Source organism: Anas platyrhynchos, chromosome 1 (assembly GCF_047663525.1).
Source record: "Anas platyrhynchos isolate ZD024472 breed Pekin duck chromosome 1, IASCAAS_PekinDuck_T2T, whole genome shotgun sequence".
Classification (NCBI taxonomy): Eukaryota; Metazoa; Chordata; class Aves; order Anseriformes; family Anatidae; genus Anas; species Anas platyrhynchos.
The window spans coordinates 154,185,041-155,146,300 of record NC_092587.1 but is presented as its reverse complement, the minus strand read 5'-3'; the positions used below and the strand labels follow the sequence as shown (position 1 = coordinate 155,146,300).

The following is a 961,260-nucleotide window of genomic DNA, read 5'->3' as shown; positions in this document are numbered from 1 at the left end:
AAACCAGAGAATTACTATCCTCTTCTTGTCATTCAGTCTGAATCCTGGGAAGCTGCAACTAGAAAAATGAGGAATATTAAAAAGGACTTTGCATCCCTGGGAAGGTTGTTGAAAGGATCAGGGGCACGGGTAGTGTTCTCCTCTGTCCTCCCTCTGGGTGACCAAGACCCAGAAAGAAGAAGGAGAATGGTACAGGTGAACGACTGGCTGAGGGGGTGGTGTCTGGACCAAGGATTTGGGTATTTCAATCTTGGGCAGCCCTTTGAGAAGCTGGGTATGTGGGCTGCTGACCGACTTCAACTCGGCAAGTGGGTAACAAGTGTGTTGGGGAGAAAGCTCTCTAGGCGAATTACCAGGGCTTTAAACTAGGTTTGACAAGGGAGGTGAGCTAAAAGTGACAGAGGAGGGCTAGTTGAAATTGTCACTGTTGAAGATAGTAGGGAAAAACCTCTGAGTTGTCCCATAGGATCATCCGAGGGCTTCTCAGAGAATGTAATGATCCCAATACCCTGTCCAGATTTTTTTTCTTCTTGCATCCCTCCAGGGGTAACTGCGCCTGCTGCTTTCCAGAAAGTGCCTGTGCGGAGCATGGGAAATAAACAGGATGAGCTCGAGATCTGTGTTCGGTCACAGGGCCACAATCTCATTGCAATCACAGAGATGTGGTGGGACAGCTCGCGTGACTGGAACGCTGTCATGGAGGGCTATGTCCTCTTTAGGAAAGACAGGCTGGGGAAGCGAGGGATTGGGGTTGCCCTTTATGTGAGGGAGCAATTAGAGTGTACCCAGCTCCACCTGGGGGAGGGTGAAGGACAAGTGGAGAGCTTGTGGGTAAGAATCAAGGGGTGACGTGATATGGGGGACACTGTTGTGGGGGTCTAGTACAGGTCACCAGATCAGGAGGAGGAGGCCGATGAGGCCTTCTACAAGCAGCTGCTAGTAGCCTCACAATCACGGGTGCTGGTTCTCATGGGAGACTTCAGTTTTCCTGACATCTGTTGGGTAAGCAACTCAGCCAGGCACACACAGTCCAAACGGTTCCTACAATGCATTGAAGACAATTTTCTGACGCAGGTGGTGGAGGAGCTGACGAGGAGGGGCGTGCTCCTGGACCTTGTTCTTACCAACAGGGATGGGCTTTTAAGGGATGTGAAGGTTGGGGGCAGCTTGGGATGCAGCGACCATGAGGCGGTAGAGTTCAAGATGGAACTTGGTGGAAGAAGTAAAGCTAAAAGCAGGATTGCAACCCTGGACTTTCAGAGAGCCAACTTTGACCTCTTCTGGGACCTGCTTGGGAGTATCTCATGGGCTAGGTTGCTAGAAGGCAAGGGTGCATGTGAGAGCTGGGCTACATTTAAACAGCACTTCTTCCAAGCTCAGGATCGGTGCATCCCTAAGAGTAGGAAATCAGGGAAGGGGGGCAGGAAACCTGCGTGGGTGAGCAAGGAGCTCATCAGTAAGATCAAAAGGAAGAGGAAGGTTTATGAAATGCTGTCCCTTGCTGAATGAGGTGGGTGTCCTGGTAACGGGAGAAGCTGAGAAGGTGGAGATACTGAATGCTTTCTTTGCTTCAGTCTGTGCTTCAAGGATTCCCCCCCCAGGACTCCTTGACACTGGAGGGAGGAGAAGGAGTCTGGGAAGTGGAGATATTCCCCCTTGTTGACAAGGGAGTGGTTTGGGAGCGTCTGAGTGGGTTCAACACACACAAATCCATGGGTCTCGATGGGATGCATCCATGTGTGCTAAGGGAGTTGGCAGAGGTGATTGCTGAACCGCTCTCTATTGTCTTTGAAAGGTCCTGGAGAACAGGAGAGGTGCCTGAAGATGTGAGGATAGCCAATGTCACTCCGGTCTTCAAGAAGGGCAAGAAGGAGGATCCGGGAAACTACAGGCCAGTCAGTCTCACCTCTGTCCCTGGAAAGGTGTTGGAACAGCTTGTTCTGGATGCCATCTCCAAGCAATTGGAAGAGAAGGTTATGAGGAGTAGTCAGCATGGATTCACCAAGGGGAAGTCGTGCTTGAACAACCTTGTTGCCTTCTATGATGGCATCGCCAACTGGGTAGATGATGGGAGAGCAGTGGATGTTGGTGCTGGGTCCAGTCTTGTTCAACATCTTCATCGATGACCTTGATGAGGAAATGGTGTCTGCCCTCAGCAAGTATGCTGATGACACAAAGCTGAGAGGAGTGGCTGACATGCCAGAAGGTTGTGCTGCCATTCAGTGAGACCTGGACAGGCTGGAAAGATGGGTAGGAAGAAATCAAATGAGGTTTAATAAGAACAAGTGTAGAGTCCTGCACCTGGGAAGGAACAACTGCATGTATCAGTACAGGCTGGGGAACGACCTGCTGGAGAGGAGCTCTGAGGATGAGGACCCGGGGGTCCTGGTGTATGACAGTTTGACCATGAGCCAGCAGTGTGCCCTCATGGCCAAGAGGGCCAATGGAATCCTGGCGTGCATTAAAAGGAGTGTGGCCAGCGGGTCAAGAGAGATGATCCTCCCCCTCTACTCTGTCCTGGTCAGGCCTCACCTGGAGTACTGTGTCCAGTTCTGGGCTCCCTGGTACAAAAAAAAGACAGGGATCTCCTGTAAAGTGTCCAGCGGAGGGCCACAAAGATGATACAGGGCCTGGAGCATCTTCCCTGTGAGGAAAGGCTGAGAGACCTGGGTCTGTTCAGCCTGGAGAAAAGAAGACTGAGAGGGGATCTCATCAATGTTTATAAATACCTGAGATGTGGAAGACAGAGGGATTTGGCCAACCTCTTTTCAGTGGTTTGCGTAGACAGGACAAGGTGAATGGTCACAAGATAGAGCACAGGAAGTTCCGCACCAACATGCGAAAGAACTTCGCAGTGAGGGTGACAGAGTACTGGGACAGGCTGCCCAGGGAGGTTGTGGAGTCTCCTTCTCTGGAGATATGTAAGGCCCATCTGGATGCCTGCCTGGGCAGCCTGCTGTAAGGAACCTGCTTTGGCAGGGGGGTTGGACCCGATGATCTTTCAAGGTCCCTTCCAACCCCTTCAACTATGTGATTCTGTGAAATTTCATCTCCCATTGAAAATATTGAAATGATGGAGAAGTGATAAGAAATTGTGCCAGATGAAAGGGCAACATGACTAAATCAAAAGAAGCAAGTCAAGGTGAGGTGAGAAAATGGGAAGGGAAGGGAAGGGAAGGGAAGGGAAGGGAAGGGAAGGGAAGGGAAGGGAAGGGAAGGGAAGGGAAGGGAAGGGAAGGGAAGGGAAGGGAAGGGAAGGGAAGGGAAGGGAAGGGAAGGACTTAAAAGTGTATTTTCTGGGTGAGAACATATATTGCTTTCTAACTCTACTTTGGTCAAATTCTGCACATATCAAGGTATATGTAATGAAGTCATTTCATGTACTCTGAGAATATACAAGACACTCTGACCTCATTAGAGAGAGAAAAATCATGAATTAGACATTTGTATGGTGATTTACATAGCTGAAGAGAGCAGTGGCAGATGCTATACAGCAAAACATGAATGGAACATTATTTTAGCAATTTAATTAAGACTGCAGATATTACAAAATGAGAAATGAGAAGATAGATATGGCAGCTACAACTGAAAATGGACAGAAGGAAGCTGAACCTGAAGAATTTATTTGTACGTGTATTTCTGAAGTTATCTATACACTGAGGCATTGTGACTATATATTCTGAATACTGTGCTATAAATTGTTGCATATCCTGCTAAGTAATGTAGAGATAGTTACCAATTATTACCATATCTATTACCATAGATATGTGTGCTTTTTTGTTTGTTTGTTCATTGTTGTTATTGTTTGGTTGATTGGTTATTTTTAGTAATGACAGAAGTATTAGAATATAGAAATTCGTGAAAATATAGGTTATTATGTGGAAGATACATAAACACTAATATATATATGACAAAGAAATTTACAACATGGAAAGAAAATACAAGGTATGTGTATCTCAGGAATATAAGGCAGAATAAAACATGCAAGATAGGAAGTGAACTGAGGTTAATGGTTAATGGTAAATAATATACCTAATATCCCTACTGCTATTTTACATCAAAACTTCTTCGCAACTTCTTTTCATTGAAAAATTGTATGCACAGTTTCAAGGGAATCTGAAAGAAGAGTTTCAATCTTTCTTCTGAAAAGAGCTTCAAGATGGAATTACAGTAGGCTAGATACTTAATTAGTAGGAAATAGTAAAAATTCCTGAAAAACAAAACAGTACTTGAGGATCTGATCTGGTCTACAGTACTGATGAGGATCTCCTGTGGTGCTTTTATTTTTATTATTATTCTAATTTTGTGTGCATGTGTGTGTTTTTTTATTTTTTTTTTTCTCCAAATGTTTCTCAGCAATGCAGAAGAAAAGGAAATGTTTTTTTGTTTGTTTGTTTGTTTTTTAATCGATAAGGAAATAATTTACAAAGAAAAGAGCCAAAACTGTCATTTCTGTGTAACCCTGCTGCAGAAGTTTGGCCTGATACAAGCTTCTGGGTAATCTGAGATTGAACGGTAACTTCAGAAATACAGAATCATAGGATACTTGAAGCCATAGTGTTAATCCTGCTAACAATCTCATCTATATTTGTATATTGAAAAGCTTAAATGGGGTTGAAGGAATGGTGTTCTGAGAGATGTGGTTTAGGGGAGTTGATTCAAAAGCATCTGAGCTTGCTATAATTTGCTTCAAAATATTTTTTTCATTTTTCTGAAAGCAGTTGGATTCAATGGATGTACCATTCCTGTGCCTTTCAAAGCATTACAATAACTAGTGCTTACAGACAGAAAAAAATGTGGCTGCAGGTAGAAAAGAAGGCAGGATCACTTCTCTCAGTGGGGGCACTGCACTGGTTCAGCATAAGGTAATCATGAAAAAAACACTTTAGGATAAGTAGGGAGAAGTATCTTCTGAAAATGCCTAAGTTGGTCTATTGACTATGGAAGATGTTTAAATGTGTAGGTCAAAATGATCTATTTCAGATTCTACACGATTACTAAAGCAAAACTTTGAGGTTTTCAACTTCAAAATAAAAGTTTAAAAACGTGGTTCAAAATAAAATTACATTTTCTCCTGTCCAGTTTGTCTCCTTCTCCACTGCATATTAGTGATCTGTTAGATCTGTTCAAACAGCACTCACAGCCTTTAAAAGAGAAATTTTTAAGACATATTCTTCTCATCAGCATTTCCTATTAATTAGTTTGGGCTGTTAATTAGTTTGGGCTGTATATTTAGCACTGGCTGCTGTAAATTTCAATGCAGGTTAGTGACAAAAATGCTCTTCATACAAAAGCTATTTCTTTCTGTTTATAATAGGCTAAGGTGATGAAAAAATAGCGCAGCCCATTTTATGTCCCTAAGTATGGTCATATTTGAGAAGTGAATGTTAGTGAGTGAGCCATTGTGATTTTGATCATCTAACATAACTACCCAGGTTCCTCGTAGAATCAGTGTACAGGAAAAATAGCTTTGCTGGTTGATTATTTTGGGAGCCCAAGCACCTAAATTGTATTGCTTAAATGGAATGACCTGGGTAAACACCTATAAGAAACTAAAACTCAGAAATCATGAAGTCTATTAAAATCACAAACTGAAATAATGTGTTTTGGTGAAAACTGTTTGCTCACTTCTTCATAGGTGGAAAATAGAACCTTTCATACTACTTAGTAGTTAAGGCATTAGAGAGCGACATGGTATTCCTTCATCTAAGGATTGCATCTTGCTCTCTTCCAGACTCTGCAAGTTTTATCTCTTGGGATATAAAGTTATGCTGCTTCAATGGGTGTCACATAAGGTACTATATCAATTTGGTTGCTCTACAGACTGCTAGTCATGTCATCACCTGAGAAAACCTGCATTACAGTTAACTTGAGCACTTTCAAAAACACATTGCAATAACAAGAGAATTTTGAGGCAGATCAGGCTATATGTGAAGAAGATGTGGTCTGTGTTGGTACCTAGGCCTGAACCTTTTATATTTGACATAAGTATAGTCAGAATTAAGTTGCCTGGATCTAGCCTAATGAATTGTTTCTAGCCTAAGCAATTGGTAATTTTGATTTTTTTTTTTGCTAATCTGTGGTTGATCTGGATTATCTGTAAAATCTTAATCAATTTACAGGGAATCTCAAGTATTATCTATCTTTTGAGAACTTGGAAGAAAAGGAGAAAGAGTAACCAATAACTCTTTGTGGCCTAACATTCCTACACCTTCTTTTCCTTACTTATCCAGAGCAATAGGAAAGGCACTCAAATGAAAACTTCCTATGTCTTTGAAGGATTGTCCTCAAACTGAGGATAGAATCACAGATTCATAGAGGTCAGAAAGGGCCTCCAGAGGTCATCTAGTCCAACCAGCATACTAGTTCAGAGAATGTTCAGCAGGTTGCTCAAGGGCATGTCCAGTAAATTTTTAAATATCTCTGAAAATGTAGGTTCCACAACCTCCCTGGACAGCCTATTACACTATATGACCACCTTTATGGAATTCTTTATTTTTATTTATTTATTTTTTCTCATGTATGACAATTTTATTTCATTTCATTATCCTGTGCTCAACTTGTGTCCATTATCTCTCATTTTCCACTCTACAACTCTGAGACGTTTGGCTCCATCTTCTTTTCACCCTCCCATTAGATGTTTGTATGTAGAAATAAGATCCACCTTGCACTCTCTTCTCCAGAACAAACTAGCCCCGTTCTTTCAACATTTCCTCACAGGGCATGCGGATCACTTCTCTCCTACCACAACAAACTTGTACCCCTCCTGATCTTTCTCCAGTCTTTCCTTGTGCCAGCTCTATTAACAGAACCTGTTGTGTACCATTGTCCTATTCTATGCATGCATCTGCAGTTCTCTTTTATTATTTTGAGTAGAAAGAAAATAGTTACTCTTTTAGAGTAACTCACCACTCCCTCTAACAGAACATAGTTCACACATGCTTGATTATAATACAATGAACAAATGTCACGGAAAACTGTTGGAACAATCACTTTTATGGTTGGAACAATCATAATACTTTGGTGTTATGAACAAATTGGGATTAATAAGGAACTTCTCTTGATACTGTCTACTTTTAAATCTTCAGTTGCTAGCTATATAGAGCAGAATACATTATTCCATATTTACATCTGTGGACAATTTGCGTTTTCCTTTAATTCCAGTGTAAATAAGCTCAGGTTCCTTGGAGCCAGGGTCTAATGAAGGGCTATAGCTTAGGTTGCTTTGTTCATTAATTCTAAATTTAGTTCTGGTATTAAACTAAACACTGGAACAATGTGGTTTTTTGTTTGCTTGTTTGTTTTGTTTTGTTTTTTAATGACATCCTAACTCTTATGAAACAAATTATTTTGTAAGTCTATTCAGAATACAAAACGGAGAACAACTAAAAAAACTCATTTTTACAAGTCAGAATGCATTTTAATGACTACATTTCATTAAATCAAAAGTGTACTTCCATTTTGTGAGATTTCTCTATTGTGAATGCTTGGCATATTTCTTGAGTCATGAGGTTTCATAAACATGTATGTCATTTTGCAAAAGAACAACCAGGCATTATTCAAAGGAAGAAAGCTTGTAGGAAAAGAAATTCAATAATAATAATAATAAAAAATAGAGTTAAAAAGCTAATAGATTGATTTGTGGGACTACGATTTCAAATACCAAAATAGTGAATATGCCAAAAATGCTCTTATATTTTAAATGGTGGATTGTTAATGGGAAGAGAAAGATTGTATCAAGCACAGGAGACTGTGCTTAAATTTATTGTATTTTGATATGTTTACATGAATAATAAACTGATTTACTAGGAACTGAGAGGATATTGTTATTATTAATATTAATATTTCTTACAAGGCCATAAGTTTCATAAACCTACCACTAGGTATTCGTGAGATTTTTTTTTTTTTTTTTTTTTTAAGAAGAAGAAGAAGAGGAGTATGGTAAACTCATGTTAAAATGCAATGTTTATTTTTATTATTGATAATATAGTTTGCACAGATTTTTTATTTCTTCTCTGGTGGTCATTCTGGATTGGATTGAATTGCTTAACATAGGCACTTAAAGTCTGAGATGCTACAGGTACCGACGTTATATGAGCAGGGTTGGCAACCAGATTCCAACATTTCCTAGTGATCCATGCCTTGCTGGCTGTGCAGCTGGGGACCAAAAGGTGCCTCACAGGCTCTAAAATGACAGGAGATATCCAGATAACTGAAACCCATCTCCAGCTTTGTTCTCTACTTGCCCTCTCTTGAATATTTTATATTGTCTTTAAATATATAAAATAAATTAAATCTATTAGCATAATATGTGGCAGTTACTCTGTAAATTGTATTAATAGTTACTCAGACATCTAACACATGCCACAATGTTACAGGCTTCTAATTTAATCCCTTCAGTTAAAGATGTTCAAGTAAATATGTCTGACAAGAGTCTCTTTGACAAATATATACACTGCATATTCACTGCTCTTTGTAGGCATCTGTTGCCCCATGGCAATTGAAGTGAACCATACACTCACACATCCCTGAACAGTCTTGTCATACTGTCCTCCTGTAGATTTAACACAGTCTTCCATTGAATTGCCTTAGTTTTCCATGACTCACGTGAAAATGCAGACGGAAATTATAGTTTCTATAAAACATACTTATTGCTGTTTTATAAAACATAGATAAAATTGCACTCTCATATATATAATACTTTATTTTACTTCTACTATACCATTTCTGTAAATGTTTTTATCTATTTGTTGTCATCAGTATGTTACTGCTTTAAAGTGATGCTTATAATTTGGTCTGAATTTCAAGTTTGAAAGTTTACATCTTTTTGTTAACAGACTGTACTTTTGCAATTGTTATGTTCATGAAAGTTAGTAAAAAGAAACATCTTCTTAAAAACATTTAGCTTCCTTTCAACATACACTGCATCATGAACAATTATGCTGTATCAGACAATGGAGTAGTATCATCACCCCATGAAACTTTCATTGCACTTCTGTATCCCAGACAATACTCCAACCTATTTGATTGCTGGCTATAATGCAAACTTTAAGTAGTGAGAATAAATTGAACATTTTATTGATAACACTATCGTCTATTATAACAGGATAATATCTTTGAAGAGCTCAGACAACCATTGCAAATCTGAAAGACTGATTTAGATCTTAATATGAGTTAGGGATGAGTATAGGGTTTTATTGGAAGTCAAAAGTTTATCAGAAAAATGAAATATTATGAAAAAAAGATGGAAATATTTACGGCCTGTGAAAAAAAAAATGTACCTTCCTATTTGGTAAAGCTTTGAATAATCTATAATGGGCAGAAATTCAAAGTATATATAGCAAATAACATTAAGTAATAACTTGATCATTATGCACAAATGAAATATCAATCCAGGTAAACAGCAAGGTACTCCTTTTTTAATTGGTGATGGTTCTGCTCGTGAAGGCAGCACAAATCTGATGCTCTGGTAAATGTTAATTCTTCGGTGTCTCACCCGTGCTCTGAGTGAATTGGAGCCCAGAACACTAACCCAAATCACTGCAGTTTGTAGAAAAAATGTCCAAAAGAACTTGAGAGAGTTCAGTTTCTATGAAAGGAATTTGGAAAGAGAGTACAAAAAGCCAAATCAAATATAATGGAAGTTTAGGGACCTGGCACAAGAGCTTGATAATCTTCGATAACAGTGAACCTCAACTAAACTTTCCTTAAAAATAATTAAATAAATAAATAGATAAATATCAAGAGTGTAAAATTGTAAAATAAGTAATTCACATAAAGAACTGGTAATTCACAAGACTAAGAAATGAAAGAAGACATGCTAATAAATAAAGGAATCATTTGGATTCACAATGGTTTCACAACAGTAATTCTGACATTCTGAAATTCCCTTGAATGAAGCAAATGTTTCATTCTTTTTTCTGCCTGCTTCTTCATCTCAGTTTTATAAAAGAAAGATCACCAAGAAGAGATTATATTGCAGCTACTCACACTAGCAAATTATTAAAATGAGTTGCACAGTACAAAAGCCCAGTATTTAATATTTGAAGATCTATGTTAATTGATGTCAATGAGGAACATTATTGATTAATATGGCTAAATATTATGCTATTGTTATATATTATGGTTAAGGACAGATACTGAAATAAATAAATACCGTGCATTATAGATTACAATTATTAAAACTGATTATAAGTGTTGTTATAAATGGCTTAAATAATTAATATTCACATGAAATGATAAAATTTATATCTAATTACTGACTAAAAATGGCAAAAATATATGAATGTATCAAATTGGTTTTGTCTATGATATTGTCAAATTATTATTGTTTGTGCCATTGTAGATGTAGTCCTACTTCACAGATTTAATGGGATTTATTTTTATATTTATGGACAAAAAGTATTTTGAGAGATATAGAAAATAAGATGAATGGTATTCTATGGAATATTAATTTGATTTCAATATAATTGTGTATTTTATTCTATTAATCAAAAATTGTCACATCATTTTTGTTGTTGTCGTCATATTTTTAATATTATAGTACACTATAACTACAGTATAAGTAAAGAGTAGATAGCATTAAGAAGGAAATTTGCAAAAAGTGATTAGACAAAGTACCTTGTTGTAATCACTGTTTTCTTCCATTTTTGTATCATATCTCTCTATGGTACCTGCTTGCTCTTATTTTGCTCACTCTCACAGTGAAGTAATCATATAGGTGCGGTGGTTTTACCTTGCTAGGTAGCTGAACTGCACCACAAACACTCTCTCACCTTTCTCAGAAGTACAGGGCAAGAAGAAAAAGAAAAAAAAAGGAAAAAAAAAAAAAAAAGCTCACCGGTTAAGATAAAGATAATTTAATTAAAGGAAAAATAATTATTAAGGGAGAATTATTATTAATTAATTAACTAAAGGGAAAAGGGGAAAATGAAAAGACAAAAAAAAAATCAAAGGCCATGTGGAAATGCAGAGGAAAGAAATTACTCTCAAATTCCCACAAACGAGCAATACTTGACATGTTCTTGAAGCAGAACCTCAACACATGTAGCCATTGTTTGGGAGGACAGATATTTTCACAACAGGAGCCCACTCCTCCCCTCTTCTTCCTTTTTTCACCTTTTATTGCTGAGTGTGACAGCATATGCTATAGAATATCCCTTTGGCTGGTTTAGGTCAGCTGCTTGTCCACTCCCAGCCTGCTGGCTCTGAGGGGGCTGGACAGAGTCCTGATGCTGTGCCAGTATTGCTCAGCAGTAGACACTGCACTGGTGTGATACCAATGTTCTTCCAGCTACAAATGCAGAGCACAGTACTGTTTGGGCTACTGCAGGGAAAGTTAACTCCGTTTCAGTCAGACCCGGTACAATAGGAAATTCTATACATAAGCTGGCTATCATGAGACATGCTGTAGGCAAAATTACACTATTAAAATAAGCTTTGTGGCAAAAACAAGAAGATTTCCTTAAGTAAATATAACATCTTATTTTCAAGATCTCTGTGAGGCTTCCTAAGTAAAATTCTCTACTTGAATTGTTAAAGATTACAAAATATATGCCTCTGTTATAAAGAATTGTCAACTGAAAGATCATATGTTCATATTAAATTAATTCAAATAACACTGAGGCTTATCTATGTAAATAGGTATTAGTCTGAACATTTCATTTGAACTGTTTTTTTAAAAATTGCAGCCTTACCAGCTAATTTTTGACAAGACAGAGTAACTGAGACTTTTTTTCCTCAAATGGACACACATAATTCAAATAATATTTCTTCATTTTGACCATTATAAAATCCATATTCCTCTCAGTTGTATGAAAATGAGCTGCTGAGAAAGTGTTGTGTACATGCTAAGACTGATTGCATATGACTACAGTATATGACAAAATATGAATAAATATATGTAGCAACAATTTGTTACTTATATTACATATACACTTACATATTTAATTCAATGGTTTTCATCTATAAAATCTTCTAAGCTACTGTTGTTCTGGGAAATGTATATGAAGCTAGAGAAGATAGCTAGAAGGTAGAAAAGAGACAAGAGGTAAATACAGATTTTTTGTTTGTTTGTTTTTAAAAAGAATATATACACTATGCTTTCCTGATGCATTTTCCCACCTACTATACTGTAAATATACAAGACAACACATCATTATTCAATACAATAATTTATTTATTTTATTTTTTATATCTTGTTGTAATTTTCAGGCTCCTCAATTAATAGCAGTGCTATTATAAAGTTTTTGTTTGTTTGTTTGAGTGATCTAAACTTTTAAACTTAATTCCTGTTAAAATTCTTACCAAACACTGTTATTAAATCTGTAGCAAGAGAATTCTAGCTTCACTATAAGAATTATTTAAGAAATCAATGTATTTCTTAAAAGATAAAAACTTAAGAAATCTAAAGCATTCAATAGTAGTAGTAATCAGATTTATTTTAAATAGAATGTCACATTTTTACATTGTTATGATTTCTGTATAGGATCAACCAGATGAATAGCAGAAAATGAGACAAATTGTGAAAAATAACTTCGATAACTGGCTGAAATAACAAGGAAACTAAAAACAAAAGAAAACAATAGCAAAAAAAAAAAAAAAGAGTAACTTAAAAGCAGTTTTAAAAGTAGAATGCATTTTAAATTGCCCCCTAATCTGCAATTCCCATTTCTAAAAATATTTACATGAATTTGCATTTAGAATAAATATCTTTATTCTAAAGATATTTACATTTCTAAAGATTTTTACATATATACATATACGTATACCCTGGATATACGTTTAGACCGGGCAGTGAGGTGCTGGAGAGCAGCCCTGCAGAGGGGGATCTGGGGCTTGTGGTTGACAGCAAGTTGAATATGAGCCAGCAGTGTGCCCAGGCAGCGAGGAGGGCCAACCATATCCTGGGATGTATCAAGCACAGCATCGCTAGTCAGTCAAGGGAAGTGATTGTCCTGCTCTACTTTGCGCTGGTGAGGCCTCACCTCGAGTACTATGTGCAGTTCTGGGCAACACAGTACAAGAAAGACATTAAACTGTTGGAGAGTGTCCAGAGGAGGGCAATGAAGATGGTGAAAGGCCTAGAGGGGAACACATATGAGGAGCAGCTGAGGGCACTGGGCCTGTTCACCCTGAAGAACAGGAGGCAGAGGGGGGACCTCATCGCAGTCTACAACTTCCTTGCGAGGGGGAGTGGAGAGGCAGGTGACCTGCTCCCCGTAAAAAAAAAAAAAAAAAAAAGAATCCCTTTCCTCATATTTCAAGATTAAACACATCTTTGAATGAGAATTAAATTATAAATGAACGTATTTCTTAACAACAAATATCAGTAAATTCTTGATTTCAACATCAAACCCTGTGGTCTGTAGGTTTCAAAACAGCAGGCGTTCCTGACACTTTTTATTTTTTGACCTTAAGAGCTACTGCAAAAGCATAACCAATGTTTCAGAAAGTTCCACTTTGTTCTGTGAATGAGTTGATAACCTAGGAACAAGTGAACAGAACAGCACAATTAAATTTTGTCCCTTGTATGTTATGGTTAATTATAAATAAATACATACAAAATGTGTACATATATATATACACATATATAATGGACTTTTGGAATAAAAGTATCAGTAACAATCTGGACATCTGCAGATGCTTCTTATGATGAACACATAGCTCATTTCAAGGACCTACTCAGCTTCAGAATGATGCAATCTAAGAGAAATCTGTTCTACATTTCCAAATTTTAAGAAGCTCTATTAAACTGTAATATCAACTGTGTTAAACTTATATGATGATTTATTATAGTTTAAATAGAATCTGTACAATGTATTAAAGTAAGCTGCATGCTTGCAAATCATATATAACTTGGCAATTTATTCATTTATAGACCTAATTTTTAAGAAAGTGTCCTTGCATATATACTCTATGTCTTTTAGTTTCATTCTTGATTTTAAAGCATTTATATGTCTAAGGGCCAAGATAAAGAATTTTTTGCTTCTCATACTTCCCTTCCAGAGAGAAGGCTAGGGGTGCACAAAAAGTGGTGAGAGGACACGGCTAGGGCAGCTGATGCAAACTGGCAAAAGAGATATTCCACACCATATGACAGCTGAACAGTAAAAATGGGGAGATATGGTCTGGCAGGCCACCGTTGCTAGCAGAGTGACTGGGCTGGTGGTGAGCACCTGTATTGTGCATCACTTTTTGTTTTCTTTTCCTCTTTCTTATTAAATTGTCCTTATCTCAGTCCATGAGTTCTTGAATGTCTCTTATAAATTTTATTTTCTGCATCACTGTGGGGCAGGTGGTGGGGAAGAAAGAAGCATATAGTTGTGTGATGTTTGGCTGTATGGCAGATTAAACTACAAGGTATATGTAGCTGCAAATATTCATCAATTCCTATTCTGGAGCTTGTGGTATTTTTTTTGTTGTTGCTGTTGTTTTTTTTTTGTTTGTTTGTTTGTTTCTTATAAGTTTTCTTATATACTTTATTTTCCTTTGAATTACATTTCTAAGGAAATGCAAGTATATCATAGTCACAAATTATCAGTAAGTTTACAGCATTCTTAGTGAGCAGAAATTAGCTACATTTATTGATGTCTGATTGAGAAAGAGAGTAAAATGAATGTTGGAGCTGACTGAAAAAGAGATCATCTGAAATGTATTGTGTTTTTTTTTTTTTTCTTTCTTTACTCTCTTCTTGATTTTATTTTATTTTATTTTATTTTATTTTATTTTATTTTATTTTATTTGCTACAGACCAAATTGATATTGCTTAGTTTCTTTTTTCTTTCACAATATATTATTTCATTTATGAGTTACACATGGAGGAGAAAAAAAATAAACTTGGAAAATGAAGATGATAAGGAAAAGAAAAGAAAAAAAAGAAAAAAAGAAAAGAAAAGGAAGGAAGGAAGGAAGGAAGGAAGGAAGGAAGGAAGGAAGGAAGGAAGGAAGGAAGGAAGGAAGGAAGGAAGGGAGGGAGGGAGGGAGGGAGGGAGGGAGGGAGGGAGGGAGGGAGGGGAGCAGACCTTTGAGTAATTCCTTTTACCATATCCCAAGTATAGGTGAAAGCTGAGAGGAAAGAGAAAGAAACATAATAAGAGCAAGGCTCTTAACAGTTTTGTATGACAAAAAAAAAATAAAATCATGTAATTATGTGGAATGAGATTTCTAGTGTCAAGCACTTCTAAGATTGAATCCAGAAATTTCAGTTCTAAAACTCCACTTTCAATATCACTTTACTGACTCAGTCTGCAGCCAAATTTTGTAAAAGTCACAATGAAGCAAATAAATGCAATATTCAATACATAAATACCACAGTAAGAAGTGAACTAAAAAAGCAGGGAGGAGGAACAGTGCCAGTTCAGGGGACTGTGATTAATAAAGGCTGATTACTGTTTTCTCCACCTGACACAACATATAGGACAGACTCACTGAAAATTTTCTGTGAGATTTCAAATTGTTTCATCCCCAAATTTGAAGAATGAACAACACTGATATATATAGCTATATAGTTATAGATATATAGTTATATAGTTAGATATGTATGTTATATATATAATATGTAACATATAATGTAGCTATATAATATAGCTATATAATATAGTTATATAGATTTATAGTTATATATAAATCATGTCTGCCTTGTCTGCTTCATTACAAATAAATAAACATTGAAATAACTCTATACGTGGAGGTTAATGTAAAAAGAGTCTCATCAGATATATAAGTTTTTTATATTTTTCCTACAACATACCAGAAAGGTAAAGTACTAAAAAAGTACACCCGAGATCAGAATCTAAAACAAAGAATCATCTAAAATTTGACCATTACACACTAAAAGGCTATTATGGATAACCCCAATAAACATTGAAATAAATCATTGTGCCTTGATATGAAAGTCACTGTGTTTCTGAAATATTTATATTCTTAAATCAAAGGCTGTCTATTTAAATTCCACCTCCTTGTATTACCAAACTACATTGTTTATATGTGAAACTCCCATCTCAGCAAACACTAAAGAAGAAAATGGGAATTGTGTTCAATCTCAACATAAATTCATTTTTCATTTGCATTTTCACTTCTAATTCTTCACCTTTTTGCCCTTTACAGGAAAAGAAATGCTTCTCTGTTTCCAAATTTTCTAATATTTTCTTTTTGACAAAATTGCTCCACTTATTTAAACTAAAAATCTCTCTCTAAATGGTCGGCTCTGAGAGAGTTCTCCCATTTAAAAGCAACAAAGTGCTGGAATAATCTCAGTTTTGTTTTTGACATTGTCTGTAACTTTTAAATTTCTGATAAAACATTTTTTAGTTTGAAAAATTAATTTGTTGTTGAACACGCACACACCACTACCAACAACAAAGAAACAAAACAAAAAAAAATGAAAATCAACAACAGCAATAACAACAAAAGTGAATTGCAATATCCTAATGATATAAAATAATACTGCAGTCACTTTTTGGACTGGAGGTTTATCAACAATTTGAAATTTTGACTTTCATGTGGACTCCAAGAATTTTGTGGTTACAGCCACGGCTGGGTAAGAGCAGCAGACTGAGTTCATCTGGAGGATTTGACACTGAAAATGTGATTCATTCACCTAACCATATGTATCTATTTGGTTCCAGCAGATCTGGTGTGTTTTGTACATCCCCATATGACATACTTCTACAGACAGCTCACACAGTCAGTATCAGCCTATAAAAACTGAAGCATACAGTGATGTGAACAGAGTTCTCATTATCTTAGGCATTTTGTAAAAGGATATCTGCTGAAGGACCTGAAATCAAAGTTACTGGAAGTGAAGAGATTCCTCATCTACCTGCAAGAATACAGCAGGATAGGCATTGCACAGTCAATAGATGCAGCTGCTGAAGCTCTCTGTCCACAGGTCCAGCCACTTGTGAGGCTAAGCTAAGTTTTCAACAGGCATGCATGTACAGACACACACACAAAATTCACACACACGCAATCAGTCACCACATGCTATCATGGGTGGAGAACAGCACCTAAGTAAACTCAAACAAACATGAACAACATGATCCTATGCTTTTCCAGCTGATTGGGACTGAAGTCCAGAAGTGAACTATGTAGACACACATACACTTACACATACACCTGTATTTATATAAACATATATATTTGCAGAACAAAACACACATAAGTCCAGAAGCTGGCCTTAGACACTCAGTCTATCCAATGGCTGGCCCCTGAATTTCCTGCTCTTCCCAAATGTTAGCATTTAAGCCTATGAGACCCCAGGTTTTATGTCCCAGTCCTGACCTTTTACATGCATGTACTTGGCTAATCCATCTTAAGTTGGCTAGTATTTGCATATATGCAGTCAAACGTGTGACATAGAACATAGTTGCAAATACATGTATGATTTAATGAGAACACAGCTAGACTGCAATGCTGAATTGTATGGTTCAGATGAGTGCACTGACTGGTAACCAGTTTATGCTTTTATTTATTTATTTATTTATTTTTCCTTTTTCCTCTGTTTTTCCAGACTTTTTCCTCCACAGCCTACCTTCATCTATTCCTTGTCTTGCCTTTGGTCCTTTCCATAAACATCCTATAATGTGTCTTGCACATTAGAGTACCTTAAAAATATTCCACAGCAAGCTTTACACAGTCCTAAAATGTTCTTCCCCCTGTAACTCATACTGTGTGCTACACCCTGTTTCAGTAATGCCATATTTGAGGAGGAAGTTTCTTCCCTTGACTTATTGTGGGGGCTTAACACTGGGCAGTGGGATCATTGTTATCCTTAGGCAGCCCTGGGAAAAGCAGAGTCAGGGTGCTGTTGGTACTCGCATGGTTATTGGGCTCCTTCACCTGTTGTCCTTCTTCTGTTCCTCAACAGGCTTTAGTGGCAGTGGCGGTTTAATAACTTAACACATTCTGAATATGATTCAAAATACTAAAACCTGAAAGATTATTCAGTTAAATGAGAATCACATGGCCTTCAGATTGTGAGTAGCACGGATGAGAGGCATTGGAGCTAGAATGATGGCACAGGCCAGTGCTTTAACTGAAATGTAGGAACCACTCCAGTGAAGAAATGGCTAGTTGATTTTAAAGAGGGCCTAAGAAGAAAAGAGTTGAAGCAAGATACTTTGAACCAAATGGCTCAGGGAATGGGGGTGGCGCCCTCGGGCACATCATGAAAACAGCGTAGATTGTCACAGCCATTGTCTGGTATGACTACCTGGAAGGAGCCATCTGCCTTTCCTTGTTCTGAAAAATTGGAACAATAATGTAGCCCTATCTTACAGACTGGAAAAGTGCATAACATTGTACAGACACTTAGAAATCATGTTGTTGTAAAAGCTGAAAACATTTCTAAAGTTGAACAGTTTTGTTAATCAGGTTGTAAAGGCCTCTTAGGTCTTGTGCATTAGAAGTCCTGTGTCTCCTTCTCTGTCTGGATGTTTGGTTGCCATCTCAAGAACAGTATGGGGCAATGCATTACCTCCATTGCTATTTCAATATAGAGTAGGTCCTGATATATATAGATTTCTATATATTTCAATATAGAGTAGGACCAACCATATGACTACTGACAATGTCAAAAGATTTGGAAGTGGAAAACAATCTTCACTCTGAAAAATTAGAATATATTCTTCAGGAACTTAAAAATCTCTTTTATATGTCCTAAGTAATCATATGGCTCAGCTTTAGCTTCAGTATATTTTGGTTTGAGGGAAAGTTACAACAGAGGTGAGGTTGGGCTCCACTATTTTCTTTTATTTTCTCTTAGTAAAGGAGAAGTGATAGGAGGGAATATAAATTTATTTAAATCACAGGCCTTGAGACACAGAGTTTCATAAGAATGCTGACAATAATTTTGATGTGGACTTAAAATATGTAGATTTGTTTAAATGACTCAACTTTCTGGCATGCTGAAAAAATATATTTCCTGTTAGAAAGATCAAAAAACTTGTTAAAGAACTACAGAGGACAAATACAACAAATTGCCTGTGAAGTATCAAGAAGTTCTTCAGCCCACACTGGTTTGAAAAGCACAGCAGGAAGCCAGGAAATAAGCACCTGGTTTTAGGACAAAGCCTAATATTCAGCCTGAACCTCCCCTGAAAAAAGCTTTATACCATTCCCTCAGGTCTTATCACTGGTCATTGGAAAGAACAGATCAGCACCTACCCCTTCCTTGTAAGCAAGCTGTAGACTACAATAAGGTCTCCTCAGTCTCCTCTTCTCTGGGCTGAACAGACCAAGTGACCTCAGCTGCTCCTCATACATCTTGCCTTCGAGACCTTTCACCATCTTCGTAGCCTTCCTTTGGACACTCTCTGATAGTTTTACGTCCTTCTTATACTGTGGCGCCCAAAATTGCACACAATGCTCAAGGTGAGGCTGCACCAGTGCACAGCAGAGTGGGACTACCATTTCCCTGAACTGGATAGCAATGCACCCCAGGACCCTTTTGGCTGCCAAGTTACACTGTTGACTTATAGTCAACTTGACATTGACCAGAAACCCCAGATCCCTTACTGCAGGGCTGCTGTCCAGCCTCTCATCCTCCAGTCTATACATATACCCAGGGTTGCCCCATTCCAGAGGGAATTTGATGTTGTTGACATTTGTTGAGTTTGCGATTACCCAGCCAAGTTCTCTCTGCAAGATCTCTCTACTCTCCAGGGAGTCAACGGCTTAAGTTGGTCAAGTATGACTTCCCCTTGGTGAATCCATGCTGATTAGTCCTGGTGATTTTCTTGTCATTCACATGCCTGGAAATTATTTCCCAGGTTATTTCATCCTTCATCTTTGTGGGGATCAAGGTAAAGCTGACTGGCTTTGTACTTTCATGGGTCTTCCTTCTTGCTCTTTTTGAAGATAGAATTGATATTCGCTTTCCTGCAGTCTTCAGACACTTTTCCCAGTTTCCATGATTGATCAAGGATAGTTGAGAATATCCTGACATCTGCTAGCAACCTCAGTACTCATGGGGACATACCATGGACTTTTATGTATGTCCTATTCACTCAAGCATTCCCTGACTAGGTCCTCTTCCACCGAGGGTACATCCTACTTGCTCCATCCTTTCCCTCTGATCTCTGGGACCTGGGATTCCTGAAGGACATATTTGTTAGCAATGACCAAGGCAAAGGCAACTTTCAGTACCTCAACCTTTTCCATGACCTTTGTAATCAGGTCTCTCATCTTATTCAGCAGTAGACACACATTTTTCCTTGTCTTGCTTTTGTCACCAATGCACTTAGAGAAGTCCTTCACGTTGTTTTTGATATCCCTGGTCAAATTCTATTTCATTTTGTCTTTAGCTTTCCTAACTTCATCTCTGCTCAGACAATATCTCTGTATTCCTTCCAGGTAACTTGACTTTGGTGCTACTCTTTGTAGGCTTTCTTTTTTGTATTTGAGTTTGGCCAAGAACAGCTGGTTCATTCATATAAGCCTTCTGGCATTTTTCCATGACTTCCTTTTTGTTGGGATGCATTGCTTGGAGAAGGTGATCCTTGAAAATTAGCCAGCTTTCTTGGGCCTGTCTTTTTTTTGGTGAGTATAATGTCCAGCACGGCACCTCTGTTAGCTCCTCTATCGCTTAGAGGAGTTATCACCAATGCATTTCAGGAATCTCCTGGATCACTTAGGTTTAGCTGCATTGTCCCTCCAGCTGATATCAGGGTGGTTGATGTCCCCCATGAGGACTAGGCTCTGTGAATGTGAATGTGAGGTGATTCCTACATGTCTGTACAGGACATCATATTCTTGCTCTTCCTAGTTGGGTGGCCTGTATCAGGCACCTACTATGGCACCCTTACCTGTTTTCTCTTTAATCCTAACCCATAAACTCTGCCAGCACCTCATCCATCCCCAAGCAGACCTTTATGCATTCCAGCTGCTCTCTCATGTAAAGGACAACTCCCACTCTTTCTCTTCCCAGCCTGTCTTCCCTCAAGAGCTTGTATCTCTTCATTGCAAGACTCCAGTCATGGGAGCCATCCAGCCACATCCAGCCACATCTCCATGGTCCCAACAAGGTCGGAAACCTGCAACTGCACACAGACTTCTAACTCATTATATTATCTCCATACTGCATGCATTAGTCGACAGGCACTTAAGAGAGGCACCCCAGAATATTGAATTGAGAAACCCTTGAGAAAGGGCTTGGGAGACTTATCTATAATAGTCCTTGTAAGCACTTCCTTGCTTACATGTAAGTGTTGGAGGTGACCCTGCTTAAGCCCCGTTTTGTTGATTTTGTCTTCCATTCCTTTCACGTCACCTTTTGCTCATCAACTCTCTATCACTCCCTCCCATGGCTGCTCACATTCTTAGCTTAAAACCCTCCTTATGAAGTCAGTTAGAAAAAAGATCCTTCTTTGCATCTCATAGAAGTACTGTATATTTCTATATTTGAAAGAAATGTCATAAATGGAAATAGTCTCAAAATTTCACATGGGATATTTCAATTTAAAAAGTCATGATTTATGAAAACAATCCCTTTGTAAGACAGTTTCACTGAATTTCTGGGTAAAAAATGTATTTTTAGCTGTCAAAGTTTTTATGGCCTTTTAAAATCTATTTTCTGTTCTTCAGAAGAAAAAGACTTTTAATATTAAAATATAAATACATCTATAAAATGAAAAATAAAAGCCAAAACTGAGATGAAATGTTTTAGAAATTACTGCTGCAGAACGTTTTGATTAATCTTTACAGATGTTTTTATTTCTCACATTTTCATTAAGATGTATTTCTCATGTATTCCATGTTTCTTTCCAATTCAGAAAGAAGTAATTTTGTTGCTTAAAAATGGGCAAGTAATACCTCTATAGATACTTTAATGTTTGTTCATAGAGTTGCACAGATCTGTAAGGTCTAAAAAAGGACCATAGTAGACAAGGGGTGGATGATGGAAACTTCAAGGTCCTACATGTCTATGTTTAGGTAACTGAATGCTGTATTTTATGACCTTGGAAGCTTAAATGATTTAGTGATCACATGTATACATATCTTCACATTCCACTATGCTTTTTTTTTTTTTTTTAGCTTTTGTTTGCCCAAGAGAAAATTCCCTTCTTATGTCGAATACAGAATAAACGTGGGAATTTGCAAAAAGGTGACCTACTTCTGCTCATATTATACCAGTTACAAGAACATTTCAGCTGCTTGTTTGTTTGTTTGTTTGTTTGCTTTTAATAGGTTCAAGTCCCAGATTTTGTTGGGTAGAACATTCAAAGTTAAAATTTAAATGTCTCACAGTAATGTCATTTATAAAGTAACAGGAATAGAAATTGAGAAGAAAAACAGTGCAGTATATATATTTAAGTATTAGCCAACAAGAAAGATGGAGAAAAGCTAAACCCCTCTGAACAGTGTTGCCCTAAGTTTACATGTACATTATTTGATATTATTGAATGTAAAATTTGAATGCACAAGGAAATGAGAGAAGCAGAGAAGCAGAGAATGCAGGACTTTGCACTTGGCCTTGTTGAAATTCACAAGGTTTGCACAGGCCTACCTCTCAATCCTGTCCAGGTCCCTCTGGATGGCATCACTTCCCTCCAGCATGTCAACTGTACCATGCAGCTTGGTGTCATCCACAGACTTGCTGAGGGTGCATTCAATTCTACTGTCTTTGTCGCTGATAAAGATGTTAAACTGTGCTGGTCCCAATACTGACCCCTGAGGAATACCACTAATCACTGATCTCCACTTGGATATGGAGCCGTTGACCACAACAGTTTGAGTGTGACTATCCAGACAATTCCTTGCCCACTGAGTGGCCCATCCATCAAATCCATCAAATCACATCCAAATGTGTTCATATGATGGAATCTCTCCAAATAACTTCCTTTTTCATCCATCCCACCATCCATTTGGAAGGTTGTGTAGGAAGGAGGACTGGAAAGGCAAGCATACAGAAGAGCTTCCTGTTGAAAACTCTAGTGACCATCCACCAGCCATATGTGGCCCCATTTACCACAATCCTTTGAGCCCTGCCCATCAGCCAATTGCTCACCCATTGTATGATGTTTTTGTTAAGTTGTCTTCTGGACCTTTAGTCCAGTAGGATCCTATGGGAAACCGTGTCAAAAGCATTGCTGAAGTCCAAAAAAATCACATCAGCTGCTTTCCCTTCATCAACTAGTGATCTTATCATAAAAGGAAATCAAATTTGTTAGGCAGGACCTCATGAACCCATGTTGGCTGGGACCAATGACTGCATTGTCCCCCAGGTACACTTCAATAACTTCAAGGATCATCTCCATAATTTTACCAAGCACTAACGTGAAACTGGCAGGCCTGTAATTGCTAGGGTCTTCTTTCTTTCCCCTCTTGAAAATTGGCACAACATTTGCCAGCTTCCAGTCTACTGGGACCTCTCCAGATTCCCAAGATCATTTAAAAATAATTGAGAGAGGTCCTGCGATGATGTCTGCCATCTCTTTAATCACCCTTTAAGCTAGTTTAAATTAACTCTTTAAGCTAGCAACTAGTATAGACCTATATCCCTGAAGGGAAAAATACTCTGGGACTGTTGTTAAATAACAATACAGATTCTATAAGTTTTAAACCTGTGCCCTGTGTGTCTGAGTCCAACAGAAAGAAAAAAAGAAAAAAAAAAAAAGATTGTCATAATCTTTGTTATCATCATGCAATTCATTTTATTCTCCCCTTAGCTCAGCAATCATGATTATCAATTCTACAAAGTAATTTCAGTCAATATTCTGCAAGACATTAATTCACAAGGACATACAAGGAAGGGGAAGGGAATGTAATATATCACATTAAAAACTCCAGATATATTTTTCTTGGTATTGTTTTGCTCACTTTCTTGTCTACTAAGTCAAGATATGTATTCTGCTTTAATGTATTTTTCTCTTTGTGAGACAACATGGAAGGGAAACTATTTTACAGCGTACAACATTCTTTCACCTGTTGTTTTCAGGTTATGAAAAAAAATACATTTTACACATTTGGTATTTATTTCACTTGCTCATTTGTTAGATATATACTTTCTTTGATAATTAATTAGGATAGGTACATGAATCTGGCAGAGAAACTGTCTAGGAAATGCTATCACTGGCAGCAATTATGATACAAATCTGAACCTCCTCATAAACTAAATATGTAAAAATGGTGCAGAAATATGTTATTTTTCCTATAAAAGCTATTCCTTGTGGAATTTTAAACATACCTTGTGAAATTCAAAATATAAAAAATATCAGGATATACTTCTATTAACAGAAACATGTTAGGAGATAAAAAGATGACACTACAGAAACACTACACTATACTTCCTAGACCAGAGCCTCGCAGCCACATTTTTTTTTAACCACAAAGCAATCTACTTTTTAAAAATACAAAGATTACCTTGTGCAATGATGCCAGAAGGGTTTTCATCTGCAGTTTATTAAACAAACAAACAAACAAATAAACAAAAGCAACTAAGGTCAGTTACTATTTTTTATTTTCACATTTTGATGGTTTATTTGCTTGTTGTATGTGAACAGGCATGATTTCATGAACCCTTTGCTGATATCTTACAGATTACTTATAATCCAGAGATCATGGCTTGAGAAACAGCCTCAGATTTGTCTGCTTCAAGAGCTTTTTTGGTTAGTCCCTTTTACTCAAATAAAGTGTTAAGAGTAGACTAGCTGCTCTGAATCTTTAGCAGTTAATCTGCATTTGGCTAGAAAATGTCTGGTAAAGTAAGAGACCAAAATCAGCATTCTGTTATATCATTAATGTACACTATCTGTTTTCACACATAAAAAATACACATGGACACATACACGTATTTTATAATGTTTTCTCTTGATAGAAGTTGGTTACCTAACAAGATGTTCTCTGTGCCTTGATTCTAAGACATTAATGGTCTCTTTTGAAAGCTAAGAACTTTGAAGTTCTAAAAGGAATTCATATCACATGGCACCTGATCCTGTGGTAAACCCTGTTATAGAAGTCTATTTCTGCACTTATGAAATCTATGAAATCTGTAATTTTACTGTTTAACTCCTTTGGAAACTGGATTGTACCTTTATATTGAAATAAACAGGGCTACCAGAAAGACTGACATTCAGGTGACTTGATAGATGACTAAAAACTAATAACTATTTCATCCTGTACTCTTAATATATTATGAGATGGGGTTTTACACTATTTTAACTAGCATGCAAGGAATGACATGAGACAAGGGAAATATTCACTGTTAAAATCCCCAAGGAACTCATTTTAAAGATGACTTCATTACAATATTGAAAAAAAAGAGTGAAAAGTTAGACCAAAAAGAAAAGTGAATATCACATGGGTTTGGACTTATATATATATAAATGTATATATATATATAAATTGTTTCATTGCATTTTGACATTTTAGTTTAGTTCCTGGGTGATCACTGAAAATTTATTTATGATGCTAGAGAAAATTTGGAAAGAAGCAGACATTCTGTGAGAATTGTAATATAACTCAGAGAGTTAAATTAATATTTCATGGGGAAAAAAAATGGATTTTTGTATTATTCCTCAGCAAAATTCTGGTTTGTTAATTCTACAAAATATGGTCCTGATAAAAATGTCCAAAATGTCAAAAAGTAAGGAAAAAATTAGAAAAAATCTTGGAAAAAAGGTGCTACGAGATTTTCCAAACACAACAAATCAAAACAAAACAAATAAAATCTCTCAGGTAATGAATGAAGTATTTGTAAGCTTTGTTGATTAGTTCATTTGTTTGTTTGTTTACAATTGTAACTTTGATTATCAAGTCTTTGGCAACCACCTCTAGGTGACTCTGCTTGATCAGTGGAGTTGGACCAGATGACGTCTAGAGGTTCCTTCAAACCAAGAAAACTTTCTAGCTGTGTTTGGTATGTCAGTGAGCTACAGAGTAATACAATATATGCATATACATATATAATTTCTCTTTAATTTAATTGTCAGAAAAAAAAAAAAAGAAAGAAAGAAAAAAAAATGTGGGAAATCAGACTTGTCTCATTCATTTTGTTTCTTCAAGAAAAGAAAATACCTAGACAACGTAGTTGGGCTTATTTTGGTAATAAGTATCATGCTATCATGCCATATGTTGCATCACTCTCTAGATTCTCATGCCTACCAACAGTTGATAAGACAGTATTGAATGGCACTATCTGAAATATCAATGTTATTCCATTCAGCCCATACTACTCCAGAAGGACATGGGACTTTCAGACTTATTTTTTCATTACTTCAGACTTATCTTGTGTAATATTTGTCACCATGTGACATCTAAAGAGACACCAATGCCTTTAAGTGGGCACCTGAATCAAGTCTAAAACCTCCCACAAATACAGTGGCATTTTAGACACCAATTTACAAGTGGAATACTAAATGTAAAAGTCTAAATCTGTATTGCAACTTGACCTCTCTGGCAATGGTCTTGCTTTCACTATAAAAAAGTCATACAAAATTGACATTTTTAATTTGAAGGTACTACATGTAATTTCCCTACTGTGACTGGTGTTTGTTTTACTTCTGTGCAGTCATTGGGTGCCAAGACAATGTGACTTGAAAAAGGAGCATCAGGTGACATCCCTTGAAGTTCATAACAAAACAAAAAATTACAGCAGTAATAAAAATAAAAGAAAAAGTGCAAATAGAAGTATTTCTTTGACAGAAAAGTGTGTTTGTTTGTTTTTTAATGTGAAAACCACCTAAATTGAGGTACAGTTGACCACAGATCTGAGATCACAATTGTTAAACATAGAAACCTTCTCAATTACTTTGCATTCAACTTCTTAATTACAATGCCATGAAGTCCCTATTTGTAGCTCGACATTTTTTGCTTAAGAAAATCTTGTATCTAATGGATTTAAAGGAAATTTTCATTTTTTATTTTAAAAAATATATTTAATATAAAATGAATAAATTCACATTTCAAATTTATTGTGCAATTGGGAGTAGGTAAGAATTTATATTCTTTTATTCGTTATGTTAGATTGTCACCACTTTATTTGCACCACAAAAGCTTATATATAGCAAGTACCTGCAGCTGTTTTCTAGCAGATGGCCATAGTCAGCAGCTGAATTTTTACTGCTATCAAGTGCACAGCACTCAATTCAACAACACAATTTAAAAAATAAAAATAGTCCACTAATAATCATGTTAAAATCTATAATTTGTCTTATCTCTCTCTTTGCTCCATAATTGCCATATAGTTTCATGATAGTATTTCCCCAGATTGGTTAAGATTTGGGGGGGTGATATTTTTCTGTATTGACTCCTGTTTGACAGTTTTTGAATTAGCACTATGTGTGCCCACCACAGACATTGTACTCCTTGGAGGAAACTTATGTTGATATTTTTAAGACTTCTTTTCACAGCTTTTAAAAACTTGCAGATATTTCAATCATGCTTGGAGAAGGGCTAGGAATCAAGATAGAAATAATTGAGTGAAATTTGTCGAAGTACACAGTAAATATAAAAATAATCCTTTTGGACTGGAACACTGACAATGAGACAAACTATTCCAAGCTACCTTAGGCAACTTGTAGCCCATTCCTCTTGGGAGGCAGGAGGGACTCTGAGACTATGAGGGGTTGTTCTTTAGGTTCTTAAACTGAGGTCTGTGTGCAAGTCATTTAGAAATTTTAACTGAAAAATAAACTACCTATTAGACTATTCATTTGTACTTCCATAATTACCTTGATATTTTTATGATAAAGCCATAAAGAAGTATTTTTTTCACTATAGTACCTTTAATATTCTTTACACTGGCTTGGTGGGCTCTTTGTGGAGAAAACTGTTCAGGTCTGACACGTTGAATTTCAAAAGCTTTTCAGAAGGTTGGTGATTTCTGCCCTACAGTGAAGAAGGAACCACTGGAAGCATTACATTCAGAAGTCATGTGATATACAAGAAAAGAATCACTTCTGAGAAGCTATATTCTGCCTTTGCAAATTTTAGGACCTACACAAGAGCAAAGTCACTATATTCCAGAGGAACATATTGTGAAGTCCTCATAGATCTCTGATTGACGTATAGTTTCTGTTAATTAGAGTTCAATTAACCAGATGTCCACTTGATTCTATAATGATTAATTCTAGGAAAAATTGAGAGTTATCTAAGAAGTCTCTTAAAAATCACTTATACTTTGCAGGTTGATTGATGGATATATTAGGCACCCTTAAGCTTGTTCTTTCCACCCTTGCAAACAGTATTTTCCCTCTCCCATTTACATTTCACTTTGACTTCTAATGCTGGTATGAGGGTCATGAGAAAGGATGATAAAAGGAACAAATCTAAATTAAAATTATGCAGCTGTTTCATTCTAATTTGTGGCATACAGAAGTGCAGGGTTAGATAAACAGAGAATTAAAAGTGGAAGAAATTTTTAAAAGAGAGAAAATTGTAAGATCTATAAAATGTGTTAAGTAAAACATCAGGTGAGGTGCTTGCTTCAGCACCTGTTCTCCCATGCAGACTATTAAATAGAATAATATCTTGGTAGCTGGGACCCAAGATATCTTAATGCTAACTCTCTAGTTTCAACAACATATTTTATAGACATTTTAAAGTTGGTTGGAGAATTGAATTGTTTTTATTTCTCCTCCTCATCAGCAGGTAAACTAGCCTAATGTATGGAGAAATCAATATCAGGACTACATTATGGAAGCTGCTGTATCTTCAGTTGGGAAGAGACACTATAAAAGTTGTCATACTTCCCACTTGGGAAAATGTGGTCCTGCTTTGAGTGTGATTTTGGATGAGATTATCTCCAAGGGTTCCTTCCAAGTAAAATATTATTATGAATTCTAAAGTCTGTTTTATTTCCTTCAGTGATTCTGTGGCTTAATTGAAGACAGATCACAACAGCCCATCCTGGAAAGAAAGAATCATAGCAAAACAAGACAAACTACCAGACTACTATAACATGCAATGACCACACAAACTGAAAGAACTGTTTAAAAGGAAAGTGAACCATAGGACTAATTTGTCCCACTGGATAATTATTGCAATAACTGTGTCCCCTATTTAATTCAGGCACAGCTGAAAGAAGGACAGACTTCAGTGCAACATCTTGTGACAGGACTGCTGAGAGTTCTCAGGTTTGTTACTTCACTGATAAATCCACCCAACCACAAAACTATAGCTTCCAAACACATAAGTAGCCTGGTAGACATCACTTGTGAAATGTGTTCATATGATTCATGTCAATATGGAACAATGCTAGGGCTGCATGATATGATGAAATGTGACCTTCTGTCTTACATACCCTTGTACGCATGCACCAGTGGGAGAGTTCAGATTCCAGGTACTAATTATAATAACCTTGTATTTTCTAGAAGTAGTAATGAATATGTATGAGCCTAGGAGCATAAAAAGCAGCCACCTGATGTAACTTGTGTGCATCTTGGTGGAACAGAGACTCCCGGCACATCCAGCGCTGTTTGCTTGCCTCTATTCATTGAATAAATTGTAAACTTTAATTGCAATACTATTTGGGACTCAGTCATTTATTACAACTGGGGGCTCGTCTGGGATGGCTTTGGTTCCTGAATTCTGATTTGATCAAGGAGAAGCACCCCACCATTTGGTGGCTTCTGTTCGAGTCGGGTTGGGACTAATGCCATCTTGAACCTGAATAAAGACAAACAAAGATTTTAATTTTTTTATGAGATCCCTTGACAGCTGCAGCACTATATTTTGCCTGTAATTCTGTGCACGAAAATCTGAACGAAGATGATGGAGTCGTATTTAAGGCGTATACCATTAGGTTGGGTGGGATTCGGTTGCCTGTGTGTGTAAGAATGTGACTGAGACGGAACTTAGTTCCAAAATGAGTGTGGAGATCTTCCAACCGCGGTTCCAATCTCCCACAAGGGACTTGGCTGGTGAAGGACCAAAGTGATTCCTATAGGATTCGTGGGTGGGTGATAGGTCCTAAACCCCCTGCAAGACACTCTTACTAAGGTAACCAAGGGCTGTGGGAATTGCGATAATAAAATTCAGACAAAATCAAAGACCAGGGACCAGAAGAAAGGGAGCAAATTACCAGACATACCACCAGAAAGTCCATTAGGAATAATGATTAGAAATTGGAATGATAGGGGCCCCAGAAAAGGAAAGAGTAAATTAAAAATGGTCCAGTACTGTATGATAGAATGACTAAAAGAACCCTTAAGACCCCATGTATTTTGGCCGATATTTGGGTACACAGAGGACTGGGTCTGTCAGGTTCTGAACATTCATGTTAATAGTAGAACACCCATGGATCCAGAAGAGAGCAAGTACGCTGCAGCATATTTGGGAATCAGTCACTTATTACAACTGAAGAGGCTGTCCTTGACTTTAGTATAGTCTTTACAGTTACGGGAGTTAGAAACAGAACATAGCAAAGGGTTGTTTTATTTTCTTTACATACCTTTCTTTTGTTTTCTTTAATCAAAGGTAGACTTTTGAAAAATCCTTCAGACACAGACAGTAATGCCTAAGCTTAAGTTTTAGCCTGTCCTGGGAATTCCAAAATACAATGAATATAATAGAATTATTAATTATTATTATCATTATCATTATCATTATCATTATCATTATCATTATTATCATTATTATCATTATTATTATTATTATTTTATGTCTTAAACATACTTATTATAGTTATGCTGTTGTAATGTAGAATATATGGATTATTATCTTGCACAACAGAACTAAGCTGCATTTATCTGCTTGCTTTGTATCACACCTAGTTAAGAGCACACTGAATAATTTCATTCTTTAGGAAGACTGTTATTTGAGCACGCTTCTCTGAAATTGTTATGGGTGCTTGACTGATAACTGATTGGATGACCTACCTACACTAATAATGAGCAGAATATAGAAAGTAATACAGCATATTAAATAGAGGAAATAAATCTTCTATTACTACTATCTTCTGCAACACTAATGGTTCAGCTTTTTATGACAGCTTAATATATGAACTGGAAAAATGATGAAGCAGGCAGGATTATCTGAATGCCCATGAGGTATCACTGTTGATAGTTGGCCTCCTATCTGCTGGTCTTCTGCATTCATCTACAGAACATCATTCACCTTCCATTCAAATTAAGTTGCATATTTGTGGCAGATTGAGTTTAGTTCTTTATTATTTTTATTTATTTATCTATTTTAATTTGTTCAATAGGATTAATTTTCCCCGAAGTGCGGGGAAAAATTTTGTGTTGATTTTTTGAAACACAAAATTTCTGTTGGGATCCTTGCCCACTCTGTAACTAGGATGAATCAGCAGTTTAAGATAAAAATACTTGTTGCTAAAAGAAAAAAGTTATCCTGGCGTTTTGTCCAGTACAAAAGCGTGTCTCAATCATATCTTTTAACTTTAAATGTCTAAACTGTCTTCTAAACAAATAGAAAAAGAAAGACAGTTTTTTTGTTGACATAATGAACTTTTTTGAGGTGTATTGAATTTGGGTTTAACACCAGCTGTCAAGATGATAGTTAATTACTATTCAGTAACTTTAATTGCAAGCTACTGTTCATATATTTCAGGACAAGGTAAAGCAAATAACACTTGTCACTAATAATTACAGCCACTTTTCACTACCCTGCCTTGAAGGCACTGAGCTGCTGATTTCTTAGGAGGTCACAAAAGATAAATGAGTGAAAGGAAAATCACACTTCTAAAACTTCTGAATAATGCATCATTTTCAGAATTCTTTTCTTTATCTTGAAATATTGTTTGTTGCTCACTTTGATATTGTTTAGACTGAAAAAAAAATCATGTAATTTGTTGATTGCTATGTAATACTCACAAGGTTTGAGGTGAGGAATGAGTTTGTGGTTGTTTTGTTGCTTTGTTGGCTTTTTTTTGTTGTTATTGTCTCTCTTTTTTTTTTTTTTTTTTTCTTTTTAACAAACTCCCAGAAAGACCTAGTAGGCAAAGTACATGCTTGTAAGCAAAATGTGCAAGAGAAAAATAAACAGAAAGCTATACAAAAATGAAATGGTCAAAGAGAGACTGTGATTGCTTCCAAAATTCACTGGTAACTTTTTTCTCCTTTGCATCATGTGTGGAAAACATAAATAAGTAAATTAAAAAATAAAATTTACATCAAGCTGTTTCTTAATTGAGCTCTAATGGATCCCCTTTGAGACCCATCATAACAGAGAAATTCATATGTAGTCTGATTTGCATCTGTACATAGAGCTGACTCATGTGTCTTTACTTTTGCTATCTAGCAATAACAGCCAATTTTGAGGGCTGGCACGTGATCTAAATGCTTTTCTCATCTCTTCTAAGCAATGTAGTCCAGAACCCAAAAAGTAAGTGTGCTGCAACTCTGTGAAACTGCATCTCCCTTTCCCTTCTGCATCTAAGTACTATTTTTAACCTTTCCTCAAAAGCCTTCTACAATGGCCAAGTTAGTTGGATAGTTAAGAGCAGAAGACAGTAAGCATAAAAATGAAAAATGTCTCTGATAGACAATCCGTACCATCAATACCAACTTTATGTGCTTTCTAGTGATTATAAATTCACTGACAGAAATGAGGTGAATGTGTGGTTTCAAGACAGTGTCTCGTGATTTAGAGATTTACAAAGTTACCATTTTTAATGTATTTGTAATTTGTATGCATATGTGGATGTGCATGTATGTACACAAACAATAATATAACTAGCTCCCTTAAAAGGATTGGTCTGAAAAATGCTTGTACTGTTTAGAAATGAGATACTGCAAAGAGGTGAGTAAAGCTTGTTTTCAGTGAAACTGCTCTATACCTAAAAATAATTCTGTTTTGAATGCTGAGCTTCATTCCCATATTAACCACAAACTATGTGAACTGCCTTGAAGCATCATCACCTTCCTATGAGTTTCTTCATGGACCTTCTTTCAGTCAGTTAAAATATCCCTGTAAAAGTCTTTTTGACAAGTACATTGAATGCTCATCTATTTTTTAGATTTAGGACTAGATTTAAAATAATTTGAGTTGTGTGTGTTGATAAATAGATATATGTATGCATGTATGTAAGTATATAATCTTATAATTTATCTTGTATGTATATTCTTCTGGTTTCATCTATGTTGCACTAAGAAAAAGAAAAATCATGGAGGACTGTCCAGGGACAACTGACCAGGGGATACATAGTCATGAAAGTGAGAGGTGGGGAGAAAGAAAATATCTTTGTCTCTTAATAGGCATTTTGATAGTGTCATTTTGGGAAAGTACCGATGGTCAGATGCTTACAGGTTCAGTGTGAAGTATTGAAGTGAAGCAATTTATTAAAACAATTGCCTTCAAATAGATTGTCACAGAAAAATAATAATGTGGTTTATTTTCAGTGGATGATTGGCAGTCAATGTTTTCAGATACATCTGAAGAACAGAGATATTGAAACCTATGAATAATTTTATTTACAAACAAACAAACAATAACAATAATAATAATTTAAAAAATGAAATTGAAATACAAACCAGAGATGCAGGAAGTAAATAAGGTATCTGCAAGATTATGGGGGGGGGGGGGGGGGGAGGGAAGAGAGCATATTTCAGTAAATGAAGGTGCTGAAGAGGTGCTAACCCAAAATATCCTGTCAGTAATCAAAGTGGAATATCTTTTAGATACTGATGAGGTTGTATTAGAGTGGTTCTGCCTGTTCACTGTTTAGATAAGGGCTATCAAATTATTTTCTCAGTAAATAAATAAATGATATGAATTATAGGAAAAATAATTTCACCTTCGATCATCCATTTTAATGATTATCATGAACATGTTTAAGAGACACTCTTTTCCATTTTCCTGACTTTTTATACAGAGACAATCGTGTAAATTGCCAAGAGATGTAAAAATATCAGATTAACAGAACAAAGAAAACATTGAAAAATAGCGGGATTTAAGACAGCAATGTAGTCCAGGACCTACACCCTTTGTAACAATTTTTATACCCTGTAAGTTTGTGTATATCATCTTATCCATGTGAGTCTCCTCAGCACCCACAGCAGCATAAGAACTCAGGGGATGGGGACACATACATACCAAATTACATCAAATGTGATCAGTCAAGGACATCACCAAATGTGAGCTGATGTCTTCACGACTGGTTCTGTTATCTCGAACAGTTTCCCAGTAGAGCCCCTAGAGTATGCAATACAATGATGCCATGCAAAGTATGGCATCTGAAAATGCTTTTCTGCCATCATACTCTCACAAACCTTCTGAATGATATAAACTAAGTTGACAAAGGCTCTTCTCTGTCAGCACAAATATCCCTGCATAAATGATTTTTCTGACATAACAGTGTTAATAAGGGTTGTGGGTTTTTTGTGTGTGTGTTTTTTTTTTTTTTTTCCACACCTTCAGCTATGAAAGCTCTACTGATTTAGAAACAAACAAACAAACAAACAAACAAAAACAACACCTAAGACTGCAAGACTTAGAAATCAAAATTAAAACTCTGAGAACTCTCTTTCCTTTATGTCTATGTTGAGGAAAAGCTGAGATGGCAAGAGCAGGATTTGTGAGTCACAGAAGAATAGTGTCAGGATGAGTTTGATGTGGAGTTATAAAATTAAGTGTTCATGTCACCCTCATTCAAAGATGATGCCAAGAAGTTTGGGGAGAACTAAGTAGTCTTTGGGGACTGTAATGATGTTAATCTGTGATATGGTTATCAAGACACCACTTTCTCTATAGTGACATATTGTAAAGAAGTTTCTAGGAAATAGAGGTTATGTTCCTTTGTTTTCTATAGGATGCTACTGGGCCTTCTGCCATTGATGTTAATCTAGTGTAAGTGACACTGTTATGTAATATATTGACTGAATTTACTACGCATAATGTCAGAATGTAAAGAATTCTAGTGTATTTATACATTTCCTTTCTCAGTTACCAAAAATGTGCTACATACATAGATATTATAAATATCTATGTACCTATATGCCTATATACATATAGGTACATACATATATAGATATAGTATATACCACTACAGTATATATAGTGTGTATATATATACATGTATGTGTGTGTGTGTATGTATATACACACACATTTATGCATATCATATAATCCAAGCCTTGAGATGCAAAGTTTTAGCTGATTGTTTAGACCTATTTAGTGAAGCATAAAATGCATTTCTGTTGCAAAATACTATCTGATGTTCCACTCTCTCCAAAGACAAGTCCCAAGGTAGCAATATTCTAACATCAGGTCTACAAAATTTGTGCATGCCAATTAGTGATGTGTTTTTTTTTTATCATTACTAGATACACAGATGAACAGATTTATCCCATTATCTTCAAGACAGTGCTCTCTCCTTTTAAAGTCAAGGTCTAAGTCCAGGGAAGCTTTTTCTCATTTAAATGTTACATTTAATTTTAAACCTGTAAGGGAAACAATGAAATAATCTAGAAAAGTTCAAGCATTTTGCCCTCAATATTTGCAATTGTTGTTCATAGTTAACAGTATTATTATAATGTGTTACTTTATAGCATTCATTCAAAATTTCAATTCTCTCCAGTGTTTACTTTTGACTTCAGGTGTCTCCATTATTTATTTATTTTGACATGGCTGTTTTATCTGCAATTCATATACATTTTGTTACTGCAACTAGGTGATTGATCTTAGGTAACTGAACTTACAATTAACTTGTACTTCTCATGTGGGCATTAAGTCACTGATTTTCTGGCTTGAATGCTGGTTGCTTTGAAGGTTTCCTTCTAAACTGCATATTTATTGCCTGAGTATTTGTTATCTTAGAATCATTGAGTCATTCAGGTTGGAACAGGCCTCTAAGAGCATCTAGTCCAACCTTTATCCTAGTACTAAAGTCCACCACTATACCATGACACTGATCTTCATTGCTCTTCTCTTAGGAGTCTTTTGACAGCTGATAAAGATTCAGTCACAATTAGATCCATCTTCTGATTCCTGTTCAATAAGCACTGCATACTTTAAACAATGACTGGTTGTATAGAAATTTTGAAAGCCAAAGCCAGAAGTAATTTTTACTAGCTCTGGATAAATACCCTGTAGTCAGACTTTATAAACAAGTCTTGTCTTCTTGCTGTTCCTCTGTCTCAATGTCTCCTCTATTTCTGGCTACAGAGGTAAATACCTGTTTTCAGATGTGGAAAAGGGAAATTCTTTCCCAAAATATTATAATAGTTAGGATACTGCCTCAGGAGATGAAAGGTTTTCAGGCTGAAGTGACTCAACCTCCTCTAAGGAAAGCTGTTATTCAAAAGGTGGAAGCTTTAAATCTTTGTGAAAGTCATTTCAGACAGTTACTATTATGGGAAGGCCTAATTTTCTAGGGCTTGAATGCTTTCATAGACATCTCTAGCCTGGGATGCTGAATCTGGGACAACACTGAAACAAACGTGTGCTCTACCAGTCCTATGAAAGGTCCTTCTTCAGCTCAGGGAGCTCCAGCATCACCTGGGGTGGTCTTCCTGGTGTCTCACTCCAGATGAGACACCAAGAGATGGGAGTATAAATATCAAACCTCTGAGGTCTTAATCATCAACAAGTGACAGGCTCCTAATGCCCAAATATCAGAGGAGTCTTATTAGATGACTGAGTCTCAACTTTGGTTTATAGAATGTATTATATAGCATGATATAATGACATGATACAATGAGACTAAACTGCAGGATTAATTCAGTTAAGTTAATTTATTGTTATCAGGTAACTATTGTCTTTGAAGAAAAAAATACAGTATTGAAGTACAATATTAAGAAGTCCTGGGTAAAATTTTTATTTCGCTATAGTATCCATTCAATCTACAACTTTCTTTACAGGTTTTTTTTTTTTTTTTTTTTTTTTTTTTTTTTTTAGTTCCCATACATAATTAACTACTATAGTAATTTATATATTTATATGATATATTTCATTTTAAATATTTAATTATTTTAATGAAATACTAGTCAAAACTAATTATAATAACACACTCAACACTTGCATAGCTCAGATCTTCAGTGACACATAGATGCTTTCTTTTAGTTAAGTTTATCAATTATTTTAATGTCAATACAGTCTCAAGTGTACTAAGGCAAACATTAACTTGCTGTGGCCTGTATTCTAGGTTCCATTTTTGAGTTATAGACAAAGAAAAGAAGGGTTGAGCCAGTCTTTTCAGAACCTAGGGATGGAAAAAATAGAGAAGGGCCCTGCTTAGATCAGGGGCTCCTGGTCACTGGACACTGCTGTTACAGCTTTTAAGCACACAGTGTATAGTATATACTGCTCATATATTGTAGCTGAACAGAAGGATCCAACTGAAGAACCCCACAAATGTGGGAATTTGTAAGTATATTTGGACAGTGTAGCATAGTACAATGCTAAGCAGAGTCTGAGTCCCAGCTAATCCTGAAACTGCAGGCAGCAGAGGCACATCATCATCACACTGTGCCTGTACCTGCTGGGGGTTACCTTAGCATGCTTATGTTGCTTCCAAGGTCTAATGGAGCATAAATCTACATCTGTAGTACTGTACTGCACTGTATACTTCACACTGCATCATTTAGAGCTAGCTGAGGTGTGTCTAACAGACTGATATATTACTTTTTGTAAGCATGTCCTTAAAGCCCTAAGAGCTTGGACTGGAATCAATTCATCCAAGATACTTGACACCTCTATCAGATACAATAGCAATGTTATGCTATACTGGCCATAGTATTGCTGAATGCAATTTCTTTCTGGAAAGGAGAAATGGCAGTTTTTAGGATGGACATTTCTCTTTGGTTCCCAAAGGAACTGGTGCCACATAAGGATGAATCTTCAAAATTAAGGACTGTCAATGTAGGAGTAGTTTCCATACAATGCAACAAAGATCTGAAAAGCAAAACTCATCTAATAGCTTCCATATGACTAGGATCGGGCAAATTTTTCAGTCCATTTCTGTAATTTCTCAAGAATATGTACATTGTCTCCTCTTTTTATATGCCTGCAGCTCTGAGAAGTCCATTCTATTGATATATTTTCTATTTGTTAAAGTTTATAGCTTTATTAGACCTGCTTATCTGTCTGTTCTGGCCAGTTACAATCTTAGTATTCAATGAATATTTTGATATGTTTCTTCTAATTACAGTTTTCTAGATGGTATCTGTGTTCCCATCTGTACTGGATTTACTTGACAAGGTTTTGGTAGTGGGGTGCTGAGGGAGGGGGTGCGTCTGTGAGAAGAATCCGGAAGCAGACCCATGTCAGACATAAGAGCCAGTTAGCCAGTTTCAGCCAGCTCCAATGGGACAGACGTCTTTGGCTGCACAGAGCCAAGCCAATAAACAATGTTGTCTGGGCCTCTGTGAGAGCAGATTTAAGAAAGGGAAAAAAATAATCTGCTGCTGGGAGAGTGAGGAGCAAGAACCAGCCCTGTATACACCAAGATCACTGTAGAAGGAGGACAGGAGGTGCTCCAGGTGCTGGAGCAGGCTGTCCCCCTGCAGCCCATGGATACCACATGGAACAGATCTCCATGCTGCAACCCGCGGAGTAGCCCGTGGTGGAGCAGGTGGATGTGGCCTGCAGGAGGCTGCGGCCCATGGAGAGCCCCCACAGGAGCAGGCCACAGGCCAGAGCTGCAGCCCGTGGAGAGGAGCCCACGCAGGGGGTCTGGAGGGAGCTGCTGCCTGTGGGGTATATGTGCTGGTGCAGTTTGCTCCTGGGGGATGGATGGACCCTGTGGTACGGAGCCATGTGGGAGCAGTTCTTGAAGAGCTGCTGCCTGTGGGCAGCCCCTGTAGGCTCAGTTTGGGAAGGAGGGCATCCCGTGGGAGGGAGCCAACGTGGAGCAGGGACAGAGAGTGACCGTGAGGGAGTGGAGGAGATGAAGAGTCAAGGACTGACCACAGCCCACATTCCCCATTTCACTGTGCCACTAAGAGGAAGGACGTAGAAGAGGGTAGATAGAGGACGTAGAAGAGGGTGGATGGCTTTTAATTTAGTTTGGTTTTGTTGTTGTTGTATGTGTGTTTCTCACTGCTCTAGCTTGTTAGTAATAGGTAATCAATTTTATTAATCTCCCTATGCTGAGTCTGTTTTGCCCATGACAATAATTGCTGAGTGATCTCCCTGTTCTTATCTCAACCCTTGAGCTCTTTTCATAGTATTTTTTCCCTCTTTGTCTTTGAAGAGTGGGAGCAAGAGAGCAATTGTGGTGGAGCTCAGCTGCCCAGCTGGGCAAAATTACCATACCATCTCTTTATTGTCAGCAAGTACTGTCTTGAACTGCACCAATAAAATTTGAAATAGTTCACTTTCAATGCTCTCTCTCAGTTGTCATTTATTACAACAAATAAACAAATTAAACAAATTTCAAGTTCACTTTGAGAGTTATATATTTATTATTATTACTTTTATTGTTATTGTTATTATTGTTATTACTATTATTTATTTTTCACCCCAATGGTACTTTGTTCTTATTCCACTACTATTGGAAACTTCCTTCATACCTTTTAGCTCCAGCAGATGAAATATCTGCATATATCTAAGAATGTGATCCCGATGATCATGTAATAGGTTTCTGTGTGCGTAGTTTCAGACAATAAAAAACTTAGCAGCTACAAAAACCTTTATAAAAGATTCCTAATTGTTTCTTACAATGCTGTGTAGTACCTCTTTTAAATTAATATTTTTCAGGAACTGAATCTTTTTCATCATGTCTAAACAAGCACTATCATTTTAGACTGTGAAACCTTTGCACAGGGTTGGTAAAACAGAAGTTTTGTCTGTAGAGGATGTATGGGAGACCTTTGTCTATCTGGATTGGCAACAACAGGCCAGTCAACGTGCTTCAGGATTTAAAAAATGGCTGCAGACCACTATCTTTAACACGTGAATTGACCTCTAGTTGAAGTTCTTTCATGTCTAAGATATTTGAATAACTGTAGTTTCAAAACAAGTTTTAAAAGTTTAAATCTCTTGTAATCTTATCTATTCAAAAGCATTACTGGAAGAAAATTTACAGGCTTTCTAATGTATTTAAAACCCATTTTCCTACAGGTTTATTTAGTCAGATTTCTACCAAGGTCTTATATGAGTATGTGTGTTAGCTACTTTATAGAAAAATATGCACAGACTATTTCTGCAGGAAAAAAAATGCACATCTAAAGGGACACAGAAGTGAGGCCCCTTTGAAAATTAAAGATAAAAATAATAGGTCAAATTGAGTAATCATTTAGGTCTTTGTAACTGCATTTGTAGAAGGGCAACAAAATAAAGTATTTAGTGTGAATATTAGTCAGAAGATGATGAGATTCGTTTTGGACTTAATAATTATAATTACATTTTTCCATCAGTTGTGAAGAAGACTACAGAACAACAACAAAATAAACTAGGATTTATTTTTTTTTTTTCTCTTGCCCTTGTTAACATAAAAATAAAGCTCTTAGCTCCAAAAAGAAATTCCTTGCCACAATAAATTAAGCATTTGATCTTGCTGTCAAAATGCTGCACTGAATTACACTTATGGGTCACATAGCACTTATGAAATGAGCAGTATTTATACCTGCAAAAATGATCTGTAATTAAACTATTCAATGTTCTCCATTATGCACCTTACAGAACGGTTCAGGAGAGTAATTAACGCTCTTCACTACAGCAAAAACAGTTATTAACCAAAAGTAAAAAAAAATTAAATTAAACAGTAAGCACATGGAAATAATTGTAAATTAGTAGGTTTGAAATGTGAAGATCAGTGAAGATGAACAGCCATTTAAGAATTTACTGTAAATACACAGCAGTCTTTTTACGTTCCTAACAGCAAATGTGAGCTTTGTTTGTCTTGTGTTACGTAGATACATTTATAAAATTCAGTACACCATAGGTTTGAATTTGCCACCTGATTTGAAAGCATTATCTCAGCTGTTTTATTCACTAATATGTAGGAAAAGTTTTGAATGGTTCTTCCACCTCTCAATAGTCACGTTGGATTTATAATGATTTTGAAGCAACCATTAAATAGAGCTGTAGGCATCATAAAGGTATCAGAGAATTCAGCTTCTGACTTGAGATGTCTAATCTCTATTTTAAAAGTCGCATTTTCAAGATTTTTTTTGGTTTTGACCAAATCATAGCATTTTTAACTAAAGAACTAAAGTTTTTTTTTTTTTTTTTTTCTTTCTTTCTTTCTGGTTTTCATAGAGATTTCATAGAATAAGGGTGTGAAGATACTTTGCTAAATACCCTTCCTATACCTCAGTGCTATTTTGACTCTACTGTCCCCTGCAGAAATATTCTCCATTGTTTCATTACCAATATTACTGAAGGAAGGCCAAAGTCAGTGTCATGGGGCTGAATTTGTCCAAGGGCCTTGCAGCTTCCCTTATTCTGGGAGGTTGCAACAGACAGCTTGCAACAGACAGCTGGGAAAATCGTTTGGGTGGCAGAAGGCCTTCCCACAGGCCTTGCTGGAGGTGTCTGTCCCCTGCTGAGAAGATGCCTTCCACAGCCTCTGGCCCTTGCCTGAGCTATGCTGTAGGTGTGACCATGCCTAGCTGGATACAGACCTGCTGACTCCTTGGCTCCACCTCAGACCTGACTTTCTGAAACAGGTTTGCCTAGTGATTACTGGGCTCTTTACTGACCATGATAACCATCACTAGTCCTGCTCTGCTCCTTTTTCTCACAAATGACATGACAGCACCCTTTCTTTCAGAGGCCAATGGCCTCATCCACCTTGTCACCTCCAGCACCATGTGGTGGGAATGGAAATGGTGACATTCAGAGGGAGCCATGCTTGCTGCTGAGCTTCTTTGAACTGTATGACACAGGCTGGATCAGGACTATTTTCCCAGAAGAAAAGGACTCCTCAGCTGAGGGCTGGGTACATGCACAGCTGCAGTATTGCATGGGCAAAGAACTAGAGCAAGGACTTAAATTCAGGTCCTGAGCAAAGAAATGGGGAGTTCCTGACGGGTTATCTGACAGGTATTTTTTTCTGTCCAAAAATGAAATCTGTATTCTCTCATCCCACCAATTTTCCAGAGAAAGCAGGATATGTATGTACTACAATATAGGCATATATTTTACAACACATGATTTCATATTTTCCTAAATGTGTTTTTATGAGCAGTTAAATTTTAACTTGATCATAAAGAATTAGGAAAATGGATAGAGCGTATCATCCACAGCATCTTGTAGAAACTTATCTCTCATTCTAGAAATATCTGACAAAACAAAAGCAACAGCAAATTTTCTCACTCACACTATTTTTACCAGTGACAGTAATACAGAAACCTGGACTGCTTTGAGAGATCTGGGATCAAATGTTGAAGGCACACAGGGAACTCAGAGGTCCACATTGTTCAGGGACTGAACCAAGCAGAGAACAGAGGGGCTTCCTATTATGATCAGCTGATCAGATTTTTCTGCAAAGATATTATGGCCTGTAGATGAATATCCTCCCATTTTCTCACCTCTGTCAAAAATAGGTCAAAGCTATATTTGCCTGTCTACCATTGAATATCAGAAATCAGTGTCATATAGTAAGTCCCAAAGGACCTATAATTGATGTTCACTGAAAGATGCATGAATTAAAAAAGAAAGGAAAAAAATACTAAATTTAATTCTAAAAAGAATAAATCACTATCTATTTGTGCATAACATAATCATCCAAAAATCTGCCATAATTTAAAACAAAGTATTAAGATCATATTTAGGAAAGCTCTGCAGGAGGATCTGGATAGGCTGCACCGATGGGCTGAGGTCAACTGCATGAAGTTCAACAAGGCCAAGTGCCGGGTCCTGCACCTGGGGCGCAATAACCCCAAGCAGAGCTACGGGCTGGGAGATGAGTGGTTGGAGAGCTGCCAGGCAGAGAAGGACCTGGGAGTGATGGTGGATAGTCGGCTGAATATGAGCCAGCAGTGTGCTCAGGTGGCCAAGAAGGCCAACGGCGTCCTGGCTTGTATCAGAAACAGTGTGACCAGCAGGGCTAGGGAGGTGATCGTCCCCCTGTACTCGGCTCTGGTGAGGCCGCACCTCGAGTACTGTGTTCAGTTTTGGGCCCCTCGCTACAAGAAGGACATCGAGGTGCTTGAGCGGGTCCAGAGAAGGGCGATGAAGCTGGTGAGGGGCCTGGAGAACAAGTCCTACGAGGAGCGGCTGAAGGAGCTGGGCTTGTTCAGCCTGGAGAAGAGGAGGCTCAGGGGCGACCTTATCGCTCTCTACAGATACCTTAAAGGAGGCTGTAGCGAGGTGGGGGTTGGCCTGTTCTCCCACGTGCCTGGTGACAGGACGAGGGGGAATGGGCTTAAGTTGCGCCAGGGGAGTTTTAGGTTAGATGTTAGGAAGAACTTCTTTACTGAAAGGGTTGTTAGGCACTGGAACAGGCTGCCCAGGGAGGTGGTGGAGTCACCATCCCTGGAAGTCTTCAAAAGACGTTTAGATGTAGAGCTTAGGGATATGGTTTAGTGGGGACTGTTAGTGTTAGGTTAGAGGTTGGACTCGATGATCTTGAGGTCTCTTCCAACCTAGAAATTCTGTGATTCTATGATCACTGTGTTCTCTCCAAGTTATTTTCTTATTGCAACCTCTTCCAGGTAATACCAGAATTTATCACACTGTTCCAGTTTGTTGCATTGTTTCCTGACTGAAGATTTTTAATTTTTTTTATTTTTAAATGAGAAACAGAAGTCTCCTAGCTGGCTACATATGTGTATATATATATATGTATAAATAATATATATATATATTATTTTATTATTATTATTATTTTCCTGAGGTGCAAGATTTATTCCAGCAAAAACTGGCATCTGTTGATTTTGATCTTTTGTTATCTTTTTTTTTTTTTTTCTTCTTTTTTCCAGTTATCCAAAATAACTGAGGATCAGGGTTACTCAGAGTTACTTATGAGATACTATTCTTTGTTTTTCTTTACAAGGCAATTTTTCATTTTATTACAATAGGACTTTATTCTGTATCTTACACTGTTTTTGTTTTGGTTTGTGTACATTACCTAAAACCAATGTAATACTTTTATGGAAATGCAATTGAGAAAGGATCTAAATATTTATCTCATATGATTAGTGCAGTCCTTGAACTTTTTTTCTTAATATAATTAAAATATAAGTGCAAATCTGACTTAAATAGAAAGCAGAAAGTTTCTGGCCCCATAACTTTTAGGAATATAATGATATAAATATATAATGCTGTATGAGCAATATTCATATTTTTTTGAACACTTATGTTTATTTTTATTATAAGAGACATTGTTTTGTTGTATATATATATAAGCTCAAGGATAATTTCACCTCTTTTTATTTTGAAATCTTCAATGCATTATTTTATTTACTTTCTATCAAATCAGTTGAAAAAGTAGATACAAATTAAAATAATTAATGTAAAAAAATACATGCAGAGTTTCACCATATCTGGGAAGTATGTACCTGAATAGCTAATCAAGACAAAATTTTTGTAAATTATTCTAATTGCAGTTTGGATACAATTAAATAAGAAGCAGCTGTCCCACTTCTACAGGTTAACAATGAAGATATATCTTTCCAAAATCTGCAAATCAAAATTCAGGTATAAGCTTTGTGTAATTCCAACATCTTTCCACTTTGCCCTAAAATTCGTTTTTATTATATAAAAGGGATGGGTTGAAATAAGTATCAGCATAATTTGAAGGACATTGTTGCAAAGAGTGATCATTTGGATGACTGTATTCATACTCTATTTCCTTCCATACTACTTAACACAGCTGAGAACATGCTTCCACAGTTTTGGAGGGTTTGAGTTTTGGCTTTTTTTCTACCCACCCCTTTCCCCTCCCCCCTTTCCACCCTTTTCAGGAGTTTCTGTAGGTTCATGTAAGGGTTGTTTTCATATCTGGGATTTCAAAGGTCTCATAACAGAAATGATCAAGTGCTTCTCACATCAGACAATCAGATCATTGTCGTTTTCCTTCACATGTAGACATGCTCACATTTCTGTAAGCTGTTGCCCACATGTTGTATCCCATCCTTCTGAAACAAAATGGAAGAGGACAGTATATTGGTTTTGGCAGTGCTGTGCTAATACAGTTAGACTGCTTCTGGTGTCTGAGGTGTCCAAGATATATTTGTCTTAATTCATGGATATTTACAAAAATAAAACTGCTTTTGGTTTTGTTCTAATTTCTCTTGCAGTAGTCTAACTCAGACAACTCAAGAACATTTATACCAGCACTTAAGGCTTTTCTTAAATGTTTTCTTTGTTCACTTTTTCTTAAGTGTTTTCTTTCTTCCTTTCTGCGGCTTTAATCCTGATAATGTTACAGTTGATTTTTCTATCAGTAAAGCCCACGCCATCTTTTCACTTTTTTTTTTTTTTTTTTTTTTTTTTTTTTTTTTTTTTCTCCAGAATTCTGATCATTCTTGTGAATGTGAAGGAGTCTTGGGACTTCTGTGAATCAATACTGTTAGCTTCTCAACACTGTCAATAATTCCCTAAATTTTTCAAAATCTGACCACTTCAAACTGGGATTATATATATTTTTTAACAGAACACATTTTCATTTAATTAATTTTAATTGAATGATTTAAGGTTATTTTTTATTGAATCCTTACAAGGAAAACCAGATCAATACAAACTTAACACCATTTCTTGTTGATTCATAATGACATAGCAATCTGCCAGCTGTCCCAAATCTGAATAGCCAAAGCTATTCAGTACTAATACAATTGTTAGTCACATTTGTTCTCCAACATTGCATTTAAGAAGTTAAATACTTCTGTAATGATACTTTTCCCCATTCATCATCTGTTGAATGATGATTGGTCTTTATACAACACTTACAGAAAGATTAATATTGACATCTTCTATGGTGACTAAAATATTGCTATTACTTGAAACATCATTCATATGGTTTTATAAATGTTTCTTTGGAAAGATAGGAGTGTGGGAAAACAGCCTAATACCTTTAGGAAGACTGAAAACAGAGTACAGCATAAAACGTAACTTGTAAAAGGCTATTCAAAACAAAACAAAACAAAACAAAACAAAACAAAACAAAACTTACAACTGAGTAGGATTATTTTACCTTTATTTTTGCTCTCTCCAAAAGTCCAGTCATAGAGAAGTAGGAGTCAAATTCATGTAACAGGACATTGAAGACTTTTACTTAAATGTGTTGACAGATAAATTCCAGCCTCATTTAAGTCCACAAAAGTTTTGCCACCCTATTGAAATATTTGTGCTGAAAAAAACATGGAGTTTCTTCCATTTTCCAGGGGTTTGATATGTTTCACCTGCACTGCAGCTTTATGGGAAGCAAGAAAGTGCTGTTCCCCTGTCTTCCACCCTTTGCAGGCAGTCTTATACTGGGGGACCCTGTCCTATACTTGTGGCCCATATTGCTGTTGCAGCATACCTCAAACACATTGTATGCCAGGAGACCAGGAGCCTGGGATGAATCTTCACGCTTTTGAGTGATGTCTTTTCTGTGACACATGCAAATTTCTAATAAAAGAAAAATAATTATTTAATAGAAACATTATTTGGAATGGGTGATAATTTTTCCATATTTTCCAGAGCTAAATCTTTCATGATCAGAAATTCCTGAAGCAAGTTAATTTATCTTTACAAGATGCATAAAACATAAGTCTATACTTATTTCAGGACTCAACCTCTCTGCCAGACATAGCTTTTCTAACCTGCTGTGATAAAGTAATTACCTCAAGTTTTGAAGTCAGCTACAAGAGAAACTATTTAAGTATTCCATAGTCTGGTGGAGACATCTGGCTGGAAGACAGAAATCAGTGCAATTTTTCTGCATTAAACTAAGGTACATTCTAGATAATGGTCTCAACAGGACAAGTAACAATTTCAAGGTTGTAAAAAAAAAAAAAAATATATATATATATAAAATATTTAAAAGCAGAATGACTGTAAATACAGTGAATATTTAAGACCTAAAAATGAATGAAACTACCTGCTTTTTTTGAATTGTCTAAAGCACCTTAGGTTAGGCAACAAAGCCACTGGGACAAGCTATTTAGTAGAATGTAAATACTATTTTTTATTTTTTTCATTTCAATTAGCTTTCACCTATGGTGAATTGCCTTGTCATTCATATTTATTAATACCAGACCAAATTATATACATAAGAGGTGAAAATCTCTGTAAAGCATTCAATGATTTTCGGAACCTATAGGTGAGATACATCATTCTGGATGACTTCATTCCTTGTATCATGTATGAAGGTAAGCTGGTTAACTTAAAATAAATGCATCACTTTCAGAGAGCTGAACTTGAGAAAGATAGATTGCAGCTGTACTGATGAATTTAGTATCTCTAAATTTTATCAGCTTTCCATTAACATTTTTCAAGATGCTTAAAAATATATATATATATATATTGATTTCTTTTTTAAAGAAAGAGTAGAGAGATGTCTTCTGTAAAAGGTAATTTTATATTAAAACTGCAACTCCTTATTAAAAATAAATTTTGAACTGCACTTAAAACATAATTATTATCTCCAGAACAGTACATTTATACCCATTTTCTCAATCTGCAAAAGCACTCAGATGAGAATCTGAAAGGTTTTCCTATCATCATGGACGGAGAAATAAAACATTTTACCTGAGGAAATTTGGGAAAAATGAGATTAGCAAATACTGGCTGTTATATTTCTTCTTTAACTTTAGATTTCAAATCTTCAGTCTTTGGCATAATCCTAAAATTATACCTTTTTAAGATTCACTTTCCATGTATTTTTAACTTAATCATTATTTTTTTTTTCTCATCACAAATGGATGGTAAAATAAATCTTGCTATTTTTTCCACTAAAATATCTATTCCCTTCTAAAGCTTCTGCTGACACTCAGTGATTGTGATAGGACTGTACTAAAGCTTTCAAGAGATTATTTCCTTTAGGTGATCACCTCTCCAGCAGTAAAATACCTATTTTTTTAAAATTTATTTTATTATTATTTTTTTAATTTAGTGATTAACCTTAGGTTTTTAGATAGCAATTAATTCAAAGTCCTGGAGTTTCTTCTATTTCTAATGCACAATGAATTATTTAATTATGCAGTTCTTACAACTTGGATACAAATTATTTTTTGTTAAAGCAAAAAATATATTAATTTAAACATAATAATATATATAAGGTGCTTGTTTAAGAATTATATTCCATATCATATACTAGCTCAGGTGAAATCAATATTTTGTAAGTGTGCTCCTTTCTATCTGATAGCAAATTATGTAGTCAACTTTTCCACTGGGATTTTAGGTCATCTATTTTTCCTTTGAACACCATTTACATAGTCTCTGCTGGCAGAGAGAGCAGTTGATGCAAAATTAGCTGTTCACTTAGGGCATACTTGAACTTACCACCTTGCTATCTTAACAAGACTTCAACGATGGAATTTTTTTTCATGCTGTTCATAACACTGTTCATATAACGACAACTGAGAAAGAATTCCAGTTTTTAGAAGTGACTGCATTGACATTGTATCATAATGAATAAGCTTGATCTCTAAAGAGTGTTACAAACATTTAAAATAAACATATCTTTTAAAATATATTTTAAAATAAATATATGCCTTATTCTGATGAGCCTTCCTCAAAAGTAAAACTTTTAGTTCTCCATTCCTTTAATTTTTAAACTGTATTTGTACACTGTAACTCTTACTACTTTAGGTGATTCAGGTGATGCTGTTAGTCAGCAAAATACAAGTAATTTAATATAATTTGACCTTTTAAAAGCAGCATTCAATGATAGATTAAGACGAGTTATCTATCTTCATCTATATGAAAAATAGAGGTAACATGCTTTAAAATTCTGACTTTTTGTAACAAAACTGTATTCCTCCATGTATGGGGAAGCCCACATATGAAGAAGAACAGAGAGGTAGTAATTTAAGGGGCTATCAAATCAACAACAAATTTAGACTAAAACTATAGTTGTTGACTCCCCAGTAATTTCTTAAGAGAAATTATTAACTGTTATCTAAACAGTCTCTATTGCCAGTGTGGCTTAGTATTTACATTTTCATTTTACCTGGCATCTACGTTCAGTGTAGTAGAACTACTAAAAAGACAAAAGTCTTCCATTACTTAATGTTATGGTATGGACCAAAAAAAAAAAAAAAAAATAGATTAGGAAGATGGACAAAGAGCTGAAACTAAGATGTTTTTATAACATAATCTTGCTTACATGATTAGCTGATCCTATTGTATGAAAATCCTTTTACCAACCTGAGACAGAAGGGTTCATGAGAGCTAAGATGTCTGACTGAAATTTCCCAGTACACGCTTTGTTTTCCCTGACATGTTTTATTTTTTCCATTTGATTTCCGTAATTTAAATGATGCTCTCTTTAAATGATGAAGAGTAGGCACCTATTCGTACTTAAAGGATCAATACCTCTAGTGAATATACAAGTGACTTTTTTTCCTATCTACACAGAGGTAATATCTCATAGAAAAAGAGGTATGGTGTAATGCACAAAAAAGCTTGAAGTACACACAAAGTCTGGCATCAAGGGTTTTGTAGAAGCCTTTTAAGTATTTTAGACTGTTCACTTTTGTTAAAAGGCAAGTCTTTAGGGAATATCTCAATAGCACTAACAAAGTCTGGTTTCTTGTAAAATTGATTGAGAAAACGGAAGGATCCTGCTTTGAATCATCCTCTGGAAGAACCTAACTTTACAGACTAAATTAGCAGCTAAGAAGCCTTTGTCTCTCTTCATTGACTATTAAAGCAGCAAACAAAGATCAGGCTCTCTAAGCACAAATTAATCCTTAAGAATTCACTTAACTGAATCATGCCTCTAGATGATGTCACATCACAGAATGTTTTTTTAATAATTTCTTAATACAGGCAGCCCTGTGAAATAGTTGGTTTTAGGGACAGAACTGCAAAGGTGTACTGACTTCATCTTGGATAGAGTTCACCTCCTTCAAAGTAGCTTCTATGGTGCTATGTTTTGGTTTTGTGACAAAAACATTGATAGCACACCAATGTTTTAGCTCTTGCAGAGCAGTTCTTGCTCAGAAGTCAAGGACTTCTCTGCTTCTCATGCTCCCCTGACAGAGATTAGGCTGGGGGTGCACAGGAAATTGTGCTCAGTGATAAAAACTGGGATTAAAAAAAAAAAAAAAAAAGGAAAAAGAAGAGGTGGCCCAAGTAACCCCTACATGTGATGAGCCTTACTCATCTATAAATAGCTGAACACCTGCCTGTCAATTGGAAATAGTGAATAAATTCCTTGTTTTCCTTTGTTTCACATGCAGTTTTTGCTTTATATAGAAAACTGTTTATCTCAACCCATTAATTCTCTCACTTTCACCTTTCCAACTCTCTTCCCCATCCCACTGAGTGGGAGGGAGCAAGCAGCTATGTGGGGCTTAGCTACATACTGAAGTTAACCCACAACAAAAGGCATGGGGTAAAAGGAACTATATCATAGAAAGAAATTAAAATCAACAACAACAACAAAACCAGGATATTTCAGATTTTGGAAAACAATAGTATTCTTTGGAACACAGGATTCATTTAGAAATACAGGAATTCTTGTTCCATATTGTCAAATTTTTCTGTAATTTTATTTTCAATGTATAAGGAGAAACATGTGAGTATATTTTTTTTTCTAAATAATCAGTATTGCACTGAAAAAAATGCTCAATTTCTATTTCCAGTGCATACAATCAAATACAAAGTAATTGCAGGCCTATGGTCAACATTTTCAAGATGGTTGATAATTTTAAATTTTTCTTCAATAAGATATTATGAACCTGGAGCAATATGGGGGTGATTTTGTTTTCCTACCTGTTTGGGAAGCTCTGTTTTGGAGGATGTTTCATTCTGAGACATCTGGAATCAGAAGCACTTGTGATCAGTGATACATATACTTGGAAATTAAATGAACATGCAATGCATTGCTCAGAGATTAAAGCTGCTGGAAGCAACTGGAAGCAATTTTTCACCAGTGGCAGTCCATTCTGTATTCAAATGAAAATACAGGGTGAAAGTTTGATGTCCATAACCAATCTTCTTAAATATGTGTCTCTGAGATACAAAACTTTTTATACATATTTTTCTCTGTAAATATATCTTGTCAAAATGCTCACTGATGACTTTCAGAAAATTAGCATTTCACTAATAGCAAGGTCACATGCATACAATTTTCCATATTTAGTTAATCTGTGTTACTGTGGGTAAACTTTAGAGTAAAACAAATTCACCAGATCACTGTGTCTCCAGTTCCCCAACCAAAATGTCCCACAGAACTGTAACATACCTGAATTGTCTGAAAATTTTCACTTGCCAAACGCATTCCCCAAACAGTCAGATCTCCCACAGGCTCAGGCTCCTAGTATCTTTCTTTCTTTTTCTTTCTTTTTTCTTTCTTTCTTTCTTTCTTTCTTTCGTTCTTTCGTTCTTTCTCTCTTTCTCTCTTTCTCTCTTTCTCTCTTTCTCTCTTTCTCTCTTTCTCTCTTTCTTTCTCTCTCTCTCTCTCTCTCTTTCTCTTTCTCTTTCTCTCTCTCTCTTTCTCTCCCTTCCTCCCTTCCTTTTCTTCCTTTCTTTCATTTTTTTTTTCCTCAGCTCTATTAACAGGGTAATTTTGTGACAAGAGAATAAACTCTTGTAATGTAAATTGCATTCATAGCTATTTAGGAGATTTAAACTCCTTTAAACCAATTTAAACTCTTAATTGTACAGGAGATATATACACAACAGAAGGATGATTTATATACTTATGATGTTATTTATCTAACAAAAGACTGAGTAAATCACACTTTAGTCTTGAATTGTTAATGGATATAACTAATAGTGCTAAAGCTTAATTGTAATGATTTCAGTGGTGTGGGTATTGTTATAGCATACAGCTCTTTATGTTCTTCAGTACATTCCTGATTTCTGTATAGTAGGATGTTTGCGTTGTCATCAGTAGGAAAGGCACTGGAGCAAACTAGGAAATTCTGATTTTAAGGCCATTGTAACTGAAATTCAAAGCCAGACATCCTTCTGTTTTAAAACTGTTCTTTTAATGGGCTGTAGATTTTGGGGGGTTATTTTTACCTTTATGTTGTGTCTGGGATATATTTTGTTATGTTTTTATTCTAGCTTTTTTTATTTAGTTGTACAGTAAACATACTCCTACAACAAATGTCAAATGAAAATTTATTAGCAATGCTTATTTGCCATTATTATGAACATTCATTATTTATTTTTTTATATTTAATTTATTATTATTATAAAAACTCTTTCTGCATAATCTTCTTTTCATAATAATCATAGCCAACTTTTTAAGAAGTCAGGAGAGTAGAAAAATAAAGATAAAAGCTGATCATTGCTCAGTAGAGATGAATAAAAGTTAAGCTACTGTAGCAAACATTAAGTTAAATTTTGTCTGGAGTTGATCAGCTAATCCAAAAGTGTAATCATGGGTAAAACTGGAAAGTCCTGCACATCAATGAATAGTCCTCCACTTAGGAGATAATGCTTGTGATTAACTGAGATCAATTCATTGAAATTTAGCACAATCACATTTTCTGAGTTTATTTATGGACATTGCTCTGTTTATCTACTTCAAACATCTAATGACCACTCAGTCTTTAAGTAATTTTAAAAGTATTTCAATAAAGGAAGTATTTTTTAGACTATGAAGACAGTCTAGTATTTAATATCTAATCACAGAATCATCTAGGTTGGAAGAGACCTCCAAGATCACCTGGTTCAACCTCTTACCTAACACTAACCAGTCCTCCGCTAAACCACATCACTAAGCTCTACATCTAAACATCTTTTAAAGACCTCCAGTGATGGTGACTCCACCACTTCCCTGAGCAGCCTATTCCAACGCCTAACAACCCTTTCGGTAAAGAAGTTCTTCTTAAGATCTTCTTAAGTTCTTCCTAATTTCCAACCTAAACCTCTTCTGGTGCAACTTTATCCCATTCCCCCTCATCCTATTGCCGGGCACGTGGGAGGATAGACCAATCCCCACCTTGCTACAGCCTTCTTTAAGGTATCTGTGGAGAGTGATAAGGTCACCCCTGAGCCTCCTCTTCTCCAGGCTAAACAATCCCAGCTCCCTCAGCCGCTCCTCGTAAGACTTGTTCTCCAGACCACTCACCAGCTTCTTTGGCCTTCGTTGCCCTTCTTTGCTGTTCTTTGCCACCTTTATTGCCTTCTCTGGACATGCTCAAGAACCTTGATGTCCTTCTTGTAGTGAAGGACCCAAAACTGAACATAGTACTCGAGGTGCGGTCTCACCAGAGCTGAGTAAAGGGGGACAATCACATCCCTAGTCCTGGTTGCCACACTGTTTCTTATGGATGTTTCCATATGAAACACTGTTTCTAGGATGCTGTTGGCCTTCTTGGCCACCTGAGCACACTGCTGGCTCATATTCAACTGACTAATGTGTAAGTCTAGATAAATATGTGTAAGTGTAGCTGGAATAAAGGTTAAATGATAAGGTTAGAAATAACATGTAGAAAGAAGGAATATAATGTTATATTTTACTCTTTGTCATTCCATCACATATACACATAAGACAAAACAAGATTTGTGACAATGACTAGATTGTGTTGTTGTTTCCCCATTTGCAAATTCATGATGTAAGAAACATTACACTAATTTAAGTACAGATTCAAGTGGTCATAGGCTAGAAACACTTGGAAATCCACAATAAACATACTTCAACCATATTTCAGTTTCTTTTGAACTAGCCTTGATAATGGCAGAAATACTCATTTAGGTATTACTGTACAGTGCCAACTCTTATATAGATGTAGTCAAAATAATCTGGAGTATTGCTGATGTAATGATAAACCTTTTGTAAACAGCCATTTGCCTGAACATCAGGCAACAGTTTTCTTATAAGGGAAGACAATAATGACATGAATGTCTCTGTTCATATACTGCCTTCAAGCCATGATTTAACTCATCGTTATACAAACATCAGAAGCAGAAGTAAATTCATTCTAAAAGAGTTGAGCATGGACTTAGACATCCAAAATTGGGAAATTTTCTCATCCCTTGTGATTCTGAAACAAGTACTGCTCTTTTTGCTGAATATCTATCAACATGAAAGCTTTCCTCAGCAGTTAAATGTGTTGTCTGCATGGGTAGGATACATCTCACTTAACTTTAGAACACTACAATTGAACTAGTTTGCAGTGCTCCCCTTAGAGTTAATAAACAGTCATCTTAAATTAGACTTGTCTATGAAAATAGTCTGGAAAACTAATCAAATGTAGGCATACTAGCTCATATATATGAATTCAAAATACACTGTTAATTCTAGAGTAGTTTTCAGTGACAAGCAAACACCTCTGTCTCTCTCTTCCTCCAACCCCCATTCCTTTTTCTCCCTTCACAATTCTTATTCCTCAGTATACTAGGAAGGTACCTTGCAGTCTTATTAAGAGTGATTAAATACTAGTTTAAGTAGATAATCAATGTCTGCTAAGACAAATCGCCTTATTAAAGAGAAATTTAATTTTAGCCATCTACAAAAACTGGGACATACCATATAATAAAAACTTAAGGAAGTTCATCAAGGTCAGGTTCAGAAAGAAAAGTGTCAGATCAAGCAAAAGCAAAAATAACTACATACAAACAGCCAAAGTAAAAATAAAAATCACAAATGTAGGGGTAATTTCTCTGTCAACATAGGCAAAGCAGGATTATGTTTTATGAACTTCCTGCTTAACCTTAAATGACCTTCTGACTCTGTACTTCAATTATCCAGACAGAAGAACATTTACTTCATTATAAAAGATGAGGGGGGCTAACTATAAGGCCTGTACTGAGAAATAGTAACTTCAGTTGTCTGCTTCACTTCCAAGCATTTTCTTCTTCTCTTGTTAATGGAGGCTTTACTCTTCTTCTTTTTTATGATTTCATATATATATCATCAGATATACTTCTTTCATGATGCAAAATCATTGCCACTTCCAATGTACACATAACTCCAGAAGAAAACTTTCTACTGAACCCTAATCTGAATTTAGAAAGCACACGGCAAATTATAGGTAGGAATTGGTGAACTATGAAATTGGACAAAACAAGAAATCTTTGCTTCTCATCCATGAGGGCATTAATAACATCTCACATTTTCTAGGAAAAATGATAAGATTTATGTAGAGAACTGAACATGCAAGTGAAGGTTGATGAAAAAAATACAGTACTTTCTGTGTATTCTTTTAATGTCTATGGTGTTGGGGAACATCTACATTTATGTTAACTTACAGCAAGTCTCCTGATGAATATGTCCTTGTGACCTTGCTTGCTGCATGTTTAGAGCACTTAAATGTACTTAAGTGTGCAGATATTCCTTTCTTTTTTTTTGGTTAAGTAAGGTCAGAATTTGTGCATTTCAGTGTTACATAGCTAGAAGTACTGGTGGCAGGAATACAAGGTACAGAAACATGAAATGGAGAAGATCAGTGTTGAGGTCCACCAGAACTATCTGGTGGCACATGGTTTTGCTACTGTTTCATAGGACTTGAAATTTTCAAAAGACCAGAGAGGAGATTTATTTTGACTTTTTCAGTGAGACAAAGCATTATATACATCTACAATAGGCATTTTTTTACTGGTTATATTTTTGGAATTCAATCATTATTCTTCATTCAGTACCACCAAATTTCATTTTACTAAATTCTCATTTTTCGTGTACCTTTGCAAACCTTTGCAAAGAGAGTGTTCAGGAGTAGAAGAAGAGAACACAGTTCACATGGCAGGATGCCAGAACTTCTAAACAGTTGACAACCATAGGCTATCTTCTGACCAATACTGTATAAAATTTAAAAATAAGATGGATGTTTTTCTAAAGACATACATGACCAAAACAGTAGTCCATTCCTTCCACACATATTTTGACATAGTTCTATGTCATAGCCTATGATCAGTGTTCTCCTAGAACATGGATAGAAACTCTCTTACAGGATAAGGGATGGAAAAGAAGCTTTTCTGTTTGTTTGTTTATTTATTTTATTCTTTGTGTGTGTGTGTTTGTTTATTTGTTTTGCACCTTGCTGCTCTTCCTACCACTTATTTCTATAAATAGACATATCTTTCCTGTGTTTCTAGCTTCAGGACTTCCACCTTTACACAGATTTCCATGATGAAAAGCAGTCTTATCTGGTGGAATTTTTTCCCTTCAGTTTCAGGTACAGCTGGGACAAAAAGATTTATTTTATTTTATTTTATTTTATTTTATTTTATTTTATTTTATTTTATTTTATTTTATTTTATTTTATTTTATTTTATTTATTATTTTTATTTAAGTTTAATGTTTGGAATGACAATATATTCTTTTAATGATATCAGCATAACAGAATAATGTAGCCATGTGTGTATTAGAATACCAACATCTCCTCCTCCCCACGCCCCCAACTTGTCCCTAATTTTTTCATTTATTTCGTTATACTTTAGGTAAGTTCATACCAAGCAGCTCTCTAGTTTTATAAAGGAAGTGTGCATTCAATAGGTTAGGAATGGGAGTGGTAGAAAAGACTCAATTTCTACGACTATAAGGCACACAGAATGATTTTTCATGAAGTTACAAAAAGTAAATATTTGATTGCATTTTAGTTTTATTTATGAGCTAAAAAAGCACGTTTAGCAATAGGTGACTATGGCCCAACAAGTGAATAAAACAGATGAAGAGGGCAACGTATTAACTCTTAACATGTTTGCTTCAAGGCATCTTGAGCTCTGGTGAGTGCCAGCTGCACTCACCAGAACTACCTAATATTAACTTCCTTCTCCTCATTGCCACATGCCACCTAGTGACTTAACACTGAATCACAGCTTAAAAACTGTTAGGAATGGCTGGAAATTACAGCATATCACGAGGAGAGTCTCATTTTTTAATGTTTAAGGATGTAAATGAAAACAGCTAGTAGCACAGCATGAAACACAGGTTTACCTCTATGTGGAGGTCTTGCAGACCTCCAATGACACAGAAGCAAACCAAATCAAAACAAACAAAAAATAGATGCATCTGATTGATCCAAATTTTACTTCAATTATTTGTGCTTATGAAACTGAAATAGTAAAGAAAATTAAGTCATTAAGATGCTAAAATTAAAAAAAAAAAAAAGACAACATTTTTTTTTAGAGATCAAGCAACAAATTCTGCAAATATATATATAAAAAAAAATCTTCCAAAATAGTCTTTTTTAACATGTTATTTAACCTTCTTATTTACCGTTGAATATTTTCAAGTTAATAACAAACATATTTTTATAGTTATTATTTCCACATTTTTATATTTTGATTTTCTAAGAGAACATAGAAAATGGGAGAGAACACTTTTCCAAAGGGGCCTATGGCTTTGTTAAAGTGACATTCAGATTTTTGAACACAGTATCATATTTCTTACATAGAATAGCCTTATAGCCTATTATAATTATTGGATTGGAAATTAGAGATCTGTAAAATATAATTTTGATTACTTTATCAGAATCGGGAGCCCTAGAAACTCACTAAATGATGTAATCATAATTGATTTAAAATAAAAAAACTTCCATGCTTGAGTAGGCACTTCTAAGATGTAGAGATGCAGTGACCTCTGAGGATTCTTCCTGCTTAGGGAAAACAAAAACAAAAACAAAAACAAAAACAAAGCATAACTATGGGGTAGTCATGATGCTTATCAAAATATTGTGTCTGCTTTCTCTCAAGTACATTTTGATTGAACAATGTCTGAGAGGTTCTTCATTCAGACAGTCCAAACATTAGAGATTCAGCATGACTTTATGTAATGCAGATGAGAAAGCATTTGATGACAATTTAATATTTGAAATGTAATGAATAATTCACTATGTGTATCCAGAACATCATCCTCTAACTTGCCACATTAATAAAATTAAACTGTAAAGAAGTATCATCTCAAAACAAAACTGAATACCAGACAAAATCAAAATGGCATTTATCATACAAGACTGTTAAAAGATCTTATAAATGAATACTGTAATATATTCTCCTTTGAGGAAGGACTACTCTGTGACTGGTAATATAATGCCATGCTTGCCTATATTTTTTTGTTTGTTTGTTTGCTTGCTTTTGTTGTTTTTGTTGTTGGTTTGTTTGTTTTTTACTTGATAATTCTTGTCCTGTTTTCCCAAAAGAAATATTTTCTAATATGCCCCTGGGAAACTGAAGTCAAAATAAACAAATAATCTCTTAAAGAATTACCTGTTTCCTTATTCAGCTGCAACTGTGTAATATTCAAGATATACTGTCTTTCAACAAGATTCAGAAATTCAGATGTGAAATATATTTTCTTGCTTTGTGGATTTTTTTAAAAGTTCATGCATAGTGTGACTCTACAGTTTTAATATTTTGCAATGTATTCCCTTGCCCAACACTTGAATGCTTACAGAGTTTTCCTGCCGCTTTTGGTGAGGATCGGTATGTATAATATGATCTTGTGTAAAGATCAAGCACAACTGCATTTGAGAATTTGATGACTTGGTCTGTTTGCATTGGATAGAAACAACCAGATTTTCTCTCCTGATAATATTTATGCTCCTGTCTTCCTAACTTATGAAGTCTAACATTTACAGAAAAAAAAATCAGACATTTAATTCTGAGATTAACTGAAAGTCTCAAACGTCTAAACAAAGAGCATGTTTGTAATACCAGTATTATATGAAAACAAACCTGAGTGGGTGCTACAGAAATGGGATGGTGCTTCATCAGTATTCGACATAAGGCAGAGTATGGGAAAAAGAGTTTGGGGTAAGCTTATGGATTGATAGAAACCATTTAAAATGCTCTTTTAATTCAGAGGCTAACTATTCTTCTGTGACTGTTGATTCTACTTCAGCTTGTCATGGATATCAGCCTTGATAAATGCGAGGATGGGAATGATTCATCCTTCCTAATGCTGTGTACTACAGCTGACCTTAGTCTCTCTTGAGAGTTTGCAGAGTGTGTTGAATTTATTGGTATAACTTATGTCTCATAACAAACATTGTGAAATAAATTGTTTACTGCAATTTAAATATATAGCATAGATGTATCTCAGTGAAATGATCTCAGAGAGGGCAATGGAGGCAGAACACAGGATGTTGCAGAGGGAATCTGCACTTGAAAGACTATATGTTCATTTGGTGTTTAAAAAGCAACTGTATTGCAGAGGGGAAATAAAGCACACTGTGTAATCTACCATAGGCTGTCGGTGATGTATTTACCAGGCAGGGACAATGCCAGTCAAATTTTAGTGATAACCTATTCTGGTTGAAGTTAGACAGAGCAACTTCCTGCAGTTTCTTTGCAGGAGAGCAGCAGTTTGGACAAAATCTCTCAGGGTCTGATAAAGTAGCTGAGTTGTTTACAACGTTTTCCAGAAACCTCACAGAGACAAAGAGAGAAAGAGAGAGAATGAAGAAGAGGAGAGGGAAGAGAGAGACTTTGTGATTTAGTGATCGACTCTGACAGGAGAGTAGGATCCTGAACGTCTTGAAGGATATTTGCCTGATAGCAGGAGAGATTTTCCAAATGGTAAAGAAACTGTGACAGCTGTTGTTTGGGATATTTTTGTTTGTTTGCTTGTTTGTTTGTTTGTTTGTTTTTTTGTTCTTGTTGTTCATGACAGTAGCACTTTGCTGCACTGAGTCCATTGAACGTTCCTTGTGCATCATGTCTCATGTGTATCCTCAGAGGTTATAATCCCTGTGGTAGCATGAAACCACATGCTAAAAAATGTTTGCAGACCTCACTACAAATGGGTACTAGGTTAACAGCATAACTCAGGTCACCTATACTTTACTGGGTCCTAAAGGGGGGTGGCCTGTTGAGTCTATATTGCAGAGCAAAAGAGGCGAGGAAACATACTTAAGCCCTGCCCCCGATTAACACAATCACATAACTGTAGCTCCTCAACTAGCTTACTACTGAGCTATCCCCAGCAGCTTTTCCAAGATTAAACATGAGGATGAGGTACCAAAAAAGGTACATGTGACTCTGTCAGCCAATGTATAAACAGAGTCAGAGAAGGATGTTGAAAGCATGTCCCGAGTTAAGGAATAATTCACTCTATGCTACTGACCTGATACATTCAACTTATACATGGAATGTTAGCAGGCCATGTGCTAAAGGAAGAGTACCTTGAAAATGTAGGTTGTGTACAATCTATAGCATATTAAATTAAGTTATTCTAACCTGATTCATTATTGATAATTAATGTTATATCACTACTAAGTATCATTCTACATGTATATTGGTAATCTAATACTAAGCAAAATCAATAATACAAATCAGTTAAGAAGTTTAAGTGAAATTAACATAGCTGGATTGTGTTTTTTGTCCACTCCCCCCTTCGCTCACCCCCCCCCCATTTTATTTTTTTTTATTTTTTTGAGGCTGTTGATTAATTCAGCTTAGCTTGAGGAAATTGGCCAGTAAAAAGTGGAGAAATAGTCTACAAACAATGCATTTATAACCTAAAATTCTCACTATAATAAAATATAGTAGATTTCAAAGAGCAGCCAAAGGTTGATACAAATGAAGAAGTCATTGTAGTGCAGCAATTTAACAAACCTCAGCTGATGTGTGGTAGTTCCTTGTATACATACTCCTGGCTTCTGGTCATATAATTTGATCTAGCTTAGCCTTCCTTCATTAACTCCTCACCCTGTGAGAATGTTTTCATGTATTTAAAGTCTTAGACTAACACCTAACTTTCAAACCAATGTACAACATTGAAATATCACAGCCAGACCGGTACAAAAGCTTATCTTGACTTGAAAATGTACATGCCATTTTATCTTGCACTGGTGGAAAAATGACTTCATGGGATCACAGGGTTTTCTTTACATCTGAAGACCATAATCAAGCCCTATTACAAAGTGAAAGATGCATGTGTTTGAGAGAGAAAGAGATCCAGTTGCATATACTAAACTTTAAACATATTCTACCAAACCAAAGGTTAGCTTAGTAAGAACAGTGTTTTCTAGCTGTCTTAAAACTCCTGCATTTTATGAAGCTGTCTTCAAGGACATGTCAGCTCTTAATCATTATGTGACTGACTGATATATTGAAACCCCTTTCCTTCTGATCCCTTTATAACCTTTTGTCAAAAATGACTGAAAAGAATAATAAATTTAAAAAATATATATATAATAATAATTATTAACCAAAGTCATTACTTTAACCTTAGGAGAAGAAAACAAACAAACAAACTTTTTCCAAATGAAACCGAGACCCCCAGGTTTGTTTGTTTAATTAAATATTTTATAACCATTTCTATTTTTGGTTCTTTGCAGAAAATAAAAGTTATTTTGTTCTGAGTTTATCTAATTTTCAGAGATGACATATTTTTACAAGTTCTACTCCTTTTATCTTGCTCATGAAAGAACAAGAAATTTTATCTTTGGAATCCCTTTGAACTTTGAAGTTTTTTATTCACAGTTCTGCTCCTCTGTGTTTCATGGTGCAAACACCTTTGGAAGGTTTGAAGGCAGAAAGGTACTTAGTGAGGGGAAATATCCCACTTTAAAGAATGAGACTGGTGGGTATTCAGGTCTTCATTTTATGAGCATGGTTGGAAGATATGGACAGAGGTGTATTATTCTCTATATAAGCACCGAAAATGTTATTTAAGTCTGTCATAAATGACTTTTAGTGACGGCAGAGAGAAACAGAGATCCAAACCATAATTTATCTTAGCCTAAAACAGACACTTGAAAAAGGCCAGATTAATCAGAAAGTGCCTGTTTTCTTCTACCATCACCAACATTTTAGGATGACTACTTCTGACTTACATACCTAATTTTTAGGAATCTAACCTGTGAATCAGGCAAATTTTGCTGTTAGAATTATTCAGCCTTACTGAACTGATACTTTCATGTTTCTGAGGGCAATATGTACAAGTATGAATCAGTTTCATTTGCAAGTATTCTGTATATATATTCCCAAACCCACAACTCTCCCCATTATTTTCGTGATTTACGTAAGTGGTTCACTTAGATGTCTTTTAGAATGATTCCTCTAGCTTCCCTTTCTTGCCCCAAAAAGACAGACTTTTTTTTTTTTTTTTCTCACTACCAGACTATGACAACTGAAATAGTTTTTGATTAGCATCTATCAATTACCCAGAGGATTATGTATTTTTCTCATCACGGCTAAAATATTAAAAGATGTGAATTAAAAATAAGTTATTTATATTTTAAATATGTATTAACTACTTCTTATGATATCAAGAACTATCTTTCAAAGATAATACTACTTAGTGTTACATGCAGATGTTTCTGAAGCTATTCCTTTAAGCAAAATGGACACCAACCAAATTAAAATATTTATGTGTAAGCAAGATCTCACAAAAATATATTATATATGACTAGGAAAGGAAAAATGAGCAGGGCTTGGGAGAATAACAGCAAGAGATATCACTATCAGAAACAAAATTAAATGTAGACAGGAACATCAAACAAGAATGTTGTATTATAAATAACCATGTCTCTAACTGAAACTATAAATCAGACTTATCTTTAATCTCTCTCTTGAGTGCTGTAGATGTATCTTCAGTTGCCTAACTACAGCCCTGACTGGCATTTGATCCCTGGGACAGTCCAGATGCCTTGAAGCAATGCATTCAGCCTTCATCTATGCCCTGTAACAGATTTAAGCTTCACTGCTATCCTAAGACTTATCTCTTCCCAAGCTGCTTTTAAATGACTTTTCTGGTTCACTTCAAGGAAAATTTTGAGAATATACATTCTGCATGATTCCCTGATGACTGTCATACAGCTAGCATAAATGTGCCCTAGCATGGGCTCCTTAAGACTTCAGTCCTGCCTCTAAGGTACATCCCTGCCTACATTTCATCTTCTTCATCCATTCTTTCGTCTACTTCATCCCAACTATCTTTGCCAGTTGAGCTTTGAAGGTCACCTCATTAATAAAAAGATCAAAAGAAAATATTTTAAGACATGTAAAAATCATGAAGTCTAAATGTACCAAAAGCAGCAGAAGAAGGCAATACAATTGCACTACCATAAATAACTGACACAACTTTTGCAGGAGAATTAGATATAATGTAAGTTACAGTTAATAAACATATGACTTGCAGATTTTTTATGCATTATATTTCTAAGTTATGGCCTTTCTTTCCTGCCCACACAAGAAAACAAGTAAAGAACTTGATTTTTTTTTTCATCTCTCACATCAATGATTTTTCCCCCTTGAAAATTGCAATATTAGCCAAAAATATTCATTTTAAATGCTCTTGCAGAGATCATTTTCTTTGTGCGCTGCTTGATTGTGTTACCTGTCTTTCTGAATCCCTTACCCAACTGCCCATTCTTAGCTTTTAAGACCCAAGTTACTTGCCTTAAACGGCTTTTATAGGTATATTCAATGACACATTTTGGTTTCTTGAATCAATACATACTGACAACTGAACCTGAAAAAATTTTAAGACAATTTTTGAAATACAATCAAAATAAGAAATCACTTTCAAAAAAAAAAAAAAAAAAAAAAAAAACAGACAATATTGACATGCCAATTTTATATAAAAAAAAAAAAAAGCAAGCTACAGAAACTTTGGTATAAAATTGATTGTACTAATTGCAGAACAGCTTCAATAGTAACAATATTCATAAATAACTAGACTGAAATTATACAAAGAGAAATTAAGTATGAAAATATAATTCTGATTTATAAAGTTTCTAAATAGTAAACTGTTATAAAGTCACATAGTAGAAATGTGGATAAGGCTAATAAATAAATAAGAACTAAGTATGTTAATAAGGAAGTTTATCAGGAAATCAAGATGAAAAAAGATTTAGACCTTAATTTTTAATTTAAATTGAAAAACGCAATACATATGGACTTAATAATTTTCCCCGTAAAAATAATAAATTAAAAAAAAAATGAGTAAATGTGATTAACTGTGTGGAAAACGTACAAATTTCTGTCCTTTTTCACTATCTGCTCTCAACTGTCCCTGCTGATCTACAACATTGCTGTGATGAATGATTCAACAGGGCATAATTCAAATGTAAGGATGGATGGTATATAGCTGAGGCGTTTGTTTTTGAGGAGTATTGTAATCAGAAGTCATTTGAAGAGTATGATATGTTAGAGAAAGAATTTGATAAAGAATGTAAAGAAAAGTGTCAGTACTCACAATCTTCAAGGCTTATAATGTTGGAGGGTTGAAGAAAACAATATGTATTACAATACTTGAAATCTCTTAATTTTGTCAAGCCAAGTGTAAATGAGAAAAATTCAAACTGTGATAGAAGCATATTTCAGTTTATGTTTCAAGACAGAAATCTAGCAGCAGAATTACCTTGTGATTTAGCACATCCTATGTCCTGTGGGGATTCTATTTAATTTAATTTCATTCCAAAGTCATGTTAGCCGTTTGCTTTCCACAATAAACTTGTACCTGCATTTTGCCTATCTTCCATACAATAGAAAACAAAGATGCGTTTTCCAATTGTATTTGATTATTATTAACAATGATTTATTCAGAGATCAGTTTTCTGTAGTTTTTACTAAATCGAAAAAGGCTGCCAACAATTAAGGTAGTGTCATTAGGGTTAGCATTAAGGTAAGCATTATTAAAGCATTACTAACAGGTTTGAAAATAATAAATAGAGCAATAATACTTCCAGAATCAAAGTTGTTGCAATTGAATAGTTCAGAATAGATGTCATCCAGAAGTGCACTGGAAGAATTACTCCAGGAAAGTTAGTGTCCATTAAAAGGACTTTCACAATATACATGTGGACACTTGTTAAATATATAATTAAAATAAATCTTCACTTGCCACATTTTGTGTGGGGCAGATGAATTTGTGTTGAAAGACTGAAGATTATCAATCTAAATAACTTGATCTGCCAGCTTCCTACCACAACCATTCTGTGATTCTGTGACCCTGTCTGACCACAACCTGCTAGTTCAGAAAGGCGTGAGTTATAAAGGCAGTGTGTCATACAGACCGTGTGTCATTATATATTATATACCCCTATAAGTACCTATCGTACTCCTGGAAAAAAAAGATTATCTGGAACCTCAGATCTTATGAAATAGCCTATGTTCATATATATATATATATATTTTTAATATGGTGTTCTTGGATTATTTCTAACCTTTCTTCAATCCATTTAATTTGAAGACGTCATATTTGAAACTAATAGATTATTGTGCTGATGTATGATCATTGTCAGTGTTAGATAATTTTTTCAATAAATGCTTAGTTGTGAGATAAGTGACATTTTGGAGTGATCAACAAAATTTGAAAATTTAGTGAATAATTTAAACAAAATAGATATATATATGTAGAGAGAGAGAGAGAATGAGTTGCTTAGTCTTCAGAATAAAATATCTTTTTTGCAATTTTTAAATTAAAATTTTGATATGTATTTTTTTATTTTGAATGTGTACCTACATTAAAATGAGAAAGTGCTCAATAACTCAAAATGAAACCAGTAGTTTTATATAACAAAAATAAAACGTTAGACATTAATTAGATTGGCTGAGTTTATTCACATTTTAAGAAGAAAAGGGAGGAAGACTGTTAATTTGACCCATGAGTTTATTTCCCCCAGCTATTTACAGAAAATATTTTATTGTTTAACTGAAAATATATTTTTTTCTGTCTTATTCATGTTAGATATTCTACTGCCTTTGTCAAGTTATAGTGTTGAAAGCAGAATATTTCCTTTCATATTTTTAAAATGCTGGGAGCTGTAAAATTACTCTTTTAATAATTACTTATATGCTTATGTTAAAAACACAGTGTCAGAAAGCTCAAATAATATTTTAAACAATAAAGTTTAGTTCTAAGATCCAACCTTTAGCCAGACATAACTGAGATAATCCTTCATATCTATTTTTTCATCCAATTTTTCATATAAATTATCTCAACTACCCTAGTAAATATTTCACCACTGCAATTCTAGGATAAATGTCATTGCTAATCAAATAAATATATAAGCAACTGTACTGGAATAAATTGAAAAATCCTGTGTGCAAACACTTGCACCTTTTCTAGCAAGCCTTATTTAATTATAAGCTGACTATTTAACTGCAGACAGTGATAAACAACAACCAATTCACCACAGCAGTACTTAATTACTCCTCGTTAGTTCCTTTCATTCAGTTTCTTCTGATTTGAGAATTTACCTGCCTGAACACCCAATCAACTCTCTCTTCTTTCACTATTGCTGTTAGAGCAGCAAGTGTTCTTTCACTTGACAAACGGCAATACTGTTTTTCCCCCTCTTAAGTGCAGTGATACTAGTGACCCAGTTGTGTAGGCTACTTCACACTTGTAAGACCCAGGAGTCCTTCGATCTATCTGCACAAACCAGCATCTTCCAATTGGTCAAGAATTAGTCCTGGTCCCTGTGACTTGCCACTGGAAAGCATTTTTTTGCAAACGCAGCTGCAAAAAGGAGATTTCACTGTACTCTAATGGTTCTTTTGGAGAGTAGACCAGGACAGCAAACAGAACTGGGGATCTAAACTACCGAACAGCTCAAAGATGATGTCAGACTTTGGAGGTGGTCAGTGCATACATTTATATATTTTAGTTTCATAATTTCTAGAAAATGTTTTGAAATTCTACTCAAGCTTTCTACATTTAACACATTTTGGGTGTTTGTAAGATGACTGTAATGTTTCTGCCTGGTGATACTGAAGAGAGGAAAGCTATAGGAACACCAGTGGTACTATGGCTATTATCTAGAGCAGAAAAAAAATACCATCATTTATTTACAAGAGCAGATGTTTACTAATATTTTAGATCCTTCTATAAAGGCTTGAGCTGTAGCCTTCACCACAGCTACATGGTCTGAGACTTGACCTGGAACAGTACTGTATTATAGTAATTTATGGTGATTCCCAAGAGAAGTGGTGAGTGAGCTTGGAACTACAGTGTATCAGTGTGTGACAATAATTTATTCAGCTAGTGTCTTCACTGAACTGATATCCTGTTCTTTTTTGAGTACTGCTGATACTGAGTGCTTTGGGTGTTGTCAAGAAAAAAACATAAGAACATTTATAAAGTTAACCAGTTATGGAAATAAACATTGTGAAACCATGAAATTCATGACCAAATTCCTGTATTTCACTTCCCTGATTTGAAACAGCACACTCTTTTGAAGCTACTATGAGCTATGTAAGAATTTGTAGCTATCAACAACAGATCTTATTCCCATATAAAAGACAGAACTATCTCCCATTATGTTTTCCTCCTGGAAATACTCCCTGCAGGAAGATAAACATATGGTAAATGTGAAAAAGTTAATTGGCTATATACTGGCTGTAAAAGTTAATTAGCTACATGGTGTTCCATATATTGGTATTTTAACAGTATACCTTTGGAAGTCAAAACAGGTCTTTTCATCTTCTTGGGTCTGTCACCTCAAAATTAGCTTTCAACAAAGTTCAATCCAATAAACGGATCTTTCTGTCCAGAGACTGTGTGTATCTTACAAAAATGTGTTACACTGATGTTAGTCATCACAGTGAAAAGAAATGCATCCTTGGGATTCTTGCCATCTGAATTTATGAGTGGCCAGTCAAAAGCTAACCTGGCAAAAGATGTAAGTTTTAAGTCAAAACAGCTCTCTGAATTGATTCTTTGTCTTGTCTCACAAGCTCAAAGGCTCAAGAAAGAGAGTAGGAAAATAGTATCAGACATGAATGGGAGTGGGTGGGATGGGGGGGGGGGGGATGTTAACCTGCCAAGAAACCATGGTTTAATTCTTGCCATTCTTCTGTGACTGGTCCACTTGTTAGCCTCATGTGCTTAAGCTTAATTGTGTCATATTTAGGCTTTGAGCACATTTCAAAACATAATGTGTTGAGGAGATAGGGGATCTGGAGCTCAGAAGACACCTTAATACAGTACTTAACACCCCTTAGTGCATCAAGGACCTAACAGAGATGCATAGACACCTAGTAATGGTCAATTATATTTTTACACTTCTCATGCTGCCTACATTTGCAAGATGTGGCTAATATCAGGCAGCCAAATTGGCTAGGTTTTTTCATCACAATAAAAATAAATGAATAAACAATAAAACCGCCGCCACCACCACCATCACCAAAACAGAATTTGGAATTACCATGCAGCTGAATGTAAAATGTTCATATTATCACATCCTGTCATGGTTCCGATTTTACGTTCCTATGAAGAGGTACATGTGTAGAAAGATGTGGATTCAGTGAAGACGTCAGCCACTCAAAAGCTGGGTGTCAAAATAGCTCACATTTGGTCTTCTGTTGGGTTTCAGCCTTATTCTGGATTTTGCTACAAGGTCAGCATTTTGAAGTTTGGTTTCATGCTGAATGTCCCACTGGTCTGAACCCTGGGAACTATTAACACCATCAAGACAATTCAGAAGCTGAACCCCTGACCATCCATAATACTTTCATTACTTTTCTTACTTGTCACAAAAGTAAGAAAAACTATTGATTGTCAATAAATGACTACCAATGACCACCCAGCTCTTCTCACCACTGTTTCTAGTCTTAGTTGGCTAGTAATTCCATGATGAATGATTTTTGTGATTTTAATTCATTCTTTCTATGCATATTATTCCCAAAGAAACAGTAGAATTTTCTAAAGCATGCTAACTCTGTTTATTTCTACACATTTTAATTTTATACATTGGATTTTATATATAATTCCAATAAATTTTTAATCAGAGTTTACATAGCCCCAAAAATCTGCCTTCTTATTGCTCCACTGACAAAACTTGGGTAGTGTAAAATGATCTTGTGTTGGTCCAAAAAAATGTTGTCCTGCTTGTTTAATATGTATTCCTTTTTGATATAAAAAAATAACTGAGGTGTTATACTAGAAGTGTTTGAGTTGAAACACGTATCTGAACCAGCTTCAAGAAAGTTTTATGCTTCTTAAAACAGTATAAAGTTAAATTTTAAATGATCTAGTGCAAAACTAACACTTAACAATTTATTAAAAACATTTACAGCTGGTCACTTTATTGTCTACATCAGGTCTGCTTTGGAGCAGAAGCACATTTGATCCCTGCAAAGCATATGTGCTTTGAACGCATCTAATACCCAGGTCTTTCTAATTAATAATAATAATTTCTATTATTATTATTATTAGCATCATTATATAACATAATCATATAATTATATAATAAATACAATTAAATATCATTAACATAATATATAATATAATTAATATAATGAAAATAATAACATTTTATAATTAAATAAAATAATATGACCATAAAAATAATTAATTAATTGCATGTGCAATATTATTTTATGTGTATATCATATATATTTAATACAATTAATAATATGATATGATATGATTGATATAATATAATATTAATTTATATTATTTGAATTATTAAATATAATTATATTATGATAGTATAAATAATAATAATAATGAAGATAACTAGTATTGTTGTTGTTATTATTATTATTATTACTATATACATCATTTTTAAAATGCTGAGGAAGAATATGCTCACTCTCCTAGGAAATAGAAGTAGGTGATCTAGATTCCTATCTCTTCTCAGTCTAGGAAGCCATAAATTCACATCTTAAAGCTACTATGAGACTATCAAAGCAGAAGCTATATTCTCTTCTATGCAATGAGGCTGTTTCAGTGTGCTGAAGAATGTAAAATTCCAGTGGCCAGAAAACAAGTAATTCTATGTATTCACTTGGAAATGCAGCTCTGTTATATTTCTAGATGAGCAGGGAATATAATCTAGGCTTTTATTTTGTCATTGAATGGTTTTCTAATTTTGTAAACAAGTCTTAAAAAGTAGGAAATGTGTGTCAATGCCATGTTCTCCTGATTCTTCATCATCTTACTAGCATTTTTCAGTGCACAGGCATATATGTAATTTCTAGGATCTGGATGCTAAGTGGTGAAGACACCTGTGTTTTCTCTTAATTTCATTTTCCTAAGAAACTGGCAATTCTAAAAGTACTGGGATTTCAGGCATGGGTAGCTGTTAGCTAACTTTGGGCCTGCTGCTGCTTTAAATGCGTTTTTTTTTTTTTTTTTTTTTTTTAATATAATTATTATTTTTAATTATTTTTTTTTATCAGTTTCAGTATTATGGGTTCTTTTAAGACAGAGAGGAGAGCAGCCAATCAGTGGTAGTGTGGTGCCTGAAAATATGATTAATACTCTTTTTGAATGAACGGGAACTACCCTTTAGCCTGTCTCTGTAACTAATACACTCGTTAACATCAGGTCATCATGTGCATACCTGTCCTAGTCTGAGAGATTTGGAAGCTCATCCTAGTCCTTCCCAGCTGTACTCTGAACATATCTCAGAGGTGCATGTGATCTGCCTTCTCCACATCCTTTGTTTTATGGGAACAAATTGCACAGCATTAAGTTAAGTCCTCTGACACAGGAAAATAAAATAAAAATTGTAATGTCTTCGGGGAGGACATCTGCCTTATTCTCTGGACGCAGTGACAAAGTGGAGCCTGGTTGGTTAGGACCTTCACAAAACGCTCATGAGAGTGTATAAAATGCAGTATATAAATATACTTATATACTTATATATTTATATAAGTATATAAATAATGCAGTATATAAACACAATTCCTAAACTTGAGTACAAACTGCTTACCCTACAAAACAGCTAAGAGATTCTGTACATCACAAAATTTACTGTGAATCACTCCCAACACACCTACTTGGAATGTCTGAAATGCTAAAAGCTGCACAAAGTGTTTAGCTATCCTATTTTTGTATGTTCTCCCAAAGAACAGGGAGCTGGTTCTTTCCTTTTGCTGAGTAATGTGAAAGGTCCTGCAGGTTTGGCAAGTCAATCTGTCGTGTCCAAAGGAAAGCTCTACATTTTTAGCCTGGATGAAGTTCCCAGATTGTTGCAGGAAGCACGGCCGAAAGCACGACAGACACACAGTAGGGTCAGATCATACTCCATTTTATTGCCCGAATAGCCTAACTTTTATAGAGAACTTAACAGGGGTGGACAGTGTTTCACACAAGATTATTGGTCAGAAGCACTCAGACAAACAACTGCAAGAAAACAACCCCACCTGCAAGAAAACAACCCCTTTGTGATTAGCAGTCACATAGGCCTTGTCCTTGAAGCCAGCTACTGGTAACAATATTTTTCTGAGTTCCTCAATTGGGCGATGTGGGAACACTGTCATGGGAACTTCTCATAGTTGCCCTGGTAGCTTGGTTTGCTCAGCTACAGCAAGCCATGGGATTTTTGCTGTTTCAAGAAATCCCTCAACAATTCCCCCTTCTTCTTTTGAGCAAACCAAGCCCGACACAGCAGTTTTACAAGTGACTCTTTAGCTATACTTACAACACACAACGATGATTACCACCACCATAAACCAAATCCTTAATCCCCTTGTGACTAAACCCAGCAACCATCTACACCTTGTTTCAAACAAGTCAGTGAACCATTGATTGAAAGGATTGATACCATACTGAATCTTTCTCATATGCTCTTTCAGGAAAGTAATGGATTTGTGAATTGACTCATTATGATCAGAAAGGTTTAAACAGTACATTCCCTTAAAGTCCTCACACCCATTCCTTTGAGCCAAAAGCAAGATGTCAATAGCAGCTTGATCCTGTAAAAGCAGATGTCGCAGACTATTTTGATCTGGTAACATCTCCTCAAGTATCTCTGTCGTGGCATAGGCTTGCCTCTCGGCCCAGCATTCCAATTTTTCTAAGTTGTTATGTGCGGCCGCAGATGCCACTCCAGGCACTGAAATTGCTAATGCCGCTCTAGCTGCAACCCCACACAATTCAACATTATCATTGCAATCCGATGCAAGCAATGCCCATTTATGTCTGGTGATCTCACGCAACTGTAACAAGCTAGGAGCAAATACAATGAGTTTATCTAAGTAACATGGACATCTGATAGCATTTGCAGGGATACCTTGCCAGGCCCCATCCCCACAAATCAGAAGCACATCAGGAGGTAAGGCCAAAGCTGCACAATTGTTCCAAACACTGTAGTTGTTACCCCTTGTCTCCATGCTACAAACCCCTAAACCCTGCTTAGCAGCGTCATTGTAATCACAGGTGTTATTTGTGTTTTTGTACCAGTATGGCCCTTTCCCGGTTCCTGTAGCAGGATTCACCTGATAGCCACGGCTACGTTCACATTTGTAGCCACCTTTCAGGTTGATACAGATTTGACTACAGATACCAGGGTTTTGACATTCATCAATATCTCCACAGTTTCTCTTGTCTACAAACTCAAACCCAGCTGGACAGTCACATTCATGTATGTTGCATTCCTTCAGGGGCTCATCACCCCAGTCCTTGCAGTCTCTCTGCTGGTTACACACTTTATTGATATCTATGCATTCTCCACTTCTGCACTTGAATTTGCCAGGTCCTGAGCACTGAATAACATCGTTACAGTTTGCTTCATCAGTGCCATCCAGACAGTCTCTCACACCACTGCACTGCCTTCTTCCGTGGACACAGTTCCCATCTTCACATCTGAACTGGTCTGGCCTGCAGGTCTGAGAAGGGCAGTTAATTTCATCACTTCCATCCTTGCAATCAGGATCTCTGTTACAGTCTTTTTCACCATCACATTTCCAGGACACCAGGATACACTGGGTTGACTGAGGACCACAGCTGATTTCATTTACCTGGCATGTTCTCATATAACACAGATCAGCAATCTCATCAGACCCATTTTCACAGTCCGGATCCCCATCACACTGCCATCTGTTTGGCACACACTGACCACTGTTGCACACAAAGTCAGATTCAACACACATCTTCTTCACACAAGCACTCTCATCACTGCCGTCTGAGCAGTCTTCACATTTTGCTCTAGCACTGTCGGCAGCAGTGCACAGGCAGGTGAGGGCGAGCAGCAGGCAGAATGCCCCACAGCGCGGCAGTGCCTGCCGCCGCCCTGCACCTATGTCACTCATACTACTCCTATTACCCGTGCTAGTAGTGTCAGTGGCATCCTCCTGGTACCGTTTCTGTCTTTGCCGCCCCTTACTCTCCCCCTTTTCTTTTTGCCACTGACCATTCACCACAAATGGATGAGACACATGATTACTAGTTAGGAAAGAGAGTGTAACGTCTGCTATATGGCTGCAGGCAGTGCCAGCTGCAATCCTAGAAGCTGTTTGTGAACGAGCCTGCCGGTGGTCATTTGGCAGTGTAATCTGCGTCTCTGCACTCCTGCCCTGCAATAGAGCTAAATCGTCATTAATAGTCCGTAGACTGAGGCAACCCCACAGAATGTTATCCAGAAACATAGTTATAACACCGATCTGGGGACTAATAGTCTTTTTTGCATTGCAAGATAAACCTCTTATAAAAAGAATGCCAAAGAGAAGCAGCACAGCCGCTGCTGCTGCCTCCATGGTTACGTCAGACAGGCTGCAGGGTCCTGATGTCCGCCCCTCTGCTCTGTGCCGACTCGCCACACGGTGAGAGTCGGCTGCCGTTGTCCACTGATGCCTCTGGTCTCCTGTAGCAACTCGATCTCGGATGTCCCGCATCACACCGTGATCACGTCAATTTCCCGCGGCCCTCCGCAATTCCACGTCCCGCCGCAACTCCGTTTCCCGCGGCCCTCCGCAATTCCACGTCCCGCCGCAACTCTTTTTCCCGCGGCCCTCCGCAATTCCACGTCTCGCCGCAACTCTTTTTCCCGCGGCCCTCCGCAATTCCACGTCCCGCCGCAACTCCGTTTCCCGCGGCCCTCCGCAATTCCACGTCTCGCCGCAACTCTTTTTCCCGCGGCCCTCCGCAATTCCACGTCCCGCCGCAACTCTTTTTCCCGCGGCCCTCCGCAATTCCACGTCCCGCCGCAACTCTTTTTCCCGCGGCCCTCCGCAATTCCACGTCTCGCCGCAACTCTTTTTCCCGCGGCCCTCCGCAATTCCACGTCCCGCCGCAACTCTATTACCCGCGGCCCTCCGCAATTCCACGTCCCGCCGCAACTCCGTTTACCCGCGGCCCTCCGCAATTCCACGTCCCGCCGCAACTCCGTTTCCCGCGGCCCTCCGCAATTCCACGTCCCGCCGCAAAAACCCCGTTTCCCACCGTTTTCACGCGTCTCTCAGCGGGAGTACCGCGTCTCACCGTCAGGCCTGTGTACCGTGTGTCCGGGCCGGTGTCCGGTCTGCTCAAGCGCCGGTCGGATGGGCGCTCCGAAGTCCCGACTGCGCGGCGAGATCGCGGCGCCGCTGGTCCCGGCGCCGCCGGTCCCGGCGCCGCTGGTCTCCTGGTCTACCTGCGTTCGGATGTGCCGGCGCCGCTGGTGTCCCGCTGCGCTGCGATGTTTGCCCCGGCGCCGCTGCGATGTCCGTGCTCGGCTGCGATGTCTGCTCCGGTGCTGCGATGTCCTGCTCCTGTGCGATGTCTGTTCAGGTCCTGTTCAGGTCTCCCGCTGCGATGTCTGTTCAGGCCCTGTTCAGGTCTCAGCCTGTTCGGGCGCCATATGTTGCAGGAAGCACGGCCGAAAGCACGACAGACACACAGTAGGGTCAGATCATACTCCATTTTATTGCCCGAATAGCCTAACTTTTATAGAGAACTTAACAGGGGTGGACAGTGTTTCACACAAGATTATTGGTCAGAAGCACTCAGACAAACAACTGCAAGAAAACAACCCCACCTGCAAGAAAACAACCCCTTTGTGATTAGCAGTCACATAGGCCTTGTCCTTGAAGCCAGCTACTGGTAACAATATTTTTCTGAGTTCCTCAATTGGGCGATGTGGGAACACTGTCATGGGAACTTCTCATAGTTGCCCTGGTAGCTTGGTTTGCTCAGCTACAGCAAGCCATGGGATTTTTGCTGTTTCAAGAAATCCCTCAACACCAGATAAACTTATATAGATTCATAACTGATGCCAGGGACTTAATAGAAGCTTTTTGAAACCTCATTGATAGTTTTTTTCAGTTTTCTCTGTGTCTTGTATATGTTTATGGAGGGCAACTGAGCCTTATTACCATATCAGGCAGGCAGGGTAGTAACCTCAAGTCCAGCTAACAAGCCCACTATGAAAAATGATAAAGGACAGTAGGCTGGCTAGTAAGAGACAGACGTGAAGATCAGTAATGCTGCCTGAAGAGGTCAGAAGCTGTGTTAGGAGAAAGATATTAATAGCTATTTGTATGTTGTTTGCTTTCTTGGAACATAACCAAAGTTAGTGACGTTGGGTGCAGTTGGACTACTCGAAGACTTTGATGTTGTGAGATTCAGAAAGCTGCCAGTAGACTTTAGGTTTGCTATTTCTTTCCTTGTCTGGAAGTCTGAGTATAATGTAGCTATTGATAACTGCTGTTTTGCTTATTATGGATAAATACAATTTATAAAGTGCAATTTATAAACACAATTTATAGAACATAAATTTTAAAGTGCAATATGTTTGGCATAGCCATCTTTACAAATGGAAGCTGATCTGCTTAATATCCCTTAATTGTTTATATTTTTACATGCTATGTGAGGTGGACAATACAGTCACATAGTACTTGAGTTATGGAAAAGTAATCAGATCATTACAGTCTGTCTGGTTGTAACTCAGAAAATATTGTATTTTTGCAGAGAAACACTTGCATATTCTCACTTCTGACAACTTTAATTACTGGAGTATTTTCCACATTTTTTATTCTATTTTGTTGCTTTTTTACTAGCCAGTAGCAGCACTGAGACTCTGTTCATAACACATTCCTTAAGCATTTCAAGAAACATATGTAGATCCAATACTCTTCTTCACTTTTTACCTATCATCTCCTTCAAAGTAGCCACATTTTTCAAAGACAAATGTAAATGTAATGGCACTTACATTGATTTTCCACTTTTTTTTTTTTTTTTTTTAAATTTTTTTTTTCCTTTTAAACTTGCCGACCTCAGAATTATTACAGCACACTACTTGTTTTAATGCAGTTTTTATACATTTTTTTATGCAGTATTTAAATTATTTTTTGAATAAACTTTTTTCACAAGAGAGTGTCATCCCATTAAACCAGGATTGTATTTAGAAAAATTAGTTTGTTGGACATGGGGTAGAGAAACCTCATTGCTGGTATACTGGTTCATCCTTCTGTCTCTGTATAGCTAAGTGAAAAACTTTAAGCTAAGTGCTCGTACAAACATTAAAACAAAAGCCCTACAGCAGATGTGTGAAACCATATGTCTGAAGTGAAAGAGATCAAGCTGTGTCTTGTACTTTTCCTATTTTCCATTGTTTAAGAATTTTGGCAGTTCTCAAAGCTGGAATCCAAAAGCACAAAAATGATCCTGAACTGAATTTTTCAGGTTGTCATAATACACTGCTGATACAAGTTTGGGTGGCTCATTGATTGCTGTTTATATTACACATTTTAAATTTTAAAAGGGCTAAAATAATAGATTTGAAGGAGTAGGGTAATAAGTTTCATTGAGACCATGAATGACCATGGTCTGATGGTCATTTCAAGTTTCAATAATTGGATTTTGAGGTTTTGATCTAAGTCTTAAAAGGAACGATACTTTCAAAATACAGATTTTTTGCTTTCTGAAGGGCAATATGCTTTTAAACCATTATAGATTCAGCAAAGAAAATCATTACCCTGTATAAAATATAACATATATGCATAACAATTCATATCTAAGTAAGGTATTATGTCTTAGTTTTTTCTGCATTTCCAAATAAAGGCAAGACATGACTAAACAAGCCTGATAAAGTTCTGATGTTCCCTAATAGTATGCTTGTTCTGTTATGCTAGGGAATTAATTCAATATAAGAATGTTTTTTCCCCACATATTTTCTTCAGGAAGGAGGATGTTGCTACATGTTGAACTCAAACTTCTGATGAGTTCTAGCTGCTGTAAAGTTGTCTTATTTTGTTTAAACTGTTTAATCCTTCAGAAATTTGTCAAAGAACTTGTATTGATTCAAGATCAATCCCAAAAGGGAGAAAAATGAGGACTTAATGTTAATACTTATTTTCTGTATGTAGTACTCTAGTATGTTAAAAAAGAAAAATGAAACTTTTCTCACTTTTATATAGAAAGACAATGCTTTTAATAAGGTTTTCTGCTTTCTAGAAATAGACTCAGAATAATCACTTAACTGAACTTTAATTCATAATCTGGTTACATCTACTTTGTATATTTGGATACAATTTTCATAAATGATGCAGTTACTATTGCAATCTTTTCCCAAAAGATTGTAAAAAATACTAATTAATCTAATTAACATGTACATAAAGTTAGTTACCAGAGCTTATTTTCTATTTTGTCTTATTTTACCACAGTAAAATGTTATTGTTTTAAGATTCACAGAGTGCTTTTATGGCACTGCATCCTTATAAATATTGTTGTTTGAAGTTTTTGATGATAGGGTTCAATTCACTCAAAATTGAATATTTTGTGATTATATTCTCTTGTTAACTGATACCATGCAACAATTCATCTGAAAAGTAAATCCTGAACTTTCTTAACACTATAAATATCTTCTTCTTTAGTCTTATATTCTCATATACATGATCATAAACAAAGAATTGTTGGAATAGGCTAACCCCACTGCTGTGTTTGTCTTTGAACACTGAATTTCTCCCCTACTAGTTTTGTGCTTCTGGATTTCTCTATAAGCATCATTTCTTTTTCAAAAGGGAGATACAAGGTTATTTTAAAATTTGTGTGAGTGAAAAGCACTTGCTTAGTTGAGTGGCCTATCAGGGTTCGATAGCTTTAAATACCTAGATGATTGGCAGGTTCATTCTTCACACTCAGCATCAGTGTAGTCAGTGAGCTAAAGGGTTTTACAGAGAGTAAAAACAAAGATCATATCCAAAGGATTGCTTCAGCCAGTGCCAGCAGTAATAACCCTGATTTTAACCCTTAGGCAACACACAAAATATAAATAAAGATTATTTTTTTTTTGAGATAGTGTGATGTGTCAATAAAATAATACAAAGGGGAAAGGTAGCATACTTTGTTGTACTGTCTTATTGGGTCTTATATACTGTCTTATTACTGTACATGTATATGCAAACAAAAAGGGGGGTGGCAAGGACAGAATTTCCAAGGATTGGCTATGTGTAGTTACTTGAGTTATGAAGTTAAGCATAAATTAATTTATGCTTATAAAATATATTAATTACTTATAAATATCTTTATAAGTAATAAGTTACTTATATATAATTTTATATATTAATGATACAGTAATATATTTATACATAATTTATTGTATTTATATAAATACAAAAATATGTTAATAATTAAAATATCTTACATGCATATCTCAAGGAAGAATTTATCAATGTCTATAAATGCCCCAATGGGGAATGTAATGAAGACAGAGCCAGTCTCTTTTCAGTGGTGTCCAGTGTCAGAACAAGAGGCACTGGGTCAAAATAGGAATATGGGAGATTCTGCCTAAATACCAGGATGCAATTCTTTACCATGCAGGTGATGGCACACTGGTACTTGTTGCCCAAAGAGGATATTCTGTCTTCCTCTTTGGAGATATTCAAAAGACACTTGGACTTGGTCCTGGGCAACCTGCTCTGGGTGGCAGGCAGGTTGGACCAGATGACCTCCAGAGGTCCCTTCCAACCTCAACCATTCTATGATTCTGTAATTCGTCTGTTATCCATTGTATAACATTTTTTTTTTCCATGTGGTACACAGATCTCATTGTCTTGTGGACTTACAGGATTTCTCATTCCTTCCCTGGTATAACTGAATTATACCAGGATTTATTTATTATAGCTGGATAAGAAAATTCCCCTGAGTTTTGCTGTTTGTCATAGGTATTTATCATGGTGCTGACTACAGTGGTGTAGAAGTGGAAGAGTTGCACAAGACTGGTGAAACCTTCATTATTTGTGGTGCCACCAACTACAAAGCTGTTGGTGTAACTTTCCTGCTTTTGTCTACCAGGAAAAAAAAATCCCTTAATTCCCTTAATTACAGGACATATACTTTATGTCATCTCTTGTAGTGTATCCTTGTGGTTGCCCTGATGTTCTAAATCTGCACCCAAGATTCAGCAAGGATGCTGGAGCTAATTGATGAGGCAAGTTTCCTACTGCATATAGGAAGAATGTTTCCTAAAGACATGAATCAAGGATTAAGCTTAAAATGCCAAACTGCATGGTTATCTTTTCTTTCCTTAAAGGTGAATTTATTTCTTTAGACAAAGTACGTTTACCACAACTAGTTTGTGCAGCTTTCTGGGAACTTAAGAGTGAATATCTTAGGTCATTACATTTTTCTTTAAAACACCAAGTGTGTTTTGTTGTATGGATTTCCTCAAGTTGCAGCTTACACTTCCTGCCATTTTCTTTAATTTTCTATGGATGCTTTTCAGTACAGTGTACAGAGCTCTGGTAGTTTAGCCTCAGTTGGTGCTGCAGAGATGTTGCATTTTCCATCTATTCCATTCTCTTTTCACCTTCACTTGATCCTCCCTCCACGCCCTCCACCCTTCCCAATCTTTCCCACACTCCTTTTGCTGGTATTTTCTCAGAAGGAATATAGCTTTCAGCAGGATCAGGTCCCTGAACAATCAGGCTTGCTGCATTATTTCAGAGGGACTGATGCACAAAGAGGTAGGTGGTAATGGAAGAACTATCAAGTTTTGGCAATTATGTTGAAAAAAATAATAGTTTTCTAGTATTTTTATTTTATCTTTTTTATTTTATTTTTTTCCACATGGCATTGTGGATTTTATGTGGCTCTGTGTTTACTCTCATATCTTCACAGTAAAAATTGTTAATGATTTTTCGTTTAATGCTGAATGAAAACAGCTAAAGTTACTTTGTTTAACTATAAATTTTGTTTATTAGAAGTAAACTAAAACAAGAATTTCAAGATGTTTTTGATTGAATTTATAAAAAATACATCTTCATGCAGCTGATATATTTTAACATTTATGTGTAGTACAATGACATGTATCAAAAACATTATATCAGCTTTCTTATTGATCTGCCACTTTTGTGTCTTGTTTTAAAGTCCTTCTATGAAGTTTCAGCCTACACTAAATGAAAAAAAAAAAGCTACATTTGAAGTCAAAACTTACAATAACTATGAAGATGGAAAAATATTGTCAAATACCAACAGGACAGAAGATTCAGCTTCAGTACCATACAATTTCTCTTGTTTTGAACAACAATTTTAGTCATGATTTAAAGGATTAGAAGTTTTAATTTAATGTCTTTGTATAAACTTAAAAAATAACCCCCCAGAAAGAAATCTACATTTATCCATTTATCAGAATTATTAAATAAAATAATTTAGTTATTTAAACAAACAAACAAATACAGTTCCACAATTCTTTGAAGGAAATATGAACGTATGAATGTTGCGGTCACAAGTGTGACACATTTTTTTTTTTTTTCTAATGCTGAATTATAATGCTTTCAAGCAATAGTCTTTTAGTTTCTCTTCAGATAAAATTTTTTCTTGCTTTGAGTCTTATGGTAGCTGCAAGTATGATTTTCAAAAATCTAAAATCCCCAGGCATGAAATTGGAAAAATGTGATATAAAAGACAATGGAAATGCTCATGGCCCTTGAAAGAATGAAAAATAATAAATCCATAATGATAATGTTAATTCCATACTTCATAATACCTTAAGTTTTCATTTTACATAAAAAAAAAAAAAAAGTGAGAGAAGATCTGAAAAACTGGAATTCAAATGAATTGTGTAAAACTTGAAGGCTTCTTAGACTATGAGAAATAAGACATACATGAGCTTTTCAAATGTATATATTAAGAATTCTTTTAAGAGAGAAAAAGAAATATTGATTATTTTATGAATATCTTTTGTAATCTTTAAACTACAAGGTTTAAACAAGGCACTACATGTTAGTGCCTTATTTACTAACTTCAATATGATAATTACTTGCATACAATGTACATTTACGTTTGCATGTCAACCATGTTGTCAAATATTTTGGACAAGTCATGTCTGGCAATTTAGAATATGTGGTTTTAAGTTTTGCTCCAAATCTCAATCCTTGAGATTTGGAGCAAAATCATTGGTGTGTTTGACTTATGAAGTTTGAGAAGATTTACTTGGTCTAATGAGATGATTTAGTAATAATTTAATAATGTATGTTTGCATTAATAAGCATTAAAAACATAACTGTTATATTCCTAGATTTTCTACCTGTCCCACAGAAAAATCAAGTCCTTGGTATTACTCACTGCAAAATTTGCATTACGCAAGTAGGTCACTGATAACCTCAAAGTTTGTGTGCAGTTATAATGATGCTATGGGAATGCAAAATGGAGTTGCATTTGAAGATACACAATTTTGCTGAAGGGGTTTGGAGAAAATTATGAAATTATGCTAAGCTACATTGGGGTACTGTATCCTGTTTTTATACTCTCTGTCCATTAGTGAAATAAGCAAATGATCAGTACAGTAATAACTTTATCAGCTAATATTAAAGTTGTGTTAATTAAACTGACTTTCAAATTCACCTACCTATTTTCATCGTCACTTTTTTTTTTCTCCCAGTGTTTTTTGATTAATATTTCACCTTTTCATTTACAAAATCAACTCTGAACTGTTAGTAAAAGGAAGTATTTCAAAGCATTCTGATTATATCTTTTAAATCCTCCAAGTCTTTTCAACTGAAGAAACAATACATTTCATGTCAACAAGTGCAATCTTTACAACCTCACAATATAGTCAAGGATAAAAAATTGCACGGATGTAAAGTAAATTGATTCAAAATATCATTCTGTTATAGCAAGAATGAGTTAGTGGTATTTCTTTCAAGAGTTTTCTTCTGTGTGTTGTAGTATGCTACTGATATATTTTTACATTACATACTGCCCAGTGAGCTGTTTTGTTTTCTGTTATCTTTTTATTACTGAATGAAACACAGCAAGAACTGAGTTAATTTTTTATCATGCCAGACTGGATCAGAAGAGTGAATAGTCTCTTCATTGTTTTTGTTGCACTGATCAAACGTTTCAACCCAAAATTTTAAGAAACAGCAATCTCAGTCTCCAAGAATATACCTTGAAAAAGTGTGGTCTCAGAAAGCAGTCTGAGGCTGACCTGATGATTCAAATCTGTCGTTGCACAGGAAGGAAAAATAAGAAAGGAAGGAAGGAAGGAAGGAAGGAAGGAAGGAAGGAAGGAAGGAAGGAAGGAAGGAAGGAAGGAAGGAAGGAAGGAAGGAAGGAAGGAAGGAAGGAAGGAAGGAAAGGAGGGAGGAAGGAAGCAAAGGAGGGAGGGAAAGAGGAAGGAAGGGAGGGAGGGAGGGAGGGAGGATCAGAAAAATATCTAGCTCACTGTTTTGGGACATATCTCTATACCAGTGTGTGACTGGTAACTCCTGCTCCTGACTCCTGGCATTATGGTTCGTGTAACCAACGGTAAGGCAAATATCCATAATATGTAAGTGAGCTATTAATGTAAACTCTTGTCCCTTTCTTCCCCCCATCCCAGGCCATCACCCCATTTTCAGCATGGTAAAGAACATTATTATCAAGACCTAAATACTGAGTCACCAAGGAGGTATGAGGAACACCCACTGCCAGGTCAGCTTAACCCGTCAGTGTTATTAATACACAGGTGCTAGGTTGCCAGGAGTTGGTGACATCTGTCCTGGAACAGGGAAGTGCAACAGCACAGGGAGCACTGTCTGTAAAATTAGGCATCAGCAAGACCCAGGTCAGACATACCAGAACTGCTGTTGGATAGCAAAATCCATGATCTTCCCTTTGGCCAAGGATGCACCCACTGTCATTTTCTTCCTCTGAGTACTGAGTGACTCATGTTCTTTACACAAAGCCTGAGTCTAGTTCATGGTTCTATCACACACTTATTGATAAGAATTTGATCTGACCTGCAGAAGGTCTGTCAAAGTGACTGAAAAGCCTGTATGACTGAGAATGTTAAAAATTCTGTACAACTACAAACTAAGTGCTAGAAATTGTAGATAACAAGCAAAATTAATTAATGAATTAATTAATTTTTAATATGATGGTATATCTCTAATTATAACCAAAACCCTGTGGCCAGTCCTCAATCCATCAAAGATCCCTAAAGAACTTGCCTGTCCTCTGTAGTATGGGGTGACACGATGTCTTCAATATTCTAACCTTGATTTCTGGAAGCAGCAAGGGAACAAGGCTGTTATTTTACATGTCATTGATGATAAGGTAAGAAAAGGAAATTTCTTCTTAAGTGCAAGGACTGAATAGAAAACCATTTTCTCTATTGATCTGAAAGGATTCTGTCCTGAATGGATACACAAACAACTTATTAAATACTCAGTCTTGTTTTTCATAATTTCCTGCTGAATACATATGTTTCTGGGCTGGCCTTTCAACAGGTAGTTTGAGCTAGCTGTTGATAACAGCTGAAACTAATGGAACTTATATTCAATGATGGAATAAATAAAAGCAGATGTTCTAATTGAGCAATATGACAACTTAAGGTCAAAAGCTCCAAAATTAGAATTAGAATAGTTCAACTGGAAGGGACTTTGAATCAAACTGCATGACCTTTTCAGGGTAAACCAAAAGTTAAAGAATATTATTAAGGGCATTTTCCAAATGTCTGTTGAACACTGACAGGCATGGAGCATCAACCACCTCATCAGGAAGTCTGTTCTGGTTTTGGACCACCCTCACAGTAAAACATCTCCACTGCACCAGCTAAAATTTAGTAAGACATTGCATAGGATATGTTTTTAAATGACTGGATCAAGCATTGTAGTAAATTACCCAACAAGGTTAGAAACACAAGAGCTGACACCAATGTTTAAAAACTGATGTCTTGCAACTTTATTAAGTCCATTCATTTTATTAGGGACCTGAAAACTTGTGTTAACATACATTGAGTATAATTCCATTTCCCTTATACATAATGTCTTAGGGTTTGTGGGTTTTTTCCACCTAATAAAATAAGTAGATACAGGACAGCATACATAGCGTAATGTGTGTTTGTTTGTTTAAATGAAGATCAGGAGAAGACTTACAAGTCCTTTGAATAATGGAAAAAGCAGGAAAATTATATCATTTAAAATTTACATGCTGTATCACAGATATGGTATATAATCTTTGAAATTTATTCCTGTATTGGAATTCTAAATGCTTTGGAAGCTGGAATTCAATGCATTAAACATTCTCAGGTAAGTGATAAAATCGATATGATTAAATATTATGCACTCCTGTTGGCTTCTTTAAATAGGTAAATACTTATCAGTAAAACTCTCTCCTTTTCCAGCATCTGGAGAATTATGCTGTGACTCAAATGACATTATTCTACCACCCACAGAATACTTTTGCTCAGACTTCACAGAGAGATTGAGATGATAAAAGCATACTCTATCATTGAATGTGTTAAAGGAACATTTTTATTGCAAGGATGCTAGAAGTTGAATCAAGAGAATATTTACTCTACGTATTTTTTTTTTTTTTTAAGATAAGATCATTTCCTTCCTTGTTTTCTGTAAAGTCCTGGTAAATAAAATTATTTATTCATTTATTAGTAGTATTGTTGTGGAATAAACATATTTTTTCACCATTTTCCTCCTATTATCCAAGGTTTTGATCACTTGCTGTGAATATTCATTCTACTTTTTGTAATGTTAAAAAGAATATTGTTATTACTCTGTCAACATTTCATTCCATCAGTGTACTCTCTAGTGAGAAATGGTGTCTTGGGTGAATTCAAACCAGTCCGTTTTGTCATTTTTTTTCCTTCCTAGCTAGCTTCATTTTCTTTAGTTAATGTGGGTTAAGTTTGCATAGTTGTGCTCTGTACCTCACACTTTGTGGCATTCACAAAATAATGCAGGTAAGAAAATCAGAAAGGAGAAAACACTAATATGATGAAGGATAGCCCACAGGAGGGCTATCAATTCCATATATATTGTGTGCCGTCTATACCTTCCCAAATTATCAGTCAGGATAACAGATAATTGAGGGTTTCACAGGTTCAAACAGTTTTCAGCTTTATATTCTGTGGGAACTCTTAGCTAAAAATGTCTGGCTTCACTCAGCAGTTACAGTCATGAACATTCATACCCTTTTAGATTTCAAGATGTCTTTAGTAGCTAAAAAGATAAGGTAAAGTGGAAATATATGAGGTCATTGAATACGTCACTAATGTTTTGTTAACAGTAATGTAAGCTGAGGTCACTGTCTTTCTATTTAGAGACTTTTTAAACTTCATCCTTCCTGCTAAGCTCAAATATTCCATTTCCCTTTGGAAAGTGACTATGTTGTAAAATTCTCAGGAGCTAATACTTTGCACAAGATTTGCTAGTTTCAGAATATCTCACCTGTTGCTAAACTAATATCTCCCTAATATCTCCATAATAAATATGTCCCTGGTTTAGGTCTAATGGCCTAAATAGAATATATTTACAGTGGTCACTGTCAGGAGAGTGTCTCATTAACACTGGTCACCTTTACTTGGCTTATCTTTAATTGGGGACTCTGCAATACATACAGAAGTTTTGTCATAACTTTATAAAAATATAAACCATAAATCCTATGGAAAAATTTAAATACATTGAAGAAATATGGATGGAAATTAAAAGTTTATTTATAAAATACAGTGTTTATTTCCCATCAAGACTTCAGAGAGTTATCTCTATCACCTGTGAAACAGTCTAGTGGAACTGAGGGGCCAATTAATAATGAATATTTCCAAAAACAAACAAACAACAGAAAAACAACAACAACTAAATATGTCCCTTTTGTGTATTTTTAAAACTTATTTTTATTTATTTGGTGTATTCTTATATTTTTTTTTCTATAAGTATTTTTTCTGTAGTTTACTGTGATTATTTTGCAGACATATCATTTATTCACACTTATTTGAAGTTTGCATCATTTCTCATTATTATTTTTTTTTGTAAATTAACCTTTCAGGTTACCAAATAAATTATTTCTAAAAAAGATCAAATATTTTCATTTAACTAAAGTATCAAATCTTTGTTTTGCTTTCCAGCTAATAGGTTGTTATTCTTGAATGTTACAGTATGTAACTTTTTTTATAAACTCAAAATCTAATTTCCTTGTGGTAAGTATAGTTGTTAGGCCTAAATTTTCTCTATTACTCCCCCCCCCCTTTTTTTTTTTCTTAAAAAAAAAAATAAAATAAAAGCCAAACAGGTATTAATGATGACGAATGACATTTTCAGTTATGACTCTTTTGTTTCTTTTTGCAGTAGTTGTACATAATTTTCCAGTATTTTCAGGGAAGATAAATGGTATTTGTCCTAAATTCACCTTCTGTATTAGCCATAGATTTGGTAATAGATCTCTCTGTAAGAAATGCCTAAACTCAGGTCATAATACAATATACATATGTGTTGTACATAGAATATATGTTTGCAAACTCTATACCTGCAACATTATTTTAAATAAATAAGCTTATCATTCAATTCTTCTTTCAAAGCAAGGTATGGTATCATTGCTATTGATGGTCAGGGGAAAGATCCTATATTTTCTTCTTAATTTTTTGATCAAATAGTTTATGATAAATATGACTACTCCCCCGTAAATTCATGATAAACAGTCATTCTTTTCAAAAAACAATTTATCACTTGAGCATAAATATCTTGGATGAGTATAACTTCTCTAAAAACACCTACATGCTTATTTGCAGTTCAATACTGTATTAATTACCTTTAAAAATAAACATACTATTTTAATGTTCAGAAACTATCCTGCAAGTGGGAATCAGATTTCTTTTTCATCTTGTTAATGCTCTTTTTCACATATACTTTGGAAGATATTATATAAATTGCAGTTTTTAAATTCAAAACATCTGCCACTTTTATGTGAGCATTTAAACTTATCCCTAGAAGCTCTGCAAAGGTATTACAGGGCTGAATTCAAGATGGCAATGAAGATAGTGAATGAAATCTTTCTTTTGCACCACAGCAAATGTGTACCGCACAATATTTGTATTGTTCTCTTTCACTCCAGTGATCACACTATGTCAAAATGCCAGTATAACTTCATTACAAACTGACAAAAATAAGAGGATCATGTAAAGGAAGGATTGCATATGGGGTATGGAAATGTGCTCTTCAGATAACTATTTGCATGTGCCTTACATGTCCCCTGCGTTAAGACTTAAATTATTGAGTCTCTTCTGCTTTGCATCTTCCTGCTTAATCCTTGCATTTTTTCCAAGATGTGTGTGGTTTAGTATTCAAGCAGTGTTCAGACTTGCAGATTACAGATATGAGGCAGCAAAGTTCTGCCACAAACTTTTCTGATAAGATTGCATGAAATTTTTAGCTTGCATTCAGATAAAATCCTTGAGCAAATATACAGAAAAGAATCACTACAATATGGACAAACAGAGCTTGAAGCTCTTGGTCTGATTCTATAATGACATTATTCAGTATTTGGGGTACTTTTTCCTATCAAAAAAAAGGTTACCTTTTGGACTAATCACAGAATCACAGAACTGTAGGAGTTGGAAGGGACCTCGAAAGATCATTGGGTCCAACCCCTCTGCCAAAGCAGATTCCTTAGGGCAGGCTGCCCAGGTAGGCATCCAGACAGGCCTTGAATATCTCCAACATTAATGTTTGCAACATTAATCTTAAATAATCTTAGAAAGATGAATATGACAATTCTAGCAATAACAGGATTTTTTATTATTATTATTTATATTTTTCCCCCTTCACTTACTTCTTCACACATTTTATTTTATTTTACTGTCTGGCTAGATATCTAGGTAAGTCCATCCTATATCTGTTTGTTTGTTTATTTATTTATTTATTCTTGTTACTCTCTATTGCATAACAGTATGTTTTTGCATGTTATCAATTATTTCAGTTCATTGTCTGGGACAAGTTTTCTGGAATTCTTCAACAGCTGGAGACAGGAGACTCCAGTTAATCTAACCTGAAGTCCAAATAAAAGGACCTTGCACATGGGTAGACTGTGTGTTTAAATACAATTTACTGCACATGACTAGACTGACAATACATTTAGTGTATCCATTTAAAAATATATAATCTGCATAAGGTACAAGCAGAGATAGCATTTGTGATTTGTATCAATTGCAATAATTCTATCCAGATTAGAGTAATGTAGTACTTCTTTTATTTTCATGGCTTAGCTTTGTTTTTTAAGCTTTGCATCTGAAAACAAGCACAAGATGTAGGAAAACCATTAAAAGACTCTTTCTGTAGCTCTTGCCTGGGAGAAAGGGAAAACAGATTTACAACAGGATCTGTACACTCTATGTGCCAGGATACCAAGCTCATTTAAATTGTTATTAAGATAACTGTGATTTCTAAGGTTTCCAAAAGCATTGGAAATTGTGAGTTTTATCAGATGTAGATTTTGTAATTATTTATTGTGATAGGATTTATATATATTTTAGTTAGGAAACAAGCACCAGGAAGCCATTTTAGCTATACATAAGAAAGTACTAATTAAAGAAACAGAAAGGGGATGTACTGATGATGAGCTGTGATGAGTCCACTTGTCCAGGAAGAAAAGAATGCAGGAGGCTGCATTTTAGGAATAGGCATCACAGAGTTGCAGCTCTGCTCCATCTCAAAGAAACACTTCCAAGTTTCTGTCCTCTCAAGCCATCTTTGTTGTTCCATTTTGCAAAGCAAATTCCAAAGGATTGAGAGAGAGATGGAACTCTTCTCCAAGTTTTTTTTCGAGGATTATATTTTATTTTCTTTGCATAGATTTATTTTTCACCCAAAAAATAGCATATCATGTTGAGGTCACAGAGTCATAGAAAAAATTATGCAGGAGGGAACTCAGACAGTCGTCTGGTCTCATCACTACTGAAAGCAGCTATACTGATGTGTAAGAATTACAAGCGGATTTATTTATTTATTTATTTATTTTTTCTTGAAAAATGACCTTATACATATTAAGCAATCTTTGTATATAAAACTCCCACTGGAACCACAGATAACACAGAAAAAATGTTTTATATTTCTTCTGTTTACTCTAAAGGAATTGATATCTGTCTTGATATTCTGACTCCACAGAGAAACTTATTTTCAAAGATCTGAGGATGAAAGTGACTCTTTTTTACCTCATTGCCTTTTCTCTTCTAGGGAAGGCAGGGCATTGGCTTGCTGTCTTCATAAAGAAGTAATTTGAAGACTTTATCAAGCATCAGAAGTGTTTTAGCCAATTATCTTCACCTTACCAGGTTAGGCAAAAGGTCTTCCAAAGGCAGCTGGCCTCCTGCCATGTATTGTTACATGCCTGTGGGGCCATATATTACTGATATTATTGTTACATGCCTGTGGAGCATGATATCACAAGGGAACAAGCCATGCATAAGGATCAGGTATACTACTGGATCCTATATAAATACATACACCTTTATCTTCTGGGTTCCCACAGTTTCTCTACTGTGTTTTAAACTGCTTTGGAATTCACAATTTTGTAGTTGCTGCAGAGGAAACTGCAAAGAACTACTTGCAGTGAAAAAAGTGGACCATATTTTCTTCTTCCTTTCTATGAATGAACTGTCATTCCCACTTCTATTACTTTTTGAAATCCTAATATTAAGTCCCAGCTCTTGGAGAAAAAAAATAAATAAATACTGGAATATCTTGATGAAGAGTTCATATGAGAATGGAAATAGTATCTGAGAGAAAGATGCCTCCATTTAAAATCTGTGATCCTAGAAACAAGGTAGAGTGCATCTGAAATATTTAAAAAAATATTTGTTTTATATCTAAAGCCAGCTACTCTTTGAAGACCAAGGGAGGCTGAATACAAACCTAACTATCACAAAAGAGTTAAAGGTAATGCATTATTTTGGGAAGCCTAACTGTCAGTGAAGACTGAGGCAAAGAAGTTATTGAGTACCTCAGCCTTCTCCATATCTGTTGTTACCGGTTCTCCCTTCTCATCCATCTGAACAGTGTCCCTGTTCTCTGTGCAGGCCACGTTTCCCTGCTTCCTGTACATTTCCTTCTTGTACCTCAGTTTGACCAACAAACTTGGCACAGCCATCTATTTCCTGGATTCTTTGTTTGCTTTCTTTCACAGGGAGATTGTGAGTTCTTATGTTCTAAGAAAGTGTCCTTAAGGAGGTGCCATCTCTGATCAGTTCCTCTGTTCCTAAGGGCAGTACACCAGGAGATCTTATCCACTAGGTCTTTAAACAGCTAGAAGTTCACTATTCTAAAACCCAGGGTCCTGACTTTTCTCTTCACCAGGCCCATATTCCTCAAGATCATGAACTCAACCAGGGCATGCTCACTGCAGTCCAGACTGCCTCTGATCTTGACCTCTTTATTGAATTCATCCACATTAGTCAGCACCAGGTCCAGAAACACTTCTTTGGTTAGTTTGTCTAATACTTAGGCACGGAAATTATCCTCAATATACTCTAGGAGTCTGCTGGATTGCTTACATCCTGCTGTGTAGCTTTTCCAGCAGACGCATGGGTAGCTGAAATCCTCCATCATGATGAGACTGTGAGTGTGAGGCTTCTTGTAGCTGAAGCAAGAAGGCCTTTTAGGCCACAAAGGAATTGAATAGGGACAGGTCAGTGGCCACATTTGATTTTTCTGTATCAAAAATGCAATTCAACATAATTACCTGAACACAAGTATTGTTAAATGAATTGAGCCCTTTCATTTTTAATAGCTGCAAAAACTTTACAAATGGAAATGGGGTAAACTCATGGAGAAACTTTTTTTTTTTCCATAAACTTGGAATTATTACTTACTGCATATGAACATAAGGCAGACGGGCATCAATCTGAACAGTAGGAAGGTGAATATAGAAGAGAGATTCTCTGAGCTTTCATCTCCTTAGGAGGAGTGATCCTTTTATTTGATTCAATGCGTAAAACTTAGTAACCTGAGGCTAAACAGCTACAGAATTTTACACCACTGTTAATAAAATATTAGCAGTTTTGCCATCTGATGTACATAAAGTTCAAACGAACATGAGCTACATTGAATTAAACTAGAAGCTACTTCGGGGACTAGAAAAAAAAAATCCCTTCCTATGTAATGTCACTCAGTAGTAAGTCTGATGGACATAATGGAAGAGAAGGAAGCAAGGGAAGGATTTTGTTTTCCTTTGAAGGAGAACATATTTTCTGAAGGAAGATACTGTATTTGTCTGGCCAGTGATCTTGTAGAATATGATAATTTTGTGAACAGTCCTGGCAAAAGAGTCAGATTTTGTCAATCTCTATAATGCTTGAAGAGCATCTGGTTGATGAACTGGAGGTTTATGAGGGATTTACAAAGCATGCAAGTTTATGGGGGGGAGGGGTCTACAAACCTCTATCCCCCCATGATGGAGGTTTGAATTCACTGGATGTACTTTAGAAACTGTTATGTTTTTCCAGACCCAGAGAGAGAAGATTTTTCTCTACATTTACTTTATCATGAAATCACAGAATCACAGAACTGTTGAGATTGGAAGGAACCTCTGGAGATCATCTAGACCAACCGCCCTGGTGAGCAGGATCACCTAGAGCACATATCACAGGATGACATCCAGATGACTTTTGAATATCTTTACAAAAGGAGACTCCACAACTTCTCTGGGCAACCTTTTACAGTGTTCTGTCACCCCAACAACAAAGAAGCAAAGAAAGAATGTAACATACAAATAGCCAGACTGGGTTTAAGCAAAGGATAGACCGAGCTGGCTTTCTTCTCTGACTGTGGTCCAAAGCAGGAGCCAATGAAAATAACAGAAAAGGACACATTTATTAAGATAACCTGTCATCCTTCTGTAACTGGTTTCTCAAATCATTCCTAATCCAGAAGTTGACTCTAGCTGTTAAGTTATTCTCAGTTACTTCCTTTTCCGTTAACTCGTCTAATCTCTCTGCAAACCCACTGAAATCTGTATACAACATCCATGGGGGGAAAAAAAAAAAAGACTATTTTTTTTACATTCTATACAATTATAAATTTATTATACATGTACACACCATGCATACCCCATGACAAGGAGTTGGTAACATCTTTCTGTTAAAAGTGCAAAACAAAATGAAATGATACAACTCTACCTGAGACGCATTTTTCTTTAATCCTTATGAGTGTCCTCTTGTCTATTTTTACTTAAGAACTTGACCTTTCTTTTCCAGAACACTTGTGTGTGTACAAGAATGAATGCACCATAGCAGCCTCCTCCTGCACACTTCATTCACTGATATTGCTAAAAGATGTTTTCCTTCTGTAAAGAAAACTAAAATAGCCAAGAAAAGCTGATAAGGTGAGAGTGACAAGAAATGAAAGGAAATCTAGTCTCCAATAAAATCTCAAGTATTATCATAATGCATATGCCAATTGAAGTCTAACATGTCCTGTATTTTTGCTGAATGTATAAGGTTGTGTGATTCGTTAGACTCCCATTCATTATGAAAATAGACCAGCAAATTACATCTTTTGCAAATGGAATCATTATAGCTGTAATTTACAAAATATATTAAGCCCTTTGATCTTTTTTTCAGAGAACATATCACATACTTTTAAACACATTGCTCAGAAATTGTAATTTAAAAACTATAAACCTTGCATTCACAGCTTTAATGCACATATCAGACTGCAGTTTTCTACCAGAAATAATGTCCATGTTCTGTCCGTTGCATAACATTGCCTCAATTTTCAGCTGAACAGAAAAACAAATATGACAATACAAAATTGACAAGATATGAATGCAAATTGTCATAAATGGAAACCTTTTGGCTTTTGCATTACTCTGGACTATTATCTAAATTAGTTAGACTTTCTAGTGGTAATCTATAGCATGCTGAATGTTTACAGCTCTGTAATATTGATATGATATTCAGTATAGAATATTCATTTCTGATTTCTGCATCTGTTTAAAATTAAATAATATTAGTAAAAAAATATTAATCTATAGTCTAAATGCTGTTTGGAAATTATTAGTTTTCTTTGTGTTTCAAGTGCTTTTGTTTTGTTTTATTTCAATAGTTACTTTCTAATGACAATAGGATGGTGCAGGAAAACAAGGATAAAAAGGTGCTTAGCAATTTTTAGGAATCTTTAATGTAATCTTCTTGCACAGTTAAGAATCCAAACAGATGTTGCATCTTATCCATGGATTAACTAGAGAAGAGCATATTCATAAAAGTATCCATTTGAAAATAAACGTTAATTTGTATATATTTTTATTCATGAAAAAATGTCTTTTACTATTAAAAATCTGGTCAAAATTGGCCTGAGGTAGAGAACTGTCACTTAGAAGAAAAGCATCATAAAAGCAAAAAAGAAGCAATACATAATATTTAAAATGTTAGTGGTTGGTCAGTTTAAGATCTACTAATACTTGGATTTTGGATTTTTTCCAATGTTTATTCAAGCTTTAAAAATGTTTTGGACTTCAGTGAAATTGAGTGTAAGAACCGAATTTCTTTCTATATGTGCACTGATGGTTTTGTTATTTTATTTTAAAGAAAAGTTATGGTCTTAAAAATCACTCAACTTTTTCCCTTTTTTGGAAGTGGACTTTTCTAAAGAAAAACTAAATGTAGGCATTTTGTTTAAGACAGAACACCATATGGTCCATTATTTATATTAAATATAGGCAGATTACATGACACTACCTAAAAAAAAAATAAAATAAAATAAAAAATTATGAACAGCCCTGAATGATTTGCTGTACTCATCAGCTAAAAGGAGCAATGGTTCTGTCAACCCTTTGAGTACTCTTACTTCAAAGCCCAGGCATTTCCACCTACCCATTCAGTCGCTATGATATTTATAATACAGAGTCATAAACTTCTAGAATTTGTTCACAAAAGGTTTCATAAAATGAACAGCTAAAATAAAATGCTGCTATTTGCCCAAAATAGCATAGCCTGCAGATTTCAAGAACAACCACTACTGCTTATAATTAATATGATATCACTGATTACCACTTATAAACCTTTTTTATGGGAGCCTAAGCCTCCTATATTATGTGTAACTGAGCATATGGAATCTTAGATCATTTTTTTACCTTCTGTCTCTGAAAATTTCAGAGGAAAGAAAGCTAGCTGTATTTCATTATTTTGTATATTTAGCAGGTCTCTTTTCTTGGCCATGAGTCTGAAAACCTTTTCTGAAAGGACTTATCTAACAGCTGTGTTGACATTTCTATTTTTTGTGTACAACTTCAAGAGCAAGATGAATTCTTCACACCTGTGCTTCTAGAGCTTATTTTTTGGAAAGAATTGGATTTTGTATTAATTTTGCAGAAAACACTTGTGGTGGTTTTACCATGCTAGGCAGCTAAACACCACAACAATTTTCTCACTCTCTCTCCTTAGATGAGGAGGGGAAGAAGTAAAGTAAAGAAAAACACATGGGTTGAGGTAAGGATAATTTAATTAAAGGGGAAAAAAATATTATTATTAAAGAAATATTATTATTAACTAAACAATTTAACCAAAGGAAAAAAATGGAAAGGGGAAAAGAGAAGATGAAAGGGAAAACAAACAAACAAACTAAACAAAGTCTATGTGGAAGTGCAGAGGAAAGAAATTACTTTCTATTTCCCACAAATGAGCGATGCTTGACCACATCCTTGAAGCAGGGCCTCAACACACATGGCTGGTATTCGGGAGGAGGACCGATGTTTTCACGAGAGCCCACCGCTCCCCTCTTCTTCCCGTTTCCACCTTTTATTGCTGAGTATGGAATGGAATATCCCTTTGGTTGGTTTAGGTCAGCTGCCCTGGTGATGTTTCTTTTCTTACTTTTTTGCCCACCCTCTAGGAGGGTTAGAGAGAGTCCTGATGCTGTGCCAGCACTGCTTAGCAGCAGACACAACACTGGTGTGATAACACTGCTGTTCCAGCTACAAGTGCAGAGCACAGCACTGTATGGGCTGCTGCAGGAAAAGTTAACATTCCAGCCAAACCCAGTACAACACTATACAGTGTAAAGGGAAAAAAAAAAAAAATCTCCTTCTAACACAGAATGATAGGTAAAATCAGTTTGTGAGGTGTGGAGGAAGACTATCAATGAAGGCTCTGGACGCAACATGGAAAAAAAAAAAGTACAAAGGACCTTTTCACACTGTCATGTATGCCTTCATAGAATCGGTCTTTGATTTTGAAAAGTTTTATTGGGATAAATTCATAGCTTAATTTCATTCACAGTGTTATGTCATCACCATAAAGTTACAGATTTCTGGGCTTTTAAATAACCATGTCCACCTGGGGTAGACACCGTAGACCTAGAATATTTTCTTCATGTTATTTCTTTGTATTTGTACACACAGTTTTAGCAAAAAAGGAACATGTTCATATTTCTCTTTTGAGGCATATGTAGGTACCACCTGGAGTGTACGTGACTTGGTCCTCAATATCCAGGAGGTGCTCTGTACTCTAAAAAAATACACACTGGATATTTGTACGGGACTGGATTTCCCCCTAAGATGATGAAAAGGTCCTGCCACTCCCACATGCAGGGCTACAGTTCTGAAGTTCTACAAGGCCTTCTATCCACAGACTGAGGCTAATTCCACAAGTCTTCCTCATTTAGAAATTAACTAAGACACCAGTCACTTCAACAGCAATAATTCTATTGAACATCTAAGAATCCCACTGATTATTGCCTCATTCCACAAAACCTTCTTGCTAGAAGGCTATTATGTGAAAGCTGCAAGTCTAAGGAGCACATAGATTTAACAGTGAGTCCAGAAGTCAGCTTTTTTTTTTTTTTTTTTTGTTTTTTTTTGTAAAGTTGAGTTATAGAACTTTTTGACATTTGCCAAAGCTTTTTTGTCAAGTCAGATAAAAGATGCTTTTGTCTATACAGTCCCCTTAATACCTATGACATCAACAAGATTTTTTTGATAACACCTGAAAATAAATCTATGCATCTTTCAAAGTAACATCATTTATCATGTTTGCAAACTGAAATAACTCAAAAATATGAACAAATGAGTACAACTTCCTTTTACAATCTCAATTTCATTCCTATGTACTACACATTACAATTTTTAAAATTCATAATCATATTTTTCCACCATGTCCTTGAATTGTTCGGAGCTCAGGATGATGTCTGCTTGGCAAATGATGCAGCAATTCAATATTTATTTTCGTCCTGATTGTTTGGAGATTTCATAGCTCCATTCCTGCACTATAAAACTGTCTCAGCCATGTGGGGCAGAGTGTTCCAATGGTTGGAGGAATTAATGCTGGCTGTTGCTCCACTTTGCATTGACATTTTTATTATGATGTAGTGTGAATGATTACTTTTAATTCATTTGTTATAAAAGTATTTGGAAACAAAGGTTAAAAATCATTCATCTTCCACATTTTTGGCACAACTGTGGGAAAGAGTTCACAAAAAATCAATCAGTAGAACTTGATATGAATGAACACTTTGTACTTGGAATAACTTGGGAAAAAAACACCACCAACAACAAGGCCCATAGTCATGGTAAACTTAAAAACTAGATGCATTGCAAAATCTTCATTCAAGGAGTAATCTATGTTGCTACATTGAACAAGTTTGGTGGAGGGGGATCTCCACATCAGTAAATGATTGATTTTCAGTCTGGTTGCAAAGAAAGCAAAATATTAAAAAAAAATAAAAATATGTATTTATTATCTAATGTTATGTTATGTTATGTTATGTTATGTTATGTTATGTTATGTTATGTTATGTTATGTTATGTTTGTTATGTTATTTTATTTTATTTTTTTTCACAGAAATAGAAAATAAGCAAAAGCAACCCCCTGGTGATTAAAATGTTCCATTAACTAAAACTAAATGTTTCCTGTTGGTGCTTATGCAAAATTAACTGAATTTGTTGCTTCCCAAAATTGATGTAGGAAAAGCTAGGCATTTGCCAGACAATTTAGAGGCCTGAGCATTCACCAATATGCAGCAACTCAGAATCAAGTCCATCTCAGCTGGAGAACACTTTAACCAGGAAGGTATTAATCACCATGTCAAGGAGGAGGAAGTAGGTTTTATTTAACATTTTATATACATTAAATTGTTTCTAAATCTGCAACCAGTGGTCACTTGTTCCTCCTTCTAAAATAACAAATTAAAGAGGTGTTTTCACCTCTTTTGCAACATGCTAGTTATGTGTTTTTGTAAGCTCAGACAGCTGAAAAAGGGTAGATATAGTGAGACCACATGAAATATCCTAATAGTCTAGGTACTGAAATATGAGAGATTTTATCTTGTGCCTATCATACCTGATAGGAGGTGTTATGTTTCTAAGGGATTGCTAAAGCCACTGGCTTGGAGAGCATTCTGACCTGGGCTTTCTTTGGAGATCTTCCACTTTGTATAAAATTAATTACATATGTACTGAGAATGCAAAATGATTCTCCCATGTGATGAGTAGGAGATTTGTGGAAGTGGTAAAAATATCTGTGTTTAAACGTGAGATTCAATTAGAGCTCTTGGGAGAACAAGTGATCATTTAACATGTAGGACTGCGATGCAGCCAGATGTCTTGACCATTTATGTCAGAGGCTGGACTCAAGGATGGAAATGAGTCTGAGTTTCCCACAGCAGTTTTCCATATAATATACATGTTCATTCATACTATTGTTGCCTTATATAAATTACTGCCATACTATCAAAGCTATGAATTCAACTGGTATTTGAAAAAAAAAATAAAAAATAGAGGTGAGTAAGCTCTCCTTTCTAGCAAATTTACAATTTTATTGGAAAAGAAATATTGATTAACTAGATCAACTCCTGAGTTAATCATGTCTTTTTTTTTTTTTTTCTACAATGATTTGTGCATTTTGAACCAGTTTGCTCTGATTTTACTCATGTGCATCTTTGAATTTGTGTCAAATAATTTTTCTGTGGGTTGAAGTGCTGAAAAAGATTGGATTGTGGGGGCGTCTGTCATATGTGGTAAGCTAACTCTCTGTTTTGACCACAGCGCAGAGGAAAGTTTGAGCATTCCAAAAGAAATGAAGTACACATAACATTCCAAACACCCTCTTGATCCTATCTTGGGGTGACATGGATGTATTTTAAGATCTGCTGAAGCTTCTCCAAATAGCAGTAAATTTATGGACCTTGCCTAACATTTCATTTATCTGGTGTCACTACGACACAGAAGCAGCTTATTATTTGTAGCAGGCAGGTAACAGAGGACTTCCATCCTGTCTTACACTAGATAAACCTGGATGTTACCACTGGCTGGCTTACAGGACTCTGTTCTAATGAAATTCATTGCTCATACATGCTTTCCTGGGCCCCTTGGCTCTGCACATCCAAGAACTTTGCTAGGAAGAGGAAGGACAAAGCAAGCACATGTGAATTCTGCTTCTCTGCAGGTACAAAAGTAGTGTCAGAGCACCATCATTCTGTTGGTAGAGAAAAGGAGAGGGAAGAGTAAGAAATGACAATGTGGGAGAGTGTAAATGGTAAGGGAGGCTAGGGAAGTATATGACTGGTGAGACCATCCTGTATACACTGGCCCAGACCCAAGACTAATATTGCAGTTACTGTGACACTACAGTAGTATTGGTACCTAATCATTTTGGTCTAATTTGAATCCATCTTGAATTATGATACTGACATGGCATTGCTGTGTGGCTTGTCACTGATAAGTGTGCCTGAAAGCTTGTGGTCTTTTATCTCTTCTGTTGGCCTGCTTCACTTCATCCTGGGCCTGACATCTCTGTCTGTATACTTTTGACAAAATATCACACTTCTCTACAGCACTTGTAAAAAGCACTGCAATAAATCCTTTCAAACTCTAACTTTGGATTTTACTATCAAACACTTAAGAACAGAATATTTTTCTTTCTCCTTAAGCAGAGACTGAATTCACCTTGCAGGAATTTTCTTCACTTCCCCCATTCAGTTCTTTGCAGGTGCTCATTTGCAGGAGAGAATTTATGGCTTTGTCCCCTGTTCTCCTCTCCTAGGGTGGTGCAAATTACCTGGGTCAAGGACTGCTTTTTCTTTTTCTTTTTTTTTTTTTCTTTTTTTTTTTTTTTTTTCTTAGTCTCTCCCTCATTCTGCTCTGTCTCTTGCACAGAAACAGCTTTCCTTCCCTCTCCCTTAAATGATGGGCTCTTCCTCATTATAGCTCTTCATCTTAGGCATTTACATGTGCAACAAATAATAATTAAGGAAAATAAAAGTATTTATGAGGCCCACTCCAAATCTGACATTACAGAGAGCAAAACTGTCGATGAGTACCTTTTTTGACTTCTCACTAGCAGGCAGTTTGTAATTTTAGGGCCAGGAGCGCCTGGATTTGTGGTGAGGAGGAAGTTTTCAGAGATGTGGGTGCTTTTCCTTCCTTCCGCCAGCAAACAGCGATCCACGCCAGGATTTGCTTTCTGCTCCTGTATTTCAGATATGCAATGTGTAGCACGTTTCTGTATGTGTGTGTGTGCGTGTGTGTGTGTGTGTGTGTGCGTGTGTGTGTGTGTGTGTGTCTCTCCCTCGCTGTATCTGCCTCCAGGATTTCGCCCTGCCTGGTTCAGGAGGCTGCTCCAGCGCTGCGCGGAGCAGAGGTTTCCCCGGATCCCGTAAATACAGGCACAGGCACCCAGTGCACCACACGCATGCACATGTACACACACACACACACAGACACACGCACGCACAGAGCCGCTGTCCAGTCCATCCCCACGCCGGCTGCTTTCTCCACCACCTCCAGCCTCGCAGAGGCGGCAGGCGCAGCTCCGCGGCAGATCGCGCCGCCGCTGACCCGGGACTCCGCTCGCAGCAACGCGCCCGCGGTGTCAATCTCCACCACCTATAGCCAGGGTCCCCGCCACCACATATTTTTTATTATTATTATATTTTATTTTATTTTTTGGCGGGGGGCGAGACCCTTTTGCATTTGGACCAGCAGCCGGAGGGACGAAGCTGCCTCTTTCCCTGCGCACCGTGCGCGCATGAGTGTGTGTGCGCGACCACCTTCCCCCCGCCTCCCAAAAGTTTGCCTCGGCGGCCGGGGGGCTCACGGGCCGCCGCCCCCTCAACCGGGGGGCGCGGCGGCGGCGCGGTGGCTGCGCGGCGACGGCGCGGGACTTGCGCGCTGCGCGGGACTTGCGCGCCGCGCCATGCCGGCGGCGCGGTGGGCTGCGCGCTGCGCCCTGGCGGGGCTGCTCCTGCTCCTGCTGCTGCTGCCGCCCGCGGCCGCGGGGACCGACAGCAAAGCGCGGAGCTGCGGCGAGGTGCGGCAGGCGTACAGCGCCAAGGGCTTCAGCCTGGCCAGCGTGCCCTACCAGGAGATCGCAGGTAAGGGGCTGGGGTCGCGGAGGGGTGATGGTGGTGGTGGTGGTGGTAGAAGGAGGGGTGTCACCGGCAGCCGGCTGCGCGCATTCGCCGCGGATGCGGGGCTGGGCTGCGTGCGCGGAGTGGAGCGGCTCTGCCGGCTCCCGGGGGCACCCGGTGCTCGCCGGCGGGGCGCGCGCGTGTAAAGAAATGAATGGGTTTATGAAACATTAAAAAAAAGGCTATGGGGGCGGGGGTAAGAAAAAGGAAAGAAAAGGGAAAAAAAAATGAGGACGCGGGTGAGCCTCAGCAGCGATTTTGTTCGCCTGCAGAAACTTCTTGAGAGTTGCAGCCGGGTTGCTGGAGGCAGAAAGCTGTTCCGCAGTGGCTCCTGCTGCCGTTGTGTGCAGGGGGCAATAACTTTGCCCTCTGCCAGCGGGGACGGGGCGTGAGGGAGGAGGAGGGGGGAGAGGCAGCCCTGCCTGGGGCCGCCGAGGCTGGCAGGCTGTGTCCTGTGTCCCCGGCTGCTCCGTGCCCCCGCCGCCGCCGCTGCCCTTTCTGACGGGGCGAGACCAGCCTCTTGGAGGCGCAGCCCAAAAAGATCAGAAGCATTAGCTGCTGGAGAGAAATCCCCCTCTCCGCACCACCTCCCCCCCTTTCCCTCCCCCCCCCACCCCCCGCTCCGCAGCCGGAGACGCCGGGCAGCCTGTCAGTTAGCTCTTCCTTATGCTGAAACATGCCTACAACAGGTTATACCTCAGTCTACATACGAAACGTGTTTTATTATTATTACAATTGTAATTTTTATTTGCCAGCTTTTCCCTTATCCATATTGCATCTTTGGAACTGATTGAATGAAAATATGTCCGAGGCAGATAATCCTTTAGCAATTGGAGAGCATGACAAAAAGAGAGAAATAATATGAGAAGGCATGAGCTTCAGCTGCTCAAATTGGACTGCTTGAGCCCTCAAGAAAGGTTTCTGCTTAGCCACTTAACACTTAGCTGCTAGATTTTGCTGTTAGTACAGTGAATTAGATGCTCCTCAGTTAGCTTGCTTCCTTTTTAAAGTTGGAAGCAGTACATTTTTCCTGAGGTGAAATAAAGCCACAGTTACTTACTGTGCACAATTTAGCACTTTTCAAGAGGAATGATAAATGTGGAATATCTTAGGACAGTGAGGATGTATTTCATAAAAATGTTAGGAAGCTTGTTCCATGTTGCCAATGCATAACAGACCCTGTCTCTGCATAGCCCTGGTGGTTCCTTTGGACAAGTAGGTCTGACCTACTAACATGTGTTGGAACAAGGCGGGAGAGAGTGGGGCCTGTCCATATTACTGTTCCACAGGCACCTTCATCCTTTGGGCTCACCAATTGTCTGGTCTTTCTGTGTTCTTATTTAAAAACTTCTGCTTAAGTTGCTTGTTGTTATATGCAGTTTTATGAAATCTCTCTTGTGAGCCACAGACCCTGTGGTCATACTTTCTTTCCCTTTGCTTAATGTTACTCCATCTGCCTGGAGACAGGGTGGTAGAATATTCCCTGTCATAATTAAAGGAGAATGAATTCCAGTGAATTTCAGTGTTTTAGTAAGTTTGTTTAAACACTTGTTGCTTTCAGCTCACAGACCAGTTTTATCGTCTTACTTATTTTTTGAATGTTCAAAGCAAAGATGCCATTCACTTTTAAGGCATTCTCCTGGTTACTCAGTTTGCAAGTTTTTGTTAACATGTACCAATACAGAAAGACTCATGGTAGCTAAATATTTAATAATAGTTAAATCTAAAATCACTTTTCAGTTTCCTCTTAAGGTTTACAAGGAACACATACTTTATGTTTTATGCAGGTGTGAATTATTGTTTTCTGCACTTCTTATTACAAGTTGTTTATTTTCTTTGTGGCTTACCTGACTTTTGGTTAGTTAGTGTATAGGTGTATGAAATTTAAAGCAGTTTGTGTGTAGCTACTTAGTTGTTGGAAGATTGAGATTGTTGAAGGTGTGTATCGGAGAACACTTTTCCTGTGGTGCTGAGAGGTTTTATAATAACTGCTTGTGAAGCATGAGATCTTGTTAATGTGAAAGCTACCTATTTGCAACCAGGCACAATGTTGGAAGTGCTTAATTAAAGCAATTAACATACAGATTTCAGAGTAATTGTTTTCTTTCTGTCCTTTTCCACCATGCTGATTTGGTTAAAAAAGCAATTTGTTACTGTTATGAAACAAGTGTAGTCTGTCAAAGGCCCCATGTTTTAAAGAGTTCAGAGTACTTTAATTATGTTCATATTTCTGAACAAGTGTGTTTTTAAGAGACTTTTCATTGATGACTTGGTTATATGATGGAAAATAGTAATACACAGTATGGTTGATGTCTTTTGATTTAGCAGTAGTCATATGTTTCCATTTGTCATTTGTTAAAAAGCTACTTTCTGGCAAGGACTGTTGAAACTGGATAAACTGAAGTGGTAGCACAGATGTACTCATGCAAAGAGCTCAACAGTCTATTTAAATAAAAGAGGCTATGGACACACAGAGGCTAGGTACCCCTCTGCTGAAAGGAGCAACAAAACCAAACTTGTTTATAAATTTTTGTAAAATTATTTATACCAGCATTCACTATAAAATTCTGAATGGAGAAGGTGGAAGTATAGGATTTTAAAAGCTACCTGTTTGTGCACTGTAAGGCAAGATTTTCCTACTGTATTTTATTACAAATGAAATGTGTTGAAGTTGGCAGTGATATAATTATGGTCATCTGCTATGCCTTTATAACAATGCTAAATTGTTCAATGGAATTGTATAGCAGTTATTTGTAACCAGCTTGCTTGCATCTAACGTCTTGTCTGATCACCAAATTCTGGTGCTGTGATGTACACTGAGTATGGCATATAAAGATGGTTTACAACACAGGTCATCAAAGGAAGTCCTCAATAAAGGAACTTTGCCTGTGAATGATGAGGGGTAGATAGAGGAAAGTTTGTTGTGTATGTATTATGCTGCTGTGGGCCTGATTCTGTGTAAAACCAGCATCAGTCACAGGGTGGGTGTCAGTAGTTTGTGTCGTACACTGGGATATCCTTGTAAAATTTGTCCTATTGTAAAACTGAGCATCCTGCATTTGAAAAAGAATTGAACTGTCAGGTTCATGCTACTGTAATCCAATATTCAGGAGTTCTGAGCAGAGCTCTTCATGACTTTATAGAAATGTTTCAGTCTAGGAAAATCTGTCACCTAAAAGTTAATTCAAAAGTGAAGTCACATCACATATCTGTTAACAATACTTGTTTTTAATCCAGCCCTGATTTTAGTAACTTTAAGTAAGCATTGTATGGGAAACCAGGAGTATGAGACATCAAAGTTAAAGGTGGAGCATGTCCTTACCTCAAACTGTTCTGTTGTCGGATTTGTTTTGTTTTGCTGCTTTTTTTTTTTTTTTTAATAGATGTTGAATAATAATGTATTTAATAGTGTATTTAAAGAAACACTAGAAGTGTTTCTTCTATAAAGATGTTGAATTCTAAATAGTTCTTAAGAAGTTAGAGGGCTTTGTTCTGTGCAGATGATGAATGAGGTGAGATTCTGGCAACACATAGACACTATAGTGAAAGTAACTGAAATGAAAGCAGAAGCAAACCCTTCATTTTGAAGGTCAGGAGTCACTTGAAATTGTACTTTGATGAATGGGTTTCATACTGGCATAATTTAGAGGTGTTGGCTGAAGAAAACTAGCAAACATAACACAGTTGCTTGTAGCTCTAAAGTGGTAACAATAATAATAAAAATAAACTCAGTAGTCACTCATGCAATTGAGCTATTAGTCCATGCCAAACATTCCGATATACGAATGTTTTTCTTTGCTTTAAGTAGTTCTAATATGTAATGACAGATTTACAGAAGAACAGTGGAAAATTCTCCTGACCATGTCCATGTCAAAGCGCTTCTTAATTAATGTTTTCTTTTACTGTTTCTTTACTGATGTCACTGAGAATTCTGTGAACAAATGGGGATTCAAAGAAACCATGTGTAGTTGTCTCATGAGTATAAAATAGGAATAGCCTTATCGAAATCAATAATATAATCGATGCAAACTTGTGAAATCTGAATTGGGCCACTGGAGGTTAATTCATTCCTGAATTTAGTGGCGAAAATGAAGATGGATGTGGAATTTGATGTAATCTACTGTGCTTGTCTTGTTTTAACCCTGTTGTAAAAGTATCCTCTACCTTGTGTATGACTGCTTCTCACCTCCGTGATTTCAGTAACTGCAACAGCAAGAGACTCTCTGGTCACACTCCCTTATGATGTGCCCTATTTTCCCATTGTGAGTGCATGTGTGCATTTAGCAAGGAGGGAGTATAGTTTTTCTAAGACCTGGCTTTGCTATCACTGTTGTGCATATTTATTGGTTTGTATGTGACCAGTTCTATTAAAGTGAATACAACTTATGTATGCACATCTAAACCTGAAAGTACTCTTTGTAAGATCAGGGCCTTGGAGGAGAAATAGCATGTTTTTAATGTTTATAAATAATTGATTTTGACTGAGAATTTTAAATTTTAGCATCTGGAGTTTTCTGATCTGATTTTATGGTAGTGTATTTTGGAAAAGATGATTTAAAGTAGAAGCAGCAATGCTTTAATAATTAGTGTAATGATGAATTTCAGTGTATTGTACTCTAATTATCTTTTTTTTTTTTTTTCTATAAACTGTTTGATTTATAATCCAAAAGCATACCTAAAGCTATAATATTTTCCACACTTCTAAGTGCTATTGTGTTAAACTGTTGTAATGCTGTATTAGTACTGGTTTCATCATATGCTATTGTGAAATACTCCTGAGATTAGGTGGTGTTCAGACACCAGAGAGGTCAAGCACTATGTTAAAAGCTCAGGCCATTCTTTTTATATTACTGCAATAAAGAATATATTCATTTCATTTATATTACCACTTGGCTCTCATAAAAGGTCAGTTTCAGCTGAATGTACAATTACTTGCAAATGGCAAATCTTATAACAAGTGATCAACAATAAAAGCTTTCCTGGGTAATCTGTCTTTAAAATTACCACCTGCCACTTCTTTGAATGACTTGAGGATCTTGCAATATCACTCAGAGATCTCTGTCTTATTCCCCACGATATGTGTAAGAAAACTATGCATACTAATCTTCCTTTCTGCTTAGCAAAGTGAAAATGCATAATTACATTAAAGTTTCTAGTTGAAATAACAAGCTTGGTGCTTAAAACTCCATTACAGTATCAAAGTATCAGCACTCCCATTACTAGCAAAATGAAATTACATTTTCAATGAACTATGACTTTATGCTACCCTTCATACCTGGTTAATGGGTGCTATCTCCCCGGGATGGGAGCCTTCATTCTGTGGTTTAGACTGTTCATACTGCCAGGCATAATTTTTTTAGCAGCTTAAATATGTGTCAAAGAATTAATACTTCTCCACAAATTCCTAGGAACAGCATTTAAAGGTTGGAGTTTAAAAGCAGAGTACTTATTATGCTAAACAGAGAGAATATATTACAAGATGCAAAAGGAATTTAAAATGTGTTGCAGATGGCAGGAAAACATGTGCCTGGTGACATTCATAGCACTTTATTCTTCTGTATGTAAAAACAGCCTAAAACCTTCTGAAAAGAAGGTTTGCTTTCTTCCCCGTTTATTGCTACAGAGCTGCTGCACACGCTCCAAACCCAGCCTTTCCCTCACAGCGTTTTTCAGCCCGTGTCCTAGGAGGCTGCCACAAAGACCGCCAGCACCCTCATATGAACTTCCTTCACTTAACGCGACCTCTTTCTTCGAGTTAAGCGCAGCGTCGGTACCTTCCCACGCAGCCTCTCGAGCTCCGAACCCGAAAGGGGTGAGCGGTATCGCGGGCTGCGGGAGCTACCCGCCGGCGAGCCGGCCTGCCCTAGGCGTGAGGGCCGGCGCCGGGGTGGGAGGGCTTTCTCCGCATTTCCCGTGCAGCCGCCTCTCCGCGCTGCACAGGCGGGACGCGCCCAGGAGGCGGCTCTGCCGCCCCTCGCCAGCCCGGCCGGGAGCCCCCCGGCGGGGGATTGATTTCCACCTCTTCCGACAGGAGCTGCTTTCGGTCCACGGAGAGGGAGCGGCGAGGGCCGGTGCTCCTAACGCAAACAGCAAATTGCTCTCTGGCTCTCGCAGCCTGCGAGGTCTGTTACCTTAAGCTTCTAATGGCCTTTTAACAGCGTTTCCAGCTGAGCAGCAGATGTAAAGGATACGGAGCGTTGAGAGCTATTTTTTTTTTTCCTCTCCTGAAAGGAACATTTCTACAGACACTCTGATAACAATGGAGCCTCGGACCTGCTCAGTGACCTGTTGGGTTTAAAATAGCAGAGAAAATTTCCCAGAATAAGTGGAAGTCTCAACTATTTTTAACAGGTGCCTTACAAGGGCTATTCAGTTCAGTATGCTTTACAGGATAATGTATTGTGCATGCATACATGGAGGTGAAAGCACGACTTTTATCTGGAATGGCCTCAAAGCCACATTTAGGCACTGAAAAAACAGGCAAGCTACACACTTACCAGGACAGGTATTTGTGATCCAGCTGAAACTTTATCTTACAGGACCACTCTGAAAAAAACATGCCCAAGCACACACAAATACAAACATAAGCAAAATGAAAAACTACGCAGAGTTCAGTTCATTTATGTCAGAAAGATCAAAGGCCAAGGCACCAGTGCCAATCCTTTGGATTGGGTAATCTAATTAGTTCAAAGCTCATGCTTGACTAAGAAGTAAGCAATACAACCTGTCTTCTAAGAAAAAACAAATCCTTTCTGTTGCCAGAAACAGATTCTTCCTGAACATCCATAGTAGTAGCTTTTGCCATATCTGTGGTGGCAGCCTCTGGTATTTTTGGCTATGTCCAACTGACTTATGGGTTGGGTGCTTAACATACTAAACACTGCAGAGACACCCGTCTGAATTTATCTTGGAGGGGAGTCAACGCGTGGGGTGAGGCTGTTGCACAGCTGGGTATCAGACACCAATATGGTATAGCGTGAGTAGGTATATGGATTCTGCCATGGTTGTGAGAACTGTTACTGTATATAGAAGTACCCTGAATCTGGAAAAATGTAGTCTCTGAGTGTCTCACTGCAGTTGTCACATATGATGTTTGCGGTTGGCTATTGGGGTCCCTTTTGACCTTGGATTTTTCCTTTTACAGCCCATAAAAAGTAATTAATATAGGAAACTAGAGTGGCTTTCTTAAACTGAATTATGTTTTAAGAAGTGAAGCATAATATTAGGGAAAGGATCTTTATGTGCAGTTATCCAAAGTGTGATTGTGCTGATTGATGGTTATTGCCAGGGAGGCTCCCACCAGACTCCTGTGTACGTTTGCTGTAGGTTCTTATCAGTCCAGGATACAGTTTCCTATCTTCTGTAAATGTTTCTCTTTCAATTGCTCTTTTCTAAGTTTCATTTTTCTGACATTTTCAATCATGTAATGGGTAACTTTTTAGATAAAGTGTTGGTATTTATGGTTGCAACATTTGAATCTAGAACAACCCTTTCTCTTGCCTTCTAAATGCCACATTGATCTGTGTTATAGTTTTGGATTTCTGTGAGTGTTGCCATCTGTGGCTTTGGAGTCCTAAAATACAGCTCTAGATAGAGGAAATGAGGTTAGTAAAAAGCTGACTTACAGAACAGGGGAGAAAATATAAGGTAGAATGAACTGTTGGAGAGCGGACTGTTTCTGGAAAATGAATGAAACATGAATGGGGATACTTCGTTCTCTCATTGCTCAAGTCACTTTGCAATCATTGGGTTAGGTATTAAGGTCCTTCTCATAGTTAAAACCCTATGGAGGAGAAGGCAACCAGGCTGAAAAAAGTACATTCATTCTAGTCAAAGTTTTGGATGAATAGGATACAAAGAAGAAGGGAGGGAGCAGAGATGGTCCATTTTTTTTTTTTTTTTTTTTTTTTTGAGCCCTACTTGGTCTGTATAGTCAGATTTCTCCTTTTTGTTATCATCTAGGTGGTTAAATATCCAGTATAAAGCGGATTGTGGTGGCCTGATCAGTCCAAATCTCCAAAATGGAAAAAGTTCTATTCAAGATGTTTTGGCATTTCCAATGTTAAATGTTTCCTTCTGAGCTTTTTTCTTTGCTTCGTATGCTTTGTGAAAGCAAAACTATTGATAAATCAAGCTCAATATGTGATATGTAATTGCCTTGTTTCAGAGAGAACAATGCAGATTTTGCACAGTTCTGTATGTCATAACTTTATTTAACTGTGCTCCATAACCTCAGAGAGCAGGCTCTGAGTTTCTAGGTTATACTTCCTTTCTACCAGAAGAAGAAAAAAAAAAAAAAAGTTGCAAAATACTTGGATTCTGACTGTCAACGTATGTTTTCATTTACTCCTAACCCCACTGGATGGGAGTTTTCTGTCAGAAAGGTTAAATGTGTTCTTTTGATGGTGGCTTTCTGGTAGGTACCTTAAGATTATCATGAACCTGAAAGTGAAATATTTTATTTATTTATTTATTTATTTATTTATTTATTTATTTATTTATTTATTTATTTTCACATGGCAGCACAATGCAATGTGCCAGTAGTATAGTACTTTTATGGTATAATTGAGAAGAAATTACCAACAGCTGAGCATTCCTGCATTTTATCCTCACTTTTGCACTTGACTTTATTACTGCATCACCAAAATTGACAAGCTGTACTAGTAAAGTCATCTGTTCTCCAAAACTGAATGAGCTGAACATCTGCCTGGTCTGAGTGATCATAGTAAGAATGCTTAGGGAACTGCCTGCTTCTTATCATATTCATGTGGTCAGTTTACTAGGTGTCTGCTGATTTTATTGCATATTGAAATTTGTGGTTTATGAGGCAAATGGATTGGATCATTAGTCCACAGGTTTATATACTGCCATTTATTGTTATTTTCATGTTTGAAATCTTTTCTACACCTGAGGGTACCCATTCACAACTATATGCAGCTTCCACACGTAAAATAAAATTAAGCTTATGGTAGAGGTACTGTTGAAATATAAATTGTTTAAAACAGAAGCAGAACAGTTCTTTGCATGTAATAAGTACCCTTGCATGTAATAAGTGATCAGTCAGCCAACTCCAGAAACTGTTGCAGAATGTTTAAATGCTTTTTAATTTATCAATGCCCTTGTTTTTAAATGTGTTCTAGTTCCCAGGAAATTCAAACAATGAATCCATCAAAGTAAATGATGGATCAAATTTTGATCCATCAAAGTAAAGGGATGATGATCACCCAGTGTCCAGTGGCCAAACAAAGCATTTTCCAAAGCTCTTAAACTGACACAATGTTTGACAAAGAAAGAAGCTGAGAGTTCAAGCAGTGACTACATTTTATTTAGTTTCAAAAAGTTGACTCACAGTATAAGCAGAAAATAAATATTTATTTCTCCTATATTAGCTTTTGGCTTTAAAACTTTAGCAATATAGGATTTTGTCCATCATCAGTATCTGTGTTTTTGAGAGATATGGAAAATACCTCTTGAACAGTTTCTGACTCAGACCATATTCTCTTTAAACAGTTAGAGTCCTTGCAATTTACAATATTCTTATCTAGTCTAAACTTTGCATAACATGTACATATTTAACGCGGTTTCAAAATGTAAAAGAAATTGGCAAAGTTGGCCTGCAAAAGAAACCACCTTAATAAAATCTTTACTGTTTATTTTGTGAAGCAGTCTATACTCTGCTAGCAGTACAGTTGTAAAAAAGCAGGGTGGGTGGAAAGATCATGCTAATCAAAGTTGCAAAATAGGTTGTGATAGCTCAGCAGAGATATAGTTGTTTCTGAGCAGAAAATCAAAATCTAATTTAAAAATGAAGGTATTTAAAAGAACAGCACAGGGGAGCTTTATTTATCGAACTGGTGAAAAGCCAGGAGCAATATTCCTTGACTGCTTCTGTTCCAAGATGGTCCATCATGCTTGCTATTGGCTAGCAATGAGCATTGTTAATTGAATACCTGGAACATAACTGAAATGCATTGATTAAATACAAACACCTGTCTTTGCAATGTAGCCTGGCTGATGAAGGAACAGCTACCTGAAATTGAACACTGAAAAAGCAATTTGTTTGTTCTTAAAGTTGATCTTCAGAAATCCTGTACCATTCTTCAAATGAGAACTCCAAAGCCTCTTTTTTCTTTAATTACTAAGACATAGTACTGAAAGCCATGTATAAATTGACTAGAATCAGATTGGTTGTGCCACACATGCACACTTGTTACAAGGATTTTTTAGTCAAATTCTGCCAAAACTGTTTTTTGCCCACCTCCATTAAATGCAGTGAGTGGCAGAATTTAATTGAGATTAACTTCCTTTTTATTATTATTATTATTATTTTGCAAAATTAAGTAAAGCAATAGATTATCAGAATTTAAAATTATAATTTAATTGTGTGAACCACTGAGCAAATACAGTGCGCAGTCCTTTCTACAAAAAAAAAGTACATTTTATATTTATGACGTTAACTCATGAGACTTACATGTCACTTGATCATAAAATAGCAATGTACATATTGTTTCAATATTTTTCTATTACTTAAATCACAAATATAGTGGAAGTAAATATACTGCTTAGTTTTTCAGTTGTCCTTTTAAAGGTCACCAGCTTCATATCCCATTGAGATTACTGGAGTAATTGATGGATCCTTTATGGAAGCATCTTTGTACCTTGTTAATTAGTAATTTAGTGTCTGAGTTTTCTTTTCTTTTTTTTTTAAAAAACAAAAACAAAAACAAAAACAAAACAGCTCCAGCTGGACACTGTAAATCACTGTCCAGAGCACAATCAGTACAGAAACTGGGCAAACCACATACTCTTGCTTGCATCTTGTGTACTAAACGTAGTTTCTGATGGAAAAACAGAAATACAGATTGTTGACCAAATGGAATTTTTGCATATCTCATGAATGGATTTAAATTGTTCATCTATCCCAATTGCTACCCAAGAGATTAATGCTTTCTCTTCTCCTGAGAAGAACACTTGGAAATATTACAGTCTGTGCATCATGAGTAAACACAGTGTATGGATAGTTGTATATACTCATACACCTGAACAGCCCCTATCACTCAAAAACTATGCTGAAATTCTGTCACATACAAGACAGTTTTTTTCACTGTGGATACATTTTGGATCATAAGTGAGGTCCAATTTTCTTTTTAACATTTATATAGTTTTAATTGTTAGTTTTGTTTCTTCTAGAACAATTTTTATTCTTCTGGTGGTAGAATGGTCAATGCCATCCCTCGTGCTTAATGGACCCCTCAAGCTAAATCTGCTTTTGAAGAAGAAACCCTGTATAATTTCCTTTTTTTTTTTTTTTTTTCCTGAAACATGAACAAAATCAAATGAAAGATGAATAAAATTATAAAGAGCAGATTCATGCAGTTTTTTAGTCTGTGTTGCTGAATGAATGAGATACAGGTCCATAAACTGCACTTGGGCTAAAGAATCCTGCATGTAACTTTGCCATTGATTTATATAGTTTTAGGTTAGTTTTTATAGTCATTTCAACATCATTATTACAGTTATTGTACAGCACAGACAATAAACCTTTCTAGAAAGACTAATGGAGTTGGCAAATTAGGCTCATCATTTTAATGGCTGATACATAAATGCTAATCTTTTGTTCCATTCTGTGATGTTAGCAGCTGATCAAACTGTTGAATGCAATGACTGTTCAGATAAGTCATGCTGAAAGAACTGATAGAATAAAACCAAAGACAGTACTGTTTCTATACCTTTGCATGTAATCTTAATTAGTTTCAATTCACAAATATGAGCTTTTTGTTTGTTTGTTTGCTTTTCAAGAGCCAGTTGAAAATGGGTAGGGTAAGCATTTTTCAAGATGATAGTAAGTTAGCAGTCACATTTTATGATTAGTACACATTTGTGGTCTTGATACTTTTATATCAATATGAAAAACATGTTTTTAAATATTAATAGTATTTGTTCCATAAACATTTTTCTTATTTATATATTTTTTTTTCCTCTGAGATCTGCAAATGCTAATCATTTAGAGCTCTTTGGAGCAAAGATATTTACCAAGTTATTCTACATGTAGCAACAAATTAATATTCAAACAAATTGTTATTGAAAAAAAAAATGTTGATCTAGTTCTACAGGAGAGCTGTATGCATGTCTTTTAAGAGTGAGGAGTTAATTTGCAAAGATGATCTAAAGAATATATTCTGATTACTTTTTCAACTGCTTGTTGAAGACTCCTTTCTAAATTATTCCTTTTCTATTCTGCTCAGAATATTTTGTGTTTTTTTCTACATAGACAAATAAATACCACCATATTTCAAAAGAAGAAAAAAAATGTTTACCATTTAGTATATTTTAACCATTTTCACTATTTTTACATTTATATATATATATATATATATATATATATATATATATATTTTATTTTACCATTTCTTGTGTTTCTGGAATCTTTAATGCTCCTAAAAAGAGTTAGGACAACTCTGTGTGTATTGAAAACCTCTTATTTTTAGGTATATTCCTGCCTTGCAGGATGGAGTTTTCATATAGGTATCTGAGGCTATGTGATATAGTGCATAAAGAGATATAACGCATAACAACAATTGTGGTGAGTAATCAGGCAGTGAATCTAACCTAAGACTGAACTCCTGAGAATGAGGGTGATGAGTAGGAGATTTGAATTGTCACTTCTCAGCTTTTGAGAAAATATCTTCAAGGTTGTTCTGGAGGTATGCATGTGATATGTTCTTTTGAAGCAATTCCATACTGCATGAATAATTGTGTATTCGCTAAGCCAGAGGCAATGTTTGTTTCTGTACATGTTTGTATGCACATAGCAGGACACTGTTTCGGAAGAGTTGAAACAGTCTTTTAGGCTCTAGCCCAATAGAAGTATAATTCTTTTGGGTATAATGTGTTTAGGTGTAAAGCTCACTGAAACAACTGGTGTGGATCTGGAACCCTTTTTTGAGGTGAGGGCACTCTTCATTCTGTTTCTGCCTAATAAATTGTTACTGCATCCAAAGCAAAAGAATTTCAATAAAATGATTGAGATCAGGTTGTAAAAATTATTTTTTCTTCACAAGGAGAAATCTGTCTATAGTAAATCTATTTAAAAATGAGGTAGATTTAAAGTAGGCTAACATTGCTATTATCTTGAAAACATTGCATATCTAGAAAATTTCTTAATAAAGAATCTCAAACAACTTGAAAATAGCTGAGGATAGAAGGTTTGTTTCCTTTATTTTCTCCTTGTGGAATATTTTAACAATTCCTATTTTCTTTCTGTGCTGGTAATGTTATTTAAATTATTAGTAATCAAATGCTAGATTGCAATCAGTCACCAATAATGTTAAAGCAGTTTGAGAAATGCTTTGGTTTATGGAATAATCTTCCAAGGGTTTTTATGGGAAATTCATTGCATTGCATATCCTAAATTGGACAAAACAGAGTGAATTAGATGTTACTATTACCTTGTTAGGATTTGTCAGGAGTGATAACAGGCCTTGTTTCTTCAAGTACTCTAAACGAACAAACCACATTAAAAAGAAGCATCTGTATTTTGAACAGCGAGGTTCTTTAGGGCCCACTTTGGTTTAACACAACTTTTGGTGTAAGTCACCCTTCAACTTGTAGATTCTCGGATGACTGAATCCCTTCTGATATATCAGTTTTGTTCCAAGGAATCACACAGCCTGAGAGGGTAAGTCTTGCCTACTCCCACTGAGCAGAATCCTCAAAAATTGTGGGTGTAGGAGCCTATACGGAAATATTTTCTATTCTCCACTGGAGTGAGTCTTTATGAAAAAGCAGTGGGTGTAACTATTGGAAGTGCACAGAAATAAAGAGTAGAAATATATCAATAATAATATTAAAGGTGAGATTTCAATAGTCAGTATCTCCAAGAATGGGTTAATTCTTCCTCAAATTTGTATATGAAACAGAGAAGGCGTTACTTGGAAGGTGTTTTTGTTCCTGTTAGTGGGAATGGGTGGTGGGCAGAGGAGTTCCTAGTTCATAGACCCCTGCCAAAAGAATGTTTTTCATTCTAAATTATTTATTTACTTTTTTGTTATTATTATTATTAATAACACTGTAAAGAAAATATTCCATGGAGATTTAGCAGCAGAAATCTTAGTGTTCTTTGCTTGAGAGGAAACTATTCTTTTCAGGTGTTCCATTAAGGTTAAAGTAGAAGAGAGGCCTTGAACATCTCATGGGTTCTGCCTGTTTTCACTATAAGTTTTATTTGCTTTCTGAGCCTAAATACAATCTCGACAGTGGGAATAACAGCAGCTTTAATATTTTCTCCTGGGGAAATCACTTGACTTCAGAAGCACCTTAGAAGGTTACAAAGGTACCACTGGCCAACAGGCACAAGATAATTTGATGTAAAATTGAGCTCTAAGTTGCTGTTTGAAACCACCAGGATAATGAGTCAGTTTAAGAAGGAATAGCTTCATTATTTTTTAATTGGACCACTTTTCAAAAAATCCAGAGGCTGTTCATCTAAATGCAAGAGATGTTCCAAATATCACAAAGTTTAAGGAAATTAAGTTCTGATGAATCGATATACCTGATGTGATGAATCTATTGATTGTAGTTTGCTGACCTTCACTAATGATCTTTCCTACTCCTTCTAATAATGTTCTCATGTGGAAAACAGCACAAACATCAATTTAAACAGTATATAAATGTGAACTGAAGGTAAATACTTAAAATGAAATTAACAAGATGGAAAACATTTTGGCAAGGTTATTTCAGGCAATAGTAAAATAAATGAGAACAGCTTTCCTTTGTGATTAACATCATTATATTCTCATTCATTCAGGACATTATATTCATTCAGGACTTATGCAGAAAATTTCAGAGGAGCTTTGTAATGAGAAAATGAGAAAAATAGTAGAATACATACAACTAATAATATATTTTATTTTTAGAGAAAGTAGGATGCAGAGTGGGCAGGGAGGACTGAGGTAGTTTTATGTTCGTTTTGCTACTGAATTGTAACATAGGAAAATGCTGAAGAAGCATTTCTCATGCAGTTACATAGATATAACCATGACTAAGGATGTGTATATATGGTGGAATGATGATGGGTGAACATAAAAGGCTGAGATTATTTGACTGAATTCCTTCCTTACTGCTATCCATCCAAAAATAAAACTGGAATCATGCCTCTCTTATTAAGAATTTTATAGTCATTTTATAGAAACTTGGTTAATGCGAACTTGGAAATTAACATGATGCATTTATCACGTATCTTTGACTATGTTTTCCTGAGTGACTAAGGATTTCATCAGTCCTGTGTGATGCCTTTTAGAAAGTCCCTCCACTTAGTCCCTTCTGATTTCCTCTCTGTGGTTCTTCCTGAAACATGCTGTGCATTTTCAACATCTCCACAGCCCCTACAGTACACCTCAAAGCTTTGACATGGTCTCGGAATGCTCTTCTTTCTGTACCCATCCTTTGATGAGTCCTTTACCTCTGTGGACAATAAACCTGTTTTGTACACAGAGCATTCAAGAAAAAGATTTTCCTTTTTTTTTTTTTTTTTTTTTTTTTTTTTTTTTTTTCCATAATAGATACAAAAGTCTTAACAACCAATCATTCTCCTTGAGTTGTCAGAAGAGTTGCCAATTCAATGTCCTCTATCTGTCTAGGTTACTAGAGTTCATCCATTGTCCTCTGATCATTGCCAGGTCTTTGTATTTAATTTGTATTGCTTTTATTACAAAGATAAACTGATCATAAATATTCAGTAGCTTCACTCCATGCCTCTTTTCTAGTTACTCAGTCTTTTACTAATGCTTTATTATTATTATTTTCAAATTATCTTAATATTCTGCTTCTGACACTCCAAAAAGTAGCTTTATCTGCCAGTTACACCAAAAGTGTTACTGAGTGTGGTCTTCTTACATTCATGATTTAGTCTCCTTTCAGTGCATTTTCTGTCAACATGTCTTAGAATTACAATTTTAGCTTGTGAGACACAAGTTTGGCTTTATCTATGTTTCAGAAATCATCTCTTCATGGTCTATCATTGAAGTTTTTCCCAGCTACCGATTTTGCCAAAGTATACGGCAAAACTTTTGGATTTTAGAAGGGCTAGGACTTGTTTCTTTACTGAGTTTTTCCTGGACTATGTGTTCTGGAAAATTTTAATTATTTGCTCAATGGTTAAACCAATATGTAAGAAACTTTTTATCCTTGTGGATACAGAAGGGAGCTCCTTCGATCTTTGTTCCTCTACTTTCACATATCTCTGAAGAGCAAACTTGTGTGCTTTGTGCTCCTAAATGCTTTGTTCCTTCACAAAGTTCAAGTCCAGCAATATTTGCAAGAAGACACAATAACTGAAATAATCTTTTATAATTTCAAGTTATGTGTTGCGCAAATTTTGACAATAGTGGAATCTTGTTTACAAAGTAATTTTCTGACCCCAATATAATGAGTGCCTTTATTTAATTTATAGACTGAAACACTTAAAAACAGTAAGTTCCTATCCTTTGTCAAAAGGGATCTGAAAGCCACCGATGGTCCCTTCATGTTCCCATCACAGCAGAGGTCCTTGGATCTGCATGCTAAAATCGTTATGTGCCCAAAAGATGCAGAGGCAGCTACATGAGCCAGCAGAAAGGACAGCTCTATGAGGGGTCACTGGTGGGTGATTAAAACAATATATTATCCCCTGGCTCTGCTGTCAAATAAGTCTGAGTCAAATCAGCTTTTCTGTATCTTCAAGTCTTGATTGTTGTATTAAAAGCACTGGTGATGTCCCACTCAGTTGTGAGTAGTATGGTGGGGCCCAGGTAAGGATGTTTCACCAGACCTGTAGTGTGGGATCCTCAGGCTGGCCAACCTGGCATACACACATATGTAAGTGTGTTTCTGAACTTCACACAAGGTCAGATATTTCAACCCCAATCCTTAAAAACATCCTTAACCACTCCCGTGTAAAATAACTTTACTTATGTTGAATAACACCGCTCTCTATAGTTTTATACCACGTAGAGAGTAATGCTGTTTGGAGTAGATGATGGTACTAAATCTGTCTGAGAATGGATAGGAAATCAAATGAAGAAATTAGGAATGAGAAATTTGTTACCTTTTTTTTTTCCCCCTCATGCTTGGAGGAGGGATAAGTAATAATGGCTGTACATGTACAAATGTATTTTTACTTATCAATTATCAGCACTTTGGGATCAACACAAAGGACAAAACAAAAAAAAAAGCAGTAGTAAGACAGAAGTGGAAGTAACATGTTGAAATGTACTATTTTGTCATTCTGCTGTAATCAGAAAAGTCAAAATCCTCTTCAAAACATGGAGAGAAAAAAAAAAAAAAAAAAAAAAAAAAGACGTTATCCTAGATTGCAGCCTGACAAAATTGCCGTGAAAATGAGCTAGCTCCAAGCAAAACACTACTCATATACCATTTACTGAGATGTTGACTCTTAAGATGAAAAGAAGGATACTGTATTTTGGGACTGGAAAATTCAATTTTTCATTATCATGGTAATTTTTAATGCCATTATTTCATAATTACTCCACCAAGTTTGGAGCAGAGACACCTAGTGCTGCCAATAGCTTTTTCATCCTGTTGAACAGTGCTGAAAAAGAATCAACTTAATCAAACACATATATAAAATGAATATTCAATCCCCACAGTTATTTTTAAGGTATACATGAGCTTTGAAAAAAGTTACAACAAAAAGTATAATTTCTCTATTATATTAGAAAAAAAAAAGCAAAGAATACAATTTCTGACCCAAAGAAGATAGTTTCAGATTATGAGAAATAACTCTTACTACCTAAAAGTGATGAATATCAAAGGCAGATGTAACTTCAGTCTAAATCAGTCTATGCATGGCATAACAGACCTAACAGATCTACTTACGGCTACCTTAATCTCCTATCCTGGCTTGCAAATTGCCTATAGGCATTAACTGTATTTGTTGATGTTTTTGGTGTGTCTTAACTGTTGGCTTGGTGACAGGCAAATATATCAAAATTTTCTGAGAAAAACACCAATACAGTAAAAAAAAAAAAGCTATAATAATAATAATAATAATAATAATAATAATAATAATAATAATAATAATAATATATGGTAGTGTATTATGAATCCATGGAAAGTGAAAATTAGTGCATCAGCAAAATCATTCTTACACGTTGTTCTGTTAACATTAAATTGTTGCAGTACTCCCCCCACCTTGTTTAACTATGATTTATTTGACTTTAAAATCATGTTAAAAAAATACACAGTCAAGGTACAAATATTTTACTGACTCCTTGTAAGCAAAACAGCCTACCCTGAGTGCTGATTCTTGGCTTCTTACTATATATATCTGTACAACAAGGAAACAGTTTATTAAAACAAACAAACAAACAACTTACTAATTCCTTCCAAAAAGTTCATAGTTCTTACTGAATCAGATTTTGGACACAAAAAATACATATACAAATGCTGAACCAGTAACTGTGATCACTATATAAAATTATTATGTACTTTTTAATGCATCAGAAGGTTTTAGGGGAAAAAAAAAGATTTCAATCTGAATAGAAATGGAGGTTAAAAAAAAAAGAGGAAAATATGAGGACTGGACTGAGATGATGGTTGAATTTGTATTTCTTTATGATTCTAGGGAGAAGTAGAAGAGGTGAATTGAAAGAGAAAAATACTTGGAAGCCCACTGGCAATAGGATCAAACAGGAAGCAAATGGGAAATAAAAAGTGCAGGAAGGATAAGAGGCACTCCACAAGCAGCATATAATAGCACACAGAGGGAAACAGAGGTGAAGGAAGTGGCAAGCTGTAACCTTTCTTCGGATGTGAGGCTTTAATTTGTTTTTGCTTGTTTTGCATATAAACTCTGTAGAATTGTATTTGCTTTCAAAATCTCATCAGGCACAAGTGCTTGTTGGAGTATTTCTGACAGTACTCCTAGTCTCTAAACTTCATAGTTGTGATTAGTTCCTTCAACACATCTTTTATCCTGTTGCTTTTATTCTCATAATTAATCACTCGCTCAATCAAGTACATTTTTTCAAAGACTTAAATTGTTAAATATAAATTGTTCATGATCTCATAAAGAAAAGGTGATTTTAAAGGTTTTGATTCTCAGCATATGTTTCTGCCATGAACACAACATAACTACCTGAAAAAGAACAAAGAGAAATGTTCCAAAATGCTATTAATCGAAGATAATGGTGTTTTTTTTTTTTTTTTGTTTGTTTGTTTGTTTGTTTGTTTGTTTGTTTTTAATGCAAGCTGAACTTTGTATCCTATTAGTGATGTGCATACACACATATATTAGGTATGTACAGCTCTATATAGGTAGTTGAAGCAAAGCTTTTCATTTGCTGACAGTTGTGAAATAACTTTTTTTTTTTTTAATATTAATGTGAGAAAGGATAGTCTCAACATACAAAATTATATGTTGTACTAGTAAACATGAAAGCAAGCAAAAATGAAGATGCTGTTTTACCTAGAGACAAAAGTTGGAATGTAGGAGGAATTACAAATCTGTTATTAAATGGAAATCGTATAGTCCACTGAACAGGAACATATGCAGACCTAATTTGGAATTAAAAGGACTTTATGTGGAATTTAGATATGAAAATCTCAGCAAGCAGTTCAGGCAGCTTCTTCTCAAGAACCTCATTGCCTCCATAACCAGTCCCATCCTGCCATGAATTGCACTGAGTTTTGGGGCAGAAAGTTCTTCAGCTTCCTAGCCATTAAGCTACTGAGTTAGAGGAGAGCTATTCTCCTGCCTATATCTTTCATTCTAAAAGATGTGGTTGACACTTTGAATCCCAACTGGATTTAGGCATCTGCTTAACCTGCTTTACCTGACCTGCCTTTTTTTTTTTTTTTTTTGTGCTCCTGAGCTTATTGTGTTTGCATATGGCTACCTTGTGGTTTCTCTTGGAATTATATAGGGTCCTTTTTTTTTTTTTTTTCCCCGGTACATGAGAACATAAATATGAAGACATATAAAATATATATATTTTTCCTGTATAATTCTTTGTAGTCAGTTGAGGATAGCAGACTTCTAATTAGGATGTTCTGCATTGTTCCCTGGAAGCATTCAAAGAACATACCTTAGTATCTTAGTACAAATTACTTTTGATGACAATCTCCCCATTTTCTCTACTTGCTGTGCTTGGATTTGCATCACAATATAGTCTTTGAGAACAAAAGCTAGACTTCTTTTGGTTAACCAGTACTTCAATTATTACCAGATACTCAAATCCACAGTCCCAGATCAGAATAGATCTCAAACCTTTAGTATGTGTAGTGTGGATGTCAGGTTCTCTGTTTTTTTTTTTTTTTTTGCAGTGCTCTATTTGCTAATGTTTATGCAACCACAGATTTCTTCTTGCTTTTTCTTTTTTAGCTACAGGGTGAGTCTAGACCATCAGCATAGTCCATCTGAATCACTCTTGCAGTAAGGTGCCTAAATCTGAGGCACTGAAACATTCACGTTATCTGTCTCAAGTAGGTGATATAAATACAGTTCATATTGTTCATATAAAATATTGTAAGGCAATGCAGACAGCAGCTGCACATCACTTCTTATTTCAATCCCCTTCAGCAAGTTATTCTGTTAGCGCTCAGATGGAACCCACTGAAACAAAGCTAATGACATGGAGTGGCATGCTGGATCAGAATCTCACTGCATCTTTACTGTTCCGGTTGTTGACAGTTGCTATGTTTCAGAGGGACATCGATAATATTACATTGATAATATTACAAAAAAAATGTATATATTAAAACATAGCAAACGGGAAAAAAAACAAAACATATCCTGTTTCTTTTGAGACACCCTTGCCCACACTTGCATTCAGTTGTCTGTAATCACTTGGCTAAAGCTAAACAAATTGTTTGATCTTGTACTAGGGCTATTAAGTAAAACATCTAAATCATTACTAGTGTTAACTCCTTTTTCCTGCTTGTTCTTTCAAAAGCTATTCTGTAAATCTTGTTTCACTGTCAGTTTAAATATTGTTCCTCCCTCCCAGAAAACACAGAGCTCTCAATTCATTCCAAAAATAGTTTACCAGTACATATTTCATGTCAAGACCATAATAGATGAAATACAGAATAGTACAGTCTTTAGTGATGCACTTTTCCCTAGTTTACTGATTTTCATAAGTATCTGTAGCATATATTTTTCCTTAAAACACTTCAAAATACTACATTAGCTCTCAAGCAGGGCCAAAAATCCTAGTGTATTACTAGAAACTTAGAATTGTATCATTGCTTATGAAAAATATAGATAATTGCAGGAACTTTAGTTTAGCTCCCTTGTATGTATGAGTAAAGATAGTTCTAGCTGTATAATCATTCACAAATACTTGTACATGTTCTTTTATCAATGGTGCTAATACAATTACTTTATTTTTCTTATTTACTGGATTTAATTTGATGTTTTTTTTTTTTTTTCTAAGACAAGACTATAAAATATTATCATAGCCTTTTCTTGCATATCTACCATATCAGGAAATTTAGTAAGACCCCATTATTTTCACGATGCTTTCTGAGATCTTCTGTCACAGATGAGCAAGAAATATGGTTTTTAAATTTTCAGATGCTCAGTTTGTGTTGAAAGAGTACTTAACCCTTGATATTTTCAGAACAGTACTAATACTTTCAACTACAGTCTCCAAGTATTACATCTGCATATCAGGCTCCATCATAATTGATTTTGGACGCTAGAAAATTATTAATGTACATGGAAAACCATTTGTGAAAGTTTGGCTGAGATGCAGGAAACTGTAGCAAAAATAGTGGTATAATGTTGTGCTCCAGAGAAATGCTCTTGACGTCATAAGATTATCCTTTCTCTAGCCTCAAGTCCTGTCTCCATTGACAAAACACTTTCCACTGGAAAAAAAATAATAAAAGTGTCCTACAGACTGAAAAATACCTAATCTTAACCATTCTAAAACCAGTTTAGACCTGTACTATTCACTATTTTGATACATATGCACAAGATACAGAATAAATGGTTTTATTCTTTAAATAGTAAATTTCTTAACTTTCATAATGATCTTTAAGCAGGATTCTATATAAAAGTTATAGTGAAAGTGTCTTGAATTTAGACTTTCTTCTTGTTATGCATTCTTTCTGTATGAAATACACATTCTTTCTGTGTAAAATACACATTCGTCTCCCTGTGATCTCTGCTCTGCTCAATCATGTCTTAGTTCATTAAAAGAAAAGTCCTTTCCAGAAACTTTGCATTATGATAATTTTCCCTGGTATTCGTAAAGTATTAACTTAGTGAGAATTGTGTTAAAATGGACAGGGACTGTGTTAAAATGGACAATCTGATGAAAAATGTTAGATCAGCTGCACAATTATGTATTCCATAACTTTGACCAGTTGATAGAATCAGGAGATTTGCTTCAAATTATACACAAAACAGCACCACAATACTACTTTTCACTTAGGAAAGCTAAAAGGAAAGTTAGAAGGGCATTTAGGAAAGAAAAAAGTAATAGAGATGATATACAATTTGATTCTTCTAAGCATCTGAGTGAGACGCAGGTTCATACATGCATGAACAGGGTTGTTGGGCATTTAACTCACAGATCCTATTCTTTATGAAGTTTATTCTACTCCAAGACTATTGGTCACCAGGAGACCAAGAGATAACTAATGAGAAAACATGTTTTGCAAGTGGCATGGACCTGTCACTTGCAAAGGCTGGGAAAAAATAGAGTTTAAGGGCTAATGCTTGGTATATGCATAAACTCTTCCAGAGAGGTAAAAAAAACCAGTTTATTCATCAAGCGGCAGCTGCTAAAATACTGCTGTAAGTATATTAAAGTGCCAGGTTCATACAGAAATAGAATGCAGACTTATTTTGAACACACCACAAAAAATGAGTTGAAAGCTAAAGCATTTATTTATTTCAAATGTTGCTCTTAGAATGATTTACTTTTAGCAGACTAGAATCTTCATTTAATCTTGAGTAGTTTATTATTGTTTCTGTCTCCTTTTGAGAGTTTCTGTGGTTATCATACTACAAAGTTCAAGACCTCCTTCGAAAGTCCAAAGCTAGCTTATCTTCTCATCCTCGCTTATTAGTGAGGTTAGAGTTAAGACTGAATTACACAATTTGAAGAAGTTGCCAGGTTTAGGAGACATACCATCATGTGGTATCCCTTACTTTTCAGTTGGCACAAGCCACTTCTACATTATCAGATTACCACTTTAACCATTTTGTGTGTACACGGAGAAACTTGTTTCCAATTATTATTATTTCTGTCACAAGAAGAAGGGTTTTGTTTTCATAATCTTGGGAACATTTTTCATTATGTTGAAGTTTGCAACATGTAATGCAGCTTCTATCTGCATCTCCATAACCTTGTACCAGCCAGCAGTACGGTATCAGTAAGACTTGTCACTCATTGGCAACATAAATGCTCCTCCTTCTCCATAATTCTACCTGTCTCCACAGCAACTGACAACTGAAATGGTTTTCCCAGAAGCAGATCTTTCATGTTGAAGGCTTAATTTCAAGGCGTAATTTTAAATTCTAATTCTGAAATGTGTTCATTGCCCACGTCTAATTTCATTTGTGCCTTCCTTGCATTCTAAAGAAATTGTATTATCTTCTCTCATCCTCCTCCCCTGTCTTCTGACATAATTACTATAGCTGGTGCCCTAGTAGACTTCAAGGAGCATACTAGAAAAAGAAAACCACACACACAAAAAAAGATAATATGGTTTTCTCCTACTTAACTCCCATCCCCCAAACCTATGATCGCATATAAATGATATAGGCAGAGTCTGCATCATCATCTTGAAAAGGCAGAAATAAAATGAGACATAACTAGCTGGGCAAGCATACAGCAGACATTATTCATAAAATAAAATCTAAATGTATCTGGTTTTCAAATTAAAATTTCCTAATTTATTTAATCTATTCAAAGATTAAGTACAGAAGCTTTTTCTTATGTTTATTCATTGTGGTCTTTCTTCTTGATACATTTTCTGAGTATTCCATCCTGTTGAAGTTGTCATGCTGGTGTTGTTCATTATAAGTTGTGGTTTTACTTGGGTGGGCAGCCAAGCTCCACCACAGCCACTCTCTCACTCCCCCTCCTTGAAAGGGAAGGGGGAAAAAATGCGATGCAAAGGGATCAAGGATTGAGATAAGGACAAGGAGATCGCTCAACAATTATCGAGATGGGGAAAACAGGCTCAGAGGAGGGAGACAGTAAAATTTATTGCCTATTACTAACAAGCTAGAGAAGTGAGAAACAAAGGAGAGAAGCCCAAAACACCTTCCCCCCATCCACCTTCTTCCACCTCCTCTCCCCGAGCAGTATAGGGGAATTGGGGAATGGGGTCTGCAGTCAGTCTATATCATTTTGTCTCTTCTGCTCCTTCTCAGTCACTCTCTTCCCCTACTCCAACATGGGGTCCCTCCCACAAGATACAGTCCTTCCTGAACTGATCCTGAGTGTGTGGGATTATTCTGGGTTGTGCCTGCGTGCTTGAAGGGAGGGGTCTGGGGTGCCTGCGAGCACAGTGGGAGGGGTCCTGGGTTCCTGGGTGGGACACTTTGACACTATATAAGATAATGTCACGCAGCAATAAATTGAGTTACGGCACAGAACGCTGGTCGTTGTGTCCGTTTTTCCCAGGGTTTTTGGTCAGGTTATCCGACAGAGTGGACTTCCCACTGGCAGCAGCTCTTCAAGAACTGCTCCAGATACGGATCCATACCACTGAGTCAATCCATCAGGAGGAGCACACTGCTCCAACCTGGGTCCTCCACAGGCAGCAGCTCCTGACAGGTCACCTGCTCTTGCATAGGCTCCTCTCCACAGGCTACAGATTTGGCTCGTATTCTGCTCTGGCGGGGGTCCTCCACAGCCTTCTTCAGTGCAGGTCCACCTGCTCCCCCATGGTCTCCTCCACAGGCTGCAGTGTAGAACCCTGCTGCACTGTGGTACACCATGGGCTGCAGAGGAACAGCCTGTTTCACCATGGTCCTTGCCACAGGCCACAGGGGAACTTCTGCTCCAGCACCTGGAGTACCTCTCCCCCTCCTTCTTCACTGACCTTGCTGTCTTCCGGGCTGCTTCTCACTCCTCTCTCTCCCCTAGCTGCTGTGTCACAGCAGTTTTTTTCTCTTTCTTAAATATGCTCACACAGAGGCGCAAACAACATCACTTATTGGCTTGGCTCTGGCCAGCAGTGGGACCCTAATATGAATGAATCCACTTCTGGATTCTTCTCACAGAAGTGAACTCTATAATACCCTGCTACCAAGACTTTGCCACTTAAACCCGCCAAGTTTGTACAGTAAAAAAATAATATATATATATATATTATTTCCTGTAATTAATAATAATAATTGTTCTTAACTGTTACTATGCATGAAGAACAATAATCAAAGGGTTTGAATTGATTGTCAATACTTATAAAATTTATAAGAGCCTGGGGTTATGTATCCATATGTTAGGACTGTTCCTTCTTGCCTTTCATATGCAGTACTTTTCAAATAGCAACTGAGAATTTCACCTTTTTTTTCTCTTTTATTTATTTATTTATTTGTTTATTTTTCCAAGTTGACTCAGTATTGTGAGATCCTTGCACATCTCTTTGCAGTCATTTTTGATTCTTTCTATTCTGGGTAATTCCATGTCATCAGACTCTCGTCATTCTTCATCCTATTTTCTCAAACTCAGAAATGAGTTCAGTGGCACAAGAACAGGAGAGACATTCTTGGTGACTCTTCCTTCCTCTATTGCAAATATTGACCATTTATTTCTAACATATATTTCCTGTTTGCTGACCATCTATTGAAACAGAGAGACTTTTCCCTTTTCTCCCATGGTTGCTTAAAGATCCTTTCATGGATGCTATCAGACAGCTTTTGGAAATCCATCTACTCTTTGTTAGTCAGTTGCAATTTTTCCTTTTTTTTTTTTTTTTTTTTTTTTCTTCTTTCAAAGTATTAGTAATTTGTGAGACATTAGTTTCTTATTAGGATATACTTTAAAATTTTCTACTCATTTGTTTCATAGACAAGCTTCTACTGAATTTCTGTTTTGGTGTTTTTTAAATCCTGTTGAAGTTGAAGGGAAAAATATGTATATGTGTGTTCTAGTTGTAGCCTTTCTCCAGCACAGGGTTTGATTTAGCTGCTAAAACTTTGTGTGCTATATGCTTTCCTGTTCTAGAGTAGTTTGGAGTACAGTGCATATTATAGGAAAGAGGGAGATATCTGAATAATATCTCATACTGAATTTTTTGTTGTTGTTGTTGTTTGTTTGTTTTTCATTCAGAGATCTCTGATCAAAGAAAAACTGATTCATCCTAAGCAGGACTCCTAGAAGTTGCATAAGTAATGCAAATCTTTATAGAAAACCTAGAACCACGCACTAAATGTCACACTAAATAAAAGGAAACATAATTTTTAGGTGACCAGTAATAAGTAATTATAATTAGATGAGTTAGCACAAAAACAGTAAATGATTTTGCTATACTATATTATCAGCATATTCAAAGAAAAGCATCTTTCCTAGAAATGCCAATATTAAGCTATTTCTTAGGGTTACCTATTTTTATTTCAGACCAAAAATGTTAAGACCTTAGAATATTATTCTTACAGACCTATGAAGATCAGAGAGACAGAGTGAGCTTTACAGACATATCACTGTCAGGAGTTTAGATTTAGATTTAGAATATCCTGAGTTGGAAGGGACCCTTAAGGATCATCAAGTCCAACTCTTGACACCGCACAGGTCTACCCAAAAGTTCAGACCATGTGACTAAGTTGTATTTGACTACAGAATTATAAGCACGACTTTCAAGCAAACATCACTTTTGAAACTGGAAACATTTACCGATAAAAGATAGGATTGCACTATTCAGACAAGTACTTCTTATAACTCACATAACATTCATTTTCAAAATAAATCTGAATGGCATTCTTCCTTTCAGGTAAGCATCAGAGCTTTTATAATAGTACTATCAATCTGAGGGAGGGAAATCATGACATATATTTTGAGATCTATAGGAATGAATGGCTATTGGTACATAAATTTATTATTTCTGCTTTGGTCATATAAAGTAGAGGAAAAAATATATATATAATATATAAAGTTAGTTTTGAATTTCCATATTTACAATATGATCTGTATTTCCAAGCAACATAGATTTTTCAAGATCATAAATGTAAAAAAATTGTACAGTAATAGATTTATGGACCTTAGTGTGATAAAAGGTAGGAAAGTGTAACTTTACTTACCTTGGGGTTTCCTTTCTTCATCAATAAAAGCTCTCTGCTCAGAATAGTCTAGAGATGCTATGTAGAAATATGGAGATTTATGTCATTGTGGTGAATTCTGGTGCTATGCAGTACGAGAAATCATTTTGCCTTTTTCCTCAGTGCATGTATTTGAAACAGTCTATTACTTAGGAATGCAACATTGAATTAACTTGTTTCTGAAAGGTTACTGATAATAGATTGAAACTTCAGGGAATTAGATGGGGTATCACTTTTTTGATTTTGGCTTGCTGTTACAGGGACGAATACGTGCCACTCTTAACAGAAAAGAGGAAATTTCAACAGTGTACTCTGACTTAAAGTCATGAGAGTGGGGACTTTTAATTTGGGTCTTTTAATTTCCTTTACTGTAAAAACAAAATCAAAACCAAACAAACTCAGCTATATTCAAGGACCATTAAATAGCCCCAGAATATTCTGATTTTTTTGAGTGCTTGAAACACTGGCAGTAGAAGACTTACAAAACTGTCAAATATACTTAGATCTGCTTTCTCTCCTCTCATTTCCCCTAACCCCAGACTGGCAACTCAAATGAGGAATTTTATTACAATATCTAATTTTGATGTGTTTTTGTTGCTGAAGTTTTTATGATTTGGTTTACATATACTCTTTTACATACTCTGATGAACTTTCACCTTCTATCTTTACTTCATAATGAAATATGTTAAGCTGTTAACATTCTTACCAAATGTTAATGGTAGCCTGCTTTCAGTGTGTTTTTGTGGCCACATTTGAAGTGCCAATAAAAAGTTATGATTCCCACAAGATGAGGACATAAAAGATGCAAAATTCAATCCTCTACCTCATAGTCTTTTAACCACAACATTATTTGAGTCAAGGACACTATCATTATGTGCCATAAAACCCAGTATTTTTCAAAAGTGTTTTCCCATGTAATTCTGACAGATGAGACAGACAAAATCTTTCCACCTGGTCATCATCTAATAGAAATTTTTAAAGTCCTGTATATGTTGCAAGAAAATATTGAAAATGGGACTTACCACTTCAGATAATAGAACAAAGAGCAAGGTCATCTGGGCTCTAGATGAGCCTTCCTCAGGAGTATTTCAGCACACACAGGTTGAAAAGCTATCATGCTTATAATACTGAAAAACAATAGCTATGCCTTGTCTATATGCTGTCAGGAATTGGTCTCAGGATAACCCAGTTAGACTTATCTTGAAGAAGGCTAGTTAAAACAGTTTAAAATACTCAGGGAACTGGATTCTAATTAAACACTGGGGATTGTTGTAGAATCAGTGCTCGAGTTTGTTAAGTAGCCCTCTTTTTTTTTTCCTTTTTTTTTTTTTTTTTCCTTTGGTATATAAATATTAAACCCCAAATATTTAGAGAACACTACAAGATGATTTGGTGGTTATCTCATCCTTTCCCAAAGTAAAAACACTGAAAAATATTGTAGTAATGCTCCTACTTTCTCCACCTGTGACAGTCGGATGATTGGCTACCCAGAGAGGAAATAAGTCTCCAGCTTTGTTTTCTGTGGGCATCAGCATTAGCTTTTCCCTTGCAGTTCCTTATTTCTCACTATATTTTCTTCCCCCAGTAAATATAACCTGGATCAGAATCCAAACAGCTTATTTCCAAAGAGATTCCCCTCAGCTTAGTCTTCATCAACTGAGTTTTTAATGCTTTAACATCAGCTTCGAATGACAGCTCAGTATGTCTTATTATAACCAGTGGGTACTGCAGGTACTGTGGAAAATTTCTCCTCATTTCTCCTATATTGTTGAGATAAAAGGGATCTTGTGGTGGGACCATCTATACTGGGCAGAAACTTCCCTCACACACAGTTCCCTCAAACTTATTGGGCCTTGGGACCACAAGATTAGTCTTGTATAACAACTTGTCCTGAACTAAAATAACCTAACCCTAGCGAGTAAGACCTCATCAATCAGGTTAAGATTGCTTAGGTTAAGATGCTACCAGGCATTTAGCATGTAAACAGATAGATGACAGATTGATAGATATAGCTATACATCTGTACATCTAAGTATGCACATACACTACAGTTACATACTTCATTAGAGGATAACATTTACACCTTGGGTGCCTCTGGCCTAAAATGAAATATTAGGAAGATAATTCTCATCAATCTGAGAAAATAAATGACTGTGAAACCCCTTTTTTAAGGCAGGAAAAAGTTCCAGACATTCTTCATTCTTTGCAGAACCCTCTTTTTCCTTATTGAACTTACAAATAGAATTACCCTGTCCCTTTGATAAAGGTCCCCTGAATCTCCTTTAGCAGGCATTCACAGCTCCTTGCTGATTCTTGAATCCTGCAAATGGTTTGTGGGAGGAACAAAGCTGACTCTTTCCCAAACGTCTCTGAGTGACCCATATGCACTGTTGCACTGAACATTTCTAAAAGCAGGTTAGCTAGAAGACGGTGTATCTTCGGTGGCGAAATTACTGATTTTTAAATATAGAAGTGCTTTGAGAAAAATGGTTTTAGTGCAGTGTTGTTCTTTGTGAGCAACATAGTGCATACATAACCCTATGATAGGAACTGTTCAGGGAGAATGAATATAGCTGTTGTGTTGTATTCTCAGTATAGCCGTATTTCATATAGTATTTCATATAGTGGAGCAGCATTGATGCTACAGCTTGTAACCACAGAGAACTGAGACATTTAAAATCAAGTAGAGTGAAATGTTTGAGGTCTAGTAATGGGACTGAGGTCAGAAAAGTGAAGTTTAGTTAGGCTAGCTATTAATAAGTTGCTTGCCGAAAGGTTGGGCAGGATTTAAAATTCCTGAGTGAAAAAAAACAAAAAAAAACAAAAAAAAACAAAAAAAAACCCTCACTTCTCAGAATTTTATTTGTTTTGTTTTAATCTTTCCATCATAAACTAGCTCAGTTTACAAGTATGCTCTGTTATGCATTGTGCCAGAGAGTTTTTCCTAATTATTTCCAGGAAAACATTTGAAAATCCATCTTCCTTTCCTCATGTTTGATGTGCTGATCCTTAAAATATCCTGTTCCATATAAATACACTTCTTAATCTCTGAATGCTCTAGAAATAGTCGGGGGGAGGGGGGGGCGGAGAGAGGGGGGTTAATGTTTCAGTACCTTTGTTTAAAGATTTACTCTGTCCTTTCATCAGGGATGTCTTCTTGTCTGTCAAATCATTCAGGCTATGTTCCCAATTTAAGAACTAAATAGCGTGCCATTAAATATACATTTGCAATAATGGGACCTAAGCACAGAAAAATACAACAGGATTAATGCTGTACTTAATAACAGCAGTCTTCCTTCACTGCTCCAGCCTCTCTGAAAGGTTTAATCTCTCTTGCTTTTCTCTCAGGACAGACTCTCCCTCTATTAATTGAAGCTTAACTCCAGACCCCTACGTCCCTTTTAGTTTGCTTATCCTAAAGAAAATGTTTCCAAATAAAATCTAGTACTTTCCTCTGCCATCCCTGAGCTAGAATGATCTGGTCTATTTACTTGCCATGTAAGAAAAGATTTTTTTTGCTGTTGTTTTGTTCGTTTGCTTGTTCGTTAGTTTTTTTTTTGTTTGTTTTTTTTTTTTTTTTTTTTTTTTTTTTTTCCCTGAGTACTCCTCATGATGACTACCTCTGGCACCGAGGAAGAAGTGAAGGGATTTCTTTACTTCCTCCCTAAGGTTCCTCGAGTGATGCTTTAGTGACTGCTTACTTCAAAGTGATGAACAGAGCAATGCCTGATGGAGATGTGTGTGCTTAATTTGTATAAAAAACATTCCTAAGAAGACTTAAAAGGATATGTCTAGGATCAACAGACTTTAAGATATGCCTCTCATTCACTGAAAAGTGAATTTTTGCCTTTTGTACTATCAATATTATGACTCAACAGGTGTCTCAAGCTTTGGGCATAACATGTGAACTCAGAATATGTAGCTTTATATGTTATTGTATCTTAGCAAAATGCTAAAGCAAGTACAGAATTTTAGACTAGAAAAATAATGTAACATTAAAAATGTCTGAAGTACAAAATGTGGAAAGATTTTTGTTATGTACATAAATACCGAAACAATTTTTAATTTTGATACTGTTGTTTTCTATATCTTATTTTTGCATTTTGATAAATCATTGTAGCAGTTGGGAACTCTCACCTTAAATCACTATTTTGTTTTTATGTATTGCTTGGGAGATATTCGGTAAAGGAGGTCATAAAAGTTAATCTATTTTTATCTCTGGCACATATAAGAGTCTTTTCAGAAACAGTTAAGTCCACAATCATAACAAGTCTTTTTTCTGTGTATGTGAGAGAGTCCTTGATCATTGATACTACTATTTAAATTAATTTCATAATAAACAATTTAGGAAGCCACCTTGTATCTCCTGCATATTTATTTAAGCTAAGCAGATGCTTGTACAGTTTAGGTTTATCACACAGGATTCAGAAGAATTGCATAACTTTTGTAAGAGTTTTGATTGCAGCCAGTGGGTCTGTAAATGGGAATGTTACCAGGCAAACAGTATTTAAGGCAAAACAAAACAAAACAAAACAAAACTTCCTTCCCCACCAACAAAAAACACCCAGGAACACATATTTATCACAAGATAGGAATGATGACATAATGGTAGTTTTTAAAACAAGTGAGGGGATAGAAATACCCTAGAGGTATGTTTAGGTCCCTTTCAGAACCGCTAAGAGAATAAGTGTACTATCAGTAGTGTTTTCTGCTATTGCTTGCTGCGAATAGACTGCACTACTACATCTAAATGGGAACAAACTCTACCTTTTCATATACATTTGTGGTTCCCAAAGAAAGAGATGGCTCTATATAAAGTGGTTTCTTGAAAAAGGTTTTCAGCCCCTAAGAGGCTTAGAAAGAAATGGTTGATGTACCATCACTGGTGACCTAATATCTTTACTTTCAGGATGGAGTTTTTAAAAGCTTTTATTGAGGTTCTATATAAAACTCGTGTGAACAACCAAAGATAATTCTGTGCTCTTCTGAAAATTTGCCCTAAACATGTGATCCCTGCCTCCCCCTCCATTCTCCCAAGGTTCTATATGAGAATGTGAATTGGGCTGTGATGTCCCCAAGAAAAGACCCTTAAACACTGGAGATAATGCCCTTAAACCATTGTGGGATTGTTTCTGCATTCTGCAAGATGTACAAAAATGGGAGTTGCTATAGCATCCAAGGACTGCAATAAAATTTAAAACCAGCAATTGAAGTCACATGGAATCATCTCCATTTTCCTTTGTTCAGTTCAGTTGTCTACTTCTGTCTAACAATAAAATGTGTTATTCCTTCATAAGAATATATTTCCACTGTAATTTCTTTAATTAAATGATAGTGTATAGGTACCAACATAGGATAAGAACATTGCTAAATTGGATATCGGGGGGAATGAAGACATTACAAACTGCTCTGAGGAAGCCCAGAGAAACCCTGAGACATATGTATGAGATATTTCCATATTTCCTCCTCATCCCTCTCCCTTCACACCTCCATCCCCCCCCCCCCCCCCCCCCCCCCCCCCCCCCTTTTTATTTTATTTTATTTTATTTTATTGGTTAACTTCTTGGTATCCTTTTTCAAATATGAAGTGTGGTTATTGCTGTAGAGATGGTGGAGTATGTACTGGAATGGTCGCTTGTGGTTGCATTTAATAATAACTGGGAGGACAACATGAGGTCCGTTTATAAATTACAACAGCTTGAAACTTGTTGTATATAATAGCTTGGGAAATACAGTAATACAGCAGATGTATTGCCCAAGTTCAAGAGCAATTGATTAAAATACTATCAAGAGAGGCATACTTATGAGACTGCAGTAACTCTGAGTCAGTACTTAAATTCTGTTTTCCTGGCTGTTGGATCCAACTGTTTCAAACACATAAATGCTACATAAAAGTTACTGTGTTCCCACCCTGATGAAGCATTGTGTCCTGATAAGTGACTCTAGATTTTTCTTTTAATTCCTTCTCCTATGTGGAGTCTTTTATGTCTTGAATTATGTATTGGGGTTAAAATAGTATATTAATAAGTATTTAAATATTTTATAGAAATATGAACTTGACATTTAATATTGTCCCTGCTATTTCTGCTAGTGCTTTTTTTTTTTTTTTTTTTTTAGGTCTGGGGACAGTCTTACTCTTAGAATTAGACACATTGGGTCTAATGCTCAAATGGGGTCCACAAAATGCAGAGGAGATTCCCCAGGGCTCCCAGGGCTTTGTAAACCTGTTGCTTAATTGCAGAGGAAATGTACTGGCTATGGACTTCTCATCAACACCCATCTCTCACATCTCCTTCCTTTCTAAGAAAGGACATATTGACTATGCAGTAAGTTAAGTACAGTATCTTACAGACCTCAGTGTCTGTAAAAATCCTATCTGAAGATTCCTATTTCACATGACATTGTCAATGTCACTGCTTTTATATCCTTACCACCTCTGCATGCATATATTTCATTCCAAGCCTTCTATACTTTTCATGACTGCTAATTTTCCCTCTTTTATAACTAAGTCATCTTCTCCTTTGGATGGCCTTTTTGAGGAAGTTGGGAATAAAGTTGATTTTGCAGTATGAGAAGACTTAAAAAAATAAAAACCAACCAAACAAAAAAATAATAAAAATAAGATTTAGCTACTGAATGCTGAGTATAACCACTGACTTTAAATGCCAAGACTGGAAATTACATTAGGAATCAGCATTTTATCTAGTGCATGAGAACAATGTAAGCTACAAGGGTGAGAACTGTGTGTGAGGCAGCATAACTGCTACTGAGAAAACAGGGAGTCTAGGGTTTCTGAATATGTGTTCAAAGTGGTCTAGATCCATATGTTAACTGATGCCAAATAAATTTCATAAACAGTGTTCACAGAAGGAACTGAAGCTTTAGTTCTCTCTCACTTGGGTGATTTGCCTTCAAAACTACAGAATCACACTCTGCTTTTTGCTTCTTCTGTTGACCAAAAAAGCTGGAGGGTGCTTTCTCCCAGACAGAATGATATGGAATTCACTTTGAAGGCTGTTTCTGGGGAATTTGGATGTTCAGCTTTCCCACCTCAAACAAGATCTGAATCCACTAGACAAGTGCACATAAGGGAACAGATGGATTTTATTGGTGTTGGATGAAATAGGAAAGTGATCCCAAACATATTTTTGAAAGAAGAGTCTGCTTAGGAAATATTTTTGCCCTGTGCATCTGTGCAGGGATCTAGAAAGAGAGAGATCTTAAGGTATATATGGATCCACTGTGCTAATTGCCAGCTACTTCCAGGCTAGTTCCACACTGTTCTTTGAGTTTATTTGAATCTTTCATCAGCCTGGACTGAGTATCTCTTCAATGATAATATTGTACAAGGTGACATGGGCTTGAATTGCAGTAGATGAAGAAAGGAGCTGAACCATCATCTCTTGAAAACATCCCGAGTATATTCTTGACCCACTGAGTCAAGAGTTTGATTTTTTTTTCTTTCCCCTATAGTATTTTATCTTAGGTATGTATTCATAACAAATTTGTCTACTGTTTGTATATGTGCTGTTTTTGTTATTTTTATGGATTACCCTGAGATAGTTCATCGTCTAACATTTGCAGGTGACAAACTGAAAATAGGTTAAGCTACACTGAGCTGATGAAAAACGGTGAATACTGGCACATTGTGTTGGATTTTAAAAAGGCTAGTTAACATTGTACTTTAGAGGTCCTTCATCCTGATGCAGTGTGTCATAAGAACATGTCATGAACTCAGTTCATCATGGAAGTCAAGCAGAAGATTAGCAACTTAATTTGTATGTTTAGAATTAGCTATATAGTAACGTCTCAGTATTCCCAAATCTGGTGAAAATGTATGTATGTGCCAAAGGAAATTCTTAGGCACCTAGGAGGATCCTTTTGAGCAGCAAGAGCAGCATAAAAAATGTTCCTTGAGTTAGCTTTCACCTGAGTTCAGGTCTTCAGGTTAACATTCCTGAATTTAGGCATCTTTGTTCTCCCTAAGTGTACTTCAAATACCTGATCTTCCTTCCTTCCTTCCTTCCTCCTTCCTTCCTTCCTTCCTTCCTTCCTTCCTTCCTTCCTTCCTTCCTTCCTTCCTTCCTTCCTTCCTTCCTTCCACTACAAGAAAGGAAGGAAGGAAGGAAGGAAGACAGTCTCATTCTGAAGGTAAGGAATATTTTTCAAGAAGTCTTTTAAACACAGAATGTGTTTTGCTTTCAGAACAGTGCTTCAAACATGTTGATCTTTGTTGCAACATCTGTAGCATGTGACATGCATGTCACATGCCTAAATATGTCTTAACATGCATGTTAAGACATATTTAGGCAATGGCATAGTGTCTATGACAAGAAAGGATTTTTTTTTTCCTTTTTTGCAGCATTTTGCAGCATTTTGCAAGACCAAGATTATGGCAAGATGGATGTAGGATGCTTCTTCCCCTCTGGTCTGCTCAAAGATATTTTGATTAGCTTATTGAGTTCTAGAAATCTTTTTTTTTTTTTTTTTTTTTTTTTTTCTCTCTATTATTATTTAATCAAGCTTAGTACTAGCAAATATATTTAACAGCAGTTTTAGTGAGGATCAGGCTCTGATTACTGATTCCCGCATAATGTATCCAAGATATGATGTTATGACAACCACCATTTTTATTTCATTGATTGAGGACACTGATGAGGTCAAAATCACACATTTAAAACTGGTACATTTAAGCATCTAATGAGCTATGTGATATTTTTTCATGTCTTATATTATAGACACATACTGTGCAGTAGGAAAAATATGGAAAAGCAAAACATCTGGAAGAAATTCATAATTTCTAAGGCTACAGAAATCGTGGTAGAAGATCAGAGTAGTATGTTTAGAAATTGTTAATAATTCTAATAAAATAAATTAAACTTATGGTTGATTGAGGAGTTTCAATATGATAACTTGATGTTGCAATGTTGCGTTGGCTTGCAGCCTGAATTGTTTGCCATCATCACATGAGGACAGATTTCCACTGAAACATATTTTCTGAAGTTTGTTACTGTTCAAATATTGCACTGGGTATGGTCAGATATCCACTGTGAGAACAGTTGTGGAAATGGGGATCAGAAGTGCAAAACAAGTAAGTTGCAGGCTAATTTAAGATGAGATTGGAGAAGTAGGATATACTCCTAGAAGGACAACTGAGAGAAGGTGGGTTCCAGTACCTGGCGAACATAGCTATGCAAACTAGACATGTGAAAAAAACCTTAAATGCATGGTTTTGTTTGGTTAGACATCAGTATTCTTCTGCAGTTTTTAATCGTTTCCAATGCTTATTGTAAAATTGTAGACACTGACTTTTGTGTATCTATTTATCAAATCATATACGTATCAAATCCATATGTATGAAAACTTTTCAGTTATCAGTTGTCTTTCACAAGATGTCGTTCTCTTCATTTATAGTTTCTAATGGGTTTACATTGCAGTTATTACTGTAATATATACACCTTAGAGAGCAGTAGCTGTCAGTAGAACCACAGATGTGTGTTACTGTCTTAAGAGCTGATCTTAAAACAACAGTTCTTGTGGTGTCTTGCTTCAAACTACTGAATCTATGGGGTGGAAAATAATCTATAAAACTAATCACAGATAGAAAAAGTTGCAATTCAGTTTTATTGTGTAGGTTAAAAACAAAATATTTCTTAAAGACAAATATATATATACATATATATCCTTTTCATTCTGTATTTATTCATGCAATATAATGGTTGCACAAGAATTATTGTCTATTAGTCCCAACCAGTCATGCTTTCATTCACATTTTCAAACCTGTTGTGGTTTATCCCTTGCAGGTAGCTGAGTACCATACAGCCACTTGATCACTCTCCCTAGGTGAGACTGTTAGACTGTAACACTGTTAGTATCACATCCAGCCCACCTTTGTCTAGCTTGTCTAATTTGAAAATATTTTATTCTTTATTACCCTCTTTACCTCTTATTATTTCTCTCCCTGTCTTCCAGGGAGGTCACAATTTCTTTATCCATTATTTTTTCCATCATGTTGACCTGTTTTGTTTTTTTTTTTTTTATTTTATTTTTTTTTTTTTTGTAGCATATCTATATACTTTTGTTGGAATTTCTTCCAGGTAGTTGCTGGATACTGTTTTTCTTTCAAATGCCAGTGGTAGTATGGAGATCAAATTAAACAAACAAACACAAATTACTTTATGTTGATAAATGAAGGTTAACCTATACACTTCAGATAATATACTATAATGCAGAATTTGTTAACTGTTCCAGAATTATGTTTCAAAATAGTTACATTAAGTTCTCATCCTGAAACCTGATTTTTACATTTAAAAATATTCCCATTAAATTAGTACCACATTCACTGGATTTATCTCGTAAAAGATCCCTCCTGGAAGACTACTTTCCTCTGCAAAGTTACACCCTGCCATTGCTGTTTATGTAATACTGCCTTTTACTGATTTTCATGGGAGCACCAGTAATAAGGAATCACATCACCAGAAGATTTCTGTATTGGAGAGCATACCTTGAGAGTGTACCATGAGATCATCACTCTGTTTATTGCAGCTTTCTTTAGTGCTTTCCACTCTGATTCAGAATTACCGGCCTGACCTGCCATTGAGGCCAAACAGCAGTCATTCTCTCAGGAGATTCTAGATACAGGCCAAAGCAGCAGTTAGTACCTTTGCTACAAAAAACCACAAGACCAGAAAAAGTCTTGCAGTTTTGATGTTGGTTTTCTTTTTTCCCTTCCCTTTCCTGCCCTGCCCTTTTTTTTTCTTTTTCTTTTTTTTTTTCCAATATTTGACAATATTTTAAATTCATTCTGCTCTCTATTCTTGGTTCTCCGTGCCTGAAATAGGAGAGAGAAAATAAGGACCATTTTGAGCCACCTTCCCTCCACTCTTGAGAAGAGAGGCCCAGTATGTGAATGGATTAAGATGGATGTGCTGAAGGAGCAAAGTTACTCGGAAGCTGTTCATGAGCTACCTGCTTTCTTCACTTACCTACTTGATGCAAAGCTCTCCTTCCCCCTCAGTGTGTTTAGTATTCACCCTCATCTTCCACTGCTCTTACCCACTCCTCTTCCCATCTGTTCCTTAGGTGTGGTTTCCAAACAATCCTTGGCCCCGTCCACTTTCTCCACTTTATCTGGTCAGTGACAGCTTTCCTATAGACTTTCCATCTCACCATACATTGCATTCCAAGCTGAAAGCAGCTCAGCCTCAAGACGGATGCCTCAGTCCTCACAGTTTCTGGTGCTGCTCACATTTTCAGCACACTGAGCAGTGAGAAGATACACTCTAGGGGATGCCCTGCTTAACCACAGTAGCCTTGAACCAGGGCACACTGGGGCACTGTGGATTTTTTGGAGCTTTTAGTTGCCAAATTAATTTTCATAGAGTATGTTAGGAGAGAAGTCTTCCAGGATATTGTTTTGTTCAGATCCAGTATGTTTTTCAAGACAGCTTTGTTTATGCATTTCACTCTGTTGCTCCAGAGAGCAAACTGAAAAGCTATCCAAAGAAACTGAAGAAAGAACGTTTAAAGCTTTGGCAAAGCAAATCTTTTCCTCTCTTTTCCAGTCTAATTGTAGCCTGGAATGGAATGTCACCATACTTAACATCAAACAAACAAACCAGCCAACCTACCAACCAACCAAAACCCTCAAACAGATAGATTCTAGGTAATAGATTTAATAGATTATTTATTTATTTATTTATTTTACCAGCAAAATTGTATATTCCTGAAAGTATGGAATGTCATGGAAAGTTTTGTGTAATATAAGTGCTGAAACTTCCTGTCTCCTGTAAATAAATTAGAGGTTACGTTTTTATCAGTTTTTCTAGAATTAATGAGACGTAGCACAGAATTTTAATGATAGTGCCATTATAATAATGCTGGTTATAGTTGGATATACATCATAAAAACTTCACGCTATGTTTGGCAGTTCAGATTAGGATTATTGTAGGGTTAGAGCTTTTGAATATTTCAAAAGTTTATCAGGCTAGTTAGCTGTTTTCTATGACTTTTTTTTTTTTTTTTTTTTTTTTTGCTTTATTAAGACCTAACAGGGAGAAGTGGAATAAATAAATAAGTAAATACTTTATGAAGACAGTTGCTGTTTGATATTCTGTTTATGTACTGAGATTATTAGAATGGGAAAAAAATCTTTTATATCTTACATTTTAAAGACATTTGTAAAATTACTTCATGCTACATTCCTCTAATAAAACTATGCAGAAAGCATAGCATAATAAGGCTATTGTTTATGAATAGTCCACCTTTCAGCTCCTTTGAACTTGCTTTTTTGACATGTAGATATTAATATAATTTGGTACCAGAAGTATCTTTCCTATTTTCTAACAAAAACAGACAGTTAAGTGGACAGACAGTTCATTGCACAAATATTGCACAGGTCAAGTCTGATAGTCATATAATCCTCCAGCTTGGATCTGGGATATAATTTTTAATGTATTAAGCATAATATACAGTAAATGGTGTTTAATAGGCATAGAAATGCTTTTTGTGTCTTTTTCCTTAGATGTTTTCTTACATAATTTTAATGTAGTTATTCATAATACCATGAGTTATTTAGAATCCCTCCTCTCCCCTTCCCTCTCCCCTCTCCTCTCCTCTCGTTTATTCTTGTCTCTGCAAGCCTAGGAGCCTGCTGATAACCATTTAAAAGACCAAATAATCTCAAACATTATATATAAAACAGCTTTCTCTGTTCCTGATAATGGCATAATAAAATGTTGTTATAAAAACTAGAATATTTTTGTTATTTTGGTGAAAAGAACATTTTTGTCTTAATATTCAAAACATTCATTAGATATAGCAAGCCTTTTTTAATTTTGTTTTGAATATTTTCCAACCATAAACATTCTACCTAATATTTAAAGTGTGAAGACTTTTCACATACTTTACAAGACACAACAAAGGGATAACAAAGGGCAAAGCTGAAGTATGTGCCTACAGTTGTGTTGTGGGATGTATTTTTACAAAGAAAAGTGGAAAGTACTGACAGGTTTGAATATAGAATATTGTTCTTTTCTTATAGGTGATGTGATTTGAAGATTTTCTAAGGGTTGTACACATACTAAGGCTTACTTACAAGCCTTACTTACAAGGCTTACATGGGTAAGATATTTTAATGATATGCAAAAAAAAAATCAGTAAAAAAAAAAAAAGACAAAGTTCTGATAATGTAACTTAAAAATACAATAATTCTAATATTTAAACATTTTTCTTGTCATTTGTTATGTTGCCACTTACAAGGGTCATGTTTTCCTCTTGCATAGCAACCAAAAAAGTCCTTGTCATCTTGCATAACAAGAGATACTTATGTGCTGATATTTCCCTTTAATCTGAGGAATATTCTATTTCCCAGATTAAAACCCTTTCTTATATACTATTCTGAATTTCCACAGGTTTTGATATACTTGGAGACAAACACACAGTTTAAAGAAACCATAACTATGATTCTTAAATCTTTTATACTTGAACAATTGCAGGAGATCAAGACACCAAAACTTCATGGCTATTCCTTGTCAAATGAGCTATGGGCACTGATGATGAATGTGTAACCTTTGCCAGCTACACTTGAGAAATAAAATATACAAGCTTAAAACAGAGGCACTCACCCTAACAGTGTGGGCAATGCTTATGATAGGTCTGTAGTGCCTTCAGACAAGGAGCACCTATTAAGTGAATAACATTGGTGGAAACTGTGGAGAAGGCTGAAGTGCCTGGAGACATTCTGAAGGCCATGAAACATGCTGAATTTACTGATAAGTTTGCCTAAATTTCCTTGGAGAAGATGCTGTGAACTTTAGGTTTTAAGTTTGATACCTGAGTAAATAATTTCTTCTGACTTTCTAACTGCTTCCAGGTATCAGCTTATACTATCAGACAGTTTTACATAGCGTCATTGGTGTTCACACAGCAAAATAAACAGTGAAAAGAGTGATGGGGATGTTAATCTTACTATCACTGGTAAAATATTATGGCATGAGTTTCACAGTAGGCTGTGTGAAGCTGGTGCGATCTGGACTTGCTTGCCAAGGCTGATCTCAGAGCTACCCTTTCTCACTGCTGTTGCCACAGGGTCACCAGAATTAAAGCTAATGTGAACACTCCTTTCTTGATTTTAAGTACTAAACCATGTACAAATACTTTGTTCCTGGTCATGGGTCATCAGCATGTCTTTCACAGTACTGCGGTGGGGAGAATCGTATTAGCCCATGGTTAGTTGGTACTCATAGGATATGATCATAAACTGCTCTTCAGATTTTGCATCAGAAATGCTTTATTTAACTTTTATGAAAGTTTCCTTTTTTTTTTTTTTCCCCTGTTGTAACTGACCTTTGCCATGTGCAAGTTAAAAAAAAAAAAAACTTTGCCTGTACAAGTTTGTTGTTTATTTTTTTAATTATTATTTTTTTATTTTCAAAGTTCTAATTCCTTATATTAGAAAAAAATGTGGTATATTTTATGTACTAGTAATCTTTTGTTGTTGTTGTTGTTGTTGTTATTTTCATTTTAGACCATGTCATTAGCATATTTTATTCAATATTGCTGTTTCATGGAAATGTGAGAGCAGTCTTACCTCAAGTAATAAAGTGCTCAGTCATCATATTACAAACAGTAAAATAAGTTTATTCATTTGACTTTTTTTTTTTTTGGAGGGGAGGGGGAAAGGGAGGGCCTTAGATAAAACCTTGTTAGAAATATTTTTTCTCTTGTTTTAGAAAGAAGAATATTTAAGTTCAGTTTAATTTTATTTATTTATTTGTGTATTTTAAAGAAGAAAGTGTAAATATAACCATTCAAACAGAACTATGAATTTGCTTTCCTGAAAATCTAAAGTGTTGGGTAATCAGATAAAGTATCTTACCAGTAGACAGAAAGTATTTCCAGACCTGACTGAGACAGTTTAAAAATTAGCAAAGATAAAGATGAATACTGTATTGATACTGAAAAATATGGAAGCAAACCTATCAATTAAATTTCTGGACATTGACTTTGGAGTAAATGCATATAGTACTGGCTTGTGCTTTTCTACCTGTGGGCAAGCAGGCAAATTACTGGAAATTGTAATCTGGATCTGAGGAACAGAAGGATAATACCACTGTATTGTAGGGGTTATAGTAGGGATTGTTCTTTTGTGGAGGGAAATAGTGTCTCTGCTAAAGTCTTCTGAAAGAAGTAAAGGAAAATATGGACAAAGGCTGAATAGTTAATATAGTCATCCTGGATTTGCAAAAGTCTCTCAGCAAATTTTGTTATCAAGTTTTTAATAAGAAATTAAGCTTCCATGGAATAAGAGCGAACATCTTCCCATAGTCCTATGCTTAAGGATATGAAGGAAAGAATAATTATGAAATTAAAGAATAAAAATAATCAATATTCACAATAGTAGAATAGTGGAATTTCACAGCTATTTATCCCTATATATGCAGAATGGTATAGTAGGTGCCATTTTCTAGTGATACTAAATTATTCAGGGTAGTATACTCTGGGTATACAGGGTATAGTATACAGTAAAGTATACTAAGTAAATCTAAGTAAACTTAGATTTTAAGACACTCAGTAAGAAGGTGGTAACACTGCAGAGGAAGTTCAGTCATGATAAATATAAAGACAGGCATGTTGGAGAAAACCAGTTTTATCTATTCATATATGTAGGGATTGTCTCTAAACTGGCTGTTCAAACTAAAAATGCATTTATGAGCTAGATAGTTCTATAAAATACTGGAGTGCAATGATAGGTTTAATTGTAGATATGGGGTGGTGTCTAGGCAAGGAGATCTGAGTAAGGCTTCAGTAAGATACAAGAAGTAACTAAAGGTGGATAAGATAAAAGCCTATAAAATCATGCCGGGGATGAGTAGAAAAATGATTATTCACTTTTTCTTGAAAGTATCATGGATCATTAAATCAAATTATCAGCTAGAAGGTACAAAATTGAGGAAAAGAAAATATTTTCTCATACAGTGTGTAATGTAATCATGGAGTTCATTTCCATAGGCAGCTCTGGAGTCCAAAAATACATACATAGCTGTTCAATGATGGAATAAATTCATAGAAGAGGATTCCCAATGGAGTGTCAAACACTCAAATGCAAATCTAGTTTACAAAGTCCTGAAAACACACACTGCTGGGAACTAGGAGCAGATGGTGTAGAATCATATTGTAGAACAATATGATTGTTCTGCATTAAGGAGATCTGTAATGGTGGTTATATTCATTATATAATCAATGGGCTACCTTCTGTAGGTGGCCCTGCTTGAGCAGATGACCTGTAGAGGTCCTTCCCAACCTCAACCATTCTGTGATTACACAGAATCACAGAATGTTAGGAATCAGAAGGGACCTTGAAAGTTCAATCCCCCTGCCGGAGCAGGAATACCTAAATCATGTCACACAGTAACACGTACAGGCAGATTCTGAATGTCTCCGGAGAAGGAGACTCCACAACCCCACTGAGCAGCCTGTTCCAATGTTCTGTCACCCTCACTATAAAAAAGTTTTTTCTCAATTACCTTGTGTCAGACAAATGATGCATTGAAGGATCTTTGTTCTGTCCCATATAAAGTTACTACCTAATCTAAATTTAACTCCTTGTTTTAAAAACTTGTGTTAACCCTTGGTTAGCAAATCAGACCCCCTGTCCAAAAGCCTGAGTTTCTTCTGTCAAATAAGACCCAGTAGGGAATGCTTAGAACAGCATGTAAGATCTGCATCAACACACAGTTATACGTTGACTGTGATTGTCTGTGATCTGTGGCTTGGAGATATTCTAAACTGGAGTTTGTTTTTTTTTTTGTTTGTTTGTTTGTTTGTTTTCCCCTTAAGTAGCTTCTGTTAGATTTTCATATAAATGCATCTAGTTGTTTGGCACTTGTAAATTCCTGTTGAAAAGAATTTCAGCATTGCCCAGATGCTATATGAATCTTCTTTTTCTTGTTGCGTGTGAATGACCCAATAATTTCATTTGATAGCCCTCTGATAGTTGTACTATGGTGCATGGTTCTTTAGGCATGTGGTTTCCTATTCACTATCTCTATAACATTATTGATTTTACATTTTTATTTTACAGTTAAGTGTTGTTATTTATTTAATCTCCTCTCAGACAGAAGTTGATCCATACCTTTGTTTATCTTTGTCATCTCCATCTTGGCTGAAAATTTCTAGTTCTCCTGTACGTGCAGAGGGACAGAGTTCAGATATATCTTAAGATGAGTTCATATTATACTAATTTTTGCAATGTTGATAATAAATAAAGAGAAGCCTCACAGTCTGTTTTGTATCACTCACAGACAGGCCTGTAGCCTTCACTAGAAGCTTCTCCAGAACAAAGTAACTAAGTGAAGATAATAGGCGATGTAAAAAGGCAGATATGTCTTTCCCCATGCTGGGCTGAGATACAGAGATGTATACAGTACTGTCATCATACTGAGCTTTGCATCAACAATAACAGGAATGCAAGAGTAGAATACTAATAGCATGTCTTCATGAAAACAAATGTTTAGAAATGATTTTTGTTTCAATTTTTATGGTTACTTTTGGTAATATAATTATCATTATTTGAAAAGTGAAATGTATATACAGGTCACTGGAGATAAGGGTCCAAGGTCTGCTTTGTAGTGGTTTCAGATTTCAATGGATTGATAGTATGGCTTTTTGTTTGTTTGTTTGTTTGTTTTTTGTTTTGTTCCCATAGGCAAAATTCAATAGTTTCCAGTGTATCTGAAGAAGACATTGATAAAGTAGCCCACATACATTTTCCACGCTTCTTGTACTTGCATAGAGGCGGCATGGGAAAGATTACTCAGAGCCCTACTTCTCCAGTGCAAGACAGAGAAAATCCTGCTTGTTTAAGCACATCCTGGCAAACCTGAGACCATAAACTTGGCATTTCTCAGTCTTATGTTATGTTCTATGTTAGGTTTTACATCATATCTGAGCTGGCATTAATCTTGGACAATCTGAAGGATAATGATGTTCTTATGGTTCCAGTTCCCATTTATATTGTTAGCAGTGTTTACTTTTATGCAATGGTATTATTATATCCTCATGTTTTTGTGCCTTCAGAACAGTATCTATCAGGAAACAACAACAACAACAAGAAAAAAAATATCTTATTTTACACTATGCAGCATCCTTTGCACTTTCAATTATCTTCTTCAAATCCATTACAAGATTTGTAAAATCCTTTGCAGCATTAATCCATTTATGGTTTCTTTTTCTCTGATATATTTTTCCTTAGATTTTTGTGTTTTACTAGATCTTAGGTTTCGAAATCTAATAATATATTTAAAAGTTACAAATCTCTTAATGAAATAGGATGAAAACAAATTTAATGTTTGTAGTGGGCTTTTTTATACATGCTTATAATTTTTTTGTATTTTTTCCTTATAATAAATGTGGTTCTTGTTTCAGATGAAAGTTGGAAGTCTTGAATAATTATATTTAAATGGATATCTAAGGAAAATACTAAATAATGTATGACTTGTGATGACATTGTGAAAGCTTAAGCCACTGATGATATTTCATGATTTGTTTGAAGTACTTCTTTCATTTGTGCTTTGTAAATTTACAGTATTTATGTAGCAATAAAAATAACAGATATGAGTAGAAGTTCAAGGGACCCTTAATCAATATATTTTCAATTTGTATATTCATACTGATTGCGATAATGTAAAGATATTCAGTCACCTGAACAACAACAACAACAACAAAAGGAAAAGGAAAAGTTAGCTTCCTCAGTCCTCTAGACTGTTGGCTCCAGAGCTGTTTTCCTCATTGACTTACAAGGTTGCTCATATGTTTTGGCCCTCAAATTGTGGAATGCTTTCATTTTTATCCTTTGAGGAGAAAATATGTTTATAATATACAAGGGACAGTGGAAAAAGTATGTATTTTGATCTGTTAAGACATGGGTTAAAGACGTTTTCACTAAAAGTCAGTGTTTGTTAAAAGGCCCCTTTTTCCATACGTACACATTTACCATTATATATATATATATATGTATTCATAAGATAAATGGAAGAAGCCAAGATAAGATTTTGTATCTTTTTTTTTTCTTTTTTTTTTTTTTTTTTTTTTTGTGGCATACCATCACCCATTTATTTTCAGAAAATTACTATAAGTATATTCATATAGACATAGCATACTTGCTAAAAATGTACTGTAATTATATGCTAGCCTAAATTGGTTATAGTTTTTGCATAAATAATGCTACTTATACAAAATGTATGAATATATTACTGCATTTTTTTTTTTACTTTAAAGTTTAATTTACTGCATTTTCTCAAACTGACTAGGTACTTTAAGCATGTAATTAAACAGTACATTTTAAATGCATATCATTTAAGCAAAAAGCTGGAGTGATTCCCAATGCATGTATTCTCTCTAGTAAATATGGACAAATGTTATTTTTTAAAGCATAACCCTGGTAAATGAGGATAGTTCTTCATTTTTCAAAACATTTTAAACCTGATATTGTATAGGATTTAGTGCTTTAAATAATGGTAACCGCAACAGGTAAAAACTAAAATGCAGAAAATGTAGTGTCAAGACTTTCCTATATTTATACCTTTTTGATATTTTTCTATTTCATTGTGTGAAAGTGAACATTTTTTCTCAGAAACTTTACTAGTTTCAGGAATTTAGTCTACATTCTTTAAAAGACTATTACTATGAATGTATCAACCCATTGCACTGGTTCATCCTTTGCTGACCCTCTACTTATTTTTACCTCAGTTTAACTCAATCTGACAGGAGCAACACAAAACACTTTTTATAACACAATTAAGAAGAAATTACACTGGGGCTAATGGTGATTATGCTACCTGGAGTGCTACTAAAGCAAAGAAACAAACTTCTCATATGTTTTCCTTGTTATTCTCTCATTAGCTTTTTCTGCTTCCTGGTTTGTGTGCTTCCTGATTGATTCTGAAGCTCACTAGAGGACTCAAAAATTGCTTAAAGGAACTGAGTTTTTTTGTTCTTCCTACTCATTTATGCAGGATCTGACAGGAGACCTGCAAAGGACCTTCTAACATCTGGAGTGCGTATAGTATATGAGTATACAGCTCGCAAATTATTTTAAGGATTACGGATTCCCAATATTTTAGTGCACGTGCCAAGACAGCATCTGTAGTACTGTGGTGTGAGTGGTGCACACCATGAGAAATACGTTCTGCACATCCACATGCATATGTGTATTTTCATGTACTGGGGGAAGTTCATTTTTCTACTCTGCTTCCCATAAGATGACTGAAAAATAAATGAGAATTAGATTCAACTTCAAAATAAACACCTAAATACAGGTATACACTCCTAAATGTGAACAAGGGGTCCAGTCTTTCTGTAGAGACATTGCAGTTGTAGGCAAAGTAGTCAATGTGGCCAGGAGTGCTATTCAGCTCACATTAAAGTTAACACAATGAATATGATTTGTTTGGCCATAATGATCCCACTAGAGATACCCATCTGTCTTACAGATGCTGCTTCAGAAAGATACAGGTGTCCTACCCTCTAGGCCAACTGGCGTGGTTTGGATGTGGTGAAAAACCTCAGATGGCACAAGGCAGCTAAAATCAATCACATTTTTTCAGCTGAGTAATTATCAACACAATTCTTTGCTCTGAGGGTGACAGAGCACTGGAACAGGTTGCTCAGAGAGGTTGTGGTGTCTCTTTCTCTGGAGATATTAAAAACCTGCCTAGATGCCATCCTGCTCAGTGTGCTCAAGGTGCCATTCTTTCCAATGTGCCCAGCAGGGGGGGTTGGACTAGATGATCTTCAGAGGCCCTGTCCAGAGGCCCCACCCATTTTGTGATTCTACAATTCTGTGTTTCTGTGATTCCGTGATTCTGTGATTACATTGAATAAGTTTCATCTGAAAGCAGGTTACAAATTTCTAGACTGTTATGATTAGCAGAATATCTGTCTCAGTAGTCATACAATTTTTAACTAGAGTAAAAGTGATTAAAAAAAATACTTCCTATTGCTTTCCACAGAGAATAAATGATATGTATGCTTAATTTGTAAGTATGTGTAATATAATTCACACTTTGATTATTTTCAAAGCACAAATTGCCTGGCAAGAGGACTGGAACTCCTTATTCTTCATATGCTATGCCATCTTCCCCACAGGATCAGGATGAAGATTAGCATTTATTTGGAGAAGGCTTCCTATTTTATTTATGATGGCTATCCATAATGCAAGCACCATGGGCTCATAAGGACTGACAGGGTCCTAGCCATATTACATTGTATATCAGTATAATTTGACTCTCTTGACAAAAAGTACTTCTCTTTTAACTAGGATAGCCTATATATATTTTGAATAACATTTCAAAAACAGTATTAGCAGAAAAGGTCAATGTCATCAATAATCTACTGTTTCTGAGATTAGATATGAATGCTTAATAAAGCAGTAAAAAAAAAAAAAAAAAGAAAAACATTTAAACTTTCATTTGTATATCATCTTAAAGGAGTTGGACTCGATGATCCTTATGGGTCCCTTCCAATTCGGGATATTCTATGATTCTATTATCTCATTCAGAAAGGTACTACAATATGAATATTAAAGTGAGGCAAAATGAGCCATCATTAGTTTATTCTGACTGACATTAATTATATTATTTTCCTTTTTAAAACATTTTTTACAAGTGATGATTGTGTACTTAGGAGGAAACAGGCATATCTTTTATATGTTCTCAACAATTTCCACTTGAGGGAGAAAAAGATTTTCAGGCACTGAAAAACATTTGCAAGTGCATAGCTCAAACTAGAATAGAGTATTCCTCTGTCCTTTATTACACAGCAGGCCAGATTAGAGAAACATGCAGGTCTTTATGGTTTTATAATCTGTGATTAACATATTAGTTTTTAACTGTATGCTTTGGTCCAGTTCTTTGCAACAATGAATATAACGTCGTTGCTTGCAGCAGGTGGATCTGACGCAAGGTATTAAAATTAGACAAATGCTGAAGTGTTTTGCAAACTGAAGTTTGAGTCCTGATATCTGATATCACAAGCTCTTTGTGTTTTTCAGAATGTTTAGTGTAATGTAATGTCTTTTTTTTTTTTTATATATATATGGTGGTTGTCATACCTTCCACTTCATAAAAACAAACAAACAAACAAAAAAGTAGAATGAAAAAGTTATATATTCTTTTCTTTGCCTAAATAAACAATTTTATTAATCAAGAACTTTATTAAAATAAATTTTATTTAGATGGAATAATCTGTTTTTCCCTAAATTTCTCTTTCACAAAATTACATTTTCAGACAAAATATATCTCATGTAGAAATGTATTAAAATTTCAATTTGACTTGTAAAAATATACTTTAATATATTTTATAAGTTAACATAAATGATGAAAAATTAACATTATCAACTTGAATTATGTTACTTTAGTGTCTAAATTAAATCTATGATCAGTTATAACAACTAAATAATATATCTTACGTTTCTAATAACCTTCTAATAACTTTCAAAAAGTAATAAACCTGAGGGTATTAGTTTGATTTACATCATTTTTACTTAATTAGTTAAACATCAGTAGTAACACTGAACTTAAGTGTTCTGACCCTGAAGAATATATCTCCAACAGTAGTAACATGAAGGAAGTAACTGGTTTACAAAGTGTGACAAATTCTCCAAATATGTCTTGGGGTCATTACTTCCACTGCAAATTGCCTGTGCCAGCTAAAATCAATAAATTCATAGCAGTGTGATATAGATTGAAAAGTATTGAGCAGAGAAATAATAAATACATATGCCTATAATAAAAGGACCTACATCTTTCTGTATGAAAGATTCATCTTTCCATCTCTCATCCTTGCTCCCTCTGGTACTGTAGTTTGTTTCTCCAAATATTTCTATTACAAGTAGAGTTGCAAATGTAATTCAAGACAATAATATGAACAACAAATTTCTTTCCATTTGGAAAGTTTCTTTCAAGTTTTCTTTTATTGATTTGTTCATTCACCCTGTACTTCCAATAATGTTTTCACATGCTGTTGTCATCAGTCTTAAAAATCTAAGATGTATTGGGTTTATTGGTTTCAGCTGCCATTTTCAGGGCTGCCAAATTTTCAGTTACCTAGATGCTATGAGTTCTGGTAGTTTAGCTGCATCTATTTTGTTCTGCTTGTGAAATATGCCCTTTCTGTAAGACTTTGTCATTTCTGCCATCGTATTCATTCCAATATTTTTTTCTTCACAGCTCTTTCTTTATTCTGCATTGGTCTTCCTTGTGTCAGTGTTTTCCTGCCATGCCTTTTCTTTTTCCTTTATTCATACCACTTCTTCTCTTCTGTCTCTATTTCCACTTCCCACATTCTCTTTGGAAATTCATTTTCCTCCTTCCTTGTTGTATAGCTTCTCTTCCATGTACCAGTTTGCTCTTTGCATAATTATCAAGGTATAAAGTGTTTTGTCAATGTTGACTAAAAAAAATAATAAATTTATTTTTTTTTAACGGTGACAAAACAACCACAAAAATAGATGACTGAAAGGAGAATCACTAGAATTATATAAGAGTGATGATGATTCCAGATTGCTAGCTGATCTGAAAAATCATGCTGTGAGAGTCTTAAGGCGCTATGGTAATGAATAGTTTCTGAGGTCCTGTTTCCCCTTATATGAACAAGTGAACAAGGTTGTTTTTTTTTTTTTTTTTTTTTTTTTTTTTTTTTTTTTTTTTTTTTTAAGCAGGTGAGCCATGTAGTTGTCAGCTGAGATGTTATTTCGGATTATGCACCATAGCTGTCAGCTGAGATGTTATTTAGGATTATGCACCATCGGAAATGAGAAAACTGGAATAGCAGCAAGAGAGTTTGTCCTGGTCTCTGTATGTCTCTATCTTTTGGTGAAGTTGCGCTGTCCAGAAGTCTACACCAGAGTTAGGGTCACCAAGTGCACACCGGAGTTAGGGTCACCAAGGGCACTTTCATCTCTTGAGTTTAATAATTCTAAATTCTCCTGCAATATAGTAGTACATTATAGAACACCAGAAAAATGATGAATTAAAGCAACACTAACTTCAAATTATGAAAAATGGATGCAGGTATGCCACAACATATTCTAACACTGCCCTCCTGCATCAGGCAGTAGCTACTGGGAACAGCAGTGCCATAATTGTTGTGTAATAGTGTAATAGTACACTTAAGTAACAATGAAATTAGTTGTCTTATATATAGAATGTTTGGGCTTATAGCATATGCCTTGTTGTAAGGAATTAATCGAAGGAGGTTGTCAGTGTTGTTGTTAAAGGCGTATTAAGACCCTAAAATCTTTGAAGTCTGAGGTTCAGATTCAGTACCAGTTGCCATCTAAATGTCTGCAAATTAACTTTGTCAGTAAGGGTAGGGGCTTTGGATTCAGTTACCTGAATGAAGGTGTTTAATGCTATATGATATGCCCTGGCATACTTGAGGCACGCATTTAGGGCTGGTGAATATGGGCCCAGCCCAGATGGAGATTGGAACGGTGGAGCCAGATTCAACTCTGCCTTCCAGAACACTGGGGGCAGAAGTCATTTTCTTAAATGGCCTAGTGTTATTTGAGATGGCTTAGTGCATCCCAAAGATGAGGAATTAATAAATACTAACAAAGATGGCAGATATTCTGTACAGACTATGTTCTGAGTATAACTCTCAATTTACAGTGGGAAATTGTTCATATTTAGACACAAATATATCTCAGTCAAGAACTGATCACATCTTACTTTCAGTACTAAGATTCTGCATTACTGAGAAAAACAGAATAGCAGTTTGTCTTCATGATGGATAACAAAATGGTAATATGGATGGTGTGAATCAAAGTAGTAATAGCACATAAATAAAGGCAGTTTAGATTAAAAACAAAAACAAAAACAAATGACTTCTAAAAGGGAGATGTGATAAAATTTGCAAGGGCAGGCTGTTTGATGAGCTTGCCCTTGCAGGCTGTTTCTCCCCAGGTGCAAAGTCCTGCACCTGGGAAGGAACAACCTCAGGTACCTCATATATGCTACAGGCCACCCAGCTGGAAAGCAGCTCTGCAGAATATGACCTTTGGCTCCTGGCGAACACCAAGTTGAACATGAGCTAGCAATGTGCCCTTGCTGCAAGGGTGTTTGGGGCTGGATGAGGAATTGCCTGCAGATGGAGGGATGTGATCCTCCCCCTCTACTCAGCGCTGCTGAGGTCACGCCTGGAGCAAGGTGTCAAGTTCTGGGTTCCACAGTACAAGATAAAAATTGTGCTTCAAAACTCAACTACTCTGTGATTCTATGAAATATCCTACATTACCATGGAATCTAAGGTTTTCCAATAGTTGCTTTATGTCTTCAACAATTTTGCATTATTTACAAATGTTTTCTGTGCTGATTTTATAACTAGAAAACACTTGCTCTTATCCAGGAACTACTGGGATGATTCATGATATTGTACTTCCATTCAACTGAAAGGCTTGAGACAAACTACCAGTTTCAAAATTTCTTAACATACATATATACTATAAGTATATATAAAACCAAATTGCAGCTAACTATCCCTTTACAACATATGAACTTTGAAATAGACAATAACATGATAGTCATAATCAGAAAGATGTACAAGTTGAAACATTATTAAGCTTATGTTTACAATAAAAGTGTGTGATTATGATACAACAAGAGAAAGTCTATAGGATAAATAATGATCATCCACTGGTATCCTCAAGTCCTTCTCCTCAGAGCTGCTCTCTATCCACTTGTCATGCAAGCTGTGTATTCATGTTTGGGATTACTCTAGCCCAGATAGGGGACCTTGCATTTGGCCTCGTTGAACATCATGAGGTTCACACAGGCCCACCTCTTGAGACTGTCACGGTCATGGCATCTCTTCCCTCCAGTGGGCTGATTGCACCACTCAGCTTGGTGTTATCTGCAAACTTGCTGATGGTGCGCTCAATCCCACTGTACATGTCACTGATAAAGATATTGAATAGTATCGGTCCCAATACAGTCCCTCAAGGGGCACCACTCATCACCAGTCTCCACTGGGACATCAAGCCACTGAACGCAGCTCTTTGAGGGTGACAACTCAGCCAATTCATTATCCACTGAATGGTTAAGCCATCCAATCCATGTCTCTCCAATTTGGAGACAAGGATGTTGTGTGGTACAGTGTCAAATGCTTTACATAAAGTCCAGGTAGCCCCGGACTTAAGGCAACATTCTATTGGTTTTATTATGTTCTGTGTGTTGTTTGGAGAAATATTGGTATAGAATATATAAAATACAAAACTATTGTGGAATGGCTTTCAGGTAATATTCAGACCTCTTTTTTACGTGTTTATTTATCTATGTTTTTATGTATTGCATAAGAATTCATTTACAATCAAGAGCATAGTGTATCATTATGCAATCCAGATATTTCTGTAAAATGAATTACATGATAATAACTAAAGGCTTAAAAACATTGCTTTTATGGTGGCTATAAATTCTGAATAAGATAAAGATTTAGGAAGTGGAAATTATATAAAAACTGTACGTTTACCGCATTGATTAAGTTGAAAATCAAACAATTATTTTAGATTATGAAAAATATAGTTTTTATCAACATTGTTTACCTAGAAATCATTGTGGAATATTTCACTAAAATAATAATTTAATAATTCACAGAAAATTCACTAAGTCTTTAGTAAAAACAAAATCATTCAGGCACCAAACTTCCTTAGAACTGAAATTAAAGGCTGGTGCTCAGATGAAGGAGAAATTTATAGGTTAATATATCTATGTTTACTTTTAATTTCTTTTCTTGATTAAGTCATTAATGAAGAGAATACAAATTTTCTTTCATTTTCTTTATGCAGACCGAGACAACGAAAGGAAAATATATCCATGTAGGGATCATGCTAACCCCTTTCTCCAAACCCAGTAAAAGACTTTGCATGTTTTATAGAGTTAGTGTGATTTTCAGTCAGATATACTGGTTAGTAATTGTTTGCATGTTTCTAGGCATTGTTTCATTTTCTTTGTTTGAAGTTGGTATGAGGTTAGTATGGATCTTGCTCATAAACTGCCTAACAATAAATTGGTTTAAGGAAGTTAAGGGGCATCGCATTTCATTGGTAAAAGCTCATTGGTTTTATTAATAGCTGAATACTTCAGCTGTTTCAGATGAATGCTGCGTTAATTCTCAGACCATTTCAGTTAAATAAGTTTTCCCCCTGAAACATAGTGACAAATATGTTAGAAGGCAGACCTTAGTTTTGCCTGATCTGATGAAAATATGTTTTTTTTTTGTTGTTTGTTTTTTTCTTTTAAATATATATTTGTTACTCTAATTCTCCAAATGTTTTGTGAAATAGTAATAAACCATATATCTTTTAACAGATTTTGCTAGTGTGTATATATGCTTTGCATGTGTATTTGTGTAATTAGCTGCTGGCAGTGGGCAGTAAAATGGTTATTATTTACTCTCCTTTCCATATGAGAATGAATTTAAAAATAAAACCTAACTTATTGCAGAAGAAATGCTCTCATCCACTAGCAGAAGAGTGTCATCTGTACCAATTATTTCCTGTTTCTCTAGAGAGACTTTGGAGTGGCAGTGCTGGCACCAGTGCTCATCAGGTGCTAGTGTGATGGCCAGCATTAACACCTGGGAAGTGCAGAAATGCTGGCAGGAGGAAAAGTGTAGTTCAGAAAACACAGAAGCAGCATTTATTCTCTTCAAAACAGCCTATATGTGAACTTAGTGTGTGGGGGTTTTGTTATTTTTTTTTTTTTTCATATTACACGTGAGAAGAAGTGTTAAAACATACTTGACCTTAAGAAGAAAGGAGAAGAGAATCCTTTTAGTTGACCTCAATCTAGAAAGTATCTTGAAAATGGACTTCAAAAACTGGAAGAAGAATCTACTGGTGTATCTGCATCCAGACACTAATATTAAAATCACTCATTTAGTGGCACTTGTGAAACATCATTATTGAGTTAACCTATATTGTATAAGTCTTGGGCTTCAAAAGGTTTTATGTCTTTTTCTGAAGCTATGTCACTCTGTGTGTTTTTTGTTTGTTTGTTTGTTTTTGTTTTGTTTTCAAAAACAGTGCCCCTAATTTCAAAAACAGTGCCCCTAATTTTAATATCTTAAGCAGATATTCATATAACAAATCTTAAGTTTCTCAGACTGCTGAAATCATTAAATCATGGAAATGTAAAGCTGGAATTAAACTGAAGAGATTATCTGATTCAGCACCTATACTAAGCAGGATCAAGTATGTCTGTATGTGACAGATATTTGTGTATATGCCATTCTTAAATCAAGAATGCTTTTCCTGAGATCAGACATAAAACTTCTTTGCTTCAAATGAAGATGATCTCTTCTTATCCACCATGGCCACAAGAAAAATTGTTCTCATGCTTTCTATGCCAGCTTCTACCTACTCTAGTCAAATTCATCCTCTCTTGGTTCTTTCTGCTGCCACTTCCTCTTGGCTGCACCTCATGGGCTCCTCTCAACATTTCCTTATTAATGTTATATGTTTTGTTATTTTTGCATCTTGTTTTCATTTGGGCTTTCCAATTTTTCTAGATAAAATTTCTCTAAAATACTGACAATTCTCTAGATGAGGTCTGCTAGTACTAAGTAGAAGAAAGTAAATACTTTCAGTGTCACATATAAAATATTCATGTTAACACATGCAAAGCGATAGCACTCTTCCTGCAGAAGTGTCATATATGGTTAGTGATGACTCCTATATACATGTATCAATCCTGGGATCAATCCTATAGCCCCAAACCCTTTCTAAGATACTACAGATCTGATGATGTTGTCATTTTTTGTGTTATATTTGACTCCTCTTTTTAACTTCTGTCACAGTCTCTTCTGCATCATGTAGCAAATATTGAAAAAAAAAATGGGTCAGGGACAAACTTCTGTAGAATTGCTTATTGTTCCACAGGTTGTTAAAGAAAAATCAACAGCTTTTCATCTGTTTTTTGTACTGTCTGTGTCTCAACTCACATGCCCTATATTGACATTAGATCTTTTTGAGACATCCTGTGCTTTCTGTCTGTTCCCCAGCTGCTGGGTCTCAGGACCTATTAGGATTAGATGCTCCCAAAGGGTCTGTATCACATCTCTGAACCTTGTGTCAGGAGACTTACTTCACCTGGATACCTGTGTCTGTTATTCCTCATGTCTTCTCAGATGTTATTGTACATACTTCATTTTGTCTCTGACCCTGTTTCAAAAAACAGATCTCACATATTACCAGAATTTTTACTTATCACAGCACGAAAATATACATGAAAATGTAAAAAATTCCTGTAGGCTCTTCTTACTGGATTTTTTTTAAGACCTATGTGACTTCTTTCTTTTTTTTTTTGAGGGATTTTGCAAATGAGTATGTTTTCTGGTGTCCCCAAAAGTGGGTAGAAAATGAAAAGTCTGTTCTATGTTTCTTTTATTGCTTTTGTTAAGATCCACCAGTAAAGATTGTCCAAATACATTATTTCATTATTTTTTTCAGTCATGTTAATCCAAAATGAAAAGGAGTTGGTTTAGAAAATAGAAATATACTTTTTTATTTTGATCTACTCAACTGTGAAGTGAAATCAGCGTGTCCACAACATGACAGTAACCTAACAGTAACCTAACTGAAATATTGCTAGACTTAAGTGTCAACATGTACACAGATATCATATAAAAATAAAAGATTGGAATTGCCAATATTATATAAAAATCTATTTGTCAGATTTTAATTTTTATTTACCATTATAAAGGATCAAGTTCTTTCAGAAGAAATCCTTTCAAACTACTTATAAGTCCTGTGTAAAGACAGTCAGCAAAGTTGATAGGGATAATTTTAGAAATGAAGCTGAATGGCTCAGTTTTTTCATACGAAAGAAATGTGTAACTTCAATAAAATGAGAACATTTATATTTGGCTTGTGGGAAGAATCATTTGATTTGGTTGAGACAGCTGTTGCTGATCTTACAGTTTCATTTTTTAATATAAATTGAAACATTTCCAGTAATGACATTTATGTTGATATTAAACCTTTCACTGAAGATAGTAATCATATTGATATAAATACGTTGCACAAGCATAGTAACACTTGGAAGTAGTATATTTTGTGTTAATCCAAAATGTATAGAGAGAAATAAGCTGAAAATCTTTAATGAGTATCATTTTACAACATTATTTTAAATAATGGGGATTGTTTGAACCATTTTTATCAGTATAGTTCTACAATGTATGTATTCATTTCAGTTCCCTTTGAAGATGATTGCCACAGGAAATTAATCTTTATTATTGCATTGGGCTTATGAAGCAAAATAAAGCTTAAAAAACAAAGCTAAAAAAAAAAAGGGGGGGGGGGGCGCGGAAAAAGTACTTTACTTACTGCTAATTCTTTATTATTATTATTATTAATTAATTAATTATTTTTTACTGACAACTATTGGTTAACTTCTGATTAAATTACTTCCCTCTTGCAATTACTTCCCCACTTGGCAATGTCTATAAATTATGTCTGGGATTAAATGAATGAACTATAGATTGGATAGACACTGCTGAGGCTTAGAAGTTAGATATGTATTCTTTTAAACATTGAAATTAACTCCTATTATTTAACCTGAGAAATGTTTGCATACACTAAGATTTTTCATCCACTTAAAGAAATTTTTACCTTTCCAAATAACTTTCTTTTGTCCTCCAAAGATTAAATTCTGTGTTAACTAAGAAAAAACAAAACAAACCAAAAACAATCAAAAAAAAAAAAAAAAAAAAAAAAAAACAGAACAAAACAATAGCAACAACAAAAAGAAAAACGTCTGAAGGATATTGCATGTTTGTTCCTTAGTATGTTTTAAATAATAACTTAAAATTTGGGGGGTGAGGGTATACATATATTTTCTGGCAAAAAGTAAATCTTTACAGATGTTTAAAGCTGTATAACAGACACAAACCAGCACATTTTTATTGCTGTGAATTAACAAATTCTGAGGCCCTCTGGGCCAGGGAAGGCTTTATGAGAAAAAAAAAAAAAAGAAAAAAGGGAGATCCTGATTTGAACACTTTAAGTTGCAGTTATAAGGTATGATTTATGACTGATGAAAATGGACTAACATTGCTGAACTTAGAAGGTTCCAACAATGATTTTGTCTTTGGGTCTTTGGAGATACTGGACTGCACAGTCAGACAGCTGCTGTAGGCTGCTAGAATGTGTGTTGTTCTGACAGTTAAACAGCCTCACAATCTGTTTTCAACCTTTTTTCACCCATAAGTCATCCTCATCCTGTGTCATTTATTTTGATTTGTGTTATTTCTGGTAGATGGCAAAATCCTTGCAAAATATTCATTCATATCCAAATTGTATATGAATGAGGAAGAGTAAATTCACATGATGCTTCCTTAAAAAAAACAAGCAAGCAAGTAAGCAAACAAACAAAAACCACTAATTCATGGATTTATAGACCCTTTTTTTATGGTTCTTGTGCCAAAGTGAATGATCCATTTTGCAAAGAAAATATAGAATATTTTTGTAAACAAAAATAACTATGTGTGTTAAGTATGGATGCCTCTGCCACACAATATTCATGTAAGAATATGCCACAGAGATTATGGTTTTAACAAAGATTTTTCAGTTGCAAAATCTTCTTTCTTGTACTTTACCACTGGTTTAGGTTTCAAATGAAAGTTTTTTTTTAAAAAAAAAAAAAAAAAGTCTCATTGCTATAGAAGGAACATTTTGTGATGAATCTTTTATCATATTAGCCTCTGGCAGGTAATACAGCAGCCTAGAGGAAATTCTAAAAGCATTCCAAAGTGCATCATTATCTGCAGATGGTTTGCAGTATCCCAATTTCCCTTTTAAGCCTGATTCAGAAATGTACAATGTTCAGTCATTATGCACAAGAATATATATAAGTTTACCTCTAAAGCAAATAAGGTTATGTAGAACGAGTTAAGCAAAAAATTCAAATGGACAAGTAGGAACTTTGTTGAAGTGTTTAAAATAGGGAAAACAAGAATAAAGTGAGTGATTTTTTCATAATATAAACAAATTTGACTAGTCTGAAACACAGTTCCATACAGTGAGTTGTGAAATTAATAAATAAATAAATTCACTAGGTTTGCAATTTTAATACTCTTACTTCTACATTGAAAATTGCAAGTTGATGAATGGAACATTGCTGCCTGTGGGGATGAGGATGTTTTGTGAACAAGTATTGGAATTATCCAAAGTGTAAATCTTCAGCTAATGGAAAACTCCAGCCATGTGCTAGAGGTGCAACACAGCAAGATGTGGAAATGCCTGCAACAAAACAAGGCAGGCAACATGGTGATGTAGGACAGAGAAAAACTTATGTATTCGGTTCCTTCCTTGTGCTGGGCCTCTGCTGGTAAGGCTTATCTCAAGTCTACCAGCTCACCAGTTATTACCTGGAAAAGATGATATCCACTGTAGTCAGTATCAATTTAAGGACTATTCAGGCAAGCTGGATAGGCACAAAATTCATGAAGGGCAGCTGGCTGATGTTATTATCAGGCCACTGTACTTTTGAAAGGTTATAACAATTTGATCCAATGATGAAGAAAAGGCAAATGTTGCATCCATTTTCAAAAATAAAGCAGGAAGGAGTATCCAGGGACCTATATGCCAATTGATTTCACCTCATTCACTGGAAAAAAAAAATAATTATGGAGCAAATCATCATGGAAACCATTTGCAGATGCATAAAATAAAAGGTGATTGGGAGGAGCTGACAGATATGCCAAGGGAAAATCATTGGGCCAGCTTGATTGCTTTGCATGATGAAATGTCTATCTCTGCATACAGAGAACAAGAGAACAGAGAACAAGAAGAGAACAACATCAAGGCTGTCTACAGTGTCCTGTTAACCAAAGCAGGGCAGCGTGGACTGGAGGGGTGTAGTGGGTTTACGTGGCAAGGTTATGGTAGCAGGGGGCCATAGGGGTGGTTTCTGTGAGAAAGATCTAGAAGCTGCCCCATGTTTGGGAAGGGCCCCATTGTTTTCCAGAGCTGAGCCAATAAACGATGTTGTTTTGTGCCTCTGTGAATGCATATTTAAGACAGGGAAAAAAATACTGTTACACAAAGCAGCTGGGAGAGTGAGAGCAGTGAGAAACGGCCTTGCAGGCGCCAAGGTCAGTGTAGAAGGAGGGGGAGAGGTGCTCCAGGTGCCGGAGCAGAAGTCCCCTGCGGCCTGTGGTGAGGACCATGGTGAAGCAGGATGTCCCCCTGCAGCCCACGGAGTACCACGGTGGAGCAGGGTTCCATGCTGCAGCCTGTGGAGGAGACCATGGTGGAGCAGGTGGCCCTGCACCGACGGAGGCTGCGGCCTGTGGAAGACCCCTGCCAGAGCAGATTCCTGGCTGGACCTGTAGCCTGTGGAGAGGAGACCACACAGGAGCAGGTGACCTGGCAGGAGCTGCTGCCTGTGGGGGAGCCAGGTTGGAGTAGTTTTCTCCTGAGGGATGGACCCCATGGTACGGACCCATATCTGGAGCAGTTCTGGAAGAGCTGCTGCTTGTGGGAAGCCCACACCGGATCAGTTCATCAAGGACTGCATCCCGTGGGTGGGACCCCACAGCACAGGGGACGAGAGTGACTGAGAAGGAGCGGCAGAAAAGAAGCGCTGTAGACTGACCATAACCCCCATTCCCCTGTTCCCCTGCGCCGCTCGGGGGAAGGAGGTGGAAGAGGGCGGATGGGGGGGGAAGGTGCTTTTGTTTTCTTTCCTTTGTTTCTCACTTCTCTAGCTTGTTAGTAATGAGAAATAAATCTTACTGTCTTCTTATGCTGAGTCTGTTTTGCCCGTTACAATAATTATTGTGTGATTTTTTTAATCCTTATCTCAACCCTTGAGCCCTTTTCACATATTTTCTCCCCGTTCTTCTTTGAGGAGGGGGAGTGAGAGAGCGTCTGTGGTGGAGCTTGGCTGCCCACTCGAGCGGAACCATGACAAGGGGTAGGTAGGATGGAGGGAAAAATCAGGATTGAAGGGGAAATGCCAGGATCATTATGCTGCAAAGGTTATGATTAGTAGTATCAAGTCCTACTGTCAGATCTCTGAGGGGTGTTTCTTGGGGTTGAGACTGAGACTGAGACCGTTTAACATCCTTATTCACAGCTGGATGATGGGATGACGTCTGTGGCTGACACTGGAGTGGATTAAAGGCAGATGAGAGCCTGGAGGGCAGGGCTGCCATTCAGAAGGGTCACAGCAGGCTACAGGAATAGGTCCATAGCAATATCATGCAGCTAAAAACAAAATCTTGGACTGGAGTAACCCCATACAGTAGTACACAAAGGACAAACCCCTGCATTGCAGCTCTGCAGAAGAACCTGATTTTGGGGCTGATAAAAACCTGATCATGAATCCATGGTACACCTTTGCAATGTTGTAGGCTAGCTGCCTACTGAGCTGCAGCAGTTAAGTGCATAGCCTGCTGGTGAAAGGGACTTCTCATTACTTCTGCTGGTGAAACTACATCTGGAAAACCATGTTCGGTTTTGTGCCCCATAATAACAAATACTTGCAAACCAGATTGTGTTCAGTGGATGACCATTAAGATTGTAACGTGTTTGGAGAATTACGTAAAGGAGAAGCAGAAATAAATGTATTGTTTATCCTAGAGAAAAGAAATCTGAAAGCAATCTAACTGCAGTTTCCCACTACCTGTAGGACATTCTAGAGAAAATGAAGTTAGATTCTTCTCAGAAGTAGATAATGGAAGGACAACAGGTAACCGTCACAAATTTCAACAAAAAATATTTCAACAGAGTTTAAGGAGAGAAAAGACTTCCGTGGGATGTGGTAGAATACCCTTCAACCTCTTTCTTTGGGATTTTTCAGAAAACCATGGATCTTGTGAGGAATGTTTTAACAATTCCAATAATTCCAATTCGTGTCCATAAATTCGTGTCCATAAAGAATAATTCTGTTTGAATCCTGTCTGCCTCTGGGCCCTGCACTGGCAGTTTAATTCTTGAACCACAGATGCAGTGTGTCCCAGTCTCCCCCTCATTCCAGTCAATTTATCACGTCTTCAGAAAACACTCCTTAAATTTATGAACCTGTTTGCTTTTGTTATTCCTGACTTCTAGTTCTAACAGTTACAGCCTTTTTTCCTGTCTTCTTCGAGATTAACTTAACACTGCTATAGATGTGTCTGTGAATGGCTGGGGAAGAATGTTTTAATTACTCGTGAAGCGTCAAATAAGAAAGCTGTTTGTGTTTGATGTCTGGGAGTTTCAGAACAACTGATAACAACTAGTGACTGTTATGAGATACTATGTGGATCCTTGGTATCTGGCCGGGGGGGGGGCAAGAGATTAAGAGGAAGGAAAAAGAAGCTGAAGGACGGTTGGGAGACAAGACCTGCGGAGAGTGTACAGAGAGTGTTCCATAAACTCGGAATAGTGCCAAGTAAGTACAAAGGGTGAGAGGAAGACTACGAGCCTTCAGCATGAAAGACCCCTAGAGACTCCCAGAGGAGACTGATGCGCATGCTCCAGTAGGAGGAACTGGACCCCGGAAGCTAATTTTAATAATCTCTTTTTTTAGAAGTAGTAATGAATATGTATTAGTCTAGGTGCATAAAAATCAGCTGCTTGATGTAACTGGTGTGCGTCCTGGTGGAGCGGAGACTCCCGGTGCACCCAGCGCTGTTTGCTTACCTCTATTCCTTTATATTCTTTTAATAAATCCTATTTTTTTTTATTTAATCCTAATTTGAATCCTGAGCCATTTATAACAATCTGAAACACTGAGTAGTCTGATCCAGCTTTGAAATTATCCTGGCCTTGTGCAGAAGACTTCAGTTATCACTTCCAAAGGCCCTTCCTGGTGTCAGTAGCTCTGTGGTTCGATGAAGGCAGATTCATAGCAGCGGGAAGCCCCTAGAAACACACAGTGGAAAGTACAAACAGGGTTTACTCTCACCTTCTTTAACCTGCTTAGTGAGGACATAAGATGATTTATTATATCAAGGAAAAGAAAGTGCAGATTGTAGTAAAACAAATACATTATAAGAAAGAAAACTAGTGGGACTGTTGACTAAGATCTCATTGCAAATAAATCTAAGGGAATCTAAATCTGAGGGAAAAACATCTACAAGCACTGGCATTTCCTCCTAGAAAATACGTTTAAAGGAGAAGCACAAACCATCCTGATTCTTGTGAAGCCTAGGAATTAGCTCCCTTAACTAAGTCTTGACATCTTCAGTGGACTAAGAGCAGGAAAAAATCCCTCAGAAAGTGAAAACTAGAGCAAGGTACTAAATTGGTGTGCATAAAGTAGCACCAAATTGAAGGCTGAGAAAACTGGAAAAGCCAACAGACATAACTGCATTGTTTAAATTAAAAAAAAAAAAAAAGACAAAAGGAAACTGAAAGTCATTTCATAAACATGTTAATAAGAGCAAGAAAATCGTTGATATGTTACCAAACAGGGAAGGAAAGAAACTGAAAAATTATACTAAACATGCAAAAATGTTTAATATCTTTTTACTTAATTAGGTCTATTATCCTCAGATACTTACTATGCCTAAGAAAGGGATAAGATGTTAGACTGGAATTATATAAGAGCTTTTGAAAGAGCACATGGATAAATTAGATATTTTTAAATGAGTTTGGTTTAATGAAGTTTATTTTATAGTATTTAAGTCTCAAGATCCATTAGCAGTTCTCTGTTGTTTTAGAGGAAGAGGAAGTTTTAGAACTCAAAAAAAGCTGACTCTGCATGACTTTATAAAGGAGAGGAAGGAACGACTGGGAAATTATGGACCATCAGCATAATTTAAATTTTGTAGAAAAAAATACTGGAACAAATAACCAAATCAAATGAACTGTAAGCACCTGCAGAATAGCAGGGAGATGAGTAATAGCCAGAATGATTTTTTCAAGGAGAAATTGTGTAATATCAGTCTAATATAGTTTTGTGACTGGATAACAGTTCTTGAGAACATGAATGAGGACATGTAATGTGTCTTGAAAAATAAAACTTCCGACATTAACTCACATAACATTTTCATATGGAAGCTTAAATAAATAATAATAATAATAATAACTCGCTATTATGTGAATGTGTAATTAGTTGGAAAACTACACAGAGTGTATTGTTCCTTGTAAAGCTGCTGTGTGTTCTGTAGGAATGTGTCCTTGAACTTGTAGTATTGGATATTTTTGGTAATGACATGAGCAATGCTATAATGGTTTATCTAATTAAATTTTCTCCAAAAGTGGTTGGGAGGGGAAGATGAGAAGAATCAACAAGCAAGATGAGAACCCAGAAATTAATAAGTTAAAAAATAATAAAACTCAATTCTGTGATGATACTAGCAAGTTCTAATTTTAGGTGAAAAAAAAAAATTATACAAATATAAAGAGAAAAACAATTTGAATTGAGACATAGATAACCTGTTTTTGTCCTCTACTGTTATTTATGTTATTTCCATGATTGTAATAATTTTGGTCGCATTTTCAGAAGAGAGATGCTGAGAAGGGAGGGTGGGGGTATTGCCCTCAGTATTAGGGAACAGATGGATTTTGAAGAGCTTCCTCTGAGAAACAGCCACGGATGGGTTGATAGCTTGTGGGCAAATGTTGACCACACCAATAAAAGACACTTTGTGGTTGAGATTTACTACAGGCCTCCTGATCAAGGGGAGACTGTTGACAAGGTCTTCTTTCTTCAACTACAAGAAGCATCGCGCGCACATTATATCATCCTGATGGGGGACTTCAACCACCTAAATGTCTCCTGAAAAAGCTACAAATCAGGCTGTGAGCAATCCAGGAGATTCCCAGAGTGCATTGAGGATAAATTCCTGGCCAAGGAATTTAGACAAACCAACCAGAGGCGAAATGTTACTTCACCTGGTGCTCACTAATGCAGATGAACTCATTAAAGAGGTTACGACTGGAGGCAATCTGGGCTGCAGTGACCATGCTCTGGTTGAGTTCCTCATCTTGAGGAATATGGGCCTGGTGAAGAGCAAAGTCAGGACCCTGAACTTCCAAAGAGTGAATTTCTACCTATGTAAAGACCTAGTCATCACTTTCTGTGATGCATCAGCAGCCCACTGTGCACCATTTGAGGAGCTTCACTGTCTAGTTATCATAACTTCATCCAGGGGATGAGATCCCCTGGAATGCTGTCCTTAGGGACAAAGATGCTGGACAGATATGGCAATGATGTTTTGCTTAGAGCAAAAGAGCTTTACATCCTACTGAGTATAAAAGCAGGCAGACAACTGAGATGGCTGAGTGAGGACCTGTTGGTCAAACTGAGGCACAAGAAGGAACTGAACAGGCAGTGGAAACACGGACACATTGCCTGGGAAAAGTACAGGAAAGCGGTTTGGATGTACAGGAATGGGATAAGGAAAACCAAGGCACAGATGGAGCTGAGCTTGACAAGGGATGCAAAAAATAAAAGGAAGGGATTCTATAGGTACATTGCTCAGAAAAGAAAGGCCAAGGAGAGTGTACCCTCTCTGATGGATGAAGAGAGTGAACTGGTAACAACAGACATGGAGAAGGATGAGGTACTCAATAACTTCTTTACCTCAGTCTTCACTGCCAGTCAGGCTTCCCACATCTCTTATTTCCCTGCATCCTTAGGACTGGGGGATCAAAGTCCCTCCCACTGTAAGCAAAGGGCAAGTTTGAAACCACCTAATACAACTGAACAGAAACAAGTCTATGGGGCCTGATGACATTCATCCCAGGGACGTGAGGGAACTGACTGATGCAGTTGCCAAGACTCTCTACCATATTTGAAAAGTCATGGAAGTCAGAAGTCTCTGGTGACAGAAAAAAGAGAGACAACAGTCCCATTTTTAAAAAAGGTAAAAAGGAATACTTGGAGAACTACAGACCAATGAGCCTCACCTCTGTGCCAGGAAATATCATTAAACAGATCCTCCTGGAAGCAATGTCAAGGCACATGCAAGACAAAGGGGTCATCCAAGACAGCCAGCTTGGCTTCACCAAGGGAAAATTGTGCCTGACCAATCTGGTGGCCTATGATGAGTGACTTCCTCAGCTGACAAGGGAAGACCAACCAATGTCATCTACTGGGACTTCTGCAAGGCCTTTGAAGAGACATACCAAATTGGAGAGAAATGGATTTGAAGGGTGGACCACTCAGTGGATAAGGAATTGGTTTGAAGGCTGTACCCAGACAGTCCTGTCAATGGTTGTAAGTCCAGGTGGAGGATGGTGAAAAGTGTCCCTCAGGGGACACCATCTTGGGACTGATACTGTTTAATATCTTTATCAGTGACATAGTGAGTTCAAGTGCACCCTCAGAAAGTTTGCAGATCATAGAATCACTAAGGTTGTAAAAGACCTTCAAGATCATCTGGTCCAACCATCACCCTACTACCAATATCACCCACTAAACCATGTCCCTAAGAACCAGGTCCAACCTTTCGTTGAACACCCCCAGGGATGGTGACTTGACTACTTCCCTGGGCAACCCATTCCAATGCCTGACTACTCTTTTGGAGAAAAAATGTCTCCTAATTTCCAACCTAAACCTTCTCTGGTGCAACTTGAGGACATTCTCTCTAGTCATATCACTAGTTATCTGTGAGAAGAGGCTGACCCCCAGCACTCCAGAACTTCCTATAGTAGGTACCTATAGAGAGCAATAAGGTCTCCCCTGAGCCTTCTCTTCTCCAGACTAAATAACCCCATTTCCCTCAGCCACTCCTCATAGGACTTGTGTTCCAGGCCCTTCATCAGCTTTGTAGCCTTTCTCTGGACATGCAATGAGGGGCCCAAAACTGAACCCAGTACTCAAGGTGTGGCCTCACTAGAGCTGAGTACAGGGGGACAATCACCTCCCTGGTCCTGCTAGCTATACTATTCCTGATACAAGCCAAGATGCTGTTGGTCTTCTTGGCTACCTGAGCACACTGCTGGCTTGTGTTAAGGCAAGCATCGATCATCACCCTCAGATCCTTTTCCTCTGCCCAGCATTTGAGCCACTCTTCCCCAAGCCTGTAGCACTGCGTGGGGTTGTTGATGACAATAAGCTGTGTGGTACAGTTAATAGAAGGAATGGATGCCATCCAAAGGGACTTGGAAAAGTGAGAAACGTTGGACTGTGTAAGTGTAATGAGGTTCAAAAAGTTGAAGTGCAAGGTGCTACACTTGGGTTGGGGCAATCCCATGTATGAGTACAGAGTGGATGGAGAACTCATTGAGAGCAGCTCTGAGGACAAGAACTTGGGGATACTGGTGGATGAAAAGCTTGACATGAACCAGCAGTGAGTGCTTTCAGCTCAGAAGACCAACTGCATCCTGGGCTGCATCAAAAGAGGAGTGGCCAGCAGGTCGAGGGAGGTGATTATCCCCTTCTGCTCTGTCCTTCTGAGACCCCACTTGGAGTACTGCATGCAGGTCTGGGGGCCCTAGCAGAAGAATGTTGTGGACCTGTTAGAGTGGGTCCAAAGGAGGGCCACGAAACTGATCAGAGGGGTAGAGCACCTCTCCTATGAAAAAAGGCTGAGAGAGATGAGGATGTTCAACCTGAAGAAGAGAAGTCTCGGAGGTGATTTCATTGCAGCTTTTCACTACTTAAGAGGGCCTATAAAAAGATGGAGAGCAACTTTTTGCTTGGTCGGATAACAATAGTACAAGGAGGAATGATTTTAAACTAAAAGAGGGGAGATTTAGATTAGAGGTTAGGAGGAAATTCTTCATTCAGAGAAGGCACTACAAGGCACTGGAACAGGTTGCCCAGAGAGGCTGTGGATGCCCCATCCCTACAGGTGTTCAAGACCAGGTTGGATCCTGGGTAACCTGGTCTGAATGGAGGTGTCCCTGCCCAGGGCTGGGGTGTTGGAACTGGTTGTGATCTTTAAGATCCCTTCCAACCCAAACCATTCTATGATTCTATGGTTCTATGAAAAGAGGTTGTCATTAAGGTAGTTAGATTCAAATAAGTATGTTCTGTATTGTATTATATTATATGGGGATGGAATTTAGGTCTGAGGATGGCTCTGCATCCTTATTGTGCAAACTGAAAACTGGATGTAGTATCGTTTGGTGTTAGCTCTGGGACATTTTTGAAGTTTCTGAATCAAGTAATCCATTAAAATTAGTGAGAACCTATGCATAAAATAAATAAATAAATACATAAATTTATCTTGAAACTAAACTGTATAGCTTCAAAATAAATTTTTAACCGTCACAACTGTGTGCTTTGTTCAGGACCAACTTCTTTCATACTGAGCACTTCTCAGTGGGCAGTAGGTTCAAATAATCTCAAGTCAAATGGAACAATGATGATAGTCACTGGAAGTGGTTATATTTTGATTACAGGTTGTTTTTCTATCTGCCTCCTTGTTTTTATTCTCTCATTCTCATAACATTCTGAAACTACCATCTTTTGGACTGCCCAAATTTATTTCTGATTGAAAATATGTTTTCAATTTCTGTTTTGGAAAAATCTTCAGTGAAGTTTGAGGTCTGCCTGTAAAATTACACCTTTTAACCTTTGAGGTTAGCATTCATCTTCTTCTGTCATTTACAAGCTCTAATGAATTGAGAAGTGTACACTTTTGTCTGAATTCCATCCATTTCTATAAGAATACCTGAAGGTAGGTCTGCACTATGCAGCAGAATACTGAACAAAGATTGCTAACATAAGGTTGACTTGTATTTACTGTGTGTCACAGTGCAGTACTCTACAAAGTACTTCTACAAAGTTGTGTCCCAAATGTCATATTAATTGAAATAGTTAAAATAACTACCTTTCCATTACAGGTATTCAAAGAGAAATGTGTTTACTAGAACTGGCATTGAAAAGGAAAAAGAAACAGATTCCTCCCCCAATTTCATATCTGGCAAGTGATTAAGGGGATTGCTGGACGGTGCTAGAGAGGCAAAAACTGTTACAAATCATGTTAATCAGAAGCTAGAAAGGTTAGGTATTCTCTCTCTCCATTCTGGCTCTCCATTGTCTGAAAAGAGGTCTACAATTCTGTTATTGTGAGCAAGCGTATGTATAGGGTTTTTTGTTGTTATTTTGTTTGTTTTTTGTTTTTGGCTGAAATTGTGCTTTTGTAAATGAAGATGTCAGAAAGCAGACAAAGCCCATCAAGTATTATTGTCATTTTATTTTTAAAATCTCTTAGTTTTAATCATCTTTTGTGACTGACATTTGAGAAGAAACTTGAGCAAAATAATAAGAAGCTGAAAAATATGCTCAAGTATTTCTTGTCAAAGTCCACAGGCAGAGCAGACTGAGCAGTCCATTTTGTCGAAGAATGAAAATACATAAATCTAGTGCAGGGTGACTAACTCAAGTTTAGATGTCTTAGACATAAGTCAGGGCAGATGCAGTATCAAAAAAGAATCTTCTGATATTTCACTCACTAGAGAATAAAATATTACTTAGGGAAGCATAGAGCATTATTTATAGTTTTTCAGACTCCCTACTTAACTCATTTTGCTAAACTCTTCTACTGTTACATAGAGCAGTAAATATTTCTGGGTAGACTTTATGAAGAAATGAAGCGGTAAATTACATTATGTTTTGTATTATCTCTGTCTACCACTAAAAAATGCAACATCAAACTGAGCTAATATGTACAACAGCTTTTACTATTAATAAATAAATAAATAAATAAATATGATAAACTAATTCTGTAAATAGCAAATGTTCTTCCTTGTACAATCTCAAGTTACAGGGTAGAGGATGAAGTTTCTTCCCTTCCCTTCCCTTCCCTTCCCTTCCCTTCCCTTCCCTTCCCTTCCCTTCCCTTCCCTTCCCTTCCCTTCCCTTCCCTTCCCTTCCCTTCCCTTCCCTTCCCTTCCCTTCCCTTCCCTTCCCTTCCCTTCCCTTCCCTTCCCTTCCCTTCCCTTCCCTTCCCTTCCCTTCCCTTCCCTTCCCTTCCCTTCCCTTCCCTTCCCTTCCCTTCCCTTCCCTTCCCTTCCCTTCCCTTCCCTTCCCTTCCCTTCCCTTCCCTTCCCTTCCCTTCCCTTCCCTTCCCATTTTTTTAGTTATTTATCTATCCTTCTTTGAGTGCGTAGCACAGGATGGTGAGGCCAGGTTCACTAATTTTTGAAATCTTCCAAGATATTTCACTCAGCTCTGGGTATCACACATGGTCAAAACAGGTAATGGTGCTAACCACCGCAGTACTGCAGCCTTGTGTCAGAAAAGGGGCTATAACCCATGATTCTCAGCCACTGCTAATAAGATATATGGATTTAAAAGTCAAATCAGATGAACTGAGAGTAAGAATATAAAATGCATTATTTGGTGAATATTAAATCATTATCTGTATATTTAGGTAAAATAAGTGGTCTTCTTTCACAAGAAGCTGCTCTACATCTGTTTGGTCCCATACACAAAACATGTATTTCATATATGTATGTATTACAGATACAATTTATCAATTGTCCTTTGGTCAGTTGGCTCCATGTCCTATCTAGGAAGAACTTATTTGTTGTGGGAAAAAAAAAAAATTATATCAAACTACTAAATAATGTTTGTAAACCCTGCAGAAGACAGTAACCATGAAACATTTACTTGGAGTTACTCCTTATCTGTCTCTGAACAGGTCAGTCACTTCTGGAGTTAAACTACAGTGGTCATAATAATGGCAGTAAAGCTTGAGAAAGTTCAGTAATTACTTTTAAGAAATAAATAAATAAAAGTCAATGGGATTAAATTCCTGACTGTGATACATTTTTTAAAATACCCTCTATACGTGGCATGGCGCAAATTAGAGCTGATCAATTCCAGTCATCACAGAGTTTGTTCTTCTTCATTAACATCCATTTGAAGATTAATACAATGTAAGCTAAAAGCTCTTTTGAAAACAGAGAGGGTTGAGTGAAACTTAAAATTGTAAGCACCCAGACATTCCCCTGCTGTGAGTGCCACATTTTAGTGGCCCTCGTGGCACTTTTTCTTCCATTAAATGAATCACTTTTCACAATTTGCTACATCTTTCACCTCTAAAAATGAAGATGCAGTGGTCTGTAACTCTCAGCCCACATAAAAGTATCTTGAAAGCTTTTTCTTGCCAAAATCCCCTTCAGCCTGTGGGAGAGGAAGAGTATGAGATGAACATGAATGATCTGTGGCATTGGTCTTCTAAGAATTTGAAGGAAACTTTAATTTTCAGCTGCATCTTTGCTTTGCATGTCATTTCTACAACTTCTTTAAGCATCTTAGAAACTTTAACTGCTTTAACTGTGAAGGCTTTCAAGTTGATCTGCTTCTTTTATTGTTTACAAATAGTTCAAATATTCTAAGTAAAGAAGCCTATCAGAGCAAAGAGATTGGCCAGTAATTATACAGATACTATTAAAAATGCTATACAGGAATTTAGAAATAAAAATATTTTGCAAAATTGTAATTGTGCTTGGGAATCTGCAGTTCCTGTGTTAAAATAAATAAATAAATAAATAGCCTTTACTGATGTGAAATAGTTTTACTATAAAACATCTGTGTGCACTGATGGCTCAAGAAATTCCCATTTTAGTGTAATGCCTTATATTGTTAAAAAACTCCAATAGAGGTGATGAAAAAACAGAACAATAAACGTTTTTATTATAAAATATGATTAACTTTTCACATGATTAGGCCATATGAAAGAGATGAAAGAGGAAAAGGCAATTTAAAAAATAATTAAAATTGATATTTGCAAAAGGTTTATTACCTTGATTTTTATTAAAGCTTTCTGCTAGCTGCTCTACTCCCTGCTGCTTCAGATCTTTCTTCTAGAAATCAATCATAGATTTTAACAGTAATTCACCTGTCACCAGGAATTTTAATCATCAGTGTGTTCCTTTATTAAAAACAGGGGTTGATCTGCTTGCTGCTATGCAGCATGTATTTCTGTAGATTCAAATTAAAACAATTGTGCAAGCATGTGTTATACAATAGAAATAGCACCACAGGAAGAAAAGCTGATGTGTATAGCCAATTCTCTAATGTTAATAATGCTGAAGGTGTATTTTTAAAGAAGACACAGCTGATCAGTGATTGATACTGTGGGCTGTGGTATACACTAACTTGGCAGAATTTTGGTATCTTTAGGGATATTTGAAAGGTCTTTACCAAAGGAATCTGGGGTTTCTGCAGTAAGAAAATTGGACTTTTAGAGAAATTGCCATTTATCTTAGCTGTGTCCCAGGCAGAAATGGAGCAGAAGCTGTGTAGGGAGAGCTGCTCCCCTGGAGACAGTTTGGAGATGAAAATGAAAACACATGATCCTAACAGGTAACATGGTTAAAACATGGTTAAATTTACATAGATCCTGGGCAATATAAAGTTTACTAGTAGTTTAACTTTTGGGCATGGTAAGTGACCTAAAATAGCAAAAAAAAAAAAAAAAAATAAAATAAAAATGTGGAAATAAGTTATTTTTGCAGTGAGGAAGAGAAAGGATACCCAGAATGAATGGCAAATCAAAATGCTTAATGAGAGACATGAACTCTTAATAGTTGGCAACACAGGCCAGATTCATCCTCAAATTTACTTTAGGCAACTGCTTGAGTCACTGGAGCTGGAGGGTGTATTGGGTTTGGCTGGAATGTTAACTTTCCCTGCAGCAGCCCATACAGTGCTGTACTCTGCACTTGTAGCTGGAACAGCAGTGTTATCACACCAGTGTTGTGTCTACTGCTGAGCAGTGCTGGCACAGCATCGGGTTTCTCTCTAACCCTCCTAGGGGGTGGGCAAAAAGTGAGAAGAGAAACATCACTAGGTCAGCTGACCTAAACCAACCAAAGGGATATTCCATACCATATGATGTCACACTCAGCAATAAAAGGTGGAAACAGTAAGAAGAGCCTTCCACATAGCCTTTATTTTATTTGTTTGTTCTCCTCCCTTTTATTTTCCCTTTCCCCCTCCCTTTTCCCCTTTCCCTTTTATTTCCCTTTAGTTAAATTGTTTAGTTCATAATAATCTTTTTTAATTATTATTATTATTGTTTCCCTTTAATTAAATTATCCTTATCTCAACCTGTGAGTTGTTCTTTGCTTTACTTCTCCCCCTCCTCATCTAAAGAGGGAAAGTGAGAGAGTGGTTGTGGTGTTTAGCTGCCCAGCACAGTAAAACCACCTCAGAGGGGTAGATGGCTAAGAATACTGTACTATTAAAGGAGAATATTAGGACCTGAATTGTTCTGAGGAAGTGTGTGTATCATCTTACTTTGGCCCTAAAAGGTTACAAGAATATACGATAAATAAAAATCTTATTTACTGATCACAAGACCAAACTTATTTATACACAGTGATGACTTAACGAAAATTTTGTAAGTAGTCCTGAATGCTAAGTGTCATCTTGCTCCCTGGGGAATGAAGAACCCAACATATATATCCAGTAACATAAAGACTGAGATTGTCTATGAACCTTTTTAGTCTGGAGCCCTCTTTCACATTCTCCTTACAACAGTTTTACACAGGTCTGATTCTGTTAAAATCAAATGGAATTTTACTGAAGTGAAATGGCATCATCACAGTTATAACGTCAGTTATAAAGTCAGATCTTCTAGGTGTGGAAGAGGGCAGAGCTGCAGCCACAGCATCAGCTAAGACACTTAACATCTGAGGTCTTTCAACAGACTGATTACAAAGGTGTTCCATAGGAACTTCATTTAGAGGTTTGCTTTTATCAGAGATCTCCTGCCTCTAGCAGAGAAGATTATCTTGACAGTATAATTTAACTGCCGTATGAAATAGAATAGATCTTGTTCCTATGTCCTGCATTTACCAGGTTTTGGCTAGCAGAATATTTAAACTAGGGAGTTTAAAACATCCCTCCAACAGAGATTTATGTCAGAATAGCAACACTGATACCCATATAAAAAGTACTACTGTGCAGTATGATGCCTGGAGTCTTCAGAATGCAAAATGAGTTCAAAGAGCTGAGATGGTGATTTTCTCTACTCTTCTGGCCATTAAATAGGTTTACATTTCCCTCTCTGTTGGTGGATTTTTTTTTCTGTTGTTCTTTTTCATTCCTTATGCCTCATTAGGGGTGTCTTGCAATATTTGCTGAAGCCAGGTTCCAACTCATTGGACAGATGCCAAGAATTCAGAATTTCACTTAGCACAAAAAAATTTATATAGTTTTCATTAGAAAGAACTAATGAAAGTTCTTCTTAGGAAGAAGTATTTATGAAACTGATAGGTAAACTCTAAAAGGTAGTGTTTAAAAAATCATATCCTTTTTAGAGACTGGCTTTAAAGTAAAAACAAAGGATTATGTAATCTATTTTATTATTTGCATGGAATATTGCTTCAGTTAAAATTAAAAGGAAATGCTATTAAACTAAGGAGTAGTCTAAGTCATTTTTATATGACTCCCTTTAATATGATCCCCTAATAAAAGCATAGCTGTTTGTGTAACTCAGTATAATACTAGATAGTAATAAAATGTCTTACTCATTACAATCAATACCTATGAATAGCAAAGACCTGCAGTGTGCCATGGTCTTTCTCAACAGGCAGTCTCACTTGGTGGTAAGGAAAATTGCTATCATCTTGTATGAAACCAGTTTAGCATCACCCTGAGCTTAATAGAGCAGTCTTTCGTTGCCTGTTAACAAGCTGAGCTATTGCCAACAAGTGTTTAAATGACAAATGTTGTCAACACTCTTTCCTTGTAAAGATTTTTCTTTTTGGTTTATTTAGTGTGTTAACATCAGTTTGAATTCTGTCAAAATATATATTTGTTATTTTAGTTGTCTAACCAATCAGTTTATTAGTTTAGGATACAGACAGTTTCTAAATAACAAAGAACTGAATATCAGCATACCTGTGGTAAGTTTTAGACAGTATGCTTGCAGGTAATTTCATCATGATTTTGAGTGTGTTAAAATGTGGAGCATATATAGATGTTACAGGATGTTACTGTGTATCCCACCCTTTTTCCCAGAAGTCAGTCGTTACTTCTATACAATGTACAACACTTTGCTGTTACAGTGACAACTCACATGCATCAGATATAATGAAATAACAGTTGTCTCATAAAGGCAAGATGTGCTGACATTCTACAAGCATTTACAGTCTTGTGTGTGATTGCAGCTGTATATGATTCAAATTGATATTAACATACATCAAATATAATGAAAGCATATTAGGTTTAGAAGTTTTGTGCAAGGTGAATGGTCATATGAAGAAATTAAAAAAAAAAATAAAAATCACTCTATTGGTCTATATTCTGGGAAGGAAAAGATGAAACCTAAAACATACAATCTGTCCAAATTTGCTAACAGGATAAAAATAAAACATGAAGGCTTTGGGGGAACACACATCCATTTTATGATTTCAGCAGTTGGGAGTGTAATAAAAATTCATTAGTTGTACTGCAATGACTTTCAAATTACACAAATGGTCAAGATTATTTTGACCATCTGCCTCTCATTTTTATAAAGCTTTCATCGGAGGTTAGAGACAGGCAAAAGGGGACTTGCTGAAGGAGATAGGCTGGTATGTGCTGCAGTTGAAAAATTCTTCCCTGATTCCTATTATTGCAACCCTGATTCCATAATTTGCCACAGTGTAACTGCCTTTGTCCCTAATAGCACAAAACTTCATGGTAGTGTCATACCTATCCATCTGCTTACTTTGCTGAATGCTCCTGGGGTAGACCTGATGGATGATATGTATTGTTTTTTTTTGGTTTGTTTGTTTGTTTTTAGTGTCATAGAACTACTGGTAACTGTTCTTGTAAGTCTTATTGTTAATATTTTACTTTTCAGTAAGCCTGATGTAAGGAGGTTATAATTTTCCTTCTATGCAGTAAATGTGCTCATTTTATTCTCTGTGCTTGCCCAATAGCCTGTAGCTTCACTGGGTTTCCTAGAGAAGTTAGAAGTGGAGTGGATATGAAATGGGGAAGGAAGACATAGTTGTTAGTCTGGACCCTCTAATTTCAATTGGTTTCTGTGAAATAAATATCAAATTAATTATATCTGTCGATTTGAGCTGGAACTAACAAAGATTAGGCTCTTTAGATAAAATCTGTTTTCATGCAGGCTGGAATTGAATAACAACAACAAACAGCCTTGAAGTATAATAATTCTCTGTCATTGAAAGCAACTTTTTAGTTCCCCTTTCTAATATAAAGAAAATAGCCTTTCTGTGACATGTAGTTAATATGTAGGAAAAAAAGTAATTATTTAAATATAATGGTATTTCTTTATGGTCTAAGGGATGAATGGAGTACTGTAGTGAGTAAAAAAGAGGAAGAACTAGTTAAATATCATTCTTACGCCAGCTGTGTGTTCAAATCCATGTAATTTCTGCTACTTTTCTCAAGATATGCAGACCTAAAAGAAGACTTCAGAGCAAGAAGAAAGCTAAAACATAAAGAGATATAAAATCTCACAAAGAAGGGTATTATCTTCCTCCCATATTTGAAAAATCACATGGAGTCAAAAGGAGGACAGAGAACTGCCCTGTCCCCTGAGAAACAGTCCTCCTCTATATCCCAAAGGAGGAAGATTGTGCATCAAAATCAGGCTCATAGTACAGCAAGCCTCAATACAAGCACTGTAATAGTTGAGACAAAGAGAAAAAGAGAGGAGGAAGCAATCAAATAGGAAAGATAAGGAAACTCTCACTTCATTTCAAACGTTTCCAAAGGGATAAGCTCCTGAAATGTATAGAGACAACTCTGAAATTTAATGTATTAGGAACACAGACATCAAATATATCTTATTTTGTTTTTCATTAATCTGATCTCAATTTTCCCCTTTCTATGTCTGTGAAATGCCAGTAAAGCAATGTAGTGGTGACAGTAGCAGTGCAGGCAACACAATCACTTCCAAGGAGATTGGATATAGAAGGCTGTGGAAGAATGATGGCTACACAGTAATTCTGTTGTTAAAGAGTATCTAGGACGAGTACATGCCTGAAAATGGATGGGAGATTATGGCATGGATGAATGTACAGCCTAGTAGTTCAGGGACCAAGATCAATTGAGTGTTGTTGCTGCATAATAACTATCCTGTTCTTCATAAAATGCCTGTTATACTGGGGGCCTATTTCCCTGAGCTGTGGGATTTAGAATAGATGTGTCAGTGCTGAGAATTGCATGCAAACACCAATAATTTGCAGTAGCTGTGCTTCTGATATCATAAAAAATACTAGAAGTTTTAACTTACTGTAGTACTTTGTGCACTTTGTGAGAGAAATTACAGCACACATAATTTAATTTCTAGTTCTTCCTAAGCAATATTTGAAAGACACTTCCTAAAATGTGAAACTGATACGGTTTTGGAAGTGAAATACATTTATTTTCATTTATTTATAAGCTTTTACCTGAGATATCTCACTTTGAGTGTGTAAATGTAGTGGCCTAAACTCAAAAATCAGAAACAGTAAGAGAACTACATCAGTTAGATATATATGATACATTAATATACCATAATCAGTTTGCATACCACTGAGGATAACATTACTATTTTTGTCATCTGGTCCGCATGACCATTACAATGACCAATATAAATAAAAAATAAATAAAAAAATAGACACAATATACCATAAAATAGAGTTTGGAAGCAGAAATTGTTTTATTCATAATCACATAATTGTACTTCTGTTCCAAAATGTTTATTCAGACCCAAACATTTGGAATTCTACTTCACTATAAATTTTGAATTGGACTTACAAACATTTACACTTACTTTGAGTTGATTTTAATTTTTGGAGAAGATTCTCACTGCTAATCAGAAGCATTTTCATTGAAGATTACATCTGTTGTTGTAAAGAAACAGCAAAAGAGTGTCAAAATAAGTGAAGATACTTGCATGTTGGTATTTATCTAATTTTGGTGAAGTTCACATGAAGCCACTGGAACACTTTTTACCTTATCCTACTACACCAATACCTTGAAGATGTTTTTGTTTTTGTTTTTGTTTTTGTTTTTGTTTTCTAGAGGCAGCAGGGATGCTTTCTTAGAATATGTACTGTGTTCATAAAATTATAATTTGATTCCTTTTGTTGAAGTAGATCTCATAGCATCTTTCTGAAAAGCAAAAGTAGAACTAAATAGCTTGCTGGCTGCAAAAGTAAAGGAATTCCTGGAAATCTGAGGGTGGCCATAGCAAAAGAGTAATGCTAGGGAGTCCAAATCCAGACCAAATCTCAAAAGTGTGGGGATAGGGATAAACATAGGAGCTCCACTTGCTGAGAATCGGAATGAATTTTCTTACTATAGACTGCCATGTCAATTGTTTGAAGAAATAGATAGCTGTCTGCATGCAGATGAGACTTAAAGTGTGTGAGGAAGGAAGAGGATTTATTTTGATGAATGTTTATAAAAAAGTGTCTTAATTAATATCTCAGCACTGTGACTGGAATTTTGTTTCCTATCTTGCCCTAAAGTTTCACAGAAACCATATGTGTGAGAGATGAATCTTTTTTTTTAAAAAATAATGTTAATTCTGGGGTTTTAAATCTGAAGGAAACTTCTACTGTGGAGAATAGAATTAGTGCCTGTAAACACTGTAGTCTGTGATGAAATGCTGAAAAAGTGCAATGTCTTTTATGTCTTTTTTTTTTTGTCTTTTCAATGACTATTTGAGCCTTTATATATGCAGCTTCTTCCCTTCCCTTCCCTTCCCTTCCCTTCCCTTCCCTTCCCTTCCCTTCCCTTCCCTTCCCTTCCCTTCCCTTCCCTTCCCTTCCCTTCCCTTCCCTTCCCTTCCCTTCCCTTCCCTTCCCTTCCCTTCCCTTCCCTTCCCTTCCCTTCCCTTCCCTTCCCTTCCCTTCCCTTCCCTTCCCTTCCCTTCCCTTCCCTTCCCTTCCCTTCCCTTCCCTTCCCTTCCCTTCCCTTCCCTTCCCTTCCCTTCCCTTCCCTTCCCTTCCCTTCCCTTCCCTTCCCTTCCCTTCCCTTCCCTTCCCTTCCCTTCCCTTCCCTTCCCTTCCCTTCCCTTCCCTTCCCTTCCCTTCCCTTCCCTTCCCTTCCCTTCCCTTCCCTTCCCTTCCCTTCCCCGCCCTCTCCTCTCCTCTCCTCTCCTCTCCTCTCCTCTCCTCTCCTCTCCTCTCCTCTCCTCTCCTCTCCTCTCCTCTCCTCTCCTCTCCTCTCCTCTCCTCTCCTCTCCTCTCCTCTCCTCTCCTCTCCTCTCCTCTCCTCTCCTCTCCTCTCCTCTCCTCTCCTCTCCTCTCCTCTCCTCTCCTCTCCTCTCCTCTCCTCTCCTCTCTTAATTGCTATCTGAATTCTTGCTACCTGTTGCAAACTTTGCCTAGAAAAAAAAAATCTTACACTCACTCTCCATGTGGAAATAGTCAACAGAAACAAGCCAATGCTCATGTTACCCACAGATAAATATACAAACTTTTGAATATATAGAGGCTGGAGTTTAGAGGCCAGCCTTGCACTGACAGTTTAGTGCAGTTAAACTCATGCTATCTTTTATTTTATTTTATTTTATTTTATTTTATTTTATTTTATTTTATTTTATTTTATTTTATTTTATTTTAAACAGGTAGTTCACTAGAAAGCAACAAAACTTCTGCTACCTTTCTGGTAATTTTTATGTAAGGAATCTGCTTCATCGTTATCTCAAAATCAGTAGTAGCTGATTCAGAAACATTTTTTTGTCCTTTGTATAAGCTGCAATCTTATTATAATAGGTGAAGTATAACTTATTTAAAAGAATATGATTTTGAGTAATGATCATACAGGAATTTCTTAGTGGAACTGTGTGATTACTGGTCTTCTAAATTCACTGTTTAAAAATGGCCAGAAATTCACATTCATTTGTCTTGAAGAGTTTGAAGCATTTATAGCATTTAGTATTTGATGACATGTTTCAGTAGTATGATATAAATGATCATTAAGTTATTGACAATCCCGAGTGTTATTGGCATGCTTTTGTTGTTTCTGCTAGAAATCTTTCATGACTGCGGACTTCTTAAAGCACAGGTAAACAGTTCTACATCAAAATTCAGCTGTCACATGGGGAGATGCCTACGAATACATTAACTATGGCATAAATTGTGTTTCCTTAATGTGAGAAGGCAGTATTTTGTGTTGTTAAATTGGTCCATATTTCTAAGGTTTTGTGAAAATGAATTCACAATGCAAGTTTGCTAAACATACCAACAGACATTTAATCTTAACTCAAACACAAAAAATAATAGTCCTTTGTCTTGGAGCATTGCTTAGTCCAAAGCCAGTAACACTCAATAGTTGTTCTTTTATTGACTTTTTTTTTTTTTTTTCCCTGCATATGACTTTTGTTGCATATCTCTTCAGCTTTCCTCCCCAAATCATCTGTTTTCCAGGCACTCCATACCTACCATAAATCCACTGCTTTAGTCTATATGATCATATTTCATGATTATGAGCAGATGCATGCACTACATAATATAATAAAATACTCTCCATGCCTCTTCTGACTATCATCCACACTGTTTTACTCACGTGATCTCCCTAAATTTCTGGTATTTCTTAGGCAGGTCACATTTGTTCTGACAGATGTGCTACATCTGTGCTCTAAGTTAGTGTGTTGAATTCCTGCGTGATTCACTATGTTTCTTAAATGGAGATGGTGTCAAGAGAATTAACCAGTCAGAACTACTAGATGTATTCATTAAACCCATGATCTTAGAAATGCATTAAGCAGATCTTTATCCATCTGTCAAGAAAGAGATCTAAAACAAGCTCCTTGGGAATGCTTCAGATTCCCCAGTGCAAAGCTGTGTTTTGTAGTCACTGAAAAACACATCCTCAATTCTGGACCCTGGACCTGCAAGCTCTGAAGCGGATCCAGGTATTTTCCAAGGAAGGAATGTTTTGTTGCACTTAAGTTGTTCTGAAAATTATTCTGAGGACATAGAGCACTTGTTAGCATGTTGCAATACCACTTATAAATCTGCTAAGCAGTACTGGATGAAAAATCTTGGCTCAAATCTGTTTAAAACAAAAATTCCAATAAAAAGTAAAATAAAAAAGGGGGGGGAAATGTTTTTTACTGTGCTGCCTATTTTGCAATTTTATAAAACCTAATCCCTAAGTTAGAGGGGAAAAAAAAAAAAAGAAACGAAAAAGAAAAAAGCTTTATTTTCTGACATCAAGATAAAACTGAAAGGTATCTCTATGGCCATATGCATTACATAGAAGATTATACTTTTTACATGTAGTTCTAGTTCACCTTAAGAAAGAGAAATGCTTCTTGGGATTGTTAACTTCGTGACTAGTCTCTTTTCATGAATTCCATTAGGATAGATTTACTTGTTCTCCTTCAGTTCTTTCTGCCTTATTGACTTATACTTTTGTTAGGACTTCCTTTTACCATTCCTCCAACTGAAACAACCATTTCCTTAAGGAAACAAATATAACTTTCATGGGCCAGGTATCAATTACTGTGTTTGAATGTCAACTCTGAGTGAATTAAGTGTGGTGTTACATGGCTCTCCTGTCTGGTGACTTGGTGAAAAGTATCTCCATCCAACAAATACCCACGTACAATTTACATTGGTTCATATACTGTTTTATATCGGTCCATTCATAGATGTTGCAGCCAGGAGCAGTCTGAGGAGTATCAAGAGCTGCTCCTTGATTATAGATTATAGATATATATAGATTATATTATAGATATATATAGATTATATATATATAGATATATATAGATATATATTATAGATTATAATCTATAATAGATTATAGAGCTGCCCCTTGGAGCAGCAATAAAGGAATCAGGAGCACAGGTAGTTTCTTCATTAGTCCTGTTGGTCAAAGGAAAGGGATTGAAAGGGCCAGTCAAATCTGGCAAATCAATAGATGGTTACCAGACTGGTGCTACAGACAGGGATTCAGCTACTTAGACCATGGAACTCGCTTTGAGAAATCTGGTCTGCTGGGGGCTGATGGGGTCCACCTATCATAGAAGGGAAAAGTATATTTGGTCATAGGCTTGCAAAGCTGGTAAAAAGGGCTTTAAACTAGAGTTTCTGGGGAAAGGGAAACCTCAGTCCATCCCACTGCTCCCAGTTAGGTGCCAGTGTCAGCAACAGATGCTCAGAGCCTGGAGAAGGATCACAGGTCAGTGGAAGAGCACCTGAGGAGCAGCACAAAGGAATTGTAGGCACTTCAGCAAATAAGTCAGCTTCATAATGGGCCTAATTTAAATATCTATACTAACGCACACAGCATGGGGAAAAAACAAGAGAAATTAGAGTTGTACACATGCCTGCAGAGCTATGACCTCATTAACATTAGACAGACATGGTGGGATAGCTCCCATGACTGGAGTGTTAGGATGGAAGAATACAGGCTCTTGAGGAAGTACAGGCAGGGGAGGCAAAGAGGGGGCATCCCCTTTTACATCATTGAGCAGCTGGAATACATGGAGCTCAGCCCGGGCATGGATAAGGAGCTGACAGAGAGCTTGTGGGTCAGGATTAAAGGGAGGGCAGATACAGGTGACATTGTAGTGGGGGTCTGCTACAGGCAATCTGATGAGGAAGTCCAAGAAGATGAGGGCCTCTATAGACAGATAGAAGCATCCTGATGTTCACAAGCCCTGGTCCTCATGGGGGACTTCAACCACTTCAATATCATTGGAGGGACAGCAGAGCAGGGCATAGGCAATTCAGGAGGTTCCTGGAATATATTACTGTTAATTTCCTTCTCCAAGTGATAGAGGAGCCAATGAAGAGAGGACCTATGTTGGACCTCATTCCCACCAACAAAGAGGGATTGGTGAGAGATGTGAAAATCAAGGTCAGCCTTGGCTGCAGTGACTATGAAATAGTGGATTTTAGGATCCCAAAGGCAGTGAGGAGGGAGCATGGTATGCTTGCTATCCTGGACTTTGGGATAGCAGACTTTGGCCTCTTCAGGTATCTACTTGGTAGAGTACCATGGGATAAAGCCCTGGAGGGAAGAGGGGCCCAAGAAAGCTGGTTAATATTCAAGGATCTCCTCCTCCAAGCTCAGGAGTTATACATCCCAACAAAGAGGAAGTCAGAAAAAAACACCAGGAGGCCTGCATTGATAAATAATAAGCTCCTGACCAAACTCAAGCAGACAAAGGAGGTGTACAGAGGGTGGAAGGGTAGATAGCTTGATAGGAATACAGAGAACACATTTGAAAAACCAGGGATCAGGTTATGAAAGCTAAAGTCCTACAAGAATTGAATTTGGCCAGGTACATCAAGGGCAACAAGAAAGACTTCTACAGGTATGTAATAAAAGTGATAAAAGGAAAAGTAGGAAAAATGTAGGGACCTTTCTGGAAGGAAACAGGGAACCTGGTTACCCAGGTTACAGAGAAGGTTAGGTATTCAGTGACATTTTGCCTCAGCCTTCACTTGCAAGTGCTCTAGACATATAGCTCAACTCCCAGAAGGCAAAGGCAAGGACTGGGAGAATGAAGAACAACCCACTGTAGGAGAAGGTCAGGTTCAAGTCCATTTAAGGAACATAAAGGTGTCCAAATCCATGAGACCTGATGAGACCCGAGGACATATGCATCCATATGTCCCGAGGGAACTGTCAGATGAAGTTGCTAAGCTACTATCCATTATATTTGAGAAGTCATGGTAGTCCAGTGAAGTTCCTGTTGACAGGAAGAGGGGAAACGTGACCTCCATCTTTAAAAAGAGAAAAAAGAAAGAGCTGGGGAACTACAGGCCAGTCAATCTCACCTGTGTGCCTGGCAAAATCATGGAACAGATCCTCCTGGAAAATATGCTAAGGCACATGGAAGATAAGGAGGTGCTTAGTGACAGCCAACATGGCTTTAATAAGGTCACATCGTGCCTTACAAAACTGGTGGCTTTCTAAGGTGGGATTACAACATTGGTGGATAGGGGTAGAGCAACTGATGTCATCTACCTGGACTTGTGCAAAGCATTTGACACTGTCCCCTGGTTGTTTCTAAATTGGAGAGACATAGATTTGACAAATGGATCACTCGGTGGTCAAGGAATTGGATGGTCATACTCAAGGTGTTGTGTTCAATGGCTCAGTGTCAAAGTGGAGATCAGTGATGAGTGGTGTTCCTCAGGGATCAGTACTGGGACCAGCACTGTTTAACATGCCCATGTCAGCAACATGGACCTTGGAATTAAATGCACTCTCAGCAAGTTTGTGGATGATACCTAGGTGTGAGGTTCAGTTGACATGCTGGAGGGAAGAGATGCCATCCAGAAGGACCTGGACAGGCTTGAGAGTTTGGTCTGTGCAATCCTTATGAGATTCAAAAAGGCCAAGTGAAAGGTTCTACATCTGGGCTGGGACAATCCCAAGCACAGAAACAGTCTGGGTAGAGAATGGATTGAGAGCAGACCTTAGGAGAAGGACTTGGGAGTTTTGGTTGATGAAAAGCTGAACATGAGCTGGCAATGTCTGCTTGCCACCCAGAAAGTCAACCATATCCTGGGCTGCATCAAAAGAAGCATGACCAGTAGGTCAAGGGAGGTGATTTTCCCTCTCTATGCTGCTCTTGTGAGACTCCACATGGAATATTGCATTCAGCTCTGGGGGCCCCAATATAAAAGGACATGGAAATATTAGAATGAGTCTAGAGGAGGGCCACAAGGATGATCAGACCACTGGAACACCTCTCTTATGAAGACAGACTGAGGAAACTGGTTGTTCAGCCTGGAGAAACAAAGGCTCCAGGAAGACCTTATAGTGCTCTTTCAGCACCTAAAGAGGGCCTACAGAAAAACTGGAGAGGGGCTATTTGTCAGGGAGTATAGTGATAGGATGAGGAATAATGTCTTTAAACTGAAGGATGGTAGATTTAGATTAGATAAGGAATAAATTCTTTACTTAGAGGGTCGTGAGACACTGGAACAGGCTGCCCAGAAAAGCTGTGGCTGTCCCGTCTCTGGAGGTGTTCAAGGCCAGCTTGGATGGGGCTTTGAGCAACCTGACCTAGCAGAAGATTTCCCTTGCCATGGTTGGGGTGTTGGAACTATATGATCTTTAAGGTCCCTTCCAACCTAAACATTATGCTTCTATGATTCTACGTTACACTAAAAATAGGGAATTAATGTATGTAAGTTCATTGCCAAGTTATAACTATTCCTTGACATAGTGGTAAACAACTACTTTGAGAGGACACTGATAGATTTTGTATTCATCCCCACCATATTTTTTTTTCTAAATAGACCACTTCTGAGTACTATGTGCTGATTATGAACCTAAAACTTATCAGAAAGCTATAAGGTTCATAACACTGAGATGTAGTTCAGCTCTACATATTGTGCTTTCCATACTGCTAATGTGAATAGCCATAATTCAACTGGAAAACAAACAAACAAACAAAAAACAAGAAAACAGATGAAATAGAATAATGATAAGTGACAGCACAAAGTATAGTAAGTTCCAGATGGAGGAATAAGCAACAACTTTTGTTACTAATGTCACTTCTTTTCCTTTTTTGACGTTTTCTCTGATAGCTGGGTAAAATGAGAGCATCTTTGTCACTGTGTAGCCATGTATTTCCCACCCAGCACCACACACAGTCTTGTATCTGGGAAAATTCTGCTTTAAACTGATTTGCATTGTTCCTCTATGTGATGAATCTGTACTTTTCAATCTTGTGATGAAAAGCGTTTATAAAGTCATTTCTTAACTGTGTCAATGGAATTAATTATTCTATAATTATTATAAAAGTGTTAGAAGCAGCATTATTTCTTAGTTCTTTTATTTGGGGAGATTTATTTATTTATTTGACCAAAGATGCTTTTATTCTGTAGTTTGCTCTTTGCATAGCAGTTATCATGTGGTCCTCTTTCCTGTGTATTCTGACATTTGCCTGCCCATTGCCACCTCTAATTTCATTAAAAAATTTCCTGAAAACAAGCAAAACAACCCTGGATTTTGTGGTTCCAAATTTATCTCTCAATAGTTTGCCTATTAAATATTGAGATATTTAAAATACTACAAAACAAACCTGAAAGCACCGCAAAGGATAATCTCTTTTGTGATATTGCGTAATATGTCCAGGACCCAGAACTTTAATGGTATATTCTTGATCATAAATCATTAGTTATGTTAACTGGAACTTGGGTTAGAGTTTTGTCTATAAAAATGAGTCAGTATCATTTTCAAAATGCCATAGAAACATAACTGTATTGCTCAAGACTCAAGAGGCCAAAAAATGACGAAGAGTGAAGTTCCAGTGACATTGAAAAAGGAATAGTTTGTCAGCAATGTGACTCAAGAAAGATGAGTCTTCTCCAGTTACCTGGAGGGATGGAAAATATTACAGAAGTACAGGAACTAGACATGTGTATGGATTTTTTGAAAACTTATCTATCCTTTTTGAAAAGTTGGGTTATAAATGAAACTGCATTTTTTTCAAATAATGCTATCATGTATCAGTTCCCAAGTCACAGATGTTAAATTAATTTAGACCTGTTGGGGACACTATGGTTATTATCCGTTGGATCTGCAGTCAAAGATCATATCTGACTACAAGATTTGGAAGATACTCTTTGTCCTTTGCTATGCCCTTATAACCCAGAAAGCTCAAAAATGATTGAGCTATCCCAGAGCTACTTGGAAATGTGATTGGTTCAAATTTATACATGAACAGAGGAAGGAAAGAATAACACTTCTGGTGAGCTGAGGGGGGAAAAGTTCACTAAATTCTTAAAGTTAGTTTGAATTCTCATGAAAGCCATCAGTTGCTCAAGTTCTTAAATTGCATGTTTTAGGAAGTCAGTCAATCACATTCCAGCAGTGCTTTCAATGTGTGCTTTTCACTTTATATTCTAAGAAGTAAGGAAATGAAGTTGTACTTAAAGGAACACTATAAACATTCTGATTGCCTGTAAAGGGTGTGAACGATTTTATGTTATGTATCTTTTTAGAGAGTTTTCTCAGGGACCCTTCTCCTCCACAGTATTTTATGAATTGATTACTAAAGCTAAAAAAATCTGTTTCAGGACTGCTTTTGCTGCATCTTGCTTTTCTGTCAAATTGATGTATGGTATTTTAGTTGAAGGAACTTCTGATGTGTATGAAAAAAGACTGTTTAAACACTTTCTTCTCTTGTGAAAAGTGCATACACTTATTGTAATACCTCTTTGCTTGTCATATAAAGGAACGGTCATCGAAATTGTCACAAGTTATTGTGCATAATTCTGGAAAAAAAAAAAAAAAAAGACTCTGAAAGTGAAATGCTTGTATACAGCTTTCAAATATTTTAAGGGAAGATCAGAACTGGAAACCTATGAGCAAGAACATTTTCCAAAAGCCTTAGATCCTACATATTCTGGTGAATCAAAAATTCACTTGCTTCCTCACTGCATAAGGAACAATTACAGGTTTATTTTGTTTCCATAATATTTAGATCCCAAATCATGGAATAATAAAACACAATTAAAAAAATAATGGATGTCCCCACTTCTCCAAATTAGAACTAAATGCGTGACAAGAAATAGCAGATGCATGTAAACAGAAAAGAAATTCAAAAGAAGCAGGAGAAGTATTTAGAAAGAAAGGAAGAAACATTTTCCTTGTTTTTTACAAACATCATACATAATAATGGAGAATTTGAAGGTTCTGAAGGAGTGAGAGTACATCTGACTGTTTGTGTGGAGCTCCTCAAAAATATCTGGAACAACTTCATAAAATAAGAAGGGTTGAACATTTTAATCTGTGGACAGTACTTAGCATCACGATATTAAAGAACCATGACTGAAAGACGATAGGCATAGTGAGAATTTCATGTCAGGTGTGAACATGAAGACAAGTGTTAATATTGGCTGTAACAACAATGGTGAGGTCACAGAATGACTGTGAATAAAATAACATGGAAATATTTTCAGTACAGAGTTGTGAATGAACAGGTAAAAGGACAGATTAAAAGATGGTACACCAATGAAGACACAGAATCAGATTCTGAACCTGAAGAATGCATTGGCATATTTCAATAATGTATATTTCAAGATGAAAAGCTATGTCGCTTAAGAAACTGTGCCAAAAGATTTTGCACATATCCCTGATTATTAGGAACTATAGTTACCATGAAAAAAAAGTCCCAAGTTTTGTATATTTGGAGGAGAATGTAGTTATTCACTGACATATAAAAGAGAGAGTAAAAAGGTCTCAGACAGGGCCAAATTAAGAATTCTTTTATAGCCATTATGATCTTAAGCTGATAGTTAAGAACTTTCTGAGACACATAAAAATTTAGAGTACTTTCATTGAGAATGTCAGGAATTTCTCATCTACAAAATTAAAGAAGTAGGAAGAAAAACAGGAATGATCTCAGAAGATGAAAGATGGCTATTTCAAGAAAAATCTCATGTCAGAAATATTTGAAAAATTGAAGAGTGAAAAATATTTTTTTCTTCTGCTTTTGGCTAGGAAAAAACATAGGGAGTACTGAGAAACTTGTGTTCATGGAATGAATATATAGGACAGAAGTCAACCAAAAGCAGAGGAGCTCCAGACAAAACATATAATTAGGAAAAGTATTTACTCAGAAGTGTGAGAGAATATTTAAGATAGTGATGCCAGTTAATGTAGGTGGTTTGTTCTGACTTTTTCCTGTTGCATTTTTAACAAAATAGAAGTGACTGAAGATATATCTTTGTCTCCCTTACATTATAGCTCTATGAGGATGTCTAAAAAAAACAGCTCATACAAGTTTTAGCTTTCTTTATATTAATCACGTAGTTCCACAGTCCAGAGCTTAAATACACCAAGATTCAAACAAATAAAGAAACAAACAAACAAACAAAAATAGATGTTTTTATCTACAATAAGAACATAGTGACAGATCAAATTGAAGAGTTGTATAATATAATATGGTGCAACGAGGATCACCACTATCAGATGCTATAGAAAGAGTGTGAGATCAAGAGAGCATACACTGATGCTTTGGACTACCTGCCTATACTCCAGCAATTTCTATGACAAAGTGATGCTTCTATGACAAACTGATGTGCTTAGTGGATGAGGGAAAGGCTGTGGATGTGGTCTATCTCAATTTCAGCAAGGCCTTTGACACCATTCCCCACAACATTCTTCTCAAGAAACTGGCTGCTCACGGCTTGGACTGGGGTATGCTTTTTTGGGTTAAAAACTGCCTGTATAGCTGGGCCCAAAGAATTGTGGTGAATGGAGTCAAATCCAGCTGAAGGCCGGTCACTAGTGGTGTTCCTCAGGACTCTGTACTGGGGCCGGTCCTCTTTAATATCTTTATTGATGATCTGGATGAGGAGATTGACTGCACCCTCAGTAAATTTGCAGATGACACCAAGCTAGGTGTGTGTGTCGATCTGCTCGAGGGTAGGAAGGCTCTGCAGGAGGATCTGGATAGGCTGCACCGATGGGCTGAGGCCAACTGTATGAAGTTCAACAAGGCCAAGTGCTGGGTCCTGCACCTGGGGTGCAATAACCCCAAGCAGAGCTACAGGCTGGGAGATGAGTGGTTGGAAAGCTGCTTTTTGGAGAAGGACCTTGGAGTGATGGTTGATAGTCGGCTGAATATGAGCCAGCAGTGTGCTCAGGTGGCCAAGAAGGCCAACAGCATCCTGGCTTGTATAAGAAGCAGTGTGGCCCGCAGGTCTAGGGAAGTGATTGTCTCCCTGTACTCGGCTCTGGTGAGGCCATACCTTGAGTACTGTGTTCAGTTTTGGGCCCCTCCCTACACGAAGGACATGGAGGTGCTCAAGTGAGTCCAGAGAAGGACAACAAAGCTGGTAAGAGAGTCTGGAGAACAAGTCTTATGAGGAACGGCTGAGGGAGCTGGGATTGTTCAGCCTGGAAAAAAAGAGGCTCAGGGGCGACCTTATCGCTCTCTATGGGTACCTTAAAGGAGGCTGTAGCGAGGTGGGAATTGGTGTATTCTCCCACGTGCCTGGTGACAGGATGAGGAGGAATGGGCTAAAGATGTGCCAGGGGAGTTTTAGGTTGGATATTAGGAAAAACTTCTTTACCGAAAGCATTGTTAGGCACTGGAATGAGCTGCCAAGGGAAGTGGCAGTCACCATCCCTGGAGGTCTTTCAAAGATGTTTAGGTGTAGAGCTTAGTGATATGGTTTAGTGGAGGACTGGTTAGTGTTAGGTCAGAGGTTGGACTAGGTGGTCTTGGAGGTCTCTTCCAACCTAGATGATTCTGTGATTCTGTGAATTTGTACCTCCTGTCTTTTTATTTAATAGTACTAATTTAATTTCTTCCATGATTCAAGCAACATTGCTCTTCACATTACAGTACTTTTGATGATGAAGCATAGCCTGACATGATCCTTTAAATCATTTTTGTATGGAAAAAGATAGCTGTAGGTAGAAGCTGACAGCTGCCTTGGTTATGATCCTACTGTAGCAACAATTAAGCTTCTCTTACAGATCCTTAACTCAGTTTATTTCTCTTTGCATTTTTTGTTTGAATAAGTACTGTTATTTTTCACTTACTATGATTTAGCAGAAACAGAAAAGGCAGGAAGGCAAGATTTTGAAGCATGATAAGAGATTTGGATATATAAATGCAAAAAGTGAGATAGTAAGGGATAGTTCTTTATGGAAAAATATCTCTAATCATATATATGTATATATATTTGTAGCTTTATAAATTCAAACTTTAATAACTGTGTGGTTACACAACTAAATACCTCTCAGATTTCAAGGATTTGGTCTGAGTATTTTAGTGTTCTGTATTGGTCTGTATTTTAGTGTTGGACATAAAAAAATTGTTCTTCAAATCCCAGGTCTTAGAATGAAACTCCTAAACAATTGTATGACACAAAGCAAATCATCTTGTTCCTGGCTGTAAATGCAGTGACTTTATTTTATTTTATTTTATTTTATTTTATTTTATTTTATTTTATTTTATTTTATTTTATTTTATTTTATTTCTATAAAAGAGATTTTGAATGTGCCATTGTATCATTATTTTAGCAAGTAATTTTATTTTGTAAAAAAAAATAAATAGCAAAAACCTTAAATCTTAACCACTTCTGTTAAATCTACAGCCTTCTAATTTTGGAGGAGAGATTTTCTAGCTGTTTATTTGAAAAGCAAAACCGTTTTACTTTAACCAAGAGTTCTTTCCAAGAATTGGTGTTCTCCTATTAAGATATATCTAATTTGACCTCTGAGCAGATGGCATGCAACTATCAAGTAACAGCAAATTCAATATAGTTCACTGAAAATATGTGAAAAACACTAGGAGGGGTTAAGTGTAATGTCTGCTTTTGGAAGTCCTCCATATCATCATTCTATAATCTTAAATATTATATTTTATATATTTATATTATATATATATATACACACACACACATATATATATATACATATATATATATACACACATATATATATGTATATTTATATATACAAATATATATGTATATACACACACACACATATATATGTGTGTGTGTATATATATATCAGCTGCTCCCAAAGCCAGGATTTACTGACAGAAACTTAATACCTTAAGCATTACTTAGAATCTTCTGCAGTTTGTCAGGTTGTAGTGGGCTAAAGGTTGAAGGTTGTAGCAGACTAAATTTAGACAAACAAACAAACAAAAAAATAAAAACATGTAAGTCCACTCAGTCCTTTCTGAGCAAAGCATGACAGAAGCAATACTATGTCATTGACAGCAGACATGCCTGTATTTGAGTGAAGTTCAGATATTCATTTTGATATTAATAAACATATTCACACTGATTTTTAAGTCTTTGAAGTCATGTTTGCAATTTCAACTTTGTTTCTACTGTGTCAAAGAAGCAATATGGCTTCTTCAAAACAATTGAAGATGACTGCTTTGTTGTGTTTGTTTTTAATTCACTGAAATATGAATTCAGTCATGGAATAAGAGGGCTGACTTCATGATTTTGCCCAAATTAGCTGATGCAGAGAAATTCCACATTGCATAATAAATCTGTTTTAAAAATATGCTTCTCAACACATCAAGGCCCAATATGCCATCTGTATTGTGGAGCAGGGTACCTGAATGAAAGGCACAAACTTTACTGAGGCAGAAAGTCTTAAAATGCTCTGGGATTCATTCTTTTGTAAAAGAACACACACACACACACACACACACACACACACAAACTCTCTTTATACGTAACTTAAGATTAGGTCTATATCTGATACAAATAATACTTAACAATAGAACTAAGGAAAAAAACAAATATAGTGGGCATGGAAATACCTCAAGGTGTAGAGATTATTATATGACTTATATGACCTTCTCTAAATGAGCATAAATGAGTATGAATATAATATAACTCCCAAATTTTGCACTCACTGGAATACAAAATACAACTACATACAGCTATATAGCTGGAAAAATACATTACCAATAACAGTAGTAAAAATCAGTGCAGCAAGCTAATATAGCAGTCATTGAAAAATAATTCCTGAAGCTGTCACAAACAAAAGAATGGTAATTTCTAACGTGTGCATAAGTTATTTGAAATAACTCTAGTAAGTGTTTGTACTTACAAGAAAAATAAGAGTTCAGCCCATTTATTTGCACATATCTTAAGGTTATTTACAGGTGATATTAAATTATTTTGCATTTTCACTATATTCAGTCAGTTTTAGGGTACTTTTATGCAAATTGTCAGATAATGCCTTAAATTACTTCTGCAAGTTGATAGCATTTGGTTGTATTTTATTTTCAGAATATATTTGATTTATAGATAACTTCTTTGTGAACAACATGGTAGATATAGCTTGTATTTGTATTTTTTTTTTTTTCACTTTGAGAAATATAAAACACTTCAATTATTTTACTCTACTATCCAGAGAATTTGTAAAAATACTAACCTACAATTCAATGAAATCCTGAAATCATTAGGAAACTCCTTATAGGCATCAGAGAGCCTGTCAAAGCCAGTGAAGAATCGTACTACGCACGGAAGTTGTTTCTCAAAGTGGGTAGCTTTCCAGTTTGGTGAAAATTATCTGAAATTCTAATCATGCCTTTGTGATTGCTGATGGCCCTTTTGTGATATTTTATATCATGTGGAAACCATAATGGCGAACTTAGGCCCCCAGCTCATGTTTGCGGATATTTTGCAGAAATAGTTACACCTTTCCAAGACAACATGGTTAGAAAAAAATGGTTATTTGCTCCTTTGCTGCTGTACTTAACAGAGTGCTTTATTAATGTAGACTGCTAATTTCAGTTTACAAAGTGCACAGGGTTCTAAACAGCAGTGGCTTGGGAAGAGGCAGGTGTCCTTTTCAGTTGCTTCTCATGTAACTTCCAGGAAGGAGAGAGGCGTACAGTGGAGGCGGTCATCACTTGAGCTGTTTCAGCAAGTCCTACTTGCAGGCATTCAGCATGCAACTGTGAATCATGGCTTTTAAACCAAAAAACTGTTGTGGTTTTGCAGCATGCTGAATTCTCAGGAGCTTGCTACTATAGCATATGTAAATTGAGTATCATTTTGCAGCACTAAGGCCAAAGTAGGGGAAGAATCCCTGGATCCCTACAAGTCCATGGGTCCAGATGGGATTCATCCCCGGGTGCTGAAAGAGCTGGCGGATGTCATCGCGGAACCTCTTTCAATTATTTTTCAACGATCCTGGGAATCTGGAGAGGTCCCGGTAGACTGGAAGTTGGCAAATGTTGTGCCGATTTTCAAGAAGGGTCAGAAAGAAGACCCTAGCAATTACAGGCCTGTCAGTCTCACGTCAGTGCCTGGTAAAATCATGGAGAAGATGGTTCTCGAACTTATTGAGGCGCACCTGGGGGACAAAGCAGTCATTGGTCCCAGCCAGCATGGGTTTGTGAAGGGTAGGTTCTGCCTAACTAACCTGATTTCCTTTTATGATAAGATCACCCGTATGGTGGACCAAGGGAAACCAGCTGATGTGATTTTTTTGGACTTCAGCAAGGCTTTTGACATGGTTTCCCATAGGATCCTACTGGACCAAATGTCCACCATACAGCTAAATAAAAACATCATACGATGGGTGAGCAATTGGCTAACGGGCAGGGCCCAAAGGGTTATGGTAAATGGGGCTGCGTCAGGCTGGCGGGCAGCCACCAGTGGGGTCCCTCAAGGCTCCATTTTAGGGCCGGTACTTTTCAATATTTTTATAAACGATCTGGATGTAGGAATAGAAGGCATTTTGAGCAAGTTTGCTGATGACACCAAACTTGGAGGAGTTGTGGACTCAAATGAGGGTGGAAAGGCCTTGCAGAGGGATCTGGATAGGTTGGAGAGCTGGGCGATCGCCAACCGCATGAAGTTCAATAAGAGCAAGTGCCGGGTCCTGCACCTGGGACGGGGAAACCCTGGCTGCACATACAGACTGGGCGATGAGACGCTGGAGAGCAGCCTAGAAGAGAGGGATCTGGGGGTTGTGGTAGACAGCAAGTTTACTATGAGCCAGCAGTGTGCCCTGGCAGCCAGGAGGGCCAACTGTGTCCTGGGGTGCATCAAGCACGGCATTGCTAGTAGGTCAAGGGAGGTGATTGTCCCACTCTACTCTGCGCTGGTGCGGCCCCACCTCGAGTACTGTGTGCAGTTCTGGGCACCACAGTATAAAAAGGACATGAAACTGTTGGAGAGTGTCCAGAGGAGGGCTACGAAGATGGTGAAAGGCCTGGAGGGGAAGACGTACGAGGAACGGCTGAGGGCACTGGGCCTGTTCAGCCTGGAGAAGAGGAGGCTGAGGGGAGACCTCATCGCAGTCTACAACTTCCTCATAAGGGGGTGTCGAGAGGCAGGAGACCTTTTCTCCATTAACACCAGTGACAGGACCCGCGGGAACGGGGTTAAGCTGAGGCAGGGGAAATTTAGGCTTGACATAAGGAGGGGGTTCTTCACAGAGAGGGTGGTTGCACACTGGAACAGGCTCCCCAGGGAAGTGGTCACTGCACCGAGCCTGTCTGAATTTAAGAAGAGATTGGACTGTGCACTTACTCACATGGTCTGAACTTTTGGGTAGACCTGTGCAGTGTCAAGAGTTGGACTTGATGATCCTTAAGGGTCCCTTCCAACTCAGGATATTCTATGATTCTATGATTCTATGATTCTATGAAGAACACATTCACAGCATCACAGCCCAGATCCACAGTACCAGGGACATGCTCAGAAGAATGATAGCTGGTACAAGGGAAAACTGTAGCAGCAACCATCCTAACCCTTTCACAGTACAAATTATAAAGTATTTGATAATTTCAGAAGCTAAGTATAAGCTGTTTTCTAATAATTATTACCAATAATTTCTAAAATGTAGCTTTGATTTAAATATTACTTGCATATACTAGTATAGTACATTGTGCTCCCCATCACCTACAGCATATATCAGAGTAAAGTATGAGGTGCTGAGAAATAGCTTTTTTGGTAGACCTATAAGGGTGAAATATTGCTGACCATCATGCTCTCTCATCAGTAAAGATTATTCTATTTCTTTAATTTTCCTTTAAAAGCCACAGGGAAAATGTGTTTGTTTAAAAAGATATATACAGGAACTATTTAAGGTTAAAAAGCAAAAAGCAAGCAAATAAACTAAAAATACACCCAAAACACTTTAATGCAGGTATGCCTAATAATAGGATCTTTCCTTAGTTATTTCAGTTTCCTGGCAGATTGATTAAATAACTTTACATTCTTGTATGTAGTCCCAAGCCTGACAGAGTTCTTAAGGAGGCATTTTATGTGCTTCAGGTGCTGAAAATTCTCCTTGAGCTGCTCAGAAGGGATGCTGTAGTCAAGAGGTCTGTCTCTATTCCTAAATAAGAACATTTTATTCCTTCCTTCTTTCCTCTTGTCTTGATTTCTTAGGAGGGACAGGGGACAACACTGGTGACTATATATATATACATATATATATTTATATTTTTTTTTCTAATTTTAATGTTTCATGATAAACATTTTAAAATATATGTATATATATATTACACAAATAAATATGTGACTTTTATATGTTTATACAAATACATGTGTATATAAAATACACACTACATGTAAACATACATATAAAGCAATATATGTGTAATATGGTAAACATATATAGTAAAAAAGTCATGGCTGCAGGTTTCTTTTCCCAGTAATTTATCTTCTCACATCAAATCAACACTTTATATACTGTATTATGAAGAATATTCAACATTGGAGTTAGTTCCATTGTCTTGCTCTGCTATGTTTGGTCTACACAAGTCCCTGAGCACATGGGAATGAGTAGTCAGGGGTATAATAAGAACGGATCCTCACCCACCTATATTTACTTTTAGTTTATGATCTCTTTCTGGGGACTCTCCAGGAATGAGAACAATCAGTCAGATTGAGTGAAGACTGTGCTGATCATAAGCTGAAAAATAATGTGGAATCTTCTTTTTTAGTATATGTTCAGAACAGTGTCCCTCACCTGGCTTCGCCTCCCCTCCCCTGCCCTTCTCTCCTCTCTTCTCCACTCCTCTCAAGGTGCAAGAGTTCTAATATCCTCTAAGAAAACTGAGTTATTATTACAATTCTGCATTTTCTGGAGTTGGTAAATAGGTCAACATATTTTTTCATGGTGCCATGGAAAAATATCCATAATTTGTGTTTTCTACATATCCTTTCATATTATTTTTACAAGTAGTTTTGTTTCTCTGAATTGGTATTTTAGTTGAATATATCAGATTTTAGAATGAGAAATAAAACAGTTTTGCATTGTATTGTATGGTTTAATAGCAAGAATAGAAAAAATAATAAATTATTTTATTCAAATCTATCTGTGTTGAGTCACATGCCCAGTATTACACGATTTGTATATATCTGCATGTATTCAGATTTTCTGAATATTAAAAGAAAAAATAGAGCTATATATAAAACATAGACAAAAAAATCTGAATAGTAAAAGAAAAAGAAATAGTATTTCTTGTAATTTCTATAAAATTTAATTATGTGGTAGGAGAAGTGTTTTTTGAAATTCAGAGTAATGCTGTAAAAACATTTACGTCAGAAACAAGGATAAGCAAGGCTCTAACATGGCCTCAAAACTTTATGGTACAATTTATTTTTGTGTTTGTGGTACTGATTACTTTAGAGTCATTGTTAGACATGTGCTTAAATTTTATTTCTTGTAATGCTGCTCTCTGATCTAATATGTACAATACAATATTTAAACTGCTATGAAGATGTATGTCTGCATTAGAGTACTTTTAATACTATTATGTATACACTCTGAAGAGATGGTATTTTAAGTAAGTTATTCATGAAGTATATGCTCTGCATCACCACTTGAAATAATTAAGTATTATGTTTACTAGTTATATCCTAATAATATCTTTTTTCACTCTTTTGTTCTTGGTATAAGCATCCAATACTATAAAATTAATCCATTTAACCATATGTGTTATGCAGCACAGAGATCATAATATGTTTATCTTTTTTAAATTTGTTCAAAGTAACTTTTATGATTTTTTTTTTCTGTGTATAACTAATGATTCAATGAGCATATGGTGGCCAAAGTCCCACAGCTTTTCATTTTGAATAGTTTTAAAGTTAATGTCATCTGTTTGATCATCAAAATCCAGGGGATTTGAAGAGGTGTTTGAAAATATTCCCTAGTAGTGTTCCCAAAAAATACTATAAATTGGCTTCACATCTTCTAAACATTTTGTTCAAGTGATTAACATGATAAAGTGAGCTTTATTGCTAACCTTAATATGTGATTTTCAGCACAAAGAACAACGTTCTGTCTAATGTGGACAGCTAAAATACTAAAGTCTATGGTTTGAGAAATTATCACTGTCTAGGAGGTTTAACAAAATACAAGCTTATTTCTGTACTCCAAAGAAAATCTTAGAAAACTTAGTTTAGTACCTTAACTATGTTGTCCTTTGGCTGTTGAGTCCATTCTATTCACTCCCATTGCATGACTGAACCCAGAACCCAGTGCTGTTTGCTTACAAAAGCTATGCTTGTGCCAGGACCCATTACCTACAGCAATAGCCTATCATTATCATTATAATTTCCAAGCAAAAAATAATATGCTCCTTCCAGCTGTTTTATTTGGAATGACACGTTTGAAGCCCAGTGCCATCCTCTGTAATCAGGAGGCCTTGAAGATCTTAGCCTGGAGGTTGTTCAAGCAAAAGGTATTCTCCAACAGAAACATATTTTATCTCTGGTACAAATGTGCTTTAGCGGTCTAACTGCAGTTAGTTATTATAGAGACATACACATATGGCTTTGGGCAAACACCACAAGCAGCATTTGTATTCAAGACAATAGACACTCATCAGTGTAAATTCCTGTCTACTATGCAAGGTGCATCTTTTGATCTTTTAGAAAGAGCTGGAAAATTGGATGGTATTTGCAAAAGTCTCTCAGCTGAGAAATGTCAATAAAGTAATCGTGTTGGGACCAGTATATGGAATTGACTTGTTGGAGGGGCCACGGGGATGGTTACAGGTGCAGGATTGAATTGTGTATCTGTTGATTACATAGAATGAAGTTCACAGATGAGAAATTGTGCACAATCTCAGCATCTTGAGGCTGTACCACACTGTCTCATTTAATGTGGCGAATCAGAGCGGAAATACAGGGATGCAGTCTTTCACACTTTTCATGCATTGTGTATGGAAATGCTTTGTAAATTTTTGCCTTCAGCACACTACTAAATACATAAAGGCAACAATGGAGTGTGATTGCACTGTTACAGTTAATGCATGTTAACAAATGGGAGAAAATGCATAACATAATTTCTTACTGAAGTACTCTTTCACAGTCTGTCTCCCCACACGCATGTTTCTTTTACAGAGTTTTGCAGATCTGCAGTACTTAATATGCCTGCACTTCACTGCTCCCCAACCATAGTATTTCTATAAATAAATAAAAATTGTCAGTGGTTTGAAATTATTATTATTATTATTCATCTATCTCATGTGTTTGTTGTTAACCCACTGACCTAAAAACATTAGTGTTGTTTTATTTATTTATTTTTCCAAATAAATCTGGATGAAGTACTCTTATGAGTGCATGTAAGCCTTTTCTTCTCCTTCTTAGACATTGCTACTTTTGATACAATATTCTTCAAAGTTTATTTTAATAATCCTGTAAAATTGTCAGGATGTTTATGTAATACAAAGCAAGTGCTGAGCTCAGTGCAACACTGCAAAATTGCCAGGTTAAACTGATGTTTCATTAAAAGGCTGTTTTTAATATAGGAAAGAAATAATCGAGTAGTGGAAATGTGAAAATAATCCAAATGGAAATACAAGAAAAATAAAATAAAATAAAATAAAATAAAATAAAATAAAATAAAATAAAATAAAATAAAATAAAATAAAATAAAATAAAATAAAATAAAATAAAATAAAATAAAATAAAATAAAAAGAACATTTAATATCATTTAATATCAGTGCTTCCTTGCTAAGAAGGTGAGTCTATCATATATGGGAAGAAGAAAATGATGGATTGGTGTGTGTACTGCAGCAAATACAAAATTTACATCAGATTTCCCTGATGTTGAAATAAATATAATATTTTGCTAAGTGTTTTTGTTTGTTTGTTTGTTTGTTTTTTCCTGCTTCTGGAGCAGCAAGGTGTGTAGGAATTTAATTATATTTACTAGTTCATGTTGAGGAGAACTTTTGTTGTTGGTACATTAGTATGTTCTTATAACTTTCAGTAAAGCATTTCACAGGAAAGATTCCTTATTCAATGGCTGTCTTACATATATTGAATTTAGTAATTGATGTGGTGTGATTTTAATAATGACACTTCCACATGTGATGATACTGACAGGGGCTTTACTAGTTAATTCAAACTTTATTTTTTGAAACTTTTGTCCAAGGTTTTATGAAACTGCATATGGAAGTTAATGAGACTATATGATGAGACTATAAAGGGTGAAAAAAATGGCATTGTTTTCCTTTATTTATGATTTTATTTAATTTTATTTTGTTTTGTTTTGTTTTGTTTTGTTTTACTTATTTTAAAGTAGAATTAGATCATATTTCTTGGCGCATGTCCCATAGGACATGCCATTTATCAACTTTATGCTGAATCTTCTTAAGCAAGTATTAGATAACTCTCAGCTTGTCATTTTGAGCTGAATTTTAACTGCATTGTTGACAATTATTTTTATATATAATCTTACAGTTTTATGGATGTTGGGGAAACCCAAACTATGGGAAGATGAGAAACAGTTGTTCTGCAGTTCCCATCTCACTGTGATTTCTTGCCATAATACATCCTCCTTTGGTGGGTGGTGGAAGAAATATCAATAGCACCCTCACCCAGCTTTTTGTAGAGCTTGGACAGATCTACATCTTCTCTGAATTGTGTTTCTTTGATACCAAGTAATTGTTGCTCAGACAGAGTTCTTGTTAAATAGTAAAGTAACAAACAAACAAAACACACCCCCAACAGTTTGGACCTTTGCATACAGTAATGCTTGTCTAGGGAATTAAATCACTCAAACAGGATAGCTGATCAGTGTCTGGATGGAAAAAGGAGTCTTAGCAGCAAAGGTCTTTACAGTAGCATATTTATATCAGACAAGACTTCCCAAACCTGTCTTCTGGTTGCCTGTGCTGCTACTTGACCACTGCAGTGCATTCATGGTCCACATTTAGAAACTGTCTTAAATGATATAGAAAATATTTCCTAGCTTTCTTAAGTAGATGTAGCAGACATTACTATTTTTGCATCAGTGGATAGTTTTTTCTGGATATTTTCAAGTGGCTTACCGAGTTTTGATCAATTTTGATCAATTGCATAGGACAACTGCCTGGGACACTCCACACAGGATTTTAATCAACACACAAATTGAGTGAGCTGCAACAGAAGCTGCCTGGGGGAATCTCTACAACTCTGAAATTCCCACCTGGAGAGCTCCTGTAACTGTAGCTCGACAGTCACTTAGCTTTAACTCAGTCCCTTGACTCCAGCCAGCTTACTTTCTTTCTCTCACAAAATCTTTTTCCTACTACAGACAATTACTCATTATCTGTAACCAAACAGCCCTTTCACCCAAATATTTTCCCTTCTTCCACTGACTAGAGTGACAGTGTTTCTACTCTTAGTAGCTCTAGAAAGTCATGATATCCCAACAAATTTGCGCTTTAGGGCCCTGTGGCATAATTAAAAATTCTGGATGCCTTTTAATACTTACACTGATGTTATTGGAGGTCTGTCAATTAATCCCCTTCAGGCTTAGGCATTAATTAGATGATGGTCTATGGTTGTTTTTGTTAAATTATGTGAATTTTGTCATTTATGATGCATGGGCCTGCATCTAGTGGGTGTAGAAAACTAAGTGAAAAGCAGTGAGGTCTTTTAATGGCGTTGTATCATACCTGTGGGTTTATCTTTAAAATACAACTTGGATTAAAATACCACACAATAGCATTCAGAAAAAAAAAAAGCACAGTATATCTCTGTTACTGTTGCGAGCTAACACTAACACAGTTCTTCGGTCAAGCACCAGTCTGTCTTGGCCTGTTTTCATGAGTTTAAAATCTCCCAACAGAGCCCTGTAACAACTAAATCTACTCTTCTATGTCCTCTTGTGTTAGTGATGACACTTCAAACATCAAATGAATCTTCATTTTAGACAGCTTGATATTCAAAGTGAAATGTTGGCCTATCATAATAAATATTTTAAATATATATATTTTAGTTTGCTAATGTCATGACTTTAAATACAGGATCAGCACTCTTTCACAGAGCTCTTTTAGTTTTTTTTACAACCCACATACTGTGACACTTAGATTTTCATTATTATACTTAAGTAATAACAGTCGATATTTCTTTTCCACATACAACATTCTTGTAGATAACAGCCAACAAATCGACCGTATTGTAATAAATCTGATTTTATTGAAATATTGCACATTATATTGTTTGCAAGTCTTTCAGTAATGTACAAAATGTCAATGTAGCAAATTTCTTGAGAAGGTGGTGCTCTTTGAAATATATTATTACAGAGAATTGGCATTCTCTGAAATTTGAGCTCCTTTTTATTTGTGATTTTATTAAAATCTCAGAATTTCCATTTCATCAAGGAGATGCTACTTCAAGTGACTATGCTTTAACTGGTAGATTTATGACAAAATGATACGTATAAAATATTTACTATCTCAAAAATTATTCTGCAGACCTTCTACCCCTCTGGGAATGTTGTTTTGTATTTATTACACTGAGCTTCAGAAACAGGTAGTAGTAACATGCCCCAGTTAAATTATCCTCAAACATTAACAGTGGTTATCTCCATGCCTTTCTGTCAACAATTTTAGTTGACACAGTAACTTTTTTATTATCTGTCTATAATAAGTCTATATAAGTCTATAACTATCCATAATATTTATTATTATTATATATTCTATTCTATTCTATTATATATAATTTAAATTTAGCATAAACTGGAAAGTTGACTCTTTCCTACGTGGCAGATATGATTTGGAAATGCAGTAGTTAGTATGCCAGAAAAGGAACATAATGACTGCAAATGAAGATGAATATAAATATAAGTTGAAATGAACTACCACACATAACATTAAGAGTATGTCTGTGATATATTTAAGCAATTAATTAATTAACTTAATTAATTGTCTTTCAGTTTCTCTTCCAAAAAAACTTTATACATGTTGTTGTTGTTGTTATTGTTTTCCATTGTGCCATTGTGTTGTTTTGTCTGACCGGTCTTTCTTTTTTTTTCCTTTGTGTGTGTGTGTGTGTATGTGTTACATAGAAGATTGTAGTCTTGTTCCTATGTCACTAACTGCTTTTGTTGCTGAAGTAGCATAATCAGAAAGTAAAATATTATATACTTGAAACAAGGACATCTCATATATTTCACTTGTGCTGGGGATAAACTTTTTTTTTTTTTTTTTTTTTTTTTAAGGTACTACTCCATACTCTAATTGCCAGAATCTTTTGAATTAGTGTAAAATATTTTCACTGGTATTTAGAGTTTTTTCCATTATAAATTTTTGCATATGTACTATATGTACTTTTAATAGTTTGTGGTCTAGAGATACCAAACCTTGGTGATTCTGTTATACAATCACAAATATTTTATATAAAATATTTCTATATTTCATTACTTTGCTAATTAACTTTTCATAAATATGTCAAGCTCACCACATACACCCAGGACTCTTTATTCTTTTGCTCCCCTAGTTCTTGTCTACTCTCCCATTATCAGAACCTCATATTGCCATCCTTCTAATTCCACGTTTTCTCCTGTGCAGCATCTCCTCACCTCCCATCTCTTACTTTCTGCACTGGTGTTATTTGTTTTTTTCACCAAGGCTGGCAGCTCCAAATACACATCCATTTGCACAGTGTTATTTGCACTCTCTTCACTTGTTTTTCTACCCTTCCCATCTCTTTTCAGGGATCTTACTTGCTTCTGTATTAGGATTTTCATAAAACTCAAATGTGCCTCCTAATTTCAGCTTTCCCTGACGCAAATTCCTGAATCTCCCTCATCCAGGATATCTGGAAATCTCTTATTTCCAAAATCCTTAATTATGGTGGCCATGTAGGCTAAGCGAGAGGAGATTTATGATATAATTTCTCAAGATATCCTATCATACTGTTCATCTTGGTATGCAAAAATGAAACATCATTTATTGCCTTTAAAAAATACCTAATTATCTGTCCCTGATTTTTTCCCAAAATAATGTCTATCTAAAGTTTCCTTTTTCTTCAGTTATATCAACATAAAAACCTCTCTTTGCTCAGCCTTGATATATTTTGGGCTCCACACAAAAGCCCAGATACTTTGTTAGATTTGCACAGGTTTGGTGAGAAAAACAGAAAATAGGTTTTGGTAGGAAGGTATAGGTCTGGAACTATTAGAGCATTTCCTGACCTGCCTTCTGTGATAACTCATCCATATACAAGTTCTTAATGTTAAATATGACCCACAAATTCAGAGAATGAAACTCTGTACATTTTATGAAAGGAGTCTCAAAAAAAAAAAAAAAAAGCATCACCAATTTCAGTTCAAGATATAATTGATTAATTTGTACAGTAAATTCTTAAAAGTCATGGAAATATCAGAAATGTGAGCAAAGCTGGGGTCTTTACTTCTTGTTTATGTATGTTATAGTTAATCTGTTTTCACTGATTAGTATGATATGAGTAATAAGTTTGAAATGAAATTGCAGTTTTTCTCATAAAGTGGTAGAAATTCTTATCTGTATTGAACAGTCAGAAGAGACAGGGTAAATTAAAACTGTAAGAAGCAGAAATCCATATAAGTTGATAGAACTTGATCAAATACTTGTTGCCAGAAATAAAGCATGAAAATGCCTCCCACAAACACAGATATACTTGCAAATATACCATAGCAAATATGTCAGCATATATCACAGAATACACTTTTTTTTTTTTTTTTTAATTGGTGAAAAGGCAGTTACTCAGAATACAGATGATCTGAAAGTGCAATAAAGACATTTAAAAGGCATTTTTCCAAGGCTAATATAATCTTGCACTGACAGCACTGTACGACTATACTACATAATGGTAGCAATGCAAAAACACTGAAGCTGGCAATATCTCACACCATCTCTAAAATCATGTGATAAAACCTACAATTAAATAATTTAAAAGCAATGTAACTGTATTCGTATGCAGCCATATCCAAGCTGTATTCCTACTGAGAAATGTTCTGTGTTAGGTGTAGTGTTGCATTTTTTTTCAGTGTATCATGCTGAGCAACTTCATCCAGACACATGAGCATGGTCAACATCAGCTTCAGGATCTCTGTGAGCTTCAGGGTGATGGAGAGATATACTCTTACACATAAAAACATTTTCTCTGTCTTTAAGAGGTGTGTTCACTGAGTATGCCACTGAGAAGTCTGTGTAATAATGACTTTCATGTTTATCATGAACTATAAGTTATAAATATTCTCAACAGTTAAATACTGTTAAAAATGCCTGAGTCATCTAAATCTGCATAGAAACTTATTTTCTGTTCTTTAGCAGAACATTTATCTTTGGTCAGCTACATTTGGGCAAGACCTCTTGAAGCTGAAAATTGCAGTATTTTCCTCTTACAACATGATGTCCCACTGGGAGACATCAGCAATGTAAATATTGTACTGGGGAACAATTAAAAGGTAATTGTGGTTCCTCATGTTGATAATAGGTTTTGTTTTTGTCTTCTCCCTTATAAATCTCTAATTGAAATTTCTGTGCCTGTCATCACATGTACAATATACAGAATCTTTTAAAATGGAAAACTACTGTGTGAATCAAGTTGAGTGAGCAGAGAGATGGGCTATTGCGCTAGAAGAGGTGTTCCTGAAGGGCACACCAATTTCTGCACTGTGCTTGCACATAATTCTGCCTTGACTAGACAGATGGGTGGCTATAAATGAAAAATCTTCCTATTCCTCTGAGATGTATGCAGTAGTGTCCTTCTTTAGATGTTCCGTCATGGCATTGCACACAATTAGCTACAGAATATTAGTTACTCTGCTGGATGCAAATCAACATCTTTCTCTAAGTGTAGTAAACGCACAAGCTTATCAAATAGTATCAAGATACCCAATTTTCTCATATACCCAGTTTGTATTTGTGATTTGGTTGCATACCAGCTGAGTCAGGGGAGAGAGTATAACAAATGGGCAGTCTTATGTTTATTTGTAATGAAACACAATTTAATGTTTTCATCTCCTGGTCCATTTAAATGTAAAAGAACACATTTCACTTTCTAATAAACCACATACACTGATGTACAACTTCATTGAAGCACCAATTTCTTCCAAAGCTTCTCATTCAGATGTAATAGCTTCACAGTGAAGACTGTTTGACATTGTGGTTAAACACCAGTAAGGATCTAAGTCAGAAGTAGAGTATTACAGAATCACAGAATCACAGAATTTCTAGGTTGGAAGAGACCTCAAGATCATCAAGTCCAACCTCTAACCTAACACTAACAGTCCCCACTAAACCATATCACTAAGCTCTACATCTAAACGTCTTTTGAAGACTTCCAGGGATGGTGACTCCACCACCTCCCTGGGCAGCCTGTTCCAGTGCCTAATAACCCTTTCGGTAAAGAAGTTCTTCCTAACATCTAACCTAAAACTCCCCTGGCGCAACTTAAGCCCATTCCCCCTCGTCCTGTCACCAGGCACGTGGGAGAACAGGCCAACCCCCACCTCACTACAGCCTCCTTTAAGGTATCTGTAGAGAGCGATAAGGTCGCCCCTGAGCCTCCTCTTCTCCAGGCTGAACAAGCCCAGCTCCTTCAGCCGCTCCTCGTAGGACTTGTTCTCCAGGCCCCTCACCAGCTTCGTCGCCCTTCTCTGGACCCGCTCAAGCACCTCGATGTCCTTCTTGTAGCGAGGGGCCCAAAACTGAACACAGTACTCAAGGTGCGGCCTCACCAGAGCCGAGTACAGGGGGATGATCACCTCCCTAGCCCTGCTGGTCACACTGTTTCTGATACAAGCCAGGATGCTGTTGGCCTTCTTGGCCACCTGAGCACACTGCTGGCTCATATTCAGCTGACTGTCCACCATCACTCCCAGGTCCTTCTCTGCCTGGCAGCTCTCCAACCACTCATCTCCCAGCCTGTAGCTCTGCTTGGGGTTATTGCACCCCAGGTGCAGGACCCGGCACTTGGCCTTGTTGAACTTCATGCAGTTGGCCTCAGCCCATCAGTGCAGCCTATCCAGATCCTCCTGCAGAGCCTTCCTACCCTCGAGCAGATCGACACACGCACCTAACTTGGTGTCATCTGCAAACTTACTGAGGGTGCACTCAATGCCCTCGTCCAGATCATTGATGAAGATATTAAAGAGGACCTTTAATATCTTTTACATAGAAAAGAGAAATGTAACCTGCTGTTAATTTTAATACTTCCAGCACATCAGGTGTTTCAACTTGGAGGATTTCCCTGAAATCCTTTGTGACCTTAGCTACAGCCATAAGTATTGGGCTATCTGTTATGATCTTGCTGGTCAGGTTGCCTTAATTAAATTAGATGGATTTCATTAAAGACCTTAATTCTGATATGTGCACATACAAAGAAAGACTTGACCTCTAACAAGTATCATCAATACTCTGAGGATCTGTTGTTTTGTTCTTAGATGTGAAGTCTCTCTAACTCATTTATCTTTCAAAGTTATGCTTTCAAAATGACAGCTGGTAAGCACTGAATGCCCACTGGGTGCCTTACACCCATGAGAATCAGACTCTAAACTGGGACCTGAAACCCCAGGCAGTGACATAATTTTGGAATTGTAGGAAACTTTTGAAAGGCTCTGTAAATGCGTACCTTTCTCAGTCACTGTGCAAAGGCAGCAATTCTATTCATACTTATTTTATTGTGAGCCGTGTTGTAGAAAGATCTATATCATTCTTTTTGGATAAGTTCTGTCTTGGGCAGTTAGTCACCTCACATTTCTCAGACAGAATAAAATTATCAACCCTCTAGAGGAGCCAATTTCTCTCTATTGATTATAAGGTAGCATAGGGATGACTGGCTAGACATAGGTGTCTGCAAGCTTGTTGTGTGAATTAGTGCTTGATAACCTTACTCTTGAGTACAGCAAAACCTTTTACGAGTTACATTTTATTGTTTTTGTTTTCATAATCAACTGTCTGTTAGTATTTCACTCAACAGATAAATATATTTGTGTTAAAAATTGGGTATGGAGACATACCCAATTTGGGAAGGACAAAGTTACCAGCAGATTTAAGGTCATAACACAAATTCAAAAATGTCTTTTTCTCATAAACTTTTTTCACTGCACCCATACACATAAACAGATCTTCCTTTCACTTACTCATAGATATGCTTCTATATTCTGAGATCTGATTTATTTTAACTTATTTCTTGGCATGCGATGAAGCACCACTAATTTGCATCCAAATCTACAGTTTATCTCACGTTAAGACCTTAGAGAAGGGAAACACTATTATGATGCTAACAATCTGCTTTTGTCCTCTCACTTTTCCATGAGAAGTTGCTGATGAGTCTTGATAGTACTGTAAAAGTAGGAGAAATAAAATATATCTGTAATCTTTAAAACAGAAAGGACTTGCAGAAAAGGAGTCTTCATCATGACATGCCAGAAATGATCTTGAGTGTTGGCCCAATATTTCTGGAAAGTCAGAAAATTGATCTTCTTATCAAAATTGGATAGAGACCTTTTACAGAAATACAAGCCAGTTTAAGAGTCGTCAGTGTGTCTCAGAATGAAAGCAGTAGATATCCCTATTATATGCACATCACTGTTGGAAAAATTTGTTTTACTCATGACTTGTGTAGGTTTCACAGTGGCTGTTTTCCACATGATTTTTTCAATTTTGTACTCCCAAGCCTATTACAGTTGTGGTTTGTGTGTGTTTTGTTTTGTTTTGTTTTGTTTCTTTACTCCCTACATATTTTACAGAAACTTGTATTTGTTTTGAAAGAATTCATTGTTCTGTGATGAAAAGAAGTAGTCTTGGCGTCTGGAGTGTAAGTGTTCCTTTCAGTGATTAATTATTTCTTTTCTGCTAAGCACAGTATTTATGGTTGTACCATTGAGTAGCTATTGAAGGCTTAAGGTTTACCATTACCCCCTCTTGATTTCAGGTCTATTATATTGTTGCAACATTGCAAAAATTCTACCCATCCAATCTCATATCTCTTAATTTGAGTTTCATTTTATTATGAATAGATTTCTTATATGCACAAAATTTGTATAAATGTTCTGGCAAGCTTAATTTCATAGCTAGATGACTGATTTATACCTGATTTATGAAACATGATTTCTGAGTTTTTCAGTTCAAGTTATACATGTAGATCAATTCCATTAGTAAATTCAGAATCAAAGCTTGATTAGCATTGTTTACATTGTGGAAAAGTTCTTTTAGATTACAACAGACAGGCTGCTGGTCATCTCCTCAGTTCATCTGATGCTTTTATACTGAAGCCTTTGATAACTACTAATCCAGCAAAGTATCATTTAGTATCAAGTCAGATTCTTGTTTTCTCAGAAAGCACCAGATGCTGCTTTGATCCCCTTTTGCACCTCTTCTCTTTTAGTGTTATTTGAAATTTCTCTGTCCATTTTGGAGTTTGTAAACATGCTTACATTTGCTGTTATGTGATTCATCAGAAAAACCTGCTCACAATTTTACCTTAAAAACAAATTCCATATATGCTACCAGCGTTTCCCCTTCTTGATGTGAAAAGTTAGCTGGTAATTAGAGTCCCGAGGATCTCTTGTGCTGGAGGAGAAAATGACAATGAATCCTTCTTTGTATGTTCTTTGTGAAATGAATAGGCTCGTGTCACAGTACTGTTCCTGAAGCACAGTATGGTAATGAAATGTGCTTTTATTCACAGATTCAGTTCTTCCACCTGGCTGCTTTGTTGCCTGCTGTGTCTGCTCTCTTGGCTTTTTTTTTTAATCACCTAGCCTCAGACATAGGCAGGCCTTTGTACAACACAAGCAGGTGAAACACCCTGCACATATCTGTCTGGCACCTGCCTTTGAGCTGGGAAATGCTCTGTGTTTATTCTGTCCCCAAACTCCTCTTTCAGAAGTCTGGAGGTGTTCATTGGCTATCATACGCATCTTAGAAACAGACCATGGGCAACAGCCCCAAATTTTCAAGATATTTAACCAAAGCATAATCTATTAATACTTGCAAGTTGATAAGTTAAATGGAAGTGGCTTTACATATTTAGTAACAATGGCTTAACATCAACTTCTGCTTCATCTTAGGCAGTATCTGTTTTGAAGGAGTAGGCATGGTAGGGCAGAATACAGTAAAGCCCTGTATTCAGAGCTGCATTCAGCTCTTCAGTAGCATTCTGCTACTTTACTTTGTCATTTGGTCTTGCTAGCTAACATCCATGAACAAAAAGACCATTTCATAAGCCCTATTGTATGTGAAATCAATGCTTTGTGGTGCACCACTTGTTGAAACAGAAGGACTAAGATGAAGAGGACATCTGAGAAATTGTGTACAAATATTTGGGGTCAGACCAGAAGACCTCCAGAGGTGCCCTCCAACCTCAACCATTATGTGATTTTCTGATTCTGTGATTCTGTGGTTGTGAACAATATGTACATAGAAATTAACATATGGGAAACATAGTGGTCCTCAGCTGTCTACATAAAATGTGGAAGTAGATACACATCCCCAGAAAATGGTCCATCAAAAATCTAATTGCATTCTGCAAAACACTTCCTCCTTGTTGACAATAGCGGAACTGTTAGCTCTTTGCTAACACTTCATTTAGGTTGTATGACCCTCTCTTGAGCCCCAGGTATAGATATCGATATTGGAGTAGAATGGAGTGCAGGAATTTGAAGGGATATCTTATTTTAAAAGAGATGAATGCCTGAAGGATTCCAATTGTATTGTATCTGGAATTAAGGATCTAAAAGCTATCTGTACTTATTCATCTTATTTTGATCTGTTAACTAAATAAATGTATCTCCATAAGTGAACTTTTAAGTGAACCTTCATTAAGTGAACTTTTATCATATCTGCTAGAGCATGGGTTTTCGCTTTTTGGTATTCTACACATTTTTGATATTAAGAAAATTAACGTCAAAATTAATCATCAAATTAATCAGTTTGAGGACTGAAACAAAATAAAAAGCTATTGCTAAAGTATAATGAAGATATGTTCCATCTTTAACAGAAAATTTAGAGAATAAACTTGTGTGGAGTAAGGATAAATATTCATAGCATAAATTTCTGCTTCTTAATACCCCTGTTTGGATAATTTGGGAATAGAAAGGAAATTGTAAGACATATAAATCCTTATCTGCAGACAATATTTTGAAATTTGAAAGCAGAGCAGAATATGAAACATTTTTTCTGCTCTTTAGATACCTCTGGTATTTCAGTCCTTTTCCGAGTACTGTACTGGAATAAAAACAATATCTTTGGGAATGAAAGCAAGCAGATAAAGATGAAGTTATGTCTGAATCAGGGAGAACAGTAGTGTGAACCTGTCTCTGAAAAAACGCATGAGCTGTGTGAGCAGCTACCTGTTGGATGTGGAAAGGTGGGGACTGTGTACATGTGGTCCCTTTCAACAATGACGACCTGAGGTTCCATCTTTGCTAAAAGCAACTCCACTTTTGTGTGGGAAGCATCTGTTCTGCAAACTAAATGAGAAACAATTTTTTTGAAAGCTCCAACCACCTACATCTTCAGTATTTCCTTTGAAATACCAACCTGATTTATCACGTAAAAATGGATATCCGTGCTTTAACTTTTGCTTTTTTTAATAAACTTTCAGGTATTTGTTTCACATGTTATTACCAGGAAAGAAACGTACAACAAAAGCTTCCTTTTCAAATTCTGCACTCATTTTTTTTATTAGATTTTTTAGTTAGCTGTTCTGTTTCCATGGAGCTATACAAATTAGTAGACATCTGGATAAACAGAAAAAAGGCACAAAAGTAGAGTTCATATCTTATCTGACATTTTCTGAAGGAGAAAAAACAAATTGCTCCCTATCTCCCCCCCAAAAAACAAACAAACAACAGAAAACAAAACAAAACAAAACAAAACAAAGAAACAAAACACAACTCTATTTTCTTTCACTATCAGGAATATAAAAATGTGCGTATTTGGAGTGTTTTGAAAGTTTCAGTTACTCTTCAAACAGAAGTATCATTAGTAGAGCACTTAAGTAGAGCTCTTTTCTCCTTACTGAATTGTAAGTGTTCAGCAGATTATGGCAGCTGTGACAGGATTTAGAAATCATCCCTTTTTTTGATGATAACAAAATAATTATTTTTTTCAGTGAAAATAGCATTAACAATGCTTCTGTAAATTTATGGGACTTATATTATATTATTGTGGTTGAGATAACTGTTTTAACACAAGATTTTCCTTGTTGTACTGGTATACTGTGCCATGATCACAGTGTACTTGTGAAAAGACTCATCAATCAATCAATCACGCTCTGTACGCCTATACAATAAGTCGTCAGTTAATCAGTGTGCTAATTTAATTGCTACTTGCCCCTTGCCAGATTGGTAAAGATGTCATTGTGGTCCCCATAAATTAAAAATAGTATTGTGCTAATGTAATACCTGTGGCAGTTAATTATTCATAAATTCTTATTTATGTGATTATTCTTTTGACTGTGATGTAAATGATATTTAAACACTATACTCTATTTTTAGAAAGCTTAATGGCAAAGAAAGAATTGCCGTTTAATCTGAGGTGAATTAAATTTCTAAAGAATAAAGGGAGAAAATAAAATGAACTGTGATCCACATCCTATTATTTTCTTCATGTCCATGGGTCATTATATATTGAAAAGGTTAACAATTTGCCTCTAGCATAACAAGCTTCAGATTGTTCTGCTTTAAAAATGCATTTATTATCTTCTTGAGTGCTGGAAACTGCCTAGATAACTTTTATATCCTTAAAATCCTCAAATAACACTGAGAAATACACAGTTCTACAAGCAAAAGGTAGGAGTTGTATCCATAAAAGATAATTCAGGGCAGAAATAGATAAATAGAGGTGACAAATTAAGATTTTCTGCCTATGGACATCTGTAATTTGTAGCGTTTTCTGCTGATTCTAGTAGCAGTACCTCTGGTAGCAGAGTAAGGGAGAGGGCTCTCCCTGCTACCTCCAAACTTTCACCCACAGAGGATGTGAAGAGAATGTGGGTTAATTCATTATTACTACATATATAAGGGAGCAACGAACTATCTCTGTGTAATACTGGGTATTGGGGTAGTACCATGTGTCACTTTAAGAGTTATCAGAGTTATTCAGTGTGAAAAATGATTAGGGTCCTTCATGAATGTGCCTTGCAGGTTAGCCTCATTAGATGGTTAAGCACCACACAGCCGCTCACTCATTGTCCCTCTCCACACACCTGTTTCCCACTCCCATAGTGGATTAGAGGAAAGGAATAAAACCAAGAAAAACTGTGGGTCAAGATAAAAAATATTTAATAAGTTAAAGAGAAGTAGAAGAAGAGAGGAGGATGGCAAAAAGAAACAAGTGATGCAAAGCTGATCACTCAATGCTTCCCAATGCATCAATTCCTGATGACTAAACTCCCTTCCCTTCCCTTCCCTTCCCTTCCCTTCCCTTCCCTTCCCTTCCCTTCCCTTCCCTTCCCTTCCCTTCCCTTCCCTTCCCTTCCCTTCCCTTCCCTTCCCTTCCCTTCCCTTCCCTTCCCTTCCCTTCCCTTCCCTTCCCTTCCCTTCCCTTCCCTTCCCTTCCCTTCCCTTCCCTTCCCTTCCCTTCCCTTCCCTTCCCTTCCCTTCCCTTCCCTTCCCTTCCCTTCCCTTCCCTTCCCTTCCCTTCCCTTCCCTTCCCTTCCCTTCCCTTCCCTTCCCTTCCCTTCCCTTCCCTTCCCTTCCCTTCCCTTCCCTTCCCTTCCCTTCCCTTCCCTTCCCTTCCCTTCCCTTCCCTTCCCTTCCCTTCCCTTCCCTTCCCTTCCCTTCCCTTCCCTTCCCTTCCCTTCCCTTCCCTTCCCTTCCCTTCCCTTCCCTTCCCTTCCCTTCCCTTCCCTTCCCTTCCCTTCCCTTCCCTTCCCTTCCCTTCCCTTCCCTTCCCTTCCCTTCCCTTCCCTTCCCTTCCCTTCTCTTCTCTTCTCTTCTCTTCTCTCTCTTCTCTTCTCTTCTCTTCTCTTCTCTTCTCTTCTCTTCTCTTCTCTTCTCTTCTCTTCTCTTCTCTTCTCTTCTCTTCATGATTCTCTATGTTATTGTTATGGAATATCTGTTTGTTTACTTTGAGTCATCTGCCTGGCTGTGTCTCCTCATAAACTCTTTTGCACTCACCCCTATGGGGGAGCAGAGTAAGAAACAGATGCAATATTCTGCTGTAGCTGAAAAATCATTGTGTTACCAACATTGTTTTGGTCACCAACATAAAACAAAGCATGATACAAACTGCTATGAAGAAAATTAACTCCACCCCAGCCAGACCGAGTACAGTGGAAAAGTATGGATAATTCGACTAGCATTGAGCTGCAGGGCATGTCCCTTGACCCTGAATCCCATGTTTTATTATAGGGCTCCCTTCCATTTCTTTTCTTCTTTTTTTATGCCATTCCTTTAGGAAAAATGGAAGAATATTTACCTAAAAATGTTGTGTCAGCTGTTTAAAGTGTTGCACTGTAATTGTACTTACCTCTTTGGTCTCACTAGTTTCTGCAGAATTGTGTAAGAAATCCAGGTTTGAACAAGGTGCTTTAGCAGAACTGTTGACATGATGCAAATAATACTAGACACTACAGCCCAAAAAAAAAAAAAAAAAGAAAAAGCTGAACAATTAGGGATTACAGAAGATTGAAGATTTCCAAGATTTCCAGCTGCTACTAAAATATAGTTCTGCCAGCTCTATTAAGGTGATTCTATCCACAGCACTCTCACTACATTAAAAAGTGAAGACAGCATAGTCAGAACCCTAGAGCTGGATAATATATCTAGCCAACATAATAACACAAAATTTCTTCCGGGGGAATCACCAGACCTAAAATAGGTAAATGATTTTTGTGAAGAATCTGCTAAATCCTATTTATTTCTGCTGCTTTGGGATGCTATGATGAATACCTGTGAATTTGGAAGAAAATGAGTAATATAACTGCATTTTAGAAAAATATTTTTTCTCTTTTTGATTAAAAAAAATATTTCATTTGTCCTTCAGTACCCCAAGGTGTAATTGTAGGCATTTCACATAGTGTTTTTTGGATTAGAAGCATTTGCATCCCTTCACATCACCAACATCAGTACAGGTGAGTCTGGGTTTTTCTACTTATAACTCTTAAAAAAAAAAAAAAAGATAAACTCTTTCCCCTGGCTGCAATTTAAGTGGAAAAAATTAAGCATATAATGTAATTTAATGTAATTATCAGCATTGGAATGTCACCAGGATTTTGGAAATTATTTCCCTGAGTTCCTAAAAAAAAAAAAAAAAAAAAAAAAGGCATGAGAAACCTCTAAATCTCTGTATAATTATAAGCAAACAGGGGCATAGTTCCATGTCTGATTTGAAAGACTCTGCCTCCAGTAACATAGATCATCAGCCTGAGACATTTGTTCAGCAATGAGTCAAAAATGCCATGTGATGACTCACAGTCTCATTTTCTGATGTTTTAATTTTTATTATTTTATTTTTGTTGTGTTTTTTGTTTAATTCTGCTTTATTATTTTTTTTTCTGTTTACCATGCTATCCTGATAACCAACATTTGTACATTTTTACTCTACAGTCAATAAAACAAATCAGCCAATACATACAATCCAATCTGTACTCCTTAATATCTAATTAAGGAGTCTAATAAGAAAAGTGTGTGGAAAACATAAGGCAATATCTTTATCTTTGTTCACATGATTTCGTGTGATAAAATGTAAGATGACAAAAGTATTTTAATTGCAAGTGTTTTTTTACAAACATTCATATATGATAAAAAGTTACAAACTCAGTAGAAAAGAAAGATAATTTAGAAAGAAATGTCCCATCATACAGTTTTGTCTCTAAAATGTGTCACATACTCTGTTTTACAGTTCATATATACAGATATATCTATAAATAAGTATATCTAGATACCAGTGTTTATTAATGTGTACCAATGAAAAAAAAAAAAGTGGAATTTGAATTTCTTCATAACTTTTAAAAGCTAAGCCCTGTTTATCTTCTGAAAAAAAAAAATGATTCACTCATATTTTCAAAGAAGAGGATGATTAACTTATTATTAAAAAAGGAAGTGAAAAAAGAAAATTGAAAGGGCTTCCTCTCACAGAATTATTTTTACAACATGCACAAAACAGTTAATGAAGATAGAATAAATAGAATGTGGTTCATATGCCAGTTCAATGAAATAAGTTTGTAAAATCCTTTACTTGAGGTGCCAAGGTAGAATGGAATGTATATGTGGGAAAGACTTCCCACTGCAATCTATGATTGGCTCTAGTTTTCACTTTCAGAAAGGAGAAATGGTAGTAGAATATTGACTGTAGTAAACATATAAAATGTCTTTACTCACATACTACCTAATTAGAAAAAAAAATAGAACATACATTTTGTAATTTATCTCATTCCCATTCATGTGCAGAGGGTGTGGTAAAATCAATGATTTGCATGGGTAAATGAAATCAACACCAAGTCATTGACTTTATCAATGTGAAATCAAAATCAACATCAGTATTCCACAGTGAAATCATTTTGAAAATTATTTTGATTGCTCAGGTTGCTTTCAGTTTTAGAAATTATGAGGTTGCTTTCAATTTTAGAAATTATGATACTTTCAGTTTCCTTTTCAAAAACTATCAAGTTTTTAACTTTATGAAAGCAAAAAGTCCTAGCTAGTGGATACCTGGAGAGAAGAAAGTGGGCATCTAAATTATTTTGCACAGTATTTTTGTGTGCTTGCTGTCTAAATGACGTGTTTTTTTGAGGTATCTGCAGAGATTTTAAGCCTCTGTTTTTTTCTTCCTCACTTACCACTGCATTTATCTTAATACTAGCTTATATTTGGTTTACAGTAAGTCGGCTCCTGTGCACTGTAAGGCAGTAACAACATAAGGTTGTATAATAACCTTTTCATATAAGAGTTACACCACTTTTGAAAAACTTAAGTCAGCACATGTAAGAATATGACTATGTCCAGTGAGACTAGAGGCTGTGTGATTGCCTTGAATAACTCTAGCTTTTTTGTTGTCTGGGGGGAGGGGAGGAGCAGGGAGAGAGGAGGACTCTGGTTTTCTGTGCACTGACAGTCCTTAAAAAGTGACGATGAAGAGCAGTAGATATTTGTACCCTTAAAAACTGGTCATATTGTTTTTGACTTAAGAATTTTGGAGGATCATGCCCCTAACATTATTGCATAGAAAGTCCTTTAAAGAAGCTTGCATATGTAGAAATAGGACTAATAAGAAATAAACTATTTTTAAACTACCGAAAGTAATAGTTTATGTAGGAATTCACTTGCAGCAATGTAATTATCCAGGCAAATTCTCATTTAAAATAATTTAGATTATTTTCCTCTTCATAAGGATGTCAAACTGAAAGCAGGTCAGATTCAGAACAGGTGTATTCACAGATGTAATTTTCAAATTTTCAGGATATATGTAGGTGGCATCCTATGAGGTAGACCTGACTTTAACCAGCTAAATGCAATTACATGTTATGCAAAAATGTTAATAATCTGAAATAAAACAAACAATCAGAAAAACAAAACCTGTGACCATATTCTTACAGAGATAATGATACCAAATGTCTTGGTATTCTTATTTGAAATAAGGGTAGATGTTTTTGTTGTTATTACTGTTGTTCCATTGTTAACTTTTAAACAAACAGTAACCCAGTTCTAGATGACACAGTTTTGTTCCCGAGAATGATTTAAGTATAACAAAGATTTATTAGTTTCTTAATTGCTAGTGATTTAGTTGTAGTTTTGAGATATTACTTTGTTGGACAAGCAAAAGAAAAAGGCAAGTAATGAAGGTCATTCTTTTACTGAGGACCCACCTCCTCATTTAGTCAGTCAAGGGTTTGTTATCCTTTTATTACCCTGCAATTTGAGGGCAAATTCACTGAATAACTGTGGAGGCTATTAGGAGCTGCCATGGAGAATTTATTTGGCTTTGAATGGAAGTACAGAAGAGACTGTGCTCCTTCTAAGTGGATAAATCTACTTTTGCAAGCTTTTTTAATACTATATTTACAGTTTCCTAGTATGTCTCCCTTGACTGTTCTTTGTTGCCTTTGCCACTCTTGTCAAAAATAAAATTTATAGAAGTGTGGCCCAGGAGAACCAATCTTATTTTGTGTAGTGACTACACTAACAGCCTACAGTGAGTATTACTGGAAACTTTGCAGAAAACATAGTAAAATCCACACCTCTTCAGAAGTTCAAATTCTGGTGGCATTTTTTTCTTCCTTTCCATAAAATGCTGGTATTAGCGGTAAAGTAGACTCTTACTTTAACATAGCTTCAGATATAATCTCATCAAAGTTTGTAAAAGCTAATGTGATAAAAGTAAATTAAATTGTTATATCACAGTTTAACAGTATATGCATCTGATTTCCTATTAAAGTAGTTTTTATTTTTGTGTAATAGACATCTTGAACATGAGAAGAATCTGGTCCTTGCTTTAGATAATGTATTACATGAATTTAAAAGAACTTAGAATATACATTCATTTAGAGAATAGAAATAGACTGACAGCAATAAATTCATCCAGATACAAATTCAGGGGACATTTATCCTGGAAGAACTTCACATACTCAAGAAGTTGAACCAATATTTTTTTCCCAGATGTGTTTTGAGGGTAGAGATGGAAGCAAGGGAGATCCTTCTTTAATTGACACCATATTAGACAATGAAAGGTGTATGTAAGTAATAATACAGTTTCCAAACAGTACAGTTACCAGTACTTTATATAATTCACACACCTTGTAGATGTGTTATGTTACTAGCCAGACCATTTATCCTTGGGGTACTCAGCCTCCTGACCTAGAAGTCTGGGACAGAAGAACCCTCCTACAGTTCAGGTGGAAACAGTCAAAAGACCTGCTGCACCACCTGAGGGTGCTGAAGAAGTTGGTAGATGTGATTGCTGGGCTGCTTTCCATCATCTATCAGTGGTCATCGTCATCCGGAGAGGTCCCAGATGGCTGGAGACTTGCTGATTTGACACCTATCTATAAGAAAGCTTGTAAGGAGGATCTGGGGAACTACAGGCCTGTCAGCTTGACCTCAGTGCCAGGGAAGGTGATGGAACAGGTCATCTTGAATGCAATCACGCAATGTATGTGAGACCACTGGGGGATCAGGCCCAGTTAGTATGGGTTCATGAAAGGCAACTCCTGCCTTAACAACCTCGTTGCTTTCTATGACAAAGTGACCTGTCTGGTGGATGAGGGAAAGCTTGTTGATGTAGTCTAGCTAGACTTCACCAAAGCCTTTGACGCAGTCTCCCATAGTATTCTCCTGGAGAAGCTGGCAGCCCATGGCTGTACACACATTGCTGGGTTAAAAACTGACTGGATGGCCAGGCCCAGAGAGTGGTGGCTAATGGAGTGAAATCCAGCTGGCAACCAGTCACCAGTGGTGTTCCCGAGGGATCAGTGTTGGGGCCCATCCTCTTTAATATCTTTGTTGATGACTTGGATGAGGGATCTGAGTGCACCCTCATAAATTTGCAGATGACACCAAGTTGAGGGGAAGTGTCGATCTGCCGAAGGGTAAGAAGGCCCTGCAGAGGGACCTGGACAGGATGGGCAGAGGCCAATGAGATGAGTTTCAACATGGTTAAGTGTCAGGTCTTGTACGTTAGCCACAATAACCCCATGCAGTGCTACAGGGAGAGTGGCTCGAAAGCTGCACAGAGGAAAAGCATCTGGGCTACTGATTGATGCTCGCCTGAACATGAGCCGGCAGTGTGCCCAGGTGGCCAAGAAGGCCAATGGCATCCTGGCTTGTGTCAGGAATAGTGTAGCCAGCCGGACCAGGGAGGTGGTCATCTCCCTGTACTCAGCTCTGGTGAAGCCACATCTCAAATACTGTGTCCAGTTTTGATTTAAGTTAGAAATTAGGAGACATTTCTTCTCAGAAAGAGTAGTCAGGCATTGGAATGGGTTGCCCAGGGAAGTGGGGGCATCACTGTCTCTGGGAATGTTTAAGGAAAGGTTGGAGCTGGTGCTTAGGAACATGGTTTATTGGGTGACATTGGTAGTAGGGTAATGGTTGGACCAGATGATCTTAGAGGTTTTTTCCAACATTAATGATTCTATGATTCTATGAACAGAAGTATTTGGAAAATTTACTTTATTTATTTTAAATGAAACTAATCTTTAGGTTTCAGGTTTTAAGCCATTTTAAAGGACTCAGAGTAAGAAACATTAAAAAAAAAAAAAGTATCTGAAAATATGTTTTTCATATGCAAGGTCAGCCAATGAGTTCAAAGTCATTAAGTTCACAGTCATCTAGGGCTAAATTTTAGTCCTGTGTGTTTCTCTTCCTCAGTCAATGTTGCTGTGGTTACAGCTCTGTGTTCAAAACCTACGGGTCTCATTGTGGTATTGATACCATGTATTCAAGTACATATAAATTGACAATTGCAGTTCATCTGTGCTGATTTATACCGAGTAATTTATCTGTTCTTCCTAATATATTATAAAAATGGGAATTTTTAAATGGATGTCTGTGCAGTCACTATACTTTCTGAATTTAAACACTCTTTTTTGTTTCTTTGTTTTTTTGTTTGTTTGTTTTTCCTGAAAAATACAGTGCTCTTGATTTCAGTGCTACTGAATGAATCTAAATTCTCTAAAAGCTGTACCTAAACAAAATCATTGCTCTCATTCATCTGAAATAAAGTTAAAGTAAAATAAAATAAAATAAAATAAAATAAAATAAAATAAAATAAAATAAAATAAGATAAAATAAAATAAAATAAAATAAAATAAAATAAAATAAAATAAAATAAAATAAAATAAAATAAAATAAAATAAAAGCATGCAGATATGCAAAATAACTACTGTTCATGGAAATATTTCCTGCACATTAATGCTCCATAATTGCGCCATAAACTTTTAATAATGTTTATATATCAAATCTTCTAGTCCATACAGAAGAACACAGTTCCAAGTATATTATTAAACGATCAGCTGCATCCAATCAATTACAAAGATTTTGGCACTAATTATTTTTTTTCCTCATCATTGCCTTATTAAGAAGAAATAATGAATATGAACTTTCAACTGGATATTTTCATGAGGAAAGCATGACTGCTTCCTTTTATAAAAACCTAGGCATTATTTAAAGTATTTAAATAACTGCCTTTTAAGGCATATATTTTCATTCTATTTTTCTTCTGCTTTTCCTTCCTTCTTTAAGATGCAGGGTTTTAAAGAATTTCTAGAGGCAGTAACAAAAGTTTCTAATGATGTTATTAGTATCCTAAAGGACAGTTTATAGAAGAACAGTGTTAGCTACAGACTACAATAAGAAGGAAAGAAGGAAAGAAGGAAAGAAGGAAAGAAGGAAAGAAGGAAAGAAGGAAAGAAGGAAAGAAAGAAAGAAAGAAAGAAAGAAAGAAAGAAAGAAAGAAAGAAAGAAAGAAAGAAAGGTAAAGATTTTAAATATTTCAAAATCGAAATTTTATGATCTTCCAAAGGAGAAACAATTGTCATTTGATAACCACCAGTTGTTGGTAAAAAGGTATTTTTAATTCTACTGCACACACTCTGTAGCAAAGAGTTGCAAAACAAAAGTAACAATATAGATGTTACCCTGTGTTTAGTTCTGGTGAAAGCAATTCCTCAGTGAGCACCAGGCACGTGGGAGAATAGACCAATCCCCACCTCGCTACAGCCTCCTTTAAGGTACCCATAGAGAGCGATAAGGTCGCCCCTGAGCCTCCTTTTCTCCAGGCTGAACAATCCCAGCTCCCTCAGCCGTTCCTCATAAGACTTGTTCTCCAGACTCTCTTACCAGCTTTGTTGTCCTTCTCTGGACTCACTTGAGCACCTCCATGTCCTTCGTGTAGGGAGGGGCCCAAAACTGAACACAGTACTCGAGGTGCGGCCTCAACAGAGCCAAATACAGGGGGACGATCACTTCCCTAGACCTGCGGGCCACACTGCTTCTTATACAAGCCAGGAAGCCGTTGGCCTTCTTGGCCACCTGAGCACACTGCTGGCTCATATTCAGCCTACTATCAACCATCACTCCCGGGTCCTTCTCTGCCAGGCAGCTTTCCTACCACTCATCTCCCAGCCTGTAGCTCTGCTTGGGGATATTGCACCCCAGGTGCAGGACCCGGCACTTGGCCTTGTTGAACTTCATGCAGTTGGCCTCAGCCCATCGGTGCAGCCTATCCAGATCCTCCTGCAGAGCCTTCCTACCCTCGAGCAGAACGACACACACACCTAACTTTGTGTCATCTGCAAACTTACTGAGGGTGCAGTAAATCTCCTCATCCAGATCATCAATAAAGATATTAAAGAGGACCGGCCCCAGTACCGAACCCTGGGGGACACCACTAGTGACTGGCCTCCAGCTGGATTTGACTCCATTCACCACAATTCTTTGGGCCCAGCTATACAGGCAGTTTTTAACCCAAAGAAGCATACCCCAGTCCAAGCTGTGAGCAGTCAGTTTCCTGAGGAGAATGTTGTGGGGAATGGTGTCAAAGGCCTTTCTGAAATTGAGATAGACCACATCCACAGCCTTTCCCTCATCCACCCAGTGTGTCTCTTTGTCATAGAAGGAGATCAGGTTTGTCAAGCAGGACTTGCCTTTCATAAACCCATACTGACTGGGCCTGATCACCTGGCTGCCCTGTAAGTGCCATGTGATGACACTGAAGATAATCTGCTCCATGACTTTCCCTGGCACTGAGGACAAACTAACAGGCCTATAGTTCCCTGGCTCTATCCTCTGGCCCTTGTAGATGGGCATCACGTTTGCTAGCCGCCAGTCAACTGGGACCTCCCCTTATAGCCAGGATTGCTGATAAATGATGGTAAGTGGCTTGGCCAGCTCCTCCACCAGTTCTCTCAGTACCCTCAGTTGGATCCCATCCAGCCCTGTCAACTTGCATACATCGAAGTGCTGTAGCAGGTCACCAACCATTTTCTGGTGGGTTATGAGGGCCACGTTCTGTTCTCCATCCCCTTCCACCAGCTCAGGGTGCTGGGTATCCAGAGAACAACTGCTCTTGCCACTAAAGTCTGAGGCAAAGAAGGCATTGAGCGCCTCAGTGTTTTCATCATCTCTTGTAACTAAGTTTCCCCCCACATCCAGTAAAGGCTGGAGATTCTCCTTAGTCCTCCATTTTGTGTTGATGTATTTATAAATACATTTTTTGTTGTCTTTAGTGGCAGTAGAGAGATTGAGCTCCAGATGAGCTTTGGCCTTTCTAATTTTGTCCCTGCACTGCCTCGCAACATCCTTATAGTCCTCCCAAGTGGCCTGCCCTCTTTTCCAAAGATTGTAAACCCTCTTTTTTTCTCCTAAGCTCAAGCCACAATTCTCTGTTCAGCCAGGCTGGTCTTCTTCCCCACCGGCTTGTCTTTGGGCACATGGGGACAGACTGCTCCTGCGCCATTAAGATTTCCTTCTTGAAGACTGCCCAGCCTTCCTGGACTCCTTTGCCCTTCAGAACCGCCTCCCAAGGGACTCTACCAACCAGTGTCCCAAATAATTCAAAGTCAGCCCTATGAACAAGCAATATCTGACACTCCAAAGTCATCATGAGTCTGCGTTTACCTTCTGCATATTCATTTGTTCAGCCATTTTTGCAGGCTGAATCTACAAGGCTAAATGTATCAGTTCCTGAACCATTCACTCAGTCAAGTGATGTAGAGTGGTCTGGCTATGCTCGTCATGGCCAGCATCCACTGAAGGGGAGTGACTGTGTCAGGTAACGCAGCACTTGGCTCTCCTTAGAGTGCCATGTAGTGTCAGCACAATCCTGAAATATTACTCGTGTGTATAAGTGTGCGTGCATGTGGGTGTTGGGAAGACTCAGATCTCCTCAGTTCAAAGTATTTGAAATTCCATTATGGTTATTTTTTCATTCCAATATTTTTATAGCGTAAGATAAAAGGTAGGTCATGGTAAAAACCTGCCAGTCCTCTGACTCCCCATGTTGAGAATGGAATATAGTTGTTCATGTGTTACTGCTCATGTGACAGCTGTGAGTATGCTATAACCGTGCTAGAGGTACAGAGTTGTTTTCATGATCTTTATGTTTTTCGAAAAACAATATTGGACTTTAAGTACCTGTATTATTCTTATACTTCCCAGTTAGGCTGCCACCCTGAGGGAAGCAATACTTTACATATATTCATAGAATCATAGAAAGTCTTGGGTTGAAACGGACCTTAACTTTCTACCCCCTACTGTGAGAAAAATCTCAAATAATTTTCTTCAGACAGGATCTTCTGTGAAGCTATTTTATTCGTGATTCCAATGGTGATTCAATTAGGAGTGCATTATAGTAAACAAATCACAACCTTTTATTCTCTATTACCCGACACCTGATCATCTCCCCTGTGTCCTGATTGGCTGAGTGCTACAGGTTTGCCAGCTACTTGACGCTCCTCTATATGTAAATTTTTTCTTTTTTTTTTCAACCCTTTAATTTCTCCTTTCTTATGTTTTGAGAATGTGTGATCTTTGTTTTACTGTTCTCACACTGCTCATCCTGTTCTTCTCAAGCTTCTACCTTATTTTGGAACAGTGAGGCCTTCTACTGTTCACTTATCTACTTAGTATTTCTCCTTATTATGACTACACAACTACCTTGGAATACAGAAAATTAGTTCTCTACTGCAAAAACGCAACTTAGTTTCTCATGCTAGTTCACCTAGTTCCAACCCCCCTGCCATGGGCAGGGATGCCACCCACTAGATCAGATTGCCCAGGATTGCATCCAACCTGGCCTTGAACACTTCCAGTGATGGGACATCCACTACTTCTCTGGGTAACCTGTTCCAGTGCTGCACCACCTTCTAAGTGAAGAATTTCCACCTAAATCTTCTCTCTTAGTTTAAAACAGTCTCCTTTATCGTACCTATGTATAAAGTTGCTCTCCAATATCCACTCATATTTGGCATGTTTAGGAATAAGAGGAGATTGCACTTCCTCTGTAACAATGTGAGCAATGTTAGAGGTGCTGCCAGGTGAAGCTCATTTCCATCATGAGCAGCTACTATAATCTTAAATGTCATGGTATGATCATTCTTCTGCCACTGGCCTGGTCCTTAGCAGAGCAACCCTCTCCTCCTACCTTCAAGTTTTACAGAACTGCTGGCACACTAGACATATACTTATGCAACTGGGTCTCAATATCAGTGAGAAAGGACTATTGGGTTGCATCGGCACTGTCAAATAAATCAGTTGCTTCTTTATGAAGTGATAGATATGTTAGCTAATTCCCAGGCTCTCCTGTAAAGCAAACAAAAGTGTTTCCTTCCTCCAAGCTGAACTCAGATGCAGTTCAGGAGATGTTTGAATCTGAGGAAAAATTGTCCTCAGCCAGAAGCATGCCAGGTTTTTTTCTTCTGCCCTACACAGTCCTCTATGTCATCCCAATGGGCCATGTACTTTCAAAGATACCATATGTTCTGATTTCATATCATTCACTCCCTGAGCAGCATGCTGTGTACATACCACTACACTCTGACTTATTGCAAAACAGCCTGTTATTTCAGGTATTCAAACTGAAACAGCTTAAAAATCAAACAATTTTTTTTAATGACCACAAAGACACAACGTGAGGGAGTGGGACTGCTCTGCAGGCTACTTTACTGCCTGTCCAACTGGAGGAAGGGAATTCATTACATGGCCTGGGACTCAGGGATGATTAGCAGTATAGGCATAGTTTTGTCCTTAACTGGCAGAAGCAATTAATCTGTCTGCTGCAGGATATTTACTTGCACAGTGTAGCTATGTTAGCAGAATGATTAGAATAAAATAAAATAAAATAAAATAAAATAAAATAAAATAAAATAAAATAAAATAAAATAAAATATATTGTGTCAGAGATGGGATAATAGCCTTATCATGACGTCTTTTTTTCAATTGTCCATATAATAGTATAGTTGGCCAATATCAGGAAGGTCTTCTTAGATCCTCACCTCCCTTATACCAGCGTGAAGAAGCAGGACTTAAATCAGTCTCTGAAATAATAGCTACTTAGAAGTCACACTCACACATTATGCCTTTTAATTGCTTGATTTTCATTGAATGGTTTGCTCATGTCCACAGGGCATACCAGTGTCACTTTATAGTGCATCATAGCTTCACAGTGCACTCAGAGGGAAAACCAGTCGTTAAAACAATGAACAGTGCCTGCTTTTCAGTGCCTATTACTATCAAGACATGTCTGAAATATGCAATGCACATTCTTAATGGGTACTGACAAAGTACTTTTATGCACATTGATGTTTTAAATGTATATTTAGACTAATGAACAAGATGTAGCTGAAGATTAACCTTTTGAGTCTATCAAATTCTTGGGAGAGCCTCCACCACTCTTGAAATCCACTATTTTCTTTCCTAATCTTTTATCCACACAGTGATATATTGAGGAGATAGTGAGTTTACAGCTCTCCTTGAAGCATGCCAAATCATAGAAAGAAACTGATAATTCACCAGGATAAAAAAGAACCTGCATAGTAATGACATAAAGGACAGCACACTAAAGAGTATTGAAAGTATGATTTTGGTCTGGGAGGTGACTTTGCAAAAATGATGCTGTAGAGCCCCATATTTAATGTGTGACATTCTTATGCAATCTTTTTTACAATATATAGGAACATTAGGGTCTTAAGTAGCATTACATACACTGGATGTTCATAAGTTATATTTTGCAATATTGGTGTTTATTTCCAAAAAAAAAAAAAAAAAAAAAAAAAAGACACTCTCACATCCAATGTCTTAATGAACAGCTTTCCTTTATGTAAATTGAGAATATTTATGCCTGCTGGTAATCTCTGTGTTTGTGAACTTTCTAGATTTTAGTTGAATATTTTGCATGTGACAGCTTGATCTGATAAGTAAATGGGCCATTCTACCCAGATTATTTCAAATACTATTTATTATTTTAAACTATCTAATTTTTCTTGTACTGATTTTTCTGCTTATTTACCTGTTGCTCTTCAAAACACAGGTAGTTCCTTGAACACATGGGACCCAGAAGACTAGAAATAGTAGTGAAGATCTGCCATGTTGTTAATGCACCCTTGATAGCTTCCATATGATTGTCATGTGTCCTTCTGTGCAGTTAAACACAGTATAAATATTTAATAAAACCTTCTTAACAAGACCTCATAGAAAGAGATGATCTTCCTAGCAAAGTACAGAAGATCCAATTCTGACTCCATTTGCTCTGTGTTACACTGTTCAGATAAATAAGAATCAAAGCAAGCTGCAGATAGAAGGTCTTCAGTGAACATGCAGATTTCATTGTAATATGTCAGCGAAAAACTAGCTAATTATTTAAAATTTGGAAAGTAAATCAATATGAAATGTGTATCTTTCAGATTCTTCTATATTTCATTATTGAAAAATTGTCAGAATCAAATGAAGAGAGTTTTGTATAACAAAAAATTACACAGTCACAGAATATGCTGAGTTGGAAGGGACCCACAAGGATCATGCAGTCCAACTTTTGGCTCCACACAGGACTACTGTGTTGGGTCTGTCTGAGTTGGAGTCACCTTTTCCCTGCAGCAGCCCGCACAGTGCTGTACTCTGCACTCGTAGCTGGAACAGCACTGATATCACTCTAGTGTTGTGTCTATTGCTGCGTAGTGCTGGCACAGCATCAGGACTCCTTCCAAGCCCCCAAGAGCCAGCAGGCTGGGGGTGGGCAAGTGATGGGGAGAGGACATTGCCAGGGCAGCTGACCTATCCAACCAAAGGGATATTCCATAACACCTGATGTCGCACTCAGCAATAAAAGGGGGGGCTCTCGTGGGGGAGGGGGCTGTTCCTCCTGAACAACCACTACGCATTTGAGGCCCAGGACGTGGCCAAACACCGCTCGCTGATGGGAAGTAGAGAATAATTTTTTCTCTCTCTGTGCTTCCGCACGGACTGATTGTTTCTTTTGTTTCTGTTTTTCCTCCCCATTCCCTTTCCCTTTAATTAAACCTTTCTCATCTCAAACCTCGAGTTCTCTCAGTTGTGTTGCATTTTCTCCCCCTTCCTTTTTGAGGAGAGGGGGAGTGAGGGAGCGGTTGTGGTGGAGCTCGGCTGCCCACCTGAGTAAAACCACCACAACTACCTAAAAATCAAACCACACACTTGAGAGCTTTGTCCAAATACTTCTTGAATTCCAACAGTGTCAGTGCCATGACTGAGCCTGGCAATGAAACTGGTACTCCTGGGAGAGCCTGACTTCTCTTAGTGAAGAACTTTTTCTTCACCAAATTATTTTGGTGAAAATTATTATTATTCCAAATTATTTTGGAAAAAAATATTTTCCTAGTTATTTTCCTAATATCCAACCTGAACCTCCCCTTATGCTACTCCACGTCATTCTCTTGGGTACTACTGCTGATCACCAGAGGAAAGAAATCAATGCCTGCCTCCCTGCTCCCCCTTTTGAGAAAGCTGTAGGCCACCATGAGGTCTCCCCTCAGTCTCCTCTAGGGTAAACAAACTGTATTCAACTGTTCCTCATGTCTTTCTCTCTAGACCCATCACCATCTTTGTTGCCTTCCTTTTGACACACACTAGTAATTTTATATCCTTCTCATATCCTACTTATGAATTACTACTTTTTAATTGCAAAAGTTACCCCATTTATTTTTAACTCATATGTATTGTACACTGATAAGCATTATTTAAAGTCTAGATAAATGCCCTATTTCAAACTAGAAGACTTATGCATTTTTCCTCATGCAAATCATGATTTATTTTAAAAGAAATTGATGTTTCTTATTCAGTCTCCTAACTTGTGGAAATCTTTGTGTAGTTATTTAAAATCTTCCATGCTATTAGCTGAAATTACAACCTTCAGGTTTCAACTGTTTAGTCAATTTACTCTTCCAGTATACTAGTTAGTAGATCTACTCAGTATATTGATGTTAACTGTCTCTCTTTCTGAAGAGCAGTCTTTTATATTGTAGCATTAGTTACCCTATCATATGAGTTTTATTTATTTACTTATTTAAGAAATGAGCTTCTCACATTGTGATTTTTTATATTCTTTTTTATTTTATTTTATTTTTTTAATGAGGCCTTATTTTCTTTACATTCTTTTCTAAAAATAATCAGACATTCTACTATTGTCTATGTAGTCTGTAGTACTGCATATCCTGCCTGCTACCAAAAAAGAATTTGATTTTTTAATAGGATAGAGAAAGGACCATTGACTCATTATATTTACACAAGTCAATGAATGCTGTTTTTGTTTTTGTTTTGTTTTGTTTTCATCTTTAAGTGGAAGGAATAGTCTAATTTGGTCCTGTATCCTGTACTGGAAACTATGGACAATTGGGCTATATACTGATGTTGCTCTTACATTCCTTCTACATTTTGTGGGATCATAGCATATCTGAATCTATACTGAATAACCCTTTTCCAGAGCTGCCTATCTATCTCACTTACGCTCTGTGATTTCCTGCACTTAGCATTCACTTTATAGATTCCAATTTCTAAGGATCTGTACCTGAAAATATGTCTTTAGGACAGCACCTCCATTCTCCCTGTTTTAGGAGTGGTAGGAAAAAAAAAAAATAATAAATTAGTCCATGTGCTTATTAAGCATCTTCTCTTTAATTAGTATGTTTCCCTTTGAATTGAATTTATCCAATTTTATGCAGACTTAAAAATGTCTTTTTTTTTTTCTTTTTTAATCATTTATCTTATTAAATACAGTAATGTGCAATGTCCATTTTCTATTTACTGTATTGCTCTTGTTGAAGCTCTGTGTCTGTATTCTTTTACTTTCCACTTTCCACTCCAGGGCTCATTAAGAATTTCAGTCTGTGCAGTAATTAGAAGGTGAAGAAGATAGGAAGATGAGCCAGTTGTGTCATTGGCTGGTTGTGTCAGCATTCAGTAGCAATCTCCTCATTAAGACAAGAGCAATGTAAGGCAAAACCAAGTGTAGTAGTTGCTATTGTCATTCTTCCATCTGTTTTTAAGGCATTGTTTTGTTTACAAAATAATTTCCTCACCCTGGAATTCTATATTCTCTTACAATGGAAGAAATACTAAATGTGTAAACGTGATTATTAACCCCCTAAATAATCACTCAGACATCATCAGAAATCTTCAGGTGGAAATTACAGATCTATTGCTCATATTTGTGAAACAGGTTTATATGATGTACTTTATTTTACTCACTCCTCCACTTTTTAAATTTTATTTTTCATTTAATGTGTCTCCTGCACACTGGTATGCTGCACACTGGTATGCTAAGGTGGATGAAGGAGAGGAACTCTATGAAAAAATTGGACAGTTTTATGTCTTAAGCAGTTATTTCTTTCTGTACCTCACCCCAGTAAATTGCTGAGACATGCCATTTGCACTTATCACATTGATGGAAATACTGTAGGTTCTCAGTCCTACCAGGGGAACAACCTTAAAACCTTCTTGGGATTACACAGGAAGCTCACATATGCATGTAAAGACAAGTTACTAGGTCAAACCTTTTCTACCAAGTCTCATTCAGTCCCTTTTTGGGCTTGAACTAGTCACTAATGCATTTTGTGTGCCAGTGCCTTACGTTCTTTTATAAGAACTTTTGTCAGAGTTCATGCTGTTAGGGGCCTTTGTTCTGCTGTCACAGAGATTGAAATGTGCCCATAAACGTGACAAATGTCACACAGGCATAATTCCCCTGGCTTCAATACAGTTACACAAGGGATGATTTTGGACATTTTCAGCAGTACTTTGTGATTTTAGTACCTCTATGCATACAGTTTGGAGCACGTATCTAATCTGCACAAGCAATTTGATAGCTGTCCCAGAAAGATAAGTCACCTTTTGTCAGAATTATTGCTCTGTGTATTCCACAGTTAAAAGACTATTAAATCATTTACTTTAAAAGCTTAATATTTTCCAACTTAGAGAGTTTGTTTTCTTCCAGGAACTGTAATGTCTAGTCCAGCATAATGTAAATATTTTTTTCTTGTTGTTTTTTAATAAATCCTTACAGAACTAAATAATTGATAATGCTGCTTAGGTTTAGGACCTAAGGCAAATACATCTTATTAGGCCAAAAATAAGAAATGTGAAAGCTTTTTTTCTTTCAGAATGCTGCACTGCCTTTTTTTTTTTTTTTTTCCTCTGTTTGTATATGCATCTGTGGACAGATATCTACCAGTCACATGACTAAAACCAATTGCTGTATTGAGTCTCCTGTATCTGACCAGAGTGAGGAATGAACTAACAATTAAACAACTAAGTGGGTGATGAGACATCCCATGCCTGAGATTTCTCTTTGCCCTCTTTATTTTCCTATATGGATATACTCAATTATTAAATCACAGAAGCTTTTAAGCTAATTGTATCTAGGTTCAGTGTGCATTTTTTTAGGTCTAGGAGGCCAAATCTCAGGTTCAAAAATCCTTTCAGAGGCCCTTTCTAACTATCATTGAATATCACTGCTTTTGCTCTAAACATTAATGTCTTGGTACTTTTGGGAGATACAAACAGTCTTTTGGCACTTTGGAAATCTGAACTGACCCATTTAAAGATGATAAGCTGTAGAAGTTTAGTAGAGGCCTACTCAGCAGGCCTCTTTGAAACTTTTGACATTTACAGATCTGTCAAAATAGCCTATATTCTTTTGCCAGTCCTTTGGTGAGTCTGGTGTTTGGAGTGTAGGGTAGAGGAGACTCATTTTAGCCCCTGCAAGTCTGCTGGGCAGCCTGCTGTGTTTGGCTTTCATCTAGCAGAAACTTGCCATTAGGGAAGATCTCCCTCTTTATGACCAGCAGCTTTTAATTTAGTAATGCTCCAAGAAATTCATAATCATCTCATTCCACTATGCAGCCACCTGTATGGCAGATGCTATTTTTGTCCATTAACGTTTTAGCAGAGGAAGGATAATAAGTTTTGAGCTATTCCATAGCCTTTCCATAAGAAACTAACAACATTTCCAGTGTAGAGAAGGTGCTTGAAGTATTCTCAGGTTTGCCCAGATATGTCTAGACACAGTACCCCAACATTTTAAACTCAGAACCAAAAGAGACTGTAACTTGATTGAGAAGTTCCATTCTCTAGGAACTGTTTTTCTCTGTATCAGTGTTTGAGCCTCTGTGAGCTGGTTAAAATGTAAATGTGCTTCAGCTAGAAACAATTGTAACAAGTGACAAAAAAATTAGTTTTTATTTTGATTTTAGTTATTTTTTCCCCCTTTGGAAGCAATGAAGGATTGTTTCTCCCAGAAACATGAGAAAGCACTTAATATACCAGATGCTTAAAAGAAGTTAAAGCTGCCTGAGCAGCAATAGTGGTTTCTTTACACAATAAGAATCAGCAATGCTATCTATGCATTAGGATTCTCCTGCACACTGGTATGCTGTGTGAGAACAGTTTATTTTGTATTCTGGGTTTAATTACCACATTAGACCTTAGACCTCTCAGTGAACGAAAACTTCCTGCCATTCTGGCAGCTTATTTGATAGCAACGACTGTTAACCTTGAAGCCACCTCAAATGACACTTGAATAGTGTTATGGATTTATACTGCACATCATTCTGTTTTGCTCACTCTCCATTTAACCAAACAAGACACCTCCAGAAAGCTTTATTGATTCCTGACCACAGATCCTGGCTCTGCGGAATACCACTCTATTCCTCAGAAAGGTTTTACTTTCTCAGAAGTCTTTTTTTTTTTTTGCAGAAAGTATGTATTGCATTGCAGCCAAGAGCTGTGTAGGTGACTGTGTAACCTAGTATTAATAAAGGTTGCTGTTCTATTCCTACTGCATCAATAGTGCAACACCTTTTGCAATACATACATGCACACAATTTTTCAAAATCAGATTTATTAGTGTAACTGGTAGCACACATATTAAACTTGTAGTTTTGTGTGTGCTGCCATGAATTCTACCTGGACTTTAGAAATAGAAATGTCTCATTTGCTGTCAACATTTTTCTTTCATTGGCCTTTACCTCTGGGAGAAGCCACTACTCTCTTCATTTTTGACTCATCGTACAAAAGAGATGAACCCTAAGTGTATCTTTGTATCTTCTTTCATACTTTTGGGATACTTTTGGAAGACTTTTCCGCTTTAATTGCTACCTATGCATTGAGCTTCTTTTAACTTTTTTTTTTTTTTTTTTCCCCCCACAGGAAGTCCAGGTTAAAATAAGTGGTTTATAGGTTTATAGAAAGTTTTACCATACAACAACAAATACATGAATGTAGAACAAAAGAAGAAAGGACAACCCTGCAATGAGAAATATCTTTCTGGGTGTTTTATTTCTCTGTATTTGGACTACAAATTTTTCAGCCTTTTAGCCTCAGCCTTTGTTTTCTGTAAGAGGTATTGCATCACTCACTCAATTTCTAATGTGTCATATTCATTGTAAATTTAACCCCTCATTTCCACAAAAAAATATGTGATTTTGAATCCAATGTATTTACTTTGTAAATTGTCCAGAGACTTCTGATAGACTTTCTGCCTTCTTGTATTCATGTAATAATATTTCAAGAGACAGGTTTATTTCTAGGCTATACCTGGCAGTCAAGGAAATGATCTCATGGCTTATACAGTTTAGATTCTGCTACAGGTATCTAGATAATGCACTTGGTACATGATTTTATAATCCCATTGCTATACACCAGCATAAATGAGACATTCTGTCAAAACCAAAGGAATGTGGTTTTCAAAAGAACATACCCTGTCCTTGAATCATTTGTCCTGATTGACAATTCAAGTTGGTGGTTCCAATTCATTTGTACATACACTCTTGAATCTGATTCACAATTTCTGGAGGACTGGAATTAGTAATTGTTATAGGTACATGATATTCTGATAATCTCCAAAGATTGATGAGAAATTGACTGACTTTTGAGTCTGTAAGGAATAAAAAGGGGCATTGACTTTGCACTGCTGCTTAAAGTAAGAGTCAGATTAGTAGCAGCACCCAGGACATTAAAGACTAAACTTCAAAATGACTGCTAGCTCTTGACTTCTCTAGGTGTTTTTCACCAGGCATTATTGATATTTTTATTTATGATGTTATAATACCAAGCTTATGATTTGTGAAATGTTGTATTTTCTTTACCAATGTACCTACAATTTTTCAGCATCAGTGACATACAGGCTGGTCTGTGATTTTTACTTTTTTTTTCATGAAAAAAAAAAAAAAAGTGGGTGATCTTTTACTAAAACTGTGTGTGGAAAAAGTTACTCTGTGGATGGTGAGGCTTTAATGCAACATTTTGGAGACTCAAAAGGCATATGCATTTGCAGTTCTCTTCCTGTGATAAATGATGACTTCTGGGACTTTTTAGTTGTGTTCATGAAGCTAAGTCCTGAAGTTTTGGTGTAAAGATATGAATGAAGACAATGAACAGAATTGTGTGGGAACTGAAACATGGAGGAAAAAAAATAAATAAAATTTGTTTGACTAAGGCAAAAGCAAAACCGAAATCAAACAAACAAAAAAGGAAAATATTCTCTAGAACATATTCAGATTAGTCTTCCTGTTTTTATTTTATAAAGAACAGAAAAACTCAAAAGAATAAGGTGCTTCAATGCTTCAACTCAGAATACACAAGTTCATGAGACCTGGTGGGACACAAAGGAAGAAACTAGAAATCTTCTAAGGCTATTTCTTCTTTAAAAAGACTTTCCAAAACAAAAACTCTTTTTTTTTTTTTTTTTTTTTGGGGGGGGGGGGGGGGTTGAGGGACAAACACTACAATCTTTATCTTTGCATCTTCTTTCTATTTAAATTTATGTTCATTTGATTTGATGTTAATGCCATCATTTCCCTATTTATAATAATCTAATGTGATGAGTCTAGTGAATCATGAACTTTATTTCCTCAAGCTCTGGACTCATTTGTATATAAACTGAAGGAGTTGCTGATGCAAACAGAATAATCAAAACTACTAATCTAAACATCAGACCTGAATTAAGGTCATTAAGTAAAACAATGACATTAGAGGGATGAACTATAATTTACTTCAAATTAAATTAAGTTAAATGGAGAATGTTAGCATTATTATACAGTGAGAAATTAAATACTTCTACCTTCTAGACATGCATAAATAGAGGTGAATATTCCTAATTGTTTTTATTGTTATTACTTCACAAAAAATGCAGTGCAACATCTATTGTTTTTTTTGGCTCAGTGAATATAAAAGTTTCACAAAGCAAACATTGTAAGTGACATTCTACCAAATGAGTAACCATACAGTAAAAAGTTGTAAGAAGTAGGGAATAGCAATATAATAAAAATTGTTTAAATAAAACATTCTTAGAAAAAAACCTCTAATTGACTATTATTGCATAGTGCTACTAATTACCATAAAACATTAGAAATTTCACATTAAAAACAGAACAAAAAGAAAAAAAAAAAAAAGTTCTACATTATTTGGAAATTTTGAAACTACTTGTGGAAGAAAATTGAAAGGTAAAAAGAATAAATTGGTCAGTCTCCTTTGTTTTGGTAAATTAAAACCTTGTCTTTCAGTTTTAAAACTTTTATACTTTTAAAATATAAAATATGAAATAAAATGATTATATAACTATGCAATATAAGAACATGTTCATCTTTCCTCTAACAGTTCTCCATTTTTCCAACCAAGAACGACACGTACTTTTTCAAACAAATTCCTCTGCATTTTTAAAGAATTTTCTTTAATTTTTTCAAATTTATTAATTCTTTAAAAAAAAAAAAATTAAGGTAAAACATCTAATTTTAAGTTTACTTACTGATTATTTAGAGAAAATAATATCTCCATGCAGAATTTGGGGCCAACGCTTTTAATAATCCTTTCCAGATTCTCATTGATGATGGTGTCATTGCTGTGCTAAGAAAAATCAGTATAACCACTGTGTCAAGAGGATTGTCCTTCTGTCTCAGAATTTGTCCATGTTGCAGACAAATTGTTTATGTAGGCTGGGGACAAAACCTGTGTAGACTGTGTTAAGACAAAAGGACTGTTTCCCTGCTATCACAGTCTGCTTCTGCCCTCCCACTGATTTTCCTGTTGACATATTTATTCATTTGAAGTATCAAGTAGTTTATAAAATTCCTCTGGTCTCTTCTTAATTTTTCTTCAAGACTCCTCTACAAACTGAAGATTCCTGAGAATTAAAACTTCTATTCATCCCAAAATATTAAAAAAAAAAAAAAAAAAAAAAAAAAGTTCTTTTCATGGAATCCATGATAGAAGATGGTAGCACATAGGAGGAGGACTTGTGCATTGTTTGTTGAATGTCGTTATATTTAAGACATACGTACTTATTTTATTCTGTTGATATCTCTACTATAGTTTATATATGAGCCTACTTCAATGTTGCAGAAACTACTAACATCATTGTATTAAAAAAAAAAAAGTAGTACTTATCTGGAAACACTATATATGTATCATAAAAGCTGTGATTATGTTCTGAAAGGGGATAAAGGCAAATTTGTTGAGCTGAGGCAGTAGTTCATTGTTAATAAATACTTTCTTGAGTTGAATCAAATTAAGCATATTTGATCCTTTGTGTGAGGAAGGTTGTTATAAAAAGTAAAGGCAGTATTGACATGATATTTAAGCTAGCATGTATTGGATATAAGAAATAACAGATGTAATAAGTAAAAAGTTATACATCATAAGGAATAAGAATTATGGAATGGAATAGGTGATGATGGTAATTAATTGAAGTATGCTCTTCTAATATTTACTTGTCCTGGTATTGGTTAATACAGTATATTATTTTCAGAACATTTCTCAGAAGAAAATGAATTGTTCTGGCCAGTTGGAAATCAATCTTCTGCTCGGGAAAAGCAAACAAACAAACAAACAACAAAAATACCTCAGCTGAAAGAATTTTTAACTTATTTATTTACTCATTGGGATGCTTCCTTCTAAAGGAGAAAAAGGCAGGGGACAGCTCCATTCTTGGTGCTGTCTGAATGCTTGCTCCTATAGCAGGCCTGATGGTGCTCCATGCATGCCCTTTGGTGCATGTGTTGGGCAGCAGGTGGTTCTATCTTGTCATTAGACCGTCATCAGTCTGGTTGCCCACGCAGAAGTGTTAGGCACAACATGAGACATGTTGCAGCTGGAGACACCTGTGCAGGGCCGGCAGATAGGACTGGGCATTTAGGAAAGTTGCTACCAACATTTGGGAAATTCAGCTCTTCTGGGATTAGCAGCCGCAGGCCTTGATGGGTTCCCTGGGAAATCTCAGATGGCACCAGATACATTCTGTGTGGTCAACTGAACAATTGATTAATACTGAGGAAAAAGAAAGGTCTTGAGGACTGGGATACTGTCAGCCTTGTAGGTAACAGTGCTTTGGGCAAGAGTTTGGATTGGAGACCTATTCCAACCTGCATTATCCTATGATATCCTATGAGCTTAGTGATATGGTTTAGTGGAGGGCTGGTTAGTGTTAGGTTAGAGGTTGGACTAGGTGATCTTGGAGGTCTCTTCCAACTTAGATGATTCTGTGATTCTGTGGTTCTGTGATTCTATGATCTTATGAAAATAAGTTAAATTTTGCTTTTACATTGTTTTCTGATTACAAAATATTTCAAAGGTGGAAATGCTCCTAAGAGCATGTGTATTAGTGCTGAGTTCAAATTCCTAGAGGAGGCTGTCCTTCAGCCTGTCTTATTTTAGTACTCATGTTTATGCATAAATGAAATTAGTTACTCTGTGATTATGCACAAATTCTATATCCCTCATATCCCCTCTGCTGGGAAACTGAAATGAAGGGTTTTATGCTTTTCCACTGAGATCAGAATCACGTTACAGTCCTTCACACTCCTATCACTATTGTAAAGGCCAAACAATACCAGGCACAAAGGAAAATGAAAGCAAGACCTGCTTGTCAGCCATTATGTATTTCCTTCCACTGCTTCAGAAATTTGTCTCTGATCACAAAAGCATAGAATCATAAAATCATGGAATTGCTTGTGTCGGAAGGGATCTTAAAAATCACCAAGTTCTAAGCCCCCTGCCACTACAACAAGTTACTTAAAGCCTCATCTCTGGGCTACAGTGCTACAGTGCCTCACCACCCTCTGAGAGGTGAGAGCTTTCTAATAAGAGCAATATAAATCTACCCTCTTTTAGATTAAAGACATTACTCCATGTCCTATCATTACATTCCCTGATAAAGAGTCTCTCCCTATCTTTTCTGTATCCCCCTTTAGGTACTGGTAAGCCGCTATAGTGTATCCCTAGAGTCTCCTCTTCTCTAGGAAAAACAATCCCAATTCCCTCAGCCTGTCTTCACAGGAGACGTGCTCCAGACATGTGATCACCCTCATGGCCCTCCTCTGGACTTTTCTGATAGGTCCATGTCCTTCTTGTGCTGGGGCCCCTGACCTGAACACAGTACTCCAGGTACCAGAACAGAGAACAGAGTAGAGGGGAAAAATGACCTTCTTTGATCTGCTGGCCACACTTCTTTTGAGGCAGACCAGCATCCAGTTGGCTTTCTGGGTTTCAAATTCACATTGCCAGCTCCTGTTGAGCTTCTCATCACCCAACACCACCTGGTCTTTCTCCTCTGGGCTGCTCTCAATCCAATAGCAAGCTGATAAGCAGCTTGCTAATTCAATTTCTTTTAAGTGTCTAGAGGAAGTTTGCAGTATACACTGAAAAATTACTTTGAACAAAACCACCATAAACTGAATTGAACTGTATTCCTATAGTGAAAAACCAGCCAATATGAACAGTTAAAGGAACAGTTAGCTGGATAATTAGTCTTCACTTGATGAATATCATCCTTCTGTTCATTTCTTTTCAGCTGAGAAATAATTTGGTCAATAAAAGATTGATATTTTCTAAAACACACACCTGAATTTTATAAAGTCTGTAATTGACTTGTGCCTAAAGTGTAACTTCTTTCTGTAAAGAAATTTACTTCACATAACTACAAATAATTGAGCCAATAAAAGCAACAAGAATGAAGCAACTATAAAAACTGTTACATGGAGCAGTACATTTTTCAAATGTAAAAAGGCAGCAGAAACAAAGACAGCATACTGTAGAATTTACAAAGAGATATTTCACACTACTCATGATTTCTGAAGTTAGTGGTTATGCCCAGATATTCAAGGAAAGACTGTATAGGAATATCTATGCAAAGGTCTCAGGGGGCTTAAAATGTTAGCTTAGGTCACTTAATTACATGACTACTGTCTTTAGAAATTCATTCTTGCCTTCACAGAGTAATGGATTGCTATCAACATAAAAATAAATAAATAAATATATACATACATAAAATTGTTATGGAAAGCTGTTAATTGTTTCTATATGGAGATATGAAGAAAAGGTAGAACTATTAACCACCTGATTTTTATAAATATTTGAGATTATTGAGACTTTGATGATAACATTTTTAGAACTTGAAATTATAATTTTAAATAGTTAATTGATTAAATATATATGATTTAAATTGTCCATCTTGGAGTCATTGAGAACATTTTTTTTAATTGAAAATAAAAAATAAAGGAAGTTAATTAGAAAAAAAAAAAAAAAAAAAAAAGGTCCTTGTGACGACAGAATACATTCCAGAAACATACTGCTTTAACACTGTGTGGTAGAATAAGTCTTGAGCCTTGTATAATTTTGCTTTATTTACTATTCCAGGAAATTTCATGCAGTGCTGTATGAGGGATACATTTAGTGAAGACATTCCTGCCTGAACACTGTTTAAAAATTTCAGATAGTAGAATGCGCATTCTATTGTATTTGACCATTCTTATTGATACATTACTGTTTATCAGACAATCAGACACTTATATTGAGTTTATTTTTTTATTTTATTCTAACAAGTAAGCTTTTTATATTACTGATAAGGTTATGTCTTTTTTTGTTTGTTTACTTGTTTGCTTTTCTTTTTAATTAATCATTAGTGTTAGCCTGTTCTTATGTCATTCTGGGTTTTGTTATATAATAAAATATGTATTGAAATACAAATATATAAACTTAAATAGATATACTTTCTGAAGCTAAGCCAAACTTTTTTGGACAGTTAAATAATTTTTTTTTTTTTTTTGACAACATGAAATTTTGAGCTAAATGAAAAACTTTGGGCTAAAACATGTAAACAGCTTTGCCCAAGACAGAAACAAAACCAAATAAACCAACAAAAATATAGGCATTTTCTAAAGACACTTCTGAGTTTCTATTTCAAAACATTTTGAGCCTCTAACTAACCAGTTTATTTCATTACAAATCTTTTATAGAAAAACTTTTTAGGGAAATCAATTATAGAAGATACTGATTGGTGAAATATTTGAGGAAGAATTTTAGCCATGAAACTGAAGGTAAAGTTGCAGTGAAAGTTAAATAATGCTTGCTTATTTTTTCATAGTTTTAGAATCACTATAGATAACAACATTGAGGTTTTACACTGAATGCTCAATTATCAGATCTCAAAACACTTAGATAGGATTTAATTGCAATTCTATTTATTCCACTCAAGATGTTTGGAAATAATCAAACATTTTTAACAGTTTTAGAAACTTGTGAAGGAAGGCTTATGTTATCGTGAAGTCTTACTTGTTTCTGTTTGGAACCCACTGGCTAATTTCCCCATGAGGTGAAACACTAGTAGAAATCTCACAGACAGATGACAAATTCACAAACCTGGTGGAAAAATAGTACTATAAAATAGAAGAGAAAAAAAAATGCATTTTCTTGTTGCAGTATGCAAGAGAATTCTGCTGGTACTGTCTGGCAGTATAATTTTGCAATCACCACATCATCGATCTTCCTTGCCGGTGAACATGCAGGAGATGAAGTTTACTGTGTTGAGGGCGAAAAAGAAAGGACAAATATTATTATTATTATTTTTTTTTTCAGTTGCATCTCAGAGATGGTCTAATGTGCAGTGTGGAGTAAATCCATTGGATTCTTAACTATATAGTAAGCATAGAGCAGACATGACTGAAGAATGCATTTAACAGAAGTTTATTAATTCAGGATCAGGCAATTCAAAAAGATCAATAGGTTTCTGACTGTGTCATCAATCATAGTAGCAATTAAACACTATGCTCAAATACTATTTTTGTTGTCATCTGCCAATTTTAACAGCATCTCTGGGCAGTTGATTGAAGGCCTCCTTAAAACTGATATATATGGGTTACAATCTGCAAGTCTTCCACAACTGAAATCAATAGTAAGGAAAGAAATACCTCTCTCTTCCCCCTTCCCCCTTCCTCCCACTCCTAAAAAAAAAAAAAAAAAAAAAAAAAAGCAAGAAAACAAATGTTTTAGTGTTTTTGTTTCACAATGGTATTTTATATGCAATACAAACTGTTGAGTGGTTTGAAATGAAAGAACTGTCATACACAAATGTATCCATTATTGTTCTGGTAGCTAGTTCATGTTATTTGATATGCTGGAGAGGTAAGAAAACAATGAAAAAGTGCCTGTGCCTCTGTTGATTAGTGGTGATATGCCTACTGTTCTATTCATAAAGCAAGCATTATTGGTGAAAGAAGTATTATGTATTATGGAGCTCATAGCCTGAAGACCTGGTATGTAACTGTCATTAAAATGAATACTAAATGAGGTTCATTCAGCTTAGTTCATATGTGATGCCGATGATTGATTTTCACAGTCAGGCTAATAGAACAGTTTTATTCACTGCTGCAATGACATTACTGTTACAGTATTCTTAGTTTTGTTCTCTGGTAGTATGATTTTAATAGAATTCTTAAGTCTCTTTTGTTGTTCATAAACTTATATTTAATTGGATCTTGAAATCTCAATATGGAAATTTTCACCTTTTCTTCTGTGGAAGAAAAACTACTTTTTTTGTATTCCCACCCCCTCAACTGGCTGACCTCAAAAAGGCAATCAATGCCTTCTTGGTGGCAGATATTTCAAAAAGAAAATTCCTTTGTGGCTTATGCTCAGTCATTTAATTCATCAATAGAAATGTAAAATAGAATAATATCTCTCATTTCAAGTGAGGTTAGAAGTCCTTATGTTTATATCACGATCTATAATGAAAACATACATTGTCATGTTATTTAAATGAACCATAAACATTGAACAATTAGAGTTTAAAAGTTTTCTGGAAAAAAAAAAAAAAAAAAAAAAAAAGAAAAAAAACTTTTAAATAGTTAGGTGAAACTTGTCCTAAGTCCAAACAAACAGAAATAATCTCAATCTGATGAAAATTTAGGAAAGTTGTATGTGAAGTGAAGTGGTTAGCTCTAAAAAATTACACATATCCAAATGAATTTAAAAAAAAAAAGAAAAAAGAAAAAAGAAAAGAAAACAAGGATGAATCATCAATCTTGTTGTATCATACAATGTGTTGGACATGTAGCTTCATATTTGGATACTGGAAAGTTGACACTACTATTTCATAAATAATTGTATTCCTAGTAAAAGTCAGTCAATGCTAACAGCTTTTAATACAAAGCATTAAATGTAAGAGTTCTCAAAATAGGCATAACATTCACTGAAACAGTATCTTGATTTTTTTTGTACTTCTTTCTGAGGAATACTTTTTAACAAAATTGGAGGTGTGTGGGTTAATGCATAGGCATCATGAAGGAAAGTCAGATCTAAATGCAAAACCTACTGTAATGTCATCAAGATTGAAAACGTGACTGGTATACCCTGCTTGGTGAAAGAACAGTGTATCTTTGGAGTTACTTGATCTATGTGGTTTATAATCCATGAAAGTTAAGAAAATGTTGAATGAGAGGGGAATATGAGTATGAAATGAAGACAAATTCTTCAAAGTGAATATAGATTATGGACTTGTTTATGCAAAATTACAAATGATAATAGGAGAAAAGATTTTCACTTACTAATGCAAAAATCATTTGTGCTTTCATTTATGCTTATGGACACAGACACAATTAAATAGAAGGTAAACAACAACAACCAAGGACATATGTTTTTACGTAGTTATTTTTACAGTAGATGAAAAAGGTCATATTTTCTTTTTGGATGGCTGGACAGAAATGAATCCCAGGCTGACTGTAAGAACATGTTGCTTAGATATACTGGGAGATAGTTTGTATCATGTAAGTTATGTGCTTAGTGCAGAAGACAATCAGCAATACATTTGCTAGAAATGCAACTTTTTCAAAAGGTTTTTGGGTCTGTTCCCTATCTGCCAAATCTCACAAGACCCTCTTCATTTTCATTACACGTTATATTTGAAGATGTCTAAGACTGAAATAAGATCATTAATTTGATAGATAATGCAAACAGTTTTATCTTCATGACACAATTTCAGAAGGCTGAAGGTGAATAAAAATATTAACAACAACAAAAGCAAACAAACAAACAAAATTTTTAGCAATATCATATAAATCAAACCTACAAATTTGTGGGGTTTCTCATCCAAAAATATCTGTAAAATGATGATAGATAACACAGGAGTTCAATGTGGCAGGTAAAAGGGAAAACCCTTGTTAGCCCATTTGTTTGTTTGTTTGTTTTGTGAGTTCACTGATAGCTTATCTCTACATTTCTAGTCATGTCTACCCCAGGAAGTGATCTCCAGCCAAGGGTTACGGACAGTCCTTCTGTGGGCCCTGAGACTGACCAACCCATTTAGAGGTGGATGTGTTAGGCATGACTGTTGCATGGATTTCTCAAAGTGCCTGAAATGAAGCAAAAAACAAATTGCAGTCCAGAAAAATATTATTTTTGTAGCAGGATTAATAGTTTCCTTGCATATCTTGGGAAGTGACTGGAGAAGGACAGCAGTCTGTTGATAGAATGTCAAAGTCCAGTGTACAGAGAAAAGGCGCCAAATCTGTACTTCCAATAGGAAGCTCTCTGTCTAAGTATACCAGAAATATTGGGTTTTGGTCTTGGAGGGAGTTATTTCATTCACTGTAGAAGACATAATATATTTTGACTGCTAGTTACCACAATTAGAATCCAAAGTGAATTGAAGAGTGTAGTTATTTGACCCATTAGATCTTTACAGTGTTTATGACAGTGAGATCACCATTTATTACTGTCATATTTTTAACAGATGGTTTGTAGTGAAAGGCTGTAGCACCTGAACATCTCTTTCTTTCTCTTTCTGTCTCTCTGATCTGGAAAATTTCCCTGCACGACAGAAGTGAATTTGAATTTGTTTTTTTGTAATGTTTTGTTTTCACAAAGTGATAAGTACTTTGATCCAGCAAAAGAATATTTTTAACATTAAATATCTGTTATATAATTACTGATTATGATAATCCCTATAATAAATTCAGAGTAAACTGTAAACCATTAGTGCAAGATATTATTGTCAAATTCAGGCTATTGATTTGTTATAAACTAAGCCTATTTCTTTTAAAATTATTATTTGAGGGGTCACTGATGGAGATGGAGTGGGTGTATCTGAAACATATGACCAGTAAATTTGAAACAACAAAATGGAAATGTATTTCATAGTGAAAACTCAGGCTTTTACATTTCAAGACTATGTAAAATTAGAAACTAATCTGTTAGAAATTAGAATGTGTTTTAAGGGCTTTGAAATATGTATAGTCAGCAATGGCATCTGAAATTATTCAAATGTCTGAAAGATTATTTGAAATTTAATTTGATGCATAAGAATGAAGTTCCACATAAAACTGATTGAACACTGACAATATGCACCCCTAATGTTGTCATTACATTCAGTTGTTAGACCCAGTGATGCTAAGACGCCGTCCCTTGAAAATGTACAGGTCAGATTTACTTGAGCAAAGTCCTCTTATATATGTCCTCTGCTTTGCAGCTGAAACAGGACAGATGAGCTTGACATGCTGATCCTAGTCAATAGCTTGAGGAATAAAGAGTAGCTATCTGCTTCACTCTCTTCTCAGCCATCTCTCTCTTCAGGCATAATGCCTGCCTAGATTTTTATTTTTATTTTTTTATGAGAATCACTGTCACTGCTCCTTCTGTTCCTACCACAAAAAATAGGTGACAGGTGATGAAATGCTTGCAGTGATGAGAAATGCTGCTGTGCTGTAGCACCACTGTTTTTTCAGAGCACACTGTGGGGTCCAGCTCTGCTTTGATGCTGCTGAAAAGCAAGAATAACTTTATTTTTAGCTTATGTAATTGCATTAACTTAGAATGAGGACAAGAACAACAGGCAGGCTTTTGAATCTTCTCTCATCCTTTTCTTAGCAGATCTGCTGGACCTGGCCTTTTGTTGTAGTACCATCTGAATATTCTAAAATGAGAGTTTACTTTTATATGAATGAAAACAATATCACTATAACAGTTATAAGAGTTTTTAAGAGATCGTGCATTTACTTATTTATTTATAGTATGTGCAAGATTTGGTGTCAAATACTTTAATATTCCTATGCCTACACCTCTATAATAACATTCTCACTCTTTTGATAAATATTTAATGCAGTGACAAAACAACATTTGAACAAGTGAATGAATTTTTGAAAATTCAGTTAGTAAAATGATTATGTCTCTTATGTGTATACAGTCTTTCAACTACATGAAGTAACATCCTCCTGTCTTCAATAAGAATGACCTCATAAACAGCTCAGTAAGAGATTTTAGGCTATTCTTCAAGAAAACTTTTTTTTTTTTTTTTAATATCATTAAGTACACTCTGCATTCTGCAGAAGAACCTTGCCACTGTGCTGAAATTATGTAAGCAATTGTAAGAAGCAAAACCAAACATGAAGTCAGACCAAAGCCACAATAAATACATAAATAATAATAATAATAATAATAATAATAATAATAATAATAATAATAATAATAAATCACATCTCAATTAAAATTTATCTAAACACACATTAAGAGTTTGTGGTTTTTTTTTTTTTTCAATGGGAGCTCACTCAGAGTTAGTCCTCAGCATAAGAGTTATTTCCCCTTAACTAGAATGAACAACTTTTATCATTTTGCACTTGACAATACTTTTTCTCTTCAGAGTTCTTAGAAGTCTAGTAATTATGAGAGTTAACTTTTGAGTTCGGATTTTATTTTGTTACTGAATCTTCCCATAAATTAGTCTCTTTCTTAGGCTGTAAAATGGAGCTGAGATTTACCAAACAAGGACGATAGAAATCAACTGACCTTTTAAAGCCCAGTAAAAATAAAATGTTTTAGTGTTTTCAACTTTCTCTAGATGTACAGTAACATACTCAGCTTTCTCTCAATATAATTTGAATGTCCTATGGGCAATTTTAGGCAATCTGGAACCTTTAAATACTGATTACATCTAAACTGTTTTGCATAAATAATTGTGCGTTGATAAATGCAGATTGTACCAGAGGGTATGTGGTCCTTAGCGAGTTCATAAGGAAGAAAGGAAGAAAGACTAAATGTCTGTGTTTACTCCTTCATCAGTGAGCCCAGTCTTGTTTCCTTGATAGGCAACAAGCCACAGCTGTATTTCATGACAAGACCTAAGTATTCAAGTATTCATTGCCACATAATCTACCCTGATTTTCTTCAGAAAAATTTTTCAGTTTTTTCTGTGTAGGCAGAGAGGGACCCAGGATGTGAGGCAAAAAATCAGTGGGTCACTGAGGAGCCAATTGCTTCTGCTCCCCCATAGGACACAGTGAACTGATGAAAATACGGAACAGGGTTTTGTGATACATGTATGGTAGTGATATAGTGTGTACCTGCCATCCATCCAGTCTATCTGTAGACAAGGTATTTATCCTAGTTAATCTGATATAAATTCTTCATGAAGTCAAAACGGGCCTATAAATTTCATGTCAGCTGGCTAATGAAGCCCTTGGCTTCTGTTGCTGTGTTGCTGTGTCAGAAGTTTCTGGCAGAGATTACCATGCTCTTCTTGAAATGTTATCTTCCCTTAGTAGGGGAGCTTAAGTCCAGGTCTTGGGAGGACTCACTGGGAATAACAACAATAACAAGAAACAATATATATACACAAAGGGGGTGGGGTTTTGTGCAGTGTATTTTAACCTGTAAAATTGCTTGCCATAGAATACTGTGGATACTAATATTTTACAGGAGTTGGAGCAATCTAAAAAGTCAGCAAATGCAGAGCTGTCATCTCTGAATCAAGAAAGCTGTATGCTGCAGGTACACAAAGACTACCTGAATGTCACAGAGAAGTTTATCCCTACACAATTACCTTACCATATATATATATTACCTTATCCATATTACCTTATCCATATCCGTATTTTAGCCATTGCTGAAAAGGGGTTACAGGGTTAAATATTCTGGTTTATGTTAGAATTGTCCACAGTAGAGCCAAGTTTTCTTTACGTGTCTGCTGGTTCTCCTAGTACCCTTGGAACTTTGTTTAATTTCTGAAAAGCCATAATGTCTCTGGGTCAGCAGCTCTCTGTTGAGAAGCTTATGTCTACTAAAGGTACATTTAAGATACATCTTACATTTACTTATTTATTTATTTTAATGTACTTTGAGACTATGCTCCGATCATCAAGAATGTTGATATGAATGTGGCCAGCAGTTGAAAGGAGATCCTTCCCTTGAAAGGCTCCTTCCCTTTGTTCTGGATGAGCATTCCCATCATCTCCGAAAGGCTGGCTCTAGAATAAGCCATGTCGCCAAACCCTCCTTGATCCTTCTGAGATGGTGGTTGGAGACCAGGTAGCAGCTCTCCAGCTCTTGTGTGATCCAGCAGCTCTATGACAGCAAACAGGGAGGCATGTAGACAAGCAGGCAGAACAGGGCAGGAACTACATGTATAACTAACAAATTCTTGCATCGAGTAGGTTGTCAAGCTGCAGGCAGCATGGTTCGTGATGGTAAGTGCAGGAAAAACAGAAGTGTTTTCTCTACCCAGCTTCTGGCAGAGGTAATGTATAAATCTGAGTTCCCTGTCCTGTTGCAGAGGCCAGTGTTACCTGTGTTTATATTTTGTTGGCTTTAAGAAGAAACTACTAATCCTCATTATAATTTTGAAGTGGATACAATAGTTAGTTAGGAATAGGGCCAAGCCTGATGCTTTCACTAAAAATGGTGCAGCATACCAAAGCTTTATTTTTCATTTTTTGTTGGGAATGGAGAAATGTTAAATTAGTCAAACCATGACTCTTTTGGCAGTTAAGTGAAGAGCAGAAAGGGTGAAAGTAACAATTGGTTAATAACAACTCTATTGCCTTTGGGTCAACATTAGTGAAAATACACTTTACTGTGAGGTAGAAAGAAAGTGTTAATGAGAAGAGACTTACATGGACAGGAATTTTACAGAACGTGAAACAAACAGGATTTTTTTCTCACTGTTGAATTTCAAAAAAACTTGTCTGCATGTTTTGTTTTAAATCAAGTGTTTCAATTAGTATGGAAAAAATACCGGACATCTTTTAACTCATATAACAAATACAGGATATAATTTAATTTATTATTAACATGTACTTTTTATATACATGTACACTTTATATACCTTCATTGTGGTAGTAGTTGTAGATTAAACTTTGCATAATCAATATTAATTAAAATAAAAAAATGAAATAAGTTCACAATAAAGGCAACTTTGGAAAATTTGTAAATAATTTTTGAAGAATTACAAAAGGCAAGTCAAGAAAAATAAATAAAATAAAAAAGTAAATTACCTTATATTCATGAATTCTCAAATATCCTGTGTAATAATTATTTCCGGAATACTGTGAGAATATTATGAGTGCACACCACACCTGAAAATCAGGTGTTTTATGCAGAAGAAATAATTATTATTTTTTGTTTGTTTGTTTGTTTGTTTTCAACAGGGACACATATAGGTGGTGTTTTTTGTTTGTCTGTTTTTGTTTGTTTGCGCTTTTTGTTGTTGTTTTGGTTTTGCTTTTAACAAGTCATTTTTAATGACAGAACTCACTTCAGTATTACTAACAAAATAATTTTGTTCAAAGTTTTCAGTACTAGTTAAACATCTACATATATTTTTATGGCCCCAGTTGGCTATTACAGCTCCAATAAAATAATCATAATAGCTTTCCGTGTAAAGTACTTGAGAGTTTAAGAAATCACAACATAATTGTTAAGTAATCCATATGGTTATGGTACTAACCTTTTCAACAGATTTTGATAACAGTTGATATTTCATGCATCCACAAAGAATATATTGTTTTGCTTTTAGAAGGCCTGTTTTTCAAGCATGGTAGTCATGATAGTCATGAAAAAAATAAGGAAAAGGAGAAGAAACTTTATCATTCAAAGAGCATGTTTCATTCAAGGAAGATTTTTGAGAAAGTTGCTTCACTAGAAGCTAGGATATGATGGCAACAGACAACAAGATACATAGATAAAATTAACCACAATTAACCCACATATTACTGGGAGACAGTAATATGAATGTAGATGTGCAATTCCAGAGCATAACAGTAAACACTGAATAGACTGCCATATTCTCTTAAAAATATGAACTAAGAAGGACTGAAACTAACTTTTAATGTATTTCCTCACAAAATGAGCTGCTTCTTTGCTTTAACAATAAGAAGATAGTTATAGCTCACTTTAGGTAATGTAGATATTCAGATAAGATAATGTAATTATATTGAAGCCTTGCCAAAATGATCAATTATAGTGCTTTTAAATTAGTCATTTATTTGTGCATTTAGCAGAAGACATAGATGTATAAAGGGCAACAGAATATTGTGTAATTTAAAGCAAATAGCATGTATTTTTTTAGGAAAAAAAAAAAAAAAAAAGGCTTCAGAGAATACAGTTATAAGTGTGTATCAGGAAACCTCTTTGCAAGCAGCTCAGCCAATACTTCCAATCCAGTTTCAGCCTTCAATTCTTTTCTAGGATAAGCTGTATATATATATATATATATATTTTTTTTTCAATATTGTTTCTCTGTAAATATCTAAGATGCACAGAAAATTAAGAGGAAGAGCGTGCAAAAAAGAAACTTTGAATTAGTGGGACAGAAAAACAAAACTGGATTTATACTCATTCTTTTGTCATGAAGTTTAACTGGGTGTTGAAGCAATTCATCTGCTTTCATATTTCCATTTTATTTTATTTTATTTTGAATAATATAATTTGAAGTCTATCCAGATATTTTTTCCCTGACATTGGAAAGGCTAGGTAATGACTTCATATACCAAGGGCTGATATCATAAATTGCTAGCATTAGTAAGGTCAAATAAAAACCCTCATATTCAGACTATGGGTCTGTATCTTCTTTCCAGTACTGAAATACAGATGATTTTGGAAAGTATCTGCCTAAAAATGACACAGAAGAAAATTACACATTTATGGACCTTTCACTTCTTGTATTGCTTTGCTTGTTTCCTGTTTTATTTATTTATTATTAATGGTTACTGATGTTATTGGCCATTTTATTCTCATAGCACTATAAACTTCATACCTGATATTAAGGTCCATATTTGCTCTCTTACCCCTGGGATGTTCATGGTCTGCTTTATAAAGACTCTGAAGGAAGAGGATCTCTGTTAGAATGCAAAAGATTTCACAATGCGTTAAGATTTCACAGTGTGTTAAAATGTAAGCTTTACCTTTTCCCTTCCATATACGCTTACGAACAATTATCTCTGTCCTTAAGTTTGGATATGCTGGGTGAAATTACTACTTATTTAGTCTTTTAATTCAGCAAGAGTTTATTCAAGAGTTCATTCAGAATTGTGTTTTTGTTTCTTTGTTTGTTTTATTGATTGATTTTTGCAAGTGTGGCATAATGCGAAAAAATGGACAGCACTTAATGCTTCAATATTTGGCTATTAGAAATTTTGCTAAATTGACAGAGACATAAGACAGTCCACATTTCTTAATCTGAGAAAACATTTGATAAGACCTATATTAATTTTGACATTTTGAAGTATTATGTTTGAAATGCCTACCTAGATTGTCTAAACCAGAGGTCTATAAATGCTGGCTAACAGAGTTTGAATCTTTGCGTTGTAAATCAATGAGTAACAATATTTATTCCTTTTTGGAAAATTAATAGCTTTCCAAGGTGATTATATAATCAGGAGGGATTAGTTCCAGCAAAGGACTCTGAATATGCTGGTTCAGCATTTTGAGCTTCAACTTAAGCGGAAAGCATGAAAACAAACAAGACATGTGAAAGTTTGCAATTTGGAGCTTCACTTTTTGATTCAATAACACATGAACATTTGTGATATATAGAAAAAAAGAAGCATAATTGTTTTCTTGAAATTGTTATTCACAGAATTCGAAGATTTTTTCCTGTTTCTGAAAACCTATTGTGAAGCTTGACCTCATTCTCCAAGACTATTTAACATATAATTTATTATCTGCACTTTCATAGTGTTTATTAGCATGAACTGAGCATCATGATCCAATTTTAATTGTTGCTGTACAAACACAGATGGAAAAAGAAGGTCCCCAAAATATGTAGAAGATAAGAACTACCAGATGGACAAATTGTATTTGAGGAATACAAGGAATGATTATCCAATATAAGTTCATATTGCTGGCAGTGGTTTCAGTGCACTCTTGGATTAGACAATGATTTCAGATGAAAGCTCTTTTTTAACCTGGAAATGCAGTTGATTAGGTTATGGTGAGTCTGTGGGGTTAGAGCAGTGAATCTGCTTGCAATTTTACTATTGAAATAATGTGTATGTGCTTTAAAACACATTTCTGTTTCCTAAGTTTCTGTGGTCTTTCTAATTGCTTAAATGTTTCCCCTACTAATGTTCTATATTCAGTTTACCAGGTGGCAGGAATTAGTAGTAAACAGGAGAAAGGTGCAGCTTGCTTGAGTATTTTGAAGGCAAAATGAAGTATAAAATTAAAGATATTTATCTCCTTTATTCTCTTTTAAACTTGTTATTAACAAATCCAAAATACAAAGAAAATGGTAATTGGTTAAAATGGTTATTCAGACCAATATATATTTTAATGAGAGGAAAAGTAGCCTGTTTCTTGCATACTGTGATTCCTTCTTTTCTGGAATAAATGAGTTTGCAACTGTTCTGTGGACACATCCTTGCTTATTCTGAACAGTTGTTGCCAATAGAAATGTCAGCAATAACCAAGCAGATCAGCAGTGACAAGGAAGTATGAACTGCCTGCTCAAACTATTAATAGATTAATAATGACTTTTTAATATTCAACTAGCCCACATGTTGTTATAATTTTTAATATTAATAAATGTTAGATAATTTTTTTTTTTAAATTTTGAGATACCTTGAAAATTACATTTTTGAATTACATTGCTAATACACTATGTAGTGCATGATACACCTTCAGCTGCCATTCTGTGCTGCTTACTTCATAAGCTGCCCTTGGTGAAGAACTTTTTTTCTTTAGTTGCCAGTTGTCTTTTCTTTGCCTCAGAACAGTATGAAAACTTATCGACCAATTCTATGAAATCTGTAACTTAGTCTTATTTGCTGGATAAGTTTACAGACACATACTACACTGCCAGAATAATATATTGTCCCCATACATTGATGCCCATGGTGTCCTAGAAGTATCATTGTAGCCCTGGTTATACCTCCAGGCACACACAAGCCAGATGGATCTCCAGCACACAAATCCAATCCCCAAATCTCCTTTCTTTCCCATGCTCATTCCTCTTATTAAGAGCATCAGGTTGTAATAGGTGTTGGATTTTTTGGATTTCCAGAAAGCCCCAGGAAAAACATTTTCCCTAAAGCATCATAGTCATGCAGATTAGAAAAGCTTTGAGTTCTTGGAGGTCGGTCAGGTAGCAACTCAACTAATTTCTTTCTTCCTAGGGTGAAGGCTACTCCAATAGAGACATGGACCACTAATGTAAATAGCTGGAAAATAATGCCATGTTAAATAAATAAATAAATAAAGACAGAAAGGGAGAAAGAATCAGTAATATCAGTGCTTAAAATGTCCCTATTGTCAGCTCAGCTGTATACATTTTTTGGTCAAAACAGCTACAGAAATAACCCTTACCAGCTCAGATTTTAGCTATTAGTTTACTGAATATTGTGTTTTAAACATGCTATGTTAATGTAATTTGTAATACTGTATACTTAAAAATACTACAAACAAATTGTTGGTCATCCAGGACCATTGGACTATCAGATAATCCTAATGGATTAACATGTTTACCATAAGTGTAATGAAGAGTATTTTACCTGAAAAGGTTTTAATTAGAAAAGCATCCGAGATCTGTATAACAGTAAACCATTAATCTGAAAATGGAATTATTGCAAAGCCAGATGAACACACCTCATCAACTAAAACCAAATTTGCTATAATTAGAGAAAATGACATAGTCTGTTTAATACATAAATTGCTAGATAATGAAATTAGAAGCCATCTACTTGAATGATAGTGATTGTTTTTGAAAAAAAGCACACTACCATACATAATGGAGTGAAATAAAAGTTATAATAAAAACTCTTCAGACAGAGTCTGCTAATAAGCTAAAAAGACAAGTGTGATCTTGAAGAATATACAAAAATAAACATTAAATCATAATAGTTGTATAATATACTGTTGCTCTTAGAATATATTTAGGAACTGTTGGTGGTTATAAAATACGAAAGTATTAAAAAAGGTCTCAAATTTCATATTCAATGAATTATTTTGTAACATTTTCTATCTATCTTCAATCGCTTAATGTACAATATAATTTATTTTTTTTTAAAAAAGTAAAATAAAATAAAATACTTAACAGGAGGAGTGACTCAGTATCTCTATAAGTAACTGATTTTAAAAAAAGGAAGGCTAAATTTATAAACGATAACAATTAAAAGCATCTGTTCTATAATTTCATTATTGTTTACTTGTTTAATGAAAACCATGTATGTGAATATTCCAAGTAGATTGCAAAAGACTAGCTATTATGTATAGCTAAGAGAGTTCAAAAGACCTGCAGTGATTTGTAACTCCGTATTATCAGGGCTTAATTGTTCATTAAATTCCTTTTGTAGTTTCCATAGGTCTTGTAGTGGAAAACTTAGTTTTGGTTGGTTGGTTGGTTTTCCCTGCTACATAGGTGTTTAAAAGGTAGTGACACATTTGATCTTTTACTTCTGCCATGGTAAGACATCCTAGATAAGACAAAGGATCCTGTTGGTAACGTCATCCAAGGTTTTGGGTCATCTAGTTATAGATTTTCAGCAATTCTGATGCAGACCCACATTCTGAACCACGATTTCCATTTTACATTATTCTAACGGCCATTACACAAATCTAGATGTTCAATACCTCCAAATGTATCCAGCTAACATAAACAGGCTCGTATTTTATTTCAGAACACAAAAATAGAATAAAGCATCAACCTCTATGGAGAAAGTAAAGTTGTCAATGTAACTCAAAAGCTTAACAAAATATAAAGATTCTTTAAAGGTTCTGACCTAGTTTCCCTGCAAGGTAGATCTTTAAAAGCTAGTGACACATCCAGTCTTTGACTTCTGCCAGGGTAAGAAATCCTAGGTAAAACAAAACAAAACAAAAAAAAGTGATATCAAAATTCAGCATTTGTTCATATTTTTGATATTTTAAATATATAATAATTATGTATATTTGCACATACAGACATGATTATATAAATTAACAAGTAAGACACTAAATGGAACATGTTTTATGATCACAGATGAGTGGCCAGATGAAATGTAAGCACGAAGTCTAGACATTAGTAGTGTTCTAACCTAGACTGTCTAGTTTCATAGATATCACAGAATTGTAGGGATTGGAAGGGACCTCGGAAGATCATCGGGTCCAACCCCCCTGCCAAAGCAGGTTGCTTAGAGCAGGCTGCCCTGGTAGATGTCCATATGGGCCTTGAATATCTCCAGAGAAGGAGACTCTACATCCTCCCTGGGCAGCCTGTTCCAGTGCTCCATCACCATCATGGTGAAGAAGTTATTTTGCATGCTGGTGCGGAACTTCTTGTGATCCATTTTGTGGCCATTGCCCCTTGTCCTGACCCCACAAACCACTGAAAAGAGGTTGGCCATACCCCTTTGTCTCCCACACTTCAGGTATTTATAAACATTGATAAGATCACCTCTCAGTCTTCTTTTCTTAAGGCTGAATGTCACAACTGTGCAAATATAATTATATTAAAATGCCTTGATGCAAACAAATATAATTATATTAAAATGCCTTGATGCAAAAATGTCACCTCAGCCTATTTACAAACAATTCCTTGCATTATAGTATTGTTACCAAAATGCCAGTGCAATATGAGCTCTTATAAATACATTCTTTCTATATTTTATATGCCTCAATGACTCATATGTCAAAAGAAATGAAATATGTACGCTGCAACAGTGTCAAATAAATATATTGTTTATAGAACTTTTTATGACAATAATAAAAAATAATATTTCTTTTTAATTGGTTAATTTTTTACTTTCCTCAGTCTATTCAAACTAACAACTCAAGTTTATTTAACTTACATAAAATACCTAATAGAAAGAAAATAAATTTAAAATATGCACATACGTATATAGTTGTGTTTATATAAAATAGTTTGAACACTGTGGTAAATATTTCACAATATGCCAAAGTTAGAAATATTAGTGTTTGTTTGTTTGTTTGTTTGTTTGTTTTTGTTTTGTTTTGTTTTGTTTCAGAATGGAAAATCTTTTCACATTAAAATCTGACAGATGTTTCTTGTTACGGTTTTTATTAGAGCCAAAATATTATCCCAGAGTTCTGTTAGATAAAGTAGAGACTAGACTTCTAGTTCTGGACTGAAAACAAGCAGTAATCAAGAACTAAGTACTTTTTTTTTTTTGTGACAGACAGGAAATACAAACTTGCCTGCTCATAAAAGTGCTGTCTCTCTCTCTCTTTTCTTTTTCTTTTTTTTTTTCTTTTTTTTTTTTTTTTTTGATTTGCTGAAATATTTAGAATGGAATCTATGTGCTATGATTAATTATTAAAGACAACTCAAAATTGGTTCCTAATTTCATCTGACTGTAGAAATAAAAGGAATGTCATATGGTTTTAATAGTGACATAAGTGCTGTGAAATAAGTATGTATCAGCAAGATACATACTTCCCTTATTATCGTAGTCTTTTTCAGGGTAACTGTGTTAGGAATGTTCATCACATAAAGCTTAAGTTACTATTAATAGTAACGGATATCAATGATAAAGATTAGTATGAAATGTCATGTACTCCTGATTGCTTTAGTCTTACTGTAGATGTGTTTCCAAGTCACATCTAATTAGATGAAACCAATGTACGGTTCAAACTAATGTCATATATCTGCTACTATAATTAGCCATGGTATTGATATATCTATGATATATACCACAAACATATCCAAACTTTAGTACACATATATGATTACCCATGTACATTTTGACAGAATATTTTTATTTATGCCTACTGCATAGACAAAATGTGTACCAGTGAGTAGCATAGAGTATTTATACCAAAACTGAAAAAAATATAAACCACAGAAATTATTCTATTTTTTTCTTCAAGTGCTTTATTTTCCTGTGTTAGAAATCGGATTCAGATAGAGATTGTAGCTACCTGTGTAGAGTTGTCTACTTCAGGGTAAGCTGAATAGCTCTCCAGACCACATTGAGTGTATTGATCAGTGATTCAGATAAGCAGACAGTAGTCCATTGCCATTTCAAGTCCCAAGGCACGCATCTGCCTTCCAGATGTGTGCCCAGAAGGTCCTGGTGCTCACATTGTACTCTGACGTATCTGGCTGGCTCAGGTAATCCTGGGTGTCTTAAATGGCACTACACAGCTATATTTAGGTAGATGACTGAAGCACTAAGGTTTGTACGTTAGAGCTGAATTGCACCAAAGAAGACATTAATTTGATGCACATAGCATTAGTCTTTACCAGAAGCAGATTTATCTTTATATATATATATTTTTTTTTTAATTAGTCAGGCATAGAATTTCATACTTTTTTAATATATATATGTAAAAAGTGCAAGAACAGTATTACTGTTTTCCAACAGTAATATGCATAGTGTAATAACTTAGGCAGACAGAGAAAAGATCGTATAGTTATGATCTTCATAAATTCTTAAAATTCTTCATAAAATTCTTCATAAAATTAATTTAAAAAAATTCAGGCGGCTAATCTACAGAAATTTTGATGCAACTGCTATGAAAGTTACTGGGCTTTCTTGTTAGGGGACATAGAAAATAGTTGGATTCATTCAGGTTGCCTATTTTTGTGTCTAAAAAGATTTTAGAAGGTTTTTGATGGTTTCATTCCAACACTTCAGTTTTAAATATGAACAATAGTATTTAGAGATTACTGACTGCTATAGATAAGAGAGAGAGCCTCAACATCATGGTTTTAGAGGAATTTTGATTCCTGTATTCATTAATGGAAATATCAAGGAAATATGCAAAGGACACTGAAAACAGACCCAGTATATCCAGTTGTAGCTGGTGACTTTTGTGTGTGTGTGTATTTAGGGAAGTCTGGCACCTTTACACAATGATTCATTTCTTCTGAGCATCAAGAAAGGGACCAACTAAGGTCACATGGGAAAAAATGCCAAGGAAAAGAGATAGTAGAAATACATGTTATGTGAATTATTATGTGACTGTGAAGTATTAAATTTTCTAAAAAACATTTTTCTTCCATAAAATGAATTTCATAAATATTATAACAACTCCTAAAATTCAAGAGCAGTTTCAGAACTTATTATGTTTGTGTTTGTTCATAATACCTTCTGGCCACAGTTTTAATCAAATGAACTAATGTTTCTTACTTTTTTTTTTTTTCCATCTTTTTTTTTTTCCCAACTCATTTATATAAAGAGATGTGTACTGCTTATTTATGTAGTTTAACACTTCTAGGCTAGTGACATATTAGAACTACTACAGAAGTGTAATAAAACTTAAGGATCCATAGCAGTTCTGTATTCTGCATACTATTATATGAATTTATTTTATTAATTTGTTTGTTTGTTTTCAGATTAGCCAGAGGATGTTTATTTCATTATCTTTCCTTGAAAGTTACATAAGCAGAGAGATTCCAGTCTTAGTTCCCTAGAATGATCTTTCCTGTTCTTTAACACATTTATTTTTTATTTTTTTTTATCTATCCTGTTAGATAGATGGTAATTTACCATCTCTCATCTCTAGAGAAAAACTTTATTTTCTATACCTTTATATTTCCAATGTTAAAATATTTGTTAGAAGTAGGATTTTAGAAAACCATACACACTCTTCTAAAATTGTTGTATCATCTTAGTTTTGTCCATCCCAATGAAGTGCTTAGCATGGGCTGTAAAACTCGACTAAGAAGCGGGTAGACGCTTCATAACGATCTCTGCTTAATCCTGTGTTATCATGGCTAGGTCTGAACACAAATGTGACCTACATCTGTGACTGTAAACCTGAAGAATGTATTTCTCTACTGCTCCATTTGATTCCATTTTCAACCTTTATTAACTGTGTGCAAATCACAGAATCACAGAATTTCTAGGTTGGAAGAGACCTCAAGATCATCGAGTCCAACCTCTAACCTAACACTAACAGTCCCCACTAAACCATATCCCTAAGCTCTACATCTAAACGTCTTTTAAAGACCTCCAGGGATGGTGACTCAACCACTTCCCTGGGCAGCCCGTTCCAATGTCTAACAACCCTTTCGGTAAAGAAGTTCTTCCTAACATACAACCTCAAACTCCCCTGGTGCAACTTTAGCCCATTCCCCCTTGTCCTGTCACCAGGCACGTGGGACAACAGACCAAATCCCACCTCGCTACAGCCTCCTTTAAGGTACCTATAGAGAGCAATAAGGTCTCCCCTGAGCCTCCTTTTCTCCAGGCTGAACAAGCCCAGCTCCCTCAGCCTCTCCTCGTAGGACTTGTTCTCCAGGCCCCTCACCAGCTTTGTCGCCCTTCTCTGGACTCGCTCAAGCACCTTGATGTCCTTCTTGTAGCGAGGGACCCAAAACTGAACACAGTACTCGAGGTGCGGCCTCACCAGAGCTGAGGACAATCACCTCCCTAGCCCTGCTGGCCACACTGCTTCTTATACAAACCAGGATGCCGTTGGCCTTCTTGGCCACCTGAGCACACTGCTGGCTCCTTTCTTAATGAGTTAAAATTTGACAGAAAGCGTTAACTTTCTTATGAGAATTTTTTTCTCTTTTATGAGCTGTTCCTCCATTAGCCTTCTGTGTATCAGTCTCCTCCAGTTTGCTTGGTTGGTTGGTTGGTTTTTGTACATAAATGTCAGCCACCAATATGGTAGCTGACAAAAATACTGTGCATGTCAGCTACATACATGTATGCATGTGCAGCCTTTCATGTCTATCAGATCTGAGATAATTCAAACCTTCAAATTCATAAGACTAAGTGTTTCATAGGCAATGATATCTGCTCATACCCTTCCTACCATGCAGCTAGGTTGTCTTCACAACAGTAATTGAAAATATACCCCAGAAACAACAGTAAATGAGAGAAATGCATTACACAAACTCTATGTTTGGGATCTTCAAATTTAAACCATTTATGAAGTTACATACAGACAACATAAAAGCAAAAGTTATAAAACACAGAGCTGGATAGTAATTAATATCAAGCACAGGAAGGCTGAATATGAGAGGATCTTTGTTTACTGTGAGGGTGACAGAGCACTGGAACAGGTTGTTCAGAGGTGTTATGGAGTCTCCTTATTTTGAGGATATTCAAATCTTGCCTGGATGCCATCCTGCGGAGTGTGCTCTAGATGACAGGGGGGTTGGACTAGACGATCTTCAGAGGTCACTTCCAACCTCGGCCATTCTGTTATTCTGCAATGTAACTGTTTACAGATAGATAGACAGAAAGATGTATGGTGTAGTGGGTTTACGTGGCAAGGTTTTGGTAGCAGGGGGCCATAGGGGTGGTTTCTGTGAGAAAGATCTAGAAGCCGCCCCATGTTTGGGAAGGGCCCCGTTGTTTTCCAGATCTGAGCCAATAAGCTATGTTGTTTTGCGCCTCTGTGAGAGCATATTTAAGACAGGGAAAAAAACGCTGCGCCACACAGCAGCCGGGAGAGTCAAGGGAGTGAGAAACAGCCTTGCAGGTGCCAAGGTCAGTGTAGAAGGAGGGGGAGAGGTGCTCCAGGCGCCGGAGCAGAAGTCCCCTGCGGCCTGTGGTGAGGACCATGGTGAAGCAGGATGTCCCCCTGCAGCCCATGGAGTACCACGGTGGAGCAGGGTTTCACGCTGCAACCCGTGGAGGAGACCATGGTGGAGCAGGTGGCCCTGCACCGACAGAGGCTGCCGCCTGTGGAAGACCCCTGCCGGAGCAGATTCCAGGCCGGACCTGTAGCCCATGGAGAGGAGACCACGCAGGAGCAGGTGATCTGGCAGGAGCTGCTGCCCGTAGGGGAGCCAGGTTGGAGCATTTTTCTCCTGAGGGATGGACCCCGTGGTACGGACCCATATCTGGAGCAGTTCTGGAAGAGCTGCTGCCTGTGGGAAGCCCACGCCGGATCAGTTCATCAAGGACTGCATCCCGTGGGTGGGACCCCACAGCACAGGGGACGAGAGTGACTGAGAAGGAGCGGCAGAGAAGAAGTGCTGTAGACTGATCATAACCCCCATTCCCCCGTTCCCCTGCGCCGCTCGGGGGGAGGAGGTGGAAGAGGGTGGATGGGGGGGGAGGTGCTTTTGGTTTCTTTCCTTTGTTTCTCACTTCTCTAGCTTGTTAGTAATGAGCAATAAATCTTACTATCTGTCTTCTTATGCTGAGTCTGGTTTGCCCGTTACACTAATTATTGCATGATTTTCTCGTCCTTATCTCAATCCTTGAGCTCCTTTCACATATTTTCTCCCCATTCCTCTTTGAGGAGGGGGAGTGAGAGAGCGGCTGTGGTGGAGCTCGGCTGCCCACTCGAGCGGAACCATGACATATGGTCCATTTGAGGTCATTCTAAAACATATCATAATTACAGAGTAGATGTCAATCAGGGAAAACAGATGAAACAGCCTAATTCTTGAAGCATTCTAGAGTTACACAGTATACATCAAAACAGGATACTCATCATCATTTAAATTGTTGTATTCGTAGATGTGGTTAAAGAAAAATAAAAGGTTCTAAAAAGAATTATTTCTTCTTATTTCAGTGAGTAAAAAATAAATAATAAATAACTCCGGTAATAATTCGAACTTTAAATCTGTATTTACGTGAAGTCTTTACATAACCATGAAGTCTCAAATCTTTCATATGTATGTAATACAGGTTGCTTTTATACTAAATACTAATAGACACTAAGCTGTGTCTATTAGAGGAACATACTGTGAGGAAAAAAATCACAGAATGATTCTGTAAAATAAAATTATTCAGAATGACAGGTTGAGGCTGCAAGGTATGAAAACTGCATGTAGTCTAGTAGGCAAAAAATGTAAGCATCCATAAATTTGCCCTTTTTTTTTTTTTTTTAATCTGATGATTTTCATTGAAGAACAGTTCTAAGATGACTGAAGTGTTGTCAAATGTACCTCACAAGATTTGAGAGAATGACTGCATACGGTATATTTCACTTTTTTCTTGAAGTATCAGAAAATGCTATGGATGCCTGCAGACAGCTGTTATTTAACTATCCTGAGAGAGTATTATAGCCATAGCCGCTAACAATGCACGCAGTTATAATGTTTTCTTTATAACTGCACGCAGTTATAATGTTTTCTTTTGCTGGCAAATTAAAATGTAAGGGCAATAGGAGCTGCTGGATTCAAAAACTTGGCAGTCTCCTGGATGTCAGCAGTTAAAGTATCTTTTGTGATGTCTCAGGCCTTTAGACTGTCCTGAATGAATATTTGGATAATTGGGAAGATACTTCTACATCTCAACTTGGAGAGGCATTTTTAATGTCTTTCACTAGCATCATACTGAGGTAATTTGTCTACTTTCTTGAGCCTGGCAAAGTTCTTGAACTGATCACTCATGAGACTTTACTCTAAAGGCATAATTAGATAGCTTCTAGAAATGACAGATACAAATAGTGTCATAAATAACCACTGTCTATCAAGACATCCTCATATTGCCAGAGGAGTAGAATGTTACAACTGGACAAATACAGCCACTTTCTTGATTTTAGTTGAGGTGACTTATCGGGAATAGGTAAATATTTTGTGTCTGGAGGGCATGTAAATATGGCCTAGTAATAATAAAACAGCAAATCTCATTCACTGTACCTCAGATATATACTTTTTCTTTATAAAAATTCATGACAAGATATCAAGTGGTAAACCGCCTGTAGCATGCTTAAGGATAGTACGCTATTTTCTGTTTTTCAGTTTGCTGGATATTCCGGTAGAGACTTCCAAATTTATAGATTTTCTGTGTCAAAATTAGAGTTAGAGATTTATGAAGACAAAATTAGAGATTATATAGCCTATAAACTCTGATAAGTATTTATTCATTAATATTTTTCTTTTTTTCTTCTCAAAGTTGTCACTTGTGACACTGTATCTTTTCTTTGCCAAAATAAAGATGAGCTGGAGTTCACATTTGTAAAGGCCAACATAAAATTCTCTCTGACTTCAATATATCCAGTATTTACAACAAGTCACTGAGTCTTCCTTTCTTTCAGGAGAAATACAGATTCTAAATGAATTAATAGATCACTGCCACACTAATAGATATTATGAAGTGTTATTTACTGTTGGTAGCAAAACTAAAACCCTGTTGAACACATCAGAGGAGGAAAAAACAGTCAAACGCTACATTTCTTCAGCTTTATCACCCAAGGAAATTTGAAGCATAGAGTTTCTTTTATTTCTTTTTATCTTAGAGTTTTGTTTTCTTGTTGATGTTTTATCTGAATGTATTCAGCATATTTTCAAGGTTTCATGCACATTCAAGATTTTTCATTTAGGTTAAAGATCATGATTATTTTGTCTATTGCACTCAGCATTTAAAAGAAGGAGATTTTAATGTAATTCAAATGGAATGGCAATGAAAGCAAATCAATCATTCTGAAATAATATTCCTAGAAAATCTGTGATTTACCAGAAATACAGACATTACACTCATTGTAGAAGATGTTATGAAAAGAAACAGGACATATTATTTCATAGATAGGTTTAAGAAAATGCTTTATGACAAAAGATGAGTAAATATAAGAACCAAATCAGTCTTCAACAGTACAAAAGTAAAAACATCACTAAATCTATTAAAAAATATATATCTATTTTAAACATTTTTGCAGTTGATATTGTGCTTCAGTGGTTTGTTTTAAAAACTCAGTTGGGTTTCCTGTACAAAAATGCCTGAGAACATGAACAGCAGAATTGCAGCATTGTTAGGATTTCTGTGGCCTTTTTCGCCTTCATAATAAAAGAAGCCTAGGAACCTGACCACTGCACTCCCAGGACATACAGTATTTTCTACATTTTTCTTTCTTTCTTTCTTTTATAATACTTCTGAACTTGAAAGATTAATATATAGTACTGCTTTGAACTGATATGTACAGAACTACATCTGCTCTACCATTAGTACTGTTCTGAGCTGCTCTGAGCAAAGACTGACTATGGGAGTGGTAGTTTGTGGTGTGTGAAACTTAAAACAATCAGAACACCATCAAGTAAATTTTTATTTTTTATTTTTTCCCCTCAAGTTTAAACTTCTTATCCAGAAGCACAAATCTGACGTTCTCACTCTGTGGGTCTCATTTATAGCTTCAGGTGACCATTTTGTATTAGATTCCACTTCCTAATGCCTGCATCCTTCTATGGAAGTTGGGAAGCTTTATAGTATTTTTTCACTCGGCCACAGAAGTAAGTCACTGAACTGGCTTCCAGTACTGAAGACTATCATGTACACCCAGAAGGAGATCAAAGAAGAGCTGTGCATGCATGCTATGTGTACATATGTCCTCACATGACAGCATGAAAGTTACAGATATCAAAAAATTCCTTGAGTTATAATTTAACTGGGAAATAAATAAATGGGGAAAAAAATGCAATCACTGTAAATGCCATACAATTGCATGCAGTTGAAGAGATCTCAAATGAGATAAGCTGTTCAATAAACACAAGAGGAAAAATGTTTAAGGTACTATCAGCTCACAAAAATGAGCTAGCTTTGGCATTTGCACTCTGAAATCAAGTGGAAAGTTTTTAGGCAGTAGCTTCTGAATCATCTCTTGAACCATCAGTGCAGTATGAGAGGCTGAAAAATCCTTCACTCAGCGTAAGCACTGCTCAGCAACAATACAATCGTGTTTGTTATCAGCATCACCCTTAAAACACAGCATCTCCAAAACAGCAGTAAAACAGCTACCAGGAAGAAAATTAACTCTATCCCAGCTGAAACCAGGATATTTATTACCTAATAAAGAAAAGCTTTATAACAAATGATTTATGCTCTGTCTTATTAAAGAATGCAGAGTCCTATAAACTATTCAAAGGAAAAAAAAAAATATATATATATATATATTTAGGCCTTTCTTTTATGTCGTGTCTATCCTCTTCATATCATTTTAATAGTTCTTTCAGTTTTTATGGAATGAAGGCTTTACTGATTAGTCAGCCTGAAATACAGTCGTAAATATTATATATGAGCTAAATAAGATGATGATTGTTTTGTGAAATAGTTGTCTGAAAAATATGAAACTCCCCATCATGATCATCTATAGAGAAAGCACATTTAGTCTCTAAATGAACTGGAGCAATGTTTCCTTTTCCTTGTGTGTGTGTGTATATTTATTTATTTATTTTTTTTTTTTGGTTGGGGGGGCACAGTATTTACTGCCACAAAATAATTGAAGTATAAAAAATTTACATCGGGGGAAACAAAATAAAAAAAAATATTCCAGGAAAAAATATTTGGAATTTTGATTGGAAATAATAGTTCATTTCTCCCAAACTGTAAACAGAATTTTTAGATCTGCCTTTCTGCACTGGCTTCCTAAGCATAATTGTAATACAGATTGTGTTGCAGAAGAGATTGCATTCTCTCTTAGAACATATCCCCATGGTACAGCAAGAATTAATATCAACAGTTTGCCTGCTGTTTTTCTTCTCCAAAAACACCCATTAAACAGGCTTGTTACTTGCAAATGCTAGGAAAGTAAAAGTCAGCCTCCAGATGTCCAACATGATAAGCTTCAGCATGAACCCCTGAACTACCATTATTTCCAGGGTTGTAACAGCTATAGTTGCCCTTAGAACAGAAAGTGAGGAACAGGTTTTTCAACTAAGACAGTACTCGTGTTAGAAAACTAAAGGCTACTGTAAATATAACTATTTGCAAATGCAAGTTAAATGCTCCTTATGTTCAAGATAATTTTGAAAAATTTTGAAGTCTTTGAAGGTCTCACAACAAGAGTTTATAGTTACAACATAGGTGAAACTTGGCTTCTGTCTCTAGAACCAGAAGAACACCTGGCAACTGGTAAATTCTTTAAAAAAGTTGGACCATTAAAAGAACAGTTTTCTTTTTAAACATTTAAAATTCACATTATTGAGTTTTAGATACAGTCAACTAGACTGATTTGATTTGATTTGATTATTTTAAAGAAAGCTATAGTGATAAAGTAATATCTGACTACAGGTATTAGTGGGTGGATCTAAGGAAGACATTAATTAGTATAAAATTCCTAATAAACAATAATAATAATAAATAATAAATAAGCAGTGGTATCAGTACAGATGAGAAAGTGAGACCTTAGTGTTGCAAATGAGAATCATTATTCAAAATGTTTTCCTAAGCCAAAACATGGTGTATTCTGCAGAAAAATGACAATTAAGCTTTTGAAGCTATTTCAGATTATTTCTTCTTTCATTTTGGGGCAATAGTACATTTTGGAATGAGTTGTGAAATGTGCATGGATGGAGATGTTTAATACTTTTCAGGAGAAATGTTCATATCTTGCATCTTTTAAGGGGGTGAGAGATAGGTCAAGTTGAAGAATGACTGCATGTAATGTCTTCACAGTAAGAACATCTACATTAACACTTTATTTAGGTTGAGCAGTATGTTTTTAAAGGAGATATTATCATAATGCCACCTTTCAATATTTTCATTACTATCATGGAAACAGTGCTGGAGTGCAGAAAGTGAAGAACTTTGGGATGAAACTAAAGCGGATGTGTTTCTGTAAATCCCTTGTGCACCACGAAAATGAACTAGAAGGAATCTGTAGAGAAAAAAAAAAATAATCCATCAAACTAAGCAGAAAGTTCTTTGTTCCACAGATCCCTGCAACTGTGGTGCACTGCCTGATGATGTAAAGATAACCCATGATGTAAACATAGATATAAGCCCAGGAACAGATTTACTTTGTTGCTCACAAACAGATGGATTATTTTGAGTTGGAAAGTCCCATTTTTTTAGGAGAGAAGGTAACATTGTGATGAATCATTTGTAGTAACAACTTCTTTGTAGCTGAATCCATGCAAGGATTTTAGATGAAACTTGCAAGTTAGAGTTCAACCAACACAGGAGCTAATTTCACATCATCTGGGCAGATGTTTGATTTTCTTCAGTGGTGCTTTATATACGGGATATGTATGTATACATGAGATATACATGGGATATGATTTGTTTCCTTTTTCACACTTTGAAATTGCTGAACTAATGATCTGAGCAAACTTGTCATAAAAAGTTTGTGAGTATATGTATACATAAACACAGAAACGTATGCACACACCCACCAAGAGGATAGAAGTGTTCACAAAGTCCCGTTATCTAACAATTTTCCTTCAAGTGCCTTCTCATGGAAACATTCTTGAAGGAACTTTTTCTGGTATACATGTGAAAGAAAGCAATGTCCTCAAACAGCTGTTTCTAGGTAAAATACATTAATGCAGTTAATTAATGTTGACCTTTTAGAATATTCATTATGTTATTGCTTTTTTATCCTGAAAGTTCACTTTAAAGGAGGTGTAGCTGGTCCTGCAGGGAGAGGCTGAAAGAAATCTCAGTTGGGTTTTATTTTTATGTTAATGTTAGAAAACAGTTAGTGGTTTCTGCTGGGTAGCCTTACTTTGCAAATTCATTACACATACCATATTTATTTCATGTGACTGTAAAATTTCTTAGATTATATTATTCATCAGATGATTACTTGGGAGGAACACAAAAGTTATTTGTAATGTAATTGCTTAATAGTTATACTTTAGCATATCTTCTTGCAGATAAGTGTTTTTATCCAAAACAGCAAAGTAATAATGATCCTTAAAGTAACATCAAAATCCACTGTGGGTTAATAATCAGGAGAAATATTAAAGATATTTTAATACAGCATATGATTAATTTCTTATTCATAAATCTTCAATCAGTTTGTGTAAGGATACATGACATTACTGTAGTTGTTTGCTTGAGTTTCCATGTTTTCTGTTAATACGTTTCTGGAGATCAACTGTGCAGACTTCATATGCTGTTTTAGGAAAAAGCTTAAAGTTTGCAAAAAAAGAGACGGTGCAAATCATAGTTACAGTTGACCATTTTTGTACTTGCTCATTTGGTTTTCCCACATGAAGAAAAAGAGAGGGAAAGAGTGAGAGAAATAGAAATCTTGAAATGTAGTTTTTCTATCTTCAATAGCCAAGTTACAAACAGGTTAAAAAACAAGCTTCATTCATATGCTGTATTAAATACATCATATCATATATTAATCATTCATATACTGTATTAAAATATCCTTAATATTTCTACTGATTACTAATCTTCAGTGGATTTTGATGTTACTTGAAGATTATTACTTTACTATTTTGGATAAGGAATAAAACCACCACACCAATAAATAAATAAATAAATAAATAAATAAATAAATAAAAATAAAAACCACTTAAAATCTACATGGCCTCTTATCAATATCTTCTTTAATTTCCAAGTGCTAAAATAAGCTTCCCATTGCATTTGAGGCTTGCACCTTGCAAAATTGCTGTCTCTATTTCTGCAGTTCATCATTTCTTTCAAATTCCTGCAGCTATCTTGGAGTTATTCTGGTGCTTCTTGCCTAACTAGATGGTGGCATTACTAGACTTTCCAGTTTACAAGTTACTGCAGTAGCTACCAAAGGCAAGTATAGGGGACAGTCACTCCAAAACATCTCAGCTGGGTTTATGAAAGTGTTTTATGTTTGTCTATGAGGTCATATAATGAGCTAAATACATTAATACAATTTTCATATTAATACCAAGTATATGTGATAATCTCCAGGTTACAATAAAAATGTATCTATTTTTATAAATGTAAATAGAATCACTGAAATTTCCACTCTGAAATTTTTATACAGACTCAAAAAGGAATTATTTATAAACCAGAGAGATTGTAGTTGGTCATTCAAGTACAGGAGAAAACACTGTTCTGCCACACCAGTGCTTGTATCTCTACAGCAGCAGCAGGACAAATTTTCTTTGAGTAGGAAGGCTGTCTAAATCATCTCCTGACTAAGTCAAAGAGGTAATTAAATTTGGGAATTTGGAAGAATTGAATGTGTGTATAAATGCCAAATGCAGCCGGATAAGTAGTCTATAATCCTAGTATGTTTTGTCAGTAACACATTTGCATTAAAGATATGCAACATGAATGCAGGACAGCAGCATTCCTCAGGCTGTCTTGAGGAGCTACATATACAGAGAAATATTTTAGATTTCATGTTCACACATCTAGTTTAAGTATAGTTTACTATAAACATTAGCAAATGTTCTCTGTTTTGCATTTGCCTTTCAGGGCTTTTTATCTTAGCCTGTCTGAGTTAGGGGAAATGTTTAGGTACATCAAAAAATCCTCACTCAGTTAGGGGAGAAAGAGGGATTGAATATAGAAGCTGCACAGCTGGAGATACTTTTACAGTTGCCTAGCTTTACAACAAGCTATTTTCAGTCTTGATACATGAATGTAACTTGGCCCAATCTGCAGGCTAATGCCACAGAAGCCAAGAAAGGGACTTTCGTACTCATACACAAGTGACATTTAGGAAAGGTCTTTAGTGTGAAAGTATTAGCAAGCTCACTAGAAGACTCCAAGTCAGAATGGTGCTTGCAGTTGGACATACTTTAATATGGAAAGAAGAATATACTTTAATATGGAAAGAAGACAGACCTTTACTAAGTGTAAACTTAGAAAACGTACCACAGTGGAGTCTGGCTTTGTGGAATTTCTGTGCTGCTATTCTGCAACATAAACCCATTTCTTCTGGATCACTCAATAGTGGAAGTGGGCAGTTTGGGAAGAGATTGGCAGGTAAATAACAAGCTGTATTGAGGTACCTGTATCCCTTAACCTCAACATGAAATAGTCTGTTCTTAGGTGTCTGGTTTAGATTCCAGGAATAAGCATTATATAAATACTAATTAAAACTCCTAATCTGATTTTGCCATTATGGTTGTTCCTGCTGTCCTGCCATTCATACTGTTAAAAGACATTTACTCTCATTAACAAAAGAAAAATACTGTTTAGGGGAATGCAAATTCAAGAAATCTTACACAGCACTTGGCCTGTACTAAAGGTAAGTACTCTTTGACTGTCTGTTAAAACTTTACACTTCCCATGGGCAGTGAAACAGTGAATTTTTAACCTGTGTCATGCTTTTTTCTATACTTGATGATTAATGTGCTGGTAAAAACTTTATACACACTTAATCACTCATAACCAAACATTCTATGCTGCTGAAAGCTCCAGCATTTATAATTAAATGACATCAGCAGAAAGAAACCAGCTAAATCTGGAGCTAGACAGTTTGAAAGCTTAATGATGATGTTTAAATCTTCTTCCATATTGTACTGTGGCATTTCTGGTTTTCTTTATCATGAGGGAGGAAAGGGATAGTAACAACTCCTTTACAGTGTTTTCATTGGTAGGAAGAAACAAAAAATAAAATATATATATATATATATAGAGAGAGAGAGAGAGGTCAATGCAATATCAGCATAAATATTTTAACCAGAATGTATATTACAAAGTATGTGTGAAGCCATGGACATGAATTTTCAACAGGAGATTTTGAAGAAAATTCTCAGGAAGACAACTGTTGGTTGTGAAGATTGTTAAAAATGGAGGTGGAGGAGGTGCCAGTTTTGAGATTCTACTGTCTTATTGAGAGGATTGTCTTTTATACTAAATTAAAGCATTCATCAGAAATAAATGAATGCCAAAAAAAATAGCAGACACTCCCATCTGCTATTCCTTAACCTGCCTCCCCTTACAAAAACAGGAATGCCTGCTCTCAAGTCACACATGAATGCAAGCTCAATTTAGAAATAACACAGGTCATGAATTTTGGCTAAATGTAGATTGAACTGTCATTTCTTATATTAATTCATGAATATATTACCTTATAATTTTTCATATTTTTTCATATAATTCTTTGTGATTTATCCTAACTCCAAAAATTAACATATCTGATATTAAAAACAAGTATTTCCTAAAAGAACATACATGAATATTTAAGAAAAAATACCTTTGGAAGAGGTATAGATGTTTTCTATGAATATTTGGAAATAAATGTTTGTATTTTCATATATTCTAATAAATTAATAAATAAATAGATCCACTTTAAAATTAATTTTTTAATGGACTCCCCTCCTCTCCCCTCCCCTCCCCTCCCCTCCCCTCCCCTCCCCTCCCCTCCCCTCCTCTCCTCTCCCCTTCCCTTCCCTTCCCTTCCCTTCCCTTCCCTTCCCTTCCCTTCCCTTCCCTTCCCTTCCCTTCCCTTCCCTTCCCTTCCCTTCCCTTCCCTTCCCTTCCCTTCCCTTCCCTTCCCTTCCCTTCCCTTCCCTTCCCTTCCCTTCCCTTCCCTTCCCTTCCCTTCCCTTCCCTTCCCTTCCCTTCCCTTCCCTTCCCTTCTCTTCTCTTCTTTTTCTTTTCTTTCTGTAGTTGAGAACATGTTAAGCAATAGTAGAGGAGAATAAATTGCAAGAATAACTATTTCCAGCATTGTGTTTTTTTTTTTTTTTTTTTTTTTGTGGTACCCTGAAGCAGGTATAATAGATGGATCAGTGGTCTAATTTATTAATTCCCTGAAGCTTGAAAGAGATATCTTGGGGCTAAAGAATGTGAAAGCTATCTGAAGCAATGCAGTATTCAATTATTTATTTGCCTCTCTCCTTAAAGACTGCTTCAAGTTCTTCCCATTTCTCCTATATAATTAATGGGAAATATAAAACAACTCAGAGAAACTTGGCTGGATTTGAAAGCATGTGCGTGTCTTTTCTTTCATTTGTCATAGCAAATACATATGCATATGCATACCATCTTCCGCTTATTTTTTCAGCAAACATGTCCTATGCCATGCATTTCATTATGTCCTGAAAGTGAAGACACCTCATTTTCCAGACAACAAGTTTAGTTGTGAGTATAGTTTGCAGGAAGATATGTCTATGTCTGTATAGAATGGATTTATAAATTTGTAAGTAGAATCATTTATAATTTGGGAGGGGGTGGAGGGAAGGAGAGGAAGATGGTGGTGGTGGTGCTTAACTATTATTTTCACTTAGTAATACTGAGATGGACCTCAGGAACCTACATATTCTTGTTTGTTCACTCACCACAGACAATCTTTTCTAAATTACACAAGACATGAGGGCATTTGCTTGGAAAGGAAAAGTTTTAGGTATAGACTGAGGGGAATATTAAATGCAGATCTTTCACTTAAAGTGACAGCCACCACTGCATTCTGCAACTGTTTCTTTTCTTCTCTTTCTTGGGGTGTGTGTGGGGAGGGAGGGGGGAAATGTAGAAATCAACTCATTGCCTCTAATGTAAAGTGTAAAATAATTGTTGTGCCATTGAGGAAATTCCAAGTTGTTCATCCCAGTGCCCAAATAGATTCCAGATGCCATCCATCTTCTGCTTTTTTGTTTGTTTGTTTGTCTGTTAGGTTGGCAGAGTCAAGTAGTCAACAAACGCCTTACTACTAGACACTCTTTTCTGCTCCAAGGGCAGAATAGGTGGGAATAAATAGCTACAGGTGGGTATAAATGGCTACAAGCTCCATGCTCCCAACCAGACTGACATCAAGCTTGTGAAAGTAAAACTTTCAAAAAATGAGGGGCTAGACTTTTAAAAGTATAATTGTGCTAAAAAGTATTGTAAACATCTGAGCACAGCTCAGGAGATGAAGTTCTCTTTTGTTTCTTGCCCATGGAACTTTGGCTCCTAAATGTACAGCGCATATTGAAACACAGTGACTTGTGCATCCATTCATTACAGTAAATTGTAGATAGTTGTTAGATTATAATAAAAATAGCCCTGGATACCAAGGAAGATTTTCAAAATACAGCAAACACTCTGTTTTGTTGTCATTGTTGTTATTGTTTAACAGATAAATGTAATGAGGAATATTTGGAACATTATAATCAGATTCCTTACTCCTGTCTATTGCACAGGAAAAGTGTGTGTGTGTTTGAAATCCACTAACTGATTTGTAGACTCAGAATTCTGCAAGAAATATCAAGAACTAAATGGTGTATTTGAACACAGGATATTCTTTGTATTTGGATTCCATGTGTAATACCTAGAGAAGTAGAATCCAGTAAACATAGCATTTCACTAGCGGTGAAGTCTTCAGTTTCTAGAAATCATCTATTTCCAGTAAATAAAGACTGACCAGTCTTGTCTGAGGCACTTCTATGTATTGTTTTCCACAACAAATATTTTTTAAATGTAGCCCATAATGTTTGCTCTTATCTGATACATAAAACTAAGTATAAATGCATTCCCTTTCAGTACTGTCCTCTTCCAGGTTTGTTAGATAGTTCTGCGTAACTCACAAGATTATTTGTGGAGAGACACACATTGCATTGTAGTTTTAAGCAAGCATGCCATTTTCTTAATGGTATGTCTTTCATATTCTGTATTACTTTCTGGTGCACTAAACTGAGCCTTTCAAAGGAGAAAACATACAAAAATCATAATATCAAGTGTAGGAAATACTTTATGTATTTGCAATACTTAAATGGCTGATTGATAGAATTCAGCTATTGCACGTATTCTATACAGAAGTTAACAGAATTATTTGTTTTTCTGTGTCTGGAGCTGATTTAGCACTAGAAACCCCATAGTAAATACAATTTGCTCTTGAACAGTAGTATAGTTTAAGAATGTAAGGCAATTTACTTAGAAGGCTACATGACCTGTGTGGATAACAGGTTTCTTAATGTGCATACATTAAGTAGAACTTTCATGTTGTTTTTAATGTTTAATTTACAGTCATTCAGGTCATGATGTGTGATGCTGGATGCAGGGTGAATGAGCACAACCTTCCCCTTGTGTTTGTGAGGAAGGAAAGAGTGGGGAGGAGGAGAAGTGTCTTAACAGCTGTTATTCGCTAAGATTATTTAAAAGCTGTAAAAGCATTCATTTGCCTTCAGGAGTTGTGACATATGGTCAGAAGTGGTTTGAAGATTTATTGTCATCTTTGTTGGATGAGATTCAAAGTGTTCTTTAACAAGGATCTTGTCCCTCATCATCCTTGGAAAAATCCTTCAGAAATTGTAAATCATAGAGAAAGCAGACAGAGAATAACGAGCCTGTTTTTTTTTTTTTGTTTTTTGGTTTGTTTTTTTTTTAAAGAAAGGCAGTGAGTGGGGTTGCCAGATGAAATAAAATAAATGTTTCTAGTAAAAGCACACCTTCTATTTTTACTTGCAATCCAGTTTGTTACTCGATACTATTTCACCACGTAGCTCAATGACAGATTGTTCCTTACCCAGTTAATTCAGAGTTCAGATGCAAGCTGTGCACACTTCTCACAGTGTGATTCAGGAGTAATTTGGAGGCATGGAATTCCTCAGTAAAATTACAGTTACCCATTTGGTCTGGATCTCCTTCCCCCACTAGTTATCAGACGTGGATTTAACAATTTGAAGGCATGATGGGACTTTGCCACCAATAAAAGACCATTAAGTATTAAGCCAAGAAAGCAACAGGAAGGTGCCAAATGACAGGCTGCATAATCAACCAAGGTAAAGGTTAGTGGTAAAGGGTCTTAAGACTATTGCCTGACCATAGAACCAAAAATGACCCCAACTGTGCATCCTAAAATGGTAATGGAAAAATCTTCTCCAAGTCTTTTTTTTCCAAGCTGAATCTCCATGGTGCAGTACTGTTCCTATTTTCCACTGACTGCTGCACCAGGGAATTTAGAATAAAGCCCATCACAATGAATATTGGAAAGCACATTGATCTCAAGGTATACAAAGTATCAGTGAGATATGGCAAAGGGCACCTTTTTTATCCCTCTAAATTTTGCATAAGTCAGACTGATTTAAACTTTAGCTGAATAAAAATCCTCCAGTTTTAGCAGACTTGACAAGAATTTATTGTGTTCCAGCAAGAAAATAACACAGAAACATAATACCCAATCATATTTTTAAAGGTAGCTTCACAGTATAAAGTTATGGCACTTGAACAGTAGAATTATAGTTACTTTCAGATTCAGTGTCCTTGGTTGTTTCCTGAATAACAGTAATATATCACATAAACAAGAAATCAATCATCTACATATGTAAAGCTTCTCTGAGTCTCCTAGCTGGGGTGAGAGCAGAGCCGTCACAAGCAGTAAGGGTACCAGGGATGGCCACTATATTAGCTCTCCATTGGATCACAGTGGGAAGGAAACAAAAAGCATGATGCCAACCTTGCACTTTCAGGATAACCAAATGAAGGTTTTTACGAAGAGCATACAGCAGTAGTGATGGACAAAGAAGCCATGTAAATGTGTTTTTACCTTGGCCTTCTCAGGGCATAGGGAATCAAGTGGAAAACAGTAAAGCTGAAGACAAACTTGGCCACAGTTTGATTGCTCCCTTCAGTTTGCTGCTGTATTCACTGAAATCTGGAGGAATAGTATCCAAACACTGTTTGAGTTGTTTTCTGTGTTTCCAGGATGGATGAAAGCTCAACTGATATTACATAAAAGTAAAGCCACTTCTAGCATTTGTTCACTATGCAAGACAAAACAAAATTTTATGGTTGAACAGAAACTTCTTCATCAAATATTCAGGAAGATTTTGGCTAAATGGGTGTTAGCAAATTAATCCTGTCCTGAGACATTCTTGTGTGGTGGGTCCATCAGGCCTTTCTGTGCTATTCAGATCTCTTTGCCTCCAGATACTGCTGGGTGGAACATACTTATGGGCATGGTGGCTACTACATAATAATTTTAACACCATTTTGGCAAAACTGCCACTGCAGGGAGGAAAAATTCTCCTTAATTCTCCTTTAGGTTTCATTTTCTGAAGTTTTTGCCTGCCTGCCTCAAATGCCCTAAGTTTTCTACAGAGCTTCATTCTTCTTGGCAGGAACTTTGTTTTCCTGACAGCAAGACCTTCCTAACCCTCAGACTGTATTTTTAAGTTTGGACTTGCATAAATTTGCATAAATCCACCAATACCGGGCCTGCCATCTGCTTGTACTGTTATCATTGTATGGCAGGAACAACACAAATGTTCAAAACATAACTGCCAAGCCTGTCTGAGAAACTTTTCTCTCTCACACAGAGGCCACTGAAATGCAGCAACTTGAAAACAGAATTCCAGGCATGAACACCACCTACCACAGTGAGAAATGTCCCCTTTCACTCTATTGAAAGGTTCAGACTAGGCAACATCATTCTTAGAGGGATGTAGTGGTTGGGAGTGCTACCAGTAAGGAGAAGCAAAGTGGTATAGGTCCTCATGGACTGCCTCTTGTACTCCTGGTTGTGCTATCATAAAATCCCCTGCCTGTTGGCTGAATAACGGACAAGGTAACCACCTGTGCCCCTGAAGAGAACTGTTTTCCTTACACTCAGCTTCAAGCTGGGACTGAGGTATAGAATTAAGGAAGGGAAATGTACATAGGTTTCCACTTCAGAATGGAAGGGAACACAAGGAGGAAAGATGAGTTATTCAAGACTATAGTGAAGCAGATTTGGACTTTTTGTGAAAAATGTATCGATACAAGACCATGTATGTTGCCTCAGAAATTGCTCTAATATTTCACAGAATTATTCACATTTTCTGAGATGCAGAACTAAGCCCTAACAGTTTTCTGAATAACTTAAGATCTGCTCGTAATTAATGCTGATTTAAATCCCTGAGGGATTTGGTAACAAAACTTTCACAGGTAGAGAGTGTCTCTTTTTATTTTTATTATTATTATTTTCTTATTTTTTTAAAGCAAATCTTAGTCACTCTTTTTTAATTTTTATGTGATTCACTGAGGTACTACTGTCCATGACTTATATTAAACTTATTGATAAAATAATTAGAATTTCAGGTACTCCAGTGACCCTTAGACCCTTAATAACTTTCTTTTTTTTTTTTTTTCTTTCTCTTTTTTCTTTTTTTCCTAACTGTCTGTATTTTGAATACAAAGCCAAGGCATATAGATGACACACAACAGCACAAACATCTTATTAGGGATATCAAATATCCTGTGTCATGTATAGTTATTGTCTCATTAAATGACTTATAAAAACTAGTTTGAAGTAGACACAGTATATAATGAATTTATAGTTTATCCTAATGAAATGCTGTTCTTCGGATATAATTTCTTAATTGAGCCCTGGGCTAAGGACAGCTCAGTAGGGGGCTAATTGTAGTGGTACTACTAGGATGAAAAATGGTTACTTTCCTTTATGGGAAAGTTTGTGTAGCCTAATAGGTCAAGATGGTAGAGCACTGTTTGGTAGTCTGCAAACAGCAGCTTTTTTCTTAGAAGTCGATGTAGATGATTTTGATTAAATTTTTGAAATATCTTTCACATATCTTTCACATTGCTTCCAGAGGGTAATTCCAGTGGGTAGGACAAATGGCCTACTCAACTTATTTTAAGATATTGCATTGCAAATGTCAAAATGCATGAGACTAATATACAATGTGGGTGAAGGAACTGTTGCTTCTAAAAGGAAATCAATATATAATAACCACTAGCATCAAACTTTTATTCAGCATAATGGAGGATAACATTTTCAAGGTGCCTACAACACACCTGCAAAATGCATTCACATGGCATGCCTAGAATAGGTGCTATAGCTAATCTTGCCATTCAAGTTACATAGTACTAGTTTGACCATTTTGGGGTTTACACAGTGAGCTTACAATGTGAAAGTAGATCAAACTGAAACTTTATTTGTAGTTATACAAAAGCAGTTACTTTCACGCATACTTTCTAAGGAGGTACCATTTCTATTTCCCAATGAGCAGAATAGCATAGAATCTCTGGATCTAGTGTAACAAGCAGGTTGTAGAAACCTGAATCACGTGGATTAGAGAATATTAGGACAGTTTTTTGGTTTAATTCTTAACTGCTATGCAGCTATTAGAGCATTGCACAGCAAGGTCAAGGAAGAGTTTTTTATTGCTTCTTTTTCTATATTGAAGATGTATATTTATGTGGTCTCAAAAGAGCAAAGGTTAAGCAGACCTGTGTTTGAATTCTTAGCTATTCATTAAAGTCTTTGATGTTGGGTTTTGAAATTATTTTGCGTGATTTTGTTGCCACTACATCTAATCTGTTTTATTGTTAATTTAGGGAATGGTTAAAATGCCACTCTCGATAAAGCATTAATTTCCCATTAAATGTTGACAGAAGTTGTAGTATATAGTGTAATGGTAATGAAAAAATACTTATATGTGTCTTTCTAACATTACCTGTAGTTCATTGTTATTCTACAACTATGATGTCTACATGGTGGAAGAATTAATGTTTAGAATGGGATTAGGTCACATGGATCTTTTTGGCAGCTTTTGTGCAAAAGCACTATCTTTATCTCTAAGAAATTTTAAAAGACAGTAACGAAGTGTGAGAAAAAATAAAATAAAATAAAATAAAATAAAATAAAATAAATAAAATAAAATAAAATAAAATAAAATAAAATTAAAAAATAAAATAAAATAAAATAAAATAAAATAACAGCTTCCCAATATGCAAACCGTCTCACAGAATATTCCTTCTTTTTATTGGTTTGGTTCTGATAGAATTATTTATTTATTTATTTACTCAGAACTATTTATAGTTATATCTTGTTGGAGAAATTTTGACTTTCTTTTGTGTAAAAAAATGTTGCTAAATTAGGTCTTTGAGATATATGTGTACATTTATCTTTTATTTCTTACTAGAGGGCTTAAAAAGAGAAAAAGTCTGATAAAATATAAGACCAATCACAGGTTGGAATGAAGAGGTAATTTTCAGAACACAATAAAGAATCTGAAGTTAATATCAAAATGTAAATAAATAAATAGAAACACCAAAAATGAGAAATCACAGAAATGCAGTGCACAGTATTATATCATAATCCTAGAATTCCAGTTTTACCTCAGAGATACAATTAACTGTCTTTTTTGTCTCTGTTTTATAAACAATAAAACACATAATTCTTACTAAGGACAGACAAAAGTCTTAGAAAAAAACTAAATTGCCTCAGTATACATACATAAATACATATTTTATATTGATGGAAGCATGAATAATGAAGTAGCTTAAGTTGGAGATAAAAAATAATTGAAAAAAAATTAAAAAAAGGCAAATTAAAAACAGGTTGGTCTTTGTTTTATTGTTGCCAGCCTTCTTCTGACTTCACCAAAAAGCTCTGAGGGTTCATTATGTAAATTTTAGATCATATCTAATTTTGAGGAATTGGTATGGCTCCCTAGTCACTTGATTTAGATGTTAGTAAAGCCCATGGTGACTCAGTGTTTGACCATCCAGTTTAAAGAAATTTGAAGGTAACAAATGTATGAAAAACCTCCTTGGTGCCAAGGCCTAACTGTGATGAGCTTTGGAGATACTGGTTTTGAAGCAAAACCATTACTTTTCAAAAGCATGAAAAACAAACTGATATGCAGGTCTCTACAATATATCCTAGGTATAAGTAACCCTGTCAGATTTACTCTTTCAGCTTTCAGCCGACTACTTAAGGAAAGGGATATTAATTCATTTTTAATGTTAGGAAAATACAGTCATTAAAAAGCAGATAACATAAAATGCCAGAAATGCTTTTAACATTACACGAAGTGCTCTACTTGCCTAAATAGCTTGCTACTTTCAGAGATCTAGATATGCTGAGGTATTAAATATTAAAATAGAGGTTGCTTTCTGAAATGCAGTGTTTCTTATCAGAAAAACAGTTTGAACAAGCAGTGCTGTTGTATAATGCATGGTGTTGCTAATAAGAGAGTGTAGCAAAACCATTTTTCATGCTGTAAGAGTGACTAGTGTTTTGAATAAGAAATATTCTCTGTTCTTGTTTTCTTAACATATATATAACAGTGCTGTCAAGTTGCATGTGATTATGAGTTTAGAACACGTTCTAAGTCACATGAGGTCTATTCTAGGCTTTTATCCTCTTTTTGAATATTTACTGGTTATCAGCTCTGTTAGCGGGCTATACATAACCTTGATTGTATAGTCAGTGTATAACCTTGATTGGAAAGTCATTCTCAAAGAATAGTTATCAGTGTTTCACTGTCAGTTTAGATGAATGTATTGGAAGGATTCTGCAGGGTCTGTTCTATGCCTAGTGTTACTTAATATTCACAATATTGATTTGGATGAGAAAATAGGAACAATGCTTATTCAATTTTCAAATGACACAAACCTGTTTGTAGTTGAATATGCAACATTAAATAAAAAGATAAGAATTCTAATTATTCTGATATGAGAATACATTAGGAATAAAATAGTGTTTGATTCAGTAAGTGTAAATAGAAAAAAGAATTTAGGAGAAATCATATTTTAAGTACAGGCTATACAGAACTCTATAACATTTCAAATAGTAAGGTTTCTATGGTTAGAAGTTGAAAAGTAATCAGAAGTAAATAATAATAATAATAATAATAACTATTATTAATAATATAATAATATGTATATAACATGTTATTAATATAATAACATGTATAGTAATTATAACTATTATTATTATTATTATTATTATTATTATTATACATGATATTGCCCCAAATCTGAAAGTTATATAAAAATACTTAGTCCTGTGATGCAGGGATATTTTGTCCAGGTTTGTGCACAACAACTAAGGAGAAATTGTGGGTAGTCTATTCAGGATAATAAGAATTATGAGAAGATACAACCTCTAAAGAAAGGTGGAGGAAAATGAAATTTTAAGTTAAGAAAAAACCTTGAAACTTGAAAAAAAAAAAAAAAAAAGTAACCATGTGGGGAAAAAAAAAAAAAAGAAAGAAAATATATGTTGTTCGGATTTATGAGAAAATAAATGGGTATTAGAAGCAATATATTTTCTAACATTAAGGTTATTGAAGAAACAGAATGGATTGTCTACAGGGAATTCAAAAGCAGATTACAGAAAGTCCTCCTACAGAGGAGTAGGAGATGGACAAGAGCTGAATATTCTGTTCTGAGAGGTTTCATTGGAACAAAGAATCTCATGCCAGATGCCAGTCTTCATCCTGAAGAAGACAGTAAACCAAGTTCTCCCTTCAGGATGGACTTGGGTTTGATGAGAGCTGCCAACCATATGATCTCATAAAATAGTAGTATTAAAAATTTGCAATTGTTTTTATTGTTGTCTGTTGTTTGTTTTTCATGATATAAATTATGTCAGTAAAAACTATGTTGTGTATCTTTGGTAGCTTTTGACATATGATTTTAAATTTTGAATTCAGATGGACAGAGTAACACACTTTGAATCTATGCAAACATTTCTTTTAAGCAAATTCCCAAGATAATGGAAAATTTTCAGGTGAAATCACAGATTAATTAAGGTTGGAAAAGACCTCCAAGATCATTGCATCCAACTGTTCCCATACCACCAATATTACCCAGTAAACCATTTCATATCACATGAAATAGATGGGAATAACATTTGTGATTGTTTTTTCTAACCATCATATCTGAAAGTCTGTTTCTTGATTGTTCTGTTTTGTCTTCATGATTACATGTAATGATATGGCTGAAGAGCAAGGCCAATAACACTTTCTATCAACATTAAATATTAAATGGTTGCTATTATGGGAAAGTGGGAGGCTTAAAAAAAGGCCATATAATAACGTGGAGCTAAATGACTTGAACTGATGGGACATCAGACTGGAAGGACCTGGGTTCAGTTTTTGCCCTTGACATGCCATTGACTTTGAGCAGATCACTTTGTTACATCCTTCCTTCCCCTTTGGCCCTACTTGCCTCATGTAAAGTAACTCCTTAGAGAAGCGTGCAATGAGCATTGTGCACTGTGTGTTTAACAACATGGCCATCCCTGTTCCGGCAGAAACTTCAGGCGTGATTACTATTTAATAATAACAGCAATGTTAAGACAGAAAAGGAGAGGTTGTGAGTAAGGTTCATATACACAACACGCATCTAGCCTTGTTAAATGTATTAGGTATTTCAGTGAGAGATAGTAACAGTTAGCCAGAATCTGCTTTGCTGCTTAGTCCCTTTAAAATACATGTATTAGTTAGTATTCATCCCTTACTATGTAATTCACAGCAACAACAATAAAAGGAACCAAGTAAAACATTTTCATAATCACTCTAGTAGTTTGTATATATTCTTTGCATGATTCCAATCCTGTTGTCTTTCTTGTCTTCTAGTATAATAAAACTCTTCTTCAATAAGTATTTATATTGAGATATGCCTAATGCTATAAGTATTAACATTAACATATAGCATTAACATGCTAATGCTATAAGTATTAAAAATTAATATTGTACATAATGCTTGATATGTTGAAGAAGATAGACATATTACCCCAGGACCATTTTATACATATAGGTTTATATTAATTTTACATCTTGTGTGAGTTTTGTTCCAAATGTGAAGTGTTGATGTGGTTAATTTTATAACCTGTTGATATTTAGGTCTACAATTCATAATAAATGTAAACCTTCCAGTAATCTGTTACTTACAAGTACTGTGAGTGAAAATTTTGGCCACCCATAAAAGGGATTAGGTCCCTTGAGGCAACTTCTGGAGTGTCCAGTAGAATAGCTTTTTGGAATTATTTGAGCAGACAATTGGCTCCAGCTTAATCTGTTCTCCTGATTTAAGTGTTCCACTTTGGAAATTATTGTAAGTCACAGTCAGGATTCACCACCATGTATGTTTTCCTAGAAATCAAAAATATTCCGTATTCTGGTGCATTCTTGATCAGTACCTGAACAGCAAAGCATCAGAATGAAGTATTCAGGAAGAAAATTATGTGTACCTGAACCTTTTAAGAAAAAGTTTCATGTCTAATTGGATCTGAACTAGTAAATAATTATACATCTCTTAGCTTTTAGACTAAGTTTTGAGTTCAATTAAAAAAAAAATAACAATTGAGAAAAGCCAGATTTGGCCACACTTGCGATACCAAGCATATTCTCTAAATAGGCCCATTGACATTGAATTCAATCAGTCAGTTTCAAGCTGTTGATGAATCAACATGGCTTGAAGATCCTAATCAGTCTAGAATAGGAAATATTCGATTTTCTAAGGAGTAAGGATATTTCTATAATATTTAATACTGTTTTTAAGCTTTGGATGGCACTGATATGATGTTTTTGTAGAACAGTCTCAATGTCTTAGTCATTGCTAATTTAAATAATTCTAAAACATTTTAATACATTTTTCAGAAAGATTTCTCAGTCACATTTCTCAGGATTACTTTCTACTCTTTGTGGTATCCATGCAACCACAGAATGTCAACATACTGCTTTTACATTTACATCAAATCTTAGTTGTTTGAACAGTCTTTTGTGTATTGTTGTAACCATGGATAGTTTTACCCATAATATCAGTAACTGAAACTTCAGTGTCTGAGCTTGAACTCCTAGGTTCACTTTACAGTCAAGAAGAGACATATATAATGATAGACAGTTTATCTCATCCTGAAATACATATCTACATAGATCAAACAAATTCCCTTACAGTGAAGTCTATTTTACTCTGCCGTTGTAGGCATCCAAACAATGAAATTTAGACCTTTAAGTTTTAGATGTCTGCAATTACAGGGGAGATAAATCTTATCTCATTAGATAATCAGTACTACAAATATGAAAAAATTGCTTTAACAGCAAAGTATTTCCCAGAATTTCAGATAAATTTCTTGATAAATTCTTGATAAGTTCTTGATAAATTTCATAATTTATTGCTTGATTTCTGAATGAGATATGCTTGCATTTTTTTTTTTATATATCTTGTACTGAGAACATTCTGCAATATTCAACAGCTGAGAAATGTTTTGAATTCCCGCTTTAAAAACTCTGAAGTCACTTATTCCCACAATGACACTGTATGCCTGTGTTGGTGAAAATTATACAGATATTTTTCACAGCCAATTTCCAAAGGTGAGAAATTCATTTTTTTTTTTTCTTATAAACAAATGAAATAGGATTTGATTTTTTACTGTCTTTCAATTGGTAATAATTTACACATATGCCAAAATCAAAACTTTAGCAAGTCAAAATAGTTGGCTCCACGTAGTGCAGATCTGTTAAATCCAAGCACTGAACATGAGATTCCCTTCTTTTGATTCATGTTTCATACTTCTTTATTGATGTACCTATATATTTGCTATACTGTTCCACGTTTTATCTACTTCTTGAAACCCTAAGCAGGAAGTGCTGCACTGACAGGTCTGAGATAAGTAAAATACCAACAGTGCTGTAACAGTACCAGGACATTTTCTGAGGCCTTGACTTGCTCAGAAAGATCTCATTAGAAGGTTTTTTTTTTTTTCCTTTCTGCAACCCTGCAGTCATGTAACTGTCATAGTAACAGCTGTAATATTTTCTATAATATTTGTTTCTCAACTAGGCCACTCCTGGAGTACAGTGTCAAGTTCTAGGGCCCCCAGTACAAGACAGACATGGAGCTACAGCAGGGAGTCCAATGAAGGGCCACAAAAATGGTGAAGGAAAACCTCTTCAATGAGGAAAGGCTGAAAGATCTGGTACTATTTAGCCTGGAGAAGAGAAGGCTCAGGGGAGATCTCATCATTGCTTACAAATACCGGACAGGAAGGTACAAAGAGAACAGAGACAGCCTCTTTGCAGGGATGCCCAGTGCCCAGACAAGAGGTAATGGGCACAAACTGAAACATGGAAAGTTCCTTCTGAACTTCACAGAATTTCATTCTGAAATGCTTCTTTACTGTGCAGGTAACTGAGCACTGGCACAGGTTCCTGAAACAGGTTGTAGAATCTCCCTACTTTGAAACATTCAAAACCTGTCCGTATTTGGTCATGGACAACTGTCTCTAGGTATCCCTGTTTGAGCAGGGATGTTGGACCAGATTATGTCCAAAGGTATCTTCTGACCTCAACTGCTTTGTGATTCTCTGGTTTGATAATTTCTCTTTCTCCAGAGATGCAAATGGTAGCTGAAGTTGTAAGATTCTTTTGACTCAGATCCAATCAGGTTTCACAGCAATACAGATATAAAACAAATCTGAAACAAAATTATTTGATTCACCAGGAAACAGTATAACTAGTATATTTTATCATATGTAAATGAAAGTATGCAGCTAAAAAGGTGATGTGAGGTATGACAACAGGAAAAAAAATAATTTGAGGTAGGAAAGAGAAATGATTACCCTTTAATTCAAAGTGAAATTACTGCATAATCACCAAGAACCCAAAAACAAAACTGTAAGAAAGAAAAATCAGTGAAGACACTACCTAACCCTTTCAGGGAGTGAAAGCAACCAACAGGAAGCATTTATTTTCTGCTATGCATTCAGCTCAGAAAAAGAAATAAATGAAACATTCAAATAATAGAAGAATCTGCATATTCATCACTTTCACGGAAATGAAATTTGCTATGCGGACATGATAAGAATTGCATTTCAGTAGCATTGATAAGTGAATGTCAAAGCATACATTTCTAGGAGACAATCTGGTTACTTTGGCAACTCAAGCATTATTAGTCACTTCTGATAACTAATCCTTTCATTACCACCTGTGGCCTTTGTCACTCTGTTTCCTAGTAACGCCAAATTGTTTTGATAAAAAGTAATTAACATATTCAGTAGTAACAAGACTATACATAAATTTGATCACTCTTTATTGTTTGTTTTCAAGGTAGCATGACAGAATTTACAAGAAGCTTTGTTTCCTTTTCTTTATTCCCAACCAAACTTGAGAATTATACTAAATTACTGAATCACCTATATATCCAAACCAATTAAAATAATACAATTGGGTTTAAAAATGCCAGTTGTGATTGCTACTTTAGACCAGAGGACATTTGATTAACAACTGAAAAAAATAGCCTTGAGTTACAATAAAATCGAAAATGATTTTTGTAAGAGGTTTGTGAAAATTGCAACAATTCAGAGATACAGAGATCATTTAAACTCCCTTCAAAGTATAATTTTTAATTATTTCTATAGTGAATTAAATTGATGTATTTAAACACATTTTAAGGTCCTGATGGACCTAAGTCAGGAAAATCACTTTAAAAAACTTTTTAAAAGCAATGTGAAAAATGATATATATTTTTTTTTCATTTTGTACAAATTAATTTATTTTTGTACAAGGATTTTTGTTTCTTTGTTTGTTTGTTTTTTCCCAATGACTACTCATGTTAACCATTCAGAAAATACATGTTTATATGGATGTGTGTATATGTTAGGGACTGTATTTTTCAACATGTAAGATGCTTTTCTTGCTGCTTCACCTAACTTGGCAAAGTCAATTCGGCGCTGCTAGTGGCAGCACTTCATTGGACTTGATTGCCCTTCATTCAGCCCTTCACTGGATTCCCTGCTGTAGCTTCATGTCTGCCTGGGAGCCCTAGAACTTGACACTGTACTCCAGGAGTGGTCTAGAATATATCTTAGATATTATAGATGCTATTATGACAGTTACATTCTGCTAGTGGCAGAATAGTTGGTCCCAGGACCTCACTGCTGGTGGTCCCTGAATTAATTACAGACCACCTTAACATACTACGGAATTGCAAATTAGTTGAGGTTGGAAGGAGTCTCTAAAGACCATCTAATCCAACATGCCTGCTCAAAGCAAAATCAACTAGAGTAGGTTGTCCAGGACGGAGTTCAATCAGGTTTTAAATAACAGCAAGATTGGAGTCTCCACAGCCTCTGCAACCTGTGCTGATGCCTGAACGCTCCCACAGTAAAAAATAAGTCCTTGTTTGCAAAGCATCTTCACAGCCTGTCAGCTCTCAGCCTGTATTGGTGCCATGTAGTTCCATATGCAGGAGTTTTAATTTCCCTTTTCAGAACTTTATGATGGTCCTGTTAGTCCATTTCAGAAACCTGTTGAGATCCCTCTGGATGGCAGAGGGATCTGGTGTATCAACTCTCTGGTGTATCAACCACTCCTCTCTGTCTTGTAAAATCTGCAAATCTGTTACAGGTGCACACTGTCCCATCATCCAGATCATCTACTTACTGAAGTGAAAATAAAATACATACATTGCTTTCCCCTCATCCTCCAAGCTAGTAATTTCATTGGAGAGGGTTATTAGCTTGCTCAAGCATGACTTCCCCTTCGTAAATCCATGCTGACTACACTCAATCACATTCTTGTTGTTAATATGTTTGGAAAAAGCTCCCAAGGTTATTTGTTCCATCACCTTTTACAGGTATCAAGATAAGGCTGGCCAGTTTGCAGTTTTCTGTTTTTTTTTCCATCTTTCCATTCTTGAAAACAGAAATGACATTTCCTGTCTTTCAGGACTCAGGAACCTCCCTGGCTTGCCTTGAGCATGAATTTCTGTTACTTTGCATTTTTTTTTTTTTTCTGATTAATTTAACAAACAAATCTTTCTATATTCTTTGGAAGTAATGTAGGCAAACAGATCATTTTATGTTACAGTGTAGGAATGAGATTGTTGTTTGCCATTATCAAGTTTATTTCATATAAGAAATAACTATTAATGATGATAGTTGATGATAAGTAGGAATGTATTACAAAGACATTTAAATTATTTATTTTGTTTCTTAATAATCATAATAATAATCCTATAATTAGATATTTCTTATATTGAAATATTTCTACAACCTAACTGAAAAGAAACAATATAAATTGTGTACAAGTGTTATGTGTAGTTCTTGTGCTGCTCAGACTAGAATTTTCTGTTTGATTCACTAAAGATATTGGGGAAAATTCAGAGAATAGTCTTGAAGCTTCAATCAACATGGGAATGTTTCACACAACAATTGAATCCAAAATTATGGCATCGCTTTATGTAGTAAAAATCTATGGTTCAAATATGAGTGAGATCAATAGAGGTCTTTACTGCTCATTGCAGTATTGAATTTGTGTCCTGAGTTGTTGGGAATGATTCAATCATACAGCAACGTATTCAAAAAGACATTTTTGTTCAGCTTTAGCTAGAAGTGAGCACTACAGTTTATTTCATTTAACTTCTAAGTCTTCTAAATTAGTCATTTTGCCCAAGTTGTCATCTAGGATACATTTGTAGGTGAGATAGTCAAGAACTTCTAGAAGAGAGTTAAATTATCTCCATTAACTGCAGAGGAATAGCACTGATGAATGTACATACATGTAAATTTGGTACAAGAGAATGAGAGGTGATTACATGTGAATTGGAAGGCTGGTATTTCTTTCACTAATGTGAATTTCTTTCACATTTCAGTAACGTTTCACAGATTACTTTTACTTGGCGTAGACTTCTCTACATCAGGTGTATCCCACCCAATGTCACTTATTATCTCCTGTGATTGTCAAAGTAACATAGCTTAGGTGTTAATGTGGCTAACCCAAATATAGGCACCCACCTTGAAGGGGGATACATGGCTGGAATAAGTAAATCCTACCCCTTTTCTTTCTGAAGTTAAGCTATAATTATAAGAAAGGGCAGTGATTATGTTATTGTAAAGTAAGTAAGAATTCTGAGTTCCCTAAGAAGATACTTAATGGAAAATCTATGTGACTGTCTACTGCTGTTTTTTTTTGTTGTTGTTGTTGTTTTTGTTTTTTTTCAGTCTCTGACTTTTAAAAAAGATATCTGTGATTATATTCTAGGGAAGTACTTGTCATTTTGGAGACCAGTCAAAAACTGAATATATTTTAGCTTAACTATTGATCCTTTTGCAATTTTTTTTTCAGTTTTGAACAAAATAGAAAATGAATATACTCACTATCTGCTAAAATACTAATACTATAACCTATATGGCATGCATTGAAATTAAAAGGCTGTAAACATAGTGCAATTTGGGGGTTATAATTATGGATCTGGACTTATAATTGGAAGCAAAAATAAAACAATCTTGTCAGGCTTAAGCCAACCATTCTCAATATTCAAAAGATGTTTCACAATAATTTCTTTTCCTTTAGACTGAGATCTGTTTGAAAAACATTTCTCCAGCAACTAAAATTTTGTCACAATAAATTCAGGTACGCTATTAATCAGGAAAATGTTACTTGGATAAGGCAGTAACATGCTTAAGGTAGTCCACGCTTTTCAAAGGGGCAGAGGGATGGGGACAGATTTAATGTTTATGCGTATGAAGGAGATTGATAACACTACTTTATACATAAGTATTGTTCTCAGCAACCTGAAACTTGATTTCAGAATTTGTCAATATTAGTAATTCTTATGTTTGAAAACCATTTGAAAAATGGTTATTTCTACAGATGTTTCTAAGACAGCTGATTAACTTACCTTGTATGTCTGTCTGTCTTCTTTAATAGGAGTTCATTCAAATGGCACAGTGGAAAAGTGATTTAAATTCAACATCTAATAATTGTACCTGCTATTCAATATTAAAAACATGCCATCAGAAAGAATATTTATCCTTTGTTTTCACTATAACTAGAGTATTTATTTTCTGTTAATAAGTTTATCCACATCAGTTTTGAGTATTTTTCATTTTTGTTTGAAGCATGATTAACTAAGTGAAAGTATTTCAGAGACTATATTTTTATGAACCAGACGAAGACCGTTGTGATATCAGCATCACAAGAGAATAGCAGTATAGTTAATGCAGCAATATTACCTTGAGATTGCAAAACTGTTTTCAGGTGTCAGCAGGATATTAGGAAACCTGAGCTATGACTATACACAGTTGTTTAGAATGAAAACTACACTAGGAAAAGAGATATTCAGCTTTATCCTCCTGTGTACCTTGGAGTTGATGTAGTGGAACAGAGTACTCTACAGGGATAACGGAGAGATGGCATGGCCATCATCAGTAAGATGAGATGCAGCTGACTTAAAAGGCCCAGTAGAGAAAGGAAACTAGAAGGAAAAGGTGAATAAGCATATGTTGATCACAGTGTATCTTTAGGTTTTATTACTTTCTATTTTGGTTCTGCTTTGGAGTGTTCCTGTGTTCCTTTGAAAAACTCTACAAAGGGATACACAACCCTGTGTTAGAACTTTGCAATTAAGTGGTAAGGTATTTAAGAAAAACAAAACAAACACTAACAAACACTAACAAACACAGCAATATAGAATGCAGATAAAATAGAGAATAGGCCAAAGACCAGCCCAAGGCTAAATGACTTTTGTTTACTATTCTTACTGGTTTCATACTGGGGATGGTGTTGGAAGGAACTGCCACAAAAATTTAAAATGTCAGTAACTTTTTACTGATAGAAATGAATAGTAGCTGTAGTTGCTGTTGCTTATTTTTCCTCAGTTTCAGAGTAATGGGAAATGGCAACTGCAAAACAACTGTTTAAAAGGTGACCTGAAAAGATCAAGGGGAATATACACCTGTTAGTTTGACTTCTCAAATGGAAAGTAAGCCATAAACATATCTATACGTAAAACAGATGAGAGAATGATTTATCTGAGTTTTACAGAATATCATAGAAAAGGTAATTATGAAGGTTTTAAGTATTCTATATTTGATTTGGAGTCTGTGATCCTTGTGGGTCCTTTCCAACTCCTTTCCAAAAAAAAAAAAAAAACGAAACACTTTGCTCAAGTCCACTTTGCTCAAGTCCTTGGGTTTTCTTGGGTAATAATAGTTTAAAAGATAGGAGACTAAAGTTACTAAAGTTAGGTATAAATGATTGGTTTCTCTAAAGGAACAAGGTTCCCCTTAAGCATAAGACAAAGCTTGTGCTCTGTAACCTCTTTATGAATGAGATAAAGAAAAAGGGAAGCAGAAAGAGATCAGACTAAATTGATGAAGTTGTTGATCATATAAAATTAGTAGGGTTGATGAAATTTAAATAAGCCTAACTAATCTATATTATCATTGCAGCTAAATATCTAATAATAAGAATGAGGGTGCACAATGATGACCTATACATTAGGTATCACTTTACAGGAGAGAGTTCTAGGAGTCATGGAGACACTTGTTAAATTTCACTCAACGATTGTGAAAATGACAAATAAAACTTATGGAATTTTTAAGAATGGACAGTTATTATAGTTTTGGCTGGAACAGAGTTAATTTTCTTCATTTCTTTCATTTCTCACAATGCTGTGTTTTGGATTTCTTGTGATAACACATTGATGGTTTTAGTTGCTGTGGAGCTGTGCTTACAAAGAGCCAAGGAGTTTTCTACCTCTCATGCTGCCCCGCTGGCAAGGTGGCTGGGGATGTCCAAAATGTTGGAAGGGGACACACCCAGGACAGGTGACCCAGCCTGACCAAAGTCATATTCCATATCATATGGCATCATGCTCAGCAATAAAAGCTGGGGTAAAGAAGAAGGAAAAGGGTAATGTTCAGAGCAATGGAATTTGTCTTTCCAAGAAACCGTTACACATGATGAGCCCTACTTTCCTGGAAGAGGCTGAACACCTGCCTGCCAATGGGAAGCAGAGGATAAATTTGTTTTACTTTGCTTGTGCATGTAGCTTTTGTTTTACTTACTAAATTGTCTTTATCTCAACTCACATTTTTTTTCACTTTTACCTTTCTGATTCTCTTCCCCCGTCCCACCTGGGAAGAGTGAGCTGTGTGGTACTTAGCCGCCCACTGGATCTAAGCCACAACACCTATGAAAAAAACCAAACATCATTATGCTAACATCTGAATAAATGTTTGTGGTGGTTTTACCTTGCTAGGCAGCTGAACTCCACCATAACTGTTATTTCAGAAGAGGAGGGGAAGAAGAAAAGGAAAGAAACAACTCACAAGTTGAGATAAAGATAACTTAACTAAAGAAAAAAATAATTAAGGAAAAATTATTATCAATTAAATAATTTAACTAAAGGGAAAAAGGAAAGGGGGAAAGGAAAAACAAAAACAAACAACAACAACAAACAAAAAAAAAATCAAACAAAGGCTGTGTGGAAGTGCAGAGGGAAGAAATTACTCTCTACTGCCAACAAACTAGCAATGCTTGACCACATCCTTGAAGCAGGGCCTCAACGCACATAGCCATTTTTCAGGAGGACAGACATTTTCACAATTAGAGCCCTCTTCTTCCTTCTTCGACCTTTTATTGCTGCGTGTGGCATATGGTATGTGTGGTAGTTTTACTGTGCTGGGCAGCTAAACTCCACAACTGCTCTCTCACTCCCCCTCCTTTAGATGAAGAGGGGGAGAAGTAAAGCAAAGAACAACTCACGGGTTGAGATAAGGATAATTTAATTAAAGGGAAATAATTGTAATAATTAAATAAAGACTACCATGAACTAAACAATTTAACTAAGGGGAAATAAAAAGGGAAAGGGGAAAAGGGAGGGGAAAAGGGAAAATAAAAAGAAGGGAGGAAAACAAACAAACAAAATAAATGAAGGCTATATGGAAGTGCAGAGGAAAGAAATTACTCTCTACTTCCCACAAATGAGCGATGATTGACCACGTCCTTGAAGCAAGGCCTCAACACATGCAGCCAGCGTTCAAGAGGAGGACCGACGTTTTCTCAACGATAGCCCACCGATCCCCTCTTCTTCCTGTTTCCATCTTTTATTGCTGAGTGTGACACCACATGGTATGGAATATCCCTTTGATTGGTTTAGGTCAGCTGCCCTAGTGATGTTTCTCTCCTCACTTTTTGCCCATCCCCTAGGAGGGTTAGAGAAAGGCCCAATACTGTGCCACTGCTGCTCAGCAGTAGACACAACACTGGTGTGATAACACTGCTGTTCCAGCTACAAGTACAGAGTACGGCACTGTATGGGCTGCTGCCGGGAAAGTTAACATTCCAGCCAGACCCAGTACAGTATGGAATGGAATATCCCTTTGGTTGGTTTAGATCAGCTGCCCTGGTGATGTTCCTTCCTCACTTCTTGCCCATCCCCAGCCTGCTGGCTCTGGGGTGATTAGAGGAAGTCCTGATGCTGTGCCAGTATTGCTCAGCAGCAGACACAACGCTGGTGTGATACCAGTGCTGTTCTAGCTCTAGCTGCAAGTGCAGAGCATGGTACTGAATGGGTTGCTGCAGGGATAGTTAACTCCATCCCAGCCAGACCCAGTACACTGAGGTTAAAAGGTACTGATGATTAACCTCATCTTTAACATTGAATTCTGTTTTGCTCACCTCTAATCTAAGTTATTAGAATAGTTCAAAAATGTGCAGAGCTAATCAGAAAATGATGATCAGAAATACAAACTTCCATACAACCATAATAAGGATTATTAAATACACTAAGAATACTCAACTTTGAAGAGATGGTTGTTTGAGGTCAAAGATGATGCTGGAGATCTCCATAACATATGGAGGAAATGGTAATGATTAGTCATCATGTAAAAGGAAAGCTGATTGGTGTTCAATTAAATTGAGAAGCAGTAAGTTTAAGAGAAATCTAAGTAAGCACTTCTCTCTCATGATTCACAACTGTGTAACAATGGTGGAACTCACAGGATTCTATTGTTGCTGAGTTGTAAATCATTAAAAAAAAAAAAAAAAAGCCAAAAAAGCCTGAGTTATCAGCATGAAGTCTGTTAAACTGTGGCCACCACACCTTGTTTTTAAACATTCTTCCTATAATGTTTTTACAATTCATCCTAAAGGAATCAGCATTTTTAGAAGTCTTGTTTTCTCTTTCTCAGTGGTAGGTTTAACATTTGTTAATGCACAGTCATATGAGACCTTGTATAAGACATTTTCTTTCTTGCTGGAAGAGTTGGAGCATCATAAAAACCTAGATATAGAATTGCAAAGTATTTTTCCACTGGGGGAAAAAAAAAAAAAAAGTCTAGCTTTCCCCTTTAAAGCCACTCTTCTGCTCTTTTCTCTTTGTTGCACTCTGCACTGGTGTGGCCTTGTCTCGAGTATCATGTACAGTTTTGGGCATCGTGATATAAGAAGGTTATAAAGATATTAGAGTGTCCAAAGAAGGGCTACAAAGACACTGAAGGTTTTAAAAGGCAAGATGTATAAGGATCAGCTGAGGTCAGTTAGTTTATTCAGCCTGGAGAAGAGGAGGCCTCATGGCAGCCTGCAGTTTCCTCCTGTGGGGAGCAGAGGGGCAGACATTGATCTCTGCTTTCTGATGACAGCAACAGGACCCAAGGGAATGTCATGGATTTGGGATAGGGGAGGGGCAGGCTGGGTAATAGGGAAAGTATTTTCACCAAGAGAGTGGTCAGGCACTGGAGCAGGCTCCCCAGGGAAGTGGTCATGTCACCGAGCCTGCTGGAGTTCAATAAATATTTGGACAATGCTTTCAGAAACATGGTCTGGCTTTTGTGGGATCCTGTGTGGAACCAGCAATAGGACTCGATGATCTTAGAATCATTAAGGCTGGAAAAGACCTCCAAGATCATCTAGTCCAACCATCCCCCTACCATCATGATCACCCACTAAACCATGTCTCTAAGCATCACATCCAACATTTCCTTGAATCCCCACAAGGACAGTGACTCCACCACTTCCCTGGGCAACCCATTTCAATGCCTGACTACTTTTTCTGAGAAGAAATGTGTCCTAATTTCCAAACTAAACCTCCCCTGGCACAACTTGAGGCCATTCCCTCTAGTCCTATCACTAGTTACCTGTGAGAAGAGGCTTACCCACAGCTCCCCACAGCTTCTTTTCAGGTAGTTGTAGAGAGCAATAACATCTCCACTGAGCTTCCTCTTTTCCAGACTAAACAACCCTGTTTCCCTTAGCTGCTCCTCATAGGACTTGTGTTCCAGGCCCTTCACCAGCTTTGTAGCCTTTCTCTGGACACATTCCAGGGCCTCTCTGCCCTTCTTGTAGTGAGGAGCCCAAACCTGAACCCAATACTCAAGGTGTGGCCATACCAGTGCTAAATACAGCGGAATGATCACCTGGTCCTGCTGGCTACGCTATTTCTGATACAAGCCAGGATGCTGTTGGTCTTCTTGGCCACCTGAGCACACTGCTGGCTCATGTTCAGGTGACCATCAATCAACACACCGAGATCCTCTTCCTCTGCCCAGCTTTTGATCCACTCTCCCCCAAGCCTGTAGCGCTGCATGAGGTTATTGTGGCCAAAGTGCAGGACCTGGCACTTACCCATGATGAACCTCATCTCACTGGCCTCTGCCCATAGATCCATCCTGTCCAGGACCCTCTGCAGGGCCTTTCTACCCTCCCGCAGATCGACATTTCCCCTCAATTTGGTGTCATCTGCATATTTACTGAGGCTGCACTCAACTCCCTCATACAAACCATCAATAAAGATATTAAAGAGGATGGGCCCCAACACTGACCCCTGGGGAACACCACTTAACCCAGTAAAGACTGTACCTGTCCGAGCCATGGGCTGACAGCTTCCTGTCACATTAAAGGGGTATAGCCAGTTAACTGTTACAGGTCTGGTTGGATTCAGGGTACTGATTATCATGGTCACAGATTCAACATTAACGTATTAACCGATGTGGACCTGGCCGGATTCAGGATCCTGAACTATCACAAGCACAGATTCTCCAACAGCTTAACACGCCCTTACTCTAGTCATGCTAAGTAAGATCTATCACAGGTAGGATCAATGCAATTAAGTGCAATTTATTACAGCAACAGGTACACCAGTTCTTTGGATTGCCAGCGATAATTTACTGACTGCAAAGGCAAGCTAGCATGCATGAGATGCTCAGGTGTATAGCCTTGCTATTAACATGTTACAGACACTGAGACTCTAGAGATTATTCAAGCATTTAAATCTCATCCAAAGACGTCCCACTGACGGGGGGTTGGTTGGGGTGGGGGGGAGGGGGGGGCGGAAAGGAGGGGAAGAGAGGCTCAGCCCATCAACTGACCCAGAAGTCAGGATGGTATCTTCGTGATTGTATCTTCATGATGGTATCTTTCCTGATGGTGGTATCTTCCCTGAAATCTCCTCTTCCTTCAGCCAATTTATATTATTTTCTATCCTTAAGGTGGGGCTTGAGTAATTCTAGTCAAGCATATCTTAATTGTGATTAGTGAAAAGTCTTCTTGCCTTTGTTTAAAGGTATAGGTTCCAAGAAATTCAGAGCTCATGCTCAGTGAGGGGGTCACACCCCAGAGGCCGGTAGCTTTTGGGATGGAGGTGTGTTTTGGTATTGTAGTGATTTTATAATGAGCAAAATTTCACTAGAGTACAGCATTTTGTCAAAAACAGGACAGGTTATCGGCTCAGGGTGGCAAATGTGCACTTTATCAGTTTCAGTGTTCACAAGAGCAATTGAGTCGCCCTCTTGTCAAAGCCTAGCCACAGTGTCTCCACGCTGTTCTACACTCTGTATTGTTTCTTAGAGTTAGCACACCAGGTTCCCCTGGTGGGGTAACATCCAAAGTTAGAAACCTAGGGAACACTTGGGTCATGCAGCTGCACCCTGCCCTGAAAACCTCTTCAGTGTAGTACTTTTCTTTTTAGAATATGAAAAGTAGTTTGATTTTCCAAGTTACTTTAGGCAATCACATCACACTTCCCCAGGAGGATACTATTGGAGACTGTGTCAAAGGCCTTGCTGAAGTCTAGGTAGACTACATCAACAGCCTTTCTCTCATCCACCCAGTCGTAGAAGGAGATGAAGTTGATCAGGCAGAACTTACCTTTCATGAACCCATGCTGACTGGGCCTGGTCCCCCAGTTGTCTCTTATATGAAACGTGATTGCATTCAAGATGACCTGCTCTATCACCTTTCCTGGTACCGAGACCAGGCTAACAGGTCTGAAGTTCCCTAGGCCCTCCTTACAATCCTTCTTATAGATGGACATCACATTAGCAAGTTTCCAGTCATCTGGGACCTCTCCGGATGACCATGACTGCTGATAGATGATGGAAAGCGGCCCAGCACTCATATCTGCCAACTCCCTCAGCACCTTCAGGTGGATCCCATCTGGCCCCATGGACTTGTGACAGTCCAGGTGGAGCAGCAGGTCTCTAACTCTTTCCACCTGAACTGTGGGGGGTTTCTTTTGCTCCCTGTCCCAGACTTCTAAGTCAGGAGGCTGAATACCCCAAGGATAAATGGTCTGGCTAGTAAAGACACATGTAAAGAAGGCATTAACAACCTCAGCCTTTTCTTTATCCTCAGTAGTCATATTCCCCTGAGTCCAGTAAAGAATGGAGATTCTCTTTGGCCCTCCTCTTGCCATTAATATATTTATAAAAACATTTTCTGTTATCCTTAACTCAGTGACCAGGTTGAGGTTGTCCCTTCCAGCTTGAGGTGTTCCATGATTCTAGGATTCTATACATCCACATACAGCATTGTAATAGGTTGTGGTTGTAGTTATACAGCGAGACATAATCACTGCAGATTGTGAGTATATCTATCACAGAAATTGCAGATGCAACTGCCCTCACATGGCAGAGAATCACAGGGAAGAAGAGAGGTCACTATATTGCAAATGTGTGATCTGTGGGGAAGTTTGTGATATCTCTCTCAGGCTCAACACAGGCATATTAATATGATCCTGATTCACTTTTCTGAAATAGCTATATTACTTGTTATCCTGTATATAACATGGATGTAATAGCAAATACAATGTTTCATGTGCACATATACCAGCAATAACATTTTCTCCTTCATTAAATCTGTGTGAGTTTATCACCGAATTCAGCAATTTTTTTTACAAATTCACCTCACATTTCAATATTAACATTTTCATTTTCTGGAATTATTGATCAAAAAATATTAAAAGATTATGATAAATGGAAAATAAGTGGCAGAATTGCATTGACTGCCCTTCCTGTATCTCTTTATGTACCTTCACTCATGAAGAAAGGCAGAAAAATTATCAAAATATTTCCTTGTGACTAAAAGAGTGTTATCTTGCTTTCCTTTCAGACAAATACTAGTTTATAACATTTACATTCAAACAGTGTTCAGATCAGTGAAGTGGAGGTAAAAGCAACAGGGCTATTGAGTTCTTTTATAATTGTGTGAAAGAAGCAATCACGTCACTTTATGAACAGCAAGTTCTTATGTCAGGGAGCATTCAGAGAAAAGCCATAAAATAAAGAATAATATAGTGGGGATATCAGTAAAATAGTGGAATCAGCACTTCTTAGTCTATTTAACTGGAAAAGGATGAGGCCTGCCTTGGGACTAATGCTTCTTAACAGTGTTTGGGCAGAAAGCCAAAAGGAAAATACATTTCAGGAAGAGAAAGCAGGACTTGTAGTTGGTAGGATAGGTAATCACATCAAGCCACCCTAAAGCAGCTAAATCCAGGATTTTAAATCGAGCATGAATAAGACTTTCAAGTCCGAGCAGATGGAAGTAGAAATGAGCAGTACATTTATCAGATTTCTAGAGAAATAAAAGCTTGAAGTTTATACATTCTCTTACAGTCCAATCCAGAATTGAATTTGTGTAAGTGTCCTGAACTAGTTTTATAGAAATCTTTCCATAAAAATACTGGGGTTTGTTTTCAGTTATGTCTACATGGGCTTTGCAAGACTAAACTGAAAGACACATTACTTCCATCCTTCAGTAGTCCATGTAGAGTTCACAAAAATTATTCAGTTTTTGACTGCTTCAATTTATTGTGTATTTTGTTAATTTGAATTTTATTATAAATGGCAAACAATTCTAAAAGTCAGATTACTACCCCTTCATCTGTTTTCTTCTTAATGTTTTTTTCCAACTTTACCTTGAGATTATAAGTACTGTCAACAATTAGTTTGGCATGTACTAGGAATTTCTAGGGATTATTATTTATTTTTTAAGTAACCATATTTCAAGTTCAACACATATGTTGTAACAGAAATCTGTTTTCATGCTGATGAAAATCTTACCACTGTAGTAGTGAGTGCTCTTATAAAATAGCAAAGGTAATATCTGAAAACTGCTGATATTAGAAAGAGTGATAATTAACCCACAGACAGATACAGGTAGTATTACAATACCTATTTTCTTTTAAGAAATACTTGATATTGCTTTTAATTTGATTCTTAAATGGTGTTGATCACTAAGTTTAACATCAAGATTGATTTTGGATCCGCTTGTTAGTATTTTTTAATAGAATGTATTTTATTTCTTTATAGTTCATAAGTCTATATTAGCAGCATAAAGAAAAAAAGAAATCTAAGAGTCTCAAGTCTAAATCCATCCTCAAACTCATACATGCACCAAATTAGGTGCATGTGTCAATCTGCTTGAGGGTAGGAAGGCTCTGCAGGAGGATCTGGATAGGCTGCACCGATGGGCTGAGGTCAACTGCATGAAGTTCAACAGGGCCGAGTGCTGGGTCCTACACCTGGGGCACAACAACCCCAAGCAGAGCTACAGGCTGGGAGATGAGTGGTTGGAAAACTGCCAGGCAGAGAAGGACCTGGGAGTATTGGTGGATAGTCGGCTGAATATGAGCCAGCAGTGTGCTCAGGTGGCCAAGAAGGCCAACATCATCCTGGCTTGTATAAGAAGCAGTGTGGCCAGCAGGGCTAGGTATGTGATTGTCCCCCTGTACTCGGCTCTGGTGAGGCTGCACCTCAAGGGCTATGTTCAGTTTTGGCCTCTCGCTACAAGAGAGCATGGAGGAGCTCGAGCGAGTCCAGAGAGGGGAACAAAGCTGTTGAGGGGTCTGGAGAACAAGTCTTACGAGGAGCAGTTGAGGGAGCCGGGTTTGTTCAGCCTGGAGAAGAGGAGGCTCAGGGGTGACTTCATCAATCTCTATAGGTACCTTAGAGGAGGCTGTAGCGAGGTGGGGTTTGGTCTTATTCTCCCACGTGCCCAGTGATAGTATGAGCGGGAATGTGCTAAAGTTGTGCCACGTGTTTTAGGTTGGATATTAGGAAGAAATTCTTTACAGAAAGAGTTGTTAGTCATTGGAATAGGCTGCCCAGGGCAGTGGTTGAGTCACCATCCCTGGAGGTCTTTAAAAGATGTTTAGATGTAGAGCTTAGTGATATGGTTTAGTGGAGGACTTAGTGTTAGGTCAGAGGTTGGACTAGGTGATCTTGGAGGTCTCTTCCAACCTAGATGATTCTGTGATTTTTATTTTTTAAGATCAGATTATTATTTTATTTTACTTTAATTTATTAGAGATTTAAAATTTGTACTCATTTGTTTTAAAAACATATAGATATATATAATTTTCTTCAGTAGCAGAGTCATAACAGTCCTTCAGTCTGCTACCAATAGTTCTTTTATTAGGAGATATAACAACTACAGACTTCAGTATCTTGAATGTTGCATATCCGCACCTTCCTACCTCCTTAAGAGTAAAAACTTCATTGTGTATTATGACTTAATATGTTCCCAGACTATGATGGAATTTATTATTTTGATGAGAGGAAAGACGCACTAGCTAGAACTGAAAATTTCACAGAATTTGTAATTCTTATTCTGCATGAAAGTGTAGTTTTCCATGTAATAGAAGGTGATCTTGTAACTATAGGCATATCTGTCATCACTTGTTCTTTCAACTTGAAAGATTCATAATACAATGATGTGAATTGCTAGTGATGTTTTTAAATATAATAATAATTGAGGTTTGATTTCATAACTTTTTTTTTTTCCTTCTAAATTGACTTCAATAGATACAGCAAAAACATAAGTAAGAAGTTTTTTTTATTTTTGATTATGTTCTCGAGGGTTTGCTTTTTTTCTTCTACGACAATCATTTTCATAGTAAAACATATAATCAATATAAAACTTCCTGCAGTGCAGTGTCCATATTATTCAGGTGTAAACATTGTTCCTTGGTCCTTGTTAAAATCTGCATAAGCAAAGAAGGAATTTAACACACATCTGTGTCAAATGTAGTAAATAATGGGGATCTTTGCATTTACATGTATTTATGTTCTCCCTTATGAATGTCAGAGTCATTGCACTCTTCTGTTTCTCCACAAGTTTCAAAACAGGAACAACGATTAAATAATTGAAAATTTTCAAGTCAGTCACTGACTCTTCTATAAAGATCTGATGTGAAAATAAGGTATATCCATATTCTGAAAGATTTAAATAATTTTTAAGCAAGTTTACTTTTATTTGTCTCACATCTTATAAAGATTAACACAATATGAACTATGCTTTGTCTTAGGGAAAGTATCAAGAAAGCTGTAAATCCAGATCTTAAGTAAATGTCTTAAGGGATAAATACATTTATCTCTCCTTACTTATATCTGTAGTGGGTTTACTTTGCAAAGTTTTGGTAGCAGGGGGCCATAGGGGTGGTTTCTGTGAGAACAATCCAGAAGCTGCCCCATGTTTGGTAAGGGCCCCACTGCTGACCAGAGCCGAGCCAATAAGCAATGTTGTTTTGCGCCTCTGTGAGAGCATATTTAAGACACGGAAAAAAATGCTGCGACAGACAGCAGCTGGGAGAGTGAGAGGAGTGAGGAACAGCCTTGCAGGCACCAAAGTCAGTGAAGAAGGAGGGGGAGAGGTGCTCCAGGCGCTGAGGCAGAAGTTCCCTGCGGTCTGTGGTGAGGACTACGGTGAAGCAGGAAGTCATGTAGTGACAGAGTTAGGTAATAGTACTGCATGGACTTCGAGGAGCCTAATTTTCAATTCAGGCATCTGAAAATGTCAAATGAATGCTTATGTCCCTTTTGGGGACTTAGTGTGAATGAAATCTAATCTAATCTAGCTCTTTCCTAAGTCATGTGGAAATACAAAGTCTTTGTTTTGAATATTATTTCTGATATATGTGTGTGGGGAAAACTTGTCATACCTTGTTTTCTTCCCAAATGAAGCACATCCAGAGACTACAATTATATATAAGTGTATGCTTAAATAATAATAATAATAATAATAATAATAATAATAATAATAATAATAATAATAAACAAATAACGTCTCTTTGCTTTGTCACTAAAGTCAACAATTGTGTTTTATTCAACTATATTGTGTTAATATACTTCATATATTGTATAATTCCGTGCACTTTATTCAGTTACCTTTATGGTGTGAGATATATGTACAGGTATATGGTACAAGAAACCTAGAAACCTAATTTGGAATGGCGCATTTGTATTAAAAATCTGAAAATTGGAACACATCAGCTTAACACTTACTGTGTTATTCTGAAATATCTGTTATCCTTTAGTCATCAGTGATGTTTTTGGAGAAGGGAAGTTGGAAACAGTCATTTAACTGAGATTTTCTATCCTTTAATTTACAGAATTTCATAACAGCCGCATTAATGATCCACATCTTTTCTTTCTGTTGTTTCACACTGAGTATTCGGAAAGCTAGCAATTTCCCAGCCAATTCTAATCTTTGACAGATCTCTCTCTCTTCCCCCCCCCCTTTCTGTGTCTCTCTCTCTTTTGGCCTCCATCGCCTTGCCTCTTGTGTCTATTTCCTTTGGCTACATTTTCCTTAGTTCCAGACTCTAGTAGCCAATAACAATAATAAAAGTATGTATGGGAGGGTTGATCATAAAAGACAAAATAGCATACAGAAAACTAATATCTAGTGGAGCAGTTCAGATGTCAATATTTGATGCCATTATCTTCTCTCTCAGATCATTAAACAGCTGATGATATTGAAATGAAGCAGAGAACAGCTTTGGCAGTATTTTGTGTGTAACTATTATGCTTTCCTTCCTAGACTAAATATTTCTAGAAACATTGGCTGGAGTTCTTACTTGCCCCAAGGAAAACTTCCTTTACAATTCCATAAATGGCTGTTGAATTAAATGCCTAATCTTTTTCAAACAAAAATGAGCTGAGCTGTTTTCCTCAAAACATTACAAGTCTACAGACATTTGAATAAAATATAACTAGCCCCCTGCTTTTAATATCTTTTCTTTTAAAGGAGAGAATAAATGTGAAACAGCAAATAAATACTTGATATTTCATGTGTATTATATTAGACTGGGAAATGTGAAACAACACTAAAGTTGTTTGTTTTATTAAAGTAAAATGGAAGGGTAACACTATTCCTAATAAATGTAATGCACTATAACAAATAGTAACTTAAATTGTGAAACTGTAATCTTACAAATAGAGAAGAAAATATTTTTAATAATGTGGGTTTTCAAAAGAGATATGAAATATATAACATAAAGAAGTTTAGCCAAACAGTTCCAGAAGGAGGAAGTGGCTAAAAAGCAAAACTATTGCAAGAATTTAAATAAAAAGCCAATGCATTTTGTGGTTGGATTTAAAACTTCCACAAGGATTGATTTTAAGTAAGCAAAGTTTTAGAATACAAGCATTTGAGGTGAAAGGGTGATAGGATTCATGCAACATTGTTGTCATATAAATTTCTCAAATCATCAGTGGGACTACAGTTATTTGTATTCTCATGAGTCCTTCACATTTTCAGTGAATGTGATCAACTCCATAAATTTTATTTTATTTTATTTTATTTTTTTTCTGTTGCAAATGACACACTACAGAAAATACCAGCTACTTTTTTTCTAAGAGGCCTTTCATCTTATTGCAAGCCACAGGTGATGAACAGGATATCCTAAGACGATACTTATGATACTTAAAGCCTTCTGACTGATACAATGCCAAACTGATACAATGATAATAAACAAAACTACAAGATAAAATTTAGAACAAAAAAAAAGCCTTTTCAAAAAATCAAAATTAGCAACTAACATTATAAAGTGCGGGTCTTTTTTTTTTTTCTTCTTCTTTTTTTTTTTTTTTTTTCCCACAGCCATTGGGCTGAGGAGATAAAGATCAAAAGAATTGGGGGGAAAAACAAAAAGATTCCTAGAAAAAACTTCAAAGGTTCAAGTTCCCCATTTTGATTCAAGACAGAATCCTATACCTACAACATTGTAAATCTAACCTTTTACTAAAAATATTTGTTTAAAAATTTAAAAACAAAACAAAATAATAAAATAAAATATCTTAATTAGCTTAATTAGCTTAATTAGCTTAATTAGAGAATGTTCATATTTCTTAACTAAATCCTCCTTGCTGGAATTCAATGCCATTTTCTCCTTCTCCAGGCATGGAGAATAGCTTATTTTCTTTCTCTTTACAGATGCTTCCTAATATTTGAGACGTCAGTCATTTTGCTTCTATGAACAATAAATCTGGCTGTTTCTATAGACTATGCTTATTAGACATCTGGTTACTGTCCCCTGTAGAATCTAATTGACAATTTTTGTTTGAAATGTAAGGCCCCAAACTAGGCTCACTAGACAGTGGAAGCCTTGCCAACCTCAAAGAATTATTTTAAGTAGTTTGCAAAACATATTTCTCTATATACATTTAGTATAATTGCCTTTTTTTTTTTTTTTTTCAGTTATGTAGCACTGACAGCTTACATTATGCCTTATATTTTTCCCTTTACAGATGCCACCTTGCCAGTTGTTTCCCATCTAGTATTTTTGCATTTGATTATTCTACCCAAACGTTGTTGGTTGTATTATTTCTATTTTTTGTTTGTTTGTTTGTTATCCATAATGAATTCTATCCTATTTCCTTCAAGCTACTTTGTCAATTTGTTCATCCTATTTTCTAAACCATTCCTTATTTTGTTGTCTGTAAATTCCATATATATATATATATTATCTAGTCGGTCACCCTGGTTTTCAAAACAGTATGAAGAGCATTGATATATTACTGGATCTACATTTGTTAATCATCATATATCCTTCCAGTCTCTACCATAAACTGTTGATAACTACTTCCTGGGTACAGTTCTTAAACTAGCATTAAACATATTCTCAGATAGTTTTGTCTGTAATGTTGCTTGCTCATAAAAATGCCTTATGAGGCAATGTCAAAAGTATTTCTTAAGTTAATATATCTTTGGCTCCTCTGTTTTTCATAAGGTTTTGTTCTTAGAAGGAAATTAAATTAGATATGTTCTTGACAAATGTGTACTTGATTTTATTCATATTTTTACTATCTTTCAAGTTTCAAAATTTTTTACTTTCTTCCAGTATTGTTTCAGGAACTGAACATAAACTGTGTAGTTTATAATTCCTTGTATTTTCCTTTTCCCACTTGCTAGAGACGAAGGCAGTATTTGACCTTTTTAAATCTTCTGAAATGTCAGCATCCTCTCCAAACTCTGAAAGATAGCCACTAATGCTTCTGACATCATTGCAGTCAGTGTTTCAAATACTGTAAGGCAAATTTCTGGAGACTCAGTTGTTTTGAGACCATCTAATTCATCCAGATTTTTCCCTTCCCTTCTCTATTCTTACTTTATTTTATGCCTCTCTGTCAAAAACATTAGCTGCCCAATAGCTACCTGGTATATGCAGTATCACCCTCTGATTTATCTAGTTATAGTTACACAAACTTGTAAGAATCTCTCCTCACCTCACCTCGCCTTGCCTCGCCTTTTCTTTTTTCTTGCCTTTCCTTTTTCTTGCCTTCATATGGCAGTTCTGTTCAGATGTCAGGTACCATTTCAAATATCCTACAGTATCGTGTGTGGTCTTCAGCTGAAAATTCATAATTATGATCACTCAAACAGATATCCCAGATAAGCCAGAGTGTTTTAGGAACTTGACAGCTATGTTTAGGCAAGTGATTCCCTCTCACTGTCATACAGATTCTTCCCTACCATTAAACACACAGACATATATATCCTGTAGTGTGGGTGTCTCATTAATATCCCACCCCAGATTTCAGAATAATAAAGTTATTGCTGGTTTGAAATAATCCATCTTCTCACCAATAAATAAATAAATAAAATTAAAAATAAAAAGCATGCCCTTTTTTTCAGAAACAGATCCATGATCATATATATTTGATTGTTTCTTTTTTTTTTTTTTTTTTTAATTTAATATCAGGGAGAATAAATAAGAGCACCCCTCCCCCATGTTGCAATCTAACAGTTAACCTTCTTACACTTTTGTGTATAATAAAGTCATAATCCTAGATTCATGACACCAAAACTGGTTGCTGTGGAAATAATTGCAATGTTACTAAACCTGATTAAAAGTTCAGGTAGAGACACAGCTGGAGAAACAATTTCATAGAAATAAAAAATCTATTTTAATGTTAATTTCATTGGTAATGAACATGATATTAAAGCAGAATTGTTTCTAAATATATATATATATTTAAGATCTTCAAAATGTATGACTATTTCATTCAGCTAGCATAATATTTTTCCATATTTCTATGTAAACAACTTTAATAAGTGAAAAATGGAGAAACAAAATAGAGAATATACATAATACAGTCAATTAAAATGTTTCTGTTACGTATTCTGAAGTAGCAGAAAAATATGTGTGAACTACAGTTGTTGCAGCATGCATTATTCTGACTTTTCTTGCTGCAGATTATTACATCCAGAAGTAATCCAGAAGTGGAATAGTTCATTTATTTATTTATTTATTTATTTATTTATTTATTTATTTGTGAAACCACACTATCTTTACTCATTTATAATAAACATAAAATTTAATCTGAAAAAGATCTGAAACAAAGTTAAAGTAGTTCACTTGTATAGTAAACTTCAATAGATAAGATTTCTTTAATAACATCCCAAAAGAACTGTTTACTTTAGGACAAAGAGAGTAAAGTTGCCTATTTATCATCATGTGTAAATAAAATTGGCAAGTCTGTATCCTGTAGGCTGAGAACACCATTGAACATTCAGTCACAGAGGTTTACACTAAAACACTTTGACAGCTTGCAGACATTTTAACCTATAGACAAGTATCTTTGTGTGACCACTAATGATTCTGATGTATGAAAAACAATAAATGAGACAATAAGAGACAAAACTACTAAATTAAATGCAACTATTAAATTCTTAAAAGCATTGCTGATAGGTTCTGTAGTAGGTGTATGTCATAACTGTGAAGCCTGAGATACACTTCACAAGTACAAATTTCATTTGTACTTGAAAAGTAAATCATGTTGATGTTCTGTGTATTACTTGGACTAAATGGGTAAGTTAAGAAGAGGTAAAGTCTGGGGTTTTGTTATATTGGCTGTGCTTAGCAAGCAAATGTTAGAGAATTAAAGCTGACAGTAACAGTCTCCAAAACTTAGTTGAACTGGATGATCAAGTGTAATTCATGTCTTGTGTCATAGGTGGAATACAGCTTAAAATATGCTGTAACCTCTCACTTTAAAATGGTTCTGTATTTGTTATTTGAGAGAGAACCATATTCAGCTTTCCATGAAACAGTGAAAAGAGTCTGTTCCACACATGGTAGAATTTACGTTAAAGACAGGTTAACATGTTCCCTTTTCTTTGTTCATTGTAGTTGTCAGAATCTTTGCTCCCCTGTACCACTGTTATTCTCTCCCATTTCTATGTCAGTAGCATTCCAGATGCAGGAGATGTTTTGCAGACATGCACGAAGTACATGGATGGGATCCAAGAACAAAGAACAAGGAAACTGTGAAGGCAGGGAAAACAGACAGAAAATAAATAGTGTGGGGAAAAAAATAAAATAAAAATAATTTAATTAAAAAAAAAAAAAAGCTGTTATGGACCGTATCTGCTTCATCTGTGAAAATTCATATTCTGGACAAGACACTAAATACAACTTCCTGAAATAGTAGGGACTCTTAAGCCATGATAACTACTGCTTACACTGAAAGCAATAGGCTCTATTTCTAGAACCTACCTGCAACAAAGTTTTTGTAGTAACACCTAATTACTATAGCTGCTCACCTTTACACTCAAATTGGCAAAATATCTCTCCATTTCAAGTATAAATTGCAAGTCTTGTGGATTTATGGAAAAGGAATGAACCTCAGGATTCCTATCAATGCATATGAGGAAAGCAAAAATTCTAATACTGATGAAGCAATAGTGGCCATCTCCCTTCAAACTTTCTAACAGAACTATAAAAACCTGTCTAATGGTAGCATACAAAAACTTAACTTGTAACAGATTTCTTTCATGGGAACTATGTGAGTAAGGAAGTTAAAATGCAGAACAAATTTCAGCGTATTCAGTGCATTTTCAGTCAGTGAATATAATGATGTCATGCATACAAATTGTCACACTTTTATTAGGAGCATAGACCGTGGAACACTTACAGGGAAGTAATAAAATGAACTTTTTTTTTTTTTTTTTTTTTTTTTTTTTAAGTATAAAAGCCTGAGTCCAGAGTAGATCTCTGATTTTTCACTTTCTCATACAACAACATGAAGTTAGGTCAAACCTTAACACATTAAATGACACTGTAAATTAAGCTTGTACAGATGAAATAAAACCTTTTCTTTTTAAAAAATCCATTCAAAACTGTATTTGAAGCTTAAGAAATGCTTACTTTTTCAGGCACCCTTTAATTATTCTTTTCGTATCTTGTAAGGACACCTTTAATTTGCAATTGCTGACCCAGACAGTCAACAGTACCTTTTAAATTTGTGGCTTCTAGCATTGGCAAGAGAACATTTATCATTAACTTCCCTATCAGTACTTTTGTTCTGAGCTTTCTGTAGCTTCTCTGTTCTTTTTTTTTTTTTTTAGTTAATTTTGTCACAGTAAATTTGAAACAAATTATCTCATCAGTGTTAGTTGGTGAGGAAATAAGGGTTATGACTATGTTAGTGGGTAGTGCAGTCCAGTAAGTGTAGATGTGTTGAGTGAAATAGTTGATTCTGAGGACCTGATGTCTATGCATTTCAGGGTGTTTATTTCATTTTAACTTTAATCACTCTGTGGAATGCATTTCTCTTAGATGCTGGAATATATTAGATAACGTATTGTAGTGCATCTTTTTACTTGCTGCAGTTTAATTGGAAAGCAAAGCAGCTTGTGCCTGCTGTTCAAGACATGACATAAAGCAAAGCACTGTAGATGTAGGCACTGGCAGAATCACTTTAAAATCTCATTCCTGATCCAAACCAAAATGCCAAAGCAGCAAACCCAAGGATTAAATGCATATAGAACCAATAGGAGGCAAAGGTAGCTGGGGAGATATGTGGTGTTTTTTTTTTTGTTTGTTTGTTTGATTGATTGATTTTATTTTTTAGAAGAGAATATATCCTATGATTCTTGATCAAACAGCAGTAACTCCAAAATAGCCAGCCTATGTTCAAGATGCTTTCCAGTCACGTGTAAAGGCCCATAGCATTACTGAGAAACTTGCTGAACTCCCTGTTGGTTGATGGTGTTTTTTTCTGCCTTGAGAATCCTAGTGGATATTTGCTAGACGTCACCAGAAAAACATCCCCAAAGATACAGTTATTAAGCAAACCAAGCAACTAGGGAACTCTGAATCTCAAAGATCTATTGAATCTGAATTTAGGGTACTCAGCTTGAAATAGAAAATGACTTCATGTTGTACTTGACAAAAAAAAAAAAAAAAAAGATATGATAATGTGACAAGCATGGAATGACCTGTTTGCCAGTTTGATTTTTCTAACAATCTGCAGTCTGGGTACTGAGTAGGAAATTTCATCTGTCAATATTTTTCATAGGCATCTTATTTGTCCAGTCTCCAGAAACCCACTTATAACTTTACCACCCAAAGGGAATATGTGGCAATGAATCAAATACAGTGTAGCCTCTTTTTAAATCACTATCTGACTTGATACCTTCTATTTTTGGCAACACAGGATATGCCTACCTTAGCAAATAATAAAGTGCTGTAGAAGTTTATTTGTAGAATAGAATAGTTTGATGACCTTATACCCTACAATTTACTCCTACAATTGGAGTAAAGGTAAGGGAAGAGGGAAAGGCAGAGCAGGAAAGTCTGATCTAAATTCCTTCCAAATTTAGAAGATAAGCCAGTATTCCTTTGCAAATAAATATCAGTTAGACCAGCAAAACAGTATTCTTCTTGAACAAATGATTCCATTAGGTTTTGCCTATGTTCATGTTCTACTTTAGCTAAAGTTCTGATCAAAGCCCCCAAGAAGTCATCCACACTTACTACAGGGTGAGAGCTGGGTTGCAGAGTTTTTTGCATTTCCAGAGGACACCAAGAATACCTCCAAAAATAAAAATAAAAATAAAAATAAAAATAAAAATAAAAATAAAAATAAAAATAAAAATAAAAATAAAATAAAAATAAAAAATCTCCACTGTAGGTGAAAGCCAGATATACTTTAACTTTTTGGCAGAGGTAAGGGTCCTAACTAATGACTTGTTCTTTGGATCAATCAGTCCCACATGCCTGATGGGGACACAGTCCAAGGGACTAGATTAAATCTTGTCTGAAGTACAACTCCCTTAACACATATATCATTGAAGAGGGGCCTCAGCATCATCTGCTTTGATCTGCTGATCCTCTTCTATTGATCCAAATAACTTGCTAACATAGCCTTAGAAACTAGCTTGAATATCCAGTGCATCTAACATTTAGCACTGGGCTCATTATGGTTTCACAAAGCATTTGTGACATTTACTTTGCTTTGTTTTTATACAAAAGAAAAAAAGAAAAGAAAAGAAAAAAAAAAAAAAGCAACTTTTAAAACAGCAATAGGTAAACAGAGTCTAGAAAGACTGGAAAGCCACACACTCAAATGTTAGGAAATGTCAGCATTAAGGTTGCAGAGGTGCCCAGCACTTACAACTGCAAGTCAAGTCAATTAGAGCAGAGCTTTGGACATCTGACAGGAATTAAGTGTTTAATGCTATTAGAACTCAGTCTCTGTGGGGCTTAAAAAGAGAAAGAAAGAGAAAGAAAGAGAAAGAAAGAAAGAAAGAAAGAAAGAAAGAAAGAAAGAAAGAAAGAAAGAAAGAAAGAAAGAAAGAAAGAAAGAAAGAAAGAAAGAAAGAAAGAAAGAAAGAAAGAAAGAAAGAAAGAAAGAAAGAAAGAAAGAAAGAAAGAAAGAAAGAAAGAAAGAAGAAAAGAAAAAAGGAATGATGGAAAGAAAGAAAGAAAGAAAGAAAGAGAGAGAGAGAGGAAGGAAGGAAGGAAGGAAGGAAGGAAGGAAGGAAGGAAGGAAGGAAGGAAGGAAGGAAGGAAGGAAGGAAGGAAGGAAGGAAGGAAGGAAGGAAGGAAGGAAGGAAGGAAGGAAGGAAGGAAGGAAGGAAGGAAGGAAGGAAGGAAGGAAGGAAGGAAGGAAAGAGAAAGGAAGGTATATAATTTTGGACAGGTTTCCCTTCTTTTTAACAAAATGCTCATTACTGTTATTTAGTTTACTAGTACTTTCAGAAGAACACTGCTGTCATGGATTTTTGTCTATATATTGCAAAATAGGCATGCATGTATAGCTCTGTGAGCTTTATCATCTTAGTCACTGTTAAATTGCAATCAGAGCACCTGACTTACAGCCAGACTATTTCTGGAATGACAATAGTTCTAAGTAAAAAAATGAGCTGAACTGTCTCTCTTGCTGCATTTGGAGGGCAGAAACCCAAGTGGAGTGGTGCACTAACACTGGAAATATGTTTCTTCTGCATCGCCATTTTGCTGTTCTTCTACAACCCTGGACACAGACCTTCAATGGCACTTCCTTTGCCAATCCTGTAGCTTCTGTTTCACTAAAAATACACATTTTAGAGGGGCTTCTGAACTTTGTCTATTTCTTCCTTGCTCAAAAATATGACCTTACTTCCATATAAATTTGTCTAATTTCATATTCTAGCTGGAACAGAAGGGAGACAAGATAAACAGACAAGGATCTGATATCCTCAGATTATTCTTTTATGTTCTGATATTTTCTTCTACCACTTATAATATCTGAACCGACAGTATAATCTTGTCAGTTTTTCAATATGTGTTTTCAGGTGTGAAAATAGCAATGTAGAATTCTTAATGTTGCCTAACAGTAAGATGGCTAAGTGAGTCAATATATTGGCTTGCAGTTGTTCTGATGTTTATAATTTTCTGCTTGCACTTATGTTTCTGTAGTTGACGGTGATATAGTGGACACAAATTGAAAATATACACATCCATAATTAACTAAGTATTTATTTGGCTCTAATGCTTTTTGGATAGTACAATGCAATGCAAATTGGGCTATGAAAGGTCTTTTAATGTGAAATTTAAAATATTACAAAAAGGTAATCTACTTTTTCAGATGCATGTGCACTTCTAAAAAGATGCTTTTATGAACAGAGCTAGTTAAAAATCATACCAATCTTCACAATAAATACCCTTTTCCATTTTATGTATTTCCAGAACAGAAATATAAGTCAAATGATTCTGAATACCTTTGAAAGACATGTAAAAGACATCCAAATACTTTGTGTGTGTGTGTGTGTGGAGAAGATGTTTTCAAACATTTACGGAATGTATTCCATGCCACTTTAATTTGTCTTAGTAGACAAATTAGACTCCTTTTTTATTTGTTTCCGTTTTGCATAAAACTTCTGTTTAAACAGTTTTATTTTAAGGAGGTTTTGCAGATGGTGTACACACAAATGATATTTTTTAATGACATAAATCTGCACTGTTATTGTGAATGTTCAGATATAATCATTAGAAACAAACAAAATACTTATTTTGATTTTGGAGTTTCTTTGCATTTTAATACAGTATGTGAACAACTTCAGCAATCCATTTGAAAAGAAATCAAACTCATAGAAAAATGTTACTTGCATTGGTATAAAAATTTGTAATCCAGGAGATAAATGGCAATGTAACAAGGTACTGTAAAAAAAATAGGAAATACTTGGTAAATCAGGACTTCCACAAGTATTATTGAAAACTGTTTCTTTTTTGTTTGAAATATTTCTTGTTGTTGTTGTTCCAAATAAATATGAATACAGTTACTAATTACAAATATTTGACAGCTATTAATCTATAATCTATTATCTATTCTATAATCTACAATCCATAATCCATAATCCATAATCCAATCCATAATCCGTAATCCGTAATCTGTAATCTCTGATAATAGATATGTATAATCTATAATATGTATAATCTATTGTAAATGTATAATTATCTATTTTAGAATCTGTTATATAGCATTAAATAGTCACTTAAATCTGCTTTGTTAATGTACATGCTTTTCTTTACATGCCTCTGTTTTTCACATTCTCCTGCTAGTTTGTCTTTCATATAAATCCCAAACCATATAAATCCCAAGCCAATCCCAAGCTTCATCAGTGATGCCAGTCCTAAAACCCAGCTGCTCTTCTGTCACTTTTGTCATCTTTTTGCATGCCTTTGCAATGCCTTGAATATGTTCCCAATGAAACACATCAAGTACAGCCATCTGCCTGTGCTAACACAACAGGAAAACCTCTTGTCTTCTTGTCACTTGAAGCAAATCTCCTTCATTGTTTGCTGCTTTCTTGTTTGTGCAGAAAATGAACTGAAAAGGAACAAAATATCCCTAGGTTATCTACTCTGAATGTTTTTGAAGGTGGTCCATTCTTGATCCAAAGAATTCTCAATGAGGATTGTCCTTCTGTCACAAGGGTCTGCTTCTCCATTTGAATAGTTGTTTATCATTGCCTCAAGTGATTCTGTACAACACACAATTCTAAAATATCTTAGTTATCTTAACATTTGTATATGAAAAAAGATTACAAGGGTATAGAGTAACTTACCATCGGGGTAAGAAAACCATCTATCTGTGCACAGACCCCTTTATTAACCGGCACATGTTCACTCTCCAAAAGTAACAGGACGATCAGTGTTTGAAACTGCAGTGCATAAATGTCCAAGTTTTAAATCAGTGTTCCAAGGGGGATGCTGAGCAACAGCTACCTTTGATCCTTACTCTTGTAACAAAAAAAAATAAAAAGTAAAAAAATCTGCTTTTAATAGTCTGTTATCTTACATTGATAGCTGGAGTATTTTGGGTATGGCAAATAAGAAATGGGTTGATGAGAGTATGGCCTGACTTCACCTGATCCAGAGAACAAAGGTCCATACAGTTATGAAGAAATTATCTCACTGTATGAAAAATAAAACTAAATAAGAGAAAAAGGTAAATAAAAATTCAGTAGTGCTTCAGCATGAGTCTTATTTAAGTCTTAGAGTAACCATTGAAACTATTAATCTTCAACAAGCACTGTAGTATCAAATGGGTATTAAATCCTTTTAAATTATTTTTAAAATTATTTAATTCACTTTTCAGCATTCTTCCATTTTTTTCTTTTTATCAGTTTCTTTTATTTTATATCATTACATCTAGATATACATTGACTGCAAAAAATCAGAGGAGTAGACCTTTTAATTACAAAGTAATTATAAAGTTATTGTGTTGTACAATTGCGTATTCATCTTCATGAAAACTAGCACTTCGTTTATGCATAAACAAAATTTCTTTGGAAATTCAGAATTCTGATAATTTCAAAATGTCAATAAAATTAATATAAATCATATGTGTAGATGTAGAGCTTATTGACATGATTTAATGGTGGACTTGGCAGTGTTAGGTTAAAGGTTAGACAAGATGATCTTAGATGTCTTTTACAACCTAAATGATTCTATGATTAAAATACAGTTTTTGTTGCCTTAGAAGTGCAAGATATTTATAAAATGTGTAAGTAAAACTAAGTGGATAAGTTTCATTCTGATTTCCTACAGCTTCTTTAAGAAAAAAGACCTTTGACACCTCTTCATTTTTTTTCTTTTAAAACTTTTACTTCATCATAATTATTTTAAAAGTCCCTTTTAATAAGATGAAGCAAAACTTGAAGCATTGCGAGTACTCAACATCATGAAATAGTTTGCTGTTATTATATGATTTATGTAAAACAAGCAAGCAAGCAAACAATTTCTTCCTGAAAACAACCTCAACTGCAGGACAAAGCAGAGTTGATATCTCGTAGTTTACTTGGGTTTTGTAAGTGTAGTGTTGCAATGCAGTTCTTGGAGTAATTGCAGCTAGTGATGCTTCAGAGCAGCTCCAAAGAGCAGCTCCAAATCAGCAGATGTACTTGTTGACTTCATCGGCAGGCAGGCCTCAAATCCCTGCAGTCACATCCTTGTGTTTTTTTCCTTCCAACTACTATCTTACATACCATGCTAACAGTTGACAAGAATGTACTGCAACTGATTAGTGTTGATGAATGTTTCTTATGCCAAATACTTTGCTGCACAGCCTTATTACATCTCCATTGTGTTGATTCAAGCAATATTTTTAATTAAAGATGGGGAAGGAAATTATGATTTGTAGTAAAATCTCAGTTTCATAATACATATGAGATTTGAAACATAGAGTTGTAGCTTTGTTCTAAATGTGGGAGCAGCAGGAAGTGGAAAATTTGATGATAATCAGTGTTTCAAAAATTTAAGATCTAAGAAATAACTAAAAAGGATTTTTTAAGAGGCAATCCAAATGGCAAACAAATAGCTGTAATTATTAATATTTTTAGTTGTGGCTGTAATTTACCTCTGATTACAAGATATATATATTTTTTTGTCTTTCTTTATTGATGGCAGTTCTCAGAAGGGTGACAGTCAAATACTGCTTTAAAGCAGTACCCCTGTACAAACCTCAAGGAATACTGTCTTTCCTTGATTCTTTCAGAGGGGTTTAACTTGCTTGACTTATTGTACAGAGAGATAAATCACAGAATCTCAAAATCACGGAATTGTTATGGTTGGAAGGGACATCTGGAGGTCATCTGTTCCAACCCCCATGTTCAATGTAGAGCAGGTTACCCAGGACTATGTCCAGGCAGCTTTTGAAGATCTTCAAGGAGGGAGACTCCACAACCTCTGTGGACAGTGTGTGTCAGTGCTCTGTCACTTGCACAGTGAAGTGGTTCCTCATGTTCAGAGGGAACCTCCCGTGTTCCATTTTGTGCATGCTGCCTCTTGTTCTGGCACTGGACACAATTGAAAAGAGACTGGTTCTCTTTCCTTTCTCCAGGTTTTCATTATTAACATCCCCCCTGTGGGCATCCTCTTCTCCAGGCTGAACAGTCCTAACTCTCATCCTCTCATTATAGGAGAGGTGTTACAGTCCTTTGATCATCTTGATCATCTGATTGAACTCCAGTCTGTCTGTGTCTTCCAGTATGTCTGTGTTTCTCTTGTACTGGGGGGCCCAGAACTGGACACAGTACTCCAGGTGGGGTCTTACCAGTAGAGCAGAAGGATCACCTCTCTTTACCTGCCTAACACAGCCAAGAATACTGTTAGGTTTCTTAGAGGCAAGGACATGTTGCTGATTCATATTCAGCTTGGTGTTCACCAAGACTCCCAGGTCCTTTCCTGTAAAGCTGCTTTCCAGTTGGGTGGCCTCCAGTTTGCACTTCTCCTGTTAAGCTTCATGAGGTCAGCCCACCCCTCCAACCTGTTCAGGTCCTTCTGGATGACAGCATGGCCCTCTTTTGAGTCAGCCACTTCCTCCATTTTTGTGTCATCCATTAATTTACTGAGGGTGCACTCTACCCCATCATCCAGATTATTAATGAAGATGTTAAACAGGACTGGACCCAATACTGAGCCCCTGAGATATACCACTAATTACTGGCCTCCAACTAGACTTTGCACAATTGACCCCTACCCTCTGGGTCCCACCATTCAACCAGTTTTCCATGTTACTGACTACTCATCTAGCCCATAATTCAACAGCTTGCCTATCAGGATCATATGGGGGATAGTGTCAAATTCCTTACTGAAGTCCAGGAAGACAATATCCAATTCTCCCCCCTCATTCATCAAGATGGTGACTTCATAATAGAATTGCATCAGGTTGATCAGTCATGAGTTCCCCATGGTGAATCCGTGCTGACTACTCCTCATGATTTTCTTCTCCTTTGTGTACCTGAAAATGGTTTCCAGGATCAGCTATTCCATCAGGAACTGAGGTGAGGCTGACCAGTTTGTAGTTCCCTCGGTTCTTCTTCTTGCCCTTCTTGAAGATTGGAGTGACATTAGCTTTCCTCCACTCTTCAGGCACCCCTCCCAGTTGCCATGATCTGAAACACAGATCATCAAGACTGGTCTTGCAATCACATCTGTCTGCTGCCTCAGCACGTGGGTGTGCATCCCATTGGTATCTATGGACATCAGGACAAATGTCCAGTTTGTTCAAATATTCCCTGACTTGATCCTCTTTCACCAAAGATACATCTTCCTTGCTCCAGCTATTCAGTCTGACTTCTGGGACGTGGGATTCCTGCTTAGGCTGGATAAAGATTTATCTAACACCTCACTGTTTTCTTTTTTCTTTTATTTCCTTTTATTTCCTTTTCTTTTCTTTTCTTTTCTTTTCTTTTCTTTTCTTTTCTTTTCTTTTCTTTTCTTTTCTTTTCTTTTCTTTTCTTTTCTTTTCTTTTCTTTTCTTTTCTTTTCTCTTTTCTTTTCTTTTCTTTTCTTTTCTTTTCTTTTCTTTTCTTTTCTTTTCTTTTCTTTTCTTTTCTTTTCTTTTCTTTTCTTTTCTTTTCTTTTCTTTTCTTTTCTTTTCTTTTCTTTTCTTTTCTTTTCTTTTCTTTTCTTTTCTCTTTGCTCTGCTCTCCTCTCCTTTCAATCCAAATAAGTATTTTCCTTGAGTAAATCCACACAATATCACTAGATGTGTCATTGTTCAGTTGTTACTGGTGCTCAAAATCTGTTGGCAACACATTCATGTTGCCCTTCATGCAAATTAATAATGAGAAACAACACTCTCTATTACAAGGTACTTTTGGCTAACATGGACAGTATTTTAATTCATAGAAGGCAGGAGAGAAAGAAGTTTTTAGAAGTAAATTGATAGCTATACTGAAATAGTGTAATCATTCATACAATTTTAAGACAGAGCTTAAAACAAATACTAAATATTTGTGGATGCCTGTTCTTTGTAGAACACTTTGAGAATACATTTATAAGTTAATCTTGTTTATATACAACTTTATATATTTTTAACTTTATATAACTTTATATAGATATATATGTATATATAAAGGATGAATTTGTTAAACTTTTGAATAAAAATAAAATAATGGAAAATAAACAACAACAACAACAACAAAAACAGGTAGTGAGAAACCACAAAATGTAAATAACTTCATTCACAAAATTGCTTTAAGTCAGAATATAAGTCTTATTTTTGCTGCAGGATTCAGTGTCAAAATACCATTGTCATAAGCAATATCAATAAGAGATTTGCCTTTGGAGTCATGTTGTACCACGCAAAACTTTTCCTGTAAAAGAAATCGAAGCAAACATAGAGGCTCCTCTAGACCATCACAATTGGAACTTTTCCTTCTGCTTTCTAATAAGGCATAAAAAAGCTACAGATACAGATAAACTATAGAATAAATGGAAGTAGTACTCTTTAATATCGATCTTAACTATCTTGCTTAACTAACTTGACTAGGTTAATACACTAAAGGAAACCACTGAAAATTATTTACAGTGATACTTCTATGATAAATGGAGGGAAAAAAATCTAATTTTCTATCTATCTAAATATAACTTCAGATAAATCTCAAGCAATTATTTAAATTTCCATTGGATTAGAGTACAGTAACTGCCATCAGCCTTAAAATTATTTCTTTAGGAGGAATGATTTTTTGTAATTTTTCCCATGTGTCTTAATTTCCTTTCAGAATTTTCATTTATACAATTTATGCTATATTGTCAAAACAGTGAGTACATCCTTCAGGACCAAAATATAAACATGTCAATACAGTGCTATTTATTGCCATAAATACATTTGCTTTATGGTGTTGTCTCTTTTTTTTTTTTTTTTCTTTTTTTTTTTCCATCATCTACTGTATAGGTGAATGAATAGATCTTTGGCCTTCATCATTTCTATCTATACTCTTAGATTACAAGCTAGTTATGAATCACTGTGCCTAGGAAATGTCAGTGGTTTATCAGTGATAAAACTTTATTTTCTTCTGAGAATATTGAGGTTTGCATGTAAATACTTATGAATTGGAAGAAGACTATATGTAAATTTCTACCGGCTGTCAATTCTTCACATTTGTATTGCAAATTTACTCACATTAAATTTTGACACTTGAAATGCTGTATTCTAACTATATCAATATAAATAAATACATGACTAATTACATGATTTTATAAAAGAGCTTGTGGTGGTTTTACTCAATGTGGGAGGCCGAGCTCCACCACAACCATGCTCTCACTCCTCCTCCTCAAAGAGGAAAGGGAAGAAAATATGATGAAAAGGGCTCCAGGGTTGAGATAAGGATGGGGAGATCACTCAACAATTATCATTACGGGCAAAACAGACTCAGCATAGGGAGATAGTAAGATTTATTGCCTATTACTAACAAGCTAAAGTGAGAAACAAAGGAAAGAAACCAAAAGCGCCTTCCCCCCATCTACCCTCTTCCACCTCCTCCCCCTGAGCAGCACAGGGGAACTGGGGAGTGAGGGTTGCAGTCAGTCTATAGCGCTTCTTCTTTGTTGCTCCTTCTTGATCACTATTGTCCCCTGTGCTGTGGGGTCCCTCCCACGGGATGCAGTCCTTGGTGAACTGATCCAGCATGGGCTTCCCACAGGCAGCAGCTCTTCAAGAAGTGCTCCACATATGGGTCTGTACCACAGGGTCCATCCATCAGAAGCAAACTGTTCCAGCCTGGGTCCCCTATAGGCAGCAGCTCCTGCCAGGTCACCTGCTCCTGCGTGGTCTCCTCTCCACAGGCTGCAGCTCCAGCCTGGAATGTGCTCAGGCAGGGGTCCTCCACAGGCCACAGCCTCCGTCAGTGCAGGTCCACCTGCTCCACTGTGGTCTCCTCCACGGGCTGCAGCATGGACCCCTGCTCCACCATGGTAATGGTATTCTATGGGCTGCAGGGGGCAGCCTGCTTCACCATAGTCCTCACCACAGGCCACAGGGGACTTCTGCTCTGGTGCCTGGAGCACCTCTCCCCCTCCTTCTTCAGTGACCTTGACACCTGCAAGGCTGTTTCTCACGCCTCTCATTCTCCCAGCTGCTGTGAAGCAGCAATTTTTATTTATTTATTTATTTTCCTTTCTTAAATATGCTCTCACAGAGGCGCAAACAACATTTATTGGCTCAGCTCTGGTCAGCAATGGGGCCCTTACCTAACATGGGGCAGCTTCTAGATTCTTCTCACAGAAACCACCCCTATGGTCTACTGCTACCAAAACCTTGCCACACAAACCCACTACAGAGCTGTATCTCAGGAAATATATATATACATATTATATCTATCTATCTATCTGCATATATCTATGTATATAGATAGATATGTATATGGAATTCTAATTCCAAGTCTCTACTTTTCTGATAAGTTTTATATCAGGATTAACATACTTAATGTACATGGAGAAACAAGTGGAAAGGAATCTGTTGGCTTACTTTGAGATTTGTTATGAAACTCTTTGTCAAAATGACAGCACAAACATGTCTTCTGTCTGTAGTCACCAGGACAAAATTTAGAAGTTGGTAACTAGTGAGCTAACAGGATTTTCAAACTAGGAAGGTTTGGGAACATCACAGAATGTTTGTGAACTTCCTAAACTGTAGAAAGTTCCCAAAGCTTTTGTTTGTTTGTTTGTTTGTTTTTCCATTTGAATTTAGAGATATGTTCTTGCTTGACTTGTAACTAGCAACTTCTGTGTGAATGGCCTTCGAGAAAAAATGTAATTGAAACCATCCCAGCTTGCACAGACTCCCAAACCATAATGAAATGAATTCATATTCACCTAAAGTGGTGTACATTGAAGCTGAAATGTCAAGATATGTTTCAAGATGTATTTCAAGCAGGTAATCTATATATGTTTGTTTCAAAAATATTTTAACATAGAATGAGTAGTCCCCCGCTATTTCTTTCCTCTTCTAGCAATGTTTCTTCTTTCCTTTTTGATAGCAGGTTTTGCGTTTTTGATGTTGAAATTTGAAAATATTTAGAGGCATGTTTTTTCCCACAATTCCTTCCTTCCTGCTTGTTTACCTAACTTCTCCAGCCAGCCAATATTTTTAAGAATCAGGAAAAAAATGCAGTAAATAAACTTTATTTTAAAGTTAAGTGCCTGAAGGAAATATTTCTAATAATAATAATAATATTTTTTAATTAAAAATATTTTTTTTTCCCTCAAGGACAGTACAATAACAAAAAAAAAAAAAAAAAAAAAAAAAACAGCATTGAAAACAAATTTCTGAATATTTATAGGAGAAGTAATATCAGGAGGTGAATGAGGTAGACTGTCACTTTAATGGACGGCTCATTTTAGTCAGATGTAAAAAAGCTGAAAAAGAAGTGAAAGTGGTCAGGTCTTCTTATTATTTTAACATATTACTTAATGAATTAAAGACTGATCTCAAGATATTATACAAACTGCTATCTGGCTTGGTTGGAAACAAAAAAAAACCAAACAAACAACAACAACAACAAACACTAGGAGTCAGAGGAGCAGCTTTTCTGAAATATGTCATAAGAAGCAAAATGCATATTGAAAATACTTACGCAGAAGAGGTTTCACAAAGGTATAGGTATTGGAAACTTCTAAGAAAAAATAGTGATATTTTCAGTGTGGTAAATCATACCAATCATCATATCTGCAGTCTGATCTACAGAATTTAATTCAATTGAAGTTGCAGCCCAGTTTTTTCTGTTTGAATTAAACATTAATTAACTAAATAAGTAGCATACTAAGAAGAAAAATATCTTTTATTTCCTTTCATCACATGACAAAACTGAAAAATATCTTAATTTATTTTCTGAGTGAAGCATCCTAGGTAAATTTGTCCCTTGAAGGCATTTACAACATAATACAGTCAGCATACAAACCTTTGCATCTTGATAAGACTGTGTCCTTACCCTCATTTAACAATAAAAACTCTTGTTTTCATTTCAATTTCTTAGAGCTACAAAATTATGATAATGGAACAACATTTTTACCTTGCAGCAGTATTTAAGTGTATTATTTTAAAATACTGTATTTTGAACTCTAGTGTTTTTACCCACAGCTTTTGTGATGTCCTATATACAGGACCACATAAATAAGGAAGAGTGTATATATTAAGACCATATTTGTGTCATATGTCTGAAGATGTATGAAGATTTGGTTTTGTTACTGTTGTAGAAATAACAACATTGTTATAAATGCAATTTTGAATCAGAAAATTCAGTCAGTGACATAAAAAGATCTGAATGAGACTGTTTAAACAAATTCCAGTCTTGGATTTTGCTACAAATTTCATGTGGGAAAAAAAAAAGTAGCACCACATTGACTTTTCAGTGTTTTAAAAAAAAGGCTAAATTTTTCATGAAGAGTTATCTGCTATCTCCTCTTCAATGCTTTCACTCCTCGTTTTCACACTCCATATGTTTGATTTGCTACCCATAAGCAGCTATACAGTCTACTTGCTGCTATCCTCTTTTGGATAGGTTTTGGCATGAACAAATATGCTAATCAACATAACCTTCTTAAAGTTACTGTAGAAACAAGTGTTATGTGAAAAAAAAAAAATAATAAAAATCAAGGTATTGCATTCAAAGCATACAATACTACTCAAAATTTTGAAATTAGAACAGAATTATTAGCTTCAGTGTATCTGTTGCAGAGTGGACCTTTAGGAAGGCCAACCACTGCTTTTTGGAGATCTGCAATTTTAAAGCTTTCTCTGGGTCTAGAGCATTCAGCCTGACCTTGGATCTTGGTTTATCAAGAGCCATGAATTAAGAAGGTATGAAAGACTTGGAAGGTTTTCTGTTTACAAGTCTGGCTTAGGCAGAAAACTGCTAAAAAAAAGGGGGGGGGGACTAATTTGTAGCCGCAAAGCATGTGGTATAATCAGGCTCATACCCATATTGCTCTATGTCATCTTGAGCAGAAGCTGTCTACCTAATGTTTGTGGCTTAACTCAGCCGGCAGCTAAGGACCACACAGCCATTTGCTGACCCTCCCCCCTCACTCTCTGGAATGGGGGAGAGAATCAAGAAAAAATGAAAGCCTGTGGGTTGAGATAGACAGTTTAGTAGGAGAGAAAATAAAGGAAAATAATAATAATGATTAGTACTACTGCTAATAGTGTGTACAAAACAAGTGATGCACAATACAACTGCTCACCACCTGCTGACCGATACCCAGCCTATCCCCAGCTGGTCCCCCCACTCTGGCCAGCCCCCCCATATTAATTATTCAGCATGTCAGATGGTATGGAATACCCCTTTGGATGGTTTGGGTCAGCTGTCCTGGGTCTGTCCCCTCCCAGCTCCTGCTGCACCCCCAGCCTGCTGGCTGGCAAGACAATGTGAAAAGCTGAAAAGTCCTTGGCTTAGTGTAAGCACTGCTCTGCAACGATTAAAACATCAGTGTGTTATCAACATTATTCTCATCCTAAATCCCAAACACAGCATCATACCAGCTACTAGGAGGAAAATTTACTCTATCCTAGTTGAAACTACGATAATCATATCAGTATCTAAAATCAAACTTAAACTATTTAAAGGTTGTGATCTGTTAAAAAAAAAAAAAAAAAAAAAAAAAGGCTGGGTCACAGTTGAACCTCTCATTTGAACCTCTCATCCTATGATCCTGTAAATATATCTTCTGGCCCAATTTCTAAAATACTCTGAAAAGAGAGTATGAGACCTACCAGTGACCAGCATTATAGTGAAAAACAAAACAAAACTAAAAACAATAACAAAATCAAACGCACACAAAGAAAAAACATAAAAATAGTCATTAGGTTGGTTGTTGCCTTGTAACCGAATGTAAAGCCAGGAGAAGCCATTACTCTGAATATATTCATCACATAGAAATTCTGGTACCTGAACTAAAGAGCTAGAGAAACTGCATACCTCCAATACTGTGTTCACTGTTGGGCCTACTACAGGAAGGACATCGAGGTGCTCTGGAGAGTCCAGAGAAGGGCAACGAAGCTGGTAAGGGGTCTGGAGAAAAAGTCTTATGAGAAGCAGCTGAGGAAGCTGAGGTTGTTTAGCCTGGAGAAGAGGAGGCTCAGGGGCAACCCTATCGCTCTCTATAGGTACCTTAGAGGCTGTAGTGAGGTGGGGGTTGGTCTATTCTCCCACATGCCCAGTGATAGGACAAGGGGGAATGGGCTGAAGTTGCACCAGGGGAGTTTTAGCTTGGATATTAGGAAAAACTTCTTTACTAAAAGGGTTGTTAGGCATTGGAACAGGCTGCCCAGGGAAGTGGTTGAGTCACCATTCCTGGAGGTATTTAAAAGATGTTTAGATGTTTAGAAGCTTAGGGATATGGTTTAGTGGAGGATTTGTTAGGTCAGAGGTTGGACTAGGTTATCTTGGAGGTCTCTTTGAACCTAAATGATTCTGTGATTCTGTGATTCTATAAAGTGTTGCTGGCAGGTTAAGGAAGTCTCCTGACCACTCGTGAGGCCACACCCAGAGTACTGTGCCCAGGTCTGGACAAGAGTCTAATAAAAGGCTATGAAGGACTGGAAAGACTGGAGCATCTCTCCTGTGAGGAGAGGCTTTTGAGTTGGAACTCTTCATCTTGGAGAAGAGGAGGCTCAGAGGGGACATTACCAATGCGTATAAATGTCTGAAGGCAGGGTGCAAAGAGAACAGAGCTATGCTCTTTTCAGTGGTGCCCATTGCCAGGACACAAACTGGAACACAGGAGGCTCCCTCTGAACATTAGGCAGCGCTTCTGTACTGTGCAGGTGGTGGAGCACTGGCACAGGTTGCCGAGAGGTTGTAGGGTCTCCTCCTTGCAGCTCTTCAAAAGCTACCTGGGTATGATCCTGGATAAACAGCTGTAAGTGGCCCTGCTTGAGCAGGGGATTGACATACAGGAGAGCATTCCAACCGCAACCATTCTGTGATTCTGTGACTGCCAATTTAAAAAACAATAAAATAACACACACACAAAAAAAAACCCTTTAAATATAATTTTGTTAATGGTAATAGTAAACATGGTTTCAGACTAATAAGACTTACAGGAATTCAAGATTTTTGTTGCTCAGTATTTCTAGTTTCTTGCAACAGAAGTACCTTTTGTATCACAGGAAAAAAGAGATAAGTGCAGGTGCTTAATTTGATGCTCTTTTAGATATCTTAGATTTCAGTACAGAGGTTGTTTTTTGAATTTATAGCCAGATTATGTATAAGTAGTCATTTTAAGTGTGACCACATATTTATATGATATAATAAGGAAAGGTAAAAAGAAGGACTTTTGATAATGTGATACATGAATCATTCTAGTTAATTGTATCCCAAATCAAACTTTATCCCAAATCCAGTAACGTTCATTTTATATCCTGCTTGGCCAAAGATAGGAGAACTGGGATTCTGTGATTCTTTCATAGAGCAGATGATCATCCCTGGGGCTTCCTATATTTTAGATAAATTATCAGCAAAGGAAAATCAATAATTCAATACTCAATCAACAGTTAATAATAATTCAGTTATGAATGAGATAAATGAAACAGAGATAAATGAAAGTTATGTACTTTTGCTGCTGAATTTTACTTTTAATGGTGTTAATGGATGAGTAACTTTAGGTATGTAAATAATCCTGTACAGTTTAGTGGAACTTCCAGTTGTTAAAATTACTCCATTATTACTACTATTATTCTTAATAATATTTTTATTATTTATTATTGCAGAAGTTTACTTTGAAGTTTGTGGATAGCTTTTCATATTTTGGGAAGCAACTTTAACCTAGGATAGATAAAATATCAGTTTCATTACTTAATTGTAATAGTTTTTACATAAGTTTTGTAATTTTGTCATGAGAATACGCAGTATTCATTTTGGATGATAACTCCATTATGACACAATTTTAGCTTTAGATATTTATTTATAACCATATTGAAAGAAGGTTAAGCCTACTCAACCCTTCTATTTTGTTCTTAAAAAGCATGCTCCCCAACTGGAAGGAGATTGGGAGTAGTCCTAAAGTGATGTTAAAAGAATGCAAGTAGTAATCTGATTCTCCCTTTAGGACATTAATCTTTTAACAGTAGTATCAGCTAAAATTGGCTTTGATAATACAATCATTCAGGAAGTGAATTTGCATTTGGAAGAAAATTATTGGTAACATTTGCACAGTGCTGAAAACTGCCGCTGTACAAAATGGACATAGAAAATAGGCAAAAAAAAAAAAAAAAAAAAAAAAAAGAGAATATTCATTAAACACATACTTATTAACTCCACCAAATTAATTACACTGCTTTGAAGTCACCTCAGAACACTCTTTTTTTTTTTCTTCGAAAACAGTAGACAAGGGAAAGTGTTAAGAAAATGCTTTTGCATTTTCTATTTAATGGAAGTTGTATAAGATTTCCTTTTTTTTTTTTTTTTTAATGAATAGCTTTTAGTGAAGTTAATAGCACCTGGACTATAATTTTCATCATTATAAAACTATAAATCTCTTTCAAAATCATAAAATACTGTGAGAGCTATTAAGTAGTAATATATTGAATTTATTGGGGTTATGAATCCCTAATTTCTAATTTAGAAAAGCACCAACTGACAGAAGAGGTTATTTACTTGCAGTTGTGCATATATTTATACCTGTCTTTTTATAAACCATTCTGAATTTGTTTTTTGTAACCTGAGTCTTTTACAGAATGTGATTTGTTCCCTAATCTCATAAATATATTATAAGCAGACTTATCTCGATATTTTTCATTACAAAAGTGGCCAAACTTGACTACAAATTTTCAGAAAATGTTTTCAACTGTTTCACAGGAATAAAGTGCAGTTTTTCATGGTGTGCATTTAATTACATACGTAATTCAGTGCAAGTGTTCATCATTTATACATATTATTGGTTTTAGCAACAACTTTCTGGCCTGGTTGTTTAAATCACTATACCAGAGCCGAGTTCAATCTCCTGTGTCTCCTCATTGACCCTAAATCAAACCAGAGGAGGCACACATTAGAGAAATGGGACACAATAGTGCAGTAACTTAAAGTCATATAGAAATAGAAGGTCTGCTCCTGTGACAGTCTATGTAGCTATCAGTAAAGAGCCTCCTATAGGTGCTTTACACAGTTTATCAGATAAATTAAAACACTTTTGTTCTTGTTGTTAATTACAGATATTACCTTTACTTGCCAAGAGGACAGATAGCTTAGAAAAAATGGAAAAAAAAAATTAATATTGTTCACATATATGGTTTACTAGGTGTACACTTTAACTGAATATTGTCAGTCATTTCTTATAACTAAATTGGTGTTATACAAGAAAATAAAATACATGTGACTTCTTTAGATAGCGAATAATGGTAGTAATCAGGAAAAGAATATTGTGAGTTTTATTATGACATTTTCTGTTATTGTTATTATTTCTTAATGACAGAGGAAGCAAATAGTATTGACAATTGACTAGTATTGACATCTGTCAATAGTATTGTCTTTCACTGTCATTAAACAAAAGTAATAAAAGGAGTTTTAAAATTGTTTTTACAGTTTTAGGTGTATGCTGGGCAAAGCTAGCAGAGGTTTTTTACAGACATGCCCTAAGTTGGCTTGAAATTTCCATCTGTTATTAGTGTGATACATCTTCTTGTGGTTCCATCTATAAAGCAGTGGCCAGGGAATGCCTTGTTCTGTGCAGTTTCTGAAAGAAGGAAGCAAGTAAAAAAAAATGTATTCTAAGTGCTCTGATGTAGACAGAAGCCTAAGAGTCTTATACTAAAGAGAAGTATATTATACTTCTCTTTATATACTATATATATACACTTATATATATAGATATCTATATTTCTATATCTATCTATAGATGAGTATAGTAGTATATCTATCTATCTATCTATCTACAGATAGATAGTATATCTATCTATCTAGATAGATATACTACTATACTATATAGATAGTATATCTATCTATCTAGATATATATATATATAATATATATATAGATATATATATATATTTATCTAGATAGATAGATAGATAGATAGATAGATAGATAATATATCTATCTAGATAGATAGATATAGTAGTGTGTATATATATATATATATACTCTTATACTAAGCCTTATACTAAAGAGAAATAACCACAAACAGCCATGATGTTGAAAATAGTCTTTACCTCCTTTCTTCCTGGCTCTATCTTCTACAGATCTGCAGAGAAAAAGAATTCTCTTGGAATGATATCTGTCCATATTATGTCAGCTGAAGTGTGCAAGTAAACAGGTTATAGTGCCTTGTCATCTTTATGGGAAATAACATTTATTAACCATAATGAAGAAGAATTACTGATTCATCAAGGAAAATGCAGTGCCTATAAGGCCATGTTACAATAATTTAAAAATAAAATAAAGTAAAACAAAACAAATAAAATAAAATAAAATAAAATAAAATAAAATAAAATAAAATAAAATAAAATAAAATAAAATAAATATTTTTTTTTTCTGGATTTAAGTGCTTTTATGAAGTCTGTAAAAGTACTCAGAAGTCTTTTTTTTTTTTCCTTTTCAGTCAAAGATGTCATTTCAAGAATATGATTACATAACAGAAGACTAGATATAGATGGGGATTTCCTTTCAAGCTGATCTGTAATGATAAAGGTCAAACCTTTAACATTAGAACACTGGAAGGGCAAGAAACTCTTTATCATTGATTTTGGAGACCCTGCACCTCACCATGTATCTCAGGCTAGAGTGTACTGACAAAAGGCAGTAATAGAAAGAGCTAAAAACTTGTTCAGTCTTTAATTGTGGCAAAATTTAATAGAAAAAAAAAAATAAAACAAGGAGCAACAACACATGTGTTGGACTAATGATAAAATCAGATCTCAGACACTATTTGAAACAGCTGAAATGTGCAATTGTTGCAGGCTAAGGTACTGTCTGCTAAAAGCTTTCATTTTCCTCTTGGTAGAAATTATTACGCTAGCTGGTAACAGCATAGTTTCTGTCAATTATAATGAACTAAAAGTTCTCAGAGCCATTCTATGTTCAAAAATATTGATTTAAATAATATTGTAAGTTTTTTGTTTGTTTGTTTGTTTATTTTTCCTGCAGGACTACTTGTTCTTACAAGTTTGCAGCATCTGCAATGCAAGGTACGCCTGCTTTGTGTCCTCCTCAGGACTTCTTAAAATCAAAGACAATGTCACTCCTTTTTGCCAGGCTTCCTGAATGTATAGTCCTTCATCCTCTGAGGGACCCTCCACTACTCAAGGTTCAGATCTTTGAAAAAGGACTGAGGACTCGTTCAACTACTTTGGTTCCAGAGTCATTGTATACAGAGAGTATTAACCTTAAGAAACATGGGTGCAAGCCCCCAGGCACACATACCAAATGCCTGGTGCCTCAGTTTCTTCACCAAGTTTCTTCAAGGTTCAATTTGCTTGAAAGATGGGAGGACCTGGACACCTCAGCCTGTAGCCAGGCTCTTGGAGATCTGTCAGCTGGTTATTGAAACTAACAGCCTGACAGCATCAGTGAACAAAGGATTTCAAGAATGTTGGTCTGTGTTGCTGAATCTTGAGATTCCTAAGGAAGTAAAATTTATTGAAAATATTTCAGACTTTCCTGCTTTTTCATCAAAAGTTTGTCTACCCATGCTTTAATAATAGAGCAAGTGGTCTCATCCTATAGTTGTCAATATCTGTAAAGAATCTTTAAATTCACATTGATAATTAAAAACCTTGTAATTCATTTTTTATTCATATTTTACTGCACATCTTTTTCAGTACAGTGAACTTATGTTTGTCATATAAGAGAACCAAAACAGCCTAAAAATAGTCAAAGAAAGTCAGTAGGAAAAATTTAGATAAAAGAACTTTCCAACATCACATTTTCAGTGAACATCTCTACCCATATTTCTTCCTCCTGTGTCAGCTGGTATCCCCTGTAACTGAAGAAGTGTTGTTTTTGGTAGGAGTGGGAAGAAAAAGGCCTGAGTTCCTAAATTGCATAAGTTTTACTGTGGGAAATCACAGACCATTCTGTTGTACACCTTTAGGAAAGAAGTAAATACTTATTTCTGTAGTTTTGTGTCCTGAAGGAGATGCCACTGGCAATAAGCAGCTTGAAGAAGAAAGGCACCCCTCTCCTGAGGTTATCTTCTTCCACCTGGCCCATTAGTTAGAGTGGCTGGGAACATTTTTTCCCCTGACTCTTGGGAGTCAGCTCTCTCTGAGTCACTTCTAGTAAATTTTGATGTGTACCAAGAGACTCTGCAAGCAAGATACACACAACATAAGAGCACAAGTTAATCATTTTTTGGTTATTATACATGATGGATAACTAGGAGTAATGCAAAGCAGTAGTATGATCAATGATGAGACACCCAATAACTTTCTGGTGGCTATGCAGTCATCAGTCAGGCTGGGAATGGGCTGATCTTCCTTGTTGCTGAATATCTACCTTCCAGTTTGCCACTTTTTTTTTTTTTTTCCATGGGGTTTTATACCTTCCCATATTAGGTAGACTTCCTTTGAAATCCTCCAACTCTCAAAATCCTGCCACTGGTTTTGTTTCCAGTACCTTTCATGTCTTTAGCATTGACTTTCTCATACTGTAACAGTAATTAGATCTATAAAACTGAGCTGAGTTCATGCAACCAAGCTGCACCAATCAGCTCTCAGACACTGGGATCTTTGCGTGGAGGGTAACAGGATATTACTTGTTGCATGTTTTTGGACTCTCTTGCATTCAGGGATTTATTTATTAGTTTACTTCTGGCCATATTTCTAGCAGGCTTCTTTGGGCAGAAAAATGAAAGTATTTTTTATTGTTTTGTTTTCACTTCTAATATTTTTTTCTCCTATTTTATTTATTTATTTATTTATTTGTACTGTGTCTGTCTGAGAAGTTAAATTTCCCTACAACAGCCCATATAGTGCTCTTGTATCTAGATGATCATTGGTATCACAGCAATGTTCTTGCTATTGCTGAGTAGTGCTGACACAGCATAAAATCTGTCTCCCAAGGCCAGTAGGCTGGGGATGGACAAGAGGGGACATCACCAGGACATATGACCTAAACTGACCAAAGAGCACAAGATACCATTACATAACATATGGCATTACACCCAGCAATAAAAGCTGAGAAAGAGGAAGGGGGGACTCTCACTGGTCTTCCCAAAAGAACTGCTACCTGTATTGAGGCTCTGCTTCCCAAGACATGGCTGAACATCACTTGCTGATGGGTTACAGAGAATAATTTTCTCATTTTGCTTCTGAGCAGCCTTTGCATTTTATTTTACTTTAAGCTCTTCCTTGTCTCAATCCATGTCCATTTTTTTCATCATATTTCTCACCCCGTTCTTTTGAGGAGGGGGAATGAGAGAGCAGTATGTTGGACCTTACCTGTCTGTCAGTGTGAAACCATCTATAAAGTCAAAAACACATAAACACGGAAATTACTTGTTTTTTTGCTTTGCACCGTTCGTCATTGTTAGGTTAATACTTAGGATCTGGAAGGGACAGTTTGTTCTTTACAGTTGTTGATTACAAATAGAAGTAAAAAGAAAAATGACAGAGTTTCTGGCCCTGTAATTTGATGGGTAGACCTTGAGCAACTACAATAAAAGGACTCTAAGGTCTTTATAAGTTTTAGTGTCCTCCTTAATACCTTCTTTTCCTCAAGCAATTAAGAAAAGGGAAAGTTAAAAGGCTGAACTGAGTTCTGTGATTAGGCTGATGAGTATCTCAGTTTATGGCAGAAACACCAAAGTCTTATCACCAAAATGCCTAATACAGCCTTCATATTAAGATCAGCATGACATATATTGTAATTGTCTTTGTGAACTGTTTCTACAATTGACTTTGCAGGAAAGTGTGTCATTACAAACCAAAAAATGGGAAGGTAAGTTTATCTGTTTAATGTTAGCATTAAAAAGTTTCTTTGGGCTGACTGAAGCTATGCGAATGAGAGAAGAGCACTGTGGTTAAGGACTCTTAAACTGATGAATTATTTTAGATGAATAACTGATGAAGTATTTTAGAAACATGGATTTTATATATGACAATACAGTGATCAGCAAGGGATCTGCATGTCTTTAAAGTATTCTTGACAGCGTAATCAAATGTCATGACTGTAGTTCATGCAACTTTAACTTTTGTTGCATGTATATTACTAATGGGGTAACCATTAAGGATTTGTTTTGGACTTGTCCTTAAGGATTCATTTTGGCAGTATAGCATACCCAGTTAAGCTCAGGCAATGGACTCCACTCTGTCCTGCTATCGTATTCCTATGCGTACTTGAACTAAGCAGTGTAAACCTGTCTGGATTCATCACATCCTGCAATCACATCTTTGGATTTCAGTGTTATATGACACATGTTGATCAAAATGTTTATAATTATATGATTGTGGACAGTGTTATTATAGAATCACAGTATGGTTTGGGTTGGAAGGGACCTTAAAGATCATCTAATTCCAACCCCTCTGACATGGGCAAGGACACCTCCCACTAGACCAGGTTGCCCAAAGCCCCACCCAGCTTGGCCTTGAACACTTCCAGGGATGGGGCATCCACAACTTCTCTGGACAACCTATACCTGGGCATCCTGCTAATGACTAACTTGTCCTGAGAGCAGCTGAAATACAAAATATGCTTTCACTATGTTTTGTGATCATAGTAAAGTAATGCATTGTAATGCGTTGCTAGTATTCTCTTTCTTGCTATAATGCTGTATAAGATATATATTTCTGATATTATGGTAGGGAACATAATAAATAGCAAAAGTTGGTTGATGGGGAGGGGAAGTTGGCCACTGTTCCCAGGTGGAAACAAGCTTTGAAGTCAGAAAATTGCAGCCATCTAGCCAGTGAGATGATGAAACTATACGGTACTGAATCACAGCCTTATGGTTTTCTTTCCACAACGCACTGAGCAAAATGCCAGTAATACACCCCCCAGGAGGTAACTAAAGATTCTTCTCACAAACTGTGCTAGCAAAAACCAATTGTCTGGCTGTGTATGCTTGGAAAATAAAATGAACCTGAGTGTTAGAGTAGTGATACTGCTTCTAGTAGTTTAGTTAGGAAGGCTCTAGGGATTTCAGCTCTTTCTTTAGCATCTGTGTAGTCCTAGTCTGAACAGGTTTGCCTTGGCCTCTGCTTCTGTAACTTATTACTGAGTACTTCCCAAGGACTACAGGGTCAGGGCTTCTTGTAAATGAATGTTCCCTGTGGGACCCATAATGAAGAGACTGTTAACTAATTATCGGTCTGTTTGGAAGGCATTCATTTTTTAATTGACCTGAAAGCACTCAAGGAACAAAAGGAATCTGAGGAAAGATTATTTGGGTACAGGGCAAACAAATGAGTCATTCTCCTTCATAGAGTAGTTGCACTGGTTTATTGGAATCCACTGGATGTGCAAGTTTTTCAAGTTCAACGTTCCAATGATTAAAATTAGGGGAGTGATGTCTGATGACTCGATCTGTATGTTACAGACAGTTTTCCCTGCCTTCCTTCAGCTGTCATTATCTCTGTAAAAATTGCTCCAATCATCACTTGTCAGACCAACATTACAAAGGAATTAATTTAAATCATAATCTGTTTCCTTTTAGTTTAAGTAGGAAAGTTCAATTCTGTGCCTTGAATGTCAGGTGGAATTTTACAGAGGCTGCTTTCAGGCTGTTATACCCCACAGAGAAGATAATTACAAATTCAGAAGAAGCCTGAGGTCTTTTGGTTAGAGATCAGATTTTGTTCAACAAAATGATATTTTCATTTTCAAAATTTGAGTAGTGGCTGAGATGATGAAATTCATGTTTCTAATTTAGTTTTAACTGCTAAATAATTTAATGCAGAAAATATGATACTGCTGTTTAGTATTCTTTTAGCTAAAGATGATTGTGAGTCAAATTGTTCTACAGCAGCATTTTCTGTTCACGTGTTTGAGTGGCAGATTGATGAAAGTGTTAGGGAAAAATAGTTTTCCATAATAGAAACTTAATCATGCAATCATAAAAAGTTCTCCAATGTTCCAGATTTCACCAGTAATGCACTTAAGAAATTGAAAACTTTGAAAAGCAGGTATTCAGAAACATATTTGCCAATGCAGAAAAAGATGTAAATCTCAAAAGTATGGGCAAGAGTTAAAGCTGAATGAGAGTTTGGTTTTGTTTTTATTCTATTAACTATTTAAAAAAAAAAAATGTAGAAAATATAGTGGAAAATATTAATCTAGAAGCAAACGAGTTCCAGAGAGCTGAGAGATAAGAAGCTCTGAAGTGTATAATAAATTACACTACCTTGTCCACGAAAGACTGAATATGAGCAGGTCTGAAGCAGATCTGTAAAGACAGATATTTATAATTTTAAAGAACATGGTTAATGAGGAAGCCCAATCACATTAATCTAAATAGCAGTATGAAGGATGAAAACCTTCAATTCAAAAAGACTTCTTCAATTCCTTTAGGCTCTATTGATGCCTACAGTATCCAAGTTTGGACACTGAATTCACACTGAATTCACACCTTGAATTCACACTTGTTTTATTAGAATTTATTCATTATTGAATTCATGAAGCAGTGTGGTCACTGTAAGTTTCGGTTTTCACCAGTCATAGTGTTCATCCAACCCTTATGTAGAAACAAGAAAATCTGAAATATATATATATACATATATATATATATGTGAAATTACGATTCGCATAGAAACTATAAAATATTGACTACCTCAGAAAGAAGTGTTACTGAAATTGTTAAACATGCAATGTGACCTCCTCCTTCCCCTCCCCCCCCCCAATAAATAAATAAATAAATAAATAAATATCTGGCACTGTAAACATTTTATACAGTTATGCTTCCACAGTGATTGCATCAGGTATTTAGGAAATCTGGTGGTGAAATTGTTAAGGGTAGTGTTATATTCCACAGGGTTTACTGTTCTTTCAAATTCCATCTTCTCCAAATAGCCAACACATTTAAATCAGTTCTGGCATTTTTATACATATCAGTAACAGTTATTCAGCTTGAGACATGTAAATTGCAATTTTTAAAAACTCTTGTATAGCATATTTTGGGGACACCAAACTGAAATATCTGAATGTCGTGGTTTAACCCGGCCGGCAGCTAAACACCACGCAGCCGTTCGCTCACCCTCCCCCCTCCCTCTCTGGGATGGGGGAGAGAAATGGAAAGTGAAGCCCGTGAGTTGAGATAAAGACAGTTTAATAAGACAGGAAAATAATAATAACAAAATAATGATAACAATAATAACAATAATAACAATAATAATAATATGGTGATAATAGGGAAATAATAATAATATGTACAAACAAGTGATGCACAATGCAATTGCTCACCACTCGCTGACCGATGCCCAGCTTAACCCCGAGCAGTCCGGCCCTCTTCCCCCGGTTAGCCACCCCTATATATTGTTTGGCATGACGTCAGATGGTATGGAATACCCCTTTGGCTAGTTTGGGTCAGCTGTCCTGGGTCTGTCCCCTCCCAGCTCTTACTGCACCCCCAGCCTGTCCGTTGGCAGGACAGAGCAAAAGGCTGAGATGTCCTTGGCTTAGTATAAGCACTGCTCTGCAACAATTAAAGCATCGGGGTGTTATCAGCACTCTTCTCATCCTAAGCCAAAACACAGCATTCCACCAGCTACTAGGAAGAAAATTAATTCTGTGCTAACTGAAACCAGGACACTGAATAATAAGAAGAATAAGAATAAGTTCTATAAACTGTTTTTATTACACTTTAAAGCAACATGCTATCCAAATTATCAAATTCAACTGCAAAATTGACCAATTTGGATCATATGAAGGTGGATGTTAGATTACAGTTGTAATAAAAATGAAATACTAGTAGCTGATAACATAGGCTACAAAAGGAGGTATGTAGGTCAGTATCTTCAGATGATAATGGTGGTTAGAAGAGTTAGTGTAGCTTGCTGGGAACTGCTGAGTTTTTTGTAACAAAAATCTTTACTAAAATTAGCACATGCACGTAGACCATTTGGAGTTTCCCAGGGCAAGAACTTGTACATGAGCTGTGATCATATTTTTAGCCTGCAAAATACATAAGGTGTATAAAAACACAAAACAGTGATTAAACTCCTTTCAAAGTGATAGAACACAAATGTTATAAAACACAAATGCTAAATGGTCCCATTCAAGGAAATTGAGAAAGCCCAACCAAATAAAGCCTGCAGATTTATTTCCAATTCAAGCAGTCTGCTCTATCAGAGATTTGCACAAAATAAGGGAAAAATCCAAAATAAAGTGCATACCCCTTAAAACAAACAAACGAACAAACCAAAAATTACTTTTCTTTGGATAAAAGCATGACCTTTTTATTTTTCTAATGACTGAATGAATGATTTGTCCATTCTAACACGAATTGGAGGTTTAATAAGAACAAACACAAAACGGTAATCACTACTGTTAAAAAGCAAATATTAACACATATTAACATATTAACACATATCAACACCTAAGTAATATTAACACATACAGAAAAGATTGTTTGTCAGAGAGTTTCCACTCACCATTCCCAGGAATCATCCCAAGGTTTGGACCAAATTGTGAGTCTTTGGAGCATGCAGCCACTCATGCTCAGTACTAACATGATAGAGCTTATGAGCCTCAATTTTCAAAGCCTTCATCTTTGCTAAGTGCACCTGAACCTCTCAAGCTGATCGGCCAACACTCCACTGCCACAGGGCAAAGGAAAATGTTTTTGCTGTATCTGTAACCTGACCTGAGCCTCCAATGTAGGAAATGAGAGGAAGAAAAAGATGATCTTGAAACAAAATATGAAGAGCAGCATGACATTTTTCATTATTGGTTCTTTTCATGAAAATAGAGGGTGAAGAACTAAAAATGTGTTATGTTTTGTTTTTTTGTTTGTTTTAAAAAAGCTGTTTATAAATTAGCAATCTGTAATGAAGATATTCGTAAACATGATTTAGGAAAACACATTGTTAGGAGAGCAAAGCAATGATGTGATAGAGAAGTTGTGAACGTTTATTTAATTAGGAGTTTCACATTTCATCAGCTAACAGACCCATGAATGAATGAATATCTGTTGAATTAAAATTAAAAAAAAAAAAAAAAAGAAAATATATGTACAGGTATAAGAAATAAGTACAGTAGAAATCTGAATGAATTTGTAGCAGCAAAGCAGGATTTTAAAGTAAATTGGAAAGTAGTTTTTGCAGTAAAGAGAAAATAAGACCATAAATAAATAAACAAGAGGAATATTAATATTGCTACAAAATTGACTGTTATACTGTGTTCAATATACTTTAATGTGTCATAATATTCAGCATGACATAACATCTTAAAAACCTAGACCCACAGCTATTACTCAGTAAACACAGTGCCTTGATGAATAACATTAGTTTACTTGACAGTCCAGCAGTTCTGAAAAACAAAGAAAACCATATTGAAGAAAGAAAAAAAAAAGTGAAACAGAGGAAATAAATTTTAATTTTATTAAAATTCATGACATCAACAGCACTAAAGGATATTGTCATTACAGAAAGTGTAAACAACCAATGTGACTGAAAGTGGGAGAGTAGGTCTCCCTGGTGCTTTCCAATAAGGAAAAGCACCTGGGCTTGTGTAGGAAGGTGTTTTCAGATGTAATGATAAGATATATATTTTTGTATTTAATCAAGCACACAGGGAGGGGTACAGAGAGGACACAGAAAGCCCACCTGATAAACACGTGGCTCAGAGGCTGGTGCCAACACAGAAATTTTGTTTTTTTTGACCATGGAGCACTTTACTCGGCACCCAGCCTGATGGCCACAGACGGGTCCCTATCTCTAAGGGGAAAAAGGATCCTAGCCCAGGAGCTTGCAGGGCTCATTCAGAGGGCTTTAAACTAGGTGAGAAGGGGACGGGGCTGAAGCAAGGCTTGTTGGAGCTGTGCCAGGGGTAACAATGGCAAGGCTGGGAGAGAAGGCAATGGCCCAACTGAAGTGCATCCACACTAATGCACGCAGCATGGGTAACATGAGGAGGAGCTGGAAGCTCCATAACAGGAGGAGCTGGAAGCCATCGTGTGGCAGGCAGGCCACTTGCTTGCCATCATGGAAACGTGGTGGGACCAGTCTCATGACTGGAGTGCTGCAATGTCTGGCTATAGGCTCTTCAGAAGGGACAGGCAGCATGGAAGGGGTGGTGGTGTGGCTCTCTATATCAGAAAGAGTTTTGATGTCGTGGAACTTGAGGCTGGGAATGGTAAGGTTGAGTCCCTATGAGTTAGGATCAGCAGGAAGGCCAACAAGGCAAGCATCTTGGTGGGGATCTGTGATAGACCGCCAAACCAGGATGAGGAGACTGATGAGGAGTTCTACAGGCAGCTGACAGAAGTTGTGAAATCGTCAGCGCTTGTTCTTGGGGGGGACTTCAACTTCCCAGATATATCCTGGAAGCACAACACAGCCCAGAGAAAGCAGTCTAGGAGGTTTCTGGAGACCATGGAAGATAGCTTCCTGACGCAGCTGGTTACTGAGCCTACCTGGGGAGGTGCCCCGCCAGACCTTCTCTTCACAAACAGAGAAGGACTGGTGGGAGATGTGGTGGTTGGAAACTGTCTTGGGCAGAGTGACCATGAAATGGTAGAGTTCTCCATTCTTGGAGAAGCCAGGAAGGGGACCAGTAAAACTGTTGTATTGGACTTCCAGAGAGCCAACTTAGAACTCTTCAGGACACTGGTTTGTAGAGTCCCTTGGGAGGCGGTTCTGAAGGGCAGAGGTGTCTAGGAAGGCTGGGCATTATTCAAGAAGGAAATCTTAATGGTGCAGGAGTGGTCTGTCCCCACGTGCCCAAAGACAAGCCAGCAGGGAAGAAGACTGGCCTGGCTGAACAGAGAACTGTGGCTTGAGCTTAGCAGGAAAAAGAGGGTTTACAATCTTTCAATCTTTGGAAAAGAGGGCAGGCCACTTGGGAGGCCTGCCACATAAGGATGTTGAGAGGCAGTGCAGAGACAAAACCAGAAAGGCCAAAGGTCATCTGGAGCTCAGTCTGGCTATTGCTGTTAAAGACAACAAGAAATGTTTTTACAAATACATCAACGCAAAACAGAGGACTAAGGGAATCTTCAGCCTTTACTGGATGTGGGGGGAGACAGTTACAAAAGATGAGGAAAAGGTGGAGGTGCTTATTGCCTTCTTTTCCTCAGTCTTTAGCTGCAAAGCCAGTTGCTCTCTGGGTTCCCAGTACCCTGAACTGGTGGAAGGGGATGGGGAGCAGAATGTGGCCCTCACTATCCATGAGGAAATGGTTGGCGACCTGCTACAGCACTTGGATGTATGCAAGTCAATGGGGCCGGATGGGATCAACCAGAGGGTACTGAGAAAACTGGTGGAGGAGCTGGCCAAGCCGCTTACCATCATTTATCAGCAGTCCTGGCTATAAGGGGAGGTCCCAGTCGACTGGCGGCTAGCAAACGTGACGCCCATCTACAAGAAGGGCCAGAGGGCAGACCTGGGAAACTATAGGCCTGTTGGTTTGACCACAGTGCCAGGGAAACTCATGGAGCAGATTATCTTGAGAGTCATCACATGGCACTTACAGGGCAACCAGTTGATCAGGCCCAGTCAGCATGGGTTTATGAAAGGCAGGTCCTGCTTGACAAATCTGATCTCCTTCTATGACAAAGTGACGCTCTTGGTGGATGAGGGAAAGGCTGTGGATGTGGTCTACCTTGACTTCAGCAAGGCTTTTGACACCGTCTCCCACAGCATTCTCTTCAAGAAACCAGCTGCTCATGGCTTGGACTGGCATACGCTTCGTTGGGTTAGAAACTGGCTGGATAGCTGGGCCCAAAGAGTTGTGGTAAATGGAGTCAAATCCAGTTGGAGGCCAGTCACTAGTGGTGTTCCCCAGGGCTCTGTACTGGGGCCGGTCCTCTTTAATATCTTTATCGATGTTCTGGATGAGGAGATCGAGTGCACTCTCATTAAGTTTGCAGATGACACAAAGTTAGGTGTGAGTGTCGATCTGCTCGAGGGTAGGAAGGCTTTGCAGGAAGATCTGGATAGGCTGCACCAATGGGCTGAGGTCAACTGCATGAAGTTCAACAAGGCCAAGTGCCGGGTCCTGCACCTGGGGTGCAACAACCCCAAGCAGAGCTACAGGCTGGGAGATGAGTGGTTGGAGAGCTGCCAGGCAGAGGAGGACCTGGGAGTATTGGTGGATAGTCGGCTGAATATGAGCCAGCAGTGTGCTCAGGTGGCCAAGAAGGCCAACGGCTTCCTGGCTTGCATAAGAAGCAGTGTGGCCAGCAGGGCTAGGGAAATGATTGTCCCCCTGTACTTGGCTCTGGTGAGGCCACACCTCGAGTACTGTGCTTAGTTTTGGGCCCCTCACTACAAGAAGGACATGGAGGAGCTTGAGAGAGTCCAGAGAAGAGCAAGGAAGCTGGTGAGGGGTCTGGAGAACAAATCTTATGAGGAGTGGCTGAGGGAGCTGGGATTGTTCAGCCTGGAGAAAAGGAGGCTCAGGGGTGACTTCATCAATCTCTATAGGTACATTAAGGGAGGCTGTAGAGAGATGGGGGTTGGTCTATTCTCCCACGTGTGTGGTGACAGGACAAGGGGGAACGGGCTAAAGTTGCGCCAGGGGTGTTTTAGGTTGGATATTAGGAAGAACTTCTTTACTGAGATGGTTGTGAGGCATTGGAATGGGCTGCCCAGGGAAGTGGTGGAGTCACCATCTCTTGAGGTCTTTAAAAGACGTTTAGATGTTGAACTTAGTGATATGGTTTAGAGGAGGATTTGTTAGTGTTAGGTCAGAGGTTGGACTCGATGATCTTGAGGTCTCTTCCAACCTACACAATTCTGTGATATTGTCATTCTGTGATATGGTACCTGTTCAGCTGCATGTTATGTGTTGAATAGTTTCTGATTAATGTGACAGCAATACAGTGTGTAAAGTGAGCATTTTTTGCTACTGTCATTTATGTTTGACAGCATCTGGCTCACTGGTCTTTTCATGTGTTGTTTCTGGCTTAGATGTGTGATCCTAAGAAGGGAAAGGAATTATCCTACTGCACTGTACCGCATAGCATTCATAGGAAAGAATTCTTATAATATTTTGATGGTCATGGAATATCTCTTCTCCCATGTTTTTTACATTGTTTTATTTAATGGTGTTTTTGTAAATGATTGGTACTTACAGGTGGTACTGCAGAAGAGTAACTTATAATAACTAAATGATCCTTTCTGAAGACGTATAGATACGAGATTTTAAAAAATCTTGAGACTGCTAAAAGAAACGTCATAGCATTGTAGTTCACATATTACAAGTTATTGCAGATTAAAAATAAGTGAGGGTAGATGGGTTGAGGAATGAATAAACCTCAAATCAAAAGACTTCATTCAAAATCTGAAATAAATTTTAAAAACAAACAAACAAACAAACAAACAAAAAAAAAAAACGAATAAAGTGAGGGCATACTCAAGACAATGTTTATTCTAAGCATGTACAAACCTCTTTTTGATGCTGTTTTCAAAATGATGCAGCAGCTAAATGTATTACACCCCTGGGAAGTATAAGCCTCAGGGCCTGATTCTCCCCACTACATAATAAGAATGGTGAAAAGTAGTCTTAAAGTAGGTATAAATTACACTTAAATCTTCTTTATGGCTCAGCAGTGGTACAAAGGGACCTTGATATAAATGAGAATCAGGTCCCCCATATTTATTTAACCCTTGGGCTCTGTATATCATTTTATTTGCTCCTTTAAGAGATTTGCAGAGGGATTTTTAATCAGGATTCAGTGTACAGAAAACTAAATGTTTTCATTGCTTTACAAGTAACTTTAATCATAGAGGCAGATCATTCTTTTTATTTCTCAAGAGGGAATGGCAGAATTTCTTACCTTCACACAAACTGAACTAAATGTTTCTGACACCCTACTACAGTGTCAATTGAAAATTCACATTTCATGTAATAACAGACCATTTTAATTTCATCAGCTAAAGAATTGGTTTCACCTTGCAAATTGTACCAAAGAAAGCAATATTGTCAGGAGAACTGGCACAGTGCTTCAAGAGATAAATCTATTGAATTAAATAAGAGGCTTTCATTACCTTTTACATTGCATTTCCGTATAACATAAGCATTAATTAAACTCTTCATTGCCTTCTCCCATTCAGTGGAGCATTTGCTGGATCTTACAAGAAATGCTGTCCAAGAAAATTTGTGGCACCCAAACACAATCATTATAATACATTTAAGAAGAAGGGGAGAATGTTTTGGTGTATTTGGGCATGTAGGACCTGTCTGTGGAAAAACATAATTTCTGTTTTTCAAAAAACAGTAAGATTTGATGGCTTTTAGTGGGTCATATTGATAAGTATTACTCAAGACATTTTGAATGCAAACAGAAAGCAAGCATCTTAGAATTTTTAAGTATACATCTGTTTATGCAGAAAGCTTCAGTTCAAGAACCACTTTCATCTTGAGATGGTTCCACCTTCTGAAGTATCAAAACATCTCTACAAAGTGTGTCTCTCCACCTCAGTGAGGAATGCCAAAATATGCAAAATTGTTGATGCTGATTCAAATTGTTCTCAATGAAGTGGTCAAGACTTAAAGAGATCCTTATGTAGACTGCGTTCCTTAAGTGAAGGGATATCATGCATATTTAGATATGATGTATTTCTGTCTTTATTCAGACATTTTTAATGCCTTTTTCCTTGTGATTTCAGGGGAACATTTGAGAATCTGCCCTCAGGAATATACATGCTGCACATCAGAAATGGAGGACAAGTTAAGCCAGCAGAGCAAACTGGAGTTTGAAAACTTGGTGGAGGAGACAAGTCACTTTGTACGCACCACTTTTGTGTCCCGGCACAAGAAGTTTGATGGTAGGCTGGATATAATTTACTTATTTTCAAGGTTAAATGATTTAAAAGACAGTGATCCAGAATTAATTCCTATGTTCTCTTTACAATTAGATATCACATTTGCAGTTGTCAGTTTGGTTAAGATAAGGGTTAAGTTACAGCTGGTGTGCTTATCAGCCTTGTGAGTATTGCCTTTAATTACAATACCATCAAGAATTAGACTGTTAAGTGCCTGCAGGCTTGGCTAATGTTGAAAAAGGAGATTAGATATGCATAGAGAGGTTTATAATTTTTGTCTCTTAATTTCAAATGCAAAATTTAGATTTGCAATTATGTTCGCTGTTGCAAGATGAACTGTGGATCTCCATGTTTGGTTGGTTTTTTTTTGTTTGTTTTTAATCACAAGGCAGTTTTTTTTTTTTTTTTTTTTTTTTTCTGTTGTCTGCTTTTTTAGTTTAGTTTAGTTTAGTTTTAATTTTAAGGCTGTAGTAGTGTTTTTCATACCAACCATTCCAGATGTATTAATACTTTTTTTTTTTTTTTTTAACTCAGAGTTGATTAAGATAGTTTGGGGGTTTTGTTTATTTCTAATACATTTTTATGATACCTTGACCTTTTTTTATAAATTCAAGGTTTGATTGTCACTATTTACTAAATATTTTTGTCTTTAAATACAAACATCAAACATTTTTTTAATGTTTGTACACATATTTGCAAGCCACTATTTTTTCTCATAAACTTCAGACTAGTAAAGTGTAAAAGAGCTTCAGAATATTCGCGCATGCCTTTCTCTACACAAGTAATCTGTGTGTTGAATGCACCTCTCTGCAAATTTCTGTAAATTTCTGTATATGTGTAAGTAGAAAAGACTGGCACTGAGATGTGTAAACCAGCATTGTGAAAAGGAGGCAGAGTTGCTTCTTTGCGTGGAGGTAGAAATCCTGCAAACGGGTCCAGTAAGTCTGAATAACCACCAGTTTATATAATGGGTCATATATGCACACGTAGGAGAACGGTTGAAAGGTTATCCCTGAAGTCAGATTACTTTGAAGTCTTGAGGTTGCATTCAAAAAAACTGAAGATATCTCTAACACCTTAAAGTAATTCTGGATCATTCTTTTTAACCAATTAAAAGATGATTTTTTTCCTAATCTTTTTGATTCTCAATATTATATGGAAAGTAAGATGAGTTATAAAAGGAGGGAATGGGAAAAAATATAAGGACATGTTAGAGTAGCAGACCAGATGCTATTTTTTAAATTTTGCTATTTGCTATTTTCTAACTATTGCTAGTTTAGAAAATGTCCTTGGAAGGACTGTGGTGTGGATGGTTGTGCACTGTGATGTCTTCCACTGTTATTTTGAATTTTAAATTATTTTTCTTATAGACTTTCAAAATTATAGTTGTCTTGAAGGATTAAAAAAAAAAAAAACAACAAACACAAACATCTAGAAGTTGTGTGCAAGATGAGTCTGCAAGGAAAACAAATGTTTGAAACCACCAACAGCATGTGCAGGGCTTTCCTTGTTTTCTAGAAGGAAACCAAGATGATTACTGGTGTTCATTGGCAGTTTAATGAAAATTCTGAGCTTGTTTACCAATGAATTCTGATAGTCCTTTATTACTTAAGCAACTTGAGGCGTTTTTATATTGTGATGAACTTAAGCACGTGATGGCTTTTTGAGTAATCTGAAATTCTGTAAAACCATTGTATATCTTTATTAATGGTAAAATATAAGCTTAAAGTTACTGCCCAGTTATCAATATTGTGTTTTGGGATTCTTATGGATCTACTCTTCAGAAACTGGATTGAAAGGCTATGTAGCTTATCATTGATTTTAAAAGGTAACTTGCAAGGTGAGGTCTCAATATTATCAAAGAGCATTTGAATTTTATGTAGAGTTTCAGTATTTTAATGACACTATAAAACTATTCAAAAGTAGTTCTCTTATATGGAAAAACTGTTTAGTCTTTCTAGGAGGCAAACACATTTATAGAAAAATGCATTCATCTAACAGGCTGTCATTCAATATAAAACCAGTTACTTTTTTTTTTTTTTTTTTTCAGTTTAAAATGTCACGACACTTTCTTGTGTAAAGCAAATATTGGATTGTTAGATAAATTCTGTGTTCTAATTCTTCATGATCATCTCTTTTTATTTTGCTTTGTTTTGTTTTAATTTAGTACTTTGATTGCACAAGGAAGTTTTGATACATGACTGCAATTTGATGCTAGTGTAACACAAATAATAAAACAAATACAGCCAGTTCTGATCATTCTATGCAAGTTGTGCACAGGACTTGTGTTCTAGTAGAACATCACATTTAAGCAGTACCAAATTACATGAACATATAAGTAATGTTGAGATAGTATATTATGATTGGTTCCTTGAGGAGTTATTCTGAACAAGTGTTGCTGCCAGCTTTAATGTTTGTGCAGACATGTATATAATTTTGCAAACTCTTAAAAGTGACACGGAAGTTTTGTTGATTTTTGCAATTTCTTTCCTCTGTACTAGGCATGTCTTAGGTACTAGGTACACTAACCTCCTCAACATAAGATTTTCTAGGAGTGTATGACTCTGTTGAATTATATTCTGATTCATATGCCTTGCCTCTCTTATCTTGTAGTATTTTGGATTCTCTATCATCTATCTGTTCCACATTCATGCATTTAAGCACAGATGAGATGATTTTTTGATTTCATTTTTTGAGAAATAATTTGAGGTCTATTTTATCTTTTAGAGTTATGCCCCAGATTATTATTAATGAACTAATTTTCATCAAGGAAATTCATTCTTCTGTGACTTAAAGATTGCCTTTTTAGCCTCAGGTCAGTCACAGAATCTTACACAGAATCACAAAATCAGAACATGGCTGAGATGTGAAGGCATCTCTGAAGACAGACAGAGATGTGCACCAGTGTGTGTAGTGTCAACTACAGCAGGTTGCCCAGGAGCATGTCCAGATGCATTTTGAGTATCCCCACAGATGGATACTCCACAACCTTTGCAAGTGCTTGGTCACCATTACAGTAAAAAAACAAAACAAAACAAAACAAAACAAAACAAACAAAAAAAAAACCTTTTGTTCAAATGGATTTTTCTTTTTTATTTATTTTTTAATTTGTGACCATTTTTTCTTGTCCTGTCACTAGGCTCTACTGAGTGCCATCTTTTTTACAAACACTTCTTTATAAATGCTAACTTATTCAGTGTTTTATACACATTAATAAGATCATCCTGAGCTTTTTCTTCACAAGTCTGAACAGTCCAGCTGTCAGCCTGTGGTGGTTATGCTCGGGTGGGCAGTCGAGCTCCACCACAATTGTTCTCTCACTCCCCCTCTCCTCAAAGAGGAAGGGGGAGAAAATACAACACAAAGAGCTTGAGGTTTGAGATGAGAATGGTTTAATTAAAGAGAAAGGGAAAGGAGAGAAAAAGAAACAAAAGAAACAATAAGGCCGTGCAGAAGCACAGAGAGAAGGAAAAAAAATTTCTCTACTTCCCATCAACAAGCGATGTTTAGCCATGTCCTGAGAAGCAGGGCTTCAAAAAGCATAGCAGTTGTTCAGGAGGACAGCTCCCTCTCCCATGAGAGCTCCCCTTTTTATTGCTGAGTGTGACATCAGGTGTTATGGAACATCCCTTCGGTTGGTTTAGGTCAGCTGCCCTGCTGATGTCCCTTCCCTCCCCCCATGACTTGCCCACCCCCATCCTGCTGGCTCTTGGGGGCTTGGAAGGAGTCCTGATGCTGTGCCAGCACTATGTAGCAATAGACACAACATTGGAATGATACCAGTGCTGTTCCAGCTACGAGTGCAGAGCACAGCACTGTGTGGGCTGCTTCAGGGAAAGGTGACTCCATCCCTGACAGACCCAACACACAGCCTCTCCTCATATGTGGGATGGTCCGGGCCCTTAATCATCTTACGGGTCCTTTGCTAGAATGGTACCCATATGTCCATATCTCTCTTGTGCTGGGAGCCCAGAACTATATACAGCACTCCAAGTGTGACTTTACTCATGATGAGTAGAAGGGAAGGTTCACCTCTCTCAGCCTTCTGACAATGTTCCTACATCATTTCCAGGTCAATTTTATCTTTCATTTTACCTGAAGTGCAGTACTTTCGAAATCTATCTAAAAACTAACATATGTAATAACTATATGTATGGAAGAGAAGCTAAAATAAAATTCTTAACAGAGAATTTTAGAAAATATTAAGTGTTTGGGACTGGTTACATGGCTTTCCTTTTATCTGGCAATCAGTTCTTGCATCCTAAATCTCTGTATGATCTTATTCACTTCTTACTCATTTGTCATCAACATTTCAAATATGGTGGTGGTACCGTGGTGGGATTTTCTCCATTCTTCTAGATCCACTTTTTTTTTTTTTTAGTATTATGTGTGGTTTGGAGATCTCTGAGAGACAAGTATCTGATAATAGTATTTCTAATTTGCTTTGTATATCTTAGATGATTGGTGTAAATTAGCATAAATCACTACACTAAATTGCCCCCTCCTTTTTTTTTTTTGCTAAGCCATATTTACAGATGTGTACATATATATTGCCCACATCTGTAAACTGAACATTGCATTACCATACTGTATGGTAATTTCCAAACATTCAGTATCTGGAATTACACTATTGGGTGCATGAGGATGCAGTGAATCTTCTCTTGAGAATCTTCCCTAAGAAAGCCTTGAAATGAGAAAAAAAAATCCTTTAAAACAGTAGGATCAACTTTACTAAAAAAGATTGCAGTATCTGTTTCAGCAATGAAATACACAAACCCTTCCAAAATCTAGGAAAAAGAACAAAAAGCCCTTCTAGCAGACTGGTAATACACAGGAAGTGAGGAGTTTCAGGAGATATTTCCTTTCTTCTGCCTCAAGACTAGCTAGGACTAAGCCAAATAAGCAGACATGAAATGATCAGCTCTTTTCTGTTTCTAGCAATAAACAATCATGCTGTAATTCCTGGACCTCCACTGTATGCCTCAAAGCAGCTTAAAATATATTATGCTCCCATTGTAGTTATAATAGCGTCATGTTATTATCACTAACTCCCTTGCATAGTGGCATTACTGAGCAGCTGTTTCACAGACAGGCCAATTTCTTTTAAATATTGTTCCATCAACAGCCCAAACCATCCCTACCGGAAGGTGTTGTCATGAATGTTAATGGGGAGACAAATATCTGTTTGGTGACATTTTCTCACTAATTCTTTAAATAGCTGTAGAAAAAATATGGAAAATAAAATTATTTAAGGTAGATTGATCTGAGCCTCATAAAAGAGACGCAGTCTCTTCATTCTTATTTAAAAAGGATGAGAATCTTGGCAATGGTGTTAAAAATGAAAGAATGTGTAAGAATAACTATCATGAGCTTGAATAGTTGTGGATAGCCTTCAGCAGAATGTGTGAAGCATGAAGTCACTGAAGGAAAACAAACTGAATGGTATAAGGATCAATCTGTATGTGTATCTGTCTTACATTAGTGCTACTTATATTTCCTATTTGTTACAGCAGTAGCAGTGTAAATTACAAAGCAGGAAAGAAAGTTTCAGACATAATTTCCCAAAACAATACTTGCAAGAATATCTGACATCCCAGAAACAATGTGTTCCTCTTTCTCTTCTTGCACAGCTTATGGAAAAACTGGGAGAAAAAAAAAAAAAAAAAAATCTTTCCTTGATATTGGAGGTGACAAAAATGTGTTTTGTGAAGTGTCTTTGCAACAAAATAAGAACTCTACAGTGAGACGAACTCTTATAGTAAGGTAGTACTATCCCCAATTAATATCAACCAGGAAAAGAAAAGGGGGAAAAAAAAAAGAGTAAGATAAGGGAGATGTTTGATGTCATGATACACTGAGGTTCAACTGCATGGCCAATGTAAGTCTTCGGTCCTCTGCTTCCCCTTACATCTATGTTTGCTGCCCTGCCTGTCAGTCCAGCTTGGGCCCCATCTCATGTCTGGATCTACACTACAGAATGTCTGGATCTACAGAAGTCCATGGACTTCTGCAGAAGAGAGTGAGTGCAACAGAATGGGACTCCACTTACACACCATTGATATCATGGTCAGCAGGTGAAGCATAGATTTTCAGCAGGACTTTTTTTTTTTTTTTTTTTTTTTTTTTTCCATGTTTAGCTTGCACTGGATGTGAAAATGAATTATTTTCACAGTAAGACTGTTGTTGTGATTTTTTTCTTGTGTTTTGGAAGCAGGGTATCAGAAACACCTGCCTTTTCTACATAGCTGTTTGAAGTCAGGAGGCTTCTAAGGAGTGTGGTAAAGTTTAATAAGTGCAGCATATACTGTGAACTTTATGCACCTACCCACACTATTCTGGTGCTATAGTGTTGCAGTGTCTGCAATAGAACATGAACTCCATGATGTGAATGTTGTAATATCAGATTTTTAGTTTAGTTTAATTTAGTTTAATGTAGTTTAGTTTCCTGATAAATGATATCCTACATTGTATTTGACAGGAAATATTAATTTGAAAACAAAATATTTTAGACCTGATCCAATCCTATCAGAGCTGATAACAGAGTAATAGGAATCTGTATTGCCTCTGAATGATTTTAGGGTCTAATCCTATGGGATTTACACTGACAAAGTGATGGTGTTTGGTTTTATTTTCTTCCTTTATGTTGCATGATTTCCAGTGTCACTTTGCAATGTATTTCACATTAAATGTAAAACCCATTGAAAGACAGGTGGATTTTTAAAACTCTACAATTGTTAGGCTGTTACAGTGTTAGCAGGCCACAATTTCCTTATAATTCATCCTGTGTTTTTAACAGACTACATAACTTCTGCACCTAAAAATATGGGCAAAATAGAGCAGTTGAAAATGCCCCAAAACTGTAACATCGGGAAATATTCAGGAAATATTCATTTAAAAACAAAACGTTTTAGACCTCATCCAATCCTATCAGAGTGGATAATAGACTAATAGGAATCTGTATTGCCTACGAATGATTTAAGGGTCTAATCCTATGGGATTTACACTGAGATTGCTGCTTATCATCATTTCACACATTATGGCAAAATTTGTCTGTAAATTACATTAGATCAAAATAAATTATTTTGAAGATCAACCAGAATATGAGAGGCCACAAGCCTAGGAATCTCAGAAAGGAATAATTATCCCAGTAGTAAGATCTGTTTCCTGACAGTGGTGCAAGCTCCTATAACCTGGTCAGGTTCTGTGCCAGAAGACATTACAATAGGAGCCGGTGTCTCCTGCACACTTCCTGCAGCCAGATCTGTACTTCATGCATTTGTATGGCTTGCTCTCCCTGTTCTTCTGCAGTTTCATTTGATAGGTGCAGCTGGTCAGTGGAACATGTGATCTTCCAACCAGCTGCAGTTTAGGAAGCTACAAAGTGAAGGACAAGCTGCTTCACTGTGCTGGAACAGGTGGGCTTGGTCTAGTCTCAAAAAGATCTCCTTAGAAAACATGCTGTCCGGGTATAGCCAAATCTGAGTAGGCTTTGACTGCTTTTGATACAATGTTTTTCCTATTAAACATACAGCAGAATCTGATCTGTTGAATATTAGATGCCCACAGTATAGGCTACTCCTGTAGTCAATAGGGAATTGTAGATTCAAGCCATGCTGATCTGAAGTTTACACATCAAATCAGAAAAATCTCTCCATTAAGTGCTTATTTCTCTGTATTAATTAAAGAGGGTGCTTAGTTCATACACTGATGCCTATACTGTGGAGGTAAACATTTGTTCAGATAAATTCCATTCTGATGAATGTAATATAGGACTGAAAAATCTATAATACTTTTGAGGCTCTCTGTGACTTATTTACCTTTTTTGCTTTAGTAACTCTCTATATTTTCTGCAGTGCTTTGTGGGGGAAAAAAAATAAATTGAGGTGAGTAAGCACTGTGGTGATGAGTTATTAATTATTTTATGCTGGTGGAAAAAAAAAATCTTTCCTGCTAAATTCAAATGACATTTAATCTTCCCTTAAGATCTGAAGGGATCGTGCTTTTAACATTTTATGATGGAAATTGTTTTCTTGACTTAGTGTCCAAGACTTAAAAATGTTAACCCATGATTAAAATCACTGATTTACAAATACCAACAATTAAAACAAAATAAAATAAAAATGCAATTAAAGATGCTTCATAGAATAGAATTAATAAAGGACTCTGCCTCAAATCCATATCACTAATGATAAACTTCAGTATTCAGACAATCAGCTATCAGAGTCTCTGTAACCCATTCCCAGAGTAGGTGCTCACCTGACACACATCAAGGATAAAACTATTCTGTAAGAAATTAAAAATTGGGACTGTAACTAACAACCAAGCTGCAAAACATAGTATCAGCACCCAGGGTAATAGGAATTGTAGCCTTATCTTTTCTTATTTATTGTTGTCAACCCTCATTAAATCCAGAAATACTATTTTTGAAATGAATCTCTTGACAGGTATTGTTGTTCATTCGCTACCCTTCTTAATTTTTTTAACTGAGTGTCCAAAAAAATACTACATTAAAAGAAAAAAATAAAATAATAGATCATGAAATGGATTCTGGAATACATGAAAAATGATTAAGCGAATCTGTCTCTATGTCTTGTCTTATCTAAAATATATAATTTATTTTTGGATTTTATTTGAAATTAAACTTTTTTTCCCCTTTTACTTCTGCTCTGTGGTTTACCAGGAAAAGGAAGAAAATAAAAAAAAATAAAAGAATAAAAGAAAGAGTAGAAATGGCTCTTCTTCTGAGAGGAGTGTCATGGAAATGTCACTTTTAGTGTTAAGACAACCAGTGTAGGGAGAGAAGGGAACAACATGCCAATGTTCCATAAAAATACTTCTGGAGATAATTTAAAAACAGACATGTTAACGTCCATTTGTGGACCTTATTTGGTGATAACTATGATCACGTCATATATAAATAAGAGCTACGAGACCTTTAGATGTGCCTAATTTGAAAATATGTATTTTCAACTTTCCCAGTTTTTCAAGCTATACTATATTCTTGCTTCATGTGCTTAATGTATTTTTTATGTATTAATCACATGCTTGGTTTACTCTGGTGCATATGTAGATTTATTTACAAGCTTTAGCAGATATAAACTCTTTTATTTTCTGCTAGTTGTGGCCTGTGTGCTGTATGCATTCAGAATGATATAACACAGTTGTATGTTGCAGCAATGTGCAGGTCAGTTACCTGTCATTAACAGTGGTGGTATATGATAGGCCAGAAGGAGATTAGCTGAAAAAGGGGTTGAGAAGGAGAGGTAGAGCCATATGCTGCGAACTATCTGCTGTTACATAAAGTACAGTATACATCTTACTGGGACAATCTTAAATAGGTAAATTGTTGCAGCTCTTGTCTTTTTAGTGGAGAGACAGATGGTGAACACCATTGCTACTTGAAGTGTGCTCTGAAGCTATACCAAGAATTTTAACGTGAAAAAGAAGCCTGAAATATGTCTTATTGTACGGTGGGTTATTAATTTAACACTCTTAGGTGAAACTTATTTACTGTGAGTTGATATTTTTCTGTGGTATCAGGGAAGCATCAAAAAGCCATTCACTATATTTCAGTTAGGAAACATCAACACACAGCTAAAAGGCTCTCCTTGTTCTTGAAAAGCTACTCTTGTAGTGAAAAAAATAGGCATACGTGAAGCAGGAAGGAGGTGAAAACAACTCATTTCAGTAATGTAAACCATTTTCAGTCAATGAAATCTCGGCAAGATCATGGCCAAAAAAAGCAGCAGGAGATAGTTATTGAGTAACTTCAGTGAGTGGGTGCAGCTTATATGATTTCATTTTTACTCAGATAAGAACAACTTGAATATACAGGTACTGTAACCATGTTAAGGAAATTCTGTTGTTCGGTCCATTAAAATATTCTCACATTAAAATATTTTAAGTTTATAAGACAGTTTGATAGTCCATTTATAAATACTTGTAAAAAAGCTGAATCAAGGTTTGGTAGGACCACAGAGTAGCTACGGGAAGACAAGGTGATCTCTGCTCACTGTGAACTACTTTCTGAAGCATGTTTCTAGAAGGTAAAAAAAACGTGACATGCTTTCAGTGTATAAGAAGTAGATATATGTGAATGAATACAGACTAGGAAATCTAATATATTCTCAGAGCAATTAACTATTACAACTTGGGCAAATAATGATTATTTGAGTTTCTTAATTTTAAAAAATTGGAAACAATTGTTTGAAGAAAACACTTTGTTTCAATAACCATATAAGGCAAGAAGGACGTATAGCTGAAAATGTTTTCCACATCAACAAAATGCTCTGCAGATTCAGTTTTGATTTTCAGTAAGTTCAAGTGTTTCGAAGGATTTTGAAAGAATGTTAAAAGTTATTTTCAAGTTAAAAAAAAAAAAAAGCATTTAAAAGAGGAAACATCATAAACTATTTTCAGAATTTAATTTTTTATAGCACAATGAAATGCTATGAATTCATAAAATGTTTTGGCACGAGTAGACCTTCATTTGTAATTTTTATAAGTTATTAATGTTAACTTTATTTATTTATTTATTTATTTCAGTTTTACCACCAAACCTTAAACACTCTCAGGAAATTAGTGTTTTTTGGTGTCTGCCGTTGAATTTTTATCTCTGTAAATTTTCTGATATTCCAACAATTCCATATACGAATTTAAGATCTCAATACATACTCAGCAGAGACATCTTACGTAGTCTGGTGCCTTAGGAAGTTTCAGCACTTCAGCCTCTGTGAGTCTGTAAGCAAGATAGTACTAAACTTCTTAAAATTATGACTTATTTATTTATATACTAGATTTTAATTCTAACCAGGCTCTAAAAATGTCACAGTCATTCTAATCAATGTAAATCACAGGAGGAGGTCATTTTTGATTTTATTGTTTGGAAATTTGAACCGGTGAAAATTCCATTTTTAGTGAGGTTACCACATCCTACTTGGTCCAGTTTTGCCATGTTAACACAAAATCCAACCATTCTTGGAGTTTACTTCTTTAAACTCTCCTATCAATGTAATCAATGGGTATGGTGATATTTCAAGCAGCACAAGATGCTACTAAATTAAGCAACCTTCTTAACTGCTCTCTAGCTGTACAGTGCACCTTGTACCACACACGGCATTTTCCTGTGTCAGTGTGGAGCTTAAATGCCTTCTCTGAAAAATCACAGTGGTGTGAGAACAGTTTGGATATAGAGGAGGAGAAATGAAGAGCTGTGTGATGATAACAACAGCTGTCCAAATAGACTAATGAAGAAAACCCAACATCATACATTCCTGTCTCTATTATGCTTTTGGAGATTTGTTCTTGAAATGTCATTAATAAATGGGAGTCCCCTACATATTCCTCTTTAACTTCTCTTTCAATATTTGGCATATCCATCATTTTATCAATATTGATTATTAACCCATTTTAAATATTCAGTTCATTCTGTAGATTGCATTGACTTAAAGAATTTATTTAACAGATACATAGTTGTAGTATTTAAATATCAATCAATCCATGTTTATGTCAGACTCCTTCAACTGTGTATAGATATATCTCCAAATTCCAATAAGTGGGACCAAAAAATAAATTAATATTCTCTGGAATATATTAGTGCTCTGTGGAAGGTTATGTGTAAGCCAAAGGTATTTTAGTGTGGTATATTCTTTCAGCAGTCCCACTGCCAGAGAATAGCTTTTCCAGCAAGCTGTAAGGTCTAACATGATCTGGATTTCTGCTTACACATCAGTAAGTTGCTTACTGAAAGTTTATTGCTGTTGTACTAGTGTGCCTAGAAGGAAGTGGTTTTATTAATCAATTTCTATAGAAGAGCATGGAAGAAGAGTGAAGGGAAAATTAGAGCCGAGAGGATAGATAAGAACTGGCTATGCTTTTATAGCACCCTTAGTCCCTGTGAAAAGATGAAGGAATGTTGAAACTTCACCAAGTTTCTGGCCCAAAGATGGCCAGCTCAGCAACTGTGTCTCACGGGTACTCTGCAGGTCATTATTGCCATTGTAATAAATGGATTTATTTCTCAAAGGTTGCAAAACCTGGTAGAGCATCTGAAGGTATGAGCAGTGGAAGGCTTAAACCTGGAGATTGTTTACCAGAAGGAAGTTTCTGTTGATGTAGTGTGTAAATCTTTCGTCCTCCTGGCACCTGCTTTTCTCTAACTTGAAGAATACTTCAAAGTGCAAGACATACCTGTAGTTAAGCTTTCAAATGCACAACTTAAAAGGAAAAAATCCCAACAGAGTATAAAAATAATATCAATGTTTCCTGGATTGGCTAAAATTTCTAAATATTTTAATCTCTTTAATTGATATATCTAATGCTGTTATTTATATATTTATTTATTACAAATTGCCTTAAATAGGAAATGTGTTATGTATACTGGCAATGTCCTTATCAATACCATATATTTATGTGTTTATTTATTTTTACAGAATCACAGAATCGTCTAGGTTGGAAGAGACCTCCAAGATCACCTAGTCCAACCTCTGACCTAACGCTAACAGTCCCCACTAAACCATATCCCTAAGCTCTACATCTAAACATCTTTGAAAGACCTCCAGGGATGGTGACTCCACCACTTCCCTGGGCAGCCCATTCCAATGCCTAACAACCCTTTCGGTAAAGAAGTTTTTCCTAATATCCAAACTAAACCTCCCGTGGCACAACTTTAGCCCATTCCCCCTTGTTCTGTCACCAGGCACGTGGGAGAATAGACCAATCCCGACCTCACTGCAGCCTCCTTTAAGGTACCTACAGAGAGCAATAAGGTCACCCCTGAGCCTCCTCTTTTCCAGGCTGAACAATCCCAGCTCCCTCAGCCACTCCTCATAAGATTTGTTCTCCAGACCCCTCACCAGCTTCCTTGCTCTTCTCTGGACTCTCTCAAGCTCCTCCATGTCCTTCTTGTAGTGAGGGGCCCAAAACTAAGCACAGTACTCGAGGTGTGGCCTCACCAGAGCCAAGTACAGGGGGACAATCATTTCCCTAGCCCTGCTGGCCACACTGCTTCTTATGCAAGCCAGGATGCTGTTGGCCTTCTTGGCCACCTGAGCACACTGCTGGCTCATATTCAGCAGACTATCAACCATCACTCCCAGGTCCTCCTCTGCCTGGCAGCTCTCCAACCACTCATCTCCCAGCCTGTAGCTCTGCTTGGGGTTGTTGTGCCCCAGGTGCACCTGGTCTTGTTGAACTTTATACAGTTGGCCTCAGCCCATTGGTGCAGCCTATCCAGATCCTCCCGCAGAGCCTTCCTACCCTCTAGCAGATTGACACACACACATAACTTGGTGTCATCTGCAAACTTTTAGTACTTTTAGTACTTTAAGAATGTTCAACAAAGTTATAATCCATATTTAAGTTAGGATAAGCAGCGATATGAGGGGCTTTTTACATTATCTTTGTAGTATAAAAAAATACAGCATGATGGGTGAAAAGAACAGGCTCACTGAGCATTTGTGGGGAAGATCTGTTTGCAGAAGAAGATATACTTGAATTTCCTATTAGTAGTTCTCAAACTGAGAATCAGTCACATTCCATGTGAGTTGGTGCAGTGCTGGCCATGACGATGTGAAATTAAAAAGTTAATATTGTGACCATGTGTTTTTTATGGTTTGTTGCTTATTTTATATATCTTATAGAAAGTATATTTCTATTTTATTTTTTTTTACATAAGGAGACAAATATCAATCTTGCATGTTAAGTGGTGTACCAATATGTACTGAGCATATTGATAGCAACATATTTTTTCTCCTGGTTATAGAGTGCCCGCATGAAAGGACAAAACAAGACCTCTTGTTTATCGGTACATTTTTAAAGAACAGAATATTAGAGGTCATTTAAAAGATTACATTGCCAATTTAATATATATATATAAATGTAAGTGACTTCTGCATGCAAAGATTTTAAAATACCGACTGAAGTTACTCTTATTTGAATGTGTGACATTTGTTTTCCTTGTATGCAACTTGTAAATAAGACATCAGTGTTCTTAGCTGTCTGTAGCTTCTGTCCTCCTCTCCTCAGAAAACTCCATTTGTTATTACAGCCTTACGTATTCTTCTCTCTTGACATTTATTTCTTTAATGTGATTGCTGTTTAACATGTTTTTGATGGTTATGGTTAAACTTGTAATATTCAAGATTTTTATTTGTTGAAGGTTAGGATCAAAGTCACTTTACTGTAGGTCATTCATACCACCAGCCAACATTAAACTAGCCATACTTCTTTAGCTTATTAAATCAGTAAAAAGTTCTGTAGTTTCATTTGATAAAAGAGGAGGGAGGGAGAGCAAGAAAAAGGTAAAATTCAAGAGTCTGTCCATGTATGTAGCAAGTAGCTCTTGGAGATGGGAAAAAAATACTGTCAAAAGAGTTGCAAAATTAGGAGATCTGAAGTTTTGAAAAGAAAGAACTTGATAACCCAGTGTATGTATGTCAGCTTATGTTCAGCAGCAATATAAAAACATGAAAGTACCAATGCAGATTTCAAACTCTTAGAAAAGAGAGCCCCTGTTTCTACCAATGCCTTGCCACTTAGCCTGTTAAAAGACTATCAGGCTACCCAGCAATACTGCACACTATCAAATTCAGTAATGGACTATCTATGAACAAGTGCAGCAAGTTTTGCAACAGCTAAAAGGTTTCTTCTCGGCTTTTGTTTGCAAAACATGTATGAGTTAATGGAGTATCGCTTTTATATAGTGCTGGGGCATTGACCTGAAATCTCTTCAGGAAATAGATCTAGGTTTCACCTAGATGTACTGTGTTTTACAATGGAAACAGCCTATAAGATGATAATGTTATTTGTTCATTAAATAATGGAGATGGACGACAGATTTTCTATCCCTGAATCTTTACCATCTATACATAACTTCTTGGAGAGAAGTTATCTTTCAAATAAAAGTCTAATTTATCTTTGCAAATTTAAATTTTGAGTAAACAAGGGCAGCTCAACGTTTACAATAGTGAACCCGATTTGTACAAGTAGGGGAAAAAATAGTCTGTTTTTGCTTCCAAAGTGTTCAATGCCATTAGGGAGGGAATTCGGACAATGATTCAGAAAAAAGCTTAAGTTCTTATGGAATCCTATAGAGTAGGGTACTTATGAGGCCACAGTCATTGTGAAAACGTGATTCTGAGATTAGTAACAGGGATAATCAATATGGAGAACTTTTTTCTGATGGTATCAATCACATGGTACATGATACAACGGTATCAATCTATCATAATTAACTGCTTAACATAGAACATGTTTAAGGAATATCAGGCTCTTCTGTTAATGTTGGCAATCTCGTTAGGCAAAATATGAAGAAAGGCTGAAAAATGGGTTTGAATTCAGTAGATAAATGAGCATGGCCAGTAGAAATATTTCTCCCTGCCCCATGCATTACGAAAAAATATATCTATTTCTAGCCACAAAGTGGGACTTCACACATAATATTCACAGGACAATAAATATGCTAAAGGTTGTTGTCCCAGGATCACAGAAATGGAAATCATAGATGTTAAATGAGAATGCAAATCACATAGCCCTAAACCTTTGAAATAGAGGTGTGCTAATTCACTCTTTCAAGTACTTTGACCTATCCAAATCTGGAAAATTTTTCTCTGTGTGAAATTCTCAGACACTTCTTTTCTTGTGGGTTTTCACTCCATGTATCTTCATTTTACTATTAATATTTTCCCTTAATCATTTGTAATAACTTGTATCAAAATCAGTTAATTAAAGTTTTGCAGTTTAGTGAAATAAGTAGATATCCTTATAATATTCTCGTACGTATACATTTTATGAAGAAACTCAGGCAATTTTAATTTAATGAGGGCAACAAATTTTGGTAGCAACAGAACTGCAGATGGAACAAAGGTTGTTTTCTATCTGCATTGACTTAGTTATACCCTCATCTTTCTTGATGTTAATACCATAAAGTTTTTAGAGAAAAACTTTTTTTTTTCCTTGGGTTCCATTGATCCAAGCTTTTTCTGTGAGCAACAACTTTTAATTTTCTCCCATAATTTTAATTTTCTCTTACAGTCACTTAGTCACTTCTTGTTACTTTTTGTTTGTTTTTTAATTAATTAATCAATTCATTCATTAATTAATGTGCAAGTGTTCAGACCTGTACCCAACATTCACAGATTTCCATGTTGCTGTAGAAGGGGCTTCTGTTTTACAATGTCACAGTCTTTTGTCTTATGGAATGAAATCAATTTTTTCCTTGCTACAACACTCTGTTGTACATTCAAATTACTTTTATTACCCTTAAGTCATTTTCCCTAGGTATTTCTGTTGAATATTTTTCCTATTCATCCTGTGTATTTAAATGCTTTTTTTTTTTTTTTTTAAATAGAACTTATTTCACTACTTACTACCCATTTTTATCTTGAATCACTACAGGCTTTTTGTCTTACCTCTGTATTAGTGGTTGCAACACCTCCCATTTCAGTATTATCTACAAATTTAATTAATTGACTGTTTATTCCTTCTTCCAGGTGATTAATAGATGATTCATGTGAAGAGAATACCCATTCTTTATCTGACAAAAACTCTTTTGGATATACTACTAACATAACTAATTAGACCGCTGAAATTCTGCCATAACCTCCTCTCATCATTGATCTTCCAAAAAAACAGTGCTCTCATTGTATCAAATTTCTACTGTGCAACTTCATGCCAATTTTTCCCAGCTAAAGTAGATCACTGAACCCTGGTTATTTATCAAAAAAAAGCCTGCCTTTTTCTTCAGATCTGTCATCAAATTGTACTAGACATGTGGCCTTCTTTGATTCAGTGTTCATAAGATCATTTAAAGTTGGATGGTGCTGAAGTTGTTTCTGTGACTATTGTTATAGAAATGACTGTTCTGTTTTGTCTGTTTCATTGGATACACTGCCTGGTGTATACAGAAAACAATAGATAACCACTCATCCTTGAGTTCTTCAATTTTTCTCCAAAATGAACTGCAAATAAATACATTTGTTAGTTCACTAGGCCTGGCTGGGTTTTGGTTTTAGCTAGTAAATTCTCTCCAAGGCACCATTCTGTAGTGATCTAAGTATAAATCATTAATATTAAACCTTAGCATATTTTGCAGCACTTCTTAACTGGTAAATAGAACTTCCTGGCAATAGACTGTGTAGGTAAGAACTTCAAACATAATTTCTCTAATAGAAATTTTCAATTACCAAGTAGTTTGTATTTACCATATTCCAATGCAGAACTAAAACACAAACAAACAAATAAATATAGTTTCATGGCATACCTTGCAGTATGTAAATCAAACAAACAAAAACCACAATGCAATATATACAATTAAAATACAATAGAAAATATTACAGTAACCGTTACATGCCTCAGGACAAAAAGTGACACCAGAAGTCAAAATATGGTCCCCATGGTTAGAATATATTTAGGAAGAAAAACATATAAGCAACAGAAAGATGGAAAAAGAGATGTATTCTGTATTTTCGGCTGATGACAAGATGATAGGAAATTTGTTTGCAAATACTACAAATACATTTTAATGTCCATTCCTTCAACTCAGAGCACGTGATCTGTGTAATTAGTTTGATGGCTGGCCTAGTACCTGCCTGTACAGCACTGAACTCTGAGCTATCCAGCACCTTAAAGCTCTGTTCTCAGAGAACTGGTAGGAATCAGGATGTCATCTTCTCATCTTCAAGTTTTTCTCTTGAAATAACTTTGCAGAGAATATCAAGTTAAATGTTCTTATATATACAGCTATTGCGTGACGTTAGCTTGTTAGTGAAATGATTGATTTATGCTTTGACCTTTGCTGTTCAGCAAGTGATCTGTTTGTCTTTGCCTTTGGAAGAAAAAAAAAATGTACATCTAATAAAACAGATCTGCCACAATCTCAAAACATGCTATTTTAAATGGAAAGAATAAAACCTTGTATTTTAAAAATGCAGCATGTATAATATAGTATTAGCGATGATGGTACTGACAAAAATACTAACAGTTATTACTGTTAATATAACCTTTGTGTGACGTGGAAATGAGTGTCTACAATATATTTATATTGTGTATACCTGTATACCCCTGTAAACATGAATAGATGTCATTTCTTCACAGAAAATTGCAGTAAAAAGTGCTTTTAATCAGATGTCTAATAACTAATGTTTAGAACACCTGAATAATTTTGAAAACACCTTTTCTGTTTAATACTCAGTATTTTCAAGTTAATTTGTATTCATGTGAATGTTTGACATTGGAAATAAAAGCCATCCCCAAGGAAAGAGTTGTAGAGGTACTTAGGAATTTAGTATTTCTATTATTGCTTAACCTGCAAGTACAATATTGCAGCATCTATTGCTGCATCCCTAGAAAAATTACTCTGAAAAAATGAATATGAATCTATGATGTCCTGAAGTGCAGCAGGTGCTGGCTGTGTCATTTCAACATCAGTTCGGGGTTCAACAGCTTTGTGGGACTGAGATTGTCAGTTTGCAGGTGTTAAAATTAAAAGACTGTGAGGCCAGCTGCATTCAGGCACTGTGAGTGTTCACGGCAGGCATTCAAGGGCAAATCATGCTTGAACAACCTGATTGCCTTTCCAACAAAATGACTGGCTATGTGGATGAGAGGAAAGATGTGGAAGTAATATACCTTGACTTTGGTAAGGTTTTTGACAGTCTCCAACAGTGTTCTCATCTGGTAGCCGAGGAGACCCAGGCTACCTAATCTGACTGTTATGTGGGTAGAAAATTGTCTGGGCTATCAAGCTCAAAGAGCAGCGATAAGTAGCTCGATGCTGCCTGGCCCAGCAGGAAACTGCTTAAGAGACGATACCCAGCGCACTAAGGGTCAGTGCTGGGACCCATATTGTCCAGCATCATCAACCATGACCTCCATGGTGACACAGAACAAACCTTTCACAGGCTCAAAAGTTAGGGAAAACTTCTGGTTTAAGGAACAGCTGAACTCCAGTCCAGAGGCTTATCAAGACAAACCTAGATAAGCTTGAGGACTGAGTCAACAGGAATCTCATGAGGAGAAAACAAATGCTTTGCACCTAGGGTTGATAGGCAATACACAGGCTGGAAAGCAATTATCTGAGAAATAGCTTTACTGAAGAGACATAGAGGTCATGATGGATGCCAGGCTGAATAAGAACAGTGGGCTTTTGGCCTTATTGTGAGAAACCCATGTCCTGAGACATATGAGGGGGAGCATAGCCAGTGGAAAGAAACTCTCCCCTCCCCTCCCCTTGCTTCCCCTCGCCTTCCCTCCCTTCCCCTCCCCTCCCTTAATGTTATTGAGGCCACATATAGAACACTTTAAAAAAATTTAGACTCCCACTTCAACAGGGATGTGAAGAGAGTCCAGTAGAGGCATCTGTAGTACATGTTATGTGAAGAAAACATGAAAGAATTTAATTTGTTTAGTCTGACAGTGAGGAACTCCATAAGGACTCTGTAAAGGGGCAGACTAGAAAAGGGGAAGCTCCAGTAGCTGCTTATAATTCCATAAAGAACATCTAGTTCCAGAGATAATACAATCAAACTCTTTTCTGTAGTGCCAGACAATATAAAGGACAATAGTCACAAACTGCAGCTTGAATGGTTCAGAAATAGAGCAAAGATACTCTCTAGGAGTTAGTGCAGCTTTAGTGCAGGTTGCCCAGAGATGCTGTGGGATCCGTGCAGTTTTCCAAATCTGGCCAGACAAGGCCCCAGCTGGCCATGCTTTCATGCTTTCAGTTGGGTTAAAAGTCCTCTAGACGTCTCTTCCAACCAATATTTCTGGTTTGTCTGCTGTCAATGTCTGAGTAGTCAGAACACAAAAACTTCAGATATTTTAAAGATTTAAAAAACCTAAATAGTAGGCACAAGCAAATGGTGGACATATTACAAAGGAAGCAGGATATTTTTATCCATATATGTTGTACAGACTCAGAAGAGATAGCCTTATAGCTGGGTGCTGGCTGGAAGTTTCTCATTTTATTTTGTTCTAATTTCAGTGCTCCATAGACTGCTCTGTTCTTGCTGTCCTCAGGCTTGCTAATATAGTTTTTTAGGGTGTTTCATCCCTGTCTTTGGCAGGTAAATCTCTTCATCATGTTCACTTCTGAGCTATGTTCCAGTGTCAGTGCGTCGATACTTTTTCCAATAGCATTTTAAACACTGACCTCTCTTTCTATAAATTAATAAATTTATATTAGTTGCTGTTGTTCCTAGTCCCTGATGATTCACCTTGCTGTTTACGTAGAACTTAAATATTAAATGTTAGTCACCATCCTAATATTAGGCCTTTTCCATTTAGTTTATTTGCTTGAGTTTCTGCATCTGTGGTACCTCTCACTCTCCCCTTCTTCTCTACCTGTCTGCCTGTTTTTCCCTCTTACATCTGAACGGAAATTTCAACCAGAGTGTGGATGACTTCAGCTGAGCAAATCATCTCAGCTCCATGGATAGTCAATTGAAAGAAATAAGGATGCTCAGGGGTACAAAGTACCCCTATTTATAAGAGGTTGGGTAACTATAACATATGTGTTGTGTTGTTTTGTTTTATCTTTTTTTTTTTTTTTCTTTATCTGTCTTGGAATGAACACTAACCCTCTCAGATGTATGTCACAGGTATCTATAGTTGGGTAAGACAATATCACCATAAATAAGAATGATCAAAGACAGAAAGAACTATGTTACCACTGTCACATGATAATAGGAACTATTCCTTCTTCATGCTGTAAGGACTTATCTTTTTTTATCCACGTTTGGTTTCCTCTACTTAAATTTCTTTATTGGCTTTTCTGTTCCCCTATATTTTTAAGATATTATTAACAGATAAAATGTGGAGACATTGCTGTCCTTTTTGTGCAGCATATTGCATGTACATATCAAAAATTTTCAGGCACTGAAACTGCTCTTCACACATTTAAACAATTGAAGTACTCAGCATCTCACTGTTAGATGTGTAAAAGCAGATTTCAGGCAACAGATCAGAGTAAATACTTTCGTTATTGTTGTTTATTTCCTTTCCATTTATTACATTCAGGTTAACTTATTGACCTCTGTTATGTTGAATGCCATTAATGTTCCCCAGTTTTATTAATATTATACTGTTTCTGGCTGGAACAAAACGCTTCTGCTGTGTTTTAAGTATAGCAATATACAGCCAATGAGATTTTAATGGTTCTTTATCACAGCTGGACTATAGTGATAAACGCATCGAGACCTCAAACACTTGCATTCGCCTTATATGTGACTGAGGACATTGAGGAATCCAAATACATGAGAAATATAATTAGAATATTTTGATTTACAAGTAGCCAATACTGCAGCAATATTTGCAGTCTCCCTGAATTTAAACTTGCCTCACTTAATATTTTAATGCACAAGAAAATCAATATTAAGTTAATTTTATAGATACAGCAGAACACATCTATACATGGTTTCTGTACATTCCTGGAATCTCTGGTGACTCTTACAAGATGAACTTTCCCAATCACATATGATAATGAAGCCATCTGTTTTACAGATGTAAGATCATCAGGTATCAGACTTCCTGCTCTTCCAGATTTCATTAAAACTGTAACTTAAAAGAGGAAAGGTGGACCTAAAATGCAGGTTTTTCTAATTAATTCTGTGACCATTTTTTTTTTTTCTCCTGTCTTATTAGAGGTATGTTTTTGTCCTTTGGTAATCATCATTGTACCATGAAGTACAGCCCAAGTAATTTTCATGAATATAAACATATGTATATTTTTAAGTATTATCGTACAGATACAGACACACTTGTCTTTCATTTCTGTAGTATATAAACACTAAAATTGGATCAATTCTTGGCCTGCAAGGAGTTGCATTGTTTTATACCACTGAAATCACAGTCACTTTCAGTGACAGTGTAAATGAAGTTAAATAAGAACAACGTTTAGCACTTTTTCTAGTCCATTTTACAAAACAGTCTAGTAAAAGCATTTTTTTTTCTATCTTATATGAATTTTCATTGAGTGACACAATCAGGGACAATTGCAAGTCAGACGAAATATAAAACTATCTCCTAGAATGGAAAATTCATCATCTTTTTTAGTAAATGGTAAAATAAAACCATTTATTTTAGTAAAATAACTTTACATCTGACTCAACACCTTTCTCAATGTCCCATCTCACTGAGACCTAAAGGGTCTGATGTTGGTCCTCATACTGCCACAAACCTCCTTATTGTGCGTTTAGTTACTTGATCAAAAAATTTGGCTATTTGAGTGTGACAGTAGAAGGAATATAATGTTGTAATTCTGCTTTAGTATAATTCTGCATGAGCCATACTGGAAATATTTGATTTGTTTCTTTCTCAGGAAAAAAGATGAAGTCATTTAGTTTAATTAGTTTAATCCTTTTTTTTTTTTTTTTTTTTTTTTTGAATGTTCAATAAATATCTACATTTTTACCATTGTTGATTTTCCCTATGTGGAAAAATCTTTCTTCCCTGGGACAAATGATCTCATATTTATGGCCAAAACCACTTGCTCAAATGCACTTCAGTAGTTGAGGATAGTTGAGTTGTTCCATAGCACCCAACAGGCCATTTCACTTATTGGCTTCCTTAGCACAGCTTTGCCTGCCACACGCAAGATGTGTTTGCTCATAATCACTGTGGATGAAAAGTAGTTTGGTCTCTTCAAAAATATGTACTTACATGTCAAATGTATGCTTTTACATGGATGGATTAGACTTTTTTTCTGAACATATACCAACATCTCACGATGGTCAGACTTAGACTGCTGTACATGGCTTATTATGGCATGTGATTGTTCTCCTTCAAGAACGATATGCTGATGAAGAATGAATTAAATTTAGAAGAAAGCAAAATTTACTTAAGGGCAAAGAGAATAGGTGTACCTGTGATTATAACCACCATTTATTCTTTTGTAATTAGAGGGTTAGAGGAGTTTCTTGATTACTTTTATTCCCTTCCCAATAGCTAACCTAACGTTTATGCCATACTAAATTTGAACACAACAGTATGTTATTTTAACTCAATTGAGCTTCAGAATCCTTCCTTTATATCTAAAAGTTATTATGAATTCATAGGAAATTTAAGTTATTAGACCTTAAACCAAAAATTTTATTTAGTATGAAAATATGGATTTAGGAACCATATGTTGTATTTACAATGTTTTGTTATCTGCTGGGTTTGGTTATTTTCAATGATTATGAATATTAATCAAATATAATGAGAGCATTTTTTGAGAAGATATAGTTTGCTTTTATTCTTTCAGACTCTCAGGGTGTTATTTTACCTTTAGATTGTACATAGCAAATTACAAGGGTGAGATTTAATCACCTAAACTTAGACATGTTTGCCATTTGAGATACTTCAGTGTACCCAAGACACATGCAGTGGACCAACAGACATACAATATCTGTATCATATCACCTGGAGGTGAAGCTGGAAGAAAGAATGACCCTTCTTCAAGTGCTCAAAATAACACAAAGCCCTTTTATTTTCAGTAAGAGATTCACATGCTGAATGTCTGCTTAAAAGCAACATTTTCTACCAAATATACCTAGTACCCTATGAAATATCTCAGTTGTCCTGCCAGGGTCTCTGTTGCCCCTCAAAAAGTGTGCAGAGGTCCTATGCCAGCCTTGTGAGCTCTGTGAGGACATCTCGTGTACCCTAAATATGTACTTCAAATGGCACCAAACCCTGACATGGACTACTGAAGTGAATCATCAACTTTTTCAAATGTAGAATAAGTCCAAGGCAAGGCAATATGGACTGGCAGTCTAGGAAAGCTGGTTTTGGAGAAAGCAGTATTTCTGTGATTAAATGTCAAAGGAAAAGACACACAAGCTTAAAAAACAGTAGAAAGAGTTTATGAGTTGCCTGTGCAGCAGTCAGGTTTGTTGGGTCACTTTACAAATGCATGGCAGACAGTGATGCAGAAGTGGATTGACATTTATGTTTTGACATTGTGAGTGTGAAAGTTGTTGTAGTTTAAGATGATGTCTGTGGAATAATTATGTGAACACAAGGAACCACACAGTGAAGACATTACACTGAAAGTTGTCTAGGGTACAGTCAAGAGCTAGAGCAGCCAGGGAGATTGTGTCTCCTGCTATATTATGGAGGATGGTAAGGAGAAAGTTACATACCACTTTTAAACACAGAGAGAGTAAACTATGATCAAGTCACAAGCCTTAGAGGTCAGGAAGATATATTGCTTAGAGCAATAGGCAATAATAATAAGGCAGAAGGAAAGCAATAAGGAGAAAATAATTTGGATGTTTTGAGGCTTTTTTGCTTGTCAATAAAAAAATAGTGAAAAAAATAAATCCTCTTAGAAAAATGGTGTTGTTCATCAGTAGGAAGGTAATTCATGCTTGATTAGGGCTGATGTTTTTTCTTCCTGAGAGTTTTCTTGAAGTAATGTTTATTTTCCTACTCTTACTTCAAAGAATGCATTTTCACTGAGGTAAGAGCCAGAATCTGCATATAAATGGAAAACCTTCAACACCATCATAAGACAATTTCATTTTTTTGAGCAAGGATAATATTATTATATACACTTCTTAATACTGAATGAAATGTAAAACAGAATATTTTATTTAAATGTAAATTTTGAAAAATGAATGTAATGGTATCTGTAAGTTCACTCAGCATCACAATGCTGGTATTGGGTAAAACGAATAAACACCTAAACGAACTATAATTCAGGTTCTGTCTGTATATTTTTTAATATAAAATTTTAATAACTCTAAAAGTAATGCCATTCAGGACACCTTTATAGATGGATAGTAATTTGTGGTTGATAGGATGTACCTCTGCTACTAAGGTTTGCTTCTGGTTTGTGTTTGAGAAAGAAAAGCAAGAACTTTCAGTGTTCTTACATAAGATATTTATCAAGGATATGAGTATTAGCATGGCTGCCAGTATGGTGCCAGAACTCTTAATCCCAAGTTCCCTCCAGCTGATAATTACTAAATGCTTTGTCTGTTCTAGTCATCTACTATTGCATACATGCTATTGGAGACAATATATTGAGCTAGCCAAACTTTTTTTTTTTTCTTTAATGAGAAAAGAATTCATCAAAGACTAATAAAATGGTAGTGCCCTGTTCCTCTTTCCTTTTGCCATGAAAAACAAAACAAAAAACAAACAGACAAGCAAAAAAACTGGTTCAATAACAGTTTCTGGCTTAATGAAATTAAAATAAGGTACTGTTTTTAGAATGCTCTCTTCTTAGTTTTGCTACACATTCACTGTGACTTTCACAGTCACATTTGGCAGTTTCCGTTTGCCATTTTAAAAGTGATTAGTATTTGTTAACTTTACTAAGCTCCTACAGGGTTGGTTAAAAGAGAGTACTAAGTATTGCTGATACCTTCTTGCTGGTTTTAGAAATTCAAAAAACACAGGATTTGGTCACTACTGAGAACAAAGTTGCTAAAATCTGATGTGTTTCATCTGTAAACAGCAATTAAACATCTGTGAATAATTGCAGATGAACAGACTAGTAATGAAATTTAAAAAAAAAAAAAAAGGAAAGGTGTCTATAAAAGACAGTAGGAATACAAAATCATAAAAAATCAACACTGTTGTAAAATAACAGTAACAAAAAGCAGCTGCTTTCAGAGGGATTAGTGTTGATGCCATTACAGCTTTCTCACTTTGTCTATTTTGCAGTGACCTGTGATGGTTCCGTCTCTTTAACTCTTCGTTTATCTGCAGTACTGTAATCCATCATATATCCAATATGAAAAATGCAAATCCTTTTAATATAAAATCAATACATCACCACATTAACCACCTATCCCTGCAAGCACAGACATCTTTAATTTAGGAAACAGAACATTAAAACATTCAAATGATAGTTTTGAGAGCTTTAGAGTCTGTGAGCATCCACAGGTTCTTCCTTACTCTTTGAGGGTAGGAGAATCAGCATCTGGCTTTCTTAGTCTGGGAGTGTGGCCATGGAGGTTGACAAGCCTCATGGTTGGTGATAACGTCAGACTCCTAACGATGAGACCATCAGGAATATAAAGAGTTTAGAGGGAACAAAGAAGGGTAGTTCAGGAGATGCCTTGTTGTCTGGGGTTGCTTGTTTTTCACCCGTTAAGGTGTGGAAGTTGCAGGGTGTTTGCTATTGTCAGTACAAGTTGTTGACCAATGAATAGTTAGTGGAAAAGTATTGCTGTGGGGCAAATGGTATAAGAAGGGAACATGTTCTTGATAAGGGATAATAATGAAGTTATGTCCTCGATATGAGAGATAAGTTAGGCCCTCAGTAAGAGAGAACTGAAGTTGCGTGATCAATAAAGAGTAGTAGTTACTGATCTTAAAAGAATCCTGGTGTCCACGTGGTCATCATGCCACATGTTAGGCATCTGAGAAGGCTCATTCTCTAGAGTCCCTGTGCAAGAAAGGAAAAAAAATAATAATAAAAAAAAAATCTCATTGGACTATAGAGGGAGAGTTTACAAAATAAAACAAAACAAAAAGTTAAACACAGTGATTGACGTGATGATGAATATTGTATAAAAATTTCCTTATTTTTCTAGCAAACTTTTGGAGAAGTGCAGTAATATGTTTTGTTTGTTTTTCCCTTTCTTTTGAAAATCTAAACCAGTATTTGGACCAAATAACAAATGAATATCTGTACTTGCCTGAATACAATTTTCAAGAATTGGGTAGCCTTGCATATTATATATTATCTTATTATAGCACAGGGACTGAGTAGAAGTTACCATAAATAAATAAATAATGCAGTGAAAATCATATTAATTTGCATTAATGAATTTCTTTGGGTTTAAGTAATCTTTTTTGTTGAGAACTCCAGTCTAATAATTTTACAGTCAAGAAGAATCCCTCCTCGGACTGCAGTGAGCTTTGATTTATGTCTTGAAAGGCAGGTATGAATACACAATATTAAGGAGACATGCTTAGAAAAGGTACTTTCAAATGTACAGGTTTTGCTTTCAAGATATTAGGATAACACAGCTTAACCGTTTACCTAATTGTAAAGTGCTAACAGAATCCATGATATAAAAACTTCTTGAAAAACTTCAAGCTTTGCAAACTCTACAAAGTGAGCTCCCGTCCTACTGTTATAACTTACCAATGCCAGTATTACTGCAAATAAAATCCCTGGTGATTACAGATTACAATCACAAATCCAAAAGGTACAACACAATATACTTTTCTTAGCTAAATTACTTATTTCAGTTCTGGGCACTCAATAGTAAGAATCGAACCACCAGCTGGCTAATATGTATAGTCAAAACATTTAGCAGCAGGTTTTTACATTAGTAACAGCAAGAATCCATTCCACAGAAAACAACTGAAAATAAATGATTCTCATTTTAAGAGTCCTTAAGGCTAAAGTGCTTTATCCTTCTTAAGTGTTCTGACTAACTAGCTCCACATGATGTCATCAGATTAATTTTATGCAGGTAGTTTCTACTGCAGAGATACAGTAGAAATGTCTACAAGGCTATGGGAAGTTGGGGAGACAAAGCAGAAATATTCATGTAAAAAAAAACTGCCCAATTTCATAAACAAGCTTTACAAGTCTTGCTTTAGAATGCTTTAAGGGGAAATCTCCTATTTCTGATTGCTAATACTGCAATTGGAAGCTCAAAGATGGAATACAGAAAACTCCTCCTTGTTCTCAGAATTTTTCTTTTTTCCATCTCTCAATGGTAGGATAAATTTTTTTAGAGATTGATTTGCAAAGAAGTGGTGCCAACATTCTTCTGGAAAGCATGCAAAAAACCAGCATATCTTGGAATGTAAAACATTAGGTTGGTATTCAACAAGGCCAGCAAAGATATACAGTAGAGTCTTTTTTCTTGTTGTTGTGTGTGCTTTTTTCCCTAGAAAACGCCTTTTATCATGTTGTTTAAGTAAACTATGTTAGTTGTTACAAAACATCTTATTCAACAATATCACAGTAGTGTGTTAGCTGTCTGAACTTCCATTAAAACCAAAGGAAGCACAAATCAGTTCGGTGTGTAGTTAGGGTCTGGCGGCCGGAAGATGTCGTGCTGTACGGAAAGATGGAGCCCCTCCCTTGATGGGCAGTAGCGCGTGGTCTGTGATGTAAGCAAGTGGAAGTGACGTTGTGGGCCTTGGCTATATAACACCATGTGACTCGACAATAAACACCATTTGCCATCCACCACATTGGTGTCTGTGAGCCGATGGACTGAGCGGCCTGGGGTTGGTCGCCGTGCCGTTCCTGAACCAGGTCGCCACTGCCCCCTGAAGGCAACACAGTTATGTAAGCATCAGTGCCTACTGTCATTTGAGAAAACCTAGAATGCATGAACTGTGTCTACCAGAGTAGCTTATATGAACCAAGATCTGCTACAGACATTGACGAATCAGCTTAGTTTTATGTTGGTCTTATTCATAATGCTGATCCAAGCTTGCTGCAAACACTGGAATATGTGCACCAATTGCAATGCAAAGATATGGCATAGAATATTTTGGAGACCTACATTATTCTGGTGTGACATTCTGAGGCCACAGATTAGAGTAATGCATTTAAAATGTCAGAAGATGCCTGTGTTTAAGTAATCGAACCGAGTGTTTTGCAGTCTAATGAAAATCATCAGTGGGAGCTGGCATTTCTTCAGCTATCTAGTAGGATAAAATGGGTAGCTCTCCGATTTCACTGAGCTCGTTCATTTCTTGATCATAGTCATCTAAACATACAGAGATTAGATAATTATGTGGTACCCTGTGTCAAATTCTGTGTGAGATTTCCAGTATGATACAAGACTCATCCTAGGTTATTTCAATGGCATTAATTTTTAGCAAATGGTATTAAGCAATTAAGTTGAAACCCATCAGCTTCTCAGCCAATATAACAGAAGGCTTTTCCATTCCTAGAATATGACTCAGATAGGTTGGAATGTTTAGAATTATAGAATCATAGACTGGTTTGGGTTGGGCAGGGACATTAAAGATTGTCTAGTTTCAACAATCCTGTCATGGACAAGGACACTTTTCACTAGACCAAGTTGCTTGAACTCCCATCTAACAGTCTTGAGCTCTTCCAGGGATGGGCCATCCACAGCTTCTCTGGGCAACCTGTCCTAGTGTCTCGCCATCCTCACTATAAAAAATTTCTCCCTTATAACCAATCTAAATCTACCTTTTTCATTTTTATTATTATTATTTTTTTTTTATTCTACACGTATTTATAAAAACTAATCAAACAAGACAAAAAGAAAGGAAGATCATACTATAAACAGAACCAGTGTGACCATCCAGCCAATTCCTTACCCACTGAGTTGTCCAACCGCCAAATGCATGTCTCTCCAATTTAGAGACAAGGATGTCATGTGGGACAGTGTCAAATACTTTGCACAAGTCCAGGAAGATGACATCAGTTGTTCTTCCTTTATTCACCAACTTCGTAACCCCATCATAGAAGGTCACCAGATTTATCAGGTATAATTTGCCCTTAGTGAAGCCTTGCTTGCTGTCAACAATCACCTTTCTGTTTTCTATGTGCCTTGGCATAGTTTCATCAACAAGGAGCACCATGGCTCTCTGATCTTGCCAGGCACAGAGGAGAGACTGACTGATTTGCTCTCTGTGCTTTCCTTTTTCTCTCTTTTTAAAAATGGGGGTTATGTTTCCCCTTTTCCAGTCAGTGGGAACTTCACCAGACTGACATGACTTCTAAAATATGATGAACAGTGACTTAGCAACTTCATCTGCCAGTTCCCTCAGGACGCTTGGATGCATCTCACCACGTCCCATGATCCTGTGCACTTTCAGGTTCCGTAGATGGTTTCAAACCTTATCTTCTCCTACAGTGGGTTGTTCTTCATTCTCCCAGTCCCTGCCTTTGCCTTCTGCAACTTAAGTGGTATAGCTAGATCTTGTGAAGACTGAGGCAAAAAAATATCTGAGTATATCAACCTTCTTCATATCTCAGGTAAACAGGTCTCCCATTTCCTTCTCTAGTCTTCCTTTTATCAACAGCTTTCCTATAGAAGTTTTTCTTGTTGCCCTTGATGTCCTTGGCCAGATTCAATTCTACCTGGGCTTAACTTTTCTAACTCAATCCCTGGCTGTTTGGACAATTTGTCTGTTCCTTCCAGGTTACCCATCTTTTCTTCCAGTCTCAGTAGACTTCATTTTTATGATTAAACTTGGCCAGGAGCTCTCTGTTCATCCATGCAGGCCTACATGCAGGTGTTTTTGCCTAATTTATTTGCTGGGATGCATTATTCTTGAACTTGAAGGTGGTGACCCTGAAATACTAACCAGCTTTCTTGGGTCCCTCTTCCATTCAGGACTTTATCCCATGGTACTCCACCAAGCAGATCCCTGAGGAGGGCAAAATCTGCTCTCCTCAAGTTAAAGGTAGTAGGTTTGCTGTGCATCCTCCTTTCTGAACTCCATCATTTCATGTTCATTGCAGCCAAGGCTTCCCCCTTGGGTTTCACATTCCCCACCACCTTGTTGGTGAGAATGAGATCCAGCATAACTACTCTCTTTGTTGTTTTCTTTATCAATTGGAGGAAGGAAATTATCATAAATGCATTCCAGGAAGCTCCTGGATTATCTGTGTCCTGCTGTGTTATCCCTCTAACAGGTGTCAGGGTTGTTGAAGTTCCCCATGAGAACCAGGGCTTGTGAGGCTACTCCTATCTGCCTCATCCACTTAGTCTTCCTGGTCAGGTAGCCTGGAGAAGACCTCCCCGATAATGCCACCTGTCCCTGCTCTTTCTTTAATTTGAATCCATAAACACTCTGTCATCTCCTCATCCATTCACAGGTGGAGCTCCATGCACTCCAGCTGATCAGTGACACAGAGGGTGGCACCCCCTCTTCATCTCTCCTGCTTGTTCTTCCTAAAGAGCCTATATCCTTCTGTTCCAACACTCCAGCCATAGAAGCCATCCTACCACTTCTCCAGATATCAAAAAAAATGTTTTGAATTAGGCATGGTTTTAGCCCCTTGCTGTAGAGGCATTTCCATTTATTTATTTTTTTTTTAAGCCTGAAGTTAATTCTTGATGTGGACTATAAGAAATGCACTCAGTGACCAAACCTGGGAACTTACAGGACTTGATGTTCCCTGAAACTCAACATAGTCAGTGAAGAAAGTAGGATCTTCCAAAAGGAAATTTTGAATAGAAGAATTAAATAGGTATTATCTTCCTCTATGTTATACAGATAAACTAAAGCTAAAATAGGCAGAATTTAGTTGTCCATTTGAACCATTTGATATTCCCTAGATTACTTGCTGGCAGATAAACCGCAGATATACTGGAGACCCACAGGCTTCTGGCTTAGCAGATAGAAGCCAGGCATAATATTTTGAGGCACCTCAGGCTGCTCTAGATGCTGTCAAGCACTTTTCTTATATCATCAAGCACTTTTTCTTATATCATCAAATTTTATTATGCACAAGACTCAGCACAATTTAAGAGTGCAAAACAATTATTGCATGGTTAATACACTCAACAGATATCTGAGAGTAATCAGTTACTAGTCTAAGCATTTATATGATCCTGCAATGAGATATCCAGAAAGTCTCTGCTGACTACCACTCAACAGATGGGGAATGGGCTGATAATCAATATTGATTGGTTTCCATATCTGCTTTTTTTCATTGGCTTTTCATACCTTACTGTGTCAGTATTGTATTTCTTGAATCCTTGATCTGCTAAACAATTTTAAGCAATTGCTCATCTGTGTCAGTTTTATTTTCCTTAAAAAGCATAATGCAGCTAATGGGTTTTCTCACACCTTTGCAAAAATTTTTTCTGTAAGACTGAGCCAATGTCACGCATCCTGTACTCTGTACAAAATTGGGCTTGGCTCACAGACAGCAGTCTGCCTGGACTGAGGGTTGCAGAACTGATGATGAGATGTCCAGCCTTCCGTTCTCCAATTTTGTCCTTCATAACCCAAACTGTAAATTTGTAAAATTGCATGTAGAAATATTAATTTTACAACACATTGATAAATTAATAGTTCCATAGTGTTTAGTGAAAATGGTTACAAGAATAAATAAATAAAATACTTATTTTTCCTGAAAACCAAGCCATATCACAGTGAGAAACAATGACAAAGAAGAAAATGGAGATATTTCTGAGGCACACAAATGCACCACAGATATCTGGAAAAGTATCTTAGAAACACTGCCTTCAATATTGTCAACATATAATTTATGTGTCATGTAACCCACATCTCTCTAACTAGCCATTAAATATCTGCACTGACACTTTTTTTTCACACAGGAGATGACTCTGGTTTGTCTACTGAAGTCAGGGAAGGTTCCACCAAATGTAGGAATACATTCCTGCCAGGAATAGCAGCAGATAATGTATTATCTGTTCATTTTTTACAAATTTGTCTGTATATTGCCTGCCTATAAATATATTCAGATATTAAAAAATTAAAAGTTTTCCCAATAGTAATGCACTGGCTATGAAATTATCATCAATATGTATGTTAAACAAGTTTCTTACAGAAAATTAGAATACTATTTTAGAATCTGATGGAAGAAATTGATTAAGATATTTTTCTAGACTACTTCTTCTGGCCTATTTCTCATTTGCAGATAAATGAGACAATAGAAACCCTATCTGGAAAGAAAGACAAAATAGTGAAGTATAATTCTGAGAGAAAAAAGGTACTGCCAAATTTATTTAACTACCTTTATGGAGATTAATATTAATTAATTAATTAATTAATTAATATTAAAATTATTGAAATAACATAGTACAAATTCTTCTTTTGAATATAACATTAAGAATAATTTTAATCATAAAAATAACAGGAGTTAATCACTTCTTTCAATTAAGATAATTGTTAGGGATTTGTTTTCAGTTGATTTTGGTAGGGCAACAACATACTAGTGGTCTGAAAGAAATATACGGAATTGTTATTTCCACCCAGACCCCATGTGAACCACATTGTTCTCTAAAACTGGCCTTAAAGCCTTTCATAGAATGGCAATTCAGAGCGGTTATTACCTTTGGACATATGCAATGTTTCATGCAAAAATTTTTGGGGGTCAAAAAAGTAACACACTTTTTATACAGTCAAGAAAGTATTGTATCCCTAGTACAACTCTTACAAGTCTAACACAATAACAATTATTAATCCAGACCTAATTACAGAAAAGAACACAACTGCAGAAAAATTACCTAATAATAATATAATTAAAATTGTTGTACTCATACTAACAGTATGTATAGATATGTAACTGTACCTCTTTTACCCTTCCAGTGCTTCTCTGGCTCCTACAGCCATCAGCACTCATCATCCTCAAGAGGAAGGTGGTAGAAGGGGTGCTGCAGTGAGGTCTCAACATCCCAGCTCTTTGCTAGCAGAAGGTCATCACTGATGCTTCTTCACTGCTTCTGAGTCTGTGTAGGGTTATTTTTGTAAATTTGCTGTCAAGTCATCTTGCTTGTTCTTCCTTCATCAGCACCTAAACATCATGCAGCACTCATTTACTGTGCAGATGACAGAGCACTGTCACAGAGAGGCTATAGATTCTCCCACTTTGGCTATCTCCAAAAGCCACATGGAAATGGTTTGCCCGCTTGAGCATGGGGACCATATGACCACCAGATGTCCCTTTCAACCTCAACCTTTCTGTGATTCTAATCTAATCTCCACTTTCCAATAATCAATAATCAGCAGACTGTTGTCCAGTTTTGTCTCTGAGGATAAACCTCTCCCATTTTTGTATTTTAGGAGTCATTACAGATATAGGAAGAAATTTAAAGAAAAAAATGCCACTAGCAAATATCAAATTAGCAGATAGTAATGCAAAAAAATCTTTCAGAGATATGGAGAGAGCTGTTTTCAGAGCTGTTCTTTTTCAGAGCTTATCAAGGTGGTGAAGTGAAAGCATGAAGTCAGATTATTTTAAGGAAGATTTGAAAGAGTATGACATTTTCGCCCACAACTCATCCTACAGAAATATTTAAGATTTTTAGTACGGTTTCTCCCTCCTTCATGTGATTGGACAAAAGTCTGTTACAAGGTCTTCTTTTGTTGTCATATGACACTATATGAAGTGATAGCATTATGCTCTCGTGGTTTCATACAGAAAGTAAAAGAGAAAACTGAGTACATTTTGAGGAAAGGAGAACAAAATATAAAGAAGTACAGATGGACTCTTAAAAATGTCACACAGGCTTGTAGAGAAAAGTTTTGTTTTGTTTTGTTTTCTAAAAATGAATTATGCTTAAGACAAAATATTAAAGGTAAAGATCTGTGCCATTTCAGATATTAGATTTTGTTTATTTTTCCATTATATATCTCAAGTTTTTCATTATTTAGGCTCACTTTTAAACAGTCTCACTTTTGGATAACAGTAAGAGTAAGGCATGGATTTAATACTGAAGAAAGAAATTTTCCAAATATGCCAAGTTTACAAAGTACAAATCCCTTAATCTCTTTCAAAGGGTCATAGTACCTTAATCTCCCAGAAGTTTAAGTTTTCAAATGTTTTTGACCTTTTGGTTGTACTTCCTCAGAGCTTTATCCCAGTGTAGTTTGTTTTAAGAACAACAAAGAAAAACATAAGCCTCATGAAGTTCAACAAACGGAAGTACAAATTCCCACTCCTGGGGAATACTAACCAATACTAACCTTATGCTCCATTATATTCTGGGGGCTAACTTAGAATCATAGAATCATAGAATATCCCGAGTTGGAAAGGACCCAGAAAGATCATCAAGTCCAACTCCTGGCACTGCACAGGTCTACCCAAAAGTTTAGATCATGTGACTAAGTGCACAGTCCAATTACTTTTTATATTCAGACAGGCTTGGTGCACTAGGGAGCCTGTTCTAGTGTGCAACCTACTCTCTGGAAAGCAGCTGAAGGGTGTGCCTCAGATGGGAGGATGCAAAGATGATGGAGCCAGGCTCTTTCCAGTGGTGCTCAGAGACAGACCAAGAGGCAATGGGCACAAACAGTAACACAGGAGTGTCTGTCTAAACATCAGGCAGCACTTCTGTACTGTGCAGGTAACATTGCCTGGGCATGGTCCTGCTTGAGCAGGGTTTAGACCAGATGACTCCAGAGGACCCTATCCTTGTGATTCTGTGAATAAATCATTAGGCTCAAGGAAGTGTTTTAATGTTGGTGATTTGACGAATGTGTAAGAATCAAAGATCAATTTTGTGTCTTTGGTAAGTCAGTAGTTACTATCAATCAAGGCTTTACAACAATCAGCAAAACTTCTGTTGATTTTAATTAGTGCTATCTCTGCTATTGTTTCTTGGTTAGAGTTTGTAGGTTCATTTCAAGTACTTTGTGAAGTTCTTCTGAGAATATTATTGTAAATAATGTAAATTAATTAAATGTGTGATTTATTTTCTAATGGAACAATAAATCTACCTGGAAAGCTTTTGTCTGACAGAGCTGAAGAAGCCTGTATGTCATTTGAGAAAAAGCAGTAAAATTTCCAAAGAGTTTTCAGAAGGCTTTGTAGAAGTCTTTTCCAACTATTAGACACCTGATTTAGAATAAAAATCCCATACCCCAACAAGAAACAAATATTTCATAAGATAACTTTGAATGTAAAATACCATTACCTTCAAAAATTTGGGGATTCCTTTTTGCAATACAAAAATGTTCTCTGATTATGGAAGTAAGAAAAAAGTTGCTGTAAGTTGCTGTAAAAGTTGCTGATCTTACATCTTAAATTGCATACTGTGAAAAATATACATCTATACAGACAGGAGTGTGTAGTCATCTAATGATCTTTCAATACTTAAAAGGCCAAGTTTGAATTTCATCATCATTTTCAAATTAGTCAAGCATCTTATGGAAAATTGGTTGGATGGTTAGTGATAAAAACATCTCAAAATTATTTTGTAATCCAATCGCCATTTTGTAGTGGTTTTTTTTTGTTTGTTTGTTTGTTTGCTTGTGTGTTTGTTTAATATAGCTATGATTTTTGTCCCTTTAGTTTGAGTGAAATAGCTTTTACTGGGTAAACTAGCTTTTACAAGCACAATTATAAACTGAACCAGGTCCCTTCCATCACACTGAAAAATGTAACTGTGAAAGTATTCTCTTTCATCTTGTAATTTAAATTCTTGTGAGAAAAGTTCCATGGAAGTAAGAAATAGATATACTTCTACAGAAGTACAAAATGGTTACATTTAACTTTGAATGGCATGCCGCAAAAATTCTTTTCAGTGTCTTTCAATTCATGCCAATTTGTGTTAGAAAAGTGTCTAAGTAGTTAACATATTTAAATAAGAGCTTTGAAGAGAGTCTTTATATTCTGAATAAAAGATAGGTATTCAGCAGTATTTACTGAATTTTTTTAAGCTTTGAGTGTTAAAGCGTATCTTTCAGGAAGAAAATCTATTTCTTCATATGCATACATGAAAGTTTTTTATGTAGACAGTCTCTGTGCTATCTCAAAAATGTTTGAGCTGATAATTTGAAGAGATAATCAAACACTAGAAAGTTGTTTCATTTTTGAATTTTTTTGAAGACCTTTGTAATTAAGCTTGTCAACCACAAGTTCAGTAATGTTTTGGGGTTATATTTGTAGCTCTGTTTATTCATGGAAATATTACTGAGAAAACCCAAATTCTGTAGATTTTAGAATTAAATTATTATTAAATTGAAAATCTGAGATGTCAGCTTGTGTTTCAGAGTAGACAAGCCTCACCAGTCTACAACAAATTTGTTAAAGCGTCCACTTCAAATCTAAATACTATTTTGAAGAAAAACTTGGACACTGTGAACTGATGATATACATGTTTGATTGTATCCTGTTGACCCCATTTTGATGGGACATCAAGTTCCATTAGGCAGTTCACTTGTATTTCACCTGATATATCAGCCACAGCCTACACTAAAGACTCAAGGCTTCACAGAGTGTTCAGATAATATAGCCAAGATTTTCTGGGAGATCGAGACCAAGTATTTGCTCTGAAGCACACAGCAGAATGGTTTTAGTGTAAATAAAGTTGTGCAAGGAAGCATGAAATTGAGAGAGTTCTTGAAGCCTCTGGGAATGGAGGGAGCTAGTGCTTCTGCTACATTTGACACTCGGTTGGGTGATTTGTCTTCAAAATGGGGTAAAATTGGATAAGAAATCAAAAAGCGTCCATTAGGCAGACCCTTTAACTTTAAAGGTTATAATGTTGGAAACCAGAAAAATGCATGGGCAAGGTAGAAACTTATTCTATCAGGGAAAGTTATGTTGATGTGAAATGAGTGTATCAAAAAACATTTATTGCAATTTGGTTTTGACTGGTGATCATTCCCCTCTGTCCCCCCCCCCCTCCCCCTAATAAATAAATAAATAAATAAATCTACTGGCATTATTAGCAAAAATCTTCACTATTAGTGCTGTGTTGTTTTAATTCTTCAAGGCAGATCAAAAGAATTTCTTGTGAACTGTTTCACAGAACTTTGAATTGATTTCTTACACATTGAGTATATCACTGCAGCTAAAACAGATTATGCAAATAATAATAACAATAATAATAATAATAATTAACCCAAATTTTTCTGAAAGAAGCAATAATAGAGTATCTGAAAACAAAAAAACAAACAAACAAACAAACAAAAAAAAGTCTGTGAAGTGCTATAAGGTAGAAGATAGGTGGGATTATAAATGGAGAAGGTTCTGTAGATTTAATCTCAATATCTATTTGCAGTTAAGTCCTAACATTCTATCCAGAATAGATAACCACTGATTGTAGATTAATAACTTGATAACAAATGGAGTTTCTTGCATTTTAGTAAGCTGATTGTGCATTCCTAAAGTAGTTTTGTTTGAAAGTGCAAGACAATAAAGACACTCATTTATTTATTAGTCTTCTGTATGGACTTTCTCTCTTTGGTTTGGATCTTTGGCTTTTCAGAATTTAGCCATTAATGATTCAGGGTGTTTTTCTAAACTAAAATGTTTATGATCATGCTGAAAAAGAAATTGTAGAAGGTTTAATTAAAGTACCTATTGACAACTGTTTGAAATACCATATGATACAGCTTTGGACCTCGAGGGGTCACTTCAGAAAAGCACAATCTGTGATGTATACCATGCCACAATGTTCCAAATTTTGAGTATCATAGAACATCACAAATGGTATTTGATATTTTTGTTTAGGCACCTGAATTGACATCAAAGTTATTTTACACTCTTGGAGAAGGATTTCCTTGCTTAAACATAGGTGGCTAGTGTTATTCAAGGTGGTGCATGGTATTGTAGGGCATTTTGAAAGTCACTAGATACATATGCTTAAGCAACAGTATTATTTGAATGGGACTCAATTTCAAACTCAGATGCTTAAATTTATGTCTGTATTATACTGGTGCTTACAAGTGAGACAAGCATTTAAATTTATATTACACTCAAAGAAAGTATAGTCAGTACAGACTGTGAAGTCTAACAACCACTTTTTAGGTCTCTGTTCAAATGTCTGTGCTTGATATCTCAGAAGGCACTCTGTTTAGGTAATCAAACCATGATCAGGGATTAGTTCTCAAGGAAGCCCTGACTGTTCTGGACAAGGACACCTTTTGGTTACCTGTACATTTGTACTTAGTGCTACCTGTACCACTGTGGGTTTTCTGGAATTATTTTTGTTAGGCTGGCAGATATGAGACAGTACTTATGTTACTTCTGGAGTAGCAGCAGAAATAAACTTGTATTCATCACAGAAATGATATTACTGTAAAAGTTGAGTGATAATCTAGAATATTTTGAGAGGGTACTTCTTACCTCAAGGAGTGGAATGGAAGAACACTTAATTATTTTCCTGCCAACTAAGGTGTTGAATGCTGTGAGCTTCATTCTTGGCTGTATTTGCTGTAGTATTCTCAGTCAAATTACTTAAGCAAAAACTTGATTCTCCTCTGGGAACATATGAGGAATGAGCTATGAGTTTCTTACTAAGTATGGAATCTAAAGAGCATGGATACTACTACATTTTATGGAGAAAATCAATGAATTTGTGTTTTTACTAATTTTTTTTTAGCAGTGCATACTTTTTAGTGTACATTTCAGTTTTGATATGTTTCTTATGGTATAATGTGGCCTTTACAGTAACACAATCAGTGGTAAGGTGTGAACTAACCAAGAATAATACTCTTTCTGCTAGTTAGAGGGAGTTTAAAAACTGGCAAGCAGGTATGTTTGGCTTTAAAAGTTGAAGTATAGCCACAGCCTATAAAAAACAAACAAAAAGCAATACGCAGAAAAGTACATTATTATATAAGGACATTGCTCTATTCTAGTTCAGAGGTTTACTTTCAGTCAATATTGCCAACTCTCTTCCACTTAGAAGTCTGGGTACTTTTTTCCTATATGCTTTATGAAGTTCTTGAGCACAGACTATTATCGTGTCCTATCACTAATCCACACTGCTATTTGGAAGAGTACAGTTTCATTATGCTTGTGCACAGAGCTGCTGTGATGCTGGAATGCTTTTATAGCTTGTCCATTACTAATCATTTCAAATTTCTTCCTATTTCTCTACAATTAACCTGGCCATAAGTGCCTTAGATTCTTGACTGAATCTCTTGCCATTGCCATATTTGTTGGCTTTGATTTGCAAAGTGTTTTCCATAATCCCTTGTCTTCGTAGGTTTCATTTCTCTGATTATGCCATATTGACTCTGTAGTAATAATCCGAACTCTTTCTCCTTATTCTGGTCTGTCCTTAGGTTTCTGACACTCAGCATTTACCTTGGTGGAAAAGCTTGTTTAACTGCAACTTAAATAAACAGGATGCAGTTATACATACCTGCCTAGCTGTAGGTGACTTCAGGCTCTAACTGACTGACATTCATAATCAATAACGGACTGGAACAGAAAATTTTATGGTTTAAAAAATGTATTTTCATCTCTAACAGAAGTATAATTTTTATAATTAGACTACAATTTATATTCTCCTTCACTAATAGCAAAGTTTGATTTAACAAATGAGGAAAAAGTAATGATTTATTTTCCTACAAAGGGACTAAAATAATCCATAGTGTTTGGCTCTGATCTGAATATTTTCAATTTGTTTTGATCTGTTTTGTTGTTTTTCTTCCTTTCCCCTAAATTAGCTCTGTCTAATACTGAATTAATATGCTGTCTCTCCCTTGGTCCTAATTTCTGCATAAAAGAATCTGCTTCTAATGCCATACATTTCTGTATTCATAAATGACTTTTGTTAAGAGTTATGTGATTTGACACCATGTGTGAAGGCCTTGGATCAAAGTAGAATTTTATTTATACAAAACTGGTAGAGAATATAAAGTCATATCTAGAGTCTACCCATTCATTTTTAGTTATAAATAATATTTTTATATTCATTCCTTTAAACACTTTATTCTTAAATGGGAATTTAGGAAAAAAAAAAAAAAGACAGCTTTGCAGTATGTACATTTCACGCTTTTATACTACTTTATAAGTGCTTTTCATGCATCTTAATAAGGAACAAACTACAGGCAAGGTACCAATGACAGTAGTTTCATTGACTGGGGAGTTCTGATACACTGCTGATTCTTCTGTCCTCTTGCTTTCATTTGCATGGATTCTCAGTAAATATAAACTTAGATTATGCCTAACCTTTTTGATCTCTTTCGTAAGTAGAGAATTACTAAAGAAAAGAGTATGTGAGCATCATGGAATTTCAAAAACTTCTTATCATTTCCTAGTTTTACTCTGTGAGCAGAATATATATGTTTTTATAATATGATATATCTTATCAAACATACCAGAACATATATCATATCATAGATCATATCAGAACATATATCATATCATAACATAAATCATATCAGAATAATATGATCTATGATTCTATAAAGGAGGCATACTGGAAAGATAAGGAGGGACTGTGTATCAAGGAACGTAGTGATAGGACAAGGGTGATTAGAGGATTGGAACGTGTCATATGAAAACAGGTTGAGAGAATGGGTCTGTTTAACATGAAAGAGAGAAGACTGAGGAGAGATCTCATTAATGTGTATAAATACTTAAGGGGAGGGTGTCAAGAGGATGGAAGCAGTCTCCTTTCATTTGTGCCCAGTGACAGGATGAGAGGCAACAACAGGCACAAACTGAAGCACAGGAAGTTCCTGTTGAATATGAGGGGGTACTTCTTTACTGTGAGGGTGATAAAGCGCTGGAACAGATTGCCAGAGAGGGTATGGACTATACTTCTCTGGAGATATTCAAAACCTGGATGCCATCCTGCGCAATGTGCTCCAGGTGATCCTGCCTCACAGGGGGGTTGTACTAGATGATCTTCAGAGGACCCTTTCAACCTCAACCATTCTGTGATTCTGTGATTCTGTAATGGCTTTAAGCTAAAAAAGGGTAGATTAATATTATATATAAGGAATAAATTCTTTACTAGGAGGGTGGTGAGGCACTGGAACAGGTTGCCCAGAGAAGTTGTGGATGCCCATGGCAGTGTTCAAAGCCAGGTTGGACTGGACTTTGGGCAACATGTTCTTGTGGGAGGTGTCCCTGCCCACGGCAATGGGGTTGAAACTGGATGATCTTTAAGATCCCTTCTAACCCAAATTATTATATGATTCTATTAATCTTATAGTGGAATAGAGCTGCTACTGAAGAGTGATGGATAACCTGTTGCAAGTTCTGCATAGCCTGGCCATTCAACTACAGTTATATGCACAGGTCTTACAACTATAGTAGATGGAGATATTTGTTGTAAGACGGAAAAAACTTCAGAATGTCATCTCTAATCTTTCACAATTACTTTGCAACTTTGCTTTGCCTTGTTTTGCTTTGCTTTGAATGGTGTTTTTAAAGTGAGGTAATCTGAATTGTTTGCAAGGTACAGAGACACAGATGGCTATGAACTTATCTCGTTAGAGTTTGTTAAAATAAAATGACAGATGTACTTTAGAAATTGAATACAGGTGCTGCAGAGAGAAATTTATTGCTTTGTGTCTGACTTTCTTTGGAGACAGCTGGTGCTATGTCTTTTTTTTTTTGATAATGGGGATTGAGGCATTTTATTTCTTCTCATCTGATATGTCACTTTCAAAACATAGTTAGGTGGTTCTAAAGAAGACCACCAACTGCAATAAATAAAAAAGGTCTTGATTTTCAGTGTTCCCAAGTATTCACAACTTCTAGTGATTTCTGTATGTGCTTTCAAATTGAGGCCCAATTCAATCAAAATAAATAAATAAATAAATAAAATGGAAGCATTTTATTTCAAATATTTCAGTATCTGCACCTGAGTCCAGGCTAATCAATATAAGCATAGTTAGGCATAATGCCTATATATTTTGCAAAGGAGATGCTTTTCAGTACATCAAAACACTGAAAATACAATAGTTCTGTGCTTCCTGCATTGTACTTCATGTCATATCTTTAAGTCCCATTTATTAGTTACACTGAATGGAACTACAGATTACACCTTATGTTACTATATTAGTCCAGGAGAAAAGGAAAGGAAAGGAAAGGAAAGGAAAGGAAAGGAAAGGAAAGGAAAGGAAAGGAAAGGAAAGGAAAGGAAAGGAAAGGAAAGGAAAGGAAAGGAAAGGAAAGGAAAGGAAAGGAAAGGAAAGGAAAGGAAAGGAAAGGAAAGGAAAGGAAAGGAAAGGAAAGGAAAGGAAAGGAAAGGAAAGGAAAGGAAAGGAAAGGAAAGGAAAGGAAAGGAAAGGAAAGGAAAGGAAAGGAAAGGAAAGGAAAGGAAAGGAAAGGAAAGGAAAGGAAAGGAAATGTTCAAGCGTAGCTGCTAAGGTGTTACAGGGAAAAATGGAATGTGTGATATTTTTATTCAGTCCATAACTTTGCTGTCCAGCATAAAAAGGGGATTTAGTTTCCAGGCTCATCTGTTGATGTTATTTTATAGGTCTCACTTGAAGCCCAGGACAGAGAGAGCAGTGCTAGAAAGACTGTTCTGGGAAAAAATGGTTTCCTCCAATAACTGGATATTTCTATCCTCTGCCAATTGGCTGCTCATTTTGAGATACAGCATCTATTTGTTTTTTATAGAGGCATTCTGTGCAATGACTGAAATGTTTTACAGCCTGGGATGAATGTTTGTTGGTAGTTTTTGATGACTCCATTGTCTCAGCAATTAACTATGGTAACTTAGGCAATAAATTAAATTAATAAATTAAAAAGTATTACACTTGTTACTTGGCCATGGTCTCACGTCACTAATGTCTGAAAGATATGTAGCACTGCACATGATCAGTTAAGCAAGGCTGGAAGGTCTTTTTTGTGGCAGGAGTCAGTAGTATCATGAGGATACATATGAATCATATCTGTTCTAAGATACAGACCTGTTTTGCCAGAGTTGTACTGAGTGGAGGTCATCTTTTGGTTATTAAGGTAACATCCTCCCTATATCAAACACTTTTATGTTTCAGAACATAATTGTACACCACTTTTTTATTTTTTAATTCGTGTGAGTGGTTGCTGACTCTGTACATGAATAATTCTCCAAAAGAGGCTTACTAGAACTCAGCTGGGCATTCAATTTAAAAAACTTTCAGACTTCCTACTAATGCTGATGAAAGACCCCATGAAACGTACTTAACTTGGAGAACCTTAAAATGAAGGCATCTAAAATCATTGTTTCTCTCTGAAAAAAAAAAAAAAAAAAAATTTTGTTCATCATTAATTAATTAATTAAATTTAGAAATAAATATATAGTAACACTGTGAATTTATTCTTTCATGTTCTAAATTTGATTACGTTCTACCGTTTAGTAGAAATCAACATCATGTGCATAGAAAAATTAGGTGTTTTCTGTGTTTGTGTGAAATACTAAAGTTTTTTAATAAGTAGGAAATGTATTCCAGCATACAAATATATCTGAACAATGATGCTGGCAGCTCTTGGCAAAATCATATTTTCTGAACAGTACCGTGATTCACTGGGTATTTTGATTAATCACTGAAATAAGCAGAGCTTTTTGAGTCATCAGTAATATAATGCCTATATAAATCCCAATAGATATAGAGGCCCCAGAAACTATCTTCACTTTTCTACATAGAATTTGTATATGTGGTACTAAGAAAAAAAAATAATAGGATGGCAAGAGGTACTTAAAGATACTTAAAAATTTTGAAATCTATAATGATGCATTGGGAGTATCCAAAATATGTAATTGTTAGGCAAAAATACATATCTTGTGATTTCTTTCTTTAATTTGTCTGCGTTTTTTCCATCCTGATTCATATTCTTCAAATTGGGAATAATATTTCCAGCTTGGACTCTAGACACATTTTTGTTTTTAAGTGTATTACATTAGTTCCTCTGAATATTGTTGATTACTACTGAAGTGATAAACCTGTTTCTTGGAAGGATTAAAAATGAACAGAATGAAACTGATTTTTCAGTATTCTCATTGTATTTAGTATGTCTCTGAATTACATGGGCAGCTGAAGATTTGCTCTGCTTCATACTTGCTGTCATGTTCCTTATTGGCCACAACTTCTAAAGGATTTAAGGGAAAGAGTGAATATATTAGTACCAAAAGAATGAATAGGAGTTTAATTATTAACAAACTAAACTAAACTAAAAATAATTAAAAAATAACCACACATTTTACCCCTGAAATGACCCAAATTAATATTACAACATGAAAAATCTACTTTTGGTAAAGTGTTGTAAAGGAGGCAATGAAATACTCTAAAGTAAGCAAATAAGAAGTTGCAAGGAGGGTGCTAGTTTACAGTGAGGTGCACATGCAGTAGCTAGCAAACACTATTCTTCAGCCTCTAGATTTCTGTCAATGATTGCAGTGGTGGTAAAGGCCTGATTCAGACTTCTGAAATTATAATAATCCTTTAAGATAGATACACGGCTAGGGAAAAGTCAGAACTACATAAAAAATAACTTGTGTGTTTGAGTTTGTTCACTGCTTTCTTCCATATGCCCGTGAACTGAAAGTCAAAGGGACTACTTTAGTCATTCTTGTCCCAGGAAAGCTTTGCTAAAGGTATGAGCATAACACCTCCCTTCCTCCTTCTGATACAAAGGTGGGTTTAACATTGTATTTTCACTTCATGAACTGCATCAAAAAAGAGATTCCTTTAATGTGTTACAATTGTCCATAGTGTTGATATTATGATGGTGCAAGTGTACCAGTCAATACCTATGTGTTGTTTTATATGCATGCAACTTTCCTTGCTAGGTAAGTCCCTCAATTTGAGGGCACTCCCTGGACAATGAATTCAGGACTTCTGAGAATGCCAGTTCATATGGCTGGATCCAAAGTCTTCCAAAACTGATGGAATCCCATTAACAACGCAATGTCTGTCTGATTTCTATGTAATTACAAGCCTGTGTCTAATGAAATCAGATCAATGTTATCTATCATTTTTGCAACTGCAATGACTGGTGGCATACTCAGCTTCATTATAGTAGAGTAGAGATTTGATAGATTTGAGAAAGACATATGTAGTTATTCACGTATCGAGGAAATGATCTGAAGCAGTATTCTCTGCCCTTTCTAACTCTAAAAGAATCATTTGTCATCTATTGTCTATCATCTGTATTTTTATAATATTTTACATGACCATAATTTCAAAACACTGTTTGCATACCATTCCAGACCATACTGCCATACTGTTGGCAAATCTGTCTTGCTTCTATGGAGTTTAATAATCACTCTGGAGGAAAATATGTGTTCACTTATACTTTTCAAAGTGTTTCTTTCTTCTTCTTCTTCTTCTTCTTCTTCTTCTTCTTCTTCTTCTTCTTCTTTCTTCTTTTTATTTCTTTTTAGTTTTTTACCTTTTTCTCCTGCTCTGTTATGTGGAACCAGATTTTTTTTTTGGTCCCTTCATATTTCATTACTTCTGACAGAGTCTGCCTCGGGAGACTCTGCATCACTACAAGTAATTTCATCAGTGTCGAAATGGATGTTAGCCAGTGGCCTTGACACTGCAAGTTAGTCTTTTATGAAAGATTTAAACAGACAACAATAAGGCATAGGGTGGTATCTTTACATTAGACTGGGGAGAACTCAAATGTCAAAAGCATACAGCATTCTCTTTAGCATTTTTCAAGTTTTCTTGAAGGTTTTATATTTGCAACAAGAAACATACTTAGTGTATGGACTTAGTGTATGGACTATCAATAATGAAAATAATTTTGAGTCTTTAATATATTTAAACCAAAATGTTGTTAAATATTACTCAATTTACTAATATACAGGATAAAAAGACATCTACAATGGAGAAGCTTTTGAAGTGTTTTGTTAGTATTTATTTTGTATGTTGTATTTTCATGTATTGTAACAAAAATGGGTTGAACCTGTAGCTTATTATTTAACATTTCAAAATATATTCAAGATTTTTTTTTTTGCATATACTGATATGCAATAATCAGTATAGAAAAACAAACAAATACATGATTGCAAGTTGCATAAAAACATCAGAATTTCTTCCATACATTAGTAATTTTGTTCCATTTATAAATTTGTTTTTCAACATATTTTTACCTTCTGTTATTAAAATAAATTATCTGTGTTTATCCTTAAAGAAACTCACTGTAATAAGTTAGTTTGCCTGTAATCAGTAAATAAGGGAGGTGGAGCCTTACTTGATTAGAGCTGTAGAAGCGGAAAACATAAGTTCAGGGAGGTCTGTAATGGATAGGACTCTATTTAAAGAACAAATGCAGATTTTTGGTTTTCGGGCTAGATTCTATTTGCACAACTTAACATAGCAAGGACTATCTAAGATTCAAAATAATTATTGCAAACTAACAAATAAGAGAAAAGCAATGCAAAGACACCAAACCTATGTTACTTGCACAGTTTCTGGGAAGACGTCAGACAACGAAACAGGAAAATGTCTGAAGAAACATTTCTTCACAAGTATCACTTTTTGTATCTGCTCTCTTACTTTATGTTTTGACAACTTGATTTACTTATTTAAAAATAATTTTCTTTTAAACAGTTTTGATTGTGAGCCTAACTTTATTTTAGGGTCCGTTTTTTTTGACAAGTTAATAGTCCTCCATCTGTTAGAACTATTAATGTGGTGTCAGTTGGTTACCATGGAAAAATTGTCTACAGTCTGGCTAAGTTTAAAGAGTGGCATGTGCCCTTTTTTTTTTTTTTTTTTTTTTTCCTTTTTCTTAGGTAGATCCCTTCTTTGTTTTCATTACCCATAATACTTCTGGAAGAATGCTGAGGTCTTGTGTTTAAAACTTAGTTTGGTTTACTTATCCAGTAATTCTGTAGGACATTCTCTCATACATTCATTTACAATTATTCTATGTTTATTACTACTCTTACTCTAATGTAATCTTTAGACTAATTATATCAGTGTTAAGTGTATGTCCCTGCAGATGATCATGTTTTGTAAAAACAAAAGATTTTTTTTTTTTTGATGGTCAGGAAAAAGGCTTTAAAACCTTCCACATCTGTATCAAGAAGAAAAAAAAATACTTGTAGTTAGTCCTCCCAACATTAGTAATATCAGAAGTATGTAACACAGAAACCAACACAAAGTGAAACACATACTGAATTTATCCAATAGAGCCTGTTGACTAAAAGACAAGTAACATCAGTGAGCATAGAGGTTTTTTACCATCAAGCCACTGTTGGTCAAACTTTTCTTTTGTGAGTCTGCTTTTTTGTCTGATGTGCAGAAAACTCAACCTTGTGAGAGCTTATCACAAATCTTCTTTGTTCCTTGGAATTATTTAATCTCTGATGTAGGCAGAGGCATATTATTTGCTAATGTGTAATGTATATGCACTTGCAGTTTTTTGGCGTTTTTCTTGGTGAAAGACAAGATAAATCCATCTCTGTACGATCTGGTATGACAATATCAAGCATATATTAAGAATAATTAACAGATAATTAAGAACAACTACAAGAAGGAGGAGGAGGAGAAGAAGAAGAAGAAGAAGAAGAAGAAGAAGAAGAAGAAGAAGAAGAAGAAGAAGAAGAAGAAGAAGAAGAAGAAGAAGAAGAAGAAAGGAGAAGGAGCAGAAGAAGAAAGGAGAAGGAGCAGGAGGAGGAGGAGGACAAGGAGAAGGAGAAGGTGTTGACTCTGTTGAGGGTGGAACAGCCTTGCAGAGAGACAGAGAGATCTGGACAGACTGGAGTGTTGGGCAATCACCAGCCACATGAAGTTTAATAAGAGCAAGTGCCAGGTCCTGCACCTGGGAACGGGCAACCCTGGCTATACATACAAACTAGGGGACAAGATGCTGGAGAGCAACCCCACAGAGAGGGATCTGGGGGTTTTGGTTAGTAGCAAGCTGAATATAAGCCAGCAGTGTGCCCTGGCAGCCAGGAGGGCCAACCGTATCCTAAGGTGCATCAAGCACAGCATTGCTAGTTGGTCAAGGATAGTGATTGATCTGCTCTACACTGCGCTAGTGCAGCATCACCTTGAGTACTGTGTGCAGTTCTGGGCACCACAGTACAAAAAGGATGTGAAACGATTGGAGAATGTTCAGAAAAGGACTACAAAGATGGTGAAGGGCCTAGAGGGAAGACATACGAGGAGCTGAGAGTATGAGGTCACTGAGCAGCTGAGGTCACTTGGCCTGTTCACCCTGGAAAAGACGAGTATGAGGGGAGACCTCATCACAGTCTACAGCTTTCTCACAATGGGGAGTGGAGGGGCAGGTGCCAATCTGTTCTCTTTAGTGACCAGTGATAGGACCCAAGGGAATGGAGTCAAGCTGCAACAGGAAAAGTTCAGGTTGGATATCAGGAAAAGGTTCTTCACCAAGAGGGTGTTCGCACACTGGAATGGGTTCCCCAGGGACATGGTCATGGCATCAAGCCTGCCGGAGTTTAAGAAGTATTTGGACTGTGCTCTTAGTCATATGGTCTGAATTTTTAGGTAGACTTGTGTGGAGCCAGGAGTTGGACTCAATGATCCTTGTGGGTCCCTTCCAACTCAGGATATTCTATGATTCTGATTCTAAGAAGGAAAATCTCAAACTCTGTAGAGTTATGTGCAGTTTTTCCTCATAGGAAGCTTCCAAAACAGAAATTATTCTACATTCCTAAGAAGAATTCCAAATTAATCAAGAAACATCTGTCAGATAAATTCTCTCCACACATCTTTTTGCATTTCAGATACTGTGTTCTGAAGTTTTCATTGTCATGGTTTATGCATTTCACTTATTTATGTGTGACAGTACTCTCTTTTCTATCCGTTTACATATATTGTAATAATGATGGAAAGAAAGATAAAGCAAAGCTATGTATTTAGAAAGAATGAGAAACATGAATAGGCTTTTCATTTTCTTTTAATATATTTAAGGAAATATAGGATTCAGAAGCAAACATGGAAGCACTTCCCTATATTTTTTAACACAAACTCAGGAAAAAAAGTTATAAAAGAGAAATTAATCTGCCCAGCCTTGACACATCTGAGGCATAGATGTGTAAATCTGAACCAGTTCCCTAGGCACCTTTTAAAGTCAGCAGAAATAAGTGTTGCAGAGAGTAATTCATCATACTCTTCTTAGATGCCTTTCTTAGCGTGACATTAATTTCCCTTTGTGGACTGTAAAGAAGCCTGGAATGACTAACTGTGACTTAAATGCCTAATCTGGAGATGCCTAAACTATAGCTAACTAATCTGTCCCATCATTTATTGCAGAAGATGTATTAGACTAGTTAGTCTGAATTTCTATATATCACGTTTCACTTAGTTGCTGAATCCAGCAACTTCAGCTAAAACTGATATGAAACTGAACTGATCTTGAGGTCAGCTTTAGTTTATCTATCGCAGAGGCTTTTGTCAGAATGTACCAATCTGAATCCCAAGATCCATAGTGACATACACCTCTGCAAGAAATTAGATGGGTGAACTCTCAGCCTTCTGTTTTTCTATTTCTGATGTTGAACTAGGATAAAATCTGTCTTCTGTGCAAGAGTGCCCCTTTTTCTGATTTTAAATGATGAATACACAGAAGTATTCTATAGCTGATAAGATCCTGTTTCATTCTAATTGAGAGTCTTGCCTACCTGTTGCCTGTTTCCAGACATCAGGTAATTGTCTTAAATGTGGCACTCTGCTTCAAACAGATTTTTTTTCATTTCACATGCAGTAACTTTGTTCCCTCCCAGGCAATACCTTTCAATATCCTCTCAAAATGCCATTTCCAGCTATTAGGTGTGAAAAAGACTCTCTGAACAGTATGGTTTCCAATCTATTTTTTGAAAATCTGGTGCTCGCTGTTTAAGTTTCATTTTCACACCTTCAAAATATCGCCATGTTGAGACAGTTAATACCAAATGCAACAGCTTAAATCCTTTCTGATTCCTCTCTGTGTCATTATATTACAACATTTCCAAAAAAAAATAAAAAAAAAAAAAAAATATATATATATATATATATCTTTACTAGCTTTCTATAAAATTTCTTAGAGACTTCAAAGTAGTTTTTTTCACTAACAAATTCTTTCACAAAAGTGATCCATTATGCTGTGGCTTTCTGACAGTCTTTCATCAGGTGTCACTGGGTCTCCAAATAGGCTTGCATGCATAAAACTGTTATTTGAAATGTCCTCATTATCAGCTGGGAGAATTTAATTGAATCTTTAACAGCTATAGTCCTGATCGTACAGTCATCCTATGATCCAAATTCTGCAAACTGGTGCTATTCTGTCTTTCAAGTCCACATTTAAGGAACACAGGTATAACAGAGATTTTTAATGAGTTTTTAGCCTGTGAAATACCCTTTGTCCACTGTGAAGAAAACCTTTGGTGTCTGTGATTTTGGTACTGATAACATGTAAGATTTTATTGGTGATGCAATAACTAGCATCTATTGGAGGAAATTCCATGACATATTTTGGGTTGGTTCATAAAATATGCTCATTTTCAATAAATCATTTACTTTGCCTGGTTCCTGAGATAAGGGAAATTCAAAAAGTTGTCAAGTCATTTATTATCAACATCTCAAAAAACAAGACAACTTAAAATATGCAACAGTTGCAATACATCTAGAACTATTCCTCAGCTTGATAATTAACAGGCTTCCTATGCGTGAAGATTGTCATTTTCTTCATTATTTGTTGTGCTTTCATACTGATCTACAAGTATGGCAGCAAGCCTTTTCCCTATGAAATTACTTTCAGTAAACTTATAACTTCTCAAGCCAGAATCTCACCACCAGAATGCCTAAGGGACATGTGATGATTGCATGTATATATACCGTAATCAATGCATTGTATTATTTTACATTACTAGGATTTCCATGGTCTTGTTTAACCTCTTCTTCCTCTGTCTTGCTTGGTTTAATGGCCCTTTCACCCTCGATGCTATTACATTCAATATCAGGAACTAAACACATTTGGAATCCATAGGGTCCAGCAGGGTTCATATTTCTGCCAAAGTTGAATGCTGTGGTTGTTATTTATGTAAGTATTGCAGGACACAGAAGGGAAATTACACTTTTTGTATTGCAGCTACTGTTTTTGACACCATTTCCCACAGCATTCTCATGGAGAAGCTGACCATTCACAGCTTGGATGGGCATACCCTTCACTAGGTAAAAAACTACCTAGGTGACTGGGCCCAAAAAGCTGTTGTGAATGGCATTAAATCTAGTTGGAGGCTGATCACAAGTGGTGTCCCTCAAGGCTCAGTGCTGTGGCCACTTCTCTTTAATATCTTTATCAATGTTCTGAACAAGGGGATTGAGTGCACTTTCAGTAAGTTTGCAAACACCAAGTTAAGCAGGAGTGTTGATTTGCTTGAGGGTAGGAGGTCTCTCAGAGGGATCTGGATAGGCTGCATTGATATGCTGAGACCTACTGTATGCGGTTCAACAAGGCTAAGTACCAGGCCCTGCACTTGGGGCACAATAACCTCATGCAACACTACAGGCTGAGGGAAGAGTGGCTGGAAAGCTCCCTGATTGAAATGGACCTGGTAGTATTGGTTTATAGACAGTTAAATGAGTCAGCAGTGTGCTCAGATTGCCAAGGTCAACAGCACCCTGGCTTGTATCAAAAATAGCGTGGCCAGCAGGACTAGGTAAGTGATTGTCCCCTTATACCCAGTTCTGATGAGGCCGCACCTCAAATACTGACTTCAGTTTTGGGCCCCTCACTACAAGAAGGACATCAAGGTGCTGTAGCATGTCCAAAGAAGGACAATGAAGCTGGTGAAGAGTCTGGAGAACAAGTCTTATGAGGAGTGGCTGAGGGCATTGGGGTTGTTTAGCCTGAAGAAAAGGAGGCTCAGGGGAGACCTTATCCCTCTCTACAACTACCTAAAAGGAGGTTGTGGGGAGGTGGGCATCAGTCTCTTCCCCCAGGCAACAAGCAAAGGACAGGAGGAATTGGCCTCAAGCTGCACCACGAAAGGTTTAGGTTGGATATTAGGAAAAATGTATTCACTAGAAGGGTTGTGAAGCATGAACTGGGTTCACAGAGAATTGGTGGAGTCACCATCTCTGGAGAACCCAGAGAACACTCTGGGTTCACATCTCTGGAGGTATTTAAAAGATGTGTAGATGTGGTTCTTAGGGACACTGTTTAGTGGTAGATTTGGCAGTGCTAGGTTAATAGTTTAGCTTAGTGATCTTAGACGTCTTTCCCAACCTAGATGATTCTATGAAATATTTAATGAATGAAATCTCCTCCTTTTCAGCCTTTGCTTATCAACCAATATAATTCTTATTTAATACCAGAATAAACAGACTAGAGCTTGAATAAAAGATACGGCGGGGGAGAGGGGGGGGGAGAATAAACATAGCAAAACAAACCAAACAAACAAACCAAACAAACAGTATTTTACATTAACATATGGCAATTACACTAGCAGCTTGTGCCATAACAGGAGAGATTTCCTGTGGCACCTGAGAGTAGAATGCTCTTACCTTGGGCAGCAGCTCGCCCTTCCCACCATCAGTGGCTGGGCCACCAGTGGGATAAGTAGATTCATGGTGATGGAGAAAAAGCAAGGATTCAAAGAGTAATGTATGTATCAGAAATACAGAAGTTTGAATGTACCAAGCCTGTGTACCTTCAGAAGTCCAAGTCCAAATAGCCATATAAATATATATAGCATTTATATATATATAGCATAATCATGAGAATGTAGGGGAAGAAAATAATGTACAAATCCAAATGAGAGCAGGCAGTCGGCTGTCATCTGGTTTAGTTAGTTCTTATTTAGTAGGAATACGAGTGCTTGGTACAAGTAGGAATGTTGGTTATTGTCTTTAGCAAAGCAGTTACCTGATTATACTAATCAGTGTATTTTGACTTTCTTTCTAATTTCATCCATTCACTATTTATATATTTATATTCCTTCAACAGACAATATACTTCATATTAACCAATGGGAATGGCAATACCAAAATATATTTTAAAATATACTTCCTGATTTGCTTATGCTCATAGATAGCCAATGTAAATATCTAAATGTGAGTTTAGGCGTGTATATATTACTATGCATATGTTTTACATGTAAATATACAAACACTTTTACATGAAATTGTAGAGGGGGAAATTACTGAATTTTTACTTAGAATTAGAACAAAATATGAGACAATGCTAAAATTAAGGTGGTCTGCAAACATGAATGATAATACACAGAATCATAATCTTCACTTTTATGATCACATAAATTTGAACAGAAGATTTTTCTCCAATGATACATTCTGTCAGGCAGCATTGCAAGAAAATAGTGTGCAAAATGCTTGAATTTATTTCTGGTTTTAAGATGTAAAAAAAAATGAGACCGGACAGATGAATGTTAAATAGAATGATACCATAATTAATAAAGCCATATTAAAAGTAGAAAAAAAAAATGAAGCAAACTTTCAGGAACCTATGTCCTTTTCCCATTCCTAAATTGAAACAGCAGATTTCAAAATTGAAAATTGAATACCCCTGTTGAGAACAATTGCTTAGAAATCTATCAGACCATCTCTGAAGAAAAAGGTAGCTTACAGAGCAGAAAGCAATGAGAGGAGAAAGTGAGAAGTAATAAACTAGTTATCTCCTAGGAGAAAAAAGAGAGAAAAAGCTGTATGGTAGGATTATGGCAGGATTTGAAGGGAAGGGAAACCTACACCCAAATTTCAGAAATACATCTTTCATCTAGTGCATGAAATGGCCTTGTAAATACATTTCTTTCTGGATGCATCGTGAAAAAATATAGTCAGATTTACAGAACTGTTGTGTTTTGAGTTGTAAATACAATCAGTTAAGATTAGTCTAGACTAGCACAATGTTAAAATTAGTGTATGAATAAGTTAGTTTCTGTCTCATGTGATCCGAACTGCATGTTCAAAATTAGTGAGCATCAGAATACAACTGTGCTTAATTTTTAAAATTAGCAATGGCTGTAATAAAATGTCTTTATTCTCAGGAATTTATATTTATGAAATATTTATTCACTATGGCAAAAATATGTTAAATAAGGTATGGGGTCAAACACTGAATAAGGAAAACAAACAAACTTTGAATAACATTAAATGCAGCTAGAAACTTTGGGGAAGAAGTATGAGTCATGTAACTAAAATATTATAATGGATGTGTCAAAGAGGCTATAAAATTGCATATGCATAGGCAATATTTCTGACAAACTTCTGAGTGTTTGAATATGTAACCATGCCGTTCTGTTCACAAAGGGGTGTGTGTACTTCAGATTAATAGAATTCTTCATATTCCTAACTTCTTAGAAAACAATCCGCAATGTGATCTGCTCTAACTGTTGATAATGAATTATGGTCATCAGCACTTTTTTGTTGTTGTTGTTTTGTTTTGTTTCCAATCAGTTCACAAACTGCTGCAGCTTCAGGCAGTAGAGTAACAAGTAATAACAGTAGACTATTGATCATCTGTGTACCATCTGCTATGGATAATGTGGCATAAGGAATCCAAAGCATAAAAATACTAAAGACTTCTGAAGTTCAGTTACAATGTCTTTAAGGAAATATACCTTACTTATTAGAGATATTTCTGCCTATACTACATTGACTAATCTGGTTCTCTTTTTGCCATAAACCTGCATACCTTTTTCTCTGTAACATTATTTCTCACTCTTCTCCTATTCAGGCAACTGCCTCTACTATCATTTATGACAAGCAGAAGTGTTATGAGAGCATAACCTCCCTGAATAAACTCAGTGCCACCCCAGCTCTCAATTAACAGGACCAGCAGAACATAGAATCATAGAATATCCCAAGTTGGAAGGGACCCATAAGGATCATGAAGTCCAACTCCTGGCACCGCACAGGTCTGCCCAAAACTTTAGACCATGTGACTAAGTGCACAGTCCAATCGCTTTTTAAATTCAGACAGGCTTGGTGCAGTGACTATGTCCCTGGGGAGCCTGTTCCAGTGTGCAACCAAGATAAGGACACAAAACTGGTCTGTAGTGGTAGAAGAGACCAAAAACAGAGCCATCTAAATTTCGGTGCAAAATTACAGTGTCTCTGTGTGAGTTAGGTGTATAAGTTCCAGTTATGTTCACTGAAGGACATGGTTCATTTACCTACATCTATGTATCTGCTGCCATTTGAGACATCCTGGATTACTCAAGACTTCTACAAATAGGATGACATAGAGATGAATATGTCCTTCTGGAACATCACCTAGAGGTCAGGCAGAATATGCTGAGGCATTTCAGATGGCAGCATTTGTCAGTGTTTAAGGTAGAACCTTAATTAAGTTTCTATTTTTAAGCATGTTGGTTTAAATGTCTACAATCTGGAGCTGAATCCTAATCTAGAATGTCAAAAATCAGAAACAAAAAAAAAAATGTTATTAAGTCATCATCAATTTTCAAAGTTAAGGGGGTACTGGAGCTTTTTTCAATGAAATATTTGAAAAAAAAATTTTTTTTTTGTATTTTTGCTTTAATTATATTTTCAGAAATGGTGATCTGTCTTGCTCTAATGTTTTCTTTTTAAAGAGCCTGAGGAAAAAGAGCAAGGATCAGTTCCTGACTGAATTTCATTGTGTTATAGTAAATGAGACAAAGACCATTTTCTGAAAAGATATAATCATAATTCAAGGAATATTATGATGAGGAAAAAAAAATAACCAATAGGAATAAGATACCCAGAGGAAATACTGCATCAAATAATAATAATAATAATAAAGTGTAACTATTATGTTACATATCCACTTTTAAATCCATTGTTATGTCTTTCATTAAAAAGGCAACATATTATTTAAGAGCCACTTAACTGACTGATGCAATGAGTCTATTTCCATCAATTTAGGAAAGAAATATCACAAATCCCTAAATTCACTACACCATGAAACAGGAGACTTGTCTCTAACAGAGAGCAGGAATGTACATGTAAATTTGATTAAAAAGAGAGATGGTAACTGTTACTAGTAGCACTGTATGATTATCTACTAAAGTATCACAGAGCTTAAGTCCAGACAATGAAGTAAAATACCCTATCAGTCTGTTAGATCTTTGTCTTGATGATATCTGAGCACTTGAGTAGATCACTGACCTCAGATGAAATGCATATATTCATATCTAAAGCCATATATTACAGCATAATGCCTATTCAAGGAATTAGATAAAACCACTCGAACCTTTGGAAGACATGCCACAGGGCAGAATGCCACAGGCAGGAAACTGTGCAATAAGAAGTGCAGCAAAGTAAGATTGTTTAGGTGAGATGTATGAGATTTGAGTGCAACAAATCTCCTCTTTTGTATGTAAGGAGAAAAAAAAATCAAAATTCTTTACATAAAGGAGGGGAAAATTATTTCAAATATTTTTAGTAGCTGGTGGCAAGATGGTTCTGAATGTTGTACTGGGGAATAATTTGCATAAATGCATTGAATCTGCAAACCTGTTCCTGACCTGACAGACTGCAACCATGTTACTGTACCTTTGTTTTCTACTGATGAAATCGGTCTTGTTTGGAACTGTAGGAGAGATAACTGTTTGTTGTTTTTTGGTTTTTTTTTTTTTTCCTTTAAAAAAAGGGGGGATGGGGAGAGTATAGCCATTCTAAATTCTAATGTAACTCAGCAAACTAGAAAACTTTTGTGTGGTAGAGAAAGAATTAAAGAAATAAGTTTACAAATATGATTTAATACAGCTCTTCACTACCTGTATAAACCACATATTTGGTTTATATTATTCTCCAGCAATGTGAAGACTTTAGGATAGTTTGAATGTTTGAATCTGTTTCAGTTACTCATCTGATTTTTTTTCACTTTTTCATTTCATCTGGAAGTCTAAAGCTGTGCAAGTCTAATGTGGTTTCAGGAAGGCTTCCAAACCCCAGACATTTACTGCTACGGTCTCTGAATCCAGGTGTAAATGTGCTAGTGTATGTTGGCTCATCTGGACTTTGGGCAATGTCTGGAACTAATTCAGTGCCTCTTCCTATGTGTATTCTGGCAATGCCAGGGGGCTGGGCAGCCATATGCTTTCAATATTAATTTTGGCAATGCTAGCATTGCTTCAGTGCACATTGCACAACACATTCATAATGCAGAATCTACTGTTGTCCCAGTGGTGCTGCTGATGACATTACTTTGAAATCCTAGAGGTAAAGCTGTGGTTTAAATATATATATATTATATATATATGTATATATAAATTACTTTTAAGTGTTGCAAGTAAGTGAGGGAAAGCTCTTGCTTATAAAACACTTAATATTCTTATAGGGTATGAGAACTCAAAAACAAAGCTTGGGTTTGTCTTTAGATATGAAACATATGATTAGTTGTTGCAGCTGAAAGCAGATCTTGACTGTCTGAAATACTGTAGGATAATATTAGTAAATTTCCTAGGTTTTAAGACAAATCTCATTACAGTTTTAGCATTCATTCCTATTCCTAATAAAGTTAAAACTCTTATTTTGTTTAAACATCATTCAACATAATATAGTGTGTATCTGTCCAAGTACTGCTAACTGATAAAAGTCAACTGTTTTTCACAAAAGATAATACTAGTAAAATTCAAAAAACATTTTTTTCATGATTTTACAACCTGAAAAGGTGTCTGAACAGTTCAAACGGATCAAAATAAAATTATTGATAGATGAAAACCCAATATGTTTGATTCAGAAAGATTCCTCATCAAAGAATATTTTATATTTTGTTGGTAAAATAATTATGAAAGGAAAACATACTGCAGAGTGGGGATAAATATAATGGACTTGAAAGTTCTTGCAGATTTCTATTTTTACTGAACACTGCCTCATAAAAACAAATTCATTCGCCATTTGCCGAGGCGATCGGCTCCGGGGCAGACGCGTTCTGCAGCGGAGCGGGGGATCGGGCCAGGCAGGGCTAATTTTTCCGGCATCGAGCTTACTTGAGGGAGCCGCCAGGACCCGGCAGCCCTCGTGAGGGAGGCTGACGAGGCGAAGGCGGAGCCAGCAGCGCCCCCTGCCCGGCCGTTCAAAAGCTGCCCCTAGGGAGCGCGAGCGACCAGGAGCGCGGCAAACAGGGCGTGGCGCGGCAGAAGGGAGAGGCGCGGCAGTTAGCGCAGGCAGGGCGAGCAGGAAGGGCAGAGCGCTCTGCCCGCCCATACGAACACCTCCTTAATGACAGCCCTTAGCTAGGTGATAATGGTCTCCAGCAGGCACGGTGGGCTCTCCAGGAAGTCGGTACACACCCAGACCGACTACCCGTTAAACAATGCAGCAGTTCAGGTCACCGGATGCAAGGAGTGTCTGAGCCTGTTGCTGCCACCTGCGGGAGGCGGAGGTACTGTGTGTGTGTGAGGTGTGAGCAGGTGGATGACCTGGTCCGCATGGTGGCAGAGCTCAAGGAGGAGGTGGAGAGGTTGAGGGATATCAGGGAGTGTGAGTGGGAGATAGACTTGTGGAGTAACTCCCTGCAGGGCCTCAAGGAGAGGTACCGGGGTGAGACACCCCAAATGGGGGTGGACCCCCTGTCCTGTCGTCGTCGGGCAGAGGGAGGGGATCTGGGAGTTGAGGAGGAATGGAAACAGGTCCCTGCTCGACATCGCAGGCGATGCCCTCCCCTTCCGGCCCCACCTTCCCAGGTGCCCTTACGCAACAGGTTTGAGGCCCTGGAACTCGACAGACTGGTGGGTGAGGAAGAGGTAGCAAGTGTTCCCAGGAGGATGCCTGGGGCGAGGAGGTCGACTCCACGCCTCAGGACTGCCTCCACCAAGAAAGACAGGCGGGTTATTGTTGTTGGAGACTCTGTTCTTAGGGGAACAGAGGGCCCTATTTGTCGACCTGACCCTACCCGTAGGGAAGTCTGCTGCCTCCCTGGGGCCAAGGTCAGGGACGTTGCCAGGAAGCTTCACAACCTGGTTCACCCCTCTGACTATTATCCTCTTTTGATAGTCCAGGCAGGTAGTGACGACATTGAAGAGAGAAGCCTGAAGGCTATCAAACGAGACTTTAGGGGGCTGGGACGGTTAATGGAGGGAGCGGGAGTACAGGTGGTGTTTTCATCCATCCCTATGGTGGCAGGGAGGGGTACAGAGAGGACACAGAAAGCCCACCTGTTAAACACATGGCTCAGGGGTTGGTGCCAACACAGAAATCTTGGGTTTTTCGACCATGGGGCACTTTACTCAGCACCCGGCCTGATGGTCACAGACGGGTCCCTATCTCTAAGGGCAAAACAGATCCTAGCCCAGGAGCTGGCAGGGCTCATTGATAGGGCTTTAAACTAGGTAAGAAGGGGGATGGGGCTGAAGCAAGGCTTGTTAGAGCTGTGCCAGGGGTAACAATAGCAAGGCCGGAGGATAAGGTAATGGCCCGGCTGAAGTGCATCTACACCAATGAACGCAGCATGGGTAACAAACAGGAGGAGCTGGAAGCCATCGTGCAGCGGGCAGGCTACGACTTGGTTGCCATCACGGAAACGTGGTGGGACCAGTCCCACGACTGGAGTGCTGCGATGCCTGGCTATAGGCTCTTCAGAAGGGACAGGCAGCACAGAAGGGGTGGCGGTGTGGCTCTCTATATTAGAGAGTCTTTCGATGTTGTAGAACTCGAGGCTAGGAATGACAAGATCGAGTCCCTTTGGGTTAGGATCGGCAGGGACAACAAGGCTAGTGTCCTGGTCGGGGTCTGCTATAGACCGCCGAACCAGGATGAGGAGACAATGAGTTCTACAGGCAGCTGACAGAAGTTGCGAAATCTTCAGCGCTTGTACTCGTGGGGGACATCAACTTCCCTGACATATCCTGGAAGCACAACACAGCCCAGAGAAAGCAGTCTAGGAGGTTTCTGGAGAGCGTGGAAGATAGCTTCCTGACGCAGCTGGTTAGTGAACCTACCAGGGGTGGAGCCCCACTAGACTTTCTCTTCACAAACAGAGAAAGACTGGTGGATGATGTGATTGTCAGGAGCTGTCTTGGGCAGAGTGACCACGAAATGGTAGAGTTCACTATTCTTGGCGAGGCCAGGAAGGGGACCAGTAAAACCACTGTATTGGACTTCTGGAGGGCTGACTTTGGGCTGCTCAGGACACTAGTTGGTGGAATCCCTTGGGAGGCGGTTCTGAAGGGCAGAGGGGTCCAGGAAAGCTGGGCGCTCTTCAAGAGGCAAATCCTAATGGCACAGGAACGGTCTGTCCCCACGTGCCCAAAGACGAGCCGGCGGGGAAGAAGACTGGCCTGGCTCAACAGAGAACTGTGGCTTGAGTTTAGGAGAAAAAAGAGAGTTTATAATCTTTCGAAAAGTGGGCAGGCCACACAGGAGGACTATAAGGATGTTGCGAGGCTGTGCAGGGACAAAATCAGAAAGGCCAAAGCTCATCTGGAGCTCAATCTGGCTACTAACATTAAAGATAACAAAAAAGGTTTTTATAAATACATCAACACAAAAAGGAGGGCTAAGGAGAATCTCCATCCTTTTCTGGATGCGGGGGGAAACTTAGTCTCAAGAGATGAGGAAAAGGCAGAGGTGCTTAATGCCTTCTTTGCCTCAGTCTTTAGCGGCAATACTGATTGTTCTCCGGATACCCAGTACCCTGAGCTGGTGGAAGGGGAAGGGGAGCAGGATGTGGCCCTCAATATCCACGAAGAACTGGTTGATGACTTGGTACGGCACTAGGATGTGCACAAATCGATGGGGCCAGATGGTATCCAACCAAGGGTACTGAGAGAACTGGCAGAGGAGCTGGCCAAGACACTATCCATCATTTATCAGCAGTCCTGGCTATCGGGGGAGGTCCCTGTTGACTGGTGCCTAGAAAACGTGATGCCCATCTACAAGAAGGGCCGGAGGGCAGACCCAGGAACCTAGAGGCCTGCTGGTTTGATCTCAGTGCCAGGGAAGCTCATGGAGCAGATTATCTTGAGAGTCATCATGCAGCACTTGCAGGGCAAGCAGGCGATCAGGCCCAATCAGCATGGGTTTATGGAAGGCAGGTCCTGCTTGACAAACCTGATCTCCTTCTGTGACAAAGTGACGCTCTTGGTGGTTGAGGGAAAGGCTGTGGATGTGGTCTACCTTGACTTCAGCAAGGCTTTTGACACCGTCTCCCACAGCATTCTCCTCAAGAAACTGGCTGCTCTTGGCTTGGACTGGCGCACGCTTCGTTGGGTTAGAAACTGTCTCGATAGCCGGGCCCAAAGAGTTGTGGTAAATGGAGTCAAGTCCAGCTGGAGGCCAGTCACTAGTGGCGTTCCCCAGGGCTCGGTGCTGGGGCCGGTCCTCTTTAATATCTTCATCGATGATCTGGATGAGGGCATTGAGTGCACCCTCAGTAAGTTTGCAGATGACACCAAGCTAGGCGCGTGTGTCGATCTGCTCGAGGGTAGGAAGGCTCTGCAGGAGGATCTGGATAGGCTGCACTGATAGGCTGAAGTCAACTGCATGAAGTTCAACAAGGCCAAGTGCCGGGTCCTCCACCTGGGGCGCAATAACCCCAAGCAGAGCTAGAGGCTGGGAGATGAGTGGTTGGAGAGCTGCCAGGCAGAGAAGGACCCGGGAGTGATGGTTGATAGTTGGCTGAATATGAGCCAGCAGTGTGCTCAGGTGGCCAAGAAGGCCAATGGCATCCTGGCTTGCATAAGAAACAGTGTGACCAGCAGGGCTAGGGAGGTGATCGTCCCCCTGTACTTGGCTCTGGTGAGGCCGCACCTCGAGTACTGTGTTCAGTTTTGGGCCCCTTGCTACAAGAAGGACATCGAGGTGCTTGAGCGGGTCCAGAGAAGGGCGACGAAGCTGGTGAGGGGTCTGGAGAACAAGTCCTACGAGGAGCGGCTGAGGGAGCTGGGCTTGTTCAGCCTGGAGAAGAGGAGGCTCAAGGGTGACCTTATTGCTCTTTACAGATACCTTAAGGGAGGCTGTAGAGAGATGGGTGTTGGTCTGTTGTCCCATGTGCCTGGTGACAGGACGAGGGGGAATGGGCTTAAGTTGTGCCAGGGGAGTTTTAGGTTGGATCTTAGGAAGAACTTCTTTACCGAAAGGGTTGTTAGACACTGAAACAGGCTGCCCAGGGAAGTGGTGGAGTCACCATCCCTGGAAGTCTTTAAAAGACGTTTAGATGTAGAGCTTAGGGATATGGTTTAGTGGGTACTGTTAGTGTTAGGTTAGAGGTTGGGCTCGATGATCTTGATGTCTCTTCCAACCTAGAAATTCTGTGATTCTGTGATTTTGTGATTCTGTGAAATTCAGACTGACAAGGGTAACAGTGGTTTATGGTTTCTTGGTCTCTAGGTGTTCATAAAAAACATTTTAAGAAAGCATTTTATTTTAAAGGTGTTTCATTCTTAGTATGAGTCCTTGCAAAGTAGCTTTTATTTAAATGAGAACTGTCAATTTTATTTTATTGTATATGCAGTTAAGAAAAGAAGTATCATTTTAATTCTACATGACAAGTAATGCTACTGAGTAGCTGAGTGTATACTTGAAAAGACCATACAAATCTAGTTACTCAAGCATAACCATTTTATTAGTATGTGAAGAAATCAGTTCATCTCAAAACACCGTGGAGCACTGAGGAACATTTTAGAAATTATTCTTTTTTATAGAGTATTACATTTTGGGAATAATTACCATTAATGTAAACATTTTCATTACTACTCTAGTCACTTTCCCTTCACTAATTCAAGTTATAGACAGTAGCAATCAACTTAGTCAGTAATATGACTACAAAGGTAAAAAATATACCATATAGAAGAAACATATACTTTCTTTTGCAGAAACATTTTAAATTGCATGGTGTAGTATCTATAGCAAACAGTATTTTAAGAATCTTTCTGAAATTTCAGGATATAAAATCTATGGCCTAATTTTTCAATATTCTTTTCTGATGTCTTCAGCACAGAGCAGTTACTTTTAATTTATGCATAATACTGTGGAAGGATATTCACCCAATAGTTTTCTGTTGTAGTTGATCCGAAGTGTTTGATTAATGGAGTGGTTTGGAGAAGCAAAGTTATGCAACATTTTTCTCTATAAATTAATGCAAGTTTTAATGTAGTCAGATGAACTCCATTTTACATGCATGCCTCATTAAAACAAGTGAAGCCATACAGCTGTATTTTCAAAAGAATATGCAAACATATGATAAAGGTGTTTAGTGGAGAGAAGAATATATAGGTCCATCATCCATGACAAATCTCTGGGATAAGAATATTATATTGATTTTTCTTCTTCAGAATTTTGCAGTGCAGGATTCTGGTTGTCATTTCTTGTATTTCCTGTATTTTCAAGTTCTTGCTCTTAATTGTATATTGTCTTAAGACCTTTAGTGTGTGAGGTTGAGGTAGTAATTAGATCCTTCATTTTAGGTACAACAGCTAGAGGTGCACTGTTAGTCCTTATATATATTTTTTTTTTCCAATGCATAAGCCCATGTCTTTTAGTTGATTTTTTATTTTTTTTCAACAGGTATCAATGACATGAAATAACAGAAAATGAACTCAGAGATATGTACTAGGTACCCATCTATTTACAAGAAGTTTTTTAGAATCAGGTGAACCACTAAATTCATATTATACTTGAATTTCAATTTATATTATGAAGTAAATTGTGCCAACCACTAAATTCATATTATACTTGAATTTCAATTTATATTATGAAGTAAATTGTGCCACTCAGCACTGAAAATGAGGCTGCACAGAAAAAAAGTAATTGCTAAGATATATGTTTATATTTACTGTAGTACTGGCAACAAAATGAAACTCTTCTCTATTTTTGGATAGTAATGAGTAACCTAAATGGGTTTTAAATTTACAAAGACAATCATGATACTGAGTAATGAGAAAATACAAAACATGTTAAGAAAATCTAAATGGAGTTCATTGACAGTAGGACAGAATCCATAAAATTGTGTGTCTTTAAAGAGTGGAATGGTGAGGCCTAGGTGACATTTGCTTATCTGTGACATCAGATTTTTTTTGGTAAGCTAAATCAGAACTGTTCTCTGTCAGTCATGTTGAAAGTATACATGGTGTGTAGGTTGTGAAGAACAAAACGCCATTTGGTCAGATTTCTAGCAAATAGTTTAAGATTATTGCTGAATTGCTTAATTTCTAGTCATGAAGAAATTTAAAAGGTGCAGCACTCCTTTGACATTTTCTTTCTCCTTAATTCTGTCCTTATAATTCTACTGTTGACATTCTTACTTTCACATTTATTTTATACCCTTCAATATCTCTGCAATTCTGTGAGAAAATAGCAAAGATTAACAGATTCCCCTTTTATTTTCATTTAGTATTGTGTTTTTATTGACCATAATGCCTATTATTTACCTGAAAGTTTGTCTTGTATCTTCCCCAGAAATTTGTCAGGTAAATGATGGAAATCCAGTGGGATAAACTAGTCTAGTTTTCAGATGTTTATATTAATCCAAACAGGTAAATTTACTTAACTGCAGAGATGCATCCAAAACTTCAAATTAGGAAGAGTTAGCACCTTTCTCTAATTAACAATGACCTTAAATGTCTTTATATTTAAAAATGAATTAAAGATAATTTATCACTGTGCTCAGTAAGACAGGTTTTGCTCATGAGAACTCAGAGCAAAAAGGTGAGTGATATATAATACATTTATATTTAATTGGTTTAATCACATTGAACATATGCTTTCACAACTTAATTGGGAGAACTAGACTAGCACAAAGCCATTTTGATTTCCAAAAGTTTGACTGAACTGGATTACCTTTTTTTTTTTTTTTTTTAAATTTATTTTTATTATTGCTTTATGTAATGCAATTTATGTGGCTACATATGAACTCACATACAGGCTTTTATTATTATTACTTTTATTATTATTTATTTTGGCTTTGAAACCTCAGCAGATATTGCTATCTGTTACACTGCTGTTTTCTTTTCTTTGGCACCATATGTAATTTAATTTTTCAAAAAAAAAAAAAATTAAAAAAGGAAACATGAATCTGTGACCCAGCAATTAAAGAATGCAAGTATAAGAAGGGATTTTTGTTGCTCCCTCCTGTAGGGATTAACTTTTGTACTTTGCATAAAACAATCTCATGAGAAGACATATATATTAATAAATAAATAAATGACTCATTTAAAAGAAAAAAATAATACTCTGAAAGGTTTACCAAAGGTATCTTTGTAGGTCGGTGAAAGCAAGTGAGAAAGTTTTGCCAAAAGTCTATATTATACTATCTGAGTTCCATACAGGAAAGGATTGCACTCTTTCAAGCATGTCCTACAGGTTGCTGCTAGGCTGGTTGAATGACAGCATGGTTGGTTTGGGTCTCCTTGGCTCCAAGTTAAGAATCAAAGGAATTAAAATCCCTACAATTATCCTTTGGAAATAAGACATAGTAGCAGATAATTTATAGGTACAAAAACATCTTGTTAGACTTTCATCTTAACATTGTTTTATAACTAACATTTTCTAGATCTGACCACATGTCTAGAAAGCTATGCCCAAAGGCTGTAGAATTTATTATTATTATTATTATTATTATTATTATTATTATTATTATTATTATTATTTCTCTTTGTGTAGGTAACCCCTGGGTCCCCGAAAATCTAGAGATCAGAAGTTAAAAAATAAAGAAAGAAACAGTAGAATTGGTCAATATTCCTGCAGTTAGATTTTCATGGCTATGTAGAACCCCCTTACCTGTATGAACAGCGATTTGGAATTTGGCACAACTGTAAAAGCTGTCAACATATTTTAAAAAAAAAATAAAATAAAAAATCAAGGCTGTTGCTCTTAAATTAGACAAAGTGGTCAGAATGCAACAGAACAGATCTTAATGACATTGAAAATGATCATTAGAAAAATAAAACAAATATAGCAGTTAAAAAATGGTAAAGGAAGATAGACATAAAGAACCTGATAGACATACAGTTTCCTAGTTCTTTTAGAAAAAGAAAATCAGACAGTCTGTGGAACATAGGCACAGATCTCATAAGAATAAATTACTTGTATTTCAGCAAGATTAGTTACAAACTAATGCAATTAACTATGTTCAATTCAAATTTCATTGTCATTTAATCTGGTCTTTCAATTTACTGTCAGTTAAGAAAAATATCCTCTTCCCCTGAACAGGTTGGTGGGATTTTTATTTATTTATTTTTAATTTGTATTCCTTTTATGGGTTTTAGATGTGATATCTGAAAATTGCTTCAAGAAGAATGCTTCAATCACTGACTGCTGTTTCCATTCCCACATGCATCTGTTCAGCAGGGGAGACTGAGATTGTTGGGGTTTGTGGCTTTCTCCATAGGAGGAGAAGGTATTACTGTAGTAGGAGGGTTTTCAAGGTGGAGATTGATTTGGTAAAGAAAAAGCACAGATTGAGAGCCCTGTCAAATTACTGCCAATTAACAGGACTGTAGCACTCCTCTGAAAAAGGCAATTTATTTTATATATATATATATATTAATAAATTGTTGTTAAAATTTGGATGACTGACAGGTTGCAATAACATTGTTATCATAGAACAAGGCATGTGTGACTCCATATTATTCAATACCTTCTACTAAACCCAAAGAAAATGGAAAAGAAAAAAAAATACACAAAATAATAATTTTTTTAAAAAGTAGAAAATACTATGGAATGGTCAGTTATCTTTGATGACTTAAAACTGCAGTTTTATTTGGGGAGTATGTTATGAAATAAACACTAAATGTTGTATTGTAAAGCGTAAAAACAGTAACAAGGGTCTTGGGGTCAGGGCTGAGCCTGAGTTACCAGTGCAAGAATACAGATAGTCAGTAGCTAGTGGGAATGACTTCCAAGAACAAGGGCAATAACTGGGACTAAGGAAATGGTATTATTTATTATTCAGCATCAGTGATATTGTTCCTGACATTCTGGTGATGATGGTTCAACAGCAGAAAATTAAAGAATGGTGAAATTATTTATTTATTATATATCTCTCATATTCTGACTTTAAAATACATCTTCAGTTTACAAGGTAGAAAGCTAAGGCTGGCTCATCCTAAGGCTCCAAATGAATTTCCAAATGATTTCTGACGATAAACAGCTCTATAATATAACAGATGTAAAAATAACTTGTGTATAGAAACTGAAACTAGAGGAGATGAGACTATATAAAGACTATATATTACTTTTGTGTTTAGCCACTTGGAAAATGTGTTCAGTGATCTGGTAGATGTTCTATGATTTCAAATAACAGAATCACAGAATTGTCTAGGTTGGAAGAGACCTCAAAATCATTGAGTCCAACCTCTGACCTAACAATAACAAGTCCTCCACTAAACCATATCGCTAAGTTCAACACTAAACATCTTTTAAAGACCTCCAGGGATGGTGACTCAACCACTTCCCTGGGCAGCCCATTCCAACTCCTCACAACCCTCTCAGTAAAGAAGTTCTTCCTAATATCCAACCTAAAACACCCCTGGCGCAACTTTAGCCCATTCCCCCCTGTCCTGTCACCAGGCACATGGGAGAATAGACCAACCCCCATCTCTCTACAGCCTCCTTTAAGGTATCTGCAGAGAGCAATAAGGTCACCCTTGAGCCTCCTTTTCTCCAGGCTGAACAAGCCCAGCTCCCTCAGCCGCTCCTCGTAGGACTTGTTCTCCAGACCCCTCACCAGCTTCGTCGCCCTTCTCTGGACCCGCTCAAGCACCTCGATGTCCTTCTTGTAGCAAGGGGCCCAAAACTGAACACAGTACTCGAGGTGCGGCCTCACCAGAGCCAAGTACAGGGGGACGATCACTTCCCTAGCCCTGCAGGTCACACTGTTTCTTATGCAAGCCAGAATGCCATTGGCCTTCTTGGTCACCTGAGCACACTGCTGGCTCATATTCAGCCGACTATCAACCATCACTCCCGGGTCCTTCTCTGCCTGGCAGCTCTCCAACCACTCATCTCCCAGCCTCTAGCTCTGCTTGGGGTTATTGCGCCCCAGGTGGAGGACCCGGCACTTGGCCTTGTTGAACTTCATGCAGTTGACTTCAGCCTATCAGTGCAGCCTATCCAGATCCTCCTGCAGAGCCTTCCTACCCTCAAGCAGAACGACACACACACCTAACTTGGTGTCATCTGCAAACTTACTGAGGGTGCACTCAATGCCCTCATCCAGATCATCGATGAAGATATTAAAGAGGACCGGCCCCAGCACCGAGCCCTGGGGAACGCCACTAGTGACTGGCCTCCAACTGGACTTGACTCCATTTACCACAACTCTTTGGGCCCAGCTATCCAGCCAGTTTCTAACCCAATGAAGCGTGCGCCAGTCCAAGCCAAGAGCAGCCAGTTTCTTGAGGAGAATGCTGTGGGAGACGGTGTCAAAAGCCTTGCTGAAGTCAAGGTAGACCACATCCACAGCCTTTCCCTCATCCACCAAGCGCATCACTTTGTCATAGAAGGAGATCAGGTTCGTCAAGCAGGACCTACCTTCCATAAACCCATGCTGACTGGGCCTGATCACCTGGTTGCCCTGTAAGTGCCATGTGATGACACTGAAGATAATCTGCTCCATGAGCTTCCCTGGCACTGAGATCAAACCAGCAGGCCTCTAGGTTCCTGGGTCTGCCCTCTGGCCCTTCTTGTAGATAAGCATCATGTTTGCTAGCCGCAAGTCGACTGGGACCTCCCCTTATAGCCAGGACTGTTGATAAATGATGGTAAGCGGCTTGGCCAGCTCCTCCTCCAGTTCTCTCAGTATTCTCGTGTGGATCCCATCTGGCCCCATTGACTTGCATAAATCCAAGTGCCGTACCAGGTCACAAAACATTTCCTCATGGATAGTGAGGGCCACATTCTGCTCCCCTTCCCCTTCCACCAGCTCAGGGTACTGGGTATCTGGAGAACAACCGGTATTGCCGCTAAAGACTGAGGCAAAGAAGGCATTAAGCACCTCCGCCTTTTCCTCATCTTTTTTAACTAAGTTCTGCCCCCCATCCAGTAAAGGCTGGAGATTCTCCTTAGTCCTCCTTTTTGTGTTGATGTGTTTATAAAAACCTTTTTCGTTTTCTTTAACAGTAGTAGTCAGATTGAGCTCCAGATGAGCTTTGGCCTTTCTAATTTTGTCCCTGCACAGCCTCTCAACATCCTTATGTGGCTGGCCTCCCAAGTGGCCTGCTCTCTTTTCCAAACATCATAAACTCTCTTTTTTCTCCTAAAGTTCAAGCCACAATTCTCTGTTGAGCCAGGCCAGTCTTCTTCCCTGCCAGCTCGTCTTTGGGCACGTGGGGACAGACTGCTCCTGCGCCATTAAGATTTCCTTCTTGAGTAGTGCCCAGCCTTCCTGGACTCCTCTGCCCTTCAGAACCACCTCCCAAGGGACTCTACCAACCAGTATCCTGAACAGTTCTAAGTCCACTCTGCGGAAGTCCAATACAGCGGTTTTACTGGTCCCCTTCCTGGCTTCTCCAAGAATGGATAACTACCATTTCATGGTCACTCTGCCCAAGACAGTTTCCAACCACCACATCTCCCATCAGTCCTTCTTTCTTTGTGAAGAGAAGGTCTAGCAGGGTACCTCCCCTGGTAGGCTCACTAACCAGCTGCGTCAGGAAGCTATCTTCCACGCTCTCCAGAAACCTCCTAGACTGCTTTCTCTGGGCTGTGTTGTGCTTCCAGGATAAATCTGGGAAGTTGATGTCCCCCCAGAGAACAAGTGCTGACAATTTCACAACTTCTGTCAGCTGCCTGTAGAACTCCTCATCAGTCTCCTCATCCTGGTTTGGCGGTCTATCACAGACCCCCACCAGGATGCTTGCCTTATTGGCCTTCCTGCTGATCCTAACCCATAGGGACACAACCTTACCATTCCCAGCCTCAAGCTCCACGACATCAAAACTCTCTCTGATATAGAGAGCCACACCACCACCCTTTCCATGCTGCCTGACCCTTCTGAAGAGCCTATAGCCAGACAGTGCAGCACTCCAGTCATGAGACTGGTCCCACCCATCAGGTGGGCTTTCTGTGTCCTCTCTGTACCCCTCCCTGCCACCATAGGGATGGATGAAAACACCACCTGTACTCCCACTCCATCCATTAACCGTCCCAGTCCCCTTAAGTCCCATTTGATGGTCTTCAGGCTTCTCTCTTCAGTGTCATCACTGCAAGCCTGTACTATTAAAAGAGGATAATAGTCAAAAGGGCGAGCCAGGTTGTGAAGCTTCCTGGCAGTGTCCCTAACCCTGGCCCCAGGGAGGCAGCAGACTTCCCTACGGGTAGGGTCAGGCCGACAAATAGGGCCCTCTGTTCCCCTGAGAAGGGAGTCGCCGACAACAATCACCCTTCTTTCTGTCCTGGTGGAGGCAGTCCTGAGGTGTGGAGTCGACTTCCTCGCCCTAGACATCCTCCTGGGTAGACTTTCTACCTCTTCCTCAGCTACCGGTCTCTCAAGCTCCAGGGCCTCAAACCTGTTGCGTAAGGGCACCTGGGAAGGTGGGACCAGTGAGGTAGGGCATCCAGCATGGACCTGTTTCCATTCCTCCTCAACTCCTAGGTCCCCTGCCTCTGCCCAACAGCAACAGGGCAGGGGGTCCACCCCCATTTGGGGTGTCTCACCCCAGTTCTTGTCCTTCAGGCCGTGTAGGGAGTCGCTCCACAAGTATATCTCGTGCTCACACTCTCTGATATCCTTCAACCTCTCGACCTCCTCCTTGAGTTCTGCCACCAGGCAGACCAGGTCATCCACCTGCTCGCACCTCAAATGCACTATTCAAACCACCATGTTTCTCTCAGATGATAACTCTAAAATAAATTGTGTATGACAAGAGTGTATGATAACTCTAAAATAAATTAAGGGCATAATTTATGAATTATTACACGAGTTCTTTATGGTCTGTGTTTTGAAAAGCAGACGAGATGACTGTAAGAGTTTATCTTGGCCTTTAAATCTAAACCTCAATGAAGAGTTACTGAAAAAAAGCTCAGTGAAAATGAAGCTGACGCTGGGATCTAAACACTAGGAAATGAAATGAATTAAATATACACTCAATGGAAAAAATGAGCATTCCACTGTATTCACTAATTTTATCCCACATCTCAGGCTTTTAAATTATAGTCCCTACATCATTCAAAATATTTACAAAGACTGATATTTACTGACTGTCAGAATATAGCAGTATGTAAAAATGTCATCTAATTAAATCAGTTCCTAGATGTGCCTTTATTAATTGTGGAATATGAAATCTATTTTTTTACCATAAAATATTGGTTTCATACTCGTAAGAAAATACCATTACCCAAATTATCAGATGTTAGATATATTTTGTTAGATAGAACTAAATCATTTGTTGTCAAATATTTTTTGGGAAGATGAGGTGGAATATTTGAAGGCTTTGTCAGAAAACTGTAGCTGTCTGGTTAAACTTTCACTTTTCAGATGTTTTTGCTACTATGTCTAAACATGGTTTGTCTAACAAGAATAATTATATATTTTAGAATTATGTTGCTGAAAATCCATCTAAGCTGAAATTAGATATTGCTAATTATAGTACTAGTTATTATGTGAAAACAGTCAAGCCTTGCAGTATTTATTTTGCTAATTTTTATATTTAACTGAACTACAAGAATATTTCAAGCATTATATAAACCTTATAAAGTTAAGCTATAGACCCTCATGTAGCATCATAGGTATAGATGGTAACTAGGAAAGAGACTCCCATTTTATGTTAATTAAAATCACCTTGACAACTGAAGAAATCCTTTTATAGACTTCTTAGAATTCATTTGCATGTAATTAATCAAAATGTTATTTGAAAAGACTTAAACTCATTTCAAGAAAACTAATAAGTGTTTTTTCCTGTTTTAAAAGTACATTTGAAGCATTGTAAGAAATGCAAATTTTTTTCTAGTGATGCAGATTTCCAAAACTTCTTTGTTGTGAGCAAATGAAAAAACAGTGGGATATTTTTCTCAATTATCTTTTAAAAATTATGTTTATTTATAGCTATTTTCTATTTTATGAAGTACTTTTAGCATACAGAACAGAACCAAATATGCAGGACCGTCCTAAAAACCATCCTGTTTAGATGACCACACTTTAAAAGAACAATTAAAACTATTATATGTTTCCTACAACAGGAATTACATTCTGTGCCACTTATTCACTTTCTACAAGACCACAATCCACAAGACTGAAAAATCTATGAAGAGTCACATGTGAGTGAACCCACTAGCCTTCGATGCATAAGCATACTCATCAGTCATTTCTCTATCCCTTCTTTGTTGTAGTTTTACTCACAGAGTACGGATGAATGTTGCATGAGTATTATTCTGCATAGAATTAGATGTTTTAGTGAGTGAATGCCTAAAATTAATAGCTTGACATGAGCAGGCAACGTGTACTTGCAACCCAGAAAGCCAATCGAATCCCGGGCTGCAACAAAAAGAATGAATCTCAAAAAGAATGAGATCAGCAGGTCAAGGGAGGTGATTCTCCCCCTGTTCTCTGATGTTGGGAGATCCCACCCGGATCTTTCACCTGGATCAGGTTCAGGTGTTCAGGTCTGGGGCCCCAGCACAAGAAGGATATGGAAGTATTAGAACAGGTCCAAAGGAGGGCCACAAGGATAATCAGAAGGCTGGATGATCAGAGGATGATCAGAGGGCTCTCTCTTATGAAGACAGACTGAGAGTTGGGGTTGTTCAGCCTGGAGACAGCTCTTGTAAGGCTTTATAGCAGCACTTCAGTACTTAAAGGGAATTTACAGGAAAGCTGGGGAGGGAATCTTTGTCAGGGAGTTTAGTGATAGAACAAGGGGTAACAGCTTTAAAATGAAAGAGGGTAGATTTAGATTAGATGTTAGGAATAAATTCTTTACTCAGAGAGTGGTGAGGCACTGGAAGATGTTCCCCAGAGAAGTCATGGATGACCCATCCCTGGAAGTGTTCAAGGCCAGGCTGAATGGGACTTGGAACAACCTGATCTAGTGGAAGGTGTCCCTGCCCATGACAGAAGGGTTGGACTTAGATGATCTTTATGGTCCCTTCCAACCCAAATTATTCTATGATTCTGTGAATACTGAATCATAGAATAATTACTACATGAAAACTGTGAAATAAAAATTGTATTAAAGTTTTGCAGCTTTGCATGTTCAAGGTAGTGTGTCTATCCAAGCTTAAGTATTTGTGTTATAATCCAATATTTTTCATAAAATCTACTTAATCTCAGCAGTTTTTATATTTAGAAATAGAATTAATCTTTTGTTTTTCTGTAGAAAAGAGTAGTCAGGCATTGGACTGGGTTTCCCTGGATAGAGGTGGAGTCCCTGGGGGTGTTCAAGGAAAGGTTGTACCTGGTGTTTGGGGACATGGTTTAGTGGTTTAGTCTTTTCCAATCCTAATGATTCTATGATTGTTACTTTGTATGTGTAGTACTTCTGGATCTACACAACACTAATAATTTTTCAAAATGGACTAAGTTTACAGATATGAAAAGTAAATATAATAATATCTTTTTATCTTTACTGGAACATGATTATCCATGTCATTAGTACGGGAAGAATTCATAGGAATTCAGATGGATTAGCACATAGAGCTGAAACTGAATTTATTTTCAGTTGCCAAGGGGTAAATTCTTCCATTTATCCATGATATGAGAGTTGATGTCTTTAAATGAAAACTTACAGCATAGTTTTACCAAACAAGCTTGGCCAGGATTTGGGTTTTGTTTCGCACCTAAAATATGATCACCATCCTGATGTTGCTTTATGCGACAGGAGTTTTATCAAAGCAGAAGTATAGCTGTACCAGATTAACGTAGAAGTCCATCTAGTTCAGAATTTTTCTTTGACATTTGCCGCTTGTTTAGGTTTTTGCCTACCACAGAAAATAGCAGTACTGTAGACCAATGTGCTGTATTTTGACATAGTTTAAAGCTAGTACTTTCTGGTACAAGAAACCACAGGTATCACTTCAGCTGTTTTCTTGAGCAGTAGGAATGCTGACAGCAGCTGCATAATGAATTCTGATATAAGCATTGTTCATTGCCCATATCTGTTGAAGTGCTAGCTGCTGGTGTTTAGGGAATCCTCATTTCTATTTATTTTTATTCAAACTGTTTTTGTAAGTGGGCTAGGCTGTACACAGAGTAATTTTCCCCCACAGCTTCTGATGATAAACACCAGCTGTCAACAGTGAATGCAGTGATATGAGACACACACAATGATTTTCAAGACAAGGTCAAATGACAGGTAGTTAATGTAGAAAGCATAATCTTCTGAACAAGCAAAAATCTGAGGTTGGCTCTATATTTTTCATAAAATTTACAATCAGCAGATGGCAATGCAGAGGTCAAGCTCCCAGACAGAATATATCATGTACCTGAATAAATAATTTGTGTATAAATGGAGACTATTTTTTTGCTATTGAAATATGTACCTGACCTTGTGATGTTACTGTTAATACTCTTTAAACTGTTGTCTGAATTTCATTATGGGGTACTATTTGAAATCATATGCTGCTGATATAGTCACATTTATATTAAATTATACAAACATGCTTAAAGATCTAAGGATTTTGAAAGCCAAAAGGTTGGGTTTTCTGTTCTTCTGTGTGTCCTTAAATGTGTCTTGCTATGGGAAAAAAATAGAAAACATATAATTTATAATTTAAGACAAACTTAGATGCTTCTAGGATTTTGTCCGGTCAGTCAAGTGCCTTTCCTTGCATGTTTTTTTTTTTCATTTATGTCTCATTTTCTGTGTTTCATGGTGCCTCCTGAGAAGGTTTCCTTTACTTTGTCCAAAAGTCTACATCTGACATGAAATTAATAGTGTTTTATACTATTTTTGAAGCTTAATTTAATCTCTTCCTTAAACAATATCTCCTTTACATTTCTGTAAAATAAGAGCATTGCATGCACTTATTGTGCAAAAGTTCAAATGAGCTCAATAAATATCTTCTTGCTGCACCTTTAGAACAAAAACAAATTAATGTTTTTCCAAAGCAGACCTCTTATGTACATTGAAAAAATTTGGTTAAGTTATAATTTAAATTCAGACAGTAGCTAAAGAATCCACAGTCACAGACGTAATAATATGATAATATTAATGGAAGATTTTTTAATGGAAATGTCAAATACAATTGTAATAATAGGATGTTAGTTCCCTATGACAATGTAAGTACCATTTCATTGTCAGCTGGGAGCTTAAAAGATTCTTTTCCTTTTATATGTCATATTTTAATAAAGGAAATTAAAATATCAATCAAAATCGATGCTAAAATCATGTTAAAGGTTTTAAGAAAATAGGAAATGTAGGAAAATTCACAGATAAAACTGCCACAATATCCAGAGATTAAAAGCAGTAGAACAACCCCCAGGAACCGCTTGCCTTCCCTGAATTGCCAGTTGATGATGAGCTGATAGCAGAATGAAATGTTTCTTCCCAGTGAGCTGAAGGTGTGATATTGACTTTTGAAGGTGTTAAGATAACTTGATTAGACTGAATTTATTCTAAATTTGTTTTCTAGCTTTAAAGAGACAATCTCCCTTTTAGTTAATGGAGTAGCAAAACCTAATGCAGTTAATGGAGTAAGCAGAACCTTATACATTATATTGTTTTTATCACCCAGGATGTTCTCCAAAAGTAAAGAAAAAATTTAGAGCTACACTGATCTCAAAGATCATAATTTTTTTTTACCATAATGGCACAGAAGGCAGTTTTGAAAATACAGTTGTAAATTCTTCGTACATTTCTTAAAATAAGCCTATGATCTCCATTTTGAAAGGAAGCTAACACAGAATATGGAAACGGGATTGAAATCAACAATGAAAAAAATAAATAATGCTGCATTCCTTCTCTCTACAATTACTTTGTCTTGGTCACATGCCCTCGCTGAGACAAAAAGTGTAAATGAACTATACGGTTCACACCCATAAAACCATGTAAAAACATTACTGGCAGTTTGAAGTTTATACAAATTACTGGCTGTGAAAGTCAAGTGTTTATGTGACTCAGAAGAAACCTGTTACTAAAATTATAGTTCAGTTCTACAAAACTCTTTTCAATATCACTGCCAGTACCTGCAACTTGTTCAAATATAATTTCTTATTATTTTTCTTTTCTTATCACTCAAATAAGATCAAAATCCTAGTCTCAGTGAAATAATAAGAATTAACTACATTGTCATATTGCATATGCCAAGAGAGGAATATGATGTCACTAGACTCTAATATTGCCATTCCTCATATCTGAAGATAGACCTTAAATGGTTTGGCATATGATAGTTTTATGAGCATCCCTAGCTGGAAGCAGAGGAAAAAAAGAAAAAAAAAAAAAAGTTTGTGTATTTTGTTTATTTGTTTGATTTTTTCTTGCTTTTCAGTCCACACTTTTATTGTTTTTGAAGTTGTTGTACAACACTTTTGAACTGACATTTCAAGTAACCCGGCAGCAGTATCATCATCATTTGGTACTTCCCATGCATTTATGTTACTACTATTATGTATGTCTTTTGAAGGATCTGGTTATTAGCATGGGTTAGAAATTATTGAGAGGATTGTAAATCATAGCTGTTGTAGTGAGAAGAGGGTTTAGCTGCAAGGAAAAGGGTTCAATGTATATATTATTTCTCTTGGCATGTTTTACATCTTAAGATGCAAAGTTGCTACCCGACATGACTTGGTTATCACTCATAAATCTGAGCTGTTGAAAAGTAATCAAGAAGTGAGAATTCAACTTGTGGAATCTGTGTCTAAGTTTCTGAATAGTAGGAATTTTTAACAACCGTATTTCCTACACTTACTGCAGATTACACTTTAAGCTCTAATAGATGCAAGAAATCATTATCTTTTATCATCATAAAGAATAATATCTCATCCCTATGTCTCCATTTTGTACTGCGTCTGTCTGCGATGTTAACTTTCCCTGCAGCAGCCCATGCAGTGCTGTGCTCTGTACTAGTAGCTAAAACAGCACTGGTATCACACCAATGTTGTGTCTACTGCTGAGCAATACTGCCACAGCATCAGGACTCTCTCTAACCCCCTCCCAGAGCCAGCAGGCTTTGGGTGGGCAAAAAGTGAGGAAGGAATATCACCAGGGCAGATGACCTAAACCAACCAAAAGGATATTCCATATTATATTGTTATATTCCATACCATATTGTCCATACTATATCAATTGCTTAATTAACAATATTTTTCCTTAATAATATATATTTTTTCCTTTAATTAAATTATCCTTATCTCAACCCATGAGTTGTTTCTTTCCTTTTCTTCTTCCCTTCGTCTTCTGAGGGGGAGTGAGAGAGCAGTCGTGGTGGAGTTCAGCTGCCTAGCAAGGTAAAACCACCACACATTTCTATCGTCCTATTGAATTTAGGAATGTTTTTCTAAACAGATCGGAAATCAGTATGCAGTCATAGATGCACCAGAAGTGCAATCCATAGTGAATTTAATAACTGTCTGAGGTTCCTCTCACACAACCCCAAACCCCACCACATTTTTTGGTGAACCTCATGCTCCTGACACCTTAAGTGATAGCTTTAAAGAACAATATGTCTTCAATTTAGCTGAAAAATATTTGCTATGCAGTAGCAAAAACATGTAATACATAGTGACTAATACAGGTATGTCTTCAAATAGCATAAGCATGAATTTCCTGTCATTTTAGGACATGTTAAGAGAATCACAGAATTGAAGGGGTTGGAAGGGACCTCAAAAGATCATCGGGTCCAACTCTCCTGCCAAAGCAGGTTCCTTAGAGCAGACTGCCCAGGTAGGCATCCAGACGGGCCTTGAATACCTCCAGAGAAGGAGACTCCACAACCTCCCTGGGCAGCCTGTTCCAGTGCTCCGTCACCCTCACCGTGAAGAAGTTCTTTTGCATGTTGGTGCAGAACTTCCTGTGCTCTATCTTGTGGCCATTACTCCTTGTCCTGTCCCCACAAACCACTGAAAAGAGGTTGGCCAAATCCCTCTGTCTCCCACACCTCAGGTATTTATACACACTGATGAGATTCCCTCTGAGTCTTCTCTTCTCCAGGCTGAACAGACCCAGGTCTCTCAGCCTTTCTTCATAGGGAAGATGCTCCAGGCCCTGCATCATCTTTGTGGCCCTCCGCTGGACACTTTCCAGGAGATCCCTGTCTTTTTTTTGTACCAGGGAGCCCAGAACTGGATGCAGTACTCCAGGTGAGGCCTGACCAGGGCAGAGTAGAGGGGGAGGAATATCTCCCTTGACCTGCTGGCCATGCTCCTTTTAATGCACACCAGGATCCCATTGGCCATCTTGGCCATGAGGGCACACTGCTGGCTCATGGTCAACCTGTCATCCACCAGGACCCCCAGGTCCTGCTCCTCAGAGCTCCTCTCCAGCAGGTGATCCCCCACCCAGCCTGTACTGATACATGTGGTTGTTCCTTCCCAGGTGTAGGCCTCTACACTTGTTCTTATTAAACCTCATTTGGTTTCTTCCTGCCCATCTCTCCAGCGTGTCCAGGTCTCTCTGAATGGCCTTCTGGTGTGTCAGCCACTCCTCCCAGCTTTGTGTCATCAGTGTACTTGCTGAGGGTAGACACTATTCCCTCATCAAGGTCGTCAATGAAGATGTTGAACAAGACCCGACCCAGCACTGACCCCTGGGGAACACCGCTAGTCACAGGTCTCCAGCCAGACTCTGCACCGCCGATCACCACGAGAGCAGTGAGAGAAACCAGTAAATGTAATTGTCCTGGTTTCAGCTAGGATAGAGTTAATTTTCCTCCTAGTAGATGGTAGGGTGCTATGTTTTGGATTAGGATGAGGAGTGTTGATACCATGCTGATGTTTTAATTGTTGCAGAGCAGTGCTTACACTAAGGCACCCAAACTGGCCAAATGGGTATTCCATACCATCTGACGTCATGCTAAGCAATAGATAGGGGTAGCTAGCCGAGATGGGGAGGCCAACTGCTTGGGGTTAGGTTAGTGGGTGGTGAGCAATTGTATTGTGCATCACTTGTTTCATACACATTATTATTAGTAGTACTATTATCATTATTATTGTTGTTATTATTTTCCTGTCTTAATAAACAGTTTTTATCTCAACCCACAGGCTTAATTTTCCCGTTTCTCTCCCCCATCCCAGAGAGGGAGGGAGCAGGGTGAGTTGTGCTTAGCTGCCCGCTGGGTTAAACCACAACAGTCTTTTTTGTTGCCCAAAGTGGGGCTGGAGAGGCCATGGGAGCAACAGTGTATCATGTGTTGTGTTAATTACAGTCTGATGCAATGCTTTTAAGAGTTGTTAGCTTTTGTAATCAACAGCATCTCCCAGTTTAGTGTCATCAGCAAATTGCTGAGGATGAACTTCACTTCAGCATCCAGGCCATTGATACAAATTTCAAACAGATCTGGCCTTAGAATGGAGCCGTGGAGAGTGACTATTTGCATTTTTTTACTGTTATATCTACTAATCAGATATAATCTAGTGTAAAAATAGTAATGTATGTGTTTCATAATGAAAGCACTCAGGATGTTCCAGTCTTTCCGTACTAACTGAAAGTGAACCCTGCATGATTAGTCTACCACCAGTTATAAACATGTATAATTAACAGAGGTTAATCCAAGTGGGTGTGGTTAATCAAGGTGTAACAAAGTTCAAGGTCTCCTTGAAATTTGAACCTCACACAGAAATGAAGTTTTCAAAGGGATGATTCATTTCAGTATAAGCATATCCATATAAGAAATCTTTAGTTAACGTTATGAAAACTAAAATTTACAGTTCAGTTTTCAAAGGTAATTTAATTATAGAGAGGATTTATAACCTTCCATTTATGATAGTGATCATAGTGTGAGGCACTTTTTTCATTAACTTAATATTTTAGATGTAACAGCTCAGTATCATGCAGTATACTGAAGAAGTATCCTTCTACTACTGTTCAAGCATTGTAAAGTCTTACGCCTTGCAGAAAAATAGATGAGAACAAGAAAAAATATTTATCATTTCATTATGAGTTTAATAGCTATATAAACCACCTCAATGTTTAAAGAACACAAAAAAATGCTAGCTCCAATTGGATATACATAAGATGAATGTACAAAGAGCTATGCAGCTTCCTATCTTAGCAGTTCAGAAAAAGAAGATGTCAGGACAGCTGTGAAATTAGATAATTTCTAAAAAAGTCTGATTAACAGGGCTTTGAATAACCAAAATAAAAATAGAAGTTACATAGGAGAAATGTCACATGAATCATGATTATTTAGGCAAAAGTGATGCATTTCTAGATATACTTTTGGGAAAAAATATTTTGCAAAATGAAATTAAATAAGGTAAAAATATCTTTTTGTTTGTTTGTTTGTTTTGTTTTGTTTTCTGGTACAAATGAAACTGAACACAAATTAACTTGAAAAGAAACAGAGAGAATAACAACAACAAAAAAAAATATGCCCCAGGACCAAAGAGTTTGGAAACATAATTATGGTATCATTCTGTAACCCTGCTATGTAGCAAAGATGAACAAACCCAGTGACATCATATTAAAGCTTTTTGGGAATACTCAGTTCAAACTAGAATATACTAAAATATATTCTGAAGATTATCAGGAGGGAGAAAAAAAAAAAAAAAAAGACTGTCCTCAAAGGAAGTGTTCTTATCTTTCACCAGTTTCATCTCATGTATATTCAGTTTGTGCTGATTTTCAGGATATAGCTTTTCAAGAACAGCAGTTCTGGCATAGTGATGGTTCAGATTTCAGAAATATTTGCACAGTGTGGTGGAAGAGATGTGGCCAAAACTGCATAGAAATGGAGAAAGAGGAATACACTTTTCATATTTTTTGAAAGGAGAAACTGTGCAGTCAGGAGTCAGGCTACGCTTTCCATCTTCATTTTCTTCTATGGCAGAATTCTGAAGAAAATTTAGCTAGTATTTTACATTATCTTTCACTCTAGACCTACTACCTAGGTTGTAGCAGATAGCATAGATGCAGGCATGCATATAATCTGTGCTGAGTATGATTCAGTACTAAATACAGAGGAGGCAAGAAGGAATAACAGAGAGCAAGTCTCAGTTTATTTCATATTCAAAGTTTTCCATTCACATTTCTTCAGGAAAAATAAATAAATAAGTAAATAAAAAGTAATAATAAGAAGAATGAAAAAAAAACAATATATATGATTATCTACCCTTAGCTGCAGTTAGTGGTTAAACATGCCAAAATTATAACACATGCATGAGCTCACCTCTGGATAAATACATTCTATTTGGCAAGGTGCCTTTACATCCTTTGCAGTCACATTTTTTTTACACTTTTAGTGCTTTCAGTTGTGCATGGAAAACATTTATGTGCAAAGATATTCTTGTAAATTGGAAAGAGTTCTCTTCTATTTTTATTTCTTTAAAACATTCTAAATATAAATATGTAGAAAATAGAAATAAAAAGGAACAATGAGAAGAGAAAGAGAGTTAAAAATAATTCTACAACAATGAAGATATTCAGTCAGCAAGTGGAAGCTATACTTCTTGTCATATGTCAAGTTGAATCTTTGGAGAGTACTCAGATGCCATCATGGTGTGCATTAGCATAAGAATATAATTATAATCATTGCTGTTAAATGTGTCTGTGGGGGCAGGACTTCATTCCACCTACATAAGGAACTATGGAATAACCTGTTAGTAATTTCTGGGGTGATAAGGAGGTAAAAGAAAAAAGCAAAAACTTTGCTATTGTCAGTCTGTATTATAGCTGTTCCAGGAGACTTCACAAAGATGCCGGGAAACACATTTTGTTCTCTTTCTCAGCATCCATTTGTAAATATGCAATTATACAGTTTATACAGTTATTATAGTACAGTTGATGATGACATCCAAGTTATTAAATACTGTAAGCACTTGAAAATAAATAAATAAAAATAAATAAATAAATAAATAAATAAATAAATAAATAAATAAATAAATACATAAATAAATAAATCAGCGCACCCAGGAGCATACTGGTTAAGTTAGAATAAGCTCTTGGGGCAAAAATCTAGGACATAATACAGATAAAATGTGTAATGAAACCATAAAATCATATGCTATGGGTCTAAAACCAGGTAATTTCACATGTAAATCATATCCTTTTTCACATGATTTTTCATAGACTTTACATAAAATTAGTGAGAGTCATGTACTTTTAAATGTTGGTTTGAAAGAATGTATTAGTCGGAAAATAAGTCACTGCACCTGGGGCATTTACACTTCACAAACCAGAATTTACAGGAAAAACTGCAAACTTTATCTAGGCCACTGTCAGGAAGTGATGAATGAGGTCAGTGGTGGTGTAACCCCAATACTTTTCCCATGGGTGCTATTGGTTCACTTGAATGTATTTGCTGGCTAGTTTCAGAATATGCAAGGTTGTCTGCTGAATGTCTTTGGAATCACAACTTTTACATGGTTTCTGGAATGTTGTCAATTGGGATGGAACAATATAGGCAGTGAAGTGCTGTTTTCAGTAGTCTGTATAGTACTATTTATCATAAAAGGAAGTAGAAAGAGTTTAGTTGATATATGAAATTCTACAGATACATAACCCCACCTATCAATTTTAAAAGATACCACTTGCATTACAGAAAATTAGAGAGTCACCATATGAGTATTTTTAAGTTGTCTGCCATATTGCTTCTTATGTCTTTCTGAAATACCAATTTTATGGTGCAGTCAATGCAGATACATACAGTAAAAATAAGAGTGATATAGTAAGTTTGCTGTAACATTATCCAATGCATATCTTTCTCACCTGTGCAAAGTAGAAATTAACTGTCTTATTTTCTACTTAATTTGTGATTTTTGATGCCAAGAGCTTATATTTATGCAGTGACATAAATGGCCACAGACTAAATGTGTGATTTCTTCATAGAAATGTATGTTTATCTCCAGAAGAGGCAGGGTATGTTCTCTGACAAGTCCTATGCCATACTGGTGTTTTTTTTATGTTCATATAAATCAATTCCACATAATATCTTTAAAAAGCATCACTGGTATATATAAACATAAGGAAAATATGTGATGTAGTTCTATGTTTACATGTAGAAAATACATCTACATTTTCATGATACTCAACTTTGCGTTTAACAATGCTCACTAACTATGCTTTCCTGTTATGTTTTTAATCATTGCCAAAACTGTATCTTTACAAGAAAAGAAAAAATAAAATAAAATAAAATAAAATAAAATAAAATAAAATAAAATAAAATAAAATAAAATAAAATAAAATAAAATAAAATAAATAAAATATAAAATAAAACAAAATCAGAAGACAAAAATTTAGTCCATTCATTATACTGGCTTTTTTTCCTCCCTACTAGGAGAAATCCAGCACCTCTTAGGAGTACTTAGACAAAGAGGAAGAGGGAGAGAAAATATAATTTTACTGCACTATCTATTAGTATCAGGAAAAAGATGTTCACCTGTGGAGGAAATGTAAGAAGTTTACAGTGAAATCTATATCTCTGATTATATGATTATAATCTTGTTTCTTTTAAAAAGGAGCTACCATTACCTTCTTCAGGTAATGAAAAATAAATAACTAATGAAAAAAAAAACTAACAAAACCCTGTCAAACAAAATATAGAAGTCTAAAGTGATCTCAACAAAACAAGCACTGATTTTCAAGGTTAAGCTTCTCTAAAGTTGTATTGAAAGGCACATAGTATCTTAGTTTCACCTTCTTTGTTTTGTAGAATGAGAAGAGTAATTAAGAGGAGAAGGTAAGGATGACTGACTGCAGGCCTGGGTTAAGTACCGTGTTTCTGAAGACTTTTTGGTTTATTCTGCTTATTAATGAAATAAATTCTCCACCTATATCACATCCAATCTTCAACAGCTAACAGCATCCCATATTCTGAAAGTCTCACACTCTGTGAAGCATGAGGCCAAGTACGATCAAGCTGTGATCAGTATCAGCAAATGTAGATGTTTGGTTTAGATTGATGTTTGGTTTAGATTGAAGTTTGTTACTTTCCATGACAAAGTAATGAGAGGTAGCAGCATCCTTCAGTGCTGCTTAAAAACACGTCTTGCCACTAATCTGTAGTACATACTGCTGTGCTAATAAGGGTATGCTTTAAAAACATTAACAGAACAGATCCACAATTCCCCCCCCTCAAACCCCCACTCCCAACCCCCCATTTTTTTCTCCTGTGGAAAATGTAACTCCATCTTAATTGTTTTTATGTCTTAGCTATATTGAGACGTGCCACACCACACATCCCCAAATAGCACTATGTTTTGCTTCATCACCTGGTCTCTTTAAATCCCATCACACGGAAGTCTTTAATTTCAGCCTTCTCACTTTTTACCTAATTCAAAGACATTTAAGAATGTTAAATATTGATGAAAATATATTTCCTTTTTTCACATTATCAAAAAAAAGGGGGGGGGGGGGAGAGAAAAAAAATGTTTATGTACTCAGCTAGTGTTCAGTTTCTTTTGTGCTGTCTCTTTATAGGTATGTGCATATATGCACATTAACAGTGAGACAGAAAGGACAGAATTGAAAGGCCTTGTCCAATCAAATTTGTACTGAAGATTAAGAATCAAATGTTTACAGTAATATACATTGTGCGAAAGCTTAAAATAACATATTCTGACAGCTACAGAGATTTTTGTTTTCATTCTTGATTGTAGATATGACAGGATAATTTGAAAACCCTCTTACCACTGTTTCTTCTAACCTTCCCGTTTGAATGCATCCCTTTCTTTTTTCCTACACTCAGCCTTTTTTTACCAATAGTCCTCTGAGTCTGACAGAATCAACATGACCTTGAGAGCAGATCAATGCAGATGTAGTAAATTTACATAGAATCATGCAGTTTTCCTTGAAAATATGTCACCTAGTGTACAAAAGGGACTTGTATGTGCATAGACAACATGAAATGAAGGATAGCTTTGACATGTTAAATAGTTCTTTATGGGAAATTACAAGCTTCTGTACTTTTTTTTCCCTCCGAAACAGCAAAATTAAAGACAATGGGTTGGTAAATAGAAAAAAAGAGCTTCTGAGTGAGACTTTCTCAGACAAGAAGGAACAACATGGGTTTTTGTGTGTGCAATGTGACCTCAGAAATTTAAAAGTCAAGTGATTTAAACAATCCTGCCCCTTACACTCTCTCTAACATATGCAATCCAGCATCCAATTTTTTTTTTCATCTTTATTTTCGTAGTCTTTGGTAAAAGTGTGATCCAATAAAATAAATGTAGGCACTTTTATGCCATGAAAGAAAGAATAGTGCTACTACCTGTTAATCTGTATAGTCTATATAAATCTATATAGTCTATATAAGTCTATAGATTATATAATCTATATAATCTTTATATGCTTTATAACTGTCATTTTTAGTAGTAAATAGATGCATTTTCAGAAACTCTGCACTATCAGTCTAATGATAAAAGAACCAACTAATGTAAGGTCCTGTACAAGCAGGGGGTATGCAGATAACCCTGCTTCACTGACTCAAGAGTGACACAAAACATAATAAACAGAAATAAAAAATAAAAGTAAAAATCTGCTGTCTGAAAATAAAACTTGCTTGACCCTTCATTTATGTCCTTAAACCTATCTTCAGAGGATTGTTTATGGCTGCTTCAGGAGCCCCAGCTGGCCAACTTCCTCTGTCTCACAGCTAGTCCCTCTGCCAGTCATATGAAGTACATCCCTACTACACGTACTTGCACGCGCTTCTGCAGATGAAGTTTGATTGTTCTTAACAAAATGGTTTGATTCTGTTGTGGTTTAATTCCAACCACAAGTTCAGACTATAAAGCTCCATACTATTTATGTGCATCACATGCTTACTATACATAACTGTGTTTACATACATTTATATGGTATGTGCACATTTTTGTGGCTATAATATCTTAAGGACTATGTTCTTAAGATACAATGTTCTTGATACAATGTTCTTGATACAATGTTCTTTATAAAACCTAGTGGAGGCATAATCAGATTAGAAAAACTAGCTCGATTTGGTAACCCACAAAGCCTTCTCCATCTCCAAACTCATACAAGTCCTGGTAGATATTTTTTGTTTTCAGTAGACTCATATGAGTTATAACAATCCTTAGAGCAGACTGTAGCCATTTATTTTTTTTTTATCAATTTGAAAATAAATTTTTTTCACTTTACAAAGCTGTATTTATCTAAGATGATATCTTTCAATGAAAATAAGAAGACCACTCAATAAAAGAACAAACAAATGAGGCAGACCTGCTTGTTTCTTTTAAAGGAAAGAGAAAAAAAAATAGCAAAATAGTAAAAGGCAAAGTGAAATTTCTGCAAGTCTGACACTGGCAGTATACATATGCTTATGGTGTACTTCTATTTGAAAACATTATAAATTGAAAAAAACTCAAGATATCATTGGTTTTATATCAGTGGAAAGTAAGTGACAAGAAACTTTTTTTGAGTTGTGTGTGTTCTATAATGCTCTACCTTAACGTTTTCATTCATTGTAATAGTTATTTTCCTCCATAGGCATGATTTGTGATCTACACTATTTCAGTATCTGTGATATGTGTATTAAAAGATAAATATTGTAGACCTTCTCTATTCCCTACAACTACAAGTCTATGTTCTCCTTGGTTGAGAATGAGGAACTGTATGAGCACCCTGTTTTGCCTCACAAGTTTCTCAAACATGAATGGCCAAAAAAAAAAAAAAAAAAAGGCTAAAGAAGACAGACTCAGGGCAGAATCATGTGTTTCCATAAGGGAGAAATCATGTTATATTTGTTTGACTGTAAAAGGAACTTCTACAGCTTCAGCATCAGACTACCTTTATTTTATAACCTGCAGCTACATGGATGTTAAGATAAATTCCCTGTCTTTAGTACATCTCTTTCCTTAATGCATGAGATGAATGCTAAAGATTTGAGTGTGGAACATCTACAGACATCTTTACTCTTTTGTATTGCTAACATGTAGTCATCATAGAAATGAGCATACTGTGATTGAAACAGCATTGTGTACTATCTACAGTACAACATGTTCACTGGGAAATTTCTTGCATAGAGATATCATTGCTGTTCCTGATGTCTCCTTTGTAACTTGGGACACAAACCTTATGATGCAGCTGAAAAACCTGCAGAGGTTACAGACTCTATGCATAGCTTTGTAACACTGAACAATACCAAAAAGCCCTTGGATCTGGCCAAAAAAAGCCTTTTCTGGGACACTTTTGTGTGTGGTCCATCTAGGTCCTGTTCTGTTTTAAATATTTATCAATGATTTGAGTGCCAGAGTGGATTGCATCCTCAGCAATTTGCTGATGACACTAAACTGTGAAGTGCTGTTGACTCTCTGGAGGGAAAAGAGGCCATGCAGAGAGATCTAGTTAGACTGGAGCACTGGGCAATTAGTAATGGTGTGAATCTCAACAAAGGAAAATGTTACTCTGCACCTGGGGCAGAGTAACGCTGGACACAGGTACAGACTAGGAGATAAGTGACTGGAGCAGAAAGGGATCTGAGGGTGCCAGTTGACAACAGGCTCAACATGAGTCAGCAGTGTGCCTTGGCAGCCATGAGAGCAAACTGCATTTTTGGATGCAATAAATATGGCATAGCCAGCCAGTCAAAAGAGGTAATTCTCCCACTATATTTAGCATTGGAGCAGATTCACCTTGAATATTACATGTAGTTCTGGGATCCACAATATAAAAAGGATGTTAAGGTCATTGAAAGCATCCAGAGGAGGGCAACAAAGCTGGTAAAAGGTCTGGAAGGCATGTCCAAGGAGAACAACCTACACGTGGATTGTCTAGTCCAGAGAAAAGAAGCCTAAGAAGTGACCTCATTGCTCTCTACAACTTCCTGAGGAGGGGAAATGGAGAGGGGGTTGCTGTCCTCTTCTCTCTGGTAACCAATGATAGAATGTGAGGGAATGGCACAAAGTTGCACCAGGTGAGGTTCAGACTGGACTTTAGGAAAAGGTTTTTTTACTGTGAGGATGGTCAAACACTGGAACAGGCTTCCTGGTAAGGTGGTTGGTGCCCCATGCCTGTCACTGTTCAAGAGGCATTTTGACAATGCCATCAGTAACTTGCTTTGTCTCTCTGTTAACCCTGAAGAGGTCAGGCAGTTGAACTTGATAAGATTCTGTAGACCATTTACAATTCAACATTTCTGTTCTGTTTTATCCTATCCTATCCTATCCTATCCTATCCTATCCTATCCTATCCTATCCTATCCTATCCTATCCTATCCTATCCTATCCTATCCTATCCTATCCTATCCTATCACAGCTGTGCACAGAAAACAGGCCAGCTGTCTTCCTGCATGGGGGTAATGGTGACATATAGATTTATGTGTATGACCAGAGACAACCAAGTTTCAAAGACTTTAATTTACTGGGGATTTCTGTATTTTAAGGGTTTATGAAACTCTCATAGAGTTTTCTATAGGCACTGCAGACATTTTTTTTGTTGGTCAGAAAATCAGGAAATTGACAGTGGTTCTCTCTTATCCCCACCCTTTTAATTTTCTAGTACTGAGTTCATGTACCACTAAAACCCCTTGTTCAACAGATCTGGGCAAGTAGAGTTGTTGTTTGCTCGCCTTTTTTCGTAATATATGTATATAACATAAAATTATTATATATAGAGAGAGAAATTATATAATATATATATAAATATATATTATATATATGAATATATTTAATATATAAAATTATATATACTATATATATAAAATGTTAGGCACACAGAATTATGAATATATGTATAAATTAATTACACGAATCTTCTGAGTAGGATACTAACAGATTAAAATATAATTCTGAAGTCGAATGTAATTTTCAGTATATAGATCAAGTTTTAGTTGCACGACTAATTACAGAAAAACATTATACCTTTGAAATGATTTGACTGAACAAATGTATCAAATGCAGGATTTGTATATTTCCTCTTCTCTCCTAGGTCTTTTAGAAGTCACACCAGTCTTCACATAGTCATATAATAAAAGCTTTTTATAAAGTCATTTAGAAGTTTAACTTCTTGGATAAGACCAATGAACCATTGCATTAATATGTTAATCAGTACTTTAAGAGGACTGGAAATGATTAAAGTCTTAAAGTATTTATTGCTCTTTTGCTTTCAGCCAATGTAGGAAGTTAGCACGCAGTCTAAGTTTAAATATTTGTTTGCCAAAAGATTCTAAAATGGAAAGAACTTTTAATAACAGTAGGGAAAATATTTCTAATTTGAATATTTTGGGCTGTTCGATGTTTTAAACTGAAATAAGACATTCCCTGTTTGCTATAATTTCACTCATTTGAGATGTTTTTGCTAATTAAGCCAAACAAAAGGTGAAACACTGTCATTCAGCAGCTCTGACTTTTCCACATAAAATGTGGAAGTCAGATTGTATTTCCTAATATTATATTTTCAATAAACTTTGAGTTAATGCTTTCTAAACTAGGAAATGAGTATTTAAAATATGCACTCTGGGATTCATTTTTATTATAAGGTATAGTCTAATGTCAACTAATCTGCCTGCAAAAAGAAAAAAAAATCTTCACAGAACTGTGTACTTTCTGAACCTGTTTGAAATAGTATACATAATATGCAAGTAGCACACCAGCTCTTTTTGAAAGAGTTTTGCAGGAGGGAGTATCTTCTTATTTTGGAGTAAGAAAGGTGTAGTGTTTTTTGGATTACAAAGAAGGAAATACAAGAGACAGATGTTGAATATGATAAGGAGATAATGCTGTACATGTGATTAATATATCACTAAGTATGGTTTGGGACAGTTCTGTATGACCTCTTTATTCAGATTAAAAGCATGTGCTCTAAATAATGGTAGGCTTTTAATTTAATCAGCATTTGCCTTTATACTGCCTGGACTCAAATGGAAATGTCATGGGTATTTAGGTTGATGAGACCTTACAGCTGCTATATCATTCTTGTTAAGGACAATAAATGACTACGTATTTGACCTTTCTTGTTATATCCAGTTACACTGTAGATTGAAAAATTATAGAACATGTAGGATGTTGTTATTATGTGCTTTGCTAATGCAGATCAAATCATATTTTGTGAATATCCTCTTCACCGTGAATGTTATCATTTGTTATTCACTTAGAGTCACAGCCCACCTTCCTACCACAAGACTAAATTTAAACATATATGAGTTATATTGTTTCGCATAAATGCTAGTCCTGAATGAAGCAATATATTAGAGTTTTGATATCACAATACCAGATTGTTCATAAACCTTGAAAAAAAAATCTATGCCTTGTAAACTAAATTCTGCCTGCAAATTAAAGCTTTGAGTTTTATTGAAAGTGAATATAAAAGGAAATCCAAAGTATGTTTTCCCTCAGACTTCACTATACCTAAAAAATGCATAAAAGTAAATGTTGGATAACACTACTGGTTGTTTTTTTTTTCTTCTTATTTTGAAATCATCCAAAATCTATTGCAAGATACAAAGTTCAGTCAGACTTTTTGTATATTCTGTGAGTTGAATAATATGCTACTGATGCATAACACAAACCAGAAAATTATTTTTTAGAAACAAAACATACTGATAGAACTCTGGTGCACTGGTGGAATGCTGCTATTTATGCACCTCTATGACAATACAGCCTGCTTTTATAAACCTTGCTATAAGTCACTATATTGGACTGGATGGAAGTGTCTAAATGTAAATACAAATATTTGAATAAGGTATCCGAGTTATGTCATAGTTAATGAAAATCAAGGGTTAATTCAGTAGCCTGATCATAAGAACCAATGCCCCATAGTATGTCCCCTGATACCCACTCTCATACCAGGTATCTCATACTGTGGTGCTTCCATAAATTATGGATCATATTTACCATTTTAGGTACTGAAGGTCCTCTCATGTAGCACTGGAAACCTATATGGCTGCCTATAGGCTCTAGGGAGTGACTCAGCTACTTGATGATCCTCTGAAGATACTTAGTTGAGTAGAAAGAGATGGGTAAGCGAACATGACAAACCAACACATGGACCTACATTCTGAAAAGCTTAATTAGTGAAGGTGAAGCCTACATAATCTTTACCCATTTTTTTTTTCACTCAAACTTTTTTAACTGTAGATATGCCACTGACCTAATTATACATTTTGCATGAAAACTTTATAAAGAATATGATAAATATTGAAAAAATTGAATTCACTTCAAATTTATGTACAATTGAGGATTTATTTAATCACTGTCATATTACTTTGATTTAAAACAAACAAACAAACAAAAAGTTAATAATGCTTTCATGCTAAAGACTTTCAGTTTATATACGCTCTGTGTGGTTTTCATTTGTAATCCCGATCACAGAATCACAGAATCACAGAATTTCTAGGTTGGAAGAGACCTCTAGATCATCGAGTCCAACCTCTAACCTAACACTAACAGTCCCCACTAAACCATATCCCTAAGCTCTACATCTAAACGTCTTTTGAAGACCTCCAGGGATGGTGACTCCACCACCTCCCTGGGCAGCCTGTTCCAGTGCCTAACAACCCTTTCAGTAAAGAAGTTCTTCCTAAGATCCAACCTAAAACTCCTCTGGCGCAACTTTAGCCCATTCCCCCTCATCCTGTCACCAGGCACGTGGGACAACAGACCAACCCCCACCTCACTACAGCCTCCTTTAAGGTATCTGTAAAGAGCGATAAGGTCACCCCTGAGCCTCCTATTCTCCAGGCTGAACAAGCCCAGCTCCCTCAGCTGCTCCTTGTAGGACTTGTTCTCCAGGCCTCTCACCAGCTTCGTCGCCCTTCTCTGGACCCGCTCAAGCACCTCGATGTCCTTCTTGTAGCGAGGGGCCCAAAACTGAACACAGTACTCGAGGTGCGGCCTCACCAGAGCCGAGTACAGGGGGACAATCACCTCCCTAGCCCTGCTGGTCACACTGTTTCTGATACAAGCCAGGATGCCGTTGGCCTTCTTGGCCACCTGAGCACACTGCTGACTCATATTCAACCGGCTGTCCACCATCACTCCCGGGTCCTTCTCTGCCTGGCAGCTCTCCAACCACTCATCTCCCAGCCTCTAGCTCTGCTTGGGGTTATTGCGCCCCAGGTGCAGGACCCGGCACTTAGCCTTGTTAAACTTCATGCAGTTGACCTCAGCCTATCAGTGCAGCCTATCCGGATCCTCCTGCAGAGCCTTCCTACCCTCAAGCAGATCGACACACGCGCCTAGCTTGGTGTCATCTGCAAACTTACTGAGGGTGCACTCAATGCCCTCGTCCAGATCATCGATGAAGATGTTAAAGAGGACCGGCCCCAGCACCGAGCCCTGGGGGATGCCACTAGTGACTGGCCTCCAACTGGATTTGACTCCATTTACCACAACTCTTTGGGCCCGGCTATCCAGCCAGTTTCTAACCCAACGAAGCGTGCGCCAGTCCAAGCCAAGAGCAGCCAGTTTCTTGAGGAGAATGCTGTGGGAGACGGTGTCAAAAGCCTTGCTGAAGTCAAGGTAGACCACATCCACAGCCTTTCCCTCAACCACCCAGCGCGTCACTTTGTCATAGAAGGTGATCAGGTTTGTCAAGCAGGACCTGCCTTCCATAAACCCATGCTGACTGGGCCTGATCGCCTGCTTGCCCTTCAAGTGCCACATGATGACTCCCAAGAGGATCTGCTCCATGAGCTTCCCTGGTACTGAGGTCAAACTGACAGGCGTTTAGTTTCCCGGGTCTGCCCTCCGGCCCTTCTTGTAGATGGGCGTCACATTTGCTAGCCGCCAGTCAGCTGGGGCCTCCCCCGATAGCCAGGACTGCTGATAAATGATGGATAGTGTCTTGGCCAGCTCCTCTGCCAGTTCTCTCAGTACCCTTGGGTGGATCCCATCTGGCCCCATTGACTTGCGCACATCCAAGTGCCGTACCAGGTCGACAACCATTTCTTCGTGGATAGTGAGGGCCACATCCTGCTCCCCTTCCCCTTCCACCAGCTCAGGGTACTGGGTATCCAGAGAACAACCGGTATTGCCGCTAAAGACTGAGGCAAAGAAGGCATTGAGCACCTCCGCCTTTTCCTCATCTCTTGAGACTAAGTTTCCCCCCGCATCCAGTAAAGGATGGAGATTCTCCTTAGTCCTCCTTTTTGTGTTGATGTATTTATAAAAGTGTTTTTTGTTATCTTTAACGGCAGTAGCCAGATTGAGCTCCAGATGAGCTTTGGCCTTCCTGATTTTGTCCCTGCACAGCCTCGCAACATCCTTATAGTCCTCCCGTGTGGCCTGCCCACTTTTCCAAAGATTATAAACCCTCTTTTTTCTCCTAAGCTCAAGCCACAGTTCTCTGTTGAGCCAGGCTGGTCTTCTTCCCCGCTGGCTCATCTTTGAGCACATGGGAACAGACCGCTCCTGCGCCATTAGGATTTGCCTCTTGAAGAGCGCCCAGCCTTCCTGGACCCCTCTGCCCTTCAGAACCGCCTCCCAAGGGATTCCACCAACTAGTGTCCTGAGCAGCCCAAAGTCAGCCCTCCAGAAGTCCAATACAGTGGTTTTACTGGTTCCCTTCCTGTCCTCGCCAAGAATAGTGAACTCTACCATTTCGTGGTCACTCTGCCCAAGACAGCTCCCGACAATCACATCCTCCACCAGTCCTTCTCTGTTTGTGAAGAGAAGGTCTAGCGGGGCACCACGCCTGGTAGGTTCACTAATCAGCTGCGTCAGGAAGCTAAATAAATATTTAAATCATGTAATTCAAATAGGAAATAAAAGTTAAAGAGACTGTAAATGTAGGATCAATGATCAAATGACATTTAACTACTAAAAATACAGACCAAACATGATAAAAGAGAGAAGTGGACAAATCAACTTTCTGAGATAAGAGAACAGAGAGGAGGGTTTCCTTGGCCTTTCCCCAGATATTGGTTCACTTGATAAAACATGGAGTTTAGACACTAGACACTGAGTCTATTTTTTCCAAGACAGATCCTCATGGAAATCTTCTTGGCTTTTTCTCCTGAGATTATGTTCAAAGTTACTGTGGGCACAGGGCATGTCAAGTGATTGCATATCCAATAAATTAAAATACAGGAAAATCAATATATCCTTGAAATATCTAAATAAATTTAATAATTTTTTCAAAAGAAACTAGAAAATTACTAGAATTAATTAAAGCCTTTAGGCAGACTTATAATGAAGTTCATGAGGGGCTTACAATATTTCAATATATATATTCAATATTTATATAAAATGTATACAATACAATATTTCTGTGAGGATTTCCAGGTCAAATATCTAAATATCTACTACAATATTTTTTTTCTTGTTTTGTTTTATTTTGTGTTGTTGCTTTTTTTGTTTGTTTGTTGGTGGGTTGTTTTTTTTTCTTTTTTTTTGTTGTTTGTTTTTGAATGTAATGATATTAAGAATAAAAACCTTTTAATGAAATATAAAAGCATGAATTTATGAATTTTAATTAATTTATCCTTGTCAAAATTATTTGTTACTTATTCTGAGAAGTATTCTTCTTAATTGTTCTCATATATAGATTTTCCAGTAATTTTTGAGTGCACAAACTTCTTTGTAAATCTGCTTATACAGATTTCTCAGTTCAAGTTAAATTAGGAATTGTAGACAAAACTTCAGTGATTTTGTAGAACAGATTTACAAAGTTTAGTTTTTCATTTAACGAGGAGAATCTTATTGTATCTTTCTTATCATACTTTTGACTTGTGATGGACATGAGCACAAGTACGTGTCCTAGTAAGAAATAGTGATTTTCTGTATGAATATGAAATAGGTAAGACTGTATTACTTGAAACATTCATCTTCTGCTTGGTTTCAGTGCAATGGACGGTTTTGCTATGCTTGCTTGTCACCTATTTTTCTTATGTCGTTAAGTCATTCTTATGTCATTATGGAACAGGGTACCGCAAAGTATCGCTGAAAACTCTTGCTCCAGAACTGGAAGCAGTATGGCTGGTAGGGAATTGAATACAAATTCATCAAAACTGCTTCTAGACAGCAAAGTTATTTAGGACCATATTAATGAATCTAAATGCCTTTTGGAACCTCACATGGGTGATTTTGTTTGTTTGGTTGGTTGGTTGGTTCGTTTTCTAACCCAACGCTTCATTGGGTTAGAAACTGGCTGGATAGCTGGGCCCAAAGAGTTGTGGTAAATGGAGTCAAGTCCAGTTGGAGGCCAGTCACTAGTGGCGTTCCCCAGGGCTCGGTGCTGGGGCCGGTCCTCTTTAATATCTTCATCGATGATCTGGACGAGGGCATTGAGTGCACCCTCAGTAAGTTTGCAGATGACACCAAGTTAGGTGTGTGTCGTTCTGCTTGAGGGTAGGAAGGCTCTGCAGGAGGATCTGGATAGGCTGCACTGATGGGCTGAAGTCAACTGCATGAAGTTCAACAAGGCCAAGTGCCGGGTCCTCCACCTGGGGCGCAATAACCCCAAGCAGAGCTAGAGGCTGGGAGATGAGTGGTTGGAGAGCTGCCAGGCAGAGAAGGACCCGGGAGTGATGGTTGATAGTCGGCTGAATATGAGCCAGCAGTGTGCTCAGGTGGCCAAGAAGGCCAATGGCATTCTGGCTTGCATAAGAAACAGTGTGACCAGCAGGGCTAGGGAGGTGATCGTCCCCCTGTACTCGGCTCTGATGAGGCCGCACCTCGAGTACTGTGTTCAGTTTTGGGCCCCTCGCTACAAGAAGGACATCAAGGTGCTTGAGCAGGTCCAGAGAAGGGCGACGAAGCTGGTGAGAGGCCTGGAGAACGAGTCCTACGAGGAGCGGCTGAGGGAGCTGGGCTTGTTCAGCCTGGAGAATAGGAGGCTCAGGGGTGACCTTATCGCTCTCTACAGATACCTTAAAGGAGGCTGTAGCGAGGTGGGGGTTGGTCTGTTGTCCCACGTGCCTGGTGACAGGATGAGGGGGAATGGGCTAAAGTTGCGCCAGGGAAGTTTTAGGTTGGATCTTAGGAAGAACTTCTTTACTGAAAGGGTTGTTAGACATTGGAACAGGCTGCCCAGGGAAGTGGTGGAGTCACCATCCCTGGAGGTCTTTAAAAGATGTTTAGATGTAGAGCTTAGGGATATGGTTTAGTGGGTACTGTTAGTGTTAGGTCAGAGGTTGGACTCGATGATCTTGAGGTCTCTTCCAACCTCGAAATTCTGTGTGATTCTGTGATTCTGTTTTGCTTTTTGGCTTGGTGCTGTACCAGCTTTATGTACTTTTGTTTCCCTTAAGGATATTTTGAATGTTTCCACACCATGCTCTACTGAAGAATATAGATATGCTAAAGAAATCTGTGTGAACTGGGTGCTTACACATTTTTTTCATACATTAAAATACCAATGCGTAATGAAATTTTGCTTTAAGAAAAGTAGCAAGGGTATCCTGTGTTCACTAAATAAGACAGGAGATGTTTTTGTCTGCTTTATGCAATCCTCTGGAATAATAGAGTATGTGGACAATTTGTGGGTGAATTTATGTAACTGAGCATAGATATCTAACATATAGATATCTAACATATAGATATCTTCATCCAACTTAATCATGATTGCTTCCAGTGATAATCTGTGGAGAACAACAGAACTTCTACAATATGATTCAGTGCACCCTAAAATAAACATCTAAATTTAATGATAGGATTCCTGTGTCAGTTTCTCCCTGTCAACCATAGAAGGAAACTATAGTGACAGGCACAGATATAAACTGCATCACAGAGTTCTTAGGTAAGAAATCCTATGCCAAATGAACACCCAAAAAAATAAAATAAAATAAAAATATTTCTTAACATGTCATACAAAGTTTCTCTTGAAATATCATCATGAGGAATAATTAGTCTAGGAATTAAAATACCTAACTAACTCTGACAAATAAACATTAGTGATATTATAACTATAAAGTGCTTATAAAAACAATATGTATTTTTAACTTTTTATTAAAGTATATTGTATGTTTTCTTCAAATTCTAAGTAGTCTCAAAGAAAAATGGCTGTACCATGTTATATCAAAGGTGCTTCTTTCAAACAACTCCAGTGGGTCAGTTCAGTTGACTGAGTGCCTACAATGTTATTATTAATGATGTATATATATACAAAAAGTAATAACAAATAACAAAATGAGAAGACCTGTTATACAAATGTGTGGTAATGGACTCTGCATTTTTTCTATTTCTCTTCTAAGTGATGGGAACAAACAATGGCTTCTCTGTTAGCAAAGAGAGATTCTAAAGCCACCTATCAAGAAGTAATTTCCTATTTATATTGCTTAGTGCCCAAGCAATGGCCATCTCAGGTCAGTGAATCTTTAGCAGAAATCAATATCTGCTTCTCTATATAGAGGTAAATATAAAGAGGAAGCATATCAATAAACTAAGTACTAGAATTAATATAGTTCCTGTCTGCTTTTATTGCAGACGGGTGACACTGATGCTAAAGCTTCCCATTGCAATCAGTATTTTCAGTAGGTTGAGTAGCTGAGAGATATCAAACATTTGCTTTATTCTAAAGGCAGATATTAGTCTTTTAAAAGTTTTATAGAATCTTAGTTATAGCACTTTCTAAGCCTTATGTTCTTGAATTTGAGGTATTATTCTCCTTTTAAGAAGTTTGGAGATTTTCTCATTTTATATAGCAGCATAGGCAGCATAAGCAGCAAAATACCTTGTTAGAGATAGTTAGCAAAATATGCACTGTGTTTATTATGCACTTTCATACTGAAATACCTATAAGACTTGCACACGTGATTTCAAAAGGCAAAAAATGTAAAAATATCATTATAAAGAAAATTGTAGTGTCAGAATGTTGTGTTATATTTTTTGGATTCTCTCATGAAGATTTGCATAATTGAGTTATTAAGACATTGTAAAAGTTTCACTTTTCTTACTAAAATGACTTGATATATCTTTCCACACTCTTGCTGCTTCTCTTTTACTACTTCTCTTCAGTTTATTGATTCTATATATTTATTTAGATTTTTCTTGATTTGTCAGACTATCTTTGCAGCTTATAGGGTTAACTCTTCAAAGTGTCATGGTGCATTGCTTCTACCACTCACATTTTTGGAACTCTACTTCTCTAATATAGGGTTTTCATTATTTATTGTAGTTAATATTACTGCATAATTATACGGTAAAAGAAAAGTAGGAAAATATTTTTGCATGGAAATATATGGAATTATTAAAAGAAGTAAGGCTTGTCCCTTGTGTAATGAAAGAAGTAAGGCTTGCCTTTTGTGTTGGAATAAAAAAACCTTATTGTTTCAAAAAAAAAAAAAAAAATCCTGGAATTGTCACATGGTAACATTTGAGTGGTATGAGGACGTTTTGTCCGCATATATCATCAAAGAGACTTTTCTGATATTTTTAAGTGAAAAAGAAAGGAAAATTATAATGAAATACTAGAACTGCTAAACTTCTTCTGAGAAATATACAATCAGCTTACTCATCTAAGGATGCTTGTGGTTAACTAAAAAAAAAAAAAAAAAAAAAAAAAAGAAATTAACTAATACCAAATTACTCTGGAAACTGAAATTTCCTATAAATAAGTACTTTCTTGTGGATATATCTCATTCTTTCTGCATGAAGGGGGAAACAAATAATTCTGTGGTATGCCAGAATATTGCATTCCTCTCAACTCTTACCACTGTTCAGACACAATACCTGCATAAGGCACAGAACATCAGATAACCTATTTTCCAAACTTTTTGTGTCTGTGTTTGTTGTTGTTGTTGTGATATCCTGCCTGTTTTCAACGGGCATAGTAAGTCCTGTGTTTTTTATAGGGAGAAATCTCCTCCTTTATGAAGGAGAAATCCAGAAAACTGATCTTCTTATACCAACCATACAGCTAGAAAGCTAGACTGAAGTGGTTTATGAAGCACTAAATTGAAACCATCTTGGTTAAAATACAATCAAATGACAGTGCATAGCCATGCTTTATTTTGGTTCATTTCCATTCTGTCAGGAAAAATTGAGGATATCACTCCTCCTCTCAGTTTGATTATTCTATTATCGAAAGAATGGGGAGTGTCAGAAACATACATGTTGATTTAGTGTTGCGCTGATGAAACCATTCTGTTTGTGTGATGTGTCATTTTTCATTGCTTTCTTATCAAGGTGTTTCAGCTGCACCCAAATCAGGTCTTGTAATTGCTTTGGTTGCTTGTGGCAAAGTTATGTCAATGTCAATCGCTAAATAACTTTTGATTGCTTCATGTTGGATCAGTTAGAAAAGAAAGTGCAGTATGGACTTTTACATATGCCTGGTATACTACTCCTCATTGTAAAAGGTGCCTTTTTACCTAAGAAGGTGGCTGCTACTATATATATATATTAAATATCACATTTTTTTAATGAAAACCTATTATAGGGTTTAGAGGAGTGAAAAAATACATTTATATTAAATTTATATTAAATTTATATTAAAAAGGTGTATGACACACTTGTAAAACATCAAGTAGAATTCTAAAGGCAAACCGTGTTATCTTTAAAGCTCCTACATTTCAGCAAATGTTATGTCCCCAGTTGAACATGCAATACACACCCAAAGATAGAGATAACACCCATTTGAATGCCATCTGCAGCCATTCCTGCATTTCTTTGAAATGAAATGGAGGTGCAATAGGCAATGGCTGTGCATCAGTGATTACCAGTTACTGGAACATGGAAACTTCTTCCTCCTGATGAATAGGCAGCTGCTGGAGCACATTCAGAAGGACACCATGATTTTTCCTGATTATCGTTATGTACAGAGAGAGAGAATTTCAGATTCTTATATCAGCCTACATTATTTTAATATCATATATCAAAATGAAAATGGAATAATGCTAATCTGCTATGTGTCAGACAAATCTATGCAATATAGTATTTCTTTACTGAGATAATCATGTTAACTATTTAACTTACTGTAACTACAGCTCATATGTTTACATGTAAAATATGAAAGAGTGACAGACATGACCAACTATTTTGTTGTGTTACAAATTTGGAAGAAAAAGTTGTCCATCAACACAACTCTCAAATTATATTTTATCAGTGGCTCCTTGTCAAAACACTAACTGGAACATATCTCTAGAAATAATATCACTTTTTCTACCACTCAGATTTTTTCATATCTATTACATGTACAAAGTGCTATAGCTCAGGTGAGAGCAGGCTTATCTTAAAGAGGTTAAGTTTAGGAGCCAAGAATCTCTGATATGCCTGGAACTGGGATCTCAGGCTGTTAGTAGAAGCAGATATGAAAAAAAAAAAAAAAAAAAAAAAAAAAAAAGAGGGAAAAGGAAAAAAAAAATGTAGGGACATATACTTTTATATACTTTGGAACTTTGTGTGCTCAGAAGTCAGAGTACGTTCCTAGCCAAAAAGAGTAAAGCACCAATCAGTGACCTTTACCTGTAACAGTTCAGACTGTCCCTACATCCTGGTTTTGTCATACTTTAGGAATGCAAGTCACTCAGTCTTCGTTCCAGAGAACCTGAGGACAACGAAGGATTGATCGAACTGATTGAAAAATAAAAATCATAAATTGATATTACCATATGATTTTTTACAAGAAGGACGTTAAACTGTTGGAGAGTGTCCAGAGGAGGGTGACAAAGATAGTGAAGGGCCTAGAGGGGAAGACATATGAGGAGCGGCTGAGGGCATTGGGCCTGTTCAGCCTGGAGAAGAGGAGGCTGAGGGGAGACCTCATTGCAGTCTACAACTTCCTCGCAAGGGGGAGTGGAGAGGCAGTTGACCTATTCTCTGAAATCACCAGTGATAGGACCCATGTTAATGGTGTTAAGCTGAGACAGGGGAAGTTTAGGCTGGACATCAGGAAAAGGTTCTTCACTGAGAGGGTGGAACACTTGAACAAGCTCCCCAGTGAAGTAGTCACTGCACCAAGCCTGTCTGAATTTAAGAAGTATTTGGACTGTGCACTTGGTCACATGGTCTAAACTTTTGAGTCCTGTGCGGTGCCAGGAGTTGGACTTGATGATCCTTATGGGTCCCTTCCAACTCGGGATATTCTATGATTCTATGATTCCATGATTCTATATGATAGGATCTACAGGGATTCCTGAGTATTACTGATCTGTGTTATTTTTGCCTTCACATCCACTGAGAGACATTACATTTAAAAAATAGCTGTGGTGTCCATACAATTACTGTGAACTTGGGGACTGGTTAAAGCAATAAAACTCACAAATATATGTAAGTGAAATCACAGCTAGCACTCAAGGAGAGATAGAAAATGGTTTCCATTAAGTACATTGGACAATACGTTCTTGTAGAATTAATATTTCTTGACTCTTGCATTCTGTGGAGCTGAAATAAATATAGTTTCTAATTTTGACAAAATCTGGTCTTTAACTCAAAAAAAGTTTTTCCTGTACATGCACACACACATACAGAGTGCTGGAATAGAGTCTACCTCCTCTTTCTTGCCTATCCAATTTTCTGAGGAAAGATGTTATGAATATCTACTCAAACAAGCTTTAATCCATGCTTTGATGGCAGGCTCAAGAACTACCTAATGGTTCTGCCTGGGGGAGAACAATCCATGTTACACAGACCTTCTTTCACTCGGGTTAGGAACAGTAAAAATGTAGGAGACAAATTCTTCAAGATATGATACTTGTGTGAAGATGCAAATGATCTGAGGCCATTCAGGTCCTCTGTCAAAATGACAGCATTGCCTTCTGCTGCATAGAGAAGGAAAAATGATCTGATTTCACTTTTCTGACCCCACCAGACGTATTATTTTGGATTCCCCCTAGTGAAGTTAAACAACTTCCAGAATCTGTCAGCTATTCTGTCTCCTTGTCCCAAGGGTGTAGCACCATTATAATGTCAAGATTTTGTTAAGTGTTGAAAATATTTGGGTAAGGATACATATCTGTGTTCTTTATGAAAAAAAAAAAAAAAAAATATATATATATATATATATATATATATTGGAAGAACCTTGTTCAACTGATGTACAAAGTAATGACATTAAGAGTTTGGAAGATTTATATTTGCCAGATTTATGGGAAAAGGTCCCAGTATTCCTATTGCTAACTCATCAGAAAGTTAAACTGTAATAACAGGAAGACATTTTAAAAATCTTTTGAACAATTTTTAAATTGTTCTGAATGATAGCTTTCATTCCTAAGATGTGGTTTTAGAAAGGACATTCTTCAGGTTTTAACTGAATGGAAAATAAACATTTCAGGCCTTCTCCTTTGGCAGGATATAATTTCTCTTTGTTCATTTAGAATTTGTCCTTAAATGTTCTGAATAATTCTGTCAGTTCTGATTCATGACATGAACTTAGACACAAAACAAGCTATGTCTCAGTTGAATCAAAGCAATAAGATATTTTCTTCTTGGTTTTCAAAGTTTAGTTATTAACTATATTCTTGTAGTCTAAGAGTTTCATGATAACCTTACTTTTCATATTTTAGAGCATTTAACTTTCCTAAACACTGGTAATTTTTGTACATTTCAGTGACTTTGACACAATAATTTTGTCTTAAATGAGATGAGAAGAACGTATTTCCAGTTCTTTGTCTGAATAAGGTTTTGTGTTTTTTTTTGTTTGTTTTTTTGCTTTTTTTTTTTTTTCTTAAATGGTGTTTTTTAAATGCTATCTTTATTTTGATGTTCATAGACAGGTACATATTCTAAGGTGTTTATAAAGTTTTTGTACACCAAGATAAAATGGGAGATGTAAATATTTCTTTCTAATTCTGTATCTATTTCTAAGCTGAAGGAGTTGTCTGGACAAGCCTACATTTTGTTTCATGGATACATTTCACTGGGCAGTATCAATAGTTTTGATACAGGCAGTGAAAACACTTCAATGTTTCAAAAATGTTGAAAATCTTTAATTTTAGTTACCCATGTTTTACTTAACATGCACCACTCAGCCTTTCAGACTGATGTGTATTTCTACAGCAGATGCCTCGATTCCTCTTTTTTCACAGTTACTTTATAGTTCAAGTTCTTCATTACCCAGCTTCTGAGAGGAAAGCATTTAGAAAGGTGTAACATACTGACTACTTTGGACATTGACATATAATGAATAACCATAACTGAAAGAATAAGACTTTGCTAGAAATGCAATATTATCACTCATAATAAATAAATGTCAATATTGCAACTATATTTATGACACTATATATTTGAAAGAGGGCTATCTGATCTTCAGATACTGTGCCTGTCTCTATAGATTCCACATGAGAAAGTAATGTAATTATTGAAAACATCAAGACTATGACAGCTAAATAATATTTATAATGAGGTCTTGAGAATTTTACACCCTTATGATTTTGATTGGAATCATGCTATATAGTCTTTTTTCAAAGTTCAGGTGAGAGTGATGAGTCTGAAAGGAGTCTCTTATGCCAGTGCTGTTGATTTATGCTGCTCTGACCAAAATTGCACCTACGCTGTCAGTTTGAGTCATTCCCTTTTTCAGTCCAGAAACCTGTTTTCCCTAATTGTTCACACTTCTTGCATGCAAAGTCACTCCTGAAATCCCTTTTGAAGGGGATTGAACTGTGTCTGCCTGCAGGTAAGAGTCAAGAGGAGCCCTGTGAGAGTGGTCCAAGGATTGCTTCAACAGGTGGAAGGCTGGCATGTTGTTTGTCAGAAGCTTTCGGCTTCCTCCCATAGAAAAAAAAAGGAACAGGAACCAAGGAAGCTGTGTAGCTTATCCATTTCATACAGAAATATTATTTTTTAAAGAATTATAAATACGTTGCTACAGTGGCTCACACCCTAAAAAAAAAGTGGCCTCTGTTTGGGCCTTGATGAGAGCTGGTATCACATGGTGAGAGAATGCCATGGTGTGATGAGTATGTTGAAGAGGCTTGTGGAGTACCTATATGTCAAAATTATAAATAGCCTGAATATGTTTCCAGACTAATTTAGAAAGAGATTGATGGGCTTAATTCATTCATAAGTCATTTAGTTAGGGGAAGAGTCATTCCCCTATCACAAGGACCATGTAACACAGATGTTTAAATACATGTAGATATATGTATATGTACAGGGACATGGGAAGAAAAGTTTGTGTTTGAAAATCTAAAAGTGTGGTCTAGTTGCAAGCTTGAAGTTCTTTTGCTTTCAGTACAAGTGAGGTGTCAGTTTTATAGACATCTATAAAAGTGTTAATAATGTAAATGCAAAGTACTTTCTTAGGGAAATTTTAGATATTTTTCTTTTTACTTGTGATTATATTGTTAGTACTGTTCATTTACTTATCAAAACTAGCAGTGGAAATTATTCTAAATTAATTAACTTCATTTGTGATGACATATTCATTTTACCTGTGTATATTGGATGAGAACCAGCCTCCAGATATCTAGGGACAAAGTAATCTGTCTGAGAATGAGAACATTGGACTCATCATTGGATTCAGAATTGTGAGGGTTTTTGTATTATGTTTTTGTAGTGTTTTATTAATTAATTTGTTTGTTTGTTTCCAAACAAACTTTCAAAGCCTCCAAATTCATATAAAAAAATCATGATTTTTTAAAACTATTTGAAACTAGCACTATAGCTTCAATGAATCCTAACAGACTACAAATTTATTTTCTTAAAACACAGTGCTAAATATCAACTCTATGTAACACATATGAATAGCTCAAACTCTTTTAACATTTACTACTATTAAAAACCGTTATATAGAAAAACAACAACAACAACAACAAAACATAAATCAGAAGGAAAGCAAGGAAAGTCTGATGCATTGACTGTTTCTTTAAAGGGTGCCTCAGAGGCACCCTTATGAAAGGGTGCTTATCTGATTACTGAAGCAATATTATTTTCAGCTGTCACTCTTTTCTTTTTTATCCATATGGAACTACATATATACATGTGCCTAACTAACTGCCCTTATTTCCTTATTTAAATGACTTATTTGCTTTCATTCTTTAAATTTCACTTGGAAAACCTCACGAAATAAACATCTTCTTGATCTAATTGTAACAGTGTTTTTTTGTTTGTTTGTTTGTTTAATTTTAAATATGTATATTGAGACGGTATATATATTTCCCTCATAAAATTTTACATTATTTAAAATATCTGGACCTCTTGTTTTTCTCAGAACACATTCATAAATATTAATTAAACACTAGTCAAAGAGATTAAATGCTATTGAAAATTGAAATTATAAAAAAAGATAATCATTATACAACACTGCTATCAGCACAATGTCTGGAGAAAAACAAAAACGAATACTCTCTTTTCATGTTTAAAGACCACTAAAGTGGTGGATGAAGAGAAACTTGATGGCATTATCTATTTTCACTGTGAGAGTCCGATGAACTCCTTTGTAAGTGGCAGTTTGCAGTTGGGTGTCAAGGACAAGGTTCAGAAATGTGGTAATTAGTAATTTAGTAACTAATTAGTAACAACTAATTTAGGAGAAAATTTCTCTATTTGAGGGTGATACAAAATTATTCAGATTATTCAAGAAAAACAAAACAAAACAAACAAAAAAACACTGATAGAACCTCATAGAAAACTAAACAGATTAAGAAAATGGGATTATGGTTTCAGATAAATTTCAGCCAAGAAATTTCACCCCAAGAATACATGAGGTGTTTAACTAGCTCAAACTGTAGAGATTCAGATAGAATAATAACTTCAGGGAGAATAATGGAATAGACAAGACCTGATAAAGCTAGAAAGAAATTATTAAAAAATGATTTTAGCTTCTTTCTTGAAAAACACAAATGAAAGGATTAAAACTTTGCAAAGAGAAGGGGAGAAGTCATAGACAAGTAGACTACAGGAAGCTGACTAGGACTGTGAACAAGGTATAATGATCTGTTCCATACTTTAGAAATTGCAGTAAACTATACAGTAACATTTAGTACAAGAAAAAGGAAAGATATCAATTTGAAAAAATAAAGATTGTATCAATCTATGAGCTGTAGAATCACATTTTCTTTCAAGTTTTCCCAAGGAAATTGAATTTACAACTGCAGAATATGTGTGCAAATGCTTGCAGAATTTGTCACATTAGAAATGGATTACCTAAATGTCATAGAATCATAGAATGGTCTGGGTTGGAAAGGGACCTTAAAGATTATTTGATTCCAACCCCCTAGTCCACCTGCAGGGACACATCTCACTAGACCAGGTTGCTCAAAGCCACATCCAACACTTAAAGGGAGGGTGTATCCACAACTTTGCTGGTCAAAATTCTTCTCTCTGTCTCTTTTTCTAGCCATATCAAGCTAGGAATATCTTGTGGTGTTTGTGACCAAACAGGTCACAAACTCTTTCATTCCACAGGGAAAAGTTCATAACCTTGTAGGCAGAGATATATTATTTCCATAAATGTCCAAGAACATGATACATATAATGTCAGCTTAATATACACACACACACATATGTTTTCATATAAATGCATAATGAAAGAAAAGTTACATATATTAAATCACTTAGTCATTTTAAATGAGAAGAATGTTTTAACATTAAATAACCTTCCTACTACGTATTAATTGAAATTATGCATGAACTGAAAACCTGTTTTTATGCGAGTGGAAAATTGATAAAATGATGGGTTTTATGTCTGTGAATTTACTGTATTATTTTCACCTTCTGTTTCTTCCTTTCCTTATGGACAAAAAGCTTGGGCACACCCTCAGCAAAAGTATAATGTGTCAATCTTTTCCCTCATTACTTTAATAACTCTTCAAAAGAAAACACCAAATGACGGTTATTAGTTCTTCGAATAATTCCTGGCTTTTGGCTATCATTTAAAAGAAAAACTTAAAGTATATGCAAAAGCACAAGTATTTGTATAAATATCTAAAATCTTATGAAAGACATTTGCATAAATTTGTCATTTTATTCTCATTGATTTCTTTTAAAATTTCCACAGGGACTGTAATAATAATAATCATCATAGTAGAAGTAATAATAATAATAAAACAACAATAACAATAATAATAATATGGATAGATAGCTGAATCCCTGGCTTTGCTGCCCACACACATGCTTCTGTCAAGCCCAAATTGTATCTGTTTTAGGATGATGTTGTCAATCCATGTGATTTGTAAAAGAAAAAAAAATCTTATTTTGAAAATAAGATTTTTAAGTTTTTATTTTGAAAAGCTTAAATAAGGATTTAGATTAACGTAAATTTTTCTGCCTGTAAATATGACAGTATTTATAATTATAAATATTTTGATCAAGTTATAAATATTTGTTCGTTTTTCTTTTACACATAATTATGAAAACTCTTGCTATGATGCACTGACTCTTTCTATTGTCTTCCCCATGAATCAAGATGGACAATGAGAATGTATTCTCCTTATTATTATTATCTATTTGGAAATATAGATTTACTTTTCCATTAACCAGTCTGGACCCTGAAGGGGAGGCCTGGGATTATATTTGCTCTTGTAGCCCTCCAGGACTACATCACATCATCACCTGAAGTGGCTTTTGCACCCTTTGCTATTCCTATCCATGTACCATACACAAGTATAGAGTGTATGTACTGGCTGCCACAGAAACTGGCATCCACCCTGTTGTTGGGTTTTAGAGGGCCTCAGCCTTGATTTCCACCTGAAACATGAAGAAACTTGTTTTGTCTACAAGTATGCATTATATGCAACTGTAAACACAAGGGTTTGCTGGAAAGAAACCATTCCTATTCCTTTTTCATAGCCCCTAAGATACAGTTCTGGGAGCATACTCCAGCAATTGTAGCGCAATATGTGATAATACCAGTGGTATTATGATGTTTACTATACATAAAGAGATGTAATTGAGATTTAGTTTATACTTTCTCCATGTATGTGTAGGGTGTCCCTCACTGTGCTGGAAATATTTGATTAATACTGTAGTACTATGTAGGGATGTACAAAAGAAATACATTTTACATAAAGAAATGGCTATTTCCAGATAGACTTTCATTGAAGTTTAGGATCTATAAAACTACATTTGGACTGACCTTTTTTAGAAAAGTCTGAAGAGCACTTACATTGCATTAATTATAATGGAAGATGTGCTTAATTTTTTAAGGCTGGATTTGTTTGATATCAGTCTTTATAGATAGAAGTAATTAAAAGTGATTTGATATCTGAAGACTTATATATCTTGTTCTTTACATTCATTTTGTCAAAATAACAGAATACTTAGGGTCTCATTGCTTTATATTCAGCAAATATACTCATGCACACCCTACAGGCCTTACGTTTGCTCTTCACTGTAAGACACAAAGTGGAGAAAAAATGAGCAGAAAGTGAGAGAAAAATAACCACAAACAACAAAAATTTACAGGTGTCAAGGGCTAGGTCCACACAAGGGACAAAAATGAAGAGAGAAATAACATTTTTAAATAAAACTTTTGTAATATTTCTGTAGATGGAAAAATATAGTTGAGAATTGATAGTGACCCTGTCAAAATTACTTTTGTTAATACGATGGGCTTTTCTGAACCAACCTCATGAAAGCTTTGAAAGCTTTAACTGACAGTAACTCTTTCTTTCTGTTGTTGTTTTTTGGTCTTTTTTTTTTTATGTGAAACATTTGAAGGCAAATCTTTACAGATTAGTTTCTCCCGTGACCCCACAAAAAAAGTTTCCCAGTCTTCCTTCCTCTTTAAATATAATAAAAGCTAAGTATAGTTAAGGTGATTCAACAAATGTATGACAAAAAGCTTTATTGTTATCTATTAAGTTTGTCTTCAGAACATGAGAGGATTTATTTTTCAAAATAGACAAGTTGCTTATGCCTAGGAAAACATACCTATTTTTACCATTCCATTGAAATATTCTGAGTGGGTCAGCATCTAATAATCTTATTAACACTAAAATATATTTCTTTTTACAATATTTTCCAGGCTTTATACATGACAAAGACTTATTTGATTAACAGTACAAAATTTTTATCTTGTCAAAAGTTAAAAAAAAAAAAGTATATGTTTAAGTAGTTTGTTTGTTAGATAGGCAAATGCCTATTTACTGGGTCCACCTCCTGTGTTTCAGTGTGCAGTACAGCACAATTAAGGTTCTTTTGATATTCATTACATACTTTTTTAAAGTTGTAGATAATAGTGTTTTCTTGAACTATTTAATTGAAATAGGAAAAGTTTAGAAAAAAGTAATTATTGGGATTATTAAAATTTATATTCAAAAATGTTAATCTTATGCTGTTAATATTCTAATAGCTGAGGATAAGGTATTTTTCTATGTGAAAATATATTCAAAGGCATGCAGTGCTTTGCAGCTAGGCTTAAGGTAAAAGTTTCTGAATGTTCTGTAATGAGAATGTAATCCAGGAAAATTATTCGTTCTCAAGCACAGTTTCTTTAATGCAATTTTGTAACCTCCTGAATATGGTGAGTGTACTTGAAAGGACAGAAATCATTATTTTCCAGAGCTATAAATGTTTCTCTCACTGATACTGGGAAAACTTTGAATAACTGAGGATTAATGAAATAGATGGGAAAGTAATAAACTCACCTTTTACACTCAGTTTAACTTGTAAAAATGTTTATTAACTATCTGCAATAACTTTTTGGAAGGGAAAAAAAATAAGATTTTGAAAGCTTGCATTAACAAACAGCTGTCTCAGATATGAGCTTGAAGCACTATATTTAAAAATATCCTATTAAAGTAAAACATTCCCACATGTTAATAAATAAATAAATATAGGAAAGATGAAAAGTATGCTAATCAAAATAATATGTTTAGACTGTGACATTTTCTGTATCTGATACCATGCCCAGTCTTCAGCTGTTGCCCTCAGATGGGTTACTCCTTTTCTGCTGAGTCATTAAGAAGTGGCATTTGGGGGACTTCTAGATCCATATCTAGTTTATCATTTCAACCTTGATTTGAATATAATTGTGCATTGTTTTGAAACTAAAGATCAGGTCTTCGAGTTTAAGGACATTGTAAAAGGCAATTGCAAACATTTATTTTAAGAGCATTTAATACCTCTGAAGTGTCACTGGAAAGTCTTACAATATTTCATTTACCCAGCATAATATCAGCACAATAAATTTATTAAATAAAAATAAAATTTAAGTTATAGTTTGAGAAAGTTGAGCAGATAATCTGTTTAGAGAATCTGGAGTGGATAGATGACTGACAGATATGTAGAGAGAGAGAGATATACACATGCATATACATACCAACCCATGAATGGTTGGTTAGGTGTCCATTTGTGTATTTCACTGTGGCAGTTTGTTCATTAATCTTATATACTCTCTTTGTGTCAGTATATTCGGAAAAAATGAATTGCATAGAGACCATGGAAAAATGAATTGCATAGAGACCACGGAAACCTCAGTATTTTGTGTTAAAACACAAGTTTTAAAGCTGTTCTTGTCCTGACAATTTGCACTTTATGATTTTTATTGGGATTTACATGCAAAGGGGACTGTAAGCCTGCTGTGCACAGGTCTATGACTGATGATAATAGAGTACTGCTAAGAAGCAAATCAGCAATGCTTGAAGCTGAAAATAAAAATTTGAAAATATGCAGTCATCTGTATTCTACCTGCAAGATTCTCATTACTGTGTGAATGAGAAAAAAGTCAAAACAAGCCAAAACATGTTTTTTTTAAAGGAAGTTCTATCTACTAATATTTTTATTTAACCAACAAGGGATAGCAGCCTATGATCTCCTGCCTATTTCCAAATTTTTGAGGGTGAGGAACAGGAAGAATACGGGCATCAGACACTTTCTTAAGCAGCCTCTTCCAGCAATAAAGGCCAAGGCTAGGGCAGCCAAGGTATGTATAAGAAATAATAACATCTCATCCAAACTGTTATCTCCATTTCAAAACATTACAAATTCTAGTGTGGAGCACATCTAGGCCCTGTGTTATTTTCAAGTAAATGTCCTGGTTGTACGCATCTTTATTACGTATTCAACATGTAAGATTCTCGTAGAAGAGAGAAATAGATTTTGAGAGTCTGATTAATGTAGTGGGTTGATTTATTGGCTTTGCATCTGTTTTCCTAAATACCTCTACCTTTTCATTTCACTCTTTGTTTTCACGTATCCTATACGCATTTTTTTCTGAGAGGTGTTCCACATTTTTCTAAGTTCCCCCCCACCCCACCCCTTTTTTTTTCATCGAGCCATCAGGTTTACTCATACCTTGTACCTAGTCACTGACTAAGTCTATACTGCCTAGTAAAGAGCAGACATAGACTGGACTTGAGAACTGTACTCATGGTCATCTTCTGCTACACATGCTTTCCTGGCATGGATTTGGTCCATATCACCTAATGCTTTCTTTGCAAGACAATACCCAAGAATTTTTTATGGAGTACTTCTGAGGAACCATTCCTAGGATGGCATATGGAAAGGACTGCACCAGGCTTGTATCTCTGTAGTCTACACAGTTCTTGCACCTTACGGGAATGCCAGTAGCACTCCATTTGCCCTCATTCTGCCTTCTGGCACTTGCACAAAAACTTTCAGTTCCGTGCTATAAAAACGTCACTCTAGTGGATTGCAATTCAGTGCTGTTTTATCAGACAGTCTGAATAAAAACAAATAAAACCATGGAGCTCTGGGACCTCCATTACAAGAAAGACTTGAACCTGCTAGAGTGGGGCCGCAAAAATGATAACAGGATTGGAGAAGAAAGGCTGAAAAAGCCGTGGTTCTGTGAAGAGCCTTGAGAAAAGAAATCTCTGGGGAGACTTTATCGTGACCTTTCAGTACCCAATAGTGTTTATAAAAAAGCTGTAGAGGGACATTTTTACAAAAGGATGTAGTGATAGGACAAGGCAGTAATGGTTTTAAGCTAAAAGAGTCTATATTTAGATTAGATATAAGGAAGAAATTATTCATGAGGAGGGTGGTGAATCATTTGAAATAGTTGCCCAGAGAAATTGTGGATGACCCATCCCTGGCAGTGTTCAAGGACAGGTCGTATGCTATGCAATATGCCAAGATGTGTCATGTGTTCTGAACGCCAGAGAACATGGGATTTTTTAGGAGGGTTTACAGGTAGTTTTGTTCAGTGGATACCCAGATCTTCTCCCCTGTTGGGAGAATTCTGCTGCTACATGAGTGTTCCTACAGAAAGTACATTATATTCTGAGAGTTCTCTGATAATGGTTGTTTCAATAAGGTCTGCAAGAGAATTTGTCCTTGCTTGAGAAAGGGAAATTATTATTATTAATTATTATTATTATTATTATCATCATCATCATCATCATTATCATTGTAATTATTATATATTATATATTATATATTCAGATAAATAAATTTATTATTACTTTTAATAATAATTTATATAAATAAATATAATAATTTAAATATAAATATTAATATAAATTAACAATCATTTATATGAATAAATATAATAATAATAATAATAAAGTTACACTGTCACAGGTGTTGAATCTTATCTTATTGGAACAAATGTACAGATAAGCCCCTACAGTGGGATCTCAGGTTCTATAAACAGCTTAGTTATTAAGGTTAAACAGTGTTCCTGAGAGATATGCTAATATCAACTTTATTTTTAAAAATCATAATTTGAACAGTTTTGCAGTCTGAAGGGACACTGGGTTGGAATTGTTCACATGGGGATGTTTAACTATTGGAGCTAACATTGCTAAGTAATAGCATCTTTTGAGAAATTATTTTATAGAAATGTTTATGTATTAAATAGCCTTTAAGCAAATCATTAAAAATCATCTGCATTTTCTTCAGTAATTAAAATATCCTATATTTTTTTCTTAGTTCAAATAAATACTGAAAAAAAAAAAAAAAGAGAAGTGGTCCTGTGCAAGGACTACATTTCCAACCACAGAAAAAGTAATTTTTCCTCTAGTATGGAAAATGTAATGCAGTTAAACTCTGGCATAAATTCAAGATATGAATTGAATTAACACTTAATGTAGTTTAAATAATGCATTCATTTAAAATTGAAAAGATTTAAATAGTGAATGTACTGTAAAAAGTAAAAAGTTTCCTAGTAATTCTGCTGCATCAGTGGTGGTATCACAGAATACAGAATCACAGAGTGACTGCAGTTGGAAGGGACCTCTGGTTACCATCTAGTCCAACCCCTTGCTCAAGCAGAGTCTTGTAGAGCACGTTACATGGGATCACATTCACTGCCTGTCAGTGCTTTGTCACTATCATGGTAAAGAAGTGCTTCCTCACATTCAGATGGAATCTCCTATGTTTTAATTTGTGCTCGTTGGCTCTCACACTGTCTCTGGGCACCACTGAAAAGAGTCTGGCTCCAGTCTCTTGAAAACCTCCCTTAAGGAATTTATATACATTGATAAGATCCCCTCTCGGTCTTCTCTTTTAAAGGCTAAACAGGCCCAGCTCTCTTAGCCTTTCTTGGTAGGAGAGGTGCTCCAGCCCTCTGATCACCTTTGTGGTTGTCCTCAGGACTTGCTCAAACAGCCCCACATCCTTCTTATGCTGGAGGCCCCAGATCTGGATGCAGCACTCCAAGTGCTCACAAAGCCAGAATAGAGGGGGGTAATCTCCTTTGACCTGCTGGCCAATCTTGTTTTGGTGTAGCCCAGAATGCAATTGGCTTTTGGGGCTGTAAGAGCACACTGCTGTCTCATGACAAGTTTTTTGTCCACCAGAATCCCCCCAAGTCCTCTGCAGGACTGCTCTCAATAAGTTCTTTTCCCAGTCTGTCCTCACGCCCAGGTGAAGCACCTTGTACTTGGACTTGTTGAACCTCATGTGGTTCATGTGGGACCACTTCACAAGCTTGTCCAGGTCCCTTTGGATGGCATCCTTTCCTTCTATTCTAACAACTGCACCATTCAGACCAGTATTATCCGTAACTGTTCTGAGGGTGCACTTGATCTCACTCTCTATGTCATTGATAAAGATATTAAACAGTACCGTTCCCAAGGCAGACCTCTGAGGGACACCACTTGCCACTGGCATCCCCCTAGACATAGAGCCATTGATCATAACTCTCTGGGTGTGACCATACCTAGACAAGGGTGTGTTGGTCAATGCTCACCTGAACATGAGCCGACAGTGTGCCCAGGTGGCCAAGAAGGCCAATGGCATCCTGGCTTGTATCAGGAGTAGTGTAGCCAGCAGGACCAGTGAGGTGATCAGCCCCCTGCACTCTGCTCTGATGAGGCTGCACCTTGAGCACTGTGTTCAGTTTTGGGCTGCTCACTACAAGAAAGATATTGAGTCCCTGGAGCATGTTCAGGGAAAGGCTGCAAAGCTGATGAAGGGTCTGGAACACAAGTCTTATGAGGAGTTACTGAGGGAACTAGGATTGTTTAGTCTGGAGAAGAGAAGGCTCAGGGGAGACCTTCTTGCTCTCTACAATTACCTGAAAGGAAGTTGTGGGGAGCTGGGGGTCTGCCTTATCTCAAAGATGACTAGAGTTAGGACTAAAGGGAATGGCCTCGAGTTGTGCTGAGGGAGGTTTAGTTTGGAAATTAGAAGACATTTCTTCTCAGAAAGGCATTGAAATGGGTTGCCCAGGGAAGTGGTGGAATCACCCTCCCTGGGGGTGTTTAAGTCCTATGAGGAGAGGCTGTGGGAGCTGGGGTTGTTTAGCTTGAAGCTGGGGGTTGGCTTCTTCTCACAGATAACTAGTAATAGGACTAGAGGGAATGGCCTCAGGATGCACCAGGGGAGGTTCAGGTTGGAAATTATGAGACATTTCTTCTCAGGAAGAGCAGTCAGGCACTGGAACAGGTTACCAGAGAAGTGGTGGAGTCACCTGGAGGTGTTTAAGGAAAGGTTGGATCAGATGCTTGGGGACATGATTTAGTGGGCGATATTGGTAGTAGTGTGATGATTGGACAAGATGATCTTGAAGGTCTTCTAACCTTAATGACTCTGTGATTCTATACAATTAATTCTTTGTCCACCAACTGGTCCACCTTTTAAATCCATAATAATCCATAACCAGTACATAGTCATTGAAGCCCAGTCTGCCTCAAATCTTAACCTTTTTAATGAGTTCATACACACTGGTGAGCACCAGGTCCAGGAACACTTCTGATTGGTTTGTCTGACACCTAGAACAGGAAGTTATCCTTGATGCACTTGCATGAGTCTCCTGGATTGCTTAGAACCTGCTCTATAGCTTTTCCAGCAGACATTGGGTAGTAAAATATATTCAGAATTGAATATCTAAGTAGATAACATGCAATATTCAGAATTGAATGTTACTGAGTAGTAAATACCTTTTAATAATATTCTCGGCTGAAGAGAATTATATAGAAATTTTTGAATATCTAATGAAGCCTTCCAGGGCTACCAAGATGGTGAAGGCCCTAGAGTGGAAGGCATATGAGGAGCAGCTGAGGTCACTTGTCTCTTCAGCCTGGAAAAGAGGAGTATGAGGGGAGACCTCATCGTGGTCTACAGCTTCCTAATGAGGGGAGCAGATGGGCAGATGCTGATCTCTTATCAGCAGTCCTGGCTATCGGGGGAGGTCCCAGATGACTGGCAGCTAGCAAACATGATGCCCATCTACAAGAAGGGCCGGAGGGCAGACCCGGGAAACTACAGGACTGTCAGTTTGACCTCAGTGCCAGGGAAGCTCATGGAGCAGATTATCTTGAGAGTCATCATGCAGCACTTGCAGGGCAAGCAGGCGATCAGGCCCAGTCAGCATGGGTTTATGAAAGGCAGGTCCTGCTTGACGAACCTGATCTCCTTCTGTGACAAAGTGACGCTCTTGGTGGATGAGGGAAAGGCTGTGGATGTGGTCTACCTTGACTTCAGCAAGGCTTTTGACACCGTCTCCCACAGCATTCTCCTCAAGAAACTGGCTGCTCTTGGCTTGGACTGGCGCATGCTTCATTGGGTTAGAAACTGGATGGATAGCTTGGCCCAAAGAGTTGTGGTAAATGGAGTCAAGTCCAGTTGGAGGCCAGTCACTAGTGGCGTCCCCCAGGGCTCGGTGCTGGGGCCGGTCCTCTTTAATATCTTCATCGATGATCTGGACGAGGGCATTGAGTGCACCCTCAGTAAGTTTGCAGATGACAAAAAGTTAGGTGCGTGTGTCGATCTGCTTGAGGGTAGGAAGGCTCTGCAGGAGGATCTGAATAGGCTGCACTAATGGGCTGAGGTCAACTGCATAAAGTTCAACAAGGCCAAGTGCCGGGTCCTCCACCTGGGGTGCAATAACCCCAAGCAGAGCTACAGGCTGGGAGATGAATGGTAGGAAAGCTGCCTTTTGGAGAAGGACCTGGGAGTGATGGTTGATAGTCGGCTGAATATGAGCCAGCAGTGTGCTCAGGTGGCCAAGAAGGCCAACAGCATCCTGGCTTGTATCAGACCAGCAGGGCTAGGGAGGTGATTGTCCCCCTGTACTCGGCTCTGGTGAGGCCGCACCTCGAGTACTGTGTTCAGTTTTGGGCCCCTTGCTACAAGAAGGACATCGAGGTGCTTGAGCGGGTCCAGAGAAGGGCGACGAAGCTGGTGAGGGGTCTGGAGAACAAGTCCTACGAGGAGCGGCTGAGGGAGCTGGGCTTGTTCAGCCTGGAGAAAAGGAGGCTCAAGGGTGACCTTATTGCTCTCTGCAGATACCTTAAAGGAGGCTGTAGAGAGATGGGGGTTGGTCTATTCTCCCATGTGCCTGGTGACAGGACAGGGGGGAATGGGCTAAAGTTGCGCCAGGGGTGTTTTAGGTTGGATATTAGGAAGAACTTCTTTACTGAGAGGGTTGTGAGGAGTTGGAATGGGCTGCCCAGGGAAGTGTTGGAGTCACCATCCCTGGAAGTCTTTAAAAGACGTTTAGATGTAGAGCTTAGTGATATGGTTTAGTGGAGGACTTGTTATTGTTAGGTCAGAGGTTGGACTCGATGATCTTGAGGTCTCTTCCAACCTAGAAATTCTGTGATTCTGTGATTCTGTGATTCTTCTCTGATGACCAGTGATAGGACCCGAGGGAATGGAGTCAAACTGCAACAGTGAAGGTTCAGGCTGGATATCAGGAAAAGGTTCTTCACCAAGAGGGTGTTCACACTCTGGAACAGGGACGTAGTCATGGTTCCAAGCCTATCAGAGTTTAAGAAGCATTTGCACTTTGCGCTTAGTCATATGATCTGAGTTTTTGGGTAGACCGGTGTGGAGCCAGGAGTTGGACTTGATCCTTGTGGGTTTCTTCCAACTTGGGATATTCTATGATTCTATGATATTTCTTGGCTGAATAAATGACAGTATAAATCCCTAAAAAGTAATGAAATCTTCATTTGTGTAAAGACTGTCTATGGACTGAAAAGTAGCTTCCAAAAGAAATCCCAACATGGAGGGTTTCAACAGTTGCCATGTCTTAATGTGTTGTTCCATACAAATTGGTCTTTTTGCACATAAAAACTGTCAGAGAAAACCGAGGACTCTGGTCATCAAGGTGAATTTTCTTCCTTCCATACACCCCTTACCAAGAGACAACCAAGAAATTGCACAAATTTAGAGAGGGTCATATGTTGAAGACCGGTGTTGCTCATCTTTATTAAGCATCATTTAACTTGAAGATTCTGTCCTATTGGAAATATTGAAGGGATGAATAATACTAGCTTTGGTTGTCAGATCACAGGGGAAAATATGTAATGAGGTAACATGCCTTTTTTTCTTTTGTGACAAATGCATTTTTTTATGCAGAAGGAGAATCCCAAGTATCCAGAAAACAAGAGAAATACATTTATACAAAGTTCATTTGAAAATTCAAAACTCTCTTTTTGAGATTTGTTTCCCTAGAAGCTGTCTTAAAATTTCAGTGTTCAATCCTGTAAAACACAGTGAAGCTAGTTCTTTCTTGACATAAATCAAAGTAACAACATTGAAGTCAATAACAACACAAGCCTAAACAGGAGATTATGTTGTTTTATTTTAATTCATGATCAACCTTAAATTCTTGCAAAGTATAGTTTGACCTAAAGGATGAAGCTTTTAAGCAGAAACATTAATTCATTTGTTCTGATGATTATATTAGATGGAGGATGCAAGTAAATGAACTACAGCAGCCATTTCCTAACCCATGACATTGACATCACTATTACAGGAGCAAGTATCTGCCATAAGCTTTGCAAAATGTCACGGCTTTGGAACTGTCACAGCAATACAGCTACAAACACTATAAAAATGAATTCATTAAGGTTATAATTTCACACAAAAAAGACAAAACTACAAAATAAAATTGGACAGATAACTTTTTTTTTTTTTTTCAGGATTTACTTATTGTAAATCCTGGTGTTCTGTCCTCTTAAATCTTATGTTCTCTCAGCTTATGTATTGGTATTGTATAAGAGTGGATATTTCATACAGGTCAACATATTTGGGTTATTTCTGTAGATAATCTCACTGTCTCCTTCATTCTGTGAAAGGTGTGACACTGTAATTGTAGAAATAAGAAAATATTTGGTAATAGAAAATTTTTACTGTTCTAATCATCAGTGTGAAATTTATACCATGTATGTGTTTCCAAAGCACTTGAGTGCTTTATGAATGTAACTAAGTAAATTAAAAGATATATTGAAGCAGCTTCTCTAAAAGTGATGTTTAACACAACTAATTAACACAAAGTAAATAAAGTGAGAATAATCCCAGTACAGATTTATACTTTGCTTATCAAAAGTTTCTTCATAAATCCATCAAGGTAATTTATTTTTCCTCCCACAGTAATAAGAACACTTTATTTGCAAACAATCATCATCTCAGCACAAAGGTTTTGTTTGTTTGTTTGTTTGTTTGTTTCTTTTTCAACAATTGAAAAAGGTCAAAGCGTTTGTGTGTATGTATGTGTATTTCTGCATTTATGTGTAAGAACAAGGATTGTCTGTACAAGTAGTTCCTTTTTTTTTTTTTTTTTTTTTTTTAACATACCACTGTGAATAGGTAGGAAATTTATCAAATAGAATAGGCAATGTTGTATAATTTGCATATGAAGGAAAAATACACTGAGTCCTTGCCTTAAGTTTAAAAATGGTGAAATTCCTGTATCTGATTAGAAAGTCTGTTTTTGTGATGCTTTCCTAATGAAGTCAACTGCATTGATTGGGGTTTGTCATAAGAAAACTAATAAATATTATTCTATAAAAATATATACACATTTCCATTTAATGGTCACTAGGAAATATACTCAGAACTTAGAATTTTCATTAAGCAAAACGTTGAAAAAATTAGGGAAGAGAGGAACAAAAAAGCTTTTTTGCTAAGATCTGAATAATTTCCTTTTATTGCCCTGTAGACTCTCTTTTCAAGAATTCAAAATACTCCTAACATCTGAATTTTTCTTTAATGAAAATTCTTTTTTAAAGGAAAAAATATACACATATAACCCTGATATACAAAAGAAAAAGAGGATGATAACTAATATAACTGTACGCATGTTTATTCTCATTACAATTTGTGTCTTATTTGTGCTTGTAAGCTGCAAATTTATCTAATTATCATCGATAACTTTAAGTTATTTTCTCTAGAGGGTTATGTGATAATCCTTAGATTCTCTGGAATTTCACTTCAGAGTCTAACTAATCCTTGAGAAAGCCTTTTTAACTACCTAGATTATCCTTATGCTTGTCTCTAACAGTTCTAGAGGACTCAAAGTTCAACTACAGACTTTGTCTAAAAGTTTTTGACGTGATTTAATTACAATTGCTCAGACTATTTGGTCTAAAGTCAGGAAGAGAGGCTTTATTTCACAGAAGGAAATAGGAAAATATGAGAGATCTGTTTTGTTTATCTTGGTTAACAGGTTATACTGGAAAGATGACCTCACACTTTTTTATTCTTGATGGATTTTCCTTTTAGTGATGGAGACATCCTGTCCAGATAATTTGTATTGCTGCAGTACAGTGGAGAGTTGATTTCAGAATAATCAGACGATGTCAGGTCATCATCCACCAAGAATGGAATAAATTATTCTAATCAATGAAAATGTCATTCTACATTCATTTATTAAATCTTCTTACTGATGAGTAGTCTAAGAGTTTTCCTAAACCATGTATGAAGCTGAACAGTTGTGAACAAGTTCTTTAAAAAAAAAGATAATGATTCTACAGATAATTTTCCCTTCCTCTTTCTTTGACACATTACTCACAATATGTATAACAATCTTTCCCTGATAACACGATCTTTTCCTGTGAGCTTTTGTTAATTTAATTCAGTCCCATTAAAAGGGTATGGTGAGGCATGGAGGTAGGCTTTAAACTAAAAGCACGGTTTCCCCTTTAAAGACCAATCTCTTTATTTATTTATGTTGTTTAGCCGTGCATTGTAGCAAACCATCCATTTTATTGATGCACCTTTTAAGAATGCTTAAGGATAACTACAAAATGTTTACAGAAGTGCATAGGTTTAGTAGCTAAATATTGTATGCCTTAGATTGCTGAAAAGGACACCTGAATAGGAAAGAAATGTTAGCTGCTTCAGGGTAGCAGCCGTGTTTTCTCCAGGTTTATTCTATCAAAGAAGAACACTCATGCAGTCAAAGCTTAGAAGAAACACTTGTAGAAGAGATTAATGAAACAAATCAGTCAATAGCATTAATTTGAATTTGAAAGAATGAACAGATGGTCTTTATGTGACTGGAAATATGAGGATAAAATTCAGGACATGTGTTTGTTAAGACATCTCTGCTCCGAGAAAACACACCTGTTTACTTTTCTGATAAAAAAAAAAAATATTGTTAATACAGTTTTTATTTACAGTTATTTTTGCAGTTAAATTACTCTGCAGTGCTTTATTCCTGTTTGTATCCAAGCAGATAATCAGCTTTAAACTACTTAATATTATTCAGATAAGTGTTTTTCCCCATGGGTCCAATAACATTAATCATGACATCAGAATGGCAAGGTGATCTTTCCAGTTCCTTAATCCTATTTACACCATATGGCATACACAATCTAATGAGAAGTAGAATAAATATTGTATCTTCACAATTAGAAAATAGTTTTCTCCAAGCAATAATAAACCAAAGTTTTAACTGGAGTGTATAGATAGTAAAAATCCATATTGCTTATCTTTCAGTAAGCAGTGGTGGAACTGAAATGTACCTAAAATTTCACCAGACTTTTCCTACATCACCTAAACAAGAATTATACATTAAATATTTTTCCTTAACAGATGAGATGCATGAGTGGCACTATGACAAAAGAGTCATAGATTGTTACCCTCTGACTGTCCCTTCCTTGTCAGCCACTAGAATATGTTAATCATCAAAGGAATTTTTACGGAAAGGCATCAAAGTTTTGCATCCCACTGCAATGTAGTGCAAAACAGGACCCAGTCCTAAGGATTCCCAAGTTCATTCTGAGTTTCAGAAACCCAAGAAGTGTGAATGAAACAAAACTTTATTTGGATTTATTTGGATTCACAGAAAAGAAATTGCCATGTGTGTTCAGGTTGCACGCTTCATAGAACAAATCTACTAAAGTGAAAACAAACGCAACTATAAAACAAATATCTGAGTATTTAACTTGTATGCTTGGAATGCACTTGTAAAGAGGAAATTAAAATATACTGAATCCGTTTGTGTTCTCCCTGTACTCACTGGATTTCTTCCTTTGTTGTTTTAACATTTCTGATAACTTTGAGGGAATTGCCACTGCATTTTCTTACTGAAGTATTTCCAAATAGAAATCTAATCTGTCTTACTGATGCCTTTGAAAAAGAGTTCTTCTAGCTCATCCTTATTCTATAATTCAATCAGAATTTAGCACTACTAGAGCAAACCTTTTATATAAATCTCATTCAAAGTTTGCCCCAACTTTGGTTTTGTTTGTTTGCTTGTCTGTTTTTGACATTGGTCTTTAAAAGGGAAAGTCCAAATGCATCATTTTGTTCTGACTAAGAAAAATCTTTGGAAGTCTTTATTCTTACCTTTAGATAGCCTTTGTGTGCAAAAGTGAGTACTGATATAGTACTACTCAATGTATTTCAAAAAGTATATTTCAAAGCTGCAAATAATAATAAATAATAAGCAAAAAAAAAATAAAAGGTAATAAAAACCCTACATTTTCATGAGTGTTGAGTTTATTATTAAGTGTAATAATTACTTAAAAGTAAAAATAAGTTCTAGACTTAATGACTTGAATCACATGAAGATGACATCTACCAGCCGTAGAATTAACCAATGAAGCAAGAGAATATACTTTCTTTTTTCCTGCCTTCTTCCATCCTTTCTACCAGCTCTGATGTTATGAGAAATACATACTATGTCCAGGTCATGTGAGTGGATTTTTTTTTCTTTACATAAATTAAGGGGCACTATATCCACATACTAAATGGAAATACATGATGACATTCTTTGTTAAGATAGTTAGCTCTGCAATAATGTCTCAATTTAACAGAGATATTTCATAAGAATTAACAGTAAATTTGCATATATTTTTTCTTTTAATTAAAGACACTTTAAAAGATTGAATTAAAATGGTAGAAGACAAAACATCTCCATTTAGCATAAACCACTACTCTTTTTTGTGGTAATCATCGATAAAAGAAAAAAAAATGATAATAGTACTACTAATAATAATGTGTATGAAACAAGTGATGCACAATGCAATTGCTCACCACCTGCTGACTGATGCTCAGCCTAACCCCGAACAGTCGGCCTCCTCATCCCACCTAGCCACCCCTCTCTATTGCATAGCATGACGTCATGCTAAACAACATGACATATGGAATACTCCTTTGGCCAGTTTGGGTCAGCGTCCTGTCCTAGGTCTGTCCCCTCCCAGCTCCTGCTGCACCCCCAGCCTGCCCACTGACAGGACAGAGCGAGAAGCTGAAAAGTCCTTGCATTAGTGTAAGCACTGCTCTGCAACAATTAAAACATCAGCAAGGTATCAACACTCTTCTCATCCTAATCCAAAACATAGAACCCTACCATCTACTAGGAGGAAAATTAACTCTATCCTAGCTGAAACCAGGACAATTACATTTACTGGTTTCTCTCACTGCTCTTGTGGTGGTCGGCGGCGCAGAGTCTGGCTGGAGACCTGTGACTAGCGGTGTTCCCCAGGGGTCAGTGCTGGGTCGGGTCTTGTTCAACATCTTCATCAATGACCTTTATGAGGAAAGAGTGTCTACCCTCAGCAAGTATGCTGATGACACAAAGCTGGGAGGAGTGGCCGACACACCAGAAGGCTGTGCTGCCATTCAGCGAGACCTGGACATGCTGGAGAGATGGGCAGGAAGAAAACAAATGAGGTTTAATAAGAGGAAGTGTAGAGTCCTGCACCTGGGAAGGAACAACCACATGTATCAGTACAGGCTGGGGAACAACCTGCTGGAGAGGAGCTCTGAGGAGAAGGACCTGGGGGTCCTGGTGGATGACAGGTTGACCATGAGCCAGCAGTGTGCCCTCGTGGCCAAGATGGCCAACGGGATCCTGGTGTGCATTAAAAGGAGCATGGCCAGCAGGTCAAGGGAGGTATTCCTCCCCCTGTACTCTGCCCTGGTCAGGCCTCACCTGGAGTACTGCATCCAGTTCTGGGCTCCCTGGTACAAAAAAAGACAGGGATCTCCTGGAAAGTGTCCAGTGGAGGGCCACAAAGATGATACAGGGCCTGGAGCATCTTCCCTATGAAGAAAGGCTGAGAGACCTGGGTCTGTTCAGCCTGGAGAAGAGAAGACTCAGAGGGAATCTCATCAGTGTGTATAAATACCTGAGGTGTGGGAGACAGAGGGATTTGGCCAACCTCTTTTCAGTGGTTTGTGGGGACAGGACAAGGAGTAATGGCCACAAGATAGAGCACAGGAAGTTCTGCATGCACCAACATGCGAAAGAACTTCTTCACAATGAGGGTGACGGAGCACTGGAACAGGCTGCCCAGGGAGGTTGTGGAGTCTCCTTCTCTGGAGATATTCAAGGCCCATCTGGATGCCTGCCTGGGCAGCCTGCTATAAGGAACCTGCTTTGGCAGGGGAGTTGGACCCGATGATCTTTCGAGGTCCCTTCCAACCCCTTCAATTATGTGATTTTGTGATTCTGTGAATAGCGCTGGAGGAAAACAACAGCTGGTGAACCATAAGTAGATTGTGAAAGTTACACTTAATATTTCAATTTATAAAAATGTAATTTTAAAACATTTTTATACACAAATAAGCTTTTATTATGAATAATATGGCCTACACATCTCTAGTCATTTTATTGTGTCTGTGATTGAATGTGAACCATATAAAAATCAAAGCCAGTGATTACATGAAAAAGTAATATGAAAGTTTCATTTAATATATTTTTAACAGCAATATGATACTGATAAATGAAAGAACAAAACAACTGACTACAGACTGCTGCTTTGAAGATCTACAAGTAGTCATTTTACACCTTTTCCACTCAACTGTGAGGGATTGTTTTTCCAGGTTTGAGCTCTCATTCACATCATGGTGAACAAAATGAAATTGAATCCTAATATAAATTATTTTCTCTAAGAAAATAAGTCTGTAAGTTTAAAAAATATATATATTTCCAACTGCTGGAAATTCTTCATTAAAAAAAAAAAAAAGACAAATTTAATTAGATTAATTAGATCAGTTACATATTTAACACAGTTAAACTTCATGGCTCCTTAAGTAGTTGATCTCATTTCAGGTAAACAGTTCAGAAATCAGGTCACAATCAAATAAAAAATACATGTCATGCCCTCAAGCCAAGAAATATGTTCTCTATGTCATTTACAAAACCTCATTAAGTCACTTAAAAACCATGAGTAGAAAGTTATAGAAAAAAAAAAAAAAAAAGAAGAAGAAAAAAAAAAGGAGAGAGAGAGAGAGAATAAAAAAGTAATTAGAATATAATTTAGCCCCACATATACCCCACAGAGCTTAGTGGTTGGAGATCATCCCACACTGTGAATAAATTTCATTTAAGCTTCTTTATCTTGCTTTGGAAATTAGACAGTACCAAAAATATACCTTGTTAATTTACATCAAATTAGATTTCACCACACTGAACTTTTTTTTATTGTGTACTAAATCTTATTATCCTTATGGTTGTCATTTAGGTCACAGCTACCTCATTTATCTCTTATTGTTCTTTAATTTCATCTATAAATAACAGAATATCAGATATTGTCATCTATCACTATACATAACAGGCATAAAATTAACTAAAGAAAACCATAGCTTTGCACAGATGGTCAAGTGCTGTCTAAGAACTGTTCCCATGATGTCTTTCATCACCAACTAGGAATATATTGCCACTTAACTAAAATATACATATATATATTGATATCCTTTCTGATTGCAATTATCTCATCTTCCTTTCGTGAAAACTGATCACAATGCCCTGACCATCTTCTTTTTGTTCTTTGACATAGCTCCAGTTCTACAAGGCACTTAAGCCAGGGATAAAGTTAAGTATTTGGGCATTATATAACTCTATGGGATTACATATAGGCTGGAGGCAAAATATGTTCCAAATTAGAAGCTATCATTTGAAAGGGATAGGACCTTAAGGATAAATCTTTATCCTTATGTTTTGCTGAATCAGAGCTGATAGGTAGAAGTTCAGAGTGTGAAGTCATTTTCTTCATCTTTTAATTTTGATACTGTTACTGTTCTCTTCTACACAGCAATTTTTGTGATGGCTTGCAGGAAGTCTTGATAAATAGATAAGCCATTCAATCAATTAAGTAGTTATCACCTCATCATTCTTTGTTTCACTTATGGCTTATTTTAGGGGGGAAAAAAAAAAGAAAAAAAAAAAAAAAAAGGTTTTATTTTCAGTCTCTTTAAATGCTTTTAGAAGTGCTCAAAAGATGTTCTTTAGCAATTTCCCATGGGAGTAATTTGTATTTTATATATTATTTCCATGGTAACTTCAGAGAACAGGAATAGGGTTGCATGCTATGTTACATCCATCTTAATTTAGCTCAGGACGTGTTTTTTTATATTTTTTTTTTTATTTTCCCAGGGTCAGTTTTCATTTAACAAAATATTAAATGGCCTGTAAAATGAAGATTGAAAAGGCAAATGTCCTTTAATATAATACTGTGCTGAAGTTCTTTTTCACAGTACATTAGCTTTCATTTTTGAATTAAATACCAGGGATCTTTTTATTATTATTATTTTTAGCAAAGCAGCACTGAAATATGTTGTAACTTTTCTGTGACAGAACTAGAATACAACAATGTGGAATTTTTCATGAACCACTTGGAAACTTTAACCTTGGCCTTTTCATTGTATTATTCCTGGTTAATGAAATTATTAGTCATGGACAGAAGCAACATTTAAGTACATGATTGGCTTATGATATCCTCAGAATACATCCTTAGGTGTTTCTGGTTTTGTTTCCTTTTAAATTATAGCATTGAAGTACTTTTGTCCATGGCTCCCGAGCCAGTATATTCTGCCAGTACAATCAAAAATATTTTACATGTATCTATGTATTCTTTTTAAACCTACCAACTATACTTTTTTTTTTTTTTTTTTTTTTGACCACAGTTTTTTTATAATCTTTCTATTCTGACTTCAGCAAATAATTGCTTATAAATATTGGGATTCCAATAAATGGGATTCCCTGTTCAACTGGTGTTGCTACTTAGCACTGTTGCATAGGTAAAGTAATTCTCTGTAGGGTCAGGCTTTTTATTGGTTGTGTCTTTATTTATATCCTTTTGCCAAATATGCATTCACTTGGAAGCAGATTACATAAAAAGTATTGAGATTATGAAGGGCCTGTAATGAATGATGTAACAAGAAACTCAGGTACTGAGTAAATGATGTAACTCAGGTACTACTGTTGAAAGTATTGGCATGCTAGCATAAGACATTTATTAAAAGATTGTGTTTCATTTCTCTGTGTGTATGTCCTCCTAAACATTAAGAAATACTATGTAAGGCACAATACAACTTTATCATGAAGCTGTCAGGGTACAAAAGCAGACTTTGCAGATCCTGAAATATACTGGATGGAAAGCATTTTTACAAAATATCAATAGAAAATATACTTCAGGGAACATTTGTGCTGTGTAGAGGCAGAATTGCACTATAGTAATCTCCATTAAGATGTCAGCAGCCACCTATAGATTCCATGAAGTCATTTCCTGTTTGCAATGGGGAGAATAGCAATTGGCTATATAATGGAAACAATTCAATGTAATTATATATAATATTAACTTGTCAGCAATTTAATGACAAACACTATATCTCAAGTACAACTTTACAATATCTGCATAGTTGTTTCGCTGTGGTGCCATTTTTTATTTGGAAAGCATAGGGATTTTTAACATAACTCTTGATTTTGAAATTCTAATAGATTTAGGCTAAAAATTTTCATGAAGGTGAAATTTTCATGTAGGTGAAAATTTAAAGAGACACAACATGAATTTTCATGTAGGTGAAAACTGATACAACATTTAAACAAATTTCTTCTAAACTGAATGTTTCTACTGACCTCATTTATTTTTCTCATTTCTGTAGGAAGATTGGCTTATGTTTGTTGCTTTTTAAATTCTTTTTATTTTTTCTATCTTTGAAATGTTCCTATACATTTCTCACTTACTTCTGTTTTAGAGCTCACTGATTTGGTCACATTTCAAGTCTGTGATGTCAATTGTGTGCATTAAGTCACTTTCCTGGCTGAAGCAGTAGAATGTGGAGGTAGGGTTTGAAGGAGGTGTTTGCTGTAGCAAGTGAAACCTTCTGTAAAGATACTTTTGGCTGAGTTCCCTTCTCTTACTTGTTATAGTCTTCTTTGACTTCTTACAATTGCTTCCACTGTTTGCTCAACTTGGTGTGTAGAAGGAAGCAACAGCAAGGATTGGGCATATTTCTGCTCTTCATGTGACCTTTTATTGTGTGTTTTCTTCTCATTCTGCATTTGGGATTAGAAAAAACAAAACAAAACAAACAAAAAAAAAACTACAGCAATTGACATCCAGGCTCACTTTCTTTCTTATGGAAAAATCATCCCTTATAAGTAACTTTGTGAGAAGGCATTGAAAACAGGGTCATTGAATGCCTGCTCTATGATTAATTTCAAAACAGGAGAGGGGAGAATTGAGATAGTTGATTATGCCAAGCTGGTGATGCCAGGCTCATGTGTTGTGCATATTCTGCAAACCCCTAAGGACTGACAAGGTTTGAATATTGGGGTAAAACAAATACATTAATAACAAATGCTGTATAAGAATCTCAAGGTCTGTGATATCTTTTTTTTTTTTTTCCTGAATCATTGTGAATAATTTTACTGTCTATTTAGAAATAATATTGCCATTAATTAAAAGAAAGCTTCAACAAAAGACTGAAATTGGCTGGCAGGTAATAGTGTAAGAAGTGTAAAGTTTGATTTTGCTATTTATTTGAAACTCATGTTCTGTTATTAAAGTGTAGCAGATTGAGAACAAAAATTAGCTGCCCTCAGTTTAGTAAAACACAATTGTATTTGTCTCAAGATTTTTATGGGAGATTAGGAATTATTTTCAGATAAAAATTATTAAATATTAGCCAAGGTGGTACTGAAGCAAATCACTGGACCATTGTTTGAAGGAATTTGTTTTTCCTTTTTCTTTTTTTTTTCCAAGGTAGGTGTTATATCAGAGTAGGTGTTTGGTAAATATACCATTTAGAAAGTGTGCCAAAAGTAGGAAACCTAAATTCTGCTATCAGCTTATACTTAAGAGATTTAATTTCATTTTTCCCAGGTCTGGATTATGTTCTTCTTGAAGTTGAGTCCTTGTATTTCATGAAATATAAGACACATGGGAACATGAAGTGAACTCTCTGGAAGTGTGACTTAGTGTCACTGTGAGCACGTACAAAGATAGCCTTTTTCCCTGTGATTTTTAATAGAAAAGAATAAGCAATGCCTGCAACGTGGATCATAACCCAGCATTACTTTCTCCCATGGGACCTTTCATTCTCATAGCTTATCCTTTTTGGTGTGTGTGTTCTGTGAAATTTGATGTGCTTGCTATTTTAATGATTATTATCTTATGTGAAGGGAAAAACCTTAACAAACACATCACATCACATTTGAGGATATTAGACAGACAAAAACTCTATAGTCAACCTGAGCTATGCAGAGAAACCCTGAACTTCAGTTTTAGAAAAAAAAAAAAGGTGCCCTTACAAAACAGGTTTGAGGCCCTGGAGAATGAGAGACCGGTAGCTGAGGAAGAGATAGAAAGTGTTCCCAGGAGGATGCCTAGGGCGAGGAGGTCGACTCCACGCATCAGAACTGCCTCCACCAAGAAAGAAAGAAGGGTGATTGTCGTGGGAGACTCTGTCCTTAGGGGGACAGAGGGCCCTATTTGTCGGCCTGACCCTACCCGTAGGGAAGTCTGCTGCCTCCCTGGGGCCAGGGTCAGGGACGTGGCCAGGAAGCTCCCCAACCTGGTGCGCCCCTCTGATTATTATCCGCTCCTGATAATCCAGGCGGGCACTGATGACATTGACAACAGAAGCCTGAAGGCTATCAAAAGAGACTTTAGGGGACTGGGACGGTTAGTGGACGGAGCAGGAGTGCAAGTAGTTTTTTCGTCCGTCCCTACGTTGACAGGGAGGGGTACGGAGAGGACAACGAAAGCCCACCTGTTAAACACGTGGCTCCGGGGCTGGTGCCTACGCAGAAATCTTGGGTTTTTCGACCATGGGGCAGTTTACTCAGCACCTGGTCTGGTGGCCGTAGACGGGTCCCTATCCTTTAGGGGAAAAAGGATCCTGGGCCAGGAGCTGGCGGGGCTCATTGATAGGGCTTTAAACTAGGTAAGAAGGGGGATGGGGCTGGAGCGAGGACTGTTGGGGCTGTACCAGGGGGAGCAGTGGCAAGGCCGGAGGATAAGGTAAAGGCCCAGCTGAAGTGCATCTACACCAATGCACGCAGCATGGGTAACAAACAGGAGGAGCTGGAAGCCATCGTGCAGCGGGCAGGCTACGACTTGGTTGCCATCACGGAAACGTGGTGGGACCAGTCTCATGACTGGAGTGCTGCGATGCCTGGCTATAGGCTCTTCAGAAGGGACAGGCAGCACAGAAGGGGTGGCGGTGTGGCTCTCTATATTAGAGAGTCTTTCGATGTTGTAGAACTCGAGGCTAGGAATGACAAGATCGAGTCCCTTTGGGTTAGGATCGGCAGGGACAACAAGGCTAGTGTCCTGGTCGGGGTCTGCTATAGACCGCCGAACCAGGATGAGGAGACGGATGAGGAGTTCTACAGGCAGCTGACAGAAGTTGCGAAATCGTCAGCGCTTGTACTCGTGGGGGACTTCAACTTCCCAGACATATCCTGGAAGCACAACACAGCCCAGAGGAAGCAGTCTAGGAGGTTTCTGGAGAAAGTGGAAGATAGCTTCCTGACGCAGCTGATTAGTGAACCTACCAGGGGTGGTGCCCTGCTAGACCTTCTCTTCACAAACAGAGAAGGACTGGTGGAGGATGTGATTGTCGGGAACAGTCTTGGGCAGAGTGACCACGAAATGGTGGAGTTCTCTATTCTTGGCGGGGCCAGGAAGGGAACCAGTAAAACCACTGTATTGGACTTTCGGAGGGCTGACTTTAGGCTGCTCAGGACACTGGTTGGTGGAGTCCCATGGGAGGCGGTTCTGAAGGGCAGAGGGGTTCAGGAAGGCTGGGTGCTATTCAAGAGGCAAATCCTAATGGCACAGGAGCGGTCTATCCCCATGTGCCCAAAGATGAGCCAGCGGGGAAGACGACCAGCCTGGCTCAACAGAGAATTGTGGCTTGAGCTTAGGAGGAAAAAGAGGGTTTATAATCTTTGGAAGAGTGGGCAGGCCACTAGGGAGGACTATAAGGATGTAGCGAGGCTGTGCAGGGACAAAATTAGGAAGGCCAAAGCTCATCTGGAGCTCAATCTGGCTACTGCCGTTAAAGATAACAAAAAACGCTTTTATAAATACATCAACACAAAAAGGAGGACTAAGGAGAATCTCCATCCTTTACTGGATGCGGGGGGAAACTTAGTTACAAGAGATGAGGAAAAGGCGGAGGTGCTCAATGCCTTCTTTGCCTCAGTCTTTAGTGGTAAAACCGGTTGCTCTCTGGATACCCAGTACCCAGAACTGGTGGAAGGGGACGGGGAGCAGGATGTGGCCCTCACCATCCACGAAGAACTGGTTGGTGACCTGCTACGGCACTTGGATGTGCACAAGTCGATGGGGCCGGATGGGATCCACCCAAGGGTACTGAGAGAACTGGCAGAGGAGCTGGCCAAGCCCCTATCCATCATTTATCAGCAGTCCTGGCTATCGGGGGAGGTCCCAGCTGACTGGCGGCTAGCAAACGTGACGCCCATCTACAAGAAGGGCCGGAGGGCAGACCCGGGGAACTACAGGCCGGTCAGTTTGACCTCAGTACCAGGGAAGCTCATGGAGCAGATCCTCTTGGGAGTCATCATGCGGCACTTGAAGGGCAAGCAGGCGATCAGGCCCAGTCAGCATGGGTTTATGGAAGGCAGATCCTGCTTGACGAACCTGATCTCCTTCTACGACAAAGTGACGCGCTGGGTGGACGAGGGAAAGGCTGTGGATGTGGTCTACCTTGACTTCAGCAAGGCTTTTGACACCGTTTCCCACAGCATTCTCCTCAAGAAACTGGCTGCTCTTGGCTTGGACTGGCGCACGCTTCGTTGGGTTAGAAACTGGCTGGATAGCCGGGCCCAGAGAGTTGTGGTAAATGGAGCCAAGTCCAGTTGGAGGCCAGTCACTAGTGGCGTCCCCCAGGGCTCGGTGCTGGGGCCGGTCCTCTTTAACATCTTCATCAATGATCTGGATGAGGGCATTGAGTGCACCCTCAGTAAGTTTGCAGATGACACCAAGCTAGGTGCGTGTGTCGATCTGCTTGAGGGTAGGAAGGCTCTGCAGGAGGATCTGGATAGGCTGCACCGATGGGCTGAGGTCAACTGTATGAAGTTTAACAAGGCCAAGTGCCGGGTCCTGCACCTGGGGCGCAATAACCCCAAGAAGAGCTACAGGCTGGGAGAGGAATGGCTGGAGAGCTGCCAGGCAGAGAAGGACCTGGGAGTGATGGTGGACAGTCGGCTGAATATGAGCCAGCAGTGTGCTCAGGTGGCCAAGAAGGCCAACGGCATCCTGGCTTGTATCAGAAACAGTGTGACCAGCAGGGCTAGGGAGGTGATCGTCCCCCTGTACTCGGCTCTGGTGAGGCCGCACCTCGAGTACTGTGTTCAGTTCTGGGCCCCTCGCTACAAGAAGGACATCGAGGTGCTTGAGCGGGTCCAGAGAAGGGCGACGAAGCTGGTGAGGGGCCTGGAGAGCAAGTCCTATGAGGAGCGGCTGAAGGAGCTGGGCTTGTTCAGCCTAGAGAAAAGGAGGCTCAGGGGTGACCTTATCACTCTGTATAAGTATATTAAAGGAGGCTCTAGCGAGATGGGGGTTGGCCTGTTCTCCCATGTGCCTGGTGACAGGACGAGGGGGAATGGGCTAAAGTTGCGCCAGGGGAGTTTTAGGTTAGATGTTAGGAAGAATTTCTTTACTGAAAGGGTTGTTAGACATTGGAACAGGCTGCCCAGGGAGGTGGTTGAGTCACCATCCCTGGAAGTCTTCAAAAGACGTTTAGATGTAGAACTTAGGGATATGGTTTAGTGGGGACTGTTAGTGTTAGGTCAGAGGTTGGACTCGATGATCTTGAGGTCTCTTCCAACCTAGAGATTCTGTGATTCTGTGATTCTGTGAAAAAAAAAAAACAAAAAAAAAAAAAAAACCACAGCAACTAAAGAACTCTGCCTTGCACCACGCCATTATAGAGAAACTCATTGGAGAATTTAGCAGGTGAAATCTAAGTGACTGATGCATGTATTGGAAATGCAATTTTTTTAGAACCCTGTATTTTTGACTGAGTTTGTGCAGTTATAAATTAGGAGTGACAGAAATCATTCAGTGCCACAGGAATCACTCAATGGCTATGCCACTCCATATGACAGTCCATATTCTGATTTCAGTAGGTTGTAGAAGTGAGATCACTGTCTTGAGTTTCAACTTTTTCTTTTAACTTTTAAAATGATTTCTGCACTTAAATATTTTGTGTTCTAAACCAGCCTTTGGAATCGTTGTTACCCGTGGTGCATTGAAACTCTCATTAAGGTATATTTACTATCACTTTCAAAAGTAAAACTAGGCCATTAATTCTCTCTTGTAGTGCAACCTCATTGTATATTTCAATGGTGCTGCTGTGGTTGCCAATATCCATGCTTTCCTTCCGAATGTGACTAAATGTGTTGAAGATGTTAATGAAGTAGGAGTCCCAACACCCCTGAAAGATAATTAAGTAACTTTATTCTGTATCATAGATGGAAGCTATTCAGGTGCACAGAGGACTGATGATTTTCTCTACCATGCATAGTGTTTTGATACTTAATAATTTATAGTGCCAGAATTGAACAAAGGTTTCTGTATAGCACTGTTCACTCCTATCATAAGATATTACAGTGGCATATTTTCAACACGAGAATGCTTGCTTTCTCCATTTCCAATTACCCCCTTCAGATTCAAATGTGTTTCAAGATGGGGCTATGAATTATCCAAAAAAAATAAACCTATTTCTGTAATTACTCTTGGGTCTAACTTAAACGTAATTGCTTATCTCTAAGTGAATAAAGTTAAGTATCGTCTCTGTCTTTCAAGATTTTCAGGACCAGATTGGACAAAGCCCAGGGCAATCTCATTTGACCTCATGCCTAACCCTGCTTTGAGCAGGAGATGGACAGAAGACCTCCTGCATTTTCCTATGAACCTACATTTGTGTGCTTACTGCTAGAAGCTGCATGCCCATGACAAGTACATTCAAGTATCATTAACATATTATTGTGTGCAGTGTCTTAAGATTCAAAGTAAAATTAATGCAGAATGCATTATATTTATTGTAATATTATGTTATAATACTAGAATTTCTTAACATTAAAGGAATGACAACACCTTGTAGAACCTCTTTTGCATTAAATAAACAAATTATTTAATTACACTTAAAAGGCTTCCTAACAGAAGCAGATAATAGCAATGGAAACCAAAGCCAGAGGATGCAAAACATAAACGGCACAGAATCTATGCTGAGTGCTAGTAGCATATATTTTCAAATGATATAAAAATTATTAAAAATCTGAAATCAAATTATGATTCAGCTGTTGCTTACATAATTATCAAGTATGTTTTAGTTGTGGTTACAAGTTCTGCATAGCATTATACAATGACTGTAAAATAGTTTATATTGAGTATAAATTTATCGTTAACTTGCACCAACCAAACACTTGAAGCCTAGGGACTGCAACCTAAATACCATACCCTTTCTGCAGGTTAATGCGCTAAATGGCACACAATATACATAAGCTTTTTTATTTGACAAAGTTCATGGTGGTCTCTCTGGGTGAAAACACACATTAAAAATCACAAAAATTTCCTAACACATTTTCTTATTTTAATTCCCGGATTTTTTTTTGCATTAATTCTTGATTATTTTCAAGACTCTTCAAGCTTAAGGCAGAGGTAGTCTGTAATTAAATAACTTTAGGAAACACTTGGAATCAAAATTTGGATCTCTGTCTCAGCCTGACTTTCACTGTGTCAATAGGGAAGAAGCTATTGTGATGCCCTGTGGAGCCTTGGCAAACCAGACTGCCATCCTTCATATTTGAAAGATTATTTTACCTCCTGCCTGTGTAGGCAAACTATCTTAAAAGTTGACTGGCTGATAGTGAACAACTCAATCCAGACTCTTCTTCTAGGTCCTTTCACAGACAAAAAGCCTAATTAAAAGATGCCTAATGCCCCCATTTGAATATGCAGTTCACAGTGCAAAAACAGCTTGCCAGCCTTCTGAGAAAATTCAGCCAGAGAAGGTTGCTACAGAACATAGTGCAAAGAGACTACAAGAAAAGCAATTTACTCCAGAAAGTTAGAATAAAGGAAAAGTTACAGAAACAAAATATTATACTAGGACAAGCATTTGTAGCCAGCTGCAGTAACATGCTGATCAAGTGTTTGAATCTACTTTGTGGTAGCAGTGTCTTCGGTAAACAACTGTAAACCACAGCATCTAAGAAGATACTAAGGAAAAAAATGTCTGACTTTAATATACCTAAACTTTATCATTTGTCCTCGGTTGCACAAGTAAAACCAAAGAGCACAATCTGATTTTATCTGCAGCAAAGACAATGTATTTGGAAGAGATTAAAGAGTACAGCAAAATTCAAAGCTTTGATTTTGCTTACATGAAATATTTATAATTTGTATTCATTTTCTCTTTTCCATTTATATAAAAAGCATGTAACTTAATACTTATGTGGAAAGCATACATCTTAATATTTGTCATCTTGTGACTGAACCACAGTAGCAATATGAAATCTGACCTGTAGTCTGGCTACTTAATTGGAGCTGTTGTAGAACAACACCGCAAAAGGAAAAATGCTTGAATTACTCTATTTTTAGCATGCATTATGTATATTTGATTATTATAGTACTGGAAAGGTTTTAAATGCGCAGTCCAGATCACGGCCATACAGCTATTGCCAACTGGAAGCTTCTTTTTCCTAAAGGAGATATTTGAAAGCATAGAATGATTGGAGCATGCTCCATGACAGAAGGGATGCATGATTACAGCAATACAGTGACCACCCAGTTTGGGTATACTATACTGTTCATTAGGTATATCTATGAGTATATCTGGACAATATGAATATTAGTCCCACAAAGAGCACAAAGTTTAACACTTATCAGACTGTCAGAGTCAGGTCCAATGAACTAAAATTATGCCAGCAACTAACAAGATACCTGAGCTGCGGTTTCCGTTATTGACTCCCAGCGCTGATAACATCAGTGGACCACTGACTTTCAGCATTAACAATATCAGTGGGCCAGAACCAAAATAAGCAAAGAAGGATAATTTTAAAGAAACAGTCCTAAAATAAACATGACCTTGAACAAATATGCTACCCGGAAGGAGTTCTTTTTGTTGTTGTTGTTGTTTTGTTTTGTTTTGTTTTTTCTTGTGGAACCATGGGATAACAGGAGATGAATAAAATTAATGACCAAATTAAACCAAAGCCCAGATTCTCTTCCACATTTTTCCTGAAACAGCTGCATTAGCCTAAATTATCCTGCCATCTCACTACTCATTCTCAACTCCCTAGCACAGTCCTGTCCTCTATATTCTTCTGCGTTCCCCATTTTCCCTCTTCTTTCTTCTCCCATGTGTGCATAGAAACATGCATGGTGAGGTGGATCAGCCTGAGTATCCCTTATTCCTAACTCCTTCAGAAGTGGCATCCCAGAAATAAATCATAGAACAGGATCTTCTTTACTCTGAGTCATACCAGAGAGTCTTCTGGATATGGAATATGCAGCCTGAGGAGCCTTGTGAATCCTGGTTGTTTGATAGCTCTTCAGAGAAGGGACCAATAAGAAACAACAGGAATCAGAAAGCTCCATTCCCCATACTCCCTTCTTGCAAGTTGTCTGGTCCCCACCTCTGTCTTGGGGATTAGAGGAATTTATACTGATAGCCATTATTAAAAAGCCCCTTCCTGGCTCTAATGCACAAGTTTTGCAAGCCATATAATGATTCTATGGTAGTATGTGAATCATTTTTTTTTCTTCCTTTCTCTAGCAGACAGCTAGTACTGTCAGTACTGATCAGTAAATTTCAGTTAGCTACAGAGACTTAAAACAGCCAAGTTTAAAACCTGTACAGCAGCTTTTAGCACTTCCCTTTGTGTTTTGTTGTTGTTGTTTTAGTTTGATTTGCTTGGGTTGTGTTTTTTTATTATTATTATTTTCTTTCTTTTGTGAAGTTTGTGAAGAAAAACAGCATGCAACAAGCAATCTATTTTCTGCAAGCTGTTGGGCTTGGTAGGTACTTTTCTGTTCTCTCTTGGGATTTAACTTGAGGTCGTACTACATATGGGCTAAGCTGATGTTTCGTATACAATACTCTTGAACTTTTACTATATCAAATAGAGCTGAAATAGAGCTGATAGAAAAGGTTTAGCAGGAACATTGTGTGTGTGTTTCTAAAAAAAAAAAAAAAAAAGGAAAAAAGGATTTCTAGAGAAGAAGAAAATAACTAAAATAACTAAAATCCCAGCCTTCACTAAGGATGTGGGAGACCTAAATTCAAATTTCTATTTTCACAGATATTTGGAGCCTGTACATATATTTCCTTATATCCTAGTCATACCCCAGACTTTATGGACATTCTTATACACGAATCTCTTATTCCTCTTTTGGAAATATATGTATTAATTAAGAACTAATTCTTAAAGTACCTATTTATAGCTGGATCAGCTGCTTTTCATGAGATTTACCTAATTACATAGATCTGTCCACCTAGAAACTTTGGAGAAATATAGGTTTCAGCACAATGAAGGAAATGAACCTTTGGGGAAAACCAAACCAAACCAAACCAGAACAGAATACAATAAAATATAACAAAACAAAAGCAAACAAACAAATAAACAAACAAAAAGTATAGTCTTTTTTTTATAGAATAAGAAACCTTTCCATATCAGGAACTATCTTCAGATGTCTTCAGATGTATCTTTCTTCATTGCTAGATATTCCACTTGAATCAGAAAGTTAGAAGCTTAAATAACATCTACTGTCAACAATATACTACTTAATGTTTTCATTCTTCTTTCTTCCTTGAGTGAATTTCAAAGTTCATGTAAGATAAACAGGAGTCTAAGTTAAAGTTCTTCTATATACAACATTGGATCATATCCTGTTCTCTTCCAAGTTCTTGTTATGACCCTGTAAGTTCAAAGGGATCTTTTGTGCTTAGTGTTTGTTAGAATACATGAAATATAGGAAACAATTTGGTAACATGGAAGAAGTACACTGTACTGGTAAAATTTACGTGTTTTAGGCAATCAACTCCAGTGCATTACCTGCATGGAGGCAACCCAAAGGAGCAGAAGGAGCCTCCAGTAGCTGGCAGCCCTCATGAGAGTGGCCCATGAGTCTTGGGAGAGGCCAGGAGCAGTGGCAGCCACCCAGACACATACAATCGTAATCCCTAGGGAGTGCAAGTGACCTGCAGCATGGTGACCTGGGCAGGCAAACAGGGTATGGTGTGTCAGCCAGAGCGTGGTGTGGCAGTTCACATGGCAGTTGGTACAGGGAGGGCACAGAAGCTTTGTCAGGTTGACCAGGGAGTGATGATATACACCCTGCAGAAGCCCATAACATCTCTACACTCTGCACCCACTGTAACCAATGCAGCTTCCCAGAGAGAGCTCTGGTGGGAGCACACTGCTACCCAAGTGTCGTGTTGCAGGTGTGCCCTACTCGTACGCCAGCACATGATGGCAGTAATGAGCACATCTGTGGGAGGTGTGTCCATGTAGAGGAACTCAGGAACTCATGCCTAGTGACAGAGCTCTGGGATGAGATGAGCAAATTGAGGAGTATCAGGGAGTATGGGAGAGAGATAGACTACTGGAATCATTTTCTAGCTTCTCTGAGACAGGCCTAGTAAGGCAGACAGGACACATTATATGAAAGATTCTCTATCCTCTCTCCACTTGGCTGAACACAGACTTGGGTTAAAAATTTGAAGAGAAAATGTCCTACACTGGTGTGGAGTTCATGTTATCCTTTATTGATTTTTCCACGTAGACAGCGATGAAGTTCCAACAAAAAGTCTGAGGGCAATCAAGAGAGACTTTAGGGCCTTGGGACAATTGGTAAGGGATCAGGAGCACAATTAGCCTTCACTTTTATCCCTCCACTTGCAGGGAATGATGAGAGAAACAGGAAGAGTCAGCAGATCAATACCTGTCTCTGAGTCTAGTGTCAGTGGCAGGTGTTTTTCTGACCATGGGTCATTTTACACAACACCAGGCCTGCTACAAATATACAGGGTAAACCTGTCTCAAAAGAGGAAAGTTTTTCTGAACAGGATTCAGCAGGGCTCATTGAAAGAGCTTTAAACTAGATTTGAAGGGGGGAAGGGATATAAACAGGCTCATTAGAGATAAGTCTGTGGCTGGAACACCATTTTTTTTTTTTGTGGGATGGTGTGCTAGCAAGATCCTTTGGCCTGTCATCCCAGTGGATATATGGGGTGGAGAGACATGCAACAGCAAGGAAACAAGGGTTTTTGATGGGTTAAGAATAACAGAAGTCCTTGAGAAGGCTCACATAGCAATCATGAAATAGAGTTTGTAATTCCTGGAAAAGTAAGGAGGGAAATTTGCCAAACAGCCACCTTGAACTTCAGAGGCAGACTTTTTGGCCTGTTTAGGAGACTGGTTGGTGGAGTCCCTTGGGAGACAGTCCTGAAGGGCAAAGGAGTCCAGGAAGGTTTAACACTCTTCAAGAAGGAAATATTAAAGGCGCAGAAGCAGGCTATCTCCATGTGTCAAAAGAAAAGACAATGGGAAAAAAAAAAATAAAAAAATTTATTAGCTTTGGAAGAAGGTTCAGGCCATTCAGAAGGACTAAAAAGACGTGAGTCTGTGCAGGGAGAAAATTAGAAGAGCCAAAGGCCACCTGGAATTTATTCTGGTTACTGCCATTAAAGACCATAAGAATAATTATATAAATAAATTAACAATAAAAGAAAGACTAAGAAGAATCTCCATCCTTTATTGGATGTGGGGGGAAAACATAGTGACAAAGAATGTGGAAAAGGCTGAGGTACTTATTTGTCTCAGTCTGTAGTAGTAAGACCTTTTGTTCTCTGTCTACCCAGCCCTGTGATCTAAAAGATAGGAATGGAGAGCAGAACTAAGCTCCCATAATCCAAGAGGAAATGGTTAGTGACCAGCTACACTACCTAAATGCACACAAGTCTATGGGGCCAGATGTGATACACCCAAGGGTACAGAGGGAGCTGGTGGAAGTGCTCACTGAGCCACTTTCCATAATTTATCAGCTGTCCTGGCTATCCAGGAGATTCCCAGTTGACTGGAGGCTAAAAAATGTGACACCCATCTACAACAAGGGTCAGAAGGAGGACCCAGAGAAATACAAAACGGTCGGTCTGACCTTGGTGCTGGATATGGTTATGGATCAGATAATTCTGAATGCCATCACATGACACATACAGGACAACCAAGTGATCAGGCTCAGTCAGCAGGGGTTTATGAAATGCAGATCCTGCTTGACAAACTTGATCTCCTTCTACGACAAGGTGATTCATTTAGTGGATGAGGGAAAGTTTGTGAATGTTGTTTACGGAGACTTTAGTAAAGATTTTGACATTGTTTCTCACAGCATTCTTCTGGAGAAACTATCTGCTCACAGCTTGGATGGGCTTCACTGGGTAAAAGCTCTCTGTGTGGTCAGGCCCAAAGTGTGGTGATGAATGAAGTTAAATCCACTTAGAGAACAGTCACAGATGGTGTCCCCCAGGGCTCAGTACCGGGGCCACTTCTCTTTGATATCTTTATCAATGATCTAAGCAAGGGGAACAAATGCATCTTCAGTAAATTTGCAGATGACACCTAGTTCATAGAATCATAGAATCATAGAATATCCTGAGTTGGAAGGGACCCTTAAGGATCATCAAGTCCAACTCTTGACACCGCACAGGTCTACCCAAAAGTTCAGACCATGTGACTAAGTGCACAGTCCAATCTCTTCTTAAATTCAGACAGGCTCGGTGCAGTGACCACTTCCCTGGGGAGCCTGTTCCAGTGTGCAACCACCCTCTCTGTGAAGAACTTCCTCCTGATGTCAAGAGTTAGGTGGGAATGTTGATTTGCTTGAGGGTATGAAGTCTGTATGGAGTGATCTGGGCCAAGGTCAACTGTATGAGGTTCAACAAGACTAAGTACTAGATCCTTCATTTGTGAAGTACAACCCTATACAATTTTACTAGCTGGGGAAATGGTGTCTGGAAAGCTGCCTGATGGAAAGAGACTTGGAGGTGTTAGTTGATAACTGGCTGAATATGAGTCATCAGTGTGCTCAGGTTGCCAAAAAGGTCAACAGCATCTAGGCTTTTACCAGGATTTTAGCAAGATTAGGGAAGTTATTGTCCTCCTGTACCCAGTTCTGATGAGGCCACACCTCAAATACTGTGTTCAGTTGGGTCCCTCACTACAAGAAGGATACCAAGGTGCTGGACCGTGTCCAAAGAGAGGCGACAAAGCTGGTGAAAGGTCTGGAGAGTCTTATGAGGACTGGCTGAAGGAAGTGGCATTGTTTGGCCTGGAGAAAAGGAGGCTAAGGGAGGTGGGGATTGTACTCTTCTCGTAAGCAAAAAGTGAAAAAACAAGAGGAAATGGCCTTAAGTTGCACCAGCAGAGGTTTAGATTGGATATTAGGAAAAAATTCTTCACTGAAAGGGTTGTGAAGCATGAACTGGGTTCCCAGAGAAGTGGTGGAGTCACCATCTGTAGAGATATTTAAAAGATGTGTAGATGTGGTTCTTAGGGACATGGTTTAGTGGTAGATTTGGCAGTGCTAGGTTAACAGTTGGACTTGATTATATTAGAGGTCTTTTCCAACCTAAATGATTCTATGATTCTAACTTTCTATATTAGCTGGCATAATTGGCATCAGCAAGTCACACAACCTTTCTGATCTGAAGAGGGATGGAGTATAAAGGTGACATGATGTCCTTTCCTATCCTCATCTTAAATCCATACATTGCATATCTTCAACAGCTTTATCTACTAATATTTAGTTTTACTGTGCAATGTCAGGAGCATTGGTTTCAGTTTTACTAATGCACAGATAACTGAAACACTAATCTGTTTTATAATGGTTCCCTATCTTTGTTCAAAAATATGCACTGTGATGTGTTATTTCTGTATTCACTAATATATTGTTTCTATAGTGCTTTGATTTGCCATGCTGGGTGAAGCACCAATTGTATAGAAAACAACTTCTGCCTCTCATTGCAAAAAAAATGCTCCTATAAAAACTGCTTGCAATGTGTGTGTAGATGGGAAGTGACCAAGTCAGCCTATGTATCAAATTTATGTCTCAGAAACTTTACTATTAATAAATTTTACTGTCAACTTTTAATATCAAAGAAGAAAGTACAACACAGTCTTTTAACACACTCCAGAACACTTTATTAAATAGCATAGTGGTGTGCAGTTGTAAATTGAGGTCAGGAAGAAGGGTAGCAGTACTTTACAGGCTTAGGAACTTGATACTCCAGTGTACTACCGGGAGAAGAGTCTCTTCCAAGACTGTTTCAGCTGACAGCACTATCAACAACTCCAGATCATTAAGACAACAATAACAGGATGAAAAGAAAAAAAAAGAAAAAAAAAAAAAGTATCAGAAATATATAGGTAAAAACAATGATTTTGTTTATCTTAAGCAAAAAATGCAACAAAAAGGGACCCCTGGGATACCTGAGGGAAGAAACTAATGCTAATTGACATGATTTAAAAAGATTGCTCTGTTATTGCCAACAGTCTAATTTAGTCATTAACTCCCCAGTGCTGAAGCAATCAAACCAGTTGTTATAATTTTAGTAGATGGTTAACAAGGTATGCCTTAGAGTACTGATGTATTTGCTAGAAGATAGGCTAAAAGAATGTGAACAGAGATTTCAGATAAATACATTTTGTATATCTGCTTATGATACACCACTCCTTAATGTTATTTGTCTGCTGAATAAGCTTCGTTATATTTTGTGCAAATATATAGTAGTAATTTGTCGTGAGGCAACAGAAAAAAAAAAAAAAAAAAAAGGAAAAACCAAACAAGAATATCTGCATCTCCTTAATTTCACCATTTCTCAAATTAAAAGACTAAAATTTTATTTTTTACATAAAAATAAATATTTGTTAGAAGGATTTGTATGTGTGTGTGTGTGTGTCTTTTTTTTTCTCCCCGTACTGTATGATTATTTTGAGACATATGCCTCTATATTAAACAATTCATTTTTTTTTTCTTCCCAGTAGTGTATGCTTTCTTTGCAGAAAATGTCCCTATATAAAAGAACCCTAGTGTTCACCTAGTATATATCAAGGCTGAAAAAATTAGAGTACCTTTATTGGAATTCATTGCAAATGTAACTTGCTGTCTTAACTCAAAGGTTGGGTACAATACTGTCCTCAGCTCTGTTCCCTGGGTTCGATGTCTTGCTCTGAAAGCATCCTTTCAGTATCATGCTTTTTTTTTTCCAAATGATGTGACCACGTCCTGTAGTATGTGCTAACCTGCAGAACTTCCCACAGATAGCTCTAACTAGCTTAACTGCTGTATGTGGCTTACATATGGCAAATAGTGCATTAAATACATGTACATAAGTATATGACAATGCCTACACAGAAAAGTCTTTTTCCAGACCTCTGGGCTATACAGAAAAGCTTTCTGTGCTTCTCATACAAAGTTGTTGTCTTCTCTTTATTTTCCTCATTAATCTTAGTATAAACTTTTATCAGTAAGTTTGCTGCAACTCAAAATGTCTGACTTAATAGACTTGGAAAGAGAGGAAAGCTTTTACTTTGGAAAGTGTGCACACAACACTCTGATGCTAAAAGTAGCAATAGCTTTCTTTCCACTTAATAAGAGAGTTAGGGACTCAGAATAATTTTTTTCTTCTTCTTTGTGAGGGCTCCTCTTAGACCACGTGACTCTTCTGCTGCATAATTCACATAAGATTCATCTGCTGCCCTCACTCTTTGTCCTCACTTTCCTAGTGGTTATCTAGCTCCATACAATTCTTTCAGGAAGGTAATAAAATACAGGTCCCAGTACTGCTGATCTTCTGCCACACCAAAAAAGAACATTTTGTTAGGGTTTCTTTGCTAAAAATGTTGATGCTTTGAAATCAAAGCTCTGTCTCAATAGCAGGATTGAGTCAGATAAGGAATGAATATCTGAATAGGAAAGAGAGAACCTGAAAGCTTCTTCAAGGATAAGAAGTTCTTATGCTATGTGGAGGTAAGGGATTCAGTCTTTACTTTGAGTCAAGTACACACTTGATATATATTATATATATACAAATGTCCCTGTTCCTAGATTCATTAAATGTAAAATTTTGGAAGGTCTTTTTCAAAAGTTCTAAGTGGTCTGTTTTTTTGTTTCGTTTCCTTTTTTTTTTTTTTTTAAGTGCAACCCTGAAAAAGTTTTACATGAGGTATTTAATACTAATACTAGTTTAATACTAATACTGATACTACTGATACTAATATAAGGTTTCTTTAGCTCATACTTTGTTTTGGGGAGACTAAGATAAAAATGCTAAAGATGAGCACGTGAAAAAAATAAAATGCTTGTTTGCTTAGCTGATATCTGCCAAGATTCTATCAAATTTGATAGAATTAATGCCCTTCTGTGACACTACTATGCATTACCCCTGGGCAGTATAAATGGGCCTTAGAAAATGTTGTTGCCAGGGATGGATTAAGAGAATTAACTTGCAAACGGCTTCAAATCTATGACCTCTTCTTTGATTCACCTATCATGAGTGCCACAATCCACTGGGAGAAAGATGGAAGTGATAGCCTTTGTGGAGCAGAGCAGATGAGTGCTCTTGTATGTAGAAGAGCTCTTGAAGAGCTGGATTGCATGCAGGTCAGCCCAGCCACAATTTACTGCTGTCTATTGCTAGGGCAATTTGCATAGGGGGGATTTTTACAAAGCTTGTTAGAACAAGTGCAAGGGAATCATTGTCAGATGGGAGTCTACACTACCAGAATATCAACAAACCAGCAGAAAGATGGAATTTTGCTGCCTGATTTTTTCTCCTAATAATATCTTAGAGTATAAATTTCATAAATTTCAGTGTGCAGAATGGGCAAGTGCCATATATTCTTTCCTCCCATACAAATACATCCAGAAAAGACTTTTACAATGAGAAATGGTCACCTTACAGCAAGCAGGAGCCAGTAAGGCAGAAGCTATACCCAAACAGCAGTTCTCTGCTTGACTGGAAAAAAAAAAAAAAAAAAAGAAAAAAGAAAAGAAAAAAAAACTATATGTAAAGCTTGGATCTAACATTTCTGATACTTATAATTGTATGTCATTACTGTAGCTGAATTCTGACTCCAAGAAACAGTTTCTCAATTTATTGAGAACAGACACCTCTGCTGCTAAGGTGAAGAGACATGCATTCCCCGGAGAAGGGAAGCTCTTTGTTGTGTTACAAGTTACCTGCCCATTGGAATGTCTCTATAGCACATATTCCTTGCTATCTTTTTGCTTACACAACTCTTACATAGTATATACTGTTGCTTTGCTGTGCTTCTCGTTTTATTCTTTTAATCAGAACAGAACAATCTTCACGTTACTGGTGTTGCTGTGCATCCACCACATAAATGGTGGTGTTCCCAGTCCTAACCTTCAATTGATTCAATGCATATCTTGTACAATATAAATAGCTGTACACACTTCTAAAGCTATCAGTTAGCATGTACTCTGAATTACCCCAATACAGAAACAAAGATTTTTATTATTTTTTTTTAATCTTGGACTTGTTGAGACAGGAAGGGTGTAAGACCACATCATCTTGTATCTATCAGCTGTTTGCTGCAGTTTTCTGCTCTCTGGTATGGGCTGCACATCCTTCTACCCTGTAGAATATCACACATCTCAGTGAACTCCTAAATAACATAAAGAGTTCATCATAGCTTAGCAGCTTTGTCTCTTCCTGATCACACTTTGGGATTTAAATGTGATGTAGAAACATGGCGAATGGGTCACTCATTCACTTTTCAGAAGTTCTCTATACAGTATAGCTACCTTAATGAAATACCAGATACACAAGTGCTATTATTTTCATAAAGAGGTGATTATGTGAAAATATGGCATCTAAAATACCTATCTAAATACCCATCTAAATTATCTTCTTGACTTGTATGTTATTAAATGATGAAAAAGGCAAAGTGTTTTTGAGGCTTAATTTTTTTTCACAGAAGTTCTCAAATGGGAAAGAATTAGAGCTCTTGCTTATGCTACTCTTTATTGAGTAAAGGCTGTAAAGAGAAAGTCATATCCTATATGATAATTTGAAGGAGAAAATTTCCAAAAAGTGGGACTTCAGAAAACACTTTTCTGGGACTTCCATTAAGAAGAAATAATTTTTGTTTGTTTTTGATAATGGGTCACTAATAGTCACTACCAAGAATCCATTTTTTGTCTAATGCAGTCATCAAAGTCTTTAGCAAATTGCTTTTAACATTTACATTTGTATATTTATATAATACCTTGAAAGTATGTGAGGAGCTATAGAGACATTCAATAACAACTTTGTCTTGGAGAGTTAAAAATCCATCTGTGTGCTAAGAATTAAGGGAGAGAGCAAAACAATACACTCAAGGAGATGGATAGATGTGTGTTACATTTTGGAAAAAAAAAAAAAAAAATATATCAGTCTAGGAGTTTTCTGGAGAGCATGGAAGATAGCTTCCTGACGCAGCTGGTTAGTGAGCCTACCAGGGGTGGTGCCCTGCTAGACCTTCTCTTCACAAACAGAGAAGGACTAGTGGAGATGTGGTGGTCAGAAGCTGTCTTGGGCAGAGCAACCACGAAATGGTGGAGTTCTCTATTCTTGGCGAGGCCAGGAAGGGGACCAGTAAAACTGCTATATTGGACTTCCAGAGGGCTGACTTTGAGCTGCTCAGGACACTGGTTGGCAGAGTCCCTTAGGAGACGGTTCTGAAGGGCAGAGGAGTCCAGGAAGGCTGGGCACTACTCAAGAAGGAAATCTTAATGGCGCAGGAGCAGTCTGTCCCCACGTGCCCAAAGACAAGCCGGCGGGGAAGAAGACTGGCCTGGCTCAACAGAGAATTGTGGCTTGAACTTTAGGAGAAAAAAGAGAGTTTATGATCCTTGGAAAAGTGGGCAGGCCACTTGGGAGGACTATAAGGATGTTACGATGCTATGCAGGGACAAAATTAGAAAGGCCAAAGCTCATCTGGAGCTCAATCTGGCTACTGCCGTTAAAGACAACAAAAATCGTTTTACAATACATCAACACAAAATGAAGGACTAAGGAGAATCTGCAGCCTTTACTGGATGCAGGGGGAAACTTTGTTACAAAAGATGAGGAAAAGGTGGAGGTGCTTAATGCCTTCTTTGCCTCAGTCTTTAGCGGCAATACCAGTTGTTCTCTGGATACCCAGTACCCTGAGCTGGTGGAAGGGGAAGGGGAGCAGGATGTGGCCCTCACTATGCACGAAGAAATGGTTGTCGACCTGGTACGGCACTTGGATGTGCGCAAGTCAATGGGGCCGGATGGGATCCACCCAAGGGTACTGAGAGAACTGGCAGAGGACCTGGCCAAGCCGCTTACCATCATTTATCAGCAGTCCTGGCTACTGAGGGAGGTCACAGTTGACTGGCGGCTTGCAAACATGATGCCCATCTACAAGAAGGGCCGGAGGGAAACTATAGGCCTGTCACTTTGACCTCAGTGCCAGGGAAGCTCATGGAGCAGATTACCTTGGGAGTCATCATGCGGCAGTTGCAGGACAAGCAGGCAATCAGGCCCAGTCAGCATGGGTTTATGAAAGGCAGGTCCTGCTTGATGAACCTGATCTCCTTCTGTGACAAAGTGACGCTCTTGGTGGATGAGGGAAAGGCTGTGGATGTGGTCTACCTTGACTTCAGCAAGGCTTTTGACACCGTCTCCCACAGCATTCTCCTCAAGAAACTGGCTGCTCTTGGCTTGGACTGGCGCACGCTTGTTGGGTTAGAAACTGGCTGGATAGTCGGGCCTAAAGAGGCGTGGTAAATGGAGTCAAATCCAGTTGGAGGCCAGTCACTAGTGGCATTCCCCAGGGCTCGGTGCTGGGGCCGGTCCTCTTTAATATCTTCATCGATGATCTGGATTGAGTGCACCCTCAGTAAGTTTGCAGATGACACCAAGTTAGGTGTGTGTGTTGATCTGCTCGAGGGTAGGAAGGCTCTGCAGGAGGATCTGGATAGGCTGCACTAATGGGCTGAGGTCAACTGCATGAAGTTCAACAAGGCCAAGTGCCGGGTCCTGCACCTGGGGCGCAATAACCCCAAGCAGAGCTAGAGGCTGGGAGATGAATGGTAGGAAAGCTGCCTTTTGGAGAAGGACCTGGGAGTGATGGTTGATAGTTGGCTGAATATGAGCCAGCAGTGTGCTCAGGTGGCCAAGAAGGCCAACAGCATCCTGGCTTGTATAAGAAACAGTGTGGCCAGCAGGGCTAGGGAAGTGATTGTCCCCCTGTACTCGGCTCTGGTGAGGCCGCACCTCGAGTACTGTGTTCAAATTTGGGCCCCTCGCTACAAGAAGGACATCGAGGTGCTTGAGCGGGTCCAGAGAAGGGAGACGAAGCTGTTGAGGGGTCTGGAGAACAAGTCCTGCGAGGAGCGGCTGAGGGAGCTGGGCTTGTTCAGCCTGGAGAAAAGGAGGCTCAGGGGCGACCTTATTGCTCTCTATGGGTACCTTAAAGGAGGCTGTAGCGAGTTGGGGGTTGGTCTGTTGTCCCACGTGCCTGATGACAGGACGAGGTGGAATGGGCTTAAGTTGAGCCAGGGGAGTTTTAGTCTGGATGTTAGGAAGAACTTCTTTACCGAAAGGGTTGTTAGACATTGGAACAGGCTGCCCAGGGAAGTGGTGGAGTCACCATCCCTGGAAGTCTTTAAAAGACGTTTAGATGTAGAGCTTAGTGATATGGTTTAGTGGAGGACTGTTAGTGTTAGGTCAGAGGTTGGACTCGATGATCTTGAGGTCTCTTCCAACCTAGAAATTCTGTGATTCTGTGATATTTGAAATATCTGCAATAAAACTTTGAAAATAGTATGTTTTAGCATACAAAAGATAGTTGAATTTAATTCTTACAGTTAAAATACAGAACTCCCAAAAGAAATGTAGTTATCACAATGACTTACCCTTTAAATTATTTTTGTCTTAACTACTTATATTTCAATTGCCACAATTTCTATGGTATGTATAGGGGCCCTACTCTGTACTTCAATAATTAGCATAATAAATTGTGATAATTTTTAAAGTATGTGTTTCTAAAGCATACTGCAGCAGTAGTGCAAAGTGACAAGGGAACCACCAGTGGCAAAATAGTAAGAAAACAAATGGGGCAACAGTCTTGTTTTAATGTACTACATTACGAGATGAGGAAGATAAGCTTGAGTGCAAGTAGATAAACAATCCAATACTCCAGTGGGATGTTGTGCATCAGAGAGAATACAGTAGAGATCTTTTGAGATGAAAGTAGTCTGATCATTTTTCTCAATCTCAGCAGAAAACAAAGAGCAGCATATGCAGATCAACATGCTGAATTTCAGAAACAGGTTTGAATGTCAGCAAGGACTGGGTAAGGTAGAAATATAGGAAGGGGTATGACACTTGCATAAGTTATCCAGCCTACGTGCATTAAGGTAGAAGAAAGTCTGACCCTCTAGTGATATTTGTCTGACAATGAAATTTGTTAAGATAAAATACTGTCTTTCATATATACAAAATTCTGTAAATAATCACAGTCCAACTACACCATTTTAGTATCTCATGTAAAGAATTAAACTTTTTAATAAAGATTTTGTGCATTTTGTTTAAACAATGAATTTCAATACCATTTATGAAATATATTTGGAAAAATTAAGGAAAAAAAAAAAAAAAAAAAAAAGAGAGAACAAAAACAAACAAAAAAAACACCAGTTTTACCTTGGTAGGCCTTTGAACTTGTAACTGTAATTTGTGCAAATCTGATAAAACTACAGAATCTTTTAATGGTTTGATGAAGTGCAGGATAAAACAACAAAAGAAAGTAATGTCATTTCTTTATATTTACCTTGTCATTTCTTCCTTAACAGGAAATTTGTGACCATTAGCTGTTCAAGTTACATGCTTACCTTACAATATCATCATATGGAGAGGGTCTGATACTTATTGCCAGTAAGACACCGAAGATTATTCTCACATAAAAGGTTAATCATGTGCATAAGTGTTTGCAGGAAGAAGCTATTAAAATGTGCACTGTATGCTCCCAGTAGCAAGGCAAATCTTGAAGAAAAATGAGACAGAAAAATCCCATTCTTTAGACCTTGCTGCTTATCTCTTTGTTAGCCTTCAGCTCACACAGCCATAGTCTGGAGTAACATCAAACAAAGGGAGAAATATCAGCATTAGAATTATTTTAAATATTTCATATCAAAGCTTACAAAATGCCTAAGAAGTAATCAGGACCAATATCTCGCTGCTAATGCATGTTGACTTTTCAAGGTTAAATACCCTTTACTCTCAGTGATATCAGAAACAGGATACCAAATTACCAACATTTTGCCATATGTGTGGAGAATACATTTCAACTGTCACTGTGCATCATTTGTGCCTTGCTGTAACATTCCTGTTTACAAAAATCTTCAGATATTGTTGCAGACCATGGTACAATGGAAATGATCACATTCTAACCTGCTTCTAGCAGTTTTTCTCTTCTAAAGGTTTCCTTATATTCCATCCTAAAAATATTTTTAGGATCCCCAAATCCAAAAGATATATTTTATATTCTGTGTTGAAAATCAACCAAGATAGAAATTCAGAACCACATGTAGAAGCATGAGCTGCAAAAGCAAGGCACAGGTTGTCTCTAATTCTAGTAGATATGGCAGGATTTTATGTAATTATAAATATTTTCATTCTGCTTCTCTTATAATCAGCTCATCAATAAAGGCTTTATCCTACCTCCCAAATGCCTTGGCATTCTCACCTGAGCAATGTCCCAGTAGCAGTACACAGTAGTGTGTGTCAGGCTAAAATGTTTGATTTCTTAATTGCTATGAAAGGTTTGTCTCTATTGATATGTTGTACACAAAATATTGCAATGTTCAATTGTTTTCTGGACATATCTGTGCCCTAGTTTTATTGGTTTGACTGGTTTTGAAGCCAGCCTTATAAAATATTTTTGCAAATAAGTTACAACTTTCTCCACATCCATATTTGTCCAAGGAAGCTGATCTCATACATTGGTTTATATAACAAAATACTTAGGTAACACTGTAGAAATCTTTCAAAGCACTTTCTGTGAATCTGCATTTGCTAGGCAAGACCCCATTGCTTTCCCTTTGGGTGTACTGCACTAAGTCACCACCAATACAAGAACATAACTCTTGACTGTGGACTCCAGGTAGAAACTAGGCTGGGAAGGGCTACAGGATCTTAGCGTAAAAAGCTTGGGAATTTTCCTAAGACATTTACAGCCCTCATCATGCTAATAGATCACAGGACATTTAACAGTATTAGAGGCAGCACATTTTTTAGAGGTTGCCAGTGTGCATATGTGACTGGGAAGGTATGAGGAGAAGAAACAGGATGCGAAGATGAAGATAGTACACAAAAGCAAGTGGTGTCAGGAAAATAAACATCGCATTGCAAACAGAGCTAAAGATCTAACTGAAGCCAGGGAGGTAATGATGGCCTCTATATGCCTTTTTTGTTTCTGGTCTGGTTATAATAATTTCTAAGAGTCAAGATCATCTAGTTCACACCGCCCTGCCATGGGCAGGGACAACTTCCACTAGATCTGGTTGCTCAAAGCCCCATCCAACCTGGCCTTGCACACATCCAGGGATGGGTCATTCTGACTTCTCTGGGCAATGTCCTCCAGTGCCACTCTCTGAGTAAAGAATTTCTTCCTAATATCTAATCTAAATCTACCCTCTTTCAGTTTAAAGCTGTTATCCCTTGTCCCGTCATTACACTCCCTGACAAAGAGTCCCTCCCCAGCTTTCCTCTAGGCCCCCTTTAAGTACTGGAAGGCCTCTCCAGGCTCTTTCTCTTCTCCAGGCTGTACAACCCCAGCTCCCTGTCTGTCTTCATGAGAGACATGTTCTAGTGCTCTGATCATCCTTCTGGCCCTCCTTTGCACTCATTCTAATACTTCCATGTCTTTCTTGTGCTGGGGATCACAGACCTGAACACAGTACTCCAGGTGGGATCTCACAACAGCAGAGTCAAGGGGGAGAATCACCTCCCTCAACCTGCTGGCCATGATTCTTTTGATGCAGCCCAAGATATGTTTTTCTTTCAGGGCTGCAAAAGCTCATTGCTAGTTCACATTGACCTTCTCATCAACCAACACCCCCAGGTCCTTCTCCTTGGGGCTGCTTTCAATCCATTCTCTGCCTAGTCTTTATTTGTGCTTGGGATTGCCCTAATCCAGGTGCAGGACCTTGCACTTGGCCTTGTTGAACCTCATGAAGTTCACTCAGGCCCACCTCTCAAGCCTGTCCAGGTCCCTCTGTATTGCATCCCTTCCTTTCAGTGTGTCGACTGCATCACACAGCTTGGTGTCATCATCAAACTTGATGAGGGTTCAGTCAATCTCACAGTCCATGTCACAGAAAAAAGATGTTAAACAGCACCAGTCCCAATAGTGACCCCTGAAGAACACCACTCATTATTGATTTCCACTTGAACATTAGGTCACAACAAGACCATGCAAGGCTACAGGCTTGGGGCAGAGTGGCTGGAAAGCTGCACAGAGGAAAAGGGTCTATGGGTGTTGGTCAGTGCTCACCTGAACATGAGCCGGTAGTGTGCCCAGGTGGCCAAAGCCAACGGCATCCTGGCTTGTATCAGGAGTAGTGTAGCCAGCACGACCAGTGAGGTGATCAGCCCCCTGAACTGAGCTCTGATGAGGCTGCACCTGCACCTCAAGTACTGTGTTCAGTTTTGGGCCACTCAGTATATCAAAGACACTGAAGCCCTGGAGCGTGTCTAGAGAAGGGCTACAAAGCTGATGAAGGGTCTGGAACACAAGTCCTATGAGGAGCGACTGAGGGAACTGGGGTTGTTTAGTCTGGAGAAGAGGAGATTCAGGGGAGACCTTCTTGCTCTCTGCAATTATCTGAAAGGAAGTTGTGGGGAGCTGGGGGTCAGCCTCTTCTCACAGGTAACTAGTGACAGGACTAGAGGGAATGGCTTCAAGTTACACCAGGAGAGGTTTAGTTTGGAAACTAGGAGACATTTCTTCTCAGAAAGAGCAGTCAGGCATTGGAATGGATTGCCCAGGGAGGTAGTGGAATCACTGTCCCTGGGGGGTTTTAAGGAAAGGTTGGACCTGTTGCTTAGGGACATGGTTTAGTGGGTGATATCAGTAGTAGTGGGACAGTTTGACCAGATGATCTTGGAGGTCTTTTCCAACCTTAGTGATTCTATGATTCTTTGATTCTATGATTCCCTTCATCATTCTCCCAGTCCCTTTGTCCTCAGGAGCTTGGGCTATGTTGCTAGCGTTCTTGATGGTGAACGCTGAGGCAAAAAAGTTATTGATTACCTCAGCCTGTTTTTTATCCCAGGTGACCAGGTCTCCTGTTTCCTTTTGGAGAGGGCCTACAATTTCCCTAATCTTCCTTTTATCACTGATGGACCTATAGAAGCCTTTCTTGTTTCCTTTGACATTCCTGGACAAATTTAATTCTAATTCTAAGGCCAAATTTAATTCTAATTCTAAGATGAGGAAGAATTGTGTCATGTTGTTAGGAGGAAAGAGAAGAAAAGAAAATCCAGGAGATAGTAAAGTCAGTGGGTAATTCTCATTCTATTACTGTCTGACTATGGATCCTGATGACCAGGATGCTCTCTCCTTTCTTTTTACTTGTTCAGTAGTTAGTAGTAAGTTAGTAGTAAGACTGAAGCTTACTTAGTCTTGATCTTTCTGCTCTCCTTGGTATTATGTCTCCAACTGCAAGCATTTTTAATTTTCTTTTAAAATCAATAATGATAAGGGAAGCATGCAAAACTATATCATCCACTTGTCACTCCACTGAAGCACTCTGTCTTTCCTTGTACACCACTGCCTTAAATCTCAACCACTCGAAGACCCTTGTCATTAGACCATCTAACTGAGTCTTTTTTTCTGCAGAGGTATAAGTTCTATGAACAACAAAAGTTAGATCTACAAGCAGATATCCCTTCAATGGAAAAGTCCAAGAAATCCTTCTGCTAGCAATGATAAACTGAGATTCCTAAGTGAGAGGCAAATTATCTCTGTAACAGGAGCAAAAACATCAACAGCCTGAGCTGTTCCCAGAGCTGAAAGTTTAAGAGGCAGAAGTCTGGTCACAGAGAAAAATATCTATCATTAAAGTAAATACTAACCCCAAATTTTACTGAGAAATGAATGAGGTAATTGAATCTCTGGCTTCCTACAATTTTTATTAACCCAGTAAACAGGAGAAAAACAAATAAAAAAAGAGAAGAAAAAATAATAATAAAAAGGTTTGTGAAAAATTTAAAAATCAGCATTATCCAATTAATCTTTATAGAAGAGTCACTGGAAAATCTATGTCAATTTGGAGTCCACTAGTGGTATAGAATGTATAATCAATTTGTTCTTTTTGTTTGGAAGGCATCATCTCTTTTTCCAACAGCTTTGATCAGAACAAGCCATCAGACCTCTTAACCACCTCCTGCTGCGAATGATTAACATTCAGAATTATAATAAAGAAAGAAAAAAAAAATCCACATACGTTTTTCATAGCTGTAGCTTAGCATACTATTCTACAGCTTATGTCTTCTGTCATATTAAGGGCTGTATTTTTACACTTACATGTGTCTCAGAATTTCAGCATAATCATAACAACTGTAATGCATAGTTTACTTTCTATTGTGTATTTTAAATGCTTTGCAAAGGTGTCAAAGACTTAAAACTGGATGCTTGTTCGGTGTTATAAATGAAGGGAGAATGAACCTCAACATTCTTAATATTTATAGTATTTCATTCTTAATATTTATAGTATTTCTTGGAAACAATTGCATTGTGCATGACTGGAGTAGACCAATATATTTTTCCACACATTTCAACAAATATATATAGAAAAAATTATTTTATAGATAAAATTTATCCTTATAGATAAAATTTTGGCTCTTGCTTCTCGTGCTTCTCTCTCTCTCTTTTCTCCCTCTTTTTTCTTTTTTTTTTTCTTTTTTTTTTCTTTTTTTTTTTTCTTTCATTTTTCTTTCTTTTTCTTTTTTTTCTTTTTGTTTTTTTTTTTAAGGATAGTATCTTGAGAATGATTTCATATTATAAATATCACAACATGATCTCAGACTGAAGTAATATAGAAAATGTCCAATATAAGACTATGGTTTCTGTACAACAACAATTAAATATATATATAAAAAAATCTTTCAAATCATACATTTATAGTAGAATTGAATAATTCGTGTAATTGAATAGTTCATGTATTATGTGTCAGTAATTTATAAACACTTATGTATTTGTGAATATATACTCAGCTGGGAGTTAACACCATAAGAAGTATGTTGTTTACTTCAATTTAGCATAGACAACTATTACCATCTTTAAAATGTAATTAAATATTTTGGGGCATTAGAAATTACACACATTTTTGTACTGAGATAAAACAATGCAAATAAATGTGTATTTAGTGGAAAATGATTCTCAATAGAATCTTTCCATATTGTTTTATTAATTCAATAAAATATTAAACATTAAAATATTGATGGATTTTAAAAGCTATCCTAAAACAAATGGACTATATTGCAAATGGTGACGTCCATCCTTTGGACTTTGTCTAGCATGTGTAATCTCTAATGCCCAAAAACATTTAATTGAAACCATCTCAGCTTCCCACACGTGCAAATTCCATATTCACTGAAGTGTTTACTAGATGAGACCATTGTTTGGACTGAATTACATATCCAAATATTTGTCATCTCATTGCCAATTTGTTTTCCTCCCAAGATATGCCCCTGAAATACTGACATTATTTACATGCCTTATACCACTTTGTCTCTTTTACATTAAATAAAGTACTATTTACATAAATTTAAAATATTTACACTGTTAAAAATTGAACTTTACCAAATGATGTGACTTTTTAGAAAGGCATGAAATGAATAAAACTGTAATGCATAAAGTTAAGACAACACACACGAGTATCCTCAATGTCAGCCTTGATGTTTGCTCTTGTAGACGAATAACAGTAATTCTGTTTTCTAACTTGTTTTTGAGTTGCTGCTGTGACTATCAACAGGGAGTTTGTCTAATTATTCTCTGAATTGACACAAGGCTTGAGTTTCCGTTATGCAGTTGATACAAATTCACCATGCTAGGATTGTAAAATAAAGGTGCTATTTCTAGTAATTACTTTTAATCAGATGTTTGTTCCCTAAACTACATACACCTGCTTCTTGCAATATAACATTCTAGTTCCTGAAAGACAGCATTCTGTCAGCTTTTTACTTGTTTACCTGGTCTCACCATTTTTATTTTTGTAAATATTTATGAATCAATAGATTCCTTTTTTTACAGGCTCTCCTGCAGAGCTTGAACATAAATCTTCTTATGTGATTCAGACCTTTTGCAAATTATCACAGATTATTATAAGCATACAGAATTGACTGATGTTCATTTACATTGAACATTAGACATATTCTATTAGGCAAAAAAAAAATAAAAAAAAAAAATCTCAAAACTGTAAGGTCACAGATTTCATGTTAAACAAACCTCACATTAATCAGAAAAGGGACAGCATGTAACTGTTGTTGGTGGTGGATTGGTTGGTTGGTTGTTTTTGGTTGTGTTTGTTTTTAAGGAAACTGACCACTAATATAAAGTATTTATATCTTAAAAGTTTATTCTAGCAATGATCTCTTAAGGCTGTTTCTGTACAGAAACTGAGTTTTCTTCAACAAGTTGATATTCAGTGAATATCCTGACTCAGTGCTGAAGAATCTGTAATCAAGGAGTTTCTTCATTCTGAATCTTGATGTTATGAAAGTGAATCCATCACTTTTAAAAAGAATTTTAGCTCTCTTAGATCTCTTCTCAAGATCCATATTGTAAACATAGTTTGCTCCCATACTCATCAAGGATCATGATGATTACTGGCTAGATACATATCTGCAGTGACACAGTTATTGAAATAAAGTTACAACATGACTAAACAATGTGCTGTCAAATCTACTACTGAAGTTTGTGAAGTAATGATCAAATCAATTCAGCAAATTGTAATACATTAACTTGTAACTGGTCTTAATGTTAGAGATGGAATTGGTCCAGAAGTTTTTTTGTGCATATTAGACATGGCCAAGAGCTTCCTGACAATGTTATGTTTATTTTTTGTTGGAAAATCCAATTAATTGAAAAAGAATCTCATTACTAGTTTGTGCCAGTATAAGAAAGCTTTTGCTGGCAAAGACTTCTCAGCTACATAATGGAATTCCTGTTCAAACTCAGAAATAGTGAGAGAGAAACTGGAGTAAACATGTAGGGTTGTGGTCTCTAGTATGAGTGCCATGATTAACAGGTTATTCATTATTCTAGATATTTCTCATGCTTTTTCTGCTGGAGCTACTGTAATGCATATGCCTAGTTATGTATCAGTTGATGAATGTATCGCCAACCCTTAATTTTATCCGAAGCAGTTCTTCAAATAAAAATATGGAGATTATAAATAAGATGCAACTTCAGCAACTTAATCAAAAAGAGTATCTGTGAATGGAACAACAAAAATGGACACGAACCAATGAGAGCCAAAAGTAAACCTCTGTATAATTCATAGCATGTTGAAGGCTGAACTTCAGAAGTCTTCCAGCCATCAAAGCAGTGGTTCCTAGGCATGACCTTGCTAGCTTTTAGCAACCACTCCTCAATTGACGATTCTTGCTGTATGTTATGCCTCCAACTTTTTCTCTCTTTCTTTCTTAACATTTTTGGGTGTTTTTGCTGCCACTTAATGATTTTTACTCTTTTCTCATGCAATTAGGTACAAGAGAGCTTGAATTTCTGGAAACTCCAGCTTGAGGTAATCCACTAAGTGGGTTTAGCAGAATGACTGCAGGAACCTGGTCAAGCTGCTTCCCTGAATAATGACTATAGATTAGATATCATAATAACGGCTGTCAACAAACAGCATGCAAAAGAGTTTTTGAAGTCAAAATTACTCAGCAACCTCTGTTCCCTTTGTGTATCAGAAGCACAGTTTGATGTGCCTTCTGTTGCCCTCCCACCTAGCAACACCACTGCTTTGGGCACTGTACATGCCTGCTGCTGCTTGCAAGATGATTCATGCAGTTCAGGAAAACATATACTTTTGCTGTTGAAAATGAAAAAAAGTGACACCAGCATGCTGGCTACATAAGATATACTTAAACTGGTTCGTTTTCAGTTAGCAGAAAACTGTTTTCCCTTGCATTTGGGATTGGTGTTGGCAGCATATTGGAAGTGACCGCTCCATGATACCTTTTGTCTGTAATTGGCCTTTGCTATCCTGACATAGTTGAACTCAGTGGGAATAATTAATCTTTCACCCACACAGGATATTGACTGTGCAGTCTGAGCTTAGAGGGATCTGCTAGAATTGTTCTGAGTCACCAAAAAATTGGCACAGGGAGAGGTGGGATGATAAGGAATTGAGGTCTTCTACAAGCATGAATGTAAAATCATGCAGTAAAGAAAATAGTACATTTCTTTGCTTTTCTTACAAAGTAGCTGAACAAAGTGCTTTCAAAATATCAATCTAAAAATGTTGGATTGATTGAGACTTGCTACATATGGTGAAAAATATTCTTTGCTCTGTTAAGGTGGCAGATATAGATATCTAATACTGAAAGGAGATACATGATTCTCCTGCCTTAAAATTGGTAAGGTAGTTACATAAAAATACATTCCCTGTAAGATGATTTCTAAAGAAAAATATTCAAAACTTGTTATGGCTTCAATAACATATTTTCTTGCTGCTGTTTCTCTTTACATTTAAATTCCATCATTTCAAGTCTTTTAAATGTTAGATAAATCAAGAAATCTAGTATTCTGAGAATACCTAATGTGCATGAGAATATACATTTTGACAGTGTAGTAAGCAAAATTGATTCAACCTATTCTTCACTAAAAGCAAATGCATGAGGAAAAGTCTCTCAACTGTTTCTTTTGTTCCCCATATTTCAATCTTAGGTGGAGGAAAGACATTTGTAGGCGGGGGAATTGCTGTTTTGGGCCCCTCCAACAGCTCCTCATACAGCGTAAGTGACCAGAGAAGACTAAGCAGAGAAACTACATTATGCTTTGCTTCATTTTACCTTTTCTATCGCTGTTCCAAGGATGAGGATAGCTACAGCTTCAAATGTTCTCACAGTGCATGGAAAATCTTTCACAATGTCTGGGCTGGGGCATCCACAACTTCTCTTGGCAACCTGTTCCAGTGCCTCACTACCCACACAGTGAAGAATTTCCTCCTAATGTCTAGTCTAAATCTATCCTCTTTTAGATTAAGACCATTCCCCCTTGTCCTATCATTATCTACCTGAGTAAAGAGACCTCCATCTTTTTTTAAGACCCCTTTAAGTATTGAAAGGCTGCATACATTATATACATTTGCACTTTGTTTTATACTTCAATTTATATTTATTATATATATAATTATATCCTACTCTGCTCTCATGCGACCCTACCTGGAATACTGCATTCAGCTCTGGGGTCCCCTGAGATAAGAAAGGCATGGACCTATTAGAATGAGTCTAGAAGAGGGCTATGAAGGGGTTGAAAATCAGAGGGTTGGAAAATGTCTCTTATGAAGTCAGGCTGAGGGAGTTGGGGGTGTTCAGCCTAGAGAAGATAAGTCTCTGCGGGCCTCATTGCATCCTAAGGGGGGCTTATAAAAAAGATGGAGAGTGACTTTTTACATTGGCAGATCGTGATAGGACAACAGACAATGATTTTAGCACTCAAAGTTAGATTACATATTAGGAGGATATTTTTTTACATGGAGGGTGGTGAGGCACTGGAACAGATTGCCCAGAGAAGCCGTGAATGCCCCATCCCTGGAAGTGTTCATGGTCAAGTTGGATGGGGCTTTGCGCAACTTGCTAAAAGGGTAGATGGGATCTCTGCAATTAGAAGTGTTGAAACTAGGTGATGTTTAATGTTTCTTCCAACCCAAACCATTCTATGATTCTGTGATTAATAATATAATATAATTCAGCTTAAACATACACTTCAGAAGAAGAATTTATTTAGTCCTCTTTGTATATCATACAACATTCAGTTTGACTTAGAAGCCAGGGCATGTCCTAAACTGTGAATTTTCATTTTGAATTGTTTTCAGTTTGATTACTTTGATATCATTTTTTTATTAGCTGAAAAGTTGCTGTTGGTTTGTTGGGTTTTTGTTTATTTGTTTGTTTGATCAAATGGATCTTACTTTCAGCATGAATTCTTTATTTTATTAGAAATTAATAAAATGCTTGTTCCAAATTGATTTTGCATTTTTTTCACATTATTTGCAAAACACAAAAATATTTCTTGCCATGCAACCATCTCACAAAATATTTAGTCAATCATACAGAAATAGTACATGATTTTTATTTTCTCATAGGTTTGCCCTGAATGCATTTAATCATTCTACTTGTAGGCAAGGAGCTTAAGTGCTTGTAGAACACTGCTGTAAGGAATAGATATTTTTCTGTTTTGTTTCCCTTATTCAAATTTAATGATCTTGCTACCTGTACTAATGCTAATGACTTATCAAGCACCCAAGCACTGTATCATTTCTGTCCTTTTTTTTTTTCTCCTTTCTTTTTTCTCTCTCTCTCAAAAGAGGGGAGAGTTTGAATGTAAGATGTTAAGATGTTACATGGTGTATCCATGGGTTTTAGTTAAGTTCTAATTAATACAGTTTGTAGAAAAGTCAGCCATTTAAAAAGACTGTCCTTCAACAGAGAAAATATGTGTTTTATTGTTTTTTTTTGAAATTCACAACCAGGTTATTCAGAGTTCAGATGAAGTTCATGAAAGTAAAACGTTACCTCTGCTTTTTTTTTTTTTTTTTTTTAAAGTTTTAGCAACACCATTTCTTTACCTTTTTGTCTAACCTTCCTTAGAGATCTTATTAACGTTTCACAACTTGCTCCTTCATCCCTGCTGAGGTTTATTGTTTCTCTGAACATTTAACAAACAAGGTTTAGAAAGCTTGGGGTTTGGGGTTACTCTAGGGTACAAATTAAACAATTCTCATTTCTTTCCCAAATCTTTACAATGGAGTACCAGAAACTTGCTATTGCAGTTTCAAATCTTTTACTTAAAAAAAAAAAAATAAAAAAAAAAATAAAAAAAGTTTATAGATAGCTGTAGACTATTAAGATAGAAAACATGTTAGAAGGTAAAAGTTAGAAACAAGATATGCCTTATGGCTATGTTAAAACTATTAAACCTCCATCATGAAACTAATATTTTACTATTCTTCCCTGAAGCAATAGGCTGTGATCTCATTATGCTTTATAAGTTAAGAAAGAACAGTCCTGACTCTTCTTTATTTCAATTAATGAAATCCTAAGATTTCACCGGTGCTTAGGATGATGCTGATAAAGTTAGTGTAGTGACAAACAAGATCTATCTAGAAGAGTTTGAATTTACCTTCCACAGCTGTTTATTGTTGCTTCTCCTAGGTAATCATTACAGCCCCCACCACTGAAGCCCAATAACAGCTTGTGGGAGTCCTCCCTCCCACTCTCAGTACAAGCCAGCTGAATTAATTTAAGTCACTACAGCTTTGGTTAACCCAAACAGTGATTTATTAGTGCATCTAAATTCTTGACACTAAGGCCTAGTGCTACTATTGCTGTCTTCTAAATGAGTGTACTACAATTCTTTAAGCTGTGCTCTTGTTTACATGGCAAGGGTTTGGTTGCAGGGGTGAACCCTGTGAAAAGAGTCCAGAAGTTGCCCTATGTTAGAAAAGAGCCAGCTCCAGCCGCCTACAAAATGGACCTGCCTCTGTCTGGAGCTGAGCCAATAGTGATGTTGTTTTTGCCTCTGTGACAGTAGATTTAAGAAAGAAAAAAAAAACTACTGTGTAACAGTAGTGAAAAGAGAGCAACAGCCTTGCAGACACTAAGGTCAATGCAGAATGAGAGCAGGAGGTACCCCAGAGCAGAAGTTCCATGTGGCCTGTGGAGAGGCCCCTGGTGGAGCAGGCTGTCCCCCTGCAGCCCATGGGTCCTACATGGAGCAGATCTCCACGCTGCAGCCCATGGAGGAGCCCCTGGTGGAGCAGGTGGATGTGGCCTGGAGGAGGCTGTGGCCCATGGAGAGCCCTGCAGAAGCAGGCCCCAGGCCAGAGCTGCAGCCTGTGGAGAGGAGCCCACGCAGGAGCAGGAGGCATCACCCGTGGGGGACCCGTGCTGGAGCAGTTTGCTCCTTGGGGGATGGATGGACCCCGTGGGACGGAGCCATGTGGGAACAGTTCTTGAAGAGCTGCTGCCCTTGGGCAGCCCCCACAGGCTCAGTTTGGGAAGGACAGCATCCTGTGGGAGGGACCCCATGTGGAACAGGGGCAGGGAGTGACCATGAAGGAGCAGCAGAGATGAAGTGTTAGGGACTGACCACAGCCCCCATTACCCATGCACCACATAGGGAAGATGTTGAAGAGGGTGGGATGGAGAGAAGGTGTTTTTAGTTTGCTTTTAGTTTCTGACTGGTTTAGTCTGCTACTGATAGATGATAAAATATATTCATCTCCCTCTGCTGAGTCTGTTTTGACTGTGATGGTAATTATGTAGTGATTTCCCTTTCCTTGTCTCAACCCCTAAGCCCTTTCTATTGTATTTTCTCTCCATTTTCCTTTGAGGAGGAAGAGTAAGAGTGCAGCTGTGGTGGAGTTCAGCTGCATAGCAGGGTAAAACCGCCAGAGCTTCTACTAAAACGTAATGGTAGATGGTGGTAGGAAGTCCTAGACCACCTCAAATTCACCTGGGAAACGTGATTCGCATGTTTTAGAGCTCTGGATCTTTAAAGCGCCACTGAAGATTTTCTACATTGTTGCTAGGGTTGAATAAAAAAAAAAAAAAAAAAAAAAAAAAACTAATGAAAAGAACATTTTTCAAATCAGGCTAAAACTATTTCATTTTACATTGGATTGATTTATTTTTTTCTTCATGCAAGTGAAAAGTAGTGATGCTGAATAAAAAGAATGAGTGGAACTGACTTCATTAAAATTATATTTCTCACTTTTTTTGTACATGTCCAATACTAATATTATAAAACTTGGAAGAAAGAACAGTGTAGTATTTTGGTTTGGGATATATTCATATTTTTATAAATAGGAAATATCATTCAACACTTGTTCCAAATTACTGCGTACTCTTGATGAATTCTGTTATGCATATTCTTTGTGATCAAAGTTAAAAGTTATTGGTGTTGTTAAATAAGAGACCCAGCAAGTAATTTTGATTTGGTCAGCTCCTGTTAGCACCATTTTTTTTTTATTATTTTTTTTTAGGTCAGTCTTTTGATCTGTTTTGGACAACATTAATTAGCTCTCTTAAAGCACTAATTATTGCAGACATAAGGCTCATGAGCAAAAATTTGTTTCTTTTCATAGTCTTTTTGAATGCTGATATTTTAAAATAAGTTAACTGACAGAAGTTATGTCATCAGTTTATTAGATTATTTGTGCTTCTGCTTAGTAAATTTCAGCAGTACTGTCACACAAGTTTAATGATTTTTTTTTCTCCTGAAATTTCCTGAAAATTACCTTTTTCCTGTGATGCCTCATGCCGCTACATATTAAATTATTACCTACAAAGAACAGAAAATAGAAGGTAAAGCTTGTGCTTGCATCATTTGTGTGGAATCAGTGACAGATAACTTCTGTTTTGACTTTCAGAAATGACTAATATATGTGATCTTTGTTGTAATATCATTACTTATTCTCAGAGGGAGACATCAAGCTTCTTGCAAAGGAGGAACTGAGTTACTGCCAGCGCTGTCTTTCTGCTGGCCATTGCTGAGGGATGCAAACTATTCCCTCATGGCTATGTTTACTGCTGTTTCCTCTGAAAGGAAACTAGAAAAATATACCTGCATCTTTTGTTTGTTTGTTTGTTTTGTATGATCTCAAAGAACGCTACAACCTTTGGAGATATTCTTAATTGCATTTAGAGTGACTGAACTGCAATCTCTGAAATACTAAATGATGCTTATAAATAAGATCTGTGTGCATCTATCTATGCATCTATATGTATATACATGTACATACACATTTATGTATCCATACCTATATATGACAAACTTCTCTGATGTCAGGGAAAGACTGTTTTGTAATAGGTCCTTCCCCTTTTCTCTTAAATACATTTAAAAATATCTATCAAGAGTAGCTTATGATTAATATCATCATTTGATTAGTCCTGTAGTTTAGAGATAGGTTTCAACTAAAATTGCTTTGATTTGTTTTTATTTCTCCCAGAAAGATCTGTGAATTATTTTATTACTGTAGTCTGGGAGGCTGATGAAGCTCGGCAATCTGCCTGTGTGAAAAGGATCATACTAATTGTGATTCATAAATAGTATCCACCGGTCATGCTATTTTAGAGCAACACTCAATCTAGGTAATTATGGTCCGTTGCCTCTGCTGAAAACAGACACTATATAAATCCTTCAGATGAGGTGGACTTGACAGACTGAGAATAATGTGCAGGTCCTCAGAAAGGATTTATATTCAAGGTCCATTTGGTAGGTGTGTTATCCCATTTTTCATTTCTCAGAACTGACAACAAACTGAACTAGTTAGTTATTCTTCTATGATGCTGTTCTAGTGATGGGATGATCAACAATCTGTGATTAATTTAAAATCATTCTGATGTTAGTATTAGGCAGTTTTGACCACCTTGCTTTATGTATTGATTTCTTGTATATTTTTTAAGAAAAAGAGAAATTCCAGATTTGAAGATGCAATGAAAATTCTTGTTTGCATTCTTCATGTAGACAGTCACCCTATCTGAACAAGCCCCATGGCATATTCATTTGAAACATGTACTCTTACCCATACTAGGGAACAATATTAATTTGTTTCTTCCATCTTTCATTTATGATGGGATTAAATTCATATTTAAAAACAAAAACAAACAACAAAAAAAACCTTCCAACACTGTATTAACTAGAGACTTGTACAATGTTTCTGGGACACTCTTGTTACTGGTATTCTGGTTTCATAAGGTCTTGTCACGTCAAGGAGGGAGATCAAGGACTGTTTTACTTTCTTATCCATTCAAACAAGACCACTTATGGTCAGTGTTATAAATCGCAGTCAGTGTAACTAAGGATAATTTATCATTTGAGAAAATAAATCTACATTATGGTCATATTTTAAAATAAATAATGTTTCATTTTCCTGAGAATAGTCCTAAATTCACTTTTTTTAACATACAATTTCCATTGAAATTTATAGCATTATTATGACTTAAAGGCACATTGTTAATATATCAAAGTGTGTGGTAGGAACACATGAAAATTAATCTGATAGGAATTATAATAAAAATTATAGTGCAGAATCCAGGATTTTTCCCCAGTGGAAACACTTTTTTTGGATAATGCCTTATTTACAAATATCAGACAAACAGTCTAAAAGGTTTAACAAGACCAGAGGATAATAACCTTTAGTACACAGAAAAATAAGGAGTCAATTATAGTAAAATAAATAAATAAAACTTCTTTTCTGTTAATTGTGACAAATTACTGTTCTAACAGCATTTTAATCTTCCCTGACATCTCCAAAACTGTGAAGATTTTTAAGGAAATTAAAGAGATTTGTAGTTAAAATGAAACTAATTCACTTCCCCTTACTTCTGCAATTATCAAACTGTACAATATGTTAATCGTTGCAAAAGAATCCCCCCTCGGGAAATTTTCTACACTTATTTAGTTATTTAATTCCATTTGAATAATGAAATTATTTTTGTGAAGCCAAATCATAACAAAGCAAAAATCATTCTAACATTACATGAAAAAAATGGGCAGCAGTTTAACTGAAGATCAACCAAATGTCCTGCAGGTAATATTAAAAACAGTGAGCTCATTTTGTGGTGGAGTTTTTTTTTTTTTTTTTCAGTTTCCACTGTGGGATGGAACACAATAACTATACAAGAATATACTAGTTTTTTTTTTTGTTTTTTTTTTTTGTCATCAGCTGTCAAGCTGAATTTATTAGTACTATTCTGCTGTCTTGCTAATGTGTCTGACTGGCTATATTCCATATAGTAAAATACACAATATTACACAAACAGCAGATAAATATGCAGCTGCATATATATGATGAAATCAGCATGCAGTATGCAAAGCAGCCATCTAAACCTGGTATGAATGCATTTAAAGTGATCTGTAGAGCTGACACTTTCAGCAGGAAAAATGATTCATTTTCAACAAAAAATGAAAAAATATTCATGTCACTTTGGTCATATCTTGTGACTGGTTCTGATGAAATTTGGATATTCCCAAGTGGAAGGTATCAGACAGGATTTGCCTTGGTGAGAAAGACTTCTGCCTAGCACAAAGACAATTGTATATTGCAGCAGAAATTGAAAGGTTCCCCTCCTCAGCAGGTAGTTGCAGAAGAGTTTACAATATTATTTTGTGATTACGACTCTGTCTTGAGAACAGCAGTTGTAATTCTTTCCCACTGAGAATTTACCCACTGCTTTGACAAACATGCACATCTCAAGTGAGCAAAGCTCAACTTTTTGCCTGTGTGGCACAAAGCAAGCACGAGACATAATGTTACCTTTATTAAAAATATTGTGATGCAAATTCTTGTGTAATCATAGAGTCATAGAATGGCTCAGGTTGGAAGGGACCTTAAAGATCATCTAACTCCAGCCCCCTACCATAGGCAGGGATGCCACCCACTAGATCAGGTTGGCCAAGGCCCTATCCATCCTGGCCTTGAACACCTCCAGGGATGGGGCAGCCACAACTTCTTTGGGCAGCCTGTGCCAGTGCCTCACTACCTGCACAGTGAAGAATTTCCTCCTAATGTCTAGTCTAAATGTATCCTCTTGTAGTTTAAGACCTTTCCCCCTTGTCCTATCATTATCTACCCAAGTAAAGAGTCTTTCTCCATCTTTTTTATAAAACCCCCTTAAGTATTGAAAGGCTAAAATGAAGTGTCTCTAGAGCCTTCTTTTCTCCAGGCTGAACAGCCCCAGCTCTCTCAGCCTTTCTTCATAGGAAAGGTGCTCTAAGTACTCTAATCATCTTTGTAGTCCTTCTCTAAACTTGCTCTAACAGGTCCACATCCTTTTGGTGCTGGGGGCCCCAGATCCAGGTGGGGCCTCACAAGGGCAGAGCAGAGGGGGATAATCACCTCCCTTGACCTGTTGGCCACTCCTTCTTTGGTGCAGCCCAGGATGCACTTGGCCTTCTGGGCTGCAAGCACGTGCTGCTAGCTCTTGTTGAGCATTCTGTCTACCAGAAAACCCAAGTCCTTCTCCACAGGGCTGCTCTCAATGAGTACTTCTCACAGTCTGTACTCCTGTCTGGGATTGCCCAGATGTAGGTGCACACTTTGCACTTGGACTTGTTGAACCTCATGTGGTTCGCATAGGCCTGCTTCTCCGGCCTGTCCAAGTCCCTTTGGATGGTATCTCTTCCTTCTTTGGTATCAAATGCCCCGGTCAGATTGGTGTCATCTGCAAACTTGCTGAGAGTGCACTCAATACCATCGTCTATGTCATTGATGAAGCTATTGAAAAGCACTAGTCCCAAGATAGACCCCCTGAGGGAGGGGTTCATCACAGGTCTCCACCTGGACATAGACCCATTGATCACTACTCTCTGGGTGCAGCCATTGAGCCAGTTCTTTGTCCACCCCTCAAATCTATATCTTTCCAATTTAGAGATTAGGTTGTCATGTGGGACCATGTCAAAGGCCTTACAGAAGTCCGAGTAGATTATATCAGTCGGTCTTCCCTTGTTGACTGATGTAGTTGCTCCAGGCCCTACCCTTTTTAAAAACGGGAGTGATGTTTTCCTTTTTCCAGTCACCAGGGACTTCTCCTCACTGCCACGATTTTTCAAATATGATGGAGAGTGGCTTGACGACTACATCAGCCAATTCCCTCAGGACCCTGGGACGCATATCGTCAGGGCCCATAGACTTGCAGTTATTCAGATCAGGAGGTCTCAGATTTGCTCTTCACTTGCAGTGGGAGTGGATCTGGTCCCCCAGACCCTGCCTAGAGGTTCAAGGACCTAAGAGATGTGGAAAGTGAGTCCACCAGTGAGGACCAAGGCAAAGAAGTTGTAAAGTACTTCTGCCTTCTCCTCATCTGTCCTTACCTGTTCTCTGTCTTCATTTGTCAAAGGTGCTACACTTTCCCTAGTCTCTAGTGGCCAATGTACCTGTAGAATTCCTACTTCTTATTCTTCGCATTCCTTGCCAAGTTTAGTTCTGTCAGTGCCTTGCCTTTCCTGATCCCATCCCTGCATATCCAGACAGCATTTCTGTACTCTTCCCTTGGCACATGGCCATTTCCACCATTTCCTTCTTTGCCTAAGTTTGACCAGCAGATCCTTATTCAATCATGCTGGTTTCCTACCTTCCCTGCTTGATTTATTACATATGGGAATAGAGAGCTCTTGCGCTCCAAGGAAAATATCCAGCCCCTAAGGACCATGTCCCATGGGATTTCATCCAGAAGTTCTTTGAAAAGCTGGAAGTTGTCTCTTCTGAAGTTCAGGGTCCTGACTTTCCTCTTAGCCAGGCCTGTATCCCTCAAGATCACAAACTCAACCAGGGCACTTGCTGTAATAATGGAATGTTAGGGCAGTTAGCCACATTTTGCTGTTCATTATGTATGAATTCAAATTTAAAGCTCTAATCCAACTACCACTTATTATCTAACACAGTGATAAAATATCACTCCAAGACATTGCGAAGAATATGGAAACTTTTCAAAGCACTTGAGTTAGGCCATATTTAGTTTTAGAAGGATGTCAGAAATAGGGATCTGTGCAATAAAGCCTAGGCTTATTCCAAGTAATTTAGGCATCTAATCAAAATATCATAGTCAGGAAACATTTTCCTTATAATCTCATAAAGTCAATGGAGAGAAAGAGATGCAATTCCAGAGATTCAGATCTTAAATTTCAACAAATTGCAGGAAACACCATATAAATTCTATAAGAGTTATACATTCCATTTAGCTTCCTAAAAAGGAAGCTAAAAGGTGTACATTGATCTATTTTAATGTCCCATACTTTTATCACTTGCAATAACTTTATCTCTAGGAATTAACTGAAGGAATTCTTACCTAGAATCACACTGAATATGAGATTTATGTTGAACTTCTGAAGAATCATGCATATTTCTGTGCCCCACAAATCATTCTGTAGACAGAAGATTAAACTCTTATAAATTTACATGTGCAATCAGTAAAATGTATGGTGGCCTTAAACATGTCACCAATGAGAAAATCACCAACAAGAAGGTCCACAAGTAAAAGTATATGCCAGATTTTGTAGAAAAGTAGATTTAACTGTCAGTGAAGTTGTCCTTTATGTTGTAGGGAGGTTCATAGAACTCATGAAGAAATGAGGAACCTGGTTGTTGATCTTTATTACCGACCTGATTTTTTTTTCTAGTTAGTATCTATTACACTGGCAGGTGCCTTTGGCTTTCTTCACAGCTTGCTTCTGAGGGTTAGACAGCTGGGCTAAGGGATTTGAACAGGAATAGAAAAGGAAGCTATAAAGGTTATGATAGCAATGACCACAATGGCACAAAAATCCCAGGCAGGGAATTTTGTTATATTGTTAGAGCTTACTTAATGGTGGCCCAGAATGTTGTTGTATCACTTATTCCTGCCCTTTCTCATTCTAAAGCAAAGCATGGAATTTGTTTGTTTGTTTGTCTAGTTTATAGAAAATAGAATTAATGAAAGGGATATGACAACGTTAAAAGATGTGAATGACGCGAGGTTAAGGAGGCTTTTATCTTCAGCCTGGGTCCAGCAGCCAAGGTACTCATGGGTTAACAGATTTACCAGGGTATGCAAGTGGAAGTCCATCTGATGGCTTGGTAATGAAATGACATGCAATATTCTATGATTGCCCTCAATTACCCTATGCAAAGCAAGAATTAATTACTAGCATTGAAGAAGTTCACCTTTGTCCCTCATTTCAGGCACATATTTATACTGAGTGTTTCTCAGGCGATATTAATAGAGGTCCAAGTACTTGATAGCTGGTGTCTTGTTGTTGTTTTTTCTTCTTCTTTTCCTTGTAATGGGGCTGATCCTTTTACATGATAACTGTAGTCTAATCAATCAATGGCTAGCACAAGCATTAAGGTATATACAGAGCATTTTAAAAGTGTTGAACCTACCTATGTACTGTTTGGCACTTTGTTGTCCACAATTGTAGTACACAGGATGGTTAATTTGATCCATTTGTTTTGCAACAAAGACTGCCACCGCCAAGTTATTTTAATGTAATGCTATAAATCAACTTGAAGGCTGCATAAAAAAAATAAATAAGCCAAATAAAAACAACCTAGAGATTCATCACATTTTGTCTGTTTTTCTTTTTGAATCACGATATGCATTTCTAAAAGAAAAACAATGCTAAATGATCATTGTCCTAGCCTCTCTCAGATTCCCAAGTTGCTAATATAGTATTTACACTGGTAGAATGGACTGGCTGCTTGCATGTAATTTTCAGATACATTCTGTCTGTGCATATTTAGTGCAAGTCTAGATATAAACCCAGAGCCAGAACCAACAATTTAAAAAGAAATTACGCAAAAAAAAAAAAAAAAAGTTAGGAGAATAATCATAATTTCCTCCATATCATATATATACTTAACAGTGAGGTTGGCCCTTTATACAGGTCTAATTTAACAGGTTGATGGGATGCTGATGCGATAAAAGACAAAGTAGTCATATAGGAGAACAGAAACTAACATCTTTCTTTGGTTCTAGACATTTTATTGTAAATAAAAAAGGCTTTCAGGGCCTAGGAGGTGTGTATCCAGTTAGGGCTGATATTGAGGTACATAAAGATTTTTTGCATACGTTTGTATAACATTCAGGTGCGTAGTAAGGCTAAAGGCAAATGCAAGCAGAGTAAAGGTAGTGAGAAATCAATTCAAGAAATTCAGTAACTTCAAAATTTTCCCCTCCCCAGTGTCAGCTGGTGAAAGCTGGTACCAAACTGCTAGTGAATTGATAGAAACTTCCTAAATCAGTTGTTCAAATTAAAATGCTTGACTCTGTTGCAAAAGGTACTGTAAATACTCATTCACTCAAGAATGGGAGGAAGCTTCAAAAGTCCCTCATCCTTTTTTTTTTTTTTTTTTTTTTTTTTTCTGCAAAAATACATGGAAGGAGGCCAATTGTCTACGGAGACATCTGTAGTGCATTGGTTGTATCTGAAGTGGTCAGTCGAGCTTCCTTCATTGAAATAGAATTGGCATTTCTATACTGCCATTTCACTCATCCCGAAGGTAGAGATCTAGTAGAAGACAATTTAATTGTTCTCTAAAAGTCCTTGCTTCTAAAGAATCATTAGAGGAGTTTAGAATCACTAAAAGAGTTCTAGAAAACTAAATCTCTTATAGGTGTCTACAGAGATCTAAAGTTGGATAAGATAAAACCTATCTCCAATAAGTGACTTGGAGTACTTCAGTCCTATTTGGTGCAAAATCAAACTGGTTATTTTGAGCGCTATCTGAAGATTTAGGAAAGTGATACTAGCCATTTTCCATAGTTAGAAGATTTCAAATTAAAACCTTTTGAAATACGCTGTTTGCTTTTGTAATGAAGGGGAGCATAATATCTCACACGTCAGCTGTTATCCAGAAATATTTCAGAAAGCATCTCCTATTGAGAAAGCAGTCTTTGACCATGTAGTAAGTGGGCATCCATGGTAAGTTGGAATGCTGTAAATGAGTTCAGGATAGACAGCCAAGTCACCTAGTCATGTAAATATATTAATTGCTTTCTAAATAAAACGTCGCAACAGAGCTGCTCAGATAACACAGAAACATATTCAGACACTAGTCAAAATAAAAACTCACTCACTGAAGTCCAGCTTAATTTTATACACTGTATTTTGGATCTTCATTAACATTTTTATTTTCATATTAGAAAAAAAAATAAAAAATGTTGTGTTTTGTTTTGTTTTTCTTTTTCCAGTAAGTCTACATTTTCCAATAACTCCAACTTCCCACTTTCTTACATTCCAATTTATTGGGCTTTATTCAGGACATTCTTCTGCTGAAGAGGATTTTCTTTTAAAAGGTTGAAGTATATGAAACCAAAGGATTACAGAAGTTAGGCAATGAATCTGGACTTGAGGTTATATTTTCATGGAAAGGAGAATTAAGATCCTTCTTTTTCCCAGTTTTGTAGTTGAAATAAGGTTTTAACCTAACTGCAGCCTTCTCTTTCTCAATTTTGTAGTTGAAGTAAGATTTTAACCTAAGTGCAAGCCTTCACAGAAACATGGTACAGCTGAGGAAAAAGTTAAGTTCTGACACTGTGTGCAATTTTTATTGAACCCCCTTGTTTTCAACCTATCATTATGACGCTAAATGGAGAAAGTACACACTTGAGACTGTGATAAGTGTTTCATTGAGCTAGGATCTCTGAAGAACGGCTGTCCAGTGATTTGCAGTGCACTGTCCACCTTCACAGCTACACACACTGGAACCTTTGCAGAATTGTAGCATTTTAAATGGCAGCACAAACTCGGAAAAAAACAAAAAAACAAACAAAAAAAAAAACAGATAGACCTTAAATTGGTGGATCCTATATGCCTGTGAACAAATATCCTCAAAAGAGTAAATTGCAGTTTTATACAAAAAAGTCATAGGTCTATATTTTGTTCCTGGCTTTACTTAAGAAAGAAAGAAAAATTGTAGTAGTACAATGTATAGTAGCCAAAAGAGAGAACCGGGCTGACACACTGGCCGATAAAAGTATATGAGTAAGAATAGCGCTAGCAAAGAGAGTTCAGGCAGCCAAGGTATCAGCAGAGCATCATGTAAGAATGCTTATGCTTAATGAGTGGAAACCACAGTGCTTTTCCCTTGGGCACTACGTAGTGTTAAAAGCTCCTCAGGCAGTTCTTAAAGTGGGGAAAGAAACAGGAGTGAAAAGAGATCAACTGCATATATTCACAGAAACACTTGTCCTCATGTTTTGGGTCAGTTCATGCAGCTCAGTGGAAGTCTTTTGATTGTTCTCACCCTGTTTTGGAATCCCACAACGCTGTTGGTAGCAGAGACTTTCACAAAAAATCTGACAATATTAATGTGTGTATTACTTCTTTTTAGAGACTGTATATACTGATGGAATAGCAGAAGGTTTTGTAGGATTCATACGGGAAATACCTGTTTGCAGATTTTTGGTTCATCATCATGGTTTTCATGATAAGGAACAAATTCAAAATCTGATCCTGAAAGTGTTAGCAATAGATATTACTCACTGCTCTACACGATGAGGCTAAGATGAAACTTCAGGGAGAAATTAGATGTATCATTTGAACACAGATATTATCTGACTATATTTCACCAGTAAATGAATTCCACCTTAACATCTGGTAAAAACAGGAATTGCTGAAAGAATAGATTTATTTTCCATTGGATTTCAGGAATCTTTATATGCACTAAAACATCCCTAATGAATGCCCAAACTCAACACAAAATAGTTAAATGACTAAAAGCTCAGAGCAGTAAATTGTGGGATACATTGATTTTCTGACCTGCATACACAGTAAATTTTTCACTTTGAGGCAACCCACAAAGTCTTTTGTTTTCCACTTCTCAGATTTCAGGTTGAAATAATTGAGAGGAAGCATTCAGAATCTCCTTTCAGAGACATCTTCTGGAGGTGATCTTTGACTTAGAAAGGACAGTTAAAGCTGCTCTTAAAATATTGCAATATTACATTATTTTCAGGGAACTTTTACAGTTGACCTAGTAGCAAAGATGATAGAATATAGCATTATAATCAACCATCTCCAGAAATAACACATTTTCAAAACAAAACAAAAAAACAAATAAACAAACAAACCACAGAAATTCTTTATTTCTTAACTTCCTTGGATAAGGATTGAGGAAGGAATTTAAAATGCCTCTGTTTTATTGAAATGCCAGGTTCCCTCCTGATAATATACTTGCAGAGTCTGTTGACACAATGGTTCTGTGCACAGAGGTTTTAGTCAGGACATAGAGAAGATGGGAAAAAAAAATAAATAAAAAAAATGGAGATCAAAACAGACAGCAAAACTGTGTATTAATGTTTAATTTTTAAACATTAATAATGTTTAATTAAAAAAAAAAAAAATCTCCCGACCTAGCAGTAATGTTTTGTTGATTTTGTTTGTTTGTTTTGAGAAGGGAAGGAGTAATGTGAATAATGTGATTTTAAAGGGATTTCACCCCTTTAAGCCTGATTCAGAAAACAGGAAGCTTTGTGTTTTGTCTTTATACTGTAAACAGATAGCTGGTCAGATCCAGTTCTTTCCTATGCTTGTTTAACTTTGGTGAAAATAGCCTTCTTCTTCCCTCACTGACCTCAGATGCAAATTTCAGTTTCAGACTTGACTTTTAATTGCAGAAAGTTACTTTAGAAAATGATGAGGAAGCTGAGAGAGGGATAAAATAAAGCAAAAAAATAAGCATTAAATGTCTTATCTCCATGAGAAAACTTTCCTGCTCTAAAAACAAACAACAAAAACAACAACCAAAAAAAAAAAAAAGGTATTATTGAGACATACAAGACTTTTTCCATGAATGTACACTTTGATTTGATGGGAGAGGACATTTATGGCTAGACTGTTAAGAAGGTTCTTTCCAGTAGAGATTATAAACAGAATTCATGCCTTCACTCTCAAAACGTAAGTTGTTATCATTGAGTAACTATCATACATCAGATAAAAAGCATAAAACTGAGGCATAAAACTGACAAACCAATATTCTTGTATTCTGAACTATATTAATTGAGAACTTTGAATGCCTAATAATTAAATAGAACAGTAACTCTATTAAGAATTCAAAGTCAGATCGCAAGGGATGGTATGCGAGTATTCCCATGGTGAGGAAAAACAAACCATCTTTTCTATAGGAAGCAGAACTAGACTATAATAGAAACATTTTTAGTATTCCTTTTTTTTTTCATGTAGTCAAATGTTTGTGATAGAAAAAAAAATAATTTTGGTACTACCTCATAATAATTGCCATTTTGGAAGTACTAAAAACGTAATATATATATGCATATATATATATTCATAGATACATCCTAAGACAGGGACAAAAGCTTGATGCATGAAGCCTGAAAAAGTCTCCAGCAAACAGCTCTGATTAGATACGGTAATTTCACACTGATGGCTAGCTAAACTCCACCACACCACTCTCTCACACATTGTCCCCAAAGGAACAGGGGGAGAAAATATGATGAAAAGGGCTCAAGGACTGAAATATGGATAGGGAGACCACTCAACAACTACCATCACATGCAAAACTGACTCAGGGTAGGGCGGTTAATGTAATTTACTGCCAATTATTAACAAGCTAGAGCAGTGAGAAGCTAAAAGAAAAATGCAAACACCTTTCCCCCAACGACCCTATCCCCCAAGCAGAGCAAGGAAGCATGGAATGGGGGTTGTGCTCAGTCCCTAATGCTTCACCTTTTGCTTCTCCTTCACAGTCGCTCTCTGCCCCTGCTCCATGTGGGGTCCCTCCCACGTGATGCCATCCTTCCCAAATTGGTCATGCATGGGCTTCCCACAGGCAGCAGCTCTTCAAGAACTGCGCCAACCTGGGCCCATATACCACAGGCAGCAGCTCCCCCAGACCTCCTGCTCCTGCGTGGGCTCCTCTCCACAGGCTGCAGCTCTGGCCTGGGGCCTGCTTCTGCAGGGCTCTCCATGGGCCGTAGCCTCCTCCAGGACACATCCACCTGCTCCACCGAGGGCTCCTCCACAGGCTGCAGCGTGGAGATCTGCTCCATGTGGGACCCATGGGCTGCAGGGGGACAGCCTGCTCCACCAGGGGCCTCTCCACAGGCCACAGGGAAACTTCTGTTGTGTGACTGGAGCACCTCTTGCCCTCCTTCTGCACTGACCTTGGGGTCTGTCGGGCTGTTTCTTTCGCATTTTCTCACTCCTCTCTCCTAGCTGCTGTCACACAGCAGTTTTTTGCCTTTCTTAAATTTGCTCTTACAGAAGCATAACCAGCAGCGCCCATTGGCTCAGCTTTGTTCTGCAGATGGTCCCTTTTGGAGGCAGATGGAACTTGGTCTTATCTGACATGGGGCAACTTCTGGACGCCTCTCACAGAAGCAATTTCTGCAGCCACCACCACCTGCTAACAAAATTTTGACACATAAGCCCAGTACAGTGGTATTACCCCTTCCATTTACCACTCACAATTCTGGTGGAAGGCAGAGCCTTGCTCTTTGTATTTCCTGTTAACTGTGTTCTAGTTTCCAGATCTGCTTATGGTCAGCTAATAATGACCTGGTTTTGTGCCAATATGGAACTTAAGCTTAAATAGTTCTCTAAAAAAGAGTTTATCTCTCACTAAAAAGTCAGAGCACCATAAAACTGTTAATATATTATGTTGTGGTGTAGCCCAGCAGGCAGCTAAGCACTACACAGCCCTTTGCCCATTCCCCACCTCCCAGGCCCCAGTGGGATGAGGGAGAGAATGGGAAGGAAAAAAAGTAAAAACTCATTGGTTGAGATAAAGGAAGTTTAACTGGGCAGAAACAGAAGGGAAAATAATAATTGTTATATATATATATATATTATTGTTTATATATATATATTAATAATAATATTTTTATATATAAAGCAAGTGATGCACAATGCAGTTGTTCACCACCTGCTGACCGGTGCTCATCCCATGCCCAAGCAGCAGTCCCTGCTGGACAAACTTCTCAGTTTTCATTGTCCAACATGACATCATATGTTACAGAATATCCCTTGTCCTACCAATAAACTATGGTTAGTTTGGGCCACCTTTCCTTTTTGTGTTCCCTCCCAATTTCTGGTGCACCCCCAGCCTCCTCACTAACAGGGTAGCACAAAAAGATGAAAAGTCCTTGGCTCTGTGTAAGCACAGACATAATTATTACTGACAGTGTTACCTGTCAAGAGGGGTTTATTGGTATAAGAAGCTCAATAAGTTTACTTAAAAATGATTACACTCATGAAGAGTGCTTTTTGAATACTTTCATGGTACTATTTTGCACTATTAATTTTTTAAACTAACAATGACATATGAAATAAGGAGTGATATTCTACTGAGGAGACTAACTCAATGGTGAAAGTCTATTAGACAACCATCCTATGTTTACTTATAAAAATGTGAATTGTCACAGCTTCCACATGCAATATATTGATGTTTCTCTTTCAAGCTGCAATACTACACACTTTTTAGAGAATGATCCAATCAAAGACCTAAGTAGGATTTGGACAGTATTTCAACATGTGCATGCAATATTGTAGTTATGAAGATCTGTGTGATTTTCCTGCCCATTACTGTGAGAAATGGAACTCCCTGCACATCTTAATTTCTAGCCTTAACATTTGCATTTCCATGACATTGGATAGCACAATGTCCCAGACCAGGTCAGAAACATAAAATGTAGTTCCTCCTCTGTCCAAATCCACGCAAGTTCTAACTAATGTTTATTCCTGGAGTGTCCCTCACGTGACATGGATAATAGAATCCTCCACAAAATGTAGTGGTGATGTTTGCTTCCTTTCATGATGTGGGAGGCAGAAGTAGTGGTAGTCACCGTTGCAGTACTCTGTTGTGGAGATACTTGTAGTTGACGCGCTCTCCCAGGAGCACCTAGTTTCTCTATCTACTCTAGTATACATCAGTGCATTTCTGGATTACTCAGGTCCTGAAAGGACTAGAAGTATCATCAGTGTACTGAGGTTTCTTCTACTGAAGCTGTGTGACTGTAGAGAAGAATTAGAGTGAACACCTGTGTGTAGGAGCCTAAGCCCAAGAAAGGATGGGCATTTTAGCGTTCCTTCAGTCCTCAATATTTTCTACATTGAGAAACATTTCCCAGCTATTGGCTTCTCATATGTTTTAGTGCTGTGAGATATCCTACTTGGTTTCCAGAATTCTTGTGCTCCCTCTGCCAGACTTGACTTGTCTCAAATAACAGATAAATACTGCTCCTTGGATTCACCATTGATTAATGAGTGAGGTGACTCTGACCTTTGTTCATATAACATTATATATATATATATATATATATATATATATATATATATGTATGTTTTTGTTTTTGTTTTGTTTTGTTTTTTTTTTTCCCCAAAGTCTCCCTTCTGCCACAATGGATAGCTCAGTTTTGGATCCCTCTACAAACTTTCCTTGGACCCAGCACTTGGGTCTGGAAATTTTCTATTCAGTTCAATCTATATTCCGTATTCTTAAAGAACAGGTGTTTATAATCAATTTAAATAATCAATTTGCCTATCTTTGGACTTTTTTTTTTTTATATATAGATTTTTTTGAGATAAGGTATTTGCTCCTACTTGGAAAAAAATATATATAACCTAACCACAGAGTAGTCAGGTAGGGGTCAAGCACACTTTCTTAAATTATATTTCAAAAATGCTATGATAAACATACAAGAAGTATTTTTCAATTTGAATACTATTCCTGAATATCTCAGTTTGCTGTCTTTTTACAATATGGATTAAGATGTGAAAACATACTAATAAAATACATTTTCCTCTCTTGTTCGCTTTCCTGATCAGACTATGAAAATCTCTGTTGACTCAAGACATTCTGTTTATTGCTTAGATTTTCAAGGTAGAGTTCACTCAGTGTTACTTCTGGACATAGATCAAACTAGCTTTGGTACTGATAACTTTTTCTATGTTGACAATGAAGAACCATTTATAGGGAAGACAGTACGAGGAACTACTTCCAGGTAAACAACCTTCCTTTTGTTTTTAAGTAGGTTATATCTTCAAAGTTCATTTCAGTCTTCTTTCAGCCCCCTTCTATATATTTTTAAGATTAATAGGAAGTTAAGATGGAAAAAGCCAGTGCCAAGCACTTTCTGTTATCATGCTTTCCTTTAAAACAGTTGTTTTGAATCTTTAAAAGAAGTATTGTTTTTGCCTTTCAATTCTATAAATGTTTTCTAATGTTGCTAAGCATATATCAAGTAGAAATAATAATTCTTTGAATACTCTTAGGCAAATGAACACAACGACATCCAAGGCTGAACCCATTAAATTAATGTAATGTGATATCACATAAAATTAATATTAATATAATAGAAATTGACGGTGCTCTTGCCTTTTCTTGTCTGTAAAAAGCATCTTGAAGCTATGAATCCTGCTGAGACCTTGTTCCCTGCAGTGATGGCAAAATTCAAATTGATAAGAATATCTCCCTAAAACATCAGGTGGCAGCCAGAAACTTTTCATGGTTGCAAGTGAAGTGCTTTTCACCACACAGGTATATGAATGAATTGGCTAAACAGACAATATTTTCATTAAGGAATGAAATTGTAGTGAGACTGATAAACGGGGTAACAGGAATTACTTCTTAAGGAATAACTCTGAGCTAGCTGGTTGCATTCCCTTTCCTCTTGCAATCTTCACTGATAGTTTAACATTTTTTCAATTTTACTGGTTAGCAAAGCTCACTTTAAGCTGAATAGAGCTGTTCAGCATGACCTGTTTTTGTTGTCCTGTCCTGTCTTTCCATTGGTGGTTCCCACTTGCCATGCCTTGTACTGATCATCCCTCCATGAGTTGTCCATATTCCCTGGTGTGCTGGCTGTGCCTCATGCAGTTTTTCTTCCTCTTCTACCCATACAAACAAACCCTGGCATCTAGGCTACTGCTTTCTATCATAAGAGCACATCATATTCAGTTTACACGGAAATCTTTAGCAACTTTCATCTTGCTACTTCGATTTTCATCTAGACCTTACACTCCAGAGCTGAAAACTGGTGTTTTAGTGTAGACTGGCCACTCACCCCTAATGCACATTATCAGACATAAACTTTGTGCTGGTAATTGCAAACTTTTACTCTTTGTAGTAGTCACCTTTTCAAAATACAAGAGCAATATATGTCTCATCACCCTTTTAACAAAATTGTTTTTCTAACTCTGTAAAATAGGCATTCAATATTCCTACATCTTTGGTCTTTTTCATTGATCTCCTTTTCTCTACCAGAAGCGAAGAAAGTCTTCCTCTTCTGAGGCTTTTAACATCCAGGAGACTCCTGAGGCAGGGGATGTATGACTGAGTCAGCATGGGGGGTGAGGAGTCATCTCCAGTCTTATCCACCCAGCTTCTATTAATTTCAGCTAACTTAACTGGTCCACACCTTCTGTGAATGGATCTAAAAGAAGAGAGGAAACATGGAGTTTTCACATTTGGAAGCTTATATCAAAGGGGAGATCATCTTAAGAACAATACAAATAAGGTCAGTTTCCAAGTAAGAAATCTTCAGGAAATAAATCCATAGAATATAGATTTATTTTTTTAATAATTTCCGTGTTATTAACCCTATGGCCTTGAGTAAAGGAGGACCACATAACACTTGAAAAATAATACCTTTTTCCCTACCAAATCCTTTTAACTTCAGTAGTACTGTTGTCCATGGTAATCATCGTAACTAAGGAAAACACAGTTCATAAACATGTTTTATGATATGATTCTCCACTGATTTATTTTTTTTTCCACGTAATAATGATAGTTTTGTATGTTGTTTGATGTGCAACACAGGTTTACAGAGATGTTGCAACAACAAAGGTATAATTGATGGATGGTATTAATTTGGTTTCATTGATTAAATTACTAATTTGAAAATAGTAGGTGCCGCCTCAGGGTCTTAACAGGCCTCACACCTCTGACTTTTGTTTTTTGGTTGAGCTACAGCACAATCTTTAGGTGAATTAGAAAGGATCTCCTCTAGCCCAGAATAGTTTGTGGCAACATCAATAGGTGTTTGTGACCGTCTTCAATCCCAGATTGTAGGCATTTAGGTATTTAAATATGTCTTCATGTGATATTTGTATTTATGGTCCCATTTTAGTCAGGAGAGATCTGGGTCTTGATTCAATTGCCCTTCTTGGCCATTTATTCCTATCTGAGATTCCCTATGGTATCCACAAGATTGACAGATGTTATACAATATCTAGAGCTATGTACAGTACAATAGCTGTGGCCTATGCAGTGGAAGGTCCTGTGCAGTGCAGAGGCTAAACTGAATAGTTCCAGGTGTTATCCTTTGACTGTAATGGGAGTTTGGACCCATAGCTCAGACATAAAAATCTACATGAAAATGTCTTGCTCTGAGGGCTGTTGTCTTTGTTGTTTAGCTCTCGGGTTTTTATAGGAAAAATGGTATAGAAAGACATTATTTGTCTTGACTGATGGGGAACTCTGGACTGTAGTACTACTTATAAGGAGCCCTGAGAGATGGTGGCAAATTGAAAGACCTAATGTGGGGATAGGAGAGGAGTTCTTGCAAGACCACATGGGAGTTTCAGGATTCCTTTGACCTGACTATTTGAGCAGTTCAAAAAGATTGGGTAATTCAGTTCACCAAAAAGGGATAGTGGGGAGAACCTCGCGCAACAGATCATGCTTGTAGACTTATGCAGACTTTATAAATATGTTAGGAATGTTTTACTATTCCTGTTATTTAGTATACTTCTCAGGTGTAGTTGATTTTAAAATGCCACTGGCAAAAAGAAATGTATTTCCTTGGGGGTTAAGTCTATGTATCACATCCAAAATTGTAGTAGTGAGTGGATAATCTGAGATGATATGTGGTTCAGCTACAGTTACGCATTCTTAAAATAAGAGCAGATAAATAGAAACAGAAAATGAAGTAATTTTTTACAGAAGTAGAGGTTTTCTGTGGAAGGTTGTGGCTACAACAGAGCAGTAGGAGTAGCACATTTATACACCAAGGATTCTATAAAAGAAGAGAAAGATGAGATAATAAAACAGGTGGAATGAAAATTAGTCAGTGTCATGAGCTACTTGAAGTATAGCAGAATTAAAGAAAATGTTATGTCCCTTGTAATGTACTTTGTTATTTTGTCATTTTATATTTTTGCATTCTTATTGTAGCTTTTATTTTAATAAAACATATCATTTTACCCTTAAAACTTATCTTGAAGTTGACTTTGAGTGATTTACCACAACCCAGCATTCTATTCCTGCAAGTTTTGAAATCCTTAGAAACCAAAGTCTGAACAGTTGCTGTCTAAGAAATCAACACTTTTTTTTCCTAATAGTAAAAGAAGAGATCGCCCCTGAATACACTGTCACGGGAGCTCATTTGAAGGTTACTTTGCTAGATGGTATGCTATCAAGTTTGACTCTCATGCTGCTTTTGATAGGAGTTATGATATGCAACTGGGGATTCTTTTGTGATGCCTATTTCATAAGATTCTGCTATTAATAACTAGGAGGGCCTAGTGTCCATGTCTTATGTACATGCATTTCAGCAATACTTGTATTAAAGAAAAAAAATACGGAAATGTTTTTGCATTGGCAATTGTGGTTGTTTAGCTCCAGCAGGCAGTACCACACAGCTGCTCATTCACTTTCCCCAGGTGGGATAGGGGAAAGAATTGGAAAGGTAAAAATGCAGGAACTCATAGGTTTAGATCAAGACAGTTTACTAAATAAAGCAAAGGCCATGCACACAAGTAAAACAGAACAAGGAATCCAATCACTACTTGTCATTGGCAGGCAGATGTTCAGCCACTTCCAGGAAACTGGGGCTCATCGCATGTAACAGTTTTTTAGGAAGACAAACCCCATCACTCTGAACATTCACCACTTCCTCTTTCTTTACCCCAGCTTTTATTGTTGAGCATGATACCACAATGTATGGGACATCCCTTTGGCTAGCCTGGGCCAGCTATCCTGGCTGTGTCCCCTCCCAGCTCCTAGTGCGCTCCCCGGCCTCCTTGCTGGCAGGGCAGCCCAAGAAGCAGAAAAGTCATTGGTTCTGTGTAAGCACTGCTCTGCAACAACTTAAAACATCAGTGTGCTATCACCACTATTTTCATCAAAAATCCAAAGCACAGCATTGTGTGAAGCTCTATAAAGAAAATTAACTGTCTCACAGATGAAACCATGACAGTAATTTTACTAGTTTTGCTCATTCAGGAAGTCTTGCAATTTGTGAATGGAAGAAAAATAGAATTAAAAATAGAATTATCAATATCAATGCATGCTAAGTGGCTTCAGGTACACTACAAATTTGTGGTGAAAATATTCACATGGAGAAATATTTAAGGTTAAATAAAAATATGTGATGACACATATCAGTTAATTTTTTAAAGGAAAAGGTTGACTTTCAGGAATTTGAAGGAAGAAGCAAAATGCAAACTACATTTTGTTGTCCACTGAAGCTCAAAAATGAAATTATTAAAAAAATGAAATTATAGAAAACAAAGATATTTGGAAGGATGTGTTTTCATAAAAGACATGGAAATTGGTCGATAAAACATTGGGCTTCAGTTTTAGAACTTTGACAGAAATAAAAATTCAGAGGCTTTCTTGCCTGTGAGTTTGCAGGAATTGAGAAGGAGGATATTTAAATACTGGTCAAATTTGAAGTGAATGGTATTTTATTCTTTGTAAAGTTTTAGGCTCATCCTTTCTTTTTATCGTATATGATAGTGTTTAATACATGTTCTGGATACGGTGCTAACTCAAAAACAAATCTCTCAAATTCTTTTTTTGCTGGCATTTTCCAAAACTTTTCTCTATTTAGGAATGCTGATTGTGCCTCTGTAAGATAACATCTTACAAAATATAGAACATGTGTCAGAGGGTATGGAACTGGAGAACTGCTATTCCAGCACCAGTCGTCTATTCCTTGATGAATAAAAAAGCAATATCCAGCTAGCAACCCCTTTTATTTTTCCCTATTGGAGGACATAATCTTTTGCTTATCTCACTTTAAGAACACATGTCCAATCATGTTACCTCTTCCTGTATTACGCTGTAGATTTACTTTTTTTTAAAAAGAGAAATTTTATATAACTTTAAGGGAAAGAGAAAAAAAAAAAAAAAAGAACATCTCACGGGTAACATTTCTTAGGCTTAACCAGTAGGAAAAACAAAAAAACAAATAAATAAATAAACTTTTTTCCCCACCCCTGTCTCTCCTTAGAGCAATCATAATGATTATCATGTTTCAAAATGACAGTGATTAAGGATTTAGTTAATGCTGCATGACTTTTTGGACTGGCCAGTTCAGTTCTCGGTTCTTCATTCAATTCTTCATTCAGTGTTAATGCCTTATGGTGGGCATTGAGCAAATTTTGCTGCTTGTTGATCACTGAGAAAAAACAGTGGCTTCCCCCAAGGATTTTCTCTCCAGCAAAGAAGGCAAGTAGAATCCAGTTCCAACAAATAAAGATGTGCTGAGCTGTGGGCTGGATCCAGGAATATTAGCCATTACTTGGGACTTGGCTGAAGCACATCAGCAAAGCTGCTTCTCTCAGTCCATTTCCTCTTATGAAAGCAATGAGAAAACCCCTCAAGTGTCCAATGCATATCTGTAATTACCAGTGCATATTCAATACATATCTGAAAAGAAATATTTTTAATGTTTGGTTGACCTTTATTTCCAGATTTTCAATTTTCTGTAACTCTTCCTTCTTTTTGTCAGCACCTTTTCCTGCACTGCACATCTCACTTTTGATTTGGTCCTGTTTTCTCTTCTACTTCTTTCTCCTTCCTTTCTCCTTATACTACATATGAAGCTTTACAGGTGAGCATTAACCAACATCCCCAGATCATTTTCCTCTGCACAGCTTTCCAAACATTCTCCCCTAAGCCTGTAGTGCTGCATGGGGTTGTTGTGGCCAAAGAGCAGGACCCAGCATTAGCCATGTTGATCCTCATCCCACTGGCCTCTGTCCATTGATCCAATCTGTCCAGGTCCCTCTGCAGGGTCTTCCTACCCTCCAGCAGATTGAACTTGCCCCCAACTTGATGTAATCTGCAAACTTACTCAATTCATCCAAATCATAAATAAAGATATTAGATATAAAGATACCTGGTCATAGAAAGAGATGAGATTGGTCAGGCAGGACTTGCCTTTCATGAACCCATGCTAACTGGGCCTGATCCCTTGGCTGTCCTACATATGCTGCATGATTGCGTTCAAGATGACCTGTTCCATCACCTTATCTGCCACCGAGGTCAGGCTGACAGGCCTGTAGTTCCCCAGGTCCTCCTTATATGTATGACCATTCTTATACATGGGCATCACATTAGCAAGTCTCCAGTTATCTGGGACCTCTCTGGATTACCATGACCATTACCATTAGATGGTGGAAAGCAGCCCAGCAATCACATCTTCCAAGTCCCTCAGCACCCTCGGGTGGATCCTATCTGGCCCCATGGACTTGTGACAGTCTAGGTGGAGCAGCTGTTCTCTAACTGTTTCCACCTGAACTGTGGGGGGTTTCTTCTGTTCCCAGTCCCAGACTTACAGGTAGGAAGGCTCAGCACAGGAACAGCCTGCTCCTGCACCTTTAAGACTTCCTTCTTGAGGAGTGCTGGCCTTCCTGGACCACTCTGCCCTTTGGGACTGACTCCCAAGGGACCCTCCCTATCAGTGTCCTGAATAATTCATTCTACCCTCTAGAAGTCCAAATTCTCAGTTCTTCACATCTATTTCTGCCAGCAAGTGCCAGAGAAACACAAATCTCTCCTAAGACTGATCTGACCATTTATTGCAAGCAGTGATTATTACTAAAGATTAATTGTAACCTGATATTAAATTTGAAAATGACATATTTTTAAACACTCAGGCAGGGTAGGTAGCAATAAGAGATCCAGAGAAGCATGGTTTGCAAAGTTCAGAGTCAAAGATGGGAAAGAAATTTTCCTGTGGAGGTGGTGACTAGATGAAAAATCCGTAAGCAAAGAAAGTTTCTTTACTTTTTGAGCCCTGTTGTGCATGGGGAAGATCTTGCATTTTTGATAAAAGCGCAAGACTCTTGAAAGAGGCATTTGTCATTATGTGTTTCTTTTGCTAATGCAAACAATTCTCCTCATCTCTGACTAACATTTAACCCCTTTATTAAGAGCAAATGTCCTAAATAACTGCTTTCAGCTTTTGATTTCTGAGTAGGAGTAAAATGAAAAAAATAAAAACCCTATGAAGACAGGGTTGTTATTTCCCTCAGTAATTTCAACTAGCATTTCAGAAAATATTGCACTATTTTATTGTATTATGTCTTAGTTATTTAATTTGAACTTTGAGAACTGTCTATTATTGTTGTGCACATCTAACTCTAAGGAGAAAATCTTAAGTACCTAATTACCTGTTCAATTCTCAAATTTCCAATTGCACATATAGCATGTAATTTTTCCCAGTTGGTAGCCATATAAGTCTTTCTGAATATGACAGAAATGAATACTTACTCAGACTCAATGACTATGCAGCAGATCTTATTTCTCTTCTCTCTTTCAAAGCTATGAAGTTTAGAATCACTGTTAAGAAGTTTGACTTTTAAATCCTTTAAAATCAGATCCAGCAACCAACATTTTGTAAAACCAAGATTAAAGAGCAAATGATAAAGTTTAATCCAATTCTGTTAGACTTTGCAGCAAAAGAAACACCTAAAAAATGTAAAACTTGTGCTCCATTTTTCTCCAAGGTCTAAATTTGTTTGCTGCTCCTTTCCCAAACACAGTTCCCTTCACAAAACAAAACAAAACAAAACAAAACAAAAAAAAAGCTTGGGTATATTAGATGTTTGTATAATACTTAACATTTAGCTTTCTGGAGTATAATTTATTAGTTCTGTCACTATAATACCTAAATACCTCATATACAGGTTGGGCTTTCAAACCCTTTCTGAGGAATGCAAAGTCCAATTACCCCCATTTTTCTGATGAGGTAGTAAATCATAAAGTTATGTATGGATCTTTTGCAAGCAAATATCTCACTCTGCTGGACTTACAATAGTCACCTATGTGTGATCATTTGACAAATTTATTGTACTTTGCTTTGGTGTCATCAGCTGAACAAGAACGCAGAAGACAAACGTCATTTGACTCTGATTGCAAGTGGTTATATGGTCATGTCTTAAACTAAATATATACAACTATAAAGAAAATAGAAGCCAAATCTAGGATGCCAGCCTTGAGCATCTACATCTGATTCTACCACATGAACACCTAACATAATTTTTCTCTAGTGTTACTGAAAATGAGATAGAGGTACTCACTCTGTATTTCATATTCTGTAGTAACAATAGTCCTTTAGAATTGAAGGGCAATAATATGAAATGCTGCATATAACTAAACACCCATACCTACATGTGTTGAAGGAATAAGTGAACTTTCATGGCCAAGAGATTCTGTGTAAGTGTACACACTTTCATATCCAGTTGAGGTGATTTCAGGGACACCTGTCATGTATGGTGGTAAATCATCATTCTCTCCAAAGTCAATAACCCAATGGAAATTGAAATAATGTATGGAATTCCATCATAAAAGCTCTTCTAGTTACAGTTTATTTCTCAGACAAAATCAGCACTCATTACTATTTCCTTAAATTTTAAACCACCATTGCTTACATGAGATGCCTAAGTGCTTCTGGTTTTAACCACATAGTCAGAGATCCGGCTTTTTGGCTTCTCACAATAGTGTGTCAGAGATACTTAGCACTGATAAATAGGTATCTGTAATATGCATCATAAAGTTTAAAAATAATAATAGAAGAGAAAATTTGTATAGCTTTGATTATAGACCCCCCCAAAAAAGCTCCAAAAACCTTAGAATTGAGGAACTCATCCCTTTGTATTCTTTTTTGCTCATTGCTATTCTGGCATATTTTGGTTCTTAGTAGCTTTTGGGTTTGGACATATGTCTTTGGAAGAACCAGATGTCGCATCACAATTGTTGTTGATTTCTCATAAAGTGTCACACTGTTATAAAATTCTAATTACACATTTTTCACAGTTTCTGAAGCTAATTGATAATTTTTATTACTGCAGCTTCTTTGTATTTTTCACTTTTGCATGCTTTGGTAACTTAACATCTTCCAGCAAAAATATACTTGAAATATACAAATTTATTTGCATACATTAAAAATACAAAAGACTGTTTTTTTTTGGCTGAAGTTCCATTACCTGTTGTAGTATTTTAGATATGTTTGCAGAGAACATCTTCTGGTGTGGTTTAATTTCAAAGGAATCTAGTCACACAGTACAAGATCATCCTGCTTTATGAAGGGAAACATGGTTAATTGCATGCCTAGTAGAAACTAAAACAGCTAATATAGATTCACCACTAAAATGTGAAGAGTAGTGTCCCCAGGAAGACACATACTTCCTTCTTGTGGAATTGGCTAAATTATTGAATGTATTAACTCTTACTAATTATGATGGTTTTGGATGGATGGAAAAGTAAGCGAGATTCCTAGGTCACCTAACAGATATGGATGAGACCACTTACTACTTACTATGAGACTACTATTGTTATGTCAGCAGGTGGCTCAAGTAAATGCTGCAGAGGGAAAAAGAAGGGCATTCATCTGCAAAAGAGATTAAAAAGAGAAGATGGGGATGCAAACTTGTTGAAAAATTAATTGGGACTAATACAGAATATTTTATCAAATGTACAATTTCTAATATGTTTTGCCTCAGTCATAGTCCCATGGCCTACAAAAATGCATTGTTTTTTCTTGTAAATTACTTCATAATTACATTACTTTAAACCAAGCATAGAAATATGTTTTAAACATATTTAAAACAATGACAGTTATCAGCACAAATGAAATCTCTGTTATCATCATTAGTTCCAGGTTAGAGAACTGGCTTCATTATATTCTTGTGTATTTGTTTGTTTCTTTGATTGATTGATATAAATATTTACTGGTATAGGAAAAAAAAATAAATAAAATAGTATTCTACATTGCAATTTAATGCATAAAATCCCCTATTATCTGTTTTTATCTGCTAAGAGATCACTTTCTATTAAGAAAGGAAAAGACAGACGGCAAAATGGTCATTTTTTGTGTAAGACTTTGATGTTGCCAGTCTTTTCAAATCATCAGTATATCATGAGTGTATTTTTTTTCAGTGATTTGTACTAGAATTCAGAAATTTTCAATGTAAATCAGAAGAGGCTTGGTCATCCATTTCTACAGCATTAACTTTTCTTAAAAGCCTCCCTCAGCTTTATTTCCTTGTTACTTTTATGGGAATTTTGTTGCAGAAAGTCTCTGTTCTATTTGTTAGAAATCCTATAATTCCTAGATAATCTGTATTAATGTACTTTTGTTCTTATGACTATTTTATCTATCACATTAAATAGGTCTCCTTTCTCCATAGTATTTAATCCTCATATATAGTAAAGAATAATCATATCTGGCCCCGGCCCAACCTTCATAATGTTAGGTTAAGCATGACAAGCTCTTTTACTGTCCTGTGGTATGACAGGTTCTCAGTTCTTTTGATTATTATAATGGTCACATTAAAATGGCCTACGAGTCCCTTGTTGGTATATTTAATTTGCTAACATATTTCTTTTCAGAATGCTGAGGAGACAGTCACAAAAGAAATGAAATCTATTCACTTCATGTTCCTTCCAATGGTCTTCTCTGACTGTCCTTATTCTAATAGAAAACCTAACTACCAAATAACCCCTAAACGTAATTATAGCATTCATAAACTGTGGTTATAATCAAATGAATATCACAAGGCAGCTATGTTTCACGAGCTTTTTGCTGTCTACTGGGACTCTTTGCTCTTTATCAGCTATCAAACCAGCAGTTATGAGAGTGATTTACACAAACATAACTAATTCCAATGCACCGAGTACCACCTTATTTTAAGCTAGTCCCAGCACAACACTTGTCAGTTTGTTTCCCAAATTGCTGTCACCCACTATGCTTTTCCATCTAGAGGTCCACAAGGTCTGTTCCATGGAAAACCCTGAATCAAATAGTTACCCCTCAAAGTTAGAAGTAAAGGAATCTTCTTAAGGAATAGTTCATGTCATAGAAGTGTACTTGCTGGTCAATCAAACCATTTAGCACATGACTACTTGCCTTTCTCACATCCCAGGGTTTGCAATGTGTCCTATCATCTTTAGATATATTTACCAGGATAGTGAGGATAGTGGCATAAAAACAACTAGAAAACTGCCTGAGGTTTTTGTTTGTTTGTTTGTTTTCTCCTCTCAGTTATGGCTCAGAAGCTCCCATAGTTGGAAACAGCTTGGAAAAACAGTTGGAAAAAACTTAATAAGTTCTTTAAGATTTTTGGGTGAAGAACAGTAAATAAATGTAAAGAATGTGTTGCTTTTCTTTGGGCTAGAATCATGCATTATAACATGCCTATTCAGGAGGCAGACCAAGAATTTCAATAGAATATGCAGACTAAATATAAATACTATGGGGTTGATATAGATAAGTACCAACAAAAGTACTGTGTTAATAGCCTAATATTTCTTTTCTGTTCTAATGCATATAAATGGCATGAAGTTCCAGAACACAATCTTGAAAGGGAAACTGGGGAACTTGTGACCCCTTAACATCAGCCCAAGTTTTATCTGAGCAATCTGGATAAAAGGTCTGAACAATTTGTATCTTAGGTTTTCCTATAGAGAGAGCAGACACTGTAAGTGTGATTCACTTAACCGTGTATGTTGTAGACATCTTCTAGTGCCTAGATATGTATTGCATGTCTAAACCTATTCTCAAACTCACTCTTTACCTTGCGGTATAAACATACACATGCAAACGTTATTCTATAAACTGGATTTTTGCATCATGAATTGTGACAAAATACTGAAAAAAATAACTTTCAGAATAGTCAAAAAGTAGCCATGTGCTTAATGAGCTGCATAGAATTAGCACAAGCATCACCCCCCTTTGTATCACCAGTGAAGATGTAGGCTTTAACCCATGCACACTTTTCTCCCATGCAGCACAGATTGCAGTGCCTGAATACATCTGATCAGGAGAAAATTCTAGTACAAATTAAAAGTTTATTTTTGTTTGTTTGTTTTCTTTTTTCTTTTGTTTACAAGTTGACTATTGTAATCTAAATGCACTGTAACTATACCAGAGAATGGTGAAGCAAAGTGCTCCACCCTATTACATGCATTAGGTATTTCTCCAGGAACAATTTAGAAGTACTGTATTAGAGAAATAAAGAGAACAAAGCAGAGTCATAAGGGGTTAAGAAATCAGTACAAATGTAAAATTTAGTCACTTAAGTCACATCTAGTCATATTTAAAGTACTGTTGAATGAAGAAAAATGGCTATCATGAAATAATGGATCAGTCAGAAGTTCTGACTGCATCTTTGTAGAAAGAAATATTTTCTTGTCAACTAGGCACTCTTCTGGAAAAGAAAGTATTTTTGAATATTTAGCTAATACAGTGAGAAGAAGCTTAAAATCCATGCTATTCCAAGGGAGTGAGTTTAGTAGTCAAGATTTTTAACATTATTTTTATTGCAGCATGAATAGATTTGCAATTAAAATTTACAAGTGAGTATCTAAGTAATGATAGTCTTAAAAGATGGCAATGAATCGTGTCTATTTTTAACACTCATAGATTTATTACTGCATTTTTACAAGAAAGACTCACAAATATTCTATCTGATTGATGCACATTTCTGTATTTTATGCACACTTACTAATATATCTGTGGCTAAGTACATAAATGTGCATAAGAATATATAATATTGACTTTAAAGTTTACATCTCTAACACATGGATACACATGAGAGACTGAGCATAATATGGAAGATTGATGACAATGTCATGGTAATCAGTAGCTTACTATCTGTTTTCCCAAAACTTTTAGAGATGCATAATTTTATAACACTGGGTTCATCAATGGTGTAGGTGATGTGTCAGAAGTCACACTGAGAGTAAAATGGGAAAAAACTGCTTTGATTTCTATGACTCACACTGCAAAGTTCAGATTGCTTCAGACCACTTCCACAGCACCTGGCTTTTTCTCTAATTGTTTGGATTAGTTTTGTGTGTATGTGGTTTGTCTGTTTATGTATTTATTGTGGAAAGGGTCACATGCTGATTTACAAAACTAAGCATGCTTCTTCTTCATGGTGGTCTTCATTATTTTGGGACAGTGCTGGGTGTAACCTCTCTTTCAAGGTTCCAGATCTCCAGCTCCAAAAGGATTGTATGAATGAAATTCCTGAAATAATTTTGTATAAATGCTTGTATTTTATTTTTTTTTTATGCTATTCCTTTTCCTTCTGTCTGTTCACGGCTTGTATTTTGAAAATTTTTGGAAAACTTGCATTGAAACGAAAGTGGTGTACTCTACCGAAAATGAAATGCTGTCAGTTTGTAGTTCAGTCTGATACATGTATCAATTGAGGGGCAACATCATGCTTGTTTGTTTTTCTTAAATTATGTTTTTTTGTTTGTTTGTTTGTTTTTTGTTATCTGAACAGTCAAAGCTTTATCAGAGATGTTAGCCTGTGATATATTCCTTAAGCATAAGTTTACTGGCAATGTGCTTTTTGGTTCAGCAGTACTTCTTCCAGCATTTGCTCAAAGGCCTGTGGCCAAACTAAACACTGATATCATAATATTGCACTAACAAGTATTGCCAGCTGATAAAATATTAATTCTTTAACTTTATATGCAGATATGAGAGAAGAAGCAATTAGCCTGACTTTAATTGTTTCATAGATGAGTACAATTATGATGTTACTCATTCCGTTTGCAGGCTGAATGTAAAAAATAACATCCACATCATATAGTCAGAGATTTCATTTTAAAGTAAACCTTACCAATGTTAGATATATTAAAGCAATAAAACAAGAGATTAAACTTTCATAAACAGTAAGAGCTCATTGTTTTGTAAATGGATGTATAATAACGTCTTTGTAGCTCAAATGAAACCATAAAACTGACTGGGCACTTTAGTCTTTCTGGAAACTTTTGATTTATTTTTTTAATCATTTGTTAGCCTTTTTATGGCAATTAAGCATTGAAAATAGGCTCCAATCTTTTTGCTGCATCACTCGTCTCTCATTGAACTGCTGTGATTTCTTTACAATGATAAGCAACTTAGAGGTGAAAAACAACAACAACAAATTCAAGTGTATTTGGATCTCACTTCTACAGGTGTTTGTAAATAATGAATGAAGTGATATCTGTTGAAATGTGAGACTGATCTTTGCGACGTGCAGCAGGGAGTGGATGGGAAACCTTTGAAAAGTGGGTATGGCCAATCATGATGACAGAAAGGCTGTAGCTAGAATTCTATAAATTCTGTGTATGTTACACCAAAGTTACTGTTAGGAGAAGGTTAACTAGATTGAATAACTAGACTGTGATTTTGAAGCTTGCAGCAGGGAAAAAAGAAAAAAGCATTACAACTGATGCTGTGGTCCATCTATTACATTACATTTAAAAAATAACATCCAGTACTTAAATATATATCATTATATAGTGCATAACATAGTGCACAATAGATGCCACCGTTCCTTTAAAAGAATTAAACAATCTTTCTAAAATTGCCTGCATATGTACTGTAATAGACATTGATAGTGGTAACCATACTTTAGACTGTTAAGCAGTTTCTGGAAATCCCCAACTACTTTAAAGTTCTCCAGCTATGTCTTATGATCAACTGTGTTGTTTTGTCTGTCATGTTATGTCTTCAGGGCTAACAGGGATAAAGAGGGCTAAGAACATCTTTTGGCATTGAACATATACATGTATGTTGACTCAAACTGCCATTTTTTATGTGGCCACTTCTGAGAGTAGAACAGCACCCTTGAGAAAGCTGTTCCCTGGAAAAAGAAAAGTAACAACAGCAGTAGAATTTCATTTATTTCCTACTTCAATCCAGCTACATGGAAATATTATCCATCTCTACTTACCTGGTCTACAAAGAGGAGAGAATTTTAACCTGGAAATTTTTTTGTTGCTGATAGGATCAAGTCTTTGTATCTTTAAAGTCTAGATGTTCTCAGTGACTTTTTTATTTCATTTTTTTTTTTATTTCCAACATCCTGTCTTCATGTGTTTGTTAAAGCATTTATTGAATATATTTTAAATGTAGTATTTTAGTCTATCACATCAACTACTACCTTCATCCATTTATTTATTTATTTATTTTTCTGACAAATCTTATCAGCATGGCTCTGCAAATAAGCCTGGCCTAAAAGTAAAACAAAAAATCAACATCTAGATATCATGGAAGAAGACAGAAAATCACAATATTTTGCGATTGACATAAGTTTTGAATTTTGCATTTTTAGATAATTTTAGATGATTGACAAATCATGGCAGGCTGTCTATGTGTTGCTAAGGTATCCTTTACTATATTGTATTCATTTAAATACTTATAGCTGTGTGCTGTTTGTGTAATATGGAATGAAAAAAGGAGAATTTCAGGGTTGAGTGTGAGATTTTTGCTTTCATTTGATTAAACTACTGACACTGTTTGGATGTAGCTTTTGTGGTATAATTGTTTGGTTTTAGTTCTGTTGACATCATGGTGGGTTAGCAGTGCAGATAAAAACAAATGACAGTTCCTTTTGTGGAAGTTAAGAACTAGCTGATTAATTGTTATTATGTTACACTCTAGGGGAAATCTTGTAATTAAACCACAAAAAGCTACATTAACATAATGTTAAGGGTCTGACTTAATCCCACAAAAGCAAGAAAATTCAAATTTAATGATGAAAAGCATGATGTTACTTGTTTTAGGCCAAGTGCTGTTCTTTGGAAAAGAGCTTAGTCTGACTATTATTATTGTTCCTCTTTGTGATTAGAGCAGCTGCATATAAATCAAATTAAGTCCTTTGATTTTTCTTTGTGCTTGCAGATCAGGCTTTATAAAATAAATAAATAAATAAAATTATTAAGTGCTCAGCTCAGCTGTTATATATAGAGCTAAGTCTGATGCTAGACTTCATGCTTCCAGGTTCTGGCTAGTTCTGTCTTTCAACCAGATAATGAGTTCTTCAGCAATTTTTTTATTAGTTGCAAGTATATTTCCTGATAGTCATTTGTAAAGGATTTCTGTGCCCATACTTCCCTGTCTTGCTTAATGTGTCTTCAGCCTTTTTTATCTCACCTGTATATACTGACTGAAGATTTCAAACACTGTAAAAAAGCCTATGCAGACATACTATTGAGATGAAGAATACAACTAAAGTTTGTGTTGTTAAACATTTGAGGTAAGTCAGTTATTGGTCTGACAGGGTGATGGCAGCAGCTACTTCCCAGTTTCCCCTTCCTCCATTTCAGGCCTTGACCCTCAGAGAGCTGCAGCATCTGCCTACAGCCCAGGTTGTTCACTGTCATACCCTTTTCCATGGCAGCTGAATGGAAGCTTTGATATTTTTAGAAGGGCTTGATTTTCTGCAGCTCCCTTTTGTGTGAACAATTTAGGTAACACAGACCTTAATTCTCTAGTCTGTATGATCCTGTGGTAATTTCATAGACTCCTTAGCGTCTATCGTGGGTAGAAAATTACACATAGGTTGATAGATTTGGCATTTAAGTGGCAAAGACAGATGATTATCTGAAAAATTCACATCCTTTATCAGAAAAAGATAACTCCTTCAACATTAACATCCTTCTGTCTCATATGTCTAAAGATTATTTTCACATATATTTACAGAAAATTAATGTCCAGTGCTTAACCCAAAACAGAGATGCGAGTTCCTGCATGGATCACAAGATTTCACATGTAGTGAGTTATTTCTTTGGCATTTTTAATAACAGACATCATAACATCAGTTTCAAGAGCTTCTTACTAAAGAAGACAGTAATGACAAGTGAACTGTGTATGTTAAAACTCTATGAAAAAAAGAATCAGTTTTAGAAATATTTAGAACTCACTCAATTATGAAATTTAAACATTGCCAATGGACTGTAGAGATATGATTGCAAATCTAGGAATAGACTCATTTGTGAACTGCCAAAGATAAAACATTCAAAATACAAATATATTTTTATGTAGTTCTAAGGCTAAAAAAAAAGAAAAAAAAAAAGTTTTTTTTTTCCAGTATCCAGATTTCAGACTAAGTCCAGTACAGATTTTAAATGCATATTCTATCAAATTTTTACCACTTAGTTATCATACAAAATATTTAGATATTGCACTCTAAGTATTATATAGTTGTCCTTGTTTTAAGAAGCTGAAATTACACAATATTATCTGAAAAGGATTTTTTATTATAAACTCTAACCACTGTAAATATGCAGAAATAAAATTCCATAGAATAAAGTGTTAAATATTTTTGAGAGGGGAAAATTATTAATTTCTAGAACCGTGTTGTCCTGGATCTGAATGTACATCATCCCTCTGACTTTCTCCAGGCTTTTCTGACTCCTTTTAAATGCACTTCCAGAGTGTTTGATCTTCCAAAGTGCTTCATCCCCTTTCCCTGTCTGTATTGGTTTTATGTGGCAAGGTTTTGGTGGCAGGGGGCTGCAGGGGTGGCCTCTGTGAGAAGAGTCCAGCAGCTGCTCCATGTCAGACAAGGGCCAGTTTCAGACAGCTCCCACCACTGGCCAGAGCTGAGCCAACAAGCGATGTTTATTATGCTTCTGTGAGAGCAGATTTAAGAAAGGGGGAAAAAATCTGCTGTGCAGCAGCAGCTGGGAGAGAGGAGTGAGAAGCAGCCCTGCAGCCCCCAAGGTCAGTGCAGCAGGAGGGCAGGAGTGCTCCAGGCATGCAGCAGCAGCTCCCCAGCGGCCTGTGGAGAAGGCCCTAGTGGAGCAGGCTGTCCCCCTGCAGCCCATGGGTCCCACATGGAGCAGATCTCCACGCTGCAGCCCCTCCATGGGTGGAAGAGCCCCCGGTGGAGCAAGTGGATGTGGCTTGGAGGAGGCTGCGGCCCATGGAGAGCTCCCGTAGAAGCAGGCCCTGGGCCGGAGCTGCAGCCCGCAGAGAAGAGCCCACTCAGGAGCAGGGGTCTGGGGGGAGCTGCCGCCCAGCCGTGGGGGACCCGTGCTGGAGCAGTTTGCTCCTGGGGGATGGATGGATCCCGTGGTATGGAGCCGTGTGGGAGCAGTGCTTGGAGAGCTGCTGCTTGTGGGCAGTCCCTGCAGGCTCAGTTCGTGAAGGACGGCATCCTGTGGGAGGGACCGTACGTGGAGCAGAGGCAGAGAGTGACCGTGAAGGAGCAGCAGAGATGAAGTGTTAGGGACTGACCACATTGCTCATTCCTGTATGCCGCTCAAGGCAAGGGGGAGAGGGAGGAGGTTTTAGAAGAGGGTGGATGCAGAGAAGGTGTTTTTAGTTGTTTTGTTGTTTTTGTTTGTTAGTTTTGCTTTTAGTTTCTCACTGCTCTATTAATAATATGTAAAAAATGACATTCATCTCCCTATGCTGAATCTGGTTTGCCCATGATGATAATTGTTGAGTGATCTCCCTGTCCTTATCTCAACCCTTTCATTGAGCCCTTGAGCCCTTTTCATTGTATTTTCTCCCACTTTCCTTTGAGGAGGGGGAGTGAGGGAGAAGTTGTGGTGCAGCTCATCTGCCCAGCTGTGTAAAACCACCACGCTGTCTCTCAGAGAGGGGTCCAATTGTTAGCATCTGTGCCCACCAGCCAGGTCCTAGTCTCCTGGCTAATCCATGGAAGTGCTGTTGATGGCTGCATGCAGTTGGTACACCTTTTCTATAATGGGGCTTTTAATTATTTTTATCCTTCTCCTCAATGAAGACCAGACATACATTATACTGACCAGCTTCAATAATATTTATCATCTCCAGCAGGTGAGTTATAATCCTTTAATTTTAATTCCTTAAATTTCAGAACTAGGTTGTTTGGTACTTCTGAATAAGTGCAAGATACAACATCAGAGGTTGCGGGAGTTTTCAGTAATCTTATCTCACGGGATCCTAAATGACCTGTGTAGCACCAAAGACAGAAACTGTCATCTAGAGGAATCTTTCTTCACCACCTGTAAAAGCCATTTCTCTGTTTGGAGACACCTGACTTAAATATTTGATTTTTAAACATTTTTGTATAGTTGTGCTTGACAAGAACATTAAAAATGTTCACTCATGAGCTACATATCTCTTAACTTTTCACTACTATATATTACAGAGCTGGCTGTCATTATACTAGTAAGATTTTTTCACCATGATCAAAAACAGGAGTTTAAAATTCAAGGCATTCAAGATGCTTATCATTATTTTAATTTCTATGCCTTCCTGTATATGATAGGAAAAACTTTTCCACCATCCAAGTACCACCTACCTAAGATGCACTTTTGCAAAGTTGTCAGCTGCATGCTGAATGAGTATCTCACTATTTTTGCTGAAGCTAGACCCTTGCCGAACTCTGCCTGTTGAGGCCCACTTAATTTGAAATAGTTGGAATACTGCACAGAAGCCAGACGCAGAAGGACACAAAAACTACATTGGCAAATGATCTGTCAAGTGACCCATGAACAAAATCGAGATTGAGTTGCCCTTTGAAATAAACCTATTTGAATTTTATTATCTCTAGAGCACCTTGTGTCTCTAATCTTGTGAAAGGTTAGCATTCCATCCATCAGAGCAAGATTAGAGCTCGAGCTGATGCCTGTGCTTGATGATAACTGAATGCAGCTGTTGGGGCTAGAGGAAGGAGATTCATTACCATCAGCAGTTCAAAGAAAGATTGGGTAAACAGACGCTCAGGGAAGCAGGTTTGCAATATAGACCACATATATTCCAGGTCAGGATAGCAGAAATCAAAGGAGCATAATGTCAGTGAAGATTTAAACCTTTTAACAATAATCCAAGTGAGGCAATGTTGTCTTACTCCCATCCTTTTACTTTGTGTCACAGATTAGCAGACCCAAATGGCTGCTGCCTACCAGGCTGAAATGCTAATCACTCCCTCTGCATACCTATGGAAAGGAAAAAAAAAAAAAAAAAAAGCCAAGAAACAACAAATGAGAAAACAATATATATATATATATATTTAGGACTTGTGATGAGATTAATTTCCACTGGACAGAATAGCATAAACAGGGAGAAGTGAAGGCTGCAGATTTTGTGATGTTAAAAAATAATGCTCTATTTTTATTAATTAATTCAGGAGTTCTTCTCCTGAATAATTTCTCAAAATAATTTCTCATGTGTTATGTCTTTTAAAAGCATATCTGACATTTTGAGAAAAGCTTTAATAAACAGTCATTGTTTTTCCATGTCTTTGATTGCCTGAATATTCTAAATTTTATATTATGCTCCAAATTTTATATATGATTAAGATAGTGATGACTTCACTTTTCATTTTAAACAAAGAAATATGATTAAGTTTTTCATTGTTCTTTTGCAATGTCAGCCTCGACATATGCATTGCTTCAAGAATATAAGAGTAATACAAAGGATTAAAATGTGTGTGTTTTTCTAACTCTTTAGTTCTGACTAAGAGTTTTTTTTAACTCTTTAATCCTGATAGGTCTGGATATGTGCCTCTGGCTTTTCCATCTATCCAGACTGGACCATGCATTTGTGATATCACATTTGGCTCTGAAGAATAACAAGAAACACTTCAGACCTCATGCCAGTGTTTCAGCTAACAGCAAAATAACATGAGACTGCATTTTTTTATTTGCTGTCAAACTTCGTAATATCACACAGGGAAGAGAATAAGAAGAAAAAAAAAAAAAAAAAAGAAAAGGAGGGTACATCTGAGATTTCCCAGTGACAGAATTAAATTATGTTAATATACTAAAACCACAGAATCATAGAATTGAAGGGGTTGGAAGGGACCTTGAAAGATCATCGGGTCCAACCCCCCTGCCAAAGCAGGTTCCTTAGAGCAGGCTGCCCAGGTAGGCATCCAGATGGGCCTTGAATATCTCCAGAGAAGGAGACTCCACAACCTCCCTGGGCAGCCTGTTCCAGTGCTCCGTTACCCTCATTGTGAAGAAGTTCTTTCGCATGTTGGTGCGGTACTTCCTGTGCTCTATCTTGTGGTCATTACTCCTTGTCCTGTCCCCACAAACCACTGAAAAGGGGTTGGCCAAATCCTTCTGTCTCCCACACCTCAGGTATTAATACACATTGATGAGATCCCCTCTCAGTCTTCTTTTCTCTAGGCTGAACAGACCCAGGTCTCTCAGCCTTTCCTTGTAAGGAAGATGCTCCAGGCCCTGTATCATCTTTGTGGCCCTCTGCTGGATTCTTTCCAGGAGATCCCTGTCTTTCTTGTACCGGGGAGCCCAGAACTGGATGCAGTACTCCAGGTGAGGCCTGACCAGAGCAGAGTAGAGGGGGAGGATCATCTCCCTTGACCTGCTGGCCATGCTCCTTTTAATGCATGCCAGGATCTCGTTGGCCCTCTTGGCCACAAGGGCACACTGCTGGCTCGTGGTCAACGTGGACCCCCAGGTCCTTCTCCTCAGAGCTCCTCTCCAGCAAGTCATCCCCCACCCAGCCTGTACTGATACATGTGGTTGTTCCTTCCCAGGTGTAGGCCTCTACACTTGTTCTTATTAAACCTCATTTGGTTTCTTCCTGACCATCTCTCCAGCATGTCCAGGTCTCTCTGAATGCCAGCACAGCTTTCTGGCATGTCAGCCACTCCTCCCAGCTTTGTGTCATCAGCATACTTGCTGAGGGTAGACACTATTCCCTCATCAAGGTCGTCAATGAAGATGTTGAACAAGACTGGACCCAGCGCTGACCCCTGGGGAACACCGCTAGTCACAGGTCTCCAGCCAGACTCTGCACCGCCAATCACCACCCTCTGAGCTCGGCCAGTCAGCCAGTTCTCAACCCACCTTACTATCTGTTCCTCTATCCCACACTTTCTCAGCTTTGCTATCAGAATGTCATGGGAGACAGTATCGAAAGCCTTGTTAAAGTCAAGGTAGATGACATCTACTGCTCTCCCGTCATCTACCCAGCTGGTGATGCCATCATAGAAGGCAATGAGGTTGGTCGAGCACGACTTCCCCTTGGTGAATCCATGCTGACTACTCCTCATAACCTTCTTCTCTTCCAATTGCTTGGAGATGGCATCCAGAACAAGCTGTTCCAACACCTTTCCAGGGACAGAGGTGAGACTGACTGGCCTGTAGTTTCCTGGATCCTCCTTCTTGCCCTTCTTGAAGACCGGAGTGACTATCCTCCAATCTTCAGGCACCTCTCCTTTTCTCCAGGACCTTTCAAAGATGACAGAGAGCAGTTCAGAGATCACCTCTGCCAACTCCCTTAGCACACGCAGATGCATCCTATCGGGACCCATGGATTTGTGTGCGTTGAGCCCACTCAGATGCTCCCGAACCACTCCCTTGTCAACAAGGGGGGAGATCTCCATTTCCCAGACTCTTTCTCCTGCCTCCAGGGTTGAGAAGTCCCAGGGGACAGTCCTTGAATCAGAGACTGAAGCAAAGAAAGCATTCAGTATCTCCACCTTCTCAGTGTCTCCTGTTACCAGCCCTCCCCCCTCATTTATCAAGGACCCACATTATCCCTAGTCTTCCTTTTACTGTTTACATACTTTAAAAAAAACTTATTATCTTTTATCTCTTTTGCAAGCCTCATCTCTACGTGGACTTTAGCCTTCCTTGTCGCATCCCTGCATGCCCTGACAACACTCATATACTCCTCCCAAGAGGACAGGCCGTTTTTCCACATTTCATAAATCTTCCTCTTCCTTTTGATTTTGTCAATGAGCTCCTTGCTCATTCACACAGGTTTCCTGCCCCCCCTTCAACCTAGCAACCTAGCCTATGAGATACTCCCAAGCACGTCCTGGAAGAGGTCGAAGTTGGCTCTCTGAAAGTCCAGGGTTGCAATCCTGCTTTTAGCTTTACTTCTTCCACCAAGTTCTATCTTGAACTCCACCATCTCATGGTCGCTGCATCCCAAGCTGCCCCTGACCTTCACATCCCTAACAAGCCCATCCCTGTTGGTAATGTCCAGGAGCACCCCCCTCCTCATCGGCTCCTCCACCACCTGTGTCAGAATATTGTCTTCAATGCATTGTCGTAACCGTTTGGACTGTGCATGCCTGGCTGAGTTGTTTACCCAACAGATGTCCAGAAAATTGAAGTCCCCCATGAGAACCAGCACCTGTGATCATGAGGCTACTACCAGCTGCTTATAGAAGGCCTCATCAACCTCTTCCTCCTGATCTGGTGACCTGTAGCATACCCCCACAACAGTGTCCCCCAAAACGGTTGTATGCAAAGTAGAAACCAGCTTAATTCGAGGTAAGTTGCAACAGTTTAGGCACACCCACATAAAAAAGTGAAACAATACCAAAATAAATCTCAATTTGCAATAGATCATACTGATGCTCAGAGTATAAGAAATTACAATTTCCAGCTAAATCAGACTAAATCAGAGCCTGTGACAGAATGTACAAACTTTGATGGCTTCTCATAATTAGTGAAAATATTTAAAAGAGGACAAAGGAACTGGATTATCTCTGCTATGAGAAAAGGCCAAGAAAGTTGGGATAATTTAGCCTGCAGAAAAGGGTCAGGGAGGATCTCATCACTGTATACAAATACCTGAAGGAAAAGTGTAAAGAGGACAGAAAGAGGCTCTTTTTAGGAGTGATCAGTAACAGAACAAGAGGCAATGGGCACAAACTGGAACACAGGAGGCTCCCTCTGACCATCAGGCAGCACTTCTGATGGAGCGCTGGCACAGGTTGCCTAGAGAGGTTGTGGGGTCTCCTCCTTGAAGATCTTCAGTGTGCTTTAGGTGTTCCTACTTGAGCAGGGGGATTAGACCAAGTGACCCCCATAGGTCCCCTCTAACAACTACCAATCATGTGACTCTGTAATTCTGTGAATTTTACAGCAAAAATAGGTAATAACAACAGTAACAAAATCCAGTGTATTTATAGTTTTATGAAAAATTCCTATACAACTCTTGTTTCCAAGACAAAATCTTCTGTTTGTAATCAACAAAGTTTTTTCAATATTTTCTACAGTAACATTTTCAAATACTTTACTAATATTTACTGTATTATACTAACACAAGTAAAGCATACATGTCTTTGTAACTACCTAAAACACTTCATGACTTGCATCTTTTGCAATTGTAGTAACATTAAACAAAAGAAGTCAGTTGAAATATATTGTATATACACATTAGGAGCAAGTATGAATGAGCATCTGGTCTGTACAAGACAGGAATAAGTGACTAATAAAATAATGTTTTCTCAATGAAAGTGGAGAATATTTCCTAGATAATGGGTTGAATGAGAAATATAATTTAATGCTAAACTCTAATGTAAAAATCGCCTATTGGGAACACATTTTTAGTTATATGGCTTGTAAATGTAGAAGTACTTAAAGGATAAGACCACCTAGGCTGCATAAAAGTGCGATGTACTGCTGATGATGTTTCTTATTATGGAAAAGAAACAGTGCAATTAGTGTTGCCTAGTAGGTAACGCATAATTTTTCAATTTTACAGAAGTTGTCATTTTTTTTAGTATGAATTCAAATATCTTTTTACAGTTATTTTGGTCTTCATTCCTGAAGTGTGCTTTCTCAATTAAAATCCAGAAGGTATATTCTTTATTGTGACCATTTCAAAGAAATACCCATTTTTGCTAGCTGTGCTGAGATATCTTCCCCTTATTGTGTCATATGGCTGAATGATTCTCCCAAATGACTAAGTATATATAAATTTGTAAAACAAATAAAGAAGATACAGGAGAAAAAAATTACTATCATCTCTTAAAATATTTTTTTTTCCCTATTGCACCAGACTGTTAAAATGTTAGCCTATCTGATAATACAGTAGTGGAAACCCTAAAATCACCTTAGCAAGAAATAAAGCACATACTTACATGTAAATTAAAAGAAAATACTAGTACTGATCCAGTCTAGTTGATAGGAAGAGACAGGCTCCTGCAGGATGTGAATAGGAGCCCCCGTTTCAAAGCCAAAGCCAGGCTCCTAACTGGAAACCTCTTTTTTCTTCCCATGGGTACATAAAGACAGAGGTGGAGCAAGGCTTCACACTGAAGTTCCTAAGTCAGGTACATGGAGTTGAAGTGATATATAGCCTTGGGTGTATATCACCTAACAACTTCAGAAAATAGACAGTGGGAACCCGCATTCTTGAAGTATGTTAACTGAGTTTTGTTGGCATTGTGAGACTGTATCTCATGAACCACTGGAAAACTGAAGTTTAACTCGTCCTTATCCCTTTTATCCAGTTGTCATTTCTGTGTTTTTCTTTCTTTCACATTCTTTTTGTTATCTCCAGCTTTCTCTTTCCTGTTTCATCTGTACCGCCAGTTTTGTGCTTGTTTATTCTTCCACATTTGAAAGCATCTGTGGTAGTATAGTGCAAAAAGTCAAATATAAGGTGTCTTTTCAGCATGGATCACCGAGGACCCTTCAGCACCTGCTGTTCAGTAGAACTGATCAGCTTTCCAGCTTGTTCCTCCTTATCTTCAAGGACTGTCACTCTGAGCTGGAAAGATTTAAATGAAAACAGTCAGTGGGAGCTTCAGCTCAAAAGTGACACAGTGTTACGGTTATGTTTGAAGTAGCTGGAGAAATACTAGAATATTGCTCAAAGAAATAGTGTTTAGCACTAAATGGAAAGACTTCACCACCAAAAGTGACCCATAGTCTCTACTCCACTAGACTCAGGAGGAAGTGTTAGACACCAGTGAAGAAAATAGGGCCTATGCCTAGATTCCCTGTCAACCTGTCAGATAAAAAACACGTAACGTGAAGAATTACATCTCTCTGAGAGATGGATGAAGACTGTAAATTAGAGAGTGTAGGCAATTCAGACTCAAGATTGCAGAGCAGATGGAAAAAGTAGTAAATAGTAGAAGGCTGGGAAGTTTAGTAACTGTTGTGCAAAGACAAAAATAAATAAATAAATAGATAAATCCGGAAAAAGGTTCCATATTTTCTAGTTCCTTCTGAACCAACCCGCTTCTTTTCATTGCAAGACCATAGCAGAGTCAAAGCTACTGTTCATTTGTTTAGTTCAATTAAATATTCTTTTTGATTTGTCTAAAAGATCCAGCAGCTGATCAGCAAAACAGCATAGAAACACAAATCTTTGGTATCACTATATGTCACATGTCCATTTAGACAGAAACTTTGTGTCCCATACAGCAGCTAATAAATGGGAACAATTCCTCAAATAAAATTGCCCTGAAATTTTAACGCCACTTCTATGTAGCCTTAAAATTAAAGCAGATTATATTGTTTGAAATCTAAGATAGCCCTAAATATATACCGATCTTGCGAAGATTGTTTATTCAGTTCATTGTACTATATCATACATCTAGGTTTCTTTCTGACTGGAAAGCTTTCCCAGTAGATGCTCTCTTAGGAAGAAAAGAGGTTTCTGTCAAGATGGTTGATAGATAAAAATCAATCAAATATCACCGTGATCCAGTGAATTGGTGTCTGCAGATGAAGGCTTGTGTTCACATTAAAGCCATTCAAATACAAACTTTGTTTTCTAATCCCTGATCTTTGAAACATTTAGGTAGGAAGGATTATTGACTTCACAGATCTCCATAGGGAATCAAAGGTCTTTCTAACAGTAGATGAATGCAGATTCAGGATCTGAAAGACTATTTTCTTCCAAAATAATGTATATTTTCCTACATTTATAGTTTGTTTGAAGCCAATTGTGTTATCCCAAACCTTAACCCTTGGCCCTATCATTAACCCGAGATATTATGCATTGTTTTAAGTCACATATATAAGTTTGGATTGCCCAAAGCTAATTTGTAGGATAAACTTCTGGTACAACATAACATATGTTGGCCGTACTACTGCTTTAGGAAAAAATAAAAATAAAAAATGAAGAAAATAATTGCTCTAACAAATAGAGCATGTTTGATTTCTTGACATTTAAGTTAACTTAATTTGATGTTATAAAAGGAAAAGAAAATTTGCCACTACAGTGAGGTTTGACCATGTAGCTCAATTTACAAGCAAGAAATTCAGTAATATCTCTGCATTATTAAAGTAACAAATAATATCGAGCACAGTGTCCAAATAGTCAAAAAACAACCAGGTTAACCAGTTTCTATTTCATACTGCTTGGCCTTAATGGTGCACAGGGTTCCTTTGAGTGTGGATGTGGGGAGATGGGGTAAGATAATAAGTAAATTGTCTTGAAGGTGTTTTTATCTTTTTCATTAGCACTGTAAAACTGCAACAGCTGTTATTAGCTGGACTTAGAAGTCTCTGGAAAAGCTATCAACATGACTTCATTACATCTTAAATTTCAGGCTTATATACAAAATTGATTGTAGATATATAATAATTTCAATAGGAAGTCAAACCAAACTGCTCTTATGTCAGGCTTCTGTCAGGTTGCTCAAACAGAAGTCTCTTCAGTTATTGCACTATTATCTGTCTCAAGCTTCTCATCTTAGATGTTTCTGATGTAATGTACTGATTTTTTTATACATATTAAAACTTTTTTTTTTCAAAGAGGGAGAAAAGTGAATTCAGAAGGAAAGGAGAACTGCAATAGATTTACAGCAGTTACAAAAATAAAACTATGTAAGTATTTCTCAGCTGTCTGCACTTGCAAGTTTGACTTGAAAGTAGCTGCAGTTCTAATTTTAAATATATCATGTTGCACCAAATCTGAGCTGTGTGATGCCTGTCTTTCTTCACTGGGATTCAGGAACTGCACATCCTACTGGATATATTACCTAATAGATGTACATGCTTTCAGAAAACAACCCTTCTCGCTTGTGAACAGAGAAGGGCACATCGATGAAATGTGAATATGAGCCTCTAAAAACAAAATAAGGCACAAGAGTAGGTTTTCAAACTCCTCAATGACAACTTTTTACAGTAGTCTATTTTGAAATGGGAGAAAGAAACAATAAAGACAGTATTCTAAAAGAAAAGAAGAAGCCCTTCTTGTTTCCATATGTGCTGAAGTTCAGGTTGAGATATCTGCCTCTGAAACCCATTTCCAAAGCATCACTGTTGTCAGGTTGTGGTTAGTCATCTCACTGTATATAAAAGTCAATAAGATTACAGTGTTTTCCTCTGGCCAGCCACAACCTTCTTCCATGTGAATGAATCCTTCCCTTAGTCAAGCTGTCTATTCTGAAAAGAGACATGAAGGCATTCAGAGGTATCGGTGCCCCATTGTTTCCCGGAACAACACCTGACCTCTAAACAGCACAGAATTTTCTAATAGTAACAAATATCATCTCTTTTTTGGGACCTGCTTCTTAAAATAATAATAATAGTAATAATGTTTGTGTTTGTTTGTTTTCCTTCTTCAGACAGAATATATACATTTTTCTGTCATAGATCAGTTTTATCTGACTTGGACCAAGGCAATTTGTTAATTGTTCCCAGTGTCTTTTAGTCCACCTAACACTTCTCTGTATAAAAAAGAAAATAAAAAATCTAATAAATTGAAGAGATTGTTGTAGATTATAAATGTGGCAAAGAATTTTCATACAAAATGTTGGATGGTAAATCTCCCTAACTATTGAACTGGATATTTAATAGCCTCTAGTGGTACATAGAGAAAAACAGAATAGGCTCTGTATTTTAAAACAATTGTTGCACAGAGTCCCATAGTTTATATACTGTTAGTATCATTTTCATGAAAGCTTTAAATGTTTTTTTCAGAACAACCTGTGGTAACTCATGATTTTTTCATGAGGCAATATGCATTTTTAAGAACATATGATCTAAAATTCATCATTCTGAAATTCACAGATGTCCATGAAATGCTACATATCTGTCTTTGGTCATGGATATTCATGACAATAGTACTGCTATAAGTGTTTAAATGTTCACTCATAAATATTCTAGAAGTTGGCCTTCTAATGCCATATGACACTTTGCTTACATTTTATGAGTACCTCACTTGGGCACTTTCTGTTTGATAATGAAAGTAGAACCATCAGGGACAGTTATTACTGTATATAAAAATATATGAAAAGATCTCTTTGCTTTCTTTTTATTCCTAGCATTTTCTTTCTTGGTTATCACTATAAGCTCAAGAAATTCCTTGAGAGGCTGGTAATTTCAGGTTTTGTGTGTATTATGAAGTATATATATCGTCAACATAAAGTACCAGATGCAACAAAATATGAATTGAGATTCTAGTAAATATTTTTAAAAGTATATTTTAATATCTAATTTCACATTTTCAAGTGAAAGTGACAGGTTTCACCTAATTGCAAGACTGTCAATGTAGAATCAACAGCCTGATCAAGTTTCCTTCTTTGACACACTAAAGGTGTTAATAAATGAACTCTTGCAGGGAAGGAATGGTGAGTTCAGCATGTAAAGGCTGCACCAGCACCCTCTGAAGTTCTCGATAATGTTCTCATTGACTTCAGAGTTGCAGAATAAAGGTTTATAAGCCTTTATCAATGCATGTAATCAGCTTTGAATAGATAACAGATGCTTAACTGTGTATTAATGTTCATTTTTACAAAAACTTCTTTCTACATTGATGTTAAGCAATGCCTTCAATTATTAGATTAGGTTCACATTCGAATAATGCTTTGATGTGTAAATAGCATCCATCTTTTTTTTCCCATTTGCCTGGTCTAACTTGTCTAACCCAGCCCAGGACACATGTGTTTATGTTTTCTCCCCACTCTCTTGTCCCTTATCTTAGCATAGGGCAGTGCTGTTTACTTCGTCTCCATGTAAGGAGTAGGGAGCGAATGAGGACGAAGTGTGTGGAAAGAGGTGTTCTCCTCTTTCTCTGGGTCTCCTTTCTTCCTTGCCTCAATTTTGCAGAGGGATCAGCAGCAGAAACTAGACAACATAGCAGGAAAGAAATCATGGACTCTGGGCAGGAAGCAGGGGAAAAGATCTCTGTGAACTGCTGTCTATTGTAAGGTCTTGTAGTAGTCTGAGAGATGGAGGGATCAAAGAAGGGAGAGAGACCACCATCTTCACTCATGACCTTTGAGATTGTACTGGCTTCTAAAAACGTTAGTAGTGTCCAAAAGATTTCATAATCTCATTATATTTAGAGGGATGGGACCATCTAGAAAAGGTATCAATATCCATTAGCAGCTAAATCATTTCATACGTGTGTGATTTTACCCAAGACATAGGTAGAAGATGTAAATCATCTATTCTGAAATTTGCAGTTATAGGACACATTTAATTATCTGACCTCTCTTTCTTAGCCTAAGATATTACATTTATATATTCAAAACGAGTTAAAAAAATGAGAAAAAAAAACAGCAGACCTCATAACATTGCAGCATTTGTTGTTCCTAATGGAAGCTGAAATTTGTTTCCCAGTTGTGAGTGTTGAGTGTTTCTGAAGGTCAAAGCTATAACATTTAAAATTATTTATTCAAACTCACTAAAAAGTAATACCAATGTACTGGTAGCCTCATGCATACAATTTGTTCGCTCTTGAATATAAATATAAATGTACTGTCAAAAATAAGGGGAAAAATGATCTGCTGTATTTTCCTTACAGCAATTTTTTCTCAATCACAAAGTTAAATTGAGTTCTTTTTGTTTTGTAAGGTTAGGTATTGTTAGAAAAAAAAAAAATAAATCTCTGGAAACCTAAAAAAAATAGTTGAAATATGGAAGAAAAAACCCACACATAAACTATTTATACATACGGAAACTATTTAGGCTAATTTCACTACAGTTTTAATCAGATAAATCACAATTTTCACTAAATGACACCATTGTGAAATATCTATGTGTTTTTTGCTTGTTTGGTTGGTTTTGTTTAAAAAAATAAAAAAGCCTTTTCAAGAATCCTGTAGAAAGATGAAAAGTTCACTAGAACATTTTTTTTTCTTCATGAACAAATAAAGAGAAAAAAAATAAGACATTGAAGAAAAGGAGTTGACTGTATGTTGACTTGATTGTTGACTATCATTAACGTAAGTACCTACACATAAAGAACATATTTTATTCAAAGAGGCAGTCAGCTTACATGAATTCAAATATCCTTCTTACCATCTTACCGTCAGTCATATCATTAGATGTGTTCAAAGGTGTCCAATGAATTTAGGTACCTAAATTCCATATACTGTAGGTGCACCATCTTCACAGTAAATGGTGGATCACTAGAATTTGTGAGCAATTTGAAAATCAATGCCCACAAGCAGAACAAGACCATAATGGGAAACCATCTGTATATTGTATGGGTGGGGTCAGTCAATGATGGGTGAATTCAGTATTTTACCCTAGCCAACATTTTCCATAAAAATGATGAAAAATCACATCAAAAAAAATCTCTGTCCAGAGTGTCTGAAAATTAGCTTGGCTGCATTTTCTCATGTAGCAGTGATACTTGTTGTCAAGTGTACAAGATGCTAACAAGAAAAGTCCTGTTAAAGAGGAAAAATGGGCAGAATATATAATAAATAAATGAAATTGTCTTTTAGTATTTTTAGTCTTAATCATTTCTTTTTGCATATCTTTTTGTTTTCAGGAATTGGCCAACAAATTATTTCCAGCTTTGCATCTTGTCCTGCAGTTAGGTGTTGCTTTTGCTTCTATTACCGATGGAAAAGAAAAAGAAAATGAAGGGAGCTTTTTAGGCTGGGAATGATCACAGAACATCAGCTCCAACATAATACAACTTTGCTTATCTAATTATTGCCTCTAGGTGGTTGTGATTATATTTTGTTGAAGGCAGTTATTACACTGTGTCATGTTGCAGTATCATCCCCAGTCCTGATCCACAGATGTGGTGACAAGTAGTCATCACTTCAGAATTAGTCTAGCTCCCAGGTTGAATTAAATTATGACACCAGATTACCTATGTTAAAATAGAGTGAGAGAGAAAGCTTTCAGTTTCCAAGGCAGTGGGAGAGCTGAGAAGACCCTATTTTTAATAAGAGCAGTACCTACCATTTGGTAAGGGACTCTAGGCAATGCATTCCTTTTCCTTTGTAATCGACTTATTTTATCATGGACAAAGGATTTAATAACAATTCAGACTTCACTTCCAGAGCCAGTTATTATCAATCTTCCATCAGAAATGTACAAATAGTGTTTAAAAAAAATTATAGGAAGTGTTATTAATTTACTGGAAACCCACCATGTAAGCCTATATAGAGCATGTAAAGGTTTCAAATCACATTATTCTCTCTTCTTTTCAGTTGTATGTATTGTAGCTCAGTGTGCCTTAGATGTTATCCTTTTGAGCTACCTCATAAGCAGACCTGGATGGGCTTCCCTCTGGCTAATAAATGAAAGCTGAATAGAAATGTGTTTGCAATGTAAGACATACCCAGGATGTATTCTGTCATATAAATGAATCACCACTTAAAATTAGGAAAAAATATTTTAAAATAAGCATTAGCACTGCTCATGACAGCCAATTTTGGCAGGAAAAAAAAAAATCACAATATATATATGTTAAAATACTGTTCATCTCTGTCATATATAGATCCTCCTCTCCAGACCTAGTACTTGAGTGTCTTCCAGAAGCACATTAAGCAACATGACTAATGTCTCTTGTCTTCATTCTTTGAGTTGAAATATAATATTATTTTACAAAAGCTATCTGCAAGTTGATGAAATATCTTTGTAATGAACATAAAATCTTTAAATTACTATGAATATGATGGAAAAAAAAAATAGCCCTTGTGGAAGCAGGTACCGTTTCTCTTGATGTAACTGGACAAGTGCCCAGTTATGTCAGGACAGAGTATCTATACAGAAGCAGCATAAAGCAGTCTACCTTCTTGATGTATGGAAGATTTCCTGACAGAGAAAGCAAGTAATCCTTCACAACAGCATTCAATTTGCAGGATGGGAATTAAGATTTTTTTTCTAATAAATACAACAGAACTTTTCTCTGAAACTGGAAAACACGTCCAATTTTGTAGCTGTTAGTGCTTTATTTTCCTAATCCTGCATAGGTTTACTGATACAGACTCTTAAACTGTCTTTTGTATCAAAGCATACAGAAGACTAAAGGTCTAACTTTTTTATGTCATAATAACTTACTCTAAGCAATAGCTCTCAAAGACTAGAGACCTATGAGAAGACTAAAACTTAAATAAATGTACTGCTATTCAGAGGACATTAGCTTTCCCACAGAACACATATGTCTGGTGTCATATTTGGACAAGAATGTAATTTAAGCTTATGGAGTTACTGGTAATGTTTGTATTGCAATATAAATAAAGATTGCAACCAACCTGGACCACATTGTAATAGATGCTGCACAAGTGCAGAATAAATTTCTGTCCCTTCCTAAAATGTTTGGTTGCCTTCCAACAAACTGACTGTGAGATTGCTAAATAATATGCCTGCACAAAGAAATAATAGGCTAACAATCTCAGACCAGAGGAGCTGTCAGCAGCTGAAGCTGTTGTGCTTCACTGTGACTGACTTATTCAATGGCATAATCTTTTCAGATAAATAGTGGGATTCCCATAATAACTATGGACAGAAAGAAGCCATCATGTGAATTGCTTACAGCAGCCTCTTGGCATACAGAACATCATGGGAGAGAATTTGAGAGGTCTGGATTCACTGTTTTTGTGATTGTCTTTCACAGTTGTCCTTCAATTACACTGGCATAAAAGCTTAGCTTCAGTCTTAAAACATATTTTAATTTGAGCCCCAAATTCTCGGCCATCTTTTTGCCTTTCATAGTACATGAATAGAGAATTAGATGTATTCAGCAACAAAGGCAGTATACATTATTTGTTAGAGGAAGAAATGCTGACTGTATGAAATAGTAGCAAGGATTAGTCTGATGTCAAGGATATTAACATGTCAGGATAAGGGGTGAAAAACAATTTTGTTTTGCTTTTCTCTAAAACTGCTTTGTCAGAATTCGTGGATAATTTGGAAAAAACGATACAGAAGACCTCATTATTGTATGTTGTGTAGCTCAAGTTATTCCACTTGGCAGCAGAGAAGAACAAAGGAGTTTTTTGTGCTTTTTTTTTTTGTTGTTTGTTTGTTTGCTTTTGTTTTGTTTTGTTCTGGTTTTGTTTGTTTTTGTTTTTCTTTCATAAAGTATTTGGTGAAAGCTTATTCTTTTCCAATTTGAATTTATGCCATCTGAGAAGCTGTGATTTTAATGACATATTAGACATTGATACATCTATTTAAATATATTTTTATTTAAATAAGTGCTTTGATGTAGTGAGTGTGTTCTCAATGTTCTGTGTATACATTTTCATGATAACCCTTTTGCGGTTGTGTGGGAGATCAAAGACTGCAACTCTGCACAATCTCTGCCAAAAAGGAGCCTCTGTTTTCTTATGGAGTCTATGCAGTCTAGTCCATAACGTTTGGTTGATTCTTCTTTCAAGTGATCACTGTTGCACATTCCCAAATTTAGTGTATATTTTTTCTTATGCATTCTTAATTGCCATTCTGTCTTTAGCATTGCAATAGTCCTCATTTTCATGAGACTCTTTAGCCACAGCAGGGCTAAATTTTTACACATTTACACAAAACATTTTTACACATTATCATAATTTTTACAGGGTTTTTACATATTACAGTATTAGCCAAGTCTGTAAGAAGTCAGCATGTCCCTGCAGATAGCAAACATGGATGCATCTATGGGCAACAACCACATATTTATTTTCTGGCATCCCAGAGCTGGATGCTTCTGCATCAGTGTGAATCATTTAACAGCAGCAAATATATATGTTTTGCCAAGGATATTGCCATCTCTTCCTTATTGTATGCAGTGCCCCATTTACAGGCCACAGCAGTCATTGAGCTCTTTTCCAAAGGAGATTTAAGGAGGATGACAAATGGACTCTACAGGAAGATGGAATGCTATGCCACCAAAAGCATCTATGCGTGCTGATCTAGAGTTGCCTAAGGATCTTAGCAAAAGAGATGATCACACATTTCCACTGCCCAAAGAGAGATTTCAGAGATCTCTGCTGTGATTGGTATACCATGGGCTCAGTTCCCAAAAACAATATTTTCCAGAAACCAAAACTTAGAAATAGGTAATGTTATGCACCTGAGTACATAAGAGGCACAGAAGCAGTAAAGTATGAAATGCATTTGAAAAAAAATGTAAGGTCTGCTATTCCAATACCAACAACTAACACAAATTGGAAATAATAGTCTGGCTGTGACAGAGCTGGTGGAGGGTTCTAGTACAGTGCTATAGTAGAGTAGCAGATTATTGAGAGTGCTAACATTTTCTTAGCGTTACCTAGACAAATAATACTTTAAATAGAATTCTGCTCATTTAGAGCCAAGTCTCATTCAAATTACTTTCCAAATTACATTTGGAAATAATTTTTCAGATTTATTTCTGTGGTGTTCTCCTATACTGTAATAACTTCAGATAAATAAAGCCTATCATTGTCTAGCTATATTTAAAATATTACAATTTTGTTTTATTTCTATCATATTAATGACTTCACATTTAGCATAACAGATTTAGTATACTGACTATGGAGGATTTTACAAGGGGCTGAGAATGGCATGTTCAAATAGTAAGTGGACCAACCCTCACTGAAATTCTAAGTGTATTTTTGTTGTTCAGTGTTGTAGGGTCAACATCTTTCTACCTGGAAGTCAATGGGAATCCAGGCTATACCTTATTTTTCCTTGCCTCTGAGTAAAGTTATTTCTAATCCAAATAAATGAATGTAACTAGTAACAATATATTAGGACAAACTTTACTAAAGGTAATGTAGGAATGTAATCAGAAAACTCTTTGGGCTTTACTAATATCTCCTTGCTAACATCTCCTTGTTTTCCCTGCAGAATTTTTCCGAGAACTTCTTGAGAATGCAGAAAGATCCTTAAATGACATGTTTGTCCGGACATACGGCACGCTGTACATGCAGAACTCGGAGGTTTTCCAGGATCTCTTCACAGAACTGAAGCGGTATTACACAGGAGGCAATGTGAACTTGGAGGAAATGCTGAATGATTTCTGGGCTCGGCTGCTGGAGCGGATGTTCCAGCTTATAAACCCCCAGTATCACTTTACCGAGGACTACTTGGAGTGTGTAAGCAAGTATACAGACCAGCTGAAACCATTTGGAGATGTACCCCGGAAGCTGAAGGTTCAAGTGACTAGAGCGTTCATTGCTGCACGGACCTTTGTTCAGGGGCTGACAGTAGGCAGAGAGGTTGCAAACAGAGTATCCAAGGTAATCTAAAATCAGGGTTTCTTAAGCCTGAATTTATTTCAAACATACTTACTAGAAAACTGAAATCTGATTTTTTGTATTAATATTTTTAATGGAGTGATGTTTTTCTAGTGTGTTTTTTTTGTTGTTGTTGTTTTTTGTTTGTTTTTGGTTTTGTTTTCTGGGGGGAGGTGTAGTGGGGGTGGGAGTGTGCTGATGTATGCATACTAAATTTATAAATAAGGATAATAGTTGTTTTTAATTCCTGCTGAAGATTTTATGGCAATATTGACTAGAAAGCATTTCCCTTTGGACACAACGAAATATCAATATCCACCAATGTTATAGCATGGTAGTGATTTTCATTAGCAATTCAAAACCAGCTAGCATAAAAGATGATGGTCATGATCAGAATTAAAATGTTTAAAGTAAATTTATGCTGCTGTTTGTTAGGACACCAGAGCCCTCGCAGCATTCATTCATCATGAAACTGGATGGATTTTGTTAGAAATGTCTAGTCATGTTCTTGATGAGAAAATAGACCAAGAGTGACACCTCCAGAGCACGAGCTTTCCCTAAGGACAATTTGATTCACATATATTTTATATTTAATTATTTATCTATGCAAATATTTATGACAATTATAATCCTTGAGGGCTTCATATAAATAAAGCTCTGTAAGGAAAAAAAAAAAAAAAGAAAGAAAGAAACACACGAAAATAAACCATCTGGGTACCAGAAATATGCCTGAATTACTTTCTCTTACATGGTGTTTCATTTTATTTATTTATTTATTTATTTTTTCTGAATTGCTGTTCCAACTAGATATTTGTTCTGTGATCTGGCTATTTCATAGTCCTAGTCTGTAGTGTATTTGGACATTAACCATATTCTGAATTCTGAAGTGGTCAAGTGACAACAAAATGCCCAAACACTCTCTTCTAGAAAGTAAGCATATGCATGATTTTTATGTTTGCCCTTTGCAATAGTTTCTTGCATTTACAAGCTTAAGCCATTCCTGTTTGTCAAAAGGACTGACTCTCTTGCTTCATTTAAATCACAGCAAGGAGGTGAAGTAGAGGTGCAGCTGAGTGCTGAATGAAACTGCAATTCAGGTGCTCAACATGATGAGGAAACCTGGCTTCTAAATATTTCTTATCCTGTATGATGTGATATTTTGCAATTAAAAATTCAAAAGCTATGGATGTAGAGAGGTAGCTGACAAGTGAGAATCTGGTTTTATGTGTAGTACACTGCATGGAAGGGTCATTTTGTGCTTAAAAGTTGGTGAATGAAATATATGATACTGGTTACCCACCTAAAACCAAATTTTCTTCCTTCCAAGAGTCTTCCTGGGCTACAGTCACCTTTTCCTTTATTTCTGGTTCTGCCAATTCTTGCAGTTTCTTCTGAACAACGGCAAAGCATAAGCATGACATCCCATTCCATCTAGCCTGGTTAGGGGCAGATATGAGTGTGCAGAACACAACATGTATATTTATAGCCCCAGGTTTCCTGTGAAGAGCAGTGATGTCCTTGTTTGCCAAGATTTAAGTGAGTCTGCTTAGGTCTGATGTCACTGTTGCGTGTAGGCATTAGGACTTACTGTATTTTTTGGATCAAACTATAGGCATTAAGCTATGTGAATCACTAAATGTATGTACAATTTCTGAATTCCAGATTAAGGTGTGAATTGCCTTCCAAGATGTCACTCTCCCTCTGTATGTATATAAATGCACATAACATGCAGGTGTATCCCTTCTCACATACCCTGGAAATAACTTCAACTCACCTGCTGGACTTGGGGTACATAAGCACTTTAAAGGATAGAATTTTAGACTGCCAAGTGATCCTAAGATCCTATAATGAGAACTATTAGCTCTGTAGTCATAAAATTTGACTTGTTATAGTATCAATTGAAGATGATAATAGCTCAGAAATGCTCCTGGTTGTGTGTATGTATGTTTGTTTTCTTTTTTCTTTCTTTTTTTTTTTTTTTTTTACACGTGTGTTTGTTTATAACATGAAAGCAACTCTTTGAAAGCAACTCTTTAAAAGTGCTTGGCAGTTTGTGCAAGATACAGTACACAAGATACAGTACATCTTTGTTTTATGTATAGACAAATAGTGACACTATTAGAGTACATCTAAAACACTCACTTCAGTTTTGCGTTCCTACCATGCAAGAAAAACAATGAGTTCAGTGGGTGGCCACAAGGGTGGTCAAGACATTCATAATTGCCCTGGCATAACAGGCTGGGCAACTGGGGCTTATTGAGCCTGGAAAAAAAAAAAAAAAAAAGGTGACTTCAGGGGCACCTTACAGCTGTGCTTACTGCCTTTGGAGAGGTTATCGTAGAATTATAGAATCATAAAATAGAGTTGGAAGGAGTCCATAAGAATCATTGGTCCAACTCCTGGCTCTATACAAGACCGCCAAAAATCAGACCATATGTCTGAGAGCATTGTCCAAATGTTCCTTGACCTTGATCAGACTTACTGCCACAACCACTTCCCTGAGAAGCCTGTTCCAGTGTCTGACCACCCTCTCAGAGAATAACTTTTTCCTAATATCCAACCTAAAACTCCCCTAATGCATCTCCATGCCCTTCCTTCAGGTCCCATCATGTTCACCAGTGAGAGGAGATCAATGCCTGCCTCCATGTTCCTCATCATGAGGAAACATATTCCCCCTCATGAAGTCTCCCTGTTTCTTCTTCTCTAGGCTTAACAAACCAAGTGACTTCAGCTGCTCCTCATACCTCTGTTCCTCTAGACTCATCACCATCTTTGTAACCCTCCTTTGGAAGTTAATAGTTTTATGTCTTTCTTATATTGTAGTGCCCATAACTACACACAGTACTTAATTTGAGGTCTCACCAGCGTGGAGCAGAGCAGGAGAATCACCTCCTTTGACCAGCTAGCAATGCCGTATTTGTTGCATCCCAGGATACAATTGGCCTCTTTGTCTGCCAGGGCACACTGTTGACTCGTATTCAACTTGACCAGAACTCCCAGATCCCTTTCTGTGGGGCTGCTCTCCACCCTCTCTTCCCCCCATATGTATGTATATTCATCTTTGCCCTTCCCAGGTGCAGAACCCAGAACTTCCTCTTTTTAAGCTTCATATTGTACCTTATTTCCCAGCTCTCTAATTTGTCACAGTCTCTCTGAAAGGCCTCTGTACCCTTGAGAGAGTCAAAAGCTCCTCCTAATTTACTACTATCTGCAAACTTAATTAGTATGCATTTGATTCCCGCATCTAAGTCATTTAGGAAAATATTAAAGAGAACTGGCCCTAAAATGGAGCTCTGAGGAACTCCACTAAGTGACTGGCCACCAACCTGATATAACCCCCTTTACTGTAACCCTTTGAGCCTGACACATCAGCCAATTTTTCACCCATCGCATTATATTTTTTTTCTCTAGATGTATGATGGAGGTTTTACCCAGAAAGCTTTGCTGAAATCCAAAAATATTACATCAGCTGACTTCCCTTGGTCAACTAGGTAGGCAACCTTGTCATAGAAGGAAATTAAGTTTGTTAAACAGGACTTTCCCCTTGTGAACCTTTGTTGCCTGTGAACAGTGACTGCACTGTCTTTCAGGTGTTCTTCAATAACTCCCAGAATAATCTTGCCCATAATATATCAGGCACTGAAGTGAGACTGACAGATCTGTAATTGCCAGAGTCTTCTTTCTTCCCTTTCTTGACAACTGGAACACTTGCCAGCTTCCAGCCGACTGGGACTTCTCCAGATTTCCAAGACCATTGAAAAACAATTGAGAGAGGTCCTTGTGGCAGCATCAGCCATCTCTTTGAGTACCTTGGGATAAATCACCATAGACTTATGTGCATTCAGTTGAAGCAGCAAAGCCTGCACAAGTTTGAGGTTGGCTTAGAGTTTATCATTACTGTAGTCACAATCCTTCAACTCAGGTCTCCAGGGGTCCCAGAGCCCATCATTGGTTTTGAAGACAGAGGCAAAGAAGGCATTAAATGTCTCTGCTTTGTCTACATCCCTATTTGTGAGGTGAACATCCTCATCAAGTAATGCACCAATGTTAATTCTGGTCCTCCTTTTGATGTTACCATATTGTAAAAAACTTTTTTTTTGTTGTTTTTTTTCTGTACCAATAGTACTAGCCAGCTTCAACTCTAATTGAGCTTTGGCCACACAGATTTTCTCCATACAACGACAAACAACATTTCTGTAGTCCACCTATGTTTCCCTACCTCACTTCCCATGGCCATAACCTTTTCTTTTGCTAGCTAAGCTCTAGAAGATGATTTCTGCTAAGCCAAGCTGGCCTTCTGCCCCTCCCATTGTCATCAGTGAGGCTCTTCACAACGGGGCATGGTGGTATGAGCTGAAACAAAAAGAGCTCAGTCTGAGAAGAAGGAGAAAGTTTCCACTAGGCATACAGTCAAGCAGTGGATCATTCGTCCAGAGTGGCTGTGAGGCTCCATGCATGTAGGTTTTGTCCAGATTGCACAAAGCCTTTTGAGACAAGTAGATTTTGTAGTCTGACATCAGAGTTCTCCCTGCATTGAGCAACATGTTGGACTAAGATCCCTTCCAACTCAAATTAACTGATAAAAATGTTAATAATAAAAAAATAATAATAAAACACTTTTACTTAAATGTAGAATATGCTTTGACTACAAGATTGACTTTCACATTAAAATCTCAGTGGCTGTGTTCATACCTACAGCAAATGTAAAACAACTGCTAGTTTTAGGGACTTTGCCATATGCAGCCTTGTGGGGCAGGTACAAAAAATTCAAGTGACCATGTGTAAAATTAATAAATATCCTGAAGAGAGCTGTGATGACTCTGAGATCCAAGCTTTCATGATTGTATCATAAATGTGTATTTTTATGTTGGTTTATCTACTATAGAAAATGACAAATCTTCTTCTGTAAACTTCATTTAAAAATACCACAACTGTTCCTTAAATTTAACACATAACTTTGCAACCAAGAAAGAGATAGGTAAACGTTTTTGTTGCTGTTTTGAAAGTCATACAAATGCAGCATGGATTTAAATTTGTACTCTAATATCATAAGATTCTGTGATAAGAATGCGACATCTGTGTAAGGCAAGAGAAATGGAAAAAAAACAAAAACAAAAACAAAAAAAAAAAAAACACTGTTGTAGCCCTTTTACAAAAAGCTTGTACATGTCTGGTAGCTTCACTGTCTGGTAACTGGTGGGGATCTCCTACTTGCACCACCACAAGTTAAAAAGATTTTTTCCTTTCTGGTTGTGGACCCATCATCTCACTGAAATGCCACTGCAAAAGGCTATCAGCATAAAACATAATGAAGACTACACACCTTAAACAATGTGAGAAAGAGATTTATTAATGGGAAAGTTAGTAGTAACTTCTCCTCTCAACTTTTGATTCACTTTCTTAGTCAATTCAGGTACATTTTTTGGAAGAAGTTGAGAGGTACCACACACAGAAGGATTTGTTCCCTATCTTATTTCAGGGATATGCACTTTCTGAAGATTTCTCTTCAGAGAGGGTATAACACTTTTACTGGCTGAAAAACATGCAAACACTCAGTGCATTCCTTACAATGAATCTACTCCCATGGAATACTTCTGTTCCCTGGAAGTTTTATTGCGTTTATGTGGCAAGGTTTTGGTAGCAGGGGGGCTGCAGGGGTGGCCTCTGTGAACAGAGCCCAGAAGCTGCCCCATGTCTGATAAGATCCAGTTCCAGATGGCTCCAAAAGGGACCCACCACAGCCAAGCCAATGGCCGACACTAGTTACACCTCTGTGAGAGCGTATTTAAGAAAAGAATAAAACTGCTGTGCAACAGCAGCTGGGAGAGAGGAGTGAGAAAATGTGAGAGATACAGCCCTGCAGACACCATGGTGAGTGAAGAAGGAGGAGAAGAAGTGTTCCAGGTGCCAGAACAGAATTTGCCATCAGTGTGAAACCACCAAAGATGTATACACTCAAGCATACTCAGAATAGTTGACACATATCTCAAAATTTTTCCACTTGCTCTTTGCTTATGTAAGTGAGATTATAATTCAGATAGATCCCATTTAAATAAACAGATTAAGTTTTGGTTTTGGTTTGGTTTTAGGACATTTGATATTATACAATAATCATGAAGACAGACATATTTGCATTCAATCTATATAAAGTTGTAAAGTTTTATTTGAACTTTTTCCCAGAGTCTCAAAATCCAATTGCACTTTTTTAGTTTCTGTTTGTTTTTTTTTTGTTTGTTTGTTTGTTTGTTTGTTTGTTTTAATGTGTATTTCTCATACTAATACATTAAATATTTGTCAGTCTCTGTTAAGGTATTGTTAAATTTCCACTGAATGTAGATTTTCAGTCTTGAGTACCTTTCAGCTCACTAAATTCTGTATGTGCTTTGTAAAGTTGTGTATACACATAAAAAAGTAATGATTTTGTTTTTTAAAGTGAGAAAAATGAAACCTATTTACTCATTAATATATAATATAGGAAGTGCCATTGTGTGCACACCAAAGCTCTGTTTAGTTGTTTTTGCCTCAATGCCCAGTAACTTAAAGGTCAGTACAGGAGCAGAGCTTCTCCCCTACTATACTTTCTTAAGATATAGCTAGCAGATATTTTTAGGCTTTCCAAGCTACAGGCTCAGAAATAATTGGCAAATGTTTTCCATTATCCATTTTTCTACCATTTTGGCATATCCTAAAAACCTGTAGAATAGGTTGTTTTGCTTTGGTGGAGAAAACTGTGCTTTTTACTTTTTTTTTTTTTTTTAATAAAAATATACTATATTCAAATGAGAAATGTTTTTAAATGTATTTTGATTTTCTCAACTTTTTCTTAGAGGGAGAAACAAACAAATAAAAACCCTGCAAACTTCCTGACCAGCTGTGGTTTGGTATTTAATGTTAAACTGAAGAAACTACTGAAAATATTTCTGAAGTTTCTGCCAGTTGTGATTTCCAATAATGTGACAGAGAAGGCGTATGTATATTTTCATGTTCATCTTCTACTGTTTGAGCTCTGCATACTTTACAAATAAATAATGATAAGTTAATCTCTCTGGCTCATAACAAAACATCTCCAGTAATCATAGTACTGTCTTTGAACTGTCAATGAGTGGTGAAAAATGATGGTCTTTATTATTTTGCAAGAGCTTAGGATTCCTAAAATACTTTTCCAAAACATATTCATAACTGAATAACCAGCAGCATAAGGTTTGTTGTACAGGAGAAATTTTTCATTAAATAAAGAACAGTGCTGGAACAAACACAACATGTAGAAAATAGAAGTTCCCAGAAAATAGTTAAGACTGAAACTAAAAGCAAATCAAAAGACAGTTTAAATCCCTAAGTGGACGTGTATTTGCCTCAGACATCCTACGAGTTGGTAGAGGCAGAGCAGTTTCCTTAACACAGTGTTTTCCCATTGGGATAGCATTCCACCCAAAGAATATTTTTTCCTGTATTTTTTTTCCATATACATTTAATTGAGAGCTGTGTAAAATTGAAGAAAAAAAAAATTATACTTCCTTAGCATGACTTCTCAAGCCTGTCCTGTGCTAATTTCTCCTCTTAACCTAGGTAAATTCACATTGAGTTTGGTAGGGGAAAAAAAAAAAAAAAAAAAAAAAAAAAAAGAGAGAGAGATAATGAGATAATGAAGTATGAGTAGTCAACCCTACCTGAAATCGCAGTCATAGGATAGCTGTCATTACTCCACTGCTGCTCAGGTCAGAGCTCTAATTTAATCCCAGGCAGACAGATACATCATCTTTGGTTCTTACACTGAATCTGACACTCTGGGAACACCAAATCAACACAGATTACTTCTGTTTACATAGATCTGGGGTTTTAGTTATTGTTTTCTCTAAGCTTTTTCTGAATTTGGCCACTTTTCTCCTGGTATATATTGGGATAAGGACAAGAAGAGTTATTCTTACTTTGACTTTGCCTCCCATGCCTGCAAATTCATGCTACCAGCAATCAAAGTAGTGTTTATAAAGTATACAGAGGTATAATGTGAAGCTTAGCTCAGGAGCACCATTAGGGGCATTTAGTGATTTTGATAGCATAAACTATAAAATTTGCCACCCAACCACTAACAATATATTTTATTAATACGTTTAAATATTAATTATAATTTTATTACAAAATAAAAATGCCTTTTACAATACTTTCCTCACTACCCAGCATTGCCTATATGTCTGCCTTCTTCTAAACCAATTAGAACTATTCTTCCCCTGAATCTTATTAAATTACATTGATATCAGACTTCACATTAGGAGCTTGGTGATATATATGGGCAAAGAAACACGATTACAAGGTTAGGCTCAAGATTAGCAGTGAAAAGTAGTCTCTAGTAATTGCCTGTGATTACTTCTACTCACAGAATGCCAAGCCACTGCCTTTTAAATACACTGAATCAATATTCTTACAAATTCTTCTTTTCATGGTTTATAAATAAACATTCTACTGTTTGTGAGAGCTATAAACAAAGGTCAATATCGAATGTCACACTAACTCAAAATGTAATTATTGTAGGGAGGGGGGAAAAAAACAACATGCTGATAAGTCAGGTAATTAAAAGCCAAAACGAATACTACTTTAATACTGGAAAATATGATTTGCAGGACGTGACAGATAAAGAGCTATGTGACCTGTATATTTAACTTCATTAGCCAAAAATATTGGACTTGTTAAAGTCACAGAGGGAAAGGAGATCTAAAATCAACTATAGTTTTCACTAAACTATATTGAATTAATATATCTTTCCAAGAATGGGATCATATCATGCCATGAATGGACCACATTTTTTTTTTCCTCTTCCTGTCACATAGCATTCTTCAGACAGGGATTTAAGGGATTGTCCAGACGGGGGTTTCTCAGGGCTCAGAGACTTCTATGGCATACAAGGGTGAATAGCATCTATGCTGGAGTGCTTTATGGGAAGTATCTTTTGATTTTAGGTTCTCCAGCTGTGCAGGAAATCTTTCCGTCTTTCATAGAAAGAAAAAAGGAAACAAACTAATTTAGTTCATTTGCAGTCATTTCATGGGAAAATAAACCATCATAAATTAGATGTCTTCCAGATGTCTCAGACTTACTGCAGTGATCTTTTTTCCACCTTATGTGCAGTGGAGCATCAGATAGTCCAGAAGAGTAGCTGAGGAGAAAAGGCTTATAATGAAACAGTGACTCCAATGAAAGCAAAATGAAGGTTTTTTTTAGGATATCTGCAAAAGTGGCATATGTCACCTCTATTAGAATTGTCAGATATAATCAATGGCCTGAGTTCAACTGAGTCATACTGCTCAGCCAGACATTGTCTTACTCAATACTATTTAAAAAGATCTACCAACCTAGCTTATTATTCAACACATACCATTTCACATCTTGAAAATTGCATTAGCCCTGTCTTCTAGTTGGATCCATATCATTCATAAACAAAGATCATCTGATACGCTGATTACAGGGCTTTTTCTTGGTTTGTGCATTTTTTTAGATGTCTGTGACATTATTTAGATGTCTGCTCTACATTAAAATTCTACCTATATATTCAGAACCAAAATGAATGTATTCTAGTTTAACAATGTCATTAAACACTATAATGGCACATTATAAAAATAATTATTCAAATTATTATTATTATTTTTAAGATAATTTATTTCTTTGGGTTTTCTCTAGGATTGCCAAGCATATTTTATAGAAAACCCTTCAAATTATTCAAAGCAATTGTGTTTCCCACCTGCAAAATATGTTGAATGGCACCTGCAGAAGTTAAGAAGATATGTAGAACTTTTTCAGAAGAATTCCTAAAACAAAGGATAGAACCTAATGCATTATACATAGCCATGTCATGACAAAAATAATGATGAAGAAGCAAAGCACAACTAAGAGCTTGCTGACCCTGATAGATTTAGACCCTCTCTGTAAATAATGTTACTGCAGGTTTTACGTTTTCTGTGTTTTAGCACAGGTGAGTAAAAGAAAATTAAAAAGAATCAAATGGGAAGAGTAAGGATATTAAAAAGTTTGAAGGTTAAGCAATGCATGGAGATCTGTATCATTTTGCAGAATTCTGACTTTATAGAATGACTATTTTTACAGATTTTCTTCATCCTGTTTTGAAAGCATCCTGTGGAAGCACTGTTTTCCAATCATGATTGATAAAGCAAATCATTTTATTTCTCATATGAGACAGATGCCAGAAAACTAATCGCTTCTTCTCCTTTCAGCTTTCTACAGAAACCATTAGTCAAGGAAACATCTGATTTGTCTAAAACCCATCAGGAGTACTAATTGGACTTTAAATGTGTATCTGTTTAAGCATGTTAGTCAAGTAAGTCATCAGCAACAAATTTAAAAAGTCAAATTTTTTTAGGACTTCAAAATAAGAAGTCTGAAATAAACCATGTGGATCTAAGTTCAATTCTCAGTTATTCAGAGGTCAGTGAAAGTTGGCTTCATTGTCAGCTTAGGTCTTGCATCTCAAAATATCTCTCCCAGAAAAAAGAAAGCTGATATGAATAACAGAATACAAAATGAAGCATTTCAGTGTAAGAATTCTAGTCATTTATAAAATTTTAAACTTATCTCTATTTCCCATTGTCTGCTTCTACTTTACTTTGTTTTGATAAGAAGTTTTTTTTTCTTTTCTTTTTTATTTATTTTTTTCTTTTTTTCTTTTTCTTTTTTTTTTGTCTTCTGAAAGACCCCAGGTTCATTCCTTGAGTGAAAAACTAGATGTACCAGACAGAATGGTGGTAGAGCTTTCAACAAAGTTGAGAGGACTTAGTTTCTGCTCTACTCTGCATCATATACTGGTGAGAGAGATGTATAGCTTAGAACAACTAAGTATATATGGAGAGAATTTTATTACAGGACAATACGCTGCCTGTTTTTCATAAGGGTATGCCAACATTTGGCAACTGGCAAGTTTGCTATTTCCCAAAACCTCAGCACGGTTTTAACCTAGGAACAACTTCTCCTTTCTTGAAAATGGTTTTGTTTTTAAAATTGCTCAAGACACCTTGATGTTCAGGTCTGTCATGATACTGTGCAAATTTGACTTTTGGTCTTTGATTTCAGAAGGTTTATAAATTTTACAGGAAATCTACTGTATATAAGACAAAAAAAAATAATGTAAATATTTAACCAAAAATGGCCCAACAGTGTTTTTTTTTTTCCTCTAACCTCCAAGAGGGCATCCTATGTCCATATCATTTTCAGTCTGATTATTCAGACTGAATTTATGAGAGAAACTTAAATGAGAGAATTATCTTCCAGACTTAGCTTAGTACTGGAGCAGTGTGAATGTACATATGTCTGTACACTGCATGTTTTTGTACATTAAGGCCAATTATTTAAAATCCAGTCTGTCTCCCTTTCCCTCCTCCCACTTTTCCTCCTGAATCAGAAAAAAAATTCCACAGCCACTGACTTCAATCTCAACTTGATTAAGGGTCTGATTGTTCAGATCTGTATAAAACCAGATACTAAGCAAAGTTTATTAAAGCAAAGGTCTCACAGAGAGCCTGTGGAACTTACCATAGCAAGTTCCTGCTTACTGAACTAGCCAGTTACAACTTACTGCTCAGAAAATTCGGGTGGAATAGCAGAGATTTTGAGTCAAAAAATGACCATTTAAAGGCATAAGTACAGTACTAATGGTTAACAAATGTAACACACTTATAGACTATCACTGTATGCAGTTAAATTCAAATAAAATCATCCCATGCAATTTTGTTGAAAAACTATGTAGATGTTTAATACTTTCCTGAAGCATATTCCGTCATCTGCCAACAGAGACATTGCAAAATGTGGAGCATAGTCTCTGCAGTTCCTAAGAGCAATTCCTGTACCCTGTAGTAATTCATTACAACTAGAAGAGCAGAAAAGATTATATATATGAAGAAGAACATGAACAAAATTCACTGCTTCAGCTGACTTCATAAATCCTTGCTCACTCTGAGTGAGTGAATTGGCTACCAGGGTTTGTTAGCTACCTGCAGATGGGTTCAGGCACAACATGTATAAAAAGCAATGAAAAGGATAAATATATGAAAATGTATTGACATCCATCATTCACTTTTTATCGCTCTATTATTTATTTGTAAGAGTTTTTCTCTATGAGTTAAAACAGTCTGTGAACAATTTTTTGAACAGCTATAGAGCAACAACACAAAACACAATTCAAAAGAAGCGTTGTCAGAAAATGAAGCTCTGCTAGAGACTAAACTTTTTAAAGTTTTGAACATTTCCCTTTTATCATCCCATCTGCAGAGAGTCAGTGCTACAAGGACATTCCCTTAAGCAATATCAGTACAGTGTGGAGGTTTATGAGCCAAGATACACATCAAAAAGAATTTTAATAAGCCTTGACAGATATATCGCATTAATAGTGCTGATGTAGTGAGGTAGGACCTATGCAGTGGGGTGTGTAAAACACTAAGGTATTCTTACTGTTGGCTAAGATATGACACAGAACAGACTGTCATTTGGTACAAGAAGGAAATATGTTAAAATGTATTGAATTACTTTCTTTTTTTCATGATCAAATTTCTTTTCTTGCTAAGTGTGTATTGCTCCTTAGAAGGAAGAGTAAATATCTATCAAGGAAAGATTAGAACTCCATAAAGTGAATGAATTTACTGCTTAATCAAGTCATGATTCATTTCAACACTTCAATCTCTTGTCCTCTCTTTAGACAGGCACACAAAGATTCACAGAGTGCTGTGTTGGAAACTAAACTAGTGGAAGAACTCACCACGTTATATGAGCAGTGAATTGGAATCTCTTCCTTTGCAATTAATAAATTGATAATGGTTGAAATCCACTTACATATGTTTAGGTTCAAATATATTTCATTATGTAAATAGAAAGAGAGGAATAGTGTGTATATTTATGTGTACATAAAATGCACACAATAGTGTGCAAATTTTGCCGTTTAAGCTCATGACTGTGTGCTCTTACCTTCTGATGGTTATTTGTTTCTTTATGTGAAACGTTGGTATAGATGGCAGAAAGCATTTTTTGGTCCAATATCTTTAAGACAATCTTAAAGACAATCCAAATACAGAGGAAAACATTCAATAAACAAGTGCAGAGAATTACTTTGGGTTTCTGAACCAATTTTATATTTGATAGTTTTAGTTTTGTCTGTTTTAGATCAAAGATGAATCACTGCTTGGAGTCACTTGTCCTTGCTCATTTTTTATCAGTGATTAAGAACTCAAATCTGCTATGCTGTCAGGATGATACCCTTTAAAGCAGTGAGAATAAACAAATGTCTTCTAATGGAGCTTTCATGCTTTTACCAACATGTATTTTCAGTATCATCCAAAAAGCTTCAGAAGTAAAATGTTTCCTAAATGTTCTAAGATATTCAAACGTAATGCTATACTTAACATGACAGTGGCAAATGGCCAGGAATGAGAAGACTAACTGGAGTTCTGGCAAAGGAAAACACACAGAAATGTGTTTATTACCAAGTTAAAGGCTAATAATGCAGAGAAGATTGAGTGTTCAGAAGTTGCTGAGAAAATAGGCACCTCTAGGAATTCATATCTTGTATAAGTTGAATGATGTTAAATAGCTGATAGTCCTTCTCCAGTAAAGGAGAGGAAAAAGAGGGAAACACTACTGTCTGTTCAATACATGGGCCAGAATATAACTAGTCCAAGCTAAAACTGCCTGATAATGTGGACATCCCAGGAACTTAGTGAAACTTTCTTTACACCCAAAAATGGGAATTACCTAAGGCATTCTTGTCAATGTTTTAAAGAAGTCTTACAGTCTTTTGTTTCCTTTTCACACAACTGCAGAAAATCCAACCATGCATTTTACATGTAATTTTTTTTTTTTTTTAAATGAATTTATATTCCATATTTTTAAAGGACTCATTAAGCTAGCATTTATGGTTACTTTACATTATGGTTACTTTACATTACTCATTAAGCTTAGCATGGTTAGGACTCTAGAGCACTCTGGATAAAGTAGAAATGAGAAATATAACTTGAATTGAAAACAGACAGAAAAAAAAAAAAAAAAGCTAAAAAGCTGATTTAGGAGTGAAAAGGTGCTGACTCTCAGTGTTAACTCACCCTTATGAGCTTCACAAGGTAAATTCAGTCATTAAAGACATACTGTTTTTAAACTTGTGTAAGCGTGACAAGAATGACTATATTTGTAATAGAACAAAGCCATCCGTGGTGTATGTCATTACAGAAATCAGGTATAGTGAAGATATATTTCTTAAGAGCCCAGAGTTACTTTTGTCTATCTAAATTTTCACTCTCACTTGTAGAAAGAATAAAATAAAATAAAATAAAATAAAATAAAATAAAATAAAATAAAATAATAAAATAAAATAAAATAAAATAAAATAAAATAAAATAAAATAAAATAAAATAAAATAAAATAAAATAAAAACAATTATCCCCAGTAATAATAATAATAATAATAATAGATAATAATAATAATTTGTGCAGATAAATTTTACTTCAGTATCAATACAGTTATGCCTTGGTATTTTGTAGTTCAAATATAGTTATTTTCCATCTAGTCAGATATATTTGCTTTGGAGTATTATTAATTTTGGGAAATGGAGCGGGGTTTTTTGTTTATTTGTTTTTTCACCTTGAGAAAATAGTTTTCATTAGCTTGGTTTGGTTTGTTTATCTGTTGTTGTTTGGTTGTGATTGCTGTGGGTTTTTTTGTTTGTTTTGTTTTACTTAAGAGTTGATAGATCAGTGGGTTTTCCTTTTTGTTACAGAGTATGGACCTGGCAAAGGAGTTACTGCATCAGTAAATGCACACAGCCATTTTCAAGATGTGCCTGAGCATTTTAATAGGTCTCATCTCAAAGCATGGGGCTTAGCTAATGAGAGAATTGACTTCTGATTGCTCCATAAATTGTATCCTGGTGTAATCAGAAAGGTATAAACTGATTTACTGTGACAGAAATCTCTTCTACCTCAGAAAGTTGTGGGAATGGTAGGCTGCATAGAGTTCCCCTTTCACTATATTTAAAGGGGAGCTTCAGTTGGAACAAGTAGCCTAGATTAGCCTGACCCTAATGTGAAAAGTGAAGTATTTGAATGTGTGACCTCCATTCTGTATCTTTTATTAATTGCTCTACTTCATGGTGTAGTAATCCTACGAGTACATAAAATGAGTCAGATACCATATATCATGTATATCGTATGTATACTGGAAAATGAGTCAAACTATACAGTGAATTTCAACTATGTACTCATGAGACTAAAACTTTAAAATGTGTCAAAAATTGTCCATACTTGTGTCAAGAACTACTTTCTGAGCTAGAGATTAATTCCTCAAAAAGAAAGATCTCACCTCTATATTTCCATAAAAGGAAAAAATATATATATACTGCTGTTTCTCTTATGCACGTCACTGAAATTTTGGGAAAGATTTCTCATAAGGAGAAATAACATCTCAAAAGGCTTACTAAACTAAAAGTTTAGAATTTTAGATGAAAGCTAACCTTTTCTGACTTACTTATTTTTATAGAGGTTTATTCAGATCTACTGTTCTGAACTATTTTTGAACATGGAGATACCTTGGGTTAGCTCATCTAGTCCAGTTCATTAAGCAAAAAAAAAAAAAAAAAAAATTACCTTCCTGAGCAGAATTCCAGATGATCTTAAATTTAGGTTAACCTACATATGCAAGTTTGGAGTGCCTTTGCCAAAAGTTTTTTCAATATACAATGAAAAAAGATAAGTGTTTTCAGAAAGCAGTTCCAATCTTCTGTCATGCAAATTGAACTCGGGACATTGCTGTGTTTCTTCACCAACTGCAGAGGAGAGAATAACTCTTCGTGTATTTTCTTCTTTCAGATTTCTTGGTTAAGTGCACAGTACTAGGAGGGGAAAAATCTAGCTTGTCAATATTAATAGGTAATACAGGATTTTGAAACTATTAAGTTAAAGGTTGATAGAATTTTAATCATGAAATCTTATATTTAGTACTCCTTAATTAAGTACCTTAAATACAATTGTTAATGACATTTTAATCAGTATTTATTAGTTAGTAATTGTGAGAATGATTTCTGAGAGGAGAACAAACCAAGACAATGATTTTCTGTAGAAATTAGATGGTTTAAAGGCAACAACTGCACAGTCTTAATGTACTTCAATTTTCTGATTTATTAGCAGTGTTGACTGAATAAATAAATAAATAAATAAACAAATAGATCATCAAATAAATTTGATTAAAATTAGACTAATCTTACTTTACTCATGACAGTATTTCTGAAAATGTTTTGAAGTACTCAGTTTTTTAAATCTTAAATTAATTATTCTCAGTATTTAAACTAGGAACTTGATGTTAGCTAGTCACCAGCTGAAAATTTTTGGTTTTCAGTAAAGGATCCAAAGATATGACTAAGTAGTCAGGCATAGGATTTTCCTATTAAAATACACCATCTGAGAATAAGTCAATGGTAAATAATTGTTTCTTAAATTCACATATGCAAATACTATAGAATAATTAAGATATTGACAGAAATAGAAATAGATCAGTGTTAGCAAAACATCTTGAATCTCATAAACTGTACTATTTACAATATTTCCTCAGATATACTGATTCAGGTCATTACATGGGATACTATTATGTTTCTAGCCATTAAACTTCTGGAGTAATATATTTTCTGTTTTTATCTTGGTCTATGTCTCACATCCTCCTTGTTCCTTCTCAGCATCCCACATAACTCAAGCAATAATTAATAGTTGAGGAGTTTTGTATTTTGTGGGTGTCTTGGTTTTTTGTTTGTTTTTTTTTGTTTGTTTGTTTGTTTTTGTTTTTTTTGGTGGTGCTGTTTGTTTGTTTGTTATTTTGTTTTGAGAGGATTTGTTGACTTAAATCTAGCCAAGTTTAGATGGCTCATTGACTGTTAATTCCCATCAGCAGTACAGATATAAGTTGCACATTCCAATGTTATATAAACTGCTTCAGGAAAGGCATGAAATGGATCAAGTTCAAGAAACATTTTTACTCAGTACTGTACCACACTTGATTACACTGAGAGGCTCTTAGCTTTTATTCATCTTTTTCCTTCTGACTTTTGGGCTGTTTATGGTTAATATTCTGCAATTAGCAGAGGTCACTGTAGCACTTACTTACATTAAAAGCACCACATAACCACGAGTGTTAAATATGTTGGGAATACAGTTTTTGTCTGTACAACTTAAGAATTTATATAATTAGAAAGGTTTCTAAAACAGTACTTCAAAGAGTTATGTAAAAACTTATGTAAGTATATAAAAGGATACATAACTTTGGTTGGCACAAAAAAAAAAAATATGTGACCAATAGGAACTAGTCAGATAACTATAGTGTGAGTAATGTGCCTATTTAAATTGCTTTTTGTGAAATACTACTTAATATCTCATAATCAGTCACAATATATGCTTTAACTAGCTTGTTTTCTCAAGACAACATTTACATGTGAATCTTGGGCTCTGATACTCTATTTTATCTGTACTTGAGACAGTTTTTTCCCATAAATATGTGTTGTACGAGCACTGGTAGATTGTACTCTTTGCTGCATATGCTGTACACCTGTGTTTTTAATGAGCTGCCCTGAGTACCTACAGCAATTCAACCTTTTTCTGGTGGAGTCAAGTGCTTGAAACCACCATATCATACTCTCATTCATGTCTCTCATTTTGGCTTGGGCACTTGGCATTGATGTGTCACTCTCTCAAAAAACAATGCTTTTCATGCAGATGAGACAGCCTTGGCAGTGCAATATATTGTCCCCACCTTTACCCAGAACTGACTGGCAGCTGCGTCCTGGAAAACTGGCATCTTACTTTGCAAGCGGCATTATTCCATCCATAGGCAATCAGAAGCCTCAGCAGCAAAATGATCACAAATGGATATCAGCTGTTAACATTCAAGAAATGATTCCAAGTCATGGGGGTTGGCTAGAAGCACAAGGTCTTTATTCTCTTTATTACTAAATGCAGAAGTCTCTGTTACATGCAGCTTGCTGTCTTTCACATAAATAAGTCCAGACTGAAGAATAATCTTCCATATAATATTTACTGATATCTGTGCTGTTTCATGAATAGATAGAGAGATACAATTTTCAGGAATATTTTGCATTGAAAAGTTAGAAAATGTGCAAAACACTGGCTTTGATCTTTACTGTGAATTTGAGAAGCAGACTATAGTCAGTCGTGAAATAAATAATAATAAATGAATATTTCATACCACTGTCTTTTCAGAATGAAAGATAGGAAAGAAATAGATTATCTGAGCCTTGCCTGTAGTATTGGGTTTAGACCATATCTTCTTCACCAGGAAATCAGAAAATATAATAAAATAATGAAATAGAAAACATATGGCTGACAACTTGGTTACCATTTGCAAATGTGATTTTGATATGAAAAATATGTCTGAAGCCATTTCAAATTTCTCTTTCATCTCATATTTATTTATCATATTCAGACACTTCTAACAGATTTCTTTTTAAAAAATATGGAAATTTGAATTAGTAAAGCTGAATGTTAACATAGGCTCTGTTTGGCTCTCATGAACATCCTCTGAGCCAGATTCCCTATACTGTTCTGTTTTGTCTCCAGCTGGATGGGATATTTGTAATGAGGATCTGGATACTGTACTGAACATTTGTGGAGAGCTAGAAATAAGAACAAAATCCAGTTCTGTTTCCCATAATTCTGTGGAGCTAATAGTGCTAAGAAACGTGAGAAACACTGGTCTTTGATTTTTTCTTACTAGACAAATATGACACTGAATGCGTGTAGATGGCTGGAATGTTAATAACATGATGACATTTTTGCATACTGTATTCTCAGACTGGAAATTAATTTTGATTTATCACACAGTTTTTAGAGTAATTTTATTTGACCTTTTTAAAATACTACCTCCATTTATCTCTGGGTAGCTGACAAAGTCTCTTTTCCCTGTGACATGTTAGAAAATATGAAAATCAAGGTTGGTTTTATATTACTGGCCTCACACATACAGTTATATTATTAAAAAACTGTGTCAGCCTTAGCCTTTTTAAACAGGCTCATGAACTGTACCCAGAAATTTCTCCCAATATTACTGGAACTTTAATTGCCTCTCTAGTTAGTCAAGCTATATATGGATGAGACAAAAAGAATACAGGACTAACTCCTAGCTTCAAGGTTAAGAAGTACAGATTAAGTCTAAATTCATACCCAAACTAAATGTTTCTTTTTCTAACTGGAATGAGTAAGCTGAGGTCCTGAAAAAAAAAAAAGAAAAAAGAAAGGAAAAAAAAAAAAAAAAAGGAATGGTACATGCCAATTTCCAGCATGTCTCCCTCCTTTCACAGGAAAAGTATGTTATCACAGTCACTGCGTCAATGTTTGGCTGGACTTTGTGCTGTGATAACCAGAAGTAGTACATAATAAGCTGCCTGCCAACTCAGGGGAGAAAAGTCCCAGTGAGGTAGGAAAGAACACAATAACCCTGCATGGAAGGATTTACCCAAATCAAGGCTTTCCTCCAGCTGCTCCAGAAATCTCTGGCACACAGTCTCTTGCACTGTGGACTGCCCACCAGCACAGCTAACAGTACAGGAAATCTTTCAAAGCTCCAGCAAGTGGCAAATTCATAGAATCATAGAATCGTTAAGGTTGGAAAAGACCTCCAAGATCACCTGGTCCAACCGTCAACAATGTCACCCACTAAACCATGCACCCCCTAAACACCCCATCCAACCTTTCTTTGAACACCCCCAGGGACTGTGACTCTACCACCTTCCTGGGCAACCCATTCCAATGCCTGACTGCTCTTTCTGAGAACAAATATCCATGAAAGGGAAAGAAAATATTGTCAATGCTTTGCTCACAGCACATTCTAAGGTTATGAGAATTCAGTCTTAAAAAGCATAGGACCAGATTTTTTTTCAAAAAGAATTGGAACATCAGTAAGTTGAGCTGTCTTAATTTATAACCCCTTCTTTTACAAAGTCAGTCTATATTAGTAAGCCGACAAGGTAAAGTCAGCATGAGAATTAGCTATTTGACAAGTTTTCTGGGCCTTTATTTCAAGGAGTGGAGGTGGCACTAGTCATAGGGAGAGGGCTGTGCAACTGAGATGCTGTGGGTCTGATGCCATGTATGAGTGCCTGTTCAACATATTAGTGGTGTTTAATGAAGGCTACACTTTCTCCATCATAATAAATCCATATCTGGGCCACAGATCCTCTTATTCAAGAGGATGTCATGCCCGTGAATAATCCTGGCAACGTTTTAAACCAAAATTTTGGTTTATGGACTTTTCCAAACTATCCTCACACAGAATTACAGATGTCATTTATTTTACCTTTAAAGACAGAGTTGAAGTTCTCCATACTTGATCCACTGTGTAGATAGGATTGCTATTACCATGTGTTTACAAGACCTCTAAAGCTGACTAACTATACATAAAATTGTAATATCAGAGAGCATCCTGTTAAAAACAAAGAAACTAGAAAATGATCCAGATGCAGCTGCATCTAAGAATTACTTCATATGCTGGCTGTTAAACATCTTGCAAATGCTGTTGACTCCTCTTGAATGCAGTTCTTGTTAACTGTACACTAATCCTATTTGTATGCAGTAGTTATGTAAATTTATTTTTGTAAGTTTTTTTTTTTTTTTTTCCCCTAGCAAATTGGACTTATGTACAAGAGATCTTGATGATATTATGATTCATAGGAGGAACATTATTGTGTATAAAATATTATACAGAGAGAGGCATGACAATCAATGCAAAATAACGTTATGAATCTCAGGTGGATGTCTGAGACTTTCATATAGCTTAAAAGAAAAAGAAAAATCTTTTAGTAAACTTTTTCTCTGAATATAAATTTCAAAAGCATCCTTTATTGTTCTATCCAACAAGAACACTGTGTTTGTTTGTTTGTTTGTTTCATGTTTGATGTTCTTACTGTTTGTAACATATTTAAGTATGACTTTGCACATTACTTATGACTCAGCAAAAAAAAAAAAAAAGATAGCTTTTTTTTTTTTTTTTTAAGAAAAAGAAAAATGATTGTGAAGGCTAAATCTTTCCTAATTTAAATAGAAATTATTTTTGATCTTAATGTTCTTTAGGATTGGGACTAATACAATATTCACAATAAACTAATTGAAAAAATTACTGAATTATGTAGACTGATGTTTTGCTAAAATGAAATGATTTTAATTTTTGAGAGAAGCCTGAATCTTGCTAATGGAAACTGTTACTTTTTCATTGCAATCATTAAAATAAGATTCCCTTTTGCATATTACTTAGATGTCATAAAGGCTAAGAGTTTTTAGAGCAGGTAGAGATTTAAAGACTAAAGTCTGAGACACAGCACAAAGTGAGAATCTCTGAATTCAGAAACTATTTAGATGTTTTTAAAAATGTAGACTCTGAAATGTTCATCATTTGGATACATGGATCCCCTACCTACTTTTCAAAATCTTGGCTTAGTGTTTGTAGAAAGCAATTGTTTTCACTCTAAATCACCTTTTGCTCTAAAGAAGACACTGCTCAATTAAATTATTAGTTTGAGTTAGAGGTGATTTTTACAGAATAGGTAAATCTTCAGGAAACTCCAGGCTATTTAGACTCCAGACATATCTAGGCCTCTGATTTATATTTGTTTCATCATTCTTTGCAATCTGACCTGGTAATTTTGGGATGTTTTCTTTCCTTGAATGTATTTACATTTTTACCTGTAATAATCTCACAGCATGTTTTTCCCAGAGCAGTTTGGCATCATGAGCACAAGCATGGGGTATTCTGAGACCAGCAGCTTGGTGATTAGAGAGAGATCTCAGAATAGTTTGTTTCTATTGACTTTTCCTTTCTGGCTTGTTCTTTTCCTTCTTGGGTTTGTTTCTACTAGTTCAACACAAGCTAAAAGCATTGAATTATTATCAATTAATTATGAATAGTCCTTTCTGTAAAAGTTGGGCTAGTGACCTTAAAAGAACTGAGTTTGATCTCAGTGCAGTAGAAAGTTTATGAGACCACAGGTATAGCACTGAAAACATGTTTTTTCTGATGGGTATTTGTAAAATAAAGGAAAAAAATACATAATGAGCAGAGGGAGCCACCTTTGAAATTTAGGAAAGTTATATATAAATAACTATTTTATTTCTAAAGAATTTCAGGTAGCAGTTTCCTGACTCAACAAGGTTGTGTTGGATGAAGGAGTGTGTACTGACAAAAAAAAAAAAATCAATCAATCATAAAATAAAAGGATAGAGGAGTATAGAGATTGTTCAGATTAAAACGGGTGTAACAGGATTGTATTCAGTTCAGTCTGGAAAAGATTTAAGAGCAGTCTATTTTGAATTGAAAATGTATTCCTGGTATCCATGTGTCAGCAGTCCAAAAATGATATTGAAACAGTGGTGAAGGCTCAGAGCAATGACATAATAATTAGAAGTAACTAAAATATACCTCATAAGAAGGGACTGAAGAAACTAAGTCTGGAAGAAGGAAGGAAGGAAGGAAGGAAGGAAGGAAGGAAGGAAGGAAGGAAGGAAGGAAGGAAGGAAGGAAGGAAGGAAGGAAGGAAGGAAGGAAGGAAGGAAGGAAGGAAGGAAGGAAGGAAGGAAGGAAGGAAGGAAGAGAGGGAGGGAGGGAGGGAAACAGTGTAAGAAGTGATTTAATCATGTCTTTTATGCATATGTTCCCCACATATATGTGGCAAACAGCAGGCTGATTGAAGAGTATTGCTTTTGAATGACAAAGATACATGAAAATCCTCTGGCTGAGAACTGAAACTGGACAACTTCAGGCTCTATTCAGTACAGACATTTTACATTACAAGGATAATTATCCATAGAAACAGCTGTTCAGAGGTTATGATGTCCTTTGTAGCATGTGAAATTTTAAATATTAAATTGACTATTTTTCAGAATAGCTTTTTTTCAAAAAAGATCTGCTGGGTTTTTAATCTAGTTATTTGACTTGACATAGAAATTCATTCCAAGTCTTATTGACTGTGTTTTGCTAGTCTTTATAGCAGATGACTATTCTGCCCCTTCTGAGTTTAAAATCCTTTTGATAAAAAGGATGAGGACTGTAAAGAACTACTTTAATAAGGTTATGTGCAAATTTAGCCTGATCACGCTCATTTACAAAGTATTACAGCTGCACTTTGAGCACCCAGATAAAACAGCACAGAACAGACTCAGTAACGGACACTTGTACTTTTTATAGTATTTTGATTCTGTGTCCAAGGGCACTGGAAGACTCCCCTGAAAACTTAGTCTGTGATTTAGTAGAAGTTGTATGACCTAAGTGGACTGCCTGATATCATAATTAATGCTGATAGCAATAATAATCTGTAATTTTGTAATATATATAAACCCACATTCTTAGACTGCAGACCCCATGTGCTGGGTGCTGTACACAGATTTTTCATTCACAACCTATGTGTACGAAGGGACAAATCTCCATTTTACTTTGCATAACCATGCCAGGACAGATCACTGCAAAGCAAAGCCTATGACTCATATTGTTTCTAATTCACAAAGACTGTTCCTCGCTGTGCTCAAATCACACAAAAGACAAAGACAAAGGCCCTTCCTACTGCTTTTAATTTCATAATGTAAAATAGATCCTTAGATGATGGAGTTCATGATCTCCAGGACCTCATCTCTGTGGTAAAATATAGGGCCTTCCTGTCTATCAAACAGGACCTGTGTAGCTTTACCACAGATTATAACCTAGATTAAAGCAGCAGAATACACAGCTGGGGGCTTCAAAGCTCATACAAGTTTGGAAATAGGATTTAGGAAAGTGTATAACATTGAAAAAATAAACATTTTGACTATGATATGACCTTTGCTTGAAATAAAAGGTAGAACAATTTTTCCTCTTTCAGTTCAGCTAAGACTTTTTAAGAGATTAGTTTGAAATAGAAAATATTTTATTCAAGTTACATCCCCATTCAAGGGGACTAGTTAGCAATCTTTCTTTGGAAAAAAAAAAAAAAAAATCACCTTGGTACTTTAAACTGTGATGTCTAATAACATACACATATTTCTTGTTTACTGAGTCAGTTCTTGAAATGTCAGGTACACAGACTGCATGTTGGATTTTAAAAATGGTAAAATAGGGCATAAACAAAGCTGGAAAAAAGTCTCCATGAAAAGCAGTTTAGTTTAAAAGGTATTTTAAAAATGCGTTTAGCACCAGTGACTGTGCAAACATGGATATTTGAAGCAGAAGAACAATTTGTTATTTATGAATGTCAGATTACATAAATAGTTTGAATATCATTTATGACAATAAGGTTTAAACAAACATCAACCTAAATATATGCCCAAAAGTCCTTACAAGTATTTAAATAAGTGACATATTTAAAAAAAATCAGGTCACATTTTGGCAACAATCATGATATTGGAGATTTGAACAAGGTATTCATTATTAAATATCCTGGCTAGAATATTAAAATTACTCATGTAAATAGCATTTGCAAATAATTTTGGATATTAAAGCAACCTAAGCCGTACTGTACAGCAGGATCTTATATCATGTTGAACATCTTGTGTTTGCTTCTGAGTGGAAATCATTTAAAACTTTCAGCCTTTACTTATCCTTTTTGGTACAAAAGGTATATCATAATAAACAATGATTGTATTTCCATTGTTTTGTTATGAAGCAGCAGGTTTTTTTTTCACATTGGAAGCAAGAGCAAGACAGAGACAAGTCTCTGTGGGAGACTGTAGATGCAGAATTATATATTTTGAAATACTCAGTAATCATTTGTACAAGTGCTTCTATAGAAATTTTGTGAATGCTCTAGGTGCAATACAAAATGGCATTTTCAGTTTTCTGCTCATTAGAAATGGGAATAAAAGGTTGATATTGTTGAAAAATGTGCAGCTGGCTTCATAACAGTTACTCTTTTAAAAGAGTAAAATGCATTTAAAAGTAAAAATGTTTGAAATGCCATTAAACATGAGCAAAGTAAGAGTTCAACAGTTCCTCATGTGGCCTTTGTTAATTCAAAGAGAAATAAGGTAAAAAAACAAATAGGTAACAAGTCTTAGGTAATAAGATATTGTAATTTCAGAAATATTCATACATTTCATATACTTACATTTTTTTCTGTGTTTCTGAATTTGAAAAATAGTCCCGCTGGAAGAAATGATAATGAATGGTACGTTACTATGGGAAGAGACACAGGCTGATTTGATGAAAATTTTTCCATACATCCATCTCTTTGTTACAAAGCTTAGTTGTAACATTAATGTAACATTAAAACATGCCGTCATCTGGTCCACTGCAGGAAAATGAAACGGTATCAGACAACCTTTAATATCACAGGATGTAGTTGTTCTGTTCCTTACCAAGATGCAGGCAAATCTCTTTATTTATCTTTCAGATCCTTCACTCCCAAGCTTTCTCTGGATAGGAACACTAATTTTGTCTTATTATCCTGATAATGATAATTAGCCAGTTGCACTCTTTGCTAGGTTAAAATCTGTCTGGACAACCAGGCCCAGAGTATGGTGGTGAATGGAGTGAAATCCAGCTGGTGACCAGTCATGAACGGTGTTCCTCAGGGGTTGGTGTTGGGGCCCATCCTCTTTAATGTCTTTATCAATGGTTTGGAGGAGGCAGTTGAGTGCACCTTAAGCAAGTTTGCAGATGACAACAAGATGGGGGGAAGTGTCGATCTGCCAGAGGGTAGGAAGGCCCTGCAGAGGGACCTGGACCAATGGGATGAGGTTCAACAAGGCTAAGTGTCAGGTCCTGCACTTTGGTCACAACAGCACCATGCAACACTACAGGCTTGGGGCAGAGTGGCTGGAAAGCTGTGCAGAGGTGAGCATTGTGTTGGTCAATGGTCGCCTGAACATGAGTGTGCCGAGGTGGCCAAGAAGGCCAACAGCATCCTGGCTTGTATCAGGAATAGTGTAGTCAGCAGGACCAGGGAGGTGATTGTTCCCCTGTATGCAGCTCTGGTGAGGCTGCACCTTAAGTACTGGCTTCTGTTTTGGGGCCTTCAGTACAAGAAAGACATGGAGGCCCTGGAACATGTCCAGAGAGGGGCTACAAAGCTGGTGAAGGGCCTGGAACACAAGTCCTGTGAGGAGTGGCTGAGGAAACTGGGGTTGTTTAGTCTGGAGAAGAGGAGATTTAGGGGAGACCTTCTTGCTCTCTCCAACTACCTGAAAGGAAGTTATGGGGAGCTGGAGGTTGGCCTCTACTCACAGATAGCTAGCGATAGCACTAGAGGGAATGGCCTCAAGTTGCACCAGGGGAGGTTTAGGTTGGAAATTAGGAGACATTTCTTCTCAGAAAAAGCAGTCAGGCATTGGAATGGGTTTCCCAGGGAAGTGGTGGCACCACTGTCCCTGGGGGTGTTTAAGGAAAGGTTGGACCTGTTACATAGGGACATGGTTTAGTGGGTGATAGTGGTGGTAGAGGGACAGTTTGACCAGATGATCTTGGAGGTCTTTTCCAAGCTTAGTAATTCTATGATTCTACAGTATAAGGCTCTGTTTACATTCTTTATTTGAGCAAAGATTCAGCTGTAGGCCATGGCCCTACCAAGTGGAAATGCGTCCAGTTTTAGAGTGGAGGCAGATGGCAGTAGGTTCTGCAAGTTGTGGCTACCATTAATAACTGTCGTTTGTCAGCTCAGACCTGCAGTTTTCTGTTCCAGATGGCTTTATTTAAGCACTTGGACTTAGCCCTTATTACTGATTGCTGAGGTTGATGGTTAGCTTGCCGGAAGAATGTGGGAACCAAACCTTTGTACACAGGGTCTTGAGTGTCAGCCAAAATGCTGTAAAATAGGTTCCCAACCAGGAAAAGAGCTCATCCTTTTCCTCTGCTATGTGCCTGGAAGTCCCTTCTGTTTCAGTATTGGTCTCAGACAGCAGAAGAAGTGATTAGATATTGCAAACCAAGAATGGAATGGATGGAAAATGCTCCTGAAACCATGTTCTCATCTCTGCTGGAAATGGACAGATGAGAGCTAAGATTTTTCATCCACCATGTGTGTCAGAGATTGACGTGGATGGCTTGCCTTTATGGTTCCAAAGATTTTGAAAGAGATGGTTAAGAGTTTAGTAATTAATCATACTTAACTAATTAGGATTTAAGCTGAAGCAATAGTGTGGCCGTGACCCACTGTGAATATATTATACTGCAGTAAATATCATAACACACTATATATATTATGTGTAATCACTTCAGAGGTTAAATCAGTATTACTTTTCTGTGCTCAACATGTATTCTCATACCGTGCAGATCGGCAAGGTGTTGGTAATAATAGGAACTATATTCCTATATATTCCTATAATAATAGGATGTAACTGCTATTATCCATGAATATACTGTGGACCTCATTTATTTGAATTTCATCTGGTCATTTGACAATAGCTTTTCTTTCCAGAAAACTTTTCCTCTTTTTCTAACTAGCACGGATTCTCTTTATCTCTCTACTCATTTGAGTTTTCCCCTAAATGTTCAGATCTCATTTAGATATACCTTTTTTTTTCCTGCTTTTTGAACTCTGACCTGTCTTACTGTCCTCACTGACCATTTTGTACAAGTGCTTTGAGAGTGGCTATTCCTCATAGTTGTCCTATACTGAAAACCACTGTACTATTTTCAGGTTTTTCTATGCTTTTTCTAAGGCTAACAAACCTGAAGCTACTGCATTTCATTCAGAAGAATAGTGAAGATAATTTTTCCTAACTTCAAGATAAAACTATCTTTACAGTATCAGTGTGAAGCATTTTTGGTCTCACTTTTTTTGTCTTTCTTCACTGGGAGAAAAGGCAAGTAACATAGTATTGCCATCCTGATATTCCTTCCTCCTACAAACCATTTATTTCTATTGTGGGTGGCAGTTAACATTGTTTGTCCCACTTTATCTCAATTAAAGCACTGGGAGGAAATTGTGTGTCACGGGTAGCTGCTGTGTATATAGCCTCTTTCTCTGTTAGGCTACTGAGTGGGTCACACTTGAAGTTGTGCGTTCTTTTCTTCACTTGAAGGTCTATGGGGCTGTCTGATTGTTAGACAATGTCTTTGCCCACTACTTTCATGCTGTTCAAAATCCCTTTTCTCAAAATCCCATTTTTTTTCCCTCAAAATCCATTTTCTCAGAAGGAAAGAAAATCAGGAGCAAATTGAGTCTATTTGCTTTTTTTTTTTTTCTTTTTATTTATTCTACCTTTTTGATGAAGATCAGTACATCATTACAGCAAAACTGTTCCACTCTTAGTTACATTAGTAGTGCTACTTGCAAAACATAGCCTGAACAGGGATGGAAGAATGTGATACATTATCTGCAGAATGAGAAGTATGTCACAGTTATCATGACACAGTTAAAATGGACCTTTCAGTAGGTAATAATAAGTACACAGTGGAAGTGTGAACGAACTTACTTGGATATAAAACTAGAAACCCAAACTGTCATGTCATAGCATTTCCAAACAGATCAAAACCTAAACTGATGGAAATCATGAATATTAGCCACTCTTGAAATTTTCTTGAAAAAAAAAGAAAAGAAAAAAAAAAAAAGCTTGCTTGTCTCCCTCTCTTTAGAATTGTTATTGAGATTTGATTGTTGATTTTGTACGTTTGTACCTAATAAATCTGTATTACTGTAATAATTGAAATATTGATACAAGATGGCACTCACAAAAATTGTGGTGTTTTGTTTTGTGTTTTGTTTTGTTTTGTTTTTTCCTACCAGCAGTTTATCAGGTACATTATACGTGTATATTCACCTACATGAAAGAAAAAATATATATACACAAGAGATAAATCCTTGCATTCATACTTTAATCTTCTAATTAGATGTTTCAGTATATAAAATTATCACAATCCATTAAAATGAGAATTTTCCATTAGTTTTATAAACTAAACTCTTTTTATTTCATATTCTGCATTGGTGAATTATACTGACAAGAACGGTTATATGGTAAGGCTAGTAAACTAAGAAAGTACCTGTAAAAATAGTAAACCACAAATAACAGGTTATTTGGCACTACTTTTCCAACTCTGGTATCGTAAGCTAGGAGTATCCTGAAAGCATTCTTATAAGACAAAGTAAATGTGACTTGGTTTTCAGAGGTACTGAACATTTTTCACCACTGATGATAACATAAGCTGGCAGGGCCTAGCATTTTTGAAAAGTGGGTCATCTTATTGAGGGGCAAAAGCACAGATTTAATGTCAATCACTTTCCACCTAAGCCAATAGCATAGACAAAAAACAGCTCTTACAGAATGTCACTGAAGTTTCCTATTTCTTTTTATGCTTTACAGTACCATTCCTCTTACTATAGACTGCAAGCTTTCAAATATTACGGTGCTGACCCTGGGAATTGCAGATCAGTTCTTTTGATCTTGAACTCAATAAGGCATTTTAAGGCATGATCTACACTCAATAGGCAGACAAACTGACCTATCATGGTAAGCAGCCATCAAGACAGACCAACACAACATGCAATGAATCTCTCTGAAGCACTCTCTTCCTCTTTTCTTTCTGTGGAGATCAGTGAAGGGAGGAGAACAAAGAGATCTTCCCTCCTTAAAACCACAGTATGGGAAATCCCAAAGTTCAGAAGTAGCTTTTATGTCCTCAGGGGACACAAAGCAAGACTATACAGAGAGTTCCTTTACACGTGTATTGTCACTCAAATTTCTACTCAATGAACACCAAACATCTACAGAATGTGGAGTAGATCTTACCCAATTCTGAAGAATTTTTTGCAGATTTTAGCTGAAATAATGTGTTGATTGGATCCTGTGTTATGACATCTGGAATACTATGCCCAGCTGTCTTTGGAACCAATGTACATGTGACATCAAAATTAGGCGAAGCATGCTCTCTCATTTACGTATTTTGCATATTTATAAAAACACCATTTTCCTGGATCAGTAAAATTCTGTGTGCAGGTCCACTGCAGATACAAATCAGCCCAGCTCCATTGATTTTAAAGGATCTAATGTGATTGACACCAGCTGAGATTCTGGCCTGCTGCATTTACCTGTGACACTGACCACAAAAAGGCAGGAAACAAGACGTGGCAACTGTTTTAAATCTTTTCATGAATAGCTTCTGCACAAAAATGCTAATTTCCAATTCACACAATTTTAAAAACAAAGTATCTGATATATATATATATAAAAAAAAAATAAAAAAAAAAATCAGCACTGGACCTATGAAATAAGCCTGAAAATTATTTCTAACAGATAGTACATGGGCATAAGGAGTAAAAGTTGCCACAGTATCTGAAGTTATACTGCTGTGTCCACCATGCAGGTGAAATAGTACCTCCAAGACACATTTCTGCTGAAGTGTTATGTCCTGATTTACTTTCACCTCCCCAGCAGATGCAGAGTCTCCCTGTGGTGATTTCACTATGATGAGAGGCTAAAATCCACCATAACCACTCTCACTCTCCCTCCTAAAAGGAACAGGGGGAGAAAATACAATTTAAAATGGTTCAAGGGCTGAGATAAAGACAGGTAAATCACTCACCAATTACCATCATGGGAAAAACTGACTAGGAGTAAGGACATTAATGTAATTTATTGCCAACTACTAACAGACTAGAACAGTGAGAAACTAAAAGCAAACTGCAAACATTTTCCCCCCATCCACCTTCTACCTCCTCACCCTGAGCAGTACAGGAAAATGGAGAACAAGGGCTGCAGTTAGTCCCTAAAGCTTCATCTCCGCCACTCCTTCACAGTCACTCTCCGCCCCTGCTTCACATAGGGTCCCTCCCATGGGATGTCATCCTTCCTGAAATGACACTGCGGGGTCAAGCATCTGTTCAAGAACTGTTCCAATACAGGTCTGTACCACGTCCATCCGTCAGGACATAACATCCGGGTCCACCCGTCAGGAGAAAACTGCTCCACCATGGACCTCTCCACAGGCCGCAGGGGAATTTCTGCTCCAGCACCTAGAGCATTTCCTGCCGTCCTCCTTCACTGACCTTGCTGTCTGCAGGGCTGCTCTCACTTCTTGCTATTCCAGCTGCTGTCAGTCACACAGCATTCTTTTCCCCTTTCTTAAATTTGTTCTCCCAGAGGCCCAACCAGCTTCACTCACTGGCTTGGCTCTGGCCCGTGGTGGGTCCCTTTTGGAGATGGCTGGCCCTGGCTCTGATCTGAGATAGGGCAGCTGCTGGGCTCTGCTCACAGAGGCCATCCCTGCACCCCCCAGGGATAGCTACCCAGCAGGGTAGCAACATTATCTCCTGGAAAACAATGAATTCTTTACTCAACACACATTCAAGTGTGGTAGCAGTGTTCTGCAGATACTCCCCTGAATGGATACCACTTGGTACCACTCATTGAATGCTTACATCTGGCTAAGTTCTAGTTATACTTGGGACTGCTTTAAAGGACACATTAGCCACACTCTTACGCCAAATTCAAACCTGCTTTGTGCTATTGGAGCAGCAAATTAATATGACAGCACTTTCTGATACTTCATCACCATTATCAGAAGTACATGAGCTATGCACATACCTCTACATAACAGGCAACCCCAAACTGGTCCCCAGAAAAGTGTGGTACCAGTAAGCTGTTATCCATGCAGCTCTTGGTAAATCTGTTGGGATGCAGATATAGGCAGAGCTAGGGAGGGAGCTCTCTGTGCAGTGAGATGCTCAAGATCACTCGCTGCCTGTCCTGTATTCTGGAGTTTACATGTTCTCATAATTATCTGTGCATGTATTTGGGTGTGTGCTCTCTATCTATATATATACATACACCTGGAGTTGTGCATGTTGGTAACTGTATTAATCAACTTTACTACACACATTTTCTTATACATATATGTGCATGCATGCATGTATTATATACAAACATGCATACATATATCCATTGAGATTATTCATGTGGTTACCAAAAGTGTAGAAGTGTTATGCTAAATAGAAAGAAGTACCATGTTACTGACACAGCTCTTTCATATAAGAGATTTAAGTATTATTTCTAAAAAGGGACATCATCAACTTGAAAATCTCACTTGCTTCTGACATTACTTCTGCTGTTTCAAGGCATACATAAATTTACTATAGCTGTAAGGTAATAGATGTTAAAGTATTTGATCTCTTATTCTGCTTATTTAGTGTGTTTGACAGCATTCACGTCAGGCTTCCCCAGATAGTCAGTGTCACCTTTAGTGGTAGACATCTTCAAAACAAAGAGAAAAAGCATTCTCAAAGGGATTTTTTTTTCTCCTCTTTTCTACCTGGCCCTGATCCAGGGATATTTTTAAACATATCTCTAAATGTAACGAGAGAAAAAAAAAAAAGAAAAAAAAAAAAAAAAGAAAAAAAAAAAAAAAAAAAAGGAAGCTTTTATTATTTCCATGCTTGGAAAAATAACAGTTCTATAAAGTTCTCCACAGATAAGGCCCACTGCCAGAGCAATTCATGGGCAGATGTAGTCCTTGAAACTACTCTTAACTCATCCCATGAAACTGATTCAGTTTTAATTTGATAATCTTCCTTTAATGGTGCTTATTGTACAGTCAGTGCTAGTTAATGGGAATATTCACTTCTTTGCCAGGAAGTCTTTTCATGTAAGGTATTTAATGGATATTTCAGACCTCATGCCAGATATTACAGATACCTGGGAATTTACTATTACTGTTATATAAGCAGTAGCCCCTTGAATAATATTTTTGAAATTTGATGAAATATTACATTATTTTTCAAATATGTGAAGATATAGAAGAAAACAGTACTATCATTACACATTAAACTATGCAGCTTACATTTCTTCCAGTCATACAACTGAAAATGAGCCCTGTTCTAAAATTATGGTAGCTTTTTCATCCTTATTATGTGGCAGAAGGGGATATTTACATTTTATTCATCATGATGAACTAAGAGTAAGCCTCAGAAATTTTTTGCATTTGCTAGAGATGACCCTTGGTTTATACCAGAAAGAAACAGAGGCTTTGGTAATCCAAGGATGGATTGCCTTTTATAAGCAGGGCTGTCTCCATGCAGCTGTGCTTGAGTTCTGGTTTGAGCACAGTAATATTTAGAAAATGTGGAGGAAAGGAGGTAAGTGGTTCTGAGAAGGAAATGGACTGAAGTTTATTTTTTCTTGAAACAGTGTGAGATTTGGCTCTGCTCTGTACCTCTACAACAGATCCTTTATTATACTCTCAGGAATGGCTGCTTTACTGTCAAATTACCATACACTATTTTTCAGCAACATCTCTTGTCAGTTTATTTCTTTTTTTTTTTTTTATTTCTAATTGCTCCTTTAAAGGAAGTTTACTAACACTTTCTACCCACATTTAAAATTGAAAGGACAAGAAAATAGAAAAATTTTATCTTATTTTCCCCCCTCTAATTTTATCTATCCTATTGAATTTTGGGCTAAATTCAAGGAAAGTCTTCCTTGGATGGTGGAATATTATTATGTTACTTCTAAATGGAGCAATTGCAGTTTGTCAACTAATTAGATGCAAGTAATTTGTTCAGTAAGGTTGTAGAAGGAATGACCATGGAGCAAATTAGATGGGTGGAGGAGAGCAGTGGCTGTAATGGGAATGAGCTATGAATTACTTTATTGTGAACAGAAAGGCTTTTGTAAATCTGTGCAGAGACAGATCAAATAAATCTGTTTGCAAAAGCCACACCCTATATGATTTCTTTCTTAAGATGTACTTCAAATCTGAGGGGCTGTTCCTTCTTAGCTTTAGTTAATGTCTCTATTTTTACCTCCACTATTTAAATAACTGGAAAGTCTCAGTGTTTGGGATAGTTAGGAAGGGGCTTGAATTTCTTCTTGGTTTTAGTTTGGTTTCAGAATAATAAAAAATTGCAGTGTTTCATCAATTACATAACATAAGAACTCAGTGTTCCAGATAAACTTACACCAAAAAAAAAAAAAAAAAAATTATTATTTTGTTATTTAAATGGTACATTTTAAAAGTCTGTTTGCTTCAGTGGGTCCAAAATATAATTTATCTGTTATTTTCACTTTACAGCATTAGGATGCCTAAAGCAATAACACCCAGCAGCTGAAGTAAAATGTGTTGTCAAACAAATAGTGAATGAGGGAATTAAAGGGAACACCTGTGTCTTGTTATTAGAAATCATATCCATGCTGGACTTGTAATAGCCTAAATCATATAAATTCAGCTAGAAGTAACAAAGCAGATGGAAACATCTGTATTTTGTAAGTTGTGACAGTTTGGGGATGGTAGAGTATCTTGCCTCTCAGTAAACATTATCTGTTTAGTAGTTTTCATTCATTGAATCTTTAACACTTTTAAAATTATGAAGTCTGATAAAGATAGCATAGCGTATGTTTGAAGATTAGTGCAGAAAGACAGTCTGGTCCTAATACAAATATACAACTGTAATTCATAGAATCATAGTATCATTCAGGTTGTTAAAGACCTCAAAGATCACCTAGTCCAACTTTTATCCTAGTACTAAAGTCCACCACCAAACCATGCTTCTAAGTTCTACATCTACAGGTTTTGTGAAAACCTATGGGGATAGCGACTCAGCTACCTCCCTGGGTGGCCTTTTCCAATGCCACACAACCCTTTCTGTAAAGAATTTTTTCCTAATATCCAACCTAAACCTCACTTGGCACAACTTGAGGCCATTTCCCCTTGTCTTATCACTTGGTGATTGGAAGAAGAGCCTAATTCCCACCTCACTACAACCTGTAAAGAACAATTATACAACTGTAATTGTAAAGAACAAGAATGTCTCACTGCATCTTTTCTCCATGCTAAAGTCTAGCTCCCTCAGCCACTTCTAATAAGACTTGTTTTCTAGACCCTTCACTAGTTTAATTGCCCTTCTTTGGACATAAGTTCTTTAAATATCCAGTATGGAATTAAAATGAACACACTAATAGGCAGAAGTGCAAAATAAAACATTAAAAAATCCTTGTATATACATATTTTGTATATTTTCTCACTACAAACTCAGAGAAAAGAGCATCAAGATGTGATAAGAAGCAACACATCAAATGTAATAGAGTGACACATCATCATAAATCAAAGCTTATGAACTTGAGTTGGGGGAATTTGGCTCTCCCTAATATGAGTCTACACTGAAGACACAGAACATGCAAGCAAGCTGTCCTGTTCTAGTCAATGTAGTCAAAGGAATGAGGAAATCATTCAGCTGGTCAGGCGTCAATACCTCTTTTAGTGTGAGCTGAATATCTCTGCACCTTAATGTAATAACAGCTGTATTGAATAAGTCCTCTGACCATCACAAGAGCTTAGACATTGAGCTTGCTACTAGACTCTTGGGCTGTAACACATCTTAAACTGAGAGTCTGAACACAAAACTGAATTCCATTTTTGTAGTTCCCTTATGTATAGACAGTTCCTAACATGACAGCATCTGCATTACATCACTCACCCTAACTTTTGAAAGAACTCTTATGGATGCTGCCTGATCACAGTGGGAAAGGATTGTTTTCTGCTCAAGTCACAAGTTTTTAAGTAATGTCTTCTCTAGGCAAAATTTCCTTGGGGAATGGAAAGACACCCAACAGCAACAATAAAAACAGATCATATGCAGTGCATGAAGCATATGGAACCTTAAAATGAAATACAGGACTCTCTGTAACATGAATTTGAGCAAAATATCTGCAAAGGAGAATTCTTTAAAGGTGCTCCCTCTTTATAAAATACTTAAAGGAACTCAGTCCAGTAAATCTCCTAGATTCCAATTTTATATTTCACGTTTCTAAAAAGTAGCAATAAATATGATTTATTTTTTTCAGCCTGAAGGATTTCTGTACTTTGTCAGCAGACTGTGATGGTTGCTCACTGGGCACTCAGTAGTTGGGGTAGATCAACTTCAGAATACATGCAACAAGGATAAAATACTTTTCAGGTAGTTCCTAATGACATTTATTATGCCTTTTGAGAAGTGACAATTTTCCAAGATGATATACTGTGAATGTGACAATGAACTGACTTGTGGCCTGTATAAATAGATAAAGATTCTAAACTGTTATTTTGCTTCACTGTGTGGTTTATATTTGATGCTTCCAACGAAGATGTTGCCTAAGGCACCTGTCAGATTGTGGTACTTCTTTTGATAGAAGAACTTCCTCAGATCATCTCTGCAATCCATGTATGACCTAATGTTTTTAATTAATTTTTGTCACTTTTTGACATACGGATAATGTCTTTAGCTGTTACTGTTATTTATGTAAATACAAAATGTGTTTTTACATCCTCCTTGTGTAGTTGTCTGCATGATTTCTTACAGATGATCTACATAGGCCACATTTTTCTGAGCTTGATGGCTCTTAGTTGTGTTCTAGCTAAGCACACTCATTATTAAGAGATTCTTCTGACACAAGAATGGTTGTTGTAATTGCAAAAACAATAATTTGATTTACTCTAAACTTGTTCTTCATTCTGCTGAATTTATTAGCAAGAAAGCAAGTCCTATACTCTTCTGTTCTTCATCCAGCTAATGAGCAGGTTATATAATAAAAAGGAAACATGCTGTTAATGAAATTGCATTTCTTAGTGTATTATTCACCAATCTTTAGGGTTTCAAATTTATTTTGTATCGTTAAACACTTCCTGTATTCATTATTTAACATGCAACAAAAAAATAAAAAATATGAAAATAAACCAAGCCATTTGAGTGGTAGATCAGGAGGTAGAGAATATGAATTACCTAAAGAACCCCTTTTTGCATTAAGTTTTCTTACACTCTGCCACCAAATTTTCAGAAATATTCCAAAGAGAAAATTCCTATTTAAAAAAGAAGCCTTGCAGACCAGCTTTCCTTAAAATGGAATTTATTAATAAATTAATTTATTGTATTCTCGCCTATTTGTCTTCTTTCTCATTTGAAAGATAGCTTTGGCTCTTTTCTGTCTTTAGGCTCAGAGGCCACCTCTCTATTTTCAGATCTTTCCCACTTTGCATTTTCAAGATACTAAACGCCTTCCTATATCTCTTAGTCTCTTCTTTCTATATCACCTGTAAAAATCAGTGACAGCTGTTATCTTATGACATAATGCCACCACACGTACTATATTGGTGAAGACTTGCCACCTCATTATACTTTATTTTTGTAAGCCTTTGCACACTGTTCTTTAAACCCTTGGTGAGTATTACCTGCCAACCTGGTAAAGCTGAGGAAGGCAGGAACGCTGTAGAAAAAGAAAAAGAATAAAAATATAGGATAACAGTACTTTTTCTAACCCAGGGAAGCTTAGTGTTTGAAAGGGAAATGTACTGTTTTCTATGGATATACGGGATATGACAAAATCCAATCTTCATACTTTACATGTTGCCTAAATGTCTCCAGTAATGATACTGTCCAATTTTCCTTTCTAAAGAAACATGTTTTTCCTTTGAGTCCTGCACTATTGGTTACAGCTGGGCTATGCTAATTTATAGCATTACTAAGCAGTATTTGCAGTAAGGTATAACAATACTTTAATGATGTCAGTCTTCTAAAGTTTCACGATATGTTCAATAGCCTGTGGTTGTTCTTGTCTTGTCCTAGAGCACAGTATGATTTATCTATTTTTATTCAGTGAGGCTCAAACCTCTAAGATGTTTCTTTACAAAATCACTAAAAAAAACATAAAATTCTTTCCACATGACATGGTCTGGCTGAAGATGTCATGTTCTTTCATCTTCAGAAAACTGCAGGACAAAATGTCATCCCTGTTATCTGCTTTCTTGTTTCCTTTGCCCATCCCACCGCTATTTGTTCATATTCTGGTTCCTGTAGTGGTCCAAATTATAATTTACTCCTTTGTGCCCTTTTTCCTGACCTTGGTGCATGTTCAAAAATTCCAATGGCTGTTGATCTGTGCATTCAAGATATCATCTTTCACCTAAAAATACTTTTTAACCTTCATTGTTAATGAGGGGAGGGGGAGCACACAAATTGTAGCCCACCTGAGACTCAGAAATTCCAAAGGATAAAGAAAAAGACCCCAAGGTCATCAATGTATTACTCAAATGTGAAATTTAAGAAACCTCTTGAATAAAAATGAGCCTGATTTTGAAGGAACTGATTCATGATTGTTAAACCCTTCTGCCTAGTAAGGCAGCAGTGGGAGCACCTGCAGTGAAGTGCCTGCTGTGGTGTCAGACTCTTGCCAGCTTTTCCCCATGTGGTGGTAACAGCAGAAGCTGCAAATGCTCCCTTGGGATTCGTGCTAGGTAAGTGTCAATGTATTTCATCTTGCAGGTGAGCCCCAAAGCAAATTATACTAATAAGGATTCCCAAAATAGTTATTTGGGATGGACAGCATTAGAGCATAATGATGGATATTGCAATGGGTATGTTAATACTTAATTAGCTAAACTACTTATAGTCATCTCTATAGCACTCATTACCAGAGCAGCTGTGATCTGATTATATCAGCAGTCTGAACTTTATCAAATCATTAACTTACAACATTAACAGTTTGGGAAGAGAATCATAACATAAAATGGCTGGCATTGCTTTTACTTTAATGCAGGATATAACCCAACTGCAACTGATAATTAATCATGTGATCAAACATTATTATTCATACCTGTTTGCTTGTCAACTGTGAAACATTACAGTTTAAAATAACATGGTGCTTAGGACGAAATACTCTGGAGGAAATATAATTTCTTGGGAGGTAGTTTTATAATGGTGTGTAGGCTTACATTCTTTGGACATAAAGTGCAGTGCTTCTGTTAGAGTGCACTTTGTGACACAGGTAAATGTTGTACATAAAATGTTGATCCCCTATTTGAGAGTGCCACATGCAAAAGATGCCAGAAAATACGCATTTAGCAGTCTGTGAATAGACTCATAAGAGCCAGGTGGGACCTGCATTCCTGATGATAACTAAAATGTGTTGAGCATCACTGCAATTTAGAAAGTCTGGAAGAATGAGAATTGAGAGACATGCTTCTCTCCATTCTCTACAAGATGTTGTGAAGAACTCATGTTTTGCTGTGATGATGGGTAGCACTTGAACTGGCACATTACCAATTCTGATTAGTATCTATCTGCACTGGGTCTTGAGGGCAGCATTTACATTAGGTAGTACTGAAATCTGGATTGTGTTTGTTTTTATAAAATCACTTGCATAGCTATTCAAGAGTATTTTTTCTCACTCAGTGGAACTGAACAGCCTCATTTAGGGATACAGATTGAGTCAGCTTTCTATTAACATTCCTTGAGTGAAATGTACTGCTTTTGAAAGGGTGTTAGACTGACAGCAGTAGAAGTTGAAGTCAGTTGTTTTCCCACAAAACAGGTTCTGTGGAATCATTGTCACAACACGTTTCATAACATATATATCTAGTTGTTTTTTCTAACTTGGAAGGAATGATGTCTAAGACGAGTAGTTTTTTAGCCTCATGACCTATAAGCTGCTGGTCATTAAACTTGAAAACTATAACACTCTGCACCTGCATTTTTTGTGTGTGATACAAATGAAAGATTCATTGAGCTGAGACCATCAACTCATTTAATGTATGCCCCTGAACAAACAACACAAGGAGAGAGAGAGATAATGTGAAGGGGTAAGTTACAACAATTTTTATCACGCTTCTTCAGAAGATCTAATATTTTTCATGTTGTCCTTGTTTTTAACCTTTCTAAAATAAACACCTGAAAATGACATTGTGGTTGTCAACATATTCCAAATCTACATCCAGGTTGAGCTTTTTTCATTTTGTTTTTAATACATAGATTTTTAACACTGTCTCCTGCCTGCACTTCCTGAATGTATTAATTAAAAATCACATTAAGGCAGAGAGTCCAAGACACTCAAGAGGAGTAAAAGCACAAAATGCCAGTAATTACATTCTTTCTTCCCAGCACTCTGGTTCTCCTGTGGAATGGAAAGAATAGGAAATTTCTCTGGGTCCCTTATAAAACCACACTAACAGTACACGATCCCAAAGTCACTAAGAAATGAGATAAAACGTATAACTGTAGAGTGGGACAATCCTGTCCCTTGACTGATGAGTAATGTCATGCTTGATGCACCCCATGATACAGTTGGCCCTCCTGGCTGCCAGGGAACACTGCTGGCTCATGTTCAACTTGTTAGCAACAAAAAATAAATAAATAAAATAAATAAAATAAAAATAAATAAACAGATCCCTCTCTGTGGGGCTGCTCTCTAGCATATTGTCCCCAGGTCTGTACATATAGCCAGGGTTGCCCCTTCCCAGGTGCAAGATGAATCTGATCCTTAGCTCCATTCAGCTGCTATAAATCCAGAGAGAACATACTGATATTTAGCAGAATTGCTCTCGAATTACACTCATAAAACTGCAACCATAATATTCTTAAAATTTCATTTTTATTTTAAAACACAGATAGTCATCTTTTAGCACCACTATGGATGGAGGTTTTTGTTTGATAGTCTCCAGCTACAGCCTCAGTCCAGACACTTTGTGCATAGTCTTATTGCTGTCACTGGGATTAAATAAGCTCTTTAAATTGACAGGCTTAATATAGTGTTAAATAATGTATTGCTTTGAATCAAAATGGAGAATACGTGAGGAACTCCTGAGCATAACACAGGAAAGAAAATGTTGTGGGTGCCTTGCCTTCCATACACATTTACCAGAAAATGGATCTGTCATTAAGGGGCACCACAGAAAAAATAACTGTCCTATGATCATTGATGTGAGGGGCTTGCATGGAAAGTCAACCACCTTCACATGGACCAGCTTCAAATTCACTTCACCTTAGAGCTATAATAGAAGGAACATTCACCACGTGAGAGAGAGGAGAAGGAGAAAAAAAAAAAAAAAAGGCAATTGGCTTATTTTGTAGACTCTATTCCAAAGAAGAAAGGAGATGAATCATCTTGGAGTAAAAGTGACAGCTGAGGGGGTGCGTTCTCTTAAAAGATGCCAAGATACGAGGAACACTGTGCACCCTTACATGACTGCAAGCTTTGTGGGTTTGTTTTACTTCTAGCTCTTGCATTTTTGTTGTTAGTTTGCCATCCATCCCAGGTGCCACTGCAGAAACAAGCAATTTGTGAGTGAAGAAAAAAAAAAAGTTATCATCAGGGAGATGGCACAGAAATCCAAAAATATGGAATGAAATAAATGGAAAAATCTTCTCTTTGTTTACATGCCAAATTCTAGCTAAAGAAATCATCTGCAGCTTGAAAAGGGTCCTGCCAGAATTTCTCTGCAATCAAATCAGAATTCAAACTTTGTCTTGGAGACCCTGTGATTTTATTGCCACTCATGTGCATCCCAAGTAAACTGCCAGTGTCTAAACATTTCATACTCTGGGCAATTTGTCAGATTCTAAAGATGACACCATAATTCCCATAGCATATTTTTATATCAAGCAATGTTTTCTGCACCTTATTCAGCACCAAATGTTCTGCATACAAATAAGCTCCAACATTAAATGCTTTGGTGAAGTGCTTTTAACCTTATTTGTAAATAACTTCAGAACAATAGGAACAGGTGGGAGTGAGAGAGGGAAAGAGCTTCTGTTTTCAGTAACTAGCATATGAAAAATACAATAATCTCCTGGGTTTCTGCAGGCAAACAAATTTTCTTTCAAGTTCATCAAAAAAAAACAAACAAAAAAACTTTGAGCAATACCTGCACTGGGGTATTATGCAAAGTAAAACAGAGGAGCCCTAATTGTGGATAGGAGCCCCTAAAAACTCTGTGGGAGGTGTTTTCCCATACTGGGAAGGAATGGGTGCAACTTAAACATAGTAACAATGCTTGAAGCATTCATTCGAGTGATTCTCAAGCTTTCATTCAGTCAAAATATGGTTTTAAAAACATCTCAGCATTCATGTAAACAGAATATAATTAGAGCACATTTCAGACTCTATTGCAGAAGACTTTGGTTTTGGTAAGGTTTTGTATTTCTCAAATCAGGATCCTGTTTTAGAAATAAAAGGACAATTTCATGAACGTCTGGTTCCGTAATGACTTTCTCCAAAATCTTTTCAAAAGATGCCATAATTACTTCTGTTAAAATGAAATGTTTTAGATTCACAGCAGACCCACAAGATGGGGTTTTGTGTTTTCCACAAAACACAAAATTTGCCATGTTTCTGGCAATTTACCCTTCAATGTTGGTGTGTGGCACATACCTTCTTCCTCCTTCTTTTGAGTAAAGCCTGTACATTTTTCAAGCTATACAAATACATAGAGCAGTGACTAGTCTTTCATTTGTGGGAATACTTAGCAGCAAGACAACAATAAAACTTTAGGAAGGAATGTATTCTTCTGACGTGTAGAAAAAATACTTGCTGGTACTGAAAGAATTCAGGCTTTCCTAAGCAAAAAAGTTTTCCTGTATTCTAGTATGTGAAACTGTGAGGAACAGTTTTTACTGATAGGGCCATTTGTCTTAGGACCATCCATATACGGTGTTCTAGTGTTATTTTCTGGCTCAAAAAATTGAACATCCTTGTATGGTTAGGTGTTTTCTATGAAACAGCTGGCAGCCATCACAAAACTTTTCATACTCTCAAAAGCCTATAGTTGTTTTTCAGGGACCTAGTGTCTATTCATAACTTTCAATAGGTAATTAGAATGAATATATATATATATATGTTGGGGTGCTTAAAGAAAAATACTCTTTACACAACTGAAAAATAAAAAGTTAATCTTGTTTCCATAGGAGATGGTTAAAAAGTGTTGAAGTTCACCTGAGCTAAAATGTCTGTGTTAACCTGTATAGTTTAACAGAACAAACAAATGAACAACAACAACAAAAAATCTCTAAGACCGTGGCTTAACAAATTCTAAATAAAACTATTTGCAATGATATTGTAGTGTATGTTATTATGGAGATAACTTGAGAAAAGAGGTATAGAATTATATATTTATTTCAGGAACTGAAAAAAAAAAAAAAAAAAAAAAAAGTGGTTGTGAAAACCTTTAAGGGAGTTTGTTCAATTGCAGTATTTCAAAGAATAAAGTAATTGAAAACTTCTATATACTTTTATTCTGTTAATAAGTATTAACAGAATTTCATAAGTGAGGAAATCTTGATGACAGAGTTATGTTTTTGGAGACAGGAAATAGTGGGCATCTTCTGTTTCGTTAGTTAAAACTGGTGAAAGCTGTTGTTACTCTGCAGCACTGGAGTAATCAAAAGCAATTCACACAGAGAGACTTGCCAACCCAAATAGTGTTTACGAGAAATTCTATCTGGAACTATTTTCAAACTTATTTAATTGATGTGTATTTATAACTACTATATGGGCTATGAAATATTATAAAAGTAAAACCTCGGTTCAGAGAGGACAGAAGAAGACAAGATTACTGTTTTTTTAAAAGGTGTTCTAAGTAATCAATTTTTATGCTTACTCTGTCCATATTCAGTGGCATACAAGTCTGCAAGTGGCATGTTATTTTATCTTTTAGTTTTCTTTAAGCTTGGTAGTGGAATATCTCACTGTTTAGTGGGAAAAAGAATATGGAAACCAGTGTTCAGTGTAAAGAAGTGGTACACATCTGAAATTAACACATGCAATTCTGAAATGCAAAGTTGTGAGAAGGGAACTTGTAGCAAAAAGTGAAAGTAAAATAGAAGTGAGAAGAAATTATAAAAAAGCTGGAAGAGTGAAAGTAAAGGAAGTAAAGGAAATTGAAAGACAATATTTTATTTAAAACTATTTCAAGTCTTCATTTCTGCAATGGTCGTATCTAGTCTTCACATGGCTTTGAACCTTTTTTCAATGGACTTTCTCTGTGACAGTTCCTTCTTGGCTGTTCAAAATTTCAGAGATGTTTCTCTCTATTTATTCTTACTTCCTATTCTTCACATTTGTCATATCTTTTCTGAAGAAAAATTGTGGCTGCTGAGAGCATTTCCTCACTTTTTTTTTTTTTTCTCTGATAACCAAACCAAATATTTCCTGTGCTATGTTTTCCATCATATTTCCAACATACTTTGGGTTGGAAGTTTTGTGGGACCTAGGTTTCTACTAATTTCTGTCATGGCACTGTGTTCTATATTCAGGATAGTTTAAGGCTATGACTTTTCCAGTCTTGTGAGTTTTCTTATTAATTTTAAGGAGGACTTAGGATAGAAGTGCCAACCTTCCTTCTCTATATACCGAAAAAGCTGAAGCCTGTCTACTGTTTCAGACATTGCCAGCCACCATGGACACAGTCTGCATAGCATGGTTGGACAGGAGAAAGAGCTCCAGAAACATTTAAAAGCTAGAGAAAACAGTGATTCTGATGACACGATACTGTGACAGGGATGAGCAGGGGCTCTTTGTGTCCCACGATGACCAGCTCAAAACATCACCCACAGAAGGCCCCAGTGTACTGCGCCCTCCCACCATTGTGAACCCTGCATCAAACAGCATAGTTGAAGAATGGAAACTATACATCAACACCTTTAGTGAGAAGGGAAGAAAAACACACACTTAAACTTTATATTTTCACCAAAATTTCATGAATTTAACTGTGACCCATGTGGTAGTTCAGCTAAACTTTAGTCAAATTAACCTTTACTCAAACTAAGTCATAAAGCTTTATGTTTGATATCAAGAGTATAAAAACACAAATAGTGACAATGATTCAGCTGAAGGAGCAATTTAATATTCCTTATTTCAAAACCCATTTGTTTTGCATAAAGTTCAACTTTTCTCTAGTCATAAATGGAAACAAATTTGATTTAAGCCATAAGATAGCCATTTAGTTAGTGTGGTCACTGAGTTTTCCTTTATAGCTTCTTTGTTTGTAATCTTAAATTAAGGTAGCTCAGCTTTCATTTGAGAACAAAATGGTAGTCAAGGACAGAGTGAATTCTGAAGCACTTGAGAGGGAAATAGCAGAAACTAGCTGTTAAAAACAAAGAAAAGGAAATGCAGTGTAGATGAGTGTGAGGTACTTTACATTCAAAACAGAGATGAAAGCATAGTGAATTTAAATTAGGATAATGACCTACAGAAGCTAAGGCAAGGTCTCTGGAATTATTCAGCCCTGGCAACCAGAAGGTGTTCAGTTTTCTTTTATTTAGAGTTCAAGTTAAGCACAAGCACTGTTAGAAGTCATTTTACCCTTCACGTGGAGGAAGCACTACAAAGGGCCTTGTTTTTCTGGGCAGGGTCTGTTGTACTGCTCAACATTGTAGTGGCAAGTAAGAGTGTTTATTTTTTGTTTTGCTTTTGTTTTTTCTTTTATCCTTTTTTTTTTCCTTTCCTCTTTTCTTTTCCTCTTTCCCTTTTCCTTTGCTTTCTTATTGAAATAAGGATCTGTGCTTAACTCTCTTTTTTTTTTTCTTTTTTTTTTTTTCCTGGTGTGTTTCCTAGCCTCTTTTGATTATTATTTTTTTTTTCTATTCACAGTGCTTGAACACATAAGGCATCTGAAGCTGTATAACATGTAAGGCTATCTACTCACTACTTCAACAGTCTGATGAAGTCTTTTTAAGAGAATTGTTATTTTTTTCACAAAACTCACAGTTCCATGGAGACTAGCTCATAATGTTTAAATGGATATGATCAACAATTCTGAGAATCAAACTTTTAAGCTGTTTCAGAGAGGATAATTCTTCATTTTTTAATGTCTATCTTTGAAAAGATGGGATGTGTTTTTTTCCAAAATAAATAAAAATTAATTAGACCCTTATGATAACATAATTATACTTGCTTTGTTTTAAGCCTAAAAAAAGTGCAAACTTTTTTTTTCCTTGAAACTGAAAGACATTGGAAAAATGTTTAGTACTTAGATTTGCTTTTTCCTAAGTAGATTATGTCCTTGGAAAAACAATTTGTAATTAGCAGTATTAATATATCCAAATCAGCACATAGAAACTGTTTTAAAATGACTATTAAATACTATGTGTCCATGGTCCATGTGATTTAGTTCTGGATTAGCTGTAATCTCTCAGGAAAAAGAAAAAAAAAATGTTACTGTGGAAATTTGATGAAGACATCAGTTCAGTGCATGCCCGCAGCCAAAGGGAAAATGTTATGTGCCTTTTATTTCATTGGAAGCTCTACATAAAAGAGAATGACAGTAGCAGGCTCAGGATGCTAAATGCCTTCTTAAAGTGTCTCATCATTGGCTCAAGTAAGAGAGAGAATATGAGACTAGGTGACCCATTGTTTTGTCCCAGTATGATAATTTCTGTGTTCCCATTAATGAACAAAATCTTATGTGCAAGAAAGAACAAAGACATCTGCAGATAATAGCCAATTAGAAGATCAAAGGCTAATTAGGTAAGTTCTAAAATAAAGTTTTGAAGGTGATTCAGTCTGCTAAGCAGGGAATTGTCATAGGAAGGGATAATGATGCTCTCTATGGAGCTCAGAAAAGGACAACAAAAGAATGCAGTGATGCTCAAAATGATAAGGAAAAGAAATATGCTTAAATAAATACACCAAAAGGAAGTTCCTTAAATAAATGATTCTAGAAGTCATTGGTAGAATGACTGATCCACAGGACCAAGATTATTCTTTCTTATATTTGAGAATAATCAACAAATAGACCAGGAGCTATTTTATAAGTATATAAAATACACACATAGACATGCAAACACATTCACATATTCACTTGGCTTGTAGTTATTCTGAAGTACGTTATTTGAGACTGAAGTCATAAGGCTGCTTGCTTCTGAATTAATACATTAGTGATTATATACTTTTTAGAGAGTTGCTCCACTCATACAGAAAGGTAACTCACAGACTGATTTATTCATCTTTTACAGAATCTTACCAGTTTAATGGTAATTTATCTACTGGAGGATATGGATTTTGAGAGAAAGGAAAGAAAGAGGGATGATTATGCTGTGTGCAAGTGCAAACATTAAGCACTTAGGTATAAAAGTTGTTAGAAGCAAGTGGTGTATGAATCAAAAATGAAGCTACAGAAAGAAAGAACTGTATGTATGCATTGCCTTCCTACATCTGCATATGTGCACTCACTTCTAGGAAACAATGGCAATCTTCCTTTGTAAGAAACATTCCTCAACATGCAACCACTCTCCCACTCCCTTGAAGTTGGCTGTTCTAAGCCAGATTTTCTATCTTTTTTGCACGATTGTTTTTCAGACAGAGTGGTTCTATGATCACACAGTGACACAAGCTATGGTACCAGCACAAAGGCAAGGACAGGAGCTGGCCACCAAGGCAGGGCTGTCATTTTCTGCCCGGATATGAATTGTCTTCAGCAGATCATGAAATGTCACCTTTATGTGTTCTTCTTTCTTTAGTCTCTCAGATGTACAAACTGGTTTCTTTTGCATAATCTGGTTTATTTTTTCCTGTGTGCAGACAATATATGGGTTTTTATATGTTAATCCCCTTTATAAGAGGCAAATAACAGAATATGTAATATTTATGAGCTATTATTGTCTGGCTCCACAAGTCACCATGTGAATTAATGTCTGCCCTAGTTCAGGGCTACAGCATAAACTACCAAACAGCTTAGTTGATAGCAAACATCAGCTCTCTATCACACTAATAGCCAGATATACTAAGCAACTTGAATTACATTCAAACACACCGAATGTTTCCCCAGTTGTTTATTATCTTTGGAAAACTGAGGTATTCTAAAACTTTGTAAAGTTATATTTGAGAATTTTATCTTTGTTGCCATATTCTATGTTTTACATCATGATTGAGTTAACTCCTTTTGAAAGAGCGTGTTATGTTGTGCAATGTGTGGAATCACCCTTCTTTCTAAGCAAGGGAAACACTCAGTAAGGCAGTCCAAAGAGAGACAATGCTGTCAAGTTGTGCCTGTCTGCATTTTGCCTAAAAAATGCTGAGAAAATACTCAGCTTTTAGGAAAATGTACTCTCAAATCTCTTTACTCAGAAAGCCTGATGTGCTCAGAAATACCTCTCTCACCAACACTATGTTTATATTGATTTAAAATATACAGCTTCCATCACAAAGAATGTGGAAGGTCTTCATCTGGTTTAACTGTAATAATCTAGAAGTTAGTCATTTAGTAAGATATGTTAGTTATCCATGCTTGCTGCTTGGGTGAGCAGAATGAGATGACACCCCCAAAAGCAATTCGGCCAGTCCAAGGACAGATGTTTAACAGAGGTGGAAACAGTTGCCCTCTGGAACTATGTGCTTTATAGAGGGATTAAGTTCAGTGAGATGAAGCACACTTCTCAAAGTTAACTGTGTATTTTCACTTAAAATGTTCTTCTACTATCAATTTAAATTTAATAAATATGAGATTTATTTAGAAAACAGATAAACTGCACATTTGACATTGAATTAATATATATTAAAAAGGGCTAATACAAAGAATGCTGTTTTTTCTTTGTTATTGCTGTTGTTTACATGTTGCCAGATTGTTATTTTTTTTTACTCTTTAATTAAAATCTATTTTTATTAATTGTATATGCATGTTGATTTTTAATTTTTGCAGACTACTATACCAGTTCCTTAGAGGGACTTTGTATTCTTTTAAGGGAGACAGACGATACATATTATCTAATTAACTAACATCTCTGTAATTATTTTTTTCTTATTTCTATTTTCCTGTACATGTGTGATTTTTATCCTCTGGATGTCTAGGAAACAACTATTGATAGGGCTTTACTTTGGTTAATATTTGTGCTAGTTCTGCTGTTTAAGTTGGAAAGCACCAACTTACATCATGGAATGGTTTAGTTTGGAAGAAACCTTAAAGACGATATAATCCCAACCCCTCTGGCATGTGCAGGGACACCTTCCACTAGACCAGGTTGCCCAAAGACCTATCTAACCTGGCCTTGAACACTTCCAGGGATGAAGCATTCACTGTTTCTCTGGGCAACCTGTTCCAGTGCCTCACCACCCTCATAGTAAAGAATTTCTTCCTTATATCCAATCTAAATCTACCATTGTTCAGTTTAATGCCATTATTTTAAAGCTATTCAGTTTGAAGCCCAGTTTTCAAGGCCTTGGAACTGCACAAACTTTTGAAAGTGAATTTCTGCTCTTCTGAAGGTGACAGAACAGTAAGTACCAGGGGTGTATCATAAAAGGTGTCATTATCTTGTGAAGCAAGTTAGATGTATTTTCTTGTCAGAAGAAGAAGAGATACATGGCATTCCTAATGGGTTGCTTGATTCCAGTGATTTTATGGAGCATTGAAACAGTTTCAATGTACTGCTTTTTCATTCTGAAATATTATTTTCTTCTTTTTAAGTACACCATTGCATGGCCTTTCATCTTCCACTCTCTTTTCTGGACCAGCAATAATTACATCTCTCTTTTATGAAATGATTGCAACAATTACTGAGATGCTTTCATCTTCAAAAGCTGTTTCTTATTTTCTTAACCAAATGTTTAAACCACCTGCCTTTATATGCATTATCTGAGAAAAAATAAGGAAGTGACAACACTTATTTTAGAAGCATAGCTCTTTCCCACAGTTTTGGGTTAAGCAGCTTCACTAGAAAGAGACCAAAACCACAAACCCTGAAATCATACTTAATATTTTAAGAAGCTTGGAAAATAGGGTAAAACTGAAGAATGAAAGACACTACCTCCCTTTAGGTCGCTGAATGTTAACTGAAATTTTAGAGTATACTATAATAATATGCTAAGTTTATGTAGCAAAAAACAGCTTTCATACTGGTTGCAGAGGTCATGGTGTTACTCAGTCTTTTACGTTAAAAGAAAAAAAAATAAGGGTAGCAACACAGTTACTTTTGATCAATTTATTCCTTTTTAAATAAGAACAGAAAACCTTTTCTAAAGCACTGCTGACACAGAAAGAGAAAGAATAAACTGTTCTTTGAGACAAAAGATGATTTAACCAAAAGAGAGGAGAACAAGGCAATTTTGAATCTTCAGCTTGGAGAAAATCAATGGTGGAGCTGTGGTCAGCACCAAGTAACCAATGGGCTAATAATCCAGATTGTAAATTGGATGTTTATTAATACCAGTCCTGTACGTTGTTTTAATTAATCCACATGACTGAGATATTAAAATACAAAGCAGTACAGATGTAGAAACCTCTGTCCCTGAGCAGCATAATGTCTATGAAAGTCAGCCAGGTTTTCTAATGCTTTCTAATGCTTTTTGGTGACAAATTATGATTTCTATTTCATATATATGTATATATATATATATATTTTAATCGGAAAGAATAAAAGTCCCGAGAATAGAGAGAATGGCTTCCCTAAAGGAAAGGTGTTCTTATGGGAGTTTACTTTTTGAAATTATTTGAGCTTTCTGTGACAGTTTAGCTTAAATATATGTATGTATATGTATTCTCTGAAATAAGAAATAAAAAAAAAAAATAAGAAAGAAAGAAAGAAGGAAAGAAAGAAGGAAAGAAAGAAAGACATTGCAAAGAAATAATCCTTCTCTCTTGTTTCATTATGTCTTGTATCTTTGGTCCTGTAAGTTCAAGGAAAATGTTGTTACTGAAACAACTGTCTCAGAAAAAAAAATATATATATATATATGTAAAATTAATAGCATCACCCAGAAATGTCCTAGTCTAATTAGTAGCTATGGAAAATTATGGAGAAGAATGGAAAAGTAAAAAAATCAAGCTTATTTTTGTAATTGGGAGATGAGGGTGTTACAATACAGAAAAATCAAGAAATCCTTTGCTAAACTTGGCTAGGAAGACACAGAGAAGGCTACAGAAAGAGACTTGAGGTGAAGAAGAATCAAACTAATTAAAGAACTTGTCCTTCTTTACATACATGTAATCCTGACTTGGTATCCCTTAATTCTGTAAAGTGAAAGTAAAAACACAATAAAATCATAAGCTTCATGGAGATAATCAATCACACATAGTGGTCAGGAAGGAATTTTCTTTCCCTATGAATAATACTACCTTCGGTACATTGCAAATATTTTGTCTTGCTCAAGAGCATAAAGTGTTCGATCATTGCCAGTGGCAGGCAGAGCACTGTGACAGACCAGTTGTCTGATACAGTCTGACAAATGCTGTGTTTCTACATTTTAATTTATTCAGGTTTTAAGTTTGCTTATGAAGTTGATAGGGGCATAGCAATTAGCTATGCAATATCATTTAACTTGTCCTGGAGAAACAGTTATAGTTTCAGAACACACAACCTCTAATTAGAGCTAATTACTCCTGATGGAATAAGCAATCTGAGAAAAGGGAGAAGAAAAGGTGAGCTTAATTTCTAATGCCACAGGGAGGTCTTGACTGTTCAGAAACTGTCTTTAAATCTTAGTAGCTCAGCTTTGAAGTGGTAGCTAATAGAACGAGGCAGGAAATAAGCCTGATTAACATTTTGTTAGTAACTTTGAGTACAAAAGATGTATTTACAATGATAACCAAGACTTATCTTCCACCAAACTTGACATTTGTTTAAGAAAAAAAGCATGTATCTTGAATCAATTAAAATTACATTACATAAATTTGGATATTCATTTTGTTGTGTATTACTTATCACTTTTAATTTAAAAAAAAAAAAAGAAAAGTGTTTGGAGATCTCTGACCTATCTAAGGGTTAACATCAATTTAGATAGGTTATGACACATTCATATACATGTTATTCACTAGTTGGTATGAATTCATATCATAATGATCTCTGCTGCACTTTAGTACCATAAATCTATCAGCAATATCTATAATAAAAAGTCTGAGATGTATTATTTTATCACAAACAATTTACATACAAAATCTTATGGCCTTATCCCACAGGACTGATTTGAATTTGTTTCAATGCATGAGGCTAGAGTTATGATTTTTTCTGCCCTACAGAATAATTCAATGTAAAGTTTGGATGGACCACATCTCTCTCTCTGGTTGCTCGTACTTCAGCAAGTAATTGTAAATGGACTTGGGAAGCAAAAACACTTTTCTTGTTGTTGTTGATTTGCCTTTTTCTTTTCTTTTTTTTTTTTTTTTTTTTTTTAAAGAAAAGCATTTCAGAGCAATTGCTCTTCTGCTTGGATTTTTGTTGTTGTTCAATGTCTGTTAGCTCAAGTTTGTGTGGAACAGTGGAATATAGAAGAGAATAATAAGGGAAAGCTAGCATGAGTGAGGAGAATAATATTTGCACTGCTCAGTGGAAAGCAATGATCTATAAACACTTGAACAACAGAAAGAAGGATAGGGAGCCAAGCTGTAATAAGATATTTTGTAGACAGCTGATATTCCTGTAAAATAAATAAATAAAATCAGGGTGAGGAATATAAGTGAAAACCGTAAAGGTAGATGTGTAAAGGTAGAAACCGTAAAGGTAGAAAGGCAAGGTATTCATCACTGTGAGGTATTTTTTGGCTTTTGTTTTTTGTTTTCCTGGGGGTTGTTTTTTCCTTGCTGCTTTAATATTTATCTGGTGTTTTAGCTGTCACATAGGGTCTACTCTCGTTTGTTTCCAGTAGGCTGAACATGATTAGCTGGATCCCCTCAGTGTCCCCGGTTCCCCTGACTGCCTGTGGACCATTCATTTCTGTCTGAAGGAGGCTTCCAAACACTGACTGGCAGAAGCAAGCAAGACATATGTTGCTTCACTTGGTAGCAGGCAACTACTCCCCAGTTATAAAAGATACATTTTCCTCTTAAATGTGGATTTCATAAGTTTATATTTAATCTACAGTTGTTGTTTTTTTGTTGGTGGTGGTGGTGATTGTGGTGGTTGGTGGCACATGAACTTCTCCGGGAATTATTTTCTTAGGAATTGTTGAGGCTCGGGTGTGCAATATGCTTATTGTTCATAGTTCTCCACACCCAGAGAAAAACTTGTTTAACATAATCCTGCCATGCTAAAATATGAGCTTTCCTAGACAGACATTTAAATCATTGACTTGAAACACTTAGAGGACCTTAGTGTTTTTTTTGTTGTTGTTGTTTTTTCATTGTTTGGTTGGTGTTTTTTTGTTTGTTTTGTTTTTCCTCCTAAGTATTAACATTCATTTTATTTAAAATTGGTGCCAGGTAGTTTTTAAAAACACTGACTCCTTCTGTTTTGAGTCATTAATTAGTCCAGTCTGATCTTCCACCAAGTCAAAATGACTCAATTTTAGTGGTATTCAAGCTCTATATTGTTCTTTCAAATAAAGATGTATGAAAGTGGAGCAAAACCTTATTTATACTGGTAATTTTTAATATAAGAGTAAAAATGATTTTTACTGAGACTAGAGATCAGTGGGAAAAATTGTTTGAAAGTATTGTAAGATGTCTGTAAACTGAGTCTAAAATCTTTATGACAAGCAGTAGCTGTACAGGAGGAGAAGTGAGGCTATAGCCTCTACAGACCCGGCCCTCTCGGTTAACATTACTTATTACACAGATTTTCTCTCCCGACCCCAGCTCTAGAGGGATAGACCATATGTAGACCTTGGTGCAGGATAACTCACAGAGTTGCTTCCTGCATCTCTATACCCTAGGGCATGAAAAATGTATCCATTGCAGGCAAAACATATTTTCTATTTTTGGAAGATACCTATTACACTAACCTACCCTTAATGGAAGGACCACCCCACAAAAGAGAAAATTTACAGACTTAAGTTCTGTTTTAAACTGCAGCATTTAAATTCATACCTAGTGTTAAAAATATTTTCTTAATAATTTAAAATGCTTCATAAAGAAGATTCCTATTTGGGGCTCTTGGATCAAGAATGCTGAAAGTTTCTCGCACCTGTCCTAACCTGCAATTATTCTCTCCAGACAAGATGCACCCTGGGGTCAGAGTAGAGTGAAATGAATGTTTTGGGATTTTTTTTTATTTATTTATTTTCAGAGAAAACTTTAGAGAACTAAGAGTTGGATTTGTTTCAGAGCTTGACCTTTCAGAAAAAGGAATTGACTGTCCTCATTACTGACCGTAGGATTTTCTTACCTGGCATGGATCAGTCAGGTCAAAAGGTGAGAGAGACAGAGGCAAATCGAACATGAACAAGAAACAAATATCATCATAGGCTGCTTTTCTCTGTTTTCTTGCCTTGAACAAAGAAGTCAGGCAGTAAATAGTCTCTGCTGTGCATAGAGCTGCCAAATTCAGAGGCTATGCCCTTTTTATTAAACCAAGCATGGGAAATATGAGAGAACAGGGAATCCAAAATCACTTTAGTTGCTGTCTTGTTTTTCCATCTCAGACACTGTATTGTCACCTAACATATGCCTTAAATAGTTCAACAATGCTATTGTATCTGTTTGGATAGTCCATCACATTTTCAGCTAAGTGAATTGTGATTATTTTTCTCATATGTCAAAGTCAAAATATCTTTTCTCATGTACTGTAAACGTACCTTTGGATTGTGACTACCCTTTAAATTGTCTGGATTGGCTCTCTGGGGAAGGCAAGAAAGAGCAAAAGCAAAAGAGGTGTAAGCCTGCATCACACAATGAAACCTGTAGCAGACACCCACAAGCTGGCTTCATTTGAGTTATCTCTAGAGCTGGAAGCAACACAGATGTAGCTGCATCCCACACTGAGAAAATTAACCCATCAAAAACAGAGTTCATCTGAGAGAAAGACGTAACACTTCTATAAGGAAGGGAAACACTACTGTATTTGTATTTGTGTTTTATATATAAATCATTTTCCATATACATAAAATATTCAGACAGTATCTTTTTTTCACTTAGCTAGAAATCACTTTGTTAGTGCTTATCTAAGCAGTTTCAGAAAGTTAATTCCTTATAGTATTCTCTGTATCATAGCTCTGATAAAAGGTTTGGGAAAAATTCTCAGTTCCATTTATCCCTCTCAGCATTAATATACACTTTTTTCTTACTCTTATTGTGTCTCAGGCATTCGTTAAGCAATGATAAGAGTAATCAGAGAAAGAGGACAGCCTTAAAGACTTTAACCATTTCCTTCACTGATGTCTATGGAGAGACAAACATTCTCTTGATGAAGTGGCAGGTCTAATTATAGCAGAGTACAATGAAAATAATGCAGATGATGCTAGTCAACTTCACTCTACCCCACCCCCCCCCCAAAAAAAATAATATATTACACAAATATCCCTAACAATCTCTCACTAACTAAATAAATAGATATCTTGAAATTAAAAATCAATAAGATTCTCCTTACTGAAAGCCAGTTCACCCTTCAACCACATCTTAGTGATAGATGCACCTTTCATTAGAATTGGAAGGTCAACAAAATTCAGTGTATGGAAGTGAGAAGGCTTAACTTATAAAGACTCAACTTAAAAGAACTAACATATGCAATATCTAGTATGATTAATTTAGATTAATCTGTATGTAAAATTAGTATTATTAATTAACATATGCAATATCTAACATGATTAATTTAGAATATTCCATTTAATTTTCCATTTAAATAAAAGGAAATGTGTTTCCTTTTCTGGATTCATGTTTTTCCTGTGTTCACCTCATTTTATGTGCTCTACATTCCATTAGACATTTACACTTCTGTGTTAATAGTCTCTTCTATAATTTATATTTTTTTCATTAGTATTCTTCCCAAAGTGAAATCTTTGCATTATATATTAATTTGGATGATCAGTTATTTACCTTTCCTTTTTTGTTTGCATCTACTGAGGAAATGCTACTTTTGCTAGAGGCATAATAGCCAGATCATTTAACCCTCTTGCCAAATTTGACACAAATCCAAGAGAAAAATAAGCCTTTTTCTTTTCTTCTTGAAGAAGTGCAAATGGGGATTCCAGAAATCTTTCCAATATTAGTCTGTATAGTATTGGTCATATATAATATATAATATTGGTCATATTGGAAGCTTCAAACTGGTCATTGATCCATCTGTTGGACCTTTTGATCATATGAGTGCTGACTATGTGTCCAGTAAAGACAACATACCTCCTGACAAGTTGCTCTGGCTACCAAAATAGGAAAAACTTTTCTCTTTCTCCATGCCAGACCAGCACTGATATGATCAGGGGCGAGACCAAGATAAAAATTAAATAGTTGCAATTAATTTAAAACTACTCACAAACATTTCAGAACCAATTATGAAAATTTTCTACATCAGTATTTTTTACTAACCTAAAAAGAAGGAAAACTTATGCATAGGAGTTAAGTGACTGGCTCTACAGGTATTATTGTATGTGCAAAATTAGTAGATGGTAAAGCTTTCCTGCTTATATTTGAAAATTTTCTTCTTCACCATTAAATATTGGAATGTTGTTTTGCTTAGGAGAGAAATTTGATTCTGAATATGCTGATGGTCATATATTCTCTGTACTGGCCAAAAAAGCAAGAGGAGCTAGCTTTCTAGCTGAACACTAATCCATGACGTCATAACAGTAAATAAATGTTTTTATTTATTTATTTATTTCCTTACTTTGACCAGCTGTGTCTCTTGATATGATGTGTAATGGGAGACTGAGAGAACTTTGGGGGAATCCTATTACTGTCTACAAATACCAGTGGAAGTGTGCAAGAGAGAGTGTACTGGGTCTTGCTGGGATGTTAACTTTCCTTGCAACAGCCCATGCAGTGCTGTGCTCTGCACTTGTATCTAGAACAGCACTGGTATCACACCAGTTTTGTGTGCTGAGCAGTGCTGGCACAGCATCAGGATTCTCTCTAACCCTCCTAGGGTAAAGTGCAGAAAGGTGAGAAAGGAACATCACCAGGGCAGCTGACCTAAACCAACCAAAGGGATATTCCATACCATATGATGTCACACTCAGCAATAATAGGTGGAAAAAGGAAGAAGAGGGGAGGGGTGGGCTCTCACTGAGAAAACGTCTGTCCTTCCAAACACCAGTTATATACGTTGAGGCTCTTCTTCAAGGACATGGTCAAGCATCGCTCATTTGTGGGAAGTAGAGAGAGATTTCTTTCCTCTGCACTTCCACACAGCCTTTACTTTTTTTGTTTTGTTTTTCCTTCCCCCCCACCCCATTTTTCCCCTTTCCTTTTTTCCCTTTAGTTAAATTATTTAATTAATAATAGTCTTTCCTTAATATTTTTCCCCTTTAATTAAATTATCCTTATCTCAACCCATGAGTTGTTCTTTCCTTTTACTTCTTCCCCTCCTCTTCAAAGGAGCGGGAGTGAGAGAGTGGTTGTTGTGGAGTTCAGCTGCCTAGCTGAACCTAAAACCACCACAGGGAGACAGACTCTTCTGAAAAGTGTACAGTAGGATGAGAGGTAATGAACCCTAGTTACAGTATGGGAAACGGTAATTAGATATTAGGCTTTAGTTATTTTTTCCCATGATGGAAGTCCAGCACTGGAACAGTTTCCCAGGAAGTCTGTGAAATATCCATCATTGGAAATATTCAAAATTTGATGGAAGAAGGTGCTGAGCAACTTTCTATGGCTGGACGTGTTCTGAGCTAAGAGTTGGACCAGATGACCTCTGGAATTATCTTATTGGTCTGCAAGTAGTTGAATCATGCTGCCCAGAAGAAATGTCCACCTGACCTGGAAGACTGTTACCTGAAAATTCAATGGACAGTTTAGAAAAACGGGTATTATTCATGTAATCTATATCTATTCAGAGGTACTGTCTTTTACATCAGTAGAGTGTCTAATGTGACAAAAATCATTAGACTTACAGAGCCTAATTTTAAATAATAATAATAATAAAATAAATTAAATTCTGCATTTTGTCATGCAGTCCCTTGATAATGAGCAAACAGCACAGTTTGTTCTACTCTGAGATACCTAAAGCAGACAGAGTTCAAAAATATTACTATATTAGTTGAGGGGATGTGGAGCTGACTCACTTAGGTTTTATTCAGTAGTGCTCTGGAAATTGAATAGTTCCCCTATTGCTGCTCTGTAATTATCTTCAGGACACTGTAAATAAACAATGCTACATTGTGATAAATTCATACATTTTATGTACTTAAGTACACATTGAATATATAAGAGTTTAGTTTACAGAAAAGGTGAAGGTCTGTAGTTTGACAGCAAAATCAGGACACTCTGAGCATACTCACCTTTGCACATCAGTAATGGAAGACCTAGTGCTTCATAAGGCAAACACCGCTAGTGGGATTTTTTTTTTTTTTTTTTTTTTTTTACATCCACGATTGCAGTTTTGAGAAATCCTCATAACTTGATACACAAGATACAGAGAGTGCTAATGGCAACCCTAACCTTCTTGTGAAAGCGAACTGGTCTTAAGAACCGGCATTTGTGTGTGTGTCTCTTTGTTTTTAATCTGTACCTCAAGTACCCAAGGACTTTTGTTCTATATTAGTAGTACTGGTTTCAAGCATTTTGCTGAAGTCTATGTCTGAGACTACAAATCTGCTTGCACTATCCCAGCCTTGGCAGGAGCTTATCCTGGCAAGTTATGCTTGCCCACACTCTATTTTGACCAATTCTGCTTCGATACTGAGCACAGGGAAGGGCTTGTAAATACTTCCTCCTCTTCCCCTAGGTCATTTGCCTCACCCTGAAATAAATTCAAGTAGAAAAATAAATGATGCCACAAACCTCTTAGAAAGTCTTGGACTTTCAGTTGACTAGTCCAGGTACAGGCATCTATGCTGGAGACAACAGAATTGAGGAGGAGCTGTCTGGCACTGAAAGGAAATAAATACATAAATAGCTAATCAACTCTGGAAACAGCAGCCAAATAATACTGAGTCAAGCAGCTTGTTTTGATCTATAAAGCAAGCCAATAAAAGGCTGGAAGGAGAGGGGAGAGGTAGGGGAGAACTGAATTTAAACTATGGAAGCAAACAATTAAAGATGATATACATGTATATCAAAAGTTCCACAACACACACACATAAACAGGAATAAAAAAAAAAAAATAAGGTAGAAGAAGACTCAGCTTAGATTTATATTTTCTAATCCAAGGAAATACAAGCAGACTGTAGAGCTGTTCTGTACAAATTTTCCTAGCTATCTCATATGTTTTAATCATATCTTATTTTGGAAAATTATATATCTGACATAAAAATAAAAAAAATGTTTTTTGTTGTTTTTGTTTAATTTGCTAATATGACTTAAATTGAATGAGAACACAAAGAACACAAGATGACTGCTGAAATGAATCAGTCCAGCAGAATTTTGCCAGTATGTTGGCACTGGCAGAATTCAATTCAAAGGTACTCTGCAATTAAGTAGAAGCTGCCCTTAATACCATGGTATTTTTTGTCCACCACATAAAGCCCTGTAATAATCATCACATTTTAAGCAGCAACTGGAGAGAAAGAGTTTCAAATGAATCAGTACATTTCATTGTTATTTCCATGTAAGACATATACAAGCAAATATGGTCCTTCTCTTTCAGTTGCACTTTTGTTGTGGTTCTGGCAGTGTGCACATCTGAGTGCCTGTACTCTGAACTGAAATCATAAAGTGCACTCCTTGAACACTTAGTCCTTAAGTACCCTTTCATTTAGATGAGACTTTTTTTTTTTTTAATGTTCATTATGCATTATACATTGACGGGACTATTTTTGTTTAGGCATATCAGGAATTATGCTATGGCCATTAAAAATCATTATTCCATTAACTTTTATGCCTAAAAAGAATTAATGACTCCATGAATCATAATTAATGTTTCCAGTTCTTTGGCAAGCAGAAAGTCAGACATTCAACAGACCTTCTTGTTTTCTATTTTGTCTGTTCTAATGCTTCATTTTTCATAGTGCTTTTATGCTGACTGAGATCTCCATACTTTTCCTTCTCATTTTTTTTACTGTGCTTGGCTGTAAAGTTGTTGGGTGGCAGAGCAAAATGATGAAGGAGATTGTATGGATTGGCAAGGTAGGTTGGGTACTTTTCTAGTATTTTGTTGGAAAGCTTAGAAAGAAGAGGCAAAAGGTGTGATGTTATTTTTAAATTTTATTTTTAAATGTAAGAGTGGAAAATGTTTACTGTATTTTCCCAACTGAATGATAGAACAATGGAATGATAAAACTGATCATTTGTCTTAGTACTGTGTTGCTGTTTTCTGCTAGCAGTAATTGGATTATCAAATACATTTGTTAACGAGGTCATACTTATGCCCAAGTTATGCCAAATGATGCCCAAGTTATGCCAAATAATGCCCATACTTATACCAAGACCCTAGCTGTCTCTGCCTTCTTTAGGGCAATAACTGGTAAAAGTCAAGCTCTGATAATAAACGCTTAACACAATGAAGACCAAGATATATAGCTGCTTGTGATTCTAAAAATATTGTGATTCTAAAATAGTGAAATAGTAGTAATAACCAATGTGTCTGAAACTTAAAGGATTTTCCTGCAGAGGAGGCATCAGGAAGTTATGTGCTAAAGATTCATATAAACATGCAGTTGCATTTTTTAATTGCAGTAGAGGACTTTTTTTTTTTTTTTTCCTAAAGCAGTATTATCATAGAACACAGCTATATATAGTTAAAATTATGATTATTCAATATTTATACAAAATAGTTATAATAAAACACTGGAGATAATGGTAGAAAAAGAGTTTATTAAGGGTCTTTCCATTTGAATGGCTGAAACTGCTTAATTTTCTCAAATATTTTTCTCAAATACCAACTTCTTAAGACATTTTTCACCTAATGGAGCTGACCAGGCCTAGCAGCCTGGTAGATTTTTATTGCTGCCATCTATTTAAGAATTGTCTGTTTTTAATCTTTTCAGGTCTTTTCTCTCAATATTTAGAAGAGGCTACTTTGAAGGTAGCAGTGTCCTATCTGAATCATTAGCCAGCTCTGTCTATTTGATAGCAAATAACACCCGATGTAACATACCTTCATATCTTAAACGTTTTTTCAAACTATCAGCAGAATGCATCCTATGAATACATTTTCTTTTGCTGAAGAAGGGATTACTGGCTAGTAGGATCTCCTCTATTCCTAAAAATCCTATTTCCATATTAATTTTGAAGAAGCAAACTTACGAAATAACTGCTTGTTAAACAGTGGTTCTTTCTCATTGTCGTTTTAGTTGATGGTGATGCAGGCTTTTTTTCTGCAGTTCTTTAAGATGTGAACACAAAAGTTGTGTTCATTTTCCTAGAGGCTCAGTGAATCCACAGTAACAAACTCAATTTGTCTGGTCAACCAGGAATGTACAGGCCTACTTTTACAGCACCACAGTGAAACCTGTCCATGTCCTGAATGATGTTCAAAGATGTCCATAATTCTTAAAAACCAGTCAAGCAGTTTGCAGTTTTACATAGATATTCAATATGTCATCCATGATTCTTAGCTCCTGAGTGTGAAGAGAAAAAAAAAAAAAAAAAGAATTTGATTAACTTGCCATCTGACAATGCTTTTATTGGCAAGCTAATCAAGCATAGCCAAAATGTAGAAGAGATTGAAGTACTCGAGTTTGAGTGGAAGTACAGGCTGGTCACAACATGTTTTCCCAGGATGTTTGTATTTTATTCTGTGTCCATTTATCATTAACATCAATTATGACTTTGTTGGCAAGCTGCCACAAGGTTTGGTATATTTATCTCTCTTCTTTGTCTTCCTAGACTTTTATATATACATATACATATACATATACATATACATATACATATACATATATAGTGTTCATTTCTGTAGATTTAAAAAGGGAGATCTAAATGTAAGCACAGAGAGGAAACACCATTTTAATGTCACGTGGAAATTAGTTGTTATCATACTTGAATAGTTTATTTATCATCCAGTGTTGCAACTGAGAGAACTTTTTTTTTCATCAGTAACTTGAATAAATATTATGAACAAAATGTAGCAGTCTCCTTCCCTTGGGAACAGAAAAATCTTGTAAAGAACCTACCATATGTATTCCTATAAGCTTCTATTCAGAAGGGAACAATACACTCTAAATTCTTTGGAAGATAGAACAATACCACAAAATAAAAGTTAATGGTAGGACATTGAAAGATTCCACAACCCCCGCCTTTTCTCCCTCCACCAGAAAAGCAGAACATTTTCCAAGTTTCATCACAGCAGCTTTCAGCAGAGATGATTTCTTGCCCAAAGGCACAGGAAGATTAACCAAGTATATCCAATCGCTCAACCAATAACTCGTGTGAAAAAAAGTCTAAAGAGCAAATTGTGAGCTGCACAAGCGCAATCAGTTTATCAAGGTCAGATAAGGACAAGAGCTTGAATGGATATGATTCAGGATAAAAATTGAATAGATACTGATACTGTATGATTAGAACAAAAATGAGGCCACCTGCTGAATCGCAGGGGTGACATATTGCATTCTGCAAAAATGCACTGTCACTAGAGCATACACAGACTGAAATCCCTGCAGTTAATCAGAAATTATCTTTGTAGTCAACAAATTTATTGCTGCTTTCCTTTTACAAATGTACAGGGAAATTACCGATGAGTTTAGAAAGAAATTCATAGCGCATAAATGAAGAGCATTTATGAGAATTTTCTATTGTGTCAGTGAAATAAGTGACAGTAAGTCTCAGACAGTGACCTCTGGTATAAACATCGTTAGTGATGGGGCAGGATGGCATCTGCTGAGAGGCTGGCACCTGACAGGTGAAATATGGGTATCTTTCATGTAATTGAAGGCAATGTTTTGATGGAAAAATGCTCCATAAATAAAACTCAAAGTCAGAAACCCAAACCACTGTACAATCTTGAATGTATAAATCCAGAAAAGAGAAGGACTGTTCCCACATATAAGGGAAGAAAGAAAGTCAGAGGGGAGTGGATCATCACAGGATGAATCTGAAAAAAAAAAAAAAAAAAAAAAAGGAACATGTAATGGCAAATGTTGTAAGTGGCAAATGTTTTTTTAACAGTCAAAAGCAACAAACAGGCCAAGTAAATTTGACATAATCACTGCTCTTCGCAAAGTTCATTTGTAGAAATCAACTGTTTCATTTTTGTTGTCGTATTTTAAATTATAACTCAAAGGAATGGATGGCTTAGTATATCATAAATAAATAAATAAATAGATCCTTTTACTTAGATAATATTTTGACTGTAGAATTGATTGGGCTTCAGGATAGATGCAAAAGAGCTCTTAGAATTTGCTGTGGTGCTGTGCTTGTCTATGTGAGTCACTAGGACTACAGGAGTCAAACTGTACATTTCTTAACATCACAAAAATATAAAGTATGCCTATGAATCTTCCCCTTAGAGTCTTAGTCTTCCTAATAATATGGGTAGATTGTAGAATATGAGATGTTGGCTCATCATTTGAGTCAACATTACCTTTTTTTCCAACCTGCCATACTAACCACTTGGATTCCCCAAAGTGTTTCATTCCCCAAAGTGTTTTGGTGGGGAAAAAACAGCTACATAGAGCTCTCTTCAGAGATGTGAGACTTTGGCACCTCTGACATTACTGTGAAAGAAACCTGTCTTCAGACAACTATTTTGGTTAAAGCTCACAGGGTTTTTAGAAAGTAGAAGTGAGGTAACTGTTAGTCGGCACCTCTTTCAATTTCATATTAGGAATGGCTGCTCATATATGAGAAAAAAAAAAAAAAAAAAAGAGTATTTTAAGTAATATAACATGTTCTTGCTAATTAATGTCATAATTCAGTAGTCACTTTTGATACCTATGTAAATAGAGAGGCACTGTGTGTGATCAACACCCTTTTTATTGTTTGCCTATTACATTTCCTTAGTATTCTGGGAGCATTAGTAGTAGTTTATTGTTAACTCTTCTATTACAAGTTTGATCTTGACATGTGATGTGCTTTCAATCTTTCAAAAGATAGCCTCACCCTTCTACCTGACGCTGCTTTTTTATGCTCTTTAGCCAGAAAGGGTTATGAGTACATGCACACTACATATGGTAGACAGACTGAGATTAGTAAGAGATTAGTTTGGCAGTTTTGTGGGGATTGGAGGCATAGAAGGAAAATACTTTCTTTCCACTCTCACTTGGTTCACATGCTTGGTTTTCTTTCCATGTCAGTAAGATCTAGGCTAGGGTAGTATTTTGGAAAATATTCCTGGTTTTGTTTATTTGTAAGCTACAGAACCTTTGATGGCTCTTCATTCACACTGAAACTTACCAACCTTAAAAATACAACATGAAACTTCATGAAATATGTAGTTATTCTATGAGAATGATATATTTTTATGAGAAAAATAATGGTTTGCCAAAGTGTAAATGCACAGTCCAGCATAAAGTCCACTGCAGTTCTTAGCAAATGTTTCTCCAACTGTGCTCTCCAGAAATAGTACTGGTTTATACTTTGTACAGTATTTTTACATGAGCTTGTCACCCAAGCAGAAAAACGTAGTTAAACAAATATGTAGCGCATTTGATTAGGTGAAGCTTCTGGTGATCTTATATTACTAATGGGTAAAATTGTACTTAATGCTAAATATGACAAGATTTTAATGAAGACAAGTAAAGGAAAAAAATATATTTTGAGTTTACCTATTTGACTTTACAAATCTGCTTCAAATGACATTTTTTTTTAAGTGTACTGAAATATTTTACAACTTTTGTTTTGTCTTTAAAAAGGGTTAAATAATTAAAAATTTCTGTCAGTTATTTTCCTGTTAATAAAACATAAAAAGGACTGGAGCATGAAGAAATTATAATCAGTGACACAGAATACAAAGTCTAACTTTGATTATAACACTGGGAAGAAGAAATAAAGGAAGGAAGGAAGGAAGGAAGGAAGGAAGGAAGGAAGGAAGGAAGGAAGGAAGGAAGGAAGGAAGGAAGGAAGGAAGGAAGGAAGGAAGGAAGGAAGGAAAGCATAAAATGTCCAGAAGTAGAATTACATATTTGAACTTCAAGAATTAAGAAGCAGTGAAAAATCAAATGTCATATTTTAAAAGTTTTAGGGGTTTTGTTTGTTTCTTTTCCAGAGAGATCTTGAAATAATGTTGGAAATTATTTTTTATATCAGACATTCAATATGGAAGGAAGCTCAAAAAATGGCTTTAGAAGAACACTGCAACAGCTACTGTTCTCACAATGCAATATGTCTGAACAGATCAGCGCACTCAAAGCACCCTTGCTGGGCTTTGGGTACACAAAACAGATCAGATCCAATCAGTGCACCGAAAGCAGGCTTGGGTGAATTTTGTAACAACAGCTTGTCAGACAGTGGGTTTTTGTTTGTTTTGTCTTGTTGTTTTTTTTTTGTTCATTTCTTTGTTTTTGAGGATAATTTTAGTTTAACACAGATGTTGTTATGAATCCTCCTTTGTTATCATTATTTTTCAGGATTTAAATATTTTTCATGTGCACAACAGATATTTCATCCCTCTGCCCCATAGTCTTAGTTTTAATAGTCTTATATTTGGAGGAGAGGCAGGTAAAGTGTATTAGGAAAAATTTGTGGAAAGACAGGCCAAGGATATAGAAACAAATATTGTAGCTACTAAGACCTGTGCTTAATCTGGTGAAATAAAATAATAATTCTAATACTGAAAAGAAATTAAGAGTCCTTGATCATCTTCACATGGACAGTGTAGTTGAAACCAACTCATGTAAGAGCATAAAAGAAAACAATGACCTAAAGCCAAATTTTTACAGGTCTTTTTCATAGGATTCCTGCCCTAATTTGTGCAATAATTGCTCTGTATCTGTGACCCCTTCAATTCAATTGAAGCTTCTTCCAGAGTTTGATTCATCATCTGTTAAGGTAGATCAGATAAATTAGCCAGAAAGAGAGCCTAAGGTAACTTGCTCACACTTAGATGTCTAATTGTATAGCAGCTGTACCTCACTTTATGCTGCCAGTGCAGTGAGATCATAGAGAACAGGTTTTGAAATACTATGCTGAGCTATTTTCCAATTCTGTCCTGTAACTTCTGATACCATTCTAATGAAACAACCATCATGAATGATTTTTCAGAGTAGAATTGCACTGTGAAGACTTTAGTTTTAATTTCTTCCATCTTTCCCTCACTTCCAATGCCTCTATCTTCTGGAAAATTTCTTATTCTCTGATTCCAGGCCTCTATCATTTCTGATTCTCTGCTGGCTTCTTTCCCTTCTGATACACTACTTTTAGCTGTAGTCCCTTTAGGGTCTGTTCTTTCTGTCTAGTATGACACATCTCAGGGTAATCTCCACTAAAAGCAATCTTATTAACTGTTTTGTGTTTTTTTTTTCTTCTGGGAAGGTATGTAATTTACTATCAATGCCAATCATGTTTCCTTCTACTCAAGTTAAAGCTTTGTTTATCTGATCCCTCCATGTTACCTGTTCTTAAGTTTAGCTGCAGAATATTTCTTCATTATCTTTTTCTATAGCATTTTATACAGCAGAGCCACCTTTCTTCTCACAATGTCTTTTATCAACTGCCACTATTAGTTTTTATTTGGTATTTCCTCCAGGTTACACCTAAGTATTGTAGAAAAATTCAAAGTTATATCAAATATTGACATTTTTATTGCATTCACATGCTTTTAGAGAGCCTCCCAGAGTCACAGTGTCATCCTTTTCTGGCTTCAACAAATACAATCTTTTCTGCAAATCTTTTTGCAAATCTCTTTAGCAATCTTGTTAATGGTTCCAGAATGCCGCATATTGTTCTTCTAAACATTTATTCATTGTCTTTTCAGTCTTCTATTGAGTATCATTTTCATTAACTTAAAAAAGGGATAAGCTTGCTATTAGCTTTACAATTTATCCCCTCTTCTCATGCTATTGTGAACCATGCAAACAGATCACAACCAGTCTCCATCCTTGATCTGCCCCTAGTTCTTATTAGAAATATCCTTATAGTGAAAAAATAAATAAATAAATAAAAGTGCTGAAATGATATCCACAAAGTAACAGTGAAATTGACATCATTGGTACTGTTGATATGTTACATATCTCCATTGCCTATTCACTTGTTTTTCAGTTTGTGGTTCAATCCTTGGGAAGAGCTGCTTCTCCCAGTTATCATATTATGATCAGTCTATGTTTTCTTTTGTTCCATTTGTTTTTTTGTGTTTTGTTTTGTGAGGTATTTTTTTTTTTTTTTTCATAATCTTTTTACAACAGGATCTTCATTTATAGTTAGATTTAAAGGTAGTAATGAAAATTAAAATAAATAAATATAAGAGACAACTGAGGGATTTGATGTAATATTTATTGGTAAAATTGTAATCAATACACTGTAAACTGGGTATGAATTTGCAGGAAATACTAGAAATTCATTTTTATTTATTCTACATGACAAGTTACAATTATATACTTCCTGATGGCTGCAGAATATTTAAGCAGTATTATAATATTGTTGTTTACTTTTTTAATCTGATGAGAAGTTTTACTGCTAGGAGAAATAAAGTACTGCAAAACCGACCCTATGCAGATGCATAATCCTGAAAATGGGCATACAAGATTAGAAGTGATTTTACGTTCCTTTGAACATGAAATTTTGATGAATGTTACAAGTTTATCACACCTCTCATATCTTCTGCATAAGCAGTAACCACTGAGGTTGTTTGACATTGGTTTTGTAATTTTACTCCATGTGGCTTGATTATATTGTTTTATATTATTATTAAATTTAAACTTACAATATTACTATATATTGTAGCAAGAGCTCCTTATGTCAAAAAGGGTGTTATTTCTGAATTATCATTCTCCATTAACAGAACTCAGCAACCATGCTTATTAAATCAAAACTTTAGAAAAGAAAGCATAAAACCTGTAGTCCATATAGATGAAAATATGTTTCTCAATATTTGAATTGCTCAGATGTGAAAATCAGTGAAAATTGTACATTCACTTTTATATTGCGCTTATGAAGGAATTTTTTTAACAATAGAATATGAAATTGCATGTTTTCTTTCTCCAGAATAATAGTACTGGCTAATTTTGAATCATTTGTAGGAGACAAATCTATAAACTCCAAAATTTTGAGTTACTCCATCAAATTAGAGGTTTATTTATTTATATTTGGATATCTGGTATCAAACTTCTTATATCCAAAATATTTGGATAGGAAGGTGTCAAACTAATTTGAAGTTTTGGCTCACAAGTACATGGGACTTAGGTACCCAGATAATAGTCTGATCATTTATTTGAAGGGACAATCTGCTTTTGTCTGAATCTGTTTTAAAAACTTAATTTGACATTTTTTTCTAATTTGAAACAAGTAGATTCCTGTAGATGATATCTCCTTGCTCTATTAGCTTTTGATTAGAATTCCTTCTTCTCACTAATTTCTTTTTTTCATAGATACTTTTAGTACATACAAAAAGTCACTTTATATAGTAGTCAAGTTGTCAAACAGCAGAACTCAGATGGTTCTAAAAGAACACAAAACAAGTTAATTCATTTTTTTCTCAACTGCCCATTTACAGATGCATACAGAAAAATCTAATGGTCTATGAAGGCAGGCAATCCTCAGATCTAGAAAAATAGTAACTGATTTAGTCATACTCTAAATAAAATCTTACAAATTATTTTAAGCATTTGTTTTAATGTCACTTTTTCTATAGTAGGTCTATGCTATAGTTTTGTTTACATAAACTCATACCTCAGTAATAATGTTGCAATTTCTAATTCAATATGTAAAAGAAACACATCAATGAAATAACACTTGTCATCTCCTTCCTGCACTGTGAGGCAACTACAGATGAATTCTCTGTTACACTTTGCTTGCCCATGGGAAGATTTGTTTACATTTACATCTCTCTGATAGCTAAAGCTTTTTTTTCTTCCCCCCCCCCCCCCCCAAAAAAAAAAAAAAAAAAGTAAAAAATGCATGCAGATGCATTCACTAGGAAAAAATCATCAATCAAAATTTAATGTTAAAAAATTAACTTTAAAAAATTAAAGTTAAAAATTAATGGTCTTGTAACATAAACCTAATGTGTGATTCATAGAATCATAGAAAGGCTCAGGTTGGAAGAGACATTAAAGATCATTTAGTTCCAACCCCCCTGTTATAGGCAAGGATGCCACCCACTATATCAGGTTGGCCAAGGCCCCATCCAGCTTGGCCTTGAACACCTCCAGGGATGGGGCAGCCACAACTTCTCTGGGCAATCTGTGCCAGTGCCTCACTACCCGCACAGTGAAGAATTTCCTAAAGTCTAGTCTAAATGTATCCTCTTTTAGTTTAAGACCTTGTCCTATCATTATCTACCCGAGTAAAGAGTCCATCTTCACCTTTTTTAATAAGACTGCTTTAAGTATTGAAAGGCTGCAGTGAGTTCTCCCCAAAGGCTTCTTTTCTCCAGGCTGAACAGCCCCAGCTCTCTCAGCCTTTCTTCATAGGACAAGTGCTCCAGCACGCTAATAATCTTTGTAGCCCTCCTCTGGACTCACTCTAACAGGTCCACATCCTTTTTGTGCTGCAGGCCCCAGATCCAGGTGGGGCCACACAAGGGCAGAGAAGAGGGGGACAACCACCTCCCTTGACCTACTGACCACTCCTCTTTTGGTGCAGTCCAGGATGCAGTTGGCCTTCTGGGCTGCAAGCATGTGCTGCTGGCTCATATTAAACCTTTCATCTACCAAAACCCCTAAGTCCTTCTCCACAGGGCTGCTCTCAATGAGCTCTTCTCACAGTCTGTACTCCTCTCTGGGATTGCCCAGATGTAGGTGCACACTTTGCACTTGGACTTGTTGAACCTCATGTGGTTCACATGCGCCCACTTCTCCAGACTGTCCAGGTTCCTTTGGATAGCATTTCTTCCATATTTGGTATCAAACACACCACTCACCTTGGTGTCATCTGGAAACTTGCTGAGGGTTCAGTCAATCCCATCATCTATGTCATTAATGAAGATATTGAACAGTCCCAGACCAAGATGAAGTGTTGAGAACTGCAGGGACAGGATTTTTGTCCCCTTGGTGCATAAAGGATTTAAGAAGCTTCAAATAACCTGCAGTTTTCTACTGCTGTGGCCTGTGAAACACCAGGAATATGACCCATCCCTTCACTGACACATTAAACTATTGTAAATAATAATGAGAAAATTTATTGAGATGAATATTCTAAGCAAATATAAAAATAAAGACTTTACTTTTGAGATAGGATGCAGGCTTTTGAGAAGCTTCAAATTTAATTATTTCCAATACCCTGAAAGCAGGCAGGAAATCACAAAACATCAGCTTTGGTATTCTTTGTGTGTTTAGCCTGCCTGAGGCTTATGCCTGGGGTTTTTAAAGATGCATGGAAATGTTAAACCTCAGACCAGCAAAAGCAGTGAAAAATTAATTCTAAAGAACATATGTGCTCTGTCTTTTTCCTTCCCAATATGAAAGATGTTTTATGTCAAACTACCCATCTACCTATTTTTTCTGCAATTCTTACCATAGCAATTAACTGCACTGAATATTCAAGAACATTCCTGCATTATATCCTTGTCTCTCCCACATGATATTCTTGTCTCTAAATTGAAGAGACATGGATTTGATGGACGGACCACTCAGTGAGTAAGGAATTGGCTGGATGGTCGCACTCAAAGAGTTGTAGTCAATGGCTCAGTGTGCAAGTAGAGATCAGTAATAAGTGGTGTTCCTCAGGGGGTCTGTCTTGGGTCAATATTGGGACCGTTGTTGTTTAACATCTTTGTTTGTGACTCAGACAGTGGGATCATGTATACCCTTGGCAAGTTTGCTGATGACACCAAGCTGTGTGATGTGGTCAACACGCTGGAGAGAAGGGATGCTATCCAGAGAGACCTGGACAGCCTTGAGAGGTGGTTCTGTGCAAACCTCACAAAATTCTACAAGGCCAAGTGCAAGGTTCTGTATCTGTGCCAGGGCAATCCCCAACATGAATACAGGCTGGGTGGAGAATGGATTGAGAGAAGCCTTGAGGATAAGTGCTTTGGGGTGTTGGTGGCTGAGAAGTTCAACATGAGCCAGATTGTGCTTTTGCAGCCCAGAAAGCCAACCATATCTTGGGTTACATCAAAAGAAGTGTGGCCAGCAGGTCGAGGGAGGTAATTCTCCCTCTCTACTTTGCATTCAAAAACCACCTGGAGTGCTGCATTCACCTCTGGGACCCCCAGCACAGGAAGGACACGGACATGTTAGAACAAGTCCAAAGGAGGACTGCGAGGATGATCAGAGGGCTGGAGCACCTCTCCTATGAAGACAAGCTCAGAGAGCTGGGGTTGGTAAGCCTGGAGAAGAAAAGGCACTGGGGATACCTCATTGCAGCCTTCCAGTATGTAAAGGGGGGCTAAAAGAAAGTTGGAGATGAACTCTTTGTCAGGGAGTATAGTGATAGTTTTTACTATTACCATAGTAATGGTTTTAAACTAAAAAAGACTGAATTTATATTATATACAAGGTTGAAATTCTTTACTGTGAGGGTTATGGGACATTGGAGCAGGTTGCCCAGAGAAGTTGTGGATGCCCCATCGCCGGAAGTTTTTGAGGTCAGGTTGGATGGGGCTTTGGGCAACCTGGTCTAATGGGAGGTGTCCCTGCCGATGCCAGGGGGGTTCAAAACAGGTTATCTTTAAGGTCTCTTACAATCCATACTATGATTCTCTGATTCATCTGCTTTCAGGACAAGGCTGGGGGGTCTTAAGCTTAGTTTGTTCATATTTTATAGAATGATTATTATGCAGAGAAAAAGAGTAAGCAAACCAAGTGAACAAATACCCAGTCTTAATCTAAGTTGATTTTTCTTATGAATCTTTTTAAATTTATAATTTTACTTCTTTATAAGAAAAACTTTTTTAAACTAAAATGTGTCATTTGTCTTCAGGTACTTTAAAATGAGTTCCTAAAACAAACAAAGAAAAAACCTATGCTAAGATGCAGAAGGGAATCTCAGAAGTTACTAAATATTACAAGATCTAAAATATTCTAAAAATAAATAAATAATAATTTTAGAAAAAAGTTCTAAAACATTTCCATATTGTACTTGGACTACTGTATTATTTGGTCAGTTGTATGCACAGAAATTGCAAACATCAGAAAATTATTCACAGACTTTCTACCTAATGAAAAAGTGGTTTTCTGAACTTTGTACAAGGTTATAAAAAGAAGGAGGCTAATGTAATGTTTCTATCAATTATCTTGTCCAGTGATCAAGCAATCAGAGGTAGCCTCCATTTTAAGGAGGAATTATCACAGTGCCTATACCTTCCATAAGAATAAGGACAACTGTCCCTTTCTGACATTGCCCTGCTGAGTGACAGAATATTAGGATATCCTGAAATACTGTGGCTATTAAACTGTACAATCCCATTCTTACAGGTCACTGAAAACCCTTTGAGATGTTTTGTTATATTTCAGCCACAGATAAATGAAGCAGAAAATGCTGGTGTTAGAGACCTGTCAATTAAAGGGAAAAAAAAATAAAAATCACCCTTTTCTGTCCTTGTTTTGACAGATTTATTTTAGTTTCTGTAACAGATTTTTTTTTTCTGATTTTAAAAGTCTGAAGAAAAAGCCTACATGTGAAAATGAGACTCTCACTTTTGACCAAGGGAATAGTATTTCTGCTTAGCATGAGCATGTGAGATTTGTTAAAATATCTTTTCAGACCTTTCAGTGGTGGTGTTTTACCTCTAAATTGTGTTGCCTGATGCATTAAGGAGCATGTACATGAGCACTGTACAGTTGTTTTGAGTCTTTGACATACAAGTAAGCATTTTTTAAAATGTACCTTGAGTCAATGTCTGTCTACTGCCTATCTTATCAGAACAGGCACAGTATTAAAATACAATCCACACATGAACTGCAATCAAAAAAATACTTTTATAGATGGAGAAAGATATTCTTTTCCTTTCCTATCTTTCATATATTCTGAGTCACTAATTTATTATGAGCTATTTTTGGTAAAAACAAAAAGAAAATGTTATTAGTGTACCTCTTTATTCATATTTCTATAAATAAACCATTCCAATGAATTCCATGAATACTTCTTAGTTCATAATGGATGTTCTCTTACTAACATGAAAACGCTCATAGCATAGTTTAAGTGCACTGACTTTGGACTTAGGAGCAAATGATTGGGGTAAAACTTCTTCCTTGACTTTGAGCACAAGCTGAATATGATCTGTGTAGTATGATCTTCACACTATTATGTCCCATGAAATTGACTGGTTTATGGGTTTACAGTGAAGAGGATTTTCTGTATCAAGGTCATTGTTACTTGCCATGTCTAAATGAGAGCATCCCTAAAAGTACTTCTAAATCATCTTCTTGCCAAATAACACTACAATCACAAGCCATGGGCAAGCAATTTCTTTTCTCACAAAGTAAGGCTTGGGGGATACTAAAAACAGCCACAGCAAGGTAACGTTTCCCTTGTTTTCTACCTGCTCTCCCCTCTGTAGTGTGTTCTATGCAACAGTGCACCAAAACTTTGTCTACATGGAGACTACTATTCATCAAGAGGAAGAAAAGCTCTTTTCTATGTTTGATCATGTGCATTTTCTCATATATGTTTGGAGATACTTTGATGTATGAAGGACTTGAAGACAAAAGTCTCACTTGAGAAGTTCCACTGAGAACATGAAGTACAAGTGACAGATTTTAGTCTGTTGTCAAGAAACAAACTGACTAAAAGCAAGAATGACATACACAGTTTTCTCTGTTTTTCTTCAGAAAACAGAATGGCAGACAGAAGTTTCTTGCAACAGTCAACTGTGTTTCTCCTCACTTCGACCCATTTCTATACCAATGGGTTTATGTGGGTCCATTATCTATACATATTTCATATTAAGATATCTGTGTTCTGCATGTTTTTCTATCAAACAAAGAGTGTGGAAACCATTTAATAATACTGCCTAGAGCTTTCTATTTAATTTTCCATTGCACCTGGGAAAGCTGCTAAATGAACAAGCATTGACTTTCTGAGATAAAAATAAACCTATAGTGCTTTAATTTTTTTTTGGCAAAGAACCAGCATTTCATAATTTCATCCTTTTGGAGTGTTATGGTCTATAACTCAAGTTTAATGATCTGATTCACTGAAATGATAAAATATCAGCCTCACTACAGTTTTTTTTGCTTTTTAATAGCCAGATTTATTGGTTCATTTAAGGTCATTCCCTTGTGCAGGTCTAATGCTGTCAAATTGTTTAAACCAGGCTACATGTTTGTTACCTGGACACAAGTATTTGAATTAACAAAAGAACAATGATTCTATCAATAATGACATAGCAAGGTTCATTATTTGATCATTTGCAAAAGATGAATATGGTCATCTGCCAGTTTTTTGTTTGGTTTTTTTTTTTTGGTTGGTTGGTTGGTTGGTTTGGTTTGGTTTGGTTGGTTGGTTGGTTGTGGTTTTTTTTCTTACTTCTTATGTTGTGGCAACTGTACACTCAGAGCAGCAGCAAGCAGTTTTATCAGAATTAAAAGGGACAATCTGGGAGTGGTGGCTGAGGAACAAATGAACATTTATACAGATGTCAGTACAGTGGAGGAGATAATTCATTAAATATTATAGGTTTCATTGTTGTATAGCAAATGTGATAGAAATAATGGAAATGCTTAATATTTCAATCAGGAAAAAAAAAAAGTTCATAGGAAGGCATGGAATAAACCTGTTTTGTACTCAAACAGGGAGTACTCAAAAGAGAGAAAGTGTAGCTCTCAAATATTTATCTCCTTCTGTTTCATTATTTTTTTTATTTCCATCAAATTTAATCGTTATAAAAATAAAACCCCAGTGTTATTCACAGAATTACTGAATGGTTAAGGTTGGAAGGCACCTCTAGAAATGATTTAGTGCAAAACTCCTGCTCAATACTGGGACAGCCAGACCAGGTTGCTCCAGTTGAGTTTTGAAAATCCGCAAGGTTATTCTACAATGTATCTGGTCAACTTTTTTCAATGTCTGGGACAGGCGAGGAGAGGCAAGGTGAGAGGGGGAGGTGGGAGGCGAGGCGAGGGAGAGGAGAGGAGAAGCAAGGAAAGGTGAGGAGAGGAGAGACGGGGCGAGGCGAGGCGAGGCGAGGAGAGTTAAGTCTCTTTTGGCCCATTTCTCACAACTGATGTCTAAATGACTCCTCCCAGTTTTATATCACCTACAATCTTGCAGATGGTGTACTATGTCCCATTATTCTGTCCCATTATTCCCTCACTGGCCCAAGACTATACTATATACCACTATCAATTGACTTCCACCTTGGCTTCATGCCAACAAACACGACTCTTTGAGTCCAGAAGTGCAGCCAGTTTCTATCTACCTCACTGTCCACTTAACAGGTCTGTAGTTCTATTCTGATCTTTCAAAGCTGATCAAGAATGGCCTCACAATGACATCAGATAGTTCCCTCAATGGGTGCAATCTGTCAGGTCCGGTAGACTTGTGTAACCTGACCCTTGTCTAACCTGATCCTTCTCCCCTGAGGGTAAATTATACCTTATTCGAGACTTTCCCAGTGGTCTCAGACACCTGGGATTCCCGAAGACTGGTCTTAACAGTAAAAAACAAGGCAAAGAAGGTTTTGAGTACCTTAGCTATTTCCAGGTCTTCTGTTCCACTCAGCAGTTGGCCCTCAATTTTTCTGCTGATATCCCTGTAGAGATTCTTCCTGTTGTCATTCATGCCCCCTACCATACTCAACTCCAGATGGTCTCTGGGCTTCCCTATGTTCACCCTTTCATGCCTAGAGAATACCTCCATATTCCTCCTAGGTCACCTGTCCTTGCTTCCACTTTTTGTGTGCTTCTTTTGGGGGTTGTGTACAGTAAGGAGCTCCTTGTTCAGCCTTGTACCTGCACATTGGGATGGACATGAGCTTATAAAAGGTGATACTTGAAAATCAACAAGTTGTCATGGATCCATAACCTCTCCAGTTTGGTATGGTCTGGGATTCTTCCAAGCAGGTCTTGGAACAGGCCAAATCTGCTTTATTAATTAGAGGCCTATGATCTTGCTATTTGTCTTTTTGCCTCCTCTCAGGATCCTGAACTTCACCACCTCAAGGTAACTGTAACTGGGGCGGCCAACATCCTTCACATCTGACTTCTTTACAGGTTCAGCCACATTCAGCAACTCCTTAATCACCTAAAATAGGGAATTGCTCTCCAGTGCACTGAAGATTGTTGTGGAACTCAGCAAAATCTGGGGTTCACTATCAGAGGGTTCACAGAATCACAGAATCACAGAATTTCTAGGTTGGAAGAGACCTCAAGATCATCGAGTCCAACCTCTGACCTAACACTAACAGTCCCCACTAAACCATATCCCTAAGCTTCCAACCCAAGCCATCACAGATTCTGTGATGCTCAAGAATAAATATGTGCCTAGTCATAGGCACATAAATATGTGCCTATGACTAGGCACAAGAAACTGAATAGAGAAGAATTTGTAATAGTTCTATGAAAGTTAATGCGGAGAAGAAATGGCCTAATCTAGAGACTTCGTATGTGATATATTCAAAAGATTAGCAATATAGTTTCAGGTGACAGGTGATAGGGTGTATGGAAACGGTCTCAAGTTGTGCCAGGGGTGGTTTTGGTTTAGTATCAGGAATACTGGATATTTTTCATGGAGGGGGTGGTCAAAGATTGGAACAGGCTGCCTGGGGCAGTGGTGGTGTTCCCATTCCCAGAGGTGCTTAACAGATATGTGGGCATGGCACTAAGGGATATGGTTTACTAATGGCACTTTGTAGGTCAGGTTGGTGGTTGAACTTGGTGATCTCAAAGGTCTTTTCCAACATAGATAATTTGATGATAATTATTTTCCTATTATGACCTTATCATATGCAGGTAGTCCCAATGGTCTGACTGTACTGTTTTGTACGGTACCCTTCCCTTCCTTGTTTAAATGCTTTTATTTTTGTTAATTGCATTCTCAGTGGGGTCATCAGTTGCTATACCATGTGTGTATGTAAGACGTAACCAATAATCCAATGTGAGTATCTAAAAAAAAAGCTCGCTTCATTTCATGCATAAATATATCTTAATTTACTATATTTCAATAAATCTATTTTCCTTGGAAATTAACATGTGTCTTCAAGGACTTGATACTAATTTGGCTTCAGGTTAGTCCAACTCTCTTTTGTTTCTATTTCTATAGATGAATATAGCCAGCACATTGTTTTTTAGAAGCTGTGGTAAAACACAAGGAAAATGTGTTTCTTAGTTTGAATTGATATTTATTCAAATTACCCAAGATTTAAACAGTATGGAGCTTGATTCCGCAGAATTTCAGACAGTCATAGAATTGGAGTTATTTAGGTTAGAAGGGATTTTTAGAGGATACATCTTATCTAAGAAAGGAAATCCCTTGGCCTCTTACAGCAACTTATTCCAGCACTTAATTACCCCCATCATGATTTTTAATTTTCTTTACATCTAATTGGAATTTCCATGCTTTTGTCCATTTTCTCCTGTTTTGCAATTATCCATCTGCAAGAAGAGTCTGCCCAATCCTCTCTACACTTCCCAATAGGTAGTTGTTGACAGCTGTCTCTTCTCCAGGCTGAACAAGCCCAGTTCCCTCATCTCAGCCTTTCCTTGACTCCCCTCACCCTCATGGTGGTTCACTGAGTGCACTTCAGTATGTCTGTGTCTTTTCTCTAGTGGGGAACCAAAAACTGGACCTAGCAGTCCCAGTGTAGTCTCACTAAGTGTCAAATAAAGTGGGAAAATCCTATACTTCAACCCATGGTCTACACAGCCCAGTGTGCAGCTAACCTTCCTTACATTACAGAAATCACTGGATAGTTTACATTGGAAGGGACCTCTGGAGGTCATCTAGTCCAACCCTCCTTCTCAAGCAGGGACACCTAAAACAGGTCTCACAAAACCATGTCCAGATAGTTGTTGAAGGTCTCCAAGAGTTACATTTGACAGTATCCTTCCTGTTACTGCTATTATTAACAATGAGATAGGTAAAATAACCAGACTCAAAGTAAAGAAAAATAGTTATTTTATTTATTTATTTTAAACTAAGCAAGAGCCAGACCATACTTCCGTAAGGACTACACTAGGCAGGCCAAATGCTAAAATCAGGGCAACATAATCATAGTCAATTTATCATCATGGGTTTTGGATCAGAGGCTGTCTGTGATCAGGAAAGAGTTGTATAAAACAAAACTATCTTGCACTCTGCCAGATCATCTAATATTGTCATCAGGAAAAGGTTTATTGTGGTCTACAATGGCCTGCAGCATGACTATGTTTATCCTCTCTGGGTAGAGAGTTCCCCAGAGTTTACCTTTCTGAATATGTTTCACCTTAAGGCAACTGCTAACAAGCAATGAGATTATCCAACTTTTAGAGGTTGTCAGATTTGTTCAAACTCAAGATACAAAAGGTATTTCTCCAATGTTGATAAGTTGGAGCTGACTGGTAGTTTCTAAGGCACAGGGGGCAATTGGGGATATTTCAGATTAATTAGGCAAAAATGTGGTTGGTTGCTTCATATCTGATCCAGACATTTTTTGTACCAACTCAGTGATTCAGCAAGGCTCGGTCTTGGTATTAATGCATGTGGAATCATAAGACCAGTGCTTCCCCTACCCCCATCCAGTGGGAAAACAGCTCTTCTGGAGCTCTAGAAGCTAAAAATTGTTGCTCCCACTACATACTTCTCAATAAGTTTATCACCTTCCTCTACCTATGGTATCGTCATATAAGCTGAAGGAACTCTTTTGTACTGTGCTGCAAACTAATCCTTCATATGCTGAGAAATAAGATCATACTTTCATTCACAGAATGGATAGCTAAGAAAAAAAAATATTTGAAAGAAAATGCTTAATCCAACACTGAGTAATCATATGCTCAATACAGAGTGGGTCCATGTTGCTTCTGTTCTTTTAATGAAGCACTCTACTCCCCTGTAATTTCTGTTTTGCAATATCGTGCTACTAATTTTTTCCTAAATATAACCCAGAGGGGAGGCGTGAGGAGGGTCACAGTTCCTCTTGATTGTAACCTTTTGCCAATGAGATTATCAGAAGTATTGTACATTGCTTAATGTGTTCAACCTTTAGGTGATGGAGTTAAAACCTAAGATACTTTTTCTTTTTTTTTGTAGCCAATGGAAATCATGTATTCAGACCTTGCAGTCAGAACCTGTGTTTTCAAAATTAGCAAGTATTCTGAGATAGCTACACAGAGACAACTTGAGTGTCTAATATCTGTCCTTCATTGAGTGGTATTTTATTTTTAGCAGGCCAGTTTTTTTTTCAGAAATGGAATTTCAATACAGAAAACATAGAGTGTCCCCATCTGACAGGTACAGACATCTGTGTATTTATACATGCATGCATACATGTATTTAACATACTATTCATACTACATAACCATTTTTGTCATTCAAATTTTAAACCAGAAAAAACACCAATGCCTCACAGGTGCCTCTCAGTAGTTACCTATTATTGAGCACAACTTCAGACTTTCCCAGAGTTTGCTCCTGGGTAATTCTCATCTACTTTGCAAGAGAATGAGTTCCGTAATTTACCCTTATGGTTTTGTGCATACTCATTCTTTAAAACAGGGGAAAAAACAGTCTTTAGAACAATTTAACAGATTCATATTTGAGGACCCAAGTGTTTTCAAGTCAGAATGGTTGACAGGTTCAATTTCCATTTCAAATTCAAAGTCAACTTTGTTCTTATTAAATAAGTATTGACTTTCTGCAGAGAAATTCTAATCAGAATGCTACTGACAAAAGAAAAGAAATTGAGTGTAGAAGAGAAGATGTGTGAAAGAAGATAGGATATTCAGTGCCTCCTATTTCTTTAAAAAGAAATACGTGGTTGTGGTTTTTTTTTTGGTTGTTTGGTTGTGGTTGTGGGCTTTTTTTGTTGTTTTTTTTTTTTGCTGTTGTTTTGTTGTTTTGTTTTGTTGTTTGTTTGTTTGTTTGTTATTTGGGGGGGGCAAGTTTTGATCTAGTTGTCCAAGAATCTTTTCAAAGCAAAGAGTTTGAAAATAAATATTAAACTTTTGGACATTTTTATAATTATATAGGTTTGCTGCTCTTGACCTACTCCAAACTACAGTGACTATTATGACAGTTTGAGCTAGCAAATATTTTTGTGAGGTTTAAGGCCAATACTTAAATCTAAACTATTTTTTTCAGGAGCTTTGCACAATACCTGGAAGGTACTGGGTTTTCTGGTTTAATTATGAAAGAAGATGTAGATAATTCACAGAGGTTAGAGTGGGAAGGCACCACTAGGATTATGGGGTTTGGTCACAGAGACAAACTACTGTAGAACTTGCACCTCATGATGGACAGAGACCTGAACAGTCTCATCTTTCTTTGAAGCTGGCCTTCCTGAGAACAGGGGGTTATCCCAGATGACTTTACAAGGTCCCTTCCAATCTAATGTTTTCTGTAATACTATGATATCAGTGAAAACAGGTCTAGCCAGTAACACCTGTTTTGCATTCCAACTCCATATCAGGGAAAGTTTTGGATATGCTTCACCTCTTACACTGTTTCTTTTACCACAAAACTAGGAGTTTCTTCGCTAGAAGACTTTTGTCTTAACAGTTGCCATAACGTAATATATTTCAGTTTTGCTATCTAAAAAATATGACAAATCACCTTCCCAGTGGCTACAGCTTCATGGTATTTGTAATCATGGTCAGCAGCAAAGAAGTTAAAAGACCAGAAAAATGCAAACTGTCATCCCCTCCCCACCAGAGGGCTTTATGAAAGGACTGTTATGAATGTTGTTAGCTTTACAGCTACAAGACATTTTAAATGATGGATGAACAAAAGCATCAGCTGTGCAAACACTGGGATATTTGAACTCAGGGGAAGGTTTGATAATTAGTCATGCAGAATATTAGTAACGCCCTTTGGTCATATTCCAAGTTCTTCCTGGATTACAGCACAATGTCACAAATCATCAGTTGCTGTTACTGGTATTTTCACAGAAGAAAAGATTCCTGGTGGTAGTACTGAACTTTGGAATAATATTTAACTCTGCTTTTTCCCTAAAACCTGATAGTATAGAATGTCTGTTTCATTCATCAGACAGCTTTTTTTCCTTATATTTCTGGAAAAAAGGAACTCTTCTTCCCTTTCTAATCCCATCACACCTACAGAACTAATTATGTTCAGCATTAGACAGCTGGATAGTTTTCTACTGTTTATATTATCAGTATAACTGTTTAACTGAGTTAAATATGCCTACTCTTCTCTGTTATAGGTTAAAATGAATATTCAGATACACCTTTACAGACCCCATAAACTACACAGGGAGAGGTAAATGCAGGCAGGATTTGCAAGCAATGGCTTCTCTTTCTCAGTTGTACCTGAAGGAAGCATTTGCCCAGGGGAAACATCTTGAATAGCCCATGGAGGAAAAAGCATAGTTTAGTTTTCAGATTCCAGGAAGGTTTGTAGAACAAATACATAGGTAAAAATTGCATTTCAGTCAGTAAGGTAAGCAAATTTGATCTGGAAATTGTTAGTATATAGAAAATATGGAATTTTATGTTGCTATTTTTTTTGCAAAAGCACTTTCAAAGTAGGACTGCACTTTAAATCAAGCAGTCTCAAATAACACTGGACAGTGGGGACAGTATGAAGACAGCGATTATGTAAAAAAAGCAGTGGAAAATATTAAATATCTTTCTCTTCAGCTTTGAGGTTCTCCAGCATCTAGCAGATTTCACAGTTATTGTAATTAACAGGAAAGTCACATATGATGTTAAAGATATCAATGAAGTACTGTAAATTACTTAAAACAACAACAAAAATCCTATTAAAACAACAACAAAAATCCTATTCATCTAACACTGTAACTTGTAACTAACACTTTAAACTTGCTCCTTGTGCACTTCTTAACACTTCCAGATAAAATAAATACATAAATAAATAAAAATAAAATTAAAATAAACAAAAACAACAACAACAAAAAACAATTTGGGCAGACAGGTCTAAAATAAAACTCAGTCAAGCACACTTTCTTAGATAAATCAGACTAACTTCAATATACACATAGCTGAAACCTCCTGTGATTAAATATTGTGTTGTATGCCATGACATTCTGGCTGTGATTTTAATTGTCTGTTTTAAAACACAAACCTCCTACAGAAAAAGAAAATATATATATATATTATTTAGTTAGCTAAATAAAGTTCTTGTGAAAATCTGAAGAAATCATTTGTGTGATAAATAAGTTTGCTTATTACCAAGCTAGGATGATTATAGGCATTTTATGAAATTTTAATTACATTATGTGGCTGCTCAAATATTGGTTTTGAACATTAATCAATTTAGTTGGGAAGCATTTCACGGAAGGGAAAATAAAAATGAAATGGCTTATTTACTTATCCCAATGTATTAAAAACAAAATTCAGCAGGGAAATCATGAAAAAGCCATCAGGGAGAAAGTACTGCCTAAGAGTGTTCATAGTCAATAGAAGTCTGAAGCAAATTTTCACTTGAATGATTCACCAGCACTGACTCAGTAGTATCTCCATGCTCCAGACAACACAGTATACTTAAAAAGCTATATGTATAATTTTAGAGGTAAGTTTATAGCCTGAAGCGCTCAAATGTTTTTCATGTTTAGGAAACCATAAGATACTCTCATGTTACTAGATAAAAAATGTCTACCAATTTTTTTATTCAAAACAGAAAGTTATTTATGCACTCTGAAAAATCAATAAAAATTCTTGGTTGGAAAGTTTGAGGAGAGGTGAATGTAAGTCTGTATTAACTAGACAGATACAGATTGATAGTGAACTGATGTGACAGGTCCCATGTTTTGCCATTACATATGTTTCCTGTCTCAATGATTTATTTCCTGTGGTAAATTGCACAGAACAGAGAAGTCGTCAGAAGTCTGCTGCATTATTTCACTTTATGTTTTTATTAGCCTTCAGAAATATTGCAGGTTTGCATTAACACTGCTGTCTGGAGCAACAGTTCCAGGGCACTAGCTATGAATACATCTTTACTATGTACATATCATCACTGATGATGGCAAAAGCATCCTGATGGTGCTTCACCATTTATATCCATGAATACATAGTTGTATTCAACAAAACTCTTTAATATGAGATACATGGGAACACCTCTATTGCATGACAAAAGAGAACTAATTACAACTTAGCTCTACTTTTCCCTTATCCACAAAGAGAGTGATGTGGGAAGAAAAAAAAAAAAGAAAAAAAAAAAAAAAAAAAAAAAAGGGGGACTATTCCCTTCCTTATCTCCCTAAGAGAAATCATACAAAGGCCCAGCAGATTTTCTACCCAGTCAGACAGGAGCTACTGTTTACCAGTTTTCCCAAGCTCAGAAGGAAGAGAAGCCCCAAAAGCTGTTGCTTTACTCTTTGGACATCATATTACAGCTAATGGCCGCATTTAGAAACTGTCCAGTGTGACACTGTTCGTACTAAAGAGAAGGGCTACCACAAAGTACAGTCAGGAATATAGCTAGTTATTTTAAATTTTTGTTATGATTTGACATTTTAAAAACAGTCTATATCTTTACTGTGTAACTAGCTATGCAAAACTGATTGAGTCACCAAAGGTGATAAGAAAAATAATATATAGGAAAGTGTCATAAATTTTCCTGCACAATGACATCTAAATTTTAAGCATATCAAAGTTATTTTTTAAGGCATGTTTGCAGTTTTCTTTCAAAGTAGTTGATATTTGTATGTAAATAGCATGTTTTAATGAATAAATTATGACACTACATTAAACTCTTTGGCAATTAGAATTTCCCATTAATTCAAACATTGTTCTCAAGTCTTTAAGGTTTAAATCTGCACTCTTCCCAAAACTATTTTAATTTTATTGCAATATGTGTAACTTATCCAAATAAAATATTGATATTTATCAATAATAACTTCCTTATTAACATGTTAAGATTTGTGGTATTTATTTTCCTTTCTCACAAGACAAAATATCATATAAGAGAACAAAAAAAAGAAGTTTGGAGATAGAAAAATTAGATAAAATTTGGAATCTGAATATTTTTATTATAACAAAGAGCAAGATAGCATGAAAAACAAAGGAGAATCTAGGTGCTTTAATAGGAGTACTTTACATACGCTAAGAGTGCTTTACACAGTCATTGAACCCAATAAACCTTTGTTTTTTAATCTCTTTCCAAGTGCTGACTATCACTTTCCTGTTTATTTAGATCAAAATATTGTTTAGATCACTTTGAAATTGCTATCCAACACTATATTTCATTTTGCTGTTAAAGATAATGGTATTTAGGACTGAGCATTTGTATCAACAAGGCATGGATATAGTCTGTAAATATGATGGAGGCAATCACAGAATCACAGAATTTAAGGGGTTGGAAAGGACCTTGAAAGATCATTGGGTCCAACTCCCAAATATGCAACCCCCAATGCATATGTGAATTTCCAAACACATAAATTCATTTTGCATTTTGTTTACACAAATTGCCTTAAGCTTTCTTGTAATTGCAAGTGTTAATTCTTCTTAAGAAACCTTACCTAGCTTCAGCTACAAAGAAAATAATAAACTATTTTGTACCAATCTGATGTGAATGGAATTCAATACATTCCAATAAAAATTTTCTTCACTTTTTTTTTTTTTTTGTCGTTCTTTTTCTTTCTTTTTTTGTTTTTTTTCTGAATTGTTTAGTAAGGGTATATAGACCATACTTATCTGAATTATTAGCATAAGTTATATTAATATAATTATATTAACATAAGTTATATTAACATAAGTTATATTCCAAGAACAGAATGGGTTTTGCGCACTTACATGTTTTTGTGTTTCAGTTTTTCAGCTATCCATTTAGCCAAAATTATATATGGTAAAACTTACAAGGAACACAGTAAAATAGATTTGCTGAAGACTGCTTAAGGCTATGCAGTATTTTGTAACTTCTAAAGACAGAGATACCATTAGAGATGGTAGTTGTTCCATAGCATTTCACCTGGGTATGTCTTAAATTAACTTTGAATAGCAGAAAATTGATGGAAAAGAGAGACTTTCAAGGAAAATTAATTCTTCAATGCAAAAGCCATCCAGATCCAAGGACATCCACATTTCTGTCTTTTGCTCCTTTTATATTTCAACTCAATTATAATTGAGTAAGAATATTTTATATTGATATAATTATGTAATTATTTGTTTTTTGTAATACCTTTCATTCTAACGAATCCCAAGAAACTTCAGTCTTCCTATAAAGGGTCTGGGAGATGATTTGCTGAAGGATACCAGAGTGTAGTTGGACAGGAAATAGCTTTTTGTCACATATTTTTTCAGTATTTAAAAAAATGTTTCTCCATTCTTTTCCTCTCATCAAGTTAGGGACAAGCAAACTCCTATGAATGAACAAGACTCTACTTGATTCATATTGCACATGCTTCAGCCTAAGTAATCCTCATTTCTCTCTTGTCAGTGATTCTGCCCAGCATTTTTCCCTTTCTTAAATACAGTCTCACAGAGGCACATATACACACACTACCAAAACCTTGTCACATAAAATCAATACAGCTTTCTGTACACTACTTCTACATTAATGAGTGTTTAATTGTACATATTAACCAGAAACAAACAAACAAATAAATGTGATTGGAATAGGAGGAATCTCTCACTTCCTTCTCTTACTTGTTTTGGTAGAAAACCATTTTCCATTTGACATGGAAAAGTTCTTACTAAAACTGATTTTTCAGCTAAGTGCCCACAAAGCCATTCACCCTTACAAGGATATCCCCATTAGGGGACAACAGGAAGAGCAAAAGCCAGAAAACTTTGGGGTCATGACAGGGACAGTTTCGTAAGTCAAGGAAACAGAAGAAAGTCATTCTCTGAGCAATATCTACTTTGCAAGAGGAAACCCCCCAGGTTCTTATTGATGATCATGATATTATTTGATATGAAGTATCCTCCAGGTCAGTTGTCCTGGCTGTGTCTCCTTCCAATCCTTTCCTCATCCCCATTCTACTCATTGTACAGGCAGAGTGAGAAAAAAATGCAAGCCTCAGAGCTGTGCAAGCATTGCTCAGCAACAGCTAAAAACACTGTTGTCTTATCAACACTGTTTTTCTCTCAAATGTAAAATATAGCACCATACATGTACAGGTTGCTGTGAAGACAGTAACACCAAGACACCACATCAAGATCCAGTAAAATCAGTTGAAGCAAGAGACTTCAATTCTGATAATTACACATCTTCAGATTGAAAAACTGGTTTACTAGAGAAAAAAAATATTCAGCTTCATGCTAACACATCTGTTCTAAAAAGCTCCAAGTATAGGAGAACAAACTTTAGTTTTCTTCCAAGGAGAGCACACAAATTAAAGTGCCTGGAACCTCATTTATTTACTTTGAAATGACAAGATTGCTCTGCTGCCCAACTTCCAATGTTACTTATATTGTATGCTCAATAAATGGTCTTGAAAATAAGGAAAGAAATGAGAAAAAGATAAAACGACAGGATTATATACTTAGAATAAATGAATTTAAATTATCAGGTTGCTCAGCTTATCTGGTTATTTTGATTATTTACAATCCCTATGCTATTTGTTGCTATATTCTTCACTACATAATTCAAGTGTTCTGCAAACTCAGTGTGATCAGGATGGTATTTTAGTGGATGCATTATGGAAGAGAATATTTTTTAAAGAAAACAAACCAAAAATCTCAATGCTGAAAGAGCTCTGAGGGATTATAATTACAAAATCTATAAGTTAAAAATAATCATGATATATATATAAATGAAGCTGGAAAAAAGTGTTTTCAAATAAGTGACTTGGATGTTAGTATAGATAATATGTGCCACAATACCTGAACTGGAATTAAAATTCAAGGAGCTATAGTAATAGTCAAATAGCTGTTCTTTTGGCTGTTTTTAGGGGTTTGGAAGCCTGTAGAGCTGCAGTCTTGTAAATCTATGTGAATCTTACTACATAGAATATTCAAGTATGCAAAATAAATACCAACACAGAGATGGAATTTTGTCCTCCTTAATTTAAGAACTGGTCTTTTTTCTTCCTCATAAATAGTTTCACAGTGGATTTCTACCATCTCTTTCTTTTCCTTCACCTGGGGTATTCCCTGCATTTTGCTTGCTGTTCACTAAAGCCCCGTGCACTGCAAATTTGCTCTGTGCATTTGCTGAGTGACACAACTTGTCTTAGTTGCTCAGATATTTAAAACTCAGAGGACCTTTCCATGGCCCTGTCAAATCCTACTACTCAAAGAAAAACCTCTCTGATATTCTTCCTTGTAATATTTGCCTCTTTTTTTTTTTCTTCTCTCTCTCTCTCTCTCTCTCTCTTTTTTTTTCTTTTTTTTTTTTTTTTTCCTTGGGTCTACTGTGATTGTGCTTTTCCTCCCTTTGGAGTTTGAATAAGACCTCCAAACATTCCCAAACACCTTAGAAAAGTCTTAGGCCCATTGAAATTGCATAGAAGATAAACATTCAGTATCTTAAGATGTTTTATAAATGGTATTCCTTTTTAAGTTGTTTTCAAAAATAGTGTGTTGCCTCTGAGATGGGAGAACTATGAGCCATGGTGACTTACTTCCTAGATTAAAACTTTATTTATCATTGTGTGAAGGAAAGATGCTGAAGCCAGAAGTTTTCAAATACTCTCAAGATCTTTATTATTGAGTCACATAAACTGATAAACTGAAATAGCACTTATGCTCAGGAGAAATTTCTTCATTGGGATTTTCTATCAGTGGTTTAGACATCCTAACATCCTACTGATAAGATGAAAGTGGACATCTCTCTGTCCTGTGGATATCTTTCCTGTTTTAGAATTAGGTGCCTAAATCAACATGCTGAATTCTCTTCCTGAAATCAACACATATCAGATTTGCAAAGGGACACAGAAAACACTTCCATTTTGATCTCCAATGGAGTAGACTCATTTCCATGCTTACCTGATCTGAAATATCTGTTCCAAGATCCCCTCCAAGCTGTATTTCAAGCAGAAGAGTGATTGCATTTTCCTGAATCACTTTTTTCAACAGAAATTGCTCTTAATTTATTCTTGATTATTCTGTGAAACTTTGTTGACAAAATGAAACATTAATGTAGTATGTTTAAAACATTTGTCTTTGAGAATATTTTAGTAATTTAGTATTTAGTAGTAGCCATTCTGCTTGGATAGCAGAAAGGCAAAATACACTACTCACGCACTCAAACAGAGTTTCTCAGAGAGGTTGTGGATGCCCCATTGCTGAGGTGCTCAAGATCAGGCTAGACGAGACCCCGAGCAACCTGATCTAGTGGGTGGCGTGCCTGCTTATGGCAGGGGGGTTGTAACTAAGATGGTCTGTGAAGTCCCATCCAACCCAAGACAATGATGATTCAATATGATATGATGATTCAATCTATGAAAAGAAAAGGGACTTTCTTTAATGTTTAAATTCTCTAGGTAGCATGGGATGGATTCGCTCATCGTAACTTAGAAAGAGCAAATAGCTCTGGTGATTAAGTATACAATTCTTTTTAATCACATAACTTGTTACTCTTGTAGTAGTCAGATTTTTAAACCTGTATCACTCTGTGGTCTTCAAGGACAACAATGAGGCTTAGCACTTAAGATAAGTCTCTTATATCACATTGTTTTGTTGAAAAGACACTTATTTTCTATATCACAGTTAATTTTTTTTTTAGAAATCATGTCTCCTTTTAAGTTGAGCTCCTTTATTACATGCATTTTCTTTTAACATATGCTGTCATTCACTGCATCTCTGCTGAGAGCAGTTGATTTAGTAGATTTATTTTTATTTTCTGAAGAAAACCTCAAACTGGAAGAACAAAACCCTTTAAAGTGTTGCTCAGTTTTCTGCATCATGTCATAGAAGGAAAATGCGAGACTATCACTCCTATCAACTCTACTGTATAAAACCATTTCAGGAGTGCATTCAGTCCTTAGCAGAATCACTTTGGCAAATACTGAATGGAACTGTTGACTTTACTTTTGAAGGGAAATTTAATCTGATCATGTAGTACAGTGAGGTAGAAGATCAGATCACATGTGGCTATCTAGCAATTCAATTGTTTTTACTATGATTCAACTTCAACCGCATGCTTAATTGCACAGGTGTTATTTGAGATTTTGATTGACTTTTGTCTTGAAACTTTTCGAGTCTTTTACTGATAATAAGGACTTATTCCAGGTAGATTTAAGACAAAAATCAATCCAGCAAACTCTAAGTTATTTGACTATTGACAAAACCAGAATTAACAGAATCTTGGCTTATGCAACAACTTGTTTATATCTTCTTCTAAAATTAGAATTACTGTGAAGATAAAAGTACAGTATGACACTAGAATTTCTAAATAAAATTAAGTGTTTCAGCAAATTTTCCACACAGTAAGTGTTTTTTGGTTTTGTTTCCCTACCTACAATTTTTTTCCTTTATAGCCTCTTTAATTTTTTGTTGAAACTAACTCATTCTTATAGCTGGTATCAGGGATGTGTTCAATATTTATACCTATAGTTCTTATTGTGTGTTAAATTTAAATGTATTTTCTATAAATTCCCAAAGTCTGTACTGGTTTGTTCAGACTATTTACATTCTTGTCTGGACAGTCTTCCTATTTTTGCAGAGCTTATATTTAAATGGTTTCTCAAGAAACAAATAAAAATAAATAAATAAATAAATATGAAGAGACTTTCAGAGATGCTGACCAGCTGAAGTTTCTATTGCCTTCAACAGGATCTTTCTATGGCACATTTATAAAATATGTGAATAGTTGAAGAAGTATGTTTCAGTACAAATTATTTAAAATTTCAAGACTTCATGGGTGTTAAGATGCACTTTTAGAAGCTGGATAAAGTAATAGATGTCTTCTGAAGCTATGGTAACTGCTAGAAAAGGAATGGTATTTTATTTATGTGAGATTGGAAGTTGGATAGGTTTTTACAGTATATCTGTAAAATAAGTTAGTGTTATTGATAGACCTATTCTTGACACCTTTTTGTTGTTCTTTTTGTTTCTCTCCATTTTGTGGCAGCCCTTGACAACCAAAATTGGTTTTATTTCATCCATCCTTCATATCAGAGAAATAAAATAGCAAGTACTGACATGTCTGAGACAAGTTTATCTATATACACTTTTTTTTTTTTTCTTTCTATATACACTTCTTTTTCATTTTGGTCTGTCACCTTGTTTTCATTCCACACTCATCCTCACTCCCAATGAAGAGATACACATAATGCAGTAGTTCTACTGAATGAAAGGAGGAAACTGAGTTTTGTCATCAGTTATGCTCCATCCACCTTGAATTAGGAAACACTTGAAAACATGATATGAACTATATATTAATATATTTTTTTTCTAAATGGATTTCATATCTAGTTTTCATGCTTAAATACTACCCATTCATAGGTTTCGGCTTTGATGTCAGTCTATTTGTCAGGTGAATTGTTAAAGTTGTTACCAAAGTTGTTAAAGTCAGATGAATTGTTATATCTTCCATTGTATCTATGGCTACAGATACATAGCTCTACCTACACTCTCTCTAAGACTGAATTTTGAGAACAGGAGGTTCTCTAAATGCATGTTTCTGATTGTGGGGGTGAGAGTGTGAAGAAGGTGTGGGGAGGGAGAGAGAAGAAAGAGAAAGAGAAAGAGAAAGAGAAAGAGAAAGAGAAAGAGAAAGAGAAAGAGAAAGAGAAAGAGAAAGAGAAAGAGAAAGAGAAAGAGAAAGAGAAAGAGAAAGAGAAAGAGAAAGAAAGAGAAAGAGAAAGAGAAAGAGAAAGAGAAAGAGAAAGAGAAAGAGAAAGAGAAAGAGAAAGAGAAAGAGAAAGAGAAAGAGAAAGAGAGAGAGAGAGAGAGAGAGAGAGAGAGAGAGGAGGGAGAGAGAAAGAGAAAGAGAGAGAGAGAATTCTGACCTTCTATACACTACACCTGTGCTAACTAATTCCTCATCAGTGAACATGTTTTCCTGTTATTACTCTATCATCATCATGATCATCAGTATTGTTCATAGGAATATTTGCAGAGAATTCAGTAAAAACAAGTGAGGCTTTGATACCATTTAGAAATAGGCTTAACTATGGATTGTATGTATTCATAGAAGCAGACTGAAAGTGACTGTTTTATCTTTTTCATTTATTAACATGAGAACATACAAAATCATACTGTTTATTACAAAATCATCAGATGTTTTCTCAATATTTAGATTGCTTCAGTATCAGTCATGAGTTACTAATAAGTACTCAATCTCTGTATAGTGCAAATCATTCTAATAGATTTTAAAAATATTACTGACATTATATTACATTATATTTACATTAATAATTATATTTAATTAATTAATTTTCAATTAATTGATTATTAATTAATTAATTGATTTCATGCAATTTCATGCTACTATTGTATCAGACAGGGTGTATAGCCAGGAAAAAATGAACATTGTTGTCAAAAGTTACTTAAAGGAATGTCGTCCAAATTATAATATTACGTGTAGAGTATGTCATACAGAAGGAAGGTTCTTTTGCAACAAATTGTGTTTTGTTTTTTCTCAATAAAGTTGAACTTTCTGATATAATCTCACACAGGCATGCGTGTTTAAATTGAATTTTTTTTAATTGAATTTTACATGCAAAAGAAAGCAAGTTTAATTTTTCCCCTTCTGCACCATAGTCATTTGAATTCTGGAAGAAAAACAGAGAAAAAGACAGATGTTTTAGGCAATTTCAACAGAAAAGAGTAACACTTATATCCTGATGTATGAGAACATACTTAGGGAAACACACTAAAGGTTTAAGCAAAACTTAGTGATCCCTGGTATTGCACATATTGAAGCTTTTTGTACATATAAGCACAGTAGTTAAATTAAATCATGATGATTGTTGTATAGACCTCCTCTTGGGATTTTTGCTGTTGGATGAACTCCTTTTGGTTCTACAGTACATTTCCTAAGTCATTTATACTATATTTTACATTCCAAAGGAAGGCAAAAGAATGGACATGTAACCTAAATGTTAGGCAAACAGAGAAGTAGCTGTCTGCCTGCTTATGGGAAGCTATATCAGCAATAAATTCTCTCTATTTGCCTCTTTAATAATATTCTTTTCATCGGTATGATTTTCATGAGTTGCAATACAAATGTTTCCTTTAGCTTTATTTTACAATTTTTGGAAAATATTATTGAGTTTTTTTGTTGTTTGTTTTGTTTTTGTTTTTTCAAATAATTCATTTTCATATTTTGTTTAGAAAATGACATGTTTAGAAAATTTTTACCTATTTCATATAAACTATACTGATCAAAATTATTGGTTTCTGGACATTTATTATTTTAATAAATATTAAAATAAATATTTTATATTTTACATTTATTAATATAAAATATTTTAATAAATATTTTTCTTTAAAATGTGACAAAGTGCTAGAAAAGGAATGAGTCCATTTGTGGTAGTCATCCTGTATTCTGTTAGTTTGCTAGAGAAGTTGTGATCAACGCATAGTGATGCATTATCCCTGTATTTGTTCAAAATACTTTGAAAGAAATTGAAGCATTCTAATCATCTTATGTTTGCAAGTACCTGTGTACCTGGTGCAAGAGACACCATGTGATGAAAAACATATTCCACATTTACAAATATCATGACCTCCATGATCTCCCAAGTAATATTATTTGTGGCTTTACATGATGATAGAAATTCTTAGAGGAAATTTTATAATTGCTATTATCTGGCTGTTTTGGTAATATGTCAGGAATTACACAAATGCTGTATATGTTTAAAAATCCACATAGTCAGAGTATGTGTATGCGTGTGATTTTTTTTTTTTTTTTTTGTGCTGATCAGTCTTATGTTTTGAAATGTATGTGTTTGCTTTTGGATCATTTCCCTTAAACAGATGGCATCTTTGTGATTGCTGTGACACTTCATTGTTGCTGCCGGCTGATGACTCACCAAAGGAAAATCCCAGCACACTCAGTAGGAGAAAATAAGGCTGTTTGGTGTTCTTTGCTACATCTAATTTTCCAAGAGAATTTCGACAGATGTGACAATTTTGCTGAAATGTTGTCAAAATAATAGCAGCAAGTTGACAAATCAAATCTGGCTCATGTTTAGTCCCCTGGTATTGTACCAGTTCATCTGCAATAACAAGGGAATTTATTCAGTGTCATACTTGACAACTTGATCATTTCAGATGTCATATTATCAATTTTTTTTGTCTTTCCATAGGCCTCGCTATTTCTGCCATATACAATTCTCTGTGGTCTTTTTCACAAATAATTATTACCAAAGGTAGACTAGTGGGCACTGATTCTCAACTGATAAGAAAAAAAAAAAAAAAAAGAAAGAAAGAAAAACTTAAGCCTAAGAATTATAAATCTGAGATCAAAATACTATGGAAACTAAGCTTTAGTTGAGAATTGTCCTATTTGTGCTATTTATCCAGGTAAACTGGGAACAGCCCACCCAGAATTGCCAATACTGGAGTCACAGTTTCACAAAATGAAACAGAGGTCTTTGGGAATACGGTCTGGCTATGGTATCTTATGAAATATGTTCAATAAGCTTCTTTAGAGGTTATTTTGTTCACTTAACTAAACATTCTTATGTAAAGATATTCTTGGGGCTCCACAATGAAAACGTTTTATTGAACATCTTCCTCTGAAAAAAAATGATTTTGACAAAGATTTTGTGGAAATTACATGAGAAAAATGGAAGAGAAGCCAAAAGAATAGATGGTCTCCTTGAAGTAATGGAGATAAAAATTCCTGCTGTCTGATTCTGAACTCAGAAACACCAAAATTTCATTGTCCACTGACTGAAATAAGAGACTTGCAATACATTCACTGTATATATAGATATATAGTTGACTTCTCAGCTTTGCAGCTTTTTTTTTCTTTTTTTTTTTTTTAACAGGAGCTTAAATACTATACTAGGCAGAGGAAAAAAAAAAAAAAAAAAAAAAAGCTTCATAAGCTGATTGCCATGCAGAAGAGGAATTTGAACCTTAGACTTTCAGATTCTGTCTCTTGGTCTCTCAGGGAGCTATTCCACATCCTACAGGCTCAGTTATTCTGCACTGTGCAGTGCAGTTTCTGAATTATATAAATTGTCATCCGTGTGAATTACAGTCATAGATGTAGTGTGGGAATGTGCAAGTTCACAATAGATAAAGTTTAAATAACTAAACAGATATAAACCAATGAAAGCTCCTCACATACAACACTGTTAAGTAATCAATAAGGCATTTTAAAAAGTATGAAGCTTGATCCTTATACTGGAAAGATAACAGAATTTTCTTTATTTCTTTTGTATACATTCTTTTAAGATACCACAAAATTGTTACTTGTTGGTAAAATAATCCCAACAGGATCCTGAAATCTCATATATTGTCTAGATTCTTTGCCCAGTGCAACTTTTTGAAAGAAACAGAAGCACTTAAAACAATATTTTTTAAATTCATAACTTAGTAAGTATTTATCTGAATTCATTCAGGTAAGTTTTAAAATATTCTGCTATTAGTCCAGGCCTCAGTGCATAAACAACAAGATCGCAAATGACACTAATTGGTGCATTTGTTGTCAGACTCTGCAGAAAAGTTAAGGGCTAATTAGTAATTCCTATCTCGCAACCGTAACTGTAGCCTGATTTTCAGAATATGTTGACTGATTCACCATTTAACAGCAATGAAAACTGAATGGAAATGTAAAAGAAAACAGAAGGTAAGGTAGGCAAAGTTGAATGAGGCAAATATCATGTTCTGCAGAGTTTTCATGTGAATTTTAACATTAATATTCTGCATTCCATGTGGGGTCCCTCCCATGGGATGCTGTCCTTCCTGAACTGATCCTGTGGGGGCTTCCCACAGGCAGCAGCTCTTCAAGAACTGCTCCCACATGGCTCCATACCACAGGGTCCATCCATCCCCCAGAAGCAAACTACTCCAGCATGGGTCCCCCACGGGTGGCAACTCCCCCCAGATCCCCCTGCTCCTGCGTGGGCTCCTCTCCATGTGCTGCAGCTCCAGCCTGGGGCCTGCTCCTGCGGGGTCTCTCCATGGGCCGCAGCCTCCTCCAGGCCACATCCACCTGCTCCACCGGGGGCTCCTCCATGGGCTGCAGCATGGAAGCCTGCTCTACCATGGTACACCATGGGCTGCAGGGGGATATCCTGCTTCGCCATGGTCCTCACCACAGGCCACGGGGGAACTTCTGCTCCAGTGCCTGGAGTACCTCTTCCCCTCCTTCTTTACCGACCTTGGTGTCTGCAAGGCTGTTTCTCACTCCTCTGTCTTTCTCAACTACTGTTCCACAGCAGGTTTTTTTTTCCTTTTCTTAAATCTGCTCTCACAGAGGCACAAACAACATCGCATATTGGCCCAGCACTGAACAGTGGCCGGGCCCTTATCTAACACGGGGCAGCTTATGGATTCATCTTGCAGAGGCCACCCCTATGGCCGCCCTGCTACCAAAACCTTGCCACGTAAACTCACTACAACAGCACATTGGGTAACATCAAAAATATAATTTACAGTGGTCTGCCATCTTTAAATGTTATTACAGTGTTTATTGCCAATACATTTCTAAAGTGTCATTACATTTTCTATATAACATCTTCTGAACAACTGATATCAATGTGATCATAACTGATGTGTGATGACAGTCAGCTAGGAGTATCAGACTAACAAAGCTGAGGGGGAAAAAACAAAAAACTGTAGATTAAATTAGGAAAAGTTACTCTTCCAAAATAATTGTCTTGATCTAAAATGAGGCTTCTAACTCTTTACATATTCAGCCTCCTCCCCTCCATTTCAGGATTAATTTGAAAATGTAGTTTGAAACATGTCAGATACACTGATTAATATATATATAAATGAAATAGTCTTATATTAATAATAATTTTTAAAAAAATGACATCTATGAGTTAAAATTAGTTCCTGAATTCAAGTCAGCTTAGACCTTTGTTACAGTCTCAGATGTCACTGTGTGCTGCATCATTGCCTCTGTCTCCAAGTGCTTCAAAATGCTGAAAAGCAAGCCCAGCACTGGAGTCTCATGCTGTTTGTGTGGTTATTCACCACCAGCTTTATGGAGAGTCTAGAGACAGTTCTGATGAAGGTGCTCAAATGCAGTCTGGACATAGAAGAAAATTTCCAAAAATGTTCCAGTACATGAAGTTTAATCTATTTAAATTCAGTGGGCTTTAGACTTCTAAATTACTTTGAGTCAGAACAGCTAACCTCCTGTATGGCTTTGTAGATTTTCTCATTGGAAAGAACACAGAAAAGCCATTAGCAACATTTTAATAGGAATTGTAATCAGAGTGTACCTCCACAGGAGTGCAAGGACTATACCCTCAGCATTTGCAAAGAAATGTTTCGTTCATTCCAACCACTAGAGAAAGATTTGTGTGAATTGCTTTGACTAACAGAACCTGCTGTTCTGGTCTTATGAAGCACAGAGGAAAGCCTGTGTCATTTTTCCTTTCTAAAAAAAATAAATATTTTATTTTTAACACCATTCTTTAAAGCTCCGCAAGAATCCATCAGGCTTTATATACCAGTTCTTTCTTTTTCCTCTTCATTTTCTTCTTTTCCTTTTCTTTCTTTTTCCTTTTTTTCTTTTTCTTTTCTTTTTCTTTTTCTTTTTCTTTTTCTTTTTCTTTTTCTTTTTCTTTTTCTTTTTCTTTTTCTTTTTCTTTTTCTTTTTCTTTTTCTTTTTCTTTTTCTTTTTCTTTTTCTTTTTCTTTCCTTTTTCTTCTTTTTCTTTTCTTCTTCTTCTTCTTTTTCTTTTTCCTCTTCCTCTTCCTCTTCTTTCTTTTATTGTTTTTTCTTTTGTGTTTACTTTTTCCTTTTTTCCTTTTCCCTATTTTTCCCCTTTTTTTCTTTTCTTCTTTTTCTGCTTTTTTTTTTTCCCTTTGCTTTTCTCTTCATCATAAAACAAAAGTTATTCTGGATACCTGTATTTAGGACTTGATCATTTAAAAATTCCATCTTGTGTCTTTCTTGTGGTCATGATTGTTTAATTGCAAAGGGATGAGACACAGCAGAAGTTAATATAGAGCTAGAGAGCTAAGGAAAACATCATGCATTCTTGAATTCCATTTGTACCAAAAGAAAAAATCTTTATAATAGAGATAGCTCAGGATGTTTTTCCCCACACATTAAAGTTGGAAGAAGGGAGGAGAAAAGTTGAGGGATCGTGACCTCTCCTCCTCGGGGTGCTGACTAAGTGAAATTAAAAGTCTTTCCTTGTTGGTTGATTCCTGAAGTGATTATGATTGCTCAGAACAAAGAAAAATATGTCAGAGCACTGATGACATTGAGGGGGAACACTGATTGACTCCTGAGTGACCTTTGGGCCCCAGGGCTCAAGTCTGACCTTGACTAGTTCCATCTTCTGCTGTATACCTAAAACAAGGTTGCTTTGCAAAGATAGCATTTACATTAATAGACATACCGAAGGGAGATATTTGCTAAAGCCAGGGGCAGTGAACTTACCTGCCTTTTCCTTGTTCTTTACTAATCTGTATTTATGTAGTCAGAGCAGGCAAATCTTTTGAGACACACAGACTCATTTGCAGAAAAACCATGCCAGCAGCACTGTATGATTAGTAATCTTCTATAACAAATCAGAACAGGTTAAAGAAATACAGCTTGAGATATGCTAAAAGCAAATATGCAAAATGGAGTTTTGCACTTACTGAGAGCCTGAAATAATGCAGGATTCCAACACAGAATGCTAGTTATTGCTGGATTTGTTTATTATTTTTTGCTATTATTTTTATTTACAACCCTTATGCTAGGCACCTTACAATTCTCACAAAAGAAAAAATAATAATCCTTGACCATGTAAAACGTTAAAAATAATTTCAGCTATTAGTCAGTGAAAAAAATCAGTGAATTAAATAGAAACAGGCAGGCTGTAGCAGGATAATAGAGAATGTAAAGGAAAGAAGAATGCAGCAGTCTATTTTTTTCCAAAACCTTTACCTAAGGTTAAAACGAACAAAACAAAACAAACAAACACACGAACACACACACACACACAAAAGGTCTGGAGGGTAGACTGGTTTAGGAATATCTGACTTTATTGAACCTATATTTCTGTGAATAAGCCTGCTCAAAAAAATAAAGATCTGAAAAATTCTTCCCAGTTCTACACTGCTTATATTGTAAATGTGTAAGTGAGACGAAGGCATATCCTTCACTGTGTCATAGGCATATGGTAAAGTATATAGCTGAGATGGTAGTGCTACACTACTCATTCCAGAGTTTGATTATCTGCTAACTCAAGAGTCCCTAAGCTATGCTTCACTGTTTGCTTCAAGTATATACCTAAGCAATCAGCATACATTAACAAAAATAGAATCGTGAGTCTAGAGTATTGCCAAGTCATAGGAGAAGATGCAGCCCTTTGGACTACAATATTCATAAAGACCTTTCCAGAAAGTACTAAAATGAAATTCCTTTAAAGCCAGTTACTAAATTCTGCTCCCCATGTGAAAGCATAGTTTGGTTATAACCAGTTAGGAGCTTTAGGTCCAGGAAAGATCAAGTGAATAAATCTTAATATATCTCCCTGAATTGATTTCAATAAGCATCATGAATCTTTGCAATGTTCTGCATGTTATCCTGAACATGCTGTGATTGTTATCATGTCTGATATCTCCTCTCTTCTCTTCTATTATTTCTTTTAATATCAAAATATCTGTTTACTTTTCAGCACTGTATTAAACAGGTTTTGATCTTAAAATTATTTTTCCTTTCTCTTACAATACATTATCTTATTCTTCATGTGTCTCAAAGGAGCAAGAATGATCCTTTTCAACCAATAATGACCTTGTTTGAGTGACCTGTGAGATAAACTGCTGAGTTATTCAGAGCAACAGATTTCCATCTCTCTGTCACTTTTTTTTTTTTTTTTTTATTAACACTTCATAGAGAAAAGTGTCCAAAAGCTGCCTGTGAACCTCTCAGTGTAATAGATCCATAAAATCAGGACAGCTTCAGGTGACATCTAATCAGAGGAAACAACTCATGCAGCACTTCCCTGGTAGCACCTCCACTCCCACTAAACACCAAGCAGAATGTGATATGTCTCTGAAATCTTGGAAGCAGTACATGACATGTAAAAGCAAACACTGTTGGCAGTGGCCCACCAGTGTCTGAAGTCAGGAACTGTCACCAGCAGCCCCCTCTAACTGTACAAGAGCTACTACAGCAGATGCTCTCTGTCTACCCAGTGCTACTATATGTGATCCCAGGCTGTTCCCTGAGACTGGGGCCCACAGGGTTTAATTTCTGGTTTGCTAAATTTTATGAAGAGCCTTCCTTTTCACATTCTCATGCTTGGCCCAGGAGGTAAAGAAAACCTCTTGGTTTAAGTGTGCAGTGCTGCAGCATTGTTTCTCTTATTGGGTTTGTGCTTGTCTGGGTGATTCACAAAGGTCTAGGAGTTCTCTCTTTTCCTCCTAGTATTTTGGGGATGTTTTAAACCAAGGAAGCAGAGAAGTTGGTGGTAATAAAATATGATTTCAGTGGGATTGACTGCATAGTCTCAGAGTAAGAGAGTAAGGATCCAGACTTCTGTTATGACTGGTGAAAGGCATTCATGGAGCAGTGTGTAAGCAGCTTGTGCAAGTAGTTTATTTTGCTAATCACATTTCTACAGAGGTGTGAAGAAGTAGAAGGAAGCAAATTGTTTTGTTTTGTTTTCATTTGAAATTATTGCAAAGATTAAAATATATATATATACACACTGCGTACTCCAAATAAAATTTCTAACCTTTCACTCCTGGAAGCTCTTTTAAGGGGACAAAGTCTGGCATCATACTGAGTTAGGTAGGATAATTGGTAAAAAATTCTGAAAGTTTTTCATCAAAATGCCTCATCCATATACAAGTAATATACTCTGTTAGACAGTGTCACCTGACCTTGTTATGTCTTATTCATTCTTAATTAGAAATGAAGCATCCAGATGTTAAAGGTCATTACACTAGTTTCTATGACACCTATCATAGCATATTTGTATCACCTAGAATTTTATTAGAAATGCACTGAACAAGCCCAGCTCTCTCCACCATATGTTTATTGCCATGTCCAAGGACCCGCAGGTAAAAAGAATATTTTGTCTACCCAGATGGTTTTTGCCACATCTGGTTTTTAACTTCCACAGCATGTCATAGTGCTAATTGGTTTACACTCTGATGCCAACATACAGAGATATTATTTTTGGTAATAACATCATTGATAGAAACTCCTCTGAAGACTGGAATATAAGAAGGTTGTAGGGACTTTCCCAGGTAAAAACAAAGTGTTGTTTTTTTTTTTTTACATACTAATTCATATGATTTTATTTTATTTTATTTTATTTTGAGTATACCTTTACTTCAGGTCAAAGTTTTTTTTGTTGTTGTAGTTGTTTTTCCTTTTTCTTTTTCCTATTTTAGCTTTTTGAAAATTCATTTCATGCATGTTTACTGAAATGTTCAGAATATAAAATAAAAGACAAAAAGGATCTTTTTAAAAAGAAAAAAAGAAAAAAAAAGGCTTAAGAAAAATGAATTCATCTTTAAACTCAAGCATTTACCTCACATATATATATAGTATTTTATTGTATATGAAACATAGTAGTCATCACATTTTTCAACTGCAGTTATACTAGGTGACTTCTGATATCCTATTTAGTCTGAATAGTTTTGGCAGCTCATACTATTAAAATCGATCACACCACTTGCTAGGCACCATTCCATATGAATCCAGGATAGCAGAATCTGGCTCAAAATTGATAATGTCAAAATTGATTGATTATACTTTTGTTTTAAACTCACCTGAATACCAAAAAATACCCAGGGTCTTTCAAAGTCCTGAAAAATATATATGTAATGGCTTCAGGAATCTCCAGTAATTACATGTGTAAGGTGTACTGATCGTTAGTTTTGAAGGAAAAAGCTATGATCCAAAACTACCTTGCACAAGCACCATTACAACAGTTCAGCAAATTTCTTGTCCAATGTTAATACAGGGCATTTTATTATCTACATATTAAAACTAAGTTCTCTCTTTTCCCTGAAGACAAATATAGACTTTGAAGATTGGCATGTATCCACCTATTTTTTCAAATTCAACAGTATGTAATTCGTGAGTGACTTTCAGGTAATTTTCAAATATATCCGTTCTATTTAAGGTTCTATTTAAGGTTTCAACATGCAATGAAAAAACGTTGCATGTCAATCTTTCATAAAATGCAACAGAGAATTTAAGCAGAGATACCCCGCCTCTTGCTGTAATAAAGTTTATGTGTTATATGTGTGGTAACAGAAGTCTCAATGGGACTGAGGATATTTCATTCAGACAGCATGTTCACAGTTTTTCTCCCTAGCAGTTAAGCAAGCTCTACTGAGAATAGTACAAATGATAACATTGCCCGTTCATAGTTCAATCAAATCTGACCAGGTTTTCCCAAGGATAGTCACAAACATTCTTCTAATCTCTTCCAAATTTTAGATACTACCCACAAATGATATGTCTGCTTAAGACTACTTTGAGGGATTTTTTAAAGACAGAAATATGTTTATAATATCAAGGGTCGGGGGTCCTGAGCAGTAGGTCCTTTGACTGCCTGTTATAAAGATTAGTCTGTAAAACCAGTATCACTTTTCTAACAGACCATATAAAATAATGTGTTTATTTAATTATTTATTAATTTTATCTTCATGCATAAATTGCTTGCTTTTCCTAATAATTTGGTGATCAACAGATGCAGGGTGAATCTACCAGGAAACAGGCTTATGGGCGGTCCTCTAGATGGTGATGGCATGTCATATAGCTCATACCATATAAAGTCTAACCTCTTTTCCACCCCAAAGAAGGCTGGTCTTGTCTTTTCGAAGGTGTCTTTTGAGAACAGTTGTCCGTCACATGGTGCCCAGATACTGTGTTTACTGCTGTAGGCAATATGAGCCATAGCCACTTTTGCCACACATTATGCACCTTTGGGAGAGCTGCCCAGCTCTTGCTCTTGCCAGGCTCAGATTACAGCAGAGGCTGTTAGTATCTGCCAGAGCCCTCCCCCAAGATGTGCAAAGATGATGTGCTCAGGACCTCATCTGCCAGGCATCTAGACCCCCTTCATAATCCCATGCCTGGGTTTCTTTAGAAACTAGAAGCGCTCATAGGATAAGTGATAGTGACAGGCATAATAAAACCAAATGCTTGTGATACTGATGGTCAAAGACTACATCAACAACAACAACAAAGTTATTCTAGATTTTTTTCAAGTCAGTGTACAGTACAATACATTGAGTGTAGCTTTGTCTGTCGGTAACTACATAAACCCATGTACTTTAAAACTAAGGAGAAAAGGAGATATAACATTTAAAGTTATCTTTTAAAAATAAAATGATGTGTGATGGTAATGCAGAGACTCTCTTGTGTTGTACTTGACTTCACACAACCTTAGCTTGATGGTGCTGATATGGAAGATCTATAATTTCTTACCCCTCTATGATGAAATATTAAAATATAAAAATATAAAACTTCAGCAATTCATTTTATTGTTAACAACAGGTATTACCTACCCTTTGTCATTATCTTTATATAGAATCTCTCAGTCTAGATGAGACCTTGTGATTGTTTATTATTTGCTGCCTCTAGATCCAGCCTTCAAGAAGCACTGGACACAATAGCTTAAATTAATTTAGCCCAGATGAAGCTTTGTCTTGACTGAGCAATTTAAATGAGAAGAAGATAAAGTTAGCTCATCAAAAAAGTGAAAAATGTCAGGAATGTTCTGCTATGTAGTTATTGTGTGAGAAATTGCATTTTTACTACAAATATAAAAGGTAGATATTTCTCTGAGCACATGTTATTTATACTAGTCTAATTACTGAGTTTGAGGGTTTTTCACATTTCTCATCATTTATTTTAAAACTATTCATTTTAACAAAACCTCTTTAAGAAATCCCTCAGATGTCTGGAGAACTTCTATACAAATTTTAAGTTATTGACTACAGTAGCTTCAGGGTTGTTTTTTTTATTTCATTTTCAAACGTTGTTGGATTTTCTAAGGACACATCTAAATGTTGATCATGCTGACTGAATTTTTCTTTTGCCTTTCCAAGTCCTTTGGGTTTTGAAACAAACAAGCAAACAAACACAAACACACACACACACAAATAAAAAATAATTAAAAATAATTAAAAATAATTAAAAAAAAAAAAAGTAAATATCACTTGATTTTTTATATTACATAGTACAGTCAGAAGTACAATTATTTATGGAGACTACCATAGCACTTCTGGGGTAGGTGATGTGTTATTACCACAGCCAATTTCTTGTGGGTCAGAACATCATTATTTATTCATAATATTAAAAATGAGAAGGGGAATTAAAAATAATGTCTCTTGCATTTGTTTGGAGATAGTAAGATAATTGATAACATGAAAAACAACAGTTACTGCCACTAAGCATATCAGCTATATAACACATATTTCTTGTGTTGTGAGTCTGTTTGGTATAAAGCAAATATTCAGAATGGAAGATCAGTGGGGCAAGACTGAATGAAATTGCAAGAAGCATGGCAGCTTGGATTCACTTGAAAAAGGAACTTGCAGTTCCCCCTGTCTACTGCCTCCATTTATCTTAAGAGAAAATTATGTTAGTGTTGGAACTGGAACATGGTCAAAATACTGGATCCAGAAGTATCATGAAAGCTAGATCCCTGTGTTGGCAAATCTGTGGCTCAAGAAGTCAGAGGGAATTATTTCAGAACAAGTTTAATGGCCTCTAAATTATCGTGTTTTGTCTAAAATGTACATTTGTACATTTCCTCCCAGACTTGGAGGCAGAGATATATGCACTCACTGGTTTCCCACAAAATCATCCCAGACACCTTCCACCTTGCCAGCAGTATTATTATAATGATCAGGGAGACAGGACATATGAAATGGCACAAGCTTTAAATTCTGCTAGTTGTGTTATATATGGAGCCATTAAGGTTTCCAGAAATTGGCACTGTGATTTGTAGTCCTTCTTTTCCAGGCTCCTTGCTCTTGGAAATGTTTTTTTGTTGTTGTTGTTGTTTGGGGTTTCTGGTGTAAGAATCAGCAGGCCTCATTGCCCATGGAAAATGTGAAGATGTTGAACATAAGGCAAGATTTTCTTCTTCAGTTCCAGAGAATTAACCTTCAGTGGATTCTGCTTTTGGATTCTTAAAGTAACTCTTGGAAAGCTCAGTCCAGAACTTGTACAAAATTCCCATTTCCCACTTTTATGCTTTGTTGTTGTTGTGTGTTGGTTTTGTTTTGTTGTTTGTTTTTTTGTTTTTGTTTTTGGTTTTTTCAGAATCAGATTTACGTTGGTGGAAATACTGGCATGTAAGGTGATTAAATACTTTCAATTTTCCGTAGGTGGGATTAGTACTACAAAATACTTGGTAACAGTGGAAAAGAAGGCACTTAATGTTATGAAAAATGTTATGAAATCACTCTGTGTGGGGTTGTCAATATTAATTATTAATAATTGTTATTAAAGATCATAGTTTAACTCCAGCTTTAAAAGAAAACAAATTTCAAAATTTCCTTTTTAATTCTTAGTCAAAAGACCTGAAAGTGCTATTCTAATGCTTCTTAATCCTTTCCAGTTGAGTCTTTACCAACTTGAAATGAAATAGTATTGATTGAAATGCATTATAAGAGAATTAGTATGTTCAGCTGCTCTGCAAACTGACTTTGAAAATATTAACTTATGACATACCACACCTTCTCTCATTCAAGGTTTAGCCAAGTACCTGCTTATCTACATGAGGTGTCTAATGCATTGTCTGGTACCCAGCATACCTGCAGATGGAGTATGTTAGAGTCTTCTTGGCAAACAGCTGAGCAAACTAAATATAGATATTATTAAATGAGTGTTGATTGGAAGCAACATGTGTTGTAAAAACTTGGCAAGCATTTCATCTTTTTCATTTCTGGTTGCTATTCCCTAGCTACCATAACCATAGTTTTTTGTCCGGGTTTAAATATTAAAAGATAAGAAGGGAGATGGTGACAGGTGGAATTTGCCTGTCATTGCAGAAATGCTATTTAATCTCCCTTTGCAAATGTAAATGCAAATATACAGGATATATAGGATAGTTTTAGGATAAATAGGTCACTGGCATTTAGTAACATTTCTATTCTTTGCGATCTTAATTATTATTACTTATAAGAATAAATTATTTTTGGCAGTCACCCACATTGGTTCCATGGTTCTTCAAAAGCAATGAGTGAAGTTTAGCGGCTGGTTCAAAAAAGTTTACTATGTATGTTCATTTTTCTCAGCTCACAAGTATAACAGCTATATTAATATATCAGAATGAACAGATGTTCAGTAAAGCAAGCAACAGACCTATTTGTAATGGTGGGCTAAACCTTCCTACTGTCTATATTTAATAAAAATAAAAAAAAATCCAATTTATAAGTTCAGGCATTATAATAGTAAAATATAAATAAAGAGTTACATATCGTTATCTCATGGTGTATCCTTCCCCTTTCCTACAGTATTAATTTAGCTCTTTATCTGGTCAACTTCTTAGAGTTTTGCTCCAAATATTTCTCAAGTATTTCTGTACAAAGGTAGATGCTACTTAACTGGGGCCAAGATGCTAAAGAACAATGACCTCTGACATGCTGTTTGGGTGGTTATTCACAGTTAGTTATTCAGTTAGGTTATTCACATCAGTTTTGATATAAGAGCTTGTTAAATATTAATCTAAATGAATTTTCTGTTAAGTTTTTATCTAGTTTAAGTAACGAGGAGACCTCATTCTTCATGTGTTTAAATTAGGTGATAGGCATTTATCTACGCAAATAAATTTCATTGTCAATGGATGTTTTGTGAAAACCTATAAGCAAGTATTAAAAGCAACATTGGAATCCTAAAGAGGCTGTGGCAATCTTAATTAGTTTTGTAGACTGAATCTAATTATTCTTTATTGGAAGCCATGCTGTGTAATTACAGTGCTTGCTATTGGTTCAGAAACTACTTCACCACTGCAAAGGAGAAAATATTTTTATGAGGTTATCAATATATTCTTTATGAAACTGGAAAACTGTTTTCATGAACATCATGTCTACCATCTTAACAAAAAAAAGAAAAAAAAGTGGGGTGGGGGTGGGCATGGGAACATGACCTTTGGGACTAACAAACATGAACTGAGCTCTTACTGTTTGAATAAAAGTCATATCACTGAGGACAGTAATACGCTATACCTCATGCAGACAAACGTACAGCAGCAGAAGTAACACACTCTCCAGCAGGTCCTCTTCTCATCTTGTCAGCACTAGAGACCTACTGCAGTTTTAATCCCAAGTGATTCCCCATTTAGGAGATGGCATGATAGCCAGCACTGGAGACTGCAGCACAGATCTCCAAAGTTAGCAGTAAAGGTCACTGCTCCTTGGAGTAACACACAGAGGAAAGGAAAGGGTGAGGATTAGTGTCAATTCTTGTCATCTGCTGAGTAGTAATTCCAGTGGTTTACACAAATGCTTGCAATTCTGATGATGAAAGTATGATTGCATGTAATTTAACGGAGACCTGATCAGTCTTCTTGTCCCTGGGTAGAGAGAATTCAATCTTTTGCTATTCAAATACTAATTAAAAAAAGTATTCTACTGATTCTGGTGATAATAATTTCACTATATCTCTTTTCTTTACAGGGATGAATGTCTTAACATTTAATTACTGTTAACAAGACCTTTATGGGAAGAATAGAAAATTTCATGTACTGTAATAGCATTAGCATATTAAATGTAATTGCCAGGTGGCCCTCTTAGGATTACTCTTCCTGATTGAAGCATATTCAGCTTTTTCTTTATTGTCATTTAAACCTCACTAAATATAGAAATTCATTCTTTTTACTCCTATCTGTGGCAGAGTTGCAGATGAAGTTGTGCAAGTAGGTAATTCATTTTATTTGATCAATAGAAATTTGATCTGATTGCATTCTGATTTTCTAATGGTCTGAAAGACAAGATAGCTTTGTCAAAGTCAAAATAGCCATAGAAATATTTACTTATATAGAAGTAAATAAGTTAGAAACTGTTCCTGTTTTTCTTCTTTTCAAGACGTCTACATGTGTAGAACTAAAAGAAGCTCATAAAAAGCTGGAGTTTAATACTGCTTTATATTTCTAATATTCTGCTTGTGCTTTGGAAATGTAACCCTGATTAATATAAGGAACCAACATTTTTAAAAGCCATTTTGAAGACAATAAGATGTGACCAAAATCAGTATTCTACAGCAACAAGGCTCCTTTTACTAAGTGAACGTACTTTAGCCTTCCAGAACGTAGTAGTGAATTTCACTACTTCTCTGGTTAAAATAATAAAAACAGGATGGGAAACTTTACTCTAAAATGGTATGTAATATTCCCCACACTGCAGAGCTGTAACTTCTGACACTTGGAAGAAGTGAACAAAATATTGTAACTTTCTGACACTTGGAAGAAGTGAACAAAATATTGATGATATGAAGCTTTATCACAAGCGGTTACATTTTAGTTGCTCTTTTGCTAATTAGGATTAATATCTAACCATTTTTTCACATTGTTTCAATTAGCAGTTCTGCCAAAGTTAGAAAAAAAGTAGGAGATGTTGCTATGTAGAGCTGCTTTGCTATTATTTTTCCCAGTCTCATTTGCTTTCTCAAAGAGGTTCCCTTGGCCCTGTGATCTAGGTTCATATAGATTCCCTTGGCCCTGGGATACATGCACAGCAATTCACTTTTTCAGGTGGCACAGTACACGGTAATTTAGAGTAATGAGATATACACATCTTTCTTATATCTGATTTGGTTTGCACAGTTCATGATGATCCTTAAGAAAGCAATGAATGCTTTACTTTCAGGAGATGCCAGCTTTACAGCACAAGGTCATGTTTTTATCAGGGAAGCACTCATATGAGGCAGCGATAATGTACCAGCCTGTAAAAGCATTGCATGCATAGACAAAAGGTCTTGTCTTTAGTACCACAAAAAGAAAAACAAAGACAGTACAATAAATAGCATGACTTTATAATAATAAATCTTCCTTTTTTTTTTTCACTCACTCTTAAAGATGTGTTATTTAAGCTCATTTTAGTTTGTAGTTTTTGTAAAAAAGGCTTTTCTTTCAGCAGTTCTCTGTATCATTCGTATCTTTGCAATGTAGAGAAGAAACATTACTTTTCATCCAAATATATGAATTTGATTGTGCTGGGTAGGGACCAACTCATCATTTTTTCCTCTGTTTCTTATTTTAATGTTTCCAGATGTGTCAATTTGAATAATCATTGCAAAGACTTAAATGGATGAAACGAGTTGCCTTAATTATACCATGTGTCCTGTTCCATTATAATATGGTTGAAGACAAAGATTGCCATGAATCTTTGCCATCTTCTTTATGAGAGGATGGAGATTATTATTATAATGTAATTTTACATAACATGCCACCAAGGCATCACAAAGTTGTCTCCCTTTGTACACCCTGGTGGCTGTAGATCAGCCAGAGACACATAAGTACTAGCTGAACCTTTCCTGTCAAGCTAGGGTTGGCACCTCAGCCTTTGCAAGGATATTGCAGTGGCATGTCACAATGTCATCATTACCTTTCTTGGTGAAAGAGGACCAAAAAAAAGCAGTCATATGAAACTACCAATTTGGATTCACTTCTCTCTTTTTGTCTAAGCTAAGGGCACCAGTCGTAGAAGTGATATGATCCAGTGGACTGGTAGATTTTATCTACTCTGGTAGATTTTATCTTGGAAATATCCAAAGCCTTCTAAGGCTAGCTTTGCCTTTTTCTGCATAGCAAGTTATTAAAGTTCAGCAAGGTGCATTAGTCTACAGACAACACACACACAACTACCCTTACCATGGGAGCAAAGAAAGTCCCCAAGTGCCTGATTTATGAATAAGCCCTGGCCTGCTTGGCAGAACAGTTAAATATGCTCCACATCTTTCATTGTATCAAGAAAAGAAGAATTTTCCCATGGAGATCATTCTGAGAACATTCTCATCTTTGAGCTCCTAGTGGCCATTACCAAGAAATTTTCTTAGGGGAAAATGTATATAACCAATGGTGAAAAGCTTAAGGGACCTGAAAACCACTATATTTTACAGCATAATTGTTCCCCTGAATGAGGACATGAAATGGGAGCAGAAAACACATGTAGTGTATTAGTACTCCATTAGTACTTCAGTTCAGTATCTTATATTGTAAAGAGGTAGAGATGGTCAGGAAGGACAGGCTCTGTTTTGACAGTGATTAGGAGCAAAAAAACACCTCCAAAAAAAGCTCAATGCAGTTATTACCAGCTCACAGGCACCTTATTTGTAACTATTTCATAGACTGGAGGTGAAGAAGTATTGCACCAGAAGAGACATGACAACAAAGTCAGTTCTATTTTTCTAATGTATTTTTCTACATAATTTCAGAGGCAGAATTAATACTGTGCTAAAGAAATTTATAGATGTCATAGCCTGAGAGAAAGGCTGAAAAATAATTATATGGTACAGAAAGACTGAAAACATGGGCAAAAAAAAAAAAAATCCTTTTCTATAAATTCAAATGAAAATGAACAGTAATACACCCAAAGGAAATAGAGAAGTCCAGTTCCCAGGTAAAGTGTTGAAACTAGTTTTATTTAATGAACAATAGAAATATAGAAACCAACGTTAAAAAAAATGCTAAATGAGTATGAATGAATTTACTAGCCTTGTTATACATATGGTATATATATAATATATAATATATAATAATATAATAATATAGTATTATATATTATATATATACACATATAGTTATATATATGGTTAACATGAAAAGCTAAATTTCAAGCAAACGGATGAGATAGTTCAGAATTGTCTAAAGAACATAAGAAATAAATGGAAAAATATAATATTAAAAACAAGAAATAAATGGAAAACTTTTCTCCAATTTTTAACTAAACCTTCATTTCTAGCTTTGTACCAGCCTTCCTAACATGATCAGGAAATAATTTTCCTCTCTTGAAGGGGTGGAAGAAGGATGGAAATGATTTGCACTGAAAAGAAAAATATAGAATTTCAAGTATATGAACCAAATGACCAAAGTTTTTATTGTTTTTGATGTTAGTTGTCTTTTTTATTGTTTTTATTGTTTTTTCATTGTTTTTGGTGTTAATAGTTTTCATGCAAAAATAAGTTGTCATAAAATACCCTAAATATGTTCAGTAAGTTATTATTTGGCAATAATAGAAAACATCTATCAATATATTTACACTTTACAGGAAAGTTTGCTTGTTTGCTTATTTTATTTTACAGATACTGTAAAAACTATCCCTAAAGTTCAAAGCAAGAAAGATTCATTTCAACATCCCAGAATTCTTTGCTACTTTTTCCCCAACAAATTGAGTTGTAAGTCATTTTCAGGTGGTTTCTCCAATAAACTTAGGCAAGTGTAATTTCATGCAGTGCAATTCAGACTTGCATTCTTGCTGTGAAAGAGAGCTCATCAGTCTGTTTTCTGGACAGAAAGGCAAGACCCCTCAGAATTACTTAGTGTCTGTTATATTTTCTTTGCAGTGCTACGTAACTCTTTCCTGGGACTGGAATGTACCTCGTGCTTCTTTCCATTTATGGCCAAAAACAACCAATATGTATATTTTTTAAGTTTGACAATAATTACGTATTTAGGAATAATACCACTTTAATATCACATAGAGTTAAATTCTCTGTTTAGCCAAAGAATGGAGGCAGCAGTAAAAGTCTTCATCCTGTTTCTGGAGAATGGTATGGGTAGCAGACTGATTTGATGTACACAATGTGGCTTTTCAGTTTAGCTTGCCAGCAAGGGTGCCATTTAATGGCATGGTGGTGTTAGTGTGGTGCTTCCTGACTTTTCTCTTTGTTTCATGCTGGCCACCAAAGAGCTGTCAGATGGTATGAACAGAAACCAGGATCCTTCAGTGAGCTGTACCTGGAGAAAATACTTTGCAAGATTGGAGCATAATATAGCCATTGTTACTCTGATGTCAGATTGAAGAAAGAAAAAGAAACAGTCTTTAATTTCTTGTCCCAGTCCAAGACATCAAGCCTGCTTGTGGGAAGATTAGGTTTCTTGTCAATCATGCAGAATTCGAGGGGAAAAAAAAAAAAAAAAAAAAAAAAAAGCCTTTGATAACTTGATTATTCTTTTAAATGGTTAAATGCTGGAACTTTAGGAATCTGATACTCCTATATTGCTGTTGACCAAGAAGTACTGGTCTTTTGTAACTCCTACAAAGGGTAAAGAGATAAGTCTTTCCACATTATTTTCATATTGCTGCCTTATTTTTTATTGTTTTAATAATCCTTATATTGCTGAATTTCTCTACTTTTAGAGAAAGGGATGTAATACTGTAGAATTTCAAGATAGACGAACAGAATAAGAAATGGTGGCAGAGGATCTTCATTTAATGTTTTAATGTTATTTTGATTACTATATGACATATACTTTATATGCCATATGGTAATATGTAATGTCATACTTTTTATGACATATACATATGACTTTTGTAAGGTGACTATTTGAAGATTCATTGCCATTCAGCCAACAGCCTCACAAAAAATGCCAAATTTTTGAGAAAAAAAAAATGTTTCCATGGATCAATCATCCTGATTGTTTTCTCCAATACAGTATGTGTTGATTGAGTTACCATAGCTCCTTCCAGTATTGAATTATGAAATGGAATTTCAGTTTATAAAAACTAAATTAAAAGAACTGCTTGTTCAAAATGTTAATTCTTTGAAGCTAATAAAATTGATTAAGTGTTTTAGTTGCATGACACATTGGCAGGAAAGATGAAATCCTACAAAGAGTAGGAATAAAAATGTAAGAAAAGTGAAAAGATGAGGGAAACATAGAGAAGAAACGTTTGGTAGGAAATATTGTAGCACCAACAGATGAACTCAAAATATGAAAAGCTGTTAGTTGTAAACATTTTGTCATTAAAGTTTAATTTCTTCATGCTCAGGAAAGCATTTTTATACGATTGGACATACTGTTTGAAAATAATTCTAAAAATTCTCATAGTTCAAGGTGAGTTCTATGCATGTTTAATTGCCCCCTAGCCCATTTCCTAGTTAATGGGCCTACTGCTACCTAAAAATATAATGAATACTAACTTCCTTATCCCCAGCCCCAAAAACTCCTTCAAGATGTGTGAAAACAAAGACTGATTACAGCAAGGAAAAAGCTGTCAAATGAGCATTCAGAAGTTTCTGTTCTGCTTTCTGCTGGACTTGAAGAGGGCTTTCCATGGGACATCCTCTTTGCTTTGGGGACTGGGATGGGCAAGAGAAAATGGTAGGATTCTTTTATTTGGACAAAGACAGATGAAAGGGGTTCTAGACAAAAACAGCTAAATATGTAATTCTGCAAGCACTGCAGCCAGAGTACTCACCCCTACTATACAACGTTTCCCCTTGGAGAAAAGAAGTCTCGGGGAGACCTCATCACTGTGTTCCAGTATTTAAAGAGTGATTACAAAGACAATGAAAACTTCCCTTTTACAAGGAGCATCAAGGATAAGGGTAGTGGGCACAAGTTGCACTGGGGGAGATTCTGATTGCATATAAGAGGAAAATATTATACTTTGAGAACAATCAATCTTTGGAATTACTTCTCCAGGGATGTGGTGGATTCTCTAGTACTTGAGACTTTCAAGGTTCAGATAAACAAGGTATTAGACAATCTTTGTCTAGGCCTTGCTTTTACTATGAAAAGTTGGACCCAGTGAACTCTGCAGTCCTTTTCAACCTGGGCTTTTCTATGATTCTGTGATTCACTTCTCTGCAAGCTGTATTTTGCATTCTTGTTCTTATCCCATACCGCTGTCATTGATCGCACACCTATACATACTGTCATTTCTTTTGCTGCTTTATTTCTCACTTTTTTTTCAGGAAATTTACATGAAATTCCTGCCAGCAAGAACTTTTATATTACTCTAAAGTTTTTTTTTCTTTGTGCATTATAGTAGCCTGTATTATATTACAGTTCATAGCACTCTAAAAATAAAATATTTCAAGGCAATTGACTATTAAGGTTACATTTTCCTATTGGACTAGGCACTGTATAATTATAGTATAAAGCAGAAGATAAGTATTTAGACTGAAGTGGTCCTCCTGTTCCTCTAACTTTATGTGATACTTCTATAAAATATTTTCTTGGTTGTCTAGAGGAGTATCTATGTATTGTTCTTTGTTGTGATTTTCTTTTCTCTTTAAGTAGTAGTGCTATTTGAAAAATATGTTAGAGTGTTACTTTTTTTCAGTGGATAAAAATTACTTATTGGAAAAAACTTTTTTCTCTAGCCTATTTAAATCTTCATTTTATAATAAGAGCCTGATGATAACCTCATATTTAGATTCTTAAGTTTAATCACCTAGTTTTCAGAAGAGCTGAGCGGACAGTCTGTATCATGCAACTTAATAGGATTTGTTAGATGTATGGTAGTTTTGAAATTACCTAAAGACTCAGCTTTGTTACGGGTTCTTAGTTTTTTTCAAAACCTTGGCCCCAATACCTAGCTGAATTTTTCACATAAATTAGGAGCTGTAGTTTTATGGATAGCTTGCAATTTATCATCTTTTTCTCTTAACTCCCACGTTGTGCACATCATTTGCAGATGAAAAAAAGCACAAAACTTGGCATCAAGTGTAAAGAAAATCAAATGTAAATTAAATAACACTGGAGGGAAACAGTTATCATGCCAGAGAATTCAAAGAGATTGGGCCTGTTAAATGAGATGAACCAAATATATACAGTAGCACTTTCCAAGACAAAGCTCAAAATTTGCAAATCCTTTTTCTAATCTTTGAAATATAAGTGTATTTCTCTTGAACAAAGATATGTGTCTTTTTATCTTCTTTATGAGGTTTCATGTGTATTGTCTAAGTAAAGAATAATTGTATCACGTGGGTTCAAAGTTCCTTTTGGTCTCCTGCACATGATGTCTTCACTTCCAAAATGTAATTCAAATAAATCATGGTATCAATTAACATTAACAATCACCACAAAAATAAAAAATAAATTAAAAAAAAAATAATAATAATAATAAAAAATAAAAAGGCAGGGGTGGAGAGGTGATTACTGAGTTTAGAATATAATATGAAAATAGGCATCTTCCCAACCCTAAGAAACAATTGGACTACTTTGTCCAATGCTGAGGATTGCCCCTTTGACTGAGGAGCTACCAGTGTGATAATTATTTACCTTCATAGCAGTTTTTATTTCTGTAGGTCTTTTTAATACCTTTGTTAAATTTCCAAATGAAGGTGGCAGACAGACAATTGAGGCCAAGTGTGTCTTCCTAGCACACTCATACGGGTCAAGATTTCAATTGTAGAAGCTATTTGTTATTTCTGGTGTTTTTCTCCTTCTGTGTGTTCAGGGACTTGTTGCATCTGTTGCACGCAAATGCAGTCCATAACATTATGGTTAACTTCCAAACCTTGAATCCTCTTTTGTTCGATTTTTGATCCACATAGGATGCTTAGGAGATGTGACTGTTAGTATGTATACAATAGCTGTTAGTTTAATGGTTTGTAAGGTATTGCCACTTAGGAATCTAATACTTCTAACTCATAAAGGGGTTGGGTAGGTCAACTCTTTAGCACTTTTCCCCACTTAATTCTTCTGTTAGTATTTTTCAATTGTTTTTGCAAGTACTTCTACAGTAATTATCTTTGAATCAAGAAATATTACCAGACTTTGAAGGTATCCGGGCTTTCAGTCATATCTCTTTTAGCTTTTGGACACAGTAAGGACTTCTGTTGCATTCCCATTCTCTGCATTAACTTTCTGTGCTCCACCTCAACCTGTAGACAATAGTTTATACCAATCATAGTAAAATGACTTACTCAAAACTTTGGTCCATTGCAAAAAGAAGCAGACTGTCTGATGACTCTGCTACAGGGAGACCTCAATCAGGGTGTATTGCTCTAAATACAACTGATTCAATCCCACAATTGATCTCCCTGAGCTCAAATAAACTATAGACATATTAAGAGCTAGCCTCACTTTTCACTTCAGGTGTGAAAAGACCATATTTTTAATCTTCTTGTTTGAGTCCAGCTGTCAAATTCACTTCAAAAACATAGATCAAATTGGACAATGGCAGCTGTGAACAAAGACATCCATGGACGTGCAGCTTTTTAAAATCTGGCTTTGTCATGGGTTAGCCTGTTTATACATCTACTGCCTTTTCTTTCAAGGGAAACATCTCAGTGAATAGCTTCCAGACATTGTAACTACAAGTATGCTTGCAGGGGAGCTCTAGTGCTTGTAAGGGAACCCAGAGATAAGTAAGACCCGTGAAGGCTGTAATACATTTTTTTATTGAATCTCATCTTGAGGCCACACACAGAAAGGCACTGCAGGAAGTAAAACTTTTCAGTCACTGGAAAATTAAGCCTTTTCTTAGTATTTCCTGAAAAAGAACAGAATTAAACAGTATCGTCTTCAGTGAGCTGTTCAGTTTTGTGTACAAAATTAAGATAATTAAGATACTGAATTTTAATTTAGAGTTTTTTGTGGCAAAAGCTATGTTGCTCAGTACCATGAAAGTGCTTACATGAAAAATAAAAGCATATATATGAGTATATATTAAAGACATAATATATATTACCATATATGACAACTCAAAAAATCTTGTAGTCAAGTTTCTGCTGCTCATCTTTTAAAAATATTTTAGTAGTTGAAGTTTTATAGCACAACAATTTTTTAATATTTAGAAAAGCTTGATTGACATGAAATCTCATGGATTTAGGAGAATAAATCTTTTCTATAAAATTAAAAATGAATGTCATATAAGGTGCATAGTTTCTTCTATATTTCTTCGTTTATTTTTTATGGAGTTAGTATTTACATCACAATGGGAAAATAGATTCTGACACCTGTGAGTGGTAGAAAAAACACACTTAGAGTCGTCAATAATGAAGATTCATAAGGATTTACAGTAACAGATTTTACACAAATGGCTTTTCCATACGTTTGTTGCTTCTTACTGTCATTATCTGCAAGACATGGCTGGCTTCATGAAGACTTCTAGGAAGACTTCATTCATTCTTGTGACTTTATTAATAACAAATAGTGAATGTGAATTAACCAACCGATTTAGATAAGACCATCTGTTGTCTAATAAGATAAGACTGTAATTTGAATAATGGTTTTGTATAAAGTGTATTATGGGATGAAGGACATGTAGATATTAGTTTTGTCTCATTAGCTTCCAGAAAAGAAAAAAAAAAAAAAAAGAAAAAAAAAGCCAGTATGGAATGTGAAATATTTTTTTTTAACTGTTAGTTCATGCTGTGAGACATTTCATCCCCCTGTCTCTATCTTCCCTACCATACAACACTAAGACATCAAAAACAAATAAGAGAATGGAAGAATTTGATATAAAGAATTTCTTAAAATACTCTTGTGGTTACTCATTACCAGCAATAAATACAGCTCATTCTGCGGACTATTTTGATTCTTCTTGTTGGTACTGGATGCCCTAACTGTTGTGATGATGATGAAATCATCACAACAAGCACTATCTTATCAACACTATTTCAGTGTTACTTGGTTTTGCTTTAGTTCATTGCCCTCTCTGAGCTAATACAAGAATACATCAGACAAGTAATGAGAATGCTGGAAAACGGTCATTTCATGTTTGGCAATAAGGAAATAAACAAAACACATGTAATATTAACAAGTCAGCTCAAACCTTCCCAACAGCTGAGTTATTTTTGTTGTTGTTTTACTGGCTGTTAAATAACACTTTAAGTTTTACTGCTCACCATGATGTTTTTTATTGAAATTAATGGGACTGAGTCTTATAGAAGCATTGTGCAGTTAAGCAACATTTTTTTGGGGGGGGAGGGGGGGAGGTCATACAAAACCAGGAGCTAATACTTCTGTATATACATTAAGACAGAAATAAGCACAGATCAGCTGTGTGACTTTTCTAAAAATACATATAGAAAGAAGATTGTTGTGTATTTTACATCAGATTCTCGTGGAACAGTTCCCTTCCATTTTCTTATATCTGAATGTTCTCCAATACAGGAAAGGAAAACAAATGGTTAACAAGGAATACAGTACTATTAATTGTATTTAAAAAAATAAATAAATTATGCTGGATGAGACATAGCCTTTCAAAATTTGTTCATATGACTTAAGACTGTCATTTGGAGTATTCAATAAAACCTGTCTAGTTGAGACTCTGTTTGCTTACTTTTGCAAGCTTAAAATTTAGAAAATGAAATGAACAATGTGTATTAGGAAACTTCACAAAATGAAACAGATTGCAGTTTTATGGTTAATATGACTTTGGCTTCTGTGTGGTGCTGTGGATGTTATATACCAACACAACACTGCACCCTGGAGAGTTAATGGCTACCACAATCTAAAGTACTTCAGTATCACCATGATCTTGAGCCCTTTCACAGAATCACAGAATTGAAGAGGTTGGAAAGGACCTCAAAAGATCATCAGGTCCAACTCCCCTGCCAAAGTAGGTTCCTTAGAGCAGACTGCCCAGGTAGGCATCCAGACGGGCCTTGAATATCTCCAGAGAAGGAGACTCCACAACCTCCCTGGGCAGCCTGTTCCAGTGCTCCATCACCCTCACTGTGAAGAAGTTCTTTCACATGTTGTTGCAGAACTTCCTGTGCTCTATCTTGCGGCCTTTACTCCTTATCCTGTCCCTGCAAACCACTGAAAAGAGGTTGGCCAAATCCCTCTGTCTCCCACACCTCAGGTATTTATACACACTGATGAGATTCCCTCTGAGTCTTCTCTTCTCCAGGCTGAACAGACCCAGGTCTCTCAGCCTTTCTTCATAGGGAAGATGCTCCAGGCCCTGTATCATCTTTGTGGCCCTCCACTGGACACTTTCCAGGAGCTCCCTGTCTTTTTTTGTACCAGGGAGCCCAGAACTGGATGCAGTACTCCAGGTGAGGCCTGACCAGGGCAGAGTAGAGGGGGAGGAGGATCACCTCCCTTGACCTGCTGGCCATGTTCCTTTTAATGCACGCCAGGATCCCATTGGCCCTCTTGGCCACAAGGGCATAATGCTGGCTCATGGTCAACCTGTCATCCACCAGGACCCCCAGGTCCTGCTCCTCAGAGCTCCTCTCCAGCAGGTCATCCCCCACCCAGCCTGTACTGATACATGCGGTCATTCCTTCCCAGGTGCAGGACTCTACACTTCCTCTTATTAAACCTCATTTGGTTTCTTCCTGCCCATCTCTCCAGCCTGTTCAGGTCTTGCTGAATGGCAGCACAGCCTTCTGGTGTGTCAGCCACTCCTCCCAGCTTTGTGTCATCAGTGTACTTGCTGAGGGTAGACACTATTCCCTCATCAAGGTCGTCAATGAAGATGTTGAACAAGACTGGACCCAGCGCTGACCCCTGGGGAACACCGCTAGTCACAGGTCTCCAGCCAGACTCTGCACCGCCAATCACCACCCTCTGAGCTCGGCCAGTCAGCCAGTTCTCAACCCACCTTGCCGTCCACTCCTCTATCCCACACTTTCTCAGCTTTGCTATCAGAATGTCATGGGAGACAGTATCAAAAGCCTTGTTAAAGTCAAGGTAGATGACATCGACTGCTCTCCCCTCATCTACCCAGCTGGTGATGCCATCATAGAAGGCAAAGAGCTGTTCCAACACTTTTCCAGGGACAGAGGTGAGACTGACTGGCCTGTAGTTTCCTAGATCCTCCTTCTTGCCCTTCTTGAAGACCGGAGTGACATTGGCTATCCTCCAATCTTCAGGCACCTCTCCTTTTCTCCAGGACCTTTCAAAGATGACAGAGAGCAGTTCGGAGATCACCTCTGCCAACTCCCTTAGCACACGTGGGTGCATCCCATTGGGACCCATGGATTTGTGTGTGTTGAGCTCAGACGCTCCTGAACCACTCCTTTGTCAACAAAGGAGGAGATCTCCATTTCCCAGACACTCTCTTCCCTCCAGGGTCGAGGAGTCCAGGAGGGGAGTCCTGGAAGCAAAGACTGAAGCAAAGAAAGCACTCAGTATCTCTGCCTTCTCAGCTTCTCCCATTACCAGGACACCCCTTTCTTTTCATAGAATCATAGAATATCCTGAGTTGGAAGGGACCCTTAAGGATCATCAAGTCCAACTCTTGACACCGCACAGGTCTACCCAAAAGTTCAAACCATGTGACTAAGTGCACAGTCCAATCTCTTCTTAAATTCAGACAGGCTCGGTGCAGTGACCACTTCCCTGGGGAGCCTGTTCCAGTGTGCAACCACCCTCTTGGTGAAGAACCTCTTCCTGATGTCCAGCCTAAACTTCCCCTGCTTCAGCTTAAAACCATTCCCATGGGTCCTATCACTGGTGTTTACAGAGAATAGGTCACCTGCCTCTCCACTCCCCCTGCAAGGAAGTTGTAGACCGCGATGAGGTCCCCCCTCAGCCTCCTCTTCTCCAGGCTGAACAGGCCCAGTGCCCTCAGCTGCTCCTCATGTGTCTTCCCCTCTAGGCCCTTCACCATCTTCGTCACCCTCCTCTGGACACTCTCCAACAGTTTAATGTCCTTCTTGTACTGTAGTGCCTAGAACTGCACACAGTACTCAAGGTGAGGCCGGACCAGCGCAGAGTAGAGGGGGACAATCACCTCCCTCAACCAACTAGCAATGCCGTACTTGATGTACACCAGGATACGGTTGGCCTTCCTGGCTGCCTGGACACACTGCTGGCTCCTATTCAACTTGCTGTCAGCCACAACCCCCAGATTCCTCTCTGCAGGGCTGCTCTCCAGTGTCTTGTCACCCAGTCTGTATGTAAAGCTAGGGTTTCAGGTAAATAGCTAGCTATCCTATTTCCTAGTCAAAGGTGGAAAACAGCGCAGTATTACTAACAGCAGCTCAGCCAGGTCTGGCACCTGGATCTAAGCAGGCTGCAGTATGCGTTAGGCGTCTCTCTTTGGCGACACACTGAGCTCACCTTACCTCCAAGTACACTGATCTCCAAAGGCCAGAGTGTTTCTAAGGCTCCATGAAAGAAAATAATCTGAAACTGATTCTTTTAATAAAAAGATTCAGTTATTCTATTGACTTTTTTCAGAGAGGGAGGATAATGAGTTTTCTGTTCATCTTAATGAAGTATCACCAGAAAAGAAATTACATAATGTGAAATCTTTAGACAGGATTGAAAGAACGTGTTTTATATTTCCAGAATAGTAAAGATTCATTGTGTCTTTTCATTTCTTAACAAACCCTCAAGTGAAAATGCTGTTTCTCCATAAATCCAAATCTTTCGGTCTGGACAGAGAGATGTTTGCATTCATATGATTTTAAAGCTCTAAAAGAATATCCTCAAAAATTTTTGAAGCAATTCATTTTTCAGCCAATCTGTATAGAGAGATATAAGGAGACAAGGCTTTTCTATTTTCAGAAGCACAAAGTCTCAACCAGCAAATACCATTCAGGTAAAATTAAAACATATTGCAAGTGTTGATCACCAACTTGCATAAGGTTCTTCTCACACACACATGCACAAAGATACACATCTACAACAGGCCTGTTAGGTTTAACCCAGCTGGCAGCTAAACACCACACAGACATTCGCTCACCCTCCCCCTTCCTTCTCTTGGATGGGGGAGAGAAATGGGAAAGTGAAGCCTGTGAATTGAGATAAAGACAGTTTATTAAGATAGAAAAAAAATAATAACAATAATAGTACTAACAATAATGATGATAATAGTACTACTACTAATAATGTGTACAAAACAAGTGATGCACAATGCAATTATTCACCACCCTTTGATCAATGACCAGCCTAACCCCAAGCAGTCCGGCACAACACCCTGGCTAGCCATCCCTATATATTGTTTAGCATGACATCAGATGGTATGGAGTACCCCTTTGGCTAGTTTGGGTCAGCTGTCCTGGGTCTGTCCCCTCCCAGCTCTTGCTGCACCCCCAGCCTGCCCATTGGCAGGACAGAGTGAGAAGCTGAAATGTCTTTGGCTTGGTGTAAACTCTGCAACAATTAACACACCAGCATGTTATCAGCACTCTTCTCATCCTAATCCAAAACATAGCACCCTACCAGCTACTAAGAAGAAAATTAACTCTGTCCTAACTGAAACAAGGCCTAAAAACATACAAATAAATTCATAACATTTTAGTCATGTTTACTTTGTTTGTATCTTTGTGAGTTGCTTTTTTCTCACAAATTTTTGGATTTATGACATATCAAAATAGAGGTTTTATAGCCAAGTAATATGCAAGGCATAAATTAAAGGAAGTATAAAAGGAAGTTTTTCAACAAAGGCTCAAAGTTGAACATACATATTTTCACTATGTTGCGGAAGTTCTTTTTTGGGCAAGGATTGTTACACCCATTACACTTTTTATAATTGAAGGTGATGTGTTGTATATGTGATTCTGCTGAATATGATAGAAAGAAGCCAATGCAACCTGTGGAGTGAATAAGTAAATGAATGAATGAATAAATAAATAAATAAATAAATAAATAAATAAATAAATAAATAAATAAATAAAAAGAGAGAGAGCTTCTATTTTAAAGTTACAGTTATAGTCAAGGTTAATTCAGGGTGTCAAGAAGATGTGAATGACAAGACTTACTGACAATGTAAGGGCAAATTATTGGAAGATCAGTAGCCTAACTATTGATTTATATCATGGCATCTTGCTAAAACGGAGTCATTATTTAACTAAACTAGTACTTATACTATAAATGGTTTTCAGAATAGATTGCAGTTGGTTTTGATGTCCACAGCTCCATCTTCACTTTTCTTTTCTGTGAGTAGGAAATTTTCAATATGAGTTCAAGTAGGAAATTTTCAAGAAAACTTTCATTTATTGTACTTTATACGTGTCCATTTTCCAACAAAAAGCAAGCAAGCAAATATGTTTTCATTCTTCCATTCAGAAAATTCAAAACTCAAATCAGTTTTGTCTTGTGGACTAAGCCTCACATTTTGTCAAATGACACAGATTTTGAAGGCTTGTCAATGAAAAAAATTAAACCGATTTTTCATTATAATGTTATTGTATGAAAAATAATGCATAAAATGAGCAGATTGCACATCTTAAATGCAGGATTATGCTTGTCATTTGAAAACACAGAAGCATCTAATTCTGAGTTTGTGTAATATATAGTACAGTGCAAACCTATTCATCCTCAGGATGTGAATTTTAAATAAGTAATAATTATATTGTGGGAAAAATGTAGTGGAACTGAATTTCAGAAAAAGCTGATGAAAGATTTAGGTTAACACTAATAAAGAGAGTGAAATAGACCTTTTGCTTTGGATCACAGTAATAAGTAAAATCAATCTGAAGACTTTAATCTGGAGCTCATTGTATCTCACCATATTTATGAAAGCTTCTTCTCCACTACATCATTTTTCTCTCGTATAAACTGTTTTTGCAGTATTTTCTAAATTAAATATATATACTAATAAATAACATAGCATAACATAACATAACATAACATAACATAACATAACATAACATAACATAACATAACATAACATTAGTAAAATAAAAAAGTAAAATAAAATTACATTAAATTAAATAATAATAAATAAAATAAAATAACCTATGCAGTTCACAGAATTTCAAAGACAATAAATTATTGCTTGAAACAAGCACAGTCTTCTGCAAGATTCAAAGTAAAATAAAATGCTATTTAGCCAAGGTGTCAACCAAAATTTTGGCATCTCTCAACACTATTCTCATTTAAATACTTTTCCTGAGAGAGAGACATAAAAAGTCAGAGTGCTGGATGAGTAAGCAATGTAATAGCTTCCTGTAATAACCATCTCTAGTTGTCACTTACTAACCAGGCATTCATAAAATAAACAAATAAAATGTAGTGCATAAGATTTTTCCTTGTTATCTCAGTCAGTAGGTGAATAGAGATTAAATGATAGTATTGTAAGATCATTATGATAGAAAACAGGAGTGAATAAATTTCTTTTCTCTCTTGTGTACCTATGTTTATAATTAATAGTGTTACAATTTTCACATCTGTTTTCACTACTCTACAGGCACTGCATATATCTAAATTGGAAAAAAAATGTAAAAAACTTGTCCTCTGAATAAGGAAATCCAGTTATAGTGAAGTTATTTCTGGTTCAGGTTGCGTTTCAGTGCCCTTACTAATTACAAATATATATATACTACATATATATTTTGACTGTATTTTGATTGTTTTCTGCGTTTCAAGATTCAAATCTTGTCTCGGTGTTTCTCTTTGTTGAGTTTTGTTTCATTTTGTTTTCATTTTTTTGAATATTCCTTTGAATATTGAATAAAACAGTGCCAAGCAGTTCTATTTGTCCAGTCTCTAGCAAAAGCAATGTCATTGATCTCAGTGTTTTGTCAGTGTGATCATGCAACCAGTCAGAAATGTGATGGGTAAAATGGAAAATAGGAATGTGGATATTAAAGGTCTGATCAACCTACTTCCAGGCATCATTTTGTACAGGCAAATATTTCTTCATCATTGTTTTAAAATTTGTATTTAATATTATTATTTGTGAAAACTATCTCCATTTTTCTGTATGTAGTTGTAGCCAATGGAAAGAACTGCAGGAGCAACTCCAGTATTCTGTCAAATATTGAAGGACAGGTTTGGGCCCCTCAACATATCTTGATCTTGTTACTAAAAACTAAGGTACTGAACTTTCTATGTTAAGAAAGAAATCAGCCACATTCACAATTCCACTTTCTATTCTATTTGAAAGTCTTCTACACTTGGAAAAATGGAACAAAGTCTGGCTGAAATGTGGTTTTGATGGAAAAAGATAGTCAAAAACCCACTGCCTGAGATAGTAGAGAATACCAGAAAAGTGAAAGCATGTATATAATGTTTGGTGTTCAGAGTAAAATGATTCCATTCTTTACCATTTTTATGTTTAATAATAATCTGATTAACTAAAATCTGAGATGCATACACCTACTTAAATCTACAATTGATTAAGCCCTATGTTTCTTTACCTCCATTATCTCTAAAGGGTCACAAATAACTTCATTAAATGTATATGTCAAACTGTAGATTTATAAATTAAGGTGTGATTAACTCCATCTAGGTCAAAACTGTTGGTAGGGAACAGGTTATAAATGGTCCTTTCATTACAGAACTAGGTCCACTAGGTCCATAAATCACTCTGCGGTATGGCCCAGCAGAACCACTGCTCAGACCACCTCACTTATGAAAGGTTAATCATAGAATCATAGAATATCCCGAGTTGGAAGGGACCCATAAGGACCATCAAGTCCAACTCCTGGCACCGCACAGGTCTAAACAAAGGTTTAGACCATGTGACTAAGTGCACAGTCCAATCACTTTTTAAATTCAGACAGGCTTGGTGCAGTGACCACTTCCCTGGGGAGCCTGTTCCAGTGTGCAACCACCCTCTTGGTGAAGAACCTCTTCCTGATGTCCAGCCTAAACTTCCCCTGCTTCAGCTTAAAACCATTCCCATGGGTCCTATCACTGGTGTTTACAGAGAATAGGTCACCTGCCTCTCCACTCCCCCTGCAAGGAAGTTGTAGACCGCGATGAGGTCCCCCCTCAGCCTCCTCTTCTCCAGGCTGAACAGGCCCAGTGCCCTCAGCTGCTCCTCATGTGTCTTCCCCTCTAGGCCCTTCACCATCTTCGTCACCCTCCTCTGGACACTCTCCAACAGTTTAATGTCCTTCTTGTACTGTAGTGCCTAGAACTGCACACAGTACTCAAGGTGAGGCCGGACCAGCGCAGAGTAGAGGGGGACAATCACCTCCCTCAACCAACTAGCAATGCCGTACTTGATGTACACCAGGATACGGTTGGCCTTCCTGGCTGCCTGGACACATTGCTGGCTCCTATTCAACTTGCTGTCAGCCACAACCCACAGATTCCTCTCTGCAGGGCTGCTCTCCAGTGCCTTGTCACCCAGTCTGTACATATAGCCAGGGTTGCCCCGTCCCAGGTACAGGACCTGGCACTTGCTGTTGTTAAACTTCATGTGGTTGGTGATCGCCCAGCTCTCCGATCTGTCCAGGTCTCTCTGCAAGGCCTTTCCACCCTCATCTGAGTCCACAACTCCTCCAAGTTTAGTATCGTCGGCAAATTTGCTCAAAACACCTTCTAGTCCTACATCCAAATCATTTATAAAGACATTGAAGAGGACTGGCCCTAAAATGGATCCTCGAGGGACCCCACTAGTGACCATCTGCCAGCCAGATGTGGCGCCATTTACCACAACTCTTGGAGCCCTGCCCGTCAGCCAATTGCTCACCCATTGTATGATGTTTTTGTTAAGTTGTATGCTGGACATTTTGTCCAGTAGGATCCTATGGGAAACCATGTCAAAAGTCTTGCTGAAGTCCAAAAAGATCACATCAACTGGTTTTCCTTGGTCAACTATATGGGTGATCTCATCATAAAAGGAAATCAAATTTGTTAGGCAGGACCTACCCCTCATGAACCCATGTTGACTGGAATCAATGACTGCATCATTCCCCAGATGCACCTCAATAACTTCAAGAATCATCTTCTCCGTAATTTTACCAGGCACTGACATGAGACTGACAGGCCTGTAATTGCTAGGGTCTTCTTTCTTACCCTTCTTGAAAATTGGCACAACATTTGCCAGCTTCCAGTCTACTAGGACCTCTCCAGATTCTCAAGATCTTTGAAAAATAATTGAGAGAGGTCCCATGATGACATCAGTCAGCTCTTTAAGCACGTTGGGATGGATCCCATCCCATTCTAACCCATGGACTTGTATGGATCCAGGTGGGGCAGCAAATTGCGCACACATTCTGGGTCAGTTGGGAGTTTGTCATTCCCACCGTCACGGTCCTCCCACTCAGGGCACCCAGGGTCCCAAAGCCCATCATCAGCATTGAAGACAGAGGCGAAGAAGGCATTAAATGTCTCTGCTTTGCCTGTGTCATTGTCTGTGAGGAGACCTTCCCTGTCAAGTAGTGGACCAACGTTTTCTTTGGTTCTCCTTTTTCTGTTAACATATCTAAAAAAAACCTTTTTTATTGTCTCTCTCAGACATGGCCAGATTCAACTCTAGTTGGGCTTTGGCCCCACGAATTTTCTCCCTACAAACATGAACAGCATCCCTATATTCCTTCCTCGTCGCCTGACCCTTCTTCCAGCAGCTGTACACTTTCTTCATCAGATGCTGAACATTTTCAGGTTATTTTTGGACCAAGCCCTGTAATGAGCACAGATGACTCATCTTTTTGGAAAAAAGCTTCTGGAGTTAGGGGAACAGAAGGATGTGAGACTGTAGGGAAAGGAAAGGAAAGGAAAGGAAAGGAAAGGAAAGGAAAGGAAAGGAAAGGAAAGGAAAGGAAAGGAAAGGAAAGGAAAGGAAAGGAAAGGAAAGGAAAGGAAAGGAAAGGAAAGGAAAGGAAAGGAAAGGAAAGGAAAGGAAAGGAAAGGAAAGGAAAGGAAAGGAAAGGAAAGGAAAGGAAAGGAAAGGAAAGGAAAGGAAAGGAAAGGAAAGGAAAGGAAAGGAAAGGAAAGGAAAGGAAAGGAAAGGAAAGGAAAGGAAAGGAAAGGAAAGGAAAGGAAAGGAAAGGGGGAAATATTAAGAGTAGTTGCAATGTAGCAAGAAGTTTAACACTTCCTAGACCGAGTCTCAAAGAAAGCTTAGTCTTTCAACTGATAGTAGCAATTCCTTATCTTTAAACTTCTGTAAGCTTTACAATTGTGGAAAATGTCTGATATTTTTTCCTTTAACCTCCTTTCCTTTAACCTTCAATTTCACATATTTAATGTCCATGGAGATGATTGAACAGTGTCCAGCAAACAAAACTTTTGACAAATCTCAGTTTCTCTGTTCTTTTGTTTTGTTTTGTTTGTTTGTTTGTCTGTTTGTTTTTTATTATTTGTTGTGAACTGTTCACGGTATAGTTCTGTGGGACTGTGGACTGAAGTGAAGGGTACTGGTGGCAAAATTAGATGTAAAATATACAATGACAGTGAAAAGGGACTAGCTTTAAACCACAATTTTTCTCTGTGAATTGGAAAATTGTCTTTTGGTGGGAGAAGAGCACACTGGATGCACCCAGTTTAAACTCGAAGCTCTTCTATCAAATGGCATTTTACTGACATGGGGAATCAACAGGTGATCCTAGTTTTCTTCTTGGGGCAGAGATACTTCTGCTGCAGAATTCAGTTACTGTTAGCTTTAGTTGACTGTTGTGTTTAAAGTATCTTCTCTATGGATTCTGAAAATCAAGTAATCATACATAAATTTACATTTTCTTTTGCTCTGGAAGCAATCCTTTAAATTCAGGGTGTCCAGGAGACCTAGAAAAGCTTTGGACTTTACTGTACTTGCCTATGTGAATAAAAACTTGAATCTTGGTAGGTATCAGTGCAGCATCTGTTCCTTTCACTTGGCCACCATTTAAAAAAGAAAAGCAGGTATTGACTTCCCTCTAGTTTTTGAAGAAATGTTTCACCAGCCTTATGAGACACAGGTCTTTAAGAACAAATATTTTTCTAGAGATACTGTCAGAAACAATATACTCTTTGCTACTTGGAGAGACACTGTGAAATTGTACATTTTTCACTATTGTAGTACCTGGGCTAAAGTTGTCATGTTCAGAATCTGTTCCAGTATCAACCTTTACGTATAGATGGCACTATTGGATTTGTGGCATTTCTCATACCCACTGGAAAACATGACCTCTCTGTGAAATGTTTATGGCAATGCTAACATTACAGTACTGAGGAAATGTCTCCTGACTAGTGAAATAACTGTGTTTTGGATATCACTGAGTCTTGACTTAACTTTAAAAGGTTTGGAAAGAGGTTGTGGTAGTGTAGTTGACAGTTCATCCATAACGGAGATGGTAATGATGAGGCATCTTTCAGTGGGCTTTATAAATGGATATCTGGCATGAAGAGCACCTTTATGGTTTGAGCATGTTTATCCTTGTGGTTCAGGAACCCAGACCACTAGGTAGATTATATTGTTGTATATAAATTGTGCTCCAGCATGTTTTATAAATCAGGTGGCTTAATCGGATAAAGACAAATGGCAATGAAATAGCTTAAATACATGTTTACTGCCAGGTACCCATTATACTGTGCTGTGTTTTACTTTTACCAGATTTTCTGACCTAGCTGGCTCTAAAATCAGTCATTTGCCACTTAGAGACATAGGCCAAATTGTCATTTACTCCTGTTTGTAGTGTCCTTTCAGGTTCGACATGAATGGGGTTTTGCCACCTGGCAAGGACTGAAATCTCAGTCCTTGGGCTATATTAATGGGCTATAGAACATCTTTCACTTTGGTAAAGGAGAACTTGACATTATGAGGGAGAAACACAGAAATCACTGTCCTAGTCTAACTACAGGTGTATTCAGGAGCAGTTCATTCCACAGCACAATTAAGTCTGTTATAATTTATTTTTGAAAGTCTGTGAAAGTCTGTTGGGAAGTGTGACACTGGCAGAGACAAAGACAGCCACAGTTACAAGCCTACCCCATACACAGTATCTCTGAGGAGTGTAGCTGCAGTGGCTGTGTCAGCCCCATGGAGTGCAGAAGCTCAGTGGGATGGGTGGTGGTGTGGCTGTTGATTGCCCATACCAGAAGATCTGTGGAAGTGTCACTGATGCAGCTTTCACCTAAATAAATAAATAAAAGATGAGAACACACACACAAAGGGTGGTTTTATGCACAGGTGTCTTATACTGACACACAGTCACAATGTGACCACAGTACCAGAAAGCCCTGCAGTATCAGGTTGATGCTCTTAGTCCTTCCTCTGCCCTCCAAATCTCTTTAATATAAAATCTTCAAGCTGAGGATTCATCAGATATTAAAGTGGTAAGTACAGATGATGCTGCTGATCTAAGCCAACAGCTGGGAAGTATACATCTGGGACAGGGGCTTCAGCACATACTGCAGAGTGCTTCCATCCCACTGAGGTTGACCTAGGATCAGTGTTTTCAGGGTCTTTTTACAGATCTAAATCATAACACATAAATGAGTGATTACTGCAGATTACAAAGTAAGAAATGTAAATAAGACAGTTACAGTCATTAGTAGTGATAATGGAAATTATAATTTTTAAACAGATTATGGAAAAATATCTAAGACAAAGAAAATAATCTTAGGCTATATTTTTTTCACAGTTCAATGTCTACTATTCATTTTCACATTTTATAGATCTGCTGCTTTTTAGGTCCCAGGCAGTCCAACAGAGAATGCATTTTCTTGTTCAGTTTTGGATGAAGATAAAATATTTAAAGAACAGCTTCCCTGCTGAGAATTTATGAGGAACAAAATATTAAAAGGAATGTTTTCATATGCTTGTAGACTCTACTTCTGTTTTGTACATCAACCTAAATTTCATGGTAGATTAAATCAAGATATAACAGTAAATTTCACATTTAGTCTGTTTCTACATAAAAGGAAAAAGCAAATCTGATTGTCAGATGTGTTTTTGTAGTGCAGGTTTTGATCTGCCTTCTGCAAGTGTGAACAAATAACTGGTTTAAACTCAAAGAATTTTCCTTTATTGAGTGCTTGCTTATTTCAAATCAATGTTACAATGTCCTTACTTTCCATTAGAATATTGTCCAAAAATTATAGTGCCTGAGGTATAGTATATACAGAACAATAGAAAAATTTAGCCAGTGCAATTCATCCCTCTGTTAACTGTCAGGGCACAAGAGATTGCATACAAATTTACTATATATGTACTTTATTTAAATGTGTGTATGTTTATGTGGACATGGGTGTGATAGAGGAAGAAAGTTGGATTATTTGTTTTAGAAAACAAAAGGAAGAAAACTGGACTATTTTGTTTTAATAATATCATTTCAAATATTCAAAGGGAAGTTATATATTTGGCTTCAAATTATGTATTTGCCAAATGCTGATACTTTGAACAGTGTTTTTCTTTAGTGCACAGCTTAAAGACAAAACACTGAGAAGAATCCCTGTTCTTATTAATTCCTGTAACTTTTCTCCATTTAGGCTCTTTCCTACATTTTCCTTACACTGATTTGGAAGTAGGGCACAGAGACATTTATGACGACACCTCTCTAGTTTTTATTTGGTTGGTTGTTTTGTTGTTGTTTTGTTTTTGTTTTTGTCTATGGAGAATGCATTATCAAGAAGAGATATAAAATAAAATAAAATAAAATAAAATAAAATAAAATAAAATAAAATAAAATAAAATAAAATAAAATAAAATAAAATAAAATAAAATAAAATAATAAAATAAATAATTAAGCTTAATGATAGTGGAAGATGCAGATCTGCTTTCTACTATACAGTTCCAAAAGCTGCAAGTGCTATACTCAGCAGAAATGTGGGCACACATCCCATAAACAGGTCATTCCAGACCATAGCCATCATCCCAAGGTGCACTTGAGCATCTGTTAAATATTTTATATTTGGTGTTTATATTTACAAGTAGCTTTTTGAAAAATTAACAAGAGGATTTGAAAGACCATAAAAGAGGAAATGTTAACATACAGCTATAAAGTGATCTCACATGATTTGGTCCCACATAATGCAGTGGGCATTTATGGAGCCTATAAATAGATGGTGAGCTATTTATAAGGCATGTCTCTAATTTATGCTACTCTGAGTATATTACTAAGACATTGAGTATCCTAATGAGGAACCAGCAGTGCGTCTGACTTTTCTGGGATGCCTTAAAAATTTGACACCATTCTGCATTTTAGAAGTCAGAAAATAGTTTATATTCCCTTTTCATCTCTGCACTTGTGTATGATCCACATAAAATTTGCTTTATTGTCCTTTCTATCATGCTCCATCTTGTGCTTCTTTCATATCATGAAATGGAACAGGAGCATAAGCAAAGTATTTTATTCTGTTTTGTCCCAGATAACCAACTTCTTTTCTTCCAGGATGGAGGGTCTTCAGATTAAAAAAAAAAAAAAAAAAAAAAAAAAAAAAAAAAAAAAGTCTTTAGGTAGCATTTGTAAGGTATTTTCATATACTTACTTGCATGTGAAAATGCCATTTTCAACAAACTCAAACTGTGATCACCTAACCATAAACTTCAAAGTCTCTTTTGCATCAGAATTCCATGTTTCTTAGAGCTGGAAGGAGCTGGAACATACTGGGGGCAATCTATCGTCATTTGTCACCTCAAATCATTGCATAACGTACCACTGACCAAGACTGCCAATATTATATCTTCATTTACTTCTTCTTCATCCAGACTAGTGTGCTCTTGCTGACATCTTACAAGTAGGACATCCCACAGTCTTCTGTACAACTCTCATCTTCATGCCCTTTTTAAGTCAGTAATACAATTTAGAGGTCAGTGAACACCAAATAGGACTTTGATGTGAGTACCTGTGAGTACTTATTAGAGACCAGAACAGTTTTTCTGTTTTCTTTCTCTGTTTGAGAGAACTGATTTGCTTCTCAGGTGCTTTTCTGTTCTGCATTCTGAACCACAGGAAGTTTGCAAGACTTTTTTCTCAGGTATTTATTTTGCATATCAAGTTTCTTGGATTTTGAACTGACTTGGCCATACTTCACAACATTTTTTTTATTTTTTTTTTTAACCAGATACCTCTGCACAACATGTCTAACTACTTGATTCATATTATTATCTCCTGATTTGGCAGCTCTTCTATTTTCCTGTCTCAACTGTTTCTCAGATTTTCTCTCCTGTTTATTTGGGGATTTTATTTCCAAATTATCAAGGACCACCCTTCCTATCTCTGTTTTATACCTCAGCAATACGTGACCTACTTCTCCATAACCTTTCTTTTCTTCCCAGTAAGCAAAAAAACATTTTTGCTTGATTATGCAGAGCCTTGTCTGACTTTTTTCCTCACTGTCCTTTCTTAATTCCTCTTTCAGTTCAGCTCTTCTCCTGAGTGTCCTGCAAGGCCAAAACTGCACAAAATTTCTCAGTAACATCCTCATGCTTTTCTTGTTGGAAGGACAAGATAGATTCATCCCCAACTTTAAATATACACATGATGATATTTACACATGAATTAGTTACTCTTTTATAGTACCACTGGAGACATTAATATTCAGCTACTTTAAATTATTGGTTTTAGGTTGAAATGAATCTGTCTTGTAAGGGAGCATAACATATCAGATTTAGATATCAGTGTTTAGTCAAGAAAATACTAAAAAGCTCTTCTAAAATTCTGGACTTAATTGTATTTTCTTCTTCCTCCCCAAATTGCTGAAGTAGTCTCTATAGTCATGGTAGGGGTGTTTCTGATGCTGTTGTTTACAATCATGTCTAAATCCATTTTGTTTTGGTTCCTTCCCCAGTACTGTTGGTTTATGTCTCTACACTGTTAGTACCCTTGACTTCTGAGATGCATCTGATAGTATTCTTGAACTTCCTAATTCTTTTGTCAGTAAAGCCTATTTCACTGTTCCCCACAATGTCTTGCACTGCAAGTCCCTGTAAACAATTTCTTATGACATATACATACAACTTCAACAGGCAAGAAGCTTCTGATAAACATTTGGTCCAACATTGTCATTTACAGATCTAAGTCACAGGAAGGGAATATAAGTTGCCCAGTGTATCTTTTTAAATCCTTTCGATATCTGAATGCTTCATTTTGTCTAGCAAAGTATAGCCAATATCCTCCTCCTGCACTAAAGAGTTGAAGCCCAATTGCAGTGTTACACTTAAATTAAGAATAAATCAAGAGTTGCACTCTTGATTTAATTCCTACTGACATCAAAGCTAAGAAGGTTTTATTGAAGTTAGTGATGAGTTTCTGTTTAAATATCTGTCCATGTTAAGATTTATACCCTTATATTGCTTATCCATGAACATTCTAAAATTTTAAAAGCAGTTTATATTTCTGATCTTTATATCTGACATTTTTGCTTACACAATTCTGTTTTCAACACTGGAAAATTTAGCACATGATTTCCTATTAAACCAAGGCCTTCTTATCTAGTTAAGGCCATAGATATTTCTACATAAGTACAGAAGAAAAAATCATGTTCTTTTTTAAGTGAGATTCAGTAAGAAAGCAGAAGGACTACTTTTCATTAAGAGAGTTTCTTAAAGTTTATGTTCCAGAAGAGATGGTGGGATTTGAAAAGCTAACAGCTGTGAGATCATCTCCTGGGAGTGAAAACAAGAAAATATTTCAAAGATTTCAAAGATTTCAATGTACTGCATCCAGGTCTGGGGCCTCCAGCAAAAGAAGGATGTGGACCTGTAAGAGTGGGTCCAGAGAAGGGCCATGAAGATGATCAGAGGGCTGGAGCACCTGTCCTGTGAAGAAAGGCAGAGAAATTTGATGTTGTTCAGGCTGGAGAAGAGAAGGCTGTGGGGAGACCTCATTGCAGCTCTTCAGTACTTAAACAGGGCTTATAAAAAGATGGAAAGTGACTTTTTACACGGGCAGAAAATGATAGGACAAAGGGGAATGGTTTTAAACTAAGAAAGGAGATATTTAGATGACATATATGGAGGAAATTCTATACTCAGAGGCACTGGAACAGGTTGCCCAGAGAAGTTGTGGGTGCCCCATCCTTGGAGGTGTTCAAGGCTAGGCTGGATAAGGCCCGAGGCAACCTGATCTAGTGGGTGGCATCCCAGACCATGGCAGTGGGGTTGGAACTACATGATCTTTAATGGTCCCTGTCCAATCTATGATTCTAATGACTTTTCACCTTATCTTTGTCCTTGAAATGTTGGAAAAAATAACAGATTGATTCCATACCTCAAATTCTATTTAATGTAGGTTTGCTTGAATATAAGAAAGATAAATATTTTTCCAGAAAATTTGAAAGGCAGATTTTTCAGCTTAACATCTTATGGGATGTAAAACCCCATGTACTGAAGTCTCTTCTCAGCCTGCACTATTTGCAAAGAAATTCCTGCTTTAATCAATTTAATAATCAAACATTTTTTCTACTGCATTCATTTAAACAAATTATTTCTCTGACATGTAAGATGGGATTTCTGAAGGACATTATAGTATCTAGATCTAATTGTTTTAGTCTGTAAAAACTTAAATTGTAAAAAAAGAAAAAAAAAAAAAAAGTGAATCTTTACTCAGAAGTGACTCAAGAGAGAAAAAAAAAAAAAAAAGTTTTACACAAAATATCCTGTGACTGAAGCTGTTCAAGTGATTTTTTCCTAAGTTTGGATTTTCTGTATTCAAGCAATTTGATATGCAATTTTCTTAATTTCCTAAATATAGGAAAAGCTATTCTTTTTCTCTGGATATAGATGTTCCATCTCAGTTCAGTAAGCATCTGAACATTTTGTCCTTGCAACTTTTACCCTTGTCCTCCATGGAGAAATTTAAAATTCCACAACTCATTTCTCCCATAATGATTTACCAATTTAAATGCAGCCTCTTGATGTAATCATTTAGACTTGTAGTCTTTGTTTTACTGTAGCCAGTTTCAGAATTACATGTATTGATAACTTAGGCAAAAAATGAGAGTGATACTTATGAGCAGTTTTCAAAATTTCTGGTGCATAACTTCCTGGTTTTATCTATCTAAATACTTTTTATAATTTCCTGTGATGCTTCATTTTTTCATCTGTAAAATGGAGGAGCAATATTTAGAACTGTATACTTACAGGTACACATCTACTGATATACTGAAATGACTAAATAAGTATGAAAAATAGCTCACATTTTAATAAATGTTGGAAAGAGATATAGTTACTATATTTCTCATGATTTCAGAATTATAGATAATGGAAAAGGACATCTCAGTTGGACAATTTCTAAATGTTGTTTTTCTTTTAGAAAAAATACAGTGGTTCCCATGAGTTACAACAGGGTAAGTGCTTAATACTGCAAAACTTGTATCGAGTGGTAAATGTGTAATTTCTTTTTTACATAAAATAACTTTTATAGGGTTCATCTATTTCCTTTGTGGGCTTTTTTGTTTTGTTTTGTTTTATTTTTTTCTAATACTTTTAGAGTGTGTTTAACTATGAATAATATATTCATAGTTTTCTAAAGAAGTATTTTATTGGATAGTAAGAAGACATTAAAGTTAGCATTTAGCATTTCTTATCTTTTTTTTCAGATACATCATCCAAGAATTGTGAGAATCCTGTAGCTGTTTAACTGGCTGTAGTGTTTTACTTTTATTTTGGTATAATTCATGCACAAAGTCAAAGACATTAGTACAAAACCATAGTACTCAAAACAGCTCTTGTACATTTCAGTCATCTGCGATACTGTGAAAAAGATTTTCTACTTTTAACTTTAGGAGGTTAGTATTAGACTAGGCTTTTAGTTGGTATAAGCAAGTGTTCTCAAATTGACCTTCTATGACATAAATTCCCAAATGAGTATGGCTGAGGCTGTATTTCCATTTATATATCAGATTGTGCTGTAAAAGCAGTGAGCTGAGATCTTAGAGTCTGAGACAGACTGAAACAATGAGCAGTATTTCAATATCTTATGAATATTTCTATGTAGCTCGAATTACAGACAGACAGACATATTTTCCATATTTTTCAGTGAAATCTGTTGATATCCAGATTATTAAATGAAATCATAAGTAATGTAGTGCTCCTGAAAATAGACAAAATATGAACAAGGAGAAAAACAAACCTCTTGGATCTAGCTGCGAGCAAATCTAGTTTGAAAGAAAAAATTAAAATAATTAAAAAAAAAAAAAAAAAAGGAGAAAATCAACATTACCAGCTAAGATTTACCTGTTTTCCCTAGTTTCAAAAAAAAAAAAAAAAAAATCAGTAATTTTTTTTAACCTACTTAGAAGACAGTGTCAAAGATATGTGTGTAGTGAGTGACTGGACTGAAGTTTAGTCTTTGAACTGAATTTAATTAAACTTGAAAGGAAATTTAAAAAGACCTGCACCTCTTAGGTTAGGCGACCTAACAGTTTGCAGCAAAACTGCATAACCTATAAAATCTACTTCATGGTACATAGTCTGATCCCAATTACATCAATCTAAGTGTTTAATTGAAGTTACAATGATTTTATTCTTATTTAATGAAATCAGAAAAAAAGATGTACTTAGGAAGAGTTTCCTCAGTTTTAGCAGGTTGAATTCAATAATGAAAAATTCTTAAAATAATTAAAAATTATGTTCTTCCTTCTCTTAAATGCATGGGCATCAATTTCTATGTCTCATTGTAATTTAAATAAAATTTGGGGTGGGAAATACTAGAATTAGACTGAAGATCTTTAGGTCAGGAAATGCTAAAATTAAGCTGTGGAGTTGTCCACAGATTTATTAACTTTTTTTGGATGAGTATGGGAGGATTACTACTCTTAGTGGAGTCTGCATATTAGTATGAGACATGATAATTCATTCAGGATCAGACTCTGACCTGGCCACATACATAAGCATTTTATTATTATCACCCTAGTCCTAGTTGAAGCTTTTGAAATAATTAGGCTAGGAACAAAAATATGCTTGGGAAAGAGCTCATTTTTCCATTGAGAATATTAAATTGGAAATGGAGTACACAGAGAGATAAAAAATGGCACAAGAATGCCTCTGTTTCTGAGACTGTACCCCATGACAGGACATAAGACATCAGGTTGCTGAGTGGACATCTGGATGATCTAACCAATGCAACAGTGCTAGAGACAGGATTCATTTTGAAACTCTAATTGCAAAGCACTTCCATGGAACTGCAGAAATAGAACACAGTGTCTTGTCTTGTAACCTCTCCCCCTTTCCCTCTTGTATAAAGCAACGCATCTATTACTTCCTCCTGAACACCAGACAGAAATAAGAACTTTCCAACATTTGCCTTGTTGTTAATGCATTTATAGTTTGTGAGATATAAAATGCAATCCCCTTCTCCTTCCCAGGCTATAGGCTATAGTTAAGGTTGTTTTAGTGTAGAGATATTTAAAAGAGTATCTACTTCATGAGCCAGTTGGCTAGAATCAACTCACTCCTCCAAACAGTTTTCTCCCAGCTTTTCATGCTAAGGGATGTCTCCATGTGATTCAAAATGAGATTGGTTTCTTTAAGTGCATTGGAAAAGTTGGAAGGTGTCGTGTGTCCTGTTGTGGGCTCTGGGATAACACTCAAACAATCCGGGATGGATTTGTTTTGTTCATAATCGATAGATTTTGTTTTGTGACAAGAAATTACAGTATCTGGATCTAAGCATGGTTTTATACTATGAGTTTAGTTAAATTCAATGTTACTTTGAACAAACAACCCTACTGTAGCAACAGACAATACATACCACTACTCCAGTAAGAATTCTCCTATAAACAAAAATAAGGAAACTGCATGTCAGTGTGTTTGACCCTTCTAAAGGTGACCAGTTGTTTAACCAGCTTTTCTGATTTTTTGTATTAGAAAAAAAAAAAAAAAAAAAAAAAAAAAAAAAAAATATATATATATATATATATATATATATAATATATAATTATAAAAATATATATATATATATATATATATGTTGTTTACCTGACAAAGCCAAGACTTTTGATTATAAAAACAGGCCAGTTACATAAAAAAACATGGTCTCTACAGATGTGTTTTTAGGAGAGAACAATTTCATGTTCTCCCCTCCAAAAAAATCTCTCCTCAATTATTTATATTTGCAAGCACAGCAGTGCAAAATCTGTCTTCTAGATGAAATAATATTGCTTCAAGAATTTCTGAAAGGGGGAAACAAGTGTTTGGTAATGAAGCCCTTAAGAATCTTGCTTTTTTGTTTGTTTGTTTGTTTGTTTTGTTGTTTTTGTTGTTGTTGTTGTTGTTGTTTTTTGTATCTATGTAAAAACTTACAAACTTACAAAAAACTTACAAGATGAAGCTGTCAGAAAATGTTACAAAATGAAGTAGTGTAACATGTCCTGCAGCTACTCGGCTCAATCAAAGCTCAGAAGGGTACTTTTCTGCCATGCTGCAATCTGTGTATGCTTAAACTAAAATGAAGATGTCTTAGTCAGGGAGACAACATGATATAATTATTGACTCCTCTATAACAGTTTCCCCAGTTATGTCATTCAATGTGTTCTGATTGATATATAGAATACGATTTACATAAGGATTAGTTATTTCTAAACTTTGAAATCTATTCAAATTTCTCTGCTATGATTAGCATAGCCAACTGCAATGCATTTTAAAAGACTAAATAAATAAATAAAACCATATAATAACAAATGTTATTTATGGCAAAATTGATGAAACTCCTTACTGATGAACAGCTTTCTTCAGCAAATGCAGGTTTTAAATAACTCTGAATGAAATGAATTTTTGCCTTTTGGCTGATCTGCAGAAAAGTATTACTAGCTGTGAGAGATTCTGTGTATAGGTTTTGTGGTTTTATTTTGTTTTTTAGAAGATGGGAAAGAGAAATGAGTTTTGAAAATATATTTCATACGATTTGCCAGCAGCAAGAAGTAGAAAGCCAATATAGATGGTCAAAAAGCAACTTTCTGTCATAATTTCCAAATTTCACGTGTTCATAGCTTTCAGAAATACTCACACTCTAAGCTGATTTTTTTATATGTTCGTTCTTTTACTGAGATTTCAGAATATTAGAGCAAAACCTGATTTATTTATTTATTTATTTATTTATTTTTCTGCATGAGAGTTGCTGTTAGGGAAAAAAGTCCTGACTATATTCTCTGAAAATGAAGTTACAGAAAAAGATCAGCTGAAGCTGAGAACTGAAACTTAGCTGCTCACTGGAGGTTGGATTCACAAAGTCTTCAAAACTGTAAATTAACTGATTCACTTTAATGTTTCCCTTTACCACAGTGAGAACAGTCAGTCACCTAAAGGTACATTAGTACTATAGGTGACAGAGGGGTATGGAGCAACATTGAGAAAAGGACTCATCGCGTTCAGGCCACAGCTTAATTGTTAGCCCTCCTTTTGGATCTATTTTGAACATCTTTCACTGGATTTCTCCATGTGATGCCTGTGTATTCTCTGGAGGAAGTTCCCCTACAGACACTGCCTCCAGAAGGCTGTATGAACATACCTGTTCTGTTTTGGTACCTTCCAATGGTATCCCAAGTGTAATCTAAACACTGCCAAATCAACACAAAAAGGAGGACTAAGGAGGATCTCCATCTTTTACTGGATGTGGGGGGAAACTTAGTTACAAGAGATGAGGAAAAGGCAGAGGTGCTTAATGCCTTCTTTGCCTCAGGCTTTAGCGGCAATACCGGTTGTTCTCTGGATACCCAGTACCCTGAGCTGGTGGAAGGAGATGGGGAGCAGGATGTGGCCCTCACTATCCACGAAGAACTGTTTGGTGACCTGCTACGGCACTTGGATGTGCGCAAGTCAATGGGGCCGGATCCACCCAAGGGTACTGAGAGAACTGGCAGAGGAGCTGGCCAAGCCACTATCCATCATTTATCAGAAGTCCTGGCTATCGGGGGAGGTCCCAGTTGACTGGCGGCTGGCAAACGTGATGCCCATCTACAAGAAGGGCCAGAGGGCAGACCCAGGAAACTACAGGCCTGTCAGTTTTACAGGCAGATGAGTGGGAGATGAGTGGTTGGAGAGCTGCCAGGCAGAGAAGGACATGGGAGTGATGGTTGATAGTCGGCTGAATATGAGCCAGCAGTGTGCTCAGGTGGCCAAGAAGGCCAACAGCATCCTGGCTTGTATCAGAAACACTGTGACCAGCAGGGCTAGGGAGGTGATCGTCCCCCTGTACTCGGCTCTGGTGAGGCCGCACCTTGAGTACTGTGTTCAGTTTTGGGCCCCTTGCTACAAGAAGGACATCAAGGTGCTTGAGCAGGTCCAGAGAAGGGCGACGAAGCTGGTGAGGGGCCTAGAGAACAAGTCCTACGAGGAGCGGCTGAGGGAGCTGGTTTTGTTCAGCCTGGAGAAAAGGAGGCTCAGGGGCAACCTTATTCCTCTCTACAGATACCTTAAAGGAGGCTGTAGCGAGGTGGGGGTTGGCCTGTTCTCCCATGTGCCTGGTGACAGGATGAGGGGGAATGGGCTAAAGTTGCACCAGGGGAGTTTTAGGTTAGATGTTAGGAAGAACTTCTTTACCGAAAGGGTTGTTAGACATTGGAACAGGCTGCCCAGGGAAGTGGTGGAGTCACCATCCCTGGAAGTCTTTAAAAGACGTTTAGATGTAGAGCTTAGGGATATGGTTTAGTGGGGACTGTTAGTGTTAGGTTAGAGGTTGGACTTGATGATCTTGAGGTCTCTTCCAACCTAGAAATTCTGTGATTCTGTGATACTTCTAATCATGCATCATTATATTTAGCTTCCTGGTACTCTAGTTGCCTGCAGTGCTACCTCCTATTATTCCAAACACTTTGAGCTGAAAAGTAATGACATAAAATAATTATATATAGTCACTCAGACACCTGGGATTCAGAGCTGTAGTCAAAATACAGTGTAGTACTATGGGATGTGACCAGCGTGGACCAGGAGGTGCTAGCCATAAGCATTGTGAATGTAAGCCAGACCCTGCCATTTAGCCTCAGATCACTTGGTCCATGTTCATACTTTATTTCACGGTAACTTCTGAGACAGATATCTGCAACATCCAGCCTGATTGGTGTTGGTCTATGTCTGAGGCTGATATAGATATATCAGAGGCTTCTATAGAAGCTTTCTCCATTTGCTTTCTTTTTGGAGTCACAGCTTGGCTTCTCACCTTAAAAATGGTATTGCTTTTCTCAAAACAAAAGCAGGGCAACTCCCTTTCTTGTCAAATTCCGTTCATGATACCACCATTTTATACAGTGGATATTAAAACATTCAGACAAGATCTGACAGACCTTGGTCCTGCTCATCCTTTTTGAATAGTAACAGTTTATCCTGATTACCCTGCAGTAGGTGGGTATGTTCCAGTTAAAGCTGTCCTGCAATGCAAAAAATATCCAATTTTCATGGATGATCAAGATCCCACAGGTATAAGTGCTGTCAGCATGAATACCAAAGTGGACTTGAGAAGGCACAGATTGGAGAACACTGTGGATTACAGTTGAACTTAAGGGTTACTCAGGTGCCAACAACTTTGTGTTGACAAGACTTCTGGGCATAGGAAAAAGAAAAATTTTAAACATGAAAGAAACTTCTCTCATAAAACTTTTGGTGACCACAGATAGAAACATATCTAGCTTTAAACACCATTTTCAAAGTAATTTTGAAGTATCCATCATTAAACACAAGTATTTATATTTTTCTCATATGTCCCTTTGGGTACTAATCTTTTTGTAAAAAAAGGATCTGTTCTAGTTTGGGACGTATAAAGATAAAATGTTAGATAAGTGACTAGAAAAAATTGTTCTGAGAAGTGGAAATAATGAAGATGATCTTTCCTTCACTTTACACCTTGTATTTGGATTTTCTGGTGTTTAAGAAGGTTAAAGTTCTACCTGGGGCTTTTTGAACTCCTGGGATATTAATAGATTGTCCATGTGTATTCTTCGAGGTGTTTTTTTTTTTTTTTTGTGGAAATTACCTCGTGCTTCAACCTTTTCCTCAATAAAACAAGTAATAGAGCCTCTCTCCTTTTCTTCTCCCAGTTGTCTGTTTTCAAATAGATGGTAGGGTATTAATGTACTAAGACCTAAAGTCTTCAGTCAAATTTGATTGAAATTGGCCAACATGTTCAAAAGCTATTAGAAATAGATTACTAAATATACCTTCACACACACCATGATACTTTTGTGTGAGTAAAGTGCATTTCTCAAGGAAACCAAGGCAAAAATCGTCTCTGAGCATAGTCAGAAGTATCTGCTCTAATGTTTAACAGAGACATTTTCATGTAAAAATGTCCAGTGTAAAGAATATATTCAGCATAGTCCTCTAAAAATCAATGATTCAACACCAAAAAGAGGAAATGAAATTGGGGGAAGGGAGGGGAGGGAGGGAAGCTATTTTAGTACAGTATAAAACATCAGTCAGTTTAGCATGCAGTCAGCAGTGCAGTCAGATTCATACTTTCACCCCATTTTAGTACAATTTCCTAGAAATATAGAAAAACAGATCAAATTCATATTAGAAGTGTTGCATTTAATTATAAACTAACAGAATGAGTGAAAGGAGTGTCATTGCTTTGTACTCTCCTGTCCAGAAATACTCAAATCACTGAGGAACCTGTAGCCCTTCTGTCATTGCTCTAGATTGTCACTTTGACATGGTAAGCATATGCTCCACTGCACCATGACAAGACATTTTGCTCATAGTACCTAACATTCTGCACTTTTAATCCAAGATGGATTATCTGGGATGAAAACATATATTATAATAGTACATATGATTTTTAAAATCTGAGATGAAATAAGTAAGGAAATGAAGAGTTAAGGGGAAAAAAATGTTCACCTAGGGAATGTTAAATGGTCATCAAATGTAACTAATGTAACTAATTTGGACAGTTTAAATTTAGATATGGAGTGAGTTTTCTGTGGATGTCCTCCAGAAGATGATCTATCCTATCCTTCAATAGAAAGGATAAAGAAACCACCCCAAAAAAGACCTCCATGGAATATGGAAGACATTACTGAATAGACGTCTAGCATTATGACAACTAAAAAAAAATGAGAGTAAAGATCCTATCGTTAGAGATAATGGAGAAGCCTTGTGAGAAAAAAACCTTTCTCTAACCTGTATGCTCCCTTTCCAGGAAATCCATACTCTTCTAGTGCAAACTGTAATTCATATCACTATAGATTTATCTCTACATACTGCTTTCTTCTGTCAGCTATGCCCAATGTTAATGACTTTGACTTAAAAACCTAAACTCATCAGAGCCTTTCCATCGGCTCTGATGGCTTTTCTAAGCTCATTATGTTCAGCCATGTTGTGATATACTGATATACTGATAAATAAATTGAAACACATTACACTATTGTCTATACAATGTTTTTCTGTTGTTTTTCTGTTTTTTTGTTGTTGTTGTTGTTGTTTTTTTAATTTTGATTTTTTGTTCCTTTGTGAGAACATGAAAGATTAAGCCATACAGAAATCCATATCTAATCTCTTTATGAAGTTGTCTGAGAAGATAGAAGGGTGTTTTTGTCTGAAAACAGGATGATATCCTTTTATCAAGGTGCAGTCCTGAATAACTTTATAGAAATAATCAGGATTATTCTGGATGTACCATGTTTTAGTAAAGAAAAAAATCTGATCCAGTGACTGGCAGTTCTATCTTGAATGAGAAGAGTGTTGGATGTCCTCAGCATCTTCCCTGTTAGGATCAGTCAGTTTCTGTCCAACTTATTTCCTGGATGTTTTTCCTTCGTGTTCTGGTAGACTTTATGTGGGAGGGCTGGGGTAGAAAGCACAGCCATCAGGAGGGGAGTGTTCATTTTTGCATTCCTGAAAGTCACTGCTGGCTGTACTAAATGAGGATAATTGGTAGGAACTGATTAGTCTCATAGGAGGGCATTATTTAGGGTTGAGAACTTCTCACAAATTGTCCCTTCTGCACTTACTGCTTGAGAGGCATAATCTCAGCGACCCCAACGTTCACAGTACAGGAGATTGATTTCCTCCTTTTTCTTTTTCTTTCCCCCCATCAAACTCTGCAGGTCAGTCCCACCCCAGGGTGCATCCGGGCGTTAATGAAGATGTTGTACTGCCCTTACTGCAGAGGACTTCCCACTGTGAAACCTTGCAACAACTATTGCCTCAATGTAATGAAGGGCTGCCTAGCAAATCAGGCTGATTTGGATACTGAGTGGAATCTGTTCATAGGTAAGAGGAGTTTAAATATTAGTGGAAGGAAATGCTGGTAATAGCAAACATCTTCAGAATTTTGTGAGGTTAGAAGTTTCTGTTGGTCAGTATTTGCAATGAATCAATTGTAGATGCATCTCACTTTCTAATTGACCTTCTTGGCTTGCAGTAAAAACTAACAAACAAACAAAAACTATACAAAAAAAACACTTCCAATCTAGAGCCAATCATATTTCATATTTCAAAAGGATTGGTGTGGTGTTCCAGGTTCTGAGCTGCTGAGCTGAATTATTATAAGATATGTGAAACATTGAGAAAGCTTTGGTTGAGGATATGATAACAAGCTTAACATGGCAGAAATAGCATGTACTACAACTGAAAACAAGGTTCTTGCAAGCTGATAATAATAAGCAAGATGATAACATCATATAAGATCCATTTAACATAAATTACAATAACTGTTTGTCTTGATTATGGTAGTATAGTAGTATATAAGTAAAAAAACTTTAAAAGTTACAAACATGCAAAATTATTAATTCCCTGTTCACAGTTAAAATATGTTAATGTCTCAATTTCAGTGTGCTGAATAGAAAATATCAAACATACAAGCATAATGTTAGTATGGAGTATAGAGAATGTATTTAAGGAAAACTGCTATTAAAGTTTTATTTATATAATTCTTCACTCAAGTAAACTAACAAACAAATAAAGAAATGTCCTTTAATAGCCATTCAGATATCCTGGAGCAAAAGAACTCCCTGAAGAGTAACATTTAAAAAGAAATAAGGTCTTCAAATTGATTCTGATCATACATAGTACAAGGATAGGGTAAGGAATTAGCGAAGGCTAATGATAATATAGAGAGAACAGAAGCAGCTAGTTACATCAACCCCTAATGAGCATCCTACGCTAAACTGTATTTTTGGAAAACAAAAGCAGATGGAAAACATGGCATAAAGCTCTTTTAATACAACTAAAGAAAGCAAATATTGTTTTCTACTCTTGGAAAGACAAAATATGAGCAGTCTCATTTTGCTAATTTCAAACCCCACTGACCAATGTGACACTGAAAGCACGATTCTGACTCACATATGGATTTTCAGTTTACTCATCACAGAGGTGGTAGAAGATGGATAGGGAGAAGAAAAAAGGATGAGAAAATGAGTTAGAGTATGCAAAATGACAAACAGTATTAGGTGTGCTATAAAAATAGCACAAGCAGAAATGCAAATAACAATAATAAACAAGTGGTGCAAATTGACATGCATTCTCAGTCCCTTGTACTTGTTAAAGGAGCTGTCACAGGAAGCAACACTGTATGGAGGGGTACCTGTGACATTACTGGTGTGAAAGGAGGAGTCAGTTCATCATCAGAAAACTAAATATTAACTGATGGGAAAGCAATGCTGACCTATTAAACATATAATGAAAACTACTTTCACTTTGATGATAAAGAGAAAGCTGAATTGTGACTAATTCTAATCAAAGAAAATTTAGGCTTTTAGAAATATATAGATATATATAAATTAAAACAAGCAACGGAGTTTTTATTAAGGTAAGCACCTGTCCAAATCAAAAACTGGAATGAAAAATTTCATGTCTTAAGAGAAGATTTTCTTTTCTGGTACTTTGAATTCAGTGAGAGAGCTGGGCAGGGTGAGTTTTGTTTTAAAGAAGTGTGGAAATGCTTACTGATTCAGACTTTCAAAGTCTTTGATGTGAAGCCCTTGTCTTCATCAATCTCTCTCACATTTTGATCGTTCCTGTTCTCAGAGAAGCAAAACTCCATAAAAGCTTGTATATTTTGTTAAAATATGGTGTTAATTTATTAAATACCATGTAAAACACTAATCGCTTCCTAAAGGAAAGCAGACTGCTATGCAATTATCCCCTCAGGTCAGTGACGACAAGGCAGTATAAAACACTAATACATCAAGACATGTTTTCTCTTTCTTCTACCTATACAACTTTCCCTGTACAAATTGATAGAAGAAGGAATAGAGAAGGTGAGATAGACATTTTCCTGTGTTTGGAAAAGGTATTCTGTTTTATCCCATTTTGTGAGACCTTTGACAACTTTGCTGAGGATGAGGGTCCTTAGTCCTTCCTTTATAAAAGATTGAAATGCAGCAAGTTGTCTCTGCCTCTGACAGCTGTCAGAGGCTTTCTAATAACACATGCAATTCCCTTAGTACTAAACACAACAAAACTTCTACTCACTGAATTAAAACGAACGGCAGCACTTTACAGCACCACTGAGCTATGAAAGATTGGAAAGCATGCATGAGCAGTTTTTATTCCTGTTCCAATGTTAGGAACCATGCACTAGGCAAAGAAATAATAATTTTGTGCACTAACAGTCCCTGCGTAGGCAGGAATCCCAAATGTTAGTGCATATTCATACACAACAAGATAAGTTTGCTTAGCTTAAAATCTGTGTATTGCAAGGATGTTTTGGCAAAAGTTAGTATTGGGAAAAAACTCTCAGATGTGTTTGTTACTAACCAAGCAAATAGTATAATTTAGACTACATATTCTGGTATTGTTTTGTAGTTACTCTAATTGTCCAGCAACAACTAAAATCTACAAGTGAGGAGGAGCAGTGGAAAGTAAATGGGCTCTCTGACAACAGGATGTGTTAACATGTTCCACCTAGTTTATAACTGCAAAAGTCAGAACTGAAGTCACATTTATATAGCACTAATAAATCTTACGTTCACTTTTAAAGCTAGGGAGAGTAGGACAACTTCCCCTAAACATCTGGTGCTTTCCAAGATTTTATAGACTGTGAAAATTGGTAAGAGGTGAAACAGCTGCAGCAGCATGACACATGGTTTATTATATTTTTCCTTTTTGTGTCACCTTAAGATCTGTGTCCTTTTTGTGTAACATTTCACTACAGGGTTTTTGTATTTTGTTTTCATTATTGCATAATAAAAGCCAAATGTAACACATCCTGTTCAAGCAGAATTCCTATGAATATCAGAATTTTTCATGAGAAAAAAGACATAGTCATTAATAACTACATTATAATTACAAAACCATAATGATTAAATGCTTCTTCCAGGTACCTATAAAATATTTAAGAGATAAATCAGCCACACCAACTTCAAAAAATGTGTATTTTGAGAAAGCTTGCTTTTGATGTTTTGCCTCTTAGTTACCCCTCATAATCTCCTTTGCATCAGTCTCAGGCAAAGTTAGCAAAGGAAAAGTAAAAAGGATGAGTAGAGGAACTGCACTGCTAAGGAAGGAGATTGCCTCAGGGGAGGAGCTGACTGATTCAGTGGAATGGGGAAAAGAAGATTTTCTAGGTCCCATGTCCCAACAGATAGAGTCAAAATTATACTTCTTTCCATGGAGCAAGAGCAATTAACAGTGGTAAGGATCAAGGACCCCACCATTTTTTCCGTCATGGAAACACAGAAGAGACAATGCTGAAGTTATTCCTACTTACAAAGATTTGAAAACTATCTATCTTCGGGAATTACATTCAATTTTAGTTAACTGTTACTCATCTTTCTTTAGCAACCCTTTATTTCAGTCCCCATTTCCATCTTGAGATTCTTTCAACTGCTCTTTGTCTCAGGCAGGTATGTCAGCCAAGGAACTAGCTCCCCTTAGTGGGCACGACAGTTTTCCTTGGTGCCCTCATTCAGCTTCAGAAGCAACACCTGCAGAAGATGGTTTTCATGTAGGAACCTGCAACTCTTATTCTGATCATTGACTCAGGATGGCAAAGTGGCTATAACCTATTTGCTTTCTGCAGGATTTCTTTCTCAGCCAGCAGTAGGTTTAACTTTCTTCTATCTTGAGACAAAAATGTAGATGAGACTAAATCTAAGTGAGACTGTGAGTCAAATATACTTATCCTTACTTTATTCAGCTCAGAAAAATAGTAAAAATAAAGATATTTGCTTTAATCATGCTAATGATTGTACTTGGGTTTATTTTGTAGACATTAAAATAAATCATAAATGCTCTGATGCTGCATTTAGTAACAGTCTACAGTAATGTGGTGCCTGTTTAGATCATGTTTGCTTTGCTGCAATCTATGGAGGTTTGTCACTTTGTCACTACATGGCTATTAATAGCAGCAGAAATTACAAGTTCAGTTTGTGTTTTTTTTTGTTTGTTTGTTTTATTTTATTTTATTTTATTTATTTATTTATTTATTGGTTGGTGTTTTTTCTAAGAACCACTAAGAACAGTAAATCAGGCATGCCTTGACTTTTCTCCTGTGTTTTAGTAGAAGGGAGACTGGGGTAAACACTTCAGGAGTTGTGCAGTAACAGAAATATCCAAGTGGCTGTGGATCTGATTTCTTAAGGCACAGCTCAGGACCACATCCTTGTCTGTGAAAAAAAGCCAAGGGGATCCTGCACTAGTCCATGGTCACAACCGAATAGCAAGCAGTTTTGCTAGTAGTATATTCAATATTTGATAAGTTTTGTAGTGTAGCAAGGCAGACCCCTCTGTGATGTTCCCAAACTATAGTTTTCAAGGCCAGCAAAGCTAGCATCCAGACTCAGAGAGCCAGAGCCATCTCTTACTGCCAGCACCCTGCTATCCAGCATCCACAGAAAATCATACCTTCAAGGTTTCAGCAAAAGCTTCTCCTGCCAGTCTTGAAGTTATTTCACTTACTGTCTGTGCAGCAGCTCTGAACTACTAATAAACTTTTTCATTGCTGTGCTTTAAAAATCCTTTTTTTTCCTCCCCATCAGTATGACTCAGACACTTACCTTAGGAGACCTCTTGAGATAGAGCATACCATGCAATCTCCATTATAGCAACTCAATCATTTTAAGTAAAACACCCCATCAAAACCTTAACTACTTACTCCTAATGAAAGCTTTAGAGTGATGAAAATATGCAATCAGTTTTATTTACTGCTTACAAAAGCCCTCAGGACTGTGTGTTTTCTCTGTTCCATGTGCAAGCACAAGGATAAATATTTTCCTATTAAAGCTTCAAAAGACCACCCAGATCTGTTTCCTGTTACTAGCTTATTATGAGAATAACTGTGCTCTTCAAGAATCACATTGGTTCATGAAAAAAAAAAAAAAAAAAAAAAAAGTAGGAAAAATTCCTGCTCCTACTTGATGACAGTAAGTAAGAGCTAAAAAAAGGATTTTATCAACTCTGGTTACCTGGCACTTGAATTTCTTCCCTCTGCCATCCTCGTCTGTAATCACTGTATGAAAGTATGGTGTGATATTTATTATATGTTAGCTTCTCTCAAGAACTCAGGGAGGAAAAAAAAATAACTGAGATCATTCCCTCCATGGAGAAGCACTGCAGAAGATTCCTGGTGTGCCATTTCTCCAAATTCAGAGTTTCTGGTAGAATTTTTTGCATTTTGATTTGATGGAGAGTGAGTACTTGCAAACAAAAAATAAAATTTCATATGAAAACTGATCACATTCACAGCTAGGGCAGCCTACAAATCAAAATGTATAGACTTATGTCCTGATTTCAGCTAGGATAGAGTTAATTTTTTTTCTTGTAGCTGGTACAGTGCTGTGTTTGGGATTTAGGATGAGAATAATGCTGCTAACACACCAATGTTTTAGTTGTAGCAGAGCAGTGTTTACAGAGCCAAGGACTTTTCTGCTTCTTATGCTGTCCTGCCAGCAAGGAGGCTGGGAATGCACGAGGAGCTTGGAGGAGACACAGCCAGGACAGCTGGCCCAGGCTGGCCAGGGGGATATCCAATACCGTATGGTGCCATGCTGAACAATAAAACAGAGGAGACTGCTGCTCAGGGTGTGCACCACATGTTTTCATAGAATCATAGAATAATAGAATATCCTGAGTTGGAAGGGACCCTTAAGGATCATCAAGTCCAACTCTTGACACCGCACAGGTCTACCCAAAAGTTCAGACCATGTGACTAAGTGCACAGTCCAATCTCTTCTTAAATTCAGTCAGGCTCGGTGCAGTGACCACTTCCCTGGGGAGCCTGTTCCAGTGTGCAACCACTCTCTCTGTGAAGAACCCCCTCCTGATGTCAAGCCTAAACTTCCCCTGCCTCAGCTTAACCCCGTTCCCGCGGGTCCTGTCGCTAGTGTTAATGGAGAAAAGGTCTCCTGCCTCTCGACACCCCCTTATGAGGAAGTTGTAGACTGCGGTGAGGTCTCCCCTCAGCCTCCTCTTCTCCAGGCTGAACAGGCCCAGTGCCCTCAGCCGTTCCTCGTACGTCTTCCCCTCCAGGCCTTTCACCATCTTCGTCACCCTCCTCTGGACACTCTCCAACAGTTTCATGTCCTTTTTATACTGTGGTGCCCAGAACTGCACACAGTACTCAAGGTGAGGCCGCACCAGCGCAGAGTAGAGCGGGACAATCACCTCCCTCTACCTACTAGCGATGCCGTGCTTGATGCACCCCAGGACACGGTTGGCCCTCCTGGCTGCCAGGGCACACTGCTGGCTCATATTCAACTTGCTGTCTACCACGACCCCCAGATCCCTCTCTTCTAGGCTGCTCTCCAGCGTCTCATCGCCCAGTCTGTATGTGCAGCCAGGGTTTCCCCGTCCCAGGTGCAGGACCCGGCACTTGCTCTTATTGAACTTCATGCGGTTGGCGATCGCCCAGCTCTCCAACCTATCCAGATCCCTCTGCAAGGCCTTTCCACCCTCAACAGAGTCCACAACTCCTCCAAGTTTGGTGTCATCGGCAAACTTGCTCAAAATACCTTCTATTCCTACATCCAGATCGTTTATAAAAATATTGAAAAGTACCGGCCCTAAAATGGAGCCTTGAGGGACCCCACTAGTGACCGCCCGCCAGCCTGACGCAGCCCCATTCACCATAACCCTTTGGGCCCTGCCCGTTAGCCAATTGCTCACCCATCGTATGATGTTTTTATTTAGCTGTATGGTGGACATTTTGTCCAGTAGGATCCTATGGGAAACCGTGTCAAAAGCCTTGCTGAAGTCCAAAAAAATCACATCAGCTGGTTTCCCTTGGTCCACCGTACGGGTGATCTTATCATAAAAGGAAATCAGGTTAGTTAGGCAGGACCTGCCCTTCACAAACCCATGCTGGCTGGGACCAATGACTTCTTTGTCCCCCAGGTGCACCTCAATACATTTGAGAACCATCTTCTCCATGATTTTACCAGGCACTGACGTGAGACTGACAGGCCTGTAATTGCTAGGGTCTTCTTTCTGACCCTTCTTGAAAATCGGCACAACATTTGCCAGCTTCCAGTCTACCGGGACCTCTCCAGACTCCCAGGATCATTGAAAAATAATTGAGAGATTATATCCTTTATCATTATTGCTATTACTATTACTATTATTATTATTTTCCCTTCCTTTTCTGTCCTATTAAACTGTATTTATCTCAATCCATGATTTTTTAGGTTTTTTTTTAGATTCTTTCCCCCATCCCACTGACAGGGGGAAGGTATGGTTGAAACAAATGGCTGTGCCGTGTTTAGCTGCCAGGTCAAAGCACAACATCTTATTTTCAGTTAATCATTCAGGATCAAATCATCCTTTCTTGCTTTCTTCCTGAATGAAGAAATTTCTTAGAGAAAGTCTAGTGCCTCCAGAGCTGGAGAAATAATATTTTCTTTAAGCCTCCTGTCTTTGTACACTATAGCAGTTATTATTTTACACTGATAACTATTCCCTTATTTGAAGTGGCAATGTTTGTTGGATAGCTGTAAAGATTCTGGAGTGCAATTCTGATTATCAATGACAAAAAAAATGGTATCTGTAGTTTCAATGTTTTTTCTGCATTTAGCTTATCTTTCCCAAAAGCAAGGGAAAATTAGTAGAATACTATGTTGTGTGTTGCAACTGCAAATGCAGTTGCTCAAAAAGTTAAGAACTAGACTTGTGGACATAAATCTAATGTTTTTTATGGAAAATAAATAAATATAAAAATAAAAACTATACTTTGAGCCCACTTGTCAGCACAATGTATTGACAGCCCCACTAAAAGGAATTTGCAGAGTTAACATAAAACAGTTATAACAGCTCAGGATAAAAATATGTAGTTAAACAAAACAGTGAGTCCAACTTGAAGAACTAGAAGATATCTAATTAAAATATTACAGCACTATATTTTTTTAATTTTCTAATTAGTAGCAGCCTTCACAATTTCCCCTTTGTTTTCCAAAAATACAAAATCACTGCCTATGGCCTGTGCTTGGGCAGAGCATATAGGAGCACCCCTGAAATACAGGGACTATCACTATTCACTGAGCAAAATAACAATGCATAGAAGAGGGAAACTATTTGCTTTTTCTCTGCTGTTTCTCTTTGCTCAGAAGCATAAAGTGCAAACTGGGCAAGTAATTCCTCAGATGGTAATGAATTCAACCTGAGAGAAGCTCTCTGAAGTTGCAGGACTGCCAGCAGCATGCAAATAACACTAGCACTTGCCTGCATCTTAAACTCTACTTACCCTGCTAAACCTCTTAACCTCCCCACTGGGGCAATACAATTTCTTGCAAACAGCTCACAGCATCCAGTGACTTGAATATTTGCTTTAGGATGTGTCACTGAGGAAGAAGGTTCTCTTCTGTGTTACTAAGGGGATCATCTGCTCTAGTTACAGCTTGAAGAGGGCTGGGGCTCATCTGGCTTGATCTTACTGTTTGTTGACACCACCAGCAGCTCTTCACTAGGACGATGCATCCTGGAAGGATGCTAATAGTGTCACTCAGGGGAATTCTCAAGAACTATTAATACTGAAGAGGGGATGTAGATATCTGAAGATGCAGATGATTAGTTGAATGATAGCAGCTTCTTTGCTTAGCTTTAACTGGACTTACGGAAATGAACTATAGTAAATAATTATGTCACCTCTGCTAAGGACAGAAATGTGATAGCATGTATGAAACATGTCATCTGTCATCATGCCACATGACAGCTGCAAATACAGGATCAAATTCAGCAGTCTTGGAATTCTGTCTTTGCCATCCTTATGCAATACACCTGAATTGTGTGATTTCTGAATTTGCAGGAAAAGCTTCTCAAAGTTTGAAGTGGTATTGCATGCTCAGAGTTTTCACCAGACACAATGGGGCCCTAATTCAACTACAGCATTTACGTGCTACAGCCGAAGTATCATTTGAAAATAATTATACAGATCAGAATTGTCAAAAAAAAAAGTCTAAAAGATTTTATAATGATGCTTTAATACATAAGTGATGACTTTATAGTTCCATTTTCAGTGCTTATCTCCAATTCCCTCAAATCACTACACATCAAAGTAAAATGACAGGCTAGTATACATACACTCCGTTTGGAGGTTTCAAGGAACAGCAAATTCCTGTGTTTATATTCAGAAGTGCTGGGGAAGCTGTTTTGCCACTGCCCTTCAAAAGGGTCTGAATGAACACAGTGGTGTTATATGAGACCTCGTTCATTAGAAAGAGGAGAATGTGTTAATTATTAATTAATTGAATATTGCATGATTCAAACATTTTATTTTGTACTTTTCCAAGTCCATACTTGTACTGTCTCAGGAGAATTCTTGCTTTCAGAAGTGTAATAAACAGTACTGCTCTTTCTGTCCTAGGTTGCCATGTATATTAACAGCTCCAAAGAGTTTTTTCTTCAGTGAAGGAATTGATCTTGCAATTAAATATTCTCATGTGGGCTACATCTCTGTTTACCTGTACAGGAAACCCTCAGGCAGTTCACTGTGCCAATCTCCCCATTTCGTAGGCAAGGGACCAGCTGAGAAATACTGTGCCTTATAGCTGTCTGGTTTCTCTTCTGTTTTGGGGGATTTGGGGCACTCAGTCTCACTGGCATATGAAATGAGGGGGTGAATGGAGAGTACATCCAGACTCCAGCACTTGTTCTTGCTCGTGAGGTTCACTTACCAGAAAGAGCTACTTCAACGTAGTTTTTTTTTTTTTTGCAGGAATACAAAAGCAGCAGATGAATGTGTGACTTTTTTCCTCTTTCTGCAGAAGCAGAACATTTACAAAGTGTGTTTGTTTGTTTGTTTGTTTGTTTTTTAATTGCTGTAAAGAAATATTTTAAAAGAAAAGGTCTTTCTATTCTGCTGCACAGATGACTTGCAGAACAAAATCAAGAGTCAGAGTTCTGAATTTAGACTATTTGAAGATAGTTAATGAAAGTATAATTTAAGATTTAATTAAAATACAGAACTGAGGAACTGTTTGTTGTTTCTAACTGTAGTTGGACAAACTGGAACACCATACATAAACTGCAGCTGATACCCATCTCACATGTAAACATATCTGGTTAAACAGCCCGTTTGTATGCCTTGCTCCTTCCCTTTTCAAAGTCTGTGCTTTGTGTAAGTAGATTTTATTACCAAGTAAAGAATTTAGAAGTAACTATTTTTGCAAGAATTATGTTGGTGAATGGAACACTTTCTTTACATATTACTGATATATATTGAAGGATAAAATCTGTTTTTTCTAAACAGAAATAAACAAAAATAAGTTTAATTTAAGAAAACTTAGTTAAGCCCTAAAGTACATTATTTTTAACAATATAAATAAATTTATATAAATTATTAATTAATTAAATATTTTAGTTTTCCATTTGCTCTGACCAATTGATTTACCAACTATTTCAGATTTTATAAGGTCTGTATTAGAAATAAATGTCAAATTATATTCTCCATTATTCAAATAAATGTAATGTAATAAATGTAATGTAGAGATGGAAGTAACTAAGAGCAATTTTTTTCCACAGCAAGAAAACCCACTACATTACTACTGTCAGAAAACTTGGTAATATTTGAAAATGCTTTACTGTAGTTATTATACAATATTAACAAAAGATGATGGGTGCAAATCCCTGATCTCTATGATGTTAAAACAAAATGTTATTGACTTGCTTTGGGCTATTGCCTGATGAAGGCTAATTCATGAGTTATTTGGGCTTTTCCTAGTATCACTTATGTTATTTTATTCCTTGAAGATGAGTAAGATTCAATATGACATTTCTGAAAAAATGAAAACTCAATCCAGAAAGAATTTAAATGTGTAGAAAAGCTCTAGTTTTGAGTTTAGACTCTTTTAGACCCTAGTAGTCTAAATCACTAAATTTCTTTACTTTCAACTGCTTATACAAGTCTTTTTTGAGCAACAAATAAATGATTGTATACCGTCAAAAGCTCTGAACCTTGTTAGCAATATGGCAAAAACTCCTCAAATATTTAATTTTATATGGCTATCATACTCAGGACGTAAATTCCCTGATGTAAACAAAATATTCTCTTTTTTTTTTTTTTCCTATGAATTCCCTTCTTGCAATATCCCTCCATTTCTTCTTATAAAGATTTTTATTTTTGTCCTGACACATTAGTTAGTCAGGAAAACATAGACCTTTCCTATTTTCTTTCTGTCTTACTGATGAAAAGTCTTACCAGTCAAGAAAGCTATTTTGGCCTAGAGTGATATGAAAGAGCTAGTATGGCCAAAATTCATGGAACATTTTTGCAGTGGTGAAATCTGAATGCATTCTGATGCGTTTAGAAGGTAATATGAAGGTAATATGAAAAACTCAGCTCTTATATTTCTTAGTTCTCCGTGTTACTCAGTGTCACCTACCCTGTAATACAGCATTCAACACCCCTTAATGTCATTTATATTGCAAGTTAACCTATGGGAGTTTAAACTCCCATGACATGCATTTTTCATTTAGCCACCAGAAGCAAATAGTGAACTTTCCATGTCAGTAGTAACTCACCTTCGTAATATCACACTTCAATTTGCAGCAGCAATAAAAAGCCTTTCTATCTGTCTTGTCTTGTTAACTCTTAAAATACATATAACCATGTATGAAAAAGTAGCAGCTTGAAAAATGAAGAATGAAATTTTGGTTCCACTGGGTATTTATTACTAACCTTAAAAGGATCAAAATTTTCAACCAAGTTTTGCAGCTTACTGTAACATTGTGAAATGAAATGAAGGTCAGTGTTCATTTTCAGTGGGTAGGTCATAACACCATCTTGCACTTAGCTCAACTGTAAGATGAGATGAAAACAATCACAAAACTGTAGTAAACAGAACAGTGCCAAAAAGTCAAGAAGTTATGCTGAAAATGAGCCAGTAAAACATACAACACTCACAACCAGCTAACTTCAATTTCATAGATGAAATGATACATAAATATCTTCCAGATTTTGCCTTTCTAATAAAACTTAGAGGATCATACCTACATTTAGTTATACTCAGCATCCCTGTTTTAATACATTGGTTAAGGGAAGCTGATGAACAGGATAGAGGCTGTCTCTGCTATCAGAATGTAACAATGACACTCGTATCTACAGTTTGTAATTTCTGTTTCATTTATACACTTGAAAGATGGATATTTATGTATTTCTAATGACAAACTTAAAATGAATATCTATGAATAATCTATTAATATTTTGTTAGTTGAAACTGCTGATATCTGCTGTGCTGGAAGCATTCCCTAAATCGAGTTTTCCTTTTCATACTACATTTTTTGGTTAGCTCCAATTTAAATGGTTCTGTTCTCTTCCTACATTTGGGGAGATTTTCTGTCACAAAAACCTTTCTCTGGGAAAGGTTTTCTCTTTTTATGAGAGATGTCTGCTCCAACCTATGCTGGCTAAAAACACGTTTTGGTAATACAGAAATTCTCTATTCCAGATATTAATAACTGACATTCTCATTTCAGCAAGATGACTGCACTCAGATAAATCACTTTTGAATTATTAGAAAGTTATGAGTATTTTCATAATATTTAGTTTGACTGTCTTCTCTATATATGATTAATTTATTCTTATAGTATCTTTTAATCTTTTATTGATATAAGCACATATTATATTTGTGTTGTTCAAATGCAGATGCCAGAAAAATACATATAAAATCGAGTCATCTGAGTAATGCGTATTTGGAAGAATGTATATTTAAATTATTTTTAAAAATTACTAGGATGCAAAACTATGGTAATGATATGCTAACACATTTTAAGAAGCCTCTTTGACATTTCAGTTGTGATCAATCTTCTCTATGCTAGTTTAATAAAACCTTAAGAAAAGTTTATTCAGGTTGAAATTGGGAGGGACAGCATGGCAGAACTCTGGCTGATGCAAATCATTTAATACTGGAAATGTGGCAATAGGCAATGCATAAAGATCTAATTCCACTGACATTGAATGTATCTTTCAAAAAATAATTCCCTAAAGAAATTCATTTTGTCAATTTATTTGTTACTGAATGAGAAGGAAAGCAAATGCATACTTTTCTTTCTGTGAAAACACCTTTAGGCTCCCCATCTACATGTATATCCAGTTCGGGCAGAAAAATATCTCTCAGTGCTAAAACTTGGGGAGTTTTTTCTCCCTTTACAAAAGTAGAGTTGCTGCTGAAAGTCCAATGTACAAGGTAAGGGTACAGGTTTACATAGGTTTTCAAGCTTGATTCACATATATTTGAAATATGGCAATATTAAACCCAGTTTAGTCCCAGATAAACTTCAGATGAAGATACTTCTGTTCCAACTTGCCTCATTTCCATAGTTCAAGCCAAACTGGTTACTAAGCATAACCTGTAGGTAGCTACTCTTTATACAGGGAAAGAAACAATCTGGTAAATATAACTTGCACTTTTTGAAAAATAAACAATCTAAGAATGAAAAAAAAAAAAAAAAAAAAAAAAAAAAGGTTACAAACAGTTGTTTATTTTGTTTGTTTGTTTCCCAAAATATAATACATAGAATTGTAATTTTTATTTTCTCCTTATTTCACACTCAACACATTTGGAACTGTAACAGGCCCAAATTGTGTAAAGTGTGTGTAAAGTGTTGTGACTTTATAGTATGGTTTAAGTGTGGTGGTACACTCCCTCTGGCCAACCTAACTTGACCTTTAACCCTTAACCCTGCTTGGGTGATAACCATCAGTGGTGGCCACAATGAATGTGTCTGATCATGATAGCTGAACAGGTCTCAAGGTGGATTCAGGGGAGATACATCCAATGGCTAACGGAGCATGCACCAACCATATGGCTGGTATGCAAATATGACTAGTAGTCAATCAGCTTACCCCATAAACAGGGCACAGCCCAGAGCTCATGGAGCCTTTCTGTACTGCAGCAGGCTGCATGCCAGGATCTTCCCCTTGAGCGGGGACACCTCTCAAGGTAACCCCTTGAGGTCAAGACATTCCTTACCTGTGACAAATACTTACCTTGTTGAAACTGTGCTAATAATTTGCTAAGCATGCTGAAACTTTGTAATCTTAGCTAAGTGATATAACGGATAGATTGTGCATATAATCATTTAGGCATAAACCATTAAGACTGGGATTAGGATAGGATCGGGTTGTATCTAGATTCCTGGGAGTTTAGACAGCAAAAGGTTATCTGTTCTGAACTTTGTGACTCAGCATGAGGATCTCCTTGACATTTGACATAGAACCAGGTGGCACCTTGACATAGAACCAGGTGGCACTGGTTCTAATCAGGTAGTTGGTTGGTCCAACATTGTATGGTTGTCCTTTCTTGGGTCTTGACCATTATGCGTGTACTCTTTTTTTTTCAGCCACAGAGCATTGTATCTGCTGCACAGAGGCACTTTGGAGGCAAAGGGGGTCTCCTTCTTCTGCTCCAAGCAGAGGCATGGGTCTAGCCTCCCTTGTCTTGTGAGTTAGTCAAGGCCATCAGCTCAGGATTAGAAACTAGCTTACCTTCCCCTTGCAAGGACTTAAGGCGGAGCTGTCACTCAGCCCATGTCAGCACACAATACCATGCATCAATCTCTCACCTGGTTTCCTGGATACAACACTGCCTGGTGAGCTCCTCTCACAACATGGCAGCTTGCTGGAAAAGTTCATCCACCTGGGCATGCTTGCACCCATGATATCCATCTCTGCCTTCAGGCACGGATTCTTAGGATTTCCTGTGACTGAGGGTCTGAGCAGCTCTTTCCAGTCCTCAGGAGGTCTGTTTGGGTGTAGGTTGTGTCCCCTCATTATGGGTTTAAGCCTCAGCACAGCAGTTGCAGTGGATGGGCACCATTTTTGTTTCAGCAGAAGACTGACTCCACTGTTGCTCCCAGTGGAGAAGAAAGTGGACCACCTATCCCCCCCCCCCCCCCCCCCAGTGAGCCCTGCCACATGAACTGTCTGTATAATGCACCATGCCCTGTTTGGTCATCCTGTTTGCTATGCTCCTGGTTAGTTGTTCTCCCTAGAGATTGCCTTTGTATGTGTCAGGGTGGTTACCGCTCCTCCTTGCTGATTGCCTCAGCAAGTTACTGAAATATGCCCTTTCAAATAAAAAGTAAAAATTGGTATTGAATTAGTAGTTACTGGATGTGCACTCTCTGATTTTCATTACTTTATACGGAAATTCTATTGAAATTAACAGAATAAATAGCTATTAAATTGCCATAGAATTCCTTGCAGAAGAGTTGGAATTCAAGGCAAATGAGTTAGTTACAAAATGCCACTATTTTCAATGGAAACAGGGTAGCTATTGAATTTCCTTCATTTCAGTCTCAGTTCCATGGCTATTCATCTGTAAAGTGTTCTGGTTATCTATCAGATTCTTTTAATTTAAACAGATCTAGATAAGAGAGCAAATTTATTTTGTTTTATTCCTATTTGACTAGAATTTTGTTGAAGGGTGTAAAACAAGCTCTCCAAGTCCAAATCTTCATTAAAGACAAAATTTTAGAAGTTAGTTAATTTATGTGAATGGTAAGAGAAAAAGTACAGAGTTGTGCTACTCCATTATATCCATGTATTTTATGTATTGTTTGTATTTATCAGCTGAAAGGGTATGGGAGGTGAGTGAGCATGCTCAAAGAAGCATGTTGGGGGAAAAGAAAAAAAATAATATTAAAATGCTCTTACATTAAAAAAGCTGTATTTAAGCAGAGGCAACAAGCTGCTGCTTGAAGAATGGCAGCTGTAGTTTGTTTATTTGGGGGAAATGAAGAAAATGGCTTCACAGACTTTAGAGAAGTGCCAAGAATATGAGTGGGCACCATGCCAATCAAAACATCTTTTTGAATACTACTATTTGAAAGAAATTATATCCAACACTCTGCAAATGTATATATCACCTTTCAGTAAGTAAGATAAACACATAGAGATAAAAAACAGGCCTTTGATTATCACATTTTTTTCTTTACTTGATCATCACCCAGCAGAAAAACAGGTTTCTTCCTGCTTTCCTAATACGTAAACTAGAAATTTTTTGCAGCATTCATGGAGTTAATGTGGATGACCAATAACCTAGATCCAGCACCTGGATTAACCTAGTCTGAAAGTAAACTGGTCCTTGGCAAATCCAGATTTGAGTTTTATTTGATTCCCCTTTCACTCATGGGCATTGGTGAGATTTCTAGGCCTATCTTACACTTATTTGTTCTAAATTAAGACAAACCATTTTCTAATTATTGCAGTGAATTGTGGGTGAATTGCTGTCATTTGGGGCACCTATAAGTATTGTGATGACCTACACATTCCTGCTCATTATTTGAACAATTAAGTTTGAATCTCATTATTAAGTGGAGGATTGTCTGACTAGTGAAAGGTAATTTTTTACCAATGCATGCCTATTCCCACAACAGCATCTTGGAGTAGGGGAGTTTGTATGGGCTGGAAATTCAGGTCACGCCAAAAAAACACATTATTGCTAAGTGAGAAGTAAAGCACAGGATAAGTCACAGGGTAACAGCAAAATATTTTTACTCCAGTTACGGTTCAATTTAGTTTAGGTAATAATATCAGCTTTACATACTAATTACAATATAAAAATAACAGCAGAGGATTGAGCCTAGGCTTTCTGTCTATAGATTTCCCCGGGCTTCCAAGTGAGTCTTGTAACTGTTGGTGATGGCCCAGTCACATCTATTGGTACCTGTGAAGCTAATTTGGATATTCCCCAAATGGATACCATCTTTCTTCATGCTGCAGTGTAGCTGGAGGCAAGGAATGGGTTAATTACCTTTTTTTTTCTATAGAAAGAAATACACAGCCAGGAAGAGCTGGTGAATAAGAATCTTAATCCGTTTGATTTCCAATATGTACAATTCCTGCAGGCATAAACCTGAAAAGAGATTAATTATCACAGTTTAGGGCTTATGTACTCATAAACTGCTACTAAGACATCTCAAAATTCCCAGAATGATTCAGACGCTGCCTCTCTATTACTGACTTTCAATCTAAAAAGGCTTATTCAATTCCCAGTTTTTAAGGCCATAATTTTTAGGTTTCAATATACATTCAGAGAAGTTATCGTGACTATCTGCAATTTCCAATAAATGTGTTGAATTGTGCCTTTAGGAAGCTCTAGCTTAAGACAGCTGAAATTATTTGTTTCTCTGCAGGGACTCACTATGTATATAATATATGTAGTAATGAACTGTAAGAACACAGGAAGCAAACAATGCAGATCTCATAGGCTCTGAACAGCTGCTGACCAATGAAGATTGCACCCAGGCTTTGGGGTAGATGTACATTTGTCATGCTTTTACACAGAATTCTAAATGTTGCCTGAAGGTGTAACCTTCATTATTAGCTGATCTAAGTTCACGTTAGCTGATTCTGCTTCAGAAAATGAGGATGTCAGACATATGTCCCTACACTTTTTTGTGTTCCAGACTCTGTACTAGACATTTAGCAGGGCCAGAGGGTTAATATCTAGGAAAGCCAAACCAATTTTATCTTTTTTTTTTTTTTCCTTTTTTCTTCCTATTTTTATTATTTTATTTTAATGTGTTCAACTGAATTTTTTCTCTGATTTGGTTCTCCCTGTGGTCTTGAATTTTTGCCCCATGAAGGGGCAAACTCACCACACATCCCATGCCCACAAGGGAGGGGATGTGTGGTAAGCCAGGAGACCTAAATAAACAATTTAACAACACTCTAGGATGTTCTGTATTCTAATTTCTTTCACTTCATTATCCTCATTTACAACAACAACAAAAAATAGATTTTGAGTTTAAAATATTTTAATCACTTTTCCTCACCACAGCAAAGGATCTAGCCAGATCCACTTCAGTGATTCATTACATTGAGGTGTCCTGTCACCTTCGACATTCAGGAGACGAAATTATACCCAAAAACTAACAGCTGATCTCCCTCTTCTTCCACCGAGACAGGGAGAGCCTGAAAGTCTCCTCCTGTGGGTTCTTGCATCTGAAGAAGAAAAGATCTGTCACTGCTGTTACTACCGTCTCAAATGGGAGGGGAAATTGGGGCCAGGGCCATGTTTTCTCCTAAGCATATGGTCTGGCACAGAGTGGGAAGGTGTGATAGAAAACACTTCCAGCCCTGTGAAGGCAGTATCTGAGCAAGCTACATTTGGCCGTAATTTCACATTTGGCACCCGTCCTGCTTAAGATGGGTAAGGCAGTGACAGCAGCCAGTTGTGCATGTTTGTACCACTGTCTCATCTGCAGTTCCCTGGTCTTGTGAGCCTGCACACAGCCTTGCTGACACAGAGAACAGAAAGGCTGCCCTCCCCATACCTTTATGCCACATCTCTTTGAACGGCAGTGGAGCCTGCAGAGAGATGACTGAGACTAGAGCCATTAGGAAGTTAACCCAAAGCTGGGATAGGCTTTCTGCTGCCCTAGCTACCTGAATTAACTCATATGCCACAATGTCACTTTATGGCAGAAGGAAATAATTAAATAATTCAGGACAAGAGGAGGAATGAGGATTTTGTCTGCGCCAGTAGATTTTTAGGTGGATTTAGCAGTAACATTCTTAAGGTGAAGCATCCTGAGAGGGATGAGCTAGTCTAAGGTATGAACACTGCCAAGCAGTGAACCCTTTTCCCAGCTATGTGCTCCTTATGTTTCCCTTTTTCCAATCTTCTCTCCAAGCTAAATCACCCAAATAAGCTAGTAAAAAAAATAACTATGCATGAAAAAAATTGTTTGAAATTTTCAGCCAGCTTAGTGAGCAGCATCAGCTCAAGGAGTGTCCATTTCAAGTAGAAATGCAAATCATAACTTTACAAGAGAAGGCTGAGTTCACCACTGATGAAAAGGGGTCTTGTCACTTATTACTTCTCCATTGCTGTAAGCTCTTCTGACTGAATATTTGTCCTGACTGCCTCCTGCACGTTGATGCTGAAAGCAGGATTTTGGGATTCTGTGAACGGGACCATTGCCAAGAATGAAATAATTCCTCCACCTAACCTTTTTTTTTTTTTTTCCGGGTTAGTTTTCTGGTTGATCATTTAGTTGTCTTGGCTTATTCTCTAACTGTATCAACATCCAATGTATGCTTTAGCCACTTCAAAATAAACAGTAAGTGCTCATAACCTGGAGTGAGAATGAAAGAGGAGGACCTCCCAGACTGTACTACATAGTTAAAAGCTCCAAACTGTAACTCCACATTCAGTGTCTGTTTTCAGTTCCTCCTTACAGTTACATGCAGCACAGAGATGAAAAAACCTGGATCTGCTTAAAGAAAATAAGCTGTCAATTGCTTTATATACTTGCCAAATACATGAGTTTATTATTCTAGTTTTATTGTTTGGTAAATAATTCCTGGTTCACGGGCTGTCTTATACAAAGAAGGAAATTTGTTATGTATAATTTTCTACTTTAGAATTCAGATGATTTGTTCTGTTTCATACTCTAGTATAAAGAAATTGTGGTTTTGTTTTATTTTAATATTCAACTAATCTTATTAAAGACTTTCACTGTACCATACAGATTAATGTTATTTTTATGTATTTTATGAATTCTGCAACCTCCCATATGCAATGAACCAAAATATTTTATAGATTCAAATATATTTATGAACTAGAAATAATAAAGAGGTAAGGAGAAGAGCAATCAAAATGGTGGAAAAGAACAAAACCAGATGCTTTCTAATGTGATTTTGAATAGTGAGCTGCTGAGCAGTGATATGTAGGAAAACTGAGAGAAGGTTCCAGGTTCCAGAATGAGTAATGGTAACAAAATAAAATTAATTAATTAATTAATTAAAGAAAATGGACAAAGAAAAATATATTAGACCAAAAGAGTAATGAATTATAAAGCACAAAGTCTGGGTAATACCTTTCAGTAAATGTGTCAGACTATTACAAAGGGCCAGCTTCAATCTGGATTCTGAAATTAATGCTATATTTAATTTATTGTTCATCATTGTATGCATAAGAAAACATGAGTATTTATGAATACACTTCAGAAAGCTTTGAGAAAGACTACTTCATCCTATCTGAGAATTCTGAGAATCATGTTAAGAACCCCTGTCTTGCCTTGTGGCTTGTTTTTGTTTGTTTTTTGCTGTTGTTGTTTTGTTCTTTTTCTTTTTTTGAGGTGTTTTTATAAGGAAAACAGAATTGCAATAGCAGGTTTGGGTAATCAGTGCTGACAATAAAATTGAGGAAATGCTTTGCTAAAGGAGCTGAAGATGAAAACTATCATCAGATATATTTAAAAAAAAAAAAAAAAAAAGTTATAATTTAGGAAGTGTCTTCCATCTTCCAGATTATGAGTATTTCAGATGATGAAATGTTATTTCTTCATAGCTGTGTTTTAAATAAATTGGTTGCTTTTTCTATAGATACTACCAAGAACTAGAACAAAATGATGAGTATGTGCACATAAGGAAATATCATTTTTGATAAAACTTATACAAGGACGATAAAATATAATTTGTCAAAGGACAAAACATGCAATCTTGAGTCATTACAATAACCATCTCTTAAGCAGGAAATGGAGATTTCTCACGTTCTATGGGAGTGACCTGGAGTATATTGGGACTACATACTTCTACTGTTAGCATATTATCCCTTTACATAATAAAGCCATGGTTTCAGCTTGATTTTAATAGGAAATTTCAATGCATTAAGGTTTCATTGAGCTATATTTTATCTTTAAAAGCTTTCAGTGTTGCTGGTATGTTGCTACAGCCTTTTAAATATCAGTAATATTATGTTACATTAACTACAGTGAACTTAACAAATAGATATTTTTGTTAACAGTGTTCTATCTCCTAAATAAACATGAGGTTTTCTGTTACCAGAATGTTCAACACTAGCACATTTCTGAGATAAGCATGAGCACATGAGGAGGACTGTAATTACAGCAATTATGGAAAAGTAATTTACTGGTTATATAAACTGAACAGCTTTGAAAGAGAGTGGATCAACCATAAAAAGAAGTTCAATATTGAAAATAAATATTTTGGGATCTGTGAAATAGTTGTTATGTGGATAAGCAAACTGTAAACATTTTGCCTAAAGTGCATATATTTTCATTTTGGAGGTCCTTATAAATATAAGTTTGTGTTAAAAAAAAAAAAAGGCAGAAATTTTGGAATTAGAGAGATATACGCAAATCTGTCATTGCCCATCTGGTATATACTTAGGGCTTACTAAAGAAACAAATAAATATAGCTAAATTTACATGTCTTTGGAGGGAAAAAAAAAATACATTTTGAAATAGGTAAAACAATTATTTATTTAAAGGAAAGTTGGGAATTCATATGTTATTGCCAGAGCATCCAATGAAGAATTTGGATATCTATACAATATACTTGTCTATACAATATACTTGTCTAGATATCTTTGGATATCTAGACAAGTTTGATCCAAATCCATCTCCCAAAATGTAAACAAAGATTTACATTACATTTAGGTGGCTCAGAAATCAAATCTGCATATAAACAATTATGTTCCAGTCCAGTAAGATTCAACCTTAAGATTTAAATGTTTGGTAAAAAGAACACCTGGGGTTTGTCAGCTATTTTTAAATACACAGCAAAATGGGATTAAGCATGTTCATGTATCCCATATAAAATTCCTAAAGTGGTTTGTGTCTTCACCAAATGGAGTACACAAATTTTCAAGAGTACATAAACAGAAGAACGAGTACTGTGTTCTAGCTGAGATTTTTATCATATCAGGCTCATTTTTTCAGTGGCTATCTTTAAAGCTAGGACCATACTGCAGATAGGTGCCCTCTGCAACAGACTCCGCAATCCTGCCCTCCTGACTGGATAGCATATGCTTCTGTGACTCCATCTTTATGTATCTCTGTGTCTCTATACCTCTGACCCTCAGGGGTCTGCACTGGGACTAGTACTATTTAAATCTTTGTCAGCAACATGGGAGTTAGTGCACCTTCAGCAAGTATGCAGATGACACCAAGATGAGTGGTGTGGTCAATATGCTTGGAGGAATGGATGTCATGACTTTCAAAGGCTTAAGTGCTGTGCCAATGGAACCAACATGCAGTTCAACAAGGCAAAACACAAGGTCCTGAATCTGATTGAGCACAATCCCAGACATGAATACAAGCTGGGTGATGAGTTGATTGAGAGCAGCCCTGCAGAGAAGGACTTGTCAGTACTGGTGGATGAAAAGCTCAACATGAGCTGTCAATGTATACTCACAGCCCAGAAAGACAACCTTATCCTGGGGTGCATCAAAAGAAACATGGCCAGCAGGTCAAAGGAAGTGATTCTACCACACTACCTGGCTCACATGACACCCCACCTGGAGTACTGCATATAGGTCTGAAGTCCCCAGCCTAAGACATGGACCTGTTAGAGCAAGTCCAGAGGAGGGCAATGAGGATGATCAGAAGGCTGGAACACCTCTCCTATGAAGACAGGCTGAAAAAGTTGGAGTTATTTAGCCTAGAGAAGAGAGATTTCTGGGAAGACCTCACAGCTCATTTCCAGTACCTAAAGAGGGCCTAGGGGAAAGCTGGGGAGGGACTTTTTGTCAGGGAATGTAGTAGTGACAGGACAAGGGGTAACAGTTCTAAGCTAAAACATTTAGATTAAATATTAGGAAGAAAATCTTTACTCAGAGGGTGTTTAGGACTTGGAACAGGTTGCCCAGAGAAGCTGTGCATGGCCCATCTCTGGAAGTGTTCAAGGCCAGGTTGGATGGGGCTTTGAGCTACCAGGTCTAGTGGGTAGCATCCCTGCCCATGGCAGGGGTGTTAGAACTAGATGATCTTTAAGGTCCCTTCCAACCCAAACCATTCTATAATTCTATGATTTTATCCTTTCCATGAAAATCAGAAATTAGGTAGGAAAGCTCTGCACCCCAATTTCCTTCCAGGGGGAGATGGAACATAGCCTGAATGCACTCCCAGGGCCTAAGGGACACTTCAGCATTTTGAGTTTAAACAAAGCTTAAATGGTCTACTTGTGGTAAGAATGGTAACATGTAGATCTTGCTTACACATCAAACCAGTGCTGCCCAAAACCTAACATAATTGATTAAATAATAATAATAATCTTTCTTTGATCTAATGCCTTAAAATGGATAGTCTGATTATCAGTTGCCTGTTACCTGCCCATTGCAATTTTACATTCACATTTGTCTCTGATTAATGGCATCCATTACAAGCACTGGCCATATTCCACAGTCAAACTAAACCACATGGCAATTGTATGTTTCATTGCCTTAAAGTTAGGCACAGCATTTAATTGCATTATCACAACACTAAACCATTATAAGCAACTGAGGAGTAAATAACGAGGTCTGAATAACTATTTATAGCCATTCAGGCTTTGGGGACTGTTACATAAGAGACTGTCACTTATACTTTGCAGGGAGAAAATTAAGATTTCTGTCTGAGTTAAATGCTATTGAAAACTAGAGGGCTGGGCCAAAACCATTATAGAACATAAACTGCTTTAAAAACAGTCCTACTGCTATAAATGCTTCTTTTTATGTGAAGTATTTGATGGAAATGGATTGCAGTTACTCTTGACTGTATGAAGAAAGGTACCCTGTAACGTTTTAAAAAGCTCTTGTATTCCACCTTTAAAGATTCGGTGTATTAACTTGGCAGAAAATGGCTTATGAGAAAACCTTACTTACATGAATGACAAAGCTGAAGAGTTCTGTATGCTATGGGAAGAGTATATCACTTTGTCAGTGGGAAAGAAAACAAGTACCAGTGGGAGTTCATAAAATGAAAAAGGAGTTTGCAAGGGGATGAAATACTGTATCACTTGGTCCTTTATTTCAAAATATGTCTGGAATTCTTCATTCCTATTTATAATCCATGTTTTTAAAATCAGTGAAATGGAGCAAAACTGAGAAAGGATACCTATTTGTATAGAGACCTATCTTACTAACAATTCTCATTCAATACATCTGCTTTCTTAATTGTATTTTTAAGGAGCAGTCCTGAAGAACTGCATAGGTGTAGAAATGAAAGGGCTCTTCAGACATCTAGCAGACATTTGTATACAATAATGTATATTCTGATGTGTAGTTTGTACTGTAATGTAAATACAATACAAGACATCCTAATTAATGTAATCTGCAATATAGTGTTGCTGGCTTTAACTGTGTAGCTCTACATAGAATGAAATTCTATACCACGGAAGGTATAAATTAAGTTTTAAAATATATAGGATAACTCAAAGCATTTCTGATTATTCCAGAATAATTCAAATGTTCTCAAGTTTCATCAGGAAAGGTTTAGATTGGATATCAGGAAGAATTTCTTCATAGAGAGGCTTATTAAGCATTTGAACAGCCTGCCAAGGGAAGTGGTGGAGCCCCATCCCTGGAGGTTTAGTGATAGGACTTGTTAGGCCAGATTAGAAAGTCTTTTCCAACCTAGATGTTTCTGTGATTTTATGAATGGAAATACTTGTATTGTCTTTAATATATGTGTCTTCTTTAGACTATTTGCTTTAAAGTAACTTCATTCATATAAAATTACTCTCCCACACAACTGGTCTTGTAAATGAACAAAATTTGATTGATTTAAAAAATATGTATCAGGAAGATAAGCCCAACTCTATAGTTGAAATGATTTCATTCTTTCTGAACACCACAAAAACATAAATCAATCTCCTTTCATATCCCAGAATTTATTGTTCTTTTAAGAATACTCTCTGCAATTATTGTGGAAAAAACAATGAACTTTTTCAAGATTTCTAAGGCTCAACAGGCCAAAGGTATCCATAATAAAATAGAGTTTGAATTCCATTTGAGGAACCGTTAAAAAATCTCACTTTCTGCAACCTCTTCTGACTTTTACCATGTTTCTTCCTAATGGATTTCTTTGATGGGAAGTGAATGGAAAGAATTACTGTGTGTTGCTTTTGAATACTATGCTCTTGTACAAATTTCTGATGTAAGATTTTTAAGTAAACAGAAAAATAAGACACAAGTTCTTCCTGCAGTGAATTAAAAAACAAGTAATTTCACATTTCTATTTTTATCTAAGTAGGAAGCTCATATAGTTAAAAGAAGATTTAAGATAAAGATAATTTTCATGTTTAAATTGTTGTAAAAAATGCAAGGGGTGAGTAATATGGCTTTGTTTCACCTTAAATTCAACTTGATCCAAATAAATATTATTTTCTTATCAATACCGAAAAGCATGTACTAAAAATTGAAGGAAGGTGCTGGAGATTTATTTTGGGGTGACTATACAAGAAATTCATTTGTGGGACAAATTATAAGCAATAAACTGAGTCTAGGTGTTAAGAGATATACATGTGTATGAGAGGTTTAGAAACTTGATGAGGTTTAGAAAGGTATGAAGTTGATGAGATGGAGAAATGCAGAATGCTATTCTAAATGCCAGCAGATATAGATGAGAACATGCTCTGAATGCTGTTGTGAAGTGAGAGAAATACATTCTGGTTTAGATAAAGGGAGAAAAACAACAGGAATTGAAAGCAAGCCTTTCAGTTTACTATGGAATAACATGACACCATAATGAACAAATCTTAAAAAAAAAAAAAAAAAAAAAAAAAAAAAGTAGCTGTGATTCTGAAGGTCACAATTCATCTGCAATAAGAGAATTTACTCCTTTGGAATTAGCCTGCTTATTTCCATCTTCTGTAGGAAGGCCAGGTTACTTCTACTTTTTCTACCAGACAGAATATGCTAAGACAGAGCAACAGTCTGCTCTTTCTTTCTCATGTGGGAAATACTTTTAAAAGAGCTTCACCTGCCTCTCAGTGACACAGGACTCTTTTTCCCTTTGTTTATCTCTGTTATCTTGGGCCCTGACAGAGTCAACTCAGCAAAGCAGGGTAAGTTTATAAAGAGCAACCTTGCCTTGAGTTTGAGATACATTCAAAGATGGGATCATTGTTTTGTGATAATGACAGTCTTTGTTTTCTTTGTGCATCTTAAGGTGAGCAAAATTCTTGTCTGGCACATGGGAAAAGCAGAGAGGAGGTAAGCTAAGTAATAGAATCTATGACTGACTACAGGGTGGAGAGAGCATTTCCAGTCCAACAATATAGACATAGCCAAAATAAACATTAGGAAATACAAAATTTTCAAAATGCAGTTAAGATCAAGGCTTGTAGAGGATATGTAGGTAGACCAAAGATATACAAAGTCCATCTGCATACTGAAAACAAGAGCAAGATAAACAACATGAGGAGAATGACACCCAAGTGATGTGGTAAAGAGGCAAATTAGTGGGAGAATGCTACTTCTAACTCTTTAGAGTGTAAACACATTGGGAAAAGATTGTGCCCTCTAATGGATTTATTTATTTATTTATTTATTTATTTTGCATATCCTTGAAATTATCAGCTTGTGAAAGAGAACTGTTACTAGAAAAAAAAAATCAGAATTTACAAGATGATTAAAACACTCCAGTGGCATACCAACAACCAAGCAAAAGCCTTTCTTTCTGAAGTGTCAAGGTAGCAAATTTGAATATAGGTGATCTATGGGGGAAGAAAATAGATTTCTTATATATTTCAGATTTGGTCAAGTTCATAAGAGCCAGTAAGCAGTGTTCTCAAGGGCGTATATCTTATTAATGGAATTTTACTGAAGATAGATTGCACTACCTTAATAATTAGAAGGTCTTAATAAGTAGTTTACCTTTGATAAATAGTATTGTTAGAAACTACCATGCACTTGTTGTAAGCTAATAAGGTTGAAGTGTCAAGAATGCATTTTAATCTTGGTGTTACATGATAATTAAAGGTAATTAATAATCCAGAAATAATTACCAACAGAAAACTCCAATCCCTTCTCACTGTTTAAGAAATTCTGTACAGAGTATAGGTGAGGTATTTCCATAACAGAAAACTTGGTAAAAGATAAAAGATGATTTCCCTCATTTTGAATCAGAGTAGGGAAAAAAATGGATGATGAGGCCAGAAGCCACAACCACAGACTTAGAAGCCACAACCACAGACTCAGTATAGAGGAGTGTCTGCATATCCAGAAGTAGCAGGGACATGAGCTGAATCAACATACTTACTGTTAGGGGCTGTAGGGCTGTAGTTTTATCTACTATATCTGACAAACCTCTCAGCTTCTTCATAAGGTGATATCTCTGTCTTTCTAAGGACCCTGAATTCATCTTTTCTGACCAGCACTGATTATGTTAACATCATTGCGAAAGCAAATAGATGGACTCTGACTAGTGTTCTGGGATCACCCATGTACTTACTGAGCATGGGTTTTAGGGGGATATTAGAGTTTTTTTGCAAGAAAAATCCCAATCATCACAAAAGCAGCTCTGAAGACACTCCTGCAGCAAATAAGGCAAATTTGTCCTTGATCCTGGTTTTGCTTCTGTACACCTCCATTAGTACACACAGAAAGGAATTATTGCAACTGTGGCAACTTTATCAAAAATCCAAAAAGTAATTGGATTTGGGTGGGTGAAATTTAAAGCCTGGAAGTGTGCCCATTTCTAAGAGTGTGCCCATTTCGTATCAGCCTTGCAATCCACTGTCTGCTGGTGACAAGGTATTTTTTTGATGTTCAAGTTCAGAACTCTGAAGTTCACAGACTGGGTATCAAATGTTTTTGAACAGGTAGAAGAAAACAGTCATCATCCTATAGCAATACAAAAAACATAGTCCCTCTTCTCACAGGAATACCAGAATTCTTGTGCAACTCGTAAAGCAGGTATTCAACTTTTGCAGAAATATAATATGTCTTAAATAAAAGAAATGAAATGAAAAAAGACTCCATAGCAGGGTAATTAAATGTATTAATTCTTCTTGCTATCCCAAATGGATTGATCATGACTCTTAAGTGGTCGAATTTATTTTATTTTGTTTTAAAATATATATAGTATAGTATAATCGATGTTAAATTCCTGATTAAGCATAAAAGCCCTGTTTGAATAAGTGATGCCTGGCAATTTAAATAGGTTTTGGTATTACAGTGTGTAAGCAGGTTTTATTAACACTATAGGATTGGAAACATAGCTTGAATTGGTTCCTGTTTTGTATAAATATTAATATCCTGTGTAGATGACCTTGCCCCTAATTTCATATATTTTAGCTCAAGGCAGCAAGTGAAATTTAAAGCCTAACTGCAAATAACAGTATGGCAGAAAAAGTAATTTTGACTTGTGAGGGATCAAAATGGAATTTTCTCTCATTAAGAATAGGGATAAATAATTATACATTTTAACAGCTAAACTGTGTAATGAAGATAAGGTACTGAATGTAAAAAGAAGGAGACAGTGTTATAGTTTCACTAAATATGTGCGTTAAATATGTGCATAGTGTAACCAAGGTAAAGCATTCACTAAATCTTTGGGATTTATCGGCAACCAAGGCAACTCACTTTACAGGTGGAGGGTCACATAAAAACAGTTTCAATAACAACATTTTATTTTAAAAGCTTGCCAGATTTTTTTCTTTAATGCTGTTGCTGTGATATACTCTGTGGCATGTCTGAAATATATAATAGTGCATGTTGCTGTAAAAGTCGTTTTGCCACTTCTTTGGGATGACCTGTATAACTCACAAGTGGCATACCAGCAATAAAACCTTTATAGCACTCTGCACTATTACTGATTCTAACTGTATGTTGATGCATATACTTACGTATATAATAAAGCACAGACTGTTCTTTAACATACCACTTCATAAGACAAAAGTCAGTGTAACTTAACAACATGAAGAAACTTTACCAGTACAAAATTAGTAAACTTTCATGTAACTGTAAAGACAGCTGGAAACCTGACATAGATTGAATAGCTCATGTCAGTCTGGCTCTTGCTTGCAATGGAAGTTTTAGCTACCCTGTCTTAAGAAACATTGTATCTGTGTTTGCTTGTCTTATACAGTCATATCTTTACATGTGCCATTATAGGCAGAGTACTTATTTTGAAATAAGTGATTTCAAATGTTAGCAGTCCCATTTTTACTGTCTTGGCAAAAACTGGTACCAGGAAGATCAGCCACTGGAAGTGATGGCATAAAACTACATTTCTGGAAATACTAAAGAGCAAGGATCTTTAGTCCCTGCAAACAAAGGGACTGCAGGAAGAAGACTCACCTGCCCCCCAGAAATGAACCAGCAGTATGGCAGAGCACACGCAACCCCATCTTGTTCATCTTAGCACTCCACAGCCCAATTTATCACTACACACTGTTGAGAATTTGATGGAAAATTCAAATAGCTTAAACATCTGTTTTTCTTTTTGTTTTTCTTTTTTTTTTTTCTTTTTAATTTTAAAATCAAGATATGTTAGTTCAGCACAATTGAAATCTTTTGTCAGAGCATGCAAGCTTCCATGAAGCTATATCTGTATTTATTCTGACAAAAGCACTCACCTCAGATGTGGAGACTGAACTGAAGTCCATCATTTGTAAGAGAAACTTGATAACACAAATGTTTGCTTTTTCTCTTTTCTGATGAAAAAAGACATAAAGTTTCAGGACCATCCCAATATGGAGTGATGAAATGCTTGAAATCATTAACATTCACACATTATGAGAAAATCATTTTTTCTCGTAATCACTTCTGGAATTTTCCCAGGAGGAACCAATTAGTGAGGGTACAGTTCTCACGGTGAGAGATTTCCTTGCCACTAGCATGATGATTATGATGATGAATGTTATTATAAGTGAACACATATTTAATTAAAAGCAAATGCATGAAAGAAATAACAGTTTCTGGGGCATTTTAAATGGCTTCTTTTGATGCTCATGTGTTTTCACCATAAAGCATGTCTTAGGTAGGATGGTCCTGCCACTTGATACTCAGTATATACTTAATGAGGCAGAAAATCACAGGAACTTAGCAGTGACAACATGTTTCATCAAGGTTATCAAGAAAAGTTAGGAATGGGAAACATGACTAGATTAATTGTGCATCCATTAATACACTGCAGTTCTGAAGACACTATGTCTTTTATCTTGTACAAATATTGGTAGAGGAGCACATATCATTGCTAAAAGGAAAACAGAGATTGCTAATTTGGAAACCTGGAGAGCAGCAGTGACCTAGACTACAGTTAGAGTCTAGTTTTCATCTTCTGTCTTTGTGGATTTAAGTCTATGGTTACATTAGTGATCTTTATTGTACCACTAGCTTGTTTTCAGTTATTTAGACTGTAAAATTCCAAGGCCAGGTTGTATTCTAAATACCACACCATGCCTGAAATTCATTTTTGTGTTCTTCTGCTAATATGCTATAACTAATGTTTATATACCAGGAGTCAGAAACATGTTTCTCAAGAAAATTCAAACAAAAATAAACTGACAAAGTCAATCTTCTAACTTTATTATATTGTGCAAACCTGTAGTGCAGCTTTGGTCTGTGGCAGAGCTGATGTTTAGTGGGACTTCCAAGAAGGCATTTAATTGAAAATGCATATGCCTTATCAGAAGTAAACAATAGCCCTATTTCCTAATTGTAGCTCAATCAGAAACAGCAATATGATTCAGTGTGTGCCTTAGTCTCAGGCCCAGAGTTTTTGATTTCAGACCAATGTAGCAAATACTTTTCATAAACTGTATACTGGCATGTCTCCTTTTTCATCCTTCCAACTTTATATCATTCCTTATAAGTTTAGGTACTGTGGTGGTTATCCTTGGCCAGTAGTCAGACCCCCAAATAGTTGCTGCTTGCTTCCCCTAATCAGATGGACAGAAGGTAAAAATAGTATGAGAAAGCCCATGGGTCAAGACAAGGAGATTGCTTTCAAGTTACAACTGTGTGCAAAACTGACTCAACTTGTAGAAGAATAATTCAATGTATTGCCAAGTTAAAACAGTTTTGGGTAGCAAGAAACAAATACAAACATTAAAGTAATACCTTTCTTCCCCCGTTCCCACATTCAGCTTCACTCCAACTCCCCTATAACTCCTTAAATAGCACAGTAGGAATGGGTGGGAAGGTATGGTGCATATATAGAAATTCTTCCCTTCCACTCCTTCCCTCTCGTACTTTTCCCCTGCTTGAGCATGGACTTTCCACAGCCTACAGTCCCTCAACAAAAAGTCTGCCCCAGAGTTGGTCCTCCATGGGCCACAGGACCTCTGCTTCAGTGCCTAGAGTGCATCCTCCACAGCATCCTTTTCTGCCCTTGGTGTCTGCAGAGCTGTTTCTTACACATTTTTCCACAACTCTGCCTATATGGTATTTTGCCCTTATACAGCTTTCTCTGAGGTGCTGGGTGCCTTCATCTTGGCTGCTGGGCGCCTTCATCTTCGCTGCTGGGCCTGGCTATGCCTGGTGCTGGAGCAGGCTGGAACCAGTTGTGTCTGGCATGGGACAGTCCCAGACTCTCCTCACAGAGGCCAGCCCTGTAGGCCTTGCTGCCAAAAACTTTCCATGGACACCCAAAATAGATACAAAGCTTATGAGTCTATTTTAGTCCATGGACTTACTTAGAATGATCTGTATAATCAATGCAGACCCACAGGTATTTCTCAAAGGTAGTTCAAGTATTGGGGAATCACCCATCAGAGGTGTCTGTGTCTCTCCAGTTTTCCTATAATACTGCAGTCGTTTCTTTTATATTGAACAAAATAGATCTCTAGAGCAGAGCAAACAGCACCTTGTAAGATCTATTTATCCCTTGTACATACTTAACTAAAACTGAAAAAAATATATATAAAAATACTGAACTGGATGGTGCAAATATACCACTGAGCTACTTTAATCAAACTTAATTATATCTTTTTATTTGCTTTAAATTTGCCTACAGGTGCAGTAAAATAAAAGTGTGTATGCAATGGAGCACATTTGTAATAATAGCCAGGATGGCAAGTGGGCTGTAAAAAACATATAATTGTTTTCAAAGTACTGAACCAGATTAGCATGGATTAACACATCTGTTCGAAAATCCATGGCAGGGATCGTTATAAGTGCTTGGCACATCATCCCTTATTACACTGCTTATCTTTTCAGCCACACAATATAAGCATTGCATGAAAATAAAAACATTGTGTGTTTCTATTTGCCACAAAAGGAAACCTAATAAGCAAGTTGAGAATGTCATTGTCTGCAACACTGAAAATGCAATCCTGGTAGGACCAATGGTTCACAATCCAGATTTTTTTAATCTAGTACACCGTGGAATGCTGTTGTAGTTGAACATGAGAGTTTGTGTTCACCTTTGTTCATCTTATTTGAAAAGTAGGTAATTAAACATAAAAAATGTAAAAGAGAACAAGATGCAAAGTGAGAAGTAATAGGTGGCAGCTGTCAGATTGCAAGTTACTCATACCACCTGAATTTCGTCCTTTTTCGTCACATATTTTTTCCAAAGAAATATCTCTTGGAATTCACAGGAAGAGTGGTGGTCTGGGAAAGAAGGAGCTGCCTCATTTGTTTCAGTAGTTGGGAAAGGTTCGACAGAAAACTCAGAATGTCATTTACAGGAAAGAAATTATGTGAGCAGGTGTGCTAAATGTAATAGTATTGCACTATGAGTTTTTCCTCTAACTTGTAGTTTTTGATGCATCAGAGTGGTTCTGAGAGGATTTAACCAACTAAGCTCATACACAGTAAATTTGCATTCATATGATGACAGTAATTTGCATTCAGTAATATCCGGGATAATAATCTCCAACAAAAAGCATGACTTGATGCTCATGTTCACCTGAACACGAGCCCAGAGCCCAGGTGACCAAGAAAGCCAATGGCCTTCTGTCTTGTATCAGGAATAGTGTAGGCAGCAGGACAAGGGAAGTGATCATCCCCCTGTACTCTGCTCTGGTGAGGCTGCACCTTGAGTATTGTGTTCAGTTTTGGGTCCCTCACTACAAGAAGGCATCAAGGCCCTGGAAAATGTCCAGAGAAGGGCTACGAAGCTGGTGAAGGGCCTGGAAGGGTCCTATGAGGAGAGTCTGAGGGAGCTGGCGTTGTTTAGTCTGGAGAAAAGGAGGTTCAGGGGAGACCTTATTGCTCTCTACAGCTACCTAACAGGAAGTTGTGGGAAGCTGGGGTTTGACTTCTTTTCTCAGATAACTAGTGATAGAAGTAGAGGGAACGGCCTCAAGATACGCTAGAGGATGTTCAGGTTGGAAATCAGGAGACATTTCTTCTCAGAAAGAGCAGTCAGACACTAGAACGGGTTACCCGGAGAAGTAGTGGAGTCACCTTGGGGTGTTTAAGGAAAAGTTGGACCTGTTGCTTAGGGACATGGTTTAGTGGGTGATATCAGTAGTAGGGGGACAGCTGGACGAGATGATCTTGGAGATCTTTTCCAACCTTAGTGATTCTATGATTCTATGAATGAATGTTGTCTAGCATGCAGACACAAATTGGTAATGGTTCCAGATAAAAAGGCAAAAAATGACAGAAAGAAGTAGCCACAAATTAAAATTCAACTAGCGATTCTAAATTATTCCCTTTATAGGTAATTGTTTCTGTCCCAGTCACTTTAGCTGGATATTCACTGTGCAAGGTGCTAGAACATTGAATTAATTTCATTGTTTAAAAAATTCAGTGCATACAGTTTTGTGGTTAATACAGGTTCTGATTTCAAGTTTCACCAAGGTCTTTTTAGTCAGCTCTGCAGAGTCCCTGAAATTTTTCATTTTTCTGCAGATGACAATTTCCTCATCATCCTGCCCAGAGATCGTGTAAACCAGCATTTTTACAGATTGACATGTTGTGTAACAAGCTCCTGGGCACTTATTTTTATATATCCAGGGCTTTGCACAGAAATAAAAAATGTGAACAAATCCAACTCATTACTAGACGCAAGATGCTATTGAAAAGCATCAGGATAAATTCTTAGCAGAAAATTGATGGCTATTAAGTAAAAAAAATAAAAAAATTAAAAATTAAAAATCATCACATATATCAGGAAGTCACAAAGTCAGGAGCTACTTGAGGCTAAAAGATCATTCTGAAAGTATTACAATATTTGCAAATATGATGTATTTATATCCCTACAGGACTGCCTTATGCTCATAGAGTTTCCCATCAGCTCCACAAGGTCAGAAACAGGATGACCTTATAGTCTGACTAGGTTTGAATACCTTTGAATTCATCACATTTGACAGAAATGTATCGTGCCTGAATACATGCCTGGCAGTTAGGTGATCCTGAGTTATAACCCTTCATAAACTGCAGAGGCTATATGTTGCCCAGGGAGGTTTTGTCTTTGTTTCTCCAGCTGTGAAATACATAATGTAATATTGGAGATGAAATGATTGGTCACATGTTTACAGATTCTTATATGATGGGCTGAAAAGCTTGTAAAAGAGTGAATTATAATTTTAAAAATATATATATTAAACCACTTCCATGGGAAATATCCTGAGCATTATCCCTTGTATACATGAGATGAAACAGGCCTCCTCTGGGAAAAACAGTATACAGGCATGGCATTGAAAGTGATCATACTACATGTGCACAGGGCACAGAAGCAGATTTAAAGTTTTATATGTAACAAATTAAGAAATTTCCTAATTTTTAAGTATTGCCTTCTCAGCCTTAACTTTATATAAAGTAGTTCTACACAAGAGTGAAGTAAATACACATAATCCGTGCCTTTGGAGACCTGCAGAGAGATTTTACAGTCAATTCACATAAATGTGAGGAGGAGAAGAATCTGTTTTTTCAGACAAGGTAATGCAAGTCAGTACATCACAATTTCAGCTGATGGCATACCTTCATTTTTCCTTTTCATCCATTTGTGTGAAAGCTACAAATGCATTTTATTTCCTGGTGATGTTTGACACTACCTCTAAGTAAGGAAGAGTAAAATTAAATGATGCTATAAGCAAAGCTGTCTAACACTAGCCTGTTTTCTCTGGTGCTAACGATAAATGACAAATAGTTAAGTGGGAGGAAGAAGTGCTAATCATAATGGAGAAACAATGAGAAGTGATAAGCACAAATGTAGATGGAGAAGCTCGCAAAGAGAGAGGCAAAGGATTTTGTCACTTGGCATTATGCTCAAGTAGAAGTTCTTTGATGTCACCTGTGAGGGGCTAGATACCTCAAGTGTTGCCACTTTCCTAGCTCCAGCATGGACCTGAGCAGTAAATGAGAATATATGTCTAGCAAGGTGACAAAGCTGGCCCGTATGTTTAAAACTAAGCAAATGATTTGTTAGGTCAGGCTCATTTGTCTTCATTTCTTTGGAAGGAAATAAAAAAACACTTTCAAATACTGCCAGTGTTACATGATTCCTTTCTATCTCTACTTGTTCTCTCTTTACTATCCTTTCCATAATGGTCACCCTCATGTTATTTCTTTCATTTTCACTTTGCTTGCAGATATTCCACAGCTGTCTCCAAATGTGCCTTTCAGGTCCACTAAATTAGTAAAATGAATTTTGAATACTTTTGTGGAAGAGACCTGTGAGTTATGGAACCATTCTCCTACTATCATTAGCATAGTTTTTATTTATTTTCATAGTCCCAGGAATTAAAAGCATTTTCCAAGCTAAGTTCTTGAGCTGTCTTGAAAGTGAAAAACTGAAGAGAGAAAGAATTTTCAATGTAAATTCCTCCTATCTATTTACTCTGGCTGTAAAACACTCAAGAGTAATGCTTATCCTTTTGCCCCAAAATTAACCCTTTTCAAAGGTATGCTGTCAGCACTCTATGAACCCTTCCCGTTAGAGCTTTCATTTAATGTTGACATGTTCCTTTTAATTATGAAGGAGTAAGTTTATGGAACCAATGTTGCTAATTTCAAATGGTTTGTCAGAACCTGAATTTAATTTAATTTACTGTTCTCAAGATGCAGGATATTCAAGTGTCTTTATTTTACCATCAGAGTCCTAAAAATTATAGGTCAAATGTGGTGAAAAAAAAAGACATCACTTTAGAAAACTTGCATTAAAAGTTAGTTTTCATTCATTAGATCCATAATTTAACATTAATTAGTGTTGTGGTTTGACCCCAGCCAGCAGCTAAGGTTCCACACATCCACTTCCTCACTTCTGCAGTGGGACAGGGGAGAGAGTCAGAAAGCAAAAGCAAGAAAATTTGGGGGTGAAGTTAAAGACAGCTGAATGAGGAATGAGGGAAGAAAATACAAGTCATGTAAAGGCAATCACTCACCATCTCCCCCAGGCAGACCAGTGCCCAGCCACTCCGCAAGAAATAGACACCTTTGAAGACAAAACCTCCCAGCTTTTATTGGTGAACATGGTGTTATATGGTATGGGATATGACTTAGGATGATCTGGATCAGCTGTCCCAGCTATGTCTCATCTCAACTTCTTGCCCACCCCCAGCCTACTCACTGCATCACTGCAGGAACTGATTAAAAGAATTTTGAATACATCATAATTTTTTAACAATAATCAGTATAAAAACTTCTTGGAACATGTAAACCATCTGAAATGACCACTCATTGCTTGGTATTTTCCCAGATAAATTTTGTTAACAAACATTCTGGAGCCTTCATAAATTCTCACATGGTCCCTCTGTTTTCAATATCATCATAATGCCTATATAACATGACAATCTGACTCACAAAGTGAATATAAAAACGTATTTACAACAGTCCTGGTCTTCTTAAAGTATATAAATAGGTGGTCAGGTTTTCAGCTAGTCTGTATGTTCTTCTTAACATTTTCTTTAGGATTTGAGTGTTGGAAATGTGAATTGAAATAATAAAAGTTCTAAAGGAAAGGAGTTCATGTTGCTTGCAGGGCTAGGCAAAATTTCTTATGTTTGTTTAGATACCAATGCATGCATTCAGTACCTGCATCAGCAGCTGGATATTCAGGAAAGACCAATATCCATGGCCTCTGTCAGGTTTGTCTTGCAGCTATTGAGACATCCTGCCACTTCTGTGCATTACTGGTGTGGCAGTGGGTCAGAGAGCTCCATCTCTTTTTAACATCTGAAGTGGCACATCATTATCCTATCAAGATTTTTCTTTTTTCTCCTTCTTCTAAATGATGCAATCACACTGATCCTTATTCTCTCTCATGTTGAAGGATGTTCTTAACTCCATTCTGGTAAATATTAGTGTATTTTAACCTTCTTATTACAGAATACAAGTGCAGTGCAATCACTGTATATATATAACAGAAGAACAATAGGAATAAAGGGATACAGCTGTTGGAAATAACTTATTTCAGTTAAGATATTTCAAGAGTGGCATACTTTTACTGTAAAAACAATTAATACTATTTCTCTTCCATTGGATAATCATAGATGAGTCAGAATCTGCACTAACTGTTCTTAAAAATACAACCAAGATATTAATACTTTTTGTCATTATAGCAACCGTTCCTGTAACACACTGGTACATACACATTATTGCTAAACTGTCTAGAAAAATCAAGAAGAGTACTCCATATTCAAGCCTAATTATACCAAAAGCAGTGTCAATGACACCACAGTAATCTTGAACTGAATGCTCACCAAAAATGCAGATATTCTTCTGGGACCTTTGACAGTACTAATAAGAGTTTCATCAAATCAAGAGATCTTATTAAAGAGATATGTTGTATATATCTTAATAACAAACTATTTAAGAGCTTATCAGGATCCCAAATGAGAATGGTAATTACCTTAATAGGATGCTGATTCTTTCCAGACACAGGACACTAACATTGGAAGTAATATCTTTGTCTCCTTATTTTTGATTGGCTTTCAAATGAGAAATGCAATCTCTGCTACTATAAAAACAAAGAATAACCACTTCTTTAAAGCTTAATCACTTCATAATTCCTCTAAAATATCTGAACTAAACTACTCTTTACCTTTTTTAAGTCTGGGTTCAGTTTAAATAGTATTTATTGGATGGGATATATAGCTAAATTGGTAGGGATGTGTCTGAAGTTTAAATCTTCATGTTTCTCTTAAAATAACTTTTTGTAGCACTCAAGAAAATTCCAGTTTTATCCCAGGAATTTATTTTTTTCAATCATGTGTAATATATCTAGCAAACCTTAGGTTATTTGAGGAAATTTGAGGAAATGGAAACTAAACTTATGCCAGAAGGATAATGACAGGTTATTTTCAAAAAAGGGTCTGAGAAGAAAAAGAGCAAATATGACTGTCTTTCTGGGGAGATATCAGTGTTTAAAGTGTTTTATCTTTTACTAGTTTCTTGTTCTTGATTCATCGAGTAACAGTTCTCGATCAAATCGTTTTTGTCTGTTTCAGTGATATCCAATCATAAAATCTATTTAAAATATATATATATATATATAAATATCAAGGCTCTTCTCTTTTTTCCCCTAAGTTGGGTAAGGCTGTGTCTGACCTCCACACCAAGAAACCTCAGAAGATGAAACTGCACAAGAAAACCACAGACAATAGACATCACTTGGCTGTAGGTGATAGGTCTGCCACTCCAAAGAAAAGTTCTCTTAAGTACCTTTTTATATGAAAACAGGACAGGTCAAGTTGATCAGTTTTTCGGGGTGGTTTTGACTGGATATGTATTACTACCAATTAAATAGTCTCTAACTATTACAATAGGTTCAGAGTTATCTCAGACTACATCATCACTCACTGCTAAAAAAAGGGATGCTGGATTGGCTTACTTTTTCTCAGCTCAAGAGTAGCTATGTTCACAGTAGACAGAGCATGTCCACAGGACATACTCCATTTTATGCTCCTCTTACCTTAGGATATAAATTGTGTATGTGTGTGTGTTCCAATACAAAATGTGTGATATGACGTGAGGACTCTAAAAAAAAAAAAAAAAAAAAAAAAATTTCAAAGCATGAAAAATGATTGTTTTGCATGCATAGCAGCATATCAATAGGCAAATGGGCTTGCTTGAGAGCATAAATCTTGATGGAGGCATTTTGCATGGAGGAAAGCAAACGTGGTGTGTTTTTATCTCAAAAAATACTGCTGTTCAGAGGGGTTGGCAAAATGAAATTTTCTTTGAGCAGTGTTCAAGCAACATCTTCAAGAAAGCTTTGTGAAACACAAAGAAACAACACACAGGGAGGAAAATGAACTTATGGGACTTCATTTAAGCAGGACAGGTGATTAAATAGTTCAGATACCACTGCTGTGTGTGTTGTCCTTAGTAAAAGATTTATTGAGGCCTTAACAGATTAAGAGCGGCACGATAGGTATACCAGAAACAGTACGGCAGCTGCCATACAGGATAAAAGAAAGGGAAGGCTTTTTGAAATGCAGTCCCCTCGCGCAATCCTTTCCTCTGATTATCATTTGCTGAAGTTACTGCAGTCTTCACCACATTCGAACTGCTTTATAAAATCCTTTGCAGCACCATGAATGTGCTTCAGATAAATGAGGAAAAAAATACAAGGATATCCAAAATATCTTTGCATTTAAACTTTAATTCAGAGAAGGCACTGATTTTTCTATTCTTCCTCATAATTGAAGACCTAAAAATTAGGGGAATATACACTAGTGGATGAAAACTTCTAAATTATCTTCATCATCTGGTTACATATAAGACCAAAAGAAGTTAGAAATTATGACTTACATGAAAACTTAGCTTCTTTTGCATAGCCCAACACATCTGAGACTATACTATCTGAGACTGCCATAAAGAACTGCTCTTAAAATAATTCTGATAAGTCTGTGTGGCTATTAATTGGAGAACACATAAAATGAAGATGCAGCAGCATTTTAACTCCAAAATAGCCTGATTTAATTCAAAACAAACAGTAGTAGTCAAGCAAGTCATGTTATTTTATTTTATTTTATTTTATTTTATTTTATTTATTTTATTTTTTGCCATGCCCATGAACTTATTGACCTGTGATGTGCTTTTTGTTAGAAGAACATTTATAATTCATCCTCAAAATTTCATGTAGTCATTACTCATTAAAATATGAAAGCAAAGATGATAATGAGAAGAGCACTGCCTGTGTGCATGTTTCTGAACTAGGTATTGACCAGATGAAGTGAAAACAGGCTGTTTCCTTCTAATCCCAGTGCTGACTACTTCTAAAAAGAGTCACTGGATGTCTGAGAGGGGAAACAAAATGCAACTCCTTTAAAAATATCTTGGCATAAAAGTGTTCAAGGTTGCAAAGAAAAGTGCCACATCTTCAGTTTAGTATTACTTCTGCATTGGTGCCCTTATGGGGCATAAAGACATTCAAATAGGTTAATTCATACTCAGTAAAGTAAAAACTGTAATAGATAGTAAAGCAAAAAAAATAAATTATGAAAGGCTGTGTGGCTTGCAGTTTCTTCAATCTTTTATTTGATGCAGGTAGAGCTCTGATGAACACTTAATACTTACCTGCAGGCTAACAGTATTTCAGATGTGCAGACTCATATGTGCTATATCAAAAGTTTTGCACTCCCTTGTTTGCTGCACACTCACTGACTGTCAGAATGACTAGTTACTTATTCTTAACTGGAACTCCTAACCTCATTTTATAAACAATCTTCACCCTTTCATGATCTTTACACATCATGCCTTCTTTCAATCGCTTTTTACAGACGGAAATTTCAAATATATAGAATATATATTTAGATAAGTCTTTTTCAAGAGTATCAGCTGGGAATAATATAGTAGCCTCTTTTAGAGCCTACTATTTTTTTGTCAATTGTGTACCATTTTCTTAAAAGGGTAGAAGAAATTGGATGCATAAAATGCCACCACCTTACTTAGCTAGTATCTAAGCCAGTATTACAATAAATACATGGTCTTTCAAGTATCCCTCACCAGAAAAGTGTGCAAGAGAAAATCTTTCTGACATTGATATATAATTAAGTCAAAAGAAGAGTTAACTACAAGAAATAAATAAATAAATAAATAAATAAATAAATAAATAAATAAATAAATAAATAAAAGAGAGAGAAAAAGAAAAAAGAAAAAATATATATATAATATTTTGTTCTGAGAACACAGGACAGTTCTACAGTCAGTGCTTGATCAGGTGATCCCTCATCTTTATTTTGACTCACTTTAGGAACTGCTGGAGATTTCCTACAGTACATTTTTTTGCTTATTTGTAGTGGAAGACACCGTTACAAAGCATTTTTTTTCTTAGACAGTAGGAAGATGTTGTGTAAGCAGAAAGCAATGATAGCTGAAGGTTTTTTATGTGGTTCTGTAATTCACTAATTAGAAAAGATCATCCTAGCAAACAGAACTGCTTCTTGAGATAATGTTTAATGAACATTTCAGTGACTGGATACCTTTAAACTCCAGTCAAGATTGCTGCGGTTCATAAGATTGCTTTCAACAAGACGGCATATTATAGCACACAAATTAGTTTTAACTTTCATTAAAAATTTTTGAACTGTTTAGCATATTTATATCTCTTGTATTTACATTTGCTGAAATAATTGAATTTGTAACAATTATAAGCCTGTGCAGATCTGTTTAACTGCATGTATTGATTTTTACACGACAGCAGTTTTACCTCATTAATAATAGAGTCTTTTGACATAATGCCTCTATGCAGACACTGGTTATCATTCTTTCAAGAATTGTCTGTTTGGAAGGTATATCCAGTGTGACATGTACAATACTGAATAACTAAATATTCGTAAAACCAGCTTTCTCTGAGGATAGACAATGGTTTTGGGAAAATTCCTTGCAGAAAACTCCTGCTAGGGCTTTCTGAGGTTAAAAAAAACTCAGAAGCACTGCCGAAGATGACTAAACTTTCCTGATGATTTTGATCAATTCCTCTGTTTCTTGGAGAGGAGTGAAGAACAATGCACTGCCCAAATTAAAAACATAATGATATAAATCTAGTGGCCATTAGTGAGCCAAAACAGCTGTTCTTCTCATCTTCTGGGATGTAGTCTGGAGCTCAGCAGCTAATTGCTGATAATACACCACTTTCAGGAAGAGTGGGGGATTTCTGCTTGTTCATATAATAGAATCACTATTTAGGATGTGAAGATCTTTAACATTGAGGAGCTGAGGATTTTAATGTACTATAGGCTGGCAGTTGTTGCCATGGTGGAGCCTCACCACATGCTCTATCTTAGCAACAGGCTCTGCATTTAGCAAGGCTTTAGTGAAATAATGGTGGTGTTCTTTATGCTTCATCAAGGGGGTTAAAGAAAAAAAAAAAAGAAGAAGAAAAAAAAAAGAAAAGAGAAAAAAAGCTTATTAAGTGCAATATGAGTAGAAATTTGTCACATCAGAGGCAACTGAAGATAACTGTTATGGAAATAATAAGATACTAAAGTAGCTGTTCATTCTTTTATTGTCAGAGTAATTGAAATACTTTAAAGAAAAAGCAGTCTTGTGGATATGGAAGCAATGCTCAAGTTTTAACAGTCACTTATGCTTCACCTCTTTTCTTCTTGGAGTTTTTTGTTTTGTTTTTTTCCTTCTACTTCCAGAGCTCCTTATGTCTATACCTTCATGGGTTGATACAAACTTACTATTCAGTCAGAAAAGTAACACATTCAAGATAGTTTCTTTCCTAACTCATTTTTTAAATTAATTTTTATCATTGAGATCACCACATTCCTTCAGTTCTTTGGTAATGGTTCTGCCCTTCACAGAATTTTGTAATAGAAGACCATATTCACAGAAATATTTGAGAACATAACACTGAGTCCCAATACATTACCCAGGAACCAATAAATTAGGATTTTCAGTGCTTTTCACTTGAGCATATGAAACTTAAGAAGCACAAAGAACTTAAATTCAATGAGTATATCTGATTTACAAGTGTCTGGCTCCCAGGGTGTGTAGTGGGTTTACGTGGCAAGGTTTTGGTAGCAGGGGGCCATAGGGGTGGTTTCTGTGAGAAAGATCTAGAAGCTGCCCCATGTTTGGGAAGGGCCCCATTGTTTTCCAGATCTGAGCCAATAAGCAATGTTGTTTTGTGCCTCTGTGAGAGCATATTTAAGACAGGAAAAAAACGCTGCGCCACACAGCAGCTGGGAGAGTGAAGGGAGTGAGGAACGGCATCAAGGTCAGTGTAGAAGGAGGGGGAGAGGTGCTCCAGGCGCCGGAGCAGAAGTCCCCTGCGGCCTGTGGTGAGGACCATGGTGAAGCAGGATGTCCCCCTGCAGCCCATGGAGTACCACGGTGGAGCAGGGTTCCACGCTGCAGCCCGTGGAGGAGACCACAGTGGAGCAGGTGGCCCTGCACCAATGGAGGCTGCCGCCTGTGGAAGACCCCTGCCAGAGCAGATTCCTGGCCGGACCTGTAGCCCGTGGAGAGGAGCCCATGCAGGAGCAGGTGACCTGGCAGGAGCTGCTGCCTGTGGGGGAGCCAGGTTGGAGCAGTTTTCTCCTGAGGGATGGACCCCGTGGTATGGACCCATGTCTGGAGCAGTTCTGGAAGAGCTGCTGCCTGTGGGAAGCCCACGCCGGATCAGTTCATCAAGGACTGCATCCCGTGGGTGGGACCCCACAGCACAGGGGACGAGAGTGACCGAGAAGGAGCGGCGGAGAAGAAGTGCTGTAGACTGACCATAACCCCCATTCCCCGTTCCCCTGCGCCATTCGGGGGGAGGAGGTGGAAGAGGGTGGATGGGGGGGAAGGTGCTTTTGGTTTCTTTCCTTTGTTTCTCACTTCTCTAGCTTGTTAGTAATGAGCAATAAATCTTACTATCTATCTTCTTATGTCTGTTTTGCCTGTAACAATAATTATTGCGTGATTTTCTCATCTTTATCTCAGTCCTTGAGCCCTTTTCACATATTTTCTCCCCATTCCTCTTTGAGGAGGGGGAGTGAGAGAGCGGCTGTGGTGGAGCTCGGCTGCCCACTCGAGCGGAACCACGACAGGGTGTCACTACGTATACATGGTATGTAGAGAAAACACCTAGAAATGTATTATTCAGCAGCTAGCATGCCATTAGCTAGATGTCAGAATTGTTTGAGAGAGATTCCTCTCTACATAAATATTGCTTTCATCCTCAACATTACATCAGATTTGAGACTCCTCCTCTATTAACCTCAGTTGCATTTGGACATCTTGGCATCCTTTTTGGATTTAGGCCTAAGTACAAGGGTGTTATTTTATACTGCTTGCTTTGCTAAATGTAAAGTGATGGCAGCAGGAAAACTTTGCCTGTGCAGTTTGGCCTCGGCAGTAGTGTGGAAATGATGTTTGGTTTTCGAGTCCCTGTTTGTGCTGGTTTTGGTTTGGTTTGGTTTGGTTTCCTGTCTTTTCACATTAAATCACACTCTCTTGACCTATTCTACTTTTCTTTTTTCTTTATACTTACATGCTCTACCTTAATCCTGAGGGCTTCATATTTACAAAAGAATTGCTGATGCTAGCTTTGGAATAAAAGAAAAATAGCATATAACTTTCATATTTTCTTAGATTCACGTATTCTTTTAATTAGTAACTGTGGTAACATAAATCATTTCACCAAGCTGGATATTAAGTAGGAAAAAAGAAATATTAATTAAAATAGTATTAAGTGTAAATGTTTAAACTTCCCTTATAAAATAAGAAAGACCAAAAGAGTAAAGAAAAGTAATCACTGGAAATTATTTCCAGTGGAAATTATTCCACTGTCTACCATATGAAGTTATGTTCACTTTACTAAAATCTGCATGAATGCAGCAGGAAGCTATGGGAAGCAGTAAGCAGCACAAAGGAGTTCTTTAAACATCTTTGCATTGTCTGGTTGTGCCTTTTGATTCTGGTCTTGCAGGTTGCATGTTGTCTGGGGCTATGACTCCTTCACTGGGTGGGATATTCCATTCTTCATTTAACGATGGAGCTGATCTGAGGCTGAGGCTGAGCTGATGAGGGAAAGGATCTGAATGACTGCACTGTGGGAGCACAAAGACTGATTTTTCAGTGCCTCCCTCCTAGGCACTGGAATGTGGGCAAAGCAGGTTGAAATCCACCTTGCATCATTTCGCGGTCTTTCCCACTTGCTTTGTATATCTGCCAACTTGTAGATTAGAGGATGTTCACACCTGTTTTTTACACGACAGCTTGAGTGATAAAAGGGCTTGGATGAATTAAGACACCTTGCCTGCATTTTGCTGCCTCAGCTTGGCAGAGTGTCTTCTGGGCTTAAGTCTGAGTGCCCCATGCTGCCTTGGAGCACCTCTCTCATAGCCTTGTTAGGACATAAGCTTTCCGCAGCCATAGCTGATAGAAAAATGAGTAACACATGATCCTCTTTTGCTGGAAGCCTCCTTAAGGCACTTTTTATTTCTTCTGTGAATCATTTTCAGTTCCTTGCTTTTTCTCTTTATCTTGCTGTCCTGAGTAGAAAGTTTGCATTCTTGCCTTTTGCTCCCTTTTACAGAGAAAGAGCAGAAAAAAAATACTACCTTTGAGTGGGTTCCTGAGCACACCTTATGTGTAGACATAATGGTCATTAAGTTTAATGACTCTTCATTATGCCTAATCTAGTGACCGGTACAGAAAATGACAGAATTCCCCATCCGTAGATTAAAAAAAAAAAAAAAAAATTCTTCACAATAATTTTATACAGCTGATTAGAGCTCATAAATTGTACACCAGCAGAATCCCAAATCATCAAAGCAAAGAAATCTGAAAGTTTTTCTCAAAGATACAACCTCTTTGTGCACTTCAATTCAGGACATTTCGGGTCACTGGTCATTTGCAGTATTTTCCCCTGACATTTCTATATGTACAGCTATAATATTCCATACAATGTCATTTGAGTGTTGAGCACAAAAATGTGGATTTTATGGAGTGTGGCTACATTGGTTCCCTTTAGTGACAGGGCACTGTATATAATTATATACAGTGAACTTGAACTTAGCATATATGAAGTAGGGAACTGGAAATTATCTTTGAGATTCAGTTTAAACTTAGAGTGTCTTGAGAGAATATACTGAGAAGCACTTGTCAGTCTCACAACATCTGCAGCAAGGATGTCTGAACAGAAGGGCAAATTACTGTTTCTACTTAGGGCATGAATGTATCACAGAGAGCTAAAGATGTGTAGCATTAAGAAACACCTAATAAAATTCAATTTAAATTTGTGTAATCCATTAATCATCATGATTTGAGTTACTTTGGTCAGAATGAGACTTCAACACACTGAAGAAGAGTTTACTGTCTTTGAATTGAAATTAAGATTATGATCCAGTGATCCAAATCAAATAAATGAACGTCCTTAGTGGGAAGTGTCTAAATAGTTTAGATTCTGCTTAGAATTTGGCAGCTTTGAAAGTGCATCTCTTTTCCTGTTTGGAACAATATAAAAGAGCTGCCACATGTTCTTAAAAAAAATCTCATAAGAGAGAACTGCAGACACCACAAGACAGTCAGATCAATTTGCTCTGCTCATCAGAGGTATGGTACAGGAGATCTTTGCCCAAGCTGCTGCTCTGGGGATATAACTCAGGAGGAGAGGACAGTAACATCTCTCCTCAGGGGACCGTGAGTAAGGCAGCTCCTGCTGGGTCTGTGCTGGTCCACATACAGATCAGCCCTGCTCAATGTTCCCACTTGTTGGGACTGCAAAGTGGAGTACAAGAGGGGCATGGACATACCAGAGAGTATGGCAAAGGGCCACTAAAATGCGTAAGGAACTTGAGTGTCTCTCATAGGACGAAAGGCTGAGAGAGCTGGGACTATTCAGCCTGGAAAAGAGAATGCTTAAGGGGCTTCCCATCAAAGTATATAAATACCTAATGAAAGGCAGTAAAAAAAAAAAAAAAAAAAAAAAAAAAAAAAACAGAGGCAGGCTCTTGTCAGTGGTGAGACAATGAGAGGCAACAGGCACAGACTGAAATAAAGTCATTTAATAAAGAAATAAATAAATTACTGTAAGTGTGGCTAAACACTGGTGCAAGCTGCTCAGAGGAACTGGGGATATGCAAAAAACAAACTGAACATGGTCCAGGACAGCCAACACTAAGTGACCCTACTCTGAGCATGGACTTGGACAAGGAGAGTTCATGAAAATATTTCATGCTAGGAAGAAAGTAGTGATGTGAGATATTCTATTTTCCTCATTCTTCAAATTTATGCCCTAGAAGAAAAATATTACATGTGTAGACATTCTGGACATACATACATTTTTCAAGTTGTAAAAAGCAAAATTGTTTGTTACAGCAAGTAGGTAATGGTGAAAATTTTAAGAAATTGCTTCTTAGAGATAAATGGCACAGCAAGCTCCAGCAAAATTCTAAAAGGATAATTCACCACTAAACATTCTGGAGCAGGAGAGTTTGTTTAATTTTTAAATTGCTATCATAGCCTTTTCTAACAAAAGGTTCAGGAGAGACCTCATTGCTCTCTAAAACCACCTGAAAAGAGGTTGTGGGGAGCTGAGAGTCAGCCTCTTCTTGCAGATAACTAGCAATAGGGCAAAAGAGAATGGCCTCGAGTTGCTCCAGGGGAGGTTCAGTTTGGAAATTAGGAGAAATTTCTTCTCAGAAAGAGCGGTCAGGTATTGGAATGGGCTGCCAAAGGAGGTGGTGGAGTCACAGACATCCTTGGGGTGTTCAAGGAAAGGTTGGACATGGTACTTAGGGACTTGGTTTAGTGGGTGGTAGTGGGGGGTAGAGAGATGATAGAACCAGATGACCTTGGAGGTCTTTTCCAAGCTTAATGACTCTATGATGATTCTATGAATAAAATAAAATAAAATAAAATAAAATAAAATAAAATAAAATAAAATAAAATAAAATAAAATAAAATAAAATAAAATAAAATAAAATAAAATAAATAATAAAAAAGGTTTCAAATTTTCAAGTCTGCAAAATGCATCTTTCCTGTGTCTTAACTATTTGTGTTGAAAGTGCCTGAGAGATTTTTTGAATATTCCTTATAGGTTTACCTTTTCCCTCATAGAAATGTAAGTGATGGCTGAAACCTTTGTGCTCACATAAATTCTCATATTGCTATTAGCAGAGAATCTGTATGTCAAAGGGAATACCCTGTGGTATGGGTTTGTAGAACAGAGACTCATGAGACACATAAAAAGAAATCCTTTCAGAATGCTGTACAGAAAACTTCTAGGTAATCTTTATTTTATTGAAATATTCCTTATTTGACATAGCCATGATAATCTCATCTTCTGAAAGAAATTCACTGATGAGATTTATTATGTCACAGACAAATCATTCTAGCAATTGTTCAAGGTTGTTCTAGGTATGTGGGAGGGTAGGTATATGAACCTCTTTTCCAGTTCAAGCAAGTATTTACAAAGATAACTGGTAAAACAAAGTATCCAGTGTTATTTCTGAACACTGTTATTTAGAAAGTGACCTGTGACAAACTGTTTATAGAATAAGCAGACTGAGAAAAGAGACACGTATAATCCACACACTTTGAAACTTCAATTTGACTTTCCAGGCCACTCTTTTATCTTTGCTGTTGGTTACTCTCATTCATTTGCCAACAAGATGAGGCTCCTTCATTTGCCTCTTCTGCACTTACCTTCTCCATATTTTATCACTTGCTTCTTGCTGCAAAGGAAATGCTGTCCGTGCTGCTCTTTGTACCCCAGGGCAGAATCATATATAACAGCACATAAAAAGCAGCACTCCTAGATATTTGGTAGCGTCATAAAATAATCTGGACTTCATTTTTCCTACAGATTAATAGTAAAATACTAGCACTAATGAATCAATGGAATTTTTCCCATTCACCTGAGCACAGATACTCCCATATCCATCAGCTAGATTCATTATTCACAGAAAGACGAAACTATTTAAATCACAAACAATAAGGCATTGACAATTATACCAAAAGGCAAATATGAAATAAATAGCAATGACATGATAAAAAAATGTTGATAGAATACTAGTCTTCAAGTTATCAACCATGTTTTAAGACCATTTTCTTGATTTTATTTGGTTTTTGTTTGTTAGGTTTGGAGGGAAGGTATTAAAATAGGTCTTAAGGTGCTGTAAAGCAAAAACACTATCTTTTTAACACAGGATACTTTTATATAAAAGAAAGTATATTTGTAAAGGGAAAGTAAAAAGGTACATTTTTCTTAATACAGTGTGTGAAAGCAGATTAATTTCATAATAATTAATCATATTTCAGTTTGATCTTTGGATTCTGAATTTCATTACTAAGAATAAGAAAGCTGTATTTTTTTCTGATTAGTGATAACTAATCAAGGCAAAAACTGTAACCCAAAGTTAACAAGCAATGGTTTCTCCCCTGTACTACCCAGCAGCAAGGGAACATTTAGAATAATACAATAATCTAGTTTTAGTATAAATAATAGTGAAATTGCCTAGGAAATGAATCACTGCTCTCCATCTTTTTTTAATAAAAGCTGCTCTCTCCTTTGTATGGTGTGCTCAATTGCCTTCTGTCTTTGCAGGGGTATTTTTGCTTATCAGCTTCAGCTTATGTATCTAGTTGGAGATGCTTTGCCATTGTTATATTCAGAATGGATGTCTCATTTATTGCATTTTTACTTACTATAAGTAGACCGTTGCACTGATCTGGCATTTGAATTTGGACAAATTATGCTGAATAACAAATATAGCAATTAATCAGAGGCTTCCTTAGGAAGCAAAAAAAAGTGTGGATAATCAATCTTCAAACATTCTACCTTACCTTGCAGTTTTGCACTTTTGATTAACAAATGCACTTCAAAACCCTGTTGTGCCTAGAAAACCTATATTTCCAAAGCTATCCAGCAAAAATGGGACAAAAATCACAAAGATCCAGGTTTATTTATACAGACTTCAGCACCTGATGAGTCTGCTCAACTGGGATCCAAGAGTCTTTTTAAAATGTGAGTGACCTCTAGAGATAGCTGAATTTCTAGTCTTTACTGTGTGAACTGTATTCCTAAATTCAGTAGGTTCCTACAGACAGATCATAATTTTTATTATGACTCCATAATCACTCCATAGTTTTTGTTGAGATGAATTTGGGACCAACAGTTTTGAATTACATTTGCCTAACCCAGCTAGTCTCTGGGTTTCAGAAAGTCACATTAGAAGTCAAAAACTTTGACTTTTGATTAACTCCTATTGCAATCTACATTCCATTCCTTCTCCTCCAAGTCTGGAGAGGAACCTTTATTAAAATTTAAGGTAGCTTTCTTAAGTCAGACTCCTGTATCCAATATTTCCACAGTTAGCACATCAGTTCTGCATTATAGCTGTTAGTAGGATATGATCTAAACTTAAACTCTTTAGGGAAAAAAAAAAATCATCATGATGTGGAAATTCATCCAAAAAGTGATGGTAGATAGTCATAGTCACGTGTCACATAAGTGTAACATTTCTGTTTTAACTTAACCACAACTTTCTTTGAATGTTAAATATATACTTTAAGATTTAGCCTGGACATCATCCAAAAATCTTTAGTTCAAATTTGTCTATCTCTGCTTATAAAATGGTTGTGAAGTAACCAATTTATATATATACGGTTAGTCAACTATGATTCATGCTTTTCTAATTTGCTTATTACTCTTTTTCAAACTTATACCAGATTTCCATTCTAGCAGTTCAGTCAGACTCAGAAAGAAAAATCACATTACTAACTTAAGATGTAGCATCCTTATCATTCTTTCCTTTAATTAAGAGTGCAAAGATAGTAATGATTCTCTTGTCAGGCAGCTGTGACCTCAGGTTCTGTTAGCATTGTGTAATTTTTCTGAAATTGGATTGAATCTTTGACAGTAAATAATGACCTTCACTCAAGAACATTCCAAAGACTTTGTTAATGAGGATCTACAGCTTATTCCTCATGTTAATTGTGCAGTTCTATGTCTTTATTTTCCATGACCTACAATTTTTTATTCTTTTTTCCCATGCAGGCTATTGCACTTTCCTCATATAATTTTTTTGGGCTGGTTTCTACCACTGATCTTTGTTCTGTAGTTTATGAAACAGCATTTGAAATAATAGAAAAGCACTGAGCAACAGCATTTCTATTTTATTTGCTTAGAAAACAACAAATGCAAAAGCTTTATTGACTTTTCATTGCTTCACACCATGGCATTAAGCACTGACATTTAATGTTATGGTTCTTACTTACCTGCCTAACCTAGAACAGAACCCCAATGAAACTGTAGTTATACATTTGTTTAATACCAGATATATCAGTAAAACTAAAGAGATTAGTATTTGGTAATACTCAAAGTCACTATTACTTAGACTTTTTATGATTCATTCCTCTATTTTCAGTGATAGATTTAGGTAGGCACTGTTTCTCATATGCAGCAAAATACTAAAAAATGTTGTAAAATGCATTTTACACTAGAATAAAATTGATTTTTCTTTTAAGCCATGGAAAATGTAATAAGACATATAAGAAAGTGTGACAGACAGATCAGGGCAGAGGAGCAGAACTCAAAATAATCAGGTAGGTCACAGAGCAAAACCTGGTTCTCCCAGTCTGTCAGAATGCTGTAATGACCAGGACAGGATCTGTCTTCTCCACCAGTTTTGTTGGTGATAAAAAATAAAATAAAATTAAAAAATAAAAACCACAAAGTTGTCCTCAACCTGAGAAATTGCGTGGATGAATTTCATCAAATTGATTCTTCCCAAGAATCTCTTTTTTAGCAGAACCACATTTTCTGATGAAGTAAAACAGGAAAAATAAAAAATAAATAAATAACAATAAAAAATAAAAAGTTTGATTAGTCATGTTGTTTTAAGTGACTGACCAACTGCTGTGGACTAAATGGTCTGTAAATAATGTTCAGTTCAGATTAATAGGGACCAAATGTCATTGTTGTTTCACACAGTACTTTTGCTAAATATATCTGTGTCAGTTTAGTTCACCCATTGTGGTGATAGTCATAACAAATGCTAGCAAAACTAGAAAGGCTTACCAACAGTATCAGAAGAGGGATAAAGAGTTTGATGGTGTGAGGAGACTGGATGACTGACACTAAGTGGGAAAAATAGAGTGTTGCAACATCACACCACCTCTGCAGTCTCCAGCTCACATATCTTGTATGCTGATTCTCCAGCAAAGACTTAATGGGGCAGAGAGGAGACTGGGAATACCTTCTTATTTGCATTTCATATGTCTGCCCTGGCTACATGGTAAATCCACTCCAGGGAAATCTGGCCTCAGAACTGTGCATCTGCATCCACCACTAACAACAGAAGATGGGACCTATTTCATGTATCAGACATAGAAAACTTTCTCTCAAAATATATGACTGTCCCCTTGGATATTTAACATTTTCTAAGTGGTGTTTTCTATCAGCCTCCTGCACTACATATTTATCTCAGCAACACTTCAGTTCTCCCTCAGACTCTACTCATTGGAATCCTACTCACTTCTTTTTGTATCACTTCACAACCTATCTACATCTGAAGCCCACTTGTGTATGCTCTCCTCACACAAGAATGTTAAAAGAAATTAATAACATCATTTTTCCTTTCAAAATACTGCATTACTCTGGTGGACTTTATGATTTACCCCATCATGCCTACACCAATCTTTTCTTTTATCGAGACTGTTTAGAGTGTAGTGGCCAAGGAGACTGAATTGTCAATTTATTCTGTTGTTGTTTTTTGGTTTGGTTTGGTTTGGTTTGATTTGATTTGTTTTGTTTTGTTTGTTTGGTTTGGTTTGGTTTTGTCTGGCTGTTTGTTGGTGGTTGGGTTGTTGTTTTTTTTTAGAGTGTAATGCCAGAGTCCACTGGGTTTCAAATTACTGCCATTATAATATTATTAATAATAATGAAAACACATTAAGATTTTATTGGAATTTAATTCTGTTTTTCTTTTTCTTATTACTACTCATAGTCCCCAAACTTTAACTCCTGGTTCCACTCAGATGTGTGTTCAGTTTTTGTTAGTCAGTCTGCGTATCAAAGGATATTTTTGGAAGCGTTGAATGATCAGAAGCCTGATGTTTGAACAGGTTCGACACTGGCAGAACATATTCATGATCCTGTGTCACTGAGCATAAATAGAAGAGGCCTATTAAAAAGGATTTATTAAAGACTGTTTGGGGGTATCAAAATAAAAGATGTATTAAAATGAGGAATCAATATGACAATCCATACCTTATTACCTGTGTAAGACAAGAGGTAACAGGAAAAAACAGTTAGTTTTCTCATGCATTGAATTAAAGGGTTCATGTGCTTCAGTAACTATACATTTCAGTCAGATCTCAAAGAAGCAGGAAAAAAAAGTCATGATATAGCCTCTGTAGCTCACTCATTCTCATAGATAAATATCTGTCAGAAATCTGATCCAGAGGGAATTTTTCTTCAAATTGCAAGCAAGTTACAGACTCTGCATTTAAATAATAATAATTTGAAATATTTTTAAAAATCCTAAAGCAAACTCTGCACCTCAAACCTAATTCATGTTTGCAGTTATAGCTAACCCTGTGCCTGTGCCCATTTTAACCATTTGCTTTAAATTGTTAACTGCTACTACTTTTATGTATGTGATGAAGTGCAAAGTAAGTTTTTTTACGTTACTAATATTCACATTCTACCAATAATACAAATTGTTTTAAACAATAAAACAATAACTGTGTTGTTTTGTGTTAGTTTAATTGTTTTGAAGCATTTATGACTTTCTATGTACATTTTTTAATTTTTAAATTAAAACTCTAGAAAGGTACAAACATTCATTTAATTAGTGATGCCTTATTCCCTTGAGGTTCCTTACTGCAGTATTACCAGCTCAGGGTCAGACTTCAGCAGTATTTGTCTGGAAAAAAAGAATTAATCTAAAAGGAATTCATCTTCAGCTAAATTCAGACCGCAACTGAGGATGTGAAATGCAGCAGCGAGATTCAATGGTGTATAGAAAAGTGCCAGAAAGTAACTGATAGACATACTGCACCTTACTAGTTCTGCTACTTGTGAAAAAAAAAAAAAAAAAAAAAAAAAAAAAGTTGATAGCTAATATTTTACAGTAACGTATTGCTGTTGACTTAAATAACTACACGGGAAAGTCCCTGTTTATTTGGAATTATACACTGAATTAATGACTTGCAAATTGCAAACCAATCCAGGTTCAATAAATATCATTATGAGCAGCACTGGGTTTACCTACACAAATGTTCAAAGCAAAATTATTCTGTGACTACAATAAAATTTAGAGCACAGTTATGCTCCCTAAAATAAAAGTACTTAAGAAGAAGCTTACCATATGTTTAAAATTATCTGTAGTTGCATTTACGATCTGTGATAACAGTGCATATATTTTCTGGATTGCAGCACTTTAGAGGTTTTCCATTTTATTTTTATAGTGTTAGTGTACAATTCACCTCTAGCAATTTATAGTCAGGCTTTAAAAATTCAAATATTAAAGTAAAGAGTTTCTTTCTATAGCAGTGAGTAGTAATTTAACTTTACATTAAAATGGTGACTTTTTCGCTACAGAGAAGCCCAAAATAGCTATTACTGACTAGTTTAATAAACCATCATTGCACTTCAGTGCAATGCCAAATTCCAAGCTGTGAGTCCTGCTCTAGGATTAGCATTGATGTTATTTTCTTTTAAAAAAGGGAATTTATGGTAACACTGTTTATTCTTGTAAAGTATGGGACTTTCTTTTCTTGCCTGACATTAACAGAGCAATACAAGGCACAGATAATCTGAAGTTTCTGAAAGTGTGTTCCTCTAACCACCCATTCCTTTGCATAGTCTGGTATTACCTCATTCTCTTTTCTCAGGTAACTCTGTACAGAAGTAGCCAATCAATGATCTTTTCCAAATGACTGACACTGCTTGAAAGTGCTTGTACTCCATAGAAAGACAGGTATTGCCAGAGAGAAAAAAAATCATCCATGGAGATTTAACAAGGCTGTGGCTGTTTGGAGAATTTAAATCAACATAGACCAAGACAGCTCACCCACCCAGTCTGCAAGTCACTCATGTTATAACACTTATGACAGGCAGTTGCATGCCAAAGGGTCTCCATAATCAGGCTCCATCACAAGTTGCCATGATCACTCAGCTGCAACAGACTACCTGAGCCATGCAATTCAAGAAACCTCGCTATGAGGGAGTGTGACCCAGAATAGTAAATTATTGTGTACAAAACCAATCACTCAGTATTCACTTAGAGATCTTTAGATACATTGTTACAAGAGAAAGGAATCATCTTTTATAACCTATAGGTCTAGGAGGTAGATCATTGTGTTTGACGTAGTCAGTTGTCTTAGCTGTCAATGGAGATAAACAGACAGCTTCAGAGAGTAGTTAAATTCTTCTTGAGAATATAGGTCTGAGATAGGTCAGGTGAATCCCTTTCAGGATGCAATTATTTCTTTGTGTCAATCATGAAAGAAATCCAAGTTGTGTAGCTCACGCCTGATATCCAGTGTGTATAGATCTAGAAGAATCTAGAGCTGAATCCTGCCAGAGATCTCTGTTGGAGGCAGTGGGAGTTTAAGCAGATGTATTCACATTAATATGCCTATGCTGTAGACATCTAGATGTATCAAAATTCCACCTAAGGAATCCAAGGGTGTACCACAGAAACACAGAATCATATAATCATTAGGGTTGGAAAAGATCTTCAAGATCATCTGGTCCAACCATCACCCTAACATCAATGTCACCCACTAAACCATGTCCCTAAGCTCCATGTCCAATCTTTCCTTGAACACCCACAGGGACAGTGACTCCACCACGTTCCTGGACAACCCATTCCAATGCCTGACAGTTAACAGTATGACCTTAACAATGCCTGACCTTTACAGTAAGACAGAATAACTATGTAAGAAATATACTTTCAAAGATAGAGATGTTTCCATGACATTAACTATGTTAAGATATTTGCTGAGGTTGATGGCCTCTATGTCATAGTGCCTTGGTCTGTAACTATTCTAGAAAGACTCTGATCATTAAAAGTAGGAATATACAATAGTTTAGATTATAAAATTACAAGATTGTAGAATTCTTATATTTTCTCTTTCAGAAAAAAAAAATACTATTTTCATTTGTATTGATAAGAATTTGTTTGTTTGTTTGTTTGTTTATTTCTCTGTCTGATTCATTTACTGCTAATGGTTTCTGGACAAAAAGAGAGAGGAGATATACCTGATAATACATCTGAAGTCACTCTAAAATATTTTTGTTAATGCTTTAATTTTTATTTTAACTTATTTTTTTCTGAAATATTAATCTGGTAAATAACATATTCTGAAATTATGTGGTAAGAAATTTTCTGCGTTCTTGTCTGGGATAAGTTTACAACATGCAGTTGAATTATTCCTCAGGAACCTCCCCTCAGGAGCCACCGATAAACTCATGATAATTGAAAAGATTGTGTCATATTATATGCTGTATTATCAATGGACTTTGAACAAAGATACATGAAGATGTACTTATGGGCACACAATCAGGTTCAGTGGAAAAGACTTAAATTCTTGTGCAGACAGCTAGAGGTTCTTTCTTCTGTAAGTTTAATAACTGAATAAACTAAAAATGAATTATTTTGTCATTACTAATGAATGAGATAAAAAGACATCACTGTCCATCCGTGGAGCAGCCTGTCTTCTCTGCTTTTTACCATCATTGAAATTCAGTTCAACATCCAGCTGGAAACTTTTCCCTAGAGCTTATGATTAGCAAAGACAGTATTCTGCCAAAGAGCTATTTAAATCCTCTGTTTCAACTTTATTATGTGATATCAGACAACTTCAGAAATCCTTAACACCCAGTGTAACACCTCATAATTGTTCTCTGGGAGTTTGATCACTTTTGTAGTTCTCTGCACAGAAATTCCTCAGACATCCCAAGGGTCAGATTAACACATATATTGATGGAAGCCTTCACCTGCCATAATGCTTAATAGTGCCCCATCAAAATCAGAAAGCGTATTGAGATATTTAGGAGACCATAAATTGTTAAGCCCTTAGGATACAATAGTCACTTAATGTGGCTTTGACTACTTTTTCCCTTCCCTGTCTCATCTAATTCCTTCCTGTGACCCAAATAATGTTCATGGTTTTGCATGAGGCTGGGGTTTTTGCTGTTTTTGTTGGAAATACACTAACTACAAAATCTTGGATGATCCGGATTTTTTTTTCTGGTATTATAGTTCAGTTCTAATAGTTTCATGAATCTTTTTTCCATTTTCTTTTCCCTTCACTTTATTCTTCATTTTGGAGACTGTCATGCATAACAAACTGTGCTGGCACCTAAAAGGTGCCATTTTAATGAAATTCATTAATTCACTTTAATGAAATGAATTTCAGTTCCAGCTCCTATGATAGATCCAAAGTACAGAGAAGTATGTTAGTTTTCTGATGAACAATTACTATTTTATATAAATAAAATCAGAGTGATGAAAATTCTGCATTCTCAAATTTCTGTGAATCAGAGTAGTTATAACTGTTTAAATGATGTGAAATCAGGGTCCTGATCTTAAGCCACATTAAATTCCTGTTAGTTCAGTGGGTTAAGTTCCCTGTTAAGACAGATGTTAGCACATGCGTATTTCTGCCAGTGTGTATAGCTACCAGAAGAGCCAAGGTCCTCAGCTGGCTGGCTAAATAAACCTAAAACTTTCCAAATCAAGTCCAAAGTGATTTGGTCCCAAAGACAAGAGGTAAAATAAGAAGGAGCTCCCAGGAGCCCTGCCAACTCTGTCAAGTTGCTGCTGTTTTTTTCCAGGATCTAAACAATAGATGTTATTTGTTGGTCATCTTTCTACTCCTGATGTGGTTTAGCCCTGGCAGGCAGTTCAGTCCACACAGCTGCTCACTCACTCTCCCTAGGTGGATGGGGGAGAGAATCAGAAAGGTAAAAGTGCAAGAACTCATGGGCTGAGATAGACAGTTTAACAGATAATTCAAAAGCCACATGTGCAACCAAAGCAAAAGAAAGAGTTTATTTGCTGCTTCCCATGGGCAGGCAGGTGCTCAGCCACTTCCAGGAAAGCAAGGATCATAGTATGTAACGGTGTCTTGGGAAGACAAATGCCATCATTCCCCTTCCTCCTTCTTTACCCCACATTTATTGCTGAGAGTAACACCACACAGTACGGGACATCCCTCTGGCCAGCCTGGGCCAGCTGTCCTGGCTGTGTCCCCCCCCAAGCCTCCTCATTGGCAGGGCAGCATAGGAACCAGAAGAGTCCTTGGCTCTGTGCAAGCACTGCTTTTCAACAACTAAAAGCATTGGTGCATTATCAACATTATTTTCATCAGAAAACCAAAACACAGCATCATATCAGCCTTTCCAAAGAAAATTAACTCTATCCTAGACAAAACCATGACACCTCCTCTGCACTCTTCTTCCCCAGAGAACATGAAAGCTCAGATATGCCTCAACATCCCTCCCCCACTGAAATTAAGACAAAGGTTTACTCTTGGCTTCAATGAGACTTGGCCTTTGCTTTGCAGCATCCAGATTTAGATCTGCTGTCAGTCTTTGAAATATGATTCTTTTTTCCTGTATTGATGATCCTTTTTTTCCCCAGTGCTGATTGCAGACTGTTTTAGTGACACTTTATTACAGAGTCAGAAGGACATTTCTTCTGAGAGGCTTTTTCTTTTTGTGTTTACATTCCAGAATCACTGAGTAGACAGTAAAGATAAAGATGCAGAAAGTAGCTGAAGGCTAGCTTGAACTGCATATTGCTGAAACTCACATCTCTCCTTGCCTGAGTTGCACATCTTTGTTTAAAGTAAAATTCTTAAAACTCTAGTCTGGCACTGGTAATGGAAGAAAAATAAAAGGAAAGGGAAGGGAAAGAAAAGGAACAGGAAGAAAAGAGGAAGAGGAAGAGAGAAATCTGAATGCATTGGTATTAAAAACATATATAAAAATAATGCTGCAAACTGGAGCTGTCTGCTTTCAAAAGCAGGCAAAAGTGTTTGGACAGTCACACCAGGTAAAGAGCCTCCTGCAGGAGCTACTTTTATGGCTCCCACTGCTGCTCCTTGAAGAAATCATTATGTAAAACTAGCATCATTCTGGTTTTATACTCTCCTTCCTTCCTTCCTTCCTTCCTTCCTTCCTTCCTTCCTTCCTTCCTTCCTTCCTTCCTTCCTTCCTTCCTTCCTTCCTTCCTTCCTTCCTTCCTTCCTTCCTTCCTTCCTTCCTTTCTTTCCAAGCTAAACTGCAGCTCTGATATATTTTCTATTTATACAGTTTATCTTTCTACTAAGACAAACAGATCCAGTTTTCCTGTATCTGTAATCCCAGACACATGGGTATCTAGAGAGAATTCAAGGGACCAGGTTTAACTGAATAGCAATATTACAATTTAATTAATTTGTTGTCTATCAAGCATTAAATTCGACCATGCAGTTCCTTTATGACTGGCTGCCAGCTGGCAGAACTCAGTTGTCTGCTCTCAGCCCACTGCCCTGTGTCCTTTCACAGATAGCCTGTTCTGAAGACACCTTACCTTCTTTCCAATTTTAAGGTTAACAGACTGAGGAAAGATGATTATATCAGGCATTAAGAGCTCCTCTCCTTTCTTGGCTTCTCTAGGGAATGCATTCTTCCAGATTCACTTCTGTCAGCTAACAAAGTCTCTAATATCGAAGACCTCCCAGACATGAGTGATGACCTTGTGTTCCCCTATGGCTCATTATAGCTTGTGGCTTCTCCTCTCTCCTACTGTATGTCTTAGATTTATAACAGGGTGTTTGGAATGGTTGTGAGCCTGTGGTTTGGAAGGTAAATGGAGTAGATGTTATATTACAGCATTGTCTTAGTCGGGGCAAGGAGGGAAATGGGATGACTGGAAAGGATTCGGTGGCCCAGGAAATTCCTTTCCAGTTGAACACACTTCTATCAGGTAACTGCCTGTCATGAGCAATAAAACAGACAGGACAACAGGGGTCTAGATTTAAGTTACCACAGTTTAGCCATTTTCAGTGCTTGTTATAGAGTGATATATTGGAAAAATCTATTTTTTATTATCAGGACAACATGTTGTGACCAGGAAAGCATTACTGTGACCAGTAATATCCCTTAAGGTTAATAAATACTTCAGTGGACAGAATAATGCGAGACTTGTTAGACTTTCCCTCCTGCCTTAACATTTTGATGCTTGTCTAAGATTGTTTTATCAAATACTCTCAAATGGAAGACCCTACAATTTGTGGTAGAAAAATATATCAGTCAAATGTCTCTGTACCAGCCCAGAGCTTTTGATCTGGTCTGCAGGTGGATTTACAAAAACACAAAATCATAAAATAATTTCAGCATAAGTTGATACAAAGAGTAGTTCCAGTAATGAGGTTGTTGTAGCTTTGATAGTTATCTCAAATATTCCCATAACGGAATGTTTGGCTTAATGATTAGTGAAAAATAAATATTGTTCCTGTTTTTCTCCTTTGGAAAGTAAAAATTGTTTTCTTATTCAGAAACAAAACCATGATCTCTCAGCAATCCCCTGGCTGATGTGTTTCCAGCGAAAGTGTCTGAGTCACATATTATTCCAGATGTTACAGAGCATATGTGTATATGCATAGCACAGCAGAGAAGATTTGTACAATATGTCACAAATAACTAGGGAAGACTTAAAATGTCATCAAGGATATCCTTTGACCTTTTTGATTTCATCATTAAAATAGTTTAAATGTCTTCTTTTTTTGGAAAGCTTTTGTTACAAAGTTGACTAGATATTTTATTTCCTCAGTATTTGAGAAAGGACACTTTTTTTTGTAGAATTATAAATACTCCTAGAAAACTCCAAGACTCGTTAGTGTCATTACTAGGTAGCTAGTCAATTCATCACATGCTCCAAAAAGGACATCTGTCTGTACCTTTTAGGCACACTCAACTTTATTTGCATCTCATCATACCATGACACTCCAAAATACCAAAAGCAGCAATGTCACTGAATACAACCCCAAATAAAAGCAAATCTGACCCTGTTTCAGCTCTTCCCCAGCTACAAATTCCTAGGAATGTAACATTGCTTTGCCAAGTGCTGAAAGGTCAGATTATTGGTACATATTTTACACAATATTAGGTAGCATGTGCTGTAGCTAATACATATAATACATCATTTTGGTCTATAAAGATTTTGGCCTGTAAGATTTAGTTGAGTTAACTTTCCTTAACTAGCCTGTTTTCCGAGATGTCTGCAACAGTGTGAGAAACAGAAATTGTCTTTGAAACCACCAGCTCAGAAAGGGAGCCTCATTCATCTCATTATATAAGAGCCTGTATCATGATCTTCCATGTGTATGCATGATCTTCCAAGATATGATTGTTAACATGAGCCATGCATCCTAATATAAAGATAAGCTTACATAGCATACTGATGTATTCTGTGGACAGGGAATGTATAGAGTTTTATTTTTTAAAGGCTGAGGTAATTGATGTTGTAAGGAATTACAAAAAAAAAGTTAAATTTTTCACTTTTTTTTTTTTTGGGTGGGGGTGTTGTTTTGCTTTTTAAGAAAAACTAACCGAATTAACATAAGTGTACAGGTACAGACTTTGCTCACGTGTTAGGGGTACACTTGCAGTCCCTTTGAGACCATGACAACACCTAGACTGAGTTAAGGATTTCAGACCTGGCAATATGGACAAAAAGTTACAGGGACATTTCATTACATACAAGCATGCATATGTAACTGTGCAGTCCTAATACCAATTGGACACATTATCAACCATATTCACTACCTGTATTATCTGGCCCAACTATGCAGACACCTATAAGTCCTTTCCCCTAAGGATCAACAGCTTATTTAAAAAATGATGGAAGATTACATCTTCAGAAGAAAGAAGCATGTGACTGTGCAAGGGAAATTTTCTTATAGAAAACTGTCACCTTTTCTCCCCCCTCAACCATAACAGATGTATTTTTAATGCAGAGAAGCCCAGATTCCTCTTTCATCTCCTCATTTTGTCTTCTCCTTGCCAATCAACTCTCAATAAAAGCAGTTGCCTTCCACCCTGAGTTACTGTAGTAAATTTAGGTTTAAAATCTTTTAATAGTTCCTAAAATTGAACCATTTTTAACCAGATAAATGTAAGGAGATTTTTTTTCTATTAACAACAAAAACTTCATATTTTGTCCTAAAAAAAAAAAAAAAATCCATTCTTGCTAGTTCTTTTAGCAAATGCTATCATCTATGTAGAGGCATTCATTCTATAAAGTGTAGTATAGATAGACTGGAATACTTATGACATTTATTTTAAAAAACAAATAAATAAAATAACTATATGTTTATAGTAAAAGAAAATCCAAAAATCCAAGACTAGATATTTTATATTTTTCCTATTATGCAAATGAGTTTAATAGTTTGAGCACCTATTCCTTGAATATAAGCAAATTAAATATTTATTATATTTCTGGATCTATCTTAATCCTATCTTTATGCGCAAATAAATCTAGTGAAGCCTATGAAGTGTCATAAAAAAAAAAAAAAATAGAATGGATGAAATAAGTTTAGCTATGTTCCTAGTTCCCACCATTCACCTTAGAATCTGTTCACACTAAATTGCTGAGGCGATGGGCTCTGGGGCAGATGCATTCTGCAGCAGAGCAGGAGATCGGACAGGCAGGGCTAATTTTTCTGGCATTGAGCCCACTTGAGGGAGCCACCAGAACCCGGCAGCCCTCGAGAGGGAGGTGAACGAGGTGAGAATGGGGCGTAGGCGCCCCCTCCCCAGCCGTTCAAAAGCTGCCCCTAGGGAGCGTGGCGAACAGGGCAGGCAAACGGGGCGTGGTGCATCAGAAGGGAGTAGTGCAGCAGTTAGCACAGGCAGGGTGAGCAGGACGGGTAGCTCAGCTGCAATGGTGTACACCAGGCAAAGTGCTCTCTCTCTAGGAAGTCTGTACACACCCAGACTGACTGCCCTCTCAGAAATGCAGCAGTTCAGGTCTCCAGGTGTAGGGAGTGCCTGAGCCTGTTGCTACCACCTGCGGGGGGCAAAGAGACTGTGTGCGTGAGGTGCAAGCAGGTGGGTGACCTGGTCCGCCTGGTGGCAGAACTCAAGGAGGAGGTGGAGAGGTTGAGGGATATCAGGGAGTGTGAGCAGGAGATAGACTGGTGGAGCAATTCCCTGCGCGGCCTGAAGGACAGGTACCAGGGTGAGACACCCCAAATGGGGGTGGACCTCCTGCCCTGTTGCTGTCGGGCAGAGGCAGGGGCCCTAGGAGTTGAGGAGGAATGGAAACAAGTTCCTGCTCGACATCACAGGAGATGCCCCCCCTACTGGCCCCACCTTCCCAGGTGCCCTTACGCAACAGGTTTGAGGCCCTGGAGCTTGAGAGACCGGTAGCTGAGGAAGAGGTAGAAAGTCTACCCAGCAGGATGCCTAGGGCGAGGAAGTCAACTCCATGCCTCAGGACTGCCTCCGCCAGGACAGAAAGAAGGGTTATTGTTGTGGGTGACTCCCTTCTCGGGGGAACAGAGGGACCTATTTGTCGGCCTGACCCTACCTGTAGGGATGTCTGCTGCCTCCCTGGGGCCAGGGTTAGGGACATTGCCAAAAAGTTTCCCACCTGGTTCGCCCCTCTGACTATTATCCTCTTTTAATAGTACAGGCTGGCAGTGACGACATTGAAGAGAGAAACCTGAAGACTATCAAACGGGACTTTAGGGGACTGGGACGGTTAGTGGATGGAGCGGGAGTACAGGTGGTGTTTTCATCTTTCCCAGGGTAGCAGGGAGGGGTACTGAGAGGACACAGAAAGCCCACCTGATAAACACGTGGCTCAGAGGCTGGTGCCAAGGCAGAAATTTTGGCTTTTTTCACCATGGGGCGATTTACTCGGCACCAGGCCTGATGGCCACAGACGGGTCCCTATCTCTAAGGGAAAAACAGATCCTGGCCCAGGAGCTGGCGGGGCTCATTGAGAGGGCTTTAAACTAGGTGAGAAGGGGGACAGGGCTGAAACAAGGCTTGTTAGAGCTGTGCCAGGGGTAACAATGGCAAGGCTGGGAGAGAAAGGCAATGGCCCAGCTGAAGTGCATCCACACTAAAGCATGCAGCATGGGTAACAAACAGGAAGAGCTGAAAGCCATCGTGTGGCAGGCAGGTTAAAACTTGGTTGCCATCACGGAAACGTGGTGGGACCACTCTCATGACTGGAGTGCTGCACTGTCTGGCTATAGGCTCTTCAGAAGGGACAGGCAGCACAGAAGAGGTGGTGGTGTGGCTCTCTATATCAGAGAGAGTTTTGATGTCGTGGAACTTGAGGCTGTGGTTGATAAGGTTGAGTCCCTTTGGGTTAGGATCAGCGGGCAGGTCAACAAGGGAAGCTTCCCGGTGGGGGTCTGTTATAGACTGCCAAACCAGGGTGAGGAGACTGATGAGGAGTTCTACAGGCAGCTAACAAAAGTTGTGAAATCGTCAACACTTGTTCTTGTGGGGGACTTCAACTTCCAGATATATCCTGGAAGCACAACACAGCCCAGAGAAAGCAGTCTAGGTTTCTGGAGAGCATGGAAGATAGCTTCCTGACGCAGCTGGTTAGTGAGCCTACCAGGGGAGGTGCCCCGCAAGATCTTCTCTTCACAAACAGAGAAGAACTGGTGGGAGATGTGGTGGTTGGAAACTGTCTTGGGCAGAGTGACCATGAAATGGTAGAGTTCTCCATTCTTGGAGAAGCCAGGAAGGGGACCAGTAAAACTGCTGTATTCGACTTCTGGAGAGCTGACTTTGAACTGTTCAGGACACTGGTTGGCAGAGTCCCTTGGGAGGTGGTTCTGAAGGGCAGATGAGTCCAGGAAGGCTGGGCACTCTTCAAGAAGGAAATCTTAATGGCTCAGGAGTGGTCTGTCCCCACGTGCCCAAAGACGAGCCAGCCGGGAAGAAGACCGGCCTGGCTGAACAGAAAATTGTGGCTTGAGCTTAGGAGAAAAAAGAGAGTTTATGATCTCTGGAAAATAGGGTGGGCCACTCGGGAGGACTATAAGGATGTTGCGAGGCTGTGCAGGGACAATATTAGAAAGGCCAAAGCTCATCTGGAGCTCAATCTGGCTACTGCTGTTCAAGACAACAAAAAATGTTTTTACAAATACATCAACACAAAATGGAGGACTAAGGAGAATCTCCAGCCTTTACTAGATGCAGGGGGGAACTTAGTTACAAGAGATGAGGAAAAGGCAGAGGTGCTTAATGCCTTCTTTGCCTCAGTCTTTAGCGGCAAGACCAGTTGTTCTCTGGATACCCAGTACCCTGAACTGGTGGAAGTGGATGGGGAGCAGAATGTGGCCCTAACTATCCATGAGGAAATGGTTGGTGACCTGCTACAGCACTTGGATATATGCAAGTCAATGGGGCCAGATGGGATCCACCCGAGGATACTGAGAGAACTGGAGGAGGAGCTGGCCAAGCGGCTTACCATCATTTATCAACAGTCCTGGCTATCAGGGGAGGTCACCAGTCGACTGGCGGCTAGCAAACATGACACCCATCTACAAGAAGAGCTGGAGGGTAGACCCGGGAAACTACAGGCCTGTCAGTTTGACCTCAGTGCAAGGGAAACTCATGGAGCAGATGATCTTGAGTGTCATCACATGGCACTTACAGGGCAAGCAGGTGATCAGGCCCAGTCAGCATGGGTTTATGAAAGGCAGGTTCTGCTTGATGAACCTGATCTCCTTCTATGACAAAGTGACGCGCTGGGTGGATGAGGGGAAGGCTGTGGATGTGGTCTACCTTGACTTCAGCAAGGCTTTTGACACCATTTCCCACAGAATTCTCCTCAAGAAACTGGCTGCTCATGGCTTGAACTGGCGTACATTGGGTTAAAAACTGGCAGGATAGCTGGGCCCAAAGAGTTGTGGTGAATGGAGTCAAACCCAGTTGGAGGCGCTAGTGGCGCTCCCCAGGGCTCAGTACTGGGGCCAGTCCTCTTTAATATCTTTATTGATGATCTGGATGAGGGGATCAAGTGCACCCTCAGTAAGTTTGCAGATGACACCAAGCTAGGTGCGTGTGTCGATCTGCTTGAGGGTAGGAAAGCTCTGCAGGAGGATCTGGATAGGCTGGACTGGTGGGCTGAGGTCAACTGCATGAAGTTCAACAAGGCCAAGTGCATGGTCCTGCATCTGGGGTGCAATAACCCCAAGCAGAGCTACAGGCCAGGAGATGAGTGGTTGGAAAGCTGCCTGGTGGAGAAGGACCTGGGAGTACTGGTCTATAGTCGGCTGAATATGAGCCAGCAGTGTGCTCAGGTGGCCAAGAAGGCCAACGGCATCCTGGCTTGTATCAGAAACAGTGTGACCAGCAGGGCTAGGGAGGTGATCGTCCCCCTGTACTCGGCTCTGGTGAGGCCGCACCTCGAGTACTGTGTTCAGTTTTGGGCCCCTCGCTACAAGAAGGACATCGAGGTGCTTGAGCGGGTCCAGAGAAGGGCGATGAAGCTGGTGAGGGGCCTGGAGAACAAGTCCTGCGAGGAGCGGCTGAGGGAGCTGGGTTTGTTCAGCCTGGAGAAGAAGAGGCTCAGGGGTCACCTTATTGCTCTTTATAAGTAAATTAAAGGAGGCTGTAGCGAGGTGGTGGTTGGTCTATTCTCCCACATGCCTGGTGACAGGATGAGGGGGAATGGGCTAAAGTTGCGCCAGGGGTGTTTTAGGTTGGATATTAGGAAGAACTTCTTTACCGAGAGGGTTGTTAGGCATTGGAATGGGCTGCCCAGGGAAGTGGTGGAGTCACCATCCCTGGAGGTCTTTAAAAGATGTTTAGATGTTGAACTTAGCAATATGGTTTAATGGAGGACTTGTTAGTTTAGGTCAGAGGTTGGACTAGGTGATCTTGAGGTCTCTTCCAACCTAGACAATTCTGTGATTCTGTGAAATTGCATCCATAATCTTCGCCAAGATAAAACTATAAATTTAAGAAAAGGAGGCTCCAGATAAATGACATCTGGAAATGTTTAATAATCCCTTGAATCTGAATGAAAAATAAAGCTTCATATAAAACACTTTAGCTTACTTGAGTTGACTTGCTGCTTAAGTGTTCTGAGTGAAACAGTTATTCTACAGGCATGAACTTTATTTTCCCTAACCATGGCATATATTGATAGCTACTCTGCACCACTGGCCACTGTCAAAACATAATATTTACATTTAAGATTTTTTCATTGGTAATGGTATAGAAATTATTCTAAATGAATTCTTATGGACCAGGCTCTAAGCTGTATACACACAGAATCTGACTCTTGAAGCAACTATTTTTATTAACATATGGAAGAAATTGGCTTAATTTTGGTAATTAAACCAGTCATATTTCAAATATGGATACTGACCATTAGCACAAATTACCTGGTATTGAGTAATTTACATAAAATATTTTTTTGCCAGGAAAATCTATTACAAGAAACAAGTTGTTTACTAGGTTATTTAGGGTATGAAGAGCAGCATCAAAGGGTCGCTTTATATAAATGAAATTTAGTTAATATATCTGGGATAACCATTCTCTGATAACCAATAAAACAATAGACTAGTAATGTGCAGATGAGGCACAATTCCAATCTGAACCTTGTTGCAGCAGCAAGCTGAGTGATTACTTTGTAAACATAAGATGATTTGAAAATTGCCCACTGAAGCTGAAAAGGTCAATAAGAAAGAGCATGCTCTGAAATTTGATTTGTTACTGGATCGTTCTATCTTGATATCTGCAGTGCAAATATCTTTTAAAGATTATTGTATTATTAGGTTTCAAGCAATGTTAAGTTTCTGCAGATCTTTAATAAAGCTTTCTAGTAATGACAGAATTTTGGAAAGTAAACACTGCAGATAAAAAGATGTGAGTCTTACCTAAGGACTTCTTAAATCATGCCAAACAAAATGTCCTAATAAATGATACAAGCAATGGAACTGGTCCAGTATCAGTCAGAGCCATTGGGATCCTTTCCATTCAATTTAGTGGATGTTGGATCAAGCTCATTTACAATTTGGGAGCAATGTTAGACAGTAGCAATATTAAATCAGTCAAGGCAGTTGACATATTTTAACTAAGCCAGTCAGGCCCCTAGGCTGATAGCAAACAATTCAAAACTAAACAAGCAAAAAAGCCATCAAAACACAGACCTGATTGCTGATTTCTGTGTCTCTATTTTAAAGTGAAAATTTTATGTCATTCACATTCTAAAATACTTATGAATTCCCCCTTTATTAGGGAAACTATATACAATGGCTTATCCTTCCAGCAGAGACATTTCAGCATTTCATTCACTTTGCATCTGATACAACATATAATCTGAAATGCTTGACCTGACCCTTTTGCTTTTTTCTTGTCTGGAATATTATATGTTATATAGCATCAAATTGCCTCTGTCCCTGCATGATTAAGTAATGTAATTTGAAATACTTAGAGGTTATGACACATTACTGGAAAAAATTAAGATATGGCATTCTAAATGTATAACATTACTATAAAAATAGCTTAGTTTTACACAGTTTTTTGAACCAAAACTATAAATCATATCATTTTGTCAGAGCTAGCATAGTTACACTAATTTAATTAGTAACCACAGTATTTCAATTATCCTTGTGAAGAGAGATATATAACAAAATTAGAAGTGTTTCCTTTCTATGAAAGGCAGAACAGTGTAAGAGCATAACAACTTCTTTCTTGCAACTAATCAATTCTATGAAAATTTATAGAGTTAATGTAATAAAAGGCCAAAGGTAAGAAAAAAAGATCATAAAGTAAAGAAACTAATAATATTAACAGAGTATTAGGGAAATCAATTATTAAGGAGACATAAAGGTTAACTGCCCATGAAATGAACATACTAATTCAATGTTATTTTATGATGTACTTACAGTTTGTTTCTAAATTCAGTTGAGTAAATCATGAGAAAAGCTACTTACTCTTATTTGTGTTGCATTAAAAAATACCCAGTAGCAGATTAGATTTATGGTAGGTATATATGGTGGTGATTCTCACAGCACACTACATTTGTCAGGGTAGAAGTATATCCATATAACTACCTTAAATCCGAACTGCTTTTCTCTCTTTTTGATATCCAGATAGCCCAAGTCAATTTTGCTCTTAATTAGGTACCCAGTCTTGTGTGAGGTGGATCCAGGCCCAAGCTCTAAAGCCTCTAACACCTCCACCTAAGAACTATGTTCACAGGGAGCTGATCATCCTCCTTACTGCAATGAGCAGACTGGAATACTTGCAGATACAATAAATAAAAGGGTCCTTATGTAAATTTATTCTCCTGGGTGAAAACAGAAATTAGGATTGTAGAATCATTAGGGTTGGAAAAGACCTCCACGGTAACCTGGTCTAACCATCCTCTTACTACCAATGTCACCCACTAAACCATGTGCCCAAGCACTACATCCAACATTTCCTTGAACACCCCCATGGACGGTGACTCCACCACTTCCCTGGGCAACCTGTTCCAATACCTATTTTTTCTGAGAAGAAATTTCTCCTGATTTCCAACCTAAACCTCCCCTGGAAGAACTTGAGGCCATTCCCTCTAGTCCTATCACTAGTTATCTGAGAGAATAAACTATTCATCCAGGTTAATATTATCCCTCTGAGACAAGAATGCCACTTTACTTGGTCAGTTAATTGTGGTTTTTTGGTTCATTTTCACTTGAGATTTTATTTCAGATTTGTGAATATTGACTCAAAGAGATAATACATACTAAATTTGGAAAGCATAAATTATAAAATATCCTTGCTGGATTTACAAGTAATTGAAGGATACAAACAACTCTTCTGTCTTCTACCTGGCTTCACAGGATCATTCAAATTGGAAAGGACCGCCAGTCTTTCTCCAGCCTCCAGCTCAAATCACAGTCAACTCTGAGATTACCCCAAACTGATTAGGGCTTTATGTGGCATCATCGTACATGTGTAACACATTAATGATATTTCTATCTCTCAAAATACATTTCAGCTGTGAATTCCCCTTTTTAAAATCTATGTATTATAAAATAACAATATTATGGATTAATGAAGAAAAATAAGGTCTACAATATAATTAGCATACATGTAAGTAGTTTGATAGATATACACAAAATAAATCAATACAGTGGCAGTTCATGGGTTTGAGTTTAATCAGTAGGACACTGCACTTGTCCTGGAATCTGGCCTTGAACATCAAGCTTTTCCAGTTGCTGATCTCAAGTAAGAACTAAGTGTGGCTGAGTGCTGTCTGAAGGAAATGGTGTGGGGTAAAGTGTACACACGTAATGAACCATAGCAGGTAACAGGCAGCAAAAAGGCAGGAACTGTTGCTAAATGGGGTGTGAAAGGCAAGACTGTCATCTCTGACCAAGTAAAATGTGTACTTGCTGGGCTTTTTCCGTTGTCTATGGTTGTTTAACCGGGTACTTCTAAAAACTTAGGCTTCCTGAATCTGTTTTCTCCAAAGCTCTATCATGCTTGGGTTTTTGATAGCTTGCATTCAATCTTTTCTTTCTCAAAAATAAGACTAATATTGACAAAGTAGTGTTTAAAGAGGGCCTGCGGGTATAGTGTACCTTTGCCATATATAAACTAAATGAGTATGGTGAAACACTGGAACAGATTGCCCGGAGAAGCTGTGGATGCCCCATCTCTGGAGGTGTTCAAGGCCAGGCTGGATGGGGCTTTGAGCAACCTGGTCTGGTGGGAGGTGTCCCTGCCCATGGCAAGGGGGGGTGGAATTAAAAAAATCTCTAAGGTCCCTTCCAACCCAAACCGTTCTGTGATTCTATGATTAAATGATTGCTTTGGATTGCCTGTGTTTTACTCAGGTACTTGAGAAATATAGAGTGAGCTCTTGTGCCTTCAGGTTGAGTGAAGCAAACATACTATGGGTTAGTGACAATTCTGAGATGCCCATAATTGCAAAAGGACCGACTTTCTGTGCATTGCCCACTAACAGCACACACTGAAACTGACTGGCTTCATCTGCTATTTCATACCATGTAATAGCACAGTGGTGCACCCTCCCAATGGCCATGTGTCTGGCAGCATGACTGATTTCATTGTTTTTCTCTCACTCTGAGTCTTGTGACAAAACACAACTTTCCAACTTGTACCACCTTTTCAGTTTCTACACTTCCTGCATCTCCTCTGCCTCCATGATCTTGCAGCCACCTCCCTCAGGAGATGTCAGGACAGTATTCCTTTTTTCCTTCCCTTCTCTCTCCCTTCTTATTGAGAGGAATCGGAGCTGGAAACTATTTAATCTCTCAGTCTGTTCACCTCTGTGCTTCCTGATTTGTGAGCATTTCCTCACTCAGCTCTGACAATAAGAGACATTTGTCGAGCTCAGCAGAGAGTCACAGCTTAGCAATGTACCACTTCTGGAGTACAATGGTAAGTCATTCACCCCAGAGTGAGGTTGCCCCTCACTATCTATCTGCTGTGAGAAATCCCTTGATTTGTATCCTACAACAGGATACAAATCCTATGATAGGATCCTCAACTACTATAAGCCATTTACCACTTCGGTATTGTTTTGTTTCTGGAGGGGATTATCACAGAAGTTTTCCTTGCCTTCACCTCTGTCTCTGCCCAGATCTCATTCTGTTTGGTTCAAACCACATCCCTGAGCTGTGCTTATTGACCAAAAAATAAAAAATTAAAAAAAAAAAAAAAAAACAGGCGAGTTCCTTATGTGAATTAAGGATAATCTAGTTTCTGACAGGAACTAGTTTTTCAAATCTGAATCCTTCCTGCTGCTAAGCCACAGAAAGCCTGCAGTAGTCTGCATAATTCCCTCTCCTACTGCGTAAAGTGTAGAAATCATTAGGTCTTTGAAAACTGATACAGTGTGATTTACAAGAGCTCATCTTCAGCCAGTTGCTTCCCTGTTGGTCATTACTTGCAAACAGATTTACAAATCTGATGGTGCCCTTTCCAAGCTTGCAACAGTGGGAGAGCAACACTGGATCTTTGCCCTCTAAACCTTTTAGGTTCTTGCCTAAAAGAGAGCTTGCAGGTTCTTTCCTGCAAGCACAAAGTGAGAACAAGAGAATAGTCCTCTTCCTTTGCAAGCCCTTGCAACCTTACTTTTTTATGACTGAATTACAGAAGATCTTGTAGTGTATCAGTAGATCTGCTAGAGCCAGAGAAACAGTCAGCTCAGTTAGCACTTTTCATCAAAGGCTGTATTCCCAACATGAAAGCTTCTAGGTCTAATGGTAGTTTCCCTGCTATCCCCGTTTTTGCAGCAGTGACAGGTGGATTGCACAGGCACAGATGTCTGGCATCTGGTTTTAAATATGCTCATCTATTCACATTTGAGTGAGACATGCATCCCAAAGAACTGGATTCAAAAAGAACAACACTGTATGGAAAGATGGAAATTTCTTCCCATTTCATACTGCCACTGCCAGTTTCAGAGATCAGTTTTTTATGCAACATCAAGGAGGTGGCATAGGCAAGCTCTGACTGGAGTTGGGTGCTACATCCTCTAAAGTGAGACCCCTAGAAGAGAAAAGCAGTGTGTCTCTCCAATCTACTAGATCAGCAGCAACAGCAAAGTAAGTTAATGTCAAGAGAATGGATGCTTTGAAAGGCAGCATCTTTCAGTCCCCACTTAACTAATCTCTAATATAATCTGGCATATGACCTCTGAGAGATTGTCAACTATCTGTCTTCTTGGATTAGCTGACAAAAAATATGGATACTTCTTCCAGCAGTTTTGAGGGTGGTGTTGTTTTTTTGTTTGTTTTGTTGTTGATTTAATGTACCAAGGAAAGTTTTTTTTCATTTGAAGTTTGGGTAGTTCTATAAAGAGCCTGAAATCCAATTTTTATCAACAAGTTTTTCACCTTTCAAAAAGTGCTTGAATTGCAGGTAAAAACTTGATCAAAATGAAGACATTTCTACTGTCATTGAAATGTGTTAGAGGAAGAAAAATAAAAATTCCTACATCTCTTCTGTTTGATTATTTCATGCAGAATACTTAAACCTTTCTTTTTTTTTTTTTTTTTCCTAAGGAAGTATGACATAAACCTATTGTAGACATTTCAAAAATAAATGTACAAAGTTATCTACTTAGCTTCCAGCTGATAAAAATGTGTACTTGTTATTACAATGGAAAATGATTGCAAAACCTAAAGTGGAAGATGTTCCACTGTTTACATTTTACAGCAGGATTTTGTTTTACACACACAAGAAAAACATGAAAATGTTTAATGTATCTCAATTTGCAGAATAAAAATAATACATTCTGGTAATTTTTAGGTATCACAGTCAAAAATCAGATTTGGACAAAGGCTAGCACTACCCAGAGAATGATTCATCTCCTTAAACTTCTTCAGCCATATAAAAAACATGTGTCTAGTCTTTGGTGGCCACCTGGGACGCTTTCATAATCAATGGAGAAAGACAGGTGCCTAAGACTGGTGAGATTAATCATCCTCTGGAAGTGTCTGCACCACTACTTCTTCATTGTCTGTAGAGAGGGTTTAAATAATGGTCTTGTACTAGATACAACTTTTAGAAAATTAATCTTATCTGAAAGAGCAAATAGTTTATAGGCACAGTACCAAATAGACAGCTATTATAAGCGGAATTTTTATTTTTAGTATTGCAATATCAGGTTGCCCTAAAAAATCTTCCTTGATATCATTTGCAGTTGAAGCCAGGAGAGGTTTGTGTGACAGTATGTTTTGTATTTTCCCATAATAAGAAGAGTTTATACCTGCCAATAGTCTAATGAAGAAAATGGTAGAAATCCAAAGTATTCATAAAACCATCTGTACATGTGCTCCAATCCAGTCTACACTGTATGTGCACTAATCAGCTCCTGTCTGTAAGTTTGAAACAAGGCTATTGTTCATGTGGATTTGTATTCTGTCTATATTGCATTCAAAGTGTCCAAGTTGTGTTTGATTTGCTGCACACAGAACATGGAGCTATGTTGGGCACAGATAGTGGCTGCTTGTTTTAGATTCCTAGATGACCACTGTGTTGTACGGTAGGGAATCTGGTAGGTTGATGTTGAAAGTTATCAGATGGTACATTACTGCTAAATGCAATAAAACTGACAGTATATGTGAAAGATAAATCTCTGTTATTAAATAAGATATTTGTTTGAGTAAAAAAAAAAATGTGAAAAGTAACAACTAGTAGGGTGCTGAAACAGGATCAGCCATGTACTGAAAGTATATACAGTCTGAGCAGAGCTGCAAGGAGTGCCACACAGCTGAGATACTTGTGGAATATGGACATTGAACCTTTGCTTTTATGAATCCAGGAGGAATAAATATACTAAAAATAAATAAATAAAAAGCTTTTAGTTTTTATCTGAGTAGAGTTTAGGTGCCAAGAAGACATGGACACTGAAAATCTATGCATATTCTCTCATCTTGCAAAATTACATCCTGTAAAGCTAGTGCAGGTCTGGCATTTCAAGATCACAATAAGGTCATTCCATAAGACTGCACAAAACGCATAGTACCTAAGCCACTCTCAAATAAGCTAATTTCAATAGCTACAACCAATTCAATACACTGTAAATCCCAGGTGTAATGATTTGTCCTAAAACGATTGCTCTAAATTGCTTGGTGGTCATTGTGGGGATTCACCAGGTGACTGCAGACATACAAGACAATTCATTCTACTGATATGGGAAGGTGTATTAAACATGGAAGCAGAGGAATATTCATGCAGTATGGGTCAGCGTGCCAGCCTGCTTTCTGCCCACCCAAAAAGTCTCATGAATCAGGTTATGAGTGCAAACCAGATGGCACAGGAAGCTACAATGTAGTGGACCTCTGCACTCAACAGATGGCAACAATAGAATGCAAGAAAATCATCAATATCCTTGTGAACTTGGGAGCACAGCAGGAAGGTTTCCAGAGATAGCTGATGGGGGTCAGGCCACCACAGTAACAGCCAGCACATGTCATGGAAATTCAGCACCAGCTGAGTAACTTTCAGAAATGAGTTCTGTATACATTCCTTTATTTGATCTAAACCTTTAAGGAAAAATGTCCCTGTTCCTTCAGAAAGTTGGATTCAGATCCAGATTTACAGCTTAAGATGATCTTCACAAGCTGTTCCCTTGTCTTTTTGCAGCTTATTGCAAAGGGTATCAGACTTCTGTACTCTAGAATAATTTTTTCTCCATGTTATTCCTATTCAGTTCTTGGCAAGACCCTAATATGTTCCTATTTATCTACTGTTTTTCTTAATTCTAACTGCATTAGTTGCTTTTTCCCTTGTGACAACTACTTTTTGTCACATCCTGATAGAAATAAAGTCAGTAGGGGGGTCATAATGATAAAGAGTTTTGAATGTTGTCACTAATGTTATATATTCATGTAGAGGCATACCCAAGATGTTTTGGACAGTTTGTAGACCAATGTTTCTTACCTGGTTTCAAGTGAAGAACCAGTTGATCTTTTCTGAAAACACATGCTGAGACCAACTCGTTGTTTGTGGGAGGAGGTGAAAGAAGAGATAATAAATAAAATAATGAGAAATTAACTAAATGCAAATTATTTTATAAAAACATGGTGATACTAATTACAAAGATTTTAATTGCTAGTATTGGTAATAAGAAAAATAATTAGCAATGGAATTATGCCTGAGGATAGATACCAACAGCAGTCAAATGTTATCCCATGAGTCTATCAGCTCACAAGATAAGACTTAGAATAAATGTTGGATATTCAGCTATTATTTTATTTTCTCCCTTTGTATTTCCGTACTTGTTTGCATGATGTGAGATACTAAAACAGATGATAGAACACCTACTCATGTAATTTGATATGCAGTTTGAGAAGATAAAGATACAATCCCTGTCTCAATAAATAAAAGATTTACATTCTAGTTATGTAGCAAGTGGGAGGGTATAAAGCATCACATCATGTGCTTTGTAAATATTTTGAAATTACCTTCTGAGTGCTGTACTATTTGCATAACAAATTTCTGAAATGATTTTTCATAGATGCAAATTCACGGCTCCTCCATCTAAAACTAGTTCAGTGGGACATGTGGGTGCTCACATTTTATGAAGTTTGAATGCTTGTATTATAGACACAAATAGAATTTACTTATTTAGAGTTTTAGCTTCTTATGACAGGGGTTTTCTATCGCAGTGTGTTCATAAACTGCTTAGCAAAGCAGCGCTTCAGTCTTGCATGAAGCAAATACCTACAACTATTATATGAGAAATAATTTATGCATATATTCAAATATGTACTATTCCCTGAAAATTATCAGAGGTTGATCCACATTTCTAGGTTTGACATTTGTCTCAAAACTGGCTGTATTTCTGTTCTTCTCTATATGGTTTGTTGGACCAGACTTTGGACTACTATCTCTGAAAATATTTGCCTCTCGCTATGGTTAGCAGATTAGGCACCTTGAGAACTGAAACATTAATGTAAGAATATATTTTACAAAATTTATGCTAATCCACATTTGGATTAGAACCACTGTCCCTGAAATTACCAGGTTTTCAGAAATGCAGTATATTACAAGTTACTGTGATCAGCTAAAAAGTAAATTCTGGAAAATAATATAAAGAAATTTACATGTAAGGTGACATGGAATCTAATCTTTAAAATAACATATTTTAAAGATTTAGTTCTAGAAATTTCCATTAAGTGATAAAACAATCTTCAAAATTATTATAGTAGACATTCCCAAATGATAATAAAAATATGTTAAAAATAACTAGATAACCTGCATTATAAGTCTGTCTGTGTCTCCACTGACTACATATGGAGTATAGAAAGACCAACTCAGATATTTACAGCATAGATGTCACAAGACAAAATGAAGCACAACTTAAACTACATTTCCTGTAAATATTTTCTAAATAAATCAATGACTGGACACTCTCATTCCTTGAAAAGTTTAGTCCTTTTCCACAAAATGGAAACAAAATGGCCACTTTTCACCAAACTACATGGCTGAAGTATTCATGCCTCAGTGTGTATTTTTGTTACATACACTGAGGGCTAGATGTGTCTCACTTAATTAGAGTCTCCTGAGTCAAGAACATAATTGCCTTTGGTTCTCACTAAAGCAAATCCAGCAAGAACAGGTGTATGAGCCTCTTGCAAAGTCTGAGTCATGTCTCTGCTCTTGGCAGTCTCTGTCTCTCTCTCTTTCACCCAATGACAAGATTCAGGTAGATAAGTCTACCTACTAGTGTGGGATGAACTTTAGTTTTCTGTTCCTCAAATTTGTTAACTACTAACCTTCATGCTGCCACTGTTTCTGTTTAGCAGTTTGGTGTTTCTGCCACTGTTCTTGTTTAACAGTTAGGTGGTTTTTAATAAACAGTAAGCCTAAGTGGATAACAAGTGAAAAAAGAAAAAATCAAAGTTGTCTTTAACACAGACTGGAAAAATGTTCAAATACCCTAAGATCCAAAAGAAGAAAGAATATAAGATTTCATGATTAGCATGACATCTGTGAATTTGGGGTGTCTTCAGTCCTTCCATGGCACTGGGAGGTGCTACTCCAGTCAGTACTTCAACACTGACATTAAGGTACTTGAGACCTACAAATCAGGTTGGGTTGGTTGGATTATTAACAGTAGTCCAGCATTCAGAGGAGAAAACAGAGTGGTCATTTGCTATTTTTGTCACCCATGCATGGGTCTTGTTTTTCTCTGGAGTTCATTCTAAAACGCAAGAAGCATCATCAAGTTTATGATTTTTAGAACACCTACCTTGACAAAAATATGGCTGAAATGAGAATAATATGGTCACTGTGCCAGAACAGTAATAATGCTACCCTCACTATTTATTATGATAATCATTTTATTCTCACTATTACACCAAGCAGTATAATTTATTGCAGTAATATGACCTGGCTATGAGTGATTACACAAATACATATTTTATATAGTTCAGGAGGTTTACATATTCATGCTTTCCTGATGAAAATATATTATGTACTAACAAGAAGAAGGTCTGAGATGAAAAAGAACACAAATTTCTTCTTATAAGTGGCAGCTATCCATGTAAGATCTAAGCAAGGTATGAGAAATGCATGCAAATGTGATGCGTGCATGTTGATAGTAGAATTTCAATGGATCATCTAGTAAAGTAGCACTTTGTTATCATCCTCTGCATCCTGATTCTGAGCTATGTGAATTTAAATGTAATAGCAGGTGAATGTAACTTTAGAATATATCCATCTACTGAAGGCAGAAAATAATCTCTCAGGTAATGGATCTCAAATACTCTCTGATTTCAGAATAAAAAGATCCTGTGTTCATTTATTGTCTAAACAGACTTTAAGGCACTGAGCCTTCATGTTATTTCTTCAAGCTATGGGACTTCATTTCAATAAAGAAAAACTGCAGTCAGAAGGAAGGAAGGAAAGAAAGGAGGAAGAGCGGGAGGAAGGAAAGAAAGAAAGAAAAGAAAAAGAAAATCCACCAGATAAATTTGTAGCTGAAATATGCTTTAATGTAGTGATCTCTTCTTGTTCTCCATTTTGAAAAAATAATAATAATAATAGAGTCAAGGAATAGTTTCAGTTGAAAGGGACCTTAAATATCTCCTAGATCCAATTCCCCTGCCATGGGCAGAGACACCTTCCAGTAGACCAGGTTGCTCAAAGCTCAACCCAGCCTGACCTTGAACACCTCCAGGGATGGGGCATTCAGAATCTTTCTGGGCAATCTGTTTCATTGCCTCACCACCCTCATAGTAAAGAATTTCTGCCTTATATCTAATCTAAATTCACCTTTGTTTAGTTCAAAAGCCATTGCCCTTTGTCCTATCACTACACTCCCCAACAAAGTACCCCTCCTCTGCTTTCTTGTAGACCCTCTAAGTTTAGGAAGGCTGCTATAAGTTCTCCCCAGAGCCTTCTCGTCACCAGGCTAAGCAACACCAGCTCTCTCAGCCTGTCTTCATAGGACAGGTGCTCCAGCCCTCTGATCATCTTCATGGCCCCTCTCTGGACTTGCTCCAAAAGGTCCATGTCCTTCTTGTGCTGGGAGACCTAGAACTGAATACAGCACTCACAAGAGCAGAGCAGAGGAGAATCACCTCCTTTCACCTGCTGGCTTAACTTCTTTTGATGCAGTTCAGGACCAAGTTGGCTTTCTGGGCTGCAAACATACATTGCTGGCTCACATTGAGTTTGCAATCAACCAACATCCTCAAGCCCTTCTCTGCAGGGCTGCTCTCTATCCATTCATCACCCAGACGGTATTCATATTCTGCTATCACATTTACCTTAACACAGGTGTAGGACCTTGCACTTGGCCTTATTGAACTTCATGACATTCTCATAGGTCCACCTCTCAAGCCTGTCAGTGTCCTTCTGGATGGCATCCCTTCCCTCCAGCATGTTGACTGAACCACTCAGGTTGGTGTCACCTGTAGACTTGCTGAGGGTGCAGTCAATCCCACTCTCCATGCCACCAGCAAAGATGTCAAATAGTGTCAGTCCCTATACCAGCCCCTGAGGAACACTGCTCATCACCCTGCAGTGTTTACTCATGTAAGTCAGAAGCAAGTTTTTTCACTTGATCATGTACTTACCAGATCAAAGAGCCTAAACTGCAAAGTGCTTTAATATATCATACATGTTAATGTTGCCCTTTGGAAGAAGTCAATTCTGATATTGTTTAGTAGAACAGAGTTTAATAAAATAATTTTCCATATAAGAAAACAAATGTAAAGTGAGTTAATAAGTTTTGCAAAGCCTTTATAGCAATTTATTGTGTGATCATTTTTTATAAGGTACACAGTGACGTCAGTCATAATTCATGCTAATATAGTACATATTTTAAGCTCCTCAAAGACTTGAAAAATTAGATTGCTTAGATCAAAAGGGTCTGGCATCCAAAGGGCAGACTTGAAATATTTTTGAAACATATTTAGTCTAGCAATATCTCACACAAATATATTGGTATACTGCAAGTAATGGTTAGAAGGATGCTGTAACACAGTTTGAAATTAAAAGTAAATGGCCAAAGTTAAATCCTGCCCTGAGCACATCTCAACCCCATAAAACATCCTGCCACTGCAGGACTGTGGTGGTTTTACCCTGCTAAGCAGCTGAGCTCCAGCACAACTGCTCTCTCACTCCCCCTCCTCAAAGAGAAAGGGGGAGAAAATACAATGAAAAGGGCTCAAGTGTTGAGATGAGGACAGGGAGATCACTCCAATTATCATCACAGGCAAAACAGATTCATCATAGGGAGAATAATAAAATTTATTACCTATTACTAACAAGCTAGGGCAGTAAGAAACAAATAACCAAACAAATAAAAATAAAAACACCTTCCCCCTACCCACTTTCATTCAACTCCTCCCCCACCCCCACCGCCACCCCGCTATATCACAGAATCGAAGTGGTTGGATGGGGGCTGCAGTCAATCCATGACTCTTCACAGTCACTCCCTGCCCCTGCTCCCCGTGGGGTCCCTCCCATGGGATGCCATCCTTCCCAAAGTGACCCTGCGGGGGCTGCCCACAGGCAGCAGCTCTTCAAGCCCTGCTCCCACATGGCTCCGTACCATGGGGTCCATTCCCCAGTAGCAAACTGCTCCAGCACGGGTTCCCCACAGGCAGCAGCTCCCCCCAGCCCCCTGCTCCTGCGTGGGCTCCTCTCCATGGGCTGCAGCTCCGGCCTGGGGCCTGCTCCTGGGGGGGCTCTCCATGGACTGCAGCCTCCTCCAGGCCACATCCACCTGCTCCACCAGGGGCTCCTCCATGGGCTGCAGTGTGGAGATCTGCTCCATGTGGGACCCATGGGCTGCAGGGGGACAGCCTGCTCCACCAGGGGCCTCTCCACAGGCCACAGGGGAACTGCTGCTGCATGCCTGGAGCACCTCCTGCCCTCCTGCTGCACTCACCTTGGGGTCTGTAGGGATAGTTCTTACTCCTCTCTCCCAGCTGCTGTTGTGCAGAATGTTTTTTTATTTGTTTGCTTGTTGTTTGTTTTTCCCCCCTCTTTGAAATCTGTTCTCACAGAGGCACAAACAACATTGCTCCCTGGCTCAGCTCTGGGCAGTGGTAGGTCCCTTTGGAGATGGTTGAAACTGGCGCTTATCTAACATGGGGCAGCTGCTGGATTCTTCTAACAGGCCACCCCTGCAGCCCCTCTGCTGCCAAAACCCTGCCACATAAAGCCCATACAAGGACCAGGGAATACACTTTGACTCTCCATAGGTCAACATTTCTTTGCCCCTGTAGACAATGAAGATGGTTGAGCGTGTCTTTTATTATATAGTAATGTCAAAACAAAGTGTTTACAGTTACCCTGGTGTTTCTAATAGCGGTTCTTTACAGCCTTTTCAGTCATAACTGTCTTCCTTACAGCATTCCTGACAAAATGTTTTATTGATGAGTATGTTCCTTAACAAGTTCCTAAACACTGAAAAAAAAAAAAATAAATAAATAAATCATGACGGTAGGAATTTAGAAAGAAAAAAATAAAAAATACAATAAGAATAAAAACTGGTAACTTACCTGATATCTCTTTGGCTTTTAACAGTCAAAGAATAAAAAACAATTTACATCAGGACTCCTTTCAGTTTTTAATTTTCAGTAACTCATTGATTTAATTTAAAATAATAACAAAAGTACCATGAGATGTAGAATAGTATTGTTTGTATTAGGATTAAAGGAAAATTGGCAAATACAAGAACCTGAAAAAAATTACATTCTACAAGCTGTCTCATTAAAGATGTTGGGGGGGGGGTGGTGTGGGGGGTTGGCATAACATTAACTTGTTAGAAGCTTTACTTATAGCTCAGAACACAAACTACCGCATGCTTAATACGCTAGTCACTAAGTGTTGATATTCATTCAAACTGAGCTTTGCTGATTTGGAGTTATATTGCTTATTTCTGTGTTAATCACAGAAATGCAAGTAACAGAAAATCAGGAAACAGAGATAACATTTATGCATAAAATGTGTGGTCATTGCACTCTTTAGAAAACACCTACATTCAACACTGAGTAAGCTGTTCCTATTGAAAAATCTATGCATCCTTCCTCTTCTTTTTAGGACAGCATTCTAATTGCTGTTCTTTAGGTGACAGAAGTTACAAAAAGGAATAAAATATTCCAGCCTCCAAAGGTAAGTAGAGGAGTATAGCAGAGTCTTTCCAGAAAGCAAATCTTTCAGAGCCTGTTTCTCTTCTACAAAACGGTGAGAACGTTTTAGTCTCAAGCAAAATTTGTAGTCAAAATGGACAGCTTGAGATGCTTACAGTCTCATCTTTCTAATAAACAAGGCAGACAAGCAGGTGGCTAGTGGTGCATTATGGTCTGACGGGATTATAATAAGGCTGGGACTTAAGAGGATATACCACAGATGGGTATGGACCCAGTTCTGGTTGACAAACAAAATAAAAGCTCAAAGTGATATCTTTAAGCTAATAAAATAAAAAAAAAAAAAAAAAAAAGTTTTTCAACAAACACAGCTTGTTTTTTTCACTCTAATTTAAAGTTTCCTGTGTTTTGGGGGGACATTTCCATTTTTCCTTCTTACTGTACAAACCAAAATTATGTCTATACCACACATGCCAATAATAAACTGGGAGGTAAATAACTTGTACACGCTTCAGTGTTCTTTTAATCTGCCCTGTGGTCTGGAGAGTGGGTTGTCTTGCAGATGCCAACTTTTTTGGCTTTGGGTCCAGTGTCACTGCCACTGCCAGTCCTAATCGGATACAGGATTTTGTAAGTGAAGTTGTGAAACACATACAGTTTTTATATATACCAGGGGTTTGGGGACCTTTTTTAGGACCTTTTCCAGCTGTAGGTTTACACCCTAGCTGTGCAGGAGGGAATATCATTTTCCCTTTCTGCTGTCTGGTTCTTAGTGAAAGAAAAGGTTCTCCCATTAAAGGAATGGTGCCACCAGGTGACAAAGAAAGGTCCCTTGGGCTTGAGGGTCCAAAACCATGGAAAGGGCATCCTTGCTTGTATGATACATGTAAGTCCCAAACTGATGCAGCTGGGAGCTAGCCTTGTCCCATTGTGTTGTTCACCCTGTCTCCAGATCTATCTTGCACAGCACCAGTAATAATTTACCTCTTCTTGCAGATCTCAAATAAATACATGATCTATCTGAATGCTAAGAACTAGACCCTGAGGGAGTTCACTGAAAGGATTTAATGAAGAACAAGTATGATTTCAATTTACAATGACATTTTGAAACCTATCAGTTAGCTATCTTTAATTGCTTTAAAATATCCTTTTCAGAGGTTTAAAATAATTTTAGTTTATTAATTAAACTTCCATGTAAGACCAATCAAATGCCTTGCCTTCAATAAGTTTAATTCAACATTTTTACCATCTCCACTGATCCTGTGACTCATAAAGAAACTATTTGAATTTGATCTCCATAAACTCACACTGACTGAACAACTGCACAACTGCTGTTCCATCTTTTAGCTTTTAACTTACTAGGTCTGCAGTACCCAAACCCAAAATATTTCTCAAACAAAATTTTTTCTTTTCTTCCTCTTACTAAAAAAAAAGTTTAAATTTAAGTAGAATTGTCAATTAGTGAACGCTTCTTTCATTATCCTGTATTATAGTCTTATTTATTTTACATTTCTGTTTTTTCATAAAACTTTCATTTAAAAATATCAAATATGGCAAAACACGTTATAGCATTATAATTATTAAATGTCAGTTGTGAAGACTAAGAGTGTTTTCTAGTTAAAAGTAGTAAAAGAAATATTTTAGATTTTTTCAGATCCTTATATATATATAATATCCTTAAATATATATATATATATACACAAGTATTTGTTCTTTTAAAAAAAGGGTCTGAAAAATCTTAAAACAAATCTGTATAATAGAGTAATGAAATTATAACTGCAGTAGATATTTTTTGTTGCATTGGAGGAAGTTGAATTATATGGACTGTTAAAAGTACAACACAACATATACATTTACCAACAAGGCACATTTTTGAAAGAAACATCTGGACTCACCTCTGGCATCATGTCTTGGGTCCTCATATTATTTTTTAAAATTTACAGTTCTTGAAATAAACAATCTTCAACTCTGTAATCTAACTTACAGTGTGCTGTGTTTTCCATTCTTGGACAGAGATCATAAATGAACTTTCGTTTTGAAGCACCTGTATTATAAATCTGAACACTATTATCCTACATGAAAAATTGGAAAAAAAATGCACAGTGATATGCACTTCATCTATGTTTAATTATTAGCTATCACTAACAGTAGTAGGAGATTGATTCTTAAACTGAAAATAGAACAAACCATGTGCTTTCAGTTCTGACTGATATGTAAATAACAAATTATCCTATCAGAGTAGATAATCACTGTAAGAATGGGAAAAAAATCTCTCTCACATCCTGGTTAATTTTACACTTAAACCAGTACAGTGATTGCTCTACTGTTTTGGTGTTTAGTTTTAGTGCTACCAAATCTAGACCGAAAACTTTGCGTGTACAGCAACATAAATCTTTTAACTTTAGAACCGTCTGTGGGTAAACTGAAATGCTAGAAGATACTGTACTATCCAACCATCTAAATACTGTCAAATGAATGAAAGTTTCATAGCAGGAGTAGGTTTCAGCATTTCTTAAAAGTGCCTTCTCTATCACTGTCATCCCCAGGTGACTTACATGCACTAACTTTGACATTACTTGTTTAAAAAATAAAAAAAAAAAAAGGGTCAGGATTTGTCATAACACATCTGAGGAAGAAAATATATTGTACAAGAGGTAGCATATGAAATTTCAGAGAAAGTTACAATAGAAGGAACATGAAAAAAAATATTTATCTCTATTCTTATTTGTTAAATGATTGCCCGTGATCCTGTAGCTGAATGGTGTGAGAAAGTGGGGTAGGAGTTTAGAAGGTGCGTGGGAACATTCAGAAGTATTTTCAGGGACTATAGACAGGGTCCAGAAATGTTCTTTCAAATCAACTATTTGTACTGTAAACAAATGGTCATTTGCTAGTATTATCTTGACAGAAATCTTAACATATGCTTTGATATGCTGGCAATACTAAGAAATTTTTCCATATTTACTGTGCTCACTTCTACTAAAGCACAAAGAAATCCCCTTTCAGGACTTTAAATATGCACAAACAAAAAATAGTATTAAGAGATGCAGAGTCTTATTGATAGACTTACTAATATGACTCTTAAAATACTAAGGCTAGGGAAATTAGTTTCTAACTCTTTCACATCAAGGATTATTGCAATTTACTGTACCTTTGTCATTAAAAGCATATTTACTAAGATACATCAGCTTTAATAACTATATTCTGAATCTGATTTGTCCCACCGAAATTTAGATGCATAAGTGGAGAGCCTAATCACTCAAGACACACCTCAGATAATTCCAAAGGATGGTCCAGAGCTAGGCTGGTAATCCTCTGGACTACCCATTTCTCTGCACTGATAAATTTTGTTGTCTGAGTAGACTATGCTCCTTAAATGAATACAGGCCTAAACTCCAGCGTAACAAAACTGATGGAAAGACAGATGACTGCAAAGATGTCATCATTTTGCAAAGCAAAATTTGACCTGCAAGTGATTTCCCCATACCACATCCTGACCTGGCTCCTTCTGCCAGGCAGGAATGCGGTCAAGATGGAGTGGAGGTGGTGGCAGCCTGCTGCCATGCTCCCTCTGTGCCCGGCCACCCTAGGGCTGCAGTGGTATGCAGCTCCCCAAAAAACGAGTCTGACTGACGCTCTGGTGTTGGAAAAGGAAATAAGAAGTCTGTTTGCAGGCAAGAAGAGAGGACACAAGCTGAGGAAGAAGTGGAAATGAGAATACTGATAGTTTCATTGCATCATCTTGTTCTCAGCTGTATAACTATTAACACTTAGCATGAGCTGATCGTTTCAGATGAATTTGTGCACATTTGCATGTATACAGCTACTGTGGTTGCATATTGCATTAGACATAAATTTGACGATGTCTGAAGACTTCTGTAAAAGGAGGAGCATTAGAGGCAGAGTCCTAATAGCATTGAGCAAATTGGAATTCTTTGGCTAATCAGCAGATATCCTCTTGTGGGCAGCTTGCTACCATTGGGTTAATTAGAAAACAGCTGGCACTGACGGGGGGAAAGAGGGAGGTGTAGGGAGACAGAGTTTGCAGAATTCCCCTAATGTTTTATTATCTTTTTCTAACCTTTTAGCCTTAACTGCCATTTTAGGAAGTCTAACACAACTTAATGAGATGCATGTTTCCAGTGCTATACCCCTCAGAGTGGGAGGAAGTGGGTTTGCTGAGCAAATGTGTTTAATCCTCTGGGTTTTCCTGAGAACTGTTCAATTTAATTGGATTACATCAGGGGTGTAATGCTGGGGTGTGAAGAGGGTTCTTTTCACAAGCCTTTGATTGCTTCATATCGTGTTCATCCTATTTTACTTTGACCTGGTGGCCTGTAAAATGTGAGACTGTATTTCTTAAGACCTAGTGACACAAAAAGTTTGCAACCAGGGCAGGATATGCTGATTTCTGAAGGAGTCAAGGAGAAATGGGGATGGTGTCTACAACATTCGCTGAAGTGTCTGACAACACTATTTTTGTTTGTTTATTTGTTTGTTTGATCTTATGAACTACGTTACAACATTGCCTGGTGTTTAGAAAAAGTATTTCATAGAGAAGGTAACTGGAAAAGATGAGCACAGCAAGAGTAAGATCAAGGGCACCTGGATTTAGATCTAGTAAGAGAGGACAGAGTAACAGAAAAAGAGGGAAGACAGTGAGGAAAAAAGAGCTTTATAGACACCAAGACACACAGAGAAACTTTCAACCACTTGCCAGTTTGGCAGTGGAGAGGAACACCTTGAGGAAGAATAAACATTGCATGGATCATGAGGTCATGCAAACATATATGAGATGAGGTTTTTTTCCATCTAACTCACATGCAGTCATAAAAGATCTATATGTTTTCAAACATCATGCAAAAACAACTGCACTGATGAACAGGGATCATGAATGTGGGGAGCTGACACATACTGTGGTATGGATAGGAGATATATCCCAATCTGGGTGGATTTCAAGCAGGAAGTCATGCATGTATTATATTTCTTCCCTCCCCCTTTGCATTCCAACACATTTGTAGGAGTTCACTGTACAAGTAGCTGTCAGTTCCCCTTCCAGTGCTATTGCAGCAGTTACCAAACAGGACATACAGCTGACTGAAAATAAAAAATATTAATAATTTACACTGCAAGACCAGACTGGGTTTTGAAATGAAGAAGCTACAAAATGTCCATTCTCTATTTTCTTAACATTAATACATGTTATTGAAAAGTAGAGTTTGCAAGGAAGTTTCAGAGGTAAACAGATTAGATAGACAGTTTTGAAATCACTACATTGTTACCTTTGAGGTTAAAGCCAATGTCCATGGGCCAAAGGCAATTTGCCAATTTATCCTAGGATCTGTAGGACTTAGAGGTTAAGCAGCAATTTGAAGAGAAATACAATAGGATAATTTTCTAAGATATAGAATAATTTTCTGAACATGCAGTTATAAATACAATGGAATTATGAAACCACAAAATGTTGAGTCTCTTTAAATGCTTTCTGGTCCTCAAGTACATCATAGGTAAAAGAACTAACATCTAAATAACTTAAACGCATTAGGCAGAAGTAACAGTAAGAAGGAGCTCAACAGCAAGAAGGAGAATATGCTTGTGGAAACTGTCTACTGTAAGCAAGGGAGAGCTGCTTAAATGAGGAGGCAGAAACAAATACAAAGACAAAGCTATGTTGATATGCGCACGCAGGCATGCATATGTTCTCATAGAAGCATCAGATGGAATAATATGGATCTACCCACTCCAATTATACAGTGATTGCTGCTTGAAAATTTTTACCATAAACCCACCCATTAACCCAATATATTCCTGACCAATTTTACTTTTATCCTGTGCAGAACAACTACAATGAAATTGTCGCTATGATAAAGGGAGTCTGGCACATCCAAATAAAAAAGGCACATGGCACAATTAACTCAAAATTGATCAGATGAGAGCCATGAAAGTCTACATAGGACTGATACAAAAACCTGAGAAGTCTAAGCAGAAGGATGTAGTGAAAACCACCATGGAGGAGAGGAGAAAAAAATCATGCAGAGATATAAATATATATATATATAATAAATAGCAAATTTTGAATAACAATTTAAGACAAAATTCTAAAAGAGAAATTTGAAAAAGATAGGGTTGTCATCTTTTTTAAGAGAACTGTAAACCTAGTTTATATTTGAAGATGTGAAAGAAGAGGTCATTTATCATGTTTTGAAATGATACTAGAACAAAAAAAAAAAAAAGGAAAAATTTATCAATCTGATAGCCTCCATCTGAAAAACATATAGCAACACATAGGAGTTGTAAACACAAAATTATATCAGAAAAGATAAATCATCTAAAGCAAATTGTTGCAGTTCTGAATTAGTAAATATAAACTCATTATAGAAGAGAGATAAAACAAGACATTTATTAGTTCTGTGGTTAAGGCACAACATTATCCTATATGTTCAATAGGGAAAAATAAAGGATTCAGAGGAAAAAAAAAATCAATCTTTGGCTAGGTCTGTGTGTGGTAAATATAACGGGATTGCAGATGTGAGTAGAGCTCTTTGCAATTGTGTTCATAACCTAATTAGGGTGGTAATTAGGACACATGTAAAACCACAAAAGGAAAAAAAAAAAAAAAAAGGATGTAACATTTCAAAGAATGAGTTTTAGAAGAATGTAGAAGCACAGGATGAAATCAAGTAGGATAAATCAATAGAGATAAAGGACACAGAGGGAAATGGAAAACATTCAAAGATAAATTAATGTATGCCCAAGGGCTATGCATGTAATCTAGCTAAAAATACACCAGAAATAAAGAAGGCTAATGTTGATGAACAAAGAAGCACAAACCTGAAAATATACACTCTAACTATATCCAAGACACTGTGTAAAATGAATACAGCTGAACAACAAAAGATTGGAAATGAAGGTAATAGCATATATTTTAATTTGAACATGCATTAAATATGTTTCTTAAAGCAGAAAAGAAGATATTCTTGGATGGGAAAGTAATCAGAAGATAAAGACCAAAATAATCACAGGGAATGGGATATTAAGTGTAAGATGATGAAAAAAAGTAGTAAAAAAATTGATATTACTGTTAATAACTGTCAATATTTTGGGACTCAGCAGAAACCGTTGTGCTTCTCTGTGCTTCAGAGATGACTTCAACTCTGATATTTACTTCTTACAATAGCTCACTAGCATACTACAAGGGACTATATGAAAATCCTTAATTTAGTTCTAAATACCTTTTGTATAATTCATCCATTAAACAGCTCATTCGTGGGTGCTTTTATAAGTAGTCAGTACATTATTGTGAGATTGACCTCTTGTTATCATTAATTTCAGCCCTAGTTTGGATCCAACACCTCCTTAGAAAAATAGCAACAGAAAACTGTAGTCAAATAAGCTAAATCCTTAGAGACACACTGTTCACCTGCTGTGTATGCAACTCTGACACCAGAAGAAGCTGTGAAAGCTCCATGTCTTCCAAAGTTTCAAGCTAGAAGATGGGGGGAAAAAAATAAAAATTTCAAGCAAGAGGAATTTAAAGGAAAACAGTTGCCAGCACTATGTGCAAGTCCAAAATACTGAATTAATTACCTCTCTGTGTGGTAATGAGTATGGTCAAAACCCAACCTGCCTGATCCAGGTTTTTCACCAAAGCTGCTGAAGATCTAAATTTCCCTGAGAGCCATATTGCCCTTTCCATCAAATGCAAAGGGAGTATCTGTACTGGGGAGACTAAAAAGGAACACAATGTACACACTTTACTGAGGTTCCTAAAGTGCTGGGAGGGTAAATCGGGTCTAAAATAGTTTATTACCATAATTACAAAAACAATTGCTTGCTATACATAATAATGAAACAAGAAAATCAAATGACTAACTGCCTGAATTAAGTTGATAAATGCACTACAATATAGTAGGCAGAATGGATCCAGTGAGATAGCTGGTTGAAAATGAGTAATTGATAATCATTATACACCAGTAGGTCTTAACTTGCTGTAGCCCATAAACTGTCTTTATGTAATTTTCACAAGTATATAACCCTCTTTTTTTTTGTTTTGCGAACAAGTAAGAAAATTTCCTTGACAGAAATACAGAAATTCTGTTTATCCTTGATAAAAACAAACAAACAAAAAACAATAATAATAAATAAATAAAAATAGGGCAAACAAACTTCATGTTCCAGGAAGAAAACACTCAGAAGTCTCCTTAGCTGGAGGAAGAAAGAGAGGGAATTAAGTTTATGTTTCTATTTTGAATCTTATTCTCTTTGTCCTTGCACCCTTTTTGTCCCTTTCATGTTAAAATGTAAAAAAAAAAAAAGTAAAAAAAAAAAAAAAAAAAAAAAGCTCATAGAATTTTCTAGTCAAACTTAGAGAAAAAGTAATGCAGAAAAGGAGGATATTTAGGAAACCCTTCACAAGTGGCAAGAGAATCCAAAAGGATCCATCTCATCTAACATTAAGAGTAGCATTCTGCTTCAGATTCAGAACCTTGATTTAGGTGTCATTAGTATAAATGTCTACACATGTCACATCTAAACGTGGATGTCACTAAAAGTTGAATCTGGGATCTGAAGAAAGCATCCTTGTATCCCTAAAAACATAAATAAGGAGAATAAATAAGCTTTAATCTGCCCAGAGATGCCCTTACTATGTTTAAGGCAGGTGGACTCTGCCTTAGTACTGCCTGTTTCTGCAGACTAAAAGGAAGAAAGGATGACAAAATAAATCTGTATTTTCTCAGAGGTATTTTTACTGAGCACTATGGCACATGTTATGGGATATTGCTTTGGTCAGTTGGGGTCAGTTTGGGTCAGTTGTTCTGTCTGTGTCCCCTCCCAGCTTCTTGTGCACCCTCAGCCTACTCATTGCAGAGGCAAAGTGAGAAGCTGAGAAAACCTCAATGCCTAAAGGCACAAGTAGTTAAAATATTGGTGTTTTAGCCACAGTTTTAGTCTCAGATCTAAAACAGAGGTCAACATGGGCAGCTATGAAGAAAGTTAACTCCATCCCAGTCAGATCCCATACAGTATTTCTGAAACTAACATAAGGAAAGAAAGGAGAAATTGGAGAAATTTAAGCTAAGCTAAGGGATGATGGCACAAAAATGTATGTTTTCCTGGGAGTTAAAGAAAGGCTTTACAAAATTAGAGCACTGAGATCCTGGGATAGCTTTTTGTTTAAGTAGTGAGGACAAAATAATTGTTTTTAAGTATCATCTGATAATTTTTTGAAAAGAGTTATATCATAAGAGTCTTGAAATACCAAATCTCAGTGACCCACAGCTCTTCCAGTCCAGTTGTTTGGAGTAGTTTTTTGAAAATAAATTACTATTAAACTCCAAAATTTACCTTTACTCCCTTTTCTCTTCAAGAATGAAGAGTTTGGAGGCAATTTGGAATTAACTAAGCTGTTTTATATCTGTTATCTCAGACACTAATAGACATTTAACTGAGGCAGCACAGTTCAGAATGGTGTGGAAAAAGCCACCCATCAAAAAAAAAAAAAGTAAAATATTCTGTTAGCATACACTAAGCTCCCTGCTGTTGCAGTCTGCCACTAATTTAAAATGTGTTCAGGTATATCTGCAAGGACTTCAGGTCAGAAATCATTTGGCAAAAGACCAAAGGGACTTCCTTCCCACCAGTGCAGGAATAAAGTCCACTTCCAGGCAGCTGAGGAATAAAGACCGGGGAGCAAGATGCTCCTTGAGATAATCAGGCCAGTCTCATTGTTTCCCACCTCAAAGCAGGGAGGGAAACCAGTTTCATTTATCTTCTGAGGTGTGAAGTTTGTCTCCAGTGGTTCTAAACAACTTCATTATGTGCATTCAATCTATTTAGAGTAGTAGCAATACCCTGAAGCAACTTTAAGTCCTTTCTATGGAAAACAGAAATATCTAGACCTCTCTGCAGACATACACTTTTAAACTAGTCCTAGGATAGCGTTCTCACTCCTCTGTGATTCTTCTCTTCAAAGTTGATGAAGGATATCATTTATAAGCTGTTCTAATGGGATATTGCACTATTTTAAGAAGACTTTTGGAGGAAGAGAAATCATTAGGACTGCTCTGTGAGTAAAACCTGCCAGCCAAACTGAATTAACTCCACAGATGTTTTGGTGTTGGTTTTTTTGTTTGTTTGTTTGTTTTGGGGAGTCATATTTTTCATGTTTTCTATACTTTTAGAAAAGCAAATAAAAATACTTTGCAAAGTTAAAAAAGACTGTAGTTCTTTATCCCATTTTTTTTGAGAGTTGAATTAAAGTGACTTGGGAATTTGCTATGAAGTCAGGCTTCTGTCTAAGGACTTCATTAATATGCCTCAGATAAAGCTTACTGCTGCTTCTTTAGAAAAGGGCATAATAATACCAAGAGAAAACATATTCCTCCTGTATTCAAAAACAGGACAATAACAATAGGATCATCACTCTGATTGAAACTAAATAGAATGTCTTTGCCCTGAGACACAAGTCTAATAATACTCAAGATATATTCGTTTAAAAAAATAAATAAATAAATACATAAATTGCCTATGTAGTTGCCTAGTAGCTTTTCCAGGATTATGAGGTTCTACATATCTTCACGGCTTTGGAAAATCAGTTTTGGAAGGAATGAGAGATACTGGAATCTGTACCCTGGCACTCTTCCAGAGGTGCTGGTACTTTCCTCTGCAGAGCTCAAGGACTTGCTGAAGCTTCAGACAAGGAACCTATTCACCCTTCTCTTCAGTGACAGTATCTTGAACAGATTTTCCCTTTGGTTGTGCTACTTCTTTATAATCAGCATGAAGATTATATGATAGAAAAGAATCATTCTTTCCTTTGTTGACAGCTAGAAGAACAAAGCTATGATTCTTGAAAAAATAAAATAAAATAAAAGTCACAAAGTCATTTCTTAATTTCAGGTTATTATTGAATATTCCTTTCTCTAAAACAGAACATTCCAGAAACCTGAAATCACCATGCTTGGATAATGCTTGTAGAAGTCTTTTCTTTGTTCTAGGATGCATCTGTTGAAAGCAGTCTAAATTTCAATCCAAAGCAAAGTTATACCCACAGCAAAGGAAAAACCCTGCTAACCATCTCATGAATGAATGCAATAGAAATTTTCTTGGGAAGGGGGAGCAGAAGGGGAAGGGAAAAGAATAACTTGTTAAAAAGAGAGATTTGCTAAGGTCAGAAATACATGATACAGAAAGAAATAATATCTTGTAACACAGTTTAAACCTCAACAAATCTGTGGGGAGATCAGTGTTCTATAGAGAAATACGTAAAATGCATCATTATGGGATCAGACTCCCAAAGCTTCTTGTTCCCCTGAACATGTGTATAATAGATGCTCCAGTTTCTGTTACAGTTTAAAACATTTAAACTCAGGGTAATCTTTATTTCATGTAAACTTTTCCCACAAATATATCATTTACCTTTCTCAGCATCCTACACAGGATCTGTCATTTGCTGATTGTACATTTGGAAACTAGTTTTGAATAAACCAGAGTTCATTAATACTCTCTCAACATTTCAGTACCCAAAAGAATTCAACAGAAAACAGACAACACTCAATATTAGAAAAATGGGGCACAAGAACAAGTTTCCTAACATAAAAACTTACAAACCGCACGTAGGAACTAAGCCAGATTCCTGGCACAATTCAATGCTGTATCAAATTCAGAGTTAACATACTCTCAGCCGCTTATGTGGAGTTTGATAAAAGGGTTTCATGCAGCAAGATGTAATCTTTAAGATTCTTTTCAAGTATGTGTAGTAAATAATTTAGATAGCCTTTGGTTCCTGTACTCCTAAACTAGTGGTAATGCTCATTGGTAGTCAGAGAGCACTGAGGTTATATTCTATTCTCTCTGGATCTGCTCAGATACAGCTTTTTCATCCCTAGAAACAGTATAAAGGACCTCCTTCCATATGCTCCTCTGTGAAACCATTTTAAGCTCTTTATAAAAAATGAGCAGTATAAGTTGGACATTTTAATGGCTCTTGAGCAGCCTTACTATGCAGCATATTTGGGATTGAGGAATGCAGGAGGCCTACTATGGATCTGGCAGTTGGGAGGGTCCCTTTTTTAGATACTCCAGACCAGCAATGGCTCCCCTGGAAGCCAGAGGTTTTATGTAGCCCTTCTCAGATTACTCCTGTGCTAGCCAAATATTCCCAGGCACAGAAACATCACCAGCTATAGCAGTAAATCTGGATCGTTTTGGTCTGTGCTAGCTAGTACTCTTCCAGATAATTCCCTGGCATAATTTGGCTGATACACTCCAGAAACTTTTTCCTGATTTACATGCAACCACAGAGTAAAGCCTAGATACAGGCTGTACTGTGCCAGCTGGTTCCAGTGCCCAGTTATGTACACAAGCTGTCTCAGTGTCCTGAGATCTTAGCAAGGATCTGGCATTCTCAGTACTTCCCTGTCTCCCCCATATTACGTGAGGAGTCCAGGAGTCAAACAATCTTTTTAAGAGGTAATAAATAGGTAATTAATAGAAATACAGAAAATATGTAATATAAAATTAATAGATAATAAATATATGGATATTTCTATAATACTTGTGTTGAGCAAATATCCATACTTTAACAAGAAGGCTGATTAAGATTTTCACAAAGAAAAAGCATTTCTTTCCCAAACAGCTGTGAATAAGTATTCCATAAACCCAGCCTTCTTTCAGGAAAGTAAAGTACTAGTATCAGAGAATTACAGAATCACAGAACCACAAAATGGTTGAGGATGGAAGGGACCTCTAGAGGTTATCTGGTCCAACCCTCCTGCTCAGGCAGGAACACCATTTTTGGTCCTGCAATACTTTGCCTAATGTAGCCCAAGATAGCATACATCTTCTTTGCAGCAAGGGCATACTGCTGGATTGTGCTCAGTTTGGTGTCTACCAGGACCTCCAGGTACTTTCCAGTATGTACTGATGCCTAGGATTGTTCCCCACAGATGCAGGACTTTGCAAATCCCTTTGTTGAATTTCATGAAGTTCCTGTCAGCCCATCTCTCTAGCCTGTCAGGTCCCTCTAGGTGACAACATGACTCTCTGGCATATCAGCCACTCTTCCCAGTTTTGTGTCATCTGCAAACTTCCTGAGGGTACACTCTTCCCCACCATCCAGATCATTAATGAAGATGTTAAACTAGACTGGACACAATATTGATCCCTGGGTTAATCCACTGGTTACTGGCCTCCAACTACACTTTGCACCACTAACCACCACTGCTCAGCTGGCCCCAGGTAAGGGTATAGTTGAGAAAACAGATATCCAAAAGAACTGAACAGGCATGAGACAAAGACAGTTGATGACCAGAATAGCTTGTAGATCCAACAAGCCAGGTAGACCCCAGCTGAATTTAGCAGACCCATTCAGTTGTCTCTGTCCCAGACTCCTGCTAATGCTGTATGCATTAGTTCCATTTTGCCTCTTAGCAACAATCTCTTGGACCAGGAATGCTGTTGGCAAACGGTGCAGAGACACGAAGAAAGCAAGCTCCATGAGCAATTGTACAGTGCCAGTTAAACTCTTTACTTCCTCTCCAAGCCAGTCACACCAGACTTGTACCGGTTCTACGCAGAGCCATTTGGTTGACTATGAATGGTGGAGAAAAACCAAGTGGTATCAATTTAGGCTCTGTAAAGTATCTGAACAGTCTGGGCCAACTTGACCCTGGAAACTATAGAGTTACTTTCCCCCAGCACTCTATATTAGCAGATCAGACCTGTGCAGGCAACCCGCTCCATGTCCCAGTATCTGCAGATCCACTACCCCACAACTTATAAACCACCCACATATAATTGAGAGTTGACGGGGTAGAATTCATTTCATCCATATAAACTCTCATTAATCTGCAATTTCTAAGCAGGAAACAGTGGGAGGAAGGAGAAGGTAGAGGACATTTTACTGAAGTGAATCCAAGTGAAACATTAAGAAAGTCATTACATTAAATTGCAGGAATAATACATGAAGCAGGTTGGTTTTGGAAATTAAGCAAGCCTCTGTTCTCATAGGCTGTGGTATGAATTATATCTGGTCATTTTCTGTGTGGCTTCCCTGGCTCGAATAAGTGGAAGAAACTTACTGAAAGGAATGGAACAATGTGGATTCCTTATCGCAACTGTCAAACCGAAAATAATCTGGCCAAACACTGCCACTCATTTTACAAACAGAAGTTTTGAAAATTGTTTCTGCATTTATTATTGAACAGCCTTCCCTGCTCAGAAGGGCTGCTTTATATGATCACTCAGTTATGTCATTTTTGCATGTATATGAAAATAACTACTCGATCTTCAGTGACCTTATTATTCGTTCTCAACACTGTATTGAAGTGCTTTACAATGTCGTTCAACTTAGAACAGGAAACATATATACATTTCACAGCACATACTGGCAAACCCTACTCATGGCATAACTAGACAACTGGTTTTTTAGAGGTAGTGGACGGGCAAAAACACTCAATAAATGGCAGGGTAATTCCTGTTTCCATGGGAATATGGCACAGAAATAAATACATTATGTGTATCAGGCAACAGACCTCACAGGGAGCAGAAGAGAACTTCTGGGATGTTAAGATGTAGAAAAAAGATTGATTAGAAGGAAAAAGCTGCTAATTGTAAAATAGAAAAAAAATGCTTAGGTCTGCTGATCTCTTATAAGGAATAGCTCAGTTGCTAAAAATATGTCTGACATTTCATAGAGGCTTGGTCTGTTTATTCAGTGTAAAATCGAACAAATATGGTGTTTTGTTTTAAAGCATTGAAATGGCAACACCTAGAGAAATTCTGGAGAAAACTAAATTAAACAAATATATTCATTTTCTCATTTTGCCATACTACTTTAAAATGTCTGTCCTGAAAAGCAGTGATAAAGTCACAACAAACACAGAATTTCATTAAAGTCCTGGACAGTGTCCATTCTAACAACAAGCCACTGTTATCTCTGTGTGTGTATTGAGGAGGAAGGGTTTTGGGGTGTATTCATATGACAGCATGATTTTCTCCTATCAAACAATACTACAATTCTCCTATCAGACAATAAAAAATGGAGGTAGGGGGAAATATATTTTTGCCAGTATATATGGGAAAACTTTGAAAAAGCAACATCCAAAGCTTCTTTTAGAAGCAGGCATGTATTGTTTACATGAAAGTTTACTTTAGATGAAGAGGTCACTTAAAAATAAATTACTATTTTTTCTTCCAGTATTTCTATTCATAGTGAAGTCATTGATCACAATCCTTCATTGGCAGCAGATAATATAATCATATTTTTGAAGAAAAAAAAAAATGAAAAGAAAAAAAATAGGTATATTAGAAATACCTAAGAAATAGCTAGAGAACCCAAAATACCTGCCTTTATATCTCTGAATGGACAAAACTTCCTGCTGTGGATTATTTGTGGGGCACTCATTTTCCTCTCTTTCCTGAAGGAAGTCTGCTGACATAGGGCTTGAGTGCTAATGAGTTCCTGCAATTCCCATAACTGGTATAACAGATGCAAAACCCCATCCGAATGAAACATTTGGCTACAGGAGGAGCAGGAAGAAGCATCTGTTTTTCAGCAAATGAAGCACTGCTCAGCATTTCAGTGCACAAGGGGAAAGATGCAACAATGAAACACTATCAAAAGGTACAGTTTCATATTCAGTATAAATGTATAAAAGATGTAGTTATTTTAAAGCAATAAAAAACAAGTAAATGCGTATCTTTTAAGAAATACACCTCAAAATTACAATGAAAATCCTCTTTGTAATACATGCTAGCACTAAAAGCAAAATCTTTGGATTCTGTACAAAACAGCAGCATGATGCAGCTTTGTGTGTAGACAGTGTTGTTGACGGCTGGGAAATTTTCTGTGAACACATACAAAATTAGATATAGAGATAACAGAAAAAGCTATTTTGACTGATCAGCCAATTAATTTTCTGCTTGAATATGACAACCAGGAAAGGGCTGTTCTCTAAACTGATGGTTCCTCTAGAAAGGGTGTCATGACATTCATATCATCTCTCTGGGACCTGTAGCATTTAAGTAAAGCTCATAGCATGTTTTCACTCACTGGCAATCCTGTTACTGACATTATAGAATCAGAGAATCACAGTATCATTAAGGCTGGAAAAGACCTTTAAGTTCACCAAATCCAACCATCATCTAGTGCTTCTGTGTTCCACGTCCCTAAGTGCTACATTCACACATTCTTAAATACCTCTAGGTAATGGAAATTCACGACTTCCCTAGGCAGCCTGTTCCAATGCTCTACCATCCCTTCCATGAAGAAATTCTTCCTAGTATCCAATCTAAACCTCTCCTGGCACAAACTAAGGCCATTTCCTTACGTCCTATCACTTGTCACCTGAGAAAAGGGACCAAAACCCACCTAGCTGCAATCTCCTTTCAGGTAGTTGTAGAGAGCAATCAGATCACTTCTCAGCCTCATCTTCTCCGAACTAAATATCCCCAGCTCCCTCAGCCACTCCTCATTTCTCTTGTATTCTAATTTCTTCACCAGATTCATTGCTCTTATCTGGGTGTGTTCCGGCAAAACAATATCTTTCTTGCAGTGAGGGGTCCAAAACTGAACACTGTATTCAAGGTCTGGTCTCACTAGTGATGCACACAAAGGTACAATCACTCCCTAGTCCTGCTGGTCACCCTATTTCTGATGCAGGCCAGGATGCCATTGGCCTTCTTGGCCATGTGGATGCACCATGGGCTCATGGTCACCCAAATGTTGACCAGCACTCTCAGGTCCTTTTTTGCTGGGTAAATTTTCAGCCATTCTTACCCAAGCTTATACCACTGCTTGGGGTTGTTATGACCCAAGTGCAACACCTGTCACTTAACCTTGTTGAATGCCATACATGTATACGGACCGTCAGTCTAGCCTATACAGATCCCTCTGTAGAGCCTTCCTGCTTCGAGCAGATCAACTCTTCTGCCAAACTTGGCATCATCTGCAGATTTTCTGAGGGTGCACTCAAATCCTACATCCAGATCATTGACAGAAAGCTTAAATAAAACTGACTCCAATACTGAACCCCAGGGAACATCACTTGTGACTGGCCTCCAACCAGATATACTTACTTCACAAGAACTCTGTGGTCCAGCCATCCAGACAGTTTTTAATCCAGAAGACAGTACATCCATCCAAGCCATGAGCAGCCGGTTTCTTCAGGAGAATACTGGGGGAAACAGTATGAAATGCTTTGCTAAAGTCCAAGTAAACAATATCCTAATGATCTGGAAGAACGGAATACCATACAACCCTGAATTACTGCAAATTCAGTTTTGATTTGCTTTACTTATTACACTTTATAGCATGATCCTTGCCAGTGTGTAGTTTTACTTGATCAGAAAAAAAAAAAAAAAAAAAAAAAAAAAACAGTGCTTGAAAGAGGGAAAGAGGTATATGAAGTAGTGTAAGTGTCTCAAAGAGCTCTTTGGTTGGCATTGAGAAAAAGATTTGAAGAAGAAAGCTGTATGAGCATTCATAATATTTTGTCTGTAACAACTTTTACCTACTTCTTGAAGAGTTGAAGAGTTTTTCTAAACCCTTTTTAAGTTCAGTTGCTGTTATTTTTTCCAACTTCCTTTAGGCTCTTGAATTCCTACTACTTCAAACAGAAACATGCATTATTCTCAATTCAGACTGGATATTAATTTTTCCATTTACAATCCATTTCTAAATACTATGTTTTATTAGGTCATCCTTTGTAATTTATTTTCTAAATAAAACTATCTAATCTAATCTTCTATGAATTCTTGATATTGGGTTAAATTAAATGAAAACTGTAACAGAAAACAGTACAAATGTGGGGGAACCAGGAAACAGGAGGCACATAGAGGTTTTATTTTTTTCCTTGGTTCTAAACCACCTCTGTATTCTCTATAAATTAGCTTCTGTTTCAGTTTAATTTTTCTGTGTTTGGGTTTGCCTGTACTTCAGAATAACTATGTAGGAATATATATCTCTCAGTGCTTCTACAGAGATGTCACCCCAGAATCAGTTGATTACTCCATCCCACAGATGGAGGATGCGAGGTCTGGTCTCACATCCTATCTTCACAGGATAGAAAATTACTTATATTCTTAAATATGGTCTTAAATAATGTGGAAATAAGAGTAAAGTTGAGTTGAGAGGAGTCCCACACTTTTAAGTACAATGTAATTAGCTGCCCCCGCACCACCTCAAGAATTTGCCCAATACCCATCTTCAATCTTACAAGTTCCATAACCCTAGCCCTTCTCAGCACCTCAACCCAGGCCCCATATGCACACAATTGCTTCGCTTTTCATCATCATCTCTGGCCTGGGAAACCAACCTTGTTTCTGCTCCTATCTCCATATCTACACTGTACACAAAAAAAGATTCCCACATTCCCCATACCACACACTTACCAGCAAGGCAGGGTGCTCACCAATGCCAGAGCTGCTAACTCCATGACAGACACTGATAACCACAATCTTCCTGTTCTGCTCATGACACTGTCACTGGAAATCCACAATTTCCAACCCTAAAGATACTGGTTCTCAAGTGGGTCACTTCCTGGCTGAGATTCACTCCACCTTGTGATACTCTGGGCAACTCCTGTACAGGCAGCTGTGCTACTTTCCCTGTGCTTCCTTTATGTTTATGGAAGAAAAATATGTACTTTAAGAGTGTTATTCATCACATCTTAACAGCAGTAACTAAAATAATTGAGATAAGCTGGTGGTTCTGTGCAACCAGGACGCCATTAGTAATCTTCACGGTATGCACATTCATACACAATGGGAGCTCCAGCATAACGCTGTTCTGCTCTGCCTATAACATCTACTCATCTTAAAGCTCTAACTGCTCAAACTGCTTCTTATGAGCTAAAAGGAGAGGGGAAATGATGCAAGTGGACATCTACCACTATCTTTATTTTATTCTTCCAAAAGGGGCAGTTACAAGGTTCAGCTGTCTTAATGAAGGCCAAATCCCTTTGGTTTGATTTGTTTCCTGGCAACATTAACTGCCACAGAAGACCCATGCCTAACTGCACTAATTTTCACTTCCTCAGAATATATAGTGAAAAGCAAGAGCTGCAATGAACTGTTCTGCTGTACAGAATAGGTATAACTATATGCCCTGTAGCTTAGCTATAGTTTTGATGATACTGCAAAAATGTTTCCCACTCCTTAATAATATATATCAATGCTGCTTTTGCAGCATTTCTACAACCCTGTTCTGATTATTTTGCATAATTTGGAATTGTCCGTAACATATAAGGACATATATAAAGTACATGTTTCATGTATTTCAAGTGAGTAAGACAGCAGTTCAAGGGTACCCAGTATTACAATGCAGACATGGGGAACTGAGAAATGACATTTCATAGTCAGTGATTTTATGCTTATAATGTCCATAGTTTATGTGAGGTTGATCCAGATATAAAACTAGAGCTACGATTGTTCATTTTTTTCCTGTTCTTTCACTTGCAATGTAATCTAATTCTATGAAATAAAGATCAAATAGAGCTATAGTACTCAGGCTAGTTCAAAACTGAGCTGGAGACATCCTACATATCTGTCTATAACCTGAGCTGTTAGCTATCCCTAGCTATGGGTCATCAATTAGGCATAATAGAACAGCCATAACATCCACTGCTAAATAGATTATTTCAGTAAATCGATCAAAAAAGACTCTAGAGTCTCTTGTCCTCATATTTCATTAAGGAAGAAACCTCTGCTCTTTTTTTTTTCCTCCTTTTTTTTTTCTTTAAGAATATAATTACAAATGTATATATGTTTTTTCAGTATGAATTAAATATTTTACCAAACTATACCAAGGAAATAGTTAACAGGTTGCTTGGTTTCCCTTTCAGTAGTATGCATATATTCATGTGTAAGGTATCTTCTTGCCATTTGCTCTCCTCCTTTCTCACATTGAATTCTACCTATGAAATGAATGACTGAAATGAATGACTGAAGAATATTGCTGCTAACAGTAACGTTATTGCTTTTTCAGCACATTTTGTAACATTTGCAGATACAAGCTTTTTGCATTTTTAGGGGAAAAAAAAATCACCAAGAGGATGGTCAAGCACTGGAATAGGTGGCCCAGAGAGGCTGTGGATTCTCTGCTTTTGGAGATCACTGGTTTGGCACAGCCCTGAGTAACCTAGATCTAGGTAAAATCTATATTTGAAGTTGGATGTTCAAAGCTGGCCTTAATGACCTCCAGATGTCCCTTCAAATCCAATTAATCTATAATTCTATAGTCATCCTCATTAGGACTAACAGAAGATTTGTCCATAAATACGACTTGTATTGTAAAGCTAAGCAGTTTTCTTCACAGCGTTGGTTCACTAAAACTTGTTTGAGGAAGAGTCAAACTATTCAGGTTGATTCTTAGATATACTGAGGGGAAGAGAGGAGCTCATTTGTTTGTTTTAATGTGAACAGTGAGCTCTAAAGTTTAGTGCAATTAATGGCAATATACTGCTTGAAACCTTCTTGATCTTATGTGTTCCTTTATGTATTTTTTCAGGTATATAATGTATGTAATTCAGAGTCTTTTGTACTCTTAAACCAAAATAAATAAATAAATAAATAAATAAATAAGGAGAGGCATTAATCAAACTTGATATGGATTACCACATATCTAAGCTTATCACTTTAGGCTTCATTTGAAATAACTATTTTATAATGTATACCATATCATCTTGGTACAGATGGCTAAAATAGGTCAATTAATCTGTGCTTTTGAAGTGTCTGCTTCTGTCAGATGACAACAAAAGTTGCCTATAGCAATTGGTTCTCAGCTCTAAATATCTACAGCACAGACATCTTTCTGAAGTTAGGTGATGTGATTCCATCTAAGAGTAAGGGTAATGTTTAGAATCATATGGGCAGGGAAAACTTGTATCCTGTAGACATTTCCACACCTACGTTACTTAGTTTTCTGTAACTATAAGGTGATTCATTCTCAGTCTTTGGTCAGGGGTGATAGCAAATCATGTCCAAGAGCAATTCTGCCAAAAAATTCTCTTTCCCATTCTCTCCCCTGGGCACAAGGACTGTTGCATGTTTTAATAAAAGATCTTGATTTAGAGATGCTGAACACTGAACTACCAAACTGCTGAACTACTAACTAGACTGAACTACTAAAGAGTCAGAACACAGAGATGACTTTTAGTACTTAAAGTAAGATCACTCTGCATTTTACAATCTAAGCTTCTGATGAAACTTTCTACCAGGAAAGTACTTATGTTGATTGTAACCCCCTCTATCTATTAGGGCAGCTGTCTGTTAGAAAGGAAAAATATCCAGGTGTTGCTCATGCACTTAATGTTGCATGAGTCCTTAGAGAATCTTATTGTGTAAGACAAAGATTTAGATCCGGGCTGCTTTCCAAAATGATACTGTCCCTGGCTTGTCTTTGACTGTACCATCTGATATGCCTGCTGTCTTTTTCACTATCAGCTTTAAATTTTTGTTATTATTCTGTAAATGAGAATACAGTTAAACCTATGGATGCAGCAAAGATGGAAGTGTAGTTCAGGATCTTATTATCTTTTGGGGAGACGGAAAGATACTTAGCTTATATGCAGAATGTTATTCCTTCATTTTATTTTTGTTTCCCTGTTAGAAGATGTCATTATGTTTCCCTTATACCACTTTGCTTTATCTGTGTTTGCCTGGACTGAAGCTATGAAAGTTCCTCATTATTAAATGAAAAATTACATAAAATTTCCCTGTCTTCACATTTCCTTACATAACTGAAAATCAAGCCCAGATTAATCAAAAGGGAATGAATCTCCCTTCTCAGTAAGGACTTCAGTTGGTAGTCACATAGAGAGCAACACTACAGATGCTAAAAGAAACCATACTTGTTCCTCTAACTCGGCTCAATACTAATAATAAATTAGTGGGATATCTCCATTCAGGAATATAGAGTGAAACAAAATAATTGTCTTATTCACTGGAAACTGAATTGAATAGTTCTAATTGTTCTGCCTCTTCCTTCCAGCTGCTCAACAATTTTAAGTTTTCACTAAGAAACATGTAAAAAGCAGGAAAGAAGCATTTCATTTAGAATTTTCAATACTAAGCAAATTTGCATTCACTTCTTAAATTTGCGTTTCACTTCTATTTTCTGTCTGTTGTAACAGTAACAGCAGTAACATTAATGCATAATTAGAAGGGTAGAAACATGCTTCAAGTCAATAGATTGTAATAGCTCCTTTGGAGCCATACTGAAGTATCTCCTCTAGCAAATACATGGTTATGGACTTGTTAAAACAGACATTACTTACCCAGTAGTCCATTCTGGCTCCTTATAGTCTACCATTTGAGTAGATCTATATTTAGATCTATTGATCAGTAATTAAGAGATAGCATGGTGGCAAAATAGAAATATATCATAACCAATCTTAAAGTAGTAATTTATAGAAACAGTAAAAACATCAGGAACTGGCAAATGTCTTTTGCACTATTTTTGCTTTCATGGAGAAACCAATAAACTCAATAAAATTGTAACTTATACTAAAAGATTTCTTTGTGGAGGCTGAGAAGCTTACTTCATCCAAAATTAATTTTTAAAACACAGCTATTAAGGAAGAAGTAAGATAAGTCACCATCGTGTATACAAACATCAACTACTCATAATAAAAATGAACTTTATCAGTGGTGAAAGTAAGCCCTTGTAAAGGGAATTCAGCCACTTTTAATTTGAGCCATCTGGAGTTTTCTCATCTCATTAGTCTATAATAGCATACAGGTGAGTTTATCCAATTTTCTATTTACAACTGAGGCCTATACTAATTTAAATGCATTTATAAAAATTATAAATCTTTAAAATTCTCTCTTAGAATATGCCTAGAAAAATGCTTAGGCATGATTGTTTTTTAGACTCTTTGAAGTGCCACAGTAGTTCTAATCCGTTATGATTTTCACATGGTACTCAAGATATTGGGACGTGATTAAATGTAAATCCAGTTTTTAAATTTAAATCTGGCTTACATTTCACTCCAAAAGGGGACTGCAATATTGCTACTTGTGTTGCATGTAATGGAATTGTTTAATTCACAATAGCTTTTTGCAAATGTAAAAATTTAGTTACAGTGCTAGTACTCAACAACTAAAAGAGGGATATTCTGTTGTGAGCATATTCTTCTAATTGTTCCAATCTTTGTATTAGCATTAATTAGCAAATTTGTCTTTCAGTCCCTCCCATGTGGGATGTATTCTGTCAGGGCTGAGTCAGTAGGGAATTTAATTAATTTATCAGCAAATTGGATTTTTCCTTAGATGTCCTTGTTTTGGTGCTTTTTGTTTGTGCTCTGTTTAGTTTTTATTATTATTTTTATTATTTATTTATTTTATATTTTTTGGTGGTTTACATAACTGTAAGCTTTTTACTTCTATAATTCTTTAATGCAGAGGTTGTTAATGGAATGTTATTGAACAGAAATACTTCATTTACAAAGGGTATCAAAAGAGAAGTTCTGTCAGTCTCACTGGTCATTTGCAAGCAAGTACTTCCGTTAGTGAGAACTTTTCCTGTGTAGGCTTGCAGTCTATTGGGAATACTACTTTACAGTAAACCTGCCAATAGCTGGATGTATAAATGCCTGATATTTATGGCTTAAGTACAAAGGGTATCAGTGTGTGAGAATTCAATTCAAGAAGGCTAATCTCAAATGCAATTAATGTTCACATTTTTTATATGCCCCTATGGTAGTCTGTTTGCCCAAGGAATTTATTGGAAGTGATACATTTAATTAAACTTCTTGAAACACTAGGGCAATGATATCATTTAGGCAATAAGGCATTACTTTTGGAAAGTGGAGAGAGGAACAGCATGATTGTTGTATTCATTCTATCCTTACATTTAATGGAGGGTATGTGTGACTGTGTAGAGACCATATGTCAAATACTTCTCAGAAAAAGGTGGTTTACTCATGTTCTGCCAAGCTGCTAAACAAAAATCAAAAATGTTTTTATATTGTGTCAATTTTGATCTAGTCTCGGTAGTTGCTATACGTACTGTGTGAACAAGGGTAAATAGGCAAGAAAATTTGCTAAACTGCCATAAGACAAAAATGTGGCTTGCTATATGTCATTGGCTATTATTACTTTCCTAATCAAAAGCAAAGTATCATTTTTTCTGCCTATTTAGCATGCTTTCTTCTATAACTTGTTAAACACATAACTTTAATTACAAATACATTACCTTCTTTGCTGCCAATAAATCTTCCATTTGTTGTTAAAATGTGTGCTGTTACAGAAATGACAGTCTGTAATAGAACCTATGTTATTTTTCTTATGTTTTTTTGTTAAAGCCAGACTGTACTACCCTTATGATGTGCTGATTCTGATCAAGACCGGTATTCTAAAATAAATTATTCAATACATGAAATTATTGTCAATGTTTAGCAGTCATGTTATTTCTAATTGGGAATTCATGAGAGTAGTCAATGAGAGTTTAAATCCCCATAGCTTGAGTTCTGGCTCCTGCTGTCTTAAAACAACTCATTGCAGCAGAAAGTGGAGATCAATATACATGATGGTGGGTCTCGGCAGGGCAAGAAAGGAGAGGAGAACTTTGGTTAATTGTTTTCATGGACCTTATAGTTTCTGAAATACTTCAGAAATTTTCTAAGCTATCTGAGTATGGACCTTGGGAAATATCTGGTGAGACGACAAAGAATGTTCTATTTAGGCCCTGTAACCCCTAATGTAAACTCAATTCATATTTCAAGATGATCTTTACAGAGAAAAGTCATCCTGAAGTCATTTTAAAAAAATCCAAAACAATAATGATGTGGTTCATGTGCAAAATTTATAAAGACAGGTACAAATTCTGCAGTGACACCAATGTCCCAGGCATGCTTGTTCTTTCAGGGAATGAAAGCATAATTGATATGTTAGTTACATTTTTGTTATAGAAGTGTACAGATTAAAGTTTTCAAATACAGATAAAGACACAGTCCCAAAATACTAACCAGTAGATGTGTAAGAGTAATGAAAAAGCTTTGTATCTTGAGTGAAGAAGCATTCTCAACCATCGCGTGTGTGTGTGCAAGTATGCACCTCATTCAGATAAATATAACAAGTATTAAATGTATTTGAAGACAAAATCTACTGATAATATATATATCATGAAAAATCAGAGTAAACTATGACAGACTTTTTCAAGGGTGCTCTGGAGTGAACTTTTATAATACGCGCAAGAATCACTTCAGATGGCAAAAGGGATAAACGAATTCCTAAGTAATGCTGAACATGTGGTGCTTTCATGTCTTTTCAAAACTGTCCGGGCTCAGTTGGAGGAGAAGGTAGATGCTTCTTGAATAATATGAATGTTTTTGTTTCTTTTGCTGCTGTACCAACACTGTTTCCATGATACAGAATACCTACCATGGAGAGCTTGTTTGTGTTTTAGAAATGCCATATTTCTCCTGAATTTAAGCGCAGATTACTGTTGAGGGCTTATTTTCATCTTCAGGGAAATAAACAGAGAGAAAATTTTCATCTTTGAGAAAGTCTCCTAATACTTAATTTAAAGAAAAAGTAAAGAAAGGAGATTAAAGAGACAATAACAAATGAGAATAGATGTGCAAATTGCAACCCAGCATGATTCTATGCATTTTACCAGGTGTGAAAGTGCCAGTCTTCAATCAAACATAGCGTTTAACTGACAGTAAGGTTATAAGGTATCCTACAGTCCCATTAGTTAGACTGTCTGTTCATCATGCAGAGATGTGGAATGCTGAACGCAAATGAAAGATTTTAGGCATCCCAAAAGGAACCTGCTGAAATTTCTTTGACAGCATTTTGGTCTTAAGTATTATTTTAATCCATGTAAAGTCCTAAATGTTTTCAAAACATTACAGGCAGTTGGTCAGATTTACTCCTCCTTCTTTTTCAAGCAGACAGATCATAGGTTGGATATGTCCTTGGACCACCCTTAGACCTTTTATTGAATTACTAACCAAGTGCAATTCAGAGCTATTCAAGACCCCTAAACATTTCACAAATTGTGTGATTTCTGCAAGCATAGGGCAGAGGCAATTTTCTCTCACTGTTTCGATGAGGACTTTTCATTTAATGTACAGTGTATGGGGGGACAGTGTTAATAACATTGTCTTCTACTAAAGTATTCTGAGAGAGATACTTAAGCCCACTTGTTCAACTTTCCTACACATTCTAATGGTAAAAGAAGGCTTACCACAAAAGAACCAAGTCTGAAAAGTTGTATTGCTCCTTCTTTCTTTCTCTTAAATAAACACAGATACATTTCACTGCATCTTGGAAATTCATGAAAAACAATATCACTTACTTATTGCAGAATGGTAATGAAGCTTAGCATTTGCTTCTATGGTGAAACGTAGAAGGATAATTATACTGACATTGTAGGAAGAGCATAACTCACCAAGCAGGAGAAAATCAAAAATTACTCAGAAATAAGAGCATCCATGCAAAGAAATGTATTGGTAAAATTATCCTACTAAATATCATCAGAATGACAAGTCATCTTTTCTTGGATGCAGAAATCTGCTTTAAGATAGCGATCTGATAATTTAGAGATGAGGTTAAATCAGGCCCTAGGATTCAAGTGCTCATGAGCATGATCCAGCCGAGGGCAGCATCTGAATATTGCACTTCATAATGGTACCTACTTGGAGTGTAAAACATCTTATGTGAAGTAATGATTAATTCTTAAAAGAAATAATAATAATAAAGGAAAAAGAAAGAAAGGAATAGCTATTAGATAGAATTAAATTATGCTGATAGATAAAGTATAGGAACATGAGTTTGTAGACTGATCTTTCTGGAGCTATATGTTAAAAACAGGTAGATAAATACTCAATTTAATTAAATTAGTATGGTAATGTGAAACATCTGAATCTGAGGACCTTGGGTGGTAAATCAGTCTCAGTTAATCATAATCACGTCTGATACTACTGAGCATCATTTAATGGTATTTTAAGGTTCCTTTTATATGAATAATAAATATGATATAGTAAGATGTATATTTAAATGATTTTACTTTTAAAATTTACTTTAAAAATAAAAACTTTTTTTATTTTACAATAGTTTTGGAATAGAATTTCTAATGAAGACATCCACAGATTTTTATTTTTAACACGTCAGTATCAAACCTCTTCATCTTTGCTATTGTTAGGCTAACACCAGTTATAGAAATGTCAGTAGTTGCTACCTGTTTCTTTGATCAGTCAATTCAAAGTCTGGAACCTCAGTCGCCTTGGCTGTGGCACACATCATTCCAGTTCTTTCTCCTTTGACAAGCAAGCACTTCTGTGCTCTAACAATTCTTGTACTCTCCAGTGCTCTTGGATCAGCTAAAGGGACTGGGTATGCATCCTGTAAACTGGCACCATTCCCTGGAGTTTAAATCAAGGGTCTTTTATTCTAGCTGTCCTAATAGCTATGCTAGACCCAAGTAGAGAAAGAGATACAAGGCATTGAAAACTGTATAAATCAAAATCAGTTAGAACAGAAATCTCCTTTAACTGTCGAGGAAGTAGTGTAATGTACACCTCCTGTAGAATGCAAGATCATTTAACTTCATATGGAAGTGAAGATGCATATACTATTTTCACTAGACACAGATATTTTTGTGTTTTACTCTTCTTCAGCAGAGTCTGAACCTGAAGTGTTTCAGGTAAGATGAGACAAGTTCTCTGGACTAAAGAAAGATAAAGGTGAAACACAAAGTAGCATATCATTTCCAAAACAATCTCATAGCATCCCATTGGAGTGCTGTCATATCCCACGATAACTTATTTATTCTAATTGACTGTGTCCTGCCTGTCTTTGTGTTAGTACAATCACTGATATTCTTTAGAGCATTCAGGCTAGATTTAAACATCAAACAGAATCTAATATAGATGTGTTTTTATCACTTTTATGTCCCTTCACCTTCAAGGGTAACCAAAAACAGTTGAGATTCATGTTTTCCAATGTCACATTAGAGATCCTCTGAAAATATCTGAATAATGACCATGCATTTTTGGAATAAGTCTGTCATCTCACTCCTATCAACCTGGGTAGCAGAACAGCTCTTCAGAATACAAACAGCTGGTGTTAAGAGCTCTGCTATAAAGGAGAAAATATTTTGGATAGAATGTAGTTATACAACATTTCCATAATATAAAATATGGAACCACGCTCAAGGTGTGATGTGTTTCATCAAACCTATAATTTGTTGCACAGGAAACAAAAAGCTTTTAGATGCAAATTGCAACTACTTACATAAATTGGCCCTATAATGTTACCAAAATACAAAAAAAAAAAATAATAACACTGTCTGTACAGCCTGTATACTAAAGCAGATACTTATCCAGAAACCCATATGTAATCACTCAGCTGTACATCCAAACTGTAATATTGGCTGATGTTAAATGCTCTGTAAAGCTTTGGCTTCTCCAACTTTAAAAGGCTTAAGTAAAACTAAATGTGATACAAAACAGGACAAAGAGAGTGAATAAATAAATAGAAATTCTTCCATAATAGGAATGACTCTATGGACTAAGACTCTTCAGATTCAAACAAAGACAATTCCTGGCAGTAATTGTAGTGATCTCTAAAACCCTGAGAAGCAAGGAGAAAATGTATCAAGAATTTATTTTCTGTCTTTCATAATGGAAGAAGTGAGAAATCTCTGATGAAATCAACAGGTAGCAGATTGCAGATAAGTAGAAAGGAGTGCTTTTCCACACAGTGCGTAGTTAAGCTTCAGGTCTCAATGCCAGGTGGTGTTGTCATTGCAAGAAAAGTTTACATGTGTTTAGAAAGGATTTAAGCAAATGCACAAAAGAAAAAGCAGGTAAGGACAGTTAAATACAAAGATACTTTTTTGGCAGTACAGCGATTCAGATATGTTTTGGCATGTGCCTGACTTCTCTTCCATGCTTTCAGTGACATCTGCTACTAGCCACTGCCAGAGAATACTGAGTTTGGTCAGCCATTGGTCTATCCTGATACAGCCATTTATAGTTCCTAAAACTACCTTACGCATCCTCAAAACTTAAACCAACTACAGAATCACAGAATCACAGAATCACAGAATTTCTAGGTTGGAAGAGACCTCAAGATCATCGAGTCCAACCTCTAACCTAACACTAACAGTCCCCACTAAACCATATCCCTAAGCTCTACATATAAACGTCTTTTAAAGACTTCCAGGGATGGTGACTCCACCACCTCCCTGGGCAGCCTGTTCCAGTGCCTAACAACCCTTTCGGTAAAGTTCTTCCTAAGATCTAACCTAAAACTCCCCTGGCACAACTTGTTTATTTAATGTTATATAGATCAGTGTAGCCATTGTATATGTGTAGTATATAGTAATAAACAATATTTCTGTATCAGTTTTCACTTGCATGAAACTTAGTAACTCTTCCATTATACGCCATCCTGTTTTCTATTTCCATATTATTGAATACATGTGGCTCCTTCCACTAATAGTAGTGGGAAACAACGATGTTAATCCTCATGTACACGTACAGAAGAAGAGACCCCATGGCCTATCATTGTGAAGAACAATATGATATTACCAAACTGTGAAGTAAACCTATAAAATATTAATTACATATTGATTTATTCTGACTGGGATTCAACGTTAATGGTTCCACTTAGTCTAGTTCCATATAGTCTTTCAAAATTATCAAAGAAAGAAGTTGTAGCTGAAGTCATAAATGGAGCTGTGGAATGTGCCTTAACTCTTCACCTCTAGAAAATCTGGGTTCAAATTCTAGTTGTCCCCATACTGATGTGATTTGTGTCAGCTTGTGCACTAGTGAATGTTAGTGTAGATCATAAAAATACTACAGAACATTTGATGAAAAGGGTGAAGTTCTTCACTATGAGGGTGGTGAGTCACTGGAACAGGTTGGCTAGAGAAGCTTGGATGCCCAATCCTTGGGCACTCCTGTTCACTGCCAGGTTGGATGGGGCTTTCAGAAACCTTGTCTGGTGGGAGGTGTCCCTGCCCATGGCAGGGGGGTTGGAATTAAAAAATCTTTAAGGTCCCTTCCAACTCAAACCATTCTGTGATTCTATGATTCTATGAAGTCTTCTGTATGTCAAGGCTGCAGTGGTTAAGACTGTTAAATGGTCTTGTTTAAACAGTAGTTCTCAAATGAGTTTGGAGATAAAGGGCTTCTCAAAGTTACTAAAATGAGATGAAGCACAGACACCTTTATCAGTATCTTGCGTTGATATAAAAAAAAAAAGAAGTAAGCAACTTCATATACTTTTGTTTCTTATTTCTTGCAGGACTTTGTGTGATGAAATGAGTAGATGTTAATGTTACAACACACTTAGCATTTTTGTTAGCACCTATTGAAATACATGTGATTGTTTAGTCTGTAGCAAAGGAGGCTCGGGGGAGACCTTATCATTCTCTAAAACTACTTGAAAGGAAGTTGCAACAAAAAGGGTCAGTCTCTTCTCTCTGGTAATAAGTGATATGACATGAAGAAAAGGTCTCATGTTGCTCCAGGGGAGGTTTTTGTTGGATATTAGGAAGAATTTCTTCATGGGGAGGTGCTCAAGCCTTGGAACTGGCTGCCTGGGGAAGTGGTAGAGTCTCCATCCCTGGAGGTATTTAAGAGACGTAGACATAGCACTAAGGGTTTAGTGATGAAATTCAGCAGGTCAGGATGATGGTTGGAACTGGTGATCTAAAAGGTCCTTTCCAACCTAAATGATTCTATGATACTGAATAGCTCCCAAGTCCCACTTTCTAGGCATCTGGCTGAGATACATTTTATAGAACAGCTGCCCTACCTTGTCCTCCCTAAGGACATTCTTATAATTTCTGTGGCATGCAAACACACTGGCAGCTCCATAGGAGCTTTGCATTGTACATCAGTCTTTGAAAAAATCTGTACCATACCAGTGCAAGCAAGCAGATTTCTCAGATCCTCTGTCATCCAAACTGAGGACCTGTGGGAATGCCCCATGACTCCCTTTGATTTCCTTTCCATGTAACTAGGGAACGGAGGAGGACCTGCTATAAATGGCTCAGTCTTCAAAATAGGATTATAACCAAAGTTTACAATTTATTAAAGGGATAGAGGTAAGCAAACAGCGCTGGGTGCACCGGGAGTCTCTGCTCCACCAAGACGCACACCAGTTACATCAAGCAGCTGATTTTTATGCTCCTAGGCTAATACATATTCATTACTACTTCTAGAAAAAACAGGGTTATTATAATTAGTTTCCGAAATCCAAACCCTCCTACTGGAGCATGCGTATCAGTCTCCTGTGGTCCCTCTGGGGGTTTCTGGGGCTCTCTCATGCTGAAGGCTCATAGTCTTCCTCCCTCTTGTCCTTCTTCTTTGCCCATCTTGGCTGTATGTCAGAGACTTGTGCAGTGTCCCCTGCAAGCTTTGTCTTTTAGTCGTCCTTTAGCTTTCCCCTTCTTCTTAATCTCCTGGCCAGATATCAGAGACTTGTATAGTGTCCCATGCAATAGTCATAATAGTTAGCAGTTGTTCTGAACCATTCCCCCCCCCCCTCCCCCCCCCGCCCAGATACCAGAGACTTCAAGGAAAAGCCTACAAATACATGTCCCTTCAAGCTCTCTATTGACACAAATTGCTAAAACATTCCTCTGCAAAATACATTAACCACTCTGTTTCTCTTGGACTTGTGGTTATTTATACAAGGGTATGTAAGACAGAAGGTCACATTTCATCATGAGGCCCTAGCATTGTTACATATTGACACAAATCAGATGAACATATTTCACAAACCTATTGGAAGCCTGAGGTTTCTCTTGGGGTAGAACTGTGGGATGTAGCCCTCAGATTAGAGATGCAAGATACACAACCTGAGAAAAATCTTGGTTTCAGACCAGGCTTACTTCTCATTCATAAGAATTAGACAAGAATTAGAGGTAGTTTTAAAATGTCTCTTGGGGAAAAAAAAAAAAAAAAAGAAAAGAAAAAAAAAAGCCAAGAGGAACAAGCACACACCTCAGTGACAGAGGGATGCATAACAAACTGTGACATGCTTTAGCTGAGTAGAACCTATGCCACACAAAGTCATCTATAAGCATGCCTTCCCTGAGGATACAAACTGAGTATAGAGTACTCCAATCCAGGAGCTGCATGCCTGTGTTAACATGGCAATGCATGAAGCTAGTCTGCACTATCTTCATTTCTGAGCTCTGATGGCAGGAGCTGGGGTCTGCCCATATCAGACCTGTGAGGATGCTCTAGATCTCCCTCTAAGCAAAACTGCATAACCTTCATTTTCATAGGCACCAGGAATGGAAGACATTTTAATTGTTGATGTTCCTATGTAACTTAAACAGGATCTGTTTGTGGACTTTGTTTGTTTGTTTGTTTCCCGTATTTGGCAATGCCTTTATACACATGTAAAGACCACACTGTAATTGCTAGTATAAATTTAAACACTTTAGACGGGATCTGGGCTGTGAATTGAGGAAAGATAATAAATATAGAGATAAATCACACTGTGAGATTCGTATGTCTCTTCCTTTTGCAGATCTTGTTCTTTGTCATTTTAGTTCATTGCTTTTGCTATATATCTGAAGTGCTAGGTTTTCTTTCTAATACTGGCAACATTATTTCCTTTTTGTTGTTGCAAAAGTAAAATGCTCTAAGACAATACAAGTGATTTAAGGCCAATGGAAAAAAGCACTGGTACTTTTCTCCATTCTGCCACTAAAATTAATGTATCGGTTTTAAGTTTTGCCAATGTCAAGAAGACTGGCTTTAGAGTAAAGTTAAAACATGTACATAGAAGGAAAACTTGACGAGGAGTTTGTGTTTATAAATTATCTTAACTGTTCCTGTAGAAAAGTAAGCTGCGTAACAATGAGTAAAGAATCATAGAATCAGAGAATGGTTTTGGTTGGAAGGAACCTTAATGATTGTGCAGTTTCAACCCCCCTGCCACAGGCAGGGACACCTCCCACTAGATGAGATTACCAAGAGCCCCATCCAACCTGGCCTTGAACACTTCTAGGAATGGGGCATCCATTTGCGAATATTTCTTTTTTAAATGTTGGTATTTCATCTGCCATTTAACATGGGCTATGCAACGAAAAAATGAAAGTGTTAGATTTACCTGATTGTTAGAGTTACCTTTCAAACATGAAGTAAGTGAACAATTACGCAGATAGCTTCAACATTAATTGAGTGTGTAGACTGAGACCCTCAGTGTGCATATTTTAGTCAAAATTTTAAAAGGAAAAAAAAAAAACATTCAAAAACAGGCTTATAGTGTAGTAAAGTAGAAATTTTATGCTTTAGTTTTGCTATTAAAAATAATATTTGGAAAAAGCTTTTAAGCCCATATCTGCAAAATAATATAGGAAAGTATTATTTTAATATATGAGTCTATAGATTGTTCATTTTTTCTCCTAAAACTCTTTTCTTTTCAATCACAGAAAAATTACTGTGGAATGAAACTATAGTTAATTAAATGCAATACATCTTTAATCTTAATTTTTGATGAGTGTTATTATGAACTTTCTATTAAGAGAAACTGAAAATGGCTTAAATGACAGTAGGTAATTAAAAGTTGTGCTCCGTGGCATTATTTGTTTATCTTGCTCTTATAAAATGTACACTGTTATGTCACTGAACATTTGCACTGAAAAGATCTTTAAATGATTTGTGATAATTAAACTTCAAGATAAAATAACTTTGTGAATTTAACTAATATTTTTAACCTCATATAAAACAGGTAGTGACTACAAGATAAAGAACATTTTATTCTACTAATTTGTTTCATATTTTACAAATAGTATTAATTACCTGGCATAAACTCCAGGATCAAAAACAATAATTAAAAAAATAATAATTAAAAAATAAAAATAAAAGTAGTCCTGTGTTGTTAATTGTGGTATATGGATGGAAATCTTTTATGTTTATTGCACAGATATAATATCCAGAATTGAAATGCTGTTTCTCTAGAAATCAACGGGAGATTACCTAATCATTTAAGCAGAGGCAAATTTTATTCTAGGACTAGGTCTGCAGCTGCTATAATGTAAACGTACGGTAGGTTAGAGCGCTCACTCCTAAAAACTATTTTTCTCTTCTTGCCTTACAGTTACTCCCAGTCAAAAGATGCTCCCACTAAATCCATCTTGAGGTTCTCAGACCTATGGAAATCCCAGCCAGACTATCTTAACCACTCACTTTCTCCATACCCAAAATTACTAGTCTCCTTTCCTGCAGTTTTGCCCAAATTATTACAAGAATTTTCTCCTCTTCCTGTTCAGCCATGCAGAACAGCCCTTTGTAGCTTGTTTCTGATAGTAGTTCAGAGCTTGTCTCTTATCCTTCATTCTTGGTGCTCTCCCATTGTGCTACTTGTCATTTTGACATCTAATAGGGAATCCTCTGTGCCAAACAAAGTAATGTTATTATTATTTATTCACTGCGACTTTTTTCAAATAAAGTTGGTCTGTCCTTTTCATAAAGTGCTAGTTCGAGAAAGAATTCCTTGTTAGCTCCTTTTCATTTCAAAGAACTTTTACAGTGTTTTTCAAAGTGAAAGAGTCAAAAACAGTTGCATGCAAGTATTTCAGTAGAAAACCATGATTGCACGCTTATACAAATTACTATTTTTGCTTATGAGTGAGTAAACAAAGAGGAAGTACAGAGCCAAGTAGTTCAAACAAGTGTATGCAGAAGAGCTTCAAATGGTATCATTTTAAAGACAGAAAAATATCTCTAGTGTAGGCAGATTCCTTTGGTTAGATAGACCAGCTTTTTGCAAATTATCCTCTTTTTATAGAGGACTGTCTACTTCATTCATCCTTCAAAAATTTCTTTCATGAAGCAATGTTCACATCAGACTTCAATTTAAATTATAACAGGAACCATTAGAATTTCTCCCTATTATTTTCTTGCATTCCAACTAAAATTAAAAAAAAATCCCAGCCCTACTGTTATACACATACATGCAAACGCACATCATCAATTCCCATTACATCATCTAATATATATCTGCATTTACAGTCTCCCTCCCAGAAGTCAATGTTGGCTTTAATATGTTGGCATTGGCACTAAGATTAACAACAGATTTTTTTCCAGCAGTGATGGTTTGAGAGAGCTTGTAAAGCATTTTTAATGATACAAAAATCCATATTTTGCAGAGAAATTGCCCTTTCTTTAAAAGTATTATGCACTTCTTGCTTGTAAAAGTCTGAGGAATGCTAGTGCAATGCATTCAAATAATCAGCATTAAATGAAACATAGATTCAAAACATTGCAAGAACTGCATGTTTGTTTGTTTGCATTTAAAAAGCAAATTTAAAAAGCTTATAGGTTACTTTTTATCATCAAGATTTTCTTTTATATTACAAAATAACATACAAATATCTTAACATATAACCACTTATTTTAAAGGTTAAAATCTGAAGTTAGTTCTGTGTGAAACTGTAAAAGATGACTTACAGCCAGATTAAACTGTGGTCTCAGCTGTTTAATATGTGTAGGGTCAGCACAGTTGTAAATTGTGAACAATATGTCTGATTCAAAATCCAAAATGGCTGCCATCCATACTTTACAAAGCTGAACTTGATCATGATATATATTGAACAAACAAACAAACAGGAGTATTGGCAATACATACTCTTCCAGCTCAATAAATAGCTCAGAAAACATACACATAGCATTAGTTCCCTGATTTTAGAAGGAGGTACATTACTACCATCTCGTACATTTTTCCCCTTAAAAGAAAGAAAAATACTTAAGTATAATAATAATAAAAATGTTTAAAATTTGTTTAAATTGAAAGCTTAAAGGATGAAAAAAGGAAATTGTTCAACTTCTAACACTATAATAAAATACTCAAAATATTCCAGTTGAAAAGGCTGTTCCTATTTGTCTCTGTGCTGCAATAAGTACATGGTGAGAAATCTTTTGGTTTAAAAGAACAATGTTTTGCCATGAACTTCCACTGCACAATTTACTTTTTCTCTAGTGAGGAAAGCAGCACGGGGAAAAAAAAAAAAAAAAAAAAAAAAAACTGATTTTAGATACGGTGCAAAACAGAATTTTCAAATAGGACACTATTAGACTAAATCAGGCTTTAATGCTGATGGTTTCTCTAAGATGCTGTATGTAGGCCTGTAATAACAAGGCAGAGTTTTTAATATCAAGACATTTGATATTACAGCAAAGAAGAATTAGCTATTGTATTTTGAGGTAGTATATGATGATGTACTCAAAGTTTTTATTCCTTAAATTTATAGCACTTCTTTAAGAGTTCCAGATTTGGAAAATTAATCATTTGAAATATTACTTTCACTTCCCATCTTTTTTTTTTTATTTAGCAATATTTTTGGGGGCTGTGTGTATGTAACTCTCTTCAACACTTAGATGTAAAGCCTACCGTTTTGAGTGCCCACTTTAATGTTAATAGAATTACTTTATGAACATAAGTTAGGGAATAATATGACCCATTCTGTTTAATGTTCTGCTTCTTTAGTGGATAACAACTTTACCATACCATCTGTTTTCAATAAAATATTTATATGTATACATAAGAAAGAGAGAGAGAGAGAGAAGTAGGACACTACAAATATAGGGATCATATGAGGACCACTTTAATAATGCAATATATTTAAAACTTTTTGGATTAAACATAAGTATAGATTGAAATTTTGTCTTTGAAAGGAGGGAGCTTTTGAAAAGCTCCTTTTTTATGACCATCAATACATGCTAAAGGATTTTCTACCTCGTGACTTTTTTATTTAGAGATGAGAAGAATCTCAGCAGTTAATACTGATCTGATGTACACATAAAAGAGAAGTTAGGGGGCAAATCAACATATTAATATTTTTAATAAAACGGTTGATCTACATGGCTGCTCAAGATAATTAATTGATTTAAAAGAGTTCAAAAGCAGGGCTGCCAGCACTCAGTCAGTAAGGAAGCTGATGTCTTCACAGTTTGCACCTAAATTTTAGGTAATGCTTTAATTCACAGCATATATTCCTTATATTCCTTATAGTAGTAGTAGACAGTGTAGAAGGTGGCTCTGAAAACCTCCTGGAAAAAAATCTTATCAGTCTGGCTGTGGTGTCTTGACTGATGCAGAGAGGGATCTCCTGGAGGCCTCCAATCCCCATATCAATGAATTCATTAGAAGTATGGACTCACAGGGCAAAGCAAACCAGTTGTGCATTTTACAGCTCTCCCCTGGTCCTGAACACCAATGACCACTAGTTCCAGGGTTGCAATGGATATGGTCCTGAGGTACTTTTTCCACTCAGAGGAGTGCAGTTTGTGCACTCTCAGCCCACACCACAGGATGAACCACAGCACACTAAGTTAAAGCAGGCAAGGAATACACTTAGAGTAATCATGATTGAAACTAAAATGCTAATATAAGTGCATCCACTGTAGCTGATCAGTCTCACTGGACATTTAAATCTGTGCAAGCTGGATAGCTAACTTAAGACTGCACTTCATTTACTTGTTCAAAACTGAAAACCTTGTGGCTGAAATTTCAAATATTTAACAGAACTAAAGAAGAGATTGGACTTCAATTTCTATTTAATCCTTATTAATAATATTATTAATTTTAGAATAAAATCATCTCTCTTCAGGTCCTTTTGTTTCATGATCTAAGGAAAGGAATATCAAAATTGTATGTAGTGTATGATCAAACAAAGTTACCTTCAGTCAGCAATACAACAATTTCCATACTCATTTACAGTACTTAAAATGACTAACAATGTTCAATGTTGTACAGAAGTACATTCTGGAGCTTTGTTCTTGGGAACCTTACAACGCAGAGTCTACTGTTGTCACTCTACTTTGCAGAGAGACATTTTCCCCCTCTCCTTTCAGTGGGCAGTAAATTTAACAAAAAGACTTCAAAGGGCTACTGAGTGGTTTTATGTACTTTTTAGAAATTATCTCCTACATTTTGCAGTAGGCCCATCTTTGTATTACATAGTCCCTATATTTTTTCCATTTCGTTTAGTCAAACCATCTCTCCCTTATACTCTCCTTCAGACACAATCATTCTAATGGCATATCCACGTATCAAAAAATTACTTTTTTTAAAATAATCATATATGATGCTTGTCCTCTTGCTGGGGACAACAACAGAAAAAAAAAAAAAAAAAAAAAAAAAAAAAAAAAAAAAAAGCTTTTTCTCTTTCGAAGAGCTTCAAGTGGCAACTGAATCTAAAGCAGACAGGCAAAGTGATATGTGACAAATCAGTTGACAACACTTTCTTTCTTCATTCTCTACCTAACCTCTGTTTAATTAACAGATTATAGAAGGAGAGAAAAAGGAATGAAAGAGAGTGAAAGAGAGTTAGACCTGAAATTGTCAGAAATCCAAGGGCTGCAGCTCTCCCACAGAAACAGCTGTTTCTTCTGAAAGAAATATCTGTAGTTTGTATGAAGATGGAGCTAACATGATAGGAGAAGGTTGGCACATACTATTTGCAAACTGGGGCCTTACTTGTCAATTTGAAGAACAGATTAGTCTACGAGTAGAGATGTGATTTAACAGGAAAAATCAAGAGGGCAGCTAACTTTCTGCCTGCCACTGCCTTGCTGAGCAGCACATTCTCATGGCACTCTTGCTGTGCTCCTCTCTAGCTAACTTAGTTCAAATAGACATAGTATTTAGTTAAAGTCAGGCCATTGCTTGAATGCTAAAAAACAATCATTGAAATAAATTGGAAATAGCTCCATGCACTCATTGGTGTCAGTGATTTTCTAACACATGCACTAATTTAGTCCAGTTTCAAATCTGTGTACTTCAGTTCATAGCTTAATTTTATGCATGATAAATCAAAGCAGAATAGAAAGACAGACTTGAGAGGGGAAGGAGAAGGAAGAGGTGTGATGGACTTCGGACTGAGCAGGGGTTTGCAGGGAGGCACACCATATCAACTGTCAGTACAGCACTTGTGGAGGCTCCCACTGAATGACCCCAGGGTTGCTGTGAAGCTGCTGAGCTCTGTCACAGTCTAAGACCTTGCATGGGTAAGGAGCACCCTGGAAATGTGCAGAGGTGTGCTTGAACTGCTGAGTCCATGGAGGGTTGAGAGCTGTGTGTGCACAGGAGAAATGCTGAGCTGTTCCCATGTGCCCACCAGGGAAGGAAGATCAGCAGTGGCCAGGTGGTACTCTGGCACAGGCTCGTAGGGTAGCGAGGGAGAAGAGGACATAAAGAAATGCATGCTGTTGCTCTCAACACTGCCAACTCACAGCAGGAAGACGTTTGCTTTTGGGGTCAGTGGGTGGACTTTCAGAGGTGGTGGCTGCCCATGGCTCCTGGTCATTTGGAGGCCCCTCAGGAGCTGGGCTCCTAGGGTGGTATGTCAAGGAGAAACATCCAGCTGCAGCTTTTCCTGGTCCCAGATACTAATTCTCCATTCTTACTCTTCTCTTTCTCTGTGCCTTCACTGTCACAGAATTGGAAAAAAAAAATGTATTTATTTAATATTAGTCCCTTTAAAGTGCAAATAGAAGAGATCTTATATAAACAATGGATCAGTTTGCATTTGTGTTGGTGATACTGATCTTTTGACTTCCTCCTTGTACACGGGTCACAAATTCAGATCCTGCTCACGTTGTCTTCTGCCTGCAGTTAATGATGTGCCTAGTTGGAAAAGTGTTGCAGAGTGGTCATTTAATTCATTTTGATCAAAGTCTGCACCTCATATGTTCAATCAGAGTGAAAGTGCTTGTCCGGATGCAGTTTTCGGTAATCACTAGGGATAATGTACAAGCAATCCATCAGTGCTAGAAGTTATTCTTTAGAGGCCCTCTCAGGGCCCTGAATTGCTTATCATAAGCAGAATTGATGTATTACATTTTGTCCCCAATTTTTCTAAAAACTTGCAGAGCCATTTCTGGAATTATTCCAATATAGCAGACTTGTAACTACCTTTGAGTCAAGGTCATATTGTGTAGTTAGGGTTCTGATATCTTACTATAACTTAAAACAGTCACTGCATTCCTCCTGCAGCCTTGGCCAGAGAAAAATGTACACCCACACATTCTGCATGCATGGATACGCACCAGAGCTCAGCTGCAAGAGCTATCATTGCTCAACTCACCGCTTATATTGCAGTGGTGTTTTCATTGTAAACCCACTGAAGAGGAAAAAAAAAATCAGAACTCTACGTCCTGAAATCCTTTGTGAGCAGAAGTTAGATGACTTCCTCTCATTCTCCTGCCAGTGTGTCTACACATCAACATCCATAAGGACTAAAAGAGTGGCTGAATTTTTGTATCCATTTGGAAATGCCTAGGCCTAGACTCGAAATGACACCTCAGGATCTCCCATCTCTAAGCAGGTGTTAATGAGACATTGTGAGGCTTCTCCACCATGAGGCAGGGATGTTCTGCCATCAGGCTGCAGAGAGTTCCTGCTACCCAATTCTGCAGTGTGTGTAGTCTCCAGGATAATTGCTCCATTTTACAAATTATGAATCTGAAACCATTAACTGATCTCATTATTTTCTGTAGCATTTTCCCACTTTATGCGGGTAGTAGTCATAAATCATAATAATGCACAAGCAAAAAAATGAATTGCAAAATGCAATATTCAAGGGATGGAAACACCATCTTTTGCCCAGCTTCCTATCCGCCTTCTGTACTGGACTTGTGCACTGCTTAATTTTAAGCAGCATAAATAACCAGACACTGCAAATGCACAGAATAGGCCAATAACATATCATGTATATAAAATTGTTATAAAATTGTTATGTCCTGTCTTACATTCCTGAAGCTATCCAGTCTCTTATAAATTTAGCAAAAGAATAGAAGAATAAATTTCAGTAGATTTCACTTGCCAAATAAATCTAAGCCAAACTGTGAACAGCAAAACATAGCCACCGAATGGCTTTTTGGGCCTGTATAGGGCTGGAAGTTTCTGCTTGAATTCATAAATGCATTGTGTTTGTTGGTGTTTTTGTTGTTGTTGTTGTTTAATTTATTTGCTAGATACTAGTAATTAGCAGATAGATAGTGGTGTTTGCAGTCAGTGTGTAACTGTGTGTCTAGAAGGTTTATTTACTTGCACTTTCAATTATGAAATTTATATGCTTGCTGGTAGACGCGCGTGCATGTGCATATATATGTATACAGTCATATGCACATAAGGCATGGTCCGGTGAAATAAAACTGCATCTACATCCAGATATGTAAAAGTCTGTTCTTTTCTATAGAAATAGTTAGTATAAATGGCCAAATCCTCAGTAATCTAAATGATTAGAATAGGTCTCACCAAAATCTATATAAGGAAGACATTATTTTATCACATTTCCCTGCACATTTCAGTATTATATAATATATGAACAAGAGCAGACTTTGCAATTAAAGATCTTTGATCTTTTTTTAAACAAATAATGACAGTTGGAGGAAGGATCTTGTGACATGCACCATTAATTGTGCATTAGGGACAGCATGAAACACAAAATAAGAAAAGCATTCAAACAAAAGCATTACGTTTTCTAACACTGTCACAAGAAGACAGATGGATCATTCCTTGGGCGAAGCCCTCTGTTCTGCAGTTCTGTGCTGCAAAATTCATCAGCCCTGGCTAGAGAGATGTCTTACTTAACAGCTGCAAGACATTTATCCCCAAAACATAGCCCTGTCCCATGTTCTCATTCCTAGTCTGCTGTATGCAGCCTGCTTTGTTTTCCAGTAGTGTCCTGGTTCCTCTGCTAGTAACACTAACCATGCGGAATGGCTCTTTTCTGAGAAAAGAAGCTGATGTGAGGCACTTTGGGTGGCCCTCCCTCCCTTGGATGTACTTTTCTCCTGGCTTATCTGTAATAGAGAAAGATTTGTCATCTGCATGCCTTGGAGTGCACTGCAGAGAGGCATGTTACAGAAAGCTTAAGGGGTGGAAGACACCTGTCTCTTCTAACAATTTGATATGAAAACAAACACATTGACCTAGAAATTCAATACCCTTGGATATGTGTTCTCTTATACTTCTCCACTATCTGGAATAAAAGGGGTGTATATTCATTCTCTTGCTTCAAACTCAGTTAAAGTCTTGATAAATAAAATGTCTTTCTGGTGACTGAATCCAATTTGTGTGTGAGATTGTGATATTTCAGGGAAAATGAGACCTGAAGGAAATTACTGGTAATTTTCTAACAAAATTAAATGCATTGTAAAGCTTGCAGTGATATCTGAGGATTTCTTCTATGCGTGACCCAAGAGGAAAAAATGCAAGTGCCTACAGAGACTTTTTTCTTTCCCCTAGATTCTGCTTAAACAATCTGCTACTTACCACAGGAAATAAGTTCCATACATTTCAGATAGGTCTGTCATTATCTTATTTCTTGCACCACCAAGCAGAGTTTTGGATAAGATGGGACTGGAGATATCCATACATAATATTGTCCATTTCTGAGAGGAAGAAAAGACATACAAAGCATGCAAAGACTCATATTTGTTTCTTGATAACTCATCTAAGAGCTCAGAAAGAAAGTGAGCAAGCAATTGATACAAACTGACTAGCTAAACAACTAAGCTGAATGTGAATAAGGGCATTTTATCCAATTGTCAAAGGCACACATCTAAAGCAACACAGTGTAATCTTTTTTGTAAGTAAATCCATAAAAATTCTAATCAAAGAGGATGCCCTAATGGTAAAGGGATAAATAACTGCATAATGACAGTATTTATCAGAGAGGTAAGATTCTTCCAAACAACATGAGGCTCTACAAAGCAACCACATTCCAGAAAAGATACCTGCATTGTAAATAAAAATAAAAATAAAAATAAAAATAAAAATAAAAATAAAAATATATGTCTAAATGGAACAAAAAAGTCCAGAACAAGTGGGTCTTTATTAACTTCTGTCCCCATGAGTAATTGTTTTGTTCTTTAGTGTTGAAAGGATTGAATTTACCCTTATCCTTCCCCAGTATAGCAGATTTTTTTTCTCTAATCAGTCAAAAGAATCTATCAATCTGCTGTCAAATCTGCTTACCATTTTCTCAGCCATGAAAAGTCTGTCAGGGAACTGCAATGAACACAAGCTGGTATGTAACTTATTACTACCTTCCTCATCATTTATTGTTACACTGTCGTGCTTCTCCACAAAATCCTTAGGACTGAGTATCATTTGCTGTTTAAAATGAGATGGATTTATGGGCCCTTTTTATCTTAGATACTAGTAATTTTTATATCAGGCATTCATAGAAAGGTATATATCACTTGACATACCAAGAGATATATACGGTAAATATATAATAATAAATATAAATATAATATCAGTATCATTACATTATTATATAGTATATTATATATATTATTGTATTATATATATATATACAATGTATATAATATATACATATAATAATACATATAATATGTTATTATATGTTTTTATATAATTTATATATTATATCATATATAATATACAATATACACTGTATGATTATAGTATATTATATATTATTAGTATTATATCGGTAAATATATTTTTACTGATTATGTTTTCTTTTTAGTTTATTCTGCAGAAACATTCAAAAGCAACTTTCTAAGTGCTTTCCAAGGACAGGATGGTTACTGTAGAATAACAAAGGTCTAAGAGCAACAGTAGATGTAGGAAAGGAGCCCAAATGAAGCAGAAATTGGGCAGAACTTCATTCTTGGCTTTGTTTTCACTGTGCCCTGATGCCACCAAACCTCTTCTGTGGCCTTTTGCCAATGATTCATGTCACTGTAATAGTTTTGGCTTTGGTTACAGCTTCCAGCACCACAGCAGTTCCCTTGTTTATACTTATGGAAAGCAGCCTCTCTCCAATATGTTGTTCTCACTCCATTCTTCTGGGAATATTTTTGCCTGTAGTGTACATATCCCACTGTGGAGCTGCTCTACCTGTTGCAGAGGTCTGGTACATCCTCACAGTGACCACAGCCTTCCAACCCATGAAGCATGTTCTGGGTGCACCCATCATCTAACCCCTTCAGTCATTTATCACACTCCTTTCATATTTTGTTGCAGACCCTGGGGTGACAGAGGCCACCTGAGATCCTGAAGCAGACAGTGGCATAGGGCTGAGTACCTGTAAAAGCTACTCTAAAGCAAGCTGCCTTTGAAAAGCAACCTTTACCCTCATATTTTTGGCTGCTCTATAGTAGGTCACATCCTGCTGAAAATGAACCCCCTCAGAGTAGGAAATTGTTTTCCAACCAGCTCTATCTGTCTCTGCAGCTCTTCCTGCACCTCCCTAAGAATGAGATTTTGTCCTCAATGGGGAGCAGAAGAACCCTTTTCAGTTGGCTTAAACTGGTTGTGTGACTGCACGCTGAGCTGGACAGGCCCATTTGACCAATCTTCTGCCACTGCTTTCTCATTCCTAGACTGTCTCTGGGAAGTTATCTTCTAAAAGAAAATACAGAAGGATATCTGCATACTTTAGGAGAAAAGGTGTTGCTATGGCTGGTATAACTAAATCCTTTTGGTATTCCTTTCTGGGTGGGAGAGGTAAATAATATTACCAAGGAAATCATCATTATTTACATTATTAACCGTTATTTTACTTTATAAAGAAAAATAAAGACCTTGTGAGACACAAAGAGGACATAAAATGTGTCTTAATTTTTCCTTTTACTGAAGTAGAAGCCAGTTGACAGGTCTTAGGAGGGGTTTTTTAAGTTACTGACTGTTGACAATGCAAACTGCCTGTGTAAAGATTTCCCATCCCAGCAGATAGGATCCAGTTTCTAGTGCCCAGCAGCCCATCAATATCAGATGACATAACTTTTTCCTATTTTCTCTTTGAAAAAAAAATATATGCCATATGTAAGCAGCATTTTAGGAAAGTGGACTTTGCTATGAGAATTTTTAGAATAGTGTTTGCTTTTTTCTGCCTCCTCACTTTTTTTTTCTCTTTTGAAAACATGAAAAAAATTGTCTCATAGATGCTGTCCTATTCCATCTGACATGCATTGATTTTTCTCCACCATGTTTCAAATGGAGCCAACACTGGCATGGCTCATTTTGTTTAATAGGAACAAAAATATCAATTTAATTACTACCTAGTCCTGTCATGCCAAAACATGACTATTTCTGTAACAGCACTGTCCACAGATATTAGTACAGCATTGGGAATAACGGTTGCTCATTTGCTGTTGTGCTCTCATCCAAGGGGAAACAAAAGTGGTTCTTTTCTGCAAAAACTGAGAATAGGAATGAAAACCTCCTTCAAAACAAATTGTTGAAAAAATGCTTTGTGACTTTAGTAGGCCTTGGATGACGTCCCATTTACTTGGCAGATGTAAGTATTAATAATAATATTATTGTCTTAATTAAAAGTATAACATTTAAAGATGATCTTTTATATAGTTTTGCATTCAGAAAATTCTAAGAGTTATATTTGATAACAAAACAGCATAAGGTAGAGTCTAACATTTGTTCTTGCTTTCTGTGTTAGTGGATCTGCATCTTGTTCATGCTTGCCTGTATGAATCTAGAATGGCTGCAGTGAAATTGATGCTCATATCCCAGACACATAGACAGGTTAGTTACAGCAGAATTTCACCAACATGTTATTCTCGTAACTAGAGAAGCCGGGTTAAGTGTATCTGAATCAAGGTTAAGAACTGCACGAAAACTGGCCTTGAGCACCAGTCAGTGGCATAGGAGGAGTTCAAGTGCGCAAGAGTTCAAACCTGACGCACTTGGGGTGAGCACTGAAGAGGGAATCCAACATGAACGTATTTGCAAGAGGTTAGCACCTGCACTGTAATCTGTAATAGAACGGTTTGGGTGGGATCTCCTTCCAGAAGTCTCCAGGGCTGGCTGCATCTCCTCATTTAGTGTAGAGGGTATCAGAGGACTGTTTTCTGAAGTGCTTAGAATACTGGGAACAGACTAAAAGTTACAGAGAATTGATCTCAAAACATTCCCATACTTCGCTAGTTTCCATTCTCTGGTTTTATGACATTTAGCAGTCTTATAGGGAAATATAATGAATTCATATTCACAAATCTCTCTTGGATAAAGCTGAGGCTGATCAAATGATCTTTCCTGTTGGAAAACACTCATTTTAGTAAATCAAAATTTCTTGAGAAAGAATTAATAGGATGGTTCCCTGGCTGCTGGCCTAGAAGCCTTGCCAATGTACAGCCAGCCAGCAATCTTTCTGTGAAGAATGTTCCATTTTTTAATTTTTCACCTTCAGTTAAAACATTTTTTTTCCTCCTGTGAAAGTTTTAGTGGGCACAGATCCTTTATTTTCTGGCCAGCATTGTCTGTATGTTATTAGTAGTATTTATGATGATTACAACTTATCAGGCTAGTGGCCTTGTGTGATGAACATTAGCTTTTATATTACTTTGACCTTCTCTAGACTGGATGAACATTTTTACTCTTGGTTTCCCAATCATTTTAAAGAACAGGGCACAGATAATTTAGAAGAGTTAAGGAGCTCAAGTGTAGGATTTTACAACACTGTGTCTATCCTATTGATTAGTTCTGTTTCATCCCTGCAATACACTTACTGCAGCTAGGCAAACATACAGAAATTGTTCTTTCCTTTCAAGAGAAGTGTCAAAACAATAAACGGATAAGTCATACCAGCTGTATTGATTTGTGACAACCGTGATGTGCACAATCATTTGGGATTCAGACATTTATCTGGGGAAAAAAATATATATATGTTTGCTACATTGGGCCTTATTGGGAGAAAATGATGTTAGGCATCTAAAAATTCTCCGCATAGTGGCTAGCTTTTAAATGTAATGAGATAACTGCAGTAAATTTCCATATTAATCAATAAAATTAAAGGCAAAAATCAATTTTGTCTGTGCAAGTGTGTGTGACACCTCCCTAAGAGCCATACCATTGGGATGGATTCATGCCAGAAAAACTGGCCATAGGTTGATATAGGTTGATTGTTTATTTATGGCAAGGAAAAGCACACAGTCAGCTTAGTGACAAAGTATCTGGAAAGATGTTAGCGATAGGATGCCTATCTATAAATCTGGCATCAGTACCTGTGAAATGTGTGTTTCAGATCTTGATAACAATTATGCTTTCCTACATAAAACAGGGGGAAAATTTTTCTTTTGTTTAACAAAAGAACTAAGAAGCAGACAGATGTTCTCTGATATCCATGGCAACCATAAGGAATTTGCCACCTAGTCTTTGGATTAGCAAGGTATCATTATTGTAACATAAAGAAACTAATAACGTTTCATATTCTATTTCCTACTTTCTCTGCTTGAATAGATGATGAACCTTAACACCTAGGCAGCCTCCCCATGCCACCCACAGTTTGACAATCTTTTCAAGGTTGTAAAATGTTAAAATATTAATTGAAGGTATTTGAAAGCTTACACTTACCACTTCTGCAATGCAGTATACAAGATGTTGTTTCACTATAAATTTATTCAAAAACATAAACATTTCTTTGGTGCTTTGTTCCTTACTTAATTATTCACAATACTTAATGATTATTTTGTGTGTGTTTGTTGTTGTTGTTGTTTGTTTGTTTTGTTTCTGGTTTTGTTTTGAGGGGTGGTATGATTGCTGAGCTCATGTCACAGCAGAATGATCTAATACCAATCAAAAAGCTTGTTTTTGAGTGATAATAGTAAACTCAGAGCCCATCATTGCCTAAAAAGGTATTTGAGTTTTTTCTTGTACTCATCACTTGATGCCTTTTTACTGCTCAGTCACACAGAACTATGAGGTCCTTCTTGTATTTTCTGTAACAGTCTTCATCTTACCTGTGTGCTCATGCACTCTCACCTGATAATTTACCCCTATTCCCAGATCACAGATCATTTATGAAAAGGTTACAACAGTGAAATCTTAAGCAGAGAGTCCTGTGAAGTCTTTTAAAAAGTCTTTGGAACAAAATCATAAGCTTTTTACAACTCAGGCTGTAAACTTAACTCCTAGTTAGCTGAAGTGAATTGAAGCCTAGCCACAGAGTCATGGAAAAAAGACCGGTTTAGGAAAGGACCTGTGGAGATCCTCAGGTGTTTAGTTGTTCACATGGTAAATATTTTTCTTATAGACAAATAGAAATTTGCATCTTGTCCTGTCACTCCACACCCATGTGAAGTTCCCCCACCTTTTAGGCACTGAAGACTGTGATAAATCTCAACTGAACCTGCTTTTTGGTGGCTGAGCAAACCCAGTCCATTCAGCCTTTCCTTATCCAAGTTCTCCAAACCTTTCATCATCCAGGTGGCTGTCCACACATCTAACTCTAAGAAGGGCTAGAAAAATGTTGATTATCTTGACACAGCATGCAAGTTTCTCTACATTTGGCAGTAGCAAGAGACTATGGAGCAGTAAGTACACAAGGAAAGAAAAAATAGTATGAGGATAAATGTTCTTCCATAACTAATTCTCAGTAAAGAGACAATAAGACAAGTTTGTTCAGTTTAAGCTAGGTTCTTACAAAAGAGGATATTGTCATAGAACACTTATTAGCGGAGTGATTATGCGTAGACTAGATGTCACTAAAGGTTGAATTTATTTTTGAAATAACCAAAGATTTTCTTGAAACAAATAGCTTATAAAAGTGAAAAAGCATCATTTCTCGAGAAGACATACTAGATAGATCATAAATAATGTTTTCAAAAGTGTGCCATAAATTCTATCAAGTTTGGAAAAAGTTCTACAGCACAAAATACTAGTGAATAGAATGAAAACCAGTGCAGAAAGTATAATCACAGTAAATTCTGTATACAAGGAGACACTTGAAGTAATATGTCAAGACAGACATGGGAGTTATGAATTATAAATCAGTTGTGAAAAGAAGATAAGGAAATCAGAAGAATCAAGAGAATTGAGATGATTTTCTGAGTCAGACATTTGGGCCAAAAAGGTACCTGCAAAACAACATTAATGAATTCCTACTTTAAAGGTTTTATTCATTTTTATTCATTCATTTATTCATCACAATACCAGTGCACTCTTTTAAACAGAAATAAAGAAAAGAGCAAAATACCCAAGGAAATATTTTTTAAAAATATTTTAAAAAGTAAAAAAGTAAGCATGGAAAGTGTGATTTAGCACAAACTAAAGGAAGACATGTTAGATGTCTGTAAATATCTGAGAGATTTAAAAAGCACAAGAAGGAAAGAATAGTACTGTTTAAGATGATAAGAAAGAACTGAGTGAAATTAAGCAGAAAAAAATACACTACATAACTGGATAAATATAGTGAGGTGAGGTAGACAGTATAATGTCTCCCTAAAAATAAAGGTGGGATAAATATATCTAAGCTATTTTAAAATTGTACTGGACAGATCACAAGGTATGCTGTATAAATATATATATTTTATAATATACAATATATAAATGTATACTATAATTATAATATACAATATAAAAATGTATGCTGTAGACAGTCATTCTACATTGGCAGTGGATTGGCTGAAAAGATCTTTGAGGTTCTACTGTCTATGACTATCAAGATAACACAAAAATATACTTAGGATAGTTTTTCTAAGAAAGGATGCATTAAATAAGAATTTTAAGACTGTAATTTACTATCTTCAACTATGTGAGAATATCTCATCAAAGTAAAGTCAAAAAGATGTATGTTTTTTCAGTATTTCAAACTGCATATCTTGAAAGAATTACAGATCAGTATATATTAACACAAATTTAAAGAATAGGCTATAGCAGGAAGCATACGGGCATGTATCAATGAGATTTATTTTATTTACTAGCTATAATTTCTGTGCCTGATGATGGAACCATTTAAACATCTCTTGGCGTAAGGAAGAAGCAATAAGACAAAGATTTTATAAATGTGCTGCATTTTATTCATTGATTCATGTCAAACATTCAGACAGAATTCTCAACAACATTTGGCAACAACATTTGCTAAAAGTCTTGTTCAGAACATCTTGCATTCAGCTCCCATAGGGTAGTAGAGTCATAATACTAGACAAGGATTATCATTTTGCATAGTCTTTGCTCCTTTGTTTTTGCATAAGTGAACAAAATAAGACTTACTCTAACAACATCTCACTAAATTATTTAGAATTGCTCAAAATTATTGAAAGACAAAGAAGTGAAATCACTTTAATATGGTCATTTTTTTGAATACATGGGAGAAAAGTCTATGTTATGTGAAATGCTCAAAAAGCTAGAGAACCTACGGTTCAACCTACAAAATTAATTTTGTTGCTATCAGCTACAAGAAGATGACACCTGCCTGTCAATATCTTTTTCATACATACGTTGTATTAAACTGATTTTTTGTGCTGTTCTACATAAAAGCGAAAGTTAGACGCCATCATAGTGCAAGTGGTAAGTTCTCCATTATTATTGGGTAAAGAAAAAGTTAGCTCACTCTTAACATTGACAATTCATTTTTTCTTTTTTGAGGGAGCAGTGATGTTGCCGTGAATAAAGATAACAGTTTACACTGTTGCAAACATGAGTTTTAAGAAAAGTAACCCCCTGGAAAAAAAAAAAAAAAGTAGGAAGTCTTCAAGGGAAAACTGAGTATTTCAGTGTTGCATGCCAATACTTCCGTGGAGTTTAATGATAGGTAGAGGGGAAATCTGTCAATTAAGCCTCATCAGAATGGAACCATATAGTGTATATAGTGTCCTCATATGAATGAAAAATGTGAAAAGGGGAATGTGGACCCTAGTAAAAATAGTAGTATAGGTATCACTGCCGTGCTTTATGCTGGTTTTATGAGGAAAAAGTTCTCAACACCTCATTAAACATGAGGTGGAGTTTTACTTTCCCCTGCCTGATTTTTTTTAGTAAATCATAATCTAGCAATACGAGTCTTGGCAGAGAATTACACAGACTCCTTTCCACTGTTATTATATTTCCAAAAAGTCAATATGTACCTATAATTCACTTTTCAATTTTTGTTTATTTTGTTTCATTAATTTACCATCCAACGCTCTAAAGATTTTATGGCCATTATTTATATTCAGTGTCATGATGGAAAATTCATTGAGTTTTACCTACATGATTCAGTAAATACAACTCAGACTTCTCCCTTTCCTTGCCCTTGGTCAGAAGGTTGGGAAGGTATTGAATGTATTGAAGGTATCGAAGGTATTGAATGAGCAGTGCTTAGCAGTCCAGCATATTTACAGTTATATCCTTTTCTAAAACTGCCTTTGCCACTCTCAAGGTCATGGTAAACCACAATTAGTCTCTCAGTCTGTTTACAACTCATTCATCTCTCTTCTCATGCAGTCCATAGGTTTGTGCATAGACAAATCCTTTGAAGCTTGCCAAATAAAATTAATCCTTACATTATTTCACAAGAGACTATGTGAACAAATGTTTCACATTCCTTCGTTAATGTTGGATCAAATATATGGGACTAGAAAAAATAGTAACCTCCTGGAAAAAAAAAAAAAAATAGATCAGATCTTTCTCCACTTTTCCTTGAAACAAGATATACCTTAGGATTTCACGAAGGATATGCAATTTGGTAATTTAGCACTTCTTGTCTCCGTAAAGAAAATATGTTTTTAGACAATTAATCCACAGACGCATTTCAGGATTTCCCTGGGGAAAGCTCAGTCACTGTTGGGATTTCACTGATAATGTAAAAGTAGGATAACAGAGATGTGCATGAAAGGAAAAAGAAGATGTTATAGCCAAACTAACAGACAAAAAAAATAAAAATTCCTTTCCTTTCCAACTGCCTGAGTCTTTAAAGAAACAAGAAACAAAGCACTGAAAAAAAAACTTCATCTTCTAACATTTTCTTAATGATAAGAAGGTGGCAGGAGAAAGAAGGTTTTAAAGGCACTTTTCTATTTCAGACTGGTTTGGGCTGTTTTTTTCAATTATCAGACATCTCATGTGTCCTTACCATCAGCGTCCTTGCCCCTTCTCCTGCAACCTGTAATTTACTAGAAAGCTTTCCGAAAACCTTCCCTGAAGGAAATGTAACATAAGCAAGAAAACATTACTTTTGGTATCAGCAGCATGCACCTAGTAGCAAACGCTGTGGCACTGAGAGTTGAGTGTAGTGTGCCATGTGCTCTACACCTTCTCAAGGCTATTTTATGAGCCCATGTCCTCAAGTGAGCAATTAGCCATGCTTTTTGTTTCCAAGGTGCTAACAAACCCATGAAGCAAGAATGACTTCCCTAGACAGAACTCTTCAATGACTCACCCTGCAGATAAATGCCAGCTCTTTGTCAGGTGCTGTAGTGTATGGAGAACGAAGACGTTTTTAGCCTAAGCAATGCAGATTTTGAAAAATGTAAAAGTTATAAAATTAAATATACATAATTGAACAAAACAGACCAAATTTGTGGCAATCGAATAATTTATCAGTTTTCATTTTTTTATCACACAAGCTATAATTAAGCTCCCACTATCTAACATATGAGCTGACCGAGCAATTTTTTAAACCCACACAGAGTACTACTGAACTGAATTAGGTTTTATTCAGGTTCAAGGGTCCTGTTCCCGAGAATTAAGGTTTAAGACTAAGACATATAGATTTTCTTAACTTCATTTTGAAAGCTTTCCAGCTTGTCCTGTAATAGTATTCACAGCATTTTTAGGAGAAAAAAAAAAAAGAAGAAGCTTGGGACAACAGAGTGGTGTGTGTGTTGTTATATGATTATAGGTTTTAAGAGCTATAGATTGTAAAGAACTATTATATCATTTTGACTGACTTTTCATAAACCTCAGGTCATTAATTTCATCTGATTTTCACTATATTCAATCTAAGAGCTTTTATTTCATTAATTTTCATAGGATGTGTTGTGTGCATGTATTGCATGTGTTCATGCAGAATTGTGCAAGTGAATAACAAGGTGAGGAGGATTATGGCTAGGTTATGGCTAGCAAACAAAAGGATACAACCTAAAGAACCAAGGAAATATTTTCTAAATGAGGAATTAACCCAGAAATTGTTTTTTGTGTTTTTATTTTTATTTGCTGGAGATCAACATTAAGGATGAGAAATTCAGTCTGAATTTTAGGCTCAGAGCTATCTCAAAAACCACAGTAGTAATTATGTTCCCAAGAGGCTTGCACGCTCTCAATAATACGACTTTTTTGTTGTTCAAAGCTTATTTGGGTCTATAGCTGTCAGATATCATCTGGATAAGTTTAACTTAATATTAGGGACAGCAGTGGTTAGATTAAGGGTAGCAGGAAAAGCTCACTCAGAGCCTAAGAAAATCATATTGGCGCTCATATGAACGTCACTTGCTGTTCTGCTTGGTTGAGCTACCAGAAGGAGACAGGAGTAATTAAGCAGTCTAGCCACCACTAAATCAGCCATTGACTCACACATCTGCTTGAAAACAAAATATATATATATATTCTATAAATCCTTGAAAAACATTTGCTTTCAGTTTGTGCAAGAGTTTGTCTAAATTTTGTAACTGACTAAGCCTTCTAGTCTGAGCTGAGCCCTAAAATGAGCCCTAACTAGAAGCACAGCTACTTGAGCCAGTCTCAGAAATAATGTTGCAGAATTAACCTGTTTTACCTTATCCTTTCAAATCTCTCTCATTCCAACATTTATGTAATTTATCAGCCTCTGCTTCTTCAAATGAGTCCCTGTAAAGGCCCTACTTTAACACCACCTCCCAGCCCCAAAACAAAAATACGGACTGCTGCTATACAGAAGTATCTCTTAACTGTGAATCTGTGGATACTTTCAAATTGTTAATAATATATCTGAGTTTGCATCTCTTCATACTATTCATGTTGAAGTTGAAGGCACTTTGCTTTAGGTAAGATCATTCTGACAATTAAAGATGTGGTTCTTGTTCAGTCAAGGATGACGCACTTTTCTGTAACACGGATGAGATTCTGCTTCAAGATTTAACTCCGAAATAGTGCTCCCTACCATCAGAAGTAACAATAAGTAGATTCATGTTCATGAAGGGTCTCCAGCTCCCTTCTCGTGCCAACAATTGCCTATTTACTGATCTCTACTTCAACATACACAGTCCATTATCTCCAACATGTACTTGAACTGAACACCAGACTTGTCCAGCGTGGTAGTTCCCAAACTAAACCGTGCTGCTGCAGAGGAACCTCTCCTTAAATTAAGCTGTGGGCTATTCCTGCAATGAATAAATAAAACCTGATTATTTCATGCATTAACCCCAATCTCAAACTTAAGCCCAAACTAAGCCAAAACCACTAAAATGTAGCCACCAAGACTTTTGCCATAAAAATGTGGAAAAAATGCTAATTTACTGCAGAGACCTTTAAGTGTGTGCATGTGAAGGTGTGTATGTGTGCATCTGTGTATGTATATTTCTTCATATGTTTAAAAGCTGTTTGGTTCCTCTGTCAGAGTTAGGTGTTTTCTCAGTGGTCCCCCCAAAATTGTTTAAACTAAATAATTTAAAATAATGTATAGCCAAAATAACACCACTGTTCGAAGCTGAATTGCTACCATCTCACCATTTCTCACAGTTAGTGACAAGTTTTATACACCCCACTCCAAACAACAGGCATTTCCCTCTTACTAGTCTAAAAGTACAGAGAAATATTAGACCCAAACTTACAGAAGTACTCAGGTACAAAATGCTAAGTAGTTTCTATTTCAGTGGGATTTTTAGGCATGCATTGACTGCATATAAACTGTTAGCATACCATAACCCTCATGTCAGGCTGCGCATGGGAGTTTGCTTCTCAGATCCTAGGGTGAGACACCAGCCTCTTCTTCCTATACATCCAAAGACACATTTCTGTGGGAAGGAAAGAGATGGCCATGCAGGCTGGAAAGGAGACCCAGGACTCTCCAGAAAGATGCAGAGCTAACACAGGACAATGGGGTGCTATATGCCTTCTCTGCGTAGCTGCTGTAAGACTGGTACTTATGGCAGCAAATCACAAGAGGAGTCTGTTTTGGGAGGAAGCCTGTTTAGTACCTTTTGGAGCCTAAGTCTGAGGGATAAAGAAGGCAGCATGTTAAGGTTTTTGTTTATCACATTAAAATTGCAAATGGTATCTGTTTAAACCTACTTGGGTGCTAGAAAGTCTTAAATGCTAACATACATGCAGAATCAAATATAATGTTCAAAGGTATAGTATAAATGCAAGTTTATCACATCTCAGAAATTGCGGCTTAGCTTTGTCCGTGTGTAGACATGTGAGGTATGGGGAAATGTTTTTTACAGTTATTAATTTCTTTAAAGTTGCTTTGTTTTTACTTGTTAGTGAACAATACTAGCTAAAATTGTTTTTGAGAGGGACTCAAAACCAAACTAAGCAAACAATTGTTTTTAAATTCCAAAACAAAGAAAGTATTTTCTTGCATACAACTTTCAACCACATTTTGAAAACATAGCAGGGCAAACATGGTTTATACCTATATACTATGGCAGAAATCCAATATTCATCTGCTGTTCATATTGCAAGAAAATGAGATCATTAAGGTCAGAAAGAACAGCTGCTTTAATTATAACACCCTGATATATCATATCAAAGTTTTCATCATCTCATACAAACTCTAAGAACATACCTCAGGGATTCATTTCTATCATCCTGCTTTTTCCTTGGGACAGAGATCACACGAGCACACTCTAGAAAAATGACTGCTCCACGTGGTGCGATGCTGTATAAAATAACTGCATTGCAAGCTCAATAATGCTATGGCAACTATTGTTAATCTAACTTTTTGAGTCTTTATTCCTCTTTCTGTGGTGGCAATGTAAAGGGAAGCTGGTTTTGCTAGCTAGGGAGCTGCACTGCAGGCAGGTTTCATGGTCCTGCTACCATAAATCCCCAGGGCTCCTGCTTGGAGCATTCAGTCTGCCTGAGGCACCTGAAAGTATCCCTTCTTTAAGGGAATGGCTGCTTTGTGTTTCAACAGATGCTATGCTTCTGGTAGCGGAGAGATTAGAGGGACCATTCAACATTGAATCAGTCATGGATCCTATTGATGTCAAGATTTCTGAAGCCATCATGAACATGCAAGAGAACAGCATGCAGGTGTCGGCAAAGGTACTGTGTGAGTCGCGCCTTCTCTGTTGCTGTCACAAGCAGGGGGAAAATCTTCTGTACGGGCTTTAAGAAAGATCGTCCAGACCACTAGAAATTAAAATTGTACATTCAACAGTTCTTTAGGCTGCCTTTGAATCCTTGGTCTAGTTAAACAAACTAAAAGTTTTTAAAAATCATGCAACAAGGAGAAAGATACCATTTAGTAAACTCCAAATCAATAGTTGTAAGAGCCTTGAGGAAAACAGATTTCTGAAAATTAATGGCAGCTCTGTAAGAAAAATCCTGCAGAGTATGTCTAGTAATTTCTGCTTGTGTCTCATCCATGATTCCCCATATTAACATACGTTTTGATCTGTTTAAATCAGACTGAAGCACAATGTGTTTGAAGTGAATACAGAAAATGCTCCATTTAACCTCCTTTAATAGCTACTCTGGGGAAATATCATTACATTGGACAGCCTCTGATTAGCAGACCTCAGTTTGATGGAGTTTTGTCTGGAGTCTGACACAAAGATAAACAGAGTTAATGATACCCATAACCTCCTTTCCATTTTTAGTGCATGTGTGTACACAGATCACTGCCACCCCTGAACCCCACACTAATAAGGTCCTTTGAATTCAGTAACAGGTTCTGTTAAGCCAGCAGTCAACAATTAATATCTTTTCCTTAATATTCAGCAGTGCACTGCAGTTCAAAATCTAAAGTCAACAGCTTGCCAGGTTCTCTGCATTAGGAGTTTCCACCTGCATTGATCTCTCAGCAGTCAGTTATGTGCTGACCAGACTGCTACCTGAGTCAGTGAGTTTCCATTGCTTGTAAGGAAGCTTCCATAGCTGGAAAAAATGTGGGGATAAAAGGCAGGAGGCTGAGGTTAATGTTCTTCCTGCCAGCCCCAAATTAGATGCTTGTTACAGTCCCTGTGCTGCAGGATTATAAGGATTTCCTTCAAGATGCTTTTTACTTTCAACCTCCATGAAGGTACTCAGATTTTAAAAGTAGTCTGCATCCTGTGCAATGAGACTTTGTTCTGGCAGCAGTGATCGAGGAGTGTATCAGCCAAATATTTTGGGAATCAAAGGCCTGCTTCAGCAGACTCAGTCCTTACCTCAAAAAAGAAACAAAATATATTTTCATTAAAAGCTCACCAAAGACTCAGGTGTATTTCCTTTTCCTTTTAACTTGCTCGGATCTCACAGCTTTTCCATTAGTCAGGAAGCTGCATTCCCTGCCAGAATCCAATGACATCACCTTGGCACGAGCTCATCTCACTACTCATTTGTAATAGAGCAGGCTGTCTGTCCTATCCTTCAGAAATATTTTATTTGCTGTAAAGGTTAATAAATCACAGAAATTTCATTTGCACTCTAAACTTTTTCTTCTAAGAGAAATCTTAGCCAGTATTTTTTCAAATCTTGAAAAACAGAAATCAAATTATGTCAATGAAATTTATTTTGCTGTATTTTCATAGATAACAGAGCTGTCTATGTTTGAGGTGCTTTTGTATTTTCTGTGCAGACCATTACTCTCCTGAAATGTGATTTCCTTGCTTTCTAGGCTATATCCCTCTTTTTTCAGGTCTGAGCACATAGAAGTGTTTTATTATTAAAGAGAAGTATGAGAAGGCAAAGTCTTTGGGTTCAGCGCTGTGATCTTCTATGTCTGTCATGTCAGATCTATAAAGATGATATATGAGCAGACTTTGCATCAGTCATCTATCGTCTAATTTTTCCCCTTATACATACTGACCACTTAGAGCTTCAGTGAAAATGACAGATACCTTGCTGGATGTAATGGAGTGCACAGAATGCAATTGCAGACCTAATGCAGGAGAAGAACCACGCTTGTCAAATATTCTGAGACTCTATTCAGAAAGCTTCAGGCACGATGCTGAAATCATGCTATTTTCTCTTTCTTCAAAACATTTTGTGTCTTGCATTTGACTGCATCTGCTGAAAATGTGGTGACTAGGAATCACAGCTATTTTTCCACAAGTCAGTCAGTACTTTTTTACAATGGGAAAATGATGATGCACTAATAATGTCATGCCTGCAACACCCCCATACACACAGATTATTTTTCACCATTGGCATGTAGCTTTTTCTACCTGAAAATCTGTCTGATGTCTGGAAAGATGCTCTATGTTGTATTCAGTAGCATTTAGGGCCATTTTGTATATTGTTGTATACTGTATGTATAATATTGTATATTCTCTTCAAAGCAATGGAACAAATAACAACAAACAGCTTCTTTTTCAAGGAAGTCTTACTAATCTCATCCTCTTTGTGGGCAGAAGCCCCAGAGACCATTTAATCCAATATCCATCCCTCTCCTGTTTCACATATTTCTGTAAATTGCCCATTTCCAAAAGTCACTTCCATTAAACTGCACTATCACTTTGTCTCTGTGTTGCACAATGATGCTTTGTATTATACCAGCTAAAACTAGACATTTAAATTTATTTGAGAAAAATATGTTTGGTATAACACATAGACCATATATTCCTGTGCACATGGATACAAAATTAAGTGAGCAACAATTTATGCTTTCCAAAATAATAATCCTATAAAAATAAATAAGCATGCTCATATGTGAATGATGAAGTCTTCAATTTTACACATCAGCAGAAAAATATATCATAAACTTCCGAATTTTTTTTATGGTTTATCCTTCCATTCTTCACTTGATGTAGTACTGAAGGTTCTGCCCAATATCTCTTTCCTACAAATACGCATCTCCTATTCAGCACTATTCTTCTGAGAAATCTTCACGGTTACAGTTACACTGATAAATAAAATAGGGGAAAGGAGCAGTGCCTGACCTGAGGCCAGACTGATTAATTTCTATACTGCTGAGATCTACCTTCATTGCAGCCCTTTCATTCTGCAAAGAACAAGTTGTAGCAGTCCAAGAAAAAGCCGATGAGTTAACAATTAATCAGTGGAGACAGTCAGGGCTTATTACTAGAGTTCACATTTGTCTTTCATTTCTGTAGAAGAGACAAACCCTCTGTCTTCCACTCCTGGCGGGTACACATCAATATTAAGACAAAATTATAGAGGTGCCATATGTACCTCTTCTATCCTTGTACTTCCAACCAAAGACATATAGGTTCAGCCATATGTCAGCTCAGAATCACAGAATGGTTGAAATTGGAAGGGACCTCTGGATATAATCCAGTCCGACCCTCACTGCTCAAGCAGGGTCACATACAGAACATTGCACAGGATCATGCCCAAACAAGTTTTAAGTATCTTCAGAGAAGGAGACTCCAAAGCCTCTCTGGACAACCTTTTCCAGTGCTCTGTCACCCTCACAGTAAAGTTTTTCCTCATATTCAGATGGAACTTTCTGTGTTTCAATTTGTGTTGCTTCCTTTTCTATCACTGGGCCCCATCCTTCTTATACTCTCCCTTGAGATATTTATATACATTGATGAGATCCCCTCTCAATCTTCTCTTCTCCAGGCAAAACAGGCCCAGTTCTCTCAACCTTTCCTCATATGAGAGATGCTTCAGTTCCCTAATCAACTTCATAGCTCTCCACTAGACTCAGTCCAGTAGCTCCATGTTCCTCTTTTACTGGGAAGCCCAGAGCTGGACACAGTACTCCAGGTGTGGCCTCACCAGGGCTGAGTAGAGGGGAAGGATCACCTCCATTGACCTGCTGGCAACATACTTTCTAATGCACCCCAGGACACCATTGGCTTTTTCAGCTACAATGGCACATTGCTGGCTTATGGTTAACCTGCTGTCAGTAGGATTCTCAGGTCCTTCTCCATAGAGCTGCCTTCCACAGGTCAATCCCCAACCAGTACTGGTGCTTGGGGTTACCCCTCATGAGGTTCAGGACTTTGCACTTGTCTTCATTGACCTTCATGAGGTTCCTTTCTGCCCAACTCTCCAACTTGTCCAGGTCTCTATCAATGGCAGCACAGCCTTCTGCTGTATCAGCAACTCCTCCCAGATTTGTGATGTCAGAAAACTTGCTGAGTGCAAACTTGCACTCTATCCCTTCATCCAGGTCGTTGATGAGTAAGTCAAACAAGACTGGACACAGTCCTAAACCCTGGGGGACAACACTAGCCACAGGCTTGCAACTAAACTGCACCACTAAGCACTGCACTTTGAGCTCTGCCATCCAGCCTGTTCTCAATCCACCTCACTGTCCACTCATCTAATCCACATTTCCTGAGCTTACCTATGAGGATGTTGTGGGAGACAGTGTCAAAAGCCTTACTGAATTCAAGGTAGACAACATCCAACATCCACTGCTCTCTCCACATCTACCCAGCCAGTAATTACATCACAGATGGATAACAGATTGATTTCCCCTTAGTGAATTTATGCTATCTGATCACCTTCTTCTCTTCCATATGCTTAGAGATGGCCTTCAGGATGAGCTGTTCCATCACCTTTCCAAGGATGGAGGTGAGGTTGACTGGCCTGTAGTCTTCTTTTCTCTTCCTTCTGTTTGAGTTTTGCCAGGAGCTCCTGGTTCATCCATAAAGGTCTCCTGCTCCCTTCGCTTGACTTGTCACTCATAGGGATACACTGATATTGAGACTGGAGGAAGTGGTGCTTGAATACTGACCAGCTCTCCTGGACCCCCCTTCTTTCTAGGGCCCTAGCCCATGGCATTTTTCCAAGTAGGTCCCAGAAAAGACCAAAGTTTATTCTCCTGAAGTTCAGGTTTGCAATCTTACTTATTGCCCTGCTTCCTCCATTCAGGATCCTGAACTCCAGCATTTCATGGTCACAGAAGCCAAGGATGACTCCAACCTCCACATCTCCAACCAGCCCCTCTTTGTTTGTTAGTATAAAGTCCAGCAGCACATCTCTCCTCATTGGCTCATCCACCACCTATGTCAAATGTTGTTGTAAATGCTCTGAAGGAACCTCCTGGACTGTTTGTGTCTAGCTGCACTGTCCTTCCAGCAGGTATCAGGGTGGTTGAATTCCCCATGAGAACCAGGGTCTGTGATCATGAGGCTACTTTCAGCTATCTGTAAGTGGCCTGTAGTAAACACCCACAACAGTGTCACCCATATTAGCCTGCTCTTTTATCCTTACCCATACGCACTTGACTCACTTTTCATCTACCTGTAGGCAGTGCTGCATATATTCCAGATGTTCTCTCACATAAAGCATAATCCACCTCCTCACCTTCCTGGTCTGTCTTTCCTAAAAAGCACATAGCCATCCATGGCAGCACTCCAGTCACGAGAGATATCCCACCATGTTCCTGTAACTGCAATAACAATCAAAGCCTTGCAACTGCACACGGATCTCTAATTCTTCCTGTTTACTCCCCATGATATGTGCATTGGTGTGCAGGCACTTCAGAGAAGTATTAAAGCATACCAGTATCGCTGCTGCAAGAGGATATATACCCCATAGTCATGTCTTGTAGACACTTCCTTGCCTGCTGGAGTTATCCCCACTTGAGCCTTGTTTTGCTGGCTGGGTAGTCTCTGTAACTCTCTCCTTCCCCCACCTTTCCTAGTTTAAAGCCCTCTTCTTCACCAGCTTGGCTAGTCTCTGACCAAAGATGCTCCTCCTCTTCTCTGACTGACATACTCCACCAGCTGCCAGCAGACAAGCATGTGCCATGGCATAAAACAGAGCATCTTTGCTCCAAGGCCATTGGCTTTTCTTGTTTGTGTGTTGATTGTAGTTGACTCTTTCAACACAGTGCACATTAAACAGATACTATTATGATAAGATCCTCCAATTCATCCTGAGGCTGGAATCCTTTTCTGTTTCCTTGATATTTCTCTGCAGTCTATATTCAGCACTGGCTGTTTAGAAAGTCTGACTACAAATCTCTAAGCTTCATACACTGCTCATGTTGTGTTGTTGTCATGTCCCTGAACAGCAGCTACAAGAGGTCCTTATTTTGCCTCAGGGAAAATCATGTTCCTGACAGCCTAAACATTTGGAGATGCTTTTCAAAAAGTAGCAATGGTCTAGAAGGTTAGACCCCAAGGCCCTTCCATCCAGAGGAATCTGCATGCTCTGTATCAGACCTGAGATTCTCTGCTCAAAAAAGAAAAAAAAAAAAAGGACTAAACATCATCAAAAACAGCTTACATACCTTCATCATCTAACACTTGCAGCCATTCTGACAGAGTACCTGTGGTGGTTTTACACAGCTGGGCAACTGAGCTCCACCACAACCACTCTCTCACTCCCCCTCCTCAAAGGGAAAAGGGGAGAAAATATGATGAAAAGGGCTGAAAGGCTGAGATAAGGACACAGAGATCACTCAACAATTACCAGCATGGGCAAAACAGACTCAGCATTGGGAGATTAATATAATTTATTACTTATTACTAACAAGCTACAGAAGTGAGAAAGTAAAAGCAAACTGAAAACACCTTCCCACCTTCTTCTATGTCCTCCCCCTGAGTGGCACAGGGGAAATGGCAATGGGGGCTGCAGTCAGTTGCTAATGCTTCATCTCTGCCACTCCTTCATGGTCACTCCCTGGCCCTGCTCCACGTGGGGTCCCTCCCATGGGATGCCATCCTTCCCGAACTGTGGGGGCTGCCCGCAGGCAGCAGCTCTTCAAGAACTGCTCCAACATGTATCCATACCATGTGGTCCATCTGTCAGGAGCAAACTGCTCCAGCAAAGGTCCCCCATGGGCTCCCCTAGATCCCCTGCTCCTGCTTGTGCTCTTGTCCAAGGGCAGCAGCTTTTTTTCCCTTTCTTAAATCTGCTCTCACAGAGGCCCAACCAACATTGCTCACTGTCTCGGCTCTGGTCAGCAACAGGTCCCTTTGGAGCCAGCTGGAGCTGGCTCTGATCTGACATGGGGCAGCTGCTGGACTCTTCTCAGAGAGGCCATCCCTCCTCTCTTCCCTCTCCCCAGCAAAAACCTTGCCCTGTAAACCCAATACAATACCTTCTGCAAACCAACCACAGAGAGCACAAAAACTCTCAGTCTAGGATGTCTGAGATGTCTCTTAAGATGTCACCACATTTTAAGAGTAAGTTTTGCTGGGTGTACCCAGACTACTGTGGGCCCTGAGGGCAGCCTCATGTGTTAGTCAGGTTGCAATAGATTTACCTTGGGTTTATCCTGATAATGTCTCTGAGACATATTATCTTTGTTACTAAAATCTCTTCATCATTCTACAGTGACACATCTTTATTATTTGAATATTATAGTGACAAACTCATGTTCTGCAACACCTTGGTTATTTCTCAGGTTAAAATTTCATAATCTGTATATTGTTACTCATGGCTCAGCTCATATCCAAGATTCAGTCATAACATACATATACTTTATCCTTATTCTCCTTCTTCCTAAGGATATTCAGAGTCATAACATATCTGTGCTCCTTTAAATCCTGGCCAAAACTTGTTTGAAGGCCTTCACAATCTTCCCATAATGTTGACTGTACCATCACCTTTGTTTTTTGCTTGAAGTCAAAGAGTAAAACATACATCTGTTCCATTTCAGCTGTATGAATATTTAGTACCTGACATCTGCATAGATTGCTTGTTCACAAGAAGTGGGAGAAAACTCACAAAACAGCAGAAAACATGCTATAGCAACCATTTTTCTTCAAAATGTAGAAAATCCCCAATCTGGTTGTGTCAGCATAATTATGCCTTCAGTGCTCCTCAGAATACAACGTACTGGACTTTTTTCCTGCTTTTTAAACAGTCTGGTTCTATACAGATGTTTGGCTGCCTTAAGTGTTATTTGGATACCATGCCAAGATTTTTGCTCTTTCATAAAGGCTATCCCCATAGCTGAGTCTCCCATTAGTGAGTCTTAAATCTACTTTTATCCAAGCTGATCAATGTGCCATTTTAACCTATGGATATATGTTCCTTTTTCGCAATTACTTCAGCTAAAAGGATGAATAAGCTCCATGACATAGCAGACTACCTATGCATTATTTATAAGAAGGAAATCTTCATAAAACGACGTCCAAGTTTCTTCTGAAAATAGCCTCAGAGTTTCATATTAACAAAACCTCTTCATTTATCTGTGTTCTTTCCAGAGCCCTGTGCAGGAAAAATATAATGGCACTTCAGGAAAAAATCAATACTATTCTATCTGAAGATGAGAGAGTCAATGAAGCAGAGTCATATAGACACTCAATAGGAAACATTGAGCACTAGCACATCTAAATAACAGTATGACTCAAAGCTTCATAGAGTAAAAATTCTTTCTGCTGGGATTCAAAATATTGAGGTCTCGTAGGAAAAGAACTTCTTTTTTTACAGTATCTACTCACTAATCCTGAAGTAGATACCTCCGTTTAGAGAGCTCGATAGAAATAATTCTTCGCTGGTTCTGTTGATCTGATCTCATGGCTTGGTTTGTATTCCTGACCACAGAGGGTTTCTGCTCTTTGTGGCACCCTAGGAAATGCCATCTGAGCTTTAGCTGAAGTTCAGTGGGGCATGGTCTCCAATAGGTCTTATGTTAAGACAGACCTTGGATTTCTTCAACATGCTGAGATATCACAGATGATTATAGATGCTGATGTGAGATCAACTGAAGAGAGCTTTTGATCTCTGCTACAAAAGATGGAAGCTTAGATGTTTAGCTCAAATATAGATGCCTACAAATTCACACCTAAATTTTGGATTCCTGATTTCAAGTGGAATTGCTTCTTTAAGGTGAACTGCCATAATTATATATAAAATGTGGGTTTTGTTTTTCTTTTTCTTTTTTAAGAGAGTGTATTTATGTTGCTAATTCACAGCATGTATAATGTTCTTATACATGCTTATACACTCTTATAATGAACAACAGAATATTTTTCCAGAAATTGCTCAGTATCTTTGAACAACTCTGTAAAGAAAATATTTCATGTGCTTCTTGTGCTTCTTCTCAGGAAGCATTTGTTAATTTCAGGTATCAGCTTAACATTTTCTGTTCTGTCAGCTAATACCTGGATGCAAATCAGAAAATGTCTCTTTTGCAGTCAAAATATAGTTACTAATTATTGTATCCTTGCTGCATTTTTGCGAGATCATTAAAAAGTAGATCTCTTCTTCTGTGATCTAAAAGATGCTAATTACCACCTCTAATATTGTCTGGCTATACATAATTGTGTTCATACAAAACTCCTTACTATAAGTATTTGTATGTAGATAGATACCACAAAGTCTCTGTTGTTTTTTCCAGTATGTCATAAGAAAAATTATGCAGACTCATAGCTACTCCACTTGGTCATACAAGTAGCTTAACACACTCTGTGAAATTTAAGAAGATTCAGTGCCCTCAGTTTCCTTTCCTCTGACAGTCAAGTAGCATGGTCTGGAAAATTGACATTTGTCTCTGTAAGTAAATACCTGATTACTCAGTTGACCAAAGGGGATTTCATAGATATCTAAATAAACAGTTATGTTTTCCCTGTACAGCTGATCTACAGTCAGAAGAAATATGTAAACCTTTGTAAGTATAACAGATGTCCCCAACACATATATTTGGCCCTTATATTATCAATCATAATCATGTATAAATCCTGAACATTATTCTTAGTTGAATTTTCTTCACAGAGGAAAAATCAGATTCTTTCTTGTTGAAAAATTTAGAACCTTAAAAACTGAAATCAGCTTTCCTAGTTTGTTAAATGAATGATTGTCCAATAATCGTCATCACTAAGGAGACTAGAAACTATTCAAGAATCCTTACACATATGCTCAAACGAGACCAAGCAGAGTTTCATACATAAATTAAAAATCCCAATGTCCCTACAGCAGCTGACTTGCTGGACTTTGAGCCAAAAAAGACCTGATGACTGCAAATAAATTTAGAATGAATCAGTTTCTTTTAGCAAATTTTGAATCATCTGGGGCCTCTAAATTAACATCAGGAAACTAGCTAAAAGCTAACTGTAATGAAACCTGAAAGCAACAAAAACCATGGCTACTTCAGGAGAGAAACAATCAAGATGGATAATCTAAAAGTCTAAAATGTAATTTTGTGGATATTCAACCTCCTTTCAGCTAAACAACTTCTGTATATCCCAGAGTTCCTCTGGGAGTTCCTCTGCAATGCATCCTTGATATCCAGTAGTCAATTGTGTCTTCTGTCTCCTTTAGTATGCACAAGATATATGCTACTAAAATTTCTTTCCAAACAGAAGAATATAAAGAAATCTTATCATTCTGAACATTATTTATATACCTAGAAAACAAACACGGTAGCAGAAAATTGTTCTCTCAACTGCCCACACAATATGCCTTATCCCTCATCCAGGGACAGAGCAGCTAGGGAATTAGAAAGGAATATATTCATAAGACTATTTCATCATTGACTTTTTCTCTGAGACTACAAACAAGATTACCAGGTAGGAAAAGGTGTAGGTAAGGATTATGAATGAGCTGTGTTTCTGGTTAAAAACCATGTTTTAAGAAAAGATGAAACAATTATAAACCAAGTTCTGGCACAACGAACTTAATTTTGTTCATTTCCCTTCCTGCACAGATAACAATTAAAATGCTTTCAGGTGTTAACTTCTTGAAATAATCACCTTCACTAATTAAGTGTTTTAAGGGCTCTATATGTTTTTATACCTTCACTAAGTAATTAACAATGTTTAATTTTTAATCTGAGTCTTAATATAGGACAAGTGCTCTACTCACTATTAGCAAAATGTCAGTCAAAGCTGAAGTTTCAAATATATGAAAGACAGAATAAATATGATGTAAAATGCCAGCCTCCCTCTTTTTATGACTGTCATATAACCTAAAATGTCTTTTTCAGGTTTTCCAAGGATGTGGCCAGCCTAAACCAGCACCTGCCCTAAGATCTTCCCGTTCTGTCCCTGAAAACTTCAATACCCGGTTTAGACCATATAACCCGGAGGAGCGACCTACAACTGCTGCTGGCACAAGTTTGGATAGGCTGGTAAGGCAAAGCATACTCCACTCTTAAATAAGTAGAAATGGCTTAGTAATATATGTTATTCTCTAGACAATTTTTTTAAAAATAATTTTGTAATCACTGTATATAGTTTCTATGCCAACTGTTCTAGTGTTCAACAAATCTTTTTTCCCCATTGGAAATAGTCCAGAGTTGTATTCTAAGAGAATAATATAATTCACTTCTAAAGTATCAGAAAGGTTAGAAGACAATAAGCTTTATTTCCATTCGTCCCAAAAAAAAAAACCTACTTTATCAGCTAAAACATGAGCAATCATTAATCTTTATTTGTTTAATCATTTCAAAAATAAGACTTTAACATATTTTTTTTTCTACTACCAGTCATTGGATTCACATTTCAGATTTCACTGTTCCTGCTATTTATAAATCTACAGATTTATAGCAGGCTAATTATTATAGCTGCTAATACTGTCTCGGTAATTATCTTGAAGTAATGCCAATGGACAAAATTAAAAAGCTGTAAAGAGTCTGAATCAAAACAGACTGTATCGCACAACCTCCACTTGCCATGCTTGTTGCTGAACACTTGCACAACACTGTTCTGTCTCTCAGAAGAGGCTCATATTCAGGGCTGTAGCAAGAGTGAAGGGAGAGGAGCACCCAGCTGGGAACAGCTACCGTTAGCTGGAGCTTTGAGTTTTGGTGAGCTGCCCTCCTGCTGGTGTCAGACAGGTGCTAGCTGCACTGCAGCACCAAAATTTTGTTTGGTGCTGCAGTGCAGACATAGCAAAATGTCTTGCTATGGTTCTGATCACAAGTCTAAACTGTCTAGAGGTTTTTCTCAACTTTAATTGCCGAGCAGACACCCAAATACTCTAATTCAATCAAGACCTGTCTCTCTCCTTGGCGCTGTCTTTCTGCAGATTCCTTTGACAATCACCACAGTACTTTACAGTGCCAAGTCTTTCCAACAGCCTATGCTGTAGCCCATTCATCAATCAACTGTATTCTGTCAATCTCCATTGCAATTCAAATGAAAAATAGCACATCATTCTAGCCAGGACATTGGATTAGTATGCAGCAAAAAGCAATATTTTTGAGTTCTCTGTTCTTCTGGGAATAGTGTAGCCTGTTTATCCTACAAGGAGAAACAGAAAATAAGATGTGGACCTCTGATGTAGACTTAGGTCTCTCTAACACAGTAGATTCATAAAACAGTGTAGTATCTCAGGCTAAAAATCTTGTTTGGTGCAGAGGCCTAAATCTTAACCTAGAATTGGCCAAGGTGAAGTGAAAGGTTACTGTAGTGTGTAGGCTTCAGTCATGTTCTGGAAAAAGTTAAAGGCTGCAAAAAGAGGAAGTAGGAGAAAGAGAACAAAGAGGAAGGCTGGTAGCGCAACTTAGCTTGGATTACTGCTACATTGTAAGAACTGAGCATTTTTGCAAAGAAAAAAGTTTAAAAGACCTTCCATATTCGCATAAGGAGAATACTTCTAAACACATTAATAACCTTTTTAAACTACAAACTTGCAAAATACCAAGCAGCATCCTGAGTAAAGCAGTAATGTGTCATATGCTGTTGGCCTTTAAATGCTGTAACTAATGAAAATTGCTAGTGAAGACAATCTTTTATAACTCATAATAACCTGTACACGTTCAAAGGGAAACTGTTATCCACATGATTTAACTAGATTCCTTCACACATTCTTTCATAAATAAATAAATAAATAAATCTTTGTTGCCATTACTTCATAAAAGCATTACAGTATTCACCTATTTGTCTTTCTTGCTGCTAATATTTAAAATAATAACTCTTCATGCCCTATTAGTAACGTGTGATATCAAATCCATCTCCAATCAGCAGCGATATATGTGTTACCTACTTTTGTGTTGAGAGCAACAGTCCCTGAAGTTTGAGATGGACACTGACCTCAACTGGAGCAAGAAAAGTTTGCTTATGTGGATTAAAGCAGAAGGCTTTGTTTCAGAACCGTAATCCCTTAGCAGCTCTTGGTAAAGGTCACTGCCTGTATCTCACACCAACCTGGGTAATTTTATCCAGAAGGATATAAATGTTGTGTTTCTGTCTCATAGGAACACCATTCAACCTGCCTACGTTAGACCTTCAGCATTTAATGTGCTGAATCATTCCCTGAATCATATATCTCTCTTCATTAACTATAGACAGAGCCTAGAGGACCAGCTTCAGTTAGATGCTCCCAATCCTTGCATCATTAATAAGACACAAGTAGAATCCCACCCAAAGCAGTTTTCCAGTCTGCACACTGATCATTTTCTATTTCTTACTTAATAAAAATGTACAGCAGATTAGTATTTTGATAGTTGTGCCAAACGGTTAAAGCCCCTTTTCATTATTATTGATATAAGAAATATGGAGTTATTACTACCTGCTTTTATGTAAGAGGAACTTTTCCTCATGAATCAGCTGACTATTTAGTCTTACATTTATGTTTTTAGAAGTCTGTTCTGGAGATTTTAGTCATAAAACACTGTTGGACCACTTAACTTCAAGTTGTCATCACAGAGTTCAAACATGCAGCTATGTAAACCTCAAAAGAAGCGACAAACAATCCTGCTTTCATCTGTCTTTGACAGCATGTCCTTAGAAGTGACCAAGTTTAGAAAATATTTCCTCTGCATCTCAATAGCATAGCGCATCTGAATCAATTTTTTACTCCTGCTCATATTCCCATTTGTGTACTTAATTCAGTTGAGCATATTTTATCAGTTATGTTGCACAATGCAGATCTCTCATGAGAAGCCTACACTGAGAACATCAGATGCTGAACACTTCTGAAAATGTGCTTCATCATGCTTGCCTGAATTTCATAGAATCATAGAATCACAGAATCATTAAGGTTGGAAGAGACCTTCAAGACCATCTGGTCCAGCTATCACCCTACTACCAACATCACCCAATAAAATTTGATTAATCCAGCCATTGTATTCCAAGAAGGGAGGTTTGTCTGCATTATTGCATTAGTCTGTAAAACTTAATAAAAAAGAAATAGATCAAAATTAATTGAGAAAAATGTGGGGGGAAAAAAAAAAAAAGATCCCCCTAAAGCAGGTATAGTTGGATTAAAATGCAGTAGATGTATTTAGGAAGTCATGCAGAGCTTGAGCTTGAGAGGGTTGTCTAAGCATGGACGTAAAACACCATCTGAGACTCACAGAATCATAGAATGGGTTGGGCTGGAAGGGACCTTAAAGATCTAATTCCACACCCCCTGCCATGGGCAGGGACACCTCCAACTACATCATGTTACTCCCCAGAGTACTGGAAGCAGGGGACTGGAAGATACCACATAGGACTAGAGGAGACCAATGGAACAGAAGTAGGGAGCCGGGTAGAATATGCTGCAGCATCCCGAGCAGTTCAGTACACTTATTTCCAGCAATTAAATCAAGTCTTTGTAGCATGGGGCCTAAGAGTCAGGCTCTTTCTGAAGTCAATGGAGAGAGGCATACATCTTCAGAGAGTGATTCACCCCATCTGTCACAGACACTTCTCATAGATTGGGAAATGAAAGGCTTAACTATAGTTATCTATATGTAGATAAGCAAAACTATCTGAGATGCCTTGGAGTATGTGATATCTGACTGAGCTGGCAGGACGCCCATGCTCTCCTGGACTTGGGGGTTGAAGGCCAGGTAGGATACCTGAGAGGAAGACCACTATATGGCATCCAAGAGTGGAAGACAGAACTAAGGCCCAGTTATTCTCTGAAGTCCCTCTTGGGGGATTCAGCTGCATCAATATAGTCCCCTAATGTTATTTGAGATGCTTATGGTTTTCAAGATGTGCAAATGTAACTAGAAATACTTACGGGAGACCTGTCTAAGCAAGATGGAATACATCAAAGCTACTAAATTTACTTTATATGCTCTATATTTAGGTAACTAGATTCCCATCTGTTTCTCTGCCGATCATAACAGCAGCTAAACTGATTAAATATAGACATCTGTAGTATAGATACCTATAACCGCTTATTTAGATTTGATTTTTAGATGACCATCTTAGATGTGAAGGTCAGTAGTTTTTTTATTGTTAGCAGAGAGAAATTATGGCCTTTAGTCAGTTGTCTAAATGTAGGTTTAGGCAATTGATTTGAGATTAAATATTTCTAAAGCATGATTCAGCTCATCCTAAAGTACATGTTTAAACCTCTCAGAGAAGTCCTTCTCTACCCATCTACTACAAAGTGCCAGAAAGTGACAACCTTAGGCTAAGCATCCAGCAATTGCACCTGAAGTTGAAACAAATACTGTCAGAAACTAAATAACTTTAACCACTGAACTCATCTGCTTCTGTAGAGTATGATCTAAGATTTCTCATTGAAAATCTACTGCTTATAAAGATTCGTTATCTTCACTGTGGTTGCCTGTTTGGTATAACCTGTTTTGTTTTTTTTTTTTATTTTCTGTTTTGTTTTTTTATTATTTTGTTTTGTTTTTCTGTTCCCTGAATCTGTTTCCCTCTTGCTTCCCAGAGGACTATCTGGAGGACAATGCAACATGGTGTAAGCTTTGGTATTCTTATTCTTCACTTTCATTCCCATTTGTCTTTGTACAATGCTGGGCAAAACACTTTAAGTTTCATCTTCACCATCTTTACTTTGTGTGTGTCATGTAGGCTAAAACAGTAGCAGTAATTTTAGATTCTAGCTTATCTAATTCTGCCCAGTGCTCAGAGCTGCTGGTTCTTACCAATATTCTTCTCCTGCTTCAAGGAGGACATCTCATTCCTAGGAGTGTATTCCCTCAGTAAGCTAAAAGCTGACATAAGTGGCCATGTGATCTCAGACACCACATACACATGTGCAGCAATGCAGACACTCTGCAGTGTCACCTACTTCTGGGGCTTGTGCCTGGAGATAGCACTTGAGCAAAGGAAATCATCTCTCAGGCCATCCTGAGCTCACTCCCTAGAATTGTAACTGTCTCACTGCCCAGTCTTGGGCAAACCACTTTGTGCAAGTTTGATAAAGTAGATTAGATTATACTTTCCAGCTACAGAAATTCTGTGAATTTTAGAGGACCCTGTGTTTCAAACAAAAGGCTTCCTCAGCAGGGGTTTGGAAGGCAGGAACACAGCACTGTGCAGATATGCATCATCTGACTTGTGAATTACCTCAAAGCATTTAGCTTGGACCTGCTTCTTAGCAGGACTAATTAGCCTACAGAGAGCCCCATGCTGATATAGTCATACCTACTTCCTGCATTTCAGCTGCCTCAAGTACCTCTGTATCCACCATGCCATCGTACAGCACAGTGCTGCTTTAATTCAGCTGCAATTTGTCCCAAGAACATACCTCAGCATGACCTGTCTGGACGTGTGTAAAATTATTCCACATTTCCTTTCGGAAGGACATGGAAGCCTTCTTGATTTTCCACAGGGGAGCTGATGCACTATTAACCATATAATGCATAATGCACATGCGTGCTATGGAGATAGGCAACTGAGAAATTGGCCGTGGCATTTTGAGGGTGATTTACATTCAAGTACAGTATAGCAGCAGCATAGATAAGTGGATGAGCATGCACCTAGTCTGAAAAATAAACTCTTTCATGCTCTTTACCCTGGGGAGGGGAATATATTGTGTCACACTTTGTAGGAAAATGTTCCTTTATCTTCCCTCCTGTGTTTTTTTTAAGTAAAAGTAAATGAAGTTTCATTTTCTGTGAGCAAAGGACCCTGAAATTGTTATTTTAGGAATATAGTGGGATGTATTTTAAGTGTCAATTCATTCGTATTTTTAAAATATTTTTACTACAGTCTGTAATGATTTTTGTTACAATAAAAAATGCAACAGTAACCCAACAAATCTGTTGTGAACAATTCCTTCCCAGTGTTCCAAAGGTACATGAAGCAGAAAATATAATTCGAGAAAGAGAGAAAGAGAAAGAGAGAGAAAACTGTTTTGCATTTTAGCTATGAAAGACTGAAATTAACAAGACAGTATACCACGAAGACATTGATCTGACTTGCACAAGGAATCCTCTTGGGGAAATCCCAACAGTGGAGCTTATGTTTCAGTTTTGTAAGAATCCATTTAGTCCAGAGTCTAGAAATGTTAAATATATGCAGTGATACCACAGTATTCCTGAGATAGGATGTTTATTCTACACATTTTATTTCTCAAGAGACCCTAGAATAAAATTCAGCAGTTATAAATCTTACAGGGTTTAAAATATTGAGATGAATTTTTTGAACACCTTCTGCATACAGAACCTGTAGGGAAAGATACAAAAAATAAGCATGTAAAAGGCTTCATAGCTCATAAAGTATCGGTCACACTTTTAAGAGTGAAATTAACAGGCTCGTGCAGGTGTTTTAAATGTCCCCTAACTTCCTATAGACTACTCCCCCCACAAGCTTTAGATGTTGTGCTGTTGGAGGTGCCATTTCTTTCTGTGTGCAAATAACTCCTGTACAACATGCACAATGAATAAATATTGTTTTTACATAAATGTTTTTACAATAAATGTTTTACAACATTTGTCGTGGTCATTTGGTGTCAAATTTAGGATTTGCCTGGTTCTCCTCAAAGAGGTGTTTGCTTAGTGTCAGATTTTGTTTATTCTCAGTTTCTGTGTCACAGCAATATCTAAGTAAGTTTAAGTTTGTGCTATCATTTTTTCCTTCCTGGTTAATACCAGTTTCAGGTGGCAAAGGTGGGTGAGTGATGATGGCTGTCAGAACCCTCCTGAGAGACCTGGTAGAGATCTGTTTTTTAAAAAGGCGATATTATTCCATAACCCTGCTGAAGAGTTCTGCATGCTGCTGTCTCTGATGCACTGAATTCCTAATGCACAAGGCAGTTACTAAGAAAGTGCTTTATTTCAGTGGTTGCCTGTGTCTTCAGGTGGAATGGTTCTGCCTGCTGTTCAGACTCCATTCAGTGTGAGCAAGGAAAAAATGTCTTCCAACACTAACAGGAAAGACAGCTCTCTACATTAATTAGTGGTCCAAAAAAATGTACAGTCCTGATTACAAGGCATTGTCTGCCTTGCTTGAATAGTGACATGTTGCCTAACTGTCTCATTGAACACAGTGCCTGTCTGAGTATCTTCTAAATATACGCCTGCTAGTTCTAGCTGAACTTCCTTTAACTATTGGTGTGAAGATCCCCTTAGAGTCTTCATCTCTTTTCCAGGAATGTATAAACAGTATTAAGTATACCTGTTACCAGGATGGGGCATAAGACACCTGTAAACAGAAGCTACTCCTGACTACTAGACTAGAACACAGTTAAGATGAAAAAATGACAGTCATGGGTCTTTGGTTGTTTAGGAATTAAGTGATTCCTGAACTTGGCTATTAGTTTAAACAAAAGCAGGATATATAGGTTGAAGCTTGCACATCTTTGCCATATCAAACCATAATAACATGAAGTGGGATTTATTTGCCCTATCTTTTAATGTTTCTAATGTTGTTATCAATGTCTGAGCTATAACCTCATTCCCTTATTAATCAGTGGAGAGAACTAGGCACCTCCAGATCCTGCTTAAGATGCTCATTTGGAGATGACATGAAATCTGAATTACCTTTTGAATTACCCATTTCTCCCCATTGGGTATGAAAAGAATCTGAATGATTAGCTCAGACAGCCAATTTGTAGATATCTTAACGTAACCGTAATACCAGGCTTTGGAGTTAGGCTCTATGAATCAAATGTGTTCAAAAGGAGAATTGGGTCTATAAATATATTGATAGATAGTTCTAATCATAATTCTAATCATACTCATTGTTGTGGTGTCATCAGGTACCTAGAAGGATTGCTAGTCTGCAGCAAAAATATTTCATACTGGAGGCTGCACAAGTTTTATCCAATGGCAATTCCCCTTTGTAAATCTAGATGAAAATCTAGTTCCTTCCATTCGATGCTTTAGCCTCTACTCAGTAAAAGTTTTTTGTTTTTTTTTCCAGTATACAGAAAGTTTTTATTATCAACGTCTAGAAGATGAATCTAAGCAGAAAACACATCAGCACTGTTCTTTCAGCTGAAAGATAGATCACATTTCATTTCATGTGTCTATGAATGAATCTGTGCAGAAGGAAAAGTGAATTCTTAATGTTCTTGCTAATGCTAAAGAAAGATAGTGACTATATAAATGTCCTCTACACTTTAGCATTTTGACATGATATTAATAGAAGAAATATGGTTTAAAAATTGGTAGTAGGGCTTGTGTCCCCAGTTACAATATATAAATGATGCCCATTTAGATGCTTCCAAGTGGCATGAGAATAACAACTATGACTGATTACCTGCCTGAAAGGTGTTACACTGCTATGAATTCTTACATGGTTAATATGACAACAAGCAACAGGTTCTAAAAGCAATACTAAGTTTCCATAAAAAATGGATTTTGTAATGTATCACCAGTCCATTTACACCTAGAGAATAGAGGGTCCTTTTGTTCAAGTGATCACAGACCACAAAATATTTTTTAATCATCAAGCTAGTTGTGCACTGGTGTGGCTGCCAACAAAAAATTAAAGCTTTGGTAATTTCTGAATTAATTGAAAATAGTGATTCTCACTCTCCAGATAAAAATGTGTTATATTGTACTGTGAATTAGTTCTCTGGTGCCTTTTGCAGCAATTTTTATTTTGTTAGACTGCAACACACAGATATATTTTAAACTTGCACCAGACGTGTGCAATGCTGGACTCCACTTGTAACAAATGGTAGGTTACAGCAGGCTAAAAACCGTTTTCCCAAGCCAAACATTTCACACATTTTCCTTGTTTGCAATAGAATTTGACACTTTATGGACTTTTATAGGCATTACTAGTAGTTAGAAGACATAAAATATTGGGACTAAAAAGATTTACTTTCATACACATTGTGACCCTTTTGTGAACTTTCTTTAGTCAAAAGCAAATATTTTACATCAAAAAAGGTTTTCTATATTTTCTTCCTATATTTTTTTTTCTCATTCCACAGTCATATCAACGTATCTGTCTACATCGTTGGGACAGCAATACAGAGTGCTTCCTTAATGTATTTACATTTTGCCTGTAAACAGCAAAGATTGAGTGACTAGTTATAGATACTCATTGATGGGAAAGCCAAGGCTTTTAATAATACTGGGGAAGGAAGAAAAAAAGAAAGGCTTCATCAAATCTAATTTTACCCATCATCAGCTAAGGACTATTCTAAGGTTATGCATCTTAAAAGACCCAGCAGCATTTCTAAATCCTAGGTAGTGTAGGCTCTAGCAGCATCACAGCTCTACACTAGGACAAAATGCATAGCCCCTGTATTACTACTTCAGGTACCTAGTCACCATGGAAAGTAGGAGTATACCCTCAGGATGCTTCAGCACATCCCATTGGTGTGTACATGGTAATAGAAAAATACAGCTACAGGAGTAGGAGTTAGTTGCATGGGCTCCCTCCACAATCAGTTAAGAAAACACGCATTTTCACAGTGCAATTCCCACAGCCTAATGTAGACGTTTTCTAGAGATCACGTGAATAGCTCCCTGTAAGTGCCAATGTTTCTTGGGCAGCTATGAGGAACCTAGGAATTGACAAGATACTAAGCTTGCATGGGGCTAGAGTTAGCTGAACTCTGACTGAGCAGTCAATATGTGACTTCACAGATAGCCCTATTGAAGTGAAGGTAACTGAGGCTATTCAAATTTAGGACTTAGGTGTGCAATTCACTGGAGATGAAAGTAGATGCTCATGTTTTGGTGGCCTTGCACAGTTTTTCCTGGTTTCAGTGGTAACAAATGACCATCATTCATATGTTTGCTTTTGGTCTTTTGGGGTTTTGCTTCTTCTGCACTGAATGTATGTTATGTACATGTAATTTTTGGTAAATAAGAAAAGGAGTTCACTGTGTCTAACTTAGCATCTATAATAAAAGTAGAGCCAGGTTTTTTAGTCTCCGCTGTTAACAATGAGAAGATAGTTAAGGTGATCAATGAACAGGAAGGATTCACTTGCTGAAACACAAATGCCTCCTGCTAAGCAAGAGGCCCTGAACTACCAGGGCATCTGCAAGGAGCTAACAGATGTGATAAGGTCCCTGATGTGATGAAGAACCTTGATAAGGTTCTTCAGTCTTCTGAATGCTCCAGAGGACTCCAAAATGGTGTTAGGCTAATGTATATTTGTAATTGATTGAGGGGTCTAGGAGCTATTCGTGAGATCCTTATTTAGACCAAAATTAGGCATGCGATCAACTGAATAACTCCCTTGACTCCACTGCCAAAAAGACCAATATACTGTCCAGAGTGAGACATCTAAGTGCTCCACAAGAGGGTCTCAGATATGGTGCAGTTCCTACAGGAGACCTGTACTGGCACATGGAAGAACCAAAAAGCCTTCAAGACAGCAGATACCTGTGTGCAGGCAACTGAATCCCACTTCATGTCTCCACTGACTGGTGGGGCTCTGACACCCATCTCACATCGACATCCTCAACACCTACACTGAGCTTTTAAATTCAGGCAAGAGGAACTCAGTGCCAGAGCCCAGTGAAACTGAGATTGACATTCATTTGTATGGGAAGAAACCTCATTTTTATGGGAAGAAACCACATCACCAATACACAACCAGCACTTAACAGTCCCCAGGATAACTGCATTCACTTCAAAGCGCTGGGAATTTTGCTTTCCTATTATATATTTGGACAGCATAAATACAATATAGGAACCCAAATGAAAATGGACTAGAATGAAAATTGCTTTTCTCCTTAAACATTCAAGCCTACAGAAATCTCCGGTTCATAACAATAATTGCGTTACCTAAGTAACAGCTATAGGCACTAAAGTAAAAACTAATTGCTTGAAGTGCTTTGTCTTCTTTTAATATAACATACCTACAGTGCTACAGTGCTCATATATTAAAAGGGTGATATATATGCAGAAATAACAGAAATTTGAGAACTACATTTCTTCTGCGGGGAAAAGCAGCAATCACTTAAAAAAAAAAAAAAAAAAAAAAAAAAAGGAAGAAAGAAAAAGAAACAAAACGTTGCTTAATACCTGAGAGAAACTCCTATTTTCCTTGATCTTACAGTGAATGTTAATGGGTTTAAAATCAGAGATCATTTATAATCCTTGAAATAATGTGTAAATAAACATCAGAGATCATTTATAATCTTTGAAATAATGTGAAAATAAAAATTCTTTCAATTGCTTTTTATTCATTTAGATTAAATCCATCCAACCAAATGCAGGTATCTAACCATCCAGCTAGCCAAATCACATAACCCATACTGACATTTGAGAGAAATAGGAATTTTCAGGGCACAGTTGATCTGAGCTACTTTAAAAATCTGTATTGGATTGAAAAGTACTTGCACCCTCTAGTTCCTGATTCTCACTTTGACTACAGAAGAGTTTTGGCTCAGACATGGATGCTGTTTTCCTGTGAGATTAATCCTATTCTTAGACATCATTTTTATGGAGCTCACAATCTACGTATCTGGATAGACAGGGACACTACTATTATACACCTTGTACAGTAATTATTTTGTTTCGTCAATGAGGGTCATCCTGTGGTAGGCAGGCACTGAACACACATTAGAAATATGTTCCTGGTCTTGAAGACCTTAATGAGATCTTCCTTTCAGGTGTTCGTTTCTTCTGAAGTAGAAGACGTAGAGTTCCCAGCCATCACCTAATGTTTCTGCATCGTTTTCTAACCTTTAATTTGCACTGTGGAAATTCAGTGAGCCAGAATATATATATATATATATATATATATATATATATATCTGTTTCTGTAAAGCATGATCTCCATAATATCCAAGAATATCCAAGTTAACAAAGTCTGAATTGGTAACCTCAGTTTGCCTGTAATAGATGAGCAATTCTGTCAAGGGTACAGGACTTCTGAACACTGTGAATACCTTCTCTTCATGAGGTACAGAATATTTTCTTAAGTAGTTAGTGCAATAGTAGGGTGATGGGACTGGGAAACCACAGCTGTTTCTATCTGCAGCCCACCTCCCCCAGATTATAATGATCGTGTTGTTGGAAGAAAAGAGGACAGCTCCATGATCAACCCCACCCTGCTGTCACAAAGGCCACGCACTAGCACAGTTCATTTCCAGGCCAGACAGAGTTCATCAACATAAAGACCTTTGTTGTTAGATGAGAGATGGTGAACTCAGCTCCTCTCTGCCTGCAGAGAAAGGCTCAGCTTCATCACGATTTTCATCAAGTCACCCCTTGTTTGATAAAAGTCAGGGTGGCAAAACTAAGTCCCTTAAAAATCCCTTTTATCGTTATAACAGCTGGATATAGACAGATAGGAGAGGGATTGACTGAAGGAGAAATACTGCCCGCAAAATGTGCAGCAACTCTTGTAGGAACGTGACCAGCTGCAAATTAACTTGGTAATGTCATGGGACAAAACCCCTGAATTCTCAAGCTAGTTGAGGGAGCACTTTTAAAAAATCCTATTTCCCACAGGTTATAATACTGATTTATTTCTGTGCTAAAATGTGAAATAACACAGCTGGCAAATACTCTTTCAAAAATCTAGAAAATAGTTAATGATATATAGGGACATACTCTTCAATGCCATTTGTTCTTTAATGTCTCCCCATGGCATAGGCACTATAATCACTTCAAGACTACTCATCCCCATACTAAACCACACTCTTGTCAGCCACTTCCTTTATCAGAGAGATAATAGAGATTAAAAGGGCATAATTGTAAGGGGGAAGATGTGACAAAGGTATTTCAAATGCAAGTAAAATTCCCATTCTTTCTAGAAGGACTCAGCTGCCACACATTGGCCATACAGCCCATGTTTCTCACTGAGTTTAGTCCCACTGAGTTTAGACCCATATTTTTCCCCATTTGATCCACTATAGTGTCTGACACAAGAAAATCCTAATTTTGTTTTGTGCTTATTAAAAGTAGCCATGCCATAAACCAGCCAAGAATGTTCTGTCACAGTGATAAATAACAGGATTAACAACACTAAGGTTTTCTTCAGGATTTATTGCACTTCTGAATGCAATGTTACATGGTTTTGAGACCTTATTCCACTGTCTGTTGGCTAGCTGAAGTGTTTTCCAGTAAAGGAAATTATACTTGTACCAGTGATCCAGGCTAATGACAAACTTCCAGCAAGGAGTACATTGCTGAGCCTTCATTTGCAAAATCCACCTTTTAATTTTAATGGATTAAATTGCACAGACAGGGTAAATGTGCACTGATAAGAACATATTTGTGAATGCCTCATTCTACACTGGTGGAATTTGCCATAGTAACTTATCGGGATAAGGTAATCAAGCCTTGCCTGTTATCAAAAACCAAACAGAGAAAAGAATCCCAGCTAGGGATCTTAAGGCAGCTGCTAAGTCAGAATCGAGTTCAGCTAGAGGTAAATAGGGAGAGGCTCTCTCAGACATAAATATGTTGGTATAAAGGAATTACAGGAGAAAATGGGGAGACAAGGCAGAGCAAGGGAAGTGTTTTAAATTTTTATTGCTAATATTTAACTGTTTTCTGGTTTAGAAAGTATGTTTATTTAAATAAGATTCTTATATTCCATATGGTTTGCTGCATTACTTTTATGACTAGCATATTGTATTTGCTTAATCAAAGCAGTCTTTTTTCTCTACTCCTGGGGGTCAAGACATAGGAAAATCAGATTGCCCTGATTTTATTTGCATGCCATCATTTATAACTTCATGGCACCCACACTCTCCTTTACACTGTCTATGGCTGGATGATGATTTGTGAAAGAGAAAGGAGACATGGTTTTGATGGGCCAATACAGGGATCAATGCTTTGTTGGAAAAAGACTTATTTCAGGGAGTATGACAGCCACCAAGAAAGGGACGCAGAGCGAGGTGCTGGAGGTCAAGAACAGTAAGGATAGGACTGAACAGTTCTCCCTGTGTTGTGAATATGCAAGTAGACGTTCAAAGTGGCTAGCGAGTTTTGGGAACTGGCAATGTGCATATGTGCGTATCCAGGTAAGGTCAAAGACCCTGTGGCCCTTGCTTGGGAACATGAAATGTAATCCTGTTCCTTAGCAATCAGAAAGGGCAAGCAGTGCAGTTATGAATACAGAAGGAAAGCCAAGAGGCATTTTTAGCCAACATGATCATCAGCTTTAAGCCTTTGGGCTGCACATCATACAAAACAGCTTGAGCTAACTTCACTCTTCATCAGAAGGGGTGCTAATCCTGAAAGGATGCACAGGCATTGAATGAGTTTGAATTCCAGCAAGCTAATCAGAAAGTCAAAGGTTAGCCTGGTTTTGAAATGAACTAAGAAGCCATCTAACTTCAAAATTAAGAGCACTCATTTCCACGTCTTTTGATATTTTGCCAGTTTTTCTTAAGCAGGAAAATAAAATGAGATAAAATTGCTGCAACCACCTTCAAAGGAACTGTAAACACTGCAAAGATTTGGATTGCATAGTACCTTTCTTTAATGGCTGAAAGTCATTCATGGAATAACATGAGGCATTATATGTCTTCTTAAAAAAAAAAAAAAAAATTGAACCCAAGAAACATATCAACATAAAAGGAGAACAGCTTCAGATAAAATAAAAACTGATTCTACCCTTTCTCCCAAGCCTAATGAAATTCAAGTATTTTTGTGGTTTGAAGAAAATCATTGGATTTTTTCTTATTTATTTGTATGGATATAATCCCTTTTAAGGCTCTTCACGTGATGAAAGACCTATTAATCTAAGAATGATGCAAACACATAGCTTTTGCAATGAGAGCTTGAGTCAAAAATGAATTTGGATTTTGACCAGATCCTAGCCATTGGCCATTAAATCACATTTCCTTTCAAAAACAGGCAGGATATATGAATAAATCAAATAATTCTTGTTTGTTTGTTGTTGTTGTTGCTGTTTTATCTAATTTTAGTCAGGACTATAAACAGAATTAAGCAAATGAATGAAGCATAGAAAGCTTATGAACCAGTCTGCTATCACACGTTGAAGCGAGGATTACCGCTGTATTTTATAGATTTCAAAAGTTCAGAAAAGTGAAGTATTCCTGTTTTGGGGTGGTTCTGAACTGAATTCTGAATTGTAGTGTGGTTTTTTTTTTAAATACATATATTATATATAATAAATAAATATATATATATATAGTTGGATATCTCCTTGCTTTGTTGTGTAATGCTGCAGAAGCTGGAATACAACTACAGGTCTTGTATAGTCCTGGAGAATGTCACTCCCAGTTAGAGACAAACTTGCAGGAGGTTTGTTCAGACTGAGATCAATGTACTGATTGTTGTGGTGCTTTTCACCTTTCCAGCTCTTCTGTATTTCTACTGTTTGAATAACAGCTTTCAGCTTGTCTGCTTGCATATAGTAAGCCAAATCTTTAAGTTATAGTCACAAAGGTAAAGTTTTCAATTTTAATGATGTAACCTGTGGTCTCCATTTTTTTCCCTTTGTATCTCTTTTGACACAGCTTTGCCTTCCTACAGAACCTTCAGTAGTGAAGTTCTAACCTTTTGCTTCTTCCATCACAGGCTGTAGCTATCCATACGATAGCTGAGATATAAATTCAGTTTCACAAGCAGTTGTACTGTAGAATCAAACAAGATAGGCAAAGCATTTGTAAGAAACAAAACTTGTTTAGATATAAATGCCTTTGATCAGAAAATGTGGCAGGGGCATGAGGAAAATAAATAAGCTTATTTTAAAATAGGACATAGTTTAAAGTCATTCCCAGTGTGAAACTATTCTCTTTGCACAGCTGAAGCATAAATGATGTAAGATCAATGTTAGATGTCGTCTAGGCTGTTCTAAAAAGGAGCCTGTAGAAACTGCAGTAACTCATTGCCACCAATGAGTTTACTTGCTGTATTTCTCAAGACAGAGGAATTGAAAGTGCATGTAAAACTAGGAGCAAGTGAATGAAGAAATTAAAGAGTACAAAATGACAGGCAGAAGACAGGAAATGTAATGACCAGTATAGGATGGTTCAAATGGTTGTTTGAATTACAATAATTATGTATGCAGCCTGAGGAAATTAAAGCTTTCATTCCCTTCAACACAGTTTATAAAGTTTTGCTCCAGTAATGAAAAATTGAAATGAGCCTCTCTAATGAATTATAGCAATTATCTCTCTGCTGGGGCAAGACAACTCTGAATCCTGTCATATTCCTCCAAGAAAAAAAAAAAAAAAAAAAAAAAAGCAGTGTGCTGCTATTCACCAAGCACCTCCAGAAATTCCACAACATTTTCTTATTATTGTTCCTCTGAAGCACAAGGGTGCTCAGCTGCCAGTCTATGGCACTTGCAGATTTCACACTGTTAGAAGCTGCCAACTTCACTGGGGAGTGTTTGCACAGGGAGAGCCCTGCATATGAGCAGCTGGTTGACACATAGAATTAGATTGATTTCTTATACTGTTACAAGGTAGTAATTTACTTAAGGATTATGAATCTGGTTAAAATAAAATCCAGTTTGTTTCTCGTTTATGGAACCTAGCTGTTTTGTGCAAAAAGAAACTGGTGCAAATCACATTTTAAACTAAAAGGCTTCTTTGCTATGCCACCTATCATTACATGTAAGAAACAGAACACTAGTGTTTTCCTGTTAGTACAACTTTATCTAGATTTCCTGATTATTATTTTAGAGGTGACATAAATGCTGTGTCAGGATGAAAAGACTAGCATTGAGATTAAATCCATCTGTACTCATTCCACTACAGCTAGGAAAGCTGTGAGTACTTCATTTTACCATATGTGTACATATTCTCATACACAAAACATTTACGTTCAATCTGGCTCAAGCACATTTTCATCCAAAACCATTATCTGAAAATTGAGAAATTTTCTCATTAAGTTATACTTGAACTGAGCAAAAAAGTGAACTAGTTCAAGTAAATAGCATTCTTTGCAGCAGAGTTTCCTTCGTTTATGTCAAAAAGCCTGTTGTATCTTATACTTCTCTTTTTGGAAGAAAAAAAAAATGTTTAATCTTCCCTCCCTTTCCCCACATTAAGTTGCTGTCTAGCTATGAAATATGTTGTTTGGGAGATCACTGTTGAGGGATTAATACAAGCTCTTCATTTGTCATGCACCACAGTTATGCAGGAACATCATTTTTATACAAGATGTTATGTCAACCCAAAGGCATTCAGAGCATCTGGGATGTTATTGTCTGAATGATTTCATGTGATAAAAGTATATATATTTTGCTATATATTTGTATCATATAAATATATCTCATATACATATAGCGAAGTTTTTCAAACTTGCATACCTTGAATTTCATGGTCTAAACAAATGGTCTTATTAATAGAGATGTTTTAAGCAACGAAGCAAGAAAATTTTAAACATCCCAGGTCTGTACCTCCACTCACCAGAGAACAACCTCTACAATTAACTGCTTAAAATGGACAGAGACTGTTTTCTCTCTTTCTTTTGACAGTGATAAACTCTTTGCATCATAAACAGCCCTAGCCATAAATCTCACTTAAGGCCAAAGCTGTGCATCATCTCATTGTCAGCATTCAGCAACACCACCCTGCACGCACCAGCTCCAAGCTTGAATCTCAGGATTCATAGACACTCATAAAAATTGCATCAGGAGCTTTTGTCTTGACACATCAGGACGACCCTGATTTCTGAAGGCAAGGCAGGCTTCATCCATCAGGGTGCCTGTTCCCAAACAGTTGCCAGTGGAGCTGCCCTCTGGGAACCATGGTGTGTCTGTGGCCACCAGCTAATCAAGATGCTTGTAACTGCCAAGAAGGAAAAAATAAAAAATAGGCAAGTTGTCTGAGTTGTCTGCCTCAACAGTTTGTACAGTTCACTGTACTGTGAAATGGGGAGAGCTGAGAAGAAAGAACGAGACTGGCTAATTTCCAGTTCATTTCCATGATACCTGATTGAAATGAAAATATGCCTAAAAGCTGCACAGCATAGAAGAGGGGCACACCCCTGAGACTTTCATCTGAGGAATGCAGAGTCTTTGTAGGACAAGGCTTCATCCTGTGGCTGCTTTTTTATCCCTGTGGGTCTACTTGTTATGACTGCCCATGAGTAACCTAGTGGCAAGCTGCCATTTCTTTCAGGTCTCTCTTTTTTTGATTTTTCCCTTCCCTCATGCAAAGTTTTTAATGGGTTCTGATCACTGAGTGAGGTACCGCTGCTCTTTTCCCTCCAGTTTTGAACTATATAATTAAAAAGTTGTTGTGGGTCAGCTCTGCTCTGCAGTGACACAGACACAGACTAGAAAGTCAGAAGCCAGCTCTGGGTGAGCTCACACACCTCTGCCATCTGTCACTATGTTGCTAGCTTGGGTCCAGAGGCAAGAAAGATACTTTAGCACCATTCTGCTCTTCTTGACCTACCTCTCCACAGGACTAACTAACAGGTTCAATTGAAGTGGCACTGCCTTCCAGCCCCTAGGTCTGTAACAAGCATGTCTGCGATGCTCAAGGATCTCTGACTGCCATGATGTAGATGGGCCTCTTGTCCTCTTCCATTCCTCTCCAAATAGCACAAGAGTTTCTGTCTATTCTTTTTCTTGTTTATGTATTTCTCTCCCTTAGAGACACAAATTTCATGCTATTGTGGTTATCTGCTAGTGGGCAGTTCTGCACTGAAATCTGTATTGTCCAAAGCTTGGTTTTGAGACACTCAATTTGATGTGCAAAACAGGAATAGTTTCACATAACCAGCAACACAAAACATAAAGATAAGCCCAATCTGACCCCTTACTTTTTCAGGATAGGTTGACCTGGCCTCTAGAATTGATAACAATGGGAATGCAGACAACTAGGCTAGCCTGAATTTTAAATTTTCAGGTGAGTAGAGTTAGGTGAGATGAATGTGGCTTACAGTGAACAACAATAGTGACAGCAATAAGGTATGGTTCCCCTAAAAGCCTTAGCCCTTTAAACAATGCCTTTAGAGATAGCTTGGTTGTAGCTATGTTGTTATCTTGAGCGTGGTTGAGACTTTTCTGTAGTGCTGTGCCCAGCTGCCTCTGCTTGCCACACTGTGGGCATCATCAGCATGCTGGTGCTTTCCATGGTCAGAATCAGGATTAACAAAAAAAAAGAAAAGCAAGAAAACAAAATCAACGAAGTAAACATCTGTAGATGAAGGCAGGATCCAGTGATCTTAGCCCACAAATGTAGTGAAATGGGAAGAGATCATCAATGCTCTCTCTAGAGTGAACAGCACAGAAGACACTAGGTAAAGAAAACTGCAGAGGGACAGTGATTTTCAAAAATAGATTTGTCTTGTTTTTAACAAAGTTCTGGAGAACGTTTAAGAGATCATCAGATAGATCTAAGAAAAGTAATATATTGTGAGCTTGTGAAAATGCTACAGAATTTTCTGACAGGATAAGGTAGACAATTAAGAGTTTGATTGCTAAAATCAAAAATAAAATGATTTTTTTTTCTGAATATATAGGTCAATTGTGTAAATCCAAACAGCACCAACCCTGACAAGAAACTAAAATTACAATAATAAGCACATGAAGTGAAGCAATCCCAAAGAGTAATTGAAAGAGATTGATATGACATTAAAATATATACCCAAACACAACTGAGTAACACATCCCAGCTTTTTGAAGTGATGATATTCAGTATCTTTCTTTAAAATCTCTCTCTCTCCATATATATATATACATGTATATGTGAACAAACCCTGCCCAAAAGGCATTAAGAATGGAGACAATTCTTTAAGGGTATATAGGCACTTGGTGTCTTTTAATTTCCAAAAGGAATATCTGACCTTACTGGGTGACTGATCTCAGCAAATAGAGGGAATGACCAGCAAATGGGTATGTTTCTGTACAGCTACTGCCCTCTATAAAATTATGTCTTTCTTCAAGACTCAGTACATACAATTGACAGATTTTTCAGCATCCAGTGTTTTTATAGGTATAAATCAGTATGAGATTTACAGGTCAAGTCAACCCACTTTTGACCTCCTCCACCTAGCACAGTCTTCAACACTGTCTTAGCATCTGCTATCTCAGTATCACCCTCAGAAAACTTTGCCCTGGCACGCCTCAGGACATACAACGTATGCACCATGGGAAACCTTAAGCCAAGAGCTACATGTACGTTGACCAAATGCATGAAGTTTCTGTCATTTGGAATCAGGGCTAAGCTCATGAGATCATTTCTGGAAAGGTGCATGTATTTTTTAAATGAAGATTTTAACAAGGATGGTGAAAAGTCAGAACAGTGTGAAACATCTGCAAAGGTTAGAAAAATACCTTATAATAAAAGACTTAAAATTTCTCCTCTTGGATTATCAGAAAATAAAATCACTGTCTTGGTGATTATGTATATGTAGCTCCAAGTGGAGAAAAGTCCAAGCACTAAAGAATTTCATCTAAACAAGAAATAATAGGTGCCTGTGGTTGGATGGTGAAGTTAGAAAAAAATACCTCTAAAATAAGGTATTTGGTTTACCAGCGAGGATGACTAACCACAGGAGCAAACTCCAGCAGGGACTAATAGGTTCTCCCTCTGTTATTTTCTGATCATTTTCCATCTTTAGTCAACTTAGACAATATGTGAAATACCTTTTGCAGGAGGTTAAGACTGCCTCTATCTGCGACATCAACAAATCTGCAGTTGTTAACTCAGAAGATAAAGACCTAACTGAATTTTCTTTACAGGAGAATGGGTAAGACTTGAAAAAGATCTTGGTAGAAGGTTCACTGTTTATGCATTAGCACAGCAGATCCCAAAGCAATGTGCAATGTATACTTGGTATACTGTGCAGCTTACTAAGCAGTGAAGCAATGGTTATATCCTTTGTTTACCCCTTTTTCCAAGGTTTCATATTTCATAGGTCTTGAATTGACAAAGGTACATGGCAAAGTTTTATTGGAGTGAAGAGGGTGTGTTTGCCTTTTCAGGCACAGATGTAAACATTATTTAAGATTGCAAGCTAGACATGCAAATTCTTAGGGTCTTATAGCACACCTGAATGGCCACCTGACACCTCCCAGAGTGCAGCTGCACTATTTTAATTTTGATGCTGATATGATATTTGATTGCATTCACACCTGCTCTTCTCAGTTCACCCAAGTTGTCTCAGGTGATCTATAATACATCTGCAGACAGCTAATCCTCTTCTAGCTTTCTAGCTCACAGGAGTACTCAGTTAGTTGGCTTATTGCACCAGCTGGAACTGATGGAACAGATAGGTAAAGTTTCAGGGTAGGAAAGCCTTCCCATGCCATTAAATGCCTCCCCAGTTCCATTTTGAGCTAACTCAGGTTTTTTTGTGTGTGTGTTGTTTTTTTTTGTTTGTTTGTTTGTTTGTTTGTTTTTGTTTTTACTTCCCTGTGCCTATAATGCAATTCATTTGAAGCTGGAAATAATCCCCAAGCTAGAAATAAAGCGCTTGACTTTCATATTTCAAGAGAGGGCTGCTAATTAGGTAAAAACCTCACACCATTTTATTTATATTGAAAGCATATTTGATTTTGAAACCACTGAGAAGCAATAACTACAGAATTTTATGATGTGACTGTTAAAGAGATGTTTTTCATGCTTTATTTATAGCCTGATTTTATAGAAAACCACCTGCAGCACTGTGGCCATATAGGAATACCAACCAAGCTCAGGGAAATCAGATGCCATCTGAAAGAGTCACCTACTCTGTGATCACCAAGGACTAGTTCTGACAGGGGACTGAGGTACTTGCAAGTTCTATCACACAGCATCAGACTTTCAAGCAGCAGATCCTATTGAGACTGAAAATAGGAAGCAAATGGATTGTCATAGGAGGCCAAATAAGCACAGAAGTATAATAGAGTAATTTACAATATGTGTGTTGAGTAGGTGGTGGAAGTGCACTGACAACAAACAGAAATTTAAGTATTGAAGTATATCCAAGCCTACCTTACTTTCAGAGCCTTCCGAGGCCAGAAATAAACATCTTTCAAACTGAGTAGGACTCACTGTTTCCACTCCAAATAAAAGTGCCACCTTGCCATAGTGGCCATACACATTTTACACATTGACAATGGTCCAAGCACTGCCGTGCAGAGTTGAACACATGACCACTGTGCCCACATTTCTCCTTGGCTAGGTTCAGCTGGCTCCACCTTCCACACACAAGAAGTTAGGGCAGTCTCTTAAATGCACCTGACTTTCTTTGCTGATTTTCTGCAATCAAGGCACCTCAGTCCAGCTCTTCTCGGTCATCTTCTTGGGCCAGAAAACTATCAGGTTTTTAATTGTACGCTAGAAAATACAATGCAGACATTCTGTTTCTCTTCCAGATGCCTGTAAAAGTTCCTTGTGGGGTAACTATGCCTGTTTTTAACCAGAGCTTGAATTATTTCTGAACAGTGATACTAAAAAATAGAAGACAGATTAGTGTCTTGCCGAAAATTGTTCTCCCTCGCACCCGAGCTCCAGGACCAGGATCCTCTTTTGTTCACCTATTAGCAGCAGAAGTGTAGGACATGCAATTCTTCACGGAATTTGTGGCATATCTCACAGCTTATTTTAGCTATCACCAGCCTCATGTCACACATACTCCATACAAAGTCAGCTTTCCTCTCTGTAACTTCTAGAGCAGTCTGGGTGATGAGGTAAATTTCTCAGAGTTACAGCATGCTGAAACACCTCAGAACTGTCCAGACCTTTCTTTTGATTTTTAAGGGCTTTATATTTGAAGCTATTTGGGATATTTGGAGCCTGAAAGGTAGGCACTTCCTCCTGACATTTTTCTTCTGACATTGCTTAAAATTCCTTCTTCCAGGAGGGAGAACAATCCTTCCTACCCCCACACATGGCAGTGTTCAAAAGTTTTATTTATATATATACCAGTTTAAATCTCAGTTTCAAGTGGTGTGACCTAGCTGCAAAACCTGCCAGCTCCCAGATGTTCTTTGTCTCCTTATGTATACTTATCCCTTGGAAGACTACCCTGGGTCAGGGGATGCCAGTGATTACCCATATTTCTTTCCTGTGTTCAAAGCAATCATTTTAAAGCTGCGTGGTCTTTCTCACAAGCCCTTGTCTGGGTCTTGTCTAGGTCATATATTACTACTTGGTATGAAAACTGCAGTCCTGCTGGATTGACTATAAAATATCTGTAGGTTACTGCAGGTTTTTGATTTGTTGCACAGTACTAGATGAAAATCCTTTCAGATAAATATGAATGAAGACTCAGGGCTTATATAGTGGCCGTCCAATAAGAGAAGATCATCATAACTCTACACTCCAAAAAGAAAATGAGGCCTAAAGGAGAGTAATTAAGAATTTATTCTGTGAGTAGTAGGACAGTGTTTACTAAACTCTGTATTTGAACAGTTTAGGGTAGTGGCAGAAAAAAACTGACACTTGTGCCAGGTTTGCTGATGACAAGTATTTGGGCTGGTCCCAACTGTAATGAGCCCCAGTGCTTTTTAAAAATAAGTTTGTCACCAGCTGACAGAAAGATGTATTATTGCTGCTTTAGAAGAAAAGGAATGGCTTACAAATATTTGTTTCTGTAAACCTGAGAGAGACTCTGTGCTCTTCTTTTTGAGGATTTATTGTGAAACAAACACACTGCTTAATGACTACATTGTGAATAACATCAGGCAACATATGTACCAAGAAGGTACATCACTTTTGTAATATGCACAGGTATCTGGTGCAAAGCTGCTATGCCCCAGTCCAGCGGGCAACAACATGTTTCAGAAAATCCAGGAGGACTCTTATCCAGCTGTGGTCCAACTGCCCCAATATAGACAGAGGAGGGTTTCTGAGGGTATCTGCCTGGGATGCTCCTCAGGACCCATGGTATTGAGGCCTTTGCTTGTGCACATGGATTTTTTTCCAGCAGACAGATTTTTTTCCATTTTTTTACCCCCCACATTGTCCCAACACTCTTCTTAGACTTCCAGACAATCTCAGACACATCACAGGAGAATACATATTGCAGATTTGAGCTGGATTTATTTTTTGTAGCTGCTCCCACCAGCTGTGTTTGCTGTACAATCTGCTGGCTGCAACCACTGTCCTGCTGAGCTATCTCTACCCAGCAACTCCCCCACAGGGTTTCAGTTCTCATAGAACGGGATCATTAACAACAGGATTTTTGTAAAAGCTTCACAACAAAATAGAAATTTCCTTTTCCTTTCTTAACAAAAGTAAAATAGCTACAAATTCTAAACTCTTCTAACTGACTGTTTCATGCTGTCATGGGATATGACAGTATATTAAGGTGCATTTGGCTTGGTTTGTCTGCCAATGTTTTTCTAAACACATGGGCTGCAGCTCTATTTCTGCCCCTAAAAACCTCAGTCACCACTAAAGTATTAATACAACTTGTCTATTCTAGCCAGAAACCTACAGACCCATTAGCAGTTTTCAGGGAGTTCTTTCCCATCCCTGTAAGAAGTGCTACCACCCAGTCTCTTCAGTTTTCCAAGGCTTCTAAAAAAAATAGTTTGTAAAGAGAATATAAAACCCTCCACTTTTCATGTTTATAAAGCACCTGGGTGATATAATTCTCCAAAAGGCGTTACCATGCACATGAAGTTTACTTCATTCATGAATCTATGAATCTAGTTGAAAAATAGAGAATAATTTGGTTTTATTTTTTTTTTTCAGATTTAATTTCTAGGGAAAAAAAAAAAAAAAAAAAGACAAGTATTACTATTCCAACATCACATAAAACTAATCAGTGGTATAATACTCCATGTAAGGATGTAATGCCTCTGCATATACCTACCATATCATTTTTATTTTTATTATCAGAGTGATGAGATAGATATACAGATATAGAAAGCATAAGTACCATTTTTAAATTCAAATCTTTTAGAAATAAATCAAGTAATTGGACTGCTTTGGAAACAAATACATCTTGTTAGTGTATTTTCAAGTTTCTGTTTCAAATTATGAAATGCTTATGGCAAAATGTGAATTCATTAAGTATGACAAATTAACAGAGTTCAGTAATAAACACCCTTAGGTGATCAGTGAACAAAATCATCACAATCACATACAAAGCAGTTCTTGAAATCTTCATGCCAAACAGCTTTCAATGTCTTCAGTGCTAATTTTCCTCCTACATAGACTACACAGCAATGACAGTATCTTCCTGGCTACAGTAATGAGACATCATCAGAAGCATAGGTGACAATGAAGTTACACCCTTGCCAAGGGCAAATCTTTTCAGAGAGAAGTCAGACAATTTTTACCACAATGCGTCATTTTTAGGAGGACATTTTTATGTCTACGAGAAAAATTAAGTTAGGTAGCATATGATCACTCAGATGACAGAAAACAAATTATCTCTTCACTCTGTGTTTTCCTCCTTCACTGTCATGCATTACCATGAAAGTGTCAGGAAATACAAGACATAGAATGTATTTAATGGTTATCCAGTTTTTGTGGTATTGCAAACATGTATAGCGAACCTTCTTTTTGTCAGAATCTCTAACGGCTGCTATCCAAAAATTTTCTGAGATTTAGCTTTCACTTTCTACTTTTCCACCCCAAAGTAAATATGCCTGCATCAAATCTTAGCAAGCGTTATCAAGTAATTGTTATTCCTTTAATTTTCCTTTACCCTTTTCAGATTTCTTATATGAAGAATGAGGTCTTTTCTCTAAAAAGATATAACTGAAATATATCCTTCTCACCTGTCCCTGCTATTCATGTCCAATTTCCTCATGCTCAAGAAGATGGAGACTGGAGGCCATTTTACATTTCAGACACTGAGTACCTTGATTCATTGACTGAGATTCAGATTGGTCATTAAGTAATTCCTCAGCTGGGTCAGGAAGTTTGGTTTGGAGTGCTTGACCTGAGAGGGGCATATTTTCAGACAGATATAAATACTTCTGGCATTATTTGTATAGAAATCTGCACTTGGGTCCACTGGCACTTGTAGCCCACTTATATTTCATGAGACTTGGAATAGTTCTAGCATTTAAAAGGGTCCATAATGGTAGCATTAGCAATCAATAAGCTCTTTCAAACTTTCCCTCACGGTAAATGAAAAGTCTGTAAAAGTCTAAAAGGTATTGGAGCAAAGCTTAATCCCTGGACACTCTGCATATATTAACCTCTACAAAGACTTTGATCAAATCCTTAAATGTCACCAGCCTCTTTTCTGTTTCTTCTGGGTCATATAACATCACACACAACATGAGAATTGACCTTTATTGTTTGCAGGCATGCCTGAGGATATTTACATCATCCAGATACAGCCTAGAGATACCAGTCTCTATTGCTTTAAAGATCTAAATAACTCACAGTGGATGGAAAGCAGAATTACATACTTGCAGAATAATTTAGATTAGAAGAAACTTCTGAAGGTTATCTGATGCACTTCCTACCCCTCACCTTCACATTCCTATTCAGTTCAAAGCAGGGATGACTTCAAAGACAGGTCTATCTTCAAGTTAGATCAGGTTGCTCAGGGCCTTGCCTCAGCCAAGATTTGAATATCTCCAAAGATAGAGATGCCACAAACTGTCTCAATAATCTATTCTGATGTTAGAGCACCTTTACCATGAAGAAAATTTACCTTACACCCAACCAGAATTCCCCGTGTTGCCACTTGTATCCACAGTCTGTCATTCTTGAGCTATGGACCTTCAAGGGTCTGCCTCCATCATCTTCGTCACCTACCATTAAGTAGTTGCAGGCAGCAATAGGATTCCCTATTTGCTTTCTCTCCTCATATGTCATGTGCTCCAATTACCTGACTATCTTGTAATAAGAAGTAATTAGAACTTGTAAAGAACCTCCTTCTTTCTTCCCATGCAAGTGAAAATAGCAGTCAAATAATGGACTGCTACTAGCACAGAGAACCCCTTTGATTGAACATGTGAAAGAAAGCACAAATTGCCCAAGATTCGATTTCCCACAACAGCATTTCAGTACCTAGCTCAAGCAGCATTACCACCTTACCACTTTGTCCATCAGTCCTTAACTTAACACTGGCAGCATGACACTTGCATGTTGGCCGATATAAGCAAAAGCAGGAAAAAAAAAAAAATCCTCCTTAGTTTTACATCAAAGCCAATGCTTTAATAACAGTGTATGCACTGTAGGAGCATGTAGGAGCATGCTAAGAGTGGTGCACATGCTGCCTATGGGGGGATACCAGCTGTAAAGCTCCACAAGCATTTTCTCCTCAGACTGTATATGGGAGCTCTGAAGTTTGGTTATTGTCCTCAACTTTCAGATGTGGGGGTGTCTAGCCATGAATCCCATCAGTAGGCAGCACAATCACGATGTGTCAAATTTAAAGAGCCATCAGAGCCAGAATGCCTTTCAGGTCAATTAATGTCTTAATCCCCACTGTTTTCTGCAGAGCTCTGAAGAAAACCAAATGGGACAGAAAAGCTAGTTCCTCCAGTGTGGAATTCAAAACTGCCTTGCCCACAAATTGTCTGACCTTTCAGTGAGTCCTGTGAGGCACCAAAATATGCCTTCCCTGTGTGTGGATGGATATGCAGGGAAGCCAAATTTTATTCATCTTGTCTGTTTCCCCCTTAAAACAAGAGGAACGTGAAACCTTCTTTGTTTAATGCTATTCATACATCATCCCTGCTGCTGCTCTGCCCTGCCAAGCAGGCACTTCTAGGAAAGAGTATCTCGTGAGTAAGGGCATGCACACCCACATGCAAAGCAAAATGCAGGCAGAGATAACGCATGTCAAAGACCTCTAATTACTGAACAGGTAAGTAACTTTTCTCTTAGCACACTGCATGATTGAGTCCTAATTGAGCATCACATTCCTCCTGAATGCAAAAGCAAACCATTACGGACAAATGAGTCAAGAAGCCAGAATAAAAATCAGTCAGATAGCTCAAGCATGCCTGACAGAGCTATTTAAAGGATTCTGACCATTAGCTATCACTTCAGTGATATCACTTTTCATACTGACATGAAAGGTGGCAGAGGAGCTGTTTTCTCAGTCTCTTGCTTCCTTGCAAAAAGAGACAAACATCAGACACAAAGTATTCTGAAAACTGTTGTCTGTCTTTGTCACCATCACATCTTCATCTCCCTCTAAGTTTAGTGTTAGGTTTGGGGGTGACAAGATACAAGTTTGAACAGCCAAGTGTTATTTTTAAGCCTTTCAAGCATAGCCTGTATACGGAAAAAAATGTGTCTACATATGGACAATTACACTGACTTCTAATATGTGGGCTCCATAGAGATTTTGCTGACATAATCAAATGGCTTAGACCAAGGTGTTTAAAAATATGTCTTGCATCTTTTCAGATTTGGGCTTTTGTGATATAGTTCCCACTGAGACTGTGATCTGCATAGATTATATTCCTTTGCTGCTACCAAAAAAAAAAAAAAGGCGTTGTTTCTCAGACCAATGGTAGCCAAAGTAATTTGATGCTTGGTTTTACAAAACATTGAAGAACACAATTTGAGGTTGCTTTTCTTTAAAATTAAGCCATTTTTCCAGCCATATCTTGTTAACTGGATCTTCCTTTACAGCAAAAAAAAAATAAAATAAAATAAAATAAAATAAAATAAAATAAAATAAAATAAAATAAAATAAAATAAAAAGAATTCTTCACGAATTCTTCACAGTAATGTCTTTCATCTTAACTAAAAAGAGGGTACATAGAAATATTAAGTCTTAAAAACAAATCAGTTCTTTTATTTGACTATTGGATCCACCTTTCCTGAGGTTATGTTCTCTCTCCCAATTTATACTTTTTCTTTTCCTCTCAGACGATGAGGTATTGAAGTCTTCTATTATGAAAAATAAATGTTTATTCTTTTTTTTAAGATTTAGTTCATCAGCACAGTTCAATAGAAACATTAATGATACAAATTTGAATGACAGATTGTGCTATGTGTATCTATATCTTAGGTTGCATATTAGGTTGTCTGATATACCTTAGGTCAGATATTAGGAGAAATCTCTTTTGCTGAAAGGATTGTACAGCACTGGAACAGGCTTCCCAGGGAAGTGGTTGAGTCATCATCCCTTGAGGTCTTCAAGAAACATGTAGATTTGGGACTTGGTAACATGGTTTAGTGGTAGACTTCAGTACTAGGTTAAAGGTTGGACTAGATGATCTTAGAGGTCTTTTCCAACCTCAGTGATTCTATGATTCTATATCTTCATTAGGACAAGACCCAGTGTCAACAGCAACCTTCCCACTGTTGTGAATGAATTTTGGATCAAATCTCTTAGAGCTAGATTCAAAAATGATGGATACACTGCTATATGGAGTGAGCCCAGAGCCAAATCCAAAACATTGAATCAGGCACTTAGCACTACTTATATCACACCTGGGGACAGATTTGTGCCTCAGTGTGAGATGCAAGACAAATTCCAGAACTTAAACCAACAGTCTGCAGATTTGGTCTTGCAAACATATAAAACAGTGCTATTTACAGTGTTCAATAAAGTCTTTTCAAGGAAGCAAAGTTACCCATGGGAAAGTTTGAAAGTTAGCAGTGATATGTCAGCCAAAAAAGGTTTGGGATCCACTAGCCTAAAAGTAACCAGTCACTGCTTAGGGCAGGCTAATATTTTGGATTCTGACTTTCCTGATACTTTTAGGCAATTTACTGGGCAACACAAGGAAGCACCTCCACTTATAGCCTGGATCATATATCTATGTATGTTTGACATAGCTAGTACCTTGAACCACTAAGCAGAGATTATCTTCCAAAATGGACATATGTTTGAGAACTCATTATCACAGCAGTTACCCACACATAGAAAATCCAAATTTAATTCCTTCCACTGGCTGAGACTCTAACCTCCCACCTTATCTCACCTATTGTCCATCCTGGCACAAGAACATCCTCATGGCTGAATTTGGGTAGCATGCAGGAAAGATGTCAAAATGTGTTAGGGCAAGGTGTGGAAGTGCAAGTGCACCTGGCTGTGAAGCACAGTGATTAGAAATCTCACAACCCTCACAGTACCCATTCATGTGTCGCTGAGTTGACTTTTATTAAAATAAAATTACTTTTCATTTTAATTTACTGCTATACATTGCTTTCACTGTCTGTAACAGCTTTGTTTGCAATTTAAGTAAGAATTGCTGGCTTGAACGTGTAGGCAGCAGCCCTTAGGGGCAGATTACACATACTTTACTACCACCCCTTTTAGATGCAGCTTGAAAAAATACAGCACAGCAAGACAGACAACTCTGAATGATGAGTTTTACTGAAGAGTTTCAGAGGCAACATGAACTCTGTAACAGAGATTGCTCTTCTCTTTGAGCTGGTGCCTCTTTCTTAGTGAGTCTCACCTCAGGGTATTTGGGTAACTGTTCTGCTCCACTGAAGGTAAACCTTCTGTCTTTGCTTCCATATCTCTGTGTGAAGAAACTTCCAGTCTCCTATGGCAAGCTCTCCTTTGCCCATCAACACAGAAGTCTGTTACCTTTTCTCTGTGAAATACAGATTGTTTCAGTGCTGTAATTAAAGGATATTAAATCTTGCCTATAAAGTTTATTTTTTGTTTGGGCTTAGAGGGAAGTTGAAATATGCTGCTAATTTGTGAATGCATCATCAATGTTGTCTATTCTATTAGAACTAATGATAGGTAGAAAGGATACAGAAGTGTAGCATAAAAATGGTATCTTCCACTTCTCACAAACTGCTATTTTATGGCACCTGTCATTTTGGAATGAGATCAGTTTTGGAGCACACTAAGTTAAGGTCATTTAGACTACCGTTGATTCTGCTCTTATGGTATCACTCATAAGTATTTAAAGCATTTAACCCTCCATGAGGAGTCTTGAACTATAAATGGCTTTCTGTAATAAGGATGGCCTGCTGTTTTATAGCAGTGACAACAGATGTGTGGTCTCTTTCATGGCTGCCTCTAATGACGCAGTAGCTTCTCTGATTTTCATGTTGTTTGGAAAAGTAATTTCAATGAAGACAATGAAGCTACACTCCTGTTAGAGATATAGCAAGCATCTTTTTTTTTTTTTTTTTTTTTTTTGGCTGGTTGAAATCTTTTCATACAGATTGGACTGTCTTTTCTGAAATGGTATTATCTGATTTTGAAATCACAGTGAGCCCACTAATGAAATCTGTCCTGGGTTAACAAGAGACGTGGAATGGACATTAGTACTAGACACCATGTTCCTTTACTAGTGTAGTCAGGTAGGCTAACAAAACCATACTGAGATTTTTCATCAAGTGGCCTTGTTTGTCAGCAGGTCTGAGCACTCAGCCTGTTCCAGTGATTTTGCAGGAAGCGTCTGCTCACTCCTCCAATTAGCATCACTATTTCAATAGTCTGAATATGAACATAGCAGACTAACTTAGATAACCTCTTAAAAGAATCCCAGGCATAATGTTCACAAATCAAACTGTACATAGAAAGATAATCTAGAACCTAATATCAAGTCCAGTGAAGTCAATGGGAACATTTCTATTCAGTTCGTTAGATCTTGGATATGAATCACAGTGCAAATTCAGTACATGTTCGTAGGATAAGGTCATTGCTAGAACTAGTTTAAATGTGAATCCCCAATACACAAACAAAAATATTAAGTATGTTCAGTTCACTGAGTTTTTTGTTTTGTTTTTTTTCCTACTACTGGCCTTTTCAATTTAAAATATACCAGCAATTAAATTTTCATCCCATACTGCCTGAAGTAAGCATTATTTTTGGACTGCTAACAATTTCCAACTCCCTGTGAATTCTATGGCTGCTCAGGGACACAGCTCTACAATGTGTGTCCTTCAGTAGTCTGTATCTAGCCTGCAGACCATCTCTTCCTAGTTAGTGGAAGGAGACAAGCACCTCCCAGATGCTGTTCATCAATGTCAGATAAGCATCTGAGATAAGTAGGTTCAATTCTTCTTCAAACTATAAAGGGATGTTCTAGCATTTAGTCAGCACCTAATTTTTAACTGCCAGAGCCTAGATATGGTACCTCCTGCCATGTGAAATGGTGTACATTAGTGAGACATCTGCATGGGTCACACTAGGTTAAGGTCACTTAGATTATTGTGACTAAATGACTAAGGTCATTTAGACTGTCACATGTAACAGAAGGTAAGTGTCACAGCAGTGTTTCAGCACGATGGTAGGCATATGCCCTTCTGAAATAACAGTTGGAAGACAGATAGGTTTCTCTAGGGCATCTCCAACATCACTGGCAACCTGTATTTGGACAACTGGATTATGTCCATCCATTTAGGCAAAGGAGTTTCCATAGGTTGTAGAAATAGCAACCTGGCCTGTAAAGGTGCATGAGCACCACTAAATATGAAAAAGGCTAGGAAGCAGTCCAGCAGTCCTTGCCTCTGGAGCCTATACAGTGCAAACTGCACTGCTCATATTGCTGCAGACTGGTTTCCCCAGAAGGAGATTGCCTGCATCCACTGACCACACCACCTGGTCTTGAATCTCCTTTGGGTCTCACACTGTGCTGCTATAGTACTGGAAAATGCTGTTTGTGTGTCTGTGTTCATGCATGTATGTGCGTGCTTACAGTTCAAGCAATCTGAAATAATGCCGGTATGGTGGCATGAAATTGAACATATGTGTCTTATGCCCTTGAACGTGGCATGCAGATGTATGGTACTGCAAGAAAAGGCAAAGCCTGCTGGTGTGGCATTAGAAAGCTACACATAGGGTATAGTAAATGTGCAGTCTCGTGTGCATTACCTGCTGGAAGCAGTCCCTGAAGTGAATGCTTCCCCAGGACATGCCAGCACATTGCTTTGGAAAAAGTACTTGAAGTGGTCCAATGCAGCACCAGGGAACAAGCTAACAACTTTGCACCATGAACCATTCAATGTCCAATGTTTGTGCCATCTCCCAGCTTTATTTAGCAATGTAGATTTACCTTCAGTGTCCACTGTTTAGAGTTATTGGTGTTAGGGTTAAAAATATATGCACTTATAAATGCACTTACATTTATAATATTTCAAATATAAGAGAAATATAATAGAAAGTGTACTTGAACATTTGACATTATATTGTGCCAGAATTGCTATGACCAGCTTGGGCAAAATGATTTGGATGAGCAATTCTAGTTGGTCTTCCTGGAGCTTCGTACACCATCTCCCTTAGCACACTACACAAAGCACTACGTTCAGTAGTTCTCCTGCCTAGGTCATGGGAACTCTGCATATTTGCTAATGGAAGCTGCATCCCAATGAGGGTAGGTGGTCTGTGGATAATGTTCATGCCCCAAAACTGAAAGCCAATGAGAATTAGGTGTTTAATACTGGCTAAAATCTGCTCCTGATTACAATAAAGCTAACCCAAATGAGAATGTTGTGCACTATTACTTTGAGATTCAGTGTTGGTGGGAGCGAGAGGGCTCTGGGGAAGCATATAATCCAGGCATTGATTTAATATCACTTCTGATTTAATTTTCTTGCAACAAAGTGGGTAATGCTGACTTTCTGCCTCTGTATATGTGCATTGCTATTTGGATTCTAGATAAGCTAAACAATTGTTCTTTAGAAAGAGAATAACACTTTTGTTTTGATTTTTGGGGAGGAGGAAGAACATGCCTTACCTTTACTGTTATTTTTAGAATTTTAAACATTGAAAAGCATACGTAATTGTTATATGATTTACATATTATCTCAAAATAAATTTCACAAATATTGCTGCTAGTAGAGGAGCCATGCTCTGTGCACTTAGTCACATGGTCTGAACTTGGGTAGACCTGTGCGCTGTCAAGAGTTGGACTTGATGATCCTTAAGGGTCCCTTCCAACTCAGGATATTCTATGATTCTATGATACAGCTTTGCCATTCATAAATGAGTTTTCTTTTTCCAGGTAGATAATTTTACGATTATTGAACTGCAAGGTCCAAGCAGCAAACACCAACAAAGTATTTGTGGTTTTCACTGTATCGTTACTTTTGCATATTACACATCTCATCCACAAGTATCTACAGGACTGCACTACAAGTAATTTGCACATGTTAAGAGGAAATATCTCCTAGATTTTCTAGGATGCTTCAGTTCCAAAGGATAGTTTGTTATTTTTATCAATAGTACTTTTTCTTTGCTAAACAAATTTGCCTGTTGAGAGAAAGTAGGTTAGCTTGCTGTCCCTAAGGATGGTAACCAGAGATGTTCTGCTCCAAGTATTTTATTGGCAAAATTCTATTTGTGATTAAAATAAGGTTGGTCAGAACCATAATGCAGACTACTACTCACCATGTTTGAACAAGACCAGCTCTTGGTATTTACCGTCAAATTAGTGTGAAAATGAGTCATTTTAGTGCACTGTGAACTTAGTCTGCACAAAATTATTTTGTTATTCATTATACAGGAATACATGAATCCATTGTGTATCTTCGTAAAGGAAAATTTATCTCCACTGCTAGAGCTGTGAGGCATGTCTTTCTACAACTGAATTTATTTTCAATTTGCTTATTGGAATCCTTTCACAATGTCCTTCCTAATTTGCCCCCCTCCCCATTATTACAATATCTTGTTTCTCTCTAATAAGACTAATTTGTAGATTTTTCAACACTGTGCTATGCTTAGGGTCATTGGTTCAGCCTGTTTTTCTGTGATTTTTGTTTTTTGGTGCTTTCTACCTATATAATTATATTTTGAACTTTAGGGAAAAATAAGATCCTAGTACTGATACTTGTCTTTTGTCTGATTTTGAAGGGAAAATGAAATCACCTAGAAACCATCCCTAGAATTTGAATGCAGCTTAGGCAGTGTTACTGAATCTGTCAGGTCTTAAAAAAAAAAAAATAGTACAAAGGCTTTATTTGGCTTTGTTTTGCAATGAAGAAATTTTTCAGAAAGTTATTCCAAAGCAGCAACTGTGAAAAACATGGTGTTTACAGAAATATCACCATGATTACTTTGCTCTGAAATTCTTGTTCCGCTAAATTTTTATGAATACAGTATGAGCTTCCAATGGACTGAGATGAGAAGAGACACTTTAAAATGCATTTTGTGCACAAAGGTTTGTGCTGCTCCTGGATCAGTTTAAAAGTAGGAATTTCAGTGCCTGTATCTTCAAGCCATATTCAAGGGCACCTTGATTTAAACTGCAACCAGTGCCCGAGTGTATAGTCACAGGGTTATTTCTGTTCTTTGGGGAGAAAATCAGGCTGCTAGTGCACGTCCTTCATGGCAGAATATCTGTCTAGAGAAAGGAAAGCAGATGTATGTACAAGTCTAAAAATCCCAAATATAGCCTCTAATAGGTGTGATAATTATTTTCAGGAAGAACTGATAAGATGCAGTTTAAATCCATGGGGCACATTGTTCCAATGAATGTGTAGTGTATTTGTTAGGGTACTCATAGGATTCATAGCTGTTCCAAAGAAGTACATCTGTTCTATGACTACAGGCTACAGTAGTTTCTAGGGAAAGTTTCTTGAAACTTTTTTAATATGCTTTAACCTCTTGCACGCTGACTTGATATATTGAAAAGTTAGTTGCTCTCTTTGGTCCCCACTGGCAAAGGCATGAGGACAGCTTCCAGCTGCTCTGGGTATTCAAGCTGGGATAACACTTCTGGCTTCAGTCCCCACTCCAGTCTGTCGAGAAACAAGCATACATCACCCAAAAACTCTGTAATTCGTGGTTGCTGGGAAAAAGAAATCTGGATATAAAGCCTGGATAGGAATCATAGGTCTACAGGAGCAGCTGATTTAGATGGCAGGGATTGCGGGATGCACCATGGCATGCAACAACCATTAAGTGTGGGGGCATATATGTCTATACACATATATGCCTGACAAAAGGATATGCTACAAGAATAGCCCCGAAAAAGCCTGTGTCTACACTGCATGCTTGACATCTCCTGCCCCATAGCTGTGCTCATGCTGACAAGCTCACAGCTTGTGTGTGCTGAGGAAAAGTTTATTCAGCCTCCTCCCATCTCTGTAAGACTCCATGAGTGAGGATGTGGGAAGCACATGCCAGCAGCAAGGTACAAGTGCTCATTAGGAGGCAGCACTTCCCAGCCGAAAGATAGCTGTTGAAGCTGATCCTGTTCCCCACCTCATGCTTGACCATTCTGGGGGGACCCACATCCTTTCTCACCCAGGGGTCTAGCTACCCTGAAAGTGTTTCCACACCGTAGCTGAGCCGCCATAACCTGAATGTAAGAGTCAGTGCTGGGGAATAGATAGCAAGCTGGAACACAGCCTCAGTACATCCCAACCCTGTGGGTCAGACAGAGCCAGCTCTGAGACAGCTAAAGAGGAAGCTTCTGTCCTGCACTAAGGAGGAAAAAGGAAAAGAGAGAGAGATTAAACAGAAGAGAGGGAGAAGGAAAGAGAGAGAAGGAGAGGGAAGGAAAAAATAAATAAATGAAATGAAAAGGAATGGATTTTGTACTGCATTTCAAGGCAAGTTATCATTGCTGTGACAAAGTGAAACCTCATCACCTCCCTGCTTTAGCTGCTGCATTCTTATGACCAATGCTGCGTGACTGTTCCACCTAGTCCCTGCTCATTTGTGGCTGAAGCTACACAGAATGTAACTGCTTGCTTGATATTTAGGGCAGAGCAGTCAACAATTGTTAGTTCCGTTGACAAATGACCAATAAGTCAGACTGTTAATATCACAGCATCCCGTTGCCATTCGGAGTGCTGACTAAGGGAGAGGAGTGCCAAAGGAATGAGCAATTGTCACAGTGCCTTGCTTGGGATGGAAATCTCCATTAGGATTGTATACTTCTGTACTTCTGGTTCTTCCTTGTGGCAGTTTTCTTACACAACAGCAAGATGTTAACAATGGAGAACAAAAGGCATGCTAATAAGGGTAATTTTCCTTTCTTCTTCATTGAACACTGTATTTGTTTCATGTTCTTTCTTCCACTGTACGTAGTAATTAAGTAACAGAAGAAATGATGCTTGGCTATTTCTTTCCACAAGGCTTTTCAGTTTTTTCAAGCCACATTCTGAATATCTGTACTGACTGTACATTTGCTCCCTTCCCTCTACACTCACCAGGTGCCCTCTAGGAACCTGCTGTTCTCATATGCAAAGATGTAGGAGCAGTAGGTAGCAGCAGAACAGTTTGTAGGAAACCCATTCTTTTTTTCTTTTTTTTTAACTCAAACATCATCTCACTCATTATAAAAAAAAGTCTGTTCCCCTACTTTTTTATTATTATTTTTTCCCCCACGTTTCCTGTGTTTACTGTTACGGGCTTTGATGGATGGGTGAAGTATGATAGCCTGAGACACATTTGACAGTACATAACTTTGGCCTGCATAAATTACTGTCAGGGAATTTTCAGGGAAGTACTGAAGTAAATTTGCAGTGACTAAAAAGTGAGACACAAATTATAGCGTAATCACTGCTGCTGAACAATTTGATGAGTAAAACAATTAACTGAGTTTATAGTTTAGGTGAGTCCTCATAATTTTTCCTTATAGTTTAACTGCTAAAACTGCTCTGAGACCTTTGGAGAAATATATTTTAGAAGGGACATTTTCCCACTGCCCTGCCAAAAATCATATTTCTTTTGTGTCAACATTGTGTCTTTCCTCTCACAGGTAATTCAGAGATTGCAGTTTACAGTCTTGCCTCACGTACCCATATCAGCTCCTGAGTGGAAGCAGCTGGGAGCCATCCCTCCTGTGCCAGTAGCTTCCCGATCCTCTCCTACTCCATGTCACCAAATCCCAGGCTTTTTGGAAGACATCCTTGAAATACTCCAATTAAGAGAATAAGAAATGAAACAGTTCATGAAGCTCAGGATCCTTATGGGATGCTCCTGAAAATATACTTCAGGCAGTGCCCTATATTTTATATATTCGGTATCAATGGCAGATTTGACCCAGTGAAGTTAACCTCTTCTGTCTCCCACAGAGCTCCTGACTGTGAAATATTACTGGTTTTATAGCTAAAATAGACAGAAAATGTGAATGTTTCTATTATTGCCTTTATTTCATTTGAGATACTATCCTTTGTGAGGATGTGTTTTTCCCATTTTGAGTTTCTTTACCCTGTAAAGATGTCTGGGTTTTGTTTTTAGAGCCAAAATTCCAGATTTTCTAGATTTTTGTTTCATGTCTTGTGAAATTGCCTTTCTAAAATCTGTTCTTTTCACTATTATGGTAAAAAAAAATCCAATTTTCCAGCCCTTCTGACTATTACAGAATCCGCAAAAGCATGAATTCTAAAGCTTCAAGTCTTTAGAGGCAAATATATTGCAGCATTTGCTACATTTAAGACATCATTATTTTTATGATAGACTCATGACAGTGGAAACATAGCTTATGATTTCTGAATGCCTGGCATGGCCTTGCCTATGTCCTTGTTGAAATGCAGTGGCAGACCGAGGTGGGGAGTGTGCTTTGAAAAAGAGACAAATAAACAGCCAGTGTGCAGTCGCTTCAATCCTGAGAGTGCTGGCACAGAGGCTAGGCTGCTTTTAAGCTGCCTGTGCACGAGGAACAAGCATCGATCTTCTGTCCAGCCACCCGCATCCATCAGGAGGGATAACCGGGAGGATGCTGTCTGCCAGCTATGGGCAGCTCTGCAGCAGGTAGCACTCGGTTATACCTGTTTGTGCTCACAGACAGCTGTGAAGAAGAGACAAGAAGGGATTGCCTGGGATTTGAGGGATCGGGGAGAATGAGACAAGCATATTTTGTGAGTTCTTTGTGAAGTGACTCCCTAGCTAACTGCTGCAGCTTGATTGCTTTGGGAGCTGTAGAGTTGCTTTCCCCGCTGCCCTTGCCAGCCTGCAGCAGCAGACGCAGAGCATCTCCTTCCCACACCCCCAGTGGGCTTCACACGCCTCAGTGACAGCATCGCTGCCACCACAGAGCCAGCTGGGACCGCATGCCTCCCCGGCCTCTGTAACCCCTCTGACACAGGGGCCTCCTGCCCTGAATGTACGATGAGAGGAGGGTACAGGAGCAGTGAGATGGTGGGTGTCTGTGCCACTAGTGCCTGCAGCAGAAGGCAGACCTGAGGTACACAGTACATGCAGGGCAGCAGCCAGAGCTGCCTCCCCAGGCCATCAGGTGCAGCAGCCACAGGTCCACATCCCCCAGCTGCTCCCAGCTCTGTATTGCTTGCCTTCCCACCTAGTCCTGTCTCAGTGCCTGTCCTTCGTTCCTGGGACAAGACAAAATCAGCTTTATACACACAGCTGCCTGAGTCAGGCTTGTTCACCTGGCAGCATCCGAAATGTGGAGCTCCCCAGTCCCCCTGCAACACTGCAGATGGCAGGGAGATGGATAGCAGCCTACAAAGCCTGCACAAGAGCCACAATGAATACTCAAGCATCAACACTAATTCCAGTTGCATGCAGTATTTACCTGCTTGATTTAAGCTATGCTGTATTGTCATGAATGCTAGGGAGACGTATCCTTGGAGGAGTAAAGAAGCTTATTACCTAAAGCAATACCCAAGGAGGGAAAATAGACTTTTCACTATAAAGAAGGTGCTAAAGATGTAGGAGTAATGCTTGTCTTATACAGTGACTCCCTGTATGATTTCAAGTAATTTTCTTTGCATATAATTTTTTTCCTACATATATATAATACGTTTATTTCTTTCTCCTCTCCTTTTTACTATTTGGAATGAAAACTCTCTGAGACAGATACCTTCTCATTCAGATTCACACAGCGTGCTCCAAGTGCTTGCTACTGTGCCTGTCCTTATCCATACAAAACCCCTCTGTCAGTGTTTGTTTGTTAAATTGTCCAGACTTGATTCCATAGATCGTCTGGCAGACTGTGTTGAATTTATGGGACCTTGATGCACCTTAAATTCATACCACTCACTGATTCACCAGGCTCACACTCCAGACTCCAGAAACAAGTATGTCCTAGCATTTTATTTTCAAAATGAACCAAAAAAAAAAAAAAAAAAGAAACTACAAGGGGTCTGTTTCCCAATTCAGGATGAGATTATTAGATTCAACAGTCCTGCAAGAGTATCTAAATTCATGACATTTCACCTAACCATGACAATAATAATAATAATAATAATAATAATAATAATAATAATAATAATAATAATAATAATGTAACATTATATTTTTGCTGCTTTAGGACAAAATCTTCTGAGAACTCCTCATTACTTTGCTGTACTTCAAACTGGGCTTAATTTTTCTCCCTCTTTTAGAGTGATCCTCAAGCACTCACATTATCTGGACCCAAGCCCCACGCTCTCTGTCCACTGCCTTCCTCTGCCAGCCCTGAAAAACTGTGTGCAATTGTTCCACTAGGACCCTAGGACCCAGTAATTGGAGTACTTAACCCTATCATGAAAGGACAAGAGAGTGCAGCTCCACATCAGTGGAGGATAACCCACCCTCTCCTCAGTAGGAAGGCAATGGAAGTCAGTATATTGACACAGTAGCTTTACAGTACAAGGCTCCCTCTGACTCAGATTGTTTTCCTGATAAGCCCTTTTCCTGCTGAGCCTACCAGTATTCATACTTGCCTTGCCAAAAATGTCCTCTTGTAAACCTTGCTGTCTCTGAAAATATTATTGTTTTAATTCTAAATCTTTTGAAATTTTTAGTTTGGACTTAGATGTTTTAACAAACGATATTTGTATGTGCTATAATAACAACTGGTTACATCATCTCTCATCTATGAAGCAGCTCTGGAAATGAAATTGTGCATCTTACTCAGGCAGCCCAGAAAGAAATTTTGTCCAAAAATACATATAGATTTCCACATCAGCACAATCAGTGTACACAATGCCTCAAAGCCTCTGTGTTAATTTTTAGTTATTTCCTGACCATATGGATTCACTACTTGCAATAATGCAGATTTGCGTGTTTGGATTAAAATAATCCAGCATGCAAACATACAGGCCATTGAAATCAATCTGTGGTTTCAGCTGAGCTGAATGATGGACAGCCAGAACTACCAGGGGAGGAAAACTTACGGAGCTTTAATTCTGGCTGAAATGCAAGCATAACATTGGAAGAAGCAGCAGTAGCATGCAAACCAATTCGGGGTGTTCTGATAAAACATTATTACAGGTTACAATGGTGGAAAAACGCATCTTGCCAGGTCTAATTTTTTACTCCTTACAGCTAGGGCTGGTCCTGTCACTCACGCCGAGATGACACTGCCCCCAAGCTCACGGGGATTTGCATCACCCTCAGTGGATGCATCACCCCCCCTCTCCCCCCTCTCTCCCCTCTACCCCTCTCACACACACACACACACACACACACACACACACCGCCCGCCTTTTTTCTTTCTGGAAACGTGGAGAGGAGATGGACATCTACTGATGAGCCTGCACAACTTCACCCCAAGAGGGGTGACAGTAACCCAGTAACTGTCACCAGGGGTGACAGTAATCCTCTCTGTGAGGATGTGCAGCCCTGCCAGCCCCGCGCTGCCTGAGAAGGGCTCTGAGCATTTCCACTGACCTTAAAACCAGGGTTTAACAAGTCAAGAGAGGGGTTGTATTAACGAATTAATCACTTTTCAGCCTAAGAATGACAGTCATGGAAGAGCAGGTAGTTTTGCACCTAAACTCCATCAAGAAGTAGTTGGGCTCTGAAAAAACAGACAGTGATGAAAGATCCCTGAAGTCCATAGGCAAGATTGTACTGTTCTTGATATCATACAGAAGACATCTGATATCTTACAATGCTATGCAGTAATTTCTAAATCTTAAAGCAGATTCTTCAGCAAAACTCTCACCTGCATACTCTGGCCTCATAGGGTTTTTTTTGCTTTGTGTCATTTTGGTCACACTAGCACAGCTTTTTCTCTGTCTCAGTCTCTGGGTAAACAGCTGGATGAGCCTCCTGGGGCCGAGGGAGGGGAAGGTCAGAAGCTCCGAAGCTTCTGCCAGGCTAGTCATCATCTTAATTCTGAATCCTGAGCTTTTTCAACAAATCAAGTGTTCACTGAGAGCTTCTTCAGTTTTGAAGGCAACAGAGCTATGTCAAGAAGCAACCACTAGAAAAAAATGAAGTTAAATGTAAGGCTACTTCAGCTATGAAGTACAATTATCCTTCTTGCTGTGATATGAAAGGATGTATCATAGCTCTTGCTGCCCTTAGAAAGCGTATGCTTCTCACAGCTCTTGGGAGGCTTGAACTCCTTGTCTGTTATAACACATGTAGTTCCCTGTAAACCCTTGAGATTTAAGAGAAGAAACAGCCACTTTACTACTGGTACTGAATGAATATTTCCAAGACAAATGAAAGCCAGTATAAGCCTGAAATACTCTATCAGTAATTGTTTACATTAGCTATTAACATTTTTGCTTGTAATGATGAAGGACTGCTCAGAAAAAAAAATCAGTGCTTAACTGCTAGGCCTTGCCACAGAAAAGCCTCTGGCATTTTATCTTTAAGATTCCAGCATATTTCTGGCACTGCTTTTATACTTATCTGCAATAAAAAGCTGATTCCTCTGAGTGCCTTGGATTTGCCTGAATCAGATTCAGGGACCAGCTTTTTAGCACTGCTCACAGGTATTACAGGAAAGGCAAAAGCTGCTGCAAGTTCCTACAGATTTCCTTGACAGAGCACAGAAGTTTACAGTAGCTCCCACTTCCTAAAATCAGTGTTTTTACTTATGGGGGAGATCTGTGCAGTGAACTTGGCCTGACATACCTACTTAAGGAGGTGGAAGGGCAAAACAAGCCAAGACCAGGGGGCAGTGGTGACATTTCTGGAAAGGTGTAGAAGTTTAGCCCTGGGTGCTCCACTGCTTGAAAGATTCCTCCCTCTCTTCCCACCCCAGCCAAAATGAATGTTAAATGTGGGAAAAGTTTGGTGTCAGGCTCTGCTTTTCTGTAAACAATAATGTCCAATATATATATATAGGCTCCATTTGGTGATGTGAGGCAGCGTTAAGCTCTCTCCAGACCTGTGGAGATTGCAGGAAGTAGGCTCTCCAGGTTAGGGTTAAGACAAAAAGTAGCAATGCTACAAGACACACACTCACTTTGGTCATATTATTTTTGAGCAAATGCCCATCAGCTCTGGGCAGTGACAGTCCAGCCCCCTATCTGGGCCATGGCACATGACCATGGAGCTGGCAAACACACAGTGTTGTGGCACAAGCATCACCAGGCCACAAAGGACAAGGAGATTTCTGCAAGAACATATCAGCATTTGTGCAGACCTGTAAATAGTTTTCATTAAAACACATGCAATGGGAAACCTGGATTGCTTTTAAACACCTGATTCAGATCAAAGCTGAATGAAATATCCAAAGCAGCACACAGAGCATTCACATATATCTCACAACTTATAGGAGACTTCCACTGGTCACTGCAGGTTAGGAGGGATACCCTGAGCATCTTGGATGGTACTAGAGACTTAAGTGGGGGCAACTGAGTCAGTCACTGTGTTGGTGCAGATTATACTGTGAATGTAAAATATAAGAATAGGAGAAGTCAAACGGGAGCTGAATCCACCCCAGCAGTCTGAAGTTATATGTCTGCTATTCTGAGAATTCAGAAGGGCCAGTGGTAATTCTTCACTTACTTTTATTAAAGGCTTTAACTTTTTCTTGTCAAAGATGTGAGTAGCCCTTAGAGATAAGGGCAAAAAAAAAAAATCTTTCATTTCACTTTAAAATACTCTGGTGAGAAACGTCTTGCTTTGGAAAGTCGCCTAGCTCATTTGTTTTATTTCACAAATTACCCAAGCGCCCATTTGTGCTTTATAACTGGGATTCAGCGTTAGTTCTTGATTAGAAGAGCTGTCATCTGCTTTTCTAAGCAGAAACATGAATCATGAGCAGGCAGTTATTGGAAGAGCTCTGGATCATTTTAAGTCGCAAAGTCAAATTTATAAAAAAGGAGAAACAGAAAAACAAAAAAGCATTTGTTGCACAAGAAGGCCCGGGTGAAATTCTCAGAACTTGCATGTGCTGAGAAAGTATCAATAACCGTAAAATTTCACAGCCCCCTTTTTAGAACCGCAGCCTTAACATTTTGTAGGGAAATAAAGCTTTGGTTAACCTTGGCACTGGCAGACCTCATTAAAATAACAGCCTGTCACTTTCGAGTTTAAAATAACAGGGTTGTCAGTTTTATATGCAGCGGAACAATCCACGGCCTCACTCTGGAAAACAACGTGCAGGGAGCTGGAGGGGCTGGCAGCGGCAGAAAGCTGAGCAACACCGCCATCTCCAGGTCCTGCCGACCCCACCCGCTTCCCTTCTAAAAAATCACTGCCATGAAGTGCAGGGTTCAGCAGCTACTTGAATTTCAATTTGCCTTTGTGAGGTAATGGGGAGATGCATAATGTATGTAAAAAAAATAATCTCCGTATAGAGCAAATCCGTTCCACTTCGCTTGCTCCAAGTCAAAGTGGGTCGTCCTTGCTGAGGCACCCAATGGGCATTGAAACTTTGGGCGCTTAATGAGCCGTTCCAGACAAAAATATGCACCTAATCTCCTTGTGCCTAGTCAGTGGAGAAATGCAGGTGCCTGAAAAAAACTCTGAGAGAGGGATCCTCTTTAAATTCAGGCACCCAGGTGTGATAGCAGGAGCCTAGTTCAACTGCCTTTATACATAAGTGCCTTATGCCTCCAAGACATCTATAGGAAGCTGGCAGATGTAACAAAGGACATACAGAAGACGTGTCTTTCTTGAGGGACAGCTCTTAAAACTTAGGGGTCTGAGTTAACTGTTTTTAATTAAGCCCAGTGTACAAGGAAAACTGTGTGTCCATTAAAATATCCAGCTGTCCTGTACTTAACTGCTTGTGACAGGTAATTCTTGCACCGTCACACCCACATGTATGAGAGACATAAACATAACAACCAATTGCAGACAGTACATAATATGGGTTTTAAGCCTGCTGACTGAGTCCTTTTAAACAAATTGTTGGCCATTAGTCTGAGAATGCTTTCAGATGAAATCCCTAATGGACATAAATACTGATCGATGTATAAAAGTCCTGGGCAGTTTTCTGCTGGTACGGCATAACACAAATCAGATCATAATGATCTGCTTGTTCTTGCTACCCTGCCATGTCTGTGACAAAAGGTATGTTCTTCACAATCCCGCACACAGCCCAGGCTGTCAACCTCCATATCCATAAATCTGTTACCAAGCTGCCCGTCATTATAAAAGCTCCGCATCATTGTTCATAAAGGCTGCAAGGGTGCTGGGTGGCTGGCTGGGGACATTAGACAAGTCTAGGGGAAAACAAGCAGCAGGCAGCGGAAAGCACTCTGGCTGTTCACCTGGAAATAACACAGCATGAAGAAGTGGGATTAGTTAAATGTCGTCTGTGAATTCAGGTCTGTGAAACCACAGTGCCTCATCACAAACATCCACTTGAAACATCTTCTGAGAGGCTGCGCTGCCACATACCAACCCACCGTGTGCCATCCAGAGTGGCACCCTAGTTCGTCAGAGAAGCAATGTCCAGTGAGTAGCAAGAAACATTCATACTTGTTTCCAAGGCATAAAGGCTTAACCTTCATTGAGATTTTGCATTGAGATGTTTCTGAGCATCCCCAGGGAGAAGGTATCAGCAGAAAGGCAAGCTGCATATCCTGCTTGCATTTCAAAAAGAAAATCTGCCAGAACTTGCAGAATAAACTAAAAAAAAAAAAAAAAAAAAAAAAAAAAAAAAAAAAAGTGATGTAAAAGTATCAGTAAGAAGGAGAAAAGAATGCTAATAACCATTTGTACTTAATATCAGCAAGAGTCTTGTATTTCATTTATTGCTTTGAACCAGGGTCAGTTTTGGACACATTTCAGCATCTTTGAACACTTTTTTTGCTTCTTGTAAGACTCCTCTGACTATCTATGAGAGTAGGGATTATGCTGGGGGGATAATAAAACTGGAAGGACTCTGAGATGGACTTCCTGTGGAGGAAGGAGGAAGAAATAACAGAAATTACTTTAAATATATATATATTTGGGGCATCACCTTTAAAATTTGCTTTTTGGCCCACATTGCTGCTGGACACACATTAGCTATCCCCCTGCTGAGGAAGTATGTGTCCATCAGAAATTAAACCAAAACAGATTATATGGGAAATTAGCTGCTGGCTTCACAAGCAACTGTCTTTTCTGGATCTTTCCTGCTTTATAAAAATAAAAAATAAAAAAAAAAAATCATCATTTCACATTTAGTTTTGCATGATATTTTAGATGCATTTCTCAATTATCCTGGTGAGTTTTTCAATTTATCCAGATGTCCTGAGCTAAAACAAGGAATTCTAAGGTCTGATACCGCCAAAATGATGGGCATGCTATGGGCTTGCTTTTTAGCTCACCTCCTTCCTCTGGAGTCCAAGGTGAGTAAAGAAGACAAAAAAGTTGATCTGCTTTATTTACCTGCTTAAAATTGAGCCTCTGCTAGCAGGATTGGAAGTGAGCTCATAGGTGGTGTTGTAAGTTCTGCTGAGGAACTGTACAGCTTAAATGACTGCCCTGATCACAGAAAAAGTCAGTGACAGGAGTAGGAAATTAACTGTATTTCTCATTGTAGGGCATGTAACTGTACCATTTTCATGACTCTGGACATGAATTTCTCTTTGGAAATGATGCAAATTTTTAACTTTTCTTACCTATAGAGTAACATCTTCCTTCTGATAGCAATTGCAGATAAAAGACTGGCTATTTTGATATCAATTTTTATGTATCCCCAGGTTAAAAGAAAAAGGAAGGAAGGAAGGAAGGAAGGAAGGAAGGAAGGAAGGAAGGAAGGAAGGAAGGAAGGAAGGAAGGAAGGAAGGAAGGAAGGAAGGAAGGAAGGAAGGAAGGAAGGAAGGAAGGAAGGAAGGAAAAAGAAAATGTAACTCTTTGCACAGCTCTTGATGTATTTTTTCTTATGAGAAAGTATTGCAACTCAAAATAAATTTAGTACCTTCAAAGTAGCTGAAGAATAGTTCAAAATAATGGCAGGGTGACATCAGGGAGGTAGCCAGGAAAAGCCACACTAACTGAGACCAAGGAGATCGAGCTGTCTTAATTCAAGTAAATCTCTGCCAGAGAAAGTGGGAAGGAAATGTATAAAGTAACAAAATCACAGACTTCTTGTGTTTAAACGTTTCCACAGAAGTCTAACTAAGCTTGAAAGTTAATCTTTAATTCAAAGCATGGGAAATAACAAGGAATCATTTACATGGCCACAGATCACTGGGGGATGCAGTAGTCTGACTTCATAAATCACAAGCAAGCAATGTTAACTGAACCCTTAGTGGCTTTTACCTCATTTTCAAGGGACTATATATCAATTGCCTATTTTTTATATACTGGCAGTGATCAAAACAAGGTACAGTGGGACACATGTAACTGTGGGGACTATTAAGACACTTCCTGTGGCTATGCTTGAGGAGATCCCAAAACTGAAGGTACTGAAACCCACAGGCAAAAATTTTACATATCATTGCAGGTGTTGCAGCACCCAATTCTATTCTGCATTTAAAATTACATTAGAAATACTTCAAAGTCATTGTCTCATTGCCGGTCTGGATGTCTAGTGTCATCTAGAGACATCTGCAAATGGTAACCTCTCTCTAAGCTGCAATCATTTTTGCTATTGCTGCCTTTTGTGAGTCATGTAAATGTCTCCCTCTCCCCAGGCTCTAAAATGGGAATGATACCTCACAGGGATACTTGGGAGATTTAATCAGCTGTCTTTTACCAAAACCCATTGGTAAAGTAAAATTTTCTTTACCAGATGTACCTTCTACAATGCAAATATATATATATATTTATTGTTAGGAAACGTAATAATATGTTGTCTGTATGCAGTACACATAAAGAGCATGCAAACATTATTTAGTATCTTTGAAAGTCATTGGGGAGTCATTTTTCAGAGCATATTTCTAAAGAGCCTGTGAACAGTGAGAACCTCTCTTAAACTTTTATTGAATTGTCTGAAAATATGAGGTTTGCACTCCAAATTACAGCCCTTACAGGAGCTGGGGAAAATCACTTTCCAATGGGTGTTGACTCACTTGTGGTTCAGAATAGAAGTCTGTAGTCCTAGAATGCCAGATCTAATTTGGTTACAGTAAGAATCTGAATATAGCTCTTAACATCTGAGTTTTGAATAACTTGAAATAACTTCCAAATAGCAGTGAAGTTACTGATCTGAAAACTAATTACTCACTACCAATATCAATCAGTTTGCTTTTGTAAATGGTTATCCAGGAGAGGTAATAAATGAGAAAATCTGTCGCCTTGTATCTCTTATTACCCAAGATTATACGGATGGACCTACAAACCCTTCCTACATGATCTTTTCCCTATATTGCCAGCAGTTTCAGTAGGATGTCTCTATCTGATTTATTGGCCTGTGGTGGTTTTACTCAGATGGGTGGCCGAGATCCACCTCAGCCACTCCTTCTCGGTCACTCTCCTCCCCTGCACTGTGGGGTTCCTCCGATGGGATGCCATTCTTCCCAAACTGATCCTGCGGGGGCTGCCCACAGGCAGCAGCTCTTCAAGCACTGCTCCCCCATACCACGGGGTCCATCCATCCCCCAGGAGCAAACTGCTCCAGCACGGGTCCCCCATGGGTGGGCGGCAGCTCCCCCCAAACCCCTGCTCCTGCGTGGGCTCCTCTCCATGGGCTGCAGCTCCGGCCCGGAGCCTGCTCCTGCGGGGGCTCTCCATGGGCCGCAGCCTCCTCCAGGCCACATCCACCTGCTCCACCGGGGGCTCCTCCACCCATGGGGGGGCTGCAGCATGGAGATCTGCTCCATGTGGGACCCATGGGCTGCAGGGGGACAGCCTGCTCCACCAGGGGCCTCTCCACAGGCCACCGGGGAACTTTTGCTGTGTGTCTGAAGCACCTCTCCCCCTCCTTCTTCACTGACCTTGGTGCCTGCAAGGCTGTTTTTCCCTCTTCTCACTCTCCCAGCTGCTGTGTGTAGCAGCATTTTTTTCCCCTTTCTTAAATATGCTCTCACAGAGGCACAAACAACATCACTTGTTGGCTCGGCTCTGGTCAGCACTGGGGCCCTTATCTAACATGGGGCAGCTTCTGTATTCTTCTCACAAGAAGCCATCCCTGTGGCCCCCCTGCTACTAAAACCTTGCCACGTAAACCCACTACACAGCCTAACAGAATTTTACACAGCTCTCTGTGAACCCCAGGCAGTTTAACCAAGTGGCATGTGTTGTTCAGCTGTACCACCAGTGACGCTGGGGTTTTTATCCTTAGAGTGCATAGAAGGGGAAGAGTAAGGGCTGCTCTCTGCCTGTTGCCCAAAACTCCTGGTCCCATGGACCAAAAAGATCAGGCATCCTGAGACCATCCCCACTGCTGATGAAGTCTGCTCGCAGTCTGTAAACTGGAATTTTATTTTTGGCTTGTCAGGGCTCTCTTACTGAGACTTTAAAGGCTTACAAATGCTTCTGGTGTCTGTGATATGAAAACACAGCAGCTAGGGCTTGGCAGAGGGTATGGAGGAGATTTATAAGATTTCTATCATGGCAAGAAATACTGTCAACAATTCACGCAGGCAAATACTGTCCTACTTATTTCTTGCGGATGAAAATGTGTGTGGTGCTTCTGAAATAACATCCTTGGATGTTTCCATCTCCTAGCATATAAAGTGACATTCTACAGGGTTTAAGCACTGCAAAGCAGTGTGGGCCATTTGCTCAGAGAGCTATCATGTCTTCAGAACAAAAGATAAAAGAGATAAATAGCCAAGTACAATATTGTACCTCAACAACCTAAAAGCCAATCTCAGAACTGAATGGAACAATGGAGAGCTTTTATTTCTCATTTTTTTAAAGAATAAAGCTCAGTGATTTCCTTTGAAAGCTATTCAACAAGCTCCCCTAAATCCTATTACAACTTAATGTGAAATGCATCTGTTTCCATAAGAACAACAGTGGCACCATTCATCCTTTGTAGTCTGTCCTTTGTTGTGTTCTCTATCTATTCTTGTAGATTTTTCCACTCTAGTAAACCAAACGCAAAACAAGAACTGATAACGTTTCAGCCAGAGCATGTATTAAGTTGGTGCTGGAAATTCAGTTTGTTCCTGCTTGCTGCCTGAATCATGACAAATTAAATTATTGTTCAAGAGGGAGTTTATAATGTAAAGGAACTGTTCTGATACTGTCCCAGCATTTCTTGAACGTGAAGTCTGTATCCAGCTACAGATATTTGTCTCTATCTAGTAGCAAAGACGGATATAGTCTCTGCATGCCTATATATACACAAACCTCTCACTGTTAGCAAAATCCAAATGTACTGCAATGTATTCAGCCTGTGTGTCTTAAATCAGTTGAACATCAGCCCAGCACTGCATCATATTTTTAGAACCTGCACATATAGATCTAAGTATAATATTTATTTAAGGCATGACTGAGCAGGTGGGCAAGACATTTTATGTGATGAACACTATTTAACTGAATTGACATTCAGCAGACAGTGAGGCATATTAATTCTTAGGAAGATGTATACTTAAAAAACCTTAGACAAATTGGGAATAGAAAGAGCAAGATGTAACATGCTTTTTATTAATGTCTTGCCTGTGGAAAAAGGTGAATTTGATTATTTGTATTCTCTGAACCCAAAGGCACTGTGCCTTGCTCATAAATATAGGAGTTTAGGTTTTAGCACCGTCAGTCCTTTTAACCTCCACCATCATTTATTACGGAATTAAACAACATATTATTTACGATGAGAGCTATTATGGCTAATATGGCTGATGTGTTTTAACCGGTTTTCCCTTTCATTGTCTCTTAATCAGGTAACAGACATTAAAGAAAAACTAAAGCTCTCTAAAAAGTTCTGGTCAACATTTCCCTACACAATCTGCAAGGACGAACGAGTGACAGCCGGTCCATTAAATGAGGAGGACTGCTGGAATGGCCATACCAAGGCAAGGTGAGGTGGACCCTTTCTCATTGGACTTGGTCCAAATCCCCATCAGGCCTGAAGCAATCACAAAATGGAGTAAATGTTACAAAGCTGTTTGTAAGAGCAAAATAGAAATGGGGAGAACAAGTAATTGTTCACACGTAGTTTGCAGCTGAGATTACCTATTGTCAAGGTGCCATTAAAGCTAGAGTGTGAGTAACTGTAAATGTGCACAGCGTGCCAGCATGTGAACACGGAAAATGTTCACTGGTTCAGCTCCAGAAGGATAATTTATACTGAGATTTCAAAGAGCTCTTTAGCTCCATTTAGTATCCCTGTGTTGGGACTGACAGCTTGTGAAGCAATTGCACTCTTGGGATACCATACTAGGATGAAGCAGAAATTGGAATTTTGGCTCTATTTGCTATTGGCTGGCAAAGCTTAGGGCTATTTGCTGTGAGGAAAAAAAAAAAAAAAAAAAGAGAGAGAGAGAGAGAGTCAGAGAGAGAGAGAAAGAAAGAAGAGAAAGAAAGGAAAGGAAGTAAGAGAGAGAGAGAGAGAGAGAGAGAAGAAAGGGGGGGAAAGAAAAGAAAAGAAAAGAAAAGAAAAGAAAAGAAAAGAAAAGAAAAGAAAAGAAAAGAAAAGAAAAGAAAAGAAAAGAAAAGAAAAGAAAAGAAAAGAAAAGAAAAGAAAAGAAAAAAAGAAAGAAAAGAAAAGAAAAAGAGAGAAAAAAATAGCCAGCAGAGAATAAATATAATAATCATAGTTCTCTTGTGCAGAAGGCTTGACCTTATGTTACTTTATTAGAAGCACTATGGTCATTTGCCATTTTTATGTGATGACTTTTCTGTGAGTTTTAATTTTGAGTTTTGCATGTCTCTGGCTTTGGCCGGGCTGGTGCTAGCTGATGAGCAGGTGTCTCCAAGTGTCCTAATGTGGGTTCATTAGCAGACAAAGGAGAGGATCTGATTAACCCTGCAGAGAAAGGGAGAGACAGATTGACTCAAGGAGTATAATAGGGGCAGTCTGGTCTTGGGTCTGCACCAGTAGCCTGTGACTATGAGGAGACAGGAGGAGTTTGAGTGTCCAGTGAGTGCTGTTTCTAGAGAGTAGTAACACCTCTTTATCTTCCTTTTACCCGATGATACAAATGAAGCTATAATTTAAATTAAATAAAAATAAATAAAAATAAATAAATAAAAACAACCCAATAAGAAAAAATAGAAGCAAGACAAACAAATATAAAATCTCAGTGCAAATAACAGAACATAACAAAAACTCACAAACCTGTTAAATATCATTTTTTATGGATGGCTGGGTAGGCGGGTGGATGGACAGATACAAAGACAGGTGGCACCCATGCCATCACCTCGTCAATTTCATAGGGAACACACTACAGGGGGAGGTCTTGCAGTGAATACATGCCCTTTCACTATGCCTTACTGCATAATGCTCAGAATAATTCAGTTTACAGACCAGAGAAGAGAGCTGTATGGGCTGCTAATAGTCCATTGAACCCACCTTGAGATGCACCTGAAAAAATCTGTCCAAAACCAGGAGCACTCTTACAGGTCACTGCTCCATTCCTTTGTCCCAGATCCAGGGAAAGCCCCTGGGGACTCCAACAAAGACACCTGAGAGGAGTGTCTGGCTGTTACAGCATTCATCACAAAGGAACAGCGTGAAGAGAGAAATAAAGATGTGTTTTTATCTTCCTCGATAATATCTGTTCTCGCAGGTGTGCTTTGTAAGCTATGACCCCAGGCTGGCATGCTGCAGTGGTTAAACAGAATTTCCAGGCCTCACAGCTGGGTACTGTGTGTCACATCAGGACGCACACATTAATAAGAGATATATGCTGCTCTTTCTACAAAGGAGCAGTCAAAGCAACCTGTTAATATCCCTCCTGCTTCCCACAGCCAGTGCTAGTGTTTGTACCACATCTAGCAAATACTTTTCATCTCTCTTGTACACTAAAGGAACTAGCAAGAGCTCCAACTTTGGGGAGAGTTTTGCAGGTTCATTTTAAGCTTTTCATCCTCCTTTTGCAGTATTTACCATATGGGAAACCTGGTTATTTTCATTAGATTAATGTTCCGGAGCTGTTAAGAAAATCTATCCTCTGCTGATAATCTCCTCGATTAATTTAACACAGGCTTTCCACTGGATGTGGAACCATAGCTTCACAGCATCACCTGAAAGCACAGTCTCAGCAGAACTAACCACAGATTCTCTATTTGTTCTCTATTTTGTACGCATTCACAAAGGAAATGCATAATCATAATCTTAATAACAGAATTCAATAAATGCTTCAGGTGGAGAGAATAGTAATAAATCAGAGAGATACCATAGGATGTCATGGCCTGTATATGAAATAATATTGAACATGTAATTAGCTTGGTATGCAAAATCACCTCCTGACTGGTGAACAAAGACATTTACTGCAGCGTAAAGAAAAATCATAAATGTTTCCATAAACATATTGACTACCATCTGATAGCAAACACTAGTTTGAAAGAACAAGGGTAGCAATATCTGGCCACTGTGCATATATTTACTTTTGTTCATTGTGTAGTCTGTTATAAGCACCCTTGTGTTACAAAAAGAGTTGCGTTTTGAGTTCCAGAGAATATGATAGCAGCTCATGAGAAAATAAAAGAAAGGGAAGGGAAGGGAAGGGAAGGGAAGGGAAGGGAAGGGAAGGGAAGGGAAGGGAAGGGAAGGGAAGGGAAGGGAAGGGAAGGGAAGGGAAGGGAAGGGAAGGGAAGGGAAGGGAAGGGAAGGGAAGGGAAGGGAAGGGAAAAAGAAATTTAATCACTTCCTGTTTTCCCTAGTTATTAGTACTACAAATGAGAAAATGAGAAGACAACATGTTGTTGGTCACTGCTGGGAAAGGAGATTGTTGCTGGGTTTTGATCAGAACTTGTGACTGTATAAAGAATTAGAAACTTTGAATTGCCAGATACACGTTATGCTTCATATTTCATTTTACACATCGCCCTCCAATGCTGCTTTTGCAGGAAAAAAGTTACAAACCTGAGATCACACAGAATGAAAGCTAGGCTTCCTCCTGAGAGAGACATTACACCAAGGTCACTTGTGGTTATTGCAGTCCCCAGATATCGCTCTGTTGCCATGATTAATTTGCAGTGACACCAGCGGGGGCTAAATGAAGTTTTCCAATTCACAAATAATCATGGGGTAACAGAGTGATCCATTATGGCGTTCTGGAAGGGTGCACTTGGCATGTTGCTGATCCTCTGTGAAGAGAGGTTTTAATCAGGTCACATCAGGTAGAAACCAGGTGCTGTGCAAATGGGAAAACATTCATTAGGTGGATGAATCTCTTTTTTTTTTTTGGAAAATCAATTTAAACAAAAAAAAAAAAAAAATACTTCAGACAAAGTGCCTTTCAGAGAGATGCCAAGCAGAGATGCTCATCATATCTGTATTCATTAAAAAAAAAATTGAACATAATTTTACATTTAAATAATGGATGTCTTCTGCCAGATGCAGAGACATATTTTTTTTAACACATTTAGAACGTAAAGCCATAATTAAGACCAAACTTTAGAAATGTAGCTCCTCTCCTATCTGCAAATAAATCCTTAACAACAGCTGATAACCTCTTCACTAATACATGTTTCCCAGAAATTAAGGGAATTTCCCAGGAATTTAGGAATTCAAGCTTTAGGAGGATTTACACCAGATCCCAGATATTATTCCTTGAATAAACCAAGTGACTGTTACTGCAGTGAGAACACTACCCAAATCTGCAACCACTCTGATGGCTGGGAGAAGAGCATCAAATTGCTCCAACCACCTTCAGCCAACTGGGTTTAACCAACCTACATGAGAGATGGTGTCAAGAACAAGTAAACAGGTAGATAAGGCAGGCAGTAATTATAAGATAAAAGAAAGCTAAAGAGAAAAAGAGAAAGCTTAAAAAAATAGGCACACTACAATTTTCAATGTCTAATACAATACTAAATGGTATTTCATCAAAATGAGCAAGGACCATGTCTCAGCCAGCGTGAATTTTTCCATTTTTCTCGTCGTGCTACATGTAGGTGAGCACATACTCCCCTTGCAGAGATCCTGGTGAATCTCAGCTGGGAAGAAGCAGTGCCTGCCCTGGGCAAGTGACTCCTTGCTGGTCAGCAAGGCTTGCAAATAGAATGAGCTGAATGTGCTTTATCCAGGTAGGCAAAGACAACCATTTAGTGCCACCAGTGGAAGTGTGAAAAAATCACTTCTTGGTAAGTGCAAAAACTGCCTTTTTTAACTGCTGGCCCTAGTTTATTTTTGTGGCTTCTTGAAAAAAAAAAAAAAAATTGGCAGATGAACTATTCTCTCCCTCTCCTTCTGGCTCCTCAAGCTTTGCTCCAACATGGTTAAGAAATTATTAAAATACTGAAAACATCCTTTGAGGGTTACGTCCTGAGCAAACAGATTCAGATGAGGTGATCTAGTTAGCCAAACAAGCTAGTTTTCCACTGCACTTATCGTTCTGGACCAGCTGTGACTGCCTACACTCATCTCAGCCTGAGTAAGCCTGTGCTGCATTTTGTGCCGTATTGCCTACAGTTGTGGGCACCTGGAAAAACTCCAGTAACTCCAGTACTGCCAGGGTGGGATGCTCCAGTTCTACTGCAAGCAGCTGGCATGATGGCAAAATATGGAAAACATTGCCCTTAAAGGCAGATGTCTTTTAAAAAACAGAATATTCCTTTTTTTTTTTTTTTTTTTTTGTGTGTGTGTGTGTGCGTGTGTGTGTTGTGGTTTTGTTTTTGTTTTGGGGTTTTGGTTTGTTATTTTGTTTTGTTTTTTGATAGCTGAAGCTTTTATGTAAATGATCTGAAAGATTTATCAGTCATTTTTAGATGTAAAAAGGAAGCAAACACCCTAGAACATTAAATTGATATTAAAGGAGGGGGGAGAGGGAGAGAGAGTGGTTTTAAATAGGCTTTGTGGTGCTTGGCTATGGTGTGCCAAAAAACATTTTTGTTGTCTCTGCTGAGACAAGCAAGAACTGCAGAAAGGCTAAGAGGAACAGAAAGCATTAATATTTTAGAAAACAATGTAAATTACACTAAACTCCTGACACAGCCGAACAAGGAGCAAACAGCAGAAAACAAACAGCATTGTTCAGCCTCTCAATAGTCAGAGGACTAAGAACGTTGGGTTTGGGCTTTTTTTTTATTTGTTCTTTTGCTAGGAGAATGCGAAGATTCAGGTTGGCATGATTTTGGTTTGTGGGTTTTTTCTCATTTATAATGGGCATACAGCTCTTGTAATGGCCAGGCACACAAAGAGATCATTAATGAGAGCAGAAGCAGCAACAAAACTTTAAATTCACAGGGGTGTCTCCACTTACAGAACTGCAGCAAAAGCAGCTGTGTGCAACAACTTTGCCCAGCCAGCAACAAATCTTCTGTCAAAAAGTGGTCCCAAGGCAAGTCTTGCAATTCAGTGCAACTTAACCCTACCTTGCACACATCAAAATGCTTCTGTCAGAACATGTGCTGGGATGCTTCTCAGAGACTGCCACTCAAGAAACACCTTGGGCTGCATGTTTCCATATCTGTACCAGTCCTCTAAAAAAGGAAAAACAATTCAAATATATTTACATTCAATATAAGCTTTTTTGCTTTTTTTTCTTTTTCTTTCCCTGAGGAAGTAGGTAAACCAGTTCAGTAATGAAGACAGAATTCAGCTTCACATTCAGACATGTAAATTCACACATTTAAATACAGATGCCTGTGAGTGAGCTTACAGAAAATAAGGAGTCAAATGTGTTGTCCAAGCTAGAGTAGACAGATATGACATGGGAGACTACCTGCCAGAGATGGGGCAAGACCTGCTAGAGCAATTAAAAAATCACCAATGTTAAGGTGCCTGAATAGAGCCCCAACATCCAGTCAGTGTTGCAATTGCCTAAACACTTTTAGCTACTGCTATGTGAGATGCTGTCATGAAGATATCTGCATGAAGCTGGCAAATAAGACACCAGACATATGAGATATCCAAACCCTACCGGAGTAATAGCAGGACACCAAGGGGGACACCTTTTAGATAAAGTGACACTCAGCACCCAACACTCAACACACCTGCTTAAAGAAAGGCACCTAACATCATGTTAGATGCTCCAAGCATCCAAGACCTCCCCATCAAGCCTATAGATATGATGCAAGACCTGTGGGAAAGCCTCACCTTTCAGGGCTGGTAACCAGAAAAGAGGAGGAATAACCCAGAGCAACTGAAATTGTACCAGATGTCTATGTTTGTGAAACTAAACCCCAGCAGATGAAATCTAATGAATTAGTCATCTGGCCAAAGACATGTAGGACCCCAACACCTCTCCCCACACCACTGGTGAATATGCCTCTGGCTAGTGTTGGCTAGATTATTAGTCATGCATTGGTCATTGGTCATTGCATTAGTCAGACATAGTCAGACCAGATGGTCTTGGAGGTATTCTCCAACCTTAATGGTTCTATGATTTTATGACCTCATGAGGACTAGATCTGGTGAGAGTGGGGCTCTGCTCATATTCACACACCTGTATGTAGACATACAAGTTTTGTTATCTACAGAAACCTAAAGATGAGTTCTCAGCCTAACTCTATTTTTTTTTCCTTTTCTGCCATAAATGCCAAGAGGTTTATTTACCTGTGATTTTAAGTATCCACCTAACTTTTAGGTAATTAGATGGTAATGGATTTCTTGCGATCTACATTCAGTATGGCTAACTTGCCCATCTAGGTTAAGATGCACCAGACCATTCTCATGAGAGGTGAACCACCCTGGAGAGCACACCTTGGGGGCTAGCAGTACTTGTTGGCACCCATCCTTCCCCATCACATACAATACCAGAAATCTAGGGACATCTGTGCCAAAATTAGATGTCTACATAATTCATGTTGGATCACAGTTTCGTGTGCTTAATATAAAAACTTCTCTGAGCCATGCTGATATGATTTTAAAATGCCTGAAGTTCGATGAATTTGCTTAAAGCTTGATGAATTGATCTGTGTGATGCTCCCTGTAGAACCCTGTTAACACCCATCTAACTTAAAAACAGATTTAGGCAGTAAAGACTAGATTTACACACCTTATTTGATAATTATACATCGAATAGTCAAGCCCAGCTTATGTTGAAACAAAGCTTTCCATCACATCTTATATTTTCCCTATGTAGAAATGTTTTCTCTTACAAATCTACTGTAATGCAGCTGTTGCTTCTGCATCCCCAACACTTCATGTAAAACCATCTGTATTTTCCAATAAGTTCTAAAACATCTCTTCTGTATATCATTTACTGCAGTTTTTCCTTTGAAAGCAGTTGTAGCTCCTCCATGCCAGGAATATTTTGGGGATCATCAGATCCCGATGCGGATACTGGCAGGGGGTGACAGATTGAAATCACTTTCTACAACAGACTGGACTGGCACATTTAAAGTTAGATGATCTTCAGAAGGACATCTGACCCACACTGATTGCAGTGTAGAATATGAACCTCAATAAAAAGCAAACACCAGAGCACTCTCTTACCACATTAAGTCTCCAAACTAGCTCATATTCTTTCCATATAAAAAGCTTACTTAAGAAGTCAGTACATTCTTCTTTTTATTATTGAGAATAAGACAAGAGGAAATCAAACATAAATCAGTCAAAGAAAGCCTGTGAACTGCAGTTCACAGCTAGCCATATCTTCTCACGGATGGTTTGCTATAAAAAGCAGCTAACTCTTTATAAAAAAAAAAAAATACACAAAATGCTCAGAGATTTAAGATCACTTTTAGCTGCTAATAGCTATGGCCTTTGTTATGGACAAGATACTGGGAAAGATCAACATCTTCTCCAAGCTGGTAGGGCAATACTTATATTCTTACTTTTTTAATCAACTGCACCTTGAAGTCACTGATTTACTTCTAGGCCGAGTAATTTATCTACAGCAGCCATTTCATTTGTAGAGACGTGTGACAGATGGAGGTGCTGTTCCTTTGCAGCTCAGAGCTTTCCTGCATGCCAAGGTCTCCATCCCTCTGCCTCCAGGCAGCTCTGCAGAATTATTTCCAATTTCTATCTTTGGTGATTCATAACATTGCAGTCTGCAGTCCTTTGTACTAGGGGAGGTAGCTCTGTATTCTCTATGTAGTTTAAACTGTACCACAAGAGATCCCTAAAGCACTGTTATTTCTTGTTATGGTACCAGTGAAACATCAAGAAATGCAGTTTGAGGCTGGGTGGTTTTGGCAGTCATGTTTCGTTCTTCTGTGTTCACACTCCCCTGGGATTATTCTCATGTAAGCTTTCAAAGGCCACTGATGACAAATGAGTCTCATCTTGTGAAGCAAGCACCTATTATGATGAGACTAAACCCTTCCCTGGCTCAGCAAAGCAGTCATCATTCTGTGAATCTCCAGAAGCAATATAAAACTTATTTTCGCTTAACCATGACTTCAGTAGAAAGTCATTTCTTCTCCCATACTTTCACAGTTGTTTTTAAGGAATATATTTATTTTCCAGACCCGTACAAACAGAACACTGGCACCAGGGCCAAATTTGAATATAGATAGCAAATTAGGTTGGCACTGGTAAGAAAGAAGTAAAATACTTTTAAACTACATTTGGCACCATACATCATGAAGGTTTGCCATTAGTAGACTAGACTGTTGTACTCATGCACATGAGGAGTTCCACAGACATCAGTAGGATAGCCTGTTTTGTAGACTAATTACAAAATACACCATAACCTGATAATGAACATGAGAAAAGGGTATATCTGCCCCAAATCCCTTGCAACCTAAATATGAGACAAAGAAAGTAGATTAAAAAAGACAGATAAGAGAGAACAGGGAAGCAGTGATACAGTATTTTCTCAGGATACAATGCCAGCACAGAGAATAATGTCCGCCTTTTATCAGCCCAGCAGCAGTAAAAGGCACAGATAATTTTTTACAGCAATTCAAAGTCAGAAATAAGGTAGCTTTGCAGATGTCTATAAGGAGTACCTATGAGTACAGAGAGCAGCAGGGGACAAAGTGTGCATACTTAACAAAAGATGATGAAGACTTTTACTGTAGAATGATTGGAGGAATAGGCTGATTTTCTAGGAGAGAGATATCTGCAAAAACACTCTTGATCCCTGTGAGCAGCATAAGACTGCATTTGCCAAGGTCATAGAAGGGAATGCTGCAGTAATCAAGAGAAGATAAGCTAGGAGCCTGAATAAAAGTTTCAGATGTGTGGATGGATAGAAAATGCCATACCTTAAATATGTTATGCACAAAGTGTGTGGGAGATGCAAGCATAGCCCAAGGAATAAGGACTGAATGAAATAGTCTGAAAAAGCTAGAGTCTGGTGAACTCACACTGCCATTTATAGGTCTGGATGTCAGATGTGCTGGAGTTCACTGTGGTCAAAAAAAGAATGTGAGGAAGGACTGGAGAAGAAAATGAATTAAGTGCCTCGTTTAATCAAGGAGAGCGTAAGACCTCAAGATTGGCTTCTGAACTATCTCAAAACAAATACAATATTTATAACAAAGGAGTTCCTAATTTTTAAGCACCAAGAATATAAACAGAAGAATACATGGCTGGATGCTTAACTTAGTGCACAACTGTTCATATCAGTGCAGGATGTGCAGTGACTTACTGCTGAATAGTGAATCTCCTCTGTAAGTTACAGTCATTGCATGTGCTGGGGAGTATGTGAATAGTTATGAGGTTGGAGAGCTTAAATCCTTTCTGCTTCCAAACACAGCCAGGATGCTTAAAAGAGAGGCCTTTTACAGGCCTTTAGAGCCTGTAAAATTAAAAACATATTTTTAACATGGTTTCAGTGGAGCTGTTAAAGAACTGCATAATCATTATTGGTGTCAAATTACTTCATACAGCATTTACTCTTCGGTCTATTTCTGCAATATACTGCATTCAAACTAATCATTCACCCTACCATATAGATACTTGCCTGAAATTATGAATGATGGCTTGACCAACCAAATCAACAATCCAGAAGTAGATGTGGACATCACAAGGCCAGACACCTTCATTCGACAACAAATCATGGCTTTACGTGTCATGACTAACAAACTGAAGAACGCATATAACGGCAATGACGTCAACTTCCAGGATACAAGTAAGAAACCATTAGCTGTCATTAAATAAGCATATTTTTGAAATGCATTTATAAATCATTTCCATTTTAAATGGCTTTGTGTTTGTGCTCCCTGTTTCTGACAACATAAAAAAGTCTTACTCTTTTCCACAAAATCCCAATTACATATTTGTTTCTTTTGCTTCTCTTGTTTATCATCATATCAAGTGCATCAAAACACTGAGGGTTTTCCATTATGCAGTATTTCCATTAATTTCCATTAAGGGAGTCCAATCCTTTTTCAGAAGGGCATTTCAACACCTAATTAAATCACAGCAGCTTTCATTCGGATGATTTATTGAATGAAAGTTACTACCCCAAATGCTTTCCCATTATGTTCATCCCCACCAGGGCACTGGGTGAGACGGGAACAAAGAAAGGGAAAATAGTTTTAACCCAGGGCCCTCACCCTATTTTCCTAACTCCTTTGCACCAGGTGATGAGACCAGTGGCTCTGGCAGTGGAAGCGGCTGTACGGATGACATCTGTCCCACCGAGTTCGACTTCATCACAACCGAAGCACCGCCTGTCGACTCTGACAGGAGGGAGGTGGAGGCTTCAGCCACACAGCCTGGCCGATCGCTGCAGATGTTGATCATCATCTTCATCAGCCTCATACTGCAGAGACAATGGAGATAATCCTGGATCTGGTCAGAGAAACTGTGTTTTAGCTACAGAAACAGCCAACTTCCTTCTTTTCTTACACTCTTGGACGATGGACCATGCCACAAACACTTGCAGTTTTCTATGAGAAGAGAGCAGTACTGCAACCTGCTTCCCTTTTTGTTTTCCCAAAGAGTACCAGGTGCCAGACTGAACTGCTTCCTGTTTTTTGCAGATATCTCTGAAGACAATATCCACTCTTGAGAGAATTCTTTCTCAGATCTTTATTACAGGAGACTTTTTGAGCTTCATTTCCTTTATGCTGCAGAAGTAAAAGGATCTTACAGTGATTTTTTTTTTCCCTAATGAGAAAAAAAAAAAAAAAAAGTGTTGGGGGGGAAACCAAGAAAAGAGTTTTCTTTCTGAATTGGGCCTAACTCAAGTCTGCTGCATTTCAACTGAAAATCAACACAAAAGACAAGAAAGAAAAAAAAAATGCAACTGTTCTTCACTGACAGTCAGGTTTCTTTTAGGAACTTCTGTGGGATGATTCACGTCATCAGAATGATCATTGCTATAGGAAGGCAGTCTGGATTTTTTTCCGACACAAAAGTTTGTCTCAACGGTGAATGTCTTGCACTCCATCTGCCAACCACATCAGATTGGTATGAAGGTATAGAAAGTTGAAAAATAAGTTTATCTTTTAGTATGACAGTAACTCCACTAGCTTCAGAATATCATGTTACAATTTCTTAGGGTTTAAATCTTAAGACACAGGAAAAAAAGAAAAAAGAAAAAAAAAAAAAGAGTAGTAGCACGATTTTGCCTAGCTTCTTTTAGTATTTATCCATGTTATACAATTGGCACAGATATCCACATAGCTCACCATCAGCCGTGGTGGTAATGCTAAACAAATTTCCTGATAAATCTCCCCTCAAGGGTTTGGACAGAAAATAATCTCTTGTGATAAAATCTCCTTCCTTTTGTCACTGTTCTGACATCGATTAGGACTTTCTGCTACTATGTTTATTATCCTACCAAGATGGCAATTCTCTAATGGACTAACAACAGCGACCGGATCAATAGTGTGTTTCACATCTAACTACATCTTTCATATCAGTTAATTTCAGTATCACAAGGATTTCTTCTACAACTTTCAGAACAAACAAGTATATAGTACTGACATGGAGATTTCTTTCACTTTTTTAGTCTTAGTATGATCATCTATTTTTATATATATAAATATATATATATAAATCACAGATTTTAACTTCTTAATTACAAGCTCAGGGTTGACACTTCTTTGTAAAGAAAAAAAAAATGTTTGGTCAACCAGCTCTTCTTTTTTTGTGCTACTCTGAAAAGCAACCCTTTAATGACTGGTCAGCATGAAAATCAAAGAAGAGATTTTTTTACATATCCAGTTGTCCATTTCTTAACAGGTTTGCAGGGTGGGGGAGAAAACCTCTCTCATCTTTGTGTATTTGTGTGAGCATGGGAGTTTGTGTGATAGGCCTAGAGAAGGAGATAGATGTCATTTGTGAAGGCAATTTTACTCACAGATTCTTCAAGGATACGTTGCTTTAATATTCATTGTTTGGATGGCTGTGGTCCTGGATAGAGTTTTCGTGATTTGAGTCTGGTTGTAAGACCTGAGATGGAAGCTATTCAAATCCTGGACAAATGAGTGTCAACAATTAGACATCAAAGACTTCCCTCCTTCATCAGCCACAGACAAAGGGCTCCTGTGACAATTCTGTGTGGTGCTGAAATGATTCACCAGAAACTCATTTCCTGATTCTTATGGTGACTCTGGAAATGGTATAGACAAATTATGAAAACATTGCAAAGTCATCCAACCACATAACAATTTAACAACGGAGCAGGTAGATCATATCCATTGCAACCTCTTGTCAAATTATAATTAGCTATCGATTTAGGCACAAAATTAAAGGAGAAAACACACAGCACATTAGGATAAAGGATACTTAAGCACTTTTACCAAAAAGTATTTACAAATTTTCTATACAGTATGTCTAAAATAAAAAGTAATTTTTTTTTCATTTGTTTACTTTACAGTATAATGATCTATTCTTGGCCCAACCTCATGTGCAGGAGTCACTGGCTAGATGTACAGACCATGTATGTCTTACACTAGCCTTAGCAGTGTTTCCTGATGCTCTGATGGCTCACTCTAGAGAGGACCTCATGATTCAGCACTTAATAGAAAGTTAAGCAGTGTTTAAGCCAATTCTCACAGGCTTTTTTGTTGACCATGGTGCAGCAGGTACTGAGCAGAGGATCTTCTCTTTGAGTTTTGTTTTTTTGTATTTTTGTTTGTTTGTGTTTTTTTTCCTGAACTTGAATACAAGGAGAGTCCTTTAAAACAAAACTCCCTTGGTCCATCTCTTTCTACCTGTATACACATCCTTTTTTGTGCTATTCCTCCTCAGCAACCTTGTTTCAGGACAAACTAAGTCTCATTTTTATTGTCCCATTGTGTATTTATTCCATGGCAACTGATACTATTTCCATCAGCTTATTCTGGGCCTGGAAGTTTATTGACAGGTAATGAAATCCAGCCCCCGAGGCAGGTCCTCCACTGTAGCTGCTTCACACAGGTGGACTCCAGGGGTCTTTGTATTAGCCTTGGCCTGGGGTTAGCTGATCTGATGACTGTGGGTTTGATGATCTGGTGTGTGAACTGGGTCCAGTGTGCCCTCAGCTATTTGTGGACCTCCATGGATCATGGGCAAGGAGTAAGAGGGATTGCTAGGAACTAGGGGCCTGCTGAGGGCTGTTCTTGGAGGGGGGTTAAATGTCTTAGCAGGGAGCTTGCAGGAGGGGCCCTGCTCTGCTTGGGCTGAATCTTATGAACTGCTGGTAAATAAACCCAACTGATCTCTGCTGAAATGTGATTGTCTCGTGGGAGTTCTGTCAGAAATTTATGTCTTTCATATTATTCTTTTGTTTATTTTTCTACTATGCATGGCAATATCTTGTCAGGAGATGGAGATCCCTTTGCATGAAGTATTAGGCATACATTTCTTTAATAGTCCCAGAAGGTTGAATATTCTCTTTACAAGTTGTATTTTTCTGAGATTAAGAGAGCTATTAAATCTACAGAGCAAATGAAATTGGGGAGGAAGGAAAGAAAAGAAAGAACAGTCATGTTCATAAATGCGAGAATCTACATAATTTCTAGCACTTCTATTTGCACCTCCTTTACATCCAATAAGTCTTCTTTTAAGGTAATTTTTTCATGTGCCACAATTCAAATATTTCTCTTCTGCTAACAGCTGGTAAAGGAATAATAAAGAAGACAATTACCTGTTCAAGAAAAAGGACACCATTTCTAAGGAAAAATCCTTTTACTGTATAAACCCTTTATGCTGTGCAACCCGGTTCTTGCCTTTATATATTCTTTAAAGAGGAGGTTCTTTGAAAATCAGACGTAATGAATAACATAGCCAGTGCTAAAGAACCCTGTGAGGTTTTCCATTTTATCATTAATTAATTTGATTTCGCATTGTCCCCAAATTTTTAGTGTTTAGTATACTGCAGATTTTTTTACTGTTGATTCTGCATACTCCTGTAACTGTAAGGCAGACTACCTGAGGTCTGGCTACATCTTAGGCATTTCAGAAAAGACAATCAGAAAGAATTGAAAATAGAAGATAGAAAATTCCCACTAAAGAGAAAAAACAGAAGAACCTGTGCCCTGGGGTTCTCTTAAGGGCTGATCTATCCCAGTTCCCTAAAAGCATCACAGACCTCTGTCCACAGAAAGCTCACAAAATCTAATTCTCGGTCATACAAATCAGCCCAGTTCTGTGTGATTTTAGGAAGGATCATTACAGCTGTACATTCCCACAGCTGCGTGAACCTGTTTGAGCTGCTTCCATGCAAAATGGCTACGAGCAAGAGCTGTTCTCGGGAGGTGGGCTGCATGTACACCATCTCAGCAGGCAGCATTTGCCTTCATTTTGCTAACTGACCCTGAATCATTATCAAATGTAACTATACTTATTCACCAAATTTTTTTTTATTGCTTCAACATAAAAAAAAATAAATTACAGCACTAATGTGAGTTGTGTTTTTCATTTTTTATTCACTCCCGAAGATAATCCATTAAAATTGAATACAGGAAATTGTAGAATAATTCTCATGGAAAAATCAGGTTTCTACAGTTTCATTATGGAAATAAATGTCTGGACAGACTGCAGATATTAAGAATAAATTAACATTTCTCAAACCACAAGGCTAGTATTTACTATATTAACCCACACATTTTCAAACCTGCCAGATGAGAATGAATAGAATTAACACCAGTAAAACATAGCATTACAAAAGCCCTAATTTCAAAGGGAAATTGAAAGGCTATGACTTAGCTGTGGGGTTGAGAATATGTTGTCAAAATGCAATAGAACAGCAACGTATACTTTCAAGAAAATTGGGGCAGGTGATGCACCAAATAGGGCAATGTTTCCATTCCAGCTACTCACATGGTCTGTGATTATCATATTAACATGTGTAATTCTGACTCTTTTTTGAAAAAATACTGATAGAGACCATAGTGTCATGATAACAGTATACCTGAAAGATAAGCAGTATGATATTAACCCTTTTCTCATCCAAGAAAAAGCATAGGAAACCTAATGGAGAACCAAGAACTTTAATATTGACTTTTAAAATAAACTTTTAGAATCAGGCAAGAGAGATAGTCTCAAATTAATTTAGTCAGACCATTTTACAGCAGTCTATTGCTGACCAATATAACTAAACAATCACTTGAGGATTATTTATCAATGCAATGTGAAGCATTCACTGCTAGTACTTACTACTTTTTCTGCTGAACTTACTGTATGGTTTACAGCTCTGATTGTGCATCACATGCAATCACTACATTGCACTTGTGTAAAATTCCATCCCATCCCTTACTGAAGTAAAGAAGAGCTTTGTCATTGGCTTCAGTGAAACAAGGATTTGGACTATAAACAGACAGAGTGAAGTAAATCCTTCTTTCTGGAAGCTGTTCATATTTGATGTCTTTCTGACTCTCAGAAAAACAGCAACATTGTCCATTAAGAAGTGACATTAGCATCCTCATGTGTGTTTCCAAACTTTACTCCAAAGCACTTGCAGTCTTCATGCCCAGCTTCCCCACAGCTGAGGTCTCTGAATTTCCCAGAAGTTGAAGAAAGTCACATAGATTTGTCCTTAGCTTGAACCATTAAACAAACCATTGATGTTTATATAGAAAATAAGACAGTGTTTAAATCAGCTCTCCTTTCAACTTATTTTTAATTATGTGACATCAATACTTAACAGCACAACATGGTTGAAAGGCTTCTGTCTCATGGCATGCTGAAATTATTTTTTCTGCTTATTTATCCTCCCTTATGCTGGTACCAGGAAATCCGTGAATTTTCATGCTTTAATCACTAGGCAGCATCCAGTGGTGTAGTTTGTTTATCAAATTAAGAACAGGTGCATTACCAAAAGAAGCTGTCCTTTTTCTTGCAAAGGATGAGGAAAATAAAAGTATCTATTCATCATTAGGAAAAAAAAAAAAAAAGAGAGAGAGAGAGAGAAAAGATACAGAATGTCACCTATTTATCTTAGATATAGTGGAGTACCTTCTGTCAGTACCTCTGAAGACCTCTTAATGCCAAATTTCCTGAGAAGACAGATCTACTTCCTCTGAAGATTTCTAAAAAGTACAATTTTATGAATATATATATATATATATATTATATATATATATATATATATTTATATGTAAGGTTTTTAGTTCCAAGTGGCAAGGAAGATGGGAAGAAATGTACCTTCCTCAAAGTGCTAGTCATTTAGACTGTTATGTTGCTCTCCCTCCTGGAGCTGCTTCTAACCTTTCTCAGGGCTCTGCTGAGCTACCACTCGGATGATCTGAGGCAAGGACCCTCCTGGGAGGGCCATTTTTCCCCGCCAGCAGGGACTGTGTTCTTCCAAGATGTTTAGAGGGACAACTGAGGAGTGAAGTGACAGGAGCAATGACTTCAGAGTGACACCAGTCAGACACATGACTGTAAGGGATTAACTATTGTTAAATCACACAAGGGACATCTAGGGCTCCTCACTGCTCTCCAGCTCTTACCTTGACCTACTGTTTGTGAATTTTCTGTGTTATCCAGTTTAAACCACCCACTCGTGTACACAGCAAACACACAACACAAGTCAGCGATGTTTCTCTACTCTTCTGCAAGCTATCTCTTTCTCTCTCGTCTTCATTTCCAGGTGCTTTGCCTAATTATCTTCCAGCGTGTGAGGAATAATTTACTACCTAAAGCAGACTTCTGTGTTTTCCTAACTTTTTCTTAAAAGTATCAATTATTTTGTAACACAACTCCTTTGCATTCTCTCAAAAATAACTTGATTCCATTACACATCCAGTGAGTTTTCTACTCAAGACTAAAGAGGTCCCTCGTGTGGACTTAGGAGAAAACTCAAACTCCAGTCATTGAACCAATGATTTGCAATGTTTAGCAGGGGTCTCCCAAATTCCACTGAACACCAGGTTATATGTGAGCTGTGGTGTTTCTCCCCTCTCTGCCCTCAAAGTATCCTGGACCTGAAAAATTTTTCAAAATTAATGTTTCATCAAAGCTAGTGCATTCAAGAAAAAAAAAAAAATCCTTTTTAGCAAAGGAGTGTTTTCTGATGATAAACATTTCTAAGCTTTCTGTGGCTCTCCCTCCTCCTGTGTACCACACATCCTTGTCTGTCTTCAAGTCACCAGTGTCCCCATGACTGTTTTCTTCTCTGGGCTGAAATCTTTCCAGTCATTTTAGCTCACTGGATTTTCTATCTCCTTTTCCCAGAGCACTATGCCTTTGGTAACACTTCAAGCTTTTTTTTTTATTTTTTTTCCTTTTTTCTTTTATTTTCAGGCAACAAATGTAACAACAAAGAGATTTGGTCCACTTCTCTTTATGATTTTTTTGTTTGTTTGTTTTCCAGGCTTTAGCAGCACCTACCTTTACCTTTCATTATCCATTCCAAGCATATACTGCCAGGAGCATGTTCTTCACCACCTGAGATAAATCCTGATAACTCTTTTTTTCAATCTAATGCAGCATTACGGTTTATAGATTATATTTTGACTTATTCAGTTGTGGCAAAATTTTGTTTCTTCCCTGTAACTATAGCACGTAATTTTTATTTCATTACTGTCTGCTGTGCTGATGAGCCAGCAAAGCCAATGGCAAGGAATTTGTAGATTTTCTGTAGCAAGATTAACTGAACAGGTAACGCTGTCAGGAAACATTTCACATCCATTCTGTAGCTGATTGTTTTGAGGTTTGGTGATGGATTTATTTTTTTTCCTTTCATTTTATTTTAACATTTACAGTTTCATTTGATTTACTTTCTTATTGGCTATGTGTATATTATATTATATGCATGTAACATAATTATAGATGAACTGTTACAGTCTTTAGATAACACAGATAAAATTTAAGTAGTCAGTCAATCTTTGTCTGCTTGTATGAGCTGTGGAGTGATGAACACTCTTAAAAATCTATCCAAAGAGAAATTGGAGGAGTTCAGATCTCAGCTTTATACTATTGTTGAGCTTGAGACTGCAAGAATATTGAATATTTTGCAAATAGTTTCTGAATATTTGTATGTACATGGTGGTAGATGGGGAAGGGGGCACTTGCATCTCCAAAATATTCTGAAGCTTCTTTCCAGCTTTTACCTAATCTGAAAGCACATTTACAAATGAATAGCTTGCATTCAGATGTTCAGAGATCTCAAACTACATAAAATGATGGACATCTACATACAGACTCCTTCCTGGTTACTTTGCTTTGTTGGTAGGCAATATCGTTTAATTTCCACTAGCAATTTTGTTACATTTAGTAAATTCGAAGAAAGCGTGTTATTGAAACAGGTCAGATATCTTGATTTGGGTTTCAATTGACATTTATAGTTGCCTGTTAAACTTTTACGACTCCAGATGTATGAACATTGCTTGAAAGCATGCAAATTGTTAGCTCCAGTTTTGATGCTGTATTTCTAGATTAGTATTTAAAACAGTTAAATGCGAGTTGATAGAGGGGCTGTTTGAAGGCAAGTCAAGTTTAGAATAAAATTGGTTTTACACAGAAATAGGGCTGAGTTGAGAAAATCTCATTAAACATTAAACCTGCTTTTCTACAGATCCAATTTTAACATTTCAGCCTAATCTGACACCAAAAAAAAAAAAAAAAAAAAAAAAAAAAAAAAAAAAAAGACTATAGGTCCTGTTTATAGATCATACCTGAAACTAAATGATACAGCTTCAGCTTTAGGAGAGTTTCAATCAAAACAAAAGTCAAAGAAAAATGCCAAGTTCTCTCATTTCCAAATACTACTTATAATGATACATAATTTAGCAGCATATAACTGTGTGTGTGTGTATATAGCAGTGTAGCAAGGCAGAGTTTGAACTTTTAAGGAAAAGGTTCTTTATGGCTTTATAACTTCAGAGAAGTAATGTACCATGGACAGGATCAGAAAAATATATACAATTGTTTTGATACATTTGTGAGACAGATTTCACAGAGCCCAATATTTTTTGTGTAAAATGCCTTAAGTCACTTTCTGTAGGGCTAATGCAATTGAATTTTTTTCTGTATATAGCCTTTTATAATAATTACTTCGGATGCAACACTAGACTTTTCTTTCCACTACAATCAATATAGAGCCTTACAATTACCAAGTATGATACACAGACTACGAAAGCTCTGCGTTATTAGCTGTAAAAGCACTTTCAATCCATTTCAAGACTTAGAGCTTGGAAGCAAGAAGAGGTGACAGTGCCAAGAGCACCAAGACCTTCCTGATAGACCATGCTTATGTCCTCTCAGGCTTGAAATCCTTTCCTGCCCCATCCTTTTCCTTTCACCCCATCTGTCTTCAAGAAAACCAGCTGTGTCTTAAGGCCTAGGTTCATCCCACCTAGCGCTAGGCACTTCAGGGAGCACAGCACTTGGCAGAGTTGTTTTTCTGGGTCTCTGCCGTTAGTCAGAAGAGATGGGCAACTCCATATCTGGGTTGGAGCTTCTCTCTTTTCCCCGCACAGGCAGCCTGGGTTGACAAGGTCTGTCATTTAGGCACCTCACTTAAGTGCCTGTAGGTAGATGCTGCTGGTGAGGCCTCTCTCAGACTCTCCCCCATCCTTCTCCTTGTTGGCACAACAGTGCCTCTTCTTCTTGCCAATGATGGAGTGGGGAGCCTGGACAGGAATCCCAGGTGGGGAAGTCACAGTGTAATGACTCCTTTGTTTCTGGGCTGAAACACTCCCGATGTAACTAGACGTACACCCAAAGTACATTCACTGTGTTGAATTCTGCCAAATGCTGTTATGTTTATAATGTTTCTTATAAGACTTTTCCACCTGTTCCTAGTTACAAACAGGCATTGTGGCTACCTTCATTGTCCATATACACAAGGGGATGGAGCTCCAACACATCTTTCCTGAAAACCCAGATGCCTTTCCAAGGCTGGTAAAAGCAGTTCAGGAGCTCGTCATCTCAGAGAGTTAGAGAGGAGTCAGGTGCACATCTCTGATGGGCAGAGACCAGATTACGATAGTGCCTCAAGAGCGAGAGCAGTGATAAAAATACCTTTCAGGTTTAATCATTAATGCACTTATTTTTTGTCAGTCTCGGCCCTTACTGCACCAATGAAAGTACACATTTTTGAAAAGGTCAGTAGAGAAGGCAAGGTTAATATACACAGGATAACGCTGACAAACCACTAATACACTTCTTGCAAAATAGCTGATTGTTATGTGTCAGAAAATAACTTTTTAAAAGCTGAAAATAAGTAAGTGCATCTTCCTTTGTAAGTCCTGCCATCTCTTGGGACTTCATAAAGAGAAAATTCTTTTTCTTTCCCCAGACTACCTTTTTGGGGCTGGTACTTGAAATGTGGCAGAAACCAAAAGTCCTAGTTGTAAGGCACCCATTCAATGTCTGATTTTCTATGTCTTCTGTTCTTCCACTTAGTTTTAATTTTTATATTTTGGTGAATGGCATACTCACATATTATATGTGGGCACGCATATTGCTCCCTATATACATATTTATTTACACACATACACACACATATATATCTACATAAATGCAGCCGCAAGCCAGTAATTTGCAAGTTCATATGTTATAAAAGGGCATTGGAAGGACTCCATTTACCATAATACCTGACACAGACCTAAAGAGAAGAGTACCAGGCAGGGACTTCTGCTTTCGAGATTATTATAATTTGTGTCTCTATAAATGTCGCTGCAATTTTCTAAAATAACTGTAGAAAGTGTGAGTCCACAGATGTTATTTGGCAACATCTGCTGGTACTAGTATGGAAAATATGAGGGAGAGGGGGAGGGAGAGGAAAAGAGAGAGAGAGCTATTGAGATAAAAACAGCAACCGAAATGGTATCTCATTCACAGTATTTTGGGGCTTTACTGTTTTGCATGTCATTATTTCTTGCTTTTGCTTTGAACACAGAAAAACTTGTAAAAGTTCATTAAGCTTTTCAGAACCCCTGCCTCCTTCCTTTCAGGCTACAATAATCAGTAAATGATCAGTTTTCTATATTTATGAAAATACATCCTTCAAACATGAATTGGGTAAAATATTGATTATCAGAACTGCCACCCTATTTGGTTGTGTTTTTTTTTTTTAAGATGAAATTCATAACCAACAGAGATCAGCTAGCACTCCTAATGGTATCATCTGACACACACACACCCTGGCTGAATTACAGATTTTTAATCATACTGCCACTGTCCATCATCCAAGAACGACACGACACCACAATACCCAACGGATTATTCTCACAACCACTGGATCTTTTTCATCACATCTTTCCTTTCCACACACTTTCCTCCACAAAGTTTTGATTAGTAGAAATGCATTCAGATTTCCCTGTGGATAAAAAGAAGGGAAGTGTCTGACATTTTCAAGACAACTTCAGATGGTACTGTTCAGCCCATTGCTTTTCCATTTCCCCTGGAGTCTTTACTAAGTCCAGTGCACAACAGTTAATGTGGTTTTCACAAAGCAGTGATCAGTAATGTAAATACCATTTCTTCCCTCAAGACTTATAATGAATTCTGTGTTTCTTACGCTTGTTTCTTTCACAATTTGTCATGTCAAGGACGTTAAAGATGATATTTGGAAATCACGGAACAGTTAAACCGTAAACTGCTGTGTTTCTGTCCATTAGTAAGAAAAGTAAGACTGCAGGGATATTTTGTTGGAAGGGTTGTATTAACAGTCATTTACATATATATATATTTGTAGCGCTATGCCTGCTTCCTTCATGTACCTTAAATTACTACCAGATAATGAATGACCCTCTATTAAACTCATTTTTTGTAATGCATCTTCCTAAAATATAGGCATTAGAAGACCTTGTTGCTCAGCCAAGGTAATTTTGCCTGGTGCAATATTCTGTTCCTAGACAAAGGCATTGAAAAAGGCCATACATTTTATTTTCTAAATCAATACTTCCTTTTGCTGCCTACTGAAAAATCCTTTTTTAGTGCTTACAACATGTTTGAGAGTTAGGATAGGATTGTAATATTCAGTAACAGACTGAGACAATAGCTAGCATTCTTAAAGATTAACTTTATTTGCCCTGCCTTTTGCCTGCAAATGTTATCTACCTAATGCTTTTCAGACAAAGTGTACCTTGTTAGTTTCCCTCCTTCATAGTATACATATATTAATGAGTATGTATTTTCATTGACAACAGTGTAAGGCAAGTTATTTCTCTCATAGCATTATTCTACTGTTTATTCATGTGCATATTTTAAATTTCCAATGGCTTGTTGAAGGTCTAATTGATTGTCACTGATTACTAGCCAAAGCTTTGCTTTTGTTAAGACACCATGACATAAAATTATCATCACTCCGTGAAAGTTTAATTCTGATTAATATATCTTGAGGATATTATTTTAAAATTCACAGCAAACTCTTTACCAGTGTATTTCCACAAAAGCAGTGTTAAAAATGTTAGAAAACAGTTTTTCCAGTTGTCTTTATTATGAGAAATAGAGACTTTCTTCAGTTAAACAAGAAGATACATCGACCTTTCTATTCATCTTACCTTAATTGAACTGATAAAGCATTAAAATATAGAATCTATGATTAATTAACTCTCCATGAAGAGTGCACAATATCTCAGCTGAAAAAGATTGGATTGCTTATCAGGAAAGTCTTACTGATACAACACACAAAGTCATATGCAGACTGCCTATTATAGGTACTCAGCTGCAGCAACTACTGTGCCATGCAATGTCGGGAAAGCAATGAGGAAGTCAAACTATCTGCCTCTCAATGCCATGAGATTTTGACTGTCTATGCTGTCAACAGAGAGAAATGGGGAAACCCATACTCTCCACCTGCTGCAGGTGCATATATTTTTTCTCCTATTTCTCTCTGTTGACAGTACCAAGGTCTGGCATCATGGTATAGTAAGCTGTGTGAATGATTCATGATTATCTTCAGTTTAGAAACCATGACAGACATGTACAATGCCCATGCAGGTGGTTTGCACACAGCCCATTAATCCAAGTATTAAGGATAGCTGATGAGAAGCAGTCATTTTTGGTGAGGTAACTATTCCCATGGTTTTTGGATAAGAACTCTAATGTAACTTCCTTCAACCTAAAGTTAAAAGTGTCACAGCAATCTGGACAATGTAATTTCTGCTGTGTGAGGACTATGCAATGGAGGATCAGAAATGCCTTCCCTAGCCTCTCTGGTCCTCCTTCCAATGAACCTAGTGAAAGTTTGCTATTGGCTCCAGTTCAAGGAGAAGTATATCTAACATGTTTGATACTAACCATTTAAATTTACGCTTGTACCTTTGGTGTCTCTCTCTTAAAACACACCCGATGACACACACTTTATTCTTTCATAATTACAACAGCAATGAAGCATGGGGCAATCTTTTACACTGTTGCTTAATATTTAGTACTGTATGTATAAATACTTGACACCTCAGTGAAGACTTTGACATGCCTTATTCATTCTAGTTATTTTTATGGTATTGGTTTTGTTAGATTGCTTTACCATATAAAGAATAAACTATAACTGCTCTGACTTAAAATTGTCCAATTCATTTTTACACAAGATGTGTTAAACATATCTATCCATCCTCATCAGTTCTTCTCATTCTCATCACCATTCACTCATACCATGAAGGCAATGTATATTGGTGGTTTGAAAACAGGGATTTGATATTCTCTGATGGACTACAATAAATATCTGACATAAGTATATGGCTCGTGGCTTGTGGTTTCTTGGCTGTAAAATGAAATGTACTCTCTGAAGGCCAGCAGTGTTAATCCCATGATTGCCAGCTACTGGAGAATAATGAGGTAAGATGAATCTTTAAAATAATTTATGAGGAGTTTGTTCTGCAGCATTCTTTTTCAAGTTACATTCTATTTGCAAGCAATATACCTCTAAAATCTGTCAGAGAAATGGAGAACATTGAGGAAGTATCAAAAGTCATGACATCTAAGGATGACATTTCAAGCGGTAGTTATTTATTCACTCTCTTGCAAAAGACAAGAGCTTTCTCTGACTATATAGAAGATAGTTTTTAAAATGTTAATTTTTGTTTTCACTTAGTTCTGAGTCAATAAGACTGCAATCTAATTTAATGGTAGCACTTTATTGCAACTGTTGAACCATAATAAACACTTTTTTTTTACATAACTGTAAAAACATTTAAAGCAAATCAATCTTAAAGAAACGTGGGATTTACCGAACAGAAGGGAGTTGTTTCTCCATTTTAATGCATTTGACTCATTCTAATTCTTGCAGTGGAGTCTTAAGATTTCATACAAAGTCTTTAAACTGTTGATACAGCTTCCTTAAAATTCTTCTGTTGATTCAGATATAAGTTCAAGGGCATTGTTCAGCTGTCTATATATTGTTGTCTAGTGTCATTTTTTTGCATTTGAAATGTTTTGGTTTAGCAAAGACATCTGCCCAGAGCCAGCAGATGTAACAGAGTACCGGTAGAGGCCCTGTATCCTTCTGGATTGGCAGCTGAACATCCAAGCTGGATGGTCTCAAGAACCTCAAGTTAAAGGCCCAAGTTTAGGCAATGAAATCAGTTTTCTAAATTTGGGTGAGCTGAATCCTACTCTTACCTGGTACACACCTAGATTTAGGTTAACTGAAGCTCACCCCAAGGAAGGCTTTTTGTGGTTTAAATAGAGGTAACAGTGCCATTTTGGATGCTGCAGGGTGCATTTCATTTGCCCATTGGATCTGTTGCATATATTGTATATCCTGTGTCTACATCTTCTACTCCCACACATTACATCTTGGATTTTTTAGGATATCTCAAATGGCACCAAATAATTCTGTGGGGCTGATTGAGTCATGGTTTCCATTGCATCTAAGATACCTGCATGTAGCTGGCAGATATGTAGGAAAGTCATGCCTTTCTGGATTAGGGGCTGGAGCCAAAGCATAGCATCAATAAGTATCAATATATTACCTGCCTCTGCATATCCACAATAGGTGTATAAGATAGATGAAGTCCTTCACCTTCTCGAGATGTCTGTCACTGAGCTGAGAGAGATCCTCTCATTTTAAAACAGTATTAGTGAAAGAATCATTCCAGCAAGTTTGGGAGTGCACACGTCTTGTTAGAAGGGACTGCTGTGTTCCCCATTCTGGACAAAAAAACTGAGCTTTTAAGTGAAAAAATAAAACTTTTGCTGTTTTCAGTCCCTAAAAATTATTTTAAGGCTCTAATAATTTTGCACTATTTTTTACTTTCTTAATGCAAGGCAAATTTTTCTGTGCATGCTTCATGTTATAAAAGGAGGGAAAAAAAAGAAACAATTGCTTTTCTGAAGACAGCTTAGTGTAAGCATCAGTTTGAAATTCTGCTGCTTCCCTAAAAAGACATTACCTGCAATGGTGTATAGTCTCTTCTGGGAATCTTGGAAAAGTTGATAATTAATAACTCTTTTTAATTATTATTCTTTTCTCAGGCACCTACCACATGGTTCTATTAATTAGTGGTGCCTTGCTTTAAATCCTGGTGGAACAGAATGAAAATGTGAATTGTTAGAGTTTTGATTCAGTAAAGTGTCCAAAATCTAGCTGCCTGTTCAAACACCACTGAAACCTTTTAGTCTAGAAATACTACGACAAGTGACCTTTTTTCTGTCAGATTTCTGATCTTTTGTTTCATGTCTGTATGAAACATTGCAAGTCTATTATATTTTTGTTTCATCAGCATGCAAATAAAATTCAAGGAGAATGAAGTGTGAGAAAGCATTATAAAAAACTGAAAGTATAACTAGCTAACTGTTTGAAAACAACAGATGCTTTCATTTGAATGGCAAGTAAAGGTTCTGGTTTGTTCTACTTGGAGATGATATTTGAAAAACAGCTTTTAGCACTGAAATAATATTGATATACTAAATCCTGAGGCTTTGCTGTATTTATTGTGTTAATACACTATTAACATTTATTGTGTTAATACACTATTGAACATAATACCATATTTATACAACTCTGCATTGCATATCCATTCACTTGAATGCATGGGTAGTACAGATGGACTTCTGAAATCAAGGGAAATATTAGTAAATTCAATCAACTGTTCTCACTAATCTGGGAAAAACTCTGGCCTAAAATGTTTTCTGATGCATTGCTAAGCTCAGACAGACCAGAATGCTATCAAAAACAGATGCCAAGCTAATATAAAATATGTGTAGGTGTCAAGGATTGGCAATATGGTGTAAATTCAGGAAAAAAAACTCCCCTCAAATCTGGATTTGCATGAAGAATGATATTTTCTTATAACTGGAGAAAACACAGCCCATTTTGGTACAGTGACAGGTGACTGGTGGTGTTCAGCTCTGAGTTCAGCTGTACCTGACTCAGCCTGACCCATGAGGGTGTGTGCGGGGCTGGGCAGCCCACACTGCTGTGTGTTCTGGGGTCAGGCCAAGGAGAGATGGTTAAAATATGAGGGGCTTGTAGAAAGGACTAGCTAAATGACACTGTCCAGGTTTAATATTTGTAGTTACCACAAATAAATTACTTGGTAAGGTGGTGAGTGGTGAGTGTGGGAAAGAAGGGAGAGGAAAAATAACATCAATACAAATGTCCTTCAAGCGGAACAGATAATGATGCCAAGTATGGACTCCAGTTCTGCTTTTTGGGTTGTTGTTTTTTTGTTTGTTTGTTTGTTTGTTTTCTGTTTTTTGTTGTTGCTGTTTGGATTATTTTTTTTCATATGAAGTTTCTATTTCCTGACTTTTTTGTGGTTAATGGTTTCTTCAATTATGTGTTTATCTAGTTTTGGCATAGAAATTAATTAATAAAAATTAAGCAATAGAATTCTTACAGAAACACCTCACAAACTCATCATTACATGTTAAAAACTTTCATCTTTTAACTGTAGTCCTGACTATTCTTGAAACACCTGAGAGTATACATCCAACACAAATGGTTAATACATGGAATAATTATTAGCGTTACACATTTTATAGTGCTGTTTAGAAACACAGCTTGGATTAAGCCTCATTCTACCTTCTCCCATTGTTATAAATATTAGTAAACAGGCTAGAGGAGTGTGAAATAGATATATTTGTAAAGCAAGGTGGAAAGGACAAGGCAAGCAATGCTGGAGAGAGGAGGGAGACTGGAAGAGGCCTCCAGGGGGACCAACAGAGAGATTGTGGGTCACCTCCCAGCAGAAAACATACAGCAGTACAAACTACACGGCAGTGAAAACATGCTAGAAATTTGTGAAGGCTTTTTTTTTTCCTTTTTCCTACTGCTGTGAAATTTGGAAAACTCTGCTTCCCAATTCAATAATTCTTGTCTTAAGTGCAGTTACAGTATCCTGAAACGTTGAAAGGTGCTGGGACGCTTCTCCATAAAACAAATTATGAAAAACCTTAACCATGCCACAGCCACAACTCAAAACTAAGGAATTTCTGTTCTAGTGAAAGCTGCTCCACTGCATACTCCATGAAGTGTGGAAGGAAAGAAGTTTGACATTCCCTGGCTGCAAAGTGAATTTGTTGCAATTTGTCAAGCAGAGGCAATATTCCAAGCAGTCATTTCGTTGTTCAATAGGTTCCCATTCCCATTCATTTTGCTCTGTAAAACCTGTCCTTAACTTTGCTTCCAAATGAAATAACTTGTGGAATATTTGAGAAATGTGGAAGGAGCAATTTTGTGCAGTGCTACTAGCAATGAGGTTTTCAGACAGCAGCTATACTGATATTGAATGACTGAGAGCGGCTAAGGCAAAAATGAGCATGAGACAGGTTGGTGTGATGAGCTGACACAAATTCATCCATCTGAATAACATAATTAAGTATACATCAGAGAAACATGACTAGGCAATCCCCAGGCCAAGCTAAAAAATGTAGATACAGGCAAGACTGAAATGAAAGGTGCTGCTTTTTTTCCTCCCTTTTCAGTTCTGAGTAGAAATAAGACTTTTATCTTTCTGTTCTTCTGTCCTAGCACAGTCACCAGAGTATACTTCCTTCTTTCCAGCAGACAGACACAGTACAAATGAACACTGAGCTCTGTCATCACTTTCTCCATGTATCATGTCTCTGATCAGAATTTTTTAGCTGGGAGGTTGCTTTCAAAAATAACAAATTCTACATTATTTAAAAAAAAATGTTTTTTTTTCAAGATCATGAGGCTTGCTCTAAGATTATGGATGGGAAGTATTGGAGGGCAAAGAGAAGGAAGTAGGAAAGAATATATCTGGACTGGATGAAAGGATGTTTTTTCCTTCTGTTAGAAATCCAGCCTTTTCTTTTCTCAGGAAGGATTGTGCCTCGCCTTCACAAGTGGCATTTTTCAAAGCTCTGAGTTGAATTCTAAATCCATAGGGTTTGGCACACTGAGTGGGTGTACACATCTGCAGAAGAAGAAGGCTTTCTATATATCTCATTGAAGCTCCCGTTCCCAGGCGTGGAGAGGAGATGCAGCCGCTTTGGGATGTGACACGAATCTGAACAGTCGTCGAGCTGCTCTAAATGAAGCCATTTGTTCGCCTCTCTGCCGGACAGCTATGCCAAGGGGACCAGCGAGAGCAGAGCATGCCAAGCAAGAGCGCACCTGCTAACCACAAAGGCAGCTGCTGACATAGATCCTAAGGACTGCAAGTAAATTCGATGTGCATCTGCACGGGCTGAGCACACCGGCTCCCCTCGCGATGCTCTCGCTGCACACAGCTGGCAGGAGCTGATGCAGAAAGAAGCAGCTCCCTGGCAGGGTCTCCCTGCCCTGAGCCATGGGGTGGTAGGACACGGCACCACAAAAGAAAGTGGAAAGGTTTGTTAATAAAAGCCCCGCTTGGGTTTGAAGTTCTGCAGTTAAAATGAAAAAGAAACCAGCCAAGGAAAGTTTAATAAGCACTTCAGGCTCTATCTGAAATTGGTGGCAGCCAGCCCAAAAGAAGCCAGTCATCAGCCTTATTCCTGACAATAAACATTTTATGTGCTTAGTAGCTTTTCAGCTAGCTCAGGCAGAGGAGGCAACTGTGAAACTGTTACAGATATCTGAGCAATAACGCCTCCACATGAAAAATCAAGCCGCTGAAAGACATTTTCACTGAGAAGAAAAAAAAAAAAAAAAAGAAAAATCTGAAACCTCAGGAGTCTTTCTTATGAGGCAGAAATGAAAAGATTTGCTAAGGGACTGGATGAATACTCAGAGATGGCAGGGAAACAGGGCTGGAAGCAGCCTGGGACACAGCAATGAAATCACCAAGTGAAAGAAGGCACAAGGGGGGACTTTGTAGCCACATCACTGAATATTTAAGCAGTTCCACAGGGAAAAGAATGAGCACACAAGGCAGCTACCCTGACGATACTCTCTTGAAAGCAAACCCTAATTAATAAGTTAGCGAGTAATCATCCTGCAGAGACTGGTAGCCAAAATTGGAGTCATCCCTAACACCACCTCTGTCATGTTCAAAAATCTGACATTTTTTATCATCTCAGTACAGGAGACAAAGGGTTAGTGCACTGTAACCTAGAGAAGGTGCTCCTGAAGCATAGCGTTAGTGTCATTTGCAGTGGATGGCCCTTTCAAGCAGAACTCTCCTAGACAGAGTACAACTGGAGAGCAGAAGGGGTTGTGTTTCGTGAGTTGGAAGAGTGTCCTGCAAGCTTGTCTCACCCTGCCAGGCACCACTGCACCTCGTGCAAGTCACTGCATCCCAAACAGACAGCTGGGCTCTCTGTGACATGACAAATCAGGAACCGCAGGAGGAGACCCACCACAGCCAGAACCACAGCACCGAAAAATGAGCTTTTTTATCCAGCCTGAGGGCAGTGTTGAAAAGTCTTCATCTGTGATGGGGATAAAATGCCTGTCTCCTTAATTTGGACACTCGGAAGTGCTGCTAGGGGCAATGGTTGGTCTCAGCCTATGTTTTCATTCCATCCTGCCTACTGAGGTTCCTCCAGGGTTCATGGGCTTGTCAACGGGCCAGAGACACAAGGTAGGGAAATGAGAAGAGGCAAACTGGAGGGGACCATCTGCATTAGAAGATACCTGACCACTTATTCCCTCTCTATTGAATAGCTCGGTACATTCAGGGTGAGCTACTTTTCAAACTGACTGCCACATCCATGTCTCTCATTGTCATCACGACATTCATTAGCTTAGTTGCTGCAAATCCCATCTGCCCTTACAGAAGAGTGGCATCGGGGTCCCTTGAGGAAGGAACACTGGGTGATGGTGACATCGCCATAAGCACAGACAGGATCAGTGAAAAAGGTCAATCAGAGAAGTCAATCAGACACTGCAGACACTGCAGTTAGGTGCATAGCCAGAGACCAATAAAGTGATAGGTTGCAGGTCACATTTTCTTCTCATGTTTCTTCCTTGGAGGTCCCTTTGCTAGTACCAGAGTGTGATTTTGGATTTATATGTTACAATACCTCATACAGTGACTTGACTTGAAATGCAGCATAAAGGTATCTTTTGATGCCCAGGGCCTTTCAGAGAAAAGGTGGGTGGTCCCCATTAGAAGAGATGGCTGGAGTCTATAAAGAGGAACAGCACTGGTACCATTTCTTCTGGCCACCCACATCTCGAAAAGCGCAGTTTTAGCAAAGAGCTCTGGATAATGAATATCTTACAGATACAGAGCTGTATCTGTGCTGTAGGAGCACTGAAGTAGAGCAGGATTATACATGCAGCCCTGCTCATATCCTGGCTTTTACCTGTAGCTCTGTGGAGGACACTTAACTGTCTTCATGCACTGCATAAGGAGCCAAAGGGAGTACTTTAGGAAATTAAGTTTCCTTCCTCGTTGCCATCAGCCTACATGCCTGGTTCTGTAAGCATGTATCTTCACTACTAAATTTAGCCAAATCTTTGAATCTGCTTCTCTTCTTTCTCTTTTCTTCCCATCACAAGCACAGGCACACAACATCTCTCCCAAAAGCAAAGTAGTGTGAAATAAGCAGTTAATAGAAGCAGAAGGTCAGTAAAGGCATTGCAACTTCCAGTTTCACAGTAAGAGCCATGAGATGTGGTTGGTTTACATCACTTCTTCCGTAAATCAGGGGCAGAATCAGAACAGGCTCCTCTTCAAGCATTCAACTAAACAGCCAGCAATGAGATTTAATTTAATTCAGAAAACAAGATCTTGCTAATTCCTTCAGAGAATTTTTATGATAATCTTTTGCACATAAGCACAGGCCATGACTGACAGAGATAATGTGGCCACCACCAGTTTGCTACGGAGACAAAAAATTAAGCACCTGAACCACTGGATGATTCAGAGAGAGGCATTAGCTGCCCACAGATGCTGTACAGTCAACTGAGAGAGCAATTAGCTACTGACTAGAGAGAATTAAACTCCTCAGAAGGATAATCCACTCAAAAGCCATACAAGCAGAGCTGGAAGCTGTATAGGTCTAGCTAATAAAATGGCTAAGAATGGGGTGGATTTAAGCACTTCTCCCTCTCTGGAGCTTAAACATCTCATTTGCAGCTGCAAGCTACAGGTACTCCTTTGTGATTCAGAGCCATTTGTCAGAAGTAAGCACCAATTCAGCAGGAATTACTTGGGGAGGTAGGGGGGGACTGATGACTACACCCACCTCAGCTTGAAGTCACCCAGGAGTGCACTTCCCCTCTGTCAGCCAAGTGTTCTGAGTAGAAAGTGACCAGAGAGGTAGATGCACACTCCTTCATCCTCCCTTGCTGTGCTGGGCTGTGTGACTGCTTGGTTATGGATGTAAGATGGAAAAGAGGTGGGCTGTGGGCACCAGTGACCCCAATTCAGACAGACACCATCCTCCTTGACCCCATTTCGGTGTCCACGCTGCTGGTGGTGCCCAGAGCTGCTGGTGGTGCAAAGGCAGGGCAGGATACCCCAGCAAGCACCACCTCAGCACCCCAACCCCGTGAGATTTGCACAGGTTTCTGGGGCCAAAATCCCAGGGTGTCCTGGGCTCTGTGTATCCTGGAGGTGGTGTGTTTTCAGGATTGTTTCCCTCAGCTGAGGAGTTTATGAGAATCTTCATCTCCTGTTATAGGACAGAAGGATCTCTTCTCATCCCATTCTGGTAGTAACAGCTTCAGTAAATTTATGCAACAATAGATTGCAGGTATTTATTAACACCCCCGTTGAGGAAAAAAAAAATATATCATATGTATCTTCTATATTTTGGAATACATGAAACATTAGAAATGTTGAAACTAAGCTTTTAAATCAAACTTATTACAGCATTTCCTCGATCCTTTTTGTATGTGCCTATGCGTAACTTTCCTTCTTTTTAACTATTTCATGTAAAGCTTACCTGCACTTCTTCCCTTCACCAAGGACACGACTTTCCTTGCTGTTAGACCACGACTGTACTTTTAAAAGAGAAAAAAAAAAATCTGGTGTCACCAGGTAATTTCCCAGTAAGCCGCGAGAGGGCACGTTGCGCTCTCGGTACGGCTTGCCTAAGCCATATTTTTACAAGCAACTGTAAACTGAACACGGTTTTAAAGTCCTAATTATTAAAGTAATGCCAAGCAAATGCTTTCAAAGCAAACTGTTGCATCCCACCTGGGACATAAGTCCAGGACTTGGAGATTTCTTCATCTTTATTGGCTCTGCTGCTCATCAGTTTGTTGCCACGGGCACTGTGAGCTCTGCACACCCTCTCCCAAAGCAAAGTCTAACAAATAAGATCAGTGGCACCTCACAGTCCCCAAACTTCGTCTCCCAGCCGCTGACAGAGTATTCAACAAGGGGCCCGAGGGACCTGCTATGACACACACTGGCAGAGTGATGCTGAGGCACACTGGGACCCTCCTGAGGACCCGCAGAGCAGCAGAACTGGCAGCAGATCACTTTCCAATTAATGCAACAAGAGCTATCTGAGCACATGGTGAGCAAACCATGACTTTCATTTGCCCCAAAAGTCAATATTTTAAAAGTAAGTTTCATGAGTTATATATACTCAGCGCTATGTGAATACCTGCTGGTATATTCTTCCTAGTCTGCATAGCTAATATTGAGCAGGCCTTGAAGAAATATCGTAGAAATCATTACTAACTGGAATTTTTTTCAAGGCTACAAAAGAAACAAAATTAATTAAAAAAAAAAAAAGGAATTTTTCTACAAGACTCAAGACACACTCTATACAAAATGCAAAATCAGAGCATTCAATTAATGCAACATTGTGCACCAAGCCTGACACAATCTGTCAATCTGTTCAGGACTTCATTTCCTGTGTAGAAAACATAGGACAGCCACTGAAATGTCATTCAAGCCCCTGTTTAAATAAGGAAATATATAGGAAATGTATAAAGTAATATTTAATACAGAGGTATAGAGAGTGCCATATCCAAACCCAATCCCCTATCTGCAGTCCTTGGTGATGAAAGCTCTCTCAATCTTGTTGACTTGAGCCCTGGGTCCCAGACTTTGGAAAGTATTTAATATTCACCAATTTATGAAACAATGCAGCAAAGCCAAAACAGAGAAGGCAAGCAGCATTTTCAACTTCTGTTACAGGTTCCGAACACAGGGGTAAAACTTTTAATCAAATTTTAGGAGAATTTGAGTTTGGAGGTTTATGTGCTACTAAAATCATATTGATCAAAAATAACATATGGAATCATATAAAATAATATTATCATACTTCTGGAGCAAACTTTAACCATGGTGTTCCCACAGTATTTTGCCAAAATGCATAAAACATTTTGAACCTCAAGAAAAAACTACATTATTCAGAGTATTTATTGACAACTGTAAAATAATATGTTATTCAAAGATATATGTAGAGTTTATAATTTTCAGCGCATCCCAGGGCTTCTAAATGAAATCAAAATCACACTGAGATGAAAAAAATATCTTGCTTATTCAAGTTTTTTTTCATCTATTTTGATTCTTAGCTGTCTTGATCTAAATCTATAGAGGATGACTTCTGAATGTCACACTCCAGATAATGTCTGGTAATGAGAAAACCCTGGACTGTCTTGGGCCTTGCACATATGCACCCAGAGACTTTGTATATCACAATTCACAAGATAACTGGAAAACTAAATGAGAACAATGTAGTCAGCTGCCAAAGGTGTGTGTGATAAAGTTAGCTAAACTCAGCTAAGATCTGAATAAATCAATCAAGGTCATTTCCTACAAGAATAAGCAAGGAAATGAAGCAAGGGCACTAGGCCTCTCCCATGTACTTTTTGGGGCTGAAGCTCACATTCACCAGTGGTTCAAAACCTTTTCTCTGCCTTCGGTGCTGGAAAAGTACAAGCAGCAGAATGAGTATGGCCAAAGCTATAAATGCTCCTCCAATCGTAGATCCAATCTTGACAGCCCATGCTTGGGTTTCTTCAAGTGAACCTGGAAATATGAAAAGTCTGAAGTGAGGGCAGCCCAAAACTTCATTTCTCAACTTGCTTGGAACAAAGCAAATATCCCACAGCCTGGTCATTACTATTAGTTGTGTGGCTAAGAGACCCAGTGTCCACAGGGGATGCACCATGTAATCAAGACACATACCAGAACCAGAGATGTTTCCTGCCAGAGAAGTTTACAGCTGAATTTCAGCTCCAACCTTTCAAACAAAGAAAAGTGTAGAGAATGGGAAAGATGCGCCATTGGAAGACTTCACAGTGAGCTAGTAATTTATTCATGTGGGAGTGGAGAAGCAGCAGAATCACAAGATACCTTTGTTCCTCTCTGGGTAAGCCATTCCCAGGGGACAGCAACATTTCTAAAGCAGGAGCACAGACACTAGTCCAGGGAGAGGAAAACTGAAACTCCATAAAAGGGAAAGTTTCCCCTTTTTCAAGGAAATTCTGGGGCCACCCCTGAGAAAAGCACTACCAAGGCAGCTAGCACATCTCCACAAGCCAGGGTTGCCCTGCATGAATGCAGCTTAAGGATGAGGGTTTCAATCTGTTGCAGTCTGTAGGCTTTTAAACAGTTTCCACAGATTAAAACCACAGATACACTGTAAATACTTAGAAGAAAATTCTGTCCACATAGGTCAGATAAAAACCTACTGCTTCTTGAGGGAATAGTGAGATGGAGAAAGAAACTGCTCAGATTTAATCTTTGGTAAAGCAGCTTTCCTTACACTTTTACCTTCTATAAATATTTGCAGCTTGTGTTTCATATTTTGGATTTTGTGCATAAATACTTTGGTTTGAGGGGGAGAGAGGTGTGGAGATTGTCTTTATCTGATTTGTGTCAAAGGTAATTTCAAATGAATACACAAACCCTTAGGCATATCACACTGAAAGGCACAGAAAATCTTTAAAATCAGGGTTTTATATTACAAAGCACCCAGATACATCTCTCCAAGAGATCCAGAGATTATCAGAGTGCATCTCTAATGGGTTTCATGGGACAACATAATTCAGAGCCCTGTGCAAAACAAGTATTTTCTAGTGACCTGCATTAGCCATACAAGCTCTCTGGCAGAGCGCCTGACCTCTGACAGGTTAAAGGATTGTAACAGACAACAGCAGTCCTGGGGAGAGGAGCCAAAATCAAAGCCTCCTTAGCCCCAAAGGAGCATTGCTGTCAGTGCGAGAGCGGTTCAAGCTCATGCATTTTGCTGCAGAGCAGGAGAAAACTAACTATATACATTCTTCTAATTACCACAGCTTATCTGGTGTGTTGTAACTACCTAAGCTACTCCATGGGATTGCTAATGAACAGATGAACAGACCCATGCTTTTGTGAGCAGTGCATTATTTTCCAGATATCTGTGTCACTGAAAACTTGAGCTATCTCATCTCTTGGTCTCTGAGACATACCTGGCAGGTCAATGGCATAGGTGTAGCCAAGCTGCTCCGCAGTTTGGAAGAGTTGGTCATTGGTCACAGGAGGGAAAAAAGGGACCATATTGTACAGTCTGTTGTGACCGATAGGGGCCAGCTCCTCAGGCCAGGCATTGTCAGGGGGGTTAAACCGCTTCATCCACTCGTCAAAGATGGCATCAGTGAAGGAGTGAAGAACCTGAAAATTCAGGCATAGATAGGCACACGTGTTTATTAAGCTCTTTCTGAACTCAAAAGGTTTTAAAGCGGTTCCCCAGTTCAAAGCATGTCTTGAGAAAACCATATGAGTGATAAGAAGTGTAGAAGGTGCAGAGACACTCATGACCTGAGAGTTAGCAGACGTGACCTAAGGCTGCAGCCTCCCCTTCACAAACACAACAGTTGTGTCACCTGAGGCCACAATGGGGCTCATGCTGTCACTCGGAGTCCTGGGGTTGCTGAAATTCTGTCTGCCACTTCCCAGGCTGGGGACCAGCCAGCACAGTTCCTGAAGGACCTACCAGCTCGCACGTTCCCCCACCAGACATACAGCAGCAGCCTGGGGGTAAATACACTCTCACCTATGGTGACAGCAGCTTTTAAAAGAGAGAGAGAAGGGTAATCTAATTCAGGTGGGATTTACAGAATGGGAAATCAGAAAAAATTGTGAGAGTTGAGTAAATTAATCTTCTTCAAGAGACATTTTGCTATATACTTTCTTGTTGCTGTAGTGTATAGCGAGCTCTTCCACTGGACAGTTTGGTATCAGCTGGCAGTGAATAGGCAGGTCCTACCTCTCACTTGAGGGCCCACTGAGTTTATTCAGGTAAACATACCTCTCAAACCTATTTTACTCATCTTAACATGAAGAGGAAATAACAGGAAATTTGATTCCTTCATCCTCATTTTATAGTATATCCAGCTCCACATCTCCAGGTACCCACAAATTGATCAAGTCCTGTCCAGTGAGCAGCTTAGATCAGTTTATAAAACACTAATACAGACAGTTGTCTTCAAGTTGAGTTCAGACAACTAGTATAGTTGGTTGGGGCTGTTTAAATTAATTTCTGGTGTGCTTACATTTTTCATGTGCTGTCCTGAAAGAAAATTAGAAACTATCTTATTGAAAATAATCCTTCATATAAAATTATAGAGTAGTGAAACAAAGGTTGGACTGTTTAAGTAGGAATTCATGTAGGAATTCAAGAATTATGAAGGAAATAAACTAGAGAACCACTACATAAGTATTTGGTATAATTTCTCCAACAAAAGACTGCAAACTTAAAATAAAAGTAAGAAATAAATGAATCGTATTAGAATTTCTCAATATAATCACTGTTGTTTAATCTAACAAAGAGGAAAAGAAATTGGCATGAATTTATTAGATAAGGAAGACATGTAGCAGTCAGCTGCTGGCTTTTTATTTGCACATAGCTGTTCACGCTGCTCACTGCACTGCAGTACTGTACTAACACAGCAGTGAAATCACGTTAGTTCTATTCCCCAAGTGACCCTGAAATTAGATGTGCTTCATGTTAGATAGTGAAGTTTGAAACAAAGAAACAAACTCAGTCTACTGCTCTAAAATAATTAACCCAATTTTCAGGTTTTTCTTGTTGCTGTAAGACTTCTGGTAAAAGACATTAAATTTAGATACCACCTAATGAAAGAATTCAGGGCAGCGTGACTTGGAATAGCAGCTTTTCTCCCTAGAAACTTATTTTATGTCTCACAAATCACCCTGAGATTTCTTCCATCTTTATTTGACCATCACACAAGTGTGGCAGAGTTCAAGAACAGAGTGTTTTTATATTTAAAAGACTCATTTTTATGGGATTAATTTTACTTCCATTTCTGCTAATCTCTGGTGAGATAGCTGCCTTGAAGCCACAGCCACTGACATTTTTCTTGGGGGAAAAGGCCATACCACAAAGATGGGATCATTGGCAGCTGCATGAGGGAGAACACTGGTCCCATTCAGGAAAGAGTGAGCCAAATTATGGAGGCTTAGCATTGGCGAGTTCAGGGCTCCCTCTGGTTTATTGAAGCCTTCCAGTGCATTCCTGTGGACAGGTGAAAGGTGCAATTAGTAACCACATTTTGCTGATGAACGCACAAATGAAAAATACCCATGACCCAGCTGGCTCTAGGACAAACCTGAAGCTGAAACTGGAATTGCGGAAAAATGGGGGGCTGTCGAACTCCTGCAGGGAAAGGCACCTCCTGACATCTTCCACAGTGGGCAACTGCTCTCCCGAGTCCCTCTGCGGTCTCCGCCGCAGTGGCCCCTCATCACTCCCATTGCACAGTGTCACCAGGCGGTTGTAATCATCCAAGCTGAGCGTGAAACAGAAAGAGGCACAAGTTAGGGAAAGGTGGTGAAGCCAGGCTTGTAGGCTTTTTTTCATATAGGATAAAAGACAAACAGGTTGACCAGTCAGGTTGTAAGGTATCCTTGGAGATCTTCAAAAGCCACCAGGACATGGTCCTGGGCAACCTGCTCTGGATGGCCCTGCTGTAGCAGGGGGTGGATCAGATGAGCTCCATAGGTTCCTGCCAACCTCAACCATGCTGTGATGCTGTGATTCTGGGGCCACAGCTGCAGGTGTGAGAGAGCAGAGCTTAGGGACAGACACCCCATGGGCAGGCCCAATTCACATCCCATGGACTGGAAGTGGAAGTTATTGCTGAACTGCCAGTCCTGAACAAGGACAATTTTTCTAACTCAATAAAAAGCAAAAAAGCAGGAAAGTCTCACTGTGGGCTGTGGTAGAGAAAAGCAATATATGACACAAAACTGATTTTCAGTTTCCATCCTTCATCTCTTTTAGAAGAAAAGCAACTGCAATGCATTGCACCTTCTTTTTCAGGACCTCAATGATAGTCTGCTGTTGCAGGGGCTGCCTACTAGTTAGTGAGGGGAAACTCTCTAGTATCAGGGACAAAAAGAAGGACAGAGGAGGAGAAAAATGTAACACTCAGGAAAAAAAAAAATCTGTGTTATTTAACACAAAATGGAATTTTCATAAATTCCTTCTCTCTTTAACTTTAGCAAGGCAAAAATTTACTCATTCCAGTTTCCAAGAAAAAAAAAAAATCTTAGAGAAAAAGTAGGGACTGGGGTTAAAGCCAACTGGTGCCTTTAAAGCTAGAAATTCAAGTAGCACTTTAGATACCCAGATAAAGAGACTTTCCTGTAAAGCCTTGAGCTCTCAGTACCTTCATCTGGCTGGCTCCACGCTGCCCCAGATCTGACCGGAGCTGATATGAGCATTAGAACTGGCAGCGTCCTATGTCATACTGCCCTGGTCCTGGACATGAACACATCATCAAAGCCCTGCACTTAAACAAATCAATAAATGCCTACTAATAGCTGGCAGCAAGAATGTTGTTATCTTTATGTTCTTTCCTGTGTGAAGTCTTGGCCATTTCAAGGTCAGTCACTGAATCAAAATCACAGAATGGCTTGGGTTAGAAGAGACCTTAAAAATCACCTCATTCCAACCCCTCTTCTATGAGCAGGGACACTTCCCACCACACTGGGCTGCCCAAAGCCCCATCCAGCCTGGCCTTGAGCACCTCCAGGGATGGGGCAACACAGATTCTGTGGGCAACCTGCACCAATGCCTCACTCTCATAGTAAAGAAGAAGACAAAGAGTCCCTCCCCAGCTTTCCTGTAGGCCCACTTTTGTTATTAGAAGACCACCATAAAGCCTCCCAGGAGCCTTCTCTTCTCCAGGATGAACAACCCCAACTCCCTCAGCCTGTCTTCATAGGAGAGGTGCTCCAGCCCTCTGAGCATCCTCATCGCCCTTCTCTGTACTCATTCTCACACTTCCATGTTCTTCTTGTGCTGGGGGACTTCAGAGTTGAATGTAGCACTCCAGGTGGGGTCTCACAGGAACAGAGTAGAGGAGCAGAATCACCTCCCTTGACCTGCTGGCCATGCTTCTTTTGATACAGCCCAGGATAAGGCTGGCTTTCTGTGCTGCAAATGCACATTGCTGGCTCATATTCAGTTTTTCATTAACCAACATCCCAAAGTCCTTCTCTGCAGGGCTGCTCTCTATCCACTTGTCATCCAGCCTTCAGTCACATTTGGGATTACCCCAGTTCAGGTGGTCCCCAATATAGACCATATTGCCGAAAAAGATGTTAAATAGTACCGGTCCCAGTACGGCCCCCTTAGGGACACCACTCATCACTGGTCTCCACCTGGACATCGATCCATTGACTGCAACTCTTTGAATGCAACCATTCAAACAATTCCTTACCTACTGAGTGGTTCATACATCAAATCCATGTCTCTCCATTTTAGACAGGACAGTGCCAAATGCTTTTCACAAGTCCAGGTAGGTGATGCTAGTTGCTCTTCCCTTCTGCTGTAATTCCATCACAGAGGGTGAACAATTTGTCAGGCACAATTTGCCTTTAGTGAAGCCATGGTGGCTGTCACTAATCATCTCTGTTTTCCATGTGTGTTAGCAAAGTTTTGAGGAGTCCCAAAATTTCCAGGAGTGCTATAGTTTCCATAGTCCCAAAGCCACTCTAAATATATCAGTTAGGATCTCACCCTATACAAGGAAACATTTCTCAGCCCACCTCTTACTTTCTATAATGCCAAAACAAGATTTGGTCAGTACACAGGCTTGCCCTAGGTATTCCAGTACCTGTTACAAACTATTTGCCACCGGGAGAATCTGGAATTCAGGCTGATTAGCCCCAGGTCATCTGGCCGCGATGCTCCAAAGAGCTGGTCCGTGCACACATCACACACATTTCTACCCGTGGCAAAGTCCCAGTAGGGCAGTGCGAAGGAGTCATTGCCCAGCAGTCGCTGCAATGGACAGAAACACATTAATGGAGAATCACCTTCAAAGGAAAGAGAAAGAAAGTGATTCCTGTGAGTCATCGCTGGGCATCCTGTATTCTGCTTTGCACTTGGAGGCAACTACACACGCTTCATAGTGCTGCTCCAACTGCTTTCAAAAGACTGGGGCGTTGAGCAAGTCCTAGCAAAGACATTATAACTGGTTAATCTATTGTTAGATTGCCCTTTTTTTGGCCATGTTAGCTCTTGTACCAACTGAGAGACTGAGCAGGAAAGCAGAAGCAGAGATTAATTGAGCCTTAAACAACTAAGAGGCTTTCTGATTGATGCAAGTGGGTAATGGGTAAAATTGTGTGTGTGGTTTGCTTTTATTCCAGCAAGGCTAGCCCTGGGGAAGAATCTGAATTTGTACTAATAGAGGAATACAGTGTATTTGCTTGTATTTGCTTGTTAGATACAATTTCATGCAAGAAAGATCCTGCAATTATTTAGACACCAACCATGTTCATTAGAGATCTGCAAGGCTGACATACAGCAACACTGTTAATGTAGAAATACTGCAAATGGAAATGAGTCAGTGCTTGGGCAACTGACTGCCGGGTACATTAATGTATATTTATTTAAAATATCTACACCTAAATATAGGAAAATATAGAATCTATAACATGGTGTATTTAAAGAGGGTATTATTTGGTGTTGCCTTCCTGCTTGCTGTCTGATTTCCAGCAGACATTATTAACAGGTTTTACATGTAAGTGTTTCTTTGATTTTATTAATGAATTGTGCTAATTCGTATCTTCTGCTCTCTGTTGTAAAGAAGAAAAATCTCCAATATAACCTTCACATCATTGTTCACAGTAAGAAACTGTGAACTGTATCAAAAACATTAATTTCCCTTTAGATAAAAAGGATCAGTGAGCAAACAGTCTTGAGAGTTTGTGAAAGAATCAGTCCTAGGAAATAACTTCTCCTAGGCTGAAGCAACAAAGATGTGCAGTGCAGCAAAAGAGAGAAGCTGTATGAGGAAAGGAAGAAGCTGTTTAGCTAACCTGCAGGTCTCTCTCCAGCAACAGCAAATGGTACCTATGCCAAGTCACAAAGGCAGGTCCTTGATGGGAGAAATCAATAGCTGTGAAGGGACGGCCTGGCCCTACAAAGGGAAGATAAAATAAGCACTTCAGCACCAAATGAAGCCAGAAATAAAGTCAGCGCCTTCTTCTGTTGCCCTCAGCTGAGTTACATAAAAACCTGCAGCTCTGCACCTTTGCAAAGAGCACACAGATCAGAAGCTGCAACACTTACAGGGGACAAGGGAAACTCCTCTGAGGATACTGACTTCAGTGCTTCCCAAAACTTCACACTCCCCAAAAAGTTGGATATCGTGCAAATTTCTTCACATTTTTACAGATCTTTTTAAGAAACTGTCTTACTGTCAAAAATCTTAGCTACTTGCTAACATGTACCACTTTGTCTCATTCTCTTGTTCAACAGCAGGACTTACACAGTGTACCTATCAAGAGAAACTCAACACTTCCCATAACCTGCCAGCAGCAATTCAATATGTCCTTTACCACTTTTCTTCAAATCCTGATTGTTATTTCTCTTCAGGCTTCTGCTAGTTCCCACTGCAGAAGCTAGTGAGGGAGACAGCTAAAGCAATGAGAGGTTTCTGCAGTGATTCACAAGGAGGAGAAGCAGGAATCTGGGAAGGGAAATTTGGTGGTGTTAAGCTTTTTGCTACAGTCCTGGCCAATTTTTCCCTTACTGTACGTGAGAACCTCAGCAAAAGAGCTACCCCCACAATTTCAACAATCCTCAGTAAATTCTCATGGTATTTTTTTTTCCAAAAGTGTAATGGCAAAATAGTTCCTTCTTAGTTTAGCTCACTGATTGCACCTCCTTTTCGTTTTTTTTTTTTTTCAGATAAATTCTTATCTTAGCAAAAACATGCTACTTGATGCAACATAGCTGAACCCTCAGTGAAAGAAAATGCAAAGCTGCCTGTAATGCCTTAATGCATGCTTTGTACCTAAATATTATTTTCCAAGCAGATCATAAAAGCTAGTTGCATTTTTTGAATTAAATCTCATGCTAGATTTCAGGAGAAATTCAGACCGTTTCATTCTATAAATCCAATGAATTTAGGGGTTTCTCTTGAGGTTCACTAATAAACCTCATCTTATTTCCTTACAGGACTACATAATTTTGTAGTGTCCAACAGGCTAAAATAGCTGCAGTCATAATGAAAAAAAAAAAAAAAAAAAAAAAAGGCAGAACAAAAAACTGCTTCCACAAGAACAGCTCCTCAGGCATCAGCTGTTTGATCTGACAGCACAGGTTCCCACCCTGATGTTTCTCAGAATACAGAATGCTTCACAGTGTCTGAGTGACAGTATTGGAGGTGAGCAACTCTCTCAGAAGAGTTTTTGATTGACATCTGTCTGATACAGCATATGTTTCTGAATATGATAATCCAGCAGGTTTTTAAAGTATACATTTTTAAGCTGAAAAAATCTTCATAAAGAACACACACAATGGAAATGTCTTTAGATGGGTACTTGGTTCAGAAAGATTGAAAAGATTTTCTAATTAGTCCCCTAATTTCTACTCAAAATTAACCCGCTTGTCTCCTTGCTCAAGTCATCACGGACATGGAAATTCAAATTTATGGATCTCTACAAAGACAAATTAGTTATCATTCATGGTTTTATTTTTAACAAGAAATATTTCAGACACTTATCAATTCTGCAATAAGCGTTTCAGCAAAATACCACATATAAAATCTGCTTCAAATCCCGCCTGCATTTCCTTGATGTAACCAACCTGATACACTCCCATCCTAATTTTGATATCCAATCATCCGACCATATTTGTCTTTAAAACAGCATTTGGAGAAGAGCAACACAGTGGGAGAAACTACACCATACACATGAAAAATAAGACACTGAAAGACGAGGGGCCTCAAACCACATTTGGATTTGCTTATTGCTTCAGCAAGCTTTAACCCACATGTGGGTTTATTTATCTCTGCAGCAGCAGTGAAAGTTGCTTCTTCCCTTTTCTACATGACTGTACTATTGCCTGGAGGACCTTTGTTTGTGGTAGGCCAGAGACAGCTTCATTCAGTCCTGTAAAATGGGACAGTGTCAGAAAGGGAAACGAGAAAACCAGATGCGGGGTAAAAGATACCCTCTAGCAAGAAGGTAAATGTGGGTAAATTTCACGGGCTGTCTCACTCAGATGGAGACACTTAAATGCTAAATTCCACAGCCTGCATGTAGCTCTGCTGGGTAGAAAAGCCGTACTGCTGCCTCTTCCTGAGGGACCAGGGCTTTGTGAAATGGGGCCGGCATAAATACTTCAGTCTAGAAGAGCCATGAGGACTAGGAATCCTGATTTGGGAGAAAGTGTGGAGATGATAGATGCCTAAACATCTAACCTAGTTAGTTTTTAAAAGCTATCTCTGGTTCTTCAGGCAAATCCCACCTTTAGTGACTTGCTGAAGGCCACAGAAAGCAGTAGCACTCCAGTCCCCAAAATCTGGATGGTCTCTGCCTTCACCACTGCAGAGCCTCCTTCCCACTGCTGCTGCATCTACCTTATACTCTAGACTAGGAATGTCTTTTTGAAAGGGATCACTGCCTGACCACGCTTTGGTTCACCCAAGAGAGTAACCTGGGAGCCTGTAAACTGCCTGCCTGTCAGATAGAAGAGACATCAAAGTGCAGCTGGTGTGCACTCTGATGCCTGGGGGAGTTCAGTCACCAGGACCAGACTGCAACAGGTCTGAAGCAGGTCTGAACTGCCCCCAAATGCAGATGTCGACCAGATCCCCAGCACCAAATATTTTACTGCAGAGACCTCTTACTGGGCTTCACTGCTTGCTAAAGTATCCCAGCTGTATTAAACATACTTACCCTTGTTCAGCAATACTTTTTATCCTCTCCTTTACCTGCAAAGCCCTTGGGTAAGAAAAGCACTAACCTAGTAGTGTGTCTCTGACTGAGTAGTAATGAAGCCAGACAAAGTAGTTATAAATGCTACAATTGGCAATTTGCGGTTCCTCTCCAGTGGGACCAAGCAGACTTATCCGGTGCTGAGTTGTAATTACATAGTCCGGGTGAATGGTAGTCTTTGCACGGTCTAGAGCATCGAAGAACTGCTCCCTCTCCTCTGCTGTCAAGGAATGGATGTTCTTCCTGACAACTGGCGGCTTCCTGACATTGCAGTCGGGGCCCGTCCAGCCAAATTTGCAGTCACCACAGTTGTAGCCAGCAAAGTTTCCTGAATAAAGAGGGAAAGAACAGTCAAGAAAATACGAAATGGAGAGAACTAACACTAAAATGCAGAAGAACTATGAATCATCTTTCTTTTTCCCCAGACATTTCAATTCCTGGAAGGGACAGCAGCTGAGCAGACTGGCAGCTCTGCCAACTGGTTAACTAGAAGGATGGCTCGCTTCCCAGAGCCACGGCAGGGCCAAGAATCACACTCAGCTGGTTGGGGAGGCAAAGCACTGGATAATGGGCTTGATGCCCCAAGGCGCTAAGAGCTCCATGAAGCCTTCAGGCATGTGAGGAGTCTCACTGAACAGAGAGTTAAGCACTTCAGGTTAAGCAGGTGATTAAATGCTTTGCTTGATTGGCCCTCAAGTACTCCCAGACTTCCAGGATTAAACCCAAAAAACAGCTCACATGGATATTTAAACACAGAGAAAGATCCCCAAACAAAACAAAACAAATGCAAAAATTAAATAAATAAATAAATATAATGAATAAATACATATAATAAATAAATAAAAATAAACAGTTCTTTTAAGGACAAAGCCCAGGGAACACCAATGTCCATTCACAGTGTATCTGGCAACCAGCACAGCCCAGGACAAGCACCAGAGGTGCTGCCAGTCACACTTTAAGCATTATTAAATAGCGTTGAAATTAGAGCCTGAGAAATAGGGCGACACTGTCATTTCTCGCTGGCATCATTCCTTAGGCAAGTAATCGGGTCCACTCCAGGCTATCAACTCAGATCCCCTGACATGGCGGAAGAGCCCAGGGGGACAGAGCTCGCTTTAAGCACAGCACAGGCACCATGGCCTCCTGCCTGCTGTGGCAGGGCGCCAGAAGCAGCAGAAAGGCCCCACTGCAGCTCCCAGACCTGTGCTGGGGGACAGGGCCATGACCACTCTGTCAGCACACATCTGTGAAGTTTGCAAAGCAGTGGTGTGGGATAATGGGCATTGCTGCCCGGGAGAAGGAGGGCATGAAGAGACAAGTAGGGCTCCCCTGGGATCTCCCCTCCATTCTCCAGAACATGCACTGAGACTCTTGTGACCCCACATACACACAAACACTCCACAAAGACCATACCAACCCTCTTCCAAAGTGCCATAAAACCTCCTCACACACCTGTGCTGCCAGACCCAGGATGAGTTTGGGGCTAATATGGAAATGGGGAAGTGGCTTGTGAAGAGCTCCTGGACTAGCAGACATCCCTAGGCCATAGGCATGAGACTGTGAGCAAAACAACGGATAACACTAAAGATTTCAGATTGTCAGGGGCTATAGGGCTTATTATGAATTTCAAAGATCCCCAAGGTTACAAGGGAGGCTGTGTAGCTTAGGGCCTGTTACCCGTCAGGCTGTGTAGCTAATGGCTAGCTCTAGGATGAGGGATGCTGAGCTGTAAACATATGTGACAGACACTAGGAGGTTGTGAGTGTGCTTAACTACAGGTTCAGAGAGTTTGTGGCTACTTCAGTGGCAATGAGATCAATAAGCTATCATGAAGCTTAAGGACCACAAGCTTAAGGACCAGCTTAAGGACCACAAGAGTGAAGACTTCAGCCAGGTCTTGGATTGTGCGAAGCCTGATGGCATACCTTGACAAGAGTTTCCAAGTGTATGGCTTACCTTCCTTCCCCATGTTTTCTTTAAACACTTCTATAAAAGATGCACGAATAGTTCAGTACACATCTATATGCCAATCTCAGAAAGTGGTGGGGAAAAAATATTAACAATAATTATTTTTAACTTCTCAGTGAACTCAGACTATGTCATATAAACATCATGATCTGTACTAGCAACCACATGACTGACTGCAGTAGTCTTTTCACAATAATCTTCTGTAGTGTTTTTTGTTTTTTGTTTTAGGTGTTGCAACAGATCTGTATCCCATTACTACAACTTTATCCTTTAGAACTCAAAATAGCATTTAGTTCATGTCTTCTTAATCAGTATTCTTCTAAACCAAATTGAACTATCCAACTGCAATACTTTTTTTTTTTTTTATTTAGCCACAAGTGTCCATTTTCAGGGTCTATTAAATCAGTGTACCCAACATTTTGCCTAATTCAACACGTACAGCTTGTATGCGATAAGTACATGTACAAATGACCATATTCCCTTTCACATATTATAGCACTCTGTCAGCAACTGTCATTAGACCATTGCAGTTTAAGAATTAATATTAGGTTGACTGAAATGAATTGCAGAATGCACATAATGGATTCAAAACTGAAATTAGACAGGAACTAAACATTCTTTGTTACCTCCCAGCTACATTCATGCCATAACCACAGCTTTTTTCTAGAGATATTTTTGTTGCTAACAACACATTGCATGAAACATACAGCAAGCAGCATCCTGACAACAGCCTTACAATTGTATTCTTGATCATGGCTTTTTGTAAAAAAATGGAAGTAAAGCTGGATCTTTCTGTTTTACTAATCTTATTCTGTTGCATTTGTCTCTGCTTAAGGAAAGACATTATTGTCTGTTAAAGCCTAAAAATTGAAAGGAAATGCTTTGTCTGTTTGTCTCTTTTCCGCAGAAAAATTAAATGAATTAAAAACTATAAAAATAATCTGGCCCCATGTTAACTAACCAATCACCACTGTTGGTTTGTGTTTGGGATTTTCATTTTTTCAGAAATGTTCAGCACCCAGACCTAGGTGGAGATGACTTTCAGAAATTTTTCCTCAATTAACAGCTACAGCATATGGCCAAATTTTCCTTCATCTTTATCAAGTTTCTAGCAAAATTCAAATGGAGCACTTACTGCAAGAAATCTAGCATCCCCATATGGAAAATACAGGCTCCTCTTCCTCTGAGCTCCTCCAGGCTTCCTACCATACGGTCACCAGCTATGTGACATGTTTAAATGGTGCTATCTAAACAAATGTGAAAAGCTACACAGGAGTTGCAGTTTCCATAGCTATTGCTTATGCTACATTTGAACAATAAATTAAATGGTGACAAGATAGCACTGGAACGCAGTTGTTTATATTGTTAAAACTTTAGACAGAGCCTTGGCGTGGTCTGTCCAGGAACCATTTCAGATAGGTGGTCTGCACACAAAGTTCATTCAGTAAGATGCTTTAATAGTACAGATGTGCACTGTTCCACGTCCCTTCAAATGAGGATATTTAATTTACTGTGATAGGTACCATAACCACAGATGCCTAATGAAAAACACACATCATACCATTTAAAACTCTGGTGTGCAGACAGGCAACCAGTGCAAAACAGTTTTATACATATATACATGTATATACATACACCAATAGACACAGACTCACAATCACCACCAATGTAAATACATCAAATCTAATTCAAACCTCATTCAGTCATTAATTAACTTTTAGCATTATTCTAGAAATGCCTTTGCATGAAGCATCAAGCTGACCACAGCAGAAGCAAGCCCAGGAAACCTTTCTTAAAATCATCTTTAAGGCTGCCACCCTAATGTTTTGTCACTGGTATGTTTAGAGAACAAAGACTGCAAGGAGAAAGAAGAATACAACAAGGAATATATGAGAGAGAGAAAGAGAGAAAGAAAGAGGGAAAGAGAGAGAAGGAGAGAGTAGAAGCAGAATGAAACAGATTTAAAAAGCTGAGATCGGACAGCTCAGCGGAAGGAAGGCAGCGAGAGACTACCCAACATTACAGCTGTGTAAGCTAGGACGCAGACCAGCAAATATCAAATGATGGTATTTACCTTTGTTTGGACAAACAAATTAATCTCTGCCCACACTGCTCCCCACTTTACTCACAGGTTTTAATGCCCTAACTACACAGACTTCATAAATATTATTATATGCCCACATGCTTTGGCGCTCTTCCGACTTGGGGTCTGTGCCTAAATGTGATGCCTGAGTTTAGTTTTAGAGGTATGTAAGAACCTTTAAAAAAAAAAAAAAAAAAACATATATATATATATCCATTTTTTTTGTAAAGTGTCTGGAAAAGTACTTCCACACAAGCATTTGAAATCTAGTCAAAGCAAGAGATAAAATTTGATTTATAGCTTATTGTCTGTTGCTATTGTTTCAGACAAACCTCAATAACACCATCTATCCACTTAAGTCATCTGCCACCACCTCTCTGCTTTCAGTTCATAACAGCATTGCAAAACTTAACCTCATGGACCGAAATCTTCTGCTATGTGTCTTCCTCAGACTGATTTGGGCTTTTCTGATAGCAAGGGCCAAGGTGTATTTTAGATAAAATAGGTCAGCTATTTCTAAGAATCATATTGAAGGAAAGTAGGCTATTCTTAATATGTTGGACACTTCAAACAACATTATATATCCAAAAAGAAATGCCAGGCTGCATTTGAAATCTGTCTAGCAGGTACTGTCAGTGCTGGAGACATGCTTTTTAAATGGGGATAATATTGGTAGTAGGGGCACGACTGGTCCAGATGATCTTGGAGGTCTCTTCCATCCTTAATGTTTCTGTGATTCTAGGACTCCTGACACCACACCCTGCCAGCCCTGCAAAGAGCCAGGGCTGAGGTTGGGCTCCTGCTCATTTTAACCCTCCTTAAACAAGGGCTGCTCTTGAAAAAAAAAGGACCTGCCTCCTTACCTTGCCGTGACCTCACCTTCCTATTCCTTTCCTGGTCCCTAGTACAGGAAAACCTGTCCATTTGGACTGGGTTAGCTTTCAAGCACATCAGCTCCCTGATTCATTTTGCCTCCCAGTGGGTGAAGTCAAAGGAAAAAGACAGGGTGGCCTCTTCGGCAGTCATGCAGTGCTGAACACAGCACTGAAATGTCTAAAACTCTGTGGAAGAAGGGTGATGAAGGACTACAGGAACAACTTTAGGGACAGAGAGGAAAGCCCAAAAGACTACATAAGAGAAAATGTTTTTGTTGTTGTTGTTGCTGTTGTTTTAAGAGAAAACGCTCTTGAACTGAAAGCCCTGTACAGTACTATTGGGGCTTGGCCATAAACATGACAGTATTTTTAGGAAAGTGATAATTCTCTAAGCTTTCTAAGAATCATAGAATCATTTAGGTTAGAAAAGACCTTCAAGATCATCAAAACCCACAACCTAACACTACCAAGTCCTCCATTGACCCATGTCCCTTATTACCACATCCACATATTTTTAAAATACCTCCAGGGACAGGGAATCCACTACATCCTTGGGCAGCCTGTTCCAATGCTTGACTGCTTTCTCTGTGAAGAAATTCTTCCCCACATCCAAGCCAAACCTCCCCTGGTGCAACTTGAGGCCATTGCCTCACATCCTATCACTTGTCACCTGAGAAAAGAGACCGACACCCTCCTTGCCGCAGCCTCCTTTCAGGTAGCTGTAGAGAGCGACAAGGTCTCCCCTCAGCCTCGTTTTCTGCAGACTAAACTGCCCCATTTCCCTCAGCCACTCCTCATATGTCTTAGGTACTAGTCCCTTTGCCAGTTTCTTGATGCCTTATGCCATCTGGGATGTTTCTGGCCTTCACAAAACAGCTAGCAGACACATTCATCCCCATCCCCTCACCTCACGGCTGCACTCACCTGTGCACCAACAGCTCTGGTTGAAGAACTTGAGTGGCCACCATTCCCGGTCATCCACATTTCGAAGAGTGTAGGGGCCACTCCAGGGCTGAGTGTCCACCTGTACCCCCTGGCAGCGTCCTCTGCCCTGCAGGGACCCACACACATTGCCTGGCTCCGGCCCCAAGGCCGGGCAGCAGCGCTTCGACCGAATGGCCTCCACCGTCATGCAGACACGGGGGAACTGTGCCTCTGCCCCGCGGGGACAACAGCAGCTCAGGCAGCTCAGCACAGCCCAAAAAAGCCACCTCAGGGCACCCATTGCTGCTGGGTGCAGCCTGGACCCGAGTGAGGGGAGCACAGAGCTCTCCTCTGTGGGACAACCTGGCCTGGCAGCAGCTCCCCTGGGATAATCGCTCTCACTACTGAGGATGCTGGTGTCGGGTGTTTGTTTAATCCTGGTCTCTAATTGCCTTGAATGTGGTTCAAAAGCCAGGAGCTTTGGTTCAGCAGTGCCTGCCCAACAGCCACGGCTTTGAGCGGGGCTTATATCGAGGTTGGGAGAAGCCCTCATTAGAGGGATTAGCACGGCACAAATCCTCGTGTTTTGCACATGACATCAAGGGCAGAAAAGACGCCAGCGTGAGAGCAAGTCCTGAGGGCTCTGGCAGCTTGTCAAGAGGGTGAATGCCTCGGATTTATTTCCCCAGGACTTGTCGGTCTTTCACGCACTTTGAGAAATTGATGGTCTTGTTTTAGCTGAGGTGGCTGGAGAAACAGATTTATTTTTTTTAATCACAACCCTGTAAACAGATGATAAAAAGAAGGGGAAAAACCTTCTTTTTTTAGTTCATTCACTGCTAGATAACACTTTCCATGAAAGCAGTATCTGTAGAAAATGAACTGGAAGTACAGAGAACATAGGTACATCCTTAACAAAAATTAATAAAACTGGGAGTAATAGCCTGGGATGGAGACTCCATCTGCTGACTAAAGAATTCCAGTGCTTGCACCGTAAATATTTTAGTGGCAAGTGGAGAAGGATTCATTTCTTAGTAGCCTTTTTACATTTAAAATAAATTATTTAATTGTTTTTCAAGGGTGAGTGGTACTTGTCTGCTCTCTAATCCTTTCTCCGTCATTACACCAGAGATTGTTATGGGGCTGGTCTGGCTGCTAGACTTTCAGAACGGTCACAGCTGAGCATTTGTTATCCACCTGGCAGGAGACAGCCTGTAAGATCAATACACGTACGAGACATGCAGACAAGTGGTTTTGTTCAGAACATAGACAAAAATGGCTTTAAAAAGCTGCTAGCTAGCAAGCAGCAGTTCTTGCCCACGATGCAACTCCTGTGCTACAGGAAGAAAATAAATAAATCAAAACAAAGTAGTGATAAGTCATGAGAGGAGTCTGAAACAATATCTATTAGTTCAGCTCCATCGTGCTGAATAAAAAGTTGCATCTCCCACTGCTTCACTGAAAGCTTTCTCTATAACCCCCACACACACCTCTATTGATTAGCCATCTTTATAAGTATGTATAATGAAAACAGCTGTGTTTGCAGCCATGATCGTGTCTCTGCTATTCAATACTTCCATGGATGTTCAACCAGACCATTCTGGCACAAGCAGCCTATTACCCATGCAGCACATTTATTGCCTTTGTGCAGCTAAGTCACCCCCCCACACTGCAGACACTATCATCAGCACTTTCAGTTTTTATATCAAAAATTTATTAGGTGCCAGACAAACTAAAACATGACACTACTTCATTTATAAAAGCACAAAGCCAAATAGCAATACCACACGATATGGAATGGTTTCACCTTACCTCCCTTAGGATTCAATTTACCTGGAACTGACTTTTGCCTCCTGCTATCCTTGCATGCAAAAATAAGGCAAAGTTGTAGGAGTTGGAGAAATATGTTGCAGAAATATGTTGAAGAAGCTCAGGAATTATAAATGGAGCTCAGGAATTGTAAATGGAGGCACTAACTCAAAAACACGCTCAACTATGCACCTCCCCAGACTCCTCAGCACCTGAAAACACCTCTCTGGTGTGGGAAGATCAGTCCTTGGACATAGGTTAGGGGGTGTTTTGAACCAGCGTTACCAACATATCATGTTACAGCAGTTAAAGTGAAGGAAGAAGAAATAAGTAATTTTTAAGGTAGTTGGATTAGAGTGTGGAGAAAAGGAACAGAAGACAGACAACACTATGGAGATTATATAGTTAGCAAGGGAAGAAAAACCCTGAGTAGAAGTACATAAATAATTTCCCTTGAATACTTCCCTTCATCACAACAGCATCATTTTACAAAATTGGGAACATGCTATGGCATGGAGTACCGGAATAGATGTAGTGCTAGGCTTTAGTCCTTAGGTCCTTTGGTCTCTCAGCAGGACAGCACCTGGACAGACAGCAGATCCCACATCATGTCAGTGCCGTTCCACGCCTGCCAGGATCAGCAGCCACCCACCTCTGCATGACAGACAGCGTGGAAGACAGTGAGCAACATTTCAGAAAGACAGTTGCCTCTTGATTGTTTACTAGAAAAGTGGCAGGCAGTGTCCCCTACTTAGTGCCTCACTGTTCAGAAGTTACCACAGCTTCCCCTCAGCTATTTTGATTGAATAAAGGAGCCATTATTAGGGCTGCACAATATTGGCACTACTCCAATTTTAAAATAGCATGCTGAAGGACTTTTTATTTACTATGAGTTTCTCCTGTCTCTCGAAAATGAGTATCACTGCGTGTTGGCACTGCTGCTGAGAGGGTTTCTCCACAGCTATCAAAGGACCTTTCAAACAACTGACATGAGCACATGAGCCATGGCCAAAGCCCTGGAGATTCAAACCCTGACCACGCTGCCTTGTCAGCTATTCTGAGATACCAAGTCAGGCTACCGCACCTGGAATTGTGTTAAACTGATTTGTTAAAATATTTAGGCTCTGTGCTGGGGGTATAGGAACACAGAATATCAGTTACCTTGCAGTCCATACCCATGCACAGATTCACCCCTAAGGTCAAACTTCCCACCCTATCCTCCACAGCCCATACAGATTCCTGCTCATCTTTGCGATTAATATATTCACATAGTTATTTTTTCTGACAAGAGAAAGACTAAAGAAACAGAATACTCAAAGGTACAGGCAAAAAATCTCTACACACAGCTCACCCTGAATACAGAATTCCTGAGCAATAAGTAGGCAGTAGTTTTGCTTTTTTTTTTTTTTTATCAATGACGGTATTGTTTCTCAGGCTCCTACTGTACTCAGGCACAGATTAGCATCAAGCCAGAAAAGTATTAAGCCTTTGGAATTTTGGTAAGATTTTTGTCCAATATATACAACATTATTTGGGAAACAATATATCGATAGAAAGAATAGATCACACAATGATTCGTAATGACAGGTGATACTTCTGGAGATAACCAGAAAGATAATTCCACATAGAAAACTGCAAGCAGGAAAAGGATCAAGGTCAAAGTTGAAAGAAAACAGGCAGAAGGAGCAACACCCAAGTGTGTGCCTCATTGGCAAAAGAGCTTTCAAGTGGAAGGAAGGAGGGAAGGAGGGAAGGAAGGAGGGAAGGAGGGAAGGAGGGAAGGAGGGAAGGAGGGAAGGAGGGAAGGAGGGAAGGAGGGAAGGAGGGAAGGAGGGAAGGAAGGAAGGAAGGAAGGAAGGAAGGAAGGAAGGAAGGAAGGAAGGAAGGAAGGAAGGAAGGAAGGAAGGAAGGAAGGAAGGAAGGAAGGAAGGAAGGAAGGAAGGAAGGGAGGGAGGGAGGGAGGGAGGGAGGGAGGGAATCCATGGTATTTCAAGCTGAGTACCCAAAAGTGATGAACACTTCTGGAATTTTTTGCCCTTGTGAATATTTTTCTATTTCTTTTCTTCAAAGAAAATATTACACCTCTGATTCTTTGTTCTGCCAAATCTTTACATTAGTTTATGATTATTTACATTGTCATAAACCTCATCTGAACAGATTCTATATGGAGCAAAATTTCAAGCTTGGACAAAATTTCAAGCTTGGACAAAAAGGATTTATAAGGGTTGGAGAATTTTTATTGTACTGCTTGAGGTGATTTGAACACACATTTGTGCTTAAATATAAAAAGTTTGAATGAGTGATGCATTGGACAAAGTCCTACCACCGTAAGCAGTTCTACAATGGGTCTGCAAAGCTGCAGCAAGAGCCTGTTCTCTACATACACTGGCACCAGCACCAATCACATCAGTATTGGCATCATGAACACTAGCCTGGCATTGGGTTCGTCCCCCAGCACCAGTTCTGCCCACCAAAGGTGGCCCATGTGTGCTCACACTCCACGATTCCTACAACACAATGCAGCAGCATTTCTTATCAGCAAGGGAAACTCCACTGCCTATCATGGAGCCATTCAGTTTCTGGCATTCCTGCTTCAACCTATTTTAAAGCATTCTGCAGTCAGCCCTTCTTGCCCTCTCTCCATGCCAGATCACTCCTTGGTCACAGATTACCACTGCAGTTTGAATTTTGCCTTCTTCAGCTAGCAAGGAAATGAATTTATAATACCTTGGTATGTTTTTCATTGCTCCAAAGATCATGCAACATCCCTTTTACTTATCTGTGACATGAAACAGCCATGCTGGGTATGCTTTGAATGGATATCAACCCAGAACAATCTTTATCCAAAGCTTACATCAAATCCACCTTTTTGTTCATATTTTAAGTGACAGATAAATATTTTGGCAGCTGATTTTAACTGCTGTCAATTTATGTGCTCCAGATTTCATTACAGCAAGAAGGTCTAAGGCATTTTTCCAATGCTGCCACTAGGTATTACTTGAACACTTTTGAAAGTATCTGACTGGAAAATGTCTGAAGCAAAGCTATTCATGTTACAAGGTGGAAGTCAATTCAAAAGTAAGATACCTTCATTATGCATCTACTATGTATGCTTCTACCTGGGAGCTTTACAGCCAGTAGACATCTAATCGATAGAGTCGATGAAGCCTAAAGAGTAATTTGCCTGGAGGAGAAAGATTTCAAAGACATAAACTTCCTAGGAGTTTCAGGAAATCTAGAATTTGCTAGGCAAGTAGACAAGACATTTATTGCCCCAGATGAGGTAAGGCCTGCAGTATAAGATCATGTATTACTAGACACCAGAGATTCCACAAGTAAGTGGGGATTTTAAGTGACCCTAAGCACTACATTTCAGAAAAAAAAAAAGTTTACCTATATGGAGGCTCCCAGATGTCCACCCAGCCGCTCTCTCACTGCCTCTTCTGAGCAGGGCAAAGAACATAAGATGGAAAACCTCATGGGTCAAGAGAAGAAGGTCACCCACTAGTTACTATCACAGGCAAAATCGACTCAACTTGGGGAAAGAATAATTTAATTCATTACCGATTAATAACAGAGTAAAACAGTGAGGAAAAGAAAACAAAACCAAGAATACCTTCCCCTTGCCCCCCCCCCCCCCCCCCCCCCATCTTCTCAGGCTCTACTCCACTCCCCATTCTTCTACACTGAGCAACTGAGTCCTTTACAAACTGAGCCTGCGGGGGCTGCCCACAGGCAGCAGCTCTTAAAGCACTGCTCCCACATGGGTCCCTACCACAGGGTCCATCCCCCGGAGCAAACTGCTCCAGCACGGGCCTCCCACAGGTGGCAGCTCCCCCCAGACCCCTGCTCCTGCGTGAGCTCCTCTTCATGGGCTGCAGCTCCGGCCTGGGGCCTGCTCCTTCCGGGGGCTCTCCATGGGCCGCAGCCTCCTCCAGGCCACATCCACCTGCTCCACCGGGGGCTCCTCCACCCACGGGGGGGCTGCAGCGTGGAGATCTGCTCCATGTGGGACCCATGGGCTGCAGGGGGACAGCCTGCTCCACCAGGGGCCTCTCCACAGGCCACAGGTGAACTGCTGCTGCATGCTTGGAGCACCTCCTTCTGCACTGACCTTGGGGGCTGCAGGGCTATTTCACTCACATTTTTCTGACTCCTGTCTCTCACAGCTGCTGCACTGTGATTTTTACCCTTTCTTACATTTGTTTTCCCCAAGGCACCACCAAAGCTGCTGGGATTAGCCATGCCCTTCCTGTACAGGCTCTCTTTGACTTAGGTCCTCTCTCCTCCTTCCTCCAGTGCAGATCACTGCCCTCTCACAGCCTTACCTGTTGTCTCCCTGTCCTGCAACTGGGAGAATGAAGCCAAAGTTTGGGCATGCAGAGCAGCTCTGGAGATCTCATGATCCTGCCCTTGCACAAAATGTCTCTTCATACGAACAGTCTCGTCAGCTCCTGCTTTCTCATATTTGCATTATTTATCCAGTCCCTTTCTAATCTGCAGGCTTCTTTTCCTTCAGAAGCCTCACTGAAAATCAATCTACATGCTGTGCTATGTTCACACATTGTTAGAACAGAAGAGCAACCCACAAAGGAGTAACCTGCTCAGGCCTCACACCAAATACACGACAAGACTGCACCAGGAATTCAACCTGACTTAAAGACAGTTTCTTTGCCTTAGCTGTTTCCTTTTCTTGACAGCCACAAGGCTGCTGTGCTTGTGTCCCATCAATCTGGACTCCGGATTGCTCAAGCTTTCCTTGTATTGCAAATTCCACTCGTCAATCTTTCCATGGCTTTGCCAGCAGGCCTCCTGGTGACAGCAGATGAAATTTATCTCATCTAATGTTAGACATCTATTGATTACTGAAATCTACACTTAACTGGCCACCCGAGGCTCCTTTACAGGATCTTCTCTTAATGGTGAAAAATAGATGTTTTTAGGGTGCAATTCACTCAGCCTGTTTTCTGTACCCACATGAGGAAGGAATGAATTGCATCACAGAAAGACATTACCCTTCTTCATTTCCTTATTGTAAGGGTTGCCTAGGGTTCAGTGGTACTCAATACTCATTAAAAGCCTATGTTTGGACAGATGAGTCCCACCTGGGTCCCCCGCTGATTCTTCACTAGGCCTTGCATCCTGACTGAACTTAGCTCCCACTAAGCCCTACTACCTAAAGACATCCACTGTGAAAGTTCCTAGTCTGATGACACGTTGCTTCCCATCTCTGGAAGGACATGTGCTAGCTGAAGCATGTCTATATACAACTTCCTCAGAAAGGTCCTAAAATCACGCACTGCTTTAGTACAGCAGATGTCTCTGCCAACTCAGCTAGATCTTCCGCAGCCATAAATAAATGCTATTTAGAAACTGCTGATACATCTTTACACAACTTAGTCAGGTATTGCCTGAGTGTAGTTCTATTCATTTTTGTCAGAGATAATGTATGAGCATTTAATTTCCTTTGAAAGATCATTCTTCTGTCTCCCTGTCTTATTCCCTTGTTTAGTATATTTGAGGAACGTCTTCAGAGATCAAGAAGCAGTATCACCATTCAGCTAACAATGTAACAAGTCACTTTATATCTCATTGTCTATCAGATGTAGGAACTGGAATGAAAGCTTAAGCTACTTACAGTTTAGGTAAACACACCACTGACTGCCAGACAAAACCATCCTGAGAAAGCAATGCTGCTAATCTCAGCATCTTCAGCTGACAAAGGATGTGTAAATAACGTCAAAGAGATATACCACTCAGGAGCAAACCTATGTCTGCCTCTACACCACAGCTCTAGACACCACTTGTCCAAAGTCTGTCCAAGTACTTCTTTGGAGTTAGTTCGTCAGATTCTAGCCTGGACAAACTATCAAGGCAATCACAGAATATAAGGTAGGATTCATTTAAGGAACCCAGGCATCTGGGAGATAGAGAACTAAATCTCAGATACCATGTGGTTGTTTCCAAATAGTCAATGAAGGTGCATTGGGTTTACAAGACAAGGGTTTAGCAGCAGAGTAGCTGCAGGGTGGCCTCTGTGAGAAGAGCCCAGCAGCTGCCCCATGGCAGATCCGAGTCAGCTCCAGACAGCTCCAAAAGGGACCCAACGCTGGCCAGAGCTGAGCCGGTGACATTGTTTGCGCCTCTGGGAAAGCAGATTTCAGGAAGAGAAAAAAACCTGCTGTGCAACAGCACCTGGGAGAGAGGAGTGAGACAGCCCTACAGACACTGAGGTCAGTGCAGGAGGAGCAGGAGATGCTCCAGGCACCAGAGCAGAAGTTAACAAAGCATTAGGGACTGACCACAGCTCCCATTCCCTGTTCCCCTGTGCCTCCCGAGGGAAGAAGATAAGGGAGGATGGATGGGGGGAAGGTGTTTTTAATTTGCTTTTGGTTTCTCACTGTTCTAGTCTGCTAGTGATAGGCAATAAATTATATTAATCTCCCTATGCTGAGTCTGTTTTGCCTGTGATGGTAATTGGTGACTGATCTCCCTGTCCTTATCTCAACCCTTAAGCCCTTTCCGTCATATTTTCTCCCCCTGTCCCTCTGAGGAGGGGGAGTGAGAGAATCATTGTGGTGGAGTTCAGCTGCCCAGCTGGGTAAAACCACCACAGAAGGGCAAGAAGCACCTCCATAGGGTGACTCATCCCTTTCTCAGACAGGCATCATGGAAAGGTCAAACAACCCATCTCTCGCCTAAGTTCCCCGCCTTGATCTTACGAGGAGGTGTGGATGACTAACTCAAACTTAGACACTGCATTTTTACATGTTTAAAGTGAAGTGGGACGAATTCCACTCTAAACAATGGTGGTAGGAGACAATCTGATTTAGATCGAGCAGATGCACGCTTGTTGGCAAAATGGGAAGTGAAATGTAAGTTAATATCTTAGTTTTGGCACATGTGCAGCTCTACATGTGCTAAACCTGCAAGAAGCCAGCAGTCCAGCTAGCACACAGGCTGCCTTTGTGGCCTGTCACTCAGCACAGTCAGGAAGCGTGAGCCAAAAACCTCATGTGCAGCACGAAAGGGGTAGGACAGTGGGCCTGCTCTCTACCACTCAGCAGTGTAACAAATTGTGCCAATCACGGGGAAAGAAATATGAGAACTGAAAACCACATTAAAGAAAGTTTTGAAAGACAGCACAAAAACAGTATTTGAAAATAATATCTAAAACCTCTAAGGTCTTGACCTTACATTAACTCCTTCAAGAGACAGTTCTAGAAGATACTCGCGGTTTTTATTCAAGATACTAAAGCTACTACTTATTCCAACAGGAAATAAAAAAAAATGGAACAAAAGATATTCATCCCTCATGTCATGTGGGCTAAATCTCAAGAACATTGCCAACCAAACGAATGAATGCACCCTTGCTTTAAGCAATTACATGCATGTCCATAGAAACAAAAATGCACTGTTTACCCTGAGGTTTACTGAGGAATAAAGATAACATTGATAAGCATAGCAGAATTGACAGTTAAGACTTCACTAAAAAATCTGTCTTGCTAACTATACCATCAACTACATACAAAATGTATTCCTACATTTCTATGGGATATGAATCCTATATTACTACAGAAGCACAAAGCAGGAACCCTGAGGTATATTGGCAGGGGTGGAAAGAGGAAATCAAAAACACCCAAACTCCCAAGGAACTGAATCAGAAAAAGCCTTCTTACATGTGTTTCCTTAGCTGGACTCAGACCAGATAAAGCTTTCCTAATTTGCTAACTCACAAGAAGAAAAGAAAAAAGAAAAAGATGAAGACTGAATGTAGAATGCTAGATTCTAGAAATGTATAGTAAGCTGATTCTTTTTTTTTTTTTTTCCTTTTTAAATGTATTTCTTCCCCAGAAAAATTCCAAAATAATTTAGCTCTTTTTTGGGGGAGCAGTAAACAAATAAATAACAACAAAGATTTGACATTAGGGAAAACAATAATAATAATTATAATAAAAACTCAGACTGAGTCTTTACGTTTTTAAGCCCCTTGTATTGATCATACTGCATATCTTACTGAATATCTAAATGGGATTTAATGGATGTCTGTAAATAGCACAGGAGGCAAAGTCAGAAATATTTTAGTCAAGAGGCAGAAAAAATTCTTTTCTAACAAACTAACCCAATTTTCAGTCCAAGGAGAAGGAAATTTTATTATGTATAGGAACAACATTTATTCAGCACAGAGAGGCATGCTAGACAGTAACAAATATAAGGTGCAGAAACTGCCTGCAGGGACAAGGAAGGGATTTCCTCTATTTGCAGATATAGAAGTCTGGGGGGAGGAAGGAGAAGGAGAAAGGAGAAAGACCTGAACTTTCTAAAATGCTCAAAAAGCCTATGGAATATGCCAGGCACAATAAGTTATTATTGCCACTGTCGGAAATAACAAATCAAGGGTGTTTCAAAGGAAAGCTTTAAGCTTCTTTGCTATTTGTCATGTTCTGTGGTTGCAAGTTTTTGTGCTTCCACTTGCAGCAGAGCTAGCACATATGATACACTGCTTACTGAGCTGCTGCTTCTGCTTCAGTGTTCATTCGCTGAAACAATGATTCAGTAGCCAAGGATGGTGACGAAAAATGAACCATGAACCAAATCCATCGGATTTTGAATATCCGAGTAAGACAGAAACGGCACTGTAAATTGTGATTTTCCTCAGATTCCCTGTGAGGTATCATCTTCAGTATTTGACGATCATTTAAAAAAAACATATGTAGCCACATCTGTAGTGGCAGAGAAGTTTCCCAGTTGCGCAGAAGGAACGTTGTGATTAAAAAATGAAGGCTTCATGAGACAGGCATGAAAGTAACCTGGATCTGCTTCCTCGCAGGGGAGACAAGCTAATAGAAAAATAAATAGAAATAAAGATGTTCACTGGCAAGAAGAAACCTGGAAAGTAGCAATGCTAACAAGAAGATGGTGTAAAGCAGATAAAGCTGAATGAAAAATGCCTGAATATGGTGCGACATAAAAGCAATAAAGCAACAACACTTGGGGTTATTTTCTCAGAATCTGCCAAATCACATTAGGAAGAAGCATCAAACTGCAAAAATCAAACAGTTAGAACTTTAAAAACACTGGAATTAAGGTTATCTCTTAATTTTATCCTCTTCTTGCACATAAGACCTGCAGCCTTATTCAGAGCATGCTATCCAAATCCCATAGCAAACAAAAATTAGATTTTCTTCTCTAAGCCCCCATCACTGTCACCTTTAATGTTGTAGTGGTTCACAAAATTTCTCTTTAAATTCACAATACCTCTGAGAAGGGAATTGCTTTTACAGGTAGTATTATCCTTGTTTTAAAAACAGAAATTTTAGGCGCTGCTGTAGCACACAACTGCTATATATGCATCTGTGCTTGGAGAGGACAAGACTGACACAAGTGATTAATCCATTCCCAAAGCACCATTAATATTTTTGCTGAGTAAATAAAAAGTCTTTGGGGAAAAAAGAAAAAAAAAAAAAAAAAAACTGCCATTGCATGCACAAACCTACAGAGAAGGATGCAGAAACAATCATGATCTTAAAATTTCCTTCTTTCCTTCTGTTCCTAAGTACTTGAGTATGCAGTCTCAATTTTCTTTTGAAGGCTTAAAAATCGTTAGGAAAATTTTTGATGTAAGCAGATAAACTACCTTACCTGCCTTATTTGTAAGGGTCTAAGTAACAATTATGCCACTTGTACTAATAGGATATTAATCAGCAGTGAATGCTCCTTAGATTGGACAAGCAAGTCAGTGACAATTTTTGATGTGATGCTGTGATTTAAAAATAAGTAAATATATTTATAATAATAATAAGCTGTGATGCCTTTTCCTGAATAGATGAAAGATTGCAAAATATTGGCAAGGAGCTGATTTGCTCCAGTATTTTTCACTGGTGACACCAGTACTGAGAGACTTTTTTCTGTGTATTGTTCTGGTTTCAGTATATTAAAAAGGCTAGGAAAAAAAAAAATCTCTGAAAGCAGGAGAAAGTGTCTTAAAGACTTTGGTTTCCTTCATCAAAACAAAGGCAGGGTGATGCTTTGTTTCAAAATGCCAGCAACTGAAGAGATCTTTAATCTAACAGAGAAAAGGTTTAACAGCACTAATGGCAGCAATTTAC

The 961,260-nt window shown here is 37.1% G+C and overlaps 2 protein-coding genes and 1 long non-coding RNA gene across 7 annotated transcripts; 1 reads left to right on the top strand and 2 right to left on the bottom strand.

Moving 5' to 3' along the window:
* Positions 1-99,174: 99,174 nt before the first annotated feature.
* On the top strand, positions 99,175-915,067 carry GPC6 (glypican 6). Of its 4 annotated transcripts, none has more exons than XM_027443165.3 (9): positions 99,179-100,065; positions 341,201-341,359; positions 555,755-556,146; positions 699,181-699,346; positions 836,933-837,063; positions 847,802-847,945; positions 898,495-898,631; positions 908,573-908,748; positions 909,203-915,067. In XM_027443165.3, the coding sequence occupies exons 1-9, from the start codon at positions 99,180-99,182 to the stop codon at positions 909,403-909,405; spliced, it is 2,394 nt and encodes a 797-aa protein (XP_027298966.2). In that variant the 5' UTR covers position 99,179; the 3' UTR covers positions 909,406-915,067. The 4 variants fall into 4 exon arrangements, with proteins under 4 accessions (XP_038029406.2, XP_071888557.1, XP_027298966.2 ...); XM_072032457.1 differs by lacking the exon at positions 99,179-100,065 and adding an exon at positions 300,178-300,400; XM_072032456.1 differs by lacking the exons at positions 898,495-898,631; positions 908,573-908,748; positions 909,203-915,067 and adding exons at positions 852,436-852,465; positions 853,173-853,680 and having other exon boundaries at positions 99,176-100,065.
* LOC106015473 (uncharacterized) lies at positions 317,876-333,871 on the bottom strand. Of its 2 annotated transcripts, XR_011806372.1 has the most exons (5): positions 333,831-333,867; positions 332,776-332,817; positions 327,858-328,741; positions 326,648-326,730; positions 317,876-326,172 (listed from the first exon to the last, which is right to left on the bottom strand). It is a non-coding gene; the product is annotated as an uncharacterized lncRNA (long non-coding RNA). The 2 variants fall into 2 exon arrangements; XR_001187551.5 differs by lacking the exon at positions 327,858-328,741 and having other exon boundaries at positions 326,648-326,679; positions 333,831-333,871.
* Positions 915,068-931,170: 16,103 nt separating the features above from the next.
* Positions 931,171-950,352, bottom strand: DCT (dopachrome tautomerase). Its single transcript, XM_005014841.6, has 8 exons — positions 949,343-950,352; positions 943,521-943,820; positions 940,586-940,686; positions 939,376-939,542; positions 936,862-937,041; positions 936,632-936,767; positions 934,702-934,903; positions 931,171-933,277 (listed from the first exon to the last, which is right to left on the bottom strand). The coding sequence occupies exons 1-8, from the start codon at positions 949,893-949,895 to the stop codon at positions 933,096-933,098; spliced, it is 1,821 nt and encodes a 606-aa protein (XP_005014898.4). The 5' UTR covers positions 949,896-950,352; the 3' UTR covers positions 931,171-933,095.
* Between the last annotated feature and the right edge of the window lie 10,908 nt (positions 950,353-961,260).

Excerpts from the sequence above, each read along its gene's own strand:
- GPC6 (XM_027443165.3), top strand. The coding sequence starts at position 99,180 with ATGTGTAGCACGTTTCTGTATGTGTGTGTGTGCGTGTGTGTGTGTGTG. Across the intron at positions 847,946-898,494 it reads GCACAAGTTTGGATAGGCTG|GTAACAGACATTAAAGAAAA; the intron begins GTAAGGCAAAGC and ends TCTCTTAATCAG. Across the intron at positions 908,749-909,202 it reads CGTCAACTTCCAGGATACAA|GTGATGAGACCAGTGGCTCT; the intron begins GTAAGAAACCAT and ends CCTTTGCACCAG.
- DCT (XM_005014841.6), bottom strand. The coding sequence starts at position 949,895 with ATGAGGGCTTCTCCCAACCTCGATATAAGCCCCGCTCAAAGCCGTGGC. Across the intron at positions 937,042-939,375 it reads TGGCAAATAGTTTGTAACAG|CTTGGATGATTACAACCGCC; the intron begins GTACTGGAATAC and ends TTTCACGCTCAG. Across the intron at positions 934,904-936,631 it reads CCAATGATCCCATCTTTGTG|GTTCTTCACTCCTTCACTGA; the intron begins GTATGGCCTTTT and ends CTGAATTTTCAG.